The sequence below is a fragment of the Falco punctatus genome (genome assembly GCF_963210335.1).
Source record: "Falco punctatus genome assembly, chromosome: 8".
NCBI lineage: Eukaryota > Metazoa > Chordata > Aves > Falconiformes > Falconidae > Falco > Falco punctatus.
The window spans coordinates 13,964,858-14,873,900 of record NC_137588.1 but is presented as its reverse complement, the minus strand read 5'-3'; the positions used below and the strand labels follow the sequence as shown (position 1 = coordinate 14,873,900).

Sequence of the window (909,043 nt, the reverse complement as noted above, 5' to 3'; positions counted from 1 at the left end):
AATTCACCTTTCACGTGTTTAACAGATGAGGCTTCTTTGGTGCTTACCTTCTGTTTGGCATCAGCACCGTAACCAGTCAAGCCACCTCGGGCCTGGCACGCAGCGCTGTGGGACTGAGCAGAGAGAAGGGAGCTCACACTGCCTTTCCTGGGCACCCCCATTCTGAACATCTTAGAAGAGAAAGCCACTGCCTCCATATTTTTCAGCAGGTAAAAGGCCAAAATGTTTCTTAGAGCACAGAGGAGAGTGGTGAGTGGTGGTAGGAGCATGGGGGCCTCTGCTCTGCCTGGGATGGGTCTAGTAACGCTGTGTTGTGTCACGTAAAATGGAGGTAATTGCAATCACTATGGCTTTCCTAAACTACCCATAGCCCTTTGGGATAACACTGTGTTGCAAGTACTAGGATATACATATATACTTTTAGTTTAAGTTTGTAAGGAAAGGAAGAGACTTACACATGCTATATGAGTATGTGATTCCCTGCTGCTGCTGCTGCTACAGTAACTTTTGAACCTTTGGACGATTTCATCAGAAATACAAATCTTCTGCAAGGTTTGTAAAAACATCTGGGGAGACAGGACAGAGAGACCATGTTAGTACCATCATAACAGGAAAAACCTGAGCTCCACCTTTATTATATACCTGTGGGTCCAGCCACATGCTAAGCACCTCTAGGAAAGCAGTGTTCATTTGTCCCATTGCTTACAGAGCTAATTGCTTCATTGGTATTCATTTTTGGTGGCCACAGTATGATGAATCCAGCTCTTTTCTTCTCTTCAAAGAGTACGCTCTCATGCTGCTCCTTTCTAGCATTGCCCCTGCTCCCACCCAGCTTCCTCGCAGAGCATTTCCAGCTCCCCCTTCCCAGCTCTCCCCCAAAGAGCGCTGGGTTCCTCTGCCAATTGTCTTCTCACTTTCCAGGGAGACATATCTTCTCCTTCACACTCTGCTGGCAGTGTGTCGTCTAAGCCCCCTCTCTCATTACTCACCCAGGGCGCCCCCTCTCAGCTGTTGATGCTTTACAGCTCGTCCTTCCACCCCCCCACCCCCCCCATCTAAAATTTCCGCCACAACAAAACACTCAGGAATGAGACAATTAATATGTATTATTTCAATAGGAGGCTTAAAAACAAAAAGCTTTTGCAACAACTTCCCAGTCAGAACCACGGAGACTATTGTAAGGCAGAAAAACCTAAGAAACAGCAGCTGTAAAACATATTTAAAAGCCTTTATTCTTTCCTATCACAATGTGGCAAAAGAGACTAAATACAGCTTTCCATTTGTTTAACTAAAAGCTGCCATTCCTCAGTCTCTTTGATGATAATGATACCCACAGTTACAATCAAACTCCAGCACACACATGGAAAACTTTGAGCTCTCTACCAAGTTTGTACAATGTATTATTAATAGCAAGATTCACGACTCCAACTGCTCTGAGGTGCTGAGAGCAAGGGAAAGGCTGACTGTGCTGAGCTCGTGGTTGATGCTGATAAATGCAGCACACTGAAGAGGAAAAAGAAAAACCTGCAACTGAGCGTTGTTTGTATTACAGTAGCCACTGGATCCACTCGGCTGCTCATGGGGAGAGACCATTCAGGAGTTCAAAATCAAGCAGAGAAGTCAGGCAAGGGATGGGAGAGAAAAGGCATTAGCGTTCCACTTTGCTAACATGGAAACAAGACAAAGAATGGTAAAGGTCCAATACTGCCCACAGGCCTACACTGGGCTGGGTTCTGGACCACTTGTCTGGCTCAGGAAGACCAAAAGACCCTACTGATTCTCCTCATCTGTGGCTTGCATGGCTCCAAAACTGCCTCTCATTTCAGAGTCCCTGATAGTTGTTATTCTAGTGTACCTCTTTACTTCAGCAAATTCTTGGTGCTAAGCCCTAAGTCTGAACTTCTGAGAAGCACAAGTTAAATTTGCAGAGGGCCACATGCTCCAATGTCCTGTGGAGGCAGCTGAGCAGAAGAAAACACAGCCCTGCTGTACCAGCTGCCCAGAAAATGGGCAGCTTCCTGACTATTGTTCCGCAGGTCCCAGGTCCCCGCAGGACCATCCAGTGTAGTTATTTGAGGCATGGGCCTCAGTGCCGTTCTGTTGACTGTGAAGCAGCCTCAGCACCACTGACTTGCATGAGAAGTTACACTGAAAAATCAATGGGGTCTGCCTGTAGGATGCTGGGGAGAGAGGGAAGACACCTCTTGGGAAAAAGAGCTACTCTGCAATAATAAGGAAGCCGCTCTGTCCCCAGAGTTTCCCTCTGGGATGAAGACTGTGCCTCAAAACGTTCACAGAAAGGGAAAGGAAGCAGGGTAGAACTCCTCTGAGACTATGGATTTCTTGTCTAGGAAGCAGCGTAAATGCAAGGTCTGACTTGAGATGCGCACGTATGTCAAAGGGAGGATTATGAAGACAACCTTCAGCCTGATACATCCAGCAGAGCTGTCTCCAGTAAGATCATAGCACCATTATGAAATTTTTAGGAAGGTAAACATGTACATAAGTTCTGTGCCAAGCATGCTTTGAAATGTTCTCTGAACACAGGGGTGTTTGGCTGTGATGAAAACACAGCTCAGCCTTGCTTCCAGCTATCAGCTGGGATCCTCTAGGTCTGTTCCCTTTCCTGTCCTCATCTGTCTTTTATTAGCAGAATATACATGGCTTTTTCAGTTCTGAGATTGTTTTTGGGGATCGCCGACACATGTTTGGTGACGTCAGGTGAAAAACAGTAGCTCCCTTAGGAATCACTGACTTTCTGGGACATCCTCACCTAAGAGCTCTGTGTTGAAAACCCATCCCCAAACAACTGGGTATCCAGCAGCAGCAGAAGAAAGTTCCTACCTCTGATATTGCACAGGCGTAGTCAAATGGCAATCTCTCCCTCAACAGTTTACAACTTAACTAAACGCAAAAGTAATCCACGGGCTTGTCATCCATGTTGTATCTGGCTCTTGGTTTTTGTCTGCTTTGTCTCTTGAGATTGTAAACTGTTTGAGGCAAGAACTGTCTTTGACTCTGTGTTTGGACAGCAGAGGAGTCCCAGTCCTTGCAGAGCCAGGTACTGTAATACAAATAAGGCACAATAATTTATTTTAAAATGAACATCAAAGAAAATAAAAGATTAAAAGGGAAAGAAAACCTTTCATAGCTCAAAGCTTTCCCCCATGACAGTGCTCCAGAAGAATGTGCTATCTGCTGGAGGGAGTGTCTAAGCCCCATTTGCTGGTAGGGCTGTGCGACGTACCACCGCAGGAGCCAATGCCGGAACTGGGCACTGGGGGAGAGGGGAGAGGTCAAAAGCTAAAGCATGATAAGCAAAGGAGAAAGCCCTTTTAGAATACACACAGACATTTTCTTGCCAGGATCTATCAAGCCAAGAGCCAAAGCGTGGTAATGGTGTTTTGTTTATAAGGAAAAAGAAATCACTTCTGGCCTAAGAATTTTTTTGCCAAGTTTCAAGTGAGGGGGGGGTGGGGGTGGGGGTGTCTAAATGACTTGTTGGTTTAGGAATTTGTGTATTTTTAAGGAGGTGTTTTAATAAGATTGCTGGCGTGGCCCTTTATAACACCGAGCACACAGCCCTGTAAGTACTTACTACAGAGCATGACACTTACACCGTGGAAGCCAGCCCAGCGGAAGTCAATGGCAGCACTTGCAGTTAAAGACGTCATGCTGGCTTTGCAGGGCTCAGCCACTTGGGTCACATCCAGACGTCAGTGAAGTTGATGGATGAGCTCTCACCAGCTTCAGCAGACTTTAAATGATGCCCTTGGTTTGTGACTGTAACTAGGTAGGGGTCCACAAATGTTCCCCTCTAATTCAGTCTGCGGAAAACGTGCTGTTGACCCCACGTAGAGTATGGTCCAACTGGCGTTTCTCCAGCGTGAAGCTGACCAGATGCTGCTCTGGGGGTAGGGACCTGCAGAGACAACGGTCGGTGGGCCATTTTGGGTGCTTTTAGCAGAAGAACATGCAGAGCTTGGGTAACCTCACACTAGCAAGAAGTTACTTGATTTTTCAAGAGGCTTAACTTGCACCCCACTGTTACAGTGGGGTAAGAATCTCAAGCCCATTCAAAGCCCTCAGTAGCGAAGGCAACAGAATTGCCAGGGTCTGTTGGAGGGACAGACAGCCTTTACAGCTCCATGGTCTCCTCTTTGTGGGTGATGAGAAGCTGAGGAGGGGATTGGCACCCTCCTTGCAAGCTGGGGACCAGCACCTGTGGCTGTGTGGAGAAGGATACCAAAGTGAAGTGGGAACCGAGAAGGTTATTCATGGAGATGGGGTCAGGAGGGATGGTTCCCTGAAGGCTTGGGGTTTTGCTGCGGTGGCTCTGCTGCCGTTAGCAAAGGGCCAGGCCTGCTGGCGTGCTACAGTAGTTCAAGATCTGTCCTCTCCAGCCTGGGTCACTGTGTGACCCCTTCCACTACTCCATTTCCCCTTCCAGGTCCGTTCACTGTGCCAAACAACAGCACGCAATCATCTTGCGGGGGTTATTTCTGCCTAATGTACCCACCCAGCGGGATTTCAGTGAACATTAAAGCAGTAGATGGAGCCTTTAATGAAGTTAACCTGCTGAAACCAGGAGAGCGTTTGGTTGAAGTACACCTGAAAGCTCTGGATTACACAGCAGCTGCTTCAAAAGAAACCTGTTGCCTCCTTTCATACTGCTGCCGTATTGAGAAATAATACAGCACCTTTATATTCAGCCTAATTTAGTCAGCCTGCTGAAGTCTAAAAGCATTTTTTTATTAACTCTGAAGATGCAGGGGCTTTCCTCCCCCCAGCTGGCACTGCCGACCCCCCCCCACAGGCTCCCGGCATCACGCCTGCGCCCCTCCCGCAGCTGAGCACCTCCCAAGCCGAGAGGAACTGCTCTCCCTCTCTCCACTAATCCGATGATGGATTTTAACTCCATTAGTTTGCTTCCTCTGTTCTCTTCCCTGTTTTTTGCTGTTTATTAATTTTCCCCCATCCCCTTGTTCCGTCTCTTTGTTTCTTTCGCCACCTCCCTTCTCAGCACTTTTCTTTTTTCCCTCAGTTTTTTTCCTCCCTTCTTTTCATTTCTCCTTTCCAGGCTGCCTCAGCAACCCCCGTGTTTTCCCTGCAGAGGTGTTGCTCCCTGGCAGCCCCCGCAGCCCTCCACCGGCTCCTGGCCCTGCGGCCAGGGCAGTACTGGCCAGGAGTCCGCAGTGGCCGCCTGAGCTTCAGGCCGTACCGCAGCTGGGCAGCGTGAACGCTGGAGTAGCCTCTGCGCGCCAGCAGCGCTGCTCTTGTATGAAATATCTGAGCAGGAGAGGCGGGGGAGGAAGCAGCTCCCCGCTGCCCTGCAGTCAGGCTGGCAGCTGGAAAAATCCAGGGGGGAGACGTGTTAGGAGGAGGCGAGCGGTAACGGTGGGCAAGGAGTGGGGTAGGCAAGCGCTGACCTGCTACAGCATCTGCAGAGCCAATGACCTGCTACAGCATCTGCAGAGCCAAAGGGGCAGCCCCTGAGCTCTCCCTGCAGCCGCTGCTTTCAGCTGCAGATTAGCAGCCGTGGTGCTACTCCCCATGAAAAATTAACTGGGCAGCTTGCTAATTAAGCCACTTCTACAGTGGAAGTTTATGAGCTTGAATGCAACGTGCCAAACGTCTTTCTCCAAGTTGGGGTATTGGCCTGCTTTTTGAACATGGACAAATTCCCGAGCAAATAGTCTGGCTGAAGACTAGGGCTAATGGGATGCTAAGGTAATTATTGGCTATTTGTGGCTATAAAATGAGATCTCATAATCATGCACCTGATAGACTAATAAAAACACTTTATATGATGCACTTAGAGCTTTTTAGCTGAGGATCTCAAAGCACTGTCTGGAGGAGGAAAACTGCAGCAAGAAGTCTCTGCTCCTGCAAGGAGCTGCGGAGACAACCGACGCTGTCAGCCCCCATGCCCTGTGCTCCCATTCCTCGGCTCTCCTGCCAAAAACATCTGAGTCCCTGCTCTCCTGCTGACTGACAATACTTACGGTTTTATCTAGGCCGGGTATCATTTTTCCCCACTCTCATTCCTAACCCTGTTTCAGTCCCACCGTGTTGTTTTCTCTGGAAGGCTGTCAAGTTCTGCGTTGGAAACAGTGTGTTTTGACATAAAACTAGAGGTGAGACCCTGTTTGTCCAGCTACTCTGGAGCCCAGAGAAGGTTACAGGAATACATGATGCCTGGCTTTTATTTTCTTTTAAATCAGGATTGAGAAAGGCTCTAAGGAAAAGCTGAGGGGTTTCCTGCTTTACAGACACCTCCTGATGGTCAGTTCATGGGGTGAGGAGGACTCATTTAGAAAGAGGAAGCTGTGATTGAAAATAAATGAGGCTTTATGATCAATGTTGAAAAGGAGCTGCAATTAGAGGGAAGAGAAGAGCAGAGCTGAAGAGTGCCAGGGAAAGCCCTAGGTATGCGGGCCCTTGGGTCAGCAGCAGGGAACTAAGCAACCGCTTGAGGAGGGGAATGCTTTCTGCTGGAGGGGAGAAGAGAGATGGGGAAATTTCACTGCATCACAGCTCTGACTAACGCTTGGGCTGCAAAATTTCTTCAACCAAATTTAATGCAGATGGTACATTAAATGTTACAGTACCATTACATTACATATTGTCTCATTTTCAGTGAGGTTTTCTGGATGTTTCTGACATACAGATATGGAAAAATGCTGCAGTTCCCAATGGGTTTGGCAAGTGCTTACTCGTGGGTTTTAAATATCCGCAGGAGGACTGAACAGAGACCAGAGCCCTGAGCCCTTTGGCAGAAGCAGGACTTCTCCGGCATGGAGAGCTGATGAGGTCCAGCCTTGCTTGGGGTACAGAGCAATGCCCACAGCAGCAGCAGCTGCCCCTGGGAACAGACAGAAGTAAGTTCAAGGTGCACAGCATTACTTTGTGCTCAGTTCCTTCAAACCTGGGAAAGGTTCTGAGTCTTAAATGCTCCCCAAAGAAGTACTTTCATCACTCTTGTACCTGAGCTGGACTAGCAGGTGTCATCAGTTTGGTCATCATCCTGTTCTGAATACCTGAAGTGGTAGGAACGGCAGTAGCACTGCCTGGTATTTCAGTTGTGCTTTTCTCTTCCTGATAGCGGCATGTTGTGGAGAGGAGACTTGAGATCTGACACTAAACGCAGGGCTGGATTTGTGGAGAGCTGTTGAAAAGCAGCTGAGAGAAACCTCTGTGGAGCAGCAGGTTAACTTCATTTCCCATCACCATTGTCTTTCCTAGGATTATCTTCCTTTCACTGAGTAGCAGATCAGAGCTGATATTAGTTCAGGGTTGTGTCTGCAGTCTTCTGTTGGCCTTAACCAGGGGAAAATCTGAGTGTAATGGGCGGAGAATTGCTTGGTATTAGGGGGAGAATTGTTAGGGCTTGGTAACCTCTTCCTTCTCCATGTACATCTCAAGAGAGGAACGATTCATGCTGTGCCTTTATATTACGCTCTGATATCTGTGTTATGATATGCGAGGGCTATTTATACACAGAAAAAATCACACTTTGCTAGCTTGATAGTAGTCTAACTATAAGCAAGTAGTAAATAATAGTTGCATAATTCCACATCAAAATACAGTAAATAAGGTAGTAGACTCGGTTGCCACCGGCTTTGTATTGACTTCAACAGGTGTCGGAGCACATTTGAGCCAGGGAAGATGCAAAATCAGGTATCAAAACACAGAGAGGGAAGAGGGATGCTAGAGCCCTCGGGGTAACGGCTGAAATACCCGATCCATCTGTCAGGCCAGATCTGTTGCTGACAATGAACTTCCACTGGCCTAGGAGGAACTCAGTGCGTTCATATTGTGTGAATGTGCTCAAGCAGGTTGGCATTGGCATTTCATTGACGCGAGCTGGTGATGCTACCCGTAACTGATAGACAGCAGAGTACAAAATAATTAGTCTCATCACCCTAAACGAATACCAGTGAAACGTTTGTACTTTCCCTCTCACCCACACAATGATGTATCTCACTTCTGCCACATGTCAGTATCTCTTTACTAATTACCAACTGAAAAAAACGGAGGTAATGCAGTTTTAATCCCTTTGTCTATGTGTGTTTGGAAGCTGGAGTCTATAATCTAGGGACTGATCAACAGCATAAAAGATTTGTTTTGGTGCGGCGTTTTAGGGCTTATGTCACTTGTGTGCTTTGAAATGTCCCCTCCCAAACAGGAAGGTGTGAGTTACCCCCACTTTGCCAGGCACTGGCCTCTGAGCCCGCTGGGGTCCGTCTGGGTAAGCTGCAAGTGAACGCGGGGTGCCGGCGGCTGCGGCCCAGGCAGGGACCCCTGGCCTGCCCAGGGGCACGGCGAGGAAACTTTCCGAGCGCGCTCGGCTGGCGTTTTGCGGAGCGCCGTGCGGAGAGCGGCTGGGAGCGGGGGAGCCGCTGCGGGGGCTTCTCGGTGGCCGTTCCTCCCCGGTCAGCTCTGGCGTTTGCCCCCGCACCAGCCTGCGCGCCGCAACACGGGTGCGTCAGCGCCAGGCAGCGTGCGCGCCCCGCTCCCGCTCCCGCTGCGGCACGGCGGCCGAGGCACGGCGCTTCTGGGCCTCGGCCGGCGGCGGCGGCAGCCCAGGAGCAGGGACAATCCTTGTCCTGATGCTCCCCCATCCGACAATGTCTGGGTGTCTCCCTTCGCGCGGCCCGGCTCTCCCGCAGCTCTCTCAGCCGGGCGCTGCCGGAGCCCGCCCGCCTGCCCTCGCCGCGGGGCCGCGGCCGCCCGGGGGACGGGCCGGACGGTACCCACGAACCGGGGCGCGCCCGGCGCGGCGGGACCGCTCCGCGCCGCGCGAGCCTCCGCGCTTCCCCGCGGCCGCGGGCGGGGCGGGACGAGGGGGCGGGGCGAGGGCGGGCGGGGGCGCGGGGGGCGGGGCCGCCGCGCGGCGCTGACAGCCACATGCCGCCCTGCCTGAAAAGGCTGCGAGGCGCCGGCGGGGAGGGAGAGGAGGCGCAGACGGCGCCCCAGCTCGCACCGCCGCCGCGCCCCGGGGGATGCCGAGGCGCCGGCCCCGCGGGTCGCCCTAGGGGAGAGGTGTTCGGCCGGCACCGCCCGCCCCGCAGCCCCGGCCCGGGGGAGGCCGCTGCCGCCGGCCCCCGCTGAGCCCCGCCGGAGCCGCTCGCGAGTGGGGCGCCCACGCGGGCGCGGCGCGCCCGGCCCCGCAGCCTCGGGCGTTGGTTTTTGGGTTTGTTTTTTTTTAATTTCTTCCGAAGGATGGATACGTTTCTCCTCGCGTGGGGATTTCTAGGGCTGTGCTTGCCCGGTTCCGGAGGCACGGCGGAGACAGGTAAGGCGCTCCCCGGGGCGGGGGATGCCCCCAGCCGCGCCCGGGCGAGGGCGCCCGCCCGGCCAACTTTCGGGCGCCCGGACGGACGCACAGGGGCTTTGCCTGGCCTCGGGCATCTCGTAGGAAATAAATGAGGGATCGGCGGCGCCGCGCAGCCTTGGCAGCACGGGGCTGGGGGGGTTCCTGGGTGTGGCGGGGCGGGGATAGCGCAGCCCCCCGGCAAGGCGCGCAGCCGGTGAAACCGCACAGCTCCCGTCGCCCGGCACGGAGGGGCGAGGGCACGGAGCCGCGCTGGAAAGTTGCGTGCTGGGTGTTTGTGGTGGGGGCGCGGGGAAGGGAAGGGGAAGCGCCAGGGACTAGCCGCATCTCGGACACCCGCATCCGGATGCCCGCGGCCCCGTATGCCCGGTTGCAACCTCGGGAAACTTTAGGGGAGAAATTTAAAATCGCCTGGCAGGGAGCCGGCAGCCGTGCCGGGCGGCGCTGGGAGCAGGCGAGGCTGCCCGGAGGTGGCGGCACCCGCCCGCTGGAGGCACCTCCGGGCAGCCCCCCGGGAAAGGCCGCCCGCCGGGCGTGCGGGACCCCGCTCACTTGGCAAACGCCGAGGTGTCCCGGGACCTGCCGGGTTCGTGGCACGTTTTGGGGCGCGAGTGTGTTTTTCTGGTATTCGCTGAAGCGCTAGGCTGGGCTGTCGGGAGGCGCGGGGATGAAGCCCCGGTGCTTGCGTAGCTTCGGCTTGGGGACAGGAGAGGGGCAAGGGCGGGCTGAGGCTGGGCCCTGCTCTCCCCGGCCGCTGGCTTTGTGGCTGGCTAATGGGGACAGCAGGGTCCCCACCTGGAGCAGTCGCTGGAGGAAAAGGATATGCCTCACCCAGCCGCCCGCCGCTCTCCTGGGGCTCCTTCTGCGGTCAGCAGCCCGGGAGCTGCCGGGCAGGACGGCGGTGCCAAGCCAGCAGCTGCTGGGCTGTGGGTTTCCCTTCCCGTTAGCCGGGGCCTGGGGACGTGCCTCCGGGAGCCCGCGGGGACGCGGGGTCCTGAGCCGCGGTCTGACCCGGGCAGCGGTAGGTGGCAAAGGCGCGGCGTGCGTGCGGCGGCCCCTGCCCTTCCCCCGGCCTCTCTGCCTTCTCCTGCCCCGGGGGGCACACCGCCAGCTCCCCCTTGACAAGGGAGGTGGCAGAGGCTCTGCTGCCTGAGAAAGTCCCTCGTTTTTGCAGCAGCAGCGAAGCACAGACGTTCTCGGCAGACACACGCCGTGTGCATTCAGTTGCCGGTTGGCATCGCGTCCTTCCTTATGGTTATAAAGGAAAGGAAAAAATCCCATCTTTTGTTCAAATAGGAAAAGAAATGAATAGGCACTCGATGGGGTGAAGAGAAAGGGCAAAGTCCTGGGAGGCCCCTGCTGAGCGCAACGGGCTTTCAGAGGGTCCCTGTTGCAGAGGCAGCGCCTGGTCTCCTGGAGCGGGTGTTGCGCGGAGGCAGCCCGGGCTGTAACCCGAGGGTGCGCTGCCAGCCCGGCTGCATCCCCGCGGCTGCTGAGCCCGGCCGGCTGCCTGTGCCTGCCTCTGTGTGCGTCCCCTTCTGTCCTGCGTGGGTGAGGGCTTCTAACTGGAAGGGGTGCATGAGGCAACCCTGTCTCTGAGGCCATTCAGTCGCTGCAAGAAATGTTTATTTGAACACGGGGTTTTCCCAGCTAAGCAGAGCATCACATGGTGCTGGAGCCAGCGAGGAAGTTGTCTCCCTGAGGCTGACACCAGCGGCTGTTTGCCGAGATGTTGTGGTGCTGTGAGCCTGTCAGATGACTTTACTGCTGGTCTAGCGAGCAGAGGTATGGGGTAACGGGACACGAACCCCGATCGGGATATGCTCGGCTCTAGTAAATTAGCCAGCCTAGTAAGAAAAACATGCCAGAAGTAGATGGATTTATGTTTCAATCTGGTGTATCTGAAAGCCTTCCCCCATTACGAAAGTCCCTCTTAAGGTTCCCTAAGGGAGGTTAGTAGCGAGGGGAGATGTTTTTAATAGACAATAATATGATAATCCACACGGAAAAAACCCTCATGCTATATTTCTACAGTAAGAGATAAACAGCGCAGCTGCCAATTTGTATCTAGCCAAGCAAACCCTGAGATAACCGTGGAGGGGAGTAGGTAGAAGACCCTGGAAGACAAATCTGAAGGCTGGATGGCTGTGTGTTTTTAATCTTCCCGTAAAAAGCAATCGAGTAAGAAAGTAACAGACTTGAGTGACCCAAGTACTGAGCTGTTCAGATGATGTTTATGCAGCTCTGAGCAAAGCTCACTCTTGAAGTCTTCCAAACAGTTTGCTTAAAAGCTAGTATTTTTGGTAATGTCTTAAGAGATGTAGCAAGGTGGGGAGGGGGGCCAAAACAAATTGCTGCCCAGCAGGCACGGGGCTGCACACATGGAAACATGCACACACACACCCACTCAAGCGCTGAGTGTAATGCCTATTGCCCGTTGTGCCGTTAACTTGGCTTTTACTCGGAACAAAAGCTTTTTTAGCCTAAGAATCAGACAGTTGTCAGGAGCATCACTGAACACGACTGATACAAGCATAAGTGGGGGGCTCTGACCCAGGACAGGGTGCTGCGTTTTGGTTTCCTAACTTTCCTGCTGCAGAAAAAACGGGGTGTCCGGAGTGACAGGCAGGCATATAGGTCCCAGGGGGCTCTATGGAGATGCTTCATATCTCCCTGCCCTGCTCCTTCTCCCCCCTCCAGCCCCTTTTCCAGTATTTACTCTGGTACCTCTTGCATGGCTTAGAAGGTTAAAATGAGAAAGCAACCCACTTTGCTGGGGCATAGAAGGCAGCGCTCCCCACCCCAGCAGCGTGCTGCTCTGGGCAGGCGGGTGGGTTGGTTTCCTAGCAGAAACCTCCGGTGCCGCCAGGCTCCAGGACATGGTGGCCTTGTATTGCAGATAGCCAGAGAGGAGAAAGCATCCTTCATGGGGTTTAGGAAGCTGTCAGGTTCAGATAAGGCTGGGATACTATCCTGTGGGACCCCCAGTTGTATTAATAAGGAAAAATTAATTTTTAAGCACTGGGATTGCTGCCAAATTACATGACCTCCGACAGACCAGCTGTGCTAGGAAAATAAATCGTCTATATCTGAGACCCATGATCCTATCTGAAATCGAAACAGAAAAAGTCAGCATTTAGCCATGGTGGTGGAGGCAGATTGCAGCAGCCTGAGAGCAAACTGGAAGCTGCTAAACTTGCTCTCCATTGTGTGGTGAAGTCACCGCCACTGTGTCCCCATGGGGTCTCAGGAATACAGTTGTCTAATCCGGGAAGTGCAGAGAGCTGATGTGCCTGCACACACCCAAGCTGGGGCTGACGGTGTAGGCACGGAGGTGGGGGCAGAAGTGGGGTGTGAACATTTCCAGGTCTACCCTCACTCTGTAACAGCCCTTTGACACATTCCTAATTATAATACACACACAGACAAAGAGGTAGCTGGGCTATTTTCAAAATCCCTGTCTACACCCTGGTAGAAACCGCAATACTAGCAACAACATAAATCAGGGCTGTTGCTAGCAGTGTTGCGCACGGCTTAGCGCTACAGTAGCATGGTTTTAATCATACTCAGAATCAAAGGGTCAGCCTTCTCCCTGCCTGAGCCAACTCGCAATCGCAGAAGGCCAGATCCTCAGCCAGGCTCGATGCCTGTGCAGTGAAAAGACACAAGCACAGACACAGACGAGAGGCTTGTCAGCACGAGGTCAGCAGGCACAGGGCCAAACACTCGAAATCACTACTCGGCTCTGTAACCCTTTCTACGTGCAGGCGGTGCCCATGGACTTCATGGGGGAGGACAGCTAGGGTAACACTGGGGGGCTGGGGCCCTGGCCGCAGCCTTGGTGAGGCAGCCTCTCCCCAGACAGGATGGGGGAAAGGGGTACAGGTAGCGAGCCTGAAGTACTACTTGCAGGGATGGATGACTGTAGGGACTTTCTGTCTGAATGTTTCTCCCTTTCTCTTCATACTTGATGAGCCAAAGAAAACGGGCTCTGGAGATGAGGTGCTGGGCTCTGAGTCTTTGAAACCTGCCCTGATTTCTCCCCTTGTGTTTGAGACAAAGGCAAGACATCAGCCCCAGCTGTACTGGTGGGTCATCTCTAGCTGTGAAGTGTTGTCTGTGTGGGGCTTGAATGTGCCTGCCTTTCCCTGCAACCCTCCTAGGAAGATGGTGAAGCCAAAAGGACACTGTCACTCTGCTTACATGTTGTTGAAAGGCTCCTTTGTACCGTGGGTTTTAGGGGATGCCTGTGGGGAGCGGACAGAGGAAAAACCCCAACCCCTTGTGGACAACAGCACATACACACAGACTTACTATCTCCCTGGTTCCTCCTCTTTTCACAAGCATGCAAATCTGTACCTCTTCTCTTACACACAGAGCCCCTCTGGTCCCCTCCACCTTGCTGCAGACTCATGCATGCTCCTGCATCCTTCCCTTCCCCATGCTGCCCCTCCTGCGCCCAGAGCCCCTTGGCAACTTTCCCCCTCATGCACACCCCCAGTCTCACTCCTGCTTTTCTCTTTCTGTTTGACTGCTGAATATGTGCTCAGCAGGAAACAATGTGTTTAAGACACTCGCCAGAATGTGTAATAGCTTCGGCACTAGTAGTGAGGCTCACCAGTAGCTGGATTTGAGCAAGCCATTGTAAAGGCTGAAGCTGCCGCTCAGCAGCGTGCGTGGAGCGAGCTGCAGTGGGGCCTCTTCCCGGGTGGCTCCAGAGGCATTGCTTCCCATCCCATTCCATCCCATCCATGGGGCTGCCTGCTGCCAAGGCATTGAATTTTTGCTCTGCAGCTCCAACAGGGCCCCTGGGAGGGAGGGCTGAGGCAGGGGTGTTGCAGGATTCAGAGAGCCTTTGCCAGCCGCTTTGGGAAGAGGCATGAATAAACTGTCCTTGCCTGGTGGGGAAAGCCGGGATTCTGTTTCAAATGGACCCTGACAAATGGACTCAAAAGGTGCAAGGAAGCTGGGAGGGTGTGGGGGGTAGATGAGGTAGGCTTTTTTTTTTTTTCTTTCTCAGAATCACCGTAATAGTAATACTAATTAGTATTTCAGAGGCACTGAACACCTTTCATGAAGCCTGAAGCTCTTTAGAGAGGAATCCTAGGTGAATCCCTGGCTCTTTCTCCAACATGTGGAATTAGAAATGTTTCCTGCTTTTCCTCTATGGCCCTCGAACCAACCTGTTATTGATAGCATTCACACGGGTGGCTCAACACATTATTTCCTCCTTGTTTTATTTCCTAGTGTGGCCTGTAGGTAGGGTGGCAGGCTGCCATGCAGGGAGCCTCTGCTTTATTTCTGCCTCTGCTCTGAGCCTTCAAGCTTCCTCAAGTCTCCGTTTCCTCACCCTGCGGTACCAGCAAGGTTTCTTCAGAAACTGCCTGGTCTGCGGCTTAAAGGTCTCCTGGAGGTGCTACCTATTTCCTGAGTGATGGCAGCGTGTTTCCATGAGACTTCAAACCCTTGGGGAGCCTAACGCAGAGGCAGGAGAAATGGGCATGATTCCAGCAAGTTCAATGTGCAGTTATCCCCCTCCCTTGTATGTGCATTCATACATTCAGGCACTTTCTCGAATGATTACCAGAGTAGCCAGGAGTTGTAATTCCAGGCCCACCGATTACATTTGCAGGCAAGCCGGGAGAATTGTGTGCACATGTATCTATATAAAGACTAACACTATTAAGCCAGTTGCCCTATTGGAATTGCATTTGCCTGTGATAGAAGATGACAAATAACAAAGTTAGCAGAGCTGGCACTATGTAAAACCAGGATATAAAATGTCATCAAAGATACAGGTTGGGGGTGCAGCAGGGACACCATCAAAACCCCGGAGTGGCAACATTTAAAGGTCAAGGTTGCCACTGACTCAAGTGGTACAAAGTGATGCCAGCCCCTAGAAGGCAGCTATTCAGAACTGCAGGGGTGGAAATCAGCTCAACTCCAGTGATTTCAAAGCAAATTACCTGGATTTGCAGGCAGGATTTGGCCCTCTCATTTTCCACAGTGAAGCTTGAGTAGGTCTCTGTTTCAGGTTTCCAGTTAATTCATCTGTGGATTAACATGGCAGAGAAAGTGCAAGTACCAGAAATCTCAGAATCTCCTCTTCTCTCTTCCTTCCTCCAACACTCCCTTCTTATTTAAAAATAATTTTAAATTATCCCTTTTTGCAAAGGCTCACAGCTAAATTGTTCCATTTGCTGAGCTTTCCGGCGTTCCCCTCTCACTGCTGTCCAGTGCTATAAAGTGAATATATTGCATCCCTCCCTGGTTGCCTTAGGAAGTGGTCAAATGGCTGCATTCCTCAACTGATGGATTGGCGCGTTCCTTTCTTGCTTAAGCTCAGACAGTGTTTTTATGAGCCTGTCTCGTGACAGGCTTGAGACACTTTGAATCAAACAAAACCCTAGTTTAGATCACAAAAGCAGTCTTTAAATTCTGCTTTGCTGTGCCTCCACTTTTAAGTGAAATTTTAGTTAAACTGGTAAAGGCCCTCGATGAAATATCCAGGGGGCTTTTCCCTGGTTGTGTGAAATCCCAGGACATGGATGTGTGTGCTACTCTGGGATGAAATGTGTGTGTAAGTGCTTTGTGGTGTTTGGGTGTGTTTGTCCATTAATTTGTTCAGGAAGCCTTTGAAGCTTTATCTCTCAATCCAAAGCAAACATGCTTCTGCTAAAATGATCTATACTACTGGGGATAAAATACCTAATTGTATTAGCTTCCTCTGCACTGTGTCTGTCTCCTTGGCCAATGGCTAAGCTGTATCATTTAAATATGAGAGTTTGCATTTGTGTTCCTGCCCGATGCGCAAGTGGTGCCATACCTTACCAGTTTAGGGTGAGAACCCCTGCCACATCAGCCGTGCCCGGACTGTCCCCCAGAGCCAGCGCCTGGGGAACAAGGCAGAATGAACATTAATGGTAATAAATCCTCAGCAGAAAAGATCTGTTTGTCCTCTCCCTACTAGGATTTGGCCAAGTGCTTTGGATGCACATGGACATCGAAAAACTTAACTTCTTGAAGAGCCATTTGACTCTTAGTGGGATTGAAATACAAGGTTTGCTGCACAAGGGCTTCCACCACGTGCAGCAGCTCTGAGAGCAGTAGGTCATGTGTGCTAGGACCCGTATTTTGCTGCACTGTTGGAGGGTTGGCAGGACAAATCTCTTCTGGCCAGCGCTGAATCCTGGGATGTAGAAATCATCTGCAGTGGTTGGATGAGAGTGTGGACTTGGGCTGTGAGGCCCTTATGTGAAGAAGAGAAGTGAGTGACGAGGCTAGGTGATGCACCCCTTTGCCATGGAACTCCCAGGATTTCTCTCCCTTGCTCCTTTGCTGCCCTGGAAGGCTGCTTTTCTTGAGCAGCACAAACAGCAGGGCCTGCTGCTTGCCTCTAAGGCAACAAGAACACATGAAATTTTGTGCGCAGCCCAGATTAACATCCTCAAAGTAAACTGAACCCAGCAGATCAAAACACATGATAGTTTTCTGCTGGACGCTACAAGCTCTGAGAGGCTGTAGTATGTGTTTGTTATGAAATGGGCCTCTCTGGTGATGATTATTTTTGTTACAGGCAGAGTTGGCTTTAGCTTCTGTGTTGAAGGTCCAACAATAACAGTGAGCCCTGCTCTCCTGGGGAGAGGGAAATCCAGAGGGGTTTAATAGGCAGGAAATTCAAGTAGGAGAACGCTCTGCTCCTGGCCTAAGTTTTCAGCATGCACTGATGAGCTGCAGAGCTGAAAAACCCCAAGTGTGGGTGGAGGTTCCTGGGGCCTCACTGTTATTTTTGGGTCCCTGGAGTGATGATTGCTCATTGCAGCCTGGGGGAGACTTCATCAGCCTGGATGTCTCCAGCGGGTCAGGGCAGGGAAAGAGGGGTCTGCCCCTTGCAAAGGGTGAGGAGCTCAGCTGCTGATACCCATCTCTGTGGGAAACTTTGGAGTTGCCTGCTGTAAGTGTGGTGTTTGCAGGAGTCTGCCCTCATGAACTTCTCCAGGTCTTCCTTTCCCATCCCTGCGGCTTGGTTGTTGTCCTTTTCCTTTCCCATCCCTGCGGCTTGGTGGTTGCCCTCTGGTGTAGTTTCCCTGTTGGGATGGTCCTGCAAGGAGAGGGTTGCTGAGGTAATGTAAGTCGTGTGGTGGGCCTTAACGAAGGAGGGGATCTTGGGATTTCCCATCCTGAACACAGTCTGTTCTGACGCTGCCAGGAAGTGTCGACCTCTGTAGCCCCCATCGAGGAGCCTGGCTGCTCTCCTGTGGCCTCACCATCAGCACAGCACTCCACTGGCCCCTGCACCACGCAGGCTGGCAGGCGCCCCGGCAGTTTGCTTTCTATGACTACATTTTGCTTACTGAGCAATGGGATGTCCCATGCTCCTGAGATACTTGGCTTATGCTTCAGAATTTAAGTTTAATTTTATGTGGATTCAGGGCTGGCAAAACCTTCCAGAGCCCATCGGGTGTGGAACGTGTCTGTCTTCCAAAGCATACAGCCTGGGCAGTAGCCATGCCGCTCACCTTTTTTTCTTTTTTTTTTTTTTTCTTTTAACATGGATTCAGTGTGTCTGTTTGAAAGGACATAATTATGTAGAAGCCTGGCTCTCTACGGTGTACAAAACTGGCCTGATTTTATACAGAAAGCCAGTGGCTGGCATGTCTGCTGCGGCAAACTCTTTGCCCGTCAGTACAGTGATAGATACTTGGTTGTTGTTGTTGGTTTTGCAGGTGTTTATCTGTTAGATACCGGTGAATCAAAAGAGAAAAAGCCTGACAGAACAATTACAAAGATATCTGAAGAGGCAGAATTACTTTAATAACTCTTAGGAAGGCCTGGTTTCCCTGGTATGCTGCTGCCTACCATGCAGCCTGGTGCTGTGTGTGGACAATGCAGCACTGTACTGAAGTAGCCTTCGTTTCTCTGGTCCTTCTTGGGGAGGGATGAATAAAAGGACAAAATCTGTTCCTCTGAGAGACACGGATAGACTTTCCTACAGGTGGAAAGCTTTCCCTGCTGCAGAAAGATGGTGAAACTTTCCTGGTGGTATGTGAACACCTGAGCTATGTGGCCGCTGCTCCTGTCCACTCAGTGGTTTCACCTGCTCATCTCATTTTGCTGTAGAGACCACAGGTGCAGAGAGCTGGTCTCCAGCCCCCCACTCAGGCTGGCCTCACTAGCACCAGCAGTGTAACTTGGGCACCAAGCCGACCTGACATCAGGATCAAGCCTAGGGATTTCCTTAGTCTTAAGGTCAGGGTAAACCTGGGGTTCTGCTCCCGAGTTCATTTATCAGGGAAGAGCCGGAGCAAGCAGGAGCCTGACACCCCTGTTCACATTGCAGTTCCCCTCCAACGAGCTGAGTTGCAACGGCTCAGAGTATTCACAGTATCCGGCACGAGTAAGGGGCTAGCAGCTTCTGAGTGGTGGGTGATGTTGGTGGTATCAGCCTAGCGGGTAGCATGTGTGTGAAAGCTGAAAAGACAGGGAGGGGATGACGAGGTGTGGAAGGATTGACTGTATTTCCATTGTTTCGAGACTTTGCCCTTTCCAAGAAAAATAATCTGCAGCTTGAATATTTCTTTTTGCTGGAGGGGGTGGACATGTGTGCAAATGAGGTGTGAATTTTTAGGAGAAGGTGTGAAAGTGCGTACATGAGTGAAGTGTGAATTACACGTCTATTTGTACATTGATGTCAACAAGTCCGTGAATGTCTTCCATGTGAATGTCTCCCTTTCTCTCTCTCTCTCGCCCCCCAAGCCCACATAGACACGTGTGTGGGCAAATATGCCTTGCTGAGAGAAGAGATTTGTGCAAGAACGTAGGTTTGTAAATGTTTGTGTGTTGAGCAAGCTCTCCTGTGGAACAAAACCAGATGTTTTTTGGTATTCTCAGCTCTTCCATGGCAGTGTTGCGATTTTTCCCCTTGTATTTTTCAGAATACTTACAGGATTATTTTAAGAAAAAAGGGAGGGCTGCAGAGCTGCCTTTGGGTGTGTGAGAAGAAAGTTATTTTGAAGAATGAATGTGCTAAAGGGCATGAAAAACAAGGGGGAAACTGAGACAGCGCTTTTTCATTGTGAGGGAAGCCTTGATCCCCCTCAAAGGGCCTTCCTGCTGCCCTTGTTCCTGCCCAGGGCATGTGCATTTTCTGCAGGCAGCGTGCAGGCAGCAGGTTGTTTATTCAACAGTGCTTTTTTCCAGGAAGCATTGCTACCGAGGTGCCCTGCCTCGCCGCTGCTGCTGGCGTTGGCACCAGCAAGAGGGCAGTTTGAAGGCAGGCTGGGATGTCCTCACCAAGAGCAGGCAGACTTGTGACAGCCTGACAGGGGACACCCCCGGGGCCTGGTGGACCCCGTGGCAGAGGGACAGAGCCAGACTTGCAGTGTAGGGTTGAACCCACACAAGTCTGTGCTGCTTTGCTTCTCCTGGGCAGACCCGGGGCTTTGCAGCAAGGGCTGCCGCAGGAGGGACAGGAACAGCCCGATCTCTGGAGGATTTTGGGTTTTGGCCATTTTGCTGGGTGTGGAGAGGCAGTGCTGTCTTCTTGGGCCAGGGTGCTGGGGCAGGGTGGTGGCAGGGGGTGGAGGGGGGGCAGCAAGATGCGCGCAGTAGGGGCCCCGTGGAGAAAGGGACTTTGTTGGGATTTGTAGTGCGTTATCAATTGACCCTGTGATGCAGATTTTCCTCCCAGCAAGTAATGTAATAATAAATCTGATTTGCAGTGTTCATGAGATTAAATGTTTTTTTGAAGATGAAATCACCCTCTAGGGCCTGTTCTAACCCAAAGCTGAAAGGCTTCCTCTGCTCACCACGCAGCCATTGCCAGCCATTTGCGGGCTAGCCCCACAAAACCGCCACTGCTATGTCTGCAGTTCCAATGGCTGGGTTAGGTTGAAAGGTTTTGGGAGGCCAGTCTGCCAAGATGGGGTTGTGAGGGCAGACGGGCTTGGGGAGGGAGAGCACAGCAAGCGGAGAAGGGCTGTCGTGGGGCTGCAGGCTGGGGCCGGGAGGGCTGGACACTGTCCTCAGCTCTGCCACTGGCCACATGGGTGGGCCTCAGCTCGCCATCAGCCCCACTGTGCCTCAGTTTCCTTCCTTGGGAGTGGCAAAGCTTTCTGCACTCCTGCAGCTGTGTCAAGTTTGCAGTATCCAAATGCTGGTTTCTCCCGAGGCAGCTGTGGGACACTGCCACAGAGCAGCTTGCAAAGAAGGCAAAAGAAGGGACAAAATGAGGCGGCTCCAGATGATCTGATATCAGTCTGTCTTTTACTTTATGGCTCTGTAATTGCCTCAGCGAGAGCATTTATTTATCTTTCCTGGTCTGTGTGAAATGTGGTGTGTAAGTGTGGCAGGAGGTGGAGGGGAAAAGGCGTAGGTTTGTTGTGTAGGATAATTGCCCTTGCCCAGAGATTAATATGAAATGTTAGAGTACCAAATGGATGTCAGTGGCCTAGAAAATGACCTTTATCAGACCACCCCTAGCAGTGGCCTGGAGGGACCTGCTGTGCACAACCGATGCCCAGAACCCGTTTCAATGCCTTGTTCCCCTCTGTGTCTCTGCAGCTCAGCCGTGCGGGGGCCGCCTGAACTCCAAGGATGCCGGGTACATCACCTCCCCGGGGTACCCCAATGACTACCCTTCCCACCAGAACTGCGAGTGGGTCATCTACGCCCCTGAATCCAACCAGAAGATTATCCTCAACTTCAACCCTCACTTTGAAATTGAAAAGCACGACTGCAAGTAAGAGCCTTCCTCTTCCTCTCTAGTACATAGTCACCTCCTCTCCGTGCTTTTGCCTAGCAGTATGAGCCTCATGCTTCCTTGCGTGTGAAAACAAGCATCATCCTTGAGCCCCCATAGTGCTGTATCTCATTGCCTTTCAGAGGGAAGTGTGCCTACCAGCTGGGGGGTTTTAAGATGCTGCTTTTGACCCATAGGATGAGTCTACTCTGCACTGAACTGGTGGTTCTTAACTCAGCCTGATATCACCTAAAAGCAAGAGCTAACTGGCTTTCAACCTGAGTTTGACTTTGGTTAAAAGGCAGCTTGTTTTTCTCAGTGTTGAAGTGGACTCGCTTTTAAACCATGCTGAGAGAGCAGAGCAATTTCCTCGTGTGTAACTAGGCAGAGGTATGGCACAGAGAGCCCTTGGGCTGGAGACCCAGGCTTGGACTATGTGAGGCTGGGGGCTTGGGGATCTGAGCTGTTTGGGCTAGATCTGACTTTCCACAATGCTTATTCTGCTGTGTTTGGTAAACTGGGGGGTTGGAGGTTGTTTGCTTTTTTTTGGCCTTCTAAGAAGGGACTCGGAAACTAGATGTCAGGGAAAAACAATTAACAACTAGTAAAGAGTAATTAATGGCATCAAAGGGCACCATAAAAGGCTGAGTTAATAACATGGTCTCAGCAGACGTATAAACCTGTGTGTTTAATCTGGAATCCACAGCCAGCTACAGGGATGCCTGAGCTGTGAAGGAGCTTGGAGTCTCCTAAAACAGGTCTGACACAGCAGTCTTGCCAGACATGCTGGTCCTGTTGATTAAAATGGGGTTATATATGGAGAGGGGAACTCTGTTTGCAAAAAGGACAGAGGGACAGCGGAAGCATTTATGGGGCTGTAGATTCAGTCCTGTGGAGAACAAAGGATTCTGCATGGGTTTGATGATGTACTGAAGGTTATGAAATGTAGAGCTGGATCCTCAGCCACCATAAATCAGCATAGCTCCTCTAACTCTTAATGAAGGTGTGTTGATTGATGTCACTGGGGATCTCATCACCCCCTACAGATAAAGCCTGGGCTAATAAGGCTTCGAGCACCATGAACTTTTCCTGAAGTCACGGTGTGTGCAAGGCATTTAGCACTTTGCAGCATGAGGCCTGTGTTTGGAGAGGGGAGAAGGCAGCAAAAGGCTTAGTGTGAGCATAGATGAGCACAAGGCCTCTGCAGTGCACGTGAGAATGATGGTTGCTATCAGATTTTATTATTGCTTGCACAAGCTGAACTGTATAGCCTTCTCATAGCTAATGTAGTTGCCCCAAATTCACAGTAATAAAAGCTTTATAGGCCTATATTCGCAGTCTGCAGAGTATGCAATATGTATTGGGCAGGGTAATATTGTCTGCGGGGCAGGGGTTGAGCTGGGTAGGAAGGACTCCAGCTTCTGCCTTTCCAGGGTCTCAGGCAAGCAAAGCCAGGTTGGTCAGAGAGCCAGAAACCCCCACAGGCACCTGGCATCTCCTGCACATGTAGGAAACTGTCAGTTTTAGCTCTAAGCACCCTCGACAACTTCTATTGTGTTTTGCTGCCTGTGAGAGAGCAGGATCTGGTCCCAAGCCGCATGTGGTGCGTGCTGGAGGGGCTGCCTGAATGCCGGAGATGTTGTCCCTTTGCTGCTTTCTACTTTACCGTGTCATATCTGAGTGGCTGCTATGTGGTCTCACCCTTTCCTGTTTTGCATGTATGTGCATGAGGGAGTCTTTAGTTAAAGCAAAAAGAGTTGAGTTGGACGGTTTTGGTCCCCAATATGGGACATTAATGGTGGAGCGTTTGTCAGGGTCTCCCCTTCAGGTCAGCTCCTGCAGCGACGTGGCTCTCTAGAAACGAGGTATTAACACCAAACCTCTCCTGAAAGTGAAGTTTGCCTGCGCCTCCTTTCCCTCAGCTGCAAACCTGTGCACAGGTGAAACAGGGTTCATCCACTTGGGCTTCTGCCAGCCCCCAGCCAAACTGACTTTGGGTGCCTGCTCCCCAGATGCAACACTGCAAAGGAGTGGGCTTGAAAGAACTTTGTGGACGGTGCTAGTGCTGGACAGGAAGCATGACAAACCAAATGAAAACAGTGCGTGATAAACATGGCCTGAAAGAAATTGATAGGAGGAGGAGATTTTTGTTTTTAAGTGACCTACCAGGAGACAAGTATTAACACTGTGTAATGCTTGGGCATTAAGCAGTACTAATAGATGACCATCTGGTAATAAATCTCATCTGAGTGTCAGAGGGGCTTTTAAGAAGTAAAGGCCTCGTTGCAGCTGCAGGTGGGAACCTTTACAGTTCAGCATCAAAGAAACAATCTCAGGGCAGAGCCTTTCTTTTGATATCGGATCATTAATACAGAGCACATTCACACAAAGGTGACACACTGATGAACCCCATTATGGCATTCTGTCTCTGGGCAGACAAGGTTCCCCCTGCTCTGGTATTGCTACCTGGCAGCCCTCAGAGCAGGAGCGGGGCCCTGTGTGCTTCCAGCTGCCAGAGGTAAACACCATAACCCCTTTCTCTGCTGCTTCTTCCTTCAACATTTCATTTTACCTTATTAGGCTAAAGTTTCTCCCTCATAAAGCATAACATTTACATTCCTAAAACCCATTCCAAGGCCTACAAAAGTGTCTGAAAAAGTCTTTTTATTTGTACTATGCCCTTTCTGGCCTTGTATCTGCTTTAGATTTCCCTTTGGGACAGGAGGCGTTTCCTCCTGAGTTCTGTACGGTGCCTGGCACCCTGGGGACCTCTGCGGAAGGGTCAGTGACTTCCCCTCGGCGAGCAGCTGGCCAGAACGGGGCTGTGTACCTGGTGCTGCTGGCGCTGGCTGGGGAGAGCAGCTTGGGCAGCCAGCCCTCCCTGCCTGGAGCCCGGGAGCATCAGCTGGGGATGGACGCCCTTCAGGTGGCAGCCAGGGGCAGCTGCTCGGTACTGCTTGTTGCTATTGTTTTCCTGGAGGCACATCTAGGCTTTCCTTTTTTTTTTTTTTTTTTGCCTGTGTTCAGCTGCATTAAGAAGTAACTGCACTGCCACCACCTCACTATCATGAAAGACGTAATTTGGTGTAATTGAAGCCCCAGAACATTCTTTGCTCTTTCTTTCGCTTTCATACTCTATCCTTGCTCTGAGGAAGTGCCTTACTTTGGGAAGGCACTTCAGGTTAAGAAAATTGGCCTCCTGCTCTTGTGGCTCTTGTGTGCCAGCACAGCAGGGATCCCTGTTGCAGGAGGGTGGGCACACTGTGACAGGGAGTATGGGACCTGGGCTGTTGTTCATGCTGTCCTGCAGCCATGGGGCCACAGCAGTAATGGCAAAGCCAAAAGGGAAGTTTGATGCTCTGATAAAAGACCTGCCAAACTATTTGGAAATAATTGTAATGGCCTGTCTGCTCGCCGTTTCTTCTCTGTGCTGCAAGCGCAGCTGTTGCTCAGGCACTGCAGCCCCGTGCCGTCGGTATCTGCTCTCTGAACAGGGAAGTGGCATCCAGGGGAGAAGAGCACGCTGCTGCTGCTGCTGCTGTGGCGGCAAAATATTTCCACTCCCCACGTGGCATGGCGGTAGCTGGGCAGCCTTGTGCATGCTGGGGTTTATTTGTGATCTCGGGAGAGACCTGAATCATTTGCAATAGGTGTGCAACAGGGGTGGCTGTCCCCCAGCTCGTGCAGTTGTGTAGCTGAGCTGCCTGCGCCTTCCTAATTGCCGCTTCACTGTTCTATCTGCAGTGCTTGTTTGGAAAATACATGTCAGAAACCTCAGCTCTGAGTGAATCACTGCATTTATAACCACCTTTTCCATTCGTGCCTCCCTCCCACTGCTGGGCTTCTCTTTGGACTATTAAAAGTTCCCTCCTGAGATTTTACTACTGGCTCTACCATCCCTGGCTGCACTCGGCTGACTCTGCCAGAGGATTAGGCTGGGCAGAGCTGCCACTGAGTGCCGGGACGTGGCTGTACAGACACCGCAGAGACACACTCCCTCCAGACTACGGCGGATGAGCTCGTGCTCCCGCTGCAAGCAGAAGACCTTTCAGCTGAATCATAACATCTGCGCCAGAGGAATGGTATTTTTAAAAAAAAAACAAAAAACACCCTGACTGATAATCAGAAGATGCCAGCGGGTTTTGCTGTAGCCCATGCTGCAACTGGGTTGCATGTGATCGGTCGGATCCCTGCCTGGGGAGGACTTGGGGGACAGCTGCTGTGGCTTGCAGCCCCCTCTGGTGGCACATGCCAAGTGCTGGCAAAGGTTTCTGGAGACAGGGGCCCAGGGCTCCAAAAACGGGCCAGTCGGGGACAGCCCAGAGGTGCACAGTCGGGCTCTTCCATCCTGACATCGTCTCTCCATGTCAAGCCCTGAGGGCTTCCAAAAGCAGGAACAGGAGCCACCATAATGAGAAGACGTATGTAGTTGTCACTGTGACCTCCTAAGTGTCACAGTGGTTCCAAAAGAGCTGAATGTTCAGCATCCCGGTTTGTGCTGGGAACTGGGTGGGCAGGGCAGGAGGTGCCCCTGCTCCCAGCCTGAAGGGCAGAGGGGCCAAGGTTTGGCACAGGAAGACACCACACTCCCAGTGCCCGTCTCACAGAGCACCACCTGCCAGGGGACACTGGCAGTAACATGCTGGTGTTCCCAGGCCACAGTACAAAGGGTGAGGCCCGTGGGCTCAGTCAAGGCCTCTTACGGCAGCGTGGCCATCTCCTGTGCTTCCAGGAAGCCTGGCACTGGGATGCAACAGCTCTGCATCCTTCCTAGAGAGCAGCAGAGATGCTGGCCCGAGTCCCTTGCTCAGGCGGCAGGGGGGAGCTGCAGCCAGCCCCAGTGCCCACGGACAGGCAGGCAGCTGGTGGCTGCAGCGTTCAGCCTGGCTCTCTTGGCCGTCTCCTTCAAACACGAGCATAATGTTGCAAGAAACCATCCTTCCATCAGTGAAGGTTAAGAGTAGACAAGGCAGCAATTATGGACAGCTAATTAGTAAATGCTTTGAAAAGTATGTATAATTAGCTTATTAGTAAACATTTTAGAAACAATGCAGTTCATCTTGAGATTGAGAACATGCTTAGAAAAGAGAAATATGTTTGGAGCACTACGGAACGCCAGAGCTTGGGGAGGGTTCTTTGCTGGGATGCAAGGGGAAGTGACTGCATCTCCTGCAGCACTGCGGGAGTTGAGCTTTAACTTTGCAAAGAGGGGAAGTCAGAGATGAGATGTTGAGGAAGGCATTTGCTTGCTCATACATTTGTGACATGGGTAGCCAGAAGCAACATTTCTAACTTACAGGAAATAATTCAGTCTGGGTAACATGACACTGCAGCTCAACTTCTCTTCAAATGAGCTTCTACCGTTTTCTAACTCTGTCCAGCATCCGCTGTATGGTTCATAATTCCTGTCAAGCCCAGGTCATTTTCTGAAACGAAATGTCAGTGAATGGGTTAGCTGTGATGGCGTTAGACCAGCGCATAGGTTAACAGCTCAAGGTTGTTCACATGTCTCTTGCCTGCTGCCCACCCGCAGAGCTGTGAGAGCACCACTTGCTCCACAGCTGTGCTTCCCTGTGCCCCAGAGCCTCTCCCTGGAGGGACAGACCAAGCCCAGGCTCTGCAGAAGGTGATGGCCTCAAAGGCAGTCTCATGGGGTCTCCTGTGTCCCGCCAGCTCACCGACATCCGGCACATAGGAGTCAGATCTGGCTTTGCACCTTGTTTCCTGTTGGCATGATGACTAATTGAGGGCCAGCTGGTGACACTGGGAACAATAGCGTTAGAGATAGAGACCTCTTCCCACTCCTTCCTGATTGTGAGGAGGAGGAGGTGGTGGTGTACTGGCTTATTACTCAGCCTCTCTGGCCAGCGAGGGAGGGAGCAGGACCCGTGAGTCCCCCACAGCTTCTGGGGAGCAGGCACAGGGCTGGCTGTGGTGGCTCCTCACTAACTGGGCTCAGGATCTAGCTAAGAGTGTCAGGAACATGTGCCTTTACTGAGCGTGCAGCGTAAGCCACGCTCCAGCTTTAAGCCCCTTGCATCTTTGCTGACCCCACTTAGCACGGATGCCATAGGACAGTAGTAGAGCAATCCCACTGAAACGGTCTGATGATAACCACGGCGCTGAGGAGCTTGTGCTGTCAGCAAAGAGCCCAAGGCCCTCGGCTCTCTTTGCAACAGTGCTGCAGCTCACTGCGGGCAACCCCATTGACAGAGGCTCATCCCAGACAGGTGGGTCTCAAATCTCTGTGGGGGTATGAGTGTTGGTCGCGGGTTTTTTCATCACACAGTGGGGTTAGCAGTGCTCTTCTCTGTCACAGGTTTGCTGTCTGGATGCAGGAGTTAGAAGGTTTAGTGAATGTAAGGAGGGTGCCAGAATGATATAAAAAAAAATTAGCTTTTTTTTTTTTGCTTTTTTTTTTTTTTTTCTTAAGGGACAGGCCCAAAGCCTGGTAAAGGCAGTAAGAGGCTTTACCTTGATTTCTGCAGGAACTGGTTTAGGTTTTTAATGAGCAACTGTTTGCCTTAGCTACACACAGCCTTTTTAATGGATATCATCCCTATTGTCAGGCTGTAACAGGGGAGTGGCAGACTCACCAGCAATATCGGGTCTGAGTGTTGTGAGATTTGGGTTTTTCCCCTTCTCTGCTATTGATTTACTGTTCCTGCTTTAGCAAATCACTTTACATTCCCCACCTTACAAAGAAGAGAAAACCTGGGCATCTGCAGGCATAAAATCCAGTCTAGATAGCAACAGTGCATTCCACACGCCCCTCAAAAGGCTGCCACGTAGCAGCATCACACAGGAGCAGGTCAGAGCACTGCAGACGATGACTGGTTCATTCCTAGCCTTTTCTGGCCAGGTGTGAATTCTGCAATTAAATATGAATGGGGAAAAAAAAAAAGAAAAAAAAGAAAAAGACTGCAAAGAGCAGACTGAAAACAGAAGAAATTTCTGGTTGCTTTTGGCCAGAGCTCAGTGCAGAGCTTATTTGAAAGAATTGGGTGAGGTTAGTTTTTAGTCTGAGACTAGTTCTCCATTTTCTTCAAGTCAAGAGGCTGCACACCACCATTGAATGGCAATGTAATAATATGTTGCAAACCACAGTCTGGTGATCCTGGAATTCCTTATAAGTTAATAGCAGTCATGGTCCACTAATCACAGCTAGGATGTTTTGAGCAACTGTCTTTGATATATCAGTTCAAACACACCATAGAAAGCCTTCCTTATGCTGCCTCAGTGAGTAGATCAGTAGATCATTAGAAAGAATGGATAACCTGGGGGGGTTTGTTGTTTTTTTTTTTTCCCCCCCTGAATCCCAAGGACTACGTACAGTGTCACTGAGCAATCACAGTCCAGTACTGTGGTGGTGGTTTTAAAGTAGCACCGGGTCAGACATGGAGGTATTAGTGTTTAGTGCCAGAAGCAGAGCCTGGAGTAGTGAGGTCTGACAGCAGAAATCCTATGCCAAAGACCTAGTCCTGTTGCAAATGGCACAGAAACAGCTGTTCTTTGTGTACGTTATGGCTGCCCCAAATGTCGCATCTTGCAGAGGTATAGAAGCCACTGCGGTGGGTGTGTGGAATGGCATGCCCCCGTGTTTTGAGGTGGGGTCTCGCTTTGCTGAGACAGGCAGTCCTCGCTTGCTGGTGGTGGGAGAGCCCCTGCGCTCAGTCCCGTCCCTGCTGAGGCCATGCCTCACGCAGGGTGTTTGCGTGGGGAGTGCTCAGTCTATTAGAAACCTCCAGGGAACCCTCAGAACTGGGGTTGTTGACGGATGCCGAAGGAGCAGGACACACACTCCCAGCTGCCAGCAGCACGAGAGTTTGAGGCATGTGCTCAGCTTCCTTCCTCTTCTGCAGTGTTGGTGTGAGGTTTCATTTACATTGTTATTTTGCAGTGAAAAGGGAAGGTGTAACGCCTGGCTCTCACACGTTGTGCCTTCAGTAACACCGATGTTCGGCTGATAATCACGGGCAGGAACAAGGTCTGGGATCTCCATCAGCAGAGGGGACTGACTCACCATTGATCTATGTTCACTGCATGTTGCTGAAGTTTTTTGACCCATTTGATTTCTTAGGTTTTCTTTTGTGAAAATCCTCTTGATTTTTCTGCCGTTCAGGAGCAAAACATCTCTCTGTGTCTTTAAATATGGCAGATGGGGATTTCTTCAGATGTCCAACAACTCAGTTGAAGGAGACCTCAGGAGACCTCTCCCCTTCCCTGTCCCCCTCTCTTTTCATCTGCAATCTGGAGATGTAAGGGCTATAGTAATAGAGTGTCAGAGGAAGTAATTGATTCATCACACGCCGAGAGAGGAGTCTGTTGCCTTCAGTGTCAATGGAGCTGAACCACAGCCTGGAAGGGTGAGGGAGGCTTGTAAACACTCCATGGCTGAGCTGGCAGGACAAAGCAGGCGCACTGCCGTGGCTGAGAGAGAGTGTGACACAAAGGGTTGCTTCAAAGAAAATTTTCCTGAACAAAGCAGTGGCAGGGCCCCTGTTTGTGGGAGAAACAGGGACGCTCCCATCCCCCTGTTTCCAGAGTGCATTAAGGAGCAAAAGTACCAACCAGCTTCATGCAGCAGCCCACTCCCTCATCTCTGTCACACTCTCTGCCTCGGCATGCCTGCCTTTCCAACCTGCTGTCCCAGGCAGGGCAGAGCTCACCTCAGGGGTACCAACCAGCCCTTACAAGCGGCTAATTCCTCCCGCGCCCCCAGATAGATATTTTGCTGCTTCCAAGACCCAAAGTGGGAGGCCACCGCTGCTGTGAACATGCAGAAAGGCATGGTGTGTGCACGGCACAGCGCTTGCCCTCATCCAGGCATTTATTGTGCTCAAACCCTCAGTGAGGTGAGGTTCAGAAGGGTGTTGAGCTGCAAGTGCCCATATTTTGGGGACACAAGGGAGTAGGAGATGCTGTGCTACCTACACAACGTAGAAGGAGGATCAGGCAGGTCTGGTGTGCTGTTTGCCCCAGAAATCATTCTTACTACAAGCTGGCACAGTTGGATTGTTGTGGAAGCGTCCAAATAGCAGAGGCTGCAGGCCAGCTTTGGCGGCAGAGCTTTGCTTACTTGTGCTTCAGCTAAGGCAGGAGCTGGGTTGTAACAGGCTGTGCTGAGACTGTGGGGGTCAGAAGGCTGTCCTGTGGTGGGCTGGTTCTGGGGTCACCATCTATCATTAACGAGGGACGGAGACAGCCAGGAACATCAGGGTGGGCTGCTCAGGGCTCTGTTCTTGCAACCTCCTTTATACAATAGGTGCTTAATGAGGTGTTTGTTTCAGTGTTGTGCTGAAAAAAGCCAGTGCAAATGAATGATATGTGGAATGCCGAGCTGCAAAGCTCCCATCTGATCCCAGTTATTACCAGCTCTTTTGCATTTCACGGCATGTTGTGTCTAAGGCCATGACTGATACTGTGCCAGCGAGGTGCAGTGGGACATCACTCTCTATGTCTCTGTGGAGGGAGTTTTCTTCTGGGAACAGGGCTGGCACAGCAGAACATGTCAGCAGAACGTGTGAGCACGTCCCCTAATCCTCATGAGCACCTACCAGCCAGTCCCCAGACCTTCAGCCACCAGCACTAACCTGGCGCAGACTGGTCTCTATCTGTTGGCTGGGCTGTAGGGCACTGGATCCCATCAGGAGATGGGAACCTGTTCCCCTTACTGCAAAGCAAGCAAAGTACCCCCTTGCCTTCTGCCTGCTCTGCTGCTTTTCAACAGGAAAGTTTCCTTTTGTGGTTGTTACCTTTTATTATATACTTTTTTTCCTTTTTATTAGTGGTCAAGTGCCTGTGAGTGGTGACAGTAAAATGACACAGAAACCAAAGTCTAATTTTTTCCACAGATAGATAGATAGGAGGAAAGTGCAAATGCAGTTTCTCAAGTGTCCTGCGGTTTGGGGTATGAAAGTGTTGTGAGTTGCTTCAGTTGCCTTAGAGCAGAAACAGGAGGCAGAATGCTGTGGAAAGGGGGTTTATTCTTAACATGCTTTATATACTTTCTTCCTGGTTTCACCATGACTTTTTTCCCCCCAAAGAATACCCGAAACATCTTGCAACGCAAGACCCCTGTAGCTAAAGATAGAAGGGTGAGGAATTCATAGAAATAAAATTAAACAGCCATGTGTAACTCCTGAACAACAGCCTGCAGAAAACCCCTAAAGTGCACATTAGCACATCTTGTTTTCTTACATAATGAACGGTTTTCCAGACATGCCCCAGATGAGAGCGCTTCTCTACTCCAACGCACGGTTCTGCAGTGATCTGGCAACACAGCTTGGAGAAGGCAACCTAAGGATGAAGGGCAAAGCACGGGGGAGCCTTTGCTCTCTGGTCTCGGGGAGGGGGGATGACAGGGGGGATGACAGCAGCATGCAGCCTGCTAGGAGCTGAAATTCCCTCCTGAATCGGAACGTGCCACAGGAGCAGTTTGCATCTATGTTTTCTTCATCCTTTTGCAAGATGTATTTTGGCTACCTTTTTTCCTTCCCTGCCCCCCCTGCCCCCCCCAGCATAAGTTAGCAGTAACTGCTGAAAGACTTCCCATCAGCAGTGCTTGTACGGGGGTGAAAACAACCCAAGGAGTATAAATAGAGGCTATTTGTAGTTTCCGTTTTTTGTCTTCAAGGCATTTTTGAAGAAGTTTTCCAATCTGTTAGGGTTATTTTCTCTCCTTCTCTGTCTGTCTTTTTTTCCTTTTTTTTTTTTTTTTTTTTCTGGACTGGATGACTGCATTTTTCTCATTTCTCAGAAATTCTGGTGAGATTTTTGGGGAGAAAAGAAAATGATCCAAAGCACAGTGGAATGATTACAAAACCCCACAATACTGTGATTACAAAAGATGTAATTGGATGCAACAAATTCAAGACAAACTTCTGAGAAATCCTAAGCAATTATGTGTTGTTAGCCCCCTCCCCTCCCCCACTCTGGCTCTCCTCCTGCTGCCGTTGGATTTTGGTCATTTTAGTCACTGAAATCCAGTGAAATCCCTTCAGATTCAGAGCAATGGTAGCCTATTTCTCTCTGCTGTTGCCAGGGCTAGTTATTTCCATCAGGGCAAAACAAGGGCAAGCTCTGCCTGTTTCTGTGAGCATCTTTTGCCTCAGCATGGGCAAAACCAGCCCCACAAGCTGCAGACAGAGATTCATCTCTTCGATGTTCAGCCACGCAAAGTGCAGGTCCAATCAGCGAGAGTGATTTAAACTATCTCGATCGTCAGGGCAGAAGAATGATTAATCCCATCCCAAGCTGAGTGTGAGGAGTCTGCTTCCACTGAGAGCAGAGGACATGTAGCTGGCTAAAGCTAAATACGATGCAAGTTTTTTAGGTCTGTGCACAAATCTGTATCAGGATCTGTGTCTATGAGGACTGATTCTCTTCTCACTGCAGGATAAATTAGGAGTGATTACCCTTAAAATGATGAGTTACACGTGTGTAAAACCAGTTCAAGTCAAAGGAGAATCCAATTCATCTGCTGTATTTATAATTAATTACTCTGATTAAGTGCTGGCAGCTAAACTTCATTGCTTTTGCTTCATCAGACAGCAGTGGTGTTTGCCTCTGCTATCATGGCTATAAAAAAAAATCATTTAAAAGGCCCCAGTGGCTTCTGCAGCTATTTAACCTTTGAAGGGTACGTCCTGCCGTTGCTCAAGATTGTATAAACACGACAGAAAAGTTTTCTTGTCTTTCACAGTGTAACCACCCATGAAATAAGAATTTGGTTTGGAGGTGGCGTATGAGAGAGCATGAAGATGGGTGGTGACACAGAAAAATCGACTAAGCCAGCTAGCATGTAATGGACATTAACTCTAGCCACCCCTTGATTGCAAAACAAGCACAGAGCTGCTGGTTCACTATTTTTTAACCATCTCTACTGCAGCTGCTATTTAATTTCTAAGAAACAGCCTTTTCTTGGAGGATATTTTAAAAAACTATGGTTTTTGTAACAGTTCCTGAGAAACAAACCACCTGCCACCTTTTCAAAGGGAACAACTGCATTTACTAGCTGCCATTGTGGCTAACTAAGCCACAGGTTCCCCATACCTTCCCTCAGCTACCTGCAGAGTATTAACACCTGCTGAATTTCACTAGAATTGCAGTTTCTCTTCCTGTTCTCAGCACCTGCATTCAAGACACCATGACATATGGTTTGAGCAGACCAGCGGTCTCGAAGGCTTAAGCCAGCGCTGGTCATTTCCAAATTCAGGGCTGTTGGCATGCAGTCAGTACCTGTCCTTCTGGGCCAGACTCCTCCCATACGATATAATCTGTCTAATGAAGGCTGGCTTCTCTTCTTGGCTGTGCTGCAAGCTTCCTGTGTGACCTTGGGCCAGCCACTGGTCCCCCCGCCTTCCTACCTCGCAGGGTCTCGTGAGGATCCCATCGTTGCTGTTTGCCCCATGGAAATGCCTATACATGGTATCTCCCACTTAAACATCTGGGAAGTTCAGGTTAGAGCCTAGCAACTCTTTTCAGCTCTGGCAAGCGCTGGAAACCAGGCTTAGCTCCGTGCCAGCCCCCACCTACTTCAAATAGTAGCTCTAGGAGGAGATGGAGAAAGCTGCCAGCTAGGTCAGAGCTTGGTGTAGGGAGGCAGGCAGCCCTCCTTGGGCTTTGAAGCAAGGCTCACACAAGCTTATGTATTGAGAGGATGCATGTTATGGCTGTGAACATATAAATAATTTATTTTTTCGTGTTTCTCCATCCTAAGCTAATGTCTTTCTAATGTCCTTGAAGCGTGTTTCGGTGGGGAGGGACTCAGCATCTCTTAGGACCTGGGGCTGAGGGGCAATAGGTTTGTTGGTTATGTGTGGAACAGTGTGAGTCCCCAAACTCTGCTTTGTGCCCAGCAGTGTGCCTCAGGAAAGGAGCACCCAGAGGAATGGTGCAGGCTTTCTGGAGCTGCTCCCCAGGTGGGTCGTAGGGTTTCTGGATCTCACCAGTGCCTGGGTGGGCACCTGGGAGGTCTGTGCTGGCCTCAGGGGACAGTGGAGCATAGCTCAATGGCCAGGGAGCAGACTAGCTATTTCACAACAGAAAAGGACTGAAAAGTTGGAAGTCTTCTCATAATCACTGCATTTAGGGCTTGTTTGCCTTTATTATGCCTCACAGACTTGTTTCGAGAGCCAGCAGCAAAGTGACTGTGAGAAAATAAAGAGAAAGGGAAGACTGGGAAGCAGAGAGGGTTGACTGGAGTGGAAAAGCAAGCATGAGTAATACAGGCATTAGAAGTGCTTTATAATTAGTTTATAAAAGCTCTCTTAACATCAGCAAAGCACTTTCTACTAAAAATCTTTAATAAAAACGCAGCAATATTTGTAAGCATTGTATGTTTTCCATTTAATTTTGTTAAACAGCTCTAAGAAGAGCATCTAAGCAATGCATTTCCCTCCTTTCTCAAACCCCCCATTGTCTGGGCAGTTAAAAGCACTTCAGCTTTGCCTCCCTGCCTTAAAACTCCTTAGGGGAAACCTGTTTGAGGCAGTTTCAAACCAACTGGCTGGCCTTCCCACTCGAGCAGCAGCTGAAAATATTTTGCCACTGGAGGAGCAGCCAACTACCGTCACCTTCCTGGCAAGAAGAGTTGGTTAATCCATTGACTTTACTCGCGGGTTATGGGGTGCTGCACCCTGCCCTCACATATTTATGGTTGGCTTATTGGAGCAATGCCTAGATGGGGAGAAGTGGCCATGAACTGTGCTTGGAGATGGCAGCTTGCCCAGTGGAGGTAGTGCCGGAGAGGTCAGCCCTCTCCACATCGACTGAAACAATGGATTTGGTTACATGAGTGAAATGCAAATTGCTGGGCACTGGTCAAGACAGTTTAGATGCTGTTGCTGCATAAAAGCATCCTACCCGGCTGTGCCCGAGTCTGTAATTATCTGGAAATGAAATGGTTAGAGTAGAAAGCATCCCCAGAGGTGGGTTTTCTTCCAGTTTTTCTTCTGGTTTTTCACACGGGAAGAAAAAGTCTGGAAACCATGCTTCGGCTTAACAGAAGCAAAGGTCTGGCCAAACTGGATTTTAACATGGCCAGTGACCCAACGTGAGGAGAATGGAGTTTATCAGCTTGTTTGATTGCGGGCCAAGGCATGTACATGACTGCGGCACATGATGCCAAAAGAGGCTGTGGTGGGGATTAGCCAGTGTTGTTGCTAAGTTTGAAAGTTTCACGGTTTGGACCGGGCAGCTTTGGTGTTTCATTTTGAAAGTCTAAAGCCTAATTGCTACCTTGGAGAGGAAGTAGGTGCTCCTGCTCATCTGGGCAGGAGTTATCTCCCGAGTGTAATATTCTCCCAGTTCACACTCTGTTTCTATGACATGAAGAAAGAGAGTTTTGCCTCATGAGGAGCAGAGGGCTTGGGCCAAGTTGTTGTGTTTTTTTTTTAGCTAGAGAGGAAAACTCTTATGCATTTATATTAATTTTACATTTGGCAAAAATGAGTCCCTGACTTTCTCCTAGGGTTTCTTTTTTCTAGTTATTTGTAACATTTGATTTATTAAGGATTAGCTCTAGTAGGAGAAAGCTCAGTTAGATGTTTGGATGAAGTCAAACAGGATTTAATTCAGAGAGGCAAATATTTCCTGATGATTTACTTACTAGATTCATTCTTTTAATTTTCCATTTGCAGATTGCCCATGAGCAGATTGCAACATTCCCAAATTGTATGTATTATTGGAAGTTATTCACCCATTCAATAAGCAACTATTTCTTGGTCCAGAATTTGTTTCTGAAATTGCCAGGGCTCCTACAGCACTGGGTGGTTTGAGGAGCTGTGCGGACAGTGCTAGGATGTTTGCTGTGTTGGCTACAGCAGGAACTGATCATTATAGTCAAGTAGTTGAAGCCTGTGTTGGCAAGTTTTAACCCCATGAGGACACAAACAGATGTGGTTCCCTGGGATGCAACTAACCTCTGCCTGTGCCATGCAAACAGCAGCTTTTACAATCCGCTTCGTTAACTGTGTTTTGTCAACATTCACGCTTTGGCCAAATTAATTTTTTGCCACATAGTCACGATTTCACTAGTAGCCAGTAGTCCTGGGGCACAGATGTGTACTTCGGATGTGGAAGGGCTGCAAGTACACTGACAGCAAGTAGTTATTTAGAGAACAAAATGTCCCTAATGTTTGCTCAGCACTACTTTAAACAAATAGACAAACAAGGAGGAAAAAATTCTACTTAAAAGAAGCACTAACACTGCCCTCTGTTCTTTCCTCCTCCCTGGGGAGACGGTGGGATCAAGCCACACATGATGGACATTAGTGGGGTCATGCAGGGTGCTGCTGGACAGTGTCAGGGTAATAAGGGGTCATGAGGTGATAGGGAGCTACACAGAGATGAGGAGAGAGCAGAGGGGATGGATTGGATCTTCATTTACATCTCTGTGCATCCACCCACCAGCTGAGACAAATGCTCTTCCTTCGTGAGTGCCTCTTCTTAAGACCACTTGGATTTCACCTTGGCCAAGCCAATTGAGTTTGTAATGAAGTTAAAGGCTGGATGATTGCAGCTAGCTGTTCGGTCCAGTGTAGACAGGATTTTATCTGCAGGCATTTTGCTTCTGGCTCCCAGCCCGAGTTAGTCCTAGAAAGGAGTGAAACCAAAGCTGTCCGAGCCATCTTTCTTTGTGGAGGAGCACACTGAGTCCCTGTAAGTTTGTTTTGAGGTTGTTGCCTGCTGATGTGGGCTTTGCAGAACAGGAATGAGTCACATGAGGATCATTCCGTATCCAGCAAGCTACTTCTCCTTTCAACTCTCCATTCCCAAACAGGAGATCTTGTGACAAAGAAGAAAGGCAGATTTCTGGCAGCCTGGAAATGCTTTTTCCCTTCCTGGCCCCGTGAGAAGAGCTGTAGCATGTTGTTCAAACAGGTTGATACAAAGCGAATAAACAGTGGAAGAGAGATGGGCAGTTTCTGTAAATAGCAGCGTGCTGGCCAGAGAGGAGAAGAGGAGAGGGAGAGCGTGGGTGTTAGAAAGTAGCTGAAGAACAAGATGTTCACGTAAAAGCTGTTTGTTTCTTCACAGCACACAGAGCCTGATACTACCTTGCCATTAGTCATGGCCTAGAAAATATGAAGGAGTCTGTAGGAATTTCACCTTTGACCCAGACTTTGCAACAACCTTTTGTCCCTGCACCGGGATGCAATTCTTCCAGCCCTCCACATTTCTCCCCCAGACCGTTCAGATGCCCAGGAGCCATGCCAGTGGGCAGGTGGGACATCTCCAGGCAGGGTTTAGCAAAGGCAGATTGCCTGTTATAGGGTGTACAAGGATCAGGCAATAGTGGATGTGCAGCACTTCTCATCCACAGAAAATCTTTGATAGAAGATGATGAGTATTGCTGTCCAAGTGCCAAGTAAGTGTACTGGCCGCGCTTGTTAAAGGGACCGGTGTGGTGTCAGACAATGCACAAAACAGCTACCTGCTCACTGGGATTGAACACTGGCTACTTGTTTAATGCTTGGTGTGTACTTGGCCAACCCCCACCTCAATAGCAGAATAAACTGAGCTGTGCTAAGTAGCACAATCACACTTAAGGAGAGAGGTAAGGGAGGGAGAGCAGCCCCAGGAGAGTTGTGTCTGAGCTTCTCCCATGCCAAAGAAGTCTTGTGGAAATGGAGGTAAATTGTGTCCTAAATTTTGCTTGTTGGCTCTGAAGTTGAAGTGGATGTGGGTGCAATTGATTAATGATGTGAGGAGCAAGAGAGGAAGGGACTTAAATGTAGCCAGACAGACAAAAGGGAAGAAATTGTATTGGGGGTTGCATGGTATGGTATGTGTGACAGTTTAAGGTACCTGTCTGGAAGATGTTCTGTGAAATACACAGATACAAAAAGTAGGTTTTGTTTGTTCCTGGCATCCTGAAGCATCTCCCTGACAGATGGTTTCACAGCCATTTCACCTGCCTCCACAGGTATGACTACATTGAGATCCGAGATGGGGACAGTGAAGCAGCAGACCTGCTGGGCAAGCACTGTGGGAACATAGCACCTCCTACCATCACCTCTTCTGGCCCCTCTCTCTATATCAAGTTCACCTCGGACTACGCACGGCAAGGTGCTGGCTTCTCCCTGCGCTATGAGATCTACAAGACCGGTGAGTGTCTGAGTCAGTGCCTGTCTCCCAGGCTGTTCGCCACAGTGTTCTTTACAAGGAGATGTCTTTGGCCACCTTTTCAATATGATTTTTAACATGTTCCTCAGAGATAAAGGGCTCTTGTCTTTTTTTCCTGTGTGTGGGGTGTTTTTGTTGGTTTGTGGGTTTTGTTTTTTTTTTTTAATTTAAGCAAGTCTGTTGGATCACATTTCCAAGAAGGTAAAGATGTTAGTGGAGCACCATAGTGCATTTTTGGATCACAGCGTGGCATCAAAAGCAAGGTTCCTCCTTCAATGCTTTCTTGTATTTGAGGACTAGAAGCATGTATCTTCCTGGCATGTGTGGAGCTTGTTAGGGCTGAGGATTGTCCCTCTGTTAGGAGTGCATGGAGCTCCCCCTCCTGTGGAGCTGCAATTCAGGGCTGATCAATAACACTGTGTTTTCTGTCGGTGGAAGAGGGGTTTGTAACTGGGGAGCTGTGGTTTTCAAGGAACTGCTGTCAGCAGTGCTGTCAAGGGCTGAGGCAGCTCCTTTCCAGGCAGATATAAGAGGAACTATTCATAATTCTGTTTAATACCAAACTATTATTGAGGAAAGGAAAAGCTGCTCAAAGGCCTTTTAATAGTGTTTCTGTCTAAATATTTGCCACTATTGTGTGCCTGGGAAGAAGGAGGCTTGAGAAAATAAAACCGGCTCTCTGTGTGCGGGTGGGAGAGGTGTGCCTGCGTGCCGAGGGAACAAGAGTGTTTTGCATGGGGATGCGGGTGCCTGCCCTGTGCCCACATTCCTTCAGTGGTGCGTTGGAGGAAAACACACACGCAGCTTCCACGTCATTGCATCCAGCATGAAAAATGCCTGTGCCTGGTGCAGAACCAGAAAGGAGCACAACAGTGTCACTTACCCAGCCTCTTGAAAGGGAAGGCAGCCAGTGCCCGGGGGCCTCGGCCCACCTGTGCAGCAGGCAGAGGTGCGCAGACAGCCCACAACCCCATCACAGGTAGATGTGAACGTGGAGACTCTACTGCAAGAGGATGGGAATGGGACTTCTCAAATTCATTGTGAAATCATGAGGAAGGAGGTGGCTGGAGGTTCAGGTGGATGAGGAAAGGGCTGTTGCTGGTGGTTGCCTGGGCTGTATAACTGGTCGTTGAGCTGTTGTGGTGCAGCCAGCTCACTGCTGCTGTTTGATAATGATTAGGATGCATATGAGCCCTGGAAGAGTTTAGTGGTTCATCCAGCTATTGGGGTTTGCTGAAGCCAGCTGCCAGCACGGAGGATGGCAAAGAATGCCTGTGTTTGGGTGGGAAGGCTGCTGCCCCACCTCAGCTGCCCTTGCCTCTAGCTGTCTGTACGCTTCCCCTCCGAGCCCTGCAGAACGTGCTGGGTTGTGCCTGTCCTCACATCGTGTCCATGCCCAGATTGGGGGCGCCGGGCAATGAGGAGTAGTCCAGCTGGCTGAGGTGGCCAGGCCAGGCTGAGTGTGGCTGTGGGAAGGGATGGCAGGCAGGAACCGCCTCTGCCTGGGTGGGAGCCAGCAAGGGACTAAATTCATGGGAAAAGGAGAATTTGTTGCTGCTGGTAGGGAGGGAGCGAAAGCAAGGGCTGATCTGGGAGAGAGTGGGTGTTAGACAGAGGCTGGAGCTGAGTTTGTCTCCCTCGATGTAGGTCCCCGCAGAGCTGTCCTTAGGTCTGAAGTGATGCTGAGGCCCCTTTCGCCACCACCCTGCCCTGCAGGCAGCCATCCCAGCCAGAAACAGCCACCGCCCACAAAACCCAGCCTGGCAGAGAGGTTTTGGCACAGGGGCGGGGATGAGCCTGTGATCTGGCAGCACCCCCAGCCCACCCCGTCTGCCCAGCCCCTGTCCCCCGCGGGGCTCCCAGGGAGGGCGGTGGGCAGTGCTGGCTGCGGGGCCACCGCAGCACGAGCAAACCTTGCCTTTTGTTTGCAGGCAGGCAGGCACGGGTGAAGTTTTGGTCTGAGCCATCAGGGTAGCCGGCAAGGTGTCATCAGTTTTAAAGGTCATCATCGGATTGTCATTGTCCACATCAGTAAAGGCAGCTTGGCTGCAGCTTCTTTCTTTCTCAAAGGTGACCTAAAAAAACAACTCTTTTCAACTGAGCATTTATTTCCACACCTTGTGCTAAATTTCCCTTATCACTGTGTGAGAGAGGAGCAATCTGCATACAAACAACTGCATACCAGTCTTTGAATCCCCTGATGGGTATCAGTCAGTGGTCTGTGGGCTGACAAAAGAGCCGCCTGCCCTGGCTGGTCCAGCCTCCCTGCTGCTCACTTTGTGAGTCGGTTTGGCAGGGCTCGCCTGAGCTCTCCATCGCTGGGCATCAAAGCCCCCTCTCAGGCTGGTCCGTGCTGCCGAAGTCAGCATGACTCCCGTTGATTAGCTGCAGCTTCCTTATAAAAAGCTGATCATTGTGTTTGCTGCTATCAGCCAAACTGTAGACAAAGATGCCAAATGCGATAAGAGCCCCCACATGAGGAAACTGTTGTTGTCTAAGGCAGTGACATAGTTATGTCGCTCTCCTGTCTCCAGAGGACAGTTCCTGACTCTGGGTTTAGTCTTTGATTTTCTCCCTAGCTCGGAGCTTGTGTTATTTTCCCTATTTATCTATTTGTCTTTCAAGCTGTTTGGAACGAAGTACACCCTTATCCCTGTTTGCGGCGTTATAGAGTGATTTGTGTTTGGCCTTATTTTTTGCCTCTGTATTTTACCCCACAGGTTCACACCAGAAAAGCTGGCTGCTTCATTAGGTAGTCAATTAAGAGCCTCTCCTGAGTAGCTCTCCAGCTAGGCGCTGCATAATGCAGTGCTGGGATCCTGCTATTACTGCGGGCTGCTGGCCTGACTCCTGTAGGTTAATGCTGAATTGAATAACAAGTCTTCCATTAGTCCCGGGAAGACTCGTGCTCTCTGGAAGAGCTGGAGCAGAAGGGTTTGTAGAGGAGAAGGAGGGTGTCCCAGGAAAACTGAAGCAGAAACCTTTGCGAACGCTGACGCCGGGTTGCAGCAGTGGCCGGCAGCCTCTCGACCATCCCCTTTTGACTCTTGTTAGCTCCAGGCTGCAGATTTCTGTTGCCTATTGTCCTGTCTCCACAGCGAAGCAGTTTCAAAGTCACCGTGGTATGAATACGACACAAATTCTCCTTTCCCCGGACACCCCGAGGCACCTTGGCTGTGTGAGACAGGGCACTGAACTGGCCTGGCTGCAGCCGAGGCCAGTGCTGAGGTCAGCAATAAATAAGAGGCAACATTGTCTGCCTTCCTCGCCATGCAATGGTCTTCCTTAAGGATAGAAATAACTCGCATTTCTGGTGCAGACAGCTCACCCTGTGAGAAAGAGGGCTCTGTTCCTCCTCTCAGCAGAGCTCACCCTGCCACAGCCACTGTTACCCCCATTCTTGCCGTGCCGTGTTGTGGGGATGTATGCTGGAGCTGACCCTTGTCCCTTGCATGGGTCTTAGGGGGCCGCAGGCTAACCACACACTTCCAGAGGGTTTCCAGCTAACAGTGGAGACATTGGCACCCTCCCCCGGGCCTTTTCACTGTGTAAATATTTGTGCTTCCTGATTTTCTCAAGAGGAAACTGAGGCACACATGTCTGTTCTGGAGGGGTAAAGGTTACAGGAGACCAGCCCCTGGGGACAGCTTTTCCAAAAAGATGACATCCCTGTTACTCTGCCTCTTCCCAGGCAGCCCCCTCCCCGAACAGGGGCTCCTCCATCAGACCTGGAACTGCTGTGGCCCGTTGCCAGCATGGCTGGCGGGTGGCAGCCGCAGGTGTACGGCAGCCCCCTGCACGCTGGCTGGCCGGCCCCTCGGCAGGCTTTGGGGTGGTGGACACAGGTCTCCTGGCAGGTCACTGTTTGGGGGCCCAGCTTACAGTGGATAGGGCTGGCAGGGAACCCCAGCCCAGCTCCCTTCCCCACCAAGGCCATCACCACTGCCTGGGAGGGACATGACGGGGTGCTGGCCTGCTGAATCGCAGCCGTGGCTTTGGGTGGCTTTAGATGGGATCGCTCTTCTAGTCCTGTTTCTGGCGTAACTGGCAGGAGGATAAGCAGTGGTGTACAGGTTATGTTTACAGAGCTGTCTGATGGATTTAGAACCATGCTGCCCACCCCAGTGAACTTACGGACCGTGCCTCTTCACCTGTGGAAAGCTTTAAAAATCACGCTCTCAGTCCTTGCAGGAATTCACATAGCTCTTGGGTTACAGAACATTTCCAGAAGTGAATACACAACTCCTCTAAGCTCAAAATGGGGTTTCCACAGTATCAAGCTGTTGGCGTTAAGCTGCATTGCTGCTAAAGCTGTGGGTTTTTCCCTGCCACTACAGGTTCTGAGGACTGCTCCAGAAACTTCACTGCCACCAATGGCACTATTGAGTCTCCTGGCTTCCCTGACAAGTATCCACACAACCTGGACTGTGTCTTCACCATCATAGCCAAGCCAAAGACAGAAATCCTCCTCCACTTCCTGCTCTTCGACCTCGAGCATGACCCGCTGCAGGCAGGGGAAGGAGACTGCAAGTACGACTGGCTGGACATCTGGGACGGTATCCCTCAGGGTAAGTCATGGGGTGCTGCACCCCGCTGTCCTCAGCCTCTCCTGGTGTCTCACAAAGCTCCACACTGTGCAGTCTGTGTCTGAACACCAAATGTGCCTAACCTCACATGCGGCTGCAGCGTGCAACCTGCCTTTGGGGCGCTCCGTGGCCAGCTGTGGGGACAGTGTGCTCGTAGAAGGCTGCATGTGTTAAACCCCAAACTACTGATCTGTTGTAACCACTAACTGGAAAGCCCCATGGGACACTCCGAGATACCACCAGTTCTCCCTCAGGGAAGGGCAGTGGGTTCATGCAGTGCTGGGAGGACCTCCCTACCCTGTACAGCCACTGAGAAACCGAGCAGTTTGGAGCATTTCCCAGTAATTGCAGAGCAACGCCCGCTGCAGCGGATATTCTGTACGGTGTGTACTGCATGGCACCAGGCCAGCAGATGTAAAACATAGTCCATCCTCAAAGCCTTGCTTTTATCCCTAACAGCCTGGCTAAGGCATCCCTGCTGAGTGATGCCAACCTGCTGGTGACCCAGGAGGCCAGTGAAAAAGCAGATGTTAGTTTGCTGCTCTTTCTTTTGCAGTTGGCCCCTTGATAGGCAGGTACTGTGGCACTAAGATGCCATCGGACATCCGCTCAACCACCGGCGTCCTCTCGCTCACCTTCCACACGGACCTGGCAGTGGCTAAAGATGGTTTCTCTGCTCAGTACTACTTGATCCAGCAGGAAGTCCCAGAAAGTAAGTTGGAACATGTGTGTATGAGGCAGTCATGTCACCTGTTTTTCCCAAGTCTTTCACTTGGCACATGCAAGATTGGGGCAGGCAGGAGTGTGTCCAGGGGCTGTCCCGTCCCGTCCCCCGTGTCCCCCCCCGCCCCCTGCAGCAATGCAGACAGCAGTTACACTAGGTGTGTTCTCTGTTTCTCATAGAAGTGGTATTTCAGTAAGAATCACATTTTCTGACCTTTGACTTTTCACTTGCTCTTGAAGTCTTCTCAATACCTTTTGGGATAGAATCCAGCATGTGTGTGCTCAGCCCAAAGGATTTAGGGGGAGACTTCAGCCCAGTGTGTGCAGCAGCCCCAAACTACAAATCAGGATTTCTTGGTTGTCTAATTTGTCTAATTAAAAAATGCCTAAAGCTCTAGGATTTTCAAACCAAAATTTGGTTTAGATCCCTTATTAAGGGAATTAAATTGATACAGAGTGAGGAAGTAAGTTGTGTGTTTTGAGAATTAAGAACATTTTGATTCTTTGTGATAACACTTGCGGGCGAAGAAAGATTCAGTTTGTTTTCCCATGGTATTTTTACATCAGAGCTACAGTTCTTGACCTCTGTTCACAGTGAACCTGTGATACAACAAAATAAGCTTTCAGGACACCCCTCAGTCCCAGAGAAAGAGATGGGGTCCCTGACCCGACACTGAACGCTCATGACGGAGAACAGGGTAGAGCAGGGGTTGGTGCAGCACGAGGGCAGCTGGGTTACAGGCTCTTGCTCTGTGATTGAGTTAGGAATGTTCTGCTGAGGCTGTGAAACTTACAGACAAGCATAAGCTCTTCACCATTACCTATCTCCACACTCAGCTGATCTGTTCTTTAATCTTCTTTCTATTCTGTTCTTTAAACAGATTGGGAAATAAAATGTTAATGACGCACAAAGCTTGAGAAATCGAGCACAAGAACTGTTAAAGGGCCAGGCCTGTTTTGATTTATGCTGGTGTAAATTGAAACATTAATAATACCACTGAGATCTTAACTTGGCCCATCATTTCCACCCAGGGTTGATCTGGCCACATTAAAAACAGGCAATTTGGTGAAGCCCCATTGGTTTACAGCAATGGCATGCTTGGGCCCATGCAGTATTTTCTATTAATGTTTTCTTTGCTATTGTTTTTACAGGACAGCTGCCATAAAATATATGAGATGTGCAATAAGATTGAACTAATTGTGACTTTTAAAGTCTTAGAAATGAGGAAACCCAAATGAAAGCATATCAGAGTCTTTCATATTCTCGGCTGGTTAATTCCTATGGGCCTGATCTCACATGTAGCTCGTGCACATATAGAAAGCCCTGTACACGCATGCATCCATACTCTACATGCACATGAAACCTTTAGACCTGCCTGTTCCAGGCCTTGACATTCCAGCTGGTAGCACAGCAGTAAGCACCCTCCCGTTGTGCCTGCCCATACTCCATGCCTTGTCAGTGCTTAGATTTCACCTCCAGCCTTGAGGAAGACGGGGAACTTTGTGGCAAGGGGACTTGGGACATCTTGGTGGAGATAGAGGGAAAGGACAGAATTGTGTCAAAACTGTGCAAAAGTGAAGGAGATAGAGGGAGAAAGATCTGGACTGTATTAGTTTTCAGAGGGACATGCAAACATAAAGCTGCCCCATCTTTAATTTTTCAGTGCCTTCTGTGAGCACACACAGCCTGCAAGATGGTCATCTTTTAGGCCAGCACCTTTGCTTAGGGTTAGCTGTGGAGGATAGTTCAGCACTGCCTTCCACTTGGGAGTGAAGTACGGAGACTGTAAGCTGATCTGTGTGTGTGTGTGTCCACTCCAGACTTCCAGTGTAACGTGCCGCTAGGGATGGAGTCTGGCAGGATCTCCAACATGCAGATCAGTGCCTCCTCCACCTACTCAGATGGGCGATGGACCCCTCAACAGAGCCGACTCAACAGTGATGACAATGGCTGGACTCCCAATGTAGACAGCAACAAAGAGTACCTTCAGGTATGCATGCTTTCCAGCCCACTCACCTCTTCCCCCACCAAATGGAGTGCCACGCTGTTAAACTGACCCTTGAACATAAGGCTTGTTGAATTTTTTATTGCCTCTGTGGCTTACGGAGAGCGAGCAGCAGGGGAGCTGCAAGTGCCTCCGTGAAATGCAGCTGGCTGGCTCTCCCATTAGCGTGTCAGCGTGAGGGCTGACTTGACCTGCTGGCCCTCTCCCACCCCCTCCTTCCTCCCCAAAACCTTGATGGACTTCCCAGCATACTGACAGAGACTCTGCCACTTACTGACTCCGCCACTGGCCTGAGAACCGAAGTCTCCAGGGGGCACGTGGAAAACCAACTAGAATAATATTTATCTCATCAGTGATGCAGAGAGCATGAGTGGGGTAATGTCAGGTAGGGGGATGACAGAGCAAAGGCTTTCCCTGGGAGCTGGTTAGAGCCACAGTCTCTGTCCACATAGGACTTCTGGCTGTGTCATTTTGCCGTGAGACACTGCTTGCTAAAGGGCACTAGGAACAGGAGGTGGTGAATGTCATTGCCTCTAGCAGACATTTCATTCTTCATTCATGACAGTGCTACCAAGCCAGCTCTGCTGACCTTTCTCAACCCACGTTGTAAAAAAAAAAAACAAACAAAACACAAACAAACAAACAAAAACCAAAACCCAAAACAAAACAAGGGAAAACCAAGAGCTGCAGCACTTGCTAATTGTACATCATGCTTTTATTTTACATGGAAAAAGTCAGCCTCTGTCATGCTTTAATGAACACGAGCTTCTGTGCAGATCCTGTTGCTTGGTCTGAGGCAGAAAGAAGGCTTTGTGATGGTCCCATATGGACAGACATCAAGATCCTTAGTTGCTTTTGTCCCATGGCACTGTTTGCGAGCATCCTGCTGAAGTCAGCCTGGGGGGTTTGTGCCTGTTCAAATGTGCTCCCGCAGATGGAGTGAGACAGACTGAATTCACACCTTTTCATTTTTTCAGAGACAGAGGGAGGAACTAGCTAGCCAGCCTGGGCTCTCAGGTGGTCACCGCTCTCTCTCATCCTTTTTTCCCCTTCAAAAGGTGGACCTCCACTTCCTGACTGTGCTCACAGCCATTGCCACACAGGGTGCCATCTCAAGAGAAACCCAGAATGGCTACTACGTACGTACCTACAAGCTGGAGGTCAGCACCAATGGTGAGGACTGGATGATGTACCGACATGGGAAGAACCACAAGGTAAAGGCCTTCTTGTCTCTTTTGCATGCACCGTGGTGAGTCTTGCAGCCAACAGGAGGGAAAACAGAGATTTTATAGGCCTAGAGGGTTTAATCTGTGAGGGAACCTTTTGCTGATGAGGGTTAAAAGACTGATACTGCTCTGAGCAGAAATAGTCCTTTCTCCTCTGCACAGCAATGAGGAAACACTATTCCTTGGAAAACCTGGCTGCTGTTGTATTTTTCGTGGTGGCGAGAGTATGTTCTTTGACTGCAAATGAAGGAGAAAATGCTTTCACAGCCTGTGTTTTGCCATACAAGATTCATTGAGCTTTTATGGCCATAGCCCTGTCTGCATGCTGGGTTAACAATCACAAAACCACATGAAACTGTAGTTCAGGAGTTACTGAGGCCTGGAAATGAAAGGGCACAAATCCTAAGAGGCGATCACACCATCCCAGAGAACAAAATGAACAATAAATAATGAGGAGCAATTCAGGCTGCCAGAGCTGTGGGATCTGCACTAGCAGGCACGGTCAGCAAGGGTGCACTGAGCTGTGGGAGCTGCTTCACGATCTTGCTGTGTTTCTAGGAAGCACACAGAGACGGGAGCAAGGGTGTTCAGCTGTTCCAAGCCTTGCAGGTGCTGCTGCATGGCCAGGCAAGACAAGCTCAAGGCAGTCTGCACGGGACCTTTGGCGTATGGGGAGGAGGGTTAAGGCAGCCATGGTGCCAGGCTGGTCCTGCTCTGTCACTTGCTTTGGTCGTGTGGTTGTCCCCAGCTTAAGGGCACCTTGGGAGAGCCTTTCCCTACCCTTCTGTGGTGCCCACTAGCACTGCTGCCGCAGCTCGGGTCCTCCCTGTTGATGTGCCATAATCTGGCTGTGTGAACAGGGTGGCTGGGGTCCCACACACCTCCCGCTGCACGCACGTCCCAGCAATTTCTGATTGCTCAGCTCTTCTGTTAAATTAGCTGTCTCCTCCGTTTGCTGGCACAGGCACTGCTGGCATGAAACGCAGTACCCTGCCTTGTCCAGGATTCATCCAGACATTTCCTTCCCTTCTGGGCCATGTGATTTCCCCTTCCCCACAAGTGTGTCTCACGGTTCAAATTCACTTTGCTTCGCAGAATGAGTCCTCTCTGTGCAGAGGCCCCTAGCAGGGTCCCATACCTCCAATATTTGGAGTATTTAAGCTCCTCACATGCCAGTAAGGTGGTGTTAGTTCTATTTTAGAGGTAGGGAAATGGAGGCATGGGGCAGCCCGGCTCCCCAATAAGGAGAGTCAGCAGCCAGGCTCGCCGAGACCTCAGGCAGGCTGGCTCCAGGGCCACAGCTCATGGCAGAGCTCATGTATAAACCTAACGTGGTGGCCCTGTGCTGATGTGGGAGCTCTGTGCTCTCCCAGGACCCACTGGCCATGGCAGACCGTTTTGTGAACCAGGGTCATCTCTCTTCACCCCATGGAGAATGGGCAAGTTTGGGGTCTCGCTGGGACTGTTTCTGCAAGCCAAGGCAGATGGGAGGTTGGCAGCATGCTGGGCAGAGACACGGGCTCAATACACAGTTAGTTCAGTGCTTCACATAACCACTGGCAATAAATTTACCTTTTGGAGTCTAACTGAGGCAGGAGTCTGGCGTGGAGGGGAGTTTTAGTTGCAGGGGAGAGTAGATGGTCCATCTTTGCAGTCCCAGGCGCTGGGCAGTGGATCCTTAGCCAATATGGAGCAGGACAGTACGGCTGGTTTCAGTACTGCTGGGCCAGTTTACATCACTCCAGCAAGACCCTAAAGCCTGGCTGGTGTCAACCCAAAGCAGTGTCATAGCCATATGAATTGCCACCATTTCAGGATTTGGTCCTTGGGTCCTATCGGCTTTTTTCGGCGCTGTTTTCTCTCTTCATAAAAAAGAGGAAAAAATCAAATGTCTCCTTTTTCACTCCTTTATTCCAGTCTTGCTTCATTCCCATGTTCTGGCTTCCATTTAGCAGATACCTCCCGAGGCTGGGGGATAAGTAATTGGGTTTTGGTGACTCTCCTGCCCCTTGCATCCAGGTGACTGCTTTCCCTCCCTGCCGAACGACCGGCTGCCAGCCCACCGAGCCACAGCAGGGCCGGGGCAAAGCTCTTGCTCGTGGGCCTAGTCCTGAGGCCTCTGCCCCTGCATTCCCCACCCACGTTAATCCCTGCTGTTCCTGCATTAAGGCAAGCTCCCAGGTGTCTGTATTCAGGGTGCAGATTCCTCCTTGCATCAGTGCAGTGCTCCACACAGTTCAGGCTGCAACGGTGGAGTGAACCATGCCAAATAGATTTGTCAAGTCTGCCGCAGCTTGATTTGGTGCCATAAGCAGTGGGGAGGGAGGAGAGGGGGCGGACAGACGGGGACTCTCTCTCTATTCCTCTATATACATGCAGATAGCTACATATATATATACACATACAGATATATATACACAGACAAACACACACACACACATATATATATATATGCACATGCACACATAGGCATATGGGATGTATCAAACACTGCTCTGAATTTCTGCTGGCTGTGTGGGCCAAAAGCAAAGCTCTGTCGTGTTATAGGCAGGTCAGCTAACATTTACATCTTCATCAGGGAACTAAAAAGCAAGAGAAAACCAGAGAGTGCAAGAGGGGTGTGGAGGGCATGATGGTCTCTTGCCTCCGGCTTCCCCTCCCCGCAGTGTTTCAGAGGAGAGCGGGGCCAGGATGTTTCCCTGTGAAACGTGATGGCTCACCTTTTGAGTCCCCAGCTGCTGGCACTCACAGCAAGGGAAGTGGGAAAGGCAGGATGAAGCAGAGGAAAACAAGATTTATACGTGCTCACAGTAGACAGAGCTGGCTGGTCTGTTTCCGTGCTGAGTGCTGCTGCGTTTCTGGGGTTGGGAGGCATCGGCAGATCTGCAGCCAGCAGGAGAAAAGCCCCATGTTTACCTTCTTCCTGCCCCAACCCTACTGGGCTTTTCCCCTGCCTGGCAGCCCCCTCTGCACAAAGCCCAGCCCAGCACATCCCAGATGTCCCGCTGTCCAGGGGGTGATGGTCTGTCCTTGCTTGGGACATGGGATCAAGGGGAGAGGCTAACCCAGCAGCCCAGCCAAAGGTGCAGAGCTGTCTTCGTGTGTGACCCCTGAGAAAGGAGACGGGGAGAAGAGTGGCCACCACCATGTGTTGCCCCACACTTGCCCCTTACTACCCACTAGCACACCCCCACGAAACAGAGCCGAACCACCCCTGCCCCCGAAAGGCTGGTCTGGCTCTTGTGCTCTCTGTTGCATCCCCCTCTGTCATCCGGGGTCGATGGCCCCAGAGGTTATCATCCAGGCACCAACCCCTGGTGTGCGTGCCGCTGAGGTCTTATCTAGCGGTTTGCAAATGTCTTTAGAAAACAACTCGTTCTTGAACTCAAGGAAGGAAAAGAACACCTGGCAGGATCTGACCTTTTGGTTTTGGCCATTTTCTTTGGACAGATTCAACTATGAGGATTTTATCAGAAAACAAAGTGCTCATCCATTCTGATCCACTTCCTCCTTTGCAGGGTCTCAGGTTCTGGCTCTGTGTGGTCTGAGCCACTCTATCTTAGTAACTCTGGAGATCAGCTCACAGGGATCATCCGGTGTGGCAAGGGATAGGGGAACAGGATGGGTTTCAGGGTGGGTTGGGACTGTGATGGGTGCTCTCCCTGCTTCCATTACTCTGTCTGTAAAATGGGAGGACTTAACTGAAACGTTTGCTTTGAGAACCTATAGCAGTCAGTGGATGAGAAATGGTGGCAAGATCCAGGTGACGTGCATTTGCCATTTCATACTTGTTCTGATGGCTTTGTGCTTGTTATCAGCTAACCTTCCTGGGTGGTATTTTAGGTGGATGCAAGAAGGCAGGTTGAATTGCTGCAAAGAGCTGAATATCTCAGCTGTGCATGGAGCTGGGTATGTCAGAAGTTTTTGGTGCTGGCAGGGAATATTGAGGATGACTTTTTGGAGACCCTTGTGCTTTATCTTAGGAGCATTCCTCTGTCCTTTCTGTTCCTGCTGAGGTCTCCTGTGTTCTTTCACTGGGGGGCGGTGAGCAGGAGAGAAAAGTGTTCAGTCCTGTGGCTTCTTTATCTGGAAAACTCAGGAAAAGCTTGTGTGATCAGCCAGAGGGCCACGAGTGCTTCTGCACAGAGACATCGTGGTGCAGAGGGTTTGTCCAGAAGCATCCCCAGGTCCCAGCCTGCTTCAGCTGCTTTTGCAGGCAGGACAAAGATGTCAGGCTTTGGGAAAGGCATCCTGCGCGTTCACCCTTGGTGCAGTACCAGGGGAGAATTACAGCCCTGGCTTTCCTAGCAAGGCTGCAGCTTTGTACTTCTGAGCCTGATATCTCCTTTGCAGGCTAACAGAGTGCCACTCCTCATGTCCCTGGTGTCTCCCAGATCTGAGTGGAGCCTCTCAAAGACACAGTGCTGGCAAGCCCAGCCTAGCACGCTGTGGTTTGCTCAGGCGGCTGTGCTTCGTTGAGTGTTGCCAAGTATAATTTTTCTTTTACCTCCTTGTTCCTGGATTTAATAAATCCAGAACTATGCACCCTCCACTTGAGCCAGAATCCTCCCACCATCAAACATGCCCCATTTTATGCCTTCCCTATCTGACAAGGAAAATAATCTCCCCTACTTTTCTCCTTCATGCTTCTCTGTCTAAATCCTGAAGCCCTAATCCTGTTAGCATGCTCTGTTCCAGGGCTCTGTCTCCACGGGAATAACATAATCCTGCAGTAAATCTAATGGGTCCAGAGAGACACATACATACAGATGAAGGCAGGGCTGCTGCCATCCTTGGCCCTCTCCTCTGCCTCCCCCAGCCTCTTTCTTTAGCTCCCCAAGAAATTGCATAGGGGCCAAGCAGCACAATAAATAAAGCGGGAGAGAGGCTACCTTCTGCCCCCTTCCTGACTTGCTGCCTCTTTGACTTCATGGCACTTTTTGTCTCGCTTGCCCTTCACTCCAAACTGCCATTGGCACAAGTCCTGTACCCACTGGAACTAATGCAGCTTCAGAAATCCCCCCATCATCCCGTGGCAGTTCCAACGTGTCAGAAATACAACTTGTAAGTGTTGATGTGGAGCTTGCAAGTGCGTGCACACGGAAAACTTGCCCAGTCCTCCCCTAGCCTAGACATCATCTCCCAGCACTCGCTTTCTCCAGCAAATTAATTAAGCAGGTCAGCTCTCATTGATTATCAATTTAATTTTACATGTAGACCTGCCGACTGGACTAAAACAGAGGTAAACGTAAGGTATATGGGGAGGGTACAGGCAGCTCTTTGAGGCAGCAGTGAAAATGAGCTCCCTTGACTGCTTCTTGGAAGGTGCTTTTAATTTGTTAATGGTTTTCCCATTTGTCTTCTGGCTCTGTCACCCTTCAGTGCGTGTGCGTGTGCATGCGCATACATGCTCTCTGCTGAGTGTATATCTATCTATCTATCTCCATAGATCACAGCCAGGGTTTTTTTTTTTTTCCCTGCTGGTGTAAATTACCGTGACTTCTTATACTTCGATGGCGATATGTTGATTTACACCATTTGAAGACTTGGCTCAAAATATGTGCTGAGTGGGATGAAAAGCAGATAGGATGGGAGGAATAGCAATGTTCTATTTTGGTAAGGGGAAAGAAATCTTTGCTTTCTTGGCGCTCCCAATTTCACACATTTTCCTGCTAGTTCTTCCCATGCCGTGAGTGCTAATTTGAGGCACGATGTAGAGCCTGTTCAAGTCAATGGGACTCTCTCCACGGTGCACTCGGGCTCTGGGGTCGGTGTTTTCAATGCAGAGGAACCACATGCTCAGGGTCAGACCCTGGTCAGCAGTGTCGGGACTTGAGGGCTCACAGTGCGTTTCCACTTGTGAAGGAGGCGGAAAGGCCCGGCATGTGGGGGGACCCCACTTCTCTAACAGCACTAAGCACCTGCCCTCTGAACATGTCCCCTTTCTCTGAAGCTAAACGGGGTGCGAAGCAGTGACGTGCTATGATCAGGTGGGGCTTTACAGAAACAAGGGTCACTGGAGAGATCCTGCCAATGTGGCTGATAAGAGAGCTGGAACCCAGGTGCCGTTTCTGCCCTTATAAACTGGCAGTCCGGGGTGTCAAGGCCCCGGATTCAGAGTTATGTAGCTTCTTGAATGTCATCTAATCTGAGGAGATTACTGGGCCCCAAATCTAAAGCAGAATTGAGGTTGCGCTCCTTGGAAGCAGGTGGTTGGGACTAAGGTCACGTAAGAGATGCTTTCAGCAATGCATGTGGTAGTGGTAAAGTTTTTGGGCTCAGTCCTGCTTCTGCTTTCTGTCAAGCTTGACTTTGCAGAAGTCAGCAACAAATTACGCTGGTGTAAATTTGGATTCTGGCCCCTGATACTCGTATGTGTGAAGAGAGCTAAAAAAGAACAAAACTGGAAATATGTTAAACCAAAAAGAGCAGCAAACCTCGTCAGTGACTGTTAAAACATGCTGGTCCATATGCAACCTTTGGCTCATGGAGTCTTCAAACTGCTGATTGTGGGAAGGGAAGAGGTTGCCAGGAGAAAACTCCTCTGGGCTTGCTGCCCCTGGGCATCTGCTGGGCCACCATCAGGAGCCACCCCCTGGGACAGAGGGATCTTTGGGCTGACCTGACGTGGTGCTCCTCATGCTATAATAGTTGCACCAGCTCAGATAAACATTTCCTGTCCTCCGGTGTTAGGTTCAGAGGTAAGGTGTTGTGTGTCAGCTTCTGTGTTGACATAAACCTGGAGGCTTTGCTGTGGTGTGGAAATGTATCCTTTCAGCCTGTGTGTGTGTTCCCACAGGTTTACAACACATACACACGCATGCCTGGGGAGTGTTTCACAGTAACCACTCTTCTCATAGACCTCCTGCTGGAAAAAAGGGTGTTTGGTGTCTGCTGAGCAAGGAAAAGGATGGGAAGTGGGGTCAGACAGGATAAAATAGGATATTAAAAACACATAAACCATGCTGTGTTGCTAAATGGTAGCAGCATGATATATATTCTCCAGATTAGCATTTCTGCTCAAGTTCACATCAACCCCAAATCCCAGTAACCAGCCAAATTTGTAACCAAGGCCCTCTGGGGGGTGACTGGCAGGAGTGCCACCGTCCTGGGCTGGACAGCCTAGAGCTGGTTGCAGTGCTGTGAACAGCTGCTGTCCCTTTCTGCAAACACTCTCTGTGCGCCCTGGCGTGCTGGATCCTGGGGGAAGAGCAGTAACGTGCTGTCTGCAGGCCTAAACCAGTGAAAGGCTTATAAAATGCTTCTTAACCACTATTCGGGGTGAGAGACCAGGATACAACCTCGCCCCATTTTCTGTTGTGGATCGTGGGGATCTGCAGTTGAATTGTTTGACTCTTGTCTCTGACAGAAGATCAGTGCCAGAGATAACACCCTCCTGATCTGCTCCAAAATAAACTTAGTGGGAGCTCCTGTGCTTAGCATGGCATATGCAGGGTAGGAGCCTGCAGAAGAGCCCAGCCAGCTTCTCAGTGTGGATGCAGCTCCTAGCTGAGATTAGAGGATGCTCTAGCCTGTCCTGAGAGACTGTGCGCTTGGAGGGAAAGCGAGCAATGCCTGCAGCCTCCGTCTGTGAGCTTTAGTGCTTTATGCTGCAAGCAGGGAAAGGGTTGAAAATTGCCTCGGGTTGGGTACTTACTTCTTCTTTCCCCTCTTCTCTTCTGCACTATGGCTGTGCAGCCTGAAACAGAACCACAAGTATCCAGCCTTTGTCCAGCCTATTAAAATAATGGGCAGGAGGGGTGGATCTAACGTCCATCTGGTAGTTATTGATTATGGCCATCTGGTAAGGCAACAGACTTTTCATATCATGTCGCATCATAAACTCTCCCGAAAAGCTGTCTCTGTGTAGTAGGCTGCATGTGCGCGGGAGAGGCAGTGGTGAGAGGCTGGCTGGGACAGCATCTTGTCACCCCAGGCAGAGGCAGCATCCTCGCTGCTCACACTGCTGCTTGCGCACGATGTTTCCCGGTGGAGCTCAGCAGGAGGATGTGTCAGGTTGTCAGCCCGTTTACCCGCAGAGGGGAGGCAAGGTCTCACGCACTGTTCAGGTGCATCTGGGCTTTTTTGTTGGAGCAGCTCTAGGTTTGGGGGTGAGCTCAAAGCAGCTGTGGCCTTACAGTCTGAGGTGCCTCAGGGTGCTGTGAGAGGCAGCGGGGCAGCAAGCTCCTGTGTCTCCTGCTTGATGGGTGAGTTGAGGAATGCTGTCCTGCCAGCGGCTCAGCTCTCCCTGCCTGCCCCTGGGTGCTTGCCCTGGCTGGAGGCTGGCCTTGCCCAGAAAGCCTCTCCTCAGTCTTCCCTGTTAACAGTTTTAGCTGTTGATCTGGTTATTTCTTTCTGCCTGGGGAGAAGATAACTGTTTTTGCCTTCTTTCCCTTGCAGACATTTCAGGCCAATGAGGACGCCACAGAGGTGGTTCTCAACAAGATCCACAGCCCGGTGCTCACACGCTTCGTGCGCATCCGTCCCCAGAGCTGGCACAACGGCATTGCCCTGAGGCTGGAGCTGTATGGCTGCCGCATCACTGGTGAGGGTCCTCTCCTCTCCTTGGCCTCAGCCCTCCTCTCTGTCCCTCTTACAGCCTGTCCTGGGGTGCTGTCCCCTGCAGCTGTCATGGGCTGCTTGGGGTGGGGATGGTGACATTATGAGCAGCATGGAGGCACCCAACCCAAGGGATGTGCTTGGGGGAACAGGCACCCAGACCCCAGAGGCATGTGGGAAGCACCCAGTGCTGGTGCTGGTTCAGTGCTCAGACCTTAAACCTGTGGGGAAAACCACGAGTGCTTTGTTCAGCTGCCCTGGCTGTTCATGCCCTTTCTTTCCCTACAGATTCACCTTGCTCCAACTTGCTGGGAATGCTTTCTGGCCTTATCCCTGACTCACAGATCTCAGCCTCTTCCATCAGAGGCTATGACTGGTCTCCCAGCATGGCCCGCTTGGTGAGCAGCCGCTCAGGCTGGTTTCCCCGCGTCCCCCAAGCCCAGCCTGGGGAGGAATGGCTGCAGGTGGACCTCGGCATCCCAAAGAATATCAAAGGCGTCATTATCCAGGGGGCTCGTGGAGGGGACAGTGTGACCACCACGGAGTCTCGCTCCTTCGTGAAGAAGTTTAAGGTGGCCTACAGCATGAATGGAAAGGACTGGGACTTCATCCAGGACCCTAAAACAATGCAAGCCAAGGTAAGCAGTACCTGGAGCAGCTGCAAAATGAGATATGTTTCTGGCTATCTTCAGTCTGCCTGATGAGGTCTTGGGAAATCAGCTGTCAGTCCCCACAGAGACCTTGGGAGTTTGGGTTGTCACCATGAAATCCTAGGTTGTGTCCCCTGGTGTGGCTCCTAAGCTGCCCTGGAGGCTGTAGTTCCACCTTGCCCGAAGGAAGGCAATTTCCCTTCATTTCTCATTGTGGACCAGGTCTGGGGATGTGGACATCACCTGCTGGTCCTCCCAGCTCCTGCAGGTCGGAGCGCACAAGATGGTGTGTTCGGTTATGTTTGACAGGAACTAATTACGCATTTTAAGGGGAAAGATGTTGCTGTTGTGGCTTACACCTCTGGAAGAGGAAGATGAATCACAACTTCTCTTTGGGAAATGTGCTAAATCTTAAGTCCCTTTTGCCACACTGGAGTGACCCTGAAATTCCCCATGTTTTTCCCATATCACTGGAGTTCCCCATAATCTTTCCACTTAGCAGTATGGGAGTGACAGGGGGCTTGAGGAATAAATGAATTCTCTGCTCCTGTCTGTTCTGGTTTTATGCAAACTCATCTGCTTCTGAAAATTTGGGTAAGTTTTAATTTTTCCTGATCCTACAAATGAGTCTTAGAAGGCCTGATGCTATCTTTAGCCCTCTGTTTATTCCCCACAGACTTGAGTTCATGCACGTAAGCTGAAAAGCAGCAGTACTTGGACTGTGAGGAAGAATGAGCGTTTACACTATATTAGAACATGCAGTAGCTTCTTCATTTGCCAAAGGACAAATCTGATCTTATTTATATGTGAAGTCAGTGGATATTTCCCAAGCTTCCCCTGTGTGGCTTGGATCAGAATCTGACCCCTGGGTATAAAGCAGAGGCCAAGAGAGATTGTGCAAGTTTCTTAAAAACAGCCTATCTGGTCCTTATGAAACTGAGCAGGAACAGCCCAATTTCTGTTCAGATGGACTCAATGGCCCCAAGTCGGACAGCTAAACGATTTCAAACTGTGGCTGCATCCTGCCAGACCCAAATTATCAAGTCTGGTGGAGAGCATGTGGGACACACGCATCACTTGCCTTCCCCACCCCCCTTCCTCTCTTTCTCTCTCTAGCTTTTTGAAGGCAATATCCACTACGATATCCCTGAAGTCCGGAGGTTTGATCCTGTTCCTGCCCAATACGTCCGAGTGCACCCAGAGAGGTGGTCCCCAGCAGGAATAGGAATGCGTCTGGAGGTGCTGGGCTGCGACTGGACAGGTAGGAGCCCCTGCACCTCTGCCCACTGGCTCCATCGGGGCTGCAGCAGGCACTGAACGAGCAAGGTGCATGTGTAAGGTTATATCTCTCCCTGTAGTCCCACCTCAGGGCCGTGCCGTGGCAGGGAGACTGCAGCCACGAAGGCAGACCCTGCAGTGCGGCCTGACCCCATCTTTTTACTTCCACCCTAAAAAGTACTGGCCTTGATGCAGGATGTAGCAGCAATGTTTGGACCCTAATCTAAGCTTTCACACAAAGCCCCATACAGGAATTTTCCCCAGCTCCCCTCTCCCTCCTTTCAGATTTTTTATCTGGATGTGCAGGCTTTCCCAGTCTCTGTGTTAGATAACATTTGGGCTTTTTAATCCACATGGGTAAGATAAAAAATAGGGAGAGAAACAGAGGTGCAGAAGAGGGGTGCAGTAACCAGTACAGGTAACCTGAGTTGCCATGATAAGGCTTTGCTGTAAAAAGAAACGTCCCTCTCTCACTGAACCCCATGTTCCTTTTGCAGAAAAAAGATTGGGGATTTAACTCTACAACATCTCTACAGCATCCCTAAGACCAGGGAAGTTTGTTCACTTTTGCCCACCTGTTTTTCACAAGTGTTATGCCTTGCAGCCACCATTGTTTTTAATACAGAGGTGAAAACCATCTAACACACTCACTGGGATCAGCAAAGGTTGTGCCTCTGACCCTCTGAGGCCCAGTGGTGATCGATAGCTCCATGGTTTCATCCCCAAAAGCCAAAAACGCACCCAACAGCTCATTGGGTCTGATGCTAGCTTTTCAGTGCCAGTGGTTAGTTGTCCCTTTTTAAAATTTATTTTATTTTTTAATAATCTGCTTAAATCTGAATCTGGTGTCCAGATGTCAGTGATAAAGAGGTATGATTTCTATTTTATAAACACATCTGTAGAAGGCATTTTGTCATAAGAATTCCCATTCTAGGAAGCTTAAAGGATGCAGAGTTTTTTTCCACCCTTTTCTGGAGTCTGTACTACCCTTTCCTTGGGTGATGTGCTGTGAGATGCATTACAAACACTTAACAGCAAATCAGACAACACGCGTACACACAGTTAATAATGATCATTTTTCACCTTTGAAATCAATGGCAAATCTCCCCCTGGACTGGGAATCCATTGTAAATTATCTGGACTTTAAATCAAGATTAGATCTGAATTTAAATCTTAGAGCATCTTTGGGATGTTGTAGGAGAAGCAGGCGCCGTGGCTTTCATGCGAGCAGCGGGAGCTGAGGCTCGATGTGGAAGTGGTCAGGCAGCTCCTGCATCGCTGCTGCCTGCAGCTCCCGGGAGTCTCCAGCAGCCCCATCTCTGCAGACCGCTGCTGGCTGGTGCATCACAGTGCTGCATCACTGCTGCAAAGGGAGGCAGTTGCACAAGACCTCTGACCATGTACACGTCAGCCCCACCATTGCGCTCCTCCAAATCAGAATAAGAGGGACTTGGCATCCCCAACTTCTTGTGCTATTTTTTCCAAATTTTCTTCTATGGCTATGTCCACGCTCAGTTTCAGTATCAGCAGTAACAGCCCATGTTTTATCCAGGCAGGGTGGTTTATGGTCATTTCTCAGTGTGGCTGTCTAATCATTTCCACATTGCAATGTTTAAAACTCAACTGCCAAGTCATAAATATTCGTAGCTTTATTGATCTAAAGGCATTCAGCTTTCTAATCAGAGCAGGGCTTGTAATCTTGTGGATTCACCATGTTATAAAAAGCGTTTGTATCCCTGATGCAACCTGGGGAGCAGAGATAGCCCATAGCATTATCTCCATGCTAAACCCAGGCTGGCTACAAGCAGCAGTCCTCGACAATGCCAAGGTACAGCCCTCCTTCACTGGGAGGACCCAGGCAAGTTACAGAACTGGCTGTGAAAACCCAGGCAACCACACTTGCTTGGGAACAAGATTAAGAGATGGATTAAAACAAGCTGATTGAAAATATTTTCAAGTGAGGGCCTAAGCCCATATGTACCCTGCACAGCTGTTTCTCTTTCTTATCGGCAACAAGCATCTTAATTACCAAGTCAAACAGGTAACTGAACAGCAACTGAGCTCACAAACTAGTTGGCTAGTACCTCAAAAATTGGGAAGCAGAGAGTCAGCAATTGGCTTCTTTCAAAGACCTGCCAAAATTTTTCCTCTGAAGAGTGGAGATTGATGAATGTTTACTTGCAGCTGGTTTTCTCTCCTTTGAAGTTCCCAACATCTGGTTTCAATTGCACAGTGACTTTGCATTTTGATCAGCAGTTACCACCAGTTGCACAGACACTTGCTGGGTCAGGGAGAGAGAAAGCAAGCAAGCAAGATCTCTTTTTCACTTTCCATTTCACACATCACGTTGTCCTGCCTGCTATTTTCATTATCTCTTGTAACCATCGTGTTTCAGCTCTGCCATGGTAACTGATTTTTCAAGATACGTATCTGTGGCTTGTCCAGGGCAATGCAGCACTGTTGATTTACATCCTCTCAGCATCTGTGTCCCGTATGGGACTTGGCTTTCAAGGTCCTTCCACATTGTCATATTTCAGCTATAAATCTCAATATACAAGAACAACAACCTAAAAAAATGTACCAGCTCTAAATAACTTGCAGCTTTTGATATGTTGCCTTCACCTGCTGCTTTTTTTTTTTGTTTTTTGTTTCCTTTTTTATGACATTTTTCTGTGCCTGGCTGCTTGCAATTTGCTTCTTTGTTGCATTTGGAGTTTTATGGGGTTGTAACAAATTTGAACTGACAAATTAAAAGACTTTGAGGTTATTTGGTATTTTATCCTGAACAAAAGACAGCCAGTGGGGAAAAAAAAGTAAAAGAATGCTGAGAGTTTATGTGCAACATGTTTAATAACAGGAAAATAAAAGGGCAGAAAGGAGCCTATGGAAAATATTCAATGTATTTAGCCATTTCCTCCTGCTTCTGGCGTTATTAAATGATATCCTGAAGGGTGCCGACAAAGAAACACAATCACGCATAACTGAGCAAAGCAGCCTCTTTTTAAAAGTGGAAAGAATCAAGCCTGCTGTACTCCAGTTAACGCGCCCGTAAAAGGAGAGACTGCTGGAACCTAATGTCGTTTACTGTTGATCTTAATATCCTTCCCTTTCTTGCTTAAATTTCCCTTGACACCTGCTTGGAGGTTGTTTCACACGGGCCATGTTGGAGAGAGGGAAATTGGACAGAGACCCTTTGAAAGCGTAGTCAGGAGCCTGGAGTGTGAAACCAGATGCTTTCTGCAGCGAGCCAGAGCGCGCTAGGGGATCCTCTGGGTCCGCTTGTGGTTACGTCATTTGTGGGTTTGAGTGACTTGTTTTATAAATTGGCACAATTGGTGGGAATGTTGTGTGTGGTTTTTTTAACGTGTCATATGCCTTTATGAAAGAAAAAGACATTCTGCCTGTGATCTCTCTTATCCGGTAATGACAGCTAAGTGGATTGCCAACACCAGTGTCGTTTAAAAAATTAAGAGAAAAAGTAGCATGTATGTCTAGAGGAGAGCCTTGTCCAACAGGAACTCTAAATCAAAAGAACTCCCATATGGAAACAGCCAGTTCACTTGAAGTTCAAACCATGCTGACATTTGTAACACGTGGAAATCTCATGGTATTCTTGTTCTATGTCTTCCTGACATTATAAGAACACGAGAAAAAGATTTTTTGCTTTGTTTCCTCCTACCTGGGCTTTTTGTACTGTCTGTGGCAAATAGCATCTCTGCTCCATTTTTTTCAGATGTAAAGCCCACTGCAGAGACACTGGTGCCCACTTTGAAGAGCGAACAGACCACCACCCCATACCCAACTGATGAAGAGGCAACAGAGTGTGGTGATAGCTGTGGAGAAGAGGAGGGTATGTATCAGAGCAGCACATCTTCATCTCAATAAGTGATGGGTTAAGAGCTAAGCAAATACTCTTATCTTCCCATTAGTTCCTATACATGAGGCTGATTCCTGGAAAGCTTAGTGTAATATTATTAGTGATAGGCCAAGATAAAAAAGCCCAAACAAAATCTGATAAGTTATATCAAGAAAGGATGCAAGAGCAAGAGATAGCAGCTAATTCAGTCCCTAGGGTACGGGACTTGAAGAGCTGTTCTCCCAGCTTCCTTACGTGACCTAAGGAAACTCACTTAGTGCCCTGTTTGGAGTCACCTGTGTTCCAGATCCCCTTGGCTGGATGTCATAAATTCAGAAGGTGATTCAGGAAAGAGATTCAGGCTGCTCGGTATGCTGAGCTCCTGCAGAGGTCACAACTGTGGGAGTAAATCACGACACGTAGAGAAGGCTGATGTCCTGAACACCTATCTGTTAAGGATCATCTTCCCTAATATCAGCTGCTTAAAATTTCGGAGGACAGTTTGGGCGCCTTGTGCCAGCAGCAGGGAGAGGGGAACACTAACTCCAGGCAGGAGTTTGTCCTCCTGGCCTTAGATGGCTGTCAGATAGACAGAAATGGTTTGGTATCTGTGGTGCTTGCCTGCCTCTACTGACTATAGAAGAGGCTGAACGTTAGTTTAGACTACGTGCTGTGCTTGTTAAAAGCCAGTGCTGGGGGAGCTAAGTTCCTCTGCCTCAGATTTCTACCTGTAAAAGAACAGACATCATATTCTGCTCCTTGCAAGGGGGATGTGAGCATCTAAAGCTTGTGAAATGTCCAGATTAAGGAGAGAGGGCTTGGCAGAGCTGTGCAGTATGCAGGAGATACGTGCCCCTGGGCACAACAGCAAAGCCTGGGCCTCAGCGCTGGGGCTGAGGCATTTATGCAAGGACTGCAACAAGAAATCTCCTGAGGAAAAGCTGCCTTTTGAGATATCTCCTAGGACTTCTGTCATTTCAGCTTCCAGCCCCAGAGAAAAAAATTAAAATAAATAAATTCTAAAAAGAACATTAAGTGGCTTTTTCACACCTCCCATCAGGATTCTGCTGTAGTTCTGTTCTGGAAATGCAAGTTGCAGAAGTATCTCAAAGGGCCTGATGCTTATTGCTTTGCCTCAGTGATAAACTTGTGCAACCCTGCTACCATTGAGGCATGTGGGAAACTGCAGAGAGGAAATTTAGGCCAGCAATAATCTCTGCAACAACACAGTTCCTGGGTGCAGTCCAGGGCAGGAGAGCAAGCGGAGTATACCGTGGAGCGTGGAAGCAGCTTTCCCATCAGCTTCCCTCAGATTTAGTAACAATTTTCATTCTGGTTCTCCATAAACAATGAGAGTGTTTCTCTGGACAATCAGATTTATGACAGCCAAACAGAAACAATGCTGCTCTCCAGGGTATGAGATTAGATTGGAATAAAAGGATCCATGATCTGCATTGTTTTATTTCGGAGTGGGAGCATGTAAAGAAAGCCCTCTGCCCCTCACAGCAAAGTTCCCTGATGCCTATCGCTTGAGTCATTCACCTCCTCCTGGCTATCACTCACTTTGCGGGCACTGTGATTTAAAACTTCCTCTTTGCTCAGGAAAAACCCGGCCTATAATTGGACTCTGACGTGCATGTCCGCTGAGTCTTTGGGATGGTCTCGGATCTTTTCTGCAGCCTCTGTGCCTTCTGGCTGCTTCCCCAACTGAAGGAGCCAGCAGTTGCCTTGCTGCTACGTGCAGCCTCTGGTATATGCCCTCCTGCCCACAGACCTGTCTCTGCAGGAAAGCTCTCCAGAGCTTTTAAAGCTGTTGACACAGGGGAATTAGCTCTGCTTCTGTTTCACAGATGAAAAATTAAATGACTCGCCCAAAGACCATGTGGTGAGTCCATAGTGGAGCTAGAAATAGAGGCTGGCTCCTTTCACTCAGAATCCAAAAGCCTGAGCTCATGGTGGCCCCATGTTTCCCCTGGTAGCATTTCCACAAGAAGGTAGGAAGGGGTGAGTGACAGCTCACCCCGTTGACAGACAGCTCCCGTCTGGTGCAAGTGGCTAGATCTGTCACTCAGGAGCTGGGTTTCTGGAGCACTTGAGATTCTCCTTTTGGAGCCAGAGCAGGAACTGATCAGCACAGGGCACTCAGGAAGCGCTCTTCCCTGACATTTAAGAAGGCATTTAATATTTGACCACTCCAGGGGCTGAAGAGAAGGTGCTGATTAGAGTCTGCAAGCGTTTGGTACTGGCTTTTATATTTGCTTAGTTTGGTGGATTAGCCACAGGACGTGGTGTGAGCATTTTGATGATGCAGAATTTAAGGCTGATCCCTGGAGCTGACGAAATGTGAGATGGGTTAAAAGCATCAGCGTGAGTGAGATTTCATGCTTTCTTCAGTATTTATGGCTTGCCAGCTATTTTAGTTTTGGCTTGTTTTTTTAATAGCAACCCTTCACGGGCAGGTCATTTTTTAATCCAACTTTATTATTTTGCTTCTATTTCTTTTCGTAAGATTTCCACCTCCCTGTGAACTTCAACTGCAACTTTGATCTCCCTGAAGACCTCTGTGGTTGGTCACATGACTTGGCAACGGGTTATACGTGGTCTGTGCAGCCTACAAGCACCTGGATGGGCAACTCTGAACCAAGCTCTGAGACTGTGCCTGGTAAGACGGTTAATACCGTACCAAAGCAGGGAAGAGGGAGCTGATGGGGCTTTCTCTGTGTGAACAGTATGACTGATTATTGGACAGCTGTCGAGAGTTGGGAAGGCTGTGCAGAGCTGAACGTTTTCTTTTGTGGAAGCTTTCAGATGCTTTGCTGTGTGGTTCATGACTTATTTATAGGTCTGTGACCGCTGGCACCGAGTTATACTAACTATCCTCTTGAGATAGCCTTGAATCAGACACTGGGCTTTGAACCCCCTGTGACTATGAAGGTTAGCCCAGGCTCTGTTCCACATTCTGATCCAAACATCTTCTGTAGGACCCAGTGCTTTTTCTGCAGAATGCATTTCCTCTTTTGTTAGAGATGCATTTCTTCCTCCCATATGTTGCTCGGGTTGCCTATAGTCTTCAGCTATTCTGCACTCCGGGCTTGCATAGGCTGGATTTCAACCTCCTCCAAGTGAAAGATGAGCTAAGCCCTAAAAATGCTGAAATACGCCAGCTTCTTGCTGTTTGACTTTTGCTCTTTTTCTCTACTGTGCTTTAGAAGCAGAAGATTTGCATGAGCATGGCAGAGCCTAATGTATGGAGGACCTCACCGAGATGTGCTGGCATGGGCTGGAAGGGAGCCTGCCTCTGGCAGTGTGGTTGATAGATCAGGTTCTTCAGCCTCACATCTTGGAACTTGCCCTGGGACTAGTGCCCTTGCTTTACCCTTACTGACTTTGTGGCACGGGTGGCATGAAGAACATTTGCCAGTTTCCTTGTAACAGTTGACTGCATCACCGCAGCATCGCTTCTCTTCACTATCAGTCATTGCTTATCAAACTCAGGGCTCCCCCAGGGAGAGCTGGCTGATCTTACCTGTCTCCAGCTCTGCTCCGATGCCTGGTGACTCCAGTGTTTGTGTGCCATGCGCCCAGGGTGCCATGCATGCTGTGGGCTCCTCCCCGCCCTCCCCCCAGTGAGGTTGAGTCTCGAGATGCAAACATTCAGGCGAACCTGTTAGCCACCTGGCAGAGGCACTGGCCAGATTGGCAGTGCTGCCAGCCAGTTGGAAAGCCGTGCAGCCAACACCTGGTAGGCAGTGCTAAAGAGGAAAATATGTATTCCAGAAACATATGGGAAGAGGAGAATCTGCTACATCTCCACACACAAATCACCCCCACATAAATGCACACATCATTTCTCTCTTCAGCTCCTGAGGTGCTCGGCATTTTCCAAGAGACACGGTAATGCTGTTAAGTGCAACATATATGGACATCTGACAAATTCTTTGGCATGACATAGGGACACTGTGTCTGCTATGGAGAAAAATATTTTCATATTTCAAGTGTTTATCTCTTCAGCATTTGAGTGCTTTGGAAGATTAATATCTGGAGCTCAGTGCAGCCTCAGGCAACAGGAGAGAACACTTACAGCAAGCCCCAGACTTAATAACCCTCCCCATCTCTTTTGCTGTAATAATGTTTAATTAATATAAGCCTCCTGCAAGTAGGATAAAAATTACTTATTTTTATAACTCAGACTCAATTTTTCATTTCATTTCCTCTCCCTTGAGTCTCTCTACAATTAGTTGGCCATAGTTTCTTAGAAGACTGTGTCGTATGTGCGCATGCGCGTGTGTGCGCACGTGCACAGCCCGGGAGAGGCTGGTGCTGCCTCAGATGGCTCAGCAGGCAGTTTTGGGGGGGGTTTACCCTTCTTCTACCCTTTCTTCTCTTTCTTAGTTAGTTAAGAACTGCAAAACCTCATTGCTGCGGCCAGGGGAACATTCTGCTACTGAGCTCAGTGATCTAGTGCGGTGCCGGTGCGCAGAGCTCTGGGTTACGGCGCCGGGCTGAGCCGTGCACTGAAGCACGGACGGGGTGCAGGCGCTCGGCAAGTCATGGGCAGGGGAGGAGGAGGAAGAGGAGGTGGCTGCTGCAAGGGCTGAAGTGACCTGCCCGCAGCGCTGGAGGGTGCCAGCAGCAGGCACCTGGCACAGGCTGAGGGTTGGTTGTTGGCACTGCCGTGGCATCAGCATCGGGCAGAGATGAGCCCTGCCGGCGGCCGTGCCGCTGCCTTGCCCATGCCGCACCAGGCTGCAGAGTGGCCGGCATGCAAAGGCATCGCTGCCCTGCCTCGCTTTGGTCCTGCTCTTAGAAATGAAGAAGACAGGACACAAAAGGAAACAACTATTTGCTTTTTTCCTCCTCACACAGCTTTTAAAAGCAACTCAAGAAACATGAAACAGAAGCGATGCCAGCCCCTCGGTGGGACAGAATCGAAGCATTGTTTAGTTCACACTCCCCCATTCTTCCCCTGCCTTTCCCTCACGTTCCCTCCAGCGTTTTGTTTCTACTTAGAAAATTCATCTTCAGACTCCAGGGAGCAAGGAATGAAAAGCCCTTGTTCGGGGTGGTCTTTTTTTGTGAATTCCCCACCCTGGGGTGAGCAGTTGGGTGAAGGAGAGCAGCTGTGCTTGGTTTAGGAGCAGGGCAAAAGCTAACGGGAACTCAAAGCTGCTGGATCCCAATTTACTCATGATTTAAAGGTGCTGGCCTGGGCTGGAAGCCTGGGCTGCTCCACGGTAGCAAGGAAATGTGCTGTGCCTTTAAGAGCCATGTGGGATGTGTTTCTACTTCTTCTGAAAATTGCAAAACAAGAATTAAAATTAAAAGGAAAAAAAAATAATGAAAGGAGGACCCCTGGCTCAGTCTACATGAGAGAGGGGGGGAAGGAAATGACCATGGTGAAATATCCTCTGTGAGGCACTTGATTAGAAAAGTCTGCTGAGAGACAGGCCTGAATTCCTCAGATATCTCCCGATTTCATTTTATGCGCTGTATGCAATTCCTCCTCGTCTTTGGCACGGAGGACTTCTCAAGACTGACAAGACACCCACTGCTCTCATTCCACTATTTTTATTTCCAAGATACTCTTTCAGGCAGCTCTGCATTTCTTTTTTTAGCCCTCTGTTCCTTGGGCTCTTCACACCATGGATTAGCTCCACGTCCTCTCCTGCAGGCTCCCGTTACATGTCTGGGGACCCTGTTGGTGGAAGTTGACCCAAAGTGCCCAACTCAGCAGAAACCCAGCATGGTTCCAGCTGTTACCCTGCCCTTTGCAAGCCTAGAAAATACTGTTGCTCCCTTTTCCATGCCCCCACAAGAGATTGCCAGGATTTTTCCCTCTATGGATTTTCAGATGCTTCCTATCTGTAGAAAGATTCCCCTTAGCTGCACCTAGCAAGCTTCAAGGAGCAAAAAGTTCAGGTTTCAGTGAGGTTTCGAGCCCCTTCCTGCTGCATGCAATGTCAATGTGCCATTTGTGTCAAGATAGAGAGAGGTCTTAAGACCTGAAAAGAAATCTGGGTTGGTAAGTTGGGCACCTCAACTCTTCACCAACTCTGAATTTCACCAGGGTCTTGATCCTGAAGGGTGTAAAAATCCTGGGTTATATCCGCAGCGGGTAGGTGCAGTTGCATTGCTCTCAGTGGTGCTACACTAGCAAGCCGGCACTGAAAAGCTGGAATTCGTGTAAGTCATTTTTTTCCCCTCCAGTTTTCTTGCAGTCGTTAAGTAAATATCTTATGGCCCTAGAAGAGCACTGTGGGATCTGCACCTCCACCACACACTGCTTCTCATTTGGGGGAGCATGGCAGCAGGGTCAGAGCCCTGGCAGCACTGTGAACCCCACGTTGTTCGGATGTCGGCAGCTGTACATGCACACGGAAAACAAAGCGATTTTAGCCTTGCGGCTCTCCAGACCGCATAGCTCTTGGGCTGCAAAAACCCACCGAGGGCTTCTGTTGTGGGCCGTGGCCTTGCTGGCTTTGAGGGTCAGGAATGCTGCTTATTCGGGTGGCAGACGCTGCAGGGAAAAGTTTATTTGTTTCGAAGCATTTCCAGCAGAGGGGTGTTTGTAGTGCATTGAAGTTTTGTAAGAGCTATTTTTTTTTAAGGAAAACAAATGTACTTTTTTTGAGCCAATGGTGACCCTTTACCATTCCTGTGTTTTTCCCATGGGATCCTTAAAAGGGAAAGTTTCATATTTTTCCTGCGATCCATGAGAAATTCTGCCTGAAGGCCTTCATCCTACTCTGTGCAAACTGGCAGAAAGGTTTTCGTGGTGTTAATGGAGCAGGAATGGACTGAACTGGATCTGCACTTAACTCTCATGAGACTACTCTCAGAGCTTGTGCCTTGGGGACACATTTTGACCTCTAGGGTCAATCCTGTCCCCTTTGAAGTAGGAGGGAGTTTTGCTTGTGGGGTGGTGTGAAAGTAAAGCACTTCTGTGCAATGAGTGAGCAGCTGCACACTGTGGGAAGGAGAAAGGAGGCCACATAGCTGGATCTGTCTCTCCCTGCTCACCCCATGTGTGGTGCAGATTGCCTCTCAGCAAAGCTGTACGCAGCTCTCCTGACTTGTTTGCACAGTGAAGACAGCAAACTCTAAAAAGTCATTCATGCTTTGGCTGCCTGCAGCACGGTGGAGCTGGGATGCCCCAGCACCCAGATCACGGCAGGTTTGCTAGCGTCGGCTGGGATGTGCAAGTGTCTCGGCCACGGGCTGGGGCCAGGCTGTAGCCAGGCTGTGGCTGTCCTCATGCTCGTACTGTCTTTCGTGAGAGAAGGGGCACAGGCACCATCTGCCTCTGCATTGCCAGCAAAGCTCCTGCTCACTGGGCTGGGCTGGAGGCAGAGAGGAAACCATTCTTCTGCGGCTCACCCATTTCTTCGTTGCTTGCCTGTCTCAATCCTTAGTCATTTTTTGGACCCAGACACCAGTGACACACACTGCCTATAAAACCAGGCTGGAATGCTCTTTGGAAAACAAGACACTGTCTCTCAAATCTTAACGTGTGCATCACTCCGTCACTTCGCAGCAGTGACTTGGCAGCCTGTGAGTCACAGAGCCTGGTTTAGGAAAGCATACGCATGCGTGAGCAAGCCACAATGTGCAGCCTGTGTGGTGGAAGCAATGGCTCTGTTAATGCCTTTAATTGTGCATGCACAAACGCGGGGCGCGGGTGGATCTGCGCACACCGTTTCATGTAGGGGCACACAGGGTGCCTGCCAGGCTGGCGGTGGACTCGGCGTGGTGGCAAGCAGTTCACTTAGCATAAATGTCAGGCTCTAATTGGCATTTGGTTTGTCAGGGACACTGTGCCCTCCCTGCACTCCCAGGGGAGGCAGCAGGACTCACAATCATGCCATGCTGTTGAGGACGTGAGGCTTAATTAAGAGAGAGGATGTAATGGCCCATCCATTAGAAAGGCTCCAGAGAGCAGGTGGAGGGCTTGGTTCTGGGCAGGTGTGGGGGTTTATGCCTTTTCATGGACTGATTTAGAGTCTGAAAAGGCAAGGAATTGGCAGGCTAATTAACACATAATCAAAATTGAGGGGATTTTCCAGCAGACACAGTGATCTAGTTAATATAAATATTAGTTTTACGGAGGATTGATTTCCCTCCATAAATGAAAGTCTGTCACTGAGGAGAGGCCTGTCACTGAAATTATGGTGGCAGCCTTTTGAGGTGAATTTGTATGACTTGCCAAAAAAAATAAAATAAAATTAAAAAATAATAACTATCCAATTTCAATCTGCATATTCATGCAGCTGCCATCCCCCTGCTACCAGAGCACCCTGCAGTCACCAGGGGATCTGAGCTGATCCGCTTCCTGGGAAAGTCAAGGACTGATGCAACCTCCAGCTCACATGCCCCGTAAGAATGGCAGGATCAGACCCCACTGGGATGTCCCCTTGGCCCTGGCACAGCATGGCCAGAGTGACATTTGGGGCTGTGCAGGCAGGTGATGGGGCTCAGACCGAAGGTGTCACCTATGGGATTTGACAGACAAGAGGTGGCTGCCAGCAGGCTGCAGCGCTGCCACTGAAACACACAGTGAAACAAGGTCTGCAATGAGGAAGAGTGCGGTGACCTTTGGAGGGACGTAAGTGAAGGCAATTCAGCGTGGGTCCTCCATAGGAGCAGCAGCTTGTAACTCAACCATATCCAGCAAGGTGGAAATGTGGGGGGGCAATCTGAAATCTCAGTAATTGCTTGTGTACATCCTGCCCGACACGTTTTGCTGGAAAACCTCCAGATGCGCTGCTGAGACCAGTGAGGGAAGGTGCTTTTCTTGGGAGAGGTAGTGAGATGCGTAGGACCCAAGCACAGGCAGGCTGACCTTGCAGAGGGGGGAAGCTGTCGTGGCTCAGGCTTGCAGCCTGACTGAAACTGCGAGGCTTCATCCCCTGCTGCCCCTAATGTCCTCTCAGATGGCTTGCTAGCAGGAGAGGACGGGTGTGCCAAGAGGAAACCGCATTGGCCAGATGGTTTGTTTGCAGAGCCCAGCTGGTGATTTATCCTGGACTCACTGCCATGCACATACAAGTGACTGCCATCGTCTGGCTGGGGTGGTTGTTCACGCTCCTCTGGCTCCCCTACATCCAGATGATCCCATAAGTCTTCCATGAGATTTATGCTGTAGCATCAGTTGCAAAAACCAGCAGTAGGTTAAAATGCCTGAGCAGGTTTGTTCTGCCTTTTTTGAGCCGTCACTTTGAACTACCAGTGCCAGTTCAGTGGGGGATGCAGCTGCTGTATTAGCTGAAATAGAGGCTGCAAAGCAAAGTTCTGGGAAAAAGATTAAAATGCATTTCTGATCCTGGAAGAATCGATCAGCTCATCGTTGCAAGGCTCCCTTCAAGCATTTTAGCAGGCAAAATCAGCCTGTCAGGTGCTTTCTGTGCCAAAGGCTTCCATTTACTGTATCAAACAGTGACTACTGGAACCACCAAGCTCCCACATGCTGTTCCAACAATTAGCTCCACAGTGTCCTTGTTCAGTCAGTCTCAGCAAATTCATAAGGCTTTTCAGAAGGTCCAACTAGCCACTAGAGTGATCCAGCCATTTCATCTTCAAATGACGCAGAAAGTCCTGCCTGCTTGTGCTCAGCTTTCTGCTCCAGAAACTGGTACCAGGAGCAGGAGCATGTGGTGCCCAAACCCACTGCTACTTGCAGGAGAGCAGCTGGGTTCATCACCTGAAGACTGAGCCTCCCATAGCCCTTGGGACTGCCACTGGGTCCCTGGAGAGCTCTGTGGGCCCCAGCAAGCGTTGGGTGGGGACCACAGGAGATGCAGGGCTTGAGAGGGCTCCCATGGCTCTGAAAGAGCCTGTGTGGCTGAGGGGGGCATTGGTTTTGGCTGCAGTTCAGGAGTTTCTTTGATTTCACAGCCTGATAGGAATGGGAACAAACAGGAGGTTGGTGTCATCCCTGGAAGGAGAGGTATGACTCAGAGGCACACAGGCTCTTTTGCTGAAGTGGTGGAGGCAGCTACGCTGGGTACCGCTGGCTCCCAGCGAGGGGTGCAGATCGTGGCGGGTGTCCAGCTGTACAATTAACACAGCCCCCTGGGGTCAGCTGTGGGCTTTGGTGGATCCAAGGATAGCTAACATCCCTGCACTCGATCAGGCTGCCTGAACACTGGTACCAAAAGTCGGTCCTGAACTTCGGGGACCTGGATTTGATCATTCTTGAGCCTGGCTGGTGCTTTTGTTAAAGATTTGCCTGTGAGACCATTTCAGCTGTGAGATAATCGTACGATCACTGTCTGATTTGCTCTTCTACCTTGTTTGTTGTTGCTGCTTTTTTTCTTGTTGTTGCTTTTTTCTTTGAAGAGGCTTGTAGTGAATTACAAAAAGAGGATTTTAATTCAGGAGACCTTGATGACTTATTATGCCTTATCGCTCCTTAGGCATGGAGTACAGCTTGTTCATTTTTTTTTTTCTTCCTCCACTTGTTTATCTCCCACATCTCCTCCTCCACCGCTACCACTCCGAGGTAAATCACAAGAACACTCCTCCATTAGAGAACGGCATGCTACTTCTTCAAGTGATTCACTCAAGCAGGAGTGGGCAAACACGCTTTCGTCTGTTTTTTCTGCTACTGTTGTTGGCATAAAGTGCCAAGTGGCCCAGGTACATTTCATAGGTGCTGGAAAGTATTGCTTGCTCTTTATGTGGCTGGTCAGGGACAGATTTGTCCTTCACGGAGCAAACTCAGTGAAAGTTCATATGGAGTGGATACGCTTTTGAAATATTTTGATCATACATCCCAGGAGTAGAGTGATGGCAAATCTTTCTGCTGTTGTCCTAAATTTATTTTAGAAAGCTGTGTCACTCATGGTACATGAAACATGGGTTTCAGCCCAGCTCTCTGGCAGTGACAAACTTGTAGCAGGGCCAGTGGCTGTGCAACCACTGATACGTCTCCCTTGGGCTGGCATGTCACTGGATTGCTGACTGGCAGCAAGGTCAGATGCTCTTTTCCGAGTGGGACGTGACTTGCGATGCTCAGGATTGGGGTTCTAAGTTCAGGTCTCTCTGGTTTAAGTTTTGGAGGTGTTTTCAGTGCACTTAGCGAACATTCTCAGTGCAGACGCTGCTCTTCTGCCATTGCTGTGGGCACTGAAGCCACAGAGGGAGCAGGGCAAGCAGGAGGCAAGCTGCTGCTCAGAGCTTTGCCCGTCAAGTGCAGCAGGCTAAGACGTGGGGATGGGAAGCGACGGATCCCCAGGCGTGGTCCTGGGGCAGGGGTAACCCCCCTGGGCTGCGAGGTGGCATGCACATGCTGGCATGAAGCACCAGTGACACGTGCCCACTGTGTAGCATGTCCATCCCTCTGTTGAAATGCCAAATACAGCAATATCTGCCGTTGGCCTGTCTGTGTCACCTTGTACTGCAGGAACTGCAGTTGGAGCAACCCAAGGGGCTCTGTCCTGCTATTGGTCATGATGTGGGGGGAGGTAAGGACCACGACAGCTACGCGCTTGGCTTTCAGTCTGTGCTAAGGGACTCCAGGCATCCAAGCTGCAAATGGGAAACTCCTTGAGGAGGCTTCTCATCAGAGAGGGCTGGAAACCACTGATTCCAAACCAAATCAGCTGTGCCCAGGGATTTGTATCCACGGGCTTTTGCTGCTATTGGTATTCAGATCAAGTATCTCCAATTCCACTCTCAGCCTTGAACTTCTCCTGGGATATCAAACATACCAAATCTGCTCCCTGAGAATTCACAAAAAGCATGGCACAATTTAAATGTAATATTAAAGCAAGTAAATCCCCTGCTGCATGTATTTCAGCTACCTTCAAGTTTGCAATACCCGGCTGTCGCCTGTCCCTACTTCACTTGCTGGGACCACGTCCTTCCTCTGTGCTGTGCTTTAGGGGCTGTTTTGCTGCATTACGGAAAAACTAAGAGCCAGGCCTTCATTTTGTCATGTGTATCCTCAAAACAAAACTGTCAGCTAGATCCTGATGGTGGAGTATTTACCGCTGGGGATGAAAAGAGGCAGGATGAACACAGCTTGAGATCCCCATCATAAGATGAGTTTTCAGTACCGGCGGTTAGAAAAACCCACCTCAGGCTTGTTAACTGAGCAGGCTCCCAGCGGAATAAACACACACACACACACACACATAAACACACACACACACACACACACACACGCATGCGCGCGCCAATGTCATTATCATGGTGTCACTTCTTCTGACAATAACTGTTCTTTAACTTCTCCTAATTATGCTGATCTTCAGCTTACCGCTTTCTGGTTTTGCTGTCGGTCTCCTACCAGATGGTGGTGGCTGGTGAGGGGAGCGTGCTCCTCGGTGCCCTGCCCAGGCTGCCCAGGGCACCGCAGCGGCACGGCTTGCTGCGCTCAGAGGGTGCCAGTGCGAGACCCTGCTCTTGCAGGCATGGCCGTGAGGTCCTGCCCAGCGCTGCCAAAGCTGCCTGGCAGGCGGTGAGACACTTGTTGCAAGTGGCCACAACAAATAATACGTATTTTTCTCTTTAAACAGATGGCAAGAATTACCTGCAGCTGCAAAGCAGTGGAAGGAGGGAAGGGCAGCGAGCTCGGCTCATCAGCCCCACCATCTATCTGCCCCAAAGTGCTGTCTGCATGGTCTTCCAGTACCAGGCGTGGGGCAGCAATGGAGTGATGCTGCGGGTCTGGCGGGAAGCCAGCCAGGAGCACAAGGTGCTGTGGGTCATCGCAGAAGACCAAGGGGAGGAGTGGAGGGAAGGCCGCATCATCTTGCCGAGCTATGACATGGAGTACAGGGTAAGATGCTTGGGGAAGGTGTGCTGGACCAGGCAGGCATCTCCAGCATCTTTATTTCAGCGTTGCAGAGCCAGGGCCCATTCATCATTAGGGAACGTGGCTGTTTTCATTGTGTTTCTCAAGTTACCATAGTAACTAAACGACACTGTTTGTTATTCAGAGAGTGCCTGTCTTCTGCACAGACTTGGGCCTTTGTTCAGCCTGTTGCCTTTTATATTCCTCAAATCTCCCACTTTGCAAATACTTTTCTTTCTTTTTATTTTTTTTTTCATTTTGTTTTGTGCATTCCCTCCCCCGTTGATGGCCATCAGATAGTCTGACCAGAGGCAGGTGCACAGCTCTAGGGAGCAAACCCAAACCCTTCAGCCAGAAGTGGGAAGATGGGAGGGAGCACAGCCCGCTCTTATGGGCAGGCAGCAAACAGCCCTTCTCCAGCCTCGGCTGCAAGTGCTGATGGGGGAGAAGGAAGAGGGCATGTGGGCTCCTTTGTGAATCTACTTCTCACATACCTTAGACCAGATCAGAGGGCTGGGTGCAGCCCTGTCCCCCTCTCAGATCAGTGGAAGAGAAGGGATGAGCTGGAGGGAGCCCTGCTGCTTGCCGCAGCCGCCGGAGCCCCTCTGGCACGGCCATGCTAGCACCCCGTGGAGAGGCTGCTGCTTCCAGGAGTGTCTTTGGCATGGTTAGCCCTTCTGGGCAGCGTGCCGTTTGCCAGGGAGCCAGGGCTACTGTTGTCACTTGTTAATGAGCATCAGCATGGCATCCAGCAGCCTCCAAAGCAGAAGGAAACGTACTCGCAGGCTTGAGGCAGCGCTTTGATGACCACTGCGGCAGGGAGCCTTGCTCCAGCTGGCTCCCAGCCCCAACCCTGACCTGGGGTGCTGCCGCTCTCAGGCCACTGACCCCTCCAAACTGCTGCCTCCCACATGGGTTGATGGCTCAAACTTGGAACTAACAGCTCTGACAGTGTCCCCCGCACAGCCAGGTGGCAGCCCTTCAGGGAGGTGTCGCTGCAGGCAGGCATGGGTCTGGGCCACCCAGGCACCCCAGATGAAGGGGGCACCTAAAATGTGGAGAGGAGGTTTGTGAAATACTTAGCCCTAGGTGACTATTTGGACGCTCAAGAATAGGCAGGGAGATATAAAGCAAAAGCTTTGCACTGGAGCCGTGTGACTAGTTTGCATGTGTGTGTTTGGCTTTATCATAAAATACCAGTAAACGCAATATGCCTTCAGATAAGAATGATGGGCGCTGGCTGACTACTTTGTGCGTTAAATGTGAATGTACTGGCATTAGCTAAATAACAGCATCATTATGTAAATAATGCAAGTCTCTCCACTCAGCAGTTCTTAGAGCTAATGACTATTTATTTTTGCAGATACATTTTGCCTGTGATTAAGTACGAATAAATTGACCCTTCTCCTCTAAATTTTCAATACTTCTTACATAATGTTGATGGGAACAGCACTTTACAGTTAATGTAGCTGTGCATCTTGTGTCCTTACCTTCCTTTTTCTGATCATAGCCCAGTTGATACCGTGGGCCAAATCTGCTGCTGCTGTAAGTCAGTGTTATGCCACTTGCATCACTTCTGCAAGGGCCAGGGGGTCGCCTGCGATGCGGAACATTGATTTATTGAGTTTTTATTCCGTGCAAGAGGCATTTAATTGAACAAATTGCAAGCCGAGTGCTGCCAGGCCAGGTAACGATCTCTCTGCTGAACCCATCTCTGCAGAGCACCTTTCCCTGGGGAAGGGGTGGCAGAGGCAGGGCAAGGAAGCAGCACTAGTCTCAGGTCATCCGCAGGTGTGCAGGGAAAGCCAGGAGCAGATTTCTTACCCTTTCCCCCAGGAGCAGCAGCCACTCAGTGCCTCCCAGCTTAGCACTGACATTTCTGTCCTGATTTCTCACAGATTGTGTTTGAGGGAATTATACACAGCGGCCACTCGGGAGAGCTCGCCCTTGATGACATCCAGCTGGGCACCGACATCCCGCTGGAGAACTGCATGGGTACGTGCTGGGGGGGCGCAGGGCAGCTGGGGCTGGAGAGCCTTCGCTCACGGGCTGCCAGTGGGCCACTTCTCACCTGCCTGAGTTACTGGGAGCCTCTGGATCTCAGCTGGGACTTTCCTTGCCCATGAACGAAATGAGGGGCCGCTCAGTCTCTGGGGGACAAGGGCTCTGGCTGCATTGGTGTGAGAGGCAGGAAGCACATCTCTGCTGTGCAAGGCTGGTAGAGCAGCTGAGGGTTTCCAGGGGACTGTTCTATGTGATAAGGACATACACCAAATTTAAAAGGAAAGTGCTGGACAAAAGAAATCGGCTGTCCGTCAGTATTGGATGCTTAGAGGGGCCAATGAGTTCAAAAGGAGCCTTCTCTAATAAGAAATAAAATAGCAGAGGGGTTTTACAGCAATGCTAACAGAATAACAAAAGGAATTTTTGTCCTAGAATTCACCATTCCCCAAACCAGGCCAAAAGCCAGGTGGATTCATTCAATGTGAAAGACAGAGAGGACTTTAAAAAAAAGAAGTGGAAAAAGTATGTTTTAGCGGTTTGCTGGTGGGGCTGTTGCCCTGCCCTGTTACTCTAGCCAGCATATCCATGCACACCCTCTGATGGCTCTGGTCACTGCCTAGCTTGGATTTGGATTTAGAGCCATCCCAGTTGTGCATGGGACCAGCAGTATTCAGTTAGTGGGATCTGTGCTGAGAGCTGCCCACAACAGCAAGGCCCTGCTCATCTGCATGACCTGGGGGAGGTGTGTTTCATGGTTAAACACCCACAAAGTGTCCAACCAACCCATCCTGAAGCCAGTGGAAAAAGTCAGGTGGAGCAGAGCCTCTCTCCCTTTGGGCTTTGAAAGGCCCCATTCAGTGAAGCTGCTCTCCTCTCCCTCACCGAGGGAGGGGAGGATCCCAGTGCCTCCTAAGCCAGGTGGGGCAGAGCCTTTCTTCTGAGGGGTATATCTCAGGGGAGGAGCCACGGGACAAATGGTGCCCGGGAAGGGCTGGTCCCATCACTTGCCACCCTGTGCAGGCAGGCAATGGTGAAGATGGTGCAGGAACCAGCATTAATAATAGAACAGAGGACTGGGGCTGCCCCAGAGGTGCTCTTGAGCACCGTCGGTCCTAGTTTCTTTGATGCTTTGAACTCTGCTTGTCTTCCATCTGCCAAAGGAGCTAATACTCCGTATGTCAAATTCCTGGTATTTAAAGCTTGACAGCGGTGTTTTAATCCCTTGCCTTCTATAGCATTAAAAAGAAGCAAGAGTGATGATTAACACTAATAGAATTTCCTATCTAACGTCTTTTGAGCTCAGCAATTCACCTAGCTCCAGTGTTACTGTGTCTAGGGCCTCATGAACCTAAAGCTTAATATTTCAAAACAAAAGCATTAATAAATTATAAAGTTCATGTGTTGCCAGCCCTAAAAATAACAACAAGCTGCTACACAAAATTATTTGTCCCATTCTAGGAAGCTGAATGTGAATCTTAAAATCTATAGGGATAGTTTGTTTTAGGTCACTTCTAACAAAGGGCTCCCACTGCAAACTTTAACATAACTCATGGGTCATTTCCGATGTCACCAAAATAATAATGAAACGGTAGAGATACATTGCTGCACTCTCTCTCTCAGAGCCACGAGAACGGCTGACTCCAGCACAGGCTACTGTTTTTTCAAATGTAATCCTGGGAAGTAATCTGATTCCTTCTTAGCGTGAAAGAACACTAATAAGTCACAATAATTTTTTCCTTTGACAAATGTGTCGTTTGCATTCTGAACTTGAGTGATGATTTCATAGCACTCTGTAGAGCCAGAGTCTGCTTCTGTGACTCACAGGCACAATGCAGAAGTAATCTAAAAATAATCAGAAGCCTATTACTTCTGCGAGAAAGTAATCAGTAATAAGTACCGATTATTGCTTTTCGGATCCAGTAATTTGTAATGGGTTTCTTCAAAGTATTTTGAAAGGAGAAAAAAATCACTTGCCTTTGTTTCTTGTCACCGTGAGGTGGAGGAGGAGCATGGCATGGATGTCCAGGAGCAACACAGTTCCCATGTGAATAACGATGCCAGAGTTGAGCCAGAAACTGAATTGCTCTTGGAAATTTTTGGGGGGGTGTTGGGGTTTCATCACTGGGCCAGGTGGAGCTTTGTCTTTGGATGACTCAGGCCAGCCAGCTGAATCCAAATGACCCTCAACCTCAGACATATTTTTCTCTGAAGTCTATGTCTGAGTTGAAACATACTGTGCCTGGTCAGTCCCCAGCTGAGACAAGGTTTCTCCCCATCCTGGTGAGGTTGGCTAGCACCCCACACTGTTCCCAGCCCTGTGGGGCACAGCCACATGCCTGCTCCACTCGACTGCTGCACGTCAACGGGAGACATGAGCTGTGGCCTTGTCTGTGATATTCCCCTCTTTAATACTGGCTTTTGTTTTTTTTCCTTTGCAGAACCCATCACAGCTTTTCCAGGTGAGAACTTCCACTTTCCAGGTAAAACTGCACTTCTCTTGGTGGTTTCTTTCTGCTGGCATGGGCTTTTATGTCAAAGGAAAGCGATGTGCGTGCTTGTACAAACAGCAAAAGTTCTGAGCAGTGATATGTGTGTGCTAAACCTCCCCCGCCGCAGCAGCAGGAGGAGGTGGCACCCTCTGACTCCCGCTAGGTGACAAGGGGCAGGCAAACAGACAAGTCCCACCGTCCTGGGGCTGAACAGCATTAGGAAACCTGCCATCATGGGGCACCTGGCCCCAAATGGGAAGGCAGAGAAGTAAAGGGTAGTTATCAACTGACTTAAATGAAAAACCTGTAGCCAATTAAAAGTGAAATGAGGTGGCAATGACTTAGATCAGTGTGGGGGGAGGCTGGTTATAGATGCTCTGGCAGTGGTGGTGTTCAAACTGCTGGGGAGGGAGGGTGAGGCTGGTCTGCATGGAAGGGGAGTTGGGAGGTAGAAGTGGGAGAGCAAACTGCCATGAAGAGCTCTGAAGGTGACAGTCAATAAAAGGAAAACAAGGTGAAATGATGCATTTAATAGCTTAATACTAGCCTGGAGGATAGAAACTGGCATTTCCCCGATCAAGCCTACAGAGTAAGAGAAAAGGTGAGGAACTCAGAAAAACTGCCTTGCTCTTTGAGCAGTCAGTGGGGATGCTGTTTGTCTTGCTCTGGGCTGGGAAAAGCTGTCTGCTTTTGTGGGGAAGAACGGTTTAGTCTGTCTGAGGGTTTTTTTCCCCCACATTTTGATTTTGGGTTTTGTTTTCCTGCCCGCCCCTTCAGGAACATGTCTGGGTGTTGTGTTGTGATGAAGAGCAAACTTTGGGCTCCCCTTAACTTTGAAAGTTGTTTTGTCAGTGCAATCAATGCGCCCTTTGCTTTCACTTGGACATGGCGTCCATATTCTTCCCATCCCCTACTCTGCTGGTGGGCTGCAAGATATGGTTGGGCTCTACCCTAGAAGCAGCTGCGTTTCTGTGCGTGGTGAAACTGTCTCTGGTGGGCTTGTGTGTGGCAGTAAAGAAAAAGTAGACGCTGAGACTGAAGTGACATGCACACCTCCATCCGTGGGGTGCGATGCAGGCTGTGGAGCATTACCAATGGGAGCGACATGCATAGGGTGTAACACTGTCTTTCACAGTCATGCCCATACTGTAATAACTAGGAATTTGGGTTTGCTTGTTTGTAGGCTGCGTATTTATCGGCTACTCAGGCTTGTGGTGTACTGAAAATCTGCTGCAATATTCTCAGCTGACAGTTGAAGCCTCACAACCCTTCCTTACTTACGCTGTTGCTCTATGTTCTGGTCTGGTATCTGTTTTGCAGACACCACCCTTATGTTTTGGAGCCTGTAACATGCATGGCAATCTTCATTTTGAACATCCCTCTGAGTCCTCAAATTGAGTCTATCCCAAAGCCCAGTTAACTCATGTTGTTTCATTTCCTCTTCCCCCCACGCCCTGCTGCCTGTATAGCTTCCATTTCCCCATCATGTTCCCCAGGGCACGCTGGCTGTGTAGGGACAGCGTTTGCTGTGCCCAGCACAGTGAGATCCCCAAGCACCACAGGCAGATGCTGTTGCAGGCTGTCGTGGTTTAACTCCAGCTGGCAACTAAGTACCGCGTGGCCACTCACGCACTCCCTGCCACCTCCCCTAGCAGGATGGGGAGGAGAATAGGGGAAAAAGGTAAAACTTGAGGGCTGAGATAAGAATAATTGAATAATGGAAATAAAATGAAAATAATAATAATAAGCAACAAGAACAATTGTAATGAAAAGGAGGGAGAAGGGGAGAGGAATAAAATCCAAAGGCAAAGGAAAAAAGCCCAAGTGATGCATAATACAGTTGCTCACCACGCTCTGACTGATGCCCAGCCAGTCCCCGAGCAGCAATCTGGCCTGCCCTGGCTAAGTCCCCCGGTTTATGTATTCGGCATGACATTTTTATGGTATGGAATATCCCTTTGGCTAGTTTGGGTCAGCTGTCCTGGCTGTGTGCCCTCCCAGTTTCCTGTGCCCCTCCAGCCCTCTTACTGGCAGGGCCCAAGGAACTGAAGTCCTTAACTTGGTATAAACATCACTTGGCAACAACTAAAAAAATCAGTGTGTTATCAACATCATTCTCATGGTAAACCCAAAACACAGCATTGTACCAGCCGCTGAGAAGAAAATTAACTCTATTCCAGCCAAAACCAGGACACAGGCACTCTTCCCCTTCACACAGGAGCTTGCCAGCTTGTGCCAGTGGGGTCCTGCCCATTGCTAGCTCCCTCAAGGACATCCTAGTACTGGTCACGTAGGGGAGAAATTGCAGCAAAAGGTTGAAAAGGTTTCCCAGGCTGACAGGAATAGCTCAAACAGAGGGATGGAGTGACCATGGAAAGAGCAAAATGCAGAGGGAAAAGATGAAGAAGTGAAGGTGAAGATTGGAGATTGCAAGATAGTAATTAAAATGAGAGCAAGACAGAGGTTTCCAACAGGAGAGGGTTAAAGGAGGGGAAGAAGTCCCTGGCTGGAGAAAAAAAGGGAGCTGGAGAGGAAAGGCTGTGCAGGAAGTGGAGAAGTTCTGTAGCCCCCACTCCTGCAATTACATGATGAGCTGAAAAAGTCAGATGCCATTAAAAATAATAGCAAATCCTTCCTCTACTGGGCTTGGGAGCAAAGCTGAAAATATGCACCTTCCAGGCTCCAGGATCACAAGGCAAATAACAAAAAGAGAGAATTGCGTGGGTGGAATATCTTTCAGCTAGTGGGTCGGGATCTTACAAGACCAGTCAAGTGTGCTTAAACTGTGCTGCATTTGAGACTTGACGTATCTCACCCTTAAAGAAAAGGTATAACAAGTGGCTGGAAGCAAGGAGTTATATAAATATCAGGTTAAAAATAAAAGACACGTTCCAAAGAGTGTGGAGACAAACCATGGGGAGAATTTGCCTTTGGGACCTGTGCCTTCTCCCACACTGGGTACCCTGAAATCACGACAGGGATATTTTCCTGGAGAAATGACACGTAGTAATTAAGGGGTTGAGGCTCACACTGGTTTTGTGGTATTCAGGTTAGATGAGTGTAATACTCGCTTTCATCTGTGCCATCTATGAAAAGTCCAGCTGTATTGCTTGTCCACACCAGTTAATGTCAGTGATTTCAGAGAGGAATATGAGCTGTGACACTCAGCAGTGGCAGAGCAAGGCAGGCAGCCCTCTAGGAAGCTCTCTGGAAAAGATTTTCTCCGTTTTTTTTCCCCCAGTGACTTTTGCTCTTGCTTCTTTTGAGTTTTGATTTTTGCTGCACAGTTCTAGAACTGGTCCCTGTAGAGTCTCCCCTGTTGGGAAGAGGAGGGGGATGTACCTGGCCAGATTGAAGGTGTGACCACAGCAGCATACCCATGTGAAATCATCCACCCTGTAGAGATTAAATCAGGTTTCCACTGACCGGTGTCCCAAGCTGTGCATAAATCCAGCACCCACAAACTTGACAGCAACAGCAGGAGGCATTTCTTTGTTAAGACAAGAGCCTTAGTGAGTAAATGAGGAAGGGCGCGTTTGTGTGTGTGTGCGCGTGTGTGAGAAGGCAAAGGGGAGTGGAAAAATTATTGGGTTGAGAAGATAGATTTTTTCTTTTCCATCTCCCTGAGCAGAGAACTTTTCCACTGATACAAGAGAAAACTTCCAGAGAGCAGCAGAGCCAGTAAAAACAGAGCAGATAACATCAGCGCTGTGTGCTGAGTGGATGGGCAGCTATATTTAGTGGCTGACAGTGTAAGGAAGAGCGATCATTAATGCTGGGAATTGGCTTCGTTAGGGCTTAGAGACAACTGAATGTGATTCCTTAATGACTTCAGTTGCTAAATGAACTCTCCAGATTTCTGCAGTCTCCCCAACAGGGCCCTGAGGTGCGGAAACAGGGTCGAGGTGGGGTTCTGCACCACCCCTCACACTTGCAGCCCTGGCTGCTGCATGGGGACATCTGGAGTGGGTCAGAGCCAAGTAGAGGTTGTCTTGAACCAACAGCTGCCTTGAAATCCCCCAGGGATCCTTCGCACAAGTGGGATCATCTGGGGTGCATCACGCTGCCTCCCTCCATGCCCAGGCAGGCAGAGGGCAGAGGTGTGTGGGGAAGGGGCAAGAGGTGCCAGCTGGGCACCATGGCACATCCTCCTCTATGGCCAGACCCACCCTTTGTACTCCCCAGCCCTGCACCAGGCAATGTACAGCCATCAGGGGCCATGGAAACCTTCCCCTCCAATTCCCAGAGGAGAGCGCTGCTCCCCCACAGGCTTGGGAGCCATTAGCATCCTGACACCAACCCCCTCTCCCCACCACAGTTTCCACCGGCAGGGCCCGATGCGTGTCAGTGATGTGAGAGGCTGTTTGCCTGTACATCCCTCATTGGAGCAAGGCCATGTAAGCAGAGAGTGTCACTGAGTGTAAACACGAGTGGCCTCTGCACAGTGAGCAGCCCCGTGACCTTCCCAGGGGTCAGCCCCGTGCCCCAGCACTGTCAGGCACAGGCGAGGTGTTGCTGATCCGTCAGGGATGGTGGTGGGTCCTGTACGGGTCTGGGGCAGCTCGGCCGGCTGGATGTGCGGTGGGAGGCAGCTGCGGGTTATCCCTAAAGCTCAGGGCGGTGTTGAACATGGTCACCCTGGTGGCAGCCCCCATGGGGTGTCCCACACTGCTACCCCCTGTGCAGCTGGGAGAGGAGCAGCAGCTGCTTGGGGATACACAGGGATGTGCCGCTTCTGTTCCCCCATGCCAGGGTGGCTGGTGGAGGTAGAGAAGGAGGTCGGAGGGCTGTCTGCGCCCTGCTTTCACCACCCCCAGCACACAGCCCAGCCTGTGTACCCCCTTCCCCAGGCACCGTCGGGGGTAGAGAGGACAGGGCCACCCCCATTCCTGGCAGTGAGGGGTGACTGGGGTGAGATGGGGCGAGGGCGGCGTATCTGGCAGGTAGCCTTCCCCTGAGACATCCGAATTTCTTGCCTACAGTGACAAATATGTGGGTGGTTCTCAGCCTCCTGCTCTGTAAAAGCAGGATTTGTCTTGCCTGCATGGGTTTTTTTTTCTTGGTTTTGAGGGGGGTTTTGTTATACCTATGCATCTGGGTGCAGTGTTCGCTCTTACTCCCTGTGCCTGGATTTTGGGGGATAGGGAGGGGAGGAAAGCCTTGTGACTGGCAGAGGAACCATCATTTTGCTTCATCTTGTGTGCCACCAGCAGCAGAAATGCTGTCACCATCCCAAATTCACCAGCCAGTGGCTCTGCTGGTAGGTAGGGCAGTGCTTGGAGGGAGGGCGGAGGCCATGCCACGAGATGCCTTTGCTGCTAGCAAAGCTGGGTGCATCCTGCACCGTTTTGTCTTTTTCCCTTGGCATCCTCCAAGACTGCTCAGGAAACCAAACTGGAGCTTTCCAAAAATTCGGAGCTTCCAAAATTCTTCTTGCCAGCATCTAGCTAGAGGGCTGCCCCCGCCAGCGGGCCAGGGGCAAGAGGAGAGGCCGAGGGGGACGCGGGGGTCAGCATGTACGGCAGCAGAGCGAACCCTTCAGAGAGTTTCCCCTCCTTTGGCCCCCTTGAAGCAGCCAGTAAATACATGTGGTGCAAAAGTGCATCTCTCGCAAGTTATTTACAGCTCGCCCTCGAGAGCAGAGCTGGGGAGTGGGAGCAGCATGTGCAGGAGGAGCGGTGCAGAGCTGGTCTGGGGCCGTGGGTGTGCGCACAGGCACCGGCTGCCCGAGGCGTGTGTGTGCATGCTTCTGCGGGCTGGCAGCGAGCTGCTGTGCGGCTGAGCACCAGATGTGTGCTGAGCTGTCCCGGGATGACCCGGGAAGGGAGAGAGGGCCTTGCGGCCCTGCCCTGCGTCACACCGCAGCTGCAAGAGAAAGAAGGGTTAGCCATCACCGGGCTGAGCCTGGGCGCTGCCTGCCCTCGAATTCAAGGCAGGCAGGTGCTTTTCCAGCCCTCCCTAGGTGTGTTTGCTTTATCAGCATGAATTCCTAGTCCTGACTTGCTTAAGCTGCAGAGAGCATGAGTTTCTTACGTGAGCATTGGGTTGAACTTCCCAGCCTCTGCCATGTAAATAATCATAACCATCCTTTCTTGCTTTAAAAGATAATAAGGAAATCTGTAAGTCTGTGAATGGGGCGCCTGGTGAGACCTGATCTGTGTGCAGAGCACTTTCAGAGAGAGATCTTCTCTGTCTTTTCCGCAAGAATGACAAATGCTTCTCCCTGTAATTTCTTTCCCGGTCTCCTGTGGTAACTTCCTTGGCCATCTGAGATTACTCTCTTCCTCCAATTAGGAACGTGATGTGTTTTGTCACTGCTTGACAACATCTGCCATGTAGAGACAAAACCAGGCGGCTGATCTGGAGAAGGCCAAAAAAAAGAAGGGGAAAAAACATTCGTTGGTGCCAGAAATAACAGTAATAATAGCGTGCATATGGAATTTGTGTTGCGATCCAGGCAGCCTAATTAATTAAAAGGGAAAAAAAAGGCCCTTGAATATGTGGGCTCAGCAAATGCCAGGCTGTGCTCCCCGCCAGGAGCACGCCCCGTATCCGGAGGTGGCCCTGGGACTTCGTGTTACTCCGTGCTGTACTCTTGAAAGCATGTGTGTTTCTTTTTGTGCGTCTGCATGCCTCCCACCTAGCAACCCTGTTCTGTGTCTCCTCCCCAGGGGCAACCCTCCTGCCAGGGACCGAGCCCACAGTGGACACGGTGTCAGTGCAGCCCATCCCAGCCTACTGGTATTACGTTATTGCCGCCGGAGGTGCTGTTGTGGTGCTGGTCTCCGTCGCGCTGGCCCTTGTGCTCCACTACCACCGGTTCCGCTATGCGGCCAAGAAGAGCGATCACTCCATCACCTACAAAACCTCCCACTATGCCAACGGGGCCCCTGTGGCCGTGGAGCCCACCCTAACCATAAAACTAGAGCAAGACCCCAACTTGCGCTGCTGAGAGCCGAACAGGAACAAGAGAGCAAACAAAACACAAAACAGACAGACAGACAGAAACTAAGACTTCAAATACGTTGCCTCAGTTTTGCACTTTTTTCCTTACCTAGCATACGTGTGAACTCTTAGACATCTCCGTCCCTTCTCCGTTCCCCCAGCCCTCCCCGATTCTTTTACAAACTCTAAACTAATGCTGCATCTTGGATCGCCAGAAGAGACACACCGCCCCTTCACTTCAGAAGTGAACGCTCCCTTTCGATAACTTTTCAAGGAGTCTTGGGGTGTTGGGTGGGGGTTTTTTGTTTTGTTGTGTTCGTTTGTTTGGGGAATATTTTTTTGTCGGTAGGCTTGTTTGGTTTGTTTTTATCTCCTCCCAGTAGGCAACCTGCAAGGAAACTTGATGGCAAGCCTGGAAGCTTGTGTGCGTGGCTTGTGCGTGTGAGTGCGTGCTAAATCTGTGTCTGCGAGTGTGCATGGGAGTGTGCTCGTCTGACTGACTGAATGTATCTTTAGAAACAGCCCCGTTTTAATATTTGCTTGTTGTTGCTTCTACTTGCACAGGGAATGCTTTTTTATTATTATTATTATTTTTTATTATTATTTCTCCCCCTTCCCGCCTCCCCTCTGGAAGGTCTGGGACGTGTTTGTGGTGAATACCCTGATTTGTTTACTTGGGGAAGAGAGCAATGCTTTTTTGTTGCCTTATCTAGCTTTGGCTGGGTTTCTTGTTTGATAGCGTTAATGTCTCGGGTGCAAAATGAGAAGAAGAGGCCAGGCTGGACAGTAGGAATGTCCACCTCAGATGGCTAGAAGAATCCAGAGAGGTTCATAGACATCCAAAAAGTAAGATCTCTCCATCTTATTATTTCTGCAGCCAACATGATAACACAGCCATTGTTTGGAAGTGGTGGGGAGGATCCCTCCTCTTCCCCCACCCGCAAGTGAATCTATTTGAAGTTGCCTTATATTAGAGAAGCTCATAATGAATGTTTTGTTTGTATCTTTTAAAGCCAGCCTTAGGGTAACACATAGACTTCAGCAGGTCTAAGGTGGATGCTAAATACTGTAGTTTCTTGGGAATTGAAGGTTTATTTATTTTGTAAGTATCCTCCTCTGGGTGCTGATGGTTTTGCTTTTACACAGGGAAGGGGGAGAGGGCTCCTTCTTGTCTTTCTACTAGAAATGTTCAAGGGACAAGTATAAATCCCCTTTCTGGGTTTTGGGTTGGTTTGTTTTTTTTTTCTCCTCTGCCCAATTCATAGCTGCTGAATCATAAAAATTGCCAGTTGACTTTCTAGAATGTCAATTAGTTTTCCGTTTGCTAATGTTCTGCTTCTTAAAGCATCTAACATCTAGCAAGCAAAGCCTAGCAGGCGCACCTGGGGGGCCCAGCTATTGCTGCTGCTTTAACCAGGGAGGCGAGATGGAGCCTCCAACACGCCTCCGACTGTTGAATGGCCCAGCGTATTGTAGTGGAAATGCCTTATATAAATTACTGAATGATGACATGCAAAAGTGGTTTGAATCGTTAACTCTAATCTGTTTGCAGGCAAAAAAAAAGTACCTCCAGTGAGCAAGGTTCTCCATCTTGTTTGTGTTCATTTGTGATGAGTGATCAGATTCCCTCCCCGCTCCTAAACTTGCTAGTGCTCCCCACCCCTCCTTTGTCCATGAATATTGCATAAAATGAATCGAGACAAGCAGCTCTGTTAAATTTCCTGCCGTCTTGAGCTTCCTTTTGGTCTGGGGAAAAAGTGGAAACACAAATGGTGCTGTGCATATGTGGTGTTGGCCCCTATTGCAGCGGAGCCCTCTCCCCAGGGGTTCTCTGTAGATGGGGGTGTCGCTCTCCCCTCCCTCCTGCCTTTATTCATGCAGCCTGTTTCAGCTCCTCATGCTGCTCACAGATTTCAGCAGGACCCCCTCAGCTGCAGCAGCAAGTGTCTAAAGCATGCAGGGAGCACAGAAAAGCCCAGGGTGATTTGGCATGGTGAGCATGGTAGGGGTGGTGGGTGCTCGGGGCAGCATCCCACCGGGGCCTGGCTCCCAGGAACTTTTCAAGGGACATGCCTGTCCCAGCAGAGCTGGAAAGGAGCCTGGGGGGGTCCTGTCACCTTGCAGGCAGTGCCCCCAGAGAGGGGCTTCCAGGGCCAGTGCACTTTCTCTGTAAGCCTCCTCGTTACACTGGTGTTGCATATGGTTTGTGATGCGAAATCCCACCCCTCCTCAGCCAGCCGCACGTGAAAATATATGAAGTAAGGGCATGTGCTTGCTGCGTTTTCAGGTCAGCCCAAACCATGTCAGCAGATAGTACCGTCATGTTTCCAAAGTCAGTTCAATCTCCCTAGGTCAGACGATCCCCTCACTTCAACCAGGTTTGCCCCCATGAACTTAGCCAGTGTGCATCGGTGTGTCAGAGAGGAATGTGGCAAGGAATGTGGCACCCTGTCTTTCAAATGAAAATCACCAAAGACAAAACAGAAGGTCACTTCGAGATTTTTATTCCCAGATCTCCCCCGCTCCTCGAGCCCTTACATCCCCAGCATTGCCCAGTTGCCTGTGTGTGAAAAGTATCTTGTGGAAATTTGAAACTCTTTGAAGATGTATTGTGTGGAATGTAATAAAATGATGATATTTTTATACAAATATTTGGGGTTTTTCTTCCTTATTCTTTCTTTGCTAATAAGAACACTGTCAGCTGAAGCAAAGTGGCCTTTCAAAACTCCATGTTTTCTTTTGGAGCATCAGGGCTATTTTCTTTAGCAAAGTGAAGTGCCTATTCCTGCTGGGCGCAGCCCCAGCTCCCGGCAGCGCAGCTGGTGTGTGCACCCTGCCTCTCTGCACTCAGGATCGGGCCATTAATAGCAGCTTTTAGATGCATTACATTTGTACCAGTCCTTAGTGGGAGTTTTGGGTGGCTGGATTGACACTGGGGATTGTTTGGGGATTTTGCTAACGTTGCTTAAGTGCTAAATTGCTCAATGTGATTATGCAGAATTTCTCCTGCCGGGACCGGGAGACAGGACATCCAACTTCCCAGGGCCCCGGGGGCCGGCTCGGCTGCCAGCTCAGCTGAGCCGCGCGCTCTGTCCCTGAGAACAACAAAAAACCGGGTAAGCCATTACCAAAAGGCAATGCATTCCTCTTCTGGGAATCCTTGCCGGGCCTCTGCATGTCAGACTGCACAGGAGAACTGTGTAGGAGCATCCCGGGTGTCGCAGCACTGAGGGTTTGGAGAGGTGTGTGTCCCCAGCCTTCCCTTCACCTGAGTCCTCCCGCCTTGTTACAGGGACCTCTGCTGCAGCATTGCTCTCCTTCCTATCTTTTCTAGATGCACCTCATCTCAGACGAGTCAGCAGCATCACGTTTCATGTGAAATATATTTTGCTGCCAGTTTGAGAGGTTTTTATTTCCCTCCTGCATTTATTTTCCTTCTGTCGTACTCTTTACCCTGGCATACAGCTCAGATTTTCAATGAAACTTCCTGGCTTTACTAGGAATTCAGGCCATCAACAGAAAAATAATTCAATGTGATCCCTCGCTTTGGCTGTTCAAACACAAGCAAAGCTGAGGACCCACGCCACTTTTTTTTTTTGGTGGGTTTTGTTTTTCTCTAATTGTACAGCAAAGCCCATACACTTGTAATTTGCATTTTGTACACTTCAGTGACTGTCCAAGCAAAATTCAAAACAAATATGCACATGCGAAAAAACAGGGAGGGAGACACTGGTTGATGGCTTCCCAACAAGGAAGAAAAAAATTCTGTTAAGTAAACAGACGAAAAGGGAGAAATCGTTCAGGGTTTAATTATTCTGTATGTGCGCCACAGCCAGATTGACCGGAGAGTTGGGTGCTGCTCAGGCTGCCGCACATCACAGGGAAGAAAGCAGCTAAAATTAGCACACTGTAAGAAAATAAGTACGACTTCATGTGATTTTGATGCAACCTCTTCTGCAGGTAACTGCAGGCATTTAAGAGTCCACTTAGAAAAAAAGGGGTAAACTTTTTGGCGTAGCAGTAGGGGCTCCGTATTTCAGGAAGTGGCATTAGGGTAGAAGCCTGATGTTTCCTGTGTGCCACGGGGAGAGTCAGGACGTGGCTCCTGTGGTGTGGGGGGTGATGGTTTCAGTCTTTTTATCTCTGCAGTTGCTGCCATGCTGTGGGGAAAGCGACTCCATGCAGCTGGCAGGAGGGGACCCACGGGCACTCTGTAAGTGATGGGGCAAAGCTGGTGGCTAATGGAGGGTGCAAAAGAGGGAGCAATGGCCTGGCAAAGGAAAGAGCGCCATGCTGCACCTTGCCCAGGCAATGTCAGCGTGCCCGAGATGGATGAGCGCTCGGGAGCAGGCTGCAAAGCACAGTGCGTGTTCACCCAGCCTGGAGACTGGACGCACGGCCGGGTCAGCCTCCTGCCGGGGCAAGCACCTGCAAGATGACACTTGGTGCAGGGAGCCCAGAGCTGCTTTCCCCCAGGCTTGTAAGGGCGAGGTTGGCTTTTCCTGGGCAGGGTTGAAACGCCTCTGCTGGTGGATGCAAGGGAATAAGGTAGAAACTAGATCGTGCATGGGGCCGCGTTGGGATTTTTGCCCCTCTGGAAACCCTGTGAAAACCTACTGACTTTATTTGGGCTGGCCCCAGCTTATCCCGTGTCAGGGCAGCAGAGCGAGGTGCGCAAGCACCAAGCGAGAGCCCCGAGGCGAGCTCGGACAGCCTCTTGGCTTTCCGCCACAGCTCTTCCATCACTGGCTTTGGCGGCTCTTAGCAGCGATTGCAGGCGTGACTGCCAGTTTGAGGAATCGTGTCGTTAGCCATTGCCGCTGTAAAAACAAACAGCAACAACGGGGAGGGAGGTAAACATATCAAGATGCTGCAGAGCTGCCAGCTTCTCCCCCAGCTCCAAGCCCTTGCATGGCGGTAGTGGGCTGGCAGCGCTGCCCTTGCACTGGTGAGCTGCTCCGTTTGGGACTGGTGAGCTCCAGCACGGTGTGAACCCGAACGGAGGCTCCTTACCCGGGTAGTCCAGTGCTAAGAGAGAGGGAGAGGAAAACCACGCTGTGTAGTGCCACTGTAATGCGTACGTACACGCGCACACCGGCACCAGTTTCCCTTGTCTGGTGCCGGCTCCGAGGAGAGGTGCAAAAGCGGGACGTGGCTGGGAAAGGGTCGGGCTGCACCAGGGGATGTGGCTGCTGCAGGGAGGGTTTGGCAGGGTCCGTGTTTTGGGCAGCCACCTTGGCCACCTGCCATGTGGGCAGCAAGGGCAGGGTGCCGCGCGTCGGAGGGCAGTGCCAGGGCTGGAAATAGCTGCCTGCTCGTGTTTGTCTCCATACCAAGCAGCCAGCCTGGCTTTGAGCCTCTAAGTGCTTTCAGTGGCCGTCTTCACCTGACTAGCTATGCTTCCCCAACTTGTCTGCATGCGGGAAGGCCGAGGAGTGCAAGAGGGTCCTTAGTACCCCTCGGTTTGAAGACGGTGCCACGGTGTGCACCGAGCACTGCCGGGGCAGCCCCGAGGCAATCTGAGGACAAGGTCCAGGGGTTCCCGTGCAGTGGAGGGCGGCCGGGCCGGGGGAGAGGCTGCATGTTTGCTTTCTTTAATGCTCAGCTGTAGCCAAAGCACTGTTTTAATTTGAATTTTGGCAGGGATTTAGCCCTTTTGTAAACGAAAGTTGTTTTGTGTTTCTGGAGGAGTGGGGAAGAGAGAAGTGAGGCAGATTTTCGGCTGGAAATAGAGCGGTGGGGGTTTCAGAGGGAGTGTTTGTGCCCGGTGCCTGGTGCTGCTTCCCCCCGTTCGCTGAGGGTGGGAGGTGTCAGCCCCCAGCCCCGGGCTCCCAGCTGAAGGAGCAGCGCGGCGGCGCCAAACGCAGCGGTGTCAAGGCAAGGCCACGGCGGCTGCTCTGCTATGTCAAAACAAAATGACGCGTGTTGGAGTCACGCTATTGCTGTGGAGAGAAAAGGGCTGGGAATGAGCAAAGGGAGAAAAGCGAGGATGAGAGTGGAGCCAGAGCTCTGCCTCTCTCTGCCAAGGCTGGGGAGCGGTAATTTCTGACCGCATTTTCCTGGGCTTAGCTGGATTTAACGTTTCAGGCCTTCGTGGGTGCTGTTTGGCAGCAAAGCAGCTGTGCACCTCTGACACCCCCCTTGCCAGGCAGGACAGCAGCGGGCAAGGTGGGTGTTGTAGCAGCAGGAGAGAGGGGTGTGCACGCAGGAGGGCACTTGCTGTTTTCAGGGAAGTGAGCAACACAGTTGTTTCCCCACTGTGGAGAGGACCAGAGGGCAGCCAGCTGCCCCTCTTTTGTAGCGGGAGGCACAGCCACAGATGTCATGTCACTGGGGAGTGAAAGACAGTACGTAGCATAGTCCACAAACTTCCATCACCTGGTGCATCCCCTTTGGTCCCAGAGCCCCCAGACCCATGCAGGGAGCAGGAGCACAGGGATGGCAGGAGTGCATCCCAGGCACTCGCCAGATCAGGCTCCCCTGTGCTCCCTGAGAGGCTCTAGGCAGGCAACGTGAAGGGCTGGAAATTGCTACAAGGTTGATATATCATTTGGGAAAGGCACCTCCTGCTGAGAGGCTCATTTTCTTCCCCTAGAAAGAGCCCAAGACATCTGTAAATGCCTGTGTGCAGAGAGATGCGTGGTGATAGACACAGCTCTGCCCTGGGATGAAGGGATCTGGCAGGAGGCAGCGCTCTGTGCCTGGACTTAAACCAGACGAAGTCAGTCTAGAAAGAAACAGCATTTTTTTCCGCAATGATGGTCATTTGCCTTGGAGGAATGTGCCTAGGTTCCAGCAGTTGGGACTGGGTGTCCTTTCCAAAGCAACAGCCCTTGGCTTGTGCAAAGGTCGCTGCCTGAGGCGGTGGGCACTGCTGGCAAGCCCACGCAGGCAGGCTGGCACTGAGCATGTGTGCTGGCAGGAGGTACGTGCTGGTCCATAGGATGCGCTGACCTCAGCTTTGCAGAGGTGAGCTGCCTCCGGCACATCTGGAGAGCTTTCTTGCAAGAGGCAAGTGTATGTCTGTGGTGAGACACCAGAGACCCTCATCAGCTCTTGTGCCTCCCCCATCCGCCCTGGCGAGGCGTATGGAGCACATGGCACACCCCTTCCAGTAACCCCCTCCCTGGCCCAGCCCTTCCCACCCCTGCTGCTGTTTTGAAACAGATGTACATGGAAGCTCCTTAACCTCTAGTAATACTAATTCTCTCCTACTCTCCCCCCATGTGAGTTCGTACGAACATGGTACTTTAGTTGTGCCTTGTCTTTGATTAGAATCTCATCTTTCTTTTTTCAGGTCCCATAAATTAGCCTTTTAGCTGGCAGCGCTCTCAGATCCAACAGATAACAGCCGTTCTCGGCATCCAGCCATTTCGAATGGCATCACTAACATCATCTTTTGGGCATAACTGGCTAGGTGCTCACAGCCATTGTTCAGCACACGTGCTTTAAAAAGGACCTTTCACTCAGGAGAAAGCATTCATCATGTTTAAGTACAGTTTCCCCTAGCCTTCTTGCCGACCCTTCTCCAGCATATTTTTTCCCTTTTAAAATGCAAAGTAAATTGCACCCGAGAGCTGCCCTTTAGGGAAGCAACTCTCCACAGCACGGGGCAATGCGTGTTCCTCCCATTGTGCCCAGCAGCTTGCAGGGCTTTTCTGGGGACCGCTTTCCATGGCCTGCTCTGCTTGTGACAATGTTGTTGAGGCTTGTCACGGAGGAGCCTAACTGATGACAAATAGAGGGCTGGTTTCTGTGACGGGAAACCATCACCCCTAGGAACTGAACCGAGACCTCCAGCTTCAGTTTCCACAGGTGGCCGCACCGCTAGAGCCGACTCGTTAATGGCTCGAGAAACCCCACTAAGGAAAAAGAAACGTTGAGTTGTATTTTTCCAAAGCTGGTGTGACAACAGAGAATCTGATAGCAATGAAATAGTGTGCGGGGAGCAGAAGAATGAGGGCCTACCGTGGGCCTGAGGAGGAAGGAGAATGGGCGAGGAGGAGGAAGATATCGTTTAAGGAGGACTTGGAGTCGTATTAGCATGGGGAATTGAGAAAACTGCTAAAAGAGTAAATAGATTTTGGGCTGGACTTTTTTGTATAAATGTTCTCTCCTTTTAAGTTTCCCCAGCGCGCGTTCCTTTCAGCCTGGAAGAACTGGTGTTCTTTTGAAAGTGTTGATTAACCAATACTTTGTTTTTTCTGGCTTTTCCCTCAAGGTTACCCTGGGAAAATAAAAAAGCACCAAATTGCTAGCTTGTTCTCACACAAAATTTAGAGAGCTGCAATACGGAAAGGCAAAAAACTTCCAACGGCCCTTCCATGCACATGGGCTCCTTGGGCGGACTGTGGTCCGATTTCAACCTTTGCTTGTGTTTGAGCAACCTACAGTTTCCCTGGGGCTGTGTGGGTGACACGGATGGCAAATTTCACTGCTTGTCTTCTGACAGAGGACTAGCAAAGCAGATGTCTCTGCATGCAAACTGCTTTGCAAGTTATTTTTCCACATGTTCAGCTCTAAATGTTTGCAAGAGACCCTCAGGCAGTTCTCCCAGCCCTAAGATGTTGCCATCTGGGCCTGTCAGTTCTGGAAGTGTTGAGAAATCATGTGAACCCGCCACTAAAGTGAGGATTTACAGAAGATGGTGTGCACCTATGTTTCTTCAACAAGCTACCAGCAGCCTCGAGTCGGCTTAATTACCTGGCTCGCTAGACACAGAGCTCATCATCAGGAGGGGCAAGTGCTGGGTTTTGTGTGTTCCTGTTGCTAGATGCACTTGAAAATGCTAAGAAATCCCTTAATCCTTTGAGTGCAGAAGGCAAAAGACAATTCTGCCCAAAGAATGAATATATGGGAAGGTATCATTAGTACCAGCACAGAGGATCACTGCAGCCAGGTGTAAGGTGGTGTCGGGGCAGCATGGTGTTCGGCAGAGACCCTGCTCTGCAAGTGACAGGGATTACCTGATACCATTGCCTGGGATAGCAAAAAAATGGATTTGACAATCCAGGAGGCCTTTTCAAGTCCTAAATCTCTGTATAAATATTCTTTTTTAAGGTTTTGCAAAATTTCTTTGCACATGGCTTTTTAGGCACGGGTTATATTCTTTGCTTTGGGTTGTTTATGAGTAACCTCTTTAAACTCTTCTTGCTGTTTTTGCACAAGACGCAAAGTAGCCTTGGTTTTCAACCACAACTATTTCAAGGATGTGACTTCTACCGCTTTCTAGTAGTCCCTGATTTTCTGCATTCCTGATCATTTTGAGGTGCCTTCTCAGATAAGCACCCCAAGTTACAGCCAGCTTTGAAAAATCGAAGCAGATCGAAATGAAAGGACATTTTCTTTTGGAAAACTGAGACAGAGCCATAGTAACTATACGTAGAGATAATGCTAGGAAGACTGCACAGGAAAATAACTTCTGCTCAGATTACAGCATGTGCATTTGGTTACTAGTGCTTGATCTGTGCTGAACAATAAAAAGAAATGTCACCACTAAAAGGAATTTAGATCAGAGAAATGTTAACATAAATGCCTAGATATGGACACCCATTTGCTGCTCTCCCCATTTCAACCAGCTTTTGCATTAAAACATGTAATGATGATACATGACTTCCTCAAATTACTATGAATTTATCTGAAACCCAAAGAGAAACTGGGTCATTGAAGCTCTGTGTCCAGTAAGATGTATGGGAAAAGATGAAAAGTGGAGTGTGCTAAATGGATCTAGCATTAGTGGCAAGTAATGATAGGCACTAAGATCCTATTCACAGTTGCAGGGATAATACCCATGAGCATGTTAATAGTGAATTATGGCCATTATGCAGGCACCAATGACAATATTTTAGTGCTATTCAAGTTATCTGGTTTCTTTGCTTTTCGCTCGCTCTCTTTTCTTCTTAAAAGCTGGTCATTTGGTGATCACGAAATGTGATGTAGTGAGAAGATCCTGTTCTCTCAAGTATACAGGTGTCTTCACTGGCTTCAGCCAAAGGAAAAAGAGGAAGTGTTCTTCCACCTCCCATGAGGAAAAGCCTTGCAGTAGTTTAACCATTGCTTCTGGCCCGTCTCCCGGTCCAGTGACCAGTAACAATGAAGCCTCCAAAAGGCCTCTTCTAACAAATGTCGCTTCCCATTTTGTTGTTCTAGTGAACTTCCCAAGAATGGAGGATGACTTTCCAATCTCTGAGCAAGACTTCGAAGACAACGATGATTCAGGTTGGTACTCAAATGCCATGTGGATAATTTATCTTATGTGAGCATGTGTTTCAGTATCAGATGCTACAATTACTCACAAACCTCAGCTTCAGTGAGGGTTAGGAGCTAGAACACAATTGCGAATGAGCGCTGAAGTGGTGGCTTAGTGTCTGGACAAAGACATTCATTTTCTTTTCTTGTTTTCCTTTTTCAACAGCCAGCAACCTTGCAAAGTCAATATATTGTATTTGTGTTAGGACAAGCGGAACTGATCTTTCAAGCATTAATTGCTGCTTGCGTGGCTTTTAGACTTGTAAATGGAGAAAATTAAATCTGGGAGCTGTGACAGATTGTTTCCATAGTTTTGAACCCAACGGCACTTGAAGGGACAGAGTTTCAGTGGGTGTAAAATGCTGGCATGCTGTTTACGTAGCCTGAGATGTAAAAGTGAATCAGGACACCTGACTTGGTAGTTTGGTGCTTTGCATTGCTTCTAGACTAGGGTTAGTGAATCCTGCTGCAATATACCTATGGAGGGGGTAGGGGTGGGCTTATACTCTTGTAAGGACACCACAGCTCTGGGTAAGAAATGCATGAAGGTGGGGGGAAAAAAGTGATCCCTGGATAATAAGTGCCCATTCCACTGCAGATTACTTTGGATCGGATAGGAACGACACACTGTTCTCTACTAACTCTCCAGGAACCCCGAAGCTGGACAAAGAAAAAAGCTGGCTCTACACCCTTGATCCCATCCTGGTGACCATCATAGCGATGAGCTCCTTGGGCGTCCTCCTTGGAGCCATCTGCGCTGGTCTGCTCCTCTACTGCACATGCTCGTACGCCGGGCTGTCCTCACGGAGCTCCACCACGCTGGAGAACTACAACTTCGAGCTGTACGACGGCATCAAGCACAAAGTCAAGATGAACCACCAGAAATGCTGCTCGGAGGCCTGATGTGTGCCCTGGGGATCACCCTTGGTATTGTGCCCGGTGAGATGGGCTGGCGGGGGGGTACATTTTTTTGCTGTTTTCTATGGGAACTGAATGCCATAACGGGAAAGGAGGCTTGCGGGAGGAGCGAGGGGAGGCGCTGCTCCTGCTGCCAGGTCCCGCTGGTGGGTCATGCTCTGCCAGGACCGAGCGGGCTTTCCCGCAAACCTGACTGAGCCGGGCAAGGGGGGACCGAGACCCTTGTTTGTTGGTTCATCTTCATTTTCTGCTGATGCGAGCGGCTGGGATGTGGTGGGGAGACTGGTTTACCTTTTGGATGTGAGGAACTAAATGTTGATCGTTATATCCCACCTCCTTTCTCTGGTGAGTTGTTGAGACGGCTGAGGAATTTCTTCAGCCATTCTGTCTTTCAAAATAAAAACCACACACACACACACACACACCCCTGTCCATTTTAGACCCCATCCAGGTATATTTTGGCTGTAGGGATTTGTGCACTTCCCACTAAGTCCAGGAAGCTGCAGTTTCCAGTCCTGAAAATGGAAGCATGTGGTAACCTTCAACTTTCCTTCTCCTGGTAGGGGGAAAAGGTGGGATACTGGCTTTAGTGTCGATGGTAACAGCAGCACTTTCTGAAATCATTAAGAAATAAAACAGAAAGGAAACCCTACGTGTAGAAGCACCTCTTGGAGAGAAGCTGAAGAGCCTTAAAGTGATTTGTGAATAACAGCCATTTATTAAATCCAGATCTTGGACTGCAACAGCTGAGGCCTTCATCAGGAAGGCCTTTCTATGAATCTCCCACCCCTCTTGATCCTGCCCTTTTTTTTGTTGTTTTTGCTATAATGAGAAAATTGCAGCAAACAAAAGCTAGAGCCTGTCAGGCTGCCAGCGCTCGGGCGACGGCTTTGGGAAGGGGGCTTCACTCGGGGTTTGACTTGAGGCACAGTGCCAAGGCCTGTCCAAAGTGCCAAGGAGGGAAAATGAGCAAGGAAGGAGGCTGGAGCCTTGCCCACAGCCCCAGGAACCAGCCCCCCTCCCCTTCATGGTGCTCCCCGTCTCCCTGGGGCCGCCAGCCCAGCTGGACCAAAGGGCTGCGCTGTATCTCCTGCGGAGCAAAGCTGCGCTGCTCCTCATCAGTAGCAAAAACCCGAAGTTTTATTTATGAGCTGTGTTTTGTTTTACTTTGAACAAGTGCCTTAGAAGAAGTATTTTTCCTCTGTCTGATGATCAGTGCTGTATCAAACAACAAGCGAGGCCTTCATCCTTCCCCGGCAAAACACTCTTCTTCGCCACTCTCTACTGGGTAGAGCCCGGCTAAAGAAGTCTGGTCCTTCTACTTTCAAGTGGTCTGGCTACATTGTCTGGCAGCTGATAGCTCTCCACTTACCGCTGTGCTGTGGGAGAGGAGTGTTATGAAAACAATTTAATGGAGAAAAAGAGTTCAAATGCTGGACCCCAAACCGACGCCTTCATTTCCAATTCAGTGCAGACTGATCACCCCTATCAGCTTGCACATACATAAGCAAGAAACCTTTCCAGAAGGTTGAGGTTTTCTTTGGAAATACCTGACATGTCCTGATTTTACTTTTTGCCTACCAAATAGTTTGGGTTGAGGATGGATTATTTTTTTTTTTCCTCGCTAACCGCAGAGAGCCGAAGGTGTGATGTGCTGTGAAGCTCAGTCTGCACAGCCCCTGCAAAACACATCCCGCTGGAGGCCAGGTGTTTGGGGAGGCAAGCAACATCTGGAGAGGAGATGAGCACGGACAGTGCCACAGCTGCTCCTTGGTGTAGTGGGAACAGGAATATTTGTCTAGTGTTTCATGCAGAGCTCCATCAGACAGTAAGTTTTTAGGGGAAAAAAAAGACTTCTCCACTTGAAGGCAGATGCCTGTGTTAGTGGGGAAGCAGATACGGGCAGCTGTGTCATCAAAACATCCACAGTTCATACACGCACACACAGAGACACGCACACACGGAGACCTTCGGTTTTTTAACTCACACTGTGCGCCCAACAGGAACAGCAGTAAATGTTACTCAGATTCTCCTTTCGAATCACCTTATTTCTTTTGGCGTTCTTCACGGACAGATTCCACAGGGGAGTTCTTTTACTGTACAAAAGAAACAGAGGCAGTAAGAGGAAATGTACCAGACCATTTCAAAGCTGCATTGCTGCTGCTTGGTGATTTTATCCCCCTCAAATCACAGGAAAGGGGAAGGATGAATGGGAAAGGACCATACAGTAGAAAAGTCGACTTAGGCAAACAATAGGTGAAAATAAATAATTAAAAAGGTGACGTTATGGTGTCTAGTAGGCGTACAGAGAGAAGAGTTCATATATACATATATTCAGAAATAGTGTGTTTGCACACGCACGTGAATTCTCTGTATGTATCGTGTATGTGACTTATTCCGTGGGACTGACTCGTGTTAATATATCTCTTGATCTGGGGCAGGAGAGTACTGCTGATCTTGGCACTAACTTGGCACAGGCCCAGCGAAGTGTCCGCCCTGCATGTCCTGCTTGCCCCTTCCAGATGGGGCAGGGCCCACACGTGTGCGCTTGCCGGGCGGGAGCAGGCCAATAATGCTGCAAAGCCGATACCTCACTTACCTCTGCTGGGTGCTTTACTGTTCTTCTACAGAAAACTGTGTTTGATTGTAACTTCAACAGGGAAAAAAAAAAAAAAAAAAAAAAGTCATCAGTGCATTCAACTCATTGCATCCTCCTCTGCAAATAGATTAGGTTTGCTGATCGCAGTTCCCTCTGTGAAACTCCTAAAAGAAAAAAAAAAAAAAAAAAAAGAAAGAAATTGGTGTTAATGCCTTTGCTGAAATGGGCTGCTGCCTCCACACCCTTCCCATGGTGAGGACGTGTTGCTAACAGGCAGGCTGTAGTGCTGGGTGATTTCGTTTTGTGGGAAGGTGCCGGGGTGAGCATGGGAATTAAACCATTAAGAAATTATATGCAGAAATGGAACTTCTCCAAGGTTTGCAGTTCAAGGTGTTTGACCATTCACTGGCTGAGCCAGGACTTATGGACTTAAAGAGCTTTTACTGTGATTCTTCGGTGTAAAAAAAAAAAAAAAAAAAAAAAAAAAAAAAAAAAAAATCAAACTGTGTTTATATGATTTGTATAAAAACCTTTTAAAATTCCTATTTAATAAACATTATGGTAGAGATTATGTTTCAGTGGCTTTTTTATTTATCAAAGAGCAGCAGTAAGGAAACTGAACTGAGAGGGCCATGGGCAGCTAGAAACCCCAGGGAAGCCGAGGCACAGCTGAAGGCACGCAGGGCCATGCCCACTGCCCTCCTTCGCTGCACAATGCCCACCCCTTCGGGTCACCCCCACGTGACAGGGGGCTTTACACAGACCCTGTGCACACACATGTCCTCCCACTGGGACACAGCCTGTCCTCCCAGAGCTGGGGATGGCTGGAAGCTGCTCTGGCCAAAGAACAGCACCTGAACACAAACCCAAAAGCAGCCACATGTCCCTGCCTGCCACCCTGCACTGCTGCACGGTGCTGCTGGCGATCCTGGAGAGGAGTGTGGCTTTAGGCTAAGAAAAACGTCATTTAAGGCTAAAACAGCTTGGTGCTGAGCAGAAAGGTGCAGTCAAGGCTTTGCAGTGCAACTGCACAGCGTGGTGATGGCCGGGGGTCACTCAGGACAGCACATGGCCGTGCAGGCACCACGCAGGGAGCAGCCTGCACCCTCTCTGCCAGGCTGTACTGGGAGCCAGACCGTCCCAGCTGAGCCACCTCACCAGCCTGCAGGAGCTGGGTGCCAGCTTATCCCTGTCCTGGTCCCACGGCCCTGCAATGGCAGGGAGTGACCGGGATGGCTTAGCCCGCTGCCGTCCAGCTTCAGCCCTGTGCTCAGCGGTTACAAGAGGTATCCAGCAGCAAGGACTCCAGGCAAACGCCAAAGCCAAGCCTGGCCCCATGCACTTGCCTTCTCCACCCTCTCTCCCACTGCCCTGATGGTGACTCTGGACTGAGGGAGCCTTGCATCTCACCAGGGTCCCAGCACGCTGCTGCTCTCCCTGCACCGCACTGCCAGGAGCCAGCGTGGGGCTGCGGGGAGCCAGCTGGAGAAGCAGTGGGGCTGAACCTACGGCATGGAAACTCTTGTTTATTTACGGGCAGTCTGACAAAGGAGAGCCAATCCATCAAGCCCCAGGCACCCTGAGAGCAAATGAAATTTTTCTGCCATCTCCTTACCTCCAACACGGTGGCCCCCTCCCAAAGCACGTGTGTTAAAGAGGGTCTTTAAGCGATGAAGGGCAGCTGGCAGCTTAGATGAAGATGACAGTGTAGCTGCAACCTTGACAGCTCTTCCCTTACCCAGGAATAAAGAACTGATGTGCAGATTGATACCTGGGGGAGAGGCTGTCAGAGAGCAGGACAGAGACGGCAGATAAGCGACTCAATCAGTGTCAGACCTGTCCTGCCGTAACACCGCCTGTAAATCACTGCGGTTAAAGAGGCGCCTCCGCTAAAGCGAGGAGCAGAAAGCAGGTAATAGAAAAACGGGTGGCAAAGCAGATGTGTGCACTGGCTGGGTTAAAAGCCTGAAAGCCGGGCTGCAGCTGCCACCTGGGCTCAAAGGGGAGGCAGGCACCCGCTTCAGGAAATGGGAATCTCGGGGTGTTTTTTTTAGCTGGGATCGCATTTTGGGGGGGATGGGCTGAGACCCAGAGGCGCCTGTGTGCACTTGCCATGCACACACGGGTACCCACTGCCAGAGGAAGCTGGAGTGTGGGGGGGCCACGAGGGTGGTCCGTGTAGCACGAGAGTAATCAGTGACTGAGCGGGCTAATGAAATCTATTTCACCATTCTCAGGCTGCACCGAGATGGGAATCCAGCCGCTCCAGCACATCCTTGAGAGCTGATTGCAATCGTGCACACACGCTCGCTGTCTCTCTTGCCTCTTCTTTGAAATATTCCTTTGCTTTTGTGTTTAATGGGAAATCTTTTCAAATAATGACTTGCTCTCTGGACAGCTGGGGGCTTGGCAGTGAGGGGGAGCCATGGGGCTGAGCTAATGAGTAGATTCGTAATTAATTAATTGCAGGCAGGTGCAAGTGGAGCCTCCCGTCACCTCTCTCTCCTGTCTCTCTCTGAAGAGCTCCTCTGTCTCCCAGAGCCTGGCATTATCACCAACCATCCAAAGGGGTTGAGCGAAACCTGGCGCTGGCTTTACCCTGGACAGTGACTTTGGCAGGCAGGGAGGCCAGTGCTCCCATCCCCTCCACACGGGGACCACAGGGAGCATGCTGTATGCAGCACGTTGCCTTTACAGCTCATATCTGCCAGGCTCCCTGCGCTCAAACCATGATGACTAGCACCCATAAAGGCACCTTCTTTCTGCCAAGCAGCTCCCCACTTCCCCTCCCTGGGGAAGATTGATTGCCCTCTTTACTGTAGCTGCACAGAAACAGCTCACACCTTCCCCCTTTACACCTCCAAAGGGCTAAACCCACCTGGACACAAAAGGTGTTGGTGAACCCCCAAGCGCTGGCTCCTGGTGAGCTGAGCACAGGCACCCCACCGCAGCTGGTGTCACACTGCTCTGTCCATACTGTGTCCTTTCAGCCTTACATCAGCTGCTCCAGTGGGTGCTCAGCAGAGCCCTGTGGGTGTAAATACAGAGGGTGACACTGAGTTTTGGTCCATATACATCCATAGCAAAATCTGCACTGAATTCAGTAGGTCTCTATTGTCACTCTCACTTATCAGGTAGGATTAGGCTTTCCTATCAATGCCGGTTACACACAGCAACCCATTTAAGGCAACAAACTCTCCATGACTAAAGCAGTTTAATAAGGAAAATAATCCTTAATTTGTTGAAGGGGGATGACTCCTCTCTAGGCTGCTGTATCATAACTCAGTTGCACCACTAATATCCAAAATAGAAAGCACCAAATTAAACACTCAGCAGCTCTACCCCCACCTTGGTCTGGGTGCTAAAAATCAAAGGAAAAAATATAGTCCTGCTGCAGTGGGTGGAGGCCTGTGGAATGAGCCAGCATGGGCTGCCAGCTCAGGACTGTTTGCTGCAGAAGACTTTGCTAACATTCCCTCGGTTAAATGTTTACAAACCCAGAGGAAATAGCTGTCCCAGATGCTGCTGATAATTTCCTATCAGGTCCCTCCTGGCGCGGTGCAGGGCTGATTTGTCACCCTTTGGATCAGCTGCCAATCTCATGCTTAATAACAGAGATGACTGACTTCTTTACAAATGCCATCAAAATTTCTAGCACTATTTTTGCCCTCCTGGTCTCTCGGGTTTATACAGAGAGTAATTCTGCCCTGGCTTCCAGCCCAGCTTGCTTTGCAGTCCTCGAAGCACACTCCTGAGCGGAGTGGCCTCCAGCAGGCCTTCCCTCACCTCACCGCTTCACCGGTGGGCTGCGTTGGAGGATGCAGAGGCAGCCCTGGGCTGTGCTGTCCCTTGGGAAGCGTTTCCCCAACACGTCCTGCTCCACCACGCCAGTGAAGGGGGTGAGGTCTTCCACCAGCTTTCAGGGACAGCTGTTGCCAAATGCATTTCAACCTCGTATTTTAAGAAGACATCCAATATGCTTACCAGAGCTGGGGAGCCTTTTATACCACAGCAATAATCCAGCGCTTGGCCATGAAATCCTCAGCACAGTGTCACATCTGTCCCTTTCAGCAGAGAAGTTTTATTAACTTAGGGTATGAAAAGTTTCTGAGTGCAGAAAGTCTCTCTCCCTCCGAGAGAAATAAGGATGATTTAAGCAGTCTGGGTGTATTTGAGATGGAGAGCAAGTTCCCCAGCTGACACATCAGAGGGAAAAACTGTAAGCCAAGGCTGCATTTATTAAAGAAGGAAGCTGGGGCTGTGTAAAGCCAACCTTTTTAAGCACTCTACGAGAGCATTTTAATAAAAAGCACCACAAGCCCACAACAAATCACAGCTTGGAAGCAAAAAAAAAAAAAAAAAAAAGTCAATTCCTGTCAAGTTTTGAAGAATTGTCTGAGCTTAAGGAAAAGCGAATTCCTGCTACACTCCCTCCCCTGTCCTCCGCTCCCGTGCACAGAGCAAAGCCACCCCAAACGCTGCCTGTGACACGCCGCAAATCACGTCGGGGAGCAGCCACCGACCCAGCCGCGGGAAGGCCCACAGAAGGATTGAAGCTTAAAGAAAATGAAATTTATAGTCAGAGTATTAAAATATTAAAGGGCCTTAAAGAACAGCCATGAATCTGATTTGGGGGGATGGGAAGGCAAGTCTGTCATCAGGCAGAGACAAACGGCTGCTGGACAGGACAACTCACATAAATCTGGCAGAGGAGAAGAAATAAAGCTCAATCAGACCCCAAAAAGAAAAAAAAAAAGTGATGAAAAGATTTTAGGGTATAAAGAGTGAAAAGGAGAGGGAAAGCTAAAGAAGATAAGGAGTTGAAAGCAGAGAAGCGATTATAAAAATAGCAGAAGTAGTACAGATGGAGGTAGAGGATAGAGTTATTAAAAATAGCCAGCAGTGCCCTGGTGGCACAGGTATTTTTGACAATCTTGCCCGAGGCTGCTTGTTTTTTTCACAGCAAGAACTCGTTGGGTGAGCTTCAACAGCTTAGACCCTGCGTGGGCATAAGGAGGTGCGGCGCCCACCATGCAGAGCACCAGCCTCAAACCACCCAGAGAGGGGGGGTGGGCACAAGGACCCCTGCACAACTCCAGCACCCTTGGGTGTGCTGCAGCAAAATTCCTCCATTTCCAGAAGCTGACCAGCACTCACTAGGCAAATCCACATGTATTGCTCCTCATGAGCAGCTCAACCTGCTCCTGAACTGGGGATCGGCTTCTCCAGGACGTGGCTCCTGGCTGACCCCAGAGCATCCCCGAGCGCCGTGGCCGATTGCACAACATGCCCAGGCTGCAGATGCTCTGTGGTGCGAGAAGTCCGTGGGCTACCCTGCCCAGCCCCCACATCTTTCACTTCACGTCAGCAGAGACCCGTGCCACGGGGGTGTCCTCCAGTGGCAGCCGTGCCCTGCTGAGACCAGGCCAGCCGGGGATCGGCCCCGCGGTGCCTCCCATCCCCACTGTGCTGAGGAGAGGCTGCAAATCCATCCAGGAGCCACAGCCGGGACCCACCGTAAGTTGGGAAACAGGGTGCAGCAAGGGCTGGATTTGCAAAATGCTGTCTGTAAGCCAGCCCTCCCTCTAAAACACTAAACAAAAAACAACATTCAGATATATTTCGGAGGAAAACACGAAGCATCTGGTTCCTTTCGCTAGTGTACATAGCAAGAGAAAAGTTGGCAGTACATTTGATTACCATAAAAGAGAGAGCTATGCAGAAAAAAGCCACATTAGAGTAACATTGCCCAAAACAAAGTTAAATGTCTGCCTTGTTTTGAACATGCTCATGGTGGAAATGTGAGCAAAGGTTAGCCCAGATTAATGAGAACTGCAAATTAATTGGCTGGGCTAGGACTGGCACCCTGCCACCACGTCTCGCCCGGCAATTCTTATGTATTGATTTATTTTGCTGGATGAGGAGACACCCTGCAAACACATAGAAAACCAAGCCTGACACTTCCGATGGGTGACACGCCATTTTAGCCAGGGTGACTAGGAGCCGTGGGCTTGTGCAGCCACCTGTCCCCGCTGCACCCCTCTCTTGCACCCGCAGTGGGGGACAATGGAAGCCCAGCCCCTGCCGGGAGGGCTTCCCAGGTGCTGGGGGTCCTGCCCAGATACCCCCAGCCCTGCGCCAAGACCAAGCCGAGCACTGCGCTGGGGCCACCTATCCCTCACAGCCTGGACAGGGACGAGGATGGGGACAGGCAGGGGACCTGTGCTGCCTCCCACCACGGCTGCCCCGCCGCCACTGCCTGTTGCTGTCACTGCAATAAAATCCCAGTGCCTGGAAAGTGCCGCTTCCCTGCCAACCTGCGGTAAGGCAGACGTCAAAAGGAGGGTGACAGATGTGTCTGCCAGTTTTTATGGAGCAAAGGGGGTTTTCCATGGCTCACTGACACACAGGCAGTGATTACCTGCTGAAGCAGCTAAAAACTTGGGGTTTTTTTGGTTTAGGGGGAAGGAGGAGTAAGAAAAGCCCAGCCCCAGCTCTGGCTTTTCTCCTGGAAAGGAAAAGCCATCTCGGCAACGCTCCCTTTTCTTAACTTCAAATATACAAACACCTCAATGCCATCCAAACAGCTCCTTCCAGCTTCAGCACAGCACACGCTGAAGGGCTGGGGGAAACACGCTGAAGCGGCCAAAGGCAGCAGGGCGGTTAAGCCTTCCCGCAGGCACCCTGTGGGCCGTGTGCCTCGGGGGCTCGGGGGGAAAGGGACTACAAAGCACATGAGCCCATCTCCCTGGGACAGAGACCCCCAGCATCAGCCCTGCCAGCTCTGCCGAGGTCAGATGCAGACACAGGTACCAAGGAGGAGCATCCTCATCGGGGCCTGGCAGCATCACAGAGAGAGTCACAGTGTGCTACTTGGGGGCTGTTTCAAAAGCAGTCTTTTCTTTTTCTTTTTTTTTTTTTCTTTTTTTTTTTTGTCCCCAAAGGAAGAAGTTGGACTTTGACATTAGAAACAGTGGTAGCCTCAATTTACAGGGGAGAGCTGGGTGAGAACAGGCGCCTTTAAGCACACTGTCTAAAGCAGTTCCACATCTCAGCCACAGCCCAGCTGTGCTATCAGCATCGCCCCAGCCGGGGCCGCAGGCAGGCACAGGGCTCTGGGCGCACACCAGATTAATTAGCCCCGCTGACCACCATCAAACAGCCGGGTCCACGCTGCCGATGCAATCTGCAAAGCTCATTAAAACAGAGCAGTGCCACACTCGGGAGCGAGCCTGTGTAATGCTTTGGGTGTCATGATAAAACCATTAAAACAGCGCTCTGCAGTCCCTGGCAGGCCCTGCTGTGCAGTGATGCCAGACTGCAGCACGTGAGGAGGGGGCTGTAGTGTGACCTGCAGATGAGCTGCTCTAAACCGGGATCTATTTCAAGGGCTAAGCAGGACAGTGAGGCTGGGTCGAACAGTGGAGGGTTCGGCAGGTGATTTGGGAGGATGGAAAGGGCTGCCGTATCTTGTATTTCTGGATATCTACGGTGTCACAAACAGGACATTGCTCAATGACTTAAAAAATGAACACTTCTGCCTGAGGTTATCAGCCTCGGGATAATGGCAAGGTTGTGAACGCAGCACTGTTGCAGGAATTTAAGAGATTAAGCATCCTGATTTGGGAATAAGTGATGATGATTCCCCCAGATACTGGAGATGAAGGGGAGGTAATGCTTTTGAAGCACGGGGACAGAGCGACAGTGCAGCCACAGTGACTCATTGCAGCTGCCCAGGCAACTTGGCAGCTAGGAAAATATTTGCACAAGTTTTAACAAGCCCCATCCATGCTACTCCTGATGCCCAGGAGATGTCCTGACAAATTTGGATGGCAGCAGCCAGGTGCTGGGCACCTCTAATGGGGCAAGCAGGGTGTAAAAGATCTCATCTGGACATGTGGGGATGCCCAGGCAACCCCAGCTGCACTGTAACGCTGTCCCTGACAAAAACAAACTTCCTTTTCAAACAAGGAGGCTAATCATAAAACACTGTCTCTTGATGCCCCCATCTAGCCTCGGCAGGATACACTTTGGCTGAGACTGCAAATGCAGACAGCACTGCCAGCCTTCTGCCCGCATCAGGCTCGGCATCCTGCACCTCCTCCCTGAGCACAGGTAACTACAGGATCCGATCCACTGCAAGACAAGAGCTGGGAGACCCACTCTCCTCCTGGCTGCCCCCCTGTCCCACAGTCCCCATGTGGAGGGGGCACTACTTATGTGCAGGGGCTTCAGACGTAGCCTGGCACACCCACCTGCATCCACGTAAGTCGCAACCTGCTCTCAAGCATCCTCGCAGGGAGGAGGAGGCTCCCAGCACTCGGTGCATCATTCGATGTGAACGGGTGGTGGGGCTGGAGCTGATGTCGGCTGGGGCCACTGCCTAATGTAGGTCAGAAATGTTAGCCAGGGTCTTAAGAGTAAACTTCTGCGTGGATTTCCAGAGAGAAAAAATACACCTAGAAACCATATCTTTTTAAAAAAAAAAAAAAAAAAAAAAAAAAAGGAAAGCATGGAGATAAATACAATTCATTAACAAAATAAATGAAATAAAATCAAGGCTGGAACTGTGTTTTGGTGGCACTGGTTGGCAAAGCCTTTGTCTGAGATATGCTGCCAGGGCCAGAGCCCTGTGCAGGCTCTCGCTCCACAGCCGGCAGGGGTGGGTGTGATCAGCCGTGGCAGTGCCAGCTGCGGGCTGAACCATAAAAACCCATGCAAGTAAAGGGAAGAGCTGGAGACCTGTCCCCTTCCCAGGTGCCCTATGTCAGGTGGCTATGGAATGCCCGGAGCACTATAAAAGCCCAGGCGCTGCCAGGTGCTATCGCAGCCAGCGAGGCCCTGCGGGCACCCCGCGATGGGCTGCACATGTGGCAAATGGGTCAGACAGGTGCCTCCAGCCAGCTCCATGCCCCAAGAAACATCATGGTCCTGCTGTGCAGGTTTTTGACACACTGCTGGCACCCCTGCCTCCCTGGCCCAATGCAGGGTGACCCACATGGGGTGCAGGAGCAGAGCAGAGCAGGCTGCCTGCCCAGAGCATCCCGCACGCCGTGCCACGCTGCACTGTGCCACATCAGCCACGCAGAGCGAGCGTAACAAACTGCTGCCCAGGTGCACAGGTTGCTGTTAGCAGTGCCAGGCTTGCAGGCATGTGTCCTATCCACAGCCTGGCCTTTGCCCTCCCAGCACCACTGCTGCAGCCCCACAGCCCTACCTTTAACTGATCCACAGCAGCGGATCCCTGTGCCGGGGGTAATCCTGCGTAACCTCGCTCTGCGGAGGGCCCTCAGCCATGCTCGCCAGGCGGCCCTCCCCTTCCCCTGCCAGTCCGTGCCAAATTTCCCTGACCGGTTCCTAACAAGAGCCCCACACTACAGCCTCGGAAGGCACCAGCGAGGTAGGATGCCATCTTTATACTGCTCCTTTGTTGCTCTGCTTTGCAGTGGAGATTAATTTGGGGTGGGGAAACGTTATTTAAAAAAAACTTCACCCCTCTCTCTCCTCCTCCACCCTCCCCAAGCAGTGATGTGGGATAATGAACTGCTGGGACTGTCATTCAAAGAGCACTTAATGACAGTATTCGCTCTGTGTGTGTGTAGCATTGGCTGTTCTCGGAGCTCTCATTATGAATAGCTTTCAAGCTGTTTTGACTGTTTTCTATTACAAAGAGGAGCTCACTGTTAGCTGCCTATTTCCATTGCTGAAGCTGGCCAACGTAATCCTCACAGAGCTATGACACCACAGCTGATGCTCCTAACTCTTCTGCTCTCTCACCTCCACCTTTATGGCAGTAGAGAAGGGCCAGGCTCTCCTTCCCTGTCCCTTGTCTCCTTCTAACTGCCAGGGTCCCCTTTTGGGCTTGTGCTCTGGTTTTGCAGGTCATGCTTCTTCAAACTGGCTGGCTGCTGTGTCCCGAGTTGCATCGCCACTGCAGCGCTGGACCCATGGGAGCTCACAGCACTGCCGAGCCTATGCCTCCGACTGTCCACTTTTGGGAGCTGAGAGTCCCACCGCAGGCTTGGCAAGGGGAAAGGGACCCAGCCTGAGCTTCATCTGTGCCACAGAGAAACCACAAAGATGCACTAAAACAATCTGTTCTCCCATCTTCTCCCAGACCCCTTGCTGTGAGACACAATATTTTGGAGGGGCAGCTGAAACCTTGCTGGTGTTAATTTAGTCTCGGTCTGCTCGCTGTTAACTTTGGGCTTGATGTGCTCTTTGTGGGTCTTTTTCCTTAAAGAAAGGTTATTTTTCCTAAAACAGAGCAAGAAGCAGCTTGGCACTACAGGCACTTTAAAGATGTTTGAATATTTGCAAGCGGAGGCAAACACATTTTTTAAATATTATGAAAAGCACCTTGAACAACAACTTCTCAGCAAGAGCCCTCCGCAGGCTTCGTCCTTTGCTGAAGGAGCCTGTTGCTCAGCCCGGGGGCATCTGAGGCTCAGCATGTCCCTCCACGCTTTTTTGCTGCATCTCAAAATCCTGCCCCTGGCATGCCAGCCCACAGGGCTGGGGCAGTGACTCCAGGCACCGAGTGAGAGACGAGCTCTGCCGAATCCCAGCGTTATTAAAAATGACAAGGGGTAACCCATGGCAGGTCCTCTCTGCAGCCATACCCACCTGCCAGCCCTCAGGAGCAAATAATGAAAAATAAAGAGGAAAATAAGTTCACAACATATTTAGCGCTAAGTGAGTGGTTCCTAAGCTGCTCTTGGGTCTCGCTGAGGTTTTCAGGTATTGTTTCACTATACCCTTCTTACATAAATTGGGGTATGGTTTGTCTTTTTCTTTCCCCAAATGAGGTTTTCCTGATGAAACCTTCATTTTCCAGTCAATATAAAATTTGAGAGGTGGTTTTATTTTTAAGGAATTGTGAGAAAAATCAGGGGTGGCTATGCACAAAAAAAGTCCACATCTGCTAAAGTCCACGATCTGTTTTTTTATAAAAAGCCATTTTCTGGCTAAAAGCCTTTCCTTTCTAATACTTTTACTCTCTCCACATGCCTGTCAGTCTTCGCCTGTTGTCGTCTTCTCCCTGTTGACGCAATGCCACGTTCCTTGCATTTTCCCCACCAATTTTTCTTGGTAGAGCTGCATTGCTGTCAGCCAGCCAGCCGCAGGCACACAAATCACAGCTGCGGGGCATGGGAGGACCAGTGGCCAGCGGGGACCATTAGATCATCTCGCTGACCTCTCCCTGATGCAGGGCCAGGTCTGGCATCCAATTACTCCTGTGCCGAGCCTGGTAACTCCTGCTTGGCAAAAGTGTATGGTGCAGAAATGCATCCTGTCTGGGTCTAAATATATCAAAGGCGAGGGAATGGGCTGCTCTCCTGCATAGTTTAATCTTTGTTAACACTCACGTTTTAAAAGGTCTGTTTGATTCCCAATTTGAATTTGTCTGGCTTCAGCTTCCAGGCGCAGGCTCGTGCGATGCCTTTCTCCTCTAGATTAAACAGCCCTTTAATACCTGCCTTTCTCTCCCCGTGAAGGTACCTCACACAGCACAATTAAGTCACCTCTTGATCTTCTTTTTAATAAGCTAAACAGGCTGAGCTCCTCCGATTTCGCATCATAAGACTTTCCCCGCAGCACCTCCCAAGGATCAAGTCTCTAATACTGCCTGATCCCATGCAGGGGGACGCAGAGCCGCCCCGCGCAGCCGATGAAACTAAGCAGCTCGCTGGGAGATGGCAGCCTTTCCCTGCTGCCCGCTCCCCCCACCAGCCCGTATCTTTGGGGAGGCTGCTTAGGGGTATTAGAGGTTTCACACCTCTCTGGGCACCTCCGCACCCCACATCCCCCCATCACTGAGCGATGGAGAGCCAGTACCACGGCTGCCTCCACCCGTGCCTGTGAGATACCAGATGAGCAACAACATTTAGGGCTATTTCCTAGTGTAGGGGACTTGGGTGTGCCAAGAGCCATCCCAGGCTTTACAGCCAGGGTGGGAGAGGAACCACGGGGCCACGCCGAGCCATCCCCATCAACTTCAGCCATCCCTAATTCACTTAAAACCCTGTGATTTTAAGTGGCGTCGGTCCCATCACTCACCCCATCTCTGGGAAAGGGTGGGTCTGGACACACAGGTCTCAGACGGCAGGCGGCATTGCCTCCCACCCAGGGCACCTGCTGCATGTACCAACTGAAACAAGCAACTGGATAAGGCCTCTCCTCATCCAACATTTACCTGGAGGAACAATAAATCTCAGCATTGGCCAAAACCTGGAAGTCAATGCACATGCAACATTGCACATGTACTATTGGCAAGGGTCGTCACTTTTGCTCCAGTTTTTAATGCACCTTTTTCTGAACTGCAGCCTGGGTGCCCCAGCCAATGCATGCAGCCAGCCGGCCCACCAGCTGGATTTTAGCCACAGGCTTCAGCAATACCATTTCACACACCATTATAATGGTTTAGCTGGGAGAGTACACATAGCCACTCACACTCTCCACCGGGTATTTGTCTTGCCTGCGAATCAATTACAGCAGAGACACTGCGTGCATTAGGATTGCTGCTTGGCGCATATTGCAGCCATGATATATGTTGCTCTGCTCCACAACAAACGACTTAGATAAACCTCCAGGAGGTCGTGTCTGTCAGCAAGGTTTTTATTAGGTGAGCTGTGCCCATTCTCACAACGGTAAGGGCTACCTGGCAGAAAATTGTAAGCTGTTTCCCTCAGAGGGTGCGAGCCCTAAATGAGTTTCCCAGTCTCACTTTGGGAACACACTCAGATATTAAAGGGACCAGAGAGTATCATTACTGCCAGGTGATAAAAACAACTACTGTTTGGGAAGACTGATGGCCTTTGTAAAAGCTCCCAACAGAAGCTTCATTCTGCACAGCGGATAATAACAGCCGTCTTGGGCTGAAATCCCAAAGCAGCTGCATTTTCCAACGCTACAAAAGTGACTTCAGGATTCCTGGCGCCACATTGCTCAAGCATCACTCTTTGGCAGTCACAGACCTGAGATCAGTTATTCTTCTGCAACGATCACAGCTTAAAGGTGTCGCCTTCTCTCTCCCTGCTTGCAACTCTGCTTTCTGGATTGCCTCCCTGGCTCAAAAAAGGTGAGGTGTCAGTGGGAGCAGAGAAAGGACAGCAAGCGAAGCGCCTTTTAATTTCCCCCTTGCAACAGGGAGAGAAAAGTTTAAGCCTGACTCTCTACCACTAAGATAACTGCCAGCTTGCATTATGACATCACCAAGACATCATTGCATCACACCGCAGACATGACTTTGCATGACAGCTTGTGCTCCTGGAGCAGGCTGCACTTTCCAGCACCATCTCCAGCCCAGTTTCACCACACCTGGCAATCACAGCCCCCTGACAGCACTGGGACTGGCCCCAGGGCAAGGCATGGGCTGGCATATCCTTATTTACCTGCTGCTTTCTTAGTTGCAGCTGCATCGAGCAGGCACCTGTCTCAGCTGAGAAATGGCCACCCTGCTCAGGAATTACTGGAATCTTTCCAGGGTTTTGCCAGTCCCTGGGCCAGGGCTCCACACCAAGCACAGAGCTGCCACCAGATCACCTGGGAGCCGGTCAGATTCCCACTGATCTACCAACCAGCTTAAAAAACAGTTGTTTCCCGTGCCCATTTCTCGCATCCCTCCTCGTTCCCATGTCACACACCCACTGGTGATCTCGTGAGAGCCCAGTGGGAAGGTGGGGCAGCACAGGCATGTGGCAAGGCTGTGATGTGCCATCACCCCACTCATGGGGCTGTCCACTGTAGTGGACCCAGTGAACCCAGCAGCCCGGAGCAGGGCCTGAGCCCCAGGGCTGCCCCTCACCAGCCTCCCTGCCCTGGGGCAGAGGCTGAAACGGTGGCACATTCACCAGAGGGAAAATAAAAAAGCAACAGCGCATTTGAGCTCTGCTTTCTGCTTTAACACTGCCACTGTCTGTGGCCCCCCAGCCAGCACAGGGGTTTCAAGTGTGTGACGGCAGGGTGCCCGCCACCTCCTTGCACGCCTGGTGCTGGGGGCGAGGGCTGTGCACGGCAGCCACAGGTCAGTTGCTGCACCAGAGCTACTCACGCAGAGGACCAGCTTCAGCTCGCTTTCACAGCAAGGCACCCTGTGTTGCTCGCATTCAGCTCTGACACCTATTCATCCAGCTCGAGTGCTTTTTTCTGCGCTGGTTTTCTTGGCTGTTTTCTCTGGATGAAGATTTTCTGAAGACCGCTGGTTCCCTTTGTAACCTTTCAAGAGTCCCCTCTGTATGAAGTTCTCTTCACATCATCTCCAACAGACGCAGGTAATGAAGTCGGAGCAGATTTATGAGTTTGAGAATCTCATTATCTATCCATCAGGAAAAGGAGCTGTTTTTTTTAAAAAGGCAGGGGATGGATTTCGCCATTATTTATTGTTTAAAAAGAGGAAGAATAAAGAACACCTCTTGAATCCTTCCCAGCCCAAATTACCTAAAAACATCCTCTGAACTTACCAAGCACAGTGCCGGCTCACACCAAGATCAGGAGGTGTTGCCATGGCCCTTTGGAGTGGTGAGAGCAACCAGCTCCCCATCCGTGCACCTTGGCCAAAGCACCTCAGCTGGCACCAACTTCGGGCCCAGCCACGGTGTTGCTGTGGATGACAGTCAGTCCAGGAGGGCTGTGCTCTCAGAGGCTTGTTAGAAACAGGTTAGGACAGCCCGTGGACTATGGCAGCCCCCTGCTGCTGCCTGCCTGTGAAGGCTGAACATGCTCAGCAAGCAGCAGGGTGGGACAGGGAGTTCCCCCCATGGTGCCCATGCCCTTGAGGGTCTCCAAAGCCATGCTGCCATGACTAGAAAGCGCAGGTTTTGGCTGTGGAGTCCAAACAGGACCTCCACCCATCCCAGCAGAGACACCCACACCACAGCCCACCCTCACTGGCAGTGGTTTGCCACAAAGGACAAAGGCTACAAGCAAAGGATTAGGCAGCAGAAAAGGAGCCAGAGGGACTGACAGCCATCAGAAAGAGTCACATGTCAGGAAAGAGATGACAACCCCCTGTCCTACCCCAAGCAGCATCAGTGCCACTGCCCTGGCGATGTCTCGCACCAAGCAGTCATTCTCGGGCTCTCCATGGAAGCAACACAGACAGCTCCTGCCCTGTTCCCATGCTCTCCACTGCTGTTTTCCCAGCAGTTGGGTCAGCTCTCCTCCAGGGAGCTCCCATCTGCCTGTGCCCGTGGGGATGGGGGGGTTGCACCAGGATGGGCCGATGCTGGAGACACTCAGAGGCAGAAGATTCTGGGTGGTGTCAGAGAGGGTTAAAGAAGCACATAGCAGGATTCAGCCTGGCGGATCATGGTTAAGAGGTCATGTGTTTGCCATGTCCTTCAACCACATCAATCAGGGATTTGTAACTGCTGAAGTCCCCGCTTGGGAAATACATTTTCCAGGCGTGGTTCCAGCCAAAAGGCGGCTCTGCAAGCCTATTGTCAGCACGATTTTGCAGCTTGTTTGCAAATGGTCCGAGACCTATCTAGCTTCTCATCCAGCCCAGCTCATTCCCAAATCACCCAGCAGTCCCTGCTCTGCTCAGCCTTGGAGCAGGAGAAGCCCTTGAGCTCGTCCTGCAGGAGAAGGGCCCAGAGCTGTGCTGATTTGTGTCGTCCAGGGCAGGTCAGACACTGGGCCTGGGAGGGGCGGACCAGGATGTGACAGACACCTGGCATGAAATCATGGCTTCTGCATGGTCAACAGGACTTTGGTCACCAGCTTACAGCCACAATTTCAGCTCCAGAATGCCAGCATCTGGGGCTTTCAGTCACTCCCTGCTCTGTTTTGCGGATATGGAGCCTCTTTCTCTGCAAACATAACAAATCAGTTTTGATCTTTCCCATCAGCCTCTTTTGCAAACACACATCCCGCACGACATCTCTGCTCATACATCAAAACACTTGGCGAAACAAAGCAGAAACCTGTTCTCCCTGTCAACTAAGAAATTAATTAGGACAGAACCCTGATTCTGAACACACAAACAAAACCCTACCTCTCTCCAGCTCTTTAAGCAAAAATCTCCATGCAAGGATTAACCGCCAGTAAGCAGTCACAGCCATTTCATTTGAAAGGTGGTTGGTCTGAAATGTCAAGAGTTTACTTTGCAAACACTTGCTGGTTTTTTTATGGAAGAACAGGGCAAAAACCCCACCCTCAGCCATTGCTATGACAATTCATCGCTGTTGTATGAAGCAAAATGCCATGTCCCATCTGAAAATATTTGTTCATGATGGCATTTTGTCTGATGCTCATGTAATTTGTGAGCTGTGGTGAGGGATGGCTTGTGTTCAAAGAATTTAATAAGTCTCTGTAAGTGTAGCACTAAATTAAGGCCCTGATCAGAGAGGATCCACCCAGTCCCCAGCACCAGTTTGCTGGACCTTGCGCTGGGCTGGGGGGGCAGCCCTGTTTTTGCACCGCCTGGACCCCCCAGCTCAGTGCACCTGACCTGGCACTCAGGCTGTGTGCGCGCACAGCAGCGGAGGGGCTGGCCCTTCGCAGGGGCTTTTACCCTGCAAACATCTTGCTAACAGCAGCTCAGGGAACTGGCACTTCCACGGGCTGTGCTGGAGGAGGAGGGATGAGCTTTGGAGCCGAGCAGCTGGCGGGTGCCCAGCTGAACAGCTAAGGCGTCGGTGTACTGGAAGAGTGAGTGCTTTGCCCAAAGCCAAGTACACCACAGCCCAGGTGCTCCCATGCCACTGTGCCAGCAAAGGGCCCAATCCCAGGGTGTGGGGCTGTACAATGTCCCCTTGGTCTCGGTGGGATGGGGCAGCAATGACATTGAGGAGCATCTCACCAGCTCCGAGCTGGAAGAACACGGGGAGCTCTGGCTCCATTGCAGGCTGGCAGTGACCACTAGCACACCAGCTCCTGCTTCCTCCCACAGCGCAGCATAAAATACAGCTGATTGAGGAGTTTTGGTGCAAATTTACAGACTGATTTCAGTGCAAGAGTCAGCAAAATACTCTTCTGCTTGATCAAAAAAAGCCAATCAGGAACAGCGACAGTCTGATTTAGAAGGGGTGGGGGGAAAACCAATCCACAGAGAAAAGAGACAACAGTTTTGGCCAACACACCATGGCCTCCATTAGATAAAACAACCTGTCATTTGCATTCACTTGGCAAGTGACTAGACCTGAACTTGGCTGCACACTTGATGATCCACCATTACTTTCCAGGGAGGAGGTTGAAATATTCTTATTCTTATTCATTAGGCCAAAGTAATTCTCTTAATGCCACCGAAGCAGCCGTGGACAAGATCCTGCACATAATGTCATTGGCAGTGTTGCTAAGTGAAATCCCTCTGCAAGCAGCTGGGGGAATCAATACTCGCAGTAATTTGTCCTTCCAAGTTTTCCTCCCATGCCACCTTATTTGTGGCGCCAGCCTGCGTCAGCTCCATCCATCTCAGCCATGCATGGGGCAAAGAGGGTCCTGGGGCTGGGTAGGTGCCCCGGCGCAGTGCTCTACCTCTGCTACCCCCCCCCCCCCCCCCCCAGTTGGGAAGCCACCTTCTGGCTCCATGGGCAGCAGCTCCATACAGCCCAGCATGTCACTGCGGGGTGGGCAGGCTTTGCTGCAGACTGATTAGGAGCTTACAGAGAGAGATGAGGTGCTCTCCCCTGGCTCCACGGAGTGTCAAGTGTTGATTATATAACACGTAGCAGAAAAGAATCATGGCTTTTTCCAGTAATTGGAAATACAGCGAAGCCTTCATTAAATCATTAGCCAGAAATGCAGCTGCTGTTAGGTGAGGCTGCCACACCATGGCAAAGATGTCGGGCCATCGGCTAGCATGGGGCCCAGGCACAATCCAGCCCTCTCGCACATTAGCTGGAGTAAATCTTTACTGCTTCCTGAGCCCTTGCTTTGGACCACATTAAACATCAATACTGCAGCACTCAACGTCACCCAATATTGTATCAAATCATTAGTGGAGGGATAATCATTACAAAAAGAGGTGGTCTCGGCTGACAATTTACTCATTTCCTATATGAAAGCACTATTATTACCACAGCAGCACAAAGATTCGGGCTCAGCTGCTCTCTTCCTTACGTGAATGTGTCACCGTGTCCAGTCGCTTCGTTACCGCAGTGTGGTTGTGGGGGGGAGGTGACCCTGTCTGTCTGCAGCCAGAATAAAGGACATGCCCAGAGGCCAGGCAAGCTCCATCCAAACCTCAGTCCCTCCCAGCCAGTGCAGGAGCCGGCTCAGTGGCAGGACCGAGCAGCCAAAACTAAGAGCATTTATGATCTCCCCCTGGGATTAGCCCCGAAATGGGGTCCCAGTTGCAGCTGCCACTGTCCCACCATGCAGCGAGCCAGGCGCCCTGCAGACCCGGGGAGGTCTGTGCAGTGCAGGGGCGCAAGGGTCCCTTTAGTGTTCTGGCCTGTCCTAAAAAAATATATATTACCAAGTTCAAATCCTTGTGTTTCTTTTCTGCTGGCATAATAACTTTGAAATGTATTATTGCTGAGAGACTTGCCTCTCTCTGCCAACAACTCCCCAGAGAGAAGCACTAGCAGAAGAAAAGAACTTTTTACAGCTTCTTCATAAAAGAAGTCAGCAATCCACTGGACCTAATCAACTTTTCCTAGAGATGACGGGGACAGAGCCTCAGCTGCAATAAAAAGGTGTAACCCTCATTGGTATGCCATTGAGGGGGATGGTTTTTTTTTTTACACCAGCAGACAATTTGGCCTGATAATTCAGGAGCAATGCACAGGAGACGGCTCCAGATGCGCTCTGTACCTTTGCTTTTCTCTTCCACTGAGGCAAACATTTGTATTGTTTCCTCCTCTGCCAGCTGTGCTAGGAAAGGGCGGAGGAGCGATACTGCTGCCGAGGAAGAGCTAATAGAAACAGAGAAGCATTTAGGCAAAATCACTCACTAACACTATAGAGCTCCTTACTGGGTCGGCCTGCCAATGTATCAGCACAGCTGAATGGTGTGCATAAAGAGAACTCACAGCTGATTTAGGATAACAGCCTAAATCAGGTGGCTTTTAGGCTGCTCTTTTCACGCAGCCACAGCAACCAGTGCCAGGAATTCCAGCGAGAGCCACATTAGCGGCTGGTCTTTCCACCACCAGGAGCTGTGCTGTCTGCAGGAGAAGACTTCCATTTCAGAAAGCACTTCACAGCCCCCAAGCTAATTTTCCCTGCTCCCAGAGATAAAGGCAGCCACAGATGTGGTTACAACTTTGATTATTTTGTTTTAAATCATTTGAGAAAGCATCTTGCCAGGGAACAGTTGGAAATGATAGTCCTAAGCAGAGGCAGCTCAGCTGGCAGTCTTCAAAATAAGGCCATCGTATTAAACGTTTAAACTGGAAAAGTTAATGGTTTGGCAACGAGGCAGTAGATCAAAAACTGATGCTGTCCTGGGGTTTTGCAAGCGTGAGGTGGGGCTAAGCTGGCCCAGCACACAGCCCAGCTCTGCAGGACGAGGGCTGACCCCACTGCAGGCAGCTCTGACCCCAGCCAGTGACACCCCCACATCACTTTGCCTTGCTGCCCCAGTTCCCTTCACCCATAACGAGGGGCACCAGCACCTCTCTCACCCAGCAGTATGTTCAGATGCAGAGTGGGAGAGCATTCTGGTTGGCAGGTCAGGGATCTCAAAGCACGCTGCAGAAACTGGATCCTGATGCCGTTGTTTCTGGGATACCTGCTGGCTGCAGCAGCGGCAGGTGGCTGCAGGCACCCAAGGAACCAAGCGGTGCGGGGCACTGGTTTGGGGAAGACCAAGGGGGACTACTTCTTCCCTTCCTTCCATTCCTAGTGGAGAAATAGAAAGGCAAATGCAATCAATTTGGCATGTATCTATTTACTATGAGCACATACAAAAGACTCACAACAGATCTCCTCCCCCACCTTTGGCAGCCAGCCTACACGTTGGCAAGCAAAAGATGTTATCTTAAGGATACACTGCAATACCCTGAGTCATGCTGTAAGCCTGAATCCACCGGGAAGCCTGCTGAAGTCAAGGACCTAGTGCCGAGATGCTGCTGTCTTACCTATTGCTCGTGGCAACATTGTTCACCGGGGTGAATCCTCCACACAGCCAGCACGGAGGCACACAGCAACAATTCACCTGCCTGTTCCAAAGGGTGGGAGATACAACAGCCCGGTCCTACCAAGAGCACCACTCCACCAAAGCTCTGCCTCAGCCAACTGGGCTTGGAGATTGGCATCTCCAGCTAAACCTCACCTTCCTATGCAGGGCCCGTGGGGGCAAGTGAGGCTGCTGTGGTGGCTGCCTCCAGGCCCGGGGCTGCGGGGAGATGGTGGGAGCCAGGGTACGTGACAGAGGAGCCAAGGCAGCGGAGCTAAACTGATTTACATCAGCTGAGGAGCTACTGCATGGTTGGGCAACAGAGCATAGCAATTCAAGGGAGGAATAGCAAATTCAAAGCCCAGCATTAACACAACATTCAGCTGAACAACTCAAGGACTCCGAGGAGAAGAAATTCAGACCATGCAGCAGACTTGGATCAGGAGGATTTGGCAGCTGAGAGCTTTAGGTCTGTGCCCCCATCAGGCACATTCGGACTTGGCCAACAGAAGACTGAACATTTCTTGGGGGCAAGAGAGGACTCGTTCTCCCAAACTGTGAAGTTCTCTGTAAAAGCAGGTATTCATTCCTACTGTTGCAGTGACAGCCACTTTTCAGAGTAGCCAGAGCTCAGCAGAAGTAAAGCCGTACAGCCCCTGCAGATGATGCCATATACCTCAGTAGCCCTCAGCAAACAGCAGACCCCAGACCACAGAAATCAAACTGCAGCAGCAGCAAGTCTTGAGCCATCCCTGGACAGAAAACTAGTGTGGGAAAAATGCTACACCACTGAAAGCCATTTGCGGGAAAAAGGGGGGCTCAAGGGATGCTCTGCTGTCTGCAATGGCACAGTGGTCCCGGCTAGATGTCAGGACCATGTTTTAGGGTAGGTGGACACAAAGTGTATCGTGTCATTGTCATCTACAAACTACCAGATGGATTTAGCAGCTTTGCAGCAGCTGTTAGCTATCGCAAGAGATGTATAGATCTTAAGGCCAAAGGATCAGAGAAAGTCATTTAATACGAACTTCTGCAAGACACAGGCCACAGAATCACTAGTCCATAATTTCTGCCTGACCCCAGGCACCTCTTTCAGAAACATCCTCAATCTGGATTTAAAGATATCGAAGGATGGAAACTCTACTATCCCCGAGCACATTAGTAGATAACCTTAAGCATTAAGAAGGGAGACGCCCCTTTTTTTGCCTGTCTTCATCTTTCAGGCATCGGATGCTGTTATGCCTTTGTCCTCCAAATTAAACAGCCCTCTGCTCCCAGAAGTCTCATTCCTAAATAAGTACTTAGAGATGATGATTCAGTCACCTCTTAACCTTTCCTTTGTTATGCTAAATTAGTTTAAACTTCCTTCATGGCTTCCTCCAGGGAAAGTTTTCCAGCCTCTGAACCATATTCTTTCCCAGGGCAGCCCCTCAGCCGCTGCCCAGCTGCTGACTGAGCAGGAAGCCAAGGCTGATGAAGCGAGTCGCTCTGGGAGGTAAGGGGACAGCGGCACCCCACGCCACCGCTGCCCAGCGGCCTCCACCAAACCTCCATAGCCCAGCCTGGGCATACCCACACACAGCCATCGGGCCCCCCACGAGTGTCCTGCTGCTGGTAGGGCCCCCTGCCCCAGCCCCACTGTCCTGGCTGTCCCCAGCCCCACTGCCCCGGCTGTCCCCAGCCCCACTGCCCTGGCTGTCAAACACCCAGGGCACCAGGCGACTCGTTGCGGCCACCCCATCTGCAAAGCCAGTAATTAATGGCGATAATTAACCACTTCGATTACTTTTATGCGGTTCCATCAAAACTCTGGGGTGCTTTTGTTTACTTGCTGTGTGACAACTGCTTGATGGATTTAGATGAAGTAAATTAATAAATAGGCAGTACCCGTGGCAAGAAATAATTGGGAGGACTTAATGTCACTGATTAAGTTATCCATTCAGACAACAAGGGTTCCAGCAAAGCTTTTTTCTTTCTGCTTCCTTCCACACATCAGGAGTTCAGCGCCTGCCAGGCCACCCCTCTGCGCACCCTTACGTCTCCCCTCGGACCCGTCTCTGCCACTGCGCTTCAAAGGCACACGGCAGCGGGGTGGCATCTGCCACACCAACCGCCACGGCCGCGCCGTGTCCCTCTGCTGTCCCAGCACCGCTTCCCACCCGCCCCTCGGTGCCTGCCCCCGACCCCCGCTCCCACCTTCAGCTCCTCAGCGCGGGGACCGCCCGGGTGCGGCTGGGCCGGGGCGGCAGCCCCACACGGCAGGCGCCCGCCCGCCCCGGCGGGGCCCGGCACAGACGGCCCGGCCGCGCCCGCCCCGACCCCGGCGCGCCACCCCCCCGCCTGCGCCATCCCCGGGGCTGCACAGCGGGCCAGGGGCAAGCGCTGCCCGCCGCTCGCTCGCCCCCGCGGCTCTGCTGGGGCCACCGGGGCAGCGGCGGGCGGAGCGCGGCCCGCGGGCCGGTGCGTGTGCGCCGAGCGCCACCTAGCGGGGCCGGGGCGGGCAGCGCTCCGCGGGGCCCCGGGCACGGCGGGGCTGAGCGGGCGGCCGGCACGGCCCTGCCCGGCCCGCTGTAACCCGGGAGCCGCCGCTCGGCTGCCCGCGGGGCCCGCGGATGTGGGGCCGAGAGCGGCACCGGGCAGAGCCGGGGCGCCTGATCTCTCAGCTGACCCCGTAAACCCTGGGCTCTGCCAGGGGGAGCTGGGGGAAGCCCGGCCGGGGGGCTTGTCTGAGCTGGCGGGGGCCTGTGCCCGCACCCCGGCCGGGGCGGGGGGCGCCTCTAAACGGCCACCCGCAAGCACGGCGGCACCCCCGCAGGGCGCAGCGCAGCCGCCACCAGCCGCCCGCCCGGCCGGGCACTGAGGGGCGGGGGACACCAGCCCGGGCGGCTCCGCCGGGGCAGAGCAAGCAAGGGCCAGGGCTGGGTCCTTTTCCAGGGGAAAATCCCGGGGCACGAACACAGGCACACCCCCCAGCTAACCCCCGTGCTTCGGTGACATCAAGCCAGTGCTGACGTCAGCTGCAGCCTTTGTAAATCGCTCTCTGCCTCTCTTCTCTCCGGCTCCTATCTCTCCTTCAAAAACTCCTCCCTGAGACACAGATGGAGAAGCTCACAGGCTGCTTTCATGCCTTCATAAGGCACTTACCATCAGCGGGCTGTGCACGTATATTTCCCTCAACTTCCTTCGGTTTTATATCCCCTGTAAACTTGGAGAAGAGACACGGACAGATTCAAGGCCCAGGTGACACTTTCAGACACTGTTCTGCTCCAGAAATCACAAGGTGTGAGCTCTGTACCTACTTCGCTGTGGAGAATTAACGTGTCCTTCCTGCCAGAGAGGGAAGGTTGGGTAGTTACTCCTGCCATTGCTCCTTGCCCAAGGGCTGCAGTGTTTGGTGTTCCAATGTGGTGGCCAAGGAGGGAGGTGGGTCACCTCTCCTTCTGGTTGGGCCTCCTTCCCCCACCATCTACCAGAGCTTCAAGTAAACAAGGTTCCAACCCAGAACATCACAAATTTGCCTTAAAAAGTTTATAAAGCAACAAAAGTAGGGTTTACTTACCCTCTTCTTTGAGTCTCTGGGGCCAAAGTTCCAGGTTTTGTCTGCAGCGCTGAGATCAGCCGCTTGCTCTCTCTTAGCAAGACGAGCTGCTTGCTGAGGCTTTGGGGAAAGTCCAGCCGCTGGAAATACTGGCAGCGGAGCAGCCCTCTTCCTGCAGGATGGAGAAGAGATGCAACCGGCCTCCGTGTTTCTCCAGTTTTGTGTTGACATTTTTATTCTGCATTGCTCCTTATCAGCTCAGGGCCAGCCTGGCCCACAGGCAGCTGATGACATTTCCAGTCATCGGCATTTTTCCAGTTGAGCTGAGATTAAGCCAGTGTCTTCTCAGAAGGACTTGTACATTAGGTGACTGAAAGAGAGCTAACAGCCTCATCTGCAACCCAGGCTTTCCTGTGGTCTCGCGGTGCTCCTGCCATCATGTGCGGTGTGTTTCAGAGCCGGTTCCACATGCCATGCCTGCACTTGGAAAGGGCCCAGGGAGGGCTGTCAGCTGAGCTCACAGGGTGCCACAGACCTCAGGCACAGCAGAGACCTTGTCTGGTCGTTTCCACCTTGTGAATCAGCTGAATCCAGACATCACCCACCTCCTCCGTGCACCTCTGTGCCAGGAAAGACAGCAGCAATTGTAAATCAGTGTCTGCAAGAGCTTTGCCAATGGTACTCCTGCTTGCGCCCTGGCTGCCCGCCTGCCACAGCACTGTTGGCTCTGACCTTTTTTTATAGAGACATATTTATCTCTCCTGGCCTGAGGCTCAATCCCATGCCAGCTAAGTCACTGCAATGTCTTGCTTTGCTTTTAAGGGAACCCGAACCCAGCTACCCTTGTCTGTGTGGTCTGGGGCATGGATGTAAATGTACATTGATCCTCCCTGTAAACAGTGTGGGACACTTGATTTCCAAATTACTTTTGATGCTCCAGGACAGAAGTCCCCATGCAAAGGAGGCCTTAGTTTTTCTGCACCTGAAAACGTCATCACTCTAAATTCTTTTAGCTCTGACTTCCCATGGATGTATCAGGAACTTGACACAAACACACCCAGCCCACAGTCCTGTGAGACACCAAGGCTTGGGCATCCAAAAGAATATGGAGAAATGCATTTCTCCACATGCTAGAGCTCAGTTTTACCTGCTCTGGGCAATGCAGTATGGAGGAAAGAGCAAGACAGTTAAGAAATGACAGTCTGTCTTACAGATATGCGCATGGACACCCATATGCCTGGTACAGTTCACGCCAAGAGGCCCCCTGTGAACACCCCCACATCAGCACTCAGGCAGGGTAGGCTGTGGCTTGCTCACCTACATGCCCATGGATTCATGGCTAACAAAATAGGTGCTGGCATTTAGGAAGGCAGAAAAACTGGCCTATGTGTCTTGGCAGGTACCCATAATAACAAATAATAGCAATAATAACAACAATTACAGCAATAATAAGAAACAATAATAACAGGACTTTGCTGGAGCTGCTGGACTGAAGTGCCCATTGCAGAGCAGCCCGTCAGCTCTCCCCACTTTAATGGCAGAGGTGCCACAACATCAAACGGTTCCTTATCTGGAGAGAGCTGACGAGCGTGGGCTGCTCACCCTCGTCTCCTCGCCCCCAATAAAATCTTCTGCCAGCAGCGAACAAATCACTCATGTCATAGGCATTCACCAGAAATCAAAGCCCTGGCAAGTTATTATTGCCCTGACGCTCCTCCCAAGAGGAGGCTAACGCTGAGCTCTTTATCCCTTCTGTGTTCCTGCTTTCCCTGACACGCTTCGATTTTTTTGCCTTTGCAGGTAATTCTGCTCTGTTTGATCACGGATTGCTCTCCTGTCTAATGCTTTCACACCGTCCATCTGTTCTGCAGGGCAGCTGCCCCCACGGCAGCTTTTGCCCTGCCTGTCCCACCTGCATGCTCAGCCCAGCATTTTCTCAGCAATCCAACTGAAGAAATGTGCTTCCCTGCTAGCCAGCACAAGGGCCAGGCTGCAAGGCTATGAACACCAGCCTTGCATGGCACTGCCCACAGCTGGACCACAGAGGAGATGGCAGCCTCAGCCTTTTCTGAGAGGTGAGGAAGCTGGGGCAGGAGAAGGAGGGCAACTGGCATCCCCTGGCCAAGCACAGGGCTGCTCTGCTGGGGAAACATCACTGGCTTCAGCTGCAGGAGGAACTGCAGGCAGCCCTTCAGCCATGCCCCTACAGGATGGAGGACAAGAGGGGCTTGGGGGTCAAGCAGCTGCTCCAGCAACCAAATGTTAGAATTAAAAGTAGGATTTTCTGTCTGTTGTGTTCCACATGTTCATAACACTGAAGAGCCAGTGTTGGTCCTGCGCCCTGCTGGACCGTGCACTTAGCCCTGGAGACAGCTGTGGGCAGCAAAGAGCCCGAGGCACGGGACAGTGCCATGAGCCTCCAACTTTCCAGCCACCTACAAAACAACCTGGGGTGGTTTCCGGGTGGTTCAAAGGACAGCATTTTCCATTTACCCTGGAAATCCCCACACGCCCTCACCCCAACAGCCCCCGCTATTTCCAGCTCAGGGCTGCCATGAGCATGGCAACACCAAGCTGCTGCCTCAGCCAGCAACACAACCCTCTCCTTGCCCTGCTGCTGCAGCTCCCTCTCCCCACAATTCCAGGAAATTCCCACTGCCTGTCTCTGAGGGGCACATGAAGCTGGTGAGCAACCAACCTCCACCCATATTCCCTGGCATGAGGTACTGCTGGAGAGGCCGCGAAGGTGTTGGAGCTGCAAGTATCACGGGAGAGCTCTGCCCACTGCCCTGAGCCCCAGGACATGATGGAAAGCCATGCGTGTTGACAGCGAGCACAGCAATGATGATCCTGTGTGCTGCTGGGATGAGGGTTTGGAGCTATTAAGTTTTCTGTATACAGGGAGATCAAAATATGAGCTTTCAAAATGATTTGAGATTAGCTGGAGGGAAACAACACAGAGAGAGGAAGAGCAGCACATCCCTGCTCGATTTAACTGCTTGCACACCATGCACATGCTGCCCTGCTGCAAGGCTGAGGCAATGTAGAGGGCCTGGTGGGCTTCAGAAAACTGCACCCTTGGCCAAGGGCATGTAGGTCCTCTTCATAAGTGGCCAAAGCTATGCTGGGCTCAGCAAAGGCCAGGCAGGTCTCCTGGACCTAAATCTCACCTAAATCTTCTGGCTGCGGTGCAGGATCACAGCTGGGCTGGGATACCCCGATGTGAGAGCCAAGGTGAATCTCAGGTCCTCAGCAACAATCAGGTGGGTGAAGGGAACCACAGAGAGCTGTTCCTAAAGCCACTGGAGGACAGGGGAAGAGCAAGAGCTGCTTTTTTTCAGCAGGGATCACCAACATTGCAAGCACAATGCTAGACGTGCAGAGGAGTCGACTCCACCATGCTCTGCACAGCCACACCAACATGCCAGCCTGCCAACTTGAGCAGGCCTGTGGAGCAAATTCCAGCTGTTCACATGATTAAGATATGCAGATGCATGAGGTGCAGACCTTAGATACCAAAATACTTGATTGTACTTGCAAATGAAGCAGCTCAGTATTTAAGTGCGTGTAATTTGCAGGTGCCATTAATTTTCCCCACAGTTTGGTGTCTGGTTTTAACAGGAGGTGAAGAAGTTGTCAACGGGAGAGCACACCTGTGGGTTTGAGGCTGCCTTAAAAGTGACAAAATAGCTACGAAACCAGGACCAAAGTAAGGCAAGCCGGTGAAGCCTGCAGAAGAGCCACACCAGCAGGACAGGGCAGCTGGTACCACCGCTGCGGAGCCAGGCAGGCACAGTTGCCACATCCCTAAAAGGCCCCCAAGGCCCACTTACCTGACAGCCTGTTAAAGCTGAATCTGCCACCAGCCGGTCTGCCTTCTCTCCTGAAAGGGAGCCCAGGTGATGAATACCCAACAGGAGCTTCTTCATCACAAAAGAGGAAAAAAACAATCAGCAAGAGGTACACTCATCTAGTAAAGCTTCTTTCCCATCAGCCTGTCACAGGAAACTGCCAAAAAATGTTCAGAACTGAAGATGAGACAAGGAGAAGCTTCGAGAGGTTCATTACACCTGAAAATGAGATACATGCTCAGAGCAGCAGTTAGGAAGGGAGCAACATCAACATGTGTCTGCAGCTCTCCAGTGAATAAATGCATTTTACCCAGTGTCACTGGTGAACGGCTGGTTAAAAAAGGCCATAAAGTACATAATTCTTGGTGGGATGTGGTGAAAGGGAAGGGCCAGGAGCCTTTTACTTCTCGATCGAGGCTGGGGGGAGCCAAGGACTGCCATTCTCCAGCCTGTCACACAGAACTGATGGAAACTGAAAACAAGGAGCGTCACTCTGTTTGCAGATGGGATTTCTGCAGCAGACAGACGGCTGACTGGGTCAGGACAGCCTCTAGGAGAGGTGGGGCAGTTTGGAATCGTGACCCTTGTGCCAGTGAAGTGAAGCAGTTTTGAGGAAAAAAATGAGCTCACTAAGGTCTGGGGTTCAAATGCAAGATTCTCATAAATAGTCCTTCATGTTGAGACAGTGTTTTGTTCTTATGAACTGGTCTAGATTTCCATCTGTGCCGCCTCCTCCCTCGCATGGCATGGGAACTCCTCGTAGGCACGTGCTTTTCTGTGTCCCCAGGAGGTGGCTGTTAGCAGCCTACCGCATCAAGAAGCATGTGCAGGAGCAGCACAGGACATTTCTGGTTTAGCTGTGGGATAACCAGCTGTCTCAGCATGGGGCCACCCTCCCTTTGGACATGAGCCTTTTAAGACAAGATGAGAGGACACCACAAAGCACTGGGAAAGGGCCAGCAAGAAGATGCCAGAGTTACTGAGCAAATCAGCAAAGCGAGGGCTGCGCTGGCTCCCTCAGCTGTTGCTGGGGAGGAGGCTCAGGGACCACGAGGTGTGGGAAAGGGGAAGCCCATCTTCCCACATGCATAAGCAATAGCGCAGAGGAGGAAGGAGAGTGATGTTCAGACCGCCAGAGTTTCAGCTCATCAGTATTTGGTTGTAAGTGAAAGCTCCCATGACAGCTCTCTGCAAGATAATCTGTGGTTTTTCCTCTGGATAGGTTAAGTGGCTTTTAGATTAGGAAGTGCTGAGGGGTGCTCCCTGTAGTTTATCTTTGCTAATGCTTTCTTTAAGATCCTCTTAAAAAGATGACTCTTTTTTATAAAACTTGGCCACAAAAGTTACATTAACCCAGGAGTGGGTAATACAAGTTCACCTACAGAGATCTCTGTGAGCCTGCAAAGCAACAAACGCATTACCTTCTCAGACAGGGGACAGTCCGCAAGTTTTTTGTAAACCTTCAAGATCAGTATTGTAACTTGCGTCCTGACACCCAGCCTCCATTGGCAGAGGTAAAAGAAGTCCCAAATAAAGGGTCCTCTCTAGGAAGGACATGATAGATGACAGACAGAGAAGTCCCAAGGAAAAAAGGCGTTTGCAGAGACTGCAGGAACTTCACCCAGCGAGTCTGGAGCTGTCAAAATCCAGGTTGTCGGGATAATTGAAGAAAAGCAATTTCCTAAAGAGTAATGAGCTAAAGTGAAGGAAATGTATTTCCTCAGCTCTGGAAACAGGATATACTGAATTACCACATAGTGGAAGAGCCTAGCGAGACATTTTGACATACATCACTCAGGCATTAAAGAGCTGCAGCCTCTTTAGGAAATTAAGTAATGAGGGTGAATAGGAATAAAGGAAAGTGCCTGTTTGGAGCGGATGAAAGGACTCCAGATGTGTACGCGGCTGTGACTGCTTCATATTGTTTGGGACTTTCAGGCCTGAAAACAAAAGAGACAATCCTGATGAAATATGTAAGCCTTCATTTGAATGCTATCAAGATAGAATCAAACCTCATGTTAAAGCACAAATACAGAAAGGAAACACAAGAGGAAATGAAAAGTGAAAGAGAATCTCCCTTTGAAAAAAGTAATAAAGATATTCCACTTCCCCACGCTTTCCCTTATCTCACGCTGCTTGGGGAGCATTGGTTCTGCACATGTGAGCCTCTGCACAGATTGTAACACATATTGCAGAATGTAATTTCTGGGTTTGAAAAGAACAATTGGAACTGAGGGCTCTGTCTTGCTCTTCAGCATCCCCTGCACAGCCCCAGCCCCGCAGCTCACACGCTGTCACTGCCATTGCTGCCAGGTGCCCACCAGGAGTGTCAGCATGGCCACTCTAGAAAAAAAACAGCACAGGTCAGGAATGACTTTGGGTTGATTATTAAAAATTCAGGCAATAGTTATATTACAAAAACCTCTTACAATGGTCTGATGCTCCTTGTAGAGCTTGGTCAATGGAATAAATTCAGGAATGCAAAACTAAAGCTGGTGGACCAAGTAGGTCAAGTCACCCTCTGAGGCAAGCTGCAGCAGCTTTGCCCTGCCCTTGGCTGTCTGCCTGGGTTCTCGCTACTTGCTCCTTCCCAGGGCCTGACACCACGTGCAGCACTTCCCACGCACTTGCTGGGGACCACACTCCTGACCAAGGTCCCTTCAAACAGCCCTGCCAGCCTGGCACAGGTCAGGGCTAGTGCCAACCCCAGTGCTGGTCTGGAGGACACAGCTCCATTTGGGGGCAGTTGAGACAGGGCGGGACTAAACAGGAGAGCTGTGTTGCACTGCCAACAAGTGTTCATTGGTGAAGAAAAGAGAAAATGCAAACCTTTTTGATGTGAAGCTTTCTGATCCATCAGAGAGGTTTTGCCATCAGGGAGTGTTTGACAGGCGGTCATTGTGTTGTGGTGCGCTCTGAGACCCGGAGCAGACTACAGCCGTAAAGTTAAAACAATTCAAAAACATGGCTTTCAGGTCCCGGTCCTGGGTTGCAGAAAATAGCCTGAATCTCAAGAAAGGACATACTACAGTCCTGCCTTAGCCATACTTGAATCCGTAATGACGATGCTCTTCCACCTTTGTGCATTTGTGCGTGTGCAGGCAGACCCCTTCTGCCCAGACAGCAAGCCAGCAGGCATCCACCCAAGTCCTGCTCTGCAGCTGGGGAAAACAGACCTTCGCAGTTAGCTGCGTTAGTGCTAGCTTATCTCTCTTGAGAAACTGGGCCTCTGCTGACCGCTGCATGCCGTATGCATCCACAGTGAGGCAGCCAGGGCAACTGCAGAAGAAAGCAGGGCAGGTCTCGGACCGCTGCCCTCCTCTCACTGCTGCATTTTTCTCCTGCATAGATCATGACAGCAGGATTATTATAAGCACGCCATGGACTCTGATCGGCTATTAGCAAGGAACAATACCTAGGTAAATAATCAGCAAATTACCTGTTTGAAAATAGAAGTAGAAAACTTGATTCTCCATTTGTTAATGGTCTGGCATCTTTCACACAGAAATTACAGCCATAAACCAATTCCACAATGCGAGCCTTGCACAGTAATACTTTCCTTTGCCAAGCCATTTTCCCAGAGTAAACAAAAACCTCTGAGAACGCTTATCTTGGTATAAAACCTTGCAAGAAAAATAAACAGAATTATGTCCAAAATGAAAAATAAAATCGGATGTGTTGCTTTTATAGCACTGGGAAAGCCATAAAACTTAATACTCCGAGTGCAAGGGGTTGAAGCCGTTTGCTCTCATGAGTGTATCCCTTCCATCAAACACCACCTTCCGCTGCAAATCAAGTTCCAAACAGCTGGTATTAAAAAAGGAGGCAGAAGGAAAACAAGTCTGAATTATGAATTACATGAACAAATGGATTTATTTTTATGGCATTAGAGATGACCAAAGCAGACAGAGGATTTTCTTTCATAGTTCTGATGTAGTTAAGAATTATGCACCACAGGCTGCGTTTCAATTACAAGACCAGAGAGTAACATGGTGGGAACACGGTGTTTAAAATCCACCAGTTTTCCAGCCAGGGAGTCTCGCTCCTGGATGGCTGCCCATATAGGACAGGGTGAGCAACAGAGTAGGGGGGGGTGCTGATAAGGCAGCAAGAGAGTGAAAAATATAGTCTGTCATACCTCCACAGACTGCAAACCGGAGCTTTGGACAAGAGACAAAAGCAGACCAGAGAGAGCTGCTAGCAAGAGATTGGATCCACTTGAACCCCGCTAAGCTGGGGTGTAAGACAGCAAAATCTGCAGGATGTCCACCAGAGGAGACAGCCACTGGGCAGCACAGACAAGGAGGAAGATGCGGAGTGCAGAGTATGCAAGGTGATGGTGAAGCCAGCTGTGCTGCCAGCTGCCACAGACACAGTGAGGTGCACGGGAAACGGACAGCCTGTGTGATAGGCTTCCAAAGCACATGCAGGCACCAGAACTGAAAGACAAGGACAGTGTCTTTTTGTGTCACCCACTGGTGCTGAATGCATTCTGTCACATTGAGCCACTTGCTCTTTTCTGTGCATATCCTCCACCATTTTCTGTACAGTTTAGATTACACTTAGAGCCACTAGAAGATCCATGCTTCTTCCTTTGCCTCTTACAAACTCCGCTTAGAGCAACCTGATACAGAAGCTGGTTAAGAGCACCAGTCATAAAATCCAGGCAGAAGCAGGCAGAGACAGGTAGAAAGCTTGCAGATAACTATCCCTTGTTACTGGGGAGAAATTAAGTAAACGAGTGCCTGCAAGTATTCAATTAATTAAGAGTTAAGCTGCCACCCGCCAGCCCCGCTCTCTGTCATCTGGCAAAGGCAGATGGCAGTAGTGCTGCCTGTGGGCAAGTCTGCCCAAAAGCAGGGACATACTCAGAGACACAGCGTGGTCTTCTTGAAACACTCTGCTCCCCGTAGCAGAGGGCTGCGTGAAAGCAGCCAACACCACAGCAAATCGGGAACCGACGGGAGCAGGACTGCTAGCTTTTTGAGCATGTTAGATGGTAAATGGTGTCTGATGAAGGCATCACCTTTTTGGCGTGTCATCACAGGCAATTTGCTACAGGCAGCCAGCTTTGCAGGGATGCGAAATACCACAGCAGCTTTGCCAAATTCTTGCAAGACAGATTTGTCATGATACTCATCTCCATCATCTTTGAAAGGGCCTACCTCAGACAACATATATATTTGTACAAGAGCTTGACTGATTCTAATTTCTTAATTAGGGGTATTAGGAATTGCTCTGCCAAGCAAGGCTTTGTACCTGGCCAGAGCTGGTAGAATAAAGGAGCTGAGTGAAGAGGATAAGGTCTGACAAGGAACAATTCAGACTTCCAGGAATCTAATTTTGCTTACCAGAATCTCTTCAGCAACAATTTTAGTTGCAGTCTGAGGGGAAAGGAGATGGAGAAGACAAGACAAAAACATAGTGTGGAATGGGCAAAACACTGGGCAAAAAAGGAGGAGAAAAAAACCACCCTCAAAAGCTTTATTAAATAGTAGGACCCAAGGGAGAGCAGAAAAATTGAGATTAATAACAGAGGAAACTCTCTGGCTCCACTGAGCAAATGCTGGTTAACAGAAAAATTTAGTTCTGCAGGATTAAACAAGGCATTAAACCGGTTGGGGGAAAAAAAAAAAAACCACACAAAAAACAGGAAAAAAAAAACAAACCAAAGAAAAAAAACCCAAACTAAAAAACCAGCAACCAAGTGCTCTCAGATATGTCAAGTGACTTTACTGACTTTGAACATTCAGCTGGACTGAAAAAGCTCTTTACTAAAGCAGCCATAGCAAATGCATGCAAATTGCTGAGAGCACAAATTATAGAAGACTACACACTTAGAGAAGCATCCTCTGTTGATTCAGGCAGTAAGTTTAAATGTCTGCACCAACAGGCAGCAGGAATATGTGAAGAACAACCCTAGATGACTCATGTGTCTTGGATTTAACTCATCCGTATGCTTCTAGGCACTTAAAGAATCACCCCTTAAACCTCGCTCCCCATCCCAGTTGGGTTCATCCTAATGGGATGATGGCAAAAACATTTTTCATTAGCAAAGGAAAATAAAATCCAACAAAGGCATTATTTTGAAGACTGGCCAAAACTGGTTGTAAGAACCTTGGAAGAACAAGGTCCCTGGACTCAGGCAGCAGTCCTAGCACTGGAAGGGATCAGCACCACCATGGAGAGACACAGGGAAGCTGTAACCAGGTACCCAAGAATAAATGGTGACAATAGTCACTTCAGGAAATATCTGTGAACACTTCCAGGGTCTAGCTCTGCACAAATTCCACTAGCACAAACATGGAGAAGCTCTGCTGATGTGGCAGCACTGTAACCGAGACTCACAGCTCAAAATCAAACTTTGGCAGAGTACCGGTGCAAATCTGACATAAATCATCCTCTGTATTCTTGCCAGTGCTTTGGCACCACTGCATCAGGCAAAGTTGCTGCCACCCTTCCAGCTGGAGCCTGGGCCCAATGCATTTCTTCACGACCACTGCCCACTCTCAGTACACGCAAAGCCTCAGTGCAAGAAATCCAGAGCTTAAAGAGAAATGCTCCAACACACTTAAACCCCAAGAGCAACCAAGATTTTTTTGCATGTGTGAAGTTCTTTTTAGTATGAGCTATACCCCGTTGTACCAGGTACCACACGGATGTTCTGATGAAGGACTATATAGGCAGGGGAGGGTGCCGCACCAGATGCCAGCTGTGCTCCTGGCAAGCCTTACTGGGTCACAGACCTAGGGCCACAGCACAGGCTCACAGCACCTGCCTGCAGCTTGGAAGACCCTCTCACTACAGCACTTTCTCTCCTGCTGCAAAGGGCCCCACTGCATCAACATGACTGCAATGGGAAAGATGGAAGTGGCTGAAGTCCATGATACGCACCCAGAAAATGTGGAGCTGCAGAACTAAGGAAGCTATGAGGAAATATTGGTCAGCATTGACAGCCTTTACATCCGTACCAGCAGCCTAACCAGTGTCAGCTACCTGGTAGGCATCACAGTAGCAGGCCCTGAAAATCACATTTGCAAGAGCCCCCTAGGACAGTTGCTGGCTGGTTGCAGGGGGTTTCTTCCACCGAGACTCGCACAGCATGAAAGCAAAGGGCTTGCTTTTTAAATTTAAACAGGCAGGAACCTGAAGCTGGTGCAGAAGCTGAGCAGAAACAGGTATCAGAGCCAGACTGAGTTCACATTACAGGACTCTTCTCCACACTGGTGGCTACATCAGCCATCGTAAGCGACACGTGAGGGGTGAACAGGACATGCAAGCCTCTTGTTCCTAAGGACATCTGTCAAGGGAGTTATGGAATGGGGCATAGAAAGTTTGTATGGCTGTTCCCCTACAGAAGCACAAGAACACATCTGAATATCAAAGCTACTTTGCTTTCAGGGACATTTTTAGCACCAACACTTCAATTGTCTTAGTAGATTCAATGGTACCAAGACCCTTCACTGTCACCTTATACCAGTCATAGATCAGCAATAACAGCAAAACAAGGCAGCCACTCCTGGGCTGAAGCTCATGCCAGTAAACACGACAGTCACCTCTTAGCCCCTTAAAACAAGCATCCTATATCTTCCATTCAGACCTGACAGCTGCAGGCTGGGGGTGTGGGCTTCAGGGGGCAACGTGGAAGATGGCCCGTTATTTCCTGCAGATGGGACAATTGCAGGGAGAGAGAGAGTTGTCTTCACCTCTGCAGAAAGCCAGCCCCTGGATTTAATAATGGTTTCTCCTTCCAATTGCTTCGCTGAATACAAGAGCAACACTCGCTCTTGTAACAAAATGTCACCTGCTTTTCAAATACAAACAAAATGAGCTTTCCTGAGAAAATAATTGCCAACTATTAAAAGGCTACTGTTGGAGCTTGAGAGGAATGTTAAAATATAAAGAAAGATGTACCACAATCTTCCTGAATTGATACTTCAAACAAAACCTATTTGTGTTTTGAAATGTGACACTACAAAAATGACCGGTTGTTTTTGTAAAGCTTCAGACTGAGAGTCATGCAATCATTTTCTAAGAGCAGCATTTCTTTGTTGTTCATGGAAATGCTGGGAAATAAACCCCAGGTGATTCAGTTGGTCTCTGCCTTAGCAGCAGATTCTCAGCCCATCTCTCATTAAGCCCATACCGGAGAACGCCCAGCTCGGGACCAGACCAGGCAACCCTGCTTCTGCCAGGGAGTCATCCCCAGAAAAGACATCCCATTTTCCTAACTTCCACCTTACTCCTCATTGTGGCCTCAAATCTTACACCAAATAGCAACTTCTGCTGTTTTGTTAAAAGCAGATTTTTAACAACTGTTTTCTCCGTAAGAATAAATTCTTCCACTTCTTGCCATTCTGAATGCTACTTGAGACAGGAGCACCTTGGGGTCAGCTTTGCAACATCCCCATGCACAGCTAGAACTGCATCAATAACAGCCCACAACTGCCTCGTCACTATTACCCCTACAGTGTCCAAATGCCTCAGAGGCCCATCACCTTGAAAATTCCCTAGAATGCACAAGCGTGGGGTATATTTTCTGCAGCCATACTGCACTGAACCTATGCTGCTGCGCTCTCCTTTTGTTTAAGCATCTGGTCTTTTTTGTCATCATTCTGCCTTGACAAATGTCCGATGCGGCACTTTCGGTGTACTCCCACCTCCCAGGAAGGAAAGGTATTAAAGCACAAACCAGCTTGCCAAAAACCTTTGCAGTGTGTGTCAGCGTGGAAGACTACATCGTTCACTGACGCTCACCGCTTATCTCTTGGCCTAAATTACAACCAGGCACTGTGAAATGCCGCTCTAATTACACCGTCTAGAATGGCCGGGCCACCATTCATTAAAAAGAAAAGTCAAATTACTGAATTCCCTTCTCATCAATCTCTGCCAATAGTTATCCTGATGATCAGATCAGCATTAAGTGAGACTGCTTATGAAAAACAGAACCTGGAAGATGGTCTTGCCTAGGACACAAGTGCTTTTCCCTTTTAAGTCACAACCTCAAACACGTTGCAAAGCAAACACCAGTTGAAGGACGTATCTTTAAGTCAGAAAGCAAAGCAGAAGACTTCATGAAACAAGTGGTGAGAGGAAGACGCAGCAGCCATCTACTTACTGCCAAGTGTCCAAGGCGCAGTTCTGTCCGAAGAGAAGACCTCCTGCAGGCTCCTGTGGAAAAGCGGCTCCCCGAGAGCCAACCCAGCACTGGAAGGCCAGTGCCAGCCAAGGCAGCCCAGTTCGCACCAGCCCAGCAAGGTGGCAGGAACGGCAGCTTATCGCCAGTGCGCAGCCGGCTGGGTCCGAACAAGGCAGTGGTGATTCCCAGAGCCTGACTAATCCAGGTGGTCACCACATGCATACCCTGGCCTCGCAACCCTGACCGAGAACTGACCTGAGCCCCACGCAGCACCTCCGCAACCATCATTTCTCATCCACAAGCTAATCCTCCAAATAATGCCAAACACCAACCTCCCAGTTCTGGTGGTGAAGCAGGTATACACTTTCGAAGTATATAAATACAGATTTCTGAGTATATCTCAGAAAACATCATGACATAGAAGACAAAATTCTATTCTTTACCCATTAAATTATATTTTAAGTATAGTTCTGCAAACTCAAACCAGAAAACAAGATGAAGAGGATCTGGTCTCCAGGCTAGTGATGCAGCGCTAGAAAGCACTATAATTAGAATCAGGACTGAGACTGAAGACCCCGGGTTGTTTGCAAAACTAATTAGCTAATGTAATTAGAAAGCAATAGAGAACAGCAAAAGCAGAATCAGACTCTACAGCTATCTAAGCAAAGGACAGTTTAATAACTGTACTTAGGATACGTCTCAAAAAGAAATAAAAATCACTTTATGGATTAGATTTCAGCCTGGGCAACATTAATCTATCTTGGACATAGCAAAATGGCTTGGAGAAGAGGGTTTCATCATAGTAAGCATGGCTACTTCACAGCAAGATTTATTAATACATCCAAAAGAAAGAAAGAAAATCATTTTGTCACACTATATACAGATAATACATACAGTGTTTTATACACATATTACATCAGTTTTTACACAAGAAAAATATACATAAAAATGTAAACTTTTGTATACAAAAACCCTTAAACAAATTAAACAAGGACCAGATAACAAAAGGAGACCAATCTATTATCATTTCATTGATTATTTTTTTTAAATGGTAATACAGTACATTCATTGAGAAGTATGAGGAACATGTGAGCCAACCTTTCCTATTTAAAGGGAAAGTACAAACATGAGCTTTCCTACCCACCCCTGGAATGCTGTCTGTGAGCCTCCAGCACTAGAAGCAGTAGTGTGAGTTACTATCGCTGCCGGGGACCCTGTAAGAAGGGACCCTTCTTCTCAGGCATCCCCATGCACCACACTCTCCAAACTAGACACATCTGCAGAAGCAACCTGGACTGGGCTTTTTGTGCGTATTAGCTAGTCTTCCAGCTAATACCATGAGGCGGGATGCAGCAATGCAAGTTTGTATGTTCCCTTTAAGCAGTCATTAAGTGGATTTAGCTTTGCTGGAGCAAGTTGTTTATTTTTCCCAATGTACGGTATGCCGAATACGTGTCGGGGATGAGAGGGAAGGAGGAAGGGGTGTAAGAGACTGCTAATCCTTGCTACCATGCAGTTACTTCAAAATCAGGTACGTTTGCAAGCTACAATTCACTGGTTCAAAATACACTGCCTCACCTTTGCTTTCCCACTGCAACTTGTTCACATTTCAAACTCTAGTGGCCAAACAACTGTACGAGGCTCTTTGTTACAAGGCTGTTTCTGATATCAAAGCATGATCAAGCTACCTTTAAAATGACACCAAACACAAACTTCTCTGAGACAGCCTTAAAAAGGGTGAGCATTCCCTCTCAGCACTTTGGATTGTCCTTCTGCCACCCTCTCTTTTATTAAGACCAGGATAAAGATATTTACCCTTAACTGCAAAAGGATATTAGCTGAGATTCTGACATCTGTTTTGCTCCACTTGCAGACAAACATTTTGGGGAACTGGAGGGGAAAAAAACATCAAAAAATAAACCCACAACAATAAATCCAAACCCTGAAATCTCAGGCATCAAATAAGAAGGGAACTACTTAATCTGTTGGTGAAAAAAGTTTCAGAAACCAGTTGGAAACAAACAAACGATATATTCCAATGAAGGCTTCTCACATTAAGTAAGTTAAAGACTTGTTAAAGACATCTTCAATAAAAACATCCATCCTCCACAAAGTATGTTAAAATGTAACACAATAGTGATGCTCTGGTATTTCTCCTGAAAAGGACAGAAGGACATGAAATCTCCTTAGTGATATCAGCACTATTGAATGTAGGAGGTGAACAATGATCTACGGAAGTAATGAGGGAAAAAGCTGTGTAAAAGAAACCATGAATCATTAATTATAATTGGACAAAAGGGGGATGGGGCAGAATGCAATTACAGTATGCCTCAGAATTCCCCGAAGGAAATAAATACTTAGAAACTTGTGTTTCCATTTCTTTCTTATGCCTATGTGAGTGATGGTGGGAGTAAGGGCTTGTCTGCTTGCTTTTGGTTTTTTTGTTTTCTCTTTTTTTTTTTCCTTTTCCTTTTTTAAAGTAACAACCCTTCTAGTAAAAATCCAAAAGACAATTACAAATGGCTTTCGGTAATTCAGTCTCCTTTTTAAAATAAAACGTTGATAACACATTTCTCCATTTCTTCTATATAATGCAGCTTCAGTGAAAATATGTCATAGGGACAGCAATTTGCAAAAAGTGGGGGGAAAAATTGCCAACCAAGGTTCGCAACATATACACATGTATATGCAGGACATCTACACCCTATATACATATTTAATATACGTATGCATGAGTATATATCAGGGGAGAACCAACACGTACATTCTCCACATACATAAACTGAAATAGCATAATATACGTGTGCATATAATTAGGTATTATACACACACAGTACACGGACATACCCATACACACGCCCGAACATATGTATTATAGAAATTGTCGTATATGATTGCATGAAAGCTCAGATGGAACGGTACACCGGTTACCTTTTTCTAAAAAGAGATGCAAGGAAGACAAAATTCCATGGCTGAATTGTGGCCAAGAAAAATCATGCCATATCAATACTGAAAACATGGAATGCGGTACAGCTCGATGACAGAATTGGAGCAGCATTCTCCACTGACACTGAAGCCTAAGTTAGCCAGGAGTTTCAACAGTGCTTAAATGTGACCGGCCAGGTTTCTGACAGCTGCTTTCTGCTAAAAGGATACAGAAGCTCCATTTAGCCAGAAAACAGAAAATAAAATACTTAAACCCACAATTTACTTGCATAAGCAAGATCATTCGGTACACAATTAGATGCAAAGTGCTAGCATGTTAATGGTCAACTCTGCAGCTCGTTTCAAAATCTGTTTAATGGTAAAATATAACGAGCTGTGTTTCTCTTGATATGTTTGATGACAACCCCACTGCTCAGAACAGAGACAGGGCTGCCTTCTGCTTACTGCATGCGTTACAGGAAACAACTAACCAAACTCCCTTTTTCTCCCTGGGGCTGAAAAGTGAAGATAATTTTTGGGGGGGGTGGGGGTGGGGTGGGGGGTGCATTTTCCTCATTTTGAACATTTACCTCTAAAATATGGTGCTGAGTTAACCTTTTAATATGCTAGGAAGCTTTGCATCAGGTTCTAAGGAAAGGTTGTGTTCATCTGCAAATCAGTCGCAGTCATACTCAAGCACAATTGAACAGCTAGGAAATTCTGTGTAAGTTCAAGCAAGTGCTCAGGGCCCAATTCAGCTGCCACTACAGCCACCGAAAGAATTTACCTAATGCATAAGAAGAGCTGGATTGGGCCATTAAAGCTGACTGCTGCTTGCAAGAGAAACTAGAGATGGAGGGGCGAGGAGGAGCTGGAATGAAGGCAATGGAGCAGGGAAGCAGAAGAGGTCAGCATTGCAAGAGGCCTCAACTATTTCTATAGAATAAACAAAAGCAGAAACGTACCAAGGAAACTCCACTGTGAGGGCTGAGGTGACACAAATCAATGGTGACCAAGCTCACATCAGTCACTGATGTCATCCAAATCCCTCAGAAGAATTGAAACAACCTTGTTTGGCACAAGTGCTTACCTGTTGCACATATGTCACATGGATAGTCTCTCTTTAGCTCACACACTCATGTTACAACTAATGTACATGTGTGTGATACAACGTAAATTCCATCTATACATCTGTATGCAGGTATATATAGATTTAGATTGATTGCATTCATACTTATTTATTGTACATCATAAGGGCAAGTCCACATTCAGCAAAGTGCTACCAACATCTCATATACAGATAAATCTCTCTGTACAGGTATACACAAAAATGGGTCTATTCTTCCCCATGAAGGCATAAAGATGTATGCTGCTAACTCCCATTACCACCCACTAAAGAGAAGGAAAGGCCTCTAACAACTTCCACCTCCCTGCACTTTCACTTGTATGCATATGTGCCAGAAACGAATTGCGGGGAGGAGGAAAGGGGGAGGGACACCTGGGGGGGCATATCAACATACCGAGGGGGGGCATTAAAAAAAATTTTGAAAATTAAGATTTGATTTGCAACTGCTTAAAAAAAGCCTTCAAAAAAATCCAAATGTCTCTGCAATACTGGAAGCTCTGTTTTTCTAAACAGATTTTTAAAGTCAACAGGATCATCATCATGAAAAGTGATACTGTATGAATAAATAACAATTAGGTTACTTTCTCCAGCCTAAATAGAACAGTATGAAGAGTAAGCCAATCTGTAAGAATGTTTCTGACTTCTCACAATTTCAAGTGAGAACTCCCATAAAGAAATCTTCCTTCTCCAATGACAGAAAAAAAAAAAAAAAAAAGAGTTAAGTGGCCATAATTGAATTCAGAATTTCACAGCGCAAGTGAAACTCCCTGGATTGAAAGCGTATTTTGTTCTGCAATCCCACAACAGCAATCTGGGGGCAAAATTAATATATGCAAAGACCACCAGGAAAGAAAAGAATCTACTTTGAAGACAAGATCCTTTTATAGATGGAGATCACTCGACAAACAGTGCCCCTAACAGCCTAATTTGAAAACACAAGTACACTGATTGACAACATTTTCCAAGTCAGCCCGTAAGAGATCCGGGTATTAATATGCAAAGACAGAGCAACACCCGTGCCTCCCCATCCCACCGAATGCAAGCTTTCCCATTTCAATTTCTCCTGAAAAACATGACTCATTTCTCCCATCTCTCCTCCTCCCCCATTTGTTTTATTTAAAGGCTGTCTTTGGGAGCTTGGTATTTTCATGGCATTTTAAACAGGGCTCAATGTAACTCATTTAAAAAACAGTAAAATTGACATGATATCAGAGTTAGCCTTATAACAGAAGATTATGTAGTAGAGAGTTTCAGTTATTTATACAACAGTGAGGACTTAACAACCCCCTACTAAATAATCACATTTCTACAATACATTCCATCACCTCTCGACTACTTTGCTCTTTACAAAACTATGACCTACATACAATATACACATTCGTATCGCACATACATCCCCCCCAATGCATATTTTTGTGTGTATATATAATACATACATGCACACAAGCAGTCTAATTCTATTTATAAGTCACAGTGGGAATTCCTTTGTGAGGAAAGGAGAGGGAAAATTCCTGAATAAGACACTGTAGATTCCTAATGTTCCGACTTTTCAAATTCCAACTCACAGAGCTAACTGGAAATAAATACATTTAAAAAAAAGAAAAGGTCTTACAAACTTGGTTCACAACTTCCAGCTACAGGAGTTGGATTTTTTCAATTTGATCTATTTACCCTGTAACTAAATTTCTAATCATAGGTACAAACCACGGATAAATTATTGCAGAATGGAACACTCAAAACAAAATTTAAAAAGAGTTATAGGAACAGTAATATAAGGGTTAAAAAGAGTTCTATGCTTGTTGATACAGGATACCATTTTATTTTATTTATATATATATATCTATATATAGATATAGATATCTGCAAGGTAGCAAAGAATAGCTGTACACCTTGACACGGCAAAGATCCAGTGTAAAAAGGTGCTTCACTAGTTTGTTTTTCCAAAAAAGCTTGTATATAATTTTATAGCTATTAAAAACACATATGCAACATAATTCATTACACTCAATACAGCTTTAGTATAAAACTTATAATTTATGAGGTGATGTTAATAGCATAAATTAATATACCATTTCTCTTAAAATCTACAATAAGTATTCTGAAAGCTCATTGGGGAAGGGTATCTTTAAATAAAAAGTTTAAAGCTGAGCGTGATGAAAAAGATTCTGTATGTTGAACTTGAGATGAGAGCCCCGAGAAGAGAAAGAGTCCCTAAGCCAAACCACCGTGGACTACAAAACTGAACAAAGATTTCTCCTTCTTGCGCTCTCACTTAGGTGACGCTCTACCTTAAATTAGTATTTACTTTTAAAACTATTTACTTTTTTTTTCTTTTTTTTCTTTTTTTTTTTGTTGTGGGTTTTTTTTGTGTGTTTTGTTTTTTTTTTTTTGTTTTTTTGTTTTTTGTTAACTGCCCTTATTTCCACAAGGAATCCCTGAGACATACCCAAAACTGTACAGTGAAGGTCATCACTGTTCAGAGAAACTGGTTCAACCCCTTCTGGTAGGATGTAGCTATTTTGCATGAGAATCGAACTGTCCATCACTTCAGAATGAATCTATTTGCACCGGAACTAACTACACTGTTTAAGACGCAGGTTAGAGAGTCATTTCAGGGTAAATCAGCCCACTCCAAGGTAGAAGCCATCGCAGTCAGCTACATCAGAGCAATCTGCACCAAAAATAAAGTTTTCCAGAGGATAGCTGGGAACGTTACCTATCCAGAGTTTGCCCCTGTGGGTGCTGGCTGACAGCAGAAAGCAGGTAAAAAATTAGCATTACTGGACCAAGTTCAGCACACGCATGCAGTCGATACGCGGGTACTCTGGACATCTCACTCTGTGTGTGTGTTTGGGGGACTAGTGAGGGGTAGGAATAGGAAGAATGCATTTTTCTACCTCAGGTAAGTACAGTTTTAAGGTCAAACCCCCAAGTTTCATCCTGTTCACTTCTAAACCGATTTCTATGACCCACAGTAGACTGAAGAGGTGCCAACACTTACTTCAAGGAGAAGAAAAAGAAAGCCTTCTTCAACTATTGCTGGCAACCTATGGCCAAACCCACTTTCTCCTTTCATGCTTCCACTACATTATTCCATAGTAGCCAGAGAAGGAGTATGTGAAAGCAGAATAAAACAGGGGAAAGCAAAGAACCCAACAACCATGAGAAGTAGCAGAACAGCAAAGGGAAAAGCTCCCAAAACAGTCACTATTGTTTGTGGGTTATTTTTTTTTAAAAAGGCTGAAGACACGAGCAAGAAAATTGTTCTAAGACATATCTTTTATAACACCTTCTTCTCCACTGAACTTTTCTTTTCCTACGACACTGTTTTTGTGTAGTTTTAAAGACAAAACCAAAGCTTTACCTGATAGAGCTAAAGTCCCTCATGACCAGACCTCTCCTAACAATGTAAATACAAATGCAGATTTTTCCACCAACCCTCCTTATGTTTATTTCGGTTTGTGGATATTAAACAGAATACTTTAAACTTTTCTTCATGGCTTTCTACTGATGCACTTCTCAACAGAGGAACTTGTAAGAAGGTAAACTCTTGGTAAAAATACCTGCACGTTCACTGCTAATATGTGCATTCCCATGATCAATGTTGCACCCTCAGAGTCTAGTTCATGCCGTATCAGTGTGCTGTGAAACATCATCTTACTGATCTGAGAAACACTCTGATCTACTACACTGCTATTCTAGCATCCAAAATGTATGTTATGAATTGCAGGAATCTCTCCTCCTTTTCATTTTACAGTCAGATTCACTCAGGACCACAGAAGACTTACTGGCTGGCATTACTTACGTTGGAGAAGCATCTAAGAACGGGAGAATGAAAGAATGATGAAGAATGTAGAGAGGAAGAAAATAAAGGAGATACAAGAAGCAGCCACAACACCCCCATCATTAAATGTTATCCAAAAGATCTGAAAGACCTAAAGAGACCTGGTCAGCACATTAGCCTAAAACTATTCCTTCAGTTAGTATTTCCACCACCACTGGACCTTGCAACTGGCCTGCACAGGAGACTCCTTCACACGTAATGGTAAAAATACAAAAGCAAAAATAAACATCCCACCAGGGAAGCTGCCCGGACAGCCACACAAACACCTCACTGCAGATCACTGCAGGTAAGTTTTCTATTGTTTGTCTGCTGAAAAGACCTCCTGCCACCATCACTGTGCCCTACAAGTCTTGAAAGGGTCAACTGCAGCTAGCTGGCCCTTCTAAAAAACTTTTCTCTCCTCCCTACCCAAAGGCTCAGACTGTCCACCACTGTCCACCAGTGGACTCAGCTTGCTGCAGCACAGAGACAGGGAGAAGTGCCCCTGGAGCCCAGCCAGTGCCTACAGGGAAACGCAGCAGCCACGGTGCTGCAGAAGCTGAGCGAGGAGACGCCGTCTGGAAGCTGGCTACCACCACATGTATGTAACCACCAGGGCCAGCTTCTCAGGGGAGACATCTGTCCACTGTTTACTGTACTCCTTTTTCATGAGATTCTTCTTTCCTGGCAAGCAGATTCAATCCCAGACTGTATTTAGATGTGGTTACAGCAAAATGAAGCTTCAAACTGAAATGGGCTACTGGTCAGCAGGTTCAGTCCTAGGCCCGTCGCCTTGGCCGTGCCCCTGAAGACAGTGGCATCACACTGCGCCTAACAGCTCATAACAGAACTTCCCAATTATTTCAATACCCGCCTCCCTCAAGAAAAAAAAACCCCAAACAAACAAACAAAACCCCCAAACTCAAAACTTTTTAAAAAGCACCGCTTCCCTTGGCTTCTCTTCGCTATTAAGTAAGACTCTCCTCTGACATTATTTTTTCCTTGCACTTGTATTTGCAGCACCATTTCTGATTTTTGCCTTGGAAGTGATCAGCTTCTCAGGGCCTCCCAATGCTTTTCAAATGAGAACTACAAATCCTCATTTCACTAACCTGCTGAATGAAGTGGGAAATCTAGCTGTTGCCACCTTCTTCACAGTGCCTGAGGCACACCTGCAACTGTGCTCTCAGCATTACTGATTTAAAGCCTTTATGCCCAACCATAGACAGAAGCATGCTACTAACGAGAAAGAAACCAAGCAAGAACCTATAGGAACTGGAAGGCAGGAGGAGACAAAACGATGCACCTTTTCCATCATACGTACATCTTCTTGTATCATAGTAATTACGAGGCCAAAGAACAAATCAACTCTGAGGTATCTAAGTGCATATGGCTCCCCTCAAAGTTGGCATAGTCTTCCTAAGTGAAAGGAAACATCAAATTGTATCTTACAGAACGTCTTACACACCAGGCCAGCACGAGACTGCTCCTGATGAACCTCTGTACACTGCCAAAGTTCATCTTGTGTTAAGTACTTTTGTACAAAGACTAACTGAGGTGCTACTATTACCAAAAATTATGTTACTGGTACTTTAAGTCTAATCTTTTTTTTTAATTCTTTAGAACTCAAATCTTATGTAAAGAAATTAGCTTTTAGGTTCAACTAGCTTTACTCCATTTGTTAACACATAAAGGGCACGACAGGTATCGACCATCTCAAATCAATGGACTGAAATTGCTACACTGGCTCTTTGGTGAAAGGGTGATCAGAGTGCTAATAGCTATACAAGGAGATTATACTTAAAAACCTTTGTGAGATGGCATGGATTCTACTTGGGAACCACATAAATAACAGCCTTGAGGACTACCTTAACCAGACCTGCAGTATTTTCCAGAGGAAGAGGCATGAAACATCTCTGGCTGCACATACCTCTCAGACTGGACCTATCACACCCAACAGAAAGACACTGATTCACTGAAATCACCAGGTTCTGTGGTGGTAGGAGCCCACCTGCAATGATCAACCTCCTAACGCTAAGATCAAGACCCGTAACTGCTTGGTAGGCTGCAACCATGAAATTGGCAGCAGTGAAAAGTTGGGAGGTGAACCAGGAAAAGGCAAGAGTGGTGGCCCATTTCAGAACTCTATGTCAGACAGGACAGAGGGATTCCTATTTCAATGTATACAAATGGAAGTTTATTTTTAAAAGTGCAGCTTTATTGCAAACTTAGTTTGCTCATTGAAAAAATGTTATGTAGTCACTTTTCAGGGAAGAGCCATCAAGGGATACCAAAGTCTACGTGGGGGAAGAGAGCTGATATCCTAGGCTGCCTTAAAGGAATGCAGGTACGTAACGGCCACTGATTTCAAATGGGAATTACGGACCCACATAGCATTGACAGCTTTTGAAATTCCCTGTCTAAATCAATCCTCAGATTAGGAGCTGGGCTCTGTTCTGAGTTAGACCAGTACAAACTCACAGTGACCTAAGACCAAAGAGGTCCTCCATAATTTATAGCAACGTGACCAAGCAGACCTTATCTCTCAGTTCCTCTCCTCCCTTTCCCCCCCGGCATTTCCTAAGAAAGAGAAATGTGATGTGGGGCAGATACGCTCTGCACTAGCTGCAGCTTCATTAAAAAGTCTGACGGGCACAAGAACGATTTCAAGACAAAGTCCTGAAACCCATTTATAGAAATTAACATCCTCTGAAATGACGTGAATATACAAGCAGATTAAAGACTTAACCATTTGGTATACTAGTTCTCCACTCTTTTTCAGCCAGTCATCCAAACACATCGAAGAAGGTATACGGACACAACGAAAATCATTTGCAAATCAAACAGTTGTCTCCTCAACAAAGTATGGGGAACATAATACAAAAATAAATAAATGCCTTGTCAGATTTGCCTCATTTCACAATACCACTGGGCATTCCTCAATCAGCAGGACAATCACAAAGCAGGATTTCATAGGCTTCAATTCAACTTTTTACATGATTTAAAAACATTTAAATGTTACAAACATATTTAAATCACCACTTTAAAATATTCGGCTTATATTATTAAGATCTATTTTACCAAGTATGAAATAAGGACTTCATAACAACAGAAGCATGAAAATCATTTTTCTTTCCTCCACCCACATACACTTGCAATTTCAGAAAAGGACATATGCATCATCCATACTCCTTTATATTTAAGAAGGACAAATATTTCAAGAAAATAGGGATAGTATGATTGCTACAACAGTAAGAATACACAAGACCTATCCTGTTTAAATTCTGTTCCTTAGCAAAATGGAAGGAAAGGTTTGGGTCGGAGATTTTGGTGTGGGCCTGACTGCTAACAAAATGAATAAGTAATGACTAAACTTTGTTCAATGATCTCTTGCTCAAACAATTTATTAGGCCTCCCTATCGCATGTTCTTGGTATCTCTTAATTTCCTGAATTAGACTAGAATACACGCAGGTAGGATGTTTTACTGTAAGGTAGAATGAAATCTGTCTTCTACAGTAGGAGACTGAAATGTGGGATTTTCTATTCTCTCTCATCTGCATCTCAGAAATAAACCAAGAAGAGTAGAGACTTGTTATATTAAGTAGGAGCTACTTTTACAGTCAAAGTCAGAATATAGTAGCAAGTTTGAGCCCTATAGAGTCACAAGCAAATTCCTTTTCCCCCTTCCTGATAAGAGATGCCAGTAAACACCTCAGAATTTCTGCTGCTGTTCTCTCTTGGATTAAAAAACATAAAATAAAATTTTAAAAATCTAAAATCTAGCAGACTCCTTTCTTTAAGAAGTGAAATTACTACCAAAGAGTCCGAATACTACCTTTAGCAGGTGGACAATAAAAGCAACACTGTCCTGCAAGCAGAAGGAATTCTCTATATATTTTGCTTTAATGATTTCTCTTTTGGTTAGCCATGACTGCTGATAGGTACCTGCTAGTTCCTTACATACATTCAGCTTCCCATACAGAGAGCATCAAACCCTACAAGTGTCAAAAAAACTATATGGCTCCCAAGGGGGTAAAACTGCAAGAAAGTCTCAGTAGCTAGACATGATTTGAGAAATGCATCCATTTGAAATTTACCTAAGGGTCTGACCTAGACTTGTGTGGATGGGCAGAATACCAACAAATTCTTTCACTTTCAGCTGGGAAATACCTGTCAGCCTGTCAGGCAAGGAGTTCCGGACATAGCCACACTTGAAAAGGCAAATCATCAATGCTACAAGGCCACAGTAATTCAGCAAGGGAGGGAACTTCTGCACAGGAATCTTCGCTAATCCATGATGTTTCAATGCTTCCGTTTTTCTTTCTTTTTTTCCCTGGGCTAACTTCATATCAGCCTTCAGAGTTCTGGGCAACCAGTCAACTGATCCCCTTGCTGCTCAATGAATTAAAAATCATCATCATAAAAAACCAAAAGTCAGCATGCAGTAAGAACAGGGACCAGTTCTGGAAGGGGACAACGCCCACTTCTTCACCAAAAGAAGAAAAGGAACTGCTGCTCCCTACACCCCAAACACACACACGCACACAGAAGAGGTCAAGAGACTATTTTAAGAAACCGCCAAACTCTTCCTTGAACTATGACCTTGATTTAGGACTTCAGTGCACCATTCTCAAATCAATGTGTGCAGCCAAGTTTTCCATGCCAGATGCTACGTTTGGAAAAAAAGTAAACTAAAAAAAAAAAAGAATAATCAAGAGACTTCTGCCCACTGGAAAACTTTCTACCAGATGCTAATGGGATGGCAAGCACTGATCCAAACCCTAGGGAACAGTAACATGCATCAGTAATCTGAGGTATCTTCCCATTTCTAGGTCTTACTGCTAAAATCAATTACATCCAGTAACTGTGCTGTATCCTTAAGGAATTATTGGGGAACAGTGAACCTGCCTGCAATAAATGAGCACCGGTGCATAACAAGCACATGTGAACGTTACAGCAAGGTTCACAGAGGGCTAACCCTGGTCAGTACTGAAGCAGGGGTTTTCTCCTCAACCCCCTCTTAAAAAGAAAAAAAAAAGGGGGGGGGGAAGGAGGACAGAAAAAATAAAGGAAAAAAGGAAAGATAGAAAACACAGGTCCCCCATCTACCTGCACGGAGGCAGGCAGACAAGCTCAGTTGGAGGTGGTGAAGGGCGCAGATGCATTATTGGTACTGGTAGCGGTGGCACCGGTCACTGCGAAGCCCGTGGGAGGAGCTATGGAGCTGTGGCTGGGCTGCAGGTCCTTGGGGATGCCACTGTGGGAGCTCAGCTGGTGCCCGAAGGCTGCGCTGAACTGAGGGAGCTGTTGTTTAGGGGAGGTGGAGGCCATGAGTTCAGCAGAGGCAGGACCCATGCCACTAAAACTGGTCTGCGGTAACCCCGGAAGCACACTGGAGCTGTTGGGGGTCACAGTGGCGAAGGCAGGCTGTGTGGTCTCTGAGTGCGAGGTGGTAGGTGGTGTGGACAGGGAGGTGGACAGGAGGTGTCCATCTGCACCAAGAAGGTTGCTAAACGGAGAGGGGTCCCCAAGATTGACAGGAAGATTTCCCCAGTGAGTTCTGGGGTTGACCACCCCGCTAAGTGGCACATCCAGCTGAGTTGGGAGCAAGTGCTGTGCCATCATGGGCATCTCTGCTGAGAAGGTAGCTGCCAAGTTATCACCAGAAAAGGATGTGGTGTGAGGGGATGTGATATGGTCACTGTAGGGAGACGGCACATGCTCACTATCATAATGGCTTCCATGGGGTGAGGAGTGTGAATGGTCACTGCTGTATTGCTGTCGTGAGGTGATCAGGTCATCTGCCTTGCTCAGCAGCTGGGCAGGGTGGGGCCTCTGGGAGGCATGGCTGCCATCATGAAGTCCATGAAACTGTCCTGGGAAGGCTCTCTCCCCAAGGCCACTCTGGCTTATCAGAGTGGCAGAAGTAAGGCCGACGTTGGCTGGGGCTGAGAATTGCCCCTGGATCTGCCCTGCCAGGGGCGTAGGTGGGTTGGACAAGGTAGCAGAACGGAGCAAGTTCTCATCCAGCTCCAGACCGGAGAAATTATCATGTACTATACGCCCATTCAACAGCTCCCCCAAATCCGTGTTAACCTCTCGACTCAAAGACTGCATTCCCGGAGCTCCGGCACCTGTAGAGAACACCCCTATCCCTCTATCTGACAGCTCCTGAACTGGCACACCATCTGTCTGTGTAAGTACTCCAATGGTACTCAGGCACTCAAGAGAAGTTACAGCCTGTAGGGCCCGTTCCAGCTCTTCAGCCTCTTCTGTAGTCGGAAGGAGATCTCCATTTTTACCTGCAGAAACAGGGACACCAGAAGTTAGCACACTCCTCTCAGGTGAGCCCAGCACTGCCACTCTAAGGATGCAGATGTACACAGTTCAGTACAGAGCTGCAGTGTATGACGACCTTCTAGAATGGTGTGCGGTACACAGAAAATTTCATTCAACAGTGTTTACTGGGTAAGCAGGGTAAGAAAAACAAGAAATTACACATTCCTCCTCAAGGGAACCCCCTCTCTCTGCCCTCCTCTTCCAATACAATATGACTCCCAAACTTAATAGACTTGAAGTACAAAATGCTTAAATAAGATTTTCTTCAATGCTTCAGTAACACATACAGTCCACAAACTCCCTTCTACTTACCACATTAAAGACTGGAGCTAAAATTTATAGTCAGTGTAATTTAGGTTAATTTCAACTCAAACACAGTCTAGTGTTATGTCATATCAGAAAACAACCAAAGAAATCACATACCCCAGTTCTGGGCTGTTCTAATTTCTCTGTTATATGTGATTGGTACTGAGCTTTATAATCTAGAAATTCAGATACCATTCTGATCAAAAGCTAGTTTCAAAAACGTATTTAATGATGTTATTCTCACTCACTTCTCCTTTTATCAAAGGCCAATATTGACTGTGATTCCAGCCCCACTCGATGGCAGAAAGATGCCATTACTGAGAATACTCTTGATTAAACTGCAACACTGACAGGCAGTAAAAATGTAAAATGAATTATTAAAATACTAAACCAATTAGAATTTTCAGAGCAGTAATTATAACAGCAAGCAGAGAAATACACACACCAGCCTTCTTAAAGTCTGCTTTACTTCAGAGCTCACAAAGCAACAATAAAGCAAATACACACTTCCTTACCTAGAATTTACTACTTCTGTAGAAAAGCAAGCAACCCCTCAAAATGCGTTTTAGAAACCACTCGTCTCTTCAGTTCACTGACTGTGTTTATGTTAGCATAAAATAAAATAAAATGGTACCTTCGAAGAAGTCAAAATCTTGCAAGTCATCGGGCAGCCGCGGCAAGACATCAGAGAAGTCCTCCTGATTCAATTCCAAGTCATGTGGAATGTCTGTGATTTCATTGGCGATATCATCAGGCAGCTCATCGGCACTCAGCTCTGGTGTGGAGGGGCTCCTGGACAGAAAGTACCGTTAGTCCCCCGCGTTCAACTCTGATTCCTCCAAATGACAATTGCCAATGCATATCCATCTATAATGGGTGTTTCCCCACACCTTTGCCCCCACCCCCATCATCTAGGAAAAAAATGCTTTTAGAAGGTTTCTTTTGGAAGCTAAACACTTCGCTTTTTGATTAAATACTGAAGATCAGGAGCAACACATTTTACCCATCCAACCCAATAACTGCTAAAATCTGAAATGACCCACTCCAAGGTGGTTGCATTTTTTTCCCAACAGTTACAAGGAGGTGGAATTTCTAGCCCCACTCCATATGTTGATCAGCACAGCAATATCACACCTTTCTACAGTGCTCACTGACAACGTTCAAGCTAGCAGTGGGCAACTGGGGCCAGGCTACCACTGACCGTATCTGGGGCATCTCTACTGGCAGTGAGACACTGGCAGGCATGGTGAGGTTCCCTTGGGGCACTGCAGGAGGAATGGGTTTCTGAGGCCGGCGTGGGCCTCGCCTTCTCTTCTTCTTGTGTTTTTTGGTAAGTGCAGGTGGCTTCGTTTTTTTCCTGGGTTTCCTCTGCTGCTGGTGCTGAACTTTACGGGAGCTGTCCCCTCTCAAGAAATTGTCCTTTGGGATTAAAACAATAGCAGTGGGAGCGTATTAAGAACAAGCATTACTCCCCTTGATTTTTCCCCCTGGCCATTCCACAGACATTCACATGTAATGCAAGAAAGACTGCTAGCTTGCACCCAGGCAAGGTAACAAAAAATAAGCTGCTTCCTTCCTTGTTGATCCCAATGGCAAAAATCACACAGACCAAATTATGATGTATGCTAAATAGGAGATTGGGCAGTGTCACTTTAAAAATCATCATAGCAAACCCTAACTAAGTCAGAGCAAAATTGTAAACTTTGGCAGTATTCCTGTAAGTATCAAAGATTGAGCACTGTTTTGAGGTGGTGATAATGGGGACAGTGTGCAGCAGCTGAAGTTAGCATCCTCAAGTGCCCACTGCCATAAAAGAAGGCTAGCACTGAGGAAAGAGAATTAATACTGTAGGGCTAGGGTAAGGATGAGGCTAAACAACTAAGGCCTCATTGCTTTTGGACAGCAGTCATTGACTAATTAAAAAATAAATCAAACCATCGCCAGTTTTCAGTTGCCATCATACTGGAAATGGCAGAGGATTGTATGTACTACAGAAGTAAACCAAGAGAGAGACACTGAAGATTGCCTGGGAGAGGGGGGAAAATCCCATACAAATCCGTATAGCTCAGACCCTCACATTTTAATCCAGGTAACTCCATAATTCACAAGTATTGGAATGGCTGGGAAAAAACGGTTAACAAAAAACCCACAACAACCTAACAAGAGAACAAAAAAAAAAAAAAAAAAAAAAGGGGGAGTTTTACACCTAATGCCTTGAAGGAGGAACAGGACAGAAGTGGGTGAGCAGAGGACATCATCTTCATGTCTGCATTTTCTCAACTTGTGGCAGGCCACTGCTTTTCCTCTGGGATCCACAGATCCCTGAAGGAAGTTAAAGATAAATTCTAACAGTCACCAAAAAGGTAAATAAAGTAGCAAAACCATTATTTGTATGCTTATAATTGCTATCTACACTTCCTCTAGAAAATATTTTGGGCCCCAGGAACTAAGACTGCTTGAGATGCAGTGTTCTTAGCATACCACATTCATACTATATTCAGATCCAAGGGCCAGGAGTGAGCCCAAATAAAGTGACCACAGGATCTCTCACATTGATTTTCTCCTATCTCTGTTCAAGACAGGAATCAAATTTCTTCTAGTGAAGGATATTCTCATGCACGCTTTATCATACCCTCAAAACCACGTAAAACTTTTTACAACATAATTTATACTAATTGGAAGTGTTTGGCATGTTCTCCTTCTTAAGAAAAATAAAGGGAAATGAGCTCTTAAGTTATAAACTTGCTAGTTGTCAAGGAAGAATTCATAGAAAGACGGGTTAAAACTCCTGATCATCCCAACAGACAAATAGTAACAGTTTTGGCTTTGTACTTACCATTTTTTTGGCATGTTCTTCACACAGAGGTGTCTGATGTGTAATGTCAAAAACTGGCACAGAGCACTGTTGACCATCTGCAAACTTGGCTGTGCAACTTGAGAAGAGCTGCTGAGAACGGTTCAATAAGATATCTGTGCATTTCTGCATCAGGAATAACACATGAGGCAACGATGGAGGAACGCCCTTTGATTTATCAATCTGATGAAGATCACAGCCTTCAACTCTACCTGTCCATAGATGCTATTTTTAATGAGTACTTGAACTTTCTTATTCAAGTTGAAAGCTAGGTAAGGCTCAAACCCAACTTTTAAAGTGAAAAACTGCATTCATGCAGACTCTCTAATGATTTTTATATACTGAGATAGTTTTATAGAAGCAGCCATTTCACTAATGAGTTCTGAGCAAAAAGAAGCCTTTTCCTGGAGTCTTAATCAATAGATCAATAGTAGCAGTTCGAACAGTGTAGTCAACAGGACTATTTCCTTACAGACTAATGACAATCCATACTGAAACATTAAAGAAAAGAGTATTTCTTAATTCAGTCTTTTAAGGTACATTCTTGGCATTTATCTTTAGAGCACAAAGAAGTTTCAAGATCCTTCCTGCTCCTCTGAAAAAAAGATGTGCAATCAGACAGAAAGGTCAAGTAAATCCAACTGTAAGCTTGCTGAGATTTCCTTCAGAAAAATCCCTTGCAGGAGTGAAAATGTTTCCAGACTTACAGCAAATCAAACAGATATTTCATTGGGTTTTTTCAAACAACATTAGAAGCACTCCTTCCATCTTGAACAGTTCTGAGACCTCAACATCACAATGCATGTTCAAGAAATGTTAGAACACAAAAAGAAAGGACAAAGAAAATGGAAAACCTGCAGAAAAGTCCAGATGGACGACTTGGACAGATAAGTCAGAACCAAGAGCTTGTTCATTTTAGAAGAGAGACTGTTTCCATTGAGAAGAAAACACAAAGGGGAAAAAACAGGCACAAATGCAAGATCACTAGCTTTGACGTCTCTGCTTTACACACACCAAGAAGCAAGACGACTTAAACTTTAAAAAAAAAAAATCAGAATCACGAGGCAAACCCCAAACACAGCTGCACGCCATGGTGCTCTCTCATAGAGTTTTTGAACTGCTGTGCAAACTACTTTTAAGGGGCCTGCAAAAATCAACCAACAAAAACAAGGCATCTGCAAACCAGAAAGACTGAAAAGGTGCTGCAGTCTGACAGCAACTGGAACAGATCAGCACCACTCACTTAAAATACCAAAGCCAAAAGCTTTAACAAAAGGAGTCACTTGTTCAAGTCTTCAGCTAAAAACAAAAAAGATGAAGTCTACAGAATTCTTAAGTATTCCAAGTCAGAAGTCTGCCTGTTCATAGTCTTCAGAATCAAACCTCACATCTAATGTGCTCCCTCCTTTCTGCGATCTTCATGCATTGACTCTTGACACCCTCTTCAGGCTTTGCTTGAAATCCTGAGCACTGGGAATTCTTTCGCATCTAGAATACAGACTCTGTGACTCCTACTATTCTGCTTCTTCAAACAATGCAAAGTATCAGATTTCCACCTTTCTAGTCAGTGTAAGCCATCTTTTTATGATATGTATAAAAACTCGTTTCCATAAACCGCTCATAGGTAGGTAGTCTACTGGAACCTACCAAGAACTGCATGAAAGCAATGAAGCTGAAAGCCACGTGGCTTGTACATCATCCGCAAAAGATGATTGTTTTTGTAAAGGTTTCTTGCACCCACTAAATACAGCTTACAAAGTAAAATAATGTGACTATATTAGATTCCAGTAGTAAACTACTTATCTTCACTGTCTACAGACCCAAATCACACAGACAAATTAAAAGCAAAATAGTTTATGGGACACTAACAAATAAATATTCCTTTGTGAAAATGTATCTTTCAATGCAAAGACCTAACAAACAAACAAAAAACCCTAACACAGAACAGTTTCCACGCCTGAACACAACTCTCAAACAGAGTTAAAGAGGATACGCTGAAAACAATGCCTGGTGAATGGAAGGGCCTTGTTAGTGCACTGTTCTCCCTTTGAAGTCCCACAACAGGTTGTTGGTTCTGGATCTCTCTGCCTTGCTTGGCTTGTGCTGAAAGAAAAAAAAAAGCATAAAGGAGTTTAGAGACAAAAACCCAATCTTGTTACTTGGCACAACTATTGCATTGAATGTAGCACAGAAGGATGAAAAATTATAACACACGTGTGTGTGTCCCGATCCAGATAGGTGCACACTACTACCAGACTCCATACAGGGATACAGAATAGATGTCAATGACAGGTGAAGGTGTGACTGCTGTAACAGGATTATTGTTTATTTCACAGGGCCTTAATTGCAATGAGAGGTGCTGTGTGCTACTACCATCTAAATATTACAACACCCAGCAACAGAGCCAAGGACAGTAGTAGGTGAGTGTCAACACAGGTGACGCTTAAAATGAGGTCAATCTTTAGAATACAATGTATTGGGTATGCCTCCATGGGCAGTCAAGTGCACTTCTAAGCCTGTTCATAAAACAAAACATGCCGAGCATCGCCAGAGCTTACATGCAAGCATGTGCTCAGACAAATTTAGACTGAGCTCTGGAGTGGCAGAGCCTGTGCGTGCTCAACATGGGTAAAAGCTCTTCTTCATCAACGTGCTACAGCCCAATCCACCAGCAGGTGCCCAAAGCTGAGCATTTCCTCAGCAACAGCCTCAATGCTTTGAGCCTGAGCTGCAAGCAGGCGACCAGACAGCAGTGTGCACGAGTACTGCAAGCGTTACACGGCTCGCTTGGTGTTAGCCTGCTCGAGGCCTTTGTCACCTTTCATGTAGAGAAAGCTGGAGATTCCAGGGCTGACTTTCACCTCTGCACATGTTGTTTTCTAGGTTGACAAAAAGCTGTCTGTAGCCTGACTGTTTTCCTTCAGCCATTTCTGTCATTGACTGCACTTTGACTGAGCAAAGTTTTAGTTAGCAATATTACTCCTGTGAAAAATTTAATAACTGAAAAGACTTTGTGGTTACTTAAACTAACCAGAGCAGTGATGACAGGCACACCTGGCTTTGCAAGTCTACCCAAAACAACGTAATCTTTTTTGTGTAATAAAAGGCAAGATAATGCAAAAAATAAAAAAAAAAAAAAAAAAAAAGCAAGAGCTTGCCAGTTCTGGCAAAGTTTTGCTGTAGTTTAAGTTTGGAGATATTTACACAACTTCATAAACTAGTAGTGTACCTCTACATTACACCTCCAAGCAGCTCTTCAGCATCACTCTGCGTCCCCAACAATAAACCCTCCAACTATCATGAACCACAGCCTACTGTCTGGGAACAAAAGCATCCCATAACCAGAATACACTTTTAAGTACCCTGCTCCATCCAGCTTGCCTCTCATGTTAGCCCACCACTACCCCCTACACACACATCCTGTAAAGCAAAACCATGACAGCAAAAGGATGTTGCTGATATCCCAGACATAATGTCAGGGTTCAGACTTGCTCTGTTTCTGCACAAATATGAATCAACCAACTCTCAGTATGCCAAGAGCTGGAGGGATGTTGACATTATCTAGAAAGAATTCCCACAGAAGGTAACCTTCAGAGTTGTTAGAAGATATTTATTTTGTTGCCAAATTTCATTTAATGTTAGATTGAGTTAAATCTAACAAAAAGCATAAGCTTAAGTTTGATTTGCTGGGAAGATAATTAAGAAGATGTATAGACTTTTCAAAAAAAGCTGTCTGAAAAACAAAATCTGAATTGAAGCAGTGAACTGCAGACCAGACTGTACACCTTCTAAAGAACTGGGCTTAGTAAAGTACCAGATATTTGAAGGCAGCCAAAATACATAGATCAATTAATAAGAATAAATTTTAGCAAGCAACTAACTTTTTTTGTGACATTTAAGAAATGGGGCCCAGATACTGCTGAACAAACAATCCACATTTGAAAACACAAAGCTAGAGAAATGTCTGTCTTCATGGAAAACGCTGTGTGCCGTATTTATTTCACTCCACTGACAGGCATTTGTGCGTCATGGTTTTTCTGCCTTGTGCATGCCTACCAGTTTCAAGGTTCAACATTTCAGCTGCTGGATACTCTGCCCAGCTCCACCCTGTCCAGACCCCGGGTTACTGGAGTCACAGGGGAAGGTCTGACCTGGTATGAGCACACGTAGCTCTTCGGAGTTCTTGTATCAGTTGCCCAGCACGCTCCGGCTCTCTGCTGGCCGCCTGCAGCAAGGCTTTCCGGAGTGTATGCCGGCATTTCTTCTGACGAGATTCTGCCCGCTCCAGGCGGCAGAGGTGCTTGTATTTCTGCTGAAAGTAAGTGCAAAGTCTGGTCACCCTGGAACTCCTGTCATCTGCATTGTCATCATCGGACCTGAAGAAGGGAAAATAAACACAAATGGGCTTTAAGTATATTTTTTTTCCCCAAGGAAGCAAATTTGTCATTTTAATAGAATTGTTAAGTTGGCATCCATCTTCTAGCCCCATAAAAATCCAAAAGTTGAAATCAGGCAGGGATGCTTTAGAAATGGTAAGAGCAGGATCCCTTTTGAATTCTAAAGGTACTTACCCTTCTTATTATGTCATTATTAGAGATTACATCAATTTATCATCAAGTCTGACACATTTAAATGTCTGGAGCCTGCTGTTCAAAAAAAATAATCTATACTGTTAACCTTTATTTACTGTAAATGTCTCAGCAAAAGAGACAAACCCTTAAAGTGCAATTAATGGAGAGGACAAAGGTGGGGAACTAGGTAGTGGAAATTTATTGAAGAAAGGTCACGATGGAAAAGATGGTCAAATGCTAACAAGTACCAAAACCGCTGACTTTTTCCAGTTCCTTTTACTCTGCCAGGCAGTGTGTTCCTTTCTAAACCAAGATACACACTAACACAGCTAGCAGTTGATACTGCTTTCCCCTTGTTGCAGGGTTAAGGTTGAGTTACATTACAGTCATGGAAAGGAAATTCACATTTAACTCCAAAGGTACTGAGGGGAAAATCAGACCAGGGCTAAACAATGACCAGATGAAGGACTAATCCCATTCTTTGTTTGCTTAAGAAAGTCTCTTCCCATTTATCTTGGCTTTCTGAATGTCCAGGCAAATATCAACAAGACCATCAAACCATGTCAACACATTCAGTTAAATTCCGTAAAAAATCATGAAACATAATAAAATCATCACTGGGACTTGTTAAAACAACAAGGTCCATGAAGCTGCCCAAAAGTCCTCCACAACAAGCACTAGTTTGCAGAATTATTTTTTTTTCCTGGAGCAACAAAGAATATGTACTGAATCTAAACAAAGCAGTCTTTGTTCAGTTTCTAATTTCAGGTTTTCTTTACAGAACAGAGAAACTTTTTGCTAACTTTCCTATCTGTAAAACAAAAGGCAGGCAGGTGGAAGAAAACAAGTTCAAACAAATGAAGCAAATCAAAAGCTCCCAAGGTTCAGACGGCAGAGCTTGGCCAGCTGACATCCAAACCTGCACACAGCAAAGTGGACCACAATTAACTGATAACAGACGAGATGCAAAATACTGGCCATAATATTTACTAAATAAAGTAAGACCCAGAAATACAGGCACCATAGCTGTCCTTGGAAAGACAATATGACTAAGACCTACTTTCCTTTCTGGAAACTGTTATTCTGTTCACACACAGGACAAATTTAAAAGACTGCATCCATCTCCACTAAGGCTACCCACAAAAACTCCACAGGAACAAATGCTGCCTTGACACAAATGCACATTATTTCTGAAGTTGTAAGTAAAGTCAACCATACTATGTATTTTGTTTGTTAAAACAGATCACAGATTATTTTCTAGAAGCAGAAATTACAAGTAATTAACCTCTGCAATTAAATGCTTAGCAGCAAATACAGCCTGTTAAATATATTTAACATATGTCATGTTTAAAATATTTTCACATTGAAAATATAAAGAAATTATACTTTCAACATCTTTTAGGAAAGAATGCCTACTGGGGAAAAAAAAATCTTAAAAAAAATTTAATTGTGTACTATTTAATATAGATTTTCCTTTTTCCAATGTATTAATAGAAAACAGAAATACACGGATGGAATCTGTTAGATACAGGTAAGTTTAAGGTCTTAGGCATTTCCTTTCTGCTCTGGGCCAAGATTTTTAAACACAGTTGCAGGCATACCGATTTAATTTTAAATGTGGTTACAAATTAACTTTAAGAAAAGACAGGAATATTCCTTAGCGGATAAAACGTGTTTCTTTTGGGTACAAAGGGTGGTTTTAATGCAAATATCTCTAGCTTTGAAACTTTTTACTTCCTTCCCATTGAAACAAACAGGAAAAAAGTCATGGTATGCTAAAATATTTTGAACTGCAGTTTACAAAAGCATTTTTAAAAAGTAGATGAAGACATATATACAAGATGTAGAAAGAAATCATGCCTGCAGTGGACAGGGGCTTATTCTGAGGCAAACGGTTTCTAAAAGCCTACTCAGAATTTTGTTCCCAGGCCAGTAAGATAACTACAACATATTTATATGTTCAAAGAAACCTTAAAAAAAACCTTTTTTTCCTAGACAAGTACTGAAACCAAAAGGTACTTTTGTTGTTGTCCTTTCATAAACAAGTTTACCAACTTCTATTTAGTTTATTCTCTTAAGCTGCATACATAACTTCTGAAGTTCAACTTAACGTGTGGCATTTCATTTTTTAAAAGATTTCTGAAAGTGCATGCAAACCTTTTGATAATCCAAAATGCTTCTTCCCAACCCTTCCCTTTAAAAGTGTCATGTGTAACCATCAGGGGAATTGTTGCTGAGTGTTCATGAAGAAAACAAAGGCAGCGCGAAGCAACAGAAAGGAAGAGCAAAAGGGCAGCACGGGAACCAGAAGAACATGCTCTCTACTCTGAGACACCCCAGCACCTGTAGTTCAAAACCCTCTGTAAGGAGGGATTTGAAGAACCTTCCCTTCTTCCTTTTAGTTTTTCTAGTTATTGGGACTTAATAAATCCAACTTTGACAACACAGTGTTGGTATTTGATCCTTTGAGTGAGCTGGTATGAGGAGGGACTCCAATCCTCACACTTTCTTTTCAAACTTGCTACTTGAAACACTCACTTTATCTATATTTCAGCGTAGGAAGTGAAAAACTACTTTGTTTTAAAGTCACTCGTTTTCCACTATTTTCTAAGCTACAAGACCCAGTAACTGAACCATCTGGGGTAAAGGTTCATTAATCTGTGGTAGAGAACAGCCCCTGCTTTCCCTCAGAACTGCTGCTTCCACAAGGAATTCCTCCCACCCCAGCAGCTTTCCCTGCCGGCCGCCCTGCCTGCACCGTGCCCAGTGCCCATTCCTGCACTACTCTTTGAACTGAAATGTGAAATTTGTGCCTGCCTCAAAACACGGCATCCTGGAATGCTGCGAGCACAGGAACCCTATTTTTCAAAATTAAAGGACAAAATAATAAAAGCAAACATTTGGCCTGTGTTTCCACAGATGACTGCAACGATTTTACAGATTAAAAGGCCAGAAGGCAAACAAACTAAAAAATTTATTACTGTTAAGTCATTAATTTTAAACTAATCTGGTGAATTGTTGAGAGTTTAAGAGCAGCTAGAGTATCACACAAGAAGTTCAACAGAAAGCCAGAGGATTTCCTCTACAACCACAACACCTGAAAGGCTGAGAACAAGCTGTCCAGTAATGCAGATATTAACTGTCCACTTTTTTTACTGATCTGAGAAGAATCCCTCCCACTGTCTTCCACAGAGTCAAATGGAAAAGGACAGAATGGAGTTAGCTGGTGGAGTTACCCTTTCACCCAGGGACCGCAAGCTCAGACACAAATGAATCGAGAAAATACAGCTTTAGTTTTACCATGAAAAACAGTTAGTAAATTCCCATAAGCTTAGGTACATGATTTCAGAATCTAAAGGTTTGAGGAAACAATCTCCATTGGTTTTCTGGTAAAATTAGCCTCCAGAATTCAGAGCCATAACAAGAGTCCTGATTTCAGCTGGGATAGAGTTAGTTTTCTTCTTAGCAAGCTGGGGCAGTGCTGTGTTTTGGATTTGGTGTGAAAATAATGTTGATAATATACTGATGGGTTTAGTTGTTGCTAAGTGATGTTTATACCACGTCAAGGACTTTTCAGTTTCTCAGATCCTGCCAGCGATAGGGCTGGGGGGGGGCACAGGAAATTGGGAGAGGACACAGCCAGGACAGCTGACCCGAACTAGCCAAAGAGGTATTCCATACCACAGAACATCACACTCAGTATATAAGCTGGAGGAAGAAGGAGGAAGGCGGGGACATTCAGAATTACTGAGTTTGTCTTCCCAAGTAACTGTTACACATGATGGAGCCCTGCTTTCCTGAGGATGCCTGAACACCTGCCTGCCCATGAGAAGTGGCAAATGAACTGTTGTGCTTTGCCTGCACACACGGCTTTTGCTTTACCTATTAAACTGTCTTTATCTCAACCCATGAGTTTTCTCACTTTCACTCTTCAGTTACGTCCCTCACCCCAATGCAGGGGGAATGAATGAGCAGCTGCGTGGTGCTTAATTGTCAGATGGGGTTAAACCACGACAAGAAGTCATTGGCTAAGGTAGGAGCCAGCAGTCTGCACCGCCAGATTAGTAAAACAGAGTCATTTTGACAAATCATATCACCCAAGAAACAGTCTGAACTAATTCATCTTCAGCAACAGACAGATCACACTACAAAAGTGTCAAAGTGAAACATTTCAGGTAATAAAAGACTCTACAGAAGCTTGCAGAATAGGAATTAAAATTCTAGAAGGCTGACATCAAGTGAACTATCAATGTTTATCCATAAACAAAATTAGGAAAGCTGCTGAAGAGCTAACACTGGGCAGGCTGATGGAAGTACAAAAGCAGCCAGTACCATACAAAAATGTATCCATCATGATTAGTTAAGACAGTGTTTAACTGAAGTGCATAAAATGCTAGAATGGAACAGAAAATGTCAAGACAAGGTATTATTTTCTCTCAGTATGTGAAAAGAGTAGGAAGAATCCAAAGGAAGTTAAGACAAATAGAAGACAAAACACAAAGATGACCTTTATAAGTTGACAAAAAAATAGCAATCTATGGAAGAACCAGATCAAATGTCAAGGAGAAAAGAGTGTAAGGGAAGTTGTCTAATAGATATATCTGCTTTGAAAATTACGTATTATTTAGAAGTCTGGAAGTCTGTCCATGCTTTCCCAAAACAGTTTATTTAAAAGTGTTCTTTAAGTTAAAACTGGTGTTTGTGAAAGTTCACTCTCTGACTGCTGATGCCCTAAAAAACAATGGTTATTAATAACAGAAAAAAACCTTTCTTTTAAAAAAGGAAAGTCTACACAAAGCTATTAAGCCTTCATTTGCTGAAGGCTCTCAGTATTTAGTATCCTGGTGCCTGTGCTGATGACAGATACAGCTTTGTTGTTCACCTTGTGGACTGTCTTTATAGATGGTAAGAAGTTCTGTTAAGTTTCAGAATTTCCATGTACCAAAAAAATAAGGTTTCATTAACAACACTACTCTGACTTTATTAAAAGTTAAACAAATGGGAGAGAGCTGTAGTATCAAAAAGTCCAGCTGCATGTAAAAGAAAATCACGTTATAGAAATTACAATCAAAACGTATTGAGTCCCCAATTTCCTTTTGTTATCAACATGCTTCAGTTTCGTTACAATACTACATTTGCAATGCTTTGTTTTAACTTTGCACCTTAAAATTTGGATTAATAAACATATATTATATCCTGCTGTAAGATTCATGACTTGGCAGTATATGGAGAACACTGTAAGCCTTTCTGCACCAGCAGCTAACACCTGCTCTGCTTATCCCTTCAATCACATCACTTCTTTCGATGCTCCCAGCTATTTGACAGAAGTTTATTCAACACTTAATTATGAAAAGAAATGCTATGTCCCTTAAAAAAACCACATTAAAACAACATCCTGCAAAATCATCATAAGGACTAATGAGTAAAATGTAGCAAGTTTACTAACAAAGTTATTCACAAATAATAGGAAAGACAAGAAACCAACAGCAACTCCCTTCATTTGGTTCTAATTCAGGAAATACCTCTCCTCAGCGAGGCACACAAGTTCATGAATAAATCCCAATAAACTCTATTAAATATCGGCAAATAAGCTTGAATTCTTTCCTGATGCATCCTTCTGATAGCACACTGCATGAAGGCCTCTAAGCTAGGTGGAAACTGGGACAGAAGGTGACAAGCTGTTTCATAGCTCTTACAAACAAATGAGTTCAAACAATCCTTTGTTTCAGCAAAGCACTCAAACAAGTGCTTTGGTTCCATTGACTCCACTTGAAGTGAAGCTCACATTTATGTGATTTATTGCATCAAGGCCAGCATGAATACTAAAGAACCATACTCACTCATGTCTCTCATAGCCGAGGGTTTCTCGGATAGACCATGCAACCTGGTAAGGGGAGGTTTGCTCTGAATCCTCCAACTCTTCTCCACTGTCTTCAGACCAATCCAGCCCTAAGGGAATTGAAAACATGAAAGCTGGATGAAAAGTGTATCTACCTCATATAAGTCTCTGAGTAACCTATGGCACAAAAGATGAATGTGTAGTATAGTCACAAGCATAATTACATTTGATTAAATCGTATAATATTCTCAATTACACAGGAAACAGTAACAGTGCCATTACAGTGTACAAATAGCATGCACTAATTTTTGTCAAATTTTCCTTTTAAAATCCTTATTGGCTTCTTTATTCATCAGCAGTGGAAGAAAAATCACCAGTTTCTTCACCCACAGAAAAATACTACAGCTTTCATACCAAGCATATGTAATCTTTACAGACAAGGTAAGAGAGAAGTCCCTGCCACAAAGAACTGACTGCCTGGGAATTTTCAATACTATATGATCTAAATAGGCCACTTTCATTTCTGTTTATATTCTGACTGTGCCAAAACACAGGGAGAGCAGGAAGACCATAAGACAGAGCAGCATGGACAGACATATAGAACATCTACAAAAGATGCTCCTCTGCTCAGTCTCTGTAATTGCCTGCCAAATGCATGCATTAGCATGAAAGGAGCGCTAAAGGGAGAGATGGAAATACTCCTGCACTTTTACTAACCAGCATGCTTTCACTTAATGATGATGCAGTAGAGTCAACTTACTGTATGCACCAACAGCCTCACTTAGTCAAGCTAAACACAATCGTTGAGCAGGACAGCCAGAAACAGAGTCCAGTAAGTTCTCAGGTAGAACATTTTATCTGGACCTTCCACTTTTGCAGTTTTTCCTACTCTCTCTCCTACATCCAGTGGAATTCTTGCCAATTCCTTGCAGCAGGTGGGATAAAATCTCATAGCTGCATTTTCAAGCTAGCATTATTACTCTTTCACTTCCTTGTGTGCTCCTTGAAAACGGAGCAGCAGTTGGGATACAGTTAAGGGGCACTTTATTTTTGCTTAAAATAAACTAAACTACTACATCTGGGATGATACTGAAGTCAAATGCTTTGAGTTTAGGAAATGCACCAGTACCTGGTCACCTACTTTCAGAATTAGACACACCCATGGAAAAGAATTGTGAGGAGCACCTTGATCATTTAGAAGCAACACTAACATAAACCAGAAATATCAGAAACCCTATTTTTCAGGAACTTCAGCATCCTGAAAATTCTATACTTTGTTCCTATTTTTATGATACGCATATGAACTAAATTAAGATCTCTTAAGACATTTGATAAAATGCCAGAATTAGACTTTCAACTCTTTTTTTACTCTCACGACTTCCACAAAGGAATGAAAAAACAACTTAATCATTGGATAAAGATGTCCACAATTGATACCACTTAACAAACTATTTATCCAGCGTTTAAAAATAAAATCAGAGGTTGCGTTGTTTTGCTTCTAACGGGTGTTGCAGAAATGAAGGAATAAAATCTAATCCAGATTCAGTGATACTTACACTGAAGACTGCAATTACATTAATATCCAATTACATGGCTCTGATATAGGTACTCATAAAACTGGCAGCATCTTTTTAAAGATTCTGTGCAGTCGTCTCTAGTGCTACTCTATCATAAAGACATTCTGAAATTCTCTGAACCAGCACAACTAGTCTTTAACATTAAGACATACTATGAATAAATAACAAATACATTTTCCACTCTCACATAATTAATACGTGAATTCCATTACTTTCCAAATAGAAAATGTTCTAATTGCACACACATACAGTTATGCATCTGCATAACTGTACATTTATAGGTCTAATCAGTTTTTTTAACTATGCCTTTTTTTTTTTAGGAAAATGTATTCTCTTCATCACTTGAGAATGTAAAACATTAAACACAAAGTGATCTTTCTACAGTCTTTCAAAGCGCAGGTCACTTTCTAAGCTATTGGGGTCTGTGACACTCAGCAATGCCTCTGGAGTTGCCATCCCTCAAACGACCTGCATTATATGTAGGACCATCAAAGTGGTTTTCTGAAGAACAACATTCTTTGGAGACATGCTATGGAATGCTAATTATCTTCTGAACAAATAGTGAAGCTATCCCATGAGTGCCAAAGGGCAGATCTTAACAGCAAATTAAAAAAAAGGTTAATTGAAATAGCAAAAATTACAGATGTTTCAATTAAATAAGACGTTATATGAAGAATGTCCAGATTTGTTTGAAGTCTTTTTTTTTTTTTTTCAACATCATAAACGGCATTCCTGCTCTAATATCATACACTCACTCCTATTTCCCTTTTCCCTGTCAGTATTTTACTTGTTAGAACAGTACAACCTAAAACTAAGCAGAAAAGTAAGTAAACTTTGGAAGGTGAGGGAGGCAAGAAGAACAGTTAGGTGTACCTAGATCTCTATTCATAATCAGAGAAATAAGCTACAAGGTCAGCTCCCTTTTTAAAGCTTTATAGAGCACTACTGCCATAGCAGCAAGTTGGTTGTATTTAGTTACATTATCACAAGCAGCAATCCATTATTACAGTTTCTAGATAATAAGGAAGAGACTATTCCTGCACTGGTATGTGGCCAAGTCTCCACCCCTCCAACTACCTTCTGTAACGGTGCTGCCCTCCTGCAGTAGTCTTTTGCTTTTGCTCATCTGTATTCTGTACATGAATAGGCCCCATCAAGAAAAATTCTCTTATGCTCCAATTTTCCCAGCCAAGTCAACTGGAAATTTGGATCTGCAGAGAATTATGGGCCAAATCTCCAAGCTTTTACTTGCACTCCTTTTGCAATGTGCACTTGTCACATATCTAACATTCAATCTAACCTTCTCCACTCACGTAGGTACAGCTGGCGTCACCTTTACTACTCAAGTTGCAAACCTTCTATACAATGCCTGTATCATCCAAGCAATGTTTATTACACTTTGGCTTGATTTCTCAAATGGTTAACAGAATATTAAGAACAACCAATGCCATAAACCATATGTGACAGGTCCAGGCATTCCCTTCATAGAGAACAGGGCTAAAGAAAGCACCAAGAGATTATCTAGTTCAGGGTTATTTTGTAAGGACCACATACAAATGCAGAACAGGGCTAGGAAGACATTCCCCTTTTGTCTTTTGGTTTCAGGTTAGAAAAAAAACCCAAAAAACAAAAAGGTGGCAGTGCATCTATTATCTACCCACCTAAATGTGGAAACAGATCAGTGTCCAGCTGCTGTTTTCGAGTGCACAGTTTCACCAGTCTCTGTAGTCGGCTCATGCAGGACAGGTGCGGAGAGAAGGCTGTGGCTTTCATGAGGACCCGATCAGTCCTTGGAGGGTCCATGACAGGAGCCCTAGCAGGTGGCAGGAGAGGCAGAGGTCTCTTGTTAGACAACTGCCGGGCTTGTGCTATAGTGTGTGTGGTGGGTGCCACTCCCTGCATTGGTAGGCTGGTGTTCGGAGGTTGAGGTGACTTGCAGACTACGCCCTGCGGTAGCCCTGTCGGCTTTAACGAAGCTGATGAAGGTGGCAGATGAGAGTGCTGCTGCTGCAGAGGCTGCTGCTGCAAAGGTGCAGGAAGGGGGCTAAAGTGCTCTTGGCGAACTTTTAAAATCTCTGTCTCTCTCTGGCGCTGCCGGTTTTGAGCCAACTTGCTCTGCAACTTCTTCCTCACTGTTGCCCCTTTCTTTAGGTCATCATCTTCCTCATTGAAAGCAAAGGGGTCTTCTAATTCTGCCTCCAGGTAGTGGAGAGGAAGCCTAGCCCCTGGGGGGGAGAGGGACATCCCATCCAGTCCGTTGGGCATCTTCAAGGCCAGAGTGGGCACTGTCAGACTGAAAGCCATAGCATCCATCTGATGCCTGACCTTTACCTCCTCTATGGGATCATTCTTTTTCTTCCTCTCCTTTTTCGGTATAAAGCCAAGTACCTGCAGGTGGCTGTTGCAGTACCTTTGAAAAGTAAAAGCAGTCGGTTATTAGCTCAACTCTTGAAAGTAAAATCTAAAGAAAACAGACATCACTAAAGAAAAACCCACACTCCCCCATCTCATGTGAATACAGATCAAAACACAAGAGGTTTTGTAAGTGTTCACAACTGCTTCTAATACAAGAGGTAACTGGCGTTCCCAACCTGTAATAGAAAACAAAAACTTACACAAGTGACAATTTGTAATCTTAAAAGTCTTCAGTCGTTATTCATAGGAGATTCACACACAATCATTCAGAATATTTACTCTCTAATAGGGTAAATACTCACAAAACAAAGCGAACGAAACAAATTGACTGTCTGATACATAAAACAGTAAGAACTCAAGCCATTAACTCTGTTCATTTCAAAAGCTCCTAAGAAAAAGTACATTTGAAGACCACTTCCTTTCATGTGGCTGTTCTTTCACTGGAAGTAGCTAACATTTTAATCAACACACACATTATTATTATGAATTCCTCTATAGTAGGGAGCAGTTTCTTATATGGACAATCTCACTTGAGGTTCCTGCTGAGAAGGGTCACTATCTGCACTTAATGAACAAGTAGCATAAATATTTAAATTCTGTTTTAGTAGTTTAACATGATGAATTTTGTGGCCAGAGGATTAGCTGAATGCTCTTCAAACAAAAATCTAGTTTAAAAGAAATACTTTGCTGCTAGAAAATGTTTACACAATGCCAGGAATATGTATACATACAATCCACAAACATGGATTTTAAGCTCTTTAATATAAGAAAAGCTTTTAAAGTCATGTTATTTAAAAGAGGAAAAAAAAAAGATTAAGAAGTCGTTAAAAGTTTGTCATGAAAATTAAAAGAAGAGTTATAATTTATGGCCACAGACAACATATTAAGTACTAAACAATTAATTTTTGTCTGACTCAAACAAGCAGGTGATAGAAATGTAGGAACCATGATCTGATCCTTTTCCTGTTTCACACAGGCAGGCCCTCCTGCCTCTGTAGAATGCCACCAGCAACCAGACTTCTGCCCTTGCAGGATCCCACCTACAACCTGCAGCTTATACATGAAAACAAAGATATGAGGAAAGAGTGACGTCTACATCAAGGCATTTATGGACAAGACAAGGAAATACCCATTAAGGTGTTCTTTTAAATCTGATCAGTATGAATCTGAGAAAAGTAAGTTTTGTTGAACAAATAGGGTAAAAGGAAACTATTCCTGGTCTTCATGGAGGAAAAAATAGCAGAAAACCCCAAACCAAATCCCAAAAAAGGTTTAACACTTCAGTTTCATGACTTTCAACTTGTTCTCCCACCCCTAAAGAAGTAATGTGTGAACTGCTTCTAAAAGGGTCCATAAAAGGTAAAACCGAAAAAGCAAATTCATATATGCTCTGTAATGATCTCCATATATGTAGCTTCTCAAGGGATCCATACCCATAACAATTCACAAATCAAAAAAGGCTGAAAAGTACTGCTACTTATTACTGTCTAAATAATTTATTTATTACATTAAGTTGTAAGCAATAAATAAATCTAGATGAGGCAAGCTGAAAGCCAGCAATTTGTGGAGTCCTTATTAGAACACACTGGAATACTGTAAATTCATAATGAGAGATGTACTTCTAAAAATAAAATTATATAATGTGGGCTCAATAAAGCTTTCCTTAAAGTCAACAACACTATTCCTATAATTAAAATTAAGCACTTTTAAAATATTTTGTTTGAAAAAGATTGAGATCAGTTACAACAGCACTTTTAGTATGACAGAAAACAACAAACAGACAAAGTAACCACAAGGGAACTTTTTTCCCCCTCTTAATCCAATAAAATAAGATTTTTTCTCTATGCAAATGTTTCCCTGATATTCTTCACAACTTAAATATTGCCACCTTGTGCCTGTGCCGATGTGAGGAGGTAAAACTGGCTAGTCTGTTTTCATTGTGAAAAACAAAGAGAAAGCAAAAAATAGGAAAGGTGAATAAACCTTTGAAAAGGTAATGCACTTGCCAACATTCTCTGAGCTTTAGGCTATTAAGGGTTTTGCTTGTTCATTTAACTCTAACATAATCATTTTTGTATCACTTTGGCTCTTACAGCTAACCATAATGCATGGCTGAAAGCCAACTGTATCTTACACAGGCATCATCTCTGGACATAAACCCATAGACGCCAGGCTACAACATAATGAAAATATAGATCACGTGTATTTGCAGACTCCTATATGCATGGCCTTGGCTCTGTGCTACAGGCTCCTGTCAATCAACTCCCCATCTTCTGGCATAACTGAGACTGATACACCTTAAGACCAAAAGGAGCAAGAAGAAACTGGGAAGAGCACTTAAGTCTTCTCTGGGTAGAGAAGGCTCCACACAGGCAGTTTGGCTAGGCACAACTTATTAGCACCAACTCAACCTTGGCCTTGTCAGGCTCTAGCTAGTCCCATGCAGAGCCCAGCAGGCATGAACACCCACCTCCCCATCCTCCAGGTTCCAGGATGGGCTTTTAGTTGGCCCTGGCCCGAACTGGCTCTGACTTTACACAGTGCTGCAGAGCCCAGCACAGACATTAACTGACTCTGCTGGAAGCAGTCTATTACCAGCTGAGTTAAGACAATAAACTCTTTGGATCAGATGTCATGCCAGGGAAGGAGTTGGTAGTTCATGCTGCATTGAAGACAGATTACTGGGAAGACTGGAATAGCACCTGCAAGTAGCACAGTCCCTTTCACATCGCTCTAAGCATGACACCCGTTAGGGTCAAGCTGGCCCTACAAGAGCCAATTCTGATGTGCCTGTCTTTGGCACTTCTATAACCTGCCTGTGAGTTAGTCTCAGCTGACAGTATCACATTGATACCTAACAAAATTTTCCCCTCCCTTCCTTACGCAGTGCCAAAGGCACTTACTCTGTGCAGGTGAGGTCAAACAGTAAGCAGACATGGTAAGAGCCGTAGGTTGATAGCCATTAAAACTATGGTAACATGAAGCACACAAAAGGGGATGGGTTCTGAAGGCTTCAGCTGGACCGTTTCCCACATCACTGGGAGGGAAAGAATCTAGACAGTGAGGTTTTCTACCTACAACTGCATTCTGCTTCCCAGTACATCCCAGACTGGTATCAAGTTCCATCACTTATTTAAATGACGATCCAAATAAACTGGTGAGCACCTCACATGTTAACAAAGTATTTAAAGATTCTCTTGAAAGAGAATTAGAGATAAAACGGTGTTTAACCCAGCTGAATTGTAATAACCCTACACTTAAAAATCAAGTTGAACTGCACTATGTGTGTATTTGGATAAGAAAGAATTAGGAGACATGTATTCAGAGGAAATACAGATACAAAACTCATGTCTGTATCAACCCTTACATATTCTTTAAAAAAACCAAGATACTGAATAGAGAAACTAGACTTCAAATAAGGCAATGAAGTCATGCACTATTAATAGATTTAATTTGTAGAGTGTTAATGGTTAATAAGAAATCTAATAATATGGCAGCATATTAAATATCTTTGTGGCTGGTAGCATCTCATCTGCCTGGGGTCAAGTGATAATTTTTTTAAATTATCTATGGACAGACTACAAAGCTTTAGGCACATAACGCATGTACCCTGTTAAGACATTTTACTTTTTATGATCTTTAAAAGTATATAAGAAGATAGCTGTCAGAGCATCATACAGCCTGCTTCTGATCATGTACAGTTACATGTCTAAAACTGTGACAAAATGACCATCTGACAGTAATTTTGTACACAGAAAATTAAAAGCTAGGAGTGAAGAACTCAGACATAGCAAACATCTTTATATCGAAAGGAGTGTGAAAAAAGTCTCCTAAGAAACAGATACAGGTTTGACTGCCAAAAAAAAATATCTAGAGCAGGCACAGTCTTATCACTAGCACTCATTAAATTTTATTGTTAAAATTAAACTCTGCCCTTAGAAGCAGTCTTTTAAAATATTCTAACTATCACATCCTCTCATTTGAAATTAAAAGTTTATTTTCTCCTTCAGACACCTGCTGTCCTCTTCAAGTACTGTAATGTGACACTCGACATGCAATTGAATTATTCTAATATAACATACACCAGATGTCATGACCACACTTCACTTTAACTTGAGAAAAATCAAAAAAGAACAAAGTGCGAACTCAATTCAAGGTGTAAAGAAAAATCTCAAATTCCATGGGAACATGAGACCTAAAAAAAGTGTCATGAAGTACTATTATTTCTATTGTTTTTAACTATGACCCCTGGTAAACAGCAACTCTGGCTCAGTCAGCTCTTGCATCTGAAATTACAGCATACCATTTGAGCAAGCAATTTCCACCATCGTTTCTGCAAGCTTATTTCCAAAGAGCCTCAATTGTACAGTAGCAAAGAAACAGTCACAGACTGTCAAATTACAGCTTAAAGTTATTCATCTTGTGCCATTTGAGCATTTGCCCTACAGCTTTTGACAAACATTCATGTTTTTTTCTCACTTCATCAGTCTCCTCAACTGAAATGGCAGGTGAAGTGCAAGTTAATTTAGAGCACAGTCCAACTGTTGTTTCAGACAAGAGAGGGAGCTGTGAGCTGAGAAGGAAGTTGTATGTAGGGCACAGTGGGAACACTGCTAATAATGCAAAAGGTTAGTGAATGGCAGCTAATAATGTGAAAGGTCAGTGAATAGTGGTTTGATTCCTTTTTGGCATAGTTTATATTTTAGTTTAAAAAAATCGTTTCTAGCAGACCAAGCCTCAGATAGTTAACACATGCGCTAATTAAATAGTGTTACTGGCAAAACCTGCAACAATGACTCTGAAAAATTAAAGTCATATATACCTGGCAGCCAAGTTAAGACAAATTCTGCTACTGCAGTCTAAGCAGCACCAATAAGACTGGTGTTCAGGAAGTCTTAAAAGAGCAAGGGAGAATGTCCTTGTGGTTACAATATGGGCTGCAATTCAGGAAATCTGGTTTGAATTCCCAGCTCTCCAAAAACTTCAAGTACTATCTCTTGCAAGGCATTTAATAGCTGGGCACCTTGGGCATCTTCATTTGGGCAGGGAAGGGGGAGAGGAAGGGGGTAAGCAAAGAAGAAAAGGAAGTGGACAGCACTTTACCAGCTGGCTCATCTGTTATCCAGTAATAATTATTGTATTCCAGTAATACAACACTACGAATCAGTACCAAATCACAAACACTGAATTGTAAATCTGAATTCATCCCTATGTGTCACTGCTCCCTAAGCCCAGACAGTACACATTTTCAGCCGTTTGTCCTGAAGAAGCAGATGGAAGCGTGCTTTTGGCACAGCTGGCCAAACAAGCAGGCGTTTTTAAGAGCATGTACTGTAAGCGACAAAGCAAGTTAATTAGAACAGCAGGTATTGTGTAGCAGGTTTGATCTACAGTTTATAGTGAAATTGAGAAAAGCAATGAACTCTCCTGAAAACTTCCTTGGGAGTAAGTTACTGCCCCCTGTCTGAGTAATCAGCTCCCACAGAAAATAAAATAAAGTTTACTGGTCTTAAAACAAAACCCTCAAAGGAACATCCTGGAATTCAATCCGCTCAGGCCAGTTCCTCTCTCATCCTGAAAACAGGCAGCATCTTAAAAGAAAACTCATGCCTATGTCCCAGCCACTTCCCACTTTGCAGATGGGTAACCACAACTCACCTACGGTCCTCAGATTTGGGGATGGGGTTGGTGCAGCGTTGGCTGTTATACTTGGCCACATATTCACATTGCTTGAAGGGGGCAGTCTTGTCCTCCAGAACGTGTCTGATACAGAAGGCGTAGCCGTTAAGTCGCCTCTGCTTGCACAGTTTGGGGCTATATGAGCACAAGGGCTTATTGTCAACCTCAGAGAAGTGTATGTGTTTGCCTTCATACATCACGTGACTCTATTCCTTGTGAACATCAGCTGAAAGAATCAAAATATTAAGACAAATCACTTACAGAAGAAAACAAATACATTCAATTCTAGATTGTCTGTTTCATTTTGGCAGGGAAGAGAGACCCAAAACAATACCTGATTTTAAATCTTCTGTACCATATCAATGTTAAGAGAGAGCCCCAAGGACACCACTATCCTGGAATGATGATGAATCAAGATGAAGCAGATTGTCTAAGGAAAATATCACAAAGGTCAAAGTCAGTCAGAATAAAATAGATATTATTACTGCTTAATAAGTAAGTGGCCAGATGCAGTCACTAAACCTGTGGTTCAGCTAGCATCCAATAAGCCAAATCCACTAGCACAGTAAGTTTTCAATCAGTAGTCACAGATCTTTGGAAACTGTGAAAGGACATTGTTGGGGGGGGGGGGGGGGGGGGAATTCTACTGCCACTGCACTTGAACCTGCTGAAGAAAACTCCACTCATCTACCAGACAGTGATTAGGAGCTACAAGTTGAAAAGGTTAAGTGTCAGATTAGATCACTTGCTTTCAGGAATCAAGTTGAATGATGATTAACTCATTTGATTGCAGAGGTTTTGCTTCAAGTATCTTTGCTTACAGAAAGGCTGGCAACTACCCTTACTCTGCAAAATTATAATTTCACCAGGCAGTGCAAGTTCTGTACCACACCCAATGAATAGTCTTTAGATCTTGTAGCTGCCCACAGCTTCTACAAGCATCAATATGCAGTCCTTCCTGAGGTCATTATGGTTCTTCAGAGCTTCTCTACCTCATTGTACTTATTTTAGGTAAATGCGGGCATTAATAATATCAGAGGCAGTATTCCCATTGATGACAGGAGGGCCAAAATGTCATTTCAGCAAGAGGCTGGGGGTTTTTTTCCCCCTAAAATAGACTCCTACAGTGCAAGCCCAAGCAATCCTAAAGTACTTTTTCATTTCTCAACACTACCGAGTCTTTGGCTTAATCACCTTTAAAAAAAACAAACAAACCACAAAAAAACCAAACAAAAATGAACAAACAAACAAAAAACCCACCCTGAAGTAGCTTAAATCAAATTAACAGCACACATATTCTGCAGCTGCTCTGCTACACTCAGCTTAGCCTGCAAAAGGCAGCTTTTATTCAGGCTATCCTGAAACACTGGAATAAAACTCTTTTGAATATGGTAGATTCAGTACTCGGTTCAGTTTCATATATACCAATGGTGTTATATACCAAGCAAAGGAATGTACATGGAGGTGATATTCAGGAAATATATAACAAATTAGACCAATGTGACCAATGTGCAGATTACCACCTCAATCAACTTACTTGTTCCCAAAGCCACAAATGACAAGAACACCACTGCAAGGAGGAAGCCTATGCAGACTTTGCAGGAAAGATGCAGTTTCCTCTTGTGAAGGTAAAAGCCTTCACTTTCCACTTGTATAAAAGCACCTTGAGAAAATGACAAGCACTATGGCACTGGGGGGATCTAGAAAAGCAATTTTAAGTCACTAGGACAAAAACAAAACATGCTAATTACACCTCTAACAGTAAACTGCATAAACTAGGCCTTTCATTAACTGTACAAGCAGGACAGAAGATCACTAAAAATTTAAAAACACGCTTAAAATTCTTGAAAGAGTTGCACATGCACACATGCAACATAGCATACAGAATGGAGACGCGCTACAAAATATAACTAGCACAAGTGACCCGATTAATCATTTGACAATAATTAGGATCATTTCGTATTTCCTGTTTTATATACATAGTTCCCTTTCCATGGACACATGCAAGTGCAGAACCCCAGGGGCAGGGGCCTCGTGCTTTATTTACACCGAATAGCCACAATACAAGCACGGACACCTAATCCAGTTTCAATCACCTTTCCCAACTTCTCTCAAGGCATGGAAGCTCATGAAAGTATAGAGCACACACTATATACATTTGAAACCAGTCACTGGAGTATGACCCTTCAAAACACACCAGTCTTAAGAACAAAAAAGTTCATTGTTGGCTGTGCCCTTCAAAAACAAAGAATGGGAAGTGGGAACTATCTAACTATCTCTTCTTTAGCATGCTAAGAACCAAACAAGCTTTTCAGGCTTTCAGTATTATCCAGCAACAATGTGAAAGAAAACATAAAACCCACGGTGACATGCCTAATATGGGAGTTGTGATCTGGGTTTGGGTCCCATATGTTTGAGAGACAGCCTCCTTCATTACTATGTCAGCAAAAGTAATCAAATGAGTCTTAACTAATTGCATCTCTAACACAACATAGCTGACAAAGCCATTTGCTCCACAGTTTGCTTCTCTCAACAGTTAACCAGAGCTTGTATTTGGTGGCATACTGGACAGGATGAAAACCTTGAAAGAACAAGTGCATCTTGCAGCTGGGGTGACACATGCTGTTCTCTATTTCTTTCTATTTACAACCTTCTTTTAAGCTACTACTATCATGCTTTGCAGAGTTTTTGATGGATCAATGACCTTCTCCTCTTTTGCACAACCCAACAACCTTTCTCTTCAGAAGGTTATCAAGCAACAGACCAAAGAAAAAGAGTTCCTCAGAATGGTTCCAAAGTGAACAGTAAGAAATGCATACCTGGTGTGCCTCCGTTAAGCTTCTGTAAAGAAACTGCTCCACAGTTCCCAGCCACTATAATCCTGGATTTATTCTTGTGCCCCAGTCTTATTTTTGGATTTAACTCATAATTAAGTCTTATTTTTGCATTTAACTTGACTGTGTCAAGACAGGCACAGTATTTTACTTCTCACTTGTCTGAAAGATACAGGGGACAAGTAAAATGCCATATGAAACATTTAAGAAAAAATACTGACAATAATACTTAGGGAATTTTGGGGTCCATATATACACTAAGAGAAGCTCATGCAAATATAGCCATGATAAGAATCAATTAGTGCAACTACCGTGCAACAAACAAAAAGAAAGCTAATATACCTAGCAGTCAATGTTATATTTAAAAAAAACATACAGCAACTCTCTTAAACTTGCAATTATATCTTTGTTGGTAGATTCCTACACAGACTCCTTGAAAGACAGTGGCACTATGTCGATATACTTCCAGGATCAGAAACTAAAGTTGTACTCAATCTAAAAAGAGCTTTTCCTTTTTACATCCATAGCAAACCAGATATAGATAGATAGATAGATAGATAGATAGATAGATAGATAGATAGATAGATGTATGTATAACAAAGACTTTTAAAGCTATTGAGTCTGGTTTAATCTGATGCAGTATTTTATTTTGAACAAAATATACAGGAGTTCTTAACAGAGCTTTTTGCTGCTACATAAAAAGTAGCACAAGTATGGAATAGGCACATGTTGCTTAACAGAAGAGAACTGAAACTACATGTAGCTAAATAGTGGGTGGGGGAGAAATTATTTTTGTCCCACAGGATTCAGTAAGAGATGACGGAAACATGGACTTCCCCTGGAAAAAATCAAATGCTTAAGCAGCTGTACTTCACAGTGAAAATACCAAGGTACAAAACTTTCTGGAAGCTGTTTTGGGTTTTGCATTTATACTCTACATTGAAGCTATAGAAAGGTTTAACAGAAACATAATGTATGCCTGCATATGCTCAAACTACCTTTAGCCACAACCCATGAATAAGAAGCCAGAGGCTGCTTCTTGAGGTATCTAGATTTTCCTTAAAACAACTGCTTCTAAACAAAAGATTTTGGGCTAGTCAGAAGCAATGGTGAAAGAACAGAAGAGAATCCAGAAATGTGTGCCATTGCCAAATGATGTAAGAGATGACTGAGGTTTAAAAAATCACGGTAGGGAATAAGGTGAATATAGAATGGTCATATAATATCAGACAATATTAGAACTAGGGGTATTTCATGAAGCTAGCAGGAGATTGTCCAAAAACATATTAAAGAAGTACTTCTTCATTTTTACTACGCACAGGTAGCGAACTTGCTCTCATAGGAGGCTATGGAAGCAGACAGTATCATCACATTCAAAAAGACGATGGAAAAGTTCATAGACAATGAGGACATAAGTGATGTACCTGCTAGCATGCCTAATTTAACAAATATGGTGAAGGAGTAAGAGAAGAAAACCCTAAAAAAATGGCTGGGATTTCATGCTCTTCCTAAATAGCATCACTTACTCTTGCTGCTCAAGAAATAACACTAGTTTGGATCGACCCCTGATCTGACCCACCAGGGTATTTCTTACATTCTTATGAGATTACCACTAACATTTGTAATTTGATAATACATTCATTTCTCCCCTTCTCCCATTTTTTATTCCTGAGCAGCTGACTGGAAGAAAATCTCCCTCTGGCCAGAACCCTATCTGGACACGTCAAGAGCAACAAACTTGGCATCCCAGCAAGGCTTTATAGCAAGGACAGGCAGGACACAGAACAAAGCCACGCTCTGCGACACCACTTAGAGCAGAGCTACTTGTCCTGCTGAGTGCAGCCACTGGTGGTCCATAAGACAACAGGTGGCGGTTTGTAAAGTGACTGTAAAAAGAGAAAGGAAAGACTTAAATACATACAGGTACACACCTGTGCAACTGTCAGTACCTGCTGTCAGGCATAGGAAGAAGCCAGCTCCCAACTGTTTTTAGTACTGGCAAGCAGGCATCATCAGCTTCCTTGCTGCACTCATCAGCTCCAAGACAACAAAGCTGTAGCCCTCTACTCCACAGACCCTCTCCCAAAACAGTTAAATGGTCCTTCAGAGAGGCTGGGAAACAGTGTAGCAGCAAACTTTGCAGGGCAATTTTTGCTACACTATACTGAGTATCACCATGATGTTGCACAGAAATCTGGTACCTCACATCATCTCTAGTCTACAGAGAAGTTAATGGTCCAGTCACTATTACAAAGCCCAAAGCATTATAGCCCCAAAACTCAATCAGTAATTTTGAGAAAACACCATGCTGAAAACATCAGAATACTTCAGATCACGTGGGCTGGATACATTCTTAAGTATACGCTCAGAACTTGACATTCAACACACATAAGGCCCTTTTAGGCAATGGAATCCCCAAATGCATTGTAAATTGCGAGGCAATTATATGTCAGTGGTTAAAAGATGTATAATTAAGAGGACTGAGCTCAGAGCTTCACACATTGCATCCAAACAAAATACATGAACTGCGTTGTATTGCCTTTGCTAATACTAGTGCAGATTTTATGTTAAATCACTTTGTGTGTTCATAACATCTCACAGACAAGGTACAATCATCTACACATTCCGAAACCATCGGCTTGGGGCCAGACATGGAACATGGATTTCCAAGAACCTCAGCCCTTCCACAAATAAAAATGGCATAAATAGCAGTTTTGTTGATTCCTCAACTTGACCAAGAAAGAACAATTCCCTGCATCACCACTGTCTGACCTTTTTGCTGAGACTAACAGTAAACACACAGATTTTAAGAGGTTGGGCAACATGGAATTTCATTCACTCAGAGGTGAATAGAGACCATAAAAATCATTGCAAAAAGACAAGCTTTTAAAGCTACCTTATAGTAAAACCATTCTGTCAGTATAAGTAAAACCTGTATTGTTAGAGAGAAAGCAAAACCACGCCTTTTTTCTATTTCATGCCAACAGACTTCAGGCAACCAGTACCTCTCTGTGAAGTCCTCTGTTCTATCAAGAGAAGCTGCACCACATCTAATTGTGGTCAACATCAACACCACAAAGTTGTAACTTCTGTCCCCATTCTGTGATCTAACCATAACTTTGGCTTAGTTCTGGTCATTTAACAGCTCAATTCTCTACTATGCTTAGTTACCAAACCAAGCCTGCTCTAATTCTGGAAACAATAGTCTTTTTGTTAGTGAAAGCATCAAAATTGAGACAGAAAACACTGGGAAGCAACGGAAGTCAACTACAAGTTCCTGTAGGAAACACTTCTATTAACTAGAGTACAATCCTTACTCAAGGAGACCTCTGAAGAGCCCTGCACAAAGTCAAGGTACTGCACACAGATGCAGGCACCCTGACATATCAAGGTACTTAGCATGTTAAGATCTTACTCAACATTTTTAGTTACCACCTGGAATCATAATTTGGGCTACTTTTTTTCATATGTAAAAATCCACCTAGGAAGATAGAAGCAGCAACATTGTCCTCATTCTTCCTTGTTAGAAACCTACGACTTCAACTCTGCAAAAAGGCATAAAGACGTCCAATTTATTGACAGAAAAGCAGCACTATATTTTAGGCCATATTGGTAATATGGTTATGCTTCAGAATATAATGTAATGAATATAGAATTAAACTTAAGTATTATTCCTAATAATAAAAATAATGACCAGAGAACTTACAGACTTGTAACAAGTTTCAATCAACAACAGAAAACATAACCAAGATGAGGGAAAATAACTCTTCTTGTTTCAAAACTGAACAGGTCCTTCTTTTTGTTTTCCTACGCTAAAAGAACTTAAGCAGGAATTTTAATTTCAGGCGATTCACTCATCTGATAATTAGTACCTTAATGAAAACATTACAAAGACAGCCCAAAGCCTAAAAAACAACACATTTAAGACTCCAGGAATTTTAGAAACTTCACAGGATTTCTAAAGAGAAAAGATGTTTAGTAGGTAAATTCATAATTGTTGCTAACAGCACATTCCTAAAGATTTCAATAAAATAATTTCCTAAACATGGCTCATCTTGACCTAAGGTTCAAGACAGGCTCCATATCTCTGGAAGTCTTTTGAAGATGGATTTCTCTATTTCAGCAGAAGGTCTCAAGCCCCGATCCTGTAATCACATCCTCACAGGCAGATTCTCATGCTTGCACAGAAGCACACTTATTTCAATGTGGCTATAAACAGGCCAGGCTTTGCCAGGGCGAGCCAGGCTGCCGAAAGCTGGCCTTCAGATGCAGCAACAAATGGAACATTTAGGCCATTGCAACATCACAGAAATGCAGTTTAAAACATTATCTCAAAATATCAAAGCCATGATCCTGAGAGAAAGCAGAGACTAAACATACCACAGCATACCTTGCATCTGTACTTGAACAAAGAAAAGGCTGTATTTTATTTATTCAAATAACAGATAACCTGCACTTGCATATGAGGTTAAAAAAAAATACCTTAGTCTTATTTTTAGTCCCATTACTGCAAAGACTAACAAGCTTATTTTCACACAATACAGGAATATCATTCTTGCTTCAGTAGGAATACTCAATAAATAAAATAAAGCAGTAGAGCTCACAGAGCAGCCTTTTAGCAGTTATAAGCTATCAAAGTTTCAATTTGATATTACAATAAATTTGAACCTCCTGCGGATCTACCATACCGTGAGAACATGGTACATCCAACTCTGTGGGACCAGGCCCTATGTACAAATTCATTCACTCATCATAAAAATATTGAACCATCAAAATAACTCCCACTAAGGAAATTTTGGTTTGCTTTCTGTAGATAATTTAGCTTTACAATTAATAAAACTTGCCTGACGCATGTATACGTTACAAACAAACCACATAAAAGATGGCTGCAAAAATGTCACCAGGTATGTAAGTGGCAGCTCCATACAGAACACAGGCGCTCTGGTTCGGCCATCAGCAGCGGTACCTGGCGGGTACAGCCTCAGCGTGAGACACAGCCAGTACGGGGGTGCCCATAAGAGAGGGCGCTCAGCTACAGGGGAACAATGCGCCGCCCTAAATTTGCCAATTTTAAGTCTATCGATCCACAGAAATGGAGAGCAGCCTCAAAATAAACCTTCATCACATGTTGTTAAGTAACAAAGTTAGAACTAACTATAGAACTACATATTTTAATCAGGCAGTATAAGATAAAGCTTTAAGGTAAGCGTTACTGTCATTCCCAAAATTCATGTGAGGTTACCTGTACAAAACTGTTAACATTTTGAGCTAAAAGACACGTTAAGGGACATGACCAAACCGAGACACCTCCCGCGTTAGGAACCGGAGCCCTGTCACCTGTGCGGGGTGAAGCGCCTGGGTGGGTTTTCCAGTGGACTCACTTCGCAACTACCAGACGTTGTTTTCCCTGAAAAAAAGGATCCTTTCATTTTCAGTCCTGGGGGGCTGCGGCAACTCACAGGAACCCCCTTCCCCTGCAGGACCCCGGCTGGTGGGGGCAGCCAGGGGTCCCCCAGCGGGGACAGAAGAGGGGGCCTGGGCTCGAGCCCAGCCAGAGCAGGGGCTGCTGAGGCGGCCCCTTCCCGGGGGTACAGGGCCAGCGGGCTGTCGCCGCCGTCGCCAGGTGGCCCTGGGACAGAGGGGGCGGCTGAGAGACCTCGGCCCGGGCCCCGGCACGTGGCAGGGGGCAAAGGAGAGGCGGGGGCAGCCCCCCGCTGCCAGCTCCGGGCTGGGCCGGGGTCCCCGTGTGCCGGCCGCTTGTGGGGCGAGGGGCACCCTGACAGCCTCCCCGCACCCCCAAAACCGCCTCCCCCCGCCCCAGAAAAAAGAAGTTATGAGGCGAATCAGCCCGCCAGTGGCCCGGTCGCTGGGGGACACCGACGGCGGGGGGAGAGGGAAGGGGGGGGGGGGGTGTGTACACCGGGGGCTGGGGGGGGGACCGCGGCCACGTCCCGGGGCGCCCTCGCCCCGCCGGCTCCGTCCCCACGGCCGCGGGTGTGGGGCGGGCGGCGGTGGCGAGGGGGGAAAGCGCCCTAAAAACGCCGCGAAACTTTCCAGGCCGCGGCCAGCGCGGCCCCGCACGCCCCGCGGGACCGGCACCGCCTCCGCCGCGGCGGCCCCGGACCGGGCTGGGGGAGGGGGCGCCCACCCCCCCCCCGGCCACCACCGTTCATTAAAAGTCATTTCGGCAAATTAATGCCGCCCCCAGCCCCCCCGTCCCGTGGCCCCTCTCGCCCCGCCGCCCCGCGCGGGGGGGGTGGGGGGTGAGCGGCCGCGGCCGTGGCGCCCCCGCCGCCTCCCCCCAGCCGCCAAGCTCCGGCGGCGGCGGGGCTCGGCCCGCTTTGGGCCCGGAGCCCGGCGCGGGGGGCCCGGCGGGGCGGGGAGCGGAGCTGCCGGGCCGCGCCGCGCCGCGCTGAGGCCTAGCGCCCCCCCGCCCCCGTTTCTCCCCCACCGCCCTTCACCTCCCGGGCAAAGGCGCCGCGGCGCCGCACCCCGACCCTCCCGCTGGGCCCCGGCCACCGTCTCACCCCCCTTCGGCGCTCCCCTCGGCGCCCGAAAGCCTCAAAACCCGCCCCGGCTCCCCTCACCCCCCGCTGCGGCCTACGCCACTCCGGCCGATCCCCGGCCTCGCGTAGCCCGCCTCCCCGCCCGCCCTGCACCCTTCGCACCGCCTGCCGCGCTACGCGAGCCCGGGGATTGAGGCCGGGCCTGGCTTACCTTTCCAGCTGCTTTTTTTTTCTCCTCTCTCTCCTCTCCCCCCTTTCCCTCTGTTGGGCTGACAGATCAGAGTTTCCTCCCCAGCAGAGGGACTGGGAATGGGCTCGGGCTCTGTGCTGAGGAGCTGCTGCCCCCCTGGCTCTGAGAAGATCCTGCTTTTTGTGGGGAGGAAGCTTTGGGGGCTCTTTATTATTTTAAAACTACAAAGTGCTCAGAGGGTAGGTGATTATTAAGGGGAATCCCTGAATATATTCTCCAGCAAAGAAGGCAGGGCTGCTGGGGCTGCTCAAGAAGAGAGCCAGCAGCCTCCTACAGCACCACTACAGGCACTGAGAGGACATAACATCAGAGAGCGGCTCCTCTGCCCTCCAAAACAACAACTTTCCTACCATCTTGGAGGTAGTAAGAGGGAGAGAGGGAGGGGGAAAAAAAAGTACAGAAGGTTTTTATAAAGTGTCAATTTGGGGGAGGGAGCCGAATGGCCAAAACCAATTTTTTTATAATTTTGGGGACTTTTTATTTTAAATAAAAATAAAATATAAAGGCATGTGGACGAAGAAATAATTTCTTTATAACCTATTAAGATCAGCTTTCTGGAAAAAAAATTGAAAGGAGGTATGGTAAAAAAATTATTTTTAGTAAATTTGGTTTTCTGTAAAAATTAAAAATTTGTAATTTTTTTCTGTAATTTATAAAGTTGATAACTTTTTTGTCGTTCTGTCATATTTCTAAAAATTAGTGTGCAATTGTGAAAGTTAGTGTAACTTTTTTTTGGTACTCGTATTCTCAGCAGAACAGCTGTGATTAATGTAAGATAGTTTCATGTAACTGTACCATGAAGTCTTCCTCTCTTTCAAGGGTAAATAAAACTGAATGTACAGGTAGGAAAAAAACAGCTTTTATTTAATTTTTTTCCTAAAATAGGCCATATACAGAAGGTATAGGGGGATTAATGCAAGTGAGTGGAACCTGTGATATATATATCTGAGAAATTCTGCTAATCTGTCATAAATTTAGCATGGTCTGTCCTTCAGGATGGGATGTGAAAAAATAAAGCGTGTAGCGAGAAATTTGGAGGCAATAGTTGAGCTCTGGTTTAATGTTTTCAAAGCACCTTGCAGCCTTTTAAAATTTGTTTTGGTTCTTGTTTTGGTTCTTTCTTTGGTTCAAGTTACTAATTTGATTTGGGGGCTTTGTTCCTGATATTTATGAATACTATTATTCCTGACTTATTTACAGAGTTGAGAGATGCTATAAGTTTATACTACAATATCTTGTAGAGTAAAACAGTAACTGTTTTTCTTTATTGCAGATGTTTTTATTAGACTGTAAAAAGTGTATGAAATGCTGTCAAAACAATACAAGATGCTATGGTGTATCTATAGGTGAAGACACTGATAACTCTATTCAGCAGACCTATGATAGTGTTTCTTGTGATAGGATTATGCACAGCACTATTTAGAGATTAACTGCAAAGATGCCTTTTTATTTGTCCTGAAGGAAGAGGAAATAATTATGAAACTAATGAGATATATCTTAAAATGTATTTAAGTTTTTTCCATTGTAAAAATTATTCAGGTGGTATAGGCTAATTGAACTGCAGTCAGACTGAGGTCATATGAATGAAGGTATTGAATTACTTAGTATGTTATCAACCTCTTCCCTACCTCTGTCAAATCTGAAATATGTTGTTATAGCTCAATTACTATAATCTTTAAAAATAAAATAAAATCCTGAATTTAGATACATTCCCTTTTTAAAACATACTTTGTGAGTTTGCCTAGCTAGTATAGTGAGTGTAGTTTGTGTGTTTATAGTGGGTTTTTAATTTAGATAAATTGGTTTGAATTAAAGTACAATTAAAAGTCAGCCGGTCTTTCTGTCAAACTGTATTTTCTGTTCAGCAGGAATTTAAAAAAAATTATAGTTAGTCTGCCTAGCACATTTTAATAATCCTATGTGTTGCATTCTATGGAATTACTGCATAGGAGCTGTTTTTCTATATCAGATTATTAATCCATTAAATGCATTATTCTGTTCTGACATTAGAAAAACAAGAATAATCAAATATATTGCTCCTATGTAATTTTTAAAAGATTTTCTATTTTGTATAGAAGTAATGTGATAATTAGGGTACTTCATAATTTTACCATTCATTATTGTGTGCTTTAGAGCATGATGTTTAATGATTCTTTTTGTAAGATTTTTAAACAAAACCAACTTTTCTATTCTGTATCTAAAGTTCATTACAGGAATTACAAGGATTAGAAATGTTGGTCATATATGGGATGATTAAAAAGAAAAAAATTTTGAAATATTACAAATAAATTCTTTCAATTAATTTAGAAATTCAACAAATGCAGGATAAATTAATATTTCCTTTTCTTTTATTCTAAATAAATGAAGGACCAAATTCTCAGACCCCAGTTTTGCAAGTGCTTGGAGGCCTGATTAATAATTCAGAAGTGTTTGAAGTATCATTCAATACTTGCTTGCATAAAACTCTTTACCAAGTCTGTAGGGTTTTGCTAGAGTACTAAATTCAAGTTTCTGCACTAAGTGATTTCTAGCTAGCATTACGTTAAACAAGAGAATTGCTTCTTTTAACTGTAATTTTGTAGTTCAGTATAATTCAACTATAATTCAGGTTAGTCCTCTTTATTGCACTATTAAGACATAATTTTTAGGGTTTCAGGAAGAGAGGCATGCCATGAACAACTGGTCTATACTGAGTCTGTGGTACTCTTGAGAGTATCTGTACAGCAACTGAGGGGTATCTTGTTTTGTTTTTTTTTTAATTGGGATGCAGATGATACAAGACATTAGAGAAACGGCTATGAAGGCACTTGAGAACCTGAACACAGAAACAATATTAAACCCTTTCTTTGGCTTATATGCTTGACTTTGCAGATACTGACTTTAATCGGATTACTTGCATGCCTAAATTTAAACATGCATCATAGTAGCATTACACATTTTGGTGACATCCTGAGATCTATTTGATGTGTGTTAATTGCAAAGCCAGAAGCTTAATGCTAAGGGAAAAAGGAGAAACATTTTGGAATCTAGGTTGGAATAGGAAAACTGAAATGGGGTATTTTTTAGTGTCTTCTACCAAAAAAAAGTTGAATCTTTTTAAGGAGGACAAAGTAAAGAGGAAAAATTCACTAGATTTTAGTTACATGGCCTATTGTGTAATCATTCAACAGAGAAATTGAAATCTATACATTATGGATGGAGAAATTTATTGAACAAAACTTTGTTTACCTGAGAGGATTAAAAGGATTTGCTTTTCAGTAACTTACTAGAAGTTGCAAATATTATTTTGCTTTGCTGACAAGATGTTACACATTAACACCCTAAAGGAGCAAAGTCTGCTAGCTTTAGTACTGTGGAATTAAAAGAAGGTATAAAACCAGATTATTTCTTTTTTTATCTTTATGGACAAGACTTTTTCTCTTAAGTTAGGTGATGCATCATTTTGACAGAGTAGAGCAGTACTCTGAAATTATGTTGGAGAGCAAACTGAACTCTCAGACTTCTGTACAAGGATGGCGTGTAAACCCAAAGCAAGAAATGTCCCCTGCGCAACATGAGAAATTGTATTCTGGAAGTTCTATTTCTTCATTACAGAATATATCTGTCTGCCTTGACTTTGAAGTGGCCGCATCGCTGGACCAACTGCTCCAGCCAGTAAATGTATTGTACGCTTGAGCACAGAGTGGTCAAAGAACATTAATGTTCCCTAAATCACTAGTTTCTGGGTAATGAGGCATACTTTGCTGATCTGTCTCACAGGTATTAATAGCAAGGCGGAGGGCACTGACATAGTGAATAAGCTTTGTGAGTCTAATAAAAATAGAATAGATGCTTTAGGTTTTATACCAGTTACTGAAGGAGGCTACATCAAGAAATGAACCTTGACTTTCTCCCAAGGTCATATGCACCCCAAGTGCAGATCTCAGGAATTTCTAGAGCATGACTCTGTGCATGTGGTGAAGGGTCTGGGTTTTTCAGCAAATAGTGTTGGAACGTAAGCATCTTGGGATTATTCCTTGAAAGACATACATTCTGAGGAAACAGTTCCAATGTCTTCAAATGTTTGTGAAAGGTATCAGCAACTTAAAATGCAGGTGAATATTGTGAAGGGGAGGAACAACTCTAGGTGTATAGATGTTTATTAGAGACTTTCATACATAGAGCCACGCTTGTACAGCAGATCTTGTCTTTAGGCATTTAAGGGTGTGACAAATTAAATAAAAACCAAAATTATCATTAGATATATTGTTCTAAGCAATGTCTTGAGCAGCAGTTTTATGTGGTATTGGTTTATTTAGTTGTGGTAAGTTCTGGGGTCGAGCTAACTAAAGCACAACATGTTAGTATTATTGAAAAATGCTTATTCTTATTTTTCAGATATTCTTTACATGGAAGTTTTATTGCAGTGGTTCTCTAACATATCTGAATTTCAGTGAGCCTGTGTGCTATTTGATAACCAGCATGCTTTTTGCCACTTTTCCAAATGTGGGAGTCCCTATACTAAAAACATTGTCTACAGTCTGAAGATTTTTCTCTAGCCAATACATTCAGGTTATGGCATACATTCAGCTGCTAAACTACTTCAAACCCATGTTTTTAGTGCACTCCTACATGGCAGATAGCGCAGCTGAAAGTATAGGACAAACCATATGTAGAACAGAGTAACTTCGCTTTACTTCATTTAAAGTCATAAATGCTAGCAAAGCAACACAAAGTACAGATGACTGGCCTTGTTTTCCTAAGTCATAGGAGCTTCATTAAGCATATTGGAGTGATGGGAATTTTGCTGTGGGTAGTTGCAGAAGTATTTAACCAGTTGGGAGCAGATGTATGCTAGCTATTGCATGATAATATAATTAATTGATAGTGAACTGTACTGAAAATAGTAATTAACTAAGACTAAACTAATCTGTTCTTCATTATCAATGTGTATTTTAATCTGCATTAAATAAATGGTATTGTCTTCCTAAAGCTCAGCAAAGACAAAATAGTAAGACTACTAATTGTGGGAAGCTTGTCCAGAATACATGATGGGCACCTGTGGAGACTTCTTTAAATTGAAGACCAATGACTGGAATAAACTGTCCCAGCAGAACGCTCTGATACAGTCCCATTTTACTGGGAAGTCCACTGCTAATTCAAAGTATACTATTGTATATTACTGTCTGCTTCTGTCTATTGGTATTTCATTAACTATCATTGTAGCAGTTAAGAAGCCACACGTTTTACCACCAGGCCTTTCTGCTGCTAGTTCAGTTATTTGTTTACATTCAGGTTAGAGTGGGTCTTGGTCATAACTGCAAATTGGAAAGATGAGACTTCCCACTCTGGATCAAATCAGCAATCTCTTAGTCTTCTGAGAGTAGCCAGTATAAGATGCTTCAAATAAAGGTGTGGAATATCCTGTGATGGGTTACTCAAAAATGAAAAGCATGCAGGACAGGATTTTCCAGAAATAGTTGGAGTTGAGCTAACATCAAAGCACAAGGCTTTATTAGTGTCTAGGGGTCATGAGATCCTAGTGGATTTTGAAAGTTATTTGTTACACATGAAGCTTTTTGCTCTTCATGGGTTTTTTTGATGCGTGGTTCCTCTGATCCACGTCAAACATAGACACAGGTGTACAGAAGGTGCCAAGAAGAAACAAAATTATTTCTTTGAAATATGTTAGGTATATTCAAAATTCAGTATTCACATCAGAGTGAGGAGATGTCTCTACCAGCTATTGTATCTTACTACGCAAAGAGGCCTCTCAATCTTGGTAGGCTTCTCAGCGTTAGGCACTGTGAATGCATGCTTGCACGTAGCCAGAGGAAAACATTTCTTAACAGTGTTTAGCATACCAGGCTTTGCTGATCATGGCACCCGTAGAAGGTTTGAATTGCAAGGTTTTGTATATGTCATTTATGACTCCCTGTACCGTTTCTCTGTTGTGCTCAGCTGCGGGGAGTTGGGGATACCCCAGTACTTCAGGACACATTACTGGCATCATTCCATCAGCTACTATGTGTTACTGTAAAATGTCTTTCGCATAAAATGCTACATGACAGAGAGGACTGTGACTTGTATAAACCCCTACACAGAGCAAAGGATTCAGTGTTTGTTTCTGAACAAAGTTTTCCTTGTGACTCTGTAAACATCAGTGTTTAATTCCCAAAGGTCCTTTATGCCCATTTGACATTTTATGAATAATTATCTGATAACCTATTATTAATAGATATTATAGAAGTTTTTAAATAGGAATTTGACCTGCTTCTTGAGCAACACAGCTTCTTGGGTAACTCTGGGAGAACTTACCCCATAAAACATGTTCTTGTACTCCTGATAAAAAGCTTACTTCAGTTGACAGTGAAGTCCTTAACTTCTAGGTGTTCTCCATAATTCCCTGCTTACTTACTGCTAATTTTTTTTTCATGATGGCAGTCACAATTAAGTCCTCTTCTATCAGTTTGCTTGTTAGCATTTTCTCTGTTCCTGTCCTGTCAGTGCCTTGGAAGTCAGTCTTTCGGCCCTTCACTGAAGGTGATCTCATCTAATTGCACATTTGAAGGACAACACAACAAATCATTAAGATAGCGTCTTGTTTTGGGAGATGATGTTTTGGCAGAAGATGTTTTGGCTTAGCCATTGTTTGGAGTATTTTAGGAGGAGGAGGTGTGTGGGGACAGGGATGGAGATGAGGTTTTATTAACTTTTCTCTCTGGACTAAGGCTGATGCCAGGCTGCTGTTCTGCTTTTTCTTGAGCTCTATGAATCTGTGCTGCTTTTCTGTTGGCTTCAACAGTAATATACAGCATATCCCCCAGCCAAGCAGATAACAGACACTGTCTTGCAGGAATCCCAGCCTCAGAAGAGGCATTGATCCCAAATGTTTTACTTCCTGGGGAAGTGCTACAGACACTTCCTTTTCTGCCTTGAGCTGCGCTTCAAAATGGGGGGGGGGTGGGGGGGGGGGTGGGGGAGGGGGCAGGGAAATGTCAGTTATAACTATTTTTATGAATGGCCTAGTTTTGTTGGCTGTTTCAGAGTCTTGTTGAGAGCATACCTCAGTTTGACTTGACTTCCATTTGGGACCACATTGTCTGGTTTCTTTGTATTGAAGAAGCTCACTAGATTGCCCAGGATTTAAAGCAGTCTCCGGCTGGAACTGCAGGAATGTACCCATGGGCTGCTGGTGTTTCCAGGAAGGTAGCTATTGAACAGGGTTTTTTAAAAATATGTTTTCAGGTCACAGCTTTACACTTAGATATGCTGAAATCCGCCTGCAGGGTTTTGACAGAGACAGTTTGTTTTTCTTTAATCTGACTTGCTGGTGTTAACCCGGCCTAAACTAGCTTGAAAACGTTAAGTGCTTAGTAGGGTTTTACCTTGAATTAACACACCCCTTTCTTCCTCCACTCCTCACAACCTTATGCTGAAGACAAGGCTACATGAAGGCAAGGTTTAATCTAAGCCATGTCTGGGGTTAAATGCTTGCATGCAAGAGCTATGTTTACACAGTGCTCTGTTGAGAGGATACTTAAAAGCCTAAACCCATCCCTGTCTCTCCCCGGTCTTTGTCATACTGGCTGCAGGCAGGAGTTACAGAAGAATTGAGGTGAGGGTTACTGGACCGTAACTGGCAATGCAATCAGTAAGAAATTCTGCCAGTTGGCCACCAGGTGGTACTAGGGCTGCATTCGGGGAATTAAGTTGACTTCAGTTCTGGTCTTGGCTTTAAAATACAGTAATTCCCCTGCCCACCCCGCAACAGAGTCTGGATAAATGCAATCACCAACACTGCATTTGCACGTTATCTGCATTAGCAGAGTGTTCAGGCAATGTAGCACCCAGCTAATAAGCCCTTTCTTTAACAGTCAAGAACAATACTTTGAGCATGTCCATCTCCCATAGTCTCAGCTCTTCCTTGCTGCGTTCTCATAATGCCCTGCTTTAATCTGAAGTTGCAGCTTCAGAACCAGCAAGTAGTAGCAGTAACTTTAATTTTTTTTTTTTAAATAAACATGCATGAATAGCCCTGTTTCTGCAATCTTTGTTACAATAGTTTACCCAGCCTGTATCACCTCCCTTCCTTTGCAGGCCCCTACTATCCTTTTATCACTAACCGGGCAAAAGTCCACACAGGCATTGACTGTCGAGCCACCAGAGCAAACAGAATAGATAAAGGAAGGGCTGCACTGTAAACTTAGTTGATAAGAATGCTAATTTAGATTTCTCTTTGCTATATAGTTTCCAACAGTCAAAATTTGTAGAAGCCTTGTTGCTATTATCAGGTTTGGCTGAAAAGTTCTATACTTGGTAATTAGTTAGGTGGGTAAGAGGCTAGAAGCAGGACAGACAGTATGACATGTACTTCTTAGCCTTGTTTATCTTTCAACATAAGGGCTGGACACTTTTTGAATAGAAATAGGGATCTTCTATACACACTACCTGAAGGATGCTGACTTTCAAAAAAAACAAGAATATGTGCCAGATATCCCAGAATTAAATAATGCTATAGCATTTAAGGCAAAAAAAAAAATTCTCTAAAGCTTTTGAATCTTTATAATTGTTTGACATGAAGAAGTGATAACTGACTTGTTGCACAGCTGAAATTATTCACCCATGTTTGTACAACATGGATTTCCAGGAAAAAAAGTTTTCATCCTAGGAACCTGAGAACCAAATGTTGTAACTCAATATAGGCTTCAGCTACACCCTTTCCTCTTAAACCTACCATCTGTGGGAAGAGCCAACTGCCTTGCTTTTTGGCATATGTTCTCACACACATTCTTCTTTTGCTGTGTCCCTGCCATAAACGCCTCTTCCTCCTAAAGTAACATTCTAGAAGGACAACATGAAGGTTTTATACCACACATGGACACACACACTATGGGGTCCTGTGAACTGCCCCATTAAAAGTAACTACAGTATTTCTAGACTTCTCATTAACATGCATAGTAGTAGCTTTGAATAAAGTGAATAGTTGCATTTATTTTATACCACCAATTGAACTGACCTTGTTGGTAACTTGACAATGGCAGGCTGAGTCAAACAATGCCAAGCATTTAAGACTAAGTCAGCTTAATTTAAGGACACTAGGGTATATACCAGGATGATCAGGAAGAGTTTTCTTCCTGGGCATAAGAAAAAACGATTTCTGTAAAAAATCACTTGCTTGTTAGTGAAAAGTTCCAAGCATAGAAGAAAAAAGGAATTTTATACAGCTGAGGCTTCTACAGCAGCATTCTCATGCACTTAGTATTATTCTACACTGAAAAATATAGCTTTTCCTCATGCAAAATTAACACTTGTTTTGTAAAAATAAAGTTGGAAGTGATGGCTTTATGTATACTGCTCCCATTTGCCTGATTCCTGGAAGGATTACTGTAAACCTTATTACCCTAGTAGCCTGTTGAAGAGGAAGCTATCCTCCTTCCAAACTTACATTAACCAACATAAGAGAGAGTTGTTGTTCTGAAGTAATTCTAAAGCTTAAAGAAAAAAAAACCAAACCAAAATCCAAAAACCACCACACACAACCCCTTCTCTCACTTCACAACAAGAAGATCAGTGCACAGAGAAACTATTCTGAGAGCTTTCCTGTATCTGAACTGGTGTAGCTGAAGGCCTTCATCTTTTTGCTAAATTTTAAAAGCAGTTCAATATGAGAAACCCGTGTGAAAGCTGCTTTTCTTTTTCACCGCATCAAAATTATTTTTATTTCCTCCACAAGTAGTTTCTCAAGTGCAACAAAATATCTATAGCAGTGGTAGGTCTGAACACTGACACAAACCAGGTATGTTTGACTTAGGAGAGACAACTTGCTCTGAAAGTACGTTACAAAAATAGCATGTTCACACTGTCACCAGTGCTTAAAATTAAAATATCTGGATATTCTGGAAGGAGGTTACAATCTACTATTTTTGCCATGTAGACTTGTTCCTGGCACATCAAAACTTACTGAGTCTGAACTGCTTACTGAGTTCTTTTTCACGCAACAAGTCTGAGCTATATGAATTACATAGGTCATGGACTGTTTGGTATTATAATTTATTTGTATACAGTCATCATGTATGCTTGCCTCTGGGTACAGTAAGTTGAGTGCTGCACATTCTCTCAGACACAATGACAGTCCTATAATATGGGACTATTTGAATTGATGAAAATGTGAATGAAGAAATACAACGATGTAGCAAATAGATTTTTGGAAGAAAAGAAAATCAGTCACAGCAGTTAACTGCAACATATACTTGGATGGAGGTGGGTGCAGTCTGATTAGTCTCTAGCAGCTGGCTGGCTCTTCTACTGCATGAGCACCTTCAACAACAGCTTTCACACACTTGGCCATCGTCTGGGATGCTCTACTGATTGAATCTGAAAAAAAAAACAAAACAAAAATCCAAACACATGTCAGTGTGTTTTTACTGTTCATTTGCAAAAATATACAGATACAATATAAAAGAGATTTAGTACAAGACTGCATACAAAGAGGATAAAGAAAATTGCTTAGTTGAAAATACAGTCCAATACTCTTGTGCTTTCTGCAAATTCCAAATCATTTCACTGGAAAATTTTGTTTCTTCAAAAGACTCAAATCCTGTATATCTTAGTGAAAAGCTTCGCATGCTTCACAAGAATCTTCCTGTAAAACTAAAGTAAAATGTATTGCTGATTTCAGAATGGAAAGGCCATACTATACATACCTGTCATATAAAAGTCTTTTATTGTGAGCTGAGGCGGAACAAGAGGATCAGCAAGAAGCTGTTGCTTCACTAACTGTAACAGGGGAAAAAAGAAAAAAAAAAAAAAGTCAGTTTTATGATAGGAACTCATTACCAAAGCATTTGCTTAGTGAATTCTGCATTCACTGCAGGTCAAAGCATGCTTGTAGTACTACATTTGAAGAAGGCCCATTTCTTTAAAAGGCATCAAGCTATGTAACAGCACTAAATCAAGCCCAGATGCTTCAGTTTTGATTACCTTTGACAATTCATTTGCCTGGCTGAAGTAGTTAGCCCCTTCCACATCATCATATCGAACCAGATTAGGAGATACTTCTTCTAAACGCTTCCGTATTTGATCAAGGTTCTCATAAGGCAAGGTCATACCAGCCAACTAAGAGATTCACAGAAAGAAAGGCCATCAAGTATAGGAATTTAATACATAATAATTTAGATTACCAGCCAATTAACATAACTAAAGTAAAATCAAGAAAAATCTACACTCCTGAAAACACAGATAGTTATAATGTACAAACTGAAGCAAAGTCACAGTATTTTATTGGACTTCTGATGCCTACAGTTAAATTTCCCTATGTCAAAAAACCTAAGCTGTCATGTTTCCTATACAAAGGTGGTGGTGGGGGGTGTGTGCGTGAAGACAAGAAGTACTTTTCTCCTTCCATACTGATGTCACTTGTACTTTCCCTAGCTTACCACCAAATGATATAAAAGTTGATACAATTATCAATGCATCTTGTACCCAGTGAGTAGTAAGCACATATTTGACCTTATCTAATGATAACAGACCCTGTCCTCAGAGTTCACGTTGTTCTCTTTCTGAAAAGCAAGAAACTACATCCTCCCACCAATTTCCTCTGAAGCCACTGCAGAATTTGCAAAACTTCACCCGTTATGCGTTCCAACAGCATACAGCAGCCACAATATTAGTGCTATCCTCAAAAGGGAAACAATGATTTAACTCACAGAATTAACAAAGGATTCAATACAAAACATTACTTCTTAAGACTACAGTTGTGTATTTCCCTGAAAATGCACCTCTTTTTTGGAAACACTTTTCAATATAAGAAGAACTTAACCTCTCCGTATACTTCTATTAGAAGCAATTCACAACAGCAACAGTACCTCAGAGACAGCTCTAATAATTTTCCAGTCTTCCCTTGCCATCCCAGGAGGTGTTACTGCTACTCTTGTCTGCTGGGCCCTACCCTCCGTGTTCACATACGTAGCTGCCTTCTCTGTATATGCTGCTCCTGGGAGAATAACATCAGCCATAGGAGCTCCCACATCCCCGTGATGTCCTAAATACATGGAAAGAGGAAACAGTACACAACCATGTAAGACATTAGTAAGTCAAAATAAAAAGAAATGCTTTATTAACACAATACAGATTTTCCCAGAAAAAAAGGAGCTCCTAAGGTTCGTTTAACCATTAATATAAAACCTACTAGGGTGACTGCTCAGAGGTCTTACTTGCCTAATACTTTGGGGAAAATGAACAGACTACAAGCAGTAGTCAATGGTAGTTCGGTCTCTATAGTCACTCAGCTTTGGGGACGCGCCTGAAACAAGCACGTTTTGGTGTGATAGAACAGCTGGGAACCAATGCCATTTTGTCTGCCAGGTTTCAAGCTATGCTCCAGAAGACCTGAGTGGTTTATATTCCCTTATTATTTATCAACAGTTTCTCATCTTTACCTAAGAAATAGGTAACCAGCATCTCAGTTATGTGTTGGAAGTTCCATTTCTTGGTAGAAAATAAAGGCTAGAATTCATCAAAGTGTCAGATATGTTTGGGAGAATACGCCACTGTTCAGGCTTTCTCTCCAGCTATTGGATAATTTACATCTACTAATTACCTTGATAGATGATAAAACAATCCTTTGGCAAATCCTGACGTGTTATACAACCTGAGTCTGCTCCCAAGAGATACAATAATTTGGGAGGATTTTTCCTAATTGCCTCCACTCCTGGTTTGAAACCCAGATCCAAGGCAGCTACCTGGCTTGCAACCCTGCAGGAACAAACACATTATGAGTTCAAGTTGTTTCAGAATTTTCCCTCTCCCATCAGAGCAGATGAACTTCTTTTTTTGACTAAATATTTTGTAGGGACATAGGAGGTCTCTAACAGTAACGGAACAAAAATTAAGCATGAAGAAAGCTGAAAATTTTTTGACAGCAGATTTGACAGAATATCAGGTTGGTTTTGCATTTTGACAAACTGATGCCATTTGAAGTTTTCATGGGGAATCTCACCTATTTAAGATGAGATAGCAAAATAAAGGCAGACATTCCAGGTCAGGACCTAGTGGCAGGCAGCTCACTTGTCACCTGGAACATCAAGGTTCACATTGCAGCTATGAACTGAACTCAACAGTCCTTTAATTTAGGGCACTCATGTGGAAGATGAAAGACCAGCACTGGAACATCCGCTACTCTAAAGCATCTAAGAGTTAAGACCACTACTGCATCACTATTCATTTATTCACATGTAAAAATACTTCTGAAAGAATGAAATAATCATTCTCATTTTCTGGCAGTTGTCTTTTCCAAATCAACAGTTTTGCATAATCAGGTGCCAGACTTGCAATCGCATTTAAAAGGACAAAAAAAAAATCATCTCTGTAGAGTACAGATCTTTCAGTGTTACTCCTGTTTGTCTGACATAATCAAACATATAGGTTCCAATAAGTTCAGTTGCTTTATGCACTTAAGGTAGAGAGGATGGTGCACCAAAAGCATGAACATCAGTAACATGGAAGACTCCCAAACCACATATAAAAAAAAAAGGTATCATAAGTGTTCTTTAACTCATCAGTGTTTTGGTTTCAGTTTCAACAGCAGGATTTTATATCCAAGTTTCCTTCCGAGGACCAAGCTTTAATCTTGCTATACTAGTTTTACATCAACTAAGCTGCTTTTGGCAGGAGGACTCTGTTGGGTGTCTGAATGCAAAATGCCACTACATTTATTTGCTGAAATAATTTTTCCTTTATGGAGGTTGTCAATTTGACAGAGTTTTAGAAAGAGAGTGGGGAAGGACTGTCTCAAGCGAGGCTTGCTTGTTAAAAGGAATAATATCCCAATAAACTGAATAGCTAAGATCAAAAGCCCTAAAACTAAAAGCTTTGAAGCTTTTCTATTAACTATTCAGTTAAGAAACTGCACAATTAAGAAACTGTATTACTTAAATACTCTTGCTATTTTGTTTGATTTTCTTCCTGTAGATAAAAAGCAATCATTCAGCAATGACAGAGGTCTGCTGTGCATTCTGCTGAGGACTGTGGTATGTTATTAAGCTCTCTGGTATTCTATACTTATAAATTTACATTCTACATTTAAATAATAGATCAATAAAATCTCATGGAGAGCCAGAAAAGTTTGCCAGTCAAGGAACCCATTTTTATTAAAAGGTTTCTGTTGGTTTGTACTTCTATTTTTTATATTCCCTACAGGAGTATAAATTCTAACCTGATAACCTGCTTGTGTGTACACAGAATTCTGCACACATACGGTAACTTGTGGAGGCCCAGTGTGAATGAAAATGGTTCCCAAAAAAGCTTTAAAGCAAACCTGTGGAGGATGTTCATGACTTTCCAATCAGAACCAACACCGCTCTTAGTCCTGGCATTTTGTGCAATGGTGGAAACAGCAGCATGGATAGCAGCTCCATCACTGCGCTGCAGCGCTGCACTGCCTACCACCACCACTGGCTTTTTGGCCTGGTCGAGAACCTGTGCAAGTGAAGAATCAAGAAATTCATTCCATGACACTGAAGACAATTCTTGGTGCAGACAATGTAATAAATCCTGTAATTTGTACGTAAGTCTTCCATGCAAAGCTATGGTTCTGAAACGGCTTCATCTCAGAGTGAAACAATGACCAAGAGCAACTGCTATAAGGAGTACACTATCCTGTCAATACAGGACTATACTCTTGAGAACCAGACATTTAAGTGGAAACAGCAGCAGCTGAAACAGCCCATTTGATATCAAAAAATATTCCAGGAGTTTCCTGCACTGCAAAGTTTGACACACGTGAATATAGTAAACAGTTCACACATACCTGGTGCATACTAATCATTACCTCATCTCTGAGTGTCATTAAAAGCAAATAAACCCATATACAATACAGTACTTCAAATCCATCTCTGTGAGGAATGCAGATTATTATTCAATATATATGAAATTTAAGTGTCACACTCATAAATTGTGTGTACCTTGCAGAATGCGTGTTTTCCAGAGGCAATGTCCTCCAGTATCTGTGGGGACTCTCCTAGATGGTTATATGTGTAGGTCAGATTCACAGGAGAGCCAACAAGGGCCACCTGCAAGTCATTGTGAAGCCAGCTGAAAACACAGCAAACATTTTATAAAAATTGAAGAAATACAAAGCTTTACTCAACGAAAGCCACTAATTATAACTTCAGCAGTAACTTGAAATAGGATGTAAATTCTTTCAAAGGCATTCACTATTTTGGTAAGATGCACATTAGCATTATTCTGACTGTTAAGCAAGCTTAGGTTTTTTTAGAAGGACTATTTCTTTATATACATTCAGGGACCAGTGCAGCAACACACCTTATGTAAGAATTTCCTAACTCAACTCCCTCCCCTCAAACTTGTGCCAATTCAGTGGAAAAAAAGGTTGCATAAAACCAAGTGCTACAACTTTAAAAAAAAAAACACTTTTCCAGCATTAGGCAAAAACAAATGAAACAAAATCCCACACCTACAGCTACGTTTGTTTAGCTTGACTTAACTCTTAGTTACTTCAGAATTAAAGTTAAGTCATTGGTAGGAAGAAAGAATTCTGGATTTGGTAGTGCTCAGTTTTAGAAATCCACTTATTTGTTAGATAAACAGAGAAAAAAAATCAGCTGGCTAGAAATTTTCCTTTTTTGCAGCTCTCAGCACAGTCTTATAAAAATATATGAATTGTTCATAAATCTCATTGCATTTTTTCCTCTCAAAGTTTTAAGGCCGCGGTTGTCTAAATTGATGTATTTTGGAAGATCTGCGCGTTAGGAAGAACTAGACTTTTATAAACCTTATTTGTCTCCTGATATATCTTTTTGTTGATTTAGCTATGTTCAAAAATTTGGGAAAGCCACATTACTTGCCAAAGATGTTAAACTTGAATGACTGCTTCTAAAATCAGCAAGTCTGATTTGTTACAACAATACAAAAAGCAGCAAACCGATGCTGAAAATAATTCTTTAAGGGATATGCTTTAACAAACTTCTGTAAGACAAAATCTGAGGTGTCTGTGTAATATAACAAAGGAATAAATGTCTGAGTTTATGAACTTAAATAAAATGTCAAAGTGAGAATGAACAAAACGTAACTATACACTACAGGGAGAAGAGACCCCTTTTGTCTACACATATATCACCTTTCCCTTTACTAAAAGGTGAACTAAATCCAGTGAGTCCGTCTGGATGAACGCTCTCAATTTACTGCCTGCAGCTCCACCTGAGCATTGTATCAAATCTAGATGGATTTCCGTGCTTATTCGCCACCAAGGAATACAAACCTCTTTCGAATTCTAGCATTAAAAAGTGGTGCCTCAAAGCGTGGATTGGTGCCAACCAGAAGCAGGACATCTGCCTCCTCCACTCCAGCAATCTTGGTATTAAGCAGGTAGTTAGAGCGCAAATCTGTGCTATAACCAAAAAGTGTTAAAAAAAAAAAAAAAAAAAAGGATGAGAATTCAGTAAAGGTAAGAAATGAAGATACGGTAAAGATTATAGATGCTCAAAACATTTTTTTATCTCAGGAAAAGAAAGGAGGGGGAAAAGAAAAGATTTCTCAAAATCCAAATTACTAACCCAAATAGGAAGTAAGAGCTTCTCTCTTTCATGAGTATCGGAGACAGGAAAACATTAAAGGAATTACAGCGTGGATATTTCCTACATTTACAGTTATTGTCAGCCTTCACAAACTTTATCTGCTATTACAGTTTACAAGATCATAATTATATTATAGTTTTCACAACACAAATACAAATAGACTTAAATTATCTAACTCACAAGACTATAACTGGCTTTCAGTAGCCTACTGTTAAACTGCAGCAACCTCAATATACAGCAAAGCGTGCAACCCTATGTTGTAGTAGAGACTACGTATCAACTCACAATCCATAAATACTCTACACATAAATATTGTAAATTCAAACAAAACCTGCTAATGCATCAGCAATTGCTACCCTTGGTCATTTCAGAATCTTACCATGAGATGATCTGCTGACTGGGAAGTTCATTAACGTACTAATTACAGACAGGCTTTGCCTAAACTCTTACCCAGCTCCAGCAGTAGGGAAGACCTCTTCAGTGCAAAGTGTATCACAGTTTACTCTATTCAGTAAGTCTTTCAGAGCTATTAGTGCTTCTGCATCCACCAGTCCTCCTACAATTGCGGCTACTTCCTTACCTTGGACAGCCTGTAGCTGGAGAGAGAGAAAGCATAAACTATTGAAATAAATTCCCATTTAGCCCGGGTAAATGTTTGTTCCATTAGCACGTGTCAAAGCCAGTGGAGCAACTGCTGGCCTGGAGCGGCACAAACGGACCAGCAGTGTCTGACTTCTGCAAGGCAGCAACTCCAGCTCCTTGAGCTCATGATGAGCGAAGAACAGCTCTCTGTATTCTGTGCAGGTCTCTCCCACTTGAGTTATTGCTCAGATGTGGCTATTTCTCATTTGGTGAGGAGAGGAAGACCGGTGAATGCTTTTATTTTAATGAAGCTACAGTGCAGACAGAATACAAACTTCCATAACGCGAGCTCAGGTAGTAAACTCAACTCAAAGGTATTACCTGAGAAGCAATAGCTCTCGTAACAAACCCTGCTACTGTACCACGGGCAAAAACATCTTTGAGGAAAGTTCAATTACAGTTATTCAATTCTACTTCGTCCCACATAAAATTTTTAATCAAAATCCAGAGCAGTCATGCAGCACTTCATTTAAGCAGCAGAATCAATCACTACTCAGAGAAAGCACTGAGGCAAGCACAATTCAGATATAAGTAATAAAGAATTAATGGCTTTGATGGCAAAAGTGGTGATAGCACAGTTTAAATTTAAAGAAGTCTTCAGGCAGATCAGAGTAATTCAGGAAAGTTGCTTCCTCCTAAGTTTATGAAGAACAGTTTAGTTTCCTATTTAAATAAAAGTAATTTCCCCAAGTGAAATCATGATAAGACAAAGTTCTTCAGATGGTCTAATCCATGAAACAGGAAATAATATTCAAAAGAAACTTAAGTGGAAATACAATGGATTAGAAGGCAAATGCTCCCCTCTAACCCTAAAGAAAAAAAGCTCTTTTCTACACAACTGTTTTCATATTAATCATTGTAATACGTCCAGCTTTAGAAATTGATTTTATGCTACATATATTGAAAATTGTTCTTACCACACCAGCAACACGACTTAATACATCCTCCCATGAGGCATAAACAAATAGTCCTTTTTCATTTTTGATCATTGGCTGCGTAAGTCTCTGGCGCTTCAGACCATCATAAGCAAACCTAAGTGAACACCACTAATATTATTAAAGCGCAAAGGCAAAGATAATTGTGTATACTATTTTCTGCAACCGAGTTTTCTAACAGCTTGCAATGATTAGAAAAGATAAACACAAGAAACATTTCCCCTGAAAGTTTAACTTTTCCTTCTCAAAAACAAGCAAAAAAATCTGATACAAACAGAGAAGTTACTGTAAAAAAAAAAAAACCACTACAAAAATGAAAACATTAGAAAACTCGGTGACCTCAATTATATTTTAAATAGGTTTTACTAATCATTCTTCACTATAGCTTTACAGTATTAGCAGTAGAATCCAGAAATCAGTGCTACTGTCCACACATCTGGTTCTGCAAAGTGTGCCTTCAACGCGTGCACATGCAGGTACAAACACTTCCCACACACCTCGTTTTGTCAGAAATCCATTCTTCATTGATATCTTCATGCAGCCTTGGCAAAATCCTCATCACTTCTCCAGTTCTCGTGCTCACTATGATGTTGCTTCCAATTGCATCAAGAACATCAATTGACTCTACCTTCCTGTGTAGAAGAACAAATAAACCATTTGCAGTTTTCTATATACGAGCAGCAAGTGTCCTCGTTTCAGCTGGAATAGAGTTAATTTCCTTCCTAGCAGCTAGCACAGTGCAGTGTTTTGGATTTAGAAAAGGAATAATATTGGTAACACACTGATGCTTCTGTTGTTGCTAAGCAGTGTTTAGATTAAGTCAGGGACTTCTCTGCTTCTCACACCATCCTACCAACAAGTAGGCTGGAGGGCAAAAGAATCTGCCAAACGAATACCCCATACCATCATGTTCAGTATACAAACTAGGGGGAAAGCTGGCTAGGGGCCACTGCTTGGGAACTGGCTGGCCATTGTTTGGTGGGTCACGGGCACTGTGCATCACTTATTTCATATATTCTATTTCTTTTATCATTATGATGATGATATCTCCTCTGGAGACATTCAAAACCCACACAGACATGAACGTGACTCTGTGCAACCTGCTCTAGGTGAAACTGCTCTAGCAGGGGGTTGGACTAGATGATCTCCAGCGGTCCTTCCAACCCTGAGCATTCTGTGATTATTTCCCTTCCTTTTCTGTCCTATTGAACCGTCTTTACCTCAACCCACTAATTTTACCTTTTTTTACCCCCCACCTCAGTTCTCTCCCCCATCCCACTGGAGGGTGGCAGGGGGGAACAAGCGAGCAGCTGTGTGGTGTTTCTACCTGCAGGGTTAAACCATGAGAGTCATTTTTGGCACCCGACGTGGGGACACAGATCTGACCACTGCGTGTTAAAACAAATTAGTTATTAGCATTCATTATATTAGTTTTATAGTCACTGGTCACAACCTTGATTTATTTGCTCTCAGAGTTGCTGCGCTTGTCGTCAGGGTTGCATCACATAAACCTTACTTGCAGTATGCGTTCCCTGTTGTGCTGTTTATCACCTCTGGGGGCTGGGCTAAGGTTATCCTTTTGTTGTACTTCAACACTGCCTTATGGCATGATAAAATCACTCGTCGCAAGACTGATCTGATATTCATACTCAGCACTGCCATCATCTCGATACTTCGGGAGCCATCTATCGGAAGCTATTAATAATTACACCTTTTACGTTTTCTCCTCAGAGCGCCAGTCTGTGGGGGAGATAGCTTCCTCCACCTTCCCCTGCTCCTCCATGCTAATAACAGTAGCTCTTGAGAATTCTGAATATCCTCAAGATGTTGAAATGTCTTTTTTTTTTATTGCTACGTCTCCTGAATGTGTTTTAGGTCTTGTTTAGGGTTGAACAGCCATTTAAGAATACCCCCCAGAGATCTTCCCCGAGGCTGGATAATTAGGAGTACACACAAAGTCCCTGTAGTGCACATAAATATGCTGAGGAAGACTGTCTCAGTTACTCCTGCTTCAGGCAAAGGCAAACCCATCCGTGGGACTGCTTTTGCTGAAGGACCTGGGTGCACTTGGCGGGTAATATGGAAGGATGGGGAAGCCTGATGTGTACCTCAAGGGGATTTGATTCTGACTGAGAATATCCAATGATTTGAATTGTATGACTTTAATTGCTATATAATACTGTATGTCATCACTACTATGGTTGTTATATACCATATGAACAGTATTACAATAAAAATTAGCCAGATTAATGAAGAATGAATTTTGATAAAACTGGGCAAAGTGCAGCAATGATAAAACCAGAAGAGCTTCAGCATGCAACATTCAAATACCTCGCACCATCTCACCAGCCCTGAAAGACTATTAAGACAAATGGAGCCCAAAGTCATGGACTAAATGAACTCAACAGCCACTTTAAAGGGATGACCCATTAACTAAAAGAATAGTATCTGTGTATACATATCAAAAGACTGTAAAGGATGCATTAGAAAGTGTGGGACCTGTGCATGACATTAATGATATAGAATAAGGGGTGGATGCTGACCTGGTTTCAGCTAGGAGAGCATTAATTTTCTTCCTAGCAGCTGGCACACTGCTGTATTTGGGATTTAGAATGACAGTAATGTTGATAACATGCTGTTTCAGTTGTTGCTAAGCAGTGCTTACATTGTCAGGGGCTTTTCAGCTTCTCACACCACCCTACCTGCGAGCAGGCTGGGGGGGGCACAAGAAGCTGGGTGGGGACACAGCCAGCACATCTGACTCAAACTGGCCAAAGGGATGTACTCCATACCATATGACATCATGCTTGGTACAAAAAGGGGGGAAAAGCTGGCTGGGGGCTACTGCTTAGGAACCAGCTGAGCATCAGTCGGCAGGTGATGACAAACTGCATTGTGCATCACTTATTTTTTATATTCTAATTCTTTTATCATCATTATTATTATTTTCCCTTCCTTTTCTGTCTTATTAAACCGTCTTTATCTCAACCCACTAATTTTACTTTTTTTTCCCCTCCCTCAATGCTCTCCCACATCCCACCGGGCTGGGAGGGTTGAGGGGACAGTGAGCAGCTGTGTTGTGTTTAACTACCTGCCTGGTTAAACCATAAAAACCAGACTGTGTAACAAAAACAACAACAGCATGCTGTAGGTTTTTAGATATACATAAAAGCTTAGTTTCATGAGGTATTGTAAATTATATCCTCAACAATTACTGAGATAATGAACTTGAATCTTCCTTTACACAACTTCTTCAACTGAGCAACCAGCATAGCCTACACATCCAAAACATTTTAGGGTAAAAATAAGAGAAGAACAGTCTACAAATTATAACATTCTTTCTTTTCTTGAATGGCCTGTGAGTGAATAACAGAATTTGTTTTAGATTCAGTCTATGGAAAAGCCTACCACAAAAACGCAGAGGATAAACATCAGAGAAAACCCTTGGTATCATAGATGGACATATTCTAAGACAAAGTGTATGACAAACAGAGAAAGCTGCTTCTGCAGTATGAGTTAAGATACACACCTTGTTTCCCATGGGCGTGCAGTAAAGGCGTATGGCTTGGAAGTAAGAGCACCAACTGGGCAGATGTCAATAATATTTCCTGATAACTCAGACATGAACATTTTTTCAACATAAGTACCAACTTGCATATCATTTCCTCTTCCGGTTGTTCCCAAGTCATCTACCCCTGCAACCTCACTAGCAAACCTGGTAGATGCAAAAAGAATGAAAACCAGATCTGGAATGTACAACAGCAACAAAGCACGTTTTTCATCCCTTATCTCATTTTCTAAGGATAAAACATTACCCTTAGTTCATTCACCTTAAAGAAAACAACAATTGTTCAGATGCATTACTCGTGCCATCACATGCAGGACTATACAGCTGCAGAATTTCATTCAGACAGCTACAAAAATTAGGTAAGAGTAAAATCAAAAACCAGAGCAATTCAGTGCTCATTGAATTTCACACCCTGAGTCCAAGATCAGTCCTAACTAACAAGTTCCTTCTGGAACTAAGTACATTGTATTCTTTTCCATCTGGCTCAGGGTAGCTGGTACTGAATCTCAGGACTACAGAACAGCATAAATATAGCTGCCAAAGGCTGTGAAGAATAAATAAATCTTGCAACTGTGGCTGTGGAAATCAATCAATGTTTTAAAATCCATTCTGGCACTAATACCATGAGATCAGTTCTGCCCTGTAGAACCCTTGACTTCACTTTCATGTTTCAACCACCTTTCTGTTTCCTGTATGACAACTGTCTGGTGGCTCAGCAAAACCAGCATCAGTCCCTACCAGAAATAAAATTCTTAAGTAGTCAGAAAATAAATAAAAAATATTGACTGTCCCTCATGGTGTTTCTTTCACAAGTAACAAACTGATATAAATATGCCTGCTCAGTATTCTCTCCAGTGAAAAATAAAGGATGTTACCTGATACATCGAGTGCACTGTATACACCGAGTCATGATTGTTTTGACTAATGGGCCAATGTTCTTGTCCTCCACAGCACGTTTTCCCTCTCTAAATCTACTCCTATCACTGCCAAACATCATCGATTGATCCTAGAACAGACAACAGAAAACTGACATTTCCAGGCTGCTGAAAAAACACAATTTCACCTAGGACAAGAATATTAATAAATAAGCCTACACAATTTAATTGGTTGTTGTACCTGTAGATCACATTCTCCACCCTGATCACAGATAGGACAGTCCAATGGGTGATTTGCCAGCAGGAACTCCATTACACCCTCTCTGTTGGGTTCAGGAATTAAAGTTAATATCAGCTTTACATTGTTTAGCAGATAGTGCAACTAATCAGCTATAGGAGGCTAAAAGAAAGGTACCTTGCTTTCCTGGACTTCTCAGAGTTTGTCAGTATGTTCCAGCCCTTCATTACTGGCATGGCACAAGCAGCAACTGGCTGCAATCATCATAAAAAACAAGCATGAACACAACATATTTCTCCTCAACATGGGCACAAACCTCAACCTCTGCATCCCCCCAGTTCTTACATAGGCATCTGTTATTAATTTAACATATTGTTAAAAATAAAGATAGCTGCAAGGATAAAAAAAACAAAACAACAATGAAGAAAATCAAACCAATAAAGTCACTAGAAGCCATACTGATTATTAATTTGCTATATAAAAAGCTTACATTAGCTATGATTTCTTTACTTTTGGAGTTGAAAATGTTACACTTTTGGGTTCCAATTCAAGTAGTTATAGCAAGAAGAAAAGCCAGCTGTAACAGTCGTAGGGCAAATCAAATAGATTCAGCAGAGAAAACCTCTAGAACTGAAGTTCAGAGTATGCATCATTTATGAGACATTTGAACAAAGCCTACAAAAAGAGTCTAGAATAAAATTCATCACAAGATTATGACAAGATAAACAAGAACTCCTGCTCAGAAAACAAATACCTCCTACTTTTCAATCACATCATGAGACAGACCATCACAACTTCTATCTTCAGTGATAAACCAGCATTTCCAGAGATGCAAAGCTCAAACTATGGAATTCAAGTTGAGGTGAGCTGAAGAGTTTTTTATGTGAATATAAATGTGTAACCCAAGACTGAACTCCAAAAGAATGCCTCAACTATCTGCATCGATTTCTTAATACTGCTGAAGACAGTGTTCAATCCTGAAGTTAACTGCTATTTTACAACAGCTATCAATGGTACACAATGCATTAAAACAAACTAGTAAGCAACTGCAATCACTGTTTAGCTAGAACAGATCTGCAGATCCTAATCCTACAGCCAAATTCATATAGTATCTGAAGTTTACTAACTATGTAGTATCAGCTGAAAACGTGCAGCTGAAGCCTAAATTACAGAATATAAAAATATATCTGACTGAAAACATACAGCTATGTTGCTCATGTCCAGGAACAAAATAATCCCTGAGAACTCACTTTGATCCATGGACAATCACTGCGGTTCAGTGGGGAAAAGGGAAAAACCTGCTTTGAGCAGCTGAATGACAACAATCTGTGTGCTAATGATAGTACAATTACTTACAAGATATGTATGCTGTGCCCCAAGCACAGCAGAAAATTACAATTCCTGTGAAACACATAGAATACCTTTGGAGCTTTCTCTATTTCCACAAGACACATCCTACAATTTCCAGCAACAGAGAGACGATCATGGTAACAAAACCGAGGTATCTGAATTCCAGCCTTTTCACAGGCCTACAAAGAGTAAGAAACAAAGGAAAATTAAATTTTACTTAGACCTTTCAGTTCCACCTCATAAAACAATACTCAGTTTTTCAAAGAGTATCAGCATTAGTGCTCAGGAATATAGCACATTCAACCTTTTATCTTAAGAAGTGGCCAAAATAAAAAATTGTGATCAAGCAGAAACATGTCAGGTAATCAATTACAATTTTTTTCCGTAATTTTTAACTGAGGAAATGAGAACTGACCTGTCTTTCCTTTTTTCCTCCAAGAACAGAGAGAATTCTCTCTAATAGATAGGACACCAGCAATACAATTAACTTTTTGAAGAATGCATGCACTATTTAAATAAAAGCGCATAAAAGGAAATTTTGAAAAATATAAAGGAAACAACAATGGGCGTAATGATTTCTGATAATTCAACAACATGAATACACTCTACGGAGGTACTCAAGCATAGTCAATATTCAGTTGAAGCCCAAACTCATATATTCTTCCATGACATGTGTGAAGAAGATAGGACAGAGATTGACAGGTTTCCAGAGAACAGATAAAGAGGGCCTTTCCTGCATAAAATCCCCATGGCTGACTGGATCTAGGCTATAGTGCTAGCTATACCTGCCAGAAGAAATACCACTGAATTCAATGAAAAGAACTAACAAGATCTACTTTTTCTGATGATTTCCACAAAAAATTATCACATGTAAGCAGAACTAAAAAGCTAATAAAAAAAATCACTTAAGAATATTTTACACTAAGCTCTTCATGAGGGCATTCTAATGCCTAAATAAATTAGTAACTTGTATCCAAAAAATAAGGTATGTATTTTAAAATAAACACTATACACGTTAGTGTTCTAGTTCACTACACCATTTCCCCATTTAACGGCTTCTTAAAAATAAGTTAGACTGGAAAAAGATCTACTTGAAATTTTGGCCTGAAAAAGCAATGATGCCGAGTACAGGCTGGAAGATCCAGGTTCTATTTCTTCCTACACCAATAAGAATAAAAGCAGCAAAGGATCGGCATTCTGAATCACAAGAACTAATAACCAAAAGGAGACAATCCCACATTCACCTGAGACACCTCTTTAAGATATAAAATCAACAGGTTCTGAAAAACTACCAGGTCACATAGAGTTCAGAGCTAGACTATAAACCAGAATTTATCAAAGTGTTATTGCATTGCATACATTTTTGCCATCTGGATTCAAGCTGCATGCATCTTCTCTCAGGCAATCACAGCAGATGCTTTTTTTATAACCACTGAACTCCCCAAAGGATTTCTGCCACATGAAATTGCCTCACAGTCAGCAAAAAAAATAATCCCTAAAGAACTGCAAGAAACAACATAAAAGTTGCTAGGTTTTTTTTTTTTCTACATAGAATAGAACATGCTGTCAACAAGTGAGATGGGGAATCCAAGAAAAATTCAGAATGCCACTCCCCATACCTGAAGAACTGTGGTTCCCGGGTTCACCAATACAGGATGACCATCCACAAACACCTCTATTTGGTCGCTGGCTGCTGTTGCAGCTGTACGCCCTGAGAGACACGGAAAAAGAAAACAAAAACTTTCAGTTACTGCTAGACGCAAACCATCAGACCCCACGCTCCTTACTTTACAGTTCTACAGCACTGGTAGGATTCCAGTCCTAGAAACAGTGCAACATGGCATTCCAGAGCCGCAAATAAAGTATTAATACAAGCCCTTCAGTAAGTCATTACAGATACATTGATTTTATCACCAAACATGCACACATCAACTAGAGACACTTACCACGCACTCTGGAGGACTGGACGACCCCCGCCAAGGTTCTGCGGACAGGAATCAGGCGAAGCATGGCGCTTTGGGAAGACAGAGAACAGCACTCAGTTTTTACCAGTTCAAATGTTTGCTGACAGGTTTTAAACAGGCAGAGTAGCAACTTCTGTACTAGTTGCAAAAAAGAACGTATGCACCTACACGTACGGAGTTAGAAGAGAGTAAGTTCCTTCCTCAAGCTGCACGACGCGGTTCCCTTTTTATACCTATCCCTTCTTCACACGTACGCAGCTCGCACTAGGCGCTGAGCGGCACAGCTGGAGCCCGGCTGCAGCACCGCCGGCACCGCCGCCAGAGCCCGCGGGAAGGAGCAGCCTGGCAGGGGCCGGCACCGCCGCAGCCGCTTGGCGCTGGCGAGCGACCGCGGGGGCTCGCGGCAGGCGGCCCGCCCCGGCCCGGGCCCATCGGGCTTTCCGCCCGCCCGCCCCGGCCCCGCTGCCCGGGAACGGCGCCGGGGCCCTGCCGGACGGTGCAGCGCGGCGGCGAGCCCGGCCGCCCGGCTCCCGGGGCCCAGGGCCTGGCCGGCAGCAGCGCTGCCCGGCGCGGGGTCACCTTGGAGGCGCCGCCGCCGGCCGGGCAGCCCCCGGCCCGCCGCCGAGCCCGTCAAGGGCACCGGGAACGGCGACAGGAGGAGGGCGTCCGCGGCGCCGCCGCCCCAGCCTGCCCCTCCCCGCGCTGCGGAGTTGCCGCCGCAGTCCCCGCCACGGCGTCCGCCGTTACCTGACGCGGGACGGGCGGCGTAGGCGCCGCGGCCTTCCCCACCGCTGCGCGGGCTGCCCTCCGCCCCGGCCTCTGTGGCGGCGGCCTCGGGCCTTCCCGCCGCTGCCCGCAGCCTCCTTCGGCAGCCTCCGGAGCGGGCAGGCTCAGCGGCGCGCGCCGCTCTCTGACGCGCGCGTTCGGCAATCCTCGGAACTAACCGCTTCGGGGATTTCCGTCAGAGTATTGGCGAACGATGGAACTCGGTAATTTCCGCTGCTCTCCGGACACCTTCCCGGCCACCGTCAGACACTGCACACTCGGCAATTTCCGTCTCCTTCCGCTTCTGCCTTCGCCCGACTCCGACAACTTCCGCTGGTGCCTGAGGGGGCGGGACGACGGGGACGACGACGGTATAGGGAATGTTACTGTACCCTTGTAACACTGAAAAGCTGCCCGAGCTTTGCCATTAACTTTGCATTTATTGCGCCGATCCTCCCTGAGGTCCCTGATATCCCGCCTGTTGTGCGCCCTACGCTAGAGCAGCTAACCCGCGAGGAACTACCTCGCAGTGCTTTCTTGCGGAGGGATATATGTTTGTGCGAAGTAGCGGAGGGATACCAGCTGCTATATAAGGAGGGCGCAGGCGACACTGAGCCTCTTTTTGCGGCGGTCGGGCGTAGGGCGTGGGTTGCAGCGTGTGTGCCGCGCCGCTGCCGTCATGGGCTTCGGGGACCTTAAGTCCGCCGCCGGCCTCCGGGTCCTCAATGATTTCCTGGCTGACAGGAGCTATATCGAGGGGTGAGAGGAGGCTGGGGGAGTGCTGGGGCTCGGGGACGTGAGCCTGGCCAGGCCGCGGTGAGGCCCGCTGGCCTAACGGGAGCCAGCGCGGGGGGGCAGGGCGGGGGCCGTGCCGGCGCGGCGGGGCCTTCACACACGCGTGTGTTTCCACCCCGGCAGCGGCTGCCGTTAGAGCCGCTATGGGAGGCGTAGCGCCGGAGCTGGCCGAGCATGCGGGCCGCTACAGCGCGCCCGCGGTGCCCAGCCCGCTTGGCTTCCCGCACTTTGTGCGGTGCCCGCTGCTGGGCCTAGCAGCAGCCTGGCGGGCGCACCGAGCTGCTGCTGCGGCGCTGTCGTCTCTGTGCTCGGCGGCGGCTGCTTCACATCTTCTGCGTGCACCGAGGAAGGGGGCTAACTTCGGCTTGTTCTTCGCAGGTACGTCCCTTCTCAGGCTGATATAGCAGTCTTTGAAGCAATCGCGGCCCCACCTCCTGCAGACTTGTTTCATGCTCTTCGGTGGTACAATCATATTAAGTCGTACGAAAAGCAAAAGGCAAGGTATGGTTAAACTGCTGCAATATATGAGCAAACTGGCCTACAAAGTGTTGTGTTTGTCTCTTGGAGTTTGAACACCGTTTTTCACTGGTGCCACGTCATTTTTTGTGTTGCTGTTGGAACAGGAACAGCTGTAGAAACAACCGACCTCTTCTGTCAGTGCATTACACTTTTCACTTAGAATTTAGGCAGCCTGATTCTGTCTCTGTTAAGTTGCTGACCTTTCTGCTAAAGCTTGTAAGAAAAACTTTAATTTTGCTGCTGCCATTTACACATACCTGCTGAAAGCTGGAAGTTACCTATCAGTAATCAACCCCATAGAGGTAGCACCAAAATGGATTAATAAGTATTACAGAGATCTTTAAAGATAAATATAATAAATAAAGATAATAGTTAAGGGAAGTGGTTCTTTCAGGTTTTTAGTCCTGGAGGATAAAACAAAATTATTTGCAATGCAGAAGCACATATAAAGAAGGGGACATAGGAAAGCAAATGTTATCTTTTTTTCTTTTGTAGCGATTTTAATGTTCATGAAAGGTGCTGTATTGACATCAGACACTGAGACTGCAGGCCTCTCTAAAAAGGTGCGGTGTATGTAGGCAGTGTCAGTATTGCTACACCGCTTCCTCTGTATGCCTCTGCCCTTTTTGGAGGGAACTCTTATGAAGCTGGGTGGCTCAGTCAGCAGTCCATTTCTGAAGCTCTTGCAATGCTGAAGGGGACTGAGATTATAAAGTTGCTTCATGAAGTCCACTCTGTTGAAACTACTTGCAGTTCCTGAAAACTAAAGCTAGTTTTATGACTTGTAGCAGCAGTTCACAGTAACAATAGAAGTATGAGCATATCCTAAGACTACAGAACTATATGAGCTATAAGAGAAGATTAAGTTGGGGGTTTTGGTCCCTTGCCTGCTGTTGTGAGCTAGCTTTCAGAATAAAACATTCGCTGAAACTTGTGAAGTCAGAAGAGGATCTGTTACCTTGCAACAACATGTTTTCTGCCACTGTTAGTTTCTAAAGAAATGAAAATACTTTTAGGGAAACATGAACAAGCAGTTGATAACTATTTCTACACAGAATATATTGCAGATAAATTATTCCAATAAGAAAGCTTTTTCTATCCATATACTTGGGTGGAGCAGCAACGTTGGGCAGGATCACAGCTTAGGCGAACAGTCTTTGAATATGGAATATGTTTTTTGTCTCAATGAGCATGTCAGGAATATTGAGGGGGTTGTCTTTGGGGAGGTTCTGCTTTCAAGTAGCAGAATTGGATTATTTTTTCAGCGCAGCATTTTCACTGTAAATAAAGTTGTAGGTTCATTGACAAATCAGCAGTGTTTGCTTCGATAATTTGAGTAGGTTCCTAATACCTGCTTTTTTTCTTCAGCTTGCCAGGAGTAAAGAAGGCTTTGGGGAAATACGGTCCTGCTGATGTTGAGGACACAACAGGTGCAGCCACAGAAAGCAAAGATGATGATGACATTGATCTTTTTGGATCTGATGATGAGGAGGTACTTGTGATTTTTTTTCTATTATATTTGGATTTTTAGAAATACCCAGATACGTGGGGTTTTGCCTTCACTACTTTGTTACTTAAATTTGTGATCTTGATACCAGATCTTACTTGAAATTCTCCAATTCAGCTGTCTTTGCAGAACAGAAAAGCTTGGAAGGTAAAAACTTAAGAGTCAGAAGGGAATGTGTTGCAATGGGATAATCTGTCTACTTTGACTGGTTAGCATGATGAATAAAACAAAAAATCACCATCTTTCGGCTGACAGTTGTGATGATTTGTTTTTGCCTGAGTGGATGCCAGTCAATTTGTTAACACCTTAAAAGAGGTGTGGGTTTGGTGGCTTTCCGTAACTTTAAACTTCTCTTTCAGGAAAGTGAAGAAGCAAAGAAACTGAGGGAAGAACGTCTGGCCCAATATGAATCAAAGAAGTCCAAAAGTAATGTCTACCAGGAACTTTTTTAAATCTAAGTGTAATAGCTAAGCTTGACTGGAACGAGACAGGAGTAATTAGTTTTGCTTGAATTGCCTGTGAGCTTAGGCTTTCCCATAGCAGGAGGGAACCTTAACATAGTTTTTGTCCTGCTTAATACTTGTTTGTTTTACCCAGAGGTTGAGCTTTCTGTATAAATGGAGATGACCTCTGGATTTTCTTTGTAGGGAAGAGGCTGTGATAGGCAAGTCCCTCCACAGCTACTGGTCTGGAACTGTTCAGAACCGTAACAGTTGCAGTATTCCCTCTGTGGAAGATAAACTGTTACATGGCAGTAAGCTCCTTCTCGGATCCTCTGTAAAGGACTCCCTATGTAACAAACAATGTCCCCTTCTGAATCTGTTTTCTTGGGAGTGTTTCTCAGGAAAAACCTGTATCTAAATTTTGAACATTGGGATATGCATAGCTGAAAAAAATACTTTTTAAATATGTGTTGATACAAAAGGCTTGTCACAGCTATGTGAAAAGGTTCTTATTCATGAAACCAGAAAAGTTCTTTTTGTGAAGCTAGTTTGCAGCTTCACATAATGAGATTTTTGAAAATTCCCTAGTTTTTAATGGTGATGTTCTTCCTCCAGAGCCAGCTGTGGTTGCCAAATCATCAATCTTGCTTGATGTGAAACCTTGGGATGATGAGACAGACATGGCCAAACTGGAGGAGTGTGTTCGAAGCATTCAAGCAGATGGCTTGGTCTGGGGATCTTGTAAGTAGGAGAAAAATTCAAAGCAGGGATGGGGAGATAGTGTGGTCCCTTACCATGGTGTATGAATGGGTAGACCTGTGGTCACTGTGCGCTGATCTGTGGAAACGCAGGCAGCTAAAACAGCGCAGGAGCTACAATACTGCAGTACTTCAGTATCCTGACATTGTCAGAAAGGTGTGTGAGTGCAGCAGCGAGGTTTAGATGCAAATACAGGTTTTAAAAGCTTAAAACTTTGGTTCTGCTATCCTGCATCTCCCTGTACAGTTCCTGATGCAGCGAGCGAACGCCCACATCACTGGTTTGGAGGGGGGGGGGGGGAAATCCCTTGAAAAGAAATTCTTCCAGGCACCTTGTAATGAATGCTGTGGTGTTGGTTAGGCGGCCTGTAATAGAGAATAAATTAAGTTTTCATGTATTCAGCAAACAACTTTGGTCTGTTCAGTCTGTAGAATTTTTAAGAGATTCCACAATCAAGGAGTAGTAAATGCTTTTTTTCTCTCTTTTTTTTTTTTTTTTTTTTTTTTTTTTTTTTTTAGCCAAGCTAGTACCGGTTGGGTATGGTATCAAAAAGCTTCAGATTCAGTGTGTTGTTGAAGATGATAAAGTTGGAACAGATATGCTGGAAGAGAGAATAACAGCATTTGAAGATTATGTACAATCAATGGATGTAGCTGCTTTCAATAAGATTTAAACCTTGATATATCTAGAATAAATGTAATAGCAAAAATTGTGCTGTGTCTGATTGATTCAAGATTACAGTGTAATCCAACTCAAAGTAAAATTTGGTTGATGGGTAAAGTAGAAGGTAAAACTTAATTTCAGGGTTGCTCCAGCACTTACTGTAGTACCCAAGAGCATGAGGAAATAGAAAATTTACATTTACCATCAATCCAGATTTAATATTTACATGGCTTTAAAAATCTGAAATGCTCTTTGCTCCATTAGAAACATCTGTAATTCCTCTAGAAGGAGGGATGGCTTTAAGGGAAAAGCACAGGGCTCGGGCAAAGCACAAAAATTTATATTTTTTTTTAGCAGATAAACAGTAGTGTAAGTTCCTTCTAAGAGGGGGGTGGTGACTAACCAAATAGGCTGTGGCTTTAAATTGGCTTCACTAGGGAGTGGAAATGAAGATCAGGGAGGAGCAGCTCAGTGCACTGGAGATGAGGAGACCTTGTGAGACACTTGACTGGACCTGAGACTACTGTGGTAACTTCTCATCTGTTGTGTGGACACTTCACCCAAGGTGTGAAAACTTCTGCAGTGGAATTACTTAAAATTCCACATCTATTCTGGGCCTTCTTAATTAGTACAGTGAATAAGTGTTGATAAAAGCTCTGGCTTTTGCACACTCCAAGGTGCCTGTGCATCTTGTGCCTCCGGTGGCCCGGGCAGGTGTGGCGGGGCTGGGGCACGGGGCTCTGTTCCTCGAGAGGCGACCAGGGGGCAGCGTGTGCCTTCCACGGGGACCGCGGCACCGGTGTCTGACCCGCGGTGTGGCGGTGTGACCGCAGCCCTCGGCTAATGCAGATGGGTAATTCACTTCATAAACTTGCAAGTATGCACCAGGCTATAACAACAACAGAAACAGGTGTTCAATTAAAATGCAAAGAGAAAGTAGCCTAATTAACACCGGTCTGAGTTGCTTACTTGGCTCCAGACTGGTTTCTACATGGATGTTGACATTTTTTTAAAGATTGAAGAACCTGTCTGAACTAAATTGTTTTCTAAAAACTACCCACAGGAATGATACAAATGCAAAAACTGTCAGTTGTGAATCTTCTAGACAAATTCACATTTCTAGGCCTTCTGTTGGAGTGAGGTAAAGAATTTATTGTGACCATGAACAGGAAGCCTTTTATGTGCCACGTTGAGGTCACAGAGATGAAGATGCTCAGTGCAGAAGCCTGATGGCAGTAGCTAAAATAACTTTGTTCTTTTTTTCACAGAGCATCTCTGGTTATCTGGCACAGCAGGTCCTGTTTGTTTAAAGGTCTGCCAACTTCAGCTTATGTAAGAGTTTTATTTTATAATTTGTCTAAAAAAAATCTGCCTGCTAGAGGTTTAAAGCATGATTAAAGAATTGAGAATAAGTATAATTACAGGCTTCATTCCTACCTTCCTTCCATAAACTTAACTCCTAAAACACTGGCTTTATTCTGTGTGTAATTAGAGCACAGTACCCTTTCTGTGGCAATTCTCTAGCTGTTGCTTCCAATAAATCATGTAGCTTAGGCTTAGGAATTCTGCAATGGTGTTGCTAAAAGCAAAAAATTGGCAAACGTTGCATCAGGAAAAAATGTGTCACAAAAATGTAGTTCTTATTATCCTTGACCATCATGTTTCTGATCCCCACTCAATGTGCTTCTTACCTTTAAACTCTTTCCTTGACTTTGAAATTAAAGCTCTAAGTGGATAAAATGGCTTGATTTATAGACTGTAACTTTGTTAAAATACAGCAGGATGAACCATCCATCTGACCTGCTGGACTGGATTTTTGTGTTTTTCATTTATTCTAAGCATGCATGTACAAACTCTTCAGTTGGGATTTCTTTTGTCCAGTTTCCCCCTCGCCCACCCTGCCCGCCCCCCCCCCCCCCAGTGTTAGAAGGAAACTTGCTGCACAGGAACAAGCCAAAAAAAACTAGAGAGCAGTCTTCCCAGTTACGAAATAGATAGGCATGTGGGCAAGAGAATTCCACAGAATCCATATTTATCTATATTAGGGGCTTTTGTGTAGTATTTGGGTATGTGCTGGTATACTGCTGTGTCACTGTGCCTGTGAAAACTTAGCATCTTAAATGAGATGCTTCTATCCCAAGTGCACCCCATAACAGAAAGATTATCAGAAAGTTCCGTAACTTAGATATGTGACATACAGGAATACTGGGAAAACAGTTTCAACAAAAGTATCTGTTACAAACCAATCCACATAGCAGCCTTCAGACCCTTCCGGAAGCAGGTGAGAGTAAGTAACTAGAACCCATCCATTATGAAATGTGTCAATAGCTATTATTCCTGAATGAGTGGTTGATCATAGAGCTATTACCTGTGAAGTGTTTTGAGATAGATCCCCTTTTTCTGGCTTTTTTTCCATTGTTGTAGGTTGAACGAGCATTCCTCGGTCTAAGCAGCGTAGAACTGTTGGTATTGTTTTGGACACTCTTTGGAAACAGAAACTTGGTGTGTTTTCTGTTTTCTTTAGGTAACTTCTGTTATTCTTGCAGAAATGATCTGGAGATAATTCTATAACTGATGATGGTGTGAATGAGATGGTTACATTGCAAAATTGTTAATCTACTTATTTCCATAGACCAGGGCTGACTTTAGCCTTGTTCAATTCTATTCTGTATCTCTGTTGTCTACTTTAGGGGAGGCTTTCTAGTAATTTACGCAAGACAGCACATGTGTGTTTCTGCATTTGAAAATCAATCTCTTTATATAGCATTATGTGTGCTCGTATAGCTGACATGCAAGAAGAAAGCTGGCATAAACCTTAATTCCTGTAGTTGACAGGGTCAGGGCTTGCTTTCATCTTCCAAAATCTTTGGGAAGGAGCTGTTCTAAGAACATATACTCACTGCATATTGCTGCTGAGAAAAGCAAATTAACACTCTCGTTGGAAAAAACAACAAAACTTTATTACTTTACTTGGAGTACAGCCAGGAAAGTAGTACTAATACATCATTCTTAGAAAGATGTCAGGGAACATGTGAAGAAAAATGGCAAAATGTTTGATTTAGGCACATTCAGCAGTACAGTTCCAAAATACTATGATGAGTCACTGTGTACCAGGCTGCAAATGACTCAAAGGAAGGGTGCCGCTTACCGGCTTTCCATCCCAAAGTGAAATACATTGAAATTCCACTGATCCTGCCTGACTCTCCCAAACTCTGAACCACAGTCACGCTGTTTGTATTTGCACAGCTACCAATAGTGGATGTGCTCATGCATGCACATATATATATACTTTATACAAAACCAAATATATTTACATATAAGACTTCAATTACAAATAAATGCTACTTCAGTGTGTTGGCAGACAATAGACCACTAGGTAGATTATCTGAAAGGCACATTTATGCTATACACCTAGGCCAAAAACAAGGAAAAAAAATAAAGCCTTGGGTAAATTGGAACTATGCTTTTAGTTTTAATCCCGCATTCAACTTTTTAATTAAGTGGTATTGCATCAGAAACTGGTTCACTCCACCTAGTGTATATGTTTGTATTGGCACATGTGTGATTCTTCAGCAAGCAACAAGTTGGAACAGAATACAGCATAACTAGGACTACTTCATCTTTCTTATGGGAGTGGACAGCATTTCCTGGATGTACTGGCTTGCTTCTCATTTGGCAAAGTCATCCAAATTTGGCTACAGATTTGTAAGAGAATTCACTTTGCCCATTTTTTGAAGATTGGCATTAAGGCAAACAAAACGTTATATCATTTCTTTACCTTTGACAGAACAGTAAACAACTACCAATAGTTGTAAACCTCTTTGAGCTTGAAAGTTGAAACACAGAAGAACAACAAGTGTGGCACAGGGCCTTCTGTAAGAAACATTTTCACTAATTATTTGCACATTTCAAATAAGCCTAATGCCTATATGAAATACTTGCTCATAGTATTTTGCACCCAATTGGTGCTAAAAGCACAAGAATAAATGACCAGAAAACACAGGATTTCCCATCTTAGTTTTGAGTGTAAGATAAAGAGCACTGGGAGAAAACAGATTTTATTTCCATACTTTTCTGACAAGGGAAGGCAGTGAGTCAGCATATTTTCTGTCTCGGGATTCTTCTCCAAGTGCAGAGCAGAGCCACCAATAGCTTTACTTAGCTGGGATGTAGCCAGGTGACTCCTACTTTTAAGGCAATACTCGACAATAAGGAGACTGGTGACCCACTGATGTGTGGCCATCACCTCTGGGACGAGAATGCCTTGATCAAGAGTGTTATCAGTGGTGGCAAGGGGGAATATTTTTCTGCTCTCTTTTTATATCATTGAGGTACAAACCCACAACAAAACAACAGGATTACAACAATATTCCTGACCAGAAACCCAGTTAGAGCAATTCCACTTTTGCTGACAACTTTCAGTTTGGGCTGTGTGTGCGTTGTGAGCACACCAGACCCGGATGATGTGTCCTTTTAAAACCTTTCAAGGAAAGCAGCAAGTGCAACGAAGCTAGCTGTTGACATAAAACTGTATATGCAAAGATGCACATCTAACTGGCAGAGGCGAAGTCAAGAACACCTTCAAACCTCCTGTCAGCTCTTTGGTGAAGGATGGTGACAAGAGCAGTCACTGAGCGGTTTCACAATAGTGCACGGGCGCATGGGTGTTGTCGGAGCTCCACAACTGCTCGCTGACAGTCCCTGAGCGGCTCACCTCCCACAGTGCCAGTTTTAGCACCTCAGAGACTGTTGTCTTGACCTGGGCCTGGAACCTTTTGCTTATCAGAACATAGAGAATTGGATTCAGGCAACTGTTGATAAAACCAAGGCCAGTGGAGAGGGGAATGCCATCCTGCAGTAAGCCATGCAAGTTTTCATCATGGTGAGCAGAGAGCTCCACAATGCTGAATATGTGATACGGTGTCCAGCACACAAAAAAAGCTACAACTACAGCAATGATGGTCCAGAAAAGCCTGCTGGAAGTCAATACAGTTCTTCTTTTCACTTTGACAATCAGCAACGAGTAGCAAATGACCATAGTCACTAGAGGAAAGAGGTAACCGAAGGCAAGCCTCACCCAAATGAGAATGTGATGGGTCAGCACTATAAGTTCTCTGTCATGCACATGGAAATTGTTGTAGCAAATGGTGACATTGTTGAGAACTGTAGCTGTGTCTCTAAAGTATAAGGCAGGGCCACCAATAATTGCAGCTGACATCCAAATGATCCCACTAAGAATGAGGGTGTTCCTTACAGTCCGATACTTGTAGGAGAAGACTGGGTGGACTAGGCGGATGTAGCGGTCAAGGCTGATGAATGTCAGGAAGAAAACGCTGGCAAACATATTAAGTAGTGCAATGAACGAGTTCATTTTACACAGCCACTTCCCAAAAGGCCAGTGGAAGCCCATTGCCACATACGTAATATAGAGGGGCAGGAAGAGAACAAAAATGAAATCTGCAATGGCCAGATTGAGGAACCAGAGTGTGGAAACCGATTTATCCCACTTAAAGCCCATAAACCAAATGACTATGGCATTACCTGGCACTCCCAGCAGAAATGCCACACTGTAAAAGGAAAGGGAAATCATATGGGCAATGCTGAGGGAGGACTGGGGTGATTCATCTTCCTCAGACAAGTCGTAGAAGTAAGAGTAGTTCTCAAAATCTTCAAATGTCATGTTGCACCGTTGCTTTCTAGGGAAGAAAAGAAATGAAACAGTCAAAGGAGAAATGTTTTACTGTGCTGCAAATAGTAACCTGCAATTCCTTTAAGTTCTTGGTCATAAAAAAACCAAACGCTGACTTAGGTCCACATATGTATCACTTTTTAGCCATCACTTCAGCTAGCACAAAGCTTGTGGTGTCTTTTAGTCACAGGCATTTCAAGAAATGCCTTGATCTTCAGGAACTGTCTTCCTTGCATTTATTTCTTAACAGAGAGCACTGAGCACAGTGTCACTGGTAAATTTCTGGAAGACCAGATGCAAAGTTCTACTGCAGTGTGATTTTTCTATTCTTTTCTAATCGGGTTTCATATTTTACTACTCTGTTCCTGTTTTAAGCAAGTTTTATGAATTATATTTGTCAGAAATCAGAGAAGTGCCAGGAAGCCGTTTTTTATAAAATTACCACACACACACCTCAAATTACGGTTAACAAAATCATAGACAGTGATGAAAGTGAACTGAAAGTTTGTGTGTTTATTCCTCTCTATCATGTATCTGTCTTTGACTCAAGGGACAATGATTTTTTCAGACACATTCAATGTATTAGATTTCCTTAATGCAGCAAAGGACGAGAAGGAAACGGAACATATTTCAGGGACAATACATACAATTGTGGCATTCTTCCACTAGTGAGCTGAGAAGGAGGTAATAGATGACAGAAAACAAAGCTTGCCAGGAGAATAAGACAGACTGTAAGAGTTATAGATGAAAACATATGCGTCTTCCTTTTTCAAGACAGAACAAGTCTCGGTTTTCTTCTATTGCAAAAGCTTCTGGAACTTACAAGTACAGTATGATTTTTCACATAGGAAATGCCTTATAAAACGCCTAAGGGAAGAGTGGTGGGGGTGGTATGTTCAGGCAGACTATAAACCAAAAGACAAATCCAGAAAAAAAAAAAAGAAATCAATGGGAAAACAGACAGCAGAGGTGTAACAGGAAAATGCACTCAGTCCATTCCACAGTACAGACAAAGCTGCAGCACAGCACATACTTTTGTCAGACTGTGGCAGTATGTGCTATGGCCAAAACAAATATTCTGATAAATTCTGTTATTATTTAAAGCTATATAGTCTGGCTGGACTCAGCTGCACCAAAAAACTGTCCCTGAGAGCAGGATACTACCAGCTCATTAGCTGTGCTCAACAGTACACTGCTGAGCACTAGTACCATTCAGAAACCAAAAATCACCCGCACTGTTGGAACTCAGCCCTGCATTCCTGTAATTCCATTAATTTTAGCATGCTAAAGACAACAGGAGGGGCGTCTCCAGAGCACACTGCCTGCAGAACCACATCTGCAAGCTTGTATTCATGTACATACCTTTCCTCCAAAAAGTAGTTCGCTTATTTTGAAAGGATTACTGACACAAGTGAAGCTACGCATGTGCACACACGTTAGCAGGGTTAGATTTCTCATTTGCAAATGGATAGGCCAGGGTGGAAAAAAAGTTGTGTAATTTTACATCTCTTGATAAAAAAGAAAAAGTAATGAGTCAATACAGCCTGTTCTGTCCAGAAGATTTGATAACCTTTGCCCTTTGTTAATTTACGTCAGGCTGAAGGTATGTTATTTGGTTTGCTGTCCTGATAAGATGACATTTATTGGGCTGCATTTATGTAATTACGTGCCCCTTGGGGGTAGATTCTGCATCAAATAGCAGTACCACCCATCTGAGTCATTTTTTCAAATAGCTTAGCAGCTGCTAAGAAATGGTATAAACAAGGAGCAGTACCACTAACATCTGGTATAGTATTACATTTAGACGTTTTCAGAGGAAAATCAGATTAATAATCGAATTTTTAAGTGTTTGTGCCTGTATATAGAACTATACCTTCAAATCAAATTTATGCACTTCAACAACAAAACAAAAATCAAATTTTTCAGTCTCTTGCTGATTAATATCTTGTATTCCAGTCACTAACCAATTTTGCTTTGAAGCTTCTCAAAAGCTAGCACAACACAATACTTGGATTCCAACATTTCCTCCCAAACCTTTTTTTTTTCCCAATGGTGCTAAAAAAACCATAATGACAATAACAAACATTTGCCTGATGCCCAACAATGTAATTTTATATTTAGAATTTCAAAGATGACGTATAGCAGGAGAAAGAAAACATACATAAGCGAATACCAAATATTTACCAAGCCTCTTGTAGTTTAAAATTCCTCCATTGAAAGAGCACACCTTTAGAACGCAATTACTGTTCCAAGCTTGTATTTTCCCTTATCTCTAGCTCTTAGTCTTCCAATGCAGTAACTCCCCAGCAGTGAGGGCAAAAAAAGCAGGAGGAATTTTGCTTTCCACGGTTCCCGCTGCACAGATGCTGAAACTAGACTCTACAGCTAGGGCTCAGCGAAGACTGACAATTACATTTGCAAAGCCCAGAAACTTCTACCTATGTATATGTATGACATCCACATATACGAAGCACTTCTATAGCAGGACTCATGGTGTTAAGCCCTGCCCTGAAAAAGGTAAGCAGTAGGGGGATCTTCAGTGGAACCATGCTGGTTTACATCAATGGGACTCAGATTTTTTCTTCTTGGATAACTGTTAACCATCATTCAGCAGGCATGTTTCTTTCTGTTCTTGAAGCACACAGTCTCAAATACATGAGTTTGAACTTCCCAATAATTGAAAATACTAATAAATAAAAATGAGAATCAGAATTGTCTTGCAGTTCAAGTCTAGGTCTTGAAAGTGAAGAAATCTAGTTCTATCCCTTATTCTGTCACTGGTTTCCTGTATGATCTTTGACAATGGCCTAATTTCCAGGCTGGAAAGATTCTCATGAACTTGTCTGCAAACAGAGGTTCAGTAGAGAAAACAAGACTTTTTGCCAGTAGTTTCTGCTTGGCTTTCAGGCCACTTGCTAGAAAAGGTAAAGGAGGTTTGATGCAGTTCACTGGCTCGGTCCCTGCTGGTCCAGAGTTGCAAAAAGGAGTCAAAGCAAGGAAAATATTTTTCAATAAACAGGAAAGTGTGGTTTGTGGCCTGCCAATAGGACTTGGGGGCAGCCACAGATTACAGAACAGTGTTGTATTGCGTGTGGATGAATATAACCATGTTTAGACTTCATCCTGCATTTTTTGTTGTTGTTTTTTTAATAGTAAACAGCCTGCGTAAAGTGTACCCTCAGTTGTTTGCAGTCTGTTCCTGTTTGCTGAGGTCACAAGCAGCTCTGAAAACTAAGCCTCCTTGATTCAGTTACTTAATTATGAATATAGTTGCTTAATTTTAAGTTTCAGAATGTTTGACCAGGATGTTTTATTTCCTGTCCCTTTATGTAGTTAACTACTAAACAACTTCATGGGACTATCACAGGCTGGCACTTGGTGCTAGTAGCTTTTAGATCCTGGGACAGAAAACAGAATTACCAAAAAAAAGAATCATAGAATGATTTAGGTTGGAAAAGACCTTTAAGAACATGAAGTCCAACTGTTAAAATACAGACTGAAATATTTGTAAAATACAAAGCCACAGAACTGCTGGGAAGAGACTTCACCATGTGCTACATGAACTGTCTTTCTCTGAATTTCACCCAGCAATTACAGAACTGGATCTCAATTGACATATTCACAGCTTTTTACTACATAGTACCTAGAGTTCATGTTCTCTGCCACCATTCCAGTATTTCATAAAGTTGAGCCATAATGACAACTGGGACAAATGATTGAATCTGCTTAAAATAGCACAGCTTTTGTCACACTAAGAATGGCCTTACGGTTACGACTTTGGACCAGTCGTTTGGACTCTATTCATAGCTATGCCACATGCATCCTGTTTGACCAGGGGAAGTCGTTTGACCTCTCCACACCTCAGCCCTGAGGTCAGCGGAACGGCTTTGGAATTAAATTACACTGGGGTTTCAGTCTAAAGGAGGAGAAAACAAACAAAAGAGTTGCAATTTCCACTCACTTCACTTGATGTAAAGTCTTCCCATGGGTCTAAAGTTCTCTGGGCACCACACAAATTGGGATCCAACCTAACGACACCGGTAGTTTATGCCATATGTTTGGGCTACAGCCCACACAACCTCTCTCACATTTGGTCCTCATTACTTCTGAAATTTACAGAGAGGTCCAAGGGAAAAGCTTATTCATTGTCTATGTCAGTTAAAAGTTAACACAAATATTTGAGTTGTAGTCCCAAAATCTATTTGTTTGGTGCAATAACCAGGGCTTAGAGACTCTAGCCAGCTAAACTGATTTCAGAGGTCACAACAGTGGGTCCTAACTTAATAGGAAAATTATGGATTGCGGAGTTGGCCATCTCAACTATTAACTTCATAGAAGGAATATATTACACAAATCTGCCTTTTAATATCTTGATGAATAATTCTGAGCATATCATATTCTATGTGTATGAACTATGGCTAAAGGAAAGCTTATGTGATTGATCCACTTCAACTTTTGTTGTGATTTGCGAGTCAAATGTTGGAGAACAACTAGTTTCTCAAAAGGTCAGCTAAAGCCTGCTTGTCATGCTGTGTCTCACCAAGTTTGTCTGGATATTTACTTCATTTGAGAGCCCTCAAAAAATTACTTGGAACTTTTGAGGTGCTAAATTTGAATTTATCTACCTTCAAAAGCATAAACATGAATTTCATCCAGCAGTGTTTATCTGTAAAGTTCAAAACACAGAAGTCTGAGCAAGTTTGTTAGAGGTGTATACATATCTCTGGCAAGTGTTTTAAAAGACATAAGAAAAGATCCTAAAACTCACAACAAATACTGGTGAGATTACAAACTGTCGTAGACTTACATTCCTCCCTCAAAAGAGCAAAGCCAAGATGACCACTTGCCTCCACACAGAAATATTCCTATGGCAGGAAGTGCCTGATACACACATACTTCAAAATTAAATCATAGCTCTGCAATAATTTAAGCCTAAAGCTGGCCCAGCAGACAAAGCTACTAGGAAATGAGCATTTTAAGCGAGTATACACAAAAGCAGAATCAAGGGTTATGTGTTTTCTCTTTCACAGACACATACACAAGCACCAATCTCTTGGCTAGTGTTTTAATGGTCCTTAGACATACGGTAACAAAATGACTTTGTAAGCAGTCTTGAATTCAAGAACTAAAACGGGTCATAATAGATATGATATGTGACTGGAGACCTTTTCAAGCCACAATATAGATGCGTTTTTTCTGGCAGACAAGTCAAGAAAGCAAATAACCATCATTCTCCATTACGTCTTTCAGTGAAGAGGCGTTGGAAATGCATACACAGTGTACCAGCTAGACATCTTCTAAAATTTATGCCAAAAACAACTTTCTTTGAGCAAGGCCAAACATGACCCTGTTAGTCATAACACACCACTTCATCTGTGGTATTGAAGTCATTTGACCAGACAATAGCCTCATAACATTTTAGGCAAAGTGAGTGTTACAGCAGGATTAACAAACCCTTATACAGCAGACTCAGTTAATATTGGTAAAGCAATTATTTCAGACCAGCACTTTTGCCGCCACAGAAACATTAAACAACAAATGGAAAACCCAGCTTTATATCTCAATAATGCTGCTGTAATAGGAAAAGCATCTACAGTAGGTCTGGCCTGAATATAACAAATCATCTAAGATAATGGCTGCAGTTGAGCAGTGTACCATTTCCACAATCGGGTAACTCATAAATGTCTGCAACCAGCAACTGCAAATCATCAGAAGTGATTTATTCTCATGCTCATCCCAAGGACCAAGACTTTCATACCCAAAGACAACAAAGAAACTCAGATGTCCTCAGAATATACACTGTGGTGCGGGGCATTTGGTAACTATACAATTAGTGTCTGCTCCTGCTCTTCCATTAATACTAGATAAAAGTAGAAATATCTCTTTTAATATTCCTTTTGGATATAAGGAGTTCCATAACCACTGCAAGCTATCACGTGACCACAAACATATTACATTACAGTCAAGAAAATGACGAGTAATATCTGGGAAACACTTAAAGTGGCCCCATTCTAGGGAAAAAGAAAAAAAATAAATCTAAACATTCTTACAAGCAGGTAAAAATAGATGTTCAGTAAACAGTGCCAACTGAGATTTAAAATATGGTCTTATATTGCATGTGTCAGCACTGCTAAAGTGTTTACATAATTGGTCATAACACCTCAGTATTCATAACCCTTCGTGCAAGTGGGCTCCAGCGAGAAGTACCATCCGTCTGGTCTACAATGAGGCATACAATGACCTACAGGAAATCTCTGATCAAACCAGATGCTAAACCTAGAGTTCCTGCCTGGTGGTTCAGCCATAGTCCTTTCCTCCTTTCTTAAACATAACACTGTCCCCTTCACCTATGATGGGTCAGAAAAACCACAGCTTCACCTCTGGGAGACCTTCCCCTTCCTGAAGGGAGCTTCTCCGCTGTGCTATCATGCCACTGTGCTGCAGGGACTCAGCGGCTACTTGGGCAGCCATTACAGGTTCTGGTCTGTTTTCTGTACGCTGGAGAGAAAAGGAACCTGGATCTCTACCATTTGCTAGTCACATACATTAATCTGTCTCTGCAGGCCCAGAACACACCTCAGAGCTGTTAAGCACACGTCCCAGATGACAAAGCCCAGCAGGTACACCGTAGACCATATTGGCTGTGTCCTCAGCGTGTAAGATACACACACTAGTGAAGTATTGTTCCAAGGAGTTTTCATGTGTTTTCCTATTCCTCCACAAATTCCCGCAGTATTTTCTCGGCTATAAGCCATCAATCTAACTACATTCCTAGAGTAATGGAGATACCCGATTTATAACCAAAACATTCCAGCTGATAACATACTTTACTTTGTCCTCATAGCTGATATGCTAGGATCACTGTGTACAGTAGATTAAGGGTGCCTACTTCTGTATCAGTGTTACTCTAATATTCCTACTCATACAAAGCAAACTCCTATTTACTTTAAGATCAAGTCTACAATAAGCACAGCCTGTATCCCTGCAAAACTGAAAAATGTATACTGTTAATACAATTTCAAGAGGGCTGGATATCTGTCTCCCTAATATAGTGTTGGAAACACTCCCTAGCACTGATAAGAATAGATGGCGCCTATGATTAAAAGCTTGGAAATACCAGTTTTACAGGCTTCCCACATTAGCTTTCCAAATCACTTCTCACTTGACTCGACCAGATATGATACAACACCCTCAGTTAAGAGTTTGGGACCTCAACAACACATTATTCAGTTTTCTTAAATGGACAATGGTTCTCAGCATTTCTGAAACATCTAATTAAAAGGATGTGGGGCTGCACTCATTAAAATACGATCACTAGAAAGAAGAAATGGGAGTGTAGAAAGTGATATTACATTGACAGTACAGGACTTACTATTCACCACTTTCTCTCTCATCTGGAAGGCTTCAAAAGAGAGTAAAACTCTGTGCCAGGTTTGCAGTCGCTGAAAGAAGCAAGCATTTTATGTTGGGAGAGTACCCAAAGGCCCTAGCCTTTTGAGATCAAAGCCTCACTGCATCTAGACACTGTAATAAGCACATAATGAGAGGCAATTTCTGCCTTGTTTATAATTAAACAGCATAAACAGACACAAGAAGAGTATGGAAAGGAACAGAAGTATCTTGCCCAAAGCCAAACAGTAGATTCAAAGGCAGAGATGGAGGCAGAATTCAGATCTTGCCAAAAGAATGAAGAGGCAAGTATCTTTTGTGGCTAGAAGGAAAGGGTGCTGGTTTTTCATACTTGTGCCTTGTGATTCTTGAAACACATCCTTTGAGAAGTATCAAAAAGGGACAACAGAACCTGGACTGGGGAAGAGAAGTAGGAGAAGGCTGCAAACCCTTTGCTAGCTAATGTCCTTGGCAAGGAATGGAGACTTCTATCTAGAGTGCTGGCCTTTGCAGAAAACCCTTGCAAACAAACCTGATTTGTAGCACAGGGTTTTGTTAGTTTCCCTTTGAGCCTACTAATGAAAAAGTACTTTATCTGCAGCAGATCTGTTAGGTTCATCTAAAAAATTGTAATGCAGTAAATGGTGGGCCAGGTATATGAGAGCTGCAACAAGCCAGCAAAAAATTCTCTCTGGAAAAGAGCAGCTGTGGGCTGATACAGGGCTTTACATTCCAGAGGGCCTGGAGACTGGAACATATTGAAGACACAAAGAGCACAGAATTAGCTGAGCTCCCCTGAAAGTACTATATGCTTCCTTTGAGGATGCATATTTTTTCTCCTTGTCTGAGGAGCCTCAAACACACCGTAAAAGTAGTAGCAAGTGTGGGACAGCTGATCTGCGCATGATGGCATCTTCCTTTCTAAAACCATAGGCCTCCTGGACGCTGCCCACCCTAGTCACAGCAATTCCTTCTTCTGGTAACAGGCCATGAGAAACTGTTCCTCCCACTCAGCTCTCTTTTGCAAAGCCAGCAACAACAGAGCCCTGCACTGTTGTGAAACGGCTAGCTTTAGACTGAATGAACACAAATCAGACCATTATCAGAAATAATGAGTGAAAATTAGCCAGACAACCAGCCACCACAGTGAGAGAGACAGCTGAACTGTTGGCACATTCCATAAGACAAAATGAATAAATAATCAAATGACAAGACCATTCAACAGACTACAGTCCTCTTCAAAACTAGCTGCTTAGTGCTTGGAATAGCAGAGTTATTAATAAAAAAATTAATATCTAAGAACAGATCACAAACTTCAAGTGGCTTTTAAGAAATGAGAAGAAAATTCTTTAAGGCAACTGGCTTTATTAGGAAACAGATATAAATTTTCCTCTTACATCAATCTATCAGAAATAAACACAAATCTAACAGCATTTCAGAAGTTGCTCATTAGGTTATCAGCAGAGAGATTCTTAAAATGAAAAGAAATAATTATAATGTATAGTACATACAGATTGCATTATTGTCATTAACAGCTTTTCTCTACACCCACTGGTACAGTAAAAATTTGTACTAAGATCCTGCCTAGGAATACTTTATATAGAGAGTTTCCCTGAATTATGATCCCTTTCTACAAAGGCAATTAGAGAATCCAAACCATAAATTCATTCTACAGAAGTGAAAAATAACTTCCACTATGCCACACTCAAAGAGATTTTAAGTGCAATAAAAGCAGACTCTAATATCACTCACAGCACATCTACAATCTCTAGGATTAAAGTAAATTTGGTAGGACCTCTATCTTGTCTGCCTGGCTAAGTAGCTGATAATGTTTTAAATTTGGCTAGAAGCTGCAGTGACATTAAACAAAAGTAAATTGGGTTATAAAAAACATTTGCATTTCTTAGTTCAGCTGCGGCAAAACAATCATATGATGCTAATGAAAGTAAACTCTCATAAACAAGTTAATGCTGACACCAGTTTCTACAAACCTGGTCTGATAAATTGCTTTACCCTGATGTAGCCTCGCTCGCTTTCTTCTCCCTAGCTTTGAATTAATAAACATTTAAAATTATTCAGTAATACAACTAGAAATTCAGCTAGAAAGCAAGTGCGTTTTACTTCAGAGACGATCTATACAGCTTCTGTAAATCTATGACAACAAGTCTGGGGTATTGTTTGGCTTCACATTTAGAAAGGCTACAGGTTACAATGACACGGTTATCACTAAGTCTGAATAGGAGGTGGAATCTAGCCCTGTCTTATTGTGTGGTAGTATATAAGGCTTTAAATCATGTCACTTCCTAGCAAACATGCACTTAATGACAGCTAGATCCACATCCTACCTTATTCCACAATGGTTAGGGAAAACACACAACCTACCAGCTCAGATCATAGAAGCCTTTTTTAATTCTGCATGACTACTTCTTCAGAAATATTTTGCTAATCTGCTACTTAAAATTATTTCCAGTTTCTGTTCTAGAATCTGTTCAGATCAGAACTGATGTACTTATTTCTAACGATACCGGGACTTGCTATAGCTATAGGAGACATACTATCCCTAAGCAAATAAAAAAAATCAAAACCAACACACAAGACGGGGGGCGGATTTAAGTCAAGGTCACGGACATAATAGAAGACTCCTTGAAGTACGTATAAACACATTCGAAAGTCATTACAAATTACATTCACACGTACTTTCATATCTTTTCTTGCTGCAGGGGGTGTTCAAAATAATCTTTGAAATGAGTAAGTATCACATTCTTTCTTCCAAGAAGCTCTTCTAGCCAGTATATGCTACACTACTAGCTGCAGAAACACGTTATTCAGGAGAGAGGGAGAGAAAGGTTTAAAGTAACAGAGAGATTGACTTACCTTGTTTAGTTCTTTGGAATGAAACACACTGTAAGTCAGGGTTGTGAGCTCTGTGGCAGAAGGAAGAATGAAGTGATCTGCAGAGTTCAGAGTGACTTCAGTGTGATTCCAGCTGCTTCACTTGGCTACTGCCTGCCTTCTAATAAAGCTGCAGAATGATATAACGCCGTGTTTGTTTTCAGCTGAGGAAGTTGTTTCCAACTTCCCTTGGTTTTCTAGACCCAGTTCTGAAATATTGCTTTTCTGTATAATCCCAGTATTTCACCAAAAATAAATGTTAGACATGTGAATGAATCATTTTGGTCAGTGTCCAAGCAAGCAACAGATGTGGTGGCTGGTGAATGGAAAGAGACCTTACAGTTGTAGGCTGCTTTTTGTTACGCAGAGAAGAGGTTGAACAGTATTTCTTTGTAAGCTTTCTGGTTTATAGAAAGTAATGTTGAATGAGCAGAAAGATGCTTAAAAGTCACACTGAAAGCATCATTCTGTAACTGTACTGTGAGATACATTCATTTTGTATTTATGATTAGTAGATTGATCTCCTTTTGTGTGTAAGAGTGAAGTGAGCTCCTCAAAGCATCACTAATTAGTACCCCTGTCTGTCAGTCAGTGCAACTGGTCAGAAATTTGAACTGGGTTTTAGGAGACTTGGCTTCATTCCAGGTTGTGTAAAGAGTCTGTGGAGGTTTTGTAGGCAAGCCTTGTGATCTCCATGTTGCTTAGTTTCTCAGTCAGTAAAACAGGAATATTATTTCACCAGTATCTACATACTATAATTTCACCAGACTCTGATGGTACTGCACTCATCATACCATTTTAAATCAGATGAGTATCTGTCAGTCTGCTCTTACCAAAAATGATATCTTCTAGTGGAAGCAATAATCTAACAATGGTACTCCTCTGCTATTAAAGCAAAACATGTAAAATGTTCAACAGTGGTTGAATCTAGCCAGTTCCAAATGTCCCAGATATCAACTCTGTTGATTAGTGAAAATTAGAAAGAAAACACACAACCAACCAAACCAACCAAAAAAAAAAAAAATAACCAATCAAACAAAACAAACAAACAGACAAAAAAACCCAAACACCACAGAAAGAGGGAAGTGCTTAGTGAGAAGCAGCAAAACTGAAATTTCAGCATCTGGTTAGCAAGGCTATCAGTTTTAAGCACCTCTCTTATGGTCCACGGATCTCTTAACAGGATTCTCTTAACACAGATTCTCTTAACAGGAAGTAAAAATTCCTTCCAGCAAAATTAGCCTGCTTCGCCTTTCCTCCGTGACAGCTCTTCCTGTTCTGCCAATACCACTGTATGTGAGGGCAAAAAGCTGTGAATGAAAGGAGAATGGAGATTACGCTACAGTGGGACACAGAATTCCTGGACCATGAGGAAAGGACAGGGGGCATGTCTCCCCTCGATGAATGTTACAGGAGACGAATGGGGCTGCCTGAGGAAAGAGCATGGAAAGACTCAAGGACCTCATGGTTTGGCACTTCACTTCTTGCATTTCAAATGTTTCCTGTTTTCTCCAGGTAACTGATTGGTGAACTTTTACTGATAAAAGCTCTTTTAATAGTAGTTCTCTTCCTCTGTAAATATTGGGATAGGGTAAATATAGGTACCGTTTAACAGCAGATCTGCCAAGTTTTTTTGCTTGTAATGGCACACTGTCTGTAGGTACTTTGCCAAATCCAGTTATTGTAAGGCAGTTAATTCAAGGGCTTGCTCAGTACTATTTCAGTAGGACAAAAGAAGAAATTACTGGGTAGATAACTCTCATACATGGTCTACAGTAAAAGAAAAAAAAAGCTCAGCAGAGTCACACATTTACCAAATGCTCTTTTTCTTCTCCATGAAGGCAGCATTCTGGAGAATGCAATGGACTCTAGCAGGTTTGGGATAGTGAGGAATTGTCCTTAAGGGGCTGCTTCCTTCACCATAAACTAAAGCAGGTTTGGGACTACTCCAACACATACGGGGGATGATAGTTCAGCTCCTTCGTCCTTCAGAACCAAGGGAGGATTAAACGTCACATAGCAATTTTCCCCACCCTTCCCACCAGAGATACAAAATCACAACGGCTAAGGATGCGGAAGACATTTTGTGGAGACAAGTTTTCACAGAATATGCATTTCTTCCCCCCCCCCCCCCCCCCCCCAAGAACAGCAGATTACTGCATTAAAAAAAATGTTTCTACTAGTCTGCCCTACCCACATTTGCTCTTTTTCAAATGAAAGGGGCTTTTGCTCTGATAAGCAATTATGCAATTTGCACAGTTATGTAAATATCTCAGAGGAAAAAAAATAAAACATAGTTTTACAGACAAAATTGCATTTAATCTGAAAAAATTTAGTTCTGCTTGTTTTCTATTTAGAGCTAGATACAGCATTTTATTCTTCTGCACATTTGATTAACCACAGTGGGAATCTTAAGTTGCTGAAGAATATATGATTGGGACCTAAACCTTTCCTTGTTTTAGTTCCTTCTATGCTCAGACACAGTAAAACTGGAATGGTGAGTCCCAAATTACATGGCTTTTTATTATACACTTTCATGCAACCCATTAACAGTTGACATAATTTTAGGAGTGTGAGCTTTTCAGACAATGTTGTGAAAGTTATATGCTTGGAAGAAAGAAAAAAAAAAGTGCCTTGTATGCTTTCATGTCTTCTCCCTTTTGTACTTGGAAGTTGTATTTTATTTTGCCATGTCATTTGTGCTTTTTTCAACAGGGTAAGTTAATGAAGTTTTGGAGTTTTAACTCTACATTAAGTATGACAATATACCAGAGCTATACTGAAGAGGGATATGTATTCACGAACATACAGCACATATGGAACTTGCAGAACAGAGAAATACTACTTTATACCTGATAGAAAAAGAATAAAGGAGAGCATTTTCACACAAATAATAGATATTGGGTTGCCCAGCACCGAATAAACTAGGTCTATTGAAAAGGAAATGAGTTTTAAAAACACTTTGGATTCTTCAGGGGTTTTTTAACCCTATAAACCTTATAAAACTTATAAACCTTTTAAACCTTTTAAACCTAACCTTATAAACAAAACAAATAACCCTATTAACCCTATAAACCTTATAAACCTTTTAAACCTAACCTTATAAACAAAACAAAGGCAAAGGATGCATAAGAAAGAAAAGATACAAGTGCAAAACCTTCAGAAATACTCTACCTTTATTAACCACAGCACAAATTACAAAGCAATAAACAAAAACAAAGTAGCTTTAATTTACCTGGATTATCAACAATTGTCTGATAGTTCTGATAATTATTTCCCACTGCTAGGACCACTGGATTTTATCAAGCTGCCTATTAGTATGTGCAGATAATCTCAGCAGTAATAAATACCCCAGACTAAAATCACCATGCACTAATTAAGTTGTAGTAACCATGAATTTGCAAATTATGTCAAGCAAAATATTTACTTTTTCTCAGTTTTAATTTCAGATGACAAACACAAGAAAGAAATTACTTACCTTTTGAGCATTCAGCTGTTTACAGTTCAGTTCTTAAAAAAAGATAAATATTCTTCACTGTTCTTTTGTCCTCACTGTTTGAATTAACACCTCATCGACTGAAATCCACTCTGGAAAGACAGGGTTTAACTACCTGACAATCAGGAAAAGAGTAATTTCCTCCCTTCCTGTGAAACTAATGACTATTCATGCCTATCCTTCTGGTAAAGCTGTAGTGTTTACTTGTGGCTTAACTGCCCACCATATACCATAGTCAGCAACTATGACAAAATTCTCCAGCGACACATTTAAACCCAACCACCTGATGAAGGGGGAGGCTTGGCTCCTTTAGGCAGGTCCACATCCTCTTTCTATGCTGATATTAGAAATCTGAAGATTTTCATGTATAATGTGTTGAAGAAATCCAGTAATTCTGCAGAAGGCAAAATCCTTCATCTAACTATTACTTTAGTCAGGTCAAAACACATAAGCATATAAACGAATTACTATATGTGTATGTATAAATATAAGTATATACCTACAAGTTTGAGCAGGATCTTTAAAAGCAGCACTTCACGTCACTCCTGTAAACAAAGTCAGCAGGGTGTTACTTCCTATGAAATCATGAATATTGGAGAATAATTTACAAGGAAAGAAAAAATATATGTGTTTATTATGAAGAAAGATACTTGCAAAAAATACTCTTAGAAACAACCTTTTTTTTCCATAGATTGTGCTTTTATACTTGTATTTTTTCTCATTTTCCACAAATAAGTGGGAATAATTTTCTACATAACTTTCAGACCACAGCTATTCAAATTTTGTATTCACATGGCAATAAAATAAGAGGATTATACGTGCCACGCAGATAACACATGAAATCCATGGAATTTTCAGGGGATGTCTTTAACAATGAATATTCTGATATGTTATTGAGTGCTAAAGACTACAGTCGTTGAATAGCTAAACAGCCAGCTTGACAACAATATTTTTCCATTTTAGCCAAAGTGCTGTCTCCTCCCATACAAAGGAATGTCAGTGTTTGGAAAAATAATTTTAGTGAGAACTACAGAGATTACAGAAACAAAAATAAGGCTACGCAGACTATAGTTGTTTCACTGCGTATTTCAGTCTTTACTACTGTTGTAGGGATTAACCAATTTGCACTTTTTCACCCCACATAAGTTACCAGGAACTACTTAGAGTACTCCCAGAGTCACTTAAGAGAGGTCTCAGGAGAGAAGCCCTGAAAAGGGAAGCCTGAATTTACTGTTATGCATCTAACTTGCAACATATGGATTGAGTCAGATGTCTCAAAAAGATGCCCAAAGCCTAACCACCCTAGGTTCCAAGAAACCTGAAGCACAGAGATGAAGCCGAGCCACACCTGTTCAAGATTTTAGCTCCCTTCATCCACTCAGGATCCAAGTCACCACCATAGCTACATACACCTATTCTACCAGATATGAGATCTTATTTTCCATTTAAAGTATAAACTATGAAGATTCAGTCATCCATCTTTTATGTAATAGGTCTTTTGATTAAAGTCCCAAATCCACAGTTCCAACAGGATCATATTATGGTGTTACATACAAAGGACATGACTCACTGACCCAAGAGATATCTAAGTTTCACATTCTGCATTCATCCATCAACAGCTCACAACTAAATTGCTGAAGCGTGTCAGGTGAAAAACAACACACAAAACGAGCAGATTTCTAGGGAGAAGACAATTAGAAGTTCCAGTCCCTCACTATTCTGAAACTAGACTATGGCTCTTGGCCACTGTGCTCACTGTGACAGAGCAGGTCTGAAACACCAACAGTCTTCAAACAGGGAAACTGAAAAGGAGTTCTAACCTCCAGCAAAAGACACAGAGCAAAGCTGAGAGTTGATACAAAATTAGGGACAGCTCCCTGAAAATACATGCTAATAAGTAGGGTGCCTATACAAGACTTGTGAGTGATCACGCAAGGTTGTTGCTTTGCAGCATGACTACTCAAAATCTTAACTGAGAGCAACACCTATGCACATGGGGAATCGTGGAACCTGCTGGTTACTCTCTATAATACTGCCCAGCCATTGGCATTCCTTAGGATTTATGGAGATGCAAAGGTTTTAAACTGGACGGTAGCTCCTTGCAATGGAGAATGGTTCCTGATCATCAGCACGAAGCTGGTGCAAATCAAATCCAAACCAAACTCAATCAGCTACGAACGTTCTGAGCAGCTGTGGTCAGCGGTTTCAGCACATACTAATTTGTATTTTTAAAGTTGCTTTTTTATAGTAGTCTACAGATGTCAGGTTTTTTTTCTGCTTAGTGGATGCAAACACATTTTGTGAAAGTTGCCAGGCAACCTTGACGCCACATGGATTTCAGTTATTTATCTGTAGAAATGAATGAGAAACAGGGAGAACCAAGGCAAGTTTCTGCCTCCTGCTCTGCGTTTACCCTCTCCTCTGATCACTCTCTGGGAAGAGAACATAGTTTTGCTTCTAAACCCTACCCAGCCCTCAGCCTCTCTAACGAGATGGGAGCTGATGTATCCCAATAACCTGCTGCTTGTGATATAGGTGAAGCAAATTATTAGAAGCTCTGAAAAACACTTTGATATTTAAGGGCAGTCTATAAAGTCAGTATTAACTCTTCCATTGCCTTCAATGAAAGGAAAACTAGCACTATCTCAAATTTAGAGTGGGCTCAGGGAAGGAGGCATAGGAAATCAGCCTAAGCAGAGGCAGCTAACCTCCCCAATATTTGTTCATTCTAGTTCTACAGCTGTATCAAGACACACAAAGATTATTTTAAAATCCCTTTTACTTTGTAATTTTTTATATTTTTTTTAGGAAGACTATATGGTCCAAATTTAGCACTTAGCATGTGCTTGAATATGGAATTTACATTAATGTAGAGATGAGCATTTCATCATTTTCTGTAAAGGCTATTTGAACAACTACTTGTCTTTTGAAAAGAAGAGAAGGGAGCTTGTGGAGAAGGGAACAGTCACTTCTCCATTTCAAGATGAGAAACTAGGCAAAGGGGAACAACACTAATTGCATGTAGCTTGTGTGCAAAAAACAGAATCTGAACTCTGATTACTTCAGTATTAGAAACACAGACTATCCAATGACTTAGAAGTGACTTCTGGTTTTACTGGTGGACCAGAAAAGAGAGAGACTAAACTTTGATCCAAAGAACTACTGTAGTTCCATTAATAGTATGTGAAATGCTGAAGAAACACAAATCAAATAAAAGGCTTTTTGTTCAAAAGTTCTTTTTCTCTCTTTTCATTTTTTTTCCATGGAAAAGTCTCTATATTTTCAAACTATGAAAGAGTTTTCTTTCAAAGGCTGATGGTTTTGCTTATCAGCATTCTTAGCCTAAAATTAAGCTTTGTCCTTGGAAGAAAACAGAACTTCTCGTCTAACTTTCTGCTTTTTCCCTGAATAGGATAATGAAATCTTTCTTTAAATTATTCCCAGGGTAATGCAAGGTAGAGAGTCTACTTGATCCCAGATCTAAGCAAATATCTTTTGTGATTTATTGTGGGAACTTAAATAAAAATTTAACATGATTTAGAACAGCCAGCGCAGAGGATAATACACTTATTTAACTACCATGGGAATACATTTTGATGCCACCTTAAATTGACTGCAGAACATCCAGTGCCTCAACATAATAGTATATACATTTGGAACTCCCAGACTCCTATAAATTGCCCTACAGACAAGGAAGCTGCAGAGGTATTTTACATTCATGATCATCTTACATGCATCTGCATCAATTTAAACCAAGAACAGTTCCATTGAAATGGACGGATATAAACCTTTAATTCAGAATATTCCAAGGGGTCAAGGCAGGTTCTCAGCTTCTTGGAGCTTATAAATTCATGAAAAACAGAATGAATAACCCTCCAAGAAGCTTTGAGAAAATGACCTCTTTGTATCAGAAATACATTATTCCTTGCTCAGTAATGGGAATTAGTATTTACTTTTGCAAAAATGCCTTGGAGTTCCTACTATTATAGAACGTGAGTTAGGCTAGAAGGGAGTAATAGCCATCTACCATACTAATTTAAAATATTTCAAGACTCTCACATTAGTATCCGATTAAAAAATCCACATTAATTTTGTGCTTTATCTATAAAATAATAAAAAGAAGGATGGTTTAAAAACATGCTAATCAAAACATTGTGCCATGCAGATGAGAATAATTCTGTTCTGAGTATAAGTGTATTTCAGCCATGCTACTCAACTGCTTAATACAAGACCCTATTGGTTTTTCTGTTCCCTTCATAGCTGAAGGCTCTTGGATTGTAAACCTCCATTCACCATGGAGAAATGGAGTCACTTTATGACTTTCCACCGTATTTTCCAGCATGCACATGTCAGCAATTGTTGTATATTTCCAAGTAATTTGATAATGAACAATTATACTTGCTAATATAACTTTGCTAATTCGAGGCTTAATCTGACTATATCAGACAATTTAAAAATCTGTGTTATTTAAAAATAAGTATGAAACAATGGCAAATAGCATTGAGAAATTCTAGGGGACTTATTTGTGAAGCTAAAAAAAATTCTACACACAACATGAAGGTCAAAGAATATCCTGCAATTCATGAACAGTCACCTACAGGCAACCCCCCAGTCTACTTCCTGACCCAATCCTTTTCTTTGTGTCACTTCCCCCCCAAAACAGGCATAGTTATTTTGGAGAGATGAACTGACTGAACAATCATTAACAGAACACAGAAATTACTACGAAAGTAACAGTAAACTATTCAGCATTTTACGATGAAAGATGTGTTCTCTGAAAGCAGAACGCTTGTTCAGGTTCCGAACCGGAAAAGGATCCAGACACAAGTTTCCCCTTTAACTCAAGCAACTTTTGTTTCCCCTTTAACTCAAGCAAATTTTATTGTACTTCACAAATGGGCTGTCTGGACACTGAGACCACATTTTCTCCATGTTGTCTTAGGAACTGTGTGGTTAGTCTTGGTCCAGTAAAGAAAAATTTAATGCAACGTTACAGCCATGGCATACAAACCCCTCAACTGCTGATTTAATTTCATTGCATTTACTTTTAGAACAGAAAGTCCTAGACCCATGTTAATTTAAGCTAATGGACAGACTCAAAACAGTTGCAGCAATGCTGGAGTATGGATTTGAAATGCAACATAAGAGCATTAGTAGCCCATCATGCAGAAACTTTCTGAAAACACTGAATTTGGATAAATTTTGCAGCCATACTGTTTAAAGTGACACATTTTTAGAGTTGGTTCATCATCATCTATTCCTTCTGGATGACCTGCCAGCAAATGAACAGCAACAGCAACTGTAAATGCAATAATAAAATGGTCTGGGATCGGTCATCTCAGAACTTTGCTCAGCACTATTATAATCAAAATTCCTGTATTCTCCAAAGTATATGCATACAGAAATATATTAAGAACAGTTTTAGTGAAAAAGAAAAAAAAAAAGAAGCATAAACCCCACAAACTCTGAAAACATAAGACCGTGAGAGCAGCAGTATGACTTTCAAATAATAGTAAAAAAAAGACTTGGGGAGGATTTGCATCTAATAAGATATGCAAAAATATTCTAACCGTGAAGTACTTCAAGTAACCTTTTAAAAATGAAAGGCCTGATAACATCAAAGTAAAATAATATTTTTAGGAGAAAATTCTTGGTCCATGCATTTCAAAATGCTTTTTGTAACCCTCTCAGTTTTAAAAGGTATTTTAAATTTCCTCTTGGTCAGTATCCAATCATGTTTCAATTATAACACAACTGCTAAGCTTTTTGGTTGTTTAAATGATTAAGCTATTAAAATTATAAGTTAGGTTGCAATTGTTTAGTCTTAAGAAGGTAGCTCTGGCAAAATAATGAAAAATAGAAAGAACTGCCTTTAGACTATCCCTTAAGTTTAGGGGTTAATCTAGTAACAATAAAAACATCCTCAATATATGGGATAACTCAGGTAAAGCTCTTTTTATAAAATTTTAAAAATTTTTAGTACAAAATAAAAAAATAAAGCTCAGGTATAGATAATGAGAAAGTGAGTAGAATGCCCATAATAAATTTGCCTCCTTTTAAGGTAAGACACTTAAAAAAAAAAGTCTTTTTGGCTTGCATCTAATTGCTGTGCCACATGCCAAAATAAATAAAATACCATTATTTAAAAAAAAATCATATAGTCTTCATTTTAAAATGAGAAAAATGTTTATAACGGAGAAAATAAATGTCTAATAGCAATCTGCCAAGCCCAGCAAACAGTCTAAGTAAAGCAGACCAAAGAAAACAAGAAGCTCTGTTTTGAGATTATCCTTGCCTTTTAAACAGATGAGAAATTCTTTTCTTTTACTTTGAAAACCCTTATTATTAAATATAACTTAATTGATATTACAGGGAAAAAATTCAAATACCATTGAAGATCAGATCAGTGCTCTCTTTAGTCTGGTAGTTTCAGTTACATACATATATATATGAATATCTGGAATATCTAGTCTGGAATCTGATATTGAACAGCGGCCAGCATAAGATCATTCAGAGAAAGACAAAATTCTTTCAGGAGAATTTTACACTTCTTAGTAATTAAAGGTTTTAATGTAGCGATAGGCATTATGGAACATTGTTCTGCAATAAAATTGGAAAAGTCCTCCTTTCCCAAGCTCACTCAGCATGTGAGTTGCTCTAAAATTTACAGACCTACTCAGACTGTCTTGAAAGCTGCAGTGCTTGTTAGAATCCAAGCAAGATCTAGCAATCCCAGCCCTCAACTGCTGACAGTCAGTCAACACTTAGATCCTTCGAAGAATTTTACCAAAACAACAATTTAAGGATAAATTAGGCTTTTAAAATTAGGATGTACAAGGCATATACACAACAAACTAAAATCCTAGGCAAGAGTTTCCTGGCAGCTTGTTTTACCAACCTTGATTTTCTTTTGCCACATTCTGTCTTTACAATCTGAACCCAAGCGTTGGAAGAAGTTTGAGACTCTTTTTAGGAAAATAGTTGTAGTTCACCTTTGTCAATTTTTCTTCATGTTTTTCATAGGTATAACCTTGACATATATTTGGCTAAAGGAAGTGGAAAAACATAGCAAATCAAAGCAATATTAGAAAGTGAAGCAGTGAAAGGTGTATGGGACAGTTTATGGGAATTGAATAGATAAGTATAGGTATCAGCAATGAGAAAAAAGTTTGATGTTCAGACCAGGAGAAAGAATAATTTTTAAAAGGGGAAAGGAAGTTTGTCGGCCCTGCTCAGTGTCCATGCACACATGAGGAGTAGGCTCTTGGGAGAGGAAAGAGGAGACTGAGGGAAAGAAATCTCTCTCAGTATCTTACCTGAGCTTGAATCAAAGTGCAACCTCAAATTCATAGAGTATTTCTGTACATTAAAAGTACAGAAAGAGTTGAAAGCAAATAAATACTTGGCAACACAAGCCTAAGTTCTGCTATCTTTGAACGATAGTCCAAGATATAGAATATTACATTCTATCCTTGCAAAAATATTCAGGAACGTTCCAAGGACAAGTTATATGGCATTAAGAGTCTATAGCCTTCTTTTTACTAAGAAGTACTTCTGTTTTATATGAGCCATTCTGCAAAAGAAACATCAGTACCTCAGCTATGTAACTGAGCTTACTTTGTTTCAGCAAGTTAGGAAGGGTTAGCTGAGCCACTGTAACTCACCAAGCCTGCTGTAAACCACCACAAAGGTAAACGCTTTTAGCTTGAGATAATGTGTTTCAAAGTGTGTTTGCCACCCATTTAAACAACACAGCTCTGCTGACATGCAATAATTTTGGGCATGTGCCTGAGCTTTCACGCATGTAAACCGCCACAGAAACACTGCACCTGCAAAATTTTATGACTCCTGCTTACAAATCTCCACTCCTACCCATAAGATTCCATCTAAAACTAGGGTTTCACTTGTTCGACACTGAACTTAAAAATCGTTTCCACATAACTGAAGTGATTGATTCCCCTGCATATACTTGTATTGAAACCTTGTGTTTGCCAGGATGTCTCAACTAAACCCCTGTCTTACTCAGTTATCTCCAAACAAAATAAATGTAGCCAAGTGTGTGTAGAATGATTAGGAGATCCTGTCAGCCTTAAAAGACTGAAACGTTATGCTATACATAAGTAAAAAACTAAGAAGTTGTATTCTCCCCCACTCTTTCTTTTTTTAACGAGTTCCAGTTTCGCCAAGTTCTGTGTTACGCTAGGCAACAAAATATCACCAGGCAACTCAGTTCTGTATTAAGTACTTATTTTTTGGCAATAAAAACATCTTCAAATATATGCATGTATCGAAGGAATTCAACAGCAGCTAAGGTCATCCCTGCTGAAGAAAAGGCTTCTGCTGTTCCGCCCTTTGAGGTTTGTGCTCAGTTGCCTGTTCCGCAGGGGTGGACATTTGTAAGCTCTGGTTTCCTAATCACACAACAGCGCCTTTTCACAGCAGCCTTGGCTGAAGTTTCCAGCGTTATGTTGCATTCAGGATATGTTGTTTTTTTTTTTTTTTTCTCTCATTGCACAATCCAAGCCCGTAGCTGCACCTGTCTTCACACATAAGGGTGTTGATTATCTTTGTGGCTGCCCAGATCGCTTAAAAAACAAAGCCTGCTCCTTCAGCATAATGAGAAGTATGCAATAGCTGGTTTCCCACGGGAGATGAGATAAACGTTCAGAACCCTGTAACTGGGAAGAAAAAAGAACCTGAACTAAGGTCATATTCTTAACCCACTTCTGAGAAAAAGCAGGTCCAGCACTAACTCAACGAAAACGTCAGACAAAGACCCGTTACTTGCTGATACAATCTACCTGGACACGGTACACCACGAAAACCAGGCTGTATTTAATGGCAGAAAATGAAAAAAGTGTAAACCCTATAGCCCGCTCTGAAGCATACGAAACAGTGTTTTGAAGGAGAAAACAACTACCGCAGCTGTTGAAATAAAACTGGTGAGAGCCGCCCGGAGCCGACGGGTTGCCGCAACCCCCGGTGCGCCGCAGCGGGCTCCCCGCACCGCGGCCGCAGCAGCCACGGCTCCGCACCGCTGCGGGCGGGAACGCGCCCGGGCCGCTAGGGCGGCGCCGCGCAGCGCCCCTCTTCCCTCAGGCGGCCGCCGCCGCGGCCCGCTGCCGCCCTTCGCGGGGCCGGGGCGCCCGGGGCGCCCGGGGCTCCCGGGGCGCCGGGGGCAAGGGCGCCTTAGCCGGCGGCGCGGACGCGGCTGGCGCCGGACGGGAGCGCGCAGGAGGGACGCTGAGGGGAGGGGACACCGGTCGCCCAGGCGCTCGGGGCCGGGCGGGAAGCGCACACCCCGCCCCCGGCGCAGCCCCCACCCCGCCGCGCCGCGCGGCCCGACCCGGAGCAGGAAGCCGAGGACGGCGTCCCCTGACCTCAGCGCGGCACGGAAGAGCTCACGGGGAAGTGATGGAGGTGAGATGGCGCCGGGGAGGGAGCCGGGCGTCGGGAGCTGCGGGGATGCGCGCCGCCGCGCCGGGCAGGGGGGCGGGCGAGCGGTAACGCCGGTGAGTGCCGCCAGCGCCCTCTCAGCCCGCTGCGCGGCGGGGAGCCCCTGCGGCAGGGGCGGGCGCCCGCGGGGGACGGCAGGCCCTCGGCCAACGGCGGGCCGGGGGCTGCCGGCGGCGGCTGGGCGGTGAGAAGGGGCGCGGGGGAGGCCGGGACGCGCGGCACGGCCGTGGCGGCGGAGGGCCGTGGCGGCGGAGGGCCGAGCGGCAGGAGCGGTGCCTGAGGCAAGCTGCGCCCCGCCGCTGGCGCCGAGCCGGTGGAAGCGGGTCACTGCGTTCGAGGGGGAGTTTTCCCGCGTGTCTCCCCGCTGTCTGCCCGGCGCAGGCCTTCCCGGGCGGCGGGCCGGCAGAGGCTCTCGTGAGGTGTCTTTGCAGGCGCAGTTTTGATTGGCCTTTTCGCCTCTTTTTATTTATATTTTACTTGTTGCCGTGCAGGAGTGACAGGCGCTGTCTGAAGTTTCTTTGATGCCTTTGGCGCTTCTATATACTATCACAATGCACCACGTGTTTGGTCGTTTTGTTTGTTGTTTTTTTTTTTTTAGTGGGTACATTTCGTGGATTTCTCTTGTTAAACAGAGTTGTCGGAGGCATTTCATCCTCTGGCAGCTGTACACAGAGGAATTCGGTAAAACCAAAAGGAAGCATTGGTGGTAGAGAAAGCTCATGTAGTAAATCCAGCATTTCTATATGCAGCCAGTTGTTTATCCATTTGTTACAATTTACAGGATTTTTCAGTGGTAGAATGTTTAAGCTAAAGCTTTTACAGATACAACTTTCGTAATTGTACAGTTTAAGATATTTACACTTGGAAGTATCTTAACTAACTGGAGTTTTGCAGGCTTTGCATGGATAACTGAAAAATCCTTTGTGAATTTATAGCTGTAGCTTCCGTTTTGATAACGTAAGGATTGCAGTTAGGCTGTACAGATTTTGGCAACATAAATAAGACGCATGGCACATTACTTTTATGTTACTAGCCTGTGGTTTGAGCTTGACTTCAGGTGGTAAGCAAGCTGTATATAGTTTGAGTTCAGATTTTTTCTTCCTTTGTCTTGTACACTAGTATTCTTATAAAACGCTGAGATGGAGAGAATAGGCTTTCCTGTCTTGTCAGCTTTGTACGTAAGTATCTCTGAAGGATCTTCTGATGTTTTTCTGTCAGTTACTAAGTGATAGCCAGGCTTTTACAAGTTTTGCCTAACACGCCTCTCCAGTGAGAAAATCTGGTCCATCGAATATCATCGAACTGTACAAAGATAATGAAGAGACCTAGGCTGGAATAATTCAGTGTAGTTATTTTCATAGTCCTGCCCTATTTAAAGTTACTATGCTCCTAGCCCAGTTTAAATATGCATGAGTTTGTCTCAGCCGAGCGGTGCAACTTACTGCATTGTACTTGCAGATGAGCGAACTCCCGGTAGCGCTGCCATTGAAATTATTCCTTGAAATAAGGAAGTAATGAACCGTTGTAGTAGTTATCCTCCAGCATATTGCAGTTGCCACTGCCTGGCGTCCCTGAGATGAAGCTGTATATTTGGTTATTGAGGCGATTTTATCCGGGCTGGGGCTGTTGGGGGTGTGTGTGCACGGCTGTCTGACCACCCTGCCGGCTGTGGAACCACTGTCTGACCACCCTGCCAACGGGGTACCCTCCACTGTGGTTGCTGTGCTCTTACCACGCTCCACATTTGTAGCTTTATCTTAAGAATATATATATATGTATGGTAAGACCTTAAAAAATCAGTATGTTAACTTTGAGCGTATGGAACAAGTTATTTTTCATAAAGCATCATTCATGAATCACTCTGTTTTCGGTCCTAGCTGTGTATAGGATGACAGGGTGACCCAGATCAGATGAACTATCAAGAAAGTTTTTCTTAGTTGCCTGATGAGAAGGTTTATAAGAACAGCTGGGTGATTGTATTGAGTTTGTGTGGCAGGGTTTGGGGAGGGAGGTACAGAGGTGGCTTCTGTGAGAAGCTGCTAGAAACTTCTCCTTTGTCTGATGGAGCCACTGCCAGCAGCTCCCAGAGGACCTGCCACTGCCTAAGGCTGAGCCCATCAGCGATGGTGGCAGAGTCTCTGGGATAATCTATTTAAGAAGGAGGGGAAAAAATATCTGTGCAACAAATTGCAGCAGAAGAGAGGAGTGAGAATATGTGAGAGCCACAACACTGCAGACACCAAGGTCAGTGAAGAAGGAGGGGGAGGGAGGGAGGTGCTCCAGATGCTGGAGCTGGGATTCCCCTGCAGCCCATGGTGAAGACCATGGTGAGGCAGGCTCTCCCCCTGCAGCCCAGGGAGGACCCTGTGCTGGAGCTGGTGGATGCCTGAAGTAGGCTGTGATCCCATGGGAAGCCCACGCTGGAGCAGGCTCCTGGTAGGACCCTTGCGCCCATGGGGAGAGGAGCCCAGGCTGGAGCAGGTTTGTTGGCCTGACTTGTGACCCCATGGAAGGGACGCATGTTGGAGCAGTTCATGAAAAACTGCAGCCTGTGGGAAGGACTCATGTTGGAGACGTTCACGGACAACTGTCCTTGTAGGAAAGGACCCTATGCTGGAGCAGGGAAAGAGTGTGGGGAGGAAGGAGCAGTGGAGACAAAGTGAGATGATCTGACTGCAACCCCCATTCCTTATCCTTCTGCATCACTCAAGGGGGGGAGGATGTAGAGAATTCAGGAGTGAAGTTGAGCCCAGAAAGAAAGGAGGGGTGGGGGGGAAAGTGTTTTCAGTTTTGGTTTTAGTTCTCATTAGGTTATTCTGATTTGAATAATTATATAATATATATAATATAATTATAGGTAATAAATTAAACTTATTTCCCCCAGGTTGAGTCTGTTTTGCCCATGATGGTAATTGCTGAGTGATCTCCCTGTCCTTATCTTGACCACGAGTTTTTCTCTCCCCTGTGCAGTTGAGGAGGGGAGTGATAGAGTGGCTTTGGTCGGCACCTGGTGTTCAGCCAGGGTCAGCCCACCACAGCGTGCAAGAGCAGATCCACACACAGAGTTGAGACATTTTTTACTGCATGTCTGCACAGAGATGGGTGCTAAGTGGTAATTCCACAAAGCTAGCACGTGGTAAAATTTTTATACACTTTGAACAGTTGTTTACAGTTGCATTTCATTTAGTCACACTTAATTTTCATTGGTTCTTACAAGCCTTGTCTCCATTTAAAGGTATGGCAATTAGGTTTTTTGTACCATGCATGTTCTGTGAGGAGGAGATTTTGTTGGTAGGGGGCTCTCTTTGCTGAGGATGGGTCTTTTAGTATGCTAGTTAGGGTAGTTCACACATAGTTCAAGTAATTTTCTGTTTAGTCTCATTACCCATTTGGTTTTCCTTGGGCTTATCTTGTTACTTCTCAGCTTGATGTATTGATGGCTATTCCTTTTCCCAAGGCCATGTTCTGTTAATTGTTTGTAAGGATTTAACTAACATCCTGTTTTTCAAATTGTTTCTTGTTTTTCACTAGAGATATTTACGTATTTCTTTTTTTCTCTCTCTTTTTAAAAGTAATTTGTATATCAAATTGTTGCACTCTAGGAAGGAGAATCAGTGGTGTTTTGGTTGGGAAGTTTGTTGTTTTTTTTCTTTGGTTTGTTTTTTGGGGTTCGATTTGGGTTTTTCTCAGTTGAGATATTAAGATACTCTTACTGACTATAACTGCTGTAACAGCCCTGCTATTCTCTAATGAGTAGAGAGTGCATAGTCAGGGAAAGAGCAAAACAACTTTAAAGAAAACAAACAACAAAACACACATCTGTCAAGCCGCATGGTATGTAGCGTCGTAGGGGACCATCTTTTCTACGTATTTGAGAACAGGGGAGGAGAAGGGAAGGAAAGATTCTTATAAAAACAGTTTATAAAGGATAAAAAGTACAAGTGGTTGATTTGAAACTTTTAAGTTTGTTATCCCAGAATTGCATAAATCGTAAGCCAAGAGCAGACCTAAGAATTGCTAAGCTCTAAGTTTTGAGACAGGATGTTGAACTTTCACTGTGACGCTTGTGACAGTGAGTGTGCAAATTATTGTGGTCTTTCTGTTTTCCTGTCTGTAATACTAGTGATAGTACTTCATTGAGTGATTAATTTATGAAATGCTTTGAACATCCAACCTCTTGTGAAATTTCCAGTTAGTGTATTATTTCAATATCTAACTAGTTTATGTAACATGAGTAAAATAAAACTTCTTCTGATCAGGTTTATGAGTGATGCTCAAAATAGATTCTTTTCAATTTGGTTAATATTGAGGAATTTGTTTCCTGTTAATGTACTCATATACTTAATTTCATGAATGCCAGCATTCAAAATGTCGATGAAATTTAGTACATAGGGACTATGAGGAAGAAAGAAGGAACAAAATTATTCCAGAAGGAACAGTTATCAAAACCATTTCCATAATAAAAAAGAAGGATGTACTGCAGACTTCAAAAAGGGATTTGTCCATTTTATTGACTGACATGTTTGCAAAGTGGTACATAAAAATTTACATGCCTTAAGGCATGAAAAACATGCATTATTAACTCTATTTTTAAAAGTTCTTTAACTTTGTTGTTGCAGATGGGATGAGAAAAGATAAGTGTCCTGCACTGCAGATGGCCTCCTGTTTGACATTTATTGTTTGCTAGTCTGGAGTCAACTTTGGTGGATGAAGAAGACTGATGACTCTAAGGTCTGTACTAGAAAGCTCATTTTATGCTTCCGTTCCATAACGTAAAAGGACTGTGTGAAACTTGGAAGCCCTTTGTGTTTGGGCACCCTAAAGCGTGTAACTGCATGTTGCTGCAGGCATATTTTAGTTAAAAAATGTGGGATTTAATACTGGTTTGCAGGTCTTTTGAGCAATAAGGATTATTTTCCCAGCATGGATAATTATTTTGTGTAATCTAGGTCTTGTAGAGTTTTATTAGCATAGATCTTTCATCTTTATTGTAAAGGCAACTTAGGAAATGAAGTAATTAAATTAATTTGACAAGGTTATTGCTTAATAACCTAACATAGCCTAAGCTGTATTTGTAAGCATAGTATTTGACTTAGTTAATTAGATCAGAAATTAGTCCCTTCTACCAAAGCTAACACACATCATTAAATATAGTATTAGGTAACCTGGTAATGCAGAAATTTATTTTTAAAATGCAGCTTCATTTAAGTCAAGTCTTGGTCTATAGCTGAAACAATATGATGCTTGTGAACAGCTTGGGGCTTGGACTGAAAGATGAGCTCGAAGATGGGCTTTTCTGTGGGTTTGGGTTTTTTTCCTCTCAGTTATTTTTTCTTACAGATGTTTGACAGAATTAAACCGTCTGATGAAGCTTCTGCTTCTTCAGCACAAGGTGAGAAGTTTAAAGTAGATACTTTTGTTGCAGTTACGATTTTTTTAAAAGTAACACTACAAGCATTAGTTCACCTTGTAGTTTGAATTGCATGCTTTGATTTCCTAAATTTCATTACAGAGCTTAGATGAAAGAAGTGACTTCCGAATCATCTGTGAAGTTTCAATGTGGGTGTGATTTTCTTGTCCTGTAATAAGCAGTTTAAGATATGCTGCATTTTAGCTCAGTGATTGCGTATGTAGCAGTATAAATGTAGATTTCCTAGTCTTGATCCCAGACAAATCAGCAGAAAAAATTCCCACCCACCTCAACTGTGGAAGAGTAAATCTTATTTCATGAAGCTCTTAGAGGAACTTTGAGGACAAAAGGATCTCTACCTGCATTCTTGAACTTACTAAACTTTTTATGTTCCTTTAGAGTAGTAGTTTTGACAAATGCAATGTAAGAAGTAACTAATTGCAGGTAAAACTCTATTCCATCTCTTTGATAATCTGTTGTGGTCTTTTTGGTTTTTCCTCTAGGAATCCACAGACATGGTGTTGAAGGCTCTCTACGACAGGACAGCAATTGCAGGTAAGTTAGGCCATGATCTAACCAGCATCTAGCTTACTGTCTATACAAAGTAAACCAGAAAGAATCTGTTCTTCAACATTATTTGTTATCTTGTGTCATGGGTGACAGTGATGCAATGTAGATCAAGTGTATGATGGAGATTCTTTTCATCTTGTACCCGCGTATTATTAAAAACTGTGGGGAAGGTGCATCGCGGTGCCCAAAACTAATGTGTAGGTGTCAATATTTCTTTGTCTTTGATCTATTTATTTTATTTCAAAATACTAAAAATCAGAAGAATGAAAGATGACATTGCTTTTTCTGGAAAGAAAATTCACTTCAGATGTCAGCCAACTGAAGTCAGCATTTGTGTTAGCTTTGCCTTCAACCAGTTATCCTTTGTTCTGCATTTAAGAAAAATTTTCTTTAGTAAAATTTGCTTGGGAATACTTTAAAATATGTAATCCTACTTGCCATTACAATTCTGAAATAGAAATGTTTATCTTCCAAGTTTGTTCTAGCTCAATAGTAGGATAGGTATTTAGAGTTTCTATGTTAAGAACATGAATTAAACAGCCCAGCATGTCTTGGTAATACTACCTGATTCTTTCAGTTTACACACAAGAGATCAAGAACATCCTTGGCCTGGAGTATCCACTGTGCAAAATAGACAAGGATACTGCAGCTGTTGCCATGTACACTACAGTAATCTGGAACAGGTGAGAAGGTTTCTGCATAATTAAGCAACAGATAGCAAGGAGTACCAAAAGGCTTTATCAGCTTATAAATTACCAGTCTCTACGCTAATACTGAATGACAAATAATTTGTGAATTGCACAATGTATGCACTGTGAAGAAGATACCCTTTGTATCTGTTACCTGTTAAAAATGTGCTGGTGGAGTGGCCTGGCTACTGCAGTCTGCTTTTCTGAAGTGGCACACTACTGTGCGTTGCATCCATTGGGTTTATTGCTGTGGCTGTAATCCCAAGATCTGTATATATTGTAAAGTATTAGGGTTAATATGTTAGATATCAAGGCTGAAGACATTTCAGCAACTGTTTTCTTTTCTGTTCTTTAGCTCTTTGTGTCTCCTGTCTTTTATACTTTTTTAATTAGAAAGTATAAGCCTGTTTAATCTTCTGTGCTTAGGAAAATTCTCCTTATTTCAAGTGGATTACAGGATGTTTACTCATACGAAGTTCAAGAGTGTTTTAATAGTCAGTTGTAGATAATTTAGACTATTTATACTAGTTACACGAGACTTGTGAGCAGCTGTGAGATTTGTGAGAGTATTTGTACTAGTTAAATTTGTGAGCAGCTGTCAGAGCTGCTAATTTGGGTCCAAGTCAGAACGTTTCAATACATTGCAGTATTATTTGAGACTCCCTAAGCATGCTTAAAAATCTCATTGAATCAAGGCCTTAAGGTAGAAAAGGTAAAGATTTCTTTTTATTTAAATATTTTTGTAGCAACAGTGTAATGTTTAACCTGGGCAACAGTGTAACATTTAACCTGGCAAGTAATTTTTAGGAACAGGCTAGTGTGTTAACAATAGTATTAAAGTAGTCATCTGTTTTATCTTTCACCAGCATATATTCAGCTCCCAGCACAGACATTTTACCACTTACTGTAGGAATCGTATGGGTACTAGTAGCTTGATGGAGCGTTTCCTGCAGGATGTTTTACAGCATCATCCCCACAGATACCATGACAACAGGTATAATACAACTGGCTTGTTTGTTTGTTTGTTTTAAGTATGTGCTGGTAGAATGCATGTATTATGAGTTCGTATTTCTGTTCTGCTGCTGAGCAGTACTTTTTGCCCACTTGAAGTGAAACTTTCACATTGAAGACAATTTAGAAAGAAGTGCATTTGTATAAACATTGTCCAAGTATATTGCTTTTGTGTTGTTTCTGCACTTTTAAACTTTGTGTTGCTACTTAAGAATTTGATACACTATTGATAGCAATTAAATGTGAAGACCTGAAAAAAGAAGGAATATATGGGTCAGCAGGTATAGTGACAGACTGTATAGTCTGACATGCATTTATTAATTATTATAATTTGGGGTTTACATATATAATTATAATTCTTATAGTTCTCAGCTTTATGTGTATATTTAGCATATTTTACGGTACATTTTTAAAGAGTTCATCATTTTAGTTTGGTGTTTGTGGATAATGTCAGGTGAATATTTATGTTTATTTTTTCATTATCCTTGCAGTTCACACATTCAGTTAATACTTACATGAATTGCGTTAATTGGCCAATTCATATGCTCAGATTTTGAAGCTTTTATTTTTCATGTGCATGTTTAAGAGGGGTAAGAGGATCAGTGTGTAACTTCTCTGTAGATGGAGGGAAATCAATTAATTCTCATTCCTAGTTTGTAATGTTCTGCAAGATAGACAAAAAACCCCACTCTGAACCCAGTACAGTGTATCTTGATACAGAACTCTGCTATAGATCTGACAAACAAGTTAGAAGGGTATTTTGTGTGAAGGCAGCCATATTGATATTGTCAGGGATGTGACAGAAAAAGCTAATAGGCATGTCCATGACAAATTAGTTCAGGACATGTATACATCACCAGTATAAATAAATGAGTAAACTGAGCCTTCCATCTTAAATAAATAAATTTAACCCTTCCAGTTTAAGAACATCCACAATTTTTTTGCCACGGGGAAAATACAGGATTCACTTTGAGGCAACACCTAAAGGAAAAATGAGGTGTCACCAATACAAGGTTATTCCTTTGGTGAACAAAACCTACTAACTAGGAAAAACAAGCTACCTGCGTTCCTCTAAGTTGTTGGAAGAATGGAATAAGGAAAATAATGTAAAAAATTTAGATGAAGGTTGAGGGAGAAGAGGAATGAGTAATCCTACATCTAGACAGAGTGCAGGAAGAAAAGCAAAGATGGAAAAGAAAGTGTGATTAGATTTAAGTTGCGATGCTGCTCTGAAAAATGAGTGAAGAAGAGTCATCTTCTTAACTGATGTCTGAGGTAAGAATTGGATTATCTTTTTTTTCTTATATGAAAACACTTGGATTGATAAAGTTTCATGCAGTTCTTAAATACACATTTATACTATTAAGCTGAATTTACACAAGGAATCTTAAGTGTCATTTAAAAGGAACATAGATATATTTGTGAGACTTGACTTGTTTTGCAGAACCAGTATACCTAGTAGTGATGTGGAAAAAGGAAAGAATTATTCAGAGCTTTGATTTATACTGAATTTCAAAGAATATTGGTGTTCTGCCCCTCCCCCAGTTAAAAAAAAATCGCAAATCAATAAATCATTCCTTCCTCCAGAGTCTTGGTGTAGAAGGTTTTTTTGCATAAGGAAGTAATATTGACTATTTAAGGGAGTAAATCTTCACTCTGCTTTTGAGGGGTAATTTGTAGCAAAACTGTCAGAAGTTCCTAACTGTATGGAACCTGTAGTTCCCTCTACCCTGGAGATGTTTGCTTATAAATAATTTTTGAAAATTGAATATAAACTGTTAAGTGAGCTGGAAGCCTAGAATTTTGCTATAGTTTATGCATACTAGAATCAATTTAGTACTATATTCAGTCTTCCAGCAGTATCCAGATGCCAGATATTTCATGAAAAGGTGGAAGAACTCAAGCAAGACAGTTAGAAGATTTTTTTTTTTTCTACTGCCTTTTGCCTTCTCTTTAGGTCTAATTCTGATCTGTAAGATTTTTGAAGTTTGAACAAAGGTGCTTTGTCTCAGAGCTTGGGTGGACAAGAATGCGTGCAGCAGTAGGGAACAGCAGCTGAGCAGACAGGCATTGTCATCTGATGTATTTGATTGCATTGCATTCATATGATAATAGAAATAATCCTCTTCTTTAAAAAAAGGTTTCGTTATATGGGGTTTCTCCTTTTGCTTAGTCAGTCCTATAACCCTTGTCTGTACTCTGAATTCTGTCCCCTTTTCTTGGATAACCAGAATTCCACTGTATTTTAAAAGGTGACACACATTTAAGGAAAATGTTGTATTTTTGGAGTACATGAGGAATATTGCAGGTTGTGTCATAAAATTTTATTACCTTTCTTTTAAAATAATGCATCTTAGACAGGGAGGAGTTGTATACTGCTGTTGGTGAATCAGGTGGCTTGTTAGCATCATGAGAAGTGTGTGCTAAGTTTTATCCCTGGTTTATCAAAATTTGACTGAACATCCCTATTGTGTTCCTTTAGTAAAATTATTCAGAGGATCCTTTTAGCATTTCCTTGTTTGAAATGTTAATACTTTACCTTTTAAAAATTTTGAAAGGGGAAAGTCTGGACTGGAGAGCATTCTGCTTCCAATCTTTTGTTGTGATGATGAGTGGTTTTTCAACCCTCCTTTCTGATATTAGCAACCAGTTCTTGGTGTTTGATTGGGATTTTTTTTTCCTCCCTCAGTGATTGTTTAGCTTTTTAATGGACTCCCAGGGACTTTTGCATGATGATGAAATCATTTTGCATATCAAAGTGATAAGTCTTTTTTTATTTATCTCCTCCTTTATCACTGCTTAACACATGGTCCAGAGATAAGCGAGAGGCAACTTTTCTTACTGAGAAACCTTGATGGTGGCTAGATCTTGCAGTCTTCCAGCTATTTTATTCTATATTAATTGTTACTTGAGCTCACTTGCCAGGTACAGCTCTAAAAGCTTCTAGTTGCTGTGAAACTTCCTGTATCGCCACCTATAACTTCATTGTTTTTAAATGTTAGCAATGTATTTACTACCTTCCAGTCTTTTGTAACTGTAATTATTTATAATATAGAAGTTTTGTTGTGGCATATTTTTCTTCAGACTTTCAGCCTGTGATTGTATTCAATATATGTGTTACCAGGAATAAAATCAAGGCCTGTGGCAGGTATCAATTAAACATCCTGTACAGTAAGGAGGAAAACATAGTTTGGCATCTCAATTATGTCAGGTTTTGGTTGTTATTTCTTTTAACCAAGACAGCCATGTCTTCTGCAAGATTCCCGTTTCTGGTATGCATGAGCCATGACAGCTACCTCTTTAGATTCCTTACTTGCACTTAATTTGTGTATTATTACAATATGTAAGGGTATATGCATTCACACATACTTCACTCCTAACATACACATTTCCCCCACACACCATTTTTATGGATAGGGGAACATGCGTGTGTCTTGTACATGCTTTTGAACACTATGTAAAACTGTAACAACTTAGGCACGGTGGCCTAAATAAAGGTAAAATTCTGCAACATGAATTTTTCAGCATTTAGTGTTTGGACTCAAGAAAAACCTGGACTTGGCTTTACCTGTGGAACCATAGGTAGTGAGTCTGTAATAACAAACACCTTTTTTTTGAGGGGGCGTGTGTGTGTGTTAATACAACTTGCACCATTAGTTCAAATCAAGTATTGGCAGTCAATATTTGATATGTTTGTCACTGTAGTGAATGAGGAATAATATCCTAATAGCCAAAGTAAAGTATAAGTTACTTCAGTATGAAGAGCATGCAGTGCTTTATCACTTTTTATGTAGCCAGTGTGATTTTTGTTATGAGTTTCAATGATTGGAGGCAACTTTGATCTACAGGATGTTTATGGGACTGCCTTTGTGTTTCCTTGGAAGGCTTTTTTTTTGTTTGATGGATGGGGCTTAAGTCCCTGCACTGTGAAATACCTTGTAGGTCTTGGTCTTCTGATAACTTTCATTTCCATACTATTTTGCATAAAAGGTTGTTGTGCTTATGATTGTTAGTGGCTCTGTAGTTCTCTTCAAGTGATCCAGGTAAGCAGGGTTTTCAGCACTCATGATAGTCGGTGCTCTTTGAAGCAGTCTGGGTGCTGTTAGTAATTATTTTTGAGAGGCCACGGGGAATGTGTGATGTTTCAGGAGGAGTGAGGGAAAAACAAGTGTAACAATTGTCAGTTGTCAGTGGGAGGGGTGGGAACAGGGTCTGCTTACAGACTTCTTTGCTTAAATTGCAGTATTTCCCCAAGAACTGAATAACCAAACTCTTCATAAGAATTTAGAAGACAACAAAGTGATGAGTAAATGGTTGCTGCTCATTTAGTCAAGAAAAATTGCATCAGGCCATCCTAATTTCCTTCTTTGATAGGATAACAGACCTTGTGAATAGAGGAGAATCATCCATCCTGGTGTCATCTGTCATGTTCCATCTATCATGCCATCTCTCAAAAGTCCAGCTTTTGGCATGTTCTTACATGAGGTTTATAAGAAACATATAAGGAGAACATGGTTGGAGATTAAATGGTGATGAAATGAGTATGCAGTTGGCTGGAAAACTGTTTTCTTGATTATTAGTGTCTCAGAGAGAGAGAACGAAGTCTAATGGTGGATCATGAGCCCGATCACTGAGCCCTGTTCTGAGGTTTGAAGTAGGTGCTTTCAAATATGAGTTATTGTGGGGGTGGGTGGGTTTGGGGAGGTTGGTTTGTTTTGGTGGTGATCCTATGAAGTATGTTTTTCTGGACTGTGTCTTTTTAACTCTGTAGAGTTCAAATGCCAGTTTTAAATAATTTTTCTTTTTTAAAAAACACTGGCCATATAATTTTTTTTCAACTATAAAACAGTTCTTCCAAGCTGAGAATTCTTCTTTTATCTGTCATCTCTCAGTAAAAGGATGAGACATAGCTATATTCAGATAAGTTCTTTTGTGATTGCATTTGTGTGAAGAAGCTAGTTAGAAATACTTACAAGTTTGGTTGGTATCAAATTGTCCTGGTTTTGGCTGGGATAGAGTTAATTCTCTTCATTGTAGCTGGTAGTGCTGTATTTTGGATTTAGGATGAGAATGATGTTGATAACATGCTGACGTTTTAGTTGTTGCTAAGCTGTGTTTACACTAGGTCAAGAATTTCTAAGTTTCTTATACTGTTGTACCAGCAAGTATAAGCTGGGGGCACAAGAAGCTGGGAGGAGACACAGCCAGGGCAGCTGACCCAAACTGGCCAAAGGGATGTTCTTTACCATATGACATCATGCTCGGTACATAAACTAGGGGGAAAGCTGGTTGGGGGCCGCTGCTTGGGAGCTAGCTAGGCATCAGTTGGCGGGTGGCAAGCAACTTCATTGTGTGTTGCTTCTTTGTGTATTCTAATTATTGTTTTCCTTTCCTTTTCTGTCCTATTAAATTGTCTTTATCTCAACCCACAAATTGTACTCCCCCCCCTGCCCCCAATTCTCTCTCCCATCCTACTGGGAGGGGAGGGAGTGACTGGCTGCATGGTGTTTAGCTATCTGGTGGGTTAAACCACAACATTAATTGATTTTTAATGTTCAATAAACGTGCAAGTTAAATGTTTATAATTAGGAAATTGCTGTACAATAAAATTTATTCACAATACTTCTGTTAGCAGATGAATGCACCATAAGAGGTGCATGGCTGTCTGCCTTGTATTAAAGTAAACATCCATTTGGATCTTGCAAGGTCTGGTTATAACTTTTCAAATGAAACACAAAATTCTCTCTTCTGTTATATTTTACTTTTTTAAAAACTATTTTCATTGGATTTCCCCGGCTGTTACACATTGAAGCCTGTGTTGCATCAGAGAAATAGTCCATATCTGTCTGTTCTGTTAATTCTGTAAGACTTAAACACTTGTATTTGAGGCAGTCCTAAAGACAAAACTGCCAGTTACAGAATATATAAAAATCTGCTGTTATCACAGTGAGGCTGAACAATCATAACTTGGCGTGTTATAGAAGTGATTTGGAAGCTGTGGTATGTCTGTGAGAAACAGTAAGCATGGAATTCCTTGGCAACATATGCTGAGTTCCTGTCGGGCAGCTACGTTTTGTAGGGGAAGGGACATTTACACTCAATAGTATTTTTATACTGTGCCGTATTATAATGTTCCATTTCTCTGCAAAAGTTCAATATTAATTAATGATATCTTTACCAGTGAAATAACCTCTTTATAAGCTCACAACCTCAAACAAAGGAAATGCCTTTACTTTTTCTTGCTTTGCTGTATTTATAAAATGATTGTAATGTGTGTTTGGCCATTCTTGATGGCTGGTTACATGAAGAGGGTATCTGACTAATGCCTGAATTGTTATCTTTAGCTTTGTGGAGTGCTCGCCGTTCCATCTGTGGCTTTTTTCCCTGCTCCCCCCTGCCAAGTGGAATACCTTTGTTAAAGTAGCAAAGCTGGTAGCTTGAGTTTGTTCATTAGGTGTGATGTGCTCTAGGTAATTACTCTTTTTTTTTAAAATAAAAACAACACACACCCCCCACCCCCAAAACAGAACACTATTGTTTGAAAAATCTTCAACATACTTTCAGTATTTATGTGGGTTTTTTTCTTTTTCTCTCCTCCCCTTTAGACCTACATATGATGACATGCCACTCCCTGTCACTCCAGAGGCTGCTAGGATTGCTTGCCTGTCCCCAGAAGAGGCGGAGAAAAGGAGGAACAGAGTCAGACAGGATATTTCCCGCAAAGACCAGGAGTCTGTTGGTGAAATACACTCTTCTGCTCCATGTCAGTCTCATGAGGGTGCGAAGAAAACTTATGTAATGCAAGCATTTATTCAAAAACTAGAAAGAGGGCAGGAACATGTTATAAGAATATCCCAGCAGTCTATGGGCATTTGTAGCGATGAGAAGTGGGATACCCTGAAAGATGCTCAAATTGCAAGTCATAGCCATGAAGGGCAGCTTACTGCTGTGAGCCCTGCACCTCAGTGTTTTTCTGTCAGTCCTGTAATCCATACTTCTGTTAATCCTAAACCAGGAAAAAATGTTAGGAATTTGGCAGCATCAAATCTGGTTCCGCATAGTGTATGTGCTAAAACAGAAATGGAGGTATGCAGTAGTGATGTGTCACTGAACCCATGCTTGAATCCTGCCCCGGCACCAGTTCACCCAAAATGCCCTTCGGCTTCTCATCAGAATCTTATGTGCAGCCACAGCAATTCTTTACGTATTACCTCAGGTCAATCTCTCTCAAAACGAGATGGTTTACGAACTCAGGATGAAACTTTGGCATCTGATTTCCATCTCAGGGATACTGTGGGTATCAGCAGCTCCCTAGATCTTGGGACATCCCCACAACTAGCAAAATGCAAAAACGTGAAGACAAACAGAGGTGATGAAAGTTCAGTGGATGAAACTATTGAAGATGTAATTTTGAAATACTGCCATGGAACTACCTCTGAAGAAACTTATTTCAAAGAAGACAATAACCCCAGTTTAACTTTTTCATCACTTCTGGACCACACTCATTTAGAGGGTTCTGAAATGAGTTTTGACTGTGATGCACCTATTCAGGCAGGATCAGACTTACCCAAGGTAGCTGTAAAAGATATAGAATTCCTAAAAGAAGTCCAAATAAGTTTGCAAGATAAAGACTATGGAACACAGCTCTCTTCTGTTTTAAAAAGTGAGTCGGTAAAGAAAATAGAAGCAATGAAACAGGATGTCATAGTTCATACCGAAGAACCGGTTCTTCCAGCTCTGCCTCATGTGCCTCCTTCTTTTGTGGGAAAGACGTGGTCTCAAATAATGTATGAAGATGATATAAAAATTGAAGAACTTGTGCGTGATTTCAGGGAAGGTCGTTTTCGCTGCTACTTTGACAGTGAATCCTCACCTAACTGTACAGGGAAGAGAATGAAGAAAAAAAAGCAGAAGGATGAAAAAAAGAACAATATCGTTGAGGGTAATAGAAGAGAAAGTGCACCAGTTAAAGCATTGCCAGAATTTAATGATGCTTTAAGTGGTGGCTGTGATTTTGATAACCCATCTTTAGCCTCAGATACACTATGCAACCCACAAATTCATAAAATGCCTAGGAAAAGGACGTGGCGCCTGGCTTCAAGATGCCAGGTGGTTAAAGTGAGCCATGGCACCCAAACAAGTCTGTTGAACTACCCTGTAGCAAAACGAAAAATGTCTAGAAGGGAATCTGATCCAGCTGGTCAGAAAGCAAGCATTGTGTGGCCGGAGAATGAAAAAACTCCCAACATGAAAACCAGACTATGTGCCCTTAAACTTCCTGAGTCCTATAGCAAGATTATGAGTCCTATACAGCCGAAAACAGTGGTGTATGTACTGTCATGCCCAGAGATAAAACAGTGTAAAGGTAAACCTTCAGATACTCTCAAAATGAGGAAAAATTATAACTCTGCAGAAAGCAAGGACTCTGTAAGGTATAAATACAAACAATGTTCTTTAAAGTATTATGACCCACTGACAAATCGAATTCTGAAAATGCCTCCAAAGAGTGTAGTTGGAGAAAAGGCCAAAAAGCCCTCCCACGTTCGACAGCTTTTCAGGAGTCTCAGCTTTGATGCAAACATGAGGAAACTAACCGATGCACAGAGAGAAAGCACACCATCAAAGTCACTCAATTGGTCAGACTTCTATAGTTCATCTTCAGCATCTTTCCTGCCAGATCCAGGTAAAGGGAACGACGCAGCCTCAAGTCAAAAGGCAGATGGATCTTCTGTTTCCACAGAAAGAACAGATTGTCTGGTATCTGGCCACTCTGAGAAGTCTTTTAAACATCTGATTATTTCACCTTTGAACTCTCACCAGTCTGCTATAGAAGGAGATTGTAGATTAACTCCATTTAACAGCAGAGTTACCAAAACTCCTCTGACATCCGTCAGGAACGAGCGGTTAGAGAGGGAGAATCCAAAGGCAATATGGAAGAGAAAAGAAAGCACTAATAAAGAACCAGTTTTTTCCAGAAAGTCTGCAGGAGGGCCTGTGTCTGTCAGACGTACTGTTGGGAGGAGACGAAACAGAGTAACTACAGGCAAACAAACTTCCAGAAGTAAAAAACAGCAAAAAGAGGGGATAAGAAGGAAACTTCATCCTCATGCCCAGAAATCTTCTGCTTTCTCCATCCATAGGTGCCAGACAAGGAAAACTACAGTGGGAAAGCACCCTAAGAAAGAAAAGCCTGATGCTAAAAAATTAAAGGTGAGGAGGAAACCAAAAAGGACCTTTCTGAACTCAACAGTTGTCACAGGGATTCCTGAAAAGAGGCAGAAGGTCACATCGGAATCTTTTCCCAAGAAGCCAGAGCAAACTTCTTCCAAAGTCAGGAATTGGGAAGTGAGTGGAGATCGGGGTCACCCTAGCACTGTGAACCGACCCTCTAGAAGAACTGCTGTACCGTTAATTCGAAACTGTCTTGTTCTACCAGGTGACAGCTAGCTACCAAAAGATTTTTTTGTTTTTATAGCCAGCACCTGGAAAAAGATTGAGGAAAAGGAAAGGGAACAAAAGGAGGTCATAGACGAAGCTGTTGAAGTGCTAGAGCTGCAGAAAGTGCAAAGCCAGTCTAATGTGAAACAAGTACAACTGTAAACTCTGCTCTTGTTCCTGGAATATGGGACATAATGTGTTGCACTGTTCTACTGTGTAAAGCTGCAGAGGTTGTGCGTTTGAGTTAAAAAGCACTTAAAGTCGTATTTACTAGACTTCACCTGTACATCAGAAAAATAAGCTTGAATAGTATCATATTGTTTTCATGGTATTAGTGCGTAATAGTGCACTATAATAAGGTAAACTAGAAGCTGTATTAATTAATTGTGCCTATTCTCATTTTTCCACATAATTCTAAAGTGCAAAAAATGACTTGGTTGTTATGCTAGAAATTAAATGAAGATACATTGATCTGGACTGGCTGAATTCTGTGTGTGTATTTTGTGTTTGTGTATATGCACACCTCCTTTGACACATAATATATATTTGCCTATGAAGTGGCATTAAAATTGATACAGTATGATACAATTCAGATCAGTTCAGTGCTTTCTTGAAATGGAATATAATTGTACATGTTTTTATATTGACTTTTTTCCTGAGACCATGTCCAAAGCAGTTATTTTGGACACAAAGTCACTGTGGGCTCTCATCAAGCAATAACGGACCACGCTGGTAAGGAAACGCGTCTCTCTAGGGCACTGTTCAAATGGTGGTGGCTAAACTGAAATCTCAAATTCCAAAAGAAATACAGGCTTAGGGTTTGGATTGTGGGTTTGGGGTTTTTTGTTTTGTTTTGTGGTTTGGGTTTTTTTTTAAAATAGCTTATTGATTAAGTTTTTAGGTGAGTTTCACATCCTTAGCATGGGGGTAGAAAACCTATAATGCAAACAAGTAGCAGTGAGTTGTTCTAGAATGTCAACCTCAATTTGGAGTTTCTGTCCTTTTTTATTTTAATTGGGTGTACTGTTGGTTACATTTTTATGTACTATATTTGAAACTTTCTTTTCAAACTTTCAGTAAAATATTTAAATAAACCTAAAGCAGCATCTATCTAAATGTATTAGAGTTCAAATATCTGTTTAAACAGATATTTAAATATCTGTTTAAAATATTTAGTTGAATTAAAATTAATATCCCGTAGTGATTCATGTTTGGCCACTGATGCTCTATTATGATTTTTATGGCAAAAAGGACCATAGGGTTTTGATTTAGTTTTTTCTTTTTTTTAATAGTTATTATGATGACAGCTTATTTAATGTGTTTAGGAGACACAAATCCCCAGTCTTGCAGATATTCCTGTGCTTCAAGATTGAAGGTTAATTGTTGATTTGTATGAAGTTAAGCATATAGTTAAATGTCATCATAGTCAGGGCTCTGGTTTGTGAATCTGCAGTTTGGTATATTCTATAATCTGTGTTACCTTAAAGGCCTTTGTAAATTCCGGAGTTGTACAATGTGTCTTTCAGAACACAAGAAAAACATAGAAAAGACCAGACCCTGCTCTCTCTGCCATGGAACACATCTGTGCAATTTCCCCTGAAAAACCAAAATCATTCTTGATTCATTTTCTAGAGTGACAAGACTACTGGTTTGGATTGAGATAAAGGTGGACTTTGAAATGTTTTATTTTAATATACAGTATCTGAAATAAATATAAAAGCTGTCATCATAAACCACCTGTTCAAAAAATATTTTTGGGATTTTTTAAATTTATGTGCATATTTCCCAGGATAAATAAAAGATATGCGTGTACTAAAGCCACCTGGAAACTAAGTTCCTTTACAAGTCAAATATGGTCTGACAGATATATTTTTTTAATATTTATTTTATTTTTTAAATAAAAGTTGATTTCTGTGGATAAATTTTCCTATGGTTGTCAGTGGACACATAATCATGACTGTATTGCAAGTCACTGGAAAATGAAGTGTTATAACATGATTTCTTATTGCCCTCTTAACTAATTGTGCCTCTATAATATTTTGTCTAATATAAAACTGGGTTTTTTTCACAGCAAAGTTTTAAAGGAATGGTTTTTATAGAAAGGCTAATTTTTAGATAAAACAAAAAAGATTTTTTATATAAAGTTTGTTTTAAAGCAAAGCTTTAAATTAACTCTATAGATAAGTCCCATTCCAACATATTTTTATGATACAAGAATGTTTTCCTATCTAACTTCTTCTATCTTATTTTTCACAATATTGTACACAAAGAGCATGAATTTTGTGTGTGAGTAAGGTTTAATGCACATTGTACTTTTAAGATCACTAATGCATATTTGTTTATAGCCAAAAATACTGTTCTCCATACTCATTCATTGCAAGCTTGTGTTTCTCCAGCACATAACTTCCTTGAAACCTTGAGTAATAAAAGTATCTTGAGGACTATAGAATGACTAATATTTTTAGCCTGTAATGTCTTCCCCCCTCCCACCCCCTCCCCCAATAATACACCTCCTTGTCAGGGTGTTTTTTTAAATAGAAAAATGTATTATATTTAAATAAAAAGTGTAAGTAGCTATATATTTTCCTAATAATTAAATAAATAAATTAAAAATTTAACAGTTTTTTAGAAGAATAAGACTTGGGGTGCAAGTCTGGAAACATTTCTGTGGTTGACAGCGTCAAAATAAGACAGTGTAAGCTTGGATGTTGTTCTCTGCCTCACTGGCTGTTTAGAAATCTCTTCTGTGCATGCTCAGTGACTACTAGGAAAAAAGGGAAGATTGTGATATAAGAAGTAACTAGAAACTGCTTTGAAAAGATAATTGATGAAGATATCTGCCAAGCATAAAAAAATTGCAGACACGCTCAAAATGTCATGTGCATGAAGGAGAAAAGAGATGTTTTCTGGGGTCTTGGGGAATTAGTCAAACTGGTTTCTATTAGATAAATAATGCAGATTCTGCTGTCTTTATTGAATAGTACATTGTTTCATTAGGAGCATGACTGAAACTTTGAAACATGATTATGAAGCCTACGCTAATTGAAAACTTTAGAGCTGAAGCACTTTCTCCTGAAATTGATAGGAGGGGTTGGTTGGTTTGGGGTAGTAGGATTTTTTTTTGTTTGTTTGATATTTTTGGTTTTAAACATTAGTGGACAAATGTTTGCATATCTTAATGTAGAGAAGCAAGAAAACGATTGAAAAGGAGGAAAGTCATGCTTTTTTGAATCTAATTGGCAGCAGTTAGATGCATGATATAATACTTGAGAAAAATAGTTTCTTCTGTGCATATGTAATTTTGACCTTCTGCAAGTTCATACTTACGGGTTTTTTTATACATTTCATAATTTAAAAAAAGCCTCTCCCCTCACAAAGTACTCAGCCTTTTAACACAACCTCATTCTAAGCAGCTTGACTTTTTAGTATTCACTTGTATTGTGAACCTTGAGAGTGACCTGTACGTATGCCAGGTGCTAACCAAACGTAGAATAGCAAGTGCCCAAAACTTTGGGTATCTGATGCTTGCACCTAGTGGTTCTTCAGTTCTTTTTCTGATAGGAGTTTTTGCTTTCAAGTTTGCATCCAATGTTCTTGTAATTGTAGTGTGAAAGTGCTCCTTTCTGGGACTCAGATAAAATGAGGTGTTTAGTTGTACTTACAATGAGACTATGACTTAATCTGAAGTTGTGTTTAAGTTTCATGCTAAATTTGTGCCCAAATGACAATAATGTTTTTTTTGTGGTTTTCATGTTCTTGTAATTGGTAGTGTATTTTGCAGTACTCTTGTTTGATGCTGTAATGTTTTTATCTGCTTCTTTGTCTCAACTGTCCGTGGTCATTTGACACAATGTGAGTTTATAAGAATACAGTGAAACTACAAACTTGTCCAGTGCTGTTGCCGGATGCTTGTTCTTTGTATCCTCATCTTATTTAATTTCAGATTTATTGTTTCCATGCTTTTCCTCAGTCGAATATTTGGATCATTTTTTTTTTTAATGTTGCGAAATGCTAATTTACAGGACAGGATATTCTGTTTGGAATTAAATCAGTGACAGGTAACAGGAGTGGATGGTGTCCTGATCTGAAGTGTTGAGGGCAAGCTGGTTTATGCTCCTGTGTTTGGGAGTCCGCTTCCTTCACCGAGTAGTGTGAGGAGTGGGATGATGTTTCTTGATTTCTTTAGCAGTCGTCTTTCTCTTTCCCCTAGGGTAACTTTGCCTGAGAATGGAGTAATCTGAATTCGTACTTACTGTGGAAGTAAAACAGTATTTCAACTATTGATGTTTTGGGACAGATAAGAAAAGTAAAATGTATCTCACTTACTAATGCAATTAAAATCCCAGAGTTTTTGTCTTTAATCATTTATCTGCTATGAATGACAGCATTCGCAATAATCTTTTTCAGAAGACTGTAGTAGCATAGGTCTGAGCATGCCCAGAAACAAAGGTTTTGTTCCTTGTTTAAGTTTTGCAGTTATGAATTTATTCATTCCATCAGCAGAACAAATCTTGTTTTAATAAAATAAAGACTGAACTTCCATTTTTGTAGTTTCTTTATTCTTGAAGTGGACTTTAATTTGAAACTATTTGCTATAATTTGTTGTGGATAGAACACCACAGAATGTTACGGAATAAGCTACTGTTTTGAAGGCCAGTCATAATTTAACCAGCTGTTTACACCTGTATGGTATCTTGACCTAGTGAAGTCTTCTGTTGACTTCAGCAAAGCCAAGATTCATCCTGCCCTGTGGCAACTGAAGCAATGACATCCTAGGATGGCACTGAAAAATCGTCAGGTCTATTTGAGATGTCTAACTGCATTTTGGCAGCAGGAAACCAGAAAGCACCAACCACATGGTAAGCCAGATCCCTGCAGAACTTGCTTGAGAGCAATTTTTTCAGAATGTGCACTTAATGAATGAGGGCAGTGGCTGGAAGTGTTGTAGTGTGAAGTAGCTTTCAGCGTTACGCAAAATGGATTGGCTTCTCTGTAATCATAGAGTAAATCAACCCTGACTATAATCTGACAATGCGTGCAGACCTGTCTTCAAAGCTGTGTGCAAAAATAGTTTCAACAGATTTTTCTGGCAAATAGAATACTGAATACCTTGTTTAAACTTAGTAGTCATTTGCTGTTTGTAACATTGCCTGTTTAAACCAGTATGATCTTTTGCAGGAGTGATGCACACAGATGTGTCAGTTTGGATCCGTAAGTGGCTGAAAGGCATAGGCATATTGTTTCCTAAGACTTCAGTAGGTCATAAAATCGCTGGACATGCGTTGTAGTTTTCAACCCATACTTGAAGATAGCTAGATATTATATAGTTGGCTGAACGAAGTTACTGTTGTGCTGTCAAATAATAATTTATTGAAGATGCATTGTTCAGCCATCTAAACCTGTAGTTACCAACGTGATACTGTAATCAAATTTTAAGTCTGGTGATTGCATCTTTTGTGGGAAATAGAAGCAATTAATGATATGCTTATAGAGTGTCAAGTACAGTGGAGGTCTAGTTCAAGTTAGAATATTTGAGAGTTATAATGAAATTGATAATAGCATCGGTTTAGTTCATTTTTGGCTTTGTTTGAGTCATTAGTGGTTTGATACACAAAATTATTGTGTTTCTGTGGTGCTGGAAGTAAATTATTTTCTTGAAGTGCAGAAGCGTTATTTTTTTCATGAAACATGAACACAGATCATTATTATAGCTTATGTGATTTAACGGTGTCAGTGATTCTAAATTTAGGCTTTTTCTTTGGTGTTCCTTCCTTACGGTAAACTGAAAAACAGCTCTTCCTAAATATTAGCATTTGTAATCAGGTTTTTAAATCTCTTATATGCTCAAAAAAAAGTGTGTTAAAGCTGGTCAGCTTTTCATAATTGCTGTGCCAGCACATTAATGTTGACACTGGTGCAACTGAAAATGTTGGTTGTAGCTTACTTAGTAATTACTAATATTGTACAAACAAGTTGCAGAATCAAATTATACCCTTGCTAGCTCATGCAGAGAGCTTAGACACTGCTGGCCTGGAGGCTGTGCTGTAGACTTAGTAGTGAAGGGTGTAGGTGTAGTCCTCAGCACACATGTTGAATCCCTTGTGGATGCAATGCACGGGCATGACTTGCATTTTATCACACTAAAGTTTTAAGATGAAGAGGGAGGTAGAAGTGAGGAGTAAGACCTAAGAGATGTAGTGTAGACTGGACTAGACCAATGAATGTTCAGGTTTGGGGATTATTTTAGTATTTATCTCTGTTTTGTCTGAACTTTTGCAAACAGTTGTCAAAATGTAGCTGCATCCCGGGGTGGTTCAGCTTGGGTTCCATCATTCTTCTGGGATGTTCCTTTGATTTGCTTAATATGTGGATTCTTTTTACTGCTGCTTGTTTTGATCCCTTCAGCTACTGCTAAGAGGGGGAAAATGGTTATAACAAAAAAGATTGCGCATGTGCATCTTTTTGAAGGCTAAAGAGAAAAGTTGTAAGGCAGTATGTGCTACCAGTGCATTTCTCCATACATTGAAAGAAGCTCTGTTAAAATTTTGGATCTAATGATGACTAATCAATCTGTTGCCCAAATGATGATAGAGACATTTTTCCTTTTGATTTCAGTGGCATTAAGCTGAAATCTGCATACAATTAAAAATATAATGGGTTTTTATTAACAGATCTCTTATGGTTTTCCAAATGTGTCTAACAATTTAATTTTCCAGTCTGTTCTAGCAAATTGTCATTTCCTGAGTTACTGCCAACACAGTGTAGTTCTGATTGAATCTGGGGTCAGGACAATGCTGGAGTCAAAGTCAGCATATTTTTACCTACGACAATTAGTTAATGTTTTACAGCACTTTTTGTGGATGTAAAGAACTCTTAAGTGTTCAATATTATCAAGAATTATCTTCTATATTCTTATTTTAGACAGTAATGTTCGATGGCTTTTGTGAAATGCATTGGTAAGCAAATACATTTTTTTTCTTAGAGCTTAGAAGAGAACACAGCAATGAAACTGTTTTACATATTTTTATTTCCAACTTTACATAGACTGTTCGCTTTTTCTGTGTGTAGCAATTTTTTTCCCTCCTTCATTTTAAAATAAAAATTCATCTGCAATGCAGAATACTCCATTTTTATTTTCTCAGGGTAGGGTGTGATGACTGTCATTTGGCTGTATCATGAATATAATTTTTTATGTAATTGTGTAGTTATTGCCTATGCCTTCATAGGCATCTCTGCCTTTTCATGGAAGCTGTAAAGGAGAGCCAGGCACCCACACCTGTCTGTATCTAGTCCTTGGGTCTTGTTTGACTGTCTACCCGTCCCTTCCAAGCTCCCTAGTGCAGCCAGTAGGTCAACTCCTGTATTTTCCTTCACTTCATTTAACTCTAGGGTAGGTTGGAAAACAAAAATTTGTGATTCACAGGAAGAAATGGGTTGAAAGTCCATTTTCAACCAGTTTCCCCCATAAAAGTTTCACATCCTAGTGCGTGTGGGGGGAAACAACACAAATCTGGCAGTTAGGTTTTGGCAAGCCTTGTGTCCCACTGTCCCCCCTAAGCTCTCAGGAGTGCAGGGAGGGCTGGGGCTGGCGTGCACTTTGGGGGGGATGTATAGCCCAAAGCCGGCTCCTCGGCGCCACGTCCCATGCCGTTTCGAGCATCTTCAAGCCCGGGCACTACACAGCCTCTCTAGGCAACCTGTTCCAGCACCTGACCACCCTCACAGATAAAAAGGTTTTTGTTTCAAGTTCCCTGTATGTCAGTTTGTGCGACGGGGTGGCTGCCTGTGCTGTACATCCCCAGGGCACTGGCACGGCCTGGCCGGCTGTGGGCAATGGCTGGTGCTGGAAACCTTGCCCAGCTCTGCCAGGGGAGGTTTTCTTCTAGTGGGGAGCCCAGCCTGCACAGGAGAAGGTGGCTGTGACAAACAGCTGTGGGGACTTTGGCTTTTCTGTGGTTTGCTGGGCATCCATGGCAAAATGAGTCCGTTAAAGCACCTTCCTAAGGCTTAACCCTCCCTTCTTTTTATCATACAGGGGTTCAGTTTGGGTTTGGTTTTTTTCAGTGGAAGATTTTTCCTTGTTTCTCCTTTGAATGTTTCAAGTTATATGGGTTTGGTGACTGTAAATCTAAAACATCATAGTTATTTGCTACAGTTATAAATTTGTTACAAGTCTGTACAGTTCTCATGCTCTTTTTCATGGCTTTTTTTGTATTGTTTGAAAAATCCTCCATCAGAACAGTGTTCTCAATGAGATTATTTTTACTAGGTTTTAATTTATTTTGTTTGCTTTGAGCTCCGTTTGCTGTTGCTTGAGACTTGTGTATCTGTTTACTTCACATCCAATATTTTGTTCTAACTGGCTCTAGTATTAATTTGATTTAATAAATATCTTACAAGTCTAATATTGAGGGTAACTTGCTACGGCTTAATTCTTCTGCGCTTGTTCGGGCTGTGAGTTTATTATTGTTGGGTTTGTTTGTTTCTTTTGTATGTTGTCTCTTGCCTGTGTTTGTAAGGAGCTTGTGTTTGGTTTCCCACTGCTGATAATTAGGTTAAATAGCTTTTGATGAGAAGGGCTGGGGGAGCAGGCTGAGGGAACAGCCCTCCCTTGCTGATGTGCTGCTGTTGCTTTCTCCAAAGCAGGCTACTGCCATTGTGCAAAAACCCAGGCTACGTTAAGTGGGATTTTTATACTTTTATCATTTTATCTCGTTTCTTAAGTATTAGTGATGTTACTCTGTAAAACATTGGTGTGTAGATTAAAACCATTATAGAACAGCTAAGCCAGTAATATTAGACAGATAAGCACAACTTGCCATTGTCTCTTCTAAATTTGCTATGAACAAAAACTTGATAAATTTTTATCAGAGACCTGAAGTTACAAACATCCCCAGTGTGTGAGCTTGCATTGTTTGTCCCTCCTTTTATATTTAAATTTATCCTTTAAGATGGCATCTTTTTGTTTGAATACTGTCACAAGTCTCTATCATCAGTTGAAGTTCTTTCTCCTAGTCCATTTATGGATGATAGTGCTGCGTTTTTTCTTTGCAAATGTACTCATTTCTATCAAGTTTATAAGGGGAAAGAATTAACATTTGCCAAAAGGTGACTTGTGAATCTGAGCTCCGTTGTCATCAGTTTGTATGAACCCTACTAAATTCTTTAATTATGTCTGAAGAGGTGGGGAAGACATGAGCTTGCAAGTCCCTCAGACTCCTCTGGAAATTTTGTGTAAAGCATTGAAGCTGTGGTGGGTTTGTGGGGTTTTTTTCCTCCTTTCTTTTTCTTCAGCACTGTTTTAAAGAGCTACATTGCACTTTTATCAATGTCTTGACAGTCAAAATACGCAGGCTGTAAGTGGATTTGAAAGGACTGAGTGGTGAAATTCAAGCGCAAGTTGACCCTTGTTTTTAACTTTAATTTTCATGTTTCTAACACTTAGAAGAGGACTATCACTTATATCACAGTCTCAGGTTTGTACCTACAGGGAAGGAAATTTTTGTTTCTAAATTATGAATTATGGTGGTTGTATGCTAAGTGTGGATGCTTCTGTGAGGAAAGGTTGTGGTGGTTTTTATTTTTATTTAAAGGAAATGTTTAAACCTAATGCATTTGATGTAAGTGAAGGTCACGCTGCATCTCAGATGACTAGAAATCATTTTGTAAGCAGTGTGTGGGAGGATACCTGGCCTTTTTCAGCCACTTGGTATTACATCACTTAACACACATAGAATTTCTCTCTTGTGATTGCAAAATAAGATGTCTACTACACTGAAAATTAATGTCAAAAGTGGTATTAAGTAAAGGGGTAGGGAACACGGCTCTTGATTGAAAAAAAAAATGCATATAGCATGAATTATGGCATTTACTGTCTGATATCAAGGTTTTATCCATTTGTATTTTTGCATGCGCTGGGCTTGTTTGTCAGCTAGAAAGTGTTTCATTGAAGGGTGGATCTCAAATTATTATGTTGAAGTAACTGAGATTTTGGAAAGTTTGTATGTGGATCCTAATTTTGCAGTTTAGACACGTTAATAAATACGAAATAAACTTTAGATTGCTGATGTTCCACTCAAGGCAGGGCAACAGGGCATGAATCCAGTAAGTTAGTGCCCAAATCATCAAAGGGATAACCAGCAAGCTTCTGTCAGTTCAAGGGGCCTTCTGAGCTTCAACTGAAATCTTTGATGTTTTGTGCTGATTCAGAGCCAGAATGCTGCAGGTATAGCAGAATATTTATCCGTATGGTTGGGTTGAAATTGGCTGGTGTCAATGCAAAAGCCTCCAGTGGGAGAAGTGAGCCTGGGTCAGGCCCCAGACAGGGTGTGCCGTTGCAGGGGGTATCCATTCCACTATGCGTATTCCGAGAATATTTGTGCCATTCATTCGACTTAAATATATAAATTATTTTGCTATACAGTTATCAACAGTGAAAAAACTTCACTACAGGAAACAGTAATTTTCACAAGAGTCTACCTGCCTTGTACCAAAACACCCAAGAAGGTTAGTTGCATTAGTGTTTCTTACCTGCTGCTTCCAATTAAGAATCTATTTAGCTTGCTTTTCTTCGATGGTTAAAATGTTGGATAACACCCAATCCAAGACTGTTTCCTATCACTCTGCCTCAAGCCAAAATGCTAATTCTTCCTGCGTTGTTAACTGGTGTTTTGATAGCATGTATGGCAACACAGGCAACTGCACAGCTAGGCTGCCAGCGTACGTTCTTCTCCCAGCTGCGCCACTGCCTCAGGCAAGCTAACTATAGCTTTGTTTTTGTGAGTAGTATGTCAAAACCATCTATTTATAAACCAAATTAGAAAATGCCTTGGAACTGTAATTTTTCTTTCAGGCTTCGCTTTCAGCTATCCAGAAGCTCAGTATTCCATATTAATGGATTTGGTTATAAAATTTAACTTGTCTGATGAATGAAAGTAACATATTAAAATAGAAATATATATTCATATATAAAATAAAAGAGCCCTGTTAAATTATTTACATTTTGGAATATAGATATCAATTATAAAATATTTTAACGTATTTTTATACCTTTACCTGTAAGGTGAAATGTGAAGAATGTGGGGATGCACTAACAAAATATAGAAAAATCACATTTATTTTTTCCATTTTCCATAATTTCCTATTAGTTGTTATTCTTGACAATATATCTTAATGATTAACTGTTATGTTGTTTTAAAGGCTGGAAAAGTAAGGCAAGATGCTTAAGAGAAACATTGTAAAGATGTTCACTAGTTTTGACCTCCTTCAGTCTCAAAGGTGCCCACTGACTAACATTCAGGGGTTTGGATGGTCTGGACATTGGTCCGAGTCTTTGCTAGATATTTGTGAGGATCAGGATACTGAAGTAAACTGAAATAAATATCAATAAAAATGGAATTCAACATAAATGGAGATCCTTGAGAATGTGGAGATAAGCAGCCTTCCAGAATCCACAAAAGAAACACAAACCTTCCAGTTCTTTCAGATCTGTAAACTGTATTGCAGGGGCTCAATGGTTCTTGTGACTTTGCTGGGACCTGGGTGATGTGGTGGAGTTCGGATCTGGATTATATGGGCCAAACTGCACTCACGCCCTGTGGAGCAGTGTTTCAGTCTGTAAGCAGCCAGCCTTTCCTCAGGGGAGCCGTTTTCTAAACGTGAAAGCAGACAGCACAAGGAACAAGTAGCCTATGGTTGCCCATAGGCAGGTGATGCTAGGAGTTTCTGCAAAAGATTTTGCAAGTGTTTTCTCTATTTAATAATTGTTCTCTCTCTCAGATTAATCTCCTATAACTAAGCGCTTTCTTTAAATATAAATGGCTGTATGCCACTTTTAGGACACTTACATTACTTTGTTAAATTATTAACCAGTTTTTATCATCAGTAGGGGAGTTTTTATAGAAATGAGAACAGGATCTTACTCACTGGTTATTTTTAAAATGTGCCAACGTGAAGGCTTGTATTTGTGACAAGGCTCATGAAGCATAACAGAGCTGTTGTATAGATTTTAAAGGAATTAAAAAGATTAGAGTTAGAAAAAAGTCTTTTTAGGTGTAAAGCTCCATGCAGGTTCAGCCCTTGCAGTGTATTTTATGTTCTGCTTCTGAAATCAGTGGATGCTGGGGCTGCTTAGCCACTTTTGGTAAGTTCTTATCCTACTTCAGGATTCAGCTAGTAGGCTATGAATATTGGAGCAAGGGGAAAGCTGGTATTTAAGATTTAATTTACGGGTAAGCATTTTCTGCCCTGACATAAGACAAGGGTTGGCAGTAGGCTATATGTCTGTCGTCATCTCTCTCTTCTCCTGCTGCTTCTGTTGTTTGCATTAGGTGCTGTGGGTAGAGAAGCACTAAGGTCCTTTTTTGCTTGAAGGCTTGACAGGAGGGATGTAGCTGGTGGATTGCTGTGGATTAAATATTTGGAGGTCCTTACTCCCAAGCTCTCCATGATTTGCCTGGAGAGTACTGATGTACCTGCTACCCAGCAATTCCAAATCCTGGGCAAGTGGAATGGGGTCAGGCACGGAGAAGCCTCTGTAATGATGCCTGCCAGCTTTTGAGCAGCTCGGCTTCTGGAGAGACATAGGCTCTTCCGCAGCTGGAGCTCTATCCTCCTTGGTAGGCAACTGAAACCAAAATAAGTCTGTTTTGCTCCAGACTGCAATGAAACATAATGCAAGAATATATCAAAATCCACCAGAAAATTGAATTACCTTTCTGCAGAGTACAACTTCTCTGTTGTGACTGAAAATACTTTGGTGAAGGATGGTGTAACAAATGAGAGTTGAGAGAACACGGGTGTCTTCCTCCTAGGCCCTGCAGCATTACTTTCTCCAAATAAATTTCAAAGTCTCTGTTTTAAATCTCACATGACTGTTCCAGATTTCCTGTTCAGCTGGTTAATCATCTTGCTGAGCAAGTATGGATATCATGAAGGTGATTTGTGAAGTCTCTGAGAACTTGCATTACATGGCTGGTTTTTTTCATACCAGTGTCAGTGTGCCCAAAGTTAAAATTAAAGATTCAATAACATCACTCCCTGTCTTGCTGTGCTGCGGTGCATGCCACCTCTCCTTTTTGTGCTACGCAAAACCAGATTTTATTTTCAATGGAAAATTACTAAATTTCAAAATTGTATATGGATATATGCCTTGTGCAGTTTATATAGCAAAATACCCTTCTGACATTGGCAAGGCATATTCAGCAGATGGCTGGGGAGAGTCTAATCCTCTCCCTCCTGGCACAAGGTGTGCTAACTACTATGTGCCTTGAGCAAAAAGCCTTCTAGATGTTCAGCTGCCTTTCATATTGGGATAGAAATGTCTGCTGGGGAAGGTAATGCAAAAAGATACCCGTGTAAATTCCTTGAGGACATCTTTACTGTAAAAATGAAAAAAATGCAAGAAATTTCTACTGTCTCCAAATGCCAATTGGAAAAGTAACAGGGCTTGCTGTCAGCCTAATTCAGATCCCACCAGGGATTTGTGTTGGGTGGAGGTTGGTTTTGGCAGGATAAGTGGGAAGAGATTACAGCTGCTTCCATCAAAACACATTTCAGGGAAAGCAGCAAAGGATCTTTCTGTGTCTCCTCCTGACACAGCTGAGACCTGTGAAAGACATGGTATGAGGGTCACTGGATGAGCACTTGGCACTTCTTGTCTCATTTGCAGTTCCATCGAGGTGACAACATAGCATTGCAGCAGAGGAGCCAGAAAGAGGCCAGGAAAAACACCACTTGCCCGATGCAGGAAAAATCACTTGATGGAACAGAGATGCTCCACCACGAAAGCAACAGCAAACTCCCCTTCCTTCAGCTGTTCAAAGAGGGTAGGCACTCCTAACGCTGACCCAAACCTTCATTTGCAGGTGCCTCAGTTCCAACAGCAACGTGACAGGAAGCCAAGGGATGGGAAAGACAAAAGGACGCTGTGCTCGCCCTGGCACCTGCGGAGACCTGGCTGCCCTTACCCCACTGCTGCGGCCACCGAGCCTCCCTGCCCCTGCCCTGCCGCTCAGCACCGCAGTGAGTGTGCCGGTGACCTTGCTGCAACAGCAAGTCTGCTGGGGGTGCTGGCGCCTGATCTGGTTGGCAGCAGGGAGCTGGGGAATTTGGAGAAATGCTGACCAGCATCTTCACCTAGTTGTGAAGTTTCCTCCAAAGAAGAGGCTGGAGATGGCAGTGGGAATAGAGAAGGAGCTTGGTGCCTGGCCCACATACCTACCTCCCAGCGTGTGGTGGGGAGCCTTCTGGGCTGTTGGGAGGCAGCCAGTCACCTGGGGACATTCTTGTCTTTGTATTTCCTGCAAAGGCCACCAGACCCAAACCCTGCAGGTCTCAGGCACGATGCTTAACCCTTTTCCCTACACACCCTTGGAGTCTTTTACCCAGGGACTTACTCTGCCAAGATGACTTGCACCAGACAAGCCCTCCCATCCATGCCCAAGGTGGATGCCACATGGCAACCCAGCCTCTGGAGAGGCAGCAATTGTGAGCTTCTCCAAGCTCTGCTGTGACAGTAAGCCAGCTGGGAGGATCTCCCTGCCTATAGGTGATATGGGCAATACTAACCCATTCTGGCTGATACTGTGGCATTAGCAAAAAAAAAAACCCAAGGGAAGGTGCTTATTTACCCAGTATTTGCACTTTTTAGAAGTTACTGTTGTTACCGCCTGCTGTTTCCCTTTTTAATGCTCCTAACAATACCAGCTGCTAACGTTTCGGTGCTGACTCTTTTCACTTGCCTCTAGAAGGTCCCATTTCTGCTCATGGTGATACTGGTACAGAAGCTCTCAGGGTCGATCACCCCTGGCCTGTGTCACTGCTGCTGGGTGCCCTGCGAGTCCAGCACCAGAACTGGATGGGAATAGCTGAGAGGCAAATGGGGCAGTCCAGTCTAAGCTGTGGTAGCAAGCTGGGAAATAAGCTCTGCACGCTCAGAGAGCATTCCTCTGCTGTGTGAGCACATTATTTTCTCAGTAACCTAGTTTTATGAATAAAAAAGTCCTCCCTCTTCATAACTACAGCAACAGAGAATTTTATTAATGTTCCCCACTGTAAAGAAAAGGTTACTGTGTCTTATTTTTACTAGGTTGCTTGAAAACCTATAAAATCTCTATGGAAGTTAAGAGGTAGCTTGTGATCTGCTGTCAGTCCTATGTGCACGCTGCTTCTAGAAATAAGTCTGTAGGGATGAGTCAGGCTTGGCAGCCCAGTGCATAGGTTCCCTCTAGAAAACAGTTACATTCGAAAATGTAAGACTCTTTCTTCATTTCTTTCTTGGAGGGGTGGGGAAAGATAAAAGTGCTAGGACGATCATAAATATTTTAAAATTGAGCTCTGCAGTTCAGCTGCATGGCAGCTCATAGAAGCCAAATAATGTTTTATAGCCTGACTGGATAAACACATTAGTGCTACCAGTACAGATTCTAGAAGGGTTCTAGAAACCAGTATTTAAATGGCACTTAAACCTGTTCATGTGCTTATCTAAGCCTAGACTGAGGGCTGTTACCATATGCCCACATCTGTAAGGGCTGCTCTCGCACTAGAAATCATTAAATGCATGTGGAAACCAGGAAGAGGTTTCAAGCAGGGCAGCTCCCAGGTGGTAACCTGTGCTATTTTACACGGGTCTGGATGCTGCACTGCAGTGCAGAGTGGGAAAGTCAAGTTTAAAACAACTGGGGTCAAGAAACTAGGGTCATTCTTCAGCTATCATAAAGCAGGCTGACATTTTGAGCTATGCTGTTGAGTGGCCAACCTTCCTTAAAACAGAAAAAGAATTGCATGAATTTCTTGTCATCATTACTTGGCAAAATAATGTAAGAGATGATATAACTCTGGTTACATTGCTTTCATTCTAAGTTGTTTGTTTGTTTTTTTTTTTTTTATTACAGTGATGCTCTTTCTCCATATCCATTCAGCTACTGTTATTTCCTCCACAAAGACTGTAGGAGGTACCATGTTGTGAAGAAGTTTTGTATTGCTTAAACAGTCACCAAACCAACGGACGGCAGTGACTGTTTAGAGGCAGTTTTCTCTGCTACAAGAAAAGTCAATTTATCTGTAGGCAGAATGAAGAAAGAGACATTTTGTGCTCAGCAGGATCTCTGGTAAATGGAAGTTCATTGATTATGCAACTGTGTTGGACAGCAACATAAATTTTGGGATGGGGCTAAAATAATATAAAGGCAGGAAAACACTGTCCAGTGGGAAGGGCCTTGAATTGCCTTTGGCCTGCAGAGGTCACACTGTCCTTTGGACTGTGCAGCTAATCTGCTGTGTACCTTTGGGCATGCTTCCCTGCTGTTTAATGCTTCAATCCACCAAACTCTGTGAGTTGAAGTGTATTTGTTTGTTTATTTAAGAAATTGTTTTGCACCCTAAGCTCCACATGCAGTATCGGCACATAAGAACAGTAATAAAAATAAAGAATAATTCAAGTTTCTGTGACTAAATTCTTTATTTTGTAGCCCTGTGATCCAAGTTTTGTGTATGCGTTACGGGAAGAGGGTTTGGTCTGAAACCCAGTTTAATCAGAGGTGAGATTTCTTTTGATTTTGGTTCTTGCTCAGGCACTTGACGCTTGCAATGCTTTGATTATCAGCAAACTGATCCCTTTCAGCTACAAGTAGGAGCAGCTAATTATCTGGAGTTGCTTACAATGAGCAAATATTTTCTGCTGCATGTTAATGTATACCTATAGTTTTCTTAACATTTATGTGAAGTTCTCTAACTGTGATAGTATAGTTGGTGCAACCAAACCTCAATTGGAGGTGTGAACTGCTTTCGGTGATGTCTCACTTCAAACATTAGCTGGCACGTGTATGCATACAGACAATTTTGTCATGCCATTTTAGCTCGTCTGCAGCAAGAAGTTGTCCTGGCATCATTATGCATTGAAGCCTTTGGTTTCTCAAGGCAACAGCCTTGAGAAAGAAAGTGACCTCCTTCTTTATTTATGGGGCTTCTGGTGCTCACAGGCAGGATGAAAAGGATGAGAAACTGAAAGATGATCAAAGTTGGAGCATATCTTAGCCATAAGATATGGATGGAATTTAAGAGAGGAAAGCAAATTAATTAATTCCCCATAAGAAGCAGTTTTGTAACTAATAATTGAAAAAGTTAGTTTGGAAGTATGGCTTTTGAATAATAAATGCATTCTTGGTGGGGGGTAGTACAGGAAAACGAGCACTTTTTCAATCATGTATGCTACAAAGATACTCCATGCAGGATAAAATACTGCTGTTTTAATTTCCAAGGAGGTCTTAAAAAAAAAAAGGTACATTTCCATAGTAACAACAAATAATAACGTATGTTTAAACTTATAGTTAACTAGTGGGATAAGCAACTCCAGAAAATCATGGGGAACATATGCATATAGAGAAATAATAAGATTTTTGAAGGGTGACTAAGTGTGAGTTCATGTGGGTGAGAGGAAGAATGGAAGCAGCGAGGTAAAGGGCATAATTTCACCACCCCCAAGTGTGGGTTCTTGAAGGACAATCCACATGGTCAGGCTGTGTGTGGCTTCTGTGGGTGTGAGAGAGGAATATCCGCTTCCATGGTTGTGACAACTTAGGGATTAATCGAAGTTTTTATGCTCTAGAGATTTGTGGCTGAGATTTTTGTCTAGAAAATTAGCAAGAAGACTGAGGGGTGCACACTGCATCAGGAAAGACTTTGGGGTCTTATTTGCCTTTGTACCAAGCTGACAAAGCAGAACTAATCCCCTGCGTTACGGCCCTGGCTGTTCAGCTCTAGTAAACTAGTAAAATATTATTGGGCTGTGATTCTTTCTGTGCTTTGGGAGACTGAAAATTTACTGGAGCTTCCTTAGAAAGCAAGAATCTGCTCAAGGTATTAATAGCAGAAATCATGCAAAGCATTCACTGGGATCTGCGCATAATTTTGATGCGATGTTGACATTACCAGATGCTGTCTTTGGCAGATAGGTCATGAGAATCACCAGATCTGTGACTGACCTCTTTAAAATCTGGGAATCCATAGGTCCAGACTGATTGTTGAGGAAAAGCTAAAAGAGGACTTTCTGTGGTCGAATATCAAACTTGTAAGGAAATTCGTTTAGAAGGTCTTTGGTGAGGGGGATGATAACACATCAATCTGTGATCCGCATCCAACACTGAAAGTTATTTACATGACAAAAAATATATTCTAGTAACTCAAATATGTTGGGGACACCCTAGGACTTTAGTGTAACACTTTGATAAATCTTTGCATTGATTTTTCTTAAAAATTCAGACCATCTCTCCAGAGAAATTACAGCTAAATGTTTTAGGCTTTCTAGAGGAATCAGTGCCAAATGGTAGATACACCCTCAAATAGGAATCTTTCAGGATAGTGTATTTCATGTCTGATTCATCCCTATGCCTAATTAGGAAAGGAGCAAGGAAACTGGTCCAAGTTTGTCTATGGAGAAAAGGCAGGATGCCTAATTGGATATAGCAGTTTGTATTTATTTTTTTCCCCCTATTTCGTAGGGCTGCACTTTATGGAAATGCCAGGATTTTCCTCATCTGACTAACATTGCTACTTCTCGGCATTTTACCTACCTTTTATAGCATAGGATGACAGCAGCATCAGCACAGGTGTCTCTGTTGAAGGCAAGGCTGTGTAGAAGGCAAGGCTGCGTAGAAGTCTCTTAATTGAGCAGCAGCCTTAGCATCTGCAAATTACTAGAAGAAGAATTTTTATATTTTATTTTTGGGTGAACATAAGAAAAGCAACTACAAAACCTTTAAATGCTGCATGTCTATGCCCAGTGAACCAGCTTCCAAGTAGTAAATAGTAGCTGTAGCTAGTAAGTTCTGTTTCCCGGTGAGGTTTAGTAGCTCGTGCATACATTGTACTGGCACAGCCATGTTCCTTCTGCTTCTCAAGCTAATGCAGTCCTTGCTATTTGGGGGCATTCTGTGCTGAAGGTAACATCCTTTATGTTTTCAACTACAGTCTCATGAAATTTTTGCCTATCACTTGGGCTTAGATGCTGTAAGCATCAAGAGTCTAGTAATTTCTACCAGCAGGGGGAATGAGCTATTAATGCTAGTGTTGGCACAAGAACAAATGGGTTTCTGTTAGGTATGAATAAATTTAGGCTGGGAAGTAGGAGGATTTACTTAGTGATTCTAATAATGAGCTCCTGGAACAGCCTTCCAGTGGGTAGTAGAAGGGCAAAAACCCCAATTGCTTTTAAATGCAATGTATGAAAGGAACTGTGTGACAGAATAGCCAGTGGTAGCTGGGGGCTAGACTTGATAACTCAAGAGATCCAGTGCAGCCCTTTTCTCCTCTGTGCATGTGCAAGTGGGTCAGGGGAAGAGTGATGATATCTTCCCTCCACTTTGCAACGCTGTGCTGGAATAGCTGCAATCTGCTTTTTTACAACCTACCAACTGGAAGTGTTTGCTCGCTGTGGCAAGTCCATGGGATGTGAACTCCATGGTTTTAGTTTGAAGGAAATATAAATGAAAGCACCTATTTAAGCAAGATTTCCTCTGTCGCCCCATCTTTCTTTCTTGATGCTATGTTCATGTTTTAACTCGCAAAAGTGAAACGAGCCAGCAAGGGGCAGGCTGATGTCACAGCCACAGTTAGAAGTGCTTCCTTATTAGAAGAGAAGCATTTTTTTTTCTGCTGGTGGCATGTGTTTTACTTGCTAGGTATAGCTGTATCAGAACAGCTGACAAATGTGTTCTAGGTAGCCTCATTGACCAGCATGTTTCTGCTGCTGCTCTAAATTGGACAATATGGTGAATAACTGGAGCCTTTAGTATCATATTATTTCCACTGACAGCAAAAATACCTCACTGCAGTACCTTGTATACAACGACTTATGTGCAGTTGTTTAAACGTTGCTGAGGGATCCTACTAAACAACTTGTAAAATCCTTTGGCTGTGAATGCTTAGTTAATTATCCAAGAGTACACTGTGAATTAATGCTGAAATTAGTCTGGTGTGGTTTATTAAAATATTTTTTTTCCCTCAATCAGAAGAAGATTACTGATGCTAAGTTATACCTGGATACAAATTGAACTGCAATTAATAAAACCTCCAACTTGTTTGCTATTAGCAGCACAGCTGTGTTCTCTTCCTGGCTGAATGTTGGTAAGATAAATTCTTTTTATCATCTTAGATTCTTCACTTGACCTTATCAATAACATTTCACAATATCGTGGGGAGGGGGCTGGCAAATATATCCTTGCCAGTATGTATATTCTAACCTGGTGTGCTGCAGCATATGGTACTTGCAAATGAGTTCATTGGTGTAGTACCACTAGTGAGAGGAGTAGTTAACGATGATGTGCACACAGATCTTGGCAAATGAATGGCAGTTCTGATGGGGAAACAGCATTTTTACTGTATTCTATTTTATAGTATTACTGTGTTTAAAATAGTGTTGTGCCTGATATTGTACATTGTTCCACTATTGTACCTGGAGGGGAAAGCTGGGTTTTGGGCTCTGTTGAACTACACAGTAACAAGAGAAAGCTCTTCCTCTGAAGAGTACAAGGTTGAAATAAAGAAGATGGAAAAGTGAAGAGCATGGAAACCCTGTTCTGTTGGATCTATAGTTTGGAAAGCGATGCTTGCTTCAGAAGAATCTAGAGCCAGTGGTCTGTTTCCTGAGTCTTGTTTTATGTGTTTGTTGTGTTACTGCAACACTTATGCTCGCCGCCGCCGCCGCCGCCCCCCCCCTCCCCCCCCCCAGTTGCTAAAAAGTATTTAAAGAAGCTAAAAGAAACAAAATAAATGAAAAGTACTTATTTTTCTCTGACTAAATGCTGGGCTGCTGCTGAGCTGTTAGGTGGTGGGATGTATAGCAAGAGATGGTCATTTTTTTTTTAAAAAAAATTGTAATAACCATATAGAAATATTCTCACAATGACGACTGAGGAGCAATTTGAGAATAGCTGAATATGGAGAATCAGTGAGTATTCAAACAGGTATGATTAAGAAAAAGTTATACCAATGTAATGCATTGTTCATTGCAATTACCATGTTTCTTCCAAGTGTAAATTATCTGTACTCACATTGCATGTGATATGAAGTAAGGAAATACGAGTGGCATGAAGTTTCAGTATAGCTTTGTCTTAGCTGTTAAGCCCCTGCTAAGAAACAGAAAATGGCTACCACCATTTTTTTGCATGCAAATTACAGCTTATGTGGATTAGTTATGTGCCAGCTAATGAGGTCCTATTGTTGTTCAGTGTCCCCTGTGTAGTTACCTTTTAGACCGGTAGTGTGCTTGGTACCCCTCCTAGAGCTGTTGTTATGTTTCTTCTGTTATTTACAGCACTGGCTGGGTTATTTACTATTGCAAATCAAAAGGAAATGTCTCTAACAGGCCTGCCATTTTGTCCTGTGTCTTTACAGCACAGAGCACAGCGGGACCTTGGTCTATGGCTGGGCCTGCTCATGCTATGGTAATATGAATAAATCATAATTATACTTGACAGCTGCACTTCCTTGATAGCAGATTCCAGCAATGGCTGCCTCTGCTGTTTGTGCTGCCTGTTCCCTATGGTGTTACATCCTTCATCACCCAAGGCCAGTCTTGAGCTGCCCAAGTGGTATCACCTGTTAACACCAAAGTAACTATGTGAGTCTTCTATGCTTAACCTCCTGTTAGACTGAATATTTGATATTGTGGTTTCCTCTTCTGTAATAATCATCACTATTGTAAACTTGATAGCCAGTGTACTTACGGAATCCTTGCAAAGAATTTTTTGATAAATGAGTCATCCATGTTTGTATCTCTTGAACTTGTCTCTTTCATATTCCATCTGCAACAGAAATATTCCTCTTTCTATTAAAATGGTAGACAGTTTGTCTCTGTGAGGAACATCCCATCTGCTCATTTGTTAAAGGCCCTAACTGGATTCTTGAAATAAGTGTTAGGTAAGAGACTACTGCTGAAATTTATAAGTTTTCTTTATTACCTAGGAAGACGCAGTCTTACTGTGCTCACTCAGCAAGATCAATATTATTTATGCCTTGCAAAGGGGTAAGTTCTTTAAAAATGTATTCTGCATAGAGGCTTTCCCAAGTCAAGTGATAAGGTGGCTTCTTTTTTCAGGTGGTATCAGAAAAGGCGTTTGATCGTGTTGGATGGCTGTATCTTTACTATTAGGTTAACAGAGCCTGGACTATTTACCGACTGCCTGTCAATGATCAGCAGTTTTGCATCTGAACCTGCTTTACTTTGAAATGTAGCATTACAAGATTTCATGCCATGTGCTCACCGTGCCCCATCCTGGTAAAGGAGGAGGGAATTTAAAAGCTCTGGACAATCATCTGGAGATGTGATGTGAAGTTTAGTTATCACCCAGATTGACAGCATGTATATACCTTGCATAGTTTGCCTTTGCTCCCTCACCAGTCTTGAAGCACTACCAGCAGTTTCCTGTGTGCCTGACATGGACTTTCCCTTTTCTTTCATTTGGTACAGATGCTGCTATGATAATCCATGCTTCTGGTATTTTGTTTTCAGACATCTGCAGTGCAATCTATCTGGGATTATTTCATAGTGTCTTTCAGAGATGAAAGCAGGTTTTAAAAAAAAAAAGCAGCTGTCATTGCTATTGGGGAATTTTATCTTGAGCTGATTGCGCTCTGTGAACTGCGTGTGAGTATTTGATGGTTTGTAGGTTTATGAGACACAGCTTGAGTTTACATGTCCATCAGCAACTGGGAGAGTAGGCATGTCTGCTTCAGATGGTTATTCAGGTGATTATTTCTGTTGCAGACTTGTACATGAATTAAAAGAACTTTACAAAATCTTTGCCCTAGACAACTTTTGTAGAAAGAGGCAATCATTATTTTCTCCCCTCGAAATCTTGACAGCAAAAATAAGAACTGATCATTTCAGAGAGCAGGTGTTTCTGGGATTTGTTGTTGCTAGATTTGTTCATTTTTGTTGTTTGGTGAAAGTTAGTTTCTGGATTCTATTATTTTGATGTTGTGATCATTCTACTCTTTTGTTCTTTGCTTCTAAAATATTTTCTTAAACTATATTTACTTATTTTAGAGCTAGATGCACTGACATGCAGTGACTATGACTGGTCCTTCTATCTGTTTGTATGTTTATGGGGAGAACAGGAGATGCTGTTGCTTGAATTGTTCTAGTAATATCTAATGATGAGGAACAGCTGGGCTATGTGGGCTGCATGAAATGTGTCTGGGAGTGTAAGCATAAGGAAGGCCATTTTATACAGAAAACTGGTACATATTTCTCCCAAGACCCAGACAATAGAGAAATCCTAAGGCATGTTTTCTGTTACTTTTCACACCTGGTCATCTCATGGGTCTGTGTCTTCTATGTGTTTGTCTGCTGTTGAGCGCTTAGATTTTGAGCTTCCACAAGTAGCACCTATTGGACCAGGATGAGAATTCAGAATTAATTTTTTTTTAAGTATTTCTATGAAATAGTCTACACAGCAATGATTTGTTAAACTGCTTGTACTTTCTAAATTAACAATTATAATGAATTCCAGCTGGAATCTAAAGAAAATTATGCAAAGCAGAGAAAATTCCTATCTTTCTGGCAATCCACGTGGTGCACAGAAGACTCAGATTAGAAGGAATAAACTGACAAAAGCAATATCCAGACAAAAAGGAGAAACATCTTTATTTCCTCAGCGGTGAGACCTTCACCAAAATAAAACCTATCTATTCTTGAGTGTTAGAAGTCTGCTGGACAAAATGTGCACTGAGAACTCAGTATCTAATCTTGCCTCTGAACTGAGCTTCAGGTTTTCCGACTCCTGAAGCCATGGAACAAATACAAAGTAGCAGATTAATCTCATATGAGTTTGAAGTTATTTTTATCCTTGCAAATATTCTTCATAGTGGTGGCTCACCCCAGGCATGCTGGAGTATAAGAGATACCACTCACTGTGCAGAAATGTACTGCTACGTCTTGTCTTTCTGTTCGTGGTCCGGTGTCTGCTGCTGTGCACAGCGAGCGCGGGCAGGTGTACACCAGGTGCAGACCGTGCACCCTCCTGCACTGCTCGTCTTGTGTTGGTTGCGCACACGTCCATTTTCTGTGTCAGTACAGACACGCTGCTTTGGTAACGCTTGGTTCTCACTGCCACAGCCCTCGCATCGCGGGTTGGCCGCGGTCACAGGGACGGAAGCAGGGGGAAGCAAGGCCCGATCTGTGGGCTGGCAGCGCTGAGGGGCAGCAGAGGGGAGCCTGGCTCTCCACACCAGCGGGGAGCAGAGGGGAGGGCAGGGGCGGCGGGGAGGGCCCCCCGCAGTCTCAGCCGCACACCGGCCTGCGAGTGCGTTGCATCCCCCTCCGCCCGTCCCCCGCTGAGCCCCGGGCGCGGAGCCCGGCCCCTGCCCTCAGGGGACCGGTCCCTCGCAGGCTCTGCCGAGCCTCGCTCAGCGGTGCCGGTTTGCACGGCCCGCTCTGCACGGCGCTCCAGGCAGCGGCGGGGCGTTTCCCAGCTCGCCTCGCGCAGCTGCTTCGGGGCCGGGGACCCGCGCGTGCCCCCTGCCCGCCCCAGGCCGAGCCCCGGCGCCCCCCCGGGCAGCGCGGGGCGCCGCCTGCCCCCGCCGCGGGCAGCGCTGGCCGGGCCCGACACCCCGCCGCCTGCCCCCGCCCGGCGGCGCAGCGGACGGCGGCTGCGCGGCCCCGCCGTGGGCCGAGGTCGGTGCGCGTGCGCCCGCCGCGGGGTTGGCGGTTGGAGCCGGGCGGGGAGGGGGGGAGGGGGGACGTGTGTGTGAAGGGGAAGGTGCGCGCGCGCCGCTGCCCGCCCGCCCTCGCGCTGAGGTAACGGTCTCCCGTAACGCTGAGGAGAGGAGCCAGACGGGCGGGTGTCGCCGCGGGGAGCCGCCCGCCGCGCTTCGCCTGCGCCCGCCCGGGCCCCTCCTGGGCCGAGGGCGCCGCACTGCCTCCCGGCCGGCCGCCCCCGCGCCGCCCCGCCCCGGGGCGCTATGAGCCATGAAGCCGCCCGGCAGCATCTCCCTGCGGCAGCTTCGCTGTGGCCGCCGCCTCCCCGCCGCCGCCGCCTGCCGCCCCGCGCTCCTGCCGCTCCTCGGCCGCCTCGTCTCGCTGCTCCTGCTCCTCCATGGCTCCTCCTGCCCCCGGGCCCGCGCGGCTGCAGCGGCCGCCGGTGGGTATGGCGGGGGGACGTGTGTGCTGGTGTGCGTGAGGCGGCTGCTGCTCCTCGGGCCCGTCCGCCCCCTCCCCGGCCCCGCTGCCGCCGCCCCGGGGGATAAACCCCCGTAACATCCCTCTCCCCTGAACGGTGTCTGCCTCCGCCCCTTCCAGCTCTGTGTGCGCCTCTGTTTCGGCGTGTAGAAAACCGGGGCTCGGTGAATGTTTCCTTGGCTGGCATGTGCACAGGAAAAGAGAAATGTGAGGTTTCCCCCCGGTCTCCTGAAGCCAGTGCTGCAGTGTTTCGGGTAGAGGATGGGGTGAAACACGCTGGTGAGATATGCGACAAAAAAAAGGCTTAGGTGGTTTTCGTGTGTGTTGGGGTGCATCTGTACGGGGATCTGGCTGGGAAGCTAATTGATTTGTTTGGGGTTGGTTTTTTGGGCTTGCTTTTGATTGCATGTAGAGATACATATGGAATGCTGAGTATAGTCGGTTTGTGCATCATGTTATTACTGTTGCGTTGCTCGTTGATTGACTGCATCCTGAAATTTTAATGAGAAAGGTTACCGATTTCATCTGAAAAGCTGCCACTGAAGAAAAGGGTTCTTGTCAAAGTTAAAAAGAGAGAGGCAGAAAACTTCGTATTATGTAAGAGAATTGATTAACATTCGGTGTCCATGGACTGTGAATTCAGTTTTTCTTAAGAACATGAGGAGTGTTCTTAGCCTTTTGGAGATATACATTTGTGGTGGGTTTTTTTTGGGTTTTTTTTTCTTGCATGTGTGTGTCTGAGAGAGAGAAGAGAACTATCTTGGCTATCAAAGAGGGTGTAGGGGGTAATTACATATCCATTAAGTTGGGGTTTTTTTTCCTCTTGGAGGTTGAGGCATTAAAATATTTATACTCCATGACTGCATATGAAAATGTATATGCATTTAAATAAATAATTCCTGAAATAATTTTGTGTGTGAAAAGTGAATCAGATCTAGCTCAATGAGTAAGCTATCTTTTTGTTTGCTTAAGTGATTAGAATACTGCAAGCTGAATTATGTAGCTTTTTTATGGAAGCAAACACATTCTGCCATCTAATTCATGGCTGGCATATCTTTCTTCCTCAGACCTGCACTGGAATGAAATGGCAGGCGATATAGAAGGAGTACTGGCAGATGAAGAGAATACATTTCAACAGAATAAAAGCAGTAACAGTAAAAATAACAGTTACAGCAATGTAATCCAAAAAGAAGTCACACTGCCTTCAAGACTAATCTATTACATCAACAGAGACTCTGAAACCCCTTACCATATCCTGAATACCAGGGCAAGGCACCAGCAGAAACATGACAAGGTAGGGTAAAAAGAGGCTCATCTGCAGAGTTTTCAAAATTGTAATATGTGATGTGGAACTGTTTGAATGTTTTGTTATGTAGATCTTTGAGACTTTATGGTGGTCCTTACCACCATTTTTAGGAATTAAAGGAGGACATGTAATTAAACAAGAATATAATTTCCCTTGTGTTAATTTAAAAATAATTATTTTGAATTTCAGGATGGTTCAGACACTGAACTGTAGATAAAACAAATGGGAATTATGTAAAGTTGACTTGTTTGATCAGCATAGAATCTTGTGTCTTGACTTACGATATACCATCATCAGCTCAGTGCTTCTTCCAAAATAGCTCTACACTGCAAAAATGTCTGCATAGGGAGTTTCTGTAGAATCCTGAACTTACAGTATGAGTTACTTGGCTTTGAGTGTATCATGCACTACCTAATAAACGCAGTATTGGTTTCCTGCCAGTGTATGATCAGTGAAGGCCACTGTAAAATGTTACTGGGTTTTGTCAGATAATACTTGTATTTTTCATTTGTAATGACAAGATCTATCTGCATCTATGTAAAATGAAATATTAGTAATTTTTTTTCTGAAATTGCATGGGGTTGAACAAATTTTGGTTTTGTGAAATAACTTGGCAAGAAGTAAACCTATTTTAAACTATATCACTTAAGAGGCACCCTTTAAAGTGATTCCATCCTTTTTTTATAGATTTTTATTTAAAAAATTAATTTCTTCCCGCAGGTTAAAAGGGTAAAGCGAAGGTAAAGATGGTTTGTATAGGAGTAGATTGCCATGGTAGAAAAGGTAGCAAGCCCATGAGTGTGTATGGTATTACCTATTGAATTGCATTTCTTTTTGAAATTTTAGAAAGTTAATTTATTATGCATTATATATACTTGTGTTGGTATTGATTATGTACCATTTCAGATGTGGAATTAATATGGAGGCACTGTGTAATCTTTGAAAAAAAGATGAGATGGTTGTATAGTTTTGATGTTTTAATAGGAAGAAAGGTTGCTTCCTAGCTTACTGAACTTGCCATACCAGTATGCACCTCTAGATGCATCTGAATGGACCAATATGTTATGGACGGCACAGAAAAACTGTTCAGTTGTTGGTATCTGGAGCTACTTAAGAGAATACTACATTCAGAACTAATACACCTTTAAAGTGAGACCACTCTTTTAAATAAACTTAAAAACTAGGGACTTTCTGTTCTCTTTGGAGGGGTGTGTGGGAAGAAAGAGATTTGTAAGTGCTTGCAGGCCTGCCTTTGGGAATAGTGCTTCCTCTGTATTTCTACATGAGTTTTTTCTTGGGAATCCATGGAGGAGAATGTCCGCCAGTCTCTTCGCTCACCCAGCATTGCCCACAAGAATGTTGCTGCTGTTGCCTATCCTTCCTACGCCCTACCTTATATTTTACCTGTTGGGGTAAAGCTCTGCAGAAATCAGTGCTGACAGAATCAGTATTGATTTCCTTGGGTATGCTTGCTGCTGAGTATTGTGTAAAGTGGATCTCCTTTCTACTTACTGTGTCCCTTTTAAGCGCAGAGAATGCTAACACTGCAGTTTTTCCCACAGGAAGAGTTCTTTAAGCTTGGGGCTTCGTGGAGAGTGACATTATGTTGACTTCATTCTTCTGGCATGAAAATTCTATTGCTTTGATCCATGTAATTGAAGGAAAGGGTTGATTATGTTCCTCGCCTGGATTGATTTTTGCATGTCTTTCCTCCACAACACCATGGAGGGCTTTCCTCCTGCTGCAGATTTTCATCTTGTGTTTTTCCTTGCATGAAGTAATTTCTTCATGCAAGTAATGGGGAGCAGGGAGACTGCCTGGGATGTAAAAGGAAAATAACCCATAAAGAAAACACGGTGCAATTGGTTTGTGAAAGATACAAGAAGGTTTTGATTTTTTTTTGGGGTGTTGTTGTAATTTTTTAGTGCTTGCTTTTATCCTTTCCCAGAATTAAATGCTGTATTGTAATGAATCCTACTTGCAAGATTTTGCTGTCTCCCACATTGGTAATAAAAAGAAATAGCCAAAATACCTTTACAGTTAGGTAAACAAAGAAGTCTATATTTAGGATTGATTTTTAGCATGTGAAAAAAGTAAAGACAAATATGATGACCTATTATACATACACAGTGGACAGCTGAGGAAGAAAAAATACTATTTTTTTTTCTTTTTTTTTTACTGTTCTTGGAACCATACATCATGTAACCTGTATTTTCTTGTCAGCCTTAATATAACGTTTATAGGCATATGATGTGGATATACTCCCTATGGCCATTATTTAGTAGACACCTTTCTGTGGAACTTCATTATAGTGGCTAGAAGAATATAAGCCATATGGGTAGTTTGTGGGATTAGGCCTGAATACCTCAGAAATGCTGAGTCACTCACTATAAGGAAAGGGGAAGAGTACAGGAAATTTTGTGAATGTGGGAAGAAACAGGTAAAGCTAGAGAAATACAATTGCATAAAATGATTTAAAATATTTTGGTTTTTAAAGTCCCTTCCTCAAAGTAAGGGTTTGCAACATTCTTCAGGAAATATATGTAGAAACAAAAGGCTGCAGAAGAAAATTGTACTAGAGAATCAAAAATTCAAATAATAAATCGCTTTCTTAGCATTGATCCTCTTTATCCTTTTTTTAATTCGGTGAAACGCCGTCATAATGAGAGGGTGTATGTGATTTAAACTGTTGGTGGAACCTCCTTTATTTCTTCTTACTCTTCACAGAAGCTTTTTTTTGCTGTTGGAAAAAAAGGAATGTTCACCATAGTTTTGACTAAGTGAAGTGGTCTATCTCCAAGATGGACAGAGTTCTAGTCTATAACCTATTTTATCTTTGTGCTCTAAAAAAAGCATATTTTAAATACAGTTTTTGGAGTCTTCAAGTAATATGTATACCTGTTTCCTCATAGTCAAATTAAGGCTAGCTGATTTTGAGTTCTTCTGAAGTTATTTTTAGTGTGAAGTGCTCAAAAATGAGCATCTGTTTATAAAAACACACTGAAGAAGCTGACAAGAATTCTTAAACGTGCTGAAGAGGTCTGAGTCACCTGTGTTCTCTTTCTAAACTTCTGCAGATGGAGGTAGCATTTTGAATGAACTGGTAATCTCTTTATTGAACCAGATGACTCTTTTGATTTATTTTCTCAGACTGTGTATACAAGATTATTAGGACCTAGCAAGAGGACTGCATGGGACACACATTGTCACAAAAGGCTAGGAACAAGTCATTATGGTTGCCAGCAGAGGGGAGAAATCTTGCAACACAAGATGGGGTCTTAAGAGAATAGGATTGCCAGAGAAACACAGCTTAGGGCGACCTTACCAAATTTTGAGTGAAAACCAGCTTGAATGAGTTGTATATGAAGGAAGACTATCTGCTGGACAGTTTCTAATTGTTTTTAGATCATTGAATCATAAATTCTCAGAAGCTGTAAAGAAGCAGTGTCTTTGTGCATAATTCTAAGCTGTTTGTGTAATTTTGGGGAGGAGGGAGGTATTAAGAAAACTGTGTGGCAGACCCTAATGACTGGGGAGGGGGAAGTATTATATTAGTTTTGACTGTGAAGACAGTTCCACCCCACCCCCCAAAAAATTTGTATTCATTGTGGGCTACCTTTCTTGAGGTGAAAATCCCAGGTGTTTCTGTTCAGCTCAGCTGTTTGTGATTTAAATAGAGAATGTAGTCCTGCCAGGCTGAATGCTGTGTTTCCTGCTGTGTTGCCCCACTTTAAAGTTCGAGATACAGTGCTGCCTCAGTCCATTATGCAACTTTGGTGTGTAGTGTATGAAAGTTGAGAGGGAAAGCATCCTTAAGATGAAATGAAAAACAGTGGTATCGTTGTTGTAAAGGAGATGGTATTGAAGAAAAAGCAAACTCATTTTGTAAAAGATGAAAGATAGGGTTAACAATCTCTCAAGAGGTGACACCATGTGAATTCTTACTAAAATCCAGGTAAAAATCCTATGCATTAATTACACTCTTCCCTTCCCTCTATTAGGCCAGATCTTCACTTTTAATCCCCATGTAATGAAAACTGATCAAAATAATGACTGCATTTTGTGGCTTATGTGTATGAGTTTAAGACTGCTGGAGAATCTTCGTAGTATTTCAGCCGGCTTTGCATTTTTCCCCCCCAGAATTTTCTGTGGTGCAGCTTCAATTTATGTTACTTGCAAATGGGTGATTTTGTGTACTTTGTTTTGTTTCCTAGTCTATATTTAATTTATATTAATGCAGAAGGCTTATATGGACTCTGCATCTTCAGTAGTTACTAACAGGAGAGTTGAAATAGGTCTTCTTATCTTTGGTTTATGGGAGTAGAAGGCTGTCTTCCTTATACAAAGTTCTCCTCAAGTAGAACCACATATCGGTTTCCTAGCTAAGATGTGGGTTGTGGTATTTCTAAAACTTTGTACTTTTTTTAAAAAAATTATTTTAATATAATACTGGGTCCTCTCATGAGCTTCAAGTGATAACCTATAAAAGGTTTAAGTTGCGAAGTGTTAGGTAGTGCAACACTTGCACTTGTTAGGCCTTGTTCTGAAGTAAAAAAGTTCATAGGTTTTCTAGCATTTTGGGGAAGCTGGATACTGCAGGAAAGTAGCCCAAGATATGGATGCACTACTTTGTAAAGTCTTATGAACAAAACCCCAAGGGGGTTGTGAATTTTAGAGGTCAGTATCACTAAGTATGTCATGTTGGGAGAGAATGGTGGGTTCTGGTCTGTGTGGTTAAAAGACCCAACATTAGGCTTGCATTCAGAGGTAGGCCTGAGCCTTCGTTTGTGTGCTGACAACCATTCTCTCAAAGAAGAGTCTTCAAGGCTTGAGACTCAAGTGCTTCAAAGTAACCTCTCTATTGTTAAAGACCAGAAATAAATCATCAACATGAACTTTCCTGAAATACTGTATGTTTTAAGCAGGAGTCTTTACATGCTGCAGTGGCATGTATGTATGCTGTTCCCGTATGAAATGCTTTATTTCCAATGAATACCGGAAGGTTATCTTGGTATATGTGCCTTACAGTAGGTGTTTTCCAGACACTGAAGAAGGATGGCTTTTGTATGAAGTCTGGGCATAGGCAAACAAGCTAAAAGAAGAGTAAGTAACTAATATATAATAAATCACATCGATTTGTGACAAAACTTGTACTATTATCAGGATGAAGATCAAAAATATGTTTTAACAGTGTAAAATCCATCTAAATCTGACTTAGGTTTCTAATTCTGGAATGGCAGTGATGAAACCCCTTGGCCCAGCTGCTGAAATGAGGGTGGCAGATTTGGCCATTGTTTTAGTCAGCAGAACTATATGCAAAAATGGATTTCTAAAAGCAATGAGCTTGTCATTTGGAGATCGTATCTGTATGAATATAGCAAAAGACCCATAGGTACTATCAGTCAGTTAAATAATGCTGTTACTTTTGTTTAAAGACTTGTGACAGAACTTATTTTTGAAGGGATAACACGTTATTACATGTGGCATAGTTTTACTGTAAGGAAGTAAAACCAATATAGTACTTTTATAACTATCATCAATAAAAGTAAAGATAGAAAGTCTGGAGAAAGTGGATTATGGACAAATGATGCCCAAATGCAATAATGAAAACAATTAAAGTGTTCAAGTTGTGAAAAGCATCAGTAGAACTGAGATTCCAGTTACAGCCTTCTAATCCATTTTTATCTTGAAACTTACAGCAAGATAATGACTGATGTGAAACAAACTGGAATTCTTTATGGATTTTTAGCTTGGAAAAACCCCTGAGAGCTACTGCTTTGAACAAGCAGCTACAGCGGTGTTAGGATGTCCCTAGTATGAAGAAACTCTTATTACAGTGACCACACTAGTAATCTGAGCTTCTGGAATAGTGAAAAAAGACCTTTCTCCCCCACCCCCATCTAAAATTTGGGTTTTGAGCAGGAAAAGCTTTAGTCTCAGACCCTCCTTCAACCAGCTCTTCTATATATCATCAGTAGGTCTTTGCTGCAGATAAAACATGTAATTTTGCAGCTTTGCCATGGGAGTAGTTTATGCTGTCAAAGTGGGAACCTCTACAGAGGTTTTTAAATTATAAACATGTACAAAGGAACTTGGTCTCCTTTTTATGTAGGTAAAGAGTACTCATGCAGATGTGAACATATGCATGTATACAAGTGGTACAAGAAGGTGATGTTTAGACATGGTAGGATATCCAGCCCATATATATTTTTCATAATATATGCTTATCTACATTATATTCTTGTTTGAATTTATATTTCTGTGCCAATCAGAGAACACTGTATTTCAGATTATACTTTAGGCATTGTATTACACTGTGGCTGATAAAAAAATAGTGTGAAATGATGAGCTGTATAACAGAATTCCACAGATGCTTTTCTGAAATACTTCCTCCCATCATGATGGTACATTAGGGTTAACGCTAAAACACCTAGTGACTTTTCCTTGGTATCTTTCTGTGCTAAGTTGTTACAGGAAAATGTCAGTTTCAGGATTGAATACTTCAGCCTCATTATCTTCACCAGATTTCTGGTTTATAGCTTTCATGGGTGGTTTTCTGTTATTAAACTGGATTAACAAAATATGTATTTTCCTGCAGCAGTGGTGTGTCCCACTGACCTGAATCAAAACAGTGTTTTTGCTAAATTGCAGTATTAAAATCCAGTGTTCTTTTTGTAACCAGTGGTTTGAGCTGGGTTTGGTGGAGAACATGCCCTACTACAGGGTAGCAAATGAGTGTCAGCTGCTTTGCAGCAATTGCTTATGTGTACAGGCTACATCTGTTGTGAGGCACAGTAATAGATAGCAAATGGTGCTTTTATATACAGAAGTAATTGTTTTCAGAACTAGCAATGATATTCTGTCTAAACCTACAGGATCACCTAAACCTACTTTTTCTTAGGATATTGTAGGCCGAGAATGCAAATTACTTAAATAATACTGAATTGCAGAAAGATGAAGAATACATGATTGATGTCTTAGAAACTTAAAAGATGTTATACAAGTATCATTGAATGTATACTGGACAAAATGACTGGACAAAATAAAAGCTATAGCAGATCATATCAGATGTCCACCTAGCTGTTTCTGAGAGCGATCAGTAGCAGGTGCTTAGGGGAAGGATATAGGCGTGTAACAGTCGTGGGGTGCTACTTCCTCGACTGGTCTCCCAGACTCCAGCAATTTGTGGCTCGGGATCTTCTGGGAACCAGAAGTTGTCTTTTGGATTTAATAGCCCTTGATGGGATTTCCTGATCTTGAGATTATCCTTTGGGTTTTTTTAATACATGTACATTTTTAGTATCTGTGATGTCATATGCTGAAGTTTCAGGATTTTGTCACATTTCAGTACACCATGATTGCTTTTGAAGTGCGTTTTATTTTTTGAGGTGGTATGTCATCCTCCACAGTTAAGCATTTTCTTAATCAGTTAAGTAGATTGAATCTTATCGAAAGGAAAGATATTCAAGAGTTTGGCTTATTTAGTTGGCTTGGAATTGGCAGTCAGAACCACAGTAGTAACAGAAACAAACAAAAATTTAAAGTAGGAGACAGAATACTTGGGTATCTCTCTTGAAGGTGATCATTTAGCCTCAATGCTGCTTGTGTTCCAAACAGTGTTTCAAAGAATATGCATTTTAGGTAATGCAGTCTGTTATGAGAAGTGAAAGAAAAGCTGCACTTGTATCGAACTGTAAAGAAAGAGTGTATTTTTATTTCTAAACTAACCCTGGAAAAAGTATATAGTCACTTTTGATGTTGCCCTTTTGCTCAGCTTGGCTAAATATAGTTTTTGGGATCGATGGTAGTTAGTGTTGTTTCTAAAATGACTTGGTAACATAATTAATGATATACTACACTGAGTAAATCCTGGTTAGGCAGTCACTTTTTGCCACATTATGTGTGTCAGGAATGTTACGTCACAGATCTGTAAATGATAATCTTACCTTAAAGGTAAGACCTAATCTTCATGGTTTGTATGTAAAAATGCAACATGGTCAAAATTACCATGTTTATCTTCAAGCAGGATATTTTGAAAAACTTTCAAACTGATTATATATATATAGATTTGTATGTATAAAACATAATAAATGCTAGGTACTTAAGAAATTTCTGTGGTTCTTATTTCTGATGTTTCAGAATGATCTTAATGGAATAGCACATGCTTTTAAACTTTCCAAATAGTTAATATTGAAGTCTTGTTTGTGGCATATATATGAAGACACACAATTTTAGGTAAACATTACATGTGGAGAAGACCCAAAGCAGCAGCTCCTGTAATTCTAAAAAAAAAAATAATTTAAAAAAATAATTCTAAGTGGGCAAAACTCATTCCAACCATTTTCCTGCAACAAAAACAGGTGCTTGAAAAGGTGCTTGTGACACTTGTTCCTTGGTTTCACTGTGTAAAAAAAATGGAGCAGGGAGTGAAAAGCCTCTCCTACTACGTATGCATTTCAACTGAGATTCTAGACCTTGGGGCTGTAAAAGCTAGCCTTCATATTGTTTAAATTATGCTGGAAACTAGATTAATTTTATATAGTTTTTGTGACATACCTGAAGATTCATTGTGGTGTTTAATTAAAGTGGGGCTTTTTTGAGTTTTTGATTAAAGGTCTTATTCATAATGTTCCAACTTCATGTAATTATTAATGCTGTATAAAATTGGTATATAAGTAAGCATGATTTGATTAGAACGTTATCAGGGAAGAGGTTCTATGAAATTCAGATCTAATCTCCTCCACCCTGCTCGAACAGTGTCTTCACAAATAGAAATTCTTGAATCATATCTAATCTTCTCCTTATTTTTCTAGAAAGCAGATGAGCATGTTTTCAATGTCTTTGGCTTCAGTATAAAACTGTATAGGTTAAAGAATAATATTTATATATCTGAAAAAAATTGAATATTGTGAAAGTTAATGTTAACTCCCTATGCGAGACAAGTCAATGTTGGGGTTTTTTTGGTGGTGGTTGTATGTTGGGCAGCATCAGTCTTCTGTACACTGGTTTGGCTATGGTGCCAAGTACAAAGCCTTCAGTTGTGAAGGGATTACTTTGAAGGAGACTTTCTTAACATGTAATGAAAGTCTTGCTGTGGTTTTCTTATTTGAAGTTCTGTATTACAAATGCTTCAATTATTTCAGGCCTTTTAAAGTGAATGAATGCATTAATATAATTAAAGGAACAGTGTACTACTTTACTTATACTTTGTTACATAGCCATGTGGTTATGGCAAAATGTAGACATTTATGTGGGTCTTTTTTTTTTTTTTTTTCCTTCTTGTTTTTGTGAGGAATGAATATGTATTTGAAAGCATGTTTTTCAGGTACCATTTGCTTCTCTTTCTTCCTTACCCTCTAAAAAGGTAAGGAAGATTCCTTTTGAATCAGAATTTGGTACAACGGCAGAGCTTATCATATGTCTGAGATTCATGAAAATAAGCATGTTTTCCATTACTTTGTTTTCCATGGGTCTTTGTCACATATTTGTTGTATATAAAGCTCGGTGATTCTTTTGACAACTTCAGTTATTCTGCAAAAGTGTATAGTACTCCTGTGTGTTCATGTTTACAGGCTGTACATCTGGCCCAGGCAAGTTTCCAGATTGAGGCCTTTGGCTCCAAATTCATCCTTGACCTCACATTGAATAAGTAAGTACAAAATTTGGAGTTTCTTTCTTTCTGGCTCTTATTGTCTTTAACTTACAGTGCAAGGTCAGGGCATGGGAAATCTCAAGATCTGTGAAAAAATATGCTGTTATCCAAGTTTAATACAAAATAACATTTAGCCTTTTTAAGCGAGGTAACTGTTACCCTTGCTGATGCCCGTTATATAAATACCTTTAAAATTTTATCGTTCATGATAAAATAAATGATGATAGAGAGATTCCAGTACCAGTAGTGCTTGAAAAGTGTGGATTTTCTTGTGCATTTTTTTTACTTACTGATGAACTGTCACACAGATGTTGTTTTAGCTGCTCAAGTCAGTGTGTAGAAATATTGTAAATACTTGTATGAATGGCTCATCTTTAATGATGTAGAAAACATGCTATTATCACTATAATAATGGGTTCCCACCTCAACAGGAATTTCTAAAGGTTTGCTCTACTGAAAGATGCAGCTACAGTCTGTTTACCAGTAAGGCTGACGATTTTACTTAATCATCAGGTCCAGAAGATCTGACTTGTAGTACAGGTCAATGGTGGTTTAGTTGTTTGTATCGCGTCTATTTATATCCCCAGCTGAAGATATGGAGCTATCTGTTTTTCTAAAAATTTTAATGAAGTTGTGGGGGTTTTTTGCCACTAAAGGTTTACACTGAGGAAGTTCAAGAATAAGGTAGAAGTATAAAATCTGTACTAAATGCTGGACAGGTGAAATTTTCTACAGTATTGCTTAAAAGTACATTTGCCCCTTCTGCCCTTGAGTCTTTCAGCGCACTTAAAGGAGAAACAAATTTACAGAAGCAATTGCATACTGGTTTAAAAAAAACGCTGTGTTCCTCTGGTCTTGAGGACCGTATGAGGTTTTATTTTTATTTGAACTGTTGTGTAATAAAAGTTTTGTTAGGGAGAAAAATGCAAGCTTATTAAATCTAAATTAAAGCAGGAAGCTATGGCTTTATAAAATTTGCTGAACTGTTGTATTCATGTATTTTGCTGCTTGGCTATGAGTTATTAGATGTTTTGCTGTTAAGGTGAACCGGAAACATTTTTCTTCATCCATGCATGATTTTGAAGTCAGATTGCGCTTGCAGTTCCGTATTTTGAAATGGACACAAAGCCTTGAGTGGCTGGCATAAGATAAGTTCATACGAAGGCAGGGAATGGTGCAGACAATGGAGGGAGGAAGAAGGCTTGAAGATACTTGGGTGTTCTCTAGTCTCTGGAAGAACTATAGTGTAGGGCAGGACTATGTTGTTTTATGAGAGCTGGAGTGGGACTCTTGCAGAGTAATTCCAGTGGAGTAATCATGATGTATTCATGAAGGGAATCTATGCCTAGTGGCCTCTAAGCTACAGGGAATTTCTCCTGTTGGTCTGCTTGCCATTGTTCCTGTTTGAACGTCAGCCAGTAGAGAGACTGAGCACACGTTCACAAGGTGGCACTATACGTAGGATATGGCTGGTCGCATAGACCATCACAGAGAAAAAAACATTGCCTTTACTGGCACCCCATATAAAAACAAACAGGACTTGGGTGAATAATATTACAAACAGCCTGATAAAGTTCTCCAGCTGATGAGCATTGGAAGTTTGCTAGTGAAAAACATGCACCAGCCTTCTCCGGATTCACAAGCATGCCCACGTTCACAGACTCAAATGTTAACACAGGCTTTAAGTTCATCAAACATTCATGTCTAGGCCTCAAGTCTCTTACTTGGTCACTAGCTTAGACCTTAGTCTTTCCAGATACAGGTCGTCTCATAGTTGTTGACTGACTCTGAAGCTTGTTTGCGTATCGGACCTGTGCAGAATAGAGAGCAAAGTCCCATAGAAAACATTACAAGTAGGACTCAATAAAAACAGGTCAGACTGTAGAGATCAGGTGCAGGGCTGGACCAAGCAAACATACTAACTTGCAAGTTACACAAATGACTCCTTTTTATGCCACTTCCTCTCCATTTTCCCACATTTGCTGTGTCCTCATTCACCTTCCCCACTTTTGGCACTTCCCCTGAACAACCAATAAAAATGTTTGCACATTTGCACAAGCCCGTGCAGGCATGCTGTAATAAGTTTGTTCTTTCCCAGGAGACCCATGATGACATTGTTTACCACTTCTTATCTGTTCAAAAGTTCTGGTTGAACCTCTTCAAGGCCATGCGTGAGTGGCTCTTTCTGTGGCCTGTCAGTCAGTGACCTAACAGAGATAATTAACAAAGACCAGAACTCTTAGCTTCTGTTCATTAGAGTTTGTGTGTTCTGGCTTATGGTTGCTTTTCCTGTCCTAGTCTCTTATGCTGAATGTCTGTTAGCCAACAATTACAAACCTGACAGCCTTACGTTCCTCATATCTCTTGGTTAACGCTCTTGGTACAAAAATGAAAGATTATAAGGTACTCTGGGGTAACGATTAATCCTATTTGAAAAGTTAGACTTTAGTTATAATTGTCTGCTCAAACTTGATAAATTCCCTATGCAACAAGCAACGTGTAGCATTGTCTTAAAACCCAATTTATATAAAAATCCTTTAAAAGTGTTCATTAACTTAAGTAAATTCATTTTTTGTCCTCAAACAATACTGTCAATTCATTTGTTGTAATTGTTTAATACATTACATTAGTATTTGAGTAATGAATGATCCTAGTATATCTGAAAAATTTCTTATTTTTTCATTTATATATTATATACATAAAAAGGTGTCTGTGGGGTGCTGACAAATTACTTGCTAATGATCTCTTTTCCACCAACATGTAAAATTGCTGTTCTTCTGTTGTGTTGCAGAAACACATGTTTCTGCAGGTAACTTATGTCTTGTTTAAATCTAGCGGTCTCTATGTTCTGGTGTAGTACTAAAACACATTAGAGAGCAATACTACCAAAAGCAGTGAATTAAAAAAGTCTACTTGCTGAGTTTTTTTTAGTGATGAGGGAAGCTGGGTGTATTGTCTGGCAGTTTTCAGCTGATGATTTAGCACCAGTCTCTAAATAAAGGAGTCTCCTCCAGCACTGGAGGCTGGGGCCATGTAGAGCCTTCCCCCATGGGGACTGTGGTGGCTGAGGCACATACAAGGAATGGGAAGTTAGGTACCTGAGCTGGACAGAAACATAAGGTAAAAACTGAAGGCAAAAAATTCTCTCCTTCCTACTGAAAACTTTCCTCAAAATCTCAGATTTTAGGGGAAGCGGGGCCGGGGGGAGGAAATCACTAGACCCAGCTTGTATGTTTCTGCTTTCTTTTCCCTATAGAAGTCCAGCTTTCCAGGAAAATCCATTTCCAGTGAAATGGATTTTCTGTTCATTGAAGAGATCATATAAAAAATATGTTATATTTGGCATGAACTGAGAAAAAAACAAAACAAAAAGCCTGCCGCACTTGATTGTAACACGACTTAAATATTTGAGACGTTAACATATGATGAGTATTGTGAAAAGTCAGTCTCATGTGCAGTGTTACAGTCAACATGTAACAGCAAATTTTCATTTTTATTCATCAGTTTAAAGCTTGTAATTGTTGTGTACTCCTTGTGGTGTATGTTTCTTAGGGCTGAATTTAACCTGAGAATAGTCCCAGAGGAGATTACATCATTAGCATAATTTAAAAACCAGTAGGGCAGTAACTGGACTACTTGAGAATCTATTTGATTTTTGTTTTTTCTGAAAAATCTTTAATGGAGGTGAGAAAACTAGTTACAGTTTTCCAGAAGGAAACGTTAAATATTTATAACATTTTCTTAAATTAAAGCTTAAACATTTAGGGTACTGAACAGATCCTATAATATACATAAGCTGTGTAAATTAACTGTGATAATGTTACTCTGGCAAGATTTAACTCTAGTCTGCCTTTTAAAATTTGTTACAGATGAGATGCAAAGAACTCAGTGTTAGGATTTTACAAGAATGCATGTGTACTCCTGTAAGTGCAGTCTTGAGTGTCTCAGCTGTAGGTAACAGAACTTTACTGCCTCCTTTGTCACTTCCAGAACCGGAGGCAACCTATTAAGTTATTATTTATATCAGTGGGTGTTTCACATGTAAAAAGATTTAGACATAGATACTGAAACATCTCCATATTTTTCAAGACTTCTTAAGGCATGGGAAAAAGCTTTCTTTTGTTGTTTTAAAAATTATAAAAACATGATGGTATGAAGAAGCTTCCTTCTCAGTTACTGTGTTCAGCTGTAAATTAAAGCACTCGTTATAAGCAGTTATTCTGTTTTATCTTAGTATTTTGTTTCTGTAATTTTAAGTGTTTAGTACAAGTCTCTTCAAGTGTTCTTTTCTATCCTTTCACTAAGGTTATGATAAAAATATGTATTCTATAGTATTATGTATGCATGCACTTCTGTATGTTCACTAATGTGCACTAGTATTTTACTCATTCACTCTTCCAGGAGTACGGTAGGAGGCAGCACCAATCCTGCCACTGACCAAGGGCTTGTACTCTGAGCTTAATGTCTCAAATACTTCTTTTTCAGCAGTATTTCCAGCTCCTTGTCATCTGCTTCTTTCATTCCTCCTATAACTTTACAGATCAGTCTTTGTAATATTTTTTCTTCTCTTCTGATCTCATTTTTCTTCATCTCATCTCCTTCTCTTTAGGAAATGTTTCTAAAATAAAAAGTGTGTATATATGTCTGTTTCTATATATAGGGGAGAACTTACAACTGTAGCTACAGAAATCAATGTTGCAGTCCCTGACTTTCAAGCATTCAAGTTTTGGATTTCCCTGTAGTAATTAAGTAATATCCCTGTGCCTGCTGTGCAATGCATGGATAAAGTTGTATTCTACAGAATGGCTATCAATAAAAACATTGACAGCAAAGCTTATTTCAACAAGACTGTAAGAAACTCAGTGTAAGCTGATTTGTTTGAAATTCCAATTTTCTTTTCTTTTTTTTTTTTTTTTTTCTGATGTAGGATCTTTTGGGATGTATGTTCCTACATGGGATCTGGGAGGCATCTTAAAGAATTTGTCTAAAAAAAACCCCCACACCCTAACAACCAAAAAAAAAACCTAAAAGAATTCAACATACCCCACCCCCAAACAAAACAAAAAACCCCACCCCAAAACCAACCAAGTGAAAAAAAACCCACAACCAAAAACCTGAGAGGACATGCTGTTTGTCTTTTGAAATGCAGAGGCATTGGTGTTGTGAACATGAGCCTTCTTGTCAAACTTCTTGCTTATAGAGTGAAAAGGCTATTCTGTGCCCTCCTGATCCCGGATTTAATTAAGTGTGGGTCTCACACCCATCTCAACAGGGTTTTGAATGCCTGTCAGCTGAGATGTGAACACAGCCGTTGGTTTGGTGAATTGTTAGGGTCGGCAAGCTCATGGCAAGGTAAATACACATCTGAGGCAATATGACAATGCTATAAAATTCTGTGTGGCAGGATGAAGGCGTTTATTCCTTCTCCCATGTAACAATGACAGGTATCGAATACAAGAGTTTTGAAAGGAGATGCTTCTCTCAGAAAAAAATTAAAATGCAAATCTTGTCACAGGATATTGCACATTAAATTATTTACAAGAGTTAAAGGATTGGGAGAATTTACAGAAATCTACTGGGGACGTTGAAAACAATTATACTAACTGGCACAAATGAAATGTGACACTAATGAAATCCTGGTGTCACAGATCACTGGGTGCTGAGAAAACTCCCTCAAAAATAGCTGCATGTGTGTATTTGCTGTCAGACAACATGCAAAGCAGTTGTCTGACTTGATGCATCCTTTCTTAGGTTATGTTCTTACTCCTTGCTCACATGTAATCACTGTGATGTGTCAGTGGTGAAGAACTGTTATCTTTCTAACCTAGTACATTTTTTAGTCTTTCTGAGACTGTCCAGTCTTCTCAATAGTGAGGTCTTTATGCTGAAGTGAATTACTAGGTTCTCAGATTCTGGTATAGTTGGGCTGAAATCTTTGCATGTGGAGCTAGAATAAAGCCTGTATATACTTCACATGTGATTAAGTTTATCAGACTAGCTCCTAAGAGCCTATGTCACTGAGCTTAACTTGATTCAATGACAGAGCTAGAGTCGTGCAATATAGTTCAACATGGAAGCATGGATTAAGGGAACAAAAATAAACTCTTAGTTTGCTGGAGTACCAAAATGTATTTCTGATTCTGCTGTAGTTGTTAATCTAGTCCGAAAGTGCTCAAGTCAGCTCTCTATAAGTATAAATAAATTTATGTCACTAGTTTTAGTATTAGAAGTAAAATGTAACAAAACCCCCCCACATCCTCATCTCATTGGATTTTTCCTTGGTAGTAAGAGTTGGTTTAAATTAACATTAGACACAAAGTATCAGACCATGCCCAACATTTAATGAATTCTTTAAGAGGAGAAGAAACCCAAGTTTCTTTTGTGTGTAAACCAGCTTGCTTTAAATGAAGGAATCTTTGGCAAATATGGTTACCACTGATTGAGACCATTCTGGCAAAGACAGATGGCAGCCCTCAACCTTGCACTACAGGTTAATAAAATTTTTACTGATAATTCAAAACTACCTGTTTTTCAAGCTGGTGGTGGAAGAAAGGGATCAATTAAAATGCAACACTGAATGAACTTGAAAAGTTGTTTAAATGAAATCTTTATTTTGTCGATTGCTTTTGTGGGAAAGTTCTATCAGCAAGTTATTATGGAAGTATTTTCCATGACACAGTACTTGTATCTTCTGTAATATCATCTTGTTATTCACTTCTTCATATCCTTTTATATAGCACACATAGTATCATCTTCATTGCTATGGTAAAGGTAAATATGGCGGAAACTGAGCAACATACTGTTCTTAATATTCAAGCTCCTACTTTTAAAATGCTTGCTGAAGCAGGCATTAAAATAGAACAAGCTCTGTTCTTATATGGAGGGCATCAGGACATAATGAGAGAAAGGATCATGAAGAATTTGTCTGAACTCCCTTAAACTGACTCAGTGCTTCTTGCACTGAGGGAGGCAGACAGGTCCAGAAAACAATCAGGAGTATTTCCTGCACCATTCTATATGACTTCAGAACACACTTTCCTGTCAGTCTTTTTTTGACTTTTCCCCATTTGAGGACTTCTTAAAAAATACTTAAAGTATCACCTAGGTAATTTCAGTTTAGTAAATTTGTTGTCAGGTCATCCTTTTCTCTATCCAAAAGACAAACCAAACAAAACCAAACAACAAGAGCAAGACTATGCAAGAAGTGATTTTTAAAGTGTACTGTTCACCGTTAAAGAATCATTATGGTATTAACAGCAGAAGTGAGTGTGGACCTTCTTTGATTCCATAGTTATGAGAAAGTTTACCTGTACACCTGGATCATCAGTTGTTTCTCTTAATTGCTTGTAATTGTAAGCACAGATGCTTGATCCCAGTACCACATTTTGATTTTTAAGCTCCTTCAAGGTAGTAAGTAGTGAAACCTTGCTGTGTTTTAAAAAATAACAATGAATATTTGCAGTATATTTATTCATTGGAGACACTCTTGTCAGAGTAGCTTCAAAGACAACAATCAAGTAAAGACTACTCAAAATACATACTGGAAACATAATAGTAAATTCCTGTAAGAAAAGTTGCTTCAACAAAGCTGGTGGATATAATTGAAACTGGTAATAGAAACAAGGCTACGGCCATTTCATTAGGTGACAGTGTCTTGATGATCAAAGAGAATGCTGTAACATGGTTTCAATTTGTTTTTCACATCTTTATGTGCTACTAAACTATATCTGTCAAATGGACAGAAGCATCTGATGTGTGTTCAGTTAAGTAAATCAGCTAAACTAGGTTGCTCAGACACTGGTACATACTGTACTTGAATAATTTCAGAATACTTAAAGAAAAAGATATTGCTTGGGAGTAGGTTAGTATAAAGATTATTTTGCATGCAAGAAAGGTAATTCAGCTGTAGTCTGATTTCCTGCAGTCTGCGTACTAGATTCCTGGAAGCAAACTTGGTTACTTGAGGTAACTTTTTAGTCATTTCATAGCCTTTACCTACCCCAGTCAATGCTTTTCATCAGGATAGTTAGATGCCAGCTGAGGTAAGCCACTTTTCACACTGCAGCTCTCCTGCTAATGAAAACAGCAGCAGTGAAATATACGTGCCAGGGAAGTGGATGCTAGTTCTTCAGAAAGCATCTGCTGTTTGCTTTTAACAGCTGGCCTGTGTCTTCAAAGGCAACAGCTACTGGGAATGGCATATCCCTTTGCTGTTTATTAGCATCTCTCAATGTAACTCAGATAGGTAGTTGTTTTTATTCAGCTGTCCTGCATCACCAGCTCTCTTAAGACAAGCGAGGCAGGATGGGAGGAACTATAGAAAAGGACATGGCAGACTAAAAAAATTTTTTTCTCATGCATTCATTAAGAATGTTGCAATTTGATGTGTTCACTGTAAAGCATCATACTAATGTGTCGCTAGCCTAAGTATGCTTTTGACTTAAGTGATCATGACTTACACAATTATTTCAATTAAAGCTTGCACTGTTTCTGGTGCTCATAGTATTGAGCAAAGCCAAATTTGCTGTACTGGATGCATTTCTGTTCAATCAAAATGTAAATGGACCAACTGAAAGGTGACAAAACACATTCCACTGTAGATGAGGTACAAATGTATTTTCTGAAATTCAGAGCTGACCTTCAGAGGTAAATTTAGACATTCTGTAAACGATAACGAAGGAATAATAGTTATTTTGTGATGTGGAGACCCATTATGCGTGAGTTCAGTATCTCATTCCTTCTTGTACTTCTGCATGAGCTCTGTGTATTCTGGGCCTTTCTTTTTGATGCCGCTTGCATAAAGGTTCCCATCACACCTACTGGTGAAATTACAGTGCTCTTCTGTGTATGTCTTTCGTGTTAGAAAAAAATGAGTTCTTTTCATTTTTTTTTTTCTTTTCTAAATAACTTCTCCTGTCTTTTGTCAGATTTGTCAGCATTAATAACAGGTAAAAGTTGTGGTAGGGAAAATTTGCAGTAGCAGCTTTATGCTTATTTTTACAGCTGTTGTTATTCCTGGAGCTTTAGCAAAATACAGAACAAACTCCTTTACTCAAATTCTATGATTTTTCTTTGTGGCAGTATTCAAATATTTTTGCTAAATTTTTCAATCCTAGACTACTCTTTGCAATGTCACACTTAAATACTAACCATTTATAAGTTATGGATGTGTTTGTACTGATGTTGCTACAAATACAGAGAACAGGACTGAGACTAGCTTTGTTACAGAAGCGACTGGTTGTGTGTACTGGCAGAGCTGTGCTGGAAATGCCTGTAAACATACTGTCCCCCTCCCGTTCTCCCCTATTCCCCTGAATAAGGTCACAGTTGTCTCAGATCAGCTATTTCTAAAAGACTTGAGAGATTTCTGGATGATTGGAAATAAGGTCTTCTTTAAGATGTTTGCTAGGGTAGACAGATACTTGAGATAAGAATAAGTGATACAAGGTACAGAAACTGGGTACCTAACCAAGGTAGAGGCATACAGTTTAAGGAGAAGCTGGCTGATTTTTTTTCAATGGGAAGTTCAAAATTCTTGCTACCCTGTGGGAAATGTCAAGAGGAAAATACCCTTGCAGTACCTTGGTGATTGTGTGACCAGCCTAACATAACGATGATGAGAAACTAATGTTAAATATCTTGTTACAGTGTAGCATGAAAATGGATTTGTGAAAGAGAGTAGTCTTACAATAGATTTTCTACTCCAACTTCTAGGTGGTAGATACTGTGTTACTTTTGGCAAAAGGGTGGTTCACAAATTACAGGTGCATTTTGTTTATGGCATACGTTTGAGCAGTATGTCATTAATAGTATGCCTCAGTTTTCTCTGGCTATAATTTGTTTACTATGGAGAATTTCATCATTGTGCCTTGTATTCAGCAGATCCCACAGGGCAGTAGCATTGGAAAGTCAGCAATGAAAAAAATGTAGAGACTGCTGGAAAAGCCACTGTGCTGCATCCTTTCTTTATACTTGTAACGCACATATAGGAGTATTCCATCATAAGCATGCCATGTTAGATATTGTGTGGGACACTGTATTTACTACTTGAATCAGAAATCCCTTTGCAGCTGGAAGTAATGAGAAGCTGAAGAACGGAAAAGGTTTGCAAATGAAGGAAACAACTAGGTTACAACAGAAGTTCAACCAAAATCTGACAAAAGAGCACTGAACTCTGGAAAGATTCTGCAAAGGGTGAAGTAAAGAAATTTTGATCAGCCCTTATGTCACATGAAATGGGATAAATCTAGGAGATGAATGCAGTAATTAAACTACAGTTATTTGTGTGTCAGTAGACACAGTTGGAAGTCACCTACTATAAGTCTTACAAGATACCAAAAGCACTAGATAGCACTGATAGAAGTTTTGAGATCAGTCGCGTAAGGTTGCTAGAGGGGTGTGGGATTGTGAGCTTGACTTGGAAATGGGCGGATAAATCCTGATAAATTGGTCTGAGGAAATCAAATGGTCACTGTGAATTCAAGCATTTACCTCTAGTCTTGTCTATATTAACCTGTTAAGTACTGAAGACGACAGTGCTTATGCTTCATAATAACTATGAAAAATGCAAAGAAGAAAAGGACGTTATTAACACTCTAAAGTTTAATTGCTTTGTATACGTAATCCTTTTCAGAAGCTTCAAACCTTGCCACATTGAAGAAGTGGATGTTTGCGTTGTAGTCAAGTGCTTACACTATTTATAAAGTGTTTGTATTCTCTTGCATAAAATTTGTAGCTTACTATGATACAAATAGAGAAAGTTAATTGATTTTTTGTAACTAGATTTATTTTTAAATCTGCACTTTAAAAATATATCTATTAAATATTGCTATCAAAATGAAGTTTAAGACAAGTGATGAGACTTAAGTAATTATTTATGGCTCTTCGTGTTGGTTTTGCAGGCACAGGGTGCCCATAACATGGTCCCTTGGTTCCATGAAAAAGTACTTTTTAAGAGAACTACTGGTAACTGACTTCTGCAGAACCTTCTCTGATAAATGTCGTGTCTAATAAATGTGGCATGAAGAATTGATTTTATAAACCAGTAGTCCTATAGTTAGAAGTGTTATCAGGATTGCTAATAGCCTAATCTGAGTTGAAATATCCATTATCATAAGTTGTTGCTAGTTGTGAATTCCCATCAGAGCTATTTTGTTAGACCAGGCTTCCATAATGATGATGTTTTTTATTCATAGCAACAGTATTTTCGTTTTGATATATGTACCACTATCAGACTCTTTAATGATTTTTTTTATTTTTTTTTTTAATTTGGAAGGGTGCACACTCTTAGAGGCTTGAAAAATGCTGAGAATTCTGGACCACATTAAGTAAAATGCTTATCTTGTATATATGGTGGGGCCAGTTAACATATTTAATTGCTTTGCTCTCCCTGGGCGGCTGTGCTGCAGGCCTGATTATAACAGGCTGAGAGGTGAATGGGGCATTGATGTTATCCCAGCATATATACAGGCTAGCTAATCTTATTAAAAAAAAAAAGAAATTTGAACTGTAAATTATACAGTATGGGAAATTTTTATGCTTCACAAATTTTTCTTGTCAGAGTTAGGATAAAAATAAGAATCTGAGAAGAAAAAGCAAAAGGAAGAAAAAGAGTATTGGGGAGGCTGGGGGTGGGTTTTTTTTTAAAAGAATATTACTTTTTTTAAAAAAAACCCAGAGTATTTGCAGTTGTGAAAGTGAGGTACAGGTAAAGTATGTGTTTTTGTCTTCAGAACAATTGTGTATCTATTTGTTCAACCTTATGCTCTGTTTAACTTTTAGATAAACTACAGAACTTACTTAAAAACAATAATGAACTAAATATACATTTCGTCAGTACCAGTTACTGGAAGAAAACTAAGTTCTAAAGCCATGGGATTTTTTTTGCATATTTAAAAGGCTGATACTGTAAAGTTAAAATACAGGAGATTAGATTGCAGAATGAAATTCCCCCTTCTGTGACACACTCTGACTTCCAGTGCCTCAATAAATAGTTTAATGGATGGAAGCTGCTTGATTTCTTTTAAACTAATTTACAAGGAAAGAAAAAATGGTTTGAAAATTCTAACAAAAAACCCTGAAGCCATCTATAGCAACAGAAAGAATATTCAGATTTTTCTCATCTTGATTTTTCCTTTCTTTGATAGTGACCTGTTATCTTCCAATTATGTGGAGATTCACTATGAAGATGGAAAACAGAAGTTTTCTAAGGTACTGTGCCCCTAAAATTTGTCAGAATGGTCTTTATGAAGGAATAATGCCAATAAAATGTTAAAAAAATGGAAAAAAGTTTTGCAAGACTTAAAACCACCAGAAGCCTTTTTCTGTGCATACAAGGTAACTGATTTCATCTTGGAAGAATACCTCAGTAATGCAAGAAGAATTGTACAGGAAAGGAAAGCTGTGTGTCAGGGTGGGGGGTAGGCAGTGGTAGGTGGTATTGGTAGTGAGGATGATCCAGATACTGCCAGAACAATTACATCTTGTAAAATGTAGGGGGTGGAGGGGTTGAAGTCATCATCAGTATAGTCTTCATTAATTATTTACATGTCCTTAGCACAAAGAGCAAGGGAAAGGGATAATGGTAATGTAAGACATTTGAACAAAACAAAAGAACTTGCAGTGACTTTTCTTTGTAAGAATTATACAGTTGTGAAACAGAAAATGAAAGACTTAACTCCAGAGGTTAATGTTTCAGTTATTACAAAACCAGCATATTCCTTGACATCCAATCAAATCTCTTTGTCAAACGAGTTCCCAAATGGCATTTAGTGCCATAGGCTATTGATCCCAAGACAAAGAGATTAAAGTTACGCAAGATAGTTCAGCCCTAAGGGAACCAGATTAGTCTGTTTGTTTGTTGTTATAACAAAATGAGGACTGGTAGGTTCCTAGGAAGGTTATAAACTATGTTTTCAGGGAATGACTTCTTTAATATTTGGTATGAATGCTGGAGTATTTGTTGTGAGCTTATTACATGTGAAATACAGCTCTACTTAGAGTGAAGGGAAGCAAGCATTCAAGCTGCATTTATGCCTTTAGCAAGTCAGGACTGTTTGTCCAATTATTAGAAGTCTAGTTCATTATTTCACCCTTGTTATAGAGAATCACAAATAAAACAATATATTGCAGATGAGGGCAAAATTAAACAATTACATTGCAATACAATGATTGCAATATGCTGTTCCGTTTTTTTCCACTGAAAATAGAAAAATAGTTTCATGTAACATACTAAGAAAGTTGTTTCATTAAGACTCAGTACTCTGCAAAATAGGCAAAAATGCTAAATGATGCAAGAAAACAATTCCCTCTGGCATTTAGACAAGCTCATGCAATTGTCAGCTGCAGCACTAGCATACAGCACTGCGGTTGCTGAATCATGAATCTGACTGGAAAATTATATTAGAATTTTAGACTCAGCAAATGGGACTACCTTTGTGTGCTGCAGTAATTTGATACAAACTTCCTAGGGGATGTTTTTGGAACTGATTTCTTTAGAAACAATAATAGAGCTCCTGAGGTCACATTAATCTGTAAAAGGCCTCATTGTAAGTTCAGAAAAAATACACCATTTGTGTAGGAAATCAAATAGGGATTGTATTGTGGTCTTTTGCAGTATCTTACAACCCTTTTTAGACCTAAGTAAGTAAAAGATCGTTTTGTTTCCTGATGTGGATGTAAAGAAGTGAGATCTTGATGAAAAGTATTTTCTAGAAAGGGCTAGTTTATTACTAGAGTGAAAACACTGAAGAACAAGCAGCAATTTCTTTACTTGGATGACTCTCTTTTGCAAAAAATTTTTGGAAAGCTACTTGTGTGAGAAAGTTAATCATGATTTAGTTGTTAAAAATTGGTGTATGCATTCTCACTGGTGGAAAGGTAAATATGTAGTGATTACTTTCTGTGTAGTACTTTGATTTAATTATGCACAACAGTCTGTTAGGAATTTGATTAAGTATTAAATAAGATTAAATAAGATGCAAAATGCAAGTATGTTGTGCATACTTAAACAAAGAGTACTTGCGAATTTGGTACTTCCTTGAGTTCTAATAATTGCAGAAGGAATGCATGCAATATGCTTCTTGGTATTCAGATGACACGACACCAGAATTAAGAATATTTTGATGATAAATGATAGGTTTTTCAAACAGTGTGTGAGAGAGCCAACCACACTTAAGGGTTTTTAGTATAACTTTAGTTTAGCTGGGGTTATTGTTGGTAGACATTAAAGACCAACTACTTAAATGAGGTAAATCAGTATCATTCAGTTTTCCTCATTTTAGCTTCACTGACCTATAGCAGCAGAATTTCTGGTGTTTAACAGCTTCTAAATTCACTAGTCCTTTTCTTTAGAAAAGCCAAAGTAATGCTTCTTTGTTTCTTTCTAAACATTCATAGCTTGAACAGTCTGTTAATGTTGCTCTTGATGCTTTGTTTCTGTTCATAGAATATACACATACCGCTCTTGTTTACTCAGTTGAAACATTCCTATGAAGCCAGTTTATTTTACTCTTAGTCATGATAAGTAGTTCTGTAAGCTTCTAACAGGCAAATTAATTTATTCCTCAGCCATTTGTGAAGTTTTAGGGATTAGTAGTTCTGCTATCCAGCAATAAGGATAGAATTAGTTTCTATATCAGAATAGAGATAAAGGATTTAATAATTTGCCATGTGGCTGCCAGTAGTATGAAATGCTAAAAATATACTAAAGATTTTAGAATTTTATACATATTTAGCTATTTAAAATCACATAATACAAAAATCTTGATAGTCCAGTAGAACTCTACTTTGATTACATGGAGAAATTAAATCACACAAATGTATTGCATAGAAGAGAATTACAACATACAGAGAAAAACAACAAACTGTGAAACTACAGACAGTAAAAAAATGAAGATTTAAAAAGATCTTAACAAAATTATTGTAACACTAGCAATTCTTGTATGTGAGTAGATAGATGATGCTTTGATAAAACAGTTATTGCTGCATTTTTCATGTGAATCATTTGTTTATTGTAGTCTGCTGTTAATTAAGACCTCCTGCTAGAATCTCCTAGCCTCTGGGGTACAGAATCATGCTCCCTCTTTCTGACCTCCTAAATCTTTGTGTTTTCTACAAAATGACACTGCTTTAGCTTGATTCATGTAGGGTGCTCTGACACAAAATAGCCATAGCTTTGGAGACAGCACACTTTTAGAAGATGAGATGTAAGTTGACTCTCCTCAAGGTGATGGGGAAAATTGTTCAGCAGTTGGGAAACCTGGGATGAGTGCTGTAGTTATTAGCCAGAGAGGAACATTGACATGTAAGGGTCAATAGTTTGAAAAGAAAGCCACTGCAACTCTTATTTTGTGAGGATCCATCTTGTCACTGTCTTACTTGTGTTCTGAGCACACTTTAAATTGTCTGCCCACTTTAAGGAGGGCTTAGATAGGAGCTAGTTGATTCAGGAGAGGAGAGCTCAATTTAGGTCGTCCTATGATGCGAACCAGGCAGGTCCAGTGAACCTGCACTTTTAATTCAGAGGAGGATGTGTAGCATTCACTAGAGTTTAGCTGGCATCAGACCAAGTTTTTTCTGGATTAGAACATTAATATTTTAAGTTCTTCTCTGTGGTATTTTGGTCTCCTGCTTTGTGCTGTCCCCCCTCCCATGTATTACACATGTTGTAGTTTCCCTTACGTTCTTTTGGAGAAGTGAAAGACTATACAGAGCTTTATTGCACACCCATTTGGTAGCACATTTTGCAGCAATTCTATTCAGCCTAATCCTTGCATCAGTTGACTGTTTGAATCTTGCATTGCAGCATTCAGCAGGGTCTCCCTTATTTTATATCATAAGGCCCTTTGAGAACTGAGGGTTTGGTTTGCAGTTTTGGATGTAGTTTGCTTAATTTGGGGGTTTTATTTAAGTCTCTAAAATTTAAACACACTTGTAGGTAATTAAAATGTTACTATTTTTTAAATAAAAGGAAGGATCTTGTCTAAAACATGATTTCCAACTTACTTAGAGAAACACAAAAATCATGCCTTTTTTGAATGATTTGGATTTTGCATCTATTCGGAATTTTATGCAGTTAACAAGAGTTGACTTGTAGTATAGTATAAATGCAACTGTATGCTTTAGTGTTGCTGCACTGGATTCGCTTTCTGGCTCATTCATCATTAGTGATACCGGTACCTATAGTCTAATGATGTAACATTTTAATTGATGAATTTTTACTAAGACAAAACTGGTGGAATCCAGTTCTAAGTCAAATGCATGCCAGGTGATTGATGAACACTGACAGTATCACTTGTAATTTTAACAGACCTGGAAGGCTTCAAGAAATGATTTGATGCTCATGTAACATACATTGCATAATATTTTTACAGAATTGGTTTACAACAAAGAAATGCACTTAACAAATTATCAAGAATGCTGTGACTTCAACAAAAGAATAACCCATGTTATGGCTTGAAGACTTATATAAATAGCCTTCACTGGGCACAGTTCTTGTCTTCCAAGCAACTAGGTCTGGTCATTGGTATTTACTTTAGCAGTCACTGGTTTCTCTGAAATTTTACCTAATGTGTTAGATCTTTTTTTTTTCCTTCGTTTTAAGCAACAGACATTAAATCAGTGTAATTTTATGTGTGTGATTGTTTTAAAAATTGTTAGGGTGGAGAGCATTGTTACTACCATGGAAATATCAGAGGTGTCAAGGATTCCAAAGCTGCTCTTTCAACTTGTAATGGTCTTCAGTAAGTGCACATTCTCATTTTTCAAACAAGGCTATTAACTAGTGAATACTCTTCAGTATTATCTCTTAATATTTGAGGGACTGAAATTCTACAGGCCTAAAGATTTTTCATGTTTTGAATGCCATTAGTAGGTATACCAGACTGCTAGCATTTGGTTTTAGTATCACTGAGATTAAAATCTTTTGATGCTTCCTCATGAAACCTTTGCATGTGGTAAGTGCAAATAAATCTTTCACCACGTGACTTATTATGGTAAAAGTTAAGCAAGAATTGTACTTCAGCAGTTCGCATACTCAGTATTCATGTATGATTCTGTCAGCCAATAGACAAATTGATCTGTTACATTGTACAAGGGAAAAATGTAAGAAATTAGTCCTTATTAGGATTAGTTGCTGTTAAGTGCAGCTCAGCTGTTGGTTATATTCTGCATGCTAATGTCTTCCCCTTTCCAAGGTCAAATCTTTACCCTTTGGTGCCTTTACATTCAGTGTTAGTTCATTAAAATGCACCTGATCTCTTAGAAAAAAATTCTTGGCTTTAGCCTAATGCAGTAATGTGAACATATATGGAATGTATTTTAATATTGATCAGGTTTTCAGCCCCAAGTTTGGTTTTAACTTGTCAAAAATCCTATCCTGGAGTGAAATTAATTGCCATGTAATCTTAAATATCACTTCTTTTTCTCCATGTTCTAGTGGCATGTTTGAAGATAGTACTTATTTGTACTTGATAGAACCGATGGATCTGACCCACAGTGAAGTAAGTTTATTTTTATGTAATTTATTTGGTTTGGGAAAGAGAGTGCTCAAGGAATAGCAAATGAAAGTGTTAGAATAATCAATAAATGAATGACCTCTCTTATACATTCATATGAAAAACAAAAGTATTTTAAAACACTTGACTGGAATTTATGTAAGGCAACAATTATATAAGTATGAACTACCTAAGATTTTCTCTGCTTCTCTTTAATCTTTCTTTTCCTAGTTACTGGTGATCATTTAGATGTTAAAAGTAGACTAATAAGACTGTTTCCATAGCAAATGGTTATGGACTATCAAAAAGTGTTTATCAATTCGCTCTAGTACTTGAACTAAAGGATTTATAATTCATAGAAGGGATCTCTGGAATTCATTTATTCATCCATCTCTACATAGTTGGATCAGATTGCTCTTGACCTGCCATGTTTCCACAAAGAGCTTAATGAAGTAGATTATTATATCTGGATGTCTTAAACTTCATATCTGTTAAGTCAGTGGTCACTGTATAGCTTAAATGATTCTGATCCAGCGTATTCAGATATATGACTATGCTGGATCAGCATGTAGGACTGCATTTACAGAAATGTCTTGATAATTGGAGTACAAAAATAATAATATATTAAGTATTGTTATTGTAATACAGCTGTTCCTAAAACTTTAGTTATTAATAGAACTGACTTGATTTCATAGACAGTAAAACCAGGTAAATTTCTACCTCTTGCATTGATTGGAGTAATTTTCAGTGAAATGACTGCAATGTCAAAACAGAGAATTCTTAAGGTTTGTACCCCGCTTGGTCTGTAGGATGTATTTCTGATGCTCTGTAACAGCTCTCAAGCTTGTCTCATTCTGGTACTTCCCAGTATATGACAAGTAATGTAATGCTGCAGAACTGATACATTTTAGTGACTATAAAGCTAACTTACAGTCCAAAGAAAGTTCTGGAAAATCTTTCTACTCCTGATACTTTCAAAGAAACTGGATCAACATTCAGAGGAATCAGTATCATTTGGATAGTCAGTTACTGTCCTGTAAATTAAACTGTAGACCCACAGGAAAATAATACATGCAGAAAGATTTCTCAGTCTCCTCAGGACCAATATTGCATGCCATGTGTTAAGCTATATAATGCATTTTGACATAGCAGATATTAATAAAGGTTGTAAGGCTGAACTCTGACAGCACAGATACAGTACATCCATGGAGATTATATTTATACAATAATATCCATATAGTAGGCAGAGGAGAACTTAACTTTTTCTGCTTGGGTGGACAAAGGAAACCAGGATCTCCATGTGATGTTTCAGTAAAACTTGGAAGTAGAACAAAAGTTCTAGTTATTAAAGTGAGATACCATCTGCCAGCTCTGCAAAGGATTCACGTGGAGTTCTAAATGGTAAGACAGAGAAGATGAAATTTTTTCCAAACTCACTGAAGATCAAAATAATACAGGTACAGAGAGCTTCAGAGGCTCATTTTTTGATTGTACTATAAGAGATAAATATCTTGGACACAGCCTTCAACACGTAGTTTGCTTGTTATAAATCTTAAATGGTGATTAACCGTAGTAGATACTGTATTAACATCCCTCCACACCCCCCAAAAAAAAACTCTCAGCAAAAATATGCAGTATTTTCTTTCAGTGCGTTACGTATTTCTTATGGAAGTTACAGAACAGTAGCATCCGACCCTTTGAAAAGAGTTGCTTGTTTTGGCAGGCTCTGCAGAGGAGGTGTTACAGAAAAAAAAAGATAGTTGTTTTCTAGAACAGATACCAAAATGTAGTAATTTGGGGCATGTCAGACTTCTAAAGAATATATGCATTAAAAGTCTTCTCCTTTTTAAGTGTTGTATACACCAGTAAAACTGGGTGAAATAATCCTCTTAAAGATAGCATGTTGATTAGTTTCTTGCATTTTGCTGCAATTAGAAAGATAGATCTTTGTCATAAATAGTAATAGTTGCTTTTCATCTGGGGGAGGAAGAATTCAACTATATACATACTTTCTCATTTGATTTATTGCATTCAATTGTCTGTGTCCTCTAACACTAAGGCTTTTAAGACATCTGTGATACTTCAGTTTTGTAGGCTAGTAAATGTGCTGAAGCAGAGAGGCTCCGTGATTTGCTTAGGATTGCAGGTAGATTGCTTCAGATTAGTGCTATGCCAAATTGGTACTATGGTTGCTTGCATTTTATGGAAAAAATAATATAAATTATAAGTACTGAAAGAAGTGCCTCACTTTTCACTTGGCCTTATTAATTAGAAGAAAATGTCAAATTTTTTTCTTATCAGGAAAGTAAAAGTAGGCCACATATCATCCAAAGAACTTATGGAACACAAGCCTCCAAGCAGTTGCAGGACCTTGGTATGTTTTTGCTTATGTTATGAGTTTTTCAATATTGGAAATAATTGTATCTATAACTTGAAAATCAGGCTAGCAATCTATATAAAATTACTGATTATTTAGAAAAACTTGAAAAATAGATCCTAACCTGACTTTTTTCACAATTATTGCGATGGAATTTAGAGTTGTCAAAAAGCAGCTGCAAGATTTCCTCCATGAAGAGTTGTATTTTGCTTTCTTCTGCAAATAATTTAATTTAATCAGTGATATTAATGCTATGGAGGACACAAGATGGAAGAAAACATATATTCTAAGCTTAAGTTACAATCTCTTTACCTCCCCTTGCATGCTTTATTTTTAACTTTAGATTTCTAAATTACTTTAGTTTTGATATATTTTACATTTTGTGTATTTTAAAAAATGAACTTTTTGATAGCAAAGGCTCTTCTAATTGTGGTGATCTTAATCTACTTTTGGTTTGGACAGTGTATATAAGCAGTTTAAAATAATGCCATGAAATTCTTAAATTGTAATTTGTACAGACACCGAATCTAGTTCTGAATGGCCCTTTCTGTCTGAACTACAGTGGCTGAGGAGAAAGAGAAGAAAGAGAGCAGTGAGTAGAAGTGTGACCTTGAGTTAAGACCATATTTAAACCCAAACCCACTAATTTCCAGATTTTTTAATGTTCAGAGAATGTAGGCTTTGGAAAACAAATACTTTTGGAGCGTAATGCCACACAATAAAATTATCAAATGATAAAACGAAGATTATTCTTTAAAAATAGAATATTTGGAGAAAAATGAATAAACTTTCTAAATTGACAGCAATACTGTACATCAATTGAATAAAACTTTAGTAGTGAAAATGAGTTCAGAATTTTAATTTTTGAGTCCACTTGAGGATAAAGAATAATTCTGAATGAAGTCTTGCTATTTTGTAGATATCTGACTTAATTTCATTTGGCTTGTTAAGTTGCATGATTAAAAATCCAAATGAGGACACCCAGAACTGGGTTTTTGAGAGAACAGAAGTGGACAGTCCTCATGATCTGCACATGCATATGTGTCAGTTCGAGAAATAATTGAGGTAAAGATTAATCTGTATTTCTTTACAGAGTTGTACAGTCCACAGCATATTGTTTGAGAGTGCATCTATTTTTAGTAACTTCCTTCCTCATTAAATCTTTGATTAATAGTACAGTAGACCAAATGGTTTTAGTGTTGATTTTTCTCCTTTATGAAAATAAGAGAGGAGGAGGGAGGTAGTGGTGGCTTCTGCGCTGAACCAAAAAGAACATTAAACATTCTTAATGATGTGATTCAGATTCTCAGCTAGTGTCTGTTATAACTCACTAAGTTACTGGAGTTGTCATTGTTTACCCTAGTTGAATGTCTGACCCAGTTTTTACAGGTTTACACACCCTATGTAATATTTATGGGTAATCTTATTAAATCAGCTCAGTTATTTTTGAAAATCACATCTTCATGACTTCTCAGAGAATTTCTTTAATCCATCAGGTATCTCGTGGTATTTTTGAAGAAATGAAGTATCTGGAGCTCATGATAGTCAATGACCATAAAATGGTAAGTGTATCAACTCAGGTAATCTTCCTTTAGATTGTAATTTGTAGGTTGATGTACAGCACTGTGCTGCTTCAGCTACTTTTGGGTCAAATATTTTGTTTAGCAGCAGCTGCTAACATTTGGACTGTAAGACACAGTATAGGCCATAATACCTAATAATGCTTAATGTTACCTAAGATTTTTCTACAGCAATTACATATTCAAAATATGTCTGAAACACTTTAGTATCATATGGATAATTGAATATGCCTGTAACCAGCAAAGTAAAGCAACAAAACATTTATGTCCAGAACAAACGCTATAAACTTTTTAAAATTACATCCTAGCCTTAAAGTAATAAAGAGGTCAGAGCTTGTTACTTTGAGTTCAGTTTTGCTAATTTAAATTTTAATGCAGCAAAGCGTGTGGACAGAACTATCTGATTGTTCTTCCTGACTATTCCACACTTACAAACCAGATTCATAATGAAGTGCAAGATAAGTTGTTTGTTCAATTCAGAAAGAGTTGGCCATTTGATTTTAAAAATGGGGGGGGGGGGGGGGCGCGGGAGGAAACCCCATTTTTTTTTTCCTTTTTGTCTTGAGAGATGACTGGAAGAAATCAGACCAAGAGACCTTTGTTACTTAAATGTTACTGCTTTCACTAATAATGCCAGGTAAAGCTATCAAAGTGCCTGTGTATTACCCTTACGAAAAATCAGGAGAGAGGGGGCTGGGGAGTAATAAGTCTTGGAAACCTGAACAACTGTTTTATAGGCCCTTTTTGAAAAGCATCACAAATTTGAGTCCAACAGCTACATTTTAACTAGAGCATATCTATTATGGAAAACTACTCAGTGTAGGTTTAAAAGTTTTATAGTAACAAAGAATATACTGCAACTGACACTGAGTTACTCTAAAAAGAACTTGATTATGCCTTGTCTCAGCCCTTGTCTCACTTAGCTTTCTCAGCTGTTCATTGGCTGAGGGGCAAATAAGGACCATGAACTCTTGGTATGACTTTGCGTGAACAAGACCTTTTTTTTTGAATCATATTCTGTTGATAAAAGTTTCTGCTTTTACGTACAAACAAAATAAACTTTTTAGTTTCTGTAAGAGCTCTTTGCATCTCTCACTCTACTGCATATTTTCCCAATGCTTTATGTTGTCGTGGGCTTTTTTGTCAGCACTGAAGGATGATTTTAAAGAGGCAGAAATAGCAGATAACAGAACAGGATGCAGTTATTTTGTACTTGTTCCAGTGCTGAGCAGACAGATAATACAACCTTCCCTCATCTGTTTATTAAATCATAGAAATAGTCTGGGCAAAAATAACCTGTATTTAAGCCATGTCAGTTCGGCGGGGGGGGGTTGGGGGAGCGGACTTTGAGTGGGTGGAAAGAGTAGGTCAGAAATTTCTTCGACTGTTTTCACTTCTAAAGCCACCTGATAGGAAACCATTCTAAGAGTGCTCAGGAGTTAGTTGTTTAGGGGTGGGGCACAGTAACTGAAGTTATGGACATTTTGTTGTCTTTTTTGAGTTCTGTGGTTGGTGTTTCATGTAAAGATATAATATTTCTATGTCTGTGTGTTTCCTCTGGCGTCCTGTATTACAGATGTGCTTAAAGGACAACCATCTTGTTCACTACCTTTGTTACAGACACTAACTGTTGTCTCCTCTCAAGCTTTATTTGTTAGAACACAAGCAATCAGGACTTTTACTTCAGGATTGTCAATGACTCAGAAGCAGATTAATAGTTCTGTTCAAGGAATAAAATGGACATACTTAAGGAAGTGTTCACAAGTACGAGTTACAGCCCACCAATCCAGGAGATCACTAAATGTGCTTCTAAGGTTTTCTGCTTACCAGTAGAGGGCAGATTTCTCCTGCAGCAAGGTTCTTTGGTCATTGTGTTGTTAAGTGATTAATACTATGCATTTTCACAAAATTTTCCTTTCCTGTAGCACTAAAGACACAGCTAAACATATTTAATTAGGTTGTTGCATTTTTTAATGACTTAGCTTAATTTCTGGTTGAGGAGCTGTGTTTAAACATAATATGTTGTATATCGCTATTAATTTTGGCATTTAAATACTTTCATGAAAACCAAGAACATTTTCCAGAGCATGTTATTTTACCTTTCCACTTCTGGGAAGGTTTTGGATTGGCTCAAAATAAAAAACCCAAAGCCACCCTTCCCCCTTCCCCCCTTATTTTGTTCTGGTGTCATGGATCCCTAGGGAGCAAACAAGAGTCCCATGATACTTTTCTCAGTGTACATCCTAAGTATCTGCTAGCACTGTAGCTGAAAGTGCTTGGTTTTGAGAATAGTTGTAGGGGAGGGGGGTTCTGCAAACTTACACTGAAGGATCTTTGAGTATTAAAGTCTTCTGTGGATGTGCTGAAGCATTGTGGAACTTCACACTGAATAACTGCATATGTAAGAAATTTCTCTTCCTGCAGTCAAATGAATGAGTGTCATTATTGTTTGAACTTTTTGTTACCTCTGTGGCATTTCGTCCATATAAAAATAGATTGCTTGTGCAAAAATAACTGTAATTTTAAGGGATGAAAAATTTGTTACCTAATAAGATTGTGTGTGTGTCACTCTCCTGACTTTCAATTTGAGAAATGGATTATTTAATTTTAGAATTATTTAATTTTATCCGGTTTTACTTTGACCTTCGCACCAAGCATAATTCTGGAAAACAGGGGGGTTATCTGTTTTGTAATTCTAATTTGGGAAGGTAGTTAATCATAAAACTTAGTTGATGAGAGTAGCCACTCAGTTGCTCAGAGAAGAGTCAGACCCTCTTGTTTCAAGGCCTCTTTGGGTACTGTGTTTTGGAGTGGGAATAGCTGACACTTCCTGCAACTTGAAAACGTTTGTTCATGAGGTGATGAGATCTGTTGCTTTTAACCAGTAGTTGAAATCAGTAAGGGTTTTTTAAAGAAGACTTTTTACCCCTTTGTTCTATGCAATTTTGTGTTCCTTTTCTGTGAAATTTTGAATACTTATTTTTCCTGCCTGCAAATCATATTGCATAATGCAATTTTGGTTTATAACTTTACAGTTTTTTGAACATATTCAGATACCATAGCAACATCTTCGGAAGATTTGAGTTGGAACAGAGGATAGTTGTGGGACAGGATGAGGAAAGACAGGAAACAATTGTAAAAAATGCACAGAAGTTAGGAGGCAGAACTTGCAATATGGCTTATCTAAGTCTATAGAAATGTAATAAAGAAATTGAAATTAAAACCTAAAATATTCATCTTAACTCTATCCACATTCAGACATGTATTTACTTTTACCACTCATTCCCTCTTCCTTTTTGCTTTTTGGTATCACTAATGCTACTTGTCATAAGTCTTGTGCTATAGTAGAGAAATGATGCCTTTGCAAAGAGCTTTACACAGGACAAGTGATAAATGCTTCATCTTCGTGTCTCATAGTTACAGTCATGGAATGTGGCTAGTACAGTCTGACATTTAACTCATCAGGTTAAGCACAGTTTTAATGGGTACAACATTCTCTCAATTTTAAGCTCATGTTTATGTTCGTGTTTACCTGTAATTTTGTCTTGAACATTTGAACTCTGATTCTGAGCAGTATACTTCTTGTGGCTAAATGCTCCTTTTATAGATCTGAAAGGCTGTCTAGCATACATGGCTTCCTTTATCTTCCAGGGATTCTTGAATATGAGATACAGGGTGCGATCTGAAAAGCTTTTCGAATTTTTCTCTTACTCTTTCCTAAAATATTCATTTTCCTTTCTTGCTGTAAAAATAAAGAATTAGTAATAAATATTTAAGTTCTCACTGTGTTCTACTTTTTCTTCTCCTTTTAGTTCAAAAAGCACCGTTCTTCAAATGCATACACAAACAATTTTGCGAAGTCTGTGGTAAACCTTGTAGATGCTGTAAGTATCAATGTTTCTACTGAAAACTATGTCACTGACTGTGTTAGTTTAGCACTGTATTTAAAAAGTTAATGTTAGCAAGTACCAGGATAAAAAAAAGAAATAAAAAGAGCAGCTATAAAAATTATATTTTAAAACTAATTTCCATTTCCTCTGCAGAAGAATAGCCTGAGGTGAATGTGTAAGAAACCACCAAATTATCCTTGGCATTTTCCTCAAAGCTTGCAACTGCCAGAGTTTGTCTTTGGCATGGGGGATTTCAAACTTTAAGAAGCTTTCAGTATCTGTTTCCTTCCTGTTTGCTTCAGGAATAGTTCTCCTCTCAGCAAACACAAGTAAAGTCTTTATTGATCCACTAATTTCTGGGGTTTAACTTTTATTGATTTCTCTTACGTGTCACTAATCATTTTCTATGTATGTTCTCAGTGTGTCTCCCTCAGATTGAAGCATATTAATATTATTTTTTCCTTCAGAGTTCTTGGACAAAATTGAGCTTAGCTGGTTGCTCTGTCTTGCTCTTATATTTATTGCCTTTTTTCCTAAGCTGAGTATTATACATTGAGGTTTTTATAAGGGTAATACTGCCTAGGTACAAGACTGGCATGGTAGTCAGTGCTAGTTTATTCAGTGTAAATGTCATAACTGCAGGAGGTTATTTACAATTTATGTTGTGTGGTGTAGGTATAATTTGACAAAAGATAATAAAAGCATTTATTTCATATAGTGCCTCATGGAAGTGACCAATTAAATTGCCTTTTGTGTATTTTATGCATTAGGCAGCCAATGTATTAATTACTGACTGCTTTTAGATCATAATGAAGTATGATCAGTAAGTGTTGCTCATGTCCCATGTAAGACTTGATGGGCTGACTGTCTATTTTGGATAAGGAATGCATCTTTTGTAGATTTGCAAGTTCTGAATAATATTAGTTAATAAAATTTGGCATTTGATGACCTGAACCTGAAGAGGGAGGCAGTTTATTTCAGTATCGAGCACAAAGTTAAATTGGGTATTTTAAAGCTGTTTTGTAATTATTATGTCCTGATTGTCATTTCCTTGTCTGTCACTACAGTGACATTAAAATTAATAGAAAGATTAATATTCTTACTTCTCACATTACTTGAGTAGCATGAAGTGATCATACCATAAATGAAAATCAAACGTTATGTGAATTAAACTTTGGATATATTGGAGAACTGAGAAATTATTTAATCTTGACTTAAGAATTGGCTTTGGCCATTCATTGTCTTTGAGATCTTTCTTTTCTTCTACTTTGACATCACCCAGTGTACCTTTACATTTCTTCTTCGCTGATTTTTGTACAGGTTTTCTGCAAAACTCAGTGGTGAAATTATTTGACATGAGAATTTTAAAGAAAATGGAGCAGCTCACAAAAGGAGCAGCAAGGGGGTTTTTTGTCCTCTAAAACATAAAATTTAAGTTGACCAGAATATTAACTTTTGGGTAATCCAAGGCATTACCAGCTAACTATTTCCCCATGTTTCCCTCCTGCTTTATCCCTCTTGTCCTTCCGCTTTATTTTTGCTGGCTAACTGTGCATGTTTGACCCAGTGTTCTACTCCTGTGCCTGTCCTGTCTCTGCCTTCAGATATACAAGGAACAGCTGAACACCAGGGTGGTTCTTGTTGCTGTGGAAACCTGGACAGATAGAGATCGTATTAATATTAACCCTGACCCTCTGCGGATGCTTCATGATTTCTCCAAATATCGACAGCACTACATCAAACAGCATGCTGATGCTGTGCACCTGCTCTCGTATGTACCATTATACAATGGTTTAGACTATTACAGTTTTACATGCTTTTCTGTTTACTGCTTTGGTCTACCTGACTCTTCTTGCTTACTTTTTTGCTTGGTATTCACTAAATCAATCATCATCTGCCTGCCTTAGGTAGGTTAATCTATTTTTTAACATGTTAGTCTATTTTTAATAGGCATAGTGTATACTGTAGTCATGTTGATATGTATCTGTAATGAAATTTGGATGTCTTTGCAACATGGAGACAGTGTCACATATTTGAAGTGTCTTCTGATGAGCCTTTGACAGCTAGTTCTGCTCATCAAGTGTGTAACGTACTGCTTTCCCAGTAAAGAGCGGGAGAGGGCAGAACTGACAGTATCACGTGTTGCCACAAGAGCATTCCAGTTACTATATTTATTCACACATGTAGCTGCAGTGATAATTTGTTAATAGGAAGTCTCCTCCTTTAGAGGAGTAATGATTTTTTTTCTGTGAGACAGTGTATTTTGAGGGGAAATTCCACTTCATCAGACACAACGTCAACCTTGGGCAACAGTATCTTTTTACTTCAGGGGACTGTAAACAAAAGAGGAGGAAGAGTAGGTCCCCTGTGCAGCTTAAAGATCTAAAGCCTTCTACCAGCAGCATGGCATACTATGAGGACAGAGTGAAAAAAGTCTTCTGTGTGGTTCTCCTATTACTCAGTTTCTGCAGAGGAAGATAAAAATAGGGGATGAAGAATTTCCTTCAGCTTCTGTCATAGCTGTACTGCCTTAATACAGGCATTGCAATACAATGCTTACTGCATTTTTTGTAACATATGTAAACTGTTGATGATGATGCAGTCTTATTTACATTTATGCATGTATTGTGTCCCTTGCTGAAGAGTTTGTCAATGGGCAAACGGGCTTTTCTCAGTGGTGCACAGTGAAAGATTCCAAATACAAACTGAAATACAGAAAATTCCATTTAAACGTAGGGGGGAAAAAAACCTTTCATTGTGAAGGTGGTCAGGTGCTGGAACAAGTTGCCCAGAGAGGCTGTGAAGTGCCCGTGATTTGAGATACTCAAAAGCCAATGGGACATGGCCATGCGCAGCCTGTTCCACCTGAGCCTCCTTGGAGCAAGGAGGTTGAATTAGACCATTCCCAGAAGTGCCTACCAACCTCAGCCCTTACTGTGGTTGCCTATTGTAAAGCATCTAACTTTAAGCGTTTAGTATAGTTAAGCTGTCATCTGAGAGTTCTGATGCCTGTCAGAGTGTTCTGCAAAAATAAATATATACCTGTATGGAGTATCCTGTCATTAAAAAATGCAGGAAGGTACATTGATTTTGCTGTTGTAAAAAGTTTTCATTTTCAGAGATTAGGGTCATTTGTTATGCATGCCCAGGACTGTGCAGGTTTATTATTATGCCTGTGAAGTTAAAATAGGTATCATTCATAATAGTTTCTAGACATTTTATAGAATAATGTATATCTTCCAGATTACATTTACTTAACTGAATTATTTGGGACTTATTAAGAATAAATGAAAGGAGGCAGAGTTAAAGAACAGTGTTGAATTGCTTTCCCTTTAGGTATATTTCTCAGTTGTTTCATTTGGAGTTGAAACTAGAACTTGAATTGGTTTGGATTAAGAGTATAATAAAAAAATAATTCAACACTGATACATTTCAGTACAGAATTATTTCCTGACAGATTATAATTTGGAATATATTGTTACCTTTTAAAGGAAATAGTATCATTGTATTTTCTTAGGAATCTGGTGCTTTAGCTTTCTCTGCTTGGTTTGTTTGTGGGTTGGGACTGATTGTGAGTCTAAAAGATAAGAATAGTATTTTTGTTGAAGGTTGTATCTGATTGGTTCTTTTGATGCCGGTGTTCTGTTCACAAATTTGCAGTTGCTTTTGATGCTAGATTAGGATTAATGTGCATGCAGTGTATCATTGTGTGTGTGGAAGTGTGATCTTTCAATAAGTTCTTGGTGCCCTATGTCAATGTATTATTTTTATTTATTTGTTTGTAAGGAATGTGACATTTCATTACAAAAGGAGCAGCTTAAGTTACTTTGGAGGGGTTTGCTCTGTGACCAGAGGAGTAGGAGTGAATGAGGTAAATTTTTTTTCACAATTAAAGTGAAATAAAATAGAAACTGTAGATTATAACCTCACAGTTTATATGTTTCAGTATTCAGGGCTGTAAAGGTAACTTACATATTAACAAGTTAGGATTCTCAGAGCCGACCTTCTTGTATCATTATTAAACTACTGCACACTGTGCCTTTCTTTTTTAAAAGCATTCCTCCTGTCTGCATTATTCTCTCATTATTCTCTTCATAACATCTTAAACTTGCTTTTAGTGTATTTAACAAATTTAGACACCAAAATCTCAGACAGATGTATTTGAAATATAGCACTGAACATCCTTCTGTGTCTTCTCACTGTAAGAGGCTTCATCTTCTGAGGTGTTGATGACATGTAATTCTTAACTGATCTTTTTTTAACATTAAAACTAGAAAAATTTGGTCCTTGTGCGTTGATGATATTATTACTGTTATCCTCAGTGCAGTGTTAAATCGATAGTGAAAATCTCATGTTTTAACATGGATTAATCATACTACATGAAACTATATTACATATATATCAAACAGCCTCCTTTCTGTAGGTTAACTAGCGGACAGGGATTCCCTCAGGTTAAAGAGACAAGATTTTTTTTCCATTGCATACTTCATCATGTTTATTTTCATTATATGCAGACAGAATCGTGATTGGCTATACAGAATTACTGAAGTAGTAGGTCTGTGGTAAGCCAGAATGAGCGGGTGTAGTGTTCATTACAATAACTTAAGTTTTTTATTTTGCTTTGCTTTGGTTTTGTTGTTTTTGTTTTTTAATTGTGCTCTTCTTGCAATGCAGTATGGCCTCCCTTTGGCCATGGCACAGGAACTAGCACAAAGTCTTGCTCAGAACCTCGGAATACAGTGGGAGCCAGCTGCCAGGAAACCGAGTATGTACATGGACATGGAGTCTTCCTCTGTCCTCCTTAGCTAATATATAAGCTCCTCCTTTGCAATATTTGAAACAAATACCAAACTTGCTGTGACTGTAGAACAAGAATTGTTGCTTTTGGAAATATATGCACCAAAATTTGAGTTTAACCAAAATAAGAGCCACCAGTTTAGAACTCATTTTGCAATGACCTTAGTGATGTTCTGTGTCAGGAGGTTAGATTCATAACCAACATTCAAAGGTACAATGGTAAAAACACCATTAATTTAACTGAGAACTCCTTATGTATCGTAATGAAATCTGTAAGTACTATAAAACTATCCCTGACTTCTTAAAAAAAAAACAACAACCTGATACATAATGGAAGAAATGGTAAGAAACTGTAACCTAGTCCAGGGTGACATTTGCTCAATGTGTTACCTTGCTGCTTCATAGCCAGATTAGACTGATGTGGCCTTAACACATACAGTGCAAAAGTCCTTTTGGGGCTAAAGAAGATTGTTGAATTTTTCCACTCATATCTTGTAAGCAATTTGGCTACTTTCTGTCTTTGCTGCTTCTTTTAAAATGTGGATGATTATGCTGACTTTATTTTGGAATCACTTCAGAAATCTGTGAATTGGGAAACAATGTGGAAAAGTTTAGGGAATGTTGGTTTGTAAAGCCTTGCTTTTGAATTGTGTAAACTTGCAAATTGCTAAAATATTTTCTGTATTTTTTTTTATTACAGGTAAAACATAGTTCATATAATTTGGAAATCAGAACCTTTTTTTAATTGTAAGATAAAGGTTTTTAAAATGATAGCTTAGTTTCCCTACTTGGATACTCTTTATAGTGAATGATTAATGAAAGACCCGCATAGAGCAGAAATAACTATATAAATAATCTGAGTATTTTCAGTGGAGAAACAATACGGTTTTGCAGTAGTAACTAGAATACAGAACCTTTCTTCTTAAGAATGCTGCTTCTTTCATAGATAATTTTTATGGGTAGTTTGTAACTTCTTTTTATCAACCATAAGATGTTGACCTTTTGGTTTTATTTTTTGAATTTGGTTACTGTTGATTTACATGCTATAACTGTAAGGAAACCGTAAATCCATTTTCACTCAATTGCTTTTTCTAATGAATGTTTGATTGGCTGATTCACATATTACTTTTAATAATGCTATACTAAAGGGAAAAAAACATGGCCTGTCCAGTAACAGTTCTTATTCAGGGTGTTCTGTACACGTTTTAGGGAGGAGGAAATGTGAATACTTCTAATTGTCAGTATCATGGGTACTGCACATACCCTTGTGCTGCCTGTTTTGAGAGCATGTAGGGAAGAACATTGCCAGCTATTTTTAGCTTCTATACTGCCTGAAACTTTGTGTTGAGTCTAAGAACATGCACATATGGTAATTTGAAAGTACCACATTTATATTAAGTATATTATTATCTCTTCAAGCCGGCATGATTCCCTTTTAGGGCTAGAATCTGTACAGCCAAGAAACCATCTTTGTATAATTAATTAGTCGAGGTCCATTTATATAGTGAGTATGTTTATTGTAAGCATATTTATAACTGCTTTCCTTTTCTGTGGTGTTTTGGTCTTGTCTGAGAAGAGTGTGACTGCACTGAATCCTGGGGTGGTTGCATCATGGAGGAAACAGGGTATGTCATAACTATCAGTAATCAAGGGCTCTGGAATTAGTTCATAGTTTACAGTATGACATAAATATTTGTGTATTGGGTTTTGTCCATGTGTTTTAGTACTAATAAATGAAAAAACAGAAGCAGTCGGAACAACTCAAACATGCAGATCAATTATTTCAGTTTTCAGCAATTCATTCCCTTTGCCACTTACATTTTAGGAAGTTATTTATAAATCTTATATTTTGAAGTGCAATGCAGTGTGATCACTAATGCTTTGCTGCACTTACAATGATTGAAAAGTAAAGAATGTGTATTTTTCATTAAATAAATCCAGTTATGCTTTTTACATGCAGCTGGAAAAGTGTTATAATACAGTTTTCATAAGTGATATTTTCAGTTTACCTAGATTTTAATGATTTTTCCCTGCCAATTCCTTCAGAATTCTAATTTTGAGTGATCAGAGTCTTATAAATCACTTCCTCTCAGCATTCTTTCTCACTGTGGAAGCTTGATGCCAAAAATCATGGAGAAAATTATTTATAAATACGACAGAAGGAGCTTAGTTTCTTCATGTGGTATTTGGAAATTGGTTCTTCAGCAGAATTACTGTGTGGCTTTCCTGTAGACTTGTAATTGTCAGCCACCATGTGAATGTAACAGAAAACTATTCAGTAAGTTTGCTTCTGACATCCAAAGTAAGGCATTGATCAGAATAGGTACTAGCTTCCTTCTTCTGGTGAACTCATCAAAGTATCAGTCTCAGATGGAAATACCAGTAGAGGAGGTTGTGGAACAAACCTTTTGTGTAGATAAGGTAACAGTAAAAAAAAGTGCCAGTCACCCAGAATCCAAAAAAGGGCTGACTAATGAAATGAGTGAATAATTAGCTGCAGTGTTAAGCCTTTTCACTTAACTCCATCAGTGCCAGAAGATATTTTTTATATGTAGAATAATTCAGTGGGGTAATGTCAGCTCATTAGCCGTGAGCTGCTAGGAAAGGAATGGAGAACCTCCTTATGGTGTGGTTACCCCCATCTTTAATAGTGTGAATAAACCTCATTTCCAGATCTCAAATCATGGCTAGTAAAATATCAGTTTCTGTGTGAGAAATTACTAATAAAGTATGTTTTCATTGGGCTGGGAAAAGCTGGAGATGAAGAAATATGAGAGAAGTCTGTAACACCATGAACAATATAGCACATGATTACTGTTTCTTCCAGTGTAAGACCTAGGGAGACATGAAATGAGACTAGCAAGTAGGTGACAGAAAAAACAGGATGAAATTGTTCTGTAATTAAGCTGTGAAACTTATTGCTATAGCACCTTGCAGATGCTAAAAGATTTTGGGCAAATTCATGGGAGAAAATGCAATAAAGATTGTTAAATAAGACAAAATAAGACCTTCTGAGAAAGTTATTGAGCTGAAAATCGTTGGAAGCTGGAAATTTTTTCTGCAAGTACTAGTACAGTGCTCTGTTCTCTACTCTTCCCTGGGCATATTCTCAGGGCCAAAAACAGAGATGAATTTGGGTAAAGTGGATTTTTAGTCTGACCCTATACAACTGTTCTTATGGCTACAATTACTTTTACTTTAAGAAATAACCTTATTAACGGGATCAGATTAATGAACAGTTTTAAAGCCCTGGCATGAGGTTAGGGATCTGGAATGTAATCCATCTTTTAAAGTGAAACTGTGGGGGAAACAAGCTCAAGAGGACACTGGGTTATACATGCAATTGAGAGGGTGAATAGCAGCTATTTTGATAATGTGGTTTCACCTTATTCAGAAGATTAAAAGACTACAGTTTCATATACTGTAGATCCATATGATAGAAATATAAAAATGCAATATGTTTAAAAACTTTTTCTTCTGTTCTGATATTGTTGTTTGAGAATAAGAGTGAGCTGACATACTGTTGCTCTCAGTGGTTGTAAGAAACTGGGGTTTACATTATTAAAAAATGTTGTGATCTCTCCACCCCCTTCAGTAACTGTTGCCGTTTCAAGGCATTTGCTCAGCTAATTCTTTGCCATTTTAGGGTATACCATTCCAGGAAATTCTCCAAATGCAGCATTGCAGAATACAAAGAGTTTTTACTTCGTGGGGGAGGTGCCTGTCTTTTTAATAGGCCAACAAAGGTAATAAATAATTTCACTCACACCCATCTGCTCTCATAATCATTCAAATATCTGTGTGTGTATTTTCTTGATGTTGTTTGTAATTAGCTGACTGGTCATTCCCATAACATTTAAAAATAATCTGAAGAAGAATGCAACTTGTTTCCTATCAATTCTTCATGCTCAAATAATGACAAATATTGCAGTTGATTTGTTATAGCTAGATACATCCCCTTTCAGCATAAATGCAATACTTACTAAGCTGGAAACAGCGCAGAGTAAATACAGAAGTGAGGTGGTCATGCATGCTCCACATACACTCAATTTGTGGACTTTTTGCCTGAGGTTGTTAAAAAGGCCAACTACCACACTAGGAATTAGAAATCAATAGCTTACTTCATATAGACAGTAGTAGCTTGTGGTTTTTCTCAAAGTTCAATTCATTTCACTTAATTTCAGATGTACATCATTTAGCAAACTCTAATTTAGAACTGTTTCCTTGTACCATCCATTGCTTTTTTTTGTCTAAAAACTTACCAAGGTCATAATTTTTTCTAAGGCAGTATTAGTATGACATCCTCCTAAAGCTGAGTAGTATAAAAATATTCCATTTGGCTCTTTTTGCAAAGTAAGATCTATCCAAAGTATTAATATTCTATTTAATCATGGTGTCAAACTTGCTGTCCTTGTAGAATTTAATACCACATGAGACTATTAGGCTGTTCTGTTTACTGTGCTGTATCCTTTGGTAGACCAGCACCTTGCACAACAATTAACTAAAAAAAATTTGCTTGTTAGAGTGTTTTCTAATCTTTTCCCAGGGTAGCAATCTTTGCTTACAGAGTAAGAATGTAAGAATTTTTACAGACAAGAGTAAGTAGGGAGAAAGAACACAGCTTCATTTCTTGATTATGGTTGTCTAGCAAGGTGATGTGAACAAATTGTCAAATTGATTATACAGAATAAAAATCTGGTTTATTTCCATGAAAATGCTCCCAGGAGAATTGGTGAATTACCTTTATATGTTATCTGTGTCAATGTTTCCCAGCTTTGAAGTTAAAATACTTTGGGGGGGGGGGGGGGGGGGGGGGCGGGGAGAAATATAATCTTACAATGTTTAGTATCCTATTATTTGGAGGTTGGGAGGTAAGATAGAAAATGGTGTGTTTAATCTTTAGGTAATAAAGCATAGTTGTGTTAAGTAGTCACCATGATGTCATTTTTAACTATAATCTTTTAGTTATGCTCCCACATATATATGATGGTTCCATAGGAAATTTTGCGTGTGTTCTGTTATTTTCTTGCATTTCTCTGGTTGATCCCTTTTTGTTTTCTTATGGGCTATAGCTCAGATAACCAAGTCTGTCTGATGGAGAACTGAATTTCAGGTTTAGAATAAGATCTCTTGCTGTTTACACTGAAGCGTAGTAGTAACAGTGGCTTATAGAGGGAAAAAAAAATAATTCGGTTTTCTGAATTTTGTCAACTTTGCTAGTGAGGAAGAGTACATATGGGTATTGCTTTAGTGTAGTTTTGCTCCTGACATCCAAAATTCTAGGTGCTAGTGATTACCTGTGTGGTTTATGCAACAAAAGTACAATGTTTTATTTCTTTTTGATTAGGCATTACGATTCCTCCCTGCCCCTCCTAAAGTACCAAAGAAGAATTCCATTCACATTTATAACGAATCTGTGTTGTATTACATGTTATGTTTTATATCTTGATGATCCTCAACAGTGGTACTACCACTAAGCCCACAGAGAAAGAACGTTTACTTGCACCTTTAACCCTTATCTAACTGTAGATTTATCTGTTCTCATTTTAACTTAACTTTGAACTTTAATTTTAGCCATGTTCTAGTGATGAATGTATTTGTTGCTAATATCCTAGTTAAATGGGAGATTCCTGATATTATTACGTGATTTTAAGGTAGAATTATTATATTGAAAACAGACAAGTTTTTTGTGAAATTATTTCTGTGACAAGACTGAAAAAATCTTAGATCACCTTTGATCAAAATTATGTGAAACCAGTATAGAATCTATATAATCCTGAACTGCAGAATTTATCTGTATTGTGTATATATCTGGTCCTAGGATTAACCGTTTAGCACTATCTGTGTGTGTGGTTGCATTATTCTAAGTTACTAATAAGGCACATAGAACTGCATTTTGGCAGTGTTTCTTGATGTTTTTTGGTTTTGTGCACAGACATGTTACACTGGAATAGACAGTAGCTAGTTACAAGAGCAAGTATGGGTACCTGGGTAGACCGACATCATATTGCCGACTGGTTTCTTAGAGGAACTGTCAAAGAAATGGGAGTCCGTAGAATAGGAATGAAGTTCAACTGTTATCCCCTTAAGTATGATTCTATTGTCTCTCTGTTTATCATAATTCTCTGAGATCAGTATTCTCCCTTCTAAAGAGTGTTAGCATTCTAGTGATTTAGCTGTACATCTTCCATGTCTGAACAATTCTGACTAGCAGCACTTGAAAAACTTGCTGCCTTCCCATTGCAGTAGCACAGCATGTATTTTCTCTGTGAGAGCATGTTTCTGTAGCATTGCAGAAATGGGCTATGTGTGACAGAAAAGTCGTTTGATGCTAGTTGTATTCTTACTTGGGGGGGCTTTTTTGCTTTCAGCTCTTTGAAACCACTGAGTGTGGAAATGGATACGTAGAAGCAGGAGAAGAATGTGATTGTGGTTTCCGAATGGCAAGTAGAGTTATATACTAGTCCACAAGTCTTTCTTGCAAAATATTTTAAGATAAATTATGTGATTGGTAAGGGAAGGGGAAAGGTTATGAAAATGAATTTGCTTTCCTTATTGTTTGGGAACAACTTTAGTAAAAGACTGTTAAAACATTTTTTCAAGTAAGAATGAGTGCAAAACCAAAGTGTGTCCTCAGAACAATTCCTGTTACAGTAATGATAAGATGTAGCTGTTGCCCAGCAATTTTTGAACTGCACTGTGGAAGTGCTTACCCCTTTACTTTTCCTGGATAATATGCCTGGAGTGGTAGACTCCTTATCGGTGCCTTGGAGATATGTTGCTTGTGTTCTGACAGAAGAAATAAACGTTTTCTTCTCTATAGTAGAAATATTCCAACAATGTTTTTGCAAAAATCTGCCCTGTAGATTTGAGTCCTAGTTCTAGTATTTAAATGTAATTGCACCCATAATTAGTTTTCTTTTTTCTGCTATTTAACTAAGCAGCATGCATTTGGCACAGGCTATGCCACACCTGTGTAGAGGCTTCAGAAGGTGCGAATCCCCATATATGCTGTAGCATATATGTCACTGTTTTCCCTTTACTTTAGTATTTGAACATTGCAGAGGATTCTTCCCAGCTGGTAATTTCAAGTCATCAGTACTGGACTGAATCTTTTGTCTGCTGGTATATAATAGTTTGTTGGAAAGATTGTGAAGAAAAAACTTACTTAGAATGGAAAACTAAAAATTTTGCTTAATGTTTTCTTTAGGAATGCTATGCAGACTGTTGTAAGAAGTGCTCTCTTTCTAATGGAGCTCATTGTAGTGACGGACCCTGCTGTAATACATCGTGTCTTGTGAGTGTTGCTGCAGTATCTGTTGTTCTTGTCAGTGGAAGTCATGTGCAGCCTGTTATAGTTCAAAGTGTGTTTTATAGAGAATGAAAAGGAATGGATTATGTACATATAATCTTAGTCCTGAGCTATATTCTTCGTTTTCTAGTTTTTCCCACGAGGCTATGACTGTCGATACGCCGTGAATGAATGTGATATTGCAGAGATCTGCTCTGGAGATTCTGGCCAGGTATGTATGCAGAAGCTTTCTCTGCTTACACTATTGATACTTGTTTGTACTAGTTTTTATATCAAATTAAAAAGAAAATCCAGATTCACAAATAGCACACTCATATACCCAAAATAACTATGGGGTGTTGTATTTTAATCCTAGTAAATTTTTTAAACATACGAATAAACTATGATGAACTCAAAAAAGTAGTCTAAGTAGAGTCAAAATACGACTTCTGTAGGTTTATTTGTTTTTTAAAACTCATGGGGGTTTGTGTATCTGTTTAGTATTTGTGTCAGATATCTGTCTTTACTCTTTGTCTGGACTGTAGCGTAAGTACTAATAATATACTGCAAATGTGAATGGATTCAAGGGTAGTAACAGTTAAGATTTTACGTAATAAAATAGTTTTAAATATAATTGTTGAAAATTACAACTAATTGAGTGTAGATTCATAGAATCATTTAGGTTGGAGAAGACCTTTAAGATCATCAAGTCCAACCATTAATCTAACACTACCAAGTCCACCACTAAAGCATGTCCCTGAGCACCCCATATACACCTCTTTTGAATACCTTCAGGGACGGTGGCTCAGCCGCCTCCCTGGGCAGCCTGTTCCAGGACTTGATAACCCTCTCAGTGAAGAAATTTTTCCTGACATCCAATCTAAAATTCCCCTGGCACAACTTGAGGCCATTTCCTCTCATCTTATCACTTACTACTTGAGAGAAGAGACCAGCACACGCCTCAGGACAGCCTCCTTTCAGGTAGCTGCAGAGAGCGATAAGGTCTCCCCTCAGCCTCCTTTTCTCCAGGCAAAACAACCCAGTTCCCTCAGCTGCTTCTTACAAGACTTGTGTAAAGTGTTACGTTTTTTAAGAGCGTGCACATGTGTGATAGTTTTAAAAGTTGTGGCTCTTATGCATTACTCTTGAAAACATTTGGCTAATACTTAAAACTATAAGAAGAAACAGCAACTAAAAGGTTGTTTTAACTTGAGTTCTTTTAAATAGCCAACATTCTGTACATCTTCGATTTTCACAGCAACTTTACTGCTTTAGGTGATACATGCTCCTTTTCAATACTGAGTATTTAGCATCAAGGGTATATAGGAGCTTAGTAACTCTGCTGCAGTAATCTACTGCATCAAGTTCTTAGCTTTAAAGGAATAAGATTCAGGATAGACCACATATCTCTGGGTATTGGTTGTAATTATAAATGCCAATAAAGTATTTTTTTATTAACATTTGAGACAGCCACACTTACACATAAGTAGATATTGCTGAAATTTTATTGTAAATCTTTTATTCTCTAGATGGAGCATTCTTAATGGCAGAGAGAAGGGCTTTCTTAAGATAGAAAGGCTGCCCTCAAGGTATTGGCTAATGTGGCGCATTGCAGCAGCATACCCTTTCCAAATCTTCACAAGTCCCTTTTTGATGAGGAAAAGCTTTGAGAATGGTCTTTTCCTATCTTTAGTAATCTGAGGCTTCTGTACCTAGTGACTTTTCATACCGAAAGTTTCCAGTGCCAAGAGAACCTGACATCATTAAAAAGCCACAGCTCTGTGAGCAATAGACTGGTAGGCTACAGCTAGGTGCTGGCTTGCTTTCTTGGTGGAACTGCAATGAATGCAGTAACAGTGTTGCAAACACAGACCCAGTGCTGGCTAGGAAGTACCTTGTTACTGAACACATTTGTTTTGCTTTTCCTTGTGCCTTACCTCCTGAATTTTCTACTTGGAATATGCAGAAAGTTAGAATCAAACCTTGTATTTCATGGCTCAAAATGTTCATTTTTTCATTTGTGTTTGTAGCTATAAAGATTCTTGCACTAATTATTTTATTTGGCCCCTTTATATGGTGTGCAATTGTCTTTTAAAACGGGCAAAATTACATGTGTGTTCCTTTGATGTATTATTACAGTACACATGATAAAAAAATTCCTTAATTTTTTTCAGTGTCCACCAAATCTTCACAAACAAGATGGGTATGCCTGTGATTCTAATCAGGTATGCAGTGTTTTAAGGTCCCTGCACATCAGCAAATAGAAATCAACCAAATATAAGTTTTCTTTTTTTCTTTTGTAATCCTGTCTTCTATATTTGTTCATAAATTTTGTCTTTTGGACATCGATGTTGCTTTTGCTTTATGCACTCTATGAATAGTAAAAATTTCTACTTTGAGTAAAATCTGCTTGATATCTTTACATTTTACATGTAGATCTCCATGTTAATAAGTCCTTTACAACTTCGTAAATGAGAGGTATAAAGCTGCTGCTGAAATGTCAGTACATATAGACGCCAACTGGTTTTGAGAATGTGGGCCAAAATGTGTACTCCCTCTACCCAAAATCATGAAAACTATTATATAGCCCATTAAGTGTGTGAAGAATCAAATTGAGATGTTTGTTGGGGGAGGGGAAGGAAATTAAATAGTGTTCAGTTCTCCTTGCTAACATGTTGTGTTCTCTTTAGGGTCGTTGCTATAATGGTGAATGCAAGACAAGAGATAATCAGTGCAAATATATCTGGGGATCTAGTAGGTTGACTTTACCTTAAATGTATTTTATTTCTGGTTCATTCCTGCCTTTGTTTTGTATTTTTATTTTTTGTTCTTGCCACTGTAAATTGAAGTTTTCTGCTCAGTAGAATAGACAGCATTGAGAAACTGTGGCTTGATTGCCGAGTGAAATTTCGAGTTTGGGAGTGCTGACAGTGAGATTGTTCTGACGTGATGCGGTTGCAGACACAGGTAGGGCAGCAAGTGCTGGACTCTGGTGGAATTAGGTGAGAAAACATACAAAGTATTGGCAACTTTGAATTACTGTTACCAGGGGGAAAACACCCACCGGTTTGAGGATTTTTCTGGTGTAGTTCAAAACAGGTGTGTTTGGGTTTTGTAGTGACAGTTGTCAACTCCATTATCCCAGCAGTAGTTCATGCTAAAGCTGCTCCACCTTGCCTCTCTTTGCTCTACCATCTTACAAGTCAGGAAAATTAGTGTGAATTTAAATATACATAGTATGAATTTAAGCCCAGAGGTGTTGAGTAAAATAGAATTGCAGTTGCAATGGATTTTGCTTGTGGCTGAGAGGGGATAGATGCTCTGTGTAATGACTTTGAGACAGTTCAGCGGAGCTGAACTATCAGGATGTCCTGTGCTACAGCATTTAATGTTTTCTTGTGCATTTTGTCTAATCTTAACTGCCGCTGCTGGCACTGCCTGTTTGGGGCAGAAGAATCACTCCATTCTGGGAGGGGAGTGAGACAGTTTTACTATTTATTGACTTGTACGATACAAAGATGCTATATAAGTGTAAAATTGGATGAAGACAACATTTTAGCTTTATGTTTCCACCTCACATTTATTGATAATATTAAAGGCATTAGGTGTTTTTGGTAATTGATTTATTTGTATCTTTCTTATATTTGGGTTGCCATCTGTACAAATCATTTTACTAAAACTACCCTGTCTTATTTACCTTTAATATTTTATCTTCTTCTGTATAATTGTTGTGCCTTTCTTTTTTTAATTGATTTTAGAAAAAACAATTGAGCTTGTTAGTAAATAATTGTAGTTTTAAACCTGTTAGTTCAGATTTCTACTCCTAAAAAGCCATAGAAGATAACTCGACTGATCAACGTTTTCTCTGTGAACTAAAAAATAATATAAAATAAATATTGATGTCAGAACATATGCTTATGGTATATGTTTTATTTATATATATATATATATATAAACTTTGATCTCCTGAAATACAGATCAGGAATAATTGCAGTGAAAACATCTAGATTAAATCTATGTGCAACTGTTATGAAGTGAAAAAAATTAGGCCACAGATAAATTCAGATGCACAAGGCAATACAGGCACTTTGGAGGTTGCTTTTTTTTTAAAGTTCAGAGCAAATTTTGAACTTTGAGCTTTATTTTAGAAAAGCCATCTGTAGGTATTGCGGTTCAGTCTGCTAGGTTCCCACTGTAGTCACTGGAAAATATTATCTGTGAACATACACATGTGGTTAGATTTGTGTTTTGTATTAAAAATATACAGAGAACTGCTGCAATAAATTATGCAAGTTTTAAAGCTGTCATGTTGCCAGTGGAAAGTACATTCTTTTTTTCCTTTCTTCATCAACAGAGTCTTCAGGATCTGACAAATTTTGTTATGAAAAGCTTAATACGGAAGGCACAAAAAAGGGAAACTGTGGAAAGGATGGAGACCGATGGATTCAGTGTAGCAAACAGTAAGTTCAGCTTGGTAGAGATTATTTGTATTTTAAATAGATGAATACTGGTTTAAAATTGTCTTTCTTTTTCATGAATGCTTCAGCAGTTTTGCATTATTTTGAATCTTCTTTCCCTCACAAGGTTGGCATCTTGAAAAGTTCCATTCTGACAAATCCACGGGTGACAGCAATACACTTACAAAGAATCTCAGATTTCCAGAACAATGTGCTGGGACTTCAGTTCTTTCAGAGGAGCTGGGGGACAAGGTGGCAAAAAGTCACAAGTTCATAAGATACAAACACCTCAGACTTGGCAGGGATAAATTAGGCTGCAAGTACACATTACTGGTTTTGCTTGCTCTGGGATTGGTACCAGGTTATGCTATTTGAAGTTAGTTCCAACCTTTATTTTGCCCAGAGAGGGCTATTAGACATTTGGATGCTATAGAGAAAAAAGCTGATTCATTTGCAGGTGATCATTACTAGATGGATATTTGATTATCTTTACTTTTCAAGTTAATGACCATTAGTGGATAGACTTAAACTTCTCCTGGTTTGCTTACTTTTTTGTAATTTTTAAGTATGAATGTAAGAATTTAAGTCTCAGAATGGCGTTCTCCTTCTTTTGACTCTTTGATGTTTGTCAAGTATCTTTTTTTTATTTTATTATGTAATTCACGTTTCAGATAGGATCATAAGGAAAGGAGTTGTTTAATGGCTTTTTAATTTTTTTTCTTTTAGATGAAAGTAGTGTTGTTCTTATATGTATGTTAAAAACCTCTATTGTATAAAAGCTTTTCTTGGTCAGTAGAAACATGCAGAAAAGTGGTCTAGCTGAAGGGCCGTTTACCGTTTTTGTAATTTTAACAAATACAATATCCAGCATTCATCCAGCTGCTTTATGACTTAGGACAATTAGAGCAGGAGATGGAGGTTTTAAGCTGATATCCTCCTATTGAAGATTGCAGATATAAAATAAGATCAAATAAAGCAGATTCTTTGCCAAAATTCAGACTGCATGCTAACGACTGTCATTATGGTTCTGTTGTCCTGCAAGGGAAATAAAATTCATCTAAAAATTCAAACATCACATTAACTTACAGCATCCAGGCTGCTGGAGATAGGGAAATGTAATTTAGCCTGCTATGACAGAGCTTTGTACAATTTGGCTTTTCTTAATTGTATTGTATTTAGAGTACAGATAATTTTTTTGTTCATGTGAACATTCACTGGTGCCTTAGAATGAATAATTACTTGTTTCTGCCTCTTGTCATTTATATCAACCAATATTTTATTTCCAGGCTGGTACTCTGAAAGTCTGTCGTGTGTGACTTATGGTAATATATTACTTAATGTGATCAGTAGCATCATTGCCACTCTTTCTTTTTTGTAAGTTTATTTCATATTTTTCCAGTAACTTTGATTTATGTTTTCATTTTACAGTGATGTTTTCTGTGGCTTTTTGCTCTGTACTAATCTTACTAGAGTACCACGAGTTGGTCAGGTTCAAGGAGAAATTATCCCAAATTCTTTTTATCATCAAGGACGAATAGTGGACTGCAGGTAAAAGATAATGCAGTGTTCCAACGTGATTTTGCTCAGTCAAACCTAATTGAATTAAAGTAAACATAAACGTAAAATTGTGGGATTCTTAGATAATGAATATCTTACAGAAAATCATTATTCTGAGTGGTATTTCTATTAAAAAAAAAAAAAAGCTTGATCACATTTAAAGAGGGTAAATGTGGGTTATCCACCTGATTACTCTTACCTTTAACATTCAGAGTTTAATGCTCAGCATTATATTTTTCGGTGGGTGGTGGCGGGGGTGGGGAGAGGAATTGTAATTGCAGTTGCCAAAGACATATATTAAACATAATGATTTTGATTTTTAAATACTCAGAGAAATAGCTACAGGAAAGTAAAGGCTGAAAAGGGCTGACACTGGAGTTGTGGCAGGATAAGATGTTAAGCTGCAGTTCAGTTAAAGGGCAAGTTAAGTGAGGTTTAGTCTACTGTGCATGATACTGGATTTGTATTTTAAAGACATCGGCAACATTGCTGTCATGCTAAGAATACATAGTTAGGTCCTGAGTGAACAATGATTCTTAACTCTTCTGTTATTCCACTAGTGTTTTTACTTAAATGTCATCACATGGGAAGTTAGTTTTTTTAACGTTTTTCTAGTAATAATATTTCATAGCATTTGGAGGAAAGAAAAGATAAAAAAAAAAGAACGGCCCATCAAAGACTATTAAAAAAACCCCAAAGCCTAAGGTGTCCTTTTTGAGTATTTAAGTCATTATAAGGCTAAAAAGAAGTGTGGATAACTGGAACGCCTTGTCAGTGCTGTGGACAGACAGAAAAACGTTCTAATTTTGTGAGTCTGTCTGTATGCTTGAATGAGAGAAAGGTATGAGGCTTTTATTATCTATACTGACATGTTTAATATTTTCAAAAGACTCCAGTCATAATACTAATAGTATCTTAAAACTTGTTTCTTCTAGTGGTGCTCACGTTCTTTTAGATGATGATACAGATTTAGGTTATGTGGAGGATGGAGCTCCATGTGGACCTCACATGATGTGTCTGGACAAAAAGTGCCTGCCAATTCAGTCCTTGAACATAAGCAGCTGTCCCGTTGGTTCCAATGGAAAAGTCTGTTCCGGGCACGGGGTGAGTCTGTACTGGGAGTTTGCAGCTAAGCTTCTCCGTCTCTCTCTGCTATGTCTGATCTTAACGCACCCTGCGGAGTTCTCTACCTGAAACTGTTCTGAACACCTGTTGGTCTGAAAATGCAAGTGTTAGGTTCAAGGGAAGGCTGCCATTCTGTGAAGCATAGGTAAAATTTCAGAAAGCAAAGCTGTCAGATTAGTTCTGCAATTACATCTATGTGGTGTTTTCATTACTAGCAAAAAAGAGCTTTGACATCAGTTATTGTAAAGACTTGTAATGTACTACCCGTATTTCAAACTACTTGCCGTCTTCAGTTAAACTGTTTCGTGCATACTGTCATCTTTATAATATCAGATTCATACCTCATGACTTAAATAATCAAAATTCTAAGTTGTTGGACCACAACAGAGACGATACATGCTTCTTGAACAGATGCAGTCGATCATTTTACATTAAAGCACATTATATTCTGTTACTCTATGCCTACATCCATTTGTCTAAGACATTAGGTATGTTTTGATGAACAGAGTCACTGTTCCATTTCTTAACTGTAATACTGATAAAATCTTTCCACTATGGGATGCAATGGACAGATACTTGCATGAGGGGCTAGACTTTATACAAGAGGGTGGGGTTTTTTCTTCTTGTTATGTGCAATTTAAGATTAATTTGAATGCTTCAAAGAGGGTTAAGTTCAAAATCAAGAAGAAAAATTTTAAAATTAGAAGGGAAAGGGTCTAGGAGATCTAGAAATTATCTTGGTACTTCTGGAGAGTGGCATGAGTGGTGAGAGAACTATTACCTTTTTTGTTTTGCTTTGGATTATTCCAATTCATAATTTTAAAAGAATACTTCAGTTGGTCAAACCTGCCATAAAATGTATTTATCTTCAGCTTCCTAGGTAAGATTTTTCAGTGAATAATTTAAGAAGCAGACTGAGATAAAAGTTTAGATTTTAAAAAATCACATGTACTACTTACTTGTAATCATCAGTGTGTACATTATTTTCTGGGGTTTGGACACTGGAACATAATGTCAAAAATGCCATTATTAGCTGATGCCTAATGATCAACTTCAATTCTGGTCTCATCAAAACTTCATTCTTTGTTTTGTGTCTGTTTCTCATGTCATGCTTTTTCCTTAGTAACCTCTTCTAGCCACACATTCCACGTTCTTTTTCATACGGAACATTTATAGATATTAATTCGCACTATTGATCTGATATTTTAGGTTTTGTCGGTTGGGTAGGTTTTCCTGTATCTGATATACGTACTGCCAATTCTAGTGAGTCCTAAGTCCTTTTTTAGAAGTCTTTCAACTAAATGTAGACTTAGGAAGAACTGTTTCCCCTCTAGAAGATAAGCAAGCACTCCTCATTGCTGCTTAGAAAACCCCCCCGACAAAACCAATTACAATCTTACTATTTTTTATACATAGGAGCAAACTGTAAATCAGTGGTTATAAAGCATAACCATCAACCTTTTAAATGCAAATGCTTATATTCCTTCTGGACATCCAGGCTCAAAGTCTAGACAGTTGGTTAGTGAAGATCTAACTAATCTAGATAGGGGTTTTTTGGATGAGAATTTCTGGGTTTTACATTTGTACAGGTATGTAGTGCAAGTGATGATAAGGCCAGTGGGAACAGTTCTGCTTTTCTTAGCATCTGAGTATATTTAGTGGGTAAAAGCAAACTTTCAGGTTATCGATGTATTATAATCATTCTAAACACTCAGTGCTATTGTTACAGTATATAGATGGATAAGTTTTATACCGTCAATTAAATGCCTAATTACCTGTTAAATAAACTTCATAAAATGTAGTTAACAAACAACTGCTGTCATTTCTTTTCTTTTCCAGATTTGCAGTAATGAAGCCACTTGCATTTGTAATCTCTCCTGGGCTGGGACAGACTGTAGTATTGATGATCCTGTCAGGGATACTGGTAGCAAGAAGGATGAAGGACCCAAGGGTTTGTGTGATTTCAGTTTTGATGTCCTTTCAAGTATTTGTGACGTTTTTCTGTTGATATGTGGCAGTAGAATTAGCATACAGGAAGAGAATACTATTGTACAGTCCTCTTTAGACCCAGACGGTAAAATTCTGCTTTGTGTAGATGAAGTAGGTCTTTCTGCTCTGAGAATTGATGAAACTTATTTTTCTAACCTAAATTTGGGAAAGGTTCAGTGCGTGATGGTATGTACTTTCTGTTTCTTCCTTCATCTCTTAGTCTCAATTTATATTTACAATAATTTTCTGTGTGAATGGAATCTAAGTGTAGCACTTAATATTTATATGATAATTGAGTATGTATGGTTTACTAAAAAATTCCAGTTCCCTTAGTTGTTCTCAGCTAATTCAGAGAGCTGTGGCATAAAAAAGGGAAAAGTGGAGTGTCCCTGGCATGAAAAAAAGCTTTGGATCAGATTTCAATGGGAGGAAAAAAAAATACATGAAGATTTTAAGGACTTTAATTATTTTTGCAATCATTATTGCTTACTGTTATGTATTTAGTAGGTATTTCAACTGCATATGAAGTATAAATACAAAGAGGAGCTACTGAGGAAGTATTTGCTCAAAAAACTTTTTTGAAGAGGAAGAACAGCACTTGAGATTCTGACTTCTCTGCCAAAGAATGTCTCTGGATTGTGCTGTCCAGTTTTTTTATGTCTTTCCTGTCATCGGGACATTGTCCAACATCAGACTGTATTTATCCGGTGTTACGCATTTACAGATAAACTTCCCAGTAAACAACTGAGAAACCCAAACAAAATTTTTCTGCTATGTCCCGGTTCCAGTTCTTCTGTCCCTTTATATAAGGCTGATGGAAAGAAGATAAAGAGTTGTTTAAAAACGTAATTCTTGGAGGTCAGAATCTAATTGATTACTCTTTAAAATACCCAAGGTTTCAAGGGAGGACAGGATTTTGGTATATATATTTGATACCTGTTATTCCATTTCCCATAAAAACCTTCTAACTGTGGAATGTTGCTTACAGAGTCTTAAAAAATGGTGGAGAAAAGCACTATGGAGCTGGTTACTTCTCTTTGTGTGTGGATAAGGAGAGCGGTATTTACAGTTGTGACACTAAGAGTAAATTAATTTTCTATTTTGAAATCCTATAGTTAAGAAATTATTCCCTCTTCTGTAAAAAGATCTATAGGAAAGACAACACAGAAGGTATGCTTTTCTTGGTTAGATTTTTGTAATTCAGATTAACTCATCTAATTCAGAATGGAAATACCTTTATGAAAATTAGTGTGTTGATGCTGAAACATTCTGGGAAAAAGGCTTAAATGAGTAGTATGTGTGTGGTTTTCTGCCAGTAGGTACAAACATAAAATTTAGACTGCATATTTCAATGCAGTCCTCCGCAAAAAGACAGAACATCTTTTTGTACAAGGTGGCTCAATGATTTCAAAAGATGGATGATTTTTACTTACATTGTTACAGTAATTCGTTGATGTTGAATCACCTAGAAATCAATTTAGGAGCCTGAATACTGACAGCTACTCTAATGTCTTTTGGTGTGCTAATAGAGGAATTCCTTTGTCATAAGGTGTCAGAAGAATACAGTAGTTTTCTGTAAAGATCTAACATACTCAAGTAGCTTCCATTATGTTTTTTCCCCTTATTACCAGTACTTCCGATGTCATATCCCAGTTTACAAGCCTGAGACAGAAACCAAAATACGTTTTTTCCTTAGCCCTAAATCTGAGTTTTGTTACGTTTCAGAAACGGAACACTTATTATGTGAAAATCCACTTAATGGACTTATGATTTTTCACACCACAAATCCAAACCTTTTTCTTACTAAAGGTAGAGAATGTATAGCTAGGACGTATTGCTATTTATTTATGTGTCGTTGTGGTAACTGACAATTGACTGCTACTCCTGCTGTACTTTTCAGACCTTTTCATCATGCATCATTGCTTTTGGCTCCATACTGTATTTCAGGATTTAAAAAATCAGTCGTCCTTAATTATGTTGGTATCAATACATGAGTCTTCAATTACTCTAAACTTGGCAACCTACTGTGTCCTGCACTAGCAGACCTACACGGCACGCTAGCAGTTTTTGGAGGACACGGAGTTCTTGCTGTTACATTCTGGCCGCTGCAGAAACTTTGAATTACTTTAGTGTTGGCCAGTAGGACTCCATAGGAACACAAGATTCTTCCTTTGCCATTTCATTTGCAGAATTAGGCCTTTGTTTGACTTTTTGGAATAGTGTTTGTTTGGTTTTTAATACAAAATGTCTCAAGTGTGTGTTTGTGTGTGTGTGTGTATATGTATGAACCAGGAAAAAATTTTGAAACCATTTCAAAACAGACTTAATTCAATGTGAAGGCTATAAAGTCTTTGTCCCTTGGAGAAGTTCTCATTAGGGAATTCTGCTGCTTGCTTGTGCTCTATTTATGACTCAGTGAACCTATCAAGCTTTTAATCTTTAACATAGAAAACGTATAGATGTTTTTTTCTCAAAAGAGTTCCCTTAAAGAATGAAAAATAAAGCCAATGTCTTAAGAGAGACTATTTGAACATATTCCAGAGTGTTATGTGAAGCACATTTCTAGGGTAGGTTATTCCATTTAAAATGTATCACCTGTCTTCAGGGCATACAGATAAATAGAAAGTCCTATTGATGAATGCAGTTACAAAGGAAAATATGACTAACTAGTAAAGGAATGAATTGAAAAGTTGGGTGTTTTCTTTTCCTGCAGTGGAACTTTTTCCAAACAGTTTTCATTTGCTTGGTTACATTATGGATACAGTAAGTTTCTGGTGATCAAAAAGAAGTTTTCTAACTGGTGATTTACTTACATTTTGGCTGTTTTAAATAAGCAGTAGGTTGAGGATGTTCCCTTTTAAAATAAATAATAGAATCACAAGCTAAAGGGAATAGTCTTACGTTTACAGGAAAACTTCTCATTGTGGTATTTGCAAGCATTCAAAGAAAATCAGATATAGCTTATTTCAGACTTTTTAAAGTTACAGTGTTTGGTAAATAAAGATTTGTGAGGAGGTTTGAATTGTTTATCTGATGATGGATTATAGTATAAAGTAATCCTGTGAGGAATTTTTTCATGTTTTCATTTCAGACATATATGTGATCATTTCCTTAAAAAATCTTCCCTTTTCCCTCCACACAGTGAGCATGGCCACTAACAGGCTAATAGGTGCAGTGGCAGGGACCATTCTGGCCTTGGGGGTGATTTTTGGAGGCACAGGGTGGGGAATAGAGTAAGCATTTTTATTAGTTTGAGTTTTATGTTTGGTGCCTAGTGTGTGAGGTAACCGTATGCACCTGAGCCCTCTGTGTATTACCCCGTTAGCTTTGTCATGTGGTGACTGTATTTGTCATGTGATTTGACTGTGTCTGTGTCACGTGGTTTGCTCATGCAGTGTTGAACCTTCTCCCGTCTGGGATAATGTGGGGCATAAAACAGTAATTTTGTGAATTTTTACATTGTCACGGTAAAATTAAATGTCTAAATGTTTCCATTACACCAAATTATAAAAATAATGGGGGGAAATGGAAGTTTGTGATTATTTTGCAAAATAGACTGAGTAACGTGGACTATTTCGTAATATGCAGGAATTGTTTATCACAATGTGTGGGGCTTTCAGCCTAATAACAGGTCACACAATCTAGCTAGGAAGATGCAAGCTGCTGATAGTAGTATAGACAGCCAGTTTTACAGCAGAGCTGCTGAACGTTCTGTTGCTAGGATTGTGTTACCTCAAGGCAGAAGAATGCTGAAGTACAGAATTCATATATAAAGAATATGTATGAGCTATTTTTATTGTCTTTTCATAGTTTTAGGGAACTGTAATCTTCAGTGTTAGCCCATTACCTCAGTTTTGATAGCGACTATGATTTAAATACGTGTGTGTATGTGTACTTATACCCACATAAAAATGCCCGTAGAGGTTCTGTCTTCATTCTGCATTTACTGTGCAAACTACAGAATAAATTGCAGTTATTCTGCTCTTCTGACATTTCCAGCTTCACTGTGTTTCTAACGCTGCCTCTTACCTCTGCTGTGTGACAGTGCCATCTCGCTGAAGGGGGACCTGTAACAAGACGGTTTGTGATTTCTAATCGGGCTGCGTGAAAAAACGTTCACACACAGTTCTTACTAAAGCTGCACAGGCAGCCTTTTGATAGGCAGCGTTTTGTGCGTCTGAGTTCGCAGCCCTAGATACAAGCTTGTTAGCTTTTGCTGAACTGGACTGTTAGATTAAACTCATTTTAGGTTCTCAGAAGAGTAGAGACATTTGTACTCACACAGGACAGCTAACAGTAAAACAAGTAGAAGGCAATAGATCACCTGCTTAAGAAAGATCAGATTGGTGTTTTACTGGTGGCTTTTACCACTGTTTGCTAAAAATTGAAGACCATGAAGATTGTAGGGGTTTGGGACCCAGATTGTGGAGCAGAGACTTTACCTACACGTTGAGGACCATTTACTTTTTGCTTACATTCTGCCTTGTACCCTTCTGTTTTTATTTTCCCTTACCTGCTGTCTCAATCCACTCAGCTCTGACCCACGTCCCTGACCATTTGTTCTTGCTCCTGTATCCTGCTCTAATTCCACTTTTTCTTCATTTTTCCTCTGCTCTTACCACTCAATACCTGACTCATTCTTCTTTCTGTTTCCATCCATTCCTCTCTCCTGGACCCCATCAGCCTTTCTCTGTCCGGAGGTTCCTTCGGATATAACATACATTTAGGGCAAGCTGCTGTGCCTTTCTGTTGCTTGCTTTGAAGAAAGCACGTGGGGGACACAAACACCCTCTTCTGTTCCTAACGACCTTCAGGCCCTGGTGGCTGTCCCCGTCAGGCTGCAGGGGAGGCTGCGTTAGTCACAGCCTGATGTCAGGTCCTGCCCTTCTTCCTCCTTCCTCGCCACTTCACTTGCAAATTGCAAACTTTTATTCAAAGTGCTGAAATAACTTTAATTTCTTAATGCTTCATTTATTTATTTTAGTAATCATGAGGGACAAAATGGCAGAGTAGTGTTTTTCCAGATTTCATCCTGAAATGGATACTTGGCTTTGATAGCTTAAACCAGAGGATTTGGTTGGCAAAGTGACAGGCAAGACAAGAACACGTAACCACCACAGTGCGTTGTTACCTGCAGGACAACCTGCAGCAAACTTGCCCCTTCTACAACTAGCAGAGTTGCAAAGCAGTGTATAGTAATTCTTGTAGAATCTATCTGATGATGATGAAGATTTAGGGAATAGTCTGAAGTCCACTGAAATTATGGGTATGTTCTGTTTTAACACCTTCAGCAGGATTTTTACAAGGGTCCTAAAAGCTGGCTAGAGATGATGCGATAGCCATGCCAAGGCAGACAGCGCCCGGCGGGAAGGGGTGGTGTGCCAGGTGTTACAGTGCCGTTAGCTGCAGGAGCTTCCCCCTGGTCAGCCTGTCTGCAGGTCATACCAGTAGTATTGTGGAAAGAACGAGTACACCAGAAGTGCTGCATCTTGTGATAGTCTGGATGGAAAATGACCCCAGTGTGGTGCTGGTGAAAACCTTCCTCTTGCTTTTGGTTTGCATGTCAAGCATCTGAGTCCAGTGACTAGAGAGGCTTACTTAGCTGAACCGTACTGATTTATACTTTTCTTCATAAATTCCACTAACCAAAATGACCTGATGCAAATTGGGCTTCATACTGGTAGCAATATTCTCATTTATTAATAATAAAATTTCCTTGATAATGCTTAATAAAACATGAGGCATACACCCTTAAGGTAAGGTACAACATGTAAAAGTAGTCCCATTGTAAGTACTTTTACGTGCAGTCTGTTACAGTCTTAGAACGGCTTATCAATAATCCTCTTAAATCTCTCTATTTTGAAACTGGAATTCGTTAATTGGAGGACTCCATTCTCATAAATGTGTGGTTGCTGTTTAGTCATCCTAAGTATTCCACCAGCTTTGTTTTTATATTAAAGTCATAAATGAAATTATAGTCTTGTTGATTATCACTAAAATTCTACGCTGAATGTAGCCCTCTCAGTTTCTGTGCTAGGGGAAATACAGATGTTTCTCTGCATTTGTATGAACTGCCACTCCCAGCATACTGTGAAACAGTTTTCAAATTATTCCAGAGGAATGGACGTGGCTTTATCCACAGCCATCTATCATTTACTCTGCTCTTAAGCTCTCTCTGGCAGATAGCCTAATTCTCACAGGCATTTGATTTTCAGGGTGGTTTTTTGTGTTAAAAATGAACATAACCTCTTTAGACACTGACATTTTATAAAATTGGCTCAGATCTGAAAAGTGGTTTTATCAGGACCCATTTATTATTTAACATAATTTTAGTAACTTTTCTATTAACTGAACCTAATTGTTTTGTATTATTGTCCTCTTCTGTTTAAATTTTGATTGAATTTTTCCATATTTATACTAAATAAAACCAATATTGATTTTCTGTATTGAAAGAACAAACTGCTGTTTGTTAAATGGATGTGCAGTATGAAATTGATTCCCCACTTCCCGAACACTCAACAACCAGGGAACATAGTAAGAAAAGGGATGTAAAAAAGTGGTGATTTGGTACTTCCTTAGCTACGTTATGGCTATGTTTCTATCAGTTAATCGTTGTACCTTTTTTGTGGGAAGAAAGCATTCTATGGCTAGAAAGAGATCAGTTTTAGAATTTCCCAAGGCTTCTGAAATTTGTTACAGATAAATTACTTGCTGTGTTTTCAGTCTTTTGTTATGCGCAATAATTTGATGAAATCCAGAGTAAGCCATAGATCCAAGTCAGATACAGTAGCTCATTAGGCTGTTTTTGAAAGCAAGCCTTAATTGGGAATATAATGCCTGTGGAATGGCATTCATTTACCCTCCCCCATGCTCACTCCTGTTCATTCGAGCCAGGTGTGACTTTAAAGGTAAGTCCAAATAAGATATGTTCTTCCAAATTCTGAAAAATTACCTTGTAATTATTGTTGTCACATTTGTGCACTGCTCATATCTGTAAAGCTCACTGTATTTCTTTTCAGTCCAAGTTTTTTATTTATGTTCCTGAATACTCTGCATAGGAATTGCAGGAAGCAATTTTTAAAGCAATGTTTAGAAATTGGTTTTCTTATAGCTAATCTGATCTGCAAAGCAGTGATATCGGAACCATGTAATGGATGCCATGAAGTTAGGTCACTGCAGTAAATTCTATAATTTAGGGCATGTACTTATTGTAGCATCTGGGATGGGGCAGAAGGTGTTGTGATCTGACCTAACAGCTTAAAACTTTCAGCTCTTGCAGCTGCCCTTGCCTTTTTCCTTTGCTGATGTCTGGCTGCTCCTTTTTCTTCCTTATGTTGGCTGTCTGACAGTTTTCCAAACTCAGTTTCAGAACATTTAAAATAGGAAAAATTCAGTTGCTGTGTAGAAGTGTTGGTTTGGGGAGACTGGGATAGGAGGTAAGAACTGTTTTTGAAGGCTGTTCCCGAATATGTAAATGTTGGAACAAAAAGTGTGTGACATGCTGCAAAAGAACTGTTGGGATGGTTTCATTTTGCCCTGAGCTCAGATGCAATTAGCTTTACATCAAAGACGGCTCAATAGAAAAGTTTTGTGCAGAGCAATTAAAATGTTACTCAGGCCTATTGTCAGTTTTCCTCCGCCCTGTGTAAACAGAGCACTTACTGGTCAATTATGAATATCTTATTTAGGTGTTCCCTTGCCCTCTTCAGAAAATTGCACAAACATATTTTGTGCTGCTTCTTATTGTTGCTCTTATTTCCTGCTCACTTTCCTTCCTCACTTTGTTGTTAAGTAGCTTCTTGAGGATGATGGAGAGATGCTTTGATGTTTGGAAAGCTTAATGGGAATAAAACTTTTCTTTCAACTTTTGCTTCTTATTATACAATCCTTTGCTTTTGTCAAACAAGTGTTTGTAAATTTAGCATTGATGTAACTGTAAGGAGTCTGGACTCTGATTAGCTAGTGGGGCTACGTGCTCTCAGCCTAAATCTCTACCACTTTTCAGGATCTCAATGAAAAAAGTTAAGCTTTTTGATTTTTTCCCCTCATTTGCTGTAGTCATAAAACATACAGCATTCGTACTTTTTCCTTTGAGTTGAGGAATTTTTCATGAATATCTTAGTGTCCTCAGCTGGCAGTTCATTCACTAGGTAATGGAGTTAGGCACAATGGAATTTACTGTCAAATACTTGGGTTTTATCTATGGTAGAAGTCAAAGTAGCACAATGTAGAGACCAACAGCTTTGTTCATTCTTACTGGTAAAGATAAGTAAGTTGGGCTTGCTGAAATTGTCTGGAGACATCACCTTGTGTGCTGTCTGTATTCCCTGAATTGTTTGACTACCCTTCAGTTGCTTCACTTAATGTGAATAAAGTGGTTGGTTCTTATGTCTGTCTTACCATAATCCTTTATCACAGGTCCTAGTGCCACCAATCTTATAATAGGCTCCATCGCTGGTGCCATCCTGGTAGCAGCTATTGTCCTTGGGGGGACAGGATGGGGCTTTAAGTAAGCAATGCCGCATGTCTTCTCTTCAGTGGCTATGGCATTTCTATCTCTTGCTTACATCACTAAATTTTGAGTTCCTGCTACAAGATTTGTAAGTTAAATCCTGTCGTGTTCCCCTCCTAAACCGTAACAAACCGCTTTAAACGGAAAGAAGTGCGAACACACTGAACAAGAGGAGGAAACAGATTTGAAACTAGCAGATGTTACCAGGGTGCAAAGTTGAAGAAAATAAAAGAATTAATTTAACTTTCATCAGTTCACCCTAACACTTCAGGAGCAAGGTCTTTTTTTCACCTCCAGTTAGTAGCTTTGTTGTCAGAAGTTGGCTACAGTGCCTGCCACCATTGGTGTTTTCAGAAAGACGCACTGATTTTTCTCTGAATGCTTGTTCTGAGGGAGGAATGCTCCCTGCGCGTCCCCTTGATGTTGGCAGGACATGTGTGCATCAGCTCGGGGAGTCAGTGCTCCTCATCTGCTTTAGTAAGAGAAGATTAAATACAACATGTATCAAAACATCCATCTTTAAGCATGGGTGTATGATCTTCATAAGCCTCTTTAATTCCTGCTGATAAATTTGCCTTGAGCTGCTGTTTTCTTTTTTCTTACAGCTTCTTCTCAGTTAAATAAATTCAGTCCACTTGTACAACAAATACCCCTAGGCCAGCCTCCAGTATTTACAAGTTACTACAGGGCAGCTCTAAACAATATATATATATATTTTCCTTCTTTTAGTTTTAATTAGCTTTTAAAAAAGTTTTAATACAGTCTTTTGCATTGCATCTCATATGGCTGAGATTTGTATTTTTCATATTTATAAACAGTGAAATAGTTTAGTATTTATGCATTTTTAATTTGCTATGCTCTTTCATCAAATGTGTGTCCAAAGGCAGAAATTCAAATGAGGTGTGTATTTTAGAGTATGCAGTGACAGACATGGATTCGCATGTGATGTTAACACAAGAAGGAATTGGGATTCTTTTCATTTGATGGATTGAAAGGTCTCTTCCATGTAAAGGCAAAGGCCTAGTCTGGGAATAATGCTTTTTTACAGACTCTGTAATATTTGGACATATTCTATAGCGTTAACTAGTACAAGTGCATTTACAGTTTTTCTACCATATCCTACTACACGCAAATTATAGGAGAGAGTTGTCTTTTAACCCAAATAAAGCACATGAGCGATAAATTAAAATTTCAGTTATTTGCAGAACTGAGGGGCGTTTTTTCCCCCTGCACTTCACTGCAATTAGCTTTTTAAATAAATACAGCCAAATTTTCTGCAAGGTTTGCATTAACATTTCTGTCAAAATACTGAGAACAACAATGCATACATATTGAAAGCAATAATGTTAAGAACCCCGATATTGCAAGTTCCCATGGGAATTAAGCAAGCTAGATTTTGATGGGGAAAAAAAAAAAAAAGTCACATTGTACTTCTGGACCAGTTTTCTGCTGTCAGACACACCTGTTACTTCGCAGTTAATATAGTTTCCAGATACAGAGTCCTCATCCCTGAATAACACGTTTGTACTGCAGAAGGGAATTTGTTGAGAACACAGTACAAGTAGTTAAAAATATAAAAACTCCAGGCAGTTTCTTCCCTGAATCTTTGTAAGCTGCCTTGTGCCCTAACAACCTTTGCTTTTTGGCATCAGTGTTGCAGCACCTGCTAGCAGCTGTCTGAGCAGCCTGGCTGCTGGCTGGGGCCACCTGTGCTTGAGAACTTGCATGAGCACCGCAGGTCTTTAGAAGGATCCTTCCCTGTCTGAAACAATACGGTTTTTAATTTATTATTTCATCTTTGTGCTCCACATCTCTCAGACTACCCTCACAAGTGTTCAGCTTTGCATCCTGGTGTCATTTGTTTGCTCAAATGCAGAAGCTTGTTTATCCCTGTAGAAAATCTGAATTGGAAACATCTCTGGAAGCTCTTTCTCTCAAAAGAGCAAGATACAAATGTTTATTCTGTAGCAGAACCTCAAGTACACTGGCCTGGCCTAGCTCACAGCTTGAAGTGCATGATTCTTCTGGGGGTCAGAAAAAGCTTTCAGCTTGTACACAGGGCTAGCACACGTAGACTCTGATACTTTGCTTCAGATATATCTGGAGGGACAGGTGAGGGTAATTAAAGAGGATTTTAACTTTTCCTTTTTAAGCAAGTGATATGTTTAGTCTCTGCAAGTATGAGAGAAGGTAGCTAATGCTTTACAAACTGGGAGATGTGATTTCTGTTTCACAGGTTATCAGATGTTCATATGAACATACGGTACTGTGGTGTCAAGTCCATATCAAACGTAAGCTGCAACTAAGCAAACTTTGTTCATGAACTGAGGGGGTGGGGGGTGGAGGGGAAGTATAAAAGGTGGCTTGATGCAAGTTTGTAGAGAAACAGTAAAAAAAAAAGAATTCCAGTTTCAAGAGTAAATCCTAGTTACTTTTTCTAATGAAATGTGTGGCTAGAATAGGAAAGAAAAAAGTTAAATGACAATTTTAGGGGGCATGGAGCCTCGTTACGCATTTCAGGTAGCTTGGAGTTAACGGCTGTGGGTGGAAACCTTGTTAAGAAATAGATTTTACTTCACTTGAGCCTTGCATTGGACTTTTAAAGCTGTTGGTGTTTAGGCTGCAATAAGGGAGTCCTACATATTTCTGCTGAACTCTGCTGGGTAATGTACAGAAGTACGGCATTCATAAGCGTGAAGTTCATTTTGACGTAGCAAGTCTGGGCAAGATTTCAATATACAGCGTTTAATATAGGACTGATATAGGAAGAACGTTCTTACCACTAGAGTAGTTCTTCTGTGCATTGGCTGCAGTCACAGTCCCAGTGGCCCACGCCTGCTTTGCTTCCTAGCATATATTCACTTACTTTTGCAAAGCTACAAGCAAATTAAATGCTTTTGGTGCTGATTTTAACAGCACTAAAGCGATTTTTGGTAATAAAGCAATACTGCTAAAAGGCAGTGCTAGAAAAAGTGACGGGGAAATGCACATGAAGAGCTACTTCTCATTATATCAAATGCAAAAGGGGCTGACAGAGAAGGGTTGAATGTAGGCACAGTTCTGTTTCCAGCAGTGGTTTCTTAACTGAAGAGCTGCAGGGTTTTCTGTCCCTTTAATGGAAGATTAATGGACAGACCAAAGACTTACCCAGTATAACAGATGCCAAGTTTTTAACTGGTCTGTGCAGATGCATTTAGACCCCAAAAGTTTCTGGTGGTGGGATGCTGATGGCGACTGTGGGGAAGGAGGTTTCGGTCCCTGACCAGCATTTCCATAAAGCATGCGTCATGGACCTACATACAGTCACAACTACACAAACTGCAGCAGTAGAATCAAATGTGAGCCGTTTTCTCACTTTTTTCCCAAACTACTAGAACAAATGGCAGGGTAACATCTTATTTTAAGCTTGCTAATTTTAGTCCCTCATTTTGTTAATTTGAATCAGTTTTGTGGCAAAAGATTTAAGCTCTTCTTCAGCATTTGAACCATGCTTTAGGAATGCCTATGAAAACATTGGCTGTTTGAAGTGGTTAAAATATTGTTTTCTGATAAATCTTTAAATACTTTGGTAAAGCTTGGTATTTTTGTGATCACAGACAAAGGCACAGATTTGCAAGTAACGTACTGCGTAACCACATTCCTAATTAGTTGCAAAAAAATTGCAGAGGATCGCAGCAAGGTATTTCTTGCATACATTCAGCTTTTTTTGAACTCAGTTTTTCTTCTCTGAAATATTTTTTGTTTGTAAAGATGACCATGTTAGAGACACATTTTTTGGTTGGATTACAGACAGAAAGGCTGACCCTCATTATTTAAAGAGGCATTAGAACATTAACTTCTTTTTTTGCACTTAAATGTTCTAAGATCTTCCATATAAAACAACAAGGAACTAGGGAGCAGCATAATTCTGCTATGTGTCTGTCCATCAAGGACTCTTCTTGCCCCCTGCTTCGTCATTTTCCTGAAGCATGCTGAAAGGAACCTTGTACTAGTATGATACATCCTTATAAAGAGGTGCAAATATCCAGGACCTGATACTCAGCTGGTCTCCTTTCTCTCTATTGTAATTTTCTTGAGGAAAAGAGAAACTTGTTCTATTTGCCAACTTAATTAAGACTACTGTCTTCATTTGTGTATTAAAATGGTTGGTAATTTGGAATGAAGCTGTTCAAGCTGGTTGGGGAATCAGAACAGAATTTCAGTTCCTGCAGGGTAACACTGACTGCCTACCTCAATAAAGTGCTACAACTGCAGCAGAGCTGCGGCAGGCTCTTGTGTGTGCTAAGTTCCCTTCTTGACACTGTACCTGATGCTCCCTATTTCAGTCTCTCAGGTTAAAGGTTATTTTTAGTTCTTCACATATTTCTTTCTCATGCAACACTGTTAGCAGAATATCCCAAGTGAAGAAAGGCAGTGGTTTGGTTAGTATCTTATTCCTTGAAGCGCATATTTCTGCTGGATAAGACTAGGAAATGAGTAACTATATGGTTTGGACAGATCACAGACCACACAGCGGGGGGCGCAGCAGATCTGCCTGTTGCCCCATGGCATGGGTGCTGCCTGAGCTGTCATCTAACTGAGTGGTCCTTACAGGCAGAGAGCAGGTTAGAAAAGATTTGATAGGATAAAAGTCAAAATGAGTTTTATTACAAGAGTCGTACTGGGAAGCTATCATAGCCTCTGTCCTCTGTATCTTGTTCTAAGACTTTTAAAGTCCATTTCTTTAATTAAAATAAGCTCAGGTAACAGCATAGTTCAGTGTATATTCTAATAATTTGTCCTCTTCAAACAGGAATACATTACTTTCCTGAGAGGAGGACAAATTACATCCTGCATTGATGATTTAAGGGGACTGACTAATTACTCACTCATTGATAGTATTTGAATTCAAGTAGGCTAGACAGTATTTAAAGGGGGAGGCGAAGAGGGGGAAGAGAAGCAGACATGTCCTTTCCCCATTGAAACAAAGCAGGTTTTAACTCACATTTAACCAAGTTGTATTAGATTCATACTTCCCACCCTGCAGTTCTGCAAGTTGGCCTGAAAAAATAATTTGCTCATCTCAGATTTTAGTACAGAATGAGATATTGAAGTAATGTCAGCTTAATTCAAAAGGAGCATTAGGACAGTACTCCTGGAGGGGAAATGATTGAAAGATGAATACCGTGATCTTTCAGAAACTGGCAATTCTTAAGCATTCACCTTGCAAAAATGTAGGTGCTTGTACACAAGGGGAAAATAATAATAAAAAAAAAGCAGCAAAGTATAGCTAAGAATTACCAGTCTCTGGAGGTCTTCTCAAAAAGAAGTTGCTTTTGCGTACATCCATTAGTTTCTTAAACCACCAGGCAAACCTTGTATATAGTGTATTTATAAATATTGTAGCAGTTAGCAGGGCAGCAGAAAATAGAAAATCCTGGGGCTGGTATGTAGTTTCAGGGAATTTATGAATTCCTGTTCTGTATTTTTTGCATGTTGGTTTGGTGGCGGTAGTGGTGCATATGCCCAATGTTAAAACTAAATGCATGAGCCCCTTGCTTGATGCCCCACATAAAGCCAGATACTGGGGAGGTTGCACCCAACTTTTGTTGTGGCTTCCTAATGTCTTGCTGTTGGACATAGGAGATCAGTATCGCAGGAGACTGGATATCACTGACCAGCTTGCTATCACTGTTAACACCGAATTCTAATCAGGCAATTTACAAAACCGTCCAGTCTCCTTCGAATGCAACGTCTTTGCTGTATTTTGCACCTTACTAAAGATTCACAGCAGTTACGGTCAATAGTTGGTAAGAGCTCACAGAGGCACTTGCTCTTCCGTCACGCTGAAATACGTAAACAAAATTCCAGTATTCTGGTACAGCCAGAGACGAGCACTTGCTCTGCAAACTCAGGTCTCCATGTGCTTATGTATCTCCTGCACTGGCACTCCTGACTCATTCCTTGTAGGTGTACACACGCTTTCTTGGCCTAGCGGATGCACACGGTACTGTGGGCTGAAAGTTTTCTACAAATTTAGAGCACTACTTGAAGTACTAGGGAAATAATTGAATTCTGTATGCCAGCATGATCTTTAAACTGCATAATGAAACCAGTGCTTGATACTATGCTACAGAAAGCGTGCCACCAAATTCCTGAAATTGTTACCCCTTGGAACAGCTACTTGTTCAACTGTCTGTGAGCCTTTTACTTTACTATGACCTCAGCAGTGGCTTTGTTCCTGTTATATCTAACTAATGTATTGCATTTTTCTCTTTTCGCCTCCTTTTGATGCAACCTGGAAGAAATGTCAAAAAACGAAGGTTCGATCCAAGTCAACAAGGCCCTATCTGAAGAAATACGATTCAAAAAGCTGCTTTTGCACTACTGGATTTTGGGTACGATGTCTTTGCTGTCACTGCACAGGAACTAAATCAGTAAGGAAGAACATGAGAAACAGTAACTGTAAACACATTGTTGGGATGTTAGGATTTGAGGTGGTAGAAGACTGTCCTTTTTGGAGATAAGTTCAAAATACTTCCTCTCTTCACCTTTCTCTTGTTATCATTAACTGACAAGTGGTACAAGCAAACTGTCGCAAAATCAGGTGGGTTTTTTTTCCTCAAGCAAAGGAGGAGACACACACAGACCAAGTGCAATAAGAGAACTGTTCCAAAATAATGAAATACAAGATTTTTTTTCCCAGCCTGCTGGCACTCTAACTTCACTTGAGTTCGCATGACTTCCTTTTTCTTACCAAACTCCAGTGGCATGAGGAGCTAATTTTGAAAGGGTAACCTGCATGGCTCACATACAACCAACCAAGCTAGCAAGCTGACCCCAAGCAGAATCCGCAGCCCAAAAAATACAAACCACTGGGAAGCCGATACCAGGCTCTGATAGCTTTTGCAGCCACGCAGTGCGTTCTGCTGCTGGACTTCAGAGTTCCCTGCTCTGTGAGCTCACTCTCCACCTTGTTTTGGTCTCCTGGGCCAGGAGTCTGTCAGGTACGGAAGCTATCGAGTGATGGGTGTAATTCTTCCAAGAAGGAACAAGTGTAAATATGGAAATAAGATTTTGATGTATCATTTTCACAGATTATATATAAATATATATATATGAGAGAAAAGGATTTCCATATAAAAAGGTTCTATTCTTTATGTAAATCTATTTTTGATGTTGGGTTTGGTTTTGGGTTCATTTTGCTCCCCTTTTTTTCTGTAGCATGTTGTACAGCGGATGTTCTGGGCTTGCTCAAAAAAGGCAGATAATAGCATGCAGATGCAGGGAGTCCTGACACCAAACAGATGTGATCTGAAGTTTGTATGCTTGAAACCAAAAACAATTAAAATGTATAAATGCATATCTATGTATTGACTATAAGTCTGGATTACTGTTTTTTTGGCTGTTACAGGTTTTCTGTAATACAGTGTAAGACAAGTGACACCCTTTCAAACTAATCACAGAAGTGCCAAGCTTTTTTTTTTTTTTTTAAACGATAGCTGCTTTTTTTTCCTGTCTCGATCCTGCAAAATAACTTACATAAGCCTTAAAATACTCACAAAATGTTAAAAGCTTCTTCTCTTGCCTTCTGCTCACCCACCCAAACCAGCTTGCAAAGGTGACTGAGGTTTCTAACTCACTCCCTCTGTCTCTTCAATGCATCTCACTTTCCAAAGTCTAATGCAAAAGCAGAGCTTTGACCCGCAGCTAACAATAGGTAGTTACTGTCACAAAGCGTGCAAAATCCCATGTAATTGCAGGGGGTTACGTGTTGTAATTACTTCTAGGTACACCTTGTGCACAAACAGATTTTTGCAGGGAAGTGCTGGGCTGCAGTGCGGAGCCCCTGGTAACTGGGCTGGCCCAGGTGTATCTGGCTGGAGAAAGGCAGGGAGGTGTCTCATGCAGGGCCCTCAGAAGTAGAGCTGTGCAGCCGGGCTCATCCTGCTCGTCTTGATTTAAAACCCAGGTAACGCAGTTTGTGTCAGTGAAGTGACCTGAAAATTTCATTGTTGCATCTGACAATCAGAATTAAAAGCTTGTGTAGTTTGGGGTTTAATTTAAAGGTTGGATACTAGTAACATCAGAAGTCCAGTTACACTATTTACTCCGTCTTTGTTCAGTGGAAATCCGTTTCCCGAGTTAGCTTTAAGAGCCAAAATACTAAGAAAATGCTGCAGATTTCCTGTGACTTACAAAATCTCATTTCAATTATATTTCTTACTATGATAATGTTCAATCAAACGGTCTCACAAGAGAACTGCAATATATTGTCTTGGTTGACGGTTACTATTAAATGTTTTTAAACAGCTTTAACGTAATCACATTGACACTACCTTATGAGTTAAAGGTGCTGCACACAGGTAGTCAACATTGATACACATTGTAGATCTTATTCTGAAAAATTTCTGCCTGGCCTCAAGCAGAATGAAGTTAGTGACAATACTTTTACGGCAAACCAAAAATACTTGCAGCTGTATTATTGTCCTCTAAAAGTACTTTGCTTGGGAACATAACCCCCAGCTTTGTTAGGGTTCTGCTCCCTAAGCAGGTGTAACCCACAACAGAAATACTAGCAGATTCTAAAAATTAAAATAAGTCGAATCAACTGGATATACATAAACTACCTGTGTAATAAACCTGTGAGAAGCATTTCACAAACAACATTGTTAGTGTGTGATGTGATGTTTTAAATCAGACCACAGTGGTCCCCAGTTACTATGTACATATGTTCAGTGCTGGAGTAATTTTTATTTACACCAGCAGTTTCATAGGTATTATGATTTCTTGACTGAATTTATGCTCCACTCATCTGCCATTGTGTGTTTGTGGAAGAACACATTCGCTTTCTGTCCTGTGTGTACACAACGTGAGTGACAACACAGCTCCGAGTAGGTATGGGCTGAAGTGCTTTCTGTGGTGGTAGACAAAAAAGCGGGTTTGGTAGGCATTGATTTTCTACATCCCACCTTTGCCATGCCTTGGGAAGTACGTATCCACCTAGTATTGATTTGTTCATCACCAAGCATCAAAAGAAGACCCAGTGGGCACTGCCTCCGTTTCATCCACTGCACATTTGCTCCATTGTTTACCTATTCACCTGGACAACAAACTGTGGTCACTGTATAGCTTGTTCTGGTTTGCTGCATGATCTCACCCATTTGATCTGATCCTGCTAGGCGAAGTCTGCTAGGCATTAACAGCTGTGTAAGTGCATGTGAAAAGAAATAGATTACTTAAGGCTGGAGTTTTAACTAATTTTTCTTTACTATGCAAAGATGGGTATTGCACAAATAAATTCAAGACAAATGCCTAAGGAAATGCCCTAGAATACTTGAAGTTATGTTTTAAGCCTAATCAGTCATGTTTTATATTCATTACTGCTTCCACTGTTAATCTTCCTTTTAAAAATTATTTGTAATTAATTATTTTTAAGTGCACAACTTGATGTTATAAATCAGTTTTTGTTTGAAGTTAATACTCATTCATATCTTGTTGGCTGCTAATGAATGGAAATGCAATAGTCCTTGTTCTGCATCTTAGCAAAATGAGTATTAAAAACATCATGAACATGGAATGGAGTAGTTTTTAATTTTCAATCATTTTTTCCTTATTTACTCTCTCCATTTTATTTGATTTCTGTGCTCAAGATATCACCACCTTTACAGTAGTGGAAACTGACCGGAGGTTTCTTTTGTTGAAGATTCCCAGCTGGCAGGGGGGTCCTGCCCAGGAGGGGACACTGCCCACAGGCTGCCCGAGGTGCAGCCCCCAGGCGCAGGGCTGGCCAGGCGGGCAGCGGGGGGGCTCCACTGTGCTGGGTTAGGCCTGTGTGCCTTAGTGGAGGGAAGCCTGCTGCAGTTCAAAAATCTGAATTACGGAATTACAAAAAGTCTAAAATTATGTCATTATTTTAAAAAACATTTTGAAGGCCTCAACCACCAAATAGTAGGGCCATCACTTTAACGGACTACTGAATGAAACACAGTTTGCCTTTTGGGGTTTTTTTGCCAGACTAACTCTAGTGAAGCCAGCCTGGGAAACTAAGTCCACGCATGACACAAGTTACCCAGTAACTATGGATATTTTTTTGCTTCCTGCAGCTCCACACAGGGAAACAGAATACACTCTTGTCTTAGCATCTCCTAAGGTTATGTATGAAAGCATGTTTCTCGTGTCAAATGAGGGAATGCTGTCATTAACAGATCCCCTTCTGTTTCCTGTTGTTTGACTACAGGAGGATTTATCTGTAAACTCAATATGAACATGCAACATTTTGGCTATAATTGTAGTAGACAGCCATTCCTAAAATAGGGGTTAAGCCTTTTGCAGTATATGAATACAAAAGCAATATATAGATAGATGCATAGCTGCTTTTGATTTTACAAGAAAAACTCTTAAAATTGTTACGAAAACTTTCACAATTACAGCACGAAATACCAAAGAGTAATCTTGCTGGTTCATTTACCGTTAAGAACAAACAACACAACACAACAGCAAGTCATGTTGTACAAGCCCAAAAACCCCTCTTTTGTTCTAAATGCACTACAGATTCCTACCCACAAGAGCTGAAAAACTAATTTAATGTGAATCATCCGTCAGAAGTACAGCAGAGACTGTTCAAGTGCCCTCAGAAAGCTTGAAGAAAAAAAACATTAAATAAGTAATTAGGAATTTTAGTAGTAGTGAGGCTCAGACCAATACTATTAAAAGCAAAAGGTCACAAAACCATTTTAAAGCTGCACATGCTATAACTCAGCTCAGAGATTTGTTGTTCAGAACTCAGCAAGCGCAGCAGCACATATCCATCAAACCTACAAAAATGTGATTAAGTTATTTAGCAGAAGCACAGAACCTGAGAGGACTGGGGCCTCTAGGTGAGCACAAGGACTCCACATCAGACTAGCACAGACGTCCACTTAACGTGTCTTATTTTTGAGCAACCACAAACTGCTGAAGGTAGCATGACTAAGGATGCCCTAACTTGTAGAAACCCAGTAACTGAGTGTCAGTCTACTTGTTGCTACTAACATTTCCTTTTAAAAGAGCTTGGTTTTGTTTAAAGTCATGGGACACCCCTATCTTTACCACCAATGGTGTAACAGGCAGTGCTTTAGTGTGGCACTTTCTGAGCTTCCCCGCCAAAGCTAGTAACTCAGAGCACGAAGGAGCTAACAATGGTTTTACCTGCGCTTGCATGCAGCGTGCAGCTGTGCCCAGCATCCATCCTATAACCCGGGGGAAGCTGCTGCTGTCAGCATTAACCTAACCAATGCCTCAGTCTCCCGGCAGTCCCCCCCCGCAAAGGCTGGGTTCAGTCTGAAGCACTGACCCAGGCACCGGTCCTCTTCAGGACACCCACCGTTAGCTGACACTTAACTGTGGAGAGGCAGAAACCGGAACAAATCTCCTGGTGCGAGCCCAGTTCTCAGACTTCATAAGCACAGCGCTGCGCCACTTTAAAAGAATTGTCTCAGCTGTTCACACATCATACACTGACAGATTTCCTCAGCCATCCAACCAAATACTGTAAGATTTGAATTTGCTTTTGGGACTGTGAAGCAGTAAGTGTTCATCTGCACTCCTATGGCTTTGTCTGTTGCTTGAAGCCCTGCAGCTACACAGGGAAGTTCAGGTTACTGAAGCTATGCTGTAACTGATGGCCATGGTGTGCGCGCATGACATGCTTGCTACATTACAGACCGGTAACATGCTGGGGTTCCGCAACACCAGGTTTGCCTCTCCTGCAGAAAGGGAGTGTCCCCACATGTAAACACACGCTGCTTCTCTGTCCAGATACCCGGACAGTATCCAGCTAAACAATGACACAAGCAAACAGTACTTTTGACTGGTTTCCTATCTCCAGCTAAAGTGATGACCAGTTTCTACTCAAGCATGAAAAGCACCTAGATAACCTCAAACCTAGTACTATTTGCATAAGCTTTAATCCAAGAGAAATTAAAACACGGTAACTTCATGGCAGCTGCGCTAAACTTGCTTCCTTATCAATTGCCAGAAGCACTGGGCTAAGAGCTGACAGCTCCAAGTTTCCCCATTTGACTCCTTTGAAAGTATTTTGCACATATATACATGGTTATATGGAAACAAGAATATATCCTTATGCATGCTGCCCTCACATGTTAGATCCAGTATATAAATTTGGCCACTTGCCTCGGAACAGAATAAGCACTGACCTTGTTAACTCAGGACAGTTTTCCTTAGATGGGGTCTTCAGACTGTAAAAGTAGAGGGTTTAGATACCTACTATGTACCTGCTCCTTAGCAGGGACTCCGATATGTGTATTACTTGGGTTGCTATGAAGTCACAGAATGGTGAAACACTCCTAATCACTGCATGAAAGCTTTACTGTTCCCAGGAAAGGGCATTTAGTATTCCAGAAAATCTAATCCAGGTGACGGGGAGCACCTGGATGCCCTGTGGAGCTGCAGCACAACCAAGTAACTCACGCTAATTGTAACAGCAGAGTATTTTCTTACTTGGGAGAGAGACCCCCCCCCTCTTTCCCTCAGCAGCCACTGATTTTCCTGTGACCCTGCAGCTTTGACTTGCCATGGACAATGTCCTGAGGACACTCACACGAAGGTGATGGGAGCTGTGCCGAACGGCACCTTTTCCTGTCAAGCCAAAGGAAGAGCCCAGAGTGTGCTGGCACAACACTCGCCCTGCTTTCTGCTGGTCAGCGTGCCACGCTGCGTGGCAGCAGCATTGTGGACACTTAAAGCTCCAGCTGTCCATTGCGCTTAAGTTTGGCAAAGCCTGAAATACTGGCCTTAGTGCAGTCGCACGAAGTATGCTTCTGCTCACACCTTCAGCTTATGTGAGCAAAGATGTTACCTTCCTAACAAGGACCTCTTCCCAAAGCATGATTTATAGCAGTCCAGTTTGCTCTAAAACACACCAATAACTATGTAATTAGAGAATGAATGTACAGAACTTGCAGTAGCAGTGCTTGTGGTAGTGTTAAGCAGCCTCAGTTGGCACTTTCAAAGAGAAGGCTCAAGTTACTTTTAAAATACAAGGACCGAAGTCTAAGCCTCCATACTCCATTCATATATTTATGTAGGCATTTGACATATGCTGACCATCCATTTCCTCCCCAGACCTATTCCCTTGCCAACATGCCCTGCTCTAAGTAGGGGTGGCACAACAATGAAATCAGATGGATGCAAAGTGCACAAGCAAGCCTATTTGCTTTGGAGTCACTCATTTCTCCCCCGTTTCCTTTCAGGCACATCTGAGCGCTGTATTGCTATTGCAAGACTTGCTCCATTATCTGTAAGTTACTCTTACAGATATTGTTAACAATAACATAGTTTACAGATGGTGCATGCTTGACTAGGGTTTCTGTGTAATGAGAAAGCAGTTCCAAGAAACTGGAACCATTATAATGCCCTCCAACATTTGCTGAAAAGCTTCAGGAAATTAAAGATTTTAAGTTTTCCTTTGTTTAATACAGAGGTCCTGAACTCAAGACTGAAAACTACCTTACATGGCCAGATCCTGACTGCATGCTGGTGGATCAGTGGGCTGGACAGGTAGGCAAGAGATTCAGGTCCCATCACATTTTCCTTCAGTTTTCCCTCCTCCGATTTGCCTGGGTATTTTTCACTTCAAATGTAGTAAGATCTCTAGGACAGGAACTGTCTTACTCAAAGGTGACGTTCAGCACCAAGCCCAGGGAGCTGGTTTTAAGCAGAGCTGGCTGGCTGATAAATTATGACAACTCCACACACAGGCATTCAAAAAAGTTACAATTTTTCATGAAATATGCTGCCCTTTAGGCATGCCCGATTAAGAACAGGACAGGAGAGAAAGCACCCTGTTAAATCAAACTACAGTCTCTCCAGAAGCTCTGATTTAAAGATAAACTTACTACACAGAATTTCCACCCTACTATCACCTTTGTAGCATCCCTTTTGAGAAAAGGTTTCAAAAGGTACATTTGTGGAAGAAATATGGGTGTTTCAAAGGCCGAGTGCTCTGAGCTATTAAAAAAAGATTAAAAATATTTTTTTAAGAAGAACAATAATGCTTTATCTGCCTCTATCACACTGTTCCTTACTGAAAACATATGGGTTTCATGTGGTCTAAGTATACTAAATAACAGATCCTGTACTACTTCACTTGGAAAAATTATTCAAGGCAGCAGATTTCCCTGCCAATAAGTTATACATGACAACATATTGACACTTCTAATCAGGTTTTGCATGTAAACAACCATTTTCCTCTGACAACAGCAGTAGCATTAGTAAATGTATAAGGCATCATGTCTCTGGTTTGGTGAGATGCAAGCAGTTTGAGCACCAAGGAACCCTAGGCCAGGACAGACCCTAGTAGCAGAACATACAATAAAGCAGATTGTTTGCTGGACTGAGAATCAGCAGGTAACTAATGAAAGCTGAAGATCCCACAAGTCCATTCCGTTCACAGGGGGCAGAATATCCTTGTTCCCCTCCAGACTAGTTTCCCCAAACAGCTTCAGATCTGAATGTGCAGGCTCCCAGGATCAGGTCCTGGCTGCCAGGGAAGCGCCAGTGCTGCAGGGTGACCGTGACAGTGGCAGGGCTGGCATGCTTGGCTGGCCCACTGGCCTGGCACAGAAGGTGCCCTAGGGCAAGCACGCCCAGACACCCTCTTCTCCCAAGAGCTGCAGGAAAGGAACACCCTTAGGGCCAGAAAGGGTAGGAGAGACCACACTACAGTCCTGCTCACCTTCAAGAAAGAGCACACTGTGAAAGTGTTTTTCTTCCCCAGGAGATCTGGCTGTAACGCGCTAGGAGAAATTGATCCCATAACAGGCTTGCTTGCTTAGGTGTTAATGAGAGCTTTATGAAAGCACATTTCACTGAACTGCTTTTTTAACTGTGACATACCCGGGGTGACTCACTTCTGCCGCGAGTGCCTGAAGGTGAGAAGGATTTCTTTATTGGCTCCAAGTACTTCAGGGAAGCAGGGATGCTGGGGAATCAGGAAGAACCAGTGACTTTATTCTTGAGCACAGAGATATCAGTGCAGCATCCAAATGGCAGTTAATTCCTTCATTCAAAAACTAGTAGTTGTCTGGATATAAATACCCTGGATACTATTAAAATTAATCAAAAGCTCTCTATAAAACTGCACTGGATGGTTAAAGTGAGACAGCTCACCCACAGGTCATGAATAGTTAACTTTTAAGGTACTATATTAATCAGTTTGGGGTATTTCTATTATTTTCTTGGAATGTTTCACTCTGGATAGAAATATGGGAGGTTCAGTCACATTCTTTACAGAAGTCATGTGCGTTTATACTGTCACATGCCACCAAATTAAGTTTTCAAAAATATACATCCATTTTTTAACCTACATTGCTTAGCTTGCACTTGTAAAATACCTGTTCCAGGTATCTTTTTGAAGCTTGTGGCAAATGTATTTAACACAAGAAACGTTACCTCTTTCACACATTAATTTAAACCAGTGTCCATGAAGAAGCCACTTCACACTTCTGACTAATGGCACCTAAATTTACTCATGGAAAAACACTCCAAATACACCCCTGGTGACAGAATTGCTTGCACATGAAAGCTAGTAGACAAGGAGAGGTAGGAAAACTTCTTTAATGAAGACTGACAGATCTCTAATAAGAAGGAACTGCAGTTCTAGTGGGAGCAAAAACCTGTGGAGATAACAGAATGCACACTTGACCCGTTTACGCTAAGGCCAAAACACACCAGTGATTCAAAAGGCCTCAACACGCACTGCTGAAACCAGGTGAGACGATCTAGCAATAAGAATTAAACCTAAGTGCCAAGATTTAGACATCTGCCACACAGCAGAAAAACCAGAACAGGAATACAACCCATCTGCTGGCAAGTGGGGGAACAAACAAGGCACGCTGCATGGCTTGCATGCCACACAAATAATCACCTAAATCAGATTTATCCAGAAGAGATTAAGAACTAGAAAGGCCCTAAAAAATTAGGTGGGCTTTGGCCCGGTTTCCTTAAATGATACGCTAACTGCAGCACCAGCGCACAGTGAAGATCTGTACACACACTTTCTCTCATTACACAAGCAATTACCAGTTAGCAGCAAGTGGCAAAACCCCAATGATATTTCCAGGCAAACACCACAAACATTTGATCCTAACTCAAGCTGTGTTCTAAACTGCAGGGGCATAAAAATCTATGGATTCAAATAATCTAGAAATTAATCAAGAAATTAGACTTTACATTCTAGGCAAGTTTAAGGGTAGGACTGAACAGCAATGGGAACAACTGCCCTTTAAAGTTATAGGCAAGGAAAACAGCTCTATTCTAGCACGCATCAGGAAAGAAATACCAGAATACTGCAACTTAAAACTGGCCAAGGTTTTACCAAAGAAGGTGACAAGTCAGAGGCACTAACAAGCTCTGTTGGTGGGATACTGAAGCGCTTGGACAATGGTGGTGCTGTATGTTTTCACTGGGTCAAACAACAGATGGCAACCAAGAGGGGCTCCTGCTACCTCATGAAGACATGTTGAGGTAACTTGGCTTGTTGGGCCTGGTAAAGAGGTAGCTAAGGGATGATCTAAAGAAAGTCTGTAACTTCCCTTCAAATAATTGCAAAGGTAACAGAACCAAATTCTTCTTGGTAGAGCCATACAGGAGGCAGCCACCACAAATTAGGAAACTCAAGCTAGAAAGTAGGAAAAAAACTTCCGCCAGGAGTCCAGCAACAGCTGACTTCATCTAATGTTGGCAATAGACCTGCTTCAAGCAGAAGTTTGATCTACAGACCTTCAGAGGACCATTTTCACCAACACTTCTCAAACTCCATGAAATCCAGAGCACAGAAGTACGTCCTGGTGGAGAAAAACAGTAGAAGCAGAGTACCACAGAGCTTGCCTAAGTCATCAGGGGCTTGAGTCCACTTCTCAGGCACAGGTCAGAGATATGCCAGGGCGTCCACAGGCTCCAGCTCCTGGCCCAGAAACACACTGGTCTCCTGCCTGTCCCCTGTCTTGTCTGCTAACTCCATGGAGATGTTTCAGGTCATAAACAATAGTGTATAGCACTGAATACTTCTATGCTTAAGTAACTACATCTCTCCACCAGAAAGAACCGGTTAAGCGTCACATCACATCCACCGACTTTCCTGTTGGCCATTTCAACAGAGAATGGATCCAGAGGATTGTTTAGAGCAGCGTGGGGGTCTTCACACACTTTGTGACTGCAGATTCAGTCCACCAGAAAATAAATAAAAAAAGGAAAAAAAAAATTGGAGGAAGATTTGACATCAGAAGTGTATCAAAACATGGGGGTTTTACCAGTACTTTGATACAGACTACTTATCGAGAGTTACACAAGCCATCCTGGATGCCGAGTATGGGTGTGACCAAATCACTTGGTGAAGAATTTGTTGAGTTTTGCCCCTTTCCACTTACAAAACATCAGCCTCCTGCTAATAGGATACAGACTGCACAGTATCCTTTATGATTTCCTAGCCAAATTAATTTTTTTTTGAAACAGATACTCCAGTATTCAAACAGGTTTTGCAATTAGAGGCTTTCATTGTTCTTCACTAGGCAGCAGTGTAACTCTGAGTCCACTCAGACTCCTGACTCAAAACCCTCTAAATATCATTTTAAAAATTAATAATTTTTTTTCCACAGACTTTGGATCAAGCATAAGTATTTCATTTCCAAGAAGCTCTTAGGTATATTTGTCAGGGAGCCAATTTTAAGCACAGTTTAATCTCCTGCTTAAAAGAGAATTTGAAAAGGTATAAATGGGAGTTAGATTCCCCACTTTGCCTTTGTGGATTCTGATGAAAAATCAAGTCTCTGCCATGTACCATGAATTTAAAACACTAACAGACTTTTGGGTTTGGGTTCTCCGCCCAAGAATCACAAGTTTTGCCTTTGCTATTACTTAGCTAGCTTTCAAATAAAGCTGGGATAATTTGGAACCCAATTCAGCAAAACACAAACTTTCAGCTAAGAATATGTCTTCAGAGCATATTTTGGATTAAGGACTAAACAGGTTTCTTTCGTCATGCAGATTCTGTTACAAAATGTAATAGTGGGCCCAGGTGTGATGGCTCATGGAAGTAACAGGCAAGCTGTATGCACCGTCACACATTGCTGTCTCTCAGTCTCAGTGCTGGATTTAATATTTTTTTGTTTTAAACTTGATAATGCTTACTTTGTTCAAGCAACCATAAGCCATTGCCTATTAACTGCTAATGTTGAACCACATCAGAGGGTTTGCAGGGAGCAAATGCAGAAAGGAAGCAATACCACACAGTTGTTTATGCTTTTACTCAAAATAAAAATACTAATGAGATAACCTCCTATGTTTCTCCCTTTCCATCCTCTACTCCTATAACCTGATCAACTTTTGCTTGTATATTCTTTTTATATTTTCGTGGTAGAAATAACGTCATTTCTGTAGCGTTACATGATCTGAACTCTCTCTCTTATCTGTAAGTTAAGGACTCAACTTTTCTTGACAGAAATATCCTTTTGCAAATGACTCTGGAAATGACCTACAGCCCATTTGAATTACATTCATGCAAAAGACATGGAGACTGAAGACGTGAACATTGGCTGTCAGGGGAATACATCATGCAGTGCAATGAAAGATTAGTGATAGCCTAAAAAGGGCACAGAAAGCTTTACTAAGGGAGAGTACGTGGGACTGAATGAGATGGCCAGTCCTATGTTTCTTCTCCACTAGGAGGTTGAGGTGCCGAATCCAATTATCAAAAAACCTCTTTCCCAGAAATAGAATATGAGTGCTCTGGTTCAGAGGGAACAAAGCATAGCGGGCTCAGGAAGTATTTGTGGAGCAGAGCATTTTGTCTGTAGCAGTATTTCCCTTGAGTAGCAACTCTTACTTCTCTGAGAAACCCTGGTTCAGCACCCTTCGGTCTACCAGAAGGATTCTGACTGGAATGAAACCAATGTCGTTCTTGGTCCAAAACCAGATAAAGTGCTCCCCAGAAGGGGACTCAAAGTCACTTCTTAACAATGAACCCAGAAAGGTTCCAGGTTGGCAGAAATGTATCAGCTCACAGGAAACATTTTGCTTTTTCCTTTCCAGCTGCAGCCTTTTGCTCTGCCCTTAACAGCATGGGACAGCATCCTTACAACAATGTACCACAGACCCAGCAATGTCAGCAAAAACCACTCCTACACCACCTTAGTCCTGCTCTGGCCTCCTGCACTCAGGCCAACCAATAACACAAGCAGCCTCAGAGTCTTTTCTACCCAGGAGCTGCCTTTAGGTTACATCACAACACCCATGTCTTGTAGGCACACTTTCCTTCTCTCCCTCACCCCGTCCAACCCCCAAACACAGAGGCTAGGAGAAGCGCGCTGGTTACCCACTAGCCAAGGGGGCTCCAGATAGCACGTGGGCCCAGAATCAGCTCCTACAGAGCAGACTTTAAAAAAATGCTTAAGGATCATTTTAACCCTAGAACTGGGGAGAAGGAAGCCTGCTGGAACAGCCCACGTTTGATAGCACAGAGAAAAACACGGGAGATCCTACATGCAATGAAAGGCTTCCCCCTGCCACCTTGCAAGGGCTCCTTCCAAGGGTGTTGCACTTTTCAGTGCCTCCTGAAGTCTGTTTCAGGAGCTGGTGCTGACTATTACCCCATTCCGAACCCCACACTTCAGAAATAAAACATCTGCAAATTTGCTCGGGTCCTACAATATACTTATCTACATTGGTTCTAGCCACATGTTCTCTCGCCCCCAAAAAGTTCCCTTCGCTTTTGTTAAAAAGTAAGGCTACTTACACAAAATACACTCTCACGTTGATTGCTCACTGAGAAGAGGAAATAAAGTATCAGGAGAAATCAACAGCAGCCTTTATTGTTATAGGTACATCCTAAGATTATGGGTTAGGAAGGAACATGCTTCTCCACTTACATGGACTGGATGCACAGAGAGACGTAAATTCTAAGGATACAGATTAACAGAAAAACAGCCAACTTTCCAGCTGGTACAGACCAGTGTGGCCCCACTAACTTCAACAAAGATAAGCCTGGTGCTACTGAAGCACAGCTGCTTCATAGAGAAAGGATTATTTTTCTAAGTGCAAAGACAGAAGGCAGCTGCCAGTGAAAGTCTTTAAAAAAATGGGCTGTTGCCCAGTTGGTATGGACTGGTGCAGCTGCACTGGCTTCAGACAGTCAGCAGAGTGCTACATGACTTAGCCTACAGACTACATGGTTACAAAAAAAGAATGGTCTTGCCCTCCATGTTGCTTCAAATAGTGTTAAACAAGTTATGCCTGACACTGGTTAGTAGCCTGTCCCCAGAGTCCCAGCTCTTCAAGTTGTATGTTTTATACGTGTGAGGGGGTGCTTACAGCAGGCACAGCTAACACAGAGGGAGTTGTCACAGGCAGCATTGAGCTTACGCTTTCCCCTCCACACTGCATGTACTCAGAGATGGCCCCTTCACCAGTGGCTTCCTTCCACTTGCCTACTGGCTCAGCCTGTTTCCCTAATGCATACAGAGGTTTTGCAGCTGTTCCAAGACGGTGGCAGTGGAGAGGGGTTGCAACAGAGAACCTCACAGAAAGAAAATGCAACAATAATAGACAACTCCCCGCCCCCCCCCGAGGGAAAATGTAGCCGGGACCCTTCTAAGGTAGCTCTCCTTTACCTACAGTTGTGTGCACAGAGCTGCACTGAGCAGCTCAGCCCCACTGCTGCAGTTAATGCCTTTACTGGCTTTCTTCTGGGACTCTGCTCTTCTTTGGGTCTCTGCTTCAGTTCCCAGGAGAGACGGACCTACTGCATGAGCTGAGCCCTAGCCAGCGAATAGCTCCAGTCGTGCCACAAGACTTCTGCTCTGGGGTGGAGGGACGTCCAGCAGCCAAGCGCAGCGAGCAAGATGCCTGAGGAATGAGCCAGGTCCTGACAACTTGAGCTTCGAGGTGGGGGACTTGCTTTCTACCCTTGCCCCACAGAGGCAGCACTGCTAGGAGAGGGGGCAAGGGGCAGAGCTGCAGCCTTCCAGGTGCCCGGGTCTGTTACTCGTCCCTCGACCCCTGCGCACAGCTCCCCCTCGGCCAGAGGCAGCACCGCCGCCCCCCAGGAGGGCCGGGGTCCGCAGGGAGGGGGAGGCAGGCGGGGCAGAGAGCGGAGCGCGCTCGCAGCGGGGGCAGCTCCGCAGAGGGAAGGAGGGAGCGGCGGCCGGGGCCCCGGGGGTGGGGGCTTGTCCCCGAGCCCTGACGTAAAAACTAAGCGGGGCTGCCCGCTACGGCTTCTTAAGGAGCGCGGCAGGCGCGGAGAGCCCTGCCTGCCCGGCCCGCCCTGCACGCCGGAGGCAGAGGTAAGTGCGGGCGCCGGGGCCGGGAGCGGGCGGGGGGCGGCCGGGGCCCGGCTGCTCGGCGCGCAGCCCCACCGGGCCGGCGTGGGCACCCGTCCGGTGCAGGACCCAGCGACCCGCCGTAACCGACATCACCGTTCTGCTGGCTAGGAGCTAAGGAATAAGCTAATGAACTTTTTAATTAGTAGTATTATTATTGTATGCACTATTCATGATGGGTGGTGGACTAGGGGGTTAAACTCGAGGAGAAGAGGAGGAAATAAAAAGGGGAATTAAAAAAAAAGGAAAAGAAAGAAGTGGGAGCCAGCAGGTGTAGATAGCACACACCATGAACCTGGGTTTACGGACAGGACCTAAAGACAGGAGCGTGAGGGGGTGGCTGCGTGGAAGCATTCACTGCAGCACAGGTAGGACATCAATGTAAACTGACACATCTTAAGCATCCCCTCAGCTCTCAGCCATCTAAAAAAATCCTGAACTTTGCAGAAGACTAACAGCAAAATGCCTCTTGAGTTTGACCAGACCATAAGGACTAGTGCTCTTGGCTACTGGCCCTGACCAGTGCCACTCACAGCACACCTTAAATGGCACCCACCCTCATACCAGCGCCCTGCCATCTCCCTGCCGGGGCAGCCCCTTTGCTCACACCTCTGACAAACCCAGAACCCTTGTCCTTGTCTTACCCAGTTCTGTAAGTTAGAAAGTTTCCAAAGAGGCTGGAGGGGCAGAGAAAGCAAAGTGACCAGTTCAATTGTTATCCAGTGTAAACCAGATGGCAAAACCATCCTTCAAAGGCAATTTTAGTATTACTCCTTTGAACGATCTGTTGGTGGTAGGTTTTTTGGGTGGTTTTGTTTTGTTTGGTGAGCTACACTAAAAGCCACCTCCAAACCCCTTACACATTAGAAATGTCATATTAGAAATACTAGAAGCATGTTAGAAAACGCTCAGTTCTAGAAGCATATACTAGAAAAGAAATTCTATCCCCAAAATATTATCATTCTCAGGATTTCTCTCACTACAGCTGGGACTTTCCAAGTTTCACAATTTTAACATAACAGACAATTGTTACAGTGACCTGCAATAAGGATCTGTACTTTTATATAAAAATCTCAGTACAGGAAAGACATGGACTTGTTGGAGCGGGTCCAGAGGAGAGGCACAAATATGATCAGAGGGATGAACACCTCTTCTGTGAAGGCAGGCTGCAGGAGTTGGGGTTGTTCAGCCTGGAGAAGAGCAGGCTCCAGGGAGACTTTGTCACAGTCTTTCAATCCTTAAAGGGGGCTCATAAGAAAGATGGGGACAGATTTTTTAGTAGGGCCTGTTGTGATAGGACAAGGAATAATGGTTTTACACTAAAAGGGCAGATTCAGACTAGATAAAAGGAAGAATTTTTTTGTAATGAGGGTTGTGAAACACCGGAACAGGTGGCAGATGCCCCATCCCTGGAAACATTCAAGGTCGAGTTGGATGGGGTTCTGAGCAACCTGATCTAGTGGAAGATGTCCCTGCTCATTGCAGGGGGGATGGGGGTTGGACAAGATGGCCTTTAAAGGTCACTTCCAACCTAAACTATTCTGATTCTGTATGCATGTGTACATGTTGTACAACACAGCTGCTATGATGTGGCTGTACTCTTTTTCAAACTGTTCTGCATTTTAGCAGGTAAAATATTCCTGTTGAATGGATGATTTTGCAACCTACTATTAATTCATTAGAACACATTTTCAACAAATAGTTTTCCATCTGCTGTCTACAGATCCCTGTGAGTCTGCGAACTAATTTAAAGGGCTCATAAAATTTTGAGGAAAGCAAGACTGCCTAAAGGCTTAAATTCTCTGTAAAAAGGAATGGATTTTTACTGAAAAAGGTTAGAGATCTGTAAATCAGGAAAGGCCAAAAACTTTCAGTATGAACAAGTTCCAGATAAGAGAGTTCATCATATGGATTTGAGGATGATTAACAAATTTTAACACACGCTTCTGCTACAGAGTAATGCAACTTCACTAGTATTTCTATTCCTACATGCAAAAAAGCATATACAGATGTTTAAAGAGCAGAGAAACAGTTAAAAACATCTGAAGCGCCTTCTATGTAAAATAAGGTACCAGGGCTTTGTTCTTGCATCTAAGTGAGAAGTTTTTCAGCTTCTTTTCTAACATTTCAGTGACACAATGGACCTTCGGAACAGAGGAAGAATCCACTGCAACATGAGACTCATCTGCTCTTTGCTAATCATGGGAGCATTCTGCACGTCACCTTTCCTCTGCCATAGCCAAATTGATCCACTAGCTCTTGGGCGAGCAGATCCCCAGTGTTGGGAATCCTCCTCGGCTGTCTTACTGGAGATGAGGAAGCCTCGCATTTCTGACTCTGTCAGTGGCTTTTGGGACTTCATGATCTTCCTGAAATCATCAGAGAACTTGAAACATGGAGCTTTGTTCTGGGACCTCGCTCAGCTCTTCTGGGATATCTATGTGGACTGCGTGCTCTCCAGAACCCATGGCCTAGGGAGAAGGCAGCTAGCAGAAGCTGAACAGAAGATCACTACTCTACGTTCTCAGTTCACAGGGAGAAACCAAGGTTACTACTCCTTTAATACGTCTCATGGGCAATAACCAGAGTCTAGTAGAAAAGAGATACAGGCTTACTGTATAATATGGTAATAGTACAGAAACAGAGGACAGTGCTGCAGAACTGCCCCCAACTCCCCCCAATCCCATACTGAGCTACGTTTATGTTCAAAGTGATTTCAGTAAAAATTTAACCTCCAGATAAAAGCTGTCATTGGAGTTCCAAGTTAAGTTTCAGTTTGGTGGGGGAGGAGGGGCAGCAGAAAGCAAAACACGGGAGAGGATTCAAACAAAGAGGGCAGCTCAGCAACTGAACATACAAATATATTCTTCCACACCAGCATTTTTACCACTACTGTACCATGGACAGGCTAGTTCTGAATTCCTCATTCTGAGAGGTGCCTCACCCCAGGAATGTGTTGTACTGGTGCCGCTGAGGAGAGTGGCAGTCCTTCAGCAGAAGAGTAAGGATATGTTTATTTGCCATCTAGTAGTTAGCCACTAGATATTTCCTATTTCTATACTGGTAAGTTTTGCCCAACACACAATGGAAACAAACTGAGGACTCTGATGCATGCAGGCTTTCAGACACAGCTACAGCTTCAGGAGGAAGACCAGTACCTATGACATTAATGCTGTAATTCCTAATCTTCAGGTTCCCAGCCCCAGAGCAGAATCCCCAGGCTTAATGTGTCTCCACATGCAGTAAGGTGTGAGCTGGCAAATAGCAGCAGGATCTGCAAAAAGTAGCATCACTTAGCCTCCTCATTCCCAGCAGGAAGATAGAGCATAGTTTTTCCCCAAACCTCCGTCTCTTCTAAGGCATCAGTTCTGATCCCGCTACCGACAGACGCATCCTCCCCATGAGAATGTCTGCTTTCAGAAAGGGGCAGGTGCTATAATATGATGGAGGGGTAGAAGCGCTGCTGCCATCACCAACAGTGTAGCACATCAGGCCCACAGGGAGAAGGCAGAACTGCCTTTCCACTTGAATGGAGTCAGACACTTATCTCCACTTCCTTGATCAGTGTCTTAGTTACTAAGAGTTCAGGGGAACATCCAGGGAATAGTAAAGAACCTCTCTGGACAGTTACTCATGAGTAACCAGAGTGTCTCTATAAAAGGGACTTGAACTCAGGATTCTTCCACCCCAGGCACACTACACCACTGGAAAGTGCAGCTCTTGCTCACAAATTTTAGAGTTTTGTGTATTGAAAGATAGGATTTGAAAGGAAGGATCGAGAGGTCCTTACCCCCACGGTTACCTACAAAGAGTGTCCTAGCCATTAAGCTAGGAGGTGGAGGATGTGTTAGAATCAATCCCCTCACACTGAAGAGCACACACAGGGACAGTTTCTAAACTCCAAACCAAACAACCACTGTCTGCATTTTAAAAGCAAGGAGTGGATCCTCTTCTGCTCTGCAAAGAATCTGAGCTACGACGCAGCTTTGAAGATGTGTGCCAAGAAATGCTGATGGCAGGCAGCACGGAATCCCCTGCTGGTTCCCAAGTGGCCTCAGACATCACAAATGCAACAGTTGCTCAGTCCTGACCAGACTGATGCACTCTTGGGTGCAAACAGAACACAGCTTTAGACACGAGGTAGTAGTACTATCAAAAATTGGCGTTCCCAGCAGGCTAAAACTCCAGATGATTTTTTGTTTTCAGATCACAGCTTTGAATATCACCATCTAAGTTCCCCCTTAGCCTGTTTACATCTGTCTCTTCACGTCTGTATCACACTGTGGTTTTCCTAAACAATGAGATTTTGTTCCATTCAAGATTAAGAGGTAACAGTCTCATATGTTTTGAAGAATCAAAGTATGAGGTTTGTGATTAATACCGACTTTAGTTTACTCCTATACAGAGAGATTTTAAGCACTGTAAGTATTCACACTTTAAGACAAACAAGGATTCCTCCCCTTCTCTATTTTACCTCTGTGCTTTGTGAATTGTAATCAGTTAATCTGGTTTCCTCTGCACAATTGATTAACATCAGTCAGTAGCAGGCAGCTTATAGCAGGTACAGCCTGAATTTTATTTTTTGGAGGAGCTATCTAACCTCTTATCCAAGTCTCCCAGTTTCTTAACAAAGCCGACTGTTTTAATCTTTGTGACCCTACTGCCTTGTTTCACCGGTGAAAGCAGAAATCAATTGTTAATAACCGCAGGTAGAAATTGCATCCTAGCAAACAATGAGGAATAGAATTACTGCTTCTTATGCGTAGAGGTTTACAAGCCTGTTTTCTTAGCCCAAAGAGCAGCACTAGTGGCATTTGAATGACCTTGTATACTCTACTGCACATCTACATGGCTGACTATGAACAGCTTTCAGTAGGCTTGTTCTAGAAATCAAACAAAAAAGCAAGATTTTTTGCTTTATACTGTTACTTTTTCAGCTATCTATAACATCTTTATTGATCCATACTGAAGTTTTTAATCTTATTCCTCTTTAAATATTCACCATTTTAAAATGGTTGGTTTGTTGTTTTTTTTTTCTTTCTTTGATGGCAAACAGGATCATAAATCAGGAGCAATCTGTAAGCTGCATTCACTGTAGTTCCTTAAACATATCATTGAATTGGAAAAGCAAGACAGAGATCTGGACTTGGCAGAGAAATGCTGATGTTAAGGTGGTGTTATTCTAGCATCAGGTTTCAGAACTAAAGGATAAAACCCCATGAGGTCATTGTCAATACTGAGTATCAGGAACAGAGTTTTTCTAAGAAAAAAAACCACCACCAGAAAAGCCCTCCAAGCCAAAAAACCTAGTGAAGTCCTTGGTAAAAGCTTCTCAGCAGTACTGAACAGAAATACTTCATCACATCTAAGATACATTTCCCACAGTTGCCCATACTTTGACCTTCTGGGAAACAAGTCTGTCCAAATATATACCAAGACAGCGGTAGAAGTAGCCCAGGTTCAAACACCGTTTTCTGAACTGCTCTAGTCCTACCAGGTTCCTGATTGTAGTTACCAACAGATCTGAAGATAACTCTTCAAACTCTACAGGACCCATGAAAGACATGACAAAATCAGAACACCTGTATATGAGTTACCTCACAAACTGCCTCCAGCCAGCTAACGTTCTACTTAACCCAGCAGCATTTTAACTTCCCTAGATACCCTGCAGAGGAGCATTAGTCAGCTTTAAACTGAGACAAGTTGGGAAGAGTCCTTTACAGTTACACAGCCAAGGTATCTTTAGCAACACATCCCTTTCCTCTAACAAAACCAAAGCACTATGAAAAAGCAGGTTTCATAAAAACATTTCCAATGGAGTCAGACATGTTGTAAGTCTTTATATTGTCACTTTAACAACTTTTAATGAGCCAAAATAAGACTTAAAACCACAAAGAAAACATAGCTTTTGTACTTACAGCAAATATTCCTGAAGAGCAACTGTACAAGATGACCCTCCTCAAGAAGCCACGTAGCACATCCTCAGTATAAAACTTTGAAGAACACAAACATAAACCCTTCTCTACTACTTTTATGCTTGTTCTCTCCTCACCCAGCAGTCTCTCTACTACCTCACCACCCAAAGTGGCCCCAGCTGTGTGCACCTCCTTCACAGGTGCAGGCAATTGGGCTCAGATCAGCCCTTGCACCTGGCCCAAGGCACACCCAACTTACTGTCCTGACTCTGCTGGGCTGCAGGGTGCTGGGGAGGGCACTGGGGTAAAAGCTGCTGTATTATGTATTTGAGGTCTGGTAAATAAATAGATACTATGTTAACCAGTTACTTTTTCAGAAGACAAATGTGTCTGAAAGAAATAAAGCCAACCTGCTGGCTTTTGGAGATCATTGCAAAGAAATTGCCCCATAGTTCCTCAAGGAAATAACAAATGTGCTACTAAACAGTGTGAGAGATCACATTCACTGTGCAGGTTGATAACAAGCCAGTAAGTAAGACTATGAGCAGACTTCAGTGCTCTGACTGACTGAAGGAAAAGATTACAAAAGTAATTTGTCACTGAAAGGCAACTTGCGAATGTAGAGATATGGCTGCCACCAAACAAAAGGTTTGGGGTCAATGCTGATAAAATGGGGACCAGCAGCAGATAAAGACAGAGGAGTATTCGGCTGTTCTTTGCTGTTTAGAAACGAATTACTTATATGCATTTTCATGTTACTTTTCAGGGATATTTTCTCACGTTCAGAGGTCACCAGTTCTGAAGAAGAAAAACTCATTTGAAGATTTAATAAGTATCCACATGCATAAGAGTAGATCGACATTACTTGGAAGAATCATTGGAGAGCTAGGGAAAAAGAGGATATAAACATTTAGTTCAAGATCTTTGTAGATATTTTTTAACTTCTCTTTAATTTTTGCATTTTAATCTATTGATGTCAATTTACATGGTGGAAGAAGACCTATAATCAGAGATACAGTGCTCATAGTTAACTTGGACTTGTGGGGTTTTTTAATTACCTAGGAATTCAGTCTCCTTATTAAACTGCATGATTTATAAGCCATTGCCTTCTTCAATCTGTGTGTACCTCAGGCTGTTTTGTAATGCATGTGACTATTCAAACTATTGTCTTTCAGGTGCCAAAGCAGGAAATAACTGACCCTTCAATAAGACATAGACAAGCAAAGAGAGAAGTTGCCAAAAATCTCCACTGGCTCCAAGACAGGATTAGAGTCAAGATGGTGATTGATGTCGTATTGTATGCATAGCTGTATACTCATACAAACCAACCACTGCTGAAAAAGGTCATCCTACCGAAGAACAGCAGTACATGTTTTTATATTAAAAATACATTCAAAAAGTGTTTTTAGTTTTCCAGAAAACATATAAATTTTAACAGGTTTTACCAGCTCCTGTTTGCTTTCTCATTATATTTTTACAGTACTTTTCCTAAATTTTAGTCATTAAAAATGCCACTTAATGTTACACATTTTCACTTAAAGTGTTTAATCAAAAGAATTCTCACACATAACTTGAATTTGCTTCTTCTTTAGTTTATAAGTTCTTTGTAGATAAACCAGTTTCCTCTAACTGTTTTTTATAGCTGTAATAGACAATTTGATGTTAAACTAATGCAATATAACTTTCAGCAGGTAACATCTGATGCCTTGATGAAATGAAATATTTCTATTGCCTGCCTGGCTGAATGCAACTACAAAATTCAGCTTTCCAGGGCAACTACATTTGGTTGTGCATTCTATGTTTCTTTCCTTGAACGTGTGATAATATTTGGTTGCTTTTTTTGTCTTTTCCAAATGCCTAAAGAAAAACTCAGTTGCTGGGTGTTCATCAACTTGCAGAAATAGGTTCAAGTAGCAAAATGTGTAAATGAAATCTTAAAATGGTTACTAGGTCTGAACAAAATAAAGCTTAAACATAGTCCCATTGGGTGAAAACCTGATCTTATGAAAGCAAACAAAAACCTGTAAGACAGCTACCAGCTTCAATGGCAATGAATTTGTGCTTAAAGTTAAGCATGCAACAAACTGTTTAAATGTTCAAGAGAAGAGGGAACACTAAAGCAGGATAAGCACAGGAACATGGTTTACTCGGCAACACCTCCCCAGCTGCCTCTGCCTGCAGCTGCAGCCTGTGAGAGCACTCTGCTACCGCGTGGGAGGGACGCAAGAGCACTGTCACAACAGACCTGCTTGCTTCTGTACTACTGTTGTTAATTATCTAGATTATATTAATATAGAATTATTATATATTAACATCTATATATCTTTGCCCCATTGTGCACAACTTTGCATCAACATAAGGGACACAGTCTTCATCCACAGTACTTCAGCCATTAAGACTGGCAACTGACAGAATGTGTTAACAGCTGGATGCCTCAGCCAAGTAGGATTGGTGTTGAAGTAGACCAGATGTTACCTGTTCCCATATGCTCTCAAGCTCTAGAAAATGTAAAACCAGACAGATTATCTGGACCAATACGGTTTATCTCAGATGCTTTTTCCACAGGGACCTTTGGGAAGAGGCTAGTGCTTCCAGTTTAGATATGTCCCACCTGTAACAACGGGATCCCCTAAGAAAGGACTGCTGGCAGCTTTCTTCTTCCCTTCAGATAGCAACAGAAATGTTGAAATACCACTATGGGCTAAGTTGACGTTTAACTTAAATTCACAATACATCTCCGCTGCAGCAAGCTTCTTAATTAACAGGCTGTAGCGTCATTTGGCCTTTGAGGAAATGAGCAGGAAAGGATTAGCATGTGCAGAAATGACTGAGAAAACTGAGATAGGCATAGGTCACACTGTGGAGAACATTTGTAAACTGCTGATGTAAAAGAGACCGTCTGCGTTATTAATTGTGCTGAAATAAAAAAGGAGATACAACCTGCAAGTAAACCTGCAAGTGACAAATTTCCTAAAGGAACTCCTACCTCAGGCAATTTCTTCTCTTTGAGAGGTCTCTGCTACCTACAGCAAATAATCTACCTGTTTACAAATTTTGTGCAGTTTATATGTTTACTTACATGCATATATGCACTTGCATATGTGTGTACAGTCTTGATAAGTATTTTTAATACTCTGGAAGTTTTAGATATGTTCTATCAAATACAAAGTACTAGTAACAGAGAAAACAATTACTTTTCTCAGATTTTAGATCCTGCAGGCAAAATTACATTCTTAATAACCATTCTATACTAAACATTACATTCTTCTTAATCATTCTATACTAATATATAAGTTAATCGATAATGGAAAGGCTCTTCTAAAGCCTTTAAATGTTCAAAGCATCTTTAAATATGAATTTAGTAGTTCAGAAAAATATGAATATGTAAATATCAAGCATTGAGAAGTCTGACTAAAGTCTCTTTTAGTCTAAGAAACAACGATGTGATAGTAAATACATCACTGAAAACAGCTGACTCAAGCCAACTCTCATAAAAAAACAATGTTTCTGAAACACAAGGACCTACCAATTACACAGCAGTAAGAAGAGAGGGCCGTTGTGAAAGCCAGTGTAACAGTATTGAAGACATGCTGATTTTTATCAGCTGGGCCAACATCTACTGCACAGCAGCTGGAAACCACCAATACAAAAGGAACATGGTTCTCTAACACGATTTACGGTTCCTGGTGAAGTCAGTAAATGCAGAAATCTGTTATGCTGGCTTATTTATTACAGTGCAACACCTGAGACACTTTAAAGAGTCTGACATAGCATCAATTACCTTCAATAGTTCAGTGAAGCTGTAAGGAGAATGGTCTTTTCCATCATTTACAAGCTGGTGAAGTTACTTGGTTGATGAGGTCAGAAAAGGAACTGCAAACACGTTCAGCTGTAGAGAAGAATTCCTGTTGCAAAACAGACTGTTGAGCTGAAAAGCAGAACAGATTTAAAGTCTTTTAGAGCATTTGAATGCTGCCAGAGTCCTAAAAAACTCTTTATAAATCTCTAAATTAAGGTAACTCTGTAGAAACAGCAGCTTTTTCTGTCATTCTCCTTATTGCATGCTCATTATCAAAAGTCAGGCATCCTGTGTGTTGAACAAAACTCTGCCGTGTAAGACCATTGATTACAAAGGGATTTTGTACTCATGGAAGCCTGCCTGGGACTAGAGTCATAGTTACAATGTCACAGAAGTGGCAACAGTAAAGACCTCCAGTGCCCTCACCAGAATAGGTTTGCTCCTTAATTGACCGCTGAGACTGATTTCCTCTTACGTGCTTTGACTCATCCCATTTCAAATTAGCCCAGTATTAGGGGCTATATTCCACCTTACAGGAATATGTTCTACCTTAAAGTGTAGAGCTGTACTTCTACAATGGCAAAGGCAAGTTCCAAGTTTCCTCTGAGGATAAAATGATTATGAACAATATTACAGAGTAAACTGGATGAAGTGGAGATGACAGTCTAGATAACTGGGAGAACTTATATATACCTGGTTGGGCTTGGAGAGACAATGCATTCTTCAGTTTCATCACTAGCTGCTGCAGTTGCACTTCCTCACTGACTTCATTCTCATCAGGTGATACCTGCACTGCAGTGGGGGTAAGAACTTTATTCCTCACGATGCCACTGAGGGAATTTTCTGTCGATTCAGGCAGGTATGTTTGATTCTCTTTTGCTTTTTTATACTGTCCCATATAAAATCTGTCATTCTGCAGGGACACTGACTCCAGTGGGTCTTCTGAGAACATAAAGTCCACTGCAGTGGGAACCACAGGCATCTGTACAAGCTGCATTCTATCAGCAGAGCTGGGAGGATTCAAAGATTTCCAGTCCACACATGTTCTGGAAGTAGATCTTATTTGAGCAGGATTTAATCCACCTTGCATTCTCCTTTCCAGCAGGATATGTGGATTTCTTGGCATCATATTCTGACACTGTGCAAAAGGATGCTCTGATGACTGTAACATTGTCTGCAATAGACAAAAACCAGAAACTATGTTGTGAAAATAACTGATATTTTGGTTTTCTGGTAGTAGTAAAATAGGTAGAAAAATAATTTGGGGTCAGAATAATATTTTTTTTAATTTCCAGTGAACTAAACCAATTCTTTTCACAAATATTTTCCTGCAATAAAACAGAACTTTGTGTTTGAGTTTGGCCAGTTTTCCACAGCTCCAATCTGAAGACATTATATGCTTTAATGCCATTGAATAATGATGTTCTGAGAGTAAATTTGCAGGAAAATTTTCTAAAAACAATGAAACTAAGGGGGGGGGGGGAAAGTGTATACTAAACACATATCAAACACCTCACACCTGTTAACATTTGAAATTCCAAAACAAGGTTGGCTGTCAGTGTCACAATTGTACTTGGAATTTTCTAGACAGAACTATGATGGCAAATACCATCCATTGCATGAACACAGAATCTGATGTAACTGGGATGCACTGAGCTGACTGCGCATGCGCTGGACACTTAACTGTCTGCATGTACGCAACCAGTCCTGTGCTGTGGACAGGCCTGTGACAGGACTGGATTGGATGACATGCCAGGTCATACTGGACATCATGTGCAAGTGATTTCAAAGTGACCAACTGTGCATTGCAGATGTGTCTGGCTTTTCTCTTATGTCTGACCACACCTGAAAAAGACTTTAAAAACAGCTTTGCAGAAAATACTACAAAAATGCTTTAGGTTGTAATAGGCATGCATTCGTATGAGTGAATAAGGGTTTTTTTCAGAACCTCAGAGATACTTCAATACCACTGAAAAGAAATGAAATATTTTCTGTAAGAGGTCTGTCTTACATCCCAGTACAAGACAGCGATTAGGAATAACAAAAGAGTGTTTTATTATTCAATGCCAACACAGGATTGTTCTCTAAAGAAAAGACTGCAATGAAGTATCCAGCTCTGTTGGAAATAATTTTCTCACTCTTATTGGAATACCTGCTCATTATTTTCATTGCAGTAGTATCTGAACATCCCAGACATGAATATCTGTGCTAGATGCTAAATATATACAGAATGACAAGAAAATCACTGCTGCAAAGAGCCTATCTGCCTTCTCTGAAGACAAGAACCTAAGACAACTGAGCAGACAAGCAGAAGGTGCAGAAAATAGCATTAAGACTGCTGGTCTACAGGAAAAGGAATAGTTAGTGTTCAGCAATTGCCTATAGCTGTGAAGAATCTTGGTATATTTATCACTATATCTTTACTTCTTGTTTCATCTGCTGCAGCTTCATTTGCAGGTTTTCATGACTTGCTCTCAGGCTTTGGAGCTTTGCCTCTATTTTGCAGCTTTTTTCTTCCTGGCGGTTGTGAAGAAATTGCATTTTGTCCTTCCACTTGTTGAACTGCTTCTTCATGTACCTGCCAGGGACACGGGAGGGTGGGAATTTTGCTAGATCACACATATACAAATATATGCAGTTATGGAAAAGAGCAAACATTATAGCAAAACCTTTCTCCTCTTCATCAGTTCAGGAAATTTTTGTCAGCTCTCACTGGTGTTAGAGGCCCGTATTTCAGGAACTGGGCTGTATCTGTTGAGCTAATAAGAACAAGAATGTTCTAGATGAGGAAAGATATGAGCTGAGTGGAACTGTGGCCAGGGCTGAGCCTTGCATCTAGGGGTTTTACCTTTCACACAAAGGTGGCTGCAACAGGAAAGACATTATAGCAGTCCCTCTGTTAGACACAAACTACTTACGGCAATTCCTTGACCTGCAAAAGATTCCACCACCTCCCCCTGGGCAACAAAGGACTAAAAGGAGCCTCTGCCCCTTTTATTGAGTTCCTTCTTGCTCCCGGTATTCTGTGCAGCTTGTTTGATGATACCAGTAGTTTCTGCACAGGCCACTTGTTCTTGAAAAGATACTGTGGTTTTTGCAATTAGAAGTACCACCCTCCCACACACACCAGAAAAGATCTAGAAATTACCTATTCAGGGCACAGTATGACAAAAATACCACCCATATCTCTGTTCTAGAGTTGGGACTTTTCTAAAAAGTCAGGGTAGAAATACAGTTTTGTCTTCCCCTTGGCTGAGGTGGAGACAGACTGAAAAGTTTGTTTATGCTACAGTAATAAACCAACTGCTTCATATCACACAGCTGAAATAGCTAACTCCCTTGCTTAGTTACATCCAGAATTTAATCTGATTCACTTTATTTTGGGTATGCATTGGCTCACAGACAAAAGCCCCATCAGTTTCACTGGAATTATGCAAGATTTGTCCAAGTGGGACAGCAAGTCAGATATTTTAAAATTAAAAATAATGTTACAGTGGTCCCTTATAACAGCATTTAAGGGGTCTTTACAGTAAAATGCTGACTACCTTCAAGTAACTCAGAGCCCAGTTCTGTGAATAGGCACAAAAATGCTGGATGTTGATCTACAAATAAGAACAAAGAGTTTCCCATGAGTAGTGTGATTCATTCACCCAGTTATATGATAAGCTCTGGGTCAGAGGGTGATGCAGTATTTCAGGAGCAGGCTTGCCAGATACCCTCTCAACTATGGCTGATCTAAACGAAAGCTGAAGATCTTTGCCATATCTCTATGTTTTCCCATTTGAGAACAGAGAGTGAGGTAAGGATGCAGACTTACAATGAAACTGCAGTTGTTTTGCTCTAATCTTGGTGTGCCCTTATGTGAATTCGGAGCAGCAATTATACATTGACTTATTAGAATGAAACAAAACAAAACAGGAACAGAGGGAACCGAACATACTGAAGGAAATAAAAGGAGTAGATTCAGGATCAAATTCTACACTTTGCTGTAATTCCATTGGTTTCAGTGGTCACAGAGATGATTATATCTACAGCACATTCATATATACCTACAAAGATGAAGGAGGGGAAAGCAAAAGTGAAAGAAAAAGGTAAGCATTGTTGCCCATACACCAGTATCCACCTGCCCAACAAGCAAGCAAACCACCCAAGAAATCTGTAGTTTAGGAATTAATACTTTTATCATGTCAAAGGTCTGAATATCAGAAGGGACTTCTGCAATAATCTAAGTCATGGAATTTTTACCAATAGTTATTGTATTAAGCCTCGTAATCTCTATGTGACTTAGCATATTTTTTTGAAAGATATCCTACTTTGATTTAAAAACTATATGTGAATTATGAATTTGTTTTGTTTAAGCCTTATTCACAGAAAAAAATTAAAAACTGTGCTACTCTGATATTTTTATGCAATACATTTTTTCCCTTAAAAATTTCCTTTAGAAATGTAAACTAACAATTACAGAAATGCTGATGAAAAAAAATCAAAATGTTGTGCTTTGCCAGAAATTATTTTTCCTGTGATGTCCATTTACAACTTTGTTGCTGAGTTTTTAATCATTCATCCCCATTTGATAGGATATGTTTTTTAAAATCTCTAAATCTCTAAAGTATGGAAAGATAATTTCTCTTCTAACTCTCCAGCTGAGCAGCATTACCCACCAGTCTTCAGCCATTTTACTACCTGCATTTACCTACCTGCTCTCACTGTGAATGCTTTTGATGGATTCATGCATTTTTAAAACATCTGCTTCAAAAGAGGCTATGGCCTATAATAAAAGAGAGAAAAGTATCTGTTCATAACTTTATCAGCAATAACATTTCATTTTCTAAGCAAATTTTGCTGTAAGAGAGCATGGCAAATTTGGGATTTGGTCTGTTTTACAGAGTTACTAGTTAACTTTTTTAATGTAACTGCAGTCAACTGATCCATTAAAATATTCCTGATGGCTGCTAGAATGGACTGGAAAATTTACTCTACAGCACAAATTCTTTGTCCTATGACAAATTCTAAGTGTATGAGAATTATTTTGTTTTAAATTAGAACAAAAACCTTATTCCCTGGAATTCCTGCAAAATTGAATATTCTGATTTGGGAACAGTCTCTCCCAAGTCACACAACTGCTTTGGGACAAGGAGATGGAGGGAGAGACTGGATATAGAAGAAAGAAGAGAAACTCCTGGTCTTTGTATGAAAGCAGCAGTCTCTGGGCCACACAGGGGACAGTAGCCCAGAAGTCAGGCAGATAAACACTTCCCAGGTACTTGCTTTAGAGGCATGGTATAAACTGGGCTGGAATAAGGGCTGCCAGGAAAGTACGAGATTGAGAGCTGGATCCCCAGGACCTCCAAGCTCATGGATTCTACTAAAAGCGATCACTGGACTTACACTCTGCACCCTTTTAATCAACATTGAAATAATCTGCACTATAAGATGTTGGAAATCAGTACAAAACTGCTCAAAAATAATTCTCAGCCCAGAGAGAAAAAGAACAAGAGAGCAATGCGTGTGACAGAATCCTACTACAGGGATGCAAGTCCCATCTCGCTGTCTTCTAAAATGACAAATGCCAGCCATCAAAATTATCTGCTTAAGCAATGGTTGTTCACAACTTCTGCAGATATGTGCTGGCTGGCACTGATACCTTGAGCTGGGCATCAGAGTCCTAAAAGATAGGTCTTCCAAAGGGCAGCACAGAAGTAGCAGCCAAAGAAGTGACCTGACATGCACAGCCTAGTTCTCAGTTACTGCACCCTTGGCTTCTGAGAAGAACAAGATGAGTGGATGACACAAACTGGTTTGAACACAACCCAGTGTTCCCTGTATTCCAAGTATGTGCAGATCTACCAACCTCTCAAATAAATATAGAAATAAAAAACTGCTATGCAGTTATTTTTATCTACACTGTCCTACCCACTCCTCTAGCATTGTTTCTATACAAGGGAACCTGGAAATGGTTTAGTGGAGAGCTTTTATGTATGAGCTATTTTAGTTGAAAAGGACACTACTTCGTGTTTATCCTTGAGAAGGGCCCATTCTGTCCTCTTGCTATTGCCATGGTGACAAAAATGGCCCGAGTCTAATAAGAAATACGGCATCCTTCCTTGACATTTGCTTGCAGTAGGAGGACATGATGGCATCTTTTACTGTCAGAATAGAGAGGACTCCAGGGACTCCAGACTTAGCTAGTCTTTAATGTGCTACTCTAAGACAACTTTTGGGGAAAAAAGTAACAGAGCAAATATTTGTACAGAGGCTTCTGAAGGTTATGGAAGTCCAGGAGTTAGTCACTAATCTTGGGAGAGTATTGAACTCAAGCTTCACTAAGTTTTCAGATTCCACATTTTTTCCGTAAGTGAGAAATTAACAGGAAGGTGAAGCTGCCCATTAAATTTCTTTTTCAGTGGTAATTAGAAGGCAAGTAGATAGTTAACTTGGTAGGTCTTCTTCACAGCTTTAGCACTATTACAGCTTCATGTTTTGCTCACCTGGGCTTTTGTCTTGCTTTGCTCTGGTGTCTTGCTGTTATTCTCACCCCTCTGCATTACAATCCTGTTTCCAGATATGAACTTGGGTGACTCCAGGACAGGTCTGTCCACTGGGAAAGAAAGGTTTTCAGGGCCAGGTAGTGGTGAAGCACTGAGTTCTGCAGGGAGACTGTATACCAACAGAGAAATAATGAGTAGAGAAAGGATCACGCCTTACATGGCTTTTGTACCAGAAAGATCAAAGTAAAACTAATGCACTGTAAGTAGACAGAGAGCTGTGCTATTGACTAAGCAAGAACTATGGTTTGGCTATGCCTGCTGGCATATTTTGGCTGAAGGCATGAGATTCCTGAAAACAAATTCCACTCTTTCAACAGAATTTCAACAACAGGTTCTTCTTTCCACCTATTTAGTATTAGTACAATTTGCTGCTTTTCTTTTTTTGCTTCCTTTAGCCAAGAGCTAAATATATTCAGAAATTCAACTACAAAAAGATAGCAAAGGGCCAGATACCCTGCTGTTCAGTCCATTCTATGCTAGGAAAAGCCCAGATACCTACCAGTCCCATTGTGACACCTGTACAGCATCCCCACATTCTTCTTTCTCTCATTGCTACCCAAGAATTAGGTAAGCAAAATCCCACAGAATTACAGACAAATCTTGACTGCTCACAGAAGGATTAAAGACATTCAAATGGAAGAAATATTTTTTGTTGCTGAATAGAAGTGGAGAAATACTAGCAATGGAAAATGTTTTGCATTTGACAACGTTCTAAAAAACAAACACTACAATGATATTCTCCATGAAAATCACTGTAACTATCATCCATTGGTCTTAACTGTATATAAAAAATAGGTATCCAATAGCAATGTACTTACCTAGCAGTGTAGTACAATCAAGATTTATAAACAGATTTTTCTCCTCCTTCTTCCTTTCAAGGAAGAAATTGATTCTTTTAGGGAGAAATGACCATTTTTTCCCTATTTCAGTCCCACTGAAGCCTCATTTGGAGAACACATGTAAGGTGTGACTTGCTAGGTCTTTACACAACTAGGAAGGAATCTCACCCTTTGTATTTTTGTAGTGCTTCTCTTGTATAATCATTCCTTTCAGTTTCTACACCTAAATATCAACCAAAATCTCAGAGCAAGGAAAGAGAAGCTATAGGGAACAATCATGACATGACCTGCAATGCTCACTATTAATCACTGTGATCAGTGGAAATACAATAATGATTTACATTATTGATTACATTAACATGAAATACATGTTAAATATAAGCACACAAAACAGAAATGATCTGAAAGAACTGGAATGGTGAGATCAGCTACTCACTCTTGTGAGTAATCCCACAGGATTGCAATTCAGTGGGACTTGAGCAGCATGTCTGTCAGTGAACACACTGTGGATCACATGTGGAAAGTATTCACAGTTAATTTTCAACACATTTGTCAGAGGAGGTGCCTAAAAATCCATGCAGTTGTGACAGGTACTAAATATTTGCAGTGCTTGACCCTAGACTGCGCATAAGAAATGGCATGGAGAGAAAGAAATGACATAAGGAAGGAGGGAAGGAAGACACAAGCATGTTATATTTTAAAAGACAACTGGTCATTAGGTTGTCAGCATGGTAATCACGGTTAAGCTACAGAACAATGTGTAGCAACTCCCCATTTATGCTTTCCCTTTTTAATGGAAAAGCTGTGGCATGGTGCCTGTCATAACAAAATCACTTACTCAAAGGATATAATCAAGCAGTATCCCACAGTCTGACACATTATTCAGAGATTATAAACTTATTTGAAACAGAAACTCACAAAGTCTTTTTGTGAGTAGGGAAATGCCTCTCCTCCACTGTCTCTAGAGCCCTCCTTCTCTGAGCTTCCTTTCTTCTGCAGCGCTCTTGAAATAGGTTGTTCCTGATGGTGCGGAGAAAGTGCTTTGCATTCGCCTTTGCTGACACCTATTGGAATGAGGGATAATAAAGAAGGGATTGAATTTTCAGACAGGTGCTTCCCACAAGTAGACACGGTCTGAGGCAAAAGCAAGACATTAGAACACAAAGGTTCACCTGCTCAACAACTGAAGAGGCCCATGGCTGCTGTCTGAGCCCTAGAAGAGGAGCTGAGGTGGGTGATGATGCATGACCACAGGCAAGAGTGGCTCCAGTTCTGTTAGGAAAGCAAAACACTCTGCCTGGGCCAAATTCAGGCAGTCTGGAAATGCCTAATGCAGGATTTTGGCAGTTACAGTGATTAAGCTCACAGTCACAGCAGTACTACCTGCCTAGTATCTAAGTTGCCTCTTGATCAATGGGAAGAAGTACCTTTATACTTGTATGAAGTGCTAATAGATATAGCCTCCTGTGCCTCACATCCTCCTCTCACACAACACAGTAAAAACCACACTCCCATTTGTCATGGCAGTGTCAGACTTGGGTATAACTAAGCTCAGTAGCTGTATTATAGGAGGACACAAACCAATTCTGTCCCAGGAAGTGACTTCTGCACAACGTGGCGTGAGCCCCAACAGACTGAACAGGAAAACACAAAGAAAACATACAGCATGACTCCTAGTCATTCCTCATCGTGGTAATAACATTATAATAACATTACCACAAGGTGTCAGCGTGGTAAGGAAAACCAGTGTTGATTATTTCAAATCCCCACTCAACAGCCCACTCCCTCATAGAGACAACGTGAAAACTTACCCAGCCAACAGCATCTGCTAAGAGTGGAAGATATGGGAAAAGTGGCTTACTACTGATTGCTTTATGTCCCACATAAAAAATATAAAAATGGTATCTGTCATAGTGAGTAGCTTATCTTTTAAATTTTGGTATAGATTTTGGCTGCAAAAGTAGTATTTACAGGGTTAGTGTTAAGAGTGGGACTTCATAAAGGAAACTAAGTTCAGCGATCCAATTGCAATATTCCAGAAACAATGTGGGAAAGCTCAATGTCAGACAATAGTATAGAAGGCAACTTCATTTTAAAACAAACCTGCTTTCACTCATTCATGCTTACTCACAGGCGCTAACATACATGTGTCCAAGTAGTCTTTCCGGCATTCATACACCAAGGTGTAAGTATACACATGGTATGGCCACGATGACTTAAGAGTGACACGGAAGACAAGAGATGCCAGTTCTCCTTAAGCCTTCTGGGTTCCTCTTAGTGTGACCAAACGCTAGTTTTTGGATGTGCCTTTAGCTCCTTTGGGAGCTGGCAGTGATTGCAATCTTTTGTCTCCTTATTTGGGTGTCTTGTTCTTTACCTTCATATCATCAGCTCTTGTGAGGGCATCTTCAAATGGCAGTTTGTCCTTTCTTTCAGGCTATCTTTTGTTTATCTGATTTGGTTGTTGTGAGAAGCTGTGTGTGGAAGTGCTGTGATCTTGCTGACCTGACCAACCTGACCTAGGTTGCATCATCTCCTGCCTTGTTAGATCCCTCCTGCCCTTCGTTTTGGCTACCTAGGTATCTTTCATGTTAAGGGCAGGGTTTCAGGAAGGAGACCATGAGGCATGGGGGAAACTTTCATGGGTGCTTTTCAGCTCATATACTGGAACAGAAGAAGAGACTGTTATACAGATTCACAAAAAAAAAAAAAAAAAAATCCCTGTCTGCTGCTGTGTGAAAGGTCTGGAATCTCCTGCTCAAAGGAGAAGCTCATCTACCAAACACAAATTCCTAGTGCTGAACTTCACCACTACTGTGATGAAAGCACAGGTTGCCCCTGTAATGGAGCCCAAGTAAGTGAGCTTAGTTGGGCCCATGCTACCTCTCTGTGCTGCATCTCTGACTGTCAGAGACAAATGAGTCCAAAAGGTTTACAATAAAGTGGAAAAGCTCTCAAACAAAGCAGGTTGTACAGCTTTAGGGTAAATTAATTTCTGAATGAGTCCACATTGGGATTGGGAGGAAGAAGCACTGGGGCACACTGAGGGCCCTTTCCACAGTTTTAAAGATGATCTGCAAATGGCAAATTTGCCATAAAACTCCTTGGGAAGAGGATTTGCACTATGACATTTCATGGTTCTGTGCAGTTATTTCAGAACAAAACACTCCTAAGGTTAGAAGCCTCCTTTTTTCCTTTCCCTGACTCACTGTTCCCAGATTAATAATGCTAATATGTCATGGCCATTATGGCTAATACACACGTAATTTCATAACCAATGTAGTTCAAGAGTCTACTGCCTACTTGCCTCCATGAAGAACCTGGACAAGGAAATTAACCAGTACCACGGGACTCTACCTGAGCACAGTGTTCCACAATGGGATGTGACCTCTTATGGGGTTTGGTGAGACGGCCAGTGAAAAAGCAGACTTGACAAAGGTCAAAATTGAGGCACTTCAGACAGCGATACCTGCAAGGGAAAATAGAAGGATTAAGTTACTTTTCCACAAGTAAGAACCTGGTGTAAGTGCACTTTATTACTGGAAATCCAGATCCCTGGGTTCTGAAATGCGGAGAATCTTGATTAGAATAATGACTTTCCTCAGCATTCTCTGAATCCAAGAGTTATTTTGTCCAAATGACAGTGGACTATTCTCCAGAATCCACAAATGATTTTGATATTATTTGCTGCATCAAAATTCAATCGAAGGAAGAAATGCTTTTTCTAGCACCATTTTTAAGAATGTAGTTACACCTGCATATATTACATGCAATTACACATTCTTATGCACCAGCTTATCTCTGTTTGCTGCTCTCATGTAACTGTAACATCACCACATTATTGATGTAGGATTTGCAACTTAGCATAAAACTAAAACTGCAAAAAACTAAACCCGCAAGCTTACTATTAGTGAGAACAGAGTAACAGTAAAATGCTTTTCTGAGTGTTCTGGTCAGTAGGTAATGGTTAGTGTGGAGTGTTCTTTTTATACCATTAAGCTATTTTATACCATTACCTAGATGACTAAAATGCTAAGATGCATAACTTAACTAGCCAGTTAATACACCTGATTATGGGGCAAAGAACTAAGAAATTACATGGGTTTAATTGGCTTTACCACTGAACTGCCAGTTTACTTTCAGTAAGTCTCCATAATCATGTCTGTGTTAGCGAACTAAAGAGAAGCAGAATGCAGGCTTGAGCACTAGCCTGTGATGGTTCTCTCTCTCCTTGTGTTACTTGTCAAATTAGATTATGCCCAAAGTTTTTTGCTTAATACAGCAGTTATAGCCTGTAAGGTATGCGAACAATGGTAAGAACTATTTATGTGGATGCTATAGACTGCAGTAATTATTGACGCACCTGAGGCCTGTAATGGGGAAAATTTTGCAGACTCTGCATCTAGCTTGGTGAGAAACCATTTCTGTGGCTGATAATCTGTAACATGTAGGGAGCCACAGCAGAACAGCAGGCTCTGATCTCAGCCAAGACAAGAATTTTTCTTCAACAATTCCTGAATTCAGAACCTGGAAAAAAATACATGTCTCAAGTTCAGCCATTTACTTGAAAAGAACTGGTGTCTCATCTACAATTCCTAAAAAAAGCTCTGATATTGGACTCTGCTAGCATAGATTTTCCATTCATGTAAAATGTTACTGGGTTCCAAAGGTTTTGGAATAAATGCAAGAGTCTTCAGTAATATCTTACTAAACATCTTTTTTTATGAATATAGATCCTCCCATATTGTGAGATTGATAATCAGTCCTGCCCCTTAAATGTAGATGTTGGTGGATGTTATATGGTGACACACTTGCAATTTTAATACACTAGCAACATTCAGAATAATTTCCCAGGACATCATAACTTCACTCACCCCATGGAAACAGCTGTGAGTTGCATTTTCCACACAAGATAGAGTGCAGCTTTCTCCCACAATGGCTGGGATCTGCATCAAAAAGAAAGGCTCAGAAACACCTCAGTAAAACCCAGATGTTCCCATCATGCTCTGCTGAGATGGTGACAGCACACAGATGGTGAAGCATCTATAGAAATGCCATCTTACGTACTGTTCTGAAGAAAACCTGTTCATATTCATACTATCAGTATGCAGTTTCATAGTTCAGTATGTGACAGAATGATTCACTTCCAGCTCACTTACTGAAATGGATCAACATACTATGTTGCCATATTAGAATGCTGAAGGACACTAGGTTTGAACCTCAGGATTCATTTTCAGATCTCATTTTTAGCACCAGTTCAGCTGGAAATACTTGTATGCTAGGCATTTTTTTTTTTGCAAGTGCAAGCTATTCCAGTGAGTACAGACATCTGAAGCTTGAAGTCGCTTTAGTAACAGATGTATGCAGCTGTTCCCAGGACCTGTAAGCTCAGGCAAAATGAATGCACAGAGGCACTGAGATGCAAGTGGTTACTCTGACTGAGAAAAGCTACAGAATCTGATTCTTTTACCTATTTTGCATGGTGGCTGCCTGTGTCAACACAGTGCCCTACAAACTTCAGTCCCATAACGTAATCAAACATAAAATGTATCAGCCATGTATTTTTTTCTTCTAGATTAGAATACTCCCAACAAGATCTGTTGTGTAGCAGCACTGCAGTGGCATTACCTGGTTTAAGTCTGTTAGTAGGCTTCTCAGGGCACTACGGGTAATCAAGGCCACCTTCCCATCATGGACAGCATAAAAATGGAAGAAAGCTGAAAACAACCAGAGGAAAGAAAGTGCAATTCTGGCAGAGCCTGAAATGTCTTCTAGCTACTTATTCTCAAATTATCTATATGATGATTGCAGTCTACCAAATAAACCCCTCAAGAAAGTTCCCCTTTACTGTCTAACAGGTGACTGCTGTGACAATACTTCCTTCCTACAGGCAGGGGAAAGAGAAGGAAAGTAAGGAAATTATGGCAATTCCTTATTCCTGGTAGTTAAGACAGGCATGGATGAAGGAAACAATGGGCTCATTTTCAAGGCTTTAAGAAAAATATTTAAATAAGTTTATACAAGATATGCCCTATTTAAATCATTAATTGTTGATTCCAAATTGTAATTTGGGAGGAAATATACAATATGCAGCAGGAGACCATGAGGCAAATATGCTACTTGTGGCCCATTTGTTCTACATTTTGAGCATTTAATTTAGGCAGAAATCTTTGTGCTGCACATTGCACTGGACTATGTTATCTGCTATACTTGGTTCTTTAAGCATTTTTATCTAATGTTAAAAGGGCTCTAAAAGTTTCTTCGATCAAATACACAAAATTGTTTCTAATCCAATGAAATTTAAAACTAGGAGTTTTCTGTTCTTTTCTGCTAGACAAATAGAAATTTGTCTTCGTTTTTAAGCTCTACTTATCTTAAACTTTACTATGACTTGTTCTGAGGCTTACTCTTTATGCAAAGATGGTTACAGACATTGATAGAAAAGTTTTCTTCTGCATCAGCCTTTCTCTACAACTAAGCAGTCAACATAATTTACTTTTTGCGTGGCAAAACTGAATTCTCTCTTAAAGTAAAAAAATTACAATGGAGATTTTTCTCAATGTTCAGTATTTCAGGCAGTGTATAAAATCATACATTTCCCACCTCTGTATTTAGCCAGTAGAGTGCTTCCTGAAAGGGCAATTAGGGCAGCTGCAGCAGATCTAGTTTTGATATAACCTGTTCCAGATCTAGGAAAATAATGTAAGTTACACTACGTTCACCAAGAATGTAAAAACTTAAACCTCTAAAGAAAAAAAAGATTGCTCTGTTGGAAGACAACTTCAAAACTTGTATCCTTTCATATGTATATAACTGATGTCACATTTTAGTGATATTTTATGTCTAGGACCCTTTGTCACCAAACATAACTACAGAGTTAACTGTTCAAGGTACCATGCAATCAGAAAACAAAAAGACAGCATCTCCTTCAAAGACCTCACATTCCAAGTAAAATATAATTTTACATTTACAATATGTGTCCTAAAAAATTCTGCTTTTTGTTTGTTGAAAGCTTTCCCAAATGTGGAAGAGAAAGCAGGATTAGAATCTGGTTATTGTATTATATCATCAGGCAGCTTCACTGTGGCCCCAGATCTGCACTGAGCTTCTCTTGGGATGATTCCCTTTAATTTCACTGCAACTCAATTTAATCAAAGGGATATATGCAGAGGCAGGACTTTGGTTTTGATCGTTAGATCATAAAAAATGTAGCTTAATTTGGAACCCAAGTTTGTGACCTAGGCACCTAATGAAAGAATGTTTCTTTATGTGAAGACAAGGCAGACATGAAACCATAAATCAGGAAATCCTGGAATTCAGTATTTAAGATATCACCTCTACAAAGCAGTATTGCACTTCAGAATACCATTACATGAAATTGTCTTCAAGAGTTTAGATAAACTGCATTTTTACAGACAATACTACATAAAGCTGCAATATGGTCTCTAAAGTATGTGCTGCATGGGAAATTACTGATCAAAAGTTTCTAAATTTTGAATGTATATATTTAGTTTTTCCAGAACTTTCACAGAAAAAATTCCAAGATTGAAGCTAAAGTATACAATCAAAACCCTTTATGATGTTTTGTGTAAGTTTAAGTAAGCTACCACACAAACATGGAAAAGCCCTTATGTGCTCTTGCCATGAAATACATTCCAGTGTTGATAGTGGAGAATGGCCCTCTAAAGAGAAAACACGATTAGAAGAAAATTATAAGAAGCTTTTTCTATCCTATATACATGGGAAGAGACTTGTGAAATTTTTTAAAGAAATTACATCAAGAACAAAATGACACACTGTTCTAAGAAACCAGGAAAAAAGACAAGGATAGTCCTGTAAAGAAGATTCTTCTAAATTATTTCCCTCCAGTGCACACAAATTATAAAATACTTTTGATGTTTCTTGCTTTGTTTCACAGAATGGTCAGGACTGGAAGGGACCTCTGGAGATCATCTAGTTCAACCCCCTGCTAAAGCAGGTTCATCTACAGCAGGCTGCACAGAGTCACATCCAGGTGGGTTTTGAATGTTTCCAGAGGAGACTCCACAACCTCTCCGGGCAGCCTGTCCCAGTGCTGTCACCCTTAAGGTCTTCCTCATATTCAGAAAGAACTTCTTGTGTTGCAGTTTGTGCCCGTTGCCCCTTGTCCTGTCGCTGGGCACTGCTGAAAAGAGCCCGGCCCCATCCCCCCGACACTCGCCCTTAAGATATTTGTGTACATTGGTAAGATCCCTCTCAGCCTTCTCTTCTCCAGGCTGAACAGGCCCGGCTCCCTCAGCCTTTCCTCACCAGGGAGATGCCCCACTCCCCCCACCATCTCTGTAGCCTCCGCCGGCCCCTCTGCAGCAGTTCCCTGTCTCTCCTGAACCGGGGAGCCCAGCACCGGGCACAGCGCTCCAGATGAGCCTCACCAGGGCAGAGCAGAGGGGGAGGATCAGCTCCCTCGCCCTGCTGGCCTCGCTCCTCCTCATGCCCCCCAGGGTGCCATCGGCCTTCTTGGCCCCAAGGGCACACTGCTGGCTCATGGTTTCATCATACACCAGTTTATTCCTAGCCTTAATTGATTTTTGTAAGTATAAAAAATTTCACAACATGGGACCACAAGCAGTACAGATCAAATTATTAATGAACAGTGATTCAAGAAAAAGTCCTGGAGACCACTTACATCTCACTTTCAGTAAAAAAAACTTTGCTCTGATGTAGAAGGGAATAAATTTCACCTGTGGTGAATAAATTGTACAATGAACTTAACCTTTGTCTTACAAATCTGGTACAACCACAAACCAATTCTGCCTTTAGTGAATTAATTCATTATTCAAAACAATGTGTGAGAAAAGTACACTCTGTGAGCTGCTTCCTTATTAATCCCATAAACTATCTGCTATTCACAAATATAATGATCTATAGGGATCATAGCTATGAGACAATAGTTTTGTTTCATAATTGCATGATTAACTTCTTAAGCTGGAGAAAAATGAATAATGAAAAGCAACTGGCAAATTCTTGACCTATGCATAGGTACTGTCATTCAAAGGCAAATATGGATTCTTTTTCAAGAGTGTGTCAAAATACCTTGGAAGCCAAAAGAAGAGCTACTCTCTGTAAAGCTGTTCACAGAAAAGTTAGTATGGACTGTCAGAAATCCAGATATCCAGTTAATTTGGGAAACATTTGACCATTCTTTCTCTGATAAAGCTCTGTGCCTCATATTCCTATAGCTGAACTACTTCCATTGTGTATACCAAGCAAAATACTGTCAAAATGGGAGTGTTTCATACAGAAACGGTGAAAGAGTGGTAGAAATAGACTTAGTCTAGCAGTTCTTTCTGATGGATTTACATTTTTGCTTCCTCTCACCTGTCATACATGGCAGTTAGCAGGCTCAATGTGAATTCAGCAGCTTTTGGATCTACCTGGCCTGGTTTTTCTAATCTCACCCTTTGGAACAGTTTCATCAGCATCCCAGAGATCTGCTGCACTTTCAGAGAAATCTGTTTTTCCCTCTGGCTCTGTTCACTTGATATGATGTGCTGAATCAGAGAAACGTCAACCAAATCTACTGTGGAAAAATGAGAGAAATGAATGATTTTCCTTGCCTTTTCATGAATGGAAGCCAGCTAAGACAAGCCTGTAAAATGAAGTCTAAACCAGTATGCAACATAAAAAGGAAACAATCTGGAAAAGGTCTTGCTGTGCTTGTGGATGTAGCAAAACTTGTGAGGCTACAAAGATAGAACAGCTCAACTAAAATTCCCTGGATGTGATTTTGGGATAGGTAGGAGGGAAAGAGAATAGCACTATTAACTGCATCCAAATTATATAGGAAAACAGCATGATTAACTGCATCCAAATTATAGACCCAACTTCTATTCTATGTCTAGATAGCATAAACTACATACCATTCAGTACTTCAGAAAAAAGCTCACCTGGGACTGTGAAAACAATATGTGCTTTGATGTAAGCCTTTTCCTCATGCACAAAGAGAAGGGAGGCACTATGGCCAAGAAAGGGGCAAACAGGTTGTATTTTAAAAGTGCCATGGAATAACTAATATCCAGTGGGAAGAGAGCGCTATGGCTTCTTAAAGGTCACATTCAGTACCACGCAGGCACAATCAATTAGTATTAATATCAGAAAAGAAAGATTGTAGTAGATCAAAAGTTTGTAGACAGCTGAAGAACCAGAGAACCTAGAGTATGTCGTCTATGCTCATGCCAGCATAGAGGGGAAAACAGTGTGAGATACTGGTGAATTTCAGTCTTACAACCCATGTGCAATTCCAGTCATCAGAGCTCAAGGAGAGGTAGAGTAGCTGGGATAGGTGCTATGAGTGCCTAGAGGAGACATGGAAGACTAGGCAACAGAGCTAATGAAAACGAGTATCTGTGTGAATCGGTACTCCTGTGCTATAAGACATAGCATGAGGCAGATTTACCATATCAGGGCTGAGATCAGACTAAATACATTCACAGACGAGCATGCCCAAATGAAAAAATATTACCAACAAACTAGTCATCTTTCCTGTGCTACCCTGAAGACCTCACTCGCAATGTACATTTTCAGCAACAGACTGTTTCAGGTAGAAAATTGAAGATTTCCATGCCTTTTGGCTCAATATGGAATCTACGTCCAGTAATTTCAAAGCAAGCTGGGTGACTGGGGCCTTGCTCCATAATTTTTGCTTGCACCAAGTTCTCACTCACTTCAAAGGCAGGGAGAATGAGTGCTAGCCAGGGGTTTTCTGGTCTATCATATTTTATGTTGTTCTAATTAGTACTTATAATATTAATAATAATGCCTGCCAGTGCATTTTTGATGGTCTAAGATTATGTCCAATAGATCAGCTACTAAGAAACACATGAGAATTTGACGTTTAACGAGAATAACATAAAGATTCATTTTTGCCAGTGATGTCTACATAGCAGTGTTACAGATTGTAATAATAATAATTTGATTCTCCTATGCCTTTAGAATTTTACTAATGTACTTCCACTGACATTCAAAAGGGGGGAAAAACATCATTTTGTATATGAAGTACTATCTAGCTCTTAAGTGTTTGTGATGCATTCTGAGATTCTCAGGTGGAAAATGAGAGAGCAAAGTAGCATAATAACTGATGGTGACAGCAACACAATTTTTTTACAGATTCTTCTTCCTGTCAAAGCACACGATTCTCTTCGGGTACTAACACCGGCACAGACTTTGTACTGAGCGTAGTTTTAGGGCTGTTCTGTAGACGGAGCTCTGAACATCATTGAAAGCCTCTGTGAAAGAAAACCAACACACATTAAAATAGAGTGGGGGGGGGGAAAGGAAAGAAAGAAAAACTAAGTGCTTGACTAAAAACAAGATTTGGACTTGGTCAAAACTCACAATACTCTGAAGGAAAATTTTGAAAAAATAAAAAAATTAAAACGTTTTTGGTTTTGTTTTTGCTTTTTTTCAGTAGCTTTGTGAAGAAAATGGTCTTCTTGTGACCAGTGACACAACAAGTTGTAATAATAATATTTAACATAGACAGCACACCTGCTTCTTTGGGAATCACGTCTATCCATGGACCAGAAAAAAGGATATGCACAGTGCATACTTTTAGCCAAGATCATAATGAAATAATATTTCTTCAGGCAAAACAGTTTCTTGATCAGAGATGCTCTTCTGCGAGGAAAAGTTTGTCAGTCTGCACAGCAAGGTTATTGTTTTGGATGCACGTTGTTTCAAGCATTAAACAAATTTTCTGTCAAGATCAACATCTGGGACTCTTGCAAAGATAAGCAATTTACCAGAGCAACTGGCTTTTGACATCTCGGCTTAGTAACCCCACTCAAGCTGCTTGACTAAATCCCATATCCTTACATGATTTCAGCTCATTCCTTTCACATCACTAAAGGATGTTTTCCTGACAGGGAAGTCAGGGCCTCTGAACATGACCTATAACTGATACTTTACACATACAACTAGAACTTCCCGGCAAAAACAAAACAAAACAAAACAAAAACTTAAAAAATCACAACGCTTTAGAAACTAGAAAGGAATTTATCAGTTATCCTCCTGTCCTCAGAGACTCTTTCTCCCTGTCCTTCAGAGAAGAAGAGTTACTCACGGTTGATTAAGGTCAAAGATAAGCAACAAATATGCATAACCAAGTAGAAACAACTCAGGAATCTCTTTACCTGTATACTCTGGAAATGAACCAATCTGTGTGCAATGGTTTCCCACAAATATACCAGACTAATGTTAATAGTCAGCAAATTACGGGCTCTGCTGGTTCCCAGATGCTGCCTAAGATATAGAAATAAGCCAATATCTGCTATACCATCTGTTTAGTCCTGCTCTTGTCATACTATGTTTTGTGATATTATTCGGAGATGTAGCATAGCATGTCATACAATGTGAAAAATGAGTTTTGACTTCCATGCATCATCAGTTCTCTTTCTTCAGTAAACTGATCCAAAGCTCTTTTGAAAGTAACAGAAAGACTCCCACAGTTTTCAGTAGGCTGTGGGTTAAATTCCAAATGCTTATTTTCAAATACAAATGCTAGAAACATACTCATGATCCAATTCAAACACCTTCCATGTGCAAGATGACTTTCTAAGTGGAGGGAATCTGTTTTAGTAGCCATCTGCTACTCACTTCAAGTCCATCCTTACAGACAAAATGTGGCCTCAAAGCAGGGCATTCTGTGCCTGCCAAGCACAGTTCCAGAATTAACTTGCAAGAGCACACAAGTAAAACAGCAGACAAAGAAAAAAAAGCCCAAATAAAATACAAAATATTTCAGGACTATTATTTATAATAATAAATAATAGTTTAGAAGCTATTTAGGGGCACTAAACTCTTTTATTTCTCATAGGAATGGAGCTTGCCCTTTAGACAGAAAACCAGCATGTAATCATTCTGCAGACGGTCGAATATCACCTCAAGACTCATAAATGCCCTTTTTTGCAAAGGTGACAAAGGAATTGCTACGCATATAGAAAAGAGTGCATTGTTTCCTGACATCTCCAGCTGGTTACCTGTTAGTTCTGCATTTTGTGCTACTTGTTATGTAGCAGATGAAGTATCTGTCAAGATTTTGCACTCAAAAAGGGAGTTTATGGCCATCATTCATGCCTATTTGAGAATATGTGAAAAAACCCTTATATTATAATTAGGGATCATGGCCCCTGTGCACGTGACTATTCCACGAGCCAATGTGACAATGGCAAGGAAGGTGCCAGGACAGATCCAAAAATAAAGGTAGGACATCACAGCTGTGAAACTTGTCATTTATGTGCTACAGCACAGAGATTCTGTAAATGGTGAGACTTCATTACAATTCAGTAGTTTCTGTTCAAAAAGACACAGAAATATTTTTTGAGAAAAGTTGGGGAAAAAATGAGAAAAATCCTTACCCTGAAAGTCTGGATCCATTTGAAATGAACAGATGGCATTAGGCGTTCTATAATGAAACAAACCAAAGTGTAAAACCACATTTTCTAGACAGAGACATATCGAACCATTCAAATCAAACCTTTAATCTGAACAATTTACTGGATGCAATTCAGAAATGAAACTAAACAGACTTACATAAAGCAACATAATAGTTTTGGTGCCAAGTGCAGAGAAACTCCAGAAAATTGCAGGCTCTCTGCTCAGGATAAAGTAGGAGTAACTCTAGTAACTACATAATTGTCTCAGGGTGAAAACAGTCCCCAGAACAGTTTCAAGTACAGGAAATGGGATCTTTCACTACTGAAGAGTCCAGTGTTTACATACAGGATTACTACACAGTCCATAGTGTATAATTTCAGGTCAGAAAGGGTATACCTTTACACTAGACATCCCGAGATTCATTGATTGTAGTTTCTCACAAGTGTATTTTGTAAAATTTTCAAACAGAACTGAAGTTTTCAGCTGAGCTGACATCATTTCTTCTTGAGCTGAGAAGGAAGTGAAAAAGGAAGTGTAACCATGAATCTACTTCTTTACAGAACCCTGGATGCAAGAGTCCTTGATAATAACAGAATCTGAATGTCTTCACTCAGGATTTATCTCATTAATGCTCTAAACTACATTATCTTTTTAAACGTAAAAATATAAATATCAATTCAGTATATTAATTAACTTTCAGTTTACATTGCAGTTGAAAAACACTAGGTATAACAGATTTAAGCCACATGAGACTCCAAAGGCCTACATGTGGCTTATAGTGGGGAAAAAAAGGAAATTGCTAGAATAATTAAAAATTAAATAGTTGGAAACTATCTAAAACTTAAATAATAAATTAGGTATTAAATCTGAACTTACCCAAATGTTCACTTTATTACATTTTCCCAGTAAGAGTCATTGATCATTTGTCCATGACCATTTGTCAAACATGAGAGAATACTAGCCAATTACAAAGCATAAATACTCAAGGATTTATAACTATTGAGTCTATCATAAATATGCTTCTTACCATTTTAACTGGTGAAAGCCGCAACTTTGTGTTTGGGTCTCTAAATAACTTATAAATACTGAAAATGATGGGATACAGGTTTGCTTTAATAACTTCTTCATTAAATATTACAATGCCAGAGTTTTTTCTGAAGTCCTTCTTTGAAAGCAATACCACTATGTTTCTTTTTCACTATTCTTTTTTTTTCCTTACTAAGGTTTAGATCTTGGACTTGACCCTGGGTTCTGCAAGACTGCAGTTCTGGCCAACATTTACATAGGCATGTAACCTTGCTTATACAATTACTTCTAAAATAGGTGCAGCAGCGTATGTCTCTGTATACTTGACAGAAAAAGCCAATGTAGGGAAATCAATGAAATCAGAAGATTCTAAGCAACAAATTAAACGTAAGTGTTTAGTGAAAGCTACATGTAGCAACCTAAAAGATAGACTTACAAACACACAGCTTGCCTCATGTTTTCCTCCTTTTTTTCTCCCCACCAAAGGCACAAAAAAAAAAAAAAAAGCAAGAGGAATGTAAAAATATACAAGTTAAACTCCCTTAAATTAGAACTCACTCATTAGAATTTGCACACTCAAGAACAGATCCACTGACCTCACTGAGTTGTATAGCATGCATAATCTATTAGCACTTGATACTTACTGTAAGATGATGAGCTCGCTATCCACTACAGCACGATGTCTAACCTTTAAATCACCCACATGGATAAATAACACTATACTCCTGTACTAGGGTATTCATGGTCTCAAAGTATGTGTTTATGTGTTTTACCAAACCGGCTGTCATTGTGCAACATCGTAACAACATACCCATGAACCCTATCTCAAAAAAGTTATGAAAGGCCTTATTAACATATGTACAGTCTATATTTGTATACACAAAACTCTGGAGAGCTCAGATCTTAACTGGAGGAGGAATGCTTGGGTGAAGTGAACAGGATCTACTTCAGTGGTAGCACATCTACTTTATAATTAACATAATATGAAAGTAGAAGCAGTATCTGCCTGCCATCAGATCTGAACTAACTGCTCATTGATACACTATTTCAGTCAGTGTGTTGTATTTCAGCTACATGTGTCCTTCAATAATTAAAAATGCTTCCACAAAACAAAAAAGATTTTTAAAATTAATTACAAATGTACAGGAAATACATTTTTACCATTATAAACCCCAGTCCCATGAATAGAAATACTTTTATGTGCAGAACAAGAGTAGCCTTATTCTTGAATCCTACTGGAATGTGCATGAAAAGTAACATGTTTGATTACTTAGACGTATTTTGTTTGCCTACACAGTTTCTCAGTATATGTACTTTAGCAAATAAAATGCACTTTTATTCATGTTACATAATTAAGTTAAATTACAGAGAAAGACAAACCAGATCAAGTAAGACAGAAATCTCCCAAACAGATCAATTGACTTAATTACAGGGGCCTGCCTTCTTTTGAAATCAACAACATATGATCAATATTTTAAATATGCATAAAATAAACTACAATTACTTTTGTTTCCTGTGAAGGGTGAAAACATCCTATGTTGTGTTCAAAGGCTGAAATTATTGTCTCCTCTTTAATACAGTAACGGCACTTACCTTTCTCTCAGCTACTTACTAAAGGCCCAGAAGTCAGACGATACCACCAAAGTAGTCCAGTAGTTTTATAGCACTTAAAAGTTGATTTCAAGACACAGTTCTACAGGATTTGCTTTTAAATGAAAGCTGTTCACAACAAATGCCTTGCAAAGGCCCAGATCAAAGTATCAGGTAATTGTCTAAGCAGTCAAAACAGAGAACACTAATTAATTAGTAATAAATATCCTGAATTATTGAAGATAAAACTTCTTTGATCTTTGTTTCAAAGCAATTTTTTCTTATGGTTGGATTGCAATATTTCTAAATTGAGGGGCCTTTACCAAGCATCTCCCAGTTGCTGAGAAACAGTGTTGCTATAGAGACTGAAAATGAGGTGGAAGCTGGCACAACAATGCACCAAGCACAGTGTGCTGTAATGAACAGTTGGTACAACTACACAAAGAGGAAAAATAGTAAGTCCTAGTGGTAATGTCCTAAAATAAGAATTGTTCAGACCAACCGGAAAGCTTACACGCTCCCCAGTACACCCAAATGCTAGGGTTTATGCAGAATATATATAATATCGGTAAGGTAGATACATTTATCTTAAAGCCCTTTTTCATAAATTTTTCAACAGTTACTCTAACACCCAGGTAGTAGGATTCATCAGTGCTATGAATGTCCTGCATACATACCATTACTCAGTAACTTGTGAGAAAATGTATATAAAAAATTACTTACTACTTATAGAAAAAACAAACTTAGTGATGACTAAATTAATCCCTGTGTTACAACTGTAACCAACTTTGAATATGTTACCATATTTTACCTTGCCTATTATTTCTATTATTTCTTTCTCTCCCAAACAAAAGCTAGGAAAAGAAACTTTCCCATTCTATTATGCTTCCATAAGGAATGACCTAAATTCCCCTACAGCCCACTAAGCAAATTAATTAGAATAATTTAGGATACAAGAGACATCAAAGACATTTTTATTGTCTTTCTCCTCCCAACATCTGAGAAGAAATTCTTTGCTTGTGGTTTTTAGGTAGTGACTTGCAAGCCCAGTAAGCCTGCTTATACATTGCAGAGAGTTCATTTCCTTCTCACTAACAGCTGTGCAGCGTTGGTGTTTGAATTGCAGTCTGTTTGAACTACTATCTTCACAGGTAGAATAAAAGAATTCAAAGAATAAAAGACTGCCAAATCATAATCTATACAGAAAAAAACAAATGTAAAGACACATTAGAGAAGCTAACTTTTCTTCTAAAGACTACTGTAGCATCCTTCCTGGCTATGCTCTCCTGAGACATCTGCCTTCAGATGCTCCTCAGAGGCTCAGCCAATTTTCTGTGCACACACTACTGGAAACTAATGCCTTGGAGACCACTTCCTCATGAAATGAGTGATTCCTAACCACTCTCTTCAAGACTTCTTACATCACTGCCCTCTACCAGCTCCCATGTGAACTCTTACATGAAGATACCTGCAACAATATCTCACTTCCTGTAACTGTTGCTTCTCCCATGTATATTTCACATAAGAAACTACACTCTTCCAACTTCCTGTGATACCCCAGCTGAGCTCCTCTCTCTAAGACCAGTGAGACACCCCTTCCCCTTCTGTCAACATCAGCCAATAAACAGCAGACGAACTCCTCTTGGTTTCCTCATGTAAGAAGTTACCCCTGTTCAGAGTTGGAACCTCCACTTGAACAGAAATAATGAATTTATTCCAACTACATGTATATAATTCAAAGAACATGAAACAACTTATTTTGCTTTAAAAACTCACTTCTGATAAAAAATTAGCAAATACAATACTATTTCATTTAACACAGTCTCCATCTTTTAAGACACTAAAGACATGCAAGTGACAGTGGTACCTCATCAATTCTGTTTAGACAAGGACTTAATTGCATGTTTGACTTAAAACACATCAACAGTCCCTATGAAACTCATTGAATAGATAAAAGACATGGAGACAAAAATGATCTTGTCACTAAGGAGATGTATGCACTTCAATTTTTGTGTTAGAAAATCGTTTTTGCCTGAGAATGTATATTCTTATGCAAGTATTGTGTTTAATTACATCTGAAACAAGAATTTGGAGTTATAAAACTGTCACTCTGTGTGTGACAAACTCATTCAAAATTATTATAATATGATTGGTTTTGAAACAGTTTATTGGTCTGAAGAAATAAGTTGTTGGATGTAAATGAAATCCTAGACTTATTAAAGTCGGTAGGAATTTTGCTTTGGTCTCCAGATTAAGAATGTTACATTCACACTGTTTTTGAAATATTTTTCTGCCTACAATTTCCAGGTTTTTGATGAGGAAGGTACTGTAAAAGCTATGACAATGTTTAGCCTTTCTTTGTAGTTTGCTACAATGGAAATGGAAACATAGCTTTAGCATGGGAATTTTCCGCATTCTCTCCTCCAGACAACTCTGGTTAAAATGAGCCAGTAGACAAGGCTTCCATCTCTGTAAAAAAGAAAAGAACAGCACATATTTTTGCAAACTTCCTAAAATACTTACACATGCAAGAAGATAAGCAGGGCACTTTGGTAATACTCAACTAGTACAGCACCTGCTACTAAGGTCACAAGAGTAGGCCATAACTAAGCAGTTAGCTGCTAGCAGCAGAATGGCCCTCTGCTTGGTGTTTAAAGCAGTCGCAAGAGGAATGGGACAGCTACACAGAGAAGCAGTGCCATACAAGTAGAGTGCAGACAGAGAATGTCACTCCTACCTAATCAGGAATCTCCTGTCTGGATTAATCAAGGTCATGTTTATAACTTTTCCTTTTGCCAATTGCCTCACGATTGGTCATGATCAGTAGAATAATTCAACTCTGCATTTATCAAGAAAATCTTATTGTCTCTGTAGTCCTTCCCTGAGAAAAAAGCATGGATAACCAAAAGGCTTATGTGCTCACTAAAGGGCCTGGCCATCAAGCTCCAAGTAGTTTCCCCATTCTTCAGCCTGCCCTTAATGCACAAGAGCAGCTCATAGGATAGCAAATGCTGATAAAAAAGTACTGGAAAGAATCTGAAGGAAGGGAGAAAGAAAACTAACTAGGGAAAAGGCCTGTAGGACCTAAAAGTAGAAAGGAATGGCTATAACATTGGGAAAGTACAAGGATTTCAGAACCTAAGAATTGGGGAAAAGTGAGAAAACAAAAATAAAACACACTTTAAAGTTCATCTGTTCTTGTTTTGATGAATAATTCTTCTTTCCTTTATATAATCTTAAGAGAACAGAGAACCTGAAAAGCAGAATACGTAGGAAAAGCAGCACAGAAAGACATTGGAGAAGATGTGAGTTTTATATTCTGCACAGGAAAAGCAGATTGTGGATTCAGGGGAGTTTTGCCATGGCAGTATCATGTAGCCTATAGCCCTCCCACATGCTCCTAAATATTAGGAAGGTATATCGGAGTTGTTCTGTAGATTTTTAGTTGAAATTTCTCATATCATCATACATTTAAAAAAACTATGTCATGATAAACTTCGTTTGTCATTAACAAAGCAAAATGGCTTAATAATTCATAATGTAGGGATCTCTAAAAGATCTTTCATCTGTTCTAATTGGAAGAAGTGGCAGATCTGGCTGCCACTTACCAAGATTGCCTTCTCTACAGAAAGCAGAAATATCTCTTTTTTTAGCCTACTGTCTTTGGATGTCTCAACTTTTTCTTCTTCTGACTGGCTTATAGACTAAAGATAGTGAATGAACTCTTTGGTACTGTAACAGATAGAAAAATGAGAAGTTTGAGTTCCAATTTACAGTATTTTTTTTTCTGTTAGAAATTCAACTCATTATTGTTAGATAGTAAAGAATAGTATAGTAAAGAACAGCTTCAAAAACATATGGTAGGACACATGGTGGAAGTACTTCAACTAGGTTAAAACTATTTTTACTAATAACCCGTGGTAAAATGTGTCATGCTAAATGTATTATTTATGCTCAGCTTTTATATTCATGGTCTGTGAAGGACACAATAGAAACTTAACAAAGCATTGCTACCATGCAGGCTTGCCCTTCCTATCACCATGCCCCGGGCACAGTCCAGCATACATCAGAGAAGCACTGTTATTTATATTCCTTCCTAAGGTTCTTACATGCATTTTAAACCAAAGGGACATAAAGTAAGAATGCACTACTTAAATTCCCACTTAAAACTTGATGTCATCTTTTCTGGGGAGAAAAACCCACCTTGATGCAAAAATTTTTTACTAGTGATTTTTTCAGCTGCATATGGATGCATTTCTTTTATTTCCTTTAGCGCAATGAGCTTTTCCTGAAAAATAAACCCAAAACACAATTTTAATATCACCCATTCTTTTCATGCACTGTAATTTCTAGTACAAACTTAAAATACGTTAAAATAAAATAATCCTTACCTGTTACTAGTATGGCTGGAGATCACAAAATCTGATAGAAGCTAGAATGTTGAGTCTGGGACCAGTCTTTTCAGTATTTTAATAATTAGTCAAATTATTTTTGCCTCACTAACTCGCAAGAAGTTTATGACAAAATTACTGCTGACTGATTTTATGTTTTCTGACAAAAATACTAGTAAAATTCTAGTAAAAACTGGCCTTCATTCATGCAGAGTCACCACAATAAGGATCCCAAAAGATATATCTGCTGGCATACTATGCTGAATACCACACAAGCAACATCAACATCAGCAGCGCAGAATGTAGAAACATTACATTAAAGCTAATATTTCTGTTTTGCACAAAGCATGCAGAACTCAGGGGTGCAAGTTCTACACTTACGTAGGTATACTTATTTTATCATATCCTTTTTGAGCCACAGAACAACCATCTGTTAATTTCAATATATAAATACTACCTTACACTTAAAAATACTGGGTGTTTATCATGCATAAATGCACATGTGCAGTTTGTACAGCTAACGTGGAGCAAAGGTTTCAGTATACAAAGTTATATTGCAAGGTACCCATAGGTGGCAGAATGGGCATACTATTAGATACAAAAAATAATCACCTGAACCAGCTCATGGGCTAAGCGTCCCAGAACTTCTTGGGTCATTTCATTAATTTCTAATTCTGTCATGACTTCCCAGTTACCATTCTGGAACCTCACTGGCATAGAGAAGACAATTCCTTCAAGAATGCAAAATTGACCTGCAGAAGAGGGAAACAACGACCCAAACATATTATTTCTGAACAAAAAACACATCCTCACCAGTGTCAAGATAGTCTTACAGACTTGCAAAAGTCTGCAACTGTAAGATCTTAGTATAAATGGAGCGTACATTTCAAAGACTAGAAGAGTTCCCCTTTTACTGTAACTTTGTCCTTTAGTTAAATGTACATGAACCATAGAATGGTTTGGGTTGGAAGGGACCTTTAAAGGCCACCTAATCCAACCCCCCCCTGCAATGAACAGGAACATCCTCAACTAGATCAGGTTGCTCAGAGCTCCATCCAGCCTGACCTTGAATGTGTCCAGGGATGGGGAATCTACCACCTCTCCGGGCCACCTGTTCCAGTGTTCCACCACCCTGATCATAAAAAAATCTTCCTTGTATATAGTTTGAATCTGCCCTCTTTAGTTTAAAATATTACTCCTTGTCCTATCACAACAGGCCCTACTAAAAAGTCTGTCCCTCATGGAGCCTTCTCTTCTCCAGGCTGAACCCCAATTCTCTCAGCCTTTCTTCACAGAAGAGGTGTTCATCCCTCTGATCATTTTTGTGGCTCTCTTCTTGACCTGCTCCAACAGGTTCATGTCTTTCCTGTGCTGTAACACAATTGCTGTAACAATTTTACATCTTAAAAAGGGGAAAAAAAAGTTTTATTTCATACAAGAGTTAAATGGCTGTTGGGTAGTTACGTGAACCAATAATGGAACTGTAACATTACCTAAGAAGAACATGCTTTTATAGCTTAGGCTCTAAGAACTATAAGGAGTTCTTGCCTAAAAAACATGCACCAGAAAAGCATTTAAACCAAAGGACTAAGAGGCAACTTGGAACAAGACAATATTAAACTAAGAGATGATTGTAAGAAGCAAGTAGCAAATCACAAGCTCTGGAGAGCAAAACTGCTTAGATTTGGAGGTTCTTATGCTGAAACAAACTCTCAGCCTCCCATTACATCATGATTTGTTTTGCAAGTTTTTAATAAATTAAAAATATTGACTAAAAAATAACATTATGCATACTGGGGAAAGCTAGACAAGAATATGTGAAGCAAAAGTAGATTTACCTTTACTAAGTATTCCCACAGAAACAATCTCCCCAGGAGGAGAGCTGTGATACCAGTATCTCAGTACAGTGGCTACCGCATGAGCAGGTAACATTCCTACATAATGACAGAACCGGGAACTCAGTGAACTCTGTGCAGATAGAAATTCTGAATGGATCCATTCACTACAACAAGAAAAGGGGGGGGGGGTAAGAAAAAAATAAAACCTGAGATGATTTCAGGAAGTGTAGTTTTCTAGAGGGAAAAATAACTAAACCTGAGGGAAGAGAACAGTTGAAATTTATTCAAACTTCACTGCTGAAGGCAAGGCACTCAAAGAAACAAAAAGAGGCTCAAAAGGTAAGAACAAACACTGCTTAGCTATGAAAGTTAGGTCATTTACCCAAGTCATAACCTCTCATAACCTAAGAACCCAGCCATGAACCATAATCCCTCTGTGGTCAGCACAGTAAAAGTATTGAACAAAAGAAGTATCTACTGTCCAGTAAATTCTAGATTTGGAGAGTTCCATATAGCGAGGCCTGAGTGGATGTCACATCTGCTGCCCTCTCACTGCACCCATGCTTTCTCTGCTACTTTTCCTTCCACAAGAAGCCATCCAGTTGCCAGATATCGTTTTTATATATGTTAACAAATTGCCCATTTTGGGAAACTGACAACATTAGTGTGCTCAGGCAATGTGTTCAATGGAATTCATGTACTTCAAGATGCAGATAAATGTTTAGTATTATTTCAAAGTTTCCTCATGCATACTAGACATCTAAGTCACTAACCTGGACTTTCATTACCTCTTATAGGCTGCTCATCATACAATAGAAGAGAAACACTCTTAATGTGTAGGAAAATACAGTTACAAACGAAGTTGGCAGAAGAGTCAGAACAATGTATAGCACTAGGAACTACTCAACTTCTTTTACCATCCAAGTACTTAAACTTGAGTTTTCGTTTATGTACAGCACTAGTCAGTAAAGATAAACCTTGAAAACAAAAACCCTTCTTGATGCTTATTACACATTCAGATAAACATAGATTAAAAGACGTTTTTTTAGTTTTACTTAAAAAAAAAAAATCTGTACTGTACCTATCATAAATCTTATTCAACAAAGGATGTGGAAAATCAGCTGGGCCCCAAATAGCACAGTCATATCCATAAAGTTTTGCATGTGACAAATCAATGTAGTTAGAACCAGTAATATTGCCCCACACAATCACGTCTTTAACTCCTATAACAGAAGGAAAAACTGAAATGAAAAGACAGACAAATACTTTCACAATGTAGACTGCACTAGATGACCTTCAGAAGTTCCTTTCAAGATGAATTGTTCTTCAATTCAGTGTCCTGCCTTTATAGGAGAAATTATTTGATCTGAAAAGTGCAACAAGGTTCTCCATAACAGAAACCTCACCACAAACAGAAAAAGCAACTTTAATTTATATCATGTTATTGTACATAATAGGCAAACCCTAGTAAATACTTAGTTCTTTAAAACAACAACAAAAAAATCACATTGCAAACATACAGTGATGTTACTTTTAAAATCCTGTAAACATAAATACAGAATGCCTAATATTAAAAAATATATTAAAAAAAATTAATTCTACCTGCTTTGGTACAAAAGGAATTTCTCAGATAATCTGCTGATAGGCTACTCAGCCTATTAACTTACTTCTTTTCTGTTTTCTTAGGCTCCAAAATATTTAGACTTCTCATTTATGACCAGTCCCTACTCCTGCAACACTGAAAGAATCCTGACGCTGAGCAGGCTCCTGGAGCACACTTTTGCTATGCAGTGCAGAACTGTGCAAATATAACCAAGCTGTAACAACTGACTTGAGAAAGCAAGCTAATTAACCCAGAACTAATACTACAACACAGTTCTATTATACTTTCATTATCTGCACAGCAGTATGATATCAGGTTTCTTCACAGCTAGTTTGTGTGTCTCCAAAATAACAGCTGCAGAGTGCAAGTGCAATCTTGAAGCCTAGTTCATGATTTGCAACACTGCTCAGTCCTTCTTGGTGTATTTCCAGCATGAAATACACACCAAAATGGCATGGCTGCATCCAAAAGTCAGCAAAAGAATTGACATTCATGGGAACAGGCACTGACCCAGATAAGCATAGAAAATGGCAGCACCTGCTAGTGACACCCTGGCACTCTGTACAGCCATGCTATTCAGCGGGGGCACTGCTGGGCTTGCATTTCTGTATGCACATCAACTGTGTTCTGCAATGAAATACATAGTCACAAAGGTGTTCATCCACTGAATTCCCCAAATGCCACCAGAATAAAAAAGTATTCACCTGCTGCATTCATGCTTAGCTTCCTGGCCAGCATGGCTTTAGCTGCACTTTCCCAGGATGTTGCAACGGCAATGACATTTTCAGGCTTAATGGATGGACCGTATGTCATAATCATCATTGCCTTAAGGTTTACAAAGGTCTTTCCTGATGAAATTACTCTGACATCACTCTTGGCATTCTTCTCGATCAAGGGAGCATACACTTGACAGATCTTACTCACTTCCCTGATGCAGTACTCAAGGGATTGGACTTCACGGTTTAAGAGGACATCATCAAGAACAATGATAATATCGGCTTGAATAAAAGCCTCATCTATTTCAGTGTGCTCTGAAATACTGCGGAGGAGTGGCAACGCCATGTCTTCAGCTTCCATTACAATACCACAAAGAACTTCCTTAAACTGGTCAGTGTCAAGCAAATGGATACTGATTTCTGTGGTCATCCCAAACACCTCTCCATTTGCCAACAGAGGGATCAGCTGATAACAGATTGGAGCTGATGCACTAAGAGGAGAAGTATATAGAAAAATCATAGTTAAAGACTAACAACTGCTTGTTTGGAAGTATTACATAAATAAAGACAAAGATCTTTCTTTTGTATTTGGTTATGTTTAAATAGACCACTATCTTGCCTCCTTTATCTCTCTTTCTGTCATTTTAACAGGTTAAAAATTAGAACAGCTCTGTCCTCCTTTCATTTGAAGATTTTTCCATCCAATACATTTTAGTCAATACTGTCACTTAAAAATTGGTGTCTTTAAAGAACCAGATTTAAGATGTTCTTTTAGTACCACCAGAAATACAGAAATTTCTAAAGGTAGAACTGCAAGAGACTTATTTAAATATTTCCAAAAATATTTAATGCAATATAGTTGCGCTACAAAATTCCTGACTTTGTAAATACTTGCTTTTCCTTAAGGTGATCTGGGGTCTAAATGTTGCCTGTTCACATCCCTCACTTAAACTAGTGCAAAATGCAACAAAAGTAGAAATAATTTCTAGATTATATACTGAATACTCAGGGGTGCAGAACCTAATTAAAATCAGCAAATTACAGGAATTCATGTATAACTTCAGATGGTTACACCTGTTATACGCGATAGGAAAAAGTGCTTTCTTCTGAAACTGAGTGAAACTTTACAGATATTCTTTTTACTCTCACCTGGTGATCCAGATCTGCAAAGGCTTGATAAGACTTTTAATCTCTTCCTCCTCTTTTTCAATTTCACTGTGTGCCTGCAGGTTCTCCTCAGCAATGTCTAACAGTTCCTCACTCAACTTCATTGAGGTGACACCATAATAGTGCTAAGAAAAAAAAAGGATGATCTCAAATTAAATGACAACCCAAACACAGCAAGATAACATGAGAAAGGATAGCTTTATTTTACATTTGAAGGAGGAATAAAGAACAATAATGCTATAAGAAAACATAAAATATGTGTTTACTGTATTAAAGGCAGCTCATTACCTGAGCATATTCCAGAAAGTCATTAACTCCTCCCAGAAGCAGACCCTTCCCTCCACGGTCCAAAAGTTCTCTCCAAATGATAGGAGACTGTCTGTATTCCCATCCATTCTTTTCACAAATGTCATGAAGCCACTGCTAATGTAAACATTCCCACCAAAAGGTTTTAACACTTTAATATTTTTTAAAACTTAAATGTTACAGCTATAAACATTCCTGTTATTTCCTCAATACGTAATAATAAGGTCCTTCATAACTTACTCACATACCAGTGTGTGCAAGATGGTGCAAAACACAAAACAAGATATGGTGATACACTGTACAAAACTCAGCAAAAGGTCTTACTTCTACTTGATTTTACTGCTGTAAGTTTGCTTAATTGTCAATTGAAGATAGCAATGTTGTGAAATAGTAAGTAAACTGAGGATTCCTATTTAGCTGCAGAAGGTAAGCAAGCTGCAGAGGTTAGTTAATTGCTATTCACTTAACTGTTCCAGTTATTTGGCTGAGGTGTCAAGCAAAATATAAAAGGCAATAAACATCATAGTACTGCCTATCTCATGAAGTAATACTGCAGTTTTTTCAGTTCATTATAGGGACTACAGTGTAGACATGGCAATATGTCTACAGCAAAAGTACTCAGGAAGACCCATCCACATTGTAAACAAATATGTGAGATTTAATTTCATACTTCCATTGCAGTTCAAAGCCCTTGAATGCCAGAAATGCTCTTGGCAAGTAACAGCTCTGAAGGCATATGCGATCGCAGTGTGCAAAAGATCTACAGGCTGAGCAGCCTGTAATAAAAAAATAATAAACTTCTTACTGACAAAACATAGCTTTAGGCTGGCCCACATTTTGTGCCCATCTTCCATGGTAAGAATCACAAGAATGCCAGTCTCTCACAGGATTCAAACCTTTCCTCTGGCTAGCTTTTGCAGCCAAAGCTGCTTCTGCAACACCTCTACCCACATAGCAAAACACTAATTCAGAGGAAGAAGAGACTTACTACAGATAAGCACATTCGTTGCTTTGTAGAGCACTGGGGCATCTACCAAGGCCTCGACTAATGATCCCTTACCTCCCATTTGTCAGGGTGCTGAGTGATCTTGTGAACCCTGAAGTTGGGCAAGTTAGCCTGGAGATAGTCAGCCAGGAGTTCAGCCTTGGCATAGCAAGGGCAGTTTGCCTTACCTGGGAACACAACACCACAAACGGGAAATTTTGTGACTATGACTGATAGGGGCTTAACAGGTCAAATGTCCCTTCATTGTTCCAATTAAAAAAGTGTCTTACGCAACCATCATCCCGCGAGTTCCCAGAAAGAAACAGGACAAGCATATGAGCCAGAGAAGAAAGGATAACTTTGGAGGTGAAACGGTCTCCTCAGCCAGCGCTGAAGGGGCTGAGGAGGCCGCCCCGGCGGGACAGCAGCTAGAGACGCAGGACCCTCGCCGACGGGGGCCAGGGGGAGAAGGCTGGCTAGAAGGGGCAGGGGCAGCGCGCCGCACGGGCGCCGCTCTCTAGAGCGACGCCGGGCAGGGGAAGGTGCGGGGCAGGGGAAGGGGCGGGGCGGGCCGGGCGGTACGCGCGGGGAGCCTCACCCGCCAGCACCCACTTGGCCATGCGCGCGGCTCCCTCCACCGGCCGCCTGGCCGTTGCGCAGCAACGCGCCGCTGCCGCCGCTTGTCCCTCGGCTCGCGCCGTCCCTCTCGCGAGGCCCGCCGGGAGCGCGCGGGGCGGGGGAGCCGGGCCGTCATGGCGCCGCGGCGTGCCAGGTAGCGGCTGCCCGGCGGCGGGGTTGCGGCGGGTGGCGGCCAGCCCCGGTGTCGCCCGCCCTCGCGGCCGGCGTCCCCAGCCCGTGCGGAGCCGCCGAAAGGCGCCGGGCCTGCGCCGCCGGCACCGTGCCCCCGGGCAGCCTTCCGGCGCCTGCAGGAAGCGAGCCGGCAAGCCAGAGGCCTTGCCCCGGCCGGGCGGCCCTGGGGCAGCGGCGGGGCGGCTGGGGCGGGACTCCGTCCGCCGGAGCTGGGGGTGGCCCCGAGCCTCCGGAGCCGTGGCGGGGGGCGCGTCTGCTCGGTGGAAGGTGGGTGAGGAAACGGCTCTCCCTCGGCACGTGTCGTGGTTAGAACAGCGAAGGGCTGACACCCAGGATGAGTTTGCCTTCTGCTGACTTGACTAAAACGTAGGAGGCCCAGTTGAAGTCCCTCTGCAAACCCTTTTCCAAGGATCTTTTCCCAAAGTGTTTTTCCCCACTCCTGTAAAAGATGTGCATAGGTATGGCAATTGAAACTTTAGGAATGGTAAGTCCGGTGACTAATCCATAATTTTCAATTGTTTTTGCAGATAAGTGCTCTTCTGCAATTTCTCCAGGACTGTTTCCACTAGTAGAATTTCATCAGATCCCTTACTTCGAATTGGCATTTCAAATGTACTCATGAGATGCTAGCAAAAATGAATAATAAAATAAGTTATTTGTTAAATACTGTTAGATGCATACATAGGTGCAATTCTGTGCTCACTCCCAAATCTTCAGCCACAACAAGAAAACACAATTTATGGTTAAATATTTTTCCTTCTCTGCATGGATCATCTCTTCGATTTGTATCTCAAAAGACAGATGTTTTTAGCACAGGTGCTAAAATACAGCCAGAGAAAAGTACGGAGGGTTTGGTGAGTCAGCAGGCTCCCCAGCGCTCCTTGGAACTTGAAAAGCTGGATGATTCTGGGAGCTTCAAAGTGAAGCATGTAATGGATCATAGCGAACAGTTTTTTAGTAGTCTCCGGAAATGTACCTGTCCTTGTGATGCACTGGACTTGGCTTCAGAGTCTGCTGTTTCCACTAAGCACTTTACAAGCTGTTTAACTACGGTATGGAGGCTCTTTAAAAACCTGTCCGAAGACCAGCAGCGTTATGAAAAGCAGCTGATCTTTGAGCACCCAGCATTTGTCAAGCTTTGTCAGCAGCTGCTGCGGGACTCCAGAAGGATGACACGGGGCGATCTGGTGTTCAGTCTGCATGCCATGGTGAACCTCGGTGTTCCTCAGAACACTCTCCTAGTCCAGACTTTGCTGAGAGTGTGCCAAGTAAGTATCAGGATCCTTCTTCTCCTGAGTTTTGGCTGAAACCTTGAGGCTAATTCTGGGAAGCTGTGTAGCATCAGAGAGAGTTTTGTGTTATGTCCCTGGTTTAGTCTCATTTTCTGTGGAAACTGGGCTCCCATAGTTAATTTGTGTGTACTTCTAATTTCCTTCATTTTTGAAACCACTACCTGATTTCAGACAGATTTAACAGAAGTCTCAAAAATCATTACCCTTTTCAAATCAACTAAATTTGACTGATGTGAGACCATGGAGGTCAATGTGGAATTAGAGCTTATGAATTGACTTCTGGAGGGAAATAAAAGGCAGCAGGTACAGATTAAGACTGGGTAGTTTTTCTTTCATGAAACTTTTACTGGTTTGAAGTTATCTGACACTGTGAAAACTTTTTAACAGGAGAAGCTCAATCAACTTGATAACCGATGTATCTCAGTTTTGGCAACTGCTTTAGCAGGGCTGGATAAAGACAAGAATGTGAGCGCTCTTCAAGCTGGATTACAGTGAGAAAAACCTGTCTTTCACATGTTTCATATTTAAATGTTGTTTGAATATATGTCTTTTAGAAATCATGGAGGGGATGTCCACACATAAGACATGCTGTGGTTTTAGGACTTAAATGATCACATGAGTTAACAGCTGTACAAGACAGGGATTTTAGACATTGTTTTGCAGTTTCAAGCAGAAAGGCCTCCGATAGCATGGGGTGCTAGACTGCTCTGCAGGAGGTTCATATTCTGACTGCAGCTCCACCACTCTGTTTTTTTTGTGGTGTTGGTCAAGTCACTTCACATATCTATGCCTCTTGTTTTATCAGTGTGTAAAAAGAAGGTAATGAGACTAGTTTACTTTGTGAAGTATTTTGATTTATCATGAAAAATGCTGTTTAACAGCCAGGAAGTATTTTCTTTTAATTTAGTAAGTAAAAATTAAGTTTAGATTTTATCTGTGCATCCAGCAAGGCCTTGTGTGTAGTGGTTTATCAGAATAACTTCTTTGGCTGTAGTGATTTTTTTCTGTGCCAATGAGATTTACGTGGGTAAGCAATCTCCTTGCTCCCATGAGATTTTTTTTTTACTAAGGCTGTCACAAAACTTGCCTTGGATTAGTACTTTTGGTCCTGTGTCAGGTCCAGTTTTGAGAAGGTGGGTGTGTTAGTTACACAAAAACCAGTTTCTGCTGGTACATTCTTGTACATTGGTGGAAAGCAGGAGATCCACCTACAGCTCTTTCTGTCTTGATGTCTAGAGCTTTTGCCCATTTGTAGGAAGCCGTATCTGCAGGGATGAATTTCAGAGCAGTGCCTTAGAAAGCGACAATTCAAATTTTTGTAGCTGTGCAGGTATATTTAAGGGTGTTTCAGACAAAACAATTACAATACCTCCTTCTGAGCCAGAAAAGGAGGTGCTGGGAATGCAGAACTCCTTCATCTTGTGCTTATCATCCCTCTATGTTACAATATCCCCTTCTGTTCCTGCAGCCCACAGCACTGCTTGTTTGGTTTTTGTCCTCACTTACACCAAGTTGTTGTCAGTATCTGTCTCCAAGTTTCCTAATGGTTTCAGAACTTGCCTAGACATAGATGATTTTATGGTAAAAATGTGCAATCTCTTTTTTTCTGCAGAAGAGTGTTAATTCCTTGAGGCTTAACAGCACTCACATCTGCACAGTCACATGTGCAGTCTGGTCAAGTGCCCCTGCTCTTAATATATTGGTGACAACATGCGTCTATCAGGATAACATTAAGAAAGCATGTAATTTTTTCCATGTGCAAAATATCTGTGCTGCAGGTATATCATGTAGAGTTATGCCAATGTTGCAAAAAAGGAGGTGGGTGAGGAGCAGAGAATTACAGCTTTACATTAGGAGTATATCAGTGAGGGAAAATGAGGGTACCTACTTGTTTCTGCTGAAATGAGGAAAGGTCTATTAAAGTTACTCTCTGTAGCTCAAGGCCTTGTGTGTGTTTCTTCATCAGATTGCTAGTGGAGCAGCGCATTCCGAGTATCAGAGACATCTTTATACTGCAAAACCTGATGAAATGCATGGGAAAAGATGCTCCAGTCTTCCTGAAAAAGAAATTAGAGGTAAATTTAGTTGGAGGCTCATTTTTACTTCAACAAAGCCTGTGCTCTTGCGTTGTTTATAAATTGTGTATGGTTCTTTCCAGACACTCGGGAAGAAAATATAATCAAGTGAATCATATTCCAGCTATATCTGCAGGAGGAACATAAATTTGGAGGCTGGGAATATCTCACCATGAAAGGGGGCAGAAAGCAATGGACATGGTACAAAAGGAATAGCAGTGCCCTCACCTCTTGTTTTGGTTGGCCACATGGTATTTCATAGAAGCACTTAGAGGCTGTGCCCTGTTTCCCTTGCCCAGCTTGTAGCTGGAAGACAGAAAACCAGATCATGATGGGGCTGTGTCCAGTAGTGGTACAGGGCTAGACCAGTGAGAATGAGATGCCAGGAGAACTCGCGTAGCTCATGGCCTTATCTTCCTGTGTATCTGAAAGTTCGTCTGGGAGCAGGCTGTGGGTTTTATGGCAGGGTGTACTGGGTTTCAACCCCTGATTTAAAGACAATTTGAAACCTTCTGTCAAACAGGGCCTCCTTGTGATTTTTAATCATATAGCTGAAGAGCTGTTCAGAGTTTGTAGTAGCATTCATGAGGAAGTGAGGGAAGATAACACTGATGGGAAAACTGGGCGAGAATAAAGCAGTGCAGGGAGCTCATGCAGTGTGTTAGGTGTAAGTAAATCCTAAAATCTGAAGATGTGGTGCAATATGGAACTGAGAGGAAAGTAACGTTTCCACATGTTAACTGAAGGGAGCTCTTAATTTTTCCGAGCCTACATGGTGCTATTTTTAATATTGTGTAGTTTCTGTTGTAGATACATTTTGTATTTAACTTCTGATATGCATGCAGTAAGAATATTGTATTTTAATAGCCGCTGTACTTTGTAGTCTCATTTTTAATGTAATTTAAATCAATCTAATTACTGCTTTGATAAATGAAGTCTCTTGTGGCATCACAGCTGACCTGCTGTGCCTCAGCCCACATTTATAGCTGAGTGTTTGTATTAAAGATACACCATTCAGTGTGCTATTGGATCACTTTGAAGGCTTACAGCTTTTGCATGCATCCAAAACAATACTTGGAGTACTATTAAATAAGTCAGCTGTGCTAATTATATTTCTGCTATTTTTTTAAGAATTGGTAGAGGATACATATTCACAGCGTTTGCAAATGAGCTTTACTGAGACTTCTTAAAAACATATAAAAGCAAATTGCTGGTAATTTGTATAGTGACACAGCTCTAGAATACTTGATCTGCTATAATTGTATATTAAATTCAGAGTAGTTACTTTGCTTTTGCCGTTTGTTGCTTGGTTTCTTTCATATAAGTCTAAACAGGCTGAGGAGTTTGGGAAAGTTTTGGTGAAAATGCCTTCATCAGAAAGCACTGATAACATACCTGAAGAATGAAGCATTTTATAAACTCTTAATTCACTTTAGATGGCAGTTTTGAAAGAGAGAGACCATCTGACTTCCCCGAATGCTCTGCGTGTGTTTTTGGCTCTTGTTGCAATGAATTATTGTTCCATTCCAATCCTGAATGCCTGCAGTAAAAAGATCCAGGGTAAGAAAAAAAAAAGTTTATTAAATTTCCCTTCCTTATACCAAATTCTTCCTAATTATTGTCTCATCTCCCTTTTCTGATTTCCTTTAAAACTCAGGAAACATCTTTGTTTTACAGGATATTATAGTCATGTGGAGCCATTTGACAATCAACAAGACAGAAAATTACTGATTAGTAATGAAAGCAAATAGCTCTTGTCGTCTGCCCTTCTTAACATTCACCTGAATTACATGTATTTTCATTTTTCTGTATGCAGAATTTAGGAAAAAGAATTGAATTCTAGCAAGAAAAAATAGATTTCAGATAAACTTCTAAAACAAATCTGCATTAGATGTGTACACCTAGCAGGATGGATTGGTGGCTTAGTGTGATTAGTTGATAAACAAAAGGGAACATAGTGTTTCCCTTATAAACTGGATTTAATTATTGAATGCTGCTTAATAACTGACTTAGTGCTGTAGCCTAGAAAAAAATTAAATGAACGCTAATGGTTTCACCTCTCCCCATACCTTTACAATACATTTCTTAAGTATATGTGGTCAGTATGTATTGATTCACACTTAAAAGACATTTGAATTTGTGTCTAAAAAACATTAAGATAGCAAAATAGCATTCTTAACATAAATGAACCAGGAGTGTTTGGGTTGCTTGTACAGCCTTTATTTGTCCTGGTTGCTCATATGTGTTAGGACACAGTCTTTAATTACACATACTGGCTTCTCCCATACGACTTTCACCGCACTTAGTATGTAGGCTAGATGGATATACAGAATGAGGAACTACTCAATAGTTCTTTCTGCATTTTTTAGTGCATGTTCTCAGGACTTATATGCCAGACATCATGCAAATGATGCTCTGGGGACAGAGTGATTAATTTCTGGACAGAAGTGACCCCTATCAGAGGCTGGACATGGAATAGAAAGAAGAGGGAGGGGCATGCTTTGAGGCCCATGGGGCAAAGGAATTCTCCATCAGGTTTTCCAGGTCCTATGTTGTTGATGGGTCTCTCAAGAAAGTAGCCCCCTCTCCTGTATCTGGGGACCTGACCAGAATTGTATTAACTGTGTACTTCATAGATACTAATTGAGTTAATTTTTTGCAGCAGCAAAAGAGTGACCCAGTAGTGGTGGTATTCATTTCCTGATTATGCAGAAGAGATAGGTTAAGGTCAAAGTGTCCAGTAATACGAGATTCTGTTAGCCTGCCTTCTTTAAGAGTACCTAGCATTACAAGTCACTTTGTGATGCACAGATCTCACTGGCTTCAATTGCAGTTGTCAGCACTCTGCACTTGAAGAAATGAAGTAACAGCATTTATGCTGAGCCTAGAAAGTCACTAAGCACAACTTAGAGGAGTTAAATTAAGTTATTCTCCTGCTATCCTCTTGAGTCCTCTGGCAGAGGGAAAGATAAAGTCTAGTTTTGATGGCTGCTGCTCTTGCTGCTGTAACTGTTGTGTTACAGTCACTTGCAGTCACTGTCTTTTATGACATGTATGCCCCTCATTGCAGCAAACAGTGCAATGTTCGGGAGAGAGCATTGTTCTTCAGTACTTAATCTTTGTCATCTCAAGAGTAGGTCTGTCTTGTGTAGTAAATGAAGCAGCAGTCTTTTGCAGAAGTCTGTTGTCACCTGGCGCTTCATCTGTGTCATCACATTCATATGCCGAGAGGTTGTGTTATGGTTCCATGTTTTCCAGTTTGGTATACAGTAATGCTTTAGTGCCTTTTAGACATAGATTCATGTTTGTGGCTTCTTGACATTTTGTAAAATGAAATGGGGGAAAAATGTAAATTTTGTCATGTGCTTGTTTCTGATTTATCAGCAGCTTTAGAATCCACCTTTCTGTTACTCCCTCAGCTGACATGGTGGACAGCCCAAAGGCTCAATCAGTACTAAAGGGACCAGTTTCAGGGTTTCCATGCTGAGTGGAGGGAGGTCCTTAAAATCAAGAATCTGAGAACACAATCTTCTTGCTGCTTCTGTTAATTTGCCCCCTTTTGCTGATTCATCCCTTCTAACCTGATCCTGGCTCACTTGGTTTCCTCTGCCGTTGTTTCTAAGTGTGTTCTACTTCAGTTGACTTTGCCCAACCATTCTCAGTCTGTTCTGCAGTTCCTTTTCTGATTTTTTTTTTTTCTCTGCTCCTCCATCCCTTAGCCAAACTGTTCCCACAATGTCTCCAACCTACAACTCCCATTGCTTTGTATCATTTGTCCATTTTATGCTCTTCTGTTACAGAGAGTGTCCATGATATTCCGTTTTGGCAGTTAATTCTCATTCTGGAAGGTTGCAGCAGTCTCCAGTACCGTAATGTAAAACTGTTCTCGGCGTTAGCAGACTATGTTACTTCTGCTGCCTGCCTTTGGGACAAAAGACAGGTGAGTTTGAGACCAAATAATTTGTAGTGCTACTAGCAGAATATCATTGGGTACTTTCCATCTTACCTTTCATGTTTGTGTTTGAACTTTGCAGAACAGATTTTTTTAGGAATACCAATCTGATGAAGCTGATATCATTGAATTTTTGAAATGCTTTTATATTTATTGATGAATACAGCAATAAGAAATAAATGGGTTGTTACAGTTTGAAAAATTTTCTTTCATTAAAAATGTCTTTTATGAAATCAACAGGTAGGATCCACTTCACTGGCTTTATGGACTTTATAAAACTGTCTTTTCTTTTAGATTATCCTTCTTCTTTCTGCCTTTGAGACACTTGGCTTTCAGCCTAGTGAACTGATGGGTATTTTTGCAGAGAAGGTGACAGAAGATCCTGAATTCCTCAACTTGAAAAACCTTTTGATTGTTCTTCGAGTGTATTCACGACTCAACTATGTTCCCAGAAGCCAAAAGCATCTGTAGGTTTTATCTTAGAATGCCTGGTAATACATTCTCTTTATGTAGTCGTTAGATTTGACCAAAGTATTTTATTTCAGTTGTGAAAGAGATCATAATCTTGGTTTATTAATCTGTAAGGCAGATTTGCTGTGCCTTTTCATGTTTTTTCTACATAGAAATTTTTCTTTGTAATTGAAAATGGAGACCTTGGTTCTAGTCTGACCAGGTTACTAAATCTGTTGATAGTAACTGTATCCTCAAAGACAATCAAAAGCTAATGTTAGTTTACAGAATATATGATTATACAAGACAATAAAGATTTCTGCCTTGCATTTTTGTTTGAAATCTGTTTTTTATATAGGCTTATTTGTGTATTAAGATACTTTTCTTCTCCTTTTGGAAAAGGTTTTTTGAGACTCTTCATAGCTGCTTGAATAAATACCTCCCTCAGATTTCCAACACAGAACTGCTGAAGGCAGTGTATTCACTTTGCATCTTAGGATATCTTCCTCATCGTGCACTTGATGAGTTGCTGCAAAAGGACAACAGGGGTGAACTTATACTGTCAGGTCAGGCATTATTTTGTCATGTTCTTGTTTTAAAAGTGATAGTCTGCCTCTGTACGTTAGTTATTGTAATTGTGTTAAAGTTTAGAAATTGAAGAATGCAAACATGATTAATACTAAATTTGAAGTCCTCAAGACTAAACTAACATAGTTATGGTGATCTAAGTGATCTGTTTCTGCACTAGGGCATCAGGCTTATTATTGTCTTGAGACCCATGATAGCAACAGTTTAATAGTAGATGTGCACATGGAGAGAGGTGGATATGAGATTTGTGGAAATGGTAGAAATGTAAGAGCCAGATGTTCAGGCATTTTTAAAAACAAAGGAAGTCCTAACCTTTGTGAACCAACAGTACCTGGAATCATTAGAGTAAAAGGGTTGGGGTTTTTTTGACTGCTCTGAGTTACAGTGAAGAACTTGTAGTAGAATTCGGTTTCCACATTACAATTCTGTACAGCCAGTAGAGCAGTTCAGCGGAGCAGAAATCCAGTTTACAGTAAAACACTGTCTTGCTGTGAGCCTGCTGTGACTGAGCCTGAAAGCTGTAAAGCTGTAACTGCTTAGAGTCTGCGCAGTTTAGTAATCTTAAAGTACAGTTTCAAACAGAGTATAGTACAGACAGGCCAAGTCTGATATCTCTTCTTTGTTTTATAAATAGGTTTCTAGTGGTTTGGATTTTATAAATGGTTTTCATGCACAGAGCTGTGTACAGTAGAGAGAAAGACTGGATGAATGGGCAGGTCCCAGCCATGGACTTTATTATTATAATTAGAGAATTAATGGTGTATATTTAACAATATATTGAAGATACTCAATAATATTCAGTGAAAAAAAATACTGGGTTTTGATTCCTATATTGCAATTCATTTCCTCTGCCAAAACAGACTATAAATGATAATAAAAAATCTGAGATGCTACATCGGATGTAATATTTTTTTTGTGTCTTTTTCAGATGATCTTTACAAAGAACAAAAGGAAGTGATGCTTCGCTGTGTGAAAGCATGTATGGAACTTGATAGCCCTTCCTTCACAAAGCCTGCATTTGTGCTGACTGATAATTTCCCCTCATTGGTATCTTTTAATCTCAGAAAGGCTCGGGAGGCACTGATAGAACTTCTGGGAGATGAGAACATGTTTCAGCAAAATGTTCACCTGCCATATAAATATCATATTGGTATGAAGCCAAATTACTGTCATATTCTTTTAAATGTAGATTTATAATCCCCAAAATAATAAGGTGATAATAAATTTGTGTAGGGTGCAAGTGATTAAAAGTGTAACACTTTGAAGACACAGTCTTTTAACAAATGATGCCCTTGATTGGTGAATCTACTTTCTGGGATGCTTCTGTTAAAGTATTTAAGTCAATTTACTAAAAATTTATGATTGCTCTTATTTACAAAATTGCTTTGGACTTTTTGTTAAGCAACAGCAAGCAGATGTTAATTGTACATAATTGCAATATGGCCAGCTGTGTTTGAGAGACTCGACATGTTAGTACAAAGTCACATTAGAAATGAAGCCAAACAGCAGCCTGCTTTTGTTCTTTGACTTGTTTCTTCTCTGAAATTCTGGCTAAGGTTTGGGTTCTGCTTTCATTTATTAAATGGGATATAACCTTTCACAGGTGATCATTTCGTAACACTTGCTTTCTTTTCTATTTTTATATTGCTTATTTTTTTGCCAGCCACCCAGATTACAGATTTTTCTTTATTTGTAATACTTTTCTTCCCAAATATTTCTAATGAGGAATCATACTACGGGGAGATCTGAGTAGGTAGGGCAGACTGTGATCAAGACTAATTTCTTGAAATGATGATTTCACTCCCATAAAGTTACATCTGCAGTTTCCAAAAATAAATGTTTTTTTTCTGGAGTTGTGCAAACTATAGGTGTTTATATTTATTGCAGGGAGGCCATCAATAATGCCATCAATAATATGTAAATTATTAGAGAACAGCAATTAGAAACAGAGCAGTGACAGTGTCTGTTAACTTTTGCAAATGAGGTGTTCATTTTAAAGCAGTTGAAAATAATCCTCTTGCAGTATTAAGTATTTTGTTATTTTGTTTCAGATTTTGAAATCAGAATGGATTCAGACAGAAAGAAAGTGCTCCCAATAGCTGCAACAGATGATCATGCTGACTCAAGTGTTCAAAGGTGTCTTTTTTGACTGCGTATTTTTTCTAGCAGGGTAGTTTTACTTGTATATACTCCATCCAGTTACTACTTTGGTTCACTGATTTGCAGAAGCAAAGTAGATAACTGACTTGTTATTTGTAATCACTGCAATATACAAAAATGGCCATGCCATTTCAGAGCAACACCTCATGCAGCTGACTACCTTCTTCTAACAGAGGCTAAAACTTAACATTTCAGAGAAAGAGTCAGGAAATGTCACAGTAATCTGATACTTTTGTAATAGGTACAGGTTTTGAAGTACAACTGAAATCCTTTCAAAAAAATTGCAACATTACGGTTTTTAAATTCCAAGTATTGTGTGTCCAATTAAACATTCAGTTATTCTCTTAAGTCTCTAAAATATGCATCTCAATGGTATGTTATGGCTATTAATTCAGCTGCTGAGACATAATTTGAATGAAAATGATCATCATATCCACATTTTAGGTGATTAATTTAATCTTGTGTAGAAGAATGACCTCTCAGTTACTGAAGTGGGACATATATCATTTAAGTAATGCTTAAGTAGAATTGGGTAATATGTAACATTTGTGTGCTGGATCACTGCACAGCGAAGTATTTTGTATGGTTTGCTTTTTGGGAAAAGGAGAACTAGTGATTGTCTTAACAGAAACTCATTGTCAGGCTTCCAAGGCATTTAGCTTTCCTCTCCCTTCCAGGTAGGTTTTTATGGCAGGAAGTAGCTGATCCTGAATATTAGCAAAGGATCATAGTAAATGCAGAAGCTGTCAAAATAATGTAGAGTTTTGAATGAGCTACTTCCTTCTCATTGTGGGAGAAGCGGAGATCTAAGGGCTTAATTCTGCTGTATTGGTTTGATTGGTAGATGCTGGTACTTGTGTGAAGCTCATGGAAGAGAGGGTAAATTACTTAAGTCTGGAAAAGGAAAAGAATAATGAAATTTGTGCAGTCTTGACGTTTTTGCCTGTCAGAAAGACAGCTATATATTCTGCAGTGTTAAAGGACATCATTGAATCAGTCTTAAAAACGCGTATTCTGCATTTGTACAGTGGAGTCTTCCCTGCTTTTCTTGGTTGTAGATTGGCTTTTCTCTTTGTTCCTCTGTCTGCCTTCTGTGTGGGCACAACGCACCCCCAAGGGAAGCTGGCAGTAAAGAAGCGACATCTAAATAGACTGGGCTATCATGTGATTCTGGTAAGAAGAGTCCTGTTACTCTTTGTTTCGGTCGTGTTACCTGCACAGTAATGAGTATGTTTGGTAGAACAGGTCTTGCAGGGAATGGTGAGCCTTCTCCAGAGTGGTAATTGTATATCACCTCTACTTAGAAGGTAGTAATGGTGTCACTAGGGAGAAAGGCAAGCTACCACTTACGATTATCAGCAAAATAAATATAATCATAGTTCAGCAGGGAAAGAAAAAATCAAGCCACTGAATTGCTTTGTAGCTAAAAAACCTATGTGACTTTGGCTTATTTCCCTGATATTTATAGAATGAATGATTTAAGTCAACTTGTTTTCAAAATACAGAGACTCCCTATGTCCTTCCCATTACTGAGCACTTGGTTTGTGGAACAGAGTAGTTTGCTAAAGACAACAGAATTAATGTACCCTTTCCTTTTCCTTTCTTCCAGGTCTTGAACAAGAAGTTTCATGAAATGACAAATGAAGATGCAGTTGAGTTTTTGAAAGGAAAAATTTATTCAGAAGATGCTTTCCCTTTTTCTGAAGTGACTGTGCAGGACAATAATTAAAATAAACTAACAACTTTGGATCTCCTGTTCTCTCTTTTTCCCTGTGTAATTAATGTAAGGTTTTAACAGAAGAGATAAGCAGTTTTATACATAACTGCCTACTCCAAAGTATTACAGATTGAGAAAAGTTTATATAGTGAACAATGTCTGCTGAAGGGTGTGTATATGTGTGTTTGACTGAGTTTTCTGTAGTGGAAGGAACTACTTAATTAATCCAAAAAGCATCCTGACATCTATTGCTTTTGAAAATTCTTAATTTTATCTTCGCTTTAGGAAGGGAAAAGAAATTTTATCTTCACTTTCACAGGGAAAAGAAATGACTTCTAAGTGCTGTTGGAATCTGTCCTGCAAATACGCACTAGAAGGATTCCCCCCGCCATCCCCTGTGTTCTTTATGCAGAACTATAGATGGTAAAGCAGTTAAATAACTCAGCTGAAGGGTATATTAAAATATCCAAAGTTATGTGAGAAGAAATCAGTCTCGCCTGGTTTTCAGAAGTTCAGGCCAATAATGGTTGTTAGCTGTATGCTTTTTCTTTTGAACCTTTTGCTTCACTGCTCCTGTACTAGATTTTGAGACTTCTTACTACAAAAACACAGGTCTGGCATGTATTTATAAACTGACCCTTGCTCTCTGTTTCTGATATTAGCGTCTCGCCAGCTATTTAAAGAGGTGTTGCAATACTCAGATTTGTTCACTGCATACATACTGTGATGTATCTCCACTGGCCTGTTACATAGTGGTGGAATTGATTAACTTGGTGGAGTTCTAGAATTTCAAAGCAGCTTTGGGCCTTTGAGCTGAAGGAGCAGAGAGAACTGGTAGACTTTTCCCGGTCTTGGTAACATTTACTCATAAAATCCATTTGTTGTGCTGGAGTTGCTGAAGTACTTAGTGAAAGCATTGGGATGCTCAAAATACATACGTTTGCCAACAACAGCTTGCTTGTTTCTGTGCAATAATCAGATCTTCAGTCAGTTTTGCTGTACCATCGCCACAGCCCAATCAGCATGAAAGGAAACAGAATACTTTCTACAGTGACTGTGTGCTACCTAACCGTGGTGCCCTTGCTTCACTTGATAAGCTATGAGCACTACGTTCTTTGTCTTTCAGAGGTAGCATGGACACATGCTTAAGGTATTACAATGATGAGTTAAGGTGAAAAGAAACAATGTGCTTAAAATTCACTGCCCAACTTCTTGCGGAACGTGTAGATAGAATATGGTGTACATTTATGAAGGAAACTGCAACCGAAGAAGCGTTGTCACAGCAATCTGGTGTAAAAAGCAGACCCTTTAAGCATTACAGTCTGAAACACAGCATGTGCAGAACAACAGCGTTCATGTAATTGTAAAGCTTAACAGCCAGAGCAGAGTTCGTCTGCTTGACTTGATGTGAAGTTTGTTGTGCCCGCTTTTTGGATCTGCTGATTTAAGAAAGGATTGTACAAATTCATCTGTGAGGCAGACTGGTCAGAGCCATTCAGATATTCTGAGTTGGCTGACTGACTCATAGTCCCAGCCTGTGCTGGAGGAGGTCTGAACTACTGCTGGAGAGCCGGGTAGTGCTCAGAGCTGTGTTTGAGAAAGTATTTGGTGCTGTTCAAAGCTGAAGCCCTGCAAATCAAGCCGATGCAGTGTCAGTTGTGGCTCTTGCCTGAGCTGGGGACCTGCTTCCTCTGCTTCGAGCTTTTTAGTCAGGTCCTCGGTAGCAAGAACGTAGCTCCCATCTCTTCAGGGACAAAACAGCAAGCAGGGAAGTATACTGTCCTCTTGTGTGCCAGCAGTCTGGACAGAATTAGCCACCAGTAGGCACAAAATGGCATAGTATGTTACATTAAATTAGCTGATCACCACCTCTTCTTTCTTTTTTTAAACACCTTATGAGTAGGTGGAAACTTCTACAAGCAGTATGGAAGTGTAGTAGGCTGCCATAATGATCACCTTGCTTATTAAAATATCTTGCTTTACACTCAATAATTTAAGTTGTTACTATGTCACCTACACTGATTCATAGTTCCAAGCAATATGTAGCTGCTGCCAAGAGAGACTTCAGAACTGTGCATTTCTCAAATCTACATCTGTTAAAATGCTACTCTGCTGCAATGTCTGAAATAAACCCAGGTTTCTCAGGTGTCCGATTCATGTAGTAAGGGAGATCTAATCCCCTGTTTTGTGCATGACAATCTGTATTTAGAATACCATTCTCCTCTCTCTCCTGAATCATGCGTATTAAAATTAGTGGGAGACTCCCAATGAAGATCAATAATAATTTTGCTCCTGTAATTGTGAGTTTTGTCACCACATGGATTGCTCAGTGCAAAAGATGCAAAATCCCCCTTTTTAAGTGAAACAGATACTGAACATGTTTTTAGCTGACCTGCCAGTGAAGCTAACAAGTGCAAGCAGCACTTTTCTCTAGCATTTTCAGTCTGCCTACAGACTCAAGAACATGTGTTTCTAACCTTTATTCACACTTGGAACACTTTGTAAGTGCAGTAGTTGGAATTTTTTTCTGAACAAGGAGTGAGGAACCAGGAAGGTGAATATGACTTTTATTTCATACAGCTTATGGATGTAACTTATTAATGGATGGAACACAGGCATTTGCTGTGGTGTTTGACTCAATAAAGGTATATCTACCCTATCTGTAGCAAGGCCATGGTTCTCAACCCTGTGTAAAGTGAAAATAAGTAATCTATTAAGTAAACTAAATTGCTAAGGGAGGGGAGGATCTTCAAGGAACTGAAGGCTTGTTAAAGAAGATAAAACAAGTATAAATCTTAGAGTAATTACATAGCTATGACTCAAAGACAGTGGACTCAGCTGCGCAAAGCAACCATATATTTGACCAGATTCTTGTATGAAGGCAGCATATTTTATTCCTGGGCCACAAAGAAGTCTGAAAAGCAGAGTCATACAAATCTTTTCTTCGTTCTAAGCTATGCAATACTGGACTTAAGTTTGTCCTGCTAATCTTAAAGAAACAGATACTGCCTTTTATGATTCCTGTTTTTTACATGCAGCTTGCTGTTAGACATTTTTTGGTTCATAAATCTTATTACAAAACAGTAAGATGCCATGATAAAGTTGGCTTATCTAGTAAATTTTTCCTTGAGAATAATGCATATACTGTTCATCCTTTTAATTCTCCAGGTCATCTGAAGGATATCAACATGCAAAAGGGTAACAAACTCAGATCACTGTCATGTATCACACAATCAATTGTGTATCACACGAACACTGTGAGAAGGATTTACAAATGTAAGTTATATAGCAGATTTCACTGGCCCAAGGATGATGTTAAGCATTGCAGGATGTGTGAACAGATCTAAAATGAGAGCAAGAAATGGGAAGGCAGAAGATGTGGGCTGCAAGGGTCAAGAAGGCTCTTGTGTGAACAGATCTAAAATGAGAGCAAGAAACAGGAAGGCAGAAGATGTGGGCTGCAAGAGTCAAGAAGGCTTTTTCGTGAACAGAAAATAAACTAGTACCATCTGAGCAAAAATGAAACAAAGTTTGTGAAGCAATGCAGAGTGAGAACAGTGAATGTTTGGAAAAACACAGTGTAAGCAGCTGGATTTTCAGACCCTGATTGCCTGTAGTTCTCTCCTGCTTGGATTTGCTTATGTCTAAAAATATTTTTGAGCCCTAGCTGCAGCCTTCTCCAGGTATGAAATATTCCAGCCACTCATTCACAAGATACACCCAGGAACTCTCTTTAAAACTTCCACCTTGCTCTCAAATTGGCCAAGATGTTCAAAAGTGACTACAAAAGAGAGACTAAAAGTACACTGCACAAGTTTGATTTTTGTTAAGATACCAGAATCGAAATAAACTGGAGCTTGGAATTAAAGAATCAAAGTCTGTTTCTCAGGTATTGCAACTGTTTGTGCATAGGCAAGAGTTTGGATAATGCTTTGTATGCAGTGACCTAGAGATATGGCTCTGGGAAATTGCTGAAGAAGAAAACACTATGACTTCCCTCTAATTCTCGCCACCCCACACCCCCCCAGTCATTGCAGTAGGTGTTATTTCATATTGCCATTTGTTAATGCTGTTCTGTTTGCAAACAAATCTCAGAGCACATGAGCTTGCATGCATGAGGTTCCAGTTTCAATACCTCTTTAGTGACACTAGAATATGCAAATTAAAAAAGAACTGCAGGTGTTTTGTAGATTTCAAAAAAGGTGGAGCATTCACTCCTAGGTGATATCTGCTGAAATTAGTTATTTCAGAACAAAAGCAGAGCCATGGTTATCTGTTGTTCTCTACATGCATATTTTTAAAGCAATTATGGTATTTAAGAATAGGTTTTACTGAACACATAATCCTGTAGTTTTGCTCTTTGCTAGTAACCATAATGGTTTTAGTAGCATTGTTCTTCTCTTTTAAGTGATGCAAATCTAACGGAACTCTGAACTATGTTTAGGATCTGTCCTTCTCGTTTCAGCAGGTTTTTCCTTTTTTTCATTATTTCTGGACAATCGCAGTATAAAGTGAAAGTATGAATGTGGTGGTAACTGTAAATAGCCACCCAGGAATAAGAAGAAGGAGAATCTGTCTTTGGGTCTGCAGCAAAAGTCCTGGTGTCCACAAATAACCAGTGAGCTTTTTGTTTCATCCTGTTCCCTCCCTCTAAAAATGCTCCTATGCTATACACCAGTAACATTGTTGCCATGGCACCCATCAAAACCCAGATATGCTCTTGCTTTATGTAGCAAGATGCAAATTTTTGTAAACAGGAGAATTTTTGACTTTTCATTGCTATTAAGTAAGGGACTCTATCCATGCCTCCAGAGAGAGGCCATTTACTGTACACTCTTTGTCACTCCCAAGTGTGTGCAATAGTTTACTCTTATCAGTTCGATCCACAAAGGGCACTTGCTAAATTTTTGGTATTTGCCTGTTTGATTTTCATGGTACAGATTCTGCTGCACATAAGATGTCATCTGTACTTGACCACCCTTTAGAAAGGTGGGGAAATGTGTGGGGAGTGTGGGGAAAGGAGGAGTGGCTCATTCAACTGGTTTAAATTAAAGTAATTTAAAAAAATAAAAAAAAAAGGGGCATTACAGCAATATACGCCAGCTGAGGCTCCACAACTTCAAAGGAGAAAATTTGAACTGTTATGGAGTCCAGTTTTCTCCTTCAGCAGTAGGGAACAGCTGGTGGATTGGACTCTGACTGCAAAGAGGCTGGTGTAAATGGTAAGAATTGCCACTAAAGTCTTGATGTTTACTGACACAGATGAGATGAGATTCAGGAAATATACAGCAGCTTGTTGTGGAGGAGGTTATAGATTTGTATGTTAAGACATTATTGCACACAATAGCTAAGGAGGGAGGAGAGACATAAAATACTATTTAATATTTTAAAATATATATACTGAAGACCAATACTGGGTTGTTACTTGCCCTTTGTGTTGGCTCAGCAGTTAGGTATCAGCTTTATGTTCCTTGACACTGAGAATTCTGTGGAAAATCTGAAGACAAATCCCTTGTAAGCTGTGGTGTATGAGGCAAGAAGAGGGCAAAGACTGCTGCTGGATTTGTCTCTGCTGTTTTAGAATATGCTCCATTTTGCTAATGAACAATTTGTCCCAGGGTCACACCATTTTCTAAATGAATCTTCAGTCTGGCTCACTTCTGTATAAATGTAAGGAAAATGATGGACACCTGAAAAGTTAAGCAGGCAAAAAAATGTTTGTGCATGTATGTTTGGAGATTTGCTCTGTATCAGTCTATGCTCAAGGAACAGTACAAAATGGTGAATGCTTCACTGATGTCAAGCAAGAAGACTTCCTTCTCAGTAGGCAGTACTCCCCACAAAAGGTAGTACTGAGAAGGATGAAGGTTGGTTTGATTTCTGCTGATGCAGAATAAAAAGAAAACTTTCCAGACTTTACACTGCTTGTGGTAGGTTTGATACTCATTTGCTGAATCTAGTAACTCAGTATTTGAAGGGAGGGAAAAAACAAACAACAATGAGGGTACCAAAGCTACTCTTCGAACAGAGGCTAAGATGATTGGACACTAAGGTATTAGCAGAGACATGGGGAATTTGAGTTCAGCTCCCTGCTTGCCACCATTTATCTGTCTGCTCACGGGCAAGTCACTCAGGAAGTCCCCATGGTGCACCCTGAGTCCTGGTGTTCGCACCCATCTTGGTAGTGCCATGAGTCAAAGAAATTCCCTGCTTGGAAGCAGATGCAGTCCCAGGACAGCCACGTGTCTGTGTTCCCTGTCTGTATAATGGGGATGTCCCCATGCTGAGTTGCTTGTATTTGTAAGCTCTCTCAGACAGAGCTGGCTGATGTGTCAGATCTGCTCCTTGTACAAGGAATGGTAACACTTCAGCCATGAGAGCAGAGAAAGTCTTGGCTAATTGTAATAGAAGCTCCCTTTGCTGAAGAACCCCAAAATTGTGACCAAGGCAAGCCTGGTCAATAGCCTTACTGCAAGCACTTCAAAGTTATGCTACCCAGTCCCTTCCCAATATACTACTAGTAGCAATGACTTTTTACAAAATCAAGACACCAAAATACAAGCTGTTTGTACTGTATGACACACCTATATGTACAGAGAAGACTTCAAAACTGGCTCATAAATTCTTTAAGGTTCATTTGCAAAAATACACCAGAAATTTGGCTACTGAGTATAAGTTACATAGAATGGACTTGTTTGGCTCAGACAAGATCTGCTTTGAGATCTTTTGTCAGGTACTATTTGTTTCATATAATAATCACTGAGATTCCTCAGGGACATCATAACCATTTTTAACAGATCCTCATGCTGGTTGAGGTGTTTGGAGTACTGACTAACTTGCATAGATGTACAAACAGAAATGCATAATGCAAGCAATACTGTTATGCTCAGTAGTGCTGCTATTAAACAGAAAGCAAAGTATGTGTATCATTGTTGATAGAATGGAGACCAAAGTTTAATATGAACATGTTTTATAGCTGCAAAAGTTAATTACTTAAGTTAAAGTTAATATAGTGTATATTGTTTGGGTCTAAGAAATCGTATACAAACATATTTGCATCTAATCATGAAGTATTTTAATGCTTGTAATAGAATTCATTAAAAATATTGTTGGTTATGCTAGAATACAGTGCAGTAAGCTTGTTTTTTAACCATTAAGCAATAATAAAGACTTATCTGCTTGCTGTCCTTTACAGTTCTGCTAGTAGCAATAAAATAATATGAGTTTATTTACTTACAAAGGTAATTATTTTATTTTAAAATACAAGATAGGCCTTTAATGTTATATAACATCTTTAAAAATGCCTAATTAAAACAAACAACATATTGCTTTGACAGCTAAAGGTTTATAAGAAGTTTTGTTTCTTCACAGAATCAAGAATTCTTGCCTAATACTTGCCCACTAAGAACATCAATATAGCATCAAACACTTATGAAAATCCTTTTCCCCCAGAGCAATACCTTTGAAACCATAAGTTCTAATTATGTCATCAGAAGGTATTCTTATGAGGGAAAGTTTTCAGGACTGGAGAGGGTGACTGTGAAAATCTAACTGGTCTTTCTGACAGTGGATTCAGGCACATTAAAAACTGTCAGCAAATTAAATCTTGCCTTTGATCAAACTACAAATATTGCTATTTTGAAGCCAGCTTGTATTTATGGACTTTGGGTTCAGCAGTTTACTGTTGCACCTGAAATATACTACTAGTATACTACTGTAGGGTTTGGGGCACAACTCCTTGTAAAGGTGATCACCCTTAACTCCTAGAACTAAGCCAATAGTGTTTGTTACCTTTTAGTAACAGGTAGTAAATATCCTCTCAAATTCAGACTGTATATTAAAGGACCGGCTCAAGGCTTCTTAGCAGTGACATTTTGCTGTCTAAAGGATGAAGGAAAAATAAACACCCAGGCCACCTGCAATTAATTAAGGAAAGACAATACACTAATGACATTCTCCTTTCCTGGTTAAAGAAAATCGTGTCTGAGGAAGCCAGCCTAATTAAACCAATACAGATTTTGTCAGCCTGCTTCAGCCCACTTCCATAAGGAACTGCTTACTGAATGGGTACTTTAGAATGCTGTCTAAAAACTGCATTACGGGACTTGTAGAAAAAAGGCAGGTACTATTTCCCACACTGACACAACACACTGATATTTCCAGTTTTGGCTCAAAATACATCAATATACATGTGTATAAATGCTGTAAAAACTATGGAGAAACCTTTGAAAGTATCTGTAAATGTGTGTCTCTTGAAATTACCAGATCATGTACGAATTGTCAAATTAGTTCCACCAAGCTAAAGCTGGGTGATCTGAAGGACTTTTAAGGTTGGCTTAATGGAACTAATTTTAAGATTTGCTAGTAATGTCATGCTAATCTAGTGTATGTTGGCTGGAATTCTTTCTGGTTTAAGATTATGTTAAAATTTCAAATGTAAGGTTAACGGGGTGTTTTCAGTGTAACCTGAGAGAAAGAGAGAGGGAAAACTCAGCACAATGACTCTAGGAGAGAATTGTCATAACTTAGCATAACTTTCAGTATATTCCCACTTAGACTACAATTGTTACTGGAGCTAATGAAGCTTGAGAACAGTTAGCACTGTCAAATCACAATGGAGTCCAGAGAATTTCAGAAAACCCTTTCTCTGACAAAGCTGTGAAACATGAAGACTTGGTATACTGAGGGGAGCAATGATTCACATTGCAGACCACACAATGTACTTCTGAATATTGACATGCTACAGAATTAAGTCCATATACTTAATATCGTAGAATGAATTGGAGGATTTTGAAAATTGCTCAGAAAGACAGAAATATCTTTTAGCACTCATAGAAAAAGAAAATGCATACAGAATAAGCTATCTCCTATGACAAGTCAATGGGAAACAAAACTGTCAATTCATTGTGTGCTTCCTCCAAGTAAAGCTACAGTGATAACCAAAGGATATTTCAGTAAAACAGCTGAATTACCCAGCCACCGTCTTCAGTGGAGCAGAAGACTAGGATTTAAGGCACATTAGTCAGCATGCTACTGTATTGATCCTACTGAGTGATGATTCTGTCTTGGACACATACTGTGAGTTTTCTGCAGCAATGAGAGGAGATTTACTGGAGGATGTTTTTTTCAGAATCGAGGTGATGATTTAAAAAAACGTCAATCTTGTTGAATTCCATCTAGTTCTAGTTTGGGTTTTAGTTCAGATGGAGTCAGTGTGGGATTTAGCTGTGGAACTGGGAAAGCTTAACATGATGAACTGATGTTTGTGGAGACACACAAGTGTGTTAGATTTTTGGGTTTTTAATAAGCTCTTTGTCCTTGAAAGTTACATGCAGCTCAGTAGGAAATCCGGGTGCAGGCACCTACCAGGATCAAACTCACTGCTATATGATAGTTGTTTAAAACATGTGGTATGCTTCAGTATGGAATCTTTAAAAAAATCAGTTCTAGCTTGCAGTTGTTGCTACACAGACTGTATGCAGATAAGTCACAAATAACTGAGCATATGTGTGGTGCAAGGTTAAAACAATAACAAGCAGGTCGAATCACTCAAACACTGGAAATCACTTTGACTCCAGGCCAAAAGCTTAGCTTGAGATGATATCAGTATGGGATAAAAAGAGGATAAACTAACAGGCTTAGCAGCCAGCTTGTTGGAGTCAGCATATAGTATCTATACTTCCAGCAGGAGAGCAGATGGTCATATATTTAAGGAAGCACCAGACAGGGAGTCAGGAGATCTGAATTCTATTCCTGGCTCTGCAGCAGTGTTCCTATGTCACCTTGGGGAGTCACTTTTTCCCCCTTTTTTCTTAATCTTTTAAGTAGTGGAAATAATATTTGCTTGTCTCACAGGGCAGTTGAGAGGCTAAACTAATGCTGAAAAAAATGCTCTGAAACTCTAAGAAGAATGTATGGAAGAAATGAAAAGTAGACTTGTTTGGAAGAAAGGATGGTTTCATATGGCATGTTTGTGCCATATGTTTATGACCTTTCCTCTCCCCGGAACATCCCATGCCTTTTTGCACAGTTTTCAAGGAGGGAATAAATGGATTAAGCTGCCTTCCACATTTGCTAGAAAGATAAGCAGCTGCCAGTAAGAACCTGACCAAAGAACAGACTTTATTACTGAGAGAGATATTATTTATGCCTAAGAGGGCAATAGGCTTGTTGAAGTTAACCGCTCATCCCAAGATATTTTTGCATTGGTGGCAGAATAATGTCTCTAATGGCTTTTATTCTGCATTCAGCAGTGCTGCTTGCAAACTGAATGTTAAGTACATACTTAAGTATTGTCTCTTATGAACAAATCTGCTGAAGTCCCCAAACAAGTCCATTTTTTAAATCAGTGAGAAATGTCCATGATTATTTGCACAGGACTTTCATCTAAAGCCCATTAAAATCAACTAGACTTCAAAGGAATCCGAATCAAAGACCTAGCAAGCAACTGTCATTTCTTCTGAATCCTATGCCCATTAAGAAAATTGACCCTACTTATCTTTGTAACTGTTTGGCATCATAGGAGTTATGTTTTCACCACAGAATAAACAACTTCTGCTTTCAGTGTGGAGGTGTAAGCTTTGGGCTGGAGTTGAATGTTAGTGCAAATCATGATTTGCTCCATTTGTGTGCATCTTTTAGGCAAGAGAAAAAAAAAAAAAAAGATGAAGCCTATGAAGCCTTTTGGTTTTTTCCTCTATGCCTCCACTTTTCCTGTTCCTAGATTCTGAGTCCCTGTCAAGGGACTGAACCCCAGTTCAAAGCCAGCTTTGCTAAAAGGCACACACAACACTGCAGAAGACTTCAAAACATTAGTCCACCTCATAGCAGCAGAAGAGATAAATGAGGCAAAAGCAAAGGTTATCTGAGCAGGTGTCCTGAGTGTCAATATGGAATGTGGTCTTCCAACATGAGTTTGTTTTTCTGATTCCTCACATATGGAGCTGCCTCTAATCCTGTAAACTGGACTTCCTTCAGCTTTTCTGGAAGTCACTGGGGGTTGGATATCTACATGGAGGGAAACAGTTGCCATTTTCAGGTTCAGGCTGTTGAGCAAGTTATAGTGTCTGGAAATAAAATGGGAAGGGTCTGGTGCGGTTTATGAAGAGGAATGTATTCTCTTGCATGAAGCCTGGCTTTGTAAGAACACATTTTTGAGTTAAGCTGTTCTTCTTTTATAGTGGGATAGTTCTGCTGCCTGTTTCCTTGATGACAGCCTTGGTAGTAATGCAAGAGGACTTCGTACTTTGCTGAGAAAGATTTACAAAGATACCATAATTACAGTTGATGTCCATTGCATATGTACATAAACAAACTGACTTAGTGCACTCTCTTCACCCAAAATCCATGCAGTTTTCTGCATTAAATCGCCACGAGATAGTGGTAATGCAAAAGAGAAGCTGAGCGAAACAATTTCTTTCTGAAGAGCTGTGCTGTATGTCTAACTGTAGTCTATTAAGGGAGGAATTCAACTGTTCACTCTCAATGTATGAACTAAGCAAGAAACTAAATATTTTGGATAGTAACCAGCCCACTGTTTTGAGTATATAACAAAACCACTTTTTATGACAGTGTAAAGTTGATAGTCTGTGGTCAGAGACTGATCTGGTCCAACTGAAAGTGGTTTAGATAAGTCTCTGACGTCCTCATCTTTCCTTTTTACAGGAATGTTGTTTGTTTCTTTCATGTCCCCTTTTTGGGTTGGCAAGTGACAGAATTGCAGTTAAGAGGTCAAAGAAGTGATCCACAAAGACACAAACACAGGGAGGAGGACAGCAAGGATGGAGCTTGTTTTACCACTCTTCTCTTGTTCTTCCCATCCCTATGATTTTTATAAGCTAATCTTCACTAGTTGCCATGGAGCTTGCAGGTAACACTCTCTCCAATGACTACCAACTTTGTCATGTAACATTTTCAAAGATTTGAAGGTGACATATAGAAAAACCTCACTTCTTAGAAGAATTGCTTCAGTAGGAATGTTGCTATTTGTATATTTTTGTGTTTTGGGGTGTGGAAGAGAGCTTGGAGAATTAAGAAAAAGTAGAACTATTTAAAAGTGAAGTTAATGATTCAACAAGGGCAGGTTCTCTTCCAGGATAACTCTGGTTATATATTAGAATTGTACAAATAAAGTGTTCAGTCCAAATCCATCCTCCTCCTCTGTAGTCCTGCACTGTCAGGGCTGGGTTCTTTGCACAAAGATGTGGCTTTTTCTTGGGATCATCTTTTCTGTGGGGACGTTAATTCCTGGAAAACTCAGCTTGAAGTTGCAATATGACGGGTGGGTGTGAATGGAGTATCAGGAAAAATTGTGCATGCAGTGAAATTCTCAGGAACTGTGTAAGAATAATAATAATTATGAACCGAAAACCTGGAGACAGGGTTACTAAGCTGTAAGCTTTGTAAAATTTGGAAAGAAAACATAAAGATGGGAAATGAAGAAAGAGTGAACTATATCCAAGCCAACAAAGATATGGCTGCAGCCATAGGAGACACAGAAAGCCCCTCAAATGCACCTCAGGATGCTCTGCTTCCATTAGCTGAAATTCATTTGGCTTAGCCTCTTTCATAATGAACTTTGAAATCAGATGCTGTAGGAATAAAATGCCTTTTCTGAGTATAAAGCAGGGGGTGGGGGGTGGGGGTGTGTGATTGACAAAATTTTTATCCATTAATAAAAGCCAGCTGAGGTTATGTGAAAAAGATGCTGTCTCAAAAGCAGCTCAGATACAGAACCCCTGTTGGCAATCTGTAACAGTAACAAACAAACAAACAAACAAGCTAGTGGAGTTGGTCCAGACAATATTCACCCCTAAGTGTTCAGAGAATTAGATTATCACATTTTTTATTATTGATTAATGTTTTCATAAAGTATGAAATGTCTAGTTTGGCTGTATTCTCCTTTCTTGGTTCTGCTTTGCAAGAAAATGAGTGATATAAAATTATGCTGTTTGCTTATCTAATCTATTTTGTTTCATTCACCCTCAACTTTACAAGGAATGATAGGTCACTCTGCCTTTCTAGCAGCTGGGATTTGCAGGAGGGGCACAAATAAAGTGTGGAGGCCAGCTATCCACATATAAAACTTTATACACAGAATTTTCTAAAGTATACAGTGAAAGCAGTCCAGTGCTCAATGCCTCTAGACTAATTATATCCCCAGAATTTGATTTTTAAAAAGGAGAGAAAACCAAGGAGTACCTACTGCAAGTAAGTTCCTTCATAGCATACCCATTCAACAACTCTCCCAGCAAAGCTCCTGGCAAAGCTTACAGAGTCACTACTTCTCTCTTTAGAACGTGTTATTTCCCTTGGATAATGTTCAGTCTTTAGATTAGTATCAGAGTTGCAGTCAGAACCTGTCAATTTCACTGAATAGAATGCAATAGACCCTTGGTAATGTAGTGTTCATTTTTGTTTCTAATTCTTGCCTGAGACTGAACCTGTTGAGTACTACTTGCATGAGATTTAAAAACACACTTATCAAATGGTCAGTGTGACTTTGGGTGGGCAGCACCTGCACAAAGATGAAATGACTAGTAAAGCCCATTTTTGTTGTCATTTACTCTGTTCAACATCTTAAATGAAGTATCTAATGTATGAGCATTCAAGGAAATGCAACTTGTGCTGAGAACAGTCCTTTAATTTGGTAAGAAAGCTTAACTGTAGCATTTAAAAAACTGTTATTCTCATGTGGTCACATGGGCTGACTTTGCACTTCTCCACTGAGAATCCTAGTACATAATCAAAAACAAGTGTGTGCTTTCTAATCTTAGTTCACTGTTAAAAATGATTTGTCTCCACACTGGCTATTGTAAAAGGTTTATCAGTAAATAAGAGCTGGCCATCTGGCAGCAATCTGACTGTCTGGCATTTCTTTCATTTGGTGTAATTAAGACATAATGTCAATGAGGATAGAAAGATATTACAGGATATTGTTTCCCTTCCTGACAGACAAAGAGCAAAGCAAGCCCAGGCATTTAGAGAGAATAAACTCTGAACTGCAGCTGAGATGTTTATTCTCCTAGCAAAGATGTTTATCCTGCACCTACAAGGTTTGTTACAAAGATATTACGGCTGCTGTACCAAATTGTTAGCAATGCAAATATAATAATTTTGCCCCACAGATGAGTGTCCTGTATGTTAACAGTCTCCTGAACCAGTAGTAAATGTCCATTTTAACTATCAAGTTCTACGTTTCTCTATCAGCAAAGGTGATATTTTCAAGAGAGATACAAAAAACCCCAAATCTCCCTATTTTTCATTGGATAATGTGAATGAATAGTGAATTATATTTGCATGTGTATTAAGCTGATAATTGTATATTTGTGTATGGAAGCACAAATGATAGCAGTTGCAGTTCAGATGATGAAAGCATATTATATTGATGGCCATAATGACCATGGCTTTAATAAAAAGCAATGAAAGGCTTTTGCAACAAGAATTTCTGTTACAAAAGCTTTAACGTTCTTTTTTTGTACTTGTCCTGTAAAGGCTCCAAGGCCTGTTGAAGTCACTAAAGGAGACTGTGAAGCAGTAGTTACTGGTTACTAACAAATCTGAACATTTCCTGGGTTCCCCATTTTATCACATCAGTAGTGGATAACTGCTATCTCACCTTCCGGTAATGTAATGTAGTTGTGAAAATCCTCTCCTCATTATGAAACCCTATCATTAGAAATGTCACACTTGCTATCAGTCCTGGAAAGCCGATCTGAAAGAACACTGAAAAAAATTTAAGAAAAATAATTACAAAAGGGTTTTAATAGAACATACAGATTTGTTTTTTCTGCATTTCCAACCATTTTAATTTGTCCTTTGTAAACTTTCAATATTTTTTTTTAGATTAAGCCTGTAGTAAATGAAAGTTTCATGGGGTCTCATGAAAATATATACTCAGATACTGGATCTGTGTGTCTTTTCTGGAAATATAAAATGATAGATGTTGTACTAGAAATATTTGTTTCCTAAGAATACACAGTTCTAGAGACCACAGTTTCACTATTTGCAGAATAAACTTGCTGTTCTCATGGAAAGTGGTTTGTGAACATCTCAAGCTCTAGCAATGTTCACTTATCATGGCTATCTTACGTTTTTGCATGCCTAAGTAGATCAGGAAAACATCAAGTCTATCTGGAATAATTGAATAATTCCCAAACAGGAGGAAAAAAAAGTGACATCTTATCAAATATATAGTTTATTATATACTACCAATGATCTTGTTTTGGCCCTGGTCCTGCAAAGGCAGAAACACACACCAAGGCTCATGTGAGCAGTTGGCTTCTGTGAAGCTGGTATGGTAAATAAAGAATTGCCTCTGGCAAGGAACCAGAGTTAACCTAACTAGCAACAGAAAACTTGCATCACTTAGTCCTATTTGTAGCTAAAACATTCCAGGTATTCATCACTCAGACATGTTTTTGTTGGAACAGCACTCAGTTATATGCTCTGTCTTCCTTCTACATAACAAAATACCTCCTTTTGACTCATGAAATCATGAGTACTCTAACAGGCATTAAAACTGATCTTGTTTCTCTGATGAATTTCCAGGGATCAAGTTTTGCATATTGTGCCAGAAACATTTCAGCAAGTCCAGCATCTTCAGCATCTTTGCAGCACTTTACTGGTGAGTAAGAATAATCATGTGTGCCCAAAGAGCAGAGTGGGGTCTTGGGCTGCAAAAAAGATTTGCATGTAACTTTGGACAGGAATGAAGGTTAAAGTAAACTTGAAGAAGCTTTACCTAACTTTTTTTTTCTTAGCGTAGGGTAGAATTGCCCTTCCACTACCTGAAGGAATGTATGGGAAGAAGTTAAGTTTCCTTGCATGGCTCTGTGAAGATGCTGCTCCTTCTCAGTAGTGCCTGAGTAAATGGAAGCATTAAAGCTTGTGCTGTATGCTCTATGAACAGATGGCTGGAGAATAGTTAAGGGGAGAATTTGAAGGAAAACTTCCATTTATTAATATGCAGCTACTCTATCTTAAATAATACTTTCTCATTCTGGAAACAGAGCTTGATTTGTGCATTTCTTTCTTCTCTGCACAGCTGGATTTGTGGAAGCCCCTTCAGCCTGAAGACATCTGGGCTGGAGAAGACTTGCACATAAGGGTCCCAGCCCCTCTGGTGCAGGAGGTGAAAGACAGCTTAGCTCAGCATATGATCTCTTACAGGTACAACCTCTAATTTCTTAATGGGAAAGGCTGGCTCTAACAATCTTCCTTGTTATCACAGAAGGACCTGGCCTTTCCAGTGAACCGTCAGCAAGTACTGATGATAGGACCCAACCTTTGTTCCCAGTGCCTCCAACTTACTTTGACCTACCCAATGCACAGACACCATGTATTTCTTAGAGTTTTAAAAACACATTCCCCTATGCCCTGATTATTCACCTTCCCACTGGCCTAGACTGTGAATTTGGAGCCAGGATCTGAGACAGCCCAATCTGTCTTGTTTCCTGCTCTTGCCTTCTCAGTGACAGAGGATGGTGCTCAGATGTATGACTCAGTTTTTTGGCCTGAAGTCAGGAAGCCAGACTTGGTACAAAGACGACTTATAGAAGCATGCTTTGCTCTTGGAAAGCATGGATACTTGAACACAGGGTCCTCCCTATTTTGGAGAGCCCAAAGTTTTAATCAGTGTCAGTGCAGAGAAACAGCCTCTGTAGCTCTCCTTTTCCCTTTTCCCTCCCCTGTCTCTTATTGCTCTTCTGGTTTGGAGAAGAGCCCTTTCAAAGTGAATATTCAGCCAGTTTCTTCAAAGCTGCTATTTCCTATCCCTATCGCCCCCCCACCAGGCTGGTGAGAATTTTCTGCCACCAGCCAGCCAGAGATATCCCAGTCTGGGACAAAGGTTGGAGTGGCAAGTCCCCACTGCACACACAATTAGGAGCCATGAGCTGCAAATGGCCCATGATGCTTTATCACACCTACCCAGCCACACATCTTCACTAACTGCCATGCTTTTACTTCCAACCTGAAGACCTAATCCAAATACAGTGTTTATAAAGCCAAATAGGATTAAATAAAATCTATTCCTCACACAGTCCCATTCCCATTTGGAACTGACTTTTTCAGGTAACAAGTAGCTAGCTATATTTCATACAAACAATCCTGTAGTCATTCAGGGCTGGTGACAAACGGCCTATGGACATACACTGACATTCAGCAATCAAAGATCAGTTAAAGGAGGATTGGTGCCACTTCAAAGCTGTTTAGAGTTAAAGCTGATCTTGGCATCCTGAATCTTGCCTGACAAATTCTTTTTAGTAAGTGTGATACCCTGACAACCAGAGATGGAGAGAGATGAGTTGGGAGCCAGTACAAATGATCTAGCATCAGGTTTAGGTATCCAGGACTTAAACAACATTCCAGAAGATATTTAACCTCTTATTTATATCAAGGCTCTTCATTTTCTAATGGCTTTGATTGATTCTTGTGGAAACTTAAAAGTCTAAACTGAAGATAGCTGCTTGCTCCTCCCCCGCTACCCCCCCTTGGACTGGGGCCAGAACTGTATCTACCTTGTGTAGGGTACAAAAGAAAGAGGTGGGTAATTTAAAGTCAAGCTGAAATTTTGGCTTTGTATTGCAAATGGGTTGAGATAAGTATGGCAAAGTTAGAGTTAAAGTTCCTATAACTGATTCAAAGCAGGAACCACTTTTTAGAAGGCAGTTGACATGCAAGGAAGATAACATGACAGTTAGGTATATAATGATAGAGACATAAATGACAAATTATAATCGGGACATTAATATTCTGACTGTGTCAAACTCTAGGATTTCAATTCTCCAGAGCTCTGATAAGGCATTTTGCGTGTGTGGTTTCAGTTCATGGGAATTTGCCCTGCCTGAATTTTAGTTTGATGTTCAGATGTGAATAAACATCAAAGCTCAGAGTGAAAGTCAGCTGTAACCAGTCTTAAAAGTTTCTTATGTGCAGTTTCCAGAAATGCGGATCAGTGCTACTGTCAGCAGAATAGCCTATTAGCACTTAGAGTGTTTGAAATCAACAGTGTTTAAGCTGGCTTTGCAATTGTCTTATCGCAATCATTTACAATGGGCACAGATTTGTAACAGTGTTACAAGGGGCCGATTACAGTGAGAAAGCAGTGCATGATCCAAAGCACTCTGAAGCCAAGGAGAAGGTTTTATTGACTCCCTTGATCATGGAATCATGCCTATGCTATACTCATTTCTGAATTAATTTGTAGCTAAAAAGCAAGAGCTTTTTGAAGGGAAGAGGGGGTTTGTTCCAATTTTTGCAAATTGCAATGAATACTTCTGTGAAGTCCTTGCAAATTGAAAATATCTCCGTAAAATACAATGAAACACTAATGTAAAAGTTTTCACTTTTTCTCCTGTTCCCAAAAGGTGGTTATTTTGGACTTTTTTCCAGAAGTAGAAGTTATAAAGAAAAGAAAGATATTGAACTTCTTTTTTTTTTTTTAGAAAATTGTCAATATTTTTTTTTAAATCTGGTAAAATTATTATTTTATTTTTAAATTCAGTGAAAATCTCAGTACTTTGAAATTTGTCTTACATAAAAGCAACCATTATGCTGATGGTGACTTATTTGCTAGACAGTCCGCAACAAAAGAGGCTAAATCCTGTCACTTGTTTGTAACTGTTTGGGATTGTTTTCTTTTCTGTCTCCCCTTTGCCCTCCCTGCTCAGAGTCCTAATACCTGATGTGCACAAACTTGTGGATCAGAGCATGCCAAGGGAGAGGAGCAACCACAGACAGGTCTCAGAAAGTTATGTCTACACCCAGTACCATCCAATGGAAGAGGTAAAGAGGAACCCAAGTCTGCTTTCTTTCTTTGATGCTGCTATTATGTAAATGGCACAGCGAACAACTCTGTGCTTGCAGAAAGCTCAGTTGAAGTCAGTGGAGCTCCTTCTGGCTTTCTTCTTTGCAGAATTAGTCCTTACTCTTTGACTAGAACCTTGGCCTGGTTGAATTGAACATGAATTTGTCATTGATTTTGATTAAATACCCAATTCCTCCCTGGCTAAAATAAACGCTCTGTGTGAAGCAGCCATATTGTTTTGCAAATAATATTCTGGGGTTCAGTTGATTTGTTTGCTACCTTTCTACCCTATTATGACTTATTATCTCTAGCATTTATTCATTTGAGCCCCAGGATGTTTGATGCTGAGCCAGATGTGAAGTGCAATGACTATTGTAGTCTCTGGAATCCCAGGGAGGAAGACAAGGTGAACAGTGGGAGACCTGTAGAAAGAAGTAATTTAAGGATAGGTTTTTGGCACTTCAGGAGAGAATAATGTCATAAGGGTGTGTAGACATGTTTCACAGACTAGTGGGTAAGCCTGGACAAAGACATAGCTATACTCTTCCTCATACCCACATCATAAGAGTGAGAGAGCAGAGTCAATATTCATGTATAATTTGTTTGACCTATCCATTGGGGATGACCCCCAGTATCAATACAGGCTGGGCAGAGAATGGATTGAGAGCAGCCCTGAGGAGAAGGACTTGAGGGTGCTGGTGGATGAAAAGCTCAACATGGCCCAACAATGTGCGCTTGCAGCCCAGAAAGCCAACTGAATCCTGGGCTGCATCAAAAGCAGCATGGCCAGCAGGTCAAGGGAGGTGATTCTCCCCCTTTACTCTGCTCTGGTGAGACCCCATCTGCAGTACCACATTCAGCTCTGGAGCCCCCAACATAAAAAGGACATGGACCTGTTGGAAACAGTCTAGAGGAGGGCCATGAAGATGATCAAGAGTGCTGGAGCACCTCTGCTATGAAGACAGGCTGAGAGAGTTGGGGTGGTTCAATCTAGAGAAGGCTCCAGGGAGACCTTATAGCAGTCATCCAGTACCTAAAGGGGACCTACAAGAAATCAGGAGAGGCACTTTTTACAAGAGCATGTAGTGATAGGACAAGAGGTAATGGTTTTAAACTAAAAGAGGGTAGACTTAGGTTAGATATTAGGAAGAAACTATTTACTGTGAGGGTGGTGAGGCACTGCCACAGGTTCCCCAAAGAACTTGTAGATGCCCCATCCCTGGAAGTGTTCAAGGCCAGGTCAGATGGGGCTTTGAGCAACCTGGTCACGTGGAAGGTGTCCCTGCCCATGGCAGGGAGGTTGGAACTAGATGATCTTTAAGATCCCTTCCAATCCAAACCATTTTATGATCCTACGATGACTGCTGCTGAACTCAGATGTGGAAAATCTGTACTAATAGGGAAGAGACTGTAATACTGTTTTGAAGATTTGATGGTGTGGCTCCATGTCTCATAAAGTCAACAAAAAGATGCCCAATATGATGGCAGAATAGAGTGTCAGTGCTGTATTGCACTGATGTTATCTTTAACATCCAGTGAGATATAACCATGCCTTTGCTCAGAGGCAAGTGGAAGGCCTTCCAAGAGTGTTAAGTGATTACAGATTGATCTAAGCTCTGAGGAAAATGTTGCTTGCCTAAGGGAAAGGAAATGCTTTAATCTGGAAATGGAGGTGGGAAGGAGAAGAAAACTCCCACTTTGGACCAAAAATTCTCTGTCACTGTTTCAGATTTATCAATGGATGAGTCAGATCCAGAAGAGCAACAGTGAGCTAGTGACTCAGCACTACCTGGGGAAGACAACTGAGAATCGAACAATGTATTATCTGCAGGTAAGGTAGGAACTTTCTTAAAATGAATAAAAGGTGTCTTCACAAAAAAGTACATAGGAGAAGACAGGTTTCAGATCTTTCCTAAGATAGTGCTTATTCCAATTCACCGAAATAACAGGAGATGGTTTTACTCCTCTACAGTACAGTAAGATTTGCCAACTTTCATATACACTATCACCATAACATTGCTATTGCTATTATCCAGTGAAAACAACAAATTTAACTGCAGTCTTGTTTAGAAACACAAATCAAGCTGAAACTAGCTTGGCAACAGCTGTGTGTGAGGGTAAAGACTTCTGTTTTGTTGTTTTTCTTACTTTTTACAGCATATAGCCTTTCTGCTAGGAGTATTCTATGACATTTTTTATCAGAGGCTCTAGTAAAAACCATAGTCTTAATAATTGGGTTAGTTATTATCTAATCTGTCCCTATCACTGAGTAACATTAGATTCCCTACCTCTTTCTGCTTCCTCTTCTGAAAAAAAAAAAAAATTCTCAAAGTAAGAACAACCAGTACTATGACTGACTAATATAAATGAAAAGAAACTGTTTTACTGACACTCCTGCTCAACAGACACTTTAAAACTCTTGCCCTGTGATATTACAGAGATGGGGTTATTAGGAAGGAGAGCTTCTCACAATGATGTCTGTAAGAATAATCATCTCAGATGGCTCAATGGCATATCAAGGCACATCCTTTTCTTTCTGTATTATGGTAGGCTATTTTATTGTAATGTAACAATTTTCCAAATGATCATTTTTACACTTCCTCAGATCAGTCAACCATCAGATAAAACCAAAAAGATCATTTGGATGGACTGTGGGATTCATGCCAGAGAATGGATCTCTCCAGCCTTCTGCCAGTGGTTTGTGAAAGAAGTGAGTCCTCACTCTTCCACTTAGCCAATACAAAAGACATATAACTTTGGATATTTCAGTTCTATACTGTGCCATCAAGAACTAGGCTTTTTCTGTTAAAATATGAATTTCAAAATTAGTACATAGTATGGATACCTGTGGAGACCTAAGTCCAAGTCACAATTTGAGATGAGATATGGGACAATATTTGCTAGCACATTGTTTGCTCCACCTGAACTGATTCCAAAGCCACTGATCTTGATAGCAATCTCTCAGTTTCCCACAGTGACATTAGGATCAAGCCACTCCGCATCACAGAGACAGTCCCCTTGGAATAAATCAACCCTAGCAATGGACATGTGTACAATTTACAATCAGTACACATGGAAATAGCAATGTTACATGTGTACTGAAAGTGCCTGGTGTGCAAGTATGCCATCATGCAGCTTTCATAGCTGCAAGACTGTATCCATACAAAGTACACTGTAACTGAAAACATTGTCACTTTGTTAATGGCAAAAGGTAGATATCTCAATGTATCTGGGGACCAAGTAGACCTTGGATATCATGGTGATATCCAGGACTGAGTGACTCCCTGATGATGGTTCTAAACTAGCTCTTTCCCATTATTACCATTAGATTCTCTGCTCAGTCCTCTGTATTTTTTCTTTTCAGATTCTTCAGAATTACAAATCTGATCCAAAGATAAACAGATTTCTGCAGAATTTGGACCTCTACATCTTGCCAGTCCTCAATATTGATGGCTACATCTATTCCTGGGAAAAAGTAAGTAGTGAAAATCCAGGAACTAGATCAAAAGTTATGTGTACAGCATGTTTTGTTAATTTTAGATACAATCATAGCAATCATATTTAAACAGAGAACAGGACAGAATTATTACTCACACAAAACATCTCACGGCAAAGAGGTTTTGTTTTTTCTATAAATCAGCTGTTACTTGAGATTACAGGGCTAAAAATTCCTAGCAAATGTCATAAGCCTTGGGGAGAGAGGACAAAACCACAGGATCAATTGCTTTTGCATGTTGGGGGATGTACTTACTTCTCTGCTAACAGATCAAGGCTTGGTTGATGGAGTTAAGCATGTCTGGAGGAGTCATTCTTCGCAAGAGATCTCAACCAGCAAATGAGTCTAAGCACCTTTTCAGCTTGGGACAGGAGGAGAATTGGCCAAATATTGGGCTATTTGGTTTTGAAATACGTGTGCCCTCCCAAGTAATCTTGCTTTTCTGATATGGAGGATAATGTAAAATGTTGGTCTTCAGCAACTCTCATCATGTTTCCAGGCTCTTGGGCCCAGTCAAAACACATTTTAATGCAGGACCACAGCACGGTCCAACAGGCTCAGCCTATTGCCATGTGGATCCTGCTGTCACCCAGCTTATTCCCTGGCAGGTTTGGGGCATACCACATGTTGCAGTTGAGATGCACAGGTAATTCAGCTGGGAAGCTCATACAGGCAGTGCAGTAAGGTCTGCAGAGAACCAAGTATAACAGTGAGTATAGCAGGGAAACAAGGACCAGCAGCAAGATTAGCTAACAAAAAAAAAACATTCATCCTCTTGATACTGAAACAAACGTAAGTTCAGCTGCTGTCTCTTGGACACAGAGGTATCCCTCACAGTGCCAAGGCTTTCTTAGGAGTGCAACACCACATGGAAGAAGTTGAGTACTACAGAAAAAGCACACTTTTTTCTTTAAAGCTCAGGAGGCTCATTTCAAGGTGCATGCAGGCTTGGGGAAGATGACAGCCTGGCTGTAGTAGATAAAATGTTCTATCACTAAGCTTTATCACCCTTGTACAGAAAGTTGCACTCTTACAATGCAAGAGTTAGTCAGAAGGCAGAAGTCTAAAATAAAGGAGATCTTACACTGTATTATCACTGGGTCCTATGGATCATTGAGTTGTTATGTAACTGAAGATACTTCTGTTTAGGATCGTTTCTGGAGGAAAAACCGTGCTCCATATATGAATGGCACCTGCTACGGGACAGATCTGAACCGGAACTTCAATTCCTCCTGGGGCACTAAGTTCCAAGTATTTCAGATTGACAACACAAGTGTAAAGCAAGAGTAATAACTAGTCTCTGAAATAAGATGAAGTCCTTAAGAAAGGAATCTTGTTGTCATCAAGACATATGTAAAAATAAAAACCTGGTTTGTAACAATATTAAGTCACTGACTTTGAACTAGCTTTCTCTTTGTGAGAAGAAAATTGCTGCTTATATAACTACACTCCTAATTGACTGCAGGAGCAAGCGTCAGCTCTAGGCAGCAATGTTAGGAGTTAGTCACTTAACAGCCAGTATTTACGTTTGTCATGAATTTCAAGGAGTCTCCAAAGCTTCCCTGGCAGGTGGCACACTGTGGTGGTGTCAGAGTGGTTTTGTTGCAGCCAGCCTGTAAATATGTGTTAAATATTTCAGTCTTGTAGCAAATTTTAGTTGCTACCGACACAGTAAAATGTTGAAGTCCCACTGAGCTGTCTAGTCTCCCTGCCCATATAAACACACACCTTAACACTCCAATGTAAATTTCCCTGTTCCCTCTGAACTGGTGTTTCTACATCTCTCCTTTGATTCACTCTTTGTATTCTGCTCCAGGTGTTGGTGTTTCTTATAACTGCGACAGTGAAATCTTCTGTGGATCTGGACCAGAATCAGAGCCTGAGACAAGAGCTGTGGCTCAGTTTATCAAAAGGAAGAAGAATGACATTTTGTGCTATTTAACAATTCACTCCTATGGACAGTACATCCTCACTCCATACGGTTCCACAACAAAACCTCCAAGTAACAGTGAAGAACTGGTAGGGCAAAACATTCATCTTCTACACTTCTAGAGAACAAGTACAGGCAGTAGCATGTGGCACAATGTGATTTGACTCTTGCCTTTCCTTCAGAGGAGCTGGGCTTATTCAGGGGCTTGGCTCCCAGAATTACTGCTGCTCCATGCAATATCAGCAAGGTTTATTTGCCTCAGAATTAATCTTAATCCTTCATCTTAAATCAGGAAAACTGAACTATTACAGATAGGGTTACTGCAATGCAAGGTAAAGTAGAGAAGAGCACCAAGTTCTTGCTGCATAAAAGAATGTGTTTGCACTTTTGGATGCCAGCACATTATACACACACAGCTGTCATGACTGTGTCTGGAAATGTGCTTACTAGGAGAATGGGAGCAAAGTAGGTGCCTACTTGGTAACTTCTCCCCTCAGTTTCTGAGTGTTCTAATTTGAGTTCATTAACATGTATGTTTATAAATATTCCAGTAGTGGAAGCATTAATCAAGAGCATGAGGGACTTGGGTTTGGACTTCATATAAGTCATTGGAGAAGTCATCTAGTCTGTCTGTGGCTCAGTTTCTAAAGATGGTGGGATACGGTCTATGACAATTTAACAAGTGTAAGAGATCAATCACTGCTGTAGTCAGTATCAATATGCTATACAGCATAGACTCTAATTCTCCAAAATACAGCCCTCTAGCTTTACAACAAAGCAAATATGTTCTCTACCTAATAGCAGAGTAACTTGTAAAATTTTAACATAATTTACATTAAAAAAATAAAGAACAATTTGCCCAAATTTTTAATGGGTTTCTCTAAAGTCCTTAATTAATATCAAAACTTAAAGCTGATCATATGTAAATGTAAAGCTGGAAGAGACAGAAATTTTGGTCCACTCGAACTAAATTGCCAAATGTACTGGCACTGATGACAATGCTGTTCTTATTTTGAACTTACAGATGCATGTTGCAGAGAAAGCAGCTGCTGCCCTGATGGAAAAGTATGGGACCAGCTATAAAGTAGGACCAACCTCTTTAATTTTATGTAAGTTTCTTTACGTTTCCCTTTGATTGCTGTTTTTCAAAGAAGAGTCATTCTTGTGTCACAGGCATCAGTAAGTACTGTTTTGCTGAGTTTCCTCTTTGAGTAATATTTAATGGGCTGGTTCAGTGCAACATCTAAGCAGCAGTCATTTGAATACAAGATAACACTGTACGTTATAAAGCTGACTGCAGGAATGAAGGAAGCATTGATCAGAAACTAGTTCCTACATGAATTCCTCACAGATACATCACAGGGGACAGAACGAGATTGGTGATAAATCATCCTGATCCTGCTGAGGTCAGCAGCAAAACTCCTATTTGTCTTCACTGGAGTCAAGCAAAAATTAAAATCCCAATCAGGTCTATAGTTACTCCATCAGACACTATCACATGGCAGCTGCCTGCAGTTTTGTGTGAAGTATGTTAGTTTCAGCCTTGTTCCTAATAGACTGGTTAGCCATGTCACAAACACACCATCACAGCTGATACTAGTTGACAGCCTTTTACATAGAGGACTAGAGGGCCCTAGAGACTGCCTGGTAAACCCAATATTTTCCCAGTAAGCAATAAGTCATGCTAGTCACTCAGAACAGTAAGCAGGTGGCTCCAGTACCCATACGGTTTTGCCTGTTCACAGCATCTGTCTGTGCCAGTCTCCGAGTTGCATGAGTCACCTACTGCATGAGCAATGCAGTGTAAGCATAAAGTAACTTGTCCATGCCCATGACTACATTGAGCCAGGGTTTGTACTTACATTGAATAGGTAAGAAAAAAATCCAGGAGGCAGATGAACAATGATACAGGGAATTGCTAGAAATCTTTCAGACTGGACCATAATTAGGCTTAAACACAAATACACAAAGAAATTGCAGGCAGCATCAATATAGGAAATTAAGTACCAGGACAGACAAATGGCCAGTCTGTCTTGTACCCTACACTAATCACAGTAAAATGCTACAAACAGAATCCCTGGAACTCATCTCCTGTTATTGTACAATACTATCTTATGAATAATTGTTTCCCTTAGGGAAGTCCATGGAAGACTTTTAGTATAACTAAGAACTGCAGCACCTAGAAGCTCTGCTTTCCATGTCACAGTGATATACAGTTACTGCTTCGTTCAGGGATTCTAGTATAATCTTGCACTAACTATAGAAAGAAGTATTTTCAAAGAACCATGCTTAATACAAATATCTCCCCTCTATTTTTGAATTCACAGACAATAACTCAGGCTCCTCACGGGACTGGGCTCACATGATTCCTTTCTCCTACACATTTGAACTGCAAGACAATGGTACTTATGGATTTGTTCTACCCCCTGAGCAGATCCAGCCCACATGTGAGGAGACTATGTTGGCTGTGACAACTATCATAGACTATGTTGGTCAGAAGTACTTCCCAGGTGGGGCTGTGATGCTGACCTCCAGCAGCCTAGGCCTGAGTCTTTGCCTGACTGTTGCATTTAAATGGACTGTTTCTTAAAAACAGCTTAGACAACCCAGCAAGAGACTCCCATGGAAAGTATAATGTCCCTTTGAAAAGACAAAATTATGCAAGCAGAGGAACTAAATGTCAAGTATTTCAATAAAGGCTCATCCCACAAAATACAAGCATCTACTTGTGGTTTTAATAGCTGTGTTTTAGGGAAGGGGAAGGATGAAGAGCTGTGGCAATTTCCCAACCTTCACTTGCTGGCTCTGCAAGAAGCCAGTCTGAGTACATGTAGGGAGAGAGCACTATTACTTCCTGGTTCTTGAGCATATTTTCAGGGGCTCACCTGAGCCTATGCAGCCCTTCTGTCAGCCACAGTCCTGCTCTGTCACAATTCTCCCCACTGCCTGACCCCACTGACTCCTGGGTTTTGCTGGCATTAGCAGGATGCCTGTGAGACTTAAATGTTCCCAATTCCCACTACAGAAAGTTGGACAGCTTCGTTGACATCCACCTTCCTTCTCCAAACTACCACACTGGGATTTCCCAGAAAATACAGAGCCTTGAAAGCTGGTGAAAAGTCATAATCAGACAACAATCAACAGCAGCCTGAAACAAGCAGAAGAGTTGAGCTGGTGCAAGCGTGTGGGGGACAGAGGTGTGGCCCCTGTCACTTAGAAGCAGTCAGATTAGTGAAGATAGAAACTGCCCAAATCCTTCAAAACTACAAAAGGGAAAGGGAAACGGAGGGAAGATGAGGACAGGGTGCTATTCCTATAGAGCAGATCAGAGAATAATTTCTTTGCATCCTCAGCTTCCAAAAATGACTGATGGCAACAAACACTCTCCTAAAGTTACAATCCTAAGGGGTTTCATTACAGATGGTACGTAAAGAAAGCCTATTTACAGAGGGGTGCCTTTCTTACAAACCACCTTAATCCTTTCCAGCTGACTCTGCAGAAGGACTGGGGCCCAGTTGCATGGCTCTCCAGCACTTGGGAGAGCTTGCAGCCTGCAGAAATCTGCCTGGGATCCTCATGTGAAGCTGGAAACTCAGTGGAGTGCCAGAGGAAAGGAAACATTCCAGCCCATTGAGCAAGGGACCCTCTGCCTGAGCCATTTGAAAGGAAACACCAAGCAAAGAGCTTCTGTGTTATTACAGCCAACACCAGAGGGTGCAGGGCATTCACTAACATAGAGAAGACCTATTTTAATCCGTACTCCGTCTGCTTTTGAATCCTGGAGACCTGCATCCCAGAAATATGCCACTAGGCTTGGCTATTACAGGTAATAGGATAGATTTTTTTTTCCCTGTTAGAAAATGAAGAGTTCAGGGCAGGGTGGGGGGAGTGTGTGTGTGTGTGTGTGTGTGTGTAAAGTAAAAAAATAGGTATGAAAGATCTGACTTTCCTAGGAAACTTCAAGATCTCACTTGAAAATTAAAAGTATTCTAACTAGAGATTTTCAACAAAATCTTTCCAGCTTTGGGGAAGAGAATGCTTTTTTTCCACCTTGAGTGCTTGAAGGCCAGTGAAAGCAAATGCAGAGCAAGAGCTTCTGCCAGAAAACTCACAGATAAAGGACATTGAGAGGACTGAAATATTACTGTCCTCAAGTTATAAAGTACAGCAAGATTCAGTGACTTGACTCAGAGACCCCCTCATAAAGACTCTGTGGCAGAACCTGGAAAATTATTTTGCCCAATTCTCTTCCAATGCTGCCAAGAGAAGGATGCAAATCACTTGACCATGGTACTGTTAAAAATGATTAAAAAAAAAAAAGATAAAACCTTGCTGTCATTTTTCCAAAGCACATCTTATTGTCATTTTGTCTGTGCTGTTAGTTGACAAATCTTAGCTCCTGTGTTCATTGTTCACAGATTATTACCAACTGATATAGCTAAATCTGTTTGACTCCTGCAGGATCCCCAGAGCATAGTCCTTCCAGACCAACCACTCATTTACAGTAAGACCCGTCTGTTGCTGGGGTCTGTAGCAGAAGGTGTCACTAATTAGCACTTCTCCCTACAGGAGCATCACTCCCCAAACTTATGTTTAGTTTAGGATGCCACTTGTACTTGTATACTGTGTCTTTGGAACTGTAAGAGACAAGACAAGTCCATCTGGCCCATGACTATGAGCTGTCCTTGAGCAAGTGGGTTTTGACCACAAGCATTTCATAGCCATTTGCACGCAGAGCAGAGAAGCTCCTCATCGCCACCAGCAGCAGATGGCAGTGCCCTCTGGGGACTGATAGCCACACGCTCACCTTGCCAAAGCCACCCAAGCTTGGGCTGCCACAAAGTGCTTTCCAAACCTAATCCATGACTATACTGGTACAAAAATGTTGTGGTCAGGGCTTCTTTACTGGATTCAGGGGCATTGCACAGCCTGTATGCCTAGATCCAGAGAGGAAGGGAGCTGGTTTTGCTGATCTTGGGTATCTTTTGATAGAATTATTTATCACTAAGAGATACAACCAGGTGTGCCCCAAAGTTAATTAGCAGTTTTCTCCGGACTGGCTCAGTCCCTCATTAGCTCCTCTTCTTGTAATAACTACCATCAGGCAGGGGAAGACGCCCCTGTACATGCACCTAGGCAGGGGGATGAGGGTAGATTTTGCCTCCAGCATCCAAGAACCATAGAAGTGGAGAAGATTTTGCCAGAAAAAAATGAGATATTTGGCAACAGTCATTATCTAGAAGAGTCTGCTGCTGTCAGTACACTGAGTATGCCTGGGCTTACGGCTCCTTGGATGTCAGCAATGATTCACCCACTTTGCATAGTGAAACCACAAATGAAGGTTGTGTGGAAGCAGCACCTTGCCCCCATTGCCACTGCAGAACAAGATGTCCTGCTTACATCCCCTTTTAGGAGCTATGATAGCACAAGCAAGCCACAACCACTAAAAGGCCAAGGCTGCAGCAAATTGATCTTTACAAACATTACACAGGCTCTATATTTCACACACCCTCCCAGTTTGCTGACTTCTCTGTGTACCTTTTGTGCTTGTAGAGGAGTGATATGTACGGCTGATAAAAATCACTGCAGAGAGGGTGTATTTATCAACCATGTTTTGCAAAGGATAATTTTAAATAAAAACATGGTATGGATGTCTCTATTGAATCTCCCCTTACTTCATTAATCCATTGCCTGCCTTTCTCTCTCCTGCTTTCCTACGTTGCTTTCTCTGACCCTTGCTAGGTTTTGCTTTATGATGAAGTATGGAAAGAGCCGCATTCTGATTTCTTGCATCTTAGCAGCAGCATAGCATTATCCTACTAAGACAACAGTGTAAAATTTACTCATGTGTAAACACATGCAAAACTAAAAGTTATCATGCAAAACTAAAAGATTCTTTTATTCATTATTGTTTCTCCCCAATAATTTTACCAAGACCCATGCCCCTTCCCTTTCTTTCTCACAGTTAAGACACCCAAATCATGCATGCTTTATTATATAATTGGTATTTTGAAGGATTAATTACTTTTGGTCATTCAGGTTATTGAATAAAAACAAAGGCATCCCTGTTCTGAGTAACAGTGTTCTATATTATCCTTGTTAACATTTTGTCTATAATACAAAAATAAAGATTGACGCAAGGGCCATCAGTGATCTCATTCCATTTCATGTAGGAACTTCTCTCTCTTTAATTTCTCCTCCATGCTATGTTAATTTGATACAGTCCTCAGGCTCCTAACACGTTAGCAACACTGCCCTCATTAAGGAAAGTGAAGATATCACGAGGGAACTATAATATTAAATGAACGTGTGTAGCCTCATTTCTTAGAGCATCACATGACGGAAGAGCAAAGACCTACAATTTTGAGGGAAGTGTGCAAAACACCTCTGTCAGTTGACCTTTCTGGGGAAGCACTTGTAATGCAGGTTGTTACTTCCTGATAAACTGCTTATGCTCCAAAATCCACTGAAACATTACTCTTTTGTGCAGATTCTATTCCAAGCGAAAAACTCTCAGACTTCAACATCTTAGACTGTGTATGAAAATTGGAAGCCATCTTCAGTGGAACAAACCTGCTCAGAAACACAGAAAGATGTTCTCAGTGTGTTCCAGACTTTATCGTAGATGGGAACGTATTGATTTATGACAACTGAAGACCTAACCATTTGTGTCCCAAATCCCCCTAGCCAAAACTCCCCTTTTTCCAAAGTAGCCTGGGACTACTTCAGACAGAAGGGTCAGGCTCTGAATGGAAATCAAAGTATCCTGAGCTGGTCTTGGGATCCCTCAGCTTACAATCTGTAGATATTCATGGTCCTGGTAAGCTTTGTCTCATTCCCTGTGTCTTCTTTTGGCTTCATCCACAGCTGGGTTTTCTTGACTAGATGCAATGTCCAGGTATGTCATACACAAAAAACCACAGAAGAACCTACTGCTTTGATGAGACATGCTGTGCTCACAATTTCCTGCCACATAAATGGCTGGTCAAGGCTACTTTGTTTTCATTACCACTAAGCTGAGAGGGGTCCAATAATAAGAAAACATAAACAGAGGTTACGATTAAGCATTAGAATTAGCATACTCGGGTACTCTTAATGAAAATCTCATCTAAAATGCATTTCATATTTCCTGCATCCTCCTTACAACAAACCTGGATGATCCTTGTTAGTATAAAATATAAAAGAATAATTTGACGACAGCCTGTCATCACTTGCTTCTGTCTGCCAGATCTCATGGTGTCTGTTTATGCGCATGGTAGGCGTTCATAAAACCAGCTTCTGTTCTGCAAGTTGGCAAACAATATGAGTGTGCTATTCACAAGACAGCCAGTGGCAAGCAGAAAGAGTAAATGCAGTGTCATGCTCACACCTTTTAATTCACCTTGGAATACTGACCCAAGGTATATCCTCATTTCAGCTGCACTCTATTGTGTGGGAATGCCTCAAATTAAGGCAACGTAATCTAGGGAGAGGTGGTTAGGATCGCATAGTACCAACTGCAATGGAAAATCCCTAGAGGAGGGAGAGCATTTGCAAAAATGATGGAAATTTATTGTGCTGACAAAGGTGTAAGTTACACCGGCTTTAGAGTGGGAAAGAAAAAATGGGTAGGTCACAGATGGACTAATAATGCCATTTTTTCTAGCTTTAGCTTCTTCTGCATGTGTCTAAAAGAAACAGCCCTTATTTTGAAAATGCAATCTCCTCCTGTTCTCAAACACCCATACAGCTTTACCTGGGTGAGGGTTGAGGAGGAAGAGGATTACTGATGAACGTTACTTAGCTCTGATTAGTGAGGCACAGAGCGGAAGAAGGACTAAAACTAATGAGGGAGATACTGAACACAAGCATAACCAGGCAGCAAGGAACACATGAGTAGGCAGCACACTCTGACAATTAGGTGTAATAGTCTATTTGCCAATGTCACATAACAGAGGTTTCCAGCCTGAGACTGAACTATAGGTTTTTATATAATTTAAAGGCTAGTGCCAGGGCAGGTAATCAACTGATTACAAGGATCCACTGCCATCATCTAACACACACACACACAAAAAAAGTTTGTATTTAATATGTGTTCCTAGTTTCTAAACACAAAACAGAAACACATGAATCTATGAGAAACACCACTTTACTCCAAGTTCTCTCTTTATCACTTCAGTCACTGTTTCTGCATATTCTTTAATTTGCATGTTGCAAATTGTCTTTTCTTTCCCCTCAAGCTACCTAGTTAGAAACAAATTAACTTTTTATATATATATATAATTTAGGTTTAGGGAGTTTATGCTTTAGCTTTTACTTGAAAAATGAATCTTCCTTGGGAGAAGCAATGTCCCTTGTGGTTGAACACTTGTAATGCTGGAACTGTCTCTGAATTTGCTGTTGTTTGCATCACCAGTTACCTGTGACATTGACCTTAACCGATTATGGTGTGATTTTGAAAACACTTAAGGGGATCATTACCTAGAGGTAGAAATCTGGGAAAGACAGCTCTGTGTCAAACAGTTGAGGAGGAAATATTATAAAAGGGTCATGCTTAGGGATGACAAAACATCCCACACCAGGAGAATGTAATTCTATTAGGGAAATGACTGCACAAGAGTGCACAGCCAAAACGCATCACTTGGCATTGCTCCCACCTCAGAGGCAGGTATCAAGCTACTTGTGCATGAAGAAATCTATCCAGCTGTCTTTTGTCTGTTACCTACAGAATCCCATTAATTTCATAAACTTGTCACTGCCTTAAATTCCAAAAATACTATCCAAGGGTATTTTTAGCATCCAAGCAACTGGGAATCAACAATAGTCTTGGGAAGGGGCAAGATGGGAAATTAGGGTTAATAACAATCATTCATGAAAAGCAATCTAAACCATTTTTTAATTTAATTTGGAGTGCCAAATTTAGAGGATTCTTGAATGCTAAGGCCATTTTCATCACAGTGATCCTGTGTCTTATTGAGTAGGACCAGACTATTAGTCATTTTTTGTGACCCTGAGTTATCAAGGACATGCTGGGCAAACAGCCAAGGTAATACAAGCTCAATAATAATAATCTATACTTAAAGTTAACATGATGGCTATTACATGACGGCTCTGCCAATTGGAGGAAGGTTAGAACTTCCAGCTCTGGTAACTGCTTGACTTAGCACTTTTTTTAGTGCATGAGAAACATTATAAAATAAAGCATATATCTTACAAGTGGGAGAAAAGTCATGCAATGTAAGCAGCAAAGAAATGGGAAGAGGTAGCAGAATGATGGGGGTGGAGAAGCAGTGAATCCAAAAGCAGTTTGGACATGTTTTTTAGAAAAAAAGGCAGTAAAACTCCCCTGGCTCCATCTGCACATAGGACTGTCATTGTGTGTGCCAGGAGAACAGATCAAGAGATTGATAGAAGCCCTTTTCTATTTAAAAGACATGGAAATGTGTGGAATCAAAGAAGTCAGAAATTACAAAAAAGGCCAATGAAAGACTATCTACCTTCTAGGATTGTTCTCCGGGGTACATTTCTTGGGGGTGGTTGCCTAGTTGCATCATTAAAGTCTCCAGCTCTCATCTCCAGTTTCACACTGTGGAGTTCTTTACCTTCAGTTTTCAACCTTTTCCAATATGTATGACTCTGTTCAACACAGGAAATACATATTTCATATATATGTACTTTTTTGTATACATACTTGTTTTGTTTAGCAAGTGTTACTGGTCTTAGTTACTACTGTGGATCCCATAGACTCTCAAGGATCCAGACAGCAACTGGCTTCACCCATTAATTATCTGTCTTGTGACCCACAATGTCCCAGGGACTGCAAAAGAGTGAGTTCCAGAAATTGTCACTTCCTTTAGACTGTAAGGATTAGATGGTTGCAAAGCTTTTTTCAGCTGTAACGTGTGGATTTTTACCAGGTTACCAGGAATCTGATGTTGTATCTATTAAATGTTTCCTTTACAATATCAGCAGAAGATTGGCCTCCCTGACTACCTTCCAAGGAAAATCAGGAACTTCAGCTGAGTGCTCTAGCCTACGATTGCATTGAGACAAAACTTGTTCTAACTCTATACCTACTCCATGGTCAGGATCACTCAAATTAGGCAATCTGGTCAGTTCCACTGATGTAGCTATATTATTCTTCAGTCCTCTGCCAGGTGAAGGTCCTCTCAGAAGGGCCATGTTGATCCAAAAGTGACCAGGAAAGAATAAGCTATTTCTTTTCTGAATAGGCTAAAATGGCGCTTTCCCATACTGTAAACTTCCAGGGACAGACACCATTTATTTCACCTCCCTGTACAATCAAATACAATGACATTTACTGCAGAACTCTTTTGGAGTTCTGTGTTTTTGAACACAAAAATATTACCTTTTATGTGACCATAATACCTCCAGTAAGGCTAACACAGTGAGGCCCACATGGCTATTGAAAGTCTTACTCTTAGTAGCACGAGAAACTACTCAACAAAGCACATGTGAACTGAGGCAAAAGAAAACCAGCTTCGGTAAGAGTACCTAGCAAGATGGACTGCAGAACACAGAATGGGCCTGTATCTTTGGAGTCTCAGTCAGTGACCTACTCACTACCCTGTAGCATTCAAACTGATCCACAGAGCTTTAAAATGAAAAATGGCTTCAAAGGAAAATAAATTGTTTTTAAGCACAAGTCTACTTTAAAAACACATAGCATCCTAGAGCTAATCAATATTTTGTGCCTATCACATTTCTCTTACATAGTATTTTTAGCAATGTAGTGCAAATTTCTCATTTTGCCTTTCTACAGAAAAATAATGAAAAGCATTTGATAGTATGTTTAACAGGTATTCTAGTGAAATACACCCTGCTTAAAGTTCACTTTTTGAGAGACCTTAGATTTATATATGAATTACAGCAGGTTTTACTTAAGAGGACTAAACTCAAATGTTGACATGGTGCTATAGTACTCTGTGAAATTACTGACTCCACCTCTTCCTCAGCTTCAAAACATACAGATGCTTTAGAGAAACCCACCAGGAACATTAATATGATGATGTGTCAGGAGCAGACTGCAGCAAGCAGGTGAGTTCTGACCTCACAAAAAGCCAGAGTGTCTCAGAGGGCTCTTCGCTGAAGAACAGCAGTATTTTCCAAACATGAGAGTGGAAACAGAAGCTGCTTAAAGGGAAATAATCCTCTTTGTTGAGCAGTCATTTTTTTCTAGATGAAAAGGAAGAGAATTTGCAAAGCCACAATGTACCTCCGAGATGTAAATATATATTTTATTTAATAAATTTTAGGAGAAAAGATAGTTGACTATAATTTAAATGGCCATGTTAAACTTGCTACACAGACTATTCCAAATTTAAGTTTGAAATTAGTCCAGCACACCAGCAGTGTCTCAGAAATTTATCAGGTTTCTGTCACCATGGTAGCTAAGTGGCAATGGGCTTAATTCTGCACTCTCTGAGTCCATGGTCAAACTTCTCCTGGCCTTAGCAATTCTGGATCTGACCCTGTAAATCCGAACATGCTTGAGACCAGAGTTTGATTTCTAAAATCTTTTTACCCAGTTTCCCACGGCAACTTGGGTTGGGAATTCTGTGAAGACCATTCACTTGAAAGATGTCTGGGGGAGATTTCTTTCATTCAGCAACAAATCCCTGACTGATTAAAAGAACTATGTTGACAGCTCAACAGGAAGCCATGCCATCCACTCCTTGGGCAGCAGGCACTTCTGGCAACATGTGCCAATTTAGAAGACAGGGAACAGTAAGGGAGGGGAATCAGGAGTCAGACAAGGTCCCTGGAAACTTCCAAGCTGTTTGAAAAATGAAGGGAATTGTTATCTTGTTTAAATGCAGTCCTCAGTCTCTCACAGCCAACTAGACAAATTAACCATTATACTAAAATATTTCTGTTGTCCTCAGTAGATGATGGTAAAATGTAATGATTAGATAATACACAGGAGCATACATAACTCCTCAACAAAATCATCAGCTCTGTGGGACAGACACTTCTAAAAACCCAGGTCCATATACATAAAGACTTGGGCTCTAATACCTTGTGGTTTTATCCTCTTTCCCAGAAGGTGTAAGGCCTGAGAGATCATGTTATCTCTCTCTCAGCCTCTCCTTAATGACTTGTGAACCAGCTAGCTGCCTTCAGCCAAACTGGCAATGTGAAAGAGGTCACAAAAGTAAGAAGTTTCTACATGCTCTGTAAAAGAAGGTGGCTGTGTGGAGTACAGACCCCATGTTAGTGCCTTTAAAAGGGAAAGGGGTGTGCGATGAGGTCAGTAATTAGGTCTAGTTTGAAAAGAGCAGGAGGGGGCCCCTCCAAGAGGAAAGCGGAGGAAATCAAGGGTGTTTTTTGGCACACTTATGGTGGAAATTGAGGAGAAGTGTGTTACAGACTGTGTGTGGGCCGGGACACAATTTCAGAGGAAACTAGACTTCATTAATTCTGCTGCTTGGTTGTATTACTGTTTTCTGTGAAAATGATGAGGATTATTAGACATAGCTGGCTCAATTGCATTACCAACATGAAAAGGCCTGAACCAAACCATGAGGATGATGAGAAAAGAAGCTCAAATGCTGAGAAGCCATGTAATATGTAGTCATACACAATAAAAGCCAATATCAACATATAACATATGCATGTTAATTAAAGTCATGTATGTGCTGAAAACCCTAAAAAATACAAAGGAACCTGCAGGGCATTTAGAGCAAGGGTGGCATCAACATAAATCAGTATTGTTTTTCGGACGTACCTGAGTTCAGCCAAAGGTTCTTCTGGGAGTTCTTTGATTCTTTGGGAAGTCAGACAAACCAAAACACCTTATTATTGCACTGAAGCTTCATGTGGAAGTGTTAATTCAGAACTGATGACTGCACTCTCTAGAAACACACCTGAACAACTTTCTGTTTTGTAGGAATATGCTTAGAACATCAGCATAAAAGCTTAGCGATAAAGCAGTGTCAGCCTTAAAGAAACACATCCTCCAGATAGGACAGATCTCAGGTGAGGCCTGTGTAGAGAAATGAGGAAGATGTAAGCTATGCAGGAGCTGTCCTTATGGAAGTGACTAGAGTCAGATTCTGCTCCCATTTGTGGCTTGAAAAGCAAGAGCCAGCCTGTACAAATGCCAGGCTTTTTTTCCCATTTAAAGCCGATCTGGGGAAAAAATCTGGTTTCTATGTGAATTTAGCTCTTGCTGAAAAGAGGACTGTCTCACTCTTTAATTGTTAAAATACTGCTTTTTTAAAAGCAAGCAGAAGGCAAGGCAAGGAGGGAGTTTTGCTCTACAATTAGGAAGACCCATTAAGCACATACCCCGCATTTTCATTAGGTGACAGGATGAAAATCTTGAGCAACTTTTTCTGTTGAATAAGTATCACAAGGCTCAAGGGGACTGCTAATTCCCTTTCCTACAATGACTCAGGCTGGGATTTCCCCTAGTTTTGTAATTAGCCTAGTTGCTATTTTTCTTCCTACCCATTTTGTTGCTTAGGAGACTGCTAGTCATGCAAACCCCCCCCATCCCAAACAAAACAAAATTTAAAAAGCCAAGGCCCAGCCCTGCCACTGTGATCCCAAGTTATGGAATGCTGAATGCTTCTGCCTCCTGGGATCTGCCCACAGAGAAGGAACATGCTTTGCTAGTATAAAGAGTTGCCAGGGAAGTAGTTCTCCAAGCACAGCCACTGTTTGCTCCCCAAAAGCCAGGTAGTATAGATTTATTTTTAATGTTTTCAGGGCAGCAACAGGAGTTTTTCCAGCAGAACAATGTAACTGGGCAATGATTTATGGGGCAGAGGGTTGGTTATATGACAGAATCATAGAACAGCACAATTTCCCTGTCATTACATCAGGACTGTGCAGTCCTATAATAATTATACTTGCATTCCTGTCTAAATATAGGAAAACATTCAGGGATTCCTTTTCCTGGGGAGGCTCTGCCAAGCCTATTTGTACATATCCTAATCCAGTATGAATATGGTGCCCCATAATAACTGCTGGCTATTCTACCTCATTTTCAGCAGGAGACCTCAGTCTGCTTCATAAATCTTGTTACCATTAATTTCCTCTTTTCCCCTTACATTTTTATCCTCCCTCCCCACCTTTAATTTTATAAAATCACAGAATGGTCATGGATGTAAGGGACCTCTGGAGATCATCTAGTCCAACCCCCTGCTAAAGCACATTCATCTACAGCAGGCTGCACAGTTGCATCCAGGTGGGTTTTGAATGTCTCCAGAGAAGGAAACTCTACAAGATCTCTGGGCAGCTTGTCCCAGTGCTGTCACCCTTAAGGTCTTCCTCATATTCAGAAAGAACTTCTTGTGTTGCAGTTTGTACCCGTTGCCCCTTGTCCTGTCACTGGGCACTGCTAAAAAGAGCCCGGCCCCATCCCCCTGACACTCGCCCTTAAGATATTTGTGTACATTGGTAAGATCCCTCTCAGCCTTCTCTTCTCCAGGCTGAACAGGCCCGGCTCCCTCAGCCTTTCCTCACCAGGGAGATGCCCCACTCCCCCCACCATCTCTGTAGCCTCCGCCGGCCCCTCTGCAGCAGTTCCCTGTCTCTCCCGAACCGGGGAGCCCAGCACCGGGCACAGCGCTCCAGATGAGCCTCACCAGGGCAGAGCAGAGGGGGAGGATCAGCTCCCTCGCCCTGGTGGCCTCGCTCCTCCTCATGCCCCCCAGGGTGCCATCGGCCTTCTTGGCCCCAAGGGCACACTGCTGGCTCACGGGCACCTTGCTGTGCACCAGCACGCCCAGGTCCTTCTCTGCCAAGCTGCCTTCCAGCAGGTCAGCCCCAGCCTGGGCTGGTGCCTGGGGTTGCTCCTCCTCAGGTCCAGGACCTGACATTTGGTTTTATTGAACTCCATGGGGTTCCCTCCACCCAGCTCTCCAGCCTGCCCAAGCCTCGCTGGCCGGCAGCGCAGCCTCTGGTGCATCAGCCGCTCCTCCCGGTCCTGTATCATCAGCAAACTTGCCAAGGGTGTGCTCAGTCCCTTCATCCAGGTCATTGATGAAGAAGTTGAACAGGACTGAACCGAGTACTGATCCCTGGGGAACACCACGAGCTACAGGCCTCCAGCTGGACTTTGCTCCATTGAGCACAGCCCTCTGAGCTCTGCCATTCAGCCAGTTCTCAATCCATCTCATTGTCCACTCATCTAACCCACACTGCCTGAACTTGCCTATGAGGATGCTATGGGAGACAGTGTCAAAAGCCTTGCTGAGGCCAAGGTAGACACCATCCACTGCTCTTCCTTCTTCTACCCAGCCAGTCATTCCATCATAGAAAGCTATTAGGCTGATCAGGCATGATTCCCCCTTAGTGAATCCATGTTGACTGTTCTTGATGATCTTCTTTTCCTTCACGTGCTTTGAGATGACCTCCAGGATGAGCTGTTCTATCACTTTTCCAGGGATGGAGGTAAGGCTGACGGGCCTGTGGTTTCCAGGGTCCTCCTTCTTGCCATTTTTGAAGACTGGAGTGATATTGGCTTTCCTCCAGTCCTCAGACACCTTTCCTGTTCTCCATGACCTTCCAAAGATGATGGAGTGTGGCTTTGCAACAAGATCTGCCAGCTCCCTCATTACTTGGAGGTGCATTCCATCAGGGCCCATGGATCTGTGGGTTTCAGTTTTGCTTAAGTGTCTTTAACATGATCATTCTCAACCAAGGGAAAGTCTTTCTCCAGACTCCTTCTCTTACCTCCAGAGTCTTGGAAACTGGAGGACCGGCCATGGCAGTGAAGACTGCAAGTAAAGAAAGCATTCAATAATTCTGCCTTCTCTGTGTCCTTCATGAGCAGGGCACCCACCTCATTTAGCTGAGGGCCTGCATTTTCCCAAGTCATCCTTTTCTTGCTGATGCATATGAAGAAGCCTTTCTTGTTGTCCTCGACTTCCCTCACCAGATTTAATTCCAAATGGACCTTAGGCTTCCCCATCACCTCCGTGCATGTTCTGACCACATCCCTATATTCCTCCCAAGTGGCCTTTTCCTTTTTTCCACATCCCATAAACTTTCTTCTTCTGTTTGAGGTTAGCCAGAAGCTCCTTGCTTATTCATGCAGGCCTCCTGCCCTCTTTGCTTGATTTCGTACTCATGGGGCTGCAGCTATCTTGAGCTCAGAGGAAGTGATGTTTGAGTATTGGCCAGCTCTCTTGGACCCTGCTACTTTCTAAAGCCCTAGCCCATGGGATTCCTCCAAGTAGGTCCTTGAAGAGGCCAAAGTTAGCTCTCTTGAAGTCCAGGGCTGCAATCCTACTTGTTGCTCTGCTTCCTCCACGCAGGATCCCAAACTCCACCATCTTATTGTGGCTGCCCTCAACCTTCACATCCCCAGCCTGTCCTTCTTAGTTTGTGAGTACAAGTACCTTGACTCATTGGCTCCTCCACCGCCTGCATCAAAAAGTTATCATCAACGCTCTGCAGGGACTTTCTGCACTGTGTGAGCCTAGCTGTGTTGTCTTTCCAGCAGATATCAGGGAGGTTGACATCCCCCATGAGAACCAGGGCCTGTGATTGTGAGGCTACCTCCAATTGTCTGTAGAAGGCCTTATCAACTTCCTCTTCCTGATCAGGTGGCCTGTAGTAAACACAGCAGTGCCCCCCATGTTGGCCTGCCCCATAAGCTCTCAACTCATTCAGCATCCACCCCTAGGAAGAGCTTGATACATTCCAGTTGCTCCCTCTCATAAAGAGCAACTCCACTACCTCTCCTTGCTGTGAAGGAAGGTAAAACTGCAGCCAAGAGAACAGGTCAACAGTAAGAAGTGCTGAAAATTTCTGGACCCTGGTCCAGTCCTCTAATGGATGGATATCACTCTGAAGAGAAACCAGTGTAAAATGCTGTAAAGCATTTCACACAGGCTAGAAAATTAGTCCTGCATTACAAGCCCTGTCTCTTGTTATTTTCTGGCTTTTGAAAAGGACTAAATACATAATTTCTTGGTGTGGCATTGAAGCTCTTTAGATTTCATCCCAGTTAAAATTTCTGGTGCTTATTTTTAGGATCTCAGCCACAGGTTTAAGAACTTAATGTCAGGCTCCTGTGCTTGACATGTTGAATGTGTGGGTTTCTGGCACATGTATTTTAAAAGAAATGTGTTATAAATTGGCTTCCTAGGGCCTGAGGACTTTGGCAAAAGACTTACTAAAAAATATGCAGCATTAGAAAGCAGAACACTTTCAAAAACTGCTGCTGTACAAGATGACTCATAAGGTGATACCACCAATTTTGCTAGTAACACCAAAGGAAAATTATGTCCTAGATCAAAAACACTCAGATGTTGTGGATTTGTTCCTGGGGAAGACATGACATGTTTCACCAAGCTTGTTTCCTCAGCTGAATAAAGTGACTGAGAATGTAGATAATACCAGCACATTCAATGCAAGGGGGAGGCAATGAGGGGGTAAGTTCTCATGTCTTGATCTTGCTCTTATTTGTAGATGCTGATACATCTCCCTTGGACTTTTGGAAAGTAGTAGTGACACCAATATAGCTGTCCTTAATTTCCTGCTTTCTCCTCCAGTCTGTTGTTCCTATCTCTTGTTCCCTATGACTGGTCTTTTTTAGATACCCTCTCCAGGAGCTTGTTCAAGCCTTCTTATCTGTTTGCCTAAGCCAGCAGAGCAGTCTATGTAGCTCTTCAACTTTACATAATATTTGCTTACTGTCCAGTGGTATCTTTGAAAGAGCTGGCACTTTCATTGATCTATCTGAAGCATGTACAAAATGTCAGATGTTAATGTCCTTTCACAATTACTGCCCTTCCACTGGCAGCGGCAAGGACATAAGAAGGGTTGTATGTGAACCACAATATACGATCAAGAAAGAACAAAGAGACAGAGGCACTTTCCCACAAGGAGAAAGCTGGTGAGGTTTCATTCAGAAGATGGTAATGTGTGTTCCATCATGGGATGATGACCTAGGGTTGCAGACTCCTAGGGAAGGTAGGAATATGCATCATGGGGTCATGACCAGCCCACCCCTCCTTTATGGTTAAGGTGGGAGGATTTATGTATTAATTTCTATTTCTGTAGCTCTTAAGACCAACACCAAGAGGTCAGGGCCATGCTGGACAGGATGTGATAGTGACATTTAAAACCAAGACAGTGCCTCTTCCACAGTGCACATACCTTGCTACCTAGACAGAATGCAGCACAAAGGAGAGAGTGACACATAATGGGGAGACAAATGGGGGGCAAAGCAAGAGCCTAGCCAGGGGCACTAGATCACACTCACTGCTCAGTCACAGGCAGAGGCAAACATCCTGATTGATGCCTGCTGCAAGCTAACTGGGTCATGCTGGCTGAGGGTGTGAAGACGATCTCATTTTCAGTGCCATCCTGCTTCTGCTACAGACAGCAGTAATAGCACAGTTCAGCTTATATGAGTTCAGGAGCCCCCAGGTAACTGCCTGGAGCCCCCAGTACAATCTTCTTGCCTCCACCAATTGGACAGCACCTCCATCAAGTACAGGTGCTATAATCCCCCACCATTTCAACATAGGCAAGAACTGCTGAGTCAGATTTGACAGTCAGGTCTTCCAGCACCAGCTCCTGGACTTTGAGCTCCCATCTGTAACCTCCCTCAGCTGGAAACTGCTTGGCTCAGCTAGGAACACTTCACATTAATTTTCTCCACTGATTTCCTTTGTAAACCTGTTGTGCTTCACCTCATAACAAGCTCTTCAGCATCCTCATTATAGTCTCTACTTACACTGCCAAGCATGGCATGCCACCAGATCACTGCTTGGCATGTCCACACTTGAGTAAAATCCAAATGGAGCCATAGGAAGGGCAGAGAGAAGAGAAACAATTCTGAAGAGGTTATGGGGAGTATGAAAAGGGGAAAATATCCCAGCATCCTGTTAGCTTCTGCCATGAGGAAAGGGGCAACAGCATCTACAGCAGCATCTACCAGGAATGACCTTGGTGAGGGAGGGGGAGATGTTAATTGTGGTTTCTGGTAAACTACAGGGACCAGTAGATATCACAGCAACATTCTTTTTCTATTTACTTTAGCTTCTCTTTGGACAGTTTCTAGCTTTTTATCTTTTATCAAATAAGGGAAATATTTTATAATATTTGATGTATTTTACAATATTTTATCAAATAGAAGCAGTCAGAACTATAGCCACTTCTGAGTACCCAATGCTTTGTTTTGGAAAGCTAGGGAAACACAGTATCTTTTTCATCTTGTCTGAAAGGGATAAAAGACATCATAGACCTTACATAGGCTCCTGAATCCTCATGGATTGTTATTGCAGGGTTAAGCCTTGTGTTTTAAAAATGGAGGAAAACTTGTATTAGAAGTGCCTGGGGGCTTTTGAACTGGTTTATAAAAATAGCTGCCTGAAGAAGAGAAAGAGAAGAAAAAGAAATCTGAAAAACAAATTCAACACCAAATAGTTTCTACTGTGCCCATCTATTTCAACTAGTGTGATATTAATAGAACACACAACAGCAGGGAGTGGGAAAATAAACATATTTTCACTCACATAAAGAGACTGCCTAAATGACTCACAAATGCAGAAATAAATAAATGGCTCCCCATGATAATCTGAAACTATATTATATCCACAGAAACAACTCAGCCTCTTAACTGTAACTTAACGTGTTAAATTCACTCAGTTTTATTTGAGGCCACGGACAGATTGAGTGATCAATCTCTATTACCCCGAGCTTTTTTTTTTTTTTTTATCCTATCCTTACAGTGCCATTTTTCTTCTCACTAGACATTTCAGTTCATTTCCCTGAGCCTTCTTCAGCTTAATAGCTGAATTTCAGATTTACAGGGGGGGAAAAAAAGGCTCTCAAACTTCCAAAGGGAAGTGAGCAAGTGTGTGTTGTGCATGGGAGGAGAAAATATAGCAAGAAATGAAAAAAGAAAAAAAATTGCTAGCATTGCATGTGCTGCACTTAGCTGATAAAAGTTTTGTATTCTAGTTTCATAATGGAGATGTTTACTGTCAAACAGGTGCTGGCCTCAGATGCTGTAAAATCAAAAGGAGGGTGGTTTGTTTCTTTTTTTGTCTTGCAGAATTGGCAAACAGGTATTCCCCCGGAGAAATGGAACGAGGACATAGCAATTAACTCTCCCGTTCCTGCAATCAGAGTGCTAATCACATCCTTAGCAACTGCATGGTCACTATGGTACCGAGACTGTCTTTTGCTCAAATCCTTTCTGATTCATTCTCCTGGTAACTTTGGTGATGGTCAGAGCAGAGGTTACATACACTTGCTGACACTGTGCTGAACGGTTCCATCAATCTCCATTCTGCAATATTGGACTCGGTTGCAAATGAAAATCAGCTGCGAGGCCAGAAAGGAAGCCAGTAAGTGTCCAGAGAATCTATGCTGTTTGCTCTTCAGAAACACTGTGCAAATGACAAACACAATGCTTCACTACAGACTCTCTGCTCTAACAGTCTTAAATGTGAGGCTAATGAACTTTAGCTTTCAACTCCATTGAACCTCATTATACTTTAAATACCCTTTGTGTAACGTCTTCTTGTGACTCAGCTGCCAAAAACAATCATGAAGCTATCAGAAAAGAAGGAAGAGAAAAGGCTATGATCTTAAAAACAAGCCAATCAGATTCATCTTTCCACAGCAAATATTTGTCCTGGGAGAAGCAGTGACAAATTATAGAGGCTGTAATGGAAAAATGCTAGATGTTGAGACATTCGTGAATGCTAACAGAATCAGAAAATAGCACCAAGAAACAGACGTTACAACAATCTGTCCCCAGTGGAGTCGTTTAGAGTGGTCACTGAATCTCTCCTGTAAGAAGTTCTATCCCATGCATTGCTGACACAAACAACTGGAACCAGCTTTCATTCACTGAACATTAAGGGTTCAAGTCACTAATCTCTTAACTGCTTCAAGTGCTTCAGTGACACAGAAGAGCTGCGACTCCAGTCCTCACTGTGTGTAGAGGGACTGCTGACCCCCTTGCCTCACTGGTGGTATGAAGTGGCAAAGGAAAATTTAATCAAGACTCCAGCCCTTTATTTTCATATCTCAATGTTTTGGTACACGGGAAGGCTAACCTTAGCATCGGTCAAGCAGAGAGAAGGAAACAAGTGTTTGTAGGAAGAAGACAGATGTCATGTAACCAATGTGTATGAAGTCTATGTCAGGATACTATGCAGTTAATGTGAATAGGAGGAAACATTCTCTGGGAGCATATTTTCAATATCTCCTCAGCTGCAGGACTATGTCCTCTGATAAAGCTGGTACTGATCATTTTTGAAGGCAGAACAGGTGGATGCTGTGTGGATCTAGTGTGACAAACATCTATTTTCACACATAGGAGATAACATTAAAATTAAAGGTATGGATACTGGGAGGTAGCCAACTGGAGTGGAAGTTTCAAGTGGTACTGACTGAGATGTGGATAAATGCATAGCCTCAGAAAGATTCAGAGTGCACATTTTCAATAATGTCAGCATTTATTATATACTTCTAATTGGAGGACCTCAGCTCTCCATTTTCATAATTGATTCCTGTAACAAAGACACCCTGAGTGCTGTATACCGCTCACTGATTGCTGGGCAAACATTATTGAAGTGTCAATATTTGCTTTTTCCTAGAGCTATCATTGTTTGAGAAGGTATAAGTCATTTTGGATAATGCTTTACTCGTGCTCTATTAAACACGTATGAAAATCATCTGGTATGCTCACTGTGGGTTTTTTTTCACTTTTTGTTTCACTTTGCAGTGAAAACAACTGCTAGCCAGTTGATAAAGCCAGAATACAAGACAAGGTATTTCAGAGGAATGCGATTTTACCTATCCTATTGGTATCCCATTACTGGAGCCTTAGGTTCAGAAACGGCAGGAATTCAAAATCTTTACCAATTTTACATTCTCAAAGCTCGTCTCTATAACCATGCATTCCCCTAACTCCCCACCTCCTCCTACCCAGGGTAGTGATGCTTTGTCTTAAACAAGAAGTCAACATCTTTATCACAGATAGTTTCCTTTAGAAGTTTGTGCAGCACCTAGCATAATGGGCACCCTGCCCCTAGTTACTTCTTGGTGCTAGCATGACACAAGCCTATGTTTTCATGTTAGTGGTGAAGGTTCTATTTGTTGAATGGGTAAAATGAAGCCTGACTCTGTGTCTGGACAGAATGAGGAGAAAAGTAGATGGTGGTTTCTTGTTAAACAAGGAAGAGGAATTATTTTCTGCTCTAGCCAATATATAATGACACCTTCCAGTTGTTCTGGGGGCTCATCTTTTCAAAAATCACATAGATTTTCTCTGTAGCCCAAGAACTTGAGCAATAATCACTGTAGTGGAGCTGGACATAACCCCATCATTGCGAGTTTGGCCAGTTTACCCAAAGCCTTCACCACAAACTTTATGAAAAATATTGCTTGCTATTTACATGAAAGTTGCAGTACACAGAGTATGGTACTTTTGTCAGGGTGACTGAGCTGCACAGCTATGGAGTAACACTTCAGATGATTCTATTGGCCCTTTGGTCATTCAATATATAGGTAACTGCATTTCATATAACACTCTCCCAAGGTAGACAGAAGATCACTGTGACTTCTGGCAATGAAACACCTGGGGAGTCTCCTGCTGCACTTGGAAAGAAGACAGAAGAAAAGTGGATTGCAAAATCCAAATGCTATGGTCTTGGCTCCCTGACACAGGTCAAGAGGAGGTTGTTTGGAAGCTGACTGCATATTTCAGATCTAGAAATCCACACCACAGGACCAGAAGTTTTGAAAGGACAGCTTTGTTATCCATGGTTGTTTTGCTAACTTCAATGTTTTTCATTCATCCTGCTCTATAATCAGGATAGAATTTGACCTTGTATATAAAAAAATGTGCCTTTCAGTGGGTGTTTAAAATAGGTGGTTATTCTTGTGCAAGTCAATTGGGAATGTGTCTAAATCCACTACACATGTTTTTTTACACGTACAGAAATTTGTTTTCATGAATAGGAACTCCAGGCATCTGGAGTAGATAAAAATCTATGGTAAGGATCCGAGGAGAAGCTTTTGCCTGTTCTACACTAGAACTTATATTTATATGAAACGTTACCAAGATCCTGCTGAATAGGAGTTTGTCTTGTCATTAAACTGATTGGTAACTGCTGGTCAGTGTAAGTCATGTTTTTCCTTTCTGCATAACCTGAAGACAGTAAAAGCCTCTCAACTCCAGTTGCAGAGGATAAGTTCAAATATAAAAGCTCATGCTAACAGCTCTCTGTACATTCTTGTGACACTTCCCAATGGATCAGCTATTTCAATGTCCATCACAACACCACAAAGCTCCTTGCTTCCTCTTCTTTCACTTCTGATGAAATTTCCTCTATCATAGAGTAGAGCTAATGGTCTACATTTAATCAAGAAAAACATTTACATTTCAAAATAATGAGACACGTTCAGCTGGTAACTTGTTAATTAGTTCTCAAGCATTCTCTCTTTATCCTCTTGTGCTGCAGCTCCAAATACATGTGGCAGCAGCTGACAATCCTCCCAATAACAAGGGAGGTAACTTAGGCAAATGTTATCTCAGACTCCTGCTTTGCTCCAGGATCAATTTACACCAGTCTGTTGACTTCAGGAGAATTAACTCCCGATTTACCTAGGGGTAAATGTCTTTATGTATCACACTGTCTTACTTTTCCTAAGAAGTTTTTGCCTTCTGTTTTTGCATGCGGAATGTCTGCAAAGCAATTACATGCCTGAACTTAAGCCCCTCTGCCCCTTTATTTTTTAACAATGCTATACTTTCACTCTGGAGCTCCTAATACTTGAGGTCAGATTCACATTTACAGAAAAGCTATTTATATGACTTTATAATTCAGTACCATTTTTTTTCCTTGATTCTCAAATGAAGGCTCTTCTACCCAGCTATACAAAGGTACCACTATATAAATAAGAATTTGTACATTAATATTTTTTTTCTAGCACCCAGATTCTTCCAAGTGAGGATGAATGTAAAGAATGACGATCTGTTCCCAATTTCTCTCCCTGTACTAATAAAAACAGAAATACATATGCTGGGTTTCACAGTCTTCCCCAGCAGATTCCCTAACAACTGTAAAACTCCAGCAACTAGTCCCCAGCACAGGATGCGCTTCAGCTGACCTGCTGGCAATCAGTTGCTCCAGGCCCTAGATCGATTTTTGTCCTGTGATTATCAGTTGTCTGGTCAGACAGAACAAGATCTTAAAGACAAGAAGACGATTTAGGAAATAAAACCAGGATGTTCTACTCAGCACACTATTTCCTCCTTTACCCCAAATTTGCAAGGCACATAAGTGTGCACTTAAAGCACATGATTAATCACCTTTTTAGGAACAGGAAGTATTTCCTGAACTGGAGGCTATGTCTTCTCTTCTGCAGCTCTGTAGATGGGAATCTTTTTGTGTGTTTTCTTTTTCTTTCTTTTTTTATATCCTGCCCCCCCCCCCCTTTTTTTCCCCCTGTCATATACAATGTGTCTGTGCAAAGTTCTTTTTCCTAAATATGGTGGGTAGGCAAGGAGGCAGTTATTTAAATAACAAGGTGGAGGAACAAGTTATAAAAATAGCACACATTCCCAACTTTTTAACAGGAATTTGTACTTCTGAACCATTTCAGTTTCTCTGGAAGCCTGAGGACAAAGTACACATAAGACTGAACCTGGCTTTTTTATTGATGTTTGTCTTCTGTAAATGAACTACTTAACCACATTTTTGAAAATCATAAATCAGCCCCAAGGAGCCATACAAATTGCAAGTAAAACAAAACAAAATAAAAGAGGAAGAAATAAAACTACCACGCAAAACTATCTTTCCTAAGTCTTCAGGACATCTTTTGAATACCCATCTAATTTTGTGACCATGGCAAAAAGTGTTCCCACATGTAGAAAAACGTTGCCAATACTTCTAAAATATTTTGACAAATAAGTCTCACATTTTAATTAGACATTTAGAGCCTGAATGTATTGCCTGTAAAGCCAATGCAATGATTCTGATTTTCACAGAAACATGATCCAGCCCTGGGGTTGGCAGAAGTTGTGATTTTGGATCTGAGCTCCAGAGAACAAAATTCTAGAAGAGTGATTAATGAATTGGAGTATCTCAGGTGTATTTCACTTGAAATATTTGAAAGAAATCTAATAAATTCCTTAAAGATAATCTCATGTGCTTATAAGGGTTACTCATGAAAGTTCATTTCATTGCAAAGTTTCCAGCTTGATAGTCTATAGGAGGCATAAGTCCTGAAAAGTATCACTTGATAGCTAAACTTGTGACAAGCAGCATACTAATTGTCTGCATCTCCAAAAAACACTCATTTGATTAAAACTCCCTGATTAAATAGATGGTTCCCTAGAAAAAAGAAAAGAACTAAGAACTGGGGAAGGCAGGTTAATTAATTAAATATTTTTTCATGCTACTACTATTTCTTTTCTTCCCGACTCCTTTTTCTGTACCTTTAAAAAATACTAATCCTCGTAGAATAGTCTATCAATAGCACAGGCATTCACAACAGATCAGCCCAGAGGGGACTCTGATCCACTTTCACTGTTAAGACAAAAATTCCATTGATACCAGTGAGCTTGACCCTGGAACATGCATTGGTAGTTGACTTGTCAGAGCTCAGCTTTGCTGGCCACTTGGCATGATGCACACCATGCACCTATTTACTTAGGACCCAGAAGGAGAAGTGAGAGTTACAGAAAACCTCTTCTGTACTGCTCCAGTTTAATTTGGATATTTGTGGGATTCAATAGAGTGCCAGCAAGACTAACCTAGTTACGGAATAAGAATATTAGCCATTGCAAGTCAGGCTCTGGCCAAATTATTTTTCAAATACAAATAATCTTGTTGTGACTATGAATATACAGGTGGGTTTTTTTTTCACTTTTGCATGACATTTGGAGGTTCTGTTCCTACAAAGCCTTGTGCATATGTTTGACCTAAACCTCTGTGGAGTAGCCCCTAGCCCCCTGCCCCCCCATCTCCCCCCACCCCCCCCCAGACAACTTTAATTTCTTGAATTCTGCAATGTGCACTGTATAAGGTTAAGCAGCTCAGGGATACTTTGAGGCATTGTGGTCTATCATCTATACAACGGCATGGGAGTCTTCTGTGTATATCCACAGCAGCAAGAAAACAGCTGGAATATTGCTATAACAGTTCTGTGGGAGGAAGATATAAAAGGGAACAGCAGAAGAGAGAATATCTTGGAAAATATTTCAGTGTAATAGGGTGTGAGGTGGGAAGGTAGAAAAACAAGCATTAGATAATCTAGTCTTTAAAATCTACTGTGAGTTTCTCAGAAAATAACTCATTGCTCAGCCTAAAGATGTGAATATCCTTACTCGCAATTCCATGGCTTGTTCACTAGCTTCTCTATTTGATTGTGTATTTTTTATAAGAAAATTCCCCTTTCCAAATTTTAAAAGCTACTCTTTGGTATGCTTCTTACCCAGAGGATGTTGCTCAGAATTACACTGTGATCCCTTTTATTTACTCCTAATATATAGTTGCTTCTTGTCAGCCATTAATAGATAAATTCATAGATTTTTTACTATCTGGTTTTCTTCAGCTACTAAAATCTTATCTCTATAGATCCAATGGTGTCTTGCAACTGCCGAGTCCCTTTCCTCCCCCTCACTCTGTGACCTAACCTGCTGTCCTTGCTCTAGAGATTATAGTAAGTATTACAGTATCCCATTGATTTTTGACACTCCCTCATTCTTCAGAAATACCCATTACGTCAAGTTCTCCTTCCACTGTCATACACTCTGCTTTCACCTGTTATTATTTTTAAGCTTGTGGTATGCAGACATTGATAGTATTTATTTTTGGCTATCTACCTATTTTTAAACAACTACTCTGCCTGGCTCCCCACTTTGGAATACACCACTGTGATATGAGTTTAGCTGTCCTCAAGGTCATTCATCATCCCTGTTCCCATCTTTTAGAACTGAAAACACAGTCAACATGCTAATGGGGGAAAAAGAACGTATGTGGAAATGCAGGCACTCTTCTACTCAAAGACTTGACTACCCACATACTACCCAGTGCAGACAATGCGCTGCCTGATCCTGCGTGGTGTGATGAGGTCAGAGCTGTGTGGCTGCAAGCTCCTTTCCATAATTAGATCAGGGCTGCATTTTCCCTTGGAAATGCTCAGTCTTTATCATCAAGACATTTCAAAGCTCACTTCTATTTTTTTCTTTTCTTTTTTTTTTTCTTTTTTTTTTTTTTATAAAGCAGTGGGAGAGCTGATTTTTCCTAGCAATTTTTCCCCTGTCATGAAAAGGATAATGAAAAACAATTTCTACTTTGAATTTTTTTCAGCTATTCCATTACTGATCTTTCCATTGGCTCACTGGAAACTGTGAGAGAGGGTTTGAGAGAGGGTTTGATTCTTTTCTGTGGAAAGAACATGGGAAAACCATGTTAGGCTTTTTGTAGAAAAAGAACAATTTTCTTTTATCCAGCATTTTGCTTGCAATTTTGTATAACATTTCTTTGAAAAAACATGTCCCAGTTTCTTTTTAAATTTCTTTATTCTGTTCTGCTACTGAAAAGGCTGCAGATGGAAGGGGGGAACTAGGAACTCCCCGTGTCAATCAGCTCTATTCATTCAATGGCTGTATTTATTAGTTTCATTAAAAACATATTGAGCAGCCCTGGTTCCTCAGTTCTGCACGCCTACACAATCCCAACTGCCTTGCCGTCCCCCTGTCAGTTAGTGCTCTATCCTGAGGCCTCTCTCAGCTTGAGATTCCACATGAAACATGAATCCAAGAGGATATCACATCTTTTTAGGTCTTGCTGGAAAGATTTTACACAGATTGATGGTGGGGGAGGGGGTTGGGGGTGGTTAGATGTGGAAAAGAAAAAAAAAAGAGTGCTTGAGGTGGATTGAGAATTAACTTTTCATTTAAAAAAAAAAAGAGAAACAAAGAAAAAGTCTGTGTAAAACTTGGAAGATATCTCCATTGTTACTGCCATTTGGTAATCTGTGACATGAATGTATGTATAACATCTGATCAGCATCTTAGTCATAAACTATAGCTTTGTAGGAAATATGGCACACTGGGCTGTCATCATACGAAAAAGCAGCTCTTTGAGAAGACCATTAATTTGCTGCATTATTAATGCTGAGGCATGGACTGGTCCCCTGCAGAAAATGTTACGCTCTCTATAGGCCTCCTCCTGTTCTTATTAAAATCAGAACTATGTTGAAGAGCAGAACCATGGCAGGAGTCTGCTCCTTCTGGGGCCAAAAGAACGGGTGCTGACAGAAATATTATAATTAGATTGGCTGTCTTTTAGCACTTTTGTTGGTGTTTGTTAAAAAAATCTATTTTATTGTATGACAAAATAAAGAAAGTTTTGCATGAATCAAAAAATCTCCATATTCAGGGCAGAATTAAAGTTGCAACCTAACCTCTATTTCAGTTGAAAACATGCCTAGTAGCTTTAATGGTCCTTAGATCAGACACCAGGCTAGGGTTAACTTTTCAGAAAAAAGTATTTTTTTCTGTATTCAGCCCTGAAGAGTGATCCATAAAAATCTATCTACTCAGACACACTGGAATGTAACATCTTCCTCTCTTTGGAGATGATCTCCCTTTCCGAAAATATCAGATTGAATAATTGCTACCCTAATTTCCTTCTTTGCTCCCCTATATATCTATGGACCGTGAACTTTAATGTCTGCACCCTACAATTCTCCAAGAAAGGATGAGACTGGGGTATACACTGATGCCCTCAAACACTCCCATGGATATACAGCATACAACCTCTTCCACATCCATCTTCTTTCTTTTCCCCAAGCAGGTCACAGTGTATTAGCACTGATGTCAGAGTTTCTTAGAAAGCCATGGTATATTTTTGTCTTTTATGGCAACAGAAATTCATGGGTACAACAACAAAAAAAATCTGCTTAGTACCAAACAAATAATATTCCAGCAGTTACTTGCCCCCCTCAAAACTTTTGATCCTCACAGTCACCCTTGACAAGGAATTCTTGGTATTGCTTCCAGTTCCCAGATGAGAGTAATAGTGCACTGGCATCACAAAATATGTATCAGTATCACACAGCATACATCAGTTATGGCCTCAGCCAAGACTCAAATGCACACGCTTCCTTAAATTTACACGTCTTTGTGTGAAAAGAAACAACTGCCGCTGAGATGGAGAACTCAACCAGTTCACAAGCACATGCTTGGCCCTTCCCAGAATACACACAACCACTGTGTGATGCATCACAGAAATCCAGTAATGAATACAATAGAGAACACAAGGCACAGAAGGAGGAGAACTGTGGTAACGCAGTACTTTCACCTACTGTGTTTGAGTACCATGGTGTTGCCACTGAAGCTACCACTTCGTGGTTTAGCAGTCAACTAAGGAGAAGTTAGTGTTTAACAGGATATTATTTGATTGAAGGCAATATTAACCAGGAACAACATGGTGTTATAAACAGATTAGCACAGACAGGTGAGGCCAGGGAAGTCAGTCTGGGGCTTCTGTCTCTTTGAGATCTGATATTCTCATTAATGCAGGTATACCTGTCTGGTAGAGGAATGCTATTATTCCTGGTTTAGGAAGTTGCTTGGAGGCTAAAGATACTTAGGCATTGAATTCCACCTGTGAATTTGGACTGAAGTAGCAGATTTACATTGTCATAGGATTATCTGTCTTGGCAGACAAGGCCTCTTAACACCATACTGTTATTACACTCAGAAGATCTTTGTTCCTCTCCTCTCACATCGCTTAAGTACAGGGGTGGGGGTAGGAGAATGTTCTCAAGGATTGTGTTATGGTACCACCAGGAAGGTCAGGAGGTTATACCATGTGTTATAATCCTAAATATATCCCTAAATACATATGTAAATACAACAGTTGGACTCAATGATCTTAAAGGTCTTTTCCAACCTAAACAATTTTGATTCTATGATTCCATTAATACATACGCATATGTGGGGGACAACACATAAAGTGGTAATCATGCTGCTGATGATTACTGTTCACTCTGACAGTTGCCAGCACACAAAATAGATGTTAGTCTGGTTCTTAATAGATGTGTATCCACCTCCACAGCTGGCGATGCTTGGCACAGCTAAGGCAGTTAGAATTAATAAGTCTTGAATTTAAGTGGAGCAGAGATGGTTTTAGTCCTTCATTTCAAATAGTTCTTCTGGGTCAGGTATGAAGCACATAGCATTTGAAGGAAGAACCATAAACTTCCTTGATTTATCTAATATTTTCACCAGCCATATTTTTTCCCCAAACAAACCAAACCCAAAAATATCATGAGCAGAAAGTGATTTTGGCATCAGACTCTTCTTGTTTTCAGTCCCATCACACTGTAAGGCATGCCACTGCATGGCACCATAATCAGACAAATTAAAATTATGGAGCTGTCTGAGGGTCATATCCTTCTACTGGAATAATGGATTTTTCTGAAACTATTTACAATTTTTTTTCAGAAAAAAATCAACACAAGGAGTAATGAAGGCACTCCATGCCTTGGAGAAAATTGGTTGCTTTACTTATAATAAAGGGTATTGTAACCAATGGATACAGTGTGGATTTGGTTTTGTTCAAGGAGAGGTGCCTTTCCTAACTTGGCGTCAAAGTCAACTCAAACACTCTGCAGACTACATTGTAAATTCCTAGAATCTGGATTTAGCAAGAATTCAGTAACAGCAAATGTTAGTTCAAACTGTCCTCCTTGGGCTTGGCTACTGTCAGTAAAACCCTCTCCCCACTGCTTACTGCTAATGTTTGAACTTGCCTCATGGAAAGAAGAAACCAGTATTAGCCTTTCACAGCAGAATCCCTCAGGCAAAATGTCTTACGCAGATATTAACACCTTGCTGTGTGTTTGCTAGAGCCATAGAGCAAGTGAATTCCATGGGCATACTACACTTGTGCTATATAGGAGCATACACAGGACAAAACCTCACTAAACTCATCACTAAAATTGAGCCAATACAAGATGATAATATTTAGTTAAATTTACCTAAAATATCTGCTGTGGTATAGGTACGGTCTGGCACTTCCAAATTCTGGTACAGTTGCTCGCCATACAGCTCCACTAACATCTTGCTCTACTTAAAACCAAACTTGAGTTGAGGTTTTCTTTGCATGTTTTGTCTTCAGTGTCCTCTTCATCCTTTTCTATTCTGTAAAAAAAATAAACCAAGGCGGCACTTAAAATGGAGTGTATATTTCTTCATTAAATTGACATAAACATACAGGCAATTTTCTCAGAGTTGTTGACTATTTTTCATCTTTTCATACAGCTTCCAAGCAAGTCCTTCCCTGTGTGGAAATGGGGCCCTTCTGAAGTGAGGAATGTGCAGCCAAAACTCTTTTGACACAGTGACCTGCTGCCAGTGATTTCTGATTAATTAGGGGTACATTCTCCCCTTTGTATGCGTACAGTGGGATTCTCACTAACATCAAAGGGAAAACTGCCCTCCTTAAGTTTGTCAGGCAGTAACTACCCAGGGGTTGAACAAGATTGTTCAGCCTATGGATGTGTTTTTCACCTGCCCACGATGGTGGGCCAGCTTCCTTCTGGAGCATGTGCTTACCTCCCACTGCCTGGCACCACCAAGCACATGCAGTGGAAGGAGGAGGTCTGCCCAGCCTGGCGGCCATCCCAGCTACTGCTGGCACAGCCACCATCTTGAAGCTTCTTCGCCGTGGCAGACATCTGAGGCACCAAGCCAGAGCAGCCTGGCTGCCAGAGGCTGTGTTCCGAGAGCAGCACAGCCACCTTCTCCCCCCACAGATCAATTGATTTCAGGCAACACCTGATCACAGTGACACACCTCCTGTGAGCCTGTCCCGCTGTCCTCACAGACAGCTGCAGTCATTGAAAGAGGCCAACAGCAGCTGCTGGAGAGAATGGCACTGTGTGGGAGTGCTGGTGGCATTCACACAGACAAGTAAACACACCTGGGGCCTTCTCTGGCCCTGAGGCTGACTGGCTCCACATGGCTTATGTCTCACACCACTGAAATCTCTTACCTTTCCCCACAAAATCTCCCAAAACAGTGCCCACACCTAGGCTGCCTTTGGGCACCTGCTAGCCCTGAACCACCCCCTGGGCGGTGTTGTGGGGTCTGGCTGACAGGGCCATCCCAGCAACTTAACAGTACAAATAACTAGGCTATAGCCCTGTAGGATTTAGTAATGAAAATGTGACCTGTGGATGCCTAGGTGGCTGGCATTTATCCGTGTCGTGGCTTGGGAGGGCAGGCACCCAGCATCACAAATGCTGAAAGAAAAGCAGATGAGTGGTTAATAGCAATCCTCACCGTGAAGAACACAGTGGCATTTTATAGTTCTTTGGTTACCAGCACTGTGAAAAGAAAACCCTCACGGCTCAGCAGAAAGCCTGGCCAGCTTTGCATGAGGGACCCCAAAACAGTGAAGTATGGGATGGGGACAGAAGGGTGACAGAACCACTGCACAGAAAAAGGGTGCCATCGCTTCCACATGCCGGGAAAATACCCACCTGACAGAAGAACATTTCATCCTACACTTTCCTTCAACCTTAATGCTCCTGCTGTTGCTGCCACAATTTCCAGTTGCTGAGGCACTAAGCAAGCCTAGCGCTCGCTGTCAATACCCAGAGGTGCGCGAGGGGACAGGCCGGCTGCTGCTAGGACACCTGAGGGGAGAGCGGCGCCATTTTGAGGTGCCTCTCCTCAGCGCCTCACACCTCAGGGGCTGGAGAGGCCCCGCCTCAGGCCCTGCCTCTCAAAATGGCGGCCATCTGCCTCCTGGGGGCAGGGGGCTTTGCTGAGCCCCTCTCCCCTGAGCCAGGCTGTGCTGTAGCCCGGGGGAACACCTAACTAACCTTTTAGGAATGGGGTCTCTGAGCGAGGGAGGACTATGCTGGACAAGCACATACATTCCTTGGGTGTCACACCACTGACTCACCAGTACATAAGTTATATTCTCTGAGGTGCATGGCGACCCAGCCACAATTTTATTTCTCAGGTCTCTAAACAGTGATCACTTTAGCTGCCTGTAACTCATTCTTAGCAATGAAGAAAACTTGGTTTATCATTAAATAATAATTTAATCATTAAATATCAATTAATCAGTTAAATGTAAAGGGGTGGTTATAGTCTTGGGCTAAGAAGGGAAACTGTCATCTGGCAGCACGAAAACCTGAAAAAGGAGAGAGATGAGGAGGTTCAGAGTGACCTGAGAGGTTTTAGGGAAATGTTTATAAGATAAGCATCAGAAAAGAAAAAGCATAGAAACAGATTTATTAATGATGGTTACTTGGGATTTCAGGGTGTTTCTGGCAATGCTTTGGAGCTACTCACGTGATTTCACATGGAGATAAAAGATCTGTAGCTGAGACCTTCCATTTGGTGCCAGAGCTCATGAAGTGCATTTAGATTATAGCCTGGCAGCTCTTGCTGTTTCCCAGAGCATTAGGCGTTGCTCTGATCCTGAGGGCTGTGCCCTCATTCCTCTTCCAAATTACCTTCCTTGTAGCAGCTCCTCCTGCACCATCAGCTAGCCACAGTATGTTAGGGTCACAGGAAAGAGATCGAAAGAAACATACACTTCAGGGACCAAAACATTCATCTCAGGAGGCCAAGGTTCTCATCACTGACTTTTAGGAACTTGTATTTATTTTGCGGTTTTCTGTTGAAAGGGTAAAAAGGCTTTTGTTGAAGGGCAGGAAATTTCCTATTTCTCAAAGAACCTTCCTGAATATCCCCAAATACTTTTAAAATGGTATCACTCAACCATACTTCTGTCTACTTACAGGATTGGTTCTGGTCCTAGTTTTGCTAACACCAGATAGACTGGATCCTGAGGGGAAAAGTGCCTTCCGATTACCTCAGTAAAATCAAAATATCAGATAGGAGCCTTGGATCAGAAGGTGTTTGCCTGGATTGGAAGTTTCATTTCTAGTCCCCACACTCCATATTATTTGAGGAACTCAAGTTGAATTTGAGGTAACCCTTCCAGCTGTTTGGGATGCTTTTGTTCAGTCTGCACCCCCAAAAAGTCCACCAGAAATCCAGCAGATAGAGGTAAATTTGACTGAATTTGGAAGAGCGTCCTGAGGAATTTTAAACTCAAGACTAACTAGGTACAGCACAACTTCATCTTGCTCAGTTTTATTGCCTCTCCATCACTGAACATTAACCAACCAGAATATAAGCAGACAATGAATCTGAAACCATGCTGCAGGGGTACATGAGGAAGGATCTCTGAAAACAGCATGTGCCTGTTATGGTTTCAGACAGAAGATCTCCAGAAAACTGAAGTCAACGGATAAGCCATGGACAAGAAGGCCCCTAGAAGCCATAGTTCTGATAACCCTTGTCAGCTGTCAGCACTTGTCAGCTGATGAGGTATGCAAGCTCTCCATCAGCAGAGATGGCTTACAACTGGGCTTCTGGAAAGACTTCCAGCCAGGTGGTCAGAAACTGTTAATGAAAAACTATTTACTTCTTATCAAAACTGAGTGACATATTTCAAACTTAATTAAACCCAGAAGTATTACAGATATTTGTAAAAAGCTTTAAAATAGCATAATTCTGGTGGCAAACCCTCACTTTCATTCACTTTTAATTCTGCTCTCATTATTTACTCTCACTAGGAAAAGGTGAGGTAAAGCAAAAATAATTTAAAAAGAGGTGTGTGTGGAGAAAAACCTACATTTTTAAGTTTCATGGGAAGGCTTTTTCTCAGCTGAAGTAGCTTGGAAAAGAAGATACTTGAGGAAACTAATGCCTATGGCAACCTCATGTGCTAGAGTAAGCTGCCCACCAGATAGCACGTGCTGCAGTCATGCCTAGACAGTGCTCGCTCAGCCTCCTACAGCCTCAGAAGGGGATGAGGACTCTTCAGCCCTTCTCTGCTTCAGCTGAGATGCATTTGAAGGAGAGGAACTGTGTCTGAAAAGTCACACAAAGTTTGCACACAATGAGTTTGCATCAGATGAGCTCCACAGGATGGTCTTATGCGTAGTCTAACCCTAGAAATGAATACATTTTTCTTTCCTTAGAGAACTCTGCACCCTGACAGTGGGAGTTGCTCAAGGTGCGTGACCATGTGCTACCTGAACAATTTCAGACAGAAGTTCTTTCACAGTATCTCTTTTCTCTGGCCTCCACGCTGGGGAAGTATCTGACAGCTATTCCTGCAGATTAATAACCTACTTGCTTCTAAAACAAAGTGTATTATAGTAATGTATTGTATTTTCTGGAAGTTCCTGGAAAACAAACTGGTTATATGTTTACTTGTAAATGATAATCCTCCCTCCAATTCATGCCAGTTGAATACAGGCCAAAGAAGTTGCCCCAAAGTTTCCTTCAAAAGGGGGTTGTTCCAGAACTCTCTGGAAGTCCCTCTCACAGGGGGAAAGCAGAGGACTAATTTATGCTAGAAGTATCTTTACCTAGACATATAGACATGTAACTGTCAAAAAGCTCAAGGCAGGCAAGATGCTAAAAGCTTCCAGAGGTTTTCAAGGAAGAGAGAAGGTGAAGGAACCTGGACCTTGTCTTTACAAGAAAAAAAGCTATAAATTCTATTTTCAGAAAGAATTCTGTGTCATACATAACTTCATTCATACAAGTACTTCAATCTACAAGAGAAACCGGTTTTTTTTCAGCCTTGTATTTTCATGATAGGATGCCAAAAACTCTGTAACAACTGGCTGCCTCACACTCTGTAAGACACCAAGGTATCATGGCCACACTGAAGCAGCAAGAGCACTGTGTGGTTTTGACTTTCTGGAACACAAGCCCAAAATTTTGACCTGTACTGAGCCCTTTTCCTGTGCTCAAGAGCATTCATTAGCATACATCCAAACAATGCAAATTATGTCCATCACTAAACATCTGGTACAACCTGAGTGACCAGAGCAGGCTTGGACACCACTGGAACTTTCGTCTTCCAACTTACCATGTGGCTTTCCAGAAATGCTTGACGTCACCTCAGCTCCTTTTGCATTCAACTCATCCCCTGGAGTTGAGTCACATCTGGGTATGTGTCTCTTCATTAGCTACAGAGGGAGTATAAATGAGCACGTTAGAATGGTCATCTGGCTTCTAGACGCAGATGTCAGGAGGGAAACCCTACCCTCTGTCTGTCTGACATAAACAGTCCTAGCAGCTTTCCCAACAGGGCAAGTGAGGCATATTGTCCCAGAAATAAAACCTAGCAAGCTGGCATCAGACGAGCCCTATAGGACATTCGTATGCAATGCCTATTGAGGTTGCTGCAGTGCGTGAACACAAGACAGCAAAAACGTAAAGGGATACTAGCTTGACTTGAAGAAGTAATTTCATTTTATGCCATGACACTGCGAAGTGATTGTGCTCATAATTACTGGTTTTACTGCCTAAATACTTTTTAGTACTTGAGCATCCAGGTGGATTCAACTGTGCTTGCAACTCTGCAGACATTAAAGAGGGAGACTAAATGACTGAGACCAGGGAAAGAGAACAATACTGCACTCTTGATACATGGACTAGAGCATAGCACTAGTGCTCAGGAGCCTCAAAGTCTAGTCCTGTTTTGACCACTGATCAACAAAATGTATCGAAAATGCAATACAAGTGTTCTCTGTGTCTTTTACAAAAATAATAGTGGCTGAAATCTTCAACCAGTGTAAACTGTCAAATATCAGAAGTCACTGACACCAACAGAAGCAGTATTACAAGCCAAGTCTGGTCGGCTTTTAAGAATAAGAACTTCCTTCCTGAGCATCTTTTCCAAAAGTAACATGTGATATGGCATGAATATAAGTGACACTTGAACTGTTATAAAATACATTAAAGAAAAAGAAATCATTTAAATCCAAAAATATGATTCTGATAAGCTAAAGCATACTTAGAAGTTACATATTTTGTGTCAGTAACCGTTTACAGAACCATAGCCTTAACTGATACTCAAAAGCCATTTCACTCTTCACAGTTTTCATAAAGAAATAATATACAAGGCACACTAAACACTGTTGGGCCAAACACATTCTACTGTTTATTACACATATTACATTCTTAAATAAAAATGCGTCACATAACATTTTTGCATAGATATCTTACAATATACCAATTTAAAAAAGAATTATGAAACAGACCAGTAACAAAAATAAATTTTTTCTTCATTAATAATTTTGTAACATTAACATACCACCATCATATAATACAAATAATATTTTTAAATCTTAAGACTTTTTGTACAGCAAAAAAACTGACAAAGTAATATATTTATATATATATATATATAAAAAGCTTAAAAAAAATAAAATGTCAAAAAAAGGCAGAACTGAGGGCTACAAGATTGGGTACTTCCGTGATATATTAGAAATACCAGAGTAGGCCTGAGAGAACGTGACCGAGGGCATCTCCAAAATGCACTTGTCAGACACATCTGGTAAAAGAAAAATTATAGTGCAAAATGAAAGTCCTTCAAGCAATGTTGTTTGTTTTGTTTTTGTTTTTTTTTTAAATAGGAGCATTCATACTTTTTGTTGTTGTGGTTGCTAAAAAAAATATCCCCCAAACAAAAAACTAATATGTAGTAGAGAGCAAGAAAGGTTTCAAAGGACAAGAAAGAAAACAGGCCACTTTGCAAAGCAAGAAAAAAAATCTCAGACTGCATTATTATTTTTTCAACTAGATGAGTAGACATGCAAAACTAAGGCCTTGTTTCTAAGAGAAAAGTTGTCATGGTTTATATGCAGTGATTTCAAAATTAGGTACTTACATTGGTGCAAGAACCTTCCTGTAGAGGTATCTTAATTGCTCGAAGCATTTCCTACACTTCAGCTTAACTGCACAGGATGCTAATGCAAACTCAGTCCAGGCAATCAAGTTAATAGGTGCAGCTACAAAGTGATTGTAACTAGATTGGTATTTTAATACAGGGCAACTTCCCTGGTAGAGACATGGCCTTGGTAACAAAGTAGTGTTTAAACCAGTGTTTTGATCTACTTCCAGAATCTGACAGGCCTGGGGTTTAAAATACAGAGCGGTGGGTAAAATGTATGTTGCAAAATATAAAGATCAGCCCTTCAGCCATCAGGCCTTCCAGGGACTGCGTGCTAGCTTTTCATTTCCCCGAAAGCCCAACAATAAAGGCTAAAACTGTCACCTTTCTGTCCATTTTAGCTCGCTTTTAGTGTGTACGTGCTAAGCCCTCACACACACAACCCTTCCCACTTCCCCTCCCAATCCCCAAATTTGCAGCCTACTCATTCACGGTACACAGCAACATGTATTTTCCAGCAATGTTGAAAATTTTTCTACAGAAGCTGACATGATTCCTAAAATGCAATGGCAACAGCAAGTGCCCTCCCTAAATCAAAGCAATAGGCACGGTTGGCTACTACAAACTGTAAGTCAGTAGCTCAGTTTCCTCTTCTGTGTAGGTATATACAGTATACTGTTGTACATCCACACCCACACAGAGACAGGGTGGAGAAAATGTTTCCTGGCAGTATACAGAAGTTAGGACCAAAGCACTTAAAAAAAATCATCAAAGCTTTCATTTTGAAAATCGTGAAGAGTTCCAACTTCAATTATTACACCAAAAATGCCATTAACAAGCATTAAGGAAAACTATAAAATCCTGTTTGAAAAATGATGCCTGCATTTGAAAATTTTCAGGTAGGGAAACCCATTCTTGAGGTGATAAAGCCAGCCTATCCCCCCGTCTCCATATTTTTATGTATATAATTTATATATACAACTCTATCATTATATATATAACTTATATAGCACAAGTATGTCTTGGACTTCTTCCTCTATGGGAGGAGGAAAGTCTCAGCTTTACAAGACACATCTTAGTACATGGTAGGCTGGATTCTACAGTTCTACAATGCTAAATCTTGCCACTGAAGCCAGCGCAGAGCTGTGGAGGAGAAAGACTGCCGTAGTCCACCCTAAACTATCAATAAAAAGAGACTCAAATGTGACAAAAGTAAGAAGAATATCCAACCTTGATCTGGAAAGGATCATTCAGGAAGGCGTAGATTTAATGCTAATGAAAGACAGGCAAGATTTGTCAATGAGTAGTTGTACTATCTTGGGAGGAAATAATTTTCATTTTTCAAGACAGAGTTAAATAGAGTTATTGTCAAGCATTGTTTTTTGTTCTTTGCAAAATGTGGGGATCTTTGCAAGTGCAATCCATTCTGAAATCAGCAAAAAGTACTTTAAAAGATTGTTGGGTTAGAGGCGTCACCCAGGATATGAAAGCTTAAAAACAGTCTCACTAGATGGAATGATAGGATGTGCCAAGTCCTGAATGAAATCAAGAATAAAAGCCCTTGATCCACTGGGTGCTGGCCTAGTAACATTAAATTATTTACAAATTTTTCCTCTTTTTAATTTTTTAGATTTATAGGGTTTGACATACATTAAGGGAACAGGCAGAGAAAAGGAAACACTTAAGCAAATTGGATTTTCATCAGTTTTTTCAAAAGCACCAATTATGACCTCTTTTGTACACAGATAAACAAACTATGTTAAAGAGGAGGAGCAACCTTTGTATTAGAGACAGCTATAAAGCCCAAATTGTCTAGGGCCAGGTAAAAATGAGTGAGAAAGCCTGACTCTGTAGATATCGGAAAGGTCAGAGGTAAGATACACTCAGTCACTGCAACTATCATATTGATCAACTCCCATTTGAGCCATACACCCTTAGTGATTAGTTGTCTTTTTACTCCTGAAGTTAAAACAGTTCCAAAAGCAAGGACCTGGGGGCTCCTCTTGCATTCAGGTTCTTCTTCCCCATTTGTGTTTGGTCAGTGCTTTCCAAGTATTAAGTGAAAGTGTGCTAACCTAAAAAAACCGTAAACCCAATTCCAAAAGTCTGAGGAAACTAAGAATGAATGAAAAAACCCAATAATTTTATTTTCACCTTTATAGAAATATATGTTAGCTTAGGTTTCAGGTCCTGGAAACCATTTTTGAGACATCATATGGGTCTTCCAGGCTAGCAAATTTGTTTCCATAGTATCTGGTTGGTCCCTGCAGCTGCAACGTATCTCATGATCTGATATTGCTTCAGGCTGGTTTGCTAAGGGTTTGGGTTTGTTTTTTTTAAGATTTCCTCCTAAGTGTTCCTCATGAAGAAGCCTTATAAAGTTTAATAAGGATGAAACTCTCAGAGTTTGAGAGAAACCTTACAGACCTGTCCTACAGTCTGTTCCACCAGCACAAGCCTGGGAAGAACTATTTAAAGTACACATTTAATCAGTGAGAGCTCTGAAATGAATCATAGAAACACAGAAAAATTAATGTTGGAAGGTACCTCTGGAGGGCACCTAATTTAACCCTCTGTCTAAAAAACAGTTTAGTTAGATCAGACTGCTCAGGGCCTCGTCCAAGCCATTGAAAGAATCTAGGATTTCAGTCCATCCCTTCTCTTCTTCACTTGCCATTTTATCCAGGTAATATAATTTTCTAGACTGAGTACTGGGTATTGAAAAAGAACAACTCTAAGATAATGAAAAATACTCTGGACTCTGGAATGCCCTTTTCTGTTAGACCAATCTTTATGAAATACATGTCATATCTTAGGTTGCTCTAAGGGGGAAAACAAACAGAACAAAGACACACCGAAGTGTTGTTTTGGTCTAAAAAAGTAACTAAAATAACAGCATCATGTGTCTTTGTAATTGATACTGTACGACTAAAATGATACATTTTTTTAGTTGAAGGTAAACCAGCAATGATTAAGTTGGTAAAACAGAATTTTGCATGCCAGGCCTCAAGACGGCAGTAGAGAAAGCACATTTCTATAACCATGTTTTTATACACAGACACAACAAATCTGATTAGAAAAATCTTTATACTGGTACTTCCTAAATGATTTTTCATAAGTTAGTTTTCAAAATAGAATCTTGTCATACAGTATAGCTCGTCTTAACTGGATAATGGAAAAATCCAGAATAAATGAATTATATCAACATTGTAACATATGAAGCACATCTTGATCTGGAATATTCTGTCTGGTTTTGATCTCCCCGTTATAAGAAAATTACTGACATATTGGAGCAAGTCTAAAAGACAGCCACCATGGAGACCAGGTTCTGGAACACATGATGGATGAAGAGAGTCTGAGAGACATAGTCCAATCTTAGGAAGAAGAGAGTAAGGGTAGATCTTATTGCTGTCTACAAATACCTAACAGAGGTTGTAGAGAAGAAGCTAGACTCTTGGAGGTGCACAGTGGAAGAGGCAATGAAAACAAGCTGGAACATAGAAAATTCCTATGTGACACATGGAATTTTTTAAATTTTTTTTTTTTTAAACCATAAGGGTGGTCAAATATTGGACCAGCTTGCACAGACAGGTTGTTGAATTTCCATTCTTGGGGATATTTAAAACACAGCTGGATATGGCCCTGAGCAACCAGCTCTAGCTGGAGATCAGCCAAGATGGCCTCTGGAGGCCCCTTCTCACCTGCATGATTCTATGATTGACTGCTCTGCTCCAAAATATTATTTAGCTCTTCACAAAAACTCACATTTGCTTTAGTTGCTTCTTCTGTGTACAGTATTTGTGAGATTTTTGTCTCAATTTGTTCTCATCCTACAGTTCCATGGCCTTGGAAATCACAATCTGACTTTCTTATAAAGGCTTCTCTTTTGCAAATAGGCATAAAACAAGCATGAAGGAAACAAAGTTAAGCTTCTCCTTTCTACAGCTGGATAACCCAGTCCTCAGCTTGCTTCCAAGAAGCCTTACAGAGAGGTTTAGCCTTTCCTCATTAGTCTGTTTCTACTCATAGTTTACAAATAGAGGACAACTGTACAACTTTAGCAAGGAGACACGGGGCCCAAAAGGTTCCAGCTGTAACAGATTACACAAGTTTGAAGGGCACAGCTTAAAAATCTGCAAAGAAACAAAACTTACTGTAAAAAATGAATCCTGGAATGTGTCACTAATTATGTCTTTCCAACTCCTACAAATACCAGCTGTGGTTCAAAATGTTAGTAATGACTAAGACACTTGTATATAAGCACCCAAAAACCGAAGTCCAGAGATTGACTAAGGACACCATGTACACAGTTGAAAAATATCTCTGTTTACAAACAGAAGAGATGGTCCCAAACATCAAAATTTGGCTTCAGAGTTCAAAACCTGCCACAGAGGGAGCCTGAGAAATCTCAAATCTGGTTAAGTCTCTTATTCCTCTTTTCTCTAATTTTTTTAGGCTATTTGGATCCATGACTTAGAGGTAGGCCTGCCTCTAGAACAAAATAATCAGACATTTCAGCATGTTTTTTTTCCATGGGGCCCTTGTTCTACCATATTTAAATAAGATGTCAACAAGACCATACATAAATGACAACTGGAAGTAAATAAACAATCTTGCTTGATTTTTTCCATTTTAAATAGAGTCTGGTACTTAAACTGTCACTTAATAATTAAGGTTTTTAGACTAGTAATAGCATGTCTAAAGGCAGTTGTGTTCAGAGGTCAAAGGAGGATATTTATGCAGGTTCACAGCCAATGAGTATCATAGTGGTGGGTTTGAGAGCACACACTGTAGTACACGACAGTAATGGAAGTCTAGGATTCTCTTATCCTTTTGTTAATCTAATGCACTGACTGGATGCTCTACAGTTTCACACAGCTGAGGTTTCAGTTCCCATTAGACATCTGGCAGGATGCTCTATATATTCCAACACAAATTGGATTCTAGGGCCCTCAGTCCCAGTGGAACAACTGGGTGGAATGGCCATAAAAAGTATGCAAATACAGAACTAGAGAAATACGAGATTGTCAGCAAGCAGTGCTCCGCAATTTTTAAATGTATACATATATATATAAGCATATATATATACACATATAGAGTATAGTTAGTTTTAAATCTTTGGAATAAACTCAATTTCCGTTCTCTCTCTCTCTTTCTCTCTGTCTTTCTTTCACTCTCTCTCTTGCTCTCTCTCATGCTTTTATTATGAATGTTACATCATTGTCCCTAAAAGATGGTTAGATTTTGGTCCATATTTCATGCCATATGGGCCAGACATCGTATTTCCCCCCTGTCCCCAAAGTGTTCAGTCGACAGTCACAGTGTTTTGTGAAAACTGTGAGGAAAATCAGCATCTTTTGAGTAAATTCAATCTCTCACTGGAACCAAAGGTTGTAAAATGCTGAGAATTCAAGTGCCAAGAATCCCGGTGACGGCTCTTAAACATCTATTGAGTTTCTTGTTTTCTCTTTTCCCCCAAGAGTACAGTTTTACCTCCCAATACACAAATTAAGGGAAATATTTAACAGTCAATGAGTCAAAACAGTCAAAGAAGGGCAGTTGGCTAATACAGTATAAAAGAGCAGCAACCATTTGTGGACCACGTGCTGTTTTGTTTCATTTCTAGACACATCTTGTAGGGATGGTCCCAGAATATACAAAATATACAACCTAATGACCACCTGCCTGCTTGCATAGGCCATTTTTATGGTCCTAAATGCAGTCTTTGGAGTCAGGGCCAGTGCCAAATAGTTTCAAATGCAAGTTATGGTAAGATAGATGTTTTTGTTTTTCTTTTGTAATGAAGACTTTAATCCACTTTGAGCCAACAAAATCAAATTATCAATAGGATTGACAAGGTGAGCATGAGACCTCCACTTCTTGATGGTTCACAGAGTAGGCCAAAATGGACCTCTAGGTTAATAATACTTTAGACAATCATTTGGAAAAGCCTCACTGCTGTATATAAATTCCAACCCTTCCTTCACCGTTCACACTGTTACATTTTTTCATTTAGGAGTAGGCTACAGCATCAACTTGATGAATGGAAAAGGAGGACTTTAAAAGGCTAACGCTGAGTGAAGCCACTGTACTTGGAAGAGGTTCTCGATTTCCCACTCAAGACACTGGAGTAGGATTTTTGGCTTGGGTTTTTTTTTTGTAAGATGCTCAACAAACATTAGCTTTAAATTAAAGTCTGCAGGTGCTCTTTACGCAAACAAAAGTCTAATATTTTAAATTGGTTAATAGAAGAACAGCAAGAAAAAGCAACAAAATTCATCACTAAGTCACTGTGGGTTGTGGCTAACATGCTCACATGATGTGGAAGGAATCCTGTAGTCATGCCTGTGTGGCCAGTCCCAGACCGATATCCAGGTGAAGACAAGGAGTTCTGAAGATCACTTGTTCGTGAAGAAAAGAGAAAAAATGTTTAAGCTTCCAAATAAGCTTTTAAAGTTTTTTGTTCAGCAAATAAACAAGAAGTCCTAGCTATGGCAGTAAGGTGAGGCCTACAGAGATATTAGGTGCTGTTTCTCAGGGGTTTATCCCTTGGCCACTTAGCCATCATGGCAGCAGCTTCCAGAGTCCCTAGTGCATACATTGTGCAATAGCCAAAATAAAAATTAAAATAAAAACAACCAACAAAAATATAGTCCTCCGTGAAGTCTACATAAACTCAGGCCAGAACGAGGATATTTGTGTCACAAGTGTCACTCCACAGTCTACTGCCATTAAGGCCACTGGTATTGACTTAAAAGGATCTCAATAGCTCAGTTCTAGGAAGAAGAACCAAAACCAAGACAGGTCAAACTGTCTGTGAGAAGTCTGACGCACTGAACATTAGGAATTCTCAGACAAAGAACAAACGAACCAAGAGGTTAATTTTGGCTACCAAACTGGGATTTGGTTTTCTAGATCATTGTTTTCCCCCCATCTATTTAAAAAGAAAGTTAGTGCTACAAATATGCAACTTCAAGATGACATATTCTCCTATTGAGTTGCACTGAGAAGCAAGTTAAATAAGCCCCTCCTACTGCCGTCCACCTGCAGGGAAGCCTCCTCTGTTTTCTCTGATTTCCATTGGCAGAAACAGGAGACAAATCCAAGAGAGACGAAGTACTGTAAGCAATTGTTCCTTCTCATTGACTTCACCTCTATACCACTTCCTCGCCCGCATCTTCTCCCATCCAGCTGGGGCAAGGCATGAAGAACCAATGTACGTATTGAAGTATAATTGGGTGCATGACAGTGTGAGCCTGTGGTCTCTGTACAGAGGATTACATGTGATCAAGTTCTTTCTCCTGCAAGGTAGCACATTGTAACTTGAGTTCCACTTTCATCTCACAACACTTAGCTCAGATGACATCCATACCAAACTGATTGATATTTAGATGTGTCTCTTCATGTGGAGGGCGAGGTGATCAGACCTGGAAAAACACCTGCAAAATAAAGGAAGTGGGAAATCAAATAAATACAGGATTTGGGAAAACAAGGTTCCTGCTCCTTCCTCCTTATGTACAGGAGGAAATATATATCCAAGTTTAGAGACATCTCTTGTATTAAGCATGGTTTGCCACCAAACCCTGTGTGATTGACCTCTGTGACCACAGATGGCCAATATCCTGGCTCTTTGGCAGCTAAATAGACTACTCTTTCTCTGTTCCCCTCCCTCTCTCTGCTTTCATTGCATCAAACATCAGGGAAGAGCGCTCATGTATGCACCTGCAGTATAAAATCAAGTATTTTGTGTAAGCGTGTGTGTGCATGTAAAAAAATGAAATAAAACAAGTCAGTTTTGCTCAAGTACTCAGCAACACCAGTTTAAAAAAACACCACCTTTCTCAAATGCCCAGAACCTGCAACAAGCACAGAGGTATGATGCCAGTTTTGAGAGCTGAATTCTCATTTCCAGCTCCAAACTGGAAGGAAAACTTTTAGAATTACATTTGTCTTGTTTTAGTTTTGCATGTTTACCATCCGCAATGAAAAAGTATATTGGAAAAAAAGATGTCATTTTTGCTTATGTCAGATGCACTTTAGTGTAATTACAGTCCAATATGCTATTGAAATACAAAAATGAAAAACAATGCAACTTCATTGAGCCAAATACTTACTGCTCTTAAAAGTCTCTGTTGTTTTCTGTAAAACTCCCTAGATAAGGGAGGCCAACAGCATCTTGGCTCGTATTGGAAATAGCATGGCCAGCAGGGCCAGGGCAGTGATTGTCCCCCTGTACCTGGCACTAGTGAGGCTGCACCTCGAATGCCGTGTTCATTTTTGGGCCCCTCACTACAAGAGGGGTGTAGGGGTGCTGAGCGTGTCCAGAGAAGGGCAATGGAGCTGGGGAAGGGTCTGGAGGGCAAGTGTTATGAGGAGCGGCTGAGGGAACTGGGATTGTTCAGTCTGGAGAAGAGAAGACTCAGGGGGACCTTCATGCTCTCTACAGCTACCTGACAGGAGGCTGTAGGCAGGTGGGGTCAGTCTCTTCTCCCAAGTAACATGCAATAGGACAAGGGGAAACAGCCTCAAGTTGCACCAGGGCAGGCTTAAATTGGATATTAGGAAAAATTTCTTCACTGAAAGGGTTGTCAGTCATTGTAAAAGGCTGCCCAGGGAAGTGCTTGAGTTACTGTCCCTGGAGGTATTTAAAGATGTGGAGAAGTGGTGCTTAGGGACATGGTTTAGTGGTGGACTTGGCAGTGTTAAGTTTACAGTTGGACTCTATGATCTTGAAACTCTTTTCCAACCTAAATGATTCTATGATTCTATGAAAGCTGGTTCAGAATTTGGAGATGACAATCCATCAGCCCACACATCTTTCCCTTTCTCTCTGCTGGGAATCTGGGTGGTAATATGTGGATGTTCATGAATGCTATCTCCCTGAAGGATGTTGAGAGAAGATGAGGTATTATCCCTATTTTGTAAGAGTGAAGACTGAGAGACAGAGAAGGCAAAGAAATTGTAAATGACACAACAAGTGTGGTAAAACCAGAAAAAAAAATATGCCAGGAATTAAGCTTTCAGCTTCTGTTCTTTATCCACAAAGCCATTTTTCTCCATCTCATAAGGAAACTTAATGTTTTGATATTCTGAACATGTAGATGGATGCTGATGAGATGGACTTAGAGTGGCAACCCTAGAGAACTAGTTGAGTTTAAGGGCTGGTCTAAACATGAAGTTAATTGAGAATAAGGTAGGGCATGAATTTGAAATGAAGTATCTATTCTTGATTAACTCCCTCTCTAAAGGCTTATGACTGCCTTCTTCTGAAATGACTTAATCCACTTGGGAAGTGGGTTAAGATAATCAGAACAAACCAGACTTACTCCAGGAGAAGAGCAACACCACAAAGAGTCAGTCAGGAATTACTATTCTAGAACAGCTGCCTTGTAGTAGATGTGCTGCAGGGCGCTCACAGCAGCACTCACAGCAGCCCAAATTCAGGCACTTCACACCAAGATATTGTCAGAGTGATCAGGGGAGTAAGTTCTCAGGAGAACGAGTGCCTTCCTTCCCTGTCATTCAATATATACCCCATTTTATCAAGACTGCCAATAAGCAAGAATATTTTTTCAACTTCATACCCATTAGAAATGGGATTGAAAGCACCAACCCATTTCAAATCCACTATCACAGTGTCATTAAACATACGTGTGGCACCAGAGAGCAAACCGCAGGACAAGTGGGCAGTGGTTCTGGCTGCCTACCCCAAAGCCCTAAAACGGAGCCTGACTGTCAGAGCGGCAGGACTCAGACACTCTCAGAAATTAAACTTCTACTAGATACTTCAACTTGAGCACTATAATATGGGAGGTTTCCAAGTTCCCTGCAAATCTTGGCTTGCCTTCTTTCCACCCTAAGCCACAAGACACTGGCTTATTTATTTTCACTAACAGCAAAAAAATCTATTATAAATATCACACAAACCCCACATATCTGTGGCTTTTGAATAAACTGCTTTTGTAGGCTTCGAGGGCATCAGGAAAAGCTACTTCCAAAACTGAGTTGTCTGGAATGTCTTTTCACTGCCCCACAGATTTAGAATATAAAAGAGCCACGGATACTGGTCTGAAGAATATCCAAATGGCTTATTGTGAGAATCTGGATAGCTCATACATGGGAACTGAATGTATTTCCAAAAAAGCAGTAGCTGAGTATTTCATATTTTTCAGAAAGAAGGTAAAAGAACAAATTAAACTACTACTCAGCAAAAAAAAGCCAAAACTCAAAGATTAAAAAAAAGAACACTCAACCTAAAGGCAAACACCCAGAGGATAAACACCCTAAGCAGAGAAAGGCTAAGAAAGAGAAGCACTATAAAAATGAAGAGATTTTAAATAGTTAGGGGATCTTTTCTGTCCTGCTGGCATTATTCCCCATCATGGGCAATCTACCTGCATCTACACGCAGAGATCAGTGATCAAGAGGTTCATTTTTAAGACAAAGGAAACTCATAAAAAGGCAAGTTTTGCAAGAAAAGGTAGACAGTCATCTTCTGTGGATGAGCATAGCTGTGCTCTATCAGCTGTCCTCTACTGATTCGTAGCAGCTTACAAGGGGGGTCAATACCTTCAGAGTGGCAAAAATTCAAAAGAAAGACTTGAAAATAGGATGGATGCTGCATTCCTCCAAGCTCCTACATGAAGCACAGTGAGACAGACAAGAATCTGACAATGGGCACTTGGCTTTCAACACAGCAGGCTCAGCACAGCTAGAATTTTCTAGCCCTAAGGTGCCAAAATACACCCTTGGACCAACATCTCTCTCCTCAGTCTAAACTGAGAAAGCAGCATGCTCGGGCTACAAGGGCTGCCAAAACAAAACAACAGCTTGAGTGGCTGCCAAAAAGACATGCACCAGCTGGCACTTCAGTCTAGGACTAGTCATAAGACCACCACCCAAGCATGGCTTTTCCTCTCCAATTGTCTCTAGTATAGATGCAACCCAGGAAAAAGTATGCTGAGTCACAGCACAGCAAGTTCAGTTAAAAACATTGATTCAATACATTGTTTCACACCAGAAACCACCGTATTAGCTTCTAGTGTATTTTTCAGCCCTGGAATATTTTTATAGCTAATAAAATGATACCATATTTGCTAGTTTACAGCTAATAAAATGGGACAATACTAATTCTCCACATTCTGCTGACCAATTTGGTTAGTTCTACCTTTTGGTAAGGCTGGTGGATGTGGACATTTATTTTCAACAGTAAAACAGTCCCTACAAAATTTTGCAGCTAAATCCTGCTGTCAAAAAAAGCTATTGATTAGTGGACACGGTTTTTTTTCCCTTGTACAACTACAGGCAGCAGTGGAGGAGGCTTCACAGGATAAACTGTCAGGGGAAATTCCTTTCTTCCCAAATTAAGAAATAGCAGCTTGCTGGTCTCCAGTCCTGCCTGTGAGACAAGACCTTGCTCCACACTGCTGGCTCTACACCTCTTCCAGTTCCAGATCAGCTCTGAATATTGTACATGGGCCCATCTCAATCTTCCCCATCGTCCCACCCCGAGTCCAGCTCTTCTTAGAAAGGACAGTTTATGCTCGAAAAGATACCCTAATTCTGAAAGTCATACAGTGTTGCGTGATACATAAATTTCTTGCTCCCAAACACGATGCCTTCTTTTCTCTTTTTGCTCTATCTCCTTAGCAACAAGGTATTGCTTGGCACTGAAGCCTCTGCAGGAGTAAGAGGGAAGGCAACTACAATGAGAAGAGAAACTATTGCTCAGCCATCTTTCTTACCAGCTGTGGGTTCTCCACTGTGGGATGTGTTCATTCCAGCTAAATATGCTGTTAGCTTGCTTTCAAAAAGGAAACCACGTGTGCATGCACATGCACACACACACACACACAGAGGAATATATACTCCAACAGTCTGGCACTATGCTGCTGTCTCCTAAACACATTTATGCAGAACAAGCAAGTGCCACTACCCTGTCATCCTCTACCCCTCGGAGTGCTGAGGGCTCGCACCGTGTGAGGAACGTAACCCTAGTCTGTGTTTCTGAAGAGCAAAATTCTGAGGAATGCTAATAACCAGCATATCCCTGGTGTCTGAAGGCACTAGGGACTTGTACACTGCGTTCCACACCACTTTAGCTGATTCTGCTTTCTCCCCTGCTGCCACCAAACCACACACCATTTGCAGTACATATGGTGCTTCTCAACAGTGGTAGTTTGCCAGCTATAACTAACAATGTGATCTGTGGGCTGCACGGTGTTGGGATAGGGCTGGGACAGCAGAAGAGAATCACATCTTATCTCTGTTGTTTTAAAATTGACCTGTACACAGAGGATATGAATAACCTTTTGATGTCAGCCAGAAGGTCAGAGACACAAACACATCTGAAAACAGCCTAGGAAGAGAATTGCAGCCAGACTGTGCACACAAGATTCCCCTTCTTTGCTACGTGAATCACCACTTTCATGCTCTGATTGCCAAGTTATAGCCTCTGAACAACAGGCACATGTTTTGTGCTGTGTCAGTGTTGTTAAGAGCTCCAAAAGGCTCCTTAAAGTTTAGCAAGCCAGGATGTCTGAGGGAGTGACCACAGCTCCTGTCAATAATGGTGGGTACAATAAAGGGTAGCAGTTCAATTAGGGAGAAACTATTCTCCAGCTGGGAACCTTGGCTCAGGAAGGGGTGTCTTTAACATTGAAAGTCTGCCTAAATAGTTAAGGACAGATTTAGGCACATGTTTCAGTGCTTGCTTGAGGTGATACCTGCAATAGGTGGTAGTAGAGAGATTTGTGAATGAGAAAAGAAGGAAAAATAGTGATATGGCAGAATGGGCCAAAAGAACAGGCAGTATCACTCCACCAGCTTGCAACAACTGACTAGGAAAGTAAAGACAAATCTGTCTCCTACCACCACAGACAGATGGTATGTGCATGGAGTTCAACACTGCACAATCTCCAGCACTTTTAACTTACTAATAAATATGTTTTCTTCATCTACAGATTCAGCTGAAGAGCAGAAAATGCATTAGATGACTGCAGGAACATATCTCTTGACTGCAGTGACTGAGTTGGCTGTCAAAGAAAAAAAAAACAACTAGGTAGGAAGGGATAGTATGTAGAGGGAGAAGAATGAATACTTAAAGGGCTGAAAGAGACTGGGGAGCTGAAAATGCTCTTTCTTTAGATCTCTGCTAAAAATATTGTCTGTCCTGACACAGAAACCTGGAGCTGTGTAGGGGTGGTGGGCAGGTGGTGGGCAGGGGGGGCAGGATCCTCTTCAGAGGAAAGAAGAGGAAAAGCAATGCCTTACATTTACAGAGGACGTAACTGTTCTCCTTCACAGAGATGCTGATACACAAGCAGAACTCCAGAGGTCCCTACTTGGTTTATCCTGCCCCTCATTCTGAGCAAACAAAAGATAATCCAGGGATAAAACAAAAGATAATCCAAAAGGAAGTCCTCCATGGGGGAAGGGGGATGGGAAGAGGGGAGACAAGGGCAGAAAAGCACTTAAGGAGATGAAGCTCTTGGAAAGGCAGGATGTGAAAATGATCAAATTTCCTTCCCATAAAGGGATGGGGTCCCTTGTTTATGTCCCACACATCCTCTCTCCACGCATGTTCTCTGCTGGTCTGGTGTACCCAGAGGCTTCCTAGAGCCTTTATTGTATTACAAAACGTTTCCTTATCAGAGCAGAGAACCTTAGTGCTGCATTAAAAAGATGGGTAATTTTCTTAAGCCTCTTTAAAAAATATATATAAATAGGATTAGCTGGATAACATGTTCAGATGCAAGCACATTATTTGATTACTCAATAGTGGATCCAGGTTTCACCCAGGGCACTGCCAATCTCCAACTGGAAGGGTGTGAGGGGGAGAAGTGCTCATTGTTCGATCCTGTCAGTGCTGTCAAGAGTCATTATAGGGGTAATTGCTTTTGCTCCACCCTAATTTGTTATCAATTGGGATTGGAGATGAGGAGGGGGAGGTTCTTTTGGTTTTGTTTCTAAATTCAAAGAACCCAGCTTTCAAAACCACTCAGCACCAAGCAAGGATGACCAGATTTTTCAGACGAGCTCATTGTTCATTCAAGCAGCTAAAGCGTGAGGACTGCAAAAAGGAATTGGTAGTGAGCAGCAGCAACCACGTCTCACGCTGGGAGCGGCTGGATGCTCAGCACCACCAGGCAAAACTGGCCCCTCATTTCTGAGTTCCCAGAGGACTGCTGCATGACAGGCTCTTCAGGAACCCTGACTCTGGGCACCTATCAGGCTTTCAAATCTGGCCCCACAGAGAATGAAGGTTCAGAGTATTTCCCATGTCAAACAGACGTCAAGGGTCAGATTTAAAACTGTAGGAAAAGATTCACTAATTAGCAGGAATGTGCAGAGATCACTGATCCTACACAAAACAACCCCATGAACTTGAATTGTAAATGTGTTTATATCACTCTTGTGCTTTTGAAAATTATGCCCTTTTCTGTCTTTTTTTGATTCTCCTGTTACATCTGGGGAACCACAGAGCCCTGGACTCAGTGGTAAGAGAAGACAATGATCAGATCATATATAGAAATTAAGTGCTTTTTTCCTAGAGGTTTCGTATAGGTTTGGGGCACCTGTGGCACAACAGCCACACACACTCCCCATCCCCGCTGTTTGTACACCCATGTATTTGTGAGGCCCACTCTGCCAAAATTCAGGCAGCCAGCAGTAGTGCTTGGGGTAGTCCATGAAGCAGAGCAAACAGCAGGAGCTCTGCCTTTTTGCGGGCAGCAGGCTCATAGGACCAGCAGACGGAAAGCTGTGGAGATGCTTTGTTGAGAGATCCATCACTGAAGTGGTCTAGGACCCTCTGGATGTCTTCTCTGCTTTAACAACATTAACAGAGCTGCCCTATGGACTGAATCTTGTGCCCACAACAGACACTGGCAGGCTTCAGTGAGACTTAACGCCTGGTCCCACATCTTTGTGCTGTGGGCTGGAAACACCTTAGGCTGCTTAGGAAGTATTCCCCCTCTGCCAGCCTGCCTGGCCACCGAGGCAGAGAGGACATGGGCAGAGTGAAGGGTCCCTCCTTGGCTTGGGGATTGAGGCAGTGGGTCAGGAGGCCAGAAGGGCCCCCTGTGCTAGAAGCCAGGTCTCTTGTCTCAAGGAGCTGGTGGCTCCATGCCGCTCACAAAGTCCACATCTTGCTTGAACACCGTGTTAGAAGGCTGCATTACCTGTCACAATGGTTGCATTTAAAGGGCTTTGCACCCGTGTGCTTTCTGTAATGCCTTGTGAGCTCGTCGCTCCGTGCAAAACGCCACTCGCACCCTTCCCACGAGCACTTGTAAGGCTTCTCACCTGCAGAGGGGAGGAGAGAACAGTCAGCGTGGCAGCAGGATTATGGAGCACTCAACTTGCAAGCCCTGTGTCCTCCCACCTTGTCTCTGTCCCACTCGGGCAGGTTAGCCCATCAAACAATTCATGGCCAGTGTGGGATGGAAAAAAAACTTAGGGCTTGTGATGCATTGTACTGAGGATGCATCCAGCCCAAATTTTACTGCTGCTAAAATTCTTGCACAACCTTATTTCCCATTTCTAACAAAACCAGTCAATTACTCTTCAAAGAAGCCCTCAGAATGTTCCCAAATGCCTGTGCTGCTGTGTGGCTGGAGCCTGATTTTCAGTCAGCTTTACAGCTCACTCTACCCTTGCCAGATGAATTACTGTGGTACCTGTGAGTGGCTGTACTAACACCTGAACACACTGCAGGTGTGCACCACTCCAGAGTGGCCACCACCACTGCATCACATGCATTACCTCAGGTGCCATTTACCCCTTGTATGGCCAGACTCATATCCATTCACCTCAAGCTTTCATGCCCGCTACTCCCTAGGATTGCACCTTCTTTAGTTGCTTTGGGCAACAGAAACTGTTCCTTGGTTCAAAGGAATCATGCGTCAGGACAGCGAGTGCAAGAAGAGAAATGTTTTCTTCTTTAAATCAGGTGTTCCTTCAGGCTTTTTGCACTACACCTTTATCAGTTGTTCTTCTGCCCCAAAATATTAACTGTACCACTGAAGGCAGTGAAACAGTATAGTGATAAGACAGGAGAGATTCTGGTCTGCTCTGTTCATATCTGCCTGTCTTCTAACGCAAACCAGTCTCTGCAAAGCAAAGTTTGCTATGGTGTAACATCTGTGGAGTCATTAACACCTTCTGATGAAGAATTCCAAGGTCTCATGCCTCCCCTTCTCTTATTCTGTGTACATGCATTTGTGTGCATGCAAATTTATAACCTCCCCCCAGAACAAATGCTCCAGTGCATCTATTCCTATATAAACTCCACGTCACTATTCCCCATGCAGTCAGCACCGTATAGATGCATTGGGAGAGGAAGAAGTTGAAATAAAATGCAGTCAAGAAATCAGTTTCACTACCAAGCTTCTAAGCTGGGAGTTACAAACAGAGAAGGGATTATTACTTATTTATTTGTTCTTACAATTGCTAAGAACGTGATCTTAAAAAACCCACCACTGACCAAAGTGAAGTTGCAGTCTGTATGACCTCTCTATGGAGTCACGTGAAACAATCACTTGGCCACAGCAGACCAATTTCTCAGTGCAGAAATGCAGATTTCTATATTTAGCATGCCTATTCAGCAAGTAAAGGAGTGAGATCTGATTATGGGAGACCTATGTATTTCAAGGTGACAAACTGGAGAGGCCAAAAGAGCAAGAAAAGTGAAAAGGGCAAGAGAACTGCAGCAAAATACATGGAAAAAAAACTGTTCTCTGGTGAGTTTCTGTGGACTTATTGCATAGGCAGCTCTGCTGCACAGTGGTCATCCGCCCCAGGGAGAACAACAGAGTGGGCTGAGACGTTAACTGGAATTGAGCTATTTTGCTGGCCTCTGAGAAGTTTCTTTGGCTCAGTAGCTCAATTAAAGGATTCATTGGGGTGAAGCAATGAAGGGGGGGGGAGCAGCCAGCAAGACTTCACCAAAATATCCATTTGTCCCTCAGTCCCTGAGTGCAGAAAGGCCAGCCTGGATGTCTCTGTTGTGTGCCACAGTCCACCATGGGAAAATGCCCAACAGGACAATGGACTGAGCCAGCAATAACACTACCCCACTTAGATTGTGCCTGCCTGGTCATCTCTGCTGACTTGCCTTTTGTTCTTTTAATAGGATTTCTTCGCGGGGCAGGGGCGGGAGGGGGCAGAGCAAGAAACTTCTTGTTAGTGAGCAAAGTGCTGGCGTCTTGTTTCTGGCTGGTTACTCAACCGTAATTCAAACACTGTCACCAGTGCTGGCCCCAGATAACTGCAGTGCTCTCCCCCCCACCCAGTACTTGACATCCTACCTGGCACACTGCAACCGCTCTTCCCTTCCCAGGGAAAAGGGATTTCCCCAGCTCTGGTCATGTCTGTGATGGTGCACTGGCTTTGTCTGAACAGTTCATGCATTATTTTTAAAAGCTGTCAGTAAACAAGCCTCGATGGTAATTCAGTTTCCTCAGTTCTCTGACGCTCTCTAGTGCCTACCTTAGAGTGGAGACAGCAAGGCAGACAAAACGCCTCGCAGCACAAGTTTGCTACACACTGCAAACACAGATGACTGCTCAGCCAGATCTGGCAGGTACAGCCACTCTGAAGGATACTGTCGCCTACAGAGCAGAAGGGTGAAGGAAAAACATCCGGGGCTTTCTGTGAAACTATTAGGACTGAAGCTGAGTTTGGCTTGTTAGCATTTATCAAGAGCTTTGAAAATGTACAGTGCTATATATAAGTTATGAAAGACAGAAATGCCAAGGACAGGGATGCCACGTATCTCAGTTACTTGCTGCAGGGGCTCCTCTCTCAAGTGTTCCTGGTCTGGCCTTGCACAGCCCTGAGCTGAGTTTTGTTTTCACATGCTTCTCCTCTGTGACCCAAGCCCCATTCCACGAAATGTCAGACAGTACCTCTTTGTGCTCCAGACAGCATGCTGGCATACAGTGCTCTGCATAGCACAAGATAAATGCAAAGGAGCACAGTGACCTTTAAAGCCATGTCAGCTGGCTCCTTGACCCAGAGACCTCAAAGAGGTTAGATATCCTGCCCTCCTGCAGCAACTCAAAACCACGAGAGGGCAGGAAGAGAGAGAGACCTTCGCATCTCTGCACGTGCAGTCTAAGAACAATCTGCTTCTTTAATGGCTGCTTCCACCTTACCAGAAGATGAAATGCAAGTGTATCTTGCCAAGGTGCACATATGTAGGAAGGATGGGAATGGAGAAGTGGGGGAGGGTCCTCCTACCTCACTACTGGCAATGGCAGGGAGAAGGAATGGGAAGGACCCTTTCCATGTGCCAGGCTGCTCTTACGTTGTTGCAGAGGATTAGCAAGAATAAAAGGATCGATGGTGAAATCCTCCTCTACTGAAAGCAATGGCAATACTCCCACTCACTTTTACAGGGCCAGGATCTCCCCCTTTTTAACAAATTAATTATAAGCTTCAAAATCCAATAAAAATAGGAACATCACGGAACTGTGCCACACTGACTTTTCAGGCTCTAATTCCTCAAAATTAATAACTGCGCTTAAAACTCATGCCTGTGAGCCACTCCCAAGAAGGAGCTTCTATTCCTTAAGTCACCTTTACTCAACACAAGGATCTGTGCGGTGCTTAAACAAATCCACAAATCCACATTTATACAAATGCACTGAACAGAGCAGCCAATGCACATCTGAAAAGAAGCCGATACCCAGATATGCAGCTGTTAAATACTCAGCTGTTTCAGTTCAGAACATGCTCCACACTGCGGGGCTGGTTCAGCTTTCACACATCCACAAACACACCTGGGAAGGGCAGGCAGCCAGTAATGCAGACATACATTCAAGCAGTGAATTATGCAATTCTCTGAGATAAGCACTAGCATTAAAACAACGCACCATTTCCTTATGACAAATCTTCTAGAACCAACCCAGAACAGTGGATTTCAGCTTTTTCTCATTTTTTCCCTGGGAGGTAGAGACTGCTACTTAGTGATTTCAAGCTTACTGACCACTTTCCAGTTTCCTGGAGCAACATGTGCATCAGACAGCTGTGCAGCACAGTAAAGACAAGCTGTAGAGTGAAACAGTGGGTATGCAGGACCCAACATCCACACTGCGTACGTCTGCAGGGTGTTATTTCTGGCTAGCACTGCCTGGTCCTATGGCCTGAACCCATCCGTAAGTGAACTGTGCCAGCTGTGCACTTGCAGAGCACCTCCTGGGACAGGCCATCCCAAACCCAGTTTGCACTCTGGCCAGGCTGAACCAAAGCACAGTGAATGGGGCAGCCGGAATGCTCACCTCAGAAGGGGATGCTTGATCACCTGAAAACACTCACACAGACACAGTTGTGTTGTGTTGTGTTAGTTGCCTGCTGAGGATCCCAAGAAGCAGCCTGCGCATGTCGGCAAGCCCACAGTGCACTGTGCTGAAACCTACTGATCTAGAAGGACCTTATCATCAGACAGGTTAGTGGTACAAAAACATTATCAGCCCTTTAGGTACGATTTAGGGTTTCAGTCCATCATTACTGCGTACTTCCGTGAAGCAGCCTCTTTTCATTGTGGCTCTGTCCTGCTGTCCATAGCTCATTTTAATCTTCTCATCTTCCTCGTGCGTATTTTCATACCCTGAGACTGGGATGCTTAGCGAATAGGCTCTCTGTTCTACTTCTGTTTATGGCACCTCACACAACCTAGCTCTGCTTCTAAAGTACCTCCAAAGCACACTTCAGTACAGTCTGGCCCTCCATCCTCTTTAATTCAGCCAGACTGGTCCAATCTGGTAACTGGAAGACAAAGACCTTTGCAGATTTATGGGAAATATGCAATAGTGAAGTTAGAATTTATGAGTCATAACAAAAAAACATCAGACTTTGGCAGCCCTTAAATCAGGTCACTATTCCTTTGGTGACTAAGTCAAATGCAAGACTCTAAATATTAGGCATCTAGTTACAAAAATAAACAAATTATTGCTATAGCTTTCTCTTGAAGGCCAACAATTTATAATTTGAAAATATGGAAGAGCCAAGCACACAATCCCAGCAGTACTACCATGGTAAACACACAGCAGGTTCCGGGCAAAATGTGATTGATAGAGCTGAGCTGGTTCTGTGATGGAGACACCGCACTGGTCCTTGGGACTTCTCCCTCCATTTCCCAGCCTCGGGCAGCCTTGGCGAGTTTCATCTCATGCAACTTTAGATATCGAAAGCCATCATCTGAAAAAGCCACCTATGGCTCTTTTCAAGTTAATGGAGAGGCAAAGGCATGTGCTGTGTGACACATCAGACCCCAGCCAGAATAGAATCAGAGGTGAATTTCTCTCTTTTGATGGTACAGGAAGCGAAGCAGGCAGCTCAGCTGCAAGCAGCTGTTATCTTTGCTCTCCAGGCACAAAACAGAGAACATCAGGTTTTCTCTCCAACACATACTTGGATTGTAAACCCTATACAAGCCTTCACAATAAATACTCCCTCACAAAACACAGCAGCAGGGACGCTGTCTCTTCTCAAAATCCAGAGACCCCCTGTCCTTGCCATCTACATCCCACACACAGATACCCTCTAGGTCCAGGGAATATTTCTTTTGTACAAAGAGTAAGGCAGCGTTTGCTACAGGCATCTCACAGTGACCGCTTCGACAAGAGTGATTAGTAGAAAGACTAGCTTGCAGGACACAGAGGCACATAACCAAGATCAGCTGAGGACACTGTCATGATCACAAAACTACAGCACACGATGGATGCTGGGCATATTATAGCTTTTATGTCTGCATTATTTATTGCCAACCCCAAAGATTAAAAGGTCACGAGTCCAGTGTCCCATAGAAATAATGAGATTTTAAAGGAGAAAACAACAATGTTTAGAGATTTGCCTTCTGCTTTGTAGCTAACCTAGGGCCATGATTTTAAACTTCTCTTTGCAACCCTGCAGGCTAGAAATACTCATTATGAAATACAGGGAAAGGAGTTTGCTCGCTATTCCCTGGATTTCAAGAGCAGGGACTGTAAGAAGGAAACCCTCCAGATTTTGGGATGTGCAACGATAAGATCACAGAGTTGGCAATGCTGTGGGTTGAAATCCTGGCTCCATCAAAGTAATTGGGAAAATGCCCATTAAGGCTTCAATTTCACCCCGTATCTTTACAGAATTAAAAGTAAACAAAGATATTATGACTATCCAATCCACCTGTATCTTTTTCCTTACCCCTCTGCTGCACCCCATCTTAAATAACACACCACAAACATACATTGATTACAGTGCACTTAGTAAAATAATCAAGTAGTTTTAGCCCCTAGTCCTCCAATGAACTTCAGAGGAGAATCACTGTCAAAACCCTTGCTGATACCTCTCTGTGCTAAAACGTGGTGCAGTAATGCGACTTCTGTTGTCAGTATGACTGATTTAGCTAAAAATGCTTAAATAAACTGAGGGGAAAACCCCCAATCCGGCCTGTACGCACATTTTGAAGGACATTCAAATAAGACATTTGTTGTACTACGTTTTAAGAGCTCCTTAATATCATGTTGCATAACTACAAGAAACTAGCATGCAAGTGTCTTTAAGAAAACAACAGAAACACCCCCTTAAAAATCACCATGTGTTCTAATTCGCTGTGAATTGGTCACGTATAGTTTCAGGATCCCCCAAAAAAATGTTTTATGAAAGAAACATAAATAATTTCCTTCCTTTTTAAAATATGTGATTTAAAAACTATTCAAAATGAAACTAGTTTTAAAAGCCTCAATGTCTAAAAATATGCATTGAAAGACAGCTTTAGCTGTGCTTGCTCCAAAATTGGTGTTTCTGGAGAACCAGACAAACAGCAAATTACAACTGAAAAAGGAATGAAATGCAAGTTTTCTTGCCTGGATTTCTCCTATGAGGAAGCTCTGGGGGCCTGAGCTGTGCAAAGAAATGTGTGAAGACTCAAATAGTGCCACCGGCTTTTTGAGAGAGTGTTTTAATAACTTTCCTCACCACCTTTTCTGAGAAATCCTTTTGGGACTTGCTGTTCCCAGTCTGGTAACTGGCACCATGACGTCGCAGTGAGCAGTGGTGTCACTGTGGGATGACCCAAGGCATCCTTCAGATGCTGGTGCCCATGAGGATGTTGTCGGTGCAGCCAGAAGTTGTACAAAAATGCTAGGAGCCGGTGAGGTTTTTGGTGAGAAGCAGGCTCCCAGATCACCTTGCAGAGGAATGCCAGGCAGGCATTCGTATTTGCTTTGCAGTTTATTACGGAAGTCTGCCACAGCACAATGGGACACCTAATGTGGAACATCACATTAACAATATTTTATATTTATGTAGCACTCTCCATCTCCAAGGGTCCCTGGGAGCTTTACAAGCTATATACACAGCATACCAATGAAGCCGAGCCATAATTCTTTCAATTAGTCGAACATCAGCACGCAGCACATGGCACAACAGAAAATGTTACTGGTCACTCCTCTCTTCCTATGGAAAGAGTGATGTGATATTTAATAGAAGCATGTTGTAGAAGAACATCGGGTTTTAAGGACTCCTGAAAAAATGACATCTAACCGGACAGGCCTCCTTAACACCCATGCCTGTCCTCCCTCATTACATACACACGCTTCGTCAAACATGAGGCACAGAAGAGGAGCAGCCCAAGATCTGCTGCTTGTTAAATATCCTCACTTTCACACTAGATTCAGCAAGTTACCATCACATGGCTCGGGCAGCTGCTCTGCTGGTGAGGTTACAGAAAAGCTAGGGAGCGGCTACAGCTCAGCGCACAACACCATCACCCTCTTTTTAAGATTAATAAGTTCGTTTTTTCAGCAAAAAGAACGAACAGGATATTTAATACACACATCCTCTGGAGATCAATGCTAACATCTAAGCGTATGTGCACGCAACCCATCAACCAGTAAAACTAATTACAAAAATCAATTTCAGATAGTTTTCTGAGCCTATCATTCCTCAGTATACTCCTAATTGATTTTTGTTGGCGAATAGAAAGCCTAATTATTATTTTTATTATTACAAAGGAATGCAAGGGAGGGCAGTGGTCAGTGCTTAAGTGGCTCACCAACGCTTTCTACCCAAAAAGAGAAAAAAGAAAAAAAAGGTATTTTATTCACAGTTTTGCCACCTGCTGGAAAGATGGAAAAGCCTTTGAAAGGGTGACAAAGCACAAGAGAAAAGCTGGCAGGAGACAGTACAGGGCAGAAGAGGAATGTGACAGGATTGTGAAATACACAATGTGGGAAGGTTGTACCTATTTTTAGACGGGCAGGGATGATCAAGTGTAAAAGCAGTACATTTCCATGAACAATGTACAAATACAGCTCCTTTCATCCAAAAAGGTCAGCAGTGGCCTTATACAGAGATGGCTCTGATCATGTCTATATTAGAGATGGGGGAGAAGAGGTTAAGAACCAGACCCAGTGTCCAATCAGTCTTTCTACAAACCTCAAAGCTCCAGATTAGTCCCTAAGGGCCTTGCCAAAGCTTGTCTACCAAGCCAGCAGCAGTCTTCAGCATGTAGCCGTTCAGGACACAAAAAGAAATTAATTTTTGCAGCATTATCTTACATCTTACACACACACACCCCTAACATACATCCACAAAGCCCACTTGCCTAGCTGAAAAGCAGAGAAAAGCAAAGCATGTAGCAACATGCAAAGAAATGGAAATTTTCCATTTCCTACTCTACTTAAGAGGACACATTTAACAAATACCCACTGCCATACATATTGAGCACTGAAGTGGGGAGGAACGCCATGCTTTATCCCCCTAGGTCTGTGCAAGACTACTGTCGAGAATGATAAAGCCTTAGAAACGCTGCTCCCTTTTCCAACCCCTTCTCTGCAACTCCTCTCAGAAGGAAGCTCCTGGATGGCAAGGAGCAGGGCCAGGGGACAGACACCAGCGCCAGCCTGGGCACCTAATCTGTGCTTCTGCGCCATTAATTACTAGCATACCCTCTCCCAGCCCCAGGCCTTGGGGACAGCAGCAGAGCAGCAGGCCCAGGCGGGCACCCAGCAGCAACACCGGCAGCAGAACTACCCAATTAAGCCTTCAGAATAAGGGGGGGGGGGGGGGGGAGGCAGGGTGGTAAAATAAAAAGAAAAAGCCCCCAAAAATAAGGATGGAGTTGCTTGGCAACAGGGGGGCAGAAGCAGCTGTGCAGCAGGGTGGGTTGGTACCCAGGCGGGCTGGCCCATTAGCACCCTGCATCTCATGCATTTAGTGCCGGGGTCTCCTAGTAACAGCCTGTGCATGCCGGGCTGTTGCACGCTTCCCCTCCTCTCCTCCTGCTTCTCCCCATCATGCAAGGCATTGCTGTTTGCCCTAATTACACATTCTCCACTGCTTCAAGCTGCCATTACTTCAGTCCCCAGAGGAGCAGCAAGAACTTTAAAAAAAATCTCCTCTAATAAGGGCTTTTAGTTTCAGATTCAGTGGAGCTCTGTGAGCTCAAAGATGCAAGGCAAGGTAGCAGCAAACGAAGGAACAGATGAAAAAGGAAAAAAATTCAGCAGTTCACTGGGTCAGATTTTTCTAGGACCCCAAGATATATTTTTTGCCTTTGTTTTTATAAGATATCCCACAGGGTGAACAATGAAGACAGCCCTTTATGGGACGTGGCGCATATTTACATAATCCGGAGCAGCGTATCAAAGATGTGCTCTTTGGACACCTGCACTTTAAGCCAAGAGTTTTTGAGAAATTCCAGGCAAAATATAAAGGCAAATACTCCAGGCAAAATATAAGACATATGTATCACAGACGAGAACCAACAACAAAAAAATAATTAAGAAGAACAGACATCCCCTTTTCCAAATGCTAACATTTAAAATGGTTTTGCTTTATGTTTTTGTTAATGAATGTGGGGCTTTGCTTATTCAAAGTATTACAGTGTGGATGTTTTTCACCATTTACATATCACTTTATTTTCTCCCTTTTGCCACTGAAAAATCAGAAAAAGATTACAAAAAAAAAAAAACAATGATGCAGACTGGCAGAGACAGCACAAGGACAAAACACAAAGGGAAGATAACATACATTCCTCTCTGTTTTCCAGTTTTGTCAACAACAAAAAGAAGGACGGAAGACCCAGGATGCTTTCATTCATTCAGATATTGGAATGGATTTGGGAGTGGAGGCGGATGGGAAATCATGTGCTGGGGCTTAAAATACAGTGGCAAGCTCTCCCAGTGAAGGCTGCCCTGGTGTCAGGGCAGGGCTACGTACACGGTGGCGGGCATGTGATGTTTCTGAGGGAGATCCCATCCTTCCCGTTGCTTTCTCCCCGTCCTGGGGCTGGAGGCGGCAGGCTGTGCTCAGCAGAGCAGGAGCTCCTTGCTTCACGCTGAGCAGGGCTCTGTAAAAAGCTCTTGGCAACACTGCTGGGCAAACCTTGGTGAACCAAGCAGCCTGGTCTCTAGAGCACAAGGCAGCGAGTAAAGACAATTAATTTTACTGGCTAGGAAGTTTCCTCATCGGGATTTTGAAAAAGGCACATACGATTATCCATCCTTAGCTCTAAGGGAGGTATAAGCACCCGGCTGGAAACCACCCAGGTCATTCATGCTGCCAGATGAGTGTAACTACAAAAGGACACAAATGTATTATGACATTACGTTGCTGGGTGACCCTGCATCTTCAGGGAGAAATTTTAAAAAATAAAGAGGTTTTTTGGATGAAACACATTTCCCAACACATATTCAAAGCCAAAGCAAGTCCAGGAAAAGAATCACTTTCAGGGTTCTGTGGAGTTTGCACAGAATTAATAATAAAATTCTGTCACCTGTGCCACACATATGAAAGTCAGTTTACAACAGACTATAGCTTAGTCCGTTCAAGTTAATTTTTACCGAGAAATTCAGAGATAGAAGTCTCCTACTCAAAAACTATTTTCCATTACATAGGCCAAGTTTTTAGGTAAACTTGTAACACTGAAGGCAGCACTTTTTTCCCGGCCCCTCCCAAACACGCATGCCACATTCTCCTAAAACACAAGTATTTTTCCTCCAACTTCTAAAATAACAAACAGTAATCACTCTGGAAAAAGATCAAACGTGGAAAAATTCACTCTGAAGAAGGAAAAGCTTTGCAAAGTTACAGGTGACCAACAAGACACCACCCAAATGGAAGTTTATGCAAAATTAACCATAATACATTTCCCTGCAGTTACATATTGAACACAAGTACGTGCAGATGTGCATGCCTGTATTTTTGTAACATCCATTTCCAAGAACTAATACAAGCTTCTAGTGCACTAATGATCGCTTATGGTCATCATAAAAAACTAGAATGACATTGCGAAATTGTCTAAGTAATCTGTTAAGTTCTCTCTGTCAGTGGTAAGAGTCCAGACGTAACGGGAGGAAGGAATAAATCCCTGCTAAGCCTCTGAATGTGCACTGCCATACAGTGAGGACACCTTTCTTTCAGAACTCAGCTGGGGATCAGCTTTTATCTCGAAACACATGCTTGTCATCGTTACCTCAGGTAACACGCCTGCAAATGTTTTTTCAGTGTTCAGCTTTTGCAGCCCCAGTTTTCAGTCTTGGGTTTTGAAGGCCAGACATCTTTAGGAGCAAATCTGCCTACCACAGCATTTGGGTGCCTATCTGCAAATGGAGACTGTGGGATTGCAAACTGGCCTGCAATGTTTTAAAGGTTTTAATTCTTTTAAACCTTCTGATCAGGTATAAAGCTGACCAATGGAAAGATTTTGGTTCTGCAGTGACACAAAGGTTTTGGTCACTCTCAGAGACCTGTTGATAAAGCAAGTCCCACGCAGTATTTCGTCCTCCCCTTTCTGAAATGGCTGCAGTCGTCTTTGAAACTGCCCTCACTTGACATCCCTGTCTTTCATTCATTTCATTCTACTGCAGCACATCACCATTCAACACTTGACATGTGGTAACCAACTGGCTTTTGAGAGCGGTGTTAGAAGTTTTCTGAAGACACAAATACACTTTCTCAAAAGCGACAATTTCGTTCATTAAATCTACCCTGCATTCTCTGCATCATAAGCTTGCCCTTTAGCTATCTTTAAGTAATTTTTTTCAGCCATTATTCCTAGTGCTAATGCAGGCCTGGCTGAACTCCTACCCACAGGTGGTCTGTACGATACAGTGGGCACCATGACATAGGCGGTTTTATTCGGGACCCTGCTGCCCTTGACAGAAGCATGGATGCCTCTGCTGTATTTAGGTCTGCTTCCACGAAGCCTTGCAGTTCATCTGCTCCTGCTTGCAAGTTGCTGCTGGTAGTATGTAGGTGTGTGGGACCGTGTCTGCATGGGGTGTGAAAGGTAGGCTCTGGATTAGGAGCGGCCCATCCAGGCTGCTGCCTGCTCACCCAGGTGTGACCCAGACTCAGATGCCCACACTGCTTAGGAAGAGCCTGACCCAGCACCTGCTTTTGAGAGGAGAGGTAGCACTCTTGGCTTTTCCTTCACAGAGCACTTCAGCTCTCCCAGTCTGCTCAGACCCACCCCATCCAGCAAGCCCACCTTAGCCTAAAACAGCGTATCTGAGCACACATCTCTGTCAGGCCTGGTGTGACCTCAAATATTTCAGAAGTGCCAGTGCTTTCAAAAAATGGACAAGAAAATCACAGCTTCTTGCCATCAACCTGCCAGTTGGATCCAACATGGGACAGCAGCAACACAAAGGGAAACTGGCAGAAGACAAGTTGAAGGGTTTTAATTCGAGTCTTTCTCTGTGGCCCCCATCATTTTCCCCCTTGCCAGGTAACTTATGGGGGCTCAGGGGTGGACGGGTATAAAGAAAACACCAGATGACAAACCAGAGGTGGCTCCTCCATGCCTTACTGAGGCAGCCTGCCACAACACTTAGAGGTGCCTGCACTCTCCCTCCTGCAGCTGCTGAACAGACAGCAAACATCACTTTGTAGGTTTCCCTTGTGCCAAAACTCATCTCACATGGCAAACAAACAAACAAACAATACCTATTTACATTTTCAAACCCAAACAGTAAGACTGTCCTGTGCTACTGATTTGGCAAATGGTGGAGCAGAAACATGGGACTGAGAATTCAGGTATTGGCAACTAAGCAATGGATGAACACCACATTTAAAACTGGTGTTTTAAATGGCAGAGGCTGCTTTTGGCAGGGCCTGTCCTCCTGCCACCTGGGAGGTTCACGAAGCTTATTTCCTCAGCCTAAGCTCTTGCTGTAATAATGAAGTGAGGCTCTGGTCCTCCACATTGAAATCACAACACTCCCCTCCAAACTTGCAAAATGGCTAAAAGGCTTCAAAACCAGACAATTTTAAAGAGCTCATGATCAGGCTGGGCTTATTTTAATCAGCTTTGATAAACTCTTGTTATGCTTTTACCCATAAAATTTCAAAAAATCCCAGCCCCACCCACAACAAAACGTATCTTTCCAATTTAGCAACGCAACTGTACCCCAAAACAAATCCAGCCTGGAATGAAGGTCTTCCTCACACCCCCCTCCTCCCTCAATTCCCTTGTTCTTGTTTCCAGTGGCAAATCCACCCATTGCTATAGCTGCTGCCGTGGGAGCTTCAGCATCCTCTACGTCCTTCTGTGTCTCCTTGCTGGCCTGCAGCCCTGCACACTGGGGACTTGCTATGAAGCCATGGGTCTCTGTACAAAAAATCTTGGGTTTTGGCTGTCATTTCTCTTACGGTATCTATACTGTTCTCCCAAATTCTTTCCCCTAAGTCGTTATACAAAATCTTGCATCCTGCAGAATTGGTACTGTGCTTGGCTATTTGATTTTTCTTTCTCTTCATTGACTTTCTGTTCACAGGTGCTATCACACTAATACAATAAAGCAACGTAGCTTCACATTCATGTGGTATCACTGACACAGATAGTCTTTATTTTTTCTACTATTCCTTTTTATTATTATTATTATTATTTATCTATCATCCAGCTTACTCTCCTCAGTTTGGTATTTTCCAATCATTTCCAAATTCTGGACATTGCCTCTTCTATCTCCAACACTTTGGGAATGCTCCTCTCTGTTGTTTTAAATTCCATCTCAAAACCCTTCCTGTTCATTAATGCTCTTTCTAATCTCTTGTGTCTCTCATCTTTTTCTTGCAAATGTAGTGATTTGTTTTTCTGCAGGGTGGATTTGTTTGTTTTAGTTACTCTCACCCAGCACTTTGGATCAAAGAACTATGTAATTTAAAACAAGATGCCCTGACTGTGAAATAAACTCCACTTAAATATGTGCTATCTTAAGATCACATGTAGATTCGTAACATCAATTTACATGGGTATTTCCCACTTGTTTAGACTTTAGAAACCCAAAGATGTGAGGTGCCGTCCTGCTGTTTCTCAGGCTTGAGCTTAGGTTGTATCAGATCCTGGTTTTAGATGGATGAAGAAAAGAACTCATAAAATGCAAACCCCAGCAGAACCCTCTATAGGTCATTTGTTATCACTATCTGAACCTTCAGGATTTCCTGGTCAGTTTATATGTGATGCTTACCTCTGGCCAGAAAGCTGCCCATGCCAAGCATGCCCTCCCCTATACTGCAAGGAAGGCTGATGTGAATGGTTTTGTCAGGAGGTAGAAATCTCCTCCAGAGGTCTTTGATCTGGGAGACACAGCCATGCCCCATGACTAATCTTTCCACAGGTCACAGGCCAGCCCACCCTTAGACTTATCCAGACACTTGCCAGCAATATCCTGTTTTCTAATTTAGGAAGTACTGATGACTATACATGGATTTTGGCTCATTCAAATGCCTTCCCTCTTCATTCTCCATTACATTGGCAATCCACCTCCATGCATGTGTGAAGGCTGGAGGAAAATTTCTGTCTCGCAAAAGATACAAAATGTCATTGTTTTGCACTGATGTCTGCTCCATGAATAACTGTGAGAGAATGTGCTAAGGTTGGATTACCGTGCCAGTCCTGGTGGCTCCTTCTTTAGATGTTTTTACCTCATCCTCACATTGGCAGCACGGTCTTTCCAAACCTACAGCTCACCTCTTCCTCCTGTTTACAGGCCCAGCTGCTATTTCTCCCCTGAGTGGCTTCTTTACTGCCCTCTGACAGTCAGTCCCACCACTGCTCTTGGCAACTTTACACACCCTTCGCTTTAGATGCTCCAGCTTACTTTGAGCTCAGTCAAATACTTTCATTTCCCTTTCCATCCAGACAATGTTTTTCCCTTTCCCTTCCTGATTAAATTCTCTCCCACACAGATGATTGTTTTTCCCTCTCCAAAGGTCATCCAGAAGGTGGTTTCATAACCAGTTCAACCACTGGTGGGCCTTAAAACGCTGTCCTCATTCTCTTGTGAATGAGATGCAGGAAAATAATGTGGGGGACGGGGATGCACCAAGGGCAAGGTGGGATCTGAGTCTCTCTGGGCTACCCAGCAAAGTGAAGTGCTAAGAGAAGATAATCTCCAGTCTAAAAAGCTGCTGTCAGTCTGTATTGCCTCCAGCCCAGCCTGGCTCATCATGCAGCAGCGAAGAACACCAGCCAGCATCTGTCTGGTCAGTCTTACATACGAACAAAAGGAATGCAACCTCCTTCCGCCGCCTTGCACCCGCCAGCTCCCCAGCCCATGGTTTTCTTGTTTTCATGCACTGCAGTAAATCCCTTTGATCCAGCAAGCGGACTTCGCACGTGCAAGCTGGGTGACCAGCCTGCATCTGCCTCCCTGCCTGCGAACCCCACACTGAGAGCTCTGTGTCTGTCAGGGCACTCACACCTTTCTACACAGAGCCCACGCTGGCAGACTGCTCTTGCATGACATACTAACAAACTACCAGCCAAAGGAAAATATCTCACAATCATTTCAGACCCTCTGGCTCAGTCGCTGACTAAGCCAAGTGGCTACTATCCATTGGCACTGCTGGATGCATTTGCAACCCACAGCACACTCAGCTCAGGCGTCAAAAAAACAAAGCACCAATGGAGGAAAAGGGTCCTTGCCCCTAGCCCTGAAGGTGTGCATGGGAAGGGATGCAGCCCTGCCATTTATAATTCAGCCCCAAATTTCCATAGCTATTCCGCTCTGTCCCTCTCTTCTACCAGGGAAACCCCACTGCAGAGGTCAGCATGAACAGATTTAATGTCTTGATTGTACCAGCTCTGATTTAAGGCATCCAGTGGTCAGTGTTTTTTAATGGAACAGAGCACTTAAACAGGATGAAGAGCTCTGAATGACTCTGTGCTTCGGACTCAACTAAGCTAGTTAGGTAAGCCCATCACACCCCTCCCCACGATTCACTCAGACCGCTCCCAGGATGTAAATATTCAAAGCTGTTTACACAATCTGCTTTCTACAGAGATAAATGGGAGCCAGGTGCCTACCTGCTCCAGGTTCTGCACCAAAGATGTATTTTAACAACAAGGCTACATCCAGTCCTCATCGCAAAATGCAAACATGCTTTCTACACAGCTGTGCACAGCTAGGACATGGTCAGGTGCAAGGTGGTTATATTGCTGCAGAGACAGGACAGCTCCTCATCCAGGTTTGTATTCGTTCTTATCTTTTGTCTTCCTAACAACCGAAGCTATCTGCTGAGGACTTGGTGGACGGAAACAGGAACACTCCCATACACTAGTAAATAGTTTAGGGGCTGGTGAAACCACTGACAATTTAACTGGCAAGATCAGAGGGGTAGCTGAACCCGGTAGGTAATGTGCTGGGAGCAGGAGGTGCGGGCAATGCACCTAGGCAGCTGCAGCTGCCTGATACAGGTCTTCCCCATCTGCCAGCAAAGGTGGACTTGTCTTTCTCACCCTGTTGAGCACTGCTGTGGATGGGCAGACACATACACATCAATGGCACTAGGTACAGTCTAAGGCTATTCAACAAAGTATCACAGGGCCAGGGAGAAATGTTTCTCATCACATATTAACAGTAAAACATAAGGTTTCACACATTGATGTTACTGAGGGGAAAGGTTTTCACCTCAAGATTCCAAAATTCAACCAGACCTAAGGCTGTGTTCAAAAGCATGCAAAATGTTGCAATGTTTTGACTCCAAAGTGTAGCAGTATTGAAAGAGTAGTGGGATTTGCAAGTTCTCTCAGGACTCCTGGTCCACATCCCCACCTACCGGGTGAAAAAGCCAGAAAAACTCCACAGGTTCACCCTTCCTAGGTGATTGTGTCATGCCCCTGGCTAACATCAGGAAAAGCCGTGTAAGACCCACCACTTCCAGCTCGAGGAGAAATGCAGGGGTCACATCCGAACAGGTAAGACCACTGCGTCAACGACTCTCATGCTCTGTATTTGTGCCTTCATGGGAGCCCTGTCACCTGCTGGAAGGCCTTGGCTGGGATGTCCCCCGGACAGCCCTGGAGGGGGCCAGCCTCACGGCAGCACTGCAAGAAGCCTCCTGACCATGTTGTTGCAGATTTTAAAATGACTGCACTACTTTAACTGGCTTTCAAATCACTGGATCACAAGTGAGGTCACTCCTGGTAAGGTGGCTATTCCCAGTAAAAGCACTAGAAAGCCCATATAAAAAGATCAAAACCAATGCCTTTTATGTCTTAATATGATTTATACTTCAGACTGTGTAACTTTTACAGGGCTGCCTAGTATTTGATGGATGCAGCGCTCTTAACAACCCACATATTTGTTTGATTTACTGCGCTGGTCCAGCGTGTTATTTTCTACCTTGCAAGAACAACCTCGCTTCTAGGAATCTGCCTGCATGATAAGATCATGAATTAAATGTACAGTTATCGTAAGAGACCACACATTTTACAGTAAAATTGAGAAAACTGATTACAGCAATCCTTCTGGAAACAAGAATAATCACATGATAAGACAGTGCTAATGGGAATTTATCATCTCTCATCACATGTGAAGCTTAGAACAAAGCAGCAACGCACACAAACTGCACGGCTATTACTGCCAATGAATACCAACTGAAAAGCTATTGGGGACTACGAAGAAATGACAGGAGAGCGGGGATCCTGAACAGCCCAACCTAAGCCAATTCGGTATGCTTCAAGAAGCTTATACAGCAGAGCTTACATGCAACATGAGTAAATACTACCCAAAACAACAGCCTGACATCTTTCCATACTTCCTACTCCTTCTCTACCTGCACTATTCCTTTCAGACTCCGTGTCATTCTTTCATTTGTTCTCACTGCATTTTATCACCAGAGAAGTCCAAGATCGTAAGTATCTCAAGGGTACGTGCATCTCAGTACCTACACGTCTGGATGTACACACATGCTCCCTCATGCACACATTACTCCTAAACCACATATCTCAGATCTGAAATACATTTTTATCTTTCCCCTATACAAAAGGCAACAAAAACCTACCCACGCTATTTTCTATTTGAAGCAATTAACACTTGACTAAAATTAACATTTTAAAAGTTGTCTTGGGGAAATGAGTGCCGAAAACCCAAACTGGCATGCCCACAGTTTTAACATGCATGATACATCCACATCGCTTAGATATTCTAAAATTACTTTGCATCAAGCCCCACAAGACGTACGAAAACCCAACAGGTTAATGGTAGACAGTGAACTCTGTTCTGTTGAATAATGGGTACATTTGCTGGCCTACCATATTTTTCCACAGCCCTGTTTCATAGACAGAAGCTCGGACTTTCAGAAGAGATTTTTTTTTTTCTTTTCTAAATGAGAATAAAAGGAGATGGTTACAGTTAGGTGGCGGAGGACAAGATGAGAGAAGCATCCTACGTAAGTACCTGTATGAGTCCTCTGGTGAGCCTTTAAGTGGGAGCTCTTTGTATAAACCTTCCGGCACCCATTAAATTGACAGCGATGAACCCTCTTCTTGTTTTCTGGGGATGCGTCTGCCCCTGTACCTCCTTGTTCACTGTCACTTTGCCCGCTTTTTATCGTCCCCGCGGTTGCTGTTGCTACACCCACTTTCACGGAGCTGAGTGAAGTTTTCTTGGCCACCAGTTTCAACGTCACCGTGCCATCCACCGATGAGAGAGTCTGTGAGGTTTTTACAAGGTGGCGGCTGAGCTCCGGAGAGGAAGGGGGCGTTAATGAGGTTACTGCATTGAGTTGGGCCTGGTTGACAGCTGTGTAGCCTTCTGTGGAAGAGCTGGTAGACTGCAAGCTGAGGCATGTCTCAGACAGCAGCTTGTCCCGTGAGAGGATAATGTCCATGTTGGCACTTTTGTCACACGTACTTGTCTCCACTGGTAGAAGGATGGGATCCAGTCGTCGGATATTGTCCTCTGCATCTGAGCCTGAGGAGGCATGAAGGAAGCAGTCCAAATCCTCACCAAAGGTCTCAGAGATCTTCCGTGGTTCAGTCTGAAGGTATCGCTCCAACTCCAGGCATGTCTGCAGGAGGGGAAGGGAGAAGGGAGGGAGAGAAACTACTGTTAGAAAGAGATTACAGCATAGCTCCCACCTAGGGCAGGAGAACAATGTGGTCCAGAGCCATTCAGAGACATTACCCATGCATGCCAGCACCTTCTCATGAAATTGTCACATTTTGGGAGACATGAGGATTTGGCACTTGTTTGATGCTCCTCCAAGACACAGTATGGGAATATCCACAAACAGTAGGAGAAATTATGGTAGAAGTCAAGATACAACAGAAAGCATCTACTACATTTTCATGAAAGTCTGTACATTGCCCCATGGATACCAGGGCCTTCCCAATTTTAAGTGTAACCTGGCCAGCAGTCACTTCCATATGAAACTATCCTAATGGCCCCACTGCCTGGCCACATACAAATAAAGTCACCTCTCCAAAGAACTGCTTCCTATTCCTTCGCAAACACTAAATTTCACTCCAAATTTAACTCAGTGTAGTTGGCTGGGGCCCAGTCTGTTCCTAAAACGGCACAATTCTGAAGCGTAGCATTTTAAGATAGGAGACAGAGAACTTCCAGTGACACCACAGCTTGTTTAAAGGGCCTGAGAGAAGGAAAGATGTGACAGAAAAAACGGACCTACTGCCAGTTTTAGAGGGTTTTTGGCACACTGGTCAAATGTGGCTTCCAAACGAGACACAAGACTTGCACACAAACACACGCACATGCACCTTATTAAAAAGTAGGTGAAGTTGCAGTCAAAGAGGCTGCCACATAAAAACGTGTTCCTGCATCTCCACAGCAGTGATCATCGGCATGAGGATGGGGTGAACCTCCTACTTGAATGTACCTTATTATGAGGTGCCCTGAGCTAGCCCAAATAAAGCCTCCAGGCACCAACACGCTGCCCAGTGTTCTCCATAACCAACATTATAAACTTTTATTGTTTATAGAAAACCATTTGCTGTAGTTTCAGGAGCTTTTAATGGAGTTTATTAGTGCTATTTTTCATTTCTTGCTGCCTGAAAGGCTAGCTGGTTTAATATCACCACTGTGATTTTACAGGACTTGAAGAAAGAGACATTCTAACTAATACTTTTTAGAAACGTCTAAAAAACACTCCTCAGAGAACCCTTCTAGAGATATTAAGAAAGGGATTTTAGACAAAAGCCTATGGGAGCTGGTGACCCAACTACATCTCAACCTGGAGAGTCCAGTACTTGATCAAGAAACAAAAGTTTTCTATGACTGCGGGAGAGACAGAGACTCCTGCCTTCTGGGTACAGAGATCCCATCTACAGGACTGTAAAGAGGCCCGACTCACAGCTCTCCAAGAGCTGCTGGGTAATGCAAGATAACACTTTCAGTGCATCCAGGAAGCAGCACTGCTGGTTGCAGATACAACATGGTGGGATGAGTTCCAGAATTCACAACAGAATTTGCCAGACAGTCATCTGTTGTTTCTTTTTTAAATAACAGTTGATTATAGACCTGAGCTGTAGAGGTGGACTTGAACAAAAAGCAATAGAATGGCAATATCTGCAAGTGAGATGTGCTATACTTTAGCATGTGTGTTATTTTCAGAGGGATGACACTGTCTGTACGATGTGTCTGCACACAGGCCTGAAGGTGGGACACTTACTGGTTAGTACTTGCCTTAAGCAACCCTTCTGTTTTCTTTTTAAAGTGCATTTCTGGGGCCGTGAGGAATGGCTTTAGCTGGGGTGGATTCTAGACGAAACCTAACAAGTTTGGGGAGCAGCTTTCCAACATGCCCTACAGCCTTTCAGGAATAACCCCCACCACCAGGAGAGGCGATGCTTTTGAATTCCCCACATCATGTAATTTGGGCTTTCTGGTCCACTTAGCATTCACCCAGTGGGGCAGAAAGAGGTTTAGGGACCTAATAAATACAAGGCTTCCAAAGGAAAGAGGCAAGCATAATCACAAATTGGGGGTGGAAGGCAGGGGGGGCAGGGGGTGAGAGAGACAGGGACTCAAGGCCATTAAATCTGATGACAGTGACATGAAATTTCAATTGTTGTGGGATCAGAAAGCTGTGTGCCGGCTCCAGGCTGCCCGTGGAGGGGAGGAGAGTGGAGCAGGAGGTGCTGCTCCTTTAAGGCATCACTACCCCACAACAACAATAGTGGGCCTGACAGTTTTTTCCAGCTTCACCATTAATTTTCCATAAAGAGCAGTTTCTCGATGAGCCCTTTTCAGGCAAAGCCTGATGCTTCAGAAACCTGTAATTATTCCTGGCTCCCCCCTCCCGCAGCCATTGCACCTGTGCCATTTCAAGACACCAGCTGGTCATGTCTTGCCTTCTGCCTCTGAAATCCAAAACCAGTGGATCAAGCCCATCTCCCCATAGAGGGGGGAAAAAAACAACTCAAAGAAACAATATAATACAGTCCCTCCCTCCCACCCCCCCTCAGCCTCTCCACAAAGTCAATAGGGGAGAAGAGCCTAGCAACGCCAGCCAGAAAAGCCCTCCACCTAATCTGCATGGCAGACAAAGCCTGGCGAGGGGTTTCGGCTGCAGCCCTTCCTCTACCCCCCGCCAGGGCCCTACCTGCTGCTGCATTTGCCAGAGCAGGCAATTGCCGGCAGAAACAAAGCGTCTTTCCCCATATGTACGTCCCAGCTCCTGCCAAGTACCTTACGCGACCTTCCCTTCTCCTGGCCCAAATCATCCAGGGAGCGGTGAGGCAGGGTTTTGAAACCAGCCTGCTTTCTTCACTCCTGCCCTGGCAAGACAATTTTTAGGTCAGCTAAGCCCTTTGTCTTGAGCTCTGACCTGGAGAAACCAGTCAGGTTGAGACCAGTAAGGTCCCCACTCCAGGCCAGTGGACCATCAGGAGGGGCATGAGAGTTCTTCTGATCTCCATTTCCACAAAGTTATTTGCTAGCAAGCGCATCAAAACTACCGATGTTTTGTGCGAGCAGCAGGATATTGACCGCTATCCACAGGCATATGAACCCAAACTGTTGGATTCAGATGATGGTGAACCCCTGCAGATCTCCGACTTCCACTGCCAGCCTGGTAGGAAAATGGTCCAAGGATACTTAAAACAGGAGCGAACTGCTATTGTCATGCTTTTGTCATAGTTCTGTTGGATGTCCAGCTTCTCCTTAACCACTCACGCGTGAGGGGGGAGACTCTGTGTAATGGATGTAATACACGTCACGTGTGACATTAAGTTTTGATTCTTCTTTGTTTGCTACATTGCAGGCAACTTGGTGGGTATTAAACTTTCTTCCCCAGTGCCTGTAGGATTTACAGCAATAAAGACTTCAAAAACTGCAATGGGAAGAAGACAACGGCCCCCTTCAGGAACATGAGAAGATCCATAAGTGCTGTTTGCTGTCAAGCTGGTTTCACAGGCTAAGGATAAAAAGTGACCCACTACTTCAACCCATCTGCCCCCATTAACAAGGGTCATTCTCCTTGCACCTTGTGCCTCAATTTAGCCAGTTAAAAGAAATGATGATTCATGGCTGACAAATAATAGGATGTGACTTTGCGAGACCCCACATACTTGCAGAAAGCCAGCTAGAAAAGGATGGCAGTCTGGCATGTGGACAATGTCGACAAGGCCTCAGTCTAATTTTTCAATTTTGGATCCAATTGCAAAAAGGCTTACTTTCCCAGCAGCGACACATTTCCACCACCTGCAAGAAACTATGTGTGTTTCCTGCCTACACAGCGGTAACTCAACACCCCTTTGCTCCCCACATTATACTACCATCTCAGTCCTCTGAGGCACATACATGTAAACTGCACACCACGACACTTCCATGCGCAGCACCAGCTCCTTCAGACAGCAGAAGACAGCCACTGTAGTGCTGTCCTATGCCTGGTAAGGACCTACTTCTTGTCCTTTCAAAGTCCGCAGTAGCACTGATGCAGGGAAATTCAGTGTTCAGTATGTCTGTCAATTCAGAAAAGTATGACCTCTAATCTACCTTATTCTTACCTCTGGAGCACATCTAAAGCCCATCTAGTGAAAGTAAAGATTATTTACCAAACACATTGAGTATGCTCACCGCTATGAAATATAAAGCAGGAGAAACCCAGTGTGTGCCTCCGATAGTAGAGATGTGATACATGTGTACCATTTTCAGCAGAGCTTAGCACTCACCTAATTCTGCAGCCAGCAGAAATCAAGACAGTGCTGCTACTAAATGCAACAAGAAGACAAAACCCTCTTGCAGGTACTTGATTTGGCTCAGACAGCCTAAGTTTCAGGCTGCTTGCCAGCTGTTGAGGTTAAAGTACAACCCAGAATGTTCAAAATCCAGATACGAAGGAGCTGGAGTCACCACTCAGGATGCTGATGTTTGACTCCACTCTCCCCCCAGAGCAACCAGCAGGAAGGCTCTAACTGGGACCACCACTGCCATCAATGTGCCAAGCCTCAAGGAAGTGCAGGTACCTGATGTCTCTGTCTCCCCTTTAGAGAATGATGGGGGAAAGATATGCCCGTAGGCCAGAGGCCTCTGCCGGGACACAAGTTTGGCATCTGGGTTCAGGTTCAGACAGCTCTGGTAAACCTAATTCCAACTGATGACCTAACACAAACTCTCAGTTCCCGGCATATAAACGTAAACTTGCTCCAATGAACTGCAAAGAACTTGATCGGCAGCCACATTATGTATCAGGATTTGATCCATACGTACAGGCTCTTGAAAAATCACAGATCATTTCAGAAGCACCTGCCTATGCTGTGAAGTCTTTACAGCACTCAGACTCCTGGGCATTTTGCACAGCTGAAGACTATGTGGCAACATCAACATTCTGCCAAAGATAAAACAAAGCCCAAACACTTAAAATTATTCGAGGACAGAAAGTCAGGGAAGACACCTTATCAACATGTTCACTAGGTTTCTCTGTTTTATTGATGCTGAGGTATTTTGTAACATCTTGATTTGGATTTTTCTAGCAGATCATGGGAAGTTCTTATCTGGAAGTGCTAGTTACTTCTAAGTGCCATTTCACTGCAGATATAATTGGACATCAAGCACCGATCTTGGAAGTTATCCAAAACCTAATTAAGAAGTTACTTAGATCAGGCTGTGACAGAGAATGAAAATGTTGAATGTGGTTGACAAGCAGGTCTGATCTACTAGTTTACAGTACTTGTAAGGACTCTCTTTGCAGCATAATTTATATGAGCAAAGTGGAATTATACATGCAATAGTGAAGGTCAAATTCCAACCTCCATCATGACCCCATTGCTTTCCACTGTCATGTAAAAAAGGAGCCTCGTCTTTAAATTAAGACTGCAAAGGAAGAGAAAGCATCACCAACCTGAAGGCAACCCAAAACACTAATTCTAAGGTCAGTGCCACCACAGTTCACTCAAGCTCACAGCAAACAGTGGCAGCAGGTCCAGCACACGGCATCAGTATTTCATTCTTCAGCAGAATAGTGAAAGCTCTGAGCTACAGTGACAGTTGCATTGCTGATGCCAGAGGTAGATATTGAACTGGGTATTGTGGGGCAGCCCTGAGGAGGAATAAGAGATTCAAAACTCACCTGCCCTCCCTGAAATGCCATGCTATTTTTGTCCTTAACTCTAAAACAAGGTTTGAAAGATGCATCTTCTTTCCACTGCAAAAAGCCTTCATTACTTCCTGAACAACAACAAAACCCAATACTCTTGCCCATCTATTCCAAGACTGTCATCTGTTCCCACCCAGCTGCCAAAACCTCCAGCTTTTCCTCTTGGCAGCCTCTGTTGGGCAGTTGCTAGTTGTCAAAAAGCTGTAGCACATCAGAAGCTTAGCATTTGGGACAGCATAAAATAAACAGAATTTTAGTATTAAAATAAGTAGTTTTGCAAAATACACTTGGGAAAATGTGAAAACCACAGTCTGAAATGAATGAATAGTAAGAAAAAGTTTCAGGCAATAGCTAATAATTTCTATTGCAAAGGATTTAAGACAAAACTCTTAGTCATGTGCCAGCACATCTCACTATGTATTACATAGTTCACGGGAAAAAAAAAAAAAAAGACAGCTAAAACCACTTTTCAGGTACAAGATGATGACACTTAACGACAGCTAACTCGTGGTAAAAATCTGCATGCATGTTCTTAATCTCTTGTATATGTGAAGCAAATCAAGTTAACTATATGCTCAACAAACAAGCTTTTGCCAAAAGCAAAAAGCAGCACACAGATAGTCAGCAAAGATAATCTGATAGGCAAAGACTTGTTTTCCTGTGGTAACTTCACCATACGCCTGAGCTGCCAGGCTAGTCCACTCCAACACTGGCTGGCTGGGCCTCACCAGCCCCCAGAGTCTACAGCTCTATTAACGCTTAAGTATGCTACACAGGACTCAACCCCCTGTTAGCAAATTTCTTCAATATAATAATGGCCTGTGCCCATCTTCCCCCTTGGTCTCAGCCCAAAGAATGAACTTTCCAGGAAACGTATTTAGCCAAACCAGCCCATTCACTGTTATTCATGCACAACAGCACTCTCAATGAACACTCTCCCACCATGACCCAGATGGCCTTCTCCCTGGATGTTCTCCACAGCATTGTTCTTCAGAGCATAAATGGTGCTGAAATCAGAAGCCTCAACCACATTCAGAAAAGATACATTTTAAGGTAAAAAAATTCAACTGATTTACTTACAAGGACAGAATCACTACCTTCATATAAACACAAGCCATTTTCCTGTTGCTCTGGGGCATGATGCAACCAGGGTTATCAAAGATTTTAATCAGCCCCTAAAGCTCAAAGGATCAAAACCAATTTTGTCATAAATTTTCACCAGCAGAAATAGGTGGTAAAACTAACGTTTCAAACAGAAAGTGTCTGAACCCATAACTCCAAGGAGTTAAAAATCAAGGAGTCAAAAATCAAGATTTGCTCCCAAACTTAGTGATAATGAAATATATCTTATCTACCAAATATTCTTTTAAATGGACAAGTTAAATCTGTTCACTAAAAATCTGTGGTATTTGGGCTCTAAGCATACAGAATTTCAGTGCACTGGTTGTGAGATATTGAACAAAGGACTGCAGCTAAGCGTGGCTGAATTTGATAGGCATCTAGATAAAAAAAAAAAAGGATGAAAGAAATCTGCAAACACTGAACCAGGGCTTTGGAGGGCTTTTGTTGTTTTTTGACTGTTTAATAAAGATAGAAAAAATATCTGCAACCAGCCACAACAACAAAAAATAGCATCAATGTCAGCAAAGGATTAAGGATAGCCAAATCAAGAATTCAAAAGTGCAGGCAGCCCATTGTGCTAGTATGAAAATATGATAAAACCCATGTGTGCTTGAACAGCACTTGCCCTGCATGCTGCCATGAGTCCAGACGGCAAGTAGCCATGTAATTTGAGAAATGATATATAGGTAACCTAAGTGTGTTTCAAAATCTTTCTGAAGAGATAATTTATTTACATAACAACCTTGAATGGCTCTGAATGAGCTGGCCAGTGGCCCTCACTGCAAACTTTTCTCCAAACTTCATGAAGTGTGTATTTCACGTGTTGCTGTCTGGTTTGGAACCAGCTTTAATTTAGCATCATAAATAGAAAAAGGCACAATTAGCTCCTTGAATTGCCAGTCGTAGCTCCCACTGAAATCAAAGGATCAGGTTCAAAGCATGCCCCAGAGTGTGGTAAACTTCTCACAGGAAATGGATATGCAAGAGCAAATGCTGATGGCTGTGGAATGTACAAAGCAGAGCAATATTTTAGGTCTCGATCCTCAATTAAGATTCATCCTTACAAAGTATTGCAGTGGGGTTACACAGCAGAATTGGGTTCCTTGTAATTACTCTGAATAGGATCATGAATGAAAAAATGTACTCTTTGGAGATGTTTCATTAACATCCAGCAACAGCTTAACATTTCCTCCTTAGCATCCGACAACACAAATGTACACACCAGTTGTGTTCGTGCACTCTCAGGCAACAGCACATTCATAAGCACAATTCTTCACAATTAGCTTATTAAATCAAACCTGGAGAAGTGATCAATACACTCAATATACGGTATGTTTCATAAGAGTCCTGGGTTGTGAGTCATCTCTTCTGCTCTGACCTAAAAACATATTAAACAAGAGGATGCATAACACTGAATTCCTAACCCAAAAACATACAATTCCTCATCTCGATTTTGTGCTATCAACATTTTTTGCACTGGGACGACTGTATCTACCCTGTACATGATGCCCATTCATTATCACATCTCATGGCTCAAAAAGCCTTTTGTGTGTTCCCTTTTGTATTATTTTTGGCTGTGGGGAGGAAGAGGTGGGGACCTGTCTGGGAAACAGGAAGCAGGAGGAAGGAGGGGAATGTGTTGTAGAACAAGGGCAGAACAAAAAAGAATATAAAAGCATTTATAACATTTCTAAATTATAATAAACATATAGGACCAAAGTGCACCTCCAGCCACACAGGGAGCAGTAGGCTGTTTGGCTGAAGTTTAAACTTTAACATGACCTGTCCAAGCACATTTACAAAAAGCCATTTGCTGCTTTTTTCTTATTTTTTTTTTTTAGATAATTTGGGCAATTTGTTATCTTACAAGAGCAAGAAGATGCATCTGCTACTGTGATAAATATGCCAGTCTGGGCAAGGAAAAGAAAAGACAAGATGAGTTTCACCATTAAAAAAACCTCAGACTAAAAACAAAATGATGGGAAGCACAACCAGATTCTCAGCTGGGGTAAATCAGCACAGCGCAGACCTGATTTCATGGTTCCTGTTTACATCAGCTGAGGACCTTGCCAACACTCAAACTCCATGAAATTTTGCTCTTGATTAGCACCATTTAATTTTGTGGCTTATGTGAAGCAGAATTTGACATGTTCTTTGACGGCTGGAGATGGTTATTTTATATTACAAATCTTGCCTACTTTACTAGGAACAATGTGACCCAAATGGAAAAATGGGAAGAATTTAAAAACAACACCAACTTCAGACATCCTGATACTTGTTTTTCTTTCTTTTCCCCCCCTTTTTTATTATTTTTATTTGGGCAGTCTGTATGGAGGTATTCACAAAAATGGTTTGTGCCACTTCTAGGCCAAAGTTTTCATCATCTATGCACAGAAACAACAGCCTTCATGCTTGAATGTCCCACTGCAGGTAAACTTGCCTCTCCCCCAAAAGCAAGGTGCCCTCCAAAGGATGCTCCCCTAAAGTCAATTGTGTTTTTCCATTTCTTTTCTTTTCTATGCTGCTCTGCCAAGGTTCTTTTTCCAAAACCCTAGCCACCAGGGATTTTGATCAGCCTCAAATCTCACAGGCAGTGCACTTGGGCTTCTGCACTCCCTAATAAAAGCAGCATGGTCCTCTTTAAAAGCAATTTGCTAGAGCACATTGGTAAAGTGCCTGCCAGTACTGGCCCAACTGCTCAGCAGCATCCCAGACAGCTGCCTGCAGGCATCTGAGGAGACCTGTATCCCCAAAACACATTAGATCAAACAAAAAGACGATCTGGCAGGGCGTTTTGTGGATATCATCGGCAACTCAAGGTGTGCTGTCAGAACTGTACGAGGCTACAAACACGCACTGCTCACTCCTCCTGAAAGGATCACGAGATCAGCCATGTGTCAGCACAATTTCCAGCAGGCTGTACGGCTACCAGCTGCAGCATGGCACAGGAAGCTGGGAGATCCCATTAAGAGCCCTGCCATTTATTGACTTGAGAAAGCCCAGCAGGTCAGCTCACCAGCTGCTCAGAGTCAGCACACCTCTGTGAGCCAATTTACACAACCACGGCTCTTGCGCTGGCTCACTTTCTTCGGTCTGTTGACTGTGGACACCCACCCAGTTGTTATGGATTTTAATATGCTGCAATATGAAAGTGCTATTTCAGGACAAAGTTATTAATAGCAAAGCAGACAGAAAATAGCCTAGAAGGAATGCAATGTCTTGGTATTCCTGGAAGATACGGCGACTTCCCAGCATCTAAGCAGCCACCATGGTTAATTCAAGATGCTTCTGTGCACAAGACTGCCTTTTGTTAGAGGAGCAAATTATATGATAAGCCATCATGACATGCCTTCAGAGATGCCCTGTAGGGTACCTGCAGAGTCCCAAGTGTGCAGAGACTACAGTGCAGAAAGGCCCAAAGGGTGGTACTTTGTTACTCTAAACAGGCTGGTAAAAAGCAGGGGCTGGGGGCTGCGATGAAGCATCAGCAGAAACAGAGGCCAGGAGAAGCTCTGCCCTTCCTGAAGGAGGTGGAGGATGGGACAGGACCTGTGTGAGCCCTGCTCAGCAATCTGTCTGACTCCAGGATCTCAAAGAGGCTCTTCTTCTCAGCCTATCTTTGCCTAGAAGCACCCTTTCCTTCTCTTGTTTCTTCATGCTGCATCTCCTTGACAACCCTCTTTACCTGGGCAGAAGCCTCACAGTCAAGCCAAGTCACTGTCCCCTTCCACGCTCTCTGTTAAACCTTCTGTTTCTCCTGGAAAAATATCCCTGGAAATGTATTGGAGAATACTGTGCAAAACCACCAGACCCTGCTTCAAGTTTACCTTGGCACTTTTCCCCCTAAAATTAATTGGGAGGGTTCCCAAATTAATGCCAGGTACATCGCCAAATGCAACACCCAGCATCACCTTGCAGAGATGACACCAGATGAAGGCATCTCTCTGCTGGCAAGGCTTCTAGCATCCCTTCTGCCTGCACCCACGCTGCAGAGAGGCTTTAAGTGAGGCCTTTGGCTTTCCAGCCCCATCCATAAGCATCCCCCATGAGTAAACCAAATGAAACTCCACACTGCGTTTTTCCCTGAGACAAAAAGGCCCAAATGATGACGCAGGGAACTGGAAGATGTCACGTTCACAGCCCTACAGCCTTACCCATTACACTGCCATAGACAGCTCCAGCTCACTACCAAACACGCACTACAAGGAACTGACTGCGGTCCCTCACCACTCTCCAGAAAGGAAACAAACAAAACCCATTTACCAACAAGGAAAAGAGGAAACATATTGTAGTCATTGTAATCCCAACAGTGGACATGTTATCTGGCGTATTTCCAACTCAGACATTAAAAAATGTAGTTAGTTTACCTTAAGTGTCCTGTTTTCCCCGATTTCCCTTTTCCACTCTATTTATGCCTATGCAACATCTCCCAAGATAAGACGGCCTCTGTGTGTTGGCTGTATACCATTCCTTCCCTCTATTGTCTTTCTGAGATGGGATGGAAGTCTCCAGTGTCACAGCTTGGAAGGCTGTGGCCAGGCTCTCTTGGCTTGATTTGTGGGAAGGAGAAGAGGAGGAACTGAGGAAGGACAGCCTCTCCCACTGCAGGAGGGGGGTCCTCTTCCTCACAGTACAACCAGTCTTCCCTGGCATTTTGTTTACAATCCATACTGCTTAACTAAATTGTTTTTAGTAGCCCCCAAAGGCGGAGTCTGTTGCCAGCTATCATCATCCCAAACACTTCAGATCTCTGTCACTGTGCTTTGGTACAATCCCCGTAATAGCTAAACACAAATATTATGTTCCCCCATGTACAAATTACAGCTTTCAGGAGCAGCAATTTTATTTTGGTTATAAACATATGAAGGTAACCTTTATGCTGGGAGAGGAGGAGACCACAGGCTGAGTCTCTGCTTCACAGGGAACATTCCTGGGAGCATTTTGCTGCTTCGCCTCCAGCCAGCTCCGCTTCCCAAGTGGTTGCACTTCCCAAGCTGTTGTGCTTCCCAAGCAGTTGCATGATTTCAGAGCTGAAGTGAGAGCCAAAATGCCTTGTGGTGGCCAGGGCTGCTGAAGGGATCTCCTTCAGACCCAGCAGTCCAGGAACTGGGACTCAAAAAGGGAGAGAAATGCACTCAAACCGTGCTGCTTTAGCTACGGCTGGCACTATTGGTAGCCTACACATTCAGGACAGAATTTTCCAGACATGACTCATGACTTGGTTGCCACTCTGAGCCCCTGCAGAACAAATCACAGCACTTCTGAACACGTGGGGTCTGCTCAGAGAGCCCTGGAGGTGCTCCCACCATCATCAGAGCAAGGTTCAGGTGTTTTCCTCCATTTCAAATGTCTCTAACCCTTCCCTACTCTGCAGATGTTCCATCACTATCCAGCACCAAGCTTGCGACACCTGTCAAAGAAGCACGATGTCAAATTGCCCCTGCAAGCCCCTGAGTGCCCCGAGGCATTTCAGTCCTCCTGTCAAGCTTGCTAATGTGTCCCTTCCCTGCTACGAGTAATGATGCATTCCTGGAAGCAAAAACTGCATTAAAAGTCTTCTTTACATGAGAGCTAAGAGCTTTCTTTGCCTCATACCATTTTTACTCATAAATATAATATCAAGGTGATCGTGTTCTTCTCAGACTACTCAGAGTGTTCTGTAAGTAAAACCTGCAATTGGCAATTTATCAGATGGAAAAATAAAAGCCACATTTGGTTTCTCCCTACACTTAAAAATGACCACATGCAGTCTCTGAAGCAGACTGATCTTTTTAACAAGGTCATGAATATCAGCCGGCGGAGGGAACAAAACCACCCTGCACATGTTTTTCCTTCTACGCTGCCTCCTTACTGATGTTTTGCTCACTTTCTAAGCAAAGAGGAAGCCTCTCCTGTTCCCGTCACCCTGTGTTTATCCACATTCCAGCAGCCAGCAGCTGCTCCTCCAGGCACCTTCCAAGGGCAAACAACTGGATCTCACCGCAATGCATTTTTGAACTTGAGACAGTCCAGCTCTGAGTGGGAATGAGGTGGGAGCCCTGAGAGCAACAATGATAGAGACAGCGGATGGTGGAACACCATGAAATCTTTTGAAAGCGTTGCTCCTGCAGGCTAAGACAAAAAGCACAACACACCCTTCGCCTAGGGAAAAGACTGGAAAACACACTTTAGGAGGCACAGCCTTAGAAGTCAGAATAATCCTCCCTGATGTCCCTGGTGACAAAGTAGTCCGGTCTGATCAATACAGCAGCATTATTAACACTGCGCTACCTTACATGAGGATAGTCATATGTTCTTCCCTCTGCTGAGTGTGGGGGAAGGGGTGCAAACTCCTACAGCAATTCACAGGGGAAACGTCTCTCTCAAAATCATTAAGATTGCACAAAGAATCTCTTACCCATTGCCATGCAAGCTGCTTTTTGGGGAGAGCTCTGCTTCATTAGTATTGATCAAGCTCAGGTGGAATCCCAGAAATAGTGCCTGCTTTATGGTTTTCTCAAAAAAGAAATGCTGTTTTTAATGACTGCAGGATCCCTATCTTCTGCTGTTTTCTGCAGCCATGAAGCCACTTCCTTTTAGGGGCTGGGCATAGACACATAAATGTAGGTGGTTAACAACAGAAGGTAGGACTTTCTATGATTAGAAAATTTTGTAAAATGGCTAGGAGAATTAGGGGGTTCGGTTACATGCTTTTGGATTCAGGCAGAAGCAATGCTAGTTACAGGGTATATATTGCTGCCCCAGCCAGAGTCATAGCCTTCCTGCATTTGGCTCTTGACAAAAACAGTTCAATCTTGGTGAATAACTTGGGAATTGGTAAAAGAATGGAAGGGGAAGAAAAACAGTCCTAGCTAATGACCTGCTTAACCACAAACAGCAAATCTGAGGATTTTGTAAAAACTAGGTCCTGTGTGTGCCTCATGACAATTTTGAAAAATGCTACGGAGGTACCACCCCTATGCCAGGTGACTCAGCATGACAGAAAATATAGCAGAGAAACTAAAGGCTGTGTGGTAAATACCGACAGCATGGCAGGAAGGACTGACTGTAATAATAAACACAAGACTAGCAAATGGCCTTTAAAACCAGGAGAAAGACCTTTTTAGCCACAAAGAGAGGTGTGTCATCCATTGCTGGAAAGAAAAACTACCACAGAAATGCTGCATCGGCAACAGCCATCTTTCTCCAGCACTCAGCTGGGACAACACATCGCCAAAACCAGGGAAAATGACAGACTCACTCCTTGTCCACAGGGAAGAAATCCTGCCATGAAGCCCTTCTGCCACCTCTCCACCAAAAAACACCGAGACTATCAAAGCCAAACCCTGCACCAGGGGGCTGAAACGCTGAGTTTGAGCACACCAGGCCACCTCCACACTGTCTGCTAAGCGTTTCTCACCAGAAAAATGTGGTGCTGCTCCAGAGCTGCTGGCGTAGTCTTCCCAGAATGGGGTGCTGCAGAAGTGTCTAGACAGACTAAAATTAAAAAGAACATATTATATGACACTGCCCACCTGCCCACTGCCTGCAAACCTGGGGCAAACTCTCAGAGGGAGGAGTAAATCGCTAGCACCGCAATCGTAGCTAGTGGAGTCATCTTAATTTACACTAAGCAAGGATCTGGCCCAGAAAAGCACTCCTGTCAAGTTTGCAGCCAAAAATTCCTCCACTAGACCACATTCTACCAGTTAAACTGCCAGGGAAGACAACTGCAGAAACAATTTAATTAAAATGGAGATCAGAGATCTGGTATCCTTTTCAAACTCTGCTCTTGACTTCCTCTCTCCGACAACGGAGCTCTTGGGTGCCCCAGTTTCCCATGTAAAATGTAAAATGGGTGTGCTACAGCTTCCCTGCTCTCTAGGGGCAATGGCTGTGAAGCATCTTATCTGTTCTAAGCCCAACCATCAAATCAAATAGACATCTGAATGCTCTAAACCTCTGGGTTTTGGATGAAAGGGTATGCATTTTTCTCTGCTGAAACAGCTCGGAGCTTGGTCACTGCTCTTGGAAAACTCGAGCTTCAAAAAGGCAACTTGTACGTTTTGCTTCCAAGACTGTAGTTGTCAGGTTCTCTGACTTATCGGGGTACTGCTGAGGATTTTTGCTGCTCCATACTGCACAAATTTGCTGGCACAATCTCTGGTACTGAAATAGAGGTAGGCACAGAGAGTACTGCTTTCCCACAATTTCCTCATATTTTATTTCTGAACTTTGACTTTTGTACTGATTAACATCTGGATGGACAGTGGATTTTCTGCATAACTCCTCTCTGTTTTCGACTCTTCCAGAAAGTCATTAGATGGAAGAATACACCCAGGATGAAGACCAGCACAATCACACCATCAAGTCGTATGTATGGTGCGACGTGGTGCCTCATTGTAGCAGGTCCTTTCTTTGTTTTCAGTCCTTAATTTCTTTGTTTTCAGTCCTTAATTTCTGTTAAAACATTCTGCTCTTAAAGTGCTGGTCTGCAGGATCATTAGCAACAGCACATGGTTTAGGACCTGTTTTTTTACAGTCTTTGTGTTCCACACAAAATCCCCCCAGGGATACCCACAGCTTAAGAGTTTGCTGAATAAAGGGGAGAAAGATGACAGTTTCTGTGAGAAGTTTTCAGAGGCAGAACTAAGCAAAAACAGCAGAGCCCTGCTGCCCACAGCCAGCTGTGCATCTCACTGCTATTTGATGAGGCCCTGCTGTTCTGTTACAACCTCAGCAGACCCTGTATGGGACAAGCAGCTTTTCTCCTCCACAGGAAGGAAAGGGAATCACCCACCTTCTGAAACACCAGGAAAATATTTGCTGTGCAAGCAAGCCCAAGCTGACTCAAAGGAGCAGAGATGGTTAAAAGCAGCACAGCAGACAAACAGCAGGAAGGTCCAAAGCCTGGGGTGACCCACCAAGCGAATTGACCAGTGCCTTGCAGCACAGAGCAGCTAATGCTCCCCCCAGCTCTGGCAGACTCCTTAGCCTTACGTTAGCAGCTTTGACAAATCCTCCTTTAAGATGGTGGGGACAGGGTGGCAGGGAGCCACCCTGCTCAAGGCCACCACAGCCACCCACCTCAGTGGGTGGTGGGAGAGGTGGGGACCTCCAGAGGGATGGTGGTGGGACCCTGCCACTGACCCTGCAGTGTTTCAGGCAGGCCTGCTCCCTACCTGCATCGGAGCAGCTCCCCTTTGCTGAAGAGAAGGGCAGAGGCGTGCTGGGTGTGCACCAAAATTCAAGGGTCCTTTACCCTTGATCCAGGTTAAACACCCACCTTGCATCCATCAATAACAAAACCAGTGGTCTTCAACTAACTAACTAACTAACCAGCATATAGATACTGTTTCCCAAACAAAGGGCAGCAACTCACAGCAACCCTACTCCTCCAGATACTAATACTGGCACATGATTTTCAAGCCCACAGTTGTATTTGTGTTTTTAGGCTCTTCAGAATGCTGAGATCTTCCACGACTCTCTGTCAATAGCCAGCACTTAGAACCACCTACCACCAAGTCATCAGCCCCAATTTGATTTCATCCCGTTTAAAGTCTGATCTGTTTCCTTAAACAAACAAAAAAAATTTGGCGTAAATTTTTTTGTTTCTGTTGACTCTGATGGATCGCAGCCATCACCATAAAAACATGCTTAATAAAAACAAATTGGAAAACTAAGGAAACTGATAAAAAGCTTTCATTGTGAAGAAAAGCAGGGAAAAGGCCTTAAGGAGGAAATGCTAAATTTTCATGTGATGCCAGCAGAGACAGAGGCAGTATATAAAGAAAACCACGCAGGGGCAGGAAATAAATCCTTGAGATTGAATTTGGAAAAAGACAAATTAATGCATTTATGGAAGAAACATCAACACAAAACTCATACTCAGTACAAAGCAGAGATCCAGTAAGGCTGAAAAGAGACCTAGAACAGAAAAGACACAGAGAAGACCGCTATAGCTTTGAGGACACATTCTTAGCATCTGATATACAGCAAAACTGGAAGGAACACTGAGATGGAAAGTATGACAAAATTGAAAGGGACATGCACATTTATTACTATTTATCACATCTGTTCCACAGTCGGTGTTATAATCTCCAGTCAACGAGCAGGGGTCTCATCTTACATTTAGATAAAAATCCTTGAAAGAGTTAATATCGATAAAGAGAGGGAAAAGCATCACAGACCATGCAGCTATGAAGAAGGTGAACCCAAATAAAGAAATAGACTTGCTCATGGAGAAGAGAGAGGATATGAGAAGGGGAAGAATTACTCAGGTTGGAGGCACAACAGCCTGTTAGATACTCCTCCCCTAAATTAGGTACATGCTTCCTAGGAAAGCAGGGCTTCATGCTAGGTGGATTTCAAACGAGACTGGAAAGCAGCACTGAGGCATACAATAAGAAATGGCACCTGGGCAGAATTTTATGATCTAACAGTGCTAATTTCCAAGCTTATTTGCTTCTGGACCAGATCTGCTTATATACACAGTTCCTGGATGATGGTGGTGACTGAAAATGCCTGCTCTTGAATCTCATTTGCCTTCAAAATTAACCAGTAAGGCCCCCTTGCTGAACACAAGGTCTTCCCTGACTCCCCTCTGACCTTAGTGGCCAAACTGCAGTCAGAATATGTCCCCACACCCTCTCCATGACATGACATGACATGGACTTGCTTTTGATTCTAGTCAGCGCAGGAGGAAGCCCCCACCTCCACAAACCTGTTCTATCCTCTGAGACACATTTCCAACCTGATACACAGTATGTATGTAATGGAGTCTCGAAATGAAACGTATCTGGCCGCCGTATGTGCACATGCAGGGACCCTTCATGACTTACATTTACCCTACAGCTTTTTGACATCATTAAAACAGAGCAAAAAGGTCTTGGAGAGGACTGACTCAGAAGCAGATTTTAAGGTCAGAAAGGGCCATTCTGATAACTCAGTCTGACCCCTGGACAACACAGCCCACTGAATTACACAAAGAGCTCCTTCAGATGCTCATTTACACCCACTTTCAGGTTGGTTTCCACTGCTGGATGTGAAAGCCCGAGGGTAAATCAGAATGGGATCCTTCCTTCTTCCCATGCATTGAGACTGTTCAGAAACCTCTCATCTGTCTTCATTTCACAGATGGGTATTACTGTCCTGGGGGAAGCAATGCCCACACCAGACATCATCCTACCTTGCAGTGTTGGGGAAGCACATTCAGCGCTTAGAAACACCTTCTCATTCCCTCCCACCCCCACATTTTCTTCATTCCAAAAACCAAAGAAAGCAAATCATGCTACATCCTTTGTTTTATAGAGGGCAGCTCAGGACCTCCCACTCTTTCATGGAAAGAAAATTTCTTTCCGGCACAGTTTCTATTATTTATTAGCTGAAGGTGGGGAGAGAAATGGTATTTATAGGATGCCTAAGGCTATGCTCACTATAAAACAGAAATAAGCCAATATAGCTAGAGCACAACTTAGTGGCCTATTGTGCAACATTTTAAAAAATGTACTCTCTCATTATGGCACTTGAGAGTATCTCCTTCCCCCAACACCACTGGAAATACATTTACGAGAGCCATAGAGCAGCAGTATTGTTTTAATCAAATCATTAAAATGGGTGTGCTGTTTTCTGCCCACATCCTGATATTTATTCCACATCCTGACAAGACCTGGGATTTGTGTAGACCAGTCTCCTTCAAGGTGTCAAGTAACTTCATGGACACGAGGCCAGTGTAAATCCGCATATCACCACTGTGACTTTGGCAGGTCTGCATCAGTTTGCATCAGCCCAGGATGTGACTCACTGACTGATGTGAAATCTCCAACGTGATGTGGGTACTATTCTTCCCATTTACAAAGAGAAAAAACATTCAGAACTGAATGTCAAAGGTTTCCTTGACCTTTTCCACTTAAACATGAAGAAATGGAAAGGAGACAGAAATTCCCATCTTATACCACAGTGCAACATCTGACCAGAGATGCAGCTTGCTCAAACAAAACACTGACTGACTTACAAGGCCTTGCAGCTGATACAGCTCTCACTGCATGAAGATAATCCATGTGAGACAGTCCCAGTGAGGAGGCCTCTTCAACCTAGGGTATCCACTCAATGTCCAGCTTGACAGGCACTCAGGACTTGGAAGATAAGTATTCAGCATCTTCTGAAAGTCACATGTGCCAGGAGGTCTCTGAGAGTATGAAACCACCCACACCTTGTTTCCCTTGCTCTCCCTCAAGTATTTCCTTCAAAAAAAGGTAACATGATTTTCTCATGTCAGAAAACCCAATGCAGCCTTTGCAGGGCTCTGTGCACCTACCATTCCTCTCAGCACTGAGAAACTGTGCTGGGAAGTCACCCATCTACCAAGCCCTTCACACCAGAAAGTAACTGCACTGGCATTCTTCTGTTCTCCCTCAAACGACTGAGGCTTATTCACGTTTTAAACAAACCACCAAAGCTCTGAAAGCCCAAAATGAGCTTGGCACACTCAGCAGAGTATTTCAACTGAGTACCCTGAAACTCATTTACCAGCATCCAAGAAAGATTAATAAAGGAGTCACTCTTGGAAAACACAAAACTGTCTTGAGTGAGTAGAAAATCAGGGCTGTCTGAAGAGAAAGCATGAGCTTTGCAGCCAACTCAGAAGTACAGCATGGTGCTGTACAGCGTGGTGCCATGGGACCAGGCTGTCCTGGAGGCACACAAACGGAGCAGAGCAAGGCCCCCGCATTACTTTCTTTAACCCCCAAATCACCCCAGCTCCTGAGGCACTGATTCAAGCAAACATCTTCATCCAGGGAAGCACTGGAGACAGAGATTTCAGCCTGTGTCTGGGAAGGTTTCATCCTATAATCAACGGAAGAAATAGGAAAGCCTCTCCTGACCTTAACTGTACAATCAAACACCAAAGACTCATTCCTTCCAGAAAAAAAATCACAGATTAAACAAGGCCCTTCTGTTTTCAAACACTGTATACACACTCTTTCTTTTCACTTGAAAAACACAGGAGAGCTAAGGGATATGCTGCTAAGAGAAGTCTACCCTGTTTTCCTGCGGTAGACAGTAGAAAACTACCCCAGGAGGCATCTATTTACCCCGAAATTCTCAAACCTGCAAGAGAACACCTTACAAGCTCTTTCACTGGGTCACATCAGCACTTACAGCAGTCTGCCTCTTCTTCCAAGATACTGGAGACCTCCAAAACTGTAAGTGCTTCCTTCCTCTGGTCTGATCAGACAGAAACACACTTTACTCTATTTGACTCCAACTCCCACTGCTCTTTCACATGTTTCTTAAAGCCCCAACTCTCAGAGGCTTCTGGTTGCATCAGAACCATCTTTCTCAGCACCAAAACCAAGCTCCTGTTTATTGTGCAGAAAGCTTACAAACCTGACTTCACACTAACCCAAAAGATCAGAAACCAAAGGCAAAGAGAAGGAACATGCACCTTGCTAAGAACCTGATTTACAGCAACCTTCAGATGTTCACAACCACTCTGAGGTGCTGGCACAGCTGAGGAGGACTGTGACACCACCAGTGAACTAGGACAGCAGCATCAGATGGAGACAGAAAAAAGCCACTTTGCCCAAACTGGCTGTATTCTCAAATCAGTCAGAACAGTGTCCTTTGCTTCTTCCTTATTATTTTAAATTGTGGACACATTTAAAAATAAAAGCAAGAGATACTGAAGTTCATCCCCATCTGATCTAGTCACTAATAAGGGAGGTTTCTTTTCACTGCCATCAATTTTCCATTGAGCAGCAAATGCAGCCTCTCCACTGTCCACGTGTCGGAAACAAAGCCACTCCTGGCCTGATGCTTTCCATATGAAACACCAGCTCCCATCTTTCTTCTCCCCTCTCCCTTCCTCCTTTCCATACTTTATTACTCACACGGCAGCTGTAGTAGCTTGCAGATGAGTGGAATGTTTTCTTCAGAGCAGCATAAATTTTCCAGGCTGACAGGAGAGGCCAAAAGAAAGAAAAGAAAAAAACAAGCCCCACACCAGGATTATTTAGCACTTTTCACCAGCTTGAAGCAGGCAGCAAGCTCTGCAGGGCTGGCACCCTTCAAACTGCTGTGCAGCCAGAGGAACAGAATAAAGCCCCTGAGCTACTCACCTCACCCTGCACCCCGGGATGTGGGGCACCTCAGACCCAGCAGTAAGCCAAAGGTGCTAGGGGAGGGTGAGTGCACAGAGTCCTTGCAAAGAAACCTGCACGGCACCTTGCTGGCTGCAGCTGAGCAGAGGAGAGAGAAGTGACCAGCAGTTGCAAGGATCTAAGGAAAAAGTGTGACTGCACCACTCTTGTGCATCTCGTGCAATAACATGCCTTGCCAGACCCTTGCCCAGAGGGAGGGAGAGCAGGCACCCAGGTTAGAGACAAGAAGTATCCAGACATTGTTTACGGCATCACATAGGGTTATGGCTGCAGTTCTCAAAAGATGCAAGAGTCCCAGGAATGCAGAGTCTGGATACCTTTTACTAGCCAAATTGCCAATAGCTGGGGAAAATTAATTGAGTTTTAGGGGCCCAAGCCCTGAAACAGAAGGCATTTGACAACAAAAGCCCAAGATGTTAGCCAAACCAAGTCTCTCACACCAAAAACAGGGCCTGCAGAACTGGTTGAAATATTTCTACCAAAGATTCTCCAAATGCTTTGTCTAAAGTATTTTACTGGAATACATTTCGTTTGGAGCCACCATGTTATCCACTGAAATTTCACACATCCAAGATGTAATCTGGAAGGGCAGACCAGAATCAAGCAAAGCAGTGACTCAGATCTGGGTTTCTAACATCACACCTAAGCGCTGTGATGTGGCCAGTGTCCATTTTGGGTGCAAAAAGCAGGCAGACAGGAGCACCTCTCACCCCTCCCACTCTTCCACCCTCTGAACATTTTTACCATGACCTCTTCTGGCTGGAATCTTTGTTTTCCATCCAGCACTGGTGGAGAATAAAAGCAGGCAACTAAAGGCAGTCCCCTACTTCACCCCCACAAGCACGGAGCAATTCAGCACAATGCTGATTCCCCTCCTGGGCTGGAGTGCAGACAAGTCAGCAAAAATTGCAAATGTTTACAAAACAAAGAACTTTGGTTATGCTTGACAGTGAACTTTGCCCACTCCAGAGTCAGGATTAAAACCAAATGCCTAACAGCACAGTAGCCTATTAGCAGTGAAAGCATTTTAAAAATCTAATTTACTTGTCATGCCACATGCATTTTTCCTTACTGCACAATCCAAACAGTCATTTTCACTTTGATTTCCAGTCACTTCAGTTGCACGAGAAGAAAGCTGCAGCACGAGAGCTGCAAAGGCAGCAGGTGGGCAAGCCGACCCTGTCCAAAAATCATAAACCCTGCTTCTAGGGCTTTTTAAATTATATAGATGGAGATACTTCCATTGATTGCAGTTACTGTCAGAACATGTTGGTTTACAAAGGTCCATCATGGTCAAACAGCAACCCTATGTCAGTGTCCCTGAAAAACTGACCTTCAGTGGCTGCAGGTTTAAAGGCAGGATTTGTGAATCAGGACACTAATTGGAATGTCTCAAAAATGCCTCTCGCAAGCCAGCGTCCTTCTCCTTTGCATCCTTCCCCATCAATCATACTGTCTCCCCAGCTTGACTGTGTCACTGCCTACTTCTCTATCCCTTGTAGAATAGGAGCTGTTGACCCCCACACATGATTTAAATCCCAGCTTTGCACTCAGGTCCACAATGCTGGGAAATAACCAAGAGGATTTGGACATGTGAGACATGGCCTATAAACACCATGTTCAAAACCATTATGAGACTTAAATAAGTATGCCTGCTGGACCTTCAGCAAGCATTAATATGCAGTCTGTGCATAAATGACTCAGAGTCTTTAGTGTATGTTGTAAGGTATACCACACGAACTTAATAGCTCTCCAAACAAGAACACATCTAATGAATACACAGTTGCAGTGAGCGGAAACGCTCTGGATTGGAAAGGATCCCTCACATGTAAGAACATGGAGAGGATGGGTACCTGCTTTAAAAGGATTAAGAGCATCAGAGCAGCTTAATATATCAGAGCTGATGTATTAAACCTTTTAAACAAAAAAAATGCCATTCCTTCCTGCCTGACCTCCCTGCACCAACTCCAACACCTTTTAAAAACCTAGAGAAGACTTCGAATTAATGCTATGCACACCACGTCTCTAAGACAACACAGACTTCTGGAAAGGGGGATTTAAGCTTACCTTTCAGATTGTTAATTCCATTTTTTTGGAGAGGTGACGCTGCACCCTGCTGAGGGCTCCCTGCACAGGAGCTGTCCTGCACTTTCAGCACCTATCGGCCCGCGGGGCAGGATTTGGGCCAGCAGCTTCGGAGGGGCTGGCAGCCCATCTCCCCCCAGCCCAGCGCAACCCTCTCCTGCCCCAGCCGCCGTGCCCGAGTACCGCAAACCCCTAGTACGAATCCTCCCAGCGGCCCTATGAGAACAGAAGAGCTGCCAGCTCATCCTGTACCTGAAGAACTGAGAAGCAAAGGTTTGGTGTCCTGATTAAATCCAAGATGTCTAACTATCTTTCAGTATTAAAGGCTGAAATGACTTCTTCTAAGAAAGGAAATGAGACATAACTCTGCTCGCACAGGCACCCTTACAATCTGAACAGCCAGGCAGCCTTCCTTGCCAGCTGCTGCCAGAGCAAGGATGGCAAATACAGCCTGGTGAACACAGCAATACGCCAGCTTTTTCTGATGTACACACCTATCTCTGTACTGACAGCTCTGAAAATGTCACAATGGTGACATTTTCGTAATGCTGCTGAAATCAAGTAAGTGTTGGAAACCTCAGGGGTTTATTTTTGAGAATAAAAGACAATTAAAAAAACCTTAAGTGGCTCAGAAGCAAGGAAAGTATAAGGAACATTGAACTGAAAAAAAGAAAGTCTGTGACTTTAAAGACAATCTCGGTGTCTTGTGAACCAGGCACATGATTTTTTAAACTCAAAGTGGCAACGCTGGGAAGGACACACAGCCAAGTGAGTACCAAACTCAGACACTCAAAACATGTGTAGCACCTATCAAGACTGAAGCCAATGGAAGAAAACTGGGATGGTCTCAAATACAACAGCATCAAGCTCAGGAATACACCTGTGTTAACATCTGCACTCCTAAACCTGTTCTCTACCCAGGAAAATCTGGGAGGAGGGGAGGCTCTTTCCCTGGCAGGTTTCTTTTGTTTGTTCGCTACAGAATCAGTTGAAACCTGCAGTTCAAGTGAATCCAGATTCACTTAGACCAAGGCAGAATCACCCATAGTACAAAGAAGACCTGTGGGGAGAAGAAATTCATCAATTCAGGAGGGTGATTCCTGCAACTTGAGCCTGAATGACACTACAAAAACGGCACTCCCAGCTCCTGAGTGTTGCTGGGAGTGTGGAAGGAGTAAGGGCATTATAGATGAATACATAAGGGAACAGGTAGGAGGCACTTGAGAGTCCAAGGAAACAGAAAGGAAAGAAGGACTCAGCACCATTCTTGAAAACACCTTTATTAACTCTCCAGAATTCAGGTTTACCATCAAAAAGGAAAACCACCACCAATTACAATTCCTGTGGATCACTTTTTATGAGGTTTTGAGTGGGGTGATCAAAACTGAACATTTTTCTTCCCCTCTGCAGAATGTGACAAACTTGACAGGAGATGAGATGTACTATTATGCCATTGCTTAATGTACTGAACACCAGTGCTGCTCAGCCAGTGAGCAAAATCCCTTTGTCTTGTAAGGACAATTGCAATCAAGGTAGTTCATATGCGGCTACAGAGTCAAACAGAAGCAGTTTCCTTCTCACTTCTCTATAACATGTTTCTCAATGCAGAATGGAGAAGCAACACACTGGGTTTTTTCTCAGTGGAGAGTCATTTGACAAGGCCTCAGAAAATACGACAATATCCAGAAGACACCATTTGCCTCCATCCTGGAGAGTTTAAATGTGAAATTACTGCCTGGAACTGGAGACCTTCTGCCATTTCCACATGGAAGCATTACATTGCAGACTAGCTACAGATCATGATTTTTATGTAGCCTACTCTAATCTACACATCGCCTATTCAATAGGACATACAGATATGTGTGGGCTTGGGGGATGGAGGGTTTAAGCATCCCAAGCAAGTAAGAAAGTATTTTCTAGTTGAGTACCCACATTACAGTTATGTATTGCTTAAAGGTATTTACCCCATTTCAAAATCACTTGACACAAGTCACACCCATAATCAGCTGGTTTAAGACATGTAACATGGATTGTGGGGCTCTACACTTCCCTAATGCCAAGAAAGAATCACTTATAACAACAGATTCTGTAATTAAGGAATCATGAAACAATAGAGGGAGCAGTTTCAAGTTTGTCTTTCCTCTCTTTCTCCGTCTCTTTCTGTAAGGTGACAGGAGCACGCGTTCAGCACATGGAGCAAGCAGAAAGCCTGCAAGCATAAATGGAGCGGCAGTCAGAGTCTGAAATACACTGCATTACACATGTGGCTGTTCTTGGAAGTCAACCATTTCTGCAAGTTATTCTCAAGAGGTATGATGTACTATAAGCACTTAAGAAATGTGTTACACTGTGACTGGAACCAAGATGAAATAGCAATATTAAAAGAGATGGTTTAGTTTATGTAGTGGCCAACTATGCCATTAAACTAGAACAATGGAGAGCATGGAGAGGCAGGAATGTTCTCCGGTGTGATTTATTCCTTTCCAGTAGCAGTGGAAATTTTTCCTATAGGCCTGAAAATGACCCTGTCTGCCAAGCAGAAGTCAGCATTAAGATGTAAGAGTTCTGCTAGATTAGTCACTTCGGGATACTCTGCTCTCTCACAGCACAGGGATCTCAAAGCCCTTTGCCAGAATGGGTCAAAATTCAGCCTCCCAAGCCCTGCAGAGACCATGTGTTAGCATCACTGTTGTCAGTGATTTCAGAAAGAGGAAAACTGAGGCTTGAAGGATTGATTAAAAATATGCAAACAAGGCTCCATGACAGAGTCAAGAGTGAAACAAAGGCTTCCTTGATCCTATGCTTTACAGGAAACGTGCATCTTCCTTGGAAGGATCATTGTTTGCTGCAGCTGAGAGCAGCTGGGTCAGCCAAGGCAAGAGGAAATGTTATCGGGCAACTGTTATCATGCAAACAATATAATGCCATTTCCACTTCTGCCAGCCAATTAGACAATTAGACCTGTTCTGCCTAATGACACATGTGGGAAAGGCTGGCTCTTTTAGCATAAGCCAGGGTTTGGCACCTACACCCTGCTGTTTTTGTACACCTGCCTCAGCTACACACATGGTGACCCTGTGCATCTCCCTGCTCTTTGTGCTCCCGTGCTCTGACATTACAGCAACTGCCATGCTAGAGGCTGCCCTGTGGCCCCCACAGAATACGAAGAGAGCCCCCAAATGCCTCCTGATCAGAGAGCCCTTCTCCACACAAGGATGATGAGTCCAGAGTCCTTCAAGGGGCCTTTGGAGGAGAATAGGGATGATTTTAAATGTTACCCCTAGGAAGACACATCTGACCACAAAAGATGCCTTCTGCACACTGATCTTTTAGTGACACACCCCACCCCCACCCCCCCAAATAACATTGTGAAGGCCCGGCAGGAAGAACAAACTGAAGCCCCATCTCCAGCCCTTCCCAGCTCTCAGCCTTGCTCTCCCCCTTTGCAGCCTGGCACACTGAGAGTGGGACCACGTGCAGCTGCACGCGCTGTGCTCCTCACAGTCGCCTCCCTGAGAAACAGCCTCCTACCCACTTCCTTCCTCTGCAGAGTAACGAGGTGCTCTTCAGCCTCGTGCTGTCTCTCCCAGCAGTCTGTTTCCAATCCCGGGGATGCCACATCAGACAGCTACCCCCAAGCAATGGCATATGTGGCCAGAGGTCCTCCCGCTGCATCGCAGCAGCCACGCAGGTGCTGGAAACTCCCCCCACCCTGGTGCTGAACTGCAGAGTCAGCTCGCAGGGACAGAGCAACTAGGACAGTTCAATCAGAGCCAGGATGAAACACCAGGCAAAAACACACAGATGCTGAGATACCAGCCAGCTGACATACAGCGAACGCCTCATTTTCCGACGCACAAAGCCCACCTCTTCCTTTAATCTCTCCCAGTGCCGTGGCAGCTCAACGCTGCTGGAAAAGCTAAACAAAGACTAAAGAAAGTTCTCTCTCTCCTGATGCAGTTGTGCTATGAATTACTCATTAGACTCTGACCTCCCCACTCCAAGAAAAAATCCTCCTGACCTCAAAAGTGTTTTGCCTGAAGGAGTACGCCCAAAGCGGACATAGTGAAGCTAAGCTTTTGCTGCCGAAAACCCAAGCCCTCCCATCCAAACATGTGTTTTAAAATAACGTGATACACATCACAGATTCAGTTCCAGCTTCCACTTCTGGTATTTCCACTTCTACAACGTAAACTATGTCCAAGGTGGAGTAAGGGTTTTTTTGTTTGTATTTTTTCCTCCTAAAAAAAAAAAGCCTACACAAGAGATGACAATCTCTTCCTACATAAAATCTGTTTGTTTTGTACATATTGCTGGGTTGCTCTCATTCAACTCCAGTGCTAATTGTCAGAACAGACACCGAACTTGCTCACATTTCTCTTGCAGTGGGAAGGAAAAAAGGGAGAGATCAGCTGACTGCATGCAAGCATTTAGCAACCTGCCTGTGCTGTCAGTGCCCTCTGTGAGTGATGGGTGTTTCACAATTGGAAACATGAGCAACTGCCCCAGCTGTGTAGTCCTCAACCAGCAGCTTCAAAAGCATGGTCCAAACTCAGGGGAAGACAGGACTGTGTCAACACTGTCACCCCAAGGTGTGCTCTGATTTTCAGTAGAGTAAATGCATCTTTTATGGTATCACAGTAGACACCGTTTCTAGGAGCTGGAACTGGCACGGACTAACCTCCCTCACCACATCAAGCACTAGTAGCTACTAATCACAACACAACTGGAGCTCACAACATGATAAGGAAGCCTGATCTTAACCCACACAACTACTTCCCCCTTTTTAAGAGACTGAAGTAATCTCCTGGGGTGCTGCTTTGCTGCTGGGAGAAGCACTGCTCTGAAGCCTCTGTGGAGCTCGGGTACGGCATCAGAGCTCTTCATAGGAGCAGAGGCAAGACCCATTCAAGTGTTTTCACACAAAATTAAAGCTGCCGCTTCCCAATTCTGATGCTTCCCGTGGATAAGCTGCTGCCCTGTCAGGTCTCTTCCCTGGGGTTTTAAGGGATCCCCGACAATTTTAAGGGATACCTTTAGAAACACACACACATGCACACACATCCTTTGTCCCAAAGTTGCTACAGTTTGCCTAATATAAAAAAATCCCCGAGGCCTGTCTACATCTGCAAGTGATTCAGAAGAATGAAATTGGGGTCTCTGTGTCAGTGGGTCTGCCAAGCCTGCGTGACAGCATGCTCTGTACAGCCAGCTTCAGCTGCTCCCACCACTGATACATGTTTTGCTGCCTGTTGTTTGCAAGGAGAGTCCAGGCAGCAACAGGGGAATAAAAACAAACTGTAAATACAGGATGTATTATGAAACATCATGGACTGGCTGGAGGATTTGTGGGGGATAAGGGAATATGTAACACATTATTTTCAACTTCTCTTTTCAAAGATACGTGGAGAATCAGTGGGGTTTAACCAGGAGAGTGCAAGTCCAAATTCTGCAATAGTAACAGTGGGCTTGGGTAGGCACATTGTACTGTATAAAACAAACTGCCACTCTTCTAGGCATAAAAGAAGGCAGCAGGAGACAGAGTATCACACACAGTACTGCCTAAAGCATGCTGGCTATGTCAACAGATTATCCCGCTTTGGACTGTCTGGACTGTTACTAATGTGCAACTGAATATGCAACCAACCCAACAATGATGCTACAAAATTAATTTTTAAAATGAAATTATATTAACCTCTTCAGTTTAATTAGCATGTTACAAATATAAAAGGAAAGCAGATGTGACCATCATGGATGTGCAAGCTGAATATTAATAACAAAAAGCATCCCCTCCCCCTCAGAGGATAAAGCAAAGTTGGATTGGTCATTTTGCAAATTAAATCCTGAATGTGTTCGCACTGTAGCTGTCTATAAATCACTCCTGTGTGTGCACATGCACGCACAAAGCTGAAGCCAAAACAATTTTATTAGGGTAAACCTTTAAAGATCCAGCCCCGGTCCAGCTGGATGACAATGCTACAGCCCGAGTGTTCTCCTGAAGCACTACCATCCATGTTTCTCCCCATACACGCTTCTAAGGAAAAATTAAATGAACACCCCAAGCTGTCACTTACTGGAGACCCTTATGCCAGCCAAGACTAAGGTGAATGTTGGCAAGATAAAATCCAGTGGCTCGTTATTCTTATACCAATAGTACCACGGGTCCGTGCACTGCATTAGCACCACATGTCATCCCAGCCACACTCCACTATTCTTACCCACCAGCAGATTTTTTTTTTTCCTTTAAAGAGACACTAGTTTCCAGAATTTCACCTCGCATATCACCTCTGCCAGAAAAATCACATCAAGAAACAGGATTGTCTCACAATGTCCTGCCATAACAAGAAATCCTGCCTTGGCTTTTTCCTCAGTATCCCAGCTGATAACTATTTATAGATCTATGCATTTGGCCTCATAGTTCATTTTATACAACTCTTTTCTCTGTAACCTACTCTTCTCCTTGGTCTTCTTTATTCACGCCACCAGTCATCACTTTAATGCATTCATAATACTTGATTTCCATCTTCATCCTAATTCTGTCTGCATATTAACCCTACAGTGCCTCAAAACACTCTGGTTGACTGGAACCAGCCTAGGGTATCATTGTTTTAAGATACAGCAAGAAGTGTGAGTTTCTCCCCACCTTATAAATAAAAAAAAAACAAAACCAAAAAGGAAAAATAAGTCACCTCCCTAGTTACAGAATTTAGCCTTAAAGCTTTTGCTAGTGCTTCTACACACCTGCCCACCCCCCACCTCTGATTTAAGCTACAATTTTTATTGACATATACTAATTACCTGAAAATAAGAATGATCTATTCCATTTCCACCAGCTGCCAGTTGTTCAGCACTGGCTGGAAGGAATCAGCCTTGTTTAAAAGAACAACAATAACAAAAAAATCAAAGCCCAAAAATAAAATCAAAATAGTAGTCATCATAAAAACAAAACCCTGAAGAATGCCACTGGATCTCAGGTGCTGCCGAGTGTGCTCAAAAAGGGCTGAAGGCGGACAGATTTGAATGGACTGCTCAGTTTGTCATGGCAAAAAATACAGAGATTGAAAGGTCTACCCACGCGGAAAAAAAAAAGAAAAAAGAAAAAAAAACCCCAAACCCAACCCTGAATTAAAGAACAAAAATGAAATAAAGTCAGAAATGCAGCCCCAATGCATCGACTGTCTGCGCTTAAGAGATTTACAGGAGTAATTTAAACGATTCACCTGCTGCCAGTTTTCCTCCAAGGATGGCAAAGCTGAGAAGTAGCCGGTGTCGTGGACAAGCTGGAGTTCCTGGAATATACTATAACTAGCCAAGACATCCATGCTGCTGCTGAGCAAGACCCTTTCTTTCTGCTTTTGTGTGTATTTGTTTGCTCGGGTGGGGGGTTGTTTTTGATCATAAAAAAAAAAAAGGAGGAGGAAAATCAACCAATGATAGTTCCAGCGTCCCTTTGGCTTTGTTTTGTTTCAGTCACACTTGAGAGAGAGAGAGAGAGAGAGAGAGGAGAGAGAGAGAGAGAGGAGGGAGAGAGAGAGGAGGGAGAGAGAGAGAGAGAGAGAGGTTGAGGATCAGCGCGGAGGGACGCGAGGGCCGGGGGCCGGGCCGAGGACGGGAGGCGCCGGCGCGCACCGAGCACCCCGCGGCCGCCGCACCGGGGCACGTCCCCGCCGCCGCGCACCGCGCAGCCCCGCGCCGCGGCCATGCGCGCTCGCGCCCGCCCTCCCCTGCCCCCTCCCCTCTTTATTTTCGGGAGACCACATCCCCCTCCCCGTTTTCCTCTCACCCTCCCTCGGCAAACCCGGCCTAGGAACCCCCCCGCTCCCCCCCGCCCGCGGCCGCCGCCGCCGCCTCACGGCCGCCTCACGGCCGCCCCGCCCCCGGCACCCCCCTCCCCCTCCCCCTCCCCCCCCCCCCCCCGCCTCAGCGCGCAGCCGCGCGGCCCACTCAGGCAGCGCGTGACCATGTAGGGTAAACGGCGGGGCGGGAGGGGCGGGTCCGCGGCGCGCCTGAAGTCACTGCCGCCCAATGGCGACGCCGCTCGGGGTGCGGGAGGCGGTGCCGTGTCGCCGTCGGCGGTGCCGATTGGTCGGCAGCGCGGCTCCCGCCTTCTCCCCGCGGCCCGCGAGGCGGTGCGCGGCGAGCTATTTTTAGGGCGCTATATAAGAGGGCGGCGGAGCGCGCGACAGCGGTGTAGTGCGGCGCGCTGAGGCGCGGCGGTGTTAGTGCGCCGCGGCCCGGCCGCGGTTGCCGATTTCGGCGGAGGAGCCGCTGCTTTTGAGGGGCTGGGTGGCCTCGGGCGGCTGTCCCGGTCCCCGCGGTCCCGGTCCCCGCCGCGCTAAGGAAGGGGCCGCGCGGTGCCTGCCCATCCCGCGCGTGCAGAGCTTCTGTCCCGCCACTGGCACTGGAGTACCAGGGCCTGGGGGTGGCCGGGCCAAGAAAAGCACTTTCTATTCACCCAGTCACAGGTGGCTGGAGAGAGACGCCTGGCTGGTGAGGGTGTTGGAAGGCACTGGAGCGGGAGCGCCCGCGGAGCGGGAGCAGCATGTGCTTGGTGCCCACACATGGAGAGCACAGCAGCCCAGCTTCTGAGGCTGCATGGGCAGCCCTCGGCATTGCTCTGCCCAGCCTACCTCCAGAAATGCTTGTGTGCTCATTAAGGCATCTACCATGGCATTTAACCAGATTTAGCTGTGAGCACTCTGGATGTTAGTGTCGGTTGGCTAATGGGCTGTTTGACCTTAAATGGTTAGTGCAATGCAAAGCTTCCCCCGAAGTTGCTCTGGCGCTTGGGCACAGTTGCATTTCTCATTTTGGCAGGATTGCAAAACTGAGTGTGTTCACTTAAAGATGATGGGGGAGGGGGGCAGGGAAGTCCAGTAATAGAAGAAATAAGCTCTCTTTGTTGCTCTTGAATTTGGAGGGTCCTATAGTCCCATCAGTTGCATTGCCAGGGCTCTGTCTAGCCTCCAGGCTGCTGAACAAACACTGCCCTGGTGCCCCTTTGTGGTGGGTTGTCACCAAGTGTGAGCTGAACTGGATATTGGGGCAAGCAGGTGCTGCCAGGGGGGTTAAAATTATCTGGTTTTAGAGTAGTTGCATCACACTTTTCTTGCCTTAAGTGACTAAAATGTCTCTGCTTGCTATTGTCATCCTTCTGTAACCAGGTAAGAGTGCCTGGGCCAGGGCTCAGCTGGTGTAAATTGGTGTAATGCCACAAGTACATGCACATCTCATCCCAGGTGTCCCACTCTGCTGTGAAAGTATGAGGCAGCAAAACTCATCAGTGCTAATAGTGTGTTTTCTTGGTGATTAAGACAAATTGCCTTTTCCAAGACTGGGACCACATTAACAATTTTGAAAGCCATGTTTGAAGAAAGCTTCTCAGAATAAACATCTAAAGGACGATGGCTGCACCAACCCCAAATTTGTTTAGGTGCTGGCAAGCAATGCTGCCGTGACTTTAGAATAAAGCAGAGTAAGCAGCACGCTCTAGTTTGAGGAGTCAAAATCTAGAGGGAAAGGGGGAAATGAAGCAGTTGCTGAAGGAACTGTAGTCGTCATGAGAGGCTGGGCACAGGTGGTTTTCTCAAATAAATGATCTCACCTCTGCAAAAACACACTTTGGGTGTTTGCATTGCAGAAGCAGTGGGGTGGGTTGTGGAGGCTGTTGCTCAGGCTTTGGCCCTGAGGCTGCAGGTCTTGACGATCCAGGGGCAGCTCACTTGAAGATGATTGTCTCCTGTGAGCTGCTTGTATAAACAATGCCTGTTTCACAGCCTTCACCTACGGAGCCTTAGGTTGTCTCCAACAGGAGCATCTCCAGCACCCTTAGCTTAGCAGAAAAGCTAGGTGTGAGGCTGGATGTGAATAATAAACTGCTCTTTCTCATAAATACACCCATAAATGTATGTTTTAGTGGGAAGATGAGAGGGAAGGTTAGTTAGTGCGGCAAACACTGCTGGAGAGGTATTACCGATTCCAAGCATGCCTCGATCTGGCAAAGCAACACCATTCCTGGGCACCTTGGGAAGGGAAAACTTAAAGACAGGAGAGGAGAGAAATGGACTAAGGTGGTCAGAGCTGGAAAGAAGCAGCGCTTGGATATCATAACACAGCTCCCATCCTGAGAGGGTTATGTAAAAAATACCTGTTTCAGAAAAAGCTTTCAATAAGCATTTATCTTTAAGAGCTTGTCAGAACAAGGCCATATGCATATGCAGAGGCTTTTTCTGACCTAGGCAGGGAAATACAGGACAAAAGCAGTGAAGGTTTACGGTATGAGCTACTTAAACTTGCATTTTTGTCTTCAAATTCTGTAATTCCTGCAGCTGAAAAACACTTTGGTGCTATACTTCTGGCCTTGCTTAGCATAATTACCATTTTAATACGTGGAAAGTTTAGTGCTTTGATGTCCAAGCTCTCCTCTAACACTGGCGTGAGAGGAGACCTGGCCTGTGCAAGCTGTGGGTTGCTCACGCTTTGGTTTATTGCAAAGCTTGGTGTATACAGGCAGCCCAGAGTCCCCTCTGCCATGGGAGTCACCTCTGCTTGCTACTGAGCAGCTCTTATTTGAATAAATTAAAATCTTTCTACTTGTCTGGTTTGAACTTTCTGCTGAACGCATGTTCGGTAGGGACAGCCACTTTTCCACCCTCAGGGTGAAGGTTGTTCTTAGCTGTGGAGCTTGACACCAGCGAAGAGCCCAGACTCTGCCCACGTTGCACTGTAACTGATGGCCAGATCCGGTGAGCAGATGCTGGTCTGCTGCTCTGGCTGGCTTCAGGAGGAATTGTGTCTGAGGGCAGGATTTTGGCTCTGAGCCTTGAGGTGAAGAGCTGGGCTACAGATCTGGCTGCTTGCCTGGGTGGTTTCCAGGCAGACATTGTATTTTTATTGTCTTGGATATTCTGCTTTGGAGGTCAGTCGAGAAAGCAGAATGGGGTTGACACTTGGAAGAAATAGAAGAGTCTGTACAAAAAATGAATGTGGTGATATGCTGGGTATAATGCTGTCAGCCCAGCACCTGAGGTAGCATCTACCTGCGCTAACCCAGAGGTAGCCGAAGGCAATTTCTGCCCAGCTCTCTTGTTTCCCAGGCTGTACTGACCTTACTCTTGGCAGATAGCCACTTTCCCTGCTCCGGCCCAACCACGCCACCCATCACAGAGAGCAATGCAATCAGATGTGGAGGAGGAGCCATACCTCCCCACTGCTACACAGCTGGGCTCAAGGGCACAGAGGACTACACAAAAATTCAGGCAAAGGGTGCAGGCTGGACCTGCAGGGAGTAAGGACAGGCATTTTGGCCATAGCACAGATTTGTCCTGCAATGGGTAAAGAGAATAGCCTGGATGGGGGGAGGACTTTTTAGGCTGACTCCAAACTTCATCATTCCTGTGACCTTCTGAAATGTGGGGAAGATGCAGGGTGGTGGTATGGCTGGTTGTGCAATAGCACCAATAGGTCTTGGCACCTGGGAAGAAGAAGGGGTTGTATTTTTGGCATCAAGGGGCAATGGGGGTGCTTAGTCCTAGTGAAAGGAAAGAAAATATTTCCTTGTTCCTTCTGCTTTTCTGGAGAAAGAGAAAAGGTGACTTCACTGTTTTCTGGGATGAGCTTGAATTTCTCATTGCCTGCCACAGGAGCTCTGGCAACAAGCTGTTCTACTCCCTCCAAGCTGGCAGTGCAGAATGACCCCCTGCAGTTGCTGGGTCCCTACAAGCCAGTGGTGTGCACAGAATCACAATTTTGGTTGCTCTGGTTGCTTTCTCTTGTGATATTCCCAGCCCCACTGCCCCCAGGAGCAATGGGGAGGGGTACGTAGTGAGGACCTAACAGGGAAGGCTGATTTGCAGGGGACTTTGGGGTGCTGGGTTTGTGTTTCACTGCTCTGGTTTGGGCAGTGACAAGGTGCCATAAAGCCATCGGGTAGTATATCAGTTTGTAGTTCAAACATTTCACTGGATACGCCTCCTTTGGTACCAGTGAAACAGCTACAGACATCCTCTGTGCACAGCTCATGATGCGATTTTAAACCCTATGGTTTCTGTGTAGTCAACAAAAGTGCTAAAGCAATTTCTTCTGCAGAGACAAGTTGGTCCAGGTGTACAGGCTATCGGTTTCTTTTACCATCACATCTGCATGTTACACTGCCAGCTGCATCACTTCTTCTCCCCCGTCTCAGATCAAAAGTTAATACAGCTTTTCTGTGCTTGCAGCTTGTGATGGGGATGTTCAGATGTGATGGTTCTTCAGTATTCCTCCTGGAGAGGAAGAGGCTGTGCCTGCAGGTTGGTAGGGTTGAGGTTGCCACTGGTGGTAAAGCCTTGCAAAGATCAAAGGGGGGGGGAAGAGCACTGAGAAGCCCACTGGAGCGTGCTTGGATTTGCAGCTGCACCCTCTCCAGGAGTGGATGCAGAAAGCTATTGCCAGGGAGTGGAGGACTCATGGTGGTGGTTTATGGCCAGGTGGCATGGCTGGAAGAGGCTGCCAGAGGCACAGCAGGAGAGCTCAAAAGCCACCCTGCTGTTTAGAGTTGCCACTTCCTGATACCTAAATGTGTCTGTGCATCTGTACCCATGTCCACATCTGATGACAACAAAAATCCCAACAAATATCAAGCAGCCAAAAGGGAGACAACTTCCTTTCCCAGTGTGAAGCATCTCTCTGCAGGCCCTGAACATCCCCTGTTGCCCCTCCAGTTGGATACCTCTCACCCTCCCAACCACGTACCTCCTCCTCAGACCTCAGTTTCCTGAAGAAAGGCCTCTACTGTTGGCCCCACATCCTTCTCACATCCCTGCACAGCAGCATTTCAGTGACCTGGAGGGTAGTTCAGTGTTTCATGCTTTCTTGTGGCAGGTGCAGCCCACGAGCAGCATCCCAAGGGCACAGGGGACAGAGGTGGTTTCCCTTCCTGTCTCCGAACCGGGGAGCAGCATGGCTGTAGCTTTCAGCCATCACCCTCACTGGCACTTGGCTCTGCCTGGATGGGACATGCTGTGTGGTAGGATCTCCATGCTGGGCCTGCATGGGTGGAGGTGCCTCCTGGCCTCCTGTGAGTCACAAGCTGCTCCCCAGATCCGCAGTGATGGAAACGGACACCAGAGTGTGGCACAGCAGGTTCCTGTGCCTCCCCTCCTTCCTAAAAACAGGCACCATTTGGCTCCCTTTCCCTTTCAAATCAATGCCCTGTGGACATTGCAATGGGTTTAATTGCAGGGCAGCTAATGAGCACCCTCCAGGATTACAGATGAATAGGTTTAACCCATAATCATAGCTCAGGGCATCTGAAAGTCTCAGTGGATTTTGCAAGTTGATTGCTGGCCAGACGGAGAAGATGTTTGGTGGGAAAGCAGGACATGCCATTCCTGAAGCAGCAACGTTAGCCAGCTGAGTTCTCAGGGCTGAGACAAAAAACAAAGCCCGATGCTTCAAGGGAAATTTAGAAATCAGAGCTGAATGGGCCTGATCCTGATCTGACCTGGAGGCTTTTGACCCCATGTCCTGAAAAGGCACCAAGCACACACAGCATGTAACAGGACTGAGTTTTCACTTTGGGGAAGGAGTCTTTATCTGCTGTGGTTTGTTCACGTGCTCTAGGGTTTTCATATTTCTTGCAATCATTTTTTACCTTATGGCTGTGGCTGTTTGCATGAGGATCGATCTCTGTCTCCCAGTTTTCAAAGCCAGAACACAAAGCAGTGCTGTCCTGGAAAGCACTGCAGTTACACCCAGAGCAGTATGGTGATGGGTCAAAGCTTCCAGAAGCACACAGGTACAACCCCAGTGTTACCAGTGGGACACGCCATTTCCTTTGGGCCCCACTGAGAGCTCTGAACCCATCTGGATCTAAGCGCTCCCTCTGCTGTCTTTTGAGCCCTCCCTTCTGCCCAAAGTGATCTGTACGTTTCTGAACCTCTTGGCAAGGGCAGTTATCATTGCTATTCTGTTGGTGTTCAGCATCTGACATAAACAGTCTCTGATCATATTAGTAGGCTCTCAGGTACTTCTACAGTACAAATAATAAATAATAATGAGCTGCAAGGAAGACCTCTGAGTCTTGGGCTCAGGCTGGACTCTTAGGGCTTCCACACAAAGTGTCCACTTTGTAGATCTTTCTGGGCTGCTGTTGCTAGCAGTGCATCAATGCTGCTGGAGGGTGGCCTGGGAAGGGGGTCCCAGCAGCCTTGGGAGATGCTGTGCTGCTGTCAGCAGACACGATAAATACACATTTGTGTTCTGCGTCTCTGGATTAGTGGCCTTTTAATGACTGAGTTGAATTGCACTTGGGTAATTTATAGGAAACCTTACAATAAAATAGGAGAATATTGGCATAGTTCAGCAGATGGTAACTGGGGACTGGCTTGTGTTATTACACACGTTACTCTGGGCAAAGTGTTGGTTTGTTTTGGCTTTAGCCAGCAAGAGTCCTTTTAAGAAGAGATGGCATCGCAGCACAGGTAGCACACGCAACAAAGAGGACTTGCTGTGTGTGGCTCTTCTGCAGCAGCACAGCAAACACCAACAGCACTTGGTACCTGTGGGAAGGAGAGGGCTCTCCAGAAAGCAGGGGTTAGAGCAGCGCTGCTGGGTTTTTCTCCCTCAATTTTTAACAGATGAAGGAAATGCAATGCATTGAAAGCTAAGCCTGTCTTCAGCTGGAAGCTGCAAGACTCTCTCGCTGTGCTGTTTTCACATCGTCTTGGGGGTTCTCTGTTAGTCCTGTTACTTATGAGAAGCTGCTGAAGACGTGGCTCTCACAGTCAGGTACAGATGTGTGAATTAATAAGGAAATGATGGAGTGCAGGGAGGCAAGCTGAGGCTCTGAGCTCACCTGTCAGAACAAGTCATGATGGGTGCATGTGTGTGTCCTGGCTGTGCTGCTCGCCTGCTGGCCAGCTTTTCAGGTTCCCCAGCAGAGATGCATGAAGAATAAAATACCTGGCTTGGCACAAGCACGCACATACCACACAGCAGTGGCCAGGCTTCATACAAAGAGACTGGAGCCAACTCAGCCACAGGCCAGAGTCCCTGCTCTGGTTTATCAGTTGGGCTCTGCTTGCTCTGCTGGCATGACACAGGGACATCACCTGGGTATCACAGCATTTCCCCCTCTACAGAGCATCTCTTTGGGGACTGCTGTTCCCATGCCAATGCTGGCTGCACCTCCAGGGCTTCTCTCTCTCTCTTAAGCCCTCACCCTGCTTGAAGACAGACCTTTGAACTAAGCCCTGCAGACATAGGCTGTAAAAAACAAAATAGCTCACCACTGAGCTCTCCTGGGGCCTCAGCCCTTGTCTGCTGGGCAACTGTGGACTGCTGAAGGAAAATGAATGTTGTTCAAGAGGGGCAGTCAGTCTTTGGGCCTCTCTCCCACCACAGTCTTTGTTCTTTGGCTTTGATTCCCCTTGAGGGTGTACCTGGCTCTGTCTATAGCATGAGCAGCACTCAGCAGAGCATCTCATACCTGTTCAGCTCGTGTTGCACACTGCATCACTGGGTCAGAAGGATACCTGGCTGCTGGTAGAAAGGCATTAGCACCAAGAGTGCTCCATTAATCTTGAGGTGTTGGTTGCACGACACAAAAGCTCATGGGTTAAATGTGAGAGAGATAAAGCTTAGCTCAAAGCCACAAAGCAAGTTAGAACCCATAATAAAACCCATCTCCTCTGAAATTGCACATTAATGTGCAGGGATTGGCCTGTGACTATCATATCTGCTCCCTCCGAGCCCTTGGTAGCTTGAGAAGACTCCTGGCTGCCCACCTCAATTTGGGAGTCAAGGGAGCTCTACTGAGCTGTGCTTTCTGCTGGGGCAGTGCTTAGCAGGGCGGCCAGCAGCTTGTCATCCCTACCCTTTCTACCCATAGCAATTCCTGCCAACAGTGTTATTGCTATTAAAGCCGTGGGGAATGTTACAAGATTTTTTACAAGGTTTGGGGGCGAATAATTTTATAAAGTGAAGGTTGCCTGCAGAGGTGAACTGGGAGGTTGTTCTTTCTGAAGAAAGAAATTAAGAGGTCACACAAGTGCCAAGTGGCAGCTAAGAAGATCTAAGTGTTGCTCTGCAACACCCTGCCTTGAGACCTGGTTTGTGGGTGGCCGATGGTAGAGGTACTGGGTGTCATCATTCCTGACAGAGCTTTGCCAAGCAGAAGGCAGGTGCCTGTCGTGTCTGATGGATCCCTGCTGATTTCTGAAACCAGGAGTTGAGAGACAGGTGAAGCCTTGGAGGAACAAAGAAAGAGGGAGACACATGTCTCTTCCAAAACTCTTGCAAATTCTTGGAAGCAGGTGTGTGGGCCAGCATCTGCCTTGGTCTCTGACATCAGTTTTTCTCCATGACAATGCACAAAGGCATTACTGTTTTTTTGACAGGGGAGTCGCAAGGGCTTGCATGGCCTGGACAGGTGATGTACAACACTGCCTTGCCCTTGCTGTCAGCTCTGCTGGGGAATGAGCCCTCTTCTGTTCAGATGAGAAGGAAAACTCCTGGCCACAAACTTCCCATCCTTTGGCTCCTGCACTCTAGGTAGACCCCAGCTCACCAGGGGCCACCTGGGCAGGCTGACTGTGGGAGCTGAACCCCTGCCCTCTTGCATTTTTCAAGCATGTAGTCTTGCTGCAGAGAGCACCCTGAGAAACAATGACTAACCCCTTTCTGGGCAGAGCCACTACAGTACGCATGTATATTTTTTTAATAATTTTTATGAACCTATTTGCTGAATTCTGCACAAATTTGGGTGTTTTTTTCATAAGTTGCCATGATGAAGGTTAGCAGAGCATTCCTACCAAAACTTTCACCCAGCACTTGTGGTTTAAATGGGACCGTGACTTTATAAGCTGGTGGGATTGCTCGTGCTGTGGCAAAACTGGGGATGCACAGTCCATCTTCGTAAGGAGAGCGACTGCTGCAGGAGCTCGCTCCGGGTTCCTTTGAAGTCAATGGCAAATTTCCCATTGGCTTAAGTAAGAACACATGTCTCAAAGAAATGAATAATATGAAACTCCAAAAGTGAGGGGCAGAGCATGGCCTGGTTTGACCTGGAGACTCAGCTTGCCATTTACTGCTACATCTGCCTCCATCTCTCAGCTGTACAATAAGCAGTACGAGTCTGATTTGTGTTGGAAGAGAGCTACTTAGTATTATTAGTGACCTATGTTATTAGCATTAATTGGATTAGGACTGATAAACTATGGAAGTTTTTTTGTTTTCTACCGGTAATTTCCACAGGAATACAAAATAAAGCAATCTTTGGAAACAAAACCTTAAATACGGGCTTGTTGAAGCAGCTAGTATTTTTCTTGTTCAGAGCAGAGGAGACAGTTGATAAAATTACATTGACGTTACTGTGGTGAGATGATCCTTATGGCTGTCACGGTGCATGTCCCCAGGTGTAGCACTCTCTAGCTGCAGGAAACTGGGTGAAGATCCTCCAAGCCCCCAGATGAGCAGGCATCATGGGAGAGTTTCAATACAACCTGTCCTCAGCTTAACCCATTTGGACACCCCGTGTGCCTGTGCAGGACCAACACAGACCTTGGTTGCTGTGGCACCAGGAGGCAGTGCTGGGGTCTCTAGCTGGGTCTAAATTGTCTAAGTGTTTGTTTTAATAAAAGCCACTGGTCATAATGTCAGGGATTTATAAAGTGGTGCAGAGGCAGTCTGGAGCGCAGGGCTGCAGTTGTGTGGCTGTGGTGCAGGGTACCGGGTAGCTCAGCAGTGCTTTGCAGAGCATGTTGGTGGAGACATCTCCATGCAGGACTGCAGAAGCAACATGCCCATGGCCGTGGTGGGCAGCTACAGCCACCCAGCCTGAAAAGGGCACCAGCCACCATGGGTACAGCTGCATGGGGAAGCCCCGGAAGGCGAGGCCCAGCCTGTGCGACAAGCACCATCATGGTCCTCACCATCCAGGCCACCGCAGTGGGGCCAGGGGCTCCTGTCCCCTCAGGGCCTGCTGCCCAAGGACCGTGTCCTCCCTGCTAGACCGGTGGGAGTCTGGAGGGGCATCACCATTTGTCTTGCAATTCATTGCAGGACAAATGCTTATTGAAATGGTTGCCTCTAATATCTTGGGAGAGGCCGTTACATTATGGTCTGCCCAGGCAGTGATCTATGGATAATGGTTCCCTGCAAGATCTCCTCACTCTCCTGCAATCTCCACATCAGGTGGGTTAAAACTGACTTGCAAAACAAAAGTTTTATTTTCTGTATCTCTGTTCTTTTTAAAAAAAAAAAAAAATCCTTGTAGAGTTTTGTGAAATACCACTGTTATTGGTGCATTGCCCGTTGCTTCTCAGTGGTAGTACCAAAAGGGTGAGCCTTGCCTTTTCTGGAGCAGGGAGATGAGCTCACTTATGTTTTACCTTAGAAATGGGGACTGTTGAGTCCAGCCTCCACTGGTCAGAGGGAGCGTGTGGGTCTCAGGCAAGGGGTCCAGATCCTTAACCAGAGGGACAGTGGTGCCAGGTGTGACCAGAGGAACCTGCTCTCCCAAGCCTTTCAGCAGGAGCAGCTGCAAGGGTCTCCGGCAGAAGTGAATTCTCGTCTGAAGAACATGCAGCTTTTTTTGAAATTGAGGCATTTTGTGAGGATGTGCCAATCTGGACATAAATTTCAACAGGAAAGTCAAAGTGAATCATTTGGGCTTTTCTGTTTTGTTTTGATAATGGTGAAATGTCTTGTTTTGACAGACAGAGTTGTCATTTCCATGATGCAAAAATGTTTTACTTCCACCTTCTCATTTTACTATATTTTCTGCTAGCTATAAATACACTGTTCATAGCAGTTATTAATTTAACATCTTTTTCAAGATGATATTTAATACTGTATCTCAATTTTTAGATATGATTTTGTGTTTTGACATCTAAGCCAAGTGTCTTTTTATTTTAGTCAAATGAAACAAAATTAAATTAAATGACGAGGCAAAACAATTCACTGTTCATTGAAATGAAATATTTTCTTGGTTTGAATTCCCCTCTCCCCCCCATTTTTCCACTTCTTGATGGGGAATGCAACTATATTCTAGGTGTGAGACTGTGGAAGGCAGCTGTAAGGTACTCAAGTTTAATCAGTGCTAGCAATTAAAAAGCAAGCAAGCAGGTTAAAACAATATGCGCAAAAATAATTTCCCATCTCAGTTAATGAGGTTTCATGTGGAAGAAGAGAACATGAAAGGCTTTGGTGTGGCCTGTTGTGTAGCTCTTATCAGCAGTAGTGCCTAGGAATTGGCCGTAGGATGTCCATGCTTGCAGTCCCCATCTCATCAGCTCCGAGGCTGGAGTTTATGAAGTTGTACCTAGAAGTAGTGGAGAAGCTGGTACCACTTCCCGAGCAAGAGGGCAGTACCTCTGCCTCACATGAACACCTACCTTTGGGTGCTAGGGCTTCTGTTATCAGTGTTGCTAACTTGTTGTATGATGCTTTCACATTGGGCTGCGATAATGGCACTTATACATCACACTTTGAAGATGCTTTTTATTGACTTAATGTGAATATTATTGTCATCGTTTATTACAGGGAAGTATCTCATAGTAATTGAAATACAATATGGTGCCATTAATCACTCTGAATATGAAATGCTAACTTTAAACTGTTCATAGTATATTAAATGCTCCTCTAACCATAAAACAATTTGACTTGCAGTCAGATAGTTTACAAATGGCCAATGTTTAGGGTGCGCAGCGATTGACATTTATGTGGTGGTGTTCACATGCTCGTGTTTCTGAATAATGTATTTTCTTTGGGGTTTCTGTGAAGGTGTCGGGACTTGCACCTTTCTGGTTCCCTGATACAGAGGTGTAAAGGATGCGAACTGCAGGCATCACTGTTATCTGTTTAACAGCATCTCCATGGCAAGCCCACAATATGTGTGACAGTCTGAAGCACCCAGTAGGCTGTGTACAGTAAGTCACCCTCCTAAAACGCCGCTGCTCTTTTTTCCTTGAGATGCCTGGTGAAGGAAAGCAGTAAAAAAAGAGTCAGGAACTCAAACAGTGAGGTTTTAGCCAGGACTGTTGAAATAAAGCCCGTTTGCTTTCATGGGACACTTTTCTAAATTCTCTCTCCTGTATTACTTAGAAAGGAAAGGCGTTGCCACTTTTACAAATCATTCTCAATTAAGAGTTAATCCATCTACCAAAAAGGAAAAAAATAATTTAAGCTGATATCATAGTAAAATTATAGCAGTGCCGTCCACAGTGCTCCAGTCAGCTGTGATAAATCCCCTCCAGATCTGCCCTGCTTCTGACCTCTCCTTACTACCTGCACCCAGAGCATTAAGCAAAAGCCTTCGGGAGCAGCTCCAGCCTGGCTCCCGCCTGCCATGGTAGGAAAGCCCTCCACGCTCAGTGCCCCTGGATTTCAGCAAGAAGCATCAGGCATTGGTGTCGGACCATGTCCATCCCGGCCACCTGTGGCACGAGCCCCATGCGCACCCAGTGCCCCTGCAGCGCTTGCAGGGACAGGGCTGGGGGCCATGTGCCGTGCAGCTGTGGGCACTGACCACACGTGCGTGCATGGCACTGCCTGGCCGGGAGCAGGGCAGGTTGGACAAAATGCAGTATTGTAGAAAGCTCAAAACGTTTGCTGCTGCAGTGGCTGCGAGAAGCACCGCTATTAAACTGCTTATAGGAGCCTCACTTTTTACTGCCTGATTTTCAAAGCGTACTTCAATGGCATTCACAGGAGGGGAGAAGATGTGTAAGGTCATTTCGCAGGGCACATGTTTAAAGATTTTTCAAGAAGAGCAGAGCAAGGTCTTTCTTCTGGGGAGGGAGCGGCTTTTTTTTTTTTTTTTTTTTTAGCTGCAGCTTTTATTGTCAATATGTATTTTTAATAAAAGGGAAGCAATAGAAGCGGTAGCAGGTGACACAGCCCACTGCTGTTCAGCTGCTGACATTTATAAGACAATGCCAGTGTCTTTTCAAAACAGATGCTTGCTTGCCACTGCTGTATCGATGTACACATTTATTTTATAACCAACAGCAGCAAGATGAAAATGATAATGCATGAAGAAATCCCAGAGGCACAGCCCAGCGGTTTTGCAATGCAGCCTCTTTGCCTTTGGCATCATCAGGAGGCTAATGGTCCTGGATAAGTCAGTATGAAACAGCACGGGCTTCTCTCATACATGCTCTGTGCTTGCTCCTTTTTCCTTTTTCTGGTGACACCAGCTGTGTATATCTTAATCATCGCAGTGCGTTTACATTTCTTTCTCAATTATCAACAAACAAACCTGGGCAGTTACATGGCAGGTGATGGCTGGGGAGCGCTGGTCAGCTGTGAGGTTGTGTAATGTGGTGGGCACCAGAGAAGCGAAAAATAAGGCTAGTACAGGTTGTGAAAGAGGAGAGGTTACCTTCCAAATAGCATGTTGGAGCAGAATAAATGTAGTGCACAGGATCAGTATAGACAGGGGGGGCAAAAGAATGGCGGGTGCCAATCTGCAGGCTTCAGCCCTCGCGTCACCAGCTCAGACCCCAGGTCTTTGCTGGGGGAGCATTTAGGTGCCATGGGACTCGCTCTGAGAGCCCCATGTGTAAGGGCTTCCCTTCGTTGGCTCTTAGGTGCCTCCTGGGTCGAGGAGAAGCAGGAAGAGTGGTTGTGCTGGGTTAGAGCCCAGCCCTGCAAATCAGCTCTCCATCAAGCATTTTTGGTCATGTAAGAATAGTCCCTGTGGCAGCAAGCTGACCTTCACTCCAGGAGGAAAGCTTATTCCTGGGGCACATCTCGTAGGATGCTCCTTACTGCAAGGAAATCAATACGGCAATATTATGATAATGTTATACACAAGCTTTTATTTCTGGATGAAGAATGAAAATAAAGAATATCTTGTATCTATTGATTCTTTGAATTTACGTATTTGGATATATATGTTTGATGTCTGCCTTCTGTATGCAGCTGTTTGCCAAACGTGACAGGATTTGTTTTTTAAACCTGGGGGCGAGTTCTGCCCTGTGCATTTAAAATAAGATTTCTCTGAATTATTGAATATGTCAATAAATAAAGCAGAGGAAGCAAGCAGGGAAAAACCCAGAGGTCCTTGGTGAAAGGAAGTTGTAGACACTGGTAATAGGCTCTCACAGCAGTAAAAAGAGGGGGGAAAAGGGCAACTTAAAAAAATGGAAGGGACAAAGAGTCGAATTGGGTATCTCTGCTTTGGTTTTCTCTGGGTTTGATGGTGATTACTGGCTTGGCCCTGGACTGCATCTGTTAATTTAATTCCACCTCATGGTAGAGGGTTAAGAGAACATTTAAATGAATGCTGCAGCGAAGGGAGGACAGGTGCCTGAGATATGTGGGTGTCGCAGATGTCTGCAGGATGGGGGAGATGGGCTGTGGGCTGGCGAAGCCCCGGAGGAGCTGCTAGTGCCCAGGCACAAGGTGGGACAGTGCTGGGGGAAGCCAAGAGACTGGTGAGGAGGAGGGGGCATATGTACGGCCAGTGACAGGGCTGGGGGCTGCCTGCAAGCACCTCCACCCCGACCCCACTGCCCTGCCAGCTTTGGGGGGGGGGGGAGGAGCTGATGAATAAAACATCGCGTTTTACGGAACATGTGTCATCCCGGCTCCAACATTATAAAGTCCCTTACTCTCCTCTCAAGAGATCTTGCATGAGCAACCATTTAAATGAGTGTTACATTATTTACAAGTTGCACTATTATTAAATTAATGTTACATTCATTGGGGCTTTTGTTTTGTTTTGTTTTCAAGGCAGAGCTGTAATTTGAGCAACATATTCATCAAGTCTGAAATGGTGGCTCCAATTATTTTAACATTCATTTGCCCATTCAGCTTCCTCTGCATCTGCTGGTTTTCTCCCCGTGACAGCGTGTCAGAGCCGGGGATGCGTTTGTGCTGCTTGGCAGCGAAACCACCACGAGACAGGCAATGGGACACATTTGATCCTGATGTAGCCAAGGGTGGGTCTTTGCAACCAAGACATAGGTTGCAAAGGTAGCACATCCCCGTGTGAGAATTTCCTTCCTCCACTGGCAAACCCCTCCCAGCATCAAACCATGTAAAGTCGGGGCTAGCAACTTCTTAAATTCAGGCAGGGTAGTGAAAAAAAGCCCTATTGATTTGCTGGCATGTGAGCCTCAGTACGGCAGTCATGTGCATGTGTTGTAGCAGTGCTCGTCGAAGTGAGCATGGGCTAATTGGTTAAAATCTGAAAGGATGCTCTTGAGTGCTGGGTAAGTAACCATAGCAAAGCATCAGCCATTCAGCAAGTGCTGAAAATGATACAGAATAGCTAAAAAAAAGAGAAATGTCATTATTTATTTTAATGCTGGAAGTGTAAGCTTTCCTGACATGATCATAAAATCATATCATTTATTAATGTTTCGTGCTTTGAGGCTGCATCCTGTACCATCCCCAGCCTCCTGCCATTCCTGCCATCTTCAGCCTGGTCCCACAGCTGTGCCTGGCAAGGTGGCTGCCTATGCTGCTGTCCATCCCACGGTGGGTGCCAGGGCTCCCCTCTGCCCAGCCACGGGCTCTCATAAGGTGGTGAGGGTGAAGGAGTGGGCTTTTAAAAAAAATAATCAGTAACTGTGGTTTCTTTTTCCTTTGCTTTCTCAGCCAGTGAGATTCACTCAAGCTTTTCCCTGCAACCACAAGAGCTAATGACATGCTTTAGGTATTTTATTTTATTCTATTTTATTTTATTTTATTTTATTTTATTTTATTCTATTTTATTTTATTTTATTCTATTTTATTTTATTTCATTTCTCAGGTGAGACTGGATGATCTTGTATGATTTTTTACCTGCAAAACTAGAGCCTCTGGGGTAGGCACAACCCTGTGTGAGGAGATGGCCCTGATGTGTGAGCATCCCTGTAGGATGCTGATGTCTATGTGATGAGGTCTGTGAGTTGTCAGGGACCCCGATTTCATGCCTTCCCTGGCGCACCCCTCGGGGTTCCTCTGCTGCTGCAGCAGTGCAGGAGCTGTGGGGCTGCGTTTCTTCAGGGACCAGCTGGAGCATCAGTAGGGTGCATGGCTGCGGGGGGGCAGTGGGGGAGGCAGGATGGCGGCTCTCGGAAAGATAATGAAATGTGGCCCTGGAAAGACCCTCAGCGACAGCTCCTCGGATGTGCCTGGGCTCTGTTCATTAATCTGTGATAATTAGACTTATTTGCAGAGGTTAACAGCGGTGGCACATGGTAATTAACCACTCATTCCCCGCCAAACAGCTCATAAAGCTTCTCACATGCCATGGGTCCGGCTGCAGGTAGTTACGGTGCTGGTGGGTCCCAGCGCTGGGAGGTCAGGGACTCCCTCCCAGGGAGAGGTGTCCCCCAAACACCCCGTCTGTCCCAGACCTGCTGCAGGACGGGGCAGGTGGAAAACAAATTAGTAATCCCTCCGCTGCTTGCCCCTCTCCCCTCCCACCCTGCCTTGCCAGCCAGCTGGGGACTCTCGTTTCCCCGGGGCAGGGGCAATATTGCCCCAGCACCTGCAGGGCTGCTGCTGTGGGCAGGTATTTTGGCAGGGCAGGTAGGAAGGGAACAGTGTGCCCCAGGGTTTTGCAGGGCATTGGCTGTGGCGTTAGAGCCACCGAGCACCAGCCCCGCAGCGGGTCCTGCCAGCCAATGTCAGCGGAGCTGTGCTCAGCTTGCCCAGCGTAGGGGATAGGGAAGATGGAGCAAAGGATGGATTTCGGACAAGATCCCCCCCCCTCCCTTTTCATCCCTTCTCCCCCTCTCTACCCCCACACCCCCTCAGCGAAACCAAGCTAATTAGTCAAATAGATGAAGTTAGGCCAGGCGGGGAGAAGCCCCGTTGCGTGTCCTATATTAGTAACTCACGTGGGAGTAGCCAGATTGGAAGGAGATTGAAAGGGAAAATTGTAGGTGTATGTCGGAAGATAAGTGGGCTAAGCCTTTCCCCCGGCCCTGCGCGCCTGGCTTCCAACACAAAAATGATGTCATTCTTCTCCGTGGCCGGCCAGCCGCCCCGCATCAGCCCCCCGCAGCGTGACGGCCAGCGGGATGCTGCTCGGGGTGTTTCAGCCCTGTGAATAAATGATGAGCCGCTGGTGGGAGGGAGGCAGGGCAAGCACCTCGGGATGCATTAAAGCAATTAGCTGGGAGCGAGGAGGGAGCAGCACTGGTTTTAGCCCCCAAAAAGTTGCACGAGCGGCTGCGTGGGGGGACGCGCAGGCAGAGGGGCAGCCAGGGACAGGGGTTGCAATAGGTGCCGGTTACATCCCTGTTTCTTGGGCTGCCTGCCCCAGCTGCTGTGGGGAGTGAGGGCTTCATCCTGCTCCTGCCTGCCCAGCCCCAGCCGCTGCCACCCCCACCTCCGGCGGAAGGGATCTGCTTGCCAAAATACAGCCGTGGTCTCTGTGGGCTGAGTTGCTTTGGAGGTCACAAGCCCTGAATCTTCCCACCCTTACATGGGGTTTATCACAGGCAGCTTCCCAGAAAGCTGCTGCGTGCCAGCACGAGCCCTTCTGCCTCGGCCGTTAGAAATCCTTCCTGCTGCCCTGACCTGGAGTCTAGTCCCATCCCAGAGGCCAGTGCACCAGGGTGCCCAAATGTTCTGAGGACTTTTGGAGTGGGCATCGCAAAAACGCATGTGGTGGCTCTGCAGCACGTCCATTAGAAAACGTCTTAAACAAAGAAGCACACCTTCTGCTGCAGCAGGCAGCAGCGTGGGGGGTGATTTTCTGGCTCACGAAGTTAAGGCAAAGTCAAGTATTTGGGGGCCCCATGCCGTGGTTTCTGTGCCGGTGGCAGACCCCTGCAGCGAGGAGAGGCACCGCGCTGGCTGGCAGAGCACTGTCCTGCCACTCCAGTGGAAGCAGTGGGTATTTGCAATTAGTGCCTTCACCCTGGCCTCTGGAGTTTGCTTCAGTTATCAATCAGGCCAGTGCAGCTGGTGGCTGGGGAACCTGCAAGACCTGAATCATCCCCACGGAGATCTTCAGCCTTTGCCAGAGGCAGGTGCAGAGCAAGGCTGCGTACAGTGCCATGGCTTCGGGAGGGCACGGGCTGCTCGCTCTGCCTGGCATCCTGGCAGCTGCCTGTCCCACTTGCTGGCTGGCGCTGGCAGTTTTTGGTTCCCAGAGCGATGGCAAATGAGGTGACAAGTCCAGTCCTTGGCTCTGTCAAACCTACTTTCCTGCCCTACTTTTATTTCACTCTGCAGTGGTGGAGCAATGCCCAGTGTGTGCCCTGAGCTGGTGGCACTGCTGCATGCAGGATGGCTCTGCTCCAGTTGACTGGGAGGGCACCTCCGCAGCAAAAGCTTCCAGGGGAAAAAAAAAAAAAAAAAACCACGAACAAACCACGGGAAGGAAAAAAAAATGAGTGGAGCAAAGAGCATCTCCTGCTGACACTGTGCAGCCAGCAGCGCCTGTCTGCCCTTGTGAGACCCACCAGCCCTGCTGTTAAGGGCAAAACACAGCTGTGAGCCAAGGTGAGGGGACTGAAGGGATGGCAGGCAAAGGAGGGGCTGCCCTGCTTGTTCCCATCACTGCATTAGTTGCTGTTGCCTTCAGCTTCAGGGTAAAAGCCAGGCAAAGGTGCTGTCACCATTCCCAGCGTTTGTTCCTCCCAGGTCAAAAGTGTTTAGCTGGGCGGGTCAGCGAACCATGGCTTCACTGAAGTCGGTCTCTCTTTGTATGGCCGTGTCTCCTTGGTGGTGCTGGGGAGCACCAAAGGTGGTGCCTGGCCAGCTCCCAGCCCTGGAAAGAGAAAGCAGTGGTGAGGGGAAACGCGTCTGCTGCCGACCTCTACCTTCACAAAGAAATGTTTCCTTGCACCTGGGAAAAATTGCGTTGGGAAAAATGTCTTTGCTTTTGACTCCAAGGCTGGTTTTGCTGGTGTGTGGCCCCCTACCTCTCCCTCTCTTCTTTTTTCCTCAGCCCACTTTGCCAGCTTGCTCTCGTGCTTCCCCGCAGCTGTCCCTCAGCTTTTCTGTCTGCCTGCTCTTCTTGCCCTAGGACATCTTCATAGTCACAACCTGGCGCCTTTGCTGCACCAGCTCCTGCTTGAATCTCTTGGGCAGCGTCAGTGTTCACGCTGCCTGCATGTCTGTGGTTTGCATGTTCTGTTTATCATTTCAGCTCTTTGGGGTGTCAGATGAGTTCATCGACTTCTTCATCCCAAGTGACGAGACACAAGAACCTCCATGGGTCTAACACACAGCTTTGCTGGTGCACAGGCTTTCCAGTTCACAGGGTATGCTGTTGCGTCCAGAAATTAAGAGCAAAAAATCCTTCTGAATTAGGCTGAAACAAACACTAGCTAGATTTCCCCTCAACTGGAAGAATGTCATGACTGAATCTGGGAGGCTCCTCAAATCCTGGCTCTGGGCAGACCCACCAGGAGCCCAAGCATGTCCTTGTGGATCCTTTTTTTTTGGTTCAGTGACAGTTCATTGAACAGGAGATGAAACATTTCAGGCTGGTATTTGTCAGTGAATTTCTGACTAGCTGCAAAAACGAATGCTTGCATCTGAAGGAAAAACATAGACAGGCGCATCTGTAGTGATGGGAATAAGCATTTGGTCAGGAGGACAGTTCTCTCCCAGCTTGCTGGCAGTGCTTGGGGTTCCTGTGGTCCAGGATCTCCTCTTACCACCTGTCTCAGCAAAAAAAAGACAATGCAGATCCCAGAGCACACAGCCCAAATGCAAGGCCAAAGTGCTGTGCTAGTGGTGGCTCACCAGAAAGGGGCACGTGCTGACGCCTTATCTGCATCCCTCCAGCTTGGGGGTCTCCATTCAGATGCTGCTCCGGTGTGGCATGGATCCGTCTGCGGGCTCTCAAGGGCTTTGTTTGGGTACCGCAGCTCTGCTGCTGCTGTAAAGCTCTGCTGCTGCGTAGCAGCCAGTGCTGCTGTATTTTAGTAGTAGTTTGGATGAGGGTGACTTTGCATGGGGGTGGCACTATGGGACAGCCTAGCGCCTTACTATAGCAGCAAGAAAGTTTGCAGAAGGACTCTGGGTATGATGCCAAATGATAAAAACACAGTTTGAGGGTTAACTGGAGACCTTCCTCTGAGCCGCACTTCACCCCCTTCCTGGAGCCCATCTACACATCCACACAGGCATGCTCAGCACGCACAGAGGGCAGACGTGTTTCTGGAAGTGTTACTGGTGACCTCAGTTTTCTGAGGTCTGAACACATAACAGAACATTTGCATTTTTTATAATTATTTATTTTTTTATCAGAGGCAAGTGGACCATGAGAGCCATAGTAACTACACCAGAACAGGAAAGGAGAGGCTTAGCAGCACGAGTGCTGACAATCCAAACCCATCTTCTGAGCCACAGTTCTAAGGAGTGATTTTCTGTAAAAAGGCAGAAATAATGCCAAACAAAACCTGTTCCTTTGTGAGGCCCACAGAATGAAAATGAGTCCAGTGTTTCAATTTTTATTTCATGAAAACAGTTTCCCCGTTTTCCAACCTGCTATTGCAAAAGGATTTGCCATTAGTAACAGAAGAAGCTTCACATCTGGTCAGGGTTTCACCATCAGACAAAGGGGAGGACGTCAGCGAGGCATTAAATGTAGATAATGGATTATCAACAGGGAGAACAGACCTTCAGGGGGTGGGTGTGGGGAGGGATGAGGGGATGGGGCATAATGAGGCACAAAGGCAGCAAAGTGAGACATCTGGGAGGGCTGCGAGTAGCTCTAGGGGGGCTCCTGCTCCCTCCTTGGGTGGCTGTAGCTGATCCCCCGATGCCTCCCAGACACAGCAGTCAGGAGGGAAATCAAATATTAACTGGTTCCTGCTCCCAACCTGCGTGAGGAAGAAGATGAGTGAAGCAAGAGGGAGACCGGTGGAGCCAGAACAGTAGGAAGCCATGCAGAACCCAAACACTAAATTATTAGTGAGCACGAGTAGCAAAGCTCTCAAAGGCAGCTTTGACAGAGACACTAGCAAAATCGCCAGGGTAAGGAAGAACCTTTCCTAAAATTAGTGTAAGACCCAAGAAGCAGCTTTGGTGGATTCGGAGAGCAGCCCTGGGACAGAAGCCGGTGAGCAGGAAGGAGCCGGGAGACAATGAAATGCCTGGAAGCAGCAGCAGGGAGACTTGGGGGAGATGAACAAATCCAGGGAGGAGGAAGATTAGCAGTTAATTACACTGCCGTCCGGCCCAGGACCCTCCAGCCCGGAGCAGGACCCCGGGCAGGTGGCAAGCCCAGAGCCGAAGCCGGCAGCCTGGGCAGTGTGTGCTGGGAACCCGTGCCCAGATGAGCTCTGCTGCTGGCAAGCGCCGGTTCGTGCGGGGTGCCTGGAGCAGGGGGCTGGAGCCTCAGCAAAGGCTCTGCCTGTCCCAGGGCATGGGGAGCATGCCCGAAGCGCAGCTCCGAGCGCCTGTCCTGGCTGGATCCTGTCTTTGGATGGGCATCTCATGCCCCCCTGCCCCCTTCCCCTGCCATCGTGCCCTCCTTCCCAGGGGAAGACAGCCAGGGCAGAGGGGCGGCACGGGCCCCCTGCACACTGCGGCTGGCATGGTCTCTGCCCAGGTGATGGGGGACCGGGGTGCTCTGAGCCCCAGCACCTCGGGACTGGGGGACAGGCAGTCCTGCTGCTTGGAGACAGCAAAAGTGAGCCCTGGGAATATGGACACACGCCTCTTTGGGGATGCTGCCTTGCTGGGAGAGGAGTGCTCCCTTCCCGTGGACCTGGTGCTGGGCTCCCCGCTGCAGCCTGGGGCCCTTCCCAGACACCCGCTGCCCCTCTGGCAGCCCAGGGGACTGGCTGGTGGCCCGATGGCCCCGGGAGCCTCTGGGTGAGGGAGAGCCCGGAGAGGCCCCTGTATAAACCAAAAATGGGAGAGCAGGAGCCGGAGGCAGGATCCCCAGGGCACAGGGAGGGCAAGCTGGGGAGGAGACGTGATGGGCCATGAAGGAATTGCTTTTATTCTGCAGACCTTCACCTTGTCTCTGACGGTGCAGTAAGGACCCAGCCTGGGAGGGAGATGCTGAGATGCCCGAAAGGGAGGGGAGACCCCCTGGGACAACCTGAACTTCTGGTTATTTGGCATTTGCAGTATTGCCTTTGAGACATCTTTGGGATGATGGGGTTTTGTGATCAGTCTCTCCAGCTTCTCCCACAGCATGAATTGTAACCAGAACTGGTCCCCTCAGTCCCCAGGTGTCCACAGATCCTGGTAGCAATAACGTTGTCCCCTCAGGAAACCTTGCTGGGAAGGAAGATGTGAAAGGATGATGGGTGTTGCTTGAGGAGCTGAGTAGAGGAAGCCCCATCTTCCCATGCAACAGCTGGGGCTCTCAGGCCAGGGAGCACAGCAGGGCCGCTGCCCACACCAGGAGCCCTGAGGTCTCAGGGGCAACAAGGTGGATGGGACCGGCCAGCCAAAGTGAGTGGATCTGGTTGAGCTCTATCCCTGGAGGACCCTGCCGGGGCCACTGTGGACCTGCACCCCGCTCCATCCTCACTGCCGTCAGCAGAAGCAGCATGGTTTAAAAGCAGCTTTGGCTTCGCCTCCTCTGAAAGATGGGCCCTGGTCCAAATCCTACTGACGTCAAGAGGAGCCTGGCCCCGGCAGAGACTGCTTAAGATGGTTTTGGTCTGGTGAGAGCTCATCAGTCATACCAGAGCTCCAGAAACCCCAAACAAAGAGTGGCTCAGCCCTAAGTATTTGTATGGCCCCGTTGCTATAGTGTCCAGGAACCTCAGTCTTTAAACGCAGCCATTGTCACAGCAGCCTGGAGAGAAAGGGATGCATGTCTGGGTCCCAGGCAGGGACATGGAGGCACAGGGCCCAAAAATCAGTTGCCTGTGGCTGAAGGGAAGGAGAGCTCATGGGCTGTGAGCCTCCCAGGGTGCAGGGCAGGCCAGTACCTCCCAGCCTTCGCCTCCCTTGTGCTTGCAAGTGTTGACAAAGGGCCAGCACCTGAGTCTGTCGTATTGCTGAAGGCCACTTTGGCGTCTGTCTGGCCCTTGCATGGACATAGTGATGCCCACAGCTGGGCAGTGTCATGGGATGGGGCAGAAAGGCGGGAGCCATCACTGTGCTTGCGGGAGGACAGAGGCACGGGAGGGGGAGCAGCAGCCTGTAAATAAGCTATGGCAGCAGCTTACCAGGTCTGGAGGCTTTTTTTGGAGAAGGCCCAAACGTATTGCTTTCAACATGGGGCATGCAGCGCGCACAGAAGGGAGTCTGCCTGACCAGGGCAAGACGGGTGGCTGGAGGACACAGGGAAGGGAACCATGGGCAGCAACAGGAGCTACCGCGAGGATCAGGCTGTCTTATCTTGCAGAGATTGGGCTCGCAATGCTAATGCTTTTGGTACCTTTCCAGCGGCGTAGGAAACAGAGGGATTTGCAGAGCGTCCGGCGGCCGTGACTCAGCAGAGGCAGAGCTGCAGCAGCGTCCCCAGCCCTGCGCCACTGCCCTCCTGCCTGCCAGCCCCTGGCACGCTCCACCCTGAGCCAAGGGCTGCAGGAGCCTTGGCCCAGCAGCACGGACTGGAAAAGGCAGGGGCATGACAAGGAAAACCTCAACGCGTTGGAGAGTGGTGTCAGCCCCATGAGGAGTGGTCCTCTATTAGTGGTTAAATTCCCTGAGTGTTTTTTACTGTCAGCTGTATAGGCACATGCCCGGGGTCAGCAATGACCCCAGCTGTTAATAGTGACTCTGGAAATAAGGAGGAGAGGGGTGGGGGTGTCCGTGCAGAGGTGACAGGGATGCAGCTCCAAAGACACGCACACAGATTGAGACAAAAGCTGGCACAAAGATGTACAGGCTTTGCAGCAGTGGACTCCCGTAGGGGGACAAGCACGAATCCTGCCCCAAAATGGGATGCAGGGGGTGGCTGTGCTGAGGAAGGGATGTGTTCACGGGGGGACAGCACTCGCCTTCGCCCACGGCTTGTGGAAGAGCAAAGAGCCCTGTGCAGCCAGGGCAGCCTGGGGGCACCTGGGGACTGGGACTGGGGTTTCCCTATTTAGATTGCTGTCTTGTAGGTATCTTTTCTGTATGACAAAAGTCCTGGAAGGGGAAAAGCTATTTTCCTAAAATATATTTCCTAAAAGATTTTTCCTGTTTGCTGTTTTAGCTGATGGACGTGATAGTCTATGTTTTGCAGAAGCAGATGGAGGATGAGGCCACGGAAAGTATACCATAGCAGGGGGAATGATGCTGAGGCTTTAGTAAGGGCTTTTTATCTAAAATGTCAGTTGGTCATTGAAATTAAGTAATGTTAATAACAAAACAAACAGAAACACTGGACAGCAAACAGCCTGCTCCAGTCACCTCTCAGCAGCTCAGCTCACATCGTTATCATTTCTGTAACCGCACCATATGCGAGACCTTTTGCCTCCCCAGAGTCTTGAGGTAGAGCAAGGATCCACATTTCCAATGCCAAAAAGTAGCTTTATAAAAATACCTACTTCCAGGTCTTTTTATTCAGCACAGGGAAGCAAACACTGGGCATGAGCCCAAATTGTGCTTTCCTTTGTGGGTCTCCTTTAAGAATTGAACAAATGGAGGATCTCAGCATTAAAATAGAATATGACTGGAAACTTCATCAGCGACCAAACTCCCTTTGGCATGCCTCCGGCCCTCCCTGACAGCTCTGCTCCCTGGGATGCAGAAAACCTGGAGCTTCACAAAGTGATATTGTCCGGGAATCTGCACCGGCTGCTGGGAGAGGGGTCCAGGCATCCGCTCGTCGTGCCGGATGCGCTGCGCTGCTGAGATATGCCCTGACCTTTACGGTGCCGGGCCTTTGGGGGTTAGGAAAATCCTGGCCCGGCTGAGGGAAAATCCTTGCACAGAAATAAGCTTTGCAAAGACACCCCCCTCGCTGCGGAACTCCTGCACCAGGCGGTGCCCCCACAGCAGGCATAGCCACTGGGGGAAAGCAGGGATGGGGAGAGGGCTCTGGGGAAGGGGTGTGCAACAAGACAACAGCCTTCCCACCCCCCACCCCTTTTCCTATCAGTGATGGGGGAAAATCTGCTGATGACCTCTGGGGCTGCTGTGAGCCTGCTGGGCACCTGTGCCTGCCAGCGGTTCAGCAAGCAGGGCAGCAGGCAGCTCCCTCTGCGCGCCGCCTGCTCTCTGAAACTGAAATTTGCTGAAACAGCTCCTCGCCCGTGTCTCGCCAGGCACTGGAGGCTGAGCTCAGACTGAGCAGCTGCTTGGAGGGCAAGGAAAACCCAAACCATCCCCATGGTGCAGTTGGGACCAGCGGGGCTGCCCAGGCATCTTATGGCTGGTGCCAGCAGGTGTGGTCTGTAGTGGTTTAATTCCAGTTGGGTGCTAAGTACCAGCCACTCACTCACTCCTCCCCTCCTCTGGGGGGACCGGGAGAAAAAAGGTAAAACCCATGGGCTGAGATAAGAACAGTTTGATAATATTATAATAATGATAAGGATAATAATAATAACAATAATAATTAAAATAATAATAATAATTGTAGTAGCAGCAGCAGTAGTAGTAGTAGTAGTGGTAGTAGTAATGAAAAGGGAGGTAACGAAGAGGGAGAGAGGGATAAAACCCAAGAAAAACAAAAGAGCACAATACAGTTGCTCACCACACACTGACCGATGCCCAGCCAGTCCCCAAGCAGCCGTCAGCCCCTCCTGGCCAGCTGCCCCCACATTATATACTAAGCATGACGTTCTGTGGTGTGGAATATCCCTGTGGCTAGTTGGGGCCAGCTGTCCTGGCTCTGCTCCCTCCCAGCTCCTTGTGCACCTCCTCACTGGCAGAGCACGGGGAACTGAAAAGTCCTTGACTTAAGGTAAGCCCTACTTAGCCACAACTGAAAAATCAGTGTGTTATCAACATTATTCACATACTAGATGCAAAACACAGCATTGTACCAGCTACTAAGAAGAAAATTAACTGTATCCCAGTCAAAACCGGGACATGGTCCCTCCCTAGTGCCACATCTCATCCCTTCATGTCAAGGATGCGTTTTTTTTCTTGCAATATTTCAAGCCACACCATTGCAAACTGGGACAGCAGGGCTGTTTCTCACAGCAGGAATTGGGGAGAGAGACCTTTTGCCTCCCAGCAGACAGTGGTGGGAAATGGTCCTCGGGCAATGGCCCTTCAGGCACCTGTGGAAAGGTGCTCAGTGGCCTGAGCCCACCTCTCAGCTTTTGCTACCTTCTTCATCTTGTGCTGCGGCAGCAACCAGAGCCCTCAGCTTAAATCCCAGCAGGTAGGTTGACAGCATCCTGCAGGCTGGACGAAGCTGGGCAGTGAGAGGAGAGAGACCTGCCTGGTGCTCTGGCTCACTGGGCATCAGCCCTGCTGCCATCCCCCCCGCCACGCACTCCTGTATCCCCTCGCAGGTGGTGCAGGGGGGCCTTCCCTCGATTTCCTCGCTGACTTCTTCCCATACCCCCAACACCAGGGTCCCCTCCTCATTGACCACCCACTCCTCTTACCACCTCCTCCAGCTCTCGTTCCAGGGCTGGACAAACTGCACACCTCCTGCCCTTGCTCACAGCTGCAGCTTCCCCCAGCGACTGCAGCATGCTCTCATCCAGAGCTCGTGTTAAATAAATCCTGGATGTATCCGGATTTATAACTTAATTGGCTGGTTGTAAAAAGTTATTTCCCTTTTCAGCCCTTGTGCAATAGGCTTGCCCCTCCTCTCCTCGTTTATCTATTACTATGAATATTTGATGGCAGACTGTAACGAGAAATTTAAATACCTAAATTTATTCCCTAGTACAGGCGCGCTGGCTGCCCTGCTGATGCCAGGGAGCTGCACGGCAGCCTGGGGCTCAGGAGGGTGGGGGGCACTGTGCAGAGCTATGGGGGGCCAGGGAGCCCCCATGTGCCAGCACGGGCTGTGGGGTGAGACCCTGTGAAGGCACAGACAATGGCTGGGCTTCGGGAAGGCTTGGTGAGGACAGGGGGTGGCACTGCTCCTGGGGTCACCCCTGCTGCTGCCCTCACACCTTGGTGGCTTTTCCTTTCTTTCCTCTGCTATCCTGTCCCCCCGTGTGTCCCCATCCCTGCAGGGAGCGCACTTCTCACCTGTCACTCCACGGGGGCTTGAGGGGCTGATGGCATCATGCCTATGGTCAGCCACAGGTCAGCCAGCGGAAAGGGAACGCATCCTGACGGTGTTTGCGTGAGGATATGGGGCTGTAGGAGAAAGGGAAGAGTTGCCTTATTTCTCACTTGGGCCAGCTGCCAACTCTGCAGATAGATGGCCACCGTGGTCAAGGCTGTGGTCTTGCATCAGGGCTAGCTGCCTCCAAAACCTAACGTGAGCCACAAGAACGAAAGCTCCCGCTCCTCACTGGCTTGGCAACTTGTGTACCCAGATTTGCGTGGATGTGTTCTCCTGGCAGGTCCAGCCCAGTCCGGCGTTGCCCATGTAACATGTCTCTCAGCAGTGCCACCACGTTTTCTGCCTGTCCCCGCCAGGCACACGCTGAGCCCAGACAGCCCCTGTGGAGCGACACGAGCCCAGTCCCAAACCCAGCGCCTCGCATCGCATGCACTGCACGTGGGAGCAGGTTTCGCTGAGATCTAAGAGCATCCAGCTGACTCCATCCAGATTCATTATCAGCACCTAGGAAAAAAATATCACATCTAATTGGTGGGAATTCAACTTGGTTTGGTTTTTTTTTTTCCCCGTTCCTGGCTCCCTGCCAGGAGAGCAGAGCAAAGCCAGTCCTGCCTGCCCCTGTCCACGTAAACCTGCCCTTGCTCCTGCACCAGTCAGCGAAGACTTATTGGAGGGCATCAGAAGTACAGCGGTGCTTTACTACCATCCGTTACGCCTTTATTGCGAAGACAGAGCTAATAGCCAAAAGAAAGTGAGGAAAACGCCTTCTGGAGCGGTGCATCTTGCACACCCTGTACCACCCTTGAGTCGCTGCTGCCTGCCCTGAGCACCGCATGGAGGCTTCCAGGGCATAAATAATTCAAGAGCTGTGAAGAGGATTTCTCCCCCCCCCCCCCTCCTCCCTTCCCTGGCTTATAACAAATGTTAATTTAATCAATTGGCAGTAAATCTGGCTGGTTGCTGACTCACGGCAGACGGTGCCCCTGCGGGCTGTAGCAGCAGCTTCCCTCCCTCCTTTGGAGACAGAACAATGCGGGAGACCGTTTCCTTGCTTTTCACCTTTTCCCGCTTTTCCTTCAGTTCGTACCAAACGGAGACAACTGCAAAATACACCTGAGGCTGCAGGTAGAGGTGCTGAGCTGGCAGGGGGTAGCTGGCTGGTGCATGGCCCTGGATGTACGTAATTTGGGGCTAATGAGGCCACAAGGCACACGGGGCTCAAAGGTGCAGTGTTGGCAGCGCTGGCAATGCCAGTATTTACTGGCACCAAGGGGCTGTTGCAATGTCTGAAAGCCTGGCAGGTGACATTATCTGGGCAAACAGAGCAGCTTGCCATGCTGGTGACCCCATGTTTCCATGCTGGAGAGAGCGGGACCCTGCTGGAGGTCTGTTGCCCACTGCCCCCTGTCCCACTCCTCACCTTGCACAACCCCGGCCGGGCAGGCAGGAGCTGAGGGCACCAAGGCTCTTGGGAGTGTGGGACAAGGAGCATTTCAGCAAGGGGACTGGTTTTAACAGGGGCATTACTTGCTGGCCGTCACCCGTGGTGCTGGTGCTGGTGCCTGCTGACCTGAATGTGGGTCTTACTCCGTGTCTGGTTGAGAAGGTCGTTTAGAAATGGGAATAGGGAGAGGGACAAACCTCCCTGGGATGGGCTTGGCATGAACATGCGGCTACCTAGGGCTGTTAGTCTCTTGGGCTGATGGAAAAAGAGGAAAGCGGCAAGGCAAAACTGTCTGGAAATAAATATAAAAGTTCCAATTACCGCTAAAACAAGTTTTTTGTACTTTTATCAATCTCCTGCGTAATTTGACCTGCGTAATAGTGGGACAAGGAAGATGCGATGACACCAAATTGGAAATTGTATGTTGAAATCTTTTCCTAAATGAAGATTGGTTTGCAATGAAATGGATTTTTTTTTCTGCTTGAACATGTCCATTTTTGCTTACAAAAAAAATCAATGACAGCTTAAAAAAATTAAAACATTTCTTCGAAAGTTTAATGGGAGAGAAAAAAAAAAGAAAAGCCCTTCCATGATGAATGTACCATTTCCATCAGATAAAACCTATTAATATTAGCTAGAAAGCTTTTACTTAGCGGGTTAAAAAAAAAATTACTCCAGTGGCCTTTTTTTGCTGAGATCAAGAGCAGTACGTTTAATATCTGTTACAGCCTCTGTCAGGAGACTGCCTCCTGCCTTGGCAGGGGATACGGTCAATTATCTAATAGGTAGGTAGCCCTGCCCACGGCAGAGCATCAGGCTGCTGCGGTGCTGCCAGGGCCAGGGGGATGAAAACAAGGGTGCTAGTGGTGCCCCTCCCTGGGTGCTGAAAAGGGGAGGCTGTCAGGGGTCCTGCCTGGGGATGCTGCTCCCCCGGCATCGCCCTTGCTGCCTGCTTCCCCTCGAGCAGGACCAGGACCTGGTTTTGAAACATGCAGTGGAAACCAACTGCAGGCGGGAGCACCTGACGTTGGGATTTTCTGCAAAAATAAGGGGTGAACCCCAAGCTCCCAGCATGGGGTTTGGCTTCAGATTTTAGGTTAAGATTCTGGATACTGCTTTGGGTAGAGGAAAAAAACTTTATTCTTCATCCGTTCTTCTGTGTTTCCTCTCCCGCGCGTGCCAGGCACCTGCTCACCATTTTTTGCAGACTTGTTCCTAAAAGCCATTTGCAGCTTCAGCCCAGGTTTGGTGTCTGGCACAGACTGCGCAGCAGAAACTTCCTTTCCTGGCCTTGGTTTTCCCTCTGTGCATTGGTTCTCATCTCCCTGGGAAAGAGATGGCATCATTTATGTCTCGAGTGCCATCCAGTCCAGGACCAGCAGATAATTAGCAATGGAAAACAACGCCACAACCATTCTTTCGATGTCACTTACCTTGAAATGGGAAGCGGACGGGGGCTGCGAACGAGCAGCACTTGCCGTGGAGAGTGCTCTTTCAATACATCGATTTCATATTGTGCAGCTCCCTGAATAGTGTGCAGGTTTTGCTCACAAAGCTTTGATTTGGCTAATCAGCAGGATAATCTGCTGTGGCATGTCTTGGGACTCTCAGAAATGAAAGGAATTATAAAAGTGTATTGATGTATTACAACATGCATATGCCAGCAGCTCCTGCCCAGCATGGGCCCTGGCACCCACCACAGGGGATGCTGCCACTGCTCCCAGCACGCCCAGCATCTCCCTCCTTCCCTCGAAGGGTCCGTGTCCACGCAGTGTTACTGTTGCTCTGTGCTGGAGTGAGGCTGCTGCTGTAATCCCATTTACTATCACCCTAAGCATCTTCCCAGCTGTAGGAGAAATGAATGCCCCTTCCCTGACGACCTCTGTGTCGGTGCCACCGAACCGAAGGGTAATGGGGAGGAATATCCCGAACACTGGTTCTGTTCAGTTCTTTGATACAACTTGAACTTCTGCAACACCTCCACAGGGCACATCAGAACAACATCATCCCAGTTTGTGCAACACCGGTGGGTTTTCCCTGCCCCTGTCCAGCCACTAATCATTAGCACCCAGTGGTTTGTTTTAAGAAGGCTCAGCTCTGGGCTTCAGAGCATCTTAATGCATTTTAAATTGCCCACTGCTTGGAGTAGGTTTCCATGTACTCCAGCGTGATAGTTTCCAGGGCAAGTGTCACCCGTTGCAGCAGCATGTCTTTTCTACCCCTACCTGTGGCCCTGGTGTTGTGAAGTAATTAATCCCTTCCCCATGGACACAAACCACTCTTGAGGCAAAGCACATGCATGGCATGGCTTCTGTAAGATTTGAAAAACCTGTTTTTAAACCTGCTTGTAGAAATCTTGGATTTCTGCTAGACCACGATGCTCTGGAGGGGAGCCGCATGGCAATTAAAATGCTAGTGTTGTTCTGTTTCAATTAGAGGTCCTCTTAATTGCCAAGTCTTCAAGGTTTTTAAAGTAGCCTCTGGTGAAAGACTGCAGCAATGTGCAGAGATAGATTGTATTCACATGTCATCTCACACGCCAGCAACCGTCGGAACAGCTACTCCACTGCAACCACATCAGGCTATCACGGCTTGCTTCTTTCTTTCTTTTGTCACTGTTGTTCATTACCAAAGAGCTCGGCTGCTGTTCAACAAAGCACTTAAGGCCTTCCTTCATTTGCAGTGAAGTCAATTCCCTTTTGCGGTGCCGCAGCACGTCTACATTAAGGATTTACGTGGAAAGCCCACCAGATCGTCACTTCTGTCGCTCCTCCCAGTCTAGGCAAGCTGGAAGCGATGCTGTACCTCCCAAAGAGCTGCAGAACAGGGCTGCGTAAAAAAAGTGTATATATTTCACACAAGTTCTCCAAAACATGCCTAATTAATTGATCTTGTACTTATTCAAAATTAGGATGAGCGCTTCCATACAGATTCTTATGTTTATTTGACTAGTTAGGGAACAGTATGATACCGTCATCCCAAACCTTGGTATGACTGTTGACCTTCTTTTCTTGGGGCATTCCCACTTGGAAAGGAAAGAGGTGCTGCGTTCCCATGCCCGCACATCCTCAGCACATCGTCTGCTGCTGCTTTTTTCCAGAGTCCTACCTGAAGACAGCCAGGTGCTGTGTGCTGCCTGGCCTCTGCCGCGCTGGCATCGCCAGTGGATGGCACCACCAGGGATGGCACCACCAGTGGATGGCACCACCAGTGGATGGCACCACCAGGGATGGCACCACCAGTGGATGGCACCACCAGGGATGGCACCACCAGGGATGGCACCACCAGTGGATGGCACCACCAGCGAACGGCTTCCCTGGCAGACAGCAGCCCTGGGAGAAACTCCATTTGGTGTGAGACTGAACAGGAGGACAAAGGGGAGACAAGCCGTGGGTAAATTACGGCAAGGTGCAGCAGTGAAACATGGTGCACTTTGCTGCTGGCCCTGCTGCAGCTCCCAGCCTCGAGATGCCACGGCACATCCCTCAGCGGCACATGGGAAAGCCCATCCCGGTCAGGTCTGATCCTTGCGCTGCTGCAGAGCCCTTTCCCGGCTGGAGTAGCTGCCTAAAGCACACCAGCACCCAGCACAGGCAGCTGCCCAACAATAACTTGGCTGCTCTCTTTCATTTCAGTGATGCCTGTCAGCACCAGTCCCCTACCAGGGAAGTTTTGCCATCCCTGTTTATTAATATCAACCCACCCACCCCCGGCAAGCTCCTGCCCAGCCGGTGGGTCAGTGCCAAAGCAATGCGCTTCGGGGCAGGCTGTGCCTGTGCCCGGGCATCACTGACTGGTCACCCCCCCATCGCCAGCTGGGGCAGGAGGGGTTTGGTGCCCGGTGGGATGCAGCCCTCACCCCCACCCACGGCAGCCCCGGGGCACGGGGCAGCTTCCTGGGACTGTTCAGAGCCCGCAAACCAAAGCTTTGAGGCACTGGGGGAGGTGGCTTTTACCCCCATTAGTTATCCGCCAGCCTCCCCCTCCCTCTCATGGCTCTTTGTTCTGGCAGTGGTTGTACCACCCGTGTCAAACACCTCTGCTGACAATAAATGACTGCACGTCTCTTCATCTGGGCTGTGACAGGGGACAGAGTAAGGTACCCTGCTCTGGTGCTTTTGGTGGTGCCTCTATCCCACCGCCCCTCTGTGCATCATTTCTAAAGGGGCACGCGTTGCCGGGGGATGCATGTTGGGGAGAAGAAGAGCTAGACTGGTCTGGGTGATCAGAGGAAAATTATTTCCATGTGCACAGAGGTTACTGCCTGCCTGGGAAGGGGATACAGAAAGGAATCACTGCACGGATCCTTGCAGCTTATGGCACGCAGAGAAAACCAGTGTGGGAGGAAGAGGAAGGAAGTTTGCAGAGATGAATTTTGGGAGGCTGATTTAAATAAATCCCACAGAAAGGTTTTCTCACAGGAAATATATTTATTGGATCAAGAAGGCAATAAACTGAGCAGATGATCCTTATCGAGGCTTCTGTGCTCAGGAGGAGCAGGGCCAAAGGCAGCCATGATGATAACACGGACGACCTCAGTGATGATTTGCTTTGAGTGAAGTGCTGAAGTTTCACATACTTCTCAGATGCCCTGTCATTCAGCCACTCTCCTTGCTAGAAAAAAGGTTAATTGATGCAAACCACATTTTTTTCACCAGCATGTGCCAAAGCAGCCAGCGTATTTTACGCACACAAAACAACAGCCAGGCTTTCGCGTGGCTTGAATTAGATGGATGACAAGAGCTACCAGGGGGAGTCAATTAAGCTGCAACCTTGGAGTCAAACTTGCAGATTTTGTAACAGTGCCTAGTAAATAATGGGTGCTTGCACATCTCCTTTCACTAAGAAGCACTAGCATATGTCTTTGAATATGTTCTCCTGGTAATTGCACAGGGAGCGTACACATTCGGTCCTGTTGTCTACTATGAATAATGCATAGTGAGGAGGGGGGAGCCAAAAGTGCCGAGCTGCTCGTTTTTAGATGGACTTTCTTAACATTATTATTTAGGTGTCACAGCCGTTCTCCTAAAGAATTGTTTGTCTCCTTTGTCACTGCAAAAGTGTGCTTATTTAGGAGGGGGGAACAAATAAGTGAACGGCAGAGTAAAGCTAATCTGAGATTATCCATGCAAATTGGCAGCTGAGATTCAGATGTGAAAATCTACCCCTGATAAAAATGACTAAGAGGATTTCTGCTGAATTTCGTTTTTCTCCTGACTTACTAATCCATGCTGGGGGAAAATCCTCCTGTCCGGTCTTGTTTAGGTTAAGTAACATTAATAATCTTAAACCGAGGACGGCAGGTATTGGGATCCATTTTAAGCGGGCACTGCTGACTGCCGATGTGCCGCTCACAAAGCGGAGGCTTCGCTTCTCCCCGCGGTGTTTCCCACATTCTCCTTAAATCAAAATGGTTAGTCAGCACAGCCGGGTCCTTTGCTTTCAACCTGCTGGGTTTTTTTTTCTTAAAACTCCCACTCAAAAGGCAGAGTCAATTCAAAACCCAGGAAGCCTAAAGGCTAAGCAAGCTGCCCGGGGAAAATACAAAGAGTATGTGTTTGCAGGCTGAGGTTTGAATGTCTTGTAGGAGCCAGAGCTCCAGCTGTGTCTGGATTGTACCTTAGCAGTATTAACATGCAGTGGGAGCGGCTTTCGGAGATATTGCCGTGCCGGCTCTGCCCAGCGCCACCAGTCGTGGCAGTGAGGGTGCAGTGATGCCTCCCAGCCACGCAGGCAGTTTGGGTTGCCATTTCCAAGGAAAATTTGACGCCACTTTAAAATCCAGCTTGCTAATTAGGTATTTACTGTACACTGATTTGCATCATACACAATATAATCTGAGAGTTACCTCCAGCAGCGACGGTTAAACTTGTGCGAATGCATTTAGAGCCGCTGAGGTAGATGTAGCACGTGTCGATGCTCATGCATCCAGTATGCAATCATTTGTCCCTTGTAACCACTTTTATCTGCATCGTTATAGCACGTGCAATACAAATTGCTTGCTTCAGTTCAGTTCAGTTCTACTTGCTAAAGTAGATTGTTACTTATTAATACAAAGAGCTTTTTTTTTCCTGCAATAAACCTGCTTGAAGCCTTCTGGGGATCCTGAACAGCATGTGCTGAGGTGCAGCTCCCAGTGGGGTTTCACTCAGGGCTTAGGATAAATACACACCAGCAGCTGTGGCTCTCAAAACCTTGCTTAAGACAGCTCAGTGCGTAGGGATGCTGGACCAAAACCACCACTACCCTCCCTTGTAAAAGGGCTGAGGATGCCATGCATCTCTTGGTGTGGGCAGAGGACAGTCGTATAAATGCTCCTTCTTACAGGACCTGGCAGGAGGCCATGGAGGGAGGGGAAGGTGCTCACACCAAATGCCACTTGAGCACCCAAGCAGGTTGGCCACAGGGCACCACGGGGCTGGGAGAGCTGCCCTGGTGTGGGGCCAGGAGCAAGGGCCAAGGCAGCCTCCCCGCATCACCACCAGGCCCCCTCGGATGTCCATCCCCACCATGTGGCACAGGGGCTGGAAAGGAGGGGAACTGCCATTTGTGTTTTTTCTTGTGCTTTTCAAGGGTTTTTTGGGTCTGCTTGCTTTTAATTTCATTAAAATCCCAGATATTTGGATACGTTCCATGGCTGACTGAAAAATGAGGGGGCTGGAAAGGATTATGTGAAAAAGTTGTCAACATATTCCTCTTCCCACACTCTGCTCTTCCCCCAAAGTGCCCTGAAAACTCCAAAAATGTCAATCAATAATAATTAGCCCATCAGACACGAGTGAGAAATTTCAGGCCTGGGAGCCACCAGGCTCTTCCCCCGCGAACGCCGTGGCGGCGCGCACGAAGCTGGCGGGTACCGCTGCCAGCCTCGCCGCCTTGCTGGCAGCGTGGGAGGATTTGGACGCGTCTACGGCCGCGGTGCCAGCTCTGGGCACTGACAGCCTTGGCAGCAGCAGCCATCTCCTCGGATGCTCGTGGCCTGCAGGGATGCGGAGGCTGCAGGGCAGCACAGATGTGTCCCCGGGGACCCGGGTTCCCATGGCAGGGACCTGCGGGGGTGGGCTTGTGGCCAGGTGGATGGAGGAGGGTGGCAGCCCCCTTGCCCTGCATCTTGCTCCCCTGTGTGCCGAGGGATGTGGGGTATGTGGTCTGGTGGCAGCATTAGCATCCAGGCAAAGCTAAGGTCAGGAGCTCTCTTGCTTGGACAGCCTGGAAATGTCAGGGCTGCGTCTCACCTGCTCCCCTAAGCGCAGCTGTTGATGCAGCAGCGGTTTTTAGTCCCACAAGACAGCTAGTTTTCAGGAAAAGCTTAGAAAGAGCTGCCAAGGCTTGTGCCAAAGACATCTGGGAGGGAAAGAGCATTTCTGTCCCCCCACTGGCGAGTGCAGACCCCACCACTCGCTATTAATCACACGTTGGTGGCACCTGGTTCCAGCACACTGCTTTTTTCTCTAAAGACATTCCCCCAAGCTAACGAATGCCATTTAGCTGGAGTGTTTCAGAGGCCTGAATGTACCCAGGAAAGTGTCCCTAGGCAGAGGGGGGCTCAGCTCTGCCAGAGGGAGCGGGCGGCACTCCGGGTTCAAAGTCTGCTCGACGTGTTTTAACATTTAGGTGCCTGGGAAAAGTCTGTGTTTTCTGTAGGAAAACTGCCGTTTTATTATCACCCCTAGATTTATTAATGCACAAAAAAGCGCCCAGCTCACAGGTTCAATTCTTACAACAGTCACCTTTTACCTGGCAGCAAACAGGTAAAACACCTTTAGTCTTCCTCCCTCACGGTGGGATTTCAGTAGACTTTGAACTCTTACGGTCACATTTACCTGCTCATATCTGGGGGGTGCTTTGCTCAGCTGCAAGGGGACCCAGGGCCTCCAGTTTCTGCTGGATGTCAGTAGCTAAAACTGCCCTGTCTTCCAAACAAAAGCTGGCAAGCACACACGTGAGCACACCCCTGCATGCAGCCACACTGCAAATGATGCAACCGATGCTGGAAATGCATCAGAGCCCCAGAGGGAGCTGCTGGCGACTGCTGCTCCCAGAGGCTGTCATCTCCAGCTTTCCACAGCAGCAAGATGTCACGGTCGGATCATCATGCTTGGGAGACGTTGCAAAATCAGGACAAGCAGTGTAGCTAGTGGAGAAGCTGATATATTTCACTTTGAGGTCTCAGAGAAGGTTTTCATGAGTTTTTAATTATCCCTTGTTTTAATTATTGATCAGTCAGTCCCCCGGTGAAGCAAGATTGCCAAAAAGGGGGTTTCAGGACAGAGCAAAGGCCATCTGCATCTCTCTGGGAATTAGTTGCTCAAGGCACATCCAGTAGGGCTGTTCCCTGTGCACTACAACACAGGCCGTAGGGAAGGGAGCTCGGGTTCATTACTAAACACGCTGCACACATCAGTCCATCAGGAGGGATGCCTTTAGCCTTCAGCTAATTCCCATCTCCTAGAACTATCTTTCATCAATATTCAGAGGCAAACATTGCTGCCTCCGACCCACGGCCAGCAGCAACCTCCCCTTCGCAGAACTCGGGTTACCTGAGCCCCAGCACTGGCACACACACCTTCCGCACCTTTGTCCCCTTCTTCTGCCACATCCCACTGCTCTCCTTGCACCTCCTCCCTCCCACCCATGTCTCCTTTGCTGCCCCTCTTTGCCACCGCAGAGCCCCATCCCCTGGTGCTCCCCCAGGCTGGCACCTGCCACGGCCGTGCAGACTTGGGTTTTGCAGGGAGATCAGCCCAGCTTGCCCACACGTATGCATGGAGGGAGAGGCAAAAGGCCCATCATCCACAGAAGTGCCATTGGTACCTGCCCCACCGGGGAACTGAGGCCATGGCTGCTCCATCCCCAGGGACACTGCCAGGGCTGTGCCAGGGCTGCTGGAGGGGTCGGGCACCACATGTAGCCACACATCTGCATCCACAATGCTGCCCAGAGCAGAGAGAAGCAGTTGCACAGCTGTGCCCAGCATACAGCGCTCTCAGGACAGACAGATGGGCAGATGGACCGGCACAGCATCCCAGAACCTTGTCCTGCAGGCTCTAAAGGCAGTGGGAGGGCTTGTGCTCTGGCAAGGGCAGAATGGCAAAACTGTCATATAACAGCCCATTTTGGCCATCACGTGGAAAGGTGGGAAAGAGGGGACAGAGCGAAGCCCTGGCTCGTTTATTCCCAACCCTGCCAAGCACCCCCATCCTCCCCTCCTCCAGGGCTGGTGCTGCCCCACAGGGTCTGCACCAACTGGTCCCACCCTGCGCCCTGGGGACGCTGGGCCACCACCCTGCCCTGCAGCTCCCCCCTGCAAACAGGGGGGCATGCGCTTCAGTTTAGCAGCATGAGGAGTCCCACCGGGGCTAATTATAACTCCTAGGATTTTATCAACAATTAGCTCAGCACGGATGGTCGCATGTCTGCGCAGCACAAGCTGTTATTGTCGGCTGGACTGGTAATAATGCTGGCTACTAATGTTCCCCAGCACTTCCCATTACAAAACCTTGCTTTTGGTCACTCACAGTTCAGCAACCTGACCTTTTAACCATTTAGACAGAAATTCTCCATCCCAAGGATCTGTCTCCAAGGGTGTTTTTTTTATGTCTAGAAAGATTTAATTCAGGCTAAGAGAAAGACATTTCTGTGCTCATGGAAAGCCTGCTCTGGTTGTAGGGAGCTCCGGGCTTTCCCTGCTTTGGCTTTGGCAACCAGATACTTGCAAATGTGTTTTTTAGCCTATGTAGCCCACATAACTCACTGCTGAGCAACCTCAGGGGTTGGAGGGACTCTGTTTTGTTCCCTGACAGGGCAGGAGGTGATCATGTCACCGTGGCTTCTAGCTCATTGCTTCTCTCTGGAGCTGCCAGCACTTGAGGTTTGCTGCCATTAACTACCGTAATGTCCTGGCTACTTTTTTCCAGCACAGTCTATACTGAGAGAAGCTCAGCCCTGCGGCTCAGTGTTCGTATCTTGTGTGTCTGTACACACTGCTAACACAGGAGGAAAAGCTGGCAAGGGTGCTGCCCTTGCAAGAGTAACAAGGCACAGCAGGAGTCGTGCAGCAAAGCCCAGCGGTGTTGGGGCAGAGTGGGCTCTGGTCCCTGGGTGATAGGACCAGTTGGGATGAGTGGGGTGATGGGACTGTGGGGATGAGGGGGCCTTGGGGAGAGGGGGCAGGATGAGCATTCCCGGGTGGATCACCTCCCCTGGAAGGTGTCAGGGAGGAAGAGGAGGGTTTGGGCTGAGTGGAGGTGAAGGGCAGTGCGTTTCTCAGCACTGCATCACTGCAAGCACCTCTGGAGTGCAAAGGGGTTAAGTTGTGGAGAAAACTGGGAAAGAAAGGTGAGAAGCTGATGGGGGAGAGTTAGCAAAGAATGAAAGGACAGGGTGGAGACATAGGGCTGACAGGATGATTAGCACCATATGGCAGGTATCAATTATTTACCATTTATGTACAATAAAAAAATACACTTTAACGATGGGAAGAACACAAAACAAGCTCAATAGCAATTCAAAAGCATATGGAAATAAAATGCAGCAATTGAAGGGGTTGTAATAAATGTGCATCGTTGGTTGTAATGCCCCTGCAAGAATTACAAATGTTAAGCCATAGTGAATTACACTTAAAAATAAATGTAACATAAAAAAGAAATTAGGTACACAAATAACTTTACATTCAGGCATTTATAAAAGAAAATCTGTTTGCAGCAGCTAATTAGAAAAGGGCTCTAATGAGCCTCACTTTACCTTAGAGACAAGGCTGAAACGTTAAACATGGATATAGGTATGGTGGGTGCCATTAAAAACTCAACTTCCCTAACTTTCCAGTGATTTCAGAAATTAGATATCTCTTTTCCAGAGATGGGAGCTGAAACTGTGATGCCGTTAAAGCTCCGCTGTGTCTGGAGAGGCCATCTGTACCTCTCTGCGGATGCCCGGATGCTGGCACCACCTTTCTTTAGTATTACTGCTATTACTCAGTCGCTGTACCAACCAATTATGACGGGTGGGAAAAGAGGTGACCACCTTAAGCTTGAAATGTGCAACTCCTGGTGAAGATCCTGCGTTGCTGTAAGTGGTATTTTTTTGGTTTGCTGTAGGATGGGTACCGCTGGAGCTGGAGTGAGCTTACTGCAGCGAGCAGCGCCAGCGCCACCAGAGCGATGCACTTCAGGTAAAGCAGCATGTCAGAAGCAAAAGAAGGAGGTCAAAACAGATTACTCATGTCTAGTGGATTCAAAACTTTCCATCAAAATATTATTAAAGTGATCGCTTCCCACAGAGCATTTGCTTTCCACTAAACTGCACTTTCCAGCAGTTGTGAAATGAACAGCAGTGCTCTTTGGTTGGCTCCCCCCACCCCACATTACTGGGAATGGCTTTGAAGTTCTCCACAAATAACATTTCACTGGGCATTGGCCTGGGGAACGTTCGTTCGGTTTTCACTTAAACTGCATTCCCCACCCCCTCGTTTGCTAAGGAGCACTGGTAGCCACAGGAGCAATTGCCAGGAGTGGCCAGCCTCATGCCCTGCAGTTTCTGTTGTGGAAAATCATGTGGAAAGGGGAGAAATGTCCCACAGATGCCAGCAGGCAGGGTGATGGGCAGGGAGGCTGCTCCCAGCCTGTGGAAGCCTTGGTGGCAGTGGCAGGGCTGCAAAACACCAGCGTGGGCCACAACCCAGCCGCATGGATGGAGCACGGAGATGCCGCTTGTCCCAAAGTTCTCGCATTTGCTTCGCACGCCAGCATCGCTTCCATATTTTTAAATATTTAATCTTTGCAGCCCGGTTGCCATGGGAACCTTCACGCAGAAATCTGGACTTTGGGTTAATCAGAAGGATCCTTCCCACGGCTGGGCAGGAGCCAGATTTTCCCCTGGTGCGGTGCCACGCCAGCGCCGTCCCTCGCCGAAGGGGGTGAGCTCTGCCCCGCTCACGCCCAAGGGTGTTTTATTATCAGCCCCTAACGCACCGTCACGGAAGTCTGGAGAAATCCCCCCTTATACTCAAATAACTCCCGCGGGAAGTCATGGGCTGCCTCGGAGTACTTATTGTGGAAACAGCTCTTCTTCACGAGCAATCCAGGCAGCAGCTGTGACGCCCGGTCGGATGCCATGGGCCAGCCTGGTCCCCCTCACACAGTGCGCGGCTTTCAGTGCGCGGCGAGAGAGCTGGGGCCATGGGCTGCCTGTCGCCCGTCGGGACTCTCGTTGTGGGCTGGAGCTGTTGTTTCCCTTGCTCATTTCAACACCTCTGCAAGCAGCGGAGAGAACACGGAATAAAGCACGCAGGTTATCAGCAGCGCTCAGCCTCTCTGATCTGGCCAGTATGCACCGGTGTGTGTGAAAAGACAAGCCCGCTTAGGAATTTCACAGTCCTTTCACAGACCACCCTTTTTTGTCTTCCTTTATTTTCTGGTTGGCAGTGGGGAGCATTTGGCGTGCTGCAAAGCACGAGCAGCTCCCCCTCGTGCACTCTGGCCATGAGATGCTTCCTCGCTTTGAGCCCCCTCCTGCAGTCTCCCACTCCCACGTGACTCCCGTAATTCATCCTCCAGCCAAGCTGCTGGAAACCACACTCGGACCAAAGTATGGACTTCTCACCCTGTACAGCTGTCCCAGTTACTCCCAGAAAAGGTCATCAATCACAGGAGGTGTCCGAGAGCGAGCGATGCTGGCAGAAATGCAGCAGCGGCCACAGCCACAGTCAGCGGCACTGGGGGTGATGGAGCCCAGACCAGCGTTACGGAGTGTCCTACTGGTTGTGGTGGCTGGGACACGTGTTAGCCACATCGTCCCTGTGGCCTCACCCCAAGCTTTTTGTCTGGCACGGAGGAGCTCACAGTACTAAGCACTAATTGGGAGCAAACTGGTGGCCCTTGCTCTGCTTTCACGGCCGCTTTCCCCTTGTGTCACCCCGGGGAAGCGAGGTGTCACCAGTAACCCCAGCTCCCAGCACCTGCCAGCAGCGGGGGGGAGGAGGGGGCTCCCCACGCACGGCCAGTGCCGCTCCTTCCCTCTCTTCTATTTTTAGATGTCTCCTCCCACTCTTGTTTAAACATATTACCTAGATCCATAATATTTGCCAGCTGGGGGTAGTAATGCTGGATCCCAAGGTGCCTGCGGCATTTACACAAAATTAGGCAATGGAAGGAAACCGTCTCAGCAATTATGTGAGAGATGATGGTGAGCCAGAAAGAAAAATGTATGCGAAAGGTATGCTCTCCTGCCAACAAATTAGGGCTAAATTACAGAGTCTGGAATAAGTTAAATGTTGTATTACAAATTTAGTTTCAATTAACAAATTAAATAGGAAAACAAGCTCACCGCTTAGCAGCTCCCGCGTGAGGGGAGACATTCTGCAGTGATGACCTTTCCTCCTGTCACCCAACGCTACAGTTAAACAAAAACCCCCAAATTAAAACCATATCCTCGGTGGCCACACTTTGCAGCCCTCTGCTCCGAGCAGGGGTGCCAGCACGGGCTGGCCGCGCGTGGGAGCCGCACGAGCCTCTCCCAGGTCTCCTACAGCCCTGCCTGCGCCTTGGCATGGGCTGGATGCCCCGTGGGCTCCGTGCCCCCCAGCCCGGGCCAAGCCCCCACCGCGCCGGCTCTGCCCTGGCCGCCTGCGGGCACGCCAGCCGCGGGGCTGGGGCTGGGGCTGCGCGGTGGGTGCCGTGGCTCTTGGGGCAGGTCAGCCCTGCCGCAGCCCCTCCAACAGCATTTCAGCAAACAACCCGCTGCTGACTGCCCTTTTTTATTACTTTACAGCACAGTTTTTCCTCAAATTTTATGGCATTTCATTAAAGCCGCCAGAAGGTGATACTGCCCCCTTTCCAGAAGTGAAATAAATTCAAGTTTTATCGCTTCTGGAAATGCTGGAACAGCTGTCAGGACATTTGATGGATTTTCTCAATTACAGGACTTGTGGAGCATTTTATACTTACATCCGCGCTGAAGTCTAATATACTGTACTAGATGTTTGTTCCCCCACCCCCACCCCTTATCTCTTTGCATCTCCCTCCCTAATAATGGTCAACTTGTTATTCTCCTCTTAATTCCCTTTTTTACTGTAACCTTTTTTCCTCCCTGATAATCATCTAGCATTTTCCTTCTTTATTTCCCAATAACACTTAACTTTTCTATAAAAGCAGGCAGTGACCCCAGAGCTGGCAAGTGCCTCTGTGGCAGCTTAATCAAAAGAGCATCCCCCCTCCACCCTGGCAGCTCTTGGGTTGGGATGAGTGAGGATGACCGACTTGCTGGGCTGCCCTGTGCCTTCTGGGCACAATTTCCTTGGAAATAAATTCCCTCTCTACCTCTTCCTTGATTTCGGAGCTTCCCAGTGTGGGCAGCATCCCACACGTAGGGATACATCCCTGTCCGCAGGTCTCTCTGTTAGGGCTGGGGCCATCTCCACCTTCTCCTCAAGACATCCCTGACAGATGAATGTTCTTTACCCAGCTCTCCCAAGGGAGCCCTTCTCATCCGGGCTGCTCCAGGGACTGTTTTCCAAGTGGTCTATATGAAATAATTTCTCAGGTTCTTCTCCACCCCGTCGTGTACCTGACAGGCTGTGTCAGCTCATGTGCCATCTTGAACGCATCCCATATTGATGGAGGCATTTCTCTACATTGTGTCTTTCAGCAAGGATGCCCCACTGAGGCTCGGGGATTGTTGGAGAGATGTATTTTACCAGGGTGAAATTATCTCAGCTCACCAATAAAAAGCATGAGGATGCCAAATTACAACTTTTCCTTCTTTCTGGCTGTAATCCGAAGGGGAGCGGCAGCTCAGCATCCACAGGTCCTTGAGACAGCCAGCAGTGCAGGGGTTCGGACAGGAGTGGCCCCGTACAGGCAGCCGCGTCCTACCCCCAAGGTGGGGAGAGGGCTGAGGGCAGCGGAGCCAAGCGCTGTTGAAAGAGGCTGCTGCTGCTTTGCACCACTTAAAATAAGGATTTAAAATCAGTGAGTTCCTCTAGGGCACAGGGAGAGGAAATCCTGCAGAAGTGAGAGTCCCAGCACCGCATCTACCTCTGGAAAAAGTTTTATTGATGAAAAAACCCACACGTGTATTCTGGGAGTTGCCTCATTCAACACAAAACTTCATCTCTTTGAGAAGATGGGGATAGCCAGGGGGAAGGAGGAGGTGCCCACTCCCTGCAGGAGCAGGAGTGAAACAGAGCTGAGGTGAAGCCATAACCCATCCTAGGGGAGCTCCGGCTTTTGTACCCTCTGGCTGCCTGGAGCTGGCGGGGGTCTGCAGGAGCGGCTCCTAGCAGGACACTGCAGGTCCTCCACAAATTTCCACAAGCCAAGGTGTGATCCCAGATTTATTCAAATTAGAACAATTAAGGCAATTAAAGGCAAAGAAGTACTTGGGGAAGGGGGAAACTACTACCAAACAGAGTTGCTATTGCCGTCTATCAAATCGACAGAAAAAGATTAAAAAGCTGATTTACATTTTTTAAAAAGGTAAAAAGGTAAAAGGCTAGCGTTCCCTAAAATAGACAACACATCCTGCTGAGAAAATCACTCCACACATAAAAGAGAAGCAAAGGTGATTATATATAACAAAACTAATCTTCTCTATTGCTTTAATCACCTCAGACCATTTCACCTGCTTATTTGGAAACTGTTAACCTGAGGAAAAAATTATTGAGAACATCCTCATTTCCAGCACCGCACTCAAATGGGCTCGTTTTCCTAAACATCCATCCCCGGAGTCTTTAACAACGGCCATTGCTTTGCAAGATAAATGTTTGCTTAAGACAATTCTGGAGTTAATACATATATTCATGACTTGAGAATGATGCAGCAAGGCAAGAGGGTGCTGGGAAGCCACGAGCGACCCACCAGGGTCATGGCAGGAGTCTGGCTGTCCTGCCAAGCTGGCAGCCAGCAGTAAGTTTTTCTCAGCTTTTAGGGGAGCATGGCATGGGGGCCCGATGGGTGGCCAGGGCACAGGGTGCACAGATTTTGCTCGGTGTTTTCTTCCCAAAATCGTGGCTCACAAGGTCAGGACGGAGCTTGCCTGGGGCTGTTCAGGGAGCTAGTGACCCGAGCGTCTGTGAGCTGAGCAGGGTGAGGGGTGATCGTCTGTCCTTTCATAGGGTGCCTTCCACCCCGGCAGCTCTAGGAGCTCCTTGCATGCCAAAACTGCCACCGCCAGGACCCCGCAGCAGCTCATACCCGCACCCTACGGCAGGGCAGCACCAGAGAGGGCGAAGAGAAGCTCTAGATCAGCAGGAGGATTTGCTCCCACCATGCTGTCAGCTGGGGTCAGGCTGGTGGAGCGGTGCGTGCCTGCACGCCTGTGCACACCTGTAGCTGTGTGCAACTTACAGACGTGCCCAGGCAAGCAGAGCTCCCGCCTGCCTGCGGCTGGCCCCCCTGCACACACCAGACTGACACACAGCCGGCAGCTGGCCCCCCTGCCCGCACACCAGACCAACACACAGCCCACCAGTGGCCACCACTCAGCCCTGCCATGGCCACCCAGCCTGGGAGCCGGGGGCTTGCCACTTCGCTCCAGAGGAAGGGACGGTGTGGTGACAGGCTCAGGCATGGGGGAGCATTTGCTGTTAAAGCCAGCGGGTTTCGTACTTTGATGATGCTCTGACTTCTAGTTGGGGTGAGCTGGGAAGAGCCTCAGCTTTCAGGTCCACTAGGGTTTATCAGCGACCGCTGCCTCTCTATGCCAGCGAGAGCAGGCGAGCCCCACCAGGCTGCGGGGACCTGAACACACCAGGTCCACAAGGATGAATGTGTTGGCCCTCTGCCACACGTGCGTGGTTATCTCAATCGTATTTGATACTGAGATGCAACACCTCTTTTGCTAAATCAGACATAGTACATTAAGCACCAATTCTTTCCTTGCCCAAGTAGTAGCTGGTGTGATTTTACAGACAGTTTATTTTTATGTGTCACAGCTTCCATCCAAAGCCCACTGAAACCCATGGAAACCCACCAATGCGGGAGGTTTTGTGTCAGAGCTACAGTGAGTAAATAAACATGCAGAGAGGAGCCCTTCAAGCAGCTGGCACCAGGCACGGCCGCTGTCACCGGCAGCTCCGTGTCGCAGTGGTAAATTCTCGCAGGTCTCCATAACTCATCCCAAACGCCTCACTCATTTTTCTTACAAATGCAGTTTCACCATGATCTCTGAATTCAGGACTGGCATGAATGATACTTGTTATCCTGGGATGTCAGCAAGGACAGGTAAAAATATTCCTTCTTCCACTTACTGGTACACAAATTGGTTTCGGCAGGACATACGTGCGCCACCCTCGCAAAGACTAATCACCGGCCAACCCCCGGGTAGTCAGAAGAGGGGAAGACGTCGAGCCCAAGCACACAGAGGGACCAGGAGGACAGCGAGCATCCTCCTCCTAGCCGTAAATCACAGAAATCGAATTAGACCATCTCAAATTGAGGGACAAAAAGCCAGTTATAGATCCATTTTGCAATGCCAGCCGACATGACTTCCATTTGTGACTCACTGAGTGACATTACTTATCCTGAGTGCTCCTCTGACAATATAAGCACTTAATGTGAAGACGTGTGTAAAATTACGGCAAAATGAATGAAACCTAGGAAATTATGTAAAGTTTATAGGGTTGTACTTTTTTTGGCTTTTTTTGGGGGGGGGGCTTTTTTTTTTCTTTTTTTGAGGCCTCCTCTCAATTCCTGCCTTCTAAATGAGGATCTGGGCAATGCATCAGCTGACAGTGGCTTGCCAGGGCAATGGGCTCTTCTGCTCTTGATGCATGTGAGCGACTTGAAACTAATACTGCTGTGCACTGAACAACGAATAGACCTTCATGTTGATGAGGCAAATCCTGCGGCACTTAAAAGCTATGCTGAAGTGTCCCGTGTATCTCTGTCTTCAAAGTGCAACACACTTATGGAAATTGCAGATGCTGTGGTGCTATCTGTCTGGAAGGAGACATTACAAATGACATATGAACCTGATTTCTCAAACAGATGAGGTCTGTGAGAGGATTAAGGAAACATCTATAAATTAAGATGCAGAATAAAGTTCCTGCTGTCTTCCTTGGCCTCTCTCGTTGGCTTGAGAGTCAAGTGCTCACAACTGCGTACTTGGCAGAGCACCAGGCATCCCTCCCTTGCCTACTGCTATCAAACAGGCAGATCTCGTGCCACGACCCCCCTTTGGTAGAGCGGGCAAACCCCCAGCACATGGGGCTCTTGGCAGTGCCCCCTCCCCAGCCACCCGCAGCCAGCCTCTCAGCAATCAGCCCCTGTAAGCCAGGCATCTGGCATGCAAAATGCGTATTCATCTCAAACTTATTTTTCTTTTTCTAGCTGTGCACTGCAAACCTGCGTGGTGTCCATTCCCAAAAGCCATCAGAGGCAGCATGGAGATGTCACCCTGGCCGGGAGCGCAGGCAAGCCGGCAGCTCGTGGGACTGTGGGTACAGCCTGCGGTCCCCACACCAGGTGGAGGATCCCAGCAAAAGGCAATCACCTCAGTTCAAGACCCACACGGAGATCTCTGGGTTTCTTCAGTGTTCTTTATGCATGAAATAGGGTTAAATGCAAGAGGAGAAAAGTTCATCTTTCTCCACAGTGACCCCATGAGCGGCATAATTAAACCCGTTTCACAGCCCCATTCGCACTCCGCAGCAGCCCCTCTCGCAGATGTGCTTCCAAGGAGACAAAATACGGGAAGGGAAACCAAATTCCTGCTGCCATCTTCAGCTCTGCCCTGATAATGCATGTGCACGGGGCTGCGCAGGGGCAGCCGGGCTGGGGTAACCCACAGCCCCTCAAAACCTCCCACGGGCAGATCCCAGCCTGGCTGTGTCCGGGAAGAGCGCCCAGCAATGTGCCAGGAGCAGGCACTGGTGGCCGAGCCAGGGAGCGCCGGACTAACACCATCCCAAAATCAGCACCCAAGAAATAAGTGTTTAAAGTCCCAAGATGTTCGCAGGATTCTTATAGAGGATTCACAGTGACAGAGCAAATGGGAAAGCACCAAAATATTTTTGGTTTTCTTCAAAACAGATTTTTTTGTTGTAGCATTGGACATTGATGGGTTTTTTTTAGAAAGGGTGAAATAACTCTAAGCCATGAGGGTCTGTACCAGCCAAACGATCTGGGCTGATCTGAACTACATCTTTTTTCTTGACCTGGTCAGAAAATGCACTGTTTGTGTGACTCCACAGACTGTGTAAGAGGAAACACACAGTAAGAAATTACTCTTTTCTTTAATGGGCACAAATCTTGGTGGCTAAGGTCCCAGGTAGGAAGGCAAATAAAGGGAACAGAGATGACTTGGTCTGACCGAGGTGGCAGCAGATGCCGTTGCCAGTACCCGTGTTTGGCTGAAGCAGACCATCGGCCAGCGCTATCCCGCGGGACAGTACCGTCTGCACAGGGAGTTAGTTAGGAAGGCGCAAGAGGTGAAGGAGCTTTCCTCTGTCTTTAGGGTCTCACCTTTCCTGACTGCAGTGGAAGCAGGGCAGCAGGCATCCAGTGAGACCAAGCCCCGAAGGCAGCCTGGGGGCATTCAGGCTGCGCTAGCAGCTTGGGGCACCTCACAGAGGCCGGCTGCAAGCCACTCTCCTTTTTGTCAGCACAGTCTGCTTCACAGGAACAAGGAAAATCTCCAAACCTGGAACATAAAAAAGGCATCAAGCAAAGACACAGAAGTATTTCCATTTATTTCATTGCAGATAATGGGTGGCAGCTACCCATCGAGATCAAGTCTTGCTCTGCTGAAGACCTCCAGCTGACACATCACCAGTCATTTACAATCTGCCATTAAACATCCACAGTCATTACAGCTCTTTTCTCTGCTAGCTGCAGCTTCAGGACTTTTGCTTAGGTTGCACATAAGGTCTTGTTTGGAAGATTTAAAAGGAGAAAAAAAAATAACAATCTTGGTCTCCCAGAAGCTGTCTTGTGGTGCTGGGAGGGGAGATCATGCCAGTGCCCCAGCAGGGTGGCAGCTCAGCACTGGGTATGGCATTCCCGTGGGTGTTTCAAGGGGGAGCAGGGCAGCGTGCCCAGGCACAGAGCCCCCAGCAGAAGGTGTGCCCCGGCCCCCCCGAGCCCCCGCCCAGGCTCCTCCAGCCTAGGAATGGGGGTGGCTGTGGGAAGGGCCGGGGAAGCAGGGTCCTGCCTCTGCCTGGGCTCTGTCTTTCTGTGATGGGTTGACCCTAGCTGGACACCAGGTGCCCAGCAAGCCACTCTATCATTCCCCTCCTCAGCTGGACGGGGGAGAAAAATACAACGAAAAGCTCATGGCTCAAAATAAGGACAGGGAGATCATTCACCATTTACCATCATGGGCAAAACAGACTCGACGTGGGGAAATCAGTTTAATTTATTTCCAATCAAATCAGAGTAGAGTAACGAGAAATAAAACCAAACCTTAGAACATCTTCCCCCCACCTCTCCCTTCTTTCTGGGCTCAGCTTCACTCCCTGTTTCTCTGTCTCCTCCCCACTGAGCAGCAGAGGGGACAGGGAATGGGGATCGTGGTCAGTTCATCCCATGTTGTTTCTGCTGCTCCTTCCTCCTCACACTCTTCCCTTGCTCCAGCGTGTGGTCCCTTCCATGGGAGACAATCCTCCGCAAACTGCTCCAGTGTGGCCCTTTCCACATGTTCTTTCCACAGGGTGCAGCCCCTCAGGAACAGACTGCTCCAGCGTGGGTCCCCCGAGGAGTCACAAGTCTCACCAGCAAATCTGCTCCAGCCTGGGCTCCTCTCCTCATGGGTTCATGGGTCCTGCCAGGAGCCTGCTCCGGCCTGGGCTTCCCACAGGGTCACAGCCTCCTTCAGGCATCCACTTGCTCTGGCGTGGGGTCCTCCATAGGCTGCAGCTGGGTATCTGCTCCACCGTGGACCTCCCTGGGCTGCAGGGGGACAGCCTGCCTTAGGTGGGCTTCACCAGGGGCTGCCGGGGAATCTCTGCTCTGGCACCTGGAGCCCCTCCTGCCCCTCCTTCTGTACTGACCTGGGGGGCTGCAGGGCCGTTGCTCTCACACAGTCTCACTCTCTCTCCTGGCTGCTGTTGCACAGCAGGGTCCTTTTACCCCTTCTTAAATACATTATTCCAGAGGTGCTACCACCGTCACTGATGGGCTCGGCCTCGGCCCACTGTGGCCCACCGCCTTGAGGCCAGCTGGCAGTGACTCCACTGGACACGGGCGAAGCTTCTAGCAGTTTCTCACAGAAGCCACCTCTGCAGCTCCCCCAGTACCAAAACCTTGCCATGCAACCCCACTCCTGCCCTCCCAAAAGCAAGACCAGATCTGCAGGGAAAGGTGATACCCTCCATCGGACCTGCTGCTGCAGTAAAAGCAGTAGAAGTTTCGGCACTGCTGGTGTTCTGCAGGCATCGCAGCAGCCACCCCTGTCCCACGCTGCACAGCAGCATGGAGAAGGGCCTGGCCCGAAGTCCACCCAGTTTTTCCAACTGCATGCTTTATTCAGATCAGAAATATCACCTCTCCCTACAAACCTTTCATCACTTGAGATGCCTCCCCGCAGAGATGACGTGAGAGGAATGATGGGGAAAGAAATGATCAAAGAACACTATTATCAGGATTTTTGGCAGCTGAGCTGCCGTAGGCACGGCAGACACCGCTCCAAAGCACTGACAGGCTCATGGCTGCATACCTGGGTGAGGCATCCTTAGCAAGCAGGGATCCAGCGCGAAGAAATCAGTGCTGGGAAAAATATTCCTTCCCCCTCACGGTGTCTGTCATGGGGTAGTTCAAGCGAGCTGGCGTAACAGAGCAGACACCGTCATCTGAATTTTAACTTGGTTAAGTAACCGGCATCCAGCCCGGCACCCTCTGCAGAGGAAGCTAACCCCAGGTTATCTGGACTTCACAGCTGTTTAACTCGAGGTTATTCCTGCTGGACTGGGGTTGGCACCCTCTAATAAAGCTCCAGTGCTGTGCTTACAGAAACAGCATGTTTCTGTTAAACAGGAGTTAGTGCTGTATCATGGTGCTTTCTCTTGCATTTTTGGGTTTCTGTGGCTCTCACCCTTCTGCCTTGCTGAGATATTTGTGTCATCCAGCCCCTGAAAATTTGGCACTGAAATTGTGCTGTGTTGTGTTGCACTCTCACTGTATAGCTCATGACCCCTCCCGTTCCACACAAATCACAGTAATCGTAAGGGCTGCCAAGCCTTGAAGCCAAAAGCAGCTTTGAGATATTTATCCCACCTTCTTGTTTGACATGTTGATGTTATAGCCACAATGGAAGTGGCGGTAAAGGCAAGCCCAGAGAATGAGAGGAGGATGAAATCTGGTGCTCAGGAGCACAAAAACTGCTGTAACTCAGGGTGGGTCTCATGTCAGCCATGAGAATCTGCGGTGGGAGACATCAGGAGGGAGATCATATCTGCCTATGGCTTCACAAACTGCAAAGTTCCTACTGCGTTTCTGTTTTGAAGAAATGCAGATTCATCCAGATGTGGTTGACTGAAAACTCCAAATTTCAGTGAGAAACCTGGATAGACAGTGTCCGGTTTGTTCCTTCTCTGCTAAAAGCATCCGTGAATGAAAGCAAACTGTTGCCATGGGTCTTACCATTGGCTTTATCTGCTTGCTTATGCTGCCAGAAGAGCTGAATGTATTTGGCAGATTGAGATAGGTCTGATGGGTGGAGGGCTATAGATCACCCATGTCCAAAGCCAGATAAAAGTGAGGAAATTACGCTAAGCAGCCTCAGGTCCCCACGGGCTGGTCTCCCACAGCATCCTTGCCGCTGTCATCCTTAATCTCTTCCTACAGATAGAAATGGGCAGGAGAGTTCCTCTCTCATGGTAACTTGCTCTTCATCCAGGGCAGAGTCTTTCCAGCATGATGCTATTCAAATTAAATCACAAATCTTCTCTTCTATGGATAACACCCTGCTGTCTTCCCAAACCTGTTCTTGTTTTCTTTTGCTGTTTTGGCACCATTAGCCTTCCACAAGTGCTAGCACACACACAGAGACAATACTGTTAATTTTATTGTGCTTGAAAAGGCACAGAAGAGCCTAAACTCAGCCAAATGCTTGGCTTTGCCTTTTCCCTATCCTTTTAGTTATCTTGCCAAAGAGATCTGCAGTCAATAGCTGCTTGTTTTCCTGCGGGCAGGGCCAGCGTCACAGCTCGTGTGTGCGGGTTGCCTGCTGCCTGGCCAGGGGGAGCGCGCCATGAAGCTCGCTGCTCTCCAACCCAAAAATCGTCCAGCGGATACAAACCCACAGAAAGGACGGCGCAGGCCAGCCAGCTGCCTGCAGAAAGCTTTACCATGGGCTGCTGCCTTGCCTGGGAACCATGAGCATCCTGGGGCTGCTGGTCATGGCTGTGGGTCGGAAACATGGCACATCTGTAGCCCTCGGGGTTAGGGGGAACAGCAGAACAGGAGGGGAGCGTCCACTTCCACGGCTGTAAGAACAGGGGCTTTCCAAAAAAAAGGATGCTTTAAGCTGCAGATGAGGAACTGCTCTTCAAACACTAATTTCTTGTGCAGACTTTCATGCAGACAGTCCCAGGGCTGTTTCCCCAGCCCTCAGCAGCAGCTCACTGGGGCTCGCTGGGAGCAGCCAACAAGGCGGGTGCACATTGCAGCATCAGGAGACCCTGGGCAACACTGAAAATGCTGCTGAGCATGTTCCCAGCAGTGGCGTGTGGGGGTCACTTCAGTGGTACTGAGGGCCATAATACCAAAGAGGGGGCACCAGGTCAGACAGGAGCCTTGGGGAGGGCTGGAGGTCACTTCCCACCGCAGCCCTCACCTTCCCCCAGGACATCCCCCCCAGGGAGAGAGACAGAGGGAGAAAGCAAACATTTGTTCCCCAATTAACTGACCAAGATTTTTTAAATGACTAGATCCCTTCTTTATGCACAGTTTTTATATCAGGCATGGTGTAGAAAAAAATCGATCTGTTTTTCTCAGTCCAATTCCCTTCTGTCTAATAGGTCTGTTGTAAACGCCAATTTTACTGTCATTTGCACTGTGCCCATCTGAGCTATTTTATCAATAGTTAAATAAGAATACTTTAAAGTAATGTGATTTTTTATTTGAATTCCAATTTATGTTCAGATGGTTTGACACAAATCTAGTAAGGAAGGCTCACTATTTTCATAGAACAAATTAAATTATATGTTATACAGCCACACAAGTAAATACGTTATATAATTGGATAAATAAATACTTGTGATTAGATACAGTATCTCATTCTTACCTACACATAATAGCAAGGCTAGTGGAAGTATTGTACAAATCACTGTGCTTTAATAGTTAGCAGGCCATGAAAACCAATCTGAAAGACAATAGGCAAGAACAAGTACAAAAAAAGCTAAACCTAGTTATTTGAAACAAGGTTTAAGTGTGATTCAAATCAGCATAGAGTCATTTTCCCTTAAGCTAGTGCATCTGGGCAGAGAGGTCAAAGTCTAATTAGTTGTGCAGAAGGTGGTGGTGGTGGATAAAAAGTGATGAAGGACCCTGCAGGTGGGATGGACAATGGGGATGAGGATCGATGATGGGGATGGACAGTGGGGTTGTGTCACCAGTTACAGGGCACAGTTAAAGCCTGCAGGGCCAAAATCCATACCTGGACAACCAAATGGTTGAAATTGCTCATTTGCAGGGAGTTTGAGACAGAGCATTGATCTTGGTTCGTGCTGTCAGACAACGCTTTCCTCCTGACTGGGGAAAAGAAAATCAGTTCTTTTTAAGCTGATAAACACAGCCCAGCTGGGACCCAATTTGTTGTTTGGATGATATTACAGGCTGAGAGACAGACCGGAGTCCTGGCATGTTTTAAAGAAATTGTGGCTCCTTCATGCAGCTAAATTAGTAATGGATAGCACACGCCTGTGATAGAAACCAAAGAAGGCTAATGGTAATCGTTCCTCTCTTCCACCCACCCTCTTTCTTGTCTGCATTTTGCTTCAGATTGACCTGTGCTACTTTTTAAGAGTTTCCACTGTTTTTTCTGTTCCAAACAACCTCCCCCTCCTCCCCACAACTCCTGCAACCTGACTTTATAGTAAACGGATGTGCTAAAATTTGGAGCTGTTGAACATACACAGACATTTGTTAAACCAAGACAGTGAGATAGTGACCCTGAAACTGAGCACCACACGCAGGCTCTCCTCTTTCTGCCACCACCAAAATTATTCACCAAATTAGTGTTTTCTAGATTCTTGCATGGAGGAAAGGCAGCTAGGGAGGTGTAGGATTCATTTTTTTGAGGTATGAAAGTCAGTCTAAATAATACTTTCTATATGATAGGAACTGACTCGAAACCAGCAGGCTGTGCTGATAGAAAGGGGGTATTTACCAGAGCAATGTAGAATGTACCAGCCCTAGCAGCCACCCTTAGCTGAAATGTGGGCACTCAGGGCCAAAGCCAAGGGTTTTTCCAATAATTATTCCCTAACAATTTCCCCCCCTACCCCCAATTCATTCTGACAGCAGTTACTGGGTTGGGTTTGGGTTTTCATTTCAGCTTTGACTTCCACTGTGCCTCATCCAACAGCTTTTTCCTTCATGTGCGGCAGGTGACATCCCATTCCCATTTGAAAGGAAAAGCTCTCCGACTGGTGGGTTACTGGGAAGCCCACACTCCTTCTCCCTAACGCGTAGGGCCGATGTGGCCTCATGACAGCAGTTGCTTCATGGCATGCAGTATCCCAGGTGTACTTGCAGCACCTATCTACGCCAGGTCAGTATCCCATTCATATTGTATTTGCCATGTCTGCTACTTTAATGAGCTCTAATAGTATCAGTCATCACTTTTTGTAACTTTTAAAACAACAGAAGGTTTCTGAGGTATGTGATAAAAGAGTTTAATAGAGAAGAAAAAAGGTCACCATCATTTGGAGCATAACCAGGTATTTATGGTACGTCTAAGCCCCTCCCTGGTCAGCAATTCATTTTAGTTGTCCCTTCTGTGTGACAGTCTGTCACGTGAAAACACAAGATGCACTTCAAAGCTTGTGTAACCTTTAGAGGCTCAGCCCAGAGCAGTTTTGCTGACATCTGGCACACGAGGAACTTGCCATAAGTTGGAATAACAGCAATAACCAAGCTTCTGCAGGGCCATCATCTGTCAGTCCCAAAGCAGGGAAAGAAGCACAGAGGAGTGAGTCTGAGAAGCCGCAGCTGAGCTTGCACTGCAGCACTGAGGCTGTCACAACTTCGCCAAGTCATGGAGGGGACAGAGGTAGGGACAAAGGAGGCAGCCCGGCAGGAAGGGAGTTTAGTGGGAACGCAATCATTTATCTTTGGATAAAGAGTGGGGCCCCCCAGAAGGCACTGGAACTATGCGAGCCAGGGTATCTCTGTGATGAGAAGACACTGTGTGGAGAATTTGATCTAAATTCACGGTTAACTCAGAACAAAGTAACCAAACCCAGAAATGGTTAAGCAAGGGTTAAGCAGGAGTCAAGCAAAGTGAGAAGAAATCCAACTTCATGAGGAAGACAAAGAAAAGTGAAGCTATAGTGGCAAGAAAATTACTTTCAAGAGGCATTTTTCATGGACTGAAGAGAAAGCCCAGGCTTCTCCCTGGTCTGCACAGAGTTGTTCAGACAGTGGGCTAGGCTGAGCTTGCTAGCGTGCTCGGGGAGCCAGAAGATTTATTTTACTGGCTAGGCTTAGAAAACACAGCACACAGCATTAAAAAGCTAGTTGTGTTCATCTACTCCTGCGCTCCTGCCCTTGAAACATCCCTTCTGCTTCTGGGGGGGATGATATTTGATAATTCAATTCAATTTGATAATTGAGTTATTTAGCAGAGAATGTAACTAGAAGTGTTTGGGGATCAGAAATTAATTGCTACGCCGGCCGGAGCAGGCAAATCCTGCTGTGGCAGCCTGTGAGCCGGGAAGCTCCTCTGCTCCACACAAGGTGAGGCACGGCATGCTCGGAACAGAGGATTTCCCCTCCCTGGCTGCTCCTTCAATGGAAGAAACGGATCCTGCTCCAGCGGGATGGTACGGCAGCGGGGCTCCATATTTCAAACAGCAGGGGTTAAGCAAAGTGACCAATTTCCTTAGACTAATTGAGCATGCAATCTGCCTGCTTGTAAAGCCTGTATTTGGCCAGGAAGATTTATTACTTTTAGCAATGATGAATGTCCAAGAGCAGTGAGGGCAGACCTGAGCTGCAGTTCATTAACTTTAAGTGGGATGATGTTGAAAAACCATTTCTATTTTTGGTTACTTTGTTCTGAGTTAACTGTGAATTTAGAACTACTTCTCTAACAAAGTGCTCAGGGAGTCCAGTGAATCTTGTTCTCTGTGGCAGATATTAAACCTGTAGGGGTTTCTCCTTATCCTGATGAGTAAGCAGTTTCAGTTGGTCCTGGGAGGATATGAAATGACAGACTGCTTTGTACAAGAGTTTGAAGTTGAGCCTCCATCTGTCTCAGAAGTAGAGACTGAAATGGAGGACTGACATGCCTTTCTCATTGGGTTTCAGCGTAACACCTCTTCATCATCTTCGTCTTCTCCTCAGAAAGTGATAATCAGTTCAGTGCTTTGCCTGTGCTACCGAATGGCCACCCATCACAGGGGTATGGTGACACCCCTACCTTCCACTACATCTGCTTTTAAATCAGTTGCTCTATTTGTATAGAATAGAAAGTGCAATGCAATACTCCTTCCACTGAAAAGTGCTGGACACTTTACTAACTGTCTACGTAATCAATCTGCCCCCTTCCACATTTATTATTTGCAAATACTCTCTTTCCTTGGGGGAATACCCATTAGTGACAGTAGCTGTAAAGCCCCAGAGCACACCCTGCCTTCTTTTCTCCCCAGCAATACTTGTGCTTAATGTCACACACACCCTCTGTGTCCCTGCACTGCAAGACCACACTGGTGCTCTAGAAAGTGTCAGTGAGCGTTTGATGCTGAAAGATTATTTTGTCATAAATCATTCCCAGAGGTGGCTGTAAAAAACACTTTTGTGTTGCTGTCTTTACAGCTGTGTGTAAGCCGAAAATGCATGTCTGTCTGTGTTTCCACAATAAATATTATTGTGCATGCTACCAGTGTCAGCAGTGTCCACTGCTCCAGAGTGCTTCGTATGCATTCTGGCTCTGCCATGCCTTACAGCCAAGCGTGAACCTTTCTTGATCTATAAGTTACCCATTAGCCTCTATAAGCCCTGGGCCGTGGGCAATCAACCTGCAATGCTGTATGCAAGTCCACTGGCCAGGGTAACCAACCTGGAAGCTGCAAAGCTAATGAATTTGCCTCTGAGGCTTAATTGTAAGAAAAAGTAATTAATCTTGCTGGTTTCACTCATCATCAAGCAAACTTTTACTGATGAAGAAGAAAACTGCTGAGCATTCAGTTCACTCCCCAAGTCAGGCTCTCCCTGTTGGACTTTGTGGGTAATTGGCACATCATTACTATCCCATTTTCCACAGATTCCTCAAGAGGCAACAGTGAAAGGAACATGTAGATGTCAGTGAGGGAAAGAGGCTTTGCAGCGCAGACCTTCAGTCTCACTCCCAAAGAAGTTCCAGTTTTACTTTGTCCCGATTTTGCTCAGATGTAATGTGAGGCAAAAAAACCAAACCAAACCAAACCAAGAAAACCCGTAAAACCTGTAAAGGAAGGAGGAATGTACAAAGCAGCTGCTCAGAAGGTTTCACAGCAGTTGTGTATGAAATGTTCACCCAGCCCTGCCACTGTGCCAGCATGAATCAGGGATGAATCCAGCTCCCATCTGTGTATGGTCTAAACCTCAGCAATGGGGCAAGAGATGAAGATACCAAAGACACGCAACATTGGGTGTAATCTCAAATTGCTTCAGGCATCTGGCCTATCCGAGGCATCTGTTTTAGCCTGAGAGATAAATTGCTCTCCTGAGTTGTCTGTTATATGGGGAGCCAACGCTGGCTGGCAGAGGAGTACCCACCACTGCAAGATGCCCTTTGCAAACTCATCAGTGATCTGCCAGACTTTCAGAGAAGTGCTAAGGAGCTGGCCAGAGAGCTGTGAGTGAGAGCAGGGCTGGCAAGAATCAGCAGAGAGCCACAGTACTAGCCCTAAATGGGCAGCAGGATCAGAGCCATGGAAGGAGGCGCCTAGCTACCTAAGGGCAGTCCTGGCTGGTCTGGGGGACCAGGTAATTCAGTACCACCAGCAGCACTCTCATCACTCAGGTTGCAAGTGTTGTCCAGGTTTCTGGTAGGAGCCATTTGCTGAGATCTGGTTAGAGCGTTTTAACTGCTTTTTGAGGACAGAGTTTATTCCCTTAAAGGCTTATTGCTGTGATTCTTCAGATTTGCTGAACAAGGGTGAGCAATACAGTTCTGGGAAACATGCACAGGTGGAGAATGTATGCCATTATGGTCATTTGGGGGATAAAAGAAGCTGATGCAACACAAATATTAACACAAAGGGAAAGAGAAGGATGGCAAAAAAGGTAAAGAAATCCATGACTCAAACAGGAGACACTCAGATAGCTACATTTGTTCTGCTCATTATAAATATTTTCTCACAGAAAGTAGTTTACACCTCCTAAGAATAGCACAAAGGCTGAATCCTTACACTTCGATCTCGGAACCCATCCTTGAAAAGCAGGAGTTTTAGAAAACTTTAAAATCCACACAGCAAAATGTCCATGGTTTAGCTGAATTAAATCATATTTTTTAATTACCTAATCTGATTTTGTAACAAAATGCATAGAAGACACTTTATGAAACACACATTAAAATATTAAAATGCTGTGCAATGGGGCTAGAGTTCAAATATCAAAACTGTCAGAAACAACCTGCTACCTCAGTACTGGAATGAAATGAGAAGGGCATGATTGTGAGACAAGCCTTTCGCATGTCTACCAGTGATTTGGAGTGGAAGTATTTCCATTCACTATCAATGAATAGACCAAATTAGAAACACTGATTTTAGATTTCTCACCTGTCTCAAAAGCTTTAAATGGCAGAAAAATTCTGCTCCCAATAGGGGTTGCAAATGACTTATTTAGTGGGTCGAGCTCACATATCCTAGCAGACTCTAAAAAGAAAAAATAATTTCCAAAAATTATGTCAGCTGTACACTGCAGACAGGATTGGGCATGAGCCAAAGGCACAGCACAGGTCCATAACACCCAGGGGGAGAAGCAGGCATGAGGAGGGTAGCTCCCAAGGCTACGCTGTGCTGCAACCTTGGAACTTCTGTCCACAATCAGGACAGAGGGAAAAAGCACAGCAGAAGCAGAAAATGTGCTGCGGCCCAAGCCATAGTATGTGTCGTCAATAAAACAACATTTTATCTGTTTAACTTCAGCTGCCTTTTTTTCTAAAAAGCATTAAAGGTGGATTGTTTCAGTTTATTTTAGAATAACTGTAATCAACAAAATCAAAGGCAAAGTAAACCCATAATTGCTTACTGTCTTTTGTAATTTTTGATGGAGTTATGATATAAGAATTATTTACTTTAAAAAAGGAAGGGAAAAAATCTAAATATCTATAGTGAAAAACAAGAAAAGAATTGGAAAACAGAGGATGTTAGTTAAATCCTTGTAAACAGTTAACAAAACATGGCCTTGGGAGAAGGAATAGACACCATAAATATGTCAAGCTGGGACACAGCAAGATAAGCTCAAGGAGAACCAAATGGTTAATGAGACTAAACATAAAATTATTTGAACTATATGTGAACTATGCTAATTAGCATACTAAAAGATCCACCCTCGAGCAAAGAGAGCCCCCAACCAACAAAGCCCTCTCCCCACAGAACATGCGCAGTGAAAAAAAAGGACACTGTACCTTTAAATGGAGACGAGGCTTGTAAGAACCAGTGAGAATTAAGTCTACACGTAATTGTAAACAATTGTTTGAAGTGTACAAGAAGTTCAGCTATGTGTTCCACCTCTGCCCAGGCCTGCCATTAAACAAGCATCTCGGCTCTTGCACACTGATGCTGTGCATCGGCTCTTGCACACTGGGTGAAGAACCCGGATTTGGGATAAGGGTTTTGGCCACCTGGATGGGACTGCCATAAGGCCTTGCCCGGATCATCCTGCCATCCCTGACCAGCAGAACATGGACCAAGCAGGACTCCAGCATGCACCACCCTGTTGATCGGGGACTCCTCTGGCCCATCTCAGCTGTGGGGTGGTAGGCAGCTCAAAGGTGCAACACCCTTAGAGATATTTTTATGGGGGGGACGGGATCGTGGAATTGGTAAGCAGCCGCTATTATTCCTCTGCATAAGTCGTGCTCAGAATGTTTGCAGCAGTAGGATTAAAGGTTGTAAGTTTCAACACACAGACGTGTGACAAGGAAAGGGGTAAATACCTTGTCTTTGCTGACAGAGAGGATCAGAGCTGAGCATATGAAACTTTGGGTTAAGCGGAATTAAGTGTAATATGGGTATGGCTACTTCCAAAGAAGTTTCCCTGTGCGCTCCTCTGGGATGCATCCTGAAACACTGGAATAAGTTTGGAGGGGAACCCTTAACTAAAGAAAACTGACAATGCTGTTGTAACAACTAGAGGCCAAATTATAAATTGGGTGATGGTAAACGGTAGCCGGAAAAGGGGTCTTTACAATTTAATACTGTATTACAACTGATGCTGTTTTGTTGCCAGTTGGGGCAGTGGAATGAAGTGCTTTATACTGATGCCTTCATATAGAGACCCACGTATTCAGAAAAAGTGTAAAGTGAGGGGAGATGTGTTCATGCTGTATGTGCTAGAAAAGAGAGTGCATGTGGAGGCAAAAAGAATGGGACTGTATATTGTAGGGGGGGAGGAACCAGATGATGTACACTTGCTGGTGCCCACAGTCCTATCCCTACATGGTACAAATCCAGGAAAAATCATCAGATACTTCTGAAAAGAAGGAAAAAAAAGAAAAAAAAAAAAAGAAAAAGGAAAAAGAGAAAACCAAACAAAAAAATCCAGATGGGTGACGAAAAATTTAGTCCTGCTTCCAGCAGGCCTGATCTGAGACAAGCAGTGGGGGTGAAGGGCTTACCAGTTTTTGTACATGCGCCGTTTGCTACCTCTGATTTATGGAACTGGAAGCAATCTGTCAGCTCTTGTCGGGAAAACTGACGGAATGTACTAGCTTTTGGAAAACATGGTCCTAAAGAAAGTCCATTGGCTTAGATAGCGGAGCAACTTATTCGGTAATTACTAGTTGTAAAGGGCCTTTAAGTAAAGTGACAATCCCAATTGTTGGGGCAACAGGAAAACAAGCAATACAGCCTTTCTTAAAACCTATGGAATGCACAATTGGAAATCCTAAATTAACTCATAAATCTCTGTATATGCCAGAATCCCCCCTCCCTCTACTAGGATGAGAATTATTATGCAAACGGAACGCTCACATAACTTTCTCTGAAAATTCTGTACAGGTCCACATCCCACCTGATGAGGCATGGAAAGCACAAATTTGCTTGCTGACAGATAAAACTTTTGAGGAGCCTGAGGACAACATCCTGGATGGGGTACTGAATGCAGTAATTCCCTTGGTTTGGGCATCTAAGAAATCAGGAAGAGCAAATAATATGTCTCCTATTGAAACTGAGTTGAAACCTGAGGTAAAATCGGTAAGGAAAAGACAATAAATGCCCTATCAAAATGGAAGCTATGAAAGGGTTGGAACCAATAATTACACCTTCCTAGAACATGGACTGTTGCGAGAATTCCAATCTGACTATAATACTCCCATATTGAACCTGTAAAGAAGCCCAAGACTCATGAGTAGGGGCTGGTCCAAGATTTAAGGGAAATAGATGGGATCACTGTGGATGTTCATCCTGTGGTGCCAAATCCATATATGCTTGTAGCCACAATAACTAAGACATGTTTATTTCACAGTTCTGGATCTGAAAGATGCTTTCTTCTGCATACCTGTTGCTAAGCAGAGTCAAACTCTCTCCGCCTTTGAATGGGAGAACCCAAGCACCAGAAGAAAAGTGCAGTTATGCCGGACCATGTTCCCGCAAGGTGTCAAGAACAGCCCCGCTCTGTTTGGTAATGTATTGGCAAAGGAACTGGAGCCATGGCAAGGTAAATACCCCGATATTACTTTACTTCAATATGAAATAAAAAGAAAATTGATGGAAGCTCCAGCTTTAGGCTTACCTAACATGAATAAGCCTTTTCAACTCTATGTACATGAAAGACAGCAGCAGTTAGCATTGGGAGTGTTAACTCAGCTGCCTGGTGATTGTCGCTTACTTTTCTAAACAATTAAATGAAGTAAGTAAAGGCTGGCCTGCTTGCCTAGAGCTGTAGCTGCCACAACACTGATAACTGAAAAACAACTTTAGAACAACCAATAACTGTCCTAGTGCCGCATGCAGTAACAGCCATTCTAGAACAGAAAGGACATCTCTGGATCTATCCTAGTCAACTAGTGAGATACCAAGCAGAGTTGCTTGAACAAGATGACACTAATTTTAAAACAGTAATCTCCCTGAACCCTGCCACCCTATTGCCCCTGACAGAACAAGAACCTAATCTTGGGAAACAGATAAGCAGATGCAGCAGCAAGAAGGGAATCAATAAATGAGTCAAGACTAGGAGCACCGATACCCAAAAGAAAAATGGGTTTGGAGTTACCAGAGTATACAGAAAAGGAAGATAAATTGGCTGAAATACTAAAATGTTCCAAAAATTCCGAAGGATGGTGGGTGATACCTGACCATCAAATATTAATATCAATAAGAATGATGGAGAAACATGCAGAAAATGCATAATGAAACCCATTTGGGAACAGAAGCCTTAGTAGCCAGTATCAAAAGATATGCAGCATCACCAAAATGCAGACCCTTGCGGACATCACTGTGAAGAAGTGTCAGACATGCTGTATGAATAATCTTAAAATCCAAAAGCAACCACCAGCAGGAGATGTGGAAAGAAGAGTTGCTCCTGGGGAACACTGGCAAATAGATTTTTCTGAGTTAATGAGGTGTAATCAGTATAAGTAGTTGCTTCTTTCAGTAGGTACCTTTTCAGGACGGCCGGAAGCTTTCCTTTGCCATACCAAATGGGCAAGAGAAGTCACTAAGGTAATAGTAAAAGAAATAATTCCTAGATTTGGGATTCCAGAAGGATTGTCCTCTGATAACGGACTTCATTTTATCGCAGAGATAGTCCAAGGAGTGTTCAAATTCCTCCAGTTTAAATGGGATTTGCACACCCCTTAGAGACCACAATCTAGCAGGAAAATAGAAAGGATGAATCAAACAAATAAGAGACAAATAACAAAATCGTGCCAGGAAATTCATATGAAATGGATTGAGGTATTACCTGTGGCCTGAGGAGAATTAGGATTGCCCCTAGAACAAAGAAAGGGGTAAGCCCATTTGAAATTTTGTATGGGAAAGCATATCCAGTTAATAGCCTAACCACAAAAGAGGGCCAAATGCATATTAAAGGTGAAGAAATATTAAGGAGATGCTTAATCTCTCTGCCACCCTCCTTAAATAGATAAGTAAAGCAAAGAGCTCCTTTGCCTTCGGACTCACCAGTACATCAGTTTCAACCAGCAGATTTGGTCCACCTCAAAAGTTGGAAAAATGAACCACTAAAAGAAAAGGGTAAGGAAACATATACTGTTTTAATGACTGTCTACAGAGTAGTGAAATGAGAACTCCTGGATACCTTACACCCAGAGGAAAAAAGCACCTATAACAAAACAGTGGACCACTGAACAAACCGGGGACTGTACATTAAAATTTACTGTATTTGGGTGAGCTCCACAAAGGATTCTGGAAAACCATGTCTTGAATTAGATCGCGCTTAAGGATTAATTTTGTATTATTGCATGCTAATAATAGTAATACAACATAAAAAAGAATAGTAGTAGTAGTAGTAGTAGTAGCAGTAGTAGTAGCAGTAGAGTGCATCCAGAAAAATATTAATTTTCTTGCAATGAGAAATGGTACTACAAATTGCTATCCTTTGCTTATTTATAGTGATAGGACCTGGGAGAAGCAGCCATTAAAGGACCTTTGGGAGAAAAGTAGGCATTTCTTAACTAGTACAGGTAACAATACATACAGCAAACAGAACCAATTGCTGGATCTGCACACACTTCCCAGAAGCCTTGGAAAGAGGAATACCTTTCTAATATATCTTGGGGAGAATTATGGAGCATTATGTCCTTTAATACAAGCCAAAGTATAGAAGAACAGGAATGGGAAGTAACTACCCCAGATCTCCCAGCCCCAAAAGGAACAGGTAAATTAGACTGACATGCTGTTAGCATCTAAGGGGAGTGTGTGCGTACCAAAGGAGTAGAATATCTACCGACCTTAATGAGATTTGAAAAAACCCTAATATTTTACATGTGATACAAAAGAATGACACTTCTCTTGGCTTTGCTGAAACGTAGAAATGGCTGACCTCTTAGGTCAGTTAAGTTCATGGATAAAGTGATACGCATTGTGATTGCAAGAGTTCTAATATATGATAAGTATATATGTATTAATTCAATGTACACAGAGATGTTGTTTGATCTTGTGTGAACCAATTTATGAAAAGATGAGACTAATATAAGGGAAAAATACAAATTCTTCCCTTATACCATCACAAATGGGGGATTTGATGTAAGAAGTATTTACTTTAAAAAGAAAGAGAGAGTGAAAAAATGTAAAAATCTATAGTGAAGAAAAAAAAAAGAAAGAATACCAACAGTTAACAGAACACAGCTTTGGGAGAAGGAGAGACACCATAAATACATCAAGTTAAGAGTTATCAAGCTAAGCTCAAGGAGAACCAAATGGTTAAGAGACTAAACAAAAAATTGTTTGAGCTATGTGTGAACTATCCTAACTAGCATACTAAAAGATCCACCCTGGAGCAAAGAGAGCCCCCTACCAACAAAGCCCTCTCCCCACAGAACATGCCCTGTGTACCTTTACGTGGAGAGGAGGCTTGTAAGAAATGATGAAAATGAAGTGTGCCTAAACTACAGATAACTGTAAACAATTGTTCAAAGTGTACAAGAAGTTTTACTGTGCGTTAGGAGGTGGGCTGGCTTTGCAGGGTTACCTCCTAGTACCCACCTCCGTACAGGCCTGCCGTTAAACAAGCATATTGGCTCCATGTGCATCAGCTCTTGCACACCGGGTGAAGAACCCAGATTTAGGATATAGGATAACAGATGAAACTCAGCGTGAGTAAAAACAGTTCGACCTTCTTGAGAAAACACGGCTTGACAAGAGGAAAACTAATGTAAACCACACACCAGGATCACTGGACTGCGCGGTGGCCTGGCAGCAGGGTGGCTGTGCCATGTGGCTGCAAAGACGAACCACATTTGGAGCTTCAAATCTTGTTGTGTAGTGCCATCTTGAGGTTTTGTGAAACGAAAAGTAGCTTCTCCAAGGCTTTCTATAGTTTTTATCTGGTTGTAGTTCCAGCAGTTCATTCTTCAGGGTGGATGGTCAGGTGGATGTGATCACCTGTGTGTGTGTGGGAAGCGGCGGAGCCGGGGCTGGCCTGGCCCTGCTGCAGCTCCACGGCAGCGTCAATGCTGAAAAACCTCCCCTAGGAAAAGTCCACCTACCCAGCGTTCAAAATCCCCAGCGACAGACACCACACGGGCACTGCCGATGGGGTCAAGGGCCACAGAATGCAGCTGCTCCTCTTCAATGATGAGATACAAACCCGCATCTCATCCCCTTCCTGGCCGTGACACCTGTCCCTGCGGAGAGGTGGCGAGGCATGGGGCTGGCGCCATGGTGCAGCCTGCCGCCTCGGCCACAGACGCTCCGAAAACGCCGGTGTTACAGCGTCAGTGCCAATGCAGGCTTGTCCCCTCAGCGCTGGTGGAGGCCTGTTGCTCAGGGCCGCGGGATGTCACAGGGATACTTGCGTGGCGATGGAGCAGCAGGCACCCCGGGCCCGGTTCTGGGCTGCCAGGGCTGGCTGCAGGGCCAGCAAGGGCTGGGCGCAGGGCAGGAGTCGAGCCCCGGAGGGAAAACCAGGCAATGGAGGAAGGTTTGGAGGAGCCACCTGAAGGAGATGAGCGCTTCCCCACGTAGGGAGGGGGTGGTGGGGATGCCCGGCTGCCGGGAGGCATCGAGGAAGGGCAGGATGGCTTGTCACCCACCATGCTGGGCCTGCGAAGACCAGGGACGCTTGGCTCGAGGGGTGGGAACCGGGGGCCTGAGGAAGCCCCCTTCCCCAGGCGGCCCGGCAGCGGGGCACCCGGGGAGGGGACCCGGGAGTGCGGCACGTCTCCCGGGGTGCCAGTCCGTGCGCGCGGACGCGCACGGCGAGCTCGGAAGGGCCGGCGCCCCCGGGGCGGGGGGCGTCCCTGGGGCAGACGGGCCCGCGCTCGGCCTCCCGCGCGGCTCGACCATTTCCGTGAGCGCTCGCGGCTTTCCGGCCTCCTCGGCTCGGCTGCCGCGCCCGGCGGGGGCGCGCGCCCCCCCGCAGCCCTGCTCGGTGCTTTCCGCGCGGGCCGCCCCGGGCGGAAACGCCGTTCGCGCCTTCGCGGGGCCGCTCGGCTCTTTCCGCCGCCCCTCCGGGGCGCTTCGTTCGTTTCCGCGGTCGCTCGGCTCTTTCCGCGGGGGCCGGCCGCGCGCTCGGCCGTTCCCGCCGCCTGCCGGGCGCTCGGCGTTTTCCGTGAGCGCTCGGCGTTTTCCGTGCGGGCCGCGGCGCGCTCGGCGCTTGCTCCCTGGCTGGCGCTCCTCAGTCGGCCGCTGCCTGCCTGTCGCCGGGCTGGGAGCGCCTGTGTGTGTGTGAGTGACGCGGCGGAGGTGTAGTTTGACGCGGTGTGTTACGTGGGGGAGAGAATAAAACTGCGGCGAGATCCTAGGCGCGAACGAAAGCAGTGACGGAGCAGCCTGGTAACCGGTAAGAGGAGGAAGGCGCCCAGCAAACAGGGGCGGGGGGGAGGGAAGGAAATGGAGCCCGGCGGGGACCAGGGGAGCCGCCGGGCGGCAGGACGCGGGGGCCCGGCCTTGCACCGCCCGCGGGAGGGGCGCCCGCTTTAAAGATGGAGCCGAGCCCTGCAACATCCCCGCCGCCGCCGCGCCGCGAACAAAGGATAATGGCGGATGGGAGCCGGCCCCGGCGGCGGCGGTGGCCGCCACGGCCGGGTGGCGGCGGCGGCGACTCTGGCGGCAGCCAGCGGCGGCGCTCACCGCGGCGGGGAAGGGGGATCGCGCCCCCCGGCCCCAGGAGGAGGCGGCGGAGGAAGACGACGAGGGGGGAGCGGCGGCGGCGGGGGGTGGCCGGCGCCCACCCGCGCCCCCTCCCCGCGCCGCCCTCCATGTGCGCCCCGCGACCTCCCCCCGGCGCTGCCCGCCTGGCTCGGCGGCGGCCCCGGGCGCGGCCTCCCGGCCGGCGCGGCCCCACCGGGCTCCGGGGCCGGCCGCCGCGGCGGCGGGGCGGGTGGGCAGCCCTCCTGCGGGGCCGCCCCGCGCCCGCCGCTCCGCGCCCGGCCGGTTTCGCTTCCCCGGTGACCCGAATGCGCTGTATAAATAAATAAACAGACTCTTGCCGTGGTGGAAGCGAGTGCGTGGGGCGCTCCTAGGCTCTGTAACACGCTCCTAGGCTCTGTAACGAGAAGTTTTTAATAAAATCTGCATGGACGCTCGGGCCGGCGCTCGGTCTGGTGGTTTGCTTTCATTTGCAGCGCGGGGCAGGGCCGCCGCGCCGGGCGGCTGCGGAGGGGCCGGGGCGCCCGGTCAGCCACGCCGCGCTCCGCCGGCAGCTCGGAGGGGAGCGCCTTCAGCCCGGTGCGCTTACCGGGAACGGCGGTGCCGACCCCAGCAGCCTTGCTGCTTTCCCGGCGGTATTTTTAACCCACGGTGAGCTCGAGCCCGGCCGCGGCTGGTAAATCTCGGTTTGGGATTTGCTTTTGCCGGTCTTGCACGGGCTCCCGGGTGCTGCGCAGCCGGCAGGATTTGACCTCTATCCCGGCTTTAGCAGCAAATGTCAGCTCGGCTGCCGGCTTCCACCGGCCTGGTCCTGCCGCAGCCGTGGGGCTTTTTTCCCCCCTTCCATTGCCTAGGAGTGAAGCCGTTGTTTTGGCTTCATTTCTACTGTCAGAACCTGCATATCTGCTTTTTTGGGTATAGTAATAAGTAAAAACGATGTGGCAGTCTTAAAAAACCTTTTAACCAACGATTGTTAGCACCTCTCAAACGTGTGGAAGGATACCAAAATTTCGTTGGCCATATGACTTTTCTTCCCAGAAAGCTGGGGGCTTTTCTTAATTTTATTTTGTTCTCCCTCTTAAATGTTGAAGTGTCTGCACGTAATCTGCTGCTGGAATAACACCTGTCATGAATATCCCCCCCCCCCCCCCCCCCCCCCTCCCCGGCCCCAGCCCTGCGGTTAGAAGCAAGTTTCCTATTTCTTAAATAAAGGACTAGAGACTTACTTAGGAATATCGGATATCTCTGTTCAGTCCCTTGTGACCACTGAACACTATTTCAGAATACAGGAATTTTGAGATTCTACTTGTTCCCTTTCCCTGTATCAACAAATGTGTTGTTTTTTTTTTAAAGTGTGAAGTCACTGACATAAGTTTTTATTCAAGACGTATATTTGTGATTCACATGTGTAGATAGGCCTGTCCTTGTATGTGAATTTCCATTTTCTGACACTTCCACCACTTCTTTTGAAGTAAAGGTCGAAGGTGCTCCACATCACTTCAGAGTAATACCAACATGAGAAGAGGTTTTCTAAAGTTGTAGTTGATTAATAGGCATCTGAGGACTTCAGTAAGCAATGTAGCTGCTATTAGTGATTAAAGAGAGTGTAGTAGTTGGTGTATTTCATTCATTCTTGGTTCAATGGAATATGCACTTTATTTTAAATACAAAAATGACAGTAAGTTCTTGCATGTTTTTTGTAGCTTTAAAACACAGCATTTTATTTTATTCTATTTCATAATAGAGGGGAAGACTTTCAGATCCGTATTTTCTGATACAGTTCTATTTCCTTACCAGCTATGTATCCTCACAGATCAGAGAGAAAAGGGAACAGGGAGGTGGCTGTGTATTTGCTAAGCATCACTTACAGGTGACGCAAAATGAAATATTTGCATGTAGGAAAGAAGAGTGTAATAATTTTTAATGCTTAAATTTCATTGATAGAACATCAGTGTTTAGATTAGTACTCTCAGCTTTGTGTCTAAATGTGCAGTAAACTGTCTGCAGCTGATCTCTATTTTTTTTTTTCCCTTCTATACTTCCGGCCATAAGGGTGTCTGCTACACTGGGTGAAAAAAAAAACGCAAAAACCAACAAACCGAAGGTCTGAAAGGGGAGAGGGGTCTGCTGATACAGAACATTTAGAAGCATCTCGTTTAGACTGTCAAGTCATCAATCTGTCTATTTCCTGGAAGCCTACACCAGCGTAGCTATTGCTGGTACTGATGTCAAATAGAAAATACTCTGTAGTAGCTGATCATATTCTGGAAAGTAGCTGTTCTGCTGCAGTAAGAAGCAAATGACCTCTTCTTGCCGAAGTGCAGCAACAGCTCTGTAGGTGCAGATTTTGATAGCAGACAAGGTCCTGACGAGGGATTTCTGATGACACCCTTTTGAAACAAATGGGATATTCACACTTCACCTCTATTTTGGGATCTCTGGAAGCAAGTCGAGATCAGTTACTCATGTCACACTTCTCAAGGCTTTTGTGCAGTGAGAAGGCCGTGCTAGCTTTCTGCCGCTAATCTAAGGTTACTTTCATGGGACATGACAGCAATCCTCATCCACAGGAACAACCCTGCTGAATTCAGTTTGAGCCCTCTGGTGCCCTACCTGCGTACAGTTAGTTTCGTGACAAGGCAGTGATTCTTCTCTGAATCAAAAATTGTGTTGCCTCATCTGCAGTCTGTGTGATCATATTTCATGGTAATTATGAAAACCTGAGCAATCTGCAGTTACCTTTGTACACCACTCAGCATGAAGGCATTGATAACTCTTTTCTTCTTCACAATTTTTAGATTGCTTGGTTGCACCGCAATTAAGAAGGTGAGTGAGGACAAATACAGCACCTTCCATTTTTCCATGTTTCTAAAATAGCCTTTCAGCTGTACAGGAGATGAAGATGTGCCAGGGTCTAGTTGGTCTTCTAGGTAAAAAAGCATTTGAAAACAGACAAGGATTTTCTCATTCTGTGCTGCTGCTGTTTTTCTCTGGCAGTGCTGGATTTAGAATATCCCATGCAAAGTGGACGGAATAGGAAACTAGGTGGTGAAGGAACCACGTAAAGGAAAGAGGGTAGAAATTTGGAGGAAGTGTGTTCCTGTTTGGATCAATGTATATGTTTTATATATATGTAAAACATACACATACATACAAGTTTAAAGTAGCACTGATGCTTGTTAGGTCAGTGATTTTGAGCAAAGTGCATAGGTACAGTGTTTCTTTTACTGCTTAAGATAATAAGCATACCTTTTTTTCTCCTGAGAGTATTGTGAGATTTGATGTTTGTCATAAATCAAGGCCATTACGTGAAAGATGGAAAAATATTTTGAAAGACAGGAGAGTCCTGACAGTTGCTGTTTTGGTTTTCATTGCATTTCAGTCAATCTCTGACATGAGACTGTGCTAGCTACTTTAGACAGAGCTGCAGGAAGCATTATAATGAACTATTTTGAAGCTACCTTCGTGCAGGAAGCTGAAAAAAATGTCTGCCCTTGATGTTTTCACACTTTGGAGGGGAGAGTTCAAGTGATGTGTAAAAATCTCTGATCCTCTAAGTGTTGTTCCAGTGATAGCTTGTTTGGTCAATGAGGTTATTGGCAAATTTTTTTTCCCTCCATTTAGAAGAACTGTAAAGCTGGGTCGTATTTTCCTCTTTTGGCAGAAACTTTTTCAGATAGCTTTCTAAACTTAGGAAAGATCAGGTTCTTTTCTTGAGCAGACTCAAAAAAAACCCCAACCTAACCTGAGAAATCCAAGAATTTCTGAAGTTTGTCTACTGCCTGATGGACTGAAACCATAGTGCCACACACCTTTTTTTGACAGTAATATTGGCTGAAGCATACTCCATGTCTGGTGATTTGTTCATGTCTTCTCCATTGCACCAGTACAGATGTTTGGGCTACTGCATGGCAGGCCTGACGGGAAACAGTCCAGCAGGGTGAGGGGTGGGGAGCCTGATTATTTGTCACCTGGATAATTCCCTCCCCTGGTTGCTGCATGGCTGCACAGTAGCTGTACCAGCATAATCAGGGGAAGGAATGGGGCTGGAATGAGCAGAAAGATGAGAGCAGCTCAAACAGCAGTGCTGCTAAACAAGAAAATGCAGCCTACGTAAAAAAAAATTATCGCTGTGTTTATAACTAAGCTGGATGACATAGGTCCTGTTGTGGTTCCTCTTGCTGCAGCCCTGGATCATTTAGCTAAGTTTAAGTTTTCATGTGCGCTAAATGGGAGCAAATGAACATGAGCAGCAGCCTTTCCCAAACTTTAATATCATGTATACATACTGTTCATTGTGCTACTTATTTACTTGGCTTAAATACCTTTTGTGTGTTTTTTTTAACGTCTGTCATGTTATGTTCATTTCCTCAGTCCTGTTCTCATGTGTTTTGTTCTAACTTCTAACCTCCTGTTGCTGTTCTCTGCAGCTCTTTGCCACAACTTCTTAATCATTTCTCCAGCAACTCTGCAACCTCCTGTGACATTTTGGTTCCAATAATAACATGCACTTTTCTGATAGGTGCTACCCTTACTTTTCTCTTGTTCAGTACTGCTGTTGCAGTATCAATTGAATTTTGCTTTCCCTTGCACCTTTCCTAGGGCTTGAATGTAAAATCTTTTCTCATTTAGCTTATCTTTCATACCCCATGGAATAATGGATGGCAAACATTATTTTTTTGCCTTTTTCTGATGACTCTTCTTCTGGCTCTCTGTAGCTGGCCCGGCCTCAGACTCTGCTGGTGCCTGTCCATTCCTCCAAGTGACATGCAATATGAGCAGGGTTTGTAAATTTATGCCTTTGTAGATTGCAGAGTGCTTTCTCTTAAAAAAGAAAGCCTAGGGCGTTACTGTAAAAGTAGGACCCCTGCCTGTCTTCGTGAAGGTCGTCCAAATCTTTCTCTCTTGTGCTGATAGGAAAATTCTGGGTGATACCAAGGGAGGGAAGATGTGGAAAAGGGCACTGTGTATTAATGCTGCAGCATAATACCAACAGAACAAGTCTGTTGCTGTGGTTTCGTCTGAGCTGGTAAACTGTGTGTGTCTCTCAGGAGACAGACATCATACTCCTTCCTGCTGGCCTCCTCCTGGCTGTATGGTGTTCAGCCATCCCTTACATTGGCTGTAGTGTTGATTGTATGTAAGGTCTAATGAGCCAGTTCAAATCACTAACCCAGGAGAAAACTGTGCTTTTTTGTTAGGTTAGTTGTCTCCTCTGTGAGTGAGCTGAATTGGTTGGTGATTGAGATGCTGTAAGCACCAACACTGGTGCAAGTTCGCGGGGGGAGTATATGGAGAGGGTGGAGGGGGACGCAACTTCCTTCAGCATCAAAGAGCTGGGTCATCAAACCCATCTTGGGGAACTGCAGCGCATCCATGATCCACAGTGAAAGAAGGAAGAGAAAGGCTCTGTCCATGGTGATCAGAGCCACATCAGTTTGTCACAGCTGGGAAAGCTAGAACACAGTGTCTCAGTTGAAGGAAAAAAAAAACAGGGAGGGGAAGTTTCCCTCTTGAAAACCTGGTGACACCTGTGTGATTAAATTGGCTACTCCTTATCAGAGGCAGGTTTCGGTCCTCTCAAGAGGTTGGATCAGTGTAACTCCTGGGTCCTTTTCTTTATGAGAAGCCTTGTCAGGTGGGGAGAATTATACGTAACATTTCTTTAACCAAGCCCAAGTTGAAAAATGAAGCTCCAGAAGGGGTCCAGATCCAACCCGGTGGTGGAAATACTGTCAGTTGGCCCAAGGCGTGTGGGTGGTGAGCTCGTGTTAGTTTCCCTTTTACTGTAAACTGTAAACAGGCCTGTCTTCCTGATTTTAAAATAATAATTGTGGCTGAAACTACTAGCATGAAAATTTGGAGTGTATAATCAATGCACATTATCCTGGGATGGGTAGAGGAAGAAGTATGTTACCTGCTGCAGACAACTGCTTTGTCAGCGATATGGCTGTTTGAAAAATGCATCTCTCTGCCCAATCCTCAGAAAGCTAATGTTGACTCTGTAAAAAAGAATCATCCTGTTTCCAGCCTCCCACTCTTAAGCGGAGTCATCATCAAATCAAATCATCATAATCAAATCACAGAATATAGATGTTTTCTTTTCCTCAGCACCTTTGTTAACTTCCCACAGCCTTATGACACTTGTACCCCATGATTTGATCTACCTTGCTTTCATTGGTGGGCCTGGCTGCAGCAGGGTAGGCTCTGCTCCACCTTCCCTGTTCCAGCTCCTGCGCCAGTAGCATCGGTATGGTTGTCTGTGAGGCAGTGACATGAACTGGATCAGAGAACTGGTCCAGGATAAAAATAAGTTGTCTTTTCTGGTCTATCTGTAGGGCAAATTAGTTGCCCAGTCCCATTTACTGCACAGCCTCAGAGGCAGCTGTAAAGGTATGCATAAGAGGGAATCCAGAGAAAAGCAGAGCCTGAGCTGGCAGTGCTGCTAGCAGAAATGCTTGTAAGACTGTAGCTGCAGTGGGCAAAATGGGGGTTTTCTTTTGTGTGCAACACACTGATGCAAAACATGGATTCTGTTTCTTTCTCTGGCTGTTTCTGGTTCATCACTGGCTCCCGTTGCTTATTCAGGGTCATCATTCTGCCCTTCAGTGTTACCAGCAAGTCACATCTCTGTTCCATGGAGACAGGTGTGTTGCCCACAGGTAATGCAGGTCTTAAACTCCGATTAAGTATTTGAGAACCAAGACAAATTGTGCTGGAGGTGATACTTACGCAGAGTAGGTCTGCCTGGCAGGTATATGAGAGGTCTTTCTCATTTAAGAAGCTCTCCTGCACTGTCCAGGCAAATATGAAAATACATGAAAATAAATCAGAATCCACTCGGTAACATTAGTCAAAATTATTTTACTACAAAATTTGTAGCATTTACTACAAACTTCTGTTTCAGTTGGTTTTTAGGGAGAGGGCTAGTCATAGATTTAATTTTGGTGTGTTAAGCAAGATGTGCCTGCTGTTGCTTCAAGACTAATTGACCAAGCAACAATGATTTCAATATGACCAGTAAAGCCAGAGCAATTTTAGGATATAAGATATATCTAAGTCTGAGCTGTGGCTTAAGCCTCAAATCTTTTGGTTTTAATGTTGCAATAAATTTTGTGAATAGGATGCATTCAAGAGTTGGACAAGGGCAAGGTTTGTAAGGAAGTGCCGTTTTTCTTGTGCATACCTGGGCATACTCTACGGTAGCACTCCCAACTGCAGAAAAAATTCAAAAGTTTTCACTTACTTGAGACAGTGGAAGCAAAAAAATAGTCTATATTGCCTGTTAAGAAAGAAACAAAGCGATTAAACCATAACAGAAGTATGTTGTTTGTACAGATACAGGTTATTTTGAATTTCAGGCATTTGACTTTATAAGTGGTAAATGTCAGCTTTGTATAAATAGTTCAGTCTATCTTACTTTCAGATGACCATTTCTAAAGATAATCAATAAAACAGTGAAAGTATTGGTCTGAAACATCTATTTTGTTGTGGTTTCTTTCTGAACTCACTAGAAGTGTTGAGTTTTTTTTAATTAAGACTTTCCAATGTTTACCAAGTTATATAACTTCGAGCTCTTATACTATGGGTTGAACTCTAAAAATACTACGTATGTTCCAAGCATCAAACAGAATGAACAATGTTTGTTTTAATAGTTTATGCCTATAAAGCTTGCAGCGTAAATACATGAAATGGCATTTTTTAATTAATTAATCCTTTAGTCACTGTCATTCAGAGGTGGGTTAGAAATGCTAGCAGTGGAGCTGTCCCTTCTCACCGACAGACAGAATCTCAGCACAGACACAAATTCTACCTAAAATTCTCTTGTCAAGTTTAACTACGCTGCTAATAATACCTGAAACTCCATGCCTGTCCTGAATTTCTTGACTGATTTGGTAGCTTTCTGAAACAGAAGAATGGTATAAAAACAAGTGTGATCTGTATCACTTTGGGATTCCAGCGTCAGACCCTTTTCAATCTGCAGTATTTTGCTGAGGTGACCCACAGTGTTTAAATCTCAGGCTTTTTTTTTTAAATTTTTACATGAACAAACCAAATGGATGGTGACATTCAGATATCTAATTTGACCAAACAAAAAACTTTACCTCCTGACAGTTAGCCTCCTCTTTATAGAATGGAAAAGGAAACATTTACTTTATTCATGGGAGAGTCCCCTGAATTTCTGGGACTTTCCAGAAAAATAAATTTCAGAATATATTTTTACATTCATAATGCATTAGAGTGTCATCTTTAATCAGTGTAATCTTTAAGAATCTTCAGTCTATTCTTATGCTGCTCTGATAAATGTGATGCATCTGTTAATATTTTCACACTGTAAAATTAACAGAGACTGTGGAAACATTTTGGAATAGAAAGATCTCAGGTAATAATAAACATGCTTATATGCTTATCTGTCTTTAGCACATTCCTGCATGTGCTTCCATTAAATCATACCTGGTAGGTAATTTAAATTGTTACAATTAAGGAAACACCTGTATGGAGGTAATTCCTTTCTCTGTTACAGGTGTAAGATTACTGTATGTTGCATTCTTGTCCCTTGGGCTTGGAGCACTCAGGTTAACCAGACTGATGTGGATCTGTGTAATGCACTTGTTTTTAGGTTTTAATAAGTTGTTCCTGATTTGCTCTGAGCGCCAAAAGAGAGCTGGATGATCTTCTATATAATTTCAGAGTAGCTTTAGCTTTGTTCACTTAAGCATTTGTCATGTACCCAGTGATCAAGACTGCATGAATCTGTACCACATATATAGAGCAAATCCTATGCAGGAGACACTTTTTAAAAATACCTTCATCTTAACAACATCATAGGCCTACTTCACTCTTTCTATGAGACCAGCTCTGTTGAGCAGTCAGTCATGGCTCCTGCAGTTTGCTGAGAACAAGTTTTAGTAGTTTCCCCACCTCAGAGTTAGCAATTTTTTTAAAATATGAGTATTTGTAGAGTCTCTCCCTACAGAGTTGCATGCTACCAGAGGTTTGGGATTGCAGCAGTTCCTCCAGCTGATGCCTCTGACGTGGGATGTTTAAAGGTTGCTTGTCATGTGGACAGAGATCCTTAGAACATGTCAAGCCATTGTCAAATACGTCTTGCAGCATTTAGGTGGTTCTTATTCTGCCAGAATGAATGATGGGGCAGTGAAAGACAGTAAGAGGCAGAAACTCATGTGGAGGAGAACAAGTATGATCTCTCTGAATTGCTGTGGCAGGTAAAGTAGAAACCTCAAGTCCTGACAGGTCTACCTAGTGGAAAAAAGGAAAATATGCACCTTCTTAGATGGGTCTTACCCTGGCTAACTTGGCATAATTTTCTGCTCCGAACACTTCCATTGGTGGTAGGGACACAGTCCTCTTTTCTGCCATCATCTCCCATTTTCTCCTTGTCACTGAAGAAGGAGAAGGTCTCTGTCTGCTTGCAGAATCAGCTCTCCTTTCTGTCACTCTGGACTGCCTTAGCTCTTCTGCTTGAACACCTTCACAAGCCAGTGTTTGTTATGAAAGGAGGTGGCCCAAAAGGCTCTGCTTGTTGACCAGCGCAGCAGGATAAATTATTTGGCATACGTAGATAGCTGGGTGGCACCAGAGCACTGTTTCTAATTTGCTCACTGTGCCAGCCAGGTTCAACCTACCTCCTTACACAGGGGTCATGTCGCTGCTTTAGCATGGCGCTGAGCCCAAGCTAACTACCCGTACTAAGAGGTAGGGTGTACCAGCTTGGGCACAGGGCCTCATGAGCAGAACAGAGATGTTTATCGTACCCATTGCTGTACTTGCATCACTTAGGTTCAGGCTGCGTTAATGCACCCCATGGCTTTTAGATGAGTGCTGGTTCATGTCCAGCAAGCTTTCACCACAGGCTGAGCAGGTGTCGTCCCCACCTTGCAGCGTGAGGTACCTGCTGTTTGCAGAAGTCAGCACTGCTGGTGAACTGCAGCGCCTAGCAGCATCACAGGGGCTCCCCTTTTGAAGAAACAAACAGACAGACAGACAAAGATACTTCACTAATCTTAGTACCGATGTAATCATATCTTCCTATTTTAATAAATACTGCCATCAGACTAGTGTGTAGTCACAGTTTAGCATTGAAGTTAGAAGTGCAAGTATGAGAAGTGGCTGGCTTCATGTCAGTGCAGTCAGTTGTGCTGAGAGGTCAGCTTCAGGTCTCATGCAGTCATTCATTCCTCAGTTCTCCACTCGCTGCTGTTTAAGTCAAAAGCAAAAGGAGAGTTTGACAAGGGCCAAAAATTAAACCTCGTCATGAGTGGCTATGCTGATTATTTGCTAGGCCTGTTCCAACTGCAAAGAGCTTGTTTCTGGAGTTCATCATGTATCAGTGGGAGCGTTAGCTCCCGGTTGCCATTATAAAAAATCATTTGCTGCCTGCATTTTATGTGGTGTTTAAGATGTCTGCACACAAATTATACTGTTCAGATATGCTGTTCTGATAATTTTTGTGAAGTAACCAGCAGCTACACATTGCAAAGTGAGCCGCAGTGCTTTCAGCAGATACGTGGAGAAGAGAGGCACTTATTTTGACAATTTCACATAGTTTCATTTTTGTGAAAGGAAAACTTCTTTCTACAGTTACTAGGAGTTGCAAGAAATCAGCATAGATTGAAAACTAGGTGCTTTTTATGTTCTAAAAATAATGTTGGAGAACAGATGGTAAGCTGTAGTAAAGTGTGGTCACTTTGTATGTAAATACTGTGCATAAATATGGTATTGGCAACAAGTGTGTAAGAACTACAAAATGTGCTGAATTCTCAGAAATGAGCAAGTTCTCATTAAGTCCTCGTGAACTGATTGTAGATACTGCCCAGGACATCCTTAAAATACCTGGTTTCTCCTAAATTCAGTTTGCAGATATCTTTCAGCTTTTTTGTTTTGGTTTGGGTTTTACTACACGTATTCACTACAGGTGTTTATAAGTAGTTACAATAATTCTGTCCTATGTTAAGGATCACAGGTGTAAAGTATGTGAATTAGTCTTTTAATACTGTAAGTGCATTCAGTATGAAGACAGAGCATTTATAATTAGAACGTATTTATAGAATCGGTTTTCAGTAATCATAATAGTAGTTACCCAATGATTTTATAACCTTTCCTGGATTTGTTTTGACATTTTGTTTTGTCTAAGTGAAGTCTGACAGTATTTTGGGGGAATTTCTGAATGGAAGGGGGTAAGACAGTGGAGAGGCATTTGTTTGCTTTTCATTGTTAACGCCTTAGGACATGCTTCCTCTGGTCTTTCCACTCAGCCCCTTTGCAGAACTGGTGTATTCACATAAGACCCATCCCAACTATTAGATAAAGTTAGGGAAAAGGTGGGGTTTGTAAATACATATTATCAGTAGAATTAAAATAAGTAGTTTTGTTCTTTCTAAGCTGGCTTCACCTTTACTTTTAGTGCCCAGTTCACAGTCTCAAAAGGAAAGGTTGTAGTTCAGTTAGGTTCCTTAATTCTATATTGAGCAAGAAAAGGCAGCATAGATTAAACATGATTTAAATAATGTTCGTGTACCAAGTACTTGTTGGATGCTCTTGTATTTGTTCAGAGAATCTGTGATGCAAGAAATAAATTGTCACAATCTCTTAAAAAGCTTGAAGGCAGAAACACTAGATACTAGTAAAATGGCAAGAGCGTGGAGTCAAATCAGAAAAATCAATCAGTGAAGTGTTTATAAGCAACTTTCACTTGCACACCTTACCTGTGCATACTGATTCACCATCTACGTGATAAATATCAGCTTTCTTGTGTTACGCTAACAGAAGACAGTATCTAGACATGATCACTGATTTGGGTGCTCCCTGCTGTAGCTGTGAGATCAGGTGTTTGGTCTTCTGCCCTTGTTTTAAAATGTGCTACTGCTTTTTCTTTAGTGAAAGGGAGATTCAGCATGCAACACAACTGATTTGTTCTGGTACTTTAGTCATTTACATACCTGAATCTGTTAAGTATGAGAAATTTTCACTGACTTTGGAAGTGCAGCTACAACTGCACTAGAAGTTTTGTTGGAAAAGTCATGAGCCAGAAAAGTTTCTTACACATAATCAAGGCTCCTGGTTGCATTTCTTCTGTGATCTGTATGAAAATACTACATCATTTGCCTTTCTTGCATTGGCTGGTACACTATGTATTCAGTCAGCAAAGAGTTGTCAGAAACTTCTCAGAGTGTCATCTTGGTGGAGACAGAAGTGGGACTAGAGGTATTACATTCAGGTGATGGTCTGATTCTGCTTTGTGCAAGATCTCTTTACAGTGAGATTCAGTTTTTCTTGGAAGTTCAAGATCAAATACTTCAACTTCAGTGACAAGAAGAATTTTTCCAGCTTTTTATTCTTCGGTTTGCCTGGCACATTGCTGTGTGTGAATGCAAATAATCTCTGCAAATACTCTTCCCCATTTTTGATGTTTTCAGTGGAGTTGGTTGTCAAGGCCATTCTTTTACATCCACTTCCACTCGGTTTGCCAGGCCCTTGCCCAGCCGTGACCCAGAAGCTGGCATGATCGTTGAGTGTCAATGTGGTGACTCGTTCAGAGAAGTGGTAAAAGGTAGATTTAAGACAAAGCAGCAAACATAGGTTGTGTTCACAGTGTGATGCACAGTCCTGTCACCCGGAGGAGAGGGCAGGAGGAGCAAATACCCAGGGTGCAGCAGCAGGGGCAGTGCCAGCTTGGGATGACAGAGAAGCACTGACATAAATTGCAGTTCCTGTGCCAACCCACTGTAGTCGTTAGCGACAGAGAGAGATAATTATGGGCCTGTCTTGTCCTTTTGAGCATTTATTACTGGTTATTTGAAGTCCCATGTGTTAGCTGTAAATAAAATTATTTTTCGTTCAATGTTTTCAGTCTGGCAGCCGTTGAATGGAGTTCATAAAGTGGCTGTTGAGCTGCAGCTGAAAGGGCTGCAGATGCTACAAGGTAACAGTGGAAATGTTTCAGATTTCATGTGAATGTTCTCGGTACTTACACTGGAAAGGTGAAAACAAATAATAGCACACGAGTGGGGTTTGATGACCCTTTCAGTCCTTTCATGGTGGATCTGTGGCTTTATAAAGCCACACGTAGTAAATACAGAGTGAGTCAGATTCCTGGAACTTTGGACCGTGGAGCTGTATTTGCTTCCTGCACAATTGTACTGGCATGCCTGCTATGAATAAAGCCGAATACAGGGCTTGAGAAGCAGGCATTGCCTCCATTTCCCTTCCATCAGCCCCCTTGCTGCCCCAGTCCTTCGCTGCCATAAGCAGCTGGGTGGCTGAGTATTGAACTGGATCAGGAACCTGATGTGGCTGCAGGTGACGGCTGGTGAATGTCTGAGGATGTTGCACAAGTTGGTCTCCAGGTGGGCGTAAGTTTGTTGGGTCTCTGCTCTGCACTGTTTTTGGAGGCTGTCATGTTGTTCTTCAAAACCTGGGTGTGTAATTCAATAAAATAAAACCAGAATTTGTATCTAGCTATGGAAGAGAAGGAGACTTTAAAGTGTGTCACTTGGTAGAGCTGTGCTTGCTTGTGAGCGGGCTGTGGCAGTACGTCTGAGGTGTAAAGCGAACTGTGTTGCCTCAAGGTGTAGTTATGTTGTATGGCCAATAACTGTCAGTGTAAGCATTAACTGATAACTGAATTGTCACTATATCACTAAAGACAGAAAAGGAAGGCTTGCAGGGAGAGGCATTATGTTTTACTGTGCCAGCTGTACAACTGAAAAGCACAGAAAGCTTTGGGGCATTCATTTGCGTTTTTAAGGATTAGAGATTGATTTAAATCCTGACTCATGATGATTTGTCTTCCTTTCAGATCTGCACTTTTTTTGGTATGAAATAACCATAATTTGGGATATTCTTGGGTATTGTTATCCATGTGCATGTCTTAACACCTGTTTGAATCCTGATAACTTGCTTATCAGCAGCAGCATCAGTGCTCTATTTGTGCAGTACATAAAGTATCAATTTTCATAATATTTAATACATATTTGTAAGTTTTCATTTTCATACTTTTAAATTTGTCACCTTTCATCTTTGCTGTTCTTATAATCAGACAGTGAATGTTTCAAGTTTACTTACCCTGTTACCAATATAAATTATTTTTTGTTGTTTGAAGCATTTTTCTCTCTGGAGTAAGTATTGTATTTCTATCTAGTCTCTTCATACAGCAGATTTTCATTGCCCCAAATTTTTGCTTTCTCTGCACACCCAGGTTCCACAGAACTCATTTTGAAGATGGCTCCTAATGTCTGTACTGTCATCCAGCTGATGTATAGGGTCCATCTATACAAACAAAGTTTTTAAACATTATGCTGTCTCTTATTACTGTTGCAGTGTACCACTTCAGCTTTTCTTACCATGGATGCATGTTAAGCAGAAATCTGAAGTGAACTATCTGCAGTAATGCCCAGGCCCCCTTTCCAAGTTTACACAACTAACAAGACAGATTTTTCTACAGTGTGTGGTTCCATTTCCCTGCAATCTGCAACTGTTTGTGTTTATTAGCATCTGTCTTCAGCTATCATGGTGTAAATTGAGCTAGTATAGTTAGTTATCTTCCACTGAACTTCTTTCTCCCAGTCCTGATTTGGCTAAAACAAATTACTGGGTGTCAGCTGAATGTTTAGCTTTTTGGCTTTTCACCTTCAGAGTTTCAAATCATTAGTAAGCACATTATTAAGAAAGTATTAGTAAGTATAATAATAGCTGCTTTGAACTAATAAAGAAAATGTGTATTACATAGAAGTCATGAGTTAAACCATCTCTAACCAGGTGATCTCATCAGCTCTCTTAACCTGTGTTCAGAGTTCATAGCCAGTTGCTTTAGGCAAGCATACTCTGGTTTTCCAACTCTGGTTGTTAACAGCTAACTGTTCAGTTAGTTTCGTTTAGAATACTTGGTTCAAGATGAACTACAGCAGTTATTTATTTTTCCTCAAAGTGGGAGTACAGGTACTCTCCTGACAAGATGGAAAGTAATCTGGAAGCAGGGAGGGATGAGAAGAAGGTGTGCTCCCTCTGCTCCTGTATGCGCTCCCTGCCTTGGACACATGTTCCCCACTGGGACACTTTCAGATCCCTGCTTCCCTTCGAGATGTCGAGGTGTGGTGGCTGCCAGGGAAACCAGTGCCTGGGAGCAGGGTGGGCCACTGTGAACAGGGCAGGAGGAGCAAAAGGATGGTGCGGTGGGGTGGGCTTGAGGACCCACAGCGGTACTGGTCAGCTAAGTTTGTCTAGTCTAGGGGTATATGAGAGCTTAGAAAGGAGGTAGAAAGATTGGCATTCATTTGTAGGTGTGGGGAGGTTAAGGTTTCAAACCAAACATCATTTCATCTGTTACATTGTAAATTACAAGAACTAATAGGAATTGACAGCCTTAATTTCAGCCATCATGGTCTTAATCCGAACACACAATTTACTAAGTATTTATGTTCTAGGTGCCTGCTCTTATATATCTTGGCAATCTTAATCATACTGTACTGTTAAAGTTAAAAATAAAACAATGTGGTAATCGTTGTATCTGGAATATGATGTTGTGATGCTAAAAAATTGATTCCTTCTTTTCCTCACAAGTTACCGTAAAAGGTAGTAGTGAAGGTGTTAGAATACAAATAATGTGATGTGTAAGTGCAAGGTAAATGGAACCAAATTCAAGAGTACTTAGAACTTGTGAATAACACGAGACTAAGAGCTTATCCAAAAACTACAAGTAATGTTGGACACTCATTTAAACTGCATGTGTTAAGGTGTAAATCTTGCAGGCAGCTTCCTGCATTGTTTGGTGCTTACTGTACATTATGAGGAGGTTCCCTTTAGGTGTTTGCAAGTCACGTTAAGAATTTGATTGCCGACATTTTGGTGTTGTAGAGGAGGGAGCACCCCAAAATGCTAATGTTTTTGCTGATTGCATATGCAAAAGATGATGCAGGTGTGGAAACCAAGCTTGTAAAACCAGAGGTCCTTTGCTGAATAGCGTGTGAGAGAATTGGAAAGTCTTCCTAGGAAAATACTGCATTTATCAGCAGGAATTTGGCAACATCTACCTTTGCAAACATTGCTAAATACCTGATTCAAGAGACTTCTCACTTGCACATTTCATCTATTTCTAATTCCATTTGTATAGCAACTGACTCCATACTGGAGTAATGGTTTCTATCAGCAAACAAAAGCATTATTAGTTTTGAAACATGAATTTGTAGCTGGGGAATTGTTTTTAAAGTTCTTTTCAGATACTTGGCTGGGAGATGTTGCGAAAGATCTGCTCCTCAAATGGTTCCGATGAGGTAGTGTTTTGGCTGGAGTCACCATGATACATGCATCGGAATTGGGAAAAAGTTGTTGATTTTCTTACCTTGGACCAAACTGGCTGATAGTTGCAAAAAAGTGATAAAACCAGATATCTCTTTAAAAATTATAAAAATCGAAGAAACCTACAGTAGTCTGGTTTGTAGTTTGCACTTGCGAAAATGCAGAATGCTCAAAAATTTGGCGTATAATAGAAGACTAAGACTGTTACAGTACAACTGGTGTGTTAAAGTTCTGATAGAAAGCCACTTAAACTGTTGTCATTAATGAAGTCTTTAAGAACTGTTTGGTAATATATATTGCAAATAGTAATAGTGCATGGGTTTTCTTTTGTGCTTTCTGGGAGATGAAATGCAGCACAGAGATTTGGTACAGTAGGAAAGAAGGGGGGGACACAGGCTGTTCTTGAAACTCTTATAAAAATAGTAACATCTAGACTACTTAAAATGCAGTGAGTTTACAATTAATTTCTTTCATGGCCAGTTGACCAGTATATGCATAAAGGTAGAGTATTGTTTATCTGTGAGCATTTGTCAGACTAATACCTAGTTTATGTGGGACAAAAATCATGGCAACAGGGAGAGGCATAACAAAATCCCAGGTGCTTAGAGGAATTTTAATTACTTTTTCCAAAAATTTCTAAATTGTATGTCACTATTTTTAAGGAAAATCAGGTTTAATTCTTTTCCTTCTTTTCATTTCCTAAGAATTTTTAAAATTGTGTTGGAACTAAATATTTGGTACTTAAACATTTCACTGTTCACACACACACACGCTCATTTGAACAGTGACTTTTAATACTAAACATACGGATTTTGGTTTGTATATATTGACTTGCTTTCTTTTGATGTGAGATGCAGCTACTGCTTTGAAATGCTGTTTTATCTTTTTTTGATTAGTGATCGTTTACTGTAAGACAGAATTCCACATTATACTCTGGATTGAAGTGTGACTCTACTGCTTTAGGCAACACATCTCCAAAGAGTATTCTGTTTCCTGTAATACTGTAGTATAGTCTGCACCGAAATGGAAGTTTCCCTGACTTTGTGTTTAAAGTGAAATGTCTTGAATGTGGTCATGGTACTACCACCTGTATTGACACTTCTAAGTCTTTTCCCGGGGAGGGGCGAGGGGGGTGGTCGTGGTGGTGGTGGTGGTGGCAGTAAAGTTTAGCAAGGAGAGGGGCATTTCTCCTTCTTTCCACCTTTCTTCTGATCTGAGCATCCTCTGCCTGCAGGCTCTTCCCCAAAGCAGAAATGCTCTACTGGTTGTTTTGCTCCAGCGCTGAAGACAGGTATGTGCTGCCCTAGGGTAGCCAGAGGCCTGAGTAGGTTGGGCAGCACAGGGTGGGACACAGAATAAATATTGTGGCTATGGACATTCTTAGTATTTGATATTTGGAGTTCTGTATAATACAATGGTATTGCTGTATCACCATTGGGAGCATTTCCTTGTATTTTGAAGTCATTTTTTATATATTAAATCTTTCCATACCAGTATTTAGAGAAGATCTGAAAAGTAATTTTTGCAGATCAGTGCAGGATTTAACATTCATTGCACTCTGCCTACATGCATGGTTTTGGAAGTTATGCAACCTCTTTTTTTATAGAGTTTCGTGTTATGGTGATCTCAGCTTGCTCAGTTATTGCTTAGAAATACAAGTATATTAGGAGCTATATATGATAGAAAACCTAGGTCATGACAAACTACTATGTACCTCTAAATACAAAAACATCTATTTGCAATAAGGTTCAAGTAGAAATGGCTTCCATCATTTACGTATACTGACTTTAAAACTGCTGAGTAGAGAAGACTCAAGTTGCTGTGACATAGTCACACAGTCTGGTTGTGGAAAGAATTTGCATGGAGATGTTGCATATTTAGTTCAGACAGAAGATGACTGAAAACTAAATGCCCAACACAGAAGCAATTGCTATTGGTTATCTGCAAACTGCAGTTGCGGGGGAGAGGGAGGGCTGTAGCAGGGCATCTTGTCACCTTGGCACTGAAGGAGCACCCTTCCTGACAGACTGCCGGTCGTTATTCCAAATTCCAGGGGTACTAGATCATCATAGTGCGATTGCTCAAGCAATTTTTTTAAGATGAGCAAAATGCATTTTTTCTGATCTCATTATTGGAGGAGACTGGACCTGTTTTTCAGAAACATTACACACAGAAATATCAACCTGAGAGGCAGACACCTGGCATGAAAAACATTTGCCTGAATGCTAATAGTTTGGCAACAGTTTAATAAGCAAATGAAAACAGTATGTAGTAATGGGAACTCAGCTGCAGTGATTGCTACCAGATCCACCAAGAATAATGGACTTGCATACCAACCCAGACTTACGACAAATATTGTGATTGTAGGTAACTAAATGACCATGGAATCTGGAGCAGAGAACCAGCAGAGTGGAGATGCAGCCGTTACAGAGGCAGAAACCCAACAGATGACAGTACAGGCACAACCACAGATTGCAACGTTAGCCCAGGTATAAAATCATACGGTGTAATAGTTTTACCTATTGGATAATTTTTTTAAAAGGGTTAATGTCTGCTCATGGGCCTGAGAGAAGGTTCCATTGATATGATTCTGAAACAGGTACAATGTATAGTTCCTTTAATATTTGTCTTCACATTTTTAAAGCAGTAGAGATTTTTAACTTCCCATCACACTAGGCTGGTTTTAGTCCTGAAGAACTGTATGTGTGTAAACTGTAATGTTAATAGAATAATGAATGAAAATATTTCTAGCATTCTTTACCACAACCATACACTGAAAGGTATTTTTTTCAAAACATGTAATTTACTGTCTTTTTCATATTGACTGGATTGTTTTGCTGTTATGCTTTTTGTTAGAAACTTGTCTATAGCAGTCAGTTTAATTCTGAAGAAAAGAAACCAAAAATATAGATAAATAATCAGCAAATACAGCATCTTACCAGAAAGGATTAGTATTATAAACATTATAATCAAGTGGAACAAGCTGGCATTTGACAGCTCATGTTACCCTGTTGTCACCAGAATTTCACAGAATTGTTGGCTGTTTAGAGAGACAGTAGTAGATCGTTTATTATCCTCCAGTTATTTTGGAGAGACAAGAAATGCGATCCCAGCTACATCTCTAATTTTGGAACCTGGTTTCATTCCTGGATACAGTGATGGTTGGCAGAAGCAACTCCATTGTGTAAATGAGTACAGAATTTGTTCATCTCTCTTCTGTAACCATTTAATTTTAAAACTGTTTGCAGTCCACTAAGAACAAACAGGTTTTTTATATCTCGGGAGTTTGGGGAATTGAGTGTCTTGTAAGTGGCACAAGTGTTAAATCACTTAGCATTTTATAAATTATTAAAGTCATTGCACCTTTCAGTAAACCAGAGCTATTATACTTCCATTCAAGTGATAGTATAGGGATTGGAGCTGTTAAAATGCACAGGGTGATTTTGTTGAGTGAAGCTGTAGTGTGAATTTACAGGCCACCAGCTGCCCTGCACCAGCTTGCCTCTTTGGGCAGTGTTCTCACTGTCTAACTTAGGCACAGGATGTAGGTGGTGCGAATAACACTTCAGTGTGAACTGGGTGGAAGTACTTTATTACTCTTGCAAAACCAGTAAACTGCTTCTCGCTTGCTGTGCATTAAGATTTAGTCCAGAGAAGCAAGAATGTTTTAAATTCTTGTGTTAACATACTAACCTCCAGGCAGCTGAATTTACAAGTATGTAGTGGGTTGAATGCAGTTTACTCGGGCAAAATTACCCTGGTACTTGAATGAGAATTTTTCCAAGTAAGAAAAATCTGTACAGCTATGGTTAAAATCCATGTGAACCACAAAGAATGATGTTATATTTTTCCTGATTTCCTCTGTTGTCATTCACTGTATTATTTGCACCTTAGCTGTTCCCCTGGCTTTATATTCCTTGTGAAGGTGATGTAACAGTCTAAACATAATTCTTTGCCTTGTTCACATTGGTGTTACATTATTACAATGTTTTTGATACATGAAGTGGCAGTGTTTGGCATTAGGGAGTGTCCTCAGAGGCTTAGACAAATCTAAATAACTAATTATGTCAATTTAATTCTTTCATTATCTCTTGTAAGGTCACCCCTCTTGTAAGCTTAGTTTAATTGCTGCATTTTTACTGAGTTCAGGGTAGTTTTCAGAGTCAAAAGGAAACTCGTTCCAGTTCCACAAGGTATGAGTCAGAGACAGCTGCGGAAGTTACACTCTGCTGTTGGCTTAATCCGACCACAGAGCGGCCTCCAGTTGATCAGCTTTGCTGTCATTGCCAGGGACTGTTTAGTCAGACATGCATTATTAAAAAGGTTGCTTGGTAAAGGAATATCATTTGCCAGAGGGAAGTGCGCTCATGTTAATCTCAGCCCGGGTTTCTCTCAGATGTGAGTTAAGTACCACCGTGTAATGCTGCAGCTGTTTTCCTGAAAAAGGAAGGTAAAGACAAACACAGATTTGTGGATTTGGGAGAGACATACGTGGAGGAGAGAGGTCTACATGTAATTCCCTTTATTTTTGTTGTTAAGCAAGGTTCCCTTGTAAGCAGTGGATGTTTATGGAAATTCAGAGATCAGCTATTGCAGCTTTTTGAGAACCACGTGCTCGCAGGGACAGCAGAGGATTTACTTCTGCGTCCAGTACACAGACGCTCTTTGAGATTAGACAGGACAGCAGTGCAGCCCCTTCTGGCATTGTAGCTACATGGATCGAATTTCTTGAAAATGCCGTTGAACACCAGAGGATTGTTAAATTTTCAGAAGCTGGGTGTCTAGAAGACCTGCCTAAGGTCTGCCAGAGCAGCTCACACTTGCCTGCAGTCCTCCCCTGAGGGCTATGATGGTGCAAGTCAGGTGCAGATGGAGGGCCATGTACACAGGTGCGGCAGCCCTGGTACCCTCCTACCTGTCAGGAGCCCCCCAGCCACGAACACATGCATCGTGTCATCGTACAGCTGCTGCGTTCTGGATGCACACTGGGGCACCTGCCCAGCCACCTAGCATCCTTTAGCCGCCCATAATAGTTCTTGTGACTTGCCAGAGTGAGCCTTCTCTGCGTGATTTGAACAGCTCAGTATGGATGTCGCTGTCCTCGGAGCCCCTGCACAGGACATGCGTGGCTATGTATGCAGTGGTACCGACTGTGCTGCAGTCTTTAGCGTTTCCCTGTTGGCATAGCCACTATGCCTCCAGGCCTATGCTGGAGAAACAAAGTCGTTTAGGAACTGAAGGTTTAAAATGTGGGCAATTTTTCCTCAGAAATAACTCTTAAGGCTAGGGTTTCTGTTGACCCGTTACACTGAATCACAGTAACTGCCTACAAACCATTTGTTTTCACTGCAAACCCACAAGTTCTGTGTCTGAAGACATGGTCAGTTTTCCTCATTTAAACGGACTGTGCCAGCTACTTAATACGGTTTGTGTCTAGAAAGTCTGAAAGCTATGGCTCCCTAAAAATTTTAACTTCTTACATCTGGCAAACACTTCGCATTTTCTTGAGTGAGAACAAAAATAGCTGCACTCCCATATGTTTCTGCCTTTGACTCAGCAGCGTCCGTAGGAGTACACCCAAGTCCTATCAGTATCTAACTGAAGTAGGCGAAAGGTAATAATGTGTTTTTATTAGGTTACCTCAAAATAGAGGTAGTTGTGTTTTTCTCATTCTTGTCAGTGGTTTTACAAGCAGTGTTTTGAGCCTGCAGAAATTCTGCATTAGATTAATTTGTAAAGTAGGTCAGATGTTGGGCTTAGGCAGGTCAGGGGGTTTTGTATTACACTGTAACATTTGGGTCATCTAATTGGGCTCTAGAAGAGACTTAGTTCTTTCACCAGAAAGTGTTCTTGGTAGTGAAATAAGATTTTGCAATAACCTAATTTACGCTCACTGTCTCTTCTTTGCAGGTATCTATGCCAGCAGCTCACGCAACGTCTTCTGCACCCACGGTGACCTTAGTTCAGCTGCCCAATGGGCAGACAGTTCAAGTGCATGGAGTAATTCAGGCTGCCCAGCCGTCAGTTATTCAGTCTCCACAGGTCCAGACAGTTCAGGTACTGACTGAAGAAATTCCTCATATGTGAATTGGGCCTTGTGATAGTCCTGCCAGTTCACTGGTTTCTAATGTGTTTGTGTCCTGGATTGTGATTTTGCTTATATAAACTTTAAGAGCATGTTGAAGGCAAAATCTGTACAGTATTTGCTACTCTGTGACTGTTTTTTTTTTCCTGTTCTGGTTTAACCACTTTTCACTTTCAAACGTTGCTGAGTTTCATCTCCGGCTAGAATGTTGTTGGTGAGTTTAACAGCTTCATGGTTTTTCTTACAGTATTACTCTACTTTTTCTCTCTTCTATATTTTCATACATCTTTATTGAGTAAGAGTTCATGCTGTTCTGAAGTCAACAAAAAAGATTTCTTTTTTTATAATGTAATCTTTAATCAGTAATGAGACTGATATTCTGGGATGAGAGTCTTTGCTATTGAGAAAATATTTGCATTGGTTTATAGAACAGATGTCTGTACATTAATAGTCCTTAAAATAAACCTATCAGTCCTCTCATAAAAATGGTTTTAAAATTTGCCTGTTGAATATTGTTTGCTTTGTAAAGCTTTATCATTTTCTCTCCTGTAAAGTAAGACAGATAATGCGATATGATGAGGTAGCTTGAAGACAAGTAGTCTGAAATCTTTGAAACCTGTAACTTTTGGGTTTTTTGAACCACTTTAAGCTCAGTGTTACTGAACGCAGAAAGAGAAATTGCTTGGCATACAGCAGCTACACAGGGCAAGGACTATACCTCATTTCTTTGCTCTTATTGCACTGAACTCAAAAGTTTAATTTAAAATCTAAACATTAAAAGTAGACATTTGATACAGATACTTAGCTGGATATTATTTTAAAAAATACTAAAGCATGCATAATTTAAAACTAGGCCATTCTGATAATCATCTTTGTTTACTCCTTGTCAGCTTTAGTGCTGAGTTTGTGGCAGGCTCTACCCTCCTCAGCTACTGGAATCAAAAGTTTAGAGTTTTAGTTTATTGGAGATGAGCAAGTTACTAGCCCAGAGGTGGAAGACTGACAATGAAACCATGCGTGGAATTCACCTGGCTCAGTGCAAAGCCAGCCTGTTTGGATATTGAAAACCTGGTAGTTCACAGTCAGCCCTGGACATGTTCAGGCCCCCTATCTGGTAACTGTGAGATTTGGGCGCCAGCCAGCTTTTTGAGCCTTTAGGAATCTTCCCTACAGTGCATAAAATGTCAGGCTGTGAGCTATGTTTCTCACACAGGCATTTTGCGATTCACTAACTATTGTTAGCTTTTGTGTATTTGTCACATGACTATAGTCTTTAGGAAAACAGTCTCTGCTTTTATGTATTGGAGATGTTTTAAAATTTTTGGCACACTTCAAATTTAAAATTATTCAAATATGATTGATGTAAACATTTCTGTTTTCCTTCATAAACCTTTGTCTTTTCTTAGCATCATCACGTATGACATTCTTCTGACAATCCCCCCTTCCTGCCAAAAGGCAGTCTCTCTATACCTAATTACTTACAAACTGCTGTTTCTCAGCTTCACTATTTTGTTAGTTTCTGAATGTTTCTATCTTAGTTTGGTTTTAGTTATTCTCTCCCTAAATTTTACTTAAAAAAAAAGTATCTTTGTTTTCTTAAAATGGGTGGAAACAAGGGATCATGGAAAGCAAAAAGTGTGTAGAATTACTGTTTATATTTTCTTATTGGAGTATTTAAATTATAAAGGACATTCTCACAGGTAGATAACTCACCATGATCATTCTTCACTGGATCTGTTACTAAACAGCCTGCCCTTTCTGTTCATTGCCTAGGCAGAAGCACTGTAGAATACTTGGGTTGTAGCGTGTTTCACAGGATGTCAGCATTTCCTGAAAATAAAGACATTGGAAGTGTCTTGTTAAGTTTTATTGCTGTTCTTATTTACAGATCTCCACTATAGCAGAAAGTGAAGATTCACAGGAATCAGTAGACAGTGTCACAGACTCACAGAAACGAAGAGAAATACTTTCCAGACGACCCTCCTACAGGTATGGAGGTTAAAAGCAGAAGCATTTTGCTTGATGGGTGGGTTCTTTGCATGGGGAGGCAAACAGTGTGATTGTATAGTTATTTTTAGATTTACTGTTTAACTGAAATCTCTCTTCTCCGATGACTTCCCATGGAATAGGATGTAAAGAGAGAACCAGATAGGAGGAGGAGGAGGAAGAAACCTCAGCTGTTACACTTTGTTAAGACCGAAGTGAGCTGAGGATAAGCTGAGTGCCATATTTGTGAAACATTGCAGTATTATTGTGCTAGGTGCCTTGGAGATAGCTTTAATGGATACTTAATACATGGGAGACACTGAAGCTTTGCAAGAAAGTGGCTTCTATATAATTGGTATTCTGCAAAAAATCAACTGTGTTGTTTTTCATTATTGTTGAAATGCTAGCAGCAATAAAACTTAATTCCTTTCTCCTTTTCAATAAACACGTGGTGTTCTGTGGCTCAGAGAGAATTTCTGCTTGAGCAAAATTGGTTGTGTTTACAGTTTAACTAGTCAGGGTGGGAGTTGAATGTAGTGATAGGCATCTAGTACCTTTAGTTGTCTTGGCAAGTACTTCTGCGGTAAGAGCAACTGAGGTATGCCCCTTCACATGGTGTTAGTCATGTTACTTTATTAATTAAGCCCTTGTACATCTTTTCCTGGTTGTACTAAATCTCACTTTTCATTCTTAATACATGCTAAATAGTATTAAGGAACAGCTCTGGAGTTCATCAGATTTTAAGCGACCTGTGGATTCCTGCTGCTTCAGAAAACTCAGACACTCCTTTTTTCTTTATGAGCATAGCCTTATACAGAGGGAGACTGTAGGCCTGAGCATATCTCAACGGGGTTTTTTTTAGTACTTGCAGATTATTTTTTACCTTCTCCAGCAGCCTTCAAAGCCGTTCTGCTGAAGATAGTCAAAATCACTGTTGAAGATCCCTAGCCATAATAGATCTGGGAAGATGCTTTTATTTGTGAGGAGCAGTGTTGCTGACTTCAAGGCTGCCACAGACTTCCTTGCAGTCTGCTTCACCAGTGAGACACTTGCTTTTACTGTACATGTTTATCATGAGACAACAGAGCTAAGTAACCAAGCAGCAAAATTAAGAAGAGGGTACTTGTGCATGCTCATTTCTCATTGAGTGGACTCCTTTGCACGCACTGTTGCCACACCGCAGCCTCTGTCCTCAAAGCAGATCCTGTTAACTCAGCAAAACGTTGTAATTGTAAAACCTGTATACATAGCTCAGACTCTGGGCCTGTGTAGGGGTCATGTCAGAAAGGCTGAGCCATACTGATGTGATTAGTGAATTCCTGGTCGGCATTATTCAAACTGCTGTAACTGCTTACAGAGGCAAGATAGGTGCAGACAAGTTCACAGAATTGAAAGCTGTATCTCTTCCTCAGAAACTCCACTTTAATGTTTTCCATGTCAGTTCATAGCTCCCATATTTGTAAAGCTGCCACCTTACCTCCTATCTTAAATCCATCTTTATGATGGCAAGGATAGGTTTTAACCACCAGATTGTATCTGACATGAGCTTAAAAAGTGATGAGCTGTGGTTTCTTCTTTTGTATCTTGAGCTGCTTCGGTTTTGTTCCTTATCCTCCCTGCTCTGTCCATATTTTCAGCTGTTCTGTCCTCCAGATTTTTTGGTCTAGCACCTAGGTTGCACACTCTCTGGATGGGAATTTTTTATTTGTCCAAGTAGTGCTTGGCACAGTGAAGGGCTTGTGCAATCATAGAATCATGTAGGTTGGAAAAGGCCTTTGAGATCATCAAGTCCAACTGTTAACCCAGGACTGCCAAGTCCATCACTAAACCACATCCCTAAGCACCACGTCTACATGTTTTTTAAACACCCCCAGGGATGGTGATTCTACCACCTCCCTGGACAGCTGTTCCAATGCTTGATCACCCTTTCCGTGAACAATTTTTCCCTAATATCCAATCTCAACCTCCCCTGGTGTACTTGAGGCTGTTTCCTCTTGCCCTGTTGCTTGTTATCTGGAAGAAGAGGCTGACCCCACCTGCCTACAGCCTCCTGTCAGGTAGTTGGAGAGAACAATAACGTCTCCCCTGAGCCTCCTCAAGGTCCCTCCTGAGCTTCCTTTTCTCCGGAATAAACAGCCTCAGTTCCCTCAGCTGCTCCTCACATGCCGGGGTTCTTGCATGCACACAGAATCAAAACAGCAACAGCAAAGCTCTGTTTGTCAAGTTGCTCAGCAGAGTGACTGCTCTCCCCAAACAGCACCATACAGATGTTCTGGCTCCCAAAGCTTTAGGAGCCTTATTTAAGAAATGAGTATTGTCTTGGAGCTTGGGGTCTACAGCTGTGTTTGCTTCACACTTTGAGTTGCAATGAGAGTCCACAGGAAAACACAGAATTACAAAAAATGTTGTTCTAAGTAGTGTTTTGCAGTGACAGACTAAGCCAGCAGTGAAAAGAGCTTGACAGTCTTCTGAGGGACAGTGTTTGGTCTAAACGATGCTGATTGCAGTAACTGCTGTGGTCAGTCTTACAGTCATGTTCAGTAGGGACCTGTAGCCGTGATCTTTTAGTTTTGGCTTTGGATAATTAACCCATGGAAGTAATTAAACGAACTGTTCTTTCCTTTACCCATGCTAATCTCACAGCTTTCTCAGGCAGGACACCTGTAAATGTAACTGTGACTTTACTCAAGCACTCAGTGTTGCCTCCCGGGCAGGTGTTACGTTATAAGCTGGTTGCTCTTTACAAGCATTTGTGCTGTCTGCCTTTATACTCAGCTGTCTGGCTGAGGTCTTTATGGTCTCTGAGATGGAGCAGTTCCCCTAATGTAAGTGAGGAGACAGGTTTTTACATACTTTGCTTTCTTCAAATCTTCATGTGGCTAAAAGCAGGAAACAAGTAAAAATGGATGAGAGAGAAAGAAACATGTTTTTAAGAAAAAGGGAAGGTTGTGATAGCTGTATCTTGCATTGAGAAGAACCTGTTGAGAAGCACCTGTATCTTGTGTTTTGATAAGCACAGCTGTTCTGTACTGGCTCCCTTGCCCGTCTGTGCATGGCACTTTGAACAATCCTCTCCAATAAGAGTTTGAAGATAGTGCGAGTTTTTTATTCTGCACCCATATTTTCCTTGCTGGCTTACTGCACTTTTCAGTTTTATCCAGCATTATGTATCAAATAGACTTTTTTTTTTTTTCGATTTTTATTAAAATCTCTACAACACACTGTCTTTGCCAGAAAAATTTTGAATGACTTGTCCTCAGACGCCCCAGGAGTGCCAAGGATTGAAGAAGAAAAGTCTGAAGAGGAAACAGCAGCACCTGCCATCGCCACTGTTACGGTGCCAACTCCCATTTACCAAACCAGCAGTGGGCAGTACAGTATGTAGTCTGAATTTCTCAGTGGTGCTAGTAAGTGGGGATGAGAAGATGAAGAACTATTATTTCTGTAACTGTTTGGACTAGGACAAAGCAGGAGATGAAAATAAGATTACTTTAATTTGACTGTTTGATAACCATGCCTTTTAAACACATTCTTATTGTAAGTATTTGAAGTGTTCAATTAACATTCCTGGGACTGCTTGCCAGTTAGTGCAGCTAATGCATCCTGAGGCAAAATATAAACTAACCATAATGCTGTCATAAACTTTTTCACTTCAGGAACCAGATGAGGTAATTCAGAAGTTTCTTTTTTTCCTGGCAGATTATTAATGCTGATTCACAAAATTGTAACCTCATCAATAGAGAAAATATTACAGTCTGCAAATACGTTTTTAGAAAGTCCTGAAAAAATAAGAACTTCATCAACCTTATGTAAAATGCGTAATAAATATATGTGTCCATGTTTTCTTTATTCATAAGATTTTATAGATGTAGTCTTTTGATTTAAAGGATTGAGGATACAGCAGTAAAGCTAGAATTCACATGCTGTCTCACACAAACACACACAGTATTAAATATACAAAAATGAGAAAGGACTACTTGTTTACATCTTTCTATTAACATGTCTTGAAAATTTTGTATCTCTGGTTACTACTCAGCCACTTTGCCTAATATCTTACCTAATTTTAGGTAACAAACTGATGTCGTTAACTCTGCTTTCCTGCCATAACTGTAAAATAACTGCTTGTGCAGATACTTGAGATTCTGATGTGTCTGTATATAGGAACACAGTGAAATTCTGTGGAATCACAAATGAGGGGTGGTGTCTCAGTTCACCTGGAAGGCAGGATTGAGGAAAGGAAAAATATCCAGCAAAGTAAGACTGCTTGAAGGAAAAAAAAAAGTGTGATACTGGACCTTTATGAATGAAAACACTGCTAGGAAGGTGCTGAGGAAGTTGTAGAGAAGGGGGGATACAATCAGAAGAAAAAAAAGCCAAAGCAAGAAGAAAGTGAAACACAAGATGGATAGTAATAGCAGCAGAGGAGACTGAAGGGCATAAAGCATGGAAGAGGAGAGGAATTTCAGATGAGAAGAAAAAAGAAGGGACTGAGGAAAAGATCTAAACCAACCAAGAAGAAAATCTTAACTAACAAAAAGTATTCCTGGGGGAGGATGATAGTTCTTCTGTGTGACGCTGTTTTATCAGAGAAACTAAATTGTGTTTTAGGCTGTGCTTTTTGCCACCCACCTGCCCCCCCCTGCAATGGGTCTGATGAAAACTTGAAAACTTACTTTGAAAGCATGATTTCTTTAATGTACACTAAAGTCATGTGTCTGATTTGAGGGTGTATAAGGGCTCAAGGGATTTAACTGAGATCAGTATTCTTCCATACCTAGGTTTAATACTGTAAGTTAATGAGTAAATTAGTGTCTAAAATGCTGTCTCCATTTTTTTCGTCTTCAGTTGCTATTACCCAAGGAGGAGCAATACAGTTGTCTAACAACGGCACAGATGGAGTACAAGGTCTCCAGACATTGACTATGACCAACGCAGCTGCAACCCAACCTGGCACCACCATTTTACAATATGCACAGACCACAGATGGGCAACAGATACTTGTACCCAGCAATCAAGTTGTTGTACAAGGTGAGAAACATCACAGACAGTCATTCTGTATAACATTTTCTCCGTGCAGATATAAGCTGCGAACCTAACTCCTTCAAATGTGTCAGGAAGCAATTAACAGATTTGGCACAAATGAGTCTCCAAAATGATTAAAGGAAATTCTGGACAAGGCTATTTGTTGCATTTTCTGAGAGCCTTTCCTTTCAGATTGATAAAACTGTGGGTATTTTGGGCTTACTTCTTAAAACAATATATTGATTTTTGGTTTTCAATGCTATATTTCCTGTATTTTGTCCACATGATTTTTTTTATTGGTATGTTCTGCAAAAGCTGATACTACTTCAGAGTTCTGAATTCTCCTAGATAGTCATCTGCAACAACAGTAAATTTAAAGTGAAGCATTAAAGTTAGGGAGGAAGGTTGTTTGGTTCTTTCAGGACTCTCTATTAGTAATTTTTCCCTCCTTTCAATTGCAAGTCATAATTTCTCCCTATTGCAGCTTTTGTAACTAGTCACCAAGTACTTAATCATTGAGTCTTAGAACCATAAAGTAATATAGGGAAGTGCCTTAAGAGATCATTTGGTCTTAGCCCTCCACTTAGAGCAAGCAGGGCTACTTTGACTAAGTAAGTTGGGGGGGGGGTGTTATTGTATTAAAATACATATTTTGGTTTATCAAAAATGGGAGGGGGGGTATTAAAAATTATGAAAAATAACAGAAAAGTGTACCCCTGCTTTTATGATTGTAAAGCAGGTTATTTGAAAGTTAACCCAGTGAAGAGGTCTCTGGGCATCAGTGAAACTACAGTCGAGAAAAATACTATTGTTGCATTGATCTTCTGGGTTTAGTGTTCTTAAGGATGTGTGATTTCTTTAGGTGGCACTGTATTTTTTTATGAGCTCAGGCAAATATAACACACTTCTAGATTACAACAAACAAACAAAAGAAACCAAGACCTTGTTCATTCTAGAGAAGCAGTGAAGTTGAGTGTCTAGTTTGCACTGTCTCTCTCTTGTTGGAGTAAATGCTACTTTTCTACACCCTTTTTTCTGTACCAAATACTTAAACATGCAGTTTCTCCTTTTGTAGACCAACATTTGGAGCATAGCTAGAAATAACTGTCTGCCCCATCCTTCGTCTTCTTAAAGCTGCCCAAAAAACAGGGAAGTAAAAAGGAAGATACTAAGGGAGAAAGAAGCATAGCAATACAGCAAGACAAATCCAGTTATCAAGCGCAAGTGAAGACTCCTTCAACAGGAATGCCCCAAACCTTGCATACGTTAATAAACTAAGACTGAGACAGCAGTGATGACCCAGATGATGGTCATCCCTCCGGTACTGTACCCCAGAGTACATAGTTAGCTAGACGACAAGGTGCTTTTTGCACCACATTTAATGTTGCTGTCATCAGAGTGACATCATGTTCCCCTGTGTCTTTCAGCTGCCTCAGGAGATGTGCAGACCTACCAGATTCGCACGGCCCCTACCAGCACCATTGCACCAGGCGTAGTCATGGCGTCATCCCCAGCACTTCCAACCCAGCCAGCAGAAGAGGCCGCACGGAAGAGGGAAGTGCGTCTAATGAAGAACAGGCATGTATATTTAGATAATTTTTTTTCCAGTCAGCTCTGCATAGGACTAGAGTGTTAAGCACTAAGAATCCTGATCTTTCTTAGTCATGTTATGAAATGCTTCTGTAGAATTTGCCTTTGTTTAAAGATGCAAAGAAGCACATCTGCTAATGCCATGTATTGTGACTATGAAACCTTAAGTAAAGGTGTCAGACTCATTCTGTGAGGTGTATGAATTTGTTGCCGTAAGGAGAAAAGTGACTGGTGAGAGACTTGTATGATTGTAGGTATGTTCTTGCAAACACCAAGGTGAGTTGATTTTTTTCAGTTAATACATTTGTGTAGTTTCATTTCCCGGATTCTTTACCTTAGCCTTCTGCATGTATTCTCCTTGCTGCTGGCCCACCTGCGCTCTTTACAAGTGCTTTCTTGATTGTCTCACTTGTTCTCTTTAGCTGCTTGCCCTTTGGGTTTTATCCTCCAGAGACAGAAAGACTCAAGGAAAGGCCAAATGAGCAGCTACTCCTTTTGAGTTCTTGTGGAGCCAGTAGTGGCAGCAGAGGAACTGAGAGAGGAGGTGGGGGGTAGACTTGACCCTGTAGGATTTAGTGTGTGAGGAGGAACAGCCAAGCCTACTGAGGTGGGACTTGGTGGAGGCAGTAAGGGAAGGGAGCAGCAGAGAGAAGTTGTGCATGATGTTCCTTAAGCCTACTGCTGTGGGCGGGGGAAGGAGTGGGCCTGAGCTGACCCATCACACCAAGTTTGAACTCCATCCCCAGGCCACAGATGGGAGCCTGTGCATTACGTTACACTGTGGCACTGGGAGAGCAGCAGCAGCGCTTCCCTCCGTCTGAGCAGGGGGAGCCCCATGAAAGCACCCTTTACTTAGATCTGTCAGTCTGAAAAAACTGTTACGTTGTACAGGTGCATTGATCTTCTGTAGATGGCTGAGCTGTGAACACAATAGAAAGTTACATGAGCAGACCCAATGCTTATCTGAGGAGCTTTAATGAAGTAAATAATGCTGAACAGCCGACTTCAGTTTTTAAAAAGGTTTTTGTATAGAATGTCACCCATCTCCCTTTTTATATATTTTTCTGATGTCAGTGAATAGTAGATGTCACCCTTTCAGGCTCTGCATTTGAGAAGAAAATTAATTGGCGTTCTGAATCCCCTCATTTAGTCAGCAGTCTTATTCCAGTAAAAGAAAGCTTTTGTGTTTGGGAAAGCCAAGAAAAACAATGGGGAATTACCCCCACTTGAGTTAAATTGACAGCTTTTTCAACAGTATCATGTTGCATGTGGTGCTTCTAGCCTGCCTGCTTAATAGATATTTCAAATCTAGGCTCCATAGCAAAGCAGGGAAAGGGATAGAGGCAGGCAGATGGTGAGGTGTACTTACTGGAGGATTATAGCGTAAATATTCATAGATATTATTGTGCAAATTTTCTGTGTAAATTTTACATTTTAAAAGCTCTCTTGTAATTCAGTATAGCTGGAGCTGTTCATAATGAATAACTAAGGCACACAGACTTGCGGTGGCTTAATATACTGCCCAGGCTGGCACAAAATCACAAAAAGAAAGAAAAAGTTGTCACCCAAGAAGACAGGTTTGTAATTTTCAGCGGAAGGCACTTCCTGATCCAGTAGTACTTAATAGTTTGGTGATACAAGTAACAGCCCAGAATTCATTAAATTCTTAATACTGCACATGGCCCACTGAGGTGTAGCAAGCATGTGAAATTGTATTTGTAGGAGTGACAAATGGATACCTGAGTTCTTTCAGGGTTTACAAACTAGGTTTTCTTCATCCTCTCTCATTTGTGGGCTGGATTTAAAAAACTACTTTTAGAGTCTTCTTACTAGGTAAGTCCTGGAACAGACATTCTTTTTTACCTAGTACTACAACTACTGCATATCTGATAAGCAAAGGAACTGAGTTCAGTTTTGTCCTCTCATTTCCCAGAACACTGATTGTATCACCAATATGTGTAGTATTTGCAATGAAGAGACACTTCAGCTCTCCTTTCGAAGCTGCTCTGCTTTGTCCTTAAAGGCCTGGGCAAACAAGCGTGTGCATTATTTACACGTGTCTGTGGCGTGCTGCTTTGACAAGCTGCATTGCAGGAGAGCCCTCTGCCTGAACTCCCATCCACCTGCAACATTTAGCCTTGTGCTTACTTTGCACATTAGTACCATTACTGCTGCTGCGCAGGATAGCTTCTGCCTTGGTGTTACTGCCATCAGGATGCTCAGCAGCGTAGTAACATGTTTCAGGTATTTTTCATTGATGGTGTTTGTATGTTACCAAGTTACTTACAAGCAAGCCTTAGAAGTTTAACTGTCTTCAGATCTGCTTCAGCACATTAATACTGCCATGCTCTTGGCACAGCAGACAAGGACTAAAGAATGATGTGGTTGCTAGTGACTGTTTATTTTGTGATTTTTCTGAGTTGTTTATATTATTGCAGTGATGCAAGCATTATTAATAAATTGAAAGTATTGCTTAAGAGCAAATACATGAATGCTCAAAGTACAGCTTCGATACCTACATATTCTAAAAATGGCAGTACTAGGTAAAGATTTGACCTGAACAGTTAAGTAGCCCATGTCTGCAAGTGATCGTTCTGGATTTGAATGGCCTTTTTTGCTTTGCAGAGAGGCAGCACGTGAATGTCGCAGGAAGAAAAAGGAGTATGTGAAATGTCTAGAAAATCGAGTGGCTGTGCTTGAAAACCAAAACAAGACACTGATTGAGGAGTTGAAAGCACTTAAGGACCTTTACTGCCACAAATCAGATTAATTTTGGATTCCCATTTTCACTTGTCCAGGTGGGATAGAGACTGGTTCTGGCTATACCCAGAAAGACAAAATAAACTTTTTATTTTCTAAACATTTCTTTTTTTCTATGCGCAAAACTGCCTGAAGCAACTACAGAATATACTTCATCTGTGCTTTGCATCAAACTGTGAATGTTCAAGTACTTGCCTCCACTTCTCCCCCTACAAGATTATTTTCATCATCAATCTCAGCGTGAAGAAGAACAGGCTTCTTTCTTGTCTCCCCATCCTCTTCAAGGAGTAACAGTGGTCCCTTGGGAAGTTACTGTGGGGAGGGTCCTTCTGTAATGATTTCAAGAATTTGTGCTGAGCTCTTTCCATTGCCTTAGAGACAGAACCACCCCAGCCTCTTGGTCCGGAGAACTGTGGGCCACATACGTGGAGCATGCATGGTGCAATGAAGAAGCAATGGTTGCCAAATTGGTTTCACATATTCATTATGAACTATAAAAATACATGGCTAAGCAGAATGCCAAATGAACAGCGCTTCACAGTCACGTTCTTGGTGTGGAGATAACATACCTTTTTCAAACTAGCCCAGGAGGGGTTTTGATCTGTAATCTGTGCTAAGCCCTCCTAGGCTAGTGAAAACTTCTCCATACCTCAGAAACAAATGCATTGAAATGAGCTTCACTGGTCAGTTGTTGCTTCTTGAAGCTTATGTGTGCAAGTGTGCTCAGCATTCTGAATGCACAAAAAGCAAACATCAGCTTCATAAGATACTCGTTGGGAAATGGTATTTGGATGGGAAAGGAATTCAGAATAAAAAAGGTACAATAGTGACATTTCAAAAACGGTCGCATAGTGAGCAAGGGTAACATGAAAGCACTACCAATTTGTGTGCAGAACAACTAAGCAGTTGAAGCGTGGCCAACTCCACATACATACTCCCTGATGATACTATAGTCTGTGTCCCACGTGCTCTCAAGCAATGAGGTTATTTCTGTTTCCCTACCACTGTCTGTAATGGAAATTACTGTACCCAATGAAAACATCAGCCTGATTTGCTAGATTCTTTTTCAAACTTTGAGGCTGCCTTCTATACATAAATTGAATTGCAGTATGAAAACTACCAGGACAACCTCAAACATTGAAGAGGACTTCAAACATAAATACTCCAATTTCTACTTCGCAAAGGACAGTATTAGTTGAACCTGGCCAGGCTAGCTAAAGTCTTAATTTATTTGGAGGATTTTTTCATGTAAAGGGTCAGATTTACCAAGTAATTTATTCCTGTGAGTAGAATTACTCATGTGCCTCAGATGTTTGCAAGATCAGATTTTTTGTGTGCGCTGAGGAAATGTGATCTTTCCCAGATTTACATTGTTAAAAAAAGGTAGTTTGTGTTTAAAAACAACTCTGTGCTAAGCATTAGGACTTCAAAAGAATCATGCTTAAAAAGAACCAAAAAAGAATGTCAAGAAGTTGTCAAAAAGCATGTGTTAAAAAGTATCATGTGCAGTTTGTTTACTGGCCCTCTGGAGCCAGTCTCTTGATACATTAACTTGGGTCATTCAATGGAGTAAGTTTACTTTGTGCTTCTGGTCAAACTTTCATATATAGACATATGAATAAGGCTCTGGTCTGTACTAATGCCTTGCGCAGCAAAGTATTAGCTATTTTTTTTTTCCCATTCACTCTTATCTGTTTTTAAGATAAATTTCAAACATGAGCTTCTAAAAGGTTATACAATCAATGTGACATTACAAGAGGAACATTTTGAAGTCTCGGGGCAGTTGAGTCTCAAACAGTTAAGCAGTATTAAAAGTTCTAGTTTTCTCCAAATGAGAGGGCATTCAGTTTCCAAGAGACTTTAAAAGGAGCAGGGTTAAACTTAGAGCGTTATTATTAAATCTGTCAATAATTTCAAATTACATTTGTATTTCAAGAAGAGAACAGAAGTATCAGAATTACGAAAGAATTCATTTTCACAAGTTTTGAGGGGGTTTATTAATGGGCTATTTTTATCTGCCATAGAGAATTGATTTTCATGTTTTATTTATTGGAAGATGAATTTATTAGTTTAGCAGTGCAAATTTAAAGAAGACCCTAAATTCTCAGCGATGCTTTTATTGTCTGATTCTTAAAGGTCAGAGAATACAAATACAATGGTAACCAGTTTTCAGAACTAGTGCTAGAGTAGAACTGTTGACAACACAGGAGTCATTCTTGTAAAACATGAAGCTCATGATAGCCTCATTTACAGTTACATGGAATGGTTCCCCCAGCTTTGAGAAACACGGAAAAGGCTGTACATGCCTACATTAAGGCTGTTTCTTTTGTAGAATCACCTATCTGCAAAAACTTGAGTTTTTGCAGTGAACCTGAACGGGGCTAATTGTGATCTGAGAGCTCTTTCTAGTGGGTAATGAGCACTGTCCAGCGCTTGCTGATAGTCACTCAGCACAAAGCCTGGATGGACCAGGAAGCTTAAACTGGTACCTGGATGGGATTCTTCTAATACAGGGTTGGTGCAAATTTGTGTGGCAGTGAGAGAACTGTGTTGCTGGTTTGTCTGTGCATGGTCTGCAAGTAGTCTGTAGCATTATTAATCTAGACCTCATTAGCAACTAATGTTTCACTAAGAAAAAGAATGTTATTTTAAAGTACATAGGGATCTGCAAGAATCTTTTATTTTTATTTATGCTGCACTGAGGATTTAGGGACTTAATGGAAATCTGAAATGACAATAATTAAAAATGTATTGGACCAAGTACAGGGCTGGCTAGGGTTTCCCATACATGCTTTACCATTCATATTGACCCAAAAAGGGAAAGAGTATGACGCAGGAATCCATTCGTATGTTATTTACCAAGTAGTGAGGTTGGGGTAATCAGCTTCTATAAACTAAGGAAGTTTGGAACTAGGACGAAAATTATGCTGGCAGGGGGGAGGGAGGGTTAGTTTTATATCTCACGGTTGTGAGTTTTCAAGAATTGATAGCCTGTTTGACCTGAAGAGAGGGTTAGAAAGGGCTAGATCCATTATGTTCATAATAAACAAGAATTGATTTGAAATATAATTTTTGTAATGTCATTATTTTGCAAAACAACAGCACCGATCAGGCAGTTAAGATATTGTCAGAGGTGCTCTTTTAATTTAGATATTCTTGGAAAATACATATGTATAATATATGTACATATATATATATACACACAGTATATAATCTACAGCTCTGAGAGCTTTTAAGTCAGGAATGCTGAGTATTATAGTATATGGAGGTCAGAAAAAATTTTTACTTGTCTGTGTGTGTCTGGGTGTGTGTGGATGTGTGCGTGTGTGTGAAAGCTTCCCCCCACCCCAGTAGTTCTGGGCTGCATTATTCTAGTGCTTATTACTGATTTGTTTTGTGCTGTTTCTCAGTTATCCATTTTCAAGAATTTTATTTCATCTTTCATGGCTTTTGTGAGGTTTGATTTTGTGTTGGTTTTTTTTATTGATTGAGATTTTTGAAATTATGTAAACAGTTGTTTTACAACAACCACCACCACCTAGAATAATTCACTTTTGTGCTTTTTCTCTTCGGCAGCTATATATCAAAGGCAAAACAATTGGAGTGGTTGTTAAGGTGTTATTTTCTAAAGGAACCACTGATAAGACTTCTGTTTTCCTCCTGGGGTAGTGGTGATGCATCTTTACTTAAGCAGTGATTTCACCAGCATCAGGTAGTTGCCAGCACCATCGCTCGTATCTGAAAGCACAATTTTAGCCTGTCATGCTCATCAGGACTGTACAGACACCTGTAGGTTCTGGCTGTTCTGTAGTTGGCATTTGCGTTGTAGACCACTGTCTTCTCTGGTACTTGTATGTAGATCAGAAAACTGGTGGGGTGTTTAGAATCATGAAGAGGCTCAGGAAAAAAAAAAAAAAGTTAGATTTAATAAGGAAAAACAGCCCTGATAGTTTCTGATCTAAATTTGTACTACAGTTGTTTTTTTAAATCTGGGCTTCCAGTAGACTGCAGCTGCAGGTAGCCATCTGTTAGCAAAAACTGGCCACTGCTTTTTTATTTTATATTTTTTTAATTTATGACAGACAGCCAGTGCTTTTTCTGGGTTGAAGTGAAGACAGGTCTCCCCATCAAAGCAGGCTCAGTATCAGTGGTTGCAGATCTATGATGATTCATAGCGGATTTCATTGGCTTTCCAAGACCCTATTTTTATTGTCATTTTTTCACCCTGAAGCTGGTTAGTGATGTAACATTTGCCAATGATCTAACCAAAAGGTCATGTATTTATTTTTGTTACACTATATTCTTTGTAAATGTTTAATTAAAATGTGCACTTTTAAAAAAAAAAAAACATGCAGAACAAAACAAATTAAGAGCAATCGGGTTTGCTTGAGAAGCTTCCTGAGACAATTGTTGTAATCCTGCTGCCTGCACACAATTCACTCCTCACAGCAGTTGACTCTGTCGCAAATTTAACTTGCTGATTAGCACCTGGCGTCCAGCAGGCGTTACTTCAAAATGGCAGGAGATCTGAACTGGCAGTACTGAAGACTGGAAAGAATTAAAGTTGTGTGGTGTCTCAGAGCAGTATGTACAGGATGGATGTGAAATTATTTTTAGAATAGAACTAGTTCAGTGATCCCAAGTGGGGAAAGGGAGGTTAATTTGGGAGGAAAGCTAAACTATTTTTCAGCCGCTTTATTTCCCTTTTCTTAATTTAAGATTTGGCTGCAGACTGTAAAAGCTGCATTCCAAGAAAATAAATCAGAAGGTTTTCCAGTTCTTTGACACCAGGAAGGAAAGGTACATTGACAATGTGTCACCCTGCTTTAAAAGGTAAAAAAAAAGCACAACCACCTTTCTTTTGCAGGAACAATGATAATTTAGCTATAGTCCTGGAATCTGTCACTGTGGGCAGGTTTTAAAAGCATACAGTACATTGATGGTTCTCTGTACTGTGCCAGGGAACTCATTTCCCTGAGCTTTTGGATTTGCTAGCTGTAAAAGACACCGATTTTGCAGAAACCTGAAGGTATCACGAACCTCAGTTGGTCTGGGAGAAGCCAGACTGATGGAGAGAAACGGGGTGCTGAAATCCTGTCTGCTGTGTGCTTGTGACAGGTTCAGGTCTGTGGATGGATATGGCTTAAATCTGTACATCTTTGGGGAAAAGGGACCAGATCCAGTTGGTAAAGAGGGTTTGAATTTCAAGTGTTTTGCCTTGGAATGTTTTGGGGTTTTTTTAAGTATTTAAGTTCTGGCCCGCAAACAGACTTGCTTGGGCTAGTTTGTGTAGCACAGATTGAAGAGGGTGACCTGTTCGCGTTCTGGTGCCGCAAGTGCAGTTTGTGGCTTGCGGCGTGATGGGTTCAGGTCACGCTGTCACCAGCCAGAGGCAGAAGCCAGCTGTGCTCAGGAGCTGTGTGCTGGCAGGGAGAGGGCCAGGGGCAGGCTGTCGTGACCCACGGCTGGCGCAGTTCATAAGCTGACCCAGTACTGTACTCACGACTCCGGAGCAGTTGGTTCATGCAGTCTCAGCCTCGTCTATGTATTTCTTTAAATTAGGGGATAGCTGAGCGAGAGCGTGGGGAAGGAAGGCCTCGAGCCAGTTAGCTTTCTGGAAATGGCCGCTTTTAAGAACTAGGGATGTTCAGATGCTCTCCACAAGTTGTGTTTTATCCAGGTGCCACTCCATTTTGTGTGTGTGTAATGACATTTATTTATATTAAAACATTAATTTTAAAAAATTCTAGAACTTCAAGTTTGTATGAGATCTGAAATGGTGCTGCTTGTATGGGCTTCTAGGGATGGGATGGGGAACAGGGCAAGAAGAGGGGTTAGTTGACAGCCAACCCTTCCACAGACTTGTCCACAGATTGGTTGTTCACTTGAAAACTGAGTTGGTTCTAGTCTGGATTTATAATTTGAAATTGTTCTGGGACAACATTTTTCAGGGAAGCTTCCAGAACAAGGGTTATTATTCTCCCTTTGTAATGTAAGCTGGAAAGAGAAAGTTCACCTCATCTGCATTTCTGATTCTTTACCCAAACCATGTCAGCACAGAACAGGGTATTTGAGCTCGACTCCCACATACTTGTGGAAGTTAAAAGACTAAACGAAAATCCATTATTGGGGGAGAACATCTCCCAAAAAATCTAGAAACATCCCCGTTGTGTTTTGGGTTTTTTTTACTTATTTTTTTGTGCTTTTTCTGTGTTTTAAAAAAAAATTGTACTGGGTTATAATGCATTTTATTAACACTATGTACATATTAGCTGCTTTGTGTTTCAGAATGGTAGTAATTGCTTTGTATATTAAAGTGATTCTTGTGAATTTGTGAATTACTGTCATAAAGAAGTGATTTTTCTTACTGTAACCTTTGTGGTATAAACTGTCATAACTCCCTTTTTACACAAACATTTATGTGCAGTCACATAAACATGCTTTAAAAAACTCTACAAAGTCTCTTTTTTAAGCAGGATGTTCCATTTACACTAATTTAGTGGCAGATGGTAGCTAGATAGGAATATGGGAAAAGGTGTATTTTAAGCAGACTATGGTGTCCTCTCATGATCTGTGGCCTGCTGTAAGTATTCATGAGATTTTTTCCCCAAAGGGAAGGCTTTTTTAATCTTAATTAAAGTGAATTAGATTAGGGAGAGGTTAAGTCCTGAAAAACAAAAGTTTTTCTTCCACTTCTAATTTTTTTAAACCTGCTTTTCAGGACCCATTCTGGTGGCAGTTAGTTCTCTTGTTCAATAATGTGTGAAAGACTTTTCCCTTTTGCAGTTTAAATATGCTTTCTCACTTCTAAGCATTCCTGTAAACCATGTACTACGGATGTTAATAACAGAGCAGAACAGAAGGCAGCAAACACTGCAAGGATCACAACCCTATTATGTAATCGGCAAGGCTGGATCCAAACACCGGGATGGAAGCCAGAAGAACAAATTCAGCGCTGAGGTAAACACACCTCCAGTGAAATGAAGGGGAAGCAGTAAGGTCAGCTCATTATGGCTGGGATTTTGTGGTTTTCACAGCTGAGCGCTTTCATAATGCCATTCACGTATTGCTCAGAAAAATCTACATCTCGGTAATGAGGGAGAATCCCAAACAGGGGTTAGTCTGTGAGAGAAAAATGCAGTTTGGCTTGAATTTTGCACGGAAAAGAATTTGGTAGCACAGGTCCCTGTGCAGTCAGTAGGTCAGCTGGCAAACCTGATTCTTCTGACACTGCTGCACCTTGAAGCTCTTTGTCCCTAAGATACAGAGCTGAATTTCATACCCTGTGTCTTAATCAAACATGACTTTAGTTGCAATGACAGTTTAGAAAAGTTTGTTCCCTTGCAGAGTGGCATGTTTCAGGGATGGTTTCACAATCTCACAGCATGTTCATGTCTTATCTGGTCACTTCCCTGTGACTTGGATCCTCTCCCTAGGGTATTTCATTTCTCAAGAGACAATTTATGCATTGCCCCACTACTCGGGGACCCATGCTCGAACACATCCTCCCTACAGCTGAGTTCACATCATCTGTTACAAAACAGGACCAATGCAATGGAACCACTCCAAGGAGAAACACCGACTGCTCCAGTGCTGAGATGAACAGGGTGATAGAAAGCACTTGGGCAGGGTGTCAGTGTAACTGCCAAGCAGCTGCTGAAGCACTACCGTGCTTCATCTCATACTAGAGCAGAAGCTCACCTGGGACCAAAGGCTCCAGACGCCAGAGTTCACAGGTGTCATCGTGGAGGTATGGTTCACTCCCAACATCTCCCTGTTAGTGCTACCCAGCAGGAATGGGCTGCAGGTTTCAGCAGTTACGTTCTCATGGTTGATGCCTGCCCCTGAACACTAGTTTAAAGAGCAACCAGAACAAATGTGCTTGTAGTGGTGGACTAAGCACAATATTCCTGGGTCTGGTCTCATAAATCTAAAGGAGCGCCTACACCCCAACAGCAGTCAGAGGAAAAGGTATCCCCCTTGAGGGGCTGCTACTTGCTGAGGTGGGGAGGGGCCACCCAGAACTCAGCTCTGCAGGTCAGGGGCAAGGCACTCACCTGAGCTGCTGGTGTCACCTCACGCTTTTTGCCACAAGTATTTACTTAGGAGCAGTAGCATTTGCTTCAGCCTTCAAACATACCCTCCAGGTTAGCATACGGCTTGCTGCAACAGCAACACAGCAAAAGAAGCCAAGCCTGGTCTCTTCTAGCAGGTGCCTGCTCTCGGAGGAGCGCTATGGGCTGTAACAGCAGCAATGGGAAAACAGATGCTGAAAGCTGCTAAACAATTAAGTGCAATTAAACTGATTTGTTTTAAAAGTACAAAACTTTCCCTATCATCAAAGCAAGGCCTGGAGCAAAGCCCCCTTCTTAAAAGTGCCTAGGTTTCTGCACTAGGCTTTAGTCTATATTACACCAGGCTTTATGCTGTGCTGTTTAAGCAGGCTTTTTAAGCATGTTCCTACTGACAACAGTGCAAGCTGCTAAGGCTGTCAGTACTTGCAAGCTGCAGCCTCTTGCAAGGGCTGAGGACAGCCAGGTAGCAGGCTCTCCCCACGGACCAAGTCACACGCGCTCACAAGCCCAAGCACCAGCACACTGCGTTCTGCCAGCTCCAGCCCTGGAGTAGCCTAATATACAGTGACCACAGCCAAGCTCAGAGACAAGGGAACATCGGTGGGGAGGAAAAGGAAGAGGAGTGGTGAGAATTTACAGCCATACTGCAAAAACTAGAGACTGTAGAGAAAGTCCTACTCCTAATTTTTTTTCAACCGTTGTTCACCCAGTTCATAGGACAGAAAAAGCCATGTCTAGCACGTTAAAGCTCACACTGTGTTCTGTTTTTTAATTAAATGTGCTGTCTTCCTTCCCTCAGAGACTTCAGCTCTCGTCTCAGACTGCAAATTCCCAGCCAGCTGCCTAAGTACTGTTTTAGTGACACCATGTGGCTTCTGAGGATACTGTTGTAAGCAAGCGTTTTAGAGCAGCAACTCTCAGGCCGAGTCCAGAGCCAAGCAAGGAACTGAGCTGAAAACACACAAGAGGCGCACCAGGCATGAGGCACAAGACCTTCGGGCCTCCTTCATGAGAGCTGTAGTGATAAATGTGTCGTTTCCAGATTACAGCCTGCACATCACTTCTGGACCGTGTACCCCATGCATCTTGGAAAAGACACATGGAAAGTTTGTTAGGAAGTTTGATGGAAGCAGAAGTAAAAAAGAACTCTTAACATCCATGAGCTGAAGCAGCTGCTGGTGTTTCCTGTTGCCAGTGCCAATGACATGCACACACCTAGAGCCCGAACCTGACCTGGGGCTTTGTAAGTTGTTTAAAGAAAAAAAAAGTTCCACATCCACCAAAAAAAAGTACTACAGCAATTCCTGCATTTAGAAGCATAGCTGTCTTCTGTTATCACATTGTTTTCATCAGTTTCATTCTTCCACCACTAGAGAAGGAAGGCTGCTGCTGGTGCGAGCCAGATTCCAGGCTGCAGCATTTTTCACTTAGGATCTCATGGGATAAATACCCAGAGTTGTTTTTACAAGCTCAAGGTATGAATTCAGTTACTTAGAACAGCATCTAACCACTACTGTGCACAGAGAGCATGCTGAAATCTAGACACTGACCTCAGGTCCCAAGTAAGACGAGAACAAGTACTCACGAGCTACAAAGACTTTGTGGCAGTACCCTCCTCTCCCAAATAACAGCTCTCGGAGTGAGCCACAAAGGCAGAAAGTAGTACTGTGAGAGACAAGGACTGTTTTGATATTTAAGGAACAGTTTGAGTCTCCTTGTTGCACTTTCCCTGGTGGCAAATGTACATGTGTATCTGCTCCAGGGAGCCTCTATCTGTGCAAGGGAAAGGTACCTTGTTAGGGGCAGCCCAAAAACCACGACTGCATCGGTACTGCAGGCATAGCCTCCACGCTTGCAAGTCAGGTAAAAACACCACTGACTTGTAAGTTGGCTTACACTGCAGTATTGATTCTGAACCTACACCCCACCCCACCCCAAGCCCAGATCTTGTTCTGTTTCCCTATGCCTCTTCAATTCAGCAGTGATGGCAACAGGACAACTTTATAGCACCTGCCTTTGTTGGTTTGCCCTTTAAGTAGCTTCTTTTACCACAACTTTTAAGATGCAGAAGGCATAAAGAGTTAAAGCATTTAAAGCTGGAGTCTTAGCTTATATTTCATCCACTTCTACTTTTCTGAAGTTAAGGATGTGATAAGGGGAAAAAAACCACCACTCTAATCTACTTTTAAGTTTCCCACAGAAATTTAAGCGTGGTTTGATTTTAAACAACAGACCTTTTGATGACATTTTTGATGCCTTGAGATTTCTGCAAATAAAATCAGTTTCAAAAATGATATTTGATAAAAAGTCAGTGGAAGACCCTATACAACTCTACCGAGAAATAAATGAGGCAGGGGTTCAATATGCAGAACTTAAGTACAATCCTTGCTGTATCAGACCAAGTGATCAGACAAGATCATCACAATAAGAAGCCAGTGAAATAACACAACTGCAATTATATGCTTAGGAACAAGTGTATTGAGTAAAACAAGGTGAGGACTGAACAGCATCAGTGGTTTACTAACAAAGCATAGAGTCAAAAGTCATCCTTGCAACTACGCTGCTGTGCTTTGTAGATATGAACATCTTTACTGGAATCATAGTGGACCTCATATACAGAGAAACGGCTTCTCAGCATCTTTAAGAACTTGTGATCCCGTTCATAGCGGATACGACAGGAAAGAAGAATCACAGTTTGAGCTAAGCACAGGTGCTCCAGCGTCTGAAGCAGTTCTGCAAAGGTTTCTTCCAGATAAACGATGTCTGCACCCAGGATGAAGTCAAACGCTCCTGGAGGGAAGTTAGCCAGGTCTTTTCCCCAAGTCAGCTCCTTCACCACAGCTCTCGGACGTAGTTCAGAGGGTAAGTTAGCCTGTACATTTGACTCCAGAAACTCCAGTGCTGCCGCCCTGTCTGTGATGGTAACATGAGCACCTAAGCGGTACAGGAGTATATGTCTTAGACAAATAGTCAATGTCCATAAATACAGCATTTGGAATACAATGCTCTAAGTCAAGCGGTCTCCTTAGTTCCTGTCAAACATTAACAACTCCCCTGAGCTGCCTGATTTAAAACAAACAAACAAAAGGACTAAACAAGTAAAAAGCCCACTATCTATATACATCCCACCCTTCACCAGTCACTTAAGAATATAAAGTGTACTCCACATGAAGATTAAGTTGGGTGGGAAACAGAAAGTGTTTTCCAGAGCTTTTTCTTAGTGCATGAAAGTAGAGGAGTTTACTTTCTGCCTTTCCGCAGGTGACAACAGAATAAGTTACGTGGATTTTTAGAACTAACCTGTTCAAATTCCCTATTTGTTCAGTAGAAGAGAGGCAGCTAGAAAGCCTCTTTCACAGCAAAAGTTATGCCTGTGTGATTTTGCATGGCATTATTGTATTTTCTCAAACTGCTCTGGTTTTATTATTTCAGTAGGCACTAGACACCTTCCACAGCCACTAGAGCTTTGAATTACAAAGTTAACCTGGGACAGTTAGCACAAATTCAACATATTCAACAAATTCAACAATCCCTGCTTCAGCCGCAGACAGATCACAGGCAAATTGCTTCATTTCTCCAGACTCTGGCTTCCCTGTCTGCAAGATAGGCTAACAAGGCCTACGCAAGCTCAGAGAGTGATTTCTGTCTGTAGCTTTTATCTGTGCTGTGTATGAGGATAAGTGGAAGATGGCAAGCACAGCAGTTGCTCCTTGGGGGAGAATAGCTGCAGGACTGAATGGTGCTGAGCTGAGTACCATGGTAACAGGCGTCAGCCTTAACAGGGTCCCGTCATAAAGTAAACTGCAGTGGCACCATCACTACAATAAATAACACAGCAGGCTCTCAAGTCTAACAAGAAAGGAAGATGACTCAGACAGGAAACATCACAGTTCACATATGTAGCTTTGGTGCTAACTTCTATACCAGGCATGTGGATGTAAAAGTGCTAGTTTTACTACAGTTGTAAACCGCTTTAAACAAGCAAACAAAAGAGGCCCTTACCTAATAACGTGGCCACTATTCCCACCAATCCGGTTCCAGCTCCCAGCTCAATCACAGACCGATCCCTGACATCGATGCCTCCCATCTCCAGATAAGTACACAGGACAACAGCCTAAGCCAAGAGACAAAGGCAATTAAGCACAGGGCTCATTTCAGTCATACTGAACACAAGATTTCTGATTTACACTGAGAGAGAAGGTTATGGGAAGGGTCAGGCACTTCAGGACTGCAGCAAGTCTTTGTTCAGCCCTTCTCTGCCTCCTGTGTGCACATGCGGTCTTTTTATGAGTTTTATGGAAGACTCTTGCAGGCAAAAGGAAAAAAGTACCACGGAGGCCACAACTCAGCTGTAGTAACACTGCTTCATGAATCCCCAAAACTAACATGAGGCAGAAGGAGTTGCATTTGGAAAGGAAAAGCTGGGAGGTGTCAAACACTGATGAACGATCACAGTATTGCAAAAGTCCAGGATAAGGTTTCATAGTAACTTGTGTGGTATTTCAAAAGGCTTCTGCACAAGGCTGGCATGCTGTCAGGAAGGACATACGGAAAGCAAAGTGATAACACGTTTATCTGATTGTATGTAATGTGTTACATTCTACAGAAGTCTTGATCAGGAGCTCTCTCCATAGCAAGATCTGTCAGAGCTGATGCAGCAGTTCATTTGAGGGGTTTGCTAAAATCGCAACACTTGTTCTTCAAAACTAGCGGCAAAAGTGCCATCTGTGTGTGAGCCAATGCAGACCGATGGGATGGCCTTGGATTCCTGCAGTGGTACTGTGCCCACCCCACCACCTCGGGCCCGCCACAGACCCCCTTGGCTGGCAGGACCCTTATCCCCAGGACAAATGAAATGCTGCCAGCAGCCCTTAGCGCCACAGGCAGCAGGGCCGGGCGTGCTCTGAAGGGTGTCAGGTCAGAAACAGGTGAGAGCTCTGCGAGTTCTCCGGGGTATGGCCTGTGTTCAGCACTGGCCATGCAGAGTTTAAGGTGGCCCCTTTCCCTTGCAGGTCCTCCAGGATCTCTTATGAGGGAAATAAAAGGTAAGTTAAGAGTTTAACTTTTTCTATTATAAAAACAAACAAAAAAAAACCCCACACAAAAAAAAACCAGCCTTACAGCAAAAAAGCCTTCCCTTGGCAACTCAATGTTAAATAGTTCCTCAGGTGACTCTGGAAGCTCGGGCAAGTGCCACCCGAGGACACCAAGCACGGAACACCCCGCCCGGCGCCGCCACCTACCGCATCCCAGACCACGGCCGCCACCCCCAGCCGCCGCCAGTCCTGCCTGAGCCGGATGGTGCGGCTGGCGAAGCGGTGGGTGGCCGAGGGGCTGTGCAGCTGCCGCGCTCCCCAGCCAGCTCCCTCCTCGTAGGGCACAAGGGCCATCCCGCCGGCGGCGACCGCCTCCGAGGCGCGGCGGGGCCCGGCGGCCGCAGCCACGGCCCCGCGGCCTCACCGCTCCCGCGGCCTCCGCGCCCGGCGGGCAGGGCCCTCCCCAGCGCCGCCTGCCCGCCGCCGCGCCGCCCCGGGCCGGGCCGAGGGCAGGGGGAGGCCCGCGGCCGCCGGCGGGAAGGGCCCGGCTCCCGCAGCGCCTGGGCCCGGCCCCTCGCCGCCAGGCCCGCCCCGCCGCTCCACGCGTGACAGGCCGGGGCCGCCCGCCCGGGGGGCGCCCGGCTGGGTTAGGGCGGCGGGGCCAGAAAACCCCGGGTGAAGAGTGGTGAGGCCGGGGCTCAGCGGGGCGCTCCTGTCCCTCAGCCGCGGCAGAGGGGCGGGGGGCGCAAGGCGGGACGCCAGGCACGGCTGGCTGCGGGGCGGTGCCGGCGGCCCGCGGCTGGTGGCGGCCACCGGGGGCTGGCCGCGGGCGTACGGCACCGGGAAGCCGCAGGCCGGGCGAGGACCGCGCCTGAGGACGGTGCCTGCGGCCGGCCCCGGCGGGCAGGGGGCATCCCGGCGGGCAGGGGCCCTGCGCGGCTCCCGCTGGGGCTGGGGGCTTCTCCGTTTCCAGAGCGGGGTGCGAGACGCCCAGTGGGACGGTGCCGGCTGCGGGGCGGCCTCTCCGTGCCTCTGGCTCATGGCGTCTGTTCCAGGCGCTTCTGGAACTCGGCGCAAAGGCACTTGTCCAGCCCGCCGGACATGGCCTCCGCAGGCGCCTGCCGCCGGCCTGGGAGCAGCCCCGGCAGCGGGGCACCCACCGCGGGGACGCTGCGCTGCTTGTGCGGCTCGCTCAGAGCCCTGGCTGGGACGGGGAAGCCACAGCGGCTCTGGGCTGGTGGTGTGGTGCAGCGCTCCCACGGCGCTGTTTGTGCATGGGCTTCTCCTCACCTTTGGCCCTGTTTAATCTCTTGTTTGGCAGAACAACACAGTGCGCTTCTCCTTTGTGTGGCTCCATCTCCAGTTACTTGAACTTGCTCCAAAGACTGCTAAAGGCCACGGGAAAGCTGGGGAAGCGTCCTGGCCGCGCTTGCGCTCTGGCTGCCTGGAGGCACAGCCGCAGGCAGGTACTCCACAAAAAGGCGCAGGACCTCCAGCCATGCTCCTCAGCCCCTGGGAAGGACTGAGTGTGCAAAGGGCCACGCTCAGGGGAACGGAGAAGGCGAGCAGCATGCCTTCTCTGCACCCATCTCCAGTGCCTGTGCAGCTTGGCAGCGCCCAGTGTCACCACCGACAGGGCAAGGCCGGCCCTCAGAGTTGGGGAGCTTAACCGGCTCCAGAAAACATCCCCGCTCTCCCACCGGGAGCGGCAAATCTGGCTGGCAGGCAAAAGCGAATGTAGGTACGTCTGAAAGCTGTTGATTTCAACAGTGGCTCAAGAGTCACGAAAGTCTTTGTGGAGAAGCGTTACAGGCTGCACAAAGGTAGCAGGAACTAAAGCCTGTTTTTAGGGTTCTGCTACTTTAGGGGAATGGAAACCAGAATTTCACTTGCTCCAAACCAGTTCATACTTGTCTTATGGCAACTCAGACTTCTCCTCAAAAATGTGCCAGAGCGGGTACGATGATTCAGCTTACTGTGGGTTTATGTCCTAAAGTACTGGTCCCTTGCCATTACTCCTGCCTTCGAGAGGTTGAAACTACTTGTGCTATTACCTCAATTATTTTTTTCAAGTGTTTATATAGGCAGTGTGGGAAAAGCAATGAGAGTGATTACACTTGAAATGAGAACTCTGCTTGGATGAGTTTTTGAATCGCTTAATGCTGTGCCTAAACTGCATCATCAGGCAAATGGAGGGAAACTCCCAAATGGCACAAAGCTTTTGCCTCCACCTCCCACAACACATGCCAGCCCTGGGATCTCCAACCAACACATGGAGGAGTGTGGCAGGGCTCCAGTGCTCCCAGCTGCCTCCTTTTTCCCTCCCCTAGATCACTTTTCTTCCCCTGCAGTATTTCATAAGACCATGGGTCTGGCTGAATAGCAACCAGAGTGGAAAAAGACTGTATGTGAAAATTCATACATTTGTTCCCAAAGATGATAATGCAGCAAGTGCTTTTATCCCGAGAACATTGTTTTTTAAGCCAGATATCCCTGAATGTCTTTGGAGCCCAGCAGGTTCTCTACCACTCCTGCTCTGCTTCCCAGAAGTATTTCCCCTTCTTCCTCGCTGATGTTACTTTGGCTCTGACTTCCATGAGCCTAAGTAGGAGATCAGAAATTACTTTCCAGATCGTAACTGGAGAGTGAAGCTATTAAAAGGGAAGTGAGTCCACTAGAAATTCAGTAAGGGCCCTGATTCCCCGTATTCATTCTAAGCCTATACTTACCTTTTTCTCTTTCCATATCCCGTTTCTACGAAGATACAATACCTGGGCGTTATAGCAGCAGAGAAGGAAACTTGGTTTCTTCCACTCTTACTGACAGTAAAAAGATAAGGAAAACACAACAACAAAGAATTCTGGCTAAACCAGCTGCCCAGATCTGAAATGCTTTTTCTCCCAGCAGGGCTAGAGCTTAGCACAACAGTAAAGTCGCAAGAATGTAGCCTGGTTCAGCTTCTAAATACTGCAGAAAGCTAGGACACCTAAGCTACAGATAAACTTGCAAAGTAGGAAATAGCTGATTTTAAGGTAAGCAAGAATGAGTTAAAGTATAAAGAAACACTGACTGAAGTCCATTCTTACCTCATTCAACTACTTGATAGAGCAGGCAAAATGTGGCCAATTATAAGTAAATCCTCCTACCTCAGATGCAGGTGAGCTGCTTGGGGTAATTAAGAAAAATTGTTCAAGAGCAATGGTCCTTGTAATACTTAGAAGATCAAAGAATCAAGTAGATGAGGCAGAAATTACTACCAATTATTTTGAAGCTATACTAATATACCTTCCTTACTGAAATCTTCTCTTTCCCGCTTAATATTTAAAATGAAAGTGACAGTTCTTTTGATAGTTCTGCAGACGCTGCATGTGCCGCATGGCTGCGCATGGATTTTGGAGCCACCCATGATGTGGGGAAAACACTGCAGCCCTCACGCAGTCTCTGGTTACCAAGGCAAAGGCAGGTATAAATAGAAACAATCTGATTTTTTTAAAAACTCTATCTAGAAGCCTGTGTTGTTGATAACCCTCTGACAGCAACGCCTTATTCCAAATGGTTCTGTTCTACATTTGTGTAGAAACTTCTGGTCGTACATGTTTAATCCTTTCCTCTCTAAATAAATAGCAGCTACTTCTGGTTCTCATTCCACTGAAATACAAAAACTGCCTTTGAAGTAAAGTTTGGACAGATACCTATTTTGCCAAGAGCTTTCATCAACCAAACAAACATGAACTAACGCAAAGCTTGGAGGAAAACCCAGAAAATAGAGCAGCCTTTCTCCCTATGTATCCGTGGCCGTTCAAGTGACTAACAGTGAAATTATTTTAAAATTTTTACATTTTCATCTTCACCAGTAGCTTCCAGATTCTCCACACCCGTGAGATAGATAGGGCGGTGAACCACTTGCTGTTAAATACAAAGGGAATAAACCAGAGATTAATTTGGCTGCTGACAGCTTGCAGTTGCAGAATCAAGATAGCCTCAGCTTGAACTGATCTGGATCATCTTTGAAATCAATGGGGTGAATTAAAAATAAAAACTTAAGTTTCTGCAGAAGCTGATGGATTATCAATAGACCTTTTAACTTGCTGCTTCAGCAAGGTCCTTGCAAAAAAAGTTAAATATTGAAATAAATGTATAGTCTGATCTAGCATGTCATTTCCTTTACACAGAGAGTTACATTAAGCAATGGAAGTAATGATCAAAAATATGAAGATGTATAATTTCATAAGTGCTTGAGCTGAAGTTGCTGGACCCTCTGAAGGGGGAATAGTTCCCATCAGTAATACTACATTCACGCCTTCAACCTCACATCTTGATAAACTGTCAAACATAATCACCACATTTATTATAATGCCGTTACAGAAAGATCACTTAGCATTTAGTGGCATTATGTGACTGATCTCTCAAAGTCCTTGCAGGTCTGAAAGCTGACATTATTCTGAAGTTTTAATTAGGGAACAAAAAGCAAAGTGAGTAAGCTCTTCTTCACAAGCAACCACTGCAGTTCCAGCTGGGCTTCAGTTGCTGGAAACCTCCTCCACTTCCACTGCACTTGCAGATGTTCACAGACTTACAGCCTTACCCACAGCTCCAGCTTCTGGACATCCAGGCCATGAGATGCCACATGTTGGATCTTGTGATGGGAGAGCCCCGAACCCACCTGAGTGAGACTGACATGCCAGCAGGCATCGGCGCACGCTGGGAAGGGCTGCTCCAGCAGTGCTCCTGTGAGCGCAGGCAGGGCTGTGGTGGGGAAATGGCAGAGCAGTGCTGTGATTTCCCTCCTCTGCCAGCAGCTTCTGTGCTCGCTGCAGCTGGCTGACGGTTGTAGGCCAGGGTAATGTGTGTCTGGCATGTGGGATAGTGGGGCGGGGGGGAACGCTGCAAAAAAAGATCCTTTTTATGAGGTCTGAGCATGGATCTAGAGGCTTCACGTTAGGTGGCCACATTTCTGATGTGCTCTATAGGTACAGTATTATGTAATCAAAGAGGAAATTAGAATGCAAGCAAGGCACTGTATTAACTTAAAACTAGTTAACAACAGCTAATTCATAACAATTTAAAAACAATTATATGGACAGGGAGACAACAGCTATAGCATTCACATAGATGCAGAAGCATCTGCCTCAGTGCAGAGGTTACCCTTTTAAGACCAAGAAGAATCCAAGATTAGGAAAAATGTGGGGATTTGAGTGTTACTTGTAATGGTATTGGCAGTGTTTCTCTTCTTTACTCCATGGAAAGAAAATCCTTCAAACAATGGAGAAGAAGGAAGAGTCAAAACTAAGCAATTTCAAGTGCCTTAAAGCTAACAGGAAGGGCTCCTCAAAGCCACATTCCAGGCCTTGGTGGCCCAGGGTTGGAATTAAAACCTTCAGAAGTTTGCCCTAAACAAACTTGCTTGCAGGGCTTATGCATGCAATTTGACTTTTCTGGATGAAGTCACACATCCGTGTTAACGTTTGTGTTAAAATACTGGAAAGCATTTTCCTTTTCCTCATAGGAAATTTGTATCCATGACCCGCAGTAACAGCTATTTCTAACACTTGGGACATCAAAACAGTACTGCCAGCCCTCTGCCCCAGAGCACACAAAGTACAGCTTTGCAGACCTCCATCTTCCTTGGCTTGAGCACATCTTGAATTCTCTTATCAGGTACTAAGTCTCCATTAACTCTATCTGAGCCTTTGATAACTGTGAAGCTGGTTTTATTTTACCTTAAGACAAAATGAAAGTAGGACCAGAAAAAAGAAGCTACGGTAAAGAAACGTTAACTCCCGTATGGGCGTGCTGTTGGTATCCCTGCAGTGCTCCAGATGCTTGCGTGCTAGCCAAGAAGCCTCTGCATTGCCTGTAATGACATCTTAGGTTGCTGCAGAGACAAAAAGATTTAATCAATGATACCAGCACTGAAGTCTGTCCTTATGCTATGAAACACAGTCTCCTGGCCTTGGTTTGCACATATTCACCACCAGCCAAGGGTGGTAAGGAAGATTTAAAAGCGTGAAAATTTAGAGCTACTAAAAATCCACCTTGTGTGTTCTGAACAACCTCTCCAGTTGCTTTTTTTCCCCCCAGACCACTGGAATTTTCTCTTTCCCTGACTGCTGTTTTGCTTCAGGCTTTTCCCCTTAAATGGCCATAGTCTTATGTTACTTGTAAGCTTCAAAAGACAATCACGCATGCAGTATTTTTGTCCTGTCAGCTGGTAGTGGACTTCAAAACAGGATGCCTATTTTTCCCCCCATTATTTGCAACAGTGAGACACAGAAGTCTGAGCTTTTGTTTTCAGTTGGTTATACAGGTTCAACCTGGTGATTCATTCTTCCTGCAGCTACATTTCCAGGAAAAGACGGTGTCCTGGCTCTTCTCCAAGTTATCCGTGGACTGCTTGAGAGTAAGATCAGAAAGCACGCCTCCTGCAGCTGGGACACTTTCTAAGAAGGGAGAAATTGAACAAAACACATCCCAGAGCTGCTGTTTATCGCCCTGCAGACAAGCAAGGAGGCACATGGCCTTGGAAAGGCACGTGCAGTACTAAGTCAAGGTGAAGATAACAGCAGAATTTACAGGATTTGAGACCCTTGGCCCAGTGAAGCACAACCGAGGTTTGCAAGGAGCCTTTCTGTGTTTCTGGGACTGGTGGTGACTGTGAAGCTGGATGGCTTACGGAGAAGCCTACAATTTAATGTCAAGCATTTTAGGAGAGACTCAGCTTCTTGTTGCAGTTGGTGTGGGCAAGAACATACCCTTGGATTAGGAATTTTTCAAAAGTTGTTACTGAGATAGGAGCTGGTAACTATGGTTTCAGATGTCTCCTCTCAGGGATACTGCTGCTCACAGATGAAGGGAAGCCTGGTTTTGCATCATGAAGCAAAGGACTACAGGGTTGTGTGGTTATGAACGCAAGCACTAAGCTTTCAGAGAGGGAGTTAAATAAAAACATGCACAACTCTACCTACAAGTAACCATGGCAGGAAGTGTAAAGACTTGTCTGAGAAGTGGAGTTCCTTTGAACACAAGCAGACAGCGGCTCACATATATGGGGCAAATGGGCCAAGTAAAGCGAATTACCTTCCTCTATAAGCCCACAAGCCAAAACACAGCTGGTAGCACTAATATTAGTCCTGTCAAGCCTAGCAGTCTTCATTTATTATGCACCCTGCAAATAATTATACATACAGTTAAGCTTACAGCTCAGAAGCTGCATTCAGCAGTTGTCAGGCTACGTTCCTCACTGGTGCAGATCCTTTGACCTCATTGGACTCACATCAGGAGTGAATCTGGCCCTTTGTATTTTCAGGATAAATCATAGGACTTTCTCATCTCCCGATCTTGGGAATATAAACTGCTCCTCCTTTGGCTGTCATCTCGATCTGAATTAGGTTTTGTTTCAGGATCCCGCCTTGCCTGCCTTAAAGGCTGTGTGGAGTTCTCCTGGTGATTAGAGCAACTTCCCTAGAGGGCTTAAATTAGGATTCCTTTCCCACATTTTGCAAAGTTGCCTTCCCTTTAGTGAAAATTAAAGCAAACATACTCTCTCCCCACCATGCATTATTAAAAGTTAAACAGGAGCTGTCACTTGGTGGAGGAATGATGGCCTGTAAAACAAACTTGCACTCTTTAGGGAACAGTGACATTAAGTGTCACATTTATAAACTCCCATCCGTGCTGGCATTAACACCTGCAGGAATCCATTCGGCAGTCAGTACCCTTGAGCTATTCCTTTGTAGGTTACATTTAGGTCACATTTTCTTTGTGAACACTAATGCAAGAGAATTACTTTTTATCTTCGTAAAACCAAGATTCAGGGTTGGGCGAGGAGAACAAACCGACAATGTCAAAACAAGTCAAAAGCTGCTCTGTTCCTCTCTGTTCCTTGGCAGAAAGATGCAGTGTGCTTTTAAGGAACAGACTGAGGGACCCTGCTGAAGTTACTTCTGTCCTTGGTTTCTAGAGAGGTGCATCTCACCCCTGGCAGCTATAGGGCCTGTGTCCCTGCCCCGACAGTATCCATCCGTGCTCTGGGCACTGCAAATCCCTGGTCTGCCCATCGTGGCTCAGCTGGGAGACACCTTGCAAGAAAACCTGTTGTAACCCACTCACCAGGAAAGGTTTGTCTTTTTCACATTAAGGCATGGCTGTCTCGGCGGGGAGTAGCTGCCAGGCAGAAGAGGGGATGCTCTCCCCGAGCTGAGCTAGGCACAGCACATGGCCTCTAGCTGTAGTGCAGTCGCAGTTCCTGCTGCATCACCCTGCTCTGTGCTCAGAGCCTGGCAAGCACATCAGGGCACTTTATTTTTATGTACCAACCTTCAGGACAGCGCTGAGAGCTGGTCCTTCTTTGCTGTAATGAGCAACTGAAACCTGTTAGGCACGCAACTGAAACAGGAGAAGAGAAAACAAAAAAAAACCCAGAATGCCTTAATTTGGGGCTCACACCTGCCTGAATTCCAGAACTTTGGTCTGTGCCCTCTTTGCCTGAGTTATCCTGGCTGAATGCTGCACTCAGGCAGTGTTGAAATGAAACTAAATGTAATTCCTAAGAGGTAAATTGAGCATGAATGCTCAGCACTAATCCAAACTACAAATACTGCATGCACTTACAGCTGAGCAATAAACTGTTTTCTCATCCAATAAGAAAAAGCTTTCACCATTTTAAGAAGTGCTTGCCCAGTGCAGAGGGTGACACAAGTTATTTCCAATTTGTTTGAAGTTTTTCTGCAAACACGCAGGTGTGAGCCCCATTCAGATTAGGCTGTAGCTCGTCATCAGGCTTCTGCCCAAGTGTCTGCCTCTGGCTTGAAGCAAGCAAGCAAATACACCGATAAACCCCATTTCCATCAACTTGCCAGCCTCTCCTTGATGGTGGTTTTCAGCCGGTACACCTTGAAGCTGGAGTGTCCTTCCCAAGTGAGGTGCAGAAATGGCACGCTGCTATCAGTGGGACTGGCCTCAGCTACTCCCTGGGAATAGAAGCAATTCTCCCCCATTACCTGGGACATCATTATTGCTACTCTGCAATAGGACTCGCTAATCTTTATGGGCCAGCCCTGTAATCAGGAATGCTCAATAACACTGACTCGCCCTCCTGCACCGCCATCTGCACTGGGAATTGCCCTACCCTGGCCACAGCCCTGGTGAACCAGGACAGCCCTGAAACCAGGTGGGGAGATGAACACTGCAACCAGTGGGAAACACTTCAAGCAGGGTGGAAAACAGTAAAAACATGGTGTTTGGTGTCTGTGAGTGAGCGAGAGTTACAGCCCGCTGGATGCCCTGCTGAGAGAGAACAGGCAGTAACTCAGCGTCCCGTGGCACAGACCTCTCTTCCCAGAGCAGGAGAAAAAGGGGTTGAACCTCAGTGGTTCGTAGTAAGCTATTTTCAGCTTATGCATTCGTTATTGCCAAGATCTGCCATCCAAAATGCCTACATATCATGCAAAATGTGGAACTAGATACGTGCTGCCCATTGTACATCAAAGTAATTGATTTTTTTATAATGGAAACTGCCTGATGATTCACTGGGGTAAATCAAGCAAAACAGTAGAAAGACAAGACAGAAAATAGGAGGAGAACCAGGACCGGTAATAAATCATGATAGATGGTACTCAGTATATTGCTATAGCAGTAAGTCAATGGAGTGCTAAGCTGCATAAATGAAAGATAATGTGTTTCATCTCTGCAGGGTGTTGCTCAGGCTATATCTATTAACAGGATTCCTGGTTCTGCAGAAAATACACACAGGTTTAGTCATATTATCCTGATAAATCAGTTCTGTATTAAGATTTCAGGAGTTACTTTGCCAAAATGGAGGGGGAAATTAATATTTTTCATTACTGCAGCTACAGGGAAACACGCACAGATACAGAAAAATACTCTTTACTGGCACACCGAAGTATGTGGAAGCGGAAGCTTAAATTCTCCTGGAACGATGGGGTGGTAGGGCAGTTTGCTCTTTCTGTGATTTCCAGGGATTAAAGTGAGCTTCCTCTTGCTTAAGACCTACATGAATAAGGCTACACAGGGAAACAGACTACTGGTTTCTTTCCTCCCTCTGTATGTTTGTATAAATCCTGACACTCTACAGCAGCGCTAGTGTGGGGGAAGAACAGCCCTCGTCTCTTCCCCTTTGCGGCATTACACACTGAGAACAAGTATGAGACCCACGGGAAAATCCAGCCTCTGGCAGGCAGAGGAACCAAAACCTTCACGCCCAAATAGCAGTGAGACACGTCACGTACTCCAGCCACTCCAAGCTCCCAGCATTTTTCGTCTATCGGGACAAGTACGTGGGGTTTTGGCTGTTGCCCTCAACAACCGTGTCCCCGTGCTCAGCTGCCTAGTGAGCCACTGTTGCTTACTTCTTCTTCACCCTTGAACAAGGATTTTCCACTCCCCAAACCCGCAGCTTTGGCAAAGGGCTCCCCAAGGCTGCTCCGAAGCCCAGACTTAGCAGAGGTCCCAGCTTGCTGCTGGGATCCCACCAGGCACTTGCTGCGGTTGTACCTCCCTCCACCAAAGCTGGGCAGCCCCACCACACGTGCTGGCACGGCTGCAAGGAGCAGGATAGATACGGTTTAAGAAACACATTTGGCGCTGTGGCTGCCTGGCTGAGGTGTGCGGATTTGCCCCTGGCCCTACCCACGCTCCAGGTGGAGCACGGTCACCTCCGTCAGCCATGAGCTGCTGGACGGGCCAGCAGCACAGCAGGGGAGCAGCTCACCCAGCTGCCGCCACTTCTTAAAATAGAGACATCCAGGTGCAAACGAGTAAGGGTATTGCTTTTCTGGTGTAAGAGGGTGAGTTACTCTGGCTGCAATATTAAATAGCACAGATGCAAGCCAGCTGTTATTCTTGCTGGAGAATTAATTGCTTCACTAAACCACACCAACTTTTCCTCCAGCTTTCTTCTCTTCCCTCACTATCCTCGCCAAACATCAGTGGATACAACAACAGAGTGAAGAAAACTCCAGTTTCTGAACGGCTCTTTTGCTTTTTCCCCTCCCTGGCTTGGGCAAGTCTCCTGTCCCACCTGGTGGTTTAGTCCCCATCCTTCCTAGACCTGGGACTATGACCTGCTGTCCTGCGTGTTTCCCAGCAGAGCACAGCAGCTGTGGAGGGATGTGGGGCTGGTTCCAAAAAGTGGTTCCAAAAGCACCAAAAGCAAAGCCCCAGTGAGGCGCTCCTGTAACCCACGGCGAGGCCGGGAGTAGCAAAGCCTTACAAATCGTCAGCGGGCTGCGAAAAGGCTTCGCTAACACAGTTTAGAGAACTTGCTGGCAAGTGAACAAGTATAATTCATCAGTGTGAGGGAATAATCCTCATGTAAGACTATAAATCGTTTAGTTCCCCCCTCCCCTTTTTTGTGCCTGGGATTACGTTGTACAGATTCTAGAAATGCAGCATCTGTGACTTGCTGTTGCCGAAGAAGCGAGGGGCGGTTCTGCCTGAAAACTGTCTGTGGTTCCTGACCACGTGGGAGAGACACTGAGATTTGTCCTACAAAATGGAGTAACCCCCTGAGCCCACCTACGTCCGGAATAACTGCCAGCACGATGGCAGCCTTCAGTAATACTTCTGTATGTTCTTAAGGTTTCTGCAGAGCCATCTTCTCATCAGGGGCCACGGCTGAAGTTCTGTAGGGGCGGTGAGGTGACGACCCACCGCAGGATGGGGTACGCTCGTTCTTATCGGGGCCCCTGGTTGCTGTGGGTGCCTTGCCCCCTAATCCATCGTTCCCTGGAGTGTGTTTGAGCGTTCCAGCCCTCTGAGAAGCCTCGCAGGTAGCTGAGACACACACACCATGGGAACACACAGCTGCCGCAGACCTCCAACACAGTGAGGCAGAACCCCTGGGGATGCCGGCGGCCACGTGTAACGCTTCCTGCCCGGCCAGGCGCACCGGCCCTGCACCACGGCGAGCGGCAGGCTGTCAGCCAGCAGCTGGACACGGCCTCGCTTGCTCCCCTGCTCGAGGGACCTCACTGCAAAGTCACCAGCACCGGCCACAGGGGTCCTGGGTGGCCGCTGTGACCGCCGGCCCAGCCAAGCGCCCAGCGGCCTTTCAAACCCCCGGTAAGGTGAGACAACACTGTCATTGGCTAATACATGAGCCTATTACCCGGTTATTCGATTTATTGCTTTCTGTCACTGCACAGTCGGTTTTTTACGATCTCACAACTACGGCGGCGGCGGCGCACCGGCAGCACGTGCGCGGCCGGGCCGCGGGAGCCAGGCGCGCCGCGGGCGGGGCAGGCGCGTGGCCCCGCCAGGGGGCGGGGCGGGGGCGCGGCCGGCGCTGCGTGTGCGTGTGCGCACGGGGCAGGATAGGGGCGGGCCCGGAAGGGCGCGGCGGGCGCCGCGTGACGACCCCCGCGCCCATTGGCGGAGCCGCGTCACGCGGCGTCCCGGCGGGAGGCGATTGGGTGGGAGCGAGGCGGAGCCGCCCCTCCCGCCGCCCCTCCCCCGGCCCGGGGGAAGGGGCCCGCTCGCGCGAGGTCCGTTGCTCGCCGCGCGCAGGAGGCGGCGGCGGGGCTCGCGCGGCCGTTGGGGCGGGCGGGGGCCGCGCCCGGCCGGGGCGGAGGCGACGGTGATGCGGCTCTGAGGCGCGCCCCGCCCTCCTCCCGCCCTCCGTCCCTCCCTCCCGCCCTCCGCCCGGCGCCTCGGCTCCCCCTCCCCCGCCCCAGCCCGGCAGCCGCGTAGCCGGGGCCCGGCGGGGGAGCTCCGGGCTCCATGGGCAACACCGTCACCTGCTGCGTATCCCCGGACGCCAGCCCCAAGCTCAGCCGGGCCCGCGGCGGCGGCGCCGGGGCAGCGCCGGGGCCCGACCGCTGGGCGGACGCGTACCAGGCGGCGGCGGGCGGCGGCGGCGCCGGCTCGGGATCGGCGGAGGCCGAGTCGGGGGACTCGGATCCCGGCGGCGGCGGCCCCCACCTCCAGCACATCAGCGACCGGGAGTTCCCGGATGGTGAGCGGCGGCGGCGGGGGGCGAGCGGCGGGGCCCGGCGGGCGGGCGGCGGGGAGCGCCGGGCACCGCACCCCCGCCCCGCCGGCGGCTGCCTCCGTGGTGCCGCCGCCCCGCTCCGCGGCGGGTGGGCGCCCGGGAGCGGGGGGGACCGGCAACCCGGGGCGCGGCGCCTCGCCGCCCGCAGCGCGCCCCCTTTGTCCCGGCGGCGGGGGCAGCGTGCGAGCCCCGGGGGGCCTGGCCTGCCGCCTCCCGGCAAAGTTCCCCGCGGCTCTCACGGCCCTGACAGCCCCGGGCTCCCCGCGGCCGCGCCGCCGCCAGGCGGGGGTCCGGCACCCCGAGGGACGAGCCGCGGGGCCGGCGCGGCCGCTTCACGAGTAACCGGCCGAGGGCGGGGGGGCGGCCGGGTGCCCTGCCCGGGAGTGCCCCGTTGGCCGCTCCCGGCCCGCTGCGGAGGGGGGTCGGGGGGAGCGCCCGGCCGAGGTGCGAGCCCGGCTGCGCGTTTCTCCGTAACGATGGAGCCGTGACTCGGTCGTAGCGTCCGGGCGGTTCGCAGAAGCTGGTGCATATCCATCCAGTCTGTTGAACAGGAGGAAGGAAGAGGGTGTGTGGGGAATCGGGGAATTAGGAATTACAAAGATCGTGTGCATATGACATCATTGTGGCTGGACGTGGGTAACTTGTCATCTGCCAGTGCAGGGTGTTGGGTTATAGCTGCGGGCTCGTTCCTCCGAGGTCCGTTGGCGTAGCTCTCGGCGTGTGCCTGATTCGCGTTCCTTGAGCGCATGGGAAAGTAGGTGTTTGCTGTTCCGATTCCTGCCAGTTACACCTGGAGCACTGGTGTCACGGACCCCTCTGTAACGTGTCTCCTTCCCAGGCATGCCTAGGAGGAGCTTGCGGGTTTGTGCTGCGGTGAGGGTTACCGAGACAACGTCTGCCAGGTTAGGGGTGCTCCGCTCTGGGTGTTCGCTTGACACCCTAAGCATACAGCACAGGGTAATAGCTTATGATGTTCAAAACTTAGTTTAATTAACAAACACCTTGCTGTTCCTCCTCCTAATTATAACCACACCTATATGAAATACATTCAGTCGACAAAAGATAAACTGTCTGACATCTTTAATGTACAGTGCACACAGTAACAATTATCGCTGACCCTCCGTACTCGTCTTAAGGAAAAAAAAATGGCTGTCAGCGAGAAACTAGCTGCAGGAGAGTGTGGGGAAACCTTCAGAAATGAAATTATTAAACTTGCATGGTTTTGCACAGCACCATATGGTGCAGCTGTTACAGAAGCGAGATGGAACAGCCAGCCCTTTGGATCTCCTTTGAGACAGCTGTGCAGTTCTGCAGTAGGAGAACTTATATTTGCCATCTAGGAGAAATAAAAATGTTTGTGGGAAGATAATACAGAAATCTCTCAACTCTCCCAGACTCGTTAAGGGAGGAGGAGCTAAACTCTCTAAAGTTTCTAATAAGCCAAGGAAAAATGCCTAAGCTAAATAAATCTGCTCGGGAATAAGGGTTGTATTTGTTTGGATCTTTAGTATGTGATCATGTCAGCAGTGCTAAGTAACTGGGCTTAATTGTGAATTCATCCAAATGTCGGAACCGGCCTTGAAGTAGGGAAGTATTTATTTTTTTGAATTTGCAGACACGAATGAAAGTGTCTGAGGATAAGATGGTAGCTGTCTATAACAAATGTTACTTTTGTGGCTATGGACACTTTAGTCTTGAGGCAGGAGGTAATCCTAATAATTAGAATTGCATAATTAGGTGATTTTAAAGATCCGTTTTACAGTGGTATGTCGTTCACTGTTGCATGCCCTTGGGAGTAGGTCTGCTACAAATGATAGATGCTATTTGTCTATATACCAAGTTTTCAGATTGGTATGACTGGGGCTGCAAAAAGTATTGAAGTTTGATATCTTTATGATGATGCAGCTCTGGATGGTCAATATTAGAAGTAAAACTTCTCGTGTGCATTTTTGAAAATTATAAAGCACTACCTGGGTAGGATTGAAAAAGTAGTTAACTTCAAAACGTAAAGCGTTATTTGTGAAGTCTGAAATCAAGTGTTACGAAACAGATACGACAATGAAATTTTAAGTGATACTGCTGTTTAAGACCTTCCGTGAAAATAATAAATCTGTAAACGCAGCGCTTGCATATACCAGATAGCTATGCTTACCCCTCTTAACTCTAGGTTATAAAGGCTGTCAGCATACCTAAACCATGCAGGCAGCCTACATGCTTCTGTGCTGTGACTACTACAGAGCATTAGTTCGTTGCTATAGTGGTAAGTAGTCCAGCAGTTTCGTTTGAGGGATAAATATTACTTCCAAAATGTATTAATGTCTAATATCATAGGTTAGCTAAGATGCCAGTTTTGTCAGTAACAGAAGTCTGGGAATCTACTGACTGGCCTTTTCTTGAATGCTTTGGCAGGGGGGAAAAGAGAGAAAGCTGTAGGGGGGGGTGGGAAGTCAAGATCATCTTGGCTATTTTTGTTCCATGCTGCTCAGTTCTAGGAGTTTCTAAGAACACAGCTAAATATATCAGAAAGCTAGCATCCAAATGTGATGGAGATGCTCCCCATTCCTTAAATTTCTATCTAAGTGTTTTTGTTGTTCTTAAGTCTACCTTAATACTTTTGCACTTGTTTTGCTAAAATTGAATGTTTCGGTTGTATCAGGAACGCAGAAGTTACCAACTTTGGGGTTCATATTGTTTTGCCTGCCTTTTTTTTGAATAGCAAGTGGAATGTGGTTCTCGCAGGTCTATGCTGTTAGATGAGGATTATTCTATAGCTTCTCCAGCACACTACTTAACAGGGGTACTGCTTTCTGGTCAGCACTGCTTAGATTGTCTGTATCGGATCAGAATTAAACCAGAAAAATCTCACTTTCTTAAAATGGGGAGATTATGAAGTGGTGTTTATGTAAGACAAAAAAGCAGTGGTAAGTGGGATGGAGATAAAACATGCTGTGAAACTGAAAGTGTAATGTTTCAACAAAAGTTAATTCAAATGGGAAGGGATTGTCAGATCCACTGCTAAGAGGGAATTTAAAGGATGACTTTGTGTTTTGTGGTTCTCAAGATCCTAAGCCATAACCTGTTCAGTGCGTGCTTTTTCAGAATGAGAAATAAGCCTGCATTTGTGGTTTGATATGCTAAGCCGGGTTGTATTAAGTAAATGGGAATAAACATAACATTGAAAATGATAATTTCTTCCACATAGGTTCATGCCTACTGTTAATGTTAAATATTGAAAGCTAAAATGAACCTAAAGCTGCTAGTTGACTGCTTAGCTGAGCATTGTGTTTCTTCTCTCAGCATGCAGGCAGTAGTCTGAAGCAGTTTGAATTGACCAAAAAGGCTTTCCTACCTAGTTGTAGGAATGGCAGCTCTTTGATCCTAATGTGCCATACGGGCTGCGTTGATTACTGGGGGAAGATGGGGTTGTTTTTTCCTTGGATTTTTTGTTTGGGTGTTGTGTGTCCCAGTCATCACCCACCCCCACCCCCACGATGAGTGCTTGCTCATTTTTATTTTGGGCTTCTTTTTTACTGTAATTTTTTTTTTTTTTTTGTTATTTGGGGGAGAACTTCCTGTGGCTGACACTTTCTTGCCAGATCCTGATGTTTAAACATAGATCTAATTTTTCATAAGTTCTTTGATCCTTGGATAAAACTAGAACAAGGCCTCGCTTGGCAGATTTTTCTCGCTTGTACTTGAGAACATTATCTCCCTCCACCTCTGCTGTGTACTGAGTTCAGCAGTTTTGGCAGAGGTTTGCCAGGTTCACATGAGCCAAGGGGAAAATTGTTGACCTGCTGAACTGGTGGGACAAAATGACCTGGTACCTTTACCTGGAGAACTTGAGGGTGGGTGGGTGGTGAAGAATGACAAGGGAAGAGACAATCAGGGATGAGAGAGAACAGCAGATGGGATCAGGAGAGGTGCTGGGTGGGATACAGTCATCACACAGAGGGTAGATGGGAAGCCAAATGGAAGGGGAATTTGAAGAGGAGAGTTAATAGAGCATGCGGTGAGATTTACCAGAACAGGCTCAGGCAGACTAGTGTCTAGAATAACTCTTCGAGCACCTGTGTGTCTGATTTTCTTTCTTCAGCAGCCCCCTGGCTCTCCAGAGGCTGTGCCATGCTGAAAGGGGCAAGCTTCAAGTTGCCTGCATGCCGCAGTTACTAAACAGTGTTGAATACGAACAGATATTTGTGATCTGATTTCACCAGCTGGTTGTCTATGAACCTCCTTGCAGAAGGTCTAAATACTGTTCATTTGCTCCTCTCTTATATAATGTCAGCTTACTTCAGGCATGTGGGTGGAGGTGTTTTTTTCTCCCAGTTTTTGGTTGTTTTTTTTTTTTTTTAATCCTGGTTAAAATGTTAGTAAGTTAAATAATAATAGATTAACACTTTGATGCAAGGAGTCAGCTTTTTGATGCCAACGGTTTTCAGCACAGGAAAAGCTTAACCATCTCATGCTGGTTTTTGTGCCTCTCTGTTGGAAGATCTGTGGCTGCATAGGCTGGCAAATACCGTAGTCTAGTTAGTCAAACATGAAATTGGGGGTGAAAATCAACTGATGCTATGGTCCCTTTTCTGGTGCTCCTTCTCGGTTTTTTCCTTGTATTTGCAGAGTCTGTCACTGAACTTACCCTCGCTGCTCTTTCCCAGAACTCTCAATATCTCTTTTCCTATAACTGGCTAGGAGTTAGAAAGGTATTTGTAGCAGTTACAAATAATACGTGATCATGACCAAACGTGAAGGAATTGACTCTTCCATGTTGTTGGCTTAAGATGCCTAGTGTCATGGCCTTTATGAAATGATCTTCGAAGTGCCTGTAGTGGAAATGACAGAATCACTAAGTCGTTTAGAAACAATGATGAAATTGATCTAAAAATTTGGGAAGTGGAAATAAAAGAAATCATTGCCATAGTATAATATCTGTATTTCTGTTCTTATGCTTGGGTACTGCTGACAGCTAGGGAATCCTCTATCCTTTTCTCTCTTCACTGAATTTTGGAGACTTCTGCAGTGAGCAAGTTTGTGTAAGCCTTGGGTTTTTAAGAACAGTTGATATGGAACATATATACATGAAGCTCACATGGAGGGAAACAGATTTGTTTTGGTGAGTGTTTCTTCAGACATCCAGTACAACAGCTATGACAACTGTGAGATTTTCATAAAATGGGAAATAACTGAAAGGAAATAATAAGGCTAACGTGAAGGGTTTGATGAAACTTGTGGAACTAAGGAAACTGAATTTTTTCATCTTGACTTTTTTTTTTTTTTTTTTACTGTTTCCATGTAACTTATCTCTAGGGTCCTTTCCTTTTCTGGCTTGCTTTAGGAGAATTGCTCTTCCCTCCCCTACCTGTCAAGGGTAGATGTCGTAAAGCAATAGAATTTTTGTGGCTAGAAGTATCTGCTCTCTCGAGTGTGATCAGGGCGGTGAGGTCATACTGAAAAGCTGACTAACAGGGGAACAAACTCTTGCACAAGCCAACAAAACACAAAAACCTAACCTACTCCTCCCAGATTTGCATTACATATTAAATGAAGGTTTCTAACAACATTTCTTCCACATACAGGAAGAAGTGACTCTGAGATGCAGGAGGAAAATTCTACCAAACATTAAGAACCCCAGCCGTGGATCTGTAGATCCTTGCCAATTAGCTCATCTTGAGATTTCTATTCTCTTTGGGTTTTCTTCATTACAGCTGGAGTTTGAATGCCCACTTTTATTTCACTCACTAGAAAAGTAATGTTTAAAGAGGAAAACTCTCAATGTTTTGACTTGAAGGGACAAACAAGTACGCAACTGGCTTAAAAAGCTTGGCACCATTTATTTAAATGTGTAATAAAGCCAGATGAGTAAAACTGAAGATCATACTTGCAGGTGATGCAAATATCAGGGTTACCTTAACAATTTACACAAAAATCCCACTGTCAACCAGGTAGCGTTCTGCATGTTTGAGCTGTGTGGTTTTTTTTAAAAAAAAATAAATAAAAAGCGGCTTTGCTTCTGGAGCAACAGAACACAGCTTGGAGTTCTGAAAGGGTCTTGCGTCATTGCAGGAATCAAACATGGTGGTTGGGTTTTTTCCAGTGTGAAAAGTCATCAAACATGCCAAGCAGACTCTAATTATTGTCTCTCAAAGACATAAAAAAAAATATCTTTAAAACCGTTGAACATGTTTTGTTATGCAGATAGTTATTTTTCTTTCATAGAACAAACTGCAGGTAAGCTGGGAACACACAAAGCCACTGTGTTTGAACTTATGCCTAAAATGGCACAAAACTTGATGACACTGTTAACTTTCATAAAAGCTCAAACTTAATTTCAAGTTTGCATTAATGCAAACAATTGGAAGAGCAGAAAAACCACAACATATGCCATCCCATCAGGTGGCATATGACACCTTGCACACAGTACAGTGCATCTTATTTTGGTTACCTGCAGACACTAGATGAGACTGAAATTTATGGTACTCACCTGTTTTTCTTTCTGAACCATGTCTTGTGATAAGTAAGGCAGAGAGCATGTGAGGAGTTATGGGAAAGGCTTTCCTTACACTTGCAGTTATCAGCATGGATCTGGGATTATAAGATTTGGTTGATATGTAACATGTTAGAAAATTTTGTTTTGGCTTAACTAAAAAATTAGAGCCGTGGAGTTCTGCTTTAGCTTCTGATGGTAGTGAATTGTGTTCTGTGTGAAGGTCTATGTGGGGAATAAAAAGTGGACAGCATGGGACCAGTTCTTTCTCTTACCTTTTTAAAAGGTCCTATGTTAAATGCAGCACAGAAACGTTTGTCACTTTAAAAGTCTACCTTGTGAACTGCTGTTTTCCTTCTAGTTCCAAGATAAAATTGTAGGGGCACCTAGTTCTCTTCCCTTATAACTGGTCCTTGCCTTCACTGTGGAATTTGGGGCACTCCTGACATCCTGCTGTTCAGTCTAGCTAAAATGTGTAGAAGTGATTCTAACCCTGGCAGGTACATCATGAAAGCCACAGAAGCCCACTTGACCTTGTTCAGTCCCAAAAAGGCTAGCAGCTATTGTGTGCGGTGGAACAGATCTGTCGTGTTTCCCCAACAGGGCCTGTGAACCAAGTGCAACAAGATCATGTTGGGATTTGTTGTGGAGGTCAACGACAGTGGCGTGGATTCTCCTACACTTTAAGAAATGCAAGAACACTAATACTGTATTGATTTTCCTAAACCGTAGAAATTAATATAGAACTTAAACCCTGTCTAGCCCACAGTATTTAATAGATGGTTTACACTTCTGCTTTCTATCTGAAATGCTTACTGTGTCAGTTTCTTGTTGCACCAGCACAACTTAGGAGTGTGGTGTAAAAGAACAAATAATTCCCTCTTAATTAAGAGAGCTTGTTGTGTATTGAAGTAATTTCTGCAGCCTTCTGAAACATCATAGTCCGCTTAGATACGTGCCAGGTATTGGTAATGATATTGCTGTGTTCTCAAAGCAGCGCTATAAAGAACAACTGACAGATCTTAACTAGCTTTCTGTCTGTATTGTGTAAAGTCACAATCTTTAGAAATAATCATTTAACAATGAGAGTGGTCAAACACTGGCACAGGTTGCCCACCCACAGAGCTTGTGAAGTCTCTGTCTGAGGAGACAGTCAAAACCTGACGGAGAGAGTGAGTCCTGGACACACTGCGGAGAGAGTCCTGGACACACCGCGCTAGCTGGCCCTGCTGGAGCAGGGCTTGGATTTAGGTGATCTCAAGAGGTCTCTTTCAACCTAAATAGTCCCTCTTTGTGTGAACAAAGGCCACCTGTGTGGGTTGGGTTTAGTTGGTTTTCTCTCTGTATAAAGAGTTCATTTCCCCTGTGGAGCTAGGAGTGTTTTTAAGGGGCCTATGCATATGCAAGTGTTGGTCAAGACACTTTTCACCAAGATTCTCCCTCAAAATAGGGTTCCTTTCTGAGAACTGGTTGTGTTTGAAAGCACTTAATTATGTGTATATATAGGTATATATATATATATACACACCTTTATGTATTCAAATTTGCTTGTTTTAGTTAGGAAAACAGAGCAAGTTTTGTATCTTTTGAGTCCATCCCATTATGGAAGAGATGTAAATTGTTAAAGGTGAATAATCGGGAGATCAAAGTTCTTTCATTCTGTCCAAATTTGGGGAAGGAGCCACCCATGGTGTGTTTAAAGGATAGACTAACCTGTGTGTAACTGAGGGCGTAACAGGAGAAGGCAAATGGAGAACAACCTGTGTGCTGGGTGCTGTGGTGCGTTCACTGTGGCTGGTGAGGAGGAAATGAAGCAGGTTGAATTTAGAAACCAGAGTTGTAACTTTTAGGAAAGTTTTTGGTAGTAGAAATAGGATAGCATAATTTAAAGGACAAATAATTTTATATGAAGTTATTGTTAGGAATAACGTTTCTGAAATGCATTGGCAAATTTGTTAGTCTAATTTCTTTTAATTTTTAAATCTTTATTGGGAGCTTTTAAGCAACTTGCATCTTCCACACTGTAAGCTAATGAAATACAAGGGAGACTCAAACATTAATCAAAGCTGGTAACCCAGTGAGCAAGGGAAGAAACTATTTATGGCAAAGAGATGATACAATGTTTTAATGCTTTAAATATGTGGTGTATCCAAATGTTACTGCTGTCTAGTAAAGCAGAGGATGTGGCTAAAATGAACAAAGGGACCGCAATAACTCAGCGTTCTAAAGTAGTGAAGTTTTCAAAGGGCTGCTACTTAATAACAGTGACATCTTTGACTGTCAGCTTTATTCGTGAAATGATATATGTAGTGTGATGCAGTGTGTAACATGTGTTCTTAATCGTTAGAAATCACTCGTGGAGGGGTGTAAAACAGTAGATAAATAGGTAGCATTATAAATTCATAATACCCACACGCATTCTTATATGGCATAGATGAATAAAAGTAAAGTCTTAATGCGGATTTTGTGTTGAGGGAAGGACGTAAGAGCTTGAGCTAGAGGCAGAGGTTTGCTTTTAAAAGTAATGTGATCTGCCCTGTGGGGGACCACATGCTCTTACCAGCGCGCTGAGCACACAGCAGTAGCAGAGGTGGCTGAGATTGTCTGAAGGGCAAGCAAGCTGCAAGGGATTCTTTAAAATGAGAATGTTGAGAGGGGGAAGCAAGTTCAGGCTTCTCTGTGCTCCAGTTGGAGACAGGGTTGATCGGACAAGCTTGGTAGTGCCACGTGAGTAAACGGCACTGAGAGATGCAGCGAAATAAAGGGAAAAGCTGTGTTTAATATGTAGCTCTCGGAGAGGTGGAGGGCTGCTGTAGCGTGGAAGTGTTACTGCGCTGTTCCCACAGGCTTAATTTCTGATGGAAATCTTCCCTTCTCACCTCTTCATCGCTAAGTGTGAGGGTCCAACAGAAAATGTGTTTTGACTTCTACTGAGTCAGTAGCCTCTAGAACAAAAATCTTTTGGAGTAGTTTTCTTGCTCTTTATATCTTCTTGTTGCTTCTCTCATTTCTCATTCTTGATTCTGCATGTTTTAATTCTCGTTATTTCGTTCATCTTGTGGCATATCATGTTTCTTTCTTTTTCTGTTAACTTTCTGTGAAGCTTGAGCTTTCTGTCATGCATCTTGTGATGTAGATCCTAATCAAGACCCTTATTTTCAGGGCTAGGTATCTTGGGTTTGGACTTACAAGTTCTACCAGGATGAAGTATTAGGAGTTATGCTTGGTTGTGAGTCAAATTGTTTGCAGGCAGATTTATCTCTTCCGCTGGCTTTCCTTTAGCTGTGTTTCCCATCACATTTTGCCTCTTTTCACGTCCTTACCTGCCTCTTGCCTTATGCTTCCTTCATTAGCTGTATTGCTGTTGCTTTTTGGTATTTCACGAGCAATGCTGGCAGTTTAGAAAGAGCAAATTGTGTGACTGATTTTTCCATTGCTTGGGAAAAAGCATTGTCCAGGGAGAACAGCACAGAAGAGATGGTCAAAATTCTCTGGCTGCTTAGAAGAGGAAAGCTACAGTGAAGTGGGCTACTAAATGCATCTTTCTTTCCTTGCAGTGTCTTGCCAGACAAAAGCAGATGTACTGTTTCTGCTAATGCCACGTTATTCTGGGATAAGAAACCTAGCTACAATTAGTCTTGATCACTTTTTGTGGGGTTTTTTACTGGGGCCTGCACAATGTGTCTTTGACTTCATTAGTACCGTAACTCTGGTTGTATAATCTGTGGATTAGTGTGCTATGAGTACTGATACACAGGACTTTGTCCAGCAGAAAGCATCTTGTGTCTGGCAGAGGCACTGTGGAACTGGGGATAGTGAAAGGAAAATAGACTTCACTGTTTTTCCTCTCCTCAGATGTGTGGCTCTACTTGGGTTCAGGGGGACAAGTTTGACTTGCGTGGCCATGTCAGTATTGTGTGCCTTTGTGCATCCTGCAGTGCTGCAGGTCTGAGACCCTTCTTGTCTGGGATGAGAGTTGGCTGCATTTGCAGTGCAGGTGTTTTAACTCTTGTAGTGCTTTTAGCCCTAGACCTGATTTCAAATGTCTAAGCAGCGTGGATATAGGGACTAGCAGAGCACAAGAAAAGGCAGAAACTGTAAGAAGTGAGCTTTAGCAAGTCATATCATTGCAAAGTAAATCAAAACCTTGGGGAAGTCAAGATGTTGGTGTATTTTTTTTTTTTTTTAGAGGGTGAGGGCAGGATGGGCGTTATCCCGTACTGTCTCTTCCTTGGGGAGAAAAGCACCTGTCTAACGTTAATTTGTCAGTGACCTGGAGGAGGCAACGGAGTGTGCCCAAATTGCAGATGACACCCAACAGGGCAACAGTCAGTACGCTGGAGACTGCTTGTCCGGGGGGGCCTAGGTGGGCTGGAGGGCTGGGCCAACAGGAACCCAATGAAATCGAACAAGGAGAAACGGAAAGCGCTGTGTTAGGAGTTAATGAAGTCAGCAGCCCCTTTCCTTCTGTTGGCCTGTGCTTGTCTTTGCCCGTGCTGCCTCCCCCTGAATATCAGACAAGTCTCCTACAGGCCTACATGCTCTTCCCTACGGAGCGAGCCCCGTAGCCTCGTAGGCATTAGTCCCCCCTCGGTGGGAAAGGTGATCGGGTTCTGTGGACCCTTCTTGGAGGTTTTGAAGACTCGGCTGGTTAAAGCCTTCAGCAGCGTAATTATACCTCATCGCTGACCCTGTTCTCAGAGAAGAGGTTGTATGGGAGGCTTCCTGAGGTCACTTCTAACCTGACTGACTCGTTCTGAAAGTTGCTGCTGAACTGTAAGTGAATAAATTCTGAGTAGTTTGCTCTGTTTGCATCCTAACTTGCTAATCATTATTTTAGATCTGCATATTTTAGTCTTGTTCTGCCTGTTGATGTACTTATTTGTCAGACCAGTAAAATATTGCCGTTTCTTAATACCTCCTTTCTCAAATCTAAAAAGTTGTTTAATATTTGCCATTATTAGTGAATTCCTTGGTCTTTGTCAAAGTTTGTTGGGTGGTTTGGTTGGTGGTTTTTTTGCTAAATCAGAACTTGTCAACATTGTGGACAAATTTGAAACAACAGTTAACACTATTTTGTTGAGATGTTACAAACATATTTATATACGTTTGTACAATATTTATACAATATATATATATTTATACAAATATTTAAAATGTGCCAGTATGGCATACTACTGCATGCTGATTTGTTTTTTTCCAGAATCAAATGTGTGTTAGTGGTACCTCAGGTATGAGCTGTAACGCGAATTCCATTCTAGGGCTTCTAAACCAGGACTGCTCATACTAGAACTACATGATTAAATACAGGTATCTGTTCACTGTGTACCATGAATGAGCACGGTAAGGTGAAAACAGAAATACTGGTTTTGTAGGTTAGCTTTTAAAAACTGCTTGAGATGGTCTGCTTTCATAGCTGACTGGCCGTTTTTGAGAGGGGGCAAACGTGAACAACTGAACAGTTTTTCTAGATAGATGTTGGCTACCTTACACAGTACAGATTCAAAATTACAGTGTTCTGCATCCTGGACCAGTGTTTGAGCAGTAGCGTTTGTCTAAGGCCAGTTATGGTGTACACCAAGTACTTGGAAAACAGAGGTCTGGATACCAGTGTTGTGTACCAGTGGGAATCTGGAATGGGACGTCTTGGGGACACACACACCTCTGCAATTACGTCCACTCGCCAACACATGAGGGCTGTGGCTGTACTGTGAGTTAGGTGCAGCACAAAACATTTGCATAGTTAAGATTTCCAGCACCAAGACAGTTTGTGCGTACTTTGGCTACTATTCAACCAGAGTTCTATTGGTTGAGTGCATAAAATTCTCTTAAGTTTGTGGGGTTTTGTTTTGTTTTAATTAAAAGTTGATAGTGATTCTTAAGGGTGTGGCAACTGCATTGCTGTAGCACCTTAAACACTAATGTGCGAGTTTGTGAGCTTGCATGCTTTTGTGGTTAGTGTGGCGTAAGTAGCACGCAGGAAGATCAGAATGCAAATTTGCTCCTTCCAGGATGTACAGGATCACAGATTATTCTGTTCATAAGTTTGCTTAAGTCAGTGTGTCTGTAGTGTGACTTCCTCAGAACAGCTGTTTCTTCTGTCAGAGCTAATGCAGCTCAAAATTTCATCGTGATGTTTACAGTTTCATCAACAAACTTTTTAGTAATCAGTCCCATCTTAATCTAAGGGAGTAATAACATCCTCATTAATGTCATCACTTGTTCATTGTGGCAAAGGATTAAAGCAGTCATTTTGTTCTTCAATAATTACATACTAGTTGTAGAGAGTTTTTCTTGAAATTCCAAAATAATAGAATAGTGTAAGACCCATGTTTTGGTATTTATCAGCACTGTAAAAGTTACTTATTAGGTCCTTTTATAAGACTGCAGAGATTGTTTCCTGCCATATTGGGTACCTAAAGCATAGAGTGAAAGATCAGCAGCGTCCTCTTTCTTTCTTCTTTTTTTTCTTTCTGTCTGTGTGTTTTTGTTTTGTTTTGTTTTAAATTATGCTCTTGATAAAGTTCTAGCTTTCTGCCCTCTACTGAGCACAGGCTCCACATCCAGCTACCCTAGCATGCAGGAGTGTGTACTGACTTTTGAAGATGTTTTTTGTTTTCTAAGATCTCCTTTTCCAGATTTTGTTTTGGTAGAAACTATAAGCTACTTCAGAGCTTCATGGCAATAGGAATAAGTCCACAGGCTTTTTTTGTTTGTTTGTTTGTTTTTGTGTTTGGTTTTTTTTTTCCCAGAAAGGAAGATGTCAGGTTTTTATTTATCATGGCAAAAGTAAGGGTTTGCGTTAGAGAGGCAGCCCATTCTGGTCTTGTCTCCATCACTGTGCTTGAGCTTGTTAAGGCTGGGTGGGAATTGTTGCAGTAATCAACTTCTGTTAAAGGTGTCTCCTTTTTTTGTCCTTTCTGTTTCAGATTTAGCCTTGGAATCTAATCCATCTGATCATCCCAGAGCAAGCACAATTTTCCTGAGCAAGTCTCAAACAGATGGTAAGCTAAATTTTTTTCCAATTTAAAAAAAGGCAGGAGGAAACCTGGAAAAATAACTATTTTAATTATACAGCTTGGGAACACTTAAATTGCTTCAATTCTTTCAAAGCATAGAAATTAATAATTTGCATGTTTACACAGAAATGCTCAAATACCAGGAGATTTCAGAGTCTGGATCCCAATAGTCTGAAGCAGCATGCCTTTCTTCACTAGTGTTAGTTCAAGCTTCAAGCAGTGGTGGGCTTTTTTTATGACCAAGGACTGTTTCAAATTAAATTAAAAAGTATTTTTAAAAAAAGTTAAAGGATGTTTCTTTGCAGATCCCTTGCTTACTTAATAAAGTCAATTGTGAACAATACTATAGCTTGTTAAAAAGTGGAGGCATTTCCATATTGTACAAATAGAAAAGAATTCTGACAATGGTAAATTTTGAAGTTGCAACTAAAAAGGGTTTTCAGATATTCTTTTAAAAATGCTTCTGTTCCTTTTATAGTTGGTTCTTGTTGGAAGAAGTTTTTTCTTCGCTGTTTTTTCTAAAACAGTGTTGCACTTGAGATTGGATGTGTTGATGGAAAGCTGCCATGTGTCTTCTACCTTGGCATAGCTTTATCACGGAAAAGTAGAATTATTTTGACAGATCTGTCAGTTGCAGTCCTGCTATTCAGAGTCTTATGGCAAGAAGTAAAATTGTCAGTTGTATCAACTTTGTAATGCTCAGATGACCTGTGAGCAGTGGAAACAAGCACTAGCATGATTCTCCCAAAGCGATGATACCAAGGAAGTGTAAGTCTCTTTTGTTGATGCCTCCAAGGCCAGTCCTCAAACAGAGGATCTGACCTGCACATTTCAAACGCCTGTTAGGTGACCGCTGCTGAAGCTGCAGTTAGTAAGTTGACATAGTTCTTGTGCGTAGTTCACAGTGCAGCTTCGCTGTGCAGCCTTTCAGCCTTGCTGCAAGTAACATTCAAACTACATGGACATCCATCGTGGGGGTAGTATTGCTTTTAAAACATGATTTGGTATTCTTCAAATTTAATGGAATGTATACACCTGTGTTCATATGGAAAAATGGTCTGCTAGGTGACATAACTACTAAACTATTCTCTGAAGTTTGTATTAGCTGGATGAATTGATTTTTAGAGGGTGTTTTTATGGACAAGTCAGGCATAATAATTTATTTTCAAATTTCACTGGATTTTCTTTGGTTAACCCTCCATAGAACTAGTAGAATTAATATCTTTAAGTTCTTTTATTGATACATTATCAGGATGACAAGTTTTGATTTATGCAAAAAGACCAAAAAAAATGTGGATAATCTCTTCCAATTGTTAATTTTTCTAAATACATTAGAGACTGTGTCCTGCTAACAAGTGGTAATGTTCTGAAGTCAAAACTTTGGAGAAGTCACCTGTCCAGGCTGATCACGTTTGTATAGCTTTCTGCATGTATGCAACTCTCAGCTCTCCTCTAACAGCACTGTTTTACTGCTACCCTTACAGCTGGAAGTTAAACCTTGCAACCTTTGTTGAAAGGCTGATGTAGTTTAAAATGATCAAACGACATGGTTGCAGCTATACGATAAATAGGCATGGCTTGTGCCAGCATCTTCTGCAGAAGGTAAAAAGATACTTAATAGGAGGAGAGAGAACACATACGTAGTGCTGGGAAGTGAGCTTCCTCCTTGTGTGTCTTTGGCAGGTTCAGTGTGCGATGTTTTTACTTCTGATTGCTAAGTGGTTGCTGTTGGATGTTGGACATTTGAACTATCTGAAATCATCCATTTTTTTGTGATGCACAGCATCTTTTAAAAGCTGAGATGTTTTCCCATTAGTGTGATGAGTAGAAGCAGTTCCTAAATGTGTATGTGGATAGTTGGAAGTAATATGTAGTTTACTGGCTTGATAAAACTCAGTGGTTTTTTTCCTCCAACTACTTTTCCAGACATCTAAAGTCAAATTTGAAACCTTTAATACTTATGTGCTTCAGAAGACTAGGTTAATAGAATGACTTTATTGAACATAAATTGGAATTGTATTTTAGAAAACTTCCAGTTTACGTTCTCTCCCTCTTTCTAGTGCGAGAGAAGAGGAAGAGTAACCACATCAATCATGTAAGTAAACAAATTCCTACTGTGCTATATAGATAATACAAGCATATTAGGACACAGACAAATTCAAGAGACAACTGTAGTAGTGCTAGGTGTATAGTCCTACACATGTTCCAAACCCTCCTTAGCAAAAAGCCCCTGAATTATCATTGCCTGTCTTTAAAAAAAAATAAACAGGCACAGTATGGCAGAGTATAGAATGGCTGATGTCAAAAAGAATAAGAACGGATTTTTTCTTGTAACAGTCTTGAGTTTTCAGAGCAGTAGAGGAGAAAACAAGTCAATCTCACTACATTTTTTTTTAAATAGAAATAAAACTGGCTTAACTTATCAGTGGAGATAAGTCTTAAATGACTTGCTGTTTGAGCATCACTACAGGACTTACTGTAAGGAATGTATCCAGCATGAAAAGGGAATGATGAGCAAACAGCAGCAGCAGCATGATAAACAAGTGATAGTCCATTAGTTTTACAATCTGAAAATATGCTCTAAGCTTCTCCAAATATTAGTTGGTTTTGACCCCTCACTTAACAAAAAAAAAAATACAGAAAAGATGTAATGTCATTAATAAGTGGATAAAAAAATGATTGATTAGTGAAGCTAAGAATGGAAGTTACTAATACAAAGCTTAAAAAATACTGTATAGTGAAGTGTCTACTGATAAGTTACTGGTAAGAGAATGATACTTCAAGTCTGTTGTATTTAGTATGATTATGGGGGGTGGTTCTTTTTTGCTCTTTCTTTTTCTTCACTTTTTCTTTCACTCACTCTATTCCAGCTTCAGTCTGCCAGCAGCAAGCTGAAGCGTGATTGGATTATTTTTGCTGGCAAACTTCAGCTGGAATGGGAGATATTCCCGGGCAGCCATGGCATGGTGAAGGGTGCCAACATTGTCATATGGAAGACTTTCAAGTTTTTAGACAAGGCATTTAAAAAGATTCTGGCAAAAACTAATGAATCCTGAATTGCTTGATTAAAACTCTTCCCTCAATTATGATGTCCTAGCTCATCAAGTCTACAGGATTAGGAGAGATCATGGAACATACTGCTAGCTCTAAAGAGTAAAAGTAAGGATAATAGTAACGCTTTTATTTCCAGATGCTAAACAATACATGGGAGAAATGAGCAACGTCAGGAAGAGGTTTCTTTTTTTTCTGAAATATAACAAGACAAAACCCCAAATGCAAAATTGTCTCTGCAGGCAGTGATATTGAATAACCAGAAAATGTAAAGGTATAGGATGTAAAAGAAAGGACAAGGTTATTATGGAGTCACAGTAATAGAGTACATCACAGAGAGGGAAGACTGAGACCTGAACTGGCAAGAACGGAATGGAAGAGAACTAAGAAAATCAGAGGACTTGCTGCTTTACCTGCAGCTATTTCTGCTGAAAATTACTTACCTAAACCCATCACGTTGTATATTACAAGGGATGATTTATAAACTTATCGTACACAAAGGGTATCCTCAGGAACTTGATAGCTATAGGGTAGCTTACATAGCAGGAGCACTCATCTACAAAGACCTCCTCTGCAGTAACTACTTGAGTAAAGCCAGGATTCAGTGTGGTAAACCAAAACTTACAGAATCCCTCTTCTTTGAATTTTTTTCTGTTCTTCCCCTCCCCCCCCATCCCCCTCCCCCCCCAAGGTTTCTCCTGGGCAGCTTACGAAAAAATACAGCTCCTGCTCAACAATATTTATAGATGACAGCACCGTCAGTCAACCCAACCTTAGAAGCACAATAAAGTGGTAAGAACCATTTGTCATCAACAAGAGGCTGAGCAGCATTGCAGGGTTTATTTGGGATTTTGTGGTGGTCTTGTCTGTTACAACACCAGTTACAGACTTGAATGGGAGGAGCACAGCACTGCTTATTCAGGGTGGTCGTGGAAGGGGTGTAGAGGTCTGGCTAATTATGACTGCAGAAGTGAGCTGCATTTTGGTTTTTTCCCATTACAGAGCTAATATACTGTTGTAGCTCAAAGTAGTTGCCATTGTGCACTTGAGAATCTGAGGCAGCGAAGTGTGTCAGCATTTTGGGTTTAAAAATGTGTGTTGGGGTGGGGAGCTCAAAGGCTTCACACTGAAAGCCAAATCCAGAAACTCCATCTGGGAAAACTTGAAATGGACTTCGTATGGAGTTGCAGGAGAAGTTTGCAGGACTGGTTGCTGCTTGCAGTGGTATCAGTCTGCCCTCTAGTCGTGGATGACAGCATGTTGCTGGCTTTCGGTTTGGTTCTAGGCTTTCCACTTCATCTTGTTATTTCAGGTAGGAGAGTTTGATAATTTTTTAGTTGTCTTGGTTCTCCAATGGAAATGGCTACTTGACCTGTTGTTCTGGGCACCACACAGACGGTTTTTTGCTTGTCGATGATACCAGCCGAGAATTGAGAAGAGAGTTTTACTGTGCTTGAAGGGAACGGAAGGCAAAGTAGCTTCAGGCCCAGAAGACTTTACTGCTTTAACAGTTTAGTAGAGTTTGGAAATGTCCAAGTTAACCTGTCGCTTTCAAATTTGGTTTCAAACAAAGGTATCTGGCATGTCCCTCCTTTCCTAGAGAAGAAAGAACCTAAAAGACAGTGCTTGTGCCATTTTGAAGTGGTGTACAGCTGGCAACAGATCAGAGCTTGCCTGTGATGAATTCCTGTAATGGCAGCGTTCCTGTTGTCACTGCCAGTAAAGGATCTGAAATTTGGCCATAGTAGATGAGTGTCAATATGAAATCTATTGCCTTACTTGACTGAGCGGAGACTGAGATCTGTTCTCCCCTTCTTGGATTATGCTAGCATAACATAATCTTCATTAATATTCTCTTTCTTTTTTTTTGAGAACAGGTCCTAAATTAGACAGCCAGAGATACAGAGTTAAAATAGCAGAATATCCACAACAGCGTATGTGACATCAAGTAGAACTTTTATTGTATTTTAGTTGTGAATAGTCCACATTTGCAATAAACGTCACCTAATTAGGCAATGAAAGTGTGAGTTTAAAATGCACCATAACATTTATTTTGTGGCAAAAGTATCTGTACAGTGATTGTCAAAGTAGTTTGGGTAGCAAATTTGCTTTGGCCAGTTTATCTTCAGGCAGGTAAACATTAGAAATGAGACAGAGCACTTGAGAATGTGAGAGGAAGCCAGTACGTAATGGATTCTGAACATCTTGCCCTGAACAACAGCTTTTGTAGTGGAAGAGTGTTCACAGAATATGCTTTATTAAGTCTTTCTTTTTATTCTTCTCTTTTTTTAGTGTAACATTAGCAATATTCTACCATATAAAGAACAGGTGAGTGAACTTTCTCTTCTTTCTGAAATATAACAACTTTCTTTTTGAGCCAAGGATATGATCTTGGTCACTTCAGTAACAGCTAGGATAACTTAAAGGAGTTGAAAAATCTGGAAGTTTATGCTGTATCTGCTTCGTCTTTGTACCCTCTCTTAAGATGATGTGGAAGGTCAGTAATACCACCGTCCAATGGCATGTGCTTCATTGAGAACGAAGCATAAAAATTCAAAAGAGGGAGTAAGGAAAATACACTTAACTCATCACAAGTCAGCCTTTGGACTTCGTTTAGCTTTTCCTGAATACAGAGGAACAGATTATTTTTGATGGTTGAAGGAACACTCTGTCCCATGTACAAATAACCCTTGCCATTACAGCTAGTTGCAGCATATGCTTCAAAATTACAGTTGCCTTTTTGAAATAAATGCTATTAATGAGATGGTTTCACATTTTAAGGGAGAACTGTACTAAGCATGATATGAGAACATGGATAGCTATTATTGGTTTAGCTTTAATACTCAGTTGTAAGATCTCATCATTAAATGCTTTGGGAAAATACAATATAACTTCATACCATATTCTAGGAAAAGCTGAACTATAAAATACGTGCCTTTATTCTTTTTAATGAATAGTACTTTTTAGTGGAGCATAGCATTACCAACTAACTCCTTTTGCTAAACCAGAGAATTTTACTTTGTAGAGATTCCGACAGATCATTGGATATTTTTGATGAAAAATCTCATCCTCTCACAGTAAGTGTAACTTTTTGATTCTCTGAATTGAAGAGAGTTTAACATCTTGGTTTGTATTGTATAAATCATAAAAATATCTTAGCAGCAGGTCACAAGCAAATTGATTTTAAATTGTATCTTACATATAACATACAGTGTAAACGGTCTCCTCTGGACTTCTGCTATCAGCTAGATTGTGAACAGAACCCAGTCTTTCCGCATGTTGCAAAGTATGTTTGGTTTTCTATGCTTTGAATCCAAATAGAAAGCAAGCATGTGCTGCTCCTTGCATATTTCATATCTGAACTTTGTCTGTCTTCCCCTCTTTAACATTACTTTAAAAGTCTTTCCTATTTATTTAGGAAAACATAGTTAGTAGGTATGTGCCTAACCTTTTAAATGGCTACAAACAGGAGAACATAATACATGAAGTGTCACACAAAGCACGAGACAGTGAGTTTGGTCTTTTAAAAAAAACTGAAAAGCACATTTTAAAGCCGATGTGCTTAATGCTGCTTGCAGTAACAGCTAGGAGTTTTCAGCATGTGATTGTAACATGACTGTCCTGGTACATCTTTTTAGGCAAAGGCAAGCTCAGGAGTGGAGTGTGTGCTTTTTATGTCCAGTTTGAGCTTAATGACTGTCCTACAGAATCACTCCCTTTGTTTTTCACTTGAAATGTGTTACTTTTCATTTGAAGTAAATTTAGCAAAGCTCTAGTGGCTTTAAAAGTTGAGTTTGCTCTGGGACTTACCTGAGTGAATGCAGCTTAATCTGTCTTGCAGATTTGGCTTGTTAATAAACAGTTTTTAATAAACAATTAAATATTTTAAGTTTTTTTTAAGAGTTTCATCCCTAAACATGACCCATTGTGCTACTTTTTTTTGTACACTTGAATAAATACAATCCTTTAGTCCATAAAAATAATGAACTTCAGGAGAAGAGCTATACAGAAGATTTCTTGTATGGACGATGGCACTTCAGTTTTGGACCAGACTTTTCTGCTGATTTAACTACCTGAATCAGTTGTTTTACACTGAAAATTATTTATGTAAGATGAATTCCACTTCATCCGACAATTTCTTTTCTTTATTTGGCAACCTGACATCTTTTGATCCTTTCATATAGCCTACCTCCTAGTTAATGTGTATGAATAGAGGAGAATCATTGTGCCCTTTAGGGAACACTTAAAGGTTTCTTCTGTTTTACTGCAGCATACAGACAGAAGTACACTAATGGCTGTATGTCATACTTCTGAGTGGAAAGACACAAATGGCTTGTTAGTATCAATAGCAGTGGGGTTTTGGCTAGGTACCTACTGTTCCTTGATAAAGGTTAATTTGCTGGAAGAGGTCTCTGAACACCTTGTCTTCTAAAGATTCAGTCACAAGGAGTCCAAATCCAGGCTCTACTGACCCTAATAGCAGAAGTAACAAACTTAGTTAGCCAGCATCGCAGGCTTAGTCATACGTACCAGTCTCAGTCCTTTCCTCCTCAGTTCCAGTGAGCAGAAATGTACTTCCAGATGTGCTTTTGTACTGCTCGTAGCGCCGGAATTACACAAGGGGGGTCCTGCTCATGTTACTCTTAATGTTGCCTGCCCACCTGGAAGAGGTAACCTCCACTGGCTGTGTGGAGAATACAGAGTTCACTTCCCCTTCATTGTACTTGACACGGCCAGCTGGCTGCTTTAAGCTACAGGACCACATGAAAACGCTTGCTGCTTTGCTTCCCTTATGACTGCTTTGTTAATGTCAAGCAGCTATGCTGTTCTCATCTGGTATCTTTACCGTACTATAGGTCTAGCTTGGACTGTGGACAGAAACCTATTCAATATCGGTCTTGCAGAACCAGTGTGTAAAGTTGGAACTCCTCATCCCTCCAGGAAGAGTGCTGAATATCAGAATGTCTTGGGGGGACATGGTCAGAATTTTCAAATGCTTATTTTAGGATTTCTTTTACAGACTGTTTATTTCTAAGCTTTTCTTCTCCCTTGTGTCTAGAAATAGTTAGCATCCTGCCAAACTTAAATCTAGTTGTTCGTTAGCTTTGTTGTCTTTCTGGAATCTCTCAAGAACAAGTTCTATGAGGCCAGTGTAACGTAAGTTACCTTCCAGTTCTACCCGTGACAGAATTACTGACATGAGTTTTTCAGCTCTTCCTCAGCTGGAAGGGGAATCTCGTGAAGTCTCTTAATTTTCCCTTTTGAAAAGCCAGTGTGTCTCTGATCTGTATATATCTGATTTTTCTTGTAGGGAGAAACCTTTTTTTAAAATCTCTTTTAGTCTATAAAATGTTCCGTGGACAACAGTTAGCACCTGTAATAACGATGGTAGTTCATGCTCTTTCCCGTTAGCCTTACAGATCAACAGTGTTCAAAACAAAGATACCAGTTAAGCTATTGCGTTTGTTTGGAATATTCGTAATTTTGCAAGGCTGCTTCCTTCTTTCAGTATGTAATTTTGTTCTGTCTCTGTGACAGGGAAGGGTTGTATGCACTTCTGCTCGGTGAGAAGAAACAACCATGTGTGGCTGTTCTTTAAAGTCTGTATTAAGTAAGACAGATTTTCAGTAATTCAAAGAACTTTCTTTCAGCGGGAGGAAGTTCCAGATGACTACTACAAGCATGACCCTGATCACAAGCACATCTACCGGTTTGTTCGGACGCTCTTCAGTGCTGCACAACTGACAGCTGAATGTGCAATAGTGACACTGGTAAGAGATGGCCTGATTACTGAAACTTCAGCTTTCAAAATTTTTTTCCCTTTTTTTTTCCCCTTCCCTCAATGAATGAACTGGGCTGAACTGACATTAAAATAGTTACAGTATCTCATTAAACCTTGTTAATAATGAAGACCCTGTACAAGTGAGTTCATTAGAGAAGATTTCTAAGTAGACACAAAGTGGATAACTAAAAAGGAACTTACCTTTTCTACATATGAATATGTAATGCTTAATTAGATAATTATCAGTCAAACACTCTTTGTTTCATAATATGTAACTCTCTGAAGAAGTTTGAGAAAGGCAGAACAGCCGGATGCTGTAAACAGTGGGGTATAATAAGATCGGGCATGAAGACATCTTCCATTTCAGTTGTGTGGAGGGGAAAGTGGGAAGTTTTGAGTTCACATTAGCCAGAACAGTGCAAGTAACACCGCCTAAGTGGTTGAGGATCAATACTGTAGGAACTCCAGGAGATGAACTTTCTCACTATTATGTCCTCCAATCATTGCTGCCTTTCTATGAAACTTTTATTAAACCAAAGAGGCTACAACTTTTCCCCAGGTGACATGGAACATTATGTATTTGGAACAGAAGAACAACAGTCATTACAGTTTGTTGTTTGATTTCAGAAAGCAAGATGGATATAAAAAAGTGATGATGATACCATGTGCACACACACATATATGCATATGTATATGTACAGGAAAGGAAAGAAAACCCACAACCGATATAACTGCTCCATTAGACAATCTTTTAAACTGCACTTTGTTGCATACTAGATTTCAGTCTTCATTGTGGCTTCTTGCTGAAAAACAGTTTGAAAGGAGTACAGAAGAGAACTCTCACCAAAAGACAACGTGGTAATTAAGCAAACTGAGCTTGAAAGACTCTCTTTAATAAGGAAATAATTAAAAAGGCCAGATAGTTAGAGCTGTTGAAACTCTGCGAGTAGTTTGAGGTTTTTGCTTTTCCAAAGACATGCAGGTAATTTTGACAGACAAAGATGATCGCTAACCCTGGGCGATCCTAGTCGCTGAAGCAGTTAAAAAAAGAGAGGTTTTTAAGCGGATTTCACCACTAGATGGCTCTGTTATAACAGGAACACCTTCAGTCTGCCTGAAGGCTACAGGATGGGAAGAAAATGTGGGGAGACCCGAGTAATAAAGACGTGATCCTGCCCTTAGACCTGTACAATGGCTTCCTGCACCCACTAGTTTCTGAGGTTTCATTAGGACCTTGGACTTAATTGAGGGAATAGAACATTAAAAACAATCTATATTCAAATTTGAAAGTGCACATTACTTCGTATGTGAATTATTATAGGAGTGTGAAATAGAAAACTTTTAAGGAAGAGACTGATTCAACATCTTTGGGCTGCTTGGAGATTACATGGGAGAAATGAGTAAAAGACCAAGACACGCTTTGGACAAGGGTATCTCACTATCTCAGCAGCTGGTGATGTAGGTAAAAGCAGAGGATGACACTGTTGTAGGTGAAGGACTGAAGTCTGTTCTTCACAGAGTGAAGCAGAAATAGCAGTATAACGCCTTTCACTGTGGAAAGATAGCAATTAACACATCTTTGTCCTGTGAGTAGAGATCACATTGCAGGTGATGTGCAGGAAGTGCTGAACGCTTCCTGTTAGGCTACAAGTGCTGAACCCTAACGGTGATGAAAGGCTCGCATGATGCTGAGTGATGTGCTGTCCCAGACAAGCCCTCATGAGAACCTGTCAGTGACTGCCTGGACTCGTTGATGGAAAGAACTCCAGCAGTGTCTCCCTGAAACAGCAGTGCTCGCTGCTCAAAACTGATTCTCCAGTGTCTTTATTGTATACCTTGGTGTTAGAGGTCTTGTGCTATAATAAAAAACCTGGAACCTGTAACTCCTGACAGCTTGGATTCTAAAGCGTAAACAGTAATCACCAATGCTTATTTTGACACACTTAACGGTAATGGGATAAAACAGTCATATTGGAATGGCAGGCTTGCTGCTCAGAACTTGGCTCCTGGTCTTAATTACACATATAAAATTGGTTTGTTGTTTTTCTTTTTGTAGGTTTATTTGGAAAGGCTTTTAACCTATGCAGAGATTGACATATGCCCTAGTAACTGGAAGAGGATAGTCCTAGGAGCTATTCTGCTGGCTTCTAAAGTCTGGGATGATCAGGCTGTGTGGAATGTGGATTATTGCCAAATACTGAAGGACATTACTGTTGAGGACATGTAAGTTGCATGGTTTGGCTACTCTGCAGTGGTGGGGTGTGTTTTGTTTGGTGTCTTTTTTTGTTTGTTTGGATTTTTTTGTTTGGTTCGGTTTTTGGAACAGCAGTCTTTGTGATCACACTGACAAAATGTCTGTCTGGTGCTATGGTATATGTATATGATGTATATCTGGTGTCCAGCCTCGTTCTGCTTTTTAACCTAGGAAACTTTGGATAATCCTACTTTGAGACAAATCTGTATTAATATTTCTAATGACTTGGGTGAGTAACTTCAAAGTTAGTTTTCTTTACTTTCTTTCCCCCAGTGATGAACCATGGGACTGGCTTCTTGTTTCCGTTAACTTTTTGATTTGGTGTAACGCAAGTGCCCAATTTATAGTCTTATCAAAAGTCTTTTTGGGAAGAAAAAAAGCAAGTGAACTAAATTTGTTCCCTACCTTTTCTGTTTTAGAATTTGAAAAATTGCAAGGTAAGCTGTAACTTGTGACTTATGTGTCTGCATTTGTATCCGCTTAAGGCCTAAATATCCCAAGGTTTGAATTCCTAGCCACTGCGGCTGGCAGACAGGTGGTGTCTGTGTTGGTACCTGTGGTTGCATGTGTTACATCCAGCTGCTGCTACAGCTCATCCTCTTTGGGTGAATTCTTAGACTTGTCTACAGTGCTGAGAACAAACTCCTCCATTTTACTACTGCTTGTTTCTGTAAGGCTGTTCCTTGTACCTAGTCTTGTCTCAGATGTAGATTTTAGTTTTTCAGAAGTTCTTTGAATCTGCTGTTTTTTCTTGGTGCACTCAGCTTTAAGCCCTGCAGTTTCAGAGGATGTTCATCCTTGTGGCTTCAGGCTCGTACTACAGGCTGGAGGCATGTTTATGTGGAGTGGATTTGGCCCATTAGACTTTCTGTTAAATTCCTTCTTGCAAAGTTCTATCATCTCCAACAGCTTTGAGATGTCAACGTTATTGTTTTAATTCTGTTTGCTAGCTTGTCCCCCTATTTCTCTTATTATCACAGCGGTAGAAATGCCAGAAGGATAGCTTAATACTGAGCCAGGTTTTCTGGCCTTAATAAGCTTCATGACGTGTTTTGTGTGTGTTTGAGTTTTATCATGCTGCTGTGCTGTAACCGAGCACGTGTCCAGGCCTGTGCAGTAACCATCAGTCCTAGCAGTGGAGCAGACTGAGCTGGCAGAGGTTTGCACGCAGCACTGAGAGGCTACCCATGTAGAGACTCTGTTCTTGCCCCCAGCGCTCTTCCCTGGATTCAGCCTAAAGCTAATGTTTAAAATACAGTAAGTAATTATTTATCTGGGACTCTTCAGGAGGAGGAATGTCCAGTTTTCTTCCTTCTAGGTGGGGGTTGGAATTTCTGAAAATGGGGGAGTTGTCTGCCCCAAAACAGTTTTTGTTACAAAAGTTATGTCACACCACAAACAGCAAACATAGTACCGTGTTTCATACACACCCCTTGCCTGGGAGTTCTTTGTCTCCAAATGCAGAGCTGTGCCAGCTCTGCTTTCAGGAAAGCATAATTAGTGATTTTATACAATGTACATCTTCACTCAGCCTGGCTCAGAGTGCTCATCTCTCTGAGGAACATACTTGAGGCATAACTATGAGATGGCTGAAGTGGGGTCAGCAGTGCTAGGAGTGCTGGAGTGTACATCTTGCTCTTTTTGATGTCTCCTCTTCTAGCCCTATTTGGGACAAATCAAATTGATAGCACTGAAAGTATCTGTAACAAGCAGGATGTTTATTCTGTATTGCCAGTGCTGGGTCTCCTGAAGTTGTCAGTACTTAGATTTTCAAAGCAGTGATGGTGGTAAGGAAAATAGACTGGATTTAGGCTTATTTTTTCCTCCAATTTGAAGACGGGATATTTGTAATCCTATCTCATTTGAAATGACTTAGTCTTTTGAATTTAGGTACGGGCAGAAGTTGCACAACCCCTTTCTGACAGTGGCCCGGGGCTGTCCTCCCAGGCCCTGCAGCGTGCATTTGGGCAGACCTCGCTGCTCCTGGGCTGGGTAACATCACCATGATCAGGACCTTGGAAAACTGCTTAAAAGACTCAGCAAAACTGAGGTTTCCATTTTTAAGTCTACTTTCAATTAGTAGTTGGTACTACAGTTAATTGTCAGCCTTAGTAGTTTCACTAGTTTTTTAAACTAGTCATTTGATGGTATTAGAATACAGGTGTTACTGCGAGGAAACAACTGGCAAAGGATTTCAGGCATGTCTGCATTCTAGTGCTGGGGCGGGCTGGCAACACTGCCAAAAAATCCACCCCAAACCCCAGCAGCTTCCCAGCTAAAGATTGCTCGGCAGGGCTGTACTGGGTATCGCTCCCTGGGCGGGCCATTCCTGTGCAGTAAAGGCTTGTCCACAAGGACTGGTGGCACGTTTTGTTTGTGAACTTTCTGTGAGTTTTCCTCCTGGCTCTACATACCTGGAATGCTCTTGCTAACCTGATGGATACTCTTGTTGAGCCACTGCAAGCCAAGCATAAGAGTTGCACCACGCTGGAACTGGCAAAAGGTTTTCTGTCTGGTTTAGTTCACCCAATTTGCAAATCTCTGTGTGTGTGTATGTGTACAAGCCAGACACCTCTCCAGAAGGCAGGGTAGGTGCACCTCGTCCCCACCAAACACGCTGTCCTTACTGCTCAAAGACACTTGCTTGGCAGCGCCACCTCACAGCTCTGTGAGCGGTGCAAGCCGTGCGGTTCTCACAGAGACTGCCAGTGGGTTAAAGTTTGTTAAAGGATGCGCGATCCAGGCCTTGTCACTAGCAGATGAGTTCATTTGCCTTAGCTTCTTCCTACTCAACATAGGTTAAAGTGTTTGTCTTGTTTTTTTCTATCACAAGCCCTTTCTTATTTGACCAAAGCAAAGGCGGGTTTTTTTACTGAAAGGGGGTTTTTGTTTTGTTTTACTTATTTCTAATGGGGAAAAAATCAAAGGAAATTAAATTGGTATTTGGGAGTCATCCTTTGTCAAAACTTGCTTGTTTTGATGAGAGTGAATCCATAATCACTGAAAAATTAACTGTGCAGCTGCTAATCTTGCTATGATTGCTTGTAAGGGGACACATGCTGTTCGTTCTTTTGGCTACCTATATTTGTAAATAAGGCACAGAAAACACACAGGCATTATCCTTTCCCAGGTTTTAAACCACTGTTAATAGACTTGTTAATCCAATGAAGAATTGTATTTTTACAGAATTAAAATGTATTAGCCTAGTGAGTACAAAAGGGGCAGTGAAGAGCATTTATTCACAGGGTAAATCAAGCTCTGATCAGCTGATCATCAAAACATTATCTGATTTACATTTCTATAGGCTTATGACCATATGAACAGGAAATTAATTTTGGCACTAGGTTCAATGACACTCAAGTCCACTATGCTAGAAAGAAGCACAAAGCTGCTATTCATACTGAGACCTGCCATCCAACACAGGATACAACCTGGATGATTCCTTGATTTATATCCCACCACCACCACCCCCGATAGGTAAAACATCAATTTCAAAAGCCCCCCAAAAGCAAGAACAGCCTTGGTACTGAATTTGTGCAGCTTACTTTCTGGTGTATTCACACTTGGCCCATACAGCTGCTCAGTTCTGTTGAGACAAGTCAGCTACCGGTAGGAACAGTCGTTGAGTTAGTGTTGAACTGAATTGCTTGGTTTGGGTACCACCAGTTTCTTTTAGGTTAATTTGTAAAGCATTGTTTGTCCTCTGTAGAACATCTCTGATTTAGCTGACCATGGTACAGTAGCTGAAGCAGCCTTTTTCATGTCACAGTGCTCTCCTTACTCTCCTCCAAATGTTTTGCCCGGTGAAATTAGATGAGCGAGTAAAAACTGGACAGTGCCCTTTGACACAGTACTTTGTTATCCTGCCTAATGCTATTGAGGAGAGAATTCCATCTCCCACCTAATGCTGCTTATTTATTTATTTATTGGAGATGAATCCATGTTGCTTCAAGAGGCTTTTTTCTGTGAGATAATAGCAGCAGCTCTTCATAGATCCATTTGTTGCCGTGGTGATCTGCCTACTCCTTTTGTTAGTCCGCCTCTACTTCAATAAACCCCCTTCCTGTTATCAGCCCGGTGAAAATGTCTGCAAGTTCTTCAGAGCTAATAAACAGCATACATCATTCCTTTCATCTGATCACTATAGTGTGGGGCCGTACAGAGTGAGAATGGCGCATGAATTGTACAGCTGCACTAATGGAACTCTGAAGAATGAACCTCCCCGGTCGGCCCGGCGAGTGCGCGGCAGGGCGTGCTACCGTCCCCTCCGAGCTGGAGGTGCCAGGACTCAAAAGCTGCACCTTGTTTTGAGCACTGGCGAAGGACCTGTCTCTCAAACCCAGTAATACAGAGCTCTGGATGACTATTTCCAAGTTGCTGCTTTTAAAAACAGGCTTAAGGTCTCTTCAGTGCTTTCAGCCAGCTAAAACAATCTTTTTTTTCCTTTGTCTTCTGTCCCTTATGCCTCCTAGGAACGAGATGGAAAGACACTTCTTGGAGCTACTGCAGTTTAATATCAATGTTCCTGCCAGTGTTTACGCCAAATACTACTTCGATCTTCGCTCCCTAGCAGATGACAATAACCTGAGCTTTCTGCTGGAGCCTCTCAGTAAAGAGAGAGCACAGAAACTGGAGGTAATGGTCTGAGACTGGCTGAGCAGGGGACTCTGCCTGTACCTGTAGTAAGAGCATCTGTTGCTAATCATGTTAAGTGGTGGTTAGGAAGACTAAAAAGCTTTTAGATTAGTGTATTATGGGGTAATTTAACCCCTTTATAACTACAGTTAGCACTTCTAAAACCATGCCTAGGCTAAGCCAGTATGCCAAGGAAAGGAAGGGACAGAGATTACGGAAGTCTAACAGATCACAAAATAAAATGGAAGTTATTTTGGGAACTGTAGCTCAGCTAGGCTGCTTAAGATTGAAAGGATTAGTGTCATATGTAATGGATTGTCTGTCCTTCCCTGGCCACAGTCTGTATTCCAGGCACCTAGAGACAGTCACACTCGGACCTTTCTAAATACTACCAGCTGAAGGTTTCCCACTGCATCCCACCGCACAGCTGCTTTCAGATTTGGGGGAAGCACTCTTACTGCTGTCACGGTGTAACAAACCATTTGTCTGGGGACAGCTGCAGCAATAGTAATGTTTCTTTTCACAACTTTTAGAACCTCACCTTCCCAGAGAAACGCTGCTTTAAGATAAACTTTTGGTATAGCCACTTCTCTTAGGAGTCCGTTAGAATGCCCAGATGAGTGTAAATACAGATTACTGGCCCTTTCTGCTCAATAGGAAAGCAGCCCCCCTGTGAGTCCCTGCAGCCGCCTCTGGTATGAAGGCTCATTTTAAAATAACTCGGAACTTTTGTAGAGTCGGTCTTCCTGGTTGCTGGAGATGCATAAGACATTTTGAAAAATACCTAAATTACCTGGGTTCCCAGACAAAACTTCTTGTTGGCTCAATGCAACCTTTCATCTGTCCAGGTTTAATTGATGGCTCTGCATGTTGTTTTGTTGACCTTTCAACAAAGGCATTACTGCAGGCCCTGTGTACACCGATACCGTAGCGCCTTTCAGAGAGGCGTGTGCTACGGTATCCTTGGCTTATAGTGTTCTGTTGCCCATCCCCAATAATTCTGCCAAGTGCCAGGGTGGGGTTTTTTATTTCATCCCAGAAGTGGCTGAACTTTGGGAATAAGTGGGATCCTTCCTGGTCCTTTGGAATGACAGGTATGATACGCGTATGAATTCCATTATTTAAAGTTAAGCAATGCAACTTTTCTGCTTTGTCTCACCCTTGTTACTTGCACTTTAGCCTAATACTGTCACTAATTGTAAATGTGGTTGTAGGGCAGTTCATATTCCACAGGAAATTGTTTACTGAACTGCTCAGTGCCCTGGCATAAGTAGATGATTTACAGGTTGTGAGCCTGTTTTGTTTGTTCTTTGCTAGTATTTGGGGGCTTGGTATTTAAAACCAGAGTAATTTTCAGTACAGTATGTGATTTGCCATAATGCACTTACTAATGCATGTATATAGGACATTTTGGATTTAATTCTAAAACATGATAAATATTTAAACCATTCGCTAAAATATTTAATTCTACATTTTGGTTAGAAGCACATGGAGCAGTTGACAGGAGCCTGTATGAAGCAGCAAATTAGTATTCCAGGGACTGAAAACTGATTTACACCATATGGGTGACTGGGGCTAAATATGTCAACACAGGTTGCTTTATGATTGATGTGCTAGCGTTAAAACAGGATGGAGAGTCTGTCTGGTCTTGCACCAGGAGCTCATGCAGCCAGTGTCTCAAAGAATGCCACTTTTGAGCCAAATGCATGCTTCCAGAAGGTCGGCAGAAATAAATGTAAATAATTATTTTAAAATACACTTAGAAGTTTATTCATGCTCAGAGTGCTTTTCCCCTTTTGAACTTCCAGAACACTGGGCTGTGCTGAATGGGTGCTGCCTTAAAGGGAAGGTGTAGGCTTGTAGCTGATCGCAGGACTCTGAAAGATCTGGTGATAGGTGGTAAATTATTAATGGAAGTAAATGTTCAGGACTGAAATTCAGTTCAGCCTTTTATTACAGGTATCCTTATTTATTTGCGTTGATAATGCCTGAAGGCTCCAGTCAGCAATAGGTGTTGCAGGGGAGGACACACTGTTTTCTAGACAATCATGTGTTACTAGGATTTAAATAATTAGGCTTATTACTGGAATAGCTGCACCAGAATAAAGGCTGCTTGACTAGCTAGATCAGCAGAGCAGAGGCAGGCCAATAAACGCATGAAAAAGCAGTTAAATACCAAGTTGGCCACATGTGCTGATATTTAATAGCTGTATTAAAGTGCCATGGGCATTGCCGTGCCATCCAGCAGTGGGCTGCCCTTCCTTCTTGGACCTCTTTAGGAACCTGATCATGTGAGTGATCCCAGGAAGGACATGTTGGGGGCAAAAAGGTGTAGAGAAGGTAAAGGTCAAACAGACATCCTAGTAGAACTTCGTTTCCTAGGCCTGCTTGCGCTTTGTGGCTGAGGGCAAGGTGTCCAAGGGACACCTTTTCAGTGTGAACCTTTTCTCTCATAGAAATGGCTGCGTGCATTTTTCTACTGTTAAAATAAATTTTTTGTGCTGCTGTGTGCACCAGACCTAACTGCTAGGTGCAATTTTGAACATAACTTCCACAAACTCATACATCTGAAATGGGTCCAAGTTCTCCATTAGATAGTGGGGCTGGTAAAAGAACAAAGATACTTGGATATGGAAACCACTCACCTTCTTCATGTCCTCCTTCCTGATGGGTAGCATTGCTGTTAGCATGGGGACAGACCCCTTTAATATTTTCCCTCCAAAGTAGTTCTTATTTACTATCTTTCTAGGTAAAAAAGCTAGTGGCGTCACTGCTGCAGAGCAGCTGCGCTGTTGGCATTACGCTTGTAAATGCTTCCTTGGAACGTTCAGGCTTTTCTAACGCGTACTTTTCATTTTATATCTCAACATGGTATCCAGGCTATCTCCCGGCTGTGCGAAGACAAATACAAAGACTTGTCAAAAGCTGCTATGAGACGATCTTTCAGTGCTGATAACTTAGTTGGCATCCGCCGTTCTAATGCCATCCTCTCCTGAGGAGAGAGAAGGGTGCAGCACCACGAACCAGCATCCATATGAACTGGAGGAATACCACCACTCCACGCGCACAAGCCAGAGGTGATGGTGTCTTCCAGCATGAGGAGGAGAGAGCCCAGAGCTCGAGGAGCATACTTGGTGCAAAAGACAAGACCTTTGTCACATCAACTCTCTCCTCCTTCTAATGTATCCAGAGGTGCAAAAACAAACTTCTCTCCTTCTCTCCCCCACAGATGTTTGCTTACTATGTAGGCCTATAGCTGTGAACTCTTGAGGTTTTTAATAATAAGTAGTTTTCAATTTTAGAATTTAAACACTAACCACGTGACTATAGTTACAATGTTCTTCCCTCCTCTCCCCTGTCATCCAGAGTCTCGCTGCATATGTATTTCGGGTCAATGCAGTGTTAACAAAAACAAAACAGAACATGGGACTCTTAAAAGTATAAAGCCACTCTGGAGCTGAAAACAGTAGCATAGACACGTGTTGACGGCTTTTCCCTGGTTTGGCTACTAAAAGCTGCTATTATTGGTGATCTGTTCATAACCAAGAAGCTGCCCAGCAGGAAGGAATTCCAACTCTGCGCCCACAACTCCACTCAGTAGAGATTGTCAAAAGACTTTGAATGTTTTGACTGGGGGCAGAGACACGGTTTTATGTATTGTTAAAATGTATAGGGTCCATGCTGCATTTCTTGTGAGTTATGGTGCTTCTCTCATTTTCTAATACTTATATTGCTCTGGAAGAGATGCAATCTGTATATTTTTCTGAGGCATTGAATGAGAAAGTTGGTCTGGAAACATCATCACCATCCCCAACAGTGTAGCGATCCAGTGGTGAATGGCATGTGTGCAGCACTGCTTCTCTGAGTTCTACTGCAGATCTCTTGTGCTATATACAGTGGAGTTCCTAAAGCTGATATTGTGCATCCATCTGGCTTCCTTGGGGTTTTTGTTTCCTGGGAGGGATTTACATTCATAATGAGACAGTAATGAGTTTTGAGAATCCTGGGCTACCTGACAAGGTAGATTGACAAATATTGTGTTCAATTGAGAATTATCAAAAAGCTTTCTACAAAACCCAGTTTTTAGTTTGTTTTTTTTCTTTGCAAAGTGAATTTTACCTTGTACAACTGCTCTACAAGCTTGGGTTTTGTTCTTTCTGAGACTTTGGAATGGAGCTTACTTTCAGGCTCTGAAACTGAACTCTAAATAGGATAAGTATTATTAGACTATTCCTGTTACAAGTCTTTGTGGTATCTTCCCTTCTCGGATCCAAATAGATTCTAGGCGGTTTGTCCTAGGAGCAGACCTCCCCCCGAATGGCGCGGGTTTTGTGCACTTCCTTTTCCAGCCAAGGCCCAGACACTTACACTGAACAGCCAGTCCATATGCCTTTGCGAGTGGGGCGCTCCGAGCGTAGCCATCAGTTCGGCTGCGCTCAGCTGTTAAAATGATGCATACAGCCTTTTGCGGTATGCAAACGTGTCAGCCCCTGGCTCCCAAATCCATGGAACTTGGCACTTCAGGTATTGATCACAATTCAATTTTGAAAACAATGCTACATCTTCAGGTGGTTTTCCTTTCTCATGTTTGTATTAAAAGAAAAGCTAATAAACTCTATTTTAATTAAAGTTAAAGGTGAATTGTGTGTTCTGTACAGCTGCCTGATTTAATTCCCCATCATGAGTCTCTGGTGCTGGGCAGCTTCTCTCAAGTGTGAAAAACCCCCAGTGGTGTGCATTAAGGCCCCTTGCCTTCATTTTATCGGTGACTTGTGAATGTCTGGGGAGCCAGTAGCAGAGTCAGGGGGCAGCTGCGACAGAGAGCCGCTCGGTCGGTGGCTGGGGCAGGGGCACGGCTTCAGCTGAAGGTGCGGTAGGGACCTGCGGAGCTGCCTGGCTATTCCCACAGCATTTGGATTTAGAATTTGACTGGGGCTGCTCAAAGGACTATCACTGACAGTTTCTTTGCACCGAAATGTCCTTTAAGTAGGACCAGTCTCACTGGAGGCGATTTTATGGTTTTTAAGCCCTCCCTTGAGGAGCACTAAATCGGAAGCTACAAGCGACCAACTCCAGGATTGACTCCTGACCTAATTGCTAAAGAGCTTTTCTTCCCTTTGCACTGCCAGGTGCCCTCAGCTTCGTGTGATGGGTCTGATGCATTTTGCTGTGGGCTGGCACGGGGCAGTCATTTACCTCTTTTGCCAAATGAGATAGAGGCTTTTGCTGCTGGCCTGGATGGCAGGAGAGTGACAGCTCAAGCTGATGGCTGCTTCTGCAGTGCATCCTGCAGGAGACTGCTGCTCTGAACTTAATTTTGTCCCCAGCCTTAACTGGCTTTAGTTTTACTGTAGCATAGCCCAGAGCACATTGTCAATAGGATTTTGATCTGTTCAGCAGATGCTAAACAGGGCTCAACTTCTTAAAGGAGAGAAAAAAAAGAGCAATTCCATTTAATTCAATGTTCTGGCTCCCCTAAAAGAGTTGGATTCTGGAAAACACAGCTGGTGGATTTCTTAAGTAAACAATAAAAAAGATACAGCTCCCTTCTGAAGGGATGAGCAGCAATAACGTTTTGGAAGAAATTATATTTAGGTGGTTCTGCTGGAAGATGAACTGGGGGAGGGGGAGATTCCCTGTAACTCTCAGTAGTATTTATACATTAGCAGCACTTCTCTCAAAAAGGCAAAAGAAAAATTACAATCATAGTTTGAGTATTGTAATTACCGAGATTGTTGCCTACCTCTGCTCCCAGGGAAGAGCAACCAGCTACAGGCTCAGCGTACCTTGTGTCTCTTAACCCAGCAGCTGAATCCTAGTTAATCGATGTTGAGGCGACCTCTGCCTGCATTCAGCTCCAGGGCAGCATGCCCCATCTGGCAGTAAATACTGTTTGCAGAGACAATAGCTAATGTTACGGCCCAGCAAGAATAAGGCGAGCACCACCAAGAACAACGCGAGCACCGTGTGTCAGCGGTCAGCAGGGGCAGGAAGCCACCAGGGACCCGTCTGTGAGCTACCTGATGCCCTTGGCCTCCAGCAGCCCCTTCCCTCTGTGTACAGGGACTGTGTATTTTGTTTCTAAGGAAATTTTATGAGAACTACTTCAGCGTGGGTTTGGCAGTTAAGAGGACAGGCACTCCAGGGATGGAATAAATGTCAAGGCTGGTGCTTCTGGATAAGAGCATAGGGCGTCAAACATAACCTGAGCAAGCGAAGGGGACGGAAAAGCAGTTGAGGCAAGAGGTTGCGGAGGGGGTTGGCCGGCATGCGCGGGGCAGGGTGAGCTGGTGTGTTCAGAGCTCAGCCCCGGGCAGGCTGCTGCCCCCACTCCGCACGGGCATTTCCCACAGCGCAGCAGCATTAGGTAGGGCTGGCTTTCTGTAATGTTACCTGGGAAAACTACACTTGCACGAAGTAAGCTGCTTGGCAGTATACAGTGAATTACACACAGGGTGCTGCCAACGTGACTGCAGTGCGCTTACTAACACCCCCCCCACCCCCACCCCCAGCCCCTCGCTGACTAGCCAGGGAGAGAGTATTTACCTGGCTGAACAGGGGCTTGTTTGGCATAGGATTAGAAAAGTCTCAGGCTGCCTCTGTGGACAAGGCATTTTTTTTTAGGGTGACACAACCACTTTGGCTTCTGCTCTGTGATATTAAAACCTGTTTGAGAAGCCATATGGTCCCCATGCTGTCAGACACTGTCCCCATGCCACCCAGCCTGAAACAGCTGCAGCTGCACTGTTCAACCCCCAGGCAGCCAGTGGCTACCTCGAGGATGGCCCAAGCTGCCCAAACGGGACATGGAGCAGCATGAGTAGTTCCCTCACTCCAAAACAGCAGCTCCAGGTAGGCAGTGGGCAACAGTTCTGCTCAGCTCCTACTTACTGCGGAGCGGAGGACACAGCAGCTTGCTGAGGGGCGAGGATGGCAACAAGGCTGCCAGCGAGGTGCTGGAGTTGCTTCCAGATACAGGCGGCAAGTGTCCTCAGCTCCATCAGCAAGAGCCTCATGCTGAGATGGCACATGTCCCCTCCATAGCCCATAACCGCTGCCCTGCACGTGGGGGTGGCCCGTGACAGCATGGGGGGGATCACCCAGCACTGAGGAATCAGGTGAGTCAGTCAGTGCAGCTGTCAGGTTTATCTCTGGGTGCTGGAATACTGCTTCCAGGTAGGAGATCCTATCTAGTGGGTCCCAGTGTGTGCCTACACACCTAACTAGATAGCAGAGTCCTGCGCCATTAGTCACCATGGAGCCAGCCTTAACCCCCTGCTGTCCTTCCTCAACTACGTGCTCCTCCCAGCATGAGCGAGCTCACAGCAGATGGCAACAGGGACACTCAAATCTGCGTGCAGTGTCCTGCTTGGCTAAGAGCTGTCACCTGCTCAGCCTCAAAAGTATGAAAGGGCACTTCTTCAGGGCCCAGTTCCAGCACAGGGCAAGGGACTGGTACTGCGCAAGCTGCAGAACACCAATAAAAGTTGATAGTTAACCCCCTTCTACGAGCAAGGCACGACCTTGGCCTGACAAGGAGACACGCTGTCAGAGAGGTCACGGGCAGCGGCGTGCGGCACGGCAGCCCCTGAGGATTAAACCCGGCTCAGCACAGGGGCTGCACATGGGCCATGGCACGCAGCACCGTGCTGGGCTGGGCCACAGCGTGGCATCCCCATGCCAAGGGCAGCGCCACGTGGGCTCGTGCACACAGAAATGCTATTCCTGCACCATGCAGAACTCGCTGGTCCCCCACGATCCCTAGGGATCTAGAGCTCTGCACTGTCCCCCTGCACATGCCTCCCCGTCCTCCCGCAATTAAGTTTTTACGGTAATTAATATTCTAACAGAAGCAGAAGCAAAGAAAACAACACACGGGGGGGTGTTTTTTGTCCTCATAAATAACTAATCTTGATACTTCTCTTTGAATAAAATTTCTTCAGCTTTTCACAAAATATAGTACAGTTATTTAAACAATGTTGAACAGCATCAGTAACGGAAGAGGCAAAACCCAACATGTAAATTGGCTACAGCATACAGGGCACCCAGCAACGGCGCCTTCCCCCTCCTGCCACCTGTTGCTGAGAAGCCAGGCTCAAACACGTTGATTGTATTAGCCTACCGTTAGATCAAAGCTGAAAACGCTCTTGCATTTTTCAATAGGCAATGATTTGTAGCTAATCTTGGATATTTTTTTTTTTTTTACAAAAAAAAAAAAAAAAAAAAGGCTTTACACAGTCAGTTGCACTTTGGAAAAAACAAAAACAACAAAACACCACCTTTGACATGGTTTTGTTCATTGTATTGCATGATGTGTGCTTAGCTGTATCTACAAAAGGCACTATAGAAAGAGAGGAGTCCAGCAAGGCATAGATCGGGCAGGCTGGAGTTATTTAACACCCCGGATCATAACCCAAGACTGCCCGCAGCATCTCTGCACCTGACCTGCCCCGCTGCCGAGAACACACCTGTCCCAAACCCATATCAAAGGTCACTACGGCTTCTGTATGTACAACCCGGCCTATAATACAACTATTCACAGTTTGTAACACAACACGGTGCAATTCTGTCCACAATGAAGTACAGCAAACACGCCAGAGGGAGGGAGCGAGCGCTCTGTCGCAAGAGTGCTGGTCCGTGCGGCTGGGCAGCCCCTGCCGAGCCCTCATCCCCTGCACTGCTGCTCTGCCCGGAACCCCCCAGACACTCATGTGGTACCTTGGGAGTAGCTTTATCAGTACATGTGCCTCTCGAGCATTGCCCCGCTTCCCTGGATTCGGTTTTAAAACGAGGTGGAAACCTTCTTGACTGAAGTGGTCCAAGGGTGTTGAGAACAACCTGGGATCCTTGCAGTCCAGTGGGAGCAAAGCCAGCAGCTGTTCTCCAGCGCTTGAGCAGCTGGGTCACGGTGCCACACTTGAAGGCAGGCAAAAAAAATGACTCGAGTAATGGCTGGGTGGATCACCACTTAGGGCAGGGGAAAGGGGGAAAAAAAAAAAAACAAAACAAAAAAACCCAAAAAACCAAAACCAAGCTCGGGTGCTTTCACAAGCCACCTCTCGCCACCCTGTGCCACAGCCGGAGCCCCTTGCCCTTGCTGCGTTAAATGAAGTTGACAACAGCCACCCCCCTTCTCAGCATCATTCTACTTATTGAAACCCAGCTGTCACCACCGCTTAATGCCAGGCACCGGTTCTGTCGGCACACTGCTGCTGTCTGACACGGGGAAGGGAAAAGGCTTGGGAAGCTGGAGGAAAGGCAGTACGAGCGTTCTGCTAAGTTTTCCTAAATTAACTGCTTACTCTCAAATCCTGCAAATCCCACACTGTCTCCGACAGAGGCACAGCTTTGAAAAAAGCAGCAAGAAGTGTTGAAGCTGGATAGCTGGAATATCCAGCCACTCCCCAGGAGAGACAGACTGCTGCCTGGCACAGAACCACCGCCCCCCCATGCCCACACTACCTGCTGCAGTTGTGCAACCACCCTTTTAGCACTGGTTGTGCCACGCTGTGCCGCAGCCAGCAGGCTGGCAGGCAGTGCCGGGGCTGCCCATCTCACCCCAGGTAACCTGCACGGCGCAAGGCAGACGTAAGCAGCTCACCAGGCTGCAGAGGCAAGAGGTGCAGAGCAGCATTGACCCGTTCCCAGCGCTGTCACTGCTACTGCCAGGGGTGCCCAGGGCTCCTTGTGAACCCCACACTGGGACAGCAGCCCTGTCACCCGCGCAGCCCCCAGGCTCTCCGGGGTGGGCAGTGGAGCAGCTGCCCATGCACAGCAGTGGGCCAGACCCAGGTGTCAGCACCGCAGAACTGAGCCCCACCAGCACCGGCCTCTGGTCAGCCCCGAGCCCCCTGCCCGGGGAGAGCAGCACGTGCTGCCCAGGGGAGAGGGGACCTCTGGGGTTACCTAGTCCCCGCCTGTGCTGAGGACAGCTGGGACCCTCTCCCTGCCTGCCTCGAGGGCTGGGTGGCCATTCCCCTCTGCAGCCCCTTCCTCCCGCACCGCCGCTGCCCACGAAGCCCCTGGCCCACGCAGCTCCCTCCCCGCGGCTCAGCGGGCTGCCATCCAAGTGGGGCCAGCAGCAGCGTCACATCTGGGGGCCCCCTGCCCTGTCCCCCGCAACACGTAGCTGTGCCCAGGGGCTCAGGTGCAGCACGGCAGGGAGGCGGCCCCAGCTGCCAGCTCTCCCCAGCTCCCTCGCACCCAGTGGGCTCCAGCAAGTGGCTCGGTGGCAGTGCCAGAGTACTAGCCGGGATTGGGGGCCACCACCCACCCTACCTGCTGCAGCTCTCCCCTTTACCCTGGCACCAGCAGAACCTGCCCAGAGGCTCATCGTAGGACACAAATCAGAGCTCATAGGCTACCTGCCACCCGACTGGCCTGCAGGCAGCAGCACCCTAGGACCCCAAACAGGGTGTGGGACCCCAAATGGAGCACACACAGTATTGCCAGGCTCCAGGCGTCCCTGTCTCTCTGCTCCCACATTGTTGGCAGCACCTCTCCCTGCCCTGCCTGGGGCTGTGGCCGCTCCATACCCCAATGGGCACACATGCTCAGTCCCGGGCAGCACCACCACAGTGGGGCTGAGGATGCTGGGGGTGGCCCAGCTGCCACCCCCTCTTCTGTGGCCCAGGGTCTTTGCAACCCTCTCCTCCCTGTGGCTGGGGTCACCGAGGCTCCCTCCGGTCACACATGGGACAGCGGGACCTGCTTGTGGTAGGAGGCCATGCTGGGCAGCACCGTCCTGCCCGCCAGTGCCGGGCTGGTCTCGCCATACATGGAGGCACCCGCAGGCTTCCTGGCCCGGCAGCAGCGGGCTGTGAAGCGCCTCCAGGACTCAAGTGTCTTGCCAGACCAGATCCAGACGCCAGAGGTGATGCCCACCACAAGGCACATGAAGTACTTGAGCATGAAGACAGCATAGTCAGGCTTGGGGCGGTGGGGGTCCCCCGGGCAGGAGCAGTTCTGTGCCTGCTCCCACGCCTCCCGGTTGTGCTGCTCGTAGATGTAGCAGGCGATGACGATTGTGGCAGGCACGGTGTAGAGCACGGTGAAGATGCCAATACGGATCATCAGCTTCTCCAGCTTGTCGGTCTTGGTGCCACCCTGCTTGATCACACTGCGGATGCGAAAGAGCGAGATGAAGCCGGCCAGCAGGAAGAGGCTGCCGGTGAAGAGGTAAACCACCAGTGGTGCCAGCACAAAGCCCCGCAGGTTCTCCAGGCTCTGGTTGCCCACATAGCAGACCCCGGCCACTGGGTCACCGTCCACGGAGCTGAGCGCCAGTACAGCGATGGATTTGGCACTGGGGATAAGCCAAGCGGCCAGGTGGAAGTACTGCGCGTAGCTAGCAATGGCCTCGTTGCCCCACTTCATGCCGGCTGCCAGGAACCAGGTGAGGGACAGGATGACCCACCAGATAGAGCTGGCCATGCCAAAGAAGTAGAGGAGAAGGAAAACCACCGTGCAGAGAGCCGGGCCCGTGGTCTCATAGTGGATGTGGTGGTGCTCTGGGTTGCAAGCCACGTTGGCGTGCCCTGCCACCAGCCGCACAATGTAGCCCACGGAGACGAAGAGGTAGCAAGCAGAGAGAAAGATGATGGGGCGCTCAGGGTACTTGAAGCGCTCCATGTCGATGAGGAAGGTGGCGACGGTGGTGGAGGTGGAGATGAAGCAGAGGATGGACCAGAGACCGATCCAGAAGGTGGCGAAGGTCTTCTCGTCCTGGGTGAAGTAGGGCTGGTAGCAGGGGATGGCGCAGTTGGGTACCTGCCCAGTCCGGACACGGTTGTACAGCGGATGGGACTCCTTGGAGATGGGGATAAGGGGCGCTTTGCACTTGCAAGTCCGGCCGCAGTCCAGCCCGGAGGGGCGCTGCCCATCGAGCGGCGTCAGGTTTTTGGCTGCGTCCCTGGCAGGGCGTGTGGGCTTCCCAAAGAAAGGCGGCAGGGTGGTGGCTTCCGTGCGGTTGTAACCCATGCAGAGCACCTCGGTGTCCCCCAGCACCGGCAGGCTGTCGCAGCTCATCCTCTCGGGCCAGGCGAAGCCGTACTGCTGCATGATGGGCGAGCAGCCCGCCTTGGCCCGCTCGCAGACAGAGCGGCACGGGGGCAGCGGCTTGGTGTAGTCGGGCAGGCAGATGGGGGTGTACATGCTGCAGAGGAAGAAGCGCAGGTCCGGGGAGCACTGGATCTCCACCAGCGGCCAGAACTGGTGCACCTCCAGCCCGGCCTCATCCTGCGTGTCGTGGTTGAACTGGTTGGGCATGTAGGTGAGGTTGTAGCCGATGCCCTTGCACATCGGCACCGTGATCTCCTGGCACACCAGCGCCTTGGAAGCGGCGCGCCCCGCCGCCGGCAGCCCCAGCAGCAGCGGCAGCCCCAGCAGCAGCGGCACCGGCAGCCCCCGGCCGCCCATCGCCGCCGCGCGTCCTACCGCTGCCGCATGCCCCGGGCGCCCGCCGCCACCGCCGCCGCGCCGGGAGCGGGGCCCCGCCGGGACCGGGACCGCCGCCGCCGCCGCCGCCACCTGCGCTCTGGGGCGGGCGGGCGCTCTCCCGCCGCGCCGCGCCCGCGCCCCGCCCCCGGCCCGCCCCCCGCCTGCGCCCCGCCCTCATCCCCGCCCCCGCCGGGGCTCCCCGCGGCCGTCCCTCGGCCGAGCCAGGCGGCGCCCCGCCTGCCGGGGGCGGCTCCGGCCCGGCGAGAAGGGACGGCGGCGCCGAACCGCGGCCCACGCCGTGCTTGCCCTCGGCCCCTCGGCGGCGGCGGGAACAGCAGAGCGGGACAGGGCGGCCGCCGCTTCGCACCCCTCCTCCCCAGGCCCCCCGCGGGACGCAACGGCGTGCGGGGCAAAGGGGGCGACCCTGGGGCGGGCAGGGTTCCCGCCCCGCGGCCGCCCTGCTCCGGCAGCCAGGCCCCGGCCCCGGCACAGGGGTGGCGGCAGCACCTCCCGCCGCTGCCAGCTCCGCGGCCGCCGGGCAGGGCGGCGCTCCCGGCCAACTGAGCCTCCGCGGGAGGGGCCCCGGCAGGCCCGCCCGCCGCCCCCTCTCCCCCGCCGGGCGCGGCGCGAACGAGCGAGGCCGGTGCTTGCCCGGGGCCGCGGTCCCGTCCCAGCGCCCCGGAGCGGGCGGGTCCGGTCGCGGCTGCGCTCGGCCGCCCGGGCTCGGCAGCGCGGACCTGAGCGCCCAGCCCGGGTGGCGCCCGGGGTGCGGCGAGGACCTGGGGCCAGGCCCGCTGCGGCGGCGCTCTCGCTCCGGCCCGGGAGGCAGGCGGCTCCCCAGCCCTGCGCCGCCCGGGGCGCGGGTGGAAGGGCGGCCAGGGCCGCGGCACTCGCCTCCAGCACCGGCCCGACTAGCCAAGGCGCAGCCGCGGCCCGGTCGCTCCGCGGCCTGGCGCTGGCGAGCGCCTGTGCCCAGCACCTCACACACCCGAACTGCCCCTCGCCGCACCCGCGGCCCTTGGGGCAACGACCCAAAGCACGACCCGTAGCACGGCTTGGCTCCCGCCTTGCCCTCGCCCGCTGCCCTGCGGCTCCTGTGCTGCGGGCAGCGTGCCCCGCGGCCACATGCACCCTAAGGCCAGAGACCACCCCAAATCCTATGTGCCTGCAAGTGCCCCCGGCCAGGCGCACATGCTATCTGGTACTGCCAGCTCTGACACTGAACAACTTTCTAGAAAACAGGCAAAGAAACAAAAGCTTAACTCTCTATACCTCTTTGCTTTATGCAAGGTTTGCCTGTAATAAAGCCATACAGAAGAGAATTACAAAGTCACATGTTCCTTTGGAACACAGTGGTGTATCCCTGTAGCAGGAGTCATAACTTTTAATTCTGCCCAACAATGAGCTTCTGTGAACTAGCAGCCCAGCAGAAAGCAATCACAGACAGTTTCATTACGGCTTTCAGTTGATTATCCAAATTATAGCTGAGAGCAGAGGGCAGCCTTTTTATTATCATCATTGCTGTACAATTAGAAAATGCTGATGAAGCTCCACAAGACTAGAAATTCTCCTTTTTTGCTGGCATTTTTCATTTTTATAAGCATTCCCTTGGGCAATATCTTGGTTTGATTCAACACACAACAGAGAACCGGTACATAGGTGGGAAGGGAGAAGATAAGGGGAAAATGGGGCAGCTCTTCATTTCAGTTAACCTACCAACTCCCATAGTCTGGTTCAGGTTTCACCACTCCTCCAGATGTATCTAATTCTTAGAGCCTGGCTGTAAATAATGCTGTATTTGCTACACTGGGGACACATAAAATCCAATTAAGAGCCAGGTAGACATCTGTTGGCTTGCTCTGTGCTTCTGTTTCCTTTTTGTTTTTTATGAATATGTAGCAGAGCAACCAGAACAGCTTGTTATTCATCTCTACAGTACAGTATGAGAGTACAGTGCTTTATGTGCATCCAGCACTATTAGTGACAGAAGCTGTGCCTGCACAAAACCTACCATGCCAAACCCTGGAGAAAAAAGAGAAAGTGTTTCCCACCCCTAAGAACTTGCTATTGTTGTTAAAAAACTCTACAAATTATTAGGAAATCATTTTACCTTTAATCCATATGCAGAGGTGTTCGTAAAGCTCCACCATGGCAGACAGATCTGCTTAGCAACCCAACCAGTCCCTGCCGGTGGCTCCATCCCAGAAGAGACAGGCAGGTGTTGACAATTTATGTGTCCTCATGGACATAACTTCCACCTGTTGAGGCATTTTCAGCTGGGATGCTGCAGTTCCTGGTAGAAGAATAAAGTAACAACGTGGTAAATATTTCTGTATTTGGTTCTGTCACTGCTTTATTGTCAGCCTGTACTGTTTACCTGGAAAAATTGCCTTTGTGAAGGATACTGTGACTTTTAAAAGACTTTAGAAAAGGACTAAGTGAGCTTCCTTTGTAAAGACTAGCTGTTGCCCTTGCCCTTGTTAGACTATTCAGCAGACTTTTGCAAAGAGCTTTTCAGCCCAGGCTCTGGGCAGGGACAAAGCCGGGGGAGTACTGATCTCGCTCTTGGCTTTGCCTGTACCAAAGCAGGGCAGGAACCTCCTGCCCCTCTTGTTGTAGGACCAGCACGCCATCCCTGGCCCTCGACCCTTCTTACTTCCAGCGGCAAATCCTGGCTTTGTCTGCACCACTGACAAAGTGTCTGGCTCCCAGGAAGGGAGCGGTGGGGGCCCAGCACAGGTGACAGTGGGCTCCTGGTGCTGGTGGGCAGCCTGCCAGTCACCAGCTGGAGGCTGTGCTAGCTCAGGCTCTGCTCAAATTAGCAGTGACCCCTGATTACAAACAGTTTGACTGAGGGGGTGCTGGGGACCACAAAGTGGTTTGCAGCAGCACAAAACTGGCAAGGCTGTGCGTTACTGCCTGCCGTGGTTGCAGAGACGGACTGCTGTCATGCTCGCTATCACGATGCGGCCCCCAGGCAGCTCCAGCACAGCAGACCCCCGTGTACTGGTATAAAAAGGAGACTGATGTTTCCCTTACGCACTGGACATGGCTGCATGCTGCACCAGGACGGGCGTGCTGTCCGCCTCCACCTGTGCCAAGCATTTGCCTTCCCACCCAAAAGCTGCAAGGCTGCAGGCTGCCAGCACCGCACACCTGTGCACCAAGACTGATGGTGGTAACTGGACCTGGAGGAAGGCTCTGAAGTAAGAGACCAAGGTCCTTGCTGCCCCGCAGGCAGAAAAGACCCAGCAGGTAGGGAGACTGGGGGGGAGGGGCTCTGAGCCCTCTGCCAGCAGGCAGAGCAGAATGACAACCACTGCCAGCACGTGCAGAAGGGACCCTGGCACCTGAATCCTACCGAAGTGAAACTGCAGCAGGGGGAAACATTTTCTCATGTGCCCAAATGATTTAAAAGCAGTGGGCTGGGGACAGGAATTCCAATTTAAATCAGTTGAATGCTTTTTACCATGGATGCCTTGTTGAAATTCTCTTGAAAATCCTAACCTACATCAATACTGTTTGCTTTTACATAGACCTGTACAATTACGCACCTTGACCCATCACAGGAAAATAAAACCATGCCAAACCGTAGTTATCTTCAAAAACCTACATGGAACTAGACGGCTTCTGAGTGAATTAATGCAAAACACGATTTCTAACAGTGCCAGAGCCTTCAGCAATACTTGACACAAGCACCACAGTTTGTAAACTGCTACCAGATGTTCAGGTAAGTAAGACTAAAGTAAAACCAGAAAGAGCGGCTGCATTTGAAACTCATCTTCCCAGACCCACCAATAATTACTTAACAATATCTGTACATACAAATGAACGTAAAATCTACATAATTAGTTTGCATTAGTCTCCCCAGGCACTGGGATCCCTTCTGTGAGGCACAGTTGGTACTCTGAAGGGGTGCTCCTGTCCCAAGGTGCCACCACTGCAGCACGCAGAAGGCAGAAGCAGGGTCAGGGCCCCAGTTCAAAGGCACAGGAGGGTCGGCGGGCGTGAGGAAGGGTCCTGCCATGCCACAGCCTGGCCATCAGCACCACAGCTGCAGCTGACCGTTAAATCTTGCTGTGATTCACAAAATGCTGAGATGAGGAGGTAGCAGTGAACTTCAATTTGACTTTGTTGGGGGGCATAGTGCAGCCTGAAACTTTTCAGATATGCAGTTTTTGAAACACATCATGTCGTGCTTTTTACTTTTTTTTTTTTTTTTTTTTACACATAGGCCCTTGGCAAAAAACGACCAGTCCCCATAGTTAAGTTGACATGATAAATTAGTATGGCCCTGGCAAAGCCCTCACTCTTCATTGGGCAAATACTTATTTATGGACTTTCAAGTTGTGGCTTATGTAACAACAGGGTGAGTGACTTTTCAAAAACCTCCGCCATGTATTGACCTGATAGAGCCTAATGGGTCCTTCAGAGCAATTAGGATTTATTCTGTTAGCGTCTATTGTGTATAGAGACCATTTTCAAAACGTGTTATTTGCCCAGAAGGTAGTAATGACTGTTTAAATACACAGTTAGATTGCTTCTGAAATGCTTGCTGCTCTATACATTGCAAAGAATTTACTCCCAAGTATTTTTCAGAGTTAAATACTTTGCTCCACTGGGATTTCCAAGCAGGGTGATTATGCCACACATGCATTTGTATGCTTACAGCTGTAAGTGAACTGAGCTCTCAGGAAAGCTGCCAAATGATCAACCTTGAAGCATGAAATCTGAGGTATTTTCATGACCAAGGGGCCAGTGCTTGCCACGCCAGTGGTCTGAGCACTCAGGCCATTTCCCAGCTGAGAGAGCAGGGCATTTCCCATGAACCATCCAAGTTTTGCCTTGTCTGAACTGAATGTCCAGCAAAGGTGACCTTAACAGCCATGAAGCTGTGGTTTCCACCATAAACCCTCCATGTGCATGTGAGGTGGGACCATCACCTCTTCCCTGTAGCCTGACCCCTGGCCAGGCTCCTCAGCAGGCACGAAGGAGCACAGCTGCACTGCCTGGCCAAGATCAGTGCTGGCTCACACCAGCTTTGACTCTGACCACGTGAATAAAACAAACCCCCAACTCATACATGGGAGCTATCAAATGTCTCTATGAAATAATAATAATATAGACTAATTACTGCATATCTTCAGACCAGTGCTGTTCTGATCAGTGCCATCTCTTAACAGGAATTTCCCTTTCCTGCCCTCTCCTTAGCTGTAAGACACCTTCAGGGTAAAACTACTCCAAGCAGTTCAGCTTTGGCACAATGCTTTCCCTGCCCTGCCTCAGGTCACAACCTTTGGAAGCTTGTTTCTATTTGCTTGGTTTACACCAACATTAAAATAATATCCATTACAGCTGCAGTCCTTTATTTCTGGGGACAAAAGCACTAAGCCATTTCCTAATGCAGCAAAGGGAGAGACAGGTTAGAGGAGCCTCTGGCTGAAAACATAGCAAATACTTTGGAGTTAGAAGGCAAGTTTGTAACCGCCAATGGGCAAGATCCCCTGGAGAAAACACGCCGGCAGCCTGGATGGAAGCTGGCTGAAACTTGCGATTTCTGTTTTGTGGAAAATCCCAACATTAAAACCCAATGTACAACAAACCAGTTTGTGCCAAACAGGGTGAGCTGCCCGTACTTCTGAGAAGTTCTGCAGCATCAGGAAAAGCTAGGAGATTTCCTGTCACAACATGAAGTCCTAGAAGCCCCCTGCCTGGGAATGCTGTGGGAGCACAGGATGGGGGAGGTCCTGGGGTGCCAGGAGCTTGCTGGGAAATTGGGCAGAATTCAGCCAGGAAACAGCCCAGTGAGCACTTGTCCCTTAGATCCTGCCTGGCTTTCAGAGAGAATTGGTCAGTCAATAGAAATGTTCCCAAGAAACTTGCTGTCTGCTAAATCCACACCTTACAAAGAATGGCTATTGGGATGAACACCTGCGGTTATGGCTGCTCTCTCCTGGCCTTCTGCTGTCGGTATGAACATCTGTGGATATGGCTGGTCTCTCCTGGGCTTAATATTCTGTCACTTGGTGAAAAACATATGATAACAACTGTTGCTGTTAGGAGTGACTTCAGTCTGCATTCAGAATAGTTCAAGTTCAGTCTCACCTTTTCTGAAAATATGAGGTTTCATACAGTCAAAATAGGTTTCAAAGGCATAAACCACTTTGCATTTCTTCACTAACCTCTCAAGATGCTGTGATCAAAATTTTCCAGATGCAGCAATTCTGGACCTCTTGAGAAAATCTTAAGAGATCTTTATTTCCAGACATTGCTACAGACCCTCCTTTATAACACGCCACATTGCCCACTCAAGATCAGAGGCAATCAAAAATCACACATTTGCAAGTTTTATCCTGTATGCATACTCATCTGCAGTACTACACGTGTTTTCCTGAACCAGTACGTACCCAGGCCTTTCAGGAGACACCTCCTGAAACAACATCCCCTCCCTGACCTTTCAGGCATTCTTGCTAAGACCAGGCACTTCAGATTCTCCATATCTGCTTCTGACATCCTTGAAGTGCTTGACACAGGGCTGGAGGAATATTTGGAGCTAAGCCTTATTGAGTCATGTCATTCCCATTAAATGAACCAAATTATGTTGAAGTACAGATTTAAATCCCTGCCTTATCAACATTTATTGGACACAAGTAAAAAGGGACAGAAACAGATGAAAAGGCAATTAGCACTAGCTGGAACTATACAAGTTTTGATTACTTCCTTCTGCGAGTCATTCAGGGGGTAACGTAATACACAGGTCAAAGTGATTTTGGAAAGGATGTCGCTAACAACGTTCACATTTAGGCATTAGTTAGATGTGAAAAATTAATACATGCAAGTGACCCACAGAGCTCAATCTTAAACAGCAACAGCTTTAGCAGGGACTAGTGTTACAGAACTGGAGCACATCAAGAGATTTGCTGGGCAAAAGAAGGAATCCATTCTCTAAATCCTGTAGCTCGCTACCATGTGCAGCACCATCAAGCACATGATGTTACCCTGCTTGGGATTCACCCTGGGGATGCAAGAAAGTGCTCCGAAGTATTTTCAATCCTTCCACAAGTGCTAGCACAGGGTTGTCAAAAGTCTTTGATGACCAGGTTGTGCAGTCCTCTTACAGGCTTTTTTTACCAAACTGACACAATCAAATAGATTTTATATAAGCAACAAGCTGACAAAAAAGGCAGCATAACTGCTGCAAAGATGGGGTTCACACAGGCCACCACCTTCCTTACGGCATGAAAATGGTGGAGTAGCTTGGTTCAGCTTTTTGCTTAGAGAAGTCTGTTCAGCTGCAGCAGAATTCACTCTGTATGTATTTCCCTTATGCTGATGAAATTAACCGTTCCACTATTTGGGACAAGGGAGCGGCTGAGCCCTTCTCCATGCCTCCCACAGGCTGGCACTGCCAGACCCCCAGCCGTTACTCTGTCACGAGGCAGGCAGGACCCCACTGGGTGCACTCGGAGAAACTGCTGTGCAAGCTTCCACCACGCGACATCATTATTTGCCTCTCACTGTGCTAGGTGCTGAATGTACCTGCCGTACAAAGAGCTCTTGGGCCCAGCAGCCAAGGAACCCCCAAAATGGGAGAAAGGACAGGCAACTCTCCATGCTTTTGCAGTTCTGTGACTCGCCCTTCTGGCCACACAGAGCTGGGAAATCAACCCTTCCCTCCTGAGCTGGAAAAAGACTATTCTGGCTCCTGCTGCAGATGCTGCTCTCTGTTTCCGTTCCACTAGAGCACATAAGGCTGACAACCCCCGGCACTACGCTGCAGGGATGCGATGCTGCGCGGCCGTCACTCAGGGCCAGACTGATTGTCCCGGGGACAAAATCTGTTGCTGGTAGAGGGGCTGTCTGGAGGGGCACGGGGCCGACCCCTTACCTGGGCCAGCCAGGCTGCATCCCGACAGGACTAAACATTCCTCTTTGGGGGAGGAAGGGAGAGGGCAAGGTGAGAACAGAGCGTAATCCTTTCAGCTGAGGCTCTGCCAGGGATGTTGCTAATTAGTAGAGAGAGGATGTGTTGTGGCTGGTGAGAGACAGACACGTTCTGTGTTGTGAGACAGCGCCTTCAACTAGCTCTATCTGTGAGACACGTACGCCGTGAGCTCCCTGATGGTGTTTGCATTGTGGGAGCTGTCCCAGCAACGCCAGCCGAGCCCTTGATGCCCGCTGTGCTGCCCTCAGCCTCGTGTGAAACCCGTGATGGGATTCTGGACAGACCAAAAGTCTTGGTTGTGAATCTTATTGTCGCTGTTCTAATACAATCAAATGTATTTTATATAGATATACAGAGCAGCTGTGGCTTCCAGGTGGTGGAAAAAGACTGGTACTGGAGCAGCAACTGCATTTCCTAAGCTTGCCCGTGTATCTTAGAGGAACTCTCTGCTGCACCTGTAGCTAACAGAGGAAATGAGAAGGTATTTTCAGTCTCTAGCAGAAGAGAGACGGTGGTTCAGAAACGTATGTGTGTGTGTGCACGCGCGTGTATCGCTTTCATGTTTGCAAACGTTTCCAGCAGAGACTACTAAATTTGATCAGTTGGTGTCTGGTCTGATTTGTACTGAGCTGAATCCACAAGAGCCCAGTCTAAGTTTGTGGCGTTCTGTGTGGTTGTGCTTGAGATCAGCACCTGTTCCAGCACCCCTGCATCCAAGGATAGCTGAAATGCACATCCATTAGCTGAGAAGAGCCAGCAAACTAACCACCAGGCCCTGCAGCTTTCTTCCACAGATTTTAATTAGATTCCCTGACAACGTAAAAGGAATGATTCATAATTTTGTGTCTCTGTGTACTTTCCATTTGGGCTAAGACGCCCTGAATTTCTCCTCATTACTTAAGCACATTTATGTGACGTCAAACCTGCCTTATGGACCTTTTAACGTGGCATATTCCTGAGACACAGCTAACTCTGCTGGGCACAGGAGCTCCTTACTAAACCTAGTACGAGCAGTTCAGGAGCTGAGCTGAGCCTGATAACAGCAACAAGCTGATCTCTACAGAAGTAGAGATTAAATGTACTCTGCTGCACACTCATGCAACTACCCGAGACAAGCCCCAGCGGTGCTGGGCCAAAATGTGCTTTAAGAAACTCTGTACGTACCAATGAAGGCCTTAGCATGACTGACAGCTGGCACAGAAATGAGGGCAAAGGGGTGGATGCAAGCGCTCTTCGCGCTGTGCAGTCTTTCGTGGAGAAGCGAGGGCAAGGTTTGGTCTTCAGCCTGAGCAGATTCTTCACAGCTTCTAATCTGACAAAGCTGCTATCAGGCTTCTCCCTAAATAGATCATAAAAACCTGTACAGTTGATTGTTTTATGAGCAAAGAGGGGAACAACGGAAGCAGAAGGGAACCACAGCAGTGACCCCCAAGGCTCTGCCGGGGGAAGAGGGACAGGCCATGGGCAAACGCAGCCCAGCCGCGAGGCATGCCGTGCCGGGCTGCCAAAAGGGATCGGGCTGCTTTACAGGTCCTTGGCACAGGTACAGTGCTGGCCCCAAAACCATACCCCTGTGCCCTGCTCTGGCTGCAAAGTACCTCCTGTAATCGGCTACAAGCTTTAGAGAATGAAATCCAATTTACCTGCCACAAAAAGAGCTAGATGAGGCCTCCCCGGAGAGTGGTGGGTAGCGGAGGGCTGCTAATTCCCACCCCGGAGCTGCTCCCCTCCCGGCCAGAGACGGAGGGAAGGGGGAAGGGGCAGCGGTGGCAGCAAGTGCAGGAACAATTCACTGGCGAGCCACCGCGCTCTTTGCAGTTTGCCCACTAATTACTATTAAGCCCTGGTTCCTTTTTGTGTTCCAAGGGGCGTCTTCAATGTGGCACTGCTTCTTGGGCCTTTCATGCGGCTGGGCTAACCCCTGAATAGCAGGCTTCACCCCCTCCTCCTCTTGCTGCCTCTCTCTCCCCCCCTCCCTTTTTCTTTCCCCCTTTTGCTTTTCTGATAGTATTTTCTGTCCATGTTGTGTAAGGCCCTAAATGAATCTTGACTGCCCCTACAGCCGACTGGAGATGCACAAAAGCAGCCCATTCCAGTGGCCACAGCGCCATTGTGTGCCCTAACAATGCACTAATTGGCAGTGACAATTGTGCGGCTGGGGAGGAAGAGGGGGCTGTGGGGGGGACATGGGTCTTTTCCAATCAGCAAGGCAGGTCAATAAAAAGAAGCGCAGTGCGAGGAGCAAGAAACACACTCTGCTCCACATCTCTTCTGCACGCAAGCCCCTGCCAGTCCCTAGCGATCTGCTCCAAGGTCCCCCACAAATTCCTACACAGAAGGGTAAAGTGAATAGTTTTAACGGCTGGCTATGCAGAGCAAGAGATGTGCAAACTGAAAGGATCATCTCAATCTCCCAAGCTGTCTCACCATCCCAGAGGCTGAAGAGCTCATGTGATGAGGACACCACTGAGATTTCATGGGAAAAGATCACACACAAAGCCCAAGGGGATGCTGGTACTGTGGCACTCTGCTCTGGGTACAGATGCAAGAGAAAGTGCTCACCTCTTATTGAACTGAGCTTAAAATACCCTTTTTCTGCACAAGGATAGTGGGGCGCAAGGACAGGGTATCCTACAGTGGCGGTCCTGTGGAGTAGGAGCCTGCGGTGCTGTTGGGAGTAGGGGAACACACTGGGCCACATCTCCAGCACCAGCTGAGCGGAGGACTGGAGGACTGAAAGGGACAACAGATGACATGGGAATGAGGCTGTTTATTGCCACTGTGACACCTCCCAGGACTCAGAGAGAGGGACCAACCCAGTCTCACACATGGGCTGGAGTGAGCTCATGCACTGTGAGGGCTGCCCCAGTGTGAAGTTACCCCTGGAGTTTAGAGGCTGATGTATCTGACGAGTGAGGGACAGATTTCAGCTCTACTCATCAGCTTTTAAGATCCAGTCTGGGACAGGAAACGGCATAGGCAACGCTTCTGGGAAGGAAGCATGGAAGGCTCATCCAGTTGCCTAGGCTCAAAATTATTTCAGACAGCTGAGAGACACGGAATCAAACGCTGAAGCGCTCAACACCTACCCACCTGTTTTCCAAACAGCCCATATCAGCTCCCGCGGAGAACAGTGAAGACCAGCAGGTGTGGAGCCCTCTGGTTCCTGACACGAAAAGCAAAGCAAGCCAGGCTGGCAGCAATGCTTGGATTTATGAAGGGCTCTGAAATGTCTCTTCTCCACAGAGATGCTTCTTTTTTTTTGAAGCTGGCTGATTTTTGAGCAGCATTGTCCAGAGCAGGGTCAGGAAGCAGGCAACTCTCTATCCATGGCAGGACCGCTGTGAGACTGCTATGGTGGGGAACACTTCTGCTAAATGCTTCGATGGAAAATAATTACCTCCTGCATCTGGAAAGAAGAAGGAAAACACCCTCCCATGCAGTGTCATCTAACCAGGGAACAACTACATAGGAATCACCTCTAGTGGAAGAGCAATACCTCTCTGCAGCAAGACTAGCAGGTCCCATGTATCGGCTTGGCTTGGAGAAGAAATCTTGCCATAACCTCATGAAGACCAGAGACAATGAGCACGGAGGACAAACTGAGGACAAAGGAGCCACAGAGCCATGGACAGGCAGGCACTGTGCCTGGATCTAAACTCCCTGGAGCTCTGACTGATTGGGACTGGCATTTCAGTTTCGTCCACTACATATAAACACTGAGCTCAGCTGCAAAGTCTGGTCCTGCAGCCAAAATGTTGAGGGGAAGCCTACTGTGAGCCCAGTGTGAGAAGTGGAGCTGCAACAGCCTAGAGCTGAAAGTGTGCCAAGCCCAGGGTACACTGTGCAGAAACCCTGGGACACTGGGCTCTTGTTCTTTTCACCTCACGACCACCCTGAGCACAGTATTTTTCTTAATGTCTTCTCTCAGCTTTTATGGGCCCTTGTCAGCATTTCTATGAAACACCAGAGGACAATACAGTTCAGATATATCCCTGCTCCCTGGGAGGAACCCTCATCTCTCTGCTGACTGCAAGGTGGACTTGTCATCTGTGTTAGGCTCCTAAAGTTTGGTGGTGGCAATATCTCCCCCAAGACAAAATCACTAGTTACCTACTCTAAACATAGTAAACGGGCTGGTTCTGCTTGCCCTCCCCTAGCAGGCCTCCACACAGCTCCTGCTGACAGCTATGGAAACATTCCCATGGATTACCAGGGGTGCTGGAGGAGGGCCTTATATAGTGAGACTTCTCTGCCTCCCCTTTGCCCTAAGCCCTTCACAGAAGTACTTTATTGTTTTATGACAGTACAGTTACACTTGACATAAATCTCTAAGCACAGCTAACAATGTCAATACTGTGTAAATACCTACAGTAGAGACCCACATTTTATTATGCCTTTGCCCTCTTTTACCTGTTATCACCCAGGGTTAAGCCTGCGCTAGATGCACACGCATTTTACAAGGAATCAGCCGATCTTACACACTGCTACAGCTCATGTCTCTGAACACTGAGAGCCCAGCTCTGGTTCTTTCACAAACTGCAGCTTCCATTGGAGTTAGCTGAGCTTGAACCTGCTTGAAGGATCGATCACACTGTCTGTTAAATCAGAGACGAGCACTCTTCAGAAGTGCAGAGTCCAAGCCAGAATAGGACGTTTTGCAATGTGTACACAACAAACAACATCCACCAGTGTCACAAGCAATTGTGTCTGAAGACAGAATGGTGCTGGGTCTGTTTTTCCACTCTAACCTTGGTCTTGTGTGAGTCTGTACCCCCTGCTCTCAGAAATCAGCAGGATTACTTGCAAGGCAAGACACCAAGTCAGTGGAGAGCCACTAGACACTCATCATGTTTCATGACTTAGTTGTTGCACTTTAGGTACCTGCCTGCAGCATCAGTCACAAATGAGATTAATTTATAATCTTTAGGGCTAGGAAAGTACTTTGGACTGAGCTGCTCCATGCACACTGATTACTCTATTGCTTTCTTACGCAGACTCAGTGACTTCATTTTCTTCTTTTTAAACAATACTTAACTTTGCTAACATTTCCTTCTTATTCCCTGCTAAATACACTATATTGTACCTACATGATAAACACCTGGAAACTTTCAAGTCAATGAAAGTTCAGGCCTTAACACCAGCTCTTATCTGACTTCTCTAGCTTTCCAGATGAGCCTCACAACTTCATTTTTAATATCTGAGGCTAATGCCTTGAGCTCAATTATAGAAAATCAAAAGTCACTTACTATAAACAGCAGACTGACTTAGCATGTTTACAGCCTCAATGCCAATTTGTCTATGCTGAAAACGGTTGGAATTTACTCCTGCCTGCCTTGGAGGCTTTGTCTGGTTTTACTTGTGACACCTGATTATCTGAGATGCTTTTCACCACCTTCTCATAGTGGTAATAATCAGGCCTCTAGATGGGACCACTAGTTGGGAGAGTATTTAGTTAAACAAGAACTATTTCAAAAAGACAGTCCAGAGCTATATACACACACTCCCAGAATATTTTTGTTTGCCCTCAGCATGCCTTTCACTGAAAAAGTATGGTAAGCCTCAGACCTGGAAGGTCCCTCTCTGTCCCTAAGGAAAGGAGGAGGAAGCTAGCTTCAATTGAGTTAATCTATTACTGTAGCATAATTGGGATTGTATCATACATGTTATGGAAAAGTCGAAAGAAAAAAAAATTACTCCCTTCAGCCAGCCTAGAGAATAGTTCTGGACAAGGAGCTTTCATTTATTTTAGACAGTGTCCTCAGGACTTCACAAGCTTGTGGACACTGTCACTTATTCCCAGAAGAAGAGCTGCATTCCAGTTCTGCCACCTTTTAGAAAACCGGCCACCTCCCCATATTAAAGCAAAGTTAATTTTGGTCTAAGAGCTAGAAAGGTAACTTTTTAAAAAGGAACTGTCCTGACCTTTTAAGAGAAGTGCTGGAGCTTGGCTTAGCAGGCTTAGGCAACATGAACCATAATACCACTCATGGGACTTGGCCATAGGCGGTGATCAGCTCTTCTGGCTCAATGTATTGTAAGGCATTTAACATGCAACAAGAAAATGAAAGTACAAAATCCAACAGACTGGCTGTTGGACCTAAGGGGTTATAAGATTTGCCCATGATCTAATATCCCCAAACACATAAGCTTGTATGGTTATAAAACACTGTTTTGCCCCACCAGCATGAGGAGTATCAACCATGAAGAGCACAAGGTGGCCAGTCTGTGTCCCTTGCTCAGCATCAGAAATGAATGCCACTTTGCCACTGTTTCCCAAGGGACCTGGAGGGGACAATGCAATTCACGGTCTGACTGGTATTTTCTGTGGCCTGCTGCGTGAAAAGCTAGCTGATAAATTAACAGAAATGGTTAACATAACCCAAAAAACATGGCTTTTGGGGGTGCATGTGCAGGAGAACAGAGCTGCCAATGAAAGGTTTTATTGGCAGAGCTACACCTCACTGGAGGGTACAGCTTTCACAATGTACAACAGGGAGAAAAATCCCACCACTTTAGTTCCTGACTGGAACCAAAAGAAATACTGCTTGAGACTCCAGCCCCAAGCTGCCCATGACAGCTACTGGAGTATGTCCTTTCAGCAGCTCATTTCAGTGAGGGTTCATACACTGTAACAGAGCACAGCAGGGAGGCTGGGAAGGGGCAAGGAGGAGAGAAGAGGTTGTAAATACAGCCATCAGAGGACAGAAAAAATCCCGACCAAAGTGCTCCTCCAAGGGCTCCCTAGACCCCACGGTCTCTGCTCTGTGCCGATGCTTTTTCCCACCATCTCTAACAGGGTGAAGTGAGGAGGGGATGTGGCAGTGAAGGGGGGAGGACCTGTCATAACAGAATTTGCTCACCTTGTAAAGCAAATAAGAAGGAAGAGAAGGTCTTGCACGTGGTTTTCTTGTGCAGCTTGTGTGGTCCCTGTCATATATTAACTCCCTGCTTGTAGCTGATTTCATCACAGGGATGAAGTCCAAAGGTTCCTGCAGGAGAGAGGATTGACATTCCTGGTGGACTTCTGGTCTTTCTGAGGAGGGGCAAGACAGTGAGGAAAGGCATGTGTCTTTCTCCTTGAAGGCCACAAGAGCATGGGGCTAGGTGTGGATTTCTCTGGGGGCCCTCAAGCCGGGGGTTTAGGTCCATGAGCTCCACCACAGCTCAGCACTGTGATCCTTACAGTCACCAAATCCGCAGCTCCCTGGAGCTGTGGAAGCTCCTCAGCTGGTGCACTGGAAGAAGCAGCCCAGAAGAGCAGGAATCATGCCTGCTCAACACCCGCTAGTCAGACAGCCCTTACAACATGGGCAAACCCCTGCCCTTCCAGCCCTTCAGTGGTCCCTTCAGTCCAGCTGGGAGATGCCTCCCTTACTTGGGATTCCAGGCCTTGAGCTTGGACCCTTCTGGCAGAGGTCCATGTGACAGCCACGCAGTGGGGAGCTGCCTCCCTATGCCTCCCGCGTGCCTCCCAGGAGCCCTGTATCCAGAGGTGCCCAACAACAACAGCTCCCAGTAAGCTCCCCTGGAAGCTGTTGGGGGTCAGCACCATTAAAAATTCAGGTATCCGTGGCTTTCAAGAAACACAAGAGATTTAACTGGGAAACCAAACGCACAAAGCTTGACGCAATCACTAACCACATTTCCAAAGACCTCCCAGCTCAGACTCAGGAACTGTAAATATCATAATTTGCTTGGATTTGGAAGACTTTCACCAGCAGGAAACTAGCACTCTTTCAAAGCTTGTCCTACCCGTGGTGCAGTACCCACCAGAAGGCAAATCAAAAAGGACGAGTAACATTTTTTTAGTGTTTATTGAGAGTTGCCTTTATACACGAGGGAGGGACTGGTGCACTAATGCCGTCACAAGTGAACCCAAATAAACCCCGCTCAAGTGTCGACAAGCAATTCAACTCACTGAATTTAAATTATAGCATTATTACACATCAATAATAAATTAAGGCTATTGCCTAGTAGTTGCAGATAATTTAAAAAAATCCTTGTCAAGAGTAAAAAACCAAACAATGTAAACACAAGAACAATGAAACACACATAATGATGTTGCCAATAGGTTAATAGTGGCACCACATGTAATGGTTTTCCAAAAACTCAGGGTGCGCTGCCAGTGATGCTATATCCATCACAAATGCTGCAGGTGAGCTGGTGCTCTGGCAGGAAGGAACACCCAGGCTGCCAGGGCCAGCACCAGCCACTGCGCTCTGCTGCCCGTGCCCGGCTTCTACCTGCCTTGGCTGAACTAAAGTTGATTTGGAAGCTGCCTTTATCACTTAAAACTCTTCAAAGACATGTTTTGCTCATTAGTTCTTACTCTTGCTTAGCTCAAGTATAGAAGGGACTGTATAAGCTAACCAGATGTCACAGGTGTCAATGCCATTAAAAATCAGGCCCAAAGTACACTTCAGTTTAAGTAAGATCAACTTTGTAGACAAGGGCATCAGCAAAATGTAACAATTTCTTTTTCCACCAAAACAACGCTGTGTATTCAAGGATTTATACTGGTTTAACGTGTGCGTTAGACACGAATAAATAAATGAGCCACTGACATTTGTGCAATTAGATGAGGCCTAATAGACTTTGCTCCTAGAGAGCTGACAGCTTTCCAGGCCTGGACTTCTCGGATGCTGCCCACAAGTGGCATCTCTGTGACTGGGATTAGCAGCCACCCTACGGAATTTGGACGAAGTTGGCATTTTAAGATATGACCCAAGCCAGTGTGTGCACACCAGGGTTTTCAAATAAAGGAGGACTTTGCACATTACCATCCGGGCTGTCTCCTCACAACACTGCTAAAATGCAGCAACAGCACTGCCATGTCAAATGGGATCCTGCTACTGGTGTCAAACGTGGACTTAAAAGATCACAGTCAGTATGGACACGTGTTCAGGGCTGATACATACTGGAAGAGTTAGCCACATACTTTAGCAAATAATGCTAAAATTTAAGTAGGTTAACCCTCTCTCCAAGGTGAGGCTGACCAGACGCTCACTAGGTTAACCTTCAGGGAACCAGGCTGCATCAAAATGAAGCTTTGAGGAAATGCCCTCACTCCCCAGCGCTGGACCCCGCTGTGCATGCGGGTAGGGGGTGCCTATGGGAGGCCCTTGCCATGTGGCGTGGTCTGGCCAGCGGTCCCAGAAGGAGCACAACTGCATGTGACCCAACCCTATTTTAATGCCTAGTGCTTGCCATTATTGCATATGCGCAGGTCTTGAAGGTCTCACATAAGCACCATCACATTTCTGGCTGAAAAGAAGCCCAGCTAGTCTCCAAAATATAGGTAATAAAACCCAACACAATCTCCATGCCATCCTTTCTCATATTTCCCTCTCAAAGCATAGACGGTAAACACATTTTATGGTCACCCCTCTTAGCAAGACAGAAACTCCATGAGCAAGGGTTTTGAGCTCCAATGCCAAACACACCGCATCACGGCAGAGCATTCCTGACAAAATACTTCACTTTTGAAAATTTAAGGCACCAAATTGAGCAAAAGTGAGGGGTTTCCATGTAGCTTGGTGTCTTCAGAGCTGGTACATGCAGCCTGTAGAGCTCACTTCATGAAGGGAGAACAAGCAAACCAATTTATTCAGCTGCCTCTGCAAAAGAGCATGCGCAGCCACAGGAGAGTTTCAGTTCAAGCCTACAAGTTAATCGAACAGCAGATTCAATCAGGAAATCCAAACCAGGAAGATAGACACTAACATACAGTACTGTAAGGCACTCCTACTGGGAAGGGAAAACTGGAGGGCAAATTACAAAGGAGAGAATGATCAGACTTGACTGGTTCAAAAGCAACACCATGAGCTATGAAGCTCAAAGTCCAGCTGTAGGCTCAGCACTGTGAGCAAAGACAGGGAAGGGACAGTGAGAGAGAGAGAGGGTGGACTGGCTTGCAGCAGGAAAAAAGAGAGAAGATTATGGTGATTACTCAATTACATTTCTTTTCTACAGACCAACAGTCAGTTGCAATCCAGGCCGTGACTTTGGGAAGCCTGGGAAACTCAGTGGCTTCTGCTGCTACAGGGAAAAAGCATAATACAAGTGTGCAGCTTCCCCACTTCATTGTTTAATAAATATCCCCTGCTTTTTTTTTTTTTTTTAAAAGTCTTTCAGGACATTATCATCAATCCATTATAATACACACAGTATCCTGATATTAAGAGAAGCTTTGACAAGAGGAGCCCTAGAGGTACCCTGATGATTTACTCCTAACAGGGCCACGAGAGCTTGTGGAGTATTGTGAAAAACCAGTTCCTCACCAAAAAGTACCTTCTCCCACTTACCTAGGAAAGCCTCACAGCTGCCAATTCCTATCATCCCAGCAATGAGCTCATATTGCTCATATTGGTATGTGCCAGCCACAATGTTGTGTCACATCACAAACCCATCATTTTTTATCACCTAAGACAGGCCCAAAAAAGCAATAAAAAGATTTCTACGTAAGAGAGCCAAATTCCTCTTTTATAGGTTGGTAATATAAAAAAAAAGTGCAATTTCCATCCCCTAGGTAGGTCTTTCTTCCCATTAAAGGAAAGCTACAGGGTCATGGTAAAGAGGAAAAGAAACTTGAATAAGGATCGCTACAGTGTCCTAGATTAAAACAATATGTATCTAACTAAACTGAGATGAGACATTTCTAAGTAGTTGTAGAGAGTTAGGCTATAGTCCATTGCGGTGAAGTACCCTACTTCTACACCGATTACAAGTTCTGTACAAGCAAAAGCAGTACCTGGATGCACAGATCAATCCCTCCCCCATCAGCTATGAAAGCACCTCCTCTGTGAAGGAGACAAACAGCACATTTTATTCCTGATGCACAATTAAAAGCTGTTGTTAAAATTTATTGCATGTGTGGGTAGGACAAGACGTAATTTCACCTGGGGATGGGGGGTGGAGAGAGCTGTGCAATCCGGAAAGACCGCAGGTACTTTGCCAGCCGATGCCCACCCAGAAGTCTGCAGAGCAGAGCCACGTGCAAGCTATGGCCTGCAGGTTGGGAAAAGAATCTAAATGGGGACCAGCATACAGCACTGTCAGTACAGCAGAGGCAACCACCCAGGGGTACAGCGCTGTCTGACACCCAGACCATCTCTACAGGATCCCAGACCGAGTCCCCTTCTAGCAGATGGCTCTTGCAGGAAAACTGTCCTGTTAGACTTGGGTCTTCTGAGCTAGTAATGTGAGCAGTAGTTTCAGTTTACTCTTTTGCCTTGCAGTCCTGAAAAATGAATAGGGCTTGATCCTACTGCATCGGCACCTTCTGAGGCCAGGCTCAAGCCTTTCATTATGCTTACAAAAGGCAGCAACAGAAGACTTTATCTTAACTGTTCATACAGAGTAACTTTTTTTGAACAGGAGCTAGGCATCCCTGAGAGGAAAGCATCTTCCACATCACAGTCTGCTCCTATAGCTACTGTGAAAAGCTGTATTACTTTTCCAAAGTAGAAATGAACATGTATCCATTTTAGAAACTGGCTTTTTTTACCACAACATTGGATTTTAAAGAAGTGAGTTTGACCTGTATTGTACAGCATTCTTTTACATAAAGCTTTGGGTGCTGCCATATATTGTAACAACACCCTTCTGCTCTTTGCTGTTAGTAATGGTAGTGGTTCCAGACCCATGACTAATTATTCCAGCATTTTTACTGACATCATACTCTTTTATTTTTTTTCTTCTTTTTTTTCTTTTCCCCCTCTCCTCTCCATCAGCAAAGAAACTGCTCTGTAATACCTGCACAAACCCAGAGTAACTCCAATGCTGTCTATGTTGTTATTCCAGAATCAGCTAGGATATCTAACTACCCGCACACAACTGGTACTTCGGAGATCAGGACATCTGTCAAAGTCGTAGTTTGCAATGTCTAAACCTTGATTCCCTGACTCCGTAGGGTTTTTGACAGTGCACATAAGCAGCGTTCTCTAAACTGAGCTGGACATGACCAGCATTGTAAGGGATCTTAAACACCAGAGCATGATGATATGAAGAACACCGCCCTTTTTTCTTTAATGGTCTACCATTATGTCTAGATCTAAGTTAAAATAGTACCTGCTAGATACTGACAGTTTCAGAACTGCTGGCTTTGCCACAGGACTAGTAGTAACGCATGCTGAAAACCCCAGGAGCATACTGTTTATTCAGCCAGTACCACTGCAGTTCCTGTTTGCATGACTAATTCCACAATACTTCCCTAGTGTTTGCATTTGTGAACATGCAGGGAATTCTTCACGTGGGAATGGACTTGCAAGGAACATCTCATCTTTAAGGATGATAGCCAAAAGCAACGCTTTTCACATGAGGAATAGTGAGCTGAGACAGACACTGCCATGTAGGGGAAGTGACAAAGGTGCATGATTCACTAGGTTTATTAAATATGGGAATCCCTATACTACTTTGCCAAGAACATGGAAAAACCCTCACTTCCTTTCAAAGAATCCCACTGAGAGAAGGACTTCTGGAAAAGAAAGGCACTGGTTGTCTAATGTGTACAGATATAAACATGCTTTTATATATATATGTATAGAGAGAGACAGTAGTTGCACTCAAAATCAAGAAAGCTCAGATTAAGCTACTTTCCTTGACTGGAAGCTAGAAAAGGTAACCACTTACACTCCAGTACAAGGCAATTCATTGTAGCATTCTACCTTTTAACATAAGCATGACTTATTCCTGTTCTTTTATTTAAAATACTTCAGCAATTAGTGAGGCGCTTCAAAGACCAAGACTGCTTTCTGCCTTGAATACAACAGCCTGCAGATTATATAGGAAGCAAAGATCAGTATTTTGCATTTTCATAAACCTATGTGAGAGGAGAGGAAAAATACACATGCAACTGGCTTTTTTCTCCTGAAACAATATTTGCTTTCTGTACATAGGTGTATGTGTGTGTCTGTGTGTATAGATATGAAAGTGTTCACATATATATGTAGTACACATATTACTGCAGGGTCTGGAGAAAAGAGTTAAGAATGTGGACTGGAGGGACAATCTCTAAGCGCTTACCGGAGACGAAGCCACAATGAATTAAACACACCGCCAGTGATGACACATCTCCCCAGTTAAATCCATCATGTACTCCCCTTTCACAATATATGTAATTCACCATGTTTAATACTTCCCTGTGTTCCAGGTGTGTGGAGCAGAATCATATCTCGAGGAACTTCGCTCTCCACCATGGAAGTCACTACAGAAGTATAAAATCCCTTAGTGCTCGCAGAGAACACAGGACACAAGTTGCAGATGAACACAGCAGACTAGTGTTTCACAGTTTTGGAGGCATTTTCTCACCTACGTGGGCAAGACCACTTTCCTGGCTATCAGTCTAACAGGTTCAGGTTAGAGAAACATTTTAAGTAAACTTCATGAAATAAAAACAAAACCAAAGTGGACACTTAAAATGTCTTAAAACATGAGACTAGCAGGAAGTCAGAAAACAACATGTTACTGGAGATGAGGATGTGGCCTCACACAGGTCGAGAATAACCAGTGTAAAACTCAGCGGACTTCAGTGACAGAGCTTAACCGATATACCCAGCCTGAACATAAACAGTAGCAAGTCCCCTGCTTATCTGCATATGGAATAATTCACTGGGGTGGTTATAAATATATAAACAGAGCTGAAACATTATTCTGCATCTTATGTTTGCAAGCACCCCAAATAAGGTTTGATGGGAGATACTCTTCTTTCCTCAAGGAGAAGTGACAGGTAAATGCACTGATCCTTTAAAAACAGTTCTCTGGAAACATGAGGAAATGGAACCATGTGTTCACATCAGGAGCAGGTGGGTTTAAAATCATTCCTGCCCTGTTGGGTTCTGTGAAACACCTCACCAGAACCTCTGCCGAGGCTAATAATAAATAAATAATACACATAAATAAGTAGATGATTCATCAATTCTAAATGAACAACATAAAAAATAATGTGGTCAGGGCAGCAAGTATTTACTGCCTTGATGAAAAATCTTCTCCAGAGGTGGAAAAGAAAAAGTCGGGTGCCTAATTAGCTAGACCTAAAGCATTTCAAGTAAACCACATTTTGTATGACAGCTAGAGGCTGGACTTCAACGCAAAATGCAGTTTAGCCATTGGTATTTCAAAGCCATCAAGGCTTTATGGCCACTTTGGCAGCTGCTATTCACAGATGAAGAAGGTCAGATAATATTTTGCAAAAAGATTTCTGCCTGGCTAAGCTGAGAAGCTGCTTGAACTGGCAGCTGGGAAAGGGATTCTCTTCAGACTGGCTACTGCCTTAAGAAATTCATGTGTTCTGATAAGACAACTCAAACATGTTGCAAGACTCTTCGAAGTTTTCATCCATATTCAGTCGCCTCCAGAAGGATTTCTGCTTCTTCTGCAATTCTTTACGGACACACCTGGGGCATGGCACAGCCTTCACTTTACACTCAGAGTGGAAGACAGCACCACAGCTTTCACACCTGCAAACACAAATTAGCGTCAAAATTGAATGACAAAATAGGACCAGAGCATGCAATGAACTTCACATGGATTGTGGGCAGTGGACATTCCTTCAGACAGTTCTGGTAGCTCAAAGAGCATTATGTTTCAGAAGAGTGGAGTTGCAAAAGACACCGTCTTGCCCACACCTCTGCTGGTTTAAAGCTGCTCAGGACCACAAAAGTTGACTTGCATCCATTTGCAGTTAGTTGCTGAGAATCTGTCCCAGCACTTCAGACAGAAATTTTTAGAAGGATTAACATTTATCTTCTTATTAACTAGTATTCAGGTCTATCACGGAATAGACATCAATTTTGTTTTATGAAAGACAAGTTTGCTGCTTTGGTTTGTAAATGAAGAGTAACAATATTCATTTCCATTAAGATATATTCCAGCGTCTGTAACAGCCAAGATATGACATTTTCCCAATTGAAGTTCCAGTGGTCAGCTGTTCTGGAAAGAGTAAAGTACAGTCCACTTCAACAGCAGGAGAAGAAGTCATTCCACAAAGCAAAATATGAACCAGAGGTATGCAATATTTTCTGCTCTGCGTCCTGTGGAAGATCAGACTAGATCAACACAATTACAGCTCCTGGCATTCAAAGCTGTGCTATTCTGTTCTCAAATGTGATATTATGACTTCAAAAAAATCAAATGCTCAAACAAGATGACTAGATTACTTTTGGGGCACTCTGAGGCAATGGATGTAATGTCACAGCAGATCAAGCCCCAGCAGTTCCAGATGGCTGTGGAGCAATGAAACATCTGGTGATCATGGAGCGGGCTACAACTAAACAGTTGGATATTCTCAGCCTTTCAACGCACGTAACTGTCTGTAATGATGAGTTAAGTCACTACTGCTTTGTAACCAGATGAAAAAAATAAAAAGGATGAAAGACGTGCAAAGTCTTAGATTCCAGTGGGATAACCAAATAATGAAAGCAACAAAACACCAAACTTGAAAGCAATTCTGTAATACAAATGAGGGGCACTGGTCACCCTAGTGATTCTGGGGGAAGTCTTGAAATGCCTTGCTTTTTTCCTTTTTTGCAGCTATTGCAGTCAAATGACTATATAAGAATCCAAGTACCCATTGTTATCATTAGTGGGGTTTTGTTTGTTTGCTTTAAGCTTTTTTTGTGTGTTTTTTTTTTCCCTCTCGGAAACAAGATTCTTGTCCTCAAGACTGTGAAGAAAAATTGAAAACATGAAGAAATAAACCCCAAACACTGAGAAGCCCTAAGGCAAACTGTAGTACCTGGCATGCTGTCTGGCAGTACTGAGAGAAGTCCATAAGCTAACACAACCTGTTATATTAGGTTGCATCTGCATCTCACCTGTAACTTTTAAAATACTCCCGACCCTGTTCCTGGTCTAGCTGCACTTTAAGTTTTATGCAAAAGCCCAATCATGGTCTAGATTTTAGTAACTGCAGGGCTTTGAGAAGGCTATGCAGAATTTTAGAGGGACACATTTCTAGCTAGCATAAACTGGTAAAACTAAGTATAATGTTGTATATCTACTAACATCTATGCTCTCTTGCAATAAAACTTGATCATCATATTTTTAAGTCCCGCTAGTAAGTCTAAATCTGGTTTTGAATCAAGAAACTGGCTCACACAGATATTTATCATTTCTGTACTCAGAGTGTGTTATGGCCCTGATCCAGTGAAGCACATAAACACATGCTTAAGACTCATATCCCAGTGATTTCCTTGGGATTACTGATCTGCCTATAATTAAGTATGTGCTTACGTGCTTTGCTGGATTGGGATCTCCAAGAACAGACACACTAATGGATGAGAGAGAGAAAGAAAGGACAGCAATGTCTTTAAAACTTTACATCATTCTGAACTGACACTAATGGCGATTTTATCAAGCTAATTCTCCCTTGTTAGTCAGCAATTTACAGTGCCCTGGAAGCTGCTAGAGGGAATGATTGATGAGGAGTGTAATTTTGCGCTCTTGCACTGCCACTCCCTACACTCGCTCAATATTTCTCCACAGCGTGCATGGTGGTGACAAAACCTCTCAGAAATTGTTGCTGAAATTGATGGAGCAGGATGAGAGAGGAGCCAGCACACCTGCCTTCTCCAGTCAAAGGCCATCAGCACAGAAAAAAGTAAGATTGATGGTGTTTAAATTAATGTGGATTCATTTTTCAGAAATAAGCTTAGCAGCAGAATTAACAAAGTTTTCTCACACTGCTCAGAACAAAAAGAGCGAGAAGAAACGTCTGTGCTGTTAATTATAAGAGCTGGTGCAACAGCTGAAGCTCTGACCAGGACCCCACACTGTCGGGCACTAACCAGAGGCAGCACGAACAGCCAGCTCCAGGTCTCACAGTGCACTGCACTGGCAGCCACTGTGACCACTGCCAGTCCATTCTGGTGCCACCACCTCTGCCTGCCTGCCACTCTGAAGACCTATTTTCTACCTTCTCCAGTGAAGGCTGATATACTTCTCAGCCCCATCTGCAGGGTGCAGATGACAACAAAACACAGCCTGGAAGAACAGTGCTCCAAGCTGGAGAACAAAGCTGCCTCTTGCTCTCCGTAAGGACAGATAGAGAGGATACCTGTGTCAGCCTTCACCACATGCTTGCAACCCTCATTGCTAAAGAAACTCAGTCACCAGCCCAGGGGAGCAATGCTGATTTTGCTCTGCCTTTGTGCAAGTGGTAAGTTACTCCCTTTGAAGTGATGGAGCTATACTACTCCAAGCCTTCTACAGCTTTGCTTTTCATCATGTCAAACACAGTCATTCTTAACAGACCCTGGAAATGTCAACTGGTTGACCATTCTTAATGTCACTGCAAGAAATTTTCCATTATATTTAAAATGTTACCAGAGATGTGATACCAAAAACCCCACCAAAATTATATTCCTTCATGGAATATTATGAACAGACTGCTGTGTATTTAATCCTGACATGTAATTTTATCTCCATATGTGAGTTTCACAGTTTTTCTTTACTATTGTTATCAAGCCTCAGTATTCCAAACTGCTTTTATTTCTCTGGAGAAAAAATACATTTCATGGGTCTAAAAAAGGTCCATGTAATAGTTCACTACACTCGGCTATCTTTTCCTTAACCCTTGTTGTTGTCATAGGTAATTCACAGTTCAGGTACTATGTCTGAATTCTGACTTCTTCTTTGGTTAGAGGCCAAAGAGCCCCTGCATCTTTTGTGAGACTTCTATACATCACTGATAATAAGCTGATGAGCCCACAGCCATTCAGGCCTTTCATGTTTCCTTCTTTAATGAATAACATTGCGATACTGCACATTAACAGCATCTTGCTATTTTTCAAACATTATTTGAAGAATTGGTGAACATTGCATGTTGTTTTCACACAGACTTTCAGCCTTCTAAGAAGGCATCTGAAATAGCTTCCTCTCTGGTTCAGTGTTTTCTCCCTTTTTTTCTTTCCTGATTAACTCTATTTCTGTTGAGACTATAGGGAGTGTTTTAAGGATGTTTTACTTGTTTGAACACCAGAGTAACAAAAATGCAGAGAATTATTCAATTCTCTGAATAATTTCTATTACACTGGAAAGTGCAAGAAAGGGCAAAGCTCTCCACAGCCAGCCAGGCACTACAATGTTCTTATTATTACTAGTTACAAAAGAAAAGCCTGTCTACATTAAAAGCATAAAAATCATTCCTTGTATGCTGAGGAAGTGCCAATGTTAGTGTCTCCCATTAAGTCTGAGCATCTGAAACACATACATACCAGCATTTGGTAAATTGTAAATTCTGGCAAATTCTTTTTCATGCTTCCCAAGTGTATTTCACAGGCTTATGGCTCAAGTAATTCTAGATTCTGCACAACCAACTGACAACTTGTATTTCTCTTCTGTACTGCACCACCGTTTAGGTGCCCACGGGTAAGTGCAGATGCCCAAAGAGGGGGTGTAACAACAAAGAGGCCTCAAAGACCTTCCACCTTAAGTAGACAAAATAAACCAGGGATGATCAACTGGTGGTCCAGGATGTCACCTAAAAGACAGTTTTATTTGCCTCCTAGGTACCTCACATGTTGACAGACTGACCAGCGTGACCATGTTGGGATGAAGCCACTGGGACTAGCAGGGTGTACTAGGACAGCTTCAGTACCACACACATGGGCTGTACCCAGCCAGCTTCCAAACACCAGGCAGGGAATCTAACAAGTCATGGTTATACTGTTTGTCCCCAAAATGAACAAATGGTGGATGACAGGTATACCACCATTCCCACCTCACAAATGGGAAAAAAGATGAACTCACTTGCTCAAGGTCAGCCAGAAGCTCTTAGAAAAGCTGAGAAGGGCACAGAGCTCCCCTGTCTCACTCAGTGCCATATTCACCCACCATCCTTTCTCTTACAATTTTATATGCTGTTTCATTTTTTCATTTAAAAAACCCACTTCCTTTTTACCAGACCTTGCACACATTTCCTCAAATGAGTAGTCCGTTGAAAGGAATTTCAGTAAGGATTTGATTTAGGGCTGAACCCTTCATCGACTAGAACTCTTCGGGGTTTTTTCTTTCCCTCCATGCAGAGTAAACCCAAGATAAAACATGGTTGTTTGTTCTGTTTTCTTTAGGTGATGCTATACATTCACCAAGCATCCAAAATACCAAGCCACCTGTAACTTGGCTATTAAAAAACCCCAAAGAGCAAACCACAGCAGCTGAAGTAAGCCTTGCCTAGGGATTCCAGCATGATCACCTTCCCATGCTATGCACATGTGCCTGTCTGCAAGTATTTCTGAATTGTTCAGCTGTGAATATCACAGATGTGCCCTTCAAAACTCTCAGAGACTAGCAGAACACAAAGACAAGGAAAATGGACTAGCCTGTGTTCACTTACAACACAAAAAAAAGCCCCAAGGGCAATCAATGCTTGACACACACGTGCAGCATTATTATTACAGTTGCCTAGGAACCAAAGCAAGGAACCTGCCTAGGGAGGGACGCCCATGTAGTAGATGAATGGAAGAAAGTTGGCACTAATATGACAATGATTTGTCCCTAGAAGGAGCTTGTTAAGACAATGCCTTGTATGCCACACGGTCTTTACCAGATACAGTAGGGTTTTTTAAACACCATACTTAAAAACTGTTAATACTTCAGACTTGCTTTTGAAAAATTTGCCTCTGAAGAGGGAAAAAAAACCCAGGCCAAACAAAACCAGAACAGTGCTCAATATCCAGCCCCTCAAATCGTTACATCTGAAATTCCCTCTAAATGATTAATTCAGTGTTCAGGGAGCCAGCAGTGATTCAAAACATAATCAGAGTCTTCCTTTCCCTATACCTGCTCATCAGATGGGGGTTACCCTTGACATGCCAGCACAGCTTGAAGCTGCTCCTCATTTACAATGGCATGGTTGGGTCCTGGCCCCTGGGGGTACACAAACAGCAGAAATAACAACTTTAACAGCCCAGCTTGTGTGCTGGGGGAACTGATGCAGAGGGGTGAGCTGGTTACAGGCGGCAGCTAGCAAGGTTTGTACAGCAACTGCCAGCCTGTGCTGATGGGACTCACCAGGTAGATCACCCATGGTTTGCACCTCTAGGGGACAAGCCCAAACACAGCCTGATGTCTGTGACCAACACTACCACTGCTGCTCTACTAATGCCACCCGGGGTAGCCAAAGGACACACTATCTGGTGTCCCTGCATGAAAACTGCCAGCCCAGGCTCTGCTCCTTTTTACCCAGCATGGGTTAGACTGAGCTGCTGGAGAAGCACCCCAGGCAGGGTGGGGAGGATGAATGAATAAGCCTCTATCCTGGCTCAGCCACCCAGGGCTTGCTACTGGGTGCCTCTTTGTCTGAGCCATCTCTTGCCCCAAGTCCTGTTGTGCCAGCACCCACGGCTGAGGTGGACTGCATCCAACAGATGTGCAAAGTGGTCAGCGATATTAAAGCCTCACAAATGAGGGGAAGAGGGCTGCTCACAGGAAGGGAGAGAAAACCCCCAGTGCTCCACCAGTGGCGGGGGGAGCCTCAGTATCAACTCCTCCATTGCTAGACCCAGAGAAATCACAGAGCAGGGCTTTAGTTTGGGTGCTCAGAGAACAATTCGTTACAGGCCAGGGTTGAACAAGAACAGCTTGATTTAACCACCTGCTATCCTCCTCCTGTGACGGTTGTGTACGCAGGCTGAATTACCACACCGGAGCACAGCAGTGGGGTCAAGCAGGAGCCAAGGGATCTTGCAGCTCCCAGACCCCTCTTCACAGAGCTCTGTCGCTCCTGATTAAGGAGGGATGCATGTCCTCAGCTTCCCCCCAGCTGCGGCTGCAGGGATTTATGCTACACTTATCTATGTATGTTTTCATACTTGCCTCCAGCAGAACTAAGGACTGACTGTCGACCTCAGCACTGCACCTCTCAAGTTGTCTAAGTTCAGAGATCCCAAGCCATGTAACGTGGCCTGTACACAGCAGTTCATAATATAAAACTAAATATATTATATATATATATATAAATATATAAATACTAAAATCAGTATTAAAAAATTTGATCTGAAACTCACGATTACACTGTAGTGAGTGGAGCTAGGTTACTTTGGAAAGGGGAAGAGCCCTGGCAGATCCGCTACTCGCAAACCACTGGCGAGGCTGAGATGCCACAGATATTCAAGTGTTTACATCGCTCAGACACATATCCTCTGCCTCTGCTAGCTGCAACAGCGTGAACTGGACTTCGCCCCTCCACCTGTCTTATTATTAATTAACTGTATTCACAAAGTAGTGGTTGAAGACCTAAAAGCAAAGATTAAGGCATATTATTAACAGTAATATTAACATACTGCCCTCAACTGTTATAATTTGACTGCATGAGTCTACAATTTTGCTTTTTTCTGTAAGTCTCAAGTCTGGAAATCCTGCGATTACATTTATTAAAACAGAAAGGTAAAGGCATCTGGACTTCAGAGCTCTGCCATAGCGTTGAAGACATGCCTATATGGACCCAAGATGGAAAAAAACAGCTTAACATTTAAAAAATAAAGTACATACAGAAACAAAAAGATTCTTAAGGTAATTGTAGAATTTCTGAGTGCTTAGAGCTGGCAGTGTTGGCTTTTATGGGCTAAGTCTGTCTTAGAAGGGGAATTTGCATGAGGAAGGAGAAGGAAGAACTAAGAGGTCTTGACTGGCAAGTTGGAAATATCTAGAGTGAGGAAGAAGGCTGAGCAGAGAGCTGCAAAGAAGAAACTGGAAGCGAGATGGCTGCCTCGTTCAGCCAGCAGGGTTGAGTACAAGGCAGCACTGCAGAGACCTTCCTACTTGAAATAGGAATCTGCCTTTACCATGAATATTCTAGTTAATACCACTCTGAAACGAAGCAGATAAAAACAACCTATAAAGCTAATTCAGTTCTAAAATACAATGCTTGATGAAAAAGCCAGTATATTTTATCTCTTTCTTTTTATGTGTTCTAGGTAACACTACTGCACTAGCCTGCACAGACAAAAATCAGAAGATCTGGGCCAGAAGATTTTGACCAGTTTTGACAGATTCAGATGAAATTAAATTATCGAGAGAACCTAACACCTACTTAGTAAGTTTCTTTAAAGAAAGTGCTGAGCAGATCACTTCAGGGTGCTTTGAACCAACTATCAACACCCGATAAGCTAAGCTCTTTCAAAAATTAAGTACTAAACTACTAGCACAGCTCAGGTAAACTGGGCTTGGGAAACGGATGTCTAGTATAAAATGAACTGATCAGAGCAAGAGGGAAAACAATGTACTTTGAGTGATGCCTTTGACCTGTGCCAAGGTAATTCCTGGAAATGCTCTGCACTACGTATTTCAGTCTCTCCACCTAATACCTATCTTTAACATTCTCCTGAAGTATCAAATAGCTGGTTTTGTCCAGTGACACAACATCCATAACACAGTGAGCTGTAATCTTGCAAAGACTTCGGCACGTGCATAGAGCTAAGCACTGCCTCAGAGCCTTTAGTAAGACTTCTTGCTATGTGTAAAGTTAAGTACATTCATAGGTCTTATCAGGATGGTGGCCGAAGATTATAGAGGCATCCAAGCTGATTGATATAGTCAAGCCTGTTCTGTGGCACATCTATTTTTAAACTTGGGTCTTCTGGTTTGTATCTTAAAAGGTCTACATGCCTTAACTGATCTGTAGAACAAATTAACTTTGCAAAGTGAAAACAGTTTAGCCTTGATAAATGCATATGAACACAAAAGAGCAACTCTCCAAGGTTCACATACATCGACAGTCACCACATAAAAGGCAACGAACTGACTAAATCACAAACAAGTAGCTTTACCAGCAAAACACAACAAACTGCCTGTGAAAGGAGTCCCTAGGATGCTGACACACAGGCAAGACCAAAACTTTATTAACTGGGTAGCATATATCAATCTTAACCACAGCTATAATTACTTAATTATCTAACTGGTCACAAAACTCTTTCTAATGAATAATCTATTATTGTTCCAATGGTATTTTTCCTCATTATTGATTAAGTTTTAAAACTTGTTAAATATTGTTCTAGGTTATAGAACAAACACAACCACATGCTACAGACAGCAGTATCACTACACGGGCATTTTCTTTTCACCTCTGTTATTTGTTTGTTTGTTTTTAATTTTAGGAGAAAGAAATAAAAACTTTTCACCATGGTAATGAAAAATAAGCAATATCAGAATAACTTGAAGAGCAGAGCCTGGCTGCTAACAAATGGACAAGAATAGGTTTAACAAGTCAATTCATAACCAGGGATATTTAAATATTTCACAACAGTTGTAAAAATAAAATTAGTGATATAATAGGGTAATTTTGCATGATTATTTACTAAATTTAAGCCCAGGGCGAATTTGGTCCAAGAAATAAAACAGGAGGTAGATGCTCAGGTTAAGTTGCCAGAGCTCCAGCAAAGGCAGAGCTGTGCAAATTTACATTAGCTGGCAATTTGCTCCATGAAACTGCAATTAACTCAGGAGGATTTAAATATAGTCCTCATGATTTAAAGGCCTTCAAAAAGATGCTGAAATTGTGACATTTAGAAAGAATCCTGATGAATGGTTATATAAATATGGCGAAGACAGAAAAGAGGGAAATGGGGGGCAGAGGAATCAGACTGACTGGAAGAGGCACCCAAAAGGATGGGACAATTTTTAGAAATTGTTTAACTACTGAATCACAGCTTCCATTACGCTCTGTGCAGAATGGCCACCTCCCAAGAAAAGCCACAGAAAGGAAATATCATTAGAAAGCTTATGACTTTGTGAGCCCACTCTTACACTCAAGGCAGAAAACTGTTGTGCTGTATTGTTCAGCAGGATGTAAAGAGCCTGCCAAGCACAGCCCACAGACCCGCTAATTAAGTGAACTGATTGTGTTTGTTTTGGAACCGTTTGCCAACAAAGGAATGTGTCATGCTGATTAGTGAGAGAAGGGTATGTAATATATGTGTATTCAAACCCTGAGGAGTGCATAACCCAGGTATTCACTCTGTTTGCTCAAGGACTGACAAAAATGACTCTCAAGCAAATAACCTGACCAAAGAGAAACTCCAGCCCTCGAGAGGGGCCCTCCTTTTCTCTCAGCTGTATCTATCCAAAGAAGATCCATCCTTCATGAATTCCTACTGAAGACTGCTCCAGAAACTGCTGAGAATGTTTTAGAGAGAAACAATCTCTTCACCTCAAAGCTGTCCTAAGAGACCATGAAGATGGAAAAGTAACAGCCAGCTGAGAATCACCTCGGAATTGTGCCCTCTGACAGCTGTCACTCTTCTTTCCAAAGAGCAAGAAAGGTCAGGGAGGTAGCCAGAAAAACAAATTGAGCCAGCTCAACACACCCCACCACCACCCACACACATGCAAACAGACCACTTTTCAAACATTTCAACAGAGAGATGAAGTTTGCAAAAGCTGTCATACACCCACTTTTGAATATTTCTAACCTAACAGCACAATTTGCTGGCAGAATTAGTAGCATGCTCAAAAGCCAATGAGCAACATTCAAAAGCAAGAAGGAAAACATGGTCTTCAGAGCTCAGCTGCTCCTCCCTCCCAAACTCAGCAGCTACAGCCAAGGTACCTGACAGTCCAGTACTGAGTATAAAATGTGAATACTATGTTGTAGACACCAGCTCCAGAAAACCAGGATGGTGAAAGTGAACTGTAGTCAATTCCCACTGCACACTGTGGACTCAGAACAGTACAACTAAATCCCGAATCTCAGCTAACTGTTCACTCAGAGCTCTGTATGACACTTAACAAACAGGGAAAGCTGAACACGTCGTCAGAAATTTCAGGTGTAATTGCAAGTCTTCACACGAACGTTTCGTGACTTGCCAGTCCATCTGCCACAGGTTACTCTGTACATTATTTCACCTCAGCTTACCCTTGTCGCTGTAGTGGTCAGCACACCTACCTCAGAAATCTCTCAACTGTAAGGGACGGAACAAACACAAACCCCCTCTAGCCTGCCTTCTCCCTCACTGCTTTGCAGCTGATGAAGCTGCACAGTAAAACATGTAAGAGCTCCTCTGTTGGCATGACTTGCCTACAGTCTGAAGGTGGACAAGAGCAAAAATACGGAACTGAAATAATCTGGTTAGTTTCAGAGGTACATGCACACACATGAGCAGTAATGAGATGAGAAAACTAACTAGGAAGGGAAATGGAAAATTCTGGGGATAAAAGCAAGATTTAGTGATAAGGAGTATAAAAGGAGTAAGCAGAACGACCTCTGACAAAGTTAAAAGGAAAAATATTGGAGGACCTCTCATGTTGATCGTGTTCTAATTAAAATCATTAGCAAAGACCACTGTCTTTGGCATGACATCAACCACAACTTCACATTTGTAAAACATGAACAGAAGTCCTTTCTGGTTTCTAATTCACATAAAACGAGGAGCCAGAGCAGCTTCTTTTGGCTTTCACTGAACTGCTGACAAATACTACTTGATTCCAGAAGGTTTTAAACTCTGTAATTGCGAGGTATGCCTGATCTCAGCTGAAGGGCGGGGGAACAATATACATCCAACAATGGTTTTGTGACCAAAAATCCCCCAGACAAATCAAATGCACACAGATTTCAAGTAAACCTGTCTTCCCAAATGCTCTTACACCTTCTCATCAATCTTTCAGGAATATCTTCAGTCACCTCTTACACAGTCTCAACAGACATTGTATGTTTTATGTCATCTTAGTCTTTCTCTTTTTAACTCAGCCTATCTCACCATGCACCCTAGGTACATTCTTTCTTGAAAGCCATTTATAGAGCTCAGCTGCACACCTTGTTTAGCTTATGTCCACCTCTTTGTCAATGCATCTTTTAGAATGAGAGTCTGGAGAAAGAATGCACAAACAGCCTTTGAAATAGGTCAGGCTGAAAATCCCCAAAGACTAGTCCCTGGTTGCTTGTAATTTAACATCTTTGTGCATGCAAGGGAATCAGATTCTTAATGAAGCCCTTTTAACAGGCTGGTCCTGATTGTTTCCAAAGGTGGCTCTTCATTTTTTTTCCCCTTCAATGGAACACTTTGGAGAACAAATTAAAATTACTGTATTTGAAACAGCCAAAAAAGTACTTTTCTAAGGAGGAAGGCTGTGTTGTCAGACATACTGTCTTTCTGTTGAGTTAAAAGAAAATATTTTTAAAATCTCCTTTATTCAAAATCCAAGACATTTCTGAAAAACAGCAGCAACACTTCTGTGTTGCCAAGTCTGCTCTGGTTTCCTGCATTTTGCTACTAGGTTTTCCATGCAACTCCTGTCCCTGATCTGGCATCCAGTACTCCATATAATATGAAATGTTCTTTTGTTTAGCTTAGGACTGGCATATGCTTATACTTATTATGTAGCCACCTGAGAAAAGCAAAGTCATTTAAAAAAAAATAAAATCTTGTACACACAGGCAACAGAGGAGTATGCACACAGAAAAACAGAGAACTAGCCATAACATTTCATGGGGAAAACACTTCAGAATAGATGGTTATTTTTTTTATAATGGACAATCCCAGCACATCATGGGCTCAGTGACGTCCAGAAAGATGTCTGTGATCACCCCAGAGAATTCATCTGGCTTTTCAAGACACCTTTCAAACTCAGAGGAGCTTTGGATAAATCACAGTGTGATGCTGCTGGGGACTCTTCCCTTTCTGAACAGCTGTTCTGAGATTTACAGTGTTTGGGAAGTAGCTCTTCCCATCTATTTCCAAGTCTGCTTGTGGTGGCCTCCCTGGACCTGTAATCTAGTGTAGCTGCCCAGAAATGTGCATGGGTGAGATCCAGTCCCTAGTTATTTAAGTAAGAGCATGCAAGGCTGAGAATCCGCAAGAATATGATATGCAAGTCAAATGTAAGACTGACATTACAGTACCTGCTTGTAGACATGTCCTCAAAGGGGTAAAGTATTTCTCCATTGTTGCAAATCTCACAGATGAAGCCCTTTTGACTACAAAGGCTACAGCTGTATACATGAGAGGTGGCAAACTTGATCACCTTCCCCAAGAAAGGAGCCAGTTTTCCTTCAATAACCTGAAATGAGAAGACAATATTGAATGAACTCAAAAAAACCCCGAAAGACTAGAACTCCCTGAAGGACGGAGACAGTATTTATTAATACAGAAATGCAGCTAAGTGCTGCTGGTTAAAACAACTGAAAAGTTACATCTCAGCAATTACAGCTCCATGAAATCACAAGTGATAATAGTAGCCAATGAATTGACAATGATGTAAATGTAAAAACTAAGTTACTATCTCTCTGTAAGTCTCTATATGGCAGTAACATACAAGATTAGTAGTAATTTTAAGTACAACAATGCATTCATTTACTAAGGCACGAAAAAGCAGATCAGAAAAGAGTTTAAGCCTCCCATATTATCATCTGATAGTTATAGATACTGCCTTACATTTATGATTTTCACTTGTTATTTTTTATGCACAAATCAAAGTTTTGTCTTTGTTCCTTTTCTTCCAAAGTGCAAGGTTTTTTTGCATATTTTGTGTGAACGGAACCCTGGTCTTCCTCCTTTAGTGAGGTTGTGTTTCCCATTGAAAACCATTAAAATACAATATTCCCCTCATTGCCAAAATGAATAAATTCTCAGATAAAGTCTTGAATAGGAACTGGGTTTTTTTCCTTCAGTGTCCAGCTCTCAAAATCGAGAAGTCCCTCACTGCCAGACAATCCTGCTAGACCATTAGAAGTGATTAGCACTCCCTGTACTGTTGTGAAAAAACAGCCATGCAGTATAGATTAAACTGCTAGCCACAACACTCATCTAAATTTGTGACTCGGTGACAATGCCTCCATAAGGGGTGCTATTCAGGCAAAATAGTTTCCATTCAGATCAAACTTCCAGAGACTTTAAGGAATTCTGCTGGTGTAGGGAATAATGAAGATGGAATAAGGCCCTAAGTGTATATTCTTCTCTCCAGAGCTTCCTGTGGTCTGAATGGCAGCCTGCCAGATTAGTGATAAAAATGTGTCATGGGATTTGATAGTGACCTCTATAAAAAGGAAAAAGAATGCCATAATTGCTGATTGAGGAGGACTTGCACAGGGCTGTGCCCTGAATCCTAAAAGTGAGGAGATTCATACTTAACTGTGTGCCAGATTCGGTTCAGGCATCCCTTCCCTAAACACCGTAACATACCACTTGTGATTTGGGTTTAATGTAAACCAATCTAAAGAAACCAAAGGTCAAGGGAGAGAAGAACAACAGAGATACTGGAAGCACTCCTCCCCTATGTAAAGCAGAAAGGAAATAAATTTGTGTTCCAGGGCAACTTCCTGCCTGCTAGCCGAGACAGGCTGCTGAAGAGTACACGTGGAAAAGGAGGTGCATAGATAGCATTGATGGCATTGAATGCATGAGCTGAAATGTGCCCTCTCTTTCGCTTTCAGCTCCAGCCGGCTACCAACATCTGCAACAACAGGAAGCGGCAATGTTATTGCTAGTACTGCAGATAGGACATCTGCTCATGTTAGAGGAAAAATGACGTTCCTATTGCATCCTGGTATAGGAAGATCCCCTTCAACTAGAACATAAACAATGCAGAGAAGCTGCTGCATGAAATATGAAATGAAGGTATAGTTCAAGGTAATGATGTTACTAACCTTCTAACAGATGGTCAGAAGTTAGTTTAGCTCCCCTAGGCTGTGTTTTGTTTTTCATTTTAAAGGGAGAAACTTTCTGCTTGCAGACTCCAGAGTTACAGAGGGTCTGAAAGCCGAACAAGTTGGGAGCAGGGCAGAGACACAAGAGCTGACAGTATTCAATAATCAGGAGGAAAGAAACAGTGAAGCCACTCAGCTAGTGACACAGCTACAATCACCCTCCAAAAAGCCATTTAGCAGTTACAGATGAAATACACATACAAAGATAATAAATAACCCACAATATACATACATATTTTCCAAAGCATTTTCATGCTACAGCAACCACCTCTGACAGACTGCAAGAGCTCAACTTAAAATGCCAGTCTGACAACAGAGCTGCAAAGTAACACTTTTAAGTCTGTACTAATGTCACTATCAGCAAGGACTTAAAAGTTAAATCTCTGAATTAAAATCACATTTTATATAATGTAATAAACAAAATTAACATAATATATTACCTTCCTAAGCACCAGGGGTGAATTTAAGTCTGTACAGGGCACAAAAGTTTCCCTATGCTGAAGAGCTCACAACCTAAGCAAGACAGATTGAGTGGGCAGCTGCCCCTGAGGAGCTGGTGTTATTTGTCCCTATTTATTTATCTGTACGGCTTGTTGTAGCACTGTAGTGGGTTGGCTTGTAACTCTGGCCACTGCAGACGTACAATGAAGATGGTATCTTCAAAGAGCCATGCATGCCAATTTTGCAACATGAATTACAGGCCATTTTACTGCATTATAGCAGGAAGACAAAATGCAACATCAAACTGATGTTATCACTATTTTTAGCATCTGTAAATTTTGTGTCATTTTGTTTCATCAGAGACCTCAAGGCTGCGCACAGGACATGACTTTTGCCTGCAGCCTTCTCTCATTTGTGTTTGTAGTTAGCAAGAATAAAATCCTCATCTCCATTTACCCTGGCAAGCAAAAAGAAGATTTCTACTTGCTGTCCCCAAGAGGAGTTTCATGATAACACTTCCACAGTGAGTGTTTTATGGCCTGGGAAAAGAAGCATAGGACATATAATCAAAGGTGTCAGAACTTCTCTTGTGACTAAGCACTCTCTTTTAACAGCCAGAGATCCAGGGTCAGTCAGTTTAGACATCCCAGAACCACTATGGCAGAGTCCCAGGATGCTCTCCCAGTTGGTGCTGGAATCTGATTTTGAGTTTCAAGGAAACACAAGTGATTAAAACGTAGAAGTGTGTTAAACAAATGTAATTCATTATCCAGACATCGGGGCAAATCAGGACAATGATGACAACACCTGAAGAGGCAGCCTTGGCAGAGCCAGTAACACCTGTGTCGTTCTTTACAGCTGTATCTGCTGCTAAAGCCTTTTAGTGATGGAGACTCCACAGCTCCCGGTGCAGCCTAACCCAGCACACATCTGTTCTCACTGCTGGAGTCACTCCTAAGCTTTGACCTGAACCTTTCCTAAGGACATTTCTACTTGCTTACAAAGTAAGTTCACAAAACAGAGAAACAGTGAAATCACACAGTACAAGTTGCAGGACAGTCCATCACATTTCATAAGAAATGTGGAAATTTAGCAGAAAACTAAGTTAAGAGTATGCCAAAGGAACAGAAACCAAAAATTTCACCATTGATGTATCCCTGTAACATAATACAGCCTCAACATGCACCCGGAAAGGCTTAAAAATATATTCGTGCCTCTTAAAAAAAACCCCACCAACCAAAAAAAACCAAAAAACAAAAAAACCCATCAAGCTTAAATTAAAATTTTTCTGAGTTCAGATTCTCTCCTACCTACAGCACACATGAAGAGCAAGGTCTGCTTTCTAATTGAATTCTTTGTAGTGCAAGCGTTTTGTCACCCCGTATTAAGGGTGAAAGGCGACTGATGATGGCACCCTAGTCATCAATTGATGCAGGGTGGAATGCAGCTTTCTCTTCCTAAATTGGTCAAGCATCCCATCCCAAAAGGATTCTGGACATGGGCCATGTTCTTACAGTTAGCTTACCACTGCTGTACCTGGAGCATACTAGACTACGCTGCCTGGTGGCGATGGGAGGCAGATAGTTGTCTTTGGAGACCCAAAGCAAGCTGTGTCTCTCAATAGCCCCAGCAATTCACATCAGAATCACTGTCCACTTCTATGGGTCTGGATAAAAGACTTCTCTAAGCTACCACAGGACAGAAAGCCATGGCTTTGCATACTGCTGCTGCTAACCGTGTGTCTCGCATTAGGAATTGTATAAAAATACACACCCACATGTACACACATAAAAGGCAGGCCCTGCCCTCAAAGCACTTACTATTTAAACCCACAAAACAAGCATTGCTTTTTACACTAACTGCCACTATCTCCCACCCTAAATGGGACAATCTGTGTTATAGAGAAGCCTCCATGCCCATAATCCAGAGAGCATCCCTCCGGCCAGCGCACAGCTGCAAGTGCCAGGGAGGGGAGAGGAGAAGCCAGGAAAGCCAGCAAGGGCAGCAACCCACCCTGCTGCCCAGCCTCCTGCACCTGGCTTGGGAAAGCTGAGGTGTATAGGCAAGCAAGAGGGGAAGGCAGAGCCTTGTCTGCAGCAGTGGGAGAAACTAAAGTGTATACACACAATCTGAACACATGCCAAAGAGGTGCCGGGACAACTATTTTAGACGATTTCTACAATAGAGGCTTTTCATACAAGTGAAAGTTATGAGTAAAGGTAAATAAAATTTTCTTCTCTGTATATCTTTGTGCTACTGTTCAGTTAGGCAGCAAATATAAATCTAACAAAACAATTATGCTCTGTATGACTGAGGGGGGGGGAAACGTGGGGACTGCCAAACGCTAGCAAAGAAGCCAATGCTGGCAACCACTGCAAGAGCCTTGGGTGGTGGGAAGACACAAAGCACATGCACTGGGCTATGTTTTTCCTGATTCAGCAGGAAGACAGAAGATGGAAGGCAGCAGGGGCTATGGTACAAGTTGAAAACTCTTTGGATACATCACATTAATATGATCATGAAGGCAATATGTGACCAGACAAAGTTTAACTACTTGTCAGGAGGGCTGCTGGCCCCCAGAGGTTTCTTGATCCTGCTGTCCAAAAACTGGAAGTTACTCATAGTTCCCTCGCTCTCTTAAAGTGATCTTTTCAGAGCCAGCTGCCTCCGGAGAGCAAGAACTGGAAAGGCCATAGATCACAGCACCTTCCACAGGCGAATCCTCCTTAGTGGCCCACTGTATGCACACCAGGTCATTGCCCGTAGACAACTTCCAGGAGCAGCACGTGTTGCCCAGGGGACTCTCACCGGTATCCCTGTGCCCTACCTTCATGACACATTTCTGAGCCCACGATGCTGTCCTGCACCAGAGGAGAGGCAGTCCCCTCACCTCCAACACACTGTGCTACAGCTCTGTACTGACTCCATCCCTCTTCCAAACTGTCCAGGCTAAGCAGAATGCTAGTAGAAGCCCACCTCTGAAGGTCCCCCATTCCCCAGCCCTAGCCCTGGCCCCTAAACCTCCTTCTCCCATGCAGCACAAGACAAGGGGTTCAAAACCCCAGCCCATTACACACAGCAGAGAGAAGTCAAGCCGCTTTGTCTTCCCTTTTCAGTCAACAAAGACTCCTTGTAGGCGAACATACTTGCCAGCATGAAGGAGGGTTGCACAAACTGGTCTCACGGGACAGCAGTGTTGCAATATGTATGTTTTCATACTAAAAGCCAAACCAGAAAGGTGGCCAAGGTAACAGTGGCAGAACTTCTCATCTCTGTTGGGAGTTCTAACCCAGAGAGATGGTAACCTAAATCAATGGCTTGTGATAATTTTCTGTTTGGAAAACAGAACAAGACCAAAAAAAAAAAAAAGGCATAAAAAGCCCTAATACAAAATTAGTTAAGAGTTTGTTCCAGTCCCTGACAGTTGTTCAAATCAGAAAAGACATAACAGAAGCCTCTGACTGTCAATGAAAAGCAATCAAATATTGATGACACAAGGTAAGTAAGTAAGTCCTCTCTAAACTCAGACTATGTCATTCCCAAAGAGGTAATATTACAAGGGCTTTGGGGGTAACTAGAGGGGGAATGCATAGAAACAGAAGGAAAAATGAGTCAGCTGTAATCCACTATTGCTTCAAGTAACACCTCCATAGCCTTCCACCCACCTATTAGACCACGTCCACAGAAATACCCAACACTTGCATCGTGACCACATAAATCAACACTGACATCTATCAGACATGATGAACTTTCTGGACAGGAGAGAAAAAAAACAGTACAGTTTTCAGACATTTCTCAGGGCAGCGAGTGTTTGTCTTGAGGGCAGGGCTCCTATCAGCAATGCTAGCTAACAAGTAAAAGGTAAAGAGTAAGACCTCCATCCCCGCAGGAGTCTATATGGTGAATTTGAGTGAGGGCCATCAAGTCTCCTGCTCTGTCTGCACATTTTTACCAACTTCTGAAAGTGCAGTAGATGTTTACATAGCATGGAGATCATAAATACCTTTGATCACCTACATGAGGACTGTCCAGACAGGCGGTAAAGGGAATACAGTTTGCTGAGCTTTCAGATACACTGTTCTGCTCGATTCTTAACCTCTGCCAAGGTTAAGAAGTCCAAATTCTGAAAAGTGTCATGGTATGTTAAACAACATCAAGGGTTTCGGGATTAAAATAATTTGGATTAAATTCACTAGTCTGAGTAATTTCTAACATCTGATAACAAAAGTAAGAACAGAAGCTGTTAAAAAATAATTTTTTCTTATATTAAGATCCAAGAGAATGGAGAATCAACAGATGAAGAATATTTTAAGAGAAACTCTCCAGAATCTAAAAGAAGGCAATCTACCTACATCTGTATATTTTGCCAGCTCTGGCACAAGGGACAGCCAACAACCACAGGCATCATGTAACAGCGTGCCCAGGAACCCCATCACTTTACTGTGTCTAAGTGACCAAGGAATAAACACTGAGAAGGGAGCTAGAAATGTCCTCAACTCTCCTGAATCCTCAGTCCTGGACCTGTGATTTCCTCCTGTACCAGAAGCACAGGAGGAAACCCTGGTTATCATCCTCATAGACTATCTGTTGCTACTGTTCTGCTTTAAGAACCCCCACACCAGGGTTACGTATTCCAGGTAAAGTGGTGAAAATACTGTAAAACTCAGATTCTGTATCAGGGCCACTGTGAGACAAGCTAAATTTGCAAAATGGCTTTGCGACCCCACCCTTGTAAATCAGCTTGTTAATCATTATCATCACAGAGGTGATAAAGTTGTTTTATAAGCCAACACTGAAGCAGTAACATTAACTACCTATGTAGGGGCTGGTGTGTTTCTCTGCAGATAACATTTATTAGAAGGCACTCTCTTTAAAGACACAGGTAGGTTTCCTTCGTAGCCTTCTTCTGGAGCACCGAGCGATCTGTTTCACTTATTCCTCCAGTCTGATTTACATGTCAGACACAAGTGACGCCTGGAGGGGATGGGTTAAGTGATATGAAATCCCTAAAACACCTTGAATTACAGGTTCAAATCTCAACTGGATTGTCCCGGCCTCTCCTCCTGACAGAACACAATTTTATGATTATTTCTCAAGGCCAGACCCACACTTGGCTCTCTCTCAGAGACAGACACAGACAGAATCTGCCAGGAGGCACTGACGCAATGCAGAAGAGACATGAAAAGACCAAGAGGCACTGAGAAAATTGAAGGGGTGGTAGACATGAAGCTCATTCACCACCCCCAATTATATACATTGAAGGGATAGAAAGTACTTTAATTAGTGGCATTAGTGTCACAAGCACGTCTGGCAGAAGGAAGTTATTTGAAGGAGCAGTCAATAATCATGCACAGCCTTCCACCATCCTCTAAAGACAAGGTTTCTTCTTCTTCCTGGTTGTTTTCTTTCTACCTCTCCAGAAACAGCTGGTCTGAACCAAGCCTTTTGCTAAGAAGCTCAGAGGAAAGCTCCAGCTTTGCCTAGACTTCGGAGTACCACAGAGAGCATACTTCCTGGGCAGAATGAAAGGGCAAATCTCCTGAACAGATCTGCTTGGATTCACCACTGTGCTCACTGCCCTCCAAATTCCACTGCTGGAAACTTTGTGGAGGAGGACTAAACGCTCAGCAATCTTTCCTCACCTCCAGGACAGATGAGAAATATGCTTTTGAAAGAACTACCAATGATATAAGAAAATAAGGCTAGAAAAAACACCTCTAGAAACCTCCAGTTTACTCCTCTCCCTGCGGCACAGCCGTCAGATGACTGACTTGCTTAAAAACTTCTCACCACAGAGATACCACAATGCTCCAGCACTCAAAATGGCTGGAAAGGTGTTCCTAACTCCTGCCTCAGACCTCTTTTGCTTCAGTCAACTACCTTTGTTTCACACTCTACCTCCCATCCTTACATTGTGCAACCTGTTTCAGAATGAGTTTTCTGGTGCATTCTGTTCTCTGTCACAGGCGATCACTGTCACAAACTGGGAAGAGTAAGAACAGATTAGGATGCAGGAAAGCTACAATGGTTGCCTTTACCTGTTTGCTAAGTGGAGAATAAGCAACTGTTTTCCACATCCCTTAAGCATGGAAATTGGGCATTAAAGCGCAAAGGGTAAATGGAATCTCTGCCCTGTGAGAGATTTCAGCAGGGTCAGGATTTCTGTGATGAAAACATGGATGTGGAGACAAGCATGCCACAATATGCTTAGCTAAGGATAATGCAAGCTGCAAAGAAAGGGAAAACACATTCCCCTGGCTGGGAAGTTCCTAGTCATTTATTTCTAGGGAACAGACAATGCTCATGGACTGCTAATTTCCTTGAGGATTTTTTCCCCTTCCGTTCACCAGATTCCTAACACCGTGAATTCTTGTTATGATTTCAATGCACAATTAATCTTTAGTTCAGAGGAAAGGGAAATGGAATGAGGCAGGATGATCATGCAGTAAAAGCCCCAGGGAGGTAGATATCAGATCTCAGCTCTGCCCTGTCTTTTGTGTAATATACTGGTCCAGTCAGCTTTCCTTGCTCCATTTTGACTCCCAGTCATCTCTTTCAGGTTGCCTGTCTTGTTTATTTAAATTGCAAGTGACTTAAGGCAAGAATAATTTCTTAATATTAGTATGCACACACAGACACTGTGCACTGCCGTAAAACAAATTAAAAAAGAACACAGCAGTAACTTCAAGAGCAGCCCCATTTTTTGTTGCTACAGCCATGCTATGGGCCACAACCCCAGCTCCAGACAGTAAGGGTGACACCACCCCATCCTCTCTCTCTCCCCTTCACAGCCTTTCCAGGTCCCTTGCTGTTCCAAAGGCCTGTTCAGCTCATGGTATGGGTGGCAGCAGGGTGGACAGGAGTAGGTGCGGCTAGGGACTCCATTCATCCACTGCTGGCATCAGCACAAGCCACTGGCTCTGACATACATGTCACCATTTTGCCATTGCTGGCCTTGACACAGGCAAAGCAACATCACACAGCCACACACTGTACTGTGCTAACTCATCACTCACCCAGGGCAGAGAACAACCTGAAAGGAAACCTGGCGATAAACATTGCAAAGAACAAAAAAACCCACAAAATCACCCACCAAATAAATCAAACTCAATGAGAAATGAGTGAGAATTTGAATAAACAGAAATCACAAGCTCCCTTTGGCTTCTTTGCACCAGGCAGACCACACTGACAGCAGAGCTGTTTGCGGTCCTTCCAAACCAGACCACTCAACATGTTGCACTTTAATTTGGTATTAAAGTGATATTCCACAAAATAGCTACTAACTATAACAGGCACTGGGAAGAGGAGGAAAAACAAAACAAGGTCAGGAGCAAATGCTGCTAATCTGTGACAAGCACGTATAGGCAGGGGACAAGGTGAAGACGGAGTTTTACCTTGGCTGGGGGAGAGGAACAAACTGTTGACAGCCCAAGTGAATTTACAGCAGGAGGCAGAGAGGCTGACAAGGTCTCTCCGAGCCCTCCCCCACTCCTCTCTTGGAAAGGAAGAAGAGCCTGAAATTTCAGCACGTCTCTGGGTGCAAGCTGACACAAGTGAGAAAGAGATGGAATTGTCTCAGTATAAAAAACACGCCTGGAAATCACTCGTGCCAGCTCCCCAGCAAGCCCTGCAACAAGGCTCCAGCCCTACAACTTCTGCCTTCACACTCACTGTGTTTCAATCACCTTACCGCCTTTCTCCTTCCCCCAAGGTTTCCAAGGCAGCTACATGTCAATTTTGTCACACCCCGAGTTCTCCTAATCCTGTTGCAGGGATGAGTTATAGGTTGTTTTAAGAAACAGGTATTCAAGCAAAGGTTAAAGGCTGTTTTAATCAAACAAGCTTGAAAAAATACCAGGAATTTGGCTGGTAGGGAACAGAAAGCGCTTGCCGTAGCTTAAAAACATACGGGACTCTATACAAACAAGCAAATACACAATATGCATTCAGGCAGAGAGTATATGAGCTAATATATGTGCGTCTTTTTTTTTAAAGATTAAGCAGGCAATTGCATGCAGAGATAACTGACTCTACACGCCCACTGCATAAGTTGTTATTTCATGGTGGTATCACAAAATTTGAAAATTTCCTGTCTTGCACAGGACTAGATCAGGGCATTTTAAGGAGGAGTCCTCTGAAAGATTTTAGAACACGACAGCAACATACCAATGGCTAGGGTTACTCTGAAAAAAACTCTGCGAGTACAAAGTGTATTTTAAAAAAGTCTCTAAAAAAGAAATGTTCTTCTCTCATCCAAGCAGGTACCCCTGAGACAGTATTTTGGTTTCTCGGTAAATATGGTTTCTTGGGATGTTATTCCTTGAGATATGCCCAGCTGCCTCTCCTGAATAGACATTTTACGTGAAGTACGAGGTTAGAGCCCTATCTTCCACACTGCTAAGCCTGACCTCCATTCCGCACAGCCAAAAAAGAACAGAAGAAACCTGGTTAGCACAAAGGACTAGAGAAGGGGTAGCTTCTATTGCTACTGCCTCTTTCAGGGGCTGAAAAAATTAAAATATCTCTGGACCTCTCATCTTAGAAGCTCCTGCAAGCCTCTGGCACCACTGATGCGTTGTTTTAAACAGTTTCGTTCTAAAAAGCCACACTTAACCCCAAGCAGCCTCGATTATACATTCACATGGAAAAGCACCACATGTATTTAATAAGCCCTGTTGAAAACTCTGGTTTCAAGCAGTGCAAAAAACCAGTTCTGCTCTTAAAAATATCTATTAACAATCTTGCTGTATCACCACACTTTGTCTCCAAGACTTTAACACACCTAACTCAGATGAACTTGTCTTCCTGGCTGCCACTTGCCAAAATGCTCCTGGCCAGGTCTTCACCCACGAGCCTGGCCGGCTCTGCCACGCTCTCTGCCTGACCACGAGCCATTCTGAATGACAGCAACTCCCTTCCCCAGTGACGCTGTGGTAAAAAGGAAACACCAGTAAGATCGTTGCCATTACCACTAATTGTAAGCAGAGCTGTCAGCACTTCAGGGAGTTATACACACACCTGAAATATCAGCTAACCTGAAGTTTCCTGTTCTGCTGACAGACAGCTCAGTGCTAGCAAACTCCAGGGAGTGACAGAAATGAGTGATAAAGGAGCCATAGCCACAGGAAAGTATACCAGCTGCTTAATTGATCTTTTGCTATCAGAACTTTTAATATTTAAGGAAATGCATATACTGTGCTTCTCCCATTCTAGGACTACTCTTTTGCTAATACAGTTACCACAGTCAAGCAGGCACAGGTTGTAAAAGAAGGGCATAAAGATGGCTATTAGCATCATGTCATTAGGGTCCAAGATGCATGTTTACACAGTTCAAGCACAGAATTATCTAAATGCCTCAAAATCTTAGTGTACTGTAATTACACAACATATTTAAAATAGGTCAGACAGACTAGCCCTCCAAAGTGCTGGGCTTCCCCCTTTTGAACTCAATTGTGCTTAGGATGTCTACTTTAAAAATATGCATAGTAAAGTAGGACCCATTTTACCTTAATCCCATTAAAAATTATTTGTCCCGTGTCAGAGAAAGCCTGCAACAGAGCGGGAAAGAGTCCAGATCTCATGTGCCTGAGGATAAGAACTGGACCACCATGCAAATTAACGATGTGTAGATCTCTCACCTCCCCACACAACCATCTGTTTCTGTCTACCTCCTCCCCAATACTTAGGAGCAGCGGCTGCCCCTGACGTGGCAGTTAAAACCCACCACTGTTTTAAACCAGCTCTAGTCTGAGCAACATCTTCCAACCCATGGCCAGCTGAATACTGGTAGTGACGCACTGGAGGACTTGCATCTCTGTCACACATACCGTGTCAACTCTTGCTTGTGAGGCTGGGGCATAAATCAGTGTTTTCACTATGGTACTGAACTCTGAAGCGTGGCAGCTACGGCATAGCTGTGCCTGGCATTTTGCTGCCCTTGTTGAGCATGGTGAACTCCCACAGAGAACTGCGACAGACAAATCTTCAGCCATCTCAGCACAGCCAGGCCTGCCAAAAAGCACATTCTCCTTCTCATTTGCTACCTCCTGCACCTCAAGCCAAAAAAGGGCTTGCCTAAACTTAAAGGATCTGCTGGTACAGCTACAAGGGTAAACCCCTTTGGTAAATAAAAGTTTAAGCTGATACAGTTTATATTGAATCATTGAATGAAGCAAACGAGAGCAATAGACCTCCTCATTGGTATCACTGAGTTTGGGCTAATGCTTTTACAGCTGCGGCTATATCCACTAAGAGCAGGGAGTGGGGTGGGGGGTGTTTGTCACGCATCTACCCCAGTAACACTTCTAGAACTAGAGCAAGTGCAAAGCATGTAAGCCAAACCCCAGTTTTGTCACTCAATATAGCCACATGCACACAACCATCTTCCACCAGCACAGGCATGTAGGTTGGATGCCACATCCCATCCTTTTTACGTGTCAACAAAAAGGAGCTGCTGGACAAGGACACCACCACTGATGGGCTTGGAAGTCATTAGGCTGTACATCATACATCTAAGCTAAGCATTTCTCAGTAATTGTATGAGGACTGAGTGATCAGAAAAGAAGTTTTACTTCTGAAAACACCAGCAAGTAAAGAGCAAAAAGAAGTCCACATGTCCTTGTCGTCTTTGCTATGTTTGGGACTTATTAAACAACTTGTCTAAATCAACCTAAAATTCTGGACATACAAAAACCTAGAAAGAGCACCTCCAATTCCTCCACCTCACTCTAGGAAAATATAGGGAAAATCCAAAGAAAATGAGGTATTATGATAGTACAAAATGAGTTAAAAGCCTGGAAAAGTGAGCGACACCTATCAATTTCTTTATTCTCCTAAGGCTTCCTAATCCTGCTCTAACAATATACTAGGCTCAAATTAAGTACAACTTCTGTTTCATGAAAGTTCATTTTTATTCCCCACATTTTTGTTAGGGAACTTTATATGCACAAAATCCTGAACAGAAACATTAGGAGTTTCCTATTAGGAATGCTTCTGTTAGATCCAACTGTTCATCTAGTGCGAAATGCTATCAGACACTGTGATCAGTACAGTATATGTCAGAGGAAGATGAAATCATTGATCTGTCAATAGGGAAGACATCTTCCTAATCCGCTCCATAAATAATATGTCTATTCTGTAACCTTAAAATCTCTTTATCTACCATAGTGTAACTGTGGACATTCTCATTATGGATATTTAATCCTCTCAAAGATGATAAACTTCTGGCCTCAGCAATATTACTACAGCATTAAGTTCCTCACGCTCACTGTGTGCTCTGCAAAGAAGCATTTCAGTTAAGGATTTTTATGCACATCATAGTCACTGTATGACCTACGCTATATTATTGTGAGAATAGGTCTCTCCTGTTCATCCTTTCTCTCCACTGTTCTTCGCATTGTTTGTAGGTTCATCTACAGGTAGATAGTCAGGAAAGTTGATCTGAAGTAAATGGATGTTTTAATTACATTTTAATGGATTAGTTTATCTACAATGTAAAAATAGATAAATTATACTACATTAAATCCCTGTTGGACATACACATTCAGAATGAAAATGGCCTTAATACAATTTAGCTCACTTTGCTTCCAAAGTAAATGGAGATAAACCAAATGAAAGCTGCTTATATTTTGAATAACAGTATTTACACAGTGATTCAATGTAATTCAACTCATCATTTTAGATTCCCATATCTTGTCACTTCAGTTTTTTTACCCCGTGTTCCCGTGTAAACAAGTCTTCAAATCATCATCTTTTTAAATCTCGTACCTCACTCACAATTTACATCCCTGACATCCAGTCATCTCTGCTGTTACGTGGATCCTTTCTATTTTAACATATCTTTTAGGGGTAGTATAACCAGGATGAAATAATTGACATGATTAACAGTGTTTCTACCATAAAGACCATCACTACAATAATCTACGTACAATTGTGTATCTTCCTATTTAACACAAAAAACAGGCAAGACATTAGTTAACTCTGTGTGGATTAAGCATCTGAATTCTGAACTCATCACAATAGCTTCCTCAAGTCTTTTACTTTAAAAGCTCCCATTAATATGGATTCTAATGTAAACAACAAGAATTACTTTTCCTAAGAAATGCAAGAGTCTTGTCTGAGTCTGTTTCTGTCCAAATCAATGTTTAACAGTGTAAAAACTGTTAGTCTCAACAAAAGCAGCCCCATAGTCACACAAAATGAATGGACAGGTTTTAACTCCGACTTGCATGAACTGTGTCCACTTGTCCATAAAACCAGTGATACGTCCATTAGTAATGCCTGCAGGGAGCAGAGTTCATACCTCCAATAGGTTTAGGGTGAAGCTGCCCCGGACTGTGACTGCATCATCAGGGACCATACTGCACATAAATAAAAGTAATCCATTTTTCCAGTGTACTACGTCTGCTAAAACCAGCAATTTCAGGAGTGAATACTGGCTTCCTAACAACTGGAGGTCTTCCTCTTTAAAGCTTTAATTGATTGGAATAGTCCTGGATAAAATGGCTAACAGAGACGCACAGTGCTAAGGGTGACACAGGGCAGGTTACTGCCTGAGTAGATGACACCAGGGAGGGTCACAAAGGAAAGCAATTAAGACAATAGGGCAGAACAGGCAAGCTTTCACACTTTGGGTTTCTGTTTCCTAAATGTGAATGCACCTGATTAGTTATCTTATCTGCTAAACACCTCCAACAACTGCAACAAGAGGATTCTGAGAATACGTACCCAACAGGAATGCCCATCGACAGACCTGCTGTAAACTTTACTGTAGTCCCTGGGTCCCTGGTCTGCAGTGAAACCTTGCTGGGGTACGTGTGTGCGTTTGTGTTTATTTTAAACAAGCATGCACATACAAGTAAAGATGATCACTTGCTGCCTCTTTGGTTAAAGGTCAGACCTACTCACATCTGTACTACAAGCATCTGTGAAGAACTAGCAAAGCCACCACCTCACCATGATGTGGTGAGTTTCCAAGATTAAGGCCATTTTTTTCAAATTCTTCCGCTCTGCTTTTAACTTCACAGTTAAGGTCTTCCCATTAGAGCCCTATCCAAACTGATCCATCCCCAGACCATCAGATAGCTCAAGTATGTACTCTGCCACATCCATAAGGTCTAGGCATGGAGCTCTATGAAGCTTAGAAATAGATTCAAATTGGGTTTCATTTTACAATAGTATTATATGCTTCTTCATCTACCAGCAAACAGGCATTTCAGCCTTTTTGCACCCAAGAACAGACTTTCATACCACATTTTTGAAACTCACCTGCTTGCTAGGAAATGACCATGTTTTTTCAGCACCTTTAAAGAGAACTTGGCTAGGAAACAAATCAGAATTGAGCTGGGACTAACCAGGGTAAAGGTTGCTTATATCTGCAGATTACCCCTCTCTGCTTTTCTAATTCACTCACCATGCCTTATCTTTCCATTAATCTTTAATAAACCTTTTAGTTAATTCCCCAAACACATGCAATCTACATGACAGCAGGATACAGTGGACGGCAGGATACAGCAGCCCATGGATATGAGGAAATAGGCTGCAGAGGAATCAAAAGGAGGGGAAACTTTTAGGATTAAAAACCACCCAAACTGCAGGTTGGTAGAAAATGATGAGCAACCGGGAGAAAGCAGTGGTAAGGGGCAAACCACGGGGGAGGCGGGAGCTGTAAGGGTATTAGCGTTTCTCTGGTGGTTGGGTTCTTTTTCTCAATGAAGCCCTTTCCACTTTGGCTCCGTTTCGACAGAAACAGGCAATCCGAGTTCAAACTTGGAACCTCTGAAATGTGGAAAAACCTCTCCAGGCTGACAACAAGGATATAACTAGATTAAAAGGTAAATGCAATTTAACCCACCCCAGCAGAAATAGTAATGAAACTATATAGCCTCTCAATATGATAAGTTTGGGGCTGAGGCCCTCAAGGGAAGAAAAGGTGTCTTGCAAACACAAACACAAAGAAACGTGCGAAAGCAAACTGCTAAATCAATGGATGAATTGTGACTTCTACCCTCCCTCCCTCCCACAGGGTGCTTGATAAGCTGCTGATTGCTTCTAAAATATCTACTACCAATGTTAGGAACTGATTAAGCAGCTTACAAAGCACTGGGGCTAATAGACAGGCCCACCAGGGAGACTGCAGCTCTGGAGTTAAGTAGCTTGCTTTTTTAATGGCTTGATTATTAAAGATGAGATAGCAGAACATGCTGAAAAGATGTGCAAACAGTTTTAAATCTCAGATGACTGGCCTTTCTATTTTATATATGGAATCACTTCTACCCTGTGACTTCCATGTTTCCTGCAGTTCTGTAGTCTCCAGCTCTGAGGGACATCTGAACCTGAACTACCTCAACTTAAATGTGTAAACACCCATAACTGACTATGCGACCCATTATCCTGCAGAAAAGGCACCACCAAACAAGGGAAACATCAGTGGAATAAACTTAAAATAACGTGTTTTACACATCACTGACAATGGCATCAGAGTGCAAACACAGACATGCCCAGGTCATCTAGCACATCTTACTCACTGCTCCCTCCATTGTGCATCCGAGTGCTGCAGCACATTCACCTTAGATTCCCTGTCCTCTCTTTTCAGCTCTTTTTGCCAATTTCTTCTTGTTCAATCTGGTACGTAATAAAATTCTGCTGTTCAGGCAGATGTACTGCAAGGTGCTTGTTTAGTTCAATCAGTATGAATGCAAGGACATGTTTTGCTGGTATATTACCTCTTCTGTGGTCACATCTGCCATAGTAACATTGCATGGCTTAACTCCGTACGGCAGGCTTGCTGAGTTTTTTCTGTTGTTTTATTTGTATTTCCCCCCCCCCCCCCCCCCCCCTCTTATGGTACTGCCTAGCAGATTTTGTAAATAAGTGTGTTGCCCTAAGGACTGTACAAACTCATAAATTCCTGAATAACTATTCCTTCAAGCAAAGAAATAAATACTACTTGTCACTTGCACGCTGAGCCTTAGATGAGCCTTCATTGATCAGATGAAAAACTCCTCACAGCAAAGTTCTCTCTGCAGACTACGTTTTTCTTCTGCAGCCTCTTTCCAGCTCCATTTCAACACCGATGCTCTTGGCTTTCTCTCTCTCAACCCTAACTAATGCCCCATTTAACCTCTTTTTACATTAAACTATAAATCACAGAGATGGCTTGGAAGTAAAGCTATTTATGCTACTACTAGCTAAAAGGGGGACTGTACAGTTAGCACTGAAGATGAGAACAAGCTTGATGTGTAAGTTAAAGAAACTTACCTGCTGAAGGTCTGCAAGGGAATAAAGATGGATTTGCTGGAGAAGATACTCTCTGGGAAAGATCCTGGAAAAGACAAAAAAGTGTGTGTCACGCCTTTTTGATGGGGAAACTCAAAAGATTTCCTCTCCCCACCAAGACTGCAGAATAATGACGCTAGAGACAGAGCTTGTCAGAAACTGGAATTATGTCACCCTGTAAGAACCAGCTACTTTTACAGCATTCCTCATGGGCACACAGTTCCATAATAAGAATGAATGCTGTGCCAGTGTCATTCTCTAACTATCAGGTAAGCATGTACCATGACATTTAAAGCTATTGAAAGCTCATCCTGAGGACAGAAGGTGTTTCTTCAAACAATTAATCCGGTAACAAAACCAAGTAACTCCAACTACGCATCAGAAGTATTTCTTAGGTTTTTTAGTACAAGATTCCTGGTCTGCTAGAAAGCTGTAAGAGTTAATTTCAGATGTGATTTATGGTTTTGTAACTGAAATAACTATATTGGGGAAAATGTCATGCAGATACATTTTTCCAGATACTTTTCTTCCAGCAAAGCTGACTGACATCAGTTCCCTTTTGCATACAGAAATATATAGATTGGTATAGATTTTATAATGACTTATTTGAGAAAGGTATATTTTCCTTACATAAACCAAGGTTTCAGGCAAGACCATTGATTATCCACTGACAGACCTGTTCAGTAAAGCTAAATTACAGAAACCTGAACAGAGAAGAGATGTCCTAATTAAAGTGACTTGAAGTAAAATGAAAACCTGGGTTAAAGTAACATTACAGAGAAAAATGAACCTTGTAAAGGAAGCAGATATTAGCAAGAAAAGTTTATGAAAACCTACGACTCTGCCATAAAGATGTCAGGAAGAGGAAAAGTGCATCTAATTAAAATGTCTATCTTTGTGTGCACACACAGAGAAACAACTAGCTGACCAGCTTTATTTTCTATCTACACAGAACAAAATGTCACACCACACAAAGGCATCATGATGAGTGGAGAATCACATCACTCCTGCAAAAACACAACCAAATATCTGAAGAGGTGCAACTATTTTACACTACCTGTTGCTTAGAGAAGAAATTGTGAACTCAGTTCCTACATTACAATCATGTAATTTTAACGCAATACAGAAATCAAATTCTTGACATTACTAAATGCTTGAACAAAGCTCTGGCAAAGACTGGTTTATAATGGTGGAACTGAACGGCAGTGAACAGAAAGACCACTGGACATGTTCAGAAAACCAAAAGGTACTGAAAGGACGATGTGAACTTACATGGTCATGATATGAGACTCATGAAAAAGTACACAGCAACTCAAAGAGATTTTTAGAAACTACGACAACGTAATTAGCTAAAACACAGATGAGCAGGGATAACAGCACCAACTGCAACCTTTAACAGAACACTGAATCTAAGAAATAACGGAAGTACCTCTCTTCATTTTAGTCCACCAGTTGTCTTAAACAACTACCTTAAACTGACGCTTTCAAAGCTGTGTTCCAGGGACTTGGCCTTTTCACTGCAATTAAGGTGAGTGGTACAAAGTCTCATACTCCTTTTGTATGTTTGGAAAAAAAATATCTAAGTTTTACTGGTGCGGGAGGGGAAGAGTCTTGCAAGCAAGGCACTGACAACTGGGCACTGCCATCTGACGGCACTCTTCTGGAGCAGGACTGTGTCCTTGCTCCTTCTGACTCAACAAGCATGTATGCTCTACCCACCTAATTCTCAGCTGCAGTCTCACTGGGATACTGCATTTTCTGCTTTGAGTTATGTAGGCTACACCATTGCTCCTATTAGAAGTGACCATGTTTCAGTGGCTCTGCTGTATCACACCTTTGTAATACATTTGGCACAATGTTAAAGACCACTAGAAAACAATCAAATTCCAGGTATTAGATAATATATGACATTGGGATTCCTCATTTGCACACATACGATTTATTAAAAATGATTGCTAAGGAGTCAACTCTGAACAGCATTTTGAAGCCATTAGTATTTTTCAGTTCTGATACAATTTCTTCCATTAAAATTTCCCCATTACTCCTCCCGATCACACAGGCAGGCACTAAGCAGTGTGGTAGCTTTGCTAGGAACTGTATTATTTGCTGATGCCCTTACAGCGGTGCTAAGGAAAATAACTAGCTAATCAAAGATTTCCTTTTTCAGGAAATAACCTGAATAACCCATAAGGCAGAAACTGTCAATGACTAATATCGATGACTAACATCATGTTCCCCTGCCTTCAAGGATTGCATTTTATTTCTTGCACGTTCTAACCCCTAATAAAAAGTGCGCAGATGAAAAGCAAACTCATGATCGAGGGACCTCCTTTATCAGGTGGTGTCAGCCAGCACAAGTCCTGGCGACAGTTATTCTTTCCCTGTACCTGTCCCCCTCCCTGAGGTATGTTAGCTTGCAGCAGCAGCCCTGCAGAGCCAGCACCCAACACTACTCCTCCCTTCCTTCCAAATCTATTTCCAGGAACAGAAGCAGGCACTGCCCTCCCAGTCTTATGCAAGACACATACATACATGCACATACCAAGCACTCAAGTGACAGGAGTGCTTATTTCTATTGCTATAGAAACTCTACACATTAAAAAACCCTCAGTAAGTAAGGATGGTCCAGCTTCAGATTTGCAGTCCTCCTACTGACTCAAAAAACCACAATTTGGTTGTGATGGGCAAGAGAAAAAAGCTGAGCAGACAGAGCTCCCACATTCAACAGCATTTACAAATTCCTTATTAAGCAACCGGACCAGTTCCTGTATGACTCCCAATACATGTGGAGATGCAAAACACTCCCTTTGCCACCTGCCCACATCACCAAAGGTGGAGAGCACACAGGTCCATGAGTAGGAGATCACTGAAATCACCTTAAAGTAGGCAGCTCAGTCCCTGATCACTTAAAATATAAATGATGCACCTTCACCACACCTGTGGTGAGCTGAGCAGCTGTTTCAAAATCACATCTTGCTGTGCTGCATGTCTGCAATTAAGATCACCTCCAGAAAACTTCTATTAGTCCCATTTGAAAAGGAAAAATGAAACTTAACAGCTACCTGAATGTAACTTGTGAAGCCACCTCTCAAATACATTATTGCCAGTGTTGTCACTGGATGAGGAACAAAAATATAAGCAGCACCAGAACCTCAAATTCAAACACATTTTCTAAAAATCTCATGATAAAATGCAAGCAAATCAGTTGGGGCAGGAAATCCACACAGACCAAGCAAGAAAATGAATGACAGCTGGTTTCCAATAGCTTGCTTGTCTGCACAGGTTCTTTGAACCTAATAAGGTGGTGGCTCATATAAAGTATTTTTCAGTAGGGGGTACACAGGACGAATTTAGCACCTTTTACTTCTCAGCCCAGACACTTCCTCTCGCATAATTAGTAGAAAGGTAATGGCTTTGCCATCTCCAGCCCTCTGTCAACTGCAACTGAAATTGGTCAAAGGAAGCCAAAGTCAGTAGAGTTCAGCAGGCAAGATGGGCTCACACAAACACCATGCCGTTGCATTAGTGTCCAGACAAAGAAGTACTACGTGGCAACCAAATCAACCTAAAATCACAGTCATATCTACAAATCTGACACAGACCACAGAACAGGTTAAGACAACTACACTTAGAAACATTTTACTAGAAAACACATATTTACTTTCTGCACGAGATGGATCTTTGAGCGTGCTTGGGTTAATAGAAGGCCTTAATCCAAAAAGACCAAAACATCTGCTTGCATTTTATTTTTCCCTTGATATAAAGGTCCTTTACAAACACCAAATGGGAAATCTCTAATAAGTTATTTGAAAGCAAAATGAAAGACGTCAGTTTTGTAAATCTTTCAATTGATGCACTACAACAAATTGGATTTTTTATTTAAAGTTGTTCTATTAAAACCATTCAATAAACAGTGTCCTTTCAGTCAGATCTTAACACAGAAAAAACCTGGAGCAAGCTAGACAGAGGTCAAACACAAGATGTTAAGACTCATCACAGTAAAAACGCAAACCTCTGCTGCCTCAGAATGTGACCTGTGACCCTTGAGAGGCAAATGGTATCGAGTGCATGTCCACTAAAAGCACCTCCTAAGCTTTCACAGTTTGGAAACTCCCAAACCAGTTTCAACATCGATGCAAAACAGAACAGTTGTGAGTCACAGGGCTTCTGTGCTATAAACCCCGGCTACCAGTCAGGGTTAAGCCTGCAATGAACAAACCAAGTTCAACGCTAACCAGCCCTCCAGCTTTGCCAGTTCCTGTGAACAATGAAATCCAAAGTCCTGTTGGTCAAAGGTCTCTAAATTGCTTTATTGTTATGTGCTAGAAATAAAGCAATCAGTGCAAGCAGGGAAGAAACCCACCATCAGAGACTTCCAGTCCACCTAAAAGAGAGAATTGAGCATTCTTGGTTTGTGATTATTATTTCTTTTTGTTTGATACTTTGAAGCATAACCTTCAGGCAAGACAGAACCAGAAATTTCATCCCCTTTCGGGTGATCTTATCAAGTAAGTATTTGCACAAACAAAGGTTATCTTTTAGTGTCCTCCTGCAAACAGAACCACTGATAAGACTTTGCTTTTTGCATGTGGACAAAGTGCGTAGTCATGGTGCTTTGTTAGCACTAAGTAATTGCTCTGCATTTAAAGCCTGTTCATCATCAGCTCAGGTAATTTTTCTCCAATGGGTTAAATACCCTGACAGCTCTGCTAAAGCTACAACCAATTAATCTGCCCAAGCCTGACACTATAACCAAAGTACAAACGTGATAAGCAGAGCGAACTCTTCTTTTTACAGCGCAATCAAAAGAAACCAAGTTAGCTGGCAGGTGGGCACAACCAAGTCTCTTTTGTACCAAAACGCCTGTTGAAACCTAGGACGGGAGGGGAGTGGGGAGGGGAAGCTGGCACCGCGATTTCATGTGCCAGCCAGGAGTGTCTTGTTTGACCAGGCTGAGAATTGCATGACTGAGCTCTGACTCACGGGAGACGCAGATGCACCAGTCTAACACGCAGCCACACTCACACGTCCTCTCCACCCCTCTGAGGAAGCTGCTACACCCACAGCTGGCACAGCACCACAGGTACCCAGGCCCCAGCACAGTTCATACCCTGGCACCGTGACTTACACCACCACCAATTTACTTTTACACTACTGCACCACGCTGCAAACTAAAGCAGCTGGCAGGCAAGTGCATGCTGCTTACTGCTGCTCCCACAGTTTTTCCGCCCCCTAGACACAGGGCAAGAGGATCTCTGATCCCACTGACAGGAGCTCACATCTTTCTGAGTTACTACTTGATTTTAAAAGTATGGAAGGGGATCAGCAAACTGCCAGCTACCCCAAATATATGTAGCAGGGTACATAACATCTCTTCCTAAGTTTTCTCTTGCAATTCATTTGACACAGAATCTGTTAATTTAAGGTAGATAACAGCACCAGAGGCGAGGGGGAAAGGTAGGATTTTTTCCAGTGTTGCTCATTCTTATAGTTTTAGTCAAGCTTTTGATTTCGTATTTCCTTGGAAATCAATAGAAGTATGTTGGGCGAGGAGAACCCCAACTTTCCAGCAGAAGTAAGTTACTCGAGTAAGTTGAGCCTTGGGAAACCCAACAATTTGGAAGTCAAAAACGTAGTAATAAATTAACGGAATTAAAACAAAACACTACTTATTTAATTCATGTGGTATTATACCACATTAGTGATTTTTTTCTAATTCTATGGGTTTGGCTAAAAAAGCTTTTGTAAACCATTTCACATTCGTGAGGTACAAACACTCTTCTGGTTACGTTCTAGGAGCAGACATTCCCACATATTCTCAGTCCGCATTAAGCGCTAGAATTATTAGCAAGCGTGTCCAGGTAAGTTATTGTTTCATGTTGTTATGAAATTCCCCATGAGCACCCCTATGTTAAAACAGTTACTCTTATCATCCACCAGCAATCCTGAACGAGGACATAAACTTTCAGCTAAAATGCAGTACACATTAACTCTCCTCTGTGGTTACTTGAGCAAGGTTACGGTAACATTGTGAAAGACAAGAATTACTACATATCAAACTCAGGAATCAAGTACCGCTGTTACTAAAAGCAGGATGCAGAGAATTAGAGGCACACAGTTTCATTTTGAAATCAAAACAGCTTATAACTTGAAGTGAAGAGTAAGAAAATGCTCTCTTTTTGTCAGGCACTTCTGAACCCTTGCAGTTTGCTGCTGGAAGTTCTGATATAAAAACACAGTGATAAAAATGGCACAAGTCATATTTAACATCGTGTCTAGATCTAATGGGAACGTCTTTTTAAATCATTATGTTTTTTTAAAGCAATCTAGTCTCAAAAAGTGAATGGAAACCACCATTTTGAAAGATGTCCAGTATTACTGATCTATTTGACAAGAAGATGCAAGTGTGCTCCTAGACCAGAAAATGCTAACATGAACTGAAAGACCCACCCGTCCTCTGGAAAATGTATTGTATATACCCTGGCATGCTCCTCAGCTGGATGTTTACCATGGTAGAACACTGGCTTGTGCTTTTAACCATCCCTTGGCTTGAACAGACAGCAGCGCTGCCTCCACCCTGGCTGCTCTGGCACAGGTCTTGCTGCTCCAGCTCTGTTTGTTATCCCTAGTTGGAATGAAAGCTCAAAGTCTACCTTAACTCCATCCCCTAGAGCCTTAGCCAAACGCTTTTTGAGATGCTAACTTGCAAGGACCCTGCATACACAGCTACTTCTTCAAAAAGACACAAGAGCTGGTGCAAAGAGGTGGTCTGTTTCTAAGAGCCCCATCAACAGGCATGCTTTATTTCAGCTACCGCAATGACTACACACATGCAGCATCTATATAAAACAACAAATAGCTTGTGCCATCTCTGCATTTATTTTCTCACCTTTCATCACTTTAGGTTGTTGTTTGGTCTTAACACCGGATCCTCTCGGGATAGCCAGATACCCTCTTTGAATGAGTTTCTCTCTCACAGTCTTACCAATCACCTGTGCAACAAATCTTCTTCTCTTGGTCTTGCCATTAACTCTGAGCCCTGGGTGCTATGAATCCACACCCTTCTGTTCCTTTCCTGCTTAAACTTTCTTTTTGCAGTCTACTGCTTTCACGAGATGTCTTTGTTCTCCCACTTTAGGATTTTCCACTTTCCAAATGGCCTACGCATTGCTAAGAAAATGGAGGAAACAGTCTCCTTTGACAGTCTGAGCGTGACTTAATGACCTTCTCTTGTCCTTGGTCTGAAAGATGACATAGCCCCAGCTTCACATACGTGAGGTATTTGGTGGTATAGTGATTGCATAAGATCAATCAGGATTCCTGTGATGTGTTTAGACAGGCTCCCCAATTGCCACACAAATATTTTGAAAGTCATCTACTCCTGTGTCAGAAGTGGTATGCCTAAGGCCCCACACTGTAGGCAATGACAGGACTCTGTTGTTCAGCGTAACTGAATTTGGGCTTAGAATCATTCAGGTTGGAAAAGACACATCAAGTCCAACCATTAACCCAGCACTGCCAGGTCCATCACTAAACCATGTCCCTAAGCACCACATCTGTGTGTTTTTTAAGCAATTGCAAGGATTCCTGGGCAGCTGTTTCAATGCTTGAACACCCTTTCAGTGAAAAAAAATTTCCTAGTATCCAATCTCAACATTTCCTGCTGTAACTTGAGGCTGTTTCCTCTTCCCCTATCACTTGTTACTTAGGAGAAGAGACCGACCCCCACCTGCCTACAACCTCCTTGTAGGTAGCTGTAGAGAGCAGTAAGGTTCCCCCTGAGCCTCCTCCTCTCCAGGCTGAACAACCCCAGTTCCCTCAGCTGTTCCTCATACGACTTGTGCTCCAGACCCCTCACCAGCTTTGTTGCCCGTCCCTGGACATGCTCCAGCACCTCAATGTCCTTCTTGAAGTGAGGAGCCCAAAACTGAACACAGTGTTCCAGGTGCAGCCTCAGGCTTGTTTTGCATCGTGCTGACAGACTGCCAGGCTCAGCCAGGACCATACATCTGTGGCACTGGAGGTGTACGTTCAACCTCCTGCTGCAACAGCAAGCTCTAATTTGGTCTTCCTGTAAGATGCTAAGTAATGTATGCAGCACTGGTGTTTTGCTAGGGTAAAATTCATGTATTGCTGTTCTGGAGCTGGCAGACAACAGAGATGAGTAACAAGATGGAAGTTTTTCCATATAATTTCTCACCACCATTCAGAAGATTTACTCAAAGAGTGAGGGCACTGCAATGAGCACTAATGTATAGGGGAATGTGCTGCAGAACATTTACCTTGTGTCACTGCCATCTGTCTAAAATATCTGAGGTAGCAACACCTGAACTCCAAGTTTAGGTGTATAGCTGGCTGAGAGAGAAGAGAGCCCAGAGAGAGTTCCAAGGCTGACTTGGGTTAGCCTACCCTAGAGTAGATATGGAGGTGCCTGAAGATTGCTCAAAAAATCATTCTGACAGTTCCTTGACCTGAAAAGCCTTCAACCATGACAAGAACAGAGGAAAACAGGCTGTGGCATATGGACACACTGTTAGTGTGTCTTACGTCTAGAGATAAAAGGAAAAAAGCAAAACCAGAATAAAACTTGCAGATTTACAGAATAACCTCATTATTTAATGGACTCGGGAGATTCTCACTCTTTCCCAGCTATCAGTTTTACTGGCTCCATCCTGCTTGTCTGTGCCATTCATTCATCATCCCTAATCTGCAGGTCTTGGTGGGACCTGTACAGCTCCACTTGCACTAATGTTAAGTTGGCTCTAGGTTTTGGTCTTGTATATTTGTGCCTGAATCCTGTCCAAACAAGCAAGAACTCGTTGAGTAAAGACATCTGAGGCAAATTATGTCTGTTGCAATACTGAGGTGACAGCCACAGCAAATTGGGCGTAACAAGGTCCCTGGTAAAACAGGGAGCTCAGCAACAGGCTCGGAGTCTCAGCTGGCTAATGGCAGAGGAATGCTGCTGATTTGCACAGGTGGAGGGCCTTAATTCTCCTCCCAGCCGTGTTGGAGTTCCTTGCATATATAAAAAGAACTTAGAATCCAGTGGAGCAATAGGTGAGAATAAATCATTATAACTGATGAAGACCACTTTTACTGTAAGCTTTCTAGCTACTTTCAGGATTTCTTCCACTTCTTTTCCTTTCTTCCTTCCTTTTTAATTCCTCTCTTTCTACTTAGTCACTTTCTTCTTCAAAGTTCACAATGTGGTTCAGCCCTGAGTTCTCTGCTAGATGCCAAGTTTCAAAGTTCCCAAGTACCTAATCCATGCACACGAAGCATTATAAATAACATTTCCACATTTATGCCAACTGGATCCTGAGCTAACCTGGTTTATAGCCATCTGGAATTCTTCAGAAAAAGTGACTTGCAAGCACTGTAAACAGTTTTGTCTTCCCAGAGGACACCAACAGTTTCCAACTTCATTCCCATCTTCATTTTGTGATCTGGGTTCAAGGGCAAGGTATAGATTTAAAGATGATGATAATGCAAATAGCATTAATAAAAGAAACCTCAGAGTGATCTGCTTTTCCCTAATAAGGCAGGCTCTATCAGTGTCCCAAAGGCAGCAAGGTGCCAATACAATTAATCAGACTGTTTTTAGTTCTCCCTAGACAGCAATATTAACAGTTTGTTTCAGTCTGTTTATATGGGTCTGACAGGTCTTCAAGATGCAGTGTTCACTTTCTTGTGATTAATAGTCATTCACATACTAAGGTAAAGACCAAGCAGAAAAAAGAATGTTTTTAGAGCGGGACTGATAACCAGATTCTCTCCCCCAGTCTTTCATTTCTAACTAGCAAACAGTACTAAATTTAGGAATGCTGTCTCACTGTACTGTTTTAACTCCTCCTTTTTTTGTAACTTGCCCACGTGATGAGCCGAAGGGAAATTTAAATCACATATTTTCTTTGTTTAATTTTCAGCTGTGATCTATAAAGCAATCACATTGACAGTGAATGTCTGCACCGGGGATAACAGATGCAGAAAACAAAGCCATTGGGACTGTTTTGAGCAAGGAATAAATCCTGGGAAAAGAACTTTGCCTCCTTTCCATCTCTGCAGACTTCTTAGAGGAGATATGAGGGCGCAACTGAGCACCAAACCCACCCTGACAGAGCCTTCACAGACCAAGAAGGAGCTAGACTCTAAGATGTGTTTCGTACATTCCTTCAGTGGCTTTCACAGCCCTTTTAACAAGTCCTACCAAACTGGAGATCCTTCCCCTAGTACAAAACCAAACTCTTCTTGAGCTGGGGTCCTCCTCTCCACCACAGAGAGCTTTACTTGAAGACAGTATGAAGGAACTCATGGATAAGAAAATGGACCATTGGACTACTTCCCAGTTTCCCCTTCTGCCATTCTGGGTGTTTCATTTTGATACAGGCAGTTTTTCCTCTCTCCCTGCCCCAAGAGAAGACCATGGCACACATTTCTGTGCTAAATTTTCTCCATTCTCTCTTCTCTCCATTTTCTCAGCACTCGTCATCTGTCCTTTTTGGAAGCAGGTTTTGGGGCTCCCCTTTTGTCCTGTTTTCTTCATTAACTCTTAATTTTCTGAGATCCCTTCTCTCTTTGAATCTCCTCCTTCTCCTGGCTTTCCCTCATCCTTTGTCTCTAGTCCATTCATTTCTCTACTTAGGCCTCCTTTGATCTCTCTTCTTTCACTTTCTTACCCAAGTCCATTCAGTCTTGTGCCTCCTCCTGTCTATCTTAATCAGGGTGTTCTTTTCTTCAGCATTAATCAGAAAGCATAATTTCTTTTCTGCCATTTATTCTGAACAGCAGCCTTCACAAACCTTATTCCCCTTCTAGTTTTATTGCAATTGAAGAGGATGGCGCAGGAAAAGTTATTGTAGCTGAACAGCAAAAAAACTCTGCAAGATAATACCATCCTCTAGAACAGAAGAAAAATAATCCCGATTTTTAAAATGCTGTAACCTGCCCTATCAAATAACAGGAACTGGATAGTAAGACACAAACTCATAGTAACACACAATGTCCCTGCCACAAGAACTCAGTAGTGCTCTCCAGAAACCTGCTGCTGTATCCTTCTCTTAGTTGTTAAGAGGTAATTCATCAAAGCAGTGACATAGGTTATATACCAAATAGCATACTGTCTCACTCCTTACCTGGGATAAAGGCACTAGTGCAAGCCTTCTCTCCCTCCCAGAGAATTCAGGTCCCCCATCCCTAAAACCACCATGCTCAAAATACAGGCACTGTTACCACTTGCTTTCTTGCCCTTTGGCAGCTCATAATTTCAAAGCAGAGGCTTTCCTATTTGCAGTCTTGTCTTACGTACAAACTTGGGTATACAAATGCTTACAGATGCATTTACCATCAGGTCAGCTGCGTCTGCCTGGAGCCACTCACCTCACAGTACAGCATGGGCACAGACATCTCTCCCTCTCTTGAGATCCACAACAAAAGTAACTTGGCTTTTTTAAGGTCACAACTGTGGTTTGATGGTTTCAAGATTATTCATTTTTAGCTTGTTAGAAAAATGCAGCAGCAGCTGGATAGACTTAAGATACAGCCCTTTTAAAATGAAGTTCATTTTTAATAAAACTACTGTTTTATATGAAACATCTTCTGCTGTACTGTAATCATGTATTTTCCAATAAACAAAATGCTCAGCGCAGCCATATCATGGATGGAAAAGATAGTGGCTGAGCAAGAGCACAATTGCTCTGGTGTCATAAATCATATGCTGGGTCACATGCCAGTGGACTACATCTGGCCCCTGCCTTTGTGTGAGATCATGTCACAGAAAAGGGCAGAAGTGCTGGACAGGTGGGTGGCTCTGGCCTCTCTCATGCTTTGCCATACAGTGAGGTGTTTCAAAGGTCCCAACAGTGACTACCACACTGTGATGCCATGGCAGGGAGCATAAGTTATTACACCTGACTGAAAATACTCACGCACAGCCAGGAAGCCTGAGGACTGAGGAAGAATAAAAGATGCTCACCACAATGTGTGACCCCTGGGCTAATAGTTGCCAAGAACAATTTCAGGTATTCAAACCTTATAAAACCATTTTCTCTGGAAGCAGATAACCCAGCTGCCCAGGGAAGTCAGACACAAGATACAAGCACAATAAGGTCACACCTTCAGAAGCAGATTGTGACGAAAAAAAAAAAAAAAAAAAAAAAAGAGAAAAGCAATGTGACAAGGAAACTACATCCTTGTGCTATATGTCTCCTGTGGTTCTTACCTTCTACGCAGATCTTCAGCCACTGCTGCTCTGCAGCTGAACAAATAGGCTCGGAGAGATTTTAGCTGCTGTCTCAGGCGGACAACAGTTGCCAGAGGTTCAGCATGCTTGTACAACATGGGATTTTCCTGCTGGATATCAATCAATGGCTCCTCATAAACATATTCCAGGAACTCTTTGGCTTGCTTTGACACCTGAAAAATAAAGCAGTTTAGCTAGGCTTTCCTCCCAGCTCTTCCTAAGCAATCTTTCCCTCTGTGATGTGAGCTATTCTCTGCATCTGAAAACTTACTCTGTTACCAATTACAAATGAAGACAGAGCTGAGAGAGATCCAGCTGTCTCTACTTATAGCCAAGTCAAACTTCATCATGCCCATCCAAGTTGAGTGTATGAGATAATTACTTACTTACCCAAAGTACAGCGATATCTGCAGCCACAAATGTTTTCACTGCAGGCTAACATCCTTACTAGATGTTTTTCAGGTCTAAACACTGATTACCAAGTTTATTCCCTGTTAATATTTTTCTGTTTGCTGTTTTCTTTTTGGCAAGAAGCAAGTGATTAGCTACGTGCCAAAGCACAACATTATAAAAGGAAACATTAAACACTGCAAATCCAATCACATTGTACTATCCCAGGGCATAGAACTCCAGTGTAGAGTATTGCTCCCATTTGTTTCATGCTCAGCAAATATGGTTAAAATTATATAAAAAGAAAATAATCAGAAACACATCTATCAAACTGTTGTGTTTTTTAAAAAAATACAGATAAATAAAGTTGAATTTTACTGGCATTGCTTACTCCCAGTGTTTCATCTGTGAGAAATTTGTGCTATGTTCTACCCCCACCTGCAAAGAGGTACTGTAACCTAGACAAAGTAATGGGACTTTTGTTCCCATTAGAAAAGACACTCCTGTTTCTGAGGTGAGAAGGCCAAATTCCCTCTCATTCCTTATTTCTGCATTTTATCACAGCTGGAAAAGAGAAGATGGGATTATCTGAAATGAGCTGGAAATCACTTGAAACTGTGCTATAGAAATGCTATTCCTTCCACAATTCAATTAGTCCTCCTGGACCTTTAAATCAGTGTTTACACAGAGTTGAGGGAGGCATGAATTAGGCTAACAAAGGGAGAAGGGCACACCATAGCCTCTTGAGATTTAGGATGTTATTTCCCTTCCGGTGCATTAAGGTAGGAAGAAGGGAAAAGCAATATACATCCTTACAAATAGCACCACTTCTGAAACCAGCACAAGTTACAGAAGTCACTAGCTACTTGCAGGGAAAGCGAGCTCCAAGTGTAACCTTTCCACAACGCACAATAAAAATATAAGAAATTATGCAAAAGCCAGCCTTCCCACCAATAACTACACAGGTAACACAGCATGTAATTTTAAATACAGCACACCGTAACTCCACAGGTTTCCCATGCCCTGAAGCTGTATTCAATATCTCACCTACCTGTATTAAATACCTCACTCATTTCTCTTTTTTTCTCCCCACACCCCTCCTTTTTTTTTTTTTAATAATGCACATACAAGGAACTGTGCTACTGAATGGAAGCACAGGTAACATGCTGTGTGAGGAGCAACACAGGCAACTTGGATTTTGTAGAACAAAACTCTACAAACTGCAAATATGTCAAGTTTTCTAACACTAGCAATGTTGACGTTTTATTAGACATGCTAACTGCAGCGCACAAAAGAGACTACAGTTAAACAACCTGTTTTTACAATCATTAAACTATTCAGCAGTAATATCTCAGCAATCCCCTGACAACGCTGTATCTATAGTAAATATTATTCCTCTTCCACCGATGTGCAAATTAAGCCACATATTCGTTGATTCCCTAGGAGGCACACGAATACTTGGTACAGTGACTAGCACCTCCCACCAGGAGGACCTGGTGCTCAGTGATGTCTTTGTAGTCTTGCGTCCTTGCTTTAAATCCCTGCCAAAGCGATGGGTTCCTCATCCACCTGCCCTGCTGCCTCAGGAACCAGAGGACGATTACTCTATAGTACTACACCCACACCTGTGGACACTTATACCCTGTATAGGACAACCCTCCTGGGACTACAACATTAAGAGTATAGAAATAAAAGAATGCCAGAATTGAGGTCACCTGAGTGAATCTGCAATACATGTGCACTATGATGACGAAGCATTACTGTGCAGCTCTGGCGCTGCATGGTAAATGCAGCCTTTAAGGAGAGAGGAGCAAAGCAAACCTTTCTCTCTCCTTGCCAATACAATGTACCTGCAGGAAAAGTAGCTTCGCCCAGCATCACTGGCTGACAGGAAGGTGTCGGTTCACTCTGCATGCCTGACACAGGCACACAAGTCACGTAAAACATTAACTCACATTGCTAACCATAGCAAAGTTACAAGAAGCTGAAATGCAGTCTTATAATGAGAAGGGTCAGGCAGCCATAACAATTCAGCTTGCTACCAGCCAACAATCTAGTACATGTACTAGGGTACTCACAGTCCCCCAGTTTTACTGGACAGATTAGACAATCCTATTAAACAAGCCAGAAGGAGTGAGAAGATGCAAAGGGCAACAGGGTTTTAGCTTGAAATGTCATACAAGGACAGATGCTAACATTTCCAGACCTTTCTTTTTTAGAGGCTGAAAACCTAACAGTTCAGAATTCGATCTATCAGAAGTCAGCCTCCCTTGAAGCCTTCTGGCACAAGGAGTTCCTTTCCTTCTGTGTTTGTCTGGCATTTTGCACAAGCTGGAAGCCACCTGAACCAGAGTGCAATACTTACTGGTTTTTGCGTGCAAATGGAGAAAACAGTTAGTCTAAGTAAAGGAAAGGAAGGGTGTTCACAAGATTGCCTCTTTTCTTTTCCCTTCACACAAACACGAGAAAAACACAAGTATGAGAACATTAGTAAGACAGGAGAGAAAAAAAAAAAAAAGCGAACTGGGGGACTTAACTGCTGCTTCAGTTATGACAGAAGAAACATGCCTGCCTAACTGCCAAGTCCTTTCAAAAAGCTTTTATTGCAGTCAAGGGGATTTTTCTTTTCCTACCCATGTGCTTTCAGGTGCTAAGTGCATTGTTGTTTTTCAAGATCCTGGGTATGGGAAGACACAACCCCACAGATTTCTACTGCTTCTGTTTTTTCATGACTTGTCTTGCCTAAAGTGGACAAGAACCTCTCCATTTGCAAAACTTACTTAACTGAGGAAAGTTTACCACAGCTGCTCAAATATCTAGGAGTCCATGAAACAGAAAAGAGAAACATGTTCAATTACACTGTACCATGATAAAAGCTCACATTGTAGAGTACCTATTGTTGCTTGCTGTGCCAGAGACAGGCAGGACAGACCCCAGAAACCCCTGCAGATGCAGGGAAAAGGCAGCAGACAGGAAAAAGTGCAGGCTGTCAAACTCTTAATTCACTTTGCTTCCATTTGGTGGACTGACAGGCATGTTTCAGGCTGTGTGAAACACAAGCTTTTGAAAACTGAAGCCTTGTTTCAGTTCTGACCATCAAATGTGGTATGTGCTTATTTCCTGCAGGACCTCTCTGGGGTATGCTATGAGTCTCACCAGGAGCAAATACCCCCACCAGAGAAGCTCCACTTGCAGGCATTGCTGAGGTACCTGTGAGGGGCAGGGCTGTGCATTTAGGAGAAGCTCTGCTGTTCAGCTTCATTTTGGAATGTTGCTGCACAGCTTTCTGTGGGCACGCTGGCCAGTCACAGGAGGTGAAATGCTAACAAATCAAAGTGATCTTCCTTCAAAAATGAGCCCAAAGAAAATTATTACTCCCAAGATCACAGAATGCTCGGGGTTGGAAAGGACCTCTGGAGATCATCTGGTCCAACAACCCCCTGCTAAAGCAGGTTCACCTACAGCAGGTTGCACAGAATCACATCTAGGAGGGTTTTGAATTGTCTCCAGAGAAGGAGACCCCACAGCCTCTCTGGGCAGCCTGTCCCAGCGCTCTGTCACCCTCAGGGTAAAGAAGTATTTCCCCATATTCAGGAGGAACTTCTTGTGTTGCAGTTTGTGCCCGTTGCCCCTTGTCCTGTCACTGGGCACCGCTGAAAAGAGCCCGGCCCCATCCCCCTGACACTCGCCCTTAAGATATTTGTGTACATTGGTAAGATCCCTCTCAGCCTTCTCTTCTCCAGGCTGAACAGGCCCGGCTCCCTCAGCCTTTCCTCACCAGGGAGATGCCCCACTCCCCCCACCATCTCTGTAGCCTCCGCCGGCCCCTCTGCAGCAGTTCCCTGTCTTTCCTCAACTGGTGAGCCCAGAATTGGACACAGTTCGCCACAAGAAAGTGGGACAAGGTATCTGCCTTTGCCAAATCAGCAGGTTGAATCAATACACTACCAAGGATTCAATGTAGTTTCATTGTAACTACTAAGTGCAGCAGCCAGCACTAAGTGCAGCAGCCTTTTAGACCATTCCGAAGAAGTATCAGACCTTACCTCTAAATGGAGAAAGGAAATGCAGATGTAGAAGTGCAGGCAGTATGTGCTCTGCCTCAAAAAAGTGCTGCTTAGTTCCTATGGAGGTATAGCAGGGACAGAAATAAAAGCATATGTATGCAGAACTGACCAGAAAGGGGGAAACCCCAAAGGTTTCACAAAAGTAAGAAGAACTACTTGTTATTTTAATGCTATACATGCATGGGATGGAACTGAAGAGAACCAACCACCGATAGCTCAGTTGTTACAGTGCCACTGTGGCACATGAAGTTTTCTTCACCCTCCCTCCCTGCCTTAGTCTCTGCTCTAGTAGCTGGGGATGCTGCAGTGCTCTGCCTAAGGGATGGTGTTCCTTTCTTAAATCCACCCCTCTGAGCGCTTTGGCACAGAGACTGGTAAGGTATCTGCACAGAATCTGCTTGTGCTCCCAAGCCACATCACAGTTGTTCTGCCTGTTTACAAAAAGTGCAAATTAGTAAATTCTCACTATTAAAGTGAGATTACAGTAGATTAAGCTTTCAATAAATGCTTAAGCTTGAAAGTCCCATTTATTTTTGTGCCTCAGCTGCCTATACCAAGACCACAGGAAACTGAGCATAGACCACAGTTTTCACCCCGCAGGTTTAGAAAACAAAACAGTTTGTTTTCGTGGCAGTATTACTGACAGCTCTTTGCCTTACCATCCACTTGCCCCATATCAGCTCTAACTATACTACCATTGGCTAGCAAGTTTAGTCCTTTGTAAAAGCATTCAAAGAAAGAAATCTTAAATATTTATTCCTAGCTTCTAGGAAAAAGAAGGGGGGGTGGGGGGGGGGGGGGGGAGTGTCTCCACAAGTAGGAACATCGTAACTCCAAAGAATCTTGCATTTCATGGCGCCAGACTATCATTTTCCTGATGGCAGGCTCTGGCTACCTTTTAATAATCTCCCCATCTGACAAATTTTCTTCTTCAAGAGAGCTGCTTTTCCTCTAATAGGGCATTTACTCGTGGTTTTTCCTTCTCAAATAGCCCATAATAATAATAATATTCACAGACACAAAACATCAAACAGCCTCTCCTAACAGTGGCTGCTAGGTCTGAAGCTCTAGCATGGTCTGGATTCCTTATGAGTTTGTTATTGTTTCAGCATATGTTCCCCAAGATAGCAAAACAACACTGCTACCTGTTTGCTGGCATAATGCTTTGAGGCATGTAATCAGTTGACCCTATCTAGTAACCAGCAGCCAAGGCAGCAGCAAACAGCAGATTACAGAAGTTTTAGAAAAGCTGCTTGTGTGGCAAGTGAACAGCTGTAGAATTTTCTCTTTGTGTTACTTTCGGTTGTCTGGTCCAAACAAGTACTATAGCAGTGTACTTCGAGTGTGCTTGAAATGTTCGTGCCAAGAGACAGGACATACCGGGCCTTGCAAACACCACATGTGGGTACGCTTGTTTCCTGGGGGCATTTCCACAACTGAGCCTCCATCACCAAGCAGCGGCAATCCATAGTCCCTAGCACTCATGAAACAGGTACTCCTCAAGTGCCCAATAACTGCAAAGATTAGAGTTAAAAGAAAGGCTTCAGTGCTCTGTCCCTCTCTGTCTCCTGAACAGCCAGATAAGCAATGACGGAAAAGATGTCACCGAGAAAGAGTATGGCTACTTTTGCAGAGGAATGTCGTAGGCCTGGCTAAGGAAATTGTGATGAAAACATCTGTCTTGTTGATAGAGCATGGCTTATTCTGGCCAGAGGGACAATGATGACAGTATTAACAGTTAATGCCTGTAACCTTCAACCTGTTACCACGTCTGTGTTTCTATCTGAAGGGCAATTCAGCTGACTTGCTAGCAAGCCAACCTACAGCAAGATTACCTTGTATTTGGAAGTATCCCAATTATGAACCAGTCGTGCAGGGATGAGGAAGCTGTCATCCACATGGCAGGTGCTGCAGTAATACCATCCACTGTAGCTGCACACCTTGGCTTTCCCATTGGACAAGCCTATGGAGCGCTGACAGCCTAGAGAAGAGTGAGAGGAAAAAGTCTGGATTTGTACATCATGCCAGAGGTACACACTCAGATGCAGTAAGAAAAGTAGTTATTCTACCATTTTAAATTGTATTTATTTTACCAATGTGCCATTCCTCATTCCCTAAAAAACAGAGGAATAAATATCAGTATTCTTGAACTAGCATTGAACAAGCATAAACTAACTTGGGCATCTATGACAGAGAGTTCAGAAAGCAGTCAAAGAATACTTAGGATTTCTTAATAAACAAAGGGAGAAGACCAACTCTGAGACACTGGGCATTTAAAAGCCATGGCTGTCTGAAAACCATGACCTGCAGCTTAGACAAAAAATAACAGACCACAGAAGTACTGTGTGCTTGCTCCAGAAAGCTCCCATTTTCCCCACAATGGAACAGGCCAACACTGGCTGCTTGGAGGAATGCAAGCCAGCTCCTGCTGACAGCCAGAAGGGATGCTGACTTGGCAGGTAGGATTCAGCCACATTAGCACATCCAAGGCAAACGACAGTCAGACCATGAATAATAACTGTGAGCAGCAGTCACATTGAGAATGAGTAGTCCTTGACTAGCAGTAGTGACACAGCTCAGTTTCCTGCAGGTTGGTTGGGGTTTTTTCCTTACAATTGGATTACTCTGGGTCTTACACAGTCTGAGGTCTGCCTGATACTTTTTTCACAGCTGGATCCCTTGCGTCTTCCCATGCCCTCCTGTGTGGAGTCCCTAGGATAAAACAATGCATTCAAAAACTGCTGCTTTAGTTGGAAAGAACTAATGCAGAGCTCTTCTTCACCTGACCACCTGTTTTCACAAAACACATCGAAACTCCACGTATTTGACACCCCTGTCTTTCTCTCAACTGTGACTAAAATGAATCAACAGGTTCAAATAGTAGAGTGGAGGGTTGAAGACAGACAGCACAGTCACATTAAGCAACCTGCTCAGGAAGTGAGGTTAAAATGTTTGGATAAGATACAATGAGATATCTATGGTTATTAACACCTCTTTGAAACAGCACACATGACAGTGTTTCTGCTTTTCCTTCAAATGCTAGTGTCCTTGTATGACATTTACAGCTACAGACACAATTAGCACCAGAGCCCCACTCCAGCATGTGCTGTATGCTCAGACGATCTTCACTGGAGCTGGTTAGTAATGCTGATTAGCGGAATCCTTGTACATCACTTTCACAGCAAAAGTATTGGTTAAAGAGAGTTTTTCAGGCAGAAGTCAACTGACTGACTGCTTTTGTCAGTATAACTGATTTTGTTTATTGTAACTATGTAACTTCTCCCACTGAGAGCATCTTTTTTCCCCAGTAGAAGTTACCCTGACTTGAGGAGAGTTTACAGTTCAACTACTCTAAGCATTAATCAAACTCCTCCTTCTCCCCATTAGCTGATGCTACCATGTCCCCTCTGCTCTAATCAAAACAATTACAATAACCTGACCACACAATTAGTTCACTTCCTCCTCTTCCACACTCCAGAGCCATTTGGCCATTGATTTCACACTATTAAGTGAATCAGTGTGGAACCTGTTCTGTCTCCATCTCTCTCACCCTTCCCTTTTTCTGAAGTGAGGATATGCAGTTTCTTGAAAAAGGCAAATATATCAACAGGTCAGCTGATGAAAGAGCTACTCATATAGTGTCTCCTCCTTTACCATCCATAAAATCAGAGCGTAAGTATAAGCATGTATGTCAAGTGGTATAATTCAACGTACATAATGCAAAAATGTGATCTCACCTTAGCTAATAATCAAGCAGAAAACCCAGACATTATGGCTGTAAACTATTACCACTATAGAAATAATTCTTGTACAGTAAATCTTAGCAAAACTTTTTGGAAAGCAACATTTTTGGGGCAGAAAGAATGCAGGTATGCCTTTTATAAGGGTAAAGTCAATTCAGGTAATTCAGCAGTGTGTTACAAAAAAACAGGTGATCTATGACTGTGGCTTGGGATCAGAACTTAAAGAAGCCAAAAACTTCGTATTTCCCTCAGTGCAAAGCATGCATTTTCCTGTCTTTCCTTTCCTGTTTCTTTTTTTCTGTATTTTTTTCAAAAAGGCAGTTTCCTGACTAGTCAGTTAAAAGTGTTTCCATGCAGTACTGCTCCACTATGCTGTTATGGTTGAAGTCAGCAGGCATACTTGGTAGTAAGCTCAGTATCAGTGCCCTGTAGTACACATAAAACTATTCTTTCATTTTTTAAAATGCAGTCATACATAAAAGGTAAAGGTTTTGATCAGCTAAAGAGACATGAAATACCAGTCCTGTTTGGCTGACATGAAATTAATCTGACTAGTAGCACTGGAACATGCTTGCAGAAGGTACTCAAACTGTTGCTATGGAGCCTGTGTTTTTATAAGCACAAGAGAGGTAAATCTTGCCCCTCTGTAAAGGAAACAGAAGTATGCCCACTCCTCATGGAGCAAGATGAAGAGATCTACAAAACAGAGCATCCCTCTTTCCCAAGCTAAACAGGAACAAGCCCTCAGAGAGGATGTTTGTGTTAGCAGTACCTCAGTACAACACGTTCGTCTGTGCCAGCCTTGCTAAAAGAAATGAAGAGTCTGAATCTTTCTCCTCACTTGTTGCCTTTGAATTCCCTATCACTGAAAAGCACTGAAGCATCTGTCTTTACACCTCAACTGGCTCCAACTTTAGCTTTCATTACATACAGCCATCACCTCACATCGAATGAAACAGAGACTGCTAAGTGACTTGTAGCATTCTCCAGTTCAATGTGACTGGACCAGCTGATGAAGTACTAGTGGTAAAGCTGTGTCTGAATGAGACTGAAGTTTCCTAACTCAATGCCACTGAAACCTTCATCCACACTCCTCGCTGGCCAACACTCAACTCATCTGGTGGATGGGGATGGGGACAGGACACACTGATTTCACCTAACTGCCACTGTGCACTCCTTGCCACTCCACAGGCTGCTTAGTTTGCCTCAGTACCCTAACTCCTATCCATTAGACTGAAGGTAAGAATAAGCTAAACTCCAATTTGAATTGCCATCATCCTAAACTAAAACGTTTGCAGTTGAGAAGTCATCATTTTAAGGCCTGATTTCTTGCAGCCAGAAACTCATTCCAGTCCATGGGGAGAGTTTCCTCAGGAGAGGAATGACAAAGCACCAAAGTGCACCTCCTCCTCCCTATGTCCAGCCCATAAGAACTAAAGGTCTCTGGGGTGAGGAGGATCTCAGCAAGCAATCCTGGATGCCCTTGCCTTCAGGAAGGGTGGTTTTATAAAGCGAGGAAAGTGGAAGAAGTTCCTACCCAAGCAGCATCATTGCTTTCTCCCTTATCCCAGCCCTTCTCTGAGCCCATGTTTGTTTTCCTGTTCCTCTGAAACACATTTTTACACAGACTATTTCTCACTCCATATCCTCAAGTAAAATCACATTCTGTAAAGCTACAAAACAGTTGCAAGGTTGCTGTATTTTAGATGAGAATGGAGCACTGGCACCTACCTTACATTCTCCCTTACCTTGCAAGCTTTGCTGTTTGAAAATCACCATCTTTTCCATTCCTATCTGTTGTGACTCATAATGATGGCTATTTCTACAATCCTTTCAAATCAAGTTATCAAAGCACTGATTTTCTTTGATGTTATGCAGTTCAAAGCGATGTAGTGTGACAAACATATTTCTGTGGCATAGACTACTTATGCTACTTTTTTTTTTTTTTTTAAGATGGAAAAAAAGAAAGCAAGAGTGAGAGAGAAAGAAGAGAAGGAAGAAATAGCTTGTGGCTTAATGCTCTTGGAAATCTGGCACCTGGACGGTCAGGTACATAAACCTGCCATCATGTTTACCAGAAGCAAAGCTAGTACTGATTCCTGGCTTTAAACTGTTAGGCACCCCTCCCAGCAAGATAGTCAGATGTAGCTGACCACCTCAGAGGCAGTAACACAACACAATAAATAGTTAAGGGTGGGGAAAGGGACCATTCCATGTTTGCAGAGAAAACTGTTACTTCCCTGTGGTTAGAGGGCACCTTCCACAGATGGGGGTAAAAAACAGCACAACTTTCACCAAGCCTCTCTCACCTATTCCTAATGCTCTCACACAGAATATTATTTCTATAACATCTGTAACAAAGGTCTGGCAAACCCTGAGCGTAGAGCAAGGAGAACAGTGCAATATTTCCCTAGTATCCCAAATCATCCCTACCTAAACAATGTTATAGAGCAAGCTACAGAGGGAATAAGTGTAGCTGTAGGTGTACTGTTAGCAAAGTGAGGGAAGGAGTAATCTCAAACCTTTCATCACAGAAAATATAACAAAACAGCCTTGAAATCAAGCAAAGAAAATAGGGGTTAGAAAAAATAGCAGCAGGAAAGTGCTGCTGGGCACAGATGAATTTCTCTCAACATGTCTGTAAGCAGAGCAGAGTATCAACATCAAGAGGCTCATCTCCAAGTGCTAAGACTTTGGGAAGCAAGAAGCACAGGAAGATTAGGTTAAAAAGTTGTTGTAACAAGTCTCTCTCCTTGACTTAAGATGGTGGTGAGGATAGTATGGAGGAGGAATCCATGACACTGGAATACAATTCCTCTTCTGCAAAGTGTGGAAAACACCATTTCTGCCACTTTCAGGGTGTGGCATACTCTTACGGTCAAGGAAGACACACACAAGTACTCTTTTTATCCATATACCTATTTCTTCAGTCTTTCAGTAGGAAGAGATTGGAGTAGCTCCACAGTGAAACAGAGAAAGTGGAAGACCAAACTAGAATTAAGTACACAACTGGTTTCCTTATTCAGTGAAGTTCCTTGCTTAGTATCAGGAAAAAGCAACTCCCTCGTGATTGTGTACCATAATTAAATCTGTGACAGATTAGCTCAGAAGCTAATTCATTTAGAAACAACATACAATATGAAGAAAATGACCCACAGACTTCAAAAGGCTTTCAGCTTGATAAAGCCATAAAACAGACTAAGCAGGAGAAGCAAAGCAATGAATTTTCAGCGTGTTAGATCAGACATACAACATTGCTCTAGCTGCTCAGCACAATCAGAAAGAGAAGGTGAGAATTACTTCAGCTGCTGGCCTTGTGTTTCTGCACCTATTCCAATTCACTCCACCATGGGAAAACTCAAACTCACAAGGAAAACACACTAACAAACCAGCTCAGTTTCCCCTCATGCCTATCCAGGCTTGAATGTGCATTACACTTGGTCCTTTTCCCAGCACTACTTTTATTCCAAAGCAATTATCTTCCTAAAGAAATAATCAAAAACTCATAAACCTCCAAGCAAAGTCCCACACTTTACTTACCTTGCCTACTTTTTTGTGAGCTTCTTACAGACTTTATCTAAGTAACATACAAATCCCACATTATTTATGGCAGCAATGTACAAATCCCACTTTAATTATAATTTAGATCAGCTTCTCCAGAAATAAGGAACAGCTCACTATTCCCCAGCTCCCAGATTCTTCTTTTTTTTTTTTTTAAATAGACTCCAAAGGATGGACTAACCATTCTGAGTCAATGGAAACCTGTTCAGCTTTGCTTTGCTGAGACTCTGAAGCGCTGCCTGACAGCAGGGAATAGGAGCTCCTGTGGAATGACTTATTGGCAGGATTCAGTAATTCGCCAGCTCTTAGTCAGGAATGGGAACTGAACACACTCTCTGGGCCAGCTCTTGAAGTCTGCCAGCTAGGAGTAAGTAGGTAATTTGAGCATAATTAATAATGGTACTCCCATTCCTACAGTTGATTACAGAATCACAGAATGGTCAGAGCTGGAAGGGACCTCTGGAGATGGTTTAGTCCAACCCCTGCTAAAGCAGGTTCACCTGCACCAGGTTGCACAGAGTCACATCCAGGAGGGTTTTTAATGTCTCCAGAGAAGGAGACCCCACAGCCTCCCTGGGCAGCCTGTCCCAGCCCCAGCGCTCTGTCACCCTCAGGGTAAAGAAGTGCTTCCTCATATTCAGGAGGAACTTCTTGTGTTGCAGTTTGTGCCCGTTGCCTCTTGTCCTGTCACTGGGCACTGCTGAAAAGAGCCCGGCCCCATCCCCCTGACACTCGCCCTTAAGATATTTGTGTACATTGGTAAGATCCCTCTCAGCCTTCTCCAGGCTGAACAGGCCCGGCTCCCTCAGCCTTTCCTCACCAGGGAGATGCCCCACTCCCCCCACCATCTCTGTAGCCTCCGCCGGCCCCTCTGCAGCAGTTCCCTGTCTCTCCCGAACCGGGGAGCCCAGCACCGGGCACAGCGCTCCAGATGAGCCTCACCAGGGCAGAGCAGAGGGGGAGGATCAGCTCCCTCGCCCTGCTGGCCTTGCTCCTCCTCATGCCCCCCAGGGTGCCATTGGCCTTCTTGGCTACAAGGACATACTGCTGGCTCATGGGCAACTTGCTGTCCATTACACTCCTATTCGGTTTTACATACTGATAAGGTAAACAAGAGAACACAGCAAAGAGCGTACCAGGTACCTGTGTGATCTGAGCAAACACTGGGGCCAGTGTCCTCAGCTGTGGCCAGGTCCTTTAGCAAAGAGAGTCTCTGCTTAACTCAGTTTTCATTTCTGCTCCATAGTTAGTTTGAAGACCACTTACCCCTGGCACTGCTCACTCATTTACCTACACTGAAGGCTATCTGGTTTGCTAAGTTTAATTTATTTGATACAGCAACTATTAAACATACTTACAAATAATCAGCTCTGTCTCTGTTTGAATACACAGCTGGTTTTGTACCTCCTTTTAACATGAGGAAGAACTGTGCATTAAGTGTGGTTATGTATTTTTTGCCGATGCTGTTTGGCTATATTTCTTCTTGGTCACACATCACTACCACAGCACTACCTTGGGCACAGGCACTGTTCAGATTTACACAGCACAGGTTATGTATCAGAGTCTAGTGATAGTGTAGAAGGCCAGACTCACAGCTGGCCTGTGGACTGTTCTGTAACTTTTTACATTTCCCCTGACCTGATCCACATGTAATAGTTTTGCTGATGATACACTGCTGTGGGACGTAACAGAAGGCAGGGAACCCTGCCAATACACACACAAATGCCCTAGTTTTCCAGTAGTGGACCTAAAGCAGCCATTTTCTTTCTGTATTTGTCTCCCAGGGCTGCACACCTGCACAGATGCTCTGATGCTGAGCCAATGTACAGTGCACACCACAGGTTTTTTTCCAGAGCAACATTAAGAGGGGCTCCCTATGATGCCAGCTTCTGTGAAACCTCTAAGATTCCCAAACCTTTGCTATTTATCCTCTTCCAAATTTTGTTAAAACAGTCAGGTAGATTCAAATCTTATGGGGCAGGGGCAAAACTGTGAGCAAACACCATTATAACATAAGCTTTGTTTCCTAGGAAACTAAATTAACAGGTATGTCCCAAACTAGGGACATGGTATAAATTGTAACTGCAGAAAGTGGTGTGCAAATAGTTCCTGCCTGTGCCTTTCTGTAAAGGCAAGGCCTTTATTAGTAAAAGCTGGCTTGACTGATTTAAAAGATGCTAGCCCAACAAGTAAAGCTGTCTCTTGTAACACAACTCATGAGGAAACTCTGGGTTCTCAAGAGAAGAACTGGAGGTGGAGGTGTTAAAGAGTTTTGGGGTCTGAAAATGCTTCCTTTTCTCCAGTAGCTTTTTCCATCCCAACAAAGGCACGACTTGGACATTTAGACTCCCTGGTTTTGGCGTTCTCTTCTTTAAACTTTATGCCAAAAGATTCATCAAGCCTGGCTTCACACAATAAATGAACCAAAAAAATCCCCCAAGCAACCAAGAGTTCTTTGGGGGCAGAGGAACTAACACCTAGCACCCACAAGCCAGGAAGAAACATGGCACAGCCAACAACAAACACAGAGCCTACACTGAGGGTAGAGACATACTCACACACAGCAGAACTGAGCTCTTGACAGTAAAAGAAATAAGCACAGATATTTTATTTGTGATGGAAAAAAAGAAAAAGGAAAAAAAACCATACTGAAAGCTTCCAGATTGTTCACAGAGGCAGATTAGAGCAATGGGGTCACCTATCCCCATACAGGCAGCACAGGCACCCTTAAAATCTGACAGGGGGAATATGTAGATTCATCAGCCAAGACATTTGTGTCGGCTGTTCTGACTGAAGGGCTGAGGCAAAGAAGTCAGTAAAACACCAAGTGAGGATTGCAAAGTGCACATCAGGCAGGACAGGCACTGAACTGGCCAAGTATTCATCTGAACTGCTCTTCTGGGCAGCAGCAGGGCAACTCCAAACCAAATCCTATGAAGGGGAAAACATCACCGCAAAGGTGCCGGCCAAATCCCAGGAAGGTGAAGGATCTAACTTCTACCAGCTCAGACAAAACAAATAGTTCTTGCTGCCATTCCCCCTAGTCAAAGCATCTTAAAACTATTGAAGAGCTCACTCACCTTACCAGTGAAGATTAAATAGCTTCTGTGATCACGTCATGCTCATCTGTGATCCATCATGCTCATCTGTGATCGCTGATAACAGGTCTAATCAACTCAAGCAAGTAAGAGAGATACCATGCGGTCTGATCTTTCCCCAGACAAGATGCCACATGGCAAAGCACCATGGACCAGCAACCTTTGAAACACAGAGGTAGGTCCACTGCAAATTAAGTACTTTGTGCTACACAAATTCAAGTCACCCTGGTCTGCAAACCTTCCCCCCACTCCTCCCAACAAGTCAGGGGCCTTTTTTAGACACGTATTTTCCAAATACTACTTTAGACATGGAGGATGTTTTTTCTGCTCAGCTGGTGTTAGCTACAAAAGAGTAAGAGTTTAGAAATACCACTGTCAGCAGTGGAAGTTTTACTTCGGAATCAATAGAAACTGGGCCTGAATGTCAAATACAAAACTAGAAGACTGTGGTCTAAAGTGAAGATACTTAACAATAAAACCTTTAGAGTGCAAAACACATTCCCAGGGGACTTCACAGAGTCTCAAATACAGGGAAGGCAAAAAGCTGCTGAAGTCTTGGAACAAAGAGATCAATTGAAATGAAACCAAGCACAAAATACATATAGCACTTAGAAAGCACAATCCTAAAAGCCCTGGACAGGTAACAACAATTGTTATTTGGGACTAAAAATGTGACAAGAGTGCTGACAACCTTCCAAAGGACCTTCTGGTATTTTATTATTGTGCTACATTTGCTAAGATTTGTCCCCTAGGATTTTTACTTCAGTGACATGCTACCAATAGGTGCTGGGTGTGATAACAGTTCACAAACTGTATTTACTAAACTCAGGGACGAAGCACCCCTGCTTTTCAACTATCTGGATTTGATAAGTTTGAACTATATGGCTTTTCGAGAAGCTGAACAAGTCAACATAGTACCTGGCTAATTTTTTTTCCTTTTTTTTTTTTAAAAAAATCACACTTTCTGGCTTGCAACCTATTAGGAAAAGACTTCCTTCTCATGAAGGGGGGGGGGGGGGGGGGGAGAAGGGAAAAAAAAAAAAAAAAGGAAAGAACTTTACGTTTATTGCAGTAGGGGATGGTTCCAGACTAGGTGAGCTAGAGCAGAGGCTGCACGAGCTGGGCACGTTGCGCTGGGCTGTTCCCCATTTACGCACATGATCACGGCACTAGAGGCAGAATGACTCCCTGAAAGCCAGCAGCTTTCCACCTGCTGCTCAATTTGACAGGGCGGCAAGCTCAGGAAATAGCCCATTTACTAACCTCGGCTTCTCATTCAGCTCAGCCAACTAAGCCAGTGGAGCCCTAATAGCAGTATTTATCCTTCTGGCAAGTGAGGAGACATGGAGAAAGCAGGGAAGAGAAGACAGAAGGCACCCCACAAGAGGAACCATACAGGCAAATAAAAGCATGTAGAGCACATTTTGCAGAAGGCACAAACTCCCACATCCATTAGGACTTGCAGTCTAAGCAACAAGAGTTCCTGGCAGACACAACTGACTTCTCTGAAGAAATGTTTGTTTTAATATAGGACAGGGGGAGAAAAAATAAAAGGTGAAAAGGAAGTCAGACATCAAAAGAACAGGAGCTATGCAAAAACAGGAGGCAAGGGCAAAGGCCGTTTGTCTTCCCCATCTATGGAAACGTGAAGGCACATACCAAGGGAACAGCAGCAGTGAAGGGCACCTGAGGACATGAGGGCTCCTTACAGACCTGCAGGAGAAATGCCCACCTTGTCCCAGCAGCCCATAGCCGGCCCAACAGGGAGACAGGACAGCCACTGGAGTACTCACAACCAGCAAGCACTGTCTGCAAGGTGCTGCGCTTACCAAACATGTTTTGATGGAAGCCACATCATCTCAAATTTGTAACATGAACTATTTTGGAATTTCTCCTTTATCCAGGTGAAATAAAGACCTAAAAATAGCACACACACCCCAACAGATTCCTAACATAATGCATGTGTCATTTCCTACATACTCCTAGAAATCATAAACCCTGATATTTACCTGCTTGGACTTGCAACCAACTTTCACTTCATATCCATTTGAAGGTAAGGGGTAGGTCCCTCCAAAGTCTCACCTGAGCAGACTGACACTCACAAATGCCACTCTTGCTCAGAGCCCCAAACACTTCCCACAGGAACACAGCTGTACCCAGCAACAGCAAGATGAAGCCTTCAGTTATACAAACACACAAAGGACAGAGGCAGCTGCCATTCCAGTGCTACCAGTTGCTAGTTAACCCTATGTTCCAAAATGTATTGCTCTTCCCTGCCAAAAATATAAATAATGGCAGCAAAGGTAAAAGTGTTTTCAAAAACCAAGCCTCTCCACTGTTCAAGCAGCGGCCTATTCACTCATTTCCTGGAAATCAGGAGAAATAATGCCCTGCCCTCCACAGCAAGACAAAGAGTTAAAAACATGGGGAAAAGCTTTTGCATCTGCTGATCAAGCAAAAGAAAACTTTTTTCAAGCTGCCCTTCTGACTCCAGTGCATCAACAGTTTGTTCCCCCTGTCCCATAACTACATCTGACACCACCACCCTGGCTTATATCACGAGTTGAAAAGTGCTAGTCAGCCTCCAAGATAAACTTGTCAATAGCGAGGCACAGACATTTGCATTCTTCCCTACCTGCTTTTGAGTGTCAGCTGTGTGTCTGGGAGCGGTCCCTTGAAAAGCTTTTACGGAGGGAGAGACGGAAAGGGGGTTGCAGAGGGCATTTAAAATAGAAAAAAAATCGGGGAGGAGAACCCCACAAAGACTGCAAAGAGAAAATAAAATAAAAAAAACCCTGTCCCCATCAGGTCCTCCCAACAACCTTTTTTATCAGAGGTTCATTGTCAATCAATTAGCCAAGGCAGCAGGGGTCTGTAGGAAGGGGGGTAGCTCGAGAGACAATGGTCTGCCCTGTTGTATTACTATTTAATCACTTTTCCTAAATAAATAAAGCAGCCCTGAGGTGCTGTCATGTCAAGGGAATTTATAACAAAAAAAGCCTTCATTTTTCATTGGTCATTACTTTTCCTTCCCTCCCACCCCTGCAGGACTAGAGAGGGTTATTACTGTAGCCTTAAGTTCCATCTTTGTGTTGCTTGTCTTTGATTCCCACTCGGACCTTGCCACTTTCTGGCACTAATTTGTTAGGCCGAACAAAGGAGGGATTTGTACCTCCTGTAAGGTCTCAATTAGGAAAGGCTTCTGCTGTATTATGCGCCATTGGGACAGGACACAAAGACGGTAATTACAGGAATTTGCACTAAATGGCTGAAGAATTCACAGCAAAACTTTTCTTCCTCCCCCCTCCTCATCCTTTTCCAAGCTTACCCCTCCCAGCAGCCCCGGGGAAAACCCAGTTCTCAATGCCTGCAAGCTGTAATTACCAACAGCAGGCCCCTTAGGTTAAACAGCAGCCCATGCCAGGGAACAGCACAAACTGCCTGCAGGGAGCAAGGCACAAGGAAGGGCTCTCAGCTGCTGGTGTGCCTCCGGAGTCTTCTCAGCACAAACTTTTCTGAGCCACACAAGTTTCCTCAGTTTCTCCCAGTTATAATTACAATTATTAATTTCTTTGTGATGTGCTAACAGCTACAAGTTCCAGTTTCAAAGACCAGCTTTAAGGGTCTCAGGCAGACGGCAATGTGTCCACTCCTACAGCAAATGCTGTGCACCCCCACCCTCAGGTACGGGGAATCCCAGTGGCCAGCTTCTCACAGACTCCACAACTCTGCATTTCCCTGCACAAATGTTCAGTCTTGCAAACTAAAAGGAGACCACAGGAGCACTGGGAATCCTCACATGCATCAGGAAAAGACTCCACGCAAGCCTCACACGGTCAGAGTACCATATTTCTGTGGGGAATACGTGAGTGCAGATGCATCGACCCCACGTTGGGGTTGGAAATGAACCCTTTCCCACAGAATTCTGCTCCCATAGTACATAATGCAAGACTAAAACCTAGTCCACATTTAAGACATGCATTTTGTTGCCATCCCAGGTCCTGATCCTATTTTTGAGATCACTAGAAATGCTCATTTGAAACTCTCCTGCACCTCAGTCAGAGGATGAAGCAAAATTACAAAGATTTCCTCTACTGAGCTTTGAATTAAAAGAAATTAGGAGAAAGGAATAAAATTTTAATGTCAACTGGGATGTTATCTTAAAATGCAGCCATTAATTCTGCTGTTCTCTTGAGTTTCACAAGGCTGTCTGCTGGGTAACACAGTGGGCTGGATCCATCTTGGGGATACTTACTTGATCCATTCCCAGAGTCTCCCTGCAGTTTTCTCTCTCACAACTACCTTGAAAGGTAAGAAGTGACCATTGTCCAGTGGTGTTCAGGTAATCAGTTACCACAGGACCTATAGGCACCTTCAGTTTCAGCAATAATTTGGCACATAATTACTCCCTGAAAAAATTGACATGCAGTCACACAAAGAGCCTGTGGTAAAAAAACAGAACTGATTTCAGGCACAGGCCCAAAATATTGTGACCAAATCATTAACTGCAGTGAGGCCAGCCTTCACGATGCTCCAGCTACCAGGCAGGTGCCATGCACTGTGCAGAGGTGAGCAGGAACACCACCTGCAGATGACTACCAGAAAGGGATGAACCTAGCTGCACCCACTGCCAGTTCTGAGGGCAACCCAGTACTTCTGGGGCTCAGGTCTCCCCTGGAAGGGATTCAGGCCAGCCACTAGGTCCTGAGCCCACACAGACACCATGCCTACTCACACACACACACCCTGAGTGTGACTCCAGAGTAACAGGAGACCTCCACACCAGACCCCTACGCCAGACCAGAGCAGGGAGGAGGCAGGACCCTGACAGTTCACATAACAAAAGAGGAAAACCCTCCAGAAAAGCTGTTTCTGATACAGCTGACAGTTGCTAAGTGAGCATAACTAAAGCCAGCCAGAGACTATAGTTTAGGCACAAGGTGCCCAAATTTGCTCCACAAAAGTGCCCTTGCTTAAGTAAAAGGACACTGAACTGCATTTACTTGGGCTTTCTCTATTTCCACTTAGTTCCCAAACTGGATAAAATACTCATCTTGCCTAGGACTAGAATCAGCAGTCAAATTAACTGAAATTTACAATTAGATGCTGAGGCTGAAGGTTGTTTTCACCCTTGCCTCAAGGGAAGAACCAAGCAGAGAGCTCACGCCTGAACCTCAGTGCCAGAACACATATCACCAAATGATGGTGTTTCAGGGAAGCATATATGCTTTGAGGAGTCTCCCCAAAAGGCTCAGAGCTGAAAATGAGTTCCAAAAATGACCCAGAGGAGACACACTAATAAAACGAAACAGAAGTGCTCAAAGTTGGAAAGTTGCATCGTATCCAGAATTCAAATCCCTTTGATTCTGGACCACCTTTCCAGTGTCCTGAATCAAGAAAACAGCTCAGTCACCCTGTAAGGCGGCACTGGCTCAGTAGCACTGTATGTGCAGGATCTAACATTCCAGCATTACTCATCATCCAGGTGAATCCCTGAATATCTCCATAGGCTTTTCCTCCATATCTTACAGACAGCAAAGAAAGGCTAACGCACCTAAGTGTCTACAGCCATAGCGAGAGGCAGGGAACGGCTATGTGCTGCTAAAACATGAACATGCTTTTCCAAGTGATTTTCTTTTACTGCAGAAGGGGAGTGGGTGCAGGAACCTGGTTGCTTACCTGCACACTTGAAGCTCTGAACTGTGAGCCCCCTCTCTAGAGACAGCGTGGTCAGGATGCTCAGGAAGCTGGTGGTCACAGACTGGCGCTTGCTCTTTCTAAGATCATTTCCAAAGGGCCGATCTGCAGGTTTGTTCCTAAGTATGACCTGTGGATTCTGACTTAAACTTCTGGTAGTTCTGGCTGCTGCTCTCAGTGCGTCCATCCACTCCTGGGCCCTCTGACGGGTCTCTGCACGCAGGCGGAGGACATCTTGAGGAAAAATGACCTGAAAGCAAGAGTCACAGCCATCCTGAGTATCTGTCTGGACCGACAGGCACACATCGACATTGTAGCTCAGCAGAGGATCTTCATCAAGCCTACCCGGCTGGAATGCCATGAGATAAGACCTGTTCAAGACAAAAGTAAATGCCTTCCAGTTATTCTGGACAGTTAACCTATAAAGAGTCCCTGATTTGAGAATATTTTGGTACTCTTTAGTGTTTTCAGTCAAATTCATGGATAGGAAGAGTTCCATAGGCTTCTCTAACAATCCATTGGTTTGAGAAAGGTCACTGTTATTTTCAGGGTTTGGCATATTCTCCAGTTTCTCCTGCTGTCTTGTGAAAGCAGGCACAGAAGCACGCACCACTTCCCACAGTTTCTGTCCCCAGTCCAAAGCCTCCCATGAGGACTCCGCCTTCAGCTGCAGCTGTGAGTTGTCTGACAAGACAGCGTCCACCACCTTGGTTTCAATGCAACCACTAACAGTGACCCTTTGAAAAAGCATGAGTGGATACACAGTGGGAAGAGTCTGGTTGCCACTGCTGTCCAAGCAATATAGGTACAGTTTGTATGGGGAGAGCTCAGCGTAACAGGTTTGCCAGTAGCTGTCATTGTCTCTTCTAATTTCTAAATATCCCTTCTTCAGAATATTTGGGAACATTGGCTTGTGTTCTGGAGGAAACAAAACGAGAACATTATGATTAATTTTTTTTAAATAATCATTTTGAATTGTCATTCCGACTCATGCAACTCTCCCACCCATACATGATACATCTGGAGGATAGGATCACAGAAATAGCCTTCACATAATAGGTTATAATTATTAAATACAAGCACTGACTCCACACCTGAGACAAAGGGAATGCAGAATTTTTTTACCCAGAGATACCAAAGCACTTCACAAAAAAGGGGACAGGGAAACAGACGGACAAAGGAGCAAAGCAATTTTTCTAAGATTATCCTGGATAGCGACAGAGCAACAACACTGCAAGTCTCCCAGAATCTAGTCCAAAAGAATACAGTATTATCAAGTAATCTATTGCCAACTAAAATAGATCTCACAGTGAGAAACACATACAAACTAAAATGCCACCTTCCCCTCCTGCCCTTCTCTGTCCCAGGCTCAACTTCATGCTTTCACACACAACCCCTCTACATTGCCCCTGTCCCCAGCAGCCCAGGGGGAAGGAGAATGGGGGGTTGTGGTCAGTTCCTCTCTGCTGCTCTTTCTTCCTCCTCACACTTTTCTCCTGCTCCAGGATGTGTCCTCTCCAAGGGCTGCAGTCCTTCAGGATAAACCTGCTCCTGCATGAGCTCTCCATGGGCACAGTTCCTTCAGGGCATCTCCACCTCCTACAGCATGGGGTCCCACATGGGGCTGGAAGGAGATACCTGCTCCACCACGGTCTGTCTCCTCAGGGCCTGCAGTGGAATCGCTGCCCCAGTACCTGCAGCACCTTCTCCTCTGACCCTGGGCTGCTTCTCACACTTTTTTCCTTACTCCTCACACTGCTGGGCAGTGCTTTGTCCTTTCTGACATGCACTCTGCCAGAGAGGCCCATCTGGTGGCTCCCACAACTGTGCCCTGCATTGAGGCCACTGGAACTGGCTGGAACAGCTCCGCTGCCAGCACCTGGGCACCACACCTGGCAGTGACTTACCTAAGACATGGGGAATGGAGAACTGTGACCAGCAACAGCACATCTCAGCACGACCTCGGATCAGAACATTTTGCACAGCTCCATTTATTGGAGAGGAGCTTTGCTGATTTCCGGGAATCACGGTCAGGACCAGCAGACATGACCAAAAAAGAGAAGCAAGAGGTTTCCCAGACCCACACACAGATATCTAAGTGACTCAGCACTTCAGGTGCTTCAGACCCTTTCACAAACCTTGGCACAAAGCAAACTCAAGGGGAATTTTCTTCACCCCCAGAAAACCAGCCATATATGAGTCAGTCTGGGCACCAAAGTGATAGGAATTTAAAAGAAATTATCTAAAGCATTTCTGAGTTTTAAAAAAGGTTTCCACGCAAGATTTGCCCCAATCTGATTTGCACCACTTCAACCATCATCAATACATGCAAACTGTATTTTCACCTTGGGCAGGACATGTGGCTCTGTACAATTTTTGTCAGTCTCTGTATAAATTCAGTGGCATTCACACCATTATGCTCTAACACCAACTTTAACACTTGGACCCCAAAACAACCCAGCCCTGAGGAACAAATTTTTGCTTCCATTTGACTTCTAGTTCCACTTTCTTCACTTACAAACACTGACAGAATTAACAGACACAAGTGAAGAGATTGACAGTCTCCCTCAGAGAACAGTATTACTGATGCAGGAGCAAGGTAGCCACCTGGGAACAGCTCCTCATCCACCTCCTGGCACAATTAGGTCAAAACAAAATCAGCATCAATTGACCTTAACAGGCAGTGTTACAAACCACATCAACACAGGAGCTGTTTCACCAGTGGTTTCTGCCCTCAGGCTGACAGCCTTTGAAAGAGCATAGGGCAGACAGCTGGAGGCACAAAGTATTTTCAGCATCTCAGCTTAACCAATTACTACTCATGTTAACAGGCCACGCTCTAACAAGTTTTAGACATGATCACCTCCGAGTGTACCTAGGATGCATTCAGCGCAGATCTAACAGAATAGAAGCTTGATGAAGCTTGGAACAAAGAGCCAAAGAAGAGCCTGTAAAGAAGTCACTGCATCCCCAATCTGTACTGGGCTTCCCAGCTAACACGGCCAGGGTTACTGGTCCATGCTGCTCTTCCCCACCACCAGCTAATGGGCCAGGAACTATGAGTGTTTGAGGGACTCAGTTACTGTCCAAGGGGCTTCTGACACCAACTGGTGAGAAAGCAGAACCTGGGCTGTAATGTACATTCTAAGGAGATGCTCCCACCCTTGGCTGAAAGCGCTGCTATAGTTGGTTGTGAGTGTCGTGTATGGGCAGGAGGAGGATTCAGGACAGCAAGCGTAAAAATAAAAAGCTTTGTCTAGCTCTTCAGTGAAGACCAACTTTAAGGATTTACAAAGATTAAGCAGACAAGTTTCAGTTAAACTTAATGAACAAACATAAGAATTAATTGTTTGATATATTTAATGTGGATATGCAAAACTTATAGGGTTTAAAAAAACAGGGGGAGGATGCTACCACCCATCCACACTAACAAGAAGGATGCACTCAGGTTTTGCATTGCCAGCTCAGCCTCAGCTTCCCCACATTACCCACATACTCAGAATGGAGCCTGCACTTAACACCACATTCAAAGCACTCTACCTACAAAGATTTCCTGCATATATAACTAAAATCATAACAACAATTTAAAAATTGCTACTGTGGCACTAGGTCTGAAAAGGTGGAAAAGAAATCAATATAACTATACCTTGCAGACAAATAAGCTACTCAAGAGTATTTCGGCTAAATATGAAAACTGAAAGCCTAATCTGAAACTCAAAATGGCAGAGAAAAACCACTTTCATAGCCCAAATGGATAGATACACACGCATGCACTCACACGCACTAAAAGAGAACCGATTTTGTTCACTGTACATCTCTGGCCCTGACATTCATTAGTATTTCTGCGCTAACTCAAAAGCCATTAATTTCTCTGAAACCCACACTAATCCCTTTGTAGTGCAGATAATGGGCAGCCATTCTAGAGTCATCTTCCCTTTCTATTAATCCAATCAGGGAGGCAGCCCTTCTGCAGCTCCAACTGCAATCTCTCTCGCTTCCATCAAGTACAGATGACAGTTCAAGCTTCTCCATAATAGGACAACTCGTAACCTTCCCCCAGCCACTCCTCCATCTGCACGCAGGTTTGCTTGTCTTTTGTTGAGTTACAGAAAGGCTATCTCTCCCTGCCTTTTCACAGAGGCATCCCCCTCTCCCGCCTTCACCCCACTACTTCCCTTCAAGCTCCCATGAATCAGCTGCACTGGCTCTGGCTCTAGCTGGGACAGAACCAGCAGCCAATTTGATTAAAATTCAAATGCTTCGTATTGTTTAGGTCTGGGCAATAGAGGTTGGCAGAAACAGGTTGAATCCATATGCTGCACATACAAACACACCTTACAACCCCCTACTCCTTTATCTCCTCAATGTGCAGAGTGCCAGATAATACCTTTCCACTTAGAAAGCAAATGCTCCATCCACCTTCCAAACAGAAACTGCATCTCTTTTGCTCCCTACAGAGACAGGGAGAGTAAATTGAAGTAGAGTAAAAAAAGGGAAATAATCACAGTAAATGGCCCACACCTGAGCCATCTGGAGTTCTAATTTCAAGGGAAGAGGGGGAAGAAGGCAGAGGGAAACAAAGAGAGATCTAGAAGCTGGGGATAGGGCAGTATCTTCCCCTACATTTCTCCTCTCCTTTGGGAGCTGCCCACTTGTCCCGGCTAGGAACTCCGCACCGAGCACACATCCACTGCTCTCCACACTTGGGGTCAGTTGGTGCGACCAGCACCACAGGAGAGGGAGTTGTCTCAGCACGTCCAGAAGATATATGCTCCTGAACAACCGGCTGTCCCTCTTGGTATGGCAGGAAAACTTCCCCTGTTTTCCACTACTGAAGCATTTCTGATGACAATAATAACAAGTAACCTGGAAAAGGGCTGAAGCAGAGATGCCTTGTTTCTGAGGGGGTTGTCTCTTGAGGTGGCAGTCCCCTCTGGATTCTCTAATGCTTAGTAAAGAGATTAGTGTAAGTTACAGAGTTTTTATCAATAGTCCTCGTCTCTGATTTCCACAGAACTTAGCAGACACCTATGCGACCCAAAATGCTCTCAAACTGGGTTGGGCTAGTCACATCCTTGGTGTGGGTTGCTACATCAGGGACAAACTGTGCCTCAGCCAGTATGACTCAGATCCACAATATCCATTTCCCTCCTAGTTAACAATACGGTCTTTTGTTCCCACCTATTTTCCTATCTGGCTCTGCAGGTATATCTCTTTCAGGCATGTATATCCGATTCCACTTGGTACTGTAATAATGGCATTGACATTTAGCCACAAATTTCCAGCAGATGGCTGTCCTCAAGCCAAAACTGGCTGCTTCTCCCAATGCTACTTCTTTTAAGGGACCACTACAGCAACAGGACTTCTAACTAGGCAGGAGTTTGCATTAATTTATATAAAGAAACAGCACCCCTCCCCACCAGAAGGGCATTCACTCTTTTTCATCTTCCTTAGACACAGGGAAAGGAAAACCTGCTTTGATAATGTTGGACTTGCAAACCCTTAACTTCAGATTTATGCATAGCTGTTCATGAAAAAACAGCTCCTCACTGAATGAATTGCCTAAACAGATAAAGAACTGAACAAATTATTTGTTATGATTTTCCCTTCAGATGTGGCATTGTACAAGGAACATACAGGAAACTCTGCTGAAGTCCATAGCTGCCCAGCCACTCCATCCAACCCTTTTTGCTCCTCTGCAGCAAGTCAAACACTTGCATACTGTTTGCTGAGCAGATGCACCAGCATCCTGTGCCTACTGACACAGTGCCTGTGCCAAGAGGGCAGTGGAGTGGAGAAGGAGGTTGGATCCAAAGTGCAAGACCAAACCAGAACAGGACTCCACTCTGGCAGAGACAAAAGTATAAGGAGTTCAAAGAGACGGTTACCTACTACCAGTTAGGAGATGCAAGCAGCACTTGCAAAAGAAGTGAGAATATCAAAGAAAGATGGATTTGCTGATTTTTTTAATATATTTATTCAATTCAGTTTAAAAAGAAGGAAGAAAGGGTATAAAGTGACTGCCAAAGCTAAGAAAACAGGGTCAGTTCACATTAGGAGAGTTAGCTGACATCACTAAGGGAATGATAGCAACTAACCAGAAAATTCAGTTATGAAAGTCATCACAACATCACTGGAAGCAATCAGCACTGCCCCAGGAGATGAAAACTCTGTTCATTAGTTTTATGGAGTGTCGTAACTCCAGAGCAAAAACCTCCATAAAGAATAACCCTTGCAACCAGAACAGCTTCACAACCAAACTCACCAGCACTGTTTACTGTAGTCCTCCTGCACTGTGAATTTATCCACTGTATGTGAGCCCCTCCCATCACCTCCCACTACACTCCCCTCTTCATCACTCTGCACCCTCCCAGGCAAGGGAGTGGAGTAGGTCATGTTTCCCTCTACTCGGGGCAGCTGTCCAGCCTAGTCCCCTGCTGCTGCTCTCTGCCAGCCCCCAGGGCCCTTCCAGCTCAGAGGGTGCCCAAGCCCAAAGAGAAATCAGGAGTGAGCCTGCAGGGAATAAGTGCTGCACTCCCTGAATTAGCCAGGGGAGTTAGTGGGAAGTATCATCTGGCAGATGAGTTGAAGTCAGGTGATCCAAATTACATTCCCATTTGATCTTGGGCAAAGCACCTCACCTCTGTCCTTACTCACCCTCCTTACCCTTACTGTGTGGTATATTTAAGCTGTGATCTCCTGGGAGAAGGGGCTCTCTCTTGCTAGATGCAGACAGTGCCTGGCACTTACAGACTCCTGCAGTGGAGGCCATCTAACTCGTATTCTATTTTAAATAACATTTTTGCCTCCTCAAATCTTGAAAGGCCTCAAATCTCTGCAGTACAGCTACCTTTTTCTTGACTACCTGCTAATGCTGAAAATAAATCGGCCACAGGAAAAGGCATCGGTTCTCCAACTGGCTTGATACCTCCGGGATTATTTCCAAGTGGTTTGAGGCTTCCTGCTCTCCAGAGGGGAAGGTGCAGAAGTGTTATTTCTGCACCATCTGCTTCTCAAATGGCAGCACCATTATCTTCTGCACAACAACCACAGACCTATAATGTTGTGCCATCCCAGTGGCAATTAATGACCTGTTGGTCTGCCCTGGCTATGTAGCTTCTACATACCACAGAAAAAGGACAGCATTACGGGGGTGTTTTGCAAAATCACAAATGGCAACTAGGTTTCAGAAACCTCCCTGGTAGATGGGTCAGGAGCTACGCTTTACCTGGCCATCACTGGAGCAAAAATGTGAAGGCTGCATGTCACACCTCTGGTATTTCACACCTCTCAGGATCTCTGGCCACCTCCACCTCGGCAGCAGCTCCTCCTTCCAGCTAGCTGTCTTTGCAGCTCCTCCCTGAGCAGGACAACAGCAGCAACAACTGATGGCACTGCTGTCTGCTGCTGTGACCCACCACCACAAACCTGTTCCACACACTGGTATGTACCCCGAAATGCTGCATGAGCCAACATCACAGGCGCAGAGCTAGTACCAGCCACCACTACTGCTGCTGCTGAAGGTGAGGATACCTGGCAAACAAAGAGAACACCCCAACATAACAGCTGTGCAGTCACTCGAACAAGAGAAAGTAACACTGGAAAACAACTCCTCAGAACTCAAGGATCACTCCTAGTCCCCAGCCTGTGAATCAGTGGCGTGTTGCTCATGAACACCAATTTAGATGTCTTACCTCTATAAAAGCACACTAGAAAAGTATGCAATATGTACAAGAGCTATATGAAGAGAGTCCCAAGCCTCTCTTGAAACATCCCCTGCAAAAACTGACTACAAGGTCATACTTTTAAAGTATCCCAAATGATGGCTAGGCTCCCAGACTGATAAAAGAACTGTGAAGAGAGGGGGGGAAAATAGGTGTTTTTTTAAACCAGTCAGTCAAAAGAAAGACGTGAAATTCTGGCCTTGATCAGAGACCATAGAATTTGGGCCTGTTGGCCAGTTTTAAGGCAATCACCTTTCTCCGATATCTCTGTTCTGCCATGCCATAGCGTTGCAAACATCTGGTAGGCTCAACTTCCTGGCAGAACATACTGCCAGAATCAGTGGGGCTGGCTGGGTACCTCCATAGCTGCCTGTGGAGAGAGGCACAAGGTGCCAGCCTTCTGCAGTCAGTTTGTCAGGGTGCAGGTGCTCAGCACAATGACAGCTGTAGAGTTCCCCAAGCTCACAGGCATGGCAGGCAAACAAAACAGCTACCCAGGAAAAGTGCTATAGCATCCCACAATCTTGGGAGCAGCTGTGTTTGAAAGAAAACATCCACATGACTATCAAAGATAACTGCTCACATTGTGTTTTAGTGATCTAAGCAAGCTTTCGCTGAATACTACAGATGCAGCATTCTCCCTTTGATTCCCAGGCCACATGTCCAGAAATACAAAAGCCTGCCTTGAATAGGCGTACAACTTCCGTCTTTGCTAGCTCCACTTCCCCCTTGACACTGCTCCCTAGCACAAACAGCGTTCGTTTCTCTTGACCCTACTCCCTGGCACAAACAGTGTTCACTTTTAGTACACTAGCTGTTCCTGCCAGCAGGCCTAAGGAGATACCGCCCCAAAAGGCACAGCTTCTTTTCAGATCCTTTTCTTTCACAGCACATGGGAAGGATCCAGTTTCATTTTATTTGTATTATAAAAAAGCAAGCAACAGGAACAGATAAGCTCATAGTAATAAATATACTATGAATAAAGATAAGGAAAAAAAACTGTGAAGAGTTAATCTACGCAGCAACTTGGCCAGCCTCGGAGGACGGGGAGACCTCTGCAGGCTCCAGATGGAAGTCCTTCTACAGCAATGAGGGCTGACCAGCAGTGGCTGAAGTTGCTCTCAGTATTTCATATGCGTTCATTTCATCTGTATTAAAGCCCTGGAAAAGGATGTCTCCACAGGCTGCAGCCACTATGACCCCTTCAATCACTGCAGCAGCTTTCAGTCAACCTTAAAACACATTTTTCAGTCTTTTGTGAAAACAATTACCAGTTCCAGATACACATATCTGCAACCCCTACTTTCTTGCTTTTCTCTTTTCAGCTCAGCTCACAGTAGCAGCAAACTCTATGGCAGGCTCTCCTGTAAACACAGAGGGAAGAAATACCATGGCTTCCTTCTAAAACCTGTGCTGCTGTTAAACAGAACAGGTTAAGGAAACAAGTTAAAACAGCGTATATTCAGAGCACAGAACTTCTTTGAATCTTCATTGGATTAACCACATTTAAACAGTTTAGGTGTCTGCTGAGGGGCTGGGGTAAGTACAACTGAACTCCACTGCTACTACCAAAGCAGTACGCCTTGGGTGCACACTGTGATGGGGTGACTGAACCCTGGATACAACCAAGCTTAAGGAATCCCACGGTTAGATCCACCTGTACACAGAGCATGTTTCTTGTCTTTTCTCTTCCTCTCATGGTTACATGACAGCAGGTTTTCTATCAAACTGTTCTAGACACTGGTTTGAAGTCCTGTTACAGACTTGACTCTGGACACAGCAAGGCCCTTTTAGGGCTTCCAGAAGGTTGGTGCATCTCCCTGTGGTCTGTAGCCTCTAAGCAAAGTGGACTGAAACAGCATAAATGGGAGCCAGGGCAGAAGGAAGATTATCACTGCAGACGGCCCTGCTTCTGAAAGCACAGAGACTCTCACCCAGGAGGGGACGAAGACTGCAGCATGCGGTCCCTGACTTTGGAAGCAATGATGTCCCAGCACTGCAGTTCCTAATAAAATTTGTTTGCCAGAAGGGGAAGAAAAACCTACATAATCGTTTCCATTTTTCATTTTGCTTCCTTTTATGAACAGCTGCATCACACTGTCTTTCATCTGTGTGTAAAGGAGAGGGGGAACGTAATTTGCTTCACCCCACACTGAAATGCAACGCATTAGGGTGCACCCCAGTGTGCTCTTGCAGTTGCCTGAGCCCTGGACTGACAGAAGGGAGAACAGTTTGGCCTCAGACTCTGCTGCTCATACCCGCTGGATTGGTGACTTGCTTCTTATAGGCTAGGGATCCAGTGGCCGTCTGAAACAACTCTCACTGAGTAAGGACATGAACAGGTCTTTAAATACAGAATGGCTTGGGTATTTCTTATCATAAACAGTGTACGTCACAGAACCCCCATCTTTTTCTGAGGGTTGCGTGGGGAAATTGGGCAAAAAGATTTAAGCTTAAAACACTGTCAGGGACACGTACTGACCTTTAATGGCTAGATTTTATTGGTGTTTCTGTGAGCATATGAAGGTGCTACATGTTAAATTAAACCCATGAGATACCCAGGACACCAGTGACGAAAACAGAACTCTGTCTCCAGGCTTCTGGGCGCGTTCCTGTTCTGCATCCCTTTCACAGGAAGGACACAGAACAGAGACTGCACTCTGTGGGAAGCAGTGTATCTCCCTAATAAAAACAACAGCAGGTATACTTGCCTTTGTCAACCAAAAGCACCCTTCTCTGGGATATAGCAACTACGTCACAATATAACACAACCACCCAGAGGTTCGTGTATGCATATATACATATGTGTATATGTAGAGGAATTATAGAGGACTGTATGAAAAGTTTATTTGTAAGAAATTTGTGATGATTGGTAAATACATGAGGTATGAATTGTTAAAAAGAAAAAAAAAGGGGGGGGGAATTGTAGAGGAAGGAAGCTGGGTTAATTAATATTGATAACATACGGCTGTGGGCTGGCTTCAGGGGCAGCGGGTTGGCCGATGTAGACAAGGTGCAGCTGTGGCTGGCTCTGTGAAGTGGTTGGGCAGCCAAGGAAGAAGCAGAGAGCGTGAGCGTGCCCTGGATGAGGAGAGACTAGGAGAAGGCAGCAGAGGGACTGGCATGAAGAGTATGTTGGTATGAGATGGTAAAAGACCTTGTTGCAGCTTGATAGTTTGGGAGTGCTGTGACATATATATATACATATTTATATACACACACATCCACAAACACCAAAATTAGACACCTGCTTTCCATGCTCCAAAATAGCTGACTTATCTGGAAAACCTAACCCCAAAGACTCGTTTTAACCCTAAACAGGCCACCTATTCATAACTGGAGTCATTCCACCATAAGCGTGCACACACACACACATGCTTTTACAACCTTTCGGTTTTTAAATTCCTTTGTTAAGTCTTGCCTTTATTTAGATTATAACAATCTCTGTGGAACTAACTGCTTTTCTTTTCAGTAAGTGCCCAGTCCACTTTTGGCTTCTGCAAAATAGATCATGGAGATGGAGACACTGGGTCACTGTTTCCGAAGCCCTGAGCACAACCTCTTCCAGTGTACTGCTTGGGAAAGGAAGAGGAAAAAGTATCACTCGCTGAAACACCGCTTCATATGGCTCACTGGAGACGCCTGCTTCAATCTGATAACAAGACTTCCTGTACCCCATACAAAGCTGGCAGAGATGCCTTAATATTGACAAGCACAAATTGCATGCCTGAGTTTTTGTTAATTGTTTATGGACTGAATAGCCAGCATTTCTTAAAGAAACAGAGCAGAGATCTCAGGCCTCACAGTAAAGCTTTGTATGCCCTTTTTTTGATGGCCACTCTTCAATGTTTATGAAAACTGCCTTTTTTTGGATTTGCCATTTGCCCAATAGTTTGGGAAAATCAGGTAAGGAAATTATAAAAAAACATAATTTTTTTTCCTGAGTCAAGCTGAACAAAATAGAAGCAAAAAGTAAAACAAGCTTCATTTTTCAAAGCATGAAAGGAACCGAAGTCAAGACTGGTTTGAAAACTGATCCTTAGGCAGGAAAACAGACAGAGCTACATCACTGACAACAAAGCCATGCTGATTTCTATCCTCTTAAGAGCCACCTCACAGTTGTTTTTTGGGGGGTTTGTTTCTTGTTTTTTTAGAACATGCAGCTCCTCTTTCAAGATAAATATTAAAAACATATAGGAAAGTCCTCATACCAACAGAAACAATAAAGCACCAGCACAAACCTGTATTTCCTTGAATGTCCTCTCCCTTGGTTAAAGCCAGGTAAGAGAGCAAAGCACAGTTATTGACCTGACCAGGCGCAGGTGGCTGCTGCAAGGAGGTGCTGGTGAAGACCATTCCCCAGTTTACATGGCTGATATCAGAGCGTGACCTGTTGTGTCCTGGTTTGAATGTGGAGGCTTCCTCATTCTGCACCAGGATGTCATTCACTGAGCGGGGCCTGTCTCTCCTCCGCTGGCAGATATTGAAGATGTTAAAAGCTGCGGTCTCCCCTTCCCCTGCCCAAGCAAGGTTGTCAGCAGCTGTTCCCCTCTGCACCACACGCTGGTCTTTGGCAGGGAATACTGTTTGAGCTTTGGTTTCCAAGAGGCCATTTTTGCAGTGATCCCATAAGAGGCTACTTTTGGCTAAGGAGGCGACATTCCTCAGATTCCTGCTCCCTGTTACCTGATCAAATACCTCGTGCCCAACCAGTTCCGGCACCTCCTGTACACCGTAGACCTCAGAGGGCTGCACAATCTTTTCAAGCTTAGTATCAAAACTATTGAAAAAGTCTTCAGTCACTTCCAAGGCAGGGCTAATGTCATCAACTTCAAGAGCCTCCATATCCTGTGCTGCCGGTGGGGCCAAGGCGTCGCAATGCGTTAAGAAGACACCACATGAAATCCAGAGAAGGAGATGCTTGACATCTGTCCTTGGCACACCATCAACTTAGAGATGGTGGGGCAAATACATTCACCAGCCACAATCCTTAGTGGTAGAAAGGAACCAAATCAACCCGTCTTCAGATGGGAGACTTACTATCCACTGATCAATTGGGCTACAGTCTCTCTATGAAATAAGCTCATAGTGACGGAGAATACCTGTAAAACAAAGCAAAACATCATGTCAGGAAGGGCCTTTTCCCAGGTAAATACATTTAATCACATCACTTCTCTCACAGTCCCCTTGACTTTACTTTCTCCATCTGACACCACGCTGGTTGTGTATGAAGAACCCCTTTGGGGCTTCTGTTGTTCACTTTCTGTGAACTCTGTATTATCACTTCTTGAACTGGAACTTAGAGACAGCATGATGGGGCACAAGGTAAAGGGAACAAAAGGAATGCCATTTATTAACCAAGCTTTAGAAAGCTGCACTGAGGGGCACTGCCAACATCACAAATGCAGTCACCTAGGGAATGCTTAGGACAGGCTCCCTTCAGGCTGTAAGAAAAGGCTGAGAAACGAAGGGTTAGTAAAATAGGCCAATCAGCCTCAAAGAGTTTGCCACCTCCTCTCAGATTGCTTGCACTCCCAGTTTTAGGAGACCAATAAGAGTTCTACAGCAGCTACTTGGCCTACTTGTCTGCATAAAGAGAACTGTGATATTTGCCTAATAAATCAATGCTATTAGGCTGCTGCAAAGCACTGCACACAAGAGTTTCCCTCTAGAGTATCACTGGGAACCTAAATGAAACCACATGGCAACCTAAGCCCCAGAAAGACTACCAGCCCCATGCATTCTACCAGCAAAACAAAACATGCCATAACCCACACCATCACAAATCTGCAGATCTTTACTTCCAAGCTGTTGACTGACTGGACATAACATAAGAATAGCAAAAGGCTTTAAGGCTAGAACTACTGAAGAATTGTATCGACCCACCTGAGCGCACACCTGTGAGGTGGAAGGAAGGGGGGTTTCTGTTCCTTGTAGTGTAATAATGGGGTGTCTCATTGCTGACTTCTGTCTCACCAAGCCTGCAGCCTTCTAACCTCACCCTCTTGAAGTTCTATCCACAGTGCTGCCATGCTTGAGGGAACTGCATGGTAAGTATGTTTCAGTTAGGGAAATCAGAAATGTGGGCAAGTTCTTGGGACACGGAGACTGGACATTTGCGCTAGCAGGAGAACAGCTCCAACAGCTGCTAGGAGAAATCATGTACCTGGAGTCTGTACACGCAGAAAAGCCCAAAGTCAGAGATCTACATCCCAGTTTTCACCCCATCAGCTCAATCCTAGAAGCAGCAAAGCTGCATTAGCTCAGTGCTCTACCTAGATTAATACACTCTTAACAGAACTAATTAGCCTGCGCAGGCCTGATAATTAACAGCTCATTAGCTTGTGAACGCTGCTGAAGTGCTACCAGGACCCATGAAGATTTACACTTAGCAGGAAAAAACATCTATTAAACATCATCAAACACAGATAATACTTCTATTTAAGGGTTTTTTTTTCAATCCAGAACAGCCTATTTGCCTAACTTCTATTAGCAAAGTTGTTTAATGAGCATTCTTTTCCTATAGCAAGGAGTAAGGAGGCCAGCAGCCCGTCAAGAAGGGGGCACAGAATCCTGTAGCACAAACCAATTCCCTCTGTAATGACATGCTGGCTTCTTCCCATCCCTGCTTCAGTTTTGGACAGCCACGACACAGTTGTGTTTTACATCAGCAATTCAGACCATGATTTCTGCAAACACACTCCAAATAAATAACTTTCAATAACCCTGGAAACTTTGAGCCTTTACACGGAGAACTTCTTCCCCATATCTCACTTCAAGGATTCACTTCAGTAGCCTCATGGTGAACCAGGACTAAGATCACTTTCAACAAGTAAATGTAGAGTAAGACATTGAAGGTAGAGCCAGAACCACAACCAGAGGGCTGAGGAAAACATATCTGCAGTGGTTTCAAATTGGAATGGTATGGGAACAGACCCTCGGCAAAGCTGTGCAACTGTGTCAGTTGACAGCAGTGGGAAATAAAGACATGCTGGGCACATCTGCATTGTCAGCTTAATGCAGCATAGAGTTCACTCTTGAAGCTCATTCCTGTCAGCAACCCCAGAACAGCGTTCTGCTCACTGGTACCCTAGAGCTTGGGAGCTCCAGGAACAGGCTAAGGGATATGATGTGGTGCAACCCATCCACTTAGTCTACATCCTGCTATGACATGTCTTTAAAGCAAGAATGATATTTTGAAGTTGCAAAACTGCAACAGGCATTCATTTGAACAAAATCAGCACTAACATAATCATACACCAACAGTGAAAGCTACAGGCTGGCCCACTCAAAGATGCTGCCTCACAGGGGTTGGCAAAGAATACAGCTTTGCTCCCACTCAAGGGACTGGAGCAGCAATCGCTCCAGAAGGGCTTGTGACATGCCACTGAAGCGTTTCAGTGGTAGTAGCTGCAATGTTGCTCTGTTCTTTACTTTAAATCATTAGGAAAGGTGGAAAGCAAGGGGGAAAAAATTGGCACTTACATTTAACAGGTTCATTTTTAAATGCTGGAAGCTTCATGTGGCCGCATGTTTCTCTGGATTCTGTGAGACTGGAGCTATCCAGTGTCTTGCAGCCAAGTGTGGTGATGCCGAACTACAAACTGACCTCGCATCCAGTAAGATGCTGAATCACAAGGTCATGAGAAGATGACAGGCCCCTGCATCACACAGCTCACAAATTGCAGCACTCATACCTTCCAAACTATTCTGTTTTTCCTGCCCAATAAAGATGTGAAATGTGACCTCAATGGTGGCAGGCTCATCCCTTCCTATACCGCCAAGAACCTCCCCGGATCAAAGAAAGAACTGTGCCAGTAATTCCCACTAGCACTGGGATTCTGTGATCATATATCCTCCATAAACACAATTTGGCATTTTCTGACAGTGGCACTCAACAAAAATTTAATTCAGACTTCTGCACTAATCTGGTGCCAAATGAAAGCAAACTTTGATATGGCAGTAAACAGCTCCATCAGAATCGCCTCCAGGAAGGAAACGAGTGGAAATCACTTGCTTCACATGAAGGGGGAAAAAAAGGCAAACAACAGGATAGGATGAACTCCTTTTAAACTACTATAAAATATATTATCTTATGCATTGTTTCTTGGAAACACCTGAAATTTTCCAAAGACAGTCAGTCTAAGGCAGTGAATAGGAGAGGAAGAGAGAAGCATCAGCCCAAACTATTAAAGACTGCCAAAGCTATATGCAACTGTAAGCAGGGATTTGTTATGGGAAGTACAAACCTAACAGCTCATTCAGGCCCCTGGGAACTAGTCTTACTGAAAAAAAGGTGAAGGAACATGGTGCACTGTACTTTGCAAAAACTGCTGGGCACAGGGATTGCAGCAGCTGAGAAACATGCTTTTTCTGTATGTCTGCCTAGTGCAGATAGAGCTTTCGTCCATGAACATGCAGTGGTCAGGTAATTAATGTGCACTTACAACATGAGTAAAGTCTTTACTATCGTGAGTTTATAGTGGCCATATTACTCACATGGCTGAGGTAAACAGCAAGGATTGCTGCCTGCACCACATGAATCACAGAAGTTCAGTTTAGTCATTAGTCAAGATTACTTCCGTTAGAGAAGCCACAGGGACTTAACCTAGGTTTCAGCACAGTCTGACAGCAAAGAAAAATCATGGATGACAAATGCCAAAGCATGTACACTGGAAGAGATCATTTAACTTCCTGATGTTCTTTTCTGGATCCCCACGGGACAAGGAAAATACCCAGGCATTGCATAGCAAAAATTAAAATGCACAGAAAAGGCAAGGGTAGGAAGCAATCTTGCAGGTGATTCACACCACCACTACAGGCACTCACTGCATACCCCCAGCTTACACACTATGTTCAGGACTGTTATTCTAGCTCAGGCAGGAGAGAAAGCTAGAGCCAGCATGAGTTTAGGAACCAGTGACTGAAGAGATCCATTTAGCTCACCAATCCATACAGAAAGTATAAATAAAAGAAGCACCTTTCAGTCTAGTTTCCTAAGGAAACAGGGTTTGTGCCACCATCCTGCCTATTTGCCATTTATTCTCCTTCTCTCTCTTTCAAGCTGCATGGGTAAGTTCAACTAGATGTGACAAAGCAGTAGTATCCTTAAAGATGCAGTTCTTGAACTGTTGTTCATCAATGCACAGGAAACAGGCCCAAACTCACCTTCCTGCTAAGGGGGAAGCAGGCAAAACTTGATCCCTTATGGAGGTCAGTGTCACCACATGGGTCTCTCCAAATTAGCCACAGCACAAGTGGTTAGTGTGAGATGGATATGAAAATGCTAGAATGCAGAGGAGGAAAGCAGGAAGGTGGAATAGGAGGCATCACACAACTTGATAAGCAATCTTGTTGGTTTTGGTGCTCACAGGACCTCCTCTTCAGTACGCGGGTAACAGAGATGTATAAAACAATGAGTGATACACAACAGATAAATAGGAAATCCCTCTTTTCTATTGTATTTGGAGAGAAAATTAGAAAGGAACAACCAATGATGTTCACAGGCAATGTGTTCAGGAGGAAATGCATAAATCAGAGCTCTTGGCCAGCAAAAGATAGCAAAAGGCAGATAATAATGTTAAAAGTCCTCCAAGTCTCACTGATTCCTAATGACTCTTAGGCTCAAATTCCTGGCAAAGATTTGGGTGCTTCTGAGAATTTTATCTCAAGAGCAGAAGAGGAGTTTTACAAGTTACCTGTATGGAAATAGAGAACAAGGGTGCCTCAGCTACTGGAGAGCTTGCCTTATCCCCTTCTCAGCACTCTGGAACCTGCTGTGGGAACAAGCTCTCCTTATCTCACGCTGCATTGCAACTGTGGGCTGAAGCTCCAATGCCAACAAGGAAAATAGAAAGGGATGTTCTTTCAATTGGGCAACAAATTGGTAGCAGAAAAAATTGAAGCAGCCTCAGGGACCTTTATTTCTGTTGTGTTGCAGGCCTGAACCACTACAGTGCAGTTTATGGGCTGTGACAAGCCTGGTCTGAACAACAGGTCATAAGAAAAGATTGATGTATACCCTCTTTGAGCACAACCCACTGAGGCTGGAGCAGCTAGTATCTAATGAGTTTTTTCGCCTGTCAGCCTGAGCAACCTCAGCCTGTGACCTGAATGTCTTCCAGTGGTACTCTGAAAAATCACAGCCTACGGGTTTTGCTGCTACAAGGATTTCTGACTAGCTTTATCGGTCACGTCAGCCAGGTATTGCCCAGAACCTAAATGGGACACACTTAGGTCAGTGACAGTCCCTGAAAACCAGGCTCTGCTGCGCAGAATCCCAGAAAAAAGCTATGGAACTGAAGACTTAGGCGTTACCTCTTAGTTAAGAAGTTGAGCTATATTTATCAGCTGGGCACACCTGAATGGGTAGAAGAAAGAACGAGGATGCACAGATGGCTGACTGTCACACACAAAGCCTTTTACCACTGCCTATGCACTTCTATACATCACTGATGCAGAACACTTGCAGAAGTAGTTGAAGAACTGGCAGTGGCAGCACAAGGCCCTTAAGGTATTGTGGAGTGCCCTCTTTCCAGCATCACCTTGCTGCAACTAGATGGCAGATGCTGCTTTATTTATTTACAGTACAGCAAGGCCTACTCAGCAAACATTCTCCATCTTGTTCTAACCAGAAGCTTTTTCAAAGCATGATGGCATCTAGTTCTCTCCCCAGCCAGAAGCCCTCTCTCCCTTCATTGTACAGGAAGCACAGTATTACAGCTGCTGTGGTTGAAGCCTCAGCATACACTGTTCCCGGTCATATCCATCATGCTGCATGCCATCCATATGTAACCAGTCCTGGTTCAAAACACACTCCTAGCAGTTATGAATTCCACACATACACTGGCCAGTTCTTTGAGCAGCAATTGAAAGCTACGCTCCTGCTTGCCTCTCATACTCAATTTGGAGAGGCAACTGATAACGAGGAATTTCATAAGGACAATTCCAGGGAGCAAGCATCAGCTGGCACACTGTCCTCGTACAAACTATCCCATTTTCTTGTATCCTGGCTGTATTTTGTTCCCTCAGCGCAAGGCAAGCCCTCTCCCCAAGTGATTCCAAAACTCCAGGTGACCTACTGTTGTGTGCACCAAGTCAGCAACACAGCACACAAGGTTGTCACATCCATCATTTAAATGTCTGGATGAAATTTACTGTGCCTTGAAAGAAGATAAAACTACAAGAAACATTTAATATGGAACAGGGAATCAACATTTCAAAAAGGCTACCATGTGAGTCCATGGTTGGTTCAGCATGGCATGAATAATTATCTTTAGATCACATTGTTAAAGCCCCTCTTCAAAAGCCTCTTTCCCCAACACACAACTGAGAAATTAATTGCTTCAAATTTTCAGAAAATACTAGTTTTAAAGTGTCTCACATGAATACCTTCTGTTTAATGTTCCTGCGCAAAACCACTGACAATATTCAGGAAAAGCTCACGAAAACCAAAGAAAGAAGCTTTCTCATCAGGAATGCTTGGCTATAGGGCCAGGTGCTAGAGAGGATAACTGAATGTAAGCATAACCATTTTCATGTTGTAAGCCCACCTGTTTGCTACAGTCTCATTGCCCTTAAGGATGAAATCAACCACCAACATTTATTAGAGAAGAAGAGCTCCCACATCCTGTCTGCTAGACCCAGGGAGAGGGAAAGAGCAGGAACAGCTGCAATTAACTTGGTACAATTAACCTGCAATCATAGTCAAACTAAAAGCCAGCAGTGACCTTTCACGCTACAGAAAACAAAACAACCAACTGAGAAAAGATGAAATGAAGAAAGAGGTGAAACCAGGGAGGTAGAAGAACACCATATTCTGTGAGGGGAAGCAGACCCTTAGCAAAGATACATGAGTCTCACTCTGTGAAGCGCGTTTCCCCCAGCTTCTGATCTGACCCAGTGCCTTTAACAAGGAGGCTCCCCAGGCATCCTCCCTATGTGGGCAACTAACACACCACAGCTAAAGAACACCTCATCCAGTGATGAGCACACAGTAATGAATAATAAACAGTGCTTATAGACTATGTTACCTTTAATTTTAACTGCACTTTGAAAACAGTAATTAAAATGTAAGAAACTCTAAGCTGGAAAGCACACAACAGCCTGCTGCACCAGAACAAAGTGAGTCCAGAGGGTGAGGAGGACCCAGCAGAGGAAGATGGACCACAGAAAGCTCTTCTCTTCTGGAGACTGACTGCCACACAGCTCTCCCAAGATCTTTATCACTGACTCCTTTGCCTTGCAGCCATCTGACACACATCCCTCCTGGCTGGGGAGCACCACCGAGTAACCATGGGCTGTATCACTTCCCGTGGGTGAGTAACCATTTGAAAACTCAGTATCTGGACTGGGACTCGACCCTTGGCAAGGAAATGAACAGAAAGCAAAGCAGACTGACTGGAGGGGAGTTAGGTGATGGTGACACACTGTGCAGGCTGCAGGCCAGCCAAACCCATCAGCATGTGGGCACCTTTGTACATTATACGAGATGAAAATCTGGCTACCCCCTTGAGTGTGCTCCCTGTTGGCTGGCTGACCTTACAAGGCAGGGTATCAGGCAGAGGGGAACAGAGGCTCTCCTGAGGTCTAGCACCGCACCTGTAGATCCTCTGGATGCAAACACTTCAAACCCACTTCAGGCAGTAAGTCCACATGGACAAACAGAATGAAGCGTTGCAGTGGTTTGGCCTGAGGCACGAATGCATTGTCTTAAACATACCTGTAGCCTCAAATAACAACACAAGAGTGAATTATCTCTATCCTTGGGTTCATTTGCTTTGTGTCTACAGATTTGTGTGAAGTTCTACAAGTTGTATTTTACATGTTTCCCATGACTACAAGAACTCCTCCCCGCTCTGCGAGGCAGACACACAACACAAAACAGCCGGTTACCTCCCAAGTTCAACACAAGTAGTACAGAGACTGCCAGGTAACAGAGTATCCAAGACGGGTGATACAAACCTCCAGTACAAAAGGAAACACGACTGAACTGGACACTCAAGAAACAACAACCAACATGACTCAGTCTAATAGTTCTAATTGTATCTGTCATGATGTACCAGCTTGTCTCCTGCTAGGATGTGAGGGAACTTTGTATATGCCAGGTGAAATATTACTTTTTTTCAAAAAATAAACATTTCTGGCTAATGCAAACTGAAATTTTGTAAGCATGTCCCTACTCCACACTTTCTAGAACTACACTGAAGGGAAAAGACAGACAGCCCCTAAAAGCTTTAACTTTTTTTTTTTTTAGAAAAAAAAGAGATCAGAAATTGAAGTATTTTCAGTTTGTCCCTATGCATTCCGAACAGAAATAAAAGGCACATTTTGTTCTTGAGAATGTTGCTCCTCCAGGACCCATTTACAGAGACTGTTGAAAATCAGGCTGCTGAGCTTTCAGCTGTTGTGTGCAGCCATGTCCTGCTGCACCCTGAGGTGGCTGCATTTAAGAAATGAAGGACATACAGACCAGGGGCTGCCAGAAGTCAACATTTATCTCCTTATAACTAGGACTCAGAAGATACTTTTGGACCTTTCTAGATGAAGCACTAGCTAATATAAACAGCAATTTAATAATTTAATCCTTTACCATATATGCCAGACTATACAATTAATTTTTATTTAGCGCTGCAGGGCAGTTTCTTTGAGGCACACAAAGCAGGAAGTAATGATCAGGCTTCAGCACAGCCCAGTGTAACTCCACAGCTGGGAGTAACAGCTGCCATTGTCCCAGAGACCAGAAGGAGGGTAAGAAACACAGCATCTCCCACAAGAACATGTGAGACATTTCTTCCCTGACATCATGGTGTGGCCATAAGAAAATATACTCGACATCCAAATCTGTCCAGCACACAGCTATGAGTAGCCCTGATCTGTGACTGCAGCTAACTCATCTCTAACCGTGGTACTCAAAGAGCTCAGCTGGGACAGCACAAGCCTTTCTGCAGTGAGACCTGGGTTTCCCATAACTATTAGTGGTTGAACGCTGACATTGATGGAAATATAGTGTTTAATAACAAACTCATTTCAAACCTCAAACTAAGCCCTCCTCCTGTCTTTCAAACAGCCAGGACCACAGTGGTTTGGCGCATTAAATTAATTGGGGAAAGAGGGGCAGGGAAAGGAAAGGAAGCAGTGATCCAAATAATGCTGAAGTTCTAAAAACTACCACAGCAACCCAAACCCTCAGGTCCTGGCAGCCCTGCCACAGCAGCTAACCCCACAGGCTGGTTGTAACCACATGTACCGCTAGAGTTGTGTGATTACTCAGCACAAATGCTATTTTCTAAACTGAACAATAACTTCATTACAGAAGAGGTTAGCAGAGGCTCAGCAGAAACCTCAAAACACCTGATGAGAAATGTTAATACATACTGTGAATTCACTCTGATAAAGTTCTGCAGGAATGATGTATCTAGCTACTGTAGACTACTAAGATCCTTTGTTCCACTACATACTGCCCCATTTCATATTTTAAATTTCTGGAGGTTTTTTAATCCCAAATTTAATTCACTCATTTTGGATAAATCAGCCTTGAAAGTGGTGAGATGAAAACTACTGTTGCTTCAATCTATGAGCATTGGTCCTACTAAGATTCAGATGATTTTATTCTAATATACTGTGCCTTTTTGTAGTCCCTTAGCGGGACTACACAGTGCCTACATTAGATTTGTCTGTACATCTTTGCAGGATTGGGGCCGTAAGTGCATATTTGCAGAACAGAGAACAGCTCAGGCGCAAGTCATGATTCCTTACACAAACCTAATCTCGAGCTTCTTCCCCTTCCCTTACCTTGCAGTGCCGGCGACTCTAGCATCTCTGCTGATATTCCACCTAGCACACACGGCCCACAAACAGATACTGTCCTGACGGGCCTATCTGACTCCAGATGATCTAATTCCACTGGCTGGGTTTGGGTGCTTGCTTCTCTAAAAGCAGCGATTTCACTGCAATGTAAGAAGACCACGGCATTATGTCATGCTCGGAGCTATTACAGCACAGAGGCATGCCTGCACGCTGTGCCTACACATGCTGGAGTTTGACTCTACCGGCGGGGAGCAGCCCCCATTCCCGCCGAGGTAGTGAGCGGCAGCGAACCAAAGCGCAGGGCCCTTCCCTGCGCACGGGAACGTGTCTTTCCAGACGGGCACATGACCACAGACGCGTCCGTGCTATAAATGCAAACAGGGCCAGGGCCGCGCCCGGGCCGCGCCGCAGCCCGCACACCCGCTCGGCGGGTGGGCAGCGCGGTGAGGGCTGCGGCCAGCCCGGCCCGGCGGCCCGCCCCGGAGGAGCCGGGGGACCTCGCAGACCCTGCAAGCCGCGCACCGACCCCAGCCCAAAGGGAGTATTTACCTGCCGCCCCGGGGCCGCGCTCTGCCGGTGCTCCCAGGAGGCCCGGCGCGGAGCGGAGCCGCGGGCACGGCACGGCACGGCACGGCACGGCGCGGCCCCTCCTCGCTGCCGGGCGGCGGGGCCGCGTCCTGCCGCAAAGCCGTCCCGGCCGCCGCGGGAAACGGCTCCGCGGCACCAAGGTTCCTGCCGCCGCCGCCCGCCCAGGCGGCAGCCCCGGCGCTGGGGGAGGCCCGGGCGGAGGTGGCCGGGCGGCAGTAGCGGCGGCCAGGGCCCCTCCGGCCTTGCGCCAGCTGCTGACGGTGGGAGAGCAGCTCCGCGTCCCAGTGACCCACCAGCTGCTTACTTCCTCGTAAATAAATAAATAAATAAATAATCGCAAAATCTTCGAGTTTTCCTACACACACATAAGGGGTAAAATTGCACCTTTCCACGCATCTAAAGCAACCGAGATTCTCAGGGAGCTGACACCCGACTTCAGGAGAGGCAGAAAACGCAAAATCCTAAATGGATTTTTAACAATCCCAAGTGCAAACACGCTTAGCGAGACACAAAGGCTGCAGTGCAGGGAGCAGTGCAGCGTGTGAATTCAGATCCCCCCAGGGCAGCAAAACCATCTCCAGCCCAACCTGTCACCCAAAGAAAACAAAAAGTTACAAGACAATTACAAATGAGTTTTTTCATTGGTATGGATAGCATGGCACACCACCCAGCACGCCCTCACAGCAAGGAATACATGTGTGTGGATTCGGGATGTACCTGAATTTTGACGTCAAGCACACAGAGCCAGGCTCCGAGCAGCGCCACATGTGCATCACCACGCGGGCGCCACGCTGCCTTCCACTGACCACAACCCACGGGAGCCAGCAGTGCTGCGCCAAGCAGCACGGCAAGGTCAGTGCTGAGATGTAACGGCACGAAAATGTGGCGCTGAACTGGGTCTGTAAAAAGGATTCACAACAAAAGGCATGTGTTAGGTTAGCTTCCATCTGTAGTTTTTCTTCTCATATTCACACACCGACCACTTAGCATATACTGTGAAAAGTGACTGGCACGACCGACAAAGTTGTGTTCGTATGGGTTACCTCATTTCAGTGACAGTAGGGATGAATTGGAGCCTTTGGCACAAAAAAAAATAACAGTTTATCTGACTGAAAATTATGTAATCTTGGCCTTTACAAATTATATATTACTAGAGCACCATACATTTCAAGCCCTCCTCCTAAAGATGAACGGCTTCTTCACTGGGTAACAGTCAAAGATTGATGTTTTTATTCTAATTCAACAGTACATAAGTACACACTGCAATCACTCAAGGGACAGGGACAAGGCAGTATCATCACTTGCCATGTTATTTATTGTCATCCTGCCTTTTCTCAAATGCTACTGAGACATTTATCTCTTGGGCTCCTCAGAGGGGAAGAGGCTCTTTAGGACTCCTGGGTCTGACGATGCTTCAGAACTTTCACCTCTCTGCCAACTATGAATTACAAGTTCCCCTTCCAGGCCCAAGACACTCATGCGGGAGGCACTGGGCACACCAGTCTATCCCCTGTGGGAACAGGAATGTCAGGGAAGGAGAGCAGGTAGGCAGTATGCACCGCGCTCAAAGAGAAGTATAAAAATCCCTCCCTTTCCTGGTTCTTATTTCACTGCTGTGTTGAAGAGAAATTCCCTGTGTTTAATGTTACGCTCATACTTTGATAGTTTTTTGGGAAGTGGCTCATATATAATTTTCCACCTGTAGTGGAAAAGTGATTTCAGGCTGCAGGAGGGCATAGATGTCATTTCATTTTAGGGGACAGAAGAGAAGAGCCTTGTTCAAGAACGCTCACCCTTCTGCTCAAAAACAGCCTCCCAGAGACACTTGGCAGCCGTAAGTCTGAAAGGACAGTAACCATGTGCCATGAACCCAAAACAATACCAGTTGTCTTAGCAGCCAAGTCCAGTCCCAGGCATTCAGCGCAGTCAGGCACTATTCCTGCACCCTTCTCTTTCCTACAGACTCACCGTGTTCCATGGGGTTACTTGAGACCTCATTTGCCAAACACATCCAAGTATTACAACAGTTTGCATTGTGCAATTCCCAGCACTTAGCTGTGCAAGAGAGAGGAAAGGCACCTCTTGCCAGCGCTCCATGTCCTGCCAGATGCTTCCCTGGGGCCACCAAGCACCAAGGGGCCCCCTGCATCCTCACAGCATTGCCTTGTGCACTGTGGAGGTCTGTAGGAAACACCGTGTTCCCCCAGGAAAGGGGGAGAACACATAGTGAAAGAGGCTGATGATGGTCTCTTAATTTTGTCCTTCCCAGCCCTCTAAAGAGCACTTTTCCCAGCTCTAGATATTCCTCACTCTGTTCTTACCTGCTGGAAACCATTTGCAAAAGTACTGGGATGGGTAACACTTTCCATTTCATAGGCAAAATGCAATTAATGCGCATCTTTCTTATGCTTGGCTGCTAGGGAACAGTTTGCATCAAGTTTCTAATTTTCTATTCTGTCTGAGAAGCACTTAATGAACAACTGTTACCATTTACTGACAGAAGGAAGAGATTCCATCCCCCTTTCTAAAACACATTTTTGTACCTGTGATTCATCACATATCCCTCTACCATAGCTTAAAACAACTCAATATGAGAACAGGTGACTTGACATTTTCTTCCTCTAGTTTGGTAGAGACTTCTCTTCCTGCCGCCTGTGTGCCAGTGGAAAAGAACAAATGACCAACGTCATCCTTCAAAGCTGCAGGATAACACACTCTAATTCTGAAGAAATCTGAACTTTGGAAATTTTTATTACTGTATCTATCTAAGAATACAAGTTCCAGATTTTGCAATTTTCATTCTTTAAGCATATCACCATCCTCCAACATGAAATCACAAGCTGTTTCAAGCATGATATAGTGATTAAAGATATGATGGTGGCTATTCAACAGAACTTTCCGCACAGCTTGACTTCCAGCTTTGTCCCCCTTGCTTGTCAACCATCAACATATGGCCCAAAACTGAACAGAGTGCATAGAGCCATCTGGTGGTTAACTATACCATTAAACAAATTGAACCCTATGTGTCCACATGACGAAGACATAAAGGAAGTCATCTTCCTTCTACTTGGAACGTCTCAAATGTCAGCTTTTTCTTAGCTTTTTGAACATGGTTCTGGAAGTCTAGAGAGTTAACACTGAAAGAGGGAGAAAATGGTTCTATCTGTTAACACTAGAAACCTAATTTAGCTGCTTACCTTGTGGGAGAGTTTGCAGGGCCGAGTGCACTCCTTTAGATCTGAACATCTCCCATGAGTCCTGCCGAATCATCTTTCAAAGACCAGATCATTGTACCACGTATTCCTGAGTTTGGCTCCTGTTGACAAGAATTCAAACATCTTTCTCAAAATAGGAAACTCTCAAGAACCCTCTGGGCACATTCTTTGCTGGAAGGAGCAATGCTCATTTATTGTGGCCATTGACAGACTTGCCAGTTCTCACCAGCTGAGCATTAGACCCACTGTTTTTCCCGGCTGCCTCTGAAGAAGGGGCCTTTTTTCACACGTTTTAATTACTGACTCCCTACATAGAAGCTATTACCTCACAGAAAGGCCGTTAGCTGGCATGTTCAGCACAAGATGAAGCCTTTCCGATAATTGTTCCTTGAGTTCATGTTTGTGAAAATAAGTATCATCAGATGATTAAATTAAACACTGCAGCCAGCCCAGCTATACACTATTTTCACTTATCATGCAGAAGGGGAGATCAAAGAGAAAGGCTCAGGTAGAGTTATTCCAACTCCTCCAAGTTTGGCTGATAGCTACCTATTGAACACACTAATTAGCTTCCTGCTTGGGGTGTGCAGTAAAAAATTAACCCTCCCGAAATTGGGCAGTATAGCCATTTCCATGCTCTGTAATCAACTGGATGCAGAGGGATGCCTGTCACCTCATTTCCTCTGTACTGTAAAGAAGCAGTACAGCTGGATTCTGTTTTTGGAGCCCCTTGGGCCTCCATCCCCTTTTGGTGTCTTGTGTGGGTGTGAGAGGAGAGCCGTGCCAGGGAACATGGGGAAAGTCTGGGGCACTCCTCTTTTTCAGTCCTGAGGGGCTTCTGCCTCCCAGCTCTTCCCTTCTTCCCCTTTGGTGAGCAGATGTGCCGTCTCTGTGCTCCTGCATTGAGCCGCAACACGGCTCCCGCAAGCCCCCTGGCTCAGGCGTTACTTAAACAGGGATTGTTTTTGAGATGGAGTTCCACCCAGCACTTCCCTGCTTTGCTTCCTTGGGCCGTGGAGGGCAAGAGAGGCGAGCGAAAGCAGTGGGCAGCGTAGCCCAGTTCCCACTGCCAGCCCGCAGTCCTCCCCGTGAGCACACACACACTCACACAACCACAAAGCTCTGCTATTCTTCTGCTAATGGGATTGGCACCGCTTAAAGCAGTCTGCGAGGGTATTGTCTGCAACCACAGCAAGAGAAACATTATTCAAAGGCCATTCAGGCCCCAAAAGAAGCGGCAGAGCAGAGTAATTATCGCAGACTCTCCATTAACGAGGGCATCTTTGCTCTTTGTCTGTGTTGGTTTAATAAGGGCCACTAATGGGGCCGGGGGAGGGGCACACTAATGCTTCTAAACAAACCTCCTTCCCTTCCCCACCCCCGCACTGTGAGGAGAGCTGCCTTTATGGGCACTGACAGCCGAGCTGGGAGTTACCATATTGCAGAGTGACCTTCAGGAAAACTTGGTGCGAACCCAGCGGCTTTCAGCCCCATCCCCACCGAGCCGCTGGGAGCATCGTTTGGGTCGCTGTTCTCTTTCAAGCCTTTCCATACTTGCCGGTGCTTGCCAGGCACCCCCTGCCCGACCTCTCTCATGTCATCTTGTGACCCTTCATGGCTGGACACAACGGCACTGAGTGGCAGTAATGAGGGACGACAGTGCAGATTAAGTTCTCGCAGCAAAACCTGGGGCTGCTGTCCGTTATCCAGCAGCTGTGATTGGGAGATGCTGCTGGGAAGGCAGGACGGGAGCAGCCTCCCCTCCCCACACCGCTGAAGGAGGCAGGCTGGGATCTAGCATGGGGCCATACCTCCTACCTTCTGGCTGTGGGTGCTTTTCTGGTGATGGAGAGATGGCGTGACACAAAAGCCAGCATGAACCTCCATCCTGAGATCCTTCAAAGCCGCTGTCAGGACCATTTTAGAATCCTTCTGAGGGGCTCCTAGACTGTCCCCACCTTCAAACACCAGTTGTACGGGGCCAGCTTCTGAGGCAGTTTGCAATAGTACAGGGTCAGATGCATGCTGGTCAGTTAAACAGTGAAATGTAGACAAGATGTCTCAAGAGCTCTCTGCAAAAGCCAGCATTCAAAGAGTGAACTGTAACGATGCATGCCTATATGAATAATATAGCCTTTTTCAACTACAGAGTACAAGGTGGTGTGAGTACAAGGCCGAGAACTGCTCGACTCATTTCTAGCCAATGAGGAAACTAAAGAACAAGAAAAGGAAATTATTTCCTCGAGTTTGTGCAGATCTTTTACTGAAGCCAATCCCTGGACATGGTGCTATTCTACCTAACCTTCAAATGAAGCACCCCAATGGATGGTTGTATGGTACAGCCAGACCATGGACTGCAGAGACAAAGCAGCGCCTGTGTGCCTGTGTACCTGTGCACGTGCATGTCACCAGTTTCAGAAACTGCACTAGTGAGCCACCCAATGTCAGTGCTGCCTCTTTTGTTATAAGAAATGGCTTTATTCAGCTGAAGTATGGAATGACAAACTTCTCTGTACAGGCACCCACCCAACCCTCTCTACTTAAGCAAATATCCTGGTGCTAAAGTTTTATCCCAAACAGAGGAAGAAAGATATGTGGGAGCTCCTCACTGCTTAAACCACAAGACTCTGGTTTGAAGAAACAGACTCCTCACAGGATTTCACACTTCTTTCCTGAGGGCTTGGTAGCTTTGAAATTTTCATGATTTTGGCCTTTTCCTTTCAACATTTCACCAGTAACTACATCTCTTGTAACAAAAGAAACTTTTCATAAGTGCTCCTCTGACTCATCTCTATAGGATCAAAACATCTCAGAACAACCTTGCAAGTCAAAGAGAGAGCAATCACCCTTTACACACAGAATGCTGAGGCACAGGGAAATTAAATAACAATACCTGAGGCCATTCTTGCCACGGCAGAATGTGGATACAGTTCTTTCTCCAGATTCAGTCTTGCTGCAGTGTTCTGAGATCAGTGGTATCCCTTCTCCCTCTTTTGAACTGTCTGGAGGACCACACTCCTGAAACAGAAAATAAGTCTTAGCATTTCATTCTTCATGTTAATCACAGTTTCTGTTCATATTCTCTTTTTCTTTTTAGAATAATAATCATTAAACATATACAAAGGAACTGCTTTTGCCTATGGATTTTGCAAGCTAAATGAGGGAGTTAATACACTGATAAATAAAGCAATGGGTTACCAGGAGCACACGGCCCAGCCTGACTGGCTTTGCTTTGTAAGTGTCTAAATGTCATCCTTCTTTGCCACTAGCAGGTAATACAGTCAGTTTGTTGTAAATGAAGGTGATAGTTGAACAAAAAATAATAGCGTCTCAGAAGGAAGAATTGAGATCTTGTTGATATCCAAAGCAAGGGGAAATGGAGAGGTAAAAAGAAAAAATAAAAAAAAGTTGGGTTATGGCTTAGAAGATAAAGGTACCACAGGAAAAGCAATTGTAGCATGGGAAAGGAAGGATGGTCAAGGCAGACAAAGAGATTTATCACAAGGAATGGGAGTTTTGAGACACCCCCTCATGAAGGCAAACTCAGTGATCAGCTTGTGCATGGCAGGCTGAAATGACTTGGTCCTGTGGTAGAAGGGAGGAGAGCTCGTAGCAGTGACAGAGATAGGATGGGCAATGAGAGGCTGCTGGGTCTATTTCTTGGAACTTCACCCAGAATAGTACAGTTGAAGGTGAGGCATCTAGTACGAAAGAGATGGGAACACAGCGAGCAAGGTCTTGGAGCAAAAGCTTCAGTCTGACAGCCATGGCCTTGTCAGCAAGTGTTTGTCCAGTGTATTCTCCTTCAGGTATAGCTCCTGCAGGGAGCAGCAAATGACTACATCGGACCTCGTCAAGTCAGTTTTATTTAGATTTACTCTTTAATACCTATAGTTTAGCACCAGGATATTTTCTCCCTAGTTTTCCCTTCTTTTTTCTGTATTAATTCTACTAGCATTTGAGGTTAACAGACAATGACTAAGTGGATTCCTCACAGGTTGTTCACTCTGCTGCTGTTATCCTGTCACACTTTAATTAAACTATCTAACCAAAATCTGATATGAATCCTACTAAAACAATGAATAGGTGTGCATTGGCTGTGCAGTTTTGGATTGTGCCCTGAATTGTGTTTGAACTCATTAATGTAGATTTGAGCTGTTTTTTCAATTGCACCTGTGCCTTGAAACCCAGGGGAAAACGAATAGAAGTAAGGACAAATAAAAGATGCCTTTCCAGAAAATCATTTGTGTATGTTTGTAAACTACTGCAAGCAGAAGACACACTGAAATATGGAACAGGAAGCAGCTATTAATCTCTGCAAACACATCCCGGTTTACTTCAATGCCACTTCCCTGCTTTGTCTTCATATCCTTTCAGCTCTTCTTTCTCTACAAAACAGGTCTCGCTTTGCCAGCTTAGCAAAAACCTTTCCCTCTAATGCCCTCAGCTGGCACTTGCTGCACCTGCCCTCTGCTCTTCATTCCTCCTGGCCAACAAGAGCTGTACAGGGGAGAAGTACTCACCTGCTTAACAGACAAGTAGGCTAAAGCCCCATGAAAACAGGAGGGACAGCAGCAATTGTGTGACATTTTTGCCTGTCCATGCAGCCCCATTTGGAAATGTTTAAAGGCATTTAAATGTTTAAAGGCAAAGGGTGGTGACTTTCTGCCTTAACTCCTCAGACACGCCCTGGGATTCCTTTGTGAGTTTAGGCAAGCTGTTTCTGTCTCCACATCTCCATCTCCCCATTTGCAATGGGAGATGTTGCTATGAGGATGCATTTGAGAACACTTAAACTCTACACTGATGGGGACTGAGACATGAACTCATATCCTGACCAGTCTGATGTGGCTTCTGTATCCAAACAATCCAAAGACTGGGATCACCAGGGCACAGTGTTCAGCCTCCCAAGGGTATGGGGGTATAAGCAGCCTTAAGGGATGCAGCTGAGTGTTCAGTACTGTCATTTCCTGACATGTCTTTGCTCTGCTCTACTTGCCTATGAACTCCCCATTTTGCCTTTGCTCCAGGCCCATCTTTCTCCATGCCCTGGTCCCACTCCGGTTTCTTGGCCTTTTGTGGCCTGCTTTGGTGCAGTCCACCGTTTCCCCGGCTTCCCAGTCAGAGGCATTGACCTGATTCTGGCCTCAGGAGATTGCTCACTCTCCCTGTGAAGCCTTTAATACAGCAGACAAGAGGAATATCTGTACTCTGAGAGGCAGCTCAGCACAGAGATCCTCTAGCCAGAGCAAATCCTGCCAGCTTTGGACTGTAATACGGACGCCTCAGTGCTGTGCAGCACTTACCTACTTCTGGCACCATGCTAACAGCCATCCTGCACCCACAGCCTAGGTCAGTCCTTCTGCAGAGCAGCACAACTGTGCAAAGCCAATTCAGGGATTTCTCACCAGGCACTGCTTGCATACAATATAGATACAGCCTATGTGAGCCTCCTGCTGGGCAACTAATACTGTAGGAACACAATACTGAAGCTGGAGAGATCAGTGAACAGATGTTATACAGCAATGACTTCCAGCCCCAACTCCCCTGGAAAGGTTTGGACAGAGACACCTGAAACTGATCTCTTCTAGAAGTCTGAGATGCCAGAGCTTTCACAAATGTGATCTGCTGATTTTACTTTAAAAAAATGTCTCTAACAACTGGCTATTGCTAGTTGTTGTTACTAGAAACTTGGTCATGTTTTCCCCTCAGAAGTTACAGCCAGACCTTCAGTGTCTGCCTCTGTACTCCTCTACAGCAACTCTTCATCTTAATGCTAATTTAATTAGCAAATAGCAAAGGGGGAAAAGAAGCAAGATTTTGTTGCTGCTGCATTCCTGAGGTCTGGTTGATGCTGTAGCCATTCAGGTGCAGCTGCAGTCAGATATGTTAGAGCAGCTTTAAGGCTCTTTTTCTCTGTGGTATGACGAATAAGAGCATAAATGTAACCCACAGGTATACTTTCCCCACAGCTCACAATTCCTATACAAATCCTGTCCTAAAAGCTAAAATCCTCTTTACTCCATAAAGCCATCGTTGTACTCGTGTTCACAGTACATCCAAGAACATAATCAACCATTTTGTAAATCCTGAATAGCATGTGCTATAATAGTCTCAGCCTTTTTCATTTCAGCTTCTATTGTTAAGAGCATAAATAAAAAGAAGGGGAAAAAAAGGCTGACAGAATTTACAAGGGATCTAGCAAAATAAAAATGATGCCTTTGATGTTCATGGAGATGAACCGCTTAAGTGATCAAGGAACATGACTGCCTTGTCCAGAGGATTCTCTACAGTGTCACCTGTAAGAGAGCAAGTAATGGCATCTTTTGGTACTTAACACATCCCTTATGAGCAAAGCCTAAGGAATCTAGCTTTATGCAACTGTGTTACAAGATACCAAGGAGAAAAACTTCAGCCCTCTGCACACAAGTACGTCCCAGTATCTTCTATTCCACAAACTAGACTGAGCTATTAATCATAGTAATCATCAGCACTTAACGTCAGGGAAACTGTAGTCCAGATATCTATGAAGTCAACATGCTGTAATACCTTCCCATCTTCAGCCCTTTGCAAGAGCCCCCTTGTATGGCTTCCTGAACAGCGTCTATTCCAGCAGGAGAGCATGTTTCTGGCTGTAATATTCCACTGAAATCTCCCTACTGTGACTTGCATTTGAGTGATTGTTCTGTGTCATATCTAATACCCACCTGTCCCTATGGCCCTTCCTATCTGGTATATTGTACTTTCCCCACCGTGGCTATTATGGCGAAGAGCAGGCTAAAAGCTCCCAGTTACATTAATGCTGGCCTGACAGCACCTGAAAGCCCCCCCAGAAGAATACTGTTCCCTCCTCGCTGATGTGCAAGTAAAGAGAGAAATCATGACACTGAACACTTCTCATCCCGAAACTGGAAAGGGTCAAAGAAACCTCACACTTTTCATGCAGTGGTATCACACTTGTTTATCTTGCATTAAACACTTCATATTTAGAAGTGAGAAGAAAACCAGTTCAGCTGTACGTGCAGGAGATGGCTATTAAGAGTCTGTGTTTGCACAAGCCACCAGCACCCCTTGCTGGAGTGTGTGCCTGTGCATCACTACCCTCTCCCGGGCAGATCTGCCCCTAAACAAACACGGAGCCCTGGTTGCCAAAACTCAGCAGAACAGTTAATTTTGCTTTGCCTCAGACATTGAAGTAATATGATCGTCCACTTACTGTTGCCCTCATGCTTTCAGTAACCTCACTGAGCAACACAGTGACATCTGAGCTACTTCTAAAGGAGTAAGAATTTTTTGAAATATAATTAAACAGGATACAGGTAGCTCATTAGGATTAGAAGTCCACATATCAAGAACTCTGAGTAATCAAATGGATGTAACGTAAATTAAATTTGCTCTGATTATGCAAAGTTACCTTAACTAAGATATTTAAGCTAGCCTATTTCAAGTGTGGCTGCATTTCAGCCTCCAAAGATTGCAGCTTCTGCTGGCTAATCTGCTCTCAACCACCTTGTTACAGTGACAGACCACAAGTGCAGAAAACCAAGGAGGTGGCAAAAGAGTCAACCAACATGTTTCAGGATGTCACCTTGTGCTTTCAAGTTTCCTCCTGGGTGCTTTCAAAAATTCCCCTTGAAATACTCCTTTGTGCATATCTATGTATCTCTATATCTACATCTGCAGTGTGTTTGCTTACATCTGTTTGCATGTGCAGGCACTCTCTTCTCTGATCATCCAATCCCTGCACACAGCAATACCATCATGCCACTTACTCTCTACACTTCCTTCTCGAAGTAGGACTCTTCCATAGTACAAATCCTGTCAGCTTCCTTTCCCAATCTTCTGTTCTGGCTAATGCTTTCTGCGGACACCTGGTGAGCTGTTCCTCACCTCTGGCCAGCAAGAAAACAACCTTCTTTACAGCCTGCTGCTGGCTGTTCATCTTATTGAGGTGCTTCTGGGATGCCTTAGGCCCACCAGGTTGCCACAGCCTTCACTGTCTCAGAGAAGACCTTAAGTCCAAGGTGTATTTGCCTTTCATCCTCTCAAACCCACTGAACAGTTGTTTGCTGAATGATATCTCATGGGAATGTGCTTGAAACGCCTGCTGTCAGCTCCCCCTACTCTGAGACAGCGGGCACTCACAGCTCAGCCCCGTGGCCTCTCTCCAGCTCCATGACTGCTGCTGGCTGAGCCACAACTGGGGAGAGGGCACAACACAGAGCAGCCCAAGATACACATCTCTTAGCCTTGTCCACCCAGCAGCCTCTCCCACCTGAAGCCTTGCTAGGGTGGGCGAGAAGGTATTGTGACAGGTCTGCATTTGTGCCTCAAAGAACTGGCTGAGCACAGAAATGCAGCACATCGGGACTTCTCAAGAAGACACTGCAGCACTTCCCTGCCTAGGCACAAGACTGATGCTGGACTGAAGCCACTATGGCAGGTACAGTCTAAAAGCTGCACTGCCATGAGTGCTCTCTGTGTTAGTCTGCCAGGTACTAACAGGGGTATGAGGGGGCTTATTTCCTCAGAGGAAGCTGTGAAGATAAATCCAGCCATGACAGAGAGGTGCTCAGATACAGAAGAAATTGCAGCTACAGCATTTCATTATCTGAGTGTCTCTGAAAGCCATGTGTAATTTCCTAAGTAGATAAACTCTGTCCTTCTACTTTTGCCAGTGATGGAAAAAGGTGCATTATTGTCATCAGTGCCACTTTACTTCCCATCTGTTTCCTCAGGAATTGCCCAAGATACCGTGTTTCACTGACTGCTCAAGCCGTGAGCTCCCTCTAGCATCAAAAAGGATTAATGCAGTTGGTACCTTTGCCATCCTGAAGGAACAGAAAGCAAATGTATCAGTAAGATGAGGGAATTCTACACCTTTCCTTATTTTTTGACAAAAAAAAAAGAAAAAAAAAGGTCCTTGAAGTTAGTTGTGTGCACACAGTTAAGCACTGGCACCCTAAGAATTACGAAGGGAAAAGGCAGGATCTTATTTTACATCCTTACCCATGAAACGCAGGTACAAATTGCAGAAGTCCACCCTCATCATCAGCTTTCACAGGAGAACAGTGTAAGCTGGCAAGATGGTAATTCTGGCTGTAAAGATTTCTATGGAGGGAGACCACAGCGCTCATTGCAAAAAAGAGCTCTGTCACCAAGGAGATAAAAAGAGGAGACCAGAAAACAATGAACTTGCGGTGAAATAATCCTTTAGAGTATCTCAGGCCACAGAATTCAGGCTGGATTTTTAAAACTCTTTTTCTTTACTCATTACTTACATTTTGTAGTATTTGGGAGCAAAACAGAGGATTCTTTTGGCTGTGCAAGAGCTCCTCTTCCTCAAGACTACCTAAACGGTGTCCCTCAAGTGAATTATGTGAGTGGGAAAGCAGTCCCCCTGCTAGTGTTTAGATCTTACATCTAGAGTGTTGGCAAGTCTCCTTTCCCAGACTGAGGGAAAGAAGAAGAGGTGCAGCCGACACCTTTTTCATGGCATTTGGGAGTGGTTTTAGAAGTGGGAGGTGACAAGCACAAATGTGTTAAAGCCTGTATGCTCTACTGACTACAGTATTTGTGCTGTACCAAGGTCCCAGGCAGCCTCACTCTGTAGCTGAGTAATTCTCTCAAAACACAGAGGGAGCAAAGAGTGTCAAACAGAATGAGGCAAAACTCCTGACAAGAGAGGGGCAAGGTCAAATGGATCTGCAGCTATACATAGGTGCTGACCAAAACTGCAAGCCAAAATAATATGTAGAAGCAACACCGATCTTTACAATAGTGTTCACTAGTCAAGGGAGACAGTTCCTGCTCCCCTGTTCAGGAGAAAGCCATAATTTGTGGTCCAGGCAGGCATTGCAGGTTTCAGCTGTCTGTGACACTTCCCAAGGACTCCTCTACACTCATGTCTGGTGTCCTGTCTTTGATATCAAAGCCTTGTCCTTGACATACATCACATGTCCATCAGTGAAAGAGGATTCCTTCATACTACCATTGTTCCACAAAGATCAAGCACCTCTTAAACTCACTACAAAGTTTCAGTTTTGAAGAGGCTGTTAGTGGAAGAAAAACGTGTCTCTACTAAACCCAAACTGGCGCAGTCTTGCTGGGAGGGTCACAGACTTCATTCCATGCTGCAAGTTGCAGAATAAGTAGCACTGCAAGTACTGGAATCTCTGATTCTCCTTTCATGTAGTCTGAGATGCTTTATCTTCATGGACTCGTGTTGTGATCAGAGTCCCAATGACCCACATACAAGGAAAATCTCTTGTGCCTATTCTTAGGAAAAGAACAGAATGGTGCTGAGCAGAGAGACTGGAAGTGGAGCAAATGTCCTCCTGCTTCCCCCTCCCTTTTGCCAAGGCAGGGAAAAAGACAGAAAGGGTGAAGTGCAGGGAAACCAGCTGATGTGGAGATGCAGGTCAGGTCAGGCACAAGTCCAGCAGTGCAGATGCTCCAGAAGAAGCGGTGCCCAGTAATGTTGGTATTTCTTAATGCTCATCTACATTTAGAACTTTGGTGCTGTCTCTCCTTCATTCATTGCTACTTTTTGTGATGTCTTAGATGCACCACCTCATCTCTTGTCTATGACTGCATGGGCCACCCCATTGCAATCCCTCTCGACCTGTTTGCAGAACAAAGCAATGCCTAAATACTAGCTGATACAAGCTGAAAACGTCTTTTTGATGTTGGCTGGAGAAAACAGCAGTCACTAATGATTCACAAACCATTCAGACTCTTTCCTATGGTCTGACTTCACATTCACTGAAGTAAGACTATCATTGACCACAGGTGTTACTAATTTTATCAACTTTTCTTAAAATCAAATATTTAATCAGAACAAAACATCTATTTCTTCTATAATGCATGTCAGACTTGAAACAGACTGAATTCTATATTCTCTACTCAAAAGTTAAAAAAAAAACCAAATTGCCGAGTACGTGACTAATTTATAATGTAGATTTGAATGACCACCTGCTTGGCACAGAAGCAGGAATACAAGTTAACAGCCATGCTGTTTAAAATTCTTTCAACAGACAAACAAGTTAGCTAACATTTCAGGAAATATGTATTTTTAAATGACTGCCTTTGTAAAACAGCTGTACATACTATCAACAGTTTCTAAGGTTCTTGTCTCATCAAGCTGTCACATGAACGCAAGCTATTTGCTTTTTACAGGATGACTGAAAATGGCTTTGTGCCAACAGTTGCTTATAGGAAGTTATTATCAACAAATGACTGAACCTGATAAAAAAATATATAATGATTATATGTGTATGCGTTGTGTGAGGCTACACATACACACACAAATGTCCTTTTTTTGCAGCCTCCAGAAGTATAGCTACTTCCTAAATTTGCTGTCTCTTGATGCGGACAGAGCAACCTGCTGCACGAAGAACCAGCAACAAAACATTTAGAACTGTTACTGATGTTGTCTGAGCAGAGAGCACTGATCCAACACCCACCTCCTTTCATAACCTGTTGGACTAAGCGGTCATTGCCCCCGCAAGCCAAGAACCAGAGAATGGACAGTCTGGGATAAAACATACCTTCTCAAACAGCCTGAAGGAGGACTGGGAAAGTACGTTCTCACTCCAAGTGCTACAGGAATAGCTGAATGACCTAGAGGAGTTCAACTAGCTGCCATCACCAAGCTCTCACCTCTGTTTTCTGTTGCAGTGCTGCTTACTAATTTCTCCTAGAAATCTTTTGATCTAATATAGGAACCACCAGAAGAAAAACAGGGCTCACATCCATCTTCTGTTTCCTTCCTTATTCTCTCATCTGCCAGATATAGGGATAAGGGTTGTGTCCCTTGCCAATGCTCAACAGCTCTTGAACTATTTTTCCAAACAGCAGCACTTTCAGCCTGTCTCTTTTGCTTGACCCTGTAGATGCCGAAAAATTTTCAATACGGCATAGATCCTGTAATTATTATTGTCAGTTATCTACTGCCACTCAAACCAAATAAAAAATAAAAGCCAGCAGAAATGTTTTTGATACCTCACTCTGTGCTAATTCTCTAATCCTGCCTGACACTGTTTGTCCCAGTATTAGTGATAATGTCATAAATGCAGACTAGAAGTTCAAGATGTGAATTAGCAATGAGAACACACCATCCAAAACCCCCAAATTTGCTTTCTTTCCTCATACAATATACCAAAACACCAAATAAAGTAAATATAGATAAAGAGAGAAAATTAAAAATGAAAACCCCCAAAAGAATGATGCTTTTTATCCTAGTGGTTTAAGGCAATGTTAACACTCCTTTCTGGCACAAATGAATCAGACTGCTAGCCCATTTAGTCAAACTGTCACGGGAAGTTGCTAGTACTGGATTATTTCAGGATGAAGTGCAAGGGATGTTACCCTCCACAGATCCTCAAAGAATATGCCATTATTTTTTATCCCCATCAGTTCATGGTTAGCTTGTACTCGCTACGCTAAAGGTTTTGATTGCTTCAGCTTATAAACCAGTAACATAACTATGGATAGTCTAAATTGTCATTCTAAATAATGTTTCACTTCAATACTACTTTGTGGACATATCCTTTGCAGATTAACAATGTATTTGGAAGGAATTACTTCTTTTTCTCCACTTTAAATCATTGTTTTAACTTTTTTATTGGAAGTCTCTTTTTCAAAAGGAATGGAGGAAATGTCAGTTTATCTTCTTTGTAGTACACACACTGTTGTGTGTACTTTTATCATTCTGAGAATGAACACAGCAAGAAAAACTTCCTCATGTTTCCTATTAGTGTGCTTTAAAGCAATTCAGGAAGTTGTCTTTAGAAGTGAAACTTTCAAGAAGGATGTATCAGTTAATGCTAGTTTTTGTCAAACCTCTCTTGAAACCTTGTTAACCTTTATAACATTATACACAAAAGTTAATGTTTTTGTGAGTGTGGAGGTGGCTCCAGTGCCTCTTCAGAAATTCTGTCCACTCAAAACTCAATACAGTTCCAGTTTCCCTACCTGAAGCCATTTCTGCTGCAGTCAGGAAACTATAGCTCATTTGAAAACAGTCACTTCATTGCGAAAAACTGCTCCTAAAGAAATGGGAATTCATCAATTCCAAAAGAGAAACACAGATAAAAGAGTGAATCTAGAACATGAAGTTACTCTCAAATTCTTCTCATAATTACCAATAATATTAAAAGATTTTGACTATTTCTGTTAGAAAATATAGGAAATATCATATATCTTGCATGAAGAATTTGTGTATAATGCTCTATGTATTAACTATTAACTTATTTTAACTTTTTCTACATGAGATGGGATAAAACAGATCCTACACAGGGTATGTGAAGAAGCTGAACGCTAAGTGAAAGCATGACAAAGCCAACAGAAACCAAAATCACCACAGAGCCGTATTTTAGAAAGTGCTTTATTTCCCGGTTCTTTCTGCAATGGCTCACAATCACTGTTTTTGTTTGTAAGATCAGAATAAGTATCAGCATACCACCAAAAGTATTAGCCTGTGGTTAGTGTCTGAAAGATCTTACCTTACTAATGATAATTATGCTGGCTGACTTTATGCTATCTTTTGTTACCACCTGTCCACACTGAAACTTTTCCATTTTGCAGTTATTAGCTAATCTTGCTAGTGGTCTCTCAGAAGTTCACAAGTCTGAAAATAAAAGGAATGGAGACACTTTTTTCATAGATTGAACTGGCAAAATAAAACCACGTTTCACTATGAAAACAATGATCATTTTACAATTGCTACTGATAAACCTTAGGCCACACTCCTGAAGGTACTAAATTTGGTTCCAGGGTAGTTTGCCTGCTTTTTTTTTTTTTTTTTTTAAATAATTGACAAGTTCACTCTGCCTGATCCAAGTTCATAGATTTACGGAGTACTTCAGTGCAAAAGAGGTTTTAATAGCTAGGGAATATGGATTATCATGTGTTCCTCCAGAGCAGCTAGTGGCCAAGCAGGCATGGCTGTCCCTGAGAGCTGCAAAAAGGGGAATTCCTTTCCCTTTCACAGAACTTCAAGAGAAAAGAGAATTGTTATATGCATTTCTTCTACAGCCTTGAGATAGCCAGGAAAGCTTATGGAATAGATTATACAATAAGTCAGCAGTAAGAAAATAAAAGTGAGTGATATCATTGGAAGCAAATACTTGATGAAGTCATAATGACAGTGCAATCCCTTCTGAAGCTCACCTAATTCATTACCAAAGACTTCTTAATCCACCACAAATAGCTTTGTGTCCTCCATACAGACAACTAACAATTTACCATGTTCCTTTTTACAGTCTTCCTTTCATAGCAAGACATGGACAGAAGGTAAGAAATTAATTTAGCTAATGCTAGGAAGCTATCCATCAGTTTTGTATTCCAAACAGTGCCTATATTAGAAACCATGTGTGTCATGTCACATAGTACTCTGTCTAGGTACCCTCAGTGACCAGTGCCAGATATTTTTAGTAGGTGGTGTAAGAACTCACATACAAAACGTATCTTCTAAAGGAAGTTCCCTTCTCATTCAGGAAAATAATCTCTGAAATTACCACAGGAATATAAATCTCATTCCCAAACTCTATTTCTTTTCCCAAGATTAACAGTACTTTCACCGATGATGTCACTCACCCCAAACTTTGCTACTCTCTGAAACACAGCTAGATATAATGCCATGAAGATGCTGCATCCTTAACATCTCTAAGAACACCACTACCAAAGTAGATAAAGTAGATTCTACTGCTGCAGCATCCTCTCCTCTGAATGATTCTCATGCTCAAACCTGTAAAAATATGACTGATACTCTTCTTCAGCAGAAATGCAATGGATTAGACCTGTTCCTGAGTTGACTGTGCAGCTGAGATTTACTCTAGTGAAAAGGTGAATGAGCAGAACTTGAAAGGCCTAACCAGAATACATCCAAAAATGCACTCCCTGATTCAAACAAGGTGCACTCCTTTCTACACACAGATGGACTTCTTAAAAACTAAAATCTGATCCATTTTGTGTCCTACTTAAAAAATTAAAGGCAATATTGGATTGCACTGATCAAAGAAAAATGATTTCAGTATTTCCCATTGTGGTTTGAGTCCAGATATAAATGTCAAGTACTTGATTCAATGTGAAGAAAATTAATTTATTGCCAGTCAAATAGATTAAAATAGTGAAAAGTAAAAAGAAATTAAAAATCACCTTCCCCTCACGCTCCCCTCTTTCCCCAGGCTCAACTTCAAACCCTAAACCCCCCAACTCCTCTGCTTTCCCCCACACCTGAAACAGCACAGGGCAAAGGGGAATGAGCGGTTCCGGTCAGTCTGTAACAGCTCCTTTGCATTGCTCCATCCTCCTCGCACTTTTCGCCTGCTCCACCATAGGTCATGTCCACAGGCTGCAGTCCTTCAGCATAAGCCTGCTCCTCTCTGTGGACTGCAGTTCCTTCAGAAAATTTCCACCTGCTCCAGATCCTTTGTGGGCTGCAGGGAAATCTGCTCCAGCACCTGAAGGAATTCCTCCCTCTCCTTCTTCTCGGACCGTGGTGTTCAGAGAACTGTTTCTCTCACTTTCTTCCTCACTGCTCCCTGCCATGCAGCATTTTGCCCTTTCTTAAACATACTTCCACAGAAGTGCCACCAGCTTTGCTGATGAGCTCAGCTGTGTCCTGCAGTGGGGTCCAATGCAGAGCTGGCTGGAACCAGCTGTGTCTTGCACAGGGCCACCCACATCTGGGCACCTGCACCCAATACAGAAGCATAACCTAAAAGTTGGACATTAAAGAACTTCCTGACCCTCTCCTGTGCTCCCCTTCAAGTTTTGCCCAAATTGTCATTTGTGGGGTGCACAATGGGCCAGGCCTACAGACTAATCTGGATTCAAAACAATATAAGGGGGCAAAGGACAGTTATTTGTACTGATAATTTGCTGCTACACATAGTGCAGTATGCTGCTCGCATCAGCACAGCCCTGCAGTTGTGCTGGCCTGCATGGAAATGCAGGTGCAGGAGCAGAACCTGTAGCAAGTGCTTCCTGCAAGAACTTTTGGAGTTAAGGTGGTAGTGGAGCTCACCCCAGTATCTCCTCCTAGTCAAGCAAAAGATAACAGCATCTTACATTTCAGTCATGCAAGGAATCAACCTCCAGCACAATAAAGCAGAGAGGAAATTAATCCCCAAACATGGGAAACTGAGGTTGATAGAGCAGGTTATTTAAAGAAGTAATTTTTTGTTTCTGCACTGCTCTGTTTTGTTTCTGTGCTAGGAGAAAGAGGCAATGGGAGAATGGCAGAAAAGTGGTAGATGAGAACATGTTAAAACAATTCCCCCATTCTCAAAAAGTGCTGAGTATGTACAGTGGTAGGAAACAAAAAACCAACGACAATAAAACAAAACAAAACCCAAAAACAAATGGTGAGGCCAGGGGAAAGTAATTTTATGGCTTGTATTATGTTCAAAGTTAGACATGCACTAGAACCTGACATGAAAAACCTGTGCACCCACCAAATTACTGTGAAGACAGCAATCTAAAACTGGTAAAGCTTTCTTTCCACAGGTCATCTGTTCTCAGTAGAAGGTCAAGAAGGTTCCCACTTTCTCCATCCCATTCCATGTATGAAACACCTCAGATGCGATAAGAGCTTTGTCAACAGCCAAGAACATGGAGTTGTTACATCAGTTCGCATTCAGAAGATAACTAGTGCACTGAAGATAAAAGCAAATATACATGATTACCATTCCAGCTTTTATTAGATGTGAGCTCAGAGTATAAATAGCACCAAAATCAACAATAAAAAAGTTGTATATTAAAAAAAATATTTACCATTTAAAGTGAACCACTTCAACCAGAAGAAACTGCAATCTTGAGCTGTAACTTCAAGGGCTTTCTAACTTCTGCAAGCAGCTTTTCACAAAATTAACTTCCTCTTCTGTTCTCTGTTCTGGTCTCTTGCTGGTTGTGTGGAGTACTCTTAGAGGTAAGTGGTCCTGAGAAAACATCCAACACATAGTGAACTAAGAGCTAAAAGTAGAAGCCAAGGGGGTAAACCTGGACACTTCAGAAAACTGAAGTGTCATCTATAAGAAACATAAATAATCAATTTCCAATTCTCTCTCCCATTTAATTTTAACTTTAAGAGAAATATCTGTGAGAAAAAGGTACATTTATGTCTACAAGAACTGCAACCTGAAAAAGCATAACTAAATTTTTAGCATGGTCCTTTAGGAATTAAACACTCCACGCTTAGATCTAGGATAGAAGATATGTTTTAGGCCAAACTTGTGGCTAATTTGCAAAATCACTGTTGAACTGTAAGCTGGGGGGAGCAGGGAAGAAACTGAGATTCATTTTAGTTCCACTGCTGACCTCTCTGTTTGAGAGTGTTTCTCAAGATGTTTAAGAAAAGGTACTGTGTGAGGAGGGTACTACGTTAAGAGCAAGAATGACCATTTTTACCATGATATTCTGCAGTTGCTTATTCCTTCTACCAGCTCTCATTCCCAAATTACACCATACTTGAGGGTGACAGTTCTAGGTACTCCCAACTCAGACTATCTACACTGTCCATCAATTTTTCATACAGGAGACCTCTATTTTCTCTTAAACTGGAAAGCAGAATTCCAAAAGCCATGAAGAGATAAATATGAGCAGCTGTGTGTCAGGTAGAAACACAAATGCAGCTCTTCTTGGGAGCTGGAAGAAACAGAAGGTTTTTCTTCTGCTCAACAAGTATTGCAGAACACATGGGCATAGCCTCAGAATTTGTCCCTAGCTCAGTTAGAGCTCAGATTAAGACCAAATTCACAGCTCTGTCAGTTCTAGAGACTTGACTATTTATACCACCAGTGGTTTCACTAAACCAATGCAAATTCCAAGCACAAAGAAAATTTGCCACATCTAGTCTTGATGTGACAAATGTTTATAAACAAACTGTGGTTTGCAGATACTGTTACTGACATGCTGTCAAGTGACCAGGTCAGATTATGCACGTGAAAAGGAAGTGCCCTCATGATGGGAGAGGTGGTAAGAAAGAATTCTGATGTCATCCCCGTTTCCCACCCCACTCCTTCCCCTGCATGATTTTGGTTCTATAATTGCTGCTCTTTTTTGTGGAAGACTATGAACACAGTGATTTGCAGCATAGGTGGAAGATCACCTTCAGAGGAAGAAAAGTGCCAAACCTTTCAGGCTCTGAACACGGTGTTTTTGAAGGACAGTTTGAATGCTTTCTGTTCTGGATAAAAAGAAGAAAAAAAATTGGAAAAGGGTTTGGTTGTTTTAGGTTATTACAGGGTTAGAAGTATACACTAATATTTCCTCATAAGGAATTTCTTAAGAAATACAACATGATTCACTTTAAGTTAAAGCTTACTCTGTAAAAAACATACATCTGAAAGGACTTCAGACAAAAGCTCTCCACTGTTTCTTTATAAAACAAGCTTCATTTACTTTAAGAAAATGTATACAGACAATATAAAGATCGAGAGGCACTATTGGCCTACAGTTTCAGTATGACATGTGAAGATGGCAATGCATGGATAAGCATCCATTAACATTTTGGTACATACTCATAAAAACATTGAGATCTGTCCAAACAGTAGGCATCTCATCAAGCAGAACAGAGAGACACAGTGATTCTAATACTTCTGAAAAGGAAGAATTACTTTTATTCTCTATTGAAAAATCCTCTTCCTCCCACCAAAGAATGCGGGCTTTATAGAAGTCATGTCATCAGCCTTTAATCCCCTCTGTTCCATTCCTGCAGGTCCTCCCATAAGATCTTACCTTCTTCATGATCTCCATGTCCCTTCCAGTCTTGTGCAACTTCTTGAGTGGGGAAGCAGAAAGAACAGCTATGTCAGAACACAAAGACAAATCATCACTGTTTCTCAAGGGGTGCATTCAGGACCAGCACAGAGAATGTCAGTCTGGAATGAGGATGCTGGGACTAAACTTCTCCCTTTCCCATTGATCTGCCAAAGCACATCTTTCTCTCAAATGGCATTCCTACTGCCATTTAATTGCCATACCCAATTACATTTTAAATAGTATCTAGAGGCAAAGACTATTCTACAAAGAACAGAAGTAAGTGTCTGGTCTCTCCTGGAGCCACTGAACTATCAACATTTAACCAAAGGTCAGAGCTAAAATTTTAACAGTGTTTTAGTGGTAATTTATGCTGTATTGACACTGTCCCCCACTGTAGAAATCCAAGTACATTAGAAAAATGACCAAATGGCAGATCCAATAGTATGTAAGTTTTTGCTCTCTAGCTCCTGCACATTGAGGACCCAGAAATCAACTCTTACGAACTCACTGTACTACAAACAGATTTTCATCCTCCTGTGAGCCTTATCAATCTCTATTAGAAAAAAAGATCAAGAAGAACAAGAAATCTAATTTGCTTAGAACAGCATGCTCTTGTTTAAACAGGCAGACTGTCATTAACAGAAGGCCAGTACAAGCCAAATGACCAACTGAGCTGCCCTGCAGAGCTAAGGATGGTTGTAGTAAAAACAGGAATTCCAATTATCCACATTAAAAGATCTGATTACATGTGCCCTAAAATATCTGCACCATTTAACCACAGTAAGGTATAATTAAAACTCTATTAAAGAATTACATGCAAACACTATATTCATGTCTCCATTTTCTTTTTTCCTTCCCCTCTCACCTGATACATACAATCCTCTATGCATATATCACTTAGAACTATTAAGCATTCAAAGTTAACTATTCAAAGTTAACTTTTTCCATAAAGAGGTTATCTTACCCATGCCTTTTGCAAGGTTTCCTCTATCTAGCAGAGGCTAACGGACTACTGGTGAGAACTATTCCCACAGCATCCAGTGCTCCTATTTTTCTGTCCAGGGAAGACTCCTTAGGACAAGGACAATCAGTATTTGTCCTCAGAAAGCTTTCCATGTTTTCAAAACCCCTTCTGTACTGGAATAGGATGGGGTCCTAGACGAAAAATGCCCACTAATATTTTCTACAGAACAGCGGTACTGTTTATTATCACTCCTTTGAAGACTCTCCAGAAAACACATCAAATCCTTTCAGAAAATAAACATTTCATTTGTCATATGCGTCAGAAATGGAATGAGATACTAGGGTGTAACAGCTTACACTGCAAAAAACCTCCAAATGCACACACATACACTACTGTCATGTGACAAGATTTTTGCCTTCCCCTCTTTCTCCCCCCACATCATACCTTAGTTGTTGCTTCCTGGATAGTTTCTGACCTAAAAAAAAATAATAAAAAAAATCAACACAGCCTGTTTTACACAATGCTTGTTTCATTCATTAATGAGGTGTGCTGTTGCTGGGAGAAAATAATCATTACTGATGGGATAGGCTCTGAAGTTTATTCTTATGGAAGCCTTGTTCAGAAGGGAAGGGCAGATCAAGAATTTTCTCATCAGAGATCCATGAAAAGCAGTAACTTTTCACAGCACCATCCTCAGCTATATCACACTTGCTATCCCTAATGGAACAGATTCTTCCTGCTTAATCTTCTGAGAACACATCTGTTTGAATAGGCTTAACGGAGCAAACTGTAAGTTCGCCAACAGCCGGACAAGTCAAAGCCAGCTACTATCCACAGCCAGAATCAGGAACTCAAGTAGTATAAAATGAGAGGTCAGTTTCTCAATATATAGCCCTAACAGCTGGCAGAAACTATGCTTTTCTCAAATCTTTTCAGTTGCTGTGAACAAAGTTGCTTGTTACAAAGCGTCTTGTGAAATGTGGCTGCCTGATACTGATCCAGCTAAGGATGATAAGCCCAAAAGCAAGCCAGGAAAAACCTTAATGCAATTATAAGGAGCATAGGGACCTAGGATCCTGGGGAGATGGGAAGAAAAACTGACAGGAAGTAAATCTCACCATTATTTACTTATGCAGTGAACTCACCAGCTGCTCCAACAGTATGACAGTGAAACACTGAGAACCAGAGGGCCTGAGGGCATGGGACTTGGGTGGAAGCCCTAAGTGTGAAGGAAGACACATCTGTGTGGATACTGAGCACGCTTGAGGTAGACAGAGCTGCAGTCAGAGGGACGAAGAGAACAGCAAGTTAATTCAGTCGGGAAGAAAAGGTATATTTACCTTGGTAACATGTAAAGGAAAAGACTTTATGCTCCTAGATCAAAGCTCCAAGAGGAGCTGCTTCTTCATATTAGAAGAATGGGCATCTCAGACTATGGGAAGTCATCTACCTGCCTCTGGTACTCACCAAAACTCAAGCAGCTTTGTTGGTTTTGAGGGCAGGATAGGCTTCCCTTTTCTTTCAAACCTTTAAATTCCTGCCATAAGCTCACCCCATCCACTACTGGCACACATTCAGGAGCTGCACTTGCCTTTGTGACGAGCTTGCTACCTGCTTCCAGGGCCCTGGAGCCCCCCAGCACAGCCCCCCCTCCAGCCCTCCCCACAGGACCCTTGCTTTTCACACACCTTCAGGAACTTCTTCCACCTGGTCTCCCTGGAGCTGTACTACTTGTTCTTCATCCCCAGAAAGCACTGCCCTGAAATAGCTCTTGCATTTCTCCCCATGAGCCCCCGTAACCACAACACAGACCATTACTTTAAAAGAAAAAGTAGTGTGCATTTGAATAGGAATATTATACATTAAGTTACTATATATATATATACACACACACACATACATATACAGACATTTGTCTCTAAATTTTGTACAAACTACAACAATTTTATACCACAGAAAGGACTCATTAACACTACCGTTTCCATCCAAGAGGCTGCCACCCTTGAACGACAGCTATGGATGCATGCCTTTTTAAGTCTTCTCTACATTTTAGCAAAAAGTTATTTTTGCATGCACATACATAAGCACAGCCCTTCTTGTAAAGCCCACCGAGCACTGTTACTGGTAACCAACAACGAGCATAAATTGGAGAATAAGTTGTTCATTTACAGTACCGTTGAAGCTCAAGATTTCTAGGTTTGCAAAATAAACACCTGAACTTAATAAACACAAGAAAACAAACTAAACATCAGAAAAACTACTACTATTCCAACACAAAGTAATAACCAACGACTTTGCACCAAACTATATAGCTTTCTCTGAAAAATAAGCTTTGAGTATTCTATTCAAGCAAATTTGACTGCATTGAAAGTGGTTTACTTGTGATTTTTTTCATATCTGTAATAGAGCCTTTTCTGTAAAATTTAGGTGGACATTAGTGAACAAAGATGTTAAACTGAATATAGACTGGATATGCGTGAGGAGTTCGTGTTCCTCCATTAGCAACATGTACAGAACAAATGTAAACATACTCTTTAAAGAGGAAAGGTTACACTAAATTAAAAAAACAACACTATTTAATAAACTGAAATATGTATTTGGGAGACAAAGAACTGAAATTCTGTGAAAATGAAGGAACTGAAAACAAAAGAGTGAGTATTGGCTAGAGAAGCATTTCAAAATTTTTCGATGAGCCGTACTGTTCCAACTCTCATCCCCAGCTTTTAAAAGCAACTAATTCTTTACTGCTTCTTTAAATTTCTCCCAACTTTTTGTTCTATTGTTTTCAGGGTACTGTGCAAATCAGGGTTGATTATAAAATCCATTTCACAGCCTGCAATTCAAGATGGACTAAAAGAGTATTTCCTCCATCTGTGAGTACTAAACCCAAAATAGAAATACCATCAGAAACACTGTTCAGCACAGGATAAGACCGTAGCTCATGATGCCAAGAACAGTGGCTGTTAAAGAAAGATCTGTTAATGAGGGAACTAAGCAAGACGTGATGGAAATGTAATGTCTCTTTCCTCATACTTTTACTCCAACCACAAATGTATGGTCTGCTTTGAAGAGAACTAAAACTGAAATAACCTCTTGCTGGTAATCTTTAGCTGCAGTTCATTCTTTTGAGAACAAGCATTCTCAAAAATGAGGAACTATTCTCAAAAAAAAAAGAGTAACATTGAGAAAGGTGATATACTTGGGAATGCATTTGTTTCACCTCTAAGAAAAAACAAAGGTGATCACTCAATACAGCAGCATGAAAGGAGGTACCCATTCTGGTATATAGTTACCAAGCTGGAAAAGTAAAGGTGACTGCTGCCTGTGTGCTCCAGAACTATGACTGAAGCAGAGAACATCTATTTTGAACATATTTTCACAATTAACAATAACAAGAAAAAAGCCCAAAAGGGTGAACCTTGTGGGATTTTACCTACCAGAAATGAGTAAGGCATACCATAAAACAAGTCAGTGCAGAAACTAAATACAAGAGACTCCAAAGAACTGGAGATTCTCTATGCACTTGCATGATAAAATACTGACTCTTACTTAATAGCGTGATCCTGTTGGAAAATTCTGATCTAAGCTAACCCATAAACATTAGCTTTAAAAACAGCATTAGCAATGTTAGTAACCTCACAGAACTTAATCTATGTTAAGGTAAGACTAGAAGCACCTACCTAACAGATGCTGCATATAAAGGCATTAGGAACCCAAGTTCAATGTGAGACTTTCGAAAGTTTTAGCTTTAAATACTCAAAATAAAATTAAAAATTAATTTTAAATGGCCACTATTTAGACTATGTTCGTGAATGCCTTGAGTGTATGTTAATAAATCTAACAATTTTAAAATGTTAATCTTTATGTTCATATAATATTACTAACGTTTTCTCCTCTACATGAATGAACCAATCTCTTTCCTGCCTTTGGGTTTTTTTTTTTGTTTGCTTTTAAATCTGAAAAAGAGAAAGTCCTCAGATTGTTTTCTTGTACTTCATGCAGAAAAAAAATTAATCAAATTTTATGATCAAGTTCTCAACCAGTTAGTAGGAATAGTAACAGAACTGCTGATAATCCTGTATTCAAAATACTCGGAATGCTGCTCTAAGAATTCAGCACCTGAAGCAAACAAACAATATCATCATTTCACTTGGTGTCTACGTTGGCATCAGTTTAATTTCATTTACTGCTTTAAATGGATTCCAGGTTATTTGTAAGTATATTTTTTTTCTTAAAGAAACATGTCTGTCACGGATTATGTAACTCAGTGCTTGTCACTTACGGATTTGGCTTAAATATTACTAAAAGATATTTCTTTATCATATTCAGTTTTTAAAAGATTCCTGGTAATTATTCTAAGTAATGTAGACCGCTTCAGTCTTGGAAGCTGCCACCATTGAAAAAGACCAATTTGTTTTCTGAATGTTATAGTCATAGCACACCTGCACATACTGCTTAGATTTGTATCACTTGCTTTGTTTTCTTGAGCCTCTCTTCGTTAGTCATGTATCCATAAGCCCTACATCACAAACAGCAGCAGTGTAAATCATATTTGTCTGAGCTAATAGCTTAAGTGCATAAAGCAAAAGGTAGATAAGCTGAAATGGCAGCATCAATCACTTTCCGTGAGATAAGACTCCTGCATTTAGTTGTTACGACCAACTGCTAATACAGTACCACTGCAAAGGGTGCATGCAGCAATGAACCTCATTATAAAGCCAGAACATAAGTTAGAAGATGTCAAAGTTGAAAACATTCAGAATTACAATTCACATACTTTTCTTCATTATACCACCTTACATTCACCTGGCAACCTCACCTTTCTCCTCTCCTTGATCTTCATGCCGTTAACATTATGATCATGTCAAAGCTGCGTTTTCTTAATCATCTATGTCCTTCATCACTTTGAAATTTAGCATCTTGGACCTTCATTTTGTCACAAAACCATTGCTGTATTGATACACTTTGCTGTCAGATTCTGTGGTCTTGGAGCTGGCAGATTCTATGGTGTCTGTAGTGCTGTAACAGTCGAGAGTCTCAAGGAAAAAAGCAAACCCAGTGTGATCCACATTCTAAAGCTAAGGAATTAAATTGTGGAAGACCTTCAGAAATGTTGACCAAAATGGGCCATTTGGATAGCATCCAAGTTACTCAAAACTTCAAATATAAGAGAGAGGTGATGTCCCACCAGGCAACTGAATGACCTGGAATTGGCACTAAACCACATCCATCATAAATCAAAAGAGCTGTCTGTCAGAACTAGTGTAAAATATGCCTAGTCTGAATGTCACAATACAATTTTAAAAGAATGGCATTACTTTGAGAGCACCCGCCTTTGCTTCCAAGACACTTAAGAGTTCTCCGATTTGAAAAATCCTTCCAGGCTTCACAGATTTAAATAGGTGAGGAACTATGGCAGTCTCTGATTTTATCTGGCTTCATAGACAATGCCTTTTCTCTTGGCTCTTGTTTAACTTGGCTCACACAGACAACACCCTCTGTATTTTCTTCAGCTTAAAAACAAAACAAAATTCATACATTGAAGTTCAAACTCCACTGACAATGCTTCAGCCCCAATAACTGTATGCATTTAAAAGAAAAATATTTCAGGAACTCAGGAGGTCACTACTGTTTAGTTTGACAGACAGTTATGTCATCTGCTGTGGTATAAGACATTGCAAGTTGACATGAATTTACTGCAGTAAGGGCTCCCTTGAGTAGGAATATTTAAAATATTTTATAAAAAAAATTAGTATGTTTGGAGATACAAAATTAGTCTCACACAATGTCATTCGTCTTCCCCATGGAAAAATAAAGCTCCCATTTTATTGGATTTTTTTCTCTTCTTTTCTAGGGGAAAGGAGGAATAAAGGTGCTTATCGATCAAAAAATTAACTCTAAAGCATGTTAATTTAGAGAATGACTTACACTTCAGGCATAACTGGCCACTTCTCTATGACTGCACATACATTTTCAGCAGGAATTAGCTTATTCTTAAGTTAGCACTTGGAAAAGAGAAAATCCAGAACATACAGGATAATTTTAGCCAAGTGCACTGTGTAAGTGTATGCACACAGAGAAGAAAAGAGTATCTTGAAATACACACTGACTGAACTGCTAAGTTCAAGTATATGGTGTTTCCTCTACATAAAATCTGTGACATTATTCCCTCTTTGGTCTAGACTGTTTTTTGTTCCCCTGCTCTCTAGACAAAGAACCTGTCTCTGAAACAAAAAAAGAAGAAAAAACAAAAGCAAAAAAAAAAATCCATTAATTTTACAGGCAACTCCTCCATATAACTTAGGATTGGCACCAATATTCTCACAATTTCCAAATTCAGTCTGGAGATGATAGACTGAGACCTTGAGCAGCAAAAAAAAAAAAAAAAAAGGCAACCCAAAAAACTTAGTCCTTGCATTTATATAGTTTTATATTTCACCACATTTCTTTTTGTGTAAAACAGTAGTTCTTTAAAAATTGACTTACAACACTCATCACTTACAAAAATATTTGAGAGGCATTCACATCTAGATTTAACAAATGGGATAAACGACTGAATAGAAGGGGTGCATTGGATAACCTCTCTGAAATCCTTTTACCCTGAATGAAATCAGAATTTCTCAGGAAAGTAGTCAAATTCAATTATAAAAGGGAAAACAACCAGTTACAAAAATATGTCAGTACAGTAGGCAGAAAATCCCTTCACAATTTAACTTTGACAATACTGCCACAGTAAAATATCCCAGTATTACTTTAACACGTACAAATTTTGTTATATTTCCTCACGAACCCTTAATTTCCTTTTTATTTCTTCATGTAGTTTTATATTTCCATTTTCAGAATATTACAGAATTTAGTACAAGTTAAGTTTTGCTGACCTGCAAAAGTCATCAGGACATATGGAGATAATTATTGCTATGGCGTTATGAAGGTGTAGGCTATGATCCAGCACATACTTGCATAGATGTTCTGGCAAAACTACTCAAAAGTCATCTTTTTAGAAGTCACTGATGACAAGATAATATAATATAGAAATAATAAAGCATTGCACAGCTAACATTTCAGACTCTCTGGACAGTCAAACGGATATGTTGCACTGATCTATATACGCTCCTTATCTAACTGACTTTCTCCACCAAGAATCAGAAAGCATTCTTTTAGAATGCAAGCTTTCATTCTCAATCCAGTTCCATGGCTGAGAATTCAAAGACTGTATCTATATTTGATAACAATAGTTTTAAGGAGACTTCTATTTCAATAGAGAGAAAGTTATTTATGGCATTTATTATGCATTTAAAAAAAAATATTTTCAAACAGAAGTTTGAAATTCCAAGCAATTACATACAACTCGTTCTGAACACTTCTAAAGCATATTGATGACTACAGGATTCTAGTAAAAATTATAAAAAATACTCAGAAATCTGCTGGGATGGTGCAAAGAAAGAAGCCATCAAAACCCCCACATTTCTGTCCAAAGAGTTCTAACTAGATTCAATATTGGTTATTTTCTATTCTTATTTTTCCTTTAAAAAATATTTTGAAGATCATAATATTAGCTAGATATTAGGATTTTTGGCAAAAATATTGCGTTCATCAAATAATTGGTATTTGGTCAAAGAAAGTGATAAGCAGTTTAACTAAGAAGTCATCTTTTTACACTAAAAACTAAGTTTTGGTTTGTTGTGGGTTTTTTTGGTTTGGTTTGGTTTACAGTCATCATGTTTTCACAGTAAAAGCTAATTAGAATCAGCTGAAAGAAGTCTGTGCTGGAGTTCCCCCTTATCAACACATTTCTCTCCTTTCTTCAAGACACAGAGAATAAAATCCACCATATTTTCCATTTACATATTATTGGGAAGACTGCAACTTACTAAGTGCTGGATGGCTGTCCACAATCCGTACTGGAAGAGTCTGTACATCTCCTAAGAGAATCTGGTGGACTGCTCCTTCTAGGCTTCTGGAGTCATCTACCCCTCCAACTGCTACCAGCTGGCCTGTGGTGACCAGACTCCGATCAGAGCCAGGTGAAGTCTCAAAAGCAGAGGCAGTGGTGCTATGCTGTGCTAGGCCAGCACCTGCTTGCAGACTGTGTCCCTGACTAAGTACTAGAGAATGGTTGGTTATTGCACTCCCTATGGATTCCAGGAGACTTGTAGGGCTGGGAGGGGAATGGTTATTTACAGCTATCAGGGCTGTTGATCCATTTGTGGAGGTACAAGTTGACTGCAGCTGTAATCCCTGCGAAAGAGAAGGCAGAAGAACTAACATACCAGTATTTACAGCAAGAGTAATTTGCATTTAATGGCACGTATTTTGCAATGCTGGAACTGGATAGCTTCTGACTTCCTATACATCATCTCTTTTGAACAGTCAATCCCAGCAACATGAGGCTAAAGTTGTATTAGAAAACAATTAGAACAATGGGTATCCAGCAGTATCTAGAAGACTACTTATGACTGTAAAGCTCTAGTTTTGGATTGATATTCAGTTTCCCATCATTCCTCAATCCTGCCCATTCACACAAGAGTGAGCACTAAGAGCCAAGCATACTGCTTAAAAAATAGAGAGAGAGAGTGAAAGAGTGTGAGGTGCTGCCAAGTTGTCTTCAGAAAGAAAGGGGAACAGCAAGCAAAACAGCATTTTACTGCAGACTGTGTTTCTAAGGAAGAGATCATTCATTTCATTGGGATTCAGGAAGCGTGAAGGTAGCTTTTCAAAGACGTAGCTAGGGAAGAAGGCTAACAGAGCCAGCTTTGAACGGAGATGAACTTTAGAAGAAGTTCTTTTAGCATGATAGCCTTATCCCCCTCTTCAGCCTTTCAACCTGGAAGTTTACAGATCTGAGCTGGGAGCAGTTTTAGGATTCTGGCATACTTTCTTAAGAGGCTGGAGGAGGATTTAAAGGAAATAAATAAGACTGATAATCTCCCCTCAGTTTTGCAACATTTTCATTATGAAATGACTGACCATGTCAAAAATGAATAGGTACTTGGTTTGAGGCAGAAGCCCACTACATTCATCTTCCTGGTTCTGCCTTCACAAAAGACCCTAACTTCAAAGTGTCAAAAGATGGTAGTGGGATCCCCTGCACTACAGCTATATGCTAAACGTGACATGCAAGACAGGTCAAAGTAAGAGCTGACAGCTATTGTAAAGTCCATGTTACCAAGCCAGTGTTTGGGATAATTAGCTGAGAGGGAACTTGCTGTTCTCAGCTCACCTTCAGCATTCCCAGCGCAGAACATCTGATGTTCTGTAAACGACTTGACTGTACCTGAAGTTGTGCAAATATCTTGGGCTGAAGTGAAGAGAGTGAAGACAACAGCTGAGCTGTTTCTGGTAGCAAGGACTCCCCGCTCTGGTTGGATTCTGCTTTGTTGGTGACTGACTCTGCTGCTGAGCTCCCTACAGTGCCACAGAAAGGAAGCAGATAGTTATGACAAATTTCTTCTTCCCATTTAAGAGCCTCCCCTGTGAACTGAACAACCCCCTTCAATCTCAATACAGGCATATAAAGACATGTATATACATCTTTGCTGTTCTCTTTGCAGAAGAACTTGGATGCAAAACAAAAAAGGCTGGGTATGAGAGAAAGACAATACTGTAAAGAATGGACTGTATGTGCCAGTTCAGAGTAAAAAAACAAACAAACAAAAAACACCACCAATAAATCAGTTTTGAACAGCAAAGTAACTACACCCTACACTGTGCTTTGAATTTCTAGTTATAACACAAAAGCTGGAACATTTCTATCAAAAAAGCAGTCAAATAACTTGACAATACATACACCTCAGTAAGGGCTCAATAACAGACAGGCATCAAAAGAAAGGATTGTCTTCCAAAATAAAAATCTACACAGGAAATCCTTCAAGTCTCACCACTCCCTTCCAAACACCTTTGTGGAACTAAGATAATTTCTATGCACTATCACACCAAAAGTCCATTTATATCTGGCAACCTTTCCAGGCTACAGATTACACCATATCTTCAACATTCTTACTTAATGCAAGAATGACGGACTTAATTTCCTCAAGACCTGTAAAACCCGAGATTCACTTGTAGCAATTTCTGCAAGAAAACCTGTCATGGGATCATTCCATTTCCTGTCTGAGCTACCCAGAACATTTTAGTTAAGATTTATCCAGACACAAGCAGACAACGCTTAGCCTCTTATTTCAGTTTCACTGCTACAACTATAAAAGAGTTTGTCTTGTGTGTGTAGATTAGCCTGGTGAATGGAAAAAAATTGAGAACGGTCAATCGCAAAAAGCTTTCTAACAAAAAATCACATGAAAGTTCCCAGCAATCTAAGTGAGTGGCGAGACTTTCAACACATCTACTGGTTTGCAAACTCTAACTCTTTATTGTAACTGAGCATAAAATACACTTTGTACATCTCCTTGAACACAACTACTTCAAATATTTAGGGTCTTTTTAATACCATACAGAGATCCTGTGTGCGTATGTGAATATTCATAGCAGTTCTTTCCTCAGGTTGTATTCTACACCAACATGCCTAGGAATAAAGCTAATAGTTCAACTCCCAATCTACCCACTCCTTACACTGCATGGGCGTTCAGTATGAATGCCAGAAGTTAAAAAAACCCAAACACATATATATATATACACATATATATATATATATATACACATATATATATATACACACACACACATATATATATATACAGGTACTTTATCTCACTTGTCATTATACTTCATAAAAGACATAAAAGTGAGCATACAGGTTTGATAGTTACACTGATTCTTAAACCTAGGAGAGAACAAAGACAGCTGCATCACATGGACATATGGAGTTCTGCACAATAAGAAAACAAACAGCTGGCTTTAGTTCTGTTATTGTTTGATTTCTTAAATGTAAATTTGTCCTCATTTGGCACAAGCTGAAATAAAAAAAAAATATACAAACAGTAGTTTGAAAAGTCAGTGTTATTTTTCCTTGCTACCACTTCACATACATTGAGAGCTGATTTTTTTCAAACTCAGGCTTCTTTTTTAACTTAGACTCGTAATACAATTTGCAATGTGTACAAACACATACCCACACATACATGGGGAGACAAGACATGTTGGAATTAAGAGTATCTGCTTATATTTACTGAATTGGTGCACATGGATGGAAAACTAAACAAATCCAGTTCTCTAGCTTCCTTTAAAATTCAGTATGTCACTGGATGGATGTTTCTACATTTGATAGGCTACTTTGCCTTAGAAAATTATCAGTGAATGACAAAGAAAGGAAGAATTGGTCCTCCTGAACCTTCTCTAGCATTCAGACAGTTCATACAAAAAGTCATCCCTGCTGAGCTCTATCACAGCTGGCACAACTATTCTGTGTCTCTCCATAAAAACACAGAAATGGAAGTACAGATATGCAAAAACTTAAGTGCAGTAAGTCTAGACGCTCATATTGCAAATTCCTTTTTTTCCTAAAAAACAAGACTTCCTTAAAAGAGAGGGACACTATTCCAACTGAGGCTAAAAATTTACCTCTTGTCCTCTGACAGTTGTCAACACTGAAATTCTTACCCTAAGAGCACCAAGCATACATGATGCTTTTCAGTTCAAAGTGATCCATAGCAGCAACAGCTAAAATAAGAGTTTAAAAAACCCCAAACAAAACATTTAAGTCCAACATTGGCCTTCTTATTAGCTGTAAATGCACTGGTGTACATGGAACTGCTCCATGTAAATCAGGTTCACCAAGTCATTTAGGAGAAATCACACAGTCAGCCAAATCTCTGGGGATTTGTACTTCCTGCTACTATGTTCTAGTTAAATGGAAAAAAGAAGCTGGCAGCGTCACTAAGATTAAAAACATCTAACAAGTTTGCAGCATTATCTTAAAGTATAGAAACTCTTCTACCTTGCTGCAATCATATCCCTGCTAAAAACCAACACTTTTCTGTTGAGTTTCATATCAAACCTATTAAATAAGGGAGGGGAAAATCATCCACAAACATGCAGAAAGGATCTTTTGGTGTCAAGCTAGACAAAATATTCTTGAAACCTGGGGAAAAGGACAGAATAATCTAATTTTAAATTTATCAGCAACCATGATTGAGTGGAGCATCTCAGTCTATGTGTAATCTTAACTATGTGGGTAGCAAGTAGATCTAGTTAAACACACCTGTATTTCGTTTTAGTACATGTTTTGAAGTCCAAGTAATAGTAGTAGGAACCACTTTCAACAACAAAAAAAAGTAACTAGTGTCTTTAAAAAAACCCAGAGCCTTGACCATGAATGCATAAAATCAAGTTTCTACAGAAATCTACGCTGTCTACACTGGTTTTGCAGCAGAGTGGGAGGAAGTTTAATGCTTTGTTAGGTGGCTCAGCAATCACTGGGAAGAGATACTATGGTTTCACACATCAGTAAAGAAGTTACACCACATGAAGAGCTGCAGAAACATATCTCACAGCCTTGCTGCCACTAAACACCTGTGTTTCTATTTCTATTCTAAGCATTAAGGAAAAAGGAAAAGAGTGCTCTGAGTTCTGACAACAGAAATACAGTGTTTGCTGTTCAGGGCCTGATCCTAGCAGTGGAATTCATCAAGCCAATGACTTTGTGAGAAGCAGGAATCCCAATATGCATTCAAGTCCTTTTTAGCAAGATGTTTAAGCATGTGTGAAGCACAAGCCACCAAGGAACAAGTACCTAGTTGGCTCCTGGGTATTCTGTGCCCTGACAGATTTACCTGTTCAGTAGGTATTTAATTTTCTCTACACAGGTGTTATTAGCACCTTCATCCAAGGTAAAATGTTCTTTCCCCATAACCATCCTGTTAAAATCTTCAGTTGCTTGAGGATGCTAAATAAAAATCAAATTTATAATTCTTGTACTTCTGCCAATCCCATCACAATTATTTTTCCACACATGCAGTCAAATAATTAAAAAAAAAGTATGCCAGACACACCAAAATAATCCTTAAGTTCAGCTGAGTGACAGAACATGACAGCCACCTCTCTGGAAGGAAACCAAACTTCTGTGACATAGCTAGTAAAACAAATCACATCAGGAGACAGCTAAGTTATTAACACAGTCCTACCATCTGAAGGTGGTGATGCAAATGTAACAGTCACTGTTTCTGTGAGAACATTCCCACTGTCTGTGGTCCACTGCAGCTGAAAGGAAAAAGATCTCAGTTCTCGGAAAGGGTGCAAATTTGTCTACTACAGGAACATAGTCTCAATATAGGATCTGTAGGAAAACAGTGTCTAAAACTACATTTTCTTATTTTCTTATAATCACGCATTTTGGGAGTGCTTGGTTTACAAAAAAACCCCAAACAAACAATTGTAAAAGGATTTTAATATGCACTATCCTAGGAAAGCTAAAGTCTGCTCATGACAGTTCAGAGACTTTAAAACAGAAAATAGTGAAACCAGTTGGCTAACTAACAAGTATCACTCACTCACCTGGACCAAGAGCAATGCACGGAGAGGGAAAAGACTGATGACACAGCATGATTTAACAGTACAGTTTGTCAAAGCTGATTTTAAATCAGTAGTTCCTTAGCAGTGAGCCTCGTAACTGGAAAAATTAGGATCACTGTGTATCACTTATTATTCAGTATGTGGAAGAAAATCAAGGAACAACACCTAAGAGTTACTGAGCATTCTAAAGTATCTATTTCATGCTTACTTAACTTGCTATAAAGTGCACTTATTAATATTTACACATTCAAAATGTTGTGCAAGCCCTAATTTAGAGTGCATCTGAGACAACCTTCACCCCCATTTTTCAGATATAGAAAAGTAGTAGTAACTTCTCCAAAACACAATGACAAAGTCATGAATAAAATTCCCTGATGCGTGCCAGTTTTTCTAGACCACGTCTTCCAGTTCATTCAGTCATCATGAAGTGCTAGTATAGTATAATTTGTCAATCAACTAATACTGATCTAATGATGATGAGAATAAATACTGAAGAAGGTCAGAAAGTTTTATTCACATTTAATCCAATCCTGCTCAGCCAGGGATTCCACTGAAAATATTGCTGCTGGAAATAGAAAGTCATGGAGAATTTTGGATGAAATACAGCTAAGAGGTAAAAATTAAAAATAATATTTCCAGTATTTAACTCCAAAAATCAAAAAGGAACACAAATGCCAACGTACTGTTGCTGGGATACTTTCTGAATTATACACCATCTCGCCATTCCTCAGCGACTTCTGCACTTCGTGAATGTGGTTCTTGATGTCATTCACAGTGGGGAAGAAGGACAGGTTATGTCTTTCTGGCACTTCATCAGGCTTGAATAATTCTCTTTCCACAAACTTTCTGTCACGTTAAAGAACATGATGCGTAGTTAAAATATATCCTGCTATTTCCCCCTGTTATAGACATTGCTACCTTCTCCCTCCCCTTGTTGCATGACAAGAGCAAGTTAGGTGATCTTCTGACGCAGTTCTCTGTGCTGCTACAGAGTTTGGAATTAAAAATCCCCATTTATTAAACTAACTTTAAAGAGGACAGCAGCTTTTAGTGGCTACCTACAACAAAATGGAAAGAAAAGACAAAAGCTGGGAAAAACAGATTCTCATGACATATGGGAAATATATCCAGTAATGCATCAGCACCGACATTTAGTTGTAAACCAGATTAATCAAATGCAAAAGTCAATATAGCACTAAATATAGACTGAGAGCATGCCAGACAGTTATGTACCTTAGTTGCTTCCTCACTGCATAGACTTGCTCTATTCCCTGAGACACCAGTTCTCGTATCTTGTCTGCCACTTGAGGATGAAGTCGGGAGGGCAAAGTACAGTTCTCATCTCTAACAATTTCCTCCTCTTCCTCAGGAGAAGACACAGAAAAATGGGAGGGTGAAGAAGGGAGGCAGGAAGTTTCCATTTCATGATATTGGTGGGCTTGCTGAGTGGGTAACTGTACATACCACCTGGCAAGAAGGAAAGGCAAGAAAATGAGTCTCTTGGGGGAACAGTCTGACAATCACAAACAACCTAGTTAGAGAACTTAAGTTTTTACAGCCCCTGAACTGGAAGATACTGCCTTTCAGAGCTCAGGGCCATCTCACACTTTTCATTGCAAAATACACCAGCTCAAACCCCCAAATAATACAACTATCTCTGTCTATTCCCTGCATGAAAACATCTGCTGAAGTTCCACAGCTTGGTGCTGAACACATTTACCAAATTAATACACCAGAGCCACAGAAGTCTTGCTGACACTGGGATTTTTTACTATTGCTATTAAGCAAGAGCCTTAATAAATTGACTAGGTAAAAAATAAAGCAAACCAAGCAAATTATTGCTCTTTTTTGCTTCATTTGTCAAGATAAAGAAAGAAGTGGAAGCTTCACCTGAGGACACCGCCAGCATCTATCAAGTTCTTCTTCAGCATGTTGAATGCTTTCTCCTGTTCCATTCTTATGATTTTCTTGTCAATTTTAGGGTCAGTAGGAACCCTGTATTCCGGAAACTTCTGAACCTTTTTAATATAGATCCTTCCAAGGGTGGGATAAAAAAAACCAAAATTCTCCTTCAGTACACTTTGCCCTCAGGGATGGGAAGGCAAAAACCCCACCTACTTCATATCAATGTAGACAGTAGTATACAAGAAGTTCAAGCAGAGTGTTGTAGGGGGTAAGGAGCCTCTAAGCGAAATGTAGAATTGTTAAGGACACATCAACAGAGAATGAAGATGGATACAGACAGACACACTTCTGTTCCGGTCTGGAAACCACTCAGCCAGAGTGATTTCGCACCTCATCAAAACCCCTCTGTCCCTCAGTATAGTAAAAGCACGCCACCATTTCTGAACAGGCCACAGTTCACCCAGCTTGAAGCCAGAATTGAGCACATACATATCTTGCTGCAGCTGTCCAGGTAAACACACTCTTAGCTCAGTAAAAACTGAACAAGCACCCAGGAGGATGTCTCAAGGACAAGGAAAAAAAACATTAGTGTTGGATAAGGAGAAAGTCCCCAGTGAACAGGAAGAACTGTAACTCCTTCAGCAAATAGGACACCTGCTAAATTAGGATGATTGACTGATACGAGTGTAATTAAAAGCCTGAAGGAAGAACAACAAATAAGATGACAAAGTTTCTGGGCTAAAAATGGTTGCTAAAGGACACCACGATAACTAACTAATGCTCAGGTAGAGAATGACTCCCACCTGCATTTCACATCCTGATGTACTGCTACTTTGCATCCAGGCAACCTATCAAATCTCAGCCTTAATCAGTTTAACAGGACAGCACTTCCTCCTTCCATCTAAATGAGTATCAACATCGAGTTATCAAGGAGACTAAGCTAAGAGCTACAGTGCCTATCAGCTACCACCCCAAACAGTGCCGTCAAGGCTCACAGAAAGAATGCTTTCTTAGTATGCTGAGTTGCTCTTCCAGCTTTATAGACAATTCTTACCTTGCTGGACAAGTGGCTTTGTACAGATGGCCAGAGGCGCTTTCCTGCTCACCCGCTTTTTTGGGCTGGAACCCTTTCCTCCTTGGCCCATACTGGCACTCCATTACAATGGCTCTGCTTCCTGGGAACAGAAAGTAATGTACTCTATTTATTCAAGCAACCACTGAAATAATTACAGTAAAACAGTAACTACAGAAAAGATGAAAGTTCCAAAACAGTTATTCCTGTGTACCATCAGGCTCTTCAGAAGACAAAACACTTCAGCGTAGCAAGCATTCAAATACAGTGCAAATGCTTCTCCCACAGGAACACAGAGCATTTTCAAAGCATTTCGCAAACTTACTACACCTCACAACACTCCTGCAACATATATGAAGGCAAGATATTGGATTCTGCCCTGGTGAACACCAACACTTTACAAGAGCAGCAGCCTTGTAAGTTACCAAAGGAGCACAATGCTAATAATAAACATAAGGGAAGCAGAATCCCAAAATAACAGAAAATCCACAGCTGAAATCAAAGGTCTGCTGGTTTTGGCTAAGGTAGAGTTAATTTTCTTCACAGTAACTGGTATGGTGCTATGTTTTGGACTTGTATTGAAAACAGTGTCCATAACACAGGGATGTTTTAGTTTACTGCTGAGCAGTGCTCACACAGAGCCCCTGTTCCTTTTCTGCTTCTCACACTGTCCCACCAGCAAGGAAGCTGAGGGTGCGCAGGAAGTTGGGAGGGCGCACAGCCAGGACAGCTGACCCAAACTGACCAAAGGGATATTCCATACCCTATGATGTCATGCTCAGCTTATAAAGCAGGGGGAAGAAGAAGAAGGGGGGAAGGCAGGGTTTGTCTTCTAAAGTAACTGTTATGCGTGATGAAGCCCTGCTTTCCTGGAGGTGGCTGAACACCTGCCTGCTGATGGGAAGAAGCAAATGAATTCCTTAATTTGCTTGCACACGTGGCTTTTGCTTTACCTATTAAACTGTCTTTATCTCAACCCATGAGTTTTCTCATTTTTACCCTTTGTTTTTCTTCCCCATCCCACTGCAGAGGAGTGAGCGAGTGTCTGTGTGGTGCTTAGCTGCTAGTTGGAGTTAAACCATGACAAAAGGTCAGCAGCTATGTCCAGCCTCCTGTCTTAAATCAATACTTCAGACCATGCCATCCCATAAATTCTTAATTGCAAGTCTGACCTATCTTCTCTGTTAAATAAGACTGTATCATTGTGGCATACCCACACAAAACCAGACAGGCTTAAACAAACATTGCTTAGCTCTAAACTTGAAGTAAGTGACTTTTTCCAGTCAGACCTCTAACAAAAGGGGTAACAAGCATAGCATTGAAGTGGTCAAGAAAGGATCTTCCAAATTTCTTCTATGTTGTGTTACCTTTTATTTATAATTCATATACTCCAATATGCGGACAAGGAGCTGCCTATACCACAAGTGATATAACTAAAACCTTTTTAAGTATCACAACAGCAACATAATGCGTTTCCATAAGATACCAAATGATCTATTTATTGCCTTAGAGTGTGACATTAAGAAAAAAAAAAAAATCAATGCAAACAAAGAAACAGGAAATTTAAAAGGTAATTATCTATAACAAACAGATATCTTGTATCTTTTTAAAAAACAAACTTAAAACCAAAGTTCTAGGCTTGAAAAGACTTCAGGAGTTTTGAACTAGTCCTTGCTAATATGAATCGCAAAAGCAATTTGATAGGGCTTTTTTACAAGAGTATCAACTATCCAAAACCCTTATTAAAAATCATGATCAAGATTTTGATGATTAGTGGATGTTTTACGCTACAGGGAGCTACCCGGCTTTTCTGTATTTCCCCACAGGTGAAGCACAGCACGGAAGGTATTACAGATTCGTTCCACTTACACAGAAGTGATAAATTCCTTGAGAACACCACTTTTGTCCTGCACGGTTTAGAATTCAGTTACCTGGGATTTAAATTCCAGTTCAGTAAATCATATTTACAGCCTCTACTCTGCAGGTGTGAAGGATTTTAATGAATGCTTTTCACAGAGGAGTTATAAACTAAACCTAAATGTATTGGAAAGGCAACACATTAGAAATATAGATAATACCTGTTTGGGAGTCTGAGAAAAGCGAAAAAAATTACAATTTAATAATCTGAATCTCTATTAGTCTACAACACTTTAAAGAAGAAAAAATCCGTGTGTGATTTTGCTCTATCTATCTTACTGTGCGGCAACTCATTTATCAGGCAGATCTTAACAGGAAACTAAAGAGGTCTCAAATGTGTTTTGGGGAAAAAATAAAGTGTAAGTTGTTTTGGTTTTTTTCTTAGCTTTATTGTATCTTACAGTTTATGGCTGAAGCTTTAAAACTGGTGCTAACATTTCACTTTTTCAGTTACTTCCAAAAAACAAAACAAAACAAAACCAAGAATACAAGCACATAACCTACATTCCAGTCATCCATGATCTCTATGCAACAATTAAAACCTGTTAATTTCTTACCCAAATGAACTCTTAGTAATTTCACACAGGCATTGCATGAGCTAAATATGTTATTACCAACCTGTGAAGTCTGCACATTAATTTTAAAAAACAATAATCTATCTCCTGAGGTATGTTGATGTTTAGTTTGTTTTTTTAATTTATTTATTTTTTTTAAAGGATGCCATTTGAATAGTTTATTGGCCTCTGTTGAACAAACTCTTCAAAGGATCTCCATGTTAGGCAATGATACTTGAACAAGCTCTTACCCTTATAAGAACTTGCACATCCTGATAGAGCAGATGGGACTTCCACCTAAAGATCTTGCTGCAAGAACTCCCATCAAATAGTACTTAACTAACTTATTTCTAAAGAGCAAAAGGAAATGATTACAACAAAACATAAGCTTGTGGTTTCAGGGAAATAAGCTCCTTCGGACTGTGACACGGAGGTGCCCAAGCTGCTCTTTTTTTTACATTTGTGCCTTGACTTTATCAACACTAAGGAACATCATAAAGATCCTTCTTTATGCCTACTTGGCAATTGATGTTGAAATTTTGAAAGTAGTTATTAAAATAAAAGTTAGTTACCTGCATTGACAAAGGGGATCCCATCATATGGGACATACTGAGATTTCCACATCAACCGTGTGGCAGGTTTGGCTGGGCTTGGAGACTGGCGCGTCCCCCACACGCTTTGTGTTTGCTGCTTGTGTAGCGTTAGAATGCTCTCTAATTCTGTCTCGCTCACACAATAGCCGCGGTACGAGTCCCCAATTTTCTGCATGGAAAGGAGGTGAAATAATAGGATTATTCACCTAGCTGACTGCTGAACATTACACAAGAAAACAAAAGCAGTCAGGCACTCTGGCAGGTGAGGACACAGGCCCAAACTTTTGGTGTTTCGTGGGGTTTTTTTCCACCACACTAGTATCCTCACAAATAGGTTTAGCATAGGATCTAACACCAGAGCAGTCCCCACTGAGGTCACAAGTTTGTCAGCCCTCCAGGGCCCTAAGTACACCAAGAACCCCTGAAAAGACTACAGTTACTGCCAACTCTGATTTCCACAGGACAACTTTACTCCTGTTGTTTCCCCCATTACAGACTTCAGCTGTAGTCACCTCCTAGATAAATTTGTCTTAGGCAAACATTTTCACTTGACTGCCACAGAGAATCTCTGAAGCACTAAAAAACTGTCTATGTGTCTACTTCAACACACACACGCTGCACTGAGCCAGAGTGGAATACACCTGCTTGTACCACCAGTAACTGCCTCACCCACTTAGTGCACTGACTTTGAATTGAATGTTTCACCCCTCCCAGTCTTCAAGATGCTCTTGATTCTCCACGTTAGACAGAAACATAATATACCAGATTTGCCATGTGCAAGTTGATGATGGTTTCAATGAACTCTGCTAAGCTCTGGGCATCTCCAGAAAAACTGCATCTAACCTGACTAAAAAAAAAAAAAAAAAAGGAAAAAAAAAAAAAACCCAAACCACAAACAACTTGCTGACTTTGCAACATCCCCTGTGACAGCTGTTCAGCTACTCTGAGCCATCACAGTTGGTTCAGTGCTGGTCTGCCAGGACCAGCCAGCAAGCAGCAAAAGCCCTGGGACAGAGAAGAGCTTTTCAGCCAAATTCAGCATGCCATGCTCACTTCTGTTCATATGCAGCTCAGGATCAGGCTGACCAAGCAGCTGGAAGTAACATGCAGAGTAGTTTGCCAACTCAGTCTTAGAGTGTATCTGTGGGGCAAACGCATGGTGAATGAGTACTTAAGCCTGACAGATCTATTTTGCTGTCTTCAATGACAGAGCAGCCAGATGTTTAAATAATACTGACAACAAAAGCAGCAACAGTGTCTCTCCAAGATTATTATGTACTTTAGTGACAGCTGCATAAAACCTGCCTCTACCTAAGGAAAACAGAATGTCTGTTGTTAGCAAGACCTAGAATCAACAAAGAACAAATGAACACCTGGTGAATGAACTGGGCCAGCACAGTGCTGCTGCCAACGCAAGCCCAAAAGCAAAGGGTTACATACACACCGGCTGCATGAGTTATTCTAAGTTACCAATTGCATACACTTCAGCAGCTCTCTGCACTGCAAGCACATGCTCCAGCAGCTAAGTCTATATAGGCTGCACTCACACAGCTGTAGTGAGGAAGAGAAGTTGGCAATTGTTTAGCCAGAAATTATAAACAACACTAATGTCCAAAACTTGACCCGAAAAATCCAGGAGAAGCAAAGCAACCTGATATGTACCAGAAATACCTTCTTCACAGAAACCCAGGGTGCCACCTTTCGCAAAAAGCATTACAGTACCACTCCACAGAGTGAATCCTGCATAACCAACATTTTCCTTTCCACTTATACCTCTCACTATAAACAGGTCATTGACCTTATTTTAGGGAGAAGAGAAGACTGATACAACTTTTGTGCCAGAAAAGTATCAGTAACGGTGAAGGCACTGATCCTATTCTGTCTTTACTTCTTCACAAGATAATAATTTTCCCAAAACTGGTGGGAGGAGAGGAGGATTAGAAGAAAATCATACAGCACATAGGTTCTCTGCTCTCTAGGTTACCAAGTAGGAACAAATGGGCAAATGAGACCATCTGCTCCACACAAATAGATAAGCTGAGCTTTGTACAGATGATTAATTCAGTTTTTAATTACACTATTTCAGTATTCTGATACATGCTGGAAATGCATTCTGATCAGACCAGTGAAAAGTAAGTAGGTTATAGAAAATAACTATTTTTTTTAAATCCACTTTTTATTAACAATGTAATAACCTTGAAGTAATCAGATACCCTCCAACCCTTTAATTCCAGCCAAGGTTCAAGCCAAAAAAAGGCACAATTCCTTTTCTCCTAGCAGCTTCATCTCAGCAAGGGTACGTAAGACCTTACACTGAGGTACACACACCAAGACTGTGGTTCTCCTTGAGTAAACTAATAGCAGCAGGATACCAGAGGCATTACACTATCTAGGCACAGCAAGCATAAGCTGAACATTTCAAGGCAGTCAGGGAATTGACACCAAACACAGCTTAATGCTAATTATGGACAGCTGCAGCTTTTACTGCTCTGTGTTTGCCTGCAAGTAGTAACTGCCAAAGGAGTCACTGCCCTTCAGAGCTCATTCCTGGCCAGCTTCCTGGGATATACAATTGGCAGTATGTACCCAGGCTATGCCATGGCTTCACCTGCTGGCATCTTCTGTGAAATTCACACAGACCTCAACACTGTTTTAAGTTTTTCTATTCTAGCTAGCAACTGAAAGAGTGGAATTGTGAGTTGCAATATTTATCCGCACCTCTACTAGATCTCCAAATTCCAGTTGGACCCTTCAATCCTGTTATGAGTAACAAAACATTTTGCAAGACAGTCACACCTGAAAGGTAAGTGACACCTCAAAATCCTGTTGTCTCTAGTCTGTGCCCACGAAAAGGCACAAGCATCTTAGCAGTCTCCGGTGGATTTACATTGTGTAACTGACAAACTCAGCAAAGCAACTCAGCTGATAACACACAAGGAGGAAGAGAATTTGGGTTATTCCTCCTTGGATGGGGTGACTCTGTGGGGAGAACAGCAAAAATATATCTTTTTTTTAAAAAAGGAGCAGGGAAGATTCATGCATACAGGCAATAGTATTGCTGAACAACACAGGCAGATGTTTATGTCCTCAGAACGCATTCAAACAGACAATATTTTGATTTCCTTTTCTATAAATGCTGCTGCTGTGAATTTTAAACACAGCAGGTGAAATTTCCCATAGTAGAGTCAGACAAATAAAGCAGATAATACAAGTCCTCCTACAAAATGAAACCAAAAATAGATTATTCACATCAGCTACATGGATAGCAAGACAGGAAAGTGTGTGCCACACAGTGCTAAAAACACAGTAATAAGGGTTATACATCTTACTGGACTTTAACAACTAACTGGCCAACTGAATTAAATGAATGTGAAAATGGTATCTCCGTCATAGAAGAATTAGCATTATTAGTTTTCTGACCTCTTAATGTTTAAGTGGATATAATAATGGACAAAACGTACAAAATAAGTCGTATAAAAAAGAGGAACAGATTCATATATTTACTTAATTTAAAAATTATTTCTGAGGGGATACATAAAGAAATTCAATTTCCAAGTCACTGCAACTGCAATTTCCAGTTAGCACTGGCCAAGTCAATAGGAAAAACCTCAAATGGTACGGATATCTGAAGAGGTGATCCAGCTAGACAGAGTATGAGTTTTCCTTTAAAACAGTATTAAGAGACAGTAAAATAAACATCTATCAGGAAAAGTCTGGTAAAATGAGGAAGGGGCAACAGGAAGAAGGGGTAGGTGATCTCTCAAGAATCTTCCCATCTCCCCTCCCTTCCTTTTGAGTGATTTATGATACATTCTAGCTGTTGAGATCATCCCAGTCATCAGGACAGTTCTGCAGACATCAAACAATATGCAAATAAAGACCTGTTTAGGTCAAAAGCCATTCCAGGGAATAGAGAAGCACCCGTAACCATGTTGGTATGATTAAAAAAAAAAAAAAAGAAAGAAAAAAAATCCAAAAATACCCCCGCCCCCAAACCAACAACAAAATCCCATCCCTGTGAGAGTACCTCAAATAGAAATCCTTAGTAAAACATTTACATTAAGGTGCTCAAAGTCCTAGACTTGACCCTGGCAAGTCACATGGATCTTGATTTCTGCAACACAAACTAATATGAACAGTTGCAGACTTAGGCCATACAAGAGCAATTTTATTATTTAATCAATGAATCACTAAGGACAACAAAAAACAGTCTGCTCAGCAGAAGACAGCAGAGCTTGCACTAGTGTGCCATGTTAAGAGTTCACTCTGGAACTAAACAGCTTCTCCCATTGCTGTATGGCATCAAGATTTAAGAACCACATTTTTTGCTTCAGGAGTTGTTGATGGTCAGTTATTCTAGCATTTCCAAAAAAGGAAGGGATTCCATAGCATTTTATGTGTTTAAATGTGCTAGGAGTACCAGCTAGTACCAGTAGTATTTCCTAATATCACGAAGCTTGAACACAGCTTCTACAACTATGAATTATTCCTTCCATGGCATAGCATCAACATCTTAGATCTAAAATGATTAAACATCAAGTCAGAATTCTTTGCAGCCCACCTCACAGTTCCTGAGACGGCGTGCCCATGCAGGTGTATTTGGTGGCAATGGCTGGAGAGGGATGGGAAAGGGATCTTCCACTACCCTGAAAAATAAAAATAAAAATAAATAGCAGAAGTCTATATAGACATCCAGAAAAGCAATAATTTAGTCTAACCTACAAGTAACGTCAAATCAGCACATTATGTATAATCCTACAGCATGTGATCAAACTACAGATATTGTATCAATTTGCCTTTAAAACTTAGGGCTCATTTTCCTCATATTCTATTTCATTGTTAAAATAACTCACAGCAAATACAAGTATTTTTAAAAAGCACCGTTTTCTACTGAATGCTCAGAGGTCTTCCTGAATGTATTCTCAATATCACTGCTTGATAATACACAAAACACAGTAAAATAGATCAGCTGATTGTCTTAATAATTTTACTGTGAAGACTGATCATAGAATGCTAAAGATTAAATCCAATATCAAACACTTGTTAAATGCTAAACCTTTTAGTATATTTTAAATTACTGAAAACCAGCTCCAATAACTATTTTAAGGAATTATCTAGTTTCTCCATTCCCTAAATCCTGGGGCAGAAACAACACTTACTTAATCTTTATTATTCCAGAACTCAAGTGCATCATCTCCTGTCCATACTCTTGTCCACTCCTTTCTGGGTTTATTTTTCTAACACGTACAGACTGTGTTCACAAAATCCGTTCACAAACTGTTTCTCTTAATTTTAAATGTTTCTTGAATATATATAATTTTGTGCTGTAGTGAGATTAATCTCTTCCACATCTCGATTTCAAAAGAGCATAAACCAATGCAAAGCCAGCCTGCAGTCCACTGAGCAAATGTCATCTTTGGGTTTTGGTTTTGATTTGTTTTTTTGGTTGTTGTTTTTTGTTCTTGTTTTATGTTTGGTTTCGCATTTTTGGGTGTTTTTTTTTTTAAGCAGAGAAGAATTCCAGAGTATTCAGGAATTAAAATAGTAAGCTTAGCATGGGGACAGAATTAGGTGGATATCAAGAGAAGAGAAACCTAAAAACTATTTTAACCTTAGAAACTTTGCTAACCAATCTGCCTCTGTGTTCCACTGAAGCACATAGTTAGCAGCTACTTTCTCATATTTTATCAAAGGAAACTAAAGAAGTTATCCAGAGAACACAGATTAGGCTCTCCCTGTTAATGCTAACTACCAAAATTCCTATCTAAAAAATTAATCTCTTCAATCAACTCTTCTTGTGGGAGGATGGTTTATATGGGTTTTAATATACTCTTACAAGAAACTGCTCCCTCAAATTTCAACTTTCCCTGCAGTTCCTTCACTGGATCACTTTGAATTCTTGGTTGGCAGTATCAGTGTTTATGTGGAGTAATTTCAGTGATTTGCACTGTGTTATTTTAAATGCCCACCTATTGCTCTGGTCAGAATACATCCAACTCTCTCTGAAATACAGGTGCTTTAAGTGCTTTCTCCACTGCTTTGGCACATACAAAAGCTAACTTTAAACAGTTAACTACACATCATTCACTAATACTAAGGGTTCATAACCTCCACTCTATGGTAATTTTGTGTGAACCAATGCAAAAACAAACTGCAAGAAAAAAAGACAGCACTAACAGTAGATCAAAGTGATTGTTCACCCTTTTAACTCCTGACCTACCTGGTGGTTGGTTTTTTCGATACAGTGAGAGATGCCTGTGGATGTAGAATGTAACTGCTTGCACTGTCTGCTATAGCAGCCACCACCACAGTCTGCAAGTTCCCATCACCACACTTCTCTTCCGCAACATCTTTACAAAAATAGAACAGTCTTCTGGTTAATAACTGAAGTCAGAATGGGGAAAAGACAAGCTATGATTAAATTTTGTGTGTTAGAAAAGCAAGCATTTTGACATATGTAATAAGATTTGTAGATTATAAAGTAGTTTAATAGTTGTGAATCAACATTCAAACTCTTGGCACACACATGAAGATACACTTGACAAGGTTGTTTGTACTCAAGGACTTTGATAATCACACGACTGCTAATGAATCCTTCCACAGCAAAGCAAATAATCAAAAGAACTTGTAAATTACTCTGCTTTACATTTCCACAAATCGATATAGGATTGCACAATTATTTTGTTCAGCTGCAAATCACACACTGCTTGCTTTTAAAATAAGAGAAAAGGAGATTAAGACACTGCTTTGTACTTAAGAGAAGAACACCTAAACAAGAAAAAACAAGCCTCCTGTAACTGAATCTGACATGCAGTTAGAACAAACGTTTTAGCCTTTCTTGGTAACAGGGAGCATTCATAAGCCAAAAAGTACTGTTAGATTGAAGCCTGTGTGTATAAGTTAAACGAAAACATGAGGGGAAACTGTCAAAACAGACATTTGATACTTTGGTTTCAACATAAAAAGGGAGCTCTCTTTAGATGCAGGATTTTTGCCCTTCAGTTATGAAAGCTTTTCCCCCATTCTGAGAGAGAGTGATACGCAGTACAGAAATCACTCCACTAGAAAGCTTGTGCCAGAAGATTTACAGGTGTGCACATCAGAGTAGCACCACTCTGGCTCAAAGCTTGGAGCATACACACGCCCTTAAAACACAATGATCTCTCTGAAGCCTGTGCCACTCCATGCATTACCACCATGTGCAAGCAAGTGAAACTCGGGGACTGACAGTCCATAGTAAACTACTGACAAGTCTTCCTAACTTTCTTTTGAAGATCAAGTAACTACAAAGTTTTTACACAGCAAGTCTCCAGAAAAAAACTTCACTGGGAACTGAATTTCTACCTAGGTCCTTCATTCCTGGCTTCATGAAAAATGCATAATCACCAGTGATCTCTGGCAGACCAGAACAACATTAATTCCTCTGATTGCGTTACATGAATAAACTACTTCACTCAAAATGAAGTAAACAGACAGTGAAAATTTGAAGCTGATAATACAGCTGTCTGACTTGGCACAAATATCTTTATTAAAGGTAAGGAAGACAAGAAACAGCTTTGTGCTTGATGTCTCAATCTATCCATCACATATCTAAAGTAAGCATAATAGTTTTTATTTCATAAGGCTTTTGCCCAGCAGAAAACATGGTGTGTGGGGTGCCAGACTCATAATCAGAAAGGAGATTCAGTAAATATGCATTTTTGTCTTATAACTGACTAAAGGAAGGAAACACATACAATCAAGGTGCTTAGAATGAGATCATGCAGGCTATAGTTAGCCACAGGAACACACACCCTCAAGTTCCACAGGTTAAACTCACCCTGCGTGCTGGTCACATCCAGAAGCTGACCTTGAGGAATAATCACTTGGGCCATTCCTGGCTGGGCAGAAGGAATGACATGCAGCACCTGTCCATTTTCTGACTGGCTGGCAACAATCATCTGTAAGGCAATCACACAAAAGCATGAATGAAACTAGTTTGTATGGTGATCGTCAAAACTACTTTCCGCCTCTTAAAATAGCCCTTTAATTGATTAAAGGAAAAAACCACACCAAACTAACAAGATTCTACAATGAATGACACATTTATTTGAAACTTACAACACTTACTAAGGCTATCAGAAACCTGAAAACCACTCATAGTTGGAATCATTGCAAAACTCTTCATGGACTAGCACGATTAATTACAACATGTAAAAATTTTAACCTTTACAATTAAGAAACTGACCTCTATAGGCAGCATTTTATGCAAAAGCGGACAGAAAAAGCTCCAGAACTTTAAAAACAACAAAAAAATTAAATCTCCTAGAATTCTGGAAAACTTAAACAACTCTTTATGGCATATTTTCCCATAATTGCTAAGGACTTGTTCCCAACAATGTTATAAACCCTAGAATAATACAAAATAGAATCTTATTTCTGATTTATTACACTTTAAGGGGGTGAAGTTTCTTTAGTGACAACACATGCCAACCAAACCCCCTGGGTGAGTTACCTTTTCACAAAATAAATGTTAAGAATTACAAAGCAACAGTTTAAGCAAATTATTGGTTGGGAGAAACACAATGGGTTAGCTTATTGCTCATGTTCCAACCTCCCCCAAAATATTTCTCTACATCCAGGGAATGTAGAGAAAGCAGCAGTGATAGAAATATGAGATCTCATCACACAATAACATCCGGGCTTGATAAAGACAAAAGACATAAGGTGGTGTTTAACAAACTTAGTAATGGCTGCAGACAGGACTGGCCTATCTGAGGAAGGGCAACTAGAGCATGAACTGAACCACTGAAAAGTTTCATCTTGTTGCTAGAAATAAAGTCTGAATCAGCTGTTGTTACAACAAGCAAGCACCATGTAAAAGAGTTCTTCAAAGAGCTCCCTCATCTGTGAATACACCACCTGCCCTGTTCTCAGTCACACTCACCATCGGTGCACTGGGCCCTCCTAGGGGCTGCAGTTCATAGAGAGGCTGGCCAGTTTGGTCTACCAAGTGAAACTCCTCTGCAGAGTGAGGCTGCAGCTGGGGTGGCCGCACAGGCACAGCTGATGATGGAGAACTTCCTGAGAGGCGTACTGTGATGGGCAAGGCTGCAGGAGAGTTACTTTGTCCGAACAATGGATCCCTGGAATCCATGCAGGTTAATTGCTTTCACAGAGGAAAAACAGTAAAATGTACTTTAATCTTGAGTAGCAATTTCTATTTAGGGGAAAAAAAAAAAGGGAGAAAGAAAAGAACTTTTAAAACCAGTGTGCTGTATTGTATATTTGGAGGGAGCTCTTGTCCTTATGACGAAGAGGCTATTAGCTGACACTAGCAGCTCCATTTTTGTTTTCCATTTCCATGCTGAAAGTGTATTCATATTTCTGCTTCCTAGAAGCAACCCTCTCTACTATGGGGAAAGAAAACCCCTTGTGCCCAAAATCTGTTCCCCAGACCCACTCATCATTTTAAAACATCTCAAATCTACTCAGAAACTGAGAGAACTTATGCCAAAACCAGAACTGTAAAACATCCACCAACTTGATTTGACTTCAAAAGAAATTCTAGAAATTATTCCACTAGGTCTTTAGATACATGTATTTAGTTACGAAGGCAAAAGTGTCTATATGTTTTCTTAATTCCTTACCACAGAAGAAAAATAAGCAACAAAACCTCCAATTCAAGTCCAAGAATTATACAGCATAAGATCAAGATTCAGATTTTGCAAGTCTCAAAAAATAGGTAATCAGAGCTTATTTTCATCAAGCTTGCAGAATCAAGGTCTTACAGCACATTCCATTTTCATTAAAGTGTTTAAGCACAAGTATCTGTCGTGTTGAAACTCTGAGAACACAAATATTAAACATGAAAATAATGGAAAATAGGCAGCCCTTGTGTAAAATATCATGTCAGGCTGTCATTTGGCCAATGCAAGCAGGAGTGCAATTTGTTTTATCTCTTGCAGCAATCACAAACAATTCTGATGTTTCTGCTACAAAACTTTGTGAGCTACAAATCCAAAGGGTGGGGGAAATGTTTTTAAATTTTATATTAAAGTCAAATAACCTTCTAAAAAATTCTGCAGGTATAAATCTTCTGTGCTGAAACAGTCAACTGTAAATTACATCAGAAAACCAGCAACAAATAAATGGCCTTAGTTGTGTTAAAGACGTTACACAGAGACAATAAGCACACTACTAAATCACTACCTGAATATTTTACGTTAGCTGAAGTAATCTGCAGAAGAACATTTATGCACAGAAATCTCTCTGACTAGGAATATCTGGCAATATTTGATAACAAAGACATTAAAGACTCCTCTTCCCCAATACCTACAAAGACGTCCTGTGTCCCTGGGTTCTTATTTGTCACGTTTGGTCACTAAGCAATTTGACCTGATTTTCAAGTGCTCTGAACCCCTCCTACTCCAAAGCGTGTCATCAAGTACTGTCTAATATTGTTAACATAATAAATCATGTATTTCTTCAGCACTGTAACAGGATCTATTAATACAGTTACTAAAGGCTGTCATTAAAAATAACATCTGGATATTCATCAGTTCAAAACTGAATGGCACAAGAACCCAAGGGAAGGAACTTTTGTACTTTTTTATAAAACACAATGTATTACTATAAAGGCAAGAAAAAACACATGTAAATTCATCAGAAAACGATGTGAAGAAAGCATCAAGAAAGAAAGGACATTTATCTCACCTGAAAAACCCGATCATTTGTTTCTGACTCTTCTGTGCCATTACAGTTGTCTATGAACAAATCATTAGATCCTTCCATAGCAACATCATGGTCAGCTCCACCTTCTTCCATTACAAGATGACCTGAAAAAGTTACAAAAATTTCAGCCTGCAGGGTTTTTTTGCTCTTACACATTTAGTCTTGCAAGATCTAACACTGTTGCAAGCTAACAGCAAAGCCCTCAAAAAGTCTTTGCCTCTTTATCACTTTATTACTCCCTGCAAAAAAATGTCAGTGTGTTGCTCCAGGAGTATAGTTTAGCCTCTTGTATAAGACAACTTGCTTGACTTGTCATTGCATACACAGATACAAAGCACACATATACACTCACACGATTTTCATCTAAATATGTCCACAAGCACTCAACTAACAACCATACACATCTAAAGAACACTTGATATTTACAGATATGCCAGCTCTGCTTTACAAAAATAATAGTCATCTACTTCCATAATCGATAGGATTTGCGTTACTCAACTCTGTCATGCAGCCATCTTAAAGTAAATCACATTTGTTTTTTAGCACCATAAAAATGAAATAAAATCACTATTGTTAGTCTATAGCTGCAAGCTTAGGGCAGGAAAACCAGCAGGTATATCAAACAGAATTTGGCATTAATCATGTGATGAAAGACAAAGACAGAGCTCCCAGCACTTTGGAGATCTACCTCCTATCCTAAAGAAAAGGACTTTAAGGAGCTCAGCTGCCCACTATAAACCTTCAAGCAAACAGAGAATATTGGACAGTGAATTGCCACATTCACAAGATAATGCTCTCACCCACACAGTACACCTTTTAAAGCAGTGACCAATCCCAAACATTCATAAATAAGCAAGTAGCCAAAATTACTAACCTGGCCCCTGTGTTACTAGAGTACATATATACTAGACTACGCACATAATAGCCAAACTGAATAGAAGAAAACTTAATTCCTGCAGTTTGGGGTGAGGGAAGGGGAAAGGTGTTCAGGATTTTCCCTTCAGTAATTATTTTAAAGGCAGGCAGCGTTATATCAGCACATGACTCCTACCAGCTTTATCTTCTTCACACTACACAGTAAATTCCTTGAGATGGGCCTTCTTGGCTGTGATATTTCAACTGTTCACAGCTTTGGTAAAGAGAATGTAAAAGGCTTGAGAGTGACTTGAAAAGAACCGTGCAACCCTGAGATCACAAATTTATTTTGCTTTGCAAAGATATAAAGGACAACGGGCAAAGTAAATCCACATCTCCTTGGCTTTTGAAGCTGACTAAAGCATCCTGCTGATACAAACAACATTGTGAAGTTAAGCTGCTCATATGCTCAATATACTAAATACTTTAAGCTAAAGCAGATTTATTTTTCCATACAACTTTCAAGTGATGACACTCCAAACCAAGTTCCAAATGAAGTTACCTCACGTGTACCAAATATTTTGTAGCTTTGGATCTGAGAACAATTATGAAATGTTTCAGTTAAAATGTCTGAAGCATGTTAGCAGTAAATGAAAAAAAAAAAACAGAGAGAAAACCAGATTTCATCATCAGTCAACCATTTCCCCTCAGTTAAAAGATGTAAAAAAGATACGTCAGTTTTGCCAAAGCAGCACATTCAGCTCTTTGAGATAAACTGAAGAAGTTTGTTCCAGAGATACTGATGGCACGTACCCAGAGCGTGTTGGAACCCGACTACATAACACAAGGATCACTGTTATCAGGACAGACCAATGGCCTGAGCAGCCCAATACCCTGTATCTAACATTGGTTAATAATAAAGTTCCAGGGGAAAATTACAGCAGTAGGGTAAATATACAGTGATATTTATCCAGTTTCCTCTTATAAACAGTCCAGAAATATCCAAAGTTTTATCTTTGTGTTTAAAAAATCCCCGCGGTATGTTTTTGCCCTGTGACTTTGTCTGATCACTGCTCTAACCCAGGCACTGGCACACACATCACCCTGGACAACGAAACTCATGGTTTAATTACCCAGGTTTCATTAACCTAGGTGCTGTGCAACCCCAAACAACAACAAAATTTTTTTCATTTTAAAGAAATATATTTTTACAGGTACCTACAAGCACATACACAGTTAATAAACTTTATAGTTGTATAAATATTGCTAACAAATTCCCTGAACAAGACAGTTAAATCCTGTATACATATGCATGCATGGATATTTTATCATGAATGAGTAAATAATATACAATTATCTCTTCTTTTCATAAACATTTTACATCAGTGCCACAAAAACTTCCAATGTAACACCACTGTATCCCACATTTAACAATGGGTTGAAGGAGAAAAGTGGGAGTTTAATGTTGGCGTAAAACGGGATCAAAAGCTGCATCCCCTGTCCACACAACAGGCAGCTCTCCATGCCTCAGCTTTAGCCTTAATGCAGCTCTACCCAACCCACTCCCCAGGCTGCCCTCCATGTAGCCCACCACTCCCAAGACCGTTTCCAAATCAAGGGTTAGCACATTTTAACGCTATAGGACTGCTTCCTTTGCTCTTTCTCCCTTTGGAAAGCACTTAGTTCAAAATAAAGGGAAATCTATGGCCATTGCTACCCTTGGTTCAACTCTACAGAGAAGAAGCAGCCACAGAAACTGCTAGAACAGGTAAACATGATAACCATCATGAGCATTTCATGCAGGTTCTTACAGACCGTATCTTGAAGAGAGCAAACATTATGCACCACAATCTAGCCTACATTACCACCAGTGGTTCAATTCCAAAGACAAACACACTGATAGTTCAAGATTGTTTAGTAAAACACAAAAGCCCGTCAGATCTTGATTTATTTAGCCATCAAGAACTCCCACGATAATGCAGCTGTCAAAGCCAGGGGCACCTTTTGCATACACTAGGCTCTCTGATCGCCATTCACAGACACAACTTGTGTAACATCAGGAACTCCCAACCGGACCAGGATTTCAGTGCTCACCGAGGTGAACCTTTGTCATAATGGTTGCAACCTCCTTTCTAATCCAGAAGCCCACATACTGATTCTTTATATGTAAACTTTTAAAGACACCACCAGAAAAGTCAAATGAGCATTACTTTAAAATCCTATTATTGACCAGTCACACCTCTGCCTTGCCTTAAGACAGGATATTAGATTTCTGTATTTTCTTGCCTCTGATTCTTTATTCTATGGTAATAGCTATACCTATTAACTACAAACAGCAGTCCCTAAAAATACACCAGTTCTAGACTGACATAATTTTAAGGCCTCATACAAATGCTTACTTCTGCCTTCCTTCAATTACAAGGCCTCCTTGTGAAGGCAACATGCAGCCAGATCCCAAAGGGAAATGCTGCCTTTCAAACTCATTATTTTAACACTGAGTCAATGTTGTAAGATTTTAGTTATAAGAAACCTAAACTGTAAAAAGCGGGTAAGTCCATTGTGATAATAAGCACATTCTGCCTAGGAATACTCTGTCAGGGCAGGAAGGAGGGAGTTGTCTTAGATTTTTTCAAGCTTCAAGTCTTCAAAGCATACCAGTTTCAAAAAACAAAACAACAACATAAAAGAAAAAAAGTAAATCAAAGTTTGACAGTGCAAGTTCATGTTTTCAGCACTTCTGACAGCAATATTCCCAATTCTGGTTTTAATTTATACTTCTTGACAGGAAATACACAGTTGAAAGCCTCACCAACAATCTTTTTTGTGTTTTCCATGGAATGTTTCAGAGGTTTTATAAAAAGATTTAAGATAATTGCATAGCTTACAACAATTAAATGCTCCCTCTGAGAAAGCTACCTCTGAAGACATTTCTCTACCACCACTATGAAGGGTGCAAATTACAGTAAAACATTATGAAGGGCATGAATTACAGTAAAACGTAACAGCGAGGAAATTAGGGTGTAGCGATACCCCCAAATAAATGAGCTACAATTAGCTTTACATTAACGTGTAACAGGTTTGAGATTTATTTTCTCTCTTTCACAGAAGAGCAGGCAGATACTGTTAAGAATTCACAGACCATCTGTGGACTCCTACTTAAAAGGTTTCTCAACTCACTTTTCTGTAGTTACAAGTATCCGGAAAATGCACCTGTGTCAGTTACATTGACAACGTTAGATCTTAAGCATTTCTTAAGTGTACTTAAGAAACAGATGAGATTTCTGAATCTCACAAAACATCACGACTTGACACCTGCCCGCTCCAAGTTGCCCCAACCCGAGTCGCCACACAGGGATAGCACGACTGTTCCCGGAGAGGCCGGCCACAAATAACTGTCAAAAAGGCGGGAGGGGAGAAGAATATATATATGTATATATAAACCAAGCACTCAGCAGGTACTCACACAAGCAGCCTTTTGCCAAAAAAATCAAATTGACTTACAGCTTCTTTTAAAGCTTACTGCGTCTTGGGTTTGTTACTTGTAGTATGAAGTTTATTGTTGATGTGCTACTTATACATGCAAGAAAACACAACCCAGGTAACGCCAAGACGCCGCCATCCGCGGCGAAAGGGCACGCACTGCAGCTCGCCGGCTCCAGCAGCGCCGCAGCCCCGCACGGGAACTACTCACCGCCCCGGGAACAAAGCCGGTGCCCCGCGGAGCCCCGCACCGGCGGCACGGCACAGCACGGCACCGCCGGGCCGCAGGTGCCCGCGAACACCCCGCGGAAAGCGCCTCCCGCGCCTCAGCCCTGAGGGGGCACGCGCGCACCTCACCCCCCCGCCCCTCCCTCGCCGGTCGCGCCCCTCCGAACCAGAGCCCCGCGGTGGAGGAAGGGGAGGACGGGACGGACAAGCGCGGGTCCCGCCCGCCGCCCGGAGGGAAGAGCCCGGCGCAGTCGCCGCCGGCCCCGCGGGGAGCGGAGGGGAATGCGGAACGTGCCTACTCAACCTCGCCTCGGCTCCCGCAGGCGCCGCCATGCAGGCCGCCCCCCGGCGCACGCGCGCCGCCGCGCCCGCCCTCCGAGCCGGGCAGGGGGAGGGCGCGCGGGGGGCGCCGGGAAGGCGGCGGCGCGGGGCCTCGCGCGAGCCGCGGCTGGCGGGCCGGGGCGCGCGCGGCATGCTGGGCGGGGCGGTCCCAGCGGCGGCGGGCAGCGTGGCGCGGCGGCGGGGCGGGCCGGGCCGGGGCGGGGCGGGGGCGCGACCGGCGGCGGGGGGGCGGTGCCCGGCGGGCGGGCGCGGCTCATCGCGGCACGTGGCCGGCGGCAGCATGGCGCAGCTCACGGCGCGGTTCCGCACCGAGAACCGCAGGTGAGGGGGCGCCCGGGCGGGCTGCGGGGGCGCGCCTGGGGCGGGGGCGCCGCCGGGGTTGGTAACGGCGCTGTGTGCCCGCAGGTACGCCGTGGAGGATGTGCCCTTCTCGGTGCCTGCGGCCTCTGAGACCGCTGACCTCAGCCACCTCATCAACAAGCTGCTGGCGGCCGGCGACGGTAGGTGGAGGGGAGGGGAGGGGAGGGGGGGAGCGGGCGGGAGCTACGGGACCCCCCGAGCGGGCGCTGGCCCTGCGCCTCGCCCTTCCTGCAGCGCTGCCCCGCTGGGGAGCCGGGTCCCACCCCGGTGGTCGCTGACCACGGGCCCCGGGCGCGGCAGCTCAGCGCCTCGGTTGAGCTTGAAGGTGCGCTGGGGCTGGGGTCCCCCGGGGGGGCGGGCCCCGCCCCTGGCTCGGCCTGGCTGGGCAGAGCGGGGCCCCCTCCGCCCGGGCAGCCGCCGTGCCGGTGCGGGCAGGCCCAGCAGCCGCGCTCCCGAGGCTGGGCGAGGGGCCCGGCACCTGACTGCACCGCCCCGGCGGGCGGGAAGGGCAGCGTTCCCCAAACCGGGCAAAAGAACTCATGACACCGAAGGTTTGTTTTTCCTGAAAGCCTTTGAGAAGAGCTCAACCCTCAGCTCTCAGGCTGAAATGGGCCTGCCCTGAAAGATTATCAGGGGAAGGCACCTGTGCAATGTCTTCGAGAAATCCCTTTTTCTGTAAGAAATGAGACTTAATTGCATCTTAACCTGCTGAGACTCCTGCAAGTCGCTTTGAACCCGTGAAATGGCAAGCGACCTTGAACAGAAAACCAGTGCGTGGCACAGTGCTCATGTCAAATGTAGGGCCTTTGTCAACTGTGCCAGTACAGAGAGAGAAATACACACCAGAGATTCTCAGTTCCCTACTGTTGCTTCAAATACAGGGCTTTAGGTGGTGATGGCGAAGATGTGGGCTACTAGTGGCAAATTCCATACAGGACAGTGATGAAGCATCACGGCGGTTTGGTTCAATGTAGCTACAGAGAAAAGGATTTAGAAAATAATATATTAACAATAAGAGGCAACCTTTTGAGCCCCAACAGCAAATCACCCTTACTCTTACATAATCCTATGGAATTCATGGGCTGCCCACTTAAAACTGGGAGATGAAACATACTGTTTTGTTGGGGGTGGGGTGGGGTTTTTTTTGTCTTTTCTAACCTCTTGCTGGCTCTGTTCTCCTGAACCAGCCATAGAGTGATGCTGTTCTTGATGGTATGAAATAAACAGTGACACCTGAGCATGCATTTTTCCTAATTTGTTTCAGCGGATCACAAGTATGTGGAATTTGACTTCCTTATCAATGGCCAGTTCTTGCGTATGCCGCTGGGCACACACATTGAAATGGAAAATATCTCCACAGTAAGTCATACTTGATTTCACCACATCTTGGACAGTAGAACAGCCAGCCAGTTTAGTTCAACCTGATTCAGGTATTACACTGTCATCCTGACTAGGTAGATTTCCTTGCTGGCTTTTTATTTCTTTTCTGACTTTCCCAAGAGAATGCCCTGTATTTTTAAATCCATTCTAAACTGCAAAGTGATTAGAGAGTATGGGACTGAGCAATGCAAGGAGCATTGGTATCCAGTCTGTTGTCTGTATGCAGGTCAGAGGGGAAATTCTTGTCTTATTCAGTCCATCATTAATACATTTTTGTCTCCTACTGTATTAGTTACATTGGGGAATAATAGGGGAGGTTGGTATTGCCTCTAGAAAATGTTGTGAAGTATTTTAGACACCAGATTTTTACGGGTAAATACAGAAGAGAAACCTGGGAAGAGTGACTTGATTCGATTTTTCTTCCAGCTTGCTAGTAAGAGCAATATGATAAAAGTATGGAAAGCAATAGAATTCACTTTTTTTTTTTTTCCTGTCTGAAGACTTGAATTCCACTACTGTGGCAAAGGACTTGGATAACAAGATCTTTGCCCAATGAACTTGTATATTTGCACCACACTACAGTTAAATGTTACTGATTTAAAAAAAATAAAACCATACTAAGTAAGTATTTTGTCTGTGAGCTCAGGAAGAAGTGGTGGAAATAGAGTATGTGGAGAAATACATGGCCCCTCAGCCAGAGGAATGCATCTTCCACGATGACTGGATCAGTTCTGTTCAAGCCACTGAAGAATGGTACTGCATTAAGCCAATTCTGGTTTGTCTTGCTTATTCCTGTTGTGTGCAGAGGACACAGAGGTGTCAAATGGAGTGGTATTCTGTGTCTTTAATAATCTGGGGAGGGGGGTTCCCCTCTTTGCTCTTTTTTGTTTGTTTTTAACCTGTCAAGTCAGTCAGCTACTTGCTTTTATAAGCAATTCAGTTTTACACCTGTATTCTATGCTGATAGCGACTTTTAACACAAATAGAAAACAGCTAGAGTCTCTGAACAAGAGATGCTGTTAATACAAATGGCTAATACACTATTTATTATTTATCTTAAAGGACAGCAAGATTTCCTTACGTCTCTTTAGCTTAAACACTTGACTTCAAATGTGACATTTGGTATTAACAAATATGATAGTGTACCTTTCTGCAGAGCTTTTTTTTTATAAAAAAACAAACATAATTGTGTTTTTCTGCTGTATTTTCACATTCATTTTCCAATCAACTAGGAAGTGTTCCTGTATTAGGTAAGAGTTGGAAAATGCTTAGAGATCCTCTAGTAACGTACCATGAACAACAAATTATCTTTTTATTTCAAATGACATAAGCGATCTTAAGTCTCACCTACCAGAATATGCAGTACTCTTACTGCTTTTCTTTTTGGTCTGTACTCCTAGCCTTGCAATTGTAGGTTTTAATGAAGCTTTGCTCTGTAACAAAAAGGGGTTTTTTTGAACACACAAATTAGCTATATTTTGAATTTGTTTCAGCTAACCAGTTACTATGCTAATATTTTTTGAGTTTCTGGTTGAGGCTTTTTTCATAAAAACATTGCTGGTTTTAAAAACAATGTTTCAAATTCTGTACCCTGTAGGATATTAACTGGCTGCTATGATCAGACTGCTCGAATCTGGTCTTTGGAAGGAAAATGCATCATGACAATAGCTGGACATACAGAAGTAGTGAAGGATGTGGCATGGGTGAAGCAAGGTTAGTGTGTATATACGTATATATTAGGCAAGTAGTAATAGATTTATTGGAGAAATGTCAGCATTCCTCAACCATGAATATTTAATTATTTAAATGCTACAATGTTTTTGATCTCTGTCATTGGTGTTAGAAATGAAGTCATGGTGTAAGGCAGGCCTTCAACAGTAATGAGTCAGGTTAGTTTGACATGTACATTGTCTAAGCACCTTGTAGTCTTTGTAGCAAATACTGGTATGTATAGTTACATTAATTATACTTGCAGGGTGACATGATGTAAATGGAGATGTGTATGAGTTCGTCTATGATATTTCTTGACTAAAATTACTATATATAGACTATAAAGACTTTGGAAAGCAGAGTTGGGTGCAAGCATGACTTTTTTTTCCCTTCCTCAGATAGTTTATCATGCCTGTTACTCAGTGCTTCTATGGACCAAACTGTCCTGCTATGGGAATGGAATGTGGAGAAAAACAAAGTGAAAGCCCTTCACTGCTGCAGGGGACACGCTGGGAGTGTAGACTCTGTAGCTGTTGATAGCACAAGAACTAAAGTGAGTGCCTCCGGGAAAGAAACTGTTGCCTTCTGAGATGTTAGCAGCCTGTATCTCAAAAATAATCTTTTTGTCCCTGCATAGGTACTAGTTACTATGATGGACATGCTGATAAGTTTCCAGTCCTGTTACAAATGGTGGTTACTGAGGATTAGGAGTGCTGTAGCAACACTAGTTGAAGTGATGCGCTTAACCTCTAGTATCACAGAAAGTGAAGGTGACTTTAGATAGCACAAGAGATTATAATGCTGCTCTTGACTTCTGTGAGTGAAGTTCAACGTTTATTTTAAAGTAAATTTTACTTCTAACACGCATGAATTTTGCATTATAATGGAACTATTTGAAAACGTGACCTAAATTTTCAGAGCAGTTTTGGTGGGGAAAAAAACTTTCCGGAGTGGTACTCAGAAAAAGCAGGTGGTAGAAAAGGTCCTTCTTCATCCAGGAATTCAACAGTTTAAAGAGCACTCCCACCAAAGGTGGAGTCATGGCTCCCAGCTTGACTCAATATCAGACAGGTTAAAATAAAACTTTTCGGTGTTGAAGGAAATATTTCTGTTTTGTAGATATTTCTGCAAAGGGAGGAAAAAGAATAGTTTATCTATGTCAAAATTGGTTTTTTGGAGGAGCCCAGCGTTTTCATGCGTTATAACCCATTGATTAACTTTTCAAGCAAGAAGTGTATTTAGTATGGCTTACAAGGTCTGTCTGGGTCAGTATTAACAATGTTTCTGTTCATACAGTTCTGCAGTGGATCTTGGGATAAGATGTTAAAGATCTGGTCTGCAGGTAAGATAAGTGTTAAGCTGGGATTCTTGGCTCTCAAAAAAAATAATCAAAAACTCTACTTAAAACAACCTAAAAGATGGATACTGAATAGTTTTTTTCATTAAGAAAATTTGAGTCTGTAATAGTAAAAGCTAGCTAGAACTTGTTTTTCCCCTAAGCTTTGTAAGGCCATATACATCTTTATATGAAGTTACTGTTTTGGTTGGTAACACAATTTCAGATACGGTTGTCAACTGTGTGCTGATGCTTATTTTATTCAGAGCACAGTACTTTATTTCTTTTATATAAATCAATTAAAAATAAATGAGTGTGCAGATTAGAGTGTAGGCTTCTTACAAATTAAGTTTGTGGGTTATTTTCCTGTTCTGTTATTGACACGATAATAGGGAGGACAGCAAGTTGATCAGGTCTCTTCTAGGAATGTAGACTAATCCCATTTGAGCTGAATGCTTTCTTTCACTGTTCCAAGTCCTGATGAGTCAGTTTAGGAGTATACATATAGGTACTGTATCTAAAAAAATAAAAGATTGTGTTTGTCACACACCTGAATTACTGTTCGAATTTTCTGTGAACGAGGATAGTCTTAAAAATTATTTGGGACTTCACTTTAAAACTGTGTGACCTAGAGAACATCACTTAATTTGTATTCATTTTCCTTTTCTCAGAATGGATATAATACTAGTCTGGTCAGAGGCATAGGGTTAAAATATTCATGCATCATAGATGGGTTAGGTACTGTAAATATGGCATTTTGCTTAATTACTTTTACGGAAATGCAATTCAGAAACTTCCGGGTCAAGTCTGACTGTCTTTTGACACAGTACCTACAGATGAAGAGGATGAAATGGAAGAAGCAGCTAACAGACCACGGAAGAAGCAGAAAACTGAACAGCTGGGACTAACAAGGGTAAGATGAACTTCAGCTTGTCCAGGATTTTATATTGGAAGTGTGGCCACGCAAAATAATTTCCCTTTGTTAAAAATGACTATAGGAAAACTTCTGGTGGTATGTATCAGGCTGATCAGACAGGTATTCTTATTTGTTGAATATCATTAAAAAAATGTATTCTTTCAATTTAATCCCCTCTCCACTCTAAATTCTAGACTCCCCTTGCAACCCTCTCTGGCCACACAGAAGCCATCTCCTCTGTGCTGTGGTCAGATGCTGAAGAAATTTGCAGTGCATCATGGGACCACACTATTAAACTCTGGGATGCTGAGACTGGAGATCTCAAATCAACTTTGGTGAGATCATTATACTTTTATCAGTAGTTTCAGTTAAAGTCCAGCTCAAAAACATTCTGCAAAATAGTAGCTCCAGTCTGAGTTACTATTTTCTTTTCTGACAGACAGGAAACAAAGTGTTTAATTCCATCTCCTACTCACCACTGTGTCGACGCCTCGCATCTGGGAGCACTGACAGACACATTAGGCTATGGGATCCTCGCAACAAAGGTGAGCTAAAACTTGAATGTTCTCCAGGTTATTTTTTCCAAAATCAAAACTTTTCCCTGTTGAGAGACACCTCACAAACTGTTCCCTGGTCCCTCTGCTTGAAAGAAGCCATTTGGGGGCTTTTATCAAATTTTTCAATTTTTTGAAAAAACCAAAGATTTTCCATAATCTGGTGCAAGGCTTCTTTTAATTTTTAATAATTTAAAGTAACGCAGCTTAGGGTTGGTGGTTTTTTTTAACTTACTAATGAATGTTTAACTTTGCAGTTGCGGGCCTGTACTTTTTTTTTTTAACCTTCGCACTTAAGTTGGTCAGACCATCATTAGAGTGAAACAGTAGTCACTTTGTTATGACATAGTGGTGCCCCACCTGACAGGATTGCAGATAACATGACTGAGCCACCAGATTTTTCATAGACATGTTTACTTGTTTAGCTTCTGTAAATCTAATGCAGAGTTTAACAGCATTATCTTCTTATGTTAAAGCATGTATTGTATCCTTTGTTTCAAAAATCTTTGAAAACTGAGTTTAGTGGCAAGAAAATTGATTTTTAGTTCTGGGTTTTTGGGGTTTTTTTTGTGTGTGTGTGTGTGTCCCCAGCTTCTGTGGCTTATATTTTTGTTTGCTTTCTTTAAAGTTCACTTTGGTTTTTTTGAAGTTAGAATTAGTGGTGGCAGAAACACTTGCCTTGAACACAAATATGTTGCTGACTGCTTTTCTCACTGGATTTTGTATGCATTACTGATATCTTCCCCCCCCGCCCCCCCCCCCATCCTCCTCTCTCTCTTCTGTTCAGATGGCTCCTTGGTTCTCCTGTCTCTCACATCTCACACAGGCTGGGTGACATCTGTGAAGTGGTCACCTACCCACGAGCATCAGCTGATCTCTGGTTCTCTGGACAACATAGTGAAACTCTGGGACACAAGGAGGTAAAATAAATGTGTTCTTTGCTGTTCAAAAGCATGTAAGCTTGTAGAGTCAAGTTAACCTAATGAAACAGCAAAAGCAGTTTCAGGCACTGGAAACTTCTGTGGCGTTTGTGAAAATTCTCCAGGTCTTAGGAGTAAAGTGTATAACAAAAGGGAGAAAAATACTTGTAGTCTATCAGAGGACCTGTGACTTAATATCTGCAAGAGCTATATGGCATTCCAACACGGCACTTACCTGGCATTAACAGCACTATTGGCTGACATGCAGAAGGCAGCACCCATAACACTGCTACTAGGATTAGTGACCGCAGGTGGTCTGCTTACCGTTCCTCTACGGAATGACCCTAACAGCGGGAAGTTTCACTTCATACTCTTTCATACCTTTCATTACAAATTTCCAAGCGATGAAAGGGTTTGCATTCAGAAGACATAAATGTCTTTTCTGGAAAACACACAGCATCTACACATGGAAGAAAGAAACTATATAATAAACTGTTCCTAATCAGCAGATTGATTAAATTTCAGTCTCAAGGTAGTTTGCCAGCAGGTGAAAAATGTTGCTGTGTTTCTCTTTGGGGATGCAGGAGAGGTTAACACTGATGCGATCAGCTCTGGAGAAAGTAGTGAAAATGTCACAGATGGTAGATACCTGTACTCTCTACAAGCGTTCATAACTGCTAGACCACAACTGTTTGATAGCATCATGATAGTATTTTTTCCTGGGACCAACTTTGTGTTCTGTGATTGCTCACTTAACTTCAAATGTGTTACTATAAATAAGTGTGTTTCCCCAGTTGCAAAGCTCCTCTGTATGACTTGGCTGCACATGAAGACAAGGTTTTGTGCGTGGACTGGACAGAAGCAGGGGTAAGAATCTGAAGAGCAAGTTACTCAGTTTATATACATAGTGGTTTAGGAAGAGGGCTAAAAGCAGTCATGGACTATTTTTTCTGTTATGCTAAAAGATAGAAGAAGTTTTAGTTGTGCTGTCATCGATAACTAGGTGTTACTGTCATATGTGCTGCAGCATTTGCCCACGCTACTGTACAAAGGAGTAGGATGGGAGTATAAGCTCTGTAGTATTAAGTGGGTGTTACACTGATACTCCAAACAAGGAGAGACATGAGAACAGCACACCTCACTGGGAAAATACATATTCCAAAGCACCATTTGCTGCCATGGAGACTAAAGCAGCAGCATGAACTGACAGCTGGGGCATGGCAGTACATGTAGAAGGGGAAAACTATATAATCATCTATAGCAAACTGCTCTGCTACTGTAGTGGTACACACATGTATAAAATGGAAAAACAACATTTTGTTAGAGGTTCAGGATTCTCTGTGGCTCCTGTTCTCAGTAAATTGAGAAGTAATCCTGCAAAAACTTTGTTTCTACTTTGAGGAGGAAGAGGGTAAGACACAAGGTTGCTTCTGCACTTTGATTCTGGATTTTAGTCATGCAGTAGCAGTTCATTTTTTTTTTTAAGACATAAAAAGAAGTAGTCTTCAACTTTTGTTTTGGTATTTTGCTTAGTTCTGGTATTGATCACAATTTTCTTTTCCTCTCATCAGTTGCTGTTGAGTGGAGGTGCAGACAACAAACTGTATTGCTACAGATACCCAGCTACAGCCTCTGATGTTGGAGCATGAAGGTTAACAGCCAGAAGACTTTTCTTAATAAATTTAAAAAAATCTTTTTTTTTTTTTTTTTGCAGCAGTCATTCTGTTAGTGTAGAGAGCTGTTGTTCCTGGTTTTTTGTATTGGTAACCTGTATCGGTATTTGTCACAGAAAAATAGCAACAAGCAGTTAGGAATGTGATCAGTGTGAAACAAAGCAAAGGGAGTTTCCTCTCTTTTTGACAGTTTCGAATTAACATCTTTTAAGGGACTTTGTATAGCCCTTTTAATAAGGAGTAAACTGTTCCTGATACAGAAAAGTTACTCACTGGACTAAATTATTTTTTGAGCTTACCTGCTTTCTCTTGAAAAAAAAAAATAAAGCTGTTGTCTACAGCCATTGGTTTAGTGCCTCACTGCAGCTAAAAATCAGACTTCAGCCCTCCTTTCAGTATGGCTGTTGGCAGTTCTTATGATTAAGCCTTTAATTGAGGAACCCAGGCTGCTTTCTAGAATAAAGACTTAGTATGTTTACAGCACAAGTGGTATGATGGAAAGGAACTTGACAGATTTACTAGCAGATTAAATACTCCGTTTTTGTTTTGCTCATAAGTTAGGGCTGTAAATTACTTTAGAAGAAGGTGCCTGCCTTGTATCACGGTATGTGTTATGTTGCAGTACAATTACTGTGATACTGTACAGAAACAAGTAGAGGATCACACAGAGAAGGCAGAAGAAAAATTAGTTTGTTCGTAGAAAGAATGGATATAAAAAGTTGCAATAACTTTTGGTTTGAGATAGGGCAAGGACTATCCAAACAAGCTCCTTTTCTCTGCAGGTGGTCTTGCTTTTAATTCAATATTTAAAAGAAAAAGCTATCACTGCAGTTTATTAAGATGCCAAACCAGCACATAAGTTTCACAATGTGGAAACCAAAATTGAATATCCTCACTGCTGTCTTAGCTTTCGATAAATGTAAGACCTGTTCAGCACAATCAAGTCAAATGATTAAATTGCAAGGTTAATTTTTGTTTAGAGTGAAAACTCTGACCTCCAGGTTTACAATATGGACAAGTTCTGAGTAAGCTGTTTAGGAAATAACTAGAACAGCAAAACTATGGAGAAAACAGCAAGAGTACAGGGGAAAGAGCTCTGATCCCTTGGCTCTGCAAGTAATGTACTGCAACTAACAGACCAACCTTTATTTACAAATGCTACCTACAAGGAATATGTTGTCTTGCCATCATCTTAATCCATGTGCATGTTCTTAGTATGTGCTTTATCCTTTATAAAGCAATATACCTGAATATAGCAACTAATTCTATTTTTTTTCCTTTAAAACATTGCCTTCTACTTACTCCACAAGCTGGAACATGTAAATATGGTGTGAATAAATGTTTTGTTTTGTAAACCTACCAAAAATACAAAGCATTTTTTGAGCAGGAATTTAGTATGTGCTGGAACATGCAGCATTCCTTCCTCCCTACTATCGCAGATTAATTTCACATGCACATTTGTGGCTAGCCAGTCTTAATTTAGCAATCATTAGCTTAATATTATTGAAAGTTTAAAAAACTTTCTAATATTTTTTTAGTATGAAAACAGAAAAGAATAATATCCTCTTTAGCTAATCCTTAATCCGGTACACCTTACTTTTGGAGGTCTTAACCAAGTGAAGTTTTTCATTTCAAGACTCACAGTGACCATTTAATTTACAGTCTTGAGCTATTTTGTGTATTATAAGAAACGCCAATTTTATTACTCTCTCTTCAGTTTTTCTTTCAGGTAAATTATGCTTGAGCGTAGCTGTATTTTGCAGTCAGATAGCTGTGGAGCACCTCCAGCCAGTTAAGTGGGTGCTCTTACATGCGTATGTCTAAAGACCTGTGAATGCAGGATAGTTAACCTTAATACAGTTTTCTTGCTTTCCCAGCTTTAAAAAATACTTACTAAAAAGGTCACATCACTTGGACTGTCAGCTTAATGGAGAGAGATTATGATTATTACTATTTAGACTTAAGACATCCCAGTTGGCATGAATTATTTCAGTTTCAAACACTGAATCCATGAGATCTACTACACTTGTCACCTGTAGTAAATATAGAGAGTAACTAGAAAGGCAGGTTTTGGTAGACCACAGTTCAGAAGTGGGAGGGTTTTCACACCCTCTTAAGTTTGGGTTCTCTTACTGGGAAGAACGTCAGACACACAACCAACTAAGTAGCACATACTAACATGAAGTGATACAGCGTAAGTACAACGTTTTTGAAATGCATCTGTATCACCATCTACAAGTTCTTCTAGAACCTACAAAAATACTTTTTAGATTTGGCTGAGTGACAGTTCTTTATATAATCTGTAATCTTAAAACATTTTAGTAAGAATATCTTTATTTCTCCAAACACACTCCTTCATTTAAAATAATGTGAAATTAGAATAGCCAGCACGAGTTGGTTTTAAAATCGCTCAGAAGAACTGAGCCAGAAACACAGTCCAGAAGCAAGGTGCTGATGGCAACATTACTCACAATACTTCCACACACACACTCCCCAAAAGAAACCCCCAAAACAAAACAAAAAACCACACAACCCCCCCACCTTTCTGCATATTTGCAGTGCCCTGGTAGCATAATATGGAACCAGAACGAGATTTTATGTACTAACTCCTAGCTTTCCTTAAACATCAGTGATACTACAAGTGAGAGGAATAAAGACAGTAGTCGAGTACTGCAAACTTATTTTTTGTATCAATGGGGTGGAGGTAGGTTCGGTTTTGAGAGTTGTGCAGTACATTGTTAGATTTCAACTTTTAATTCTGCATTGACAGCTGGCATAAACTGTTAGCTTTAGTAGCACACATGCCCTGCCTCTAAATACAGTTCAAACAACGTCATGCACTGAAGACACACATTGAAAGTGTTAGTTTAAGACTTTAAGGGCTCACCTGCCCAGTCCTCTGTTTAGTGTCACACTTGCCTTTTCCGTTAATGTTTGCTTTTTCCCAGCTGGTTCTTTCAGCTTCTTGCTTTGAGACTTTAATCTTTGCTTCTGGATGAGCGCCCTCGCTCCCCCACAGCCAGCCCTGGCAGAGCACTGTGTTTTCTCTCTTGTTGGCATTTTGTTTAGTTTTCTAATCTTTAATTTCTCAGCCTTCTCTCAATGAGGAGACTGAACTAAAATCAAGGGGGGAGGGAAGGACACTTAAGCATTCCAGTGGAAGTGACATACAACCTAAACCCGCATGTGTGGATAATGCCCCTCACCGTGGTGCCACCCGCAGGGTAAGCGCCTTCTGCATAAGCCATACAGATAACCACCAGGGACGGCACGTCAGCTCACCAGCAGCACTGCGGGCAGCCTCAGCCCACAAGCCAGTTGCTCTTTGAGACCCCCCAGATGCAAAATACCAGCTCCCCAGTCAAACGGTTTGGTGCCAGACCCAGACCCTCTCTGGGTGCGAGCTGCTCCGGAGCCAGCGCACACCCTGCGGGCACAGGTGACAGGAAGGGGACAGGCTGACAGGGGCTTCTCAGGCTGCAGTTTTTATGAGTTCGGGGCCAGGATGCAGATCTCCAGCCAGTGTTGTGGTGCCTCCCGTTCCTGTCAACCTACAGCCCATAGCCTGGTGGTGAGGTTTTTCCTAAATGAAAATAAACTTACATGAAGTTTAACTGCGTTTTGGTACAAGCTGATTAATGTCCAGTATAAGCTCAACACTCCCCCAGACTTCAGCACACACACATCACATTAGGGAATAGATCTACACGTGTTTAAAGTGACATCTATAATTTAAACAAAAATATTTCACAGAGTTTGGAAGGAAAGACTTACACAGAAAAAGGAACACACTTCAATGAAAAATCCTGACACGAGGTTTTCTCCTGCATGTTCTGTGACATTTCTACAGCAGAAAGCGCTAGATAGGCATATGCAGATTCCCCAGTGGAAAAATACACACACTCTTAAGTTGATCTGTATCTTGTTAATTATCAACTTCCTACTTGAACGTGGATATAAGTTAATGAATTTCAGAAATTAATGGTTTTTCTCATCACTGAATTAAAGGAGGCTACAAAGTTATTTCCAGGATTGTGTGATTCTAAACATGGTTTTTTTTTTTTTTAAAAAAAAAAAAAAATCAGATTTGGGCAGATCTGTTCCATGACCTCCCTGAAATTTCAGCATGTACTCTTTTCCCCTGCTGTAGGAAAGGTGCAAATTATCAGATTAAATACTTAATGTGAACTAGGTCAACACACCTGACTTTTGATTTCTACTTTTTGTCAGAACGGGGCTGCCAAGCTGGCCCCCACGTACCCCAGCCCAGCAGAAGATACAAGTTTATGGATTATCATCCTGCTTCATTTAATGCTCTTACTTGTTTTATTGCATCTTTTTGTTTCCTTGGGTTTTCTTTTTTTGTTTTTTTTTTTTTTTTAAAAGTATTTTAAAATAAAAAAAGGTACTCACATTTGGTAGGATTAGTTTTTGTTTGCCTGTAGGTTTTACCTAACGTGCTTTGAGAACGCACAACCGTGGCAGGATGCCCCATCACACCATCCCTGCTGCACCTCTGGGGGAGAGTTGTGGCTAAGACGACAGCATTGCAGACAGCAAAGCTGATGATCCTGTTCTGATGGGCAGAACTACAACCTACCCTTGATTTCCAGCCCAACATCCCAGCAAACAGAACGGCTATTTCACTGGTTTAGCACCAAGGCCAGCCTGAGCTCCAGCCTTCCTGGCAGCTGGCGCCTGCCCGGGCAGCCCAGGTGGGAGACACACAGCCACAAGTCGCTGCACACACCACTGTCTGACAGCAACCAGTTACACTGGCTTATGTCCCAATTCATACCCCCAAAAAAGGCCAACTGAGTTAAGTCACCAGTTTTGTTTGATGTAAGCACATTGGCAGAGATCCCAAATTAGGGGCAAAACTTGGGTTAAAATTCATTGTCATGAAAACCAATTTAAATTGTCCTGTAAATAGCATGAAATGAGTGGCTTTTCAGCTGCCAGCAAAACGCTGGCTGAGCCTGGTCGAGGAAAGACAGCTGCTCCATCTGGATGAGTCTACCAAGCCATCCAAATCAAGGCATGCACTGTATGGAATGCTGAAAACTTAACTCAAACCACAAAAATGTAAATTTCTGTATCGGTTGCAATATTCATATCCAAAACTTCAAAATGTCAACTTTGCATATCTTTGCGATTTATTCCATTGGGCAACTAGTAGCCTGTGACCATCAGGGGATCTTAGTACAAGTTTAGATGTCTGTAAAACTAAACAAACATCAACATAAATGCCCTGTGATTGCTACTGAGACTTTCAGCTTATAATTTCAGCAAAGACCTTTCTTCAAATGTTTGCAACCTCTGAACGCAAACCAGAATTCACAAAAAGCTGCATGGGGAAATATGATATACCAGTTATAGCAAACCATCCCAATAATCTAGATCGCTCCTCCAAAAGGGTCCCTCTCATCATGCTTTCTCTTGTCTATGGCCTATAAATTTAGAGGAGGGATCTTCAGTCAGACCACAGCTGCTGTAAACTGCATGTGAACCATAGCTGAGATCACTTGGAAGAACACTCAGGAAATGCTCACTGACTTAGTCGCTCTCCTTTAACTCTACGTCTGTCCCAGCTGAAAAACATTTGAGCCTGTCACACATGCACACACACAGAGCTATCTCATGGATTTCTGCACCCAAGACAGGTCAAAGGATTGGCCAGTGGTTGAAAAAATGCAGAAGAAATACTGGAAACTGAAACAAGCCCACCAAAGAATGAAGATGAATACGTGGCGACATCTGATGCACAGCTGGGTGCCAAATCAGAGTTAAACCTGAGGATTGTGAACAGTGTCAGTATGAATTGATACGCAGAATAAGAACACATGAAAATGGCATCATTTTTCCTGCCACTAACAAGCACCAGTTACTTTCAAAAGGGCAGTCTCAGCCACCTGTATCATTTGAGAAGCCCAAGAAAAAGGTATCTAGTGTTAGAATTGCATTAGTTTTCTGAACCTATTGAGCAAAGAGGAGAACTTTCTTAAATTTTTCTCTAAATGGTGTCACTGCCACATCTGTGCACACACCCCTGCGTGCACTGGAAGTCTGGTGGAACCGCTCAGCACTTCTGAGTTTCCTGCACTAACCCAAGCGCTACCATGGAGTCTGCCAGCCAGATCAGGAACACTCTGTCACACGGGGCTTGTCTGGGGATCGGGAGGGTGACAAGAACAGGCAAACTATACTTTCCTTTTTTAAAGTACTTGCAGCACTGAAGGCTACTGGGGGACATAAACCCCTCACTTGTGTGATTCTAAGCCTGAAGGTATGTGGCTGACCGAATGTGGACACCCAGAGGCATCTGCTGAAAACATGTACTTTGAAGCAGAGTCTGGAAGGTGTGGTGTGCATGTGCATTCGTGGGAAGAGCTGATCATACTACAATGTGGTTTGGACTCACAGCAAACATCTCTAATGTCCCCTGTTAAAGTAAATACAGTAATTTGCTTTCTAATTGAAAATGCACAAATTTCAGTCTCTCACCTATCCTTTCCCTCTCAGATTCTGCATCAACTTTAGCCTGAATCTTGGAAGGTTCATGCAAGTTTGGGAACTCTTTTTGTCCCTAAAAAAAAATAATAATTATAAAGTCCAAATCTGACAGAATTACACTCTGTTCCATCAGGGCCCAGAATCCATCTGCGTGCTGGTAAGATCACAGTGATCTTCCACTCTTCCACTCTCAATTTCAAATGAGACCTTAACTTTCAGCACATCTCTTGGATTAGGAGATCATTATTTTGGTGGACTTCATGCACAGGATGAAACGTTGGAATTTGCTGGCAGTAGGTTTTTGTTACTTGGAACAGGGATCAAGTATATTCTCTGTGTTACACAAAAGAACTTTCTTCTGTCTTGCGTCAACATGCAAGTGGTCCTTTTGATATAGACACAGCATTTAAAAGAATAATAAATTAATTCATAATAGGGTTTTGCCTTTAGGTTTAAGGCCATACAAAGACCCTCAATGGACAGTCTCTGTTGCTTCTCAGAAAACTGCACTACGGCCAATAGTTATCACCTGCAGTTAAAACACTAAACAAAATGCTTCCTAGATCTCAACAGCACAGATTTAAGCAGATTTTGGTTTCAGTCACCCTGCTGTAATTCCAGAGCATGTCAGTTAAGACAGTGAAGCCTATCAGAATCAATGGACTTAATATAGATTTACAGAGGAGCTTACACGCAGCCTTATCTGAATGTAATTTACAGTAATTAGATCTTGTATATTGACATAGCTGAAAATTGAGTCAGAACCAGTTTCCAAAAAATCTAATACTGCATGTCAGTGAAGCTCTTTCTGGAAGGAAATAAATAAGATTTGTCTTCATAGTAACTAAGCCTTGGAGCAGAATGGCGTGGGGGAGGAGATGATGGTTTTTCTCCACTTCTAATCCAATCTATTTTAACAAAGGAATCAAAACAACAGATGTTTAGTATGAAAAATGCTGCCTGAGATACTGGTGCCACAGAATCCAGCATGAACTCACCAAAGATGAGAAGATGAAGAGAGTACAGTTTTCCTATTTCAGTTTTACCATTCTCTAGGCTGCTGCAACTTGAATGCGCGAGTCCAGAGCGTCCTGTTAAAAAGCCATCATTTTTGCCAGAAGAGCAGTTTGCAACCCAGGCACCATCCCACCACACACCATTCTGAATCTCTGCAGTATCTATAGTACTGCCTGCTAGATGTAAACAGAGGATTACGAGACACAAAATTTTATCTGACCAGATCATAGAATAATGATAATTCTACTGTAATGATGATGATAATATTAGACTATGTACCAGAAAATTCTGTTTTTATTAATGAAATCACTATTTCTAATCTTTTCTCAGCTTGCTGCAGTATAATGCAGCAACTGAAAAATATTTTCAGTTTTGGGATGTCTGAACTGTATCTCTCATACCTTGACAGACACATTTGAAGCTAGTAATTTTGTTTAGCTGGCTCAAGTATTGCTTTCACCATTTCCTACTGGCCTTCTACAATTATTTTTTATAATTTTGACACAGCAGTTTGCGGGGCTGCTACTGTAGAAATTTAGAGAGAAACATAAGCTTTTTAATTTCCCTCTGCAGTAGTCTTTTCTTGTTGTTTATTCTCCTTATTTTGCCACCCACTCCATGTTTTAGAACTGAAGTATCTTACTAGTTTCTTATTCCTCACAGGCGTTTCAAGATCAGCGAGGCAAAAGTCTCCCTCCATTTAAATATATTGGGTTTGACCTTTAGGCCAGCATGTCCTGAGAGAGCAGGCACTCCAGGTGCCTAATGCATCGCCACTGCATTTCTCCTCCCACATACATTACCAACTATATTACAACATTAGGGCCATTACAGCAGGCAGTATCAGCCTTTGTCACACCTTTGATCACTGACATTTATTCTGCCAGTGTCTCTGCTATTAGTTTTTTTCCCACCTTCAGAAGAACTACCAAGCACCTGAAGGACAGGGAGTCCGTGGAAGGAAGCACAGGTGATGC

General features: G+C 43.4%; 20 protein-coding genes across 84 annotated transcripts; 10 read left to right on the top strand and 10 right to left on the bottom strand.

Annotated features, from left to right (window-relative positions):
• The first annotated feature begins 8,921 nt into the window (after positions 1-8,921).
• NRP2 (neuropilin 2) lies at positions 8,922-99,660 on the top strand. 7 transcript variants are annotated; one of them, XM_080400139.1, is made up of 18 exons: positions 8,922-9,298; positions 20,900-21,077; positions 38,008-38,189; positions 42,545-42,775; positions 43,350-43,505; positions 45,338-45,507; positions 46,581-46,736; positions 55,149-55,293; positions 55,596-55,945; positions 57,074-57,218; positions 60,969-61,085; positions 63,601-63,753; positions 73,607-73,869; positions 75,783-75,879; positions 78,327-78,368; positions 95,472-95,540; positions 96,169-96,509; positions 97,052-99,660. In XM_080400139.1, the coding sequence occupies exons 1-17, from the start codon at positions 9,226-9,228 to the stop codon at positions 96,471-96,473; spliced, it is 2,832 nt and encodes a 943-aa protein (XP_080256265.1). In that variant the 5' UTR covers positions 8,922-9,225; the 3' UTR covers positions 96,474-96,509; positions 97,052-99,660. The 7 variants fall into 7 exon arrangements, with proteins under 7 accessions (XP_080256265.1, XP_080256267.1, XP_080256264.1 ...); XM_080400141.1 differs by having other exon boundaries at positions 96,220-99,660; XM_080400138.1 differs by having other exon boundaries at positions 96,169-99,660.
• A 39,477-nt stretch (positions 99,661-139,137) lies between these two features.
• Positions 139,138-192,581, bottom strand: INO80D (INO80 complex subunit D). Of its 8 annotated transcripts, none has more exons than XM_080400130.1 (12): positions 182,687-192,581; positions 181,307-181,376; positions 173,470-173,565; positions 173,115-173,361; positions 166,703-167,451; positions 163,466-163,574; positions 157,206-157,430; positions 155,048-155,157; positions 153,037-153,170; positions 151,402-151,619; positions 150,835-150,992; positions 139,138-149,857 (listed from the first exon to the last, which is right to left on the bottom strand). In XM_080400130.1, exons 4-12 carry the CDS (start codon positions 173,330-173,332, stop codon positions 148,689-148,691), a joined length of 3,090 nt encoding a protein of 1,029 aa, XP_080256256.1. In that variant the 5' UTR covers positions 173,333-173,361; positions 173,470-173,565; positions 181,307-181,376; positions 182,687-192,581; the 3' UTR covers positions 139,138-148,688. The 8 variants fall into 8 exon arrangements, with proteins under 8 accessions (XP_080256256.1, XP_080256257.1, XP_080256259.1 ...); XM_080400131.1 differs by lacking the exon at positions 182,687-192,581 and adding an exon at positions 182,574-182,592; XM_080400133.1 differs by lacking the exon at positions 182,687-192,581 and adding an exon at positions 175,955-176,131 and having other exon boundaries at positions 181,307-182,461.
• Positions 192,582-192,738: 157 nt separating this feature from the next.
• Positions 192,739-210,091, bottom strand: NDUFS1 (NADH:ubiquinone oxidoreductase core subunit S1). 2 transcript variants are annotated; one of them, XM_080400182.1, is made up of 19 exons: positions 209,816-210,091; positions 208,854-208,921; positions 208,527-208,618; positions 206,979-207,086; positions 205,735-205,811; positions 205,561-205,642; positions 205,320-205,450; positions 204,406-204,591; positions 201,374-201,508; positions 200,859-200,973; positions 199,750-199,895; positions 198,984-199,112; positions 197,668-197,797; positions 197,022-197,182; positions 195,306-195,460; positions 194,572-194,747; positions 193,688-193,822; positions 193,411-193,483; positions 192,739-193,081 (listed from the first exon to the last, which is right to left on the bottom strand). In XM_080400182.1, the coding sequence occupies exons 2-19, from the start codon at positions 208,915-208,917 to the stop codon at positions 192,990-192,992; spliced, it is 2,187 nt and encodes a 728-aa protein (XP_080256308.1). In that variant the 5' UTR covers positions 208,918-208,921; positions 209,816-210,091; the 3' UTR covers positions 192,739-192,989. The 2 variants fall into 2 exon arrangements, with proteins under 2 accessions (XP_080256308.1, XP_080256307.1); XM_080400181.1 differs by lacking the exon at positions 209,816-210,091 and adding an exon at positions 209,619-209,803.
• A 147-nt stretch (positions 210,092-210,238) lies between these two features.
• On the top strand, positions 210,239-214,368 carry EEF1B2 (eukaryotic translation elongation factor 1 beta 2). Its single transcript, XM_080400219.1, has 6 exons — positions 210,239-210,395; positions 210,810-210,932; positions 212,319-212,442; positions 212,817-212,883; positions 213,516-213,641; positions 214,178-214,368. The coding sequence occupies exons 1-6, from the start codon at positions 210,316-210,318 to the stop codon at positions 214,330-214,332; spliced, it is 675 nt and encodes a 224-aa protein (XP_080256345.1). The 5' UTR covers positions 210,239-210,315; the 3' UTR covers positions 214,333-214,368.
• An 861-nt stretch (positions 214,369-215,229) lies between these two features.
• On the bottom strand, positions 215,230-240,515 carry CMKLR2 (chemerin chemokine-like receptor 2). 5 transcript variants are annotated; one of them, XM_080400210.1, is made up of 3 exons: positions 233,771-240,515; positions 230,275-232,278; positions 215,230-220,018 (listed from the first exon to the last, which is right to left on the bottom strand). In XM_080400210.1, the coding sequence occupies exon 3, from the start codon at positions 220,000-220,002 to the stop codon at positions 218,950-218,952; it is 1,053 nt and encodes a 350-aa protein (XP_080256336.1). In that variant the 5' UTR covers positions 220,003-220,018; positions 230,275-232,278; positions 233,771-240,515; the 3' UTR covers positions 215,230-218,949. The 5 variants fall into 5 exon arrangements, with proteins under 5 accessions (XP_080256336.1, XP_080256334.1, XP_080256337.1 ...); XM_080400208.1 differs by having other exon boundaries at positions 230,275-231,602; XM_080400211.1 differs by having other exon boundaries at positions 230,275-230,422.
• A 2,562-nt stretch (positions 240,516-243,077) lies between these two features.
• On the top strand, positions 243,078-264,904 carry ZDBF2 (zinc finger DBF-type containing 2). Of its 6 annotated transcripts, none has more exons than XM_080400120.1 (7): positions 243,078-243,208; positions 247,864-247,975; positions 248,585-248,636; positions 249,158-249,209; positions 249,802-249,907; positions 250,780-250,907; positions 257,530-264,904. In XM_080400120.1, exons 2-7 carry the CDS (start codon positions 247,952-247,954, stop codon positions 260,369-260,371), a joined length of 3,204 nt encoding a protein of 1,067 aa, XP_080256246.1. In that variant the 5' UTR covers positions 243,078-243,208; positions 247,864-247,951; the 3' UTR covers positions 260,372-264,904. The 6 variants fall into 6 exon arrangements, with proteins under 6 accessions (XP_080256246.1, XP_080256249.1, XP_080256247.1 ...); XM_080400123.1 differs by lacking the exon at positions 243,078-243,208 and adding an exon at positions 243,282-243,300; XM_080400121.1 differs by lacking the exon at positions 243,078-243,208 and adding an exon at positions 243,468-244,422.
• A 14,095-nt stretch (positions 264,905-278,999) lies between these two features.
• ADAM23 (ADAM metallopeptidase domain 23) lies at positions 279,000-359,858 on the top strand. 5 transcript variants are annotated; one of them, XM_080400176.1, is made up of 26 exons: positions 279,000-285,501; positions 286,607-286,833; positions 296,418-296,494; positions 308,644-308,707; positions 313,157-313,239; positions 313,935-313,998; positions 316,294-316,366; positions 316,888-316,961; positions 317,866-317,931; positions 321,762-321,833; positions 323,444-323,610; positions 325,626-325,710; positions 326,514-326,604; positions 328,213-328,261; positions 330,283-330,382; positions 333,008-333,079; positions 333,847-333,933; positions 334,079-334,159; positions 336,102-336,152; positions 336,618-336,681; positions 338,282-338,387; positions 339,813-339,932; positions 340,877-341,045; positions 342,906-343,017; positions 353,804-353,858; positions 357,852-359,858. In XM_080400176.1, exons 1-25 carry the CDS (start codon positions 285,330-285,332, stop codon positions 353,821-353,823), a joined length of 2,346 nt encoding a protein of 781 aa, XP_080256302.1. In that variant the 5' UTR covers positions 279,000-285,329; the 3' UTR covers positions 353,824-353,858; positions 357,852-359,858. The 5 variants fall into 5 exon arrangements, with proteins under 5 accessions (XP_080256302.1, XP_080256298.1, XP_080256299.1 ...); XM_080400172.1 differs by lacking the exon at positions 353,804-353,858 and adding an exon at positions 351,474-351,564; XM_080400173.1 differs by lacking the exon at positions 353,804-353,858 and adding an exon at positions 346,198-346,288.
• On the bottom strand, positions 317,941-403,943 carry DYTN (dystrotelin). 5 transcript variants are annotated; one of them, XM_080400184.1, is made up of 17 exons: positions 403,831-403,943; positions 403,416-403,462; positions 401,211-401,285; positions 399,379-399,580; positions 396,625-396,710; positions 395,650-395,738; positions 394,896-394,967; positions 394,385-394,548; positions 393,379-393,490; positions 390,940-391,085; positions 389,123-389,291; positions 387,332-387,402; positions 385,059-385,212; positions 384,319-384,489; positions 383,328-383,808; positions 382,617-382,763; positions 317,941-321,691 (listed from the first exon to the last, which is right to left on the bottom strand). In XM_080400184.1, the coding sequence occupies exons 2-16, from the start codon at positions 403,432-403,434 to the stop codon at positions 382,660-382,662; spliced, it is 2,115 nt and encodes a 704-aa protein (XP_080256310.1). In that variant the 5' UTR covers positions 403,435-403,462; positions 403,831-403,943; the 3' UTR covers positions 317,941-321,691; positions 382,617-382,659. The 5 variants fall into 5 exon arrangements, with proteins under 5 accessions (XP_080256310.1, XP_080256311.1, XP_080256312.1 ...); XM_080400185.1 differs by lacking the exon at positions 317,941-321,691 and adding an exon at positions 338,395-338,624; XM_080400186.1 differs by lacking the exon at positions 317,941-321,691 and adding an exon at positions 379,673-379,720.
• Positions 373,849-379,741, top strand: FAM237A (family with sequence similarity 237 member A; the record flags this gene model as incomplete). Its single annotated transcript, XM_080400232.1, has 2 exons — positions 373,849-375,467; positions 379,602-379,741. Exons 1-2 carry the CDS (start codon positions 375,059-375,061, stop codon positions 379,739-379,741), a joined length of 549 nt encoding a protein of 182 aa, XP_080256358.1. The 5' UTR covers positions 373,849-375,058.
• A 6,242-nt stretch (positions 403,944-410,185) lies between the features above and the next one.
• MDH1B (malate dehydrogenase 1B) lies at positions 410,186-417,811 on the bottom strand. Its single transcript, XM_080400193.1, has 9 exons — positions 417,669-417,811; positions 417,132-417,244; positions 416,054-416,188; positions 415,748-415,890; positions 414,587-415,089; positions 413,361-413,520; positions 412,280-412,443; positions 411,054-411,193; positions 410,186-410,338 (listed from the first exon to the last, which is right to left on the bottom strand). Exons 1-9 carry the CDS (start codon positions 417,808-417,810, stop codon positions 410,198-410,200), a joined length of 1,641 nt encoding a protein of 546 aa, XP_080256319.1. The 5' UTR covers position 417,811; the 3' UTR covers positions 410,186-410,197.
• On the top strand, positions 417,755-430,132 carry FASTKD2 (FAST kinase domains 2). Of its 2 annotated transcripts, none has more exons than XM_080400189.1 (12): positions 417,755-417,828; positions 418,394-419,134; positions 419,546-419,649; positions 421,125-421,233; positions 422,670-422,793; positions 425,034-425,173; positions 425,480-425,652; positions 426,038-426,201; positions 427,152-427,373; positions 428,275-428,359; positions 429,442-429,556; positions 429,993-430,132. In XM_080400189.1, exons 2-12 carry the CDS (start codon positions 418,490-418,492, stop codon positions 430,110-430,112), a joined length of 2,001 nt encoding a protein of 666 aa, XP_080256315.1. In that variant the 5' UTR covers positions 417,755-417,828; positions 418,394-418,489; the 3' UTR covers positions 430,113-430,132. The 2 variants fall into 2 exon arrangements, with proteins under 2 accessions (XP_080256315.1, XP_080256314.1); XM_080400188.1 differs by lacking the exon at positions 417,755-417,828 and adding an exon at positions 417,994-418,133.
• A 133-nt stretch (positions 430,133-430,265) lies between these two features.
• CPO (carboxypeptidase O) lies at positions 430,266-458,238 on the top strand. The gene is made up of 11 exons (XM_080400231.1): positions 430,266-442,380; positions 445,650-445,725; positions 446,146-446,270; positions 448,772-448,886; positions 450,638-450,739; positions 451,514-451,618; positions 452,273-452,383; positions 453,554-453,677; positions 454,221-454,423; positions 455,359-455,443; positions 456,662-458,238. The coding sequence occupies exons 1-11, from the start codon at positions 442,301-442,303 to the stop codon at positions 456,922-456,924; spliced, it is 1,389 nt and encodes a 462-aa protein (XP_080256357.1). The 5' UTR covers positions 430,266-442,300; the 3' UTR covers positions 456,925-458,238.
• KLF7 (KLF transcription factor 7) lies at positions 442,393-557,079 on the bottom strand. 7 transcript variants are annotated; one of them, XR_013930163.1, is made up of 7 exons: positions 556,464-557,074; positions 525,736-526,348; positions 507,244-507,367; positions 498,378-499,500; positions 490,253-490,352; positions 485,319-485,481; positions 442,393-444,824 (listed from the first exon to the last, which is right to left on the bottom strand). XR_013930163.1 is itself a non-coding variant. In XM_080400216.1 (5 exons), exons 2-5 carry the CDS (start codon positions 526,486-526,488, stop codon positions 499,449-499,451), a joined length of 813 nt encoding a protein of 270 aa, XP_080256342.1. In that variant the 5' UTR covers positions 526,489-551,452; positions 556,042-557,078; the 3' UTR covers positions 491,305-499,448. The 7 variants fall into 7 exon arrangements, 4 of the variants coding, with proteins under 4 accessions (XP_080256342.1, XP_080256343.1, XP_080256341.1 ...); XR_013930164.1 differs by lacking the exons at positions 442,393-444,824; positions 485,319-485,481 and having other exon boundaries at positions 487,253-490,352; positions 498,378-498,462; positions 499,106-499,500; XR_013930165.1 differs by lacking the exons at positions 442,393-444,824; positions 485,319-485,481; positions 490,253-490,352 and having other exon boundaries at positions 491,305-498,462; positions 499,106-499,500.
• Positions 557,080-606,969: 49,890 nt separating this feature from the next.
• Positions 606,970-663,957, top strand: CREB1 (cAMP responsive element binding protein 1). Of its 3 annotated transcripts, XM_080400213.1 has the most exons (9): positions 606,970-623,554; positions 641,411-641,467; positions 642,544-642,665; positions 646,087-646,233; positions 648,150-648,250; positions 651,482-651,624; positions 653,093-653,275; positions 654,697-654,847; positions 657,485-663,957. In XM_080400213.1, the coding sequence occupies exons 3-9, from the start codon at positions 642,552-642,554 to the stop codon at positions 657,627-657,629; spliced, it is 984 nt and encodes a 327-aa protein (XP_080256339.1). In that variant the 5' UTR covers positions 606,970-623,554; positions 641,411-641,467; positions 642,544-642,551; the 3' UTR covers positions 657,630-663,957. The 3 variants fall into 3 exon arrangements, with proteins under 3 accessions (XP_080256339.1, XP_080256340.1, XP_080256338.1); XM_080400212.1 differs by lacking the exon at positions 641,411-641,467 and having other exon boundaries at positions 606,973-623,554; XM_080400214.1 differs by lacking the exons at positions 641,411-641,467; positions 642,544-642,665 and having other exon boundaries at positions 606,971-623,554.
• A 4,192-nt stretch (positions 663,958-668,149) lies between these two features.
• Positions 668,150-673,237, bottom strand: METTL21A (methyltransferase 21A, HSPA lysine). The gene is made up of 3 exons (XM_080400220.1): positions 670,938-673,237; positions 669,697-669,808; positions 668,150-668,628 (listed from the first exon to the last, which is right to left on the bottom strand). Exons 1-3 carry the CDS (start codon positions 671,082-671,084, stop codon positions 668,231-668,233), a joined length of 657 nt encoding a protein of 218 aa, XP_080256346.1. The 5' UTR covers positions 671,085-673,237; the 3' UTR covers positions 668,150-668,230.
• A 9,929-nt stretch (positions 673,238-683,166) lies between these two features.
• Positions 683,167-717,602, top strand: CCNYL1 (cyclin Y like 1). The gene is made up of 10 exons (XM_080400206.1): positions 683,167-683,703; positions 697,156-697,230; positions 699,306-699,340; positions 700,988-701,088; positions 702,589-702,624; positions 703,322-703,373; positions 705,948-706,067; positions 708,135-708,301; positions 712,805-712,967; positions 715,847-717,602. Exons 1-10 carry the CDS (start codon positions 683,469-683,471, stop codon positions 715,961-715,963), a joined length of 1,101 nt encoding a protein of 366 aa, XP_080256332.1. The 5' UTR covers positions 683,167-683,468; the 3' UTR covers positions 715,964-717,602.
• Positions 715,981-850,069, bottom strand: PLEKHM3 (pleckstrin homology domain containing M3). 5 transcript variants are annotated; one of them, XR_013930162.1, is made up of 11 exons: positions 834,341-850,069; positions 833,021-833,175; positions 822,469-823,329; positions 810,486-811,421; positions 796,240-796,385; positions 789,927-790,120; positions 777,689-777,752; positions 760,187-760,344; positions 740,214-740,342; positions 727,516-727,698; positions 715,981-718,856 (listed from the first exon to the last, which is right to left on the bottom strand). XR_013930162.1 is itself a non-coding variant. In XM_080400177.1 (9 exons), the coding sequence occupies exons 3-9, from the start codon at positions 823,070-823,072 to the stop codon at positions 747,632-747,634; spliced, it is 2,280 nt and encodes a 759-aa protein (XP_080256303.1). In that variant the 5' UTR covers positions 823,073-823,329; positions 833,021-833,175; positions 834,341-850,069; the 3' UTR covers positions 741,149-747,631. The 5 variants fall into 5 exon arrangements, 4 of the variants coding, with proteins under 4 accessions (XP_080256303.1, XP_080256305.1, XP_080256304.1 ...); XM_080400177.1 differs by lacking the exons at positions 715,981-718,856; positions 727,516-727,698; positions 740,214-740,342 and adding an exon at positions 741,149-747,809; XM_080400179.1 differs by lacking the exons at positions 715,981-718,856; positions 727,516-727,698; positions 740,214-740,342; positions 834,341-850,069 and adding exons at positions 741,149-747,809; positions 833,585-834,326.
• On the bottom strand, positions 723,192-725,518 carry FZD5 (frizzled class receptor 5). The gene has a single exon (XM_080400191.1). It carries the CDS (start codon positions 725,382-725,384, stop codon positions 723,654-723,656), a length of 1,731 nt encoding a protein of 576 aa, XP_080256317.1. The 5' UTR covers positions 725,385-725,518; the 3' UTR covers positions 723,192-723,653.
• Positions 850,070-850,209: 140 nt separating the features above from the next.
• On the bottom strand, positions 850,210-891,995 carry CARF (calcium responsive transcription factor; the record flags this gene model as incomplete). Of its 21 annotated transcripts, XR_013930157.1 has the most annotated exons (21): positions 850,210-850,468; positions 853,299-853,499; positions 853,618-853,781; positions 854,976-855,023; positions 855,580-855,647; positions 857,012-857,042; positions 857,713-857,844; positions 864,439-864,805; positions 865,842-865,972; positions 869,641-869,716; positions 870,712-870,874; positions 871,262-871,495; positions 871,919-872,062; positions 872,988-873,108; positions 876,049-876,238; positions 880,631-880,715; positions 882,290-882,419; positions 883,889-884,009; positions 884,996-885,217; positions 886,765-886,886; positions 891,650-891,944. XR_013930157.1 is itself a non-coding variant. In XM_080400161.1 (20 exons), the coding sequence occupies 19 exons, from the start codon at positions 891,942-891,944 to the stop codon at positions 854,979-854,981; spliced, it is 2,760 nt and encodes a 919-aa protein (XP_080256287.1). In that variant the 3' UTR covers positions 853,627-853,781; positions 854,976-854,978. The 21 variants fall into 21 exon arrangements, 14 of the variants coding, with proteins under 14 accessions (XP_080256280.1, XP_080256286.1, XP_080256285.1 ...); XR_013930156.1 differs by having other exon boundaries at positions 850,210-853,499; XR_013930158.1 differs by lacking the exon at positions 850,210-850,468 and having other exon boundaries at positions 853,226-853,491.
• Positions 891,881-901,799, top strand: WDR12 (WD repeat domain 12). Its single transcript, XM_080400203.1, has 13 exons — positions 891,881-892,008; positions 892,093-892,187; positions 893,312-893,406; positions 894,074-894,180; positions 895,025-895,140; positions 895,536-895,690; positions 896,434-896,479; positions 897,301-897,386; positions 897,584-897,724; positions 897,829-897,934; positions 898,731-898,863; positions 899,658-899,730; positions 900,435-901,799. Exons 1-13 carry the CDS (start codon positions 891,968-891,970, stop codon positions 900,510-900,512), a joined length of 1,272 nt encoding a protein of 423 aa, XP_080256329.1. The 5' UTR covers positions 891,881-891,967; the 3' UTR covers positions 900,513-901,799.
• Positions 901,800-909,043: the final 7,244 nt, after the last annotated feature.

What these genes read in the sequence shown, in the direction of transcription:
- CCNYL1 (XM_080400206.1), top strand. Translation starts at nt 683,469, where the DNA reads ATGGGCAACACCGTCACCTGCTGCGTATCCCCGGACGCCAGCCCCAAG. An exon ending in CTTAGAAGCACAATAAAGTG is followed by an intron (nt 701,089 to 702,588) that starts GTAAGAACCATT and finishes CTCTTTTTTTAG; the next exon opens with TGTAACATTAGCAATATTCT. An exon ending in AGAGAGCACAGAAACTGGAG is followed by an intron (nt 712,968 to 715,846) that starts GTAATGGTCTGA and finishes CATGGTATCCAG; the next exon opens with GCTATCTCCCGGCTGTGCGA.
- WDR12 (XM_080400203.1), top strand. Translation starts at nt 891,968, where the DNA reads ATGGCGCAGCTCACGGCGCGGTTCCGCACCGAGAACCGCAG. An exon ending in GCTGCTGGCGGCCGGCGACG is followed by an intron (nt 892,188 to 893,311) that starts GTAGGTGGAGGG and finishes AATTTGTTTCAG; the next exon opens with CGGATCACAAGTATGTGGAA. An exon ending in ATGGGATCCTCGCAACAAAG is followed by an intron (nt 897,935 to 898,730) that starts GTGAGCTAAAAC and finishes TCTTCTGTTCAG; the next exon opens with ATGGCTCCTTGGTTCTCCTG.
- KLF7 (XM_080400215.1), bottom strand. Translation starts at nt 556,565, where the DNA reads ATGGATGTCTTGGCTAGTTATAGTATATTCCAGGAACTCCAGCTTGTC. An exon ending in TCACCAGAGGACTCATACAG is followed by an intron (nt 507,368 to 525,735) that starts GTACTTACGTAG and finishes TCCCCTCTGCAG; the next exon opens with GTGAGAAGCCTTACAAGTGC. An exon ending in AAATGCAACCATTGTGACAG is followed by an intron (nt 499,501 to 507,243) that starts GTAATGCAGCCT and finishes TTTATTTTGCAG; the next exon opens with GTGTTTTTCCAGGTCTGATC.
- ADAM23 (XM_080400172.1), top strand. Translation starts at nt 285,330, where the DNA reads ATGAAGCCGCCCGGCAGCATCTCCCTGCGGCAGCTTCGCTGTGGCCGC. An exon ending in CTTGACCTCACATTGAATAA is followed by an intron (nt 296,495 to 308,643) that starts GTAAGTACAAAA and finishes TTTCTTTGATAG; the next exon opens with TGACCTGTTATCTTCCAATT. An exon ending in GAAAGAGAAGAAAGAGAGCA is followed by an intron (nt 316,962 to 317,865) that starts GTGAGTAGAAGT and finishes TTAATCCATCAG; the next exon opens with GTATCTCGTGGTATTTTTGA.
- CREB1 (XM_080400213.1), top strand. Translation starts at nt 642,552, where the DNA reads ATGACCATGGAATCTGGAGCAGAGAACCAGCAGAGTGGAGATGCAGCC. An exon ending in AGATTGCAACGTTAGCCCAG is followed by an intron (nt 642,666 to 646,086) that starts GTATAAAATCAT and finishes TCTTCTTTGCAG; the next exon opens with GTATCTATGCCAGCAGCTCA. An exon ending in CACAGGTCCAGACAGTTCAG is followed by an intron (nt 646,234 to 648,149) that starts GTACTGACTGAA and finishes TCTTATTTACAG; the next exon opens with ATCTCCACTATAGCAGAAAG.
- INO80D (XM_080400130.1), bottom strand. Translation starts at nt 173,332, where the DNA reads ATGTATGAAGGCAAACACATACACTTCTCTGAGGTTGACAATAAGCCC. An exon ending in CCCAAATCTGAGGACCGTAG is followed by an intron (nt 167,452 to 173,114) that starts GTGAGTTGTGGT and finishes TACTTTTCAAAG; the next exon opens with GTACTGCAACAGCCACCTGC. An exon ending in TGATCTGTTTCCACATTTAG is followed by an intron (nt 163,575 to 166,702) that starts GTGGGTAGATAA and finishes CAATTCCCTTAG; the next exon opens with GGCTGGATTGGTCTGAAGAC.
- EEF1B2 (XM_080400219.1), top strand. Translation starts at nt 210,316, where the DNA reads ATGGGCTTCGGGGACCTTAAGTCCGCCGCCGGCCTCCGGGTCCTCAAT. An exon ending in TACGAAAAGCAAAAGGCAAG is followed by an intron (nt 210,933 to 212,318) that starts GTATGGTTAAAC and finishes TTTTTTCTTCAG; the next exon opens with CTTGCCAGGAGTAAAGAAGG. An exon ending in TGAATCAAAGAAGTCCAAAA is followed by an intron (nt 212,884 to 213,515) that starts GTAATGTCTACC and finishes TTCTTCCTCCAG; the next exon opens with AGCCAGCTGTGGTTGCCAAA.
- METTL21A (XM_080400220.1), bottom strand. Translation starts at nt 671,084, where the DNA reads ATGGCCCTTGTGCCCTACGAGGAGGGAGCTGGCTGGGGAGCGCGGCAG. An exon ending in CGGCCGTGGTCTGGGATGCG is followed by an intron (nt 669,809 to 670,937) that starts GTAGGTGGCGGC and finishes CTCTTGGCTTAG; the next exon opens with GCTGTTGTCCTGTGTACTTA. An exon ending in AATAGTGGCCACGTTATTAG is followed by an intron (nt 668,629 to 669,696) that starts GTAAGGGCCTCT and finishes TGTACCGCTTAG; the next exon opens with GTGCTCATGTTACCATCACA.
- FZD5 (XM_080400191.1), bottom strand. Translation starts at nt 725,384, where the DNA reads ATGGGCGGCCGGGGGCTGCCGGTGCCGCTGCTGCTGGGGCTGCCGCTG.
- ZDBF2 (XM_080400120.1), top strand. Translation starts at nt 247,952, where the DNA reads ATGAAGAAGACTGATGACTCTAAG. An exon ending in AGAAGACTGATGACTCTAAG is followed by an intron (nt 247,976 to 248,584) that starts GTCTGTACTAGA and finishes TTTTTCTTACAG; the next exon opens with ATGTTTGACAGAATTAAACC. An exon ending in TTCTGCTTCTTCAGCACAAG is followed by an intron (nt 248,637 to 249,157) that starts GTGAGAAGTTTA and finishes TTTTTCCTCTAG; the next exon opens with GAATCCACAGACATGGTGTT.
- CPO (XM_080400231.1), top strand. Translation starts at nt 442,301, where the DNA reads ATGTGGCTTTTTCTTGGGATCATCTTTTCTGTGGGGACGTTAATTCCT. An exon ending in GCCAGTGGTTTGTGAAAGAA is followed by an intron (nt 451,619 to 452,272) that starts GTGAGTCCTCAC and finishes TTTTCTTTTCAG; the next exon opens with ATTCTTCAGAATTACAAATC. An exon ending in ACATCTATTCCTGGGAAAAA is followed by an intron (nt 452,384 to 453,553) that starts GTAAGTAGTGAA and finishes ACTTCTGTTTAG; the next exon opens with GATCGTTTCTGGAGGAAAAA.
- PLEKHM3 (XM_080400177.1), bottom strand. Translation starts at nt 823,072, where the DNA reads ATGGAGGCTCTTGAAGTTGATGACATTAGCCCTGCCTTGGAAGTGACT. An exon ending in GGGATACTTCCAAATACAAG is followed by an intron (nt 790,121 to 796,239) that starts GTAATCTTGCTG and finishes TTTATTTTTCAG; the next exon opens with GTGTCAAAGCAAGCCAAAGA. An exon ending in GAGGACATGTCTACAAGCAG is followed by an intron (nt 747,810 to 760,186) that starts GTACTGTAATGT and finishes TTGTGTTTGCAG; the next exon opens with GTGTGAAAGCTGTGGTGCTG.
- MDH1B (XM_080400193.1), bottom strand. Translation starts at nt 417,810, where the DNA reads ATGACGGCCCGGCTCCCCCGCCCCGCGCGCTCCCGGCGGGCCTCGCGA. An exon ending in GGAGCCGCGCGCATGGCCAA is followed by an intron (nt 417,245 to 417,668) that starts GTGGGTGCTGGC and finishes TTGTGTTCCCAG; the next exon opens with GTAAGGCAAACTGCCCTTGC. An exon ending in TGTGGGAATACTTAGTAAAG is followed by an intron (nt 411,194 to 412,279) that starts GTAAATCTACTT and finishes CCTCTTCTGCAG; the next exon opens with GTCAATTTTGCATTCTTGAA.
- NRP2 (XM_080400139.1), top strand. Translation starts at nt 9,226, where the DNA reads ATGGATACGTTTCTCCTCGCGTGGGGATTTCTAGGGCTGTGCTTGCCC. An exon ending in ATTGAAAAGCACGACTGCAA is followed by an intron (nt 21,078 to 38,007) that starts GTAAGAGCCTTC and finishes CTGCCTCCACAG; the next exon opens with GTATGACTACATTGAGATCC. An exon ending in TAGCTGTGGAGAAGAGGAGG is followed by an intron (nt 61,086 to 63,600) that starts GTATGTATCAGA and finishes TCTTTTCGTAAG; the next exon opens with ATTTCCACCTCCCTGTGAAC.
- FASTKD2 (XM_080400189.1), top strand. Translation starts at nt 418,490, where the DNA reads ATGCTAGCAAAAATGAATAATAAAATAAGTTATTTGTTAAATACTGTT. An exon ending in GCCTTTGGGACAAAAGACAG is followed by an intron (nt 425,174 to 425,479) that starts GTGAGTTTGAGA and finishes CTTTTCTTTTAG; the next exon opens with ATTATCCTTCTTCTTTCTGC. An exon ending in GCTGACTCAAGTGTTCAAAG is followed by an intron (nt 428,360 to 429,441) that starts GTGTCTTTTTTG and finishes TCTTGGTTGTAG; the next exon opens with ATTGGCTTTTCTCTTTGTTC.
- NDUFS1 (XM_080400182.1), bottom strand. Translation starts at nt 208,917, where the DNA reads ATGCTTCGCCTGATTCCTGTCCGCAGAACCTTGGCGGGGGTCGTCCAG. An exon ending in CCAGTCCTCCAGAGTGCGTG is followed by an intron (nt 208,619 to 208,853) that starts GTAAGTGTCTCT and finishes CGTGTCTCTCAG; the next exon opens with GGCGTACAGCTGCAACAGCA. An exon ending in CAGTGCACTCGATGTATCAG is followed by an intron (nt 204,592 to 205,319) that starts GTAACATCCTTT and finishes TGCATCTACCAG; the next exon opens with GTTTGCTAGTGAGGTTGCAG.
- DYTN (XM_080400183.1), bottom strand. An exon ending in TCTACTGGCTAAATACAGAG is followed by an intron (nt 395,739 to 396,624) that starts GTGGGAAATGTA and finishes GGTTGTTTTCAG; the next exon opens with CTTTCTTCCATTTTTATGCT. An exon ending in TACTAACAGACTTAAACCAG is followed by an intron (nt 394,968 to 395,649) that starts GTAATGCCACTG and finishes TTTTTGATGCAG; the next exon opens with ATCCCAGCCATTGTGGGAGA.